Source organism: Mobula birostris, chromosome 9, assembly GCF_030028105.1.
Source record: "Mobula birostris isolate sMobBir1 chromosome 9, sMobBir1.hap1, whole genome shotgun sequence".
NCBI classification, from domain to species: domain Eukaryota; kingdom Metazoa; phylum Chordata; class Chondrichthyes; order Myliobatiformes; family Myliobatidae; genus Mobula; species Mobula birostris.
The window spans coordinates 44,570,297-45,544,836 of NC_092378.1; the positions used below are offsets into that span (position 1 = coordinate 44,570,297).

The 974,540-nt window shown below is 42.5% G+C and overlaps 1 protein-coding gene and 1 long non-coding RNA gene across 3 annotated transcripts; one reads left to right on the forward strand and one right to left on the reverse strand.

The window, feature by feature from the left end:
* Positions 1 to 164,484: 164,484 nt before the first annotated feature.
* LOC140202725 (contactin-1-like) lies at positions 164,485 to 689,797 on the reverse strand. Of its 2 annotated transcripts, none has more exons than XM_072267960.1 (23): positions 689,646 to 689,797; positions 565,182 to 565,315; positions 541,924 to 542,050; positions 541,408 to 541,580; positions 529,060 to 529,155; positions 523,759 to 523,965; positions 522,902 to 523,001; positions 516,037 to 516,218; positions 510,310 to 510,443; positions 509,720 to 509,849; positions 508,722 to 508,872; positions 501,066 to 501,193; positions 490,098 to 490,273; positions 478,777 to 478,897; positions 374,367 to 374,525; positions 371,648 to 371,797; positions 299,067 to 299,137; positions 294,405 to 294,639; positions 265,233 to 265,336; positions 220,882 to 221,068; positions 218,128 to 218,240; positions 212,262 to 212,421; positions 164,485 to 169,116 (listed from the first exon to the last, which is right to left on the reverse strand). In XM_072267960.1, exons 2-23 carry the CDS (start codon positions 565,240 to 565,242, stop codon positions 169,034 to 169,036), a joined length of 3,048 nt encoding a protein of 1,015 aa, XP_072124061.1. In that variant the 5' UTR covers positions 565,243 to 565,315; positions 689,646 to 689,797; the 3' UTR covers positions 164,485 to 169,033. The 2 variants fall into 2 exon arrangements, with proteins under 2 accessions (XP_072124061.1, XP_072124062.1); XM_072267961.1 differs by lacking the exon at positions 689,646 to 689,797 and adding an exon at positions 612,439 to 612,512 and having other exon boundaries at positions 565,182 to 565,319.
* Positions 358,819 to 361,273, forward strand: LOC140202726 (uncharacterized). The gene is made up of 3 exons (XR_011887175.1): positions 358,819 to 358,979; positions 360,911 to 361,018; positions 361,192 to 361,273. It is a non-coding gene; the product is annotated as an uncharacterized lncRNA (long non-coding RNA).
* Positions 689,798 to 974,540: the final 284,743 nt, after the last annotated feature.

Below are 974,540 nucleotides of genomic sequence, written 5' to 3' on the forward strand. Positions count from 1 at the left end.
GAGGAAATTAAGAACCTGGTGGCATGGTGCGAAGACAATAACCTATCCCTCAACATCAGCAAGATGAAGGAGTTTGTTGTTGACTTCAGAAGGAGTAGCGCACAGCACGACCCCATTTACATCGGTGGTGTGCAAGTGGAACAGGTCAAAAGCTTTAAGTTCCTCTGGGTCAATATCACAAATGACCCGACTTGGTCCAACTAAGCAGAGTCCACTGCCAAGAAGGCCCACCAGCGCCTTTACTTCCTGAGAAAGCTAAAGAAATTTGGTCTGTCCCCTAAAACCCTCACTAATTTTTATAGATGCACCGTAGAAAGCATTCTTCTAGGGTGCATCACAACCTGGTATGGAAGTTGTCCTGTCCAAGACCAGAAGAAGCTGCAAAAGATCGTGAACACAGCCCAGCACATCACACAAACCAATCTTCTGTTCTTGGACTCACTTTACACCGCACGCTGTCGGAGCAGTGCTGCCAGGATAATCAAGGACACGACCCACCCAGCCAACACACTTTTCGTCCCTCTTCCCTCTGGGAGAAGGCTCAAGAACTTGAAGACTCATATGGCCAGATTTGGGAACAGCTTCTTTCCAACTGTGATAAGACTGCTGAACGGATCCTGACCCAGATCTGGGCCATACCCTCCAAATATCCGGACCTGCCTCTCTGTTTTTTTGCACTACCTTACTTTCCCTTTTCTATTTTCTATTTATGATTTATAATTTAAATTTTTAATATTTACTATCAATTTGTACTCCAGGGAGTGCGAAGCACAGAATCAAATATCATTGTGATGATTGTACACTCTAGTATCAATTGTTTGGCGACAATAAAGTATAAGGAAGAATAGTTCTCACAGCACCAGGAAAATATAATAGTCTCAACCCTTATCACCAATTAACCACTTAACTAACAATTGTCATTCCTTTGTGTATCAGGTTCTAAAGTTTCTATCAGATGTTCCAAGCTTATGATGTTCATACGGACAGATTGCCAATTATTTGCATCACTTAGTGTACATCACCCATTTTAACATCACTTGACCAAAATTCCTTTGTGCATTCAAGAATCCTGAGAGACTCAGGGCAATCAAGCAGATATAGGCCAATCTACGGTGAAACAGCATGAATGTCCTTTCCCAACATCCCCTGCATGGAGACCTTTATTATGCACAGTTGAGTAGGCTGCATCCTTTGCATGCTCTTCACCAGATTCTCTAAACTCTGATAAAGGAGGAGATTACCAGGAAAGCAGAGAAGAAGACTCAAAGTGTGCTGAAAGCCTCCTTGAAAAAGATTGAACATCCCATTCAATAAGATCATGGCTAATCTATCCCAGATCTCTGCAAGGTCACCATAGCCTTTAATTTCCCAATCACCCAAAAAATCTATCTAGCTTCTTAATACTTCTCATAATCCAGCTTCTACAACTCTTTTGGACAGACAGTTCTAAAGCGTCATCACCATCTGTATGAGGTACTTTCTATGTACCACATTTTAAATGACTGGTCCCTTATCGCAAAACTATGTCCCCTTGTTTGCAAATCATTCAGCCATGAAACATCTCAACATCTAATCTGTCAAGCCCTCTTATGATCTGATACATTTCAATAACTTCTTCATCCTTCTAAACTCTAAGGACACAGACCCAACCTGCTTAGCCTCTCTCTCATTCCAAGCGACTGCCTAAGGGGAAGAAGATATATTTTTAAGTATTTTGGCTGCCATAGTATAGGAAATACAATAGTCAATTTGGATATAGCAAGCCCCAATAAATGGTCATGTAATAATAACCAAAAGATTCCTATTAATAGTTAAATATTGATAAAATATCGATAAATATTGACCAGGCTATCAGGTAAAATTCTCCCGCTCTTCCGAAACATAATGTCTTGTAGTATTTTGTCGTCAAGGCAGATGAGGCATCAGTTTTGTCTGAAACATACTCTTTGTGAAAACCCAGTACCTCCACACTGCTTTAGATACGCACTGAATCCATAAATTTCTCCCTTGGGGTTATGGCAGTAAGGCACAGCTGACAAATAATATCTATATCAATTTATAGCTTTACTGTCTTCCAGTTTAATGATATTATGTAACAACTTTGATAAAGATCACTGCTGATACAATGGAATTAGTATCAAGACTGTTGAACGGTATACAAGATACAAACAAAAATTTAACCAAATTGATCAAAATCAGAATCAGGTTTAATATCACCAGCATAGGTCGTGAAATTCATTAACTTAGTGGCAGCAGTACAATGTAATACATGATAAATATCAAAAAAAATTAAAAGAATTACAGTAAGTAACACTCACAACACGCTGGAGGAACTCAGCAGGTCGGGCAGCATCCGTGGCAATCGTTCCCAGGGATGCTGCCCGACCTGCTGAGTTCCTCCAGCATGTTGAGAGTGTTGCTTTGACCCCAGCATCTGCAGAGTATTTTGCGTGATTACAGTAAGTATATGTATATTAAGTAATTAAAATAATAATAGTAGTGAAAACACTGAGATAAAAATGTGAGGTAATGTTCATGGGTTCAATGTCCATTTAGAAATGGGATGGTAGAGGGGAAGAAGCTGTTCTTGAATCGGTAAGTGTGTGCCTTCAGGCTTCTGTACCTCCTTCCTGACTTTAACAATGAGAAGAGAGCATGTCCTGGGTGATGGGGGTCCTTAATAAAGGGCATCGCCTTTCTGAGGCACTGCTCCTTGAAGATGTCTTGGATACCACGGTGGCTAGTACCCATGATGGAGTTGCCTAATTTTACAACTTTCTGTAGCTTTTTTAGATCCTGTGCAGTAGCAACCCCCCCCCCCCACCCCATATGAGAACATATCCAGATCGCAGACTCCCGGCGTATAAGCTAGGCTTCTCCTTTCTATCAGTTTCCTGTGGCGGAAGAGGACGATAGATGATCATTAGCAGGGCATTTTGCTCCATGATCTACCACTGTTGACATAGCTGCCCTCACTCTTACCTGTTCCACTGTAAAGCATTGGTATCCTGGAACATCAAGCTGCCCTTCATGTATGTACTACATGTACTACACATGTCTGGATTACATAAATATTTGTGGTCACCCTACATTCTCAACTGAAATTGGTGCACGTGGTTGAAATTATGTTGCTTCAGCCATGCCCATGGCTAATCAATGGCTTTTAATGGACAAAATCAAATGTTGATGACAGATCAAAGTCCGGAGGCTACTGTGTTGGTTGGCTAGATTCACATTCCCCATGGGTACAGGCAAATCTGTTGCTCTAGATGACCCTGAGCCTGATACAGTGTTAACAAGGCAGAATCATGGGCACTTGTTCTGCAACCAAACAAGGGAAAGGAATGCTTTTAGCAGCAGAGCCCTCCCAGCTCACGAAGTCAAAATACAGCAAGTTAATAGAACAATCGATTTATTGCTTATGTTTTTCTTCTGCCAAGGGTAAAGTGTTTGACCTCCACTTGGCCCTGTACTTTGGAATTCTCTTCCAAGTGTCTGTGTTTTGTTATGTTTCTCTCCACTTTCAAGAACCTTCTCAAAACCGTGAACGCACTTTGAGTCATTCACAACTTCAGGTTTCTTTCACTGCATGTTCTCTTGAGCAATGTCACATGTCACCACTGTAAACAGGCACAATGTCTCTGAAAACCTGGAGTGCTCCCCTTTCTTCCCAATATCCAGGTGCGGTATAGCATTGATCAAGGATTGTAACTAAAAATCTTAATTCAATTTAGCAACAACATTCCTGCATATTTAAGGGAAATGGGGTATAGTTTTGGAATTAGGAAACTGAACCCCAAGGAGGAAAAGAACATTACTGTAGATGCTGAAAATGTGAAATAAAAATGTTAAATGCAATCACAAACAAGAGAAAATCTGCAGATGCTGGAAATCCAAGCAACACTCTCAAAATGCTGGAGGAACTCAGCAGGTCAGGCAGCATCTATGCAGAAGGGTTTCAGTCCAAAACGTCAACTGTACTCTTTTCCATAGATGCTGCCTGGCCTGCTGAGTTCCTCCAGCATTTTGTGGGTGTTGCAATAAAAATATTAACTCGGTTCTCTTTCCACAGATGCTGGCTAACCTGCTGTGTGTTTCCTGCAGGTTCTCTGATTCATAAGGAGGCTACAGCTAAGCGAAGGCTGACATCTACAATAGGGATTAACTAAACCTTCCAGAGCTGTTGTCTTGGGCATCCGACAAGTAAAACTCACATCAGCCACAAGTGAAATGTAGAACATACCCTTCACCTCATGGTATTATGCCAAACTAATTAAACTAATCTCCCCTTCCCCTCACCTTCTTATTCTGGTTTCTTCCCCCTTCCTTTAGAGTCCTGATGAAGGGTCTTGGCCTGAAAGGTCAACTGTTTATTCCTCTCCAGCCTAATGTGCTGGGTTCCTCTAGGATTTTGTGTGTGTTGATCTGGATTTCCAGCATCTGCAAAATATCTTGTGTTTATGATAAACTAGTAACTAATTGGTGTCAAAATGGTTGTTGTGACATGTCTAGTGTGATAGCATAGTAGGTAGTGCTTGATGCTCTCACTTTCAACTTCCACCGCTTGCTAGCAGTGTCATGAAAAGGAGAGCTGAATATGTATGTCTCTCCAACAGCAAGCCTCATGTGGTGCCTCCTCGCTGGCGACACACGGAAACTGAACTCCTTTCGGACTCAGGCTGAACTACAGAGGACAGGGAGGAGGTCTGGCCCCTGCACATGTAGCACACAGGCCCTTGTGGGCAGCCTCGGGAGAGACGAAGGCTACGGGAGTAAACCCAGACAGCAAATCTGGAGTGGAGCCCCTGAGGCGGCTGGACGTCACTGAACATCCTTCCGGCAGCTCCTGCAGCCAAGCTGGTGCCAAACGTATTGCTTCATAAGCTTTCCTTTGGACTACACTGGTGAGGCCGAGAGGGGGATCTTGATGACTGGATATCTCAGGCTACGTCCATACTAGACCGGATAATTTTGAAAACGCCGGTTTCGAGTAAAAATGACAGACGTCCACACTAGGCTTTTTTCAAAATATCTCTGTCCACATTAAAACGATACTTGGGCGGATCTACTCCTACCGGGCATGCGCAGACACATCTACAGAAAACAAGCAAAGAGAAAACAGTATAATATTTACAGTTCTGCAGCGGCATTGTGCTATTTCCATTGGTCAAAAACTAGAGTACCAACAACAAAAGCAAAAGAAAGTTTTCAACAACGTCTTCGAGGAATACAAAGAAAACCTCTGCTGGAAAAAGCAGACCGGACTTCTTCGTTTAGACAGACAATGAAGTTAAGCTGTTTCTGTGAGTTACGAACGACTACAAAGTCAGCAAAGCAGTGGAGGACGTGGAGATGTTTAACTCCAAACAAGCTATTAACGTAGACAATAAAGTAAACAACACACGCATGAAGCCATCCTCTACCCAAGATCAACAAGAGAGTGGAATCTTCTGCTGCCAGACCTGTGCAGTATTTCTAACATTAATATTTTTAAAGATAGACTCAATCAAATCAATTTAGGGCATCTAGTCAAAAAAGCTCACTTTACAATTTAACTTTCACGCCGTTCACACCAACTGCGCGTTATAACAGCTGCCCGGCAGTGCTTGCGCAATACCAAGCAGAAGCAGAAAAAGCATTGTTGTTGTGGTGTTGTCATGACAGCGTTTTTAAATCTCTCCATTTACCCCATCCACAATACAACGCGCAACAATCGTTTTCAAATTTACACACTCTTGGAGAGTGTTTTAGAAAAGCTCCGTTTTCGGGGGACGAAAACGTCATTTCAATGTGGATGGAGGGTGAAAATGAAGAGAAAAAGCTTCATTTTCAAAACTATCCGGTATAGTGTGAAGGTAGCCTCAGGATCTCCACACCTTCCGCCCAGGCTTGTGATGATGATCATCATCACCCATTGTCCTTTGAGACGGATGGATGCCAACCTGCCAAACAGTAATTAAACATCTAACTAAACTAATCCCTTCTGCCTTCAAAATGTTCCATGGCCTTCCGTTTTGTGCACATTTGTGTGTCTGTCTAAGCTGCTTCTTAAATAGTAGCATTGTGTTCACCTCCACAACCACCCCTGACAGAACATTCCAGGCACCTACCAGTCTCTCTGTCTAAAATCTTCCTCCGCACATTCCTTTGGACTTACGCCCTCTCACTTTAAAGGCATGCTCTGAACTATCTATTTTTATAAATGATACAAGCTCATAGTGAGACCCTTTATTTGCATCAAGTACACAAATGAACAGCATTCAATTTTTGCAGTAGCAATAACTAATTGGCTACAGTCTTTGATATGAAAACTAAAGAATTGTTAGTAAGTCCTTATTTTCCAACTGAGCTTTTAAACCTGAATTGCTCCACACTTTAACATAAAGGCACTTTCTGTACATTGTTGCCAAAATATAGATTAAGTGAAAGAATATATGGTAGGTCAGCAAAAGAGTCTGTGAATGAGAGACCATGCAGGTGAAATTTAGTTTTACATATATAACATTGTCATGCTCCCCACCCAAATCCCATGACATTCCCTCCTCTGAAATTGGTGCAATTGTTGTCAGCAAAGAAGGTTTTTAAAGGATACAGCAGGATATAGATCGTTTGGAAATGTAGACGGAGAAATTGCAGATGGAGTTCAATTCAGATGAATGTGAGGTAGTGCATTTCGCGAGGTCAAATGAAAGAAGAAAACATACTTTAAATGGCAAGACCATTGGGAGCATTGATTGTCAAAGGGGTCTTGGGTGCAGGTCTATAGCTCTCTGAAAGTGGCACCACACATGGGTAGGATGGTAAAGAAGGTGTACAGAACGCTTTCCTTAACCGGTCAGAGCATCAGATATAACAGTCAGTAAATCAATGTTGCAGCTGCATAAAACTTTGGTGAGGCCACATCTGGAATATTGTGTCCAGTTCTGATTGCAACATTACAGGAAGGATGTGGGAGACTTGGGAGGGGGAAAAGAAAAGGTTCACCAGGATGTTGTGTGGATTAGAGAGAATTAGCTATAAGGAGAAGTTGGACAAACTGGGATTGTTTTAGCAGAAACATGGGCTGAGGAAGCATCCTGAGAGAAGTATGTAAAATTACAAGAAGCATTGATGGGGTAGATTGTTAGAGTCTTTCTCCCAGGCGAAAGCCTAAGGAGAGAAGGGGACAGGGAGATTCACAAGGCATGTTTTTTTTTTGCACAGAGGTTGGTAGGTACCTGGAACATGTTTTCAGGGGAAGTGGTGGAAGAGAAACACGAGTACTAGTAAAGTTTCACAAACAACAGGAATTCTGCAGATGCTGGAAGTTCAAGCAACACACATCAAAGTTGCTGGTGAACACAGCAGGCCAGGCAGCATCTCTAGGAAGAGGTGCAGTCGACGCTTCAGGCCGAGACCCTGACGAAGGTCTCGGCCTGAAACGTCAACTGCACCTCTTCCTAGAGATGCTGCCTGGGCTGCTGCGTTCACCAGCAACTTTGATATGTGTTACTAGTAAAGTTTAACAAGCATTTAGACAGACACATAAACAGGCAGAGAATAAAGGGCAATGGACCATGTGTAAGCAGATGAGATTAGTTTATATTGACATTGGTGTTGATATAGGCACTGTGAGCCCAAGGGCCTTTTCCTGTGCTGTACTTTTGCACATTTCCCTAATTCCTGCCTAACGCCCTCTGCAAAGCTGTGTGTGGGATTTGCCTGCACCAAAAGCTGCTATGCTCTTTTTTTATATTTTTGATATTATGAGCTGGCCGCAGTAGTAAAGATCGAAATCAGGAGCAGACTGTGTGCGGGATCCAAGTGCAGTCCTGATTCCATCAGTCCGTGTTGCGGCGTTCTTGAGAATAACCCTCAAGCAAGACATTGATTTGAAGTGTGGCCTTCATTAAAAGATAACTAAGTGACCAGCACTGAGTTTGGATAATGGCAGAGGAATTGGTTCAAAATGGCATTCTGATGAAGTGTATAACAAACTCATTGTACTTTATTGCTGCCTTTGTAAAATTTATTGTGTTGTGTCAAGAGTGATCAGAGCATGAAGAGGAGATGAAGGGGAAAGGTAACAATGGATTCTGAGCACGGGATATCTAAGGGAATCCACCCCCTCCTGATTTGACCTCTCAGGATAGAGTGCAATTTATTTCTCATATACTTTGAAATAACTGCAACTCTTGTTGAAATGAGCTGAATCACAAATCTATGCACCGTGACCACTCTTAAATATATCAACTATTTAATTTGAATTTCATTTTGGAATGTTCCCCAGAAGGTTTTAAGGCTCATCACTTCTCAAGGACAGAGTTAGAGCCTCACCAGGCTCTCCTGATTTCATGAGCACAGAGAGGGTTGGGTGGGATGCATTTTGCAATTCGGTCACCTCTAATCTTCCTACCAAAATACCACTCACATTTATCTGTCTTTTCTGTACGTTCATTTATATAATTTTTTGCATTTTTGCAGACGCCCTCAGTGCCGAGAGACTCTCAACAGTCACTTCCCCCTCCTCCAATTTTGTATTATAAACAAGTATAAAAATTGTGATTTTGCTTTCCAAGTCTAAACCTTTAATGTCAATTGTGAACATTTGTGGTTCCAGCACAGATCTCTGTGCCACATCACTAACCCACTTCTTCCACTGAGAGCAGGTACCCTTTCCTCCCACTGGCTGCCTTCTGCCCTGAAGCCACTTAGTGATCCATTCTGCTACTTGACCCTGACTCAACATTCTCTGACCTTTTATCGTAGGGGAATCCTGTCAAAAGCCTTTTGAAAATCACATTTCACATCAATAACATTGAAAAGGCATTGAGTACAACAGCTGGGATGAAATGTATCAGGTGTACACGATGTTGGTGAGAACGCACTTGGAGTATTCTGAACAGTTTTGGCCACCCTCTAAAAGAAAAGACATCATCAAGCTAAAAAGAGTGCAAAAAAGATTTATAAGGATATTGGGGGCCTGAGTCACAGAGAGTGGTTGGTCAGAGAGGGAAATAATTCCCTGGAGCTTAGGATATTAAGGCGTGACCTTAAGGTGGTGTTACAACACGCAGCTGACCACACCACCCTCCGGGGTTCAGACGCTCTGACTCTTCAGAGTATGGATAGCTGGCCAGGTCCCTTTAAAGATCCTGGCCTGCTCCTCTAATTGGCAGCCATGTTCTGGTGCTGAGATTTGGAAATTTGAAAAGCACCTGAACCTCGGGTTTGGTGCTCAATCGTCGGCTAATCTTTGGTTCAGTCAGTGATTGCACTTAGGATTTCCACCTCGTTTAGATTCTCATCTAGTCTTGTCAGGCTCTCATCTAGCACCTAGTCAGTCTTGAAATCATGTCTTGATTCTAGTCTTCTCTACTCCAGCACTTGGGTCCTTACCATTCTCATCTAGGCCTCTTGTCATAGGTGGAAGATAAAATCATGATAGGGCATAGGTAGAGTGAACACAAGCAGTCTCTTTCCCAGGGAAAGGGAAGGAAAAGCCCGACGACATAGCTTTATTTATTTATTTATTCATTCATTCATTGAGATACAGAGTGGAGCTGGTCCTTCCGGCTCTTTGAGCCGCACCACCCAGCGACCACTGATCTAACTCTAGCCTAATCACAGAACAATTTATAATGAACAATTACCCTACCAACTGGTAAGTCTTTGGACTGTGGGAGAAAACCAGAGCACCTGGAGGAAACCCATGTGGTCACGGGGAGAATGTACAAGTTCCTTAGACATGGTGGAAAAAGGTAAGAAGAGAAAGATTTAAAAGGGAACTGATTCTTACAGAGGCTGGTGCATGCATGGAACGAGCTGCCAGTGAAATAAGCTGAGGCAGGTGCATTAACTACTTTTTAAAGGATTTCAGATAAGCATATAGGTAAGAAAGGTTTAGAGAGAGATGGGCCAAATGTGGCCAATTGGGACAAGCTTGGTTGTGCATCGTGGATGAATTGAGCCAAAGGGAAAGTTTTTATGCGATTTCACTCTACAAACTGATGAAAGCATTGAGGGTGTGGTTGCTGAGTTGGTCGGTAGCACAAAGATACGGTATGTCATAAAGGATGTTGTAAAGATGAGAAAGGAATGTGGATAGGTTACAAGAGTAGGCATAGATTTGGTAAATGGAGTGCAATGCGGGAAAATGTGAAGTTGTCAATCTTGGCAGGAAGAGTGAAAAAAAGTACGTGATCTTAATGGTGAGAGATTGTAGGGCTGAGATGCAGATTGATCACAGTGTCCTAGTGCATCATTCACAAAAGGATAGTGGCAGGCATGGCAGACAGTGAGGAAAGCTAGCAGAATGTTATTGTTTATCGCCAAGAGAACTATACAAACAGGTAGGGAACACACATCAAAGTTGCTGGTGAACGCAGCAGGCCAGGCAGCATCTCTAGGAAGAGGTACAGTCGATGTTTCAGGCCGAGACCCTTCGTCAGGACTAACTGAAAGAAGAGCTAGTAAGAGATTTGAAAGTGGGAAGGAGGTGAGTTTCACTTATATCCGGTCAGAGTGATACCCCATCTGGTGTACAATGTAAGGTACCAGTCTCCTTAGTGAAAGAAGAACCTAAATTGGTATGTAAGGATGTAAGGGTTACTAGACCAATACCAAACCTAGGCTTGTTTCTGCTGGAGTACAGAAAATTGAGAGAGATCTTGATTTTTAACGTGAGGGATCTTGAAAAGGTCATGTGGAGAGGATGTTTCCATTTCGAGGAAAATCTAGAACCAGGGACAAGGGGTCGCCCATTTAAGAATGGTAGGAGGCACAATGTATTCTCACAGGGGTCATTAGTCATTTGAACGCTCAAAAGGCAGAATCTTTGAATATTTTAAGGCAGATTCTTGATAAGCAAGAGGATAAGAGGCTACAAGAAAGCTGAACTGCATTAATAATCACATCAGCTATAGAAGATAGAGCAGGCTTCAGGGTCTGAGTGTACATATTCTGTCCCTTTTCAAACTATTATGTTACATGTTTTCAACTGGCACCACATCCATATCAAATGAATTATTAAAAAGTGTGTAATAATGGATCTGTTCTCTCATATCCAGATTCTTTTAAAATCTGTGGATGCAATTCATCCAAACCAGTGCTTGTTCTCTTTTGAGCTAGTTAGCTATTTTCCATTATTGCCCCCATTCTCCATGTTAGAAGCGTTTACCCCATTAATCACCTCATCACACAATGCCACATCCACTCATTCCAGTGAAATAATGATTTCACATGTCTGTCATCCCCTTATCATTACCTGCGATGTTGTCATAGGCTCAAACAGTACATGCACAGGCTATTCAGCCCATTACATTCTATACACAATGACCAATGAGCATCCATGTACATTAATTCCTAATTCCATCATCTGTCACTTTGCCCATAGCTTTCTATTCCTAGGTGATTCAAGTGCAGGTCGCAGGGTTTCAACCCACAATGTCAACCATCCTGTCATCGGGTTTGGATATGGCCCAGGTGTGGAGTAAGAGACACTGAAGCAGGTCGATCGTTCACAGACTTTAATGCGAACAGTGTTAAAGGGAAAAGAAAACAATAAACGCTAGGCCAAACAGGGCCGTTAACTGAAAGTCTCAAATGGAAAATGAAGCCTACACTGCGGCTGAAAGGAATTACTAAATATAAAACGAATACCACTAGCCTTCAGAGTCAGTTGACTCGGCAGTCCAATTTCTCAGGCGAGGCCTAATGCAAACAGGCAAGCGAACCATTGCTGTGCTGTGTCCCAAGTCTTGACAAGCACTACGATGGAATGAATGGAGTTAAATACTATCACAAAGAAATAATAATTAGCTGACAGGTGCATATTCACAAGCACAATTGCCGTATCTGCTTCGCTGCCAAATCTGTGGTTGTGACACATCCCTTTGCCTCCGCAGATCCTGCTAAGTTCCTCCAGTAGTTTTTCTTTGATTGCCTGGACACCTTTCAAATACTGTCAACCATTCTGCTTCCACTATTCTCGCCGGTGGTGCATTCCAGGCCTTAACCACTCCCTGTTTTTTTCTATCTCTGTTGGCTCTATCCCCAACCCAGCCTTCTTCATTCATCTCAGGGGTCTGTAAGATACTGCTCCGCTTGCTGGCGCAGTGGATTGCGGCCTGCATGTTTCCATGGTAGCAGTGTGCCACGCTGAGTAATGCCATGGGCCATCCAGTCCTTGCAAGGACCTGGAACAAAAATGCTCTGCAGATATTGTCAAGTATGTTTATCAGGTCAACAAAAGCCATAATTCTGCATGTAGCCTGAGGAGAACTACAGAGTCCCTTTTAATCTGCTGTGCTGAATCCACACACTGACTCCCCTTTGCAAGTCGTTGCAATCATTTCAGAATCACTCTGGCAAATGTTTTGCCTGTGACGCCAGTTTATACTTAAGCAGCTTAGATTTGATTGCAGATTTGGAGAGCCGACTGAAGGCGGGGGAAACATTTCCACTATGTACATTTAACTCTTCATCCTGAGACAAGTTGTTGCTCACTGTGTCTAAGGAAGTAATGAGTGATAAGTTGCAGTTATGCAGCTTAGTTGACTGTTATATGACTATTATTACATTTGTCTTTTTATAGTTTTAAAAATATACTTAAAATATATGTAAGTATAATGCAATCAGTGTCTGTCTTATTGTACATTCATCATGTCAGCAAATCTTTGAGATGAATCAATTTAATTCTGCAAACTAAGTTACTTAGAACTGTAACTACAGTTGATGAAACCATTTTAGTTGTGGTGAAGTGTAAACAACCAGGTCATTTCTTCTTCCAGTAGAAAGAGGAATATTGACTGGGATAATGAGAGACTAAATAATGTCAGTTAATATACATCTAAATATATATTATACATATTTACAACTTATATAAATGTATGATTTAATACACATCTAAAACATCGCAATAATTGTCATCAGCTGACTGGGCAGAATTTCCGCAGTGTAGCAGTCCTGTAGAACTGGACTGAAATCTCAGAGATTAAATGAACACATGGAGCTTAAAGTTGAAATTTGGCACTGTGAATTTTGGAAGTTATTTCAGCAGTAGGTCCTATTAAGAACAGCTGCTTAAGGAGCTCCAGTCATGTCAGGATACAGTGCAGATTAGTTTGCAGTTCGCACATGACTGGTTAACGTGTGCAACTGTACAAAAGACCATAAATCGTGTTGCATACATGCATGATGTTTTTCACTATATCCACACACAAAAATGGTCCCTTGGGAGCATTGCATCAAGCTGATATCAATTCCATAGTGCAGACTTAGCTCTTGTCTGCACTGATTCACATAACTTCCAAGGCAATGATATTAACCAGTTGCTGCACTGACGTAGGAACTATTCACCACAGTACAAAACAATGATCTATTTCGCAACGACGAGACGTTTAGGTGAGGAATTCCAAGATGAGGCAGCGAGCCACTCCGACAAAGGAAGAGCGGCCTCAAGTAGGCTGCATAAAAGTTAGATTGGGGATAGTCGAGAGTTTAGGTGGGAGGAGAAGGTGGTGAAAATAGCACAGGGTGAAGATTAAACCTTTGAAAACACTTCATCGCATTTTTCCTTTTTGATTTAAAAACATGCTTTATTTGTAAGATCATATATAGAAAATATAATAGAACCAACATACACCTTTCTTTGCATTCACTGTCCCATCAAATCAATGAGGTGAACTAAATCTACCTCTACACATTAAACGTAAGAGGCAGTGGGCTTAGAGGCCAAACGGGGTCGGCAATGACAGGATGCCCAAGAACACAATTAAGTAAGAGCAGGAGTAGGTCAGCTGGCCCCTCAAGTCTCCCCCGCTGTTCAATGGGACCATGGCTGATCTACCCCAGGCATCAACTCTTTTTCTGTGCCAGACCCCCCAAAATTTCCAAAACTTCTAATTTAACTTACTTTTTTCACTTTATTTAAAGATACAGCACAGTAACAGACCCTTTCGGCCCAGCGAGCCCGCACTGCCCAATTACACTTATGTGACCAATTAACCTGCTAACTTGTATATCTTTGGCATGTGGGAGAAGACCAGAATACTTGGAGGAAACCTGCATGGTCGTGGGGAGAACATACAAATTCCTTACAGACAGCAGCGGAACGGAGCCTGAGTCGCTGGTATTGTGATAAGGCATGTCCAGGCATTCATCCTGATAAATACGGTGGAGATAGTCATTGAAACGTCGGTTAAAATCGACATCTGGGCCCGGGTGGAAGACCGAGAAGAGTTTATGTATCATACACACCGGGAAAGCACAGGAACCTTTTTTACCTGTCTGATTGTAGGTGGACACTGTTACACAGGAGGAAGCAGGTAATTTATGTGATGGCGAGCATACGGATTTGTGAACCATGTTCAGGTTAAATTGTAAATAGAGATTGTAAACAACCTGAGACCGTTACCGGGGATGTGGTTATGGTCAGTGGCAACGATGGGAGATGATAATTTGTTGTTCCCAGTACTCAGCTGGATACTACAGTGGATGAAGAATGAAGGTTAGAAAAGCAGACTAATAATACTAATGTAGTTTACAAGTTGAGTACCCCTTATCCAAAATGCTTGGGGCCAGAGTGTTTTGAATTTTGGATTTTTTTGGATTTTGGAATATACTTTTTATTTAAAATATAATATATATGAATAATATATATTATGTACTTTTATGTATTATATAATGTACTATAATTTGGGGGTCACCAACTTTTCCGACTCTAAATTTATGTGCTACCGGTAAGCAGTCTTTGTCTTACACTTGTTCATCACACGTATGTACTCAACAGTAAAAGTGATTACATACCATTAATAAATAACGTGTGAAGGGTAACAGAAGCAGTGCAGCAGCATCAGGAGAATATCTGAATCAGATGTTGAACAACAACAAACTACAGTAGTCGTTCAGTCTCCACTTTCGATGCCGTGTTTTGATTAAAAGTTACAGTACTTTACATTTTATTTTAGGTTTTACATGAGGAATAAAAACAATCAGCATTGAAGACTCGTTCTGGTGCTAGATTTTCATCAGCGACAAGCTTGGCATCTGACGAGACTCCTCGACCAGATCGGCTTGGACCCAGATGCTGGAGTATCCGAACTAAGGATCAAGACATGGAATCAAACTGGATCGAGAACTGAACACGAAACAAACACTAGGCGAAATCATGAGTCAGGCTTACGAATGAGCACCAAACTTCAGTTCAGGAGTTCCTTAAATACTCAATTCTTGGTGTCCAAAGCATGATTGCCAATTAGCAGGACCATCTTGAACCCTTAAAAGGGCTGCACCAGCTATCCATACTCCATGGAATTAGAGTGTCTAAGTCCCAGAAGCTGGCGCGAATGCAAGCGTCTCATAACAGGACCCCCTCCCCTACGGTGACCCCTGACAGCCCTAGATGCTCGGAGAGGCGGTGATGGTAATCGTGGATGAGAACCAGATCCAAAATGTCTCTTTCAGTCACCCAGCACCTCGCCTCAGGTCCAAATCCTTCCCAGTCCACAAGGTATTGCCAAACACCTCAAACAGTACACGTCCAAAAGTCTTCTCACCATGAAGACATAATTCACCTTGATAAACCTGGGTGCTGTGGGGTTTATGGTGGAGGGGCTAAGGGGCTGGTGCAGACAGGTTTTAATTTAGAGATGTGGAAGGTGAGTTCAAGGAACTTTCTGATAGATCTTGTTTCATGATAAGCATATTGCTAAGCGGCAAACAGTGTGTTCACTCCATTGCTGATGAATCCACTCTTTCAATACACAATCAAGATCATTTTTCACTTTATGCAGTGTTTTTCTATTTTTCATTAATTTCTATTCATTACATATATGAGGTCACTTCTCAGAACTGTCTGTGGTGTGCACAGACCTGTGCATTACCTGGGAATCTTTCCAGCACCTTGTGGAATTTTCCATTTGTGTTTTCACGTCAGTGTTCAAAAAAAAATTTGGACTTTGGAGGTTTACAGATTTTGGATTTTTGGATAAGGGGCACTCAACCTGTATAACAAAATAGGACCAAGGTTTCATGGACAGTACTGCCAAGAATCATGGACGCTATTTGCTCACTCTTGCCCTACGTAAAGCTGTCATAATGGTCCCTGTCCAAAATTGCAAATTTAAATGCACTTCTGTTAAAATTGCTAACTCACAAACCATTGATCTGGATCTGAACAAATCCTCTCCACTGAGGGTCACTGCAATCAGAGAAAATTTTACTTGCATCCACCGGGCTCAGTGCAAACCCAAATCATTGGTGTGCTAATTTTCAGCACAAACTCCAGGAGTTGTTGCATTAAAGTATAGCTGGTCATCATCTGAGACGCAATCATTGTTCTTATGGCTTTCACGTCACCCCACCTCACCTCCTTATCACCAACTTCAAAGTCAAAGTCAAGTATGCTCAAGTATAAATATGCAAAGGTACAACAAAAACCTACTTGCAGCTGCATCGCAGGCATATAGCATCAGATGCACAACGGTCACAAGAAAACCATGTTTTTCACGAAGAAACACATTGAGAACTAAAACAAACACCAAAGTCCATTGCAGTCCAAAGTAATCATGGTGTTGCTATACTGCGGCAATGATTAGAGTTTTGCAGGTTGGTTCAAGGACCAAATGACTGAAGGGAGTAGCTGTTTTTGCACCTGATGCTATAGGACTTCAGGCTTTTGTAACTCCTGCTTGATGGTGGCTGCAAGAAGATGGCATAGCCCAGATGGTGGAGATCTTTGATGATGGATTTTCCCTTCATGAGGCAGTACTTAATGTAGATATCACCAATAATGTGGTGAGATTTGCTGGGGTGGAAGGTGTGGGTTGTCCATTGTAAACTGTTGGGCCCTTCACTTCTGGTTGTGCTCTTTAAATGTTATCCTGTGTGAGAAAGGCAAGTTAATACATTTGAATAGTTAATGTACTGCAAAGCATTTCCAATTCTAGGCTATTATCATCAAAATTTTTTTGGTACTGAGAACATTGGAAAGAGAAAATGACTGAAGGGTCATTTGGTCTGGAGTGTGCTGGGTTTGATACCAATTTTCTTGATAACCTGAAGCCAGTTCCATCACGGAGACAAACCTCCCCACCATCAAGGACATCCCCAAGAGGTGGTACCTCAAGCAGGCAGCATCTATCCTTAAGGACCCTCATCATCCAGGACATGCCCTCTCCATGTTACTACCATTGGGGAGGTGGTACAGGAACCTGAAGACCCACACTCAATATTTTAGGAACAGCTTCTTTTTTTTAATATAGATTATGAGGACATGCAGTCCTCTTTTATTGTCATTTAGTAATGCATGCATTAAGAAATGATACAATGTTCCTCCAGAATGATATGACAGAAACACAAGACAAACCAAGACTAAAAAAACCTGACAAAAAGCACATAATTACAACATATAGTTACAACAGTGCAAAGCAATACCATAATTTGATAAGAACAGACCATGGGCACGGTAATAAAAAGTCTCAAAGTCTCCCGAAAGTCCCATCATCTCACACAGACGGTAGAAGGGAAAAACTCTCCCTGCCATGAGCTTCCAGCGCTGCAAACTTGCCGATGCAGCATCCTGGAAGCACCCGACCACAGCCGACTCTTGAGTCTGTCCGAAAACTTCGAGCCTCCGACCAGCCCTCCGACACCGAACATCGAGCACCATCTCTGCCGAGCGCTTCGACCCCGGCCCTGGCAACAGGCAATAGGCAAAGCCGAAGATTCGGGGCCTTCCCCTCCGGAGATTCTCGATCGCGCAGTAGCAGCAGCAGCGAAGCAAGCATTTCAGAAGTTTCTCCAGATGTTCCTCCATACTTCTCACGTCCATCTCCATCAAATCAGGATTGTGCACGGCCCCTACTTAACAAATACGATATCATTTCGGAGCGGCCATGTGTGCTGTGTCGCGCCACCATCTTCTCCTCCCCTCCCCTGAGATTTCTGAATGGTCCATGAACCCATGATCACTATATCATCATTTGTTTTTTTGCTCTATTTACTTACTCATGTAACTTGTAGTAATTTAAATTCTTACACTGTACTGCTGTTGCAAAACAACAAATTTTGTGACGTATGTCTGGAATAATAACACTGATTGTGATTCCATTTACACAGCCCAAAACGAAGGAACATTTCTGAATATGCCAACTGCTAAATATGTTGTTGAGATGGTGAGTGTGTGGAGCAGTTTTTAACAAGCAGCAGTGTCTTTCTTTCAAAGGCAGGCTGAACCAGCAACAGAGTTTTAGAACAGGAACCAGGATTTCACATGGTCATAAATGACTGGCCATTTGCAATATTGCAGTTGTCACATACCAGAAATCTGTGGATGATAAAGTTAAATAACAAGATGTTTCTCTTATATATAGTATATTCATTGATCCCTCAACAATTTGGCTTTCACTCAGAATTAGACAGTACCATGCAACAACAACAGCAATTTGCAAGATCTCAACCACACTGGCCTGAACCTATTGACTTCTATGATGGTAATACCAAAGGGAATATTCTTCACCATTTCACATTTCTTTTCATTACCTTCTGCACCCCATCCCCAACAAGTTTTCATTGGGTGCCATAGCTTTATCCGAGGACTGAGAATAACTTTGTTCACTAACTCCAGTCTTTGCCTCAGGAAATTCAGTCAATCAGTTGAATGATTTTCCAATCAAATCTGGTCAAGTGGCCTAAACGAATTAATCTACCCTACAGGCTATATTCAGATTCAAGCAATACATCAATATGTTAGGGCAGAGGCAAGAAAGCTTCAGTGTGGCTCTACGATTAGAGTTACAGTTAGGAAATACAGTCAGAGCATCTGTAAAATATCTTTGGAAGCTAATGGAATGAAAAATATCTTTAACATTCATTCATTGAAAACCACAGGGCCTGAGCATAGACTATTGTTTGGTTTTTGTACAGTTGTTACTTTGGTGAATTTTTTCTCAAACTTGTAATAAATGCTTTAATCAAAAATGAAGGATTAAAACATGGTACCATATTGTTGCCGGAAAGTTAATGAATGTCGTATGCAAAGGGAGTATTGAATTGGACAATTTAAGGGACAGTGCTTTCCAAGATATCTGAAATCCTTTCACCTTTCTATTTATGCTTTCAGGGAAGATTTCACTTTCAAAATTCCTCTCCTGCCTCTTCTCAAAAGGAAAGCAGGATCCCTTTATTATTGGAAGTTGGACCAGTTACAAAGTTGGATGCCTACAGTAATAGATATAAAATGCTGAAATGATTAGACTAGAGCTAATTGAACTACTGCACATGCCATGGGTAATAAATTTAAGAGTTAATAATTACAAAGTGCATACCTAACTTTAAAGTACAACCCTGAAGATTATTTACTTCTTTCCATAACATATTGAGATTTGTATAATGCTTTGCCATGCATCATATTACAGAAGAATGTAAAGATAGATTGATAGCAAAGAGGGAGTGACCTACTTCCTGTGATACTGTTTCTCTGACATAGATGCAGTTGCTATTAACCAAAAAGCCAGATATAGAATCCCTGTTGTCAATGTTAAAAATGTGAATAAGAAGATTAAAAAAAAATTCTGAATAAAACTTAATGGTCCCAGCCAATAATTAGTCACTTTGTGTTTTTGGCATCTGGTTGAATGAAAAAGATTACAAACTCCCTGTGTGACCATTGTCAATACAAATTATGATTTGGACAACTCTGCCTGAAATGGCAGTGAAAGAGGTTCAATTTTATCTTTGAAAGGGCAGGGCAAAAGTAATGAATTGTAGAGGAAGAGGGAGATGTAGTGGAGTGGAACAACAGATAGCTCTTTCACAGATATGGGACTGGAACGATCAGTTCAGTGGTCAAGTGTGTAGAGATGCTTGTGACTGATACGATAACCTTTGCCATAAATACACATTGTTTTTCCTGTTTGTATATTCTGAGGGTAAAATTCCATTCGGGTGCCCATATAAGCAGTGAGATGAAGGACAAGCCCTGAACACAGTGCATTACTGGAGGTGACACCACCTCAATTTGATGCCAGTTTGGTGTCAACCCATGAGTGGGAAATCCACAGATCTCTGAGACTCTCATAGAACATAGAACAGTACAGCAGAGTACAGGTCCTTCAGCTTCCAGTGTTGTGCCAATCCTTTAACCTAGATCAACGTAATCCTTTCTTCCCTCGTGGCCATCCAGTTTTCTAACATCCATGCGCTTATCTAAGAGTATCTTAAATGTCCCTAATGTATCTGCCTCTACACCACTCCTGACAGGGCATTCTACACACCCACCACTCTCTTCACTAAAAAAAATGCCTCTGATATCCCCCTTTGTACTAGTCATTCCTCCCTGGGAAAAACCTCTAGCTGTCCACTCGATCAATGCCTCTTATTATCTTGTACACCTCTATCAAGTCACCTCTCATCCTTATTCACTCCAAAGGGGAAAAAGATCTATTCTCTTAAGTTATCCCAAACACAAGAAAATCTGCAGGTGCTAGAAATCCAAAGCAACACACACAAAATACTGGAGGAACTCAGCAGGCCAGGCAGCATCCATAGAAAAGGGTAAACAGTCGATGTTTCGAGCTGAGTCCCTTTATCTGACTAAGTGTCTGTTTACTTTTTTCCATAGATACTGCCTGGCCTGCTGGGTTCCTTCAGCATTTTCTGTGTGCTGCTCCTCATAAGACATGCTTTCTAATGGAGGCATCATCCTCTGCACCCTCGCTAAAGCTTCAATAACCTTTCCATAATGAGGCAACCAGAAATAAACACAATATTTCGAAAATGGTCTCACCAAAGTTTGATAGAGCTGCAGCATTACTTTGCAGCTCTTTAATTCAATTGAATGCTTTCAAAGGCTTCATTGCTGAAGTGGCTATGTTACAGGACTAGCATCTGTTTGGATATCTAGATTTAAAGAATTAGACATAAAGCTATTCTCAGTAATGGGACCATGAAACTTAAAAATCCATCTGCTTCATCAATGTCTTTCAGGGAAAGGGATCTGCCATCCTTACCTGATGCAGGGCTTCGACCTGAAATGTCAACAATTCCTTTCTCCCCTCAGATGCTGACTGGCCAGTTGAATTCCATCAGTAATTTGTATTAGCCAGCAGACTGCAGAATCCATAGTCCATTATCAAAGTCAAAATCAAAGTAAATTTATTATCAAAGTATGTGTATGCCATCACCATCAACTACATTGCAATTCATTTGTTTGCAGTCATTTACAGGAAAATAAAGCAATAAAATAGAATATATGAAAACTATATATAAACAAAGACTGACACACAACCAATTTGCAGAAGAAGACAAATTGCAAAATAAATAAATAAGTAAATAATATTGAGAACAGGAATTGTAGAATCCTTGAGACGTTTTGCAGGCAGGTCACAAAACTACGAGATATTCTACTAGACATACCTCTTCTGAACGACTGTAATCTGCAGCCTGTAATTTCACTTTAAGAAATGTATTTTAGAACCTTCTACAACCTAGCAATTTTATGAACTCCTGAAGGAACTTGACTCTCAGGAATGCAGGTACAGCACCTTGAAGTAGACAAATGTTGGCCACCGCCGGGGCAGACTTCAAGACAGGTTAAAGCGTTGAGGCCCAAGAGTAGGAAATGAACCAGTGTTCAGCTCCACTTACCCAGCCAGCCAAGATTCCCCACCTTAGCCCATCCCATCTCCCTCTCTTCTCACTGTTGCCATAGGATGGGAGGTGCAGGAGTCTTGGTTCGGGAGCAGTCGCTGTCGTACAGCCATGTGGATGCCTTCACTCATCTCAGCACTGAACTAACTCTGCAGCCTGTGGACTCACTTTCAGAGACTGAGCAGTTCAAGATTTTCAGTATTATTTGATAACTTAAAAAAAAATTCATAAATTGTCCTCTTTTGCACATTGGATATTTGTCATTCTTTGTGATGTGTGGCTTTTTCATGGATTTCATGGATTCCTTTGTACTTCTTCATGTCCCTGTAGATGCCTGCAAGAAAATGAATCTTGAGGTTGTATGTGGCTAACATACTTTGATAATAAATTTACTTTGAACTTTGAAAGGGACTCTGTCGGTCGTCTCAGCCTTACCTGGTCTGGCCTATACGCAGTTCAAATCACAGTGAGGGGATTAATTTTTAGCTGCAGCGATGGACCCCAAATGCTGGCATGGGCAACGATATCCACACCCCTTTAACAGATACCTAAAAAATAAGCTCTAGTTCTGTTTAATAAACAGTTTCTTGAGAGTTACTCAGCTACACATCCAGAGAAGTGGGATCTGTTCCACCAGAATCCTGACCCGTGCTAGCCTCCACATCCAGGTAAGTGGGGTCTATTCCATCGTAATCCTGACATGTGCCACCTTTTCACATTTCCACTATGCAATTCCCTGATTGTTCTACTGCAAATGCCTGCAAGGAAATGAATCTCAGGGTATTATATGGTGACAAATATGTACTTTGTTAATAAGCTCGCTTTGAACTTTGAGTAGATCTGTTCTCATTTTACGTTCCCAAGTTCGTGCATCATAATTATCCCTACCCCAAATGAGTACTTTCCCATGTCACCTGCTCCCATCCCTCTCCAAAGGTCAGAGCACCCAGAGAAAACTCACACGGTCCCAGGTAGAAGGTGGCAGCACTGGAACCAGGATTGAACCTTCAGCTGTGAGGCAGTAGCTCTAACAGCGGCGCCACTGTGCTGCCCTGATATCCCCCATTACCACAGTGGAGGCTCCAATATTGTGCAACGATGAAAATCCGGCAAACTGCCAGCATTTGGGGTCCATCGCTGCAGCTAAAAATTAATCTCCTCACTGTGATTGGAACTGCGTATAGGCCAGACCAGGTAAGGCTGAGACGACCGACAGACTCCCTTTCAAAGTTCAAAGTAAATTTATTACGTGAATCCATCATGTAATCCTTTATGAGAATCGGAATCAGATTTATTGTTACTGACATTAGTTGTGAAATTTGTTGTTTTATGGCAGCAGTACTGTGCTCCAATGCAGGGGCAGGGATAGGAGTGAGTTTGTCCTGTTACCAGCGCTGGTTTCCACATGCATGCTTAGCATCAGTTGTATTGCCACAGGGCAATATGGCGGATCTGGCTTCTTTTCAGCATTGAATAAGGAGTGAGCAACACCCTGCCTTCCCTGCACACTGCCAGGGTTTACACAAGTTCCTCTCTTAAGCAACTTGTCAGGTGCGTGAGTCACACTAAAAATTGTGACTCTTCTAGGATTTGGGAAACAAATTGTCAGAGTCCTGAATTTTCAGGAGCCTCGAACCCCAACATCACCACCTGGGTTTTAGCTTTCGCCTTGTAGTTTCAAAGCTCACAAATTGTACAGACAACCAAAATGTTCTGACTTCAAAACTGATTCCCAAATTGAGTGGAATGTTTGGGTTTTAAATGTGCTCCATTCTATTAAAAGGCCAGAGAATCTGCAGAAATGGACAATGATTTTGACTATAATCACATCCAATCAAATGAGACATGCCAGAACATTAATTATAAGTTGAGGACAGGAAAGTCAATCAGTGCCAAGTTACCTCATGCCTCTGATTAACAACGTGTAACCAGCATGTTAGGAATGTCGCCTGTAAAATAGCTGTTAATACTTACAGCTGTAGTGAAAGGCTAATTTGGAGGCTGCAAATCTGGCATCTGAAGCTGACAAACTTTGAGGAGAAATGTACCAGGTGAGTGATTGTGGGAGCAATCCAGTTTTAAAAAGAGAAGACACACCCAAACAGCAGAATCATCAAATTCAGCAGAATTCCGAACAAACAAGAGAATAAATATGAGCTTTAAGTACCAGTATGTAATGCATACATGCAGAAATAGTCAGCAGAGGACTGAACCTTTGATAAAAATAACAAACCTAAAAACAACAGGCCCTTGTTGAAATTATATTGAAGGGAAACCAAAATTTTGACAGACTTTAGAAAAGATATTATATACAGTTCAAAATCAAGGACCAACAACGTAACATGGCTACTGAAGGTTTCAGATTATAGTTATATAAATTATACAACAGATGGTCAAGCATCTTCAGATGTTTCATCCATTTAATTCTAATGATCACAAAAAGATGCCAACAACTGGGTTGTCAGGTAATTTCACAGAGCATAACAGAGAAAACATTCTGATTGTTTAAACCTTTGTATATATTGCAGATGATATAATGGTGAAATATGTTTGCCCATAAACATGTTTATGGTTTCATTAAAATGCTAAAGTACTCTCAGACCATTAATCTTGACATAGTAAAGGCTCCTGTTACCTTAGTTTCCAATGTCAAGTCATTAAGCTTTTATTTGAATTACTGTGTTTCTTTTATTGTTTATATTCAGTTACAGTTCCAAAATGTTCCGTACTTGGTTCTACTCCTCTCTCCTGCTCAATGACAATCTTTAACCTAGCAGAGGTACAACTTTAGGGTGCACAGCACCTGGTCCTAACACAAGTTCCCAGTCTTTGGATACAAGTTTCAGCTGAATTGACTGCATCGTCTTGCTTTTGAAGACCAGGTCTTATCATGTCCTATCTAAAATCTGTAAGTACAACTCCATACACAGACCTTTCAAGTTGCTTATAAAAAACTTTAATCTTATAGCTTCATAATCCTTTATACAGACACCATTTTTATTTATTCCCAGAATTTTTAAACAATAAAAATCTTCAAATAGCTGCAGAGGGATTTGAACTTACGTTTCCTGGATTTTAAAGGGAAAGTAAAAGTAGAAGGAGTGCCAGGAAGGTAGCCAAATTACAAATAGAAATCGCACATACTATGGAATCTTGGTTCATTATTTTCCCACTGATAATTTAAAGTCTTGTCATTACAAGGAGAAGCACGATGAGGATAATCAGGAGACTGGGTTCTTGTATTTACCTAAGGAAAGGCTGTTCCCTTTTCCCGAAGGTTATTGACCTTGCAATGGTTTGTTCAGATTCCTCTGGCTGAACGGACAGAGACCCACATACTTACAGTCTGTTGCACTCTACATAGTTAATGAAGCACAAGGCTCTTATCCTTCTGTTGTATCAAAGCCAACTAACTCTCCTCAACCAACAGCTGTACTCTAAGGAGCTGCCAACTTTTTCCCAGTAGTCCAAATAGTTTCTTGAATAAGAGCAAGCCTTTGCGAGCACCTCTGCAAATCTAATCCAATGGAGATAACCATGTTTTTAAAACAGAGCACCAACTAAATTGGAGGATGACACGGTTGGATGAATACCAGCAGATAATTCCCTTGTCTGATTAGCACCAGCATCTCTTTATGCTTGGGTGGTAAGAGATTGAGCTACAACATGCAAATATAGGAATAATATATACCAGGCAAACTCAGCACAAGGAACTCTTCAAAGCAGGAATGTGAGCTTAAATAAACTTACTTTTTACTAAGAGCAGGGAACAACTATTCATATTTTAAGCTATCTAAAGTTTCAGTAAAACACATTTCTAAGCAATTCATTTGGATACAGCGGAATTTCTGACTTGCAAACCAGAAGTTGCTTCTTACAGTCAATTAGATTATAGATGCAAGCACAGTGACTGGCCGACTGACTTAATCTACCACAGCCCAGCTCAACTCCTGAGAAGGTGGAAATTTAATCTAATGCCATCCTTCATCAACTGCAAATCGGGCACAAAATTGGTTGCATGGCCACTTGAAAGAAAGAGGCAGAACCAACCTTGTTGTAGAATTCTCAGGTTTACTCTGCACCCTGAAGAGATAAAGACAGGTATGTACCACACACAGTTAATTCTTCGAGTCTTCATGTTCATTAATCATCCAGGCCTCTGAATCCTTTCTGCATATTGTACTCTGCACTGTCAAAGGTGTAGTGAAGATTACGAGATAGTCACATTTTCAAAAAACCTAAACCCAGCTCATCAATTTCTTTTGGAAATGAAACTTGCAGTGTTCAGCTGATTTGACCATGTGGCAGATTCTTAACTGCTTTTTGACCAGGCCCAGTAAGCAATGAACTGTGGAAACATCACTCACATTTCCGGGGCAAACATGGATGGTCAATAAATGCTGACCCCAAGAGTGATGTTCACACAAAAATAAAACATAACATTAATCATTGGACTTCAAACTAATGGGGGAACACTTTCCCTGATTGTTGCTACAATGACTTCAGAAATTAACAGGAAACAAGTCAGTTGGATGTGTGACCTTTGGTTTCGGAGGATATGGGTAACACAGCAAAGCTGCCTTTGTTACTGACATGGAATTGTCCTTGAGAAGATGATGTTGGGGGATCCCATATGGAAGTTTTATAAATAGACCATAGAACTCAGTTATGGGAGCAGAATTAGGCTATTCAGCCCATCAAATCTGTTAAGCTTTTCAATTCTGAGATAATTCCTGTGAATTTCCTCTGGACCCTCTCTAGGGTCAGCACTCCCTTTCTTAGATACAGGGCCCAAATTGCTAAGAATGTTCCAAATACGGTCTGACCAATGCCATATAAGGCCTCTGCAGTAAAAACCTACTTTTATTTTCTAGTTTCTTTTAAATTTGATGTTCTTCGAACTGCAATGGTGCCAGAGGTCAGGGTGAATCCTATTCACTGAATTCTGAGGCAGCAGCTCTACTAAGTGTGTCATTTTACCAGCATTGTTCAGTAAGAACCCATGGACAATGAAAGACTATGGTAACAAGTCTGGAGCTCTTGAGGTCCTGGTCTCTCCCCATGGGGAGGTAGAAGGTATGGGATGTACAGCCTTGTTTCATTCTTCAGCTGAAATCACAGTTGCAGCTGCTCTGTCAACGGTTCCTGACGGTAATTTTAGTACAGTGTACAGCTGCCAAAACACAAAACACAGACCATGCCTGTGTGGATGGCCGCACTTTTCCCACTTTAGTAAAAGCAAGACAAATCATAATCAATAGTGCAGGAGTTGCACAATCACATTCAATTTACTAAGAGATATAGATGAGATTTTAATAAAACCAATATGTTCCTCACTATAGACTTTTGAAGAAAAGCTACCAGGTCAAATGAGATCCTCCTTGTGTCTAAGAATCCAGAATAGAAATCAGCATTGACTAATCAGTGGGTCTTGCAAATACTCGGTTGAGGTTCAACATCACTGTTATTTTTGGGCTAGACTTTAATTTGTTGAAAATTAGAATTATGATTAAAATATTTGGAAGCTAAAAGCTGAAGCTAGTAATAGAGACCATGAAAGTGTGGATTGATTAAAGGAAAACACATCCAGTTTATTAACATGCAGGTGGGGCTTTACATCAGTCACCACTGATACCCTCCATTCCTCATCCTCTCTGTACTCTGTGTGACTCCCAGCACACAGTTTGTGGCAGGCATTTCTGGTGCTAACATGTGAGTAGCCAAGATCAGACTCCTGCCTTCAGTGGAATGAACATGGAGACCAAATATAAATATCTAACAGGAAATTTCCCATATTAAGGGCTACCAGTCTGAGATAAATTTCTAGGAAAGATCTTTTCATTTCATTCATCTGGGTTTGGATTCAAACCCAAACCTTGGAGGTGACACCCACACAGTAACAGAAGGAGATAACTCACTGCATTCCACTCAATGCCTCGTTATTATTTGAATGCTCAGTTCAAAAAAGTTCTGCAACTGTTATGTGCACCTTCAATAATCTACCTGTCTGGGCTGTGGTTAGTAATGTGTTTCCCATGGAAGATCAAAAGTATCCTGGAGGAACAACATAAACACTCCATTGTGGAGTTGGCCTAAAGTTTTACACTTTTAGCCAAAGTGATGACATAATTGGAAGAAACTGTGGAAATTCTCTACCTGTTTGTCTATTAATGTATCATGTGTTGAAGGCATGTCACTTTTCCAGAGACATTTCTGGCTTCATACTCATTATTGGGGCAACTACGATAATGTTTAAAAAGATCACAATTCAGAAACTATCCTGACTTACAAGTAACTGCACAGGGTTACAAAAAAAAAACTTCAAACTAAATCTGCCCAAATGTTTCCAAAGTTTTCAGGCTTTTTTTCTTTGTAGGAGGAAATTCTCATCTAAAATATTGCTTGTCTTGCAAAGGAGAGAACCAGGCAGCATGCAAATGTGGCAATTAGTCCTGCTCCCCACAGCTTCAGGGACCTTGGTTCAGCCTTGATCCTGAGAGATATGTGTGTGTGCAAGTTTTCGCTGTGACGAGGACAAATGTCAACGAGGGTCACCTTTATTCACCATATACATTTGCATGTATTAGGATTTTTCTGTTGTGTGTTGGTCAGGGCACAACTTGCAGCAAAAAAAAACGTTCAACAATAATAAATGTAACCCTCAGGTTTGGCCAGAGGCGTTAGTCTGGGGAAGACAGTCTCCAGCCCCGCCACACGTGTGAAATCTGAGGTGCAAAACCTCCTGTGTGTGTGGATGCTGCGTGATGTGTGCCCCTGTTACAAATCAGTACCACAAAATAACAAACAGTACACCATGTGCAATTAAACAATTTAACCTTATAATTCTTAATTTGGCTAAAGGGTTAGTAAAGTAAAACAAAAAGAAAAGTGCCCATTTTAATGAAACAGTCTAATGTTTCCCTTCCGCTGGTCCTCCATCGATTTCCCGAGGCTTCGTCAGCTCCTAGCCCCACTCCAAGTCCACTCCGTCCTAGTGTCTACAACCTCTCCGGCATCTTCTCTCTCCATCATCCGCTGAACAACAGACCCTGATCACCTCAGTCTCAGGCACACAAGAAGAAAAAACACTCCCTTCATTGGATGGCACACATTCCAAAGCCCCCGTTATCTCTAGACATAACCCAAACACTGCTGCTACAGAAAAACCATTACATTAGCAGTGCTTCTACAGAAAGACCATTACATTTGCAGTGAAACCTTTCCCAAGGTGTTACACTTTCCTCTCACCAAATTTAGTCATGTCCTCATGACATTGAGATAATTTGCCAACCCTTCCTGCAAAGCACAAAGTCCAACCCAGGTGTAAAAGGCAGTGACATAGTTCCCCAAAGCAGTAGGAGCCACACTCTGTTTCCCCAGTGCTACATAGGCCAGCCTATCTGGTGGTCTCCTGATTCTCTGAGACCTCCGCTTCCAACCCAGAGGTACCAGGGAGTCCCCGAAGTTGAATAACTCAGTGGTCAACTTTCCCCCCTTTGTGGAGGGTTTCTCCCCGGTTTGTCTCACCGGGACACTAGACATTACTGTCACTGAGAAAAGATGTGCCAGGGCATCCACCGCTTGAAGGTGACCTCCCTCTTCACAGTGTTCCTGACAATCACTACCACCCTGTTCGCCTGTACAACCGAGGGCTTCTGCAGTTCCGGCCTCACCAGTACCCCAGCAGGTAATCCCGAATTCTCCTCGTTGTCTTCTGGAGCGTCCACTAAGAGGGCCTCACTCTCAGGCATTAAATATAGAGAATTACATACAAAATAAAGTTAGAGGTTAAAGTACAGATACGGAATAAATGTGCATAAATACATAAATAGCAGCATGCATTGACAATTATAGACATACATTAAAAAGCATATTAAAATGTGGTTTAAAGTTGAATGCTCCTCTGGCGGGGTGTGAGAAGGCAGGGAGGCGTGCAGTGTCCCTGACAACTACAACTGTGAGAAGTGCATCCAGCTGCAGCCTCTAACAATCCGCGTTAAGGAGTTGGAGCTGGAACTGGAACTGGATGAAATCCGGATCATTCGGGAGGCTGAGGGGGTGATAGAAAAGAGTCAGTTACACCCAAGGAGCAGGACTCAGGAGACTGGATGACAGTCAGGAAGGGGAAAGGGGTTACGGAAGCTAGTGCAGAGCATCCCTGTGGCCATCCCCCTCAGCAAAAGATATATCTCTTTGGATGCTGCTGGGGAGGATGACCTAACAACAGAAAGTCATAGTGGTTGAGTCTCTGGCACTGAGTCTGTCTCTGTGACTCAGAAGGGAAGGGGGAGGATGAGGAACGATGTGGTGACAGGAGATTCATTAGATAAGGGAACGGATAAGAGGTTCTGTAAATGAGAACGAGATTCCCGAATGGTATGTTGCCTCCGGGTGCAGGGTCTGGGATATCTCGGATTGAGTCCTCACCATTCTTAAGTGGGAGGGTGAACAGCCAGAAGTCGTGGTCCACGTAGGTGCCGTGACACGGGAAGGGCGAGTGAGGAGGCTCTGCAGAGGGAATTAGGTGCTAAGATAAAGGGCAGGACCTCCAGGGTTATGATCTCAGGATTGCTACCCATGTCACGTTCTAGTGAACTAGGAAGATTATACAGTTTAATACGTGGCTAAGGAGTTGGTGTAGGAGGGAGGGCATCAAATTTTTGGACCATTCGGCTTGCTTCCAGGGAAGGTGAGACCTGTACAGAAAGGTCGGTTTGCACCTGAACTGGAAGGGGACTAATATCCTAGCAGGAAGGTTTGTTAATGCTGCACAGTGGGGTTTAAACTAGATTTGCAGGAGGATGAGAACCAGAGGGCCAGAACGGTTAGTGTTCGTCCATCGTCGACGCCGATGAGGACCTCGACACCATTATGACACCATTACTAGTGCGTGGATTGGATTTAAGTGAGGGAGAGTTGTACAGCATCAGTCTCACTCTCTCTTCTGAATTCCCATCTGGATCCAGTGGCAAGACAGAGTCGAGATGGCTGGAGATGGGACTAGGTGCAGTGGATGACCAGGATGCCTTCTGTGCCTTGTCCTGCTCTACACGTTCCACGACGCTTGCAGAGACCGCCTTCTTGACCGTTGGACCTTCCATTGGTCTCGTCCGCTCGATCTGCCGGAGTCTGTCTTCACATGCTGGGATAGACATCTCCCTACCTCACTGAGGGTTTGAGACCCGTCGGCTACCCTCTCCTGGTTTAGCCGGCTTGTCGAAGCCGTTGCCCGGGGTGTGGCCGCTGTCGTATGCAAACAGCTACAGGGAGCCACAGGTGAGAGCTGAGTGCCAGGTGGGAACCAAAGGTGGATTAACCGCCTTGAAAAGGACACGACATGTTCCCCCACCAGAGGTGCTACCCCTCCCTGACACCCCATACACCAGAACAGTTAGTAGAGAGGTTGTGGAGGCAGATGTGTGTGTTAAGACTTCAAACAAAGTTAGGAATCAAAAAGTTGAGTATGGTGCGACTAGTGTCTTGAGCTGTGTATATTTTGATGCATGAAGTGTCACAGGAAAGGTGGATAATAATGCTGAAGATGAGGTAGCTGGTTTACAAACAGAGGCAATGTGTAGTGAGGAGAGGTTGTTGATATGACAAAATTGCAGCCAATAGGACGAGTAGTAATGTAAAAGATGGACAAAGTCAAAAAGGGTGGATACAGGACTGAAGGTGTTGTACTTGAATGTGTGCGGTATACAGAATAAGGTAGATAAACTTGCAGCATTGTTGCAGATTGGCAGGTATGATGTTGTAGGCATTGCTGAATCATGGCTGAAAGATTACGGGTGGGAGCTTAATGTCCAAGGATACATATTGTATTGAAAGGACTGGCAGGAAGGCAGAGGGAATGGCATTGACCTGATGGTAAAAAATAAACCAAATCATTAGAATTCAGAATTTATTTAAATCTTACATCCATTCCACAATGTGAGGGAGTAAAAATCTTTGTGTTATAACTCCATTGCAATGTACAGATATGTGAATTTAGATGTCTAATGGCTTGTAGAAAGAAGCTGTCCCATAGCCTGTTGGTCCTGGCTTTAATGCTGCGGTACTGTTTGCCAGACGGAAGCAGCTGAAACAGTTTATGGTTGGGGTGATTGGTATCCCCGATGATCTTCCAGGCCTTCTTTCTGCACCTGCTGCTATACGTGTCCTCAATGGAGGGAAGTGCACATCCACAGGAGCCCTGTCATCTCTGCACTGGTGCACTCTCTGTAGTGCCCAACAATCAAAGTTGGTGCAATTCCCATACCAGGCAGTCATACAGCCAGTCAGCATGCTCTCAATGGTGCCACTGTAGAAGGTCTTGAGGATTTGGCAGCCCATGCTGAACTTGTTCAGTCGCATGAGGTGGAAGAGACGCTGTTGTGCTTTTTTTGCCACACAGCAGGTGTGTACAGTCCAGGTGAGATCATCGGTAATGTGTATACTGAGGAACTTGAAACTGCAGATCCATTGACATTGATCAGGCTGAGCCTATCTCCATCCCTTCTGTAATCCAGAATTTTGTTTTTTGGACGTTGTTATCCTGGCACCACTGTGTCAGGACGTCAACCTCTCCTCTGTACGCTGTCTCATTGCCGCTAGAAATAAGGCCAATCAAAGTCGTGTCATCTGCGAACTTGACCTGCAGATTGGAGCTGTGTGTGGCAGCACGGTTGTGTAGCCCTTAAGGCATTTCTTTGACTTTGTTGGGTCTACGTTTTAAATGATTTCTTTGTAACTATTTTCTAGTTAAAGTTAAAGGTTGATAATTATGTTACAGTTTAACAAAGGTAAATTCATTGTCAATGGTATATCCTGGCATGTGATGACATCACCTCTGGTTTCGCCGTGTTTTATGTGCAACCTCCAGTTCGGAGAAGGTGTGAAGGTGGCTGCCATGCGTGCAGCATGATCGTGAAGAGCTCCGTTTCTACCCACAAAGAAACATTATAGAAGCAACGCCTTTTCACCATACAATGTTAATGTGGAAGAGTGAACAGTAAATGGTTAACCTTACTACGACTCTGTCTTAATTGGCTCCACTTTAACTTGGTGTTTAGTCAGAGTTTCAACACACTGCACGAGAACACTACAATGGCCACGGATGTAAAGGCAGTAGAGGAGGGGACTCAGAACACAACTCTGGGGGGCACCTGTGTTGAGGGTCAGTGGGGCAGAGGTGAGGGAGCCCATCCTTACCACCTGTCAGGCCCAGCCTGTACAAGGTGGAATGCAGGCCGAGGTCTTTAAGCTTCCTGTCAAGTCTGGAGGGAATTATGGTGTAGTGCTGTGGTTATGGCATCATCGGTAGACCGGATCCGTCGGTAGGTGAATTGTAGGGGGTCCAGTGTGGGCAGTAGCATGCTACAGATATGATCTTTAACCAGCCTCTATAAGCATTGCTTATAATTTAGGTGAGTGCGAGAAATAAGGATGTGGCCTACAAATTTCAATGGGAGATAGAAAATACATGCCAAAAGAGCAATGTTACAATAGTCATGAGGGACTTCAATATGCAGGTAGATTGGGAAAATCAGGTTGGTGCTGGATTACAGGAGGGGGAATTTCTAGAGTGCCTCAAAAATGGCTTTTTAGAGCAGCTTGTAGTTGAGCCCACCAGGGGATCAGCTTTTCTGGTTCGGGTATTGTGCAATGAACCAGAATTGATTAGAGACCTTAATGAAAAAGAACCCTTAGGGATAAGTGACCATAATATGATTGAGCAAGGTGAATGCAAGGTTAGCATTCAATTCCAAAGGTCTAGTATACAAGAGCAAGGATTTAATGCTGAGACTTTATAAAGCACTGGTGAAGCCTCACTTGAAGTATTGTGAACAGCTTTTTGGACCCTTATCTAAGAAAGGATGTGCTAAACCTTGAAGAGGATTCGAAGATTAAATAGCTTATCATATGAAGAGCTCTGGGCCTGTATTCACTAGAATTCAGAAGAATGAGGAGTGCCATTGAAACCTATCGAATGGTGAAAGGCCTTAACAGAGTGGATGTGGAGAGGATGTTTCCTATAGTGGGAGTGCCTAAGACAATAAGACGCAGCCTTATGGAGGGGTGCCCTTTTAGAATGAAGATGAGGAGGAATTTCTTTAGCCAGGGTGGTGAATCTGTAGAATTATTTGCCACAGGCATCAATAGAGGCCAAGACTTTATGTATATTTAAGGTAGAGGTTTATAGATTCTTGATTGGTCAGGGCATGAATGAATACAGGGAGAAGGCAGGAGATTGGGGCTGAGAGAAATATTGGATCTGCCATAATGAAATGGCAGCGCAGACTCAATAGGCCAAATAGCCTAACTCTGCTCCTGCATCTTGTGGTCTTGTATATCTTATTAGGTAGAAGCGGGTGGCAGGCTAACTAGAACAGTTGATCAGAATAACTGCTAGAGGAAGAAACTTTTTAAAATGATGTGAAGTTTTTCTTTTAACAGCCCAAAGGATATCAGGGATAAGACAAATGGGATTTCTTTGCAGGAAGCGTGGAATAATGGACTAAATGACTTCCCAGTCAAAGGTAGATAAACAATGTATAATACTAATGCAATTAATGTTGTCTCAGAAATTAGTTTTGAATTTTATTCATGGATCTGTTCATCTGAAATTCTATATAAGATAATTTCACCTTGTTATCCAGCCTCAGAATTAAAGGACAGGTGGTTTGGAAAATGAAAATACTGTCAAAGTAAACATTTCTGTGACCGATTCTGCATGATGTAAAATTATTTTAAGCTTTTCAATCCCAAAGTTCACAAAGCATGGAGTTAATTATGGGCAACGTTGCTGCATTTGAAGTTTCAAGTTATAAATGCTGCCATACAAGACGTTTACAGCATATATCCAGCTGCAGCAGGTACAGGCCAATGAGGAAGAGTTACTGAGTCACGAAGAGGACCTTCAGCCCGACTCCGTGATGTCTGTCAAGCACCCAGTCACACTAAATCTAAACTACTCCCATTTTAACCTCCTTCCATTTCCATCAATTGTTTCACCACTCACCAACAGAACAGCAGCAATTTAGAGTGGCACCTTAACCATAATTAATCTGCATGTCTGATCTCACATCAACGAGCATTTTCAAATTTAAAAGGTACCCTTAGAGGCATAGAATTATACAGCACAGAATCAGGCCCTTTAGCCGAGCAAATTGCCTGACTGAGCTAATCCCATTTGACTGTGTTTGACATATATCACTTAAATTCCTCCTATCCATGCAAATAACCAAATACCTTTTAAATGTCATAATTGCACCATGTCCCCTGGCAGCTCATTCCATATACTCACCACCCGCTTGAGCATTAAGAAGGATCTGGACAGATACCTGAATGAGCAAGGCATAGGGGGATATGGAATTAATGAAAAAGGTGTTTGCATTAAGGATAAGCCAGGTGGTCAGTGCAAATGCAACAGGGTAGAATGAGACTGATCAGTGCTATACAAATCTTTGTGACTGGGTTCCCTTTGGATGCTCCAGTTTACTATCACATCCCAAAGAAATGCGGGTTGATAGATGATAATTCACCACTGTAATTTGCTTCTAGTGTGCAAGTGAGTGGCAGAATCTGAGGGAGTTAAGAATTCATGGAGAAAAAATGGGTTTAGTGCAGGATTAGTGTTAGTGAGTTTGTAATGGTCGCGACAGATTCATTGGGTTGCAGTCTGTCTCTATGACTCAACAATCTACATTATTTAACACTGAAGTCATATTTGTAGAGAAGTTCAAAGTAAATTTATTCTTGAAGTACATGCAGTGTATGTCACCATACACAACCCTGGGATTTGTTTACTTGCAGGCATACTCAGTAAATCCAAGAAACCCAATAGAATCAATGAAAGACTGCACCTAGCAGGGCGGACAGATACCAAGGTGCAAAAGTCAAGAAACTGCAAATATGAAAGAAAAAAAGAAATAATATTAATAAATAAATAAGCAATAAACATTGAGAACGGGAGATGAACAGTCCTTGAAAATAAGTCCATAGGTTGTGGAATCAGTTCAGTGAAGGGGCAGGTGAAGCTAAGTGATGTTATCCCTTTTGGTTCAAGAGCCTGATGCTTGAGGGGTAATAATTGTTCCTGAGCCTGGTGGTGTGAGTCCTGAGGCTCCTGTACCTTCTTCTGATGGGAGCAGCGAGAAGAGAGCATATCCTGGGTGTTTGGGGTCCCTGGTGATAAATGCCGCTTTCCTGCATCAGTGCTCTGTGTAGATGTGCTCAGTGATGGGAAGGGCTTTACCCATGATGCACGGGACTGTACTTTCTGAAGAAGCTACAACGTAAATCAAAGCAACAAAAAAACCAAAGTCGTTGTACATATTTGAGATGCCAAAATCACGGTTTCACAGAAAATCTCAGCAGAGGTTGCTGAATTTTACCATGAAAACACTATGTGGTCATAAATTATTTCGATACAATCAGTCGTGTGTTCTTGGCAATAAAGCACATACTACAAAGCATGACATCCCTCTCGTATTCAAATTGCAATTAACAGTATCATGAGTGCTCTACTAATTACTCGATGACCATTTCAGGCACGACACTTGAGCCCCTATGTCACACTTGCAGCTGATCGGCTCAAAGATAGTTTTCACAGCCTTCTCCAGTCTGTGTCACTGCCTCGGTATCTGTATCCTCAGTACTAACCACAACACTACAGATGGTGCCTGACCAAAGCTATAACCTTCCATCTCAGCTCCCTTGAGGAATAGTCCAAGATTCCATTGCTTTTTTTTATGACTCTCATTGGAAATTCAGTGATTTGTGTACCTGGATACCCAAATCCCTTTTACTCTCTGCAGTCTCTATTTTTTGAAAAGTTTGGAAAATGTTCAGATATTACTTAATGGGCCCAGAGAGAGTGGGTTCATACAGGTCCATATTCATCTGAGCAAAACATTTGAAAGAAATGTAAAAATGAGCCTTTTACTGCCAAGCACACAAAACTCTGCTAAGCTATGCAGACAGCAGATACTGTGCATATGTTATGCTTATGCACACATTTGTCAATATGAAATACAAAGTTATGCACCTATTTATCAGTTTTTCACTGGATCTTCTACTTTCTCCTGTGGCTAATCCATGGAGCACCCCATTGTATGTGGAAAGGTTGATAAAATGGTTCCAATTTTAGTGGAAGGAGAATCCTTTCTTATCTTCTAGGTCCCAGCATGTAGTTTGCAACGTTGTGCTCTCTACCTTAATGTCAGCAATCTCTGCATTTTAAATAAGCCTTCAAGAATGCTCTTATGTACAGGGCATAATTTGAAATGGACAGTAAAATGTTACTGGTTAGTCAGCTGACAATAAATTGCTCAGATGACTAGTCAATAGCAATTCCACTTTTCATTTAAAATACAAAGAACATTATTTTTTCCAGCTGAATTACTGTGTTAAATTAATTAAAGTTCTAAAAAGAGAACAGATTTCTTCCTATAGATCTTTGCTGCATTTCTTAGAAAATGATTCTAGATGCCCACTTCAAAATTTTGATTATGTGACAATGTCAGACACATTTTGAAAACAAGGTATTACACTTACTAAAGTGCGTTGTAGTTTCTCAAGAGCAACTGGAGGAGTGGAGGATTAACCACTGCAGAGCTTTCAAACACGGCTGTCACGCATCACATAGTCACTGATGAAAACATCTGCAGGTTTTTTTCCAGCATCTGGTAAAGGTTTTCTGCATTTGTATCTTTGCAGATTAATTTGCTAATTTCAGTTAAAGAACATGGTGATTCACTGTAATCCATGTTAATAACAAGTTGGCTCAAATTTACTGGCTGCTTAAAGAGGCAACATCCCTCTCTCTTGCCTTTCCCCATTCTTCTCCAGACACATACGTGGAAAAGAAACTGCACTGAGATTGTGGTACACCGTGGGCTTGCTAACTTGGCAGTAGAAAGTGTGACACACTCGCGGCTGCCCACAGCACATCCTTGGGCGTGCTGGCTGTAAGTGCTAATGACGCATTTCACTGTATGTTTTGATGTACAGGCCATAAATAAATCTGAACCTGAAAGACTGGTGATATTTTGAAACTTTAAGAGGGGTGTAAAGTGAGAGTAGAAGCAAAAAGTACTATGGAGAAAAGTAAAAGTGGCAGGCCGACAAATCCAGGGCAAGCATTAAAAAGGGCCACTTTTCAGCATAATTGTATAAGGGCTAAGAGAGTTGTAAAAGAGCGCCTGAAGGCTTTGTGTGTCAATGCAAGGAGCATTCGTAATAAGGTGGATGAATTGAAAGTGCAGATTGTTATTAATGATTATGATATAGTTGGGATCACAGAGACATGGCTCCAGGGTGACCAGGGATGGGAGCTCAACGTTCAGGGATATTCAATATTCAGGAGGGATAGACGTGAAGGAAGGGGAGGTGGGGTGGCGTTGCTGGTTAAAGAAGAGATTAACGCAATAGAAAGGAAGGACATAAGCCGGGAAGATGTGGAATTGATATGGGTAGAGCTGCGTAACACTAAGGGGCAGAAGACACTGGTGGGAGTTGTGTACAGGCCACCTAACAGTAGTAGTGAGGTCGGAGATGGTATTAAACAGGAAATTAGAAATGGGTGCAATAAAGGAACAGCAGTTATAATGGGTGACTTCAATCTACATGTAGATTGGGTGAACCAAATTGGTAAAGGTGCTGAGGAAGAGGATTTCTTGGAATGTATGCGGGATGGTTTTTTGAACCAACATGTCGAAGAACCAACTAGAGAGCAGGCTATTCTGGACTGGGTTTTGAGCAATGAGGAAGGGTTAATTAGCAATCTTGTTGTGAGAGGCCCCTTGGGTAAGAGTGACCATAATATGGTGGAATTCTTCATTAAGATGGAGAGTGACATAGTTAATTCAGAAACAAAGGTTCTGAACTTAAAGAGGGGTAACTTTGAAGGTATGAGACGTGAATTAGCTAAGATAGACTGGCAAATGACACTTAAAGGATTGATGGTGGATATGCAATGGCAAGCATTTAAAGGTTGCATGGATGAACTACAACAATTGTTCATCCCAGTTTGGCAAAAGAATAAATCAAGGAAGGTAGTGCACCCGTGGCTGACAAGAGAAATTAGGGATAGTATCAATTCCAAAGAAGAAGCATACAAATTAGCCAGAGAAAGTGGCTCACCTGAGGACTGAGAGAAATTCAGAGTTCAGCAGAGGAGGACAAAGGGCTTAATTAGGAAGGGGAAAAAAGATTATGAGAGAAAACTGGCAGGGAACATAAAAACGGACTGTAAAAGCTTTTATAGATATGTGAAAAGGAAAAGACTGGTAAAGACAAATGTAGGTCCCCTGCAGACAGTAACAGGTGAATTGATTATGGGGAGCAAGGACATGGCAGACCAATTGAATAATTACTTTGGTTCTGTCTTCACTAAGGAGGACATAAATAATCTTCCAGAAATAGTAGGGGACAGAGGGTCCAGTGAGATGGAGGAACTGAGCGAAATACGTGTTAGTAGGGAAGTGGTGTTAGGTAAATTGAAGGGATTGAAGGCAGATAAATCCCCAGGGCCAGATGGTCTGCATCCCAGAGTGCTTAAGGAAGTAGCCCAAGAAATAGTGGATGCATTAGTGATAATTTTTCAAAACTCGTTAGATTCTGGACTAGTTCCTGAGGATTGGAGGGTGGCTAATGTAACTCCACTTTTTAAAAAAGGAGGGAGAGAGAAACCAGGGAATTATAGACCGGTTAGCCTAACGTCGGTGGTGGGGAAACTGCTGGAGTCAGTTATCAAGGATGTGATAACAGCACATTTGGAAAGCGGTGAAATGATCAGACAAAGTCAGCATGGATTTGTGAAAGGAAAATCATGTCTGACGAATCTCATAGAATTTTTTGAGGATGTAACTAGTAGAGTGGATAGGGGGGAACCAGTGGATGTGGTATATTTGGATTTTCAAAAGGCTTTTGACAAGGTCCCACACAGGAGATTAGTGTGCAAACTTAAAGCACACGGTATTGGGGGTAAGGTATTGGTGTGGTGGAGAGTTGGTTAGCAGACAGGAAGCAAAGAGTGGGAATAAACGGGACCTTTTCAGAATGGCAGGCGGTGACTAGTGGGGTACCGCAAAGCTCAGTGCTGGGACCCCAGTTGTTTACAATATATATTAATGACTTGGATGAGGGAATTAAATGCAGCATCTCCAAGTTTGCGGATGACACGAAGCTGGGTGGCAGTGTTAGCTGTGAGGAGGATGCTAAGAGGATGCAGGGTGACTTGGATAGGTTGGGTGAGTGGGCAAATTCATGGCAGATGCAATTTAATGTGGATAAATGTGAAGTTATCCACTTTGGTGGCAAAAATAGGAAAACAGATTATTATCTGAATGGTGGCCGATTAGGAAAAGGGGAGGTGCAATGAGACCTGGGTGTCATTATACACCAGTCATTGAAAGTGGGCATGCAGGTACAGCAGGCGGTGAAAAAGGCGAATGGTATGCTGGCATTTATAGCGAGAGGATTTGAGTACAGGAGCAGGGAGGTACTACTGCAGTTGTACAAGGCCTTGGTGAGACCACACCTGGAGTATTGTGTGCAGTTTTGGTCCCCTAATCTGAGGAAAGACATCCTTGCCATAGAGGGAGTACAAAGAAGGTTCACCAGATTGATTCCTGGGATGGCAGGACTTTCATATGAAGAAAGACTGGATGAACTGGGCTTGTACTCGTTGGAATTTAGAAGATTGAGGGGGGATCTGATTGAAACGTATAAGATCCTAAAGGGATTGGACAGGCTAGATGCAGGAAAATTGTTCCCGATGTTGGGGAAGTCCAGAACGAGGGGCCACAGTTTGAGGATAGAGGGGAAGCCTTTTAGGACCGAGATTAGGAAAAACTTCTTCACACAGAGAGTGGTGAATCTGTGGAATTCTCTGCCACAGGAAACAGTTGAGGCCAGTTCATTGGCTATATTTAAGAGGGAGTTAGATATGGCCCTTGTGGCTATGGGGGTCAGGGGGTATGGAGGGAAGGCTGGGGCAGGGTTCTGAGTTGGATGATCAGCCATGATCATAATAAATGACGGTGCAGGCTTGAAGGGCCGAATGGCCTACTCCTGCACCTATTTTCTATGTTTCTATCTTTCTATGAATACAAATTGCAATCTTTTCTGAAGAGCCTCAACATTCTCAGACAGCCTGGCTCCCTACCTGCCTGTGATCTGGCCTCATATTTTTGCATATGGCAGAGTTGGTTTCACCAGGCTGTGATGCCTAGAATCAGAGTCACAATGTCGCAAACCACAGAGCTGAGATGAGAAGAAATTTCTGCTGCCAAGCTGAGGGGTGAACCTTTGGAATTTTCTCCCCAAGCAGGCTGTGAAGGCTCATTAGCTCAGTATAGTCCGGATAAAGGTTGATCGATTTTGGATATTAAGAGAATCAAGGGATTTGAAGTTATTGAGGTTAATGTGGTGGTGAAGCAAAAGATTATCCATGAACTTACAAGTATGCAGAGAAGGCATGAGAGGCCAAATAAACATCCCTTCCTTTATTTATCATTCATATCTTCATATTCTTCTGAGCACCACCATTAGAACCTAAGCTTAGCAAACCCTTAGTCTACATAGCATACACATACAGTATGTGCAGACGCGTACACACAGACCTAGTCTACATAGCATACACATACAGTATGTGCAGACATGTACACACAGACCTCTAGTCTACATAGCATACACATACAGTAATGGCAGATACATATACACACAGACATATCACATCTCATGAAAGGGTATTCCTTAAGCTTCTGTCTCTCTTGTGGAGGGATAAGGATGGGCAAGGAGGGTTATTCTTTCAGTCAACATGCTTTTGTCCCTACTTTGCCATTCTACAACAAGAATATCCCCGACTTCCAATTGTAGATAGCGTGTGCACCAAACATACATTCCTAAGCCACCCCCCCCCCGTTTTCCTTTCCTAATTCTTACAGAATCTCACTGTTCTCCCATTAGATCCAACATGTACAGCACCAAAGGAATGCATGATATTCCTGTGGTTCACTATCTCCAGGTGATGAAACATTCTGTAGGTGCCATGAATCAGACAGAGATGCAAGGTTTAGCACAGAAGCTCGGGGACAGCAGTGGTTGCTCCCATCTGGACAATCAGTTTGTAACAGACCCATGAAAGATCTGGCCCACTAAACTTCTCTTAGGCCAGCTTAACGATGATTTATGAAACTCACCTGAAATAACAAGTGTAAGCATTGGAAAGTATAAAACAAAAATGATGGATTGTTAAACATATCCTTAAATCAGAATCAGAATCAGAATCAGGTTTATTATCACTGGCATGTGACATGAAATTTGTTAATTTAACAGCAGCAGTTCAATGCAATACATAATATAGAAGAGAAATCAATCAATCAGTTACAGTATACGTATATTGAATAGATTAAAAAACCTTCAAAAATCAGTTGTATATTAAGAAAAAGTGAGGTAGTGCCCAAGGGTTCAATGTCCATTTAGGAATCAGATGGCAGAGGGGAGGAAGCTGTTCCTGAATCGCTGAGTGTGTGACTTCAGGCTTCTGTATCTCCTACCTGATGGTAACAGTGAGAAAAGGGCATGCTCTGGTTGCTGGAGGTCCTTAATAATGGATACTGCCTTTCTGAGACACTGCTCCCTGAAAATATCCTGGGTACTTTGTAGGCTAGTACCCAGGATGGAGCTGACTAGATTTACAACCTTCTGCAGCTTCTTTTGGTCCTGTGCAGTAGCCCCTCCATACCAGACAGTGATGCAGCCTGTCAGAATGCTCTCCCTGGTACATCTATACAAGTTTTTGAGTGTATTTGTTGACATACCAAATCTCTTCAAACTCCTAATGAAGTATAGCTGCTGTTTTGTTTTCTTTATAACTACATCGATATGTTGGGACCAAGTTAGATCCTCAGAGATTTTGACACCCAGGACCTTGAAACTGCTCACTCTCTTCACTTCTGATCCCTCTATGAGGATTGGTATGTGTTCCTTCATCTTACCCTTCCTGAAGTTCACAATCAGCTCTTTCGTCTTACTGACGTTGAGTGCCAGGTTGTTGCTGCAGCACCATTCCACTAGTTGGCATATCTCACTCCTGTACGGCCTCTCGTCACCACCTGAGATTCTACCAACAATGGTTGTATCGTCAGCAACCATTTGAGTTGTGCCTAGCCACACAGTCATGTGTATATAGAGAACAGAGCAGAGCACACACCCCTGAGGTGGGCCAGTGTTGATCGTCAGCGAGGAGGAGATGTTATCACCAATCCGCACAGGTTGTGGTCTTCCAGTTAGGAAGTCGAGGACCTAATTGCAGAGGGAGGTACAGAGGCCCAGGTTCTGCAACTTCTCAGTCAGGGTTGTGGGAATGATGGTATTAAATGCTGAGCTATAGTTGATGAATAGCATCCTGACGTAGGTGTTTGTGTTGTCCAGGTGATCTAAAGCCACGTGGAGAGCCATTGAGATTGCATCTGCCGTTGACCTATTGTGGTGATAGGCAAATTGCAATTGATCCAGGTCCTTGCTGAGGCAGGAGTTCAGTCTAGTCATGACCAACCTCTCAAAGCACTTCACCACTGTCGATGTGAGTGCTACTAGGTGATAGTTATTAAGGCAGCTCACATTATTCTTCTTAGGCACTGGTATAATTGTTGCCTTTTTGAAGCAAGTGGGAACTTCCACGTGTAGCAGTGAGAGGTTGAAAATGTCCTTGAATACTCCCGCTAGTTGGTTGGCGCAAGTTTTCAGAGCCTTACCAGGTACTCCATCGAGACCTTCTGCCTTGCGAGAGTTCACTCTCTTTAAAGACAGTCTAACATCGGCCTCTGAGACAGAGATCACGGGGTCATCAGGTGCAGCAGGGATCTTCACAGCTGTAGTTGTGCTCTCCCTTTCAAAGTGTGCATACAAGGTGTTGAGTTCATCTGGTAGTGAAGCATCGCTGCCATTCATACTATTGGGTTTCGCTTTGTAGGAAGTAATGTCTTGCAAACCCTGCCAGAGTTACCGAGCATCTGATGTTGCCTCCAACCTTATTTGAAATTGTCCCTTCGCCCTTGAAATAGCCCTCCGCAAATCATACCTGGTTTTCTGATACAGGCCAGGTTCACCAGACTTGAATGCCACAGACCTAGCCTCCAGCAGACGACGTACCTCCTGGTTCATCCACGGCTTTTGGTTTGGGAATGTACAGTAAGTCTTTGTAGGCACACACTCATCCACACAGGTTTTAATGCAGTCAGTAACAACAGCAGCTTTCTCATCCAGGTTCGAAGATGAATCCCTGAATACAGTATAGCCTTTGCTTTTATTTGGATTCACCTTTGAAAATGAGGGAGCTGGTCACGCTGCATTCAAACAATATTATCTGAATCCGAATATGCTATAACTTGTGTGTTTTCTTCACACTGCCATGTCTTTTTCATAATGCTACTTACGTGCTGGACCCAGGAAAGATCCTTTGAAATGATAACACCAAGGAGTTTAAAGTTGGTGACTCTCCCAAAGACAGCAAAAAAAAATCCAAATGCTTCAGAAAAGTGGTAGTAAGGTCATTTACGACTTCTTGAAAGTACATGAAGCTGTATCAATTCTGGTGCTCTGATAAATGACCTGAAATGTTAGCTCTGTTTCCCTCCACAGGTGCTGCCTGACCTACTGAGTATTTTCAAGATTTCTGGTGTCTTCCCTCTTCCTTTCCAGACCTAAAAAAGGGTCTCTGCTGAAAATGTCTACTGTTTATTCATTTCCATAGATGCTGCCTGACCTGTTGAGTTCCTCCAGCATTTTGTGTCAGTTGCTATGAATCTCTTGTGTTTATTATTTTCAGGATTTTCTGCTTTTATTTCATATTTCTAACGATTGCTGTTTTTTTTTTGCTTTATGAAGCTGTCTCTCAGTGGCTCAGATCCCTATTAGTCTTGTTATATCCTAGAGGCATGTTGCATTATATGTATAATGTATTATACATGGAAAAACATTCCATGTCACTGATCTCTGTACCTTCAGCATTGAAGTTAGGTCTCCTGGCTGCTTATCACTCTCAAAGACAGTAAGCCAGCCTTTATGAAGTAGACAGTCCCTGGGACTGCTGGAGAACTTTTAATAACACAAACTATTCATAAGTCAGAAATGAACAACAACAGTGTCACAGAAACAGCAACAACGGGAGAATAATCAGGCACCAGATGGCCTCATGGACCCACTAGGTGAACAAATCTGCTCAGCATTCACAGCTTTGCTAACCCTCCAGTTGTTGTGGCCTTAGAGATGGAGAGCAGGAGATGGGGAGTAAAAGATGTAGAAGTATCCTGCTTCTGGCAAAAAAAGGCCTGCAAGTCACTGATCTCCCAAATTGTATTCGTAAGTCAGGCGTCATACTCCAGGGAGGACCTGTACTCTGTTTTCTCACTGTCAGCCTCCTTATTTCAGTTGCACAGTCTCAGATTTTGCACTTTAGAACTTGAAGCAACAAGGGGTTAACAAACTGAACAAAGCAACATTCCAAGGGATTAACACCACAACTCCAGCAGGGTTATTAGAAGATATGCCTTAACCGCAATGTGGGTCTGTCAATCATTCATAGCATTATCGCAGGGCAGCTATGACAACACTTTTCAACTACATTAAATATGTGAAACATGGTTCAAGATTAGAACAAGTTTAACAGCTGGAACAGTCTGGGATAGATTTTTAGATATTAAGGGAATCAAGGCACATGGGTTAGTGTGTAAAAGTAGTGCTATAGATGCCCTCAGGCTCAAGGGTTAACTTCAACAAATCTATCTGACGTCACCAAGCAAATGGACGTATTGGTCCTTTAACGAGCAAGAGGAAGTGGTTATTACTAGGAAAATGTCCCTGGGACAATATGCTGCAAAGATCTGATGTTATGGGGCCTGGTGAACAGATTTGGATCCATTTGGGACAGCCACCAGTGATACGCCACAGGAACATGAATTGGGTCATTTGCTCTTTATTAATGTTATTAGCAAAGCAGATGAAGAAGTTAGGTTTGCTGTTGAAATTAGGAAACATGAGTGCAAGGGCTGCAGATGCATTGTAATGCGTTGAGTTTGAATAATGGCTGGAAGTGGATAGTCCGCACACTTTGTACACTGAATACTCTGAACTTGGCAATGGTACATAACAAGCTTTCAGGGAAAAGCACTGAAAATGTGGAGAAGTAAAGATTTGGGCATTCACAATATATTACTAAAGAGACATAGAGTAAAGGGCTTCATTTGCTCTGAATTGTTCCTATGTTCCTGTATGTCAGAATCCTGAGAAGTCAAAGGTAGCTCTCTCAGGGAGCTGTTCAGTCTACGTTTGAGGGTACACGTTTGATCTCAATCACACACGGTGATATGGAGCAATGTGCAGCCAGATGGATGAGTCCATTGAAATCAGTCAGTCACTACAGTATTAAACTATGTAGAAAGATATATATAATGCTCCAAAATTACGTATCCTCTGTTTTGTTAAACTAGATCCCTGTATTACTTATTGTTTTTAAAATATTGATCATTGACATTTCATTGTACAGTTTAATGCCTACAAAGTTGTAATTAAGCATTTTTCAATTTACAGTTTCTGAAGTATAGCTACAGATCTGAACACTGCCATTGGTTTGATCATCAGGGGGTTCCTTTGGCTGCCTTTGTATCTAATAAACTTCAACACGCATGACCCTTGGTCTCCTGCAATTATATTATCATCCTATTTTCCTAATAGCATGGAAGGAGGTAATTTGGCCCACTGAGTCTATACCAACCCTCAGCACAATCCCATTACCCCATTTCCTGCTGGAATAGCTCAGGTATTGTGGCCTTGGCTTTCCTGCTTTCTGACCAAGTCCTTGTGTTCTTCTCTTTCTATACCTACAGGTAAGATGTAAATAAGGTTGAAAGAATACAAAGAAAATTTACAAGAGTATTGCCAGGACTGAAGGGCCTGAGTTATAAGGAAAGATTGAATAGTTTAGGACTTTATTCCTTGGAACATAGAAGATTGAGGAGGGATTTGATAGAGGTATAGAAAGTTATGAAGGATATAGGTAGGGTAAATACAAGCAGGCTTTTTCCACTAATATTGGGTAGGACTACAACTAGAGGCCACAGGTTAAGGGTAAAAGGTGAAATGTTGAAGGAGACCATGAGGGGAAATGTCTTCACCCAGAGGGTTGTGAAAGTATGGAATAAGTTGCCAGCACAAGTGGTGCATGCAAGCCTGATTTCAACATTTAAGAGAGATTTGGATAGGCACATGGATAGGAGGGGCATGGAGGGCTATGGTCAGGGAGCAGGTCGATGGGACTAGGCAGTTTAAATGGCTCAGCATGGTTGAGATGGGCCAAAAGGCCAGTTTCTGTGCTGTACCTTTCTATGATTCTCTGACTCTGTAGACCAAGAACCGTAAAACACATTAAGTAAGTAAATAGTACTGGCTTCCTTTGTTCTTTACGATACACTACTGGTGCAGTATTTCTTTTGATGAACATTTTCTACTTTAATCAAAGGATTCCAGATATTTAACTAGAACCTCTTATCAAGCTGGAGTAATCATACTCTTCATCCAGATTCTGGTTTCCTTTTAGCTGCTATTGGAGGAGTCTTTGGACTCTTTGTACAGAGTTCAAGTTATATTCAGTGAGGGTAGAGGGAGGGACATCTTTTTAGAACTGGAACAGAAGATGCTGGGAAACACTCAGCAGGCCAGGCAGCATCTGCAGGAAGAAAAACAGTTGAATTTTTGTGTTTGCTGACCCTTTGTCAGAATAGAGAAAGAGAGAGAAGTAAGTTAATTTTTCAGTAGAAGAGAAGGCGTGGGAGGGATGTGCAGAACAAAAGGAAATATCTGTGATAGGATTAATTGAAATGGCTTTATGCAGGCAGGTACCAGTGCACTAAGCCTCTGGGTCTGTGTTATGTGCTGTTAATAGTAAAGGTATCATAGGATAAGAAAATTTGGACCATAATGATATAAAAACACAAATAGAATATTCTGTAAAAAAACATTGTAGGTCTGAGGAAAGAAACGTTAAAAAGCAAAGTTCTGGAAAAGGGTCGCTGATCAAAACCTTGACAATTTCTCTCTCCGCAGATGCTCTCTGACCAGCTAACTGGCTGCTTTTATTTTAGATGTCTGCAACTTTTTTGATTGGCCTAGAAATAGCTCTGCCTTATTTTTTGTTTGGCCACATAAAATGTGGAAACTTCAGCTGCATGGTTCATAGATGCAATGTGTGTAATATGTGCCACCAGCCCTTAAGGAGAAAAACACTCTTCCAGATTCAGGGGAGTGTCGCTACCAGGTTCAAATTCAGATTTATTTATCACATGTACTATACATCGAAACATACAATGAAATGCACCATAAACACAAGAAAGTCTACAGATGCTGGAAATCCAAAGCAACACACACAAAATGCTAGTGGAACTCTCCTGAAGAAGGGTCTCGGCCTGAAATGGCAACTGCTTACTAATTTCCATAGATGCACCCTGACCTGCTGAGTTCCTCCAGCATTTTGTGAATGAAATGCATCATTTGCGTTAACAACCAATACACCCAAGGATATATTACTATTAGATTAGATTATGAGGACACTCAGTCCTTGTTTATTGTCATTTAGAAATGCATGCCTGCGTTAAGAAATGATACGATGTTCCTCCAGAGTGATATCACACAAAAACAGGACAAACCAAAGACTAACACTGACAAAACCACATAATTATAACATATAGCTACAGCAGTGCAAAACGATACCATAATTTGATAAAGAACAGACCATGGGCACGGTAAAAAAAGTCTCAAGTCCCGATCGACTCCTATATATACTGGGGCAACCTACAAGTGTCATCACGTATTCCAATTCCGACTTAGCATATCGTGCACAAAATCTTCCCATTCCAGGTTACGTCAAATTTCAGCAGCCCAGCACTACTTCTCTGACATTGTGTGAATGAGTTTTGAACTCATTGTCTTTCAGATGAAACTTCAACTCAGAGCCTGATCTGCACCTTCAGGACACTATAGCAGAAGAGAGCAGTATGGTTATAAATAGTGTTCTGCCTGATGTTTATCCCCAAATAAAGAGAATTAACATTATTTGACACATGTAGATTGAAACATCAAAACAAACAGTGAATTGTGTCAAATCAAGTCAATGAAGATTGTGCTGGGGGGCAGCCTGCAAGGATTGCCACAGCTAACTAACCTTATTGTCTAGCATGCCCACAACTTACTAACCCAAAATGTATGCCTTTGGAATGTGGGAGGAAGCTGGGGCATCGGGAGGAAATCCATGTGTGTCACGGAGAGAACGTACAAACTCCTTACATACAGAGGCGGAAACCGAACACCAATCAATGATCGTTGGCGTTGTAAAGCGATTGCGCTAACCACGCCGTATCATTTGACTTTTACCACGTTGCTGTTTAGGGGAGCTTGCTGACTGTGAACTGGCTGCTGCATCTCTGACAGTGAATCAGTGGCTTGATTTTACAAGTACCTCTTCGGTTAGTAAAGTGCTTAATGATGTGAAAGTTAATGTATAAACACCAGTCTTTTTTTTTCCACTGTCAGTAAACCAGCAGTCATTGTTCACTGTTGGAAAGCAGGAAACAAACAGTAGACCAACAAAGCAGCAAGATCTGGCATGCTTCTGGAACGCCCAGTCATAAAAGTAAATCAGGATGTTGCGAGTGGCTCGGTAACAGAGATGTAAGTTTATGATGAAAACTGTAGTGGGGTGGACCCACTCAACACCTAACAGGATCAGTGAATTACAAAGTCATGTTGTTCACACCAGTCACATTTATTGATGTATAAACCAGGTACAGGCATTGCATGTAGTTATCAGACCCAAGTGTGAAATTTTAACTGCTTGCGGTAAGTCAAAATGCAGTGGGTAGAAATATGTGGAAGATTATGTGCATATAAAGCGGAGCAACTTCTATTACAGTCGAGGAAGGGAGCAGTAGCTGCAAATATGCTCAGTCTGTACAGTTGCATATGCAGCTATACAGGCACTACCTCAGGTTGAGAGCTTTAAAGTTCCTAGCAGTGAATATCCTACTTGCCTGTCCTACTGCAACCTCAGAGATGCCACAGCCAAGAAAGCTCACCATTGCCTTTACTTCCTCAGGAGGCTAAAAATGTTGGCATGTCCCTGTTGACCCTTTACAGATTTTACTGATGCACCACAGCAAGCTTCCAGTCTGGATGTATCATGGTTCAGTATGGTAACTGTTTTGCCCGTGAACACAAGATATTTCAGAGAGTTAAGGACACAGCTCAGCTCATACAGAAACTAAGTTTTCCTTCTCAGTCTCTGTCTGTACTTTTCATGGTCTCAATAAAGAACCCACACTCTCTGAACAATCTCTCTTCTCCCCTTTCTCTTCTGGCAAATGACACAAAAACTGAAGGATAGCTATCTCCTGCTGTTATTAAAAAGAACTGACCAATTCCCTAGTACAGGTATCCCTTGCTTTTCGAATGTTTGCTTTACGAAACCTCACTGTTATGAAAGACTTACATTAGTACCCTGTTTTCGCTTTCAGAAGGTGTTTTCACTGTTACGAAGAAAGGCAGCGCGCGATAAAAAATCAGCACATGAAAAAATCAGCACGCGATAAAAGGCAGCGCGTGCCCCGAACAGCTGCTCTCCCCCAGATTCGGAATGGCATTGCTTTAACACGTTGCATTGAGCAGCCATTAGCAAGATGAGTTCTAAGGTGTCGGAAAAGCCTGAAAGAGTAAGGGTGTTACACTTAGCATAAAACTAGACATAATTAAGCATTTCGATCGTGGTGAATGAAGCAAGGGCAAAGTGAGTTTGGCTTGTGGAAGCTGATGAAGATGATGTTGAAGAGGTTTTGGCATCCCATGACCAAGAACTGATAGATGAAGAACTGATGCAATTGGAAGAGGAAAGGATAACAATCGAAACCGAATGCAACCAAATGCAGAAAGTGAGGCAACTGCGTGAGATTTTCGCTGCAATGATAAAGTACATAATTTTGAAAGGGTACGTAGGTTTAGGAGATGTTTGCAGGATGGTTTGAGTGCTTACAAACAACTGTATGATAGAAAAATGCGCGAAGCTCAGCAGTCAAGCAAGCCTTCCACATCAGCCACAGCAGACGACGAACCTCGATCTTCGACATCGAGGTGGACAGTCATAGGAGAAGATGAGCTGCCTGCCCTGATCGACGATGAGACGACACCCCCGTGTCCCACCACCCCAACACCCGGGCCCCGGACAGTTACTGTACCGATTCACGAAGAACGCAACGGTAGCCAGAGGCAATCGCCTCTGATCTGCACCGACATTTACGTGCTGGGCAGCACCTAATTAATTAGCATGTTTATTTCGGCTTTTTTCTGAAAGGTGTGCTGGGTGCCTCCTGGCTACCGCTGCGTTCTTCACGGCAATGTATCGGGTCGTCGGCCCAGAGGGTGGGGGTCACTGCACCACCCAGCCTGCGACGACTCAGTCTAACACACCATCATCAATGTGCTCGGCACTGTTTTCCCAATTTCGGTAAGTGATACTACACTGTACATACATTATTTCTACTTTATATCGGCTCTGTATTTTTACGTGTTATTTGGTAGATTTGGGAGCTTCATAGTTTAAAGGTTACTGGAGAGCGTGTTTATGCCAACAGCGCTTGCGTGAGATTTTCTGCCGAGAGTGCTTGCGTGAGATTTTCGCTACGGAGATCTGTGCAGGCAATCGTTGTAGAGAAGTATTTCTACTTTATATAGGCTGTGTATTTATCATATCATTCCTGCTTTTACTATATGTTACTGTTATTTTAGGTTTTATGTGTTATTTGGCATGATTTGGTAGGATATTTTTGGGTCTGCGAACGTTCACAAAAATTTTCCCATATAAATAAATGGTAATTACTTCTTCGCTTTACGACATTTTGGCTTACGAACCGCTTCATAGGAACGATCTACCTTCGGATGGCGGGGGAGACCTGTATAGTAAAACAGATTCTTGACCGCACAATCGACCTCATTATGAACTTTCACATTATTGTCTACCTGTTCTGCACCTTCTCTGTAGCTGTTGCACTTTATTCTGCATTCTGTTACTTTACCCTGTATGACCTCAATGCAGTGTAATGATTTGATCTGTATGAGCAGTATCCGAGAGAAGATTTTCACTGTACCTCGATATGAGAGCATAAGACCAGAAGATATAGGAACAGAATTAGGCCATTTGGCCCATCGAGTCTTCTCCCACATTCCATTATGGCTGATTTATTATCCTTCTCAATCCAATTCTCCGGACTTCTCCCCATAACCTTTGACACCCTGATTAATTAAGGAACTATCAAACTCTGCATTAAATATACTCAATGACTTGGCCTCCACAGCTGTCTGTGGCAATGAAATCCATAGATTCACTGTCCTCTGGCTAAAGAAATTCCTCCTCTTCTCTGTTCTAAATGGACATCCCTTTAGTTTGAGGCTGTGCCCTTTTGTTTCTAGACTCACCCACTATAGGAAACATCTCTCCCACATCCACTCTATCCAGACCTTGAAATATTCAATAGATTTCAATGAGGTCCCCCCTCATTCTTCTAAATTCCAGCAAGTACAGGCCCAGAGCCATCAAATGTTCCTCATGTGTTAACCCTTTCTTTCCCTGAATCATTCTCATGAACCTCTAGCACATCATTTCTTAGATAAGGGACTCAAAACTGCTCACAATACTCCAAGTGCAGTTTGACCAATACCAATACTATATACTGTGAAAAGAAGCAGTCCCAGCACCAACTCCTGTTGAACACCACCAGTCACTGACAGCCAACCAGAAAAGGCCCCCTTAATTCCTACACTTTGCCTCATGCCAGTCAGCCAATCTTCTATTCACGCTAGTATCTTCACTGCAATACCCATGGACTCGCTTTTTTTTTATTAAGCAGCCTCATGTATGGCACCTTGTCAAAGGCCTTCTTAAAATCTAAGTAAACAGCATCCACTGGCTCTCCTTTGTATGTCTTGCCTGTTTTTTCCTCAAAGAATTCCAAGATTTGTCAGGCAAGTGTTCCCCTTAAGGAAACCATGCTGACTTCGGCCTATTTTGCTTTGTTCCTGCAAGTACCCCTAAACTTCATCCTTACTAATGGACTCCAACATCCTCCCAACTACTGATGTCAGACTAACTAGCCTATAAGCAACACACATCAAAGTTGCCGGTGAACGCAGCAGGCCAGGCAGCATCTCTAGGAAGCGGTACAGTCGATGTTTCAGGCCGAGACCCTTCGTCAGGTCTAACTGAAAGAAGAGCTAGTAAGAGATTTGAAAGTGGGAGGGGGAGGGGGAGATCCAAAATGATAGGAGAAGACAGGAGGGGAAGGGATGGAGCCAAGAGCTGGACAGTTGATTGGCAAAAGGGATATGAGAGGATCATAGGACAGGAGGCTCCCTCCTGGGAGAAGGGGAGGGGGGGAAAACCCAGAGGATGGGCAGGGGGTACGGTGAGAGGGACAGAGGGAGAAAAAGGAGAGAGAGAGAAAGAATGTGTGTATATAAATAAATAACGAATGGGGTACGAGGGGGAGGTGGGGCATTAGCGGAAATTTGAGGAGTCAATGTTCATGCCATCAGGTTGGAGGCTACCCAGACGGAATGCATGAACATTGACTTCTCAAACTTCCGCTAATGCCCCACCTCCCCCTTGTACCTCATCCATTATTTATTTATATATGCACATTCTTTCTCTCTCTCTCTCTCCTTTTTCTTCCTCTGTCCCTCTCACTATACCCCTTGCCCATCCTCTAGGTTCCCTCCCCCCACTTTTCTTTTTCCCTGGGCCTCCTGTCCCATGATCCTCTCATATCCCTTTTGCCAATCAACTGACCAGCTCTTGGCTCCATCCCTCCCCCTCCTGTCTTCTCCCATCATTTCAGATCTCCCCTCCCCCCCCTTTCAAATCTCTTACTAGCTCTTCTTTCAGTTAGTCCTGACGAATGGTCTCGGCCTGAAACGTCGACTGTACCTCTTCCTAGAGATGCTGCCTGGCCTGCTGCATTCACCAGCAACTTTGATGTGTGTTGCTTGAATTTCCAGCATCTGCAGAATTCCTCATGTTTGCCTAACTAGCCTATAATTTCCTTTTTTCTGCCTCTCTCCCTTCTTAAAGAGTGGAGTGGCATTTACAATTTTCAAGTTCTCCAAAAACTTGAAAATACAGTCCTCCAGTGTATGTGACAATAACAAACCCATTCCAATTCCAATTCCCCTGCGACCACATTGGTTTCCCTAGTGTGCCCCAGTTCCCTCCCACATCCTAAAGAGGTCGGTAGGTCAATTGTTCACTGTAAATTGGCGCTAGTGAGCAGTAGAATCTGTGGGGAGTTGATGAATTGTGGGAAAAATAAAATGGGGATAACATGTGATTAGTGCCTAAACTCAATGGGCCGAATGGCCTGACTCTAAGACGCAGGTTATGTGGAACAGGCTGCAATCACCCATACCGGGATGTAGTGGGAATTAGACAAACACTGGAGCTGTCTGGCTGCAGACTGGAGCAACCAGCTGGAATATGGCATGCTGGAGATAAACAAGAGCAACTAGAGGGATTTGTCATTTAAACTCGTGAGCCTGGAATCTCAAGGCAATGTTCTGCCAACTTAAGCATAACATTTCAATCAATTAAGAGAAACAAAGAATGATTAAATGTCATAAAAGGATGTATTTTAATCTGAGTGTAAAAGCAGCCAAGAGTACAAGCCTATCTTTCTTTCTGGGCACTCTACTTGGTGTATTGTATTGTTCATGGATCCAGAGCACAGATGATGTTGATCACAATGTTTTAATCTGAAGACTGCAGCGCACCATCAGGAAAATGGTTATGTTACATAGCTGTTGGCTTGAGAGAGTAGGTATTATACAACATTAGGTACCAACCCAACCAGAGGGCCTCATTTCATTAGCAGTGTCCCATAATTACCAGTGTAGTGGGAAATGTATCTTGAATTATAGCCAAGAGCTCTTTCCTACAACTGAATGCAACTGGTGCTTTTCAGTTACTTTGAAAGCAACAGTAACTAAAAACAGGTTTTTACAATTCATCCCATTCATACTTTCTTGAAAACAACTGCAAGGTCTCATGGATTTGTCAGTGCAGAAACAGCTTCACAGTATGCCAGAATCTGCAGGCCATTAAAAATCTGTGCTCTGCACACTTCCTTTCAAACATCATGTTATCAACAATTTTTGAGATTTTTTTGTCAAGATTTAACTTTGAATTTGCCAGTTTTTGCATTAAAGATGTAGTTGCAGACTCTGGCCAGTGTGCGGGGCACAGGAGAGAATTTCTGTTGCATTTTTTTCCACTTGCATCTGAAAAACAACTGTATTGGCCAAGGACAATACCACATCAATGTTCTAATTGACCAAATATTGACCAAAATAACTCCTGGGGAGGAATTTTACTTGGGTCAAAATGAAGAGCAGCACCCCAGAGAATGGAATATTCTCCATTTATTTGACCTCATTTAGTCATGAATCATATTCCTATTAGGTATACAAAGGGAGTAATTACTCTTTGACTTAATTGTCATCTCAGAAAAATGCTGAAAATTTACTTTTTCATTTTCTGCTCCAATCATTCCAAAAGCTTTCAAGAACGCATCATGCACAGGATTTTGAATGAATGAGCCCAGTACTGAAACAGCATTAGAGAAAAGGAATTCCAGTCTAAAATGCCCAGGAAGCCATTTTTGATCCATGCCACAATCTGAACTCACTACAAGCACTCTTTCCTCACACTTGCTAACCAGGTTCAGATCCATATGTGAAATCTCTGAGGCTCTGGACCCTGGACATAACAGGCCTGGCGTAACCAGACTGCAGTCACTGCAGTGCTGACACCCCACCTTCAGTACAGAAAGCAAAGTTGGCATGGAATTTTACCATTTTGAAATAGCTTTGTTATTTGAAACCTGGTAAAATTTACTGTAAATAACTTAAAAATTGTTAGATTAAAAACCCAAAATGACATAATATCAATTGCAGATCATTAAAGGTATGAAGCATACAAGTGAATGGTGTCTTTAATCCTGATGACAAATTACTCAGGTGAAGGATCAGAGTAGCAGATCCCTACCAAATACAAGAAAAATCAAACAAATCATCTTGGATTTATGTAACACTATTTACAACCTTTCAAACCGGAAATATAGAACCTTTTATATGCATTCACTGTTGTACTGTTCGAAAAATACAGCAACCATAAATGTGTCTACTGTCACTGGGTGGTTTATTTTGTTTTTCTGACTATTCTCTGGAAACTTGTATGTGAAAATCCCTAAAGGTCAGCAGTTTCTGAGATACTCAAACCACCCTGTCTCGCACCAACAATCATTCCACAGTCAAAGTCACTTATATCGCACTTCTTCCCCATTCTAATGTTTGGTCTGAACAACTGAACCTCTTGACCATCCCTGCATGCTTTTATGCACTGTGTTGCTGCCACATGATTGGCTGATTAGATACTTATATAAAGGAGCAGGTGTACAGGTATACCTAATAAAGTGACCACTGAGTGTACTTTCCCACATGCCAGCCCACTTGATTTTCTATACTCCGTTTGTTAATCACCTCATTTCAGAAGCAACCAGAAAGCGCAGAAACAGGCCCTTCGCCCCATCAAGACCATGCTGACCACTAAGCACCGATCCACTCACAAACAAGAGAAGATCTGCAGATGCTGGAAATCCGAGCAACACACACAGAATGCTGCAGGGACTCAGCAGACCAGGTAGCATCTAGAGTACAATTCGGCAGGACAGGATCCATAGGCACAAATCTACACTAGTCGACAGGCCAAATGGCCCAATTCTGCTCCTAAGTCTCATGCTCTTATACTGGTTTTTATTCTTCCCATATTCTCCCAGATACCACAACTCACCTACACATGAGAGGCAATTTACAGTGGCAGACTCTCCCCAGCTGCTGTGAGGTCGGCTGTAGACGTGCCTGGCAGGAAGCCAATCATCCCTTAGGGGTGTAAAACTGATGTAGATTAAACATTTTGCTAAATAATAAGAAGCAAAAAGTAGTCACAGGAACATCAATAATAGAAAGGAATAGCTAGAGTGATTAAGATCCTGGTGTATCTTTCCAAAATAATAAGCATTATACTTAAAGCTACTATTTCAGCCTAGTGGATTACCTCCTGCGGGTCTCTATAGAATACTGCATCCAGTTTTGATCACGTTACACAGCGAGTGATGTTGAACAGTTGATACAGATGCAGTGGGGAACTGCAAGATTAATACCCCATCTAAAGCATCTAAGTTACTCAAGCAAGCTCAAAAAGCCGGGTCTCTATACTTCAGAGAGATGTAGCTTTACAAGTGTTTCAAGCTGGATGATGAAGGGATTAATTTATGTTTGCATAACAGTGTTTCAAATGAAAGATCGGCGGTGGGGGGGGTGTCACACTCTCAAGTTTTGTAAGGTCAGAACTAAAGTTAGCTGTGAGGAATTCAGAGAATACGATGACCTATGGAACAAATTGCTGACTTTTGACTGAATGCTGATTCTGAATTCAACTAGTGTCCAGTCACTGCTGCTGCTGTAGGAGGTAGGTTCCGTATGATGTCAGTTGTTTCCTAGACTGGGCCTTGGCACCCTAAGGAGTTGACTATTTTTTTTCCACATCTTTTCTTAGGCAGTCCCTCAGGGAAGTGCCTCAGCATCTTTACTTTGTTGTAAGTTTAAAGAGAGTCAGCATGTCAATGAACACTCCGACACAAACTTCTACACACGTACTCTTGAGAGAATTGTGACCGATTGCTTCATGGCAATATGAAGGTGTAGAACCATAAGAAGCTGCAGACAGCAGTCGACTCAGCCCACTACTTCACCAGCATATCCCTCCCCACCTTCAGTATTACCCACACGAGGGACTGTCTCAAGAAGGCAATATCTATCACCAAAGATCCCCCACCTCCATGACATGCGATTCCCCCCATGGCTACCATCAGATGCAGGTCCAGAAGCCTGAAGTCCAACATGACCAAGTTCAAGAACAACTAGTACCCTTCAGCCATTCTGTTCTTGAACCAACCTGTGCAACTCTAATCACCACCTCAGTCCAGCCATACTACGGCCACTTTGCATGACATTGGACGTTGCTTTTTTTTCCTAATTGTTTTATTTCTAGCATTATTTCGTATAGTTTACGTTGTTAATTCACATTCTTGTGCCCGTGATGCTGCTGCAAGTAAGTTTCTCACTGTACCTGTGTGTACACGTACATATGACAATAAACTCAACCTCATGGATGAAGAATGACTCCAGATCTGTGAATGCTGGGATGACCGATGAGGCCAACAGAAGACTGAGAAAATCTGCCATAGGTGGGGAAGGAGGTGTCAGATGGGCTGGATACTGTTCTTCTGCGTTCTCGTTTGGCTTCTAACATGTGCACTTGAGATTTTCGGTGTCACCCCGGATGCTCTTCCCCTCTCTGAAAGGTCCTGGGCCAGAGCTGCTCCTGTTTGGTGGAGATGTTTCACCTTTGCATGAAGATGTTCAATAGCATCCCTGAGGTGATTCCTCCATTCACCTGGTAACTAGTGGCGTCTCTCCAGAACATTGAGGTACCTACTGTGGTCCAAGGATGAAAAGCACTAAGGGGAAAGCGATGAATGCTATTCGGTAGACCATAAATGTTGTGCCAGATTGAAGATCTTGATCTTTAAACATTGGTTTCCCAAGATGTTCTAAAAGAAATTGAATACTGTGTGAATGACCCATCCTCTCATGTGTTTTAGTGTACAAGTTGACAATGTCTCTGAATTAATCGAGGTGAGGTCTGCATGAATAATGTTATGTGAGCTATCAATGGTATGGAATAGACTCACAGGTACTGTATATTTCAAGGTTAAACTTCCTTCAATTGACCAAAGAGCAGAATGAGCGGAGGTTTAATAGTTGATACAACTGACCTCTTGGCTAGATTACGTACTGGACCACGCGACAGTGAGGGCAGGGCACCAGCTGCGGTCGTGGAAGTCAGATATATTATAGAATTACACCAGATCACAGTCTTGCTTTCAATGCCAGTATATTCTGGTACTGGACAACCATGTGATTAGCTGTAATGCATGTTGCCTGGGGGCTGTGGTTATAAGGAAAGACTAGATAGGTTGGGGCTGCTTTGCACAAGAAAAAGAAGGATGGATTGTGACCTTAAAATATATTGAGGAGAATAGACTGGACAGATCATCAGAATCTTATTCCAAGGGCAGGGGTGTCCGTAACCAGAGGGCACAAGTTTGAGGTGAGAGAGAAGAAACATAAAGGAGAGCTGAGGGCTAAGCCTCTCCACGCACAGAGGGTGCTGAATATCTGGAACGAGCTGTCAAAAGAAATGTCAGCGGCAGATACCATTACCATGTCTAAAGGACGTTTGGAAAGGTACTTCAATAAGAAAAGCATCCAGAAATATAGACTTTAACTAAGTTAGTCTTCATTAACTGACAAGGACATGTTTTACGTGTGTGGAGGGATCCTGTGAGACATGCTGGTGCCTTTTGTTTAAGGATGTTTCTTCTTAATGCACAGTTACAGCTTTGTATCCTTCCCCTTCCCCCCACCTTCTTATTCAGGCTTCTGGTCTCTTTTCCAGTCCCGACGAAGGGTTTCAGCTCAAAATGTCAACTGCTTATTCCCCTCCGTACATGCTGCTTGACTTGTTGGGAGTTCCTCCAGCATTTTTTTGTGTGTTGCTTGAGAAATATGGGCCTAATGTGCCCATTGGGATCAGTGTAGACAGGCACAATGATGCGCATGGAGAAGATGGGCCAAAAGACTCATATCTGTGCTGTGTGTTTCTGATATTCCACATTTGGTTTGGTCTCCTGAAGGAAATGATTTGCAGTAATGGAAGAATTTGAAACTTGGTTAGCAGCCAGATAGGCCACTTCACTTTTTTTCAGTCATTGAACTGTTAATACTGTAAGGGGTATGATGGCAGATGTGATGGATGTCTGGATATGGCAGGAATGGGAGGCAGAGAGAGGTGCTGGAAAGTACCCACACACACTCCCAGATAAGGGTATCCACTGAGTTCAGAACCAGAGTGCCACTGGACTTAACTGCTGTCTCCAAAGGGGAGTGACAGTACCAGGCGAAAGACTTGCTTTAGGGTAGATACCTAGATATTGAATGTAAAAGCATGTTGACGTTTATTACAGTGCTCTGACACTATCTGCTGGTCAAGATGGCACCAAAATGACTCTTCATCGAGATCATAGCTCAGACTTAGCTGTTTTTTAAGTTTGTAGGGATGGATTTGGGAACAGAGAGGGTAGTTAAGGACAGTGATGTGGAGGAGTTAGAGGTCAGATTAGGGTTTATGCACAGGAATGTGGAGGAGTTAGAGGTCAGGTCAGAATCTAGACACAAAATAATCTGCAGATGCTGAGGTCAAAGCGACACTCACAACACAGTGGAGAAACTCAGCAGGTCGGGCAACATCCGTGGAAACGATCAGTCAACGTTTCAGGCCGGAACCCTTTGTCAGGACTGAGGAGGGAAGGGGCAGAGGTCCTATAAAGAAAGTGAGGGGAGGGTGGGAAGGAGAACGCTGGTAGGTTCCAGGTGAAAAACCAGAAAGGGGAAAGGTCAAGGGGTGGGGGAGGGGAAGCAGGGAGGTGATAGGCAGGAAAGGTGAAGAAGGAATAGGGGAAAGCACAATGGGTAGCGGAAGGAGGCGGAACCATGAGGGAGGTGATAGGCAGCTGGGGGAGGGGGCAGAGTGAAACAGGGATGGGGGAAGGGAGGGGGAGGGAATTACCAGAAGTTGGAGAATTCTATGGCTTCTACACCTCGCTCCATGCTCTAAGTCCAGATCCGTTGATGGGTGACGGGTGACGGGTGACTCTGCTCCATGCTCAAAGGGCAGAAGAATGGGTGCCAAGGACATCCATGGGTATTGGGCTGTCCTAGGTCGGTGGATCCTGGGAACAGATGCCCATGTGAGCAGGAGGCACAAGAGCTTGTCAGTCAGCGAGCCAAGAGTTCAAGCATTGAGTTCAGGGTCCCATTAGATAGTCTGGGGATCGCTACTGAGGATGAGAGCCTGAAGGTCAACTGAAACTCTGGAAGTCGAAGCTCAATGGCCAAAGCCTGGAGACTGGCACTGGAGTTCGAGGAGCGTCCGTATATGGGGGTCGGTGGGAGGGGGGGAAAGCAGCTTGGTTCGCTATTGTTATATTGTTGCTTGTTGCATTCTGCTGAGCATTGTGGGCATGCTATGTTGGCGTCTGAATATGTGGCGACACTTGCAGGCTGCCCTCAGCATATCCTGAAAACAAACAATGCACTTCACTCCGTATTTCCATGTGCATGTGATAAAGGAATCTAAATCCTTCATGTTTCTGAAGAATTAATCAGCAAGAAGCTGCAACAACCCTTGTTGGACCATATGATGAACATAATTCAAACTGAGCATGTGAGTGGAAGGGAAGTTTATGCACAAATGTGACCATTACCTGGCTTCCAGATGTCCATTTGCTGTGGGTTACAATTAGACAAAATGTCCAGAACAACACTTAACTTCCTTTTAAAATATCAAATCAAGCAACAGATAATGGGACCTGGGTGTTGGACAGGGCAGTGGTGAGCATTTCAACCAAAGTGAGGGCCCAGTGTGTTATGTTTTGTAAACTGAAAGAAAAACATCGGAGATCAATGCGTTTGCTTCATTTTTGCTTTGGTGAGGCAAGCACTTATGACGAGGTTGTATAAAGATGTGTGCCATTCATGTACTTTTACATATAACCCATAATGAATTATTTAAACAAACAAAGAATGCTGTGGGGAGATCCAAGCGTGAGCACAAGAATGACCCAGGAACAGCATTGCTAGTGAGCTGTTGGTTGTGGAGTGTGCTGCAATGCAATATACAAGGAGAAATTGGCGAGTTTCTGACTCAGTGTCAGTGTAGTGTGCTCTGTGAGATTGCTCACAAACCTTTCCATCAAGCTATTTGTAGCTGGGTGATATGGTGCAGATGTAACATGTCTTATCCCATTCGTTTTCAGGAATGATTGAAATTGTGGTCCACTGACACTGATTAAGTGTTCTGAAACACCAGGCCTTGAGAAGAGCCTTCTCAACAGATCAACAGTGTGTGAGGCTTTAGTGGAGGCCACCAGGAACACTTCTGGCCACTTTGTAGCTACAACTGCTACTATCAAGGAATTTATGCCCATGAATGGGCTGGCAAAATCCACATGCATCCTCTCACAGTACAGTGTAAGCCATTCCCAGGGATGGAGAAGCACTGTTCTTGGCAGCTTCTGGACGTGTTGGTATCCCAAACAGTGCATGACAAGTTGCTCAATCTGTTGATATATCCCAGGCCACTAGACAAAGCTTCAAGCTAACACTTTCATTTTGACCATGCCTAGATGACCGGCATCAAGCTCCTCCAACACTTTATCTCTCAGCTCGGATGGTACAACAATTCTCAATCCCCACATAAAGCAATCCTTATCAAGGGCAAGTTCATCCCATTGCTGGAGAAAATGGGGGAACTGGAATTTCTACTGATTATTCCTGTCATTTTGGGTGACCATGTAGACTTGAGACAGTGTGGGTTTTTTTCTGGTTTTCCTTTGGATCATCTTTGCTATAATATGGAGACTTTCAATTACTGTTAGGGAGAATATGTCAAGAAGAGTGTCCTCTTCTGTAATTTTTCAAGTATTTCCTTTTCCATGGGTACATGGGGCAATCCAACAGCATTTCCTTGATTAGTCATCCTCTTGAATTCAAGCTTGTAATTATGTCCTGCAAGAAAGAAAGTCCATCTTTACATTTGTGCTGCTGCTATTAGTGGAATACCCTTCTATGGATTGAAAATGGACGCTAGTGGTTGATGATCAGAAATGAGGGTAAACTCACTTTCATACAAGTACTAGTTGAAATGTTTTACACCCCAAGCCAAATTCAAGGCTTCTCTGTCAACCTGTGCATAATTTTTCTCTGCAGTGGCAAGGGAACGTGATACAAAGACTATGGGGCGTTCACTTCCATCACTCATAATATTTGATTTGACTGCACCTTTACCATAAGGCAAGGCATCATATACTTCACTGGACAATGAGGATCATAATGTGTGAATACTGTGTCTGCCATCACTATTTCTTTTGTCTTTTGGAAAGCCACCTCACACTGCCTTGCCCATTGCCATTTCTTTCTGATCTGTAGTAATGAATTCAAGGGGTGGAGAATGGTAGCCAGGTTTGACAGGGACCTGTTACAGTAGTTGACAAATCCTAAAAAAGACCTCAATTTTGACATGTCCTTTAGCCTTGGGTCCACCACTGCTTGAATTTTGTCAGCACACTTGTGTAATCCTTGTGCTTCAATGATATGACCACAGTAAGTGATGCTTGGTTTAAAGAATTCACACTTGTTGCATTGTGCTCTGAGCCCATAATCGTCGAATCTTTTTAACAATGTTTTGAGATTTTGGAGATGTTCCTTATCGTCCTTGCTGGCAACAATGATGTCATCCCGTTAACACCAAGTACCTGGGAAACCTTGCAGCACCTAGTCCACAGATTTCTATCAGAGTGCAAGTGTAGATGCTACTCCAAAAATAAGCCTATTATCGCGATAAAGCCCCTTGTGGGTGCTTATGGTAAGAAATACTTTGGACTCTTCTTCCATCTCCATCTGTAGGTAGGCCTCAGTTAAGTCCATTTTACTGAAGAGTTTTCCTCCAGAAGAGATTTGCAATTATATCTTCTATCCTGGGCAGAAGGTATTGATCTACAGTACTGATAATACTGGGTTGATGGTAACCTTAAAATCACTATAGATCCTGATAGACCCATCCTTCTTGGCTACTGGGATCACTGCCATTGCCCATGGGCACCACTCAACCTTGGAAAGAAATCCTCCAGCCTCCATCTATCTTTCTAATGTAGCCAGTCATTTCTGCCTTTTTAAAATGCATTTGTATTATCACCTGGTACTCAATGTTTATGAATTCATGAAGCTTGTCTGTTTTCTGCTTTTTTTTTTGAAATTGACTGTCTAATCTTCTTGCAAAGAAATAAAAATGTGCGAGGTTTTTTTACTTGATCGTTTCACTGAACTTCAACAGGTAGATAGTCATCTTGGGTTTGTTTTAAAACTTTCTTGTCGGCACTGTTATGTTTCAAAACTCCAAAAAATAATTGAAAGAAAAAGCCAAGGATAAACATATCTAGTTTGATTTTACTTTCGTGAAGCATGCACTTATGACGTCGTGTAATGACGTATGCCATTCATGTGCTTTTATAAATAACGTAATGAATTATTTAATCAAACAATATATTTACAATGTTACTCAAATGTTACTGAAATATTAAATACACAACACACTAGATTTCTTATTATCTATGCAAGAAACAGGACAAATTGTTGAAGAACAGATGCCCAGTGTGGGTGTGTTTGTTTTTCAGAGATGTGTAGGATAGAAGTCATGAGAAAGATCAGAGGACAACAGATGTTTTCTATGAATTCTTCTCAAATGAAAACAATAAGTAAGTCAAAGGTGCCTCAGGGATCTATTGTGTATGTAGCAGCCAATGAGACATCTGCAACAAGAATCTCCATTGATTAATTATCTGCAGGGTATCTTGCAGATAATACAGTTGGATCCTTACTGTGAGAAAGAAAGTAAAGTGCCAAATCTTCTGTTAATAATTTGCAGACTTCATAAATATAGGAGCTATAGTCAGAGGCTGGGTTACAGAGGTTGTCAGCAAGATGTTTGGATCTAATCATTTATCTAAAAGGTTGTTAACCTAATACTTAACATAACGAAAATTATCAGATGCTGTTCTGAATGGTGTTACACAATGGCTTAGCAACACACATCAAAGTTGCTGGTGAACGCAGCAGGCCAGGCAGCATCTCTAGGAAGAGGTACAGTTGACGTTTCGGGCTGAGACCCTTCGTCAGGACTAACTGAAGGAAGAGCTAGTAAGAGATTTGAAAGTGGGAGGGGGAAGGGGAGATCCAAAATGATAGGAGAAGACAGGAGGGGGAGGGATGGAGCCAAGAGCTGGACAGGTGATTGGCAAAAGGGATATGAGAAGATCATGGGACAGGAGGCCCAGGGAGAAGGATAAGGGGGAGGGGGGGAAAGCCCAGAGGATGGGCAAGGGGTATAGACAGAGGGACAGAGGGAGAAAAAGGAGAGAGAGAGAAAGAATGTGTGTATATAAATAAATAACGGATGGGGTACGAGGGGGAGGTGGGGCATTAGCAGAAGTTGGAGAAGTCAATGTTCATGCTGTCAGGTTGGAGACTAACCAGACGGAATACAAGGTGTTGTTCCTCGAACCTGAGTGTGGCTTCATCTTTACAGTAGAGGAAGCCGTGCATAGACATATAAGAATGGGAATGGGACGTGGAATTAAAACGTGTAGCCACTGGGAGATCCTGCTTTCTCTGGCGGACAGAGCGTAGGTGTTCAGCAAAACCATCTCCCATTCTGCGTCGGGTCTCGCCAATATATAGAAGGCCACATCGGGAGCACCGGACGCAGTATATCACCCCAGCTGAAATGGCTTGGTGGCCACAAGCAGCAGAAGGTGTTGCTCACACTAATTGGTGCAGCTAATCTGAAGGATACAGCTACATAAGCAGTAATTGGTTCTGGTGAGGTTCCAAGCACCATTCTCCACTGCTATCTGTAAACAATTTTGCAATAGATTGGTTTTGGTAACAGTATGGTGTTCACTCACATCTGGGTTATCTGGCCAGGTGGTTCGCAGAAGGGAAGTCGAGAGCATGCAAAAAGACTAACATCAATTACATTTATAAATTGCAGAGAAGTGATACATAGGATTATAAACTTGATTCACACACTGAATTTCAAAGCAAATTTTTGTTCTCAACAGTTCCCAAATTTCCTTGGAACATTTGACAATTTTTCACCAAAAGTATAAAAAATCTTTCTATTTTCCTTGTCTGTAAACTTAACACCTACCATCCTCCCACTTCCACCCAAATTTCCTTTGGTAATTCAAGAGCCTCTTTGCAAAAACCCACTGCTCTCAATGGGTTTTCTGAAAGGCACACTTTCTTTAACATTGTACAGGTTCTATATTTCTAGCTCAACCCAATAGCACAATGTGTTCAATTACTTTTTCTTAGGGGGTTTAGTATATTTCTCAGTTTTTGTTTATTGCTTATAATGCTGGCTTTATGAGTTTAAATTTTAATTGAAACAAGTTTCAAGAAAGTATTCCATGAGTTTGCTTCTTATCCTGGACCCTGTTCTTTTATCAGGTTTCCATTTGCTTGAACCTAGTTATGATCTGTTGTGTGCTAATGAGATACTCCGGAAACTACACCCAATTAACACAGCTTCAAATTCCAAAGAAGCCACTTTCTAAAGCGAAGCACATGGAGGAAGCGCAACAAACTAGACATAATGAAACATGTAGCCTGTGCAATGGTGCAAAGGAGTGATTTTTTTTTAGCAATCTGAACTTTAACAGGTGAACATTCACACTCTAAAAACAAAGGAAATGTGTGCTCAGTTACCTTGAATGTAAAGTTGCAGGGGGGAAGGCATGTGGATGATGGATGTTGGGTGAAGATCTTGAAGTACCAGAATTACTGGCTGTGCATTCTTCTGTACTCCAGCTCTGCTTCCACCATTCTCCTCTCCATGACCCTCCAGTCCTAGTGTTCACATTCCTTGGATTCCAACCTTACTCTCCTCAACCAGATCTGCTCTGTTTTTTCCATTTCTCAGTTTCTTCACTCCTCAGGTACTAGCAGTCAAGAACACTAGAGCTGAGAGACAGCACCTTGCTGGATATGTATCATCCCTGTTAAAATCCCAAATTTCCTCCCCAATTGTCCATATTGTTATACACACAGAAACAAGCACTTTGGCAAACGAGTCCATACTGACGATCAAACACCGATCCACACCAGTATCATTTTATTCTCCCCACATTCCCATCATCACCTCCTCATCCAATTCTACCACACACCGATATGCAGTGGCCAATTAATTGACTGATTCACACGTCTTTGGAATGTGGAGGAAACTGTAGCAACTGGAGAAAACCCATGTGGTCACACAGAGAGAATGCACACTCCGCATAGACAGTAGCAGATGTTAGATTTGAACTTGGGTTACTGAAGCTTTGAGACAGCAGCTTTATCAGCTGCCCCAAATCTATTCCTGCCATTTGTAAGCACAAAATACTCTGCAGATGCTGGGGTCAAAGCAACACCCACAACACGCTGGAGGAACTAAGCAGGTCGGGCAGCATCCCGGATTTCCATGGATGCTGCCCAACCTGCTGAGTTCCTCCAGCATGTTATTCCTGCCATTGCTGCTTAGACTGAGGACCATGGCTCTGGGAAACTGTAAGTATTCTACATTATGTGGTAAAAACTGATCTAAGGATTAGCAGTCGACACTAACCATTTCATGTTATCCTCTAGGCACCCCAGTTCTGCATCACTACATTTAATTTCTCCTACTTAATGGCTGAGACTAAATTGAGCTATGTTGCTAGGATATTTTTATACTCGGTGCATAACTTTTAAGATTTATTAACATGCTGTTTGTATTAAGCTAATGAGTTAAGTGCATGAGTTACAACATATGTCTTCACTGGCAATGTGAAGTAAATTAGCTGGGCAATTCATTAATTTAATGGAAATACTGTTAAAGCCATGAATAAGTTTAATCATTTTGTTGATGTCTTGCAGTGATTATGTTGCCTACAGTATGTTATATTCAAAAAAGCACCCATTTTCAAAAATATTTAATACAGTTTTACAATCCCTTTCTGATTGAATATAAGTGGCTTCTGAGGATAAAGCACATGTAAAAGGTGATGGCGAAATTTGTGCATATAAGCTTCCTCCTCTTTTTCCTCTTTGTTGCCTGGATTGGGGAGCATGCCTTATGAGAATAGGTTGAGTGAACTCGGCCTTTTCTCCTTGGAGCAACAGAGGATGAGAGGTGACCTGATAGAGGTGTGTAAGACAATGAGAGGCATTGATCGTGTGGATAGTCAGAGGCTTATTCCCAGGGCTGAAATGGCTAGCAAGAGAGGGCACAATTTTAAGGTGCTCGGAAGTAGGTACAGAGGAGATATCAGGGTTAAGAATTTTACACAGAGAGGAGTGAGTGTGTGGATTGGGCTGCCGGCAATGGTGGTGGAGGAGGATCGAATAGGGTCTTTTAAGAGACTCTTGGATAGGTACATGGAGCTTAGAAAAATAGAGGGCTCTGGGTAACCCTAGGTAATTTCTAAGGTAAGGACATGTTCGGCACAGCATTGTGGGCCAAAGGGCCTGTATTGTGCTGTAGGTTTTCTATGTTTCTACGTTTTCTAAAAGTTAACTTCTATTTTCTAAATGTTAAATTCAATGAAAAGTCACTCTGGTGAAAATGAAACCTTTGTCTTTGAAACTGAATATTGCATTCCGCACCTAGATGCCCATAAAAGACAGCACAGCAATTAGCAAGTGGCTCTGCTCTATACTGCATGGCAATACAGATGACTTATGCACTATGGACAATGGGTAATGGAAATTCATGCTTAGTGGATCAACAAATGACTACCCAAAATTTGAGGTACAGAACAAAGTTAATGAAGAGGAGGATTAATAAGAAACATAATTGATGTGAAAAGTAAATGAATAAATGCAAAATTTACTTTCTTTAAACTCACATTTTTAAATGCATTCATAGCTGACGTGGCTTTGCGTTATGAAAAATTGCAATACAGACCACTTTTAGGGTGCAACATAACGCAGGGATCAATCGCCTATTTTTAGCTCTCAACTAAATCAGAATCAGAAGCACTCACGTATGCCGTGAAATCTGTTGTTTTGTGGCAGCAGTACAGTGCAATCCATTAAATATACCATAAGTTACAATAAGAAATATAGACAGTAAAAAAAAAAGTAGTGCATAATGAGAGCAGAAATAGTGAGGTAGTGCTTATGGGTTCATTCTCCATTCAGAAGTCTGTTGGCAGAGGAGAAAAAGTTGTTCCTAAAACATTGACCGTGTACATTCAGGCTCTTGTACCTGTAATGCGAAGAGGGCATGTCTTGGATGGTGGGGTCCTTAACTATAGATGCTGGCTTTTTGAGGCATAGCCTTTTGACAATGCACTCGATGCTGGGGAGGCTAGTGTCCGTGATGGAGCTGGCTGAATTTGCAACCCTCTGAAGCTTTTTTTTTTTGATCCCGTGCAGTGAGTGGCCCTTCCTTACAAGACAGTGATGCAACCAGTTAGGATGCTCCCCACGGCACATCACACACTGAAATAGGTTGTTTCGCAACACATAAATAATACACAAAAAAATCTACAGATGCTTCAGATTTGAGATAAAAGTAGAAACTAGCGACAATACTCAGCAGGATGGGCACTGTATTTGGAGAGAGGAAAACACAGTTCTTTTGAAAAGTCTCCAACCTGAAATAACAATTCTGTTTCTTTCTTGCAGATGTTCCCAACCTGCTGAGTGTTGCCAGCATTTTCTGATTTCACACCAGTATTGAATAATCATGTAGTCCATTCTTGTCATTCCTACATTTCAACCGCGACAAATCACAGAAAACATGGCAAGATCCTTCGTGATCTCCTGACAGCGTGACAGTTGCAATTTCTTTTGTTGTCTTTCAATTTATCCCAGAATCACGGTCAGATCACTTACAAATGCAAGTGCATTGCTTTTTTTTAAGTCATGGTGCAAACCTTGGTCTTACAATAGTGGCAGGTGAGCTAGCCTGAGCAGGAGCACCAGGAGACCCATGATCACAGCTGATAAAAGGTGTTTAGTGATGTAACCTAGTCTGCAGTTCCAGGGCACTACGAGATGTACAATGCAAGATTGTACCTGATCCTGAACCCCTGACAACTGAGTGGTTTGTCCTATTTCTCAGTCTACGTCAGTTGACAAAAACGATGATAAAAATACTGATCTTCTCCACCTACCTTTAGTTTAAGCTGACTATAGGAATGGAGGATGAGTGTGGGCTCCATCAAACATAACACAGAATAACGGAGACATTTAGATCCTGAAGTTCTGATAAGAGTCTGGAGATTTGTCTCAAAAATCCCATTGGATCATTTGTAGGTGGTTACCTATTTGGCTGGAGCTATTGCAGATCATGTCATTACTTATTCCTTACTGTTAAGTTTCTCAACAACTCTTAGCTCATGTCTTGGTGAATTGTCATCCATACTGAACTTGTTCATGGTGGAATCGCTAATCCTCACTTTTGCTGTTAGGGGGCTTATAATCATTGGGATGAGTACAATAATGACATTGTACTCTGACCTTTCATGTCAAGTCAACAGCACGCATTATCCAGATGATGTCAGCGAGAAGGTGTGAGTGATGCATAGATTGGTTCTGCCTCTTTAATGGAGACAGGACTTCCCACTGCCCTGGTCAACCTTGACAACCTTTTCATGGACTATGAATTTGAATTTGAATTTATTTATTTAAATCTTACATCCATCCCACAACATGAGGGAGTAAAAATCTTTGTGTTATGACTCTGTCGCAATGTACAGACTTGTGAATTGCTACGTATCCTGTGAACATCATGTTCTGGTGAGCATGATGTAATGGTCTCGTGCTATTGGAATGATGGTCTTGTGATAATGGGGTGATGTGATGTCACGTGATGGCATGATATGAAAGAAAAAGCCTGCCACGGTGACGCAGTTCTCATTTTTATTTTTACTGTAACATTGCTGCCGGCAGTTTCGCCAATCGCTGCCTGCAAGGTCGGGAAGGTTTGTGCAGTGACCACCCTCCAGTCAAAAGTTAAGTTCCTTTATTTCTTCGTGATTCCTTCGGACAAGGCATCTCGCAGCTGAGATCGACAGATTTGTCATTACTTTGAAGAAATCGTTGTTTCGGGGAAGTCTCTCCTTAATGATTTGAATTTACCATTTTAAGTCTGTGCTTGGATGAGAACTCTTTAAGAACAGTTTATATGTTTGATTGCTTGCTGGATATAGTTGCCTAACTGTTAACTTCTGGTTAAGTTAGTCGTTCATTTACTTTTCGATGTCTTGAGCAGAGGTTAATAAATATCGTTGTTTGTTTATAAACCCTGACTCATTTCATATCCATCATTGCTGGACACGTGACAGAATTTATAAGTTTAATGGCTTGTAGAACGCAGCTGTCCCATAGCCAGTTGGTCCTGGCTTTAATGCTGCAGTACTGTTTGCCAGACGGAAGCAGCTGAAACAGTTCATGGTTGGGGTAACTGGTGTGTCCGATCATCTTCCAGGCCTTCTTTACACACCTGGTGCTGTAAATATCCTCAGTGGAGGGAAGTTCATATCCACAGATGCACTGGGCTGTCCGTACCACTCTTTGCAGTGTTCATCGATCAAGGTTGGTGCAGTTCCTGTACCAGTTGGTGATAGAGCCAGTCAGGATGCTCACAATGGTGCCCCTGTAGAAGGTCTTGAGGATTTGCAGGCCCATGCCGAACTTGTTCAGCCACCTGAGGTGGGAGACACTGTTGTGCTTTTTTTGCCACAAAGCCGGTGTGTACAATCCAGGTGAGATCTTAAGTGATGTGTATACTGAGGAACTTGAAACTGCTCACCCTCTCAGCTGCAGACCCATTGATGTTGATCAGGGTGAGCCTGTCTCTGTTCCTCCTGTATTCCACAATCAGTTCTTTTGTTTTTTGGACATTGAGGGAGAGGTTATTATCCTGGTACTACTGAGTCAGGGTGTCAACCTCTCCTCTCTAGGCTGTCTCATTACCACTAGAAATAAAGCCAATCAAAGTCGTGTCATCTGTGAATTTGATCTGCAGATTGGAGCTGTGTGTGGCAGCGCAGTCATGGGTGTAAAGGGAGTAGATGAGGGGACTCGAGGCAACCCTGGGGGTCACCCATGTAGAGGGGCAGAGGCAGAGGTGAGAGAGCCCCTCCTTACCACCTGTCAGCGATCCAGTAGGAAGTCTAGGATCCAGCTGCACAAGGTGGGGTGCAGGCCGAGGGCTCTGAGCTTCCTGTCAAGTCTGCAGGGAATTATGCTTTAGAATGCAGACCTGTAGTCCTGGAGCAGCATTCTAACATATGCATCCCTCTTCTCCAGCTGATTGGGTCGGCGTGTAGTGCTGTGGCTATGGTGTCATTAGTAGACCAGTTCCTTCGGTAGGCGAATTGTTGGTGGTCCAGTGTGGGCAGTAGGATGCTGCAGATGTAGTCTTTCACCAGTCTCCCAAAACATAGGCTTATAATTGAGGTGAGTTCAGGCATTCTTCCTTGATTTTCTTAGGTACAGGGACAATGATGGATGATTTGAAACAGGAGGGCACTACACACTGGGGGAGAGAGCGAGATTAAAAATGCCCATCAACACACCAGCCAGCTGTTCCGCACACATTTTGAGGACCCGGCCTAGGATGTCGTCCGGGCCTGCTGCCTCGCAGCTGTTGACAGATTGGAATGTTTTAAATACCTTGGCCTTGGAGATGACCAAGGAGTAGGTCTCGTTGGTGGTTCTCCTTGGGGGTTCAGTCTTATCAACCTCGAATCAACCGTGAAAAAACATTTAGCTCATTGGATACTTTTGATACTTCCGGCATATTCTAAACTATTCTCTCAAAGGGCTTTCTGCCCTAAATCATTTCTCAACATTATTTCTAATGTTAGAAGAACGAGGCCTCCCTTGATTTTGGCCGTATTGTTCTGCTGCCCATAAAGGGACTCAAAGTGTAGCGAACCCATGGAACTATACCAAGAGGGTATAAAGTGGAGAGTATTGATCATTGGGCTGAAAGAATTCAGGCCAATGGAGGCCTGAGGAAGTTGCACAAAGTTTCACAAGGGTGAAAGTGATCTTGAGGACATTCAGGAACTCTAAATTCTGATTTGCCAGAACACTGAAAGGTGGAGGAACCTAGAGCTGAGACAAACTTGATGCAAAGCTCCTTGTGGTTAAGGGCAGAGACTGGGGCACTGTGCCTACTGGCACAGAAGGAGTTGGAAAGATGCAGCAGTGATTAGAAACATTCCATCAGGACACACATTAAAGCCCTCAGCACAAGCAACATTAAGGATTAAATTAATAAAATATTTGTGTGTAATGAAGACCAAACACAGAACACTCTTGTTCCACTCCACTCTTAAACTGAACTACAAATTTGTGGAACATATTGGCACAATGTTAGTTCTCTACTGAGAGCAACATCACCATACGGTTATGGCCTGACACCAGACATAGGTGCTGTAGTTTGGAGCACGCTGATGTACAGTGGGACTGTGAACTTGCTGTCTGCCAATGTCTAACCTTCAACTTCAAAAGCAATAACCTGAAGCTGAGTTTGTTGTCATGTGCACAAGGACAGTGAACTACAATAGAATGGAAAACTTGCTTGCAGCAGCATCACAAGGTAAGTAGGTACAGGCAACACACAAAATATAAATTATACCATACAGTGTAAAAAAAAAAGACTGCAGAAATAAGACCTCACAAGATCACAAGATCACAATACAAAGGAGCAGAAGTAGGCCATTCGGCCCATTGCATCTGCTCTGCAGCTCCCCCATGAGCTAAACTATTCACCCATCTAGTTCCAATTTCCGGCTTTTTCCCCATATCCCTTGATACCCTGACTAATTAGATACCTGTCAATCTCCTCCTTAAACACCCTCAATGATCGGGCCTCCACAGCCATATGTGGCAACGAATTCCACAAATCCACGACCCTCTGGCTAAAAAAATTTCTCCTCATCTCCATTTTAACTGGGTACCCTCTAATTCTAAGACTATGGCCTCTTGTCCTGGACTCACCCACCAAGGGAAACAACCTTTCCACATCTACTCTGTCCAACCCTTTCAACATTCGAAACGTTTCTATGAGATCCCCTCTCATTCTTCTATACTCTAATGAATACAATCCAAGAGCCTGTAAGCTGTAACCTGTAAGCAATAAAAAAAAACTCAACTGAAGGCAAGTGCAAGAGCTGAACCGTAGTGTTCCATTGCTGAGATGGGATGAGGGTTGTGCAGAATGGGTAAAGAACCTGCTGGTTGTAGGAAGGCAGCTATTCCTGAACCTGGTCGTACAGGACCTCAGATTTCTGTCAGTTGATGTATCAAGCACAAGAAAATCATGCTGAGAGTTGTCACTATTTAGAGTGTTTACTTGATAACTCCTGAATAAAATTGCAGTGTGATAATATTGTCCTCAGCAAAGTGTCAGCAGAAATTATTAAAAATGTAACACATTGCAGGCTTTGATCTTGTTATATAAACAGGTCTACATTCTCCTCCAGGGCACAGGACAGTAAGGTGACCTGCTTTGTATTATCACTGTCACCTATGCTGCTACGGGCATACATCTTGACTTTTTAAGAATGTCACTGCTTTATTCCTCTTAATGATCTGTAATAAAGATTTAAGATTGTTTGTATTTATTCCCCATAGAATAATGAAAGAAAGCTAATCCCTTAAGCATTTTCCAAACACCTCAATGACCTTACCAGTTCATGGTTTTGAAGCAAGGAAGAAAAGTCCATATGACAAATACTATTGATTTATGAGGTCCTCTGTCGGCTATGTATGTAACTAATTACTGTAACAATAAAGATGATTTCATATCTCATTAAGCCAATCAGGGTCACAAAATCCTTACAACAATGCTATTTTAAACAGTTATGCAAGTATCTGCTTCAGTTAAAACATTTTTTCATTGTGTTAGAAGACAGGCAGTCATAAGCAACTGATCAGTCAACATACTTGCTATTTGCAGAGAGCATCCTGGTGCATCTCTTCTGTATTCACAGCATTGCTACCATGTTCTTCTTGCAGTATGCTGAGCCAGAACTGCACATACTGTCATACTCCAAAGCAACACACACAAAATGCCGGAGGAACTCAGCAGGCCCGGCAGCATCTATAGAAAAGAGTGAACAGTTGACGTTTTGGACCGAGACCCTTCTTCAGGACTGGGGGTGGGGGTGGTGGGGGGTAGATCTCTGAATTAAAAAGGTGGCTGGCTGGAAGATGATAGGTGGAGCCAGGTGGGTGGGAAAAGTGAAGGGCTGGAGAAGAAAGAACCTGTTAGGAGAGGAGCGTGGACAATAAGAGAAAGGGAAGGAGGAGGGGACCAAGTGTGCAGGTGAGAAGTAAAATGTCAAAGTGGAGAATACAGGGGTGGGGTGGGGGGATTTTGTTCACCAGAAGGAGTAATTGGTATTCATACCATCAGGTTGGAGGGGACACAGATGGCGTATAAGGCGTTGCTCCTCCACTGTGAGGTTCGCCTCATCTTGGCACTAAAGGGGGCCCTGGATCAACATGTCAGAACGAGAATGGGAATCGGAATTAAAATGCTTGGCCACCGGGATGTCCCACTTGTGGCGGATGGTGTGGAGGTGCTCAATGAAGCCGTCCACCAATTTACGACGGGTCTCACCAACGTAGAGGCGGCCACATCGGGAGCACCGGACACAATCAACTACCCCAGCAGACTCGCAGGTGAAGTGTCGCCTCACCTGGAAGGACTGTTTGGTGCCCTGAATGGAGGTGAGGGAGGAGGTGCATGGGCAGGTGTAGCACTTTGGCTGCTTGCAGGGATAAGTGCCCAGAGGGAGATTAGTGGGAGGAATGAATGGACAAGGGAATTGTGGAGGGTGCGATACCTGCAGAAGGCAGAGTGAGGGGATGTAAGGATATGTTTAGTGGTAGGGTCCCTTTGGAGTAAATCTGGTCTAACCACAGTTCTGTACAGTTGCAATATGATGTCCAAGATCTTATACCCGGTCTACGAAGGCAAGTATACCAAATGAATTTTTCACTGCCTCATCCACAGCTGGCACTACTTTCAGAGAGATATGAACTAGTGTGTCAATGTCTCTCTGTACATCATTGCCCCTAAAGTCCCTGCCATTTACTCTGTGTGTCTTACCAGAATTTGCCTTTCTAATTGTAATACCTCCAACTTATCTAGATTAATTCCTATCTGCCATCGCGCCCTGCCCAACTTTCCAGCTGATCTATGTCCCATTGTATCCTTAGAGAACCTTCTTCACTGTCAATTTTTGTGTTGCCAACAAGCTTACTAATTGTATTACCTACATTCTCATCCAAGTCATTTATATACACAGTGGATTCCAATTAATTGAACTATCAGTTACTTGGGGTAGGTGCTCATTTGGGACAACTCTTAAAGAACAGAAGCTAATCAAGACAATAGCCAGGATTCCCTCCATTAATTTGGGACTCTATGCCAGCGGTCCCCAACCACCGGACCGCAAAGCATGCGCTATCGGGCTGTGAGGAAACGATATGATTTGGCGATAGGAGTCAGCTGCACCTTTCCTCATTCCCTGTCACATCCGCTATTGAGCTTGAATGCATGCGAGGTCATTACGCACGTGTCATCCATGTCAGCGCAGGAAGGAGATCAACTCCTCCAGCTTGCAAATGACGACGGGCTGAAAAGCATATTTGACATAACATCTCTGCCGGCATTCTGGATCAAAGTGAAGGCTAAATATCCTGAGATAGCCACGAAAGCACTGAAAACGTTGCTTCCATTTCCAACATATCTCTGCAATGAATGCAACGAAAACTAAATTGCGGAATAGACTGGACATAAGGAACCTCCTTCGAGTATCGCTGTCTCCCGTTACCCCTCAATAGGACTGTCTTGTTGCAGGAAAACAAGCCCAGGGTTCCCACTGGTTCAGCGATATTGGTGTGTTGCAATGATTTTATATGTTCATACGGGGAATATATGTGCTGTGTGTTTAATATCCAAACGTTACTTAAAACGTTATGATGCTATTGACTTATATAACCATATAACAATTACAGCACGGAAACAGGCCATCTTGGCTCTTCTAGTCCGTGCCGAACGCTACTCTCACCTAGTCCCACCGACCTGCACTCAGCCCATAACCCTCCATTCCTTTCCCGTCTATATACCTATCCAATTTTTCTTTAAATGATAATACCAAACCTGCCTCTACCACTTCTACTGGAAGTTCGTTCAACACTTACTTCAAGCTCTGCTGATAATCGACTTATCGCTATATTCATACGAGGAAAATATGCGCTGTGTGTTTAGTATTAAATTCATCAGATAAACCCTTTTAGAAACAAAACTGAGTGTATTAGCCACTTATCACCTATATTGTGTTCCGAACAGAATCGCCAAAAACGATTTTGTAGAAAAAAATGGGCATATACACGCAGGCGCAAATCACGCATGCGCACTGGTGCCCGCGCAAGGCTTCATGGCCATTGTAGTCTTTCTTGGGGGTAAACCCAACGTATTTGACGGCTACTCTTGTTCGTTGGCAACCCTACCAGTCCCTCCCTCGGCCGGTCTGCAAGAATGTTGTCAATATGAAACTGGTCCGCAGTGCGAAAAAAGTTGGGGACCCCTGCTTTAAAGATCGAAGTTCAAAGGAAGTTTATTATCAAAGAACACACGCATATGTCACCGTATACAACCTTGAAATTAATGTTCTGAGGACGTACTCAATAAATCCATAATATAATAATAACCATAACAGAATCGATGGAAGACCACACCAACTTGGCATTCAACCAGTGTGCAAAAGGCAACAAACTTATTTATAAATAAATAAGCAATAAGTATTGAGAAACTGAGATGAGGAGTCCTTGAAAGTGCAGCCATAGGTTGTGGGAACATTTTGATCATGAAGTGAAGTTGAGTGAAATTATCCCTTTTGGTTCAGGAGCCTGATGGTTGAGGAGTAATAACTATTCTTGAACTTGCTGTGAGTCCCGAGGCTGCAGTACCTTCTTCCTGATGGCAGCAGCAAGAAGAGAGCATGACCTGGGTGGTGGAGGTCCCTGATGATAGTTGCTGCTTTCCTGTGACAACATTTTGTGTAGATGTGCTCAATGGTGGGGAGGACTTTATCTGTGATGGACTGGGCTGTATCCACTACTTTTTGTAGGATTTTCCATTCAAGGGCATTGGTGTTTCCATACCAGGCTATGATGCAGCCAGTCACTATACTCTCCACCACCCATCTATAGAAGTTTGTCTAACTTTTAGGTGTCATAACGAATCTTCGCAAACTCCTAAGGAAGTAGAGGTGCTGTTGTGCTTTTTTTGTAATTGTACTTATGTGATGGGCCCAAGACAAGTCCTCCAAAAAAAAACAGAGGAATTCAAAGTTGCTGACCCTATCCACCTACGATTCTTCAATGAGGACTGGTTCATGGGCTTCTGGTTTTCTCCTCCTGAAATCAATAATCAGCTCCTTGGTCTTGCTGAGATTGAGTAAGAGGTTGTTGTCATTCAGCTACAGTTTCATTCTCCCTCCCTCACTACCTCTGACTTGGCCTAGAACAGTGGTGACAACAGCAAATTTGAATATGAGAATATTGTGGCATGAGCTTTCCTTAATTTTGGTGAGAACATCAAAGTAAATTGTCCATATATTTTAATATCAAGTTCCAACAAAAATGTCAAGTCATATTGCATGGAAACAGGCCCTTTGGTCCATTAAGCCTATGCTGACTACTAAGCAAGCAGTTACCTTCGCTAATTCCATTTTATTCACCTTCTATTCCCATCAACTGCCCCTAAATTCTACCACACTACGCACAAGGAGCAACCTGCTCTGGCCCGTTTACTTAACAATCTGCTTATCTTTGGGAGATGGAAGGAAATCAAAGTCGAAAGAGGAGAACATGCGAATACCATAGACAGCACCAGGGTCAGGATTGAACCTCGGTCATGGAAATTGTCAGGCAGCAGCTCTACAATCTGCACCACTGTGCAATCAGCAGAACATCAGGATGTCCAAATAGAACTTCAAGTGAGACACTGACGGCACTGGGGAGGGAGGGACTTTAACCGAAGCACTTTACAGGATCTTTTCAGCTCATCTATTCTATTGGCCTGGTGTTCATATATCATATTATTGTCCATGCAACTTTTTGATGGAATTCTGTTTTTATGGAACTTGCAGTACACCATTCTACTTCACGTCAGGACTGGCACCAATGCCATGCCATGACTGAGGCATCAGCTGTTTCAGTAGCCATGACCCAATAACTACATGGGGTACCTCTTCTGAAGTTTGCCTTAACACAGTTTTGCTCTTTGGCCTGCTTTAGCACACCTTTCATTTCCAGCTTGCGGATTCTTTTTCTACCTACAGAGCTCAACACAGAAGACCAGGTTTGTCTGCTGCTATGAGTACGTTTGATCATCTGTGGAATGCTCTTGTTCTTTGTCATGTGAGCTAACTCCAAAGACTACCATTTACAGAAATTGTGCAAGCACTATGCTCTCACTCCCAATTTAATGGATTTAGGAAATAGTATTCAGCTATTAAACTCTATTTGATTAAAAACATGCCATATGCTACTGTACACTGAATACTAATTACTGTAAGGTTTAGTTTTACATGTAATGTTTTCCTCACTAATGAAACATCTGAAATTAAAATATCACATGCCAGATCCAGAGTGAAAACAAAGTGCATCTACACAAGCAAGTAGGCTTGTCATGGACCACTAGAGTATTGCTTACCAATGAACAGGATCCAGTATTTTAAAAGCATAAGCAGTGCTTCCTTGTTTTTTTGTCCTGAGGCCCCACACCACCATGTTCAGGAACTGTTATTAACTTATAGTCATCAGATTTCTGAACTGGTGTGGATAACTTGACTCAGCTCTACTCTAAAACGATTCTGCAACTTATAAGAATTTTTACCACTCTTCCTCAATATTATTTTTATTTGCATAGTTTGTCTTTTGCATATTGCTGTTTGTCATTCCTTATCTGCTTTTGTTTAGTTGTTCATAAAATTTTGTGTTTCTTTTTTCCTGTATATGCCTGCAAGAAAATGTCTCAAGATACTTAGATAAATTTACTTTGACATATTTATAGTAATAAAGCCATTAAAAGCTCATTTTCCTTCCAGCAGCTTTCTCAACTCGCCCTGCTGTTTTCATGAATGTGAGTGCATTCCGTTCCAAACATTCCTGTTCCTACACTTCATTAAAATTGTACTACTTAATATTCCCTCACCTCATCCATCCCCACAAAATGTATTATCTTCCTGAATCTGCTTGCTACTGTGTCTATCCTTCTGAAGACTTGTTGCTATTTTTCTCACTGGTTAGTATGTTTCTGAGTTCTGTGTGACCTGAAAACTTTCGAATTATGCCCAGTACTGGGTACAGCACCTAGAAAACTCAAGATCATCCCTACAATTTGAAAAAGATAATTACTTGCTACCTTCTAATGATGCATCCCAAATGTGCAGTTGCTTAAAATGGGTGGGTAATTTTTCCATTGTGAGACTTCACCAAAAGCTTCCATAAAAAGTGCAAGCTGGTAATTTGTACTAATCATCTCTGTAACTTCGTTCCATTGAGGAAACAGAATAAATCCATTAAGTCTCCCATACTTTTCTAAATGACTATTAATTCTGCTTGGGTTTATTTGCAGAATTTATCCAGCCAGGTCTTAGGTTGCTAGCTTAAAGGGTGCACAACCATCTTCAAGGAGGAATAGAACATTTAGGACACAAACTTTAGAATTCCACAAAAATAAAATATGACTGATATGACTCTAAACATTTGGACTTAAAACAAGGAGTGCAGGAAATTTCAACATTAGGGGAGCGAGAGACAGAGTCAATGTTTAAGGCCATTCAGGAAGGACCTTTCTAATGAAAGTAATAACCCGATGCATTAACTCCACTTTGCTCACTTCAAATGACATTCTGCTTTTGAAATTAAATCCATTAGCTAAATAGTACCAGTCTTCTGAAGCACTCGTGGGACCTACAGTCAATGCAAAAGGCACGTCTAGCTCTGCTAAAGTGGATGGATTTTCAAGTTAAATATACTGGTAATTATGAGACCTGGAGAAGGGCCTCAGCCTGTTTATTCATTTCCATAGATGCTGCCTGACCTGCTGAGTTCCTCCAACATTTAGTATGTGTTGTTATCTTGGTAATTACGTCTAGTTGGCTTTCTTTGGTTGTTCCATCCATCCCTAAATCTCACCTATTCAGTCTTGATACATGGTTTCTAAGGGAACACACTATGATAACCTAATGGATTTTTCTCACCACTTGTTAGCCCAAGGGTGTCACTCTGTTCAGGAGAAAACTAGGCAAGGTAGTATGTACATGGATAAATCTTATCAGCTTCAGACTGGGTGCATCCAGCCTGCTCCAGGGATTTGGATCTAAGGACTCAATATGGTTCAGAATGCTTTTGCTTGCTTCCATTATTTGCATGATTTGTGCTTTTTTTCCCCCTCTTTCTCTACGCATTTGGTGTTGATCTTATTCTGTTCTTTCGGGTTTCTTGGCTTGTGACTGCCTGTAAGCAGACAAATCTCAAGGTTGTGTAATTTATACATACTTTGATATTAAACGTACTTTGAATCTTTGGGTCACAGTGGTGAAACAGGTAATACTGCTTCCACACAGTCCAAGCAAACTGCATCTCAACCTGAGCTCCAACGTTGTCTGCGCTGGGTTCATGTTCCTCCCTATGTACTTTCCCCTTGTCCTGAAAATAAAAAGCAAAGATATGTTAGGAAGTTAATTGACCACGGCATAGCTGGGTAGCAGGAGAATGTGTTTACTTGATGGGCACAAGACAGGAAAATAAGTGCAGCCAAAGGATGGCACTAAAGGCACTGCTCTGTGGGCCACCATAAACTCAAGGGGCCAAATGGCCTCCTACTATGCTGTAATACAGTCCAAGGAAACAAAACAAGAGAAAAGACATGATGGTATGTCATCAGTGAGCAGAGGGTGAACAACCTGAAGTTGTGCTCCACATAGATACCAACAACACAGGTGGAAAAAGCAGTAAGACCCTGCAACGCACAAAAAAAGCTGGTGGGAACTCAGCAGGCCAGGCAGCATCTATGGAAAAAAGTACAGTCAATGTTTTGGGCTGAGACCCTTCGTAGGACCCTGCAAACAGATTTTAAGCAAAGAAATTACAAAACATGATCTCAAGGGTAATAACTTCTATATAACTCCTAGCGATCACACACCAGTGAGGATAGAAAAAGGAAAATGTAAACCAGTATGTGATAGCAGAGAGCGATTCCTTCTGCTTTGTACATTGTGATACATTGTAATACTTGCACAGACCAAGTACCAACAGGGCCAAGATCAATATTTTCACTGGCTTGTTTGCCACTGATGTTGGGGGAGGGTTTAAATCAGCTTGGCAAGAGGGTGGGAAGCTGAGCATGATTTGGAAAGGAGAAAAGCAGGCAGGAAATGAAGGAAGAAAACTAGAGAGACCGTTTGGAAAGAAGAGCAAACAAAAGTTAGAAAATTGGCGGAACGAGAATCCGATTACTCGCAGATAAATATCTAAATGCAGGGAGCATAGTGGATATGGCAGAGGTGCTGAAAGCACTAACAGACACACAGAAGAATAATATATTTGTTGACAATGAAAAATGACTTAAGTAGGGCAACTTAATATTCCTAGTTACATGTTTTCAGATGAATGAGATAGGAGGAGTAAAAGATGTGCAGGAAGGTGGGCGGACAGGCAATACTGTACTGGTTAGAGATGATTAGAGCACTAACAAGGGGTGATAAGTAGAAAGATCATCAAATGAGATTGTATGATTTGAACTAAAGGGCAAAATAATTGGCAATCTGCTCTAGACCCCCAAGTCACCTGAGGGAGAGAGAAGAGCAAATCTGCAGGCGAATATCTGACTAGTGCATAACTACTGGGACTGAGGGTTTCATTTAGCCTAAAGTTAACTGAGATACAATTGTGCAAAAGGTTCTTAAATTTCCTTCATGGGAATGTTATTTTACCACTTTTCAGCAAGCCCAATAAGAGGAGAGGGACAATTCTGGTTTAGTTTAGAGAATGAGGCAGAGCAGGTGGAAGCAGTGTCAATGGGAGCAAATTGTTGTGGGAGTAATCATGATTCAGTGAGGTTTCATAAAATTACAGTAACAGACATAGAGAAAATAAAAGTTAAAAAGTGTTCAAATTGGGATAAAGCCAATTTTTCTAGACTAAGAGGTGATGTAGCAAAGATGGACTGGAAACAGCCATTTTTTAATCCCCAGTTGGATCAGAGGACTGGAGACTCACGAAAAAAAAGGAGACATGGACACACCAGGAAATTACAGACCAATTAGTTTAACTTCAGTTGTGGGAAAATTATTTGAGCCCAGTCAAATGGACAGCATAAACCTTGGCTTAGAAAGATTAATCAATGAATATTTGTGTGTATTTCTTCAGGGAAGCTTGAGTGAATATTTTGCCTCACAAGGAAAGTTCAGGAAGGCAGTGAAACTAATGGAGACTTTAGGATTTAACGTATTGCAGTACAACACAGGCACAGGTGTTTTGGCCCATAATGTCTGTGCCAAACACAATGCTAAATTAAAACAAGTCTCTTTGCCTGCATATGTTCCATATTCCTCCATTCCCTGCATGTTCATGTGTCTATCTAAAAGCCCCTGACTATCTGCTTCCACCACTTCCAGCACATTCCAGGTATCGACCCTTCTTTGTGGGAAAAAGCTTGTCCAAAACTTCTCCTTTAAACTTTCTTCAACTCACATGTCCACTGGCATTTGACATTTCTGCCCTGGGAAAAAGATTCTGACTGTCTACCCTTTCTTCACCTCTCATATTATCAAAAACTTTTATCATGTCTTCCCTCAGGCTCTGATCCTCCAGGGAAAACAGTGGAAGTTTATCCAAACTCTCAGTATAGCTTATACCCTCTAATCCAGGCAGCATCCTGGCAAATCTCTCCTGTATCTTTCCCAGAGCTACCATATCCTTCCAGTAATGAGGCTACCAGAATTGCACACATTTTCAACAAGACTTTTCACAAAGCAATTCACTTAGTGGGGGGAAGTGAAGAATGAAGAATGACAGATGTTTCCACGATTGGACAGCTGTTACCAGTGGGATCCCATCCGAGTCAGTACTTGGTCTCTTCACTTACATTATGCAAACTTTGTTAATATTTAGAATTAATTTTAGGGGCTTGATAAAGAAGTCTGTAGCTAATACACAACTTGCCATACAGTTGATTATGAGAAGGAAAACTTTAAATTGCAGGAATGCTCAGATGGGCTGGTCATTTTTGGAGTAAAGTGACAAACATTACTGAGAGATCTGGTGATGTTTTAGAACAGGTTCAAAGATCAAAGTTCAGAGTAAAATTTACTTTTAGAGTACATTGTACGATTTATTATCAGAGTACAACCAGAGCTGATTGTGGATTACAGGAGGAACGGAGACAGGCTTGGTTCGATCAACATCAATGGGCCGGCAGTTGAGAGGGTGAGTAGTTTCAAGTTCCTCATTATACACATCACCGAAGACCTCACCTGGACTGTACACAGAGGCTGTGTGGCAAAAAAAGCACAACAGTGTCTCTTCCATCTCAGGTGACTGAACAAGTTTGGCATGAGCCCCCAAATCCTTAAGAGCTTCTACAGGGGCACCATTGAGAGCATCCTGACTGGCTGTATCACCACCTGGTACCGGAACTGCACCAACCTTGATCACTGGGCACTGCAGAGAGTGGTACAGACAGCCCAGCACACCTTTGGATGTGAACTTCCCTCCACTGAGGACATTTACAGCAAGCAGGTGCGTAAAGAAGGCCTGGAAGATTGTTGGGGACACCAATCACTCCAACCATAAACTGCTTCAGCTGCTTCCGTCTGGCAAACAGTACCGCAGCATTAAAGCCAGGACCAACAGGCTATGGGACAACTTCTTTCTACATTAGACTTATAAATTCACATGTCTGTACATTGCGACGGAGTCATAACACAAAGATTTTTACTCCCTCACGTTGTGGGATGGATGTAAGATTTACATGAATTCAAATAAATTCAATTCAATTCAATACATACATCTGACCACATACAATCCTGAGACTCATTTTCCTGCAGGCATACTTAGCAAATCTATAGAACAGTAACTGTAAACAGGATCAATGAACAATAAATTGTGAAAATGCATCTATAAATAAATAGCAATAAATAACAAGTATGAAATACCATAAAATGAAAGAGCATGAAATAATAAGATAAAGAGCCCTTAAAGTGAGACCATCAGTTGTGGGAACACCAGAAATAGAGTGAGGGTGGTAAATAGAATGAGAGCCTGGTACGGAAGTTGTCCCGTCCAAGACCAGAAGAAGCTGCAGAAGATCGTGAACACAGCCCAGCACATCACACAAACCAATCTTCCGTCCTTGGACTCAGTTTACACCGCAAGCTGTCAGAGCAGTGCTGCCAGGATAATTAAGGACACGACCCACCCAGCCAACACACTTTTCGTTCCTCTTCCCTCCAGGAGAAGGCTCAGGAGCTGAAGACTCGTACTGCCAGATTTGGGAACAGATTCTTTCCAACTGTGATAAGACTGCTAAATGGATCCTGACCCGGATCTGGGCCGTACCCTCCAAATATCCGGACCTGCCTCTCAGTTTTTTGCACTACCTTGCTTTCCCTTTTCTATTTTCTATTTTCTATTTATGATTTATAATTTAAATTTTTACTATTTGTGATCGATTTGTACTCCAGGGAACACGAAGCGCAGAATCAAATATCACTGTGATGATTGTATGCTCTAGTATCAATTGTTTGGCGACAATAAAGTAAAGTAATAATTGAGAGGTAGTAACTGTTCTTGAGACTGGTGGTGTGAGTCCTGAGGCATTTATACCTTCTATCAGATGTCATAAAGGGAACAGACCCAAGTGCAAGACACAGACACTGAAGTACTAGGAACAGGAACGGACAAAACCAAATGACGGGACAGGACACAGACTAGAAGTAGGGATAGGAACACAGACTAGGCTAGGGAAGCAGGACCAGGACGAGGGACTGGGAACAAGGAGCCTGAGCCAGAGACTGGACAAGGACCCAGAACCTGGGTCTTGACTCGGGCTCAGACCCCAAAACCAGGTGAAAACACGATGAAGCTTGGGTTCTTCGAGACCAGGCGAAGACGTGGTGAGGTTTGGGTTCTTGGAGACTCAGGGCCTTGGAGACTAGACGAGGACATGATGGGGCAAGGGTACTTTGAGGCAACTCCTGGGCAGGATGCGGGACTCCACCCCAAGGAGGTAAGGACAGGAAGGGACAGAACCAACTGCAGCGTAACAGCAATCGGCCTGGATTACCCAACGGAGGCAAGGGACAGGAAGGGAGCTAGGTCCGGGGTGGCTCTAAGACTCGAGGTGGCTGGTAACCTCGGCGGGCTACGGAACAGCCAAATCCATATCTCAATGACTGCACTAGTCTTCCACCAATGGGTTGCTCCAAGGGAAAACTGACAAGACAAACCAACAACCACATGGGCTAACAGGGCCACTTATATTCCCAGTCCCAAGATGAGCATCAGGTGCTTATGGTTAAGTCCAACTGAAACAAGGGACAGCCGGAAGACCCGGAGTCCGGAGTCCGGAGTCCACGGACTGGACCGAGAACCAGAATGCAGACTTCACGGACCGGACCATGACACCAGGTGGCAGCAGTGAGGAAAGAGCATAGTCTGGGTGGTGGTGATTTTTGATGATGGATGCTGCTTTTCTACAGCAATATCTCATGTGGATGTGCTCAATGTTTGGGAGGGCTTTATCTGTGATGAGCAGGAGCAAGGCAAGATAAGTGGGAAAATGTTGAGCGAAAGAACAGTGATCTTGGAGTGTATCATTAAAGATGGCAGCCAAGTGGTTAAATAGCAGACAGGGTGCTTTCTTTTATTAGCTGGACTGCAGAACACAAGAACAACAGGTAATGCTAGAATTAAATATAACATTTGCATGAGTAGTGGCCACACCTCTGATCACAAAAAAGGAAAGAAAGTGATTTTAATGGAATAGATTCAGCGGAGATTTCAGAGGATTTGGCGGGTTTTTTTCTTTGGAATATGAAAGCTGAGATAATTCTTAACTGGGGTACATAAAATGATTTGCATATAGTAATTAGGAAGGATCCTTTTCTTAATGGCAATTAGTCCATAATCAGGGAGCTGAGGTATAAAGCATATAACCATATAACCATATAACAATTACAGCACGGAAACAGGCCATGTCGGCCCTTCTAGTCCCTGTCGAACTCTTACTCTCACCTAGTCCCACCGACCTGCACTCAGCCCATGACCCTCCATTCCTTTCCTGTCCATATAGCTATCTAATTTAACTTTAAACGACAACATCGAACCTGCCTCAACCACTTCTGCTGGAAGCTCGTTCCATACAGCTACCACCCTCTGAGTAAAGAAGTTCCCCCTCATGTTACCCCTAAACTTTTGTCCTTTAACTCTCAACTCATGTCCTCTTGTTTGAATCTCCCCTACTCTCAATGGAAAAAGCCCATCCACGTCAACTCTATCAATCCCCCTCATAATTTTAAACACCTCTATCAAGCCCCCCTCAACCTTCTACGCTCCAAAGGATAAAGACCTAATCTCTTCAACCTTTCTCTGTAACTTAGGAGATGAAACCCAGGCAACATTTTAGTAAGCCTCCTCTGTACTCTCTCAATTTTATTGACATCTTTCCTATAACTTGGTGACCAGAACTGTACACGATACTCCAAATTTGGCCTTACCAATGCCTTGTACAATTTCAACATTACACCCCAACTCCTATACTCAATGCTCTGATTAATAAAGGCCAGCATACCAAAAGCTTTCTTCACCACCCTATCCACATGAGATTCCACCTTCAGGGAACTATGCACCATTATTCCTAGATCCCTCTGTTCTACAGCATTCTTCAACGCCCTACCATTTACCATGTATGTCCTATTTTGATTAGACCTACCAAAATGTAGCACCTCACATTTTTCAGCATTAAACTCCATCTGCCATCTTTCAGCCCACTCTTCTAACTGGCCTAAATCTCTCTAAGCATTTGGTAGAATGATTCAGAAGAAGGTGAGGAAATATCCTTTCACTCAGAGGAGGGGGTCAGTCTGGATTTTGCCACTTGGAAGGGTAGGAGAGACAGAAACATTCATCACCATACCAGATGTGTCCTTGAAAAATATAACCTGCAGTGTTATGGACCCAGTGCTGGGGATGGGCACAGGAGTGGGTTTAAGCTGAATGGCTCTTTTCAATTTGAACAGACACTGAGACGATAGGCAGAATGGTCTTCGCTATAAATTTTCTGATCTAATAATTCTGTTCTTCGATGACGAGAGAGGCCTGAATTCCTCACAGCCCTCCCCAAATGCCCCACCCACAAGGAGATTGCCTAATCTGATTCCCTTTTCCTTTGTTATCCTCCTTTTTGGCCTTCCTCCAGTTCTGCAAATTATTTTCCTGTATTCAAGCAATCTGCTCCCTTTCTGACACTGACAAGTCAACTACTAGTTCTCAGACAAGTAAATTGTCTTAAATTTTTTCATCTCGACTTATGCCAAAAGATACTGCTGTTGTTGGTCAGTTCAGCCATAAGAAGTAGCAAGTGTCTAATCTGGAGACAAATGATGTGACAGTGACTGCTGATGCAAAAGGAAAGATATTAAATTAGATATGACTGAAGCAGTTCAATCTTAAATATTCATATAAAACACAAAACAGTTATATCTAGTTCAGATTTTGCAATTTGCCGAGGATTAGTTATACATTTCCACACCACTACAAGAGCTGGACTAATAAATGAGTGTAACAAAGAATAAAGGCAACATGATATGAATGGAAGTCGTCCAAGAAATGATGTTCCAAAATCTTTTCTCCACATTTGGTATGCTGTGATATGCAACTGTCTGCTTATAATGCAGCATGGCACATTGAGCTCATTTATGGTACAGATCAGCTTTCAGAGAACGTTGCAGTGTCGTGCAGTAGGGAATACATGTTGGTGACATACTGGAGTATCTGGAAAAGATCTTTACAAGTGACTGGGAATTTGATTACTTAGCAATTTGCTACAGAGGAAACGTTCCTTTAATCGCTGCTCAAATAATTATTGTGTTTTGAAGACTGCTTGATGAGAGGACCCGGTCAGAAACCACATCTGTTTGTACTGGGACCATGGTTGAAATGAGACTCAAGGATCTATTCATAGCTGCTGTTTATGGGTGTAATGAGACGCAGATGGCATGGAACTAACTCTGTCCAATCCTGTCTCCATACAGGACAGGTAGTATTTTATGTCAATATGTTTCAGATTTCCAGCTAATAATTCTTTGTTAATTTCAGACAATTGTTCTGCTTTTACAGTTTCTCCAACACGTTGTTCTTTGTCGCTACCCTCACAACCAGCTTTGTCCCATGAGGCAGGGTCTTGAATTATACCTTTTGTCTCCACTGATGCTACCTGACACGCTGAGTTCTTCCAGCATTCTGTTTGTTCCACATTCCAGTGTCTGCAGTTCCTCTTGTCAGCGTAAGAACAACTTTTGTTTTCTAATCTCAGGCTTTTTACTCTCACACAGACCTGCCACAATCTTCTCCCATCTCCATTATCCTTCCTCTGTGCCTTAAAACACACACACACAAAATACTGAAGGATCTCAGTAGCTCAGGCAACATCTGTGGAGGGAAAAGAATAGTCAATGTTTTGAACCAAGAACATTGACTGTTCACTTTCCTCTATAGATACAGCCTGATCTGTTGAGTTCCTCCATCATTTTGTGTGTTGAGCCAGATTTCCAGCATCTGCAGTTTCTCTTGTGTCTGCAATTTAAAACCCATTTTCTCTTGAACAATTCCTTTTTCTAACACTGTTTATTGTTTAGGCTACAATGGACAACAATTTTTTTCAAAAGGGTTGCTTCCTCAGATTTTTTTTGTTTATAATAGACATAGAAGCATAGAAACATAGAAAATAGGTGCAGGAGTAGGCCATTCGGCCCTTCAAGCCTGCACCGCCATTCAGTATGATCAAGGCTGATCATCCAACTCAGAACCCTGTACCTGCTTTCTCTCCATACCCCCTGATCCCTTTAGCCACAAGGGCCATATCTAACTCCCTCTTAAATATAACCAATGAACTGGCCTCAACTGTTTCCTGTGGCAGAGAATTCCACAGATTCACCACTCTGTGTGAAGAAGTTTTTCTTATCTCGGTCCTAAAAGGCTTCCCCTTTATCCTCAAACTGTGACACTTCGTTCTGGACTTCCCCGACATCGGGAACAATCTTCCTGCATCTAGCCTGTCCAATCCCTTTAGAATTTTATACGTTTCAATAAGATGCCCCCTCAATCTTCTAAATTCCAGCGAATATAAGCCTAGTCGATCCAGTCTTTCTTCATATGAAAGTCCTGCCATCCCAGGAATCAATCTGGCGAACCTTCTTTGTACTCCCTCTATGGCAAGAATGTCTTTCCTCAGATTAGGGGACCAAAATTGCACACAGTACTCCAGTGTTATGATAGACTGCTTAAAGCTGAGCACATATTTCAGACTACTTGTATCACATAGGAATTTGGAGAAACAAGAAATTAACTTTTATTGAAAATAATGCATTTAATTGCTTAATGGTGCTGACACTCTGAAATAGTTTAACTAAGCTAAAATGTTTTGTTATGATTTTCATTTGTACTCAGTGTCTGATGCTTCTCACTGAAGTGTTCAGTAATGATCAGCCAGCATTGATGGATTCCAGTTGCCCTGATACCGTTTCTCCATGACCCCACTGTGCAGGTGAAACCTTTCACCATGTTCATTACTGACAGTGCTAAGGCTTGCAGGGAAGAAGTCTAAATGGGAATGTAGAAAATGAATCTTGGTGACGTGTTGTACTTCATGGTTCTGTATGCTTGAAGCATGTTGTCAACCAGCTGCACATAGTTTGTTGCTCTGTAGTTGCCAAGAAAATTCTCAACAACATCGTTGAATGCCTCGCATGCTATTTTCTCTAGTCCCACTGGAAATTCTTTGAATTGCCTGTCATTGGTGACCTGTTTGATTTGTGGAACAATAAGAATGTCTTCCTTAATCCTGGCATCAGTTATTCTGATTTGAATTATGAATTGAAATAACAAATATCCACGATTTTTAAAAAAAGGTGCATGATAGAGAAATTTCACGGTGATGTTCATGATCAGAAGACCAAAATCCATAAGATACACCTAAAGGTATTTAGGAAGCAAAATCTTTGTTGTCCAGTGCTACTTATCTCTCCACAAGTGCTGCCAGACCAACAATGTATTTCCAATATGTTCTGTTTAAGATTTCTACTGGTTGCAGATTTTCACCTGAGCAGGTATGATTTTTGCACAAAACCAGGTGTGTGGCCAAGTGTTCACCCTTTCAAATTATTCTCAGTCCCAGGTGATTTTTATTAAAGTCTGTCACGAGCCTTGTGGCCAATCAGGCTGATGCTTATGCCGGTTTCTGTGTCGTGAAGCAACTGAGAGTACGAGACTCCCTTCCCTGGATAGGACACCGGTCTATCATGAGGTTAACCCTCAGCATTTTTGCCCGTACCCATTCTCAGCTGGGTAGACTGGAGCATTGTGTAGTTAAGTGCCTTGCTCAAGGAGGCACACGCTGCCTCGGCTGAGGCTCGAACCCACGACCTTCAGATAGCTAGTTCAACGCCCTAACCACTTGGCCACGTGCCGCGCAGTCCCAGGTGATACAGCCCAGCTAAAAGCCAAGACATGCTTTCCAGCTGACCAATAGGTTGAGAGGCTGCAGTGTCCTATTTGCATGGAACAGGCCCTTTGGCCCTTCAAGTCCATGCCAACCATCAAGTAACCACTTACACTCGTCCTACACTCCTTCCTTTCCTCCCACCTGTGGTGCTCAGTTTGTTTGTTATTCCGTACTCCAGAGCATGCAGTTGCGAGTCACCACTTTCTGCTCTCCACACTCCCATCAACTTCTATCACTCACTACACATTAGGTCAACTAAAACTGACCAAGTAACACACCAACTCTCATGTCCTTGGAATGAGAGAGGAAACCAGGCATCTGGATCACAGGGAGAAAATGTGAGCTCCATACAGACAGCACTGGATGTCCTTTTGATCCCTGACAGAATCCTCACCTGTTCTACATTATCACATCTTCATCAGAGTTAACATCTCAAAGCCAACATCCTTTAGACTTTGACCTGAAACCTTGACTGTTTCCACAGATGCTGCCTGGCCTGCTCAGTACTTCCAGGATTTTCCATGTTTTAACTGTAAGCCATTCTAGAAATCCTTCCTCTAAGAGAGGTAACAGCAAAATAGCAACAGCATGTAGCAGGGTTCACTGTATGAAGGTATATTCAGGATTCTGAAAGCAACAGTTTACTAGATGATAGGGAACCTGGAGTCAGAGCAATAACATTGTTTAAATCAAAGAGCTCAGGAAAAGTTAACTTTGAGAGGTCTAAGCCCAACTTTTAGTTCTCAGAATTGAATGATAACAAAATACATGTGTAGTAAAAATGAATTATAGTGATTATGGTCACAAACAAGAGAACATCTGCAAATGCTGGAAATCCAAGCAACACACACAAAATGCTGGAGGAATTATAGTACTTGCTTTAATTCTTAACTAACTGTGAAATGGGATATTCACCTTACAAGTATAGTTAATCCATTGCTCTGCTGCTTGACTAAATTTGCTTTTGCTTTACAACAAGCATTCGGATTTCAGATTGCAGTCCATATTCAGGAGCCTCCTGAGGTCTCAGCTCAGGGCTCAGCTGGTCACTCTGAATCCTAGACTTTCTTAGTCTGCATTTAACAGAGTAGCATTTTACCATTTCTGTTCTTGACAAGTTCACAATTACACATCATTACCTTCCCTGTCATTATTCTTAGACACCAGCTACTGAAGACTTACCAGTTACCCTCCATTAAATCCCTTTCCTCTCTTCATCACTATTAACAGCTACTCCTTTGCCTTACTCTTCACTTTTACCCCTTGGCTCTTAAAATCAGTTTACCTCTAATTCCTTCCAGATCATTGGCCTGAACTGCTAACACCGTTGCTCCCTCTACAGATGCTGCTGCCTTTGCTGAGTATTTCCTACACTTTTTGCTCATACTTCATATTTTCAAAATCTGGAATATTTTGCTTCAGCATCTGCAACTACAGTAAGTATCAAATAGAAAAGTAAAAATAGAGAAAATACATTTTTGCCCATTTAAACCTCACAGAGCTCAAGAGGGTAGAAGCTTTGGTAAACACAGACTAATAATGCCCTTGGGAACACAATCAAGAGTCAGTCACATTGCCTGGCAGGATAAATTGCCACAAAAGAAACTTGAAGAGTGACCCAACAGTATTATCTGCATCTCCAAATCATGTCCACACCCACGACAATGCAATGGAGCCAAATGAAGTAAATTCATGGGAAACGAATGAGCCAGTTCTGCCTCAAATTTATTTAGCATCCAGCTAGCTCAGACCTCAGATTAATTTAGCCAACCAATCTTTACATCCTTAATGTCTACACCCTGCACAACTCCTGATCAGTTATTAAAGATTAAGCCAAAATCAGCAGAGCTGCACTCTAATCTCTGCTATTCTGAAGAAAACGTGTGCTGGGGTTTTGTTCTTCACTGGGCCTGCACCAAGTGTTCAGGGTTGCCCCAGCAGAGAAAATATTTCCCCACAATAGCTGTGCTGAAGCATCACTGATACCATGTCTTTAATGCAGTGAAGTGGAACAATTCCAAACAATGTTGCTACTGAGCCCAATCTGGAATCAATAGGTGACCAAATGTTTAACAGGAACAATGTTAAAGGCATAAAACGGCTCAAGTAAGGAATTCCAGCACTTACAAAAATATTCAATGCTTTTGGGATCTGGAGATTGCTGGCAAGACCAGCATTCAATACTCATCCTTAATTACCCATGCAGTTAGGAGGCTTGCTGGGGTGTTTCATAGAAACGTAGAAACATAGAAAATAAGTGCAGGAGTAGGCCATTCGGCCCTTTGAGCCTGCACCGCCATTCAGTATGATCATGGCTGATCATCCAACTCAGAACCCTGTACCAGCCTTCCCCCCATACACCCGATACCCTTAGCCACAAGGGCCATATCTAACTCCCTCTTAAATATAGCCAATGAACTGGCCTCAACTGTTTCCTGTGGCAGAGAATTCCACAGATTCACCACTCTCTGTGTGAAGAAATTTTTCCTCATCTCGGTCCTAAAAGGCTTCCCCTTTAATCCTCAAACTGTGACCCCTCGTTCTGGACTTCCCCAACATCGGGAACAATCTTCCTGCGTCTAGTCTGTCCAATCCCTTTAGGATTTTATATGTTTCAATAAGATCCCCCCTCAATCTTCTAAATTCCGAGTATAAGCCTAGTCGATCCAGTCTTTCATCATATGAAAGTCCTGCCATCCCAGGAATCAATCTGGTGAACCTTCTTTGTACTCCCTCTATGGCAAGGATGTCTTTCCTCAGATTAGGGGACCAAAACTGCACACAATACTCCAGGTGTGGTCTCATCAAGGCCTTGTACAACTGCAGTAGTACCTCCCTGCTCCTGTACTGGAATGCTCTTGCTATGAATGCCAGCATACCATTCGCCTTTTTCACCGCCGCTGTACCTGCATGCTCACTTTCAATGACTGGTGTATAATGACACCCAGGTCTCGTTGCACCTCCCCTTTTCCTAATCGGCCACCATTCAGATAATAACCTGTTTTCCTGTTTTTGCCACCAAAGTGGATAACCTCACATTTATCCACATTAAATTGCATCTGCCATGAATTTGCCCACTCACCTAACCTATCCAAGTCACCCTGCATCCTCTTAGCACCCTCCTCACAGCTAACACTGCCGCCCAGCTTCACGTCATCCGCAAACTTGGAGATGCTTCATTTAATTCCCTCATCTAAGTCATTAATATATATTGTAAACAACTGGAGTCCCAGCACTGAGCCTTGCGGCACCCCACTAGTCACTGCCTGCCATTCTGAAAAAGTCCCGTTTATTCCCACTCTTTCCTTCCTGTCTGCCAACCAACTCTCTATCCACATCAATACCTCACCCCCAATACCGTGTGCTTTAAGTTCGCACACTAATCTCCTGTGTGGGACCTTGTCAAAAGCCTTTTGAAAATCCAAATATACCACATCCACTGGTTCTCCCCTATCCACTCTACTAGTTAATTCCTCAAAAAATTCTATGAGGTTCGTCAGACATGATTTTCCTTTCACAAATCCATGCTGACTTTGTCCGATGATTTCACCACTTTACAAATGTGCTGTTATCACATCTTTGATAACTGACTCTAGCATTTTCCCCACCACTGATGTCAGGCTAACCGGTCTATAATTCCCCGGTTTCTCTCTCCCTCCTTTTTTAAAAAGTGGGATTACATTAGCCACTCTCCAATCCTCAGGAACTAGTCCAGAATCTAAAGAGTTTTGAAAAATTATCACTAATGCATCCACTATTTCTTGGGCTACTTCCTTAAGCACTCTGGGATGCAGACCATCTGGCCCTGGAGATTTATCTGCCTTTAATCCCTTCAATTTACCTAACACCACTTCCCTACTAACACGTATTTCCCTCAGTTCCTCCATCTCACTAAACCCTTGGTCCCCTACTATTTCCGGAAGATTACTTATGTCCTCCTTAGTGAAGATAGAACCAAAGTAGTTATTCAATTGGTCTGCCATGTCCTTGCTCCCCTTAATCAATTCACCTTTTTCTGTCTGTAGGGGACCTACATTTGTCTTAACCAATCTTCTTCTTTTCACATATCTATAAAAGCTTTTGCAGTCAGTTTTTATGTTCCCTGCCAGTTTTCTCTCATAATCTTTTTTCCCCTTCCTAATTAAGCCCTTTGTCCTCCTTTGCTGGACTCTGAATTTCTCCCAGTCCTCAGGTGAGCCACTTTTTCTGGCTAATTTGTATGCTTCTTCTTTGGAATTGATACTATCCCTAATTTCCCTTGTCAGCCACGGGTGCGCTACCTTCCTTGATTTATTATTTTGCCAAACATGGATGAACAATTGTTGTAGTTCATCCATGCGATCTTTAAGTTCTTGCCATTGCATATCCACCGTCAACCCTTTAAGTGTCATTTGCCAGTCTATCTTAGCTAATTCACATCTCATACCTTCAAAGTTACTCTTCTTTAAGTTCAGAACCTTTATTTCTGAATTTACTATGTCACTCTCCATCTTAATAAAGAATTCCACCATATTATGGTCACTCTTACCCAAGGGGCCTCTCACGACAAGATTGCTAATTAACCCTTCCTCATTGCTCAATAACCAGTCTAGAACAGCCTGCTCTCTAGTTGGTTCCTCGACATGTTGGTTCAAAAAACCATCCCGCATACATTCCAAGAAATTCTCTTCCTCAACACCCTTACCAATTTGGTTCACCCAATCTATATGTAGATTGAAGTCACCCACTATTACTGCTGTTCCTTTATTGCACACATTTCTAATTTCCTGTTTAATACCATCCCCAACCTCACTACTACTGTTAGGTGGCCTGTACACAACTCCCACCAGCATTTTCTGCCCCTTAGTGTTATGCAGCTCTACCCATATCGATTCCACATCCTCCCAGCTAATGTCCTTCCTTTCTATTGCATTAATCTCCTCTCTAACCAGCAATGCTACCCCACCTCCTTTTCTTTCATGTCTATCCCTCCTGAATATTGAATATCCCTGAATGTTGAGCTCCCATCCTTGGTCACCCTGGAGCCATGTCTCTGTGATCCCAACTATATCATATTCATTAATAACTATCTGCACTTTCAATTCATCCACCTTGTTACGAATGCTCCTTGCATTGACACACAAAGCCTTCAGACTCGCTTTTACAACACTCTTAGCCCTTACACAATTATGCTGAAAAGTGGCCCTTTTTGATTTTTGCCCTGGATTTGCCGGCCTGCCACTTTTACTTTTCACCTTGCTACTTTTTACTTCTACCCTCATTTTACGCCCCTCTGTGTCTCTGCACTTGTTCCCATCCCTCTGTTGTGAACTAACCTCCTCTCTCCTAGTCTCTTTAATTTGATTCCCACCCCCCAACCATTCTAGTTTAAAGTCACCTCAGTAGCCCTCGCAAATCTCCCCGCCGGGATATTGGTCCCCCTGGGATTCAAGTGTAACCCGTCCTTTTTGAACAGGTCATACCTGCGCCAAAAGAGGTCCCAATGATCCAAAAACTTGAATCCCTGCCTCCTGCTCCAATCCCTCAGCCACGCATTTATCCTCCACCTCATTGCATTCCTACTCTCACTGTCGCGTGGCACAGGCAGTAATCCTGAGATTATTATCTTTGCGGTCCTTTTTCTCAACTCCCTTCCTAACTCCCTATATTCTCCTTTCAGGACCTCTTCCCTTTTCCTACCTATGTCATTGGTACCTACATGTACCACAACCTCTGGCTCCTCACCCTCCCACTTCAGGATATCTTGGATGCGATCAGAAATATCCCGGACCCTGGCACCAGGGAGGCAAACTACCGTCCGGTTCTCTGGACTGCATCCACAGAATCGCCTATCTGACCCCCTTACTATCGAGTCCCCTATTACAACTGCCCTCCTCTTCCTTTCCCTACCCTTCTGAGCTACAGGGCTGGACTCTGTGCCGGAGGCACGGCTGCTGTCGCTTCCCCCAGGTAAGCTGTCCCCCCCAACAGTACTCAAACAGGAGTACCTATTTGTCAAGGGGCACAGCCACCGGGGTACTCTCTATTACCTGACTCTTCCCCTTCCCCCTCCTAGCTGTGACCCACTTGTCTGCCTCCCGTGGCCCCAGTGTGACCACCTGCCTGTAGCTCCTCTCTATTAACTCCTCACTCTCCCTGACCAGATGAAGGTCATCGAGCTGCAGCTCCAGTTCCCTAACGTGGTCAGCTAGGAGCTGCATCTCGGCGCACCTGGCGCAGATGTGGACGTCCGGGAGGCTTGGAGACTCCAGGGCCTCCCACATCCGGCACCAAGAACAACAAACTGCCCTCACACTCATACTGCTCCCTCCTCAAATAATAACAAAAAATGAATACCAAACCTTCCTCGCCTCGCCCAAGCCCGTTGAGCCAAAGCCCTTAAGCCTTCACTCTGCTCCCGGCTCACTCTGCCACCCGTAAACTGCGCTGCCCGCTGTATGAGGCTCTGTTCCTTTTAAATCTTCCACGCTTCACTGCCCAACGTCACACGCCTGCGCAGTCCCGCCTCTCTGAACGCCGATGGAGGAAAAAAAATGAAAAATTCAAAAATGGCTTCCTCCGCACTCTGGCTCCAATTTTCAGACTTCCTTCTTCGAATGGTTTCAGGAGAGGTGACTCTGGGGTTAGAAGTTCTGGTGTTGAGAACAAGACTCTGAGTGTGGAATCAAAAGCACAATGATGGAGAGCCTTAGGAAGCAACCACTGTAGACACAGTTGCAGCTGTGCTTATGATAAACTGCAATACACCAAATACAAAGTATAATTGCAACTATTGCAGTTGTGTTATTAATCTTGTAGTCTCATGTTTTCATATCTCCCTATGGCCAAAATGAAGCATTTCAGCCCATTAAGGATTTGCCAACTTGAATAGCATCCCCACCAGTGCTATTTCCTCAACATCCATTCTCTCATACATGCTCTGTATTGTGTTCCTTGCAAACAATTCGATGGTTGGAACATGTAATACAATATATTCATGATTATGGAGACAATTATGTTGAAGTAACAATTACAGAACAGGATGTGAGACCAGATGTTTCTGAAACCCATCTTGAAAAGTGATCCAGCGAAATTATAAAAGTTGCTGGTGAACGCAGCAGGCCAGGCAGCATCTCTAGAAAGAGGTACGGTCGACGTTTCGGTCCGAGTCCCTTCGTCAGGACTAACTGAAAGAGCTAGTAAGAGATTTGAAAGTGGGAGGGGGAGGGGGAGATCCAAAATGATAGGAGAAGACAGGAGGGGGAGGGATGGAGCCAAGAGCTGGACAGTTGATTGGCAAAAGGGATATGAGAGGATCATGTGACAGGAGGCCCAGGGAGAAAGAAAAGGGGGAGAGGGGGAAAAACCCAGAGGATGGGCAAAGGGTATGATGAGAGCGACAGGGGGAGAAAAAGGAGAGAGAGAAAAAGAATGTGTGTATATGAATAAATAACGGATGGGGTACGAGGGGGAGGTGGGGCATAAGTGGAAGTTTGAGAAGTTAGTGTTCATGCCATCAGGTTGGAGGCTACCCAGATGGAATATAAGGTGTTGTTCCTCCAACCTGAGTGTGACTTCACCTTTACAGTAGAGGAGGCCATGGATAGACATATCAGAATAGGAATGGGACGTGGAATTAAAATGTGTGGCCACTGGGAGATCCTGCTTTCTCTGGCGGACAGAGCATAGGTGTTCAGCGAAACGATCTCCCAGTATGCGTCGGGTCATGCCTATATATAGAAGGCCACATCGGGAGCACCGGACGCAGTATATCACCCCAGCCAACTCACAGGTAAAGTGTCGCCTCCCCTGGAAGGACTGTCTGGGGCCCTGAATAGTAGTGAGGGTGGAAGTGTAAGGGCATGTGTAGCACTTGTTCCACTTACAAGGATAAGTGCCACTTTTATGTGTTTTGCTTGAAATTCCGGCATCTGCAGATCTCCTCGTGCCAGCGAAATTATCAGTGCTTGGAGTCGATACCTCAGAGATGCAAAGAGAAGAATTTTGTGGCTGAGAATACTTGAGCACTAATTGAATTTATAAATACTCAATTAATTGTACAGCAATTAATTAACAGAATAATTTAATGTAAATACAAAAAATGGTGGATTGGCTTTGTTGCTTGTTTTTAAATGTATTTCAGCATCTTCAAAAACTGACGTTAACATGTGTATGACTTTTTGTTCTGCTATGACAGATAGTGCATTTGTTACTGAGTTCAACAAATGAATGTCCTGTTGGTAATTCAATCTTTATTGTTAGCCTTGATGTGCAGCAATCCTGATGTAGCTACAGACACCATACACGACACAAATAATTATTTCAGCAGCAAATGTGCTAAGGTAGACACAGAGAATGGAGATGTTACAATGATGGGAGATAGTGGTCATGGTGATTTTAGAATCAAGAGTCATACGCCATTCAGCCCAAGTCACCGATGCTGACTGAAATGCCTGGTTAGGTTAATCCCATTTTCCTACATTTGGCCACATCCTTCTATCCTTTACCTGTCCATTTACCTACCCAAATGCTTTTGAAACACCATAATTCTACCTCCCTCTGCCATCTCTTCTAGCAGCCCATTCCATGTACCTACCACCCTCTGTTTGAAAAACTTGCCCCTCAGAGCTCCTTTAAACATTTCCCCCTCGCAAATGTTATATCCTCTTGTTTTAGATCCTCTACCCTTGGAACAAGTTCAAAGGTTCATTTATCATCAAAGTGTACAACTCTAAACTTCTTCAATTCTCTGGGTAGCCATAAAACCATGAAAGAAAAGAAAGGCAGCATGATCATCAACCCCCCGATCATCTCTCCTCCCGCACAAAAGAAGAGGACAAAATGGATCAGGCACATCGACCTCAAATCCCCCTCCCCACACAAAAAAACCAAGAAGATCGGGTGAAAAAACACAGAATATAAAAACTATAAGACTGAAAAATAGAGTCTATAGTCTGAAGTCCACATCCAAAATGCAGAAAAAACCTGGACAATACTCTCCAGGTCTGGGCATAGCAGCAGCCTCTCCCTTCTCCAGTACAGAGCAATGGATCAAAAGACAGGCAGCCAGCGCTCACCCTTCACACTCGCTTCGATGCTCCAGTCTGCCTTGTCACTTTAATCAGCGAACAATGGGAGCTTTAATCAGCGAAATGGAGCCAAACATCGGCCTGTGCCCCGCCCTGCAGCCTGCCCGCTATGAGGTTTGCACAAGCTGCCTCCCAGAATCCTCCCGGAGACTGCTGAGCACTGGAACACACAAACGATCTCCTAACTTCTGGACTCATGTTGATGCTTCGATTGACCTTGTCACTTTATTCAGCATACAATGGAAGCTTTAATTGGTGAAATGGGATCAAACATCAGCTCGCGCGTCATCCTGCATCCATCTCACTATAAGGTTCACTCATGCTGCCTCTAACTCCTGGAATCCTCTTAGGAACTGCAGAGCGCTGAAGCATCAACTGATCTCCAAACAGCAAAACATGGGCTCCAGTTGTTCCAGAATCACATTCAAGATAAGAAACAACCGTAAGAGACATAAAAGAAATGAAAAACAAGAGAAAATCTGCGGGGTCCTAATGAAGTTTCTTGGCCTGAAATGTCGACTGTACTCTTCCATAGATGCTGCCTGGCCTGCCGAGATTCTCCACATTTTGTGTGTGTTGCAAAGAAGTGAAAGAGATGGCTTCATGATATATCCAGAAGATATCAACCAAAGGAGCATTGTATGCAGGTGCCACTTTGACCGAAGTCAAGTCTCTGATTATCTACCCTATCTAAGCCCCTCATAATTTTAGCAACCTTTATAAGGTCACTCTCAGCCTCTTGTGCTCCAGTAAGAAGAATCCCAGACCATCAAATCTCTCCTTGTAACTAAAGCCCTCATGGTGAATCTCTTCTGCACTCTTTCTATTACTATTAAATATTTTCTATAATGTGACAATCAGAGCTGCACACAATACACCAATGTATTGTACAGATGCAACATGACATCCCAACTCTTACTCTCTAGGCTCCCGTCTATGAAGTCAAGCAAGGTAACAGTGATCCATTGAGAATACTTCTCTGGCAACAACTACATTATTAGGAACAGGATAAGGGGAAAGCAGTCCTACCATGTTCATCACATTCTGAGACCTGCACACTGCTCTAGAAACCACATCATAAGATATTTATAAAGTCTAATGAAACAGCTTTAGTGAAGAGCAGTATGACTTGTCTGCTAAGTTTGATGAAAGTACTATAAAAATTGGGTGGCGGGATGGAGATATGTCTCTACCAAAGGAGGTATAAGGCTCTTCTTCCCTCTGCTAGCCTGCAGGTCACCCTTGGGCAAGGTGTAGCACCTACATAGACCCAGATAAGGATTACGTGAAGCCTTGAGAGCAGGTGGTGGATGGTCATGTGAGCAGACAATCTCTGAAGAGTATTGGTAATGGCTGGAGTCAACAGTCTTGTAAAGACATTCCCCAGAAAAAGGCAGTGGTAAGCAACTTACTGCAGCGAAATTTGCCAAGACCAATCCTGGTCAATGACCATGATCACCTGCATCATGTAACATGGCACATAGTGAAATGAAGACGATAAAAACGGGATCATTCAAATGGAGGCACATATTAGAGTAATATATCTGAAGAGAGCATGGCCAGAGGGGAGAATACCAGAGCTGTATTGTGAGCTTTGGAATGTACACAAGTGATATTTCTAACCATAAAGGATAAGCAACATCTGGATGACTACCAGAGGACTTGCTGGGGCAATTTAAAGCACACTTGGGTGCCACCATTATTAAATGCACAAGCTCATATTTGGCAGGCTTGACATCTAACTAGCTGCGGGGCATTAGATATCCAGAGGAAATTAAATGGCAATTTACTATTCTGATTCCCAGCAAAAAAGGAGATACAATACCAAAGGAAATGACTGGAAATTAAACTATAGACTGTAAGATTCAACAATAAGTTCTTGGTGACAATTTTGGGACAAATGCATGGAGATTGTAGCATTTCTGCTTTACACAGTATAGAAAACCATGAATAATGCACTGCTCCTGATAATTACAGACTGGATTCACAAACTTTGCCTCAGTTCTGACCCAATAAAACAATTGCATTAAATGAAATCAGCATTCTAGACCTTCCCCAATTTTAACAATGAATTAAACTGCTAATGATACCAAATACAATGGAAATTCCTTTTGGAGCCCTTGTTGTGCCTATCCAGCTGTGCTGTACAGGATCCAAGTGACCTGCCCTCTGTTTTAAGCGACCTGTGACCCATGTTTAGGAATATCGCAAGAAGCAAGAAGTAGTCCATTTTCTTTTCTTTGGAACTGTAAAAATAATTAGCCAGCATTTTAGCAAGTTAATGACTCTTACACAACTTCATTTCCAGACAAACCTATTTATGCTTCAGTTCAATTTATGGTAGGCAAAAGGCTGAGGCAGAACACTAACATCTGGGAGCAGTTGTTCCCCAAATGATTTCCTATTATAAGCACGGAATAACTATTGAAACTACCCAAGGTCACACTTGCCTTCCTCCCAAATTACATTTGGTTTCCATCACTTTACAGTGGGAGGAATTGATATTTGGTTTCTTTAGAAGCTAGCCAAAGATCCCGTACACACTACAGTGTAGGATTTGGTGTCTTTGTCTTTGTCCCAGTTAACTTTCTATAGAACACAAATGCTAATGTTCTCATCAATTCTATCACTCGGCCCAATCTGCTTTAAATATAGCAGGCAAAGTTAACTAACTGTTGCAAGAACAGGTTCATAGCAGTGAATGGTTTGAGGAGGCTTTTCCTAGAGGGTACATGGAGCAATGGTTTAGATCATGACCCATAGCCCTCAAAGGAATGTGCTGTACAGAGAGAAGCAAAAAATGCACCAACTGGAGTAACAGATGTTGTACATTTATAAAATGGAGATTCCAGCAGTTCCAAGAGGTAATGGGGTGTGGATGGAGACAAAGCAATACGATAGAATGCATTGGGAGACAGGGAGCAGGTGGAGACTGGAGTTGAAGAAGACAACATCATTAGCTTGTAGATTTTCTGTGAAGTAAATGCAGAAGGCAATAGACAGCAATCGCACAACATTTTTTGACCAATGCTGGCCTGTCGTATCCAGTCATGAAAGGTAGTGGACAGCAAAATGGAGGAGAAGAAGGTTTCAAGAGCATCCTGCTTCTCTGCAATAAAAAAAGCCAGGTGCTCAGCTTACAAAGACCAAGATGAAGCAGGTGACCCATCTCAGCTTCCTTCTGAGGTCCCGCTGACCAGGAGCCAGACTTCAACCAATCTGATTCACTCCATGTGATGTCAAGAAATGATCGAGAATAATGGAAACAACACAGACTAAGGGTCCAGACAATATCCTGGCTGCATTTCTGAAGTTTTGGGTTCCAGAACTAGCCAGCCAGTACAGTCAGAACATTGGGACTTACCCAACAATGTGGAAAATTGCTCAGCTGAAAGCACCTGCAGATTTTCTCTTCTTTGCCAGCTAAATCAAGAGCTGCTAAACTGAACAAATCCAGTTTGATTAATAACCACCCATACCTGGACTCTTATGGATCAGTGCTATAAACTCTTGTGGTCAGTGATTTGAAGCAACAGCTACTTATGAGTAACCTACTCTCTGACAGTGGATCTTGCCAAGACCACTTGGCCACAGACAGCACACATTCTTAGTGAAAACATGGACCAAAGAGCTGAATTCCAGACGCAAGTGTGAAACGAACCAAATTGGCCTCTGAGGCGTGAGGCTCTCAGGAGGAATTTAAGATAAATTAATCACTTTGATATTATGGCAGAAAGTGTCACCACATTACAGGAAGCTTTGGAAAGAGTACAGAAGAGTTTCACCAGGATGCTGCTTGGATTAGGGGACATGTGTTATAAGGAGAGGCTCGACAAACTTGGGTTGTATTCTCTGGAGTCGTGGAGGCTGAGAGGAGTCCTAACAGACATTTATAAGTTTACAAGAGACACAGATAGACAGCAGCATTTTTTAAACCAGGGTCAAAATATCTAATACCAGAGAATATGCATTTAATGTGAGAGGAGGTAAGTTCAAAGGAGATGTGCGAGGCAAGCTTTTTTTGTAACATAGAGAGTTGTGGTGGCCTGAAAGACCCTGCAAAGTGTCGTGGTTAAGCAAATACAAGAGAGGAATATGGATGATGTGCAGGCAAAAGGGCTTGGTTTAGTTAGGTATTTAATTACTAGCTTAATTTGACTCGCACAATATTGTGTGTCAAGTGGCCTGTTCCCGTGTTCTATGATCCCTTATCATATATCTAAGTGGGCAGTTTTCAATCCCTTATCTAAGAAAAGATGTGCTGGATTTGGAGAAGGTCTAGAGGAAGCTTACAAGAATGATTCCAGGAACGAAAGGGTTAGGGTTAATACAAGGCTCTGGGCCTGTCCTCACTGGAGTTTAGAAGAATGATGGGTTATCTCTTTGGAACCTATTGAATATAGGAAGGACTGTAGAATGGAGGTAGGGAGGGTGTTTCCTATTATGGGGCAGTTGTCTAGGACTAGAGGGCACAGTCTCATAATAGAGGGACATCCCTTTAGAACAGAGATGAGTAGGAATTTCTTTAGCCAGAGGGTGGTGAATCTGTGGAATTCTTTGCCACAGGTGGCTGTGGAGGCCAAGTCATTGGGTGTATGTGAAGTGAAGGTTGATAAGTTTTGATTATTAAGGGTGTCAAAGGTTATGGGGAGAAGGCAGGAGAATGGGATTGAGAGGGATAAGTCAGCCATGGTGGAATGTTAGAGCAGTGTCGATGGGCCAAATGGCCTAATTTTGCTCCTGTGTCTTATGGTCTTATATTTCATCCTCTATGAACGCTTTAGTATTGTCTTTAAGATTCACATGCTACGTCAGTCTCCCCGCCCCCCCACCACTGAGGATGGGAATATTCTTGCAATTAATTGGCTGCTCCATTAATTATTTAACAGTCCACCGCCACTGCAGACGAGATCTGGTGAGAGTGCAGAACCTTGTTCTGATACATTGGTTGTGAGATCACTGTCTGTGAAACACTGTTTCTGTTGTTTGGTCCACATCTAGCCCTGAAGAGTTTCGGCTGAAGCCATGGGGGATAGGGAGCAGGTTAGTAATAGGTAGGCATTGCTTGAAGTCAGTCAACGAGTTTTCGAAGCATTAACAGAAAATGTTAGAAACACTCAGCAGGTCAGGCTGCATCCATGGAAACTTAATTAGAGTTAACAATTCAGATCAAAGACCCTCCTAAAACCTGACATTGCTGATCACAGACAGGGGCTCTACTGGCATGGCTTAAAAACAGATAAAGATGGAAGTAAGCAGCAAGTCAGACTGACAGGTACTGTTTCAGGTCCTAAACCTTTGTCATGACTGAGTAAGAGTGAAAACAAGTTAGCTGTCAGTAGTAAAGAGGTAGGGAAGGGAGGAGTGGTAAAAAGTTAATATCTCTGAACAGTTGAGACCAAACCACTCAGTTTGTGGATAGGGTAAGATAACACTTCTTAGTTTGTATACTATGTGCTCACGGTAAGATTGTGGGACAAACTCCTCAGCCCAAACAATATAAATAAAAAATGAGCCAAACTCCTGTTGGGTGGAAATGGTCAGTTGTGAATCAAGCTGAAAAAGTGAGTTATGTAAGGTTGGAGATTTCAGCATTGAGTCCTGAATGCTATAGTACTTTCAGACATATTGTTCCTAAACCTTGTGGTTGGCCGCTTGTAATTGTGCAGGAAGTCATAAAAAAGTCAGAATGGGAGTGGGACAAGGAATTAAATCAGGAGGCAATAGGAAACTCAAGGTCACTCCTGTGGGTTGAACAACAGAATTCCGCAAAGTGATCGCCCAATCCAAGTCCGGGTTCTCCACATTACATTATGAACACCAAATGTAGTACATGAGATGAGAAGAGCAAGTGAATTGCTGCTTCACCTGGAGTAACTGTTTGGGAGCCCGTATATTGGGAAAGGAAGAAGTGAAAAGACAACGTGGTGCATCTCCTGCAGTTTCACGATAAAATGCCATAAAACTGGAGTGGGAGGCGAGGACAGGAGAGCAGACCAGGAAGTCGTAAAGAGAGCAATTCTTTCAAAATGCTGAAAGGAAAGAAGAGAAGGGACAAACCTTTGGTTGTGTAATCTTGTTGGAATTGGAGGAAATTGCAATGTTGCGTACAGAAGCTGGTGGGGTCAGTGGTAAAGACCATAAGATATAGGAGTAGTATTAGGCCATTCAGCCCATTAAGCCTGCTCCGCTTTTCCATCATGGCTGATTTATTATCCCTCTCAATCCCATTCTCCTGCCTTCTCACTGTAACCTTTGACACCTTGAGTAATCAAGAACCTATCAACCTCAGCTTTAAATATACTCAATGACTTGGCCTCCACAGCCATTTGCGGCAATTAACTTCAGAGACTCACTGCCCTTTAGCTAAAGAAATTCCTTCTCACCTTTGTTCTAAATGGACATTCCTCTATTCTGAGGTTGTGCCCTCTGGTTCTTGGCTCACCTTCTATATGGTGGAGATTCCTCCACCACAGGAAATATCCTCTCCATAGTCATAGTCACAGTCATAGTCATACTTTATTGATCCCAGGGGAAATTGGTTTTCATTACAGTTGCACCATATATAATAAATAGTAATAGAAATAGTAATAGTAATATTGCTATTAGCAAATAGTAAATAGTAATAGTCATAGAAATAATAAATAGTAACAGACTAGTAATAGAAAATAGTAATAAATAGTTAAATAGTAATATGTAAATTATGCCAGCAAATTATGAAATAAGTCCAGGACCAGCCTATTGGCTCAGGATATCTGACCCTCCAAGGGAGGAGTTGTGAAGTTTGATGGCCACAGGCAGGAATGACTTCCTATGACGCTTTGTGCTGCATCTCGGTGGAATGAGCCTCTGGCTGAATGTACTCCTGTGCCCAGCCAGTACATTATGTAGTGGATGGGAGACATTGACCAAGATGGCATGCAACTTAGACAGCATCCTCTTTTCAGACACCACCGTGAGAGAGTCCAGTTCCATCCCCACAACATCACTGGCCTTACGAATGAGTTTGTTGATTCTGTTGATGTCTGCTACCTTCAGCCTGCTGCCCCAGCACACAAAAACAAACATGATAGCACTGGCCACCACAGACTTGTAGAACATCCTCAGCATCGTCTGGCAGATGTTAAAGGACCTCAGTCTCCTCAGGAAATAGAGACGGCTCTGACCCTTCTTGTAGACAGCCTCAGTGTTCTTAGTCCAGTCCAGTTTATTGTCAATTCGTATCCCCAGGTATTTGTAATCCTCTACCATTTCCACACTGACCCCTTGAATGGAAACAGGGGTCACCGGTACCTTAGCTCTCCTCAGGTCTACCACCAGCTCCTTAGTCCACTCTTTTGAGGCCTTTCAATGAGATTCCTCCTCATTCTTCTAAACTCCAGCAAATATAGGCCCAGAGCCAACAAATGTTCCCCATATGTTAACTCATTCATTCCCAGAATCATTTTCATGAACCTCCTCTGGACCCTCTCCAATGCAAGCATATGATTTCTTCGATAAGGGGCCCAAGACTACTCACAATGCTCCAAAAGCTGTCTGACCAATGCCTTATGAAGCCTCAACATCACATCCTTGCTCTTATATTCTAGTCCTCTCAAAATGAATGCTAACATTACATTTTCCTTCCTTAACTGTGACTCAACCTGCAAGTTAACCTTTAGGGAATCCTAAACTAGGACCCTCAAGTTCCTTTGCACCTCAGAGTTTAGAATTTTTTCCCTCTTTAGAAAGTAGTCTACACCTTTGTCCTTCTACCAAAATGCATGACCCTACACTATATTCCATCTGTCACTTCTTTGCCCATCCCCCAATCTGCCCAAGTCCTTCTGCAGACTCCCTGTTTCCTCAACACAATGTGCCCCTCCACCTATCTTCGTATCATCTGCAAAGGTGGCCACAAACTCATCAATTTCTTCATTCAAATCAGTGGCAAATAACCTGAAAAGAAGAGGTCCTAATACTGACCCCTGTAGAACACTACCAGTCACCGGCAGTCATCCAGAATAGGCCCCCTTTATTTACACTGTTTGTCTCCTGCCAATCAGCCTATCTTCTATCTATGCTAGTATCTTTTATGTAATATATGGGCTCTTATCCTGTTAAGCAGCCTTATGTGTGGCACCTTGTCAAAGGCCTTCTGAAAATCCAAATAAACAATATCCACTGACTCTCCTTTGCCTATCCTGCCTGTTATTTCCTCAAAGAATTTCAACAGATCTGTCAGGCAAGATTTACCCTTAAGGAAACCATGCTGACTTTGGCCTACATTTATTGTGTGCCTCCTATTAAAAATGGATTCGAATATCTTCTCAACCACTGAAGTCAGGCTAATTGACCTATAATTTCCTTCCTTCTGCCTCCCTTGCTTCCTAAAGAGTGGGATGACATTTGCAATCTTCCAGCCCTCTGGAACCTTTCCAGAATCTAGTGATCTTTGAAAGATTATTAATAATGCCTCCACATTCTCTTCAGTTACATCTTTCAGAACCTTGGGGTGTAGCCTATCTGATCCAGGTGACCTACCCACATTCAGAGCTTCCAGCTTCCCAAGAAACATCACTCTAGTATAGCAATTGCACTCACTTTTGCTCCCTGACACTCTCAAATTTCTGGCATACTACTAGTGTCTACCACATGGAAGACTGACACAAAATACTTATTAATTTATCCACCATTTCATAGTCCTGCATTACTACCTCTCCAGCATTATTTTTCAGCTGTCTAATATGCACTCTTGCCTGTCTTGTACTCTTAATGTATGTGGAAAAAAGCTTTTGGTATCCTCTTTGATATTTTTGGCTAGCTTACCTTCAAATTTCATCTTTTCTCTCCTTACGTTTTTTTTTGTCTTCTGTTGATTTGTAAAAGCTTCCCCATCCTCCCACAAATTTTTACAAAGTTGTGTGCCCTCTCTTTTGCTTTCATGCTGTCTTTGGCTTCCCTTGTCAGCCACAATTGTCTCATTCTCCCTTTATAATACCGCTTCATCTTTGGGATGTAAATATCCTGTGCATTCTGAATTGTCCCCAGAAACTCCAGCCACTGCTGTTCCTGCTAGAGTCCCCTTCCAATCAACTTCGGCCAGCTCTTCTAGCTTCTCTCTCATGTCTTTTAAATTCTCCTTTCATCACTGTAATACTGATACATCCATCTTTACTTTCTCCCTCTCAAACTGCAGGGTGAATTCTGCCATATTAAATTCGCTGCCTCCGAAGGGTTTATTTACCTTAAGATCTCCAATGAGATCTGGTTTATCACACAGCACCTTATCCAGAATTGCCTTCTCACTATTTGCTGAACCACAAGCTGCTCTAACAAGCCATCTACACATTCCAGCACCAACCTGATTTTCCCATCAACCTGCAGTTTGAACTCCACCATGATGATAGTAACATTACCTTTGTTATACGGCTTTTCTATTTTCCATTGAAATTTATATCCCACATCTTGGCTACTGTTCGGGGGCCTGTATATAACTCCCATCAGAGTTTTTTTTAAACCCTTGCAGTTTTGTTTATCTCTACCCACAAGGGTTCTACATCTTACGATCCTATGTCACCTCTTTCTGAGGATTTGATTTCATTTTTTACAAACAGAGTTACCCCACTCCTTCTGCCTACCTGCCTGTGTTCTTGGATGTTAAACTCCCAACTATAATCTTCTTCCAGCCATATCTCAGTGATGCCCACAACGTCTCACATGCCAATCCCCAAACCTACAAGTTCATCGGCCTTGTTCCATATACAGCTGCATTCAAATATAGCACCTACAGTCCTGTATTCATCACCCTTTTCAATTTTACCTCCATATCACACTTCACCTCATCTTATTGAATGCAATTTTGCCTCGTCATCTGCCTGTCCATCCTTACAGTCTCACTACACACTGCATCAACTTGGATACCGACTGCCTCATCCTCAGCACCATCCCTCCAGTTCCCACACCCCTGCCAACTTAGCTTAAACCCTCCTGAACAGCTCTAGCAAACATGTTCGCAAGGATACTGGTCTCGCTCAGGTTCAGGTACAACTTGTCCTTTTGGTGCAGGTCGTATCTTCCCAAGAAGAGACCCAATAGCACAGAAATCTGAAAGCCTGCCCCCCACCCTGCACCACTTCCTCAGCCACTCATTCATCTGTTCCATCATCCTATTCCTGCTCTGACTAGCACGTGGCACTGGGAGTAATCCAGAGATTACTACCTTGGAGTTTCTGTTCTTTAGCCTTTTCCATAACACTCTAAACTCACTGTACAGGACCTCTTCCCCATTTCTACCTACAATGTGCACCAATAATCTCTGGCCGCTCACACTCCCTCCTGAGAATCTCTTGTGGCCTCTCTGAGACATTTTGGCCCCAAGGACCTGGGAGGCAACAAGCTACCCTGGCTTCTCTTTCACAGCCACAGATTCTCCTGTCCACCTCTCTAACTATAGAGTTTCCTATCTTTACCGCTCTGCTTAGCTTTACCCCTCACTTCTGAGTCTCATTGCTGGCCACAGTGCCACAGGCCTGGCTGCTGCTGCTGTACCCTGATAGGTCATCCCTTCAGCAGTATCCAAAGGGGGTAGACTTGTTGCTGATGGGAATGGCCACAGTGGAACCCTGCACTGACCATTTACTTCCTCTTTTTTGGTCACCCATCCGCTATCTGAAGCCTGCACTCTGGGTTTAACCATCTCAGTAAAAGACTCACCTATGAAGTTTTCAGCCCTCTGGATGGCTCTGAGTGCTTCCAGCTCCAGCTTGTCGCCTTGTCGCCTTCACCTTGTCGATCAGGAGCTGAAGTGGGGGTACTTCCTACAGATGTAGTCATCAGAGAGATAGTTAGGTACTCTGAAATCTGCATCTCCCAGGAGAATTCTTTTGCTTAAGCTTCCATCCTGCCTACACTTGTTAAGCCTCTGACTTTCCAGTCTCAAGTTACAGCCTGTGCCTGTTCTCACCAAAGCCTGACCACTCTAACACTGTCCACTCACACAACTTTCACTCTGCTCAAACCCCACTTCTTTTTTATTGTCCCTTGCTAATGAACTCTAGTTACTAATAACCCAAATCTCCTGCTCTGCAGACAAGTCCCAACAGGCTCTGCTCATTTTTTTTAAACTGGTGCATAAAGTCCACAAGGAACTGACTCAGTGGTCTCCTGCTCCATGAACAATGTTCCGCTTTTTAAAAACAGGAAATCTATCCTAGTACTGTTTAGAAAGAGAAAAGGTAAAAGCATTGAAGAGGTGATATTAAGGTTCTGTTCACAATGATGGAGGAGGAGGCACATTTGGGAAGGAGGAAGTCATGTCAGAAGATAAGAATGCCTCATCAGTAGAGCAAATACAATGGAGATGGAGGAACCGGGATAGTAGATCTGATTCTTTACTGAAGGCAGGTAATGAATGTTTGAGGCTAACCCATCTCTTGATGTGAGATGGGGAGATTCAGAAAGGGAAGAATCAGAGATGGACCACATGAATGTGGGAACACACTGCAAATTGGCTGTGAAAGGTGGGAGGAGAAGATGGCAGCGCAACGCGTGTGCACAGCTCTCCGGTGAAAAATGATATCATATCTGTTAAATAGGGGCCATGGAAAATTCTGATTTGATGGAGTCAGGCATGAAAGCACTGAGGAACATCTGGAGAAATTTCTGAAATGCCAGTTCGCTGCCGCTGTTACTGGGTGATCGAGAATCTTCCCAAGGGAAGGCCCCAAAATCCCCGGCTGGCGACCGAGGCTGAGGTCGAATTGTTCGGATAGAGGTAGTGCTGGGTACTTGGTGTCAGAGGGCTGATCGGAGGCTCGAAGTTTTCGGACGACTCAGAGTCGGACTGTGGTCGGGCATGGCAGGGGGAGTTTTCTTCCTTCTCCCGTCTGTGTGAGATGTGGGACATTCGAGAGACTTTGAACTTTTTTACTGTGGTATGGCCTGTTCTTCATCAAGTTATGGTATTGTTTTGCACTGTTGTAACTATACGTTATAATTATGTAGTTTTTGTTAGTTTTTCAGTCTTGGTCTGTCCTGTGTTTTTGTGATATCACACCAGAGGAATATTGTATCATTTCTTAATGCATGCATTACTAAATGACAATAAAAGAGGACTGCGTGTCCTCATAATCTAAAAAAAAGTGATGAATTATTTTCAGTTTTATGTGAGAACAGGAAATGCCACCAATGCAGTCACTGACGCACTAGAACAAGAGTTGAAGGTGTGGGCCTGAGTAGAACTGAAACAAAAAAAAAGTTTCATGTATCTCACAAAAAAAAACAGATGCAGATTTGGATGTCCAAGCAACATATTTGGATTAATGTCAGAGGGTAGAGCTCAAGGTGAAGTTATTCACCTTTCCCTCAATGTCACCAAAATAAGAGTTGATCATTAATTATAGCGAGAGGGTGGTGTTCAAACTCCTGTTCACATCAGCAATGTTGAGTTGAGAAGATAGAGAGCTTCACGTTCCAAAGAGTGAATGTCACCAACAGCCCATTAGGGTCCAACCACATAGAAACCACGCCCAACAAAGAGACTGGGTCAGTGATTTTACTTCCTCAGGAAATTAAGGAAGATCAACATGTCTTTATTAGACTTCACCAATTTTTATTGATGCACCATCAAAAACATCTTATCTAGATAAGTCACTGCTTGGTATGGAAACTGCTCTGCTCAAGACCGCAAAAAATTGCAAGAACTTGTGGATGCAGCTCAGTCCATCACAAAGACCAGCCTCCTGTCTATGGAGTCACTCACTGCCTTGGTTAAGCAGCCAGCATAAACAAATACCCCTCCCACTTTGTACATTCTCTATTTTCCTCTCTCCTGTTGGGCAGATGATACAAAAGCCTGGAAGTACATACCACCAGGCTCAAGGACAGCTTCTATGTTGTTGGTATAAGGTTATTGAATGGACCTCTTGTACAATAAGATGGACACTTCATTCTGTTATTCATTTTCCCTTCAATATCCTTGATGTGTTCCTGTGTTGAAATAATCTGTATAGATGGCATGTAAAGGAAAACTATTCACTGTCTCTTGGTACATACGTAAGAATAATAAACCAACTACTGAGATAAGCCAGTTAATGAATGTGTTTGCAGAAGGGAACTTTTGCCTCTTTTTCTATATCAGACAAATTTATTTTGTAGCCTGGGGAAAAATACACACTCAGGACACCAAATACTTTTTCGGGTTTTAACTCCTTTATCTGTTCTAGATGCTTACGTGCCAGCAGAGGGTCTCAAAACAAAATGAACGAATCTACAGCCAGTTCTTGCCGTTACAATCTCAGTTTAACTTTCGATCCACACCCTTGTGTAGTGACAAATTGCATATGCTGTATAGAAATACTTAAAGCAAACTGCACAAAACTAATACAGAACTAATACGGTACCTGTAGTTGCAATTCTGAAGGAACACAATACAAACAACATTAGAATCCCCCCAACCCTGTATCTTATACATAGCAGCAAAAATGTAAGCGAATACATCTTATCTAAGACATCTACTACTTTTTAGTACTCACGTGCTAAACTTCTGAACAGAGACTAAACACTCATGTTACGCAGTTACATGCACAATCAGTCATGATGCAGTAAAGTTAGACAAAGGTACACTTTGGCACAACTTTTACAAGATATTGCCTGGTAGTTAAATTACAGGAAGACTGACCTAATTGGCTGGTGAGGAACTTTGCACAAGCCACGCTATCCAGCGTCGATGACTTCACTCGTGAAAATCTAAAGCATCCACATGTAAAACATGTCAAATTACCGATATTCTTGATTCGCCAACAAGCATAAACGTATTCACATGGATATCGTCAATTAATGCTCACCTTTCCTCAACATGCCCAGCATCTCTGGGAGGAACTCAATTCCAACGCCCCAACAGTGTCTTCAGCAGAAAACAAAATGGCCTCCCCACTATCCCGCACGTGCGTAATGACATCACCGTTTCCACTTAAGGGGACAGACAACTATTCTAGCATTACCTAGATGGATACCTAGGTACACTTTTAACGATAATGAATAAGATTCGACGGTCACCTGGTTACATTTAAAATCAGTTAAAATGTTCTCAACAATCGCAACTTGTCAAAAGTCTATCAGGTCAAACAGGGCCTAAGGACCACCACCTGAGGTTTAAATAATACTCCGGGTCAGCTTTGCTATGCTGAATGGCTGTGAAATCCAGACCTCCAGGCTGATTGATGCCACCAACCTTCAAGAGGTAAATGTGATCCTACAAAGTCTGTGGTAGTAAGTGGGATTAGTGGGCTATAATATTTGTGATTTAATGTCTGGAAATTATTCTTGTATTCAGTCCAGAGTGATTATATTGACACATACAGCACTGACAGCATCTTAATTGGACCACAAAAAACCATATTGAGATCTGTTCTTTTGTGATTAAAGAAATACGAGGTATAGATGGAAGAGAAGACAGACTCATTAGAATTCAATTATATAGCTAAGGTGCCTAACACTTTTGCACAGTACTGTATTTGACAACATGGAGCAGGGAGTGAGTTTGTAAACCTGGAAGGCAAGAAGGATGTTGGGAATGGTGAGGGTGGATCACCATGGGAGGGGTGTGGGACAGGTGGCAGAAAAGGAGTACCAGTGCAGAGACGCACACAGCCCTGAGACAGCATGCAAGGTCATTTGATTCCAAGCAATGGTTTTATTCATCATTACAGAATGTCTCTCTGGTGCTTCCTGCTCCTTCCCCTCTCCCAGCTCCCTTCCCACTCTCAGTCCACAACAGAGATCCATATCGGAATCAGGTTTATCATCAGTCACATTTGTTTTTTTTCTGCAGTAGCAATACAGTGTAATACGTAAAATTACCACAGTGCTGTGCAAAAGTCTTAGGCACCCTAGCTATATAGAAGTGCCTCAGACTTTTGCACAGTATTGTAGATCTTTAAAACAGTAAAGCTTGTAAATGTGAAAGATTACAACTGGAGCTCATAAAACTGGATTATACCCGAGAGAAAAGAATGATATATTTGATTATAGGCTTAAATGAAAAGAAATAGGATAATACTCAGGCAGAGCACAAAGCTGTGGTGTCAAGTGGCACATTCTAGCTCATTCTGTATAATATATGACTGGAATTACCCTGCCAAGGCTGTCCAGGCACAGAACAGGGAAGTTCCAACAGCAGAGAAAATTCTTCCCTTGCTTGATAAGATACAAAGAACTGTTTCAATGGGAGCAATCGGTTCTCCGAAGCAATAAAGGATAAGAATAAACACAAGAGTTTCTGCAGATGCTGGAAATCCAGAATAACACGCACAAAATGATGGAGGAACTTGGCAAGTTGGGCAGCATCTATGGAAAAGAATAGAGTCAATGTTTAGGGCTGAAATAAGAATATCTGTTGAGGGGGGAAAATGATAAGTGAACAAGGACTAAATACTCACATATAAAGGAACTAGTATGATCATATATTAAATAAATAGTAGAGTTGACGAGGAAATAAAGATATTTCCATTTTTGCATTTTTAATATTGCCCTGTGAATAACATTGCTTTAGTAACTTTGCTCTATTGCAGTGATGCAGCATATTCAGGAAGATGAGAGGTCACTTTACTGACACAAACAAAATCCTCAGAGGGCCTGACAAGGTCATTACTCTCGGGATATTGCAAGCTACATTGTTAAAATAGCACTTGACTTCCAGAGAGCACCATCTTAAGCACATAAATTTAAGTTGTGTTTTTCACAATGTCAGGAGATATCAAAGTGCTTTTGAAGAGCTCCGTTGTAATGTAACCAAAATCTACACAACAAGCTTGTATAAGTAGCTGAGAGATAATGAAAAAAAAAAGCATTTCAGTGATGATGATTGAGGAACGCATTTCACTAGGATCAAGAAAAGAATTCATTCATCAAATTTTGCCATGTGATGACGTCATATCCATTGCAGACAGAGCATTGGTAGTGTTGCAAAGTAGTACCGAAGTGTTGTCCCAAAGTTTGTGCTCAGATTTGAACTTGGTATCTTCTGATCAAAAGGCTGAATGCTGTCTTAGTACAAACACTGTTGAATGTTCACAGCTTGTCCTGGATAAAAAATAGCTCCAGGATAAGCTCACTACAACATCAATGATTTGCCAATGAAAGTAATTTGCATGTGTCAGGCACTTAACCCAATGCCATACAAACTACCATTTGTTAACAAGTGCTTGATTGGAATACACAATAATAATATTTATTGCCCCATCACCAATCAGTCTATAAAAGGCAGTTGGAGCCCAGCTGCATCTCCTTAAAATGGTGGATGCAATTCCCATGACATATTAATTTAAAGTTTATTCACATTGACAAAGATGATGAGATATACAGTGATTCAAGAATCTTTATATTTTGATGTGGAAGTGAGCCTGTTCTTCAATCACGGGAGACATATAATATAGTCAAATGGAAGAAAACTGCTTTGAAAATATCCTCACATGTCTTAACAGGTATCCAATATGCTCCTACAAACTTGCAAGAAAACATAACAGGTGAGCAGTGACCTGAATATAATGCAAGGTCTATTGGAAGGAGTTTGCCTTAGGCTGATTTTATCTGTGAAGAGCTGAGTAATTAGATTGCCACTCACCTTGAAATGGCGATTCTTTCTCAGACCGATCTGATTTCATAATTAATATTTACAATACAAACAAGAGTGGGCCAATCCTGTTCAACATTTCAGTTTGTTTTACGTGTTTGCTGCCCATAAAACAGCATCAGACAAATGGCAATTAAAACTCTGTTCAAGAATCAAATCTGCAATAAGACGGTGAGGCAAAGGTTGCCACGTCATCTGGCAGGAATAGTTTATCAAATAGTTGATCGAATAGTAATTTAGTCAGTAAATTAATTAGAAAGATAAAGAGATAGTCATAGGTATATAATTGACTGCCTTGGAGCTGAAAGGGACCACCATCGAGATGAGAGCCTTTTAAAGGTCTGACCCAGAGCAATACCCTACACCACTCTAATTCTCAAGCATTCTTTGCAAATGTGCCTTCATCAGCGAGTATGAATATGCTCTATATGGTCTAAAATAACAAGAAGACCCAACAGTAATTAGATCAGTGATGGAATTTGACAGTACTGATGGAAGCCAGTCTTCCTTTTGGTACAGGAATCCTGTGTTACAATTAGAATTAGACCAGCTAAGAAAATTTTTTTTGCATGAATGGGTACCTTTCCCTTAGCTGGGGAGCATTCAAAAGCATTTCACTTAAAGCTAATGACTTTGCAATCTGCTTAAAAACAGATTCAGGGAAAATATATTCATACAAAAGGAGCCCAGAAGTACCATGCAATTGACCTTTAAAAATAAAATGAAACGTGCATGGAGTGAGAGCAGGAAATTGGAATGGAGGAGGTTGCTAAGGGCCATGGCTAACAATATGATGAAGGCATAGCAGGGTGAGTATACTGTGGACTATGATCAATTAGGAATCATACTCATCCAACTCAAACTCTCCAAGGCTTAGCACATAAGTACATTACCATCAATGATTTATTTCTAACCGAGGTAAATCATTGTCAAGGCATTGCTCTAAGCTCATTTCAAGCAGACACACAGTAAATACGTCCACCTGGACAAGTTACAAACTCCAAGTTCCTACTGCAGTCTTTGACTTGCCAGAGTTTGTACAGGACAGGGGACAATAAAAGAGAATGAAGAGCCAGGGAATAAACCAGCATTATTCACAGGAAAAGTCATATTTCTGTGATGACAGATTGGAAAGACTTCAAGTCTAGATAATCAAATCCCTACACCAGCTATGTGCTGGTAATAGTGGATATGTCAAAATCATAACAAGCTGGAATTTAATAACCCATTGAAGTTAGTGTTCCAGTTGCAAAGGCAAATGAATCTCCAATTCTGCAAATTAATGTGAGGATAAAGATCTAGATTTCTTATAGAAACCTGCTTTCGAGTGCACTGAGAGTTAAGAATGTTCTACAATCAGAGTGTGCAAGGTGAATAAAATAGGAGTATTGGACCTCACACCTTGCCACCCTCCCGCCCCAAAAGAAATTCTGGTGAAATTGTTCACATGACACCATTACGTGCGTGCACATGTGCCTCTCTAGAAGTTGGCAAACACAAAGATCTGTGCAAGTTCCAGTCTAAATTAAGCGGATGGCACAACTCAGTTTATAAGAATGGAAATGCTGAACACAGAGTTAAATAAAACAGTTGACACCTTGTGGCTTTTCCACCAAGTTACAATCATAAAATTGAGACACAAGAGACAGAAGATGTTGGAATGAGCAAACCTGCTGGAGGAACTCAACTCATCCTATTGGGTGGGCAACTGACCTGGATCATACAGTTAACCAGCCAGTACTTTATCATCGCTTTTGCTTGTTCTTCCTATGTTTTTCATGTAGTTTGACAGATGAGTGTTACACAATTTCTTCTGTCACGGGCTAAAGTTCAGAGTGCATATGCTGCCAACTAACCATTCCGTTGCTTCTCTGAGTTCTATTTGCCTTCTCGGTTTTGGTTTAGCTGAATTGGATTGTCAGCCTTCATGGCAGACACGTGCATTCTAATGCTGCAAATATTGACAAGGATCTCTTAGTGCAAGTAGACTGGAATGCTCTTTCTGTCACCAAGGATCAGTGCCAAAAGTACTAGTGGCTGGGTAAGCAAATAATTGTGTTGTGGCTCCTTTACTTTGGCCAGAGCATGCCTTACAATAATGAGATAGCTCAAATGCATGAGGTGGCACAACAGCAGTTCAGGAGTCTCATAAGTCTAGTGACCCAGGCTTGATTCTGAACCCAGGAACTGCCTGTGTTGGTTTTGCAGTTTTTCTTTCTGACGTGTGGGCTTCCTCTGGATTCTCTGGTTTCTTCCCTCATCCTAGGGATGTGTTTATTTCCGGGATAATTTGCCATTAGAAATTAACCCAAGTGTACGTGGCTGGTGGGAGAATCAGGGACGTTAATGAGCACATGAAATGGAATAGGTTTCTCGGAATAAAGCTGGGAAGTGCTATTGAAGGCCACAGCTCTGTGAGTTGGCATTGACTTGATGAGTTGAATAATGTCCTTCTATATTATAAGAAAATCTGATACATTTCCTGCGGGCACAAAACTTTAGGCAACTCATAATTAACAAATGGTGAATCGTTAACTTTCTGAAACATTAACTCCGTTCTCTCTTCAGAGATACTGACTGATCTGCTGAGTGCTTCCAGCAATTTTCTTTCAGAATTTCAGGATCAATGGTACTTTTGTTTCACTATTTACAATAATGATTGCACAGCTAGCACAGCAGTAAGGATGTGAAACATTTTGGGATATCCTGTGATCATAAAGTGTGCAATATTACTACAGGTATTCTCACTTTACCTCCCTGAATGCAGATTCTGTGCCACTGCAGAATACATGACCAAAATGCACAGGGCTCAGATCATGCCAACACTCTGCAGTCTGAGGAGAAGCACTGAACACATTCTGTGAGTGTGGTAAACCATATGTATGTTGTAACTGGGTTAACTGTCTGGACACGCCCCTCTGCTGACTGTCCCTGTGGCTTCTGCCACACCCCTGAATAAAGGTGATTTCACTTTGCCCCTCCCCCTCAGTCCAGGGGCAGACACTCAGCATGGAGGTCATATTGTACAGTGAATAAAAGCCTTTCAGTATTTACCCTACTTCAGTCTTTTGGAGTTATTGAAGGTGTTTCAATCTTATTCACTGTAATTTTAAAGCATGAAACATGCTCTGAGACCCGACAAGTTAGAGCTCAATCCACAAACACCTGAAGCTGGAAACGCTTTTGAACTCTGGCTGGCCGGCTTCGAATCATACCTAGAGGAGATTAAAGCGATCGACTCTGTAGCGAAGCGCAGAGTTCTACTCTCCAGGGTCAGTCCATGGGTCTATTTGCTGATCAGAGACCAGTCGAGCTATGACGGCACGATGAGTGCACTCAAAAGGCAATACCTGTGGCCGATAAACAGCATCTACACGCGACATCGTTTAGCGACTCAAAACCAGCGGCCCAGGGAATCAATTGCTGAGTTCGTCCAAGCCCTACGGACACTCGTGTGAGCCTGTAATTGCCAAGAACTGATGGCAGTACAGCATGCAGAGCTCCTAGTGAGAGATGCCTTCGTCACGGGGACCAGGTCAATGTATGTGCGCCAGCGGCTGTTGGAAAAAGCTGAGCTTACCTTAAGTTCGGCGATCGAGCTGGCTGACACGCTGGAGGCTGCTCTGCATAACTCTGAGCCTCTCCAGGCACGCAATCCCCCGATGGCCTCATGGGCGCCGCAGACCCCACAACCCGCTGGCGAATTGACCACGGCTGCTGCCAGTCGCGAGTCCCCGCAATCCGCTGGCGAATCGACCTCGGCTGCTGCCAGTCACGAGTCCGCGAAGTGCTACTTCTGCAGACTCGAGAAGCACTCCCGGAAACGCTGCCCGGCTCGATAAGCTACCTGCTCCAGCTGCGGAAAGAAGGGCTACTTCGCCAAGGTCTGTAAATCCAAACCGCGAGTGGGATCGAGCAGCGCCGCGTACGAGATATGGGGGTCGCCATCTTGCCTGCTGCCATCTTCCCTGCACGCCGCCACCATATGCTAGACATGGGGGCGGCCATCTTGGTCGGCACCCCCTCCCACTGCCTACTACCACGCGCCGGACCAAGACAGCGACTCAACCCTGGCCTCTGTGACCCTTGACCAAAGCGCCCCCCCCCCCCACCAGCTCGCAAGGTCAATGATGGACATCCTGGTGGAGGGGCACAGGACAAGCTGCCTGTTTGACACAGGCAACATGGAGAGTTTTATCCACCTGGACACGGTGCAGCATTGCGGACTCGTGATACGGCCGGTAAGTCAAAGGGTCACCATGGCTTCCAGGTCACATACAACAGACATCTGGGGTGGGGGGTGTTGTATAGCGACGCTAGTGGTGCAGGGCACAGAATATCGAGACTTTACGTTACTGGTCATGCCTCAACTGTGTGCCCCTGTGCTATTGGGACTCGACTTCCAGAGCCACCTGAAAAGCATGACAATGGAGTATGATGGACCCCTCCCACCAATCACTGTTGGAAATCCTCAGTTTTATAGGGATACGTCACATACCCCGCTACTGACCACCCACACGCACCGACCCGCACATCCCACCCAACATCATGCCAACTGCCGCACTACCGACGCCACTTGTGGCCTCTCCACCCTCAGGATCCCTCCCCCACCACTGTTCGCCAGCCTGACCCCCGACTGTAAACCTGTGGCAACTAAAAGCAGGAGGTACAGCGCGGAGGACAGAGCTTTCATTAAGTCGGAGGTGCAGCGGCTGCTCAGGGAGGGGGTCATTGAGGCCTTGGAGGGCGCAGGTGGTCGTTGTTCGGAACGGGGAGAAGAATAGGATGGTCATGGACTATAGCCAGACCGTCGATAGGTTCACGCAGCTCGACGCGTACTCTCTACCCCGCATTGCAGATATGGTCAATCAGATAGCACAGTACAAGGTGTACTCGACCATAGACCTAGAAAACCACTTACCATCAGCTTCCCATCCGCCGGGAGGACCGCCCTTACACTGCCTTCGAGGCGGACGGCAGGCTTTATCACTTCCTGCGCATCCCCTTCGGTGTCACGAATGGTGTATCTGTCTTCCAGAGGGAAATGGACCAGATGGTGGACCAGTGCCAACTGAAGGCCACATTCCCATATCTGGATAACATCACCATCTGCGGTCACGACCGGCAGGATCACGACAACAACCTCCAAAAATTTCTCCAAGTGGCCAAAGCTTTCAATCTCACCTAAAACAAGGACAATTGTGTGTTCGGGACCACCCGACTTGCTATCCTTGGGTGTGTCGTGGAGAATGGAGTCATTGGCCCTGACCCCAACCGTATGCGTCCCCTGTTGGAATTCCCTCTTCCCAACACCCTCAGAACCCTCAAAAGGTGCCTGGGCTTCTTTTCATATTACGCCCAGTGGGTCTATAACTACACAGATAAAGCCCGCCCCTGGTCAAGTCCACCACATTTCCCCTCTCAGCCGAGGCCGCGCAGCCTTCAGCTGCATTAAAGGGGACATTGCCAAAGCAGCAATGCATGCGGTGGACAAGGCCATTCCCTTCCAAGTAGAGAGTGACGCCTCCGACTTTGCACTGGCTGCTACCCTCAACCAGGCAGGAAGACCAGTAGTGTTCTTCTCCCGTACCCTTCAAGGCCCTGAAATTTGGCACTCCGTGGTGGAGAAAGAGGCCCAGGCCATAGTGGAAGCTATTAGGCACTGGAGGTACTATCTCGTCAGCAAAAAGTTTACCCTGCTAACTGACCAGCGCTCAGTTGCATTCATGTTTAGTAACCAACAGCGAGGAAAAATCAAAAATGATAAAATTCTGAGGTGGAGAATCGAACTCTCCACCTTCAACTATGACATCATGTACCAGCCTGGGAAGCTCAACGAGCCCTCCGATGTCCTATCCCGGGGAATGTGTGCCAGCGCGCAGATCGACCAGCTATATGCCCTACATGTAGATCTTTGCCACCCGGGGGTCACCCGGCTTTTCCACTTTGTGAAAGCCCGGAACCTGCCCTACTGCCTTGAGGAGATCAGGATGATGACCAGGGACTGCCAAGTCTGTGCAGAGTGCAACCTCACTTCTACCGACCCAAAAAGGCACAAATAATCAAGGCCACCCGCCCCTTTGAGCAACTGAGTGTCGACTTTAAGGGCCCCCTTCCCTCTACCGACCGCAATGTGTTCTTTCTTAACGTTAGCGACGAGTACTCACAGTTCCCCTTCACCATCCCCTGCCCTGACACCACTACCACGTCAGTTATAAAAGCCCTGCGCAAGCTCTTCACTCTGTTCGGATACCCATGCTATATCCACAGTGACAGAGGGTCCTCGTTTATGAGTGACGAGCTGCGCCAATACCTGCTGGCCAGGGGAATTGCAACCAGTAGGACCACGAGCTATAATCCCCGGGGGAGTGGACAGGTGGAGAAGGAGAATGGCACAGTGTGGAAAGCCACACTCTTAGCCCTCAGGTCAGAGGGACTGCCGGTCTCCCGCTGGCAGGAGGTTCTTCCCGAGGCACTCCACTCCATCCGCTCCCTGTTATGCACGGCCACCAATGCCACCCCTCATGAGCGGCTCTTTTCATTTCCCAGAAAGTCGACCACTGGGACCACCCTACCAACTTGGTTGACGTCCCCGGGGCCAGTGCCACTCCGGAAACATGCGAGGAGCAATAAATACTCCCCGATGGTCGAGAGGGTTCACTTACTTCATGCGAACCCCCAGTATGCCTACGTGGTTTTACCTGATGGGCGGGAGGACACGGTCTCCATTCGTGATCTGGCGCCGGCAGGAGCACCGGGCCCCTACCCTGAACACTCCATGGTGACTATTGACCCCGTACCCACCGATGTATGTACCCACAAGACACCGCGCACTCCAAGCCCTACACAGACACCACTGGGAGTGTCGCACACGCACAAGGGATTAACAACGCTTAACATGCTGACACCTCAAGTCAGGCCGGAGCCAGCATAACCGCCATCACTGGTGCTACGTAGATCACAGCGACGGACTCGACCGCCTGATAGACTTGACCTGTAAATATACTTGTTTTAAATATTGTCAGTCACTTCACCCCACGGGACTCTTTTAAAAAAAAGGAGGGGTGAATGTGGTGAACCATATATATGTTGTAACTGGGTTAACTGTCTGGACACGCCCCTCTGCTGACTGCCCCTGTGGCTCCTCCCACAGATGCCTGAATAAAGGTGATTTCGCCTTGCCCCTCCCCCTCAGTCCGGGGGGCAGACACTCAGCACGGAGGTCGTATTGTACAGCGAATAAAAGCCTTTCAGTATTTACCCTACTTCAGTCTTTTGGAGCTATTGAAGGTGCTTCAGTGAGCGAAGCCTCACTATTACAGAGCTCTGTCCACTTCCTGACTCTATAACACATAACTAAAATGAAAAGCATCGTTCAATATCTCGGCAACAGGAAATATACCACTAAATGTTAAGCCTCTTCTTCTTAGATCAGTTATAAAGATGGACAAATGGACATGATGAAACTGCCATTGTTGAAATCTGACTGCTGGCTGAGCAAAACTGGAAACTAAATATTCAAGGGTCCAGCAAAAAGGAAAAGGAGATAGTGTAGCATTCTTAAAGAAAGGTAACTTCAGTATCGTAATTAGAAAGGAACCTGGCTCGACAGATCAAGGTGTGAACTTAGGAGCAGTTATATATTATTACGAAGCTGAACAAGGTAGAAAACATTGGTGGAAGTTGTTTCTAAGCTTGCAGATATTACTAGTAATGTTGGGTAACATAAAAATCAGAAAATTCGAGGGATAGGGTTTCCCTGGGTTATGAAAGAATTTGCTGAGGGAAATCCAACTTTACGTGAATTCTCCTATATATTTTAGAGAATATTTCAAGGCAGGAAAAATCTATTTTATGGCCATCACTTGACAAGTTTGTAAGGAAGATTAAATGGCCTGTGCCTTCCATATTTCCACAGCCTTCTAATTCCTCAGCTCCTTCTTTATTTCATGATATATTGACAGTACCATTTTATAGAATACAATTTCAATTTGATTGCTTACAATCCCAGCTGACATTTGGAAGTGAATGCTTCATTAGTTGAACGAATAATATTAAAATACATTCAGTGACCACTTTATGAGGTACACCTGCTTGTTAATGCAAATATCTTGTCAGCCAATCAATCGTGGTTATTGGTGCCAGAAAGGGTGGTTTGGGTATCTCAGAAGCTGTTGATCTTCTGGGATTTTCACGCACGACAGTCTTCAAAGTTTGCAGAGAATGGTGTGAGAAACAAAAATTGACTAGGAAATGGCAGTTCTGCGTGTAGAAATGTCTTATTAATGAGAGAGGTCCGAGGAGAATGGCGAAATTAGTTTAAGCTGACAGGAAGGCAACAGTAAATCAAATAACCACATGTGCAAGAGTGGTAGAAGAGCATCTCCAAATGAATGACAAGTTGAACCTTGAAGTGGATGGGCTACAACAGCAGAAGATCACACTGGGTTTCACTCCTGTACCTAATAAAGTGGCCACTGTGTGTATATTGAGGTAATCATTAACAACTGGATAAAGTATCTGTTTCATTAGTTTAATTAGGGTGCGAGGTGAACCCGGAAGACATTTGATGAAATGAAGGAATTATAGGAAATATATGCAGAGCGATAAAATATAGAAAATGGATGATAATACAATGCTGAGAGAAAATAAAATTCATGGCAAGGGACGCTTAACCATTTTAGGCAATGGGTTTTTATCTTGGTTTTGAGCAAAATTGTTTCTGACTTATGGATAAATTGGCTTACGGATAGTTCTCAGGAATGGAACTCCTGTATAACCTAGCTGCCTGTAATAACTTGGCAATAACTAATAATGGGGGGTTTTAATCTACATTTAGATTGCACAATTCAAAGTAGCACCAGCAATGTGGAGGACGAATTCTTGAATTGTAGATGATATTTATTACTGCATCATTAGTTAAAATCTACTAAAGAACAGTCTGTTTTAAACATATTTATGTGCAACAAGAAAGGGTTAACCAATGATCTTGTTACAAAGACAACCCTGGGAAAGAGTAATGATAATTTGATAGAATTCGACATTAACTTCAAAAGGAGTGCAGTTGAATCTGAAACTGGGAAATGAAGGAAACTGCAGTACTATGCAAAAGTATTAGCTAGGGCACCTAAGACTTTTGCACAGTACAGTAATAATTTTATGTATTGCACTACTGTTACCACAAAAAAAAATTCATGTTAAACCTGATTCTGTTATGTGTCTCTATTGTGGACTGAGAGTGGGAAGGGGGCAGGGAGAAGGGAATCGTGGTTGGTAAAGAGTGGTAAGCACCAGAGAGACATTCTGTAATGATCAATAAACTAGTTGTCTGGAATCAAATAACCTCGTCTGGTGTCTCAGGCAGGGTCACCCCAACCCCTGCAATACTTCTCTGCCACCTATTCCACATGTCTCCCATGACTCTCCACCTTCACCATTCCCAACATGCTTTGCTCCAACTCACTCTCCACTCCACGTTGGCAAATACAGTACTGTGCAGAAGTCTTAGGCATCCTAGCTACATATATGTGCCTAAGACTTTTGCACAGTACTGTATGAAGGTTGGCAGGGCTCACAACTCCCTTAACCAGGGGACCTCAACCTGAGGTCCACAGAACCCTTGCTTAATGGTATTGGTCCATGGCACAAAAAAAGTTGGAACCTCTGCCCTTAACTCATAACTCTTCAGATATTCAGTCAAGACATCACCCCACCCCACCCCGCCCCCCCAGTCCCACAACCCAAGTAAATGTAATATATTGATATCCTGATATAGAGTTGTCAGAGTTCTGTCTACACCATGGATAAAAGATTAAAGACCCTTCCTTCTGCCATTTCATCACCAAAACATCAAGCTGGCTATTAGCATCAATTATGCAAGTAAGATCTTGTTAAATACAGAAGCTGCCTCTGGTAATAGCTCTCCAATGAGCAAAAAGAACAATCGGCACAAGTTGGAAATATGAAATAGAAAGTGTTGGAAATACTCAGCAGATCCAACAGTCTGTGTGAAGGGAAAAGGTAAGTAAATATTTCAAGTTGATACTTTTATACTTGCTCAAAGGTGACAAAGTATGCTGGTTAATTCAATCCCCATTTCTTGTACAGTACCTGATTTTAAGAGCGGTAGGATTTCTCTTTAATAAGTGATGATAATCAAAGTTCAAAGTAAATTAATTATTAGTACATATACAGTATGTCACAATATATCATACTATGTTGAGATTAACTTTCTTGCAGGCATTTACAGGAAAATAAGAAATAAGAAATAATTTATGAAAAACTACAAATTAGTCATAGTCATAGTCATACTTTATTGATCCCAGGGGAAATTGGTTTTTGTTACAGTTGCACCATAAATAATTAAATAGTAATAAAACCATAAATAGTTAAATAGTAATATGTAAATTATGCCAGGAAATAAGTCCAGGACCAGCCTATTGGCTCAGGGTGTCTGACCCTCCAAGGGAGGAGTTGTAAAGTTTGATGGCCACAGGCAGGAATGATTTCCTATGATGTTCTGTGTTGCGTCTCGGTGGAATGAGTCTCTGGCTGAATGTACTCCTGTGCCCAACCAGTACATTATGTAGTGGATGGGAGACATTGTCCAAGATGGCATGCAACTTGGACAGTATCCTCTTTTCAGACACCGCTGTGAGAGAGTCCAGTTCCATCCCCACAACATCACTGGCCTTACGAATGAGTTTGTTGATTCTGTTGGAGTCTGCTACCCTCAGCCTGCTGCCCCAGCACACAACAGCAAACATGATCACACTGAAGAAAGACTGACAAACAACCAATGTGCAAAAGAAGAGAAATCGTGTAAATAATAAAAACGTAAATAATAGAAATAGGAATAAAGTAACAGAAATAACAATAGTAATAAAAATGGTGCTCATGCCAAAAAGGCATTGTTCAGGTAATGTCAGGAAACTCATCCAACATTAACGTAGTGAGAGTGCTAGTTAGAGAGATTATGAGGTTCTGCTGCTCTTGCCCCATTGTGGCAGAAGTTCCATCAAGGCAAGTGCACACAAATTAATTATGTAAGCAACAAAGAATGCTTGATCAAACAGTATATTTACAATATTACTCAAATATTACTGACATATCAAATACGCAACAAAAGAGTGAGTTTTTCCACACAGAGCCTGGTGCTCCTATGGAATGAGTAGCCAGAGGAATGGTAGAGGCAGGTACAATTACAACATTTAAAAGACATTTGGACAAATACATAGAAAAAGTTTAGAGAGATATGGGTTGAATGGAAGCAAACGGGGTGAGCTGATCTGGGCAACTTGGTCAGCATGGACGTGTTGAGCTGTAGGGCCTGTTTTCCATGTCGTATAGAGAATGCCCTCTTCTCTTCGTTGTCATCAAGGAGGAGGTACAGGAGCTTTAAGACACACAATCAATGTTTCAGGAACAGCTTCTTCCTCTCCGCTACCTGATTTCTGAATGGACAATGAACCCATGAACACTACTATAATATGTTCTTCCCCCTCTCTTTTTGCACTACTGATTGAATTTTATTTTCCTTTTTATACCATATACTTATTGTAATTTACAGACTTTATTACTATGTATTGCAATGTACTGTTGCTACAAAACAACAAATTTCACAATGTGCCTGTGATATTAAACCTGATTCTGACTCTATAAATCTGAAAAGAACACCTCCATATAATGCTCCAAGTTCTTTCTGTGTTCTTTACAGCCTCTACACATTTCCTTGAGCTGTGTGTCAGTTAGACTGTGGAACTGACACAATGCTGATGTCTCCCGAGCAACGAGTCTGCAGTGCTTGTCCGTGTTTCTCTCTTTCGAACTTCCTCCATCTGGGTAAGAGGCTGGATGAGCATCAGATACGACACAGCTGCGTAAAGATAGGGTCCCAATAAACATAGCCAAATGAAAAGAATATAGCTCCAGAAGGAAACATTCACTGATAATTTTTCTTACATTTGTAACGGAAAGGCCAAGTGAACTCTTAAGTATTTGGTTGAGTAGTTGAAATGGCGACATAAAAGGGCAAAGGTAAACAACAGCTGACAATCTCATTCAAATGGCAGACAAGATAGCTGCGTTTGAACAATGAAATTCAATGGCATTTCAATGTCTATACTCCAGATGAACCTGTGCAGCAGAAGGTTCAGTCCAGTGTAAAAATTTGAGGATTCAATTTCTCAACAATTAAATGAATGCACGCCAGTGTACCATCGTGTGTTGAGGGAGTACTTAGTCAGGAAGAGAAACTGACTTTAGGACTAGATCGGCGTGATCAACAGTAATTTTACACATTTTAAAGGAAAATTTCGTTTCTAAAATCAACTGGCACATGTTGCTCCTGTTTTCTTCTTCCGGACATACCAACTGCTGCGTGGGGTACAATGTCATCAGGATTATCAGCATTCACAGGCAGATGTTTTTTTCAAAATCACAGAAGGTATCATTGATAAATGCCATTCTATCCTCTAAAGACATGACATCTATTTAAGGAAGCCTTAATTGTTTTAATAGTCCCCTTAATTAAGAAAGATTGTCATTGAAGTCTGTTCAGGACAAAGTCAGCAGGCAAATCCTTGCAATGAATGGATTGGCACGCAGTAAGGTAGAACAGGTTGGGTCTGTACTTAATGGGACTTTTTAATCTTTCACTCTGTAGTCAAAAGCTAACACTAACACACCAAGTGATATGATCTGAGTCAACATACAAGGCTGGAGGTTACGGAAGCTGGGAGCTTTAGCATTTGAAAACTGCTTCCCACTATCAAAGTTCAAAGTAAAATTATTATCAAAGTATGGATAGGTCACATACACTACCCTGAGAGTCATTTTCTTGCTGGCATTCATAATAGAACAAAGAAATACAGCAGAATCAATGAAAAACTACACACAAAGACTGACAAGCCAATGTGCAAAATAAGTCAAACAGCAAAAGCTAAAAAAACCCCTTATAATAAATAAATTAATATTTACTTACATATAAGTAATAATGATAGCATAAAACAAAAGAGAGGGAATATAATGTAGGAAAAATTACTAGGAAGTTAGAGGATTGGGAACCTCTTAAAAACCAACAGAAGGCAACTAAAAAAAAATGAGAGAAAAGATGAAATATCAGAATCAGAATCAGGTTTATTATCACCGGCATGTGTCGTGAAATTTTGTTAACTTAGCAGCAACAGTTCAATGCAATACTTAATACAGAAGAAGAAGAAAAAAAAAACTAGATAAATAAATAAATAAATTACAGTATACGTATATTGAATAGATTAAAAATTGTGCAAAATCCAGAAATAATATATATTAAAAAAGTGAGGTAATGTTCACGGGTTCAATGTCCATTTAGGAATCAGATGGCAGAGGGAAAGAAGCTGTTCCTGAATCACTGAGTGTGTGCCTTCAAGCTTCTGTATCTCCTACCTGATGGTAACAGTGAGAAAATGTCATGTCCTGAGTGCTGGATGTCCTTACTAATGGACATTGCCTTTCTGAGGCACTGCTCCTTGAAGGTGTCCTAGGTAGTTTGTAGGCTGGTAATCAAGATGGAGCCAACTAACTTTACAACCTTCAGCAGCCTTTTTTGGTCCTGTGCGGTAGCCCCCCACCTCCATACCAGACAATGGTAATAATGTAAAAGAGGATTCCAAAAGGTTTTCCAGGTATACACTATAAAGAATAAAAGAGAGGCAAGAGTGGATATTGGACTGCTGGAAAATGACGCTGCAGTGATAGTAATGAAGGACAAAGAAATTGAAGAACAACTTAATAAGTATTTTGTGACAGACTTCGCTGTGGAAGACGCTAGCAATATGCCAGAAATACTCAGGGACAGAAGAGTATTAGTTGTATTATTAAGGAGAAGGAGCTTAGGAAGTTGAAAGGCCTGAAGGTAGATAGGTCAGCTGGTCCAGATGGACCACACGCCAGGCTTCTGAGAGAGGTAGCTGAAGAGATTGAGGAGGCATTAGTAATGATCTTTTAAGAATCACTAGATTCAGGAATGGTTCCAGAGGATTGGAAAATTGAAATGTCACTCCACTCCTTAAGAAGAAAGGGAGGCAGGTGAAAGGAAATTATAAGCCAGTTAGCCTGATCTCAGTGGTTGGGAAGGTATTGGAATCCATTATTAAGGAAGAGGTTTCGGAGTACTTGAGGCAAATGATAAAGTAGGCTAAAGTCAGCATGGTTTACTCAGGGGGAAATCGTGCCTGACAAATCTGTTGGAAGTCTTTGATGAAATAACAGGCAGGATAGGCAAAGGAGAGTCAGTGGATGATGTTTACTTGGACTTTCAGAAGGCATTTGGCAAGGTGCATCACATGAGGCTGCTTAACAAGATAAGAGCATATGGTATTACAGGAAAGATACCAGAATAGATAGAAGATTGGCTGCCTGGTGGGAGGAAAAGGAGGCCTATTCTAATTGGCTGCCGGTGACGAGTGGTGTTCCACAGGGGTCAGTACTGGGACTGCTTCTTTTCAGCAATTTGGATAATGGAATTGATAGCTTTGTGGACAAGTTTCCAGATGGTATAAAGATAGGTGGAGGGGCGCATAGTGTTGAGAAACGGTGTTGTTGAAAAAGGAAGCACGGAGTCTACAGAAGGACTTGGACAGATTGCAGAACTGGGCACAGAAGTGGCAGATGGCAGTGAAGGGTATGGTCATGCATTTTGATAGAAAGATTAAAGGCATAAACTATTTTCTAAATGGAGAAAATTCAAAAATCAGAGGTGTGAAGGGATTTGTGAGTCCTTTCGCAGAATTCCCTAAAGGTTAACTTGCAGGTTGAGTTTGTGGTAAGGAAGGCCAATGTAATCTTAAATGTTAGCATTCATTTCAAGGGCACTAGAATATAAAACCAAGGATATGATGCTGAACCTTTAGAAGACATTTTTCAGACTGCACTTTGAATATTGTGACCAGTTTTGGTTTTCTTATCTAAGAAAAGATGTGCTGGCATTGGAGAGAGTCCAGAGGAGGTTCATGCGAATGATTCCAGGAATGAAAGGGTTAATACATGAATGTTTGATAGTTCTGGGTCTGTACTCACTCGAGTTTAGAAGAATGAGGAGAATATGAAATATTAAAAGGCCTAGATAGAGTAGATGTGGAGAAGATGTGAGTGAATCTGGACCAAAGGGCACAGACTCAGAGTAAAGGGATGTCCATTTAGAACAGATGAGAAGGAACTTCTTTAGGCAGAGGACAGTGAATCTGTGGAGTTAATTGCCACATTAATTGAGTATATATATCATTGTGTATATTTACAGTGGAGGTTGATAGGTTCTTGATTACTCAGGGTGTCAAAGGTTACAGAGAGAAGGCAGGAGAATGGGATTGAGAAGGAAAATAAATCAGCCATGATGGAATGGTGGAGCAGACTTAATGGGCCAAGTGGTCTAATTCTATTTGTAGTTCTTATGGTCTAAATAAATAATACTGAGAACCTGAATTGTAGAATCCCTGAAAGTGAATCCATAGCTTATGAAAGCAGTTCAGAGTTGAGGTAAGTGAAGTTATCCTTGCTGGTTCTGTAGTCTGATGGTTGAAGGGTAATATCTGTTCCTGAAGCTGGTGGTGTAGTTAGTACCCTTCAACCATCAGGCTCCTTCACCAGGTATTTCACATCACGAGAAAAAATTCCCTTCAACATTGCTTCTATAGTTCAAATACAGTTAAAACTGTACAGCTCCTTCTGCCCTCCCAGGTATAGGCTATGGAATGCTTGGCATTCAGTGGCGAGAAAAGTTTAAGGGTCAGCGCAGCATATCATCACTGACTCTGCAATTGGAACTCCAAAGCTCAGATCAGATTTCAAAAGGTGGCATGAAGCCAGAGAAGCAACTGATAGGGAGGGAGGATCCGATCAGTATCTCTATTTCTTCAGCAATCAAAGTAATGTCTGTAGCTGATGGAAGTAATGTTCAGATTTAAATAATTCCCTCGTACAATTAACATTTTTTAAAGAAAGTTAAGAATACATTAGAACGACAGCTTCTCCTGTGCAGCGTGGAAAATGGACACCTCCAGTGCCCACAAAGAACATTGCTGCTGGAAGGGGCTCCAGTATCCATGGTGTTTCTGAGTTGGAGCTGTGGCTGGTGTCATTACGGCTGAGATCTTCATGGATGGCACCTTTGGAGAGTTGGTCACATGCCAGTGATACTGCACTGGCAGAAAGGGAATTGGTTGATGGACATAAGAGGAAAAAAAGGCCAGCAGTGCAGGGATTCCTTGGGCATCCCCCTCAAACCATTTTAGATTCTGTTGAAGGAGATGATTTCTCAGGGGATACAGCAAGTGACAAATTGTGGCACCACAGACGACTCAGCTGCACAGGAGGGACGGAAAGGCAGTGATAAAGCTGTAGTAATAGGGGATTCAATTGTCAAGAAAACAAACTGATATCCCTGCACAAGCAAATGTGACTCTGCAGTATTAGGATCAAGTATATCACGAAGCAGTTACAAGAAACTCTGAAAGGCTAGCAATACATCTAGTGATCATGATATATATTGGTACCAATTACATCAGTAAAAAATATGTCTTGCAAGATGAATATGGGGAATTAAGCGACAAATTAAAATCCAGAACTTCAAAGGATTAGTTGCTGTTTTTACAGTTCCTTCAAGGTCATTGCTGTAGAATTCCTAAAGGACAGAACTTGGTGTTGCTTGTCCTCTCTGTCTTGACGAATGAGGGAATTATACAGCTGAAAGGAGTTTGCTTTACCTATATTAGCTCTTTGAAAAGCAACCCATCGAATCCCACCTTCCTAATCTTTCACCACTTCCCAAAAAAACATTTTTTCTGGATATATCCACTTTATCATTGAAAGGATTAAATTGAAGTGACTCAAGCAGATTATTAAATCAATCATGTAACAATGCATCCTTCAAAACGTGAACTTTTTAAAAATCCTTATAGCGGTGGGTTCAGCCAGTAGAACTGCTGCCTCAGGGATCCATCGACCCTGGCTCAGTAGTGACCTTCAGTGCTGTCTATGTGGAGTTTACATGTTCTTACTGACACAACATGGTTGTCCTGGAGGTGCTCAGGTTTCTTCCCACATTTCAACAACACGCGGGTTGGCAGGTTAAATTGGCCATTGTAACTTGCCTGCATGAATACCTGAGTGGAAGAACTTGGAGAAGTAGATGAAAATGTGGGTAGAATAAAAATTGGGATTAATGTAAGATTAGTGTGTTACATACCCCGAAACTGGGTTGCCAAACCAGCAGAAATGGATCACTCAGTTGGAGTCTGGATTACTAGAACTAAGAAAGTTTTATTAAAGAAACAAGCAACACAGTACTCTAATCAAAAGGATAATAAATGCAACAGTTCAGCAATGATAAACACACAGGTACACAGAATTAGGATAACAGGATCAATCAAGCTCTATTGTCGTCTAGGGGTAAATGACCAGTTTCAAAGTGACGCAAAGTTCAGTTCAATTGAATTCAGTTCAGTTCGCAGTAATCACTGCTGTGGGAGATGGACAGTGGGGGGAAGGAGAGAGAGAGCAAAACGAATGAATATTCAAACGGCTTCCACACAGACCTTCGATATTCTTCGCAGTCAGCTTTCAGGCGAGCCCTTTGTGATGTCTTCTGAGGTCACCAACCATGACCCCTCCGTCTCCAGATACGATCGTTTCTCTGCGGTGAACCTGGCACCCAGGCTAGGGCGGACACACACACCAGGTTCCTGCCGATCGTGCCTTTCCACCCTGTGCGTCTATGGCTTGGTCCCGCAACCAGCCCTCCAAAACTTCCCACCGATTTATGGGAGGCGCACCGCTTCCAGGGTCTCGTTACCTCGTGGTGTCGTGTGTGTGTCTTGCCTTAGCGAATCTGTCCCTTTTTATCCCCCTGCTGGGGTATCACCTATCCATCACTTCAAACAGTTCAGGGTTCAAAGGGGGAGCCGATCTTGACAGCTCTCCTTCCGTTAAACTCTCCCGTCCCTTCATTAACATCTCCAAATGCTGCTCCATTGTTTTCCTTATCTCTCTTTCTCCTGAAGACAGGTGGCAGACCAACTGCTGATCCCACTGGTGCCAGCACAGGCCAGCGAACATCTTAATCTATGTGTATTCTCGTCACAAGTGTAAAAGGTCGGCATAGACCTGGTGGGCTGAACAAGCCTATTTCTGTGCTCGTTCTCTCTCTATGACTATATGAGTATTCATCCTCTGTTAAAATCAGAAAAGATCCTGACGGCTGAGAATAAATCCTGGGATCTTTATAAATAAATCTGTTTATGATTAGGTCCATGAGATCTTTGAGAATATGAAAGTGTACCTGGCTTACGAGAATGTTGTCCAGTGGATCAAGATCAAGGTCATTTCCAGTATACTCTCGCAAAGGAGAACAAAATAATTGTCACTCCGGATCCAATGCAGCACAAAAACACAGTAGGATAAATAACACAATAATAAAAAATACACAAATATAAATACATACAATATCTTATATACATACATTGATTGTATGTACATTAATTGACACCCGGCATAGGTGTGTCTGTACGTAAGGTGACTCTGAGAGGAAATGATAATGTAGTGGTGGTGTGGGTTGTGGAGGGAAGGGTTATTGGATGGAGGGGTTGATCAGCCTTATTGCTTGGGGGAAGTATCTGTTCTTGAGTCCTGATGGTCCTTGTGTAGTTGATACGTAACCTCCTCCCTGAAGGGAGAGGGACGACCAACCCTTGAGTAGGATGAGTGGAATCTGCATAAGTTCTGGTAAGGCAAGGATTAAAGACAACGTCCAGGCAAGACTAAACTGGGGCAAGTGAGACCGCCGAAGACATCTCTGCTTACTACAGATGAGATAGACAAGTTGGGGGACTGTGGCAATGTGTACTCAAGCCAGACAAGTAAGGACTCTGTCGTGAGAATTTTCCAGAAAGGTCCTCCTAAAACATAGTGATCCTTTACACAATAGGGGGTGCCAGAAACAGACAAGATAGGAATAACAGAAGGATGTGAAATACACCCAAAAACTAAGGAAGCATTGCTTTACTTACTTTGAAATATCATCGGCTGTCCCCTTGAAGTTCTGATTGACTTTTAACACCTGATTGAAAATGGCAATTGATCTTGCGAGTAAGGAATTCAAGGGTATACAATTTACCAAATGGTCAATATCTGTAACTGATAAGCCAATTTTGTATAAAAATAGCAGTTTTATGTTCAGACTTCAGAACAGTGTGGGTGACAGGAGCACATACTGTTCTCCTTGTGCACAATTAAAATACTGTACCAAGAATGCTTGAGTCTTAAGAGTGTGTGTGTTCTGGGCCCAGTTATTTTAGTTATCGTATTTTATTCTATTATCAGTTACTTGGAGGTTCCACTGAGATGGCTAACCATTGTCTTTGCAAGGGACTGGGGCTGCTGCTGGAACACAAATTTCTTCCTGTGTGGAGTAGCCAAAGTACATCAACACCTTACTCGTTGATATAGAGAAGCTGCTGCCTTAAAAAAAAGGGTTGCTGTAGTCTGGAAGAGGTCGACTGTACCTCTTCCTAGAGATGCTGCCTGGCCTGCTGCGTTCACCTGCAACTTTGATCTCTGTTGCTTGCTGTAGTCTTGGTCAGGTCCCACATGAAGCACAGGAAAAATTGGTAAGCGTGTTGTTAAAAAAAGGAATTCCAAAGTGTGTGTGTCTGTGTGTGTGTGCATGCCCTGATTGTAGCATGAATGGTAGCAAGAAACTCTTCTGTACCAGACTTCGAAGGACTCCAGTAGTGTGCATGTTTGTATCAGAAAGCATTAAATATGTTGAGAAGTATGTTGCATCGTGGAATGAACTAAGTGGGTATCTGCAGACATGTTGTTAAAGAAAGGAAAAAGCAAGAAGACTGTAGGGTGGCCTGTGATTCTTCAGTGTAGATGTGAAATGCAAAAAAGCTGTTAGATCAATCCAGTAAGGAAAAGGCATCGGAGAATGCTGTCTACCTCAGTGTTTGAAAAGAAACAAGTAGCACCAGGGTCTGAGGATGAACTAGTTGCTGCGCCCCTACCTTCCCCAGGCACGGTTTCAACAAGGTCCACGCCAAGTGGGGCCTCTTGAGTAATCAGTGAGGCCGGCATTCGCCGGTGCCCTGCCACAGGTAGCTGTTCCCAATAGCATTGCGGGAGATGGAGGCAGAGGGGATGAGAGAAATGTTGATTTCAATGTAACTTGAACTGACTACACAGTTTACTTCAAATAAAACGTTCCTGAATGTACTTAAGAGTTTATATGATTTTAATTTTGCCATTTGTAAAATGCCACCTGATGTAAACCTGCATGTAATTTTTCTTTGACAGCTTTACCTCCCAATCTGATACTGAAAAAAATAGTGGAAAATGTTATTGGATCTGGAGTGTGTGCATATCATATAACAGCTGAGTCGAGGCAGCACAGCTATGTTCCTTCCCTCCTGTTCTGCTCAAGCAGCTGAACCATTTTGCTACAACAAAAGCCTGCATCCTTGCAGCTGGTGCACAGAATCTCGTTGGGCCTTAGGAGTAGCACATGACAATGGACAATTATGGAAACTACATGGGTTTCTCACCTCTTCAGCACTTCAATAAAACACAGTGAACTGACTATGAACCTTTTCCTGCTTTTCAATCACTTACTACAATTGTTGCTGTAACTAACTGGAAGGATGAAATAACTACAGGGAAGGAACAAGCTGAATACTTTGCAACTGCGGATCTTAATAGTCATGTAAAACTCCAGTGTGAACATATACTTCCCAGATTTTTTGATGAATTTAGTAAAATTACAACGTGATGTGTCAGTAGCCGATAAAGATGTTTTGGACTAAAGCACACTATGCGTGAGACTATTAAGGATGATGGGTACAATTGAAATTGAGAGGTTCTTGGCTATATAAAAAAAAAGTAGCAGCAACAGTATGATTTGCCAGATACATAATCCCGAAAGACACAGCCAGTATCTGTCCTCACTGGACGCTCCCTCTGGAATTCATCTGTGCCCCTTCATCTGTGCAATTACCTAAATTTATAGATTATGATTATGCACTTGTTGTTTTGTTTGTTATCTCCATGAGTAAGAGCTTATCCAACACAGAGATGCTGTAACAGTAACTAATATTTATTCTGAAGATTTATTCCTAGGTTTGGGACCCCTGAGAAAATTTCAGGTGATAATGGTCCTCACTTTATCAGTAAAGTTATATAGGAGTTGACAAAAGCCTTGTAGTGTAAGATTCCTTTCACCTGCCCTTACCATTCTCAATCTAGTGGGGCAGTTGAAAGACAGAGCCAGGCCCTGAAAAGCAAGCCAACTAAATTGTGCGAGCAAATGGGGCTAAAGTGCCCAGAGGTGATTCCACTGGTCCTCATGACAGTGTGCTGTGCTCCAAACCATGTAACAGGACTATATCCACATGAGGTAGTATTGAATGAGCCATGCACTTGCCAGTCACTCCTCCCTCTTCAGTAAAACAGGTGGATATAGATACTGTGAGTGAAAACAAGTCACCGTATTGTGTGACATTAAAGTGAACTCTTAAAAGTTTCCACGACCAGGTCTCAGAAGCCGTGACAACTACAGAATGGCACACTTACCAGCAGGGAGACTGGGTAATGGCGAGGGCCTACCGATGAAAGAACTGCTTGGATCTCCACTGGCAAAGTCCATTCCACGTGTCGCTGAGCACATACACCACTCAAAAGGTTCAAGGATAGGTGATGTGGATACAGAACTCACTAATTAAGGCAGTGGTACCACCGGACCAGGGAACAGGTGGCTAGAAGAACCTTGATGGTAACAAGCGATGGGCTGAACTCTTCATCTTTGCTATTTGCCAGCTTAAGAAACCCTTATGTATTGTATATTTTGGGTAATATGGACATATATTTTCTGCCTAAATGCAGAAGTATCCCATGACCCTAATATTCCTAATACTTTTCTTTGTCTTAGTTATGAAAATGCATTGTGTACTAACTGGTCAGGTTGTTGAGTGTGCTCTGCGGTGACTATACATTCAGAAGCCAATGCGTTTATACCGCTGAATCATAGTGAGCATGATTCTGTTTTACTTTGACAGTGAAATTAAATTGTAAAGGGAGCATGGGGCTGCACTGCCTATAGGAATGACTCTTGCCAATGCAATGGTTTTGAGGGTTGGTATGGACCTACTTACAATGATTGCGTAATGCCCTTGTGCTCCAAAGCTACTTCGTGGAGGTAATGTTTCCACCTGTCCATTCTGTGGCTGGGAGGAGTGAGTGCACCACGATTGAATGTGAGAGGGTGCAGCCCTGTGTGAGTTCTGGTTGCACCTCAGCCCTGTGCTCCTTACATATGGGCACCGAGTACGGAAGGGGGCGGGTTCGGAGGAGGATCTCCTGGTGGGCTTGCTCCTGGGCCCGGCCAAAATATCCATTCACGGGTCTAAGTGGCAGAAGTTCGAGGGCTCTACCGGGGCTAACTGCCTTCCCCTGTTCCGAGGATAAGTTTGTGCCTGGCTATCCTTGGAGAGGGAGCATGCAGTCACAATGAGTACAGTGGGGGATTTCCAGGAGACACTAATAATCATTTCTTAATGTGAATTTATTCACTATTTTGTAAATAGTGAATGTTTGTACTTTGTGTATTTGTTGGGTAAATAAACTTGTACAGTTTTGTAAAAAAAATGAAAAGATGGGGATGAGGCTGAAGTATCAGGGATGGGACTAGACTTGGGAACAGTAATATGCAATGCCTATAACACTGGTAATCCTCCAAATCCTGTTAATGGTACTCACTGAGTATATGGCTGCCAGGCCTATCACTGGCTCCCAGAAATACCCCTAACGTTGGGATCTTTGACCTGAACCTAAGCCATGGAGGGGTTGTTGTCATCTGGTCTGTGTAGTACCGTATATGTAACACCTGCCTACACTCTTTCACTGTTCAGGGCTGCCATCAAAGGAACATTATGGAAACTGTGTGTTTCTGGATAATAGCATCCCCGTTCTGGGGACCTGCCAGCTTCACTCACGAGAGCATCAGTATGGAGAAATTGGCTAATGATGCAGCCCTAGCACTATATGATACGAGTCAGACCATCAATGACGTTGTCGCCAAAATAGTGGCAATCCACACTGTGGCCTTTCAAAATCGATTAGCATTGGACTTTGGTTGGCCGTAAAGGGTGGTACTTGTGCTATCATTGGCCAGGAGTGTTGCATGTACATCCCCAGTATGTCCAAGAATATCACCAATTTGGCTGTGCACATCTGAGTAAGCTTGGGGCGATTGAGAAAGAGCTACAAAGGTTTCCATCCTCACCTTGAGTCCCTTTAGCTGGCTTCATTCTTCACTCGGGAGCTGGGGCAACTCCATTGTAGAGTAGGCAATGGGAGCCATTGGTGAGCCCCACCACGGTCGTGTCATCGGCAAGTTTGATAATGGGATTACTCAGGTGCTTGACGATGAAGTCGTGTGAGCAGAGTGTACGACAATGGGCTCCGCACACAGCCCTGGGAAGCACTGTGCTGAGGATGATAGGGAGGGAGGAGCGGTTGTGGATCTTGACTTTCTGAGGTCTGTCAGTTACGAAGTCCAACACCCAGTTGCACAGCGGTGTAGTTAGACTGAGGAGTAGGGGTTTGTTCACCAACATCTGTGGGAAAATCATGTTGAATGTCGAAATGAAATCAGGATACAGCATTCTGACATAAGTGTCCTTGTTTTCTACCGTGTGTCAGGGCCAAGTGCATGATAAATGCTATGGTATCTGTCGTAGAGAAGTTCTGTCAGTAAGCAGATTGGTGAGTGTCCAGTGTGGCAGGAATGGAGCTTTTGATACACGCCGTTCAAAGCACTTCATGACGACAGCGCCTCAGCCATTGGACAGTAGTCATTTAGTTCTGAAGGTGTAGAGTTCTTTAGTACAAGGATGATGGTGGCTGATTTAAAGCATGTGGGGACAGCAGCCTGGATGAGCGAAGTGTTAAGATGTCTGTGAGCTGGTGTGTACACTTCCTGAATGCTTGGCCAGGGATGTTGTCTGGCCCAGCTGCCTTACAGGGATTGACTCTTTGCAGAGTACTTCTCATGTCCGCTTCTGTTGCACACAGTGGATGAGCAACTTGATGGCGGGTAGGCTGTGCCCATGATGTTTTGGGCAGTTTTAATTGCCCATTGTACAGCCTTCCTGTCCACCGCAGTGCCATGATACCATGTGGTGATAAGCATGTTAGAATGCTCTCAACTGTGCATCTGTAGAATATGGCCGGCCATTAATTGTAAGATGTTCATTTACCCCCAGAACTGTGACTGCTAACTACAAATCAATTTGTGCATCAACTTTTGCAAATGTACACACAGATTCCACCTCCTTTGAGTTTCCGCAACAGGGAGTTTCTGACTGTGTGGAACTGAATCATCCAGGCGTGTTGAAGTGCCAAGTTGGGCATGCTGTTGTTTAGCCATGTTTCGGTGAAAACCAGAATGCAGCAGTTTCTCATCTCTTTCTATGCATGAATTCTCAGTCTCAGTGAGTCCATTTTATTTTGGCCAGGAAAGGTGATGGTACTAATGGCCTGGTCTGGTTAGCTCTCAGCCTAGCCGGTGCACCGGCTCTCTTGCTGTGTTTCTGCTTCCTCTTGCACCACTTGCGTCTGCTGCTCCCTTAGAAGCTGCCTAGGCCAGGTCACTGTTGTGGATCTGGTGTTTGTAGAATCCCTAGTCCATTGCGCACTGCTATTAATTCTGCCACCAGTGGATTAAAAGTAATTTTGTCTAAGAGTTTAGCAGTGCTGGATTTGCAGAGTATTGGCTAACTGAAATCCCTGACTAGAAACTTTGAAACACTACCTAAGAATTTAAAACTAGCACTATTATTGGGAGCCAGGCATGCCACTGCACCTCTGTGTGTTGCCATTTTAGGTCAGGGCACAGATGGTAAATTTTTTGCTCTTTGAAATAACAGCATGGGATTTTTCATATTGAGTTGGTGGAGCCTATGTTTAAAATCTTTTCTAAGTGTGCAGCACCTTCCTGCCATTGCAGTGGGCTGCAAGCTTCAAACTTGGAGCTCATGACTCTAAATAGAGTGTGACATAAACACAGAAACATCTCTTATGGAGGCGAGGGTGCTGCCCAACTGTTGCCATAGTAAACACTGGTAAATAGTCAATAAATGCCAATGGCAGTACTTGAATTGATTTAATATAGGCTCCAGAAACAAGGACATCACATAATGATACTTAGAACTGACATGGGATGTTTGAACAATGAAGAAGAAAGAATTACTATAGTTGTTGCTCGCCTGGAGCCGGTCTCCTTGGGCCCCTACTAATAGCCTCCCCTCACCAGTACACCTACCCCAACAACTTCTTTGTGTATGCCAGGTCAGTAAAATGCCATACAACATATTATAAAGAGAGTTTATTGAACTCACAGTTCAAAGTAGATTTTTTTTGAACCAGAATATTTATTTATTTAGAGATACAACAGGTCACAGGCCCTTCCAGCCCAACAGGCCACACTATTTAACCCGACTATTTAACCCTAACATATTCAGTAACACTACTATTTAACCCTAGCCTATTCAGTAAAACTATTTAACCCTAGCCTATTCAGTAACACTACTATTTAACCCTAGCCTATTCGGTAACACGACTATTTAACCCTAGCCTATACAGTTAACCAACTATTTGACCTTAGTTTATTCAGAGGACAATTTACAATCACTAATTAACCTATCAACTTGTAAGTTGTTGGAATGTAGGAGGAAACCAGAGCATCCGGAAGAAACCTACACACTCACGGGAAGGATGCACAAACTTCTTACAGATGGCGTTGGGATTGAATTCTGAACTCTGATGCCCCAAACAGTAATAGTAATGATATGAGCACTATGACAGTGGTATTGTCAGCAAACTTCAGCATGGCATTGGAGCTGTGTTGAGCCACACAGTCATAAGCGTAAAGCGAGTAGAGCAGAGGGCTAAGCACACAGCCCTGGTGCACTTGTGCTGATGGAGATTGTGGAGGAGACTGGGGTCTGTCAGTGAGGAAGTCAAGGATCCAATTGCACAAGCAGCTACTGAGGCCAAGGTTTGAAGCCAATTGATTATTTCTGAGGGGATGATAGGATGGAATGCAGAGCTGTAGTGAAGAGCATCCTGATGTATGCATCTTTGCTGTCTAGATATTCCAAGGATGAGTGAAGAACCAATGAAATGGCAACTTTAAATCTGAGCTACTCTTCTAGATAGTTAGTAAGTCTGGCAACAACCTGTGCAAAAGTGATTAAATAGCACCAGGCAGTTCTTGGAATCTGAACTAAACAATCCACATAGACAATACTCTGAAGAGTTTATGTGAGCTGTTTGTGAACAACTCGGTGAGACGACTATATAGGACATAGCAAGAGTTTAATACTGCACCAACATTAGAATACACCCCCCCCCCCCATATTATTGTCCTGTTGACTGAAGGGTCATCATGTGGAACGGGACAAACATTGAAATCGGTTAATTGAAATTGACACTGGTTCCCTGTGAATGTAAAGCCCCGTATATCGGTCAGACAGAACACACGGTGGGAATGCACATCAAGGAGCACAGGAGGTGTGTCCACTTGGGCTACCCAGAAAAATCAGCGGTAGCAGAACATTGCATTCAAAATGGCCATAGGATTGACTTTGACAGTACAAAACTATTATGCTGTGCCAATGGCTTTCGGGACCACCTGGTAAAGGAAGCCATTGAAATAAAACTAGAGGAAAAAATTTTAACAAAGATGAAAGTCTTGCTCTAGGTGAGAACTGGAATTTGATTGTAAGTAAGGTGGGACAGCAGAAACCTGATTGGATGAGGACTAACCAATCAGGAGGGATGGAATACAGGGGTATAAATATCACCGGACTAGGCATGCCCGGGCATCATCCCTGATGAAGATGGCAGAGTTTGTCATCGAAACATTGGTTATAAGCGATACCCGTACCTGGCTTAAAGCCCAAGAAGAGTTCATTTATCATATATGCCAGAAAAACACTTGATCCTTTTTCATTGAAAGGGGTTACCTGAGAGCCAAGAGATGAGTCGGTATATGACATATGATTTGTTGTGTCATGAGGGAATGGATCTCCAAGGATTTTCATGCCTGAAAAAGCCAAATAAACTTTCACACCTCCAACTACTTCAGAGAGTGAATTCAGATGATGCTCAATTCATGGGATTCTGATTTATTTTTATTACATGTACATTGAAATATATAGTGATATGCATTGTTTGAGTTACCAACACAAACTTAAGAATATGCTGCGGACAGCCCACAAGTACTGCTACACACCCCAGTGCCAACAGAGCATGCCCATGCTTTTCAGCAGACAACACCATCAACAACAACAGCAAAAAAGATCCTTTCCGACATACTCACGCAAACAGATGGGGCTCCAATCCCAGGGGAAGGTGTTTCCGGACTTCTGACCTCCAGTCCTTGGCCCTGAACTCTCAGACCCCCAGAGGTCCAGTATCCAACCTCCAGGCTTCAGCCTGGACTTGTAGACTCCTAGACATCAAGCCTCTGACCTCTAGATACGGAAGCCCAGGGTTTTAACCTTCAAGCCTTGATCTCTGGACTCACTGACCTCAGGAATTCGACCTCCAGACTTTGCCCACCTCTGGGTACCAACCCCAGGTTTCACTGATCAGGGGATTTTGTCTTCCAGGCCTTGACCTTTGGACTTACCAACCCTGGGCATCGACCTCCTGATTCTGAGCGCCAACTCCCAGCTCTCTCCCCCAGCTATACATTTACCGTCCCTGATTTCTCACTTTCCCATCCCTATCCCTAAACTCTAACCCAATCCCTAGCATCCCACGTGGTTTCAAAACACCTCCCTTTGAACTTAAAAAACTAAGTCTGAGCCACAAATCCGACAGACATTGCATCTCAGCACCATCTTCTTAAGGGTTGTCACTATGGTCTTAAACGTGTTCCACCTTGCACTGGACAATATATTTTTCAAAAGAGTTGCTTCCCCAGAAATTTTTTTTCGTTTATGATAGGCCGCTTGAAGCTGAACACAAATGTAATTTCAGATTATTTGTATCACATAGGTATTTGGAGAAACAAGAAATTAACTTTTATTGAATATAATGTGTTTAATTGCATAACAATGCTGATACTTTGCAATAGTTCAACCAAGCTAAAAATATTTTGTTGATGATTTTCATTTATACTCAGTGGCTGTGGCTTTTCGCTTAAGTATCCAACAGTAATCAGCCACATTGATGGATTCCAGTTGCCCTGATACCAGTTCTCCATGACGGCAATGTCCTGGTGAAACCTTTCACCATGCTTGTCACTGACATCGCCAGGACTTGCAGGTAAGAAATGGGAATGTAGGAAATGAATCTTGCTGACAATCAACTCTGGCGCACCTCTGGGATGTGTGCTTAGCCCACTGCTCTACTCTATACACCCATGACTGTGTGGATAGGCACAGCTCAAATGCCATCTATAAATCTGCTGATGATACAACTATTGTTGGCGAAATTTCAGATGGAGATGAGAGGGCTTACAAGAGTGAGATATATCAGCTGGTTGAGTGGTGATGCTGCAACAACCTTGCACTCACTGTCAGTAAGACTAAAGAACTGATTGTGGACTTCAGAAAGAGTAAGACAAGAGAACACACACCAGTCTTATAGAGGGGTCAGAAGTGGAAACAGAGAGCAATTCCAGGTTCCTGGTTGTCAATACCTCTGGGATTTATCCTGGACCCAACATATCGATGCAGCTACAAAAGAAGCACTAGCCACTGTAGTTTCCAGGACATGTTCAAAGAGCGATATCTCAAAAAGGTGGCATCCATCATTAGGGACCCCCACCCACTTCACGCAGGTCATGCTTTGTTCTCATTGCTACCATCAGCAAGGAGTTAAAGAATCCTGAAGGCACACACTCAATGATTCAGGACCAGCTTCTTCCCCTCTGTCATCCATTTTCTGAATGGACATTGAACCCACGAACACTACCTCATTACTTTTTTATTTCTATTTCTGCACTACTTTAATGTAACTAATATATATATATATTTACTGTAATTCAGTTTTTAAAAAATTATTATGTACTGCTGCTGCAAAGTCAACAAATTTCATGACATATGCTGGTAATATTAAGCCTGATTCTGATCTTTAGTGACATGTTGCACTTCATACTTTCGTATGCTTGAAGCATGTTGTCAACTAGCTGCAAGTAGTTTGGTGCTCTGTAGCTGCCAAGAAAGTTTTCAACATTCATGAATGCTTTCTATGCGATTTTCTCTGGTCCCACTAGAAGTTCTTTGAATTGCCTGTCAATGCTGACCTGTTTGATTTGTGCACCATCAAAAATGCCTTCCTTAATCTTGGCATCCGTTATTCTGGGAAATATTTGTCTCAAATATCAAAATTCTTTGCCTTCCTTGTTCATTGTTCTCACAAAATTTTTCATAAGACCCAGTTTTATATGAAAAGAGGGAAAAAGTATCTTTGTTGGGCTACAGGTGGCTTATGTGCCACACTTTTCTGCCCTGGAACCAACTGCTCACTGTGCTTATGGCATGGCCAATCCTTTTTAGAGTAATGAGATTCTTTAGCATGGTTGCCCCATTTGCAAATGAAACAACATTACTTGGTGTATCTGAGCTGCATTCCTAGTAGCAGCGTTTCTAAAACCTGTCTTGCCATGCAGCATCTGCCCTGCTGAGCATGCCCAGGTCTGCTGGGACGAGGTAGAAAACTTCTCAACTTACATTGTGGGCAATATTTTAATAGACTTGAACTAAGAATCAAAATAACAAATATAGGCAATTTAAAAAAATAGTGCATGATAGGGAAATTTCATGGTGATTTTCATGATCAGCGGCCCAAAATCCAATAAGATACACTCAAAAGTATTCAGGAAGCAAAATCTTTGCTGTCCAGTGTTATGTGTTTGGAGCTAGCTCTGCCCTGTACCTTGGTAACCAACTTGGCTAGATGATTTGCAGGAGCCATTTTCTGTATCAGTTAAGCAGCAGTTCAAAAGGCAAATCGCATCAGTTCAGAATGGAGCTTGCTCTCACTTACTGTCCTGTCTTGACCATCTGATCCCATCCCAGTTTAACCCCACCAGAGTACAGTTTCATTTTACAGGAAGCACAAAAATAATATTTAGGGTACCAGAAAGGTCTCTCCCAGAGAAGAGATCTAAGAGACTATTCTGAAGGAACAAAATAGATGCATGTAACATGCTGAAACTACCTATTTGTTCAAAGGAAATAAAAGAATGGCAGATGTTCCCACTTGAAACAATACATAGAAAACCTACAGCACAATACAGGCCCTTCAGCCTACATTGCTGTGCCGAGCCTATATGTATTTTAGAAATTACCTCGGGTTATCCATAGCCTTCTATTTTTCTAAGCTCAATGTACCTACCCAGGAGTCTCTTAAAAGACCCTACTGTATCCGCCTCCACCACCATCACAGGCAGCCCATTCCATGCACTCACCACTCTCTGCGTAAAACAAAACTTACCCCTGACATCTCCTCTGTACCTACTTCCAAGCACCTTAAAACTGTGTCCTCTTATGTTACCCATTTCAGTCCTAGGAAAAAGCCTCTGACTATCCACACGATCAATGCCTCTCATCATCCTATACACCTCTATCAGGTCACCTCTCATCCTCTGTCACTCCAAGGAGAAAAGGCCAAGTTCACTCAACCTAATCTCATAAGGCATGCTCCCCAATCCAGGCAACGTCCTTGTAAATCTCCCCTGCACCCTTTCTATAGTTTCCACATCCTTCCTATAGTGAGGTGACCAGAACTGAGCACAGTATTTCACACAATTTTCAGTGACCTTTTCCACACAATACTGACAATATATATTTCACCACCAACAACTGTAAAGAGGAGAAACCTAATGCCTAGTATTTTCTTATCATTTTCACCATTTGGTTATAAATGCTTTCTCTGGAACCCTTTTCTATAGCACTGTTGCTTTGACTTAATTGATTGTTGATTTCATAAGTTAATTTGGATGAAGTCCACATCACCTCAAACATAGAAGCATCTTCAGGATTGATTGGTATACTAAATTCTAATCTAATTCATGTCACCTAGTCATGTCATTTAATCAGCCTGATAATGAGGCTTATCATCTTTAATCAATGAAAGGTTGCAATACCTTACTTGAATTCCACTGAGCTTAGAATACTTACTGTTGATTTAATTACAGCATTTAAAAGTGAAAGTGATTTTACAGGGTTGACAATGAGGAACTTCTAGTCTCTGAAGGGGCAATCCAGGGCAAAAGGCACAGACCCTTAATTACAGACAAAACTTTTCTGAAATGACATCAGGAAATCTGAAATTGTTCCCCCAGAACCTCTGTTTAAAAATTTAACAATTTCAAGATAAAAATTGACTTTTTGGGGGTGAAGGTATTAAAGGATTTGTATGAAGAATGAATATCCAATGTCAGTCTGTCTCGCGAAAGCAGTGGTGAGAGAGCCAGGACTCAGTTTCATACAGAAGCACTGGGAGAAGGAACACTCTAACTGATGGATTGGCATCCTAACTTTAAACTGACATGATTCATTGGAGCACCTTCGAAATTCAACATCAAAATAATGCAATAGATGATTGTCAACATCTTTTAAGCCATGATAAATAACTTGATCTTCTTTTGGCTTACGTGTGGTTGTAATCTTTTCCCTGCCTGAACACCTTATCAAATTTGTCATCATTCCCTTAATGCAGGGACTCCCAATCTGGGGTCCACAGACCACTCAGATAATGGTAAGGGTCCACAGCATAAAAACGGTTGCCTTAATGTTTAAAGCCAATCTCCATTTCTAATCTTAATCTATCTGCTTTTCTTCATTATTTGAAAGAAGGAGAGGTCTTCCCAAATCGTGTGAATTAAAGTAAAACAACAGTCGCCTTGGCAGTGTGATGAAGTTTAACACTAGATCAGGGAAACAGCAAACTGAAGAAGATATCACACAGTTCATTCCTTTTGAAATAGCCTAACATAATTTTCTGGAAATAAACATGACAAATACTTTTCAAAAGATTCAAATCAGAGATAAAAGAAATGACAAGGTAACTTTTCGTTGCTAAACCTGAAGAAACTCTGGAGAGGATGTGTGATTTCACAGCTGGGATTTTGACAAAGGTAAAAGGAAGGTATCTGAGGAATTTTCCTTGAGTTGTATGTGACAAAGAAGGGCAAATTAAGTTCACCTGTCATTTGAAAATCTGCCAACACCTATTAAAGTCAAAATTTATTGCCATGTTGACATTACATAGGTCCCATTTGGAATGAAAAATGCCAAATATCAAACTTCCACAGAGCTCAGAAAACACTACTCAATCTGGTTTAATTGAAACTCCTACAGGATCTGTATTGATATATTCTCACTGACTGCTACATGCATCAGTGGAAGTGACAGTGATTTTTAGACATTGGAATAGCAAGAAGTACCTCATAATTCATTGATTTTGGATTCCAGAAGATGTGAATCAACATCAGTATTTTAATCTCTCTTCTTCAAGGAAATGCATTTGCTTTGCACAATTATAGAGCTATAATTCAGTCTCATTAATTTGTTGCTTATGTAATCATTTAATGAACTGCACCCAGATTAAGGAGTTCAACACCATGGTTTAGAGGATTAAATTAAGGAGACAGGTTAGATAGATCTATATTAAGATGATCTGATTAAATGTTAAAATGATACCATAGGGGAGACGCAGCACAGCTATATATCCTGCTGTGGAATGAACAATGGCAGGATGTGATATTTATGTCAGAACTAGGTCATTCAGATACAAAATCAGAGCGTACATTTTTATGCATGGGAAAGGAATCTCCTCCATACATTTGTGGCTGCTGGAACTACTAGAGCATACAGAATCTATGGTCATATTTTAGTTAGGTCAAGGCATCAAGGGATACAGAGCTACAAATGAATTACAGACACTTAACAAAGAACATAAATAATAAAGCAGTTTTGAGTGGGTTGGGTAGCCCAGTTCAAGGTGGTGGCTCTCCAATATCTTCTCCAGAGCAACTGGGGATGTGCGATAAGTGCTGACTTTCCTGGCGAATTCCAGACTCTGAAAACAAACAAGAAAGAAAGTGGCAACACACACAAAATGCTGGTGGAACGCTGCAGGCCAGACAGCATCCATAGGAAGAACCACAGTCGACATTTCGGGCTGAGACCCTTCGTCAGGACTAACTGAAAGAAGAGATAGTAAAAGATTTGAAAGTGGGAGGGGGAGGGGGAGAGGGCAATCCGAAATGATAGGAGAAGACAGGAGAGGGAGGGATAAAGCTAAGGGCTGGAAAGTTGATTGGCAAAAGGGATACCAGGCTGGAGAAGGGAGATGACCATAGGGCAGGAGGCCTACGGAGAAAGAAAGGGGGAGGGGAGCACCAGAGGAAGATGGAGAGCATGCAAGGAGTCATTGTGAGAGGGACAGAGAAAAAAGAGAGAAAGAGAGGAAAAAAGGGATAAATAGATAGATAGATAGATAAGGGATGAGGTAAGAAGGGGAGGAGGGGCATTAATGGAAGTTAGAGAAATCAATGTTCATGCCATCAGGTTGGAGGTCACCCAGACGGAATATAAGGTGTTGTTCCTCCAACCTGAGTGTGGCCTCATCTTAACAGCAGAGGTGTCGCAATGGGGGGGGGGGCAAAGGGAGCAAGGGTGGACCCAAATGCAAGACACATCTTGTGAGGTTAATTAAATAGAGCTTATTGTTTGATACCAGGAGAGCAAGGCAGGAGCAGGAATAGCGAACTAGACAAGGACTCAGGACTACAACTAGGCTGGGACTAAGGGTCTGGCCTTGAACTGGGAATTGGATCCCAGGACTAGAGGAGACATGAAGAGGCTAGGGTATGGACTCCGAGCCAGAGTCTGGGCAAGGACCCAGTACCTGGGTCTTGCCCCGGGATTGGACCCCAGAACCAGGCATGGACATGACATGGGCTAGAGAAAGGAGGAACATGGAAAAACATTGCCTCGGTCTCGGGAGAGCAGGTACATGGAACCATGGACACATACACATAACACAGAGTCGGGACCCCTCCTTGGGTACAGGACATAGGACCGGGACTCATGACCCCCCGTGGGGCAATGGCAAGATGGCCTGACTTACCCCACGGAGGTGAGGACAAGACACGACAAGACATGACCCCCCCGTGGGGCAACGGCAAGATGGCCAGACTTACCCCATGGAGGCAAGGACAAGACAAGACCAACACGAAAGAACACCAGACAGTACCTATCTAGCTCCGGCGATAGAACTAGACCGAGGAGCAGGCGAGGGCTGTAGATGAGGGCTAGAGGCGAGAGGGGCAGCGCAGGGATTCAGACGGGGGCTCGGGACTTGGATGCCGTCAGGGCCGGGACTTGTCTCAGTACTTGGAACAGTAGACAGTGGTTCTTGATTCCCTCCAGTGGGTTAACTGACGGACCCACCTCGGTGAGGAAACTTTGCAGGCTCGCTTTGGCGAGGTAACTTGACAGGGTTGCTCAGGTGAGGAAAAGTGAATTACCGGCACTCGCTTTGGGCGGAGACTAGGCTTGCTCCGGCCAGATGACATCGGCACACCGTACCTTGGCGACTTTGCAAACACTCCCGTGCAGAACAGCTGAAAGCCGGAGACTATAAACTACGGTTCAGCCGAGAGTAAATTGCCTCTAATCACCAAGGCCAAGGGACACGGGAAAACAGGGAACCAAAGGGAAACAGGGAGTCAACGGTCCGGATCATAAGATAAACAAAGTAAATTTAAAGAGACCCCGATCCGGACCATGACAAGAGGAGGCTGTGGATAGACATAACAGAATGGGAATGGGATGTGGAATTAAAACGTGTGGCCACTGGGAGATTCTGCTTTCTCTGGCGGAAAAAAAGTGGCATTCAGATCCTGAAAAATGTACAAAAAATTATTTTTCTTAAGAGTTATACTATTAATGATTTGGAGTACTTACAACGAGATTTTTTTTTCCTGAGAGGGAGGAGAAAACTTGCAAATATATGCAAATATATATATATATGGCTTACATTGCCTCAGGAAGGCTTGATAGCTGAGGGAGGAATATTGGCAAAGATGTCAGAAGAACTTCCTACTAACAAAATCGTTCATGTACAATTCACCTGAACAACAGCTCTGCTAAAAATGGTCCATCACCATTGCACCTCACAGAAGCATCAGGCCAATTCTATTCTCAGGTCCACTCCAAGATGTGGCTGAATCCCTGTGAAGAAGTCACCATGAAGCCAAGATGTCACTTGAGGTTGAAACTGCTTTGGGGGAGGGTCCTAGTGAAAAAGCATTGATTAGTCACTGACAACGGAGCAGAGGCAGAGTCTCAAAAGTTGGGAAAAATGGAAATGATAATGAAACAGCTAAGTCAAGACTTCACCATGAAAAATAAAAGAGGATTTTGATTTTTTTAAAATGTTTAATATGGTTTGAAACATTCTGGAGCTGACCAACCTCTGTGCTGTGGGTGGCAGGAAATGTAGATTATTGATCTTATTATAAATTACGTTACTGAGGCTCTGGAAATACCTCACCTTCTTCCCCAGTAATTCCTCTTTCAGTATTTGACTTTTTGAAGGAAATTCCCTGACATGATGTGAAATTGTTGCAGCCTCCTCTCAGGATTTTAGTCATGCTATTTTATTTCACAGGGCAAGGTCCAAAAATGTCTGAAATATAAATCATATGGCAACATTTCTCAGCTGATTTATTTCAGCACCTTAAAAGTCAGCAAAGAATACCAACTTGCCTGCTGTTTACCAGTCCTTTTGCTTGAAGCTTTCCTACACCCTGCCTGAAAACACCAGCCGTGGAAAGAAAATTTGCATTTATAATTACGCTCAGCAATCTCTGCATGGCACAGAGATGCAGCTGGTGGAGCTGCTACCTTACAGCTCCAGCAGCTTGGCTTTAATCCTGGCCTGAGGTGCTGTCTGAATGGAGTTTACACTTTCTCCCTGTGTGTGGGATTCCCCAAGTGCCCTGATTTCTTCGCACGTCCCAAAGGCATGCAGCTCGAGAGGTTTATCGACCCTGTAAAATGCCTTATAGTGTTTAGGTGGGTGGGTAGAATCCGGGGAGTTGATGGGAATGTGAGGGAATAAAATGAGATTAATGTAGGACCTGCGTAAGTAAGTACACGATGGTTGGTAGGTAAAAAGAGCAAGCTTCCATTCTGTTTTTCTTCGTGACTCTCAAGATCTTTATAGCCAATGAAGTAGTTTTCAAGTTTGGTCTCTGTTGTAATCTAGAGCCATTCTATGGAATGACCTTAGGCAAGGTACAGGACCTGTTGAGCTGTTGTGGCTGAGGGGTGAAAACTGGATGCTTAAATAACCCTTAAATTCTCCCATAATGAAAACTTTTCACTTCATCGAAATAGATTGGAAGGACTCAGGTTGAAACCTCATCTGAAAGATTAAATTTCTAAACTGAAGTAGTAGCCTTGATTAGGGTTTCAAGTCCAACCACAAGATTGAACCAACAACTAAGAGCTTTCTGCCTTAGAGATACGAGTGCAGACTGACAATGGACACAACTGCCCTGGCCTACATACATTAAAGTGCTGCCAACAACTAAATTCACTGCACTCTCATCCCTCAAGCATTGCGATAGTGATCATAATCATCATGAGAATTTTCTAAATGCTGTAGAGACTGACTCTGACATTGTCGACAATCCCCTTGACTGTAGTTTCTTCCTCTTATTTCTGATGAAGTGAATGGCTCTCCTGCTTAAATTACTGGGCACAATCCAAAAACACAACTCATAGCAGCTGTGAAATTAAAACACAAGGCAAAGTCTATGCTCTTAGACATCTGTTGAGACAATTTGCTGAACATTTTAAATAAAATGAACACAGGATGCTCCTACATATTGTCCATTTACCACAACTCTGTTCTGACTGTTTAACTGTAAGCTGATCAAGTGTTAAACATTAATTTTCTTGGATCCGATGCACTGATGCTTTTCAGATGGTTATCTTTTGTCCCTATTCCTTCTGACATTTATAGCCATTTGTTTAGCACTTGTTCACCAATTGTACGGTAAAATAGTCAAATACATATGCCAAACAGGCCAGAGATCTGGTCACAAAATACTCTGCAGATGCTGGGGTCAAAGCAACACTCACAACACGCTGGAGGAACTCAGCAGGTCGGGCAGCATCTGTAGAAACGATCTGGACAATAGACCTCACCAGTTCCCCACCACCACTACCCTCCTCTGGTTGACGGAACTGGTACTCACAATTAATAACTTCTCTTTTGGCTCTTCCCACTTTCTTCACACCAAGGGTGTAGCTATGGGCACTCGCATGGGCCCCAGCTATGCCTGCCTCTTCGTTGGTTATGTGGAACAGTCTGTGCTCCAAACCTATACTGGTACTGCTCCCAAACTTTTCCTTTGCTACATTGACGACTACATTGGTGCTGCTTCCTGTACCCATGCTGAGCTCGTCAATTTTATCGACTTTACTTCAAACTTTCACCCAGCCCTCAAATTCACTTGGTCTATCTCGGACACATCTCTCCCCTTTCTCGATCTCTCCGTCTCCATCTCTGGAGACAGACTGTCCACTAACATCTTCTACAAGCCCACCGACTCTCATAACTACCTCAACTATACCTCTTCCCACCCTGCCACATGCAAAAATGCCATTCCCTATTCCCAGTTCCTCCATCTCTGCCGCATCTGCTCCCAGGATGAGGCTTTCCATTCCAGGACATCTCAAATGTCCTCTTTCTTTAAGGATCGTGGTTTCCCTTCTGCCGTTATCAATGATGCCTTCACCCGCATCTCCTCCATTTCCCGCACTTCGGCCCTCACCCCATCCTCCTGCCACTACCACAGGGACAGAGTTCCCCTTGTCCTCACCTACCACCCCACCAGCCTCCGGATCCAGCACATTATCCTCCGCAACTTCCACCACCTTCAACAGGACCCCACCACTAAGCACATCTTTCCCTCTCCACTCTCCGCAGGGATCGGTCCCTCTGCGACTCCCTGATCCACACGTCCCTCCCCAAGGATCTCCCACCCGGCACTTATACCTGTAAGCGTAAGTGCTACACCTGTCCCTACACCTCCTCTCTTGCCACCATTCAGCGCCCCAAACAGTCCTTCCAGGTGAGGCAACACTTCACTTGTGAGTCTGTTGCGGTCATCTATTGCATCTGGTGCTCCCGGTGCGGCCTCCTCTACATCGGTGAAACCCGACGCAGATTGGGGGACCGCTTTGTCGAGCACCTCCGCTCCGTCCACCACAACAGACAGGATCTCCCGGTTGCCACCCACTTCAACTCTGCTTCACATTCCCATTCGGATATGTCCATACATGGCCTCCTTTACTGCCATGATGAAACTAAACTCAGGTTGGAGGAGCAACACTTCATATAGCGTCTAGGTAGTCTCCAGCCCCTTGGTATGAACATAGAATTCTCCAACTTCCGGTAATTCCCTCCCCCTCCCTTCCCCTATCCAGTTTCACTCTGCCCCTCCCCCAGCTGCCTACCACCTCCCTCTTGGTCCCGCCTCCTTCCACTACCCATTGTGTTTTCTCCTATTCCTTCTTCACCTTTCCTGCCTATCCTCTCCCCCACCCCTTTATTTTTTCCCCTTACTGGTTTTTCTCCTGGAACCTACCAGCCTTCTCCTTCCCACCCTCCCCCCACCTTCTTTATAGGGCCTCTGTCCCTTCCCTCTTCAGTCCTGATGAAGGGTTCTGGCCCGTAACGTTGACTGATCGTTTCCACGGATGCTGCCCGCCCTGCTGAGTTCTTTCAGCGTGTTGTGGGTGTTGCAGAGATCTGGTCAGCAAGGCAGCAGTCAAATGTCACATAGTTGACTCCATACACATCTAACCTTACCTCAGTCAATTTTCACAGAGATTCTGTGAAGCATGGTAAATAATCTGATTGGGAAGAGGTACATAAATAAATATCCTGTCCCAGCAAGATGATGCCAGAGTGTGGTGATTTGCTGCAAGCTGCTCTCTGCACGTCTACTCTTTTAATAGAACATAGAACATAGAATAGTACAGCACAGTACAGGCCCTTCGGCCCACAATGTTGTGCCGAACCTCAAACCCTGCCTCCCATATAAGCCCCCAACTTAGATTCCTCCATATACCTGTCTAGTAGCCTCTTAAACTTCACTAGTGTATCTGCCTCCACCACTGACTCAGGCAGTGCATTCCACGCACCAACCACTCTCTGAGTAAAAAACCTTCCTCTAATATCCCCCTTGAACTTCCCACCCCTTACCTTAAAGCCATGTCCTCTTGTATTGAGCAGTGGTGCCGTGGGGAAGGGGCACTGGTTATCCACTCTATCTATTCCTCTTATTATCTATCATGTCTCCTCTCATCCCCCTTCTCTCCAAAGAGTAAAGCCCTAGCTCCCTTAATCTCTGATCATAATGCATACTTTCTAAACCAGGCAGCATCCTGGTAAATCTCCTCTGTACCCTTTCCAATACTTCCACATCCTTCCTATAGTGAGGTGACCAGAACTGGACACAATACTCCAAGTGTGGCCTGACCAGAGTTTTATAGAGCTGCATCATTACATCGCGACTCTTAAACTCCATCCCTCGACTTATGAAAGCTAACACCCCATAAGCTTTCTTAACTACCCTATCCACCTGTGAGGCAACTTTCAGGGATCTGTGGACATGTACCCCGAGATCCCTCTGCTCCTCCACACTACCAAGTATCCTGCCATTTACTTTGTACTCTGCCTTGGAGTTTGTCCTTCCAAAGTGTACCACCTCACACTTCTCAGGGTTGAACTCCATCTGCCACTTCTCAGCCCACTTCTGCATCCTATCAATGTCTCTTTGCAATCTTTGACAATCCTCTACACTATCTACAACACCACCAACCTTTGTGTCGTCTGCAAACTTGCCAACCCACCCTTCTACCCCAACATCCAGGTCGTTAATAAAAATCACGAAAAGTAGAGGTCCAAGAACAGATCCTTGTGGGACGTCACTAGTCACAATCCTCCAATCTGAATGTACTCCCTCCACCACCACCCTCTGTCTTCTGCAGGCAAGCCAATTCTGAATCCACCTGGCCAAGCTTCCCTGGATCCCATGCCTTCTGACTTTCTGAATAAGCCTACTGTGTGGAACCTTGTCAAATGCCTTACTAAAATCCATATAGATCACATCCACTGCACTACCCTCATCTATATGCCTGGTCACCTCCTCAAAGAACTCTATCAGGCTTGTTAGACACGATCTGCCCTTCACAAAGCCATGCTGACTGTCCCTGATCAGACCATGATTCTCTAAATGCCTATAGATCCTATCTCTAAGAATCTTTTCCAACAGCTTTCCCACCACAGACGTAAGGCTCACTGGTCTATAATTACCCGGACTATCCCTACTACCTTTTTTGAACAAGGGAACAACATTCGCCTCCCTTCAATCCTCCGGTACCATTCCCGTGGACAACGAGGACATAAAGATCCTAGCCAGAGGCTCAGCATTCTCTTCTCTCGCCTCGTGGAGCAGCCTGGGGAATATTCTGTCAGGCCCCGGGGACTTCTCTGTCCTAATATATTTTAACAACTCCAACACCTCCTCTCCCTTAATATCAGCATGCTCCAGAACATCAACCTCAGTCATATTGTCCTCACCATCATCAAGTTCCCTCTCATTGGTGAATACCGAAGAGAAGTATTCATTGAGGACCTCGCTCACTTCCACAGCCTCCAGGCACATCTTCCCACCTTTACCTCTAATCGGTCCTACCTTCATTCCTGTCATCCTTTTTTTCTTCACATAATTGAAGAATGCCTTGGGGTTTTCCTTTACCCTACTCACCAAGGCCTTCTCATGCCCCTTTCTTGCTCTTCTCAAGCCCCTTCTTAAGCTCCTTTCTTGCTTCCCTATATTCCTCAATAGACCCATCTGATCCTTGCTTCCTAAACCTCATGTATGCTGCTTTCTTCCTCCTGACTAGATGTTCCACCTCACTTGTCACCCATGGTTCCTTCATCCTACCATTCTTTATCTTCCTCACCGGGACAAATTTATCCCTTACATCCCGCAAGAGATCTCTAAACATTGACCACATGTCCATAGTACATTTCCCTGCAAAAACATCATCCCAATTCACACCCGCAAGTTCTAGCCTTATAGCCTCATAATTTGCCTTTCCCCAATTAAAAATTTTAGCAATTTGTCAGAAGCCATCCAACTTCAAAATGGATGGTTACCCCTATGAAACAAGTCATCCAAATGTACACCAGATGCAGCACTTCATTTCCAACAGGACTTCTTTAGGATTTAAATTGTGGATTTCAAAACCAAATATCAACTCTGGAAGAGAGGAGAGAGTCTTTTTAGGGAAAATAATATGAACTAGTTAATCAATTGCTGCTTAGTCATAATGTTTTCTTGACAATTATCACAACTTCTGATAGTAACCAAACTTCCTATGTTTAATATATGGATCAGATCATAATGGCACATGCAATATACACGATCTGGCTGTAAACAATTTATACAGTATCAGTCCAATAATCTACTATCTAAGGATTAGAATATCCCAGTGGTTTGGGATCTGGATCACAAAAGTGAGTTTACCATGCTTCCCTCTCCCGGACTAGAGGCTGGGTTCCACACTCCCTTTAAACTCACTAGGCCCTTGATGCTGTGCTCACTTTAAACAAAATGCCGGAGGAACTCAGCAGGCGAGGTAGCATCTATGGAAGAGAGTAAACAGTAGACATTTCGGGCCAAGACCCTTCATCAGGACTGGGCAAAAGCAAGAAGACCAAGTTAGAAGGTGGGCGGAGGGGTGGAGGGGAGGAAGAAGAACAAGATATATTGGTGATTAGGTGAAAGCAGGAGAGGGGGAGGGTTGAAGTAAAGAGCTGGGAAATCAATTGGTGAAAGGGCTGACAAAGGGCAGAAGACCATGGAAGAAAGAGAAGAGGGAGGTGATGGGCAGGTAAAAAGGTAAGGTGGGAGAGGGAAATGGTGAGGGGAGGCAATTACCGGAAGTTTGCAAAATCGATGTTCATGCCATCAGGTTGGAGGCTACCCAAAGGGAAAATAAGCTGTTGCTTCTCCAAACTGAGGGTGGCCTCATCGCAGCAGTAGAGGAGGCCATGGACTGACAAGTCAGAATGGGAAGTAGAATTGAGGGTGACCACTGGGACAGCCTGCTTTTTCTGGTGGATGGAGCTTAGGTGCTTGGTGAAGTGGTCTCCCAATCTATGTTGGGTCTCACTGATATACAGGAGGCCACGTCGGGAGCACCGGATCCAGTATATGACCCCAGCAGATTCACAGGTGAAGCTTCGCCTCACCTGGAAGTACAGTTTGGGGCTCTGAATGGTAGTGAGGGAGGAGGTGTAGGGGTAGGGTGGTACTTCTTCTACTTGCAAGGGTAAGCACCAGGAGGAAGATAAGTGGGGAGGGATGAATGGACAAGAGAGCTGTGTAGGGAGAGATCCCTCCAAAAAGCGGAAAGTGGAGAGGAGGTAAAAATGCGCTTGGTGGGATTCTGTTGGAGATGGCGAAAGTTACAGAGAACTATGTGCTGGACATGGAGGCTGGTGGGGTGGTAGATGAGGACAAGAAAAACCCTATCCCTGGTGTGGTGGTAGGAGGACGGGCTGAGGCAGACATGCGCGAAATGGAAGAGATGAGGGTGAGGCCAGTGTTGATGGTGGAGAAAGGAAAGCCCCTTTCTTTGAAGAAGGACATCTCATTAGTTCTGGAATGAACAGTCTCATACTGAGGGTGGATTTGGTGGAAAATTCATCCTGGGCCCCAAACAGTCCTTGCAGGTGAGGCAACACTTCACCATGAGTCTGTTGGGGGTCATCTACTGTATCCGGTGCTGCCGGTATGGCCTCCTGTATATTGGTGAGACCTGACATAGCTTGGGAGACTGCTTCGCTGAGCACCTACAGTCTGCCAGAAAAATCGGGATCTTTCGGTGACTACTCATTTCAATTCCACTTCCCATTCCCATTCCGACATGTCAGTCCATGGCCTCTTCTACTGCTGCGATGAGGCTACACTCGAGTTGGAGGAGCAACACCTTGTATTTTGTCTGGGCAGCCTCCAACCTGATGACATGAGCATCAATTTTTCAAACTTCTGGTAATTGCCCACCCCCCCTTCATCATTCCCCATTCTCATCTCCCTCTCTCACCTTATCTTCTTACCTGCCCATTACCTCCCTCTGATGCTCCTCCCCCTTTGTAAGGGAGTTGGAGGGATAGAAGGATAGAGGTGGAGAGAAGGAGAGGTAGAAAGGGGGGGGAGAGAGAGAGATATAGAGGGATAGATAGAGAGAGAGAGATTGAGAGAGATAGAGATAGAGAGAGAGAGAGAACACAAACAAACAAACATTTGCCAGCCACAGACCAGGGACATAATTTACTTGAGCTCACCTGTAGGAAATAGTAGGTCATTGATCAGTTATGTCAAGATAGCACTGAGCTTCCATGTCTGTCAAGCTCATGGCTTGGTTGTTTAATAGGTTTGTAGGAATGGTTTTGGGGACATGCAGGAAATTAGGGGAGAGGTATGGTTTGGGGCCAGGGATGAGGGGAACTAGAGGCCAGTGGCCGTAAATGAAGAGTCACTGGCAGGAGACTGGAGACTGAGTCCAGGCTGAAGCACTCACCAGCAGAGGACCAGTGATGCCTTGGATGGATGCTGGGTTGGTAGGTGCTGAGATAAAGACCAGTGACCTCTGGGGTCAGTGACTGAGGTGGCCAGGCCCTGTGGACAAGGGCAGGTGATCCTAAGGTCTGCAAGTGCTGGGGTCAGAAGTTGAAGCCAGGAGTTCAAAGCCCTGTGATTGGTATGCCCTGGGGTTAATACCAAAGGTCGAAGCCTAGAAGTTCAGCAATGAAGTCAGCGAGTCCAGAAGTTGAGGCCCGATGGCCAAAGACCCTCTGTTGGCCTGTATGGAAATCGAAGGCCCAATGTCTACCAGTTTGTAAGTCTGGGCCAGGGACAACTCCACAGGTCAGCGAGTCCTTGGGTTGAAGGCCTGTATGAGTCCGGAGTTCGAGGCTTGAGGTTCAAAGCTTCATGATTGGTGAGTCCTGGGATCAAACTTGAAAACAAGGCTCGATGGTCGAGGCCCCTGGATCAACATGTTTGGAAGTTGGAAGCATGATGTCTGTGAGTCTGAGAGTCTGGGCCAGGGACTGGAGGTTGGAGGCCCAGAGGTGGCCTGTCCTGGGTTTGGAACCTGTCTGTGTGTGTTGAGTGGGTGGGTGGGCGGAAAGGGGCTTGCTTTACTGTTATTGTAGTGTGCTACTATTGTGGCTTGTGTGTTCTACTGACCACTGTGGGCATGCTATATTAACACTGGAATACGTGGCTACACTTGCAGGCTGCCCCCTGGACCTCCTTAGATTGTGTCAGTTGTTAACACAAACAATGCATTTCACTGTAGGCCTCCACGTGTATATGATAAATAAATAAACAAATCTGAAACCTGTCAACAGATGCTAAATGAGATCTGAACATATCTCCAATTCTTTTTTTGCAGAAACTATAACCCAGATTGTCTGAGGCCAGTGGTGGACCTCACAGCCTGGTCCTTTAGGCCACTCATATTAATGCCATTGTTTCTCATTCTTCGCTTGCTCTATTCTCACTGCTGTCATCGGGAAGGTGGCACAGAAGGTTCAGGACTCCCACCACCAGGTTCAAAAACATTTATTACCCCTCAACAATCAGGCTCTTGCACCAAAGGAGATAACCTCACTTGCCCCATCACTGAACTGTTCCCACAACCTACGGAATTACTTTCAAAGACTCTTCATTTCATGTTCTTGATATTTATTGCTTATTTATTAACTATTATTATTATTTATTTATTTTTGTATTTGCACAGTTTGTTGTCTTTTGGACATTGGTTGAACACCTGCTTGGAGCAGTCTTTCATTGATTCTGTTATGGTTATTATTCTATTATGGATTTATTGAGTATGCCCACAAGAAAATGAATTTCAAGGAAATATATGGTGATACTTTGAGAATAAATTTACTTCGAACTTTGAACTTATTTTTTTCTGCTTTACTCCAGTATCCAGTATGAGGAACATTCCTCCAGATACTTCCCTCCTACCCCAGTAAGCAAACAGTACATCCAAGGGAATAATAGAGCTCAGGAATTCTGCAGTACCTGCTTGAAGGAAAGTTGTCACGGAAACCTGGATGTGGACTTCACATTGATAGACTGTTCACACTGTGAAGAAACATGACAAAGACGGGCAGTCTATTAGGACGCCACATTCTGAGTGGGCAGCCTAGCACTATTCATCCAGCTGATGAGGTTGCACCCAGTGGACAGTGAGGATTACGATGCTGTGTTTGGCGTCAGGCAGAACGGCAGTCAGAGGAGAGGTCATACATGTTAATCACCATATCATTTTGCCCTAACTAACTCTCTTTGGAAGCTTTGTACAATTAAGTTAGGGGGTTGACAGCTGAATTGTTTAAATGATTTGGAAGTAGATGAGTCTAAAACAAGGGTTCCCAATTTGGGGTCCGCAGACCACTCAGTTAACCGAAGGGGTCCATGGCAGAAAAAAGGGTGTGAGCCCCTGGTCTAAGGTGATACGTAATTCAGGAAAAACTAATAACTAGGCATCTGAATGTTCAGAAATCCTGGCAGTTAGGGCATTTGGTTCATGTAGTATCCGGAAACATCTGAACCATATAATCAGGGCGTGTGGATGGAGTTGTGGACCTGCAGTGTGGCCAGGGTTGGGATCCAGATTCTGAAACGGGTGTGTGGCTGTAGCCAGGGTTGGAGTTGCGCAAACTAAGACCGTAAGATATAGGAGCAGAATTAGGCCATTTGGCCGATCATGACTGCTCTGTCATTACTTTCCCTCTTAACCCCATTCTCCTGCCTTCTCCCTATAACCTTTGACACCCTTACTAATCAAGAACCCATCAAGCTCTGTTTTACACATACCTAATGACTTAGCTTTCACAATTATCTGTGGCAATGACTTCCACAGATTCACCACATCTTGGCTATTATTCACCACCTCATCTCTGTTCTAAAGAACCACCCTTCTATTCTGAGGCCCTGCCCTCTGGTACTAGACTCCCCCACTATAGGAAACATCCTCTCCACACTCACTCTACCTAGGCCTTTCAATATTCAGTAGTTTTCAGTGAGATTTCCCTTCATTCTTCTAAACTACAGCGAATACAGGCCCAGAGCTATCAAAGGCTGGAGTGATTGTCCTCATTAAATGTGGTGAGTGTGTGGAATGGGCAGCCGGCAACGGTGGTGGAGGCGGATACGATAGGGTCTTTTAAGAGACTCCTGGATAGGTACATGGAGCTTAGAAAAATAGAGGGCTATGGGTAAGCCTAGTAATTTCTAAGGTAGGAACATGTTCGGCACAACTTTGTGGGCCGAAGGGCCTGTATTGTGCTGTAGGTTTTCTATGTTTCTAACTCGCCTGATATATTAACCCTTTTAATCCCAGGATCATTCTCATAAACATCTTCTGGATCCTCTCCAACATCAGCATGTCCTTTCTTAGACAAGGGGCCTGAAACTGCTCACAATACTCAATATGCAGTCTGACCATATAAAGCCACATATACTAGGGTCAGGAAATGGATAGGTTCGGGCTAGAACCTGGGTCCTGAGTACCCAAATAATTCCAATTCACTGTAAAAAACATCATGTTCACTGGAAAATGTATATTACTGTGTAACATGTGCAAAAAAACACAAAAAAGTGTTTGGATATTGTTAATTAACATCCATTAGTCATGAAAATGCAGGTGCCTAGCACTACCAAAATCTCAAGGGTGCAGTCAGTGTTGTATTGTGGAGTTAAAGCATTGTAAGTATTTGTAGAAGGTGCTCACGCTGCTGCAATTAAAAGTATTTACCTAGTTGTCTACCTTGTGTTAAATTGCTGACTTAAACTCCCTTTAAGGACAAAATGGTTGGAAAATCTCTGTTCCTATAGGTGCTGCCGATGGTTTGCTTGTGAAATGTGTGCAGCTAAAAATAACAGACACAGCAGACTGTGGACCACTCGCATTTGGTTGAGGTCTGCTTCCTGTACGCCTCTACATCTACAACATTTATGTATTAACGGTCTTGTGCTCAGATGAAGGTCTACTATTTATGGAGGGTTGATAGGATGTATGCTTTTGCTTTAGAACACATCCGAGAATCACTCTTAAAATTGTTTGACAATATTAAGTGCTGTTGGAAACACGGCCATATAGTGTTGCTGCTGAGTGTCTTTTCTGTCACCATGACAACACATTTTACAAACAAAACTGTCATGGTTTCACACTGTAAACCCACAAGGGAGACATCTAGGTTAAAATCAAGAGATCAATAAATCAGAAAACTTAGCCACATAATTCACAAAAAAAATTAGCTAGTGTTTACAGTCTATATAAACTTTAATTGAGAATAGTAGTTACACATCAGTACCAGTGATTAGTTGATACCAGAATTGGTATGATAAAACAGCAGAGAGCTAATGTTTATTTAATTTACAATACCTGTATGAATTAATGATCCCATAAAACCATACATCAGTTGGTAAAAAAATGGCAGTCTGTGCTCCCAGTTATAAGTATCAGAGCACTCTCAGTTCAATAAAAGAGGGTGTAAAAAGAACAGTTTTTTGCATTTTACCGTAATCCCATGCACAATGTTACAGACCACTTCCCATCTGAATATAATTTATTTCAACAGTTAAAGCCATTTGAAAATCAAAACACTGCAGCTACTAGAAACATTAAGTAATGACAGAAAATGCCAAAACACTCAGCTGGTTAGGCAGCATCTGTGGAATTTATACATTTTGGGAGTATTATCAGGACAATTTGAGTATTGTGAATGCATCTGGCCAAGAAGTCTCAACTGAACAAAAATGTAATGTTGACATGAACTTTTGCAGCGAAACGCACCCTTGCTTGTAACTATTTCCTTATCCGATCATTTAGCAAAGTACGGCCACACTGCAAATTTCCATTTAATTTCATTATGCACTGGTTTAGCAGAGTAGTAAGCTGTGGGAAGACAGTGGACAAACACAGAGTTCTTTTGTTTGCAAGAAGTCCTCTAAATTCATAGACAGAGGTATTTTGGATGAATGCATCACGTTGGTACCCCACCACATAACTGAGACAATTTGACATTGTAGATCCAATCGACTTAATAAACAAAATGATATGGAATTGGGTTGGGGGATATCAAGCCTATTATTCATGTAGTTAAAAACGAGGCACAATCCTTTAACAGCTGATTATCAAAAACAACCAGTAAATCAACAGGGAAAAATATAACTTTTAAGAAACCCTTCTGATTTATTTATGTGTTCAGAAATCAGTTGTAACAAGTGAATTCAATCAAGAAACACTCAATGAACAAATAAACCTTCAGAAAATAAATCTAGTAACTGAAATTAGAATAACTCATTTAGTTTACAGTTTATTAAAAATGACAGTGCAAAAAATCCAGTTACTAAAACTATTGAAATTACATATAACATACCTTAATGCCTAGTTCTGCATTACTGACAAAGCTTGAGAGCATGAAATCTATGAGAAGAATCTACCTCTATCTAGCAAGATTGTGCTAAGTTTCATTCAAAAGCTATTACTGTTATAAAGCATGAGATTGCACTAATATTTTAACCCGCTGATTCAACACCATTTGCATTATCTGCAAAATCACACATTCAATCTTAATTGACAAGTGAATCATAAATGGACTTCAAATTCCTCACACAGCACCAACATGTAACACTGAATTTTTTTTTTATAGACAAAAGCGTTAGCTATATTCAGGCGTCTTGGCAGCTGCTGCAGCACTTTCTACACCAATTGGAGGTTGTGCTTGACTTTAGGTGTTTGATGTGACCACTGTGTTTACAGGCAGTAGCATTTAAAATGCACGCGTGCTGCAAAATTTAGTTATGAGCATGCTGGCATTGAAACCCTGTGGTATAATCTGTGTTTCTCATTGCAAGTCCGTTTGTTCCAAAACTAACATCAAGACATTGGACAATCCTGCACACTTTTGGAATTATTTGCAATCCCCTCTGCTGCTCCAATCAAATGAATCCACCTTCATGCAATGTTACTCTTCCAAGATTATTTTCTGCTTACGAAGATTAAAAGGCATTTCATTCATCAATTAATTTGGCACCTTACGATGCACTGTGACATCATAAACAGGTGTGCGAAGTGTCCATTGATGGATTCGACGCTGAAGGTTTCACTAAATCTTCTCATCTTATCTGGATACCAATTTCATCAGAAGATAGGAACAGGGATAGGCCACTCAGCCCTTCATGCTGTTCTGCTATTTGTCAAGATTATGGCTGATCTTCTATCTTACCAGAATCACAAGAATATCCTTAATGCTCACAAATCCATTGGTTTCTGTTCTGAATCAACACAATAACTGGGCTTCTACAGTTCTCCAGGGTAAAGAGATTCAATGTTCACCACCCCCTGAGTAAAGAAATTTTTCTTCAACTCCAGACTCATGAGACTCCTTCAAGGAAATATCCTCCATGCCTCTGGAAACAACTCTGCACGAGAGATGCTGGGATATCTAAACATCAAGAAACTGCTGATTTGTAATGACTCACATAAAGCATGGACTTACCAACTTTTTTACATTGCAGGCGGTGATTTTTCCTTTACCCTTAGAGGTAAGGCTGAAGCTTGATTAATGGGATTGATTAACCTAACTCCCTTCAGTAAACAGATCAAGGCAACTGGTAAATAAAAATAAGGCAGGTTGAGGAGATTTTTGTTTTTAGGTCAGTGAGTTGTTATGCTGCAAAATAAGCTTCCTGAAATGGAGGTAGAAGCAAATTCAGTCACAAGGAATATGATATATAACTGAATAGAATCAATTTGCAATGTTATGAGGAAAGAGTAGGGACAGAATGATGAGATATTAATTTTCAAAGAGCTAGCACAGGTATGATAGGCCTTAAGGCTGTTTTTTTAAATGGATGTCTCAGGCTACCGCATCTGTTCATTGAACCAGAATGTGTGCAGAGATCTTACAATTGCTTATTGCTGGATGGAAGTGCTTCATAATGTGACTTAAGGTGAAATCCAATGGTGAGAACAAGGCGATTCTTTTCGAGTCTTGCAGTAATTCCTCAGGAGCAGTCTGAGAAATGGACATTGTCACAACATGAGAAGGATGCCAAGTTCTTCAAAAAGAAAAAGTACAAACTGTGATTGAAGAGGAGCAACCTTAAATGATTGAAGGCAAGATCAAGTAAACAGACTGAGTAACAAGTAAAGGAAGGTTTAACTGGTTAAATTGGAGAAACTCAAGAGCCACCACAACATAAAACATTAAGATATTCAAGTAGAAAAACTAACCTTTGTGGAACCTATCCCCAAAATCCTACAAGTTTCTACAGTGCCGTAAGATTTTTGGTCCAAAGTCTGGAATGTATTAAAGTTCTACAAGAATCCTCAAGATTGAGAAGACCCTCGTTGCTTGCCAGTTTGTCTCTCAAAGCTGTGTCAAAGTGCTTCCTGTAATATCAGTTGCTTCTGAGTGTTTTTTTTTAAGTCAGGGAAGAATGGCAAGAGTTCATGAGCAGTAAACTCTCACAAACAGTAAAGGGACAACGTCTGTCTCACTTATCAGTGGTCAAAGAAGAGGGCAGCTGGGATAGTCCAATAAAACAAGTCAGAATTCAAGTTCTTTAAAAGGGAACTGTCTCATGAAAATCCATCATTTGAAGATTCGGTGTAGCCAAGACCCATAATCAAAAATAGGCAGGTGGAGACTTAAGGGACACAATAGGCAATTAACCAATTAGTGTAAATCAAATGAATGACAGATGCTGTAAACCCGAAGTAACAGAAACAGGAAATGCTGGAACATTCATCACGTCAGGCAGCACCTGCAGGGAGAGAAACAGGATTAACGTTTCCTGTCAGAGACCCTGGTTTCTCTTTCCTCGCATTCTGCCAGACCTACTAAGTGTAATCAACCAGTTAATCTAGTGTTGGTCAAAGAAGGTAAAGACAGATTGCTTAAACAGTGTGGAAGTTCATCTGATTTTCAAAGAGCAGCTTAATAAGAATATAAATTTACATTTTAAGATTTATATTGGAATGTTACTTTCACAGTATAAATCTATACACAAATTGATTATAAATGAATTTATTCTATTTTCTGATCACAGGGTCTGACTTTGTGTAAGCAGTCATCTTATTAAGGATCAAGTCTGTAAGATATCTCAATGTCAGCATGCATATCACAGCAACTAAAAGGTGCAGCTGATTTCAAACACCCAGAGTGTACACTTCTCGAAGGAAAATGTGGCCTGATAACCATAAACTTGCGATCCATTGTATTTGTTATGACTGTTTCTCTGAATAGAAGGCTTTCGTTCATGGGAGATTGGCTGCGGTCAACTCTAAGGAATGGTGCTGCATACAGACACAGTATATGACAAGATTAACCTTCCATTCACTTTTTAAAACAACCAATGCATTCATTGTCTAACTTAATCAACCGTTTTTTGTTAAATGTTAAAGCACCTATGTGTGGTGATTTCAATTCTTTTTCTCAAACTCTAAGCTATGGTATTTGTCACTGGTAACTTGCACCATTAGATCAAATCATGCAACTGCCATAGATCAGTGTAAGTGTTTATATAAGGCATATTGGAACAAGTCAAAAGAATTCCTTTGATTCACTTCCAATGTTATGTTTACTTGGTATATAATGGGGGTGGAAGGGCAAGGTGGGTGGTGGATGGGATAAAGTTCCTTGATGCCTTCTGTCCTCTAGAAGTATACAATAAGTCTTTCAAATTCATACTGTATTTGGCTTTTGATGGTACCAGAGATGTCTGCAGCGAGCAAAGATCTTTATAGGCTTGAGACGATTCAGTCACCTCACGGAGCACTCTTTACCGATGTAAAGAGGAGATAATGTTGGCTACAATCACAGCTCTAGGCAATTGATGGCACCAAGCATCAGGCCAAAACTAAGCAAGATGTAGGAGATCTGCACAGTGACTCCTGGATCTGAGGGTTAAAGAAGAAGGGGAAAAAAAATACCGTAACCAGTTGAATATTTCAAGGAAAAAAAATCATTCTCACATTTCAAATTTAATACAGGTCAGATTTGAACAACTATTCTATAGTTTAAAGCACTTTATGTCAATCATGTCACATCACCGCACACAATCTGATGCAAACTACCTCTCCAGCAGCAGAAGAGATCTGGGCTTGGCTGCCTGCAACTCTTTAAATGACCTGTGCGTGAACTAACCCAGTCTTGGAACTGAAAAGCAGTGAGATAACATCAAAGTGAAAAGAATCTTGGAAACACTATCTTTGAATGCTGTCTTCATATCAGAGAAAAGAATATAAAGGCAATGGAGGAAGTGCAGGAAAGGATTACATTGGACACCAGTACAATATGTTATTAATAGAGCAATACTGTGAGTAACCTAACGGAGCAGTAAAATCATAAATAAAATCTAGTGAGGAAATTAGGAGGAACAACATTGCCCAAAGTGTAAATAGAACATGGAGTCAACACCACATGGAGTATTTGAGGTAAATAATATGAGACATTTAAGCAGAAATGATATAAATGTGAAAGAAAAATAAACAGAAAGTTATACAGCTAACAAGAACGGAGGGACAAAGAGCTTGAACATTGAAATTTATCAGCTTGTTTCTGGATTGTAATTGCCATGCATTCTGTTATCAAGTAGACTTTGCATCCTTAAAAGCACATAAGTGACAACAGCAGAGAATATAATGACCTGAATTACCTGGAGAATGCAGCCAGGTGAAGTGAGGAGCTTCAGGGGTCTTATACAGATGGAGAAGTCCAAAACTCCCTGATAGTTGTCTGACTGCTGGATTCCTAATGGACTCTCAGTGGAGACTGAGTGCTGTGATACCCCACCACTTACTGTGGGGGGGGGGGGGTCCTCTTTATCAGCTTAAATTTGGTGTTGGACCAATATCCCTGTATACATGAAAATTGGCTGATGAAGTCTCAAATCTAAATTACTGTTAATGTACAGTGGCACACAAAAGTTTGGGCACCCCAGTCAAAAGTTCTGTTACTGTGAATAGCTAAGCGAGTAAAAGATGAATTGATTTTCAAAAGGCATGAAGTTAAAGATGACACGTTTCTTTAATATTTTAAGCAAGAAAACTTTTTATTTCCATCTTTTACAGTTTCAAAATAACAAGAAAGGAAAAGGGCCCGAAGCAAATGTTTGGGCACCCTGCATGGCAGTAGTTAGTAACATCCCCCTTGGCAAGTATCACAGCTTGTAAACGCTTTTTGTAGCCAGCTAAGAGTCTTTCAATCCTTGTTTGGGGGATTTTCGCCCACTCTTCCTTGCAAAAGTCTTCTAGTTCTGTGAGATTCTTGGGCCGTCTTGCATGCACTGCTCTTTTGAGGTCTATCCACAGACTCTCGATGATGTTTAGGTCGGGGGACTGAGGGCCATGGCAAAACCTTCAGCTTGTGCCTCTTGAGGTAGTCCATTGTGGATTTTGAGGTGTGTTTAGGATCATTATCCTGTTGTAGAATGGCCAAAAAGTTCTATTCAAAAGGCTCAAAGGAACATCGAAACAAGCCTGATGCATTTTGGAAACAAGTCCCGTGGACTGATGAAGTTAAAATATAACTTTTTGGCTGCAATGAGCAAAGGTATGTTTGGAGATAAAAGGGTGTAGAATTTCATGCAAAGAACCCCTCTCCAACTGTTAAGCACGGGGGTGGATCGATCATGCTTTGGGCTTGTGTTGCAGCTGGTGGCATGGGGAACATTTACTGGTAGAGGGAAGAACAAACTCAATTAAATACCAGCAAATTATGGAACCAAACATCATACTGTCTGTAAAAAAGCCAAAGATGAAAAGAGCATGGCTTCTACAACAGGATAATGGGCAAAGAAGTGGCAAATGAAATACAATGTTGGAAAGTGTACGGTTATGCACTTTGGCAGAAGAAATAAACAGGCAGACTATTATTTAAATGGGGAAGGAGTTCAAAGTTCTGAGATGCAACGGGACTTGGGAGTCCTTGTACAGGATACCCTTAAGGTTAACCTCCAGGTTGAGTCGGTAGTGAAGAAGGCGAATGCAATGGTGGCATTCATTTCTACAGGAATAGAGTACAGGAGCAGGGATGTGATGTTGAGGCTCTATAAGGCGCTGGTGAGACCTCACTTGGAGTACTGTGGGCAGTTTTGGTCTCCTTATTTAAGAAAGGATGTGCTGATGTTGGAGAGGGTACAGAGAAGATTCACTAGAATGATTCCGGGAATGAGAGGGTTAACATATGAGGAACGTTTGTCCGCTCTTGGAATTTATTCCTTGGAGTTTAGAAGAATGAGGGGAAACCTCATAGAAAAATTTCAAATGTTGAAAGGCATGGACAGAGTGGATGTGGCAAAGTTGTTTCCCATGATGGGGGAGTCTAGTACGAGAGGGCATGACTTAAGGATTGAAGGGCGCCCACTCAGAACAGAAATGCGAAGAAATTTTTTTAGTCAGAGGGTGGTGAATCTATGGAATTTGTTGCCACGGGCAGCAGTGGAGGCTAAGTCACTGGGTGTATTTAAGGCAGAGATTGATAGGTATCTGTGTAGCCAGGGCATCAAAGGTTATGGTGAGAAGGCGGAGGAGTGGGACTAAATGGGAGAGTGAATCAGCTCATGATAAAATGGCGGAGCAGACTCGATGGGCCGAATGGCCGACTTCTGCTCTTTTGTCTTATGGTCTTATAATGATCCTAAACACACCTCAAAATCTACAATAGACTACCTCAAGAGGTGCAAGCTGAAGGTTTTGCCATGGCCCTCACAGTCCCCTGATCATCGAGAATCCGTGAATAGACCTCAAAAGAGCAGTGCATGCAAGATGGCCCAAGAATCTCACAGAACTAGAAGCCTTTTGCGAGGAAGAATGAGTGAAAATCCCCCAAACAAGAATTGAAAGACTCTTAGCTGGCTACAGAAAGCGTTTACAAGCTGTGATAATTGCCAAAGGGGGTGTTACTAAGTACTGACCATGCAGGGTGCCCAAACTTTTGCTTCGGGCCCTTTTCCTTTTTTGTTATTTTGAAACTGTAAAAGATGGAAATAAAAAAGTTTTCTTGCTTAAAATATTAAAGAAATGTGTCATCTTTAACTTCATGCTTTTTGGAAATCAGCACATCTTTTACTCGCTTAGCTATTCACAGTAACAGAAATTTTGACCAGAGGTATGCCACTGTATATATTTTTTGAATTATTTTACCTAATCATCTTTATTTGATTTCCTGTACTGAAGTGTTATGCTTTATAATAACTTATTGTCAGTCTTTGCATTTATGTATAGTTTATTGTAAATTCTATTTTCTCCTCCCCCCATCAAGGCCTGCAAGAAAATGAATCTCAGCGTAACATATGGTAAAATATATATCCATTAATAAATTTACTTTTTGAATTTTGAGAAGAATATGAGCCAAAATAGGACAAGAATGGATGGGCATCTTGGTTGGTATGGACCAGACGGGCCATAGGGCCTGATTTTGAGCCTGTGTCTGTGTCTATGCCAGAAGAAGTTGGAAATTCTACATAAGATGAACGTGGTAAATATTTTGAATACTACTGTCCTGTTCCCCTGGTTGAATAAGAATGTAAAAGAGGTCTGAATAATTTATAAATAAAACAAGCCGTTTGTCTTTTCACACTCAGTATGCACTGTTCCAAAAGGTGCAGTGACCACGGAGCAGTTCACCTGGCTCAGCCTCCTCTGCTTTTCGTCTAGAACATATCTCCCTTTTGACTCAATTTCTCTGGCTTTTCTCCGAATCATTCCAATCTAGTGTCACCCTGAACTAGCATTCACAAACTTCTGTGTTCTGAATTGTCATTTTCCTATTTCTTTACTACAGAAGAAATACATTTTGATTTTAGCCCAGACAGTTCAGTTCCGACAATAAAGCTTTTCCTGAATTCCCTACCAGGAGAAGTAGCTTCTCTGTACCTATCTTATCAAATTACCTGAGTGATACATATGTTTCGACACCTCTTTCACCCAGAGATCATGGGTTTCTTCGGCGTTTTCCACCCTAGGCATTGCTTTAGACTATAAAGGAGTACTCCAGACCACATGAGATAGGATTTCAATTATACTATCTGACAGATGTTGCAAAACAAACCTGCAATCAAATCAGATGTGCTCAATATCCCTTGTGGTTTTTTCATGGTGTACACAAGTAAATAGAATGTAAGCAATATTTCTAACAATTAACAGCAAATACAGATAGAACAATAGGTAGCCAGAATGAATGATTTCCAATGTTCACATCAGAAGCCCATTCCAGGGAAATACGTCCAGGACCGAACAATATATTTTTTCCATGAAAATTGCTTTACATGGAAGTGTGGACTTGATCCTGATCAAAATCAACAAGGGGCATTCAGAGCATAGATTAGATATTAATCTACAGAAAAATATTTCAGCCATGGCACAGAGGCATAGCATTTAGTATAACACTATTACGGCTAAAATGACCCAGGTTCAATTCCCGCTCATGTCTTTAAGGAGCTTGCGTTTTCTCCCTGTGGGTGACCACAATGGTTTCCTCCAGCTGCCCCGGCACCCTCCCACATTTCAAAGACGTACAGGTTAGTAGGTTAGATGTCACGTGGATGTCGTGGTCTCATTGGGCTAAAAGGGCCTGTTATCATGCTGTACCTCTGAACAATAAATAAATATGTCAAATACCTATTTAATGCGGCAAATGGAGTTCAACAGAACAGACGACTGCAGGAAATGACAAGGCAGGAACAAGTTGTGATCAGTTCATCACAAACTGAATGATTAGTAATGGGAATAATCATTGTCACATCCGAAGGACAAAGCACTGATGATGTTCAAGTGACAGAGAGGTGTTGAGCCAATGGCAGGTTTGGAACAGTGGGCTACATTAGCCTCCCTTGACTGGGGTTATCTTTCTGAATTTCCTGTCTTTTCATATATCAGAGGTCTGGTCTCTTAGGGTGGCAACAAACTTAATAAAACCTTCTAAATGCAGTCTTTCATAGAATTAGAGTTTCCTTTTACCCAAAACAACAGGGGTGTCATGTGGAGGGAATGGGGAGGGGTGGTGGGAGGAAGGGTTTTTCCTGAATACTATGAACTTATGTTCTTTCCAAAACTCTTCACGTTAAGTTTCCTTCCTGTCAGTGTCAGCATGGACATGGTACTCTCTCAGCAGGATCTGTAAGGGCAACTCTAAGACCACATACTAACCTCGATAGGATATTGAGTTTGTCCTGTAGGGAAGAATATTTCCAATGAATACTGCCATTGTTTCTCAAATGCACATAAATGTTAACTTGTATTTCTTTTGGCAAGCAACAGATTGGAAGAACAACGACACCATTGAGAACACTCTTACTTACCATTCGACATTTAAAGTGTAAATGATCAGAGGCACCTGGAAAAAATAGGTGATGAACTCCCCAACAATGCCTAAATTTTATTTTCAGACTGCTCTGATATTTTATTTTGTTGTACTGACCTCAAACTCTACCTAGTGAAGGATGCCACCGCTCAGTGATCTTACGTTTTCTTGTGTCTGAGGCAGAAATTTGTCCTTGCTTGTAAATGTGCAATTGCACAACTTCCCCTGTCTTGGAGAGCAAAACCGCTTCCTTGTTTTCCACTTTTAAGAGCACAAACCTGCACCTTGATTGCAAAGTCCAAGAGATTGCAAACGGTTTGGGGAGTTCCATCCACCCTATATTTCCCTGCTAATCTCTATCACTGAAAGAGAACACCTTATATTTTGCTATTGCTCGGAGATCCATTCTTGGCACTGACTCTGCAGCTCCCAGCACTGCAGCACAGATAGTACTTCAAATATATCACAAGGGTTTTGAAGCTTGTCAGACATCCTAAGGTCATGGCCTGCTTAAGATAAATACACGATCAGTCCCTCTTTCATTCCATATTGACTTTTCTCATTGAAGTTTGTTTTAATATTTCTGCTCTGGTACAAAATTATGTTTTTTTATACAACTATAACATTGTTTTTGTTTGGGGTACATGCTTTGAACCAGGAGAGTAAGAAGTTGATGACTTCCAGTGAAAACTTAGACAATGCAAGTGCTGCCTTGCCACAAAGAAATTAAATTTAGCTCCTCACTAAAGGAATTAGTTTTAACTGTTCTGATGAACCAGTGAAAATGGTCATTTGCTGTGGCTATTAAAGTGTGAGGTCCGTCAAATCAGATTATTCAGTAAATGGTAAGAAATTGAATGTGCAGCAAAATTTTTAGGTTCATTTCGAGTCAATGCTCAAACTAAACCGCAAAGCTATTTCCTGTGCAGTCTTGGAATCTTTGACCTGCTGGTTAAAAATCCACTGAGAGATTGGCCAGTATACTTTTTCTCCCTGTAATAATGAAGAGACAACCCAACCACAGACACGGTACAGACACGGTTTAAGCGTCAGATCACAACACGACAAAGGAGAGACTATGACAGGCATAATGCATGACTGTGAGAATTGGAATCCCTTGGCAGACTATTAGAATCCATGGCTTCTATATTTACTGCACTAAACTTGTGAAGCTTCACACACAAAAGAAAACTTGGGGAAAGAATATCAATAAATTGCATAGATGCCACAATCTTATCATCTGATACAATAACTTTTCACCCTGAGTGACAATGAACTTGGCAGAGTTCCATATAGTTAGAACCACTTCTGGAATAAGACAGCCTTTTCTCCACACTCAAGTGTTTGACAAGCTGAAAGCACACAATGGAGGTTGGCTGTTTAGCCACAAACTAAAGACATTCAGGAAAGGCTGTCAACACTTTTGCTGAAACTTGTTCCATGCTCTTTCTCAGTGGCATCAGCTGCAGTAAGTAATTTGAAGGAAACCATAGCATTGCTGTTAAATTTACAGAATGCATATTTCTGTGCTCAGTCCACTTCTCAAGGGGAAATGTCTTTATTAAAAGAACGGTGCTTTCGCGAATACTGGCCATGCAACCTCCCCTTTGTTTTGACTCGATAATGATTGATGATGTGAGATGCCCGGTAGGTACCTTGTAGTTGTGAAATACTGAATAATGAGTTTGCTATGGCCGCGCCAGGTGACTGATTAGATGGCCAAAGTAAATGAGTTCTTACTTTTCTTCATATCCTATTTAAGAAACTGACAGAAGGTATGCAGGGCTGCTTTCAAAAGTCGCAGCTAATGTAGTGCGGAAACAAATGAAGTCAACCTATTTCCAGACTGCAGCGCATACAGAAGTGAGTGAAGTAACACAAGTAGCTCAAGGCAAAAAAAAACCCCTGAAAGTCTCAACTTTAGGGAGGCCTTACCAAGCTGATGCCTTTCATTTAGTGATCGTAATTTTACTACTGACCAGGATATTAAAGATACAGCAAAGAATGAGCAAAGTGATCATCATCTATTCCTGCACAATGTTATAATCATGCAATTTAAACCTACTGAATATTCATCTGTGCCTCAAGAAAGCAACTGCACAAACCAATCCAAGACGTCAGTCCAAACTTATTATTATCTCTACTTCTCCAACTTCAGTCTAAAGTGGTTGTGCTCAGGATTCCAGGAGAGGAGCAGTCAGAATCTATCCTTGATCTAACAAGCACCAATCATACACCCACCAGCGATTTATACAGCTGTGGTGCAGCATAACGTCAACTCCTTTTGCAGAATTTATTTAACACATCAGCTTATCCACCGCCAAAGTTAAACAACTTATCTAATTTCTGTACTGCTGACAGTATTTACTGATGCTGAGTTTGCTTTCTCCATTTCTTTGATAATTAAGTTCAACATCACATTTCACTAACACTGTGCACTCATCGCTTTTAAAACCTCCACCATTTTCCTCTCAATTTTGCTTTCCATGAAGAAAAAAGTCTTTGTTCATATTCCTTCTCCTCTAATTTTGGATATCTAACATCAGAATTATCTCTGTCATCTACCTCTGAACTCCACTCAATGCAGTTTAGTCCTTTGAACATGAAATATCTAGATTTACATGCAATCTTGCAATTATATTTACAATCACAGAATTCCTACTTATCAGAGAATAAAAATATACAACTAACCTACTGATGCAATCCCTATAATTACAAAAGTCTATTCCTGTTTATATAAAAAGCTCTATTAATTTTTACTATGATTATTTAACTATTTACAATTTTAAACATTGACCAAAAATGGTCACCAACCATCCTGACAACTTGAATGTTCTGCACAGGAACCAGGCTGAAAATTCTTTCACATTTAAAAATGTCCCCGTGCAGGCGTTCCAAGTACTTCTCATCCTGATTTTATTCTGTGCTCTTTGTGCAAGGGTAGGTATGTGTTTGAAACCTGCATGACTCAGGTTTTCCCCAGCAGTGTTAATTAAGCAGTCGTGCCTGGACGGAAATGAACCACGACTAATTGGTGTCAGGGTCCTAGTTCACAAAGAGGAGCTGACCAGCTGACCAGCAATTCACACCACTGCTGTGGTTCACTGAGGGGATGACCAGGAACTTGCCGGCAAGGAATTTTCCACAGGTTCTGAGAGGGCACCTTGGACATAGAGATTGGGTGTTGCCAGGAGATGCAACGCCACATTCAGAAAGATCTGATAAAATTTCATCATGCCCACACTGTTGCAGGTGGACACAGTGATGGTAAAATATTTGTGCTCATGACATGTAACTACGACTCTTTTTCTTCTACTTGCTTAGAAATTAAACCAAACAAGTGCTATGCGACAGAATCACTAGATCTAATTTTGTGGGGGGAGGGCGGGTGAGTGGCGTGAGAGTGCGAATGAGGAGGGAGTGAGTGAGGTTTTGGGCGAGTGAGGAGGGGAAAGTCAGTAGAGTAAAGGGGGCAATGAGTGGAGTGAGAGGGAGCAGAGCAAAGAGATGAGGAAGTGGGTGAAATGAGGGGGGAGAGTGACTGGAGGTACTTGGGAGAGATGGTAATAGACTGACAAGCACTGTGCGATTTGAACATTGTTTGGAAATATCAGGACCTATTGAAGTAGGATTAAAATAAAACATGTTCTGGGGAGAAGCATTCTGGCCCTAGCTGCAAAAGTTGTTCACTGCTCCTTTGAGGAATGTAAATAAATCTTCAGTGTAGCTTATCAACAATCACCTGGATCTAATTGTCTGCAGAACATTCATCAAATACACAGCAACTTACATTATCCCTCTTAATGGATTTGCTTGTTTCCTGGCAGTCTTTCCCTTTCTGACAGGCCAGGAACCTTTCAAACCACAGAAGCAGCTTCCCAAGTAAGTGACCCAGACTCACACCCTTTCTGTTTCCAAGGCATTGAGGAGCTTCTGATTTCTCTTCCAGCCAGTAGTAGGTGTGTCAGTACAGTTGGCTTCTGCTGGCCACACTGTCACCATGTTCTTACAATAGACGTTTAGGGAAAACCTTCTTTTATTGTCAAAATAAGAGGATCTTCCAAGCTTTATGTCAGGGATGAATCAAATGGGTCTTATAGAGGGAAAAACAGGAAAGCTGAAATTCCATATGCCAAGACATCAGGATTTAATGTTTATCTTCAACATCTGAAGTCTGGAAATAGTTTCTTAAAAAGATTTGTGACTACGTTATTTCAAAACACATATTTAAAGATAATTTTCCCTCCAAATAATTTCTGTAAAAAAATGAAGATCAAGGTTCCCAAAACCATGTTAATTCAACAGCCTCAATTTTTAAAGACATTGGTTAACATTTATTTAAAATACACCAAGTTTTATTTGCCACGTTTGAGAGGCTTTTGTAGACTTGATGCAATTCAAATCTTTGGAATCTAATTGAAGGTTTTAACTGAAGCAGCTGTGGCAATGGGAGTGCTCACAATGATTTGAAATAGATGAACAGAACAATTCCATTTACATTTGACTTCTACAAAAACTCAGTTAATATATTCTGATGAAATTATGAATATAGGTCACACATCTCATGCATCACAGATTTTATCACGTCTTTTAAAATAAATTTGTTTAAAAAGGGAATTTCAAAGACTGCTCCCTCGATTGACTCATTGACTTATGGAAGTGAATGCTGGACCACTTCTCCAGCAATGGAAAAGAGACTAGAAGCAGCTGAATTATGGTTCTACAGGAGAATGTTAAAAATATCATGGACCACACACATCAAATGAAGAAGTTCTCAGAAGAGCCCAAGTGGTTCGATCACTCATACCAACAATAAAAGAAAGACAACTCAGATTCCTAGGACATATCATGCGGAAAGATGAACTAGAAAAACTCATACTCTCTGGAAAGATTGAGGGGAGTAAACCTAGAGGAAGACCTCGGCTTATGTACATCAAAAGCATAGCCAGGTGGCTACACATCGAGGAAATGGAAGTCATTCAAAAAATGAAGGCTAGATCTATTTGGAAAACCACGGTCACCAAAGTCCGCATCGGATATGGTACCTAGACAGACAGACAGCTCCCTTGTGGAGATGTGCTCTGTAAAGAAAGCAAGTGATGCAGTATCTGAGGCTAAACTACAACCTTATGGTTTGATTAATTATTAACTGCTGCGTGTGAATGGGCATGATAGGGTTTCTCTCTTCTCCAGACTGGTGAATCTCCTTCGCTCAGAGTTACTTCCACGACAAGCTGCAGAAACACTGCACCTCCCTCCAGGTAGAACATCAAACGACTGCTGCTTCAGAATTCTTCCACCATTGCAGTGGATAGGTTCTCTCCTCCTCACCGAAATCAAACAGACAATTGCACAAATGCCATGTACTAACTTTTAACATTTTTTTGATAGAAAACACATTAGTCATCATTGTACAGCACATTGCTTTGCATCGTGGTGGGCCTATCATTGACAATGACATGGTTTAACCATGCATTTCAGTCAGCAATAGCAGCAGACACTGGGAACACAGGTGCACTTGATTGTGTAGGATGTTTGTCTGAGATGACCGAAAGTTAAGAGGAGGGACTGAACATTATAGGATGTTTCTTCACCACTGCCATCAAATTTCTGATGGTGAGGGAGCAGGTGCATGGGTACTCTTGTCCTTACCTGCCACCCCGTCAGCCTCTGCATCCAACACATTAACCTCTGCAGGACTCGCCATCTCCATAGGGATCCTACCACTAAACATACCTTTACCTCAAACCTCTCTCCCCCTTCCACAGGGATTGCTCCCTCCATGATTCCCTTGTCTATTCATCCTCACCACTAATCTCCCTCCTAGCACTTACCCCTGCAACAGCCTAAGTGCTACACCTGCACATACACCTTTTCCTTCACCTCCAATTCAGGGCCACAGGCAGTCCTTCCAGGTGAAGCAACAGCTGGGGTCATCTATTATGTCCAGTACTCCTGATGCAGCCTCGTCTACACTGGTGAGACCCATCGTAAATTGGGGCACCACTTCATTGAGCACCTCCACTCCATTTACCACAAGCGGAACTTCCCAGCGGCCAAACATTTTAATTCTGATTCCCACTCCCGTTCCAGCATGTTAGTCCACGGCCTCCTCTTGTGCCAAGATGAGGTCACCCTCAGGGTGGAGGAGCAACACCTTATATTCCGTCTGGGTAGCCTCCAACCTGATGGCATGAATATTGATTTCTGTTTCCAGTAAGCAAATTTCCTCCACCCACCCCCATTCCCCACTCACCTTTAACATTTTCTCACCTGCCTATTACTTGCTCCTGGGTCCTCTCCTCTTTCCCTTTCTCCTATGGTCCACTCTCTTCTCCTAACAGATTCCTTTTTCTCCAGCCGTTGACCTTTCCAACCCACCTGGCTTCACCTATCACCTTCCAGCTAGCTTCCTTCCCCTCTTTCACCTTTTTATTCTGGCATCTTCCCCCTTCCTTCTCAGTCCTGAAGAAAGGTCTCAGCCTGAAACGGCGATTGTTTATTCATTTCCACGGATGCTGCCTGACCTGCTGAATTTGTCCAGCATTTTGTGTATGCTGCTTTGAAGTGTTTGGAGTGGACACCCTGATGAGGCAGGCTGCCGGCAAGCAGCTTGGTCAGATCTTCTCAGATCCTGGAGTCAATATTAAGAACAGGTAACAAGCTGGCGAGCTGCTGCTGCTGTAAGAAATGGGTCTGAGTTCACTTTCCATCACAATTCCTGCTGCTGCTTTTAAAACCTTCTGAAAAACATGCAGATGATGAGCTTGTTGACTAATCATGAAGATAATGGCTTTCGTAGGCAACCAGAAGCCTCTAATCTCAAGGACGGACTCATAAGTCTAATGTCTATGCTTGTTTTCTTCCCATTTTTCAGTGCACCAAGGTGCTTTAGGCAGGTTATTCAATTTAACCATAAGATCATAACACCAGAAGACATAGGAGAAGAATTAAGCCATTTGACCTATTGAATCTGCTCCACCATTCTATCATGGCTGATTTATTATTCCTCTTAACCCCATTCTCTTGCTTTCTCCCTGTAACCTTGTGCTTATTAATCAAAAACCTATCACCTTCTACTGTAAATATACACAATGACTTGGCCTACACAGCCGTCTGTGGCAATAAATTCCACAGATTCACCACGCTCTGGAGAAAGAGATTCCTCATCTCTGTTCTAAAGGGGCGTTCTTGTACTCTGAGGCTGTGTCCTCTGGTCCTAGACTCCCCTATTGAAGGGAATATCCCCTCTATCTAGGCCTTTCAATATTCGATAGGTTTCATTGCGATCCAACAAGTACTGGCCCAAAACCATCAAACACTCCTCAAACATTAATCATTTCATTCATGTTAACCTCCTCTGGAGCATCTCCAATGCCAGCTCATCCTTTCTTAGATAAGGGGCCCAAAACTGCTCACAATACACAGAGTGTGATCTCACCAATGCCTTTCAAATCCTCTCTATTTTGGATGCGCAACTCCAATGTTCTTGGCCCTTAACTGAAACAACACACTTTGGGTCCTGTTCATTCAACAGAACAGGATGGGAGGAGGAACATTCGACATGTGCACTCTACAACTGGATAACTGCAACGCAGAGAAATGGCACAGGCCAGATGGCAGAGGGGCGTGTGGTGGAGCACTGGGATATCTTTAGATTTATGTGGAAATTTTAGAATAAGCTGCTTTTTTTTGGTGGTGATATCACAGTCAGAATATATTTTAAGCAGGACTATTTTTATGCCTGTAACTAATTTTATAATCTAACCCTTGTTAAACAGCAGAAGCTACACTTAAGTCATGCATGTGACTTGGCATGCAACTACGGAATGGTCAAAAACAGGCCACCATTCCCAAGTCCAATTAAATCTATAGTTCAAACAGAAACCACTTTGACTGCAGTTTAATAGACCTTTGCCTTCCTGCCGCTTGTTAGCAGCATGGAGAGAAACTACAGAGTTGGAAGTTTTGTACACTTGCACAGAAGTTTGTAAGTGGGCTTATGAAGGGCTCACCACCTCTACATTAAATCAGTACTGTTGCACTTGGAGTCCAGTTCTCTGTTAACTGAGCTAGACTCACCACTTTCTTTCCAGTGAGAAAATAATTTGTGGTTTATGGATCTCAATGGTCATCTCACTGGCAGAGAGAATGGTGGAAGCAGATACAAAAGCAACGTTTAATAGACATTTAGGCAGACACATTAACAGGCAGAGAATGGATGTTCAGACTGTGTGCAGACACATGGAATTAGTTTTCACTGGCAGCAGCAAGATCAGAAAAGACATTGAGGACCAAAGGGCCTGTTCTTGTGCTGTACTGTTACAAGGGACACTGGCAGTAAAACATCACAGCTGATCACCAGGTTCCCACCTACTCAATTAACTGTGAAGACCTAATGAATGACTTTGACATGATTATTTCAAAGGCAAGGTTGCGCTGAAGAATGGCAACTCATTGTACAGATTTATCAATTAATTGCAAGCTCTGGGTATTCTGATGGCGTGCAAGTTTATCTTTTCACATTCACTCACTTACTTGAAATGAGCTTGAGATGATGATGAATTATGAGAGCAGATCTTTTAAAGGTGATATTGCTGTTTGAATCTCAACAAACATTTATACATTTTGGCTTCATATGACTTCCAATATCTATATATTTTCTCTTCCATATCTCTCATCCACTGCCAAAGGTGAGGATATTAATTCTAAGGTTCTGTCTCTCATCCACTTTGAAGATAGAATCTTCTGGCTCCTCTGTGAGTAGAGAAACCCTTCATTATAGATAATTAAGCAAGAAACATGCTTTTGCCACCAACATCTTAGGATTCATTTAGATTCCACCCAAATTAACAAACTACTGATCATTGGCAGTGAGTAAATAAGAATGACCTCATTGTCCATATGCTGCATCCTAGTTCTTCCAGTGAAGCAGTTGTTTTCACCACAGGCATCTCCAGATTCCTCGAGGTCTTTCCAGTTACAGTTCACAGTACTGTTCAGCCCTCATTAAGCTTTATTTAAAGCCACAGTTAACTCCTTTAGCTTTGCACAGTTCTGGTGCACAACACTGCAATTACACAACAGGCTTGGAATTTTAAAAAGTTTATAACTTTCCCTATGGCAATTAAGAATGTCTCATGATTGACAGTGGCCATGTCAAAGTGCAGAACTAAACACTCATTCAGAAACTTCAGAATAACAAGAGCAGGACTGTATTTATTTTTCTTTCTCTCTATAACTATTTAGGTACCATTTCAAAACATGAAGCAGAAATGTTAATGGGAAGAAAAAATAAACAGTGGATTAATAGTGCAAAACTAGTAGCCCTCAATTGTTGATTTAATGTTATCAAGCTTCGTGTCCGGCATCCATTGTCAGGAGATGTAGGGAGACTTGATCCAAACGCAGATCAGCGGAGACAATTTAGTGGTGAGTGATAACTTTAATAAAAAACTGCAAAATAACAAGTCACAAGGGGCCATGAAGCAAGAGAGAATAGATACTTAACATGACAAGGCAACAAGGTAACTTATGGCTAGGAGCAACTGAACAAAGGACTATGGATTAGAGCTGGGTTTAAATAGGCTGTAGGCGATAAACTGGAAATGAGTGGCAGGTAACTTCTGTTAGCTGGGTGGAGTCTGGGAGGTGCCTACCTGTATAGGCCTGACAGGACCCTTCTTATGGCTGGCACTCAACGTAGATCCCGCTTGGTGAAGATCGGGGCCTTGTGGAATGTTTTGAATGTACTATCCATCAAGGGGAGAGGGTAGCAGTTCTTTACGCTGATTTTGTTGCGACCATAGTAGTCAATGCAGGGATGAAAAGCACATCCTTCTTTTTGACAAAAACTAATCCTGCACCAGCTGGGGACTGGGATGGTTGAATGAAGCTGTACCACAGTGCTTCAGTGATGTAGTCAGTCATGGAAGACACTGATATGAAGGGGAAGGTGGGGAGATACTTGGAAAAAAAATGATTGGCCTAATGACATTATGGTATTTCCCTGTTGCTGAAAGTAAGACGGTACTATTTCTACACTTAGTACATTGGGTTGGCGAATACATGCCCAATCACTGTTTGAGTCTGAGCCCAAGATCCTCCTTCACAGAGCTGACACTAAGGCACAGTGTACAGCTGAAGACAAAATGGACAGTATATAAAGTGGTGGAAAAAGTTCTTAACAGTCACAGAGTCATACAGTGCGAAAACATTCATTTGACCCACCGTCTTCATACTGACCACGAAGTATAGATTTAGATAAGAAGACACGCAATCCTCTTTTATTGTCATTTAGTAATGCATGCATTAAGAAATGATACAATATTTCCTCTGGTGTGCTATCACAAAACACAGGACAGACCAAGACTGAAAAAAACTAACAAAACCACATAATTATGACATAGAGTTACAAAGTGCAACAATACCATAACTTGATGAAGAAGTCCATAAGCACAGTAAAAGTTCAAAGTCCCTCAAATGTCCCACATCTCACGCAGACGGGAGAAGGAAGAAAAACTCTCCCTGCCATACCCGACCACGGCCCGACTCTGAGTCATCCGAAAACTTCGAGCTCTGATCAGCTCTCCGACATCGAGTACTGAGCGCCATCTCTATCCGAGTGATTCGACCTCCATCTCGGTCGCTAACAGCAGGCAAAACTGGGGATTTTGAGGACTTCCCTCCGAAAGATTCCCGACCACGCAGTAACGACAGCAGCGAACGAGCATTTCAGAAATTTTTTCACGTCCGTCTCCATCAAATCAGAATTGTCCACAATTATACTCTCTCCCTCTGAATATACCTCTTGCCCATCCTCTGGATCCCCCCCCCTTGTCTTTCTTCCCGGACCTCCTGTCCCATGATCCTCTCGTATCCCCTTTTGCCAATCACCTGTCCAGCTCTTGGCTCCATCCCTCCCCCTCCTGTCTTCTCCTATCATTTTGGATCTCCCCCTCCCCCTCCAACTTTCAAATCCCTTACTCACTCTTCCTTCAGTTAGTCCTGACGAAGGGTCTCGGCCTGAAACGTCGACTGCACCTCTTCCTACAGATGCTGCCTGGCCTGCTGCGTTCACCAGCAACTTTGATGAGATAGGGAGTTGTCTGTCCCAGCACGTGAAGACAGACTCCGGCTGATTGAGCAGACGAGACCAATGGACGGTCCAACAGTCAAGAAGGTGGTCTCTGCAAGTGTCGTGGAACGTGTAGAGCAGGACAAGACACAGAAGATGTCCTGGTCATCCACTGCGCCTAGTCTCATCTCCAGCCGTTTTGACTCTATCTTGCCACTGGATCCAGATGGGAATTGGGAAGAGAAAGTGAGGCTGTCGCTGCGCAACTCTCCCCCACTTAAATCCAAATCAAGCGCCAGTCTTGACACCATCAAGCCGGCTGGTGGCGCAGTGACATCAGTGCCAGACTCCAGGAGCAAAGGTTCCCGAGTTTGAATCCAGTCGAGCCGCTCCCGGGCACGCTTTCCATCCGTGCTGGGTTGAGTGTCGAGCTAGCAACTCGACCTCGTAAAAAGTATTAATGATGTCGAGGTCTTCATCGATGATGATGGACGAACCTTATTTAGCTGCATTTGATCCGATGTCTTCCATGCCTTGATGACTTAGGAAGACATCCAGATAGCACTTAAAGGTTGTGAGAGAACATGCCTCTACCACGACGTTAGGCAGAACATTCCAGATTCCAACCACTCTCTATGTGAAGAAGTACCCCTACAATTCCCTCTAAATCTCCTACCCCTCACCATTTATCCATGCTTTCTTGTTTTGGACTCCTCAGCAATGGAGAGGGTTCTTAATATCTATGCTACCACTTCCCCTTGTAACATTCTATCAGGTTCCCCTTGTTTCCTGTTCTCATCGCACAGACTATGAAGTAGGGCTTAATTATTTCACTTAGAATAAATGGATCCTGTACCCCTACAAGAAGGTTAACTCAAGCGCTTAGCATCCTCTCAGCCATGTCCTGTTAATTTGCCTGCAATCAATTCACATTGAAATTAAAACAAAAAGAAAGACATATTCAGACAGGGTTGGTGATTGACATTTAAGTAGCTATGGAGCTTCAGCTACACCTCCATCATTAATGATGGTGTCCTGTATCTATGCTAAAACAAGGCTAAGCATTTGCAACCAATTAGTCTCTCCTTCACTGATCCACTCCTCCACGGCAGAAAACAGTCACTTGTAGGACAAAGATTTGTGCCCCAGAACTAGTTGCTCTGCCTACAAAAGTTGAATATTTCCCGGGGAGGCCAGCAACACAAGTTGGTCAATTACAATAATGCAGTTTCATTCAACAAACAAGTGAAAGAGATGGTTACCAACGGTGCTGTTAAAGGACACACATCAATTACTCACTTGTTGATGGTCAAAAGAAATAAAGGTGAGAAGGGAGTGACTACTTTTTATAGGAAGGCAAAACTTGACCGAATGCCCCAGGAAAACTGAAGCTATTGGCAGTCCAAGTGGTAATCTCTCACTGACTGAAGTTATGCCATGCATAAAGATAGTGGTCGCTATACTATATGTCAATCATCTACGTTCAAGGGCATCACTGTGGAGATTCCTTGAGGCCAATATTCCACCCAGCTGCCTTCAACTGCCTTAACAATGACCATCCTTCTTCTATAAGGTCAGAACTGGGACTGTTCAATGATGACTATCTGTGTTCAGTGACTTGGTGTAAGTGGCTTTTTGAACCACAATAGTTCTGGCAGTAGATATCTACAGTGATTCTCCGTCACAACATTCGAAGATTCAAAGTATGTTTATTATCAAAGTTGGTATATAGTATACAACCCTGAAATTCATCTTCCCCACAGACAATCAGGAAACGAAGAATCATGGAACCAACATGTTCAAAGAAAAATATCAAATATCAACCCACTTCCCCCACCACATACAAAAATATCACGCAAACGGCAACAAAAAAAGAGCAAAAGCACAGAATATAAAACGCAAAATCAAAAGGCATATTTCAGTTCAATACCACAGAAGATTTCTTTCAAAATACCCAGACTTCCTTGGAATTAAACATGGAGCTATGTGTCGGGAAACAAACATTGATTTCCAAAATCAGAATCAGTTTTATAATAACTGACATGTGTCGTGATATTTGTTGTTATGTGTCAGTATTACAGTGCAATAAAATTCAAAAAAATAAACTACAAAGAAAATTCTGTAGAAAATAAGATAGACATCTTGAACTCATATCCAACTGTGAACAGTAAATGCTCCTGCTGTTCCAATAATGGACTAATCTAGTTAAGTTTTGGGACAATGATGATCCTTCTAATGTTGATGGAATTTATCACAGCAATAGCACTGAAGACTATTCAATGCCATTCTCATCTTCAATCTTGTCTGCATGAAGTCTTGCTTTGGGCATGATTGATAGTTTATTTTAACTGCTAAAGTTAATGCTCCATTTTTTTTTTTGCTTCTTGCCTTCTATTTACCTCTCAAAAAGATGTCAAAATGCATCTATAATTTTGGCAGGCCTCTGTGTCCCGACAAGGGAATGCAAGGAAATCTTCCTTTTCATCCAGATGTCCACAGAAAGCATGATAGAAATGCCCTAAAGGGTTGAGCTCAACCAAGGTCACCAACAGGATGTAAGGTAAGCATTCCAAATGATGAGGTAGCTTTACTTATTCATTCTGACCACTTACAACCAACAAACTTTTCATTTCTGCACCACGTAAACACAGATCCTCCATCACTTGTGGATTTGTTTAGTTTGTTAACAATCAAGCTAATCCACCAAGGTACTACTGTGTGTAAATGGGACATTTGTCTGCCTGCCTGCCTGCCTTTCCAGCCCATTAAGTGGTGCTGGACACTCAAAGCAACAGCACCAGAGAGCTCCATGAAATAACTGTGTGTTCAAGAGCTGTTTAAGTGCAAGGTAATTTATAGCCTGGTATGAAGAAAGCCTGAAATTTGTTTTGCTATGTGTCAGACCACACCTAAGTATCCTCCAGCTCTGGGCATGGAACAAGAGAAGAGAAACTAGCTGTAATGCAGCAGCAGGAAGCAGAGTGTAGCTGCAGGCCAGAAAATCATCACTCAGTACACAGTAAAAGTGAATGCACTTTTGTTAATCACATGGAGAGCCACTGACAGGTAATTAACCCTTCCATGACAAAACTCATAGATCCTTAAATGGTTCTTCCAAATAACAAGACTAGGCACAGATTTACCTCAGAGACATCAATGTAATTGAATCCTGTGGTGACTTCAGAAGAGATGTATAAAATGGGCAAGATCGGACTGATGGTCAATTTATATTCCCACCAATTTTCCCACCCTTTGGTTTCAAAGACGTATGATAAGCAGACAAATTGATTTTGCAATATTTTATACAGTGGCACAAATTTAAAGTTATCTGGGTCAGGTGAGGCAATCCAAACCAACACACACAAAATGCTGGAGGAACTCAGCATGTCAGGCAGCATCTATGGAAAAGGATAAACAGTTGACGTTTTGAACTGAGACCCTTCATCGGGACTTCAGAATTCCTGATGAAGGTTTTCAGCCCGAAGCATCGACCGTTCACTCTTTTCCATAGATGCTGCCCGACCTGCTGAGTTCCTCCAGCATCTTTCAGGTGAGGGAATGCTTCCTGACATCAGTCCTGAATGTTTTTAGCTGTTTATACACTTGCTTTCCTGTTACTACCTTCAACCTAATTAAGAATGCAGGCCTAGGAAATGTCCCTGCAAAGCATGAAAAACAACCATGCAGTCAGAAGTCACATAAATACAATGTGAATGAATTTCATGCACAGCTCCAAGTTGATGCCAGTCAACACGGTAGAAGAAACTGGTGCATCTCTGTGCTGTGTTATGCCCAGTTTCTGGAATAGTTTGAATCAGCTCTCTACTTAACAGAAAAACTCAAGTTTAATAAAACTAAAGGCTCAAACAGAACAATATTAACAGGCCTTGATTCATCTATCCTGTAATAAACTTCAAACTGGTTTGAATTGAGTTCTCAGGAGGTTGGGGTTCAGCAAATCCCCACTCATAAGGCACCATAGTGGCTTGTCAAACTACTACCTCACAGAACCAATGATCTACGTTAAATTCTGACCTCTGGCACTGTCTATGTGGTATCTTTCAAATTCTGCCCATTACTGTGATCTTTGGGGTATAGCGAGGGCAAACATAGTCTTTTTCTCTAACATGGGTTAAAGAATCAGGAACTAGAGGGCATAAATTTAAAGTGAGAAGGGAAAAAATCAATAGGAATTTGAGGAGCAACTCTTTCTTTAAACAGTTCATGTATGTACTGGGCTGCCAGAGGGAAGTAGTGGTTGAGGCAGGTACAATAGCAACTTGTAAAAGCCAGCTGGACTGGTTAATGAAAAGTTTAAAAGAATATGGGCCAATATGTGGGAAAATTGGACTAGCTTAGATGGGCATTTGGCTGCAATGGACCAGTTGGGCTGAAGTTGACCTGTGAGGTTAATTGCGCCAAATGTTTGAGTGAAGATGGAGATGTTCTTGCAGGGAAAATCATAGAGGGAAGGGGGCTGGTCTGAGAGCAGAAATTGACTCAAGAAGTTGTATAGCCTCTTTCTCTGCTGTAAGGGAAAATGGCAAATCCAGGGGGCACAAATACATGAAGAAATGTAGCAAAAAAGGGGACTGGTTCCATGCTTTTCAAATCAGTGAGAAGGATACTTTGACAAAACAGGTAGCACATATGCTAGTAAGTTGTCTGGGAGGTTGGTAAGGCCATGAATGTCCTTTCTGAATGTATGTCCTGCAGAGAACCCAGGAATGCAGTCAAATCCCATCTTGCACTCTGACAGAAGTACACGTTCGCTGCTAGTGGTTTGTCCAGCAAACAACACAAGTAAAACAAAACTATTGGAAACACTCGGCAGGTCAGGCAACAGCTGTGAGAATAAACCTGCAGTTAACATTTCAGGGTGAAGACCAGTGATCAAACCAATGCTGGTACCCACAAGTTTCACTCTGCAACAAATACACACATCTCACAGTGGGAGTCACAGACTCCTTGATTTGATGCAAATGATGCATTTTACTGTATGTTTTGATACACATCTGATAAATAAAGCTAATCTTTATCTTTTCCATGCCACAAATGACACTTAGCTACTCACTGCTGTATACAAGAGGTCACAAAGAACTATCAGCAAAGTGGGAAACCAATTTAAATAAGCAAGTGCCTTTTTAGAGATTTTTAAAATGTTGTTAGGTAGATTGCTAAACTTGCTTTGGTGGCAGAAAGGTGGTGCAAACATTTTTTTTATGTAGTGGTATTATGCAATTCCATCTTGCATTCTTGTCTACCATGGGTCTAGTAATTCAATTGCACGGCCCCTTTTATATGCAGCCTGACTGAATTGGAATAAAACTGATTTTAAACTGTGATTTCATGTCGAGTTTAATATGACCGTGAATAATATGCATCCCCAAGTGCAAAGGTCTCAGAATAAGGAAGGATCCATTTAAGAAAGAGATAAAGATGCAAAAGGGCATCAGGACATCATCAAAGGTAATGGGGAGATGGCAGGAGGATGGAATTGAGGGGGATAATAAGTTAGTCATAATGGAATAATGGAGCAGACTTGGTAGTCAGAATGGCCTAATTCTGCTCCTCTGTCTTTTGTTCTTATGGTCTAAGGAGGAATTTCTTCTCTCTGAGCTTTGTGGAGTGTTTGGAGCTTCTTGCTACAGAAGGAAGCAGTGCCCCTGAGTATACTTCGTATCAGTTGTGGGGAAATGTATTTAAAGTGGACTAGAGGAATGTTGGTTTGGCCATGATCCTCAAAGGGCTAAACAGCCTACTCCTGTTTGAAATTTGTTTTGGTCTGATACTGGTTTACTCTCATCTGTACTCTGAGGAAATAAACCAACCACTTAAGTTCACCATAAGCCTCATTTTGCCAATCTGCACTGGAGTAACATCTCAATCTGACCTAGGTCTTGCACACAAGTGCCATTACAAAGAAAGCCTGGCAGTGTCTCTCCTTTCTTAGATGCTGATGAAAACTCGGTATGTCAACGAAAACTTTGACAAACTTCTATACAGGTGTAGTGGAAAGTATACTGACTCGTTGCATCATGGCCAGGTATAGAAACACCAATGACCTTTGAACAGAAAAGCCTATAGAAAGAAGAGGATATGGCCTAGTCCATCATAAATGAAGCGCTCCCCACCACTGAGCACAACTGCATGTCACAGGAAAGCAGCATCGATCATCAAGAACCTCCAGCATCCAGGCCATTCACTTTTCCCACTACTGCCATCAGGAAGAAGGTACAACAGCCTCAGGACCCACACCACCAGATTGAGGAACAGTTATTACCTCTCAGCCTTCAGGGTCTTGAACCACTGGGGATAACCTCACTCACTTCATTACTGTAACTATCCTCACAATCTATGGACTCATTTCAAGGGCTCCTCATTGCATGTTCTTGATATTTATTGCTTATTTATTATTACTATTTCTTTTTTGGATTCTTTGTTGTCTTTTGCACATTGGTTGTCTGTCTGTCCTGTTGGGTGCGATCTTTTATTGATTCTATTGTGTTTCTTGTATTTACTCTGAATACCCACAAAAATTGAATCTCAGGGTTGTATATAGTGATATATATGTACTTTGATAATAAATTTATATTGAACTTTGAACGAGAAATATTCTGGGAATGAAAGGGTTAACATTTGAAAAGTGTATAATGGCTCTGGGCCTGTAGTTGGTGGAGTTTAGAAGAATAAGTGGTCATAGAAACATAAAAATCTATAGCACATTACAGGCCCTTCGGCCCACAATGTTGTGCCGACTACAAAATGTACTCTAGAAACTGCCTAGAAATTCCCTACCGCATAGCCCTCTATTTTTCTATGCTCCATGTATCCAAGAGGCTCTTAAAAGACCCTATTGTATCCGCCTCTACCACCTTCACTAGCAGTGCATTCCATGCACCCACCACTTTTGATGCCCTTGACATCCCCCTAGAATTAATACATCAAGAATGGTTCAGATGTAGGTATGAATCACCTCACTGCTTTTCCAGTTTAAGGGCTGGGTAATGTTTGACCTTGGTGAACCACCATTAATAAAATGAAGGGGGAGAGAGGAATGTGGAGATGAGTGCCAAATGAACAGTTCACTGCCATCTTCATAGGATTCTTTGTACCCCAAGGAACAGGAGGTCCGACAGCCCTGTATCATCATTTGAGGTAACGAAATTCAAGTACCTGGAAGGCCAAGTGGGAAGCCGAAAGGCAGGTGGCACAAAATTGAAGGTTCATTTGCAAGAGAGTCAGTCAATTTCCCTGGAAAAATGTGATTTTCATATTAAAAGTATGAACTCTTTAAGAACTCTTGCACAATAATAAATATATCATCCAAAAGGTTGAAACCAATGGATGAAACCACCAGTCAAGAGCTACCTCGGTAATAACTCATCCATGTCCAAGTCTCCACTCTTCTTTATAGACTATCCCCTCTTCCGGGACTTTCAAACTCTATTGTTGCTCTTCTTTATTTCCCTCAACTCTTTAAGGACTTACTTTGCTCCAACAAAGTGAAAAAGATACTACTACTCTTTTCCTTCCCTCCTCCATTCCCTGTCATTTTGCATTTATTTCCTCCCTTACCTAAAGTGTAAGCAGCTGCATTTGAAAATTCCCTGGCCCACTGTCAATTAGTACTTGCTCCAGCACTTGAACTCAATGCTCCACTCTTTGTCCCATTGTATTAGAAGGATTAGATTCCGGTTCAGAAATAATTTAGAAAAAGGCATTACTTTTCAAATGTTGTGCTGGAATTACCATTTATTCATAATGTGCAACCACAGTACCAACATGAATTATCATTGTGTTTGTATCGTCAAATAATAAGCAATTTGTTAAAGTGCTTCAGTAGTAGGTAAAAGTTGAATAAGAAAGCCTGTGCTCCAGAATCTTTTGGAGGGGAAAAGAAAGCATTCTGGCTGCAAAGAGAGTCAAGCAAAAGGAAGTTTTCTGAAGGATAAGGAAAAATAAGTGATGTATGGAGTGAAAAATTGTGCTTTGCCTAAAAACATTCATTAAAGTAGTATTGCCCAGTTTGAGAGGGGGATAGCTTGATGCCTGGTTTGCCACTGGTCCCTAAGCAGTCACAAGCCCAAAGACATGCTGCGTACTTAAGATCAGACAACTGGCCAGTTCTTGAGTAACACTGCCCCAGTGAGCCAAAAGTTGTCTGCAGATTGTGAGGGAGTATTAAGGTGCTAGTGGTGGGAGGATTTTTGGGTCAAGGTTGGATTGGCAGAGTGAGGAGCATCTTGGGGAGGTGGGTCAGGACAAGACTGCGGTTTGGAACAGATTGAGCTGGAGCGTGAGGAGATTAGCAATGAGTGCCATCATCTGTACATGTTCAATAAAACTCAGCTCGGATAGGTATATCAGACTTGTTATTGAAGTTTAACAATTAAACTAACTTTGATACATCACTCTCTTAAATTTACAGTCAATTCCTGCAATTAAGCTCAATTTTTTTGATCATGTGCATCATTCTCAATATTTACCCTACAGGAAAAATATCCATAAGATTGAAAGAGTACAGAGAAAATTTACAAATATGTTGCCAAGACTTAAGCATCCGAGTTATAGGGAATGGTTGAATAGGTAAGGACTTTATTCTCTAAAGCGCAGGAGGTAGACAAGATTATGGATAGAGTAAAACATTCAGGTTTTTTCCACTGAGGTTGAGTGAGATTGGAACTAGAGGTCATAGGTTAAGGGTGAAAGGTGGATTATTTAGGGGAAACATGTTCACTGAGAGGGTGGTGAAAGTGTGGAATGAGCTGCCAGTGGAAGTGGTAGATACAAGTTCGGTCACAACATTAAAGAGAAATTTGGATCAGTATATTGATGCAAGAGGGCAATGGTCCAGGTGTGGGTCAAAGGAACTAGGCAAAATAACAGTCTGGCATGGACAGATTGGCCAAAGGACCTCTTTCAGTGCTGTAGAGCTCTACAACTCTGTGACGGATAAATTCGATGATTTTAATACTGAACTAGAGCTGTCATTTTCAGATAAATATTTCAGACCAGGAATGCAGCAGGTTCATTTCTAATTCCTAATCACAGCTGAAGCCCATAATTTTTCTAAGACATGCTGATCCCCAAGTGTAATATCTCACTGTCTGCACATACCAGAAGACAAACTAATCCAAATGGTTCGCTACTGCAGCTATGATGGCTTACGCTTTGTAGAGTGCAGTGAGCCAGGCTTATCCGCACTTGACCATTCCAACAATATCTATTTGCTGTAGCTTGAGTCTGATTGCCTACTCCAGTTCCTTTAGCAATGTGACAAGATAGAGAGACATGACAGGGAGCAGGGGAACTGAAGGCGTTGGCTTTGTTTGCAGGTGTTTGCCAAGAAGCAGATTTTACTTCATCCAACCATCCACTGCGATTGAGGATGTCTGCTTCCACTTGAGTCCTATGGCCTTGTGTGATCCATGCAGCCAATGAGGGGAGACAGTAGGTTTGTCAGAAGGTGCTTGATAGGTCTGTCAGCTGGGTATATCAGGAGTTCATTCTTTTTCTTTTAGGAACATACCACGCTCCTGCTGTTCATGTCGAATTCCTGGATGCTAACGAAGCATGGTTCATCTGGAATACTCTTCGGCTTTGATCAGTCACAGTCAGAGATTCACAGAAATCACTGCAGATGTTGTACTTCATTAAGGAGGTGTTGAAAACAGCCTTTACTCCCTCCACTTGGTAATCTTTTGGTCTTCACTGAGGATCGTCACCTTGTTCCGGTGGCGAGGCTTGTGAGTTCCCCAGATCCCGAGAGCAGTTGTCATCTGGTGTTTAGCTCCTGGAAGTGTCAGCCCATGGTGGTAAGATCAAGTAGGACGTTCCAGTCAGAGAAAGGTCTAAACAAGACCTCAACCTCAACAGTGGAGCCGGCAGAAGATGATGACACATCACAACAGTAGTGAAGGTGGAGGAAGACTGCACCGGTGAGGAGTCTCCAGTTATCTCGTATTCCGGTCCACTGGACCCTGACCCTGATCTGTCAAGGACCATGTGCTGGTGCTTGTGTATCAAACTCCCCAAATTAAACAAAGTCATGCATGTGTTGTCCATTAAGGGAATCCACCTTAACATCCCGTACATGTGGATCCTAGATCAGACTCTACTGCCACCTGAGGACCTACTGATAAGAGAACATCACACTTGATTCAAGTGATTGCACTACTACTACTACAAATCCCTTGGCGTGATACAGCTCAGAACACAGTCTGGTGTTGGGCACACAAACAATACTGCCTGCCCAATACAACTTGGGCCTTAGTGTCGGGAATGCTGGAGTGGGTGAGGACACTGATGTTGGTTCACTTTTCATGCCAATGTTTTTGGAGGATTTTGCAGAGCCAGCACAGATAATATCTTTCCTGTGCTTTGAGGTGCTGCTGTAATAAGTGCCATTGAAGGAGTTGACAAATACCATCAGAAAGCAGAGATTGACTTCTGCAGTGGCAGCAAAGTAGACTGAATAACTTCCAATGGAGGACACTGATTCCTTAACTGTGCCAGAAGTAGCACAGAGGTAGGGAAGGATACTGGGCTGGCACTCTGACAATACAGAGACAATGGAGGGACCATAAGGTTTGGTGGAGGAGTTGATGGGTGCCATTTGCTTTAAATCGGAGGTTGTTGGGCATTATGGCTCGAAGGGCCAGAAGGACCCATTCCTTGCTGTATCTCCAAATAAGTACAGTAAATATATGAAGGCTGATGCATTGTCAAATAAATTCTCCATGGTACAGCATATGGATGAGAAACAGAAAGGAGGAAAGGATATCCTTGAGAAACTCCTTAAGTTTCACTAGGCAGACAAAGGCACTGTAAGAGGTAAGAATTGAGAGGTTGGGTTCCACTTGTTGCATAATAGACAATGGAGGTAGATATTGTGAAATGTGCCAAAAGAAGTAGAGAGGACTTGAGGTGTTATGGTGCTCCACATTCACAGTTGAAAAACATGCCCATTGTGACTGAATTTTAAATTAGAAATTTATTTGCAGTAGTTTTATTTAAATTCCCAGCCAACATCTCTGTATGCTCCTGGAGTTAAGTATTCTTTTCATCAGTATTTATATGTGCAAGGACTTATCAAATTTTCATATCAAAGCATGGAAAGTATTGAATGAGGCCAAAATGATAATAATATGTTGAGCAAGAAAATATTTTGTGACATGCAGAACGTAGGTAATGGAGTGCACAGTGTTGTGATGCAGTGCATGCTTCTCACTGTGGAAGAGGTTCAGAAATGGGGGAAGAGGGGGAGTGGGAGGGGGAACAAGGGGAGGGGGAGAAAGGGGAGGGGGAGAAAGGGGAGGGGGAGAAAGGGGAGGGGGAGAAAGGGGAGGGGGAGAAAGGGGAGGGGGAGAAAGGGGAGGGGAAGGAGGGGAGGGGAGAAAGGAGGGGGGAGGAAGGGAGGAGGAGAAAGAGGGGAGGGAGGGGAGGGGGAGGGAGAGGAATATTTACAGTTGACTACCGTAAACAATTTTCAGGATGCAAGATCTTTTTTTCTCACCAGCAAAGCTATCTTTGAACTGAAGTATACTTATCAGAGAGTGTGGAGATAGGACATGATTAATTGTTCAACCACAAACCATATCCCTGTAATTGTGCCCAGCTCTCCTTCCCCCTGCGCCACCCATACCCTCAGCAGACAGCCGAGTGATAAAATGCAGGGAATGGGAGAGCATATTTAAACTCCTGGCATGTGTACAGATGGCACAGGGCCAAACGGCTTAGTCAGCAGTTGAACCATTGACTGAGGCTGAAGTGGCTATTCAACAGGGAGGAAGCTGGAGAAAAACAAATCAGATGACACGCTGGGGGTCCTTACAAGAGTGGCGCTGTGCCAGACCACAGGGTTACTGACTCGCCTTACAGGACCACGAATGTGAGGCAATAGGGACATTGGTCTTTGAAGGCTTCTGATCTGTAATGTGCAGTGCGGTTTACTTGTTATTTCAAATGAGTTGGCTGTTATCTTCCTTGTGTAATTTTGGTAGTCTGGACACAGCCTCTACCAAGCAGAAACTGGTAATGTTTGCTGTTCTCTGCGCACCTCCCGATCTCAAATGTAGAGCATCGTCCTGGAGACTGATGCATAATTTAAGGGTGCTCTATTCCCTGTTAAGCCTTCAGAAGAGCAATATGAATGGTGCCATTCTCCTATTTCTTCCCTGCAAACCCCTCCTTTTCAGGAATGTACTGAACTCTCCTTCATTGTTTGCTTTTTAATGTTCTTACACAGCCTCTTTCAGACCTCCATTCCGGGATCAACGAACAAAGAAAGTGTTCTAATCTCCATCGTGGTCCTTTAAAGAGGAGAAGACTTCACTTAAGATAAATAAATAACAATACCAAATAAAGCAACTTCAAGAGTCGCAGTTGGAAAGAGCATCATAGCTCTCAGCCCACACAAAAGTTGCTGCAATAAAGATAACAACAACTCCTTTTACCCAACACATGGGAATGATTATCTTCTCTCGAAAACATTCACTTATCTGAAAGGATTTCCTTTTAACTGTGCAAGTGGTGGGAAAAGAGCAAAACTACTGATGTAATGTTTGTCCTACTGAACCCATTGGTTATTTCCTCCCTCCTGAAAGAGAGATGTGGAAGTGCAGGCATCAGAATGAGGATGAGAAGTAACACCGTAGCCAATCTTAAACTGAAGATGCAGAGACTCTTGGACCCATGTATCGTTATGACACAATAATATTCTTGTGTGCTGGTATCTGCTTTCACTCAACCCTAGCCTACTCCGCAATGAACCAATCCTCCTGCTACTAGCAGCAGAAATTCTGAAGATGCTGGAAATCCTGAGCAACACGCATAAAACGTTGGAGGAACTTAGCAGATTAGGCAGTCGACATTTCGGGCCAAGTCCTGACGAAGGGTCTCGGCCCGGAAGATCAACTGCTTATTCCCCTCCATTGATGCTGCCTGACTTGTTAAGTTCCTCCAGTATTCTGTGCCTCCTGCCACAAAGCTCTTTTTCTTTCAGCAGTTACATTGGCACAGTTAGAGAGGTCTGTTGGCTTCACCACAGATAAGTGACATCTTAGGCTGCCTCAAGTTACCCTGCAGAGGTCACACTCTCACCCTGAGTCCAAACACTGCTGTTTCAAGCTCAGAGTTGGCAATGAACATGAAGTCCAGCGCTGTGCTGAGAGAACACTGCATCACAGGAGGGCCTGGCATACACTCCATGAAACTTAGACACTCCGACTCCATACCAAATCTACAGGCACCTATGCATGAACAGTGGCTGGAGTGTATCTGGACTATGCAAAAAAGTAAACAATCCCATCACTTCCAAGTTCGATTTTCAGGACCAAAATAATCTTTTCTGCAAATCACCATTACAATTCAAAACAATAACTGTACAGTAGAGAGAAAGGCCTTTCACCCCATCTTATCCATGCTAATCCCATTTCCCTACATTCAGTCTATATTCGTCTTTCCTTTCCTATCCAAGCATGTGTCCAAATGCCTTCTAAATGTATCTGTCTCTACTGCTTCCTTGAGTAGTTTGTTCCACCTTCCTCTGTGTGAAAATCATACCCCTTAGATCTTCTCTAATTCTCCCCACTCACCTCAAACCTGTACCTCTGGTTTAAGATTCCCACACCCTAGGAAAGAAGAGTTTTACCCAAGTTGTGCTTCTCATAAATTCTCAAAAAATAGTGGATACCATCCAGACCATTATGGGTAAAACCCTCCACATTATTAACACATCAACACAAAGGTGATAACTTCACTCACCCCATCATTTAACTATTGCCACAACATATGGACTCACTTTCAAGGACTCTTCATCTCATGTTCTCGATATTCATTTTTCATTTGTGTACTTATTTATTATTTCTGTATTTTTTTCTTCCTTTTTGTTTTTGAAGATTTTGTTGTCTTTTGCACATTGGTTGGTTGCCTATCGTGTTGGATGTGGTATTTCATTGATCCTATAGTGTTTCTTGTATTTACTATGAATGCCTGCAAGAAAATATTATATATGGAGACATATATGTACTTTGATAATAAATTTACTTTTGAACTTCTTTTTTGATGTTACCTGTTCATCGAAAGCCATTCTCCCATGCTAGCTAGGGATTGGCTTGTTTAAGGAGCACTGCCACCAGCTGCCTGTGCCAACTGATGATGTCATGGCACAGGTAAAGTATAAATTTAGCGTGCCAAAAGCACCTGGTCTCTTTTGCTCTCTGGGTCACCGCAGAACAGGCCGCAGATGGTACAATAGAAACAGTGGAAACGTGCTGCCATAAGAAAAGGCTGAGATGCACACTTCAGATAAGTACAAACATTTGTATTTGTCACAACAACAATTGACACTGCGAGCAGGGTTCGGTGATTGAACGGAAGATTAATACGTGTAAAGGCAAAGATAAGAGAGAGAACCTCTGTGTGAGGGATGCTAAGTCCCAGGGTGCACTGACAACAGTGCAGGATTTTGCAGTCTGGTCAACCTACTGGTGGGCCATGGGATGCCAGTAGACTGGTAAGACAAGCTGGACTCCTGTGGGGTGAAATTAAGTACAGACACTTCATGACTGCACTTAATGAGTACCAGATCATTTAAATAAAACAGCAGCTCCCCATTAAAGGAAATTATGTGGAGGAGGTCAGTAGTCATTCTCCAAGGAGGCTATGGGTCAACGGCGGTTGGTGGTGTTCGCTCTTCACGGAATTCTTGTTACCCATTCGTGGATGGACAATGCTACTTTTTGTGCTGACTGATGACACCATGGCACAGATAGAGTATAAATCTAGTGCACTGAAAGCATCTGGTCTCATTTGCTCTCTGGGTCTCCGTGGACCAGGTCGCAGATGGTGCCATGGCAACAGTGGAAGTGTGCTGCAGTGAGAGGGGGACCAGGTGCACACTGTAGCTTAAGTATTTGTAACAGAGTGCAACTTGAATGGTTTACTTAAAGTTTAGTGTCTGTCTTGTCCTGTAAATAAATACGTAATTTACTTACCAGTATTGATGGTCTCCTGTCCCCACTCACCAAACCCGTGAGCCCGATTTCATACAACACTGATCTTTTATCTCAGTGTTACTTTACTGCTCTAACTTCTTATACTCCAATTCCTTAAATATTTAAAAATCTACCAATTCACTTATTTTGTGTATGAGACTTTGCAGTGAATTCCAAAAAATCACTTACAATAAGTAAAACAAAAATTGCAGTCTTGAGCGGCCTTCGTATTATTTTGAGACTATGATGCCCTAGTTCTGGACATCTCACCTTGGGAAACCTCACCTCTTCACCTACTCTCTCAAGACATCCAAATCACCTCTTTTCTTTCTAAGCTCCAGACAGTGCAGGTCAGGTCTGCTTAACTTTGCTGTCTATAACAAACCCGCTATCTCAGGAATCAGTGTGGTGAACACTCTCTGCACTCCATCTACTGCATGTACCATAAGCCCAAAAAATTCTGCAGATGCGGGAAGTCCAAAGCAGCACACACAAAATGCTGGAGGAACTCCCAGCAGATCAGGCAGCATCCATGGAAATTAACAAATAGTTAATGTTTCAAGCCGAGACCTTTCTTCAGGACTGGAAAGGAAAGGGGAATGACACCAGAATAAAATGGTGGGAGGAAGGGAAGGCGGCTAGCTAGTCGTGATAGGTGAAGCCAGGTGGGTGGGAAAGGTAAAGGGCTGGAGATGAAGGAATCTGCTAGGAGAGGAGAGAGGACCATAGGAGAAAGGGAAGGAGGGACATCAGGGGGAGGTGACAAGCAGATAAAGAAGAGATAAGACAGGCAAATAGAGGAAGTGGGAAGGGGAGGGAAAAAGTATTTTGCTGGAAGGAGAAATTGCTATTCATGCCATCAGGTTGGAGACTTAGTACATCCTTCTAAAGGTAAGGGAACCAGACCAGTATGCAGTGTTCAATGTGCAACCTCAGCAGGGGTCTGTGTAAATGCAATAAGATACTCCCTCTGTACTCAGACCCTCTTGCAGTGAAGACTAATGGACCACTTAACTTCTAAATTGTTTGCTATTCCTGCACATTAACTTCCTGTGTTAAATTAATGTGTCTGTGTGCTCCCTAAAGGATCACTGTCCTAAGACCAAGCCCACAATGCTCCTATCAGCGAACTAATTCCTTTGGTTACCAGCAGCATTGTAGCCCTCAGTGCAGTTTGTTAAACGGATGAAATAGTTCACTCTTCACTCAGCTGTTGATATGGAGTGGCAGTGAAGAGGCAGCAAAAAACTATTTCATGCCCTTTCTTTCTCCACTAGCAAAGCAGTCACTTGCCCCAGAAGAGGCACCCAAAGTTGGCACACTGCTCTAATCATTCTGTCTTGGGGAGGGACAACTAAGTGGATGAAGGGAAAGATTCAAGGAAGTGACATCTCTCATTAACTCTTAGGAGTTTCTGGCCTATGACTGGTTAATGCAGAGAAGAAGCATTTGAGGTGATGTGCAGGACCTGAGTTCATGAGTTAAAAGGACATAGAAGCCCAGGTGTTGTGGAAAGACAGCACTATCCCATAACCTGCCCACCTGCTAGCTCCACCAAGGGAAGAGTCTGTGGACTCCACACTGGCCTCATTAGTGTCCCCAGAGGCCTGGAATGGAAGCTCTCTTAATCATGAGGGACTCTATAAGGATTCAACAGAAACAGAATGCATGTTAAGTGATTTTCTCAGTTAGTTGCAGCAAACATTGCTGCCTTTCATCATTGAATTGGTAAGCAGATGACACTTCAGTTCAGCACACCAGACTGTAACAGTAGCAGGGCGAAAAAGGATGGGACTCCTTCTGTAATCCACAATCCAGACTGTAGGCACATCTGCACTCAGGGACCCGGAACACAAATCCATCGTTCTGCTCTTGGGTTGAACAGTTAGTGTGAGCTCAATGGTCCTTTACTTCCTGCCTGGGTCTCTGCACAAAAGCAGAGCTTGAAGTCTTCACTGAGGAGAGCAACTCACAACTTTAGAGTTAATGCAGGGTGAGCAAAGTGTACAGAGGCTAACTATTAATAACTATTAATTCAGTACTCAATTCTTGAACCTCTATACAACTGAATGAAAACATTATCGTAATAACAACAGCAAGAAGATTGAAATGAACTACACCCAAAAATACTGCAGAACATTTTGATCTCCAAGCCATATTATCAACTTTCAGTGAAAATGAAGAGTATAATTTGCCCACTTTCTTGGATATACAGTAAGTATCTTAGAGAAACCCAGTGTGTCTCATATTGAATTTTGCCCACTAATCTAGATGGCACGCTTGACTACATTAAAGCCGATGCACATAGGAGTTGTAAGATTAGCTGCTTCAGTGAAATGGGTTTACTTAATAATTTTATATGTGGATTAGCAGCAATTAATGGTGACTGAAGCAGCAAGTCAGCAGTGTATGACAGAAGGAGTGTTCTGCCATACAGGATACATAGTTTATGTAATGGTGTTTAATATATCAAAGGTCACTGATATTGTCAGTGGCTTTGACAAATATTAGAGAATCGATAGATTACACTGATTTGTTTTCACTCCGTTGCAGTTGACTCATCTGGATTTCAGCAATTGTAAATGCATGCTGTATTACCTCACTAAGGTTGCTTTTGCTTGTAAATACAGGCTATCCCCAGGTAATCAACAGGAGATAGATGTTCGTAAGACAGTTTCGCCAATAAATTGGAAAATACAAAAAATATTTGATATAACTATACCTCCATTGTATGGTAATGAATGGCATCAAACGCACATAGAACTGATAAGAAAGAACTACTACTAAAAGTGGAGTTGAGAGAAAACTAGTTCTGCCATTCACAGGAACAGATTTTGACTGTACATCAGATGTTTTGAATTTAGCAACTTAAGAGTTCATTTGTAACTGAGGGTGTTCTTAAGTTGGGCGTTCTGAGCCAAGGGATGGTTTCTTAACCCAAATGATGAGTGTTGGCCATCCCTAATTCAAGTCATGGTGAAGGTTGACAAATCTCAGGAGGCCCCTGTAAAATAAACGGTGAAACAACTGGCAGACCGTAGCTGCAGCTTTAGCCATTTACAGAAGAGTGAGAAATGCAACCAGATGCCGCAGAACTGCATTTTGATACAGCATGATTATGTCAGTTGGATGCACTAATACAATGTTCACAGGGCTGAAGGGATCTTTGACTGCAGCTGGAAATAATTAGTTGGCTTTTGCAGATCTAGAGGAAGCGATATGGAATTAAATTGCAAAATGGCCTCAGAAACAGCTTCCGAAAGTTTCAAACAGCTGTGCAAAAGTAGGTAAGGAAAGCATTTATCAAACAATTATGAATGTGAAATGCACCACACATTTCTGATAAAAGAAAGGAAGCCCTCATCACCCTAAAAATTTTCATGTTTTTTTTTCACATTCAAGATGGTGCCAGTGACCAACAGTGACATGTTGCAGACTGCTCACAAAACAGCTAGATATTCTTCTTCTAGATACATCTTCTGAACTGTGATCGATTGCAGTCTGTAATTTCCCTTTTAAGGGTGTATTTTTGAACCGATTAAATGATCTGATGTTTTTGCTATCTCCTGGGGGATTCATCCAAGGATGAGAGTGGAGAGGGCAGCTATGGCCAGGGGTGGCTGAATCGACTCCTGATGGCGGCACATGAACCCGTGGTCGGCTCTATTACTTCACACCGATTAAAGGTTGAGAACGGTTAAAATCGTCGAGGATGAGAACAGAAAACGCACAGGTGTTCAGTGCCATCTACCTGCGTCTGACCTTTCTCTCTCTTTTCTTGCTGCTGCCGCCATTGGGCAGAAGGTGCAGGAGTCGTGGGTATCAGACCGTCAGGTTTGGGAACAGTGGTTACCCTGCAGCCATTGAGCTCCTGCATGGGTTTCACTCGCCTCAGCGCTCACCAGGCTCCGCAGCTGTGGACTAACTTTTGGGGACTCTGCAGCTCATGTTTCATGGGCTTTTGCTGACTTTTTTTTTGTACAATTTGCGCAATTTGACCTGAACCTACTCCACGATCAATCTAACCCTTCCCCCCTACTCAGCCCTTAACCCTCCATTTTATATCCATGTACCGATCTAAGAGACTCTTAAACATCCCAATTATGTTAGCCTTACCAACATTCCTGGCAGTGCATTCCAGTCACCCACCTTAAAATCCTACCTCTGACATCTCTTCTAAACTTTCCACCACTCACCTTCAACAGATGTCCTCTGGTACTCGCCATTGCTGCCTTGGGAAAAAGGTGCTGGCTTTTCAATTAACAGCTTCTCCTTGAGGAAAAGCACTTTACAAGGTTTGCAGCTTTCTAACAGTTCCGTGACCTACTGCGCTCACTGCCTTCGCATGTCTTATTCATACTTTTTAAAAAATCACACTGACTGCTGTAATTCACCTGCTGATTTGCACGAAGAACCATCCTTTTCTTCCTTGGCTCCTGACTCCAGATCCTGCAAGGGTCCTCGTCAGTCAGCATAGATACAGGCCCTTCAGTCCACTGAGTCCGTGCTGAACATTTACACTAATCCTATTTTTTATTCTCCCCACATTCCCATCTACTTACTCTGTCCAGATTCTACTTCCCAGCGAAACACCACAGGCAATTTACAGTGTCTTGGATGTGGGATGAAACAGGAACATCGCGAGGAAAGCCACATGGGCAATGTGCAAACTCCTCTCGCCACAGTTAGGAGTAAACCCAGGTCTGTGAAGCCTTGAGGTCATCAGCTCTACTATCTGTGCCACACTGTCACCCTACAAACGGAATATGACATCATGACTTTTGCCAACAATTGTTTACTTCCCATGATGAGCAATTACTGTGAGACTCAGAATAAACACACCATCTACAGTGTAACATTACCAAGTGTTGCTTCTGCAGAGCATGGTCAAAGTTCATAGTAAAAGCTGCTGGGACCAACCAGAAGGCAAGTAGTGAAAGGTTTCCTCAAGAAGGCTTCTGATTTCTGTGGCTGCTTTGCAGTTCTCTTCAGATATAGTTACCTGATATTGATTGTCGTGTGCTCTTTCTTCAGCTCAGAAATATAAAGGGTCAGCCTTTTCACAAGGCTTCCCGGAAGGAATTTGAGGAAGAGGTGCTATGGTGGCAGAGAAGTAGGCGGTTGGCAGATGGTGACAAAGGAAAACCATTGCTAGATGTGCTATCACAGGGTCTCTCAATACACCGAGATATTCCCGACCACCAAAAGGAAAGGCAGGAAGGCAATAACTGGAGAAATAATACTGGTGTTGTTAGAACTGGGAATAAGTGGAACCAGCTCCCCTTCACACTATATGACTTTGGTGTACAACAGCCAACATCCCACTGTGTGGCTCAGACTACTAAAGCAGACTTCACTAATAACACCAAACTGCTGGTGTGATAAGCACCTGTGAGGAGTAAAAGGAATTTAAAACCAAACAACAGGAATTCTGCAGATGCTGGAAATTCAAGCAACACACATCAAAGTTGCTGGTGAATGCAGCATCTGTAGGAAGAGGTGCAGTCGACGTTTCAGGCCGAGACCCTTCGTCAGGTAAAAGGAATTGCTGCTTTGGGTTATCAGGATTTCACCTACTGAGTCCTACTAGCAGTTGCTTTCTTTCCCCCCACAGACTCCAGCATCTGCAGGCTCTCAACTCTGTTGCAGTTGCTTCTGCCAGCCAGAACCGAGTTTCACAGGGAAAGCTGCAGCAGTCAGCACTAGGCTGACCGAAAATGACAGGAAAACAGATCTGACTGAAAGACTAACCGTTCCACAGGCAGCTGGGGAACACGAGAAGTTGGCAATGAGACCATCGCTCCCTTACCTTTTTGCAGACAGACAGTCCCAAAGGTTCTGATTGTGTGGAAGGCAAAAGAGAGAGAGCTTGATGATCAGCAGCTGTGAACGTGAGGATTACTCAGGACATCCAGAGGAGCCATCCAGCAAAATCAACTGGCTTCAATTACTCTCTGCAGAGAGCTGATATAATTCAATTTTCTCCACCTGCAATTGGACCAGAATCTACACGCTTAGCTCTCTTTCTACTGCTCAGGGTTTCTGAACTCAATTATTACAGACCATGCTTTACTCGAGTCCCAAGGTCTTTCCCTCAGAGAGAGGGCAAAACATGGCACTATGTGCCTATTGCTGACCACAGAAAACTAATGCTGCAGTGTTGGATACTCAGCCAGGAGCTGAACATCTTGATCATCACCAGCAAATAGAAAGGAAATCATGAAAACTACAAGCCACTAAACTCCATCAAGTATGCTTGATGTTTCTTTTCCAAATGCAGATTTGTACTAAGGATGACAGCAGGTGTCAGTAGATATTTCATACAGTGTTGTAATTTACAAACTGTAATAGACTAGTGCTCATTCAGAGCCAGAGACCTGATTTTAAATTGAATCTGAATGGGCCAGCTGAAATGAGCTCTACAAAACTATCAGCAGGAAACTGATCTGTTGGGAACTAGTACACAATAGGCATTCTCACTAGGAATGGGATGGAGTATCATATCCATGTTGGACCAGCACGAGGCATCACTAGTTAACTGCCTAGTGCTAGTCTGGCGCACCGATTTTGATTGGAGATCAGTTCTAAGCCAAAGAGTCTGCAAATGGACAGAGAGACGTTTAAAAGAGTGTTAAATGGAGAATAATGTAGGAAATATGAGGTCATTTGCTTTGGAAGGAGGAACCCAAAGGATATTTTTATTCCCAGAAAACACTACCAACTGGTGTGCAGAGATATTTTACAAATCAAAATGCAGGTACAGAAAGCAATTTGGCCTGTAGTGTAAGATTCTTATTTTGATGTATGCAGGATGAGTTGAGAGTGTACAATGATTTGGTGAAAGCTCATCTGAAACAGTGTGCTGTTTCGTCTCCAACCCCGAGGAAGGATCTCGTGAGTTCTTTTATCAGAAACTTCCTTGTGAGGATGAAATAATGAAGATTTCCCATAGAGTTCAGATCTGGCACTGTGGTTCTGCATGACTGCACCTCTAGAACAAACTTATAACTTGCTAATCAAGACTGGGCATGTGTTTTACCTAAAAGAAATTAGGAGAGAGGATTCATGTGCCACCTGAAAACAGCAGGAAGTTGAAACAGGTGTGAGCTATACTGTTTTGCAGTCAGGACAATGTTTACTGAGATGAGTATCGATTGTTCTCCAGAGAAAGGCTGAACAATATTGGCCTGCTCACTAGGGTAGGGAAGAATAAGAGGTTCTGGCAATCACTGACTGGGAGAGTACTGACAGATGGCAGAGTTTATAGCGGAATGGTCTCGAGTAAAGGACTGTCCTGGAGGGACAGAGCCATCATGATGCTCAGTCTTCAGAACACTGAACATCATCGCACCGGACAGGCCATTCAGCCCATGACATCATACAAATCGTAATGCTAAGGTGAGAAAATCTGCAGATGCTGGAAATCCAAGCAACACACACAAAATGCTGGAGTAACTCAGCAGCAAAGAGTATAGTCGACGTTCCGAGCCAAGACCCTCCATCAGGAATTCTGATGAAGGGTCTCAGCCCAAAACATCAACTGTTTGCTCTTTTCCATAGATGCTGCCTGACCTGCAGCATTTTGTGTGTGTTATCAATTTAATAGTCTTCCTCCTATTAATCATTTATATCCTTCCATTCCTTTCTTATTCATGTGTCTATCTGAAAGCTTCTTAAACTTCACCAACTGTCTGCCTTATTTACTCTTGTAACCCAACCCAGGGGCACCTATCACTCTCTAGGTAAAAAAAAACTTGCCCTTCAAATCACCTTTAAAAGTTACCTCTATAACCTTAAAACCATGTCAGTCATAGAAATAGATTCTTCAGCCAATCTAGTCCATGCCAACTTTTAATCTGCCTTGTTCCATCGACCTGCACCAAGACCAAAGCCCTCCAAACCCCTGTCAATATTCCTATCCAAATTTCTCTTAATTGTCGAAATTGAACCCACATCCTCCACTTCCACTGGTAGCTCATTCCACACTGTCACCTCCCTCTGAGTGAGGAAGTTACCCCATCATGTTGCCCTTTAACATTTCAACTTTCACCTTATCCCATGACCTCTGGTTTGTCTCACCCGACCTCAGTGTAAAAAGCGTGTCTGTCTTTATCCTGTCTATACCCCTCATAATTTTGTACACCATTGTCAGATCTCCTCTCATTCTCCAACACTATAAGGAATAAAGTCCTAACCTATTCAACCTTGCTCAATAATTCAGGTCCTCAAGACCTGGCAACAAACTTGTAAATTTTCTCTGCACGATTTCAAGTTTATGGATGCCTTAGGTGACCAGAACTGTACAAAATACTCCAAATTAGGCCTCCCCAATGTATTATACATCTTCAACATAACATTCTATCTCTTATACTCAGTATTTTGATTTATGAAAGCCAATATGCCAAAAGCTCTCCTTATAATGCTATCTACCTGTGATGCCACTTTCAAGGAATTCTGGATCTGTATTCCCAGATACCAGTGCTCAACCTCTCAATATTTAAGTCCTACCCTGGTTTCTCCTCCCAACATCTCACACTTGTCTGCATTAAATTTCATCTGCTATTTTTCAGGGCATTTTCCAGCTGGTCCAGATCTCGCTGAAAACTTTGATTGCCTTCCTCACTGTCCACCGTGTCCCCAATCTTGGTGTCATCCACAATTTTACCTGTTTATCATATTACTGTATCATCCAGATCGTTGATATAGATGATAAACAATGGACCCAGCACCAATCTCTGCGGTACGCCACTAGTCACAGGCCTCCAGTGAGAGGCAACTATCTACTACCGCTCTCTGGCTTCGTCCACAAAGCCAATTTAAAGATCCAATTTACTACCCCATCCTGAATTCCAACTGACTGACCTTCTTGACTAATGTCCTATGTGGTACCTTGTCAAAGGCCTTGCTAAAGTCCATGAAGACAACATCCACTGCCTTGGCTTCATCAACATTCCTTGTAACTTTTATGTAACTCTATATGTCTTCCGGTGTTCAGCATTTTTACCCTTAAGGAAAAAAATTCTGACTGTCTACTCTGTCATTGCTCCTAATAATTTCAAAACTCTCTATCAGGTCTCCTCTCAGCCTCTGATGCTCTAACGAGAAGAACACAAGTTGGCCCAGCCCTTCCTTGTAAGCTTATACTCTCTAATTTAGGCAGTGTCACAGTAAACCACCTCTGCACACACTGCACATACCAAAACTGCACACAATATTTCAAATGGAGTCTCTGACGGAAGTTTTATACGGAACTTTTATACCTGCAGCATGACTTCCTTCCTCTTATATTCAACACTCCCACTAATGAAGGTGGGCATGCCATATACCTTCTTTACCACCTTATCCACTTGTGTAGTCACTTTCAGTGAACTATGGACCCAGACTCAAAGATCCCTCATATACGTCAATGCTATTAAGGAATCTGCCATTGGCAGCATACTTTCTTCTTTCATTTGACCTCCCAAAGTGCAACACCTCACATTGGCCTGAATTAAACTCCAACGGCCACTTCTTTATCCATTATCTGTAACTGATCTACAGATATCCTGCTGTATTCTTTGATAGTCTTTTACATTTTCCACAACTCCACCAGCATTAGTGTTATCTGCAAACTTGCTAATCCACTCAACAGAATTTTCATACACATTTTAGATACACACTCACAACAGAGTTTCACACAGACCAGTCTCTAGAGTTTACAAAGAATGGGCTAGGAAAATCCAGAGAGCAGCAGTTCGGTGGATGGAAATGCCTTGTTAGTGAGAGAGATCAGTGGAGAATAACTAGATTGGTTCAAGCTGAGAAGAAGGTGACAGTAACTCAGATAACCATGCATTACAACAGTGGTGTGCAGAAGAGTATCTCTGAACACACAACATAATAAAACTTGAAGTAGACGGGTAGAAGACCACAAGCATACACTCAGTGACCACTTTATTAGGCGCAGAAGATACCTAGTAAAGTGGCCACTAGGTGTATATCACAAACAGAGGTCCAGCACCAATTTTTGTTGGCCTCATGGACCTCCAGTCTTTCACCGCTGCTCTCTGCCTTCAATGGGAAAGCTTTGAATCCAAACTTGCAAATTACCCCGGATCCCATGCATCTTTATCTTCTGAATCAACCTACTATGAGTAGATACAGACACAAAGTACTCATTGCTCAACCATTTGCTCTGACACCATGCATAAATTCCTTCTTTTATCCTTGATTGGATCAACCTTCTCTTTAGTTTTCTTCTTTTCCTTACTATAAATATAAAATGACTTGGGAATCTCCCTCTCATGGCTCATTTTGGCCATGCTTATCAATTGCTTCAACATTTTCCTATCATCTTTATATTCTATAAGGGTCCAATCTAACTTTATGTTCTTAAACCTTATGTCTGCTCCATTTTTCTACTTAACTCAGTTTAGGACTTCTCAGGTCATCCAACATCCTCTTACCTTACCCTCCTTGAGGTTAGAGGAGTGTGTATGTGTGTATGTGTGTGGGTGGGTGAGAGGAATGGGGCTTGCTTTGCTTTGTTGCTTGTTGTGTTCTGTTCTGTTGTGTCCTATGGTGTTCTGCCAAGCATTGTGGGCACACTATAATGGCGCTGTAATGTGTGGTGACATTTGTGGGCTGTCTCCTGCACACCCTCAGATGTGTTAATTATTAATGAAAACAGCACGTTTCTTGTATGCTTTGACGTACATGCAATAAATAAACTTGATTCTTGACCTTGAATGCATTGAACTGCTCTATGTATCTATTTCTCACTTTACCAGCACATGGCACGGGTAGCAATCCTGAGACTGCAACCATGGAAGTCCTGCTTTTTAACTCCCTTTGCAGTACCTCAAGCCCGCTCCCATCTATGCCACTGATATGTATATGGACCACGACCTCTGGCTGCTCATCCTCCCCTCTCAGAATACAATATACCTGTTGCGAGACATCCTTCATCTTGATACCTTTGAGAGCATTCAAGGAAGATTGATGGATGTTTGGATGCAAAAGGACTCAGAGGATGTGTCGATCAGGCAGGGAAGTAGATGAGTCATCACCTTATTAAGTGGCAGAGCAGAACTGAAAGGTATATGGATCAATACCTGACTTAATTCCTTACGGTTTTAAATGCCAAAACAATCCTCCTGACCAATGCCTTTGAGGCAAAACACTAGGTCAGCCTTGACTACCAAAGCTGTAATAGGAGATCACACTTCTAAGAGCCATGTTTGTCCACCCGTCAGAAATATGAGCATGATCTGGAGATACCATTGCTCTTTTCCTTACTACGGTGGTGACTGCCTAGGAATTAATGAGGTCCTTAACAACAGAGAAGTAAATACAGGCTAATGTCAGTAGAATGAGGCAAAACTAAAGCAAATAAGCCGCCACGTTAGTCCGAGATCTGTTAGAAATTCTTTCTGTAATGAACTCTTCCAGTTAATATCCAGGAATACGAAGAAATGTGAAAAAAACAAAGCTATTTTTATTTAAGATTTCCTTTTCCTTCTTGCACTACCACACCCTCAACTAACAGCAAATTACTGCCTTTCTGGTACTGGGAAGCTGGGGAAAGGAAGATCACATCCCTGCTCCTGCACTCTCAGAGCTCTCTACAACTGGATCAGATAGCCATACACTCAACGTCTTGAGAAAGGATGACGCATCAACTCACTTTTGGTAATCTTGACCGAATTCACTGCACCATCTCCTCCTTCTCCGTAGGCTCTTACTTCTACAATGTAATCGCCCTCTTCTTGAATGGGTATGTTTATGTTGTGTCCATCTGTGCGCAAGAGTGTGCTGTTCACTGTGCCATCTCTTCTGTACAGCACCTAAAAAGGAGAGGAAACCTTCGTTAAATATCCTGTAAAACAGACTGTGCTAACTGCTTGTATTTCTCAGCTGATTTCTTTCAATGGTAACCTAATATAGGCTGGTCTTCCTTGCCAGCAACCTCACAGATAGCCATATGCTGCAAAGGTGGAAAGGATAAAAATACGGAGAAGAAACTTTTAAAGTCGACAAGTATGAAGTGATATGTATTGGAAAGAAGAATAAAAGAGAACAATACGAAGTATTTTAAAATGGGTGCAGAGATCAAGGATAGCAGCACACATCTATGGGAGTGGGAAGATTAACAAGCAGTTAATAAATAGTTTGATACTTTAATTTAGAGATTGTTATGCCAAGGAAGTCATGCAAAACTAAATAAAATACCGTGTCCAATTTTAGGCACTGGACTTCAGGAAAGATATGAAAATAGAGAACAGATTTACCAGCTCTGATTCCAGGGATTATAGTCATGTTGATAGATTGGAGAAACAATGTTTAAATCACAGAGGAATTAAGATAAACTATGTACAGTGGATTCCGAAAAAAATTGAGAAACGCTAGTGCATTTTGGCCCAATTAAGCATTTGTCCCAATTAGCTGAAGTTTCATGGAAATAGCTAAAAAGAAATAAAAAAAAGGCAAACTTCTGTTTAACTGAGCAACAAATTATGTATTTCAATGAAATATAGAACAAATTAGAACTTTACCAATACTACTACAGTACTATAAAACTGCATATTTGTTCCTAATATTTATTAATGGAGAACTTCATTCAGCAAACGCTGGTGTGTTCTTTTGATTAGCTAGGAATGAACAAAATCAGCGTAGTCCCCTATTGTAGATAATGGACTGCCCTCATACGATGTTATTGGCAACTGCATCCTCCAAATCTTTATTTTCATTATAACATTCAAAATGATTGTTGATGCCTTCAAATTCGTTATAGTTCCCAGATGAAGTAGTGAAATCATTCAATTTTTACTCCATGCTATTCCTGGCATCTCCAAGCCAGAATGCTTGAAACTGCGGTGAGGAAAACAGTTCCAAATTGTCCTACTGCTTATTTTTCATTATTAGTAACAAAAATCATTGCTTTTTCAACACAAGCACATGCATTTGAACTTAGGTAAAAACTATTCGCACTAAGCATGGTGTAGTATCCAACAGTCACACAAGTGCATGCTTCTGATATTAGTTAGAAACTGTTTGGCAACAGTCCCCTGCCACATTTAAGTGACATAGTGTCCCAAATAGGAGAGAATCCAGGCTATTTTCTCGATTAGTTTTTGTTCTTTAAGAGTTGTCCCAAATTAGCAGCTGCCCCAATTAACCAATGGCCTAATCACCCAGAATCTACTGTATTAAATTGTGTTCTATAGCTCAGTATCAATAATCAGAGTGAAAGATTTTCAATTTCAGATTTATTGTCATTCAACTGTACACATACACACAGCTAAACAAAACAAAATTCCTCTGGAGCCAAGGTGCAAAACACAGTACATATATCACATACAGCACGTAAAATAATATTAACATAATACTATTCACAGATAATAAAAATATTCTGCAGATGTTCAAGTTGACATAAAGTGCATATACCACACATAGTTAAATATACAACAGTATAACGCCACTGACGCTGTCATAAATAATGTGTACTGGGTAGTAACAGGGTGTTCAGAAGTCATGCAGCCTGGGGGAAAATACTGTTAACAGTATTTTAACAGTATGTCTAACAGCCCTTGTTCTTATCCTGTGGTACCTTCTGCCTGACGGTAGGAGGTCAAAGAGATTGTGGGACAGATGGGAGGGATCCTTGACAATGCTGAGGGCTCTGCCAATGTAATGCTTCTGGTGCATGTCCTGGTCTGCGGGGGCGGGACTCCGATGATTCTCTCAGCAGCCTTCACGATCCATCGCAGGGTCCTGCGGTCAGATGCTTTGAAATTCCCCATACCAGATGGTGATACAGCTGGTCAGGACACTCGATGGTGCGCCAGTAGAATTTAGTTAGCTTGGGGGAGAGAAGCTTCAATCTCCTCATTTTAAAGAGATGATGAAAAACAAGGTAAAAAAAAATCACATACAAGAAAAGCTTTTTTTTAAATGCAGCTAATAGTTGGGAGTGGAACAAACTGTTTAAGGAGGGAAAGAGAAAAGGGAGAATTACAGATCAGGTTGCCTGACATCAGAGCAGGAAAAATCCGAGAATCTTTTAAAGAAGTACTAGTAAGGTACTTGTAAAATATTAAAGACAGATTCAGCAAGGAATCACAGAATGGAGTCCTCTGCTGGACCTACAAACTAGCAGAAAAGGTAAATGTCTGGGATGTATTTGGACTTTCAGGAGGCCTTTGGTAAGATATTACATAGATGTTTCTGAACAAAACGAAAGCAAGTGGAATTGGGGCCAAATATACTGCTTTAGACTGGGAATTAGTTAATGGACAAAGAAAAACAGACAACCAGTATCTGATAATTGGAGAGTAATGTGGAAAATGTGAGGTCATTTGCTTTCGGGAGGAGGAACAGAAACACATTTTTGTTTTCAAGAAACCAGTTCAAACTGATATGCAGAGGAATCCTACAAAGTAAACATGCAGATAGAGAAAGGAGTATGAAGGTGAATAGTATGTTGGTCTTTACTGCAAGGTTATTGCAATAATATGTGCAAGATTAGTTGAGAATGAATAGCAATTTGGAGAATTTTCATTGGAAACACGGCATGCAGTTTGGCCTCTGAATCCAAGGATGTTGTAGGTTCCTTATCAGACACCACTTTGTGAGGATGAAATGCAGTGGTTTCTCCAGATTTCCCCAAAAAGCTCAGATCTCTGACACTGCAGGGCAGTGTCAGGTTCTTGTGTGACTGCAGCTTTAAAACAAACTTATACCATGGTAATCAATGCTGGGCATGTGTTTTACCTCGAGGTTAGGTTAAAAGATTCATCAACAACATAAAAGCCACACAGAATTTAAGTAGGTCTGAGCTGTTATTGTCTTGTACACAAGGCAGTGGTTGCAGGGATAAGTGTGGATTACTCCTTTTACAAAGATTAAACAATACTAGTCATACTTACTGGGATAGGGAAGAATGAGAGATGATCTCATTGAGACAGATGAGATTCTGACAGAAATTGACAGGGAGGGTACTGGGAGATTGTAGAGAGAGGGGCTTGGTCTCTGGGTAAAGGATTGTCCAAAAAGACAGTCCTCACAATGCCCAGAAAACTGACAGTAAAAATATCTTCGAGTAGGTGGTGTGACTTGAGGGATTCTTTACGGATCAGTGTGGTGACCTCAGCTGTTCATAACCTGTGTCTGTGATTTGGATGTTGGAACCCAATATAATAAAACTAATTTATGCTATTTTGCTGTTTTGACAACTAGCTGAATAATGTTCATTAAAATTGGTTTCAGCCAAAAGTTTCTACCCTGCTTGTACACCAGCAAGCTCTAAGCAACAGCAGCTAATTTGGGATAAATTAGGATTGAGTGCCTCAAGGATATTTACAGAATAATAAAAATTAACTACGTTTATTTTCAATTGTGTCTTGGGTAATTGGATGCATGCACCAACGCATCAAGACTCAGTAACAGAGATTTATTCAATGTAGGTGTTGGAAACCTGGAATAGAATAAGAAAATGTTGGAGATACTGAACAGGTCAGGCAACACCTTCAACACGATGTCATCACCAGATGCATCTCCTCTTCTGCTTATATTACATTCTGAAATGACTGTACCATCCACTAATCCCAGGTTCATTTTTAATCTCAATATCCTCTACCCTTCCCGTGTCACTGTGGGGGATAGGACAACCCCCTCCCCAATCCTTTTCCCTTCCTATCATTGAAGTATTGGGTGAAGCAGAAATTCAAATGCACTTTATTTTTACATTATTCTCACATTAGGAGAAGATAGACTGGCGACTCCTCTCCATGACACTAAGGCTGTGAAACTGCCTGTGGCTGCTGAGCCTTGTGTCTGCAAAGTTTGCGGCGATTTTCCCCGCTAATATGATGAACTGAATACTGAGGATTTGGGCCAACTCCAGGCTGCTCTGGGAGTTTGGATCTAAGGACTCAGTTTGGTTCAGAATGCTGTTGTTCCTCGCTTCTACTGTTTTCATGATTTGTGATTTTTCCCCCTCTTTCTCTGTGCACATTGGGGTTTGGTCTTTTTTTTAAAAATGGGTTCTTTAGGGTTCCTTGCTTTGTGACTGCCTTTCTACATTCCTTGAGAATAAATGTACTTTGAACCTCCAATCATTGAATCCGGTCATTATCATTCAGTATTCATTTGGTTTTCTCAGATACTGCCTGATCTGCTGAGTATTTCCAGCACTGTTTTTATTTGTGAACCTCTCATAGCTGCAGGGATTTGCACCCCACAGTTCCCACATTATTTTTTGCTCCTCCTCTGTTTTAATTAAGCACATCTCTTTCAGATAGATTAACTACATTAACATGCCTTCATCATTCTGTCTGAGCCAGTGCTATAGCCATTAGCATCATTCATTCTCTCTTGGCCCCACTCATTCACTTGTTCCATCCATTCCTAAAAATTTATTTGCAGATACAGCAAGCTAACAGGCCCTTCTGGCTGAAGGGGCCCATTCGGCCCAATTACTCCCATGTGACCAATGAACCTACTAACCCATATATCTTTCTTTATCTTCCCAACTTCTTTGAGTTCTGATAAAAGCTCAATGATACAAAAAGGTTGACTGCTCTTTCTCTCTGTAGACCTGCAATGCCAACATTCTTGGCGAAACTGGTGCTCCCCAACAAAACCATGCACAAGGGGAGCAGAAAGCCTTCAGAAACAGAGAGAAACTAGGATAACACACGTGGTACAGCTCACAGAACCATTATGTCAGAGCACTGGAGACACAGGTTCAATCCTGATCTCCATAGCTGACCGTGTGTAGTTCGCACATTTTCCCTGTGACCATGCAGATTTCCTTCAGCTGCTCCAGTTTCCTCCCACATCCCAAAGACCTGTGGGCTGATAGATTACTTAGCCACTGTAAATTGCCTAATTCTGCTCCTTTGTTTTATGGTGTGTCGTTAAGCGGTAGAATCTGGGGGTGGGGGGAGTTGATCAGAATGTGCAAAGAATAAAGGATGGGATTAATATAGGACCAGCATAAATGGCTGATAGTTAATAGTCGAATAGATGCAGTGGGCTAAATGACATGTTTCCATGTAATATGTCTCTATGATTCTAGAATATGAGAACCACAAAGCAGAACCTAAGACTAGTGATTCTTTCACCAGTTGGTTCTGCATCCTGTCAAACCACCAATGATAAATCCTGGTAACTTTTTCACTCGTTCTTGTCCCCTCTGTGCTCTAAACAAAAGAACAATCACAAAAGAGACTTGACTGGATAAATGAAATCAATGCTTATGGGTTCCTCGATCTCACTTTGTGAATGGTACACCAATGCTTGTGGCATGGGAGTGGAAGAAAGCATTATACAAATACCCACTGCATGTGATCTTTTTGGCAGCAAAGTTGATTTACGCCACAATGTGGAGACAAATGAGATCAGTCAGTAAAAGGGGTGACCTCTTGTGTTAAAACTGTGTCCCTTGAGAACACTGGTGAGTGATGGAGAAAGGGAGGGAATGGAATGTAGACAATAGGGTTTTCACTGCCTAAAGCATTTTTCACACAATTCCACTGCTCACGCATCACCTTGTAGCCTTCGACATTTGACTCATTGTCCAAGGGCAGGACTGCTTCCCAGGAAATCCTGAAGTACGTGCCATACCTTGTGGTGTCGATAATTTTTGGAGGCTTGCTGGGAGCTGGAAAATAATTCATCACATTCAGACGAGCAGAGCAATGAGAACATAAGAACTTAAGAAATAGGAGCAGGAGTAGGCCATCTGACCTGTCAAGCCTACTCCGCCATTCAATAAGATCATGGCTGAACTGGCCATGGACTCATCTCCACCTACCTACTTTTTCCCCTTAACCCTTAATTCTCCTACTAAGCAATAATATATCTAACTGCGTCTTAGGTATATTTAATGAGATAGCCTCTACTACTTCCCTGGGCAGAAAATTCCATAGATCCACTATTCTCTGGGATAAGCAGTTTCTTTTTACCTCCATCCTAAATCTATTCCCCCAAATCTTGAGGCTATGTCTCCTTGTTCTAGCCTTACTAAACAGTGGAAACAACATTCTTGACTCTATCATATCTATTCCTTTCATAATTTTATATGTTTCTATAGGATCACACCTCATTCTTTTGAATTGCAATGAGTATAGTCCCAGGTGACTTAATCTCTCTTTATATGTTAAACCCTCACCTTTGGAATCAAGCTCGTAAACCTCCTTTTCAGTGCCGCCAAAGTCAGTATGCCTTTCCTCAATTAAGGAGACCAGGACTGCATGCTGTACTGCAGGTGAGGCCTCATCAGTATCTTGTTTAGTTGCATACAGCAGCATAACCTCTCTGCTCTTAAATTCATTCCCTCTAGCAATGAAGACTAACATTTCATTTGCCACCTTGATAACCTGTTTCACCTGCAAACCAGCCTTCTGTGATTCATGCACAAGCACTCCCAAGTCCCCCTGCACAACAGCAGGCTGCAATCATTTAAATAATAATCTGATCTTCTATTTACTTTCCAAAGTGGGGACCGTGCATTTACCAACATTGTATTCCATCTGCCAGATCTTTGTGAACTCACTTAACCTATCTATATCTGTCTGCAGACTCTCCACATCCTCTGCACAATTTACTTTCCCACTCAATTTTGTGTCATCAGCAAACTTAGATACACTACACTCGGTCCCCTCTTGTAAGTCATTACCGGGCCTCAAGAACAGTTACAAGCCAGCACTGATCCTTGCAGCACTTTGCTCACCACTGACTGCCAGCTAGAAAAAACAAACTTTTATTCCAACTTTTTTGCCTTTTATTGGTTAACTAATCCTCTATCCATGCTAATACATTACCTCAAACTACATGCTTTCTTATGGTTAAGCTTTTTCTATGGCACTTTATTGAACATCTGTCTGTACACAGTGCTCATATCCTTAAAGAACTTCAGTAACTTCGTTAAACAGAAATTATCCTTTGTGAATCCACGCTGTGTCTGCCTGATGGAACCACTTCTATCCAGCCATTTCTGTCTTAATACCATCTTCAAGCATTTTCTGACTAGAGATGTTCATCCTTTTCTAAACAGTGGTGTGACTTCACTATCTTACAATCTGCCAGGTCCTGCTTAGAGTCCAGAGAAATTTAGTAAATTATCACAAATACATCTACTAAAACCTCTGCCATTTCTTTGTTGTTTTTTAAGGTTTTCCCAAATTTCCTGTTTCCCCACTTTGTACACATGAACTTTTAGTTTGATACCTTCTTTTTTACCCCAAGGTTGGCTCTGTCCACCCTCATTGTCCTTGCATTTAACTGGAAGATACTTTTATTGAGCACTGCAAAAAGTTTATTTGAAAGTTTTCCGCTGTTCCTCAACTGTACCACTGTATACCCTGTGTTCCCAGTCTATGCTAACTAGCTCCTCTCATTGTGTAGTCTCTCTTATTTAGACATAATACATTAGTTTTAGATCAAGCCACTGAACGAAATGAGGAATTTCAGAGGAGCTAAAACAATTTCCAGGAAATGATGGTATTCTTCCAGTGAGGGAATTAATTATGCTTTTGCAAAGAGACATGAGCAATTTAAGAGACAGAACTGTTTAACTTTAAATCCTTAAATGAAGACTGTAGGCAGATATATTGAACTTTTAGACATCAAACAGATAGAAACTTGGTGCCTTCACTTTGCCTATCATTTTGGCAATATAGGTGAAGGGTAGAGGAGAAAGATTTAATAGGAAGTCGAGGGCAACTTGTTTAGATAAAGGGTCATACGTATGTGGAAGGAACTTCCAAAGGGAATGGTTGAGGCAGGTACAGTAACAACTTTTAAGAAAGCAGTTAGACAGGCAGGAAAGATTGAGAAGGTTATGGGCCAATCTTTGGGAAACTAGACTAGTTTGGAATGGGAATCAGTTGGGCCGAAGGACCTGTTTCTAAGCTTTGTGACTCTATTTAAACTGTCAGTAACTGTACAGTACCACATGTCTCTCCTGTGCTGTGAATTCTTTGCCATGTCTTTGCTTGATCTGATCACAAAACAAGTGAGACCGCATTGGCTTGCCGGTGGTGGGACGGTGTGATGAAGGTCCCGGCTTTGTTGCCACACTGCCTTGCCTCACCAACCTTGGAATGTCACTTGGGAAGGACCATATATTAAATAGCCTATTTGCCAGCAAGAATCCTGCTTCAGCCCAGGCAAGGGATGAACACATTAAATGACAAGTATACATGAATTCATCCCAACTGACAACAAAATGTTAAACGGCACTTAACAGTAACAACTTTACAAATAGTCTGCCAATCCCGGATTACTGAGGTGGTACCTACGTGCTTTCTTGGTGGTGATTATAATTGGTTGATTGGAAGGCCCAGCGCCAGCCCTGTTATAGGCCCTGACCTCTATGGAATAGCGTGTGTGGGGCTTCAGGTCTCTGATTCTGGCCGTTGTGTTAAATCCAACCGTTCTCACTCGTTGCATGGCTGCCTCGGTGTCAATGACTCTTCGGTACCTGATCTGCACAGAAATCAGAAGAATAAGAGTTTATACTAACTGGAGATTAAAGCAAATTCTGCCTTGGCTCAGTGATGCACTGGATGGTTCAACAATCTGAAAAGAGCAGGGGCAAGAGGCAGGGGTGTAACTATTGTTGCTGATAATAAAATTACTAAAATAATTGGGCCCAGAACACACTCCCACTTATGACTCAAGCATTTCTTTTTGTTTAACTTGTGCACAAGGAGAACAGCAATGGCCTGACACTGCTTTGAAGTCTGAACAGAAAACTGCTATCTTTATACAGAATTGGCTTATCAGTTATGGATACTGATCATTGTAAACTGTCCCCCCATCTTTCAAAACTTAATCTACTTCCACTTTAAATGCTTCTATTTAAGTGGCTCCCACATCTCTTTAGGGTAGAGAATTCCAGAGATTCCCCACCAACTGCAAGAAGAAATTTCTACACAGCTGCATTATACTAATAACTGGCCCCTTAATGTGAAGCAACACACACAAAAATTGCTGGTGAACGCCGCAGGCCAGGCAGCATCTATAGGAAGAGGTACAGTCGACGTTTCACGCAAGACCCTTCGTCAAGGCGAACGGTCTCGGCCCGAAACGTCGACTGTACCTCTTCCTATAGATGCTGCCTGGCCTGCTGCGTTCAACAGCAATTTTTATGTGTGTTGCTTGAAATTCCAGCATCTGCAGATTTCCTTGTGTTTGCGCCATTAATGTGAAACTGTCCCTGCATTTGCAAGTCTCCCACCAGTGAAGATAACTCGGCATTTACCCTCCCATAAGAAGGAGAATATCAGCCTTGAACTCTTTCCTGCTCATAATGAGTCATAAGTATGGTGGCATGGCCGAGTCTGCAGATGGAATTCCAGGAAATAAATGCCCCCAATTTGAAAGGTTCCAATGTGCTCAAGAAGTTTGAGAGGGAAGTTAACTGGAGGAAGGGTTTGCAAAGACAGATGATAGTTGATCAAAGGAATCAACTAATACGTGAGCCAGGACAGGAAGTAACTGGAAGGTGGTCAGCACCTCAGTGGATTCATGACTGAAAGAGATGGCTCAATGGACAATTCGGCTTGGTGACAGTTTTGGGACAAAATTAATGGAAAACCCATCTGGAGCTGGGAAATATACCAAGTTTGGCCGAGTGGATTCCAGGAAGGAACATCTTTACAAAGGCATCCGACTCAGTTATGCTGAGGTTTTTAGGCTTCTTACACCAGCAGTTAGATTTGAGAATCGAAGACACAGGGGTGAGGTATTTAAGATATTTTGCAATGAAGGAAAGCAGGTATGGTTATCTTTGCACTCCAAAATGAATGTCGAACACTGAACAGTTTTGTTAAACATTAGTCAGATGCTTAATGCTGATGAACATTAGCTAGTGCATGCCTAAACCAGTTGTTTGCCAAGTCCATTCAAGTTCACATCCCTTGAATCTAAGCAAGTGGAGATGTGAGCTGTGTTGAAGGGCCTGGATGAGAATTATTTTTCTGGGACAAAGGGAATCAAAGGGAGAAATAACAGGACAAAAGCTTACTACACAACAACTAAAGAAGAGTAATAATGCTACTGCTGTAATTCCCAAAGAAATGAATTGAAGCTGCAATGAAATATTTAAGATTTTTCTCCCTGCATAAATTTGAGTAAAAACATATGCATAAATACATGCTTCAGTGAGCAATACACAGTGACTCTAATGTGTAAGATGTTGGAAAATATTAAATAAAATTTTAAAAAATCATGGAGATACTGTGGACAGAGGAACAGAGTCAATGACTCGATGACTGTCTGCACTCTATTGAAATGCAGACCGGTTGTTGTGCGAGTGTTCAACACAGAAACCAGCTTGGTGGATAAAGAGCAAAACAGATCACTGATCCAGGAGCCTCAAGCCATCTCTAAAATACAACAGCCATCATCAGAGATTCCCATCATCTGGCCCATGCCGCCTTCTCACAGGTACCATGGGGTAGGAGATACAGAAGCCTGAAGTCCCACACCACCAGTTCAAGAACAGTTACTTCCCTTTAACCATATGGTTCTCAAAACAATTGGCACAGCCCTAAAAAAGTGACAGTTGAATCCCACTATGATCACTTTGATCATTTTGCGCTAAAAATATTCAATTTTTGTTTTAATTGAATCCTTTCTTATAAAAATTGTGCATGACTTACGTTTTCTCCCTTGTGAATGCTGCTTATATGATGCTATGTGACTGTGGTACGGTTCTAAGTAAGCTTTTTGCTGCAGCCAGGCAAATGACAATAAACTTGATTTTGACTTTGATAGGCGAACATAAGGCTGACCATGGTGAAGGGACAGCCTAGTGCTGCTGTGAAGAACTTGCAGGAAAACGCACAAGAAGTGTTGTGACTTGGAAAAGAGGATGATGATATTGCATAATCATCAATGTGACAGGATGACAGCAGTACATAGGTATACTACTAGGCAGTGTGCAGAGAGGCAACCAAGAATATAAAGCATTTTGTCAAATGTGCTTCTCAATGTAAAAGACATGCAGGTATATCCTGTATTTTAATGACATTTTATGAATGAAGAAATGTAAATAAATCACCAGCTTGGAAAAACCAAATCAGCCTCAATGACTGGATAAGCACATGGATATGAAAAGGGCTAAACGACAATAAATGGGACTCGTTCAGCTGGTATAGATGAGTTCCACGATGTATTACTCAATGGTTCTATGAATTCACTTTGTTATCAATTTTTTATGTCTATGTACACAAAAAACAGGAGGGTGGAGAGTGAACTAAATGATGTATAGATGTCCTGGCCTGCTGAGTTCCTCCAGCATTTTGTGTGTGTTGCATGAATAGATAGAAGTGCTTTTGATTGGAGTGAAATACAATGGAATTAGTGACACAGCATACTTTAGAAGCGCACACAGAAACATAAAATTCACACAACACAGAAACCAGCTCATGACCCCTCCCAGTCCACACCAAACATCAAGTGCCCATGTACACTAATCTCATTTAGGACATCCTCACGAGGCAGTATCCATCACTAAAGTCTCTCATCATCCAGAACATGCGCTCTTCTTGTTACTACCATTGGGGAGGAGGTGCAGGAGCCTGAAGGTTCACACTTGGTGATGGAGAAACAGCTTCTTTCCCCTTCTATTCTTGTTCCTACCATCAGGGATGAGACGCAAGAACCTGATGTTTCACACAGCGACTGAGAACAGCTTCTTTCCTTCCTCTATCAAATTTCTGAACAGTCCATGAACCCAGAAACTTGCTGTTCTCTTGCTTGCAATTTTTTTTGATTTATGGTAATTTGAAGCCTTTGCACTGAACAGCTGCCACAAAATAACAAGTTTCAAATCATGAAAGTCATTGTAAAGTACATCTGATTCCACTGAAATTAAATCAGCATTCTACATTGCAGTTAAATACTTCGTCATACTGACTGGCCACAAACGTTTCACATAAGTGCAAGTGTGTTGTGTGTTTGTCCAAATATCATTCTCCACCATTCTCCATCAGCTCTTAAACTCCGGGCAGCATTTTGGCTGCAAGGACACCTTGTCCATGGTTTATTGATAACAACGAGTCAGCTTGAGGCAAACTACAAGTGTTGATGTGTTAGCCAGAGTGATCTTGTCACTTGGCCAGTGTCACGGACCTGAATGTTCCTCTTAAGATATTGTAGCAGATAAATATTAATAGAGTGTTTTACAACAAAGGCAACACGAATTGCTGTGGGCATCCGCTTAGCGGAACAACATGTTGCAATTCATGCTTTACTCTCAGGATTCCGCTTTTATCTTTTCACCTTCCATTTAAGGAGTGTTGCACTTTCAAGCCTGATACCGTCCCCACATTAAACAGCAATTAGACACAAACAGTGCTTCATTGGCTGTGAAGCATTTTGAGTTGTTCTGAAGATAACCAAATAGTTTTTTTTTGTATGAAGAGTGCTCTCCAGTGCCTATGTATTACAGTGAATTCAAACACCCTGATTTATTATGAGTTAGGTTAACCTGTACATACTCTAAGCCAGAACCAAGATCACATTGTTTGCAGAAGATCAACAGATTACAGTTCCACCCTCCAGACTTCTTCCTTCTTCATCTCCCAGTCCTCAGTACAATGGGTTTTGCTTTTAAGTTTAGCTTGAAGGTCATTACATCATCTCTTGAGTGACCCCTCTCTCACTCCCAATCTTCATTTTGAAGTTTTATGATCTCCAGTTGCACTGAAAAAAATGTTGGCGCTTGACTGAGTGATGATCTGGGAGCTGCGAGTTCCTGATTACCCTTCCTTGGAAGTAAACATCAAAGGCTGTGGGAATACTTCTCAGAACCAGGTTCTGGGCTCACTAATCCTTTTGAGGCAATGAAAACCTTCATTTTACATTAGTTTTAAAGAGCCAATATGTTGTTTTAGGTCATTGTTGCTGAACATTCAGTCTCTTCATAATGGAAGGAGCCACTTCATGCAAGTTACAATACTGTCTTTGCTCATTATAATCTATCATTATAATTAATAACCAGAGGCATATGGTAGAAATACAATTATGGCCATTTATAATTCTTCTCTTGATGCACTTTGCTGGTTTTAGACCTGTCCCATACTTGACAGTTATTTAATTCCTTCTACTGTCCTTGTGTCACAGATCTTTTCACTCTCCCCTTCCCTCCTCTAGTTCTCTACCTCTGTGGTTGCCTGTCATATCTCTAAGCATTTTAAGAGTCTCCACTCAAAATGCTAAGCATTTGCCACACATTCAGTGTTAAGCAGAGGCACAAGATCCAGAAAAGCTACCTTGTCTGTCCCAAGCCGAAACCATTTGCAGCAGTGCCAACTTCCTGCCTTGCCACAGAATGAGTTTGCAGTATTGAAACCAAGGGTAGTTCTATGCCCACTGATACTCTCACTGAGGCGGCCATCTCCAGGGCTTCAGTAAGCACAGGAAGAGCGTCTCACCCATCCTATAGTCCACCTAATTCTCAAAGGTGGATAGCACTGGCCTAGTTATTGGTGACCAGTCCCTGGTGGCCAGCGTGGTATTGTAACCAGATATGTAGGCACCACCCTAGATTATCTGCTAGTGTTCAATTAGTGAATCATCTGAGTAACAACTTAAAAAAGACTGCACAGACACTACAGATGTTGGATGTCTGAAATAAACGTAGAAAGTGCATTAAGTACTGAAATGAGGGCAGGTGCCATCTGTGGAGAGAGAAATTAGAGGTAATATTTCACATCCATGGCTTTTCATCAGAACTAGAAAAAGATTGTAGACAGAAAGGTTTTAGAATCCAGAGAAGAGGATGAGAAGAACGTTCTCCTTCTCTTTTAGCACAGACTGATTTCCCAATTTTTTTGCAAACGCACAGGAACACCCCTCAACTCTTGGCGCAGTGCATGAACGACAGGTTAGAGCACCATTTTCCAGCTGGTGGAAGTCAAGCTGCAACATACATGGCATTGTGAGTGATGTTCTGTTTTTTGCTGCTTAATAGTTCAGGTAGGATTTATATGTCAATATTTCCCTGCAACTGATGTTTGCTGCAGTCATTAATGGTTCCAGGCTGTTTTGATACATGAAGTATGAGTGTTCAGGTTAGCCCACAATATATTACAACAGTGTTTCACAACAACAGCCTGTTTTTCATTTCATGCACTGCTGAAATATGACCAATGAATTAGGTTTCCATCGTATAGCTTACAATTTAAATGTTATTTATGACTATATTGTTACAGAGTTGTGAAGACATTCATACTAATGGCTGGCTTACATTGGATTTATAATGTACATGAGTTAGTAATATTTCCTGAGGTCGCACACCTAAGTAAAAACAAGCTGCAAAGATTTCATTTGCTTTCCTGTCATTCCAGGTTCTCTCACTAACACATTTCCTTTCATCCCGTTCCTTTTCTGACCTCTGGTACTGTTCCAATTAAGCTCAAGAAACAAAATTATAAAAAGACCTTATCTTACAGTTAGGCACAGTACAACCCACTTGATTCAACAGCCACTATAAACAATTTCACATGGAAGTTTTGTCTTGTAGAAGAACAAGCCAGTTAACCTTGTTTTTCCCTCTGAGCAGATGCTGCTTGACCTGCTGGGTATTTCCTGCACTCTCCCCTTTTATTTCTGCACCTACAGTGTTTTACTGTACATGTGTGTGTTTCATGGTTCCAACGCTGTTTTTGTATCCATCAACATCTTTCTCCCTCTCTTCGCACCCCACTTAGTCTGACTTACTCTGCTGAGCAACAGTAGCTGGTCAGGGTGAATGGTGCTCAAGACAAAATCCTTCCTACATACTCAGTCACGCATCCACACCAGCTAAAGACACTCTCCATAAGGTAACAGATGCTCCCTTTCTGCACCATAGAAGTGCAGAAACTAACTTATCCCAGTTCCCGTTCTGATGAAGCATCATCACCCCCAGATGTTAACTCGCTTTCATCTCTTCACAGATACTGCATGACCTATTGAGTGTTTTGTATGTCAGTTTACCAGTGTTTGCAAGGTCTTGTTTTTGATTTTTCAATTATTAATTGCTTCTAGCAACATCTTTCTTACTCCAATTCCGGCCTGATAGGGAGTTAAATACCAGAGGTCTCCCCTTTGTTATCAGTACGTGTTGCCTCAAAGGGAAACAGCGAAGTCTCCATGTCTCCAGCACTTTCCCAGTCCCTTTTTTGACACCGGCTCTCTCCTGCGTGTTTCTGTCACCGTGTTGTCTGTGTTTCCTCAACCACAACAGCAGTGCCTTCAGTTAACCCTTCCTTAGTCCTCAGGACTCCTTCCCCTTTTGTGTAAGCTGACAGCACAGTGGCCAGTGTGAAATGCCGCCTGCTGCTCTAGGTTCCGGCCCACAGTCCCTGTATCTGAGCTGGTGCACCTGTGGACGGACACGGTGGCATGTGTCTGTGCAACAGAAACTCAGCAGAACAAGGTTTCTGATATCCACTGAAGCTCAAGCAGCATGGCCAGCTGCCTCACAGTGCCAGAGACCCAGGTTCAATCTCAACTTCCAGTCCGACCTATGTGAGGTGTGCCCCTTCTCCCTGTGACCACATGGGTTTCCCCTCCACATCCCAAAGATGTGCAGACCTGTGGATTAAATGGCCACTGTGAGGTGCCCCTACAATGCAGGTGTGATGATAGTGGGGAGGGCAAGGGCATTTATGAGGAAACAGTGAGGATAAAAGAAAAATGATGTTTTCACATCACAGCCTGGCACGGAAGCTCCAATGATGCAGGGAATCACAAGAGGCTGTAGAGGGTTGTAGATTCAGCCAACTCCATCATGAGCACAGGCCTCCTAAACATTGAGAACATCTTCAAAAAATGGCACCATAAGAAAGCAACATCCATCACTAAAGATCTTCACCATCCAGGTCATACCCTCTTCTCGTTGTTGCCATTAGGGAGGAGGTACAGGAGCCTGAAGACCATACTCAATATTTTAGAAACAGCATTTTCCCTCTGCTGTCAGATTTCTGAACAGTCGACGAACCCACTATCATGACCTCATTATTCCTTTTCACACCTTTTATATATTAATTTTATATACTTGCATTGTACTGCTGCCGCAAACAACAGATAGCACATCATTTAAATCAGTAATAGTAAACTTGATTCTGATGTTAATGCAGGATTATTGCAAATGGGTGCATGGTGATTGGTGCAGATTTGGGTCTGTTTTCGTGTTGTATCTCTCTCTGTCTATGATTCCTCAAGGAGTGGTGTATTAGTGCCTAAAAACCTCTTCCTGTGCACCATGTCTTAAACTATCACACCCCGCCCCCCCCCCCCCCCCCCCAAGATCCATCAGCTACCCTCAGTCCTGACTGCGGTAGAACCTACACTTCCCACACGAGCCTCATTTGGCACTATGCATGCTTCCCTGGAAAATACTGTTTCATGCCACTGCAAGAAAGTGCAAGAAAGCATGTAGAACTTAAGGACCATGGTGCTACAAATTAATTTAACTGAGGTATTAACAGAAAAAGGCAATTGTTGCTTAACAAAGAACATAGTACAGGCCATTTGGGTCGTGATGTTTTGTAGAACTTACAACCTACTCTAAGATCAATCTATCCCTTCCCTCCCATATAGCCCATCATTTTTTTAATGATCCATGTGCTTATCTAAGAGTTTCTTAAATAGCCCTAGTATATCAGCCTCTACTGGGTGTTCCACACACCTACCACTTTCTATGTAAAGAATTTGCCTCAGACATTCCTTCTATACTTTCTTCCAAACACCTTCAAATTATGTCCTATATATTAGCTATTTTGCACCCTGGGAAAGAGTCCCTGGCAGTCTACTCAATCCCTGCCTCTCAGCATATTGTTCATCCCTATCAAATCACCTCTCTTCCTCCTTCACTCCAGACAGAAACGCCCTAGCTTGCTCAACCTATCTTCATAAGACATGCCCTCTAGTCTAGGTATTGGCGCATGGCCAGGTGGTTAAGGTGTTGGCCTAGTGATCTGAAGGTCGCTAGTTCGAGCCTCAGCTGAGGCAGCGTGTTGTGTCCTTGAGCAAGGCACTTAACCACACATTGCTCTGCGATGACACTGGTGCCAAGCTATATTGGCCCTAGTGCCCTTCCCTTGGACAACATCGGTGGTGTGGAGAGGGGAGACTTGCAGCATGGGCAACTGCTGGTCTTCCATATAACCTTGCCCAGGCCTGCGCCCTAGAAACCTTCCAAGGTGCAAATCCATGGTCTCACGAGACTAACGGATGCTTATAAAAAGTCTAGGCAGCACCGTGGTAAATCCCCTCCGCACCCTCTCTAAAGCTAAAATTATAGTTTAATTTAAAATTTCAGTCTGCAATATCTTGGCTTATGTTCAGCAGAATTTCAAAGTCTACTGTCTTTTGTAATTGAACCATGTTTCGGGAATTAGCTAGCACATGCCCAATTACTTACCATTAGCAAGCCAGCTTCTGTACCCTCTCCAGGTCAATGGACAGAAAGAGTTGCAAAAAACATTGGGTCAAACAGTGTCATTTTGTGACAGGAAAGAGCCAAGTCCGTGAGTCGTTCAGCCAGGTATTTGCCCTCTATGTTAAAGGATAGCAGAATGGAATTAAAAGGGATCCACCAGGTTTTTGCAGTCAGTTCCCTGGCAAGTTCACGAGGGCAACAGTTCAGGAATGTAAATACTGTAGGGTGTGCAATATCAGCAGATCTGTGTACTTAATGAATAAAATAATCTTCCCAGCAATGCCACCCTCTGTTGCGACAGCAATCCTGACTGGGCGACAGCATGACTATCAAGAGTAATTTAAAAATGATTACAATTATTCCCCTGTCAGGCATCTGAAATAAGGGACAGAATGGGAGCTGAAGAAAATATGTGCATGTGATCCATAGAGAGAAAATATACAACAAAAGGAGAATGAGAGGGTTGGCCATGCATAGAAGGACACAAATTGAGATGGAAAGCCACCTAAGTCCCTTCTTGATGGAGAAAAGGGCTTGATGGTCAATTCCAGCTCTAAAGAGAAGGAAGAAAGGTTGAAAAGAGATTTGACAGGTATGAAGGATCATGGATGTAGAAATAGCATTCCCATTAACAAACGTTTAAGAAGCAGGGGGTAAATAAATTACAAAGGGTATATGTGGACAACACTGTTACTCAGAGTGTGGTTACAGTCAGTAACTCACAGTTTACAAGTCTGACGGTAAATAACATCAATCCAGGTCTTCAATGGGGAGTTGGAGAAGCTCCCGAGATAAAATATGTGCAGTTCCACAGGGTAAGATTTGGGAAAAGGGACCATCTTCAAGAGCTGGCATGGAGCAGAGTCATAGAGCACAACAGCACAAAATCAGGCCCTTTCACTCATCTAGTCCATACTGAACTGTTATTCTAAAAAGTCTAAATCAATCCGTATCTTCATATCCCTTGTGTCCATGTATTTATCCAAAACGTTGAAATTGAACTCACATCTATCACTTCCTCTGGCAGCTTGTTCCACACTCACATCACCCTCTGTGTGAAGTTAACCCTCAGGTTCCCCTTAAATATTTCATCTTTAACCTATGACCTCTAGTTCGTTTCACTCAACCTCACCCAGTCTTGATGTGTTGAATTGTCTACGTCAGTGTGTAAAATGATTGTCTGATTTATTACAGTTGTCACTGTATGACACATAGCAGCCAATCTGTGCATTATAAGCTCCCACAATTGCAATACAATAACAAATACGTTTTTTTAATGCCATATTGATTATGGGATAAAATCTTAAATGACTATGTGGTTAAGAAATTTGTTCTTCAAAATAGTGAATTGACATCCACCTGCTGACTGGGCCTTTGCTATCCTCACATCACACTAGAAAAGTCTCCAACTTGCAGCAGTTCCTCAGTGGAGCACTGGAGTACTGACCTAGCTTTGTTCATTCAGGTCTCTGGAATGGGGCGTTGAACAGGGGGAGTGCTATCAAGTGAGCTGCAGCTGACACAGTGGGGGGGAGGGAGTGATAGAAATATGTCAGTAATGACAAAAGTGGAGTATAATCGGTAAATTTTACAAGGCGTTTCTTCAGCACCGTTACAAATGGGGTTAGAAATTCGTCCAATCCCTTGTGTGACTGCCTTGTTGAAAGAGATTTGCAACTTAAAAGGCTTTTTACATCCGGCTATGAAAATCAGCTCAGGTGCTGATTTTGGATTTGGCCAAGCGAGCCCTTGGAAGTGGGAGGAATGGCACTCACTGAGAGGACAGACAACCCGCCTATGTGCAAAATCATGGAAAAGTGAGTCACTGGCTATGGATCAGAGCTGTAACTCAACACTGTGGTGCCTGCACAGAGTCCGAGACTGGCTAATGCATCTGTTCTCCATCAGCTTATCAACTGACGACGTAACATGGTGTTCCTTTGAAGGCATCCTCTTGAGACTGAGAGGGTTCAGTTCTTTCTGTGGAGCTCACGCTGCAGCCCTCACTGAACACGAGTGCACAGATAACCCAACCTGCAGAGCCAGTGACCTTCCAACGGACTGGCAATTAAAACTTACCCGAGAATCACTCACGAAGGACTATAGGTCTAGCTATTAAGAGGCCTGGCTTACAATACACTGCTCACAGCTGGAAAACCTTGTAACATACGTTTCTTCCTTCCTCGTATCATATGCTCAAAATAATCATGGAGAAACAGATTTAAATTTTGCATTTTGCATCACAATGGACTTTGCTTTCTTTTCTATTCTATTTGTGTTCTTTCTTGTAAAAATTGTGTATGATTCATGTTTAATTCATTTTATTTCACCTGAACATAGTTTGCGTGATGCTACGTCCTGTGATACAGCTGCAAAAGAAGGTTTTCATTACACTTACGCATACACTTGTAATAAACTTCACTTTAGTGACTTTAAGTTTATCACGGGAATTATTCAAGCTCAAACTAACAACAAACAGAAAAGAAAATAAAGTGTGCCATTTATTACCTGGTTAAATCAAATTAAGCATAAAAATCTGGTCTCAGGATGAGGCTTTTCATTCCAGGACGAGGGAGATGTCCTCCTTGTTTAAAGAAAGGGGCTTCCCTTCCTCCACCATCAACTCTGTTCTCAAACGCATCTCCCCCATTTCACGCACATCTGCTCTGACTCCATCTTCCCACCACCCCACTAGGAATAGGGTTCCCCTTGTCCTCACCTACCACCCCACCAGCCTCAGGGTCCAACATACTATTCTCCGTAACTTCCGCTACCTCCAACAGGATCCCACCACTAAGCACATCTTTCCCTCCCCCCCTTTCTGCTTTCCGCAGGGATTGCTCCCTACGTGACTCCCTTGTCCATTCGTTCCCCCCCATCCCTCCCCACTGATCTCCCTCCTGGCACTTATCCTTGTAAGCGGAACAAGTGCTACACATGCCCTTACACTTCCTCCCTTACCACCATTCAGGGCCCCAGACAGTCCTTCCAAGTGAGGCGACACTTCACCTGTGAGTGGGCTGGGGTGATATACTGCGTCCGGTGCTCCCGATGTGGCCTTTTATATATTGGCGAGACCCGACGCAGACTGGGAGATCGTTTCGCTGAACACCTACTCTCTGTCCGCCAGAGAAAGCAGGATCTCCCAGTGGCCACACATTTTAATTCCACGTCCCATTCCCATTCTGATATGTCTATCCACGGCCTCCTCTACTGTAAAGATGAAGCCACACTCAGGTTGGAGGAACAACACCTTATATTCCGTCTGGGTAGCCTCCAACCTGATGGCATGAACATTGACTTCTCTAACTTCCGCTAATGCCCCACCTCCCCCTCGTACCTCATCCGTTATTTATTTATATACACACATTCTTTCTCTCTCTCTCTCCTTTTTCTCCCTCTGTCCCTCTCACTATATCCCTTGCCCATCCTCTGGGTTCCCCCCCCTCCCCCTTTTCTTTCTCCCTGGGCCTCCTGTCCCGTGATCCTCTCATATCCCTTTTGTCAATCAACTGTCCAGTTCTTGGCTCCATCCCTCCCCCTCCTCTCTTCTCCTATCATTTTGGCTCTCCCCTCCCCCTCCCACTTTCAAATCTCTTACTAGCTCTTCTTTCAGTTCGTCTTGACGAAGGGTCTCGGCCCGAAACGTCGACTGTACCTCTTCCTAGAGATGCTGCCTGGCCTTTGACGTGTGTTTCATAAAAATCTGGGCATGCTTTAAGTGCCCAGAATCATCCAGCTGATCTTTGTGAACAACCCACCTTATCCAGTGTTATCGTAAAAGTTGTATTTTTAACATGCTTTATCTGAAGGTTGCATCTTATTTGCACTACACTTTCTTTGTAACTATGACACTATATTCTGCATTTTGTTATTGCTTTCTGCTGCATACTATCTCAAGGTGCTTATGTTTTGGAATGATCTGTATGGATGGCATGCAAAACAAAGTTTTTCCCACAGTAGCTCAGCACGTTTTTCTTGATGTACAGCGTGGAATAGGCTCTTCTGGCCCTTCGAGCTATACCACCCAGTAATCCCCCGATCCCATTCCAACCTAATCACAGGACAATTTACAATAACCAAGCAGTACATCTTTGGATGGTGGGAGGAAACTCACGTGGCCATGTGGGGAACGTACATACTCCTTACAGGTAGAGCAGGAATTGAACCCGGGTCGCTTGTACTGTAAAGTATTGTGCTAACCACTATGCTACCATGCCGCTGATAATATTAAACCAATTAAAGCTGCCCTAGGGTCCAGAGTGAGAAATGTGTGGGTAAATAGTAGGGTGCATTTGAGGGCAATTGCCCCTCTTGTGCTATAACTGTCATCACCTGAGATCATAAGCCTCACTGCTAACTACCACCCATGCCTTTAGTCCTATTCCCCTTACCACCTACCTCAGAATTACCATTGGACTTAGAAAATGTGTTGGGAGTTAAAACCAAATCAGTGTGGTGAGGAGGGAGATCAAGATCTAGTTTTGACTAACCACGCAGCTTGACTAACAGGTACATTTATGGTTTTAGCACAAAGAATTCTCACAAAAAGTGAGGATCTGACTGAGGAGGAGAATTCAGACTGGACACCAGGCTTCCCCAGCTCCCAGACCTGCTATTTTAAATTGTTCCGCCTTCCTGCTTCATCATTTTACCTATTTCCCACAGCTGTATCACTATTATTTACCAAACATCAATTCATTTCATAGTTTGTCAGTTATTCTCAAACATATTGTTGTAAAATAAGTCTGAGCTGGCTCTTGAACCAAATTAAGACTGCTTATATTTGCTGTTGATAAATTTATATTATGGGGGCACAATAGAAAGCATCTCATATGGATATATTACAGATTAGTACGGTGACTGCTCTCTGCCTGCGTCTGCAAGAAACTGCAGAGCATTACGAACACAGCTCTGCACATCCAGAAACCAGCCTCTCGCCTGTGGACTCTGCTGCCTTGGCAAAGCAGTTACTATAATCAAAGGTCCCATGCATCCTGCATCCTGAAGATTCTAACTTCTCCCCTATATCACAACTGAATAGCTCCCTAGTAGAATAAAACAGAGTCTCGACTTCTGGTTTGTACATTATTGTCTGCCTGCATTGCACTTTTTCTGTAATCGTAACACTTTGTTCTGCACTCTATCATTGTTTTTATATGTACTACCCTAAATGCATGGTTATAATTAAATGATCTGTATGGGTGGCAGATAAAACAAAGGTTTCACTGTACCTTGGTACATGTGATAATAATAAACCAATTTACCAATTTCAAGCATTACATTCACTTAGGAAGTATTCCAAAGGAATACTTGTTCAGTTGATGGACTGAATGGCTTCCTCCTGTATCATAAATTTCCATAATTAAACAATGTAGCTGACCTCTTTTTGCCTTGTATTTAGTCTCGTGGTGACACATCATTAGAGACTTGTCAACCCGATCTCACAATGGGCCATTCCCACCACTCATAGTATACTTCCCCCAACACCAAAACTGCTCCTTCCTAAATATTAAAACATTTAGAGCTGAATAGCCCAATCTCTCTGTCTCACTGATGAGATTTGTATAATTATCAGCTTTCGAAAAAAAATCGAATACTTAACAGTTGGCTGAGAAGTATGAATGCAATTACCCCCAATGGTTTGGAATAGTCAGTCATTTGTTTAAGTGTGCAGACGACATGGTTAGGAGTCCTGGTAAGCTTAGTAGACGGAACAGGAAGTTCTAAAAGAATAATCAGTTCAAGTGAGCGAGAAGAACTGTGGGGGAGATGTGCCGTGACAAAAACTGTTAGAATAACATTCTTTATGGTAACTGATTAGAAACTGTAAAATTCTGAGGGTATTTAGATGCCCATGTGCACAGATCACTCAAAGTTTGTGCATCAATAAAGAAACAATACAAAAAGATCTGGAATTCAAAAACGATAGAACAATGCCGCAGTTGTTATCAGGCCCCGTAAAAGCAGTGCTCTCAGTTTTGAAGAGTCAAAATGCATGACAATATAAACAGGTTTAAGAGTGTATGCTAAGAAAACCTCACTATTTGAATAGGAAACTCAGAACAATGGATTTCCTTAAGACTAAGGGATTGCATACTGAGCCAGCTAGACCTATCAAACTCAAGATCCACAAGTTTTCATTATGTGTGGGTATCAAACAGAAATAAAATCCAGCAATCTCATATGCAGCAGCAACCAACATGAGCAAGGCAATGGAACTCCAGCCAACACTATTCGTAACCTAACAGAAAGTACAAATGCCACACTGTGATTTTCATGGGGCTGCTGCTCAGATGGGATACCTGTACGCCCTTCATATGGGGCTGAAGTCAAAATGAATGCCACAAGGATAAGAGCATATCATGTTTCTTTTCTAAAATATTGTAATAACAACATATTGCTGTGAAACATATGGTGTTCTTTCTTAGACTGAGCCCACAGAATAACCAACATTGCTCTCAAAGATCTTTGAAAATTATCATGTCCAGTTATGTGCTGGAGCCAGTTATGTGAAGGTGACATTGAAATAACCTGAATAGTTGCCTAAAACTATCAGAGTTTCACATATTCAAACAAATGGGCATGACCATAAACCAGTTGGGCAGATGTTAATGTGAAACCTTGGGGAGATGGCGTTGCTTTAAGAGAATATGATGTGAAACTAGCTGGCAATGTTCCACTTTTACAAATAAACAAGAATGCCTCAACTTTGGAGGGGCACTTATCAGACATTCTAATAGGGGTTGAAATTTCCTGGTTTGAAGGACAAATAAACAAGTAAAATTCTGTTTTTAACTGTGTACTTGAAATATCTTTGCATGATTGCACTAGCGACTTTGTAATGGCATCTTTGGATGGATAAAACATAAAACGCATTTTATAAATCTCCTATGTAAAGTCTTTACAGCAATACTTACAATGGTTGACTTGTGCCAGACTGGGAGAATTTGAGTGCAAATATGTCAGTTATGTTGTAGGCTGTGACCACACACTAGTCACTCAGACACAGCACTGTGCAGTTTGCAAAGCCTGCTGTTTAGTGCTGAAGTACAGGATGGTGCAGGTGCTCTCGTTAGATTGCATAACATTTAAAAAGGCCCCGCAGTTGGTTTGCACAGTACCTGGTAAATCCAATCCTGTGCAATCACTGAATTCTAGTTTCATGCTTTCCTCCTGCATCTCAAAGGTGTGCCGATTGTTAGGGTAATCAGCCACTGTAAATTGCTCCAAGTGTGTCGTTGGGGTGGGGGTGGGGGTGGGGGGAATGACGTGCATGTAAAGGTAATGAAAAGAAGTTGTGTAGGGTTCATAAAGTGGGTAGTTGATGGTTGTGGTTGGGGGAAGAAGGGGCCGGTTTCTGTGCTGTTCATTCATGTAACTAGACCATAATTGAGTATCATATTGTGCCAGCCCAATGGACTGAGCTGGTGTGCTGCATAGTGACAGAGGGGTGCAAATTTAGATCCACTACCAATGGGATTACTATGATCCACAAGTTAGATAGTACATTGGTTTTGACCATGCTTCCACGCTTCAAAGGTAAGAAAACAGGAGTAGAATCAGCCACTTGGTCTTTCAAGCCTGCCCCATAATTTAACACCCTTCGCAAATAGTGTTGTCTTTTGCACAATGGTAGCCATTCTACAGATGCACAGCAGAGAGCATCTTAATAAGCTGCATCACTGCTTAGTACGGGAACTGTACTGCGGCGGATAGGAAGGCTCCACAACCGGTAGTCAAAACTGCTCAACACATCACCAGCAGCAGCCTACCTGCCGTCTAGGATGTATATACAGAAAGGTGCCCGAAAAGGGTCAGTAACATTGGGAAGGATCCCACCCATCCTGCTCATGAACTGTTTGTCTCACTACCATCAGGGAGGAGGCTACGTAACATCCATGCCAGGACTTCCATATTCAAAAACAGTTACTTTCCCCAAGCAGTAAGACTGATCAACTCCCCACACAAACCTACCCCTCCACACCCCCCAATCATCGCTACTTTATCAGTATGTGCAGACACTCCTGTGCCTAGCTTAATTTTATAGACATAAAATCCACCTATGTGTATAAGTTGTTTTTGTATTTACAGAATATTTATAGTGTTTTTTATTATTATTATGGTCTTTATCTTATTGAGGTTTTTTTCTGTGCTGTGTGTTAATAATTTAATAATTATTTTGTTCTTCTTTTTACTCTTCTGTACTGGAAATGACATTAAACAATTTTGAATGGGATCTTCAAAAACGCAAACAGAAGGAAATCTGCAGATGCTGAAAATTCAAGCAACACACACACAAAAAATGCCGGTGAATGCAGCAGGCCAGGCAGCATCTATAGGAAGAAGCACAGTTGACATTTCGGGCCGAGACCCTTCGTCCTGGGGGTCTCAGCCCGAAACGTCCACTGTGCTTCTTCCTATAGATGCTGCCTGGCCTGCTGCGTTCTCCAGCATTTTTTGAATGGGACCTTGGCTGAAGTGCCTCAGGCCTCAGCTGCTCATCTGTGCCAGTTCTCCACTGCCCTCAATTTCTCAATCTTTTGAAAAGTTGTCTACCTAATCTTCAAATGCTTCCAATGACCTTACCTCCAGGACCCTCTAGAGTACAGAATTCCAGAGATTCACTGTCTCCTGTAAGAAGCTGCTCCAACATGCCTTCATTTTAAATAACACCCTCTAATACTGTGACTTGTTTGAGACTTTCCTACTTGTGGAAACATCTCAACAAGTCCTGTCAGAATCTTCCATGTTTCAATACGGCTGATCTCTCACTTTTCTAAATTCTAGAGTGAATCTAGAGTTATATTTTTAGTATATAGACTTCTCAATCAGAGAAAAAAAGCAAAGTGGTGAACATCTTTATTCCAATGAAGTTCCTTGAATCCAACAGTGAACTTTACACAGTGAGTCACAGGCACCTAGGATGCACAACCTGGGGTTATTTAGTGACCAATAAACCTGCCATCCCAAATTTCGTTGGTACTTGGATGAAAACTGGAGCACCTAGAGGAAACCCACATGGTCACAAGGAGAACATGCAAGGTCAGTATTGAACCCAGATCACAGGAGCCGTGAGACACAAGTACCCCTTGACCTCTCTCTCCTCTTGATCAGAAACTTCATTGTAAATTATGCTGTGGGTTGTGTGGGAAGGATGGCACCTTAATGGCTGTATTGATACCCACCATCCTTTGGACCTTATGCCAGGACAGACAGACTGGACTGTTGGAATGGAAGTGCATCACTATAGATATTGCTGAATCCACCTTATAGATCTGCACAGTGCTCCCGAGAAGCGAGACTTATAGTAACAAATACCACAAATAAACCAGAGATACAAACACAGAAATAAATTGATATGAATCCTCATTTGAGTGGCCACACCCATGTCTGAAGAGATAAACTCTAAGCAAGGTTTAAGACAAGGAAAGGCAGACAGCTTTGAGGAATGTAAACAGATTAGACCTTATCATCTAAAGATATGGTACTCAATGATGAGGAGAAAGAAAAGTTAGTTGGGGATATCTGGACAAGTTGCATGCTGCATATACACAGTTAGCATCTTAAAGCTATTCTTGCCAAATTTCTACAATTATTCAAGTTCTGCTCTGGAGGTCTACCAGACTTGGAGTTACGAAGGGTGATCAAAGCATGAGCTATCAAACCTACAGTCAAGCTGCCAGCACCTTTCTGACCAGACATCATAAAAATCTAACTGATGTCTTCAAAGCTGCAATATGAAGGTTTTCAATAATGATATATGTCACCGTTATAATTATCCACTGTGGCTCTAAAATGTGTACTTAGTGATCGCCAAGTTACATACATTATTAAATTTGTGATGTCACAGTTAATTACATAAATATTTAAATATGATACTGTCGTCATTTGGTTACGGATTCAGAAGTCCTTGTCGTGTTGCAGTGTAAAAGCCCTGTGACTTAATGAACTAAGAAGCATTGGACTGTCCTGAGACTCTGGCAGATCTGTGGGTTAAAAAAAATCAAACCTGAACCCCTCCTCATTGTAGAACAATCCATCTAACAGCCACCTCAAGCACGCAGATAATTTTTTGATGTGCGATTTTTCAAACTAATTCGTTACAAGTAAACTACATCTTCTCCATGCAATTAAGGTAATGAGCGATGCTTCAGGTTCTAATTTGAAAGTTAATCCCAGAGGATGCACTCTAGAAGATTATAGTGCTGAGGTTGTTAGAAAATTGTGCTCATTGATAAGAGGGATAAACAGCATTGCAGCCATTTCCTTTTAATGATATCTTGTAAGTACTCTCAGTATACTAATCATTGCCACACAGAATATAATGTGTATACATTAGTGTAGTGGTGATGCAAACATTGAATGTCATACTAATTTAGAGATTTAAAGGACACAAAGGAATATCAGCTGAATGGATTAAAGTGCAATGAGCTCTTCAGGCCTGTGCAGGGCACCAAAGAGAGTTGGGCTCCAAGGTTTTTTAGAACATCTCAACTGGTTAATTGTTGTTTAATAAGAGTCATTAATCGTTTAGAGTTCCTTGTGTTTTTCTTGAGTGACTCCTTTTGTAATGTGGTCTCCTGATGCTTTCTGTTTAAGTTTGTTAATTTTTTTTTAATAGTCATGGGGATTCCATGTCATTTGTATTTTTTTAAGCAGATGCCCGATTAGTGCTAATCGCAGGGTCCTAGTTTGGAAAATGTTACTTCTCATGGCGTTGCTTGGCTGAGCCACCGATGTTCTGTTGGAATTATTATGAATAAACTTTTGTCGCTGTCCCAACATCGGACTCTGTCTTCCCTCCGCACTTGTGTTCCGATTTTGCCAGCGCACATTGTGACAGAAGGACCTCGCCCAGTAATGGACCCAATGCTGGTTGAACAACGGTGCTTTGACATCGGTCAGCTCTAGGTGAGAATGCCACCTATTCTCAAGTCCACGTTCTGAGTTTCCCAAGTTTACATTCTGAGAGTCTCTAGTCCACATTTTGAGTTTCTCAAGTACACATTCCAAGCCTCTCTGGTCTCTGTTCTGAGCCTTTCAAGCTGTAAGTACCCAGGTTCCCAGCTTTGGGATCCTGTGACCCAGGTCTGCATAACAATTGAGAATTTCAAGCAAGCTTATCGATAAACTTTATTTGATTCAACAAATCAGCATTCAAACCAACAGTGTAAATTTTGGAAGAACATGCCCTTTCCTGACATTGTTCCTTGTAAGTAATGGTGTGCCTTTGTTAATGTCAAATCAATATTCGAAAGAATAATATAGGGAATAATTGAAATAAACTTACATGCCAATAACTGCAGTGGGGATGGACTAACCTTTTATAATACATAATTCCTGTTTGTCTGTCCCAATTGATGCTAATGAAAGCAAACATTCCTAGTGTACAAGTGCCTCCTGAAACACTAAATTGAGTTTGCAGCTCTGCTGTAAAAGCTGATCCGTGGCTGGAGTGTGCAAACACACAAGTAAACTAACTATCAAGAGTAAGCTACCTTATAGTTAACCTCTTGATGAAAACCATGGTACAGACTATGAAAATTGAACTTCCAGGTAACAAATGAAACAGATCTACAGAGAGCCAGCTAACTCGGCCATAAGAAGAGCCGATCTATGCTGTCACAATTTGTAAAATTGAGAGTACAGCCTCCTGTATCCTCATTGCCTCTGGGAAAATACTGAAGAGTAGAACACTGTGAGCATGATCCTTCCTTAGGTTTCAAGTTTTATATTTTCAGGGACTCAAGTTTCTGGGCCTTAAGGACTTTTCCGAGTCTAAGCAACCTGATCTAAGCATTCAAGGTTCTTGCAATGTTTCCTAGGACTTCTCAATGTTTCTACAGTTTTTATTTCAATGCTCCCCCTGTCTCGAGGATTCCCAAGTCTGTCTGACTCTCCCTGCCTCCTGAGGTGCCCAGGTCTCTCTCTGCCTCTCGTGGACCCTAGGTCCCTCAAATCATCTCTGAATCTTGTGTTTTCAGGCCTCCCTGGGCCATAATGAGCTCTTTGGGCATGTATGGTGTGCCAATCTTGGGCTCCAAGCTTCCTAGAGAGAGAACGAGAGTTGGTAACCGTTTCATGTTCCTTGTGTTCATCTTGCTCTGTGTAATGCTGTCTCCTGGTGCTTTCTGTCTAAGCTTGCTAAGATTATGTTGTTAGTCTTGGGGAATCCATGTTACTTGTGTTTTTTAAGCGGATGCCTGATTATCGCAAATCATGGGGTCCTAGTTTTGGGAATGTTACTTCTCGTGGTGTCTCTTGGCTGAGTCAATGATGTTCTTTTGGAATTATTATGAATAAACTCTCGTCACCACCTCTACATCGGACTCTGTCTTTCCTCCGGACCTAGGTTCCGATATTGCAAGTGCAGATCATGACATAAAAGAAATGCACTTATGTCATAAAAAGATTAAACATTGAAACGTCACAGCCACAGACTGTGCTCAATGAGGATGAAGTCTTTCTACAAATTTTCCCAGCAGTCATGACTTCTTGCAAATAGGCTTTATTTCCTAAACAAATTCTAGCTTACTGTATTGAAAAACCTCTTTAAATTTCACTTTCAGATGCACTTTGAGGGTCACGTAGCACCAACAGTTTGTTTCTGGCATTAAAATATTTTCCCAATGTCTCCTGGAATTAGACCAGCACTGTACTTTTCCATTCCAATGCTTTAGGTCAAAGCCCCCAGGAAGATCATAAAGTTCCATTTAGTCTTGATATAAATTCCCTATTTATAGTTATTACACGTGAAAAACTAAGAATTCCAACAGTTTTAATGGAATATTCCTGAAAGTATCTTTTATTTAACGTGCTCCTTTTCCCATCATACTTCGTTTGCTGTCGAAATACAGTATTTAGCTTTTCAAACAAGACAAGAAAACTGTCTAAACTCAGTATCCACTGACTGCCCAAATGCATTAACTTTCAAGACAGAGACAGGGACAGGGAGAGGGATTGGCAGATAGGTTGATAATTCCTCTTCACCTGAGAGGTAGGATGAGAAGTGAACTGGGCTCCAAGTGGTGACTAGGCATCAGGCAGCATGTACGATCCTGTCCCCAGAAAACTGTACTCAAAGATACAGAGATTGAAAAAACAACTCAAATAGATTTAGATAATTTAAGAAAATTATTAAACGTAAGACATAAATGTAATCACAAATTCTAAAAAAGTAATTATAAGCATCAAATCAAATGGAATAAAGCATTCATCTTTTCCACAGGGTCACTGAAATCATTAAGGGAGCTGCTTCTCAGCCCATCCATACACCTCAGGGTTAGATTACATGTGTAAGTTCTGATGAAGGATCTTGATCTGAAACATCGACTGTTTATTCTTCTCTATAGATGCTGCCTGACCTGCAGAATTCCTTCAGCATTATGTGTGTGTTACTCCAGATTACAGGTGTACCTGTTCCTTGCTTGAGACATTGTTGTTCGGGTGCTAGACTCCATGGTGCGTCCAATGGCAGAGAATAGGTGCATCATCACCTGTCCTTAAGCAGGTAGACACACAAGTGGGAGCTGCCAGGTGTCACTGAACTGACCACCTCTTTCACACCCCCTTCCCAAAGATGCTGGCTCATTCCCATACTCAATTCTACTTCTCTTGGTGATTCAATGAGTCACTTTAGCATTACTTTTTGCATTACTTCAATTTGCACAGCAATCTTTACATCGTTCTGCTGTTTTTTGTATTTAGTATTACCACGTACACTAGTGGTCGCCAACGTTTTTAAGCCCTAGATCCCCTACCTCAGCTTTAGTGAAAGGCAAGATCGACCCAATAAATCATTTAGAGAAAAAACAACTCAGATTGTATTTCCAACTTGAGGCCTTTTATTTGGGCTAATTGTATTTGAATTTTACAAAATGTTTTTGTCAAACTTTCAGATTAATTCAACCAAAAAACACTGTAACTAGCATATCAAACAGGCCATAGCTGTCTTTCTTTAAGAATATTACAATACTTCATACCTTTTGTAGTAAGTTCTACCTTGAAAAAGGACCAATCGACAAATTCATGTCCAAAGGAACAATCCGATCTGGGACGGCAAAACCAATGCAGTGGAGGGGCTTACACACACATGCGCAGAAAAGACCAGAAGTAAAACCCTGCAACCCCGGAAACAACCTCTATTTACAAACAGCTGTCCGTAGCGGGAGTATTGCTATATTACCATTATCCTTATTGGTATTAACTTATCTTTATAATACTCACATTTCAAAACTTCTCCCCCTTTAAATTCCAACATTCCCCAAATGTAAAAGAACTGGGAAACAAAAAACAGTGGTGTCATTATCTTGCGTACCTCTGAAACTTATACCAGTGTCTCAGTAACAGATTACCAATACAAAACACCTGAAAAACGTGGCAGATTCAACATTCAGTCTAACAAAGGAAACTGTCCATTCAAATATTCAGTCTGTCAGGAGGTTTGCGAGGGCATTGTGCTGCAACAGATGAAAATTATGAAATCCAAGTACAGGAGCTGTCTTACTGACAGATACCTCACAGACTGTCTCAAACTGGCGGTCTGTAGTTATGAGCCAAATTTCAGGGAACTAGCAGAAAGTATTCAGCCCCAGTCATTACACTGAGTGCAACAGTCAACTTTTATTAATTTATTTTTCGTGTTGAAATAAAATTAAATAATGAAACATAGAATTAAAGGTGTTGTAATGTGAGCTTTATAAAAATAAGTAATACTGATTAGGATAGTATTTCTGGGTTGCGGGGTTTTACTTCCGGTCTTTTCTACCGCGGTGCATGGCGGGGGAGCTACACACATGCGCACTGGGCAGAAAGAACGGAACTAAATCCCAGCAACCCGGAAACAATCTCTCTTTACAAACAGCTTCCAGTAGCGGAAATATTGCTATATTACCATTATCCTAATTAGTATTACTTATTTTTATAATACTCACATTACAACAGCATTTGTGTATTTATTTATTTATTTATTTATTTTTTCCCGGGATCTACTGGGAAAGTCTCAAAGATCGACTGTTTGGCAACCACAAATGTACACTGTATACTCTCTGAGCTTCATGCAACCAAGCAATTGCATTGCTTCCCAGTTTATTTGATGAAAAAACTGATTTGAATCTGCCCTTTACACATCACAACTTCCAATCTCAGACAAGTGGTCAGGGTCGATAATAGATCTGCATCCAGGTACTTCACACCTCACACCACAAACTGCCCCCCTCCCTCTCCCTATTTCCCATCTCTTGTACTCTTCAATTCAAACACAGTGCCTCAGTTCTCCCTGCAGTTTCTGAGAATAACACAGGTCCAAAATCCAGCCAACACAGGTCCAAAATCCAGCCAACCCATGCCGGTCTCAGAAATGAAAACATTTTAAAATGCCTTGCACCATATGCCAATCTCCACCTTCTGTCTCAAAACAGCCTGCTTCTAACAGAAATATTTCACTCTCCCTTGTAACCATTTAATTTTACCTCTTGGAGGCACAAGAGACTGCAAATGTCTGAATGTGGAACAACAAATAATCTGCTGGAAGTATTCAGCAGGTCAAGCAGCATCTGTGGGAGGAAAGAAATTATCGACCGTTGAGGTTGAAATCATGCATCGGGACTATAACAGGTTGAAACATTGACAATTCTTTTCCTCCCACAGATGCCACTTAAACCACTGAGATCTTCCAGCAGATCATTTATTGGTCATTTTAACTCTGATGGACAACAAAATCTGCCGCTAGACAGAGATACATGACCTGCCTTAGTGCTCTATATCTGTCAGTTTGAGAGTCCTGGATTACTGCTTTCTATGCACACATTGAAAGTGCATAGGTTCCATACCTACATAATTAGTGCTCTCTTGGTTCCTTCCATTCACTGACCTTTGAACTATTACATTATTCTGGAACCCTTATATCAAACTTCAAAAGCCTCTCAAAAATCCTTAAAAACTGTTAGATGTGGCCAAATAACAGCCCGGTTTTGATCAAACTCAAGTCACAAAGTGGAGACATGAGGAAGCCCTCCCCACACTGATTTCTCAACTCTCATGTTAAATTGACGTTCTGTCTGCAACCATAGTGCACACAGTGGATTCCATCACACTGTACAAGAGCTCTTCACTCTGCCACAATCAATGTTCATCATTCAACCTACAGCAATTCACATCACCCAGCTAGTTTCTAGATGCTAGGAGAATGAGGATCGGTCATTTATGAATGAGATGAGGACATGTTGCTTCACTCAAAGGATTTCCCACCTTTGGAATGCTCTACCATGAAGGGCTGTGGAAGTTCATTCAAAACATCACTAAAAACTTGGTCATTTTGGGAATCAAGCATTATGGATGCTGCTGGAAAATAGGGATCAGCCACATCTAGCTGAATGAGCTGGTGTACTCCCACTCATATTTCTTATGGACTGATATCTGTTGTGAGTTTACTTTATTAAAATAATGACAACATAGCTACAGGACGAATAAACTCTTCTCCTGCTTCCAGCTGGGTACAAGTATTGATTTTAGCTGACGTTTTGATGACAAACACTACCATCTTCATCAGATCAGAAGAGTTTATTCATCATATACGCCGGGAAAGCACTAGACCCTTTCTCATATCTACAGGACTTCAAACCTGTCATTGAAAAGGAAACAATAAAAAAACTTCATGTTCCATCACTTACGTTTACTGAGCTGTTCACCTTTAAGTTCCTTTACTTTTCTTCATTGCCACAATGATTTTCTTTGAAATGAAAAGCACAAAATAAACGTAACACGCACAAAACTATGGGAAGGTTCAGCAGGTCAGGCAGCCGATGTTTTGGGCTGAGACCCTTCTTCAGGACTGAGAAGGAAGGGGAAGGGGTAAAAGGCTAGCTGGAAGATGATGGGTGAAGCCAGGTGGGTGGAAATGGTCATGGTCTGGAGAAGAAAGAATCTGATAGGAGAAGAGACTGGACCATAGCAAAAAGGGGTGGAGGATGGGATCCTGGGGGAAGTGATAGGCAGGTGAGAAGAAGTAAAAGAGTGGGGAATAGAGAAAGGGGGAGGCGGAATTGTTTACTGGAAGGAAAAATATCAATATTCATTGTATCAGGTTGGAGTGTACCCAAACAGAATGCAAGGTATTGCTCTTCCACCCTGAGCATGACCTCACCTTGGCACAAGAGCAGGCCATGGACTAACACATTGGAACGAGATTCCCGGCAGCTATAGATCTCTTGTGTTTATGATATAAACATCATTTTTAAAATTTGAACTAGAATTCTTTGTGCCCCATCAACACAGAAGGCGCATCCACCTATCCTCTGAAGGTAATCTCATGAAAATTTATAAAACTACTTGGAACATCAATCTAAAAATGTCAGCCTCAGGCACCATCAATTTTTTTTCATCAAATGATTAGTACAGCTACCACAACAGCATCAGGTTGTAACATTTTACACACTACAGTGGATACCTCTCTTTGGCCAAACTTTAATTACAGCAATAAAATTCCTTTCAACACTTCTGCAGATTACTGTTGCTGAAATGCTGACAGCAGTGTGAAATATGCAATGCTTCCCCATTTCCTCAAAACACGCCTGATTTAATTGTTGTTGCATTGTCCAAAGGTCCTTCTCTGGACATGGGTGAGTATGTGGATTTTCAAAGCCAATAGTTCATGGAATCTTCAACTTAATCAGCCAGTTACATACTGTATGTGGAGCTTGGAACATGCACATATCTCCTCCAAGACCAGTCAGGGCATAACATGGTGTGAGAAACTCTTGCTTGCCTGTATCCAGTAAGCTGCCCATAGTCTAGCAACATAATGCTGCCAGTTCTGAAGCAGCAGTAGAAGTTGTTTACTTGGATTTTCAGAACACCTTTGACACACTCCAGTCTTTGCCAATTCACATACCTGGTGGGCGGAGGGGAGGGGGGTCCCTGTCTTTTGTTCCTCCTGCCTGAATGGAACTCTAATCCCGGAGCCCGCCGATGATTCACTGATTTGGGGGTTGGAGGAAGTACTAACTCTTGTCCTTGTTGGTCTGCCAACCCAACATCTGACCATGGAACAGACACCCCGATTCTGGTTTGACGTCTAACTCCCCCAACCCTACCTCTAAACCCTAATCTGACCCCAAGCAGCTCTCACTGTACCCAAAACCATCCCTACGAACCTAAAATATGAGACTGGCTGACTGGCAGAAGGCAAAGAGTAGGAAAAAAGGAGTCCTTTTCAGGATGTCTGTCAGTGACTAGTGGTGCTCCACAAGGATTGGTCCACTTGGGTCCACTATTTCACATGGTATATGTTAATGATCTGGATGACAGGTTTGATGGCTTTGTGGCCATGTGTGCAGGTGATATAAAGATAGGTGGAGGGGGCAGGGAGTGCTGAGGAAACAGGGAGTTTGCAGAAGGATGGATAGATTCAGAGAATGGTCAAAGAAGTGGCAGATGGAATACAGTGAAGGGAAGTGCATGGTCATGCACTTTGGTAGAAGGAATAAAGATGTCGACTATTTTCTAAATGGGAAGCAAATTTAGAAATCAGAGATGCAAAGGGACTTGGGAATCCTCGTGCAGGATTCCCTGAAACTTAACTTACAGGTTGAATCATTGGTAAGGCAGGCAAATGCAATGTTAACATTCATTTTGAGAAGACTAAAATATAAAAGCAAGGATATAATGCTGAAGCTTTTTAAGGCATTGATCAAACCACATTTGGAGCACTGTGAGCGGTTTTGGGCCTCATGTAAGGAAGGATGTGTTGTGCAGATGGTTCAGAGGCAGCTTACAACAATGATTCTGGGAATGAAAGGATTAATTATGGGCCTGTACTCCTTAGAGTTTAGAAGAATGAGAAGGAGTCTCATTGAAACCAACTGAATATTGAATGGACATGGAGAGGATATTTCCAATAGTGGGAGAGCCTAGGATTGGAAGGCATAGCCTCACAGTAGGACAACCATTTAGAAGAAAGATGGGGAGGAATTTCTTTAGCCAGATTTGCGTAATTTATTACCACAGATAGCTGTGGATGCTGAGTCATTGGGTATATATAAATCAGAAGTTGATAGGTTCTTGACTAGTAAAGGTGTCAAAGATTATGGGGAGAAGCAGGAGAATGGGTCTGAGAGGGAAAATAAATCCGCCATGATTGAATGGTTGAATAGACTCAGTGGGCTGAACAGCCGAATTCTGATGCGACATCTTACGGTCTGATAAATGTAGTCATCATAAAATGGCACGTCCTTGTCCTCTTGCAATAGGAGTGCTCTTGTTTACCTTTTAGAGGTGTGGATTGGTAGATTAATGGATTCTGAGTATGTTGGTGAACGCTAAGGGCACAATTTGAAGAGTCTCCTCATTGATCCTGCAGACCTGCAAGAAATCACTGACTAATATGTATAAATGGCCATGGGGAAGTCTCTTGTAGTCACTCCATTTCTATACTGCTGCCAGTCCAGATTTTACCACGGTTACCATGACAACATACTGCCTCCCAGGGCGGGTACTCAGGATGTGCACAGCTCAACTGGCAGGTGTGTTTGCAGACATTTTTAATCGCTCCCTCTCCCAGTGTAGAGTGCCCTCCTGCTTCAAAACATCCAGCATTGTTCCTGTACTTAAAAAGACCAAGGTAACATGTCTGAACGACTGGCGCCCTGTCGCACTCACCCCAATAATTAGCAAATGCTTTGAGTGGCCGGCCAAGGACTACATCTGCAGCACGCTACTACCTACACTGGACCCCGTACAATTCGCCTACTGACACAACTGATCAACAGATGACACAATAGCCACTGCTCTACACACCATCCTTACACATCTGGAGAAGAAGGATGCTTATGTGAGAATGCTGTCCTTGAACTACAGTTCAACATTTAACACTATAATTTCCTCCAGGCTCAACAAGAACCTCAGAGACCTCGATCTTCACCCTGCCTTATGCAGCTGGATCCTGGATTTCCTGTCAGGTCGCCGGCAGGTGGTATGAGTAGGCTCCCTCACCTCCTGCCCCTCTGACCCTCAACACATGTGCCCCTCAGGGCTGTGTACTAAGCCCCCTCCTTTACTCTCTGTATACCCATGACTGTGTTGCCACCCACAGCTCCAATTTGCTGACGACACTACACTGATAGGCCTAATCTCAAATAATAATGTGGCAGCCTACAGAGAAGAAGTCATCACCCTGACACAGTGGTGTCAAGAAAACAACGTCTCCCTCACTATCGCAAAAATAAAGCAGATGGTTGTGGACAACAGGAGGAATGGAGACAGGCTAGCCTCTATTGACACCAATGGATCTGGGGTTGACAGGGTGAACAGCTTTAAGTTCCTCGGCATAAACATTACCAAGGATCTCATGTGGTCTGTGCATACCGGCTGTGTGATGAAAAAGGCACAACAGCGCCTCTTTTACCTCAGACAGTTGAGGAAGTTTGTGTGGGCCCCCAAATCCTAAGAACTTTCTACAGGGGCACAATTAAGAGCATCCTGACTAGCTGCATCATTGCCTAGTACGGGAACTGTACTTCTCTCAATCGCAGGACTCTGCAGAGAGTGCTGCGTGCAGCCCAGTGCATCTGTAGATGCGAACTTCCCACTATTCAGGACATTCACAAAAAGAGGTGTGTAAAAAGGGCCTGAAGGATCATTGGGGACCTGGCTGCTACCATCTGGGAAACAGTACCACAGCATAAAAGCCAGGACCAATAGGCTCCGGGACAGCTCCTTTCACCAGGCCATCAGACTGATTAATTCACGCTGATACAATTGTATTTCTATGTTATATTAACTGTTCTGTTGTACATACTATTTATTATAAATTACTATGCATTTAGACAGAGAGGCATCGTAAATATTTTTACTTCTCATGTATATGAAGGATGTAAGTTATAAAGTCAATTCAATTCCAATCCAATCATCTTTCTTCATTGGATCTATCAATTCCTTAATTTGCTTTCATTTAAAAAAAGTAATCTAATGTGAAGGAGAAACCATTCTGAGTTGATATCTTCTAAATGACTAGATTCAACAAATATTAGGTAGAGTAACTGCTTTAATACAAATAACACCCTAGCTCTCGTCTTCACTCAAGAATGAAGACAAAACTTTCAACCGCCAAGAGCTGTCTTCCTTTTGTGCTGAAATTGATGACTACTGAACCTGTCTCAGAGAGGACAACACTTTGCTGATCCAAGGTACTGTACTTGGAAAATTATAAGATTAGAGAAATACAGAAAATAGTATGAGAAGGCCATTTGGGCATTTGGACTTGTTCTACCATTCAGCAGTGACTCCTCTCTCTCAACATCTCCTCTTATTCTTTGGCAGCCCCCTTGGGTCATGGACGACTTATTCCCACAATAGTTTTAGTGTTTTGAGGTGGCTGGTGAGACTCTATTTACTTTTCCACAGATAGGGCAGGAAGTGGTTGATGGGGTGGGTCAATGGATAATTTGGAAAGGAGTGTGCTTCTTCTCATCTTTGTACAATCATGGGCTGGAGGCTCATTGGAGCTGCAATACCATATTCCCATTTTATCTCCATGCCCCCTAATAATTTATTTCCTCTTAAATTGTTTGGTTACTTGGTCTCCACACCCTTTGCTGCTACAGCCTTGAGTGAATATCTTTCTCTTCATCTTAGTCCAAAATGTCTTATCTCATATCCTGAGACTGTGACTTCCAAATTCACTAGCTAAAGAGACACCCGTTTGGTGCAGAGCATGTTTTCAATGTCTGCTGTACATGGACACTCTACTCCATTCGTACCTCAACATTTCCCAATCTATCACTACAGGTCGAAAGACTCTAGTCCAATACTCTTCAGACTGGACTGGTTCCAGGCCACAAAAATTATCCCCAATCATTTTCGCTCTGGTTTTGGAACTCTAACCCAGCAGCTCTTCAAGTAATGAGTGAATAAGTGGAAAACAAAATGGAAAGGAAGTTTTAATAAATAACAAACATTTCAATTTCCCTCAACTGAAGCAGCACACCATCACAATTATTAATGAGCTAACATCGATGGACATGGTGATGTGCAATTAGAGCTGATACCTCATAGCTTCCAGCGATCCGGTTCAATCCTAACCTTGAATGCTGTCTGTGTGGAGTTTGCAGATTCCCACAGTGAACACGTGGGCTTCCTTACTTAGCTAAAACATCCTAAAGGCATGTGGATGAATTGGTTGACTGGGCCACTGCAATTGCCCCGGCATGTAGTTGGACAGAAATATTCAGAGCAAGTGTTGAGCGAGGGAGGAGTTCATTGAGTGTGGTGCAAATAAAATGGGTTAAGAAAGGATTGGTGTAAAAGTAGGTGTTTGATATTCAGTGGAGACTTGGTGAGCCAAAGGGCTTGTTCCTGTGCTGTATCTCTATAAATGACAGCAGTGAGATGACAGGCACAAAAAGTCACAAGACTGAAGTCTGAAATTATCTGCCAGAAGATAAGGTTTGGTGATAATATCTGGAAAATAAAAAAGGAAGTTTTCTGTATGACAAGTTATTTATCACCCACACCAACCCACATACTCTTCTTTATGGTGGGATTCAGCATCACTTGTTGGCGCAAAATAAGATGAAATAGCACAGAGAAGCAAGAGTGGACAGTTGAGAGGGCATGGACCTTTACTGAACAATGAAAACAAGAAAGGTTGTCATGCAACATTGAGTGGCTGGGCCATCAACAATGGCACAAGGCATTTATCACTTATCCCTAACTGTTCTTGACAGGAAGTGCATGTTGAAGTTTATCAGGCAATGGGACATCTACATGGCATTGGTTAGAGCTTTGAACAACTCAAGCAAAGTGGCACTCATGAAACTATGCTATGACAATTAGGGACAATTAAGAATTAGGGGTAGGCCATATAGAATGGAGTTGAGGAAAAACTTTTTCACCCAGTGAGTGGTGGATATATGGAATGCTCTGCCCCAGAAGGCTGTGGAGGCCAAGTCTCTGGATGCTTTCAAAAAAGAGATGGATAGAGCTCTTAATGATAGTGGAATCAAAGGTTATGGGGATAAGGCAGGAACTGGATACTGATAGTGGATGATCAGCCATGATCACGGTGAATGGCGGTGCTGGCTCAAAGGGCCGAATGGTCTACTCCTGCACCTATTGTCTATTGTCTATTGACATATTTCCAAGCTGGGATAGTGTGTAGCTTGCAGGCAATGTTGTTTTCATGTTCGTGCTGCCCTTCGCCTTGGTGAATTTGGAAGATACTTTAGAAAATAAAGGTAGGTGCCCTTTTTTAACTGCTATGGTCTGTATGTTGCTGATGTTTTCATCATGTTGGTAGGTAGAAAGTTCCATAATTTTGGACCAAGGAAACAAAAAGTCAACTTATGTTCAAGTTGACATGTTGCACAATTTGGAGGGGACACTGACGACAACGTTATCCCAGTTTTGTATAATCAAAGAATCATAAACTTTAATGACAGTGAGCCATTTGATCCAGTGTGTCTAGGCCAGTCAAGAAAGAGCTTTCCTACTTTATCAAACCTTCCTGCATTGTGTCTGTGACCCTGTGGTCATGGCCTTTCAAAACCAAGTCCAAGTTGTGTTTAAATCATGATTGAGGCTTTGCCTTCTCTCTTTCAACCACTAAATTCTAAACTCCAATTCCTTATCTCCCTTCTAGTACTTTTATTATTTTAAATCTATACCCAATGTTTTTTTGACTCTTCTGCTAAGGACAGGTCAATCCTTTTTTACACAGTCTTACCCTCAAAAGTTTATACACCTCAATTAAATCCTTTCATTTTTTTTGTGCCAAACAAAGCAAATTATACTTATCCCCATAGCTACAATTTTGTCATCCTCATAAACTTCCTCTAAACTCTCTTCAGTCCAATAACATCTTTCTCAGTATGTGGACCCGAACTATTTGCTCCACTCAAGTAGTCGTCTAACCAATGCTGCATACCATTTCAGCATAACCTCCCTGCTCTCAGCTAATAAAACAAAGCATTGCAAATGCTTTTTTAACCACTTTATTTGACATCCTACTACCTTGAAGAATCTTTGGATGCAAGCTCCACTTTGTCCCTCCACACCACTCAGGATTGTGCTATTTATTTCACATTATCTTGCTCTGTTGCATCATCCAAATACATGACCTTCCACTGGATTAAAGTGGTTTTGCACTTTTCCTCTCAATCAGCTGACCCATCTGTTTGGTCCTGCTGCAGAGTGAAGCTTTGCTTCTCACTGTAAACCACACAGCCATGTTCTGTATTCTTTAATATGCTCCATATAGTTATGGCAACCAGAAATCAAGCTCTAAAATCTAACCTCCAACGACACACTCACTTCACACAGTTTTGCTTGAACTTTCTATGTTCTTACCTGGCAACAAGTACCTTCACACCAGCTAATACAGTTTCGGTATTTAGAGCGTCACCTGTGTAAATAAAAACTAACAACTAGATTGAGCAACTCATACAAAATGCCGGATGAACTCATCAGGCCAGGCTTTATCTATGGAGGGCAAGAAGAAAAAGAAGAAAGTCCTTAACTCCGAGTGCAGTCATCGGGACGCCGTCATGACGGCTTTTTTTTTTAAGCAGGCTTTCTTATTTTTACGAGGCCGAGTTGCTAGATAGACACTTAGCCCAGCACGGATGGAAAGCATGCAAGGGAGCTGGCTGGATTCAAACTTGGGAGGCTTCGTTCCGAAGGCCGGCGCTGATGCCACTACGCCACCAGCCAGCACATGGAGGGTAATAAACAGTCAACGTTTCAGGCTTAGACCTGGCGAAGGGACTCCGCCTGAAATGTTGACCATTTATTCTGCTCCATTGATGCTGCCTGACCTGCCGAGTTCCTCCAGCATTTTATGCATTGCTCGGGATTTCCGGCATCTGCAGAATCTCTTACGTTTAGTAACTAGCTTGGCTGGTGTGAAGACCGTTGCCAGTAAAAGATTATTCAAGGCTTCTTGGACTCCTAACCGACCTGCACATTTTTCAATATTGTTCCAGGGAAGAATGAAGATACAACACAGCCTGGGGAGTGAATTTGAACACTTTGATCCATCTCGAGCAGATGCTCCCAACTTTTTTTATGCCATGGACCTCTACCATTACCTAAGGGTTCCATGGACCCCAGGTTGGAAACCCCTGATCTAGAGCTTTTCTATCAGATCGGCCTTCAGTAGACTTGTTGCTTGTTCTACATGCACAAAACCTCCCATATGAATTCTCCTCCTCCCCCAACGTCCAGCTCAAGCAACACTCTATCAGGTAGATCAGCTGTTAAACTACAGAGGTGACGGCCAAAGTTGCAAACGCGTAAAGGCGTCCAATCAATTGCCAACACTGATGAGTGGGGGAAAAAGACTGAGGATTAAGAAATCCATCAAGTTTGAGAAAGATTGAGAAGGATGTGCAATGACTATTGAATGGATGCAAGTGGGGAGATTTCAGAATCTTTTATCACTAAAGCAATGCAAAACAAGCAAGGTTGTGATGTTAGGACAGGAAATTAGAGGTGGAAAAGAGAATTTCTATCATAGGATAATCTTGTTTGCATCTAGTCCAGGTATTTGTAAGATGTTTTTTCCCTATTTTCTTGCATATCAGAGATACAGGATAAACCAATTTATCTCCACCAACCCTGGTAATTAAGTGACACAGTTGGAGGATATTATTCAGGTTTGGAATAAACTTGCATGATGATCACTGTATACTGCTAACAAGGCGGGAGGAATTTAAATGCGGCCATGGGTCAAGGACTGTGGCAGATGCTAGTTGAATGCTTGGAGGTTAAACCATAACAATTAGCTGAAACCTAATTAATGTCCTCATGAAATAGAATCCACGCTGTGTCTGTACACTGATAGTACCAACCAGACCTTGAGCAAATGACCAGACATTGAGCTGTGGCAGCTAATACAGCAACACATGAGGATGCAGAGTATAAACAGGCTTGGCTTAGGAAGCGCACAGAAGTGATTCAGTGAACTGATATGAACTTTGTAAGGAAAACTGGTCAATTATATCCACCTAACTTTCGAGACACAGATGCTTACCAACGACTACGCAAGAAACAGCAAATTCTTGTGCTGATGCATTCCTGAACTGATTATATAAACTGATCTGCTCCTATATCTTATGATCTTATGTGGCAACTGCAGAGAAAGCTAGTATTTATTTATCCAAGATTTATCAGGTGTTTTGTGATTTGCTGAAACAATAAATAATTGCTACATAATTTTTTTAGCCTTAATCCTTGGATAATACATCATGAACCAATATTAATGACTCATACATGCCAAAGGCAGCTTCAAGGTACAATTGCAATCGTGAATAAAAAAATAATGTGAGGATAAAAAAGCCAAGTCCTTGCTATAACAGACTCACTTAATACAAACCTTGTGTGATGATAAACACTTCCTTCTCCCCTGCCAGAAACTATTGTATGCAGCAGAAGAATGTGCATCTTAGAAGATGAGCCCCTTGATAAAGGTTGGCTGATTTCCCCCAGAAAAATAAAATTAAATTGCTGCAAGACCAGTGAATACACAAAGATTTACCCAAAGTAGAACAGCCTATTTGAGCTGGGTGTAGCAGCAAAGCAAATTATAATATCACTCCAGATCAGTGCAAACACTATTATTTGCATAAATGGCCACATATTCCCTTGTTGACAATGGAAATTGGCTGATTATCAACAATCTCCAAATTCTGTTCTTCCTAATATAGTTAGATACCTGAGGCATGGAATGAAGACAAGTACAATACAAACAACAAAAAGAACATTATATAGCTCTACTACACAAGTAAAGAATATGAAAAAACGAGTAAGAAAAGACACTGTGAAGCCGGGTGTTCGTCCGTCGATGTCGATGAGGACCTCGACACCATTATGATGGTGTCGAGACTAGCGCAATATGGATTTAAGTGTGGGAGAGTTGTACAGAGTCAGCCTCACTCTCTCTTCCCAATTTCCATCTGGATCCAGTGGCAAGACAGAGTCGAGACGACTGGAGATGGGATTAGGTGCAGTGGATGACCAGGACGTCTTCTGTGTCTTGTCCTGCTCTACACGTTCCACGATGCTTGCAGAGACCGCCTTCTTGACCGTTGGACCTTCCACTGGTCTCGTCTGCTCAATCCGCCAGAGTCTGTCTTCATATGCTGGGTAAGATCCAACTCGAAGTACCAAGATAAGCTTAAAAAGACAAGCATTTTTAATAGGAATTTATTATGTTCTAAAGAGTTTCAAATTGTTCCACACACACAAGCATCTCAGGTTGCGATTGCAGTTCCCCTTTAAGAAAATAGAAGTGGGGAAGGCGTACCCGTCTTCAAGTATGATTGAAACGCAGAGGCTTTAGACCCCCTATCCCAACTCTCCCGCTGGTGTATGTACAGTCTGTGGAAAATAAAACTGGAGACCTCAGAGCAAGATTGCTGTACCAGAGGAACAGCAAGTCAAGTGCAAATTCAAGATTAATTGCCATTCAACCATACATGAATACTCATGAATACGGCCAAATAAAACTGTTACTCCGGGGCCAAGGTACAAAACAAAGAACCAACAGCACAAGCCAAACATAGCACATATAAGCAGCAATACAATATAGCTACTCAAAAAAATACATAGTACATGCCCCTGAGTCCATGAATGTTGCAGCAATCTGCAGTAGAACACAAAACATCGCCTTCTGCTAAGTGAACAGTGGAAGTAGCACTGCCTCCAGCATGGACGTCATGTCAGTCTGGTGGTGTGCACCAACTCCAGTGCCTCTCTCTAGGAGGCCGCAAACCGGTGACACCACGGATGGACGCCGAGTCCTCGTTATGACTGCGGCCACGCACCTCTCCCACTGTTTGCCAATAAAAAATAGTGAATTGGACTTGCAGCATTCCACATTACCAATGCCCAGCAGGGTCCTGCAACCACAAGAAAACTGGCTAAGATGAACACTCAGTGTTAGACTGCACACCACCTTGGCACAATGACGCCTCTCTCTCACAGGCAGCAGCACGGTTCACACTAAGTCCAGCTCCTTCAGTTTCCTTGCCAATGAGCAACTCGCTGATGTAGATCTGCAGTACTTTAAAGTCCTTAATGTCCAGCAGAGTCCTGCAATTATTAAAAATACATTTAATAAAGACAATAACACCTTTAGTTGGTTCCATAGGAGCCATTGCGCCTGAGTGTGCCACCATCTTACAAGAAGCACTCTTCAGGGACTGCTGTGTATTTTGCGCCATGGAAGCATAGCTACCCACTGCCACTTCAGATGCGGAGCCGGAGCTCGATGGTTTCACGGTTCTCCGCAAAGCCTTTTAAAGGCAGAGGAGGTGGACGGTTTCTGTCTTTGTCCTGTTCAGCCAACCTGAAACAACCAGTGGTCAAATGTTGTCCATTTAATCTGCCAAGGGAGTTTTCTGCCATCTTCCTGGCAGTGGTGTACATTCCACCCCAGGACAATGTCAGGTAGGCACTGGAGGAACTGAGCAATGTAATCAGCATGAACAACACAGTGCACTCTGATTCCTCCACCATCATTGCAGAAGATTTCAACCAGGCCTGCTTCAAGAAGTATCTGAACAACCGCCACCAACATATCACCCAAGGAACCAGAGGGCAAACTACAGACTTGACTTCTGTTATGCCATTATCAACAACACTTACTGTGCCATCTCACATCCACATTTTGTAAGGTCCAATCATCCGGCTGTACTTCTACTTCCAGCATATAGGCAGAGTCTAAAGACTGCAGCATTAGTGGTAAAGACCAAGAAGGTATGGTCAAAGGAGGCAGAAGAACACCTACAGGACTGCTTTGAGTTGGTGGACTGGTCAATGTTCAGAATTCACCTTCGCGTCTGAATGAATATGCCACAGTTGTCACCAACTTCATCAAGACCTATGTACAAGTACCTATAAAAAGTATTAAACCCATTGGAAGTTTTCATGTTTTATTTTTTTACAACATTGAATCACAGTGGATTTAATTTGGCTTTTTTACACTGATCAACTGAAAAGACACTTTTGTGTCAGAGTGAAAACAAATTTCTACAAATTGGTCTAAATTTATTACAGTAATAAATAATTGATTGCATAATTATTCACCCCCTTCAAGTGAGTATTTAGTAGATGCACCTTTGATAGCAATTACAGCCTTGAGATTGTGGGGCTAGGTCTCTATCAGCTTTGCACATCTGGACAGTGCAACTTCTTCCCATTCTTCCTTACAAAATTGCTCAAGATCAGTCAGATTGCATGGGGATCGTGAGTGAACAGCTCTTTTCAAGTCCAGCCACAAATTCTCAATTGGATTGAGGTCTGGACTCAGACTTAGCCACTCCAGGACATTAATTTTATTGTTTTTAAGCCATTCCTGAATAGCTTTGGCTTTATGCTTGGGGTCATTGCCTTGGTGGAAAACAAATTTTCTCCCAAGTCACAGTTCCCTTGCAGACTGCATCAGGTTTTCCTCCAGGACTTCCCTGTATTTTGCTGCCTTCATTTTACCCTCTACCTTCACAAGCCTTCCAGGTCCTGCTGCAGTAAGCCTCTCCACAGCATGACGCAGCCACCACCACGTTTCACAGTAGGAATAGTGTGTTTTTGAAGATGTGCGGTGTTTAGCTTATGCCAAACAGAGCATTTAATGTGATAGCCAAAGAGCTCAATTTTCGTTTCATTAGACCATAGAACCTTCTTCCAGCTGACTTCAGAGTTTCCCTAATGTCTTCTGGCAAACTCTAACTGAGATTGTATGTGAGTTTTTTTTTTCCAAACGGTCGCTCTCTCTTTGCCATTCCTCCATAAAACTGTGACTGATGAAGCACCCAGACAACAGTTGTTGTATGTACAGTCTCTCTCATCTTAGCTACTGAAGCCTGTAGCTCCTCCACAGTTGTCAGAGGTCTCCCTCACTAGTCCCCTCCTTGCACAGTCACTCAGTTTTTGAGGACGGTCTGCTCTAGGCAGATTTACAGCCATATTCTTTCCATTTCTTGATGATTGATGTAACTGTATTCAGTGACTTGGAATTTTTCTAGTATCAATCTCCTGACTTGTGCTTTTCAAAAAGCTTTTCACAGAGTTGCCTGGAGTGTTCTTTTGCCAGGATACTGACTCACCAGCAGTTGGACCTTCTAGATACAGGTGCATTTCTACTACAATCAATTGGAACACATTGAATAATTATGAGACTTCTAAAAACAATTGGGTGCACCAGTGATGATTTGGTGTGACATATTAAAGGGGGTAAACACTCATGTAATCAATTATTTTGTGTTTTATATTTGTAACTAATTTAGATCACGTTGTAGACACCTGTTTTCACTTTGACCTGAAAGAATCTTTTTCTATTGATCAGTGTCAAAATGCCAGATTAATTCTACTGTGATTCAATGCTGTAAAACAATAAAACGTGAAAACTTCCAAGGAGGATGAATTCTTTTTATTGGCAATGTAGTTGACTGTGTACCTTTCAGAACATACTGGACATACCTAAATCAAAAGGCATGCATGAACCAGGACATCCATAGTCTGCTGAGGGCAATATCTGTGGGTTTGAAGACTGGTGATCCAGAAATATACAAGAAGTCCAGATACGACCTAAAGAAGGCTATTTTAAGGGTAAAAATATATCTAATTAAGGTCAGAGACTGAATCAGATGCATATCAACTCTGGCAGAGCTTGAAGGCCATTACTTTCTAAAAAGCAAAACCTATCAGAATTAATAGCTGTAATGCTTCACTCCCAGATGAGCTCAACACCTTTTAAGCGCACTTTTAAAGTGAGAATAAATCTACACCTATGCAAATCCCCACAACAAATGGTGACCCTGTGATCTCTGTCTCCATGGCCAATGCCAGAACATTTTGCAAGAGGATCAATCCTTGCAAGGCATCAGACCTTGATGGTGTACCCCGAAGGGCTCTGAAAATCTGTGCCAACCAACTGTCAGGAGTGGTCAAGGACATCTTCAGCCTCTCACTGCTGTAGTCAGAGGTTCCCACCTGCTTCAAAAGGGTGACAATCATACCAGTGCCCAAGAAGAGCAGGGTGAGCTGCCTCAACAACTATTACCCAGTGATACTCACTGTGATGAAGTGCTTTGAGAGGTTGGTCATGGCCAGAATGAACTCCTGCCTAAGCAAGGACCTGGATCTGTTGCCTATCTCCACTCGGCCACCGATCATCTGGACACTAGCAATGTCTATGTCAGGCTGCTGTTTACTGACTGCAGCTCAGCCTTCAAAACAATCATACCCTCAGTTCTAATCAACAAGCTCCAAAACCTGGGACTCTGTACCTCCCTCCGCAGCTGGATCCTTGACTTCCTCACCAGATTACAGTCTGTGCAGATTGGAAATATCATCACCTCCTCACAGACAATCAACACTGGTACACCTGAAGGATGCATGCTTAGCCCACTGCTCTATTCTCTCTACACCCAAGAACATGTGGCTAAGCACAGGTCAAATGCCATCTATAAAATTGTCGATGACACAGCTACTGTTGGCAGAATTTGCAGCGGCGAGGAGGAAGCATACAGAGTGAAATAGATCAGCTGGTTGATGGAGGTGCAGCAACAACCTTGCATTCAATGTCAATAAGACCAAGGAATTGATTATGGACTTCAGTAAGGGGAAGTTGAGGGACCATATACCAGTCCTCATCAAAGGATCAGAAGCAGAAAGGGTGAACATTTTCACAAGTTCCTAGGTTTCAGCTCTGAGGATCTATCCTAAGCCGAACACATCGACTATATCTTATTCGGAGTTTGAGGAGAATTTGTATGTCACCAAAGACACTCGCAAATTTCTACAGATGAACTGTGGAGAGCATTCTAACTAGTTGCATCATTATTTGGTACGGAGGAGCCACTCCATAGGATAGGAAAAGGCTACAGGAAGTTGTAAACTCTGCCAGCTGTACCATGGCCACTAGTGTCCCCAACATTAAAGACCCCCATCACCCAGTTCATACCCTCTTCCCATTGCTAAAATCAAGGAAGAGGTACAAAAGCCTCTGGACATAAACATCATTTCAGGAACAGCTTCTTCCCCTCCACTATCAGATTTCTGATTGGACAAATGAACCCATATACACTACTTTGGTATTTTCCCTCTCTTTTTGCACTAATATATAATTTAATTTTAATATATACTTCCAATTTTAATTAAGTGTTTATTATTATTATGTATTGCAATGTACTACTGCACAAAACAAATTTCATGACATATCCTGATGATATTAAACCTGATTCAGATGGATTGTGCTCAAATTCAATGATTAGTTTGTCTGTTTGATCCTGCTGGTAATTTGATGAAAAGCAAGACAGAACAAACAGAAAAAGAATGACCAGTTGTGGGTTTTTGGCCTGAACACTGAGAAAGCTGTTCACACCTCTTCCTGGTTGCCTTTTGTATTTTCAACAACGTGAAAAACACAGGCAAAGCATCAGAAGGGACATTTGAAATGGTGGTTAGTAGAGTAAGATATCCCAAGTTCCACTGTGGTGGTGAAGAATCAAAAACACAGACGTTTTCGGAGGCTGACTTGCTGACTTAAGTTACAATGCCCTAGAGAGGAAAGGAGGCATTGGGTACTAAAAGGCTTTGGTACTTCCAAGAGGATTTGAAACAGGAAATAGGAGCTTGGCTGATGAAGAGCTGCTCTGCTGATATCTCCTAACTTCAAGTACACAATTAATCATCAGAAAGAAAACTAGTTGCTTCTGAGCAACTGAAAACCATGATTTAGCTGATGAAATTCATGCTGCTTTGATCAAACTTGCAGTATGAAAGCAATAAGAACAACTCCATCAATCTTGCCATCACACTAGATGAAAGCAAGGCTTGAATCTGCCATATATTCTATCCATTTATAGCATGTAGGCAAGGCCAGTATATAATATTCATCACTAGTATTTCTTGAGAAAAGTGGTGGCAAGCTACTTTCTTAAACTGCTGCATTCTCTGAGATGAAGACACTTTGAAGATCAGTCATTTGGGGATTTTGATCAAATGACAATGCTGAAACAACAATGTTTCCAAGTCAGGAGAGGGTGTATTTTGATGGGAAAATTGCATTTAGTGGGACTTCCAGTGCATTCATTGCCCTTGATGTCCTAAGTGGTTTGATATTGCAGGTTTGGATGTCAATAGCCTTGCAAGTTGCAGTCGATCTTGCAAGAACCATATTCTACAATGCACTGCACAGCAGTGGTGGAGGAAGGAAATGTCTGGTGGTGGATGGGTTTCCAATCAAATAGGCTTCTTGCTCTGGATGCTGACTAGCTTCTTGAGGATTCTGGAAATGTACTCAGCGAGATAGCATTTCATCACACTTCAGACTTAATGGATGCGGGAGAAGAACCGGCGACTCAGAAAGGAGTCACCTGCTGCCTGATACCCAGCCTCTGACCTGTTCTTGTTCCACATTACTTATGTGGGCTATCCAGTAAGTTTCTAGACAATGCATGTTGATTGGGGCAGGTGGTTGAAGTCAACAATGGTAAAGCTGTTGAATGCTTAGTTAGGATGGTTGGACTGTAGGTTTTCTTCCCAAAGAAATATAAAAGTTAGAAAAAATGCGAGAGAATCTGATGGGCTTTTATTACTGCCACGTTATTGATATTAGCCTTGTTTCTTAAAAAAAAGCCTTTTTACTGTCTTGAACTGAAATTAAATGGAAGTTTTCATATATCCAGATTATTAGTCCAGCACTCTGGATTATTAGGCCACAAAGGTGCCCTTGACAACTGTTTGACAGGAAGACCTGGGGTTCTGATCTAGCAATGATTACATTACATCAGGAATCTGTCATGTGGAACTGACATATTCCCATGCATTTATTTCCCTTGTTTCTCAGAGATTTACAAAATGGTGACAGCATTGAAGGAATCTAATCTACCCTTCGAGTGCACTGGCTCTTTGTCAGATTGATCCAAATAGTCCTTTTCTCCACCTATCCCCACAGCCCCACTAATTCTTTCCTTTCAGGTAATTATCCAGTTTTCTTTTGAAAGCTACAAATGTACCTGTGTTTATTACTGCTTCTGACAAAGGCATTTCAGACCCTGACCATTTGAGGCATGGGACATTTTCAGTTCTCTGAATCTTCATCTTTCGTCCCCTAGTTCTTCAACCTGTGCCAGTGGGAATGGTTTCCCCTCCTTAATCTGTCCATACTCATCATCATTTGTAGTAATGCTGTCAGATCTCCTTGCAACTTTACCGTTCCAGGAACAAACACAGCTCCTGCAGTCTCTCCACAAAACAAATGTCCTTCATCCCAAGCGTAGGAGCCATGTATTTTCTTTCTGTCTGTAATGTACTTTGTGATGCATTTATTATGGTAATTTGTCATGTGGGTTGGAGTGTGGTAGAAACAAATTTGAGTATCGTTATTTATTCATCCTTTGACTTAGTTAGTTGTTAGATAGCAGCAGCCGGAAAATGATATTTTTTTGTTGACTGCTAATTGAGGTGTTAATTGGAACATTATTAGACTGCTTATATATGCACAGAACGCCGATATCACTATTAGACTGCTATAGCGTTGATTTAGTTTTGTTACTTTTTATTACTACGAGATTGTTCATCTTTGCTGGTTTTTTAGTAAAGGATCAAACATACCTTTCTCGATTTTAGAACTTAGTTATTTTGGAAGCAAGTTGTACAATGTCAACCTCCTAGCTTAGTCCCTCTGTGGTTTTGGTTTGTTTTAAAGTAACCGCTGCTCCAAGATTCATTTTACTCTTTTTCATCTGACCCTGTCCCTATGCGCTTTGGTTTGGGAGGGGGATCTGATAAGGCAGTGGTGACCTCCTGCAGAGACTGTGAATAGCAGGCACCACAGCCAAGGTCAAGTTGTATACAATGGTGGACTGAGTGCAGATCAATCTGATGAGTGGCAAGATAACCTCAACCACAAATTCAATCCTTCACACATCAAGTAATTGGTCAGAGGTGTGACTCTCTGACAGAATACTTGTGAATCAATTGATTGGCAAACAAAATTCTAACTTGCAACTCAACAAAAAGCCTGAAATGCTTTAGCCTGCAGAGTAGGATGGAACACGTTTGAGAGATTAAATCAGTACATGTGCTCGACACTGAAATAGTCCTGTTTTTTGTAAACTCATATCACATTGGTGCTGATTTCCCCAAATGTAAACTGCAGTTCTGCAATTTTTCACAGCTACTTCTATATGACAGATGATTTGAACTCACTTCATAGCCTTCGATTGACCGCTGGGTCACAGGCGTCCAGGATACTTCAATCTCTGATGATGAGACACTCCAGGCAGTCAATTCTGCAGGTGCTTCACTGGGCTCTGGTTACAGAACAAAATACCAAATGACTTTATTGCAATAAAATCAAACTGCATAAATACATTTCATTTTAAACTGTCATGGCTTCAATAACAGTAACAACAAAACACACAAACTGCTTGGCATTACTTCAAGAATTTCCAGCTGCTAATTAGAATTTCTAATTGTCTTATCAAATTAATTGATGTTTGAAATAGTCCGATACGCCTGAAAAGAATTTTACCACTGATGAACATACACCAGGCTTGAATAAAGCTACAGGAGACAAATAGTGGACATGGTCTAGAATTCAAAATGTGGGAAGGTGGAGGAAAAAGATTCAACTATCATATTCAAAAACAGTCTCAAAGATACTTAAGGAGAATAGAAGGTCACCGGGTTATAGGGAAAGAGCTGGGGAATGAGACAGACTAACTTGACCTTATCAATATCCAAAATGAGGATAATATTGCTGGATAGTGCAATTGAAATGTTCAGCACATCAATAGGCTCTTTGGTTCACTGTAGATAAAGCACATATTTGCATTAATCACATTTTTAAAAGTTTTCCCCACTTTCTTGTCAACTCCCCCAATTTCTACCACTCACCTGCACACTAGAGGCAATTTACAGTAGCCATTAACCTATCAACCTGCATGCCTTTGGGATGAGAGAGGAAACTGGAGCATTTGGGAATAACTCACAAGGAGAACATGCTGACCTCAGTCAGACAGAAACCGAGGCCAGCTCTGAACCGGGTTGCTGGAGTTGAGAGGCGATGGCTGTATTAGATGCAGTACTGGGCCATCTTCTGTTGTATTACTACAATTCCCCTGGTTACTCAACCTTCCATTCCCATCTTCTAACTCATTCCATGTCATGACATTCAAGTGTTGTGATCTGATAAAACTTGTGTGCAATAACCAAGTCACCTCAATCTAATATTGCACTGTACATTTACATCATAATACTACAGAAGCAGTATTAGACCATGCTGTACACCCAAAATTGTTCCATCATTTAATAAGATGATGACTGATCGATTATAACCAGAATCCCCCATTTCATCTCCATGGTTACCTTTTACCCACATGCTTTATCACAATTCCATCTATCTCTTCCTTTAAAATTTGCAAAATAAATCTGCTTCCATCAAAATTTATGCAGCAGAGTTCCAAAGATTCAGGACCTTCTGCGAGAAAGTAAAATCTCTCAGCTCTATCATAAATGGGTGACTTCTGTACTTTAATCAGTGACTTCAGATTTTTCCACCTGAGGAAACATTCTTTCCACATCCATCCTTTCAAGACCCCTCATGTTGTTATTTGTTTCAATCAAGTCCCCTCTCAGTCTCCTAAACTCCAGTGAATAAAACCCTCATCTGATCAACCTTTACCCATTCCATGTTTTAATCTAGTTTATCACTGCAATCGTTTATGTCACAAAGACAGAAAATACTGGAAACCCTCAGCAGGTCAGGCAGAATCGGTAGAAAGAGACAAAGTATTAACATTTCAAGGAAAAGACCCTTTGTCATGGCTGAAGTATTAAATCAGTTTCTCTTTTTGCAGGTGCTGCATGGCACGTTGAGTGCTTCCAGCATTTTCTGTATTTATTTCAGATTTCCAGCATCTGCAGTTTTTCTTTGAGAAAAATTCACAGTGGTTGACTGAACCTTTTACAAAATGTAAGGTATAATGAAGAAGATATGGCAGTTGAGAGAAAACCAAAACGTGGCAGGGACTTATGATGACTCGGCAGTTCATTGCTGGCAAGTATCTGAGATAACCCCAGTGCACAGAGGTCATTGCAACTGATACAGTCCCATGCTAACCTTCAGATATTCTATGAAATCACAGGATTGTTCAGCATTGATCAAAGGTGGCAACACTGGCCAAGGCACAGGGTATTGTAGCTTGGACCTGAGACTGTTAGCTCCCAGTAGAGTGTGCTGCAAACTGTATTCCATTGGATGTACATCAATACAGACATCACTCAGAACCACCAGGAAGTTTTAAAATTAGACCATAAGATCATCGGATATAGAAGCAGAAGTAGGCCATTCGGCCCATTGAGTCTGCTCCACCATTCCATCATGGGCTGATCCAATTCTTCCAGTCATCCCCACCTCTTGATGCCCTGACTAGTCAAGAACCTTAAAGGGGAAAATCACCAGTAAAATTTATCAAAGGTAGTGATTTGACTCAGTGAATTGGCCTGTTCTGTGGGAAAACCAAATGACAAAAGGTGGGTATTGTAATTCACCATATGATAACCCAGGCAGAAATGTGAAGAGGTGCTGCCAATTTATGATAAGATCACAAGTCACAGTAATTGTAAAAACACAGAGCCTTGCTCATCACTTATGGCATATAGAGGAGACCCTGTTTCAAGAAAGTGGCATTTTTCATCAAGGACCCCTAACACCCAGTGATATACATCATTAGAGACCCTCACCATCTAGGAAATGCCCACTGCTCATTACAACCTTCAGGGAAGAGATGAGGTGTCTGTAGACCCACAATAAATGAATTAAGAACAGCTTCTTCCCCTCTGCCATCAGATTTCTGATCAATGCACACTAACTTGTCATTCCTTTTCTGTACTGTATCTATTTTTGTAAGTTATAGACTTTTATGTCCTCACACTGTACTGCTGCTGCGAAACAACAAATTTCAAATCATATGTCAATGATAGTAAATCTGATTCCAACTCCAAAGTTTTTTTTTCTTTATCAGTAATGCATAGATAGGTATTGGCAAGAGGGCTAAAAGGGTCTGTTTCTGTGCTGTACAATTCTATGACTTTCCATAAATCAATCTTCAGGTTTCCTGCTCTTCTTTATAACAATCTGCCACTTTTCTTAATGTATTGGCACCTGTAATTCATCCTGTTAACCATGGCTTGGGCCACACTACATTTAAGTCTTTCTTCACGGAAATTGATACATAATTATTCAGAATTATGAATTACTCAAATGCTTACCATTACTGATCTACTGTCATAATATACACTCAGTGGCCAATTTATTAAGTACCTTCTGTACCTGATAAAGTGGCCGTTGAGTCTATGTTTGTGATCTTCTGCTGCTGTGGCTCATCCATTTCAAAGTTTGACGTGTTATGCATTCACAGATATGTTTCTGCACACCACTGTTGTAATGTGTAATTATGAGTTCCTGACATCTTCCTGTCAGCTTGAACCATTCTTCTTTGACCCCTCTTATTAACAAGGTGTTTTTAGCCCTCAGAACTGCTGCTTACTGGATGATTTTTGTTTTCGCACCACTCTCCGTGAACTCTAGAGACTGGGGTGCATCAAAAGTCTAGGAAATCAGCAGTCTTTGAGATACCCAAACCACTCCGTGTGGTACCAACAATCATTCCACTGTTAAAGTCACTTAGATCATATTTCTTCCCCATTCTGATGTTTGGTCTGAACAACAACTGAACCTCTTGACCATGCCTTGAGTTGCTGCCACATGATTAGCTGATTAGTTATTTGCATTAACAAACAGGTGTACATTTGTACCTAATAAAGTGGCCACTGAGTGCAATTTCCCAATTATTAGTTGATTTTTATAAGAGCAATTTTATATACAATTTAATAGTATCACTTTCAAACTCAAATTCTATCATGTTCCAATCACTCTCCTTACCATGATACTGCAGGAACAGATGAATGCATCTTTCAGATGGGAATAGGAAAGTGACTTGTGTTTCTGCTCAATTTTTTTGTATGTTTGTCTAAGATAAGGGAGTGAAGTATTGTCTTGGCTACAGTGTTCTCAATGATTAAACAACTTGTTAATATTTTCTGCCTTAATTTACAGAGGAAAACTGAGCACTGAAACAAGGTATACAAGAGCTGCCAGCATGAAATCTGTCAGCATGTTGTGGATTGGGGTAGAGAACAATGGAAACTACTATGTACATTTTGGAACTCTGCCTTGGAGCTTAGTGCTTCAAATAAACCACTGAGGGAAAACGAATAGATTTCAGAAATGAAAGGAAAACTGTTCAGTACTATTTTAATCACATGTATGTGTGCCTCCCCATTGCCACTGCTGAATGTCTGGCAGCCAAGGAGTGATGATTCAAAAAGGTGACATCCATCATTAAGGACCCCCTTCACCCAAGACATCCCCTCTTCTCATTGCTACCATCAGGAAGGAGGTACAGGAGCCTAAAGGCACACACTCAATGATTCAGAAACAGCTTCATCCCCTCTGCTGATTTCTGAATGGACATTGAATCCATGAACACTACCTCACTACTTTTTAAAAGAATTTTAGTTTTGCATATATACTCACTGTATTTCATGTTTTTTCTCTATTATTATGTATTGCATTGACCTGCTGCTGCAAAGACAACAAATTTCACAACATATGCAGGTGATATTCAAGCTGATTCTGAAAATGATCTTGAACGCTATTTTCCAGAAGAGCGGGGATTATTCCCCAGAACCCTGGGGAAGATTCAATGCTCAAACAATACCCCCTAAACAGGATTTTTGTTCCTTTCCACGGCTTGTGGCACATCAGGCAGCAACCTTGCTGTTTCTTTAGCATTGTCTGTCTTTTCACAAGGCCAAGATGCTAGCTCAACGCTCAACACAGCATGGATGGAATGTGCAAGATGCCAGCTGGATTTGAACTCAGGACCTCTCACCTGAAAGTCCGGTGTGGACGCCAATTTAAACAGGACAGCTACACTTTTATCAAGTGGCTATTTGTGCCAAGAAAGGTGAATATGAATGGAAGTTTGCATTCTTTTCTCTATTTTGAAGCTCAGAATTTTCAGAACAAAACAGATCTTTGTCCTACAGTGAAAATACAAGGAAGTAGTGCAGGAATGTGAGTAAAGAAAGGATAACCAAACTCCATTTTGAAGGAGCAGAGCATACAAACAAAAGAGTGCACTAACAAATAGGCTGTGTTTATAAAAAAAAGTGGTAAAACATTAGTGTCATAGTAGAAAAATGTGAAGATGGTTAGCAAAATGGAAATGTAACGCCCTGGAAAAGGTTTCACTGCTAATGTAATGGTTTCTCTGTAGCTGCAGTGTTTAGGTTATGACTAGAGATAACGGGGTCTTTGGAATGTGAGCTGTCCAATGAGGGGAGTGTTTTTCTTTCTTGTGTGTGTGCCCAAGAGCGAGGTACTTGCAGTCTTTTGTTCGGCAGAAGATGGAGAGAGAAGATGCCAGAAGAGAGAGGTCATAGACTGCAAGATGGAGTAGATTTGGAATGGGGCTGGGTCGACAATGCCCGGGGGAAATCAATGAAGAATGAACAGATGAGAAACCATGAGCTCCAACATGCCCATTAGACTGTTTCATTAAAATGGGCCCTTTCCTTTTTGTTTTTCTTTACTACCCCGCTAATCAAATTAATTATAAAGCTAAAACGTTTAATTGCATATGGTGCACTGTTTGTCATTTCGTGGTATTGATTTGTAACAGGGAAAACATCATGCAGCATCCACACAAACGAGATCTCACAAGTTTGGCGGGGCCGGAGACCGTCTTCCCCTAGACTAACGCCACTGGCCGAACCCGAGGGTTACAGAAACAAAGAAGATTAGAGGTGGCTGAGTACAAACTCATGATGCAGGGTGGACAAATTAATAGTATGAATGGATAGATTGAGATTTATTTATTTTATTTTATTTTATTTAGAGACGCAGCATGGAGTGGGCCCTTTGAAACCCCTTGAGCATCACTGTCTCGCAAACCCAGACAACTCCAATTTAACCCTAACCTAATCACAGGACAATTAACAATGACCAATTAACCTACCCACGCATTCCACGGGAAGGACATACAGACTCTTTACAGATGACACGGGAATTGAACTCTGAACTCCAACGCCCCAGCTGTAATAATGTCATGCTTACCGCTAGAAACGGAATTGCCAGAGTGGAACCACTACTGCAGGGTGGTCAAGGCTGAGAGCTAAATATTTGAGGGTGTTCAATAATCACGAAGAATGGGCAGAAAGGGAAAAGGACAGGGTGCGACGTTGTTATCGAAAGATGATGTTAGAGCAATAGCAAGAAGGAAATGAGTTCAGAAATTGAAGTTGTGAAAACAGTCTTGGCAGATCTCAGCACAAGTTGGTGGCAGTTATCAATAGTGCTCAAGCAGTACTGATAATGCAGAGGACAGCATTAAGCAGCAACTGAAGATGTATGAGGAAAGGGTACTACAGTAGTAATGGGAATTTCTAGTCTACAAGCCAAACTAGCCACAACACTGACGAGGATGAAACTCTAGACTTTGCGAAATAAGGCTTTTTATGCCAGTGTTGATAAGGCATATGGGGCACAGTCTATTCTGGAGAAGGGATTAGTTAATAATCTTGTTGTGTGGGGTCCTTCAGGGAAAGGTGCCCATGACATGATAGAATTCTTCACTTAAAATGGAAGGTGCTGTAGTTTAATCTGAGATCAGGGCCCTAGACTGAAACATAGGAAACTGCTAAGATTTGAGGATTGAGTTGGCTATGATAGATTGGGATGATCCCTTAAGAAGCATGACTGTAGCTGCAGCTAACATGGTGGCATGCAGAAACTCTAACAGTTCTACAGTTTCTTCTGGTGCATTGACACATAAGGAAATGTAGACTAACCACAGCTTACAAAAGAAGTTAGGGATATTATTAGATCCAAATAGTAAGTATATGAAGTTGTCAGAAATAGCCACAGGCCTGCAGATTGGCAGCAGTTCAGTATTCATCATGAAAAGTACCAACAGTTTGACTGATGGAGGAAAAGTAGAGTATCAGAGTAAAGAAAGTGAACTGTAAGAGTTACTCAGAGTATGCAAAGGGAGAAAAAAACCTAGTTCCTGTTAGAAACGGGAAAAAATATTACTAGCAAAGATATGGCAAAGCAATTCAACAAATATGTTGGTTTTTGCCTTCACATAAGGGGACACCTAATAACTCCCTCGACATGCTCAGAAACCATGAGTTTAATGAAAAGAAAGAATTCCAGCAAATTAGTATTAGCAAAAAAATGTGATGGAGAAATTAATGGGACTGAAGGCCAATATATCTCAATGGCTTATAATCTGCACCTCCAAGTAATAAAAGAAATAGCCGTGTGAACTGTGAACAATCATTTTGTGAAATTCTACAGATTATGGAACAGTTCCCACGGATTGGAGGTAATCCTGTTATTCTGAAGAAACATTCATTTCTACAGTACCTTTAGTGACCTCAGTACGTTCTTGTCATGTATAAAGAAAACAAATAACTTTTGGATGTAGATAATTTTAGAATAACTAGATCCCACAAACAAAAACATGGCAAAAACTGAACGATTTACATTCAGGGTGAGGCTTGAGAGACAAATAGGGTCCGGATGATGAGAACAACTGTGACTTTCTTCAAATATATCATTGGATTTTAAATTCCCGTGATGGCAGATATAACTTTTCTGAAAGATGGCAGTGCAGCCCACCCTCAGTCCTGCACTGGAGTGCCAATGGAGGTAATGCAAATCCGGAATTTCCTTATGTAGTTTTGAGAGAGGCAGGACCTATTCAATGTGCAATATGTGCTACACACAGAAACTTCCGAATCAGACTGGAAGAGCTGACAAAGCCAGAGAGCATCCTACTGTAGAACAACACAAAGTGCATCATAAATAAGGCAACTGAATTATAGTGGCCACATGTCAAACTATTTCAGGGTGATCAAGAACAAAGAATAGAAAAAGCTGGAAACACTCAGTTTGTCAGACAGCATTTGTGGAACGAGAAACAGCAAATATTTCTGGTTGAAAACCCTTTGAAGAGAAGAGGGAGAAACAGAGAAAAAAAGGTTTCAAGTTGCAAAGAAAGTGAGGAGAGGGATGGATTCAAGCAAGAGTTGTCAATGCAGACTAAGTGGTGTGTTGCAAATAGCAGGTGAGGGACTACATGTGGAGAGGGGTGAAAAACTGGTCATCTGATGTCTACCAAGTTTAAGTCAATTTGGGAATCATTAGTGAGCATTGATTATGATTTTTAAACAGAAGTCTTGGACTCTTTCAAATTATTTAAAAAGATTAATTTTATCTTAGTTTAAAAAGATTAATTGAAGCATTGATCATGTGGATAGGCAGAGGCTTTTTCCCAGGATTGAAATGGCTAACACGAGTGGCATACTTTTAAGGTGCTTCGAAGTAGGTACAAGAGGGATGTCAGAGGTTAAGTTTTTCACACAGAGAGTGGTGGGTGTGTGGAATGCACTGCCAGAGAAGGTGGTAGAGGCAGATAAAATAGGGTCTTTTAAGAGACTCTTAGATAGGTAGATGGAACTTAGAAAAATAGAGGGCTATGCGGTAGGGAAATTCTAGGCAGTTTCTAGAGAGGTTACACAGTTGGCACAACATTGTGGGCTGAAGGGCCTGTAATGTGCTGTAGATTTCTATGTTTATTTCCAGAAAAATACTGAATCTATTTCACATTGAAACTTCCCAATTCTGAGATGAAGGGGAACAGAGAGTTACAATGGCAGTGACTGCCTTTGTAATGGCAGTGATTACAGGTATCTGACAATGGCCATTTATGTGCTCTTCTATCTACATGCTCAATGTTTATCCCTTAGCATTTGTGGAAGAGTATTTGGCACGACTGTATGTTGTGCCTACTTAGGAGAAAGAACATCAGGAAATGAGGAGGGCATGAAAGTGGGAAGAACTAACATTTCAGAATCAGTTCTAAGGATTTGCGTTTGCAGGACAGAAGGAGAAGCAGGTCTGAAGAACATTGGTTTATCTAGGAAATACAAACCTCCATGTATTCATTCCACTGGCTCTGCTCTGTAAATCCTATACAGTTCAGTCCATCATTATCAACTGTGCCTCCAACCATCAGGTTTTCAGCTCTAGAACTTCCTTGTTAAAGCCTTTGCATCTTCTCCTACAAGGTTTTCTTTGAAGTACACATCTATGGCTGAGGTATTTGCATTGTTTTATTATTGTCACATGTACCAACATATAGTGAAAAGCTTTTGCTCTGTATGCCATTTGAATAGCTCATGTCGTCCATCATTACAATGTAGAAGTGAAAAAAACAGAATGTACACTATACAGAATGCAAAATAGAGTTCAATGCTCCTGATTCCTCACTAGCCACCAAGGCATGATTTTAATTCTGCCAAGTAGCACAACAAGTAGCCTCACAGTTGCAGTGAGTCACATTCAATCCTGATCTCTGGTGTGGTCTATTTTGAACATGAGAAGACCTGCAGATGCTGGAAATCCAAAGCAACACATACATGATGCTCTCTCTAAACTCTGCCATTGCTAGTCCCAAGCCCAGCTGCGAAAGAAAGAGGCTTGGGCATGGAGCTAGCAACTCCATCCTGTAAAATCCTAGAGCTACAGAAACATCAACAGAAGCTCCAAAGATCTCATCCCCTGGAGTGGAAGGATCTTCGCCTAGAAGACATATGAAATTGTGTGGTGAAAGCCACAAGTCCGCAGAATCTGCAGGGGTCGACCATCCTTCAATCATCCAGGAACAGCACCATCTGAACATGGAAAGTAAAGACCACGTATGAAAGCGAGAAGACTTCACAAGTGGCGGCCAAAATGAAGAATATCACTCTGAGCCTGCTTGGGGTCAGTGAAACATGATGGACGTAGCCCGGGCAGAGGTGGCTGATGATGGGTACTGATGAGGAAGATGACATCTCACATACTCAAAGAATAGCATTTGTGCTATCAAAAGTAACACAAAAGGCATTGACAGCAGGCAAAGCCCATGGTTCCTGCATCACCACAAAAAATCAAGATATTTGTCATACAGTGTTATGCACCAACTAACAACCTTGACAAAGGAATCAAGGGCATTTCTATACTAGGCTCCAAAATATCCTGAAAGAGATACTAACATTCTCCTGACAGACTTCAATGCAAAAGTGGGATTGGATAACACTGGCTACGAAGACATGATAGGAACACCCAGAGCGAGCGAGAATGGACAGCTCTTTGCCGACATGTGCAAAATGCTCAAATGCTCATGATCATTGGAAGAAGCATCTTCCCCCACAAAACAATTGCAGGGTGACTTGGATAGGTTAGGTGAGTGGGCAAATTCATGGAAGATGCAATTTAATGTGGATAAATGTGAGGTTATCCACTTTGGTGGCAAAAACAGGAAAACAGATTATTATCTGAATGGTGGCCGATTAGGAAAAGGGGAGGTGCAACGAGACCTGGGTGTCATTATACACCAGTCATTGAAAGTGGGCATGCAGGTACAGCAGGCGGTGAAAAAGGCGAATGGTACGCTGGCATTCATAGCAAGAGGATTCCAGTACAGGAGCAGGGAGGTACTACTGCAGTTGTACAAGGCCTTGGTGAGACCACACCTGGAGTATTGTGTGCAGCTTTGGTCCCCTAATCTGAGGAAAGACATTCTTGCCATAGAGGGAGTACAAAGGAGGTTCACCAGATTGATTCCTGGGATGGCAGGACTTTCATATGATGAAAGATTGGATCGACTAGGCTTATACTCTCTGGAATTTAGAAGCTTGAGGGGGGGGGGATCTTATTGAAACATACAAAATCCTAAAGGAATTGGACAGGCTAGATGCAGGAAGATTGTTTCCGATGTTGGGAAAGTCCAAAACGAGGGGTCACAGTTTGAGGATAAGAGGGAAGCCTTTTAGGACCGAGATTAGGAAAAACTTCTTCACACAGAGAGTGGTGAATCTGTGGAATTCTCTGCCACAGGAAACAGTTGAGGCCAGTTCATTGGCTATATTTAAGAGGGAGTTAGATATGGCCCTTGTGGCTAAAGGGATCAGGGGGTATGGGGGGGGAAGGCTGGTACAGGGTTCTGAGTTGGATGATCAGCCATGACCATACTGAATGGCAGTGCAGGCTCAAAGGGCCGAATGGCCTACTCCTGCACCTATTTTCTATGTTTCTATAACCACACATGGCTGTCACTTGACCACATAACAGAGAACCAAATAGACCACATCTGTATATCCAAGAAATTCAGGAGATCACTTCAAGATTTTAGAGTGAGGAGAAGAGCAGATGTCACATATGACCATCACCACTTGCTTGCAAAGCTAGAACTCAAACTAAATAAGAATTGGATAGAATCAGCGTCAATGAGGCAGAGATTCAACGTTATCCTTTTGAGAGATGAAGATCCAACGAAACATTCAAATTGGTCCTTAGTAACAAGTTCCAAATGCAACAAGAACTGCATGTGAGAAAGGATCTACACAATGAACGGCAGAGAGTTGAGGAAATATAAGTCTCAACATGTAGAGAGGTACTCGGTGTCAAAAAGAACCAGCAGGAAGACTGGATATCAGCTGAAACATTATGCAAGAGGCAGAAGAAGGCAATCATGAATCCAGTAATTGCAGGACTCAAACTGGAAAGGCAAAAGCACAGGAAAAGCATGCAGAGGCTCATACAGCAGTGAAGAAGAGCATTAAAGCAGACAAGTGCAGTTTTATACATGGCCTGGCAGAGGAAGTAGAACAAGCAGTGGGGTGTGGTAACAGGAGAAAGCTGTATGAGACCACCAAGAAATTGTCTGGCAAGTACAGTAAGCCTGACAGGCCAGTCAAGGACAGGGATGGAACGACCATAGTGGGAACAGAGGAGCAGCTGAACAGCTGAGGTGAACACTTTGAAGATCTGCTGAACAGACCCTCACCTCCAAACCTGCCTGAACAGACCCTCACCTCCAGCCACTACTGACCTGCCTATAAACTGAGACAAGCCTACCAGATAGGAGATCAGGAAAGCAATAAAGCTGCTAAGCAATGGTAAATCAGCTGGTCCAGACAACATTCCTGGAGGAGCTCTCAAGACAGACCTGGACACTACAGTAGTTGCTGTACCCTCTCTTTCAGAAGATCTGGAGAAAAAGAGCAGATACTAACCGACTAGAAAGTTGGCTACTTTGTCAAGATTCTAAATAAGGGAGACCTTAGCCACCGCTCCAACTACAGAGGCATCACACTCTTGACAGTCCCAGGAAAAGTCTTCTACAGGATAATACTAGAGAGGATGAAGGATGCTGTAGATGGTAAACTAAGAGATAAACAAGCAGGCTTCTGCAAGAACAGATCATGCACTGACCAAATCGCCACACCACACATAATAGTCAAGCAGTCACTTGAGTGGAATTTATTTCTGTACATCAACTTCGTCGATTATAAAAAAAACCTTCAACAGTGTAGATAAAGAGTCTGTGGAGAATCCTTCAGCACTGTGGATTACCAGGCAAGATGGTTAGACTGATCAAGAGTTCTGCAGAGTCAGTCATGCTGGAGAACTCACCAGCAGATTTCAAGTGAAGACAGGAGTCAGACTAGGGTGCCTGATGTCCCCTTTCTTGTTCCTCCTGGTCATAGACTAGATTATGAAGACATCTGCAGCACAGAAAAGGAATGGGATAAAGTGGACTCTATGGAAACAAGAGGGTGACCTGGACTTTGCTGATGATATACTTCTCCTGTCCCATACCCACAAGCAGATGCAGGAAAAAAAACAACAGAACCATCAAACACATCATCACAAGTGGGCCTTGACATCCACAAAGAGAAAACTAAAGTCCTCAAGATCAGCCTACCCCACATCATCTCCATCACTTGAGGAAAGTCCACTTGAGGAGGTAGAAGCCTTCACCTACCTGGTAGTGTCATTGAAAGACAGGGTGGCAATGATGCGGACGTCAAGACAAGGATTGACAAAGCTAGGGCAACCTTCTTCCAGCTCAAGAACATCTGGTACTCCAGGTAAGTGCCAATGTGGAATCCCAAGGGAAAGCAGAAGAGAGGCTTGCCAAAGAACACCTGGCGACGCAACCTTGAAGCTGACACCAAGATGGGCTATGCCTAGGTACAACTTGAAAGACTGGCTCAGGACAGAGGCAACTGGTGAGCTGCTGTCAACAGCCTATCCCTCAGTAGGGGTGATAGGTTTAACTAACTAACTAAATACCTATGCTTTCCCTGTGACTGCATGGGTCTCCTCTGGGTGTTTCCCCCTAGACCAGAGATCTATCGTACTTGGTCAGTTAACTGGACACTACAAATTGCCCCATGTGCAACTGGGTGACAGCAAATGGGAGAGTTGATGGAATTATGGATTGAATAAAATGTATTAGTGTATTTGAAACAGGTGTTTAATGTCAGCCTGGACCTGAAGGGTTGAAGGGCCCATTTCTCTGCTGAACGAAAGATGTTGTATAAATAGGTTAAAAGCCTTACATTATGAAGTCAAGTTGAGGGAAGACTGGCTTATATTTACCAGGGAACACGGCTGATTGAGTTGACGTGTTTAAATTGATGAAGAGTTCTGATAAAGCAGAGAAATGATTTCCAGATCAAACCACTGAACATTAAGCTTCAAAATATATCATTTAGAAGTTGAATCAAGAAGTATTTCTTTCTCAAAAAATGGTTATGAAAATGTGCAAATCATTTGCACACATGTAGAATTTTCAAGATGAGTATTACAGGACCTGTAGATCCCGTGGTCCTGTGGTTGGTGGTTGGACATGGCCAGGACTGACCTTCACAGCTAGGCAGCCAGTGTACCACACCTTCCTACCATTCTCCAGCTCCTGTCCACCGTCTGGCTGAATGGCAAATGCTTTTCCTTAATCCTCCCCTTCCCCCTAACTTTAGCAAACAACTTCCAGCCAGGTTCTTGATCTCAGTCTCCCAAAGTCATTCAGAACTAAATACTGGGTCTGGGGCCAAAACACTGATCACATGTACGAGCCCCATTCCTTCTGTCTTTTCCAAACGCCCTCACATTCACACACACTCAGAGCTAGAGTATGTCCAACACACACACACATCCTCACTTCCTGCACTGCCAGAGTACCCTGGTTGGACCGTGCACCATCCACAAATCACAGTTCTGTATTTATTTGCCCAGGCCATTCCAACAGCACACCACAAACCTGCCACCTCTACAACCAAGGATTAGGACAGCAGGTCTATAGAAAAATCACAAAATGCATATCGCTCTCCAAGTAGTGGGCTATCTGAATTTGGAAAAGTATTACCAGTCCTTGATCTTCACTAGCTGACATGATAGGGTGATGTTTGACAGTAACAACGACTCGGGTTCATTTCCCACCACTGCCTGACTCAGTACATTCTCCCCATGACCGCGTGGGTTTCCTCTGGATCCAAAGAAATACTGGTTGGTCAGTTAATTGGTCATTGTAAATTGTCCTGCAATTAGGCGAGGATTAAATCGGGGGATTGCTGGGTGATGTGGCTCGAAGGGCCTATTCCACGCTGTATCTCAATCAATCAATCAATAAATAAATAAATCTACATACTGAAACTCCCTCCTCAACACCATGGTTTAAGCATGTTTACTAAGATGGCAGCAATTCAAGAAAAAAAGCTCACCACTATCTTCTTGGGGATAATTGGGGATGGGTAAAAAATGCTGCCACTGCTGGTAATAGCATGATCTGAATAATGAATAGAAATAAAAGCATGCATATACACAAAGGAACACACATAACAGCCAAAGATATTGTATGTGCAATGACTCTCAGAGTTACATTCAGTGCAGGCATTCACACACTGCCACATAGAGGCCCACACATTAACACTTAGAGACACATGAACACACACAAGCACATACACACAAATATACACAGAGACACCCAAGCATATATACACATTAGCAGATTGAGGGACTACCATCAATGACTGCTGTCTGAACACTGATGCAAGGCTCCTCCCCGGGTCTCCTGCCCCAGGTCTCAGGACAGGGCCAGTTTCGTGATTGATTACTCATATCCCAGTTATAGCTGAAGTTTTATGAGGTGGGAAGATGATCTGTCACTCACAATGAATGCATTGAAGTGATCTTTGAAACTTTTTCTGAACTTTACCTCAACAGACTCTATAGCTTCTATTGGAGCTTGTTTGAACTCCTTGTGTAAAAATGACTTAGTATTAGACCTGAGGAAAGACATGTTCCAAAAGTGAGTAAAGTGCATCAATCATATTAATGCACAGAGAAACTTTGCCAGGTGTCGTTCTTAATTCCCTTGAGTTGACAAAATGTCCAGGAAAAAAAATGAACTTCAACCTAAGGTTATTAATCAAGGCCACATTTTCTGAAGAAAAACATCTTGCTTGGAGATATCAAAGTGAAATTTTTAAAGCTGAAATGCAAAATGGAAGATTTGGCATGGAGTTGATGGGAGAGTGCCAAGTATGTGGGGATTTAGGGATGGAATGGCTGGTTGTGAATTAAAGACTCAGTCCAAATCACACAAACTGAAAGAGTAGTGCAAACCCAGAAAACTCACTGCTGCTACAGCAGAGGGTTTTTTACTGCTTACTTTTTAAATAGACAAATGTTGATGTGGTCGATCAGGACCGTAGAGTGAGAAAAAAAAACTTGGTGAATCACGAGAGCAACTGAAACAATGTCCTTGCTAAAACTAACATCCCATTCAAAACAATGAAGGCAGAGTAAAGAAGCAACTCTCCAGTCACATTCATACTCAGTAGAAAAGTACAGTACAGAAATAGGCCCTTTGGCCCACCTAGTCTGTGCCAAACCATATAAACTGCCTACGTCCATCGACCTGCTCCTTCACCGCAGTATGTGTGCTTGCAACACTGTGTGTCCGACAGAGTGATCAGCAGCACTGGGGCTCCACAGGGAACTGTCTTGTCTCCCTTTCTCTTCACCATTTACACCTCAGACTTCAACTACTGCACAGAGTCTTGTCATCTTCAGAAGTTTTCTGATGACTCTGCCATAGTTGGATGCATCAACAAGGGAGATGAGGCTGAGTGCAGGGCTATGGTAGGAAACTTTGTCACATGGTGTGAGCAGAATTATCTGCAGCTTAATGTGAAAAAGACTAAGGAGCTGGTGGTAGACCTGAGGAGAGCTAAGGTACCGGTGACCCCTGTTTCCATCCAGGGGGGTCAGAGTGGACATGGTGGAGGATTACAAATACCTGGGGATACAAATTGACAATAAACTAGACTGGTCAAAGAACAATGAGGCTGTCTACAAGAAGGGTCAGAGCTGTCTCTATTTCCTGAGGAGACTGAGGTCCTTTAACATCTGTCGGACGATGCTGAGGATGTTCTACGAGTCTGTGGTGGCCAGTGCTATCATGTTTGCTGTTGTGTGCTGGGGCAGCAGGCTGAGGGTAGCAGACACCAACAGAATCAACAAACTCATTCGTAAGGCCAGTGATGTTGTGGGGATGGAACTGGACTCTCTGACGGTGGTGTCTGAGAAGAGGATGCTGTCCAAGCTGCATGCCATCTTGGACAATGTCTCCCATCCACTACATAATGTACTGGGTGGGCACAAGAGTACATTCAGCCAGAGACTCATTCCACCGAGATGCAGCACAGAGCGTCATAGGAAGTCATTCCTGCCTGTGACCATCAAACTTTACAACTCCTCCCTTGGAGGGTCAGACACCCTGAGCAGATAGGCTGGGTCCTGGACTTATTTCATAATTTACATATTACTATTTAACTATTTATGGTTTTATTATTTAATTATTTATGGTGCAACTGTAATGAAAACCAGTTTCCCCCGGGATCAATAAAGTATGACTATGACCATAGTCCTCCATACCCCTAATTCAATGTACCTATCCAAATTTCCCTTAAAGTTGAAATCGAGCTTGCATGCACCACTTGTACTGGCAGCTTGTTCCACACTCTCACAACCCTCTGAGTGAAGAAGCTTTCCCTCATGTTCCTCTTAAACTTTTCTCCTTTCATCCTTAACCCATGACTTCTGGTTGTAGTCCCACCCAACCTCAGTGAAAAAAGCATGCTTACATTTACCCTATCTGTACCCCTTATAATTTTGTGTACCTCTATCAAATCTCCTCTTAATTTTTTACATTCTAAAGAATACAGTCCTAACCTATTCAATCATTCCTTGTAACTCAGATCTTCCAGACCTGGGATCATCCTTGTAAATGTTCTCTGTACTCTTTCAACCTTATTTAAATCTTTCCTGTAGATAGGTGACCAAAACTGCACACAGTACTCCAAATTAGGCCTCACCAACATCTTACACAACTTCAGCATAACATCCCATCTCCTATACTCAAGACGTTGATTTATGAAGGCCAATGTGCCAAAAGCTTTCTTTATGACCCTATCTACTTATGACACTACATTCAACAAATTGTGGACCTGCATTCCTAGATTGCTTTGTTCTACCACATTCCTCAGTGCCCAATAATTCACTATGTAATACTCACCCTGGTTAGTCCTACCAAAGTGCAGCATCCTCACACTTGTCTACGTTGAACTCCATCCGTCATTTTTCAGCCCATTTTTCCAGCTGATTCAGTTAAGTACAATATTATCTAGATCATTAGTATAGATGACAAACAGCTGCGGACCCAGCACTGATTGCTGCAGCACTTGACTAATCACAGACCTCCTGTCAGAGAGGCAACCATCTGTTACCACTCCCTGGCTTCTCCCACAAGGCCAAGGTCTAATCCAATTTACTACCTCACCTTGAATGCCAAGCAACTGAACCTTTTTGACCAATCTCCCATGCGGGACCTCGTCTAAAGACTTAATAAAGTTTATGTAGACCACATCCACTGCCTTGCTTTCATCAACTTTGATGAAAAACTCTATAACATTGGTTAGACATGACCTACCATGCATGAAGCCACGCTGACTATTCTTGATTAGTCCATGTCTACCGAAATAGTCATATATCCGTTCCCTCAGATATATAGTAATCATTCACATTACCACGTAGAATATGACTGCCACCACAAAGACTTCAGCTGGTCACGATGAACCCAAGTGCCTGAAGATAATCACTAACATAACCTTTTCAATTTGCCCAAAATTGCTGTTAACACTGCTTCAGCAAGTATCATTAACATGAATACTCAATTTAGGATAACCACCATCACTAAACCTACCCTGCTGTAAAGCATTTTAAACAAGAACAGTACAAATCAATTAGAGATTTTGGCATCCAACAGATTACCCACAAGGAAGCTTGCATCTGATAAGTGTTTTATTCACTGCAACACAATTCAATTATAGTGCTTTGGTGCCCCTGGTTTTTATGTGCAGAACAATTGAAAACTGATGGATGAAAATGAATGGATCAAATTCAAGATATGCTTTTGAAAACTAACATAATGCAAGAACTAAACACAGGAAACAGGAGCAAGAGTTGGCCAATGGAACTTACTCTTCCTGTTAACCAGATCATGGATGATCTATTCCTAGCCTATTTACTCCTTTGTTGTTTGAGCATGTGTCAACCTCTATCTTGAATATTTAATGGATCCGCTCCCACAGCCAAGATGGAGCTGGTGAAAAAAAAAACGGCAATGCTTTGCAGTCAGTTTACAAAACTTGTAAATATACTCCTCTGAACTACTCTCACTGCAATCTACAGCCTGAATTTCCTATGAAGCAACATACTTCTGAACCTTTTTAATGAACGAGTGATTTCATGATCTCCTGAAGGACTCAGTGGACTTGACTCTTAAGAATGCAGGTACGGCACCTTTAAGTGGACAAAAGTACATCACCATGGCCAAAAGTGAGGAAGGAGAGGGGTATAAAACTTCATCAATCCAGTATCTTGTTAGAAAATCTGCAGTTGCTGGAGAACAAAATTGTGGATCTGGGGCAAGATTGATGCATTGGAGGGAAAGAGGGTTTGCTGTGTTCAGTGATTCCTGGCTAACACAAGACACGCTGGGTTCGCCGATCAGGCCCTAGGGCTTCTCGATGGACTGGACAGCTGATTCAAAGAAGCCAAAAGTTGGAGGAGGTTCTGTGTTTCATGGGCACGGTGGTCTTGTCACACTCCTGTTCCCCTATCCTGAAACATCCAAGTGCCAAATGTTCTTGTTCTACTTACTGAGCGAGTTTTCCTCCATGATCCAGTTTGCATATCGCCAAAAGCCGATGTTAAGCAGATACTTGGGTACTGAGTGCTGTCATCAGCAAACAAGAAACAGCCTATCTCAATGCCTTTCAAATCATTGTTGGGGACTTCAATCAGACTTGTTTGAAGAAATCTCTGCCCAATTATCATCAACAAATCACCTGTAGCAGGGTTAGCAACATACTCGATCACTGCTATACTATAATAAGGAATGCCTACTGTTTGATCTCTGGACTGCATTTTGGGAAATTTGATCATTTGCTTCTCCTCCTTCTACCTATATATAGGGAGAGGCTAAAGAGCAAGATTCCAGAAGTAAGGACAATGAAGAAGTGGTCACAAAGGATCAGCTATGGGCTGGACTTGAGTTGGTGGACTGGGCTGTTATCAGGAACTCATCAAAGGACTTTATAAAAACAGAACTTTTTCAGGAACTCATCAAAGGACTTTATAAAAACAGATGTAGATGAGTGTGTCCTCACAAAATCATTCAGTCTTCCCCAACCAGATGCCCTGGATGAATCATGAGATCCACAATCTGCTGATCTTGTCTGGCACTCAAGTAAATACAAGAGGTCCAGGTTAGATTTCCAGAAAGCCACCTCAAGTGTGAAGTGATGATTCTGGACCAAACTTGAATCACTTAAGGGTGCTCAAAAATGAAATGATTTCACTTTTCAACAAGTTAGGAATTACGAAGAATTTGAAGTTACATAGAATGTAGAATAGTACAGCACAGTACAGGCCCTTTGGCCCACATTGTTGTGCCAACCCTCAAACCCTGAGGTTTGATATCGATAGTCATCTTGAATGTTACAATGAAAATGAAGATTTGGAGGATGCAATGCATTGTATGAAGGCAGTCCATTATCTGCACTAGGTGTTTGTGCTACTTTTGTTTATTTACAGTGAATCTAAATAAAAAAGCAGATGAATTCCTCCATCGATAACTGTTTGGAACAAATGCGCAGTCTTATAGTACTGTAAAGGTATTGGTAATGTTCTAATTTGTTCTGTATTTTACTTATATATATACATGGTTAATTAGTTAAGCAGTAGTTGTCTTTTAACTATTTCCATGAAACTGGCTATTTGATCCTGTGAGATGAAGGAAAAACCAGTGAAGTTTCCCGTCCGAGTGTGGATTCTGGGTGACCTCCCCAATATAGCAGTAAGTAGCAAACTGTGAGGTGTGGCGGAGATCAGCAGCAGCCTGCAAAGGTCCAGAGGCAAGAAAGCTGAGAGTCACCCTAACCCAGGCAGATGGAGAAGGCATTAAGGTCATATGCTTCAGCCCATCTAACACCACATAGTCCAGCGAAATGAGGTTTATAAAACCGAGTCACTCAGCGAGCTTTGCTTTTATGCTTCATGACATTTAATTAGGCTGAAACAATTTAACCCCCTCCCGCAAAAAACTGCCATACTTCCTTTATTTCTCATCGCTGAATACCTATTCTGCTTCGTTAAGAAAGGATACCAACAACCAGCACACCAAGTCCCCATAAATTTTGGATCGGAGAAAATATATTACACAAGAACCTGTTGCCTCTATGAATTGTGTTTCATTTTCAGTTCCCAGACATATTCTGTTCCATAGACTGTATTTCCTACCCCTCCATCCCTGTCTTCAAGCTGAGGCTTCTCTCAACAAGACAGGCAATGAGCCTCCATGAGGCAACGTCTCTGCAGCTTCCTATCATGGGTTTGATCTGCACTGTCTCCATCTCCACAGAGATGCCAACTAGTCAGGCTGCCAGTGCACTTGGTTTGAGATCAAAACCAAAAACAGCTCTGGTAAAATAGTAATAATTAACTGCTTGTTTTTTCTTGAGGTTAGCTCAATAAACTACTCCGCCTTTTTGCAGCCTACTTCAGAAAAGATCTTGCACTGTTGTACTATCAATAAATTTCATGTTGATTGTAAACCAAGTCAGTGGTATTAATTGGTCGAATCTAATATAAGGACTGTTACTCACTGGACATACTGTGCTGATGGCCTCCTTTCGAGAGTCACAGAGTTATACAGCATAGAAATAAGTCTTTTCCCTCAACTCGTCTATGTCAAGCAAGTTTCCTACTTGAGCTTGTCCTATTTGTCTGCTTTTGGCCCATATCCCTCTAAACCAGGGGTTCCCAACATTTTTTATGCCATGAACCAATACCATTAAACAAGGGCTCTGTGGGCTCCAGGTTGGTAATCACTGTTCTACACCTTTCCTATTCACATGCCTGTCTGAATGTTTTTTAAACACTGTATCAATCTCTACAGCTTCCTCCATTAGCTCACTCCACATTTCCATTGCACTCTGTGTAAAAAGTTGACCTTCAGGCCGCTTTTAAAACTTTATGTCTCACCTTAAATCAAAATCCTCTGGTTTTAGACTCACCAACTCTGGAAAAAAGACTGTCACCATTTATCTTATTTATATCCCTCATAATTCTATGAACATCTACAAGGCCCTCTTTTGGCCGTTTATCATTCTGAGGAAAAATTATTATCTGAATGGTGGCCGATTAGGAAAAAGGGAGGTGCAACGAGACTTGGGTGTCATTATACACTAGTCATTGAAAGTGGGCATGCAGGTACAGCAGGCGGTGAAAAAGGCGAATGGTATGCTGGCATTTATAGCGAGAGGATTTGAGTACAGGAGCAGAGAGGTACTACTGCAGTTGTACAAGGCCTTGGTGAGACCGCACCTGGAGTATTGTGTGCAGTTTTGGTCCCCTAATCTGAGGAAAGACATCCTTGCCATAGAGGGAGTACAGAGAAGGTTCACCAGATTGATTCCTGGGATGGCAGGACTTTCATATGAAGAAAGAATGGATGAACTGGGCTTGTACTCGTTGGAATTTAGAAGATTGAGGGGGGATCTGATTGAAATGTATAAGATCCTAAAGGGATTGGACAGGCTAGATGCAGGAAGATTGTTCCCGATGTTGGGGTTGTCCAGAACGAGGGGTCACAGTTTGAGGATAGAGGGGAAGCCTTTTAGGACCGAGATTAGGAAAAACTTCTTCACACAGAGAGTGGTGAATCTGTGGAATTCCCTGCCACAGGAAACAGTTGAGGCCAGTTCATTGGCTATATTTAAGAGGGAGTTAGATATGGCCCTTGTGGCTACGGGGGTCAGGGGGTATGGAGGGAAGGCTGGGGCGGTGTTCTGAGTTGGATGATCAGCCATGATCATAATAAATGGCGGTGCAGGCTCGAAGGGTCGAATGGCCTACTCCTGCACCTATTTTCTATGTTTCTATGTTTCTAAAAAGTAAAATTCTTGTGAATCTTTGCTGTGTCCTTTGCCACTTAATGACATCTTGCCTCACGATGGTCGATATGTTCTGCCCATACAACCATTCCTCCTTTTTGAAGCCTATTTCAATGCAAGATCTTCCGAGGAGTTAATAATTGCTGTAGACAGAGGGAATCTTCCGCCAGTTCTATTCTCACTTGCAGTGACAGTCTCTTCCCGCAAATGAAGGTCAATAATTTGGCAGAAACTTCAGCTCTGGGAATTCTATGTAATGTTTTCAACATGAACAAATTAACTCAGCTGAATGAGAAGGAACAAAGTTTCTGATTAACATTTTTGGGACACGTTGCAAGTTAGTATGCTTCACAGTCCCTTGAACTCTGTTCTACTATTAAAGAAGTGTTTCACTCATCTGCCTATAAACTCAACACCATATTCCAATCTACATATATTAACTATCACTTCCTTGTTTATATATCTATCAACTGTTGCCCTAAATCTATTCATGGTCTGCTTCAACTGCACTTTGGAGAAGCAAGCTCCAAATGCACTGTGACAAAAAATATCTCAATTCTTGACATAAATAGGTGACCCCTTAATTTGAAGGGCGATCCTTAGTTGCAGAGGAAACAGGAAACACCCTCACTACAACCACCCCAGTCCCTTAAGGTTGTCATAGACAGGGGAAATAGAGGGGATAAGCTCCCACTACATATTAAATGCTCCCAATGGAGTGCATCTCAAATAGCCTCTGACAACGAAGTCCAGCTCCTGGCCTTCACATGTAGTTTAACTACGAAGCCCAGCGGAACTGTTTCTACTGACAGGAGAAGGGGAAAAGGTGGGTTACTGTCGTTTTGGGCAGATAGGGCTCGTCAACCGTGATTGGCAGCTCATCTAGAAGGAAACTTCTGATTTCAAACATCCATTGCCTTGCGGCTATACTCACTCATGGGGAAGGCTTTATTAGTAAACTCTGAGGAAATACCTGGTGCTGTAATCCCTAAGGCAGTCCTACATTGAATTCAACACTGACTGGCAACTCCTGTGGCTGGTGCCAAATTGTATTGGTCTCTGTCATTCATTTGGATTTATCAGCTGTGTGGTGCCTGCTGCATGGGCAACAGCTTGCTCTCTGCACCATACTGCCCTGGATTGTGTAGACAGCTAAGACACATGATCAACCGCGATTAAAGGAGGGCCCACCACTACAACCACTCCGTCCACACCCCTCACGATTCTATGTGTGAATTAAGCAGGGAAAAATTTTAACTGGAATCATCTGCTACCAAGGCAATTTAAGGCATAGTAAGAAACCACTTCAGCACAGCTCATTAAAAAAACTCAGCCCATCTTGAATAAAGTAGCCCATGTGGATAAGACCCTCCAAGAGAGATCCACCTTTGTTCCAATGAGACATCTGATCTCTCTCTTCCCCCTTCTGCAATTTGTACTTCTTTCCAGAGCCTATGTTTTCATCTCCATCACACTTCAAAGAGCACTACATATTTGAAAATGGGCAGGCCATTTGGTGCCTTGTACCTGTTCTACCATTTAATGAGAATGAAGCTGATCTTCCACCTCAGTGTTACTTTCCAGCACTCACCTCATATCCCTTAATATCCAAGAATCTGTCACCTTCAATCTTGAAACAGTCAGCATGATTTTTCTTCTCTTTCCCCTTTCTAGTTTCAGGTTCTCCTCCACTCCAGTCTGCAATTCTTCCTGCCCCACCCAGGCTCTCCTAATGACGGTTTACTCTCAGGCTTCAGGAGTTTCCAGGCCAATTTCAGCAACTCTGATGTTGTTAAGATACAAGTGGCAGTAAAGTCCTTTGTCCAGGATGACTCAGATATCATGTGCTGATTGCAAGCTCCGACAGCCTGGCGCAAACCCAATGAAGAGGAACAGCTTCACCCAAGCCCCAAGTCACAGCATCACTCTGTGCAAAGCAAGAGAAGTGGAGTCTATCTACTCCTCAGTTACAATACTATCTTGCAGGATATCCTGCAACCAATTCTCCCAAGCCTGAAGCTTTATAAGGCCATGGACATCAACTAAAAGTCCTTTCCAAAATACACACCATCCCAATCTAGACAATTACCACTTTTATCCCCATAGTCACTCAGTCAAAATCTGGGAATTTCCTCATAACAGTTGTGGCCTACCTTCTTCATTTGGACTGTAATGGGGCAAGGAGGTCAACCTCGTTTTCTCAAACAGTATCAAACTTAGTCCAGTGATGCAGTGATCAATTACAACAGGAACAGAGTGTAGATAGCAATGGCAGACCTCAGTGAAACTAGGAAGAAACTCAGATTCATTCCTATCTCAGAATGCAGCTCAAATAATGATAAGTGGAGCTGCTTTGTGATATAAACTTTACCAGAAAACTCTGGAGTTGCGCCATTTGACCTCCACATCCAATTGTCAAATCTCTCCACCTACTGAATACAGGCAGTCTTCAGCTTCCAACAGGGCTCCATTCCTGAGAACTGTTCATAAGTCAGAGTTGTGGTGGGAGAGCAAGCAGGCAAGGGAAGAGCAGACGCCAACCAGCCTCCCTGACTCAGTGAGTGAGTGACAGTCTCCCAGTTCTGCTCGGCTCGGCTCGACTTGGCCCCCGATTGATGCAGCTCAGCTGGGTGTGGGGAGGTGTGATGACTGCAGAGAAGAGGCATGGGGGAAATCCCCTGTTCCCATGCAGCACAATTCATCTCTGTGCGACAGGAGAACATATATCATAGTACAATAGTCTCTCTCTTATTATTTCATACATTATTATTGTACATTGGTAAATTATTATTGTGTATATTATTATTCCGTGCTTTATAACAGTTAAGTCTGCGCACTGTTAAGTGTGTTTTTTAAACGTTGCTGCTGTAACCAAAGAGTTTTCTACCTGGGATTAATAAAGTACTTATTATTATTATTATTATTTATGTTCACCATTTGTTACTTGCATGACTGTGACCCCATTTTTATTTACTTGCATTTGTGATGTAGTCATAATAGGGCAATTGAGAAATCCTGTCTTGGTCAACAGTTAGATGCTGTGTTTAAGAAGCTTTAATTTCCTCTGTCAGTAACATTGTGATCTCTGAACGATTAACAGTATGTGTTTGGCATTTCAGAAGTGACACTGGTCTACTGTTCTCACAGAGCGTAGGCTGAGGAACTGCACTCAGCTGCTGATTTTAGACAGAGCTGGCAATGAGTTGCACGCTCCTAAATTCACAACCACCACTGTGAGAACGAGGGTACAGGATCCTTACCTTTATCTTGTAAAATTCGTGTGCAAAAGACAACTAAGCAGACATCACACCCTGCAAAAACTCATTTCAGGGAGGTAGCCCCATCAATTTGCTGGAGACTTCTGGGAGAGGTGGAATGTCTGCAATAGAGTAGCTCCTTAGCAGCTGGCCAGTTAGCTTAAATAACGTTAGCTATGCTAATGAACGATGACACCTGTTAAACTCACCTCAACACGTCTTTTACAGTCGTAACCCACCATGGGCAATAGAAAAGTCACTGTTGCAAACAGTGCAGCGAGCAACACTGTCATTATTTTGACCCCTATGAGGCAGGGGTACACTTTGGTGTAGTCTGGGGCGACGTACGTTTTATATTTTTTTTGTAACACTCTGCCATGGTGTGCTCTCGCTCGCGCTCTCTCTCTCATGGTCGCTCTCGCGCTCTCTCTTGCTTTCTCTCGCTTGCTCGCAAAACAATTGATTTCCGTGATATTGTATATAATTTGCAGGCATCAGGGAGCCACTATTCATATGCGGGAGACTCCCGGAACTTCTGGGAGAGGTGGGATGTCTGACTAAGGTAAATAAAATATGAATCTGGCAAATATAAGCTCAAAGCAAGACATTTCTTCCCACACTGGTTCAACACAATTCTGCAGTTTTGAATGTTTTCCTAAAGTGGACATATCTCTGTGCAAGCCATCCCTGAGAGATTACAGGGAACTCTTTGCCCACCATGTCAGCTTTCCTTAATGTTGTCCCTTGGTGAAGTTCTGTTGCTGTGGGTTTCGCCCAGAGGGCTTACTGTTTGGGATCACAGTCAGGGATATTCATCTAGCCCAGCTCTACTGTGTAATACAGTGATAGCTGATCACCTGATTTTCTACCTTGTTCCCTCCATCCTCCATCAGCCTCTAACCCTTCTGCATTAATTGCTTCTTGAACAAATTTAGCTACTTGGCCTCCATTGCCTTCTGTAGGAGAGAATTCTACATGTTCACCGCCATCTGCATGAAGTAAGTTGCTCTGAACTCAGCTTCTAATTACTCAGAAGTCTAAGGAAATTTGGCATGTCTCCACTGACACTCACCAATACTTACAGATGCAGCACAGAAAGTATCCTATCTGCATGCATCACAATTTAGCATAGCAAATTGCTCTGCCCAAGTTTTCAAGAAACTACAGAGCTGAGAATGCAGCCCAGCCCATCATACAAACCAGCCTCCCCTCGACGGACTCTATCTACACTTCTCACTCAGGAAGCTGCCAATTTAATCATGGAACCGCAACCCCCTTACCCTGGTCATTCTCTCTTCTTTCTTCTGTTGGAGAGAAGATACAAAGCTTGAAAATATGTGCCACCAGGCCCAGGGACAAATTCTATTCCACTGTTGTCAGACCTTTGAACAGCTCTCCTATACAGTAAAGATGAATTCTCGATGTCCCATCAAATTTAGCATAGCCTTATACTTTATTTATTCACCTACACTGCATTTTCTCTGTAATTGTAACACCATTCTGCATTCTGTTTTCTTTTTACTACTTCTATGTACTAATGTGTGACACGATCTGTCTGGATGGCACAGAAAACAAAGCTTTTCACATGTGACAATTACCAATACCCTACACCCTAAGTTTATGACTCCTGGTTCTCTACTTCCCAGCCACTGAAAACACACTGCATCAAGCTGCTTGAATTACCCCAGTTTCTACCACAGAGGGTGAAAGTCTTTTATTCTCCCTCTCATCTGGGCTGAAGCCAGGTTGCCTTCATCAGCAGGACCTGGAAGCCAGTGTTGTCTCAGCACGGCTCCAGGCATCAAACACTTCACAGTCACCAAAAAAGAAACAAGGTTTGCTTTGGATCGTAAGACTGAGAGTGTACGTTGTTATCAGACAGATCACCAAAGGCTGCTGACATGTGGAAACGTGGAGCAGAGTATTCAACATGTTATCACAATACCAAGCACAAGTACTGATTTCCTAACTATGTGACTGGAAATTCTGGCATCAACTGCTTCCTTTTCAGACAGATGAAAGAGGGCAATCCCCACTGTTATCAGTGCCTCCTCTCAATGAGTTTGATCCTTCCACCAACTCCTAGATGTGCCTCAATTTCATGTAGCAACAAAGATGGGCCATTAGTTCATAAGTTATCAGTAAGTGATTTCGGCAGTCAGTGTATCGAAACTTGGAGGGTAAGAACACAAGAAACTGGAGCAGGAGAGGGCCATCCACCCCAGTGACCCTGGTGTACTATTCATCTGATGAGGCCAGCTTTTTGACCTCAGTATTCCTGCACTACGCCTTGATCCTCCTCATATTCAGAAATCTATCAACTGCTGTTTTGAATTAGTTCAATAACCAATCCTCTGTAGACCATCATCTGCACGAAGAAATTTCTCTTCATTTGAATCCTTGGGAAACATTCTCTCTACATCCAACCTCTTAAGCCCTGGGACATTAGAGGTCTAGTCTTCTTATTGCTTTTCAGAGTGCAAACCCACCCAGGGCAAATCCCTGGAACCAGTTTAATGAAGCTTTGATGCACTCCTCAAATGGCAATTGTGTCCTTTCATAGGTAAGCGGACTAATATAGTGCACAAAACTCCTAGTGTGGTCTCACCAAGGCTCTATATCATTGCATTAAGGTAGTTTTAGTCAAATCCTCTGGTGCTTGCCTTCCGAATCCCTAGCTCTACCAGCTGGCTGGCTTTTAGTAATTTATGCATAAGGATATCTCGGTGCCTTTGATCTTTGATATTACCCAATCTCCCATTATTTAAAAATTACTACAGTTCTCTGTTTTGTGTACCAAGGATAGCTTCACATTTCTCCACATCCTATTGCATTTCTGTACTTTTTCTACATACAACTAGCTCTCCAAAGCTCCTTGAGGTTTCTTTATGGCCTCCTCACTACTCACAATGCAATCTGGTATCGCATCATTAGCAAACCTAGAAATATGATTCCTGATCCCCCAGCCAAATAGGCATTAATAACAGCTGTAGCCCAACCACTCCTTGTCTGGTACCCCAGTTGTCATAGCCTGCCTCCCTGAGCAATATCTGCTTACCCCCAGTGACTGCACAAGTTCACGTTTATTGTTGTCAGAGGTAAATTTACGCAAGGTATAAATGGCATGAAAATTAGTCTTTTGCAGCAGCAGTACAATACATCACAAACATAAGTTTAGCATACTAAAATAAATTTTACAACTTCTTTCTGCCTGATAACCTATTTATTGGTTAGTGCATTATTGCCTCAAACTCCATGTGCTCCAACATCATTAGTAAAGAAACCGCTTGAAACTACGAGGGATATAATGACAAAAGAAATTATAAAGATTTCCGCCTTAACAGAAGTAACTTGAAAATTCAAAATGCATCATATTCCTTCACTCCCTTTCACATATTATGTGAGTCGCTCTCTCAAAAGACTCTAGCAGATTAATCAAATTTGATTTTCCTTTCACGCTGACTCGGCACAATCTGCTTACTCCTTTCAGGTGTTTTGTTGTTACACCTTTGTGATGGATTCTGGCATTCTCTCTACCACCAACATTATCTAACGTGTTCGTGGTTCCCTGCTTCCACTTTCACTCCTATTCTAGATTCTGCAGCAAAATCAAAAGCATTGCTCTGCCACTTACCGTCCTCTGCTGAGTAAATAAAAGCAGAAAGGCTGAATGGACCATTCCCTTTGTTGTTGAAAGCTTTGACCTTGACTTCGAACTGAGTGTGGGGAGTCAGGGAGTCATCTTTGTGAACATATCGGTTGCCTTCAGGATTGGGCACTGTCACCTTCCTCCACTCTCTCTCTCCGCTTCGTTTGAAGGCAACAAGGTAACCAAAGTTGCTCCCATAATGGTACTCTCTTGGCAAGGGCTGTGTGGGCATAAGTGACGTGTGAAGGGTTAGTCTCAGGTGAGATCAAGTTCAAGTTTAATGATCATTGAAACAGACATGAATATATCCAATCAAAGAAGGTCAAGGTGCAAACACATTAACAACAGTATACAGCACAGTGCACATATGGTTGCAATTTCAAAAAAACATATAGTCACAAAGAGAAAAATTAATAATAATATAGGCCAAGACCCGAATTGTCCTAGTCCAGCTTGTACTTCACCAAAGGAACACTGGAGGGCAGCACCAGGTGAACATCGGACAGCAGCACTGAGCGAGCACTGGAGAGCAGCACCGAATGAGAGGACATCCCTTAACCCAGTAAGAAATCCAGCATCTTCTTTGCCGGCGCCCGCAATAGGCAACTCCAAAGCGTGCGGGCATTGTCTGTGCAACAACTGAGGTAACGTAGCTCCCCTGCCGTCAGTCTCGCCAATGAACCAGTGAACTGGACCTGCACTATTCTACATTAGCAACTTCCACCAAGGTCTTGCATTTACAATGAAAATATCCAAGACAATCACTTGGACCTTTTTTTTAGGACCACACACCATCTCAGCACAATGGTACACAACAAGTCCAGGTGACACACACACAACAACTGTGTGGTAGAAGTTCAGCTCCATTGCTATCAGACAATTCGCTGATGGGATAGTCTCTCAGTACTTAATGTTCTTAGTATCCAGCAGTGACTTGCAATTGTAAAAGGAACGTACAAGGCGAACAAATACACCTTTGATAATTAGACCCAGAGTGGCCCTTGCGTCCAAGCATGCCGCCATTGTAACGGAAGATCAGGGACATCTAACTGAGTTGATTAAGACAATTGATGGATTAGGCTGGACCAGCAAAAAGAAATCACTTCATTCAGTGCAGCAGCGCAGAGAGAAAGCAACCTTGAAGACACACCATTGGTGGGGCAATATCAAGGAGCACTTTCCCTCACACTGGGGATCATGGAAACTTCCTCCCCCTTAAGCAATATGGCCAGACCATTTCTGAAATGATTAATGTTATGTCAAGCTATTAAGTGATGTGCACATAAATTGAGTAACTACATGCAGCCAACTGAGTGGGAAAGGAATATGAGCACTTCATTGCATGCTCTATTTCTCACGTTTTTATGGAGCAGTATTGCTGAGGATTTTAGTCTGAAATTATAAACCGCAGTTCTCATTCTGAAGTAATTATGGAAAGGAGCAGTATGTGCCTGCTACAATCATTAGCTTTATTGCATTATAATTAGATTTTTCTTTAATTGATCAGTTTGGTTCCAGTCCCAATATGTGCATCTGAAACACACATTTGGAATCATTAAATCTGTAAATGAAGGGGGAATCTGTCCCAAGAAATCCTCAAGCATTCCATGAGCCAAGGGAGGCCGAGGTTCAACCTTGTAATGTGCAATCCATTCTCAGCCCCTGAATGTGGCTAATGTGCCAGGCATGCTATCAACAACTGTCATGAGATCAATCACAATCTCAGCTTTAGATGCAGTCCTGAATGATTGTGAGTATAATGACCTCGGGCTGAAGGCCTGATACAACTTTTCCCTGGCTTCACTTCAGTGGCATAAACCTCAGCGCCGTCTGAAATCAAATTAGGGGTCAGAGGTTCCTTGACATTCAAACTACTTATGCAGATGGTGGAAACCCTCAGACAACCCTCATGTAACAGTAAAGGGACTGAGAGGTAGGCAGCCTCGTCTCCAAGTTGCAGAGAGTAGCCTTAAATCTCCCCTTCTGATGCAAGACATAATCCGAAAATCAAAAACTGCAGGCGCAGCAAACCTGACATTTTTTGGGGGAAGTAAAAAGAGAATGAGGTCAGACAGCATGTGTGGAAAGAAACAGATATTGGGGGTTTTATTTTATTTAGTGACACAGTGCAGAGTAGGCCCTTCTTTCCCCTCAAGCCATGCTGCTCCAGCAAACTCCAACAAGCCCCATTCATCCTAACCTAATCACACGACAATTTTACATTGACCAATTAACCTATCCAACATATCGTTGGACTGTGGGAGGAAACTGGACCCGGGGTGAACCCATGCGTTCCACAGGAAAGACGTACAGAGACTCCTTACAGAACAGCGTCAGAATTGAACTCTGAAATTCAGAACGCTACCATGGTGCCCACGGTTTTAAATCAAATCTAAAATGGAAGGTTATTTCCCTTCACACCAATGTTGCCTGACATGTTGAGCATCTCCAGCACTTTCTGTTTAGATTACACGGGGACACCAGCCTGGTTGATGTTATAACACTGAGTCCATGTCACCCAGTTAAAAAGGAGTCTCTCCCTTTGAGCTATGAATCCAAGGTTTCATCCTTCCTCTGATCCAAGGGATTCCACAGCTCTGTATGGAGGAGAACAAATTATCCCTCAATTCAGATCACAAACTGATCGTATTTCCTATAACAATGGCTACTCTTCCAAAGTAGTTTGCATAGATGCATTGGGATGTTGAGAACTGAAAAATGTTCATTAATGCAAATCTTTCTGTTAGATTAAATATCCTTTGCTTCAGTGACACTGGTAACAGAACAAATGATCATGATGGACTCTGAGGGGTCCAGTGGAGATCAGAAACCTCTTCAGACCACTTCACATCTTTCTGTGGCATCCATTTTCTGTTGAAAGGCAGGCTTTGGATAGTGCTGAACTTACCTCCTTTGTTCTTACATCCGCTCCCAACCCTGCATGAAGCAACAACCACTCCCCTAAAGTGGAGTGTGTTTATATGATCCACTAATTTAAAGATGGAAGTATTGTCACTGAACCACAACTGACATCACTTACTGTATCTGAAATGTGCCCCTTACTTGGCTATTTTTGTAGTAGTTGTCATGCAGTTCAGAGAGGTATTATGGGTGAATAGTAATCTCTCTTCAAATCATGAAAATTTTCTATACAGTGAGGTGAACCATGCTTGATCTGGCTCAATCTTCAGGCTTGACACCTGTAGCTGCACTAACCATTTCTTCCCCACAGGTCAAGTTTAACTCCAGGCTTCACTGCTGTTTAAAGCAGGCAGTTCAAATGGCTCAGCAGGGACTAGGGCCTGGTTCTGTGCTGAGCTCTTCGATGACTCTGTGCTGGGGCAGCATCAGGAGGCAGGGATGTCTGTGAATAACAACTGGACCTCAGGTCCTGGTCCTGATGAAGAGTCATGGCCTGAAATGTTGACAGTTTATTCCTCTCCATAGATAGGAATATGTCAAGCATAGGTTCTGCTTGACTTGCTACGTTTCTCAAGCATTTTGAGTGTGTTACTCTGGATTTCCAACCTCGGCAGAGTCTCTTGTGTTTATTACTGGGCCGGAGATTTATTGATGAATTTTAAAAACAATTCTGCTATCAGACTTTTCCAACTGTTTCCAAATGTCTCTGACAGACTTGCAGAAACAGTTGAAAGACCAATAATTAGAAGTATGAATTATTTAACTAAACTAAAATAATGAAGGAAGAATGAATTTACTTAATTGGTGTACACTAATTAAAAAGCAATGTGATTAAGTAAAACAAATAGGAATAAAATATCTACCTGCATTTTCATTATCAGATAAAGTGAATGGATGTAGTCTTTTCTCCAGGCAAAGGGAATCAAAAACTGCTGGGTATAAGTTTAAGGTGAGAGGAGAAAGATGTGAAAATAACAATAAGGGCTACTTCTTCACACAGAGGGTGGTACATTTTAGGAAAGAGCTGCCAGAGGAAGTCATTGCTACACAAATTGTGCAGATACAAAAGTTCAGAGAGATATGGGCCAAATGCAGGTAATGGGACTCGCTTTGATGTGAATCTTGGTCAGCAAGGATGGTGGACCACAGGGCTTGTTTCTATGCTGTGTGACATGGTGCCTCCTTTGTGGGACCAGATTGGTGACCCGCTCAGATGAATGGGACGGCTGTACATGTACCAGTTACAGCTGGTGACCGCCGGACTCTGCTTCCAATATGGAAGAGGATGGCGGGTCTGCTGCCATGCAACCCCAGGAACGCTTGAGACTTACTCTCTGCAAATGCACAGGTGCAGAAGTCAGGAACATGCTGTCTTGCGGTTTACTGGCAACTCTTAATGCAAATGATGGCATTAGTTTAGAATAATCTGGGTGATACATACATTTTTATGGAGTGTTAGAACAGCAAACAAAAGATGGCAAACAAGACTGCGCGGATCATTGGGCATTATTCAAGATCGCGGACCAGACGTACGTAATTACTGAATGAAAGAACAGTTTGGGAATGTAGATATATACATGGAGATCATATTGCGAAACAAGGCTATTAAACAGTCACATATTGGACATATGGTAAAGAACTTCTATTCTCCGGTCTTCCTTGGCCACTTGTACTTGGTAGCAGGGTTGAACAACATTCAACTGGAGCATGTTGGTCCAAACCTACCGTCCATGTTATCGTCAGTTCCCGGTGATTTCCGCCGCCTCCTCCAACATCAGATGGCGCCACAGTGGGAGCTGTGGGAAGAAGAGCAGGGGCATTTTAATGGCTTGCACTGAGTGGGTGTGTGGAGAGGAGGGGAAAGGCAGGAGGTGATAATGTTGGAAACTTTGTAAAGAAGGCACTCACTTTCTCTCCCAAACCAGACAGTACATTAGAATAACAGTGACCTGCAATAGCTGCCAGAGTCCAGCTCCCTGCCAAGATTAACACGTAACTATTGCTCTGGGACTGCTGCCAGTTTTCAAACTGCACACTGAAGTAGGGCTGTAAGCAAATTCTTTGTTAGTATCCGCAATATTTCTTTCCTAAATGATTCTGCACTGAAACACACATAATACCAACTGTGGACTGAAGCTAAAATGTTGCAGGAACAATACAACTATCTCTATCTATAGCTTTGAAGAACACAAAGTTAACTTCAACTAATTCAAACCGAGTGGTAATACTCTGCATGCCTTCATATACTCTGTCATATGTTTCAATCGGGTTTCCTTTCAATAATGTAGTCAAACTTCCTTCCCTTGGATTCTGTTGCAATAGTTCCAAGGTATTCTCATTTCCAGTGTCCAGCCCCTCTCCTATTATTCAGATTGTATAACTACCAGCGCACAGACAAAGGAAAAGTTTTAATGCTATAGTCATACCAGCATGTCATAACCAACCACAGCTTCAGCTACTCAGATGTTGGATTTTAAAATTCTTCAGTGCACCCAGTACTTTGTACACATTAAAATCCCCACAGACCCCAGCAAAAAAAGTCATGGAATTGGTCAAAAATAGTTAGAAACAACAATAAGTTTACTCCTAAAGTCTGATGCTAAAATGGGACCTGCACAGTTCCCAGAACTGCACAAAATTTACTACATTTACTGCATCTTGCTGCATTTATGTGGCAATTGACTCTGCAATTTACCACATTTACACTGCAACTTAAATTGTAATTTACTGCATGCCGTTTACAAAAGTTGCAGACATTTTGCTGCGCAGCACTGCCTTGGATGTCATTGCTTAAAAGAATTATGCCTAGTTCAAATTTCTAAGTAAATTTATTATCGAAGTACGTATCTGTCACCTTACACTGCCCTGAAATTCATTTTCTTGCAGCTTTCACAACAGCTGCCCAGACAGCAGTGACACATCATAGCATTTGTGGAGGGAGAGAGTTTCACAATTCACTCAAAGATACATAAAGGCGGTAGAGGGAAGAGGAAGCTCTGTGAAAAAAGTATCGGATGTCCACTAGGGCTACTGAGGCAGAATTGCCTCTGGAAGTCTCTTCCAGGAATGAGAGTTTCCAGACTGTGGGGCAATGATGGTCTCACGTGATGTAACAAATTTCTTGATAGGACAGTATCTCAGTGAAGGTGATTCCAAGTATGGGTTAAAACTGGCAAGAGTATCATCTGTCCCATAGCTGGGCTCCACTCCGTTGGACTGCTCATAATCTCAAACAATTCAGTCTCATCTTCTTCGGATTCCCTCCTCTCAGCTGCAAGTTGAAAGTTTTACGGGTATTAAATTGTTCTTTAGAATGACACAAAAACTGAATGTCTTAACAGGGACCAAGCCCAATAAACACAAACGTGTCCCAGCCTTCTTCTTCAAAAATCAGACTCCTTCAGTGTCCCCTCAACAACTCGCTCACTGTGTTGAAATCAGCTTTCCTTCACTGTGCTGCCTGAAATAATTTTTATCTTCCCTTACAGGGTTTCATGCTTGCCGCTCATGAAAGGAATGTGTCTCTCTGGCCTCCCAACAGAACAGGAGACACTGAGGAGGTGAAATGCATTAACCGAATGGACTGGTCAGTTGGAATGGAGAGCAAATCTCAAAGCCACAGCAACGTCTCTCCAGATGAGCAGGCTTCATTTTATAGAGTTAAACATTCACCAAAACTGGTTGGAAAATACTTTCCAATTTCAGCCACTCGTATCAACACTGAGGATGTTTTATTTGTAAGGTGACCTTGAAACTGAGCCAATGATTTGACCTCCAGCAGCTCCAGAGGAAATAGGATGCATTCCCTATTGGTTAAACAAATAACAGGCCAAACCAGCTAACGAGGGGTGAGCCACAGAGCTTTGCATCCATGGAGCAGCAGAGCATGCTGCTCTTGCACTGATCTACTGGACACAGTCTCCTGCAAGGTCGCTGTGCCCTGACTGACCACCAAAATCCTGGGCACTTCCAAGCATCCTGGTCTCTGTGATGGCCCCCTGCCCAGGCTGCTGTGAGCTCCGGCCCCCTGGTCATGATGTGGTTCAGTCTAGCAGAATGTCCACATCTTACCAATACTGCTGCCCCTTAATGTTCCCCAGATATCTTTCTCTCAGCCTGTAAACCTTGAAACCCTAATTGCAAAAAGACAAAAAAAAAGTCATACGGCATTGGAACAGGTCCTTTGCCCCACATTCCAACCAGCCAAAGCACAGAAGAAACTCAGTGGGTGAGGCAGCATCTTTGAAGAGAAATGAACAGTTGTCATTTCAGGTCAAAAGCTGTCCCTATGTCCAGATGAAAGGTCTGGTCCTGAAATCTCCACTTGCCCATTTCCTTCCATAGATGATGCCGACTAGCTGAGTTCGTCCAGAGCTTTGTCTGTCGCTCCAGGCTCCAGCATTTGTCTCTCCTACAGCCCAGTGTTCATGCTGACCACCAAGCACCCTAAATACTAATCCCATTAACCACAGCTTTCGTTGAAAGCTGCCAATTCCAGTATTTGTCTGTATATTGTGAGAGTCCTCACCTTCATCGTCCTCTTGGGCAGTGCAATCCAAACTTCAACCATCGCTCTGGTGAAAAATCTCTTCCTTGCAACTCCTCTAAACCTCTTACCCTTTACCTTACACTTCTGCCGTCTGGTTACAGACGCCTCTGTAGGGGGAAAGGTTTACTGCTGTCAACACTCTCTACGCCCTTCATAATCATGCACACTCCTATCAGGATCCTCCCTTTAGCTTCCTCTGTCCCAAGGAAAACAAACCCAGCTAGCCCAGTATCTCCTCATAAATGAGACAGAAAATAAATGCAATACACTTTCAGTCTTCAGGTCCATTACACAGTCCTGGAAGGTCCATTTTGTATAAGCATTGAACCACTATACTCAGGCAGTGTTTCTAGGGTACAGCAAAGCTCTTGGCCTTGTCCAGGCTGCCTCCCCAGTCTCTAGGCTTCAGAGAGTACGAACCAGAAGCTCATAAAAGAACAAATGTTTAAAAATAGAATCAAGGTCTCTGGAAACCCATGCCAAATCTTTGCTGCAATTGCAGGAAGATTGTCTGACACTAGTTAAAATGCTTTGGGGTTTACAAGCTGCAGAAGTATTACAGTAGTCCCTGCCTGTCGGCATGGTTGTGGCCATTATAGAGACTTGGTTGACAGAGCAACAGGAATGGGTGCTTAATATCCAAGGGTTTTGGTGTTTTAGTAAAGATGGAGAAGGAGATAGAAGAGATGCAGGAGTTGCACTACTAATCAGGGACAACATCACAACTGCACTCAGAGGGGACATCGGCTGAATCTATATGGGTAGAACTCAAAAATGGGAAGGGTGCAATCACTCTGATGGGATTGTACTGCAGATGCCCCCTCCCCAATAGCCACCTGGACATTGAGGAACAGATATGCAGGCAGATTAACTAAAAACAATAGGGTTGTTGTCATGGGGTACTTCAACTTTCCAAAAATAAACTGGGACCTTCTTAGTGCAAATGGTTTAGATGGGGCAGTATTTGTTGGGTGCATCCAGAAGAGTTTCTTGAATCAGTATATAGATAGTCCAACAAGAGACGGAACTGTACTGGAGCTGATGCTGGGTAATGATCTTGGCTGGATGACCGACATTTCAGTGGGTGACTTGTTAGGGAACAGTGACCACCTCATTAAGTTTTAAGACAGAAATAGATAAGGATAAAAATGGACCTTGCAAGAGAGTATTAAGTTGGAACAGAGCAAATTATGTAAGCAGGAATCAGGGAGAGTTAACTGGTAAAACCTGTATTTTGGGCAAGTCCACATCTGACATGTGGAGTGTATTTAAAGACCTATTACACAGAGTACAGGGCAGGTATGTTCCAGCAAGAAGAATGGACAAGGATGGCAAGGTAAAAGAACCTTGGATCTCGAGAGAGGTGATGAATTTAGTCAAGAAGAAGTATGTAAGTATGTAAAGCTTAAGAAGCTAGACTCAAACAGAGCCCTCAAACAGACGGTTATAATGAAGCCAGAAAATAACTCAAGAAGGCAATTAGGAAAGCCAGGAGGGGCCATGTAAAGTCCTTGACAAGTAGGATTAAAGAGAATCCTAAGCCATTATATACACATATCAAAAGCGAGAGGATAACTAGGGAGAGTGTAAGATCTTTCGAGGATAATGCAGGGGAGTATTTGCTTGGATGTGCAGGATGTGAGTAAGGTCCTTAATGACAATAGTATTTACCAAGGAGAAGGATATGAAAGACAGATCATTGCCGAGGGTATTAACATGCTAGGGCATTTCAAGGTAAAAGAGGAAATAGTGTTGGGTCTCTTAAATAGCATTAAGGTGGATAACTCCCCAGGGCCTGTGGGATATAGTCCACGTTGTTGAGAGGGGCAAGAGAAGAGATTGCGGGACCCTTGACCAATAATTTTTGGCTTCTCTAGCCACAGGCAAGGTCCCAAAGGAGTGGTAGGTAGCTCAATAAGTGGGCAAGGGATAATCCAAGAAACTATAGAATGGTGAGTCTCACATCAGTGGCAGGGAAGTTACTGGAGAGAATTCATAGGAATAGGATTTATGAGCGTTTGGAAAAACATGGCCTCATTAGGGAGAGCCAAAGAGGCTGTGTGCGGGACAAGTTGTGCCCTACTAACTTGATTGAGTTTTTTGACAGGTGACGAGGATGATTAATGAAGGTAGAGCTGTGGATGTTGTCTACATGTAAGGCGCTTGACAAAGTTCCTTCTGGACGGCTCATCCAGAAGATTAAGATGCATAGGATTCATGGTGAGTTAGCCATTGGGATTCAGAATGGGTTTGCCCACAGAAGGGATTTATCCTCGCTGGTCTGTTATCAGTGGTGCTCTACAGGGATCTATACTGGGACCTCAGCTGTTTGTTATGTAGATAATTGGCCTGGATGAAAATGTAGATGGGTGTGTTAGTAAGTTTACAGATGATACGAAGGTTGGTAGTATTGTAGAAGACTAACAAAGAATATAATGGGATATAGATCAGTTGCAGAAATGGGCGGAGAAATGGCAAATGGAGTTTAACCTGGCCAAATGTGAAGTGTTTGCACCTTGATAGGTCAAATGCAAAGAGACAATACACTGTTAAGGGCAATACCTTGAGCAGTCTGGGAGCAGTGGGAGCTGATAGCTCCCTGAAAGTGTCTACACAATTGATAGAGTGGTTAAGGCAGCATATGGTATGACAGCCCTTATTAGCTGAGGCATTTAGTTCAGAAGTCATATTGCAGCTTTATAAAATACTAGTCCAGGACATTGAGGCTTTGGGGGAGGGGGTGCAGAAGAGGCTTACCAGGATATTGCCTGGAAGGCACATGCTGTAACAAGAGGTTGGACAAATGGATTATTTTCTCTGGAATGACGGTGGCTGGAGGGAGATCTGATAGGGGTTTATAAGATTATCAGGGGCATAGTTAAAGTAGACAGATAATATTTTTTTTCCAAGGGATGAAACGTCTAATATCAGAGGGCATGCGTTTAATGTGAGAGGAGGTAATTTAAAGAATATGCTGGGGCAAGTTTTTTTTTTACACAGAGAGTGCGGGTACCTGGAATACGCTGCCTTGGGTAGTGGTAGAGGCAGAAACATCAGAGACTTTTAAGAGATATTTAGATAGGCACATGAATGTGAGGAAACTGGAAGGATATGGGCATTGTGTAGGCAGAAGAGATTTGTTTAGTTAATCAGTTGATTACTAATTTAACTGATTTGGCACAACATTGTGGGCCAAGGGACCTGTTCCTGTGCTGTACTGTTCTAAAACACATTGATTTCTCCACCAGAGTCCCAAGGACAGGATACAGCAGGCAGAGGGATAGCATTGATACACAGAAAGAAGGGAGCAGCCCTTGGAATCCTCAAAGTCTTAAGGCATCAGATCAGAATAAGTAAGGATAACTGCCTCCCATTCTCCATCTGCTGATCCATCAGTGCTCCTCTCTGTTGAGCAACACTTAGAAGAAACACTGTTGAGCAGCAAAAGCACAGAATGCACTTTGGCTGGAAGACTTCAATGACCACTATCAAGAATGGCTTGGTAGCACTGACTAAGCTGAGGAGCGCACAACTCTGAGAGTGCATTTGTAGAGGGATAAAGGAACTTAGCCTCATCCTCATCAGTCCATCTGTAGGAGAGGCTTGATTCTTCAAGCGAATTGGTAGAAATCACCAATGCACAGTAACATAGGCATAAAAAAGCTTCATAAAACTGAGATTCTTTTACGTGTCATTTGTTTGACCAATGTTCTGAATGGGCTAAGACTCAAGACAGATCCAGTAGATAAAATTAAGAATCCATGAAATGTTGTGATTCATTGACAGAAGCGAAAAAGTACGTAACTGCAGTCCATAAGTAAGTGGTCTGGTTTTCTCCTCTCTCCACTATTATCAGCAAACCAGGGGATCAATGAAGTGCACCAAAATCCACGCCAGGGACAGCATGAGGTGGACATAAAAATTATGAAATGCAGAAGCTTCAACAGACAAAACTAAGTGACCTCACAGCCAAAGAATCAGATCTGCAGTTCAGCCAGATTATAGTAGTAAGCCAATGACATAGCTAATGGAAGTAGAAGATTCCAAGAACATCCCCAATCTAAATGATGGGGGGAATCAGCATGGGAGTGCTAAGGAAAATGCTGAACATTAGCTGTTCAGTCAGAAGTGCCAAGCAAATTGTTTGGACTCTTGGACCAGACAATGTGCCAGCAGTAGTAATGAAGACCTATGCTCCAGAGCCAGCCACACTTTTGGGTGCAAGCTGTTCCAGAGCAATTACAACACTGACATCGACCCAAATGTATCCAGAAATGTACTGGCCTCAAGAAGCAGGATAAAGCCAATCTTGTGAATGACTATCCAATCAGTCTACTCTTAACCATTTCCAAAGTGATAGAATGTATCATTAACCCTGCCAACAAATGGCACCCGCCAGTAATCCAACTTATTGATGCCCTGTTTAGTCTTGCCAAGATTACAGACCTCATTACAGCCTTTGTCCAAATCCTACAGCTAAATTGTGGATGAGGTGACGATGTTTGACTAAAGGCAGCTTAAGAAGCCCTAGTAAAATTGTAAGTTACTGAAAAAGCAGAAAATGTTTGTCCTTCATCCACTGCCCTGAAGAACATTTCCTGGGGATGGGATGATTGACCTCCAGCAACCAAGACCATCACCCTTTCTCTAGTCCTATACGACTCCAGTCATTGGGGCATTATCCCTTTGATCCCCAATGACTGGAGCCATATATGACTGGACAAAGAGAAGTGGTCATAGTGCCTGGAGGTCTATCAACCTAGCCACAATATAAATGTTCTTCAAGACAGTGGATAAAGCCCAAACATTTTCTGCTGCTTCATCAATGACTTTCATAGAGTCAGAGAGACATGCAGCACTGAAAGAGGACCTTCAGTCTCCATACCAACCACCAACCACACATTCACATTTATCCCATCTTTTTTTTAATATTCCAATATCCACTTTAACTTCCCCCAGAGTCCCCAACTCACCTACAAACCGGGGGCAACTTACAGTGATCAATTAACTTACCAACCTACAAGTTTTTGGCATGTGGGATGAAACTAGAGGTAACCCATACAGTCACAGGGGGAAACCATGCAACCTCCACACAGACAGCAACCAAGATCAGGACTGAACCCAGATTGCCGGCATTGTGAGGCAGCTGTCCGATAAGCAATATATAGTAGCACTCTAAGCACTAGTATTAATAGTCAATGGCACTCTTATCACTGGCATCTCCATCACCAACACCCCAAAGAACAACATAGATGGGAACCTCAACTGGACTATGCAAGTTAACAAAAAGACAACAAGAACAAGTTAGAGCCTGGCATCCTGCACAGTGTCATAGTGGTTAATACAACACTTTACAGTGCAATTAAGGGTTCAATTACCACCACTGTCCGTAAGATGCTTGTACGTTCTCCACATGACTGTGAGCGTTTCCTCCGGGTGCTCCAGCTTCCTCCCCGATTCAAAAGATGTATAGGTTAAAGTTTCTAAGCTGCGGGCATGCTATGTTGTCACCAGAAGCATGGCAACACTTGCAGACTGCTCCCAGCACACCCTTGAATTGTGTCGGTCGTTGATGCCAACAATGCATTTCACTGTATGTTTCAATGTACATGTGACAAATAAAACTTAGAGAGCTGTCTCTGAAACCTTTCTCCACTTGCAGGGCACAAGTCTGTGGTGTGAAGGAATCTTTTGCATTTGCCTGGATGAGTGCAGCCCCAATTCACAAGAAGCTTAGCATTATCCAACAGCTAATAAGCCGTCTCCAGATTACAATTACCTGACTTAAGTATAGCCTGTACAGAGGAATAAGTAATTGGAAGACCGGTGGGGTGTATCTGCAGCTGCTGCAGGCATCTTCTCCCATGCGGAAGCTCAGTTCACAATTGCATTTCTGATTCTTTTTGGGGTTATGCAGAGTTCAGATGAACAGAATTCTCCCAGATCCTAGGGAGGACCTGTACTTGATTGACTCCTGACATACTACCCAAAGCATTTGTTCCCTTCACCATTGGATCCGTTTGTTCCATCTACAACATGCACTGTAATTACTTGCCTGGGCTACTTGGCTAGCACCTCCCAAACCAATGAGTTCTATCAGCATAGACAAAGACAGCAAGTGCTTTTGTTACACCACCACCTACAGATTTCTTTCTGAGTCACAACATTCTCAAACTCCCTATTCAGCAGCCATGTGAAAATAACTTCATCAGAAAGACTACACAGATTCAATTCTAATTTCTCAAGAGGCATGAGGGACAAGCAATAATGGCAGACTTAGCAGCAATAGGCAGATCTCAAAAACTGAATTAAAACCAAAAACTAAAGTTCTCAAGGAACCAACAAAGGTAGCCATTTATCAGGAAGTCAATTTAGATTATTTTCAATTTAAATTATGAGGACACTCAGTCCTCGTTTATTGTCATTTAGAAATGTATGCATAAAAAATGATACAATGTTCCTCTGGTATGATATCACAGAAACACAAGACACACCAAGACTAAAACTGACAAAAACCACATAATTATAACATATAGTTACAACAGTGCAAAGCAATACCGTAATTTGATAAGAGCAGACCATGGGCACGGTAAAAAAAAAAGTCTCAAAGTCCCGATAGCCCCATCATCTCACGCAGATGGTAGAAAGGAGAACCTCTTCCTGCCATGAGCTTCCGGCGCCGCAAACTTGCCGATGCAGCATCCTGGAAGCACCTGACCACAGTCAGACTCTGAGTCCGTCCGAAAACTTCGACCCTCCGACCAGCCCTCCGACACCGAGCACCATCTCTTCAGAGAAAACAACTTGGATAAACCCTAAGGTGCTCCCTGAGGCCAGAGTCTCTAATTATACATCTACATCCTTTGCCCCGCCTAAAGCAGACGCCCAAAAGCGGCACTCCGGTCTATTTCAGCAAAAGATCACCAGGAGAACAGAGGAAACCCTTTAAGGATTTTCTCACAAGTCTCCTTGCAACTCCCCATTGACAACTGAGAATCTGCTAGCCTGTGATCACTCAAAGTGGAAAAGGTGGTACCAAGAGATACCTTGGGCATACAGAAACCCTGTGCAAAGAGCACAAGATCTCCGCCTCCAAAACCATGCAGGCACCTCCTGCCCCACGTGGTCTAGTGGTCCCACTTTGGTTCCATCAGTCATCGCAGAGCCAATAGAAGCAAGATGGAAGCAACTCATCGACTCACTTGACTGATGTTAAGAATAAATCAATTAAATAATAATACCAAGAGTATGCAACAATTTGCAAAATGTCTACAAAGAAGCTAACAGGATGAGTGAGAATGGATCTCAAACCTTTCTCAGACGTGATGCACTTCAGTCACAAGCATCTTAACATCTATCTCTGCAGACCTAAGATGCAAAGTTGTAACACCATTACAGTTCTCCCAATGCAAGGTAATGTGGTGTCAATTTAGCTCCACTGAACATTTAGGTATTTAAGTTAGATTGCTGGGGAGTTTCAATTCTTCTGAAAGTTGGCGCAGGGTTTGATCTTTTTTATACCAGCAGGCAAACTGTGCGCAGCAGTATGCTGAATGCAAATAACGTCAGCACAGCAACTTTCAGACTGTATTCCAACAAATCAGGCTCTTTTTATGAAGAGATGAAGCCAATGAGATGGATTTATGACTGCTACATGCGGGTTGATCACCAAATTGACTTCTCGTCAACGGAAAGTAAACACACTGAAACGTGCTGCTTCCATCACTCATCTCTGATAATGTATCACTCTCTTGTGTGAAGAATAGGATAAGTATTACTTACAGGTTTACACTAAAACAGAGGACATAACATTTATTGCTCTCTGCAACTGAACTAGCCAAGGTTTAATGTTACATTAGGCACAAATATAATCAGAGAATTGAACAATGACTTCCACAATGATACAAAGACTATGTATATTCTGGGTAATGGTTAACATTGTTTTGGGACTAAAACATGGGCAGCAACATGGTACAGCAGTTAGTATTTATGCTCTGGAGATCAGGGTTCTATAACCTTAACAAGGACAAACATCAATTGCATTAATGCCAGGGGGACAAACACATTTACCCAATATGGTGTAGGGTTCTTGACTTATGAAAGCAGTTCATTGTCAGACCTTGGCTTGTGTTGCCATATATTTGACATCACTTAGATGCATTACCCTTTACCTCCAAAGCAGCATTAAAACGCACTTCAAGTCAAATAAGGAAACAAAGGCAGTAACCTCACACAGGAGCCAGAATGTCTGTCAGCATAGAAATTCTTGCTAATCTTCATATTTAAAAAATAGAGCCACAGTTTAGACCTTCAGCTCACAGCAATTAAGTTTAAATCACTTCCCAAGTTTACTTAACATCAGTTATGGCTTGCTGGTTTTAACAGGACACTTTCACCTTAGATGCAGAATAATTCATACCATATGATACAGTGTAAATATGGAACAATGCCATGATCAAACTTCAAGTGGGAAACTCAATGTCATGTGCAGCTAAATGCAGCCACTGCTAGATTTGAGACAAAAGACTGAAGGGACAGATATTACAAAGACAAGAGAGGCTGGGCTTGGATTCTTTTTTGTGGGGGAGGGGGCATGGCTGATCATAGGGTTTCTTAAATTTGTAGTGGTGGGTGATACCTAAATGCAGCTTGGATGTCTGAAAGGGAAGATTGTTGGGAATTAGGAACAGGTATGTCTTGGAGGTGTAGGAAGAGAAGGGAATTGGAAGACTATCACTGCCAAGAGTAGAACATAAGGGATTTAGCAGTTCAAAGTTCAACGTAAATTTATTATCAAAGTACATATATGTCACCATATACTACCCTGAGATTCACTTTCCTGCAGGCGTACTCAAAAATCTAATAACCATGATAGAAACAATGAAAGACCACACCAACTGGGCATTCAACCAGTGTACAAAAGACAAGAAACTGTGCAAATACAAAAACAAAGATAATAATAACAATAAGCAATAAATATCGAGAGCATGCAATGAAGAGTCCTTGAAAGAGAGTCCAAAGGTTGTGGGAACATTTCAGTGATGGGGCAAGTGAAGTTAAGTGAAGTTATCCCCTTTGGTTCAAGAGCCTGATGGCTGAGGGGTAATAACTGTGCCTGAACCTGGTGGCGTGAGTCCTGAGGCTCTTGTACCTTCTTCCTGATGGTAGCAGCCAGAAGAGAGCATGACCTGGGTAGTGGGGGTCCCTGATGATAGATGCTGCTTTTCTGCAACAGCACTCCATATAGATATGCACAATGGTGGGGTGGGTTTTACCCCTGATGAGCTGAGACTTATCTACTGCTTTTTGCAGCATTTCCCATTCAAGAGCACTAGAGTTTCCATACCAGGCAGTGATGCAGCCACTCAAACTAATACTCTCCACCACTCACCTATAGTAGTTTGTTAAATTTTTGCACACTCCTAAGAAAGTAGAGACACTGCCATGCTTCCTCAGCTATTTAGCGAGCAAAGGAACAACATTGACATTTTGATGCAACAGTGGCACAGCTAGTAGAGCCTCTGCCTTAAAGCAACAGAGAACCGGATTCAATTTTGACCTCCAGTGTGTTGTACAGAATTTGTATAATGGGTTTCCTCCAGACACTCTGGTTTCTTCCCACATCCCAAAGACACGAAGATTAGTTGGCCTCTGTAATTTGCCCCCAGGGTGTTGATGAATGCTAGAATCTGAGGGATGTTGATGGGAATGTGGAAATATAAGCATTAGGATTATTAGTTTGTGGGCTTGCTATGTTGGTGCCGGAAGTCTGGTGACATTTGCAGGCTGCCCAGCACAATCCTCATTGACTTGATTGGATGTAAATGAAGCATTTCACTGTATGTTTCAGTGTTCGTGTAACAAATAAAGCTAATCTTAAAATTTAAAAAGAATACCAAAAGAAAGGGATTAATGTAGAATAATGGGCCGAAGTTTCTGTGCTCTATCTGTACCTTGTTGACAATCAGACCAGTGTTGAAGTGTCAGTCTTAACAAGAAACAGAATGATTAAGGATAATTTGTTTTAAACTCCATGACTGCAAAAATGATCCATAAGTTTCTGGATGATCATTCATTAAGTTTATTCCAACTTGAGACTACATTCATCCGGAGATCTTGGGAATATGTGGGAATATGGGGATCAGGGATAATTGGTCTTAGTGACTGATGTACCACACTCCGGGATCCAGCCTTCAAACTTTGTGAATTTTCTTATCGTGTAGTATAACACTTTATTCACTGAATAAATACCATTTAATGCCATCATCCTCACAATCCTGATTGAGAAGTTGCAGAACCTAGGCCTCTGTACCTCCCTCTGTGATTGTATCCTCGACTTACTAACCAGAAGACCACAATCTGTGCGGATTGGTGATAACATATCCTCCTCACTGACGGTCAACTCTGGCTCACCTCAGGGGTGTGTGCTTAGCCCATTGCTCTACTCTCTATATACACATGACTGTAAGGCCAGGCATAGCTCAAATACCATCTATAAATTTGCTGACGGTACAACCATTGTTGGTAGTGTAAGGGGTTTCTTCTTTTATGTTACTGCTAAGGCTAATAAAATGACTTCTTTGTTATGTTATAATAAAATGGCTTCTCTGTACTGTTAACTGCTGAGACAGTGGTTCTCTATAGCAGCATGTTTGGGTTATAATTACTGATAGCGAGAATTGTATTCATTTGCTAACCAATTGGGATAGATGTCATTCTTGTGTGTCTGTAAACTATTGTTTTTGTGGGCTTTGGGCAGAAGGTGCGATGGGGACAGAGAGAGGAGACGTGATGCTGTAAGCTGGGCGAGGATGGGACTCATGAGGGAGTACGAGGCACAGGGCTTTTCGGGAGGAGAACCGAAGGAGAAGGACGTGCTGGACGTGCTCTGGTCGACCACCGTGGTTGGTCCCAGGCGGCGGGTCAAGAAAGTTGGAGGGGATCGAATAGCAGAAAGAAGACTCCATTAATTGAGCTCCAAGGGTTGTGCACGATGTGGTTGAACTTTGGTAAGTCTGGTGCCTTTTACTTTCCTTTTATATTGTATCTCTATTAATTACATAGTTCCAGTAAGATCTATAAAGTGTAATCATTTAACCACATATGGTGTACTGTCTGTTATTTGGCGGGGTGGGGTACATCACACAGCATCCACACAAACTTGATTACCCAATTTGGCGGGGCCGAAGGCTGCTCCCTCTAGACGAAAGCGAGCTGAGCGAGCCTGAGGCTCATGAGGAGGCTACAGTAGAATCTCAGGTGGTGACAAGAGGGCGTACAGGAGTGAGATATGCCAGCTAGTGCAGTGACCCTGCAGCAACAACCTGGCACTCAATGTCAGTAAGACAAAAGAGCTGATTGTCGACTTCAGGAAGCGTAAGACGAAGGAACACACATCAATCCTCATAGAGGGATCAGAAGTGGACAGAGTGAGCAATTTCAAGTTCCTGGGTGTCAAGATCTCTAAGAATCTAACCTGGACCCAACATAATCGATGCAGTTAAATGAAGGCAAGACAGTGGCTATACTTCATTAGAAGTTTGAAGAGATTTGGCACGTCAACAAATACACTCAAAAATTTCTATAGATGTACCGTGGAGAGCATTCTGACAGGCTGCATCACGGTCTGGTATGGGGGCGGGGGGGGGCGCGTGGCTACTGCACAGGACCGAAAGAAAGCCCACCAAGTACCCAGGGCATCTTCAGGGAGCAGTGTCTCAGAAAGGCAGCATCCATTATTAAAGACCTCCAGCACTCAGGGCATGCCCTTTTCTCACTGCTACCATCAGATAGGAGGTACAGAAGCCTGAAGGCACACACTCAGCGATTCAGGAATAGCTTCTTCCCCTTTGCCATCCAATTCCTAAATGGACATTGAAGCTTTGGACACGACTTCACTTTTTTAAATATACAGCATTTCTGTTTTTTGCACATTTTTAATCTATTCAATATACGTATACTGTAATTGATTTACTTATTTATTATTATTTTTATTTTATTTATTATTTTTTTCTCTTCTATCTTATGTATTGCATTGAACTGCTGCTGCTAAGTTAACAAATTTCACGTCACATGCCGGTGATAATAAATTCTGATTCTGATTCTAAAGTGAATTGGGTAAATGTAAAAATATTAAAAATGAAACATTAACCGAGCATATCAAGGGAGTTTCACAGTCTACTGCAGAGTCCAAAAACAATCTTTATCTCCCCCTCCCCCTCCCACTTTCAAATCTCTTACTAGCTCTTCCTTCAGTTAGTCCTGACGAAGGGTCTCGGCCCGAAATATCGACTGTACCTCTTCCTAGAGATGCTGCCTGGCCTGCTGCGTTCACCAGCAACTTTGATGTGTGTTGCTTATTTATCAGTGCTTCAGTGCAAAGTGTTTCTGAGCTGGAGCACTGTTTTTTGTCTTTGGTGTCAGAACATGGGTATAGTCTTATTTGAAAGCTTTTCTGCATTGAACCTTTGTCTGTGCAAGTTGCTGAAAACTAAAATTAAAGTTTCCTTAAATTACTCTAACCCGCAAGTCTTACAATCATATAAGTGTCAAAGTGTCTTATTTAAAAACTCTAAAAACAAAACACTACAGGTACTGGAAATCCAAAATAAAAACTAAACATACTTAAGATTTTCAGCAGGTCAGACAGCATCAGTGGAGATAGCCATCAATCCAGATGCTTCCTGACCTGCTAGATACTGCCAGCATTTTCAGTATCACCTAAAATATACATGTAATTTGTTATTTTTCTCAGGCTGATGGCAACAAAACGTCTCCTAGTTGGAAAACAGTTTCCAAGTTTATACTCACATTGTATTTCTCTCCTACAGAAGGAAGTCCTAACTTCCCTCAAATCATTTGTCATGCACAAGGTCTCAAGGGGACTTCTCCCTCTGCTTTACAGTCAGAGAGCTGCACAGTACAGATATTTGTGTTCACCTTAATTGCCTACCTGCACTAATCCTGTCTGTCTGCATTAGGTCCATAGCTCATGCCCTGCATATTTAAGTGTCTGTCTAAGCGCATCTTAAACATAATGATTATGCCTAATTCCACCATCTCCTCTGGCGTTGTTCCAGATATGAAATGCTTTCCATGTGAAAAAAACTTACTCCTCAGATCCACTTTAAGATATCTTCTTCTCACTTTAAACTTATCGTCTCTTGTTGTTGATAGCTTTATATTGGGGAAAAAATTTTTGACTATTTACCCTCTCCATTCTTCTCATAATCTTATATACTTCTATCATGTCATCCCTGAATCTCCTTTGACCACAGAATGGTCCATTTGGCTTACGGTGTGGTGCCAATCATTTAACCTGCTCTAAAATCAATCTAACCCTCCCCTCCTACATCACCCAGGTACCTAAGAGTCTCTTAACTGTCCCTAATTTATCAACCTCAACCACCACCCCAGCACCGTGTTTCACACACCCACCACTTTCAGTGTAAAAAAAAACTCCGACATCCCCTCTGTACTTTCCTCCAGTCATCTTAAAATTATGACTACTCATATTAGTAATTTCTGCTCTGGGGAAAAAGTGCTGGCCGTCCACTCTATTAATGCCTCTTATCATCTTATCAAGCCTATCAAGTCACCTCTCACCTTCCTTTGCTTCAAAGAGAAAAGCCCTAGCTCGCTCAATCTTTTCTCATACAGCATCCTTTCTAATCCAAACTGCATCCTGGTAAATCTGATCTGCACCTTCTCTAAAGCTTCCACATCCTTCCTATGATGAAGTGACCAGAACGGAACACAGTACTCCAAGTGTGGTCCAGAGTTTTGTAGAGCTGCAACATTACCTCAGAATTCTTGAACTCAATCCCTGACTAATGAAGGCCAACACACCATATGCCTTCTTAACCACCCTATCAACTTGTCCTGTAACTTTAAGGGATCAATGGCGTAGACCCCAAAATTCCTCTGTTCCTCCACAATGCTAAGAATCCAGCCATTAACCCAGTACCCTGCCTTCAAGTTCAACTTTCCATGTGTATTACTTCACACTTTTCTGCACTGAACTCCATTTTTCCGGATTAAACTCATTTCAGCTCTCCATCCTGTCAATGTCCTTCTACATTATCCTCAACACCACCAACCTTTGTGTCATCTGCAAACTTAATAACTGCTCTTCCACTTTCTCATCTAAGTCATTTATAAAAATAAGAAAGAGCAGGGGTCCCAGAGCAGATTCCAGCACAACGTCATTGGTAACCGATGTCTAGGCAGAGTATGCTCCACCTTCTATCACCCTGTGTCTTTTGTGGGCAAGCCAATTCAAAATCTATGCAGCGAAGTTTCCCTGGATCCTATACCTCTTGACTTTTTGAATGGACCTGGTGTAGGGAACCTCGTTGAATGCCTTACTAAAATGCATGTACACCACATCCACTGCTCTACTTCCATCAATTTGTTTTGCCACTGAATTTCTTTGAAACATTCAATCATGTTTTTTGAGGCACAACTTGCCCCTCACAAAGCCATGCTGACAGTTCTCTAATCAGTCTGTGCATCTCCAAGTGCTTGTAAATCCTGTCTCTATGAATCCTCTCCAATTGTTTGCCCATCACTGAACTGAGACTCACTGGTTTATAATCGCCAGGATTATTTCTATTGCCTCTCTTGAAAAAAGGTATAATATCTGCCATCCTCTATTCTTCCAGTACTACTCTTATGGTCTATGAGGACACAAAGGTCATTGCCAAAACTCAGCAATCTCTTCCCTCACTACCTGTAGTAACCAGGGGTATATCTTATCTGGCTCCATGGACTTATCTATCCTAATATTCTTCAAACGTTACAGCACATCCTCTTTCTTAATGCTGACATGCTCCAGCATATTGGCCTATTAAATGCTGTTCTCACATATGTCAAGGTCTGTCTCACTGGTGAATACTGAGGCAAAGTATTCACTAAGGACCTGCTCTGACTCTAGGCATATGCCTTCTCTTTTATCCCTGATCAGTCCCACGCTCAATCTAGTCACCCTCCTGTTCTTCACATAAGTGTAGAACACCTTGGGGTTTTCCTTAATCTTGCCCACCAAAACTTTCTGATGTCCTCTTCTAGCTCTCTTTAAGTCCATTCTTAAGCTCACTCTCGGCTAGCTTATAACTTTCTAGAGCCCTATCTGATTCTTATTTTCTAAACCTTAAGTAGTTTACTAGATGACTAGATATTTTCCATCTCATGTAGATGCTGTCAATAGTCAGAATCAGAAACAGTGCTGGGGAGGGCTATGCCCATGATGGACCAGGCTGCGTCCACTACTCTCATCAATCCTTTCATCACTTGTAATACACTCTCGAAATTCTACCCTGATTATCCAACCACCAATACCAGGGGAGCATATAGCATCCAATTAACCTACAAAACTGCATGTCTTTGGGAAAGGGGAGAAAACCCCACGTAGTTAGGAGGAGAATCTGCACAGAGCGCACTGGAAGTGTGGGTTAAACCTGGATCACTGGAGTTGTGAGGCAGTAACACGACCCGCTCCACCATTGTACCACTTTTCTGGAATAGTGAAGGAATCAAGTCTTTAAAAAACCATAAAAATACAGCCCCTTTGAAGAATCTACTTCCACATACGCCTTTAAGCACGCAATCTACAATTTCATTTTAGTACTTTATCCCGCATCACACACAAGTTCTTCAAACCAGCATAGTGGATTCAATCAATCAACAGCACAGTGTTCTCTTTGTGTAAGGGTGGAGTTTAAATTGCTTTGCATGATTCAAACGGTTTGATTGACCTCCCACTTTGCCATTAACTTATAAACATTTTAGACACTGTTGTCATAGTATTCCTCGGAACCAGAAAACAATGGGACTGAAGATGCTCACTATGCAATTCAACCTCTCAGCAGAACTTTGTGCTGGTCACTAACTGGAAGCATTTTTCGCATTCAGTCACGGAGCTCAGCTGACAAAGCCAGTGTTTAAATCCTTTTTAAACAGAACTCAGAAAGGTGGTTGCAAGCCGCCTTCTGGAACAACAGTAGCCCCTGTGATATAGACACTGGAACAGTGATGTTAGGAAAACAGCTCCAGCATTTGACCCAGCAAAGTTGAAGGGACAATGAGATTTGATCACATGGTTTGGAAAGGAACTGATTATTGGTGGCTTTCCCATATCCCTGCAGCTCTTATCCTAGGTTTAAGCCTTGGTGAACTGCTTTTTTATCACTGGGTGAGACAGGAGGTCTTTTGGCCCACTGAGCCTAAATTAGCCAATAGAACAATACCATAAATGCAAGAAAGTCTGCAGATGCTGGAAATCCAAAGCACCACACACAAAATGCTGGAGGAACTCAGTAGGTCAGGCAGCATGTATGGAAAAGAGTAATTAGCCAACGCTTCAGCCCGAGACCTTTCTTCAATACCATCCCCACTTTCCCTGTAACCTATTCTTCCTGACACTCCCATCAATTCTACCACCCACCTACACTCAGGGTCAGCTATAGTAAATAATTAACCAGTGAACCAGCATGTCTTTGGAATATGGGAAGAAACCAGAGCACTTGGAAGAAACCCATGCAGTCAGAGGAAAATGCACAAACTCCACACAGAGAGACCTGAGGTCAGGATCGAACCCTGATCACATGAACAGTGAGGCAGCAGCTCTACCAGCTGCACCACTGTGCCATCCACTTAAGACACACTATAGCTTCAGTGTGTTAGTGTTGGAGTGAATGTATTTTCAGGGAGATGGGTGCAGTGCTAATCAAATGGACTGCTGTCTCCTGGGCAGTGTCAGACAGTGCCAGTGTTGTTGGAGCCGGACTCATCCAGGCAAATTCAGAGTATCCCTTTACATTCCTCATTTGTGCCTTGCTTTAAGTCACTTGGCATAGAATACTGAGCATCTGTTCTGCTCATGCTGGCACAATACCAATACAATTGGTCCAGATAAATTTATAGATAGCAGCATCAGTCTCCTCCAAGGCGGCTGATGATGGGGGCATTTATTTCTGCTGAGTATCAGGGTGAGGTGAACAGAATCTCTCTTTTTGGTGGAGGTCATTCATCACCTGCCATTCGTCTGAATTGTCACCTCGTAGACCAAGCTTGAATGTTTCTTCTGTACGAGCTGCAGAAAATGAACTTCCACGCATTCTACATGATTCACCACAGATCATTCTGCGTTTAATTCCAAGGATGAAATGAAGAGGAAATGTCCCGATGGGTGAGAGAACAGCTAACTTTGCATAAGCACACAGATGACAATGATCTGCCATTTGGCCAGCAGATGCCTCTTCCAGAAGCACTGCGCAAACACCTATTTAACGCTTACAGGAACCTGCATCAAATGCTAACAACTGACAGCCAAGTTAGGAGAAAGAAAGCAGAGAAAATGTCTTTTGCACTTCATACATGGTGGACTTCCAACAAAACAAAATGTAATTATCCACAAAACATTCAACTTGGAGCAGACTCTGGATAGCAGGAATTTGTAATGAAACTTCATGCTTTGATTTGTTCTGAAAGTTATTTTTATAAAACTCATGTGGCCCTTGAGGTATGGAAATACAAATCATATTTCTACAGTTGCAACACCACCAGATGGTTTTGCAAAAGCTTAAATACAAAAATATACTCACTAAATTGGTCATTTATGCACAAAGAACGTAACTATGTGCCCAGTTTTAATGCTCTATCACAGTTACAGCTGGAAGGTTAATGCTTGTACTTTTTTAACTGTTTAGTGGCTGGGTACAACAGTTACAAAATCAGAGCAGACATGAAGATTGGAAACAAGTCTGCAGTGCAAACCACAACCATCGAAAGCAATCCTACACCCATCTCATTTTAATCTCCTCACATTTCACTAACTCATACCAAATTCTTCCCACACTCAAATACTGGGGCAATTTACAATGACCAATTAACTTTGCAAGTCCATTTCTTTTTGGATGGAAGAAGAAGCCGGAGCATCTGGAGGAAAGGAAGCATGCACCAGAGGTCAGGGTTGAACACAGGACGCTGGAGTTGTGCGACCTCAGCTCTACCAGCTGTGCCACCAGCTGCCACAGTCCATAAGACCATAAGACAAAGGAGCAGAAGTCAGCCATTCGGCCCATCGAGTCTGCTCTGCCATTTTATCATGAGCTGATCCATTCTCCCATTTAGTCCCACTGCCCCGCCTTCTCACCATAACCTTTGATGCCCTGGCTACTCAGATACCTATCAATCTCTGCCTTAAATACACCCATGACTTGGCCTCCACTGCTGCCCATGGCAACAAATTCCATAGATTCACCACCCACTGGCTAAAAAAATTTCTTCGCATTTCTGTTCTGAATGGGCGCCCTTCAATCCTTAAGTCATGCCCTCTTGTACTAGACTCTCCCATCATGGGAAACAACTTTGCCAACTGTCCGCCAGAGAAAGCAGGATCTCCCAGTGGCCACACATTTTAATTCCACAACCCATTCCCATTCTGACATGTCTATCCACGGCCTCCTCTACTGTAAAGATGAAGCCACACTCAGGTTGGAGGAACAACACCTTATATTCCGTCTGGGTAGCCTCCAACCTGATGGCATGAACATCGACTTCTCTAACTTCCGCTAATGCCCCACCTCCCCCTCGTACCCCATCTGTTACTTATTTTTATACACACATTCTTTCTCTCACTCTCCTTTTTCTCCCTCTGTTCCTCTGAATATACCCCTTGCCCATCCTCTGGGTCCCCCCCCTTGTCTTTCTTCCCGGACCTCCTGTCCCATGATCCTCTCATATCCCTTTTGCCTATCACCTGTCCAGCTCTTGGCTCCATCCCTCCCCCTCCTGTCTTCTCCTATCATTTTGGATCTCCCCCTCCCCCTCCAACTTTCAAATCCCTTACTCACTCTTCCTTCAGTTAGTCCTGACGAAGGGTCTCGGCCTGAAACGTCGACTGCACCTCTTCCTAGAGATGCTGCCTGGCCTGCTGCGTTCACCAGCAACTTTTATGTGTGTTGCTTGAATTTCCAGCATCTGCAGAATTCCTGTTGTTTGCCACATCCACTCTTTCCATGCCTTTCAATATTCGAAATGTTTCTATGAGGTCTCCCCTCATTCTTCTAAACTCCAAGGAATACAGTCCAAGAGCGGACAAACGTTCCTCATATGTTAACCTTCTCATTCCCGGAATCATTCTAGTGAATCTTCTCTGTACCCTCTCCAAAGTCAGCACATCCTTTCTTAAATAAGGAGACCAAAACTGCCCACAGTACTCCAAGTGAGGTCTCACCAGCGCCTTATAGAGCCTCAACATCACATCCCTGCTCCTATACGCTAGTCCTCTAGAAATGAATGCCAACATTGCATTCGCCTTCTTCACCACCGACTCAACCTGGAGGTTAACTTTAAGGGTATCCTGCACGAGGACTCCCAAGTCCCGTTGCATCTCAGAACTTTGAATTCTCTCCCCATTTAAATAATAGTCTGCCCGTTTATTTCTTCTGCCAAAGTGCATAACCATACGCTTTCCAACATTGTATTTCATTTGCCACTTCTTTGCCCATTCTTCCAATCTATCCAAGTCTCTCTGCAGACTCTCTGTTTCCTCAGCACTATCGGCCCCTTCACCTATCTTTGTATCATCAGCAAACTTAGCCACAAAGCCATCTATTCCATAATCCAAATCGTTGAGGTACAATGTAAAAAGAAGCAGCCCCAACACGGACCCCTGTGGAACACCACTGGTAACCGGCAGCCAACCAGAATAGGATCCCTTTATTCCCACTCTCTGTTTTCTGCCAATCAGCCAACACCCTATCCACGTATGTAACTTTCCCGTAATTCCAGGGGCTCTTATCTTGTTAAGCAACCTCATGTGTGACACTTTGTCAAAGGCCTTCTGAAAATCCAAGTATACAACATTCACTGCATCTCCCTTATCTAGCCTACTTATAATTTCCTCAAAAAATTGTAATAGGTTTGTCAGGGAGGATTTTCCTTTAAGGAAACCATGCTGAGTTCTGCCTATCTTGTCATATGCCCCCAGGTACTCCGTAACCTCATCCTTGACAATCGACTCCCAACAACTTCCCAACTACCGATGTCAAGCTAACAGATCTATAGTTTCCTTTTTGCTTCCTTGCCCCCTTCTTAAATAGCGGAGTGACATTTGCAATCTTCCAGACTTCCGGAACCATGCCAGAATCTATCGACTTTTGAAAGGTTATTGCTGATACCCCTGCAATCTCCACAGCTACTTCCTTCAGAACACAAGGGTGCATTCCATCAGGTCCGGGAGATTTATCTACCTTTAGACTATTCAGCTTCCTGAGTACTTTCTCTGTCGTAATTGTGACTGCGCACACTTCACTTCCCTGCCACCCTTGAGCGTCCGGTATACTGCTGATGTCTTCCTCAGTGAAGACTGATGCAAAATATTCATTCAGTTCCTCCGCCATCTCCTTCTCTCCCATTACAATTTCTCCAGCATAATTTTCTATCGGTCCTATATCTACTCTCACCAGTCTTTTACTCTTTATATACTTGAAAAAGCTTTTAGTATCCTCTTTGATATTATTTGCTAGCTTCCTTTCATAGTTCATCTTTTCCCTCTTAATGACTTTTAGTTTCCTTTTGTAGGCTTTTAAAAACTTCCCAATCCTCTGTCTTCCCACTAATTTTTGCTTCCTTGTATGCCCTCTCCTTTGCTTTAACTTTGGCTTTGACTTCTCTTGTCAGCCATGGTTGCATCCTTTTTCCATTTGAAAATTTCTTCTTTTTCAGAATATATCTGTCTTGTACCTTCCTCAGTTCTCACATAAACTCCAGCCACTGCTGCTCTGCCGTCCTTCCTGCTAGTATCCCTTTCCAGTCAACTTTGGCCAGTTCCTCTCTCATGCCACTGTAATTTCCTTTACTCCACTGAAATACCGACACATCGGATTTCGGCTTCTCTTTTTCAAATTTCACAGTGAACTCAATCGTGTTATGATCACTGCCTCCTAAGGGTTCCTTCACCTCAATCTCTCTAATTACCTCCGGTTCATTACACATCTCTCTCTTGAGATCCAGTGCCGACCTGAATTTCCCAATCCACTCACATGTTAAAATCCCCCACAATTATCATAACACAGCCCTTCTGACAAGCCTTTTCTATTTCCTGTTGTAATTTGTGGTCCACATCACTGCAGCCGTTTGGAGGCCTGTATATAATTGCCATCAGGGATCCTTTTACCCCTGCGATTTCTTAGTTTAACCCATAAAGATTCTGCACCTTCCGATCCCATGTCACCTCTTTCTAATGATTTGATATCATTTCTTACCAATAAAGCCACACCACCCCCTCTGCCTACCTGCCTATCCTTCCGATACACCGTTTATCCTTGGATATTCAGCTCCCAGAGACATGCATCCTTCAGCCACGTCTCAGTGATGGCCACAATATCATACCTGCCAATCTGTAGCTGTACGACAAGGTCATCCACCTTATTCCATATGCTGCGTGCATTTAAGTATAACACCTTAAGACCAGTATTTGGTGCTTTTTGCTTTGATTGCACTGCAACTCATCCCAATGGCTGCAAATTTGCCCCATCACCTGCGTTTCCTGACATCTTTACTGCTCACTATCTTAGATTAATTTCTGTTTTCCCCTTCCTCCGCTCTATCATTCCGGTTCCCAAACCCCTGCCAAATTAGCTTAAATCCTCCTTAACAGCTCCATTAAACCTTCCCGCCAGGATATTGGTCCCCTTCGGGTTCAGGTGTAACCCGTCCATTTTGAACAGGTCATACTTCCCCCAGAAGAGATCCCAATGATCCAGGAATCTGAAGCCCTGCCCCCTGCACCAGTCTCTCAGCCACGCATTCATCTGCCTGATCCTACTATTCTTGCCCTCGCTAGCACGTGGCACAGGTAGCAATCCCAAGATTACTACCCTGGAGGTCCTGCTTCTCAGCTTCCTTCCTAATTCCCAGAAATCTCTCTTCAGGACCTCCTCCCTTCTCCTATCTATGTCATAGGTACCAACATGTACCAAGACAACAGGCTGCTTGCCCTCTCCCTTCAGAATATTCTGGACCCGATCCGAGACATCCCGTACCCTGGCACCTGGGAGGCAACACACCATGCGGGTATCTCTATCAGGCTCACAGAATTTCCTGTCTGTTCCCCTGACTATGGAATCCCCTACGACTACCGCATTTCTCTTCTCCCTCCTTCCCTCCTGCACAACAGCGCCAGGCTCAGTGCCAGAGACCCAGTCACCGTGGGCGTCCCCTATCAGGTCATCCCCCTCAACAGCATCCAGAACAAGATACTTGTTGCTGAGGGGGACAGCCACTGGGGTGCTCTCCACTATCTGGGCATTTTCCTTCCCTCTCCTGACAGTCACCCAGTTCTCTGACCCCTGTAGCCTAGGGATGACTACCTCCCTGTAGCTCCTGTCTATCACCTCTTCACTTTCCCTAATAAGCAGTAGGTCATCAAGCTGCAGCTCCAGATCCCTAACACGGTCTCTGAGGAGCTGCATCTCGGTGCACCTGGCGCAGATGTGGGCATCAGGGAGGCTGGAGATCACCCAGGATTCCCACATCTGACACCCTGAACAAAGCACTAACCCTGTAGGCATGCTATCTAATTCTACAGGAATAAAACAGGAAAAATAAGTCTTCTCACCCACTTACCTTGCCAAACAGACGAACTTTTTAAACTGTTAGCTCGTACCGTTAGCTGTGCGAGCCTTGCTGTTCCTGCCGATTCGCCAAAGGGAAAAAAAAGAGTTGGTGCCTCGCTCTCGCCTCTTCCCGTTACCGCCGAAGCCCGTTGAAGCCAAAGCCCTACACTCTGCTGCCACTCACTCCACTGCCCGCTGTATAGAGTGGTCTCCTTTTTAAACTCTCCGCGCTGTCCTGTCTACGTCACGCGCCTGCGCAGTCTCGTCCTTCTTGCACTCGAAGAAGTTTTTTTTAAAAACTGCCTTCCTTCAGAATTCAGCTCCCAACTGCCATTGGTACATTGGTGCAAGGATGACAATGGTGTTAGTATGATGTGAACTGATGCAGTGGCCTCAGAAATGAGCCACTTATTAACACTCCCACTTGTGAGTCACAAGGTTGTGGGTTCAAGCAGCTTCCCAGAATCTTCCATACATGATATGCATTCCTAGTTGTTTTCAATGGCTTTCGGATTCAATGAAGAGAAGCGAGTAAACTCTTCTGTCTCTGTTCAACATCCAGTCCAAATTAACATCATTAAAACAAATGCTGTCCAGTCTAAGACACCACTGTGCAAAGAACACCAACCTCCGGTACTAAAGTAACACTCCACCAATGGTTGGTTTTAAGCCTGTAATACTGTAGATGCACTGGAATACAAACTACTTATTTCTTCGCCTCAGCCCGAGAACACAAGACAATGAAGCAGGAGTCGGCTACTCGCCCTACAAGTCTGCCCCACCATTCAATACGATCATGGCTGATCTGCCCCAGGCCTCAACTTCTCTGTGCCAGCTCCCCATAGCCCTCAATTCTGTGATCTTTCAATAATGTGTTTATTCAAATCTCAGATCATGAACTGAATTTCAAATCATAGCCAGTGTATTGTGGGACATAATCAAACATCTTAGAATTCTTAGACCAGATCTTCGGACTAATATAACCACTCTGTCATCACTGTCACTCTCATGAGTAAGTGACTAAGACATTTGTGTCCCAACAATCATTCTTCCTAACCCGTTCCTGTTTATCACTTTATGTGCAAATATTTATTTTTTTCTGTGCCATTTCCCTCTCTTGGGTTGCCAGGGGTGGCAGTGGAAGTAAATACAGTGTTGGCATTTAGGAGATCTCCAGGTTGACACATGAAGAAGCAAGGCATGGAGTAATTTGAATAATAGAGTGGATATAAAGAGAATAATTTAATTTGCGGAAAAAAGCCTAAAGAAGGATTTTTAAAAATCAAGTTGAAAATCTGAAATAATAATAAGAGATCTCTAACTCTGTTGCTGTTTTCACAGATGCTGATGTTCCTTGAGACTGGATATTGAGCTGGAGGTGCTTCTCTTCTTTGTACTTGAACAAATGTCACTTCCTCGATGCTACACAGAAGTGTGAGTTTACACTGTGTGTGGAAACCTCTTGAGTATCATTTGAACCCATAGCCCTGTGACTGAGAAGAGCGAGTGCTGTGTGTTTCTAAAATCATCTGTTTTTATTTTTTGCTCTAATTTGTTTATCTTATACACCTTGCAAGATTAAAATGAAACCTCCTGTCCAGTTCATGCATCACAACTGATCTCTCTAAGGTGCAGAATGGAGGTGAGGTTGAGATGGAAGGGAAAGCCTGAGGGAACTGCTGCAGACAATCTGATACAGGTGTCGGGGAAGAGAAGCAGAAAGTCAGGAAGATGTTGGGACTCCGTGGAGTGGACTTGAAAGGAAACATATCTACATTGCTGACAGGAGATGGGCTAAACTGCCCTGAGAAAGTAAAGTCTTTGCAAACAAAATAATTGTTTCTTCAACCAAACATATGGTAAAAGTTATACAAGTTTACACCAGCTGGACTATAAAGAATCATTAACAGATTGGTGCTCGCAATAGTGACAGAAAGCACCAGACTGTACACTTCGAAGATAATTTTCTTCTTTTACACTTATCAGGCCAAGACACTATTGAAAAGGAAGCTAACAAACCATAAAATGAAGTTGCTGCCACAGTATTTAAAAGATCACTTTGAAGAAAATTGACTAACTTGGATTTGGCATTGAGCAACAAAGCAACCATAGCTAGAATGAAGCACCCACAAAGTTTTAGGAATCTCTGGAGCACATGGTTCCTTTTCTTCCATCATTGACTACTGTCTGGCCTCAGTTCAACAAGAACCCAGCAATATGAATATTGTCAACACGAGAAATTCTGCAAAGTAATATACACAGAATGCTGGACGAACTCAGCAGTTCAGGCAGCATCTGTGGAAATGAACAAATAGTCGATGATTTGGACCAAGACTCCTCTTCAGGACATATATTGAATATTGTCAAAATGGCTGAATAGGCAATCATATTGCAGCAAACGAAGGAGGGAAAAGCTCTGTAAAGCATATTTTAAACAATTTTCAGAGCACAAATTATGAGACAAAAACTTAAGCATCTGAACTTGTTTAAAAACACTGCATCTTAAAAATCGTATTCAAGAGTATGATAATTCACATACTGCATATAATTTTTGACGCTGTCGAGCAGTAATTCTGGTTAATAACCTATCTCACATTTCAGGCAACAAAATGCAATTTGTTGGAGATACTTGACCATGAAAACATAGGCCATTACCTGCTCTCTTTGTCAGACTCTTGATGATAAAGTAGATAAGTCTGCAAACTAAACAGCTTGCAGAGTGTGGATTGGGGAAGGGTGGGTTTGAATCAAAATGGTGTTGCCAGTTAGACCAGACATTCATTGAGATCCTGAATGGCAGTGAATGCAGGCAATCTCACAGACCACTATGCATTAGTTCAGTCAGCTCAATGGCTACCATTACCAGATGAATACTGAGTGATGAAAGCCACTGGGCCCGAGGACTACATTACAAAGCTGAACAGAATGAGTTTCATGTTCAGTCCCAAGTCAGGACTAAGTTACCTGATCTACGGTAGTACTACACTTGGCATCAGTGTCTCTGTGACTCAGGAGATGAAAAATAAACCATAAAGTCATGACTTCTGGCACGAGTTGGTGCACTCTTGTCTCTGCATCAGAAATTATAGGTTTGTGTTTAGAGACCGTAGCCTGTAATGTAATAATAAGCAACTGCTGCTTTATTGGAAATAGCAACAGCAACCTTTAACATGGTTAAACTAAAGCCCCATTTCCCTCTCAGTTGGACATGGAAGATCTCATGACAAAATTAAAAAGGCCCCTTTGCTGAACAACATTTACCCTTCAATCACTGCGGTACTCAATCACTATAAATGATTATCTGGTTATTTTTACATTGCACTTTCTGAGGTTTTATGCTCAGAAACTGACCTGCGTGTCCCGTTTATGCCAGTGAGGACACATCAAGGTATGTCAGCCACTACAGAACACTGTGGGATATTATAAGAAAGGCCACATAAATTTTCGCTTTGTCCTTAATTTCAAAAAGTGAAAAAGAAATTGTTAATCATTTAGTTATCATTACAAACTAGAGCAGGAAGTTTGTCCATTTATTTTGAACATTAAAATGGTTTGCTTTGTAAATTTGCCAGAGAGAGATATTAAACTCAGTGAACAAACTCCAACTCTGGAGTTCCAAGGTAGTTTTCTTGCACAATGTCTGCATTGGAGCCAAATTTCCAGTATTTCAGCTCCTTCAATTAGTGGCTCTGCGGGAAGTGATTTCAGTCGGTTTTTAACTTGCTACAGACCATGCCAGCAAAGCACAGTGAGGCCTTGTTACAGATCTTACTCTGAACAGTGAAAGGCTTTGAATAGATCTGATGGCACTGAAGATTGCTTCACAATGGGCACTCCATTCAGCCATACTCAAATAATAATAAAGATAAATATCCAGTTTCAGGAAAGCTTGCACTGAGAATTTCAAAACACACTTAAACTTTTGCAAGCACAAATATAATCACTAGGTAGAACAGATTCTATAAGAAAAGTATAGTGCTGGGAGGCAGTGAGCTGGGATCATTCAAATTCAGAAGAAACAGCCAGTCCCTCCCCAAATAGCCACTTCATTGAAACAACCACAGAAATGTTGGTACTGGAAAAAAGTCATGTTTATGTATTTGGGAGTGGGCAGGGCTGCTCTGAGGTAGGGGCCTTGATAGCTTGCATCCAGATCTGTTTCCTACCAGGAAGGAAGGTAGCAGCAGAATGACGGAGAAACATCAACAAGAGCTGGCAGAGCGCAAGGAAAAGTAAATTAGAGAGGGCAATAATCCAACTTCTGCACTTGGAACATGGACTGAGCCTGTCAATGGACTGCAGTTTTCTGGAGTTTAGTTGATTAGAAAACAATCTGTGTTTAGTCGTAGTGTGCAACTTTCATGGATGATATCCACATCACCGCCATTGGTCCAGCCACAATCCAACTGGACAGTGGTAAGTGCACAAAGGTGGAACAGAGTCTTTCCACAACTTAATTTTAAAGACTTATGGCCCCATTCTCATCCAACGATGCACAAGCGACCTATGCAAAAGAAGGCACACTAAGAGTGCTGGAAATCTGTAATGAAACAGGAAACGCTGGAGATATTCAGGGTAGGCAGCAGCGTGGAGAGGGACAGAGTCAACACTTTAAATCAAAGGTCTATCATCTGGACAGACTTATTTTTGGATCTGATGAAAGATCATTGATTTGAAGCACTAACTCTATTTCTCTCTCCACAGACACCAACCAACCAAGTGAGCCTGCCTGGCACTCTGTGTGTGCCAAGTCCAACCATGCAGGCTACAAGAATGACCGATGCACTGTGACCTTGGACTCAGAATGTAAAGACTCAACAGATTTACAATACAAATCTGTCATGATCTGGATCTGCCATCAAATTTCTTGGAACTGAATAATATTGTGAATATGGATAAATTTGTATTTATGTCAGTGATGTTTGTGTGCACTCAATATAAGTTTAAATGTTGTTTGTAAGTAATGTTATGTTTTATAAATAAATCTGCAATCTGAAACGCTGTATTGACTTCATTAAAATTGTTAATTTTTTCAGTCATTCACTTCAAGTTTGGCACTTAATGTTTCTGGACTACCACTATTCAAAATTAGTCGTATAAACACTGGATTTCAATTCTTGCTAATGTGCTAAAAGTTGCTGCATCTAGCACTGTCATTAAATCGGATCACTCCAAGGTGAATTGCAAAACTGATCAACAGCAAGTTGGAAACAGTGTTCGGTGAAACTGCACGATTGCCGACAAAACTGCACTCCATCTAGCACTGAAGTCTGTCACTGCTCTGTTGTGGAGCATCAGCCCTGAAATATACAGTCCCAACGGCAAGACATCTTGGCTGTATGGGACAAAGGAGGATCACAGATTCATTGAGAGGATGACAGGTCAGTGATATACACTATATGCCAGGGAAAAGCAGATGGAAATCCCTTCTCCTCATATCCATGCCATTGCCTACCTCTTCTGCTCAGCTGGGTGATGAGGCACTGGGTGTTCAGCAGGAACACCACTCCCTTCCCTCCCCCCCCCCTACCCCCCCATATTCCCACAGATACTCAGGCTTCAAATCTGTCCAGTGCTTTACCTCTGGTAATGGCAGCTAGGTTTGGATAGCAAAGGAGAGAAGCATCTAAACAATGAAGTCTCCACACCTGTCCAACACGTACTGCAAGATGTCCTGAACAGATTCGGGCCCATGAAAGAGAGATGTATGGCAATTTCCACCAGAATCTCAGAACTTGCGTGGCTCTCAATATGTCTGCCAAATGGCACCAGGAGTGACAGAAGGAAAGCGTAGTCCTCATCCTCTAAGATCCATTGCTCAGAGAGTGATTCCTATCGTTCACAGTACAGTCGTCTCTCAGTATCCACGGGGGATTGGTTCCAGGACCCCCCGCGGATACCAAAATCCACGGATGTTCAAGAACCTTATTTAAAATGGCATTGTATTGGCATAAAACCTACGCACATCCTCCCGTATACTTTAAATCATCTCTAGATTACTTATAAGACCTAATACAATGTAAATGCTATGTAAATAGTTGTTATACTGTATTGTTTAGGAAATAATGACAAGAAAAAGAAGTCTGTACATGTTCAGTACAGACGCAGCCACTGTAGCCCTTCTGGGAACACTGATGCTGCCTTGGCATCAGCCAGTGCCGATCCTCCCGTGATCTCTAAGTTCTTGAGGCTGTAGTGCTTTACACAGCTAGCCAGCCATCCCTTACTAGCCCTAAACTCCTTCCTCTCGCTCATAAGTAGCGAACGAACGAGACGCGAGGCGAACAATGGTCAAACAACGAGTGCTGGAGAGAGACTGAGGATCTGTGAAATGGCGGGAGGCTACAGCAGGGTATGCCTACACATCACTTCATTTGCGTGGATTCAGTGTAGTGCTCGGCGCGCGGCAAATTCAAGTTTTGCTTTTTGGAACTTTCTGGGATTTTTTTTGGAATATTTTCGATCCGTGGTTCGTTGAATCCGCGGATGCGGAGGGCCGACTGTATACTTATAGTTTTGTCTCCTCACAGGCAGCCACAACACAAAGAAACCCAAAAGAACCCATTTTAAAAAAGACTATCAGACACCCAACGTGCAGGAAAAAAACAAATTGTGCAAACAATAAAAGTAAGCAAATTACATTCAGAACTGAAGTTCTTGAAAGCGAGTCCACAGACATGAAGTCAATCATTACTGCAGCCAGACCAGGAGCCCGTTAGTTATAGGCCAAAGCCTCAATTGAGAGCAGAGATGAGTAAACCTCATGGTGTTGTGAGCTGAAAAGCGACCTGTCTCTCTCCTCCAGCCCAACACCCTGACCTTTACAATCTGACCCTTAAATCAGTCAAACATCAGGTTGTTCCTCACTCTCAGACCCGGGACCTGACACATTGATACACTCTCAAGCCTGGACCTCAAGAGCAAGGAACGTTGCTTATTGCTGAAGACATGCAGCAGTGTAGATTTCCTGATGGCAAACACACCATGTGTGCTTCACAAAAACAAGACTGTTCTGGGATGCTAATATTATTAGCAAACCCTCATGCACAAGAGGACCCCTACTCCTAACACTGCAGTGAAAGTATGTGAAGCCAATTCTTCATGATTCATTGTCTCTGATGCCTCTCTGGTGTAGCAGCAGGAAACATACTGGGATGCAGGGCAGCTGCTTGGAATAATCCTGCAGCAAGAAAGCTGAGTGTCAAAGTGACCTGGATCTCTGTGGAAAGAGCATTCCAGGCTGAATGCCTTACCACCGAATGTCATTTATCTCAGTGACAACAGGCTTGGAAAACTTGACCCTGCATGCCCATTGTACATCACAGAGACTCTGGTACAGGGCGTGATGTTTTCAAAGATCCTGCAGCAGTGAAGGACATGTTATGCTCCTGCACAGAGGTCCCTACCCAGCCTATGTGGTCTTCAACTATCTCAATGTTGACAAAGATACTGAGAAAGCAACAAAACAGGTGCCACGGTCGATGCTACTTCATTGGCTCTTCAGTCAGCTCTGGAACATCTGGACAATGAAGATGCATACTTCAGGATGCTCTTCACTGAGTACAGCTCAGCATTTGACACTATCATCCCCTCAGAACTAATCAGTAAGCTCCAAGACTGAGGCCTCAATACCTCTTTATGCGATTGTATCCTCGATTTCCTTAATTGCAGATGCCTGTCAGTTTGGATCAGCAACAATATCTCCTCCACAGCACAGGGGCACCACAAGGCTGTGTGCTTAGCCCCTTCCTCTACTCGCTTCACACTTATGACTGTGAGGTTAAGTAATGTTCTAATACCATATTTGTGTTCAGTAATGACACCACTCTTGATGGCTGAATCAAAGGTGGCGATGAATCGGCACATTGGAGGGAAATTGAAAGTCTGGTTGAGTGGTTTCCACAATGACAACCTCTCACTCAATGTCAGCAAAACCAAAGAGCTCATTGTTTGTTGGAGAAAGAAACCAGCAGTCCATGAGACCAACCTTATTAAGGGTTTAGAGGCAGAGAGATCCAGTGACTTTGAATTCCTCGGTATTACCATTTTTGAGGATCTATCTGGGTTAAGCACTTAAGTGCCATCACGAGAAAAAGGTATGCCTCATCTCTACTTCCTTAAGTGTTTGCGCAGATTCAAAATGTCATCAAAAAGTCTGACCGACTTCTATAGATGCATAGTGGGAAATATGCTGACTGGTTGCATCATGGCCTGCTATGGAAACACCAATGCCCAAGAATAGAAAAGTGTCCAGAAAGTGATGGATACAGCTTTATCCATCACAGGAAAATGCCTCCCCACCACTGATCACATCTACATGAGGTGCTGCTGCAGGAAAGCAGCATCCAACATCAAGGACCCCCACCATCCTGGCCATGCTCTTTACTCACTGCTGCTATCCCCACAAACCCCATTCACAAACTTCATCCTCTCATTTACAGACATGAGAAACCTTCAAGTGGCTGCCTAGGATGTGACCATAAGACACAGCCTAATTTTATATCATGTTATCATTATTTCAGGCATGATATTGGGTCTTGCTGTGGTTTTGGCTGCCAACAATCTTCACAGTGAAAAGGAGAACCTGACTGAATTTCCTTTAGGCCAGTGCAATGTCTTATAGGAAGTGTGAATAAAGATGGTTGAAGTAATTGTCTTAACCAAAGGACAGATGGAAGGAAGGACAAGATTGTGAAAGAAGGACAGGATTGTGAAAGAAATAACAGTATAGAACCATTAAAAGAAAGAAATCCTGTTTGTCAGTTTTACTATCTGGGAAAGTGACTCCACTCACCCCAGTAGATCAGAGAGTCTGGCAGTTCTTAATAGGTATCACATTGTTAGAGTGAAATAGAGGAAGTTTTACATTCTGTGGAGACTTCAGTTCATACCTACAGCAACTTTACATCAGTCAATCCACCTTAAGGGCCATGTAGACAGTGGAAAGGTGTTCTCACACGGTGAGCAGCACCATCTATTCAGCTACACTTTGGTCTTTGCATTTGATGTAAGGTCTGTCCTGAATCCAAAGATGCTGTCTCTGTTTTTGGACAATTGACTATCAGTGCCATTGGCAATGCGGTGAGATCTCAGACATAGAGAAAGGCTGTAGGGATGAAAGGGAGGTTGCAATGACAATGCACGGCACAAGTTTGTGAGCAGACATATTTAATTAAAAATGCCAAGCCGAAAACATCAGACAACAGCTCCATTCAAAATGATTCCAGTGCTGCTGCTCCCGCACTCAAGTGAATTCTAAATGAGCTCGAATACTCATGCCTCATTAAAAGCTGGCACTTGGCTGGGTTCCAGGCAGCCAGCTATAATGAGAAGTTTACTACACACTACAATAAAAACAACTGGATATACCCTCGAACAGCACGGCATGCGCTTATGTTTTTTAAATTCAGCCAAAGATTAATTTTGCCCTCCAAGGGTGCATTTAACTCATTAAAATTTCAATAGGTTTCCCAATAATTTCCATGCAATTTGCTGTTGTGACAACAGTCGTTGGTTAAGTGCAATTAAAATCCTCTCCCACAGCGACAGAGGCTACTGTCATTTCTCAGATATGCCATCACATGCAGGATGATTGTTTTATACGTTATTTTGACATAGATGCTCATTTTGCCCATTGAATCTATACCGGCTCACAGGACTTTGGTTAGGCTGCACTTGGAGTTGTGTTTCTGGTTGCCTCATTACTGGAAGGTGTGTAACACTTTTGAAAGGGTACCGAAGAGGTTCACTAGGATGCAGCCTGGATTAGAGGGCATGAGTTAGAAGAAGAGGTTGGGACAAACTTGAATTACTTTCACTGAAGGACTGGGAACTGAGGGAAGACTTGATTATGTATACAAAGTTATAAGGGGCATATATAATGTGGACAGATGCTTTGTCACAGCAACGAAATGCCAAATGCTGGAGGTTATGTATTTATGGTGAGAGGGGGAATGTATGATGGAGAGATGTGGGGCAAGTACTTTTTCCATACTGAGAGTAGAGAGTCCTTAGGAAAGGTAGCATTTAAGAGGTCTTTAGATAGCCACATGATTAAGTACTGTTTGATGGAGATGTGTGGGGGAAGTTCTTTTTCCATAATGAGAGTAGTGAGTCCTTAGCAATGGTGACATTTAAGAGGCCTTTGGACAGACATGTGAATAGGTAGGGAATGGAGGGATTTGAATTATAGAATTGATATAAAGAGAATAATTTAATTTGAGGGGAGGAGCCTAGATAAGGATTTTAAAAAAGGCCGGACATCAATAACTCCAACAGGAAATTCAAGGAACAGTGAGAACATGCTATTTGCTGCCTTGGACACCGGCCTACGCAAACAGCGTTGATACTTTAAGGCTGGACGAGCATGTGAGAGGGGAATTAAATGATTACATCAGATGTAAATTGTTGGGGGGGTGGTTTAGGGAGAACATGAATGTTCTCTTTGACTGGATGGGCTGAACAGCCTGTTTGGATTGCCATCACGCTCATCATCAGATCATAGACGTTAAGTCGTATGGAAACAACAATGCAAGAGTATGATCTCTAAAGCACCTGGACATTTGGCAAAGTTACAGTGGAGAGGGCAGTAGAGTAAAGGCACTAGACAGAGTACAACATAAGATCTAATGACCTTTCTGCAAGGTTCAGGTCAAGGAATATGTCATCAAGTCCCATCTCAGAATAGCAATCATCAACCTCACCCTCTGCTTCACCATACATTCTCATCCAGGGCTTCTCTATCAATAAGGCCTAGGACTTTACATTTAAATGCCTCTCTCTATGCTTACATACTCACCACTGCTCAAAGCCCCACATTTACATCTCACTTGTTAACTATTACAACAGGGTAGGCATGTAACCTCAGCACACTGCAGGACACTGAATGACACACCTCTTTCAGCAGGAGAAGGTACACAATTGGTAGATTAAGGCATCCAGTGACACAACCCCAGTAAGCAGAGTGCTGGCCATTATGGGAATCAGAATCAGGCTTATCACTGACATACAGTATGTCATGAAATTTGTTGTTTTCCAGCAACAGCACAGTGAAATGCAGAAAAAAAATCACTACAAATTACAATTTTAAAAATTATATGGTATATTTTAAAAAATTAAGTGGTGCAAAAAGAGAGCAAAAATAATGAGGTAGTGTTCTTGGATTGACTGGTTATTTAGAAATCTGATGGCGGAGGGGAAGAAGCTGTTCCTGAAATGTTGAGTGTGTCTCCTCATTGTTAGTAGCAATGCAGACATCCCACCTCTCCCGGAAGTTCCGGCAGTCTCCCGCATATTAATAGCAGCTCCCTGACGCCCGTAAATTTATATACAATATCCCGGAAATGAGAGGGAGAGGGGGAGCGAGAGCGAGAACGGGAGCGAGATCGAGAGTGGGAGCAAGAGCGAGCATCCTGATTGGTCTCTCTTAGTGCTAAGTAGACTTATCAGTTTTCTCTGTGGGCAGGCTTTACAGTCGACCTCTGTCTCTCCATCAGTTCAGTTTCGTGTCCTGCACCACCATGGCAGAAAAAAGAAAATATAAAACGCACTTCACCCCAGACTACCCTAAAGTGTACCCCCGTCTAATAGGGGTCAAAAATAATGACAGTGTTGCTCGCTGCACTGTTTGCAACAGTGACTTTTCTATTGCCCATGGTGGGTTAGGACCGTAAGGGACATGTTGAGGTGAGTTTAACAGGTGTCATTCGTTCATTAGCATAAGTAATGTTATTTAAACTAGCTGGCTGGCTGCTAAGGAGCTACTCTATTGATGTCCTATGTGATGAGGCCAAACTCCCTGTAGACGTGCTTAAAGTTGTAATAGAATTAAAAAATGACTCCATGATAATATATATGTACATACTGTATTTTAATGTCACATTTTCTGCATATACCCAGTTTACAGATTGGTTTACAGATTAGACAACATCACTAAACAAAGTATTACATAAGACAATATAATAAGGATACACCTTATGCTTTTATTTCTTTTAGGGACCACAACATATTAGGGAGGCTAATCGCAGGGAAGGCTGCTCAAGTATTTCACAGTTCTTTTCAGCAGAGCCACATCACAGTACAAGGGAAGTTTGCAAAAGGAATAGAAAAGCTATTTGCGTTAGCATTGAGATTGCCAACAAAATACTCAACAAGGAATATATATATATATGTGTGTGTGTGTGTGTATATATATATAAATAGTTTCAATATGTGTCAAATAAATTGTTGTGTTCTTTCATAATCAAATGTCCTGTATACATGTGCCCTTGGAAGTCGACGGGGGGGGGGGGGGGTGGTGGGATATGGGGTTGCGGGTGGCGGAGGTGCTACCTCCCTGAAATGGTGGTGCTATCTCCCTGAAATGAGTTTTTGCAGGGTGGGATGTCTGGCAATGAGAAGAGGGCATGTCCTGGGTGGTGGGGATCTTTAATGATGGATGCCGCCTTTATGAGGCATCGCCTTTTGAAGATGTCCTCGATGGCGCCCACAATGGAGCTGGCTGAGGCAACAACCCTCTGTAGCTTTTTCTGATCCTGTTCAGTGGCCCCTCCGTATCAGACCGTGATGCAACCAATCAGAATGCTCTCCATGGGACATCTCCAGAAACTTGGTAGCTTCTTTAGTGACATACCAAATCTCCTCAGATTCCTAACGAAATATAGCCTCTTGTGTACTTTTTCATCATTGTTTCAATACGCTAGGACCAGGATTGATCTTCAGAGATGTTGACATCCAGGAACTTGCAGCTGCTCACCCTTTCCACTACTCACCCCTTGATGAGGACTGGTATGTGTTCCCTGAACTTCCCCTTCCTGAAGTCAAAAATCAATTTCTTGGTCTTACTGATATTGAGTGCAAGGTTGTTTTTGTGACATCACTCAACTTCTGATCTATCTCACACATCATCACTATCAGAGATCCTGCCAACAACCGTTGTCATTGGCAAAAATATAGATGTTTGAGCTGTGCCTAGCCACAGAGTCATGAGTGTAAAGGGAGTAGAGCACATCCTTGAGGTTTGCCAGTTCATTGTCAGCGAGGAGAAGACGTTAAATGCAGAAGATGATCTGGTTATGACCCGATGAGGAAGTCAAGTTCCAGTTATAGAGGAAGGTACAAACGTCCAGGCTATGAAGATAATTGATTTGTACTGAGGGGATGATGGTGTTGAATGCTGAGTTGTTATCAATAAACAGCAGCCTGAAGTAGGTATTGCAGTTTCCATTGGTCAATGGACAAGTGGAGAGCCAGTAGACCTGTATCAACTGTAGACCTGTTGTGGCTGTAAGCAAGAGGTCCAGGTTCTTATTCAGGCAGGAGTTAACTTTAGCCATGGCCAACCTCTCGAAGCATTTAAATATCAGAATCAGGTATAATATCACTGGCATATGTCATTTTGTGGCAGCAGTACATTGCAATACATACTAATAAATATAATACATTAGTATAAGTAAATATAATAAAAGAAAATTAAATTAAATGAGCAGTGCAGTGCAAAAAGAGAGGGAAAAAGTACTGAGGTAGTGTTCAAGGGTTCATTGCCAATCGGAAATCTGATGGCAGAGGGGAAGAATCTGTTCTTGAAATGTTGAGTGTGTCTTCAGGCTTCTGTATCTCCGCCTTGATGGTAGCAAAAAGAAAAGGGTATGTGCTGTGTGACGGGGGTCATAATGATGGATGCCACATTTTTGAGGTATTGCCTTTTGAAGATGTACTGGATGCTGGGGATGCAGCTGGCTGTGTTTATAACTTGGTGCAGCTTTTTCTGACCCTGTGCAGTGGCCCCTCCACACCAGACGGTGCCAAAACCAGCTAGAGTGCTCTCCAAGGTGCACCTGTTGAAATGGGAGAGAGTCTTTGGTGACATACTGTACCGAGTATCTTGGTACTAAGTACCAAGATTCATCCTAGAAGATGTCAGTGCTGCTTGTTGAGGCAGCTCACCCTGCTCTTCTTGGGCACAAGTATGATCGATGTCCTCTTAAGGAAGATGGGAACCTTCGACGTCAGCAATGTGAGATTAAAGGTGTACTTGAACACTTTAGCCTGTTGATTGGTACAGGTTTTCAGTGCATTGCCACTGACTCGTTGTGAGGTTTCACTCTTTTGAAAGATGTTCGCATGTCCTAATATCAACCTTTGAGACAGATATCCTATGGTCGCCAGATGCTGCAGGGATTTGCACAGGTATAGTTTTACTCTCCATTTCAAAGTATGCATAAATGATATTCAGCTCAATGGGGAGTAAAGCCTCAGAGCCATTTATGATGGTAGGCTTTGCCTTATATGAAGTAATGGCCTGCAAACCCTGCCATAGCCGATATGTATCCAATTTTGTCTCTAACTTCACTCAGAATTGCTTTCTTACTCTTAAGATAGCCTTCCGTAAGTTATACCTGGACTTCTTGTAGAGTTCTGGATCATGAATCTTGAACACTGCAGATCTAGCACTCAGCAGAATGGGAACCTCACAGTCCATCCACAGCTTCTGGTTTACATGTGTCCAGTGGGTTCTCAAGGAACACACTCATCCATACAGGTCTTGACGAAGTTGGTGCAATGATGGCATATTCATTCAGGTCCGAAGATGAATCTTAACATAAGGTCCATTCCACTGACTCAAAGCAATCCTGTAAGCAGTCCTCCACCTCTCTTGACCATACCTTTGCAGTTCTCACCACTGGTGCTGTGGTCCTCAGTTGCTGCCTGTGTACCAGGGATAGGAGTACACCCAAGTGATCTTACTTGCCAAAATGTGGGCATAGGATGGTGTGGTCTGTGCCTTTGATGATGCTGTAGCTGTGATCAAGTGTGCTTCCTCCCCTGATTCCACAGGTGATATGTTGGTGGTAGTTGGTCAGAGGCGGAATGTACAATGCAACCAGATTGATGGCAGAGAATGACCCCAGCAGATAAAGGAGACAACATTTGACTGCTGGATGTTCTGGGTAAGGGGAGTAGAACCGAGACAGAATCACCACATCTGTGCAACACAATGAGTTAACCAGAAGCAATGCTGCCTCCTCTGCCTTTACCTGACACTACTGTCTCTGACTGGTCCATGTGATGGAAAATGAAGCCCTTGGGGTGGAATGCTGTACCTGGAGTGCTGGGAGTAAGCCAAGTCTCTGTAAAACATAATACACAGTAGTCTCTGATGTCCCTTTGGTACTGCAATCTGTTCTGAAGTCTACAAGTTTATTTTCCAGAGACTGTACATTAGTCAGGAGGATGGTAGGGAGTGGGAGGCCTCAGGAGCCTGTGTTTTAGTTTTACCAGCAGCTCCACTGAGACTCATTTTCTTAAAGGGAAACTTCACTTGCTGTCAGGATGGTTTGTTGTATGGAGCCTGCTGATTTTAAAGAATGATAAATGTTTAAAATGTCTTGAGACAATATTGCTCACTGCAGTGTCCTATGACTGTGACTGTAGATTTAAATTGCAGTGGTCCTAAACGGGAATATTGATGACTCCCTTTGGAGCTGCCCATCCTCCAGCATTGTCTTAAATTACTTAAGTTTGGCTAACTGGAGATGGGAATTGAAGGCATGATGTTGCAAGCTGTTCACCAGCTGCCCAGCCAAAATTGTTGCCTCCTCATCCACTTCCTTAATCCGCTGCTCTTTTGTGTGCAGTTTCGGTCTCCAAATTTGAGGAAGGACATTCTTGCTATTGAGGGAGTGCAGTGTAGGTTCACAAGGTTAATTCCCGGGATGGCGGGACTGTCATATGTTGAAAGATTGGAGCAACTGGGCTTGTATACACTGGAATTTAGAAGGATGAGAGGGGATCTGATTGAAACATGTAAGATTATTAAGGGATTGGACATGCTGGAGGCAGGAAGCACGTTCCCACTGATGGGTGAGTTCAGAACCAGAGGCCACAGTTTAAGAATAAGGGGTAGGCCATTTAGAACGCAGTTGAGGAAAAACTTTTTCACCCAGAGAGTGGTGGATATGTGGAATGCTCTGCCACAGAAGGCAGTGGAGGCCAAGTCTCTGGATGCTTTCAAGAGAGAGATGGATAGAGCTCTTAAGGATAGCGGAATCAAAGGTAATGGGGATAAGGCAAGAACTGGATACTGATTATGGATGATCAGCCATGATCACAGTGAATGGCGGTGCTGGCTCGAAGGGCCAAATGGCCTACTCCTGCACCTATTGTCTATTGCCAGGCAAGGGCTGAGCCAGCATTATTGGCAGGTTAGGATGCCAGTGATGGCTACATATTTCGATTTAGTAAAGAACATCTGGAAGAAGATGATGCCAGTGAACAGCACTACCATGGGCAACATTCTCTATATGGTCCATGAAACTGTTTCTTTCACTTCTTTTACATCTTGTTTTTCTTTCAAATGTGGTTCTGTTACTGTTAGACCCTGTGATCTATAGTTCAATGGTGTGTTTTCTGGCCAATTGAGTGATCTGGCACTTTGTTGTCACCGAAGAGGTTCCGGGAGGCAAATGGCATTGAGGCCAAGAAGCTTAGAGACAGGTGTGAGCCCATAATAGACTCGATTTCCCACCGATCAAAGCATCAAGGAAGATTGAAACATCAAGATGAGTGCAGAAGGCGAGCAAGTGCTCAGTACTATCTATCAGCATCTCGCTCACTGCTGCCATTGGAAGGTGTCTCCATGTGACAGTCTCTCTTTCTCTCTCTCCCCCTCTCACTCGCTGTTCTTGAAGGAAATTCTCTGAGTTTGAATGGTCTCTCTCTCGCACTTGATGCTGGTCGGAGGATAGTACCGAAGTTCTGGGTCTACAATTTGTAGACTGGACTAATGAACACTAAGCTGAACAGAATATGGACTCTTGTAACTTTGTGTTTTACTTCCTGTGTTTTCACTCGTTCTTTCTTGTTGCTATTTGCTCAATTTGTTTTTTTTTGTGTGTGGGAGTGGTTGATGTTTTTGTTGCCATTTCTGTGATCTGCTTTCTCGTGCATGGGAGGGGTTGATGTTCTTATTGCCATTTGCGTGGTTGTTTTTTTTGTGTGGGGTGCACTGTTGTTTTTCTTTGAACGAGTTTCATGGTTTTCTTTGTTTCATGAGAAGATGAATTTCAGGATTGTATACTGCATACATACTTTGAATCTCTTGAACCTTAAACTGCCTCTTGAGCAGTCTAGGCACATGAAGTATCTTGAGGCAAATGATCTGATGGTTTTTTTATTGGATCACATGCCTCATGGGCCATGCCTTCACAGTAGTGCAGAATCCTCCAGCCAGAATAATACCATGACCACTGGTGTTATGGACAGTCCTATTGTTTTCAAAATATATGACTTGGATGAAAATGTAGATGGGAGAATAATAAGTTTGCAGACAACACAAAGGCTGGTGGAGTGGTGGACAGTGAAGAAAATTGTCAAAGGTTCTAGCAGAATATAAATCAGTTGTAAGTATGAACAGAGAAATAGTAGATGCAATTTAATCCAGGCAGTGTGACATGTTGGACTTTGGAGGTCAATCTTCCTAACAGCATTAATATACCTTCCTTATTTCAGGAAGGTTGGGCAACAGTTGGAAAGGGTACAAAAGAGTTTAGCAGAGATGCTGTCTGAATTAAAAGGTTTGTTCTATAAGTAGAGTTTAGACCAATTAAGGCTGTCTTCGCTGGAGCATTGTAGGATGAGGAGAGACCTGATACAAGTTTATAAAATTAAAAGAGATAGGTAGGTTAGATAGTGAGTATCTTTATTACCCCAGGGTAGAAATGTCAAATACTTGATGACATGTATTTAAGGTGGGAGGGTGAAATTTTAACAGAGTGCCTGGTGGAAACAAAGAGGCTTTTAGATAGACATATGAACATTAAGGTAACAGATTGATATGAATCACGTACAATTAAAAGGATTTAGTTTAATTTGCAACTGCATAAAACACAGACTGTTTCTGTGCTGTCCTGTTCCATGCCAGTGGCAGAAGGCAGTTGCCCAAAGGAAACTCCTTTGTACCATGTCCCCTTACCCCACTTGGCTTCTCATAAATAGGGGACTCTGGAGGAGAATCATGTTTTATTTGCATTCAATCTTTGTCAGTCTTTGTTATATATACACTTTCCAGTTAACTGGGACACATTAGGATCAATACATTTCAACCTAATTGTGTGGCTGTCCCAAATAACTGAACTTTCATGGAAGTAGTTAAAAAAGTATAAGAAAGAACAAACTACCATTTAGAAAGTAATAAATTAAATAATTAAATAAAATACAGAACAAATTAAAACACTACCAATACAGTACTATAAAACTATGTATTAGTTCCTAAAAGATATCGATGGAGGAATTCATCCAGAGCACAGAGTTCTTTTGGTTGACTGTAAATGAACAAATTCAGTGCCAGCATCTATTCTAGTAAATAAACTGCTTTCATACAATGCGTTCGATGATTGCATCCTCCAAATCTTTATTTTCATTGTAACATTCAAGATGATTGTCAATACTTTCAAATTCTTCGTTGTTCCTAACTTGCTGAAGTAGTGAAATCATTTCATTTTCACTTCCGGCTGTTTCTGGTATCTCCAAGCCTGAAATCTTGAAACCGCTGTGTACAAAACAGTCCTGAATTGTCCTATTGCTTATTTCTTGCCAACTAGCAGTAACAAAAATCACTGATTTTTGAACACAAACGTACAGAACACTATTTAGAAACTGTTCACTCAAAGCAAGCTAGTGTATGTGAAAGAACAGTTAGAAACAGTTCTGAAACAGTCTCCTGCCCAATTAAGTAGCATAGTGCCCTAAATAAATGAAGGGAATCCCAGTTATTTTCTCAATGAGTTTTTGTTTCTAAGAGTCATCCCAAATATGCAGCTGGCCCAATTATTCGATGGCCTAATTAATCCACTGTAGTTTTTTATAAATTCTATTGTTGTTCTTTATTTCCCAGCAAATATCTGCAAGAAAATGAATCTCAAGGTTGTATATGGTGATAATAAATTTACTTTAAACTTTGAAGCAGTTCAGTAGAAGCTCTCCAACTAGAGGACTGAAGATTTGAAACTCACTGCCAGAGGGAGTAGATGAGAACAGCACTGTAAATGCCTTCAGAAGGAGACAGGACAAGAACATCAAACACCAGAGCTACATTAAAGAAATAAATCATGTCTGAATGGAGCATAAACACAAGTATGGACTGGTTGGGTTGAATGGCCTATTTCTACACTTTATGTACTGAGTAATGCAACAGTACAAAGCACTTTGCAAAAAATGAAGCACTTCTTGAAGTGAAGCACTATAATAATATTATAAAGACCACATACAAGTTTATACAGGTAGTTCTCACAAACAGCAAAGAAGTGACCAGCTGAACTGTTTATGGTTGGCACTGGTTGAGAGAGAAATATTGACTGGTATACTGGAAGAAACCATAGTATCGCTGTTTAAAAGCATATGGATTTTGCTGCCTAGAGAGATAGGGCCTCTGAGAATTAGCAGAGACCAGCCATTGTTGATAAGATCTTAAATAGCTTCCTTTAGTCATGGAACAAAAATCATCCTGCATCTCAGACAGGGTGAATCATTCTGTCTGGGCAGGGAATACACTAACATTTGTAAATCAGCACTGGTAAATAAACACCGATAATCTGACATGAGTAAACAATACAAATAAACCAACACAGGAAAATATCCTCAACTACTCCCCTTTTTCAATCTGCCGGAATATCCAATTTGCCATGATTGACGTTATCAGCCAGAGCCTGTCACTTTCGCTGAGCTGAGGAGCTTTCAAACACCCCCTCACTTATTCCTTACACACTGCTAGGAATGAGTGAGTGGGATCAGCTGGTGACCTTTACTGACAGTAACTCCAGCTCCACTCAGCTCAGCTGGTGACCTTTACTGACAATAGCCCCAGCTCCATTGTTCATACAGGAGACAAGAGATTCTGCAAATGCTGGAAATCGTGAGCAACTCTCAACAAAATGAATGGTGCCTGTTCTTGTCAAAGCATTTCCGTCCACAGATTCTGCCTTATTGGCTGAGATTCTCCAGCATTTTGTGTGTCGCCTCGTTCGAGATGATCTGTTCACCTGGTTCGTAGAGAGTGCAAGGCCCTGGCAGTGAGACCCCAGGGGAAGCACCAGTTGAGGAGAGAGAGTGGGCAATGCGGTACTAACATCCCCCAGCTCCTCTTTATTGCCTCAGTATCTGATTAACAGACACATTATCAAATTTTGGATAGCCAATGAACATAGCAATGTGACTAATAGCTTAACTAGCTGAAGAATGAACAAATTATTGTTCCAGACTGATTTTCACTGAGGTTAAATTCAATCAGTCTTAATGGTGTTGTGAGAATCTGGATTTGCTTCATAGAGCTTCTGCCCTACACCCAGTCCTTCCCACACACCAATATTTTTTGCAGTCTACAAATTCTGTGTTTCCCTGATATTTATTTCTTATCTTCCGTCTAACCCCACCTTCAGCTTTTTAATTAACTGTTGGTTGCTTTAGTCTGTTTTTATTTGCATGCTTTAAATACTGGGACTATGATTATTTTGAATTAAGCCAGTGGGTAGAAACTGTGGTCCAAACACCACCCCTCAGTATCTGTCAGCACCAGTTTCAGTGCTGCAGTCACCAGCCATGGCCTACTGATTAGGTGGCTCCCCAAAAAGCCACAGCGGGCGTGAAGTTTATCTCTTCAGACATTACATGCAGGAAAGTGTGGGCAGAATGGAATCAATGCGAATCCTTCTCCTATTCTCCTTGAAGAATTTCTTCCATGGAGTGTTGGAAAATGAGGAGAGATTTGATAGAGGTAATCAAAATTATTAGGGGCATAAATGCCGGCAGACATTTTCCCACTGAGGTTGGGTGAGACTAGAACTAGTGGTCATAGGTTAAAGGTGAAAGGTGAAATGATTAAGGGGAAGATGAGGAGGATCTCCTTCACTCAGCAGTTAGTGAGTGTGTGGAATGTGCTGCCAGCAGAAGTGGTGGATGTGGGTTCAATTCAACATTTAAGAAAAGTTACAATAAACACATGGATAGGAAGGGTATGGAAGACTATGATCCAGGTGTAGGTCACTTAAACTAAGCAGAATCACAGTTTGGCAAGGACTAGACAGAGAATATGTCTGTGCTGTAATGCTCTATGATTATGATCTGAGAAGGTAGATGGTCCAGCTGATGTGTGTTCTCTCAGGATGTCCAATATAACAGGTATGGGATTTGATTTGAGAAACCTATATTTTGGCACTGGGTGGGAGTGCCGTTAAGGCTAATGTTATTAGAGCAATCAAAAGACAGAAACATAAGGAAATCTGCAGATGTTGGAAATCCAAAGCAACACACACAAAATGCTGGAGAAACTCAGCAGGTCAAGCAGCATCTATGGAAGTGAATGAACAGTAAAGTTTCGGGTTGAGACCCTTCTCCAGGGTCTCCCATAAGGCCAATGAGATCTGCGATCTCCCATAAGGCCAATGTGATGCTGGGTTTCTGGAGGGAATGAGAATGGAATTCCACTAGGAGCTTAGTGGGTTCACTGGGAAATGGTCAAGTGACGCAAGGCTCTGCTCTTACTGTCTGGAAAGAGTCTGGTGAGTGGTGGGTTAGACTCAACTTCGGTGCCTTTGCAAATGAAACATCCTGTCTGCCACTTCAAAATGAATTCAGTCTTTGGAAATGTGGAGTGTTAAAAAATGGAGAAAGCCCTTTTCTGCAGCTGTAAATGCAAAACAGATGAGAGCTGAATAAGGAGGCTTAGGAGATGACAGAACTGCTTTGCTCCAACTTAATCCATCTTGCTCTTTCTAATATTCAGCTCTCTCCAGCTTCTGCTACACTGGCCAAACAGGTTAAAATCACATGCTCGATTCTGGATACTGACAGCTCAGAAGCTTGTACAATAACAGCAACTTCCATTTATACTGCATCTTGGAGAATGCAAAATGTTCCAAATCTCGTGGAATAAAAACAAACAAGAAACTGATATTAAGAAGATATTATGGCACATAGCTAAAAGACTGATTCAACGTTTCAAGTCTTAAGAAGCATCTTGAAAGGAAGGATTTCCAGAGCAGAAGGAAAGGCCACCAATGGATCCACAATTAAAATCATGGTGCTCAGGATGCATGAATGAAAAATGGGTCTTCAAGCAGCTTTACAGTTCCTTTGCCATAAAGCAGTCCATTATGTAAGTATGTCCATTTATCCAGCCCAAGAGTTATTAAACCCTGACTGGGTCTTTGGGATCTGTGTTTGACGAATTCTCTCACAGAGAAAGTGCCTGAAGCAGTGCACTTGCTGATTTCAGTGCATCTATGAGTGTAAGTGCTCATCATTGACTGAGTCAGATTGTGAATTACACAGGCTGGGTTCTTCTGACAACAGTGAGGCAGCATCCATCGCATGGTGTTTGCACCTCTTTGGCATCACCAAGATGGCACTACTACAGCCGGTGTTACCATATTGCCTTCTGATCTCTTGAGGATTCTGCTGGACATTTCCAGTGGTTTTGATGCTTTAGTTCAGGGGTTCCCAACCTGGGGCTCACAGACCCCTCACTTAATGGTAGGGATCCATGGCATAAAAACAGGTTGGGAACCCCTGCTTTAGGTGATCAGGCATCAACAGTCATCCAATCATCAACAGAACATCATTGGTCCAGAGAGCCCTCTAATGGCCTGCCAATGCACCGACTTGCATTTCCATAGCAACTTTCATTTCCCTTTGAGGATGCCACTAAAGCCTTCAGAGTCTCTTGGAAGCATGGTCTATGTGAATCAATTATGAGATGTAACGCTGCAGGTAAGGACAACATTCCATGTGCCGTTGGGCAGGGGTTTCTGATGCTTAGACAAGTGAAGATGAAAGATCGGCAAGTTATTTCCAATCTGGATTGCCCATGACTTGAAGAGGAGACTCGGAAAGAAGCTTTGATAGTGCATTACGTGTTCAGAAGCTATGCAGATTAACCATGGTGAGCTTTTGGAGAAATATGCCAATGGTTAAGGGAGCTAGACAGATTGAGCTGCTTTGTCCCAAACAGTGCTGTGCCCTTTGATTGCTATTGAACTCCACTCATCCATGCAGACTGAAAGTTGACTTTACATTTGATTGTGCCTTGTAAATTGGAGAATTTATTGGGATATCAGGAGGTGAGATACTTGTTGTAGGTTATCCAGTCTCTGACTTGCATTTTTAGACACACAATTTATGCGGCTGGTCATATTTCTAGCAAATAACAACATCTAGGAAATTGATAGTGGGGAACTTGGTGACTGCAAGTCTGTTGAATAACAAAGGGTGATTAGACTTTCTCTCTTGTTGGTCATGGCCACTGTCTGGTGTAAATTTTATTTGTCACTTAACGCAAACATTCATGTTGTCTCGGCATGGATGACTCCATTTGCCATGGAGCTGCAAATGGAACAGAACATTGTGGAATCACCAGTGAACATGTCCATGTCAGAATTTATGATGGAAGGAGGCAGCTGATGTTTGTTTGGGCTAGGGGACTTCCCTGATGTATACTTGCAGAGACATCCTGAGCCTAAGATGGTTGAGGAACAACCCGGTACAAAGGATGACTCAATGTGGTAAACGTGGAATCATATTTTCCCACAATAGGCTCCCACATATGACAATGTGATAATGACTACACATTGTGTTTTACTAATATTGACCAGGAAGTAAATATATACCAAGATAGTGTAGGAAGTCTCCCATTCTTCTTCAAAGCAGGCTCACAGGACCTTGCACTGCCAATGAGAAAGCAGAAAAAGCATCTCTCAGATGAAATGAATAAGGAAATACAGCAGCCACTGGTGTCCTTCGTATGTCCTGATGCGCACACTGCAGCCAGTTAAATATATCTATAGAATCAACAATGGTGTAACGCAGCAGAGCGACAACCAGTCCTTCAGGTGGCAGGACCACATGAACATCACTGGTCACTTGCTTTCAGTGATGCTGCTAAACACTGCTCAGGACAATGAACCTCCCAACTTCCCTCAGTGCTGTCACAAAGTTTTTTGCCTTCGCGAGAGGGCGTTTGAGGACTCACCTGAAGGATGGCAGCGCTGATAGTGACAGCTTGGATTCTGTATTCTCATTTCTCAGATAGAACTTAGACCTACTGTATAAACTTTCCAACTTAAAGCTGAGTGTTGTGGCTGGAAACTAAAAGCACCCAAAATCGATTGGTTGAGGGTCAATGAAGTGTTATCCCAAGATAAGGATTCCATCATCATCCTGCTGAAGCATTATTTAGCAGAGACTAATAAATGACCTGAGGACATTTCAGAATTGTAACTTATTGAACTCAGATTAGTACATAGGTGTTTGAATGATGCATTATTTGTTGTACACATGGAATGAGGATAATAACAGAGTCCTGAATATCGTGGCAGTATGGCACTGAGAATCCTTACATTCGGTGCAGCCAAAAGGTAGAAGTGCTGGGTCAGTGATGGCCTCATCCATGGTTTGCACAGCCAACACTACTTTGGAGAATCTGACTGCCCTTGGATGTGTTTGAGCAGTGAAGGTGGACTGGAGCCAAAAGGCCATCCGATCCCCAAGGCAATTTCACAGAGCTATGAGTGAGATGTCAAATGTCTTTTTAAAATGATGTAAGCTTCCCCAGTTCTTATCTATGGCATGGAGAAAATACTTTGGTTAAACTGCAAGATGCTCTCCCCTGTAGAGAAACAAAAACCCATTCTCCATATTACCCACCAACTCAATGCCCCAAATTGTAGACAATACATTCTTTCAACCACTTCTAATTACATTATGGTTTGTTAACCAGGGGCTAGAGCACATGATTTTCCATAACATGGAATGAGTGGCTATATTACTTCAAATTATAGTTTTACTTGCTCAAAAATGCTTCAAGTAATTAGACTGTAGCTTTTGAAGAATTATAACCATAAAATTGATTTAAGTTGGGGCAGGATTCACTAACTGCATGCACAAGATTAAAGAGACACATGCACAGTAGTCTCAAGTGATTTTGGGAACAGATATGTACAAGCTAGTTTTTAGCTAACAGAGGTACATTCAGATGTGATGAGCTGTTGGCTTTGGTGCAATAAATACATTCCACATCCAAGGCTACATGAAGAGAAAATTAGAATATTAATGTTAAATTTTACATATCTGCCTCAATAGTTACAGTAATATTTTCTATTAGTAGACAAGCCCTTAATACTGACAGAGTGCATTCTGGAGACCAGAGTGGTTAGACAAGGGTCTTATCACATCCATTTACACCAATGATCTCCATGACATGGTTCCCTAGCAACATCATCTGCTCACTTCACCCATTGTAGATCTTTTCGTGTGGATTTAATTGAACTGACAGCTGATGACATCTGTACTTCTGAGAGTAAGATCCTTAGATTCGTACAAAAAGCGAGATGCAGCAGGGTGAATGCATGCATACTTTTTTCTCTCAGGTTGGATGAGATTTGACCTAGAGGTGCAAACAACAGGAATTCTGCAGATGCTGGAAATTCAAGCAACACACATAAAAATTGCTGGTGAACGCAGCAGGCCAGGCAGCATCTCTAGGAAGAGATGCAGTCGACGTTTCAGGCCGAGACCCTTCGTCAGGACTAACTGAAGGAAGAGTGAGTAAGGGATTTGGAAGTTGCGGGGGGGAGGGGGAGATCCAAAATGATAGGAGAAGACAGGAGGGGGAGGGATGGAGCCAAGAGCTGGACAGGTGATTGGCAAAAGGGATACGAGAGGATCATGGGACAGGAGGTCCGGGAAGAAAGACGGGGGGGGGGGGGAACCCAGAGGATGGGCAAGGGGTATATTCAGAGGGACAGAGGGAGAAAAAGGAGAGTGAGAGAAAGAATGTGTGTATAAAAATAAGTAACAGATGGGGTACGAGGGGGAGGTGGGGCATCAGCGGAAGTTAGAGAAGTTGATGTTCATGCCATCAGGTTGGAGGCTACCCAGACGGAATATAAGGTGTTGTTCCTCCAACCTGAGTGTGGCTTCATTTTTACAGTAGAGGAGGCCGTGGATAGACATGTCAGAATGGGAATGGGATGTGGAATTAAAATGTGTGGCCACTGGGAGATCCTGCTTTCTCTGGTGGACAGAGCGTAGGTGTTCAGCAAAGCGGTCTCCCAATCTGCGTCGGGTTCGCCAATATATAAAAGGCCACATCGGGAGCACCGGACCCAGTATATCATCCCAGCCGACTCACAGGTGAAGTGTTGCCTCACCTGGAAGGACTGTTTGGGGTCCTGAATGGTGGTAAGGGAGGAAGTGTAAGGGCATGTGTAGCACTTGTTCCGCTTACACGGATAAGTGCCAGGAGGGAGATCAGTGGGGAGGGATGGGGGGGGGTGACGAATGGACAAGGGAGTGGCGTAGGGAGCGATCCCTGCGGAATGCAGAGTGGGGGGGGGGGAGGGAAAGATGTGCTTAGTGGTGGGATCCCGTTGGAGGTGGCAGAAGTTACAGAGAATAATATGCTGGACCCGGAGGCTGGTGGGGTGGTAGGTGAGGACCAGGGGGACCCTATTCCTAGTGGGGTGGCGGGAGGATGGAGTGAGAGCAGATGTACGTGAAATGGGGGAGATGCATTTAAGAGCAGAGTTGATAGTGGAGGAAGGGAAGCCCCTTTCTTTAAAAAAGGAAGACATCTCCCTCGTCCTAGAATGAAAAGCCTCATCCTGAGAGCAGATGCGGTGGAGACAGAGGAATTGTGAGAAGGGGATGGCGTTTTTGCAAGAGACAGGGTGAGAAGAGAAATAGTCCAGATAGCTGTCAGAGTCAGTAGGCTTATAGTAGACATCAGTGGATAAGCTGTCTCCAGAGACAGAGACAGAAAGATCTAGAAAGGGGAGGGAGGTGTCGGAAATGGACAAGGTAAACTTGAGGGCAGGGTGAAAGTTGGAGGCAAAGTTAATAAAGTCAACGAGCTCTGCATGCGTGCAGGAAGCAGCGCCAATGCAGTCGTCGATGTAGCGAAGGAAAAGTGGGGGACAGATACCAGAATAGGCATGGAACATAGATTGTTCCACAAAGCCAACAAAAAGGCAGGCATAGCTAGGACCCACACGGGTGCCCATAGCTACACCTTTAGCTTGGAGGAAGTGGGAGGAGCCGAAGGAGAAATTATTAAGAGTAAGGACTAATTCCGCTAGACGGAGCAGAGTGGTGGTAGAGGGGAACTGATTAGGTCTGGAATCCAAAAAGAAGCGTAGAGCTTTGAGACCTTACTGATGGGGGATGGAAGTATATAGGAATTGGACATCCATGGTGAAAATAAAGCGGTGGGGGCCAGGGAACTTAAAATCATCGAAAAGTTTAAGAGCGTGAGAAGTGTCACGAAGATAGGTAGGAAGGGATTGAACAAGGGGGGATAAAACTCAGGTTGGAGGAACAACACCTTATATTCCATCTGGGTAGCCTCCAACCTGATGGCATGAACATCGACTTCTTTAACTTCCACTGACGTCCCACCTCCCCCTCGTACCCCATCTGTTTCCCATTTTTTATACACACATTCTTTCTCTCACTCTCCTTTTTCTCCCTCTGTCCCTCTGAATATACCCCTTGCCCATCCTTGGGGTCCACCCCCCCTTTCTTCCCGGACCTCCTGTCCCATGATCCTCTCGTATCCCTTCTGCCTATCACCTGTCCAGCTCTTGACTCCATTCCTCCCCCTCCTGTCTTCTCCTATCATTTTGGATCTCCCCCTCCCCCTCCAACTTTCAAATCCCTTACTCACTCTTCCTTCAGTTAGTCCTGACGAAGGGTCTCGGCCTGAAACGTCGACTGCACCTCTTCCTAGAGATGCTACCTGGCCTGCTGTGTTCACCAGCAATTTTTATGTGTGTTGACCTAGAGGTCATAGGTTTAGTATGAAAGATTTAATATTTAAGCGTAATCTGAAGGAGAACTTCTTTACTCAGACAGGGTGAAAGTGTGGAATATTTTACCAGTGGAAGTGGTAGATGCTCGTTCAGTTGTTATGTTTAAGTTTGGATAGGTACATTAATGGGAGGGGAATGGAGGGCTATAGTCCAACTACATCTACATGAAATGCTGTTGCAGGAAAGCAGCATCCATCATCAGAGACCTCACCACCCAGGACATCCTCTTTTGTCACTGCTGACATCAGGTAGTAGGTACAAGAGCCTCAGGACTCGCACCACCAGGTTCAAGAACAGTTACTACCCCTCAACCATTAGCCTCTTGAACAACCCAAAAACTGCACTAACTTACCCATCCATCCATTGAAATGTTCCCACAACCAATTTTCGTACTTTAAGGACTCTTTATCTTGTTATTTTATGTTCTCATTATTTGTTGCTATTCATTTATATTTGCATTTGCACAGTTTGTCGTCTTCTGCACTCTGGTTGCTCTTTCATTGATCCTATTATAGTTACTGTTCTATAGATTTGCTGAGTATGCCCGCAGGAAAATGAATCTCAGGGTTGTATGTGGTGACATATATGTACTCTGATAATAAAATTTACTTTGAAGTAGTGGAACAAGCAGATGGGACTAGGCAGAAGATCAGGTTGGCATGGAATAAGTGGTCCAAAGTGTCTGTGTTGTACTCTATGACTCCTGTGAATCTTTCTTAATAAATATGGGTGAATTTTTTTTTTACCTTAAATCCTTGATGGCCAACCCAATTTCCTCAAGCAGGCTCAGTTTCAAATGTCAAGCTGTTCCACTGTAAAGGCTAGACCTGGTCAGTAAATCACAGCAAACTGCAAGACAATCTTTTTACTGAATTCGTTGACCTGCAATAGTTCATGACGGCAAATAAACTACTCAGATCTGATGTACTGTAGACTTTCTAAAGGGAATTACTTGAATATCTTCCATTTGGCTTTACACTGTCACCTCGTTACAGAAGATCAATAGTATCTGTAGTTTACCTAAATAAAAACAAAGCAGCTCGGTTAATAGATTTAACATGCACTGAGGATTAGTTAACTGAATGAAAGCAAAGATGAGGAACAGATTATTTTCAGGTTGAGAAACAGTAACTAGTGGAGTTAGTGCTGGGTCCCTAGCTCACAGTCTACTTCGATGATTTGGATGAGGAGATAATGAGCAACTTATCCATGTTTACTGATGATATAAGGCTCGTTTAACAGTGCGATTTCAGAACAGCAAGGCAGAAAGGCTTCAAGAGGATAAACGTGGGCTACATATATGTGCAAATAAGCAATTGAGTGGAACATGGTGAAGCAATTCATTGCCAGAAAAACAGAAAGGCAGAGTACTTAAACGATAAAAAAATTAATAATTATTGGAAGAGCGATCTGGATGTCTTTATAAACGAGTATGCAGGAAACATCGACTGCAGTTTTCATTCCTTATATTTTAAAAATCATAAATACACATCAATCAGGGTTGCACTGAGCTAAAAGAAGACTTGCGCATGTGGAAAGAAAATCATGTTCACTTTAAACCAAAACTTAACGCCACAATTTAGTACAATTCTTGTCAGTAGATCAGTCACAATGAATTATTTATAAGGCAATCAGGAATTGAATTATTTCATTTTTGCTTAACTGGCAATAGTCTGTAGAGCATGCGACTGGATAGAAATAATGAATTGTGAGCTCTTGGTTAAAAAGGACTTTCTTCAGTTCTTTGCCAATAAACTCAGTAAATTTGTACTGCATGAGAAGCTTTCAGAAGTCAGATATTAAGACTTGGCCCAGTGCAAGGCAATTTTTCAAGCCATGGTCCGAAACTTAAACATAAGTTAATGCAGCAAAGTCATGAAACAATTCTGGAAAGGAATATTCACCATTATCCTGAGTGCTCTGGCCAATTTATATAAACCCCTAGAGATATTTTTTTGGGATCATGCTATGCATTAACAGGCTGCTGAAACTGCAACTTTACAATGGTGATCACAATTCCAAAATACTTCATATGTTGTAAAATGCCCTGAATGCAGGAACTGTACATAAGTTTTTTTTTGTTTAAAGTACACCAGATGCAGCAGACAAAAGTTACAGCTGCAAGTTTACACAAAGTTGAGCCATATGCAAACTCTAGCAATGAACTACTGAGCTCAGTTAGACACAGGTAATGGTTTACAGCTTCTTTACATTTTCACTATTTATAAATGGAACTCTATTGAGATTCAGATAATGCAGTCACTACTTGGAGGCCGTTCAAGAATGATGTGAAATTATATCCAGTGGAAGAAATGCCAAAAAACTTTCAAATCCAGTTATCAGTATTAATTGTTTCTGCCCATAACATTGGCAGAGTTTTACTTAATAGAGACCTGAATAAGCCATAACTGAAGTTACCTTCAAGTAGTTCTTTGACAGAACATTGGAATCATATTACTAAAGCCATCTTGATCTGCATAGCTTGAGCTGCTGTGGCAATCTGACATGACTGCTTTCTTTCACAGCCTTTGTAGTCTCTATTTTGTGGTAAAAGGTGAGTAAAATAGGCCCAATTTCAATTCCACAAGTCAAATGGGTTTGATTTAAATTGATCTCTTTCACAATATAGCTGGATATTTATTCTCAGACTATGGTACTTTTGGCTACATTCAAGCTCCCTCTCAAAACTTGGATTCAACTCATCGACACTGTCTGCACTGCTCCTTCCACCAACATTTGATACTCTATGTTGCAGGAATGGGAGTCAAAATAAAACAATAGTCACCATTTAGTCTTCCAAAGACTCAATGGAGACCATGAAAGGATACAATCCCTCCTGGCTACTGCTGAACTGTTGGCTGTGTAGATCAGTATGGCTGTTGCCAATGCTCTGTCAGAGGCAGTTAAAGCTCACTCATTCTGTGGTACACAAGAACACTTCTTACCTCCTGAAGCACATATAAAGTTGGAGAAGTTATTTCTCAGCTTGACTTTTCAGATCCTTATATAAAAGTTGCTGGTGAACGCAGCAGGTCAGGCAGCATCTCTAGGAAGAGGTGCAGTCGATGTTTCAGGCCGAGACCCTTCGTCTTGACGAAGGGTCTCGGCCTGAAATGTCGACTGCACCTCTTCCTAGAGATGCTACCTGGCCTGCTGCATTCACCAGCAACTTTTATGTGTGTTGCTTGAATTTTCAGCATCTGCAGAATTCCTGTTGTTTGCTTTTCAGATCCTTTTGTTTTTATCTGGGTTTGAGAAAACTATCTCCTTCACAGGTTTCTCATGAGCTAAAGAGTGACATAATATCTGCTAGGTTGTTAATGCAGAGGTGTGCTGCCACAAATGGGATACAGTTCAATTATATTTTGTGTTTTTTTAAATTTATTAAAGAGCAACAAAGAACATTGGTCTTAACGCAACATTCTCAAACAGGCAACGCTACAAAGCAAGGTATTGTGTAGAGGGATGGGAACTGCCATAAATGCACAGCCAATTCTGAAAGAATGTGCAATAAGATTGACTGAAATTGGCAGTCCCTGCAATATTCCCGTTAGACATTATATGACCCTATGAGATGAGATACAAACTCCGACAGTGCATCATTTCAAATCAAAAAGTATACTAAATGTCACAATACCTTCAACTTTCATTAATACAAAAAAACTGCAGTGTTTATGATCCAGAATATCTTAGCTCCCTGACCCACTGCAGGAATGCGTTTTACACCAATACAGCAACAACAAAACCATTTGGTCCGAGAGAGCCACAAACACAAAGTGCTGGAGGAACCCAGCGGGTAGAGGGGGTCAGGCAGCATCTATGAAGAGGAATAAGCAGTTGACACTTCAGGTCAAGGTTCTTCATCAGAACTGGAAAGGAAGAGGAAAGAAGCCAGAATAAGAATGTGTGTGGGGGGGGGGGAGGGAAAGGTGTACAAACTGACAGGTGATTGGTGAAACCAGGTGAGGGCGTGGGGGAGGGGTGAAGAAGTGAGAAGCTAGGAGGTGACAGGTAGAAGAGCTAAAGGGTTGAAGAAGGAGGAATCTGATAGGAGTACAGAGTGGACCATGGGAGAAAGGGAAGATCTGAGAGAGCGCACACATTACAGCCACCTCTTAAGAATGGTTTTGGGTCCAGTTAGAGAATGATAGGACTAAGTGCATAGCTGCCAACATTTCCAGAGTAGGTATTAAGATGAGAACTGTTATGTTTTGATCGGACATTCCTTTTGGTTCAGAAAATGCAAAGGGACCTAATCCCATGAAAAAAACTTAACCAATGATTTAGATAAAGAGTAATAAGCTGCAAAATAAAGTGTAACATTGCTTAATTCCTTTCCTATCTCAGCATATTATTCAGAGAAGCATTATTCATCACCAAACTTCGTTGAAATCAGCAGGCAATCTGCAATATAAGGGGAACCTATTCTCAATCCCAGGATACGCATGCCCAATAGTGCTCCTCTCGGAGAGAGCTTTGATCATGATTCATAGTGGGTCATACAGTATCCTTTGAAAAATGTTCCAGAAAAATACAAGTACTTTTCCGAGCAAGGTATCCCACCAACAGTTAAAATATTCAGTATTACAGGACAATGAGCAGCTGAATGTGGGATGGTCCAAAAAGGCTCACACTGACATTCAGCAGATTGATCTGCACAGAGAGCCTGATCTGGACTAGTAAGCTCACTTAAAGAAGTTCAATAACCCTCCTTAACGTTACCTTAGTGAATAATAAACAGTTCTAACTCAAGAAAAGAATATAGCTTTGTGTTTCATTCATGTATTCAATTGGATGAGATGCAATTTCATTTTCTGTTATTAAAATGCCAACACAGTCGATATGGTTTCAACTCACAGGGATTCATTACTGTTTCAACAGCCAATTTTCCACGACTATTCCTGGAAGTACCCCTGCAAAAATAACCAGCAATTTTTATAAGAAAAGAATGTTCAAAGCCAAGCAAATAGTTTGCCGTGGGCAGATCAGGAAAACTTGTCCATATATCACGTTGGATGAAGATTGCACAGAAGGTAAACTATATTCTCACGAATGAAAGTATTGCTGAACCTGGATGGACAGTTGGATGTCATCTAATGCTCAAACATCTGCTTGAAGTGGATGGCCAGTGCAGTAACAGGGAGAGATTTCCTGGAGCAGGTGGTATTCAATGGTAGGCAGTTTTTCACTGAAGACTGTGCTGGGTTCCTGAGGTCAGTATCCTGTACCTTTATCCTACATTTTCTCAATTAAGGCCATTTAAATAAATGAGAAAATTTCTAGCCTGAGCCAGGAGATCATCTCTTCCTAATCTCCTCGAGAAATTTAATCACTTCCCCATGACGGCCAGGTAATCAGAAGCAGTGTGGTGTTGGAAGCTAGGCTATGTGGGAGAAGACAGTCAGATCTTGTTCTCCTCAGTGCACTTGTCCACTCAGTGGAAACAAAGGCAAGTAAATTGCTGCAACAGCTCCGGTTGTCTCTGAGCTGTGACTGGCAGCTGATGTTTCAGGCAGAGCTAGGAAGGTTAATTATAAAAGGTGCCAGAGCTGCCTGCATTCAACATTCTCCCAGAATGGAGGAACCAGCATCAAATTTCCTAAGACAGGCAGGTATTAAATGCTGTCGGTTGTCAGGATCAGAGGCGAGGGCCGGGCCGATTCCACTCACTGCTCCGCGACGTTTACTCGGCTCTGCGCTGAACCGAGGCCTGCTCCAGACTTCGTGTCCCTGGACTCACTTTTGTTCTGAATGCAATTTGCTTACTTTTATTGTTTGCATGATATGTTTTTTTTCTAGTCACATTGGGTATTTGATGGTTTTATTTTTATGGGTCCTTTTGGGTTTCTTTGTTTTGTGGCTGCCTGCAACGAGACGAATCTCAAGGTTCATACTTTGATAATAAATGTACTTTGAACTTTGAGCTTTGAAATGCTTTATTATTCAGTCACAGAGAAATAGAATCCTGCAACATGGAAACAGGTCCTTGGCTCACTGAGACATCACTTGCCCAATTACACTAATCCCAATTTTACTCCTCCATTAACTCCCACCAGATTCTACCACTCAACAAAGGTCAAGGGAATTTACGATGGCCAATCTGCACACCTTTGGGATATGGGAGAAAACATACCTGGCCGCAGCAGAGGTCAGGGGTGAATCTGGAGTTGTGAAGCAGCACCTTGACCAGCAACGCTGCTGTAAGAGACAAATCCCGCTCCCAAAACGTCAAACTCTGTCAACCTCATATCAGTGAGAAAGTGTTGTCAACAGACCACAGGGATATTTGCTCAATCATCTCTGCCAAGTTAACTGATCTCAGCTAGAAAAAAGGACAGGGTAAGGGAAGTTGCTTCACAACTCTGATACAGGGAGTTATAGTGAATCAGTTCTCCTGTTGCTCTCAATCAAGCAATCCCAACTACAATGTGCTTCCATCCTGAAGTTAATGTACAGCAAAGCCAGGTCTGAGACCAGTAATAAGCCTAACCGTTACCTCTAAAGCAACACATCTCGTTAACTGACAGATGAGTAATGACCACATCTACAAGGAATCAAAGGATGAGCATCATCTCCTCAAATGGGGTTCAACATGTTCAGAGTAAGTGAGGTAAGTGACTACACAGTACAGGTTCAGCTTACACTTCTTAAACATTTAAGTACAACACAGCATTTTCCTCAGAAACAGGAAATCATTGTTGAGTTTCTTTGCTCAACGTTATGAGAAATGATTGATTCTGTGGGAGTATGGCATGTTACTACAGAAATAGGCTATGTAAGACTAGGATCTATTGTACAGCATCCTGAGCTGGCCAACTAAAGCAGAGATTAAACTGAGACAAGTTACCATATTCATTGCCACAAAGGCAGAATTGTGAAATTCCATGAGGAGAAATGCTACAAGTTGCAAAAAAGGTACAAAGAAAGATTTCTTTAGTTCCCAAATAAGAACATTCTGCCTGAATAACTGAAATGGAATATTTTGAAGCCACTCCATTCTTACTCAGCACATCAGTGTCACTCATTAATCTCCCTCAGTATTACAATAGATAAATAATTTGCAAGAGATAGAACATAGAACATAGAAAACCTACAGCACAGTACTGGCCCTTCAGCGCACAATGTTGTGCTGAACATTTCATGACATACTGTTTGTCAATGGCAATAAACCTAATTCTGATGCAACAAATAGTTCAAAATAGAATGGCTATTTTGAATGACTGTTTAGGGATAACACTGCAAACGTTTTATCTAAGTTCACCAAATTTCCCCCAGATATTTATATACAAACTTTTTGCCACAGACGGAAAAGATGCCAAAGAGTTGATTGGTATGAAAGAGCTGGAGGTGGAACTGGAGAATTTGGATATTAATGATGACATCATAGGGGAAGAAGTAGTAACTGGTGAAACAGAAGACTTCAGTCAAAAGTTTCTTGAGGAACACAGTAACATTCTACTTAACACATCCAGCTTGTTCTTCTACCACTGTGTGCCTTTGTGTTTGATTTTTAAAAAATATATCATTGTAGAATTAAACAATCTTTTAAAACTAGGTATTGCCATTGGGTTCCACAAGCTTATCACTTTTGAACTGTCTGCCTTGGTCACAGAAAATGCCAGTTGTTGGTTTTTCTCTGATAATACCCTACAAATCCCATCCATGTTAATACAACCTTTCACTTGGTGTTTTCTTTCAGAGCACCTGATTCCTCTTGCTTCTCTGAAGTAAGGACAATCTAAATGCAGGCATCAGGGATTGAACGCGGGTTGCTGAAGCTGGTTGCTCTGTCAGCTGTGGCACTGTGCTCCACTATGATGATAATTGGTTCTCCATAGTATCTGATGATGACAGTTAAATTTGTGCAATTCTTTTGTTGCACTGTTGGATTAAGATGACGTGAAATGCACAAACAAACCTGTACAGAAGAGATCTTACAGCTAGTTAACCATGACACAGCATACCGCCCCAATCTTCCTTAGCCTCTCTTCTTGGTATGAATAATTGATGGTTCATTAAGGCACTCTGCTAACCAAGTTGTGGTAAACGATGCACATCGATGTCTGACTAACCTTGGTTGGATATCATTGGATTAGCTGGACTTGTCTATCTGGTTTTAAAGAATGCAGGAACACCTGCTGTCTCTCCTTTAGATGACAATTATAACTTGTACCCATTCAGCAGTTCAAGTCAGTTGAATGACCCAAGGCATTTTAATAGGAATGTTATGAAACAAAATTTAGCACTAGTCTATGTAAGGGAACATTGGGGTAGATTATCAGAAATTGAAAAGAAGGGGTCACAGTAAGAAACCTCAAAAGCAGAAAGAGGAAGAATGGGAAAGAATCTCAAATGTATGGTCTTGGTAACCGTTAAGAGAGTCATAGAGTACTACATCACAGAAACCATCCCGCATGGTCACAAGGAGAAAGTGCAAACTCCTTACTGACAGCAGCAGGAACTGAAATCCGGTTGCTTACACTTTAATGGAGTTATGCTAACTGCCGTGCTACCCATAAATTCTTTTTGATTCCTTTGAAGAACAAGACGAAGAGGAAGCCAGCACAGGGTCACATCTGAAATTGATCGTGGATGCTTTCCTGCAACAGCCCCCCCCCCCACTGTGTCAACCGTGACTTGATTGACAAGGTAGGTACAGAGCCTATTTGCGTTTGAGAAGTGTATGAACGTTGTACGCCTAAACGAGATGCCTGATGCTGAATGAGATCACTGGAACACAGTTTGCTCGAATGGTCACTGACTGAAGCACAGAACATGAAGGGTTTCGGCCCGGACTGTTGACTATTCTTTCTCTTCCATAGATGCTGCATGACCTGCCGAGTTCTTCCAGCACCTTGTGTGTGATACTCTGGATTTCCAGCATCGATGTCCTTAAAGTCGGGTGAAAAATATATCTTGACTTGCTGATGCTGAATTGAAATGGCATTGCTGTAGAACATCAATAAATCTAGAACAAAGAATTATTTGAGCTGACATGACTTATTCTTTTACTACTACTTCCTTAATATGTTTGTCTTTCATTACATAGTAACCTAGCAAGCTAACAAAGGCTTCCGAAAACTTCTTAACTGAAATAAGGACATTTATAAAACTCTTAACATATTGAAATGGAGAGACGCAAACACGAGGGTCCTGACGAAGGGTCTGGGCCTGAAACCTCGACTGTACCTCTTCCTAGAGATGCTGCCTGGCCTGCTATGTTCACCAGCAACTTTGATGTGTGTTGCTTGAAATGGAGAGATAGGAGTTTCACTGAATCTGCAAAGTAACACATACTCCACTCTGAAGCTGTAATTATATCAACTTTCCTTCAGTTTTAATACATGAAGCTCTCTGGAGGCAAAGGAGTAATCAACACACTAAATTTGTTTTCCCATAAATTCAGTGAAACTTGGAGAAAACTTTTTATTTTTCAACTTACAATTATATAAAGCCTTTGACATTGTGATACATCTTCAGATGCTTCAGGGGATGTAAGAAGACTGAGCTCAGTTTTAACCACAAATGAGGATTTTATGGTGGATGGCCAAATGCTTTATTACAGAGCTGGATTGAGGGAGGATCTTAAGTTAGAGATGAATGTAAAGCATAAAACCAGAATTGAAGAAAGACAGGAAAAGAATGATTTGAAATAATAATTAAAGTGGAGATCACTGTAGGCACAGAGCAGTTCCAAAGAAAGAACGTTAAATCTGGCCTGTTGCTGGGTAGGGAGTCAAGAACTACAGGAAAATTACTACATGGGATTGGTGCAATCCAGGGTAGAGGCACAGATTTTTGTTTTTGACTTAACAATATTTGAAACTGCATCAGAAACACAAACTAACAAAATCAAATAGCTTCACAAGAATATTATATATAAGTTAACTCAATAAGAAGATATTAGGGACAGACAAGATCATATATTTATTACACTGGAGGAGGCAATCTAACCCATCAATCCCATCCTGGTTTTTGGCACATCCTGTTGCTTTCCATATCCCTAAAAAGGTACCTTCTCACATGCTTCTATCTAGTTCCTTTCTGTATTCCTTGACTGACTGTATTTCCACCACTCTTACAGAAAGTAAATTTCAGATCATCACACTTCACTTAAAAAATACTGTTTCTCACACCCAACCCCGCCCCAACATTCAAATTTCAATGTTCAAAGTAAATTTCTGATCAAAGTATATACAAGTCACCATATACAACCCTGAGATTCATTTTCTTGTGGATATACTCAATAAATCCACAACAGAATAATAACCAGAATAGAATTAATGAAAGGCCGCACCAACTTGGGCGCTCAGTGTGCAAAAGACACAAACTGTGCAAATCAGAAAGAAAGAAAGAAAGAAATGATAATAATAATAAACAGGCAATAAATATTGACAGCATGAGATGAAGAGTCTTTGAAAGTGAGTCAATGATGGGGTGAGTCAAGTTGAGTGAAGTTATCCCCTTTGGTTCAAGAGCCTGATGGTTGAAGGGTAATAGCTGTTCCTGAACCTGGTTGTGTGGGTCCTGTACCTTCTTCCTGATGGCATCATTGAGAAGAGAGCATGTCCTTGCAATTTTACCCACCAGAAATGACACAAGGGTGGAGATTCCGAATACATGGTGTGATTGAAGGAACTTGTTTAACAACATTAAAAGAAGCACATTATCTAACAGGTAGGATAGACAAAGAGTCAATAGAAGTTGTTTTTAAACACGCAAACACGAGGAAATCTGCAGATGCTGGAATTTCAAACAACACACATAAAAATTGCTGGTGAACGCAGCAGGCCGGGCAGCATCAATAGGAAGCGGTACAGTCGACGTTTCGGGCCGAGATCCTTCATCAGGACTAACTGAAAGAAGAGATAGTAAGAGATTTGAAAGTGGGAGAGGGAGGGGGAGATCCAGAATGATATGTGAAGACAAGAGGGGGAGGGATGGAGCTAAGAGCTGGAAAGTTGATTGGCAAAAGGGATGTGAGAGGATCATGGGACAGGAGGCCTAGGGAGAAAGAAAGGGGGAGGGGGGAAGCCCAGAGGGGATGGGCAAGGAGTTATAGGGAGAGGGGGAGAGGGGGAGAGGGGGAGAGGGGGAGAGGGGGAGAGGGGGAGAGGGGGAGAGGGGGAGAGGGGGAGAGGGGGAGAGGGGGAGAGGGGGAGAGGGGGAGAGGGGGAGAGGGGGAGAGGGGGAGAGGGGGAGAGGGGGAGAGGGGGAGAGGGGGAGAGGGGGAGAGGGGGAGAGGGGGAGAGGGGGAGAGGGGGAGAGAGAGAAAGAAAATAAATAATGGATGTGGTACGAAGGGAGGTGGGGTTTAATGGAAGTTAGAGAAGTCAATGTTCATGCCATCAGGTTGGAGGCTACCCAGATGGAATATAAGGTAACACACATCAAAGTTGCTGGTGAACGCAGCAGGCCAGGCAGCATCTCTAGGAAGAGGTGCAGTCGACGTTTCAGGCCGAGACCCTTCGTCAGGACTAACTGAAGGAAGAGTGAGTAAGGGATTTGAAAGTTGGAGGGGGAGGGGGAGATCCAAAATGATAGGAGAAGACAGGAGGGGGAGGGATGGAGCCAAGAGCTGGACAGGTGATTGGCAAAAGGGGATACGAGAGGATCATGGGACAGGAGGTCCGGGAAGAAAGACCGGGGGGGGGGATCCAGAGGATGGGCAAGAGGCATATTCAGAGGGACAGAGGGAGAAAAAGGAGAGTGAGAGAAAGAATGTGTGCATAAAAATGAGTAACAGATGGGGTACGAGGGGGAGGTGGGGCCTAGCGGAAGTTAGAGAAGTCGATGTTCATGCCATCAGGTTGGAGGCTACCCAGACGGAATATAAGGTGTTGTTCCTCCAACCTGAGTGTGGCTTCATCTTGACAGTAGAGGCGGCCGTGGACAGACATGTCAGAATGGGAATGGGATATGGAATTAAGATGGAATTCTCCTCCTTCATGATTTGATTCCAGATTGCTCTCCACAGATCTGTCGCTGCTGCTTTCTACTGCCACAGAGAGCTGGACACAATGTGCCAAGTTAGGGCCTTCTAATTGTGGATGGCAACAAAAAAAAATAACTGCCTTCTATTTCACATACCAACATTTTCGTTATTCAGTTAGAAGGTGTCAGCAATTTCATGATTGGGAAGGTTCCTGCTTTTGAGTCAGAAGTTTGTAGATTCTGACCACATTGCAGAGACTTGAACACAAGATCTTGGTTGCCAACACAAGATCTTGGTTGCCAGCAACCAAGACATGCCAGTGATGTCTGAGATGCCTCCTTTCAGATAAGATAATGCTCTGTCTTTTCTCCATGTGAGGGTTAAGGATAGTATTATATCAAAGTATGTATGTTTTTTTTGTGCGCATGCGCCAGTTGTGCATGCAGCCTGCTACAGCCGTTCCGACCAGTTTTCTTATTTTTTTCTTCTTACTTTTTTAACTTACGTTATTTGTTGTGTTTTTTTCACGGTAACACATTGAAGCTTCACCCTCTCTAACATGCTGGTGGAGAGAGTTTTATTTGGGTTTTTAGCGCTGGAAATAGCTACATTCGGACACGTCTCATTAGCGAGGCAGCATGATGGCCGCATTGCTTATTCCGGGGACCAGCTGATTGCGCATATGCCGGCCGGTTTAGTGAACAGAGCGGCAAACACCCCAGCTGAAATCTGGCGGAAAACACACAGAGGATGCAGAGGGGGATCAAAAAGGAGAGGAAAGACGACTGGGTCGAGACAACAGAGACTTATGGAGAAGAGGAGTTCTCCACTTGGACTGCATGTGGTCATATCCAACCAAAATTTTTCCATGGAGGGCTTCCAGACCGTTCAGGCTGACCGGAAGTGCACTGAGAGCGGTAAGCGTAAAGGAGTTGGGGGCTTGCTGTTCTGGTTAACAACGGATGGTGCAATCCTGGTCATATTACAATCAAGGAACATGTTTGTGACCGGATATTGAACTTTTTGCTGTTGGACTCCGGCCATATTTCATCGAGATACAACACTGGGCATCACGGGAGGTTGTTCCTGCCTGTGGCCATCGAACTTTGCAGCTCCTACCATGGAGGGTCAGACACCCTGAGCCAATAGGCTGGTCCTGGACTTATTTCCATCTAGCATAGTTTGCATATTGTTGTTTGATTGTTTGTGGTTTTGTATTTCTATATTTCTGCTCTATTCTTGGTTGGTGCAGCTGTAACGAAACTCAATTTCCCTCTGGATCAATAAAGTATGTCTATGTCTATACTATCTATAACCTTGAGATATGACTCCTTACAGGCAGTCATTAAACAAAATAACCAAACAGAACCCCTTTAAAAAAACTGTCAAACACACAATGTACAGGAAAAGAAACAAATTGTGCAAACAATAAAAGTAAGCAAATAACATCCAGAACTGATGTTCACAAAAGTGAGTCCACAGCCACGAAGCCTGTCATCGCTGTAGCTGATCAAGGAGTCTGTCAGATGCAGGATGCAGCATGCAGCCTCTGTTCAGTGCAGAGATGGCTAAACCTCGCGAAGCCACGAACTGAACACCAGCTCGCCCGTCTCCTCCAGCCCGGACACCTTGACCTTTTCAATGTAGCCCGCCACTTAAATCAGCCCAACCTCAGGTTGTTCCTCACTCTCGGACCCAGAGCCCTGCTGCCTCGAAGTAAAAAATCCACGATATTCATTGGCGAAGAGCTGTCTTGGCCAATACTTGTCTCTCAGATAATGGTACTAATGTCATATTCCTGGTTGTAAGATCTTCAAACTTCTACAGATGTACAGTGGAATGCATTCTGGTTGCATCTCGGCCTGGTATGGAAACTCCAGTGCACAGAAATGCAAGAAGCTACAGAGAGTGGTGGCCTCAAGACGGTAACATCACGGTAATGGTTATTCCCACCGTTGAGGACATTCATAAGAGGCTATGTCTCAAGAAAGTGATATCCATCTCCAAAAACTCCCTCGATATGGGCCTTGTCCTCTTCTCGTTGCTGACAATAGACAAGAGGTACATAAGCCTGAAAACACAGATTTCAAGGTTCAACAACAACTTCTTCTCCATGGTCACCAGGTTCTTGAAATAACTTGAAAATCCATAATTCTGTCTTGGACTGTATTTCTCTGAACTTGCAATGATGTCATTATGCTTACTTTTGTTTATTTTATCATGCAAATTTTGCATAATTTGATTTATGTCACTTGCATTTGTCATGTTTGCAATGTACTGTGCTACAGTTGCAAAACGATAGTTTTCATGGCATTTATCATCTTTGTATGTATGCCTCGAACTGTATGCACACTGGTTTTAGTATTTTGTATTGCTTACAGGTGACAACACTTCAAAGGTACTTCTTTAGCTCCAAAGTGCTTTGGGAAATCCTGAGCTTTTACAATGAGGTGAATCATGTTTCCTTATGACATAGGAAGAAGTCTTTCAGACCATCAAGTCTGTGCCAGCTTTCAAACCAATTCCATCGCCTAATTACTTTCCCTGGGTATAATCTTGGTGTAATGCACATTCATTTTTTTTTGAAATAGCGCACTCCAATATTGCCTCTGGAAATAGCAATTGTTATTATTTTATGAATAACAGGTGAAGTATGCTCGATATACACAGTAACTATTATTTAAAAGTTCAAAGGTTCATTTATTATCAAAGTATACAACTCTGAAATTCTTCAGTTCTCTGGGTAGCCATGAAAGAAAAGAAAGGCAGCATGATCATCAATCCCCAAATCCCACCTCCCCACAAAAAAATGAACAAAAACGTTTCAGGCACATCGCCAGCCAAATACCTCCTCCCATACAAAAACTAATCAAAACATATCAGGCAAAACGAGAAGATTGAATGAAAAAACACAGAATATAAAAACTATAAGACTGAGGAAAAAGGTAACCATAGTCCAAGTCCACATCCAAAACACAGGAAAACCTGGACGACACTCTCTGGGCACAGCAGCGGGCTCTCCCATCTCCAGTATGGAGCAACTAATCCAAAGGCAAGCAGCCGGCACTCATCCTCTGCACTCATTTTGATGCTTCAATCTCCCTCATTGCTTTAACTGGCGAACACTGGAAGCTTTAATCGGTGAAATGGAGCCAACTTTGGGTTGCACCCCACCCTGCCCGCTATGAGGTTTGTGCAAGCTGCCTCCTGGAATCCTCTCAGAGACCACAGAGCACTGGAACACCCAAGCGACCTCCAAATTTCTGCACTCGCCTTGATGTTTCAATCACCCCTGTCAGTTTACTTGGCAACAATGGAAGCTATAATCAGCAAAATGAGGTCAAACATCGGTTCGTGAGCCATCTTGCATCCTTCTCGCCACGAGTTTCACTCACGCTGCCTCTGCCTCCCAGAATACTCTCGGAGACTGCAGAGCACTGAAGCACCCAAACGATCTCCAAACAGCAAATCACAGGCTCCAACAGTTCCAGAATCACATTCAAGATGAAAAACAAACATAACAGACATAAAAGAAGTGAAAAAGATGGTTTCACGATCCATCCAGATGTCGACCAAAGGAGCATTGTATGCAGGTGCCATCTTGACCAGAAGATCTCACCTATGGTCAATGTACAAGAATGTGCCAAAGAAACTGCCTTTTGGTTCATATGTACACTCAATGGCCACACTATTAGGCCACACCTGCTTATCAATGCAAATATTTAATCAGCCTATCATGTGGCAGCAACTCAACGAATAAAAGCCTGCAGACATGGTCAAGAAATTCATTTGTTGTTCAGACCAAACATTAGAATGGGGAAGAAATGTGATCTAAGTTACTTAAATGTAGAATGATTATTGGTGCCAGACTGAGTGCTTTGAGTATCTTGGAAGCTGCTGGATCTCCTTGGATTTTCACACACAACATGCTCTAGAGTTTACAGAGAGAAGGAAAAAAATCCAGTGAGTGGCAGTTTTGTGAGCAAAAACACCTTGCTAATGAGAAAGGTCAGAAGACAATGGCCAGACTGGTTCAAGCTTACAGGAAGGTGACAGTAACTCAAATAACAAGTGGTATGCAGAAGAGCATTAAGGAACACTCGACACATCGAACCTTGAAGTGGATGGGTTACAGCAGCAGAATACCACATTAAGTTCCACTCATGTACCTAATATAGCGGCCACTGAGTGCATATATAGCCCCTGCATTTTGTTTACTAAGCATCACGAAAGCAAGACAATATCACCTGAGGTCTTGTGTGGTACAAGGTTTGACAGAAGTAATAATTAAAAGGGAACAAAATCTGACTCTCAGCAGTACAAAGAGTCAGTTGTTGCTGATTGAACTTAGATGCAGATAGTAAAACAGTGATAAATATAATGTTACTAAACCCACAGTTAATGATTCATATCAAATCTCAGAGACAGGAAAGTAGAGTGAGACTAATTGCCAAAGATGTGTTGACAATATTCTATTGTCAGACTGTCCATCTGAGAAGAAATATACTAACATGGAGTGCACATACAAATGTACACTTTAGCCACACCTAGAATGCACAGGCTGCGAGAAACCTTTCAGAGCATTCTGTACATACAGATGAAGACAGCAAGACTAAAGTGTATGGTTAACTCGGCGACAGTGGATGCAATTGGTTTGATAGGCTTACTGCCATTATACTCAACCTGACTGCTATACATCATGTGACCAGCAATTAATGTCCTTCCATCATTGCTAGTATGAAACACAAATATATACAGTAATAAATAACTGCTGCAAAACAGATTTAGAAGAAAATATGCTAATGTACACTAATTAAAACAGACTCAAAGTTGCACACACATACATTGTACAATTCCACCACAAGGGAAGAGATGAATGAACACAAGGAAGCTAATTACAGACAATGATGCAAAGTTATAAGATTATTTCATGTGATTTCGATAAGTAATATTCTTAAGGTTCAGTGATTTGAGTAATGAAGGTGTAGAAAGCGACACTGCAAGTGCATGATTGTAGTATGTTAAACAAAATCATAAATGCTGCTGTACAATGGCAGGTGCTAAACATGATAATGGAAATTACAATGAAAATATAAGGCTATCTATTTGATCGTGCCTTAGAACTTATTACTTCCCATTTTGCCAGGGTGCACAGGGTGGTAATTACAGATGGTAATTCTTCTCCCAATAAACAACAATTATCTACACAATAATAACAGAAACTGAACCTGTATAAGTGTTACAAACTTTTCAACACTTCTCAGCCAACATACTGGCAACAGGTAGAACATTACTGAAGGTAAAACTAAGCAAGATGGAACAATGCCAATACTAAATTGTTTACACAATACGTACCTAGATAGACAATTAACTTATGCACTTGCAAGGTAAAGGATGTCACATATAGATTCTTGAAAGGTATATCTAAAATTGCATCAAAACACAAATAATAAATGTGAGAATCAATCACGGAGAAAGGGAAGAACAACACATCGACCGTCAACTGGGAATCCACATGGCAAGGGGTTTCAGCCAAGGCCAGCCTGAAGTTCCAAACCTACTTCTGACGAGGTAGTGACTTGCTTTGATCTTCTCATTAATTCATGCCACATCTTCATTTTCTGCAGAGAATCCGTCCTAGGTGTCCTGACATTAAAGTGTCACTGGCAGGAATGGCAAATCCAGAAATGGAACTTGCAGGCTCCTCAGAACAAGACATTCAAGATGAGAATGGCGCTGAACTCCACTTCTTCAGCATGCTGTAAACTAGCAATATTCCACACTGAGAATTTCTTCCTCATCTTCAACAACCACGTGTGTGTACCATGTTGGTTGTCCTTATTTTCCTCAATTAAAACTTACCTCAAGCTGCAGATACAAATAACCCTCAATGCTTGGATTTTGAGTGAGTTTAAGGGCACAACCATACAGGGTAGGAGTGCAAGCTGTGAGGTATTACAACCCAACCCTGATTTACTCACTATTCAGGCCAGCCTGAATTCACAGAGCAGGGCTTTGAGATATTTCTCCTTCCTAATTACAACTGCTTCAAGCCAAGTCGATCAATAGTGAATTGAACAAAATGAATTTTCACTTAAATAAGATTCTTGAAAAACACAGTGCAATTTTTTTGCTGACAAGTTGATGATAGAAAAAGAGAGCCAAAAACGGACTGATTCTGCCTTTCTCTTCATGATCAGAGCCTGGTATTCTTAAGTTGCAAACGGCTCAGAGGAGTCAAATAAGAATACAAAAAATCTAATTCCTCCAATTTTTTATTTAGCCCATTAACATCCCCCAATTACCAATCACAGTTTATCACACCTTCTCCACAAGGCAAAGCACTATTTTCATTCAGTTGTTGATAGTATGTATCAAATAGCTATTGGTTTGCGACAATGGATTGTAAAGCTACAACACCTATACTGTAGTTGCAAAACAATCAACTCTTGGTGAAATTAAACAGTCTTTGACTCCATTTTCAACTTTTCATTGCAATGGATGTTTCTTTATCAATAAATACTTGGAACTTTAAGTTGGGAAATTGATAGAAACTTACTCACAATTCTAACAGACTTAGTCTCTTTACTGATTATTTAAAGTATATTCAAAGCAACAGAAGATAAAGAGGCAAAGAATCAGACCAGAGTCCACATTATGTCAATGGCATACCTTCCTATTAGTGACATAATTCATCACAAGCAACTCTGAATGAAGATTGCTCTCAATTCAAAATCACATCATTTTAATTGTCTATTACTTTTGCACTTTACATTACACTTTCATTTAGTGGTTAATTTGATTCAGTGGATAATTAAATCTATTATTGTGCATCAAACAAACAGACCAGAGCAACTTGTCAGAAGAATCTCTGGGCCCTCAAGAGATTAATTTGTTTACAATCAGAGTGTAATTTTTTTGAGTGTTGCTTGGACTTGCCATCCTGTAGAGTAACTGACAGGTGCCAAAGGAAATGCAATAGAAGAACATGAGCGGGTCGCTTAATTTTTAATACATAACAGAATGAATCTTTAGGGAGAAACTTCTCATATAGACATAATGCAAATCACAAACCATAGCAACCTCCTATCTTAGGAAATTAAAATCAGCTGGGAGTAAAAAAAAATAAAATTTGGGCAGTGGAGGAGGCAGAATGATAAGAGTCGTGATTTGTAATCAGATACTGCTCTGGCTCCAAGCCACCAACATAACTCTTATTGCAAAAAAAAATTGGGTACAGCATTCTCCCATGAAAAAAATTGGAGAATAGTTTAGGGATTTACACAATAATCTACTGCAAGGTATAAGATGCAAATTAAGTAGAGCTGCAGCTGCTGACTCACCTGCTTCGGCAGTCTTGATTTTGGAGGATGGCATACTGGGTTCGCCCATTCCCAGGGTATTTGTTGCAATGACACGGAATTCATAATCCATCCATGGAATTAGATCCACAACTTTTACTGTTTCCATGTTGCCTTCTATAAACTCGGGATCTAAGTGAGGATAAAGGATGGAAAGAATGGTTTCAAACTTGATGGCCTGAACCAAAGACTGCAACAACAAGGGCAACTTTTTGCTGGAGCTAAACTTTCACTGGGACATGAGTTGTTTAATTAATGAATTATCTTACAGGATCTGAAAATGGATGCTGAGTCAGGAAGAATCAGAATCAGGTTTAATATCACCGGCACGTGTCGTGAGATATAAAATAGTTAACTCAAATAAGTATTACAAAAATATAAATTAAAAATAACAGTGAGGTAGTGTGCATGGGTTCAATGTCCATTCAGAAATTGGATGGCAGAGAGAAAGAAGCTGTTTCTGAATCATTGAATCAATTAGAAGACCGTATGTCCTGAGTGATGGGGGTCTTTAATAATGGACACCGTCTTTTTGAGGCATTCCTCCTTGAAGATGTCCTGGATACTATGGAGGCTAGTGCCCATGATGGAGCTGACTAATTAACAACTCTCTGCAGCTTACTTCAGTCCTGTGCAATAGCTCACCAATACCAGATGGTGATGCAGCCATTCAGAATGCTCTTCACAGTACATCTGTAGAAATTTGTGAGTGTTTTAGGTGACATAACAACTTTCCTCAAACTGCTAATGAAATACAGCTGCTGCTGTGATTTATTTGTAGCTGCTTTGATATGTCGGGTGCAGGTTATGTCCTCAGAGATTCTGACACCCAGGAACTTGAAATTGCTCACTCCTTCACACTTCTGACTCCTCTATGAGGACTAGTGTGTGTTCCCTCGTCTTACCCTTTCAAAAGTCCACTACCAGTTCTTTGGTTCTTTGGTTCTTTGATTTCTTTGGCCCTCTCGTCACCATCTAAGATTCTGCCAACAATGGTTGTATGGTCATCAAGTTTATAGTTGGCATTTGAGCTGAGTCGAGCCATACAGTCATGGGTGTAGAGAGGGTAGCAGGTCAGTGGACGAAGCACACATCCGTTAGGGGCGCCAGTGTGAATTGTCAGCAAGGTGGAGGTGTTATTTCCAATCCACACAGATTGTGGTCTTCTGGTTAGGAAGTCGAGGATCCAGTTGCAGATGGAAGAACACAGACCCAGGTTCTGGAGCCTTTCAATCAGAAATGTAGGAATGATGGTGTTAACCACTGAGTTGCAGTCAATAAACAGCATCCTATTATCCAGGTAATCCAAGGCCACGTGAAGAGCCAATGAGATCGTGTCCACCATACTGTGGTGATAGGCAAATTGCAATGGGTCCAAGTCTTTGCTGAGGCCAGAGTTGACTCCAGCCATATCCAACCTCTCAAAGCACTTCATCACCATAGATGTGAGTCCAACTGGATGACCGTCATTAAGGCAGCTCACCCTATTCTTCTTGGGCACTGGTATAATTGCTGCCCTTTTGAAGCAGGTGGGAGCTTGACTGTAGCAAGGAGAGATCGAAAATGTCTTTGAACATCCCCGCCAGTTGGTTGGCACAGGTTTTCAGAGCCCTACCAGGTATTCCATCGAGGCCTGTCACCTTGCAAGGGTTCACCCTCTTGAAAGACAGCCTGACATCGGCCTCTGAGACAGAGATCACAGGGTCACCAGATACTGCAGGGATCCTCATAGCTGTAGTTTCGGTCTCCCTTTCAAAGCAAGCATAAAAGGCATTGAGCCTGTCTGGAAGTGAAGCATCACAGCCATTCACACCAACGGGTTTCGTTCTGTAGGTAGTAATAGCCTGCAAACCCCGCCAGAGTTGACGCGCATCCAAAGTCACCTTCAACCTCACTCAGAATTATTCCGTAGCTCTTGAAAAAGCCCCGTGAAAGTCATACCTGGTTTTTTTGTACAGACCTGGGTCGATAGACTAGAATGTCACAGATCTAGCCCTCAACAGACTAGGAACCTCCTGATTCATCCACAGTTTTTGATTTGGATTGTTTAGTAAGGTCTCATAGGCACACATTCATTCACACAAGTTTTAATAAAGTCAGTGATAACAGGAAAAAGATAGACGCTGCTTTGTGAATGGGCTCATCAAATGCATGGTCAACACAGTTATCTACTGACTAGCATCCATTTCCTCAACTAGAAGTGTCTTTGAAACAGTTACCGCCACAAATTACCAGCTTCAGCTGTATGGACGTGGAGATCCTATCTGAAAGTACATTATGAGACAGAAACAGGAATATGTTTCTGTCTCCAATGGTAAATATGTACAGCCAAGTATGTGGGGGTGAGTACCACCCGTGGCTATTATATATAAGCACATGTTTGATGTCAGCAATCCGAGACAAACCCCTCCACATTGCCTTTCATTTCCTCTGGGAATGTACTCACTCACGTATTTTACTGAACTAAGTTGGTTAATAAGAACCTTATGCCAGCACATGAGAGAGTGCACAACCAGACAAATAAAACTCTTATTTATCATTATTAGCCCAATTTCCCTGCAATCCCTCCAGCAAGAGCTCAAAGTGCTATTTTTTAACGCTACAGCTGAAGAATCACTTGATTTCTAATTTAAAGAAAAGCATATTCTTTGTCCTTGCCCATCTTCAACCAAAGTCCCACTGTCAGAGGGATCCTACTGACCTGTCATAGCATCTTTCCAATCGATAGAGTCCAAAATCTTCTGCTGGACTGTGTACCTGGAGATTGGACTGTGATTATCTGTCCCTCGACTCCAGGATAAAGTCACAAAGGTGTCTCGAATATCTACGACTCTCACTCCTCCAGGGGGTCCCGGTGGACCTGCAAAAAGAGATTCACAAGTGGGATAAAGAAGATACGAGTCACTCAGTGTTGGTAAAACATTGTACCTTTAGTTATCAGGCCAAGAAATGTTTCAACAAATACACATTGTCCTACTGTAAAATTTGCTATAAGCTCACTGCAGTGGTCACTATGAAGTTTAAAGTTCAAAAGTAAGTTTATTATCAAAGTACATGTATGTCATCATATGCAACCCTGAGATTTTTTTTCTTGTGGGCATTCACATAAAAACAAACAAAGTAATAATAATAAATAAATAAGCAATAAAGATGGAGAAGATGAGATGAAGAGTCCTTGAAAGTAAGTCCATAGGTTGTGGGAACTCCAACTATTCAGTGTTGGGGTGAGTAAAGTTATCCCCTCAGATTCAAAAGGCTGATGGTTGAAGGGTAATAACTGTTCCTGATCCTCCTGGTGTGGGACCTGAGGCTCCTGTATCTACTTCCTGACGGCAGCAATGAGAAGCGAGCATGACTGTATGGTGGGGGTCTTCGATGATGGATGCTGCTTTCCAGTGACAACACTGTATGTATGTGTTGTTTTACTACAAGTCACACACCAGGACTTTATTATTGTCACCATCTGGACTTTATCAATACTGTGGCATAGTATAGAAGCAGTGATGTCTTGCTTAGCCCCTATAAGACACTGGCCAGTACTCAACTGGACTACTGGGCTCATTTCTGGTTGACACAGGAAGGGTTCCTGGGAAGAGACTGGGACTGTTATTTTTCAGGAACGCAAGGCTGAAGAGAGATTTGATAGAAGCACATTAAATGATGGGGAGTCAGGATAGGGGGAGGCTCATCCCTTTGGTGGACAGGCCAAAGATTGGAGGTTTTGATATGGAATAAAGAATTGAATAAAAATTGGCATGAAGCAAATTTTTTTTTCACAGACCATGTGGCTGGAATCTGGAAAGTACTGTCTGCAAATATGTTGGAGGGAAGTTCCACTAAGGCCTTTGAGAGAAAATGGAATATGTATATTTTTTTCTGGTTAATTGGGGCAGCAGTTAATTGGTGCAGCCACTTATTTGGGACAATGCTTAGAGAACAAAAACTAAATTGAGAAAATATCTGGGATTCCTTTTATTTATTTGGGACACTATACTGCTTAATTAGGACAGAAGTCTGTTGCCAAGCTGTTTCTAAATAGTGTCAGTCACATGCACTTGTGTGCCTGTTAAGACTCTACACCATGCTTGGAATGAACAGATTTTAAAAGGCTTCAGTTACATGTGTTGTGTTCAAAAAACAGTGATTTTTGTCCCTAATAGTTGAAGAGAAATAAGCAGTAAGACAATTCAGAACTGTTTTGCTCACTGTAGTTTCAAGCATTCAGGCTTTGAGATGCTAGAAACTGCTGTTAAACATTACAGAACAGTTTTTAAATCGTGTCAACTGCGAATACTTGTGTTATGTTAATCTATTTGGGCTAACAAATGCCAATTCAAAATGCAAAAATTAATTTTTACTTTAAGCAGGAAGGCAATGAAGGCAGTCAATTATCTGCACTAGGTGCCTGTGTTGATTTTGTTCATTTACAGTCAATCAAGAGAACATGGCAGTGAAGAATTTGTCCATTGATAACTATTAGGAACTAATACACATTGTTACAATACTGAAGTAGTATTGCTGATGTTCTGATTTGTTCTGTATTTATTTAAACATAGAACATAGAACAGTACAGCACAGTACAGGCCCTTCAGCCCACAATGTTGTGCCGACCCTTAAACCCTGCTTCCCGTATAACCTCCCCACCTTAAGTTCCTCCAGACTACCTGTCTAGTAGTCTCTTAAATTTCACTAGTGTATCTGCCTCCACCACTGACTCAGGCAGTGCATTCCACGCACCAACCACTCTCTGAGTATAAAACCTTCCTCTAATATCCCCCTTGAACTTCCCACCCCTGGTTTCACAGAACAAGAAGTGCTCCTCAGATAAACCAACTATTAGCTGAGGGACAAAGGTTGCCCTCTAACACTCATGATATAATGCAAGACCCACTCCACACTCAGTTCAAGTAAGCCAGCAAGAACAAGTTCCAAGTTCAATTTCAAGTCCTGGGTGTCAATATCTGAGCATCTAACCCAGTCCCAACATATTGATGCAGCTATAAAGAAGGCGAGACAGCAGCTATATTTCATTAGAAGTTTGAGGAGATTTGTTTTGTCATGTAAAACACTCGAAAACTTCAACAGATGTACAGATGTACAGACAATGTATCATTATCTGGTATGGTGGCGGGGGGGCTACTACACAGGATCGAAAGAAGCTACAGAAAGTAGTAAAATTAGTAGCTTCAACTTGGGTACTAGCCTCCATAATATTCAAGACATCTTCAAGGAGTGGTGCCTCAGAAAGATGGTGTCTATTATTAAGGGCTCCCATCACCCAAGGTATGCCTTCTCATTGTTACTGTCATGAAGATGGTACAGAAGCCTGAAGGCACACACTCAGTGATTCAGGAACAGCTTCTTCCCCTCTGTCATCTGATTTCTAAATGGACAGTGAACCTATGAACACTACCTCACTTTTATTAGTATTTGTTTTTGCACTATTTTTAATTTAGCTATTTAATATACATATATATACTATACATTTTTTTCTATATTTATCCTACATTTCATTATACTGCTGCCACTAAGTTAACACATTTCACGACATTTGCTGGTGATATTAAACCTGATTCTGAAGTAGCTGCAGATAAGGATTTCCTCCCATCACTGCATGACTTGGTCAGCCTTTCGCTTTAAATATCATCACAGAAAACTGCTGATGACACTTCCTTTCGAACCTGCTGTGCACGGAAGGGCAGCGAACATATGCTGATGAAAAAGTGAACACATTGCAAAGTACTGTGAAAAGCATCAACGATAGTTGTTAAGGAATGCTTATTTGTACAGTTTAAACGTAGCTTTTTTTATCATGCAAAAAGTGAATGGGAGGGTAAAAGGAGGAAATAACGATGATTTCAGCGCACGTGGACAGATGCAAAACAATATGGCTTGTGCTGCTTGAAGAGGTTAAGTTCTTGCAATTACTCCCTTTCTGACTTCAAAACAATTGAATAACTGAAGTTTCTTAAAAGTGAGTTGTGGACCATAAAAATTGCTGCCAAAGAATCAGGCAAATGTAAACCAGCATTTATCCTGTCATTGCTCACCTCACTGTTGCCCGAGCAGACTGCCCAGACCATCTGGCAGAATATTTCATCATCAGGCCTCACCAAAAGACACTAGGGCCTAGCCTGGCTGGCGGTGAGAGGGGCTCGCCCAGGCAGATCCTCCTGGCATACCCCTACAATCTGCTGCCTGCAGGATGACTACAGTGGGAAAGAAACAGTAACTCACCTCCTCACACACTGAGGGTTTGTGAAGATGGTGTGGAGAAAGATGAAAGGGCCTGTGTCACATTTCATCCCGAGCAGCTGTGTGATAGAGGACTCTCTGATCTACGGGCTGTCTATGGGCTGTTTCTGGGGGACACACACAGAGACAAACATCAGGTGCTGCTGGCAGTTCATCAATTCAGTGACAGACGCTCTTTGGTCGGCCTGAAACTTGATGGTGAGATGTCTGTGGAAGAATGCTGCTGACTGGCATGTTCCAGGCTGCAGGAGAACGTGCTGAAGGACGCACTGAAACTTGGTGCAGCCACCCCAAAAGCTCTTTGGGAAGGGACCATGGTTTAGGGTTCTTCTCCTGCTAGAGAGGGAGGGAATGGGTGGGGGGAAGAAAGCTGTCAATTACTGTAGTGTTTAATATACAAGAGGTGATTGATAAGTTCGTGGCCTAAGGTAGAAGGGGTCAATTTTAGAAAACCTAGCACATTTATTTTTCAACATAGTCCCCTCCTACATTTACACACTTAGTCCAGCAGTTGTGGAGCATACGGATCCGTTCTTTGTAGAAGTCAGCATCTTGGACGAGTTATACAGTTCTCGTTACATGTACGTGCAGTTCAACTCTTTGAGTGATTATGCAGAAAGTTTGAAGGTAATAACTCATTTCCTTCTACCTTAGGCCATGAACTTATCAATCACCCCTGCTGTGGACCATTTTCTGGAGGTCCAAGACGCCAACTTCTACAAAGAACAGATCCGTATGCTCCATGACTGCTGGATGGACTAAGTGTGTAAATGTAGGAGGGGACTATGCTAAAAAAATAAATGTGCTAGGTTTTCTAAAATTGACGTCGTCTACCTTAGGCCACGAACTTATCAATCACCCCTCGTAAAACCCTCGAGTGCCATGTGTGGCAGCAGTGTTAGAACAGTATGGAAAGTATGGGACCATGTCTGTAAAGAATGAAAAGTCTGAAACTGTTTATATTGTGAATAAAGTCTATTTTGTTATAAAAATTACTTAGAAAGTAACTGCATCCTCAGTTACCCTATCCTAGACATACCTGGCACCAATATATCTGCTGTAGGTGAAGGACTTCTGAAAGGAATTGTGTCACTTCTTGCTCCCGCACTGGCTTCGTCAGGCTGACAACCTTCTGCTGGTGCTTCCCCACCACCAAACTGTGACCAGTGACTCCCCAACTTAACTTGAACATGGGGAAGAGTTAGGAGAAATAAATGTCATTACTGCACAGATTTTTTCCCCCCAAATTCAAGAGATGCAGAAGACCCAGTCTCAGGGTGTCACAACTGGCCTTTATCCAACATGCTAAGGGCGCGGCCTAAGAGTTCAGCTCGCCTTTGGAGGCCTAGGATCTCGGGGCTCTGGACACAGGCAGATCGAAGGTGTGTCGTGGGAGCTGGAAGATCTTTGTCTGTGTGCCCAGGGACCCGAGATCTTTGGGCACAGAGCTCGGAAAAAGCAAAGCAACCGACTTTTGACATCGTAAACCAGCGAGTTGTTTGTTATGTCTCCCCTCTCACTGTGAAACGGAGATATCTCTTTCTCCCTTATTAGGGAGAGAGAGAGAAAACCTGTGGTATGTCGAATACCAGGTGAACGTGTAGTCTTTGGGGTACTGCAAGTCTGTGTCTTTGCTGTTGCTTTTGCTGCTGCTTTTGCTGCATGCTTGAGCGCTCAGTGGTGAGTGCCGATGCTTCTATTTTGCTGGTGGGGGGAGGGGGATTGTTGCTTGCTGCCGTTTATGCGCGCGAGGGAGGGGAGCTGGGGGGGACTTTGGCGTTCTAACACTTAACTGTCATTTATTTTTTAAGGCACTCCTCTGTTTTTGCGAAGAAAAAGCATTTCAGGATGTATACTGTATACATTTCTGTGACATTAATTGTACCTTTGAAACCTTATGCAGTTAAGAATTCAATGACTATCAAGGAAGAAGAGACACAAGGGCCTTGCTATAGTGTACAGGACAGTGAGTGCCAATTGGAAAACATCCTTTCTGTTGTAGCTTTTTATGATCCTACTGTGCAATATTGCCAAGAAGAGCACTGAAAGGTCTGTTCTAGACTTGTGAGTTCTGTTGTTTATGGCCTGGTACATATCACATTGCAAAATGTTGCTGATAATTGAGCAATTAACCAAGACGGAATCTGTTTTGGTTTTAGAGTGCAGCTATTCCTTTGAATGTTTGAATGACAAATATATTTGCTCTATAAGTAATGAATGACCCCCTGCTACGTATATTTTTAATGGTATATTCATACTCAATTTCTGTTTCTACCATTACCTGGGAAGGAATCAAGGCTTTGAACAGAACTTCTGAACACATTAACCCACTCAGCAGTTGGTGCAAAACTCTCAGCTACTAAGGCAGATCAAAGATCACATGAAAGGGCATCTAACCAACTCCCTGTAATTGGGCAACAATGTGCTCTGAGTTCTATTTACTGATAAACATACGTAGCAAGGTGCCATTGTTGGTGTCTGATATTCAGAGAACAGCCAATACTCTATTTCCACTGATGGAATTCACCGATGGAGAGCACTTGCTCCCCGCCCCGGGTTACGACACAGCTCTGTTCCTGAGAAACAGGCAGCTCACAGATCAGAAAAGGAGATAGCTGAGCAGCCAGCAAATCCATCCCACTGGTCACTCAAGTGCTTGCTCATATGCACAAAGGTCAGATGTTTGTAATCTGGGGAGGAGTGGTATATGAAGGCTGAAGTAAAGATTCACAATGTGGACAAGATTAAAGAGATGATTGTCGATGAAAGAAAGGTGCAGGCAAGTCACTCCTCGCTGCACATTAACAGCTCCTCCGTGGAGAGAGTTAGGAGCAGCAAGTTTCTGGAAGCACATAATGGATGATCTCACCTGGTCCCTCAACACCACCCCTTTAGCCAAAAAAGCACAGCAGCGTCTTTACTTCCTGAAAAGATTGAGGTGAGCAAGAATCCTTCTCCCCGCCCCCATTCCAGCCAATTTTTACAGGAGCACTATAGAGCTGACCATCTGGTACGGGAATTGCCAAGTGAGATCCTACAAAGGATTGTGAGGACTGCTGAAAGGATCATCGGGTTCTCTCTTTCACCCATCAGAGATATTTACTAGGAGCACTGGGGACATAAAGCCCTTAGCATTGTCAATGAATCCCACCCATCTGTCCAGCAAACTATCTCTTTGACCCCCTACCATCAGGCAGAAGGTGCTGTAGCATTAGGACAAGGACTGTTAGGATAGGAAACACCTTCTTCCCCCAGGCTGTGTGACCACTGAACTCCCTGCTACCACCCAGATCGCAGCATGTATGAAGCACCAGTAGTGTTATACTGTTTACTTTTTAAACTTGTATCATAAATGCATCTCATTACTTACTAATTTATTGGTGTTAATATTACTTTATGTGTTGTGTGTGTGTTACATGTATTGTGTTGAGCACCTTGGTCCAGAAGAATGTTGTTTTATCTGGCGGGATACATGTATACTGTTGAAATCATGGTAAACTTGAACTTGAACTAGTGGGTATCTTCAAAGAAGCTTTCAATCTCCCCGGTGCGTAACCATCCCTGTGGTAGCACAGCAGTGTAGCAGTTTGTGTATTATTATTACAGCGCAGTTACCCGGGTTCAGTTCTGGTGCTGTCTGTTAGGAGTTTGTACTTTCTCTCCGTAACCGCACGGGTGCTCTGGTTTCCTAGCCCACATTCCAAAGAAATCTGGGTTAGGAGGTTACTTGGTTACACGGGTACAATTGGGCAGTGGGCTCATTGGGCTGGAAGGGCCTGTTCCCGTGCTGTACCTCTAATTAAAATAAAGTAAGTAAAATCCAGACCAACACATCCTTTGGTGCCATTTTACACAGTGGAGAACATCAGGACCACACGCAAGAATTAAGGCTGCGCACCGACAACTGCTCACTATAAAATGTAGCTGACAGCCCACCACTTACTTGTACGGTAGCCGTGGTTAAGGTCTCCTGCTGAAAGAAAGCCCACAAGAAATCCTCTCCTTTATACCACACAGATCCAAGAAGCAGTAGTAAATACTTGTCGAGTGCCTTCAGCCCAGTAAGTTGTTCAATGTGCCCATCAAGACCAAAAACTGAATCAGAGAACATGACACTCAAACAGGGAACCAAATCCTTGCCTAACGTGGGTGCTTTAAGTATTAAATCTTGAGCAATGAAGCTCGAAGGAAATCCCTGAGAATCTATATTAAAACAAATGCCAACTCTACTTGAAGATTATTGACCAAAAAAAAATGTGAGTTAAGAAAGTGGAGTTGGGTTTACTTGAGATACAGTACATCTGGCATATCTTTGAAGCAGAATGTGTTAGGGACTTGTTAAAATTATAATCCAGCTCCTAGCTGGAAAGTACACATCAGGATTTGGAGTGATGTCACATATGCTGGATGAGCTGGCTGGTAGTCTGTGTTTCCACCCTATATGAAGCATGGTGCAGGACCCAGTTGGCTCTTTTACAAGAGAAATGTAAGCAATAACTATGAAACCTTTAATCTCAAAATCCTGTGCTCAAAATCAAAGCTTTCTTCATTTAAAAAATAAATGACTCAGTTTACACTGAGCTGGATTTAATTCCAACCAGAAAACAGTGCTGGTCACTTGATATGTACATAGGCTGTTAGTGTGTTTACATTGAATATTCAGGTTAAAGCACCAGTCAAACAATACGGCGTCCACGTACCGTACATCTGACACCCATATTAAATGATCAAGAATCCATATATCTCTGTTACCATCTTTGTAACCAGAGTAAATAAAGTCAGAAGAGGAAATAGAAATAAGACCCCTGATTTCTGCTTTACACCATTAATGTGTGTTAGCTGGCAGCTGACCTTATTGTATTTAAACTGTGATCACTGTCAGCCTCAAAGTTACTTCAATGTAAAACCCAGCCCTGTGATCCGAAAGAAACTACATGTGTGATCAATGGATGTTGGGTGAATGGACACACTTTATAGAATGAGGCACAGTAACTAGGCTGTAATCAAAATATTTTCCTAATTCATTCTTTTAACATAACTAGGTTGGGTTTCATGATATCCCCCATTCACAAAGATGAAATGTCTCAGGATACATGAGATCTCCCCTCCCATCGAAAAGATGCTAAACCATACATCATCATACCTATCTTCTACCTGCCTGTGTAAACCCAGATGCATAAGAACAGATTGTGTCAGGATAGAAGTCAAAGAATTTCACTTAGGTCACCTATAATTCAGGCAGCTCCTCTCCATTCCTCTCACTGAACAAGTCTAGCACCTGTACCTCACTCTCATTTTAACAAGTCACTGTTATTCTGGTTAAGCGTTTGAACTCTCGTAGATTATTTATTAAAGAATCAACTGTGTCATAATGACTGTCAAGTCACACCCTGTGAAATCTGGTCTACATTACCGGGTCTTTGGTTTATTTTTAATTGTCCTGAAATTCACATTTCTTTACATAATCCTCAATGAATGACATGTGTTACATACTACTTCCAGACCACGAGAGCAAAAAACTTTAATGAAAGAATGAAACACCAAATAAAGCCAAGATAAGAGCTTCATTAAACTGAAAATGTAAAGATGTGGGGGGGGGGGGGGTCAGCAAGTGGTCAAAATATAACTCTGGGGTTGCATTCATCTTTCATTCATTCATGATTTAGAACAGGCAAATTTCAGTCAAAATACCCACTTCTTTTTGATAGAATGTTATAATCCATTCAGTTTGCTGCCTTAATTTAAATAAGAGCCCTTGAGTCATACAGCAGAGAAATGGGCTCTCTGGCTCACAGAATCCTTGCCAATCACCAAACACCCATTTACACTAATCCTAAACTAATCCCAGTTTACTCTCCCCACATTCCCATCATCTCTCCCCAGAGTCTACCACCCACTTACACTCTAGGGGACTTTTACAATGGCCTGTTAACCTACCAACGTGCATATTTTAAGATGTGGGAATAAGGGAGAACATGTGCAGGAAGCCCTTTTGGTCACGGCCAGAATGCACAGACACCACACAGGCAGCATCAGAGGTCAGGATCGAACCTGAAGCCAGAGACAGTGAGACAGCAGCTTAACAGTGCTACAAATATATCCCTTTAAGCCTTTGAGGGGACATTGTAGACCAATAAATGGAACTAAAAAAAATTGTATCAAATTGACAGGTAAGGCAATGTCGCATAGGAAAGTGTTATGCCAAAGGATTGCAACTTAAAAATCAGCAGTGGATGACTGAAAAAAAAAATGAGACAATGGGAAATTAGCAAACAACCCGAAACAAGTATCTTCAGGTCTATGGGTGGAGGACAATGTCTGATTTTGTGGTGTGTGGATTGGACTCTGAAATGCATGTTACGATATGTTTCTAGTTTCTGGTTGCTCCATCTTCATTGCTATTTTAGGTGACTGGGGCAGCCTGCTGATAACAAACAACAAACAGCTGGACTGAAATAAACTAAACAGAACTGGATGTGCCAGGACTCTCTAGATTTTGCATTCTATAGTCTGTATTTTTCACTCCTCCCCCCCCCCCCCTTTTTGGCATTTGCGTGATTTCTTTCTGTGCGTTGGGGAGGTGGGGTTTGACGTTTTTCTTTGCACAGCTTCCAGGGTTTTCTTTGTTTTGTGGCTATCTGTGGGAAGACCAATCTCAGGATTGTATACTGCATTCATACTTAGTGTCTTTGAATATAAATGTTGGTCCCTTCGAGGGTGAGATGGGAGAATTGAAAAATGAAGAACAAAGAAACAGCAGAGATTTTAATCAATAATGTTTGATATTAAAAACATCTTGATAATAATAGTTAAACTTCAGGACCACTGGGAGGCAGAAACTTAACCTCCACCACTAAGGAGAAAGTCATTGGCAAACTAATGGAACTAAAGCTTGATGTCCCCTTTAAGGCCCAGTAGGAAGTGAGTGCAAAGGCTGAGAGTGTGATGATTGTAATCTACCAGAATTCCAGAGGACTGGAAAACTCTAATATCACTTGTCAACACAGGGTTCTATAGGTCATTCGTAAGGAGAAACGTTGGAATTCATAATGAAATAAAAGTAGGAGACAATCAAGCAGAGTCAAGGAAAAGAAATTATGTGTGTCAAATATGTTTGCCTTTCTGAGGATGGAACAGAAAGGTGGATATAGATGAACCAGCAGATGTAGATGTATATTTACAATGCTACATAGAAGACTACATCTCAGGAGTTCACAGAATTGGGGAGAATATATTGGCATAGGAAATTAAGTGGCTTACTAACACAAAAGTCAAGCAGTACAGTAGCATAGTGGTTAGCACAACACTTTACAGTACCTGTGACAAGGGTTCAATTCCCGCTGCTGCCTGTAAGGAGTTTCTACATTCCCCCCCGTGACCGTGTGGGTTTCCTCCGGGTACTCCAGTTTCCTCCCACAGTCCAAAGACATACAGGTTGGTAGGTTAATTGATCATTGTATATTGTCCTGTGATTAGGCTAGGATTAAATCGGGGGGATTGTTGAGTGGCATGGCTCAAAGGGCCTCAAGAGCCTATTCCGTGTTGCATCCAATCAATCAGTCAATTGATCAATAAGTAAGCAGTCATTTTGATTGGTTATCAGCAACTAGTGAGGTAGCACACTAAACTCCTATCAACCATGCAGCCCAACACAATTCTATCCAATCACAAGATGTCCATCCAACCCCTCCACTGAATTCAATCCTTACTGCTGACCCCCTGACAGTCTCCCAAACAAATTCCTGATTTTCCCCTGTGCCCCCATTCTGATCCCCCAGTCTCCCTTCCCACCACTCCCAAACTCACCACCAGCCATCACAACCCTCCCAATCCAGATAGGCTGGGTGTAGATTTACTGGATTTCTCTTGCACACACAGCAATGCCAAAGTGTTTGAAGGACTAGTTGCTTGTGTAGGACTAGTTGTTAGCACACAGCATCTTGGGTCTACTGCGCAGTGAATACTGCTGCAATGGTTCCTGGGTCAAACAATCCCTGGGTCAGCAGAGTTGCAAAAAAAGCCCAGATCTGGATCCAGATCAAATGGGTTGTCCATGCGGGGAAAAGAGGATCCGTGGGTGGTGGGTGTTGGAGAGACAGCTGGAGTGGGAGCAGCGAAGATCAGGAATTGGTGGTGAATTCAGGCTGGAAGATTGCTGGGGGTCTGGCAAAAAGGACTGAATTCAGGGGCAGAATGAGACTGGAAGGAAATGAATGTGAGTTGCATGGCTGATAAAGGTTTGAGGGATACTCATTCAGAGTGGTGTGAATAGGCTAGGGACTGATAACACTTACCAGTGTCATTCTGTGCTCATTTTCCAAACACTGAGTGAAAACAATGCCACCTGCATCCCCCTCTTATTCACCCCAAAGCCTTCCAAACCTTTCCTTTTACTGTCAGCAGCATTAGATTTTAGTTTGCTCGGTTAAGTCTAGTCACTGGTTGTATCGGGTATCATTCAATAGCCACAGCCCACCACCCATGTGCTGGACTGTATCTGGGTTTGGGCTCCAGATTGGAATCCACAGATCCTTGGGCCGACAGAGCTCATAGGATATTGATCAACTGTGAGAGGTGCAGTCAAACAAACTTCGGCATTCATACATCTCCAGAGAAATGCACAATCTTTTAAAGATTCAAAGCACACTTATTATCAAAGAATACATAAATTGAGATACATCTGCTTACAGGCAGCCACAAAGCAAGAAACTCGAATAACCCAATTTTAAAAAAAAGACCAAAAACCACTGCGCAGAGGAAGAGAGAAAAAAACACAAACCAAGCAAACAATAGAAGCAAGCCAACAGTGTTCCGAACCAGAATGAGTCCCTAGATCCACTCCCTGAGCAGCCGGACTAGGCCCAAGCCTCAGTCCTAGTTCATCATACCAGCAGGGCAAAAACACATAATTATTGGGGTAACTGCACCATCCATTTCATCTCTATTGCCTAAACTCTTGCTCTGTGTGACCATCTAGGATACCAATAACGTATCCTTGTCACAATTGTACTGTTGAACATCCCATGCCTGTGCAATGTCTGCTGGATTATACATTGCAGAGGGCACCACTCCAGTCATCCACTTAAATATCCAACAGGTTTGCTCTCACTTTCGGCCTTCAATCTCGCACCTGTCTGTTTTCAGACTGAACGCTGTTGTTGCACTGCCATCCCCTGAAGCTCCATGTTTCACCCCTTCTCAGCTCCCTTTACACTTGCACCACGTTTTTCACTTGTCTGTCAACAGCGGCTCGAGCAAGACTTCAGGGAAGTATTTAATGGATTCCAAACTGATTCCTTTTGGTATCTGAAAGGACCGTCTGGCTGAAAGGCAGATGTCGAGCTTCCACGCCTCTGCCTTGGTGTGACTTACATTGGGGAACGTAGGTCTCGTGTCAGGGATGGACAGGTTTACTTTGTGCTCCGTGCTTGTCTTTCACCTCGCACAAGGGTTAATGAGGAGGGCTGACCCCTGGATGAAGTTACACGTTAAAAGTAGCAGAATGCTGTGGGAAACAGGGCTGTGGTCAGGCATGGTCACAGTTTGAATTCTCATCTGGCAAACAGCCTGCAGTTTTTGTCAGATGAGGCTCAAAAGTGTTGATGGCTTCTCACCAGAAATTTTCTGATGTGAAGAGATAGGGGCAGCACTTAGGACTGGTCCAAACTTAAAGCAGCAAACAGGGCTCAATGCACTACAGTAAGCCCAAAGAAGTTTCGAAATGAGGTTATCAGAATCAGAAGCGGGTTTAAAATCACTGGCATTTTTGGTAACATTTGATTTTTTGTGGCAGCAGTACATTGCAATACATAATAATCAAAATTATAAGTTACAATAAGAAGTGCATTGGATTCTGGTTAATTGGGACACATTAGGATCAGTACATGTTGGAGCAATTAAGAGGCTGCTCCAATTAACCAAAGTTTCATGGAAATAGTTAAAAGGTATAAAAAAAAGACAAACAACACACATCAAAGTTGCTGGTGAACGCAGCAGGCCAGGCAGCATCTCTAGGAAGAGGTGCAGTCGACGTTTCAGGCCGAGACCCTTCGTCAAAAAAAAGACAAATTACAGTTTAACTGAGCATCAATTTATATATTTAAATGAACTATAGAACATATTAGAACACTACCAAAACTTTCCATTGGTAGTTGAGACTAGAACTAGGGGACATTGCCTCAAGATTCAGGGGAGAAAATTTAGGATGGAGATGAGGAGAAACTGTTTTTCCCAAAGAGTGGTGAATCTGTGGAATTCTCTGCCCAGGGAAGCAGTTGAGACTTCTTCACTAAATATATTTAAGATACAGTTAGATAGATTTTTACATAGTAGAGGAATTAAGGGTTATGGGGAAAAGGCAGGTAGATGGAGCTGAGTTTATGGACAGATCAGCCATGATCTTATTGAATGGCGGGGCAGGCTCAATGGGCCGGATGGCCTACTCCTGCTCCTATTTCTTATGTTCTGCAGAATACCTCGACAGTACTATAAAACTGTGTATTAGTTCCAAATAGTTATCGACAGAGGAATTCATTAACTGTGTTCTTTTAATTGATTGTAAATGAATAAAATCAGTGCAGATAATGGACCACCTTGAAACGATGCTTTAGACAACTGCATCCCCAAAATCTTCATTTTCATTGTAAAGTTCAAGATAATTGTCGATACTGTTGTAATTCCTAGCTTGTTGAAGTAGTGAAATTGCTTTAATTTTCACTCCAGGCCATTCCTGGCACCTCCAAGCCTGAATGCTTGAAACCACAGCACGCAAAACAGCTTTGTATTGTCTTACTACTTACTTCTCACCAACTATCAATGACAAAAATCACTGTTTTTTGACACAAACATACACAATTGATGCTATTGAAAACCTGATTGCTCTAAATGCGGTGCAGTGTCTAACGGCCACGCAAGTGCATGAATCTGACGCCAGTTAGCAACTGTTCAGCAACAGTCTCCCACCCCAATGAGTGGCATAGTGTTCCAAGTAAACAACTGCCTCGATTAACCGACAGCCCAATTAACCGGAATCCACTCTGTGTGTGTGTATATGAAAATTGAATTAAATAAGTAGTTCAAAAAGAAAGGGAAAAAATACTGAAGAAGTAATGCATAAACTCTTTTTGGACTTCCAGCTGGGTCCAGGTGTTGATTTTAACCAACATTTCAATGACAAGCTCTGCCATCTTCATCAGCAACGCTGCCTAGGCATGTCTAGTCCAGTGGTATATATACTCAAATCCCGTAGCAATAGCCAGAGACAAGGGTGGCCCCATGGCTACTCTGTCCATTTGTTCACAGTAGTTCCCCTTATAGAGGAAGTACGTCTATTGCTAATTTCTACATGGAGGACATTGAGGAGAAGGTACTGAGTTCATCACCCTTATGCTCCAAAAGCTCCTTCAGATTTGTCCATGACACCTCATAGTGTGTCCACATGGACTCCAGGCTCTCCAACAGTTCTATGATCATCTGATCAGCATACATCCAGACATTCAGTTTTCGATGGAGATGGAGAAGAATGGTTGTCTCCCATTCCTGGACATTCCAATACAACGGAAGTCGGACGGTAGCCTTGGGCATGCTGTTTATCGGAAGCCTACTCATGTGGACTTATACCTCAACAATACCAGCCACCATCACGCCTCCCAGTTCTTTCTACTTTGCTTAACCATATGAAAACTATTTCAGACCCAAAGAGTCTCCATGAGAGAATAAGACGATTAGGCATGACATTCCTACAGAATGGCTACAAGGCGAAGGAAATTAATCAGGCCCTTAAAAGCGCTAATAGAAAAACCAGAAAAACCTAGCAACTAGCAGGAACCCATCGCTACCACCTGTCTTCCCTATTTTTCCACGGTTTCTGGAAGGATAGCCAGGATCCTGTAGAAATACCAGATAAATACTATCCATGCAGTCGTCATTGCTGGGGGAAAAGATCCATTCAATGCATGTTGACACCTCTATTGTAAACTGAAGAATGGACTACCTGACTGGCGGACCATAGTTTGTGCAGCTTCAGTGCTATGTGTCAGACATAGCTGTAAGCAGCAGTGGGGCCCCAGAGGAGGCTGTATTGGCTCCCTTCCTGTTTACCCTATATTCCTCGGACTTTAGATACAACACTGAGTCATGTCATCAGCGGAAATTCTCTGATGACTCATCAACAGATGGGTGTAGACAGGAGGATGGATACAGGGCCCTGGTGGAGGACTTTGTCAACTGGTGCAAGATGAATCATCAGCAGATCAACATCAAAAGACAAAGGAGATGGTGATGGACTTTAGGAAGACTAAGCCTGCACTGTTCCCTGTTACTATGGATGGTGAGGACGTGGACGTGGTGAGGGCCTACAAGTACCTGGGGGTGCACCTGAAAGACAGACTTGAGTGGAGCACCAACGCAGAGGCTGTGTACAAGAAGGGTCGGAGTCGCCTCTACTTTCTGAGGAGACTGAGGTCCTTTGGTGTATGAAGGCCTCTCCTTCACATGTTCTACTAGTCTGTTGTCATCAGTACAATCTTCTATGCAGTGGTGTGCTGGGGCAATGGCATCAACACAGCAGATGCCAACAGGCTTAATAAACTGATTAGACAGGTGTTCCTCTGTTATAGGAGTCAAACTGGACACTCTGGAGGCTGTGGTGAAATAAAAGACCCTATGGAAAATCCCGGCAATTCTGGATAATGTTTCTCACCCTCTGCATGAACAGACAAGCACTTTTAGTAGTAGACTAAGACAACTGCACTGCTCCAATAAGCACTATATAAAGTCGTTCTTACCCTCACTATTAGGCTCTATAATGAGTCAACCTATGGCCTGGAAAGTGATGACCCCCTCCTGTTAGACTGTTTGTGGTAACTTACTTTTTATTCGTTCCACTTCTCTTCTAATATTTATATCTGTGCACTTGTAATGCTACTGTGACACTGTAATTCCCTTTGGGATCAATGAAGTATCTATCTGTCTATCGATCCACAATCCCGTAAGGGAGCTCAATCACAACTTATGTGGGTTAAAGATGACCTGGGACTCAGCATTGCTAATGTTTACAGGATTCCCTGTGAATGCAGAGAAGCATATATCAGCCAAACGGGGCATACGGTGGAAACCTGCATCAAGGAGCATTGGAGGTGTATCCGTTTGGGTTACCCGGAGAAATCAGTGGTACCAGAATATTGCATATGCAATGACCATAGGATTGACTTCAATGGCACAGAACTACCATGCTGTTCCAAGAGCTTTTGGGATCACCTAGTGAAGGAACCATTAAAGTAAGACTAGAGAATAAGAATTTCAAGAAAGACAAAGGTTTTGTTCTAAGAACTGCAATCTGAGCAGAAATCTGATTGGTTGTGGACTAACCAATCAGGAGGCACGGACGACGGGAGTTGAGTATATATATCACGGGACTAGACATGCCTAGGTATCATCCCTGATGAAGATGGCAGAGTTTGTGATCAAAACGTCAGTTAGAATTGACATCTGGACCCAGCTGGAACCCTGAGAAGAGTTTATGCATCAGGAAAGCACTAGATCCTTTTTTAATGAGGTAGTGTTCATGGGTTCATTCAGGAATCCGTAGGTGGAGAGGGAGAAGCTGTTCCTGAAATGCTGAGTGTGTATCTCTGGGCTCCTGTACCTTTTCCTTGAGAAGAAGGCATGTCCATTGGGTGATGGGCTGGGGGTTCTTAATAATGGATGATGCCTTTTCGTGTCATTGCCTCTTGAAGGTGCCTTGGATGTTCTGGAGGCTAGTGCTGGCTGAATTTTCAATTTTCAACTTTCTGAAGCTTTTTCCCATCCCGTGCAGTGGCCCTTCCAAACCAGACAGTGAGGGTATCAGTTAGAAAGCTCTGCACAGTACATTTGTAAAACTTTGCAGTGCCTTTGGTGACTTGCTAATTCTCTTCAAACTCCTAATGAAATATAGCAAATGTCATGCCTTCTTTGTAATTGTATCAATATATAGGGCCCAGGATAAATCCTTAGAGATGTTGACACCCAGGAAATTGAAAATGTTAACCCTTTCCATTGCCAATCCCTTGATGAGGACTGGTGTGTGTTCCTTTGAATTCCTTTTCTTGAAGTCCACAATCTATTCCTTGGTCTTAGTGATGTTGAATGCAAGGTTGTTGATCGTTCTCACTCGTGTATGCCCCCTCGTCACCATCTGAAATTCTGCCAACAGTAGGTGTGTTGTCGGCAGATTTGGAGCTGCCATTTGAGCTGTGCCTAGCTACACAACTGTGGGTGTAGAGAGAGTAGGACAGTGGCTAAGCACGCACCCTTGAGGTGCACCAGTGTTGACTGACAGCATGGACGAGATGTTATTCCTGATCTGTACAGACTGTGGTTACCCGGTACACCACGTTTTTTAATTGTACATCGCTATGAAGATGATGGCAGAAAACTCCCTCGACACATAAAGTGGCCAACATTTGACCACTAGATGTTCCAGGTTGGGAGAGCAGGACTGAGACAGAACAACCACATCTGTGCGCCACGGTGAGTTAATCATAAAGCATATTTCACCTCCATTCAGTTGTTGTGGAGCAGTTCTGTCTGCAGTTGGTGAATTTATTGTCAATTATCCATTCTTGTTATGATTAACTTGATTTCTGGAATTCTACTGATATTTTTAACATCCAGCTACACTGATTACATAGTGTTCTGAAGTGCAATGTTGTGAGTAATATTCCCATGCACCCTTCATCTCCACCCCAAACACTGCCACTTTATGCTAAGATTCTACACTTCATACCTATAATCATTATCCTACTGTGCCTTCATCTGCCCTGCTGCTATCTAGAAGAATTCCTCTTGCCAAAAGTCACTTTGTTACTTATCATTTCCTTTCAGACTCACCTGGTACACTGTACACATATGTCTGCACCTAGCGTCACTTTTTGTGCAGTCTATGTACGTTAGCTAATCTTATGTATATACTACCACACTCAAACAACTACTTGTACATTGTGTTTTACAGAATTGCTTTTATATTTATATTTACCATTTTTTTGTACTTTTTATTGTGTCTTTATGTTTATTGTGTTTCTGGACACCTTAGTAACAATCATTTCGTTCTCCTTTACACTTGTGTACAACGAATGACTGTAAACTATTTTGATCCTGATAAATATCTTGATATCAATATTGAGGTACGCCACAGCTTCTGTGGCCTGGGTTCAATCTTGACCTTCGGTTCTGTCTGAGTGGAGTGACTACATGCGTTCCCTACGGTTTCCTTGCACATCCCGAAGATGTGCAGGTTGGCTGCGTAACTGCACTCGGCGTGCAGGTTAAATGGTAGAATCTGAGGGGAGCTGATGGGAATGTGGAGAGGGTGGAATGAGATTTGTGTCAGTTTAGTATAAAACAGGTATCTGAATGGTCTGAATTGTGAACTTGAGGGGCTAAAGGACTTGCTCTGGTGATGTATTGCTCCATGACACTGTTGCTTCAAAGGTCTTCCTGAGCACCAACAAAGACTATTCCAATTCTTCAGACATCTATACCCCTATATAGACAAGACTAGTGAGAAGGAACATGAAAGATGGAGAAAACAAGTTCATGCCACATGGATGGCCTGCAAGACTTTGCCAAATTACTTATAAAACTCCCACAGTGGAACGCAGTGGGAAATTAAACAGCAGGAGCCTCCAGCACTGCTGTCAGTTCATAAAGAGTTAATCAAATTGCAGCATGGAGCTGCAGCCCGAGAACATGGGTCCTCCTGATTCAATCCATAAATGGCTGCTATCATGGGAGACATATCCAACCCTTGGGAGAGGAAATTCCAGGCAGACTTTTCCTCATTTCTCTCAGACAACACAGACATGAAAAGATGCGGCTAGATAAATGTGGCTATGATAAATACAAGTTTCATTAAACTTTTTGAAATTGCCCCTCCATCCGGCTGTGATATATGCAAGGTTGCCAAATAATTATCAATATTAATTGCAAGTCCATCACATGATTTTACATTAATAGATTTTCACTATCTTTTATTTGCTCAACGGAAAACTCTTTGCCTTTATAACCTCCGACAATGTAATTTACATTTCTCCCTGAGTTCAATATGCTTATCCTTTCCAGTGTCACTGGCGTCTTCCAGACTTAAGAGAAAATAAGTCAGTCTTCAACCAGATTGACTAGCTCCAAGTGTCATGAAGAAACAGCACACAAAGGCTCCGGAGCCAAGCAATATTCCAGCTACAGCAAGGAGGACCTGTACTCCATAACCAGCCATATCGCTAGCTAACATTTCCAGTGGACTTACAAGATTGACATCTGCACAACATTGCAAAACGTAGTCTCGTTCACAAAAAGCAGAACAAATAGATAGCTCAGTGGTGCAGTGGTAGAGCTGCTGCTTCACTAAGTCATGTGAATTGTCTCTAGCAGGCTGATTGCTAAAATTTGGGGGTGGGGAGGAAATGATAGATTTGGAATTGAGGGGAATGCAAGGAGAATAGGCTTCATGGAGGAATACTGTAAATGGATGCTTGATGGGCAGTACAGACCTGACGGGCCAAAAGGCCTCTGTCCGAGACTAAATCCAATTTGGCTAACTACTACCAAATTAGCCAACTCTCAATCATCAGCAAAGCAAGGGAAGATGATGTAAACTGTGCTATCAAGTGGCATTTACTCTTACTAATGCCCAGTTGGGTTTCACCAGGGGGCACTTAGCTTCAGACCGCGTCACAGCCTTGGTCCATTCATGGACCAAAAAGCTGAATCTTGATGCCCTTGGACATTTGACTGTGTGCAACATCAAGGTGCCCTGGGCATCAATGGGAAATCACTCCAATGGTTGGAATAGTTCATCGAACAAAGGAAAATCATTGTGGTAGTTGGAGGTCTACATTCCTAGGCCCAGGGCATCACTACATGAATTCCTTAGGCAGTGCCCTTGACCAGACACCCTCCATCAATGGCCATGAAGCAAGGATGTCTGATAATGATTGCTTAATGTCCAATCCCATTTGTAACTCCTCAACAAATAAAACAGTCACCAAAGACTCTAGAAAATTTCTACAGATGTACTGTGGAGAGCATTCTAACAGGTTACATCACCGTCTGGTATGGAGGTAAAGAATGTTGCAAACTCAGCCAGCTCCATCATGAGGCGATGCCTCAGAAGGCCTGTATCCATCATTAAAGACACCTATCACCCAGGACACGATGTCAACAGAGTTGTACAGCCCAGAAACATACCCTGTGGCCTAACTGGTTCATACCAACTGAGACGCTTATCCATGCCAATCCAGCTTTCCTGCATTTGGCTCATATCTATCCTCCCTGTTTATATCCATATATCTGTCCAAATGCTTTTAACATGCTGTGATTGTACCTGCTACTACCATCTACTCTACCAGCACATTATGTATATGCATCTCCTTAGAAGTCCACACCATCAGGCTTACTGCTTCACAGCCCAGGCCATCAGCCCCTCAGATCTCCTTTAATAGATTTACCCTCTCACCTATGTCCTCCAATTATAGGGCTCTTTAACCTTTGATAAAGACTATGAATATCTACCCTAACTACGTCCTTCATAGTTATGAAACTCTAAAAGATCATGCCTCTGCCTCCTGTACTCTAGTGAGAACAATTTCAACCTATCCGATCTAATTTTAGGCAACATCCTGGTGAATCTCTTCTGCACTCTTTCCAGTCCGATCATATTCTTTCTACAGTGCAGTGATCAGAACTGCAGACGGTAATCCACATGTGGCCAAGCCAATGCCTTATTCAGCAGCAACATGATGTGCCAACTCTTGTACTCATTGCCCCTGCCTATGACAATAAGTATGCTAAATACGTTCTTCACTACCTAATCAACCTGTGACACCACTTTCAAGAAACTGAACTGTACCCAAGATCACTCTGATCATTAACACTTCTAAGGTCTCTTTTGTTTAATATGCACATCTGCCCAGAACTAGGCAACCCAAAATGCATTATCTTGCACTTGTCTGTTTTAAATTTCATCTTCCAGCATGCCATCCAACTTCCAATCGCTATTGTCACTCTCTACAACTTTACCAATCTTTAAGTTGTCTACAAACTTACTGATCAAACAGAACATTCTCATCCAAGTCATTTATGTATATGACAAATAACAAAAGTCCCCACATGGATACCTGTGGTACATCACTTTTTACAGACATCCAGTCTGAGAAACAATTATCCACCACCACCCTCTGCCTCCTCAGCAAGCCAATTTTGGATCAAATCTGCCAAAAAAAACTTGGACCCCAAGTGCCAGTATTTTCTAGAATTTGTCAAAATCTCACATTATTTAACATGAAAGGCTGTATGCCTTGCCTCCTGCACTACTTACTTTACACACAACTGTGAGGCTAAGTACAACTCCAATACATATTTAAGTTTGCTGATGACACCACTGTCGCTGGCCAAATCACAGGTGGTGACGAATCAGCATGTAGGAGGGAGATTGAAAATCTGGCTAAACGGTGCCACAACAACCACCTCTTACTCAATTCAGCAAGTTCAAGGAGCTGATAATTGACTTTAGGAGAATGCAAAATGATGGCTCATGAGCCAGTCCTCATTGGAGGATCAGAGGTAGAGAGGGCCAGTAACTTTAAATTCCTTGGTGCTATAATTTCAGAGGACCTGTCCCAGGTTCAGCAAGCAAGTGCAATTATAAAGAAAGCATAACAGTGCCTCTGCTTCCTTAGAAGTTTGCAAAGATTAGGCATCTAAACTGCTGACAAACTTCTATACTTGTGTGGTGGAGAGTATATTGATCAGTGTCAAAAAAGCCAAACTATGATTCAATGTTGTAAAACAATAAAACATGAAAACTTCCAAGAGTGGGGTGAATAGGCACCCCCCCCCCCCGGAAGTTTTCATGTTTTATTGTTTTTTATAGGCACTGTATGTCTACTGCTTTGCCTTAAACTATTTTTCTTAGTAACCTCCACACACAAAAAAAATCAGGTTTTCCAAATCGACATGGAGTACAAAGGAAGTGGTCTTCAATTTGATAGTGTTCATACTTCTACAGCAGCAGATTTTGCAGGTTGGAGAGATACTACTGGAGAAGAGTGGGTGAACGTATTTTGTGGATGGTATGCAATGCCAATGCTGAGCACTGTTAGGGGAGGAATGATATGTTTAGGGTGATAGATGTGGTCCTGTTCAAGTGGATTGCTTTGTCCTGAGTGGTTTTGAACATCCCAAGTGTTGCTGGAGCTGCAGTTATCCAGGAAAGTGAGGAGTTTCTCACCACCCTCTTAACTTTGCCTTTCTAGTTAGTGGAAAATCTGCTGTGTGTCAGGAAGGGAGTCACTCCTTGTAAGATATCCCACCTTCTCAGCTGGTCCAATTAAGATATTGTGATGCACATTGACAAGAAACTCAACTCAATCAGCCACACAAAGTGTTTTGATCCAAAGCACTGCCTGTCCATTTCCCTCCATAGATGCTGTCTGATCTGCTGAGTTCCTCCAGTGGCAGCAATCTTATCATCCACCCAGGAAAGTGTTACATTTGTGTGGTTGCTGAGGGAACCAAAATCAGAATCAGGTTTATTATCACCAGCATGTGACGTGAAATTTGTAAACCAGTTGCTGACAATTCATTGTAGAATAACTGATGAAAACTTTCAGCCCTGAAAGGAAAATTTTCTGTGGCAGTGGCAAAAGCTGGCTGCCATGGAATAAGATAGGCTTCATATGACAGAAAGTGAGAGTGAGAGATATTCAAAGAAAGGAACAAAGTGTTTATCTCCAAGAAACTTGACCTGTGTGCCAGCTCAACAGGATGAAAAAGATAAACTCCCTTCTTATTTGTAATAAAGCCACCAAGACTCAAAATGCCCTTGAGCAATAACCAAGCCTACTGACTTCCATTGACAGTAGAGATTATAGTGTGGGCATTTGCCAACATGTTTAACTTAATTTGTTGAAACCATGTATCTGACTTGGTGAGGGCACTGCCAATCTCGTCACTAGATAATTATGAATATTTATTAAGTCACAGAGCATAGAAACGCAACCTTGCCAACTCTTCAGTACCCAAGATTACTAATAAGAGATGTTTACAGTCTCTTGGTCTGCACTGTACTATGCCTTGTTGATTCAAGAGCTTTCCCAATTGTTTCTCAAATGTATAACGGTATTTATCACTTTCTCAGGCACAGGCTGTTCAGAGCTGCAAATGGGACCTCAAACTGGCCCCAGTATTGAGGGAAGGAAAAGAACAATTGATGAGACACAGGAGACAGCTGGAATCTGACGCTGATTTCCGTTTTTGCTCATCATCCCTCACCTCCATTAACCTGCACATATGCAATTAGGCTGATTTCCAAGGTACACTGTACAGGGTCACACGTGGTTAATGGGTGTACTGAGGGGGACTAGATGATTTTATGGGGATGTTACTCATATCACCCCAAGGACCTTCAGGAATGAAATTGAAGAAGTGAAGCTGGAAGACATTTCACAGAGAAGACTAAACAACTATTATGATTTTGTGATCTGCAGAAAGGTTTCATACTAAACCTTGAATCAGCAGTGCAGATGGAACTGAATCTCTGTCAATCCCAATGGACATTCACTACTGTAAAGTAAAATCATTGAATAGAGGACGTAATTGAAGCCAGCCTGTCCATGCTACTCTAAATGTAAATGAGATTCTCACAGGAAGCTTCACACCATATTTTCCATCCTCTTAATTAACAGTGCTTGTGAAAGTCTGACATGGTTTTTCTCACACTCTTTTCTTTCAACTCAGTTAACCTTATTTATCTTGGATATTCTGATTACAGGAAATGATAGTTCAAAACGTGATAACGGAAGCTATAATTAAGGAGGCCTGTTTCACTCCCTGCTCCAGTTTTGGTGACTAATAACCTGCCACATCTTATCGGTTATTTAATTAGTTGTTACAAAAGTCTTACACAAACTGATCTGAAAACCTGATTAAAAGTTGATTTGTCACGTTTTCAACGATGCTTTAAAAGATAATTATAATCTGTGGAATGAGAGAAGTTTTGGCTTTCAAGTTTAGCAGCCCGTATCGAAATGATCAACAGTATAACAAGCTGACTGCACTATCTGCTGCCTTGTTCTTATCCAATAATGGTACATACCTAGGAGGGCAAGGGGAGCAAGCACCAGAATGACTACCACAGTCAACTTCCTTCCAAATTATTTGACATACTGTCTTGAAAATAAATGTTGTTTGGCCGTAACTGTAGGTTCTAAATGTTAGAATTCCCCATCTAACTGTATCTTTGCCAACAGGATTCCATCGGTTCAAGAAAGTGGCTCACCACTACTTTCTACAGGGAAAATAGGGATGGGCCTTGAATGTTGGCCTTGCTCATGAAGACCACATCCTGTAATGAATAAAAATGTACTATGCTTGGGAATGCTGTATGCAATGGTACACAATTCAGGATACCATATCGCTAGGGCAGATGGGGTTCATTAGCTGTGGCTGGCTGCTTACCTAGGAGAAGGAAAACTCTGATCCCGAACTTCCGCTGCCTCGCGGCCATACCTACTCATGGGGAAGGCTTTGAGAGTAAACCTCGAGGAAGAATCCGGAACTGGAATCCCTAAGGCAGTTCCACATTGAGTTCAATGCTGACTGGCAACTCCGGCAACACTTCTGGTACAAGCTGTATCACTCTCTGCCATTCCTATGGGTTCATCAGATGCGTGGACAGGGCGAGCTTGTTACATGGGCAACAGCTTGCTCTCCATATTGTACTGCTCAGGCTTGTGTATCTAGACAGCTGGGATGCAATACCCATCGTCAACTCTGATCAACAGAGGCCTCATCACTCATGCTGGCAGTACACAGTGACCGATCTGTAGTTACGTCACCTAGCCATTCAGAATAAATGGCCAAAAATACACCTTCAGTCCCTTACACTGGCCCCCATTCAAAAATGCTGTCGGTAATCTTTCACCTTAGTACCATTTTATCCTCACTGATTTCATATTTCACGATTCTCTTAATAAGCATGAACTCAAGAGACTGATCCTCCAAGCCCTCTTGGTTAGACAGGTTCACAACCCTCTGAAACTTCACTGTATTCACTCCAGCATCGCTTAGGAAGGAAGGCCAGACTTGCCAAAGATGTCTCTAATCTTGTACTCAAATCTTTTCTGCAGTAAAGGCAAATGAACCATATACCTTTCTAAATGCTTGAGGTACCTGCAGATTGATTTTCAACAATTCATATACTGGGACATCAATTCCTTCCACTATACTGTCAACAAACAAAAATACTCCACTTCTTTTCTACTGAAGAAGATAATCTAATATTTTCACATCCATGTCTTTGCCCTTTCACTTAACCTGTTTATATCCCCTGGAGCCTCACCCCGCAATTCACTCTGTTACACAACACTGCATATAGCAATCTTGCATATATTATACTTAGTCCCCAATCTAAATTATTTACGGGGATTATGAACTGGCAGGGCCCCAGAACTATTTCCTGTAGCACACAACTAGTCACAGCTTCAGAAACCAAAAATGACACCTTTTTGCAATCCTTAACCAATCATCCCACACCAGACTATTAAACCTTGCTCAACAATTTTATTCTTTTAACTACCAATTTCCACTCTGTTCTCACCTTCTAATGGTTAATCTCCGACTCTTTTCTTTCACTTCCTTTTATGGATCTCTCTCTGTCTCATTCTCAGGAGATAAACTAGCTACTAGCACCTATTACAAGCCTGTTGACTCTCAAAGCTATCTCGACTGCTCCTTATCCCAGCCCGCCTCCCGTACGGACTCTATTTCATTCTCTCAGTTCCTCTGCTCCCACTGTATTTGTTCCAATGACGAGACTTTCTGTACAGGCCCTTCTGAAATGCATTCCTTCTTCCTGCATGGTGGCTTCGCTCTGGTCTGCCCTACTCAATTTCCTGTGCCTCTGATCTCAACTCTCCGTCCTACTGAGATTTAATAAGGATAGAATTCTTATCCATGCTCCACCAGCTTCTGCATTCAATATATCATCCTCTGCAATTTCAACCACCTTCAGAGAGAACCCACCACCAGAATCATCTTTCCCCTGTTACGTACCCCGTAACTGGGTTGCCAAACCAGCAGAAATGGACCACTCAGTTGGAGTCTGGATTACTGGAACTAAGAAAGTTTTATTAAAGAAATAAGCAACACAGTACTCTAATAGTAAGGATATAAATGCAACAGGTTAGCAATGAATAAACACACATGTACACAGAACTAGGATAATAGGATCAATCAAGCTCTATCGCAGTCTAGGGGTAAATGACAGTTTCAAGTGACGCAAAGTTCAGTTCAATTCACAGTAATCATTGTTGTGCCGTTGGGCGGGGAAAAGGAGAGAGAGTGAAAGCGAATGAATATTCAAAACGGATTCCACACAGACCTTCGATATTCCTCGCAGTTAGCTTTCGGGTGAGTCCTTGGTAATGTCTTCTGAGGTCACCGACTGTGACCCCTCCGTTCCAGACACGATCGTTCTTCAGCGGTGAACCCGGCACCCAGGCAAGGGCGGACACACACCAGGTTCCCGCCGACCGTATCTTTCCACCCTGTGCGTCTATGGCTGGTCCCGCGACCAGACCTCCAAAACTCCCACCGACTTGTGGGGGCGCACCGCTTCCAGGGTCTCGTTACCTCGTGGTGTCGTGTGTGTGGTGTCTTAGCGAACCTGCCCCTTTTTATCCCCCTGCTGGGGTATCGCCTGTCCATCACACTTCAAACAGTTCAGGGTTCAAAAGGAGCCGGTCTTGACAATACTCAGACCAGTGTCTCCTTCCATTAAACTCTCTCGTCTCTTCATTAACATTTCCAAATGCTGCTCCATTGTCTTACTTATCTCTCTCTCCTGAAGACAGGTCGCAAATCAACTGTTGATCCCACTGGTGCTAGCACAGGACAGTTAACATCTTAGTCTATGTGTACTTTTGTAACCCTCTTTCGTCACACCCCTCTCTTTTAAGGATTTTTACCGGGGTAAAAATTATAAGCATGGATACATTATTAGATACACACAAATATACATCTTCATCAGCTATTTGGCTAATACAGAGAATTTTAAGTTGTCAACACCTGGACAGACAGTCAGCAATCACACTTTCCGTTCCTTTTATATGTGTTATTTTAATAATCCTCTAAACCAGGCTCCAACTTAGCAAACTTCATAGTGGCTGAAAACACTGATGAATTGTGATCAGTGTAACCTCTCATTGGGTTTCGTCCCAGACCACGATAACAAGGGTCGTCCCATCCTGACTTAGTTTTCTTTCGCAAGGGCTTAGTAGGAGGGGGAGGGGTAGTACCCGCAAAGTTATTGCAAAACTTCCTACAGTACCCCACCATCTCCAAGAGCCTTCTGAGGGCCCTCTTGTCTGTCGGGGTTGGGATGTCAGAGATAGCCCGCATCTTAGCTTGCATCGCTGCCAGCTGCCCCTGTGTTACCACAATTCCCAGATAAGTGACCTTCGTGTGGCCGAACTCATTTTTTTCAAGGCTCACTATCAAGCTGGCTTCAGACAGCCGTATTACATCGCCAATATACACTTCTGTGTTCTTTAGCCCTTTCGTCACTGAATTATCATTCTATAGGGATGTTGCTCAATAGGCTGACCTAGCATGACAAACACCACCCAACGTGGCAGTTCTTTGCATCGCCTCGGGACAATCAAACACACGTGTGCGAGCCGTTTAATTAGCTCTCCTAAAGGGTCGTTTTGTTCGGGGATTAAGGGAGAGACCTTATCAGCAGAGCTGGCCAAAACAATAGCCTTCTCCCATCTGGTCGGTACCATACTCATCTTTTCAAAATGGTTTTTCCCCTTATCAGGTGGCATCCTAGCTTCATTAATTTTCATGATATCACCAGCTAGATCTGTTCTCTGACTGTGGTGGGCTTTTAATATGTTAATAGCCTCTAACTGTGTTAACTCACGTCTGCAATAGTCAATAACATCCTTCCTCCTGTGCAGCCAGTAAAACTCTTTCATGATTCCGCCAACTGTTTCCCTCCCCCCAAAATGTCCACTGAGGGGTATCTTGTGGGCCAGGTTAAGAATCTCATCCCCATAAATTTTTGGCACCATCCCCCATTCCTCATCTGCAGGTACGGTACTTGGTCTCCCTTTCTTCCTTAGCACACCCTCCTCCACACAATAGCCTACTGGCTCTCTTCCTAATTCTGTTTCACAGAGAGCTGTTTCCTCGTCTCGCTCCTGTGCCTGTATAAAGTCCTCCTTTTCTAATGATAAATCTACCTTAATTTCCCCACTTCCTCCTGTTTCATTACGCTCCTTTTTTTCACTTTCTACCCCCTCCTCGTACAAGGCTGGTAGAAACGTCTCAGCAGTGTCTCTGGACATACAGCGAGTCACTGCACAAACAGGATGAACCTGTGAGTCCATGGGCAGGGCCTCAATGCTGGCAGGCTGACCTGTCAATCTGCCGAGAACACAATTCCCCCGGCGAGGTCATTACCGAGCAAGACTTCCACGCCTTCCATCGGTAATTCGGACCTCACCCCGATCGTGACTAGTCCAGAGACCAGGTTGCTTTGTAGGTGTATCTGGTGCAATGGTACTGCTTCTGTCCCTTCCCCAATACCTTTGACCCTGACCTCCCCGGTCTGGGTCTCTGAACTAAACTCTAACACACTCTTCAATATCAATGACTGACACACTCCCATGTCTCTCCAGATCCGTACTGGAACTGGGTTTAACCTCTCCTTCACCGACACCAATCCGGCCGAGATAAACCTCTCGCGCCCTTCCTGAACTTTGGCAGACCTTTCCTCTCCTAGCGGTTCGTTTACCAGCTCGATACAGCCAGTCGAAATCACCGTTTTTCCTTTCCCCGTCTCCTTCTTTGGGGCAAAGCACCTGGACGTAAAGTGTCCGACTTTCCCACAATTATAACAGACGACCCCAGGAGACTTCCTACCAGACTGCTCCTGGTCTACCTTATCCTTCTCACTAGTCCCCGGCTTACTTCCTGACTTTTCTGGCAGACTCTCCCCGCCGTCCTGACTACCCTTCTGGTAGCCTTTACTCGGGGCAAATTTCACTTTATGCGTCAACGCGTACTCATCCGCTAACTTGGCAGTTGCGGTTAATGTGGCTGCCTCTTTCTCATCTAGGTAGGGTCTCATACCTTCAGGGACACAACCTTTAAACTGCTCAATCAGGATCAGCTGTAGCAGTCTGTCATAATCCCCATTCACCCCCTTCGAGGCACACCAACGCTCACAATATGTCTGCATCTCACGGGCAAACTCTAAATACGTGCGGTCCCACTGCTTCCTCGCATTCCGGAACCCCTGCCGGTATGCCTCTGGGACCAACTCATAAATCCTGAGGATGGCCTCTTTCACCACCTCATACCTCTGGGCATCTTCCGCAGACAAAGCCCAGTAAGCTTGTTGGGCTTTTACTTTAAGTACACTCTGAAGCAAAACAGCCCACTTATCCCTCGGCCAGTCCTGACTTGCAGCAACTTTTTCGAAATGGAGAAAGTACCGATCCACATCGGTATCGTCAAATGGGGGAACCAGCCTAACCTCCTGGGTTGCCCTGAACCCTCCACCTTGGTTCGGCCTGGGCCTCTGCTCTGCCATCATCTTTAACCTCTCCAGCTCGAATTCCCTTTCCCTCTGCCTCTCTTCTCGCTCCAACTGTTTGTCCCTCTCTCTCTCTTGCCATTCTGTTTTTCTTCGTGTTCTAGCTGCCGCACCCGGAACTCGTGCTCGAGTCTCAGTTTTTCAATCTGTATTACGTCTCCACCAGGTTTTTCAATAGATATCACCTCCAGCTCCCCTTGGGGAAACACACCTTTAGATACATAGCGCTCTACGATAGCTCTGTGTATCTCCTCTCTCCTCATTGTCGACTTCCCCTTAACAAGATTCAACCGTTTGGCCACAGCTACCAATTCCGATTTCCTGGCATCCTCTAATGCCTCCAAGGTCGGCGCCTTTAGAAATTCCTCATTCTCCATTTCTGCTGTTTGCCTTTTCTTTCTTTCCGGAATTTTAACCCAATCAATTTACCCCATCCCAAATTTAGCGTTCAAAATCGCGGACGAGAACCCCACTTATGTTACGTACCCCGTAACTGGGTTGCCAAACCAGCAGAAATGGACCACTCAGTTGGAGTCTGGATTACTGGAACTAAGAAAGTTTTATTAAAGAAATAAGCAACACAGTACTCTAATAGTAAGGATATAAATGCAACAGGTTAGCAATGAATAAACACACATGTACACAGAACTAGGGTAATAGGATCAATCAAGCTCTATCGCAGTCTAGGGGTAAATGACAGTTTCAAGTGACGCAAAGTTGAGTTCAATTGAGTTCAGTTCAGTTCACAGTAATCATTGTTGTGCCGTTGGGCGGGGAAAAGGAGAGAGAGTGAAAGCGAATGAATATTCAAAACGGATTCCACACAGACCTTCGATATTCCTCGCAGTTAGCTTTCGGGTGAGTCCTTGGTAATGTCTTCTGAGGTCACCGACTGTGACCCCTCCGTTCCAGATACGATCGTTCTTCAGCGGTGAACCCGGCACCCAGGCAAGGGCGGACACACACCAGGTTCCCGCCGACCGTATCTTTCCACCCTGTGTGTCTATGGCTGGTCCCGTGACCAGACCTCCAAAACTCCCACCAACTTGTGGGGGCGCACCGCTTCCAGGGTCTCGTTACCTCATGGTGTCGTGTGTGTGGTGTCTTAGCGAACCTGCCCTTTTTTATCCCCCTGCTGGGGTATCGCCTGTCCATCACACTTCAAACAGTTCAGGGTTCAAAAGGAGCCGGTCTTGACAATACTCAGACCAGTGTCTCCTTCCATTAAACTCTCTCGTCTCTTCATTAACATTTCCAAATGCTGCTCCATTGTCTTACTTATCTCTCTCTCCTGAAGACAGGTGGCAAATCAACTGGTGATCCCACTGATGCTAGCACAAGACAGCTAACATCTTAGTCTAGGTGTACTTTTGTAACCCTCTTTCATCACACCCCTAACTCGCCTTCTAGCATTTCAGAGCAGCTCTTCCCTTCATGACTCCTTGGCATACCTATGTTTCCACCATGCAATCCCTTCTTATCAATCAGATAGCTAACTTTAATTCCCCATCCCCCTCTGAATTTCTCTGTCTGTGTCCTTCTGCACTGTTACAACAAGGCACAATACAATTTGGTGATCAACACTTCATTTTCCATCCGATCACATTCCAGTTTGCTGGACGATGGTGAATTCTGCAACTTCAGATGGCCAGCCATTTTTACTTGTAATCCTTCTCCTCTTTCCATTTCTTTAATTTGTGCATTCTGTCTCCTGGGAGTGTCCCAATAAACCAGACTATAAACCTACACATTGTTGTAAGACTACTGATTCCCAAGGCTATCTCACACCACTTGTAATATATCTCATAGACAAAGGAGTTTAATTGCCCTTCTTTGGCTACATTTTCACCCTATCACAGAAATTTCCTTTCTATGAACCCTTGCCATCCCCCATATTCTCTGTTACTTGGTCAAATGCTTTGTTCTCTCTCTTTCTCATTCTCTCTCTCTATTCTGATGAAGGTTCTTAAACCTAAAAACATTAACTGCTTTTATTTCCATGTATGTAGCCTGACTTGTTTTTATTTCAATATCTATAGTTTCTTTATGATTTTCAGGTATATTCCTTGTTCACTTTCTGATTTTACAAAACTAGAGGGAAAATTTTAATGTCACTTGACTGCATGAACGTGCATCACAAGGCAAATAACTGACAGTGATCACCGAGTGAGCAATGCAAGAAGAGCGGGAAGGCTGACTGCGGTAGTAGACGGACAGAGGCTTTGATGGAACTGTATATCCTTGTACTAGGAACTTGGCAAATGTGAGGGTAAAATCAGAGATGATTGCCAATTCAACAAGCAGCATGAAACAATTCTGAATTTGACCCGAGCTCAATTAAAACCAAGGACTTCCAACTATACTGTTCTTCAAATGGTTGTCATCTTGTGACTGAACAACAAGTAATTTATGGAACTTGAATTGGTTGGAAGCCAATTCACCAATGACAAACGGAAATTATTATTTAAGCAATCACTTTGTGACCTGAAGCAACTTTTCAGTTCTTTATTCAGCCAATAAAACAACCAACAATAACAATCCACAACTTAAGACTTTACAATGAATCATGTTGTCATACAGTCTTCAGTCATATCATCTTTCCACTCTCTATTTATTTGAGGATAAATACTTTTTTCTCCTCCAGAAGAATCTCTCAGATTCCAGTAGCTTAAAAATAGCCACACAGGCAAGTCTGTAGCTGACATTATGTGGTTATAATTAATGTGTCAGAATATTTTACTCTGGAATAAGAGAGCTCATTAACCAAGAGGTCAGTCAAGTCCCCTAATTAGCTTGAGGTCTCCTATCCCAACATAGAACATGTTGGAACAAGAGATCTAATTACACATGTCAATAAATAAATGCCACACTCATAAGTGGAGGTCTTGCAACTATTCCGTGCTGATTCAGAATGCCTGAATGAAATCATTCTCTCCTTATTGCAACAAACTGACTTCAACATGAATGAAGTTTATTTTCTGGAGAGAAAGAGAAACAGCTGAGGGTTTAAACTTAATTTTGATTTGCAAGTTGACCCTATTTCTTTCTTGGTACCAATGTTTCAATAGATGGTAGGTTTTACCCAGTCTCACAGAGCGGTGACCACTTAATGAAAAGAGTTCAACAGAAGAGGTTCAGTGCAAAGACTAGCATTTGACGTGTAGAGTTGGAAGTGGCGATGAGGAGGTGGGTGTGTAGGAGGGAAGGGTTGGTGGGATATTGTCTGTGGGTGGGAATGTCATGGCTGCAATTTCTGTATTTGTGGCTTTCTCAAGGGACCTTTGGGAGTTACAACTTTGGAGTCAAATACAGGTCAGAGGGATTTGGGAATCTAGAGGTTTTTACAGTCGTCCAAGATGGTGAAAAAAACTGCAGATGCTGAAAATCCCTCTGGCCCCTTACATTCTCTGGATCTGTTCAGTGCCAACTGCTGACATGACGGCTGTTTCAATTTTTTTACTGCTATTACTCACTCTAACCTACTCTCTTCTGAAGTTACAGCACACTGCTCAACACTGTCCAACTCCAATTAATATCAAACTGTAGTGGAAAACTGGAAATACCCAGCAGATCCAGGGTGGTTCAACAAGTAGAGACACTGCTTCACAGCTCCAGAGATCTGGGTTGTTCGATACTGACCTTGGAGTTTGCATGATGTCTCTCTGACAACGAGGATTTCCTTTGGGTGCTTTGGTTTCTTCCCACATCCCAAAGATGTCCTGGCTGGTGGTTTAACTGGCTGGTGAAGATTACCCCTGAAGTGTAATTGAGTGGTAGAATGCAGGGAGAATAAAATATTTTGGTGTAAAATTACTGTGCAAATGGTCAGCAGAGCATCAGTGGGCTAAAGAGCCTGTTTTGTGGAGTATCTCTTCTGTTTCACAAAGACTGGGCAGCATCTTTGGAAGGAGAAAAGTCATAGATGTCAAGTAATATGGAAACAGGCCCTTCGGCCCAAATGGTCCATACTGACCAAGATTCCCATCTAACCTGGTTGCATCTGCCCATGTTTGGTCTGTAACATTATAGTCATATAATTGTAATATTAACTCAGGCTTTCTACCTTCATTGGTAAAGTTGGTAAGAACAGTCACTCTGTAACAGCAAGTGAAGATAAGTCCCAGCTCCGTAGTTCACCTCTGAGTTGGTGACACAATCAGAGCAGGAACAATCTTTGACTCAGAATCAGACTTATTATCACTGACCTAGGTCATGTAATTTGTTGATTCCAAAGTTCAAAGTAAATTTATTTTCAAAGTACACATATATCACCATATACCACCTTGAGATTCATTTTTTGTGGACGTACTCAATAAATCTATGGAATAACAACCCTAACAAAATTAATGAAAGGCTGCCCAACCTGGATGTTCAGCCAGAGTGCAGAAGGCAACAAACTGTGCAAATACAAAATAAAGAAATAATAATAAAAATAAGTAAATATGAAATTAGTATCAAGAACATGAGATGAAGAGTCCCTGAACATGAGTCCATTGGTTGTGGGAACATTTCAATGATGGAGCAAGTGAAGTTGAGTGAAGTTATCCCCTTTGGTTCAGGAGCCTGATGGTTGAGGGGTAATAACTACTCCTGAACCTGGTGGTGTGAGTCCTGAGGCTCCTGTACCTTCCTTCCCATAACAGCAGCGAAAAGAGAGCATGTCCTGGGCAAGTACTCGGCAAGAGTACAGTGCAATGCATAAAATATACTATAAATTACCGTAAGAAATATATATCATAATGATCTTCAGACAAGCTGACCCAGGTGTGGAGTAAACTCAAGACTCAATAGTAGATATTAACAATGAAGATTTATTTGGAGAATAATCAAACTATGAGCTTACTTTCTCAGGATCTGAGCACAGAACAGTAGTTCATCCTGGACTTGAATCCAGGACTCAGTGCTGAGCACCGGTCCAGAATAGCTTTAAATAGTACATGAAACACAGGAAACCTGTGCAGGTCGAAATCAAAAAATAATTACTTAAGAACGAGAAGCAAAGGAGACAGTACTCACATAAGAAGCATCACAAAAAGCACAGTGACAGCTTAATAATAAAAGTAGTCATTAAACAACACGAATAAACTCAAACAATGACGTTCAGCTGCATTGAGACCTGTCGCCCCCTTGGTGGTCTGAAGGGTACTTGACGTAAATATTTTGAAAAAGTGCAAAACAAGATCAAAAGTAGTGAGGTTGTGTTTATGGGTTCATGGAATGCTCTTCATGATACATCTGTGGAAATTTGGTGACCTACCAAATCTCTTCAAACTCTTAATGAAACGTAGCCACTGCCATGCTTTCTTTGTAATTGCATCAGTATGTTGGGGCCCAGGATAGATATTCAGATGTTGACACTGAGGAACGTGAAACTGGGAAGGACGTTATTCATCTATGTAGTGCCAAAAATGGTTCAGGAGTATTACTTGCGCTCTTCAAATCAAAGGTCTATGGTCTGATCACTACTCCACAGGTAATCTCAGCAGGTACTCCATGCAGTACTGACAGGACCTGGCACTGTGAGAGGTCTGTTGTTCAGGTAAGACATTAAACAGATCAAAATCAAGCAGAGGTAAAAAAACCCACATGCTAGTCCTTCCCTGTGTTCTGTAAAATGTAACCTCTGAAACGACAACTAAAACAGATGAAACAAAAAGAGTGGCACATATTGGAAATCTGAAACAAATAGAAAATGTTGGAAACACTCTGCAGGTCAGGCACAGTTAATGTTTCAAGTTGATGGCCAATAGGATTGTTATGATGAAATGTGATCAACTTGAAACAACAACTCATTTTCCTTGTTCTCAAAGGCCTGCTGCATAAATCCAACTTGTTCTGTTTTGTTCTCCTAAATCAGTGTTGGTGACAATTGGTTGTATTCTTTCCTACATAATCGCAGTGACAAAACCTTGTATTTCCTGAGTAGTAAAGGATTTTGGGACACCCTGGCAATGTTAAAGGTGTTATAAAGCTGCTCTTTGCAAATTGAACAATTTACAGAGAGTAAAACTTCAACAGTATTTGTGTACATTAGTCTTCTAGCTGACTTCGAAACTTATGGGAATGACTTTAGTCACCAGAAACAGAATCATTCACCTTAGAACACCAAAAAAAGTTATAGATCCTATGTAAACAGAGGTTTAAGCTCTTGCATCGGTCACCTGCGCACCAGAACGCCAAAAAAAGCTCATGGAAAGTAGAAATTAGTCCAATCACAAAATATCCTGTACGGTTTTTACAGGGTGGATGCGGAAATGATGTTTCTCCTAACACGAGAATTGAGAATTAGGGCTTACAACTAAAAAGAGGTGCTTATTTATGACAGAAATAAGAGAACATTGCCTGGACATCCATGAGTCGTTGAACCCCCATTTTCTCAGAGTGAATGAAGCAGTCTGAATATTTTTAAGGCAAATGTATATGGATTCCTAGTCTGATTTGAAAAGATGTGACGACATTGAATACAGATATAGCTGACGTACAGAAATCATGGAAGTCTATCAAATTACTTTATATCAAACTGTTTAATAACAGGATAAAGCAGCAGATTACATTAAGCTTGGAGAATTGCGCAGTTTACCCTGCAAAGAATAGACACCTATTGATTTGCTAAATGCAAGTGTATTTTTCGGCAAGATATTTTCCAGGACTTCAGAATACTGTTTTCCTTCTGAATTTTATCTCTGGCTTTTGAACAGCACCACCACCCTACATGAGGAAGAGAACTGAACACCTACAATCATTACAAAAAGAGAACAGAATCCAGCTATATCTTTAGATACATTCTGTACCCAAGCATCCAAATGTAGATATCTGCAAGGTAGAAAGGACCAAGACTCCGGCAATTTGTGACCTACTTTGCAAGGAGTAGGTACTCGGTTAACAGCTTGAAATGATAACTGTTGCAATCACTGGAATCACCAACATGACTCAGGTACATAACAGGGCCAGAGGTTGCCAGTATTTAATTCCTCAGCAATTATCGCTACAAATAGATTACCTGATCATTATTATATTCCTGCTTTTGGGAGACTGCAAGACACAAACTGGCTCCTGTATTTCTCTCTGTTATAGGAGTAACTGAGAAGTATTTCACTGATTTGAGAAGTTAAAAAAGTATATATTGTGGCTCTTTTTAAAATCAGAAACAGACAGCAGATCACTCAGTAAATGCAATAAGAGAAGACAGGTTCTAAAACTTCAAGGGTGCACCATTCATCTCATCCGACAGATGACACTCACCCAAGACACAAGAAGTTAACATGCATGTTCAGCAAATAGGAAGGCAACTGGATCATTGCCTTTCAAAGCAAGGCAAGATGTGCTACAGTAGAGACCTGGTGAAACTCTCAGAGCTTTGGTGAGATCACACCTAGTGTACTGCGCTCGCTCCATTGTTCTCAGGAACGATTTACTGTCCCTGACAGGTAGGGATTGCCTCACGAGGAAAGGTTGAGTGAGACAATACAGCCAGGAATGTAGAAGGATAAGAAACAACCTTACTGAAATGTACTCGTGTCTGAGGGGCTCTGACAAGGCGCATACTGAGATGATAATAACCCTCATCTGAGAGTTCTGAAGTTTTTGAAGTTACTCAATTTGAATACAAATTCTCTCAGAGCATGGTAAATCTTGAGAAATTTCTTTTTCCCACTGAGCTGTAGATACCAAGCCATGAAGTATCTTCATGGTTGAAGCAGATGGAGGATTATGGAGAAGAGGCAGGAGAATAAAGTTGATCAGCCATGGTGCTACTGAACAGCCACACAGCCTCCTCCTACTTTTCATCTCCCTGTTCTTTCAAACCATACTGAATTCTCTTTTTGTTTGCATATACTGATAGTGTGGAGAACAGGGAACCATAGAAGCGTACAGCATGAAAACAGGCACCCTCACGCATCATATCCACACCCATTTACACCAGTACCACATTAATGCTACTGTTATTCTCTTAACATTCCTACCGCCTGTCCCCCACTTCCCCCACCCAAGATTCTACAACTCACCTGCATGTTAGGGGCAATTTTAGTAGCCAATTACCCTACCAAGATGTAGACCTTTGGGATGCAGATGGAGACCAAATGTACAGTGATGACTCTACCAGCTGCAACACTGTGCCACGTGTGACAGTAAATAACAAAAGGGGTGACGGTGAGGGAGGAGTGTCAAGATCTGAGTGAATAGCAAAATGTAGATCTGGAGGACATGTAAATACGACACTGAGCAATATCTCAAATTCTTGGCAAAAGAAAATACAACTGCTAAAAATGTGAGGTACAAAAGCTAGAATTGTTGATTATAAAAGACCCAGTCAGAAGATAGCCTGTTCTGTTTTAGATTTGTGTGGTGTCAGTCTCTCCTTTCTTCAACCTTATCAAAGACCTTTCTTTGTATTGTCTATGCTCCTCTACCAACTCCTAGCCCCTTTCCCTGCATCTGTAAATTTGTTTTCCTAGTTCTGACAAAATGTGACAAAAAAGAAAGGTTGACTCTGCTCCTCTTTCCACAAATGCAGCCTGACTTGCTGAGTATTCCCAGTTTTAGTTCTGATTACCAGCTTGGCTGAGGAGTCACCCAGGGGCCCTCCATAAATGTACTATGCTCTCTACCAAGGAGACATTCATCTTCTCCACTCCTACCATTCCTCCGCTCCCAATGCTGCTAGCCACTCCAGAAGAAACTGGACACATTTATATCCATTCTAACAGTTAGCTTAACTGGCAATGCAGTCCTTGCACTGTTCTCAGGTTACATCTGTGGCTGCAGTTGATGGAAGGTTTCAGTGAGGACATCTCATGGTAGTAGAACTTTGTAATCCAAGCCACAAGATTTGGACAGCTATACACAGCTGACTACAACTGACAGATTATCCACCATATGCTATGACTTCAACAGAACTTTACGGTCACTTTGAATGATGGTCACAGAGGTCTCATAGCTCCAGCTCAATAAACTGCCCTGGGCCCAGCACACGGATGCAATCACAAAGAGGTATGCCAGCATTTTTACTTTCTTTGGAAGATAAAAGAGATTCAGCATGCAACTGAACACCTGAACAAGTTTCTACAGAGGTACCGTTGAAAGTAGCAGGACTGGTTGCATCATGGTCTACTATGGTAATTCAAATGCACAAGAGCATAAGAAGCTGCATGATTTATGTTTATGTTTCTCTTGTGAATGCTGCTTACCTACCTATCTGCGATCCTGCTACAGGTAAGTTTTTCACTGCATCTGTGCATACATTTAATTTTGCAAATGGCAACAAACTCGACTCCATTCTGGTCTTGGGTACTGCGGTGTGGTGCTAGAAAGCTCTCCCTATGACCCTATAGGTTTCCTTTGGGAATCGCAGTTGTCTTCCGTATCCGAAGACATGCTGGTTGGTTAAGTGGCCACTGTAAGATGCCCCCAAGTGTTGGTAAGTGACAACAAAATCCACTGACGGGCATGTGAAAGAGAATAAAGAGCAGGGATTACTGTGAAATATGGAGAGGACGGATGGGATTGATGAGACTGATCCGCTGGAAAGAACATAGCCCCAAATGGACCGAGCATCACACAAAAAGTAAAAGATGAATGCAAGACCTGGTACTGATAGAGAAAATCACCATTCTTGCTTTGATTCTTTACTGCAATCACAACCTATGCTTCAGCGTCAGATCTGGGAAAGTAAGGCATGATGCTCAGCTACCTCCATGATGTACATTGCAACACTGACGACCCATTCACTTGAAACGTTTACTTTACAGGTGAAGTTTACAGGGAAGCATTGCCATTTTACCATCACCAATTCAAATTGGGAAAGCCCAGTCCTCTTACCGTCGATATTGCTTTAAAGACACATAATATGCGAGCTCTGTGTTAATGCACCACTATTATGTGCATTGCAGAATTCTGCAGAAGGGGACTGGAATGCTACCATCCACTCTGATAGCCTCAAATGTATCTGAGCCCACAGTCACCAGTGTGTGTGTAAGATCAGACCTCCAGAGAGTAAATGTGTAGAAAGCAACTGTCCCAGGTGGTGTCCCTGGTTGTGTCCTTAGATCTTGCACAAATCAGCTGGTGGGGGAGATTTCCAGACCTTTTTAACAACTCCCTGCTTCAATCTGTGATCCCCACTTGCTTTAAGAAGACTACAAACACCCTGGTACCTAAGAAAAGCAAGATAACACGACTTAATGAACCACCCGGTGGCTCCGACATGTTTTAGTGGTCTGAGAGGCTGGTCATGACACTTATGAACTCCAGCCTCTCTGACAACCTGGACCCAGTGCAACTCATCTACCACCGAAACATGTCTACAGCTGGCAACGCCCCCGACATTTTGTTATTGTTTTACCTTGTCCTACCTCAGTGCACCATTGTAATGAATTGACCTGTATGGATGGTACACAAGACATTGTACCTTGATACATGCAAGAACAATTTAATTACCAATTAACTCGGCAGTGAATCTGACTGAATACACTAGAGTGGGTCTTTTTCATTTCTATAACATGGCTCACAGCTGTCCTTACTTTGACCACGCTTTATCACCTCAATCTGTGCAGTTCAAATGTTTTCCATAACCATGTCTCATGATCCATTGTGACAATCTGCAATTTCTGTTATATTAAACTGGACTCTTAATAAGCCTCCTGGAGGGAGGGGGTTCCATTCCTAAATCATTAGATTCAAACCCTAATCTTTCCACACAGGTACCACCCAACCTGCTGAATACTTCCAGCCCTTTGTATTTTAAGTTTGTGCTTAAGATTGTCTTGTACTGTCTCAGTCCACTCTTCATTCGTGCTTTCACAGCTCCTGTGAAAGGAGGAGCCTATGTCTATAATTTCCTGCAACACACATAAAAGTTGCTGGTGAACGCAGCAGGCCAGGCAGCACCTCTTCCTAGAGATGCTGCCTGGCCTGCTGCGTTCACCAGCAACTTTTATGTGTGTTGCTTGAATTTCCAGCATCTGCAGAATTCCTGTTGTTTTTGACTATAATTTCCTGATGTTACAAAGTAATCTGCAAGTACAAGGAAATTCCGAAGAACAGCTACTGATACAAAGTAGGAAATTCAGCACACAGTAAGATTCCACAAAACACAAGATGAGAAAGACAGCACAGATCAGTTGTAGTGTTACTGATTAGGGGATAAACATGGCCAGGACATTGGTGGAGAGAGATGCTTTCTTGTTCTTCCTTGGGATGTTTTACAATGACCCACAGGGCAGGCACAGCCATTGGTTCAATACCTCAACTCTGCCTGATCTTTCCACTCCACACTTTCAATTTGCCCTCCTGCACAGAGTTCCCTCCCTCCACTCTCAGTGGCTGAGCCTCCAGCTGTTTCACTCCAGCCCGCCGTGCCTGACTGTCTTCCTCTCTGCCTCATCAAAGCCTACCTCTGTAACCATGCCCTCTCTCTGCCCTCACCACTGCTTGGTGTCACTTTCCCACTGTGAGTTACCTTATGAATGCAAGGTGCTGTCTCACGATGCAGAACTTTTTTCTCCCCTTCCTCAATACATTTTTTTTGTGAAAGTTAATTCAGAAACAATAAATAGCTCATTTTGAGCTCACTGCCAAGGTCACAGGGTTACGCTGTAGCAGAGTTCAGATGAAACAAAAAATTCCCAATGAAATGGTGGTAGGAGATTCGGTTCTAAAATTTGATTCAAAGAACACTATTATGGTAGCCACTTTCAATTTACTCAGGCAGGAAGTGGAAGAGAATGGGATCAGTAGTCTCTTTATGTAATGATGAGAGAAGCTTAAGATCCACAGTGTACAGGGAAACATTAAGTTAAGGGGGTCCTCACTGCAAAGCAGAAAGCAATTAATCATTTAGAAAACTATGCAGAATTTCAGACACTTCTTAGTCCTGCCTATTAGAATTTAGTCTGTTAGTTTTGAACGAATATCCAACAAAACTACAAGACAAAGCATTGGGGCAATTGACCAAGAAAAGCAGTGGAGTGAAGGTCAGCCATTTCAGGACATGGCTACAGCTTCCAGTCGGTGGGCTGGACAATTAGGCAAATCCATCCGTCTCCTTCTCATTTTACTTTAGCCTCCTATGAATTCAGACTCCACCAATGTTTCTGATTAAAAGCTGTCTCAATTGCCAGTGACTTACAAACCTCTATTGTGATGATTATACAAAGGACAATGATTAGGAAAAAATTGTGCCCCTCGTTAGTTAATAATGTGCCATGAAAATTTCCTCTCTTGTTCCTGATGTAGCCATATAAAGGTTCAGCAAACTATTCAACTCCAGCCCAATGACTGACCAAGCTCTGTTCCTCTCATGCTTGATAAGGTGATAGGTCACTGATCTAAAACACTAACTCTCTTCACTGATGCTGCCTGACCTGATGGGTATTTCCAGCATTTTCTGTAAGTTCAGATTTTTAGCGCCTCCGGTATTCTGCTTTTGCTTTTCTCCAACTTCAAGTTTCCTGGAAATAGAGTTTCCACCTTGTTAAATTCTTCTTCTGTCTTACTTTCAACGACCTTCTAAAAACTCTAGTTCATTGAATTCATAATTTTAAAAAATGCTGGAGGAACTCAGCAGGTCAAGAAGCATCTGTGGAGGGACCCTGACATTTTGGGTCGAGATCTTTCGTCAGCCCAGATGAAGAGTCTTGACCCAAAGCATCATTCCTCTCCACAGATACTGCCTGACCCTTGGGGGTTTTTCTAGCATTTTGTTTTCATTCTCTAGATTCTAGAATCAGCAGTCACTTCAAGTTCAATTACCATTCAATCATACATGAATACCCATGAATCCAGCCAAACGAAAAGGTGTTCCTTCGGGGCCAAGGTGCAAAGCACTGTACCACAGTCACACATAGCACAGGGTACATATAGCACATATAAGATAACAGTAAACATACAGTCACAAAAACAAGCTCCTGTTAAGTGAGCAAGCTCCTCACGTCCTCTTAAATTGATAGTGCAGCATGGGCGTTGGCAGCAAGAACAAGCAGCTCTCAGCACCCTGCAGTTACATGCACACAATCCAGCATGTCTTCCACCGAGTAGACACTAGAGGGCAGCACTGATGGGAGGGGTCTGATGCCAATCCAGCATGGACGCCGTGCCACGGTGCCTCCAGAATCTCCACTCCTGGAATGTTGTTGCAGGCAAGCCTGCAGTACGTGGCCTGGCCCCTGCTACAACAGGCCACAGAGCTAACCTGCCGACAGCCTCATCAATCAACCTGTGAATCGGTCTTGCGGTATTTTACATTAACAAAGTCCAACAGGTCACAAGAAAAGTGACCAAGACAATCACTCATTGTTAGACTACACACTGCCTTCATCCACCGACTTCGATGCCCTCTGAAGTAGGCAGCAACATGATCTGCCCCAGGTCCAGCTCTTCTGCCAATGAGCAACTCGCTGATGGAGTAGACCTGCTCTATTTGAAGTTCTTAATGTTCAGCATTGTCTTGCGATCAAAAAACCAAAACACCTTTGGTTGGCTTCAAAGAGGGTAGCTGCATCCGAGCATGCTGCCATCTTACTGGGAGATCTTGAGGCTTCATTTAATTATCATTTTTTGATTTGTGTCTTTTTTGGTGTCTTCCATTAGCAAAAAAAATCCAACCTATTCTCAAATGTTTTCAATTTTACAGCATTGTTCAACAATCTGCATCACTGTGAACAGAGCTGTCAATCAAGTTGGATCACTGAATAGATCAATGGGGTTTCTACTGAATAAAATTAGATAAATCTGAATTTCCTAACTGCTCGCTGCGCCTGCACGTCAGTGATTCATGCAAAACGTTAGCCAAATCCCTTTCTACACCATCATCTCTCCATCTCTCATCGCTTAAAATAAACCTACCTTGCTTTTTCAATCAAGGTAGACAACACAGCAGTGCAGAGAATGGAGCAAAACCTGAGGCTCAGTTCTGACCTCGGTGACTGCTGCTTGTACATCCAGAATGTGACTGCGTGGATTTCCTCCGGGTGCTCAGTTTCCTCCCAGATCCCAAAGACATGGGTCAGAAGATTAACTGACCACCGCAAACTGCTCCTAGTATGTAGAATAATCTATGGGAACGGGTTACAAAATGAAGGTGGGGGGGAGATGTTGATAGAATGTAGGAAGAATGGGAGTAACATTGGATTAATGGAAAAGGGTGGTTGACGGCTAACACGTACTCAGTGGACCAAAAGCCTTTTTCTGTGCTGCACTTCTCTGTGCCAAGCTGTATCGGCCCTTGCCCTTTCCTCGGACAACATCGATGTCGTGGAGAGGGGAGACTTGCAGCATGGGCAACTGCCGATCTTCCATACAACCTTGCCCTGGAGAGTGAAGACTTTCCAGGCGCAGATCCATGGTCTCGCAAGACTAACGGATGCCTATATCTCTCTACAGATGACTTCACTTTTTCACATCATAGTCCATCTGCTAAACCATTGCCCACTCACTTAGTCTGCCTATATCCTCCTGCAGCCCCTCTCCACTGACCTTACAGCCCACATTGCCGTACAGGTTTTGATCATCAGCAAATTTATTACACTAGGTCCTCTCATTCAAGCCATCATGTGAACAGGTTAGCCTCAGCCCCTCTGGCTCTAGTACCCACCTAGACACAGCAGTTCAACCAGAAAACGACCCATTTATTCCTTCTCTTCATTTTCTACCTGTTAATCAATCCTCTATTCATGCTAGTAGCTTTTTTCCTAATCTATGTGCTTTAAATTAAGCCACAATATCTTGAGTGGCAGCATCTTGAAGGCTTTCTGAAAATCTAAATATCCCACATCATGGATCATGGAAACTGTACAGATTGAAAAGGAGGAGGTGCTTGCTGTCTTGAGGAAAATTAAAGTGGGTAAATCCCTGGGACCTGACAGAGTGTTCCTTCAGATCCTGAAGGAGACTAGTGTTGAAATTGCGGGGGCCCTGGCAGAAATATTTAAAATGTCACTGTCTACGGGTGAGGTGCCGGAGGATTGGAGAGTGGCTCATGTTGTTCCGTTGTTTAAAAAAGGATCAAAAAGTAATCCGGGAAATTATAGGCCGGTGAGTTTAACGTCGGTAGTAGGTAAGTTATTGGAGGGAGTACTAAGAGACAGAATCTACAAGCATTTGGATAGACAGGGACTTATTAGGGAGAGTCAAAATGGCTTTGTGTGTGGTAGGTCATGTTTGACCAATCTATTGGAGTTTTTCGAGGAGGTTACCAGGAAAGTGGATGAAGGGAAGGCAGTGGATATTGTCTACATGGATTTCAGTAAGGCCTTTGACAAGGTCCCGCATGGGAGGTTGGTTGGGAAAATTCAGTCGCTAGGTATACGTGGGGAGGTGGTAAATTGGATTAGACATTGGCTCAATGGTAGAAGCCAAAGAGTGGTAGTAGAGAATTGCTCCTCCGAGTGGAGGCCTGTGACTAGTGGTGTGCCACAGGGATCAGTGCTGGGTCCATTGTTATTTGTCATCTATATCAATGATCTGGATGATAATGTGGTAAATTGGATCAGCAAATTTGCTGATGATACAAAGATTGGAGGTGTAGTAGACAGTGAGGAAGATTTTCAGAGCCTGCAGAGGGACTTGAACCAGCTGGAAAAATGGGCTGAAAAATGGCAGATGGAGTTTAATACAGACAAGTGTGAGGTATTGCACGTTGGAAGGACAAACCAAGGTAGAACATACAGGGTTAATGGTAAGGCACTGAGGAGTGCAGTAGAACAGAGGGATCTGGGAATACAGATACAAAATTCCCTAAAAGTGGCGTCACAGGTAGATAGGGTTGTAAAGAGAGCTTTTGGTACATTGGCCTCTATGAATCAAAGTATTGAGTATAAGAGCTGGAATGTTATGATGAGGTTGTATAAGGCATTGGTGAGGCCGAATCTGGAGTATTGTGTTCAGTTTTTGTCACCAAATTACAGGAAGGATATAAATAAGGTTGAAAGAGTGCAGAGAAGGTTTACAAGGATGTTGCCAGGACTTGAGAAACTCAGTTACAGAGAAAGGTTGAATAGGTTAGGACTTTATTCCCTGGAGCGTAGAAGAATGAGGGGAGATTTGATAGAGGTATATAAAATTATGATGGGTATAGATAGAGTGAATGCAAGCAGGCTTTTTCCACTGAGGCAAGGGGAGAAAAAAACCAGAGGACATGGATTAAGGGTGAGGGGGGAAAAGTTTAAAGGGAACATTAGGGGGGGCTTCTTCACACAGAGACTGGTGGGAGTATGGAATGAGCTGCCAGACAAGGTGGTAAATGCAGGTTCTTTTTTAACATTTAAGAATAAATTGGACAGATACATGGATGGGAGGTGTATGGAGGGATATGGTCCGTGTGCAGGTCAGTGGGACTAGGCAGAAAATGGTTCAGCACAGCCAAGAAGGGCCAAAAGGCCTGTTTCTGTGCTGTAGTTTCTATGGTTTCTATGGTTATGGTTTCTATCTACTGACACCCCCTAATGTAATCTGTGTGGGTCACACACAAAAATGCAGTTTTATTAAACATGATATTCTTTTTATGAACCTACCTTCAGTTCTACCCAATCCTATTACACTTTTCTTAAGTGCTTAGTTATCACTTCCTTAAATAATAGATTTCAAACATTTCCTTTCTCTCCTATCATATTCAGTTTATATATCTGGCCTTCCAGTCTATGTGAATCATTCTAGAATCTACAGATTCTTGGAAAATGACAACCATTGTATGCACACCGCTGTCATCACCTATTTTAAAACCTTGGGAGGCAGGTCGTCAGATCCCAGGTATGTATCAACTTTCTCCAACTTTCTCAAAATTTTCTCTTTAGTTCCTCGCTTACCCTTGATCTGTTGTTTCTACTAATGCTGGGAGATTTATTATGGTTTCTTCCATGAAGACACAAAAAATATTTATTTAGTTTCTCTCTCATTTGCTTCCTACTGAATATAATTTCTTGTCTCCATCTCTAAATGGCTTCATTGATTTTTGACAGTTTTCTTTTTATTTATCAATAAATTGTACAGTCTCCTTTATGTTCCTCACAAGATTACTCTCTTATCTATATTTTCTTATCAATATTCTGGACTTCCTTCACCGATCTTTGAAATTCTCCCTGTCCTCACTTCTGCTGTACGTTACAAACGCAAGAGATTCTGTGGATGCTGGAAATTTGAGCAACTCACAAAAATGCAGGAGGAACTCAGCAGGTCAGGCAGCATCTATGGAGGAAAATGTGCAGCCGACGCTTCGGGTAGAGATCCTTCATCAGGATGGGAAAACAAGGGGGAAGATGCCAGAATGAGACGGTAGGGGGAGAGTAAGGAGCACAAGCTGGCAGATGGTAGATGAGACCAGGTGAGGAAAAGGGGACAATATAAGAAGCTGAGAGGTGATAGGTGAAGAGGTAAAGGGTGGAAAAGAAGGAATCTATAAACGTAATAGGAGAGTGGACCATGAAATAAAGGAAAGGAAGTGGGGAACCAGAGGGAGGTGATGGGCAGGTCATGAAGGTGGGGGGAGGAGGAGAGGTGAGAGGGTATCCGGAATGGGGAATGGAAAAAGGGGGAAGGGGAATGTTTTTTTTCCAAAAGACTGGTTGTCCTTCCACCACCATTGATGCTGCCCTCAACCACATCTCCTCCATTTCCTGCACATCTGCCCTCAACCTATCCTCAAGCTGTCATAATAGGGACAGGGTTCCCCTTGTCGTGACCTACCGTCCTATTAGCCTCTGTATTCAGCATATCATTCTCCGAAGCTTCCACCATCTCCAACAAGATCCTACCATTCAGCACATCTTTCCCTGCTGTCCTCTCTCCACTGTCCATAGAGATCACTTTCTACATGACTATATTGTAAACTATGTTACGCTTGGAATACTTCATATGTCAGTCATTGCTTGTATATTGTTACCACTTTCAATACACTTCCCAAATCAATCACAGCCAATTCATACCTGATTTGACTGAAACCTACTTACTTTTGAAATTAAGATGCTGGTTTTAGATCTATTCTGAGTCATTTTCAATTTTTATATAAAACTTTATAATATTATATCCACTTCTCTCAGAACACCTGAACTGCCAGATTATTAACTAATCCTTCAGCTCTGCACAAATGTAAATCCAGTTCCTGAATACACTGCTCAGGCAAAACAGTCTCATATTCACACCATGAATTCCTCTTTGAGACTATGACCACTAATTTGCCCAGTCTGCAGACAGTTTGATGTTGCTCATATTTAATGAATTAGCTTTGTTATATTTATTTCATATTTCCTGATTTATTTTCCACTGTATGATACCATGATTGCTTGGAGTCTGCATACAACTCCAAGGAATGTTTTCTGCACTGTGTTTCTTAGTTTTTTCCAAACCAATTCTTCTCTGTGATTTTTAGCATTAACGTTCTTCCTCTCTACATCCTTTAACACATAATGATTAAGAGTCTTCTTTTCCACTTTGTCCAGTCTTCCGAAAGAGGTTCATCTTAGCGTGCACAATTCTTTACATTGGTCGCTTTGCAAGCACATCTCCATAATGCCTTTTCATTCAGCAATCCTGTGCGTACAATCATAAAGGGCCTACATTTTCCACTACTTTGACTCAAAATGGAGGCTTACTCTGTGGGCACGACCCCTTTCTCTTCAGCCAATGGCAAACATTACACTTTTTGATGCACTGTGCAATCATTATGCCACTTATCTTCAACTTTCAAAGCTCCCCCTCACCAGCACTCCTTCCTCATCACCACCATTACATCGCTTTTGGTGAAGCCGAGCTAAACACTGTAGTGCATCACTGAGCGAGGAAGTAAATGTTTAGGCTGCTGGATAAAGCAGCTACATGGCAGTTAAACCCGCCTGGCTCACCCATGTCCCTCAGGGAAGCAGAACTACCAGATTCATACCCAACCTGTACAGCTATGACCCACAAAGAGGGACAATCTGCACTACCATCCTGCATCTTACTGTTACTCCCTTCCCACTGACACACTGAGGATGAAAAAGATACTAGTTCTTTATCTATGTTAGACCAACAGCACCTTTCAAGCCTGAAATACAGAAGAAAAAGGACAGCAGGTGCAAGGAGTCACCTAGTTCTGATCCAGGGTGCACTTTGTCCCAACAAAGACATGTATAATTGGTCCTTCATTATCCTGGGGCACTCTCCACAACAGCATTGTGAGAGTACCTTCACAAGCAAAAACGCAGAGTAAGAAAACTATTTTGGGCCTTAAGAGTCTCCACAAGTAAGTAAGACGATTACGCATGATATAACCACAGAATGACTACAAGGTGAAGAAAATCAAACCGACCCTTAAAAGGGCCAACAGGAAAACCAGGAAACCTAACAACAAAGAGGAGCTCGTTGTTACCGGCTGTGTTCCCTGTACTTCCATGGTTTCTGGAAGGATCGCCAGGATCCTCAAGAAATACTGGATTAATAACATCCACAAACCCATAAGGAAACTCAAATCAGAGCTTATGAGGGTCAAAGATGACCTGGGACACAGGATGGCTAGCGTTTACAGGATTCCCTGTGAATGCAGAGCAGTGTATATCAGCCAGACAGGACGCACGGTGGAAACCTGCATCAAGGTGCACAGGGGGTGTATCCATTTGGGTTACCCAGAGAAATCAGCAATAGCAGAACAATGCATTCACAATGGCCATAGGGTTGACTTCAACAGCACAAAACTACTGTGGCATGCCAATGAATTCTGGGACTACATGTTGGAGAAAACCATTGAAATAAAACTAGAGGAAAAGAATTTTAACAAAGGCAAAGGTCTCACTCTAAGTAACAACGGGAATTTGACTGTAAACAAGGAGGGAGAGCAGAAACCTGATTGTATGAGAACTAACCAATCAAGAGGGACAGATGATAGGGTGTAAATACCACCAGACTAGACATGCCCAGGCACCATCCCTGATGAAGATGGCAGAGTACATCATTGAAACATTGGTTAAAATTGATACCTCTACTCAGTTGGAAGCCTGAGAAGAGTTCATTCATTTCTTTGCCATTTTCTGAAACCAATGCCTCACTGTCTTCTCTCAGCCATTTTCTGTTTGCTCCCTTTTCCCCACGCCTATCCTGACATCTTACTGTATCTGTTGAAAGGAAAATGGACACTCAGCAGTTCATACAGCAGTTTTGATCTCCACAGATGGCGCCCCATTTACCAATTGCCTCCATCATTTTCTGTTTTTATTGCTGGTTTCCAGCATCTGCAGGTTTTTTTTTGTCTTCCTCCAACCTCACCTACTGGGTGCCTTTTGAGGGTTTCACGAACAGAACAGTGATTACTTGCATGATTAATTACTAGAAAAATTAGTTTTCAACTCGTTAATACGAGAGAGTTGAAAACAGAGTAGGGTGTTTGAGATGAGAAGGGAACGGGTGGGATCAAGAGATGAAGGAGGAAGGGGTAGAATCCTAAATGTTATGAGAATGCTGTCTGAACGAAAACCTGCAGAAATTATGGGACTTCAGGAACTGGATTGGTAAAGACTGGACTATGAAAATAAAAAAGGTGGAACCCACACAAGTATTAGACAAGGAAGATACTTTTAGTGGGTACTGCAAAAGATGGGGGCTAACACTACCTTCCTACTAACCCTCTCCTCATACACACAAACATAATTGCCCATAGCCTCTTCCTCAAAAACACTCTTCTAACTCTTACCCTTTGCAATCCCACAGGCCACCTTCCTCTGATGGTTCTCACCCTACCTTCCCATCTCCAACACACCACTCCTCCTCAGGAGCCCTCAGTACTTTCCCCTCATTTTCCCTCCCTCACTCCCCACTCATTATCCCTCACATTCCCCTCTGCACTCAGACTACTAACCGCCCACTCCCTTGATCGCCATTCCTTCGCCTCTAGTTGGCTCCCTCCCTCTCTCTCTACCCTAGAGCTGATGACTACATGCCCTCTCTCAGAGAGGGTCTGCACTTCAGCCACCTCATCATTACACTTCATCTGCACCAGGCATTCCCTAACCACCAGCTTTTTTAGCCTGCTGACTGCATTATCCTTGATTCCAGGACTAGGATGGCCAAGCCAGGCTAAGCTGGGCTCCTACTCAACCAGATGATCCAAAACTCTTTGCTTCTGCCATATTGCCAGCGGATGAGGGGATGGGTCAAAACAGCCACAATGTCTGCCCAGACCCCAAATCCAAAGGCACCTCCCTGTTTAAGGTCCAAGATAAACAGCCCCATTACTTTTGGAAGTCTTGGCTGCTTCCCCACTCCCCACTTCCCCCTCCCCCAATCCTCGAACCTACACTACCCCATTTTCTCTAGCTGATCTCAACTGTCTCCAGGGTGGGCCTGCCCCTCCCCACAACTGATCGCCTTCCCCAACCTTGGGTCCCAGCAGCGGCATTGCCTGAGGTTGATCTTGGACCTCCTTATTTTGACCAAGTAAACTTGGTAGGAGCTCTAGCTGCCTGTCTAATGTAACCCAGGTATGTGGGTGGTGGGCAAGGATAGTAAAGGTAGCTGTGGCCAAGTGCCCATCAAATGGAGTACATTCTATCCTCCAACTGCACTCCTGGCTCAGCCGTGAAGGCATTCACAATTTAACAACTGTCTAGCTTTCCTCACAAACCTCCTGGAACTATTTCATTGCCTGAGGATCCATCCCAGCGGAGTAGTTTAACTAATTGCTTGTGCTTCAAAGGTGGATGCGAAAAGATCCCAGGTCAACGTTTTGACGATGAGCAGCATCGCTTTCCCAGGTGATATTGTCCACATAGAGCTGCTGCCTCACCACTCCAGCAATTCAGGTTCAATCCTGCCCTCCGCCGCTGTCTGTGTACAGTCTGCACGATCTCCCTGTGGGTTTTCCCTATGTGATCCCATTTCCTCTCACCTCAGAGATTTGCAGGTTGGTAGGTTAATATGCCATTGTAAATTACCACTTAATGTAGTACAGAGTCTGGGTGGGAAGAGTTGATGGGATTGTGGGGAAGCTTAATGATAAAAAGGATGACTAAAGAATAACATTTGATGGTCAAATGTGCTCAGGGGGATAAAGGTCTGTTTCCATGACATTTGTGACATTTATTTACACTACTTGTAAAACGACTACCTCATTGGTGTCACTTTCCTTTCCGTTGGGACTTATCTGTGTAAGTTAGCTGCCATGCTTTCTACAAAACTAAAGTGACCACTCTTCCAAGCCATTTCTTTGGAAGTAAAACATGCTTGAACATTCAAAGCTCATGAAATACAAGACAAGGGATTTTGTTTCCTTACTGCATTGTCAGATGCATCTTCAATGATCAGGAGGAGTTAACAGGAACAATGTCTCAAGCAAGTTCTCTTACTGAGGATGGGAGCACTGGGTGGGAAATTGTGAAAGTGAGAGAATGGCTTTAGACTATTGATTTTCAATGGAAATTCCTATGGTGTGTGAGTGGGAATTCTGTATCTGTGAAGAACTATGCAACACAATCCTTTTATCAAATACAATGGATGGGCCAGGAGAGGCAAGTCATTTACAGTCCACATGCCGATTTGGAGTAATTACTCAAGGCCCAAAATTGTAATACAATACGTTCAGAAAACTTTAAGTGGGGAATAGTGCAGCTGATGCGGGGAGAGGAGAGGTTTCGATCAACCCTGAAGTGAATCTATAGGAGATCTTCACTGTAAACTCTATATAGACCAAACACCCCCACCACCACCACACTCCCCTCTTCGTGTCCTGACAGCTTCCGTATTTGGAGACTGCAAACAACAGCAGCTGATTTGTCTAAAGCCCACTGAGGTTCTATTCAATACTAAAGTACATTTTTTTAGTCTGTAAAGGAAACCAGTAAGTTTGTTCACAGCCATTACACCATCAACCTGGATAATTAAAAATATAAATCAACTTTTCATGAAGCTTTGACCCAATAATGTACAAACTGTTGGGTGTTAATAGGACGTTGGCTCTGAGCCATTAAATTATACATCATCGGAACATTTAACTACCACTTGATAGGAGACATGATTCTTTGTGCACACTTTTCCATTTCAATTCATGATTCTAATCCTGCATCATCCCACTTACCCAAATTGGGTTCAGCTGACAAAGTACTGTCTCAACTCAAATATAGAGAGAGGTTTTTTTGGAGTATAGACCACGGGCACTGTTAGGGGTGGGGTGTGAAGAGAAATAAGGCTCTAAAACAAAAGCTCTAAAGTTAATCGACAAAGGCTGACCTTGTGCATTTTGCAACTGTCTCAGATTTGTTATTTCAAACTAGATCCTGTGCCATAACTCAGCCCAAAAGCAAATTCAAAGACAATCATCAGTCAAATCACATCCAGTTTTGTTTAATTTCTTTTAACCTGAAACAAATGATACTGAAAACTTTCAAGAGAATCATGACAACATATTTGTCCATGTGATAGTATTACTCTAGAATGAATCTTACAGAACTGAAACCAATGTGTGTGGAAGTGTTTGCCATCGGAGAGCTAGTGTGAAGCAACACCTCTAAAAACTCCACTTGCATGTTCACTCAAATTGGATAGGTGTCAAAAATAAGCATCACACTATAACATTAAACCTGCACTGGTGCTGTTAAATGGCAGTAAAGCCAAACTAAGGGATGGAAGCCATATCACAACTTCTTTGAGACACTAAAACTTAGCCTGAATCTCTTAAACAGATACACTGTAGTTGCAACCAGCACAAGCAGATATTCTTGAATGTACTGCGACTTGGAAGAACTTAAGTTTGACACAAAATGGAAGGAAGGATTTTTGACAATGCACTTCAGCTCTGGGTGGAGAAAATGGCTGATAAAAATCTGTGTGTGGGTCACAAGGGATGATATATACTCCAGACAAATTCTGTGGTGGCGGCAGTTGGATCAAACCACTGCGGTGTTCACTGCTGGGGTTCAGGTTTTACAGATTCAGATGCAGTGTCACAGAAGGCCCAACAGCCTAAAAAAATGGTCAGGTTCAATGAAGCACCTTGAGACATCAAACCCCAGACACTGCATCTTGAATTTACTCTCCAAATCCCATCTGCAATCTCGGACTTACCAAACATTTACAAGTGTGCCATTGTTTTTGCACACAACCAGATAATGAGAGCCACATCACCCAATATAAACAGAATGTCAATGTTGGCACAGGTATTGATGAGGTGGCCACTGTTGAAGCTGGGTTGAAAGGAATCATGCAAACCTAGCCCCTTCATTTTTCATTTTCTCCTCTCCTAACAATTTCTTTGCATTTACAAAATATAGATGGGATAAGCACTAACCCCACCAATTTCGACTCTTCCTCTTCTCTCCTCACCAGCACCCTAGCCCTGTGGAGACACCGGAGACTGCTGAAGCTGGAATCTGGAGCAACACACAAGATGATGGAGGAACTCAACAGGTCAGGCAGCATCTATGGAGGGAAATAGTCAATCTATACTTTGGGCCAAAAACTTTCATCTTGTTTTATATCTTTGTGGTCAGGTATCCATGAATATTATCCTAATCAGAAGGTGATGGAAGGGAAGGGCAGTGATGATGAAAAAATACAAAGTTCCAGCTCAGATACTGGTATTATATGTAACTTCAAAGGATATCTAGGGACCAGATTTGAACAGCACATTGACACAGTTTGCAGCTCTGTTATCTTATGGCCCCAGTGACCTGGGTCCAGTCCCATGACCCAAACACACAATACCACAGCACCAAAATCATTGTTTATGGAACAGCTGAGAACATCTCTTTTGTGTCCTGGCATGGTTGGACAAAGTGAAGAAGTAACAGTGATGTGGGGTATTACACGGCAGGTGTGAGAAAAACACTTCAGCTGTTCAAGGGGTTGAGGTTGCTCTTTCATGTTTTTATACATAAAACCCAGACTCCCTTTGGTCTTTATTTAGAGCAACACAAAGTCACGCTTTCCTTTTGCTTTTCAATGACACAGGCAGGCGACTCAATCCCATCTTTCCTGGCACAGCTGCCAGAAGTGAAAGGGCATAATAATAGCTCACAATACCATCTGGTGATCACATCTTGAAACAAATGCAAACAGATTTTGAAGGCACAATGGGATCACTACTTTAGCAAATTAAGGACTTCGGAGGTTTTGGTCTAAGCTTTGTAAATCCTTCATTCTTGGCACTGGCAATTTGTCTCAATTCCAGAAAAGAAAACAGCCCTGTCACCACAGTAGTGCTCACAGTCTGGCTGAATTATTCTGAACAACTTGAGTGATGCCTAGGGATCCAGGAACCATTAAGACATTTGACTGAAGCACAAGCGGCTGAAAGCTCATGTAGGCCATGTTGGACCTTGGAGCAGAACCCAATAGGGTTCCTCTGGGGCCCAGAGAGATGGCAACAACTATTGCTGCAGAGTGTATTTAGTTTAAAGCCCAAGTTGAACATTTCCCTCTCAGTTTGATGAGCTTTTAACTTTCTCTTGTGGTGCAACAAAGGTTTGTTTTCAATTTTAGGATCTGATTTTCTTTTTGGCCATGTGCAAGTCATTTACTGCTGTTTACAGCTGCATAGGACAATTGGAGCTGTGGTTGCGGTGAGTGGTGACAATGCTAAATTTGGCGGCACTTTTCGTATCCATCTCCTCCCTCGGAACACACGCCACCTCTCACCCTATGCCTCCAGCAATCATCACTCATTGCTGTCACCATCCCTCACTAACTGCTGACTGAACTTACTCAGTGCCTGCACTGCCGGTCCAAGTCTCCATTTCTTTGCACATGGTGCCAGATATACAAAAACTTTTCTTTCTTGATGCAGTTTCTGGACCCTTCATATCTGCATGGGTAAAAAGAATGAACCAATAAATGGATCTATTTGGTATTTTTTGAAGAGCTCGTATGTAGACAGCCACAGGGTAGCAACAAAGGTCTTCTTCTTCTTAAGCCCATCAGCCCTACTGGGACATATTCTACTGATAGCAGCTCGCCAGAGTCCTCAGTCCTGGGCTGAAGGTCGATTGGCCCTGCTGCTTCCACTTTCACCCCATGGTTTCATACATCTTCTAGGTGAAGATATTTCCTCTCCCAGAGATGAGGTCTTTAGAGCTTCTGTTGACGTTTCTACAGCTGTGGGTTTTTACAGGATGGGGTTGCTAGCCCCAGGTCCAAACCTCCTACTTTGCCAGTCGTGCTTGGGACCATCCACATTAGAGTTGCCAACATATGTACCATCTGATTATTAACTGCACTGCTTGTTTACCATCCTCAGTGAGGCTGGAAGCAGGAAGTGTTTAGGAACAAGTCTGCACCTGGTCTGTGGATGAAACTTATTGGTGTTGCATTAATTAATACAGGATTCTCCATCCCGAATCTCATTTTGTCTTCTCCATGTACACACCCACCAACTCAGAAGTGTAAGCCCCACACTGAAACAGAGCTGTAAAACCACGGGTTTTCCCTTTTTTTTTGCCAAATCTCAGATTTCCACTGTACACAACAGGCAGTCAGAATCCATTCCATGGTAGCAAACTAAACAAGTCCTTGGACTACAGGAGAATAAGTGAATAACTGAAGTGTCTAAAATTATGAGATGTACAGATAAGGTGAATGTTCCCCATGGTAGGCAATTCCACCACTCGGGACATTGGCTTAGGGTGAGAGGGGAAAAGCCTAAAAGGGACACAAGGAGCAACTTTTTCACCTAGAGGGTAGAGAGTACATGAAATGAGCTGGTACAATAGCATCATTTAAGACACAATTGGATAAGTAAATTCACCAAACCCAGGAAACAGGTACAAGCTGGATGGGCACCATGACTGGCATGGTCTTGATGGGCCAAACAGCCTGTATCTGAGCTGTACTGCTCTATGACACCACAACTACAAGGAAAGAACGACATCCATCTTCGTAGAATCTTTCATGTCCCTTTCATAATATTTCAAAGCACCTTAGAGCCATTGAATTACTAATGTTTGGTGTGCAGTCACAGTTTCAATGTAAAGGACACATTAGCCAAATTAAAGCTGCAGGCTCCTGTACACAGCGATTCAATAATGACTTAAGTGGTTTTAGTAGCCTTGAGATTATTTAGGTTGGTCTACCAAACCCCAGCATTCTTATTCCTCAGTGGATCTGCACCATCTTCACTCTCCTATAGTACTAAGTAACCAATCAACTTTCTTCCTTCAATAGTGCACTGCTCTACCATCTCATTACTTTACCTCACCTGGTGAGCAAGAAAAAATTTTAAATCTTCCGCATACTTACAAACACAATTAAGTTTTGATGTGGGAATCAAAGAAAAATAAAGGGAATTCAATTCCGAAAGCATGTTAGAATTCCAACTACCTGGTAATACAATGAAATTGTGTATCAGTGCTTTGGATATTTGGTAAACACAAGGGACACTGAAATGCTGGAAATCCAGAGCAACACACACAAAATGCTGGAGGAACTCAGCAGGTCCGGCAGTCAATGTTTTAGGCTGCGACCCTTCATCAGGACTCGCTTTGGATATTTAATGTTTTTTTAAATTGACCGTATATTGCATATGCAGAAGGAAGTAGTGATAGCCAAATGCATGGCCATCATCCTTCAATTTGGAACTGGATCATTTATGCCTGCCCATTGTTGAATAGAACCTCAGTTCATTGTTCAGACTGAATACAGGGACTACTTTCACCATAAACCACGTGGGAATGGGCAGATTGTTCAGGTACGAGTTTTACACCGAGTTTACGTTAAGGCAAGATGACAGGCATCGGGGAATTTTCACAGTGTATGGGTTGCTTGCCTTGTGGGATAACAGCTTAAGGGTTTTAGCCCTCCACAGTTCCTCCAGCATTTTGTATGTGTTGGTCATGATTTCCGGCATCTGCAAAATCTCTTGTGTTTATTAATTAATATGGGCATATTTTGAATCTTTGTAGATCAAACCAAAGTGCATCAGTTATGGCATGGCATTCTCTAATTGATACCATATCAAGAGGAGCGGATAATTACAATCAGACAAACGCATGCTGCTTCATGTGTCTATGAAGGCTCTCGGTCATTGTATATATATCAAGCAGTAGTAAATCAAGGTTTGCTGTGTTGTCTAGAAGACGTTTTGCCACTCATCCGAGAGGCTTCTTCGGTTTTGATCCATGGTGGGTAGTTTTCCGGCTTATAAACTCTGTGAGTTGTTTAAAGGTACAGCAATCACATGGAAGTCGTTAAGAGTCGTAGAGGTAATGAGAGTGTCATTAGTCTTAACTTTGCGTAGAGGTGTGAACTGTTGTTGAGACGCCGGAGTAGAGAAGTTAGCACAGCATTGTAAGTAGCTGATAGGTGGTGTCGTACTCCACCCCCTCTGTTCAGGGATGGGTTTTCCGGTTTGACAAAGAAGGCTTCTTTATCCCCTCTTCCACACCACCTGTCCCAAATATGCACATTGTTACATTCAAAGGAGTGTCCCTTGTCCTTCAGGTGTAGATATACAGCCGGATCTTGACCTGAGATGTTAGCCCTCCTATGTTCAGCCATCCGTTTGTGAGTGTACCGTCTGGGTCCTCCTGTTTCCTTCCAGATCCAACAGTTGTGCTGATAGGTTGTTTAGTTACAGTAAACTAATCTCTGTTAGATGGAATACGGAATGGAATGGGACCAATGGGATTGCTCTTCTGAGAGCAGGCATGGCTGAACAAACACTTTCTGCATTGTATTAAGCCAAAGTTAAATAAAGGCACTCAACTCTAAACCACAATCACCCTTCAGCAGGCAAATAAAGCACGGTCCACACCACAAAATGTTCAATCACAGATGAAGAGTGACCTGCTCAAAATTTCAAGGATTTTCCATGTTATTTCTATATTTCCACCACACACAGGGTTAGGGTTATTGTTTTGTTATCGTCAGTGAGTGTTTTTCTCTCTAATACCTTAAACTGGTCAGAAACATCCACCTCACTGCATCCAAATCTCTGCACAGAACAGTCAGAGCAGAACATGGCACTGCAATGCACTGTTTGATGTCACTATGCACGTCCTCTGAACGAGAAAAGAAGTCCTTCTTTATAATAACTCCTTCCTGAAGCAAAACATTCCATACTCCACAAACCTCTGTAAAATTAACTCTCTTCTGTAATAACCTTGGTGTTGTGTAACCATACCTTAAGAAGCGAGCTCCTTGTGCTCATTACTTCAAAGACCTTGAAAGTTTGAAACATTCCCAATAAAAACTATTCCTAACTTGATCTGTTCAAAGATATTTGTTTCTTCTTATAATAATGTCAATCCGGTCATTATGCAGGCCAATCATGATTTCATTGCTTCCCCTAGACTGCTCATGATATTGACTCTGAGCAAATGAAATCGAGGTACTGACTAGTCAGAAAAAGAAGGAAAAAAGATCCAACAACTCCTCAGAACCTGCAACTGCAGCACAGTGGCACAGCTGGTATTGACGCAGACTCCCTCCTGACCTCCAGTGCTGCTTGTGTCTGGAATCTGCACGTTCTCCCTGTAACCGCACTACAGTTTCCCCTCAGGTGCTCCAGTTTTCTCCCACAACCTACAGATGTACGGGCTGGTATGTTGCCTCAAATACCTGGATGGATGTTGGAGTTTGGGGAAAAGGAAGGAATGACAGGGAAATCAGTGAGGAAATCAGATTGATATGTGTGCTGGCATTGACTCAAGGGGACAAGGTTCAAGTTCAAGTTTAATTTTCATTCAACCATACTCATGAACACTCATGAATACAGCCAAACAAAACAGCATTTCTCTGGGACCAAAGTGCAAAACACATTACCAACAGTCATACACAGCACAAGGTACATATAGCATACATAAGATAGCAGTAAAATAAAGCCATACAAAAAAAAATAGTCCAAGTCCCTGAGTCCATGAATGTTGCAGCAGTCTGCAGTCAAACACAATACAGCTTGTCTTCTGCTGAGCAAATACTGGAGAGCAGCACTAACTCCAGCATGGACATCATGCCACACTGCCTCTGGCACTCCGGTAGAACACCCGACTCCAATGCCTCCCCCTGGGCAGCTACAAACATATGACACCACAATTTGAGGTCGAGTTTTTACTACGACCAAAGTCGTAAGGAATTATGGAAACTATTGTTTCATGACACAAAACAGTCTCCATTATATGGCTCTATTCATAAATTTTCAGTTATTGTTGACTTTCTTCCAGGAAAAAAGACATCTATTTAGTTCCTTAAGTATCTGAAATCCAAGACCTCCGATTCCTTTCACTTCCTTAATCCTTTCTTTTTCTTTCATGCAAAAAGCACGCTCATTATTGTATATGCAACAGATCCTTGTGGATTCTGGGCTCTCATATATTACAGTACATACCAAAGAACCATCTGGAAAACTAAATTTGGATTCAGGACAAAAATGCGACTGCAGTACTCCAAGGATAACCAGCCCACTGGTATCCTGTAAATTCTAGAAAGTTACTAAAAGTGGAGTGCTTGGGCGTGTTGTGCACATCTACAGAACCCACAGACTGTCTACAAAGCAAAATTTCAGAGAGGAAAGTCAATGTTACTAAAGAGGCAGAATTGACGGACAGATGTGTAAATATTCCTGGTGCATTCATTATATTAATATTTAAAAAAAGTACACAAAAATCAGAGAAGTAGGAACGTTAGTTCAATTACACTGCACAACAAATTTTTTCGAAAGTGTTGCTTTCCCAGAATTTCTTTTTTGTTTCTGATAGACTGCTTGAAGCTGAACACAAATATGATTTCAGACTACTTGTATAACATAGCATTTTGGAGAAACAAGAAATTAACTTTCATTGAATATTATGCATTTAATTGCAGAACGGCCCTGACACTTTGCAGTAGTTCAACTAAGCTAAAAATGCTTTATTGATCATTTTCATTTGTACTCGGTGTCTGAGGCATCTCACCTAAATGTCCAACAATAATCAGCCAGCATTGATGGATTCCAGTTGCCCTAATACCATTTCTCCATGATGACAATGTCCTGGTGAAACCACTTAGGATGCTCAGCATTGACAAAGCCAAGATTTGTAGGGAAGAAGTCTAAATGGGAATACAGAATATTATTCTTCAGTGACATGTTGCAGGTCAAGGTTTTGCATGCTTGAAGCATGTTGTCAACTGTCAACCAATTGCATGTAGTTTGGTGTTCTGCAGTTGTCAAGAAAATTTTCAACAATATCCTTGAACACCTTCCACACAATTTTCTCCAGTCCCACTGGAAGTCCTTTGAATTCCCTGTCATGTGTTTGATTTGGGACCAAAAAAAAATAACTTCCTTAGTCTGGGCATCAGTTATTCTGACTTGTAATGTGAATTGAAATAACAAATATAGGCAATGTTTTTGAAAAATGGTGCGTGATAGAGAATTTTCATGTGATTATTATGATCAGTAGCCCAAAATCCATAAGATACACCCAAAAGTATTCAGGAAGCAAAATCCTTCTTGTCCAGTGTTATGACCACTCTGCCATTCAGTAAAATTGCAGCTGGTATATATATTATCTCTGCACTAGTTTCTTACAGTAACTACACTAATATCAAAAACAACTCAATGATCCTTGTCTTAAATATATTCAGTGACGAAGGCTCTATATCCCTTTGGTTAAAGAACTCCAAATATTTACAATCCTGGGACAACATTTTGATGCAATCTCAAAGAAGGCATGTCAACAGTTATACTATATTAGGAGTCTGAGGAGATTTGGTATGTCACCAAAGACTCTTTCAAATTTCTACAAATATACTGTGGAGGGAATTCTAACTGGTTGCATCACCTCCTGGTACAGAAGCTTCAGTGCACTAGACCGGAAGAAGCCTCTGAGGGTTGTAAATTAGCCAGCTCCATCATAGGCACAACCCTCCCTACCATCAAGGACATCGTCAAAAAGCGTTACCTCAAGAAGACAGCATCCATCATTAAGAACCATTACCATCTGGGCCTTGCCTTCCTCACACTACAACCAATGGGGAGGTGATGCATGCGCCTGAAGACTAATACTCAACATTTTAGGAACAGCTTCTTCCTCTGTGTTATCATATTCCAAACCATCCAGAAACCCATCAACACAACCTAGTTACCCCTCTTTTGCACTATTTAATTAACTTTCGTAACATAATAATTTTTATGTTTTGCACTGTGGTGGTAGCATCCGTTAGTCTCACGACACCATGGATCTGCGCCTGGAAAGCCTTGCTTCAGTCTGTGTTGGTAGGGCAGCGTCTATTCAGACAGTTTTGCACTGTACTGCTGCTATAAAACAGCAAATTTCACAACATAGTGAATGATAACTATGCAGATTCAGATTCTGAAGACAGACAGAAAATATTTTATTAGTTTTTCTACCGTCATTCACGAGCGTAATTTCTCCTTTCTTATTCTATAAGGAACTCAGTCTGAATTTTGTTAATTTTGCCATCTGTTTTCATGTTTCTTCTTGGATTACTCTGGTCCATGCCCTGAACCTTCTATACTAGATTCTAATGTCTTCAGAGTTAATAACTTTTTTTGACAACACTATAATTCATTTTCATTTTCAATCTAAATTGATACTGATATTGCTGTCATGGCTGGATCACTTTCATATTGAGCGTTTAAAGGACTTAGGACAACTAGATGTAATCTGTGTGTTGATTCATTACATTTGAGCCATTGCTGGTTTACTGTCAGATCTTTTTATGTGGATCCCAACTTACTGAAGCCAACTCCTATCTTACCCCTCCATGACCTGCTTGGTTTTGACTTGGCGACTATGATTTCAGACTTAACTGAACCACTTTTAATCTTTACATCAGATTCCATCATGTTGTGACAACCCTTCTGTTAAGACTCCTTAACCATCAAGTTTTTAATTAGCTCTTTCCCATTGCTCAATACTAATTCTAAAAGAACTTGCGTCCTTATTTGGTTCTTCCACACACTGTTCTGGAGCATCGTCTCTTATAATCCTTTAGAATCTGTCCTCCACACCATCACTAATTTGGATTGCCCAGTCTACATGTAAGCACTCTCATGGCCATGGTATTATTGTTACATTAAATACTGGGTTAATAACTGCAGTCTCATATACAACTCTGTATACAATATAAAAATCTATCATATAGAACAATGTACTCTGCCTCTCAAATAATGAAAATGATTAACAAATTTTTCTCCAGAGTTCTGAAACGACTTAATGGGAACACTCTAGTATTCCGCCAAGCTCTAAAACATCAATATCGGCATTAACACCTTCCCATAAAAGGTAAGAGCAAATCGAGTATAACTCAACACTGACCCACTGCTTGCTGGTTATTATGTCGAAGTATAATGCCATGATAGCATTTCATTAACATATTTTGTTAGGGTTCCCACAGTGTGGCTGAGGCTTACCTTTACAACTAACTGCTTGTTTGCTAATTTCCTAGTGATCAGGAAAACCAACAGCGAACATTAGAGAACGTACTTAAAAAAATCATGGAGCCTTGCTGCTAAATTTGACAGGATCCTATACTTCCTTCCTCTTTTTTGGGGTTCCTTAGATTCTTTCAATCTTCTTACTGTCCCCCCAATATCCAATATGATTGTGTGGGTCAGGGTCTGGGCATCTTGGAGCAATTGACTTATGTCATTATACACCAAAACCCAAGGCACAAGTACTGCATATGAAGGAATATTATTCAATTTTCAGGATAAGTGCAGCCTCAAGAGACTCAATGACACTTGACTAGCTCCTAAAAGACTACCTAGAACATCAGCTTGGCATGACGACTGCTCTGCATATGACTGCAAAGAACTGCAGAGGATTGTGGGCACAGCTCAGCACATCTGGGCAACCAGCCTCCTTCTCTATGGCTTCTGTCAGGGCTTCTTGCTGCTTCAGTAAAGCATCAGCATTACCAAAGACCTCATGCAGCCCATACACTCTCCCTTCTCCCATCAGGCAGAATATACAAGAGACTGAAAGCATATACTACCAGGCTCAAGGACAAGTTCTATCTTGAACAGACCTCTTGTACAGTAACATGAAAGGTTTAACTCACAGTCTGCGTTGTTATGATCTTGCATTTTATTGATTACCTGCACTGCACTTTTTCTGTTGCTTTTACAAACTATTCGCAATGTTTAATGTTTTACTTTGTTCTATCTCAAGGCAGTGTGTAATAATTTAATCTGTATAATCAGTGGGGCACGTGGCCGAGTGGTTAAGGCACTGGACTAGCGACCTGAAGGTCGTGAGTTCGAGTCCCAGCCGAGGCAACATGTGTTGTGTCCTTGAGCGAGGCACTTAATCACACATTGCTCTGCGACGACACTAGTGCCAAGCTGTATGGGTCCTAATGCCCTTCCCTTGGACAACATTGGTGTCGTGGAGAGGGGAGACTTGCAGCATGGGCAACTGTTGGTCTTCCATACAACCTTGCCCAGGCCTGCGCCCTGGAGAGTGAAGACTTTCCAGGCGCAGATCCATGGTCTCACAAGATTAACGGATGCCTCCATAATCAGTATACAAGACAAGCTTTTTACTATGTCTCAATACATGTGACAATAATAAACTGACACCATTCATATTACATGACGGCTAAGTTATGCCATCTGGAAAACTTAAGTTATTCCCCTCTCTCCTCTCCCACAAAGGACAAGAGTAACAGTCGTAGGAGAACACACTCAAGTCACTCAATATCCTGGCACCAGTGTTGGTGGGTCTAAATCCTGGAGTTCCCTTTTGAATAGCAAATTAGGAGTATAAGAACTGCAGTAGTTCACACCTTCTCAAGAGCAAGGAAGACATTATTCATTGGAACATAGGAAAATGTTTACAGAGGTGTATAATATCATGAGAGGCATAGATAAAGTGAATGCATATAGTCTTTTCTCCAGGGCTGGGGAAACAAGAACTAGAGGGTGTGACAAAACAGGTCGACAAAGCAAGTTCACCCACTAACCTTTCCCCTTTGCTTGGTTAGTCACTCCTCCTTGTTCTGTGCCTGGTCTATTTTCCTCAGTAGTTTGCACACTTTGCCCTCCCGTTCTGAAGTCCTTGGGAGTTCACCATTTACACACCCCAACAGTAAAACAATTGCTAGCTTGGCTAATCAAAACAATCCTTTCAGTTAGTGTGCTGTACTGGTTAATAATTCATAGAAATAAGGATACTAAACACAGGCATTCCAAACAGTTTCATTTATTTCCACTCACCCGTTACGTCAGTTTGTAGACAGTGGAACAGCCCCCAAAAACCTGAGGGACTGTTTGGGGTATCCTAAAATAATGCCTGGGTTAGTGGGAGCAGGCACATTTCACCCTACACAGGCAACACCATTGGTGGGCAAGGCAATATTCTTTTATATTCATCTGAGTATGTGGACACTGATCTATGGGTTTAATCAAGGTATTTGTTGTGAAATTAGTGTTGGCACGTGGCCAAGTGATTAGGGCGTTCGTCTAGTGATTTGAAGGTTGCTAGTTCGAACCTTGGCTGAGGCAGCGTGTGTGTCCTTGAGCAAGGCACTTAACCACACATTGCTCTGCGACAACACCGGTGCCAAGCTGTATGGGTCCTAGTGCCCTTCCCTTGGACAACATCGAAGCCATGGAGGGGGGAGATTTGCAGCATGGGCAACTGCTGGTCTTCCATACAACCTTACCAGGCCTGCCCCAAGGCGCAAATCCATGGTCTCATGAGACTAATGAATGCCTATAATGTTGTGAAATAAAATTGCAGGATTTTAGATTGCCTGTTGAAAATGTTCCAGTTCTGCATCTAAAATAATTATTATGGTCTGGTCACGTTGTATCCCCCCCGCCCATTGCCAAGACCAACAGCAGAATTCCTGGTCCTTCTAGGCCAGGCGGGCAGACTTAAACACTCAGTCCGGCTTTGCAAGAGAGGTGTGGAGATTGGATTTGACTGTTGGCGAATTGGATTTGGCGAATAGATATACTGGAAACTTGACAAAAAAGTATGTCGTGGAAAAAGCCTCTGTATATTTTAAGTTTTTGTAACTTTTCATTTCTCTAATTGTAACTATTTTTTTGCCACAACTTTTGTGCAGCTTTTGCATTTTTTTCCACCTGGCACTAAATAAAATCCCTTACACTAATGTGCTGTTGTGGTTTACCATCTGTCTTTTTTTCAAATAGTGACCTTCATCAGGCACACTTACCCAGAGCAAGGTGTGACAGAGGGCAAAGGTTTAAATTGAGAGAAGAGAGATTTAATAGGAACCTGAGGGGGAATGTTTTCACTTGGAGGGTGGTCTGTATATGGAATGAGATGCCTGAGAAAGTGATTGAGGTAGGTAAATTAATGGCATTTAAAAGGTAGATGGACAGGAAAAGTTCGGGCAACATGGGTCAAACATGACAAGTTTAGATGGATATTTTAGTTGGCATGTTCTTGTTGACCTGAAGGGCCTGTTTCCATGCTGAAAGACTCCATGAGGGATGGGCAATAATTGCTGAAATAGCCAGTGACAACCATGGCCCATAAATGAACAAGTCATTCCACTGATCAGGTCTAATAAGAAGCTGAAGCTCGTGCCAACAAAAAAGTATGTGTAATATAACTGCATGTTATATTCAAAGAGTATTCCGAACAAGGACTTGTTTTAGTTCCATCTCAGTTCCCTTCAGAGTTTGGACTTTGTTTAAAAAAAAGACATACAAAACTTGAATGTTTGGCCAATTTAGGTAAAATAGATGGCTGACTCCTCTGTTAAAGAAAAAAACAAAGAGCAGCTTGATATGAGTGCACTGGCATTCATACATCACTGTGTGTCACTTCCAGTTATAGTTTATAAAGTTTGTGCTGTGCAAATAAACACAGCCTGCGTCTGGCAGCATGGGGATAGAAGCCGTTTGAAACAGTGATGCTGGATTATTCTTTGATTGCAGTGATGCCTGTAAAACGGTCTGAACTATGTGTGGCCCGTTGACCTTCAGGTTTGCTCCTCAGCAGGCTTCTCCTGGTCTTAACTGCTTGCCCACCCACTCTGGAAAATTCATTCCAGTTTACCTTTCTTGCTATCCGGCAAAGCGAGGCAGCGAAACAGCCTGGTGGCACACATTTACCAGCAGGGGAGCCCTATGGGGAATGCCATCGACCCATTTATTTCCCTCTCTGGTTTCCCCCTGAGCATTCAACACAACCCTGGGCTGCACATTTGGAGTTGCTGACTCCAAGGCCAGAACCCACGTACACCACTGCCCCCCAGTTTAATCCTAACATCGGACTGTCTGTATGGAGTTTGCATGTTCTCCCTGTGATCCTGTTTCCTTCCATGAACCAGAGACACGCAAGTTGATAGGCCACTGTGAATTGTCCCTGGTGTGCAGGTGAGTGGTAATCGAGGGGAAATTGATGTGAGTATTGGAAGAAGACTGACTTTAGATCAGTGTAAATGAGTGATGATTGGCACAGATCCAGTTGGCCAAGGGCCTGTTTCTGTGCTGTTGAACTCCAAGACTCAAAGTGTACAAGTTCATTATCACTAGATGCTCAGTCTCACAGCAAATGGAACTGTTGAACCAACGCCAGGAACCTGGGTTCAATCCTGACATTTGGTGATGTCACTGTAGTATCTGCACTTTCTCCCTGCCGACCACGTGGCTTCTGTCTGAGCACTCCAGTTTCCTCACCCATCCAGGACATGCAGTTGATAGAATAATGGTTAATTGGTCTCTTAGTGGTAGAATCTGGGATGAATTGATGTTAAAGTGTGGAGAGGATACAATCAGGTTATTGTAAACGGGTGCCTGATGTTCAGCATGGTCTCAATGGGCTGAAGGAACTGTTTCTGTGCTAGTCAAGCCTTTGAAGCAAGAGACCCATCACAGTCGCAACCTGCTTCACACTGGGCCATGCTGCAGGACTAAGCAAAGAGAACATAGCACAGAATTTTAAAGCCTGAGGTAAGGAATTTCCAGTACAAATATTGATTCATATCTGGGATGGCTACCCCAGCAAAGGAACTATCAGATTATACAGAAAACAGCTGGATTCTGCAATGGGAAAATCCCTCAGGTTTCTGTGGAAGGAAGCGATGGATGGCTTCCTTGTCTACAATTAGTTGAGTCTCTGCTGCAGACTAACTTCCCCCCTCCTCCAGGGTTCCACTGGATAACGCCGGGAAACCAGATTGCCAGCTACAAAGGTCTAATTACAACAAATGTAACCTGCAGGGGCTTGTCTGTGGTGCAGGACTGGTCAACTACAGAAAGAGCTCTTTCTGCTCAAGGAAAAACTCAGATTTTATATTCAGCTACACAGTGGGTTCAACTTTGGTAGCTCTTTTACTAATTGCCTGATTTTGCTCTCTAGTGACAGCCAGACAACCTGGCTTAGATGCAGGGTTAACTGTGGTGTTCGAGCAATCCACAGGAGGCAGCAAGAGAACAGAGTATTTTCTACAACTTGGCTGAGAGATGACTCACAGAATTATTCCTGCTGCAACAGAATCAAAGCTTTGCTTCAGCTTTCAGACTCTGTTCCGCTTGATTCTCTCTACAGAGGAAGCTAATGTGAGACAGTGAGGGAGGGACGGGGTGGGGGGGGCGTGAGATTGGGGAAATGAGACAGGGTGGGAGAAGTGAGACAGGATTGAGGGAGTGAGACTTGGTGGGGAAAATGAGATAGGGAGGGAGACCGGGAGGGAAGAAGGTGGGGCAGTGAATTGGGTGAGTGAGGCGGGGACAGCGAGACAGGAGGAATGGGAATTGAGATGGGGGGATAGGAATTGAGACAGGAAGATGTGGAGTGAGACTGGAGAGGGGGTAGTGAGATGGGGTAGTGAAGGGTGGAGAAAGGGGTAGGAGAGAGAGAGAGAGCGAGAGCGAGAGCGAGAGCGAGAGCGAGAGCGAGAGAGAGAGAGAGAGGGGGGGATTGCCCGTAAATTAGTAAATAATAAAAGTCACTCAATACGGCAATAATCCACAGTAACGTAATGAATGGCAGGCACATATCACTAATAAGGTGATAAGGACAATTACTAAAAGTGGGAGAGTAGTGGAAAGGGGCAAGAAGGGAGAGAGGGAGGGGGGAAGAGGGAGGGGGAAGGGGAGAGAAGAGAGAGAGAGAGAGAGAGAGGAGGGGTGAGAGGGGAGAAAGAAGGAGGAAACTAATTCTGACATCCATAGGAATGAACAGATGTCCATATGTCAGACTTTTGAATTTAATATTGTGGAAGCTTGTTTGATGGTAGTAAGCCCTGTGTTCATAATACAGGGACAACTTGTAAAAGTACACGTACAGCTATCCAGATTATTGCATTTAGTTCTGGTTCTGGACTTCAGTGGGAAAGTGGATGGCCTTGGAGGATTTACCAGAATAATACTGAAGCAATGAGTTCCGTTATGCAGGTTCCACTGTAGGGCCTGAATTCCCTGGTGTACAAGCCATTAGTGCTGAAATAATTGAGTTGTTTCAGATGATTAAATGAGTTGATACAGAGAAACTATTTCCTCCACTTGGGTGTGAGAATAAGGGCCTATAATTTTAGAATTTGAGCTGGACCATTTAACATTAGTCCATAAGACCCGTTTGTACAAAGGAAGCGGCAGATTTCTGAAAACTTTCTTCTTATTTTGGATTTGTTATTTATTTTTGCTAGCTGCATTAATTTTGGCTTCATAAACATACTTTTCTGCAAATAGCCATTGAGACAAGGACATAAGAAAATGCTGACAACAGCACTCAATAGATTTGTATTACATATTACAAAGGGGGTTATGCTGAGAGGAATCAGGGTAAGATAATGGGGCTCCCACTCACTCATGGTCTAACACAACTGCAGGACAGTCTTGAGAAGCTGAACAGCTTATCTGGATTAATCAAATGGATTTATCACCACGTTGTTGCCATTGAACAACATAAGAATCACAACACACACAAAGTGCTGGAGGAACTCAGCAGGCCAGGCAGCATCTATGGGAAAGAGTAAACAGTCAACATTTCAGACCGAGCCTATTCATCAGGATCTTCTTCATGAGTCTTGAAGAAAGGTCTTGACCCAAAACGTCGACTGCTTCCTCTTTTCCATAGCTGCTGCCTGGCCTGCTGAGTTTCTCCAGCATTTTGTGTGTGTGTTGCTCTGGATTTCCAGCATCTGCAGATTTTGTGGAACATGAGAATGACATTACATTTCAATTCAATTTTGCAAAGGACTAGACTTGCAATGCAGCACTGAGGATCGTGCCAACCTTGAAGAGTTGCCAATCAGACACACCATCTCTGCCCTTTGGCCATAGCCCTAAAGAAGCCATTGCCCAACTTGAATATTTCAGTCTCATGCCTCAGGTCTGCCTCACCCTCATGAGCAACAAAGCTCACAGATGCCTGGGTCACTAACTAGTCAAAATGCAGCTCAGTGTGTTGCTGGTAATTTGGTCTTCACTTCAAGAAGTGAGCTTTATGGCCCTATGTAAAACCCAGTGAGCTGGATTCCTACACCAGCACTGGAGTACAAGGACAGGGAAGGAGTAACAGCAGCATCTGCTGCTGCAGTACAGCTTCTGGAAAACAATAACCTCGACTTGCATTTATGATCTCAATATATTCAAAAATGCTTTACGATCAATGGAGTACAATGGAATGCAACACTGGGATATGTTACTGGTGCGACAGGTCTCTCAGTGTATAACAGTAGGGTACAGTATTGGGAGGGAGAAGTCTGTCAGTACATTCAATGGGTACAGTACTGCGGGGGAAATGTCTGTCAGTATAATACACGGGTATAGTAGATCTGTACCTCTGTAACATTGAGGTACATACTGGTGGACACAGGTCTTATCTGTTAAACAATGGGGACAAAGCAGTAGGAGACATGTCTATAGAACACTAGGGTTCTGAACAAATGGGGACTAGTCTGTCACTGGGATAAGTACAGGTGGGGGAGGGAACCTGTCACATTGTAGTATTTGTGTACAGCACTGTGGGCCAGTACTAAATGTAATTTCAAACAGCTCCCTTAAAGGCCTGCTACAAGTGCAATGATATGTAAAACAGTGTCCTGAAGAAGGCTCTCAGCCCAAAACGTCTCCTATTTAGTTCCATAGATGCTGCTTGACCTGTTGAGTTCCTCCAGCATTTTGTCTGTGTTGCTTTGGATTTCCAGCATCTACAGATTTTCTCGTGTTTTTGTATTACCAATCCTGCCCAGCCTCTCTCCTGCAGTTTGCTTGTCAAAGAGTCAGGAGTACTGATATTTCCAGTGGTTACTGGAGGGTTCACTGAAACCACCTGAACTTGGAAAAGTGGAAAATATTTGCCCTCTGATAATTAGGTGTGAACTGCTACCTTCAATAAAAAATACACTTTAGCTTCAATGTACATTCTGGAGGATTGTATGTAGAGTTTGCCACTGAATGCAACAGAACACATTTTGCAGATTGTAGAGGTTTCCAAAAACAACCAGGTTTCAGCCATGATCACAGTGAATGGTGGTGTTGGCTCAAAGGGCCAAATGGCCTACTCCTGCACCTATTGTCTATTGTCTATTGAATGCGGAATTGGCAGATCCCACATTACAGAAACTGTTCTCCCTCTTTCCTGGATCTGATTTAGGATCTTCAACCTTCCGTTTCTTTCTGCAGATACTGCCTGATTTGCTGAGCCTTTTCTGTTTTTGTTTCAGATCACCATAGCCTACATTTTGTTTAGATCCCCAAGCATTTTCTTCTCCTTTTTCACTTATTAGATGTAACTAAATTCAATGCCCATGTTTGCAAGCTACTGGGGCCTACTATTCTGCAGGAAGGGTTACTGGAACATACTGCACATGCACTGCCTGCAATAAACTCCATTCACATCAAGCCTATTGGAATACAACAGTTAGCACTAGGGTGTTAAAACATCAGTGAGAGAAGCCTGTCGGCAAATCAAAAAAAGACATTTTTATTCCTAAAACCAGGATGCAATTGAAATGTGGCAAATTCCAAGCTTCTGGCTTTCGAGAAAAAAAACATCTATTCCAAATGCTTTTGTTCAAAACATAAACAGGATATATGGCAAACAAAAAAGAATGACCAGGGAATGAACTTTCTGATATGTCTACAAAATGTTGTGAAAGATTCAGTCTGGCTGCAGATCAATTCCGCCCAAGAATAAAACCAGAAACTACCGGATATATTAATGGAATAAATGTAGATGACCGAAAGGGTCAGCACAGGCATAGTGGGCTGAAGGAACTGCTTCTGTGCTATATATTTCTGTGACTATTCTTTCAAATATCTGAAAATTATTATTTTTATAAACTGTCCAGAATAATATGCACTTACTAATGTGTTTAGTTACCACAAATCTCGGATAAAATACCTGAAGTTTGGTTGTAGAATAAAATAAATAATTCATAAGTTAAAAGCACAAAAGAATAGAAAAACTAAGTATAATAACATTTATAAAAATGCTCCTATGACATTCCTACAGCCGTGGCCTCAATAAGAAATATCATGTGAAGGACAGTGATTTAACAATACTGTTGATACAAATAACTTCTTCCTAAACTTTCCATACAGCAACTTCCTGGAACTCATAAATAAACCTGAATGAAACTATTACTCTTCACAAACTCCCACTCCCTGACACTGAAGCCCAGTGCTGCCAAGGCTGGAAAACCTCAGAACACAATAAAAAATACAAACATGAAGCCTTCTGCTCTACCTCTTAGATTTTGCTCCCTTTCTGGACCCTTTCCCCCGTTTTATTCTCTCCCACTCTTCCGCCCCCACCCCCACCACAGTGTGTCTTCCTCCTCAACACTCATGCATGTCTCCTGTCTCTCTCTTCCACTACCCCCCCAACTCCTATCTAATGTTTCTTATTTTCTTTCTTTCATTTCTTTTTCTCTCTTTCACCAGTCTGATTTGATTTGTTTCTCTCTGTATATACGTGCCTCCTGCTTGTGTTTGTCTTTCTCAATACCCTCAGTTGTGTATCTTCAGCTCATCTCTCCCTCCCTCCCTCTCCCTCTCCTGCACCCCCGTCCCTCCTCCAGTTTTTTCCCCCAGTCTCTCCCTCTCAGGACTTATTATTCAGGCAGTGTCCAATGTTCACAATGCTTTCAATCTCTGAACTGTTTTGTTCAGTAAGGCTCCAACAGACATCCTGGTTGAAGGGCACAACAGACAGGCTGCAAGACAACTGTGCAAACTAGAAACTTTCCAGGAGACCAATCAACCCCTGCTCAAAGTCCTATCATCACATCTGCTCTGCCCGTGATGACAAGAAACTACAGAGAGTTGTGGACACAGTTCAGCACATCACAGAAAGCAGCCTCCCCTCCATGGACTCTGTCTACACTTCTTGCTGGCTCAGAATAGCAGCCAACATAATCGACGACTTCACTCGCCCCGAGATTCTCTCTTCCACACCATTCCCCTCTTCTCCATCTGGCACATGAAAGCACATACAACCAGGCTGAAGGACAGCTTCTGTCACACTGTAATAAGAAAGTTGAATGGTTTCCTTGTATGATAAGTTGACCCCATATCTACCTCATGATCTTACACATTACTGTCTGCCTGCACTGCTGTCCCTCTGTAGCATTTTATTCCGCATTCTGTTATTGCTCTTCCCTTATACTACCATGATGTACTGATGTGATGAAATGATTCAAAATTTGTTTTTAAATCTTATCTTGGTACATGTGACAATAATAAACCAAGTTACCAAGCAGTCTGTGTGGAAAACTGTCAGTGTTATCAAAGGAACAAAGGAAGACTTAAGATATGTTGTCAACACACCAGATTTAACACATGGACTCTAACTGTAGTGTCTCAACTGTGCAAGAAGATTTTGGAAAATTAGCAATTCCAAGGTCATTATTGGAATATATACAGATACATCACAGGACGTTTCTAAACAAAATCTATTGATGGAGCAAAATACAAAAAGCTGGAGGAATTCAGCAGTTCAGGCAGCATCTATAATCTGTCAAGTAGGGTGCCGTGCACAATCCTGATTTGAAGGAGACAGACGTGAGAGAACGGAGGAACATCAGGAGAAACTTCTGAAATTCCTTTTTCCCTGCCACTGTTACTGTGTGATCCAGAATCTCCGGAGGGGAAGGCCCTGAGTCCTTGGCGTTGCTTCTTGCTCGGCAGCCGGGACGGAGTCGAAGTGCTCGGCAGAGATGGTGCTCGGTGCTTGGTGTCGAAGGGCTGGTCGGAAGCTCGAAGTTTTCGGACAGACTCAGGGTCGGCTGTGGTCAGGTGCTTCCAATGCATCGACAGTTGTCGGTGCCTGGAGGTTTATGGCAGAGAGAGTTTCTTCCTTCTGCCGCCTGCTATCGGGGACTATCGGGAGTCGATCGGAACTTTGAGACTTTTTTTTACCGTTCCCATGGTCTGCTCTTTATCAAATTATGGTATAGTTTTGCAGTGTTGTAACTATATGTTATAATTATGTGGTCTTGTCAGTGTTAGTCTTTGGTTTGTCCTTTTTTTTTGTGATATCACTCCGGAGGAACATTGTATCATTTCTTAATGCATGCATGCATTTCTAAATGACAATAAATGAGGACTGAGTGTCCTCATAATCTAATCTAATCTACAGGGAGAAATGAACAGTCAACATTCCTGGTTGGGACCTTTCTCTGCTAGATTATGTATTCCATTGAACTGCTGCTGCTAAGTTAACAAATTTCACGTCACATGCCGGTGATAATAAACCTGATTCTGATCAAAGCTGGACAGAAGTGGGGAGATAACCAGGATAAAAAGGTGGAGGGAAGTGGTGGAGCAAGAGCTGGCAGTAGTAGGTGGATCCAGGTGAGGGTGATAGAGAGGTGAGGAAGGGAAAAGAGTAGGGATGGTGTATAGGTAAGTGTAGGGTGAGATGAGTGGGTATGAAAAATGAATACAGCAAGGAAATGGTGTAAGAAGGTAGAAAGTGGTAGGTGGAAGCAAAAAAAGGCTAAAGAAGGCAAAATCTGATAAGGCAGGACAGTGGCCATCGAACTATGGAAAGGCAATGGGCGGATCTGGTAAGAGGAATACGAGGGTAATGGGCACATCAAGAGGGAAGAAGAGGGGGAAAGAGGTAGGGTGAGAAGGTCAGCCCTAATGCTTCCAGCCAAGACACTGGCACCAATTTCTGCCACTGACCTGAAGAAGGAGCCAAAGGTATGCACTTCCATAGCACCATATTGTATATTCTGTAGAATCACACTTTATAGTCAATTTGGAATTAACGAAATACCTGTGGCTGAAACAAATGGACAGGGAGCAACAGAAAATGAAGGAACAGCTGTAGGGAAGAAAAAGTGGATGTCTAAGAGAGGAGAACAAAGTGGTGGTGTTTGTGTTGAGGTTAAAAATCAGCCTCAATACACAAGCAAAATGAGACATTATGAATACTGCAGTGACAGGGTGGCAGCCATCTCCACCCAGATAAAGTCTCTGACACCTGGCATTCCAGGTTCTCATATGAGGACCAGTCCAGTCTGAGGCTGCTTAGTTGCTGAGTCCAGTTGTTTCCAGATGCTGATCAATATGCCAAGCTGGTACACCCTTTGTATTTCAACTTGCCTATTAAATTCAATACTAGCTCGGACTCTTTGGCCTTGAATACCTTACCTCTAAGGGAGAATGCCCTGGACTCAGATCCCACATGAGGACAGAATTCTCAGTTGTACAGGAACGTGCTGCAGTGTGGCCATTTCTCAGTAAGATATTAAACAGTCCGATGCCCTCAGGTAAACACAAACTGTTCTATTGCACTCAGAGAAGCAGAGAACCTAAATCCAGTGTCTATACCAGCATTTATACCTCAGATTGAGCTACTGGAAGCAATTGTTTGATTATCTACACAAATTTATATAATGGTAAAGCAGGCACAGGGCATACTTGCCTTCAGTTGGGAATTTGAGTATAAAAGTTGTGAAGTCCTGGTCCAGCTATGTAACGCTTTGGTCAGGCTGAAGTTGTGTCCAGTTCTGGTCATTGTACCTGGAATGGATGAACCTGGAAGGATGTGCAGACTTGGAGAAAGTACAAGAACAGTTCACCAGAACTTTGGCTATATTGGGGAGTACTAGCTATAAGATGTTTGACAAAACACAAAATGCTGGAGGAACGCAATGGTTAGTCTTTGGAGAGGAATAAACAGTCAATGTTGTGGGCAATCAGTGTCCTGATGAGGGGTCTCGACCTGAAAAGTCGACTGTTTATTGCTGTCCATAGATGCTGCCTGACCAGCTGAGTTCCTTCAGCATTTTGTGTGTGTTGCTCTGGATTTCTAGCATCTGCAGAATCCCTTGTGTTTATGATGTTGAATAAAGTCCGACTGTTTTCTTTGGAGCGTTGGAACCTAAGGTCAACCTGGATAGAAATACATAAAATCATGAAAGACTCAGGGTAGAGAGCCAAGGATTTTTCCCCAGGGTGGAAATGTTCCAGGCATAGCTTTAAAGTGAGAGGAATAAATGGGTGCCTGGAACGTGATGCCAGGGGAGGTGGTAGAAGCAGACATGATAGCAATGTTTAATAAGCATTTCGACAAGCACCCAAACAAGCAGGGAATAGAGGGGTATGGATCACCTACAAGCAAATGGGATTAACTTAGATTGGTATCATTGTTGGTGCAGACGTGGTGATCTGAAGCACCTGTCTCTGGGCTAGATTTTTCTAAGACCACATTGCCTTCAGTAAAATGACCCCATGTGTGAGCCAGCTGCTGTGGCTCTGATATCACAACAGTCAGGTGTTTATGGATGCCTTGAGAGAGTAAAAATGCATATTTTGACTTCTTTCTTCAGTACAGAAGCAGAAACTGAAGCCAATGGTTTGGCTCTAAACTCTCTCTAGAGATTGTAATATTGCAAGAATTAGGAAATACCCATCACAGATACAAAAACTGCATCAACAAAACCAAAAGTCCCAGTTTGGATACAAAAGCTATTATTTTTCCAAGAATAGTATTTTTAAACAATTTCAAGGGCCCTGTTTGTTCTATACAGAAAAAATGTTTTGGAGAGCTCATACTCAACCCCATGACACCTCGAGAAGGAATGCATGTTCACAATGATCTGAAATTCCCAGAATCCAGTAGGTACTTACATGCAGAAACTCATGGCAAACCTTATTAAATTAAGAGAAAAACGGCATTTAGTAATAATGCAATAAAATGAAATTCATAGCAATTTGTGATGTGCCTTTTAAGTCACCAAGAAAACATTCACTATGAAGGATTTGATAAGATAATGGTTGACCACTGAGGATTTCAATTCAAGAGCCTTAGGAATGGCTGGACTGGTTCAATGTGTGTCTATATCCCAAGTGTGTCATTGAACCTTTTTCCTTCTGTACAACTTTCCTTGCCTCTTTTACCTGAGCCAAAGGCAACTGCAGGAACAGTAGCTATTTTGCACTGTGAAATCATATTGTGCTTCATCTCAGCCAAAGTTGGAATATTTCTCTGACAAAACACACAAAATGACAGAAGAACTAAGCAGGTCAGGCAACATCTATGAAAATGAATAAGCTGTCGACATTTCGAGCCAAGACCTTCATCAGGACAAGGTCTTGGCCTGAAATGTTGAATCTTTATTCATTTCCAATGATACTGCCTGACCTGCTAAGATCCTCCAGCATGTTGTGTATTTTGCCTTGGATTTCCAGAATCTGCACATTTTCTCATGTCTGTATTTACGGTTCTCTGACATTCAGCCTTGCAAATCCATACCAAACATCTAACACTCATTTACACTAATCCTATATTAACCCTTTTTATTTTCTCCATTTTTCAATCAGCTACCCCTCTCACCCCCTCCAAGCCAGATTCTAATACTCACCTACATACTTGAGGCAAGTTACCTAGCAACCTTGATCAGAGCTCGATGTTTAAAACTATCATCCCCTCAAAACTAATGACCAAGTTTTAAACCTGAGCCTCTATACCTTCCTCTGCTCTTAGATCCCTAACTTCCTCATTAGGAGATTCCAGTCAGTACGGATCAGTGGGAACATCTCCTCCTTGCTGACAATCAATACAAATGTACCTCAAGGATGCGTATTGATTGCTCTACTCTCTCTACATTCATGGCTCTGTGGCTAAGCACAGCTCAAATGCCATCTATAAATTTGCCAATGACAGCACTATTGTTGGCAAAATCTCAGCTGGTAAGGAGACATACAGGAGCGAGATAAATAAAAGGAGATGATTGCATGATGTCACAATAATCTCGCACTCCATGTCAGCAGGATCAAGGAAGGCACACCAGCAGCTCTACTTCATTAAAAGTATGAAGAGATTTTGTTTGTCACCAAAGACTCTAGCAAATTCCTACAGAGGTACAGTGCAGAGTATTCTGACAGATTGCATTACTGTCTGGTATGGAAGCCCCAATGCATAGTATTGCAAGAGGCTACAGAGAGTTGTAGAATCGACCAGCTCGATCACAACAGAACCCTTCCCTTCATTGAGAACATTATCAAGAAGCAGTGCCTCATGAAAGCTACATCCTTTATGAAGAACCCTCACCACTCACAACATGCTGCTTTTTGTTACTATCTTCAGGGTTGAGTTACAGGAGCCTGAAGACCCATACTGAACAAGTTGTCTTCCCCTCCATCAACAGATTGCAGAGCTGCCCATGAACACTACCTGGTCATCCATTTCTTTGCACTCTTGTTTTGTAATATTATTATAATGTTGTGTCTGTGTCCTGTACTGCCGCCACAAAATGACAAATTTCATGTCATATAACAGTGGTAACAATTGTGATTCTGAACTCAGGTATCTTTGAGATGTAGGGAGGAAACCTATGCATGTGGGAGAAGCATTATGATCAGAGGGAGTTTGTGAAAATCTATACAGACCAAAACAAAACAAACCTTATGGCTAATTGCATGAAGGGCCACCACAGTATTACAGGCTTTTTTCCTTCAGAGTGTAGATGCATTTCCTACTGAGTTGAAATGTCTTCCATGTCTCCTAGTATTTCAGTAAACCATAGAAATGGAACAGTGCCTAGTGAATGCTGGACAGACCCAGCTAAAACCCCACTGCAGTCTGCAAGAATTGCTTTACAGTGATGTCTTCTGGCAGCTGTAGACACTCAAATATTTCACATAATGAAAAGAAGTATCTTTTCCCTCTCTGCTTCCTGAACACAATGACGCCAACACACAGATACACCCAAACACAAGGGCATAAACCTAACAGCTAAACACGCAGACTCCCAACCATACGGAGTAACAGCCTGAACTAGAATAAAATCAGTTCCACCATTCAGCCCCAGCAGTGGAAAACATAGACAGAGTCTGCTCCTCCCCACAAATGAGTGGCTTGAGTTAGGGTTCAAGTTTTTGTGAGCTTGAAACATGAAGAAAACGAGTGATGAAACCAGCAGCTCAGGCTGCAACTGTGGAAGGAAGTGGACAGTCAATGTTTCAGATTGAGACCTTTGACCCAGACAGGTCAACTGTCCCTCTCCCTCGACAGACGCTGCCTGACCTGCTGAGTTCCTCCAGTAATTTGTTGTTTTTATTCCTGATTCCATAATTCGTAGTCTCTTCTGTCTCTATTGTATCAGCTGCGATGTAGTTTATGTGCTGTCCATCAGAAGCATTCAGTTTACCACTAATACATCCAAGTAAGAGATGCAACAGGATCACAACATCATTTGGTAATCTTTGGTGGGATTAAACTAAATTTGAGCCCTGTAGACACTTCATCTGATCACCTATGTGTTCTGACTACTGATCAAACAGGGGGAGCTTTTATACTTCAATGAAGCTTCAGATCAGTAAACCACTGCAGCCATATGGACCTGGCATTGCCAAGGTCAATTCCTCAGTCTTGAGCGACTCTGCTGGTGGCTTGCAAAGGAAACATCTGTAATCAGTAACCACTTGAAAGTGGTTCAGAAAAATGTTGCCTGGACTGAAGTCATAAGAACGTAAGAAATAGGAGCAGGAGTAGGCCATCTGGCCATTGAGCCTACTCCGCCATTCAATAAGACCATGGCTAATATGGCCATGGACTCATCTCCACCTACCTGCCTTTTCCACATAACCCTTAATCCCCCTACTATGCAAAACCCTATCCAACTTTGTTTTAAATATATTTACTGAAATTATTTATTTAAATATATTTCGCCTCCTCTGCTTCACTGGGCAGATAATTCCACAAATTCACCACCTTTAGGAAAAGCAGTTCCTTCCCATCTCCGTCCTAAATCTACTTCCCCAAATCTTGAGACTATGTCCCCTAGTTCTAGTCTCACCTATCCCAGTGAAAACAACTCTCCTTCATCTATCTTATCTATTCCTTTCATAGTTTTATATGTTTCCATAAGATCTCCCCTCATTCTTCTGAATTCCAGCCAGTACAGTCCCTGGCAACTCAATCTCTCCTCATAGTCTAATCTTCTCATCTCTGGAATCAACCTGGTGAACCTCCTCTGCACTGCCTCCAAAGCCAGTATATCCTTTCTCAAGTAAGGAGACCAGGACTGCATGCAGTACTCCAGGTGTGATCTCACCAATATCCTCTACAGCTGCAGCACAACCTCCCTGCCCTTAAATTCAGTGAGTTATGCAAAGAGACTGTAGCGGCCAGGGCTCCTATTTCCCTCGAATGAAAGAGGGAGATGGATGACCAGATTGAGATATAGAAAATTATGAAAGGCGTAGATAAGATAGACGGTCACAGTCTTTTCCCCAGGATGGGGCAGTCTAAAACTAGAGAGCTTGAAATGAGAGAGGCAAAATTTAAAGAGAAACTGAAGATCAAGTTTTTCCATACTTGGTGGACATATGGAACAAACAGCCGGAGGAAGTGATTGAGGAGGGTATAACTACAGTGCTTAAAGAACATTTGGAGAGGTATATGGATAGAAAAGGGGTAGAGGGGTATAGGTCAAATGCAGGCACGAATGTGCTGACATTGAAAAGGGTCCAAAGGAAATTCATGAAAACTATACCAGGAATTAAAGGGTTAACATGTGAAAGTGTTTGATGGCTCTGGACCTGTGCTTGCTGAAGTTTAGAAGGGAACCTCATTGAAACCTATCAAAGACTAAAAGTTCTGCATAGAGTGGACTAGGAATAAGTGTTTCCTATAGTGGGGGAGTCTAGAATCAGAGCTCATAGCCTCGAAATAGAGGGACAGCCCTTTAGAACAAATGTGAGGAGAAATCTTCTTTAGTCAGAGGGTGGTGAATCTCTGGAATTCATTACCACAGATGGCAGTGGAGGCCAAGTTCTTGGGTATACTTAAAGCTGAGGTTGATAGGTTTGTGATTAGTAAGGGATCAAAGGTTACAGGGAGCAGGCAGGGGAATGGCATTGAGAGGGATAATAAATCAGCCATGATGGAATGGTGGAGCATACTTGATGGGCAAAATGGCCAAATTCTGCTCCTACGTCTTAAATGGGATTAGCATATACAGGTAAACACCAGGAATTCTGCAGATGCTGGAAATTCAAACAACACACATCAAAGTTGCTGGTGAACGCAGCAGGCCAGGCAGCATCTCAGGAAAGAGGTACAGTTGACGTTTCAGGCCGAGACCCTTCGTCAAGACTAACTGAAGAAAGAGCTAGTGAGAGATTTAAAAGTGGGAGGGGGAGGGGGAGGGGGAGATCCAAAATGATAGGAGAAGACAGGAGACAAAGGGATGGAGCCAAGAGCTGGACAGGTGATTGGCAAAAGGGATATGAGAGGATCATGGGACAGGCGGCCCAGGGAGAAGGAAAAGGCGGGGGGAGAAGCCCAGAGGATGGGCAAGGGGAGTGAGAGAAAGAATGTGTGTATATAAATAACGGATAGGATACGAGGGGGAGGTGGGGCATTAGCGGAAGTTAGAGAAGTCAATGTTCATGCCATCAGGTTGGAGGCTACCCAGATGGAATATAAGGTGTTGTTCCTCCAACCTGAGTGTGGCTTCATCTTTACAGTAGAGGAGGCCGTGGATAGACATGTCAGAATGGGAATGGGATGTGGAATTAAAATGTGTGGCCACTGGGAGATCCTGCTTTCTCTGGCAGACAGAGTGTAGGTGTTCAGCAAAACGATATCCCAGTCTGCATCGGGTCTCGCCAATATATAGAAGGCCACATTGGGAGCATCGGACGCAGTATATCACCCCAGCCGACTGAGAGGTGAAGTGTCACCTCACCTGGAAGGACTGTTTGGGGCCCTGAATGGTGGTAAGGGAGGAAGTGTAAGGGCACGTGTAGCACTTGTTCCGCTTACAAGGATAAGTGCCAGGAGGGAGATCAGTGGGGTGGGATGGGGGGGGAAATGGACAAGGGAGTCACGTAGGGAGCGATCCTTGTGGAAAGTGGGGGGGGGGGGAGAGGGAAAGATGTGCTTAGTGGTGGGATCCCGTTGGAGGTGGCAGAAGTTATGGAGAATAATATGTTGGACCCGGAGGCTGGTGGGGTGGTAGGTGAGGACCAGGGGAACCCTATTCCTAGTGGGGTGGCGGGAAGATGGAGTGAGCGCAGATGTGCGTGAAATGGGGGAGATACTTTTGAGAGCAGAGTTGATGGTGGAGGAAGGGAAGCCCCTTTCTTTAAAAAAGGAGAACATCTCCCTCATCCTGGAATGAAAAGCCTCATCCTGAGAGCATACACAGGTATCTTGGTTGGTGTGGGTCGGTTGGTCCAGAGGGCCTGTTTTAATGTTGTACAGCCCAATAAAATCCAAATGACATTGACCCCACAATCAGCTCTATGGACAACAGTCACACCCACCTCTGACTTGCCTTAAAGTCTCAGTGTGGTGAAATGTTGGGGATCTTACACAGCTCACCTGGATGAATCTAACTCTTCCTGGATCTGTTTGCTCACTGAGTCTCAGCGAAGGGACTGAGGCCCTTTCCAGTTTACCCCTTTACCTTCCAGTTTATAATGGGCCAGAACTTCCTGGCCCTGGTCCCTTGATGGAGTCAGAACTCCAGTGGTTGACACGCCTGCCTTCACCTGGGTTAGATGTGGAAAGCTGACCTCCCTGACCCTCTGTGCTCTGGAACAGGGGCAGAGCACAGGGACTGGGTGGGCTTCAGTCATCAGAAAACCTGTACTCCCACCCCAGCAGTCTTCCTTTTGTGTCAAAACTCTGTGGTCTGTGAACAGTTTTCAAACCCCTTTACCATTTAGAGACATGTAAAAACAGTTAAAAGCAATGTTATTACACAAGAACACTGGACAGGTTACCTGTCCTCTCAAACATGCACTGGCATTCGATATGAAATAAAACAAAAAAAAATTATATAAATCTCTGTGTAAGATGCAACAGCACAGAAATAATTAAAGACATTAAACTAAAATAAAAATCACAAAAAAACTTAACACCCCCTTGCCTTCTAATCTACAATGCATCAATAACCCAGTGAAGTCTGTACTATCTACAAGTTGAAATATGAAGAATCTGTGACATTATCTGTGGCAAAATGCTGGGGAGTCCAAACAAGTTTAAACTCCAGCCCTGGACAGCAGAGACTTCAACGTTCAGTATATGTGGATGTCCGAGACGCGCCAATGGCTGAAAGACAGAGGCTCTGATGGTAACCACTGACTCCAACCCAGCAGGTTCCATCCCATCATTTCAGACATACGTGAAGTCACAGACTGAGAGGGAGCTCTGAATGCTGATTACTTACTATTTATAACAACTGCGGCAAAAGCAGAACCCCTGTGCATCCAATAAAGAAAAATATATACATCTATGTACCTTTATGCGGACAAAGTGTTGGAAATTAGAAACAGCTGATTGGGTCCAACTTCAAGACACAGTGCTTGGAGGGACTTTGACAGGAAGTGGAAGGCCTGCCAATACCAATTGATATGACAAATTGAGGTCTACATGAGAGGAAGCAGCTTTGGTAATTCAGCCAAGATAAGCCACCTTGTTAATTGATAATTGAATTAATGGTCTCTGAGAGAACAATGGCTGCTTTACTTGCAGATTTGAATCAGATGTTAAAATTATTTTCTGCAGCAACAAACAGCCAAAAGGAGTTAACAGGAGCCAAGGGGAAGACACAATGCTACTGGGCTGGGCCAATCGTGTTGTTTCTGGGTCTTCAGTTAGGTTTAGGTGTGAGTAATAAAACTTGGGAAGGGTTCCCTTTGAACCTGTCTCCAGGTTGCTAGTTGATCCAACAGCCACTCTGAGAAAAAGACAAAAAACAAATCTGCAGCTTGTCGATAATCTAAAGCATAAACAGAAACTGCTAGAAATACTCTGCAGGTCAGGAGGCATCTGCAGAACAAGAAACAGAGTCGACATTTTATACAAATCATTAACTCTGGTTCTATCCCCACAGAAGCTGTTGTGTCCTACTCAGTGTTCTTTTAGCATTCTCTTCTTCTATTGAAGAAACAGCCATTGATCCTTGGACTGTCTTGTTAACAGCACTTTAGAACAATAAGGTCTGAAGAACACTGTGGCTTTGGCTCTTTTGCCTCTGAATCAAGAAGTAATGAGCCCAAGTTTCTCTCCTGACACTTTATGACAGAGGCCCAGGCAATAGTCGAGTGCCAATCTGGGGAACACTGCTCTGATGGGGTTCCTGCCCTCAAGACAAGCTGATGCCACAGACAGAAGGAGAGTCTAGTCACATTGTCACCAGAGAATTCCATTGGTGGTCTGTTTTACCTGTCACTCAGCAACTTGACCTGGTCATGTATTACACCACTGCTTGCTAACTTTCAGCCTTCATTAACCGTAAAGTGATCTGGAATGTGAAAGGCGCTATAAAAATGCAATTCCTAGGACAGAGGTGCAAGAGAAGATCATTTTAGACTTCAACACTGCTCCTCCATTTGATTACATCTTAGCTGACATTTCTCAAACACCAATTTTCAAATCTGTTCTACTATGGATTTCAGTCCAGAAATCTATCCATTTGTTTTGAATGAACTCAAAAACTGAGCATCCACAGCCCTCTGGGGTACAGAATGTCAAAAGTTCCCACATTCTGAAAGAAGAAATCTCTCATCACAGTCATAAATGCTCCTGCATCCCCTTATTCTGAGATGGTGATGCCTCATTCCAGAATCTTCAGTCAGGAAACTAGTTCTCCCAGTAGCCAGCCTGATGAATTCTGTCCGTTCTGTACTTGAGGCCACCTCTCATTCTTCTCAATGAGGCCAAGCTAATCCAAACCCTCCTCATGCGACAGACCCATAATCCCAGTACGTGCTGGTGAATCTTCCTCACACTTCCTCAGTAGCAAGAATACTTTGTTTAAAAATAAAGATTAGCTTTATTTGTCACATGCATATTGAAACATCATAATATACCGTGAAATGTATAGTTTATGTCAATGACCATCAGAGTCCGTAGATGTGCTTGGGCAGCCCACAAGTGTTGCCATGGCTTCCAGCACCAACGTATCATGCCCACAGTTATTAACCTTAACCTGTATATCTTCAGACTGTAGGAGGAAACCAGAGAACCTGGAGGAAACACGTGTGGTCACGGGGAGAATATATAAACTCCTTATAGATAGGGACAGAATTGAACTTCGGTCGCTGGATTTTGGAATAGAACTATGTTAACCACTACCCCACCGTGCCAAAACTGACCAAAATTGTACACACCTGTTTAGACAATAGACAATAGGTGCAGGAGTAGGCCATTTGGCCCTTCGAGCCAGCACCACCATTCACTGTGATCATGGCTGATCATCCACAATCAGTATCCAGTTCCTGCCTTATCCCCATAACCTTTGATTCTGCTATCTTTAAGAGCCCTATCTCTCTTTTTTGAAAGCATCCAGAGACTTGGCCTCCACAGCCTTCTGGGGCAGAGCATTCCATATATCCACCACTCTCTGGGTGAAAAAGTTTTTCCTCAACTCCGTTCTAAATGGCCTACCCCTAATTCTTAAACTGTGGCCTCTGGTTCTGGACTCACCCATCAGCCGGAACATGCTTCCTGCCTCCAGCGTGTCCAATTCCTTAATAATCTTATATGTTTCAATAAGATCCCCTCTCAGCCTTCTAAATTCCAGAGTATACAAGCCCAGTCGCTCAAATCTTCTGACATATGACAGTCCCGCCATCCCGGGAAATAACCTTGTGAACCTACGTTGCACTCCCTCCAATAGCAAGAATGTCCTTCCTCAAATTTGGAGACCAAAACTGCACACAGTACTCCAGGCGTGGTCTCACCAGGGCCCTGTACAGCTGCAGAAGGACCTCTTTGCTCTTATACGCAATTCCCCTTGTTATGAAGGCCAGCATGCCATTAGCTTTCTTCACTGCCTGCTGTACTTGTATGCTTGCTTTCAGTGACTGATGTACAAGAACACCTAGATCTCGATGTGCTTCCCCTTTTCCTAACTTGACTCCACTTAGACCCAGCCTGTCCAAGTCACTCTGCATTCTCATAACATCCTCGTCACATTTCACACTGCCACCCAGCTTTGTGTCATCAGCAAATTTGCTAATGTTACTTTTATTTCCCTTATCTAAATCATTAATATATATTGTAAACAGCTGCGGTCCCAGCACTGAACCCTGCGGTACCCCACTGGTCACCGCCTGCCATTCCGAAAGGGACCCATTAATCGCTACTCTTTGTTTTCTGTCAGCCAGCCAATTTTCAATCCATGTCAGTACTCTGCCCCCAATACCACGTTTAGATGTTATCTCACCAATATCTGATGTAATTATAGTGAAACATTTCACTGTAGCACTAATCTGGCATTGACTCATTTCTATTACTGCCATCAATTATGAACCAGAATACTTTGGCACCCAAATCCCAGAACACTGAGATCCAAATAACAGTGCCACTTGGACCCCACCATTCAAAACTGTTCTCAATTCCACTCCCACCTTACCAAACCATCTCCTCTTCACCACCCTCCAAACAACATCAGACTCTGAAGCTACTGTCTTCTCTATAAAGACTTATGTTAATAGTTGGCACATCTCATCTGCTTTCAGTCAGTCATGGTGGAGAAAGCACATTCGGTTCACAGAGGTCAAAGAGACAGAATGTGTAGAAGTGGAGACGACCAGCAAACAATGCACATCCAGGCAGTCAGCACTTAATGCAGTGAACAGACTTGCTGCCTCACAGCTTCAGACACAGGTGCAATCTTGACTTCCGGTGCTGTCTGTCTGGAGTTTGCATGTTCTCCCTGTGGGTTTTCTCTGGGTTCCCCAGTTTCCTCCTACAACCTGAAAAGTTAATTAACCACTGTAAACTGCTCCTTGTGAAGGTGGGAAGTTAAAATCTGGGAAAGCAGGAAGAATAAAATGGGATTAACCCAAATGGGTGCTCCATGGTCCATGCAGTACGACTCAATGATGTTTTTATCTTCTTCTTGAATACTTTTACCCCAATTCAAAACTAAATAATTATGTGAGATAGTGAAGTTCTAACAAAATTTACACGTGCACATACAAAAGCATACTAAGACATCAAAAGACACTTCATGGAAGAGTTAACAGGTAGGAATTGAGACGAAGTGGGAAGCCTCAGGTCAGAAACCCCCAACCCTGGTTAGAGTGACAGACTGCAAAGAGTGTTTTAGAGAAAGAAGGGAGGTAACAAGATTAAGGGATGAGATTCACAGCATTGGAGCTTTGGATATTAAGAGCAGGATAAAGGGACTTGGGTATGAGAAAGGGAGCAGAGAATTTCTGAAGGACTGGAGGGATGGAGAAGAGGCAGTTACTTAAACCCACATATACAGTACTGCGCAAACATCTTGCGCATATTTATACAGCTAGGGTGTTCAAGACCGTTGCACAGTACTGTAGTAATTTCATCTATTGCACTATACTGCTACTAGAAAACAAAACAAAATTCATGACGTATGTGAGTGATGATAAACCTGATTCTAATCCGGGTTTCTACTGCAGACTGAGAGAGGGAAGGGGACAGCAAATGGGGAATCATGCTTGGGAAAAGGGGATGGGAGAGGGGTGGAAGTGAGAAGCACCAGAGAGACATTCTATAATGATCAATAAATCAATTCTTTGGAATCAAGTGACCTTGCCTGGTGTCTCAGGGCTGGGTGTGCCTGCACCCGCGCCACCCCCACCCCATTCCCTGGCACTCCTTCTCTGCCACCTGTTCTACACACCTCCCACGGCACTCCACCCTCGCCATTCCCAATATCCTTTTCTCCCACTAGATTTGCAAACACACTGTCTGCTCCATGTTGACAAATACAGGACTCTGCAAAAATCTTTGGCACCCTAGCTACAGTATATACGGTATATGTGGCTTTTCCACAGTATTGTATATTTACATGTGATTGCATGCAAATGTTGCTATTTACAAATCCAAGCTTGCGGAAATAAAAGAGAACAAACACGAGACAACTTTTCTACAGTAGTTAACTCAAAGTGGTGAGGAAAGAGAGTCCTGTATTGTGCTGAAATGCTTGTCACTCATGCCTCGGCAAGACAATGAAAACAAGGTAGGATTTTAACTGTATTTCACTGGTCCAGAAAGGTTTGGTGCAGCAACAGATTCAGAGCAATGGTCCCGTCTTTTTCTGGTAGAAGTGCGCACTCTGCTGGCCAAACTAAGAGCAAAAAATAAAACATACTGCAGTATATACATGCAAACATGTAAACAATATGGAATTAACCTACCAACCACAACTCCCTTTCCCTGTTTGCTGAGATGGTATTATCTCCTCTTCTTCAAGTATGTCATTATCTTTGTTCTCAACAGAACAAACCTTGGCTACTTCCTTCCTTCATACCACAATGTTTTCCCAAATCGGTCCATCACTTCATTTCCCCAATCTTTTGCTGCCTTCAGTTCCTCCTCTGGCCTGCTTCCTCTCAGCACTCTACAACTGCCTCAGCGCCAAGATCCTAAGCTCTGAAGAACTTCTCTAAACCTATAAGACCATAAGATATCGGAGCAGAATTAACCCATTTGGCCCATCGAGTCTGTTCTGCCATTTCATCGTAGCTGATCCAATTTTCCTCTCAGCCCCAAGCTCCTGCCTTCTTTCCATATCCCTTCATGACCAATCAAGAATCTATCAACCTCTGCCTTAACTATACAGAAAAACTTGGCCTCCACAACTGCCTGTGGCAAACAATTCTACAGATTCATCACTCTCCGGCTGAAGAAATTCCTCCTGATCTCCATTCTAAACAGACGCTCCTCTATTCTGAGGTTGTATGAGGTCTCAGGCTCTCCCACCATAGGAAACATGCTCTCCACATGCACGTTAACAAGGGCTATCACCATTCGATGGGTTTCAGTGAGATCACCCCTCATTCTTCTGAATTCCAGTGAATACAGGCCCAGGGCCATCAGTCATTCTTCATATGACAAGCCATTCAATCCTGGAATCATTTTCATGAACCTGCTTTGAACCTGCTCCAGTTTCCACACATCATTTCTAAGATATGGGGCCCAAACCTGCTCTCAATACTCCAAGCGAGGCTTCAGCAGTGCTTTATAAAGTCTCAACATTACATCCTTGCTTTTACATTTCAGTCCTCTTGAAATGAATGCTATCATTGCATTTACCTTCCTCACCACAGACTCAACCTGCAAATTAAACTTTAGAGATTCGTGCACAAGGACTCCCAAATCCCTTTGCACCTAGATTATTTGTATTTTCTCTCCATTTAGAAAATAGTGAACCCTTTCATTTCATCTACCAAAGTGCATAACCATACACTTCCCCACACTTGATTTCATCTGCCATTTCTTTGCCCATTTTCCTAATCTGTCTAAGTCCTTCTGTAGCCTCTCTACTTCTTCAAAACTACCTGCCCCTCCACCTATCTTCATATCATCTGCAAACATTGCAACAAAGCCATCAATTCCATCATTGAAATCATTGACATATAATGTAAAAAGAATCTGTCCCAACACAGATCCCTGTGTAACACCACTAGTCACCAGCAACCAGCCAGAGAAGGTTTCCTTTATTTCAACTCTTTGCCTCCTGTCAATCTAGCCACTGCTTTATCCATGGCTAGAATCTTTCCTGAGGCTTGGAGCTTGTTAAGCAGCCTTACTTGTGGCACCTTGTCAAAGGCCTTCTGAAAATCCAAGTACACAATATCAACCAATTTTCCTTTGTCTATCCTGTTTGTTATTTCTTCAAGGAATTCTAACAGATTTGACAGGCAAGATTTTCCCTCCAGGAAACCATGCTGACTACAGCCTATTTTATCATGTGCCTCCAAGTACCTTCAGAGTTCATCCTTAATAATCAACTCCAACATCTTCCCAACCACTGAGATCAGACTAACTGGCCGATAGCTTCCTTTCTTTTGCCTCCCTCCCTTCTTGAAGATTGGAGTGACATTTGCAATTTTCTAGTCTTCCGGAACTGTTCCAGAATCTAGTGATTTTTGAAAGATCATCACTACTGCGTCCACAATTTCTTCAGCCTCTTCTTTCAGAACCCTGTGGTGTACACCATCTGGTCCAAGTGACTTATCTACTTTCAGACCTTCCAGTTTCCCAAGGAGCTTCCTGTAGTTATGGTACCTTCACACACTTCATGCCCCCTGACACCTGGAACTCCCACCATCGTGTTAGTGTCTTCCACAGTAAACACAGATGCAAAATACTTATTCAGTTCATCCACCATTTTGTTGTCTCCCGTTACTACTTCTCCAGGTTTGTTTTCCAGTGGTCCAATATCCACTCTTGCCTCCCCTTTACACTTCATGTATCTGAAGGTATCCTCTTTAACATTATTGGCTAGCTTACTTCCATATTTCATGTTTAACTTCTTAATGACTTTTTAATTGCCTTCTGTTGCTTTTTACAAGCTTCCTAATCATCTAATTTCCTACAGATTTTTACTCTATTATATGCCCTCTCTTTAGCTTTTATGTTGGCTTTGACTTCCCTTGTTAGCCATGGTTGTGTCATCTTTCCTTTAGAACATTTCTTCTTCTTCTTTAGGATGTATATATCCTGTGCCTTCCAAATTGTTTCCAGAAAATCCAGCCATTATCCCTGCCAGTGTTCTTTTCCAATCAATTCGGGCCAAATCCTTTCTCACTGATTGCAGTACTACGCAGACGTAGTAGAAGCGTCCCCGCACAAGTCCAGCGAAGCGCTTTAAAAAGCAGGAAGATTTTTTAACAGGAGTCATTGATTGGAGTACTGCACTGGCACAGTACAAGCATTCCCATGCAAATCTGGCAAAGAGCTTTAAAAACCAGGAAGTTTTCTCAGCGGGAGTCATTGATTGGAGTACTGTGCAGACGCAGTAGAAGCATTCCCACATGTCTGGAGAACAGCTTTAAAAACCCAGTCTCCATAAAAGAGGGGTACAATCTAGTGGAGCATTCATTATGGGAGTGGTAAGGCCTTGGCTTACCAGAGCTTTGGTAAGAACAGGCGGAGGCAAGGTGAGTAGGTAAATTCATTCCTTCTTTCTTGTTCAACGCTTGAGAGAATAGGAGGTATGTCTACAGGGCCATTGTTCTGTTCTGGGTGTCAGATGTGGGATTTCTGGGAGACTACTAGCCTTCCCGATGGCCACATCTGCACCAGGTGCATCGACATGCAGCTCCTTAGAAACCACGTTATGGAACTGAACCTGCAGCTCGATGATCTTCAGCTTGTTAGGGAAAGTGAAGAGGTGATATAGAGGGAGCCAGTGTGCTAGAGGTCCATGAGCGTTAGGGAGCAGGAGTGAGTGTCATTGCTATTGCAGAGGAAAAAGTACTAGGCAAACTCAAAGGTCTAACGGTGGATAAGTCACCTAGACCAGAGACTAACTCCTGAGAGATGTTGCAAAGAGATAACAGATGCAATGGTCATGATCTTTCAAGAATCACTTGATTCTGGCATGTTCCTGAAGGACTGGAAGATTGCAAATGTCACTTCACTCTTTAAGAGAGGAGGAAGGCAAAATAAAGGAAATCATAGGCCAGTTAGCCCAACCTCAGTGGTTGGGAAAGTGTTGGAGTCTATTATTAAGGATGAAGGTTGGGGTACTTGGAGACTAATGATAAAATAAGTCAAAGTCATCATGGTTTCTGTAAAGGGAAATCTTGCTTGACAAATCTGTTGGAGTTCTTTGAGGAAGTAACAAGCAGGGTGGACAAAGGAGAGGCAGTGGATGTCATTTACTTAAGATTTTCAGAAGGCATTGGATAAGGTGCCACACATGAGACTGCTTAACAAGATAAAATCCTATGGTGTTATTGGAAAGATACTGGCATGGATAGAGGAATGGCTGACAGGCAGCAGGCAGCGAGTGGGAATAAAAGGGGCCTTTTCTGGTTGAACATAAGAACATAAGAAATATGAGCAGGAGTTGGCCATCTGGCCCCTCGAGCCTGCTCCGCTATTCAATAAGATCATGGCTGATCTGGCAATGGACTCATCTCCACCTACTGCCTTTTCCCCATAACCTTTAATTCCCCTACTATACGAAAATCTATCCAACCTTATCTTAAATATATTTACTGAGGTAGCCTCCACTGCTTCACTGGGCAGAGAAATCCACAGATTCACCACTCTCTGGAAAAAAGCAGTTCCTCCTCATCTCTATCCTAAGTCTACTCCCCCGAATTTTGAGGCTATGTTCCCTAGTTCTAGTCTCACAGGCTCGACCTTGGCCTTCACCGTGCCTTGTGTAGCTAGATCCTAGACTTCCTGTCAGATTGCCAGCAGGTGGTAAGAATAGGCTCCCGAACCTCTGCCTCTCTGACCCTCAACATTGGTGCCCCTCAGAGCTGTATACTAAGCCCCCTCCTTTACTCTTTGTACACCCCTGACTCTGTCACCAGCCACAACTCCAATCTGCTAATTAAATTTGCTGACGACACTACACTGATTGACCTTATCTCAAATAATAATGAGGCAGCCTACAGAGAAGTCATCACCCTGACACCTCTCTCTCAATGTTGCAAAAACAAAAGAGCTGGTTGTGGACTACAGGAGGAATGGAGACAGGCTAACCCCTATTGACATCAATGGATCTGGGGTTGAGAGGGTAAACAGCCTTAAGTTCCTCGGCATAAACATCACCGAGGATCTCATGTGGTCTGTACATACTGGCTGTGTGGTGAAAAGAGCACAACAGCGCCTCTTTCACCTCAGACAGTTAAAGAAGTTAGGTATGGGCCCCCAGATCCTAAGAACTTTCTATAGGGGCACAATTGAGAGCATCCTGACTGGCTGCATCACTGCCTGGTATGGAAACTCTACTTCCCTCAATCGCAAGACTCTGCAGAGAGTGATGCGGACAGCCCAGCGCATCTGTGGATGGGAACTTCCCACTATTCAGGACGTTTACAAAGACAGGTGTGTAAAAAGGGCCCAAAGGATCATTGGGGACCTGAGTCACCCCAACCACAAACTGTTCCAGCTGCTACCATCCGGGAAACGCCACCATAGCATAAAAGCCAGGACCAACAGGCTCCAGGACACTTTCTTCCACCAGGCCATCAGATTGATTAATTCATGCCGACAAAACTGTATTTCTATGTTATACTGACTATCCTGTGTACATACTATTTATTATAAATTACTATAAATTGCACATTGCACATTTAGATGGAGATATTGCAAAGATTTTTATTCCTCATGTAAATGAAGGATGTAAGTAATAAAGCCAATTCAGAATTAGAATCAGAATCAGGTTTATTATCACCGGCATGTGATGTGAAATTTGTTAACTTAGCAGCAGCAGTTCAATGCAATGCATAATATAGAACAGGAAAAAAAATAATAAATAAAATAAAAACAATAATAATAAATAAGTAAATCAATTACAGTATATGTATATTGAATAGATTAAAAATGTGCAAAAATCAGAAATACTGTATATTTTAAAAAAGTGAGGTAGTGTCCAAGATTCATGTCCATTTAGGAATCGGATGGCAGAGGGCAAGAAATGTTCCTGAATCACTGAGTGTGTGCCTTCAGACTTCTGTACCTCCTGCCTGATGGTAACAGTGAGAAAAGAGCATGCCCTGGGTGTTGGAGGTCCTTAATAATGGACGCTGCCTTTCTGAGACACCGCTCCCTAAAGGTGTGCTGGGTACTTCGAAGGCTAGTACTCAAGATGGAGCTAATTAGATTTACAACCCTCTGAAGCTTCTTTCAGTCCTGTGCAGTAGCCTCTCCATACCAGACAGTGATGCAGCCTGCCAGAATGCTCTCTGTGGTATATCTATAGAAATTTTTGAGTGCATTTGTTGATATGCCAAATCTTTTCAAACTCCTAATGAAGTATAGCCACTGTCTTGCTTTCTTTATAACTACATCGATATGTTGGGACTAGGTTAGATCTTCAGAGATCTTGATACCCAGGAACTTGAAATGGCTCATTCTCTCCACTTCTGATCCCTCTACGAGGATTGGTATGTGTTCCTTCGTCTTACCCTTCCTGAAGTCGACAATTAGCTCTTTCATCTTACTGACGTTGAGTGCCAGGTTGTTGCTGTGGCGCCACTCCACTAGTTGGCATATCTCACTCCTGTGCACCCTCTTGTCACCCCTTGAGATTCTACCAACAATGGTTGTATCGTCAGCAAATTTGTAGGTCATATTTGAGCTATGCCTAGTCATGTGTATATAGAGTGTAGAGCAGTGGGCTACGCACACACCCCTGAGGTGCGCTAGTGTTGATCGTCAGCGAGGAGGATATGTTATCACTAATTTGCACAGATTGTGGTCTTCTGGTTAGGCAGTTGAGGATCCAATTGCAGAGGGAAGTACAGAGGCCCAGGTTCTGCAACTTTTCAATCAGAATTGTGGGAATAATTATATTAAATGCTGAGCTAGTTGATGAACAGCATCCTGACGTAGGTGTTTGTGTTGTCCAGGTGATCTAAAGCCATGTGGAGACCATTGAGATTGCGTCTGCCGTTGACCTATAGCGGCGATAGGCAAACTGCAGTGGGTCCAGGTCCTTGCTAAGGCAGGAATTCAGTCTAGTCATAACCAGCTTCTCAAAGCATTTCATCACTGTCAATGTGAGTGCTACCGGGCGATAGTCATTTAGGCAGCTCACATTATTCTTCTTAGGCACTGGTATAACTGTTGCCATTTTGAAGCAAGTGGGAACTTCCACCCATAGCACTGAGAGGTTGAAAATGTCCTTAAATACTCCCACCAGTTGGTTGGCACAGGTTTTCAGAGCCTTACCAGGTACTCCATCGGGATCTTCCACCTTACGAGGGTTCACTCTCTTTAAAGATAGCCTAACATCAGCCTCTGAGAGAGATCACAGGGTCATCAGGTGCAGCAGGGATCTTCACAGCTGTAGTTGTGTTCTCCCTTTCAAAGTGTGCATAGGTGGTGTTGAGTTCATCTAGTAGTGAAGCATCGCTGCCATTCATGTCCATACCTTCTTGGTCCTCACTACTGGTGCTGCAGTCTTCAGCTTCTGCCTATACTCAGGGAGTAGAAGTACAGCCAGGTGATCAGACTTCCCGAACTGAGGGCATGGAATAGCACGGTAGGCGTTCTTGATGGCGGTGTAGCAATGGTCCAGTGTGTTGTTTCCTCTGGTTTTGCAAGTGATCTGTTGACGGTATGTGCTTCGAGGTTTTTTCAGACTGGCCTGGTTAAAATCTCCCAAAACGATGGCAAAGGCGTTAAAAGAGTGTGCTGTTTCATGCATGTTGATCCCATTGCTCAGATCACGTAAAGCCTGATTGACATTGGTCTGAGGTGGAGTGTATACCGCTACCAAAATGACCCCGGAGAATTCCCGTGGTAGGTTAAAAGGACGGCACTTAACTGCTAGATATTCCAGGTCTGGTGAGCAGAATTGGGACAGCACTGATATATTTGTGCACCAAAAAGAGTTGATCATGAGGAATACTCCTCCACCTCTGCTTTTGAAAGACTCTATAGATTTGTCCTGACGGTGCATAGTAAACTCGTCGATCTGAATCGCTGCATCCAGTACAGGAGGGGTTAACCAGGATTCCGTGGAACAAAGGACACACGCGGTCCTAATGTCCCTCTGATTCAGCACTCTAGCTTTGAGATCATTGATTTTATTCACCAGAGACTGCATGTTTGCCAGCCAGATAGTCAGTATTGGGAGTTTAAAAGTCTATTTCCTTAAACACACTTGTAATCCCACTCTGCACTCGTGCTTCCTCCATAGTGTCCTACGTGGGCGCTTCTGACCACAATCAGTATTGTTTCCATCAGTTTTAAGCAGCGCTAGTTCGTTTAAAAGTATTAAGGTATCTTTGTTGACTTTACTGACCTTGGAAGCAGTTGTGCTTTTTAGCTGTATCAGACTGAACCGGGAATATCTAATCATATCCATTGAGAGTACTGCTGTTACTCGAGATGCGCCTAGACGCCCCGGAACTAAATTCAATTCAATTCAATTCACCTACCAGTGGAAACAACTTTCCTGCCTCTATCTTATCTATTGCTTTCATAATTTTATATGTTTCTATAAGATCTCCTCTCATTCTTCTGAATTCCAGTGAATACAGTCTCAGGCGACTCAACCTCTCCTCATAGTCTAACCCCTTCATCTCTGGAAGCAACCTGGTGAACCTCCTCTGCACCGCCTCCAAAGCCAGTATATTGTTCCTCAAGTAAGGAGACCAGAACTGCATGCAGCACTCCAGGTGCAGCCTCACCAGTATCCTGTACAGTTGCAGCATAACCTCCCTGCTCTTAAGTTCAATCCCTCTAGCAATGAAGGCCAACATTCCATTTGCCATCTCGATAGCCTGTTGCACCTGCAAACCAACCTTTTGTGATTCATGCAGAAGCACTCACAAGTCCCTCTGCACAGCAGCCTGCTGCAATTTTTTACCATTTAAATAATAATCTGCTCTTTAATTTTTCCTTCCTAAGTGGATGACATCACATTTACCAACATTGTACTCCATCTGCCAGACCTTTGCCCACTCACTTAACCTAACCATATCTCTCTGCAGACTCTCCATATCTTCTGCACAATTTGCTTTTCCACTCAATTTAGTATCATCAGATGTCGTGAGGAGAGTAAGCAGTGCGCCGTGCATGCACAGCCCTCTGGTGAAAAATGATATCGTATCTGTTAAATAGAGGCCGTGGACAATTCTGATTTGATGGAGAGGAACGTAAAAGCACAGAGGAACATCTGGAAAAATCTCTGAAACGCTCGTTCGCTGCTGTCATTACTGCGTGGTCGGGAATCTTTCAGAGGGAAGGCCTCAAAATCCCCGGTTTTGCCTGCTGTTGGCGACGGAGAAGGAGGTCAAATCGTTCGGATAGAGATGGCGCTCAGTACTCGGTGTCGGACAGCTGATCAGAGCTCGAAGTTTTCGGATGACTCAGAGTCGGGCTGTGGTTGGGTATGGCAGGGAGAGTTTTTCTTCCTTCTTCCGTCTGCATGAGATGTGGGACATTTGAGAAACTTTGAACTTTTACTGTGCTCATGGCCTTCTTCATCAAGTTATGGTATTGTTGCACTTTGTAACTCTATGTCATAATTATGTGGTTTTGTTAGTTTTTTTTCAGTCTTGGTCTGTCCTGTGTTTTGTGATATCACACCGGAGGAAATATTGTATCATTTCGTAATGCATGCATTACTAAATGACAATAAAAGAGGACTGCGTGTCTTCATAATCTAAAAAAAACTTAGATACATTACACTTGGTCCCCTCTTCCAGAGTGTTAATGTGTATCGTGAACAGTTGCGGGCCCAGCACAAGCCCCTGTGGCACACAACTCACCACTGATTGCTAACGAGAGTAACACCCATGTATCCCAACTCTCTGCTTTCTGTTAGTTAACCAATCTTCTTTCCCTGCTAATACATCATCCCCAACTCTATGCATCCTTATCTAATGGAAAAGTCTTTTATTTGGTACCTTATCGAACACCTTCCGGAAATCGAAGTAAGTACAGTCCACCTGTTCCCCTCTATCCACTGTGCTTGTTATATCCTCAAAGAACTCCAGTAAGGTTGTCAAGCAGGTTGGCTGCCAGTGACTAGTGCCGTTCCTCAGGGTGTTAGTATTAGGACTGCTACTCTTCACATTGTTTGTCAATGATTTGGACAATGAAACTGACAGCTTTGTGGCAAAGTTTGCAGATGATACCAAGATCGGTGGATGCATAGGTACTGCTGAGGAAGCAATACAACCGCAGCAGAACTTAGATAAATTGTTAGAATGGGCAAAAAAGTGGCAGATGGAATATAGTGTTGGGAAATGTATGATAATGCATTTTGGTAAAAGGAACAATAGCACAGACTATTATCGAAATGGGGAGAAGGTTTAAATATCAGAGATGTAGAGGGACTCACGCAAGACTTCCAGAAGGTTAACATACAGGTTGAGATCTGTAATTTAAGGGTCGGGATCTCATCAGGAGGAGCTTAGGAGGATTAATAGAACCTAACGGCGACTCCTTTGTTTGCATTTGCGGAAACAGCTCTATTTTCATTTTTAATATCTCTATTTTTTCCTCTTCAGGGTTCTTTTGAAGACCCTGACCAGGAGATACACGCTGACTATGGTTCTTTGCGGGAATGGGACCTGCTCTCGGGGTCTCACAATTGGCCATTATTTGGCATGCCAAGGACACGGCCTAAGAGCTTAGCTCACCTTCAGAGGGCTCTGGAGATGGGTGGATCGAAGGTTGGTGTCCGGCAGGAGATCGGTGTGTCGTGGGAGATGGAAGATCTAAGGCTGTGTGCCCAGAGACCCAAAATCTTTGGGCACAGAGCTCGGAAAAAGCGATGGAACAGACTTTTAATATCGTAAAACAGCAAGTTGTTTGTTATGTCTCCCCTCTCGCTGTGAAATGGAGACATCTCTTTCTCCCTTATTAGGGAGAGAGAGAGCCTGTGGTATGTCGAATACTGGGTGAACGTAGTCTTTGGAGTACTGCAAGTATGTGTCTTTGCTGTTGCTTTGCTCACACTTGAGTGGTTGGTGGTGAGTGGCAATGCTTTTTTATGCTGGTGGTGGGGAGGGGGGATTATTGCTTGCTGCCGCTTACATGCGGGAGGGAGGGAAGCTGGGATGGTCTTTGGGGTTCTAACATTTAACTGTCATTCATTCTTTGCCAGTCCTGACGAAGGGTCTCGGCCTGAAACGTCGACTGTACCTCTTCCTAGAGATACTGCCTGGCCTGCTGCGTTCACCAGCAACTTTGATGTGTGTTGCTTGAATTTCCAGCATCTGCAGAATTCCTTGTGTTTGAGATAATGCTGATCCTTTATAAGACACTAGTCAGGCCACACAGAGTATTGTCAACAGTTTTGGGCCCCATATTTCAGGAAAGATGTGTTGTCATAGGAGGGAATCCAAAGGAGGTTCACAAGGATGATTCTGGAAATGAAGGGGTTAACATATGAGGAGCGTTTGGCAGCTTTGGGCCTGTACTCACTGAAATTTAGAAGAATATGGGGGGGATCTCATTGAAACCTACTGAATGTTGAAAGGACTAGACAGGGTAGATGTGCAGAGGATATTTCTTCTGGTGGGGTATCCAGAACTAGAGAGCACAGCCTCAGAATTGAGCAGGCGACCTTTTAGAACAGATATAAGGAGGAATTTTTTGAGCCAGAGAGTGGTGACTCTGTGGAATGCTCTGCCACAGACTGCGGTGGAGACTAAGGCAGAAGTTGATCGTTTCCTGATCAGTCAAGGCATCAAAGGATACGGCAAGAAGGCAGGTGTATGGGGTTGAGTGGGATCCAGGATCAGCCATGATGGAATGGTGGATCAGACTCGATGAGCTGAACTCTACTCCTTTGTCTTATGGTTTTATGCCTCTGTAATTCCCTTTACTCCACTACAAAACTGATACAACTGACTTTAGCTTCTCCTCAAATTTCAAGGTGAATTTGATCATATTAGGATCACTTACCCTGAAGGGTTCTTTTACCTTAAGGTCTCTAATCAATCCTGGTTCATTGCACAACACGCAATCCAGAGCAGCTGATCGGCTCTGGTTGGATGAGCCATAAGCTAATCTAAAAAGCCATCTAGTAGGAACTCTAGAAATTCCACCTTCTAGAATCCAGCACCAACCTGATTTTCCCAACCTACCCACATGTTGAAGTCCCCGTAACTACTGTAACATTGCCCTTTTGGCATGCATTTTCTATCTCCCATTGTAATTTGTAAGCCACATCCTTACTACTTTTTTTTGGGGGGGAGTCGAGATACAATTTCCATCAGGATCTTTTTACCCTTGTGATTCCTTAGCTCTATCCACAATGATTTAACACCTTCCAACATTAAGTCACCTCTTTCTAATGATTTGATTTCATTTTTTTTTTACCAACAGAGCAACATCGCTCCTTCTGCTATCCCTCCGCTTCTCACTTCTGCTTTAAAACACTTCTTCAAGCCTACCTCCCTGGCCATGCTTTTGGCTATCTGCTCTTCTTCTCACCTCATGTGACTAACTCAAGATTTTGGGTTGCTTTTCTGAGTTAAAAACTTCCTGTTTGGTTTGTGCTGTTTTGTGGAGGCTGAACGGTTTGCCAAAGACTTACAATTATATAAAGTTTCAATTTGTATGATGTATGCTGCTGACGTTCCACAGAAGCAGAGAAGCGAACCAAATTGATATTTTCCACTTTGATTAAAAAGATTTAACATCCTTTCAGTGTATCACTCTTCAATAAGCATCCTTCTGATAGTGCACAATGTTCAATTCTGGCTGCAATAAATGTTCTATTTAAGTGGCCATTCAATCGCACAGAAGCACACTTTATTTTCAGCCCAGAACTTCTGTTGTTAGCGGTAAATCATTAAAATTGGAACAGGGAAACTGAGCTTTCCTTTCTGTCAGATCAGAGTTTACAGAAGGAAATGGTTGTGTGTTCGTGACTGCAACTTATTCTACCCAAGTGGTTACTTTGATATGGCAGGACTTGTAACAAAAACAGTTCACGTCAGGGGACCTTTAACCTCTAGTCCTTTCAATCAGAACTTTATTGGCACAGGATGAAAATTTTGTTTCAAAGAGTCAGGCAAAAATATATCTGGGGGCATCAAGGCTGAATGATTTCTTGAAAGTTACAGCAAAGTGTCTCACAATCTTAGCCCAGCCTCCAGTAATCTCAATCATAAAGTGATACCTTCTTTTATATTTCCGAAACACATTCACATCAGTCCTCCCAATCTCTGGGGTTACAGCTCTTCATTTAGTAATCCTAAATCGCCTCAGCTGCAACCTCTCTTCAATGAATGGTCTCCTTTCAGTTGAAACTATGCAGAGACAAAACATCCTCCAGAGGCTTCATTAGAAGCATAAAAGATTTTATTTTAGAATTGTTTCTGTCCAATACAAAGTAAACATTGTATTTCATAGAGCTTGAAAATCACATCCAATAACAAACAAGGGCACAACAAGAGAGAAGAACCAGGTACCCTATTCTACCTTCTGGGTTTCAGGGATGACAGAGTTGAACGTTGCTCACAATTGCACTGGCCAGATGCACCATCCCATGGGATTTCTCCTATTGCCATCCTTAGGGGAAATCTACCCCTTAATCGCAGTGAAGGCTCCAGCCAGATTGGTGAGATTCACAAAGGAACACAAGGAGCTGCCCATCATCCCTCACCACCACTGCCTGGGTGGTCTCAGAAAAGATGCATTTTCTTGAGAGAGATAATTGTGGGACTGTTGTACTGCAAATACCTCAATGCCACAGAGACACCTCAAACAACAGAAGGGCTCCATAAATTCTGGGAACAAAGGAAGATACTCAGTGAAGAGTTTTCTGAGGAGCAAATTTGATCATTAGTTGAAGCATAGTTTTAGTAGTGGGATGACAGTGAGTACCATTAATGACCCAAGGTGAGTGGACTCCGAATAAAACTCCACTGTTGGATATTCAGAAACTTCCCCTTTTCCAAAAGACTAGCTTTCTTTCATATGTGTACTTCCTTCACTTCGCTCATGTGACAGACCCACATCCCAGGACACTCCAGTGAATTTTCCTCACACTCTCTCAGTAGCAAGGATACTTAGTTTAAAGATTTCACAAGATTGCATAGGATTTTCAACTTTCATTAACTTGTGTATTATAATCAGCCTACATGGTTATTTACGGGAGAGGTCATACTGCCAAGTGCTACTTCAAGGAAAACAGTTTCTAACAACTAATATTACATTGCCACTTGCAGTTATCTACAGGATACTCATAATCTTAAAAAACACAAACACACAAATGAAAGAATAACAGTTCTGCTGAAGTTCCCACTATTTATCAGATGGATAAGCAAACTGGCCTCTGCCTTTCTTGTCATATAAAACGCAAAAAATATTTGTAATACCATCTCAATTGCCTATTTATCCAACAATTTCTCACAGGATTATTCAGTCGAGCTATTCTGAAAGCCTCGTCAACAATCGTTCATTTAAAATAATATTTTCAGTTCAAGTACAAGGTGGAGTTTGTGTGTTCTGGTTGAGTTTACCAGCTGGGACGGCTTTCGGCACACTCAGCCACTTGGGAGTTCTTCTGGAGAGACAGTGGAGCGGGGGGAGGGTGAGGGCTGCAACAGTGGAAAGGTGGCAAAGATCATGGTCAACAGTTCCGACTGGACAGGAGATCTTCACAATGGTTGGAAGTGATCCGTTGCAAAACTTTGACCCCTGCTACAGATGTCTTAAATTTTTAATAAAGTTTGAGAAGTATTATAAATGAAGTGGAATGGTTAGTGAAATTCACTAACCAACAAGACCAGTGATCATTAAAAGTAAGAATAAAACTGCAGATGCTGGAAATCATTTAAAAAAAAAACAGAAAATGGTGGATCTACTTAGCAGCTCAAGGTGTTAGCAGTGGGAAGGGAAGCAGAGTTCATGCTTCAGGTTGAAGAAACTTCATCATAATATCTTTGGCCTGAAATATTGACTCTACTCTTTCTGCAGATGCTGCCTGACCTGTGAGAGGTTCTAAGTACTTGCAGCATTTTCATTTTTTTTGTTTTAAAAGACCGACAATAGGATGATAAATGAACTATAGAAGAGGAGATGTGGATTAAGCATGGGACAGATGAACTGCTGCCCAACAGCCCTGACAACATGGGTTCAATTGCAACCTCTGGTGCTGTCTATGTGAAATTTGCACAATCTCCCTATGACAACTTCGGTTTTCCCCAAGCTGCCTGGCTTCCTCCCACATCCAAATACCTACAGGTTAGTCAACTGGTGTCTGCAAATTTTCTTGATGGTTGACGGGCAATGAAAGAACATAGAATTGATGGATATGCGACAAACAATAGTTTACAGGGGATTATGTAGGGGTATAGGACTGTGGAAATATTCTCAGACGAGTAGTGATTTGATTAGCCAGATGGCTTCCTTCTATATCGTGAAAGAACATAAAATTCTGAACTTCTGCTCACCTCTGTGGCTGCAATATTAATGCTCATTCCAATCTAGACAGACTTGACATGAAGAGAAACTGACAAGCAACACACGAAATGCTAGAGAAACTTAGAGGTCAGGCAGTATCTATGGAGAGGAATAAACAGTCAGCATTTCAGGCCAAAGCCCTTCGTCAGGAACCCTCCATAGATGCTGCCTGACCTGCTGAGTTCCTCCAGCATTTTGTGTGCATTGCTCTGGATTTCCAGCATCTGCAGAATCTCTTGTGTTTAAGAAACTGAATGAGTTGGCTAAAGGAAGTTCTGTGAGCGGCGAAATTTTGGGGAGTTGATAGGTATGTGGGAAGAATAAAATGAGTTTGGCAAAGGATTAGTGTAAGTCAGTGTTGATGGTCAGTGCTAATTTAGCCAGCTGCAGGGTTTGTTTCCTTGCTGTAGGACTCTCTAACTTACAACAAATCCACTCGAGTTAAATCTTTTAATTTTCCATTCATCAGTAAAGCCAAATCACAGTATTGCTTTAAAGTAGGAAACAGTTTCAAAGGCAAATGACAAACCCCAACTGATGCACTGATGCAGTGCATCATAAAACCAAATCACATTAATTCATCACTTTAAAGTAGGAAACAGCTTGAATACCAAATGACAAACACCATCTTGAAATACAGCTGCAGCCCATGTGTTGAATGACAGTTGTTGTTCCATAACAGGTCCTGAACTAATTGCAAACAATAATACAGAAGAGGCGATACACTTTGATGAGTGTAAAGCTTATTACAGTCTAGAGCTGGCAAGACCTAAGACCATGGTTTATAGTGGTGGGATCATCTCCTGGACACATGGACAATGACTTAACTTCCAACATGATGAGGTTATGTCTGTTTATCTTAATCTCAACAACTGATGTTTTACATCACTTTCAGAATAGAAAATCGTTGTTTTCCCATAGCCAAGCAGTTCCTACTCCAGAAATATTTAAATATCTACTCCTAAACGAGGCTTTACAATGCAGATGCTGCTCCGTCATGCATTATTTCAGCCAGAATATTTTCCTACCTCTGACAATCAGGTCTGCGGAGGCCGAGGTGCTGTCGACGTTTGTTTGCGCAGTGCAGGTGTATCTCCCCGAGTGCCTCAACTGTGCGTTTTTGAAGAACAGTTCTCCACCGCCTCCTTCCTGTGGGGATTGACATAAAAAACAGGATCGTTCAGCTCCTATGATGTCCATCATGTCACCCTCCAATGGAATTCATCAAACTCCTTATCCTACAATCTTGGTACGTGACTCGTGAAATGGAAGATCAGTTGAAAGTGGCATTTCAGGGCAAAATAAAACTCACTCAAGCAAAAGCAGAAAATATGGGAAAAGCTCAGCAGACCAGGCAGTGGCTGTGGAAGGAGAAACAGAGCAGGTAATTCAGGTCTAAGACCCTTCATTAGAACTGGGAAAGAGAAAAAACAAGTTGATTTGAAATTGTAGGCAGGGTGAGGGATGGATCGAGAGAACAAAGGTGATTAAGAGAGCATGGGGTGTAGTGGCTGCAGAGGTCATCTGATCAACAAGTAACTGAGGGTAGTTAGAGAAAGACAAGGTAAACAAAATGGGATAAAGTGTGAGTAGTTAGAAAGTGAGAATTAAATTAAAGGCATCCGTTAGTCTTGCGAGACCATGGATCTGCGCCTGGAAAGTCTTCACTGTCCAGGGCGCAGGCCTGAGCAAGGTTGTATGGAAGACCAGCAGTTGCCCATGCTGCAAGTCTCCCCTCTCCACGACACCAATGTTGTCCAAGAGAAGGGCATTAGGACCCATACAGCTTGGCACCAGTGTTGTCGCAGAGCAATGTGTGGTTAAGTGCCTTGCTCAAGGACACAACACATTGCCTCGGCTGGGGCTCGAACTCACGACCTTCAGGTCGCTAGTCCAATGCCCTAACCACTTGGTCACGTGCCCACGTGCCCTCCTTTGCTTGAAAATACAAGCAAAGGAATGTAAAAGTTGTAAATCACTAACTGCCCTCATTAATCCACTAACCATATGACCTCCACAACTTAAACCCCCCTCAACTCTGGCCTCTCCCTATGAGAGGTATTCCCTTTATCCTATCCATCCTGAAACATTAACTGGCCTGTTGAGTGCATCCAGCTCTTTTTGCTTCAATTTCAGATTTCCAGCAACTGCAGATTTTCTTGATTTTCATGAAAAGCACTCAACAGTGGCCAAATAATAGGAATTTATTCGGAAGACCTGCACAAGGTTAGTGTCTTTTTTTAAGACCAATGAATCACCTAAGGGGATAAGAAGCACATGTCAAAACAATAACACACCTTCCTGACATTGCATGAATGAACACACCAGTTCCAACTTTTGTTAGATCCTCACAAATTCAGCTGTGATAGAAGGGGATGACATTCAGTGCTCTGCTGCATCACAATAACCTACTCTGTCAGACTGCAGCAGTTCAATGATCTTAGAATTATGTTGTATTTTGTAATCAATCAACCCAGGATGAACGTTGGCAAGCCATGGCTGATGAAAGAGGTCTTCTATAAGTCAAATACAAGGTAATTTGCAGTTGAAAGAGGAGGAGTCAAAAAATGTGACCAAAATCTAATAGTTGACAAGTTGCAATTCTGGACAGGACATGTTACAATTCTGGAAAGATAGAAGGATGATCTGATCCTGAAAATTAACTCCATTAAACTGCTGCCTTACTGCTCCGATGACCCAGGTTCATGTTCTCCCTGCGATCACGTGGGTTTCCTCTACACACTCTGCTTGCCTGTCACATCCTAAAGAAATGCAGGTAACTAGCTTAACTGGCATGCAAATTGGGCATTGGGGAGGGGAGCAGATAGAAATGTATGGGGAATAAAAATAAGATTCGTATAGGATCAACATAGATGGGATGTTGATGGTCAGTCAGACTGTGGACCTAAAGGCCAGTTTCTGTGCTGTGTGGCTCTACCACACAAAAGAAGACAAACAAAGTTCAGCAACAAACAATCTGCTGGAGGAAATCTGTGGGCCGAGCAGCATCTGAAGAGGAGAAGGAATTGTCAACATCTTGGGTCAAAATTCTGCACCAGGACTCTTTCGTCTCTCCAAACAAAATTCATCTTTTCGTGATGTGATTCTTCCGTTTAAAAAGCATAGAAAGGTTGCAGGAGGTGGCAGGACGGGCTAGGAGAGGAATCAGGAGCAACATAGGTATGAAATCTATCTCAGCCCAACCAGACCATGCCAACTGCAGTGCCCGTGTCCAACTTTCAGCCCAAATCACTCCAAGTCCTGCCCCTGCATGTAACTACCCAGTGCTTCCGAAATGAAAATATTATCCCTGCCTCAACCACTTCCACTCATTCCATATACTCTCCCAGCACCCGTGTGAAATAGTTGCTCCTCGAGTCCCTTTTGAGATGATTCTTTTTTTTAAATACACAGAATGATTTGAAAAAGGCAAAAGGTGGTGGTGTGTGTTTCATTATAAACTTCCGGTGGTGCTCTGATATAGTGGGTTTGTCATATTCTTGTTCTCCTGACTTTGAACACCTAATGATCAATTCTATTTACCAAGAGAGCTCTGAGACCACGGTATTCGTACCACCAGTGGCCGAAACAAGGAAGAGAAAATCTGCAGATGCTGTGATCCAAGCAACACATAGAAAGTGCTGGAGGAACTCAACATCCAGGCAGTATCTATGGAAAAAAGAACCGTCGACGTTTTGGGCCGAAACCCCTCATAAAAGCTGCGGAGTAGAGTTAATAGGTGGGGGGAGGGAAAAGGAGAGCAGAAGGTGATAGGTGAAACCTGAAAGGGGAGGGATGAAGTAAAGAGCTGGGAAGTTGATTGATTGAAGAGACAGAAGGCCATGGAAGAAAGAAAAGGGGGCAGGAACACCAGAGGGAGGCAATGGATAGGCAAGGAGATAAGGTGAGAGAGGGACAAAGGGATAGGAAATGGTAAAACAGGGAGCATTACCAGAAGATTAAGAAATTGATGTTCATGCCATCAGGTTGAAGGCTACCCAAATGGAATATAAGCTGTTGTTCCTCTAACCTAAGTGTGGCCACATCACGACAATGGAGGAGGCCATGGATGGACATATCGGAATGGGAAAGGGAAGTAGAATTAAAGTGTGTGGCCACTGGGAGATCCTGCTTTTTCTGGTGGACGGAGCGTAGGTGCTTGGCAAAGCAATCTCACCTGGAAGGACTGTTTTGGGCCCTGAATGGTAGTAAAGGAGGAGGGGTAGGGGCAGGTGTTGCACAGGTTCTGCTTGCAAGGGTAAGTGCCAGGAGGGAGATCAGGGGGAGGGATGAATGGACAAGGGACTAGCATAGGGAGCAATCCCTACAGAAAGCAGGAAGTAGCAGGGGGAGGGAATGGTGGTGGGATTCAGTTGGAGGGGGAGGAACTTTTGGAGAATTATGTGCTGGACGCGGAAGCTGGTGGGGTGGTAGCCGAGGACAAGAGGAACCCTACACCTGGTGTGGTGGCGGGAGGATGGGGTCAGAGCAGACGTGAAATGGAAGAGATGCAGTTGAGGGCAGCATTGATGGGGGAGGAAGGGAAGCCCCTTTCTTTGAAAAAGGAGGACATCTCCTTTGTTCTGGAATGAAAAGCCTCATCTTGAGAGCAAGTGCGGCAGAGACGGAGGAATTGAGAGAAGGGGTTGGCGTTTTTACAGGTAACAGGGTGGGCTGAGGTATAGTCCAGGTAGCTGTACGAGTCTGTGGGTTTATAACAGACATCAGTCTCCAGAGATAGAGACAGTAAGATCGAGAAAGCGGAGAGAGGTGTCAGAAATGGACCAGGTAAATTTGAGGGCAGGGTAGAAGTTAGAGGCAAAGTGGATGAAGTCAATGTGTTCAGCAAGGGTGCAAGAAGAAGTACCAATGCAGTCGTCGATGTAGCGTAGGAAAAAGGCGGGACGGTCACCAGTGTAGGCTTGGAACGTAGATTGTTCCACGTAGCCAACAAACAGGCAGGCATAGCTGGCACCCATGTAAGTGTCCATGGCTACCCCTTTTGTCTGAAGGAAGAGGGAGAAGCCAAAGGAGAAATTATCTAGAGTGAGGACAAGTTCTGCTAGGCAGAGCAGAGTGGTGGTGGAGGGGAACTGGTTAGGTCTGTTGTCCAGAAACAAAAACAGAGAGTTTTGAGGCCTTCCTGATGGGGGATGGAGGTGTATAGGGACTGGACATGCATAGTAAAAATAAGATGATGGGGGCCAGGGAACCTGAAATCATTGAAAAGATCCAGAGCCTGTGAAGTGTCAAACAGGTGGGAAGGGACTGAACCGGGGGAATAAAACAGAGTCAAGGTATGCCGATATGTGTTCAGTGGCAGCAGGAACAAGCTGAAACAATGGGTCTACCTGGACAAGCTGGTTTGTGGATCTTGGGTAGGAGGTAGAAACAGGAGGTGCGGGCTGCGGGAACTGTGAGGTTGGTGGCAGTGGATGGGAGATTCCCAGGGTCAATAAGGTTGGTAATGGTGTGGGAAACAACGGCCTGGTGATCCTTAGTGGGTCGCTGTTCCAGGGGTAAGTAAGAGAAGGTGATTTCAATCTCTGAGGCTGACGCGAGAGCATTCTTCAGGAGGGTGGGGTACCTGGCCGATCAACTGGCTGTCCACTGAGATATCTAATCAGAGGTACCAATCTGCTTTAAGCCAGCTTCAAATAAACCTGTGCCTAAGAAGAATGTGGTAACCTGCCTCAAGTAGCATTTACATCCAGTGCGATGAAGAGTTTTGAGAGGCTGGTGTTGAAACTTATCATTTCCTGCCTCAGAAGTGACTTAGATCCATTCCAATTTGCTTACGGTCATAACAGGCCAACAGCAGATGCCATCTCATTGGCTCTTCACTCAACCATGGAACAGCTAGATAGCAAGAATGCTCTTTATCAGCTACAATTCAGTGTTCAATACTAATCAATAAGCTTCAAGACCTCTGCCTCAATACCTTTGGCTAAGTGGTACCATAACAACAACCTCTTACTCAATCTCAGCAAGACCAAGGAGCTGATGATTGGCTTTAAGAGGAGGAACTGGAGGTCCATGAGTCAGGCCTTATCAGGGGCTCAGAGAAGGAGAGGATCAGCAACTTTAATTTCCTCGGTGTTATAATTTTAGGGGACTTATCCTGGCTCAGCACACAAGTGCAATTACCAAGAAAGTACAGCAGCGCCTCTGCTTCCTTTGGAGTTAGCCAAGATTTGCCATGACATCTATGACTTCGACTAACATTTATAGATTGTGGTGGAGAGTATATTGACTGCCTACAATACAGCCTGGTACGGAAACACCAATGCCCTTGAGCGGAAAATCCTACAAAATGTGGTGGATATGGCCCAGTCCATCACAAATAAAGCCCTCCCCATCACTGAGCACATCTACACTGAGTGTTGCCACAGGAAGCCGCATCCATCATCAAGGACCACCACCACCGAGATCATGCTTTCTTCTCGGTGCTGCTATCAGGAACCTCAGGACTCACACCACCAGGTTCAGGAACAGTTGTTACTCCTCAGTCATCAGGCTCTTGGACCAAAAGGGGAAAACTTCTTCTCAACTTCACTTGCCCCATCATTGAAATGTTCCCACAACCTATGGACTCACTTTCAAAGACTCTTCGTCCCATGTTCTTGATATTTATTGCTTATTTATTCATTATTATTACTTTTCTTTTTGTATTTGCATAGTTTTTTGTGTTTTGTACACTGGTTATATGTCCATCCAGTTGTGTGTGGGTCTTTCATTGATTCTGTTGTATTCTTTGCATTTACTATGACTACCCACAAAAAATGAATCTCGAGGTTATCTCTGGTGTCATATATGCACTTTGATAATAAATTTACTTTGACCTTTGAAACTGGAAGTCATGCTCCATTAGTGCCAGGGTTAGCTTTATACAGTCTGCATATTGCTGTGCAATAACGCACTTTGACTGACACAATCTCCAAGTATCAAGGAATCCCTGCTTACTGAGACTATCCAAGCATTTTCCATCCGCTACCTCTCCAAAGGGTGAGAGTCTGAAAGTGCCCTGAGAGATGCTCTTATTCCTCAAGCCAAAGATAATCAATTTGTTGTCCTGGCATCCAGAGCTTTGCATTTGACACTAAGTGGCAGTGTAACAGGAATTTGCCTCCAAATAAATTAGAATATAGAATATTATAAACACCAATGAACATGAAATTCAGTTGTAAAATTACAAAGCAAATGCAGGCAAAAACTTGAACTAAACATCCAATAACTCTACCCAATGTCAATCACTACTTATGGATAGGTCATAAGATATTGGAGCAGAAATAGGCCATTTGGCCCATCGAGTCTGCTCTGCCATTTCATTGTGGCTGATCCAATTTTCCTCTCAGCCCCAATCTCCTGCCTTCTCTCCGTATCATTTCATGCCCTGGCCAATCAAGAATCTATCAAACTTTGTCTTAAATATACATAAAGACTTAGCCTCCACAGTTGCCTGTGTATAGAGAAGATCTTAACACTGCCAATAATCAGAGCCCACTGCACTGCTCACTAGACTTGGCAGTCTATTGTCATGGTGTTCTACAGCAAGGAAACAGGTCCCACATCTGTACTGACCATCCACTGACACGAGCTTTCCCTCTCCACTCCGATCAACCCTGCCCAATCCTCCTTCCACCCTCCTATACTCAAGGCCATTGGCGGTAGCTAATTCACCTGCCATCCAGCATTTCATTTTGAGATGTGGGAGGAAATGAGAGTAATGCGGAAACCACACCTGGTCACAGGGAGAACATACAAGACCCTCACACACAGTCCACATTAGGTAATGACAGAACGAGGATCTCTGGAACTGTGAGACAGAAATGCACCCACAACCTATGGACTCACTTTCAAGGACTCTTTATTTCATGTTCTTGATATTTATTGCTTAGTTATTTATTATAATTATTTCTTTCTTTTTGTATTTGCACAGTTTCTTGTCTTTTGCACACTGGTTGTCCAACCTGTTGGCGCGGTCTTTCAGTGATTCTATTACAGTTATTGAATTTATTGGTAATGCCCGCAAGAAAATTAATCTCAGGGTTGTATATTTAGTAATTTTTAATTCCATTTATTTGTTGTGTTACATTTTTTAGTTTGAGAAATTTATTCTGCTTGCTATTTGCAATGTCCATGCAACTATGATCAGAAGGCTCAATTTTTCATTCACTTAATGTGTTTACTTAACCTGATATATATGTACTTTGATAGCCAGCTGGTGGCGTAGTGGCATCAGCGCTGGACATGGGAGCGAAGGCTCCCGAGTTCGAACCCAGCCGGCTCCCCAGGCACGCTTTCCATCCGTGCTGGGTTGAGCGTCAAGCTAGCAACTCAACCTCGTAAAAGAAAAATTGCCTGCTACAGAAACATCAACAGCAAAAAATTGATGGCCTATGCTCTCCTGTGAGTTTTTAAAAAAAAGGCAATTTTCTTTTTCCTTCCTATATGTACTTTGATAATAAATTTACTTTGAACTTTGAAGTAAATAGCAGAAAGTGCATCACTGTACACATTCTATCCTGCAAGGTAACCCATTTTAAAGCTCCTGGCATCTACACAGTAACTAGGAGAAGGAGAAAACATCTGAGGGGAAAATATCCATCAGGAGTGACAGAAACTCATTTTCAAGTTGAAATTTCAAGCTCTCTGACCCACCGAACTACGCTACATTCACTTGTCTCAGCACTGAGATTTACTCTTTTGCAGAACGAGAAGCCTTCACAAACCTTCAGCCCAAATGCAATTCGGGGAAGGTGTTTACACATCAGAAACTGAAATAATTTTAAAGTGTCAAGAAATTTGACCCCACTGCAAAAAATTCTGATCCCAACAAACCACCAAGGAGATTCTGTCCACAAATGCGGAACTAAAACCCAAGAATTCTAGCCAACTGTAAAATATTGGAGGAACCCACTGGTGATGGATAGGTTAGGGAATTCAAGATTCTGTCAAGATGTCAGGAGTTTCTGGCAAACAGTTGGGAAAATGTTCTCATTTATCAAAATGTCAGGTTTTTCTTTTCCGCTGTTAGTGACAGTAAACTCTGACTCACTTGAGAGAATTTCAACCCAGAGTCAAAATGTCACCACCAGGGAAATTCTGGAAAATTTGATAGTCAGTTGACAGTGGTTCTCCACTCTGTCAGTAAAGTAAAGGGAAAATAAAACTTTGTCAGCAGCAAACTGCTACAATGCAAGACCTGAAGCAATCAGCAAGATCTGCAGCTACCCACACGCAGCAGTATTCAGCAAGACATCATCTTGAGGAGTCAGCCTCCTCCAACATTACTTTCTTCCTTCCCATTCACCAGTTTTCGTGATAAACTCTGTATAGGCAGGGAAAATGGATGGTTATGGGCAGAATGCACCGAACACAAACATAAAAGGCCACTTCAAATCCCCCCTCCCACTCTCTATTTCACCTACTGATCTGCAACCTCCTGCACTGTTGCAATGAGACTCAATACCAGCTGAAGGAATAGCAACTCATCCTACATCTAAGCACTCTGCAGTCTTCTGAACTCAATACCAAATGTTACAACTTTAGCTAGCTTAATTTCTGTCCTTAAGACCACAGGATACAGGAGCAGAATTAAGCCATCCAGCCCATCAAGTTGGCTCCACAATTCTATCATGACTGAATTTATTTTCTTTAATTTTGAGATTGGGTAACAGGCCCTTCCAGCCCATGAGCCTCTGCTGCTCAGTTATACCCATGTGACCAATTAACCTACTGACCCACACATTATTAGCATGAGGGGGGAAACCGGAGCACCCAGAGGAAACTTACGGACTCTCAGGGAGAACACACAAACTCCTTACAGACAGAGGTGGGATTTAACCCCAGTTGCTGGCTACGCTCCTCAATCTCATCTTCTAGCCTTCTCCCTGTAACCCTTAACCCTATTATGAAACCAGAACCTACAATTTCAATACACCCAGTGACTTGGCCGCCACATCTGCCTGTCATTGAAAATCTGTATCAGTTGTCCATCTATAACGTCGGTCCATTTCTTTTTTGCTTTCTCTCCATTTTCCTTTCTGTTCTCTGGGGGCAGAGAATACTCCCAGCCTGACCTGCTGGGCATAACCTCCTGCTCTGCATTTTGCAACTCCAACATTTTTTGCCTATGTTCTCACTCTCCGACTGTCCCCGTTCGTTTGTCAGCCAGCTAACACCGTCTGCAGCTTATCCCAATGGTCTCTCTGCAGATTAACAGACTGTTCCTTTCCTTCCCAGTTCTGATAAAGAGTTTTCAACCCGAAATGTCAACCTTGTTTCTCCCCGCCACTGATGCAGACCGACATTATCAATGGACGAACATGGAAAGCAGCATCCGGAAGCAACAGGAGCTCGGGTAGGTAGGTCTACCCTTCTCCAATAAGCTAGATTTTCCTCAGTTACTTAAAAACCTGCTTTTAAAGCCCACATGAGGGAAGTATGGGGGGGAGGGAGATGTCAGAGGTTTTTTTTTACACAGAGAATGGTAGTGCATTGAATGCCCTGCCAGGGTGGTGGTAGTGACGGATACATTGGGCACATTTCAGAAACTCTAAGGTAGGCAGTTGGATGAGAGCAAAATTGAAGTTTATGTAGGAGGGAAGGGTTAGATTGATCTTTGAGTAGCTTAAAAAGTTGGGACAACATTGTGGACAGAAAGGCCAATATTCTGCTGTAATTTTCTAAGTTCTATGAATGGTCTTCAGTTCATGGACAGCTCATTTTTAACAGTAATCTTGCACACACGACTAACTTGAGTGTCTTATGGTTACAAGAAAAGGTGTGAATGATGTCAGATTCAATTCCCCATCCCATCACTACAGACAGAGCAAATGGAGAAATGACAATAGCAAATGGAATTAACTTCTTCAGAGGGGTTTATGTTGGAAACAGGAGCAAACACAGGGAATTTGTCCCTTCAATCCTGCCCTGCCAATCAATAACAACATGGCTGCTCTTTCCCCATGTCCCATGATTCCTCTGATAGCCAGAAATGCTGCTTGACCAGTTGAGATCCTCAGGCCATTTCTGTGTTGGCATGTTCGTGAGGGCCATCAAGTGTGTGTCCAAGCTGTGTGAGAGTGTGAGAGTGTGAATGTGTGTGTGAGAGAGAGAGAGAGCGAGTGTGTGAGAGAGAGAGAGAGCGAGCGTGTGAGAGAGCGAGCGAGTGTGTGAGAGCGAGTGTGTGAGCGAGAGAGAGAGAGAGAGAGAGAGAGAGAGAGAGAGAGAGAGGGTCAATATAGATCAAATACAGGAAGCAGATGTTTCACAGGGTCCAAATAATAACTTAAGGCTCGCTGAATTTGGCAAAGGAACTCCTTTCCCTTTGGGCTCTCAAAATTTCAGGCAAGTAGAGTTTACAAAACCATTCAAATGCCTTCCATCAGAAAACTGATGGGTAACCCTGTGGAAGAGCAAGTGTCACAAAGGAAGGGCTTCACATGGCAGGAGCCACCCAAATTTTTTTTATATAGGTAGATCGGAAAAGGCAGAGCTATTGGAGTGGAGCGGTACTCAGTCATACAACGTCATGTGGCATTTTCAAAAGCGATGTTCAGCTGCCCCCTGATGGCAAAACAAAGTACTGCAAGTGATTTTGTCCCAAATTTGTTTCTCAGATTACCATTGCCTGGGAAGGGAAAACAGTCTGTCTTTGACTAAATAGTAGAATGAAGTTTCAGGAACTGGTTTAGAAGCTGGAGCCTGAGACTGCCAATAAACCACCCAGATTATGCAGAACACTAGGAGGGCAGTAGATATACTCATATCCTGACTAACAGAAGGTTCAAGTAAGTCAAGAAGAGATAAAACAGTTAAATGCCACACAATCATTGTGGTGCAACGAGATGTGCTGCTCTCTCACAACTGCAGAGACCTGGGTTTGATCCCAACCTCCAGCTTTGCCTGGGTGGACATTCCAAATTTGCTACCCCTCCCCCCCCCATGACCGTGTGAGCTTTCTCCCCAAGTGATGCTGGTTAGATGTTCACTGTAACCTGCCCCTAGTGTATGGTGTGTGTTAGGAGAATCAGGAAGGAGTGAGAACAGGTTACAGGGAACTAAGTAAGGGAATGAGATTGATGGGATTGCTCCGAGAGCTGGCACAGACTCAGAGAGCTAGGTGGCCGCCTTTCGCATGTCACAACAATGGAAGAAATCCTGGAGGGAAAATGAAGCTCTGAAATCCTCAGTATGTGAAACAACAGCAGGCCATGTCCCAGTACCAGAGAGAGAAAGAGACCAACTTAACCTTTCAGCACAGTTCCAATGAGTTCCAAACACTGTCAGACCATAGTTTACAACAGCCACAAGCATTATATCAGTCATTACTACGGCCACTCACCAGTACTCGGTATTCCATGTAGTCCTTCTCTTTGTCAAAGTCGATGGGGTAGCCATTTGTTGACCAGATGAAAGCAAGGTCAAGAGTGGGGTCATAGGACGCATGGCACTCCATGGTGCCATTCTCTCCCATCGTGATGTCGATATTTGATGGCTCAAGGGTGATCTTGGTAGGCTCTGGAGAGAGAGGGAGTGAGGAAGAGGGTGAATTGCAAGGCATGCACAGGTCTCTCCTCTTGAAAACCAACCACAAGGTTAAACCCTAAAGACTATTCCAGTGCTGAATTACTGTGAGGAACCAGACTGGCAGTAACTACATATAACTGGTCAGACAGTGGATCTCCTGCAGGCTGAGTCTGTTCTCAAAGCTATTCTGATGACAAGAGTCTCAAACTATTCCCAAACTCTGACCAGGTAAGCCTATGTTGGAGTTTGGGCGCTATCACAACGCAGCAGTTAGCACAATGTTATTTCAGCTCGGGCCATTCCAGAGTTTGGAGTTTGGAGTCTCCCTATGTCCCCCCTGTGCAATATGGGGGTTTTCGTCAGGTGCTCCAGATTCCTCCCACAGTCCAAAGACATACCAAGTAGGTTAACTGGTTGTTAAAATTGTCCTGTGATTAAGATAGAGCTAAATTGGGGTTGCTGGGCAACATGGCTTGAAGGGCTGTAAGGGCCTAGCTGTCTAAATAAATAGAAATTCAGGACAATACAGTAGTGTAGTAGTGTAATATTGTTACTGTGCAATCAGTTACCCAAAACAATTTCTCTTTTACATTGTTTCCCAAAATTGGAACCTATCTTATCTTTTTTCAAGGCCACTATTATCCAATGAATTGTCAAAAATGATAGCATTAACAATTCCTATAATATTAAATATTAATTAATTCTTTTGAATTGTAACTAACTGGGTGGTAATTTTATTTCTACATCTCCAGAACTTTATGTGTCCATGTCCCTTGGCCAGACCCCCTCATTACACAGTGTCCCTCTCACTGTGACACTGATCATCTGTACCTGGAGATGCAGACGTTGCCATAATGCCCTGCCAGACATCTTCTGCTGGCCTTGGGCTGCCAACACAAACAATGCCAACATGGGCAAATAGCACCAAGTGAAAGTTGGCTACTGGACCAGTAAGGGGTTGGAGAGAGGGGCTGGATTCAGGAGGAGTCTTCACATTTGCTCTAGAGTGGGTGACATCAGCTGCATCAAGTGTCCTCACCAGCTCTCCAGTCCTTCCGATCTGTCCTCTCCTCTTGTTGGAATCAGTTGCTCATCATGCTTTTAATAAGGTATTAATTGAATTAATGAGTTTCTAGCAAGACTGAATTTGTAGCTTCACTAACATATAATTAGTATTTCTAACTCTTATGTTTCAAACTGTGGTGTTAGACTCCACCTACTGGTGGCAAAATGATATAACAGTTACATAATTGTTCATCATCTTTCATTTTTTCATTGGCTACGTATTAAACAAGTTATACCTGTGTGTCTTCTAATAGCCCCTCGCTTATCTCAGGAATTTGCCTTTCCTCAAATATAAAAGTGTTTGCTTCTGCAAAAATCCTCATCTTATCTTTGTCTTTGTTCTTATTTCTTTACTTTAGTTTCATGTGCTCTGTTTTAGACTTTCAATAAACAATCATGAGCAACAAATTTTCAACTCAAAAAAAGCCTGCGGATCGAAACTCACCAAATCCGACACTCCCGACCTGTCCTCCTTTCCCAAACTCGCATTGCCATCAAGATCGGCAAACCTGTCTCTACCCCTTCCCCCTCGAGTTCTTGTTCCCCAGCACTCCAGTCCTCATCTATCCAGATGCTGCTACTCAGAATCCCCTCCAGTAACTTCCCACCATTGATGACAGGCTCATTAGCTTGTCATTCCATAACTTGTATATCAGCGCACCTCCCCCCTCCCCCCAACCATCTCCCCAACTACCTCCCGGTCCTTCAAAACTTCACCTGTATCTGATGCTGTGTGCCTGGGATTACCTTTTTCACTGCACTTATGCATACATAAATCAGCCAGTAGAAGTTCAACATTACTTCTAAAAAGGGGGAAGATATTATACTCATTAGGTACATCTGGCAGAAATCTGCTCAAGAGGAGCTGTGCCACTTGAGATCAACCTCCGCCCTGCCGCAGGGAGCAAACGGCAGCTGTAAAAGAAGAGACTGAACAACCAAAAGACCCGACCAGTAACCACTTAATCGTGCTCACACTGCACCAGAATATGTGGATCCCGGATCTGCCTCTGCAACCGTTTGAGGACCCACCAACAGACAACCCCTCAGGAGAACATCCTACTCGAGACATCGCACTGCGCTAGCACTACTACATGCACTTGTGTGCACCTGACAATGAACTCAACTTTGACTTTGAGATGACCGATCATTGCCTTTGCAAATGCCAGAAGTACAGAGTAATCCAGGTGTAATGTCATAGATCACACAAGGCTGTCAGTTAAGTGCAGTGAGTGGTTATGGGGGCCAATGGTATTCTGGTTTTCACTGTAGGGTGGAGTTTAGAGATAGGGAAGTATTGTTACAACTGGACCAAGCACTGCTGCGGTCACACCTGGAGTACCGTGAACACTTCCAGTCATCCAATTTAAGAAAGGGTGCTGCAGCCTTGGAGACAGTCCAAAGAAAATTCACCAGGCTAATCCCTGCGATAAGGAGTTTCTCCCCAGTCACTGAAGGCAAAAGAAGTTGGGTAAATAATCTTTGCAATGAAAAATGATTTTTCTAAGGGGCGTGACTGGGTCACACTTTCACTAGAGCAAGAGTCTCAAATGGGGGATTTCTTTTTAGAGGGGGTAGTGAATCTCTGAAAATGAAAATGTGAGATCAGTGAAGGTACTGGAAATGGGAGGTAGATATATTTTGGAAAGATCAGAGCACCAGGGGCCGAGTGGGCGTGGCACAGAAGAGTTGAGGCCTAGAGCAGACTATCCATGCTCATGTTGAATGGTAGGTCAGACTTGAGTTGCCTACTTGTCCCTTCTACTATATCCTTGTGCACTCCAAAGTAATAGATGTGCGTTGCCTTCATGCACTTGGCTTACATCTTAAAGAAGGTTAAAAGGTTGGCACAACATAGTGGGCCAAAGAGCCTGTACTGTGCTGTTATGTTTTATGTTCTTTAACCCCCAGACTGTGGTATTCCCTTTCTTAACCTTTCACCTCTGCCAAACGCTGTCTCTGACAAGTGGCATCCCAGTCACGATTGCCAACAATATTTTTAAGAAAATAAGGGCAGGCAGTAAATTAGGGTCATTTTGCCTGGTTTGAAAAATCTCAGTGGCTCCTGGAAGATCCCACTTAGAAGGTTATACCAAGGTTACGTTTCAAAGCTGAAAGTTCAAAATAAATTTATTATCAAAGTACATATATGTCAACATATACAGCCCTGAGATTGTAAGTACTTTGAAATATACCTTGAATATACCTTGGAAATTTGCTACCTTCTTTGTTAAGAATGGGGGAAGGAGAGGTGTTCTTAGAATTCTGGGGCTTCAATCGGTTTACAACCTGTCTACAGGATGAAATGTGCCTCAGAATTACTGAGCTCAGTAGTAGCCCAAGAGTCAATCCTTACAGGTATGGCAAGTAGTTCCCGGTTTTGTAGAAAACCTTTATAAAGAAACAACTGTCTCACAGCTCCAGTGACCCCAGTTTGATCCTGATACTATGTGCCTGGCATTATGTTTTCTTACTACACTTATGCCTACATAAGTCAGCTTACAGAAATTCAACATTACATCTAAAAACGGGAAAGATATTCTCTCTATGGAGCCTGCACTTTTCCCTGAGAATACATGGTGTTCCAGTTTTCTCGCACACCCCAAGGGCACACAGATTGGCCAGCTAACTGGCCGATATAAATTTCCTCAAGTGTTGGTTAGTGGCAAGAAAATTGATAGAACAGGTTACAGGGAAATTGGTGGGGTAATGCACATGGGAATATTCTGAAAATCAGCATATACTCAATTGGCCAAATAATCTCCTTCAACATTGTAAAAAAACAAAATTATACAGTATATTCATGATGTCCATATTGTGAAATAAGTAGGGACTCTTCCTTTCTCGGGCCCTTCCTCAACTCCTCTTGTCTTTCAACTTTTTGTCACATTTTCTGCAATTTACAGGCCATCGTGATCCAAGCTTCATTGGCATCCACTGAGCACCTCCTGCCAGGCGCCCCCTCCTCCCTACTCCCGCACAGCATCTGTGTTCAGAACCCTGGACTTTGGTCCTGAAACCGCTCTGCCCCTGACTCCCTCCAGAATACACTCAACCCACATCTTGGATCAAGCAGGTGTAAGTGGGAAGGGAACAAAATTGGAAAAAAATAGAAGGATGTTGGAGAGAAGGAGAATGCAGGGAATGGGAGACATGAGGCTGGAATGGATGATTATGTTGAATTAACTGGAGCCAGAGTAGTATTCAGAAGGCTGTCATGTTACGAGTTGGAAGCTAAGCTGTTTCTCTTTGGCTCATGTTGAGTTTTGTTGGAATGTTGCACAAGGCCAAAGGCATTGATGTCAGAGAGTAACCCCCCCTCTCCTCTTCTGGTACATCAGAGACTGTCCTCCATCCACTTTTTCTAAGGAAGCACCTTTCGTTCTTCACCAGAATTCCAAGACCATTGTTCGAGTTTTAGTGTTCAGGGTCCTGTCATCGGTGAGTCTGGAGCTTTAGGTGTGGATCCGAGCTCCTTATTCATCATCATTGGCGAGTCCTGGCTCGATACCAAAGATCGAAGCCAAGCACCAAGGTCCATCAAAAGTCCAGAAGACAACGTTCAATGGCCAGAGCTCTGAGTCTCTAAATCTCTAGAAATTCACTGGGGAAGTCTAAGACCCAATGTCTGTGAATCCATGAGTCTGCCAGGGGCAGGAGGCCGAAGGAGACAACCTGTCTGGTTTTAGAGAACTGCATGTGCGTGGCTGGGGAGGGTGGGGGGTGGGAGAGAGGAACAGGACTTGTTTTGCTTGTCGCTTGGTATGTTCTGCATTGTTCTGCCGGGCATGGAGGGCATGCTATGTGGGTGTCAAAATGCGTGGGAACACTTGTAGGCTTCCCCCAACACATCCTTAAGTATTTTAAAATGCAAACAACAGGAATTCTGCACATGCTGGAAATTCAAGCAACACACATCAAAGTTGCTGGTGAACGCAGCAGGCCAGGCAGCATCTCTACGTCGACTGTACCTCTTCCTAGAGATGCTGCCTGGCCTGCTGCTTTCACCAGCAACTTTGATGTGTGTTACATCCTTAAGTATGTTGGTTTTTAAGCAAATGACACATTTCACTGTATGTTTTGATGTCTCTGTGATAAATAAATCTGCATCTGAACCCGAATCAGACAATTAATCTTGTCTCTCCTGTTCTGAGACCTTACACACATCTTCACTTTCCTTCCAACTTTTCATTTCTAACATTTCCCAGTACGAGTGAAAATCAACCTCCTGCCTCTTTTCCTCTCTCCATAGATGCTACCTGATCCACTGGGTATCTCCAGCATTTAGAATGACCTGCTCTGTGCCTTGCTCTGAAGACAATCTCAAGATCTGCATCTTAGCGCTAGGCAAATTTATATTCTTATCCCTTGGACATTAAACCTCTGAAACGGAGGTGGGTCATTCAAGCACACTTTAGAAGTTGATTCACAGCAGGACTGGGTCACATATAGGCAAGTCAGAAAAGATCCAACAGAATGCCTTGGGTGAAAATGGAAAGCCTGGAACCACGGATGGAGAGTGTAGAAGCAGGGACCCAGTGCTAGAGGTGAGAACATTTATTCGTACATCTAAAAATTATGATGTTGAAAATCAGTTTAATCTATAGCTGAATGACTGTTTACACATTTCTGAGTCCTTTATCACCAGTTTGTTTTCACATTTTCCAATGTTTTTTTTTCATTCACCCAAGCATTCCTTTTGTTGTGTGAAGGTAAGAACAGGATGATTTAGCAGATGAGTGCGTGGCTGAGTGCAGGGGGCAGGGTTTCGGATTTCTGTATCATTGGGATCTCTTCTGGGGTAGGTATGATCTGTACACAAGTGACGGGTTACAACTGAACCCAAGGAGGACCAATAACCTTGCAGGTAGGTTTGCTAGAGCTATTGAGGAGGGTTTAAACTAATTTGGCAGGGGGATGGGAACTGGAGTGATATGGCTGAGGATAAAGCAGTTGGTATACAACTAGATAGAGCGTTGTGAGATAGGCAGATAATAGGGCAAAATTGCTGTCAGTGGAATGAGTTAAAGTGTAACAAGGGGTCAAAATTGAACAGGGTGATGAAGACAGGACTGAAGATGTTATATTTGAATGTACACAGTATACGTAATAAGGTAGATGATCCTGTAGCACATTCAGAGTTTGGCAACTATGATGTTGTGGGCATTACTGAGTTGTGGCTGAAAGAAGATCACGGTTAGGAGCTTAACATCCAAAGATATACGTTGTATCAAAAGGACATGTAGGTAGGCAGAAGGGTGGCTCTCTTGGTAAAAAATAAAATCAAAATCTTAGAAAGAGGTGACATAGGATCGGATGATCTAGAATCCTTGTGGGTAGGATTAAGAAACTGCAAGGGTAAAAAGACCCTGATGGCAGTTATATACAGGCCTCCAAACAGTAGACAGGATGGTACCTACAAATTATAATGGGAGATAGAAAACGCATGACAAGAAAGCAATGTTACGATAGTCATGAGGGATCTCAATATGCAGGTAGAATGGGAAAATCAGGTTGGTGCTGCATCCCAGGAGAGAGAAGTCTTATAATGTCTATGTGATGGTTTTTTTTACAGCAGCTTGTGGAAGAGTCCAATTAGGGGAAATGCTAATCTGGATTAGCTGCTGTGTAATAAACAAGATCTGATTAAGGAACTTAAAGTAAAGGAACCCTTAGGAGGCCATGATCACAATATGATAGACTTCACCATGCAACTTGAGAGGGAGAAGCTAACGTCAGATGTATCAGTATTACCGTGGAGTAAATGGAATTACAGAGGCATGAGAGAGGAACTGGCGAAGATTGATTGGAAGGGGTCACTAGCGGGATTGACAGCAGAGCAGCAAGGCTGGAGCCTCTGGGAGCAATTCGGAAGGTGCAGAACACATACATCCCAAAGAAGAACTAGTATTCCAAGGGCAGGATTACGCAACCTGACTGACAAGGGAAGTCAAAAATAATATAGAAGCAAAAGAGAGGGCGTGTAAAAGGAGAGAGGAGAAGATGGCGGCGCGACGCAGCGCTTGTGGCCGTTTCGAATGAATATCGATATGTGTAACTAGGGGTGCTGTGCACAATCCAGATTTGAAGGGGACAGCTGTGAAGTGCAGAGAAACATCTGGAGAAACTTCTGAAATGCCTGCTTCACTGCCGCTGCTACTGTGTGATCAAGAATCTCCAGAGACGAAGGCCCCAAATCCTCAGCTTTGCGTATCGCCTGTTACCGGGGCCGGGGTCGAAGCACTCGGCAGAGGTGGTGCTGGGTGCTCAGTGTCGAATAGGTGGTCGGAGGCTCGGAGTTTTTCGGACGGACTCGGAGTTGGACTGTGGTCGGATGCTTCTGGGACGCTGCATCGGCAAGTTGGCGGTGTTGGAAGTTTACCATCTGCGTGAGATGATGGGACTTTCGAGAGACTCTGGGATTTTTACTGTGCCATGGTCTGTTCTTATCAAATTACAGTATTGCTTTGCACTGTTGTAACTATATGTTATAATTATGTGGTTTTTGTTAGTTTTTAGGTCAGTTTGTCATGTGTTTTCGTGATATCATTCTGGAAAAACATTTTTATCATCTCTTAATGCACGCATTACTAAGCAACAATAAAAGGGGACTGCGTGTCCTCATAATCATAATAGAGCAAAAATAGTGCAAAGTTAGCAGATTGGGAAGCTTTTAAAAATCAACACAAGATAACCTAAAAAGCAATAAGGGAAAAAATGAAATATGAAGTAAGCTAGCCAAAAATAACAGAGGATACCGAAAGAATTTTTTCAGATATAAAGAGTAAAAGTGAGGCAAGAGTAGAAGCTGGACCACTGGAAAATTATGCTGGAGAGGTAGTAATGGTGGACAAAGAAATGGCAGATGAACTAAACGAGTATTTTGCATCCGTCTTCACTGTGGAAGACACGAGCAGTATGCCTGAAGTTCAACAGTGTCCAGGCATAATTGAAATTACTTGGGAGAAGGTGCTTGAGAAACTGAAAGCTCTGAGGGCAGACAGGTGACCTGGACCAGAAGGACTACACCTCATGGTTCTGAAAGAGGTAGCTGAAGAAGCTGTGGAAGCATTAGTAATGATCTTTAAAGAATCATTAGATTTTAGCATAGTTGCGGAGGACTGGAAAATGGCAAATGTCACTCTATACTTCAGGAAAGGAGGGAGTGAGAAGAAAGGAAATTATAGGCCAGTTAGCATGACCTTGGTGCTTGGGAAGATGTTGGAGTCGATTGATAGGGATTAGGTTTTGTGTTACTTGGAAGCACATGATAAATAAGCCAAAGTCAGCACAGTCTGCTAAAAGGAAAATCTTGCCTGACAAACCTGTTGGAATTCTTTGAGGAAATAGCAAGCAGGATAGACAAAGGACAATCGGTGGATGTTGTGCATTTGGATTTTCAGAAGGCCTGTTATAAGGTGCCACACATGAGGATGTTTAACAAGAGCTCATGGTATTACAGGAAGGATACTAGCATGGATAGAGCAATGGCTGATTGGTAGAAGGCAAAGAGTGGGAATAAAGGGCGGTTTTTCTGGTTGGCTGCCAGTGACAGGAGTCTGTGTTGTGACTGCTTCTTTTTACATTATATGTCAATGATTCAGATGACAGAATCGAAGGCTTTCTGGCCAAGTTTGTGGACGTTATGAAGATAGGTGGAGGGGCAGGTAGTGCTGAGGCAGCAGGGAGGCTGTTGAAGGACTGAGATAGATTAGGAAAATGGGCAAGGCAATGGCAGATGGAATAGAGTGTCGGGAAGTGTATGGTTTTCCATTTTCGTAAAAGGAACAAAAGCGTAGACTATTTTCTAAACAGGTAGAAAATTCAAAAATCTGAGGTGCAAAGTGACTTGGGAATCCTTAGCAGGAGTGCTTGAAGGTTAATTTGCAGGTTGAGTCAGTGGTGAAGAAGGCAAATGTAATAATACCATTCATTTCAAGATGACTAGTATATAAAAACAAGGATTTAATGCTGAGGCTTTATAAGACACTGGTGAGCTGACATTGGAGAGGGTTCAAAGGAGATTCATGAGAATAATTCCAGGATGAAAGGGTTAATATATGAGGAGTGATTGATAGCTCTAGGCCTATAATCAATGGAATTTAGTGGAATGAAAGGACATCTCATTGAAACCTATCAAATGTTGAAAGGCATAGATAAGAGTGATGTGGAGAGATGTCTCCTATGCAGGAAGAATCTAGGACCAGAGCACACAGCCTCAGAATAGAGGGACAGCCATTTAGAATGGAGATGAGGGTAGGGGATCTGTGGAATTCAATGCCACTGGCAGCTGTGGAAGCCGGGTCACTGGGCGTATTTAAGATGGAGGTTGATAGGTTCTTGATTAGTCAGGGCATCAAAGGTTACAGGGAGAATTCAGAAGAATAGGGTTGAGAGGGCTATGGATCAGCCATGATAAAATGGCAGAGCAGCCTTGATGGGCCAAATGGCCTAATTCTGCTCCTATCCTTTATTGTCTTATAGTTGTGCAGCCAGCAAAGTGTGTTTGCAAAGTGTCTCTGCAGTGACATTTTCAATCTGACTGGTCTTATTTATTCAACAGACAATCAGGTTCACTAAAATCCTTCTCCTGAAACCCATTAAAGGGACAACATTCAAACTTTATTCTTCATCCTCATTGAGACCTGTGGCCTCACCAACCACCTCACTTACTCCTGGACTGCTTTGACTGTGAAGATTAGGGAAGTTGGCCTAACACTACACTCAAGGGGAAGAAACTTCATCCTTCAATTCCCCCCACCTTAGGGGAGAAGGCAGAGCAGATTTCCATTCCAGTCTCTCCCAGACAAAGGCAAACAGAGGCTGCACTCATGTCCTTATGATGCAGTTCCCCGTTACGTTTTGATGTTTTCATGTTCATGTAGCAATTAAGATAATCTAATCTTCTGCCAGGATCTCTTTACTGTACTGTTGAGGGTCTCTGTGGCCCATCACATAACAGTCTGTCCAGTCCTCCTAACCTCTGGGAACACCCTCCTACTTTCTCTCCCATTGCTGCAATATCCATTCATTCTGTAGCAACACTCCCCTAAAGCCAGAAGAGTGTAATCTGGTTTCTCTCTTTAAGAACTAGCTACACAGATTGCACCTGCTGGGCTACACACCAACAGCTACAAAAACTTGTAACACATCAGCAGGGAACATCAACAAAGTCAATCTGAGGGCAGCTGTACACAAGGGACTGTGAACCTTACAGACAAGGTTTTCACAGTTCTTATAACTTTCACAGAGTCATGATGACCTACAATAATACATTAATATCAGAAACAGAAGTGTGGAACAATTTCTAAGCCATTGTTTTAATTCCTGGTCTTGAGTTTGGAATATCAATACAAACATGCATGCCTCGGCCCGTGCTTCATTTCAAACCCTGCACTGGAATATGGTTTATGAACCCCAATCTCTATGAGTTTTAAGATATCTGTCTTCCAGTTTGGTTCTGTGTTGGAATGAGACATCACAGAGCAGCAGATTGGCACAATGTCTCAGGAACCAGTCTTGTGATAACCTACTCCTTCAGCTGGTAACTAGTTCCAGCAGACCCTGTCAATAATGTTGCATACTTATCAGATATAGGAATTATGGATTTTTCATGCAAAGATTTTCACCACAGGAATGTCTTTTTAAAAGATAGTTATGTTCTTAAATATTGAGCTTGAAGTCCCCAAAGTTGCACTACCAAGTTCTTGCCTCCTACCTGTGACTGAAAGAGTGCCAGTGCTGTTTGCTTTTCCTCTGTTGTTCTGTGCAAAGCAGGTATAGCTCCCCTCATCATCCCGGGTGACACCTCGAATCTCCAGAGTGCCATTGGGCCAAACAGATATCCTGTGGGAAGGGTAGAAAATGTGGTAAATATCTATAACTGCACTGTACTTAATGATGAGAAACAAAATTAGCTGTATCGGATTTTATGGTCCTCTGACACAACTGTATCTGAACTCTATCACCAGATTCCCTCATGTCGTTTAAATCCTTTTCACCTTGGGAATGTAGGCAGCTTAGGGAAAATAATTTATTCAAGAATAAATTAACTTGACTCAATAGACCGCTTTCACGCTTTCATTTTTGGACATGAATATAAATTGCATGTGCTGGGATGCATGATGTCTTTTTATTTAATAGTGCTACGCCTCTTAAACTGTCTACAAAATCTCACCCTTCCATCCCACCTTCTTCCTGAATGCAGAGCGTCATCGTCTTTGGGAAACCAGTTTGGTATGCCATCACAGCCCTTGTACTTTATTTGTCTACCCGCACTTCACTTTTTCTGTAACAGTAACACAAAACTCTGGGTTGTAATTTGTCCCCCTTTTGTACAACCTCAATGTACCTCTACGGCCTCACTGAGGTTTTGTATAACCTCGTTGTACTTATGTATGGCACTTTCACTGAATCTCAGTATATGTGACAACAATAAAGCAATTACCACTGTGCAAAGACAAAACAACAGGAATTCTGCAGATGCTGGAAATTCAAGCAACACACATCAAAGTTGCTGGTGAACGCAGCAGGCCAGGCAGCATCTCTAGGAAGAGGTACAGTCGACGTTTCAGGCCAAGACCCTTCGTCAGGACTAACTGAAGGAAGAGTGAGTAAGGGATTTGAAAGTGGGAGGGGGAGGGGGAGATCCTAAATGATAGGAGAAGACAGGAGGGGGAGGGATAGAGCCAAGAGCTGGACAGGTGATAGGCAAAAGGGATATGAGAAGCTAATGGGACAGGAGGTCCGGGAAGAAAGACAAGGGGGGGGACCCAGAGGATGGGCAAGGGGTATAGTGAGAGGGACAGAGGGAGAAAAAGGAGAGTGAGAGAAAGAATGTGTATATAAAAATAAATAACGGATGGGGTACGAGGGGGAGGTGGGGCATTAGCGGAAGTTAGAGAAGTCAATGTTCATGCCATCAGGTTGGAGGCTACCCAGACAGAATATAAGGTGTTGTTCCTCCAACCTGAGTGTGGCTTCATCTTTACGGTAGAGGAGGCCGTGGATAGACATGTCAGAATGGGAATGGGATGTGGAATTAAAATGTGTGGCCACTGGGAGAAATTAAAATGTGTGGCCACTGGGAGAAAAAGCTCTCAAACGCATCTCCCCCATTTCACGCACATCTGCTCTCACTCCACCCTCCCGCCACCCCACTAGGAATAGGGCTCCCCTGGTCCTCACCTACCACCCCACCAGCCTCCGGGTCCAACATATTATTCTCCGTAACTTCCGCCACCTCCAACGGGTCCCACCACTAAGCACATCTTTCCCTCCACCTCCCCGCTTTCCGCAGGGATCGCTCCCTACGCGACTCCCTTGTCCATTCATCAGCCCCCATCCCTCCCCACTGATCTCCCTCCTGGCACTTATCCTTGTAAGCAGAACAAGTGCTACACATGCCCTTACACTTCCTCCCTTACCACCATTCAGGGCCCCAGACAGTCCTTCCAGGTGAGGCAACATTTCACCTATGAGTCAGCTGGGGTGATATACTGCATCCGGTACTCCCGATGTGGCCTTCTATACATTGGCGAGACCCGACACAGACTGGGAGACTGCTTTGCTGAACACCTACGCTCTGTCCGCCGGAGAAAGTAGGATCTCCCAATGGCCACACATTTTAATTCCACATCCCATTCCCATTCTGACATGTCTATCCACGGCCTCCTCTACTGTAAAGATGAAGCCACACTCAGGTTGGAGGAACAACACCTTATATTCCGTCTGGGTAGCCTCCAACCTGGTGGCATGAATATTGACTTCTCTAACTTCCGCTAGTGCCCCAACTCCCCCTCGTACCCCATCCGTTATTTATTTTTATACACACATTCTTTCTCTCTCTCTCCTTTTTCTCCCTCTGTCCCTCTCACTATACCCCTTGTCCATCCTCTGGGTTCCCCCCCCACCGTCTTTCTCCCCGTGCCTCCTGTCCCATGATCCTCTCATATCCCCTTTGCCAATCACCTGTCCAGTTCTTGGCTCCATCCCTCCCCCTCCTGTCTTCTCCTGTCATTTTGGATCTCCCCCTCCCCCTCCCACTTTCAAATCTCTTACTAACTCTTCCTTCAGTTAGTCCTGACGAAGGGTCTCGGCCTGAAACGTCGACTGTACCTCTTCCTAGCGATGCTGCCTGGCCTGCTGCGTTCACCAGCAACTTCTATGTGTGTTGAGGGAATTCTGTACTTGCTGACTGTGCCCATGAACTGATGCATACCAGCCACTGCCTTTGTGAGTAGTACAGCCCTCTGATCAGTGACTCTCTAATGATGATCCCTGTACCACAGAGCCCCTAAGATAGGACCTTACGAACACTCCAACGGCAACCCAAGCAGAGTCTATAGAAAGGTCAACAGCAGAATGGAATGAAGCACGTTGGGGTGACCTGGCGTCATGAACCCATAATAAGCATGGACTGTAGAGTGTAACAGCTGAGCTAGCGGTGGTTCATGCTTCTCCTGCAGCTGAATGAGCGGTGCAGTCATTGTTCATCAGAGTCCAGCAGGCTCTTTAGCCCTTCCAGTCAGCACTGACCACCAACACTAACAACATTTCACTCTCCCCACATCCTCTTCCACTCCTCACAGATTCTGCCCGTCACCTAAACACTGGAGGCTAATTAACCTACCAACCTTCACATCTCTGGGAAGTGGAAGGAAATCCACATGGTCACCAAGAGAACAAGTGAACTCCTCAAAGGCAGGGTGGAAGGTCAGGGTTGAACTTAGGTCGCTAGAGCTGAGAGGCAGCAGCTCTATTTGCTGCCCCACTGCGCCATGAAAGGTCTTCACTGAAGATCGGTCCATGCACTGGAACTGGTGAGAGCAGCAACTAAAAACAAAACTTACTCTTAATATTTAGCTTGTTTTCAGAGGGATAAGGGCTTTTGATTTCCTATGTATGTATAAACAAAGGCAGACACATACAAGTCCAACCCAATGGGATGGCCCATGTTGAATCTGAAGCCGTGGACTTCATGAGAGAATACACAGACACTAACACATGATGTTTCCTGACGAAGCATCTTGCCTCAAAACACCAATTCTTCCTTTCTTTCCATACATGCTACCTGACCTGCTGAATTCCTCCAGCATTTTGTGTGTGTTTCTCTGGATTTCCAGCATCAGTAGAATCTCTTGTGTGTCTACATGATGCTTGATGGAAAGTTCCTGGGTGTCAATATCTCTGAGGATCTAACTGGGACCCAACATATCGATGCATCTACGAAGAAGGCACGACAGCAGCTATTTTTCATTAGGAGTTTGAGGAGATTAGCTATCTCACCAAAGACACTCGCAAATTTCTACAGTTTACCGTGGAGAGCATTCTAATTGTCTGGTATGACGGTGGGGGGGAGGGGGCCTACTGCATAAGATCAAAATAAACTTAGTCAGCTTTAGCATGAGCACTAGGCTCCGTAAAATCCAGGACACCTTCAAGGACGATGCCTCAAAAAGACGACACCATCATAAAGGGCCCCCATTATCCAGGTCATTTCTTGTTCTCATGGCTACCATCAGGGAGGAGGGAGAGAAGCCTGAAGGCATGAAGGCACATACTCATCGATTCAGGAACAGATTCTTCCCCTCTACCATCTGATACATATGTATATTCACAGTTTTTTATTATTATGTATTGCATTGTACTGCTGCCGCAAAGACAGAAACTTTCATGACATACCATATGCCAGTGAAATTCTGACCCTGAGATTTTGATTGCATTGTCATTGACCTTAAGGCACCATCTTTTTTCCCTCATGAGAGAGCTGTTAACAGCCCTTGATGAAAATGCTGCAGCTGCTTCATTAATGTGCTTGATTTAACAAAAATATTGTCAAGGAATAGAGAACGGGGAGGTTCGGAAGGGGAGAGACAGAACATTAAGACTGACAAATTATGACAGAGATGTTGATAGTGAGACTATGTGACAGATAGACCCAGAGTGAGTTCGAGACCGAGTGAGGAAGAGAAACAGAGAGACTGAGACACAGTGAAATGGAGACAACTGTGTTCAGGCCTCATGAAGCATAGAAACACAGAAACACAGAAAACCTACAGCACAATACAGGCCTTTCAGCCCACAAAGCTGTGCCAAACATGTCCTTACCTGAAAAGTTACCTAGGGTTACCCATAGCCCTCTATTTTTCTGAGCTCCATATACCTGTCCAGGAGTCTCTTAAAAGACCCTATCATATCCACCTCCACCACCGTCGCCGGCAGCCTATTCCATGCACTCGCCACTCTCTGCATAAAAATTTTACCCCTGACATCTCCTCTGTACCTACTTCCAAGCACCTTAAACCTGTGTCCTCTCGTGCTAGCCATTTCAGCCCTGGGAAAAAACCTCTGACTCTCCACACGATCAATGCCTCTCATCGTCTTATACACCTCTATCAGGTCATCTCTCATCCTCCGTCGCTCCAAGGAAAAAAGGCCGAGTTCATTCAACCTATTCTCATAAGGCATGCTCCCCAATCCAGGCAACATCCTTGTAAATCTCCTCTGCACCCTTTCTATGGTTTCCACATCCTTCCTGTAGTGAGGCGACCAGAACTGAGCACAGTACTCCAAGCGGGGTCTGACCAGGGTCCTATATAGCTGCAATATTACCTCTCGGCTCCTAAACCCAGTCCCACAATTGATGAAGGCCAATGCACTGTATGCTTTCTTAACCACAGAGTCAACCTGTGTAGCAGCTTTGAGTGTCCTATGGACTCAGACCCTAAGATCCCTCTGATCCTCCACACTGCCAAGAGTCTTACCATTAATATTATATTCTGACATCATATTTGACCTACCAAAATGAACCACCTCACACTTATCTGGATTGAACTCCATCTGCCACTTTTTAGCCCAGTTTTGCATCCTATCAATGTCCCACCGTAACCTCTGACAGCCCTCCACACTATCCACAACACCTCCAACCTTAGTGTCATCGGCAAATTTACTAACCCATCCCTCCACTTCTTCATCCAGGTCATTTATAAAAATCACGAAGAGTAGGGGTCCCAGAACAGATCCCTGAAGCCCACCGCTGGTGACCAACCTCCATGCAGAATATGACCCGCCTACAACCACTCTTTGCTTTCTGTGGGCAAGTCAGTTCTGGATCCACAAAGTAATGTCCCCTTGGATCCCATGCCTCCTTACTTTCTCAATGAGCCTTGCATGGGATACCTTGTCAAATACCCTGCTGAAATCCATACAAACTGCATCTACGACTCTAGATGTAGTGTATATGGAACTTCGCATGACTGGAACTTCCACCAGCAACCAAAAGTGCTGTCTTGTGAGTCACCATTGAACGTGAGACAGAGAGTGAAGGACTGATGGAAATAGAGATACAAGTAGAGAGATAAAAATACTTAATATACATGAGAAAATAAAGCGGAAAAAGGAATGATAGGGAGCATGAGGCAGAAGAGATGGTAGAGAGGCAGAAAGATCAGGGATTTAGAAAAGAAAACAGAAACAGAGATAGAGAATGAGAAATGGAGTAAGGCAATGGTGAGATGGAGAAAGAATTAGTGAAGATAGAGGCAATGTGTGAGTGAAGAGAAAGAGAGGGTGAGGCAGAATGAACATAATGGAAAGTTAGAGAAAGGGCCAGGTGGAGTGTAGAATAAGTTCAAGAGGTCGTATCTGTCCATTAAAGGGAGCATTGCAGTTGCCTTGGTTCAGTAGTTGGTGAAGTAAAAACAATTTTGTTAAAGTATCATTAATGTGATCTTAAATAATATTTTCTATTCTACTAAAAAGCAGGCTTTCCAGTGATAAGATCAGAAAGTGCTTGCCTCTCACATAGTGCTGACATATCATGAGGGGATGGGGTTTTCTTGCTACTCAGAGCAAAAGACTGCCTTGTCAATCAGCTGACTGGAGTCACCCTAAGGCTCAAGCACAATGTCCCAAGTCAGAGTTCCTTGTCTTCTGTGTTAGGAAGTGAAGAAAGAAATAAAAAATATTCAACAGCAGCTCTTCAGAATCAAACTGTGTGACGGGGGGGGGGGGGGGGGGGACCAGCAGCTGTGAGAGGAATCTCCTGTTCTTACTGAGTAACAGGAGGTTGTGCCTCTTTGCCATATCTGTCCTTCGTATCCCCCACCCCCCTGCTATGACTACTCAGACCCATGGCACTTAGCATCTCTCCTAAGCATTCCAGTCCAGTTTTCTGTGTTGTGAAGTGCCCAATGCAGTCAGCATAGGGCAGGAGATGAACGAAAGAAGTATGAGAGAAGCATGTGCTCCTTCAGTCGTTTATGCTGGGTGCCTCTGCGTACTCCTAATGAAGGGTTTGGAATTGACACATGCATATCCACACCTGCTTTAGACTTTCTCTTGTGTTTCTCTACTTCCACCTTTACTTGTCCGGGACCATGATCACTTTTGTCATTTGTTGACTCCTCATGTCCAGCCATTTTCTGCTTTCCCTCCCTTCTGCCAAAATACTGTGCAGTTTTCCTATCCTCTCAGCTGACAAAGTGCCCATTGACCTGCCACTTCCTGCCAGTCACATTCCAAGGAGCTTCACTCGATTGCAGAACTGTTTTATTTGGCTCTCAAACTGTCCACTCATATCCTCAGCATGATTGCAGTGACTGTACCCTATCCGCCTTTCACCTCCATCTAGTGCCACAAGTGAAAGACCAGAAATACAAGCACAGTCTTGTGGACTCGACCATTTTTCCAGCACAGACCCATGTGTTCCGCCACTTTCCTGGATTTAAAAACAGAAACTTTTAGAAATACTCAGCAGGTCAAGCAGCATCAATGGAGAGAGAAAATTGAAGTTTCAAATCAGAACTCAGTATGACAAAGAATCTTAAAACGTTAGCTCTGATTTTTTTCCCCATAAACAATACCTGACCTGCAGAGTGTTTCCATTGTTTTGTATTTTCACTGCACATTTCCAGCACCTGAATCTATTTGATCCTCTCATTGATCTGTCCAGTCCTTAGAATAATGCCATCCAGAGAGTGGTCACCTTCCTACTCAATGATAATGTGTTGCAAGCTAGCCAGTAGATGGCACAAACCAAGGTCCAAAATAGTAATGCTAAGGTCAAGGTTCATTTCTTTCTGCAGGATTACCATTGCCCAGTCAGATTTTATGTTGAAATTAGAACTAGACACTGAACAGGGTGAATAAATGGCAGCCAAATAATGACATTATCCATTTGCCATAGCTTCTCAAATTAACTTTGACTTTAACACTATATTTATAAACGCTACATGTTCCTCATTCATTATTTTATGGAATCATTGGCTGAAAGGCATTTACAAGATCAGAAGCTACCAGGTTGAATTGTTTTAAGAAATGCCATGGCTGACAGATTGCTCATGCCACTGGGAGGCATCTCCAATCTACTGACCTAGAGTTATTCGTGAGCAGTTCTGTGCCCTTGCTCCAAATGAATGTTGGCTTTGGTGCAGCCTTGGGCTTGCACTCGATGATTGCTTTGCCTCCTCTGGCCCCTAAGAGCTTTTTCTTCACTGGATTCAGCCTGAAGTCCGGTGCCAAAGCTGAAAGAAAACAGAGTAAGTTCAGAAAACCAAAACAATTGTGAAGCCTTTCACTTCTTCTTCCAACCTTTCCTTCCCTCCAAACAACATAGTTCCATTTTGTTTGTGTTAAATCACAGACAATGAAAGAAAAGGAGATGAGAAAGTTTAGGTTGGAACTATGCTACTCTAAATGGACATTCAACCCCTCAGCCTCACACAGACATTCTATTACACCATGGATGACTTGTGAAGAAAAAGAATTTCAAGATGTATATTGTAACCATTTCTCTGTCATTAAATGTACCTATTGAACTCCTAATCCACATTAGCATTATCTATGTTATGCTAAAAACCTTAAACAGAATCATACTGCCGAGAGCCCATATGCTCTTCAGCCTTGCAACATTGCTCTTAAAAATGCACCAATTAATCTCCCTCTTGCTCCTTCCTGGAAAAACAGAAACCATTAGTTTAAAAATCCTCTAAAATTTACAACTAAATCTGCCTCTATTACCCATTCAAGCCAGTTGAACTCAAATTCCTTATACCTCCCTCTGGTTTGGCTGTGAGTTATCTTAACTCTGTGTCATTTGGTCAGCAATAAATTTACTCCTGCACATTGTTTACTCTCTAAATTTCAGTAATTATTAACTCCAGCTTCTTCGCTCTGCAGTACTGAAGTCCCAAACTCCCTGGTACTTTGCATCTTCTCTCCAATCTCTGCATGGTCTTGATCCATTCCCAAAACTGATCAGTGTGTTCCAGCTGAGATCTAAGCAACGATCTTAAAGTCTTTAGCAGAACTCAGAACCAGCGATTTTCCTTTTAACTAAACATTCTGCCGTACTTTGTGATGAATACCAACCCAAAACCTTGAGCTCTGCATTGGAATACAAGGATCCATGCTTGTTCTCTGCCTGGCATTGATACATTCCAGCGTCTCCCAGAGTCAGTTTCGAAATTCGCAGTTCCCCTCTGTTTATCCGGTATCGGCCCTAGGTACAGTTAAGGATAGGATTACTTTCTTTGTAAATCTCAGTCCAACCAATCATCAATGCCAGCCTTTATATGCCACGTCAGCTTCCTGTCATCTTTTCACGTCTTAACCCGTCACACCAGCTGCAGAAATAAAGGACCATCAAAACTTGCAGAGCTTTACATGATTCACAGCAACACACTGAAGTAAAGTCACTTTTACATCGAGGACCTGAGAAAGAAAGAGGCACACATTTGTAATTGCATAAAAATAAACTTGAAACTGTTAATCAAGGGAATGGGATGTCCTTCAGACTGAAGAAAGTGCTTGGTACAAAGACAGAAACATAACACTTCCAATCAACAGTTCACACAAAATATCCAAAGAGACGTGCACTTTTCAGCTTTATGCTGTGTACAAGCGGGCACATGGCAGCAACAACAGAAATGATGAACCTCAGTGCAGGCACAGCTTCCTACCCCGTATATCACTTCTCCATTTCGGAACCATCTGTAAGTGGGCTGGGGCTTCCCTCCTGCTTCACAGGGCCAGATCAGCTCACCCTCAATATCCTCAATGGTGTCATTGATGTAGCGGATCCAGTAAGGATGAGCTGAAAAGCAGAAGAAGCCTCAGGTTAAATGATGGACAAGTGACATTGTCATTTTCAACCTTGCCCAACTAATTGCCAAAATGAAATAGAAAATCGATAAAAATGAACTGGAACCAAATCACTAGAAGTGAACTAAGTAACAAGCAATTAGGAAAGAAAGTGACAGGCAACTGAGAGGTGATCTCATTAAAAATTATTTTGCTTGTTTTTTAAGAGCTCAATGTGGCAGGGTGAGAGAACGGGTTCTGAACCAGGAGTCCGAGTATTAAAACAGCCTCTCAGGACTGACGTAGAAAAAAGTTCTTCACTCAGAATTTTAGGAATCTTTGTAATTCACTACCCACAAGGATGGTTCTATGTTGAAGATATTTAGAACTGAGAACAATAGAAATTAAGGTAATCAAGAGATAGGGGGTTGAGCAGATAAGAGGAGGTGTGATAGAAGTTGGGCCATGATCTTACTGAACAGCTTTCCAGGCATCACTTACTACTTAATAGTACTCCTCTTCCTATTCTTTCTTCCAGTGAGGTGAACGCACACTTTTCTACCTGCCATTCACCTAACCACTCACGCTCTCCATACCTCCTCATAAGCCATACTGCCAAAAAAAAATTCCACAATTCTACCAAGCTTCATGTCATCTGCAAAGTGTTTCACTGGCAAATTGATCCATCAGCAGCAAGGAGGACACAGATTTAATCTACTAAGAGAAAGGAAACATGCGTATGTGGTGACAAGGGAGAGGAGGATGAGAGGTTTTGTTTCATAGATCAAGTTGCTACGATCATCAATACTGGAGGCCGACTGGTAATAACTTTCTCTTTGGTGCGAAGGAGGATGAGAGGCGATGATATAGGGGAACAAGATGATAAAGAGACATAGATCGAGTAGACAGCCAAAGACTTTTGCCAGGGTGGAAATGGCTAATACCAGGGATCATCATTTTAAGATGATTGAAGGAAAGTATCGGGGGAATGTCAGAGGTAAGTCTTTTACACAGACAGTAATGTCTGGGTGTGTGTGGAATGCCCTGCCAATGGTGGTGGTAGGGAATTTATGAAACTCTTAAGATAGGCACATGGATGATAGAAAAATGGAAGGTAATGCAGGAGAGAAGGATTAGATTGATCTTAGAGTAGATAACACCACATAGTGGGCTGAGGGCCTTTACTGTGTTGCAGTGTTCTCTGTTAATCAGCTAAACAGCTTCCTCTGGTCTGAGATTCCTGTATCAGCCTCTCAACATAAAATGCATGAAAATCACAATTCTCTCCCAGTGTTGTACTCGTGCCAAAAATGTTTCTGTGCTCTGCCAAGGATTATGTGTAAGAATATGCTCTGATTGTAGCCTCTATGTTTCCTGACACTGATTGGAGTTCAAGCTCTAATCCCTTCACTGTTCTGCAAGGCACTTGATCAGCTGTTGAATGGAAGACCTCACTGGTTCAATTAAAGCTCCTTAACAAACACTCACAGAACTGACCGCATTCACAGAAGTGTATAAATGGGATATAAAGAGTTTGACTTTGCACCAGATCAAACGTGACTGGAAAGACAATGCTGTGGCACACAAGTACTTTAGTAATTTATTGCTCAGAATAAAATCCAGGGCCAAAATATTACTTCGGGTGGGGTGGAACGAAGTAGGTCTGGGGAGAGTTTTAAACTCATCAAGTTCTAAAGACTTTGCAACGTTTGAATTTCAACATCTTTTGACCATGAGGAATTCTAATCAACATACTTAAAATTAGAATAAAAAGTTTTTAAACTCCATCAAGGTGATTCTGCCTCAGATTCATGGAGATCGATTCCCTTTGTACATAGACAGCAGCAACATGAACAATACAGTGAAGAAGAAAGAAGCACAAGGCAACTTTAAAAACAGCTGGACAGAATATACTTTATTATATTATTATATATATGGGCACCATGGTAGCTTAGCGGTTAGCACGACACTACAGTTCAAGGCCATGGAGTTCAGAGTTCAATCCCAGCATCCTCTGGAAGGAGTCTGCATGTCCTCCCTATGAGATGCATGGGTTTTCTCCGGGTGCTCCGATTTCCTCCCACACTCTAATGATGTACCAGTTAGTAGGTTAATTGGTCATTGGAAATTGGCCCGTGATTAGATCAGAGGTTGACAGGGGATGTTGGGCAACGTAGCTCAAAGGGCTGAAAAAATTATTATTTCTTGAAAGTAAACCTGACACAGTATTTTGAGACACACTTTATGAGCAGGTCTAAGGGCCCATGGTCAGAAAGGGCAATTGCAGGACCAAAGTGAGGAAGAATGCCTTCACTTCAAGGACACAGAGCGGCTGCTATGTTTGGTGGACAGACATTGGGCTCTCTATAGAAGGTGCTGAAGGCTACACTAGAGAGATGCTAATGTTGATCTTTAGGGAGGTTATAAAGGAGTCTTGCACCAGCTGAGACAGTCAACAGATACTATCTCCCCCTCGACAAATTGTGACCTAATGGTGATAGGAGTGAAACGGAACTGCACCTGAAGTTCAGCTTGGCTGCTCTAAAGAGTGATGCCAGAAAACATCAAGATGAGAACATCATCTGCAGCAACACACACAAAATGCTGGAGTAAATGAGCTGGTCAGGTAGCATCTATGGAAGGGAATAAAAATTGCCATTTGGCCTGAGACCTTTCATCAGACTGGAAAATGAAAGGGCAGAATCTACTTCACGACTATGTGTATGATGTCACAGAACTTCTACTGGGGCAGGGCTGTTCCCTCTACAGTTGTTGTCTACTGCCTCAGGGTTCTTGTGGACTGAACAATATAATCATCTGTCAGAGTTGGGCATGTAAAAATTCTTTGTACGTGATTATTGACATCCTTATTGGCTGACTAAATGATTATGTTTACTATTAGAGGAAACAGCGTCATAAATGTCATCAGTTTTCCTGATTTATTATCCGAGCAGAAATGACCAAGCTTTGTATTTCTGATAGAGAAGTATGTTCTCTCTGCCAAAATCCTTTGATAGAGTCCAATAACAAACAAGAGAAAATCTGCAGATGCTGGAAATCCAAACAACATACATGAAATGCTGGAGGAACTCAGCAGGCCAGGCAGCATCTATAGAAAAGAGTACAGCAGCGTTTTGGGCTGAGACCTTTCATCAGGACCTTAATTCAATCAAAAATCCTTTGATAGAATTATGATGGAGAAATGGGATTGACATTTCAGTGATTATTGTTTCAGATCTAGAGTGTTGCTTGACTTTCTTGACGTTGGTAACACTTGGTTCAAGAGATTTGATAAATGCAACTGGCAGTAGTAGTGAGCATAGTCTCTGGTTGCAGGGAGCTCAGTATAACAAACAATCTCAAGCATTGTGCATCTTGACAAGTCAGAAGTGTGCAGTCCTGTAAGAAGAGGACTATAGTCACCAAGAGTTGAAAAGAAACTAAACTTCTCATAAAGCTCAGGCATTTCCTTAGCCAGTCTGTTTTGAGAGCCAAGTCCTGTAAAATAAATTGGTATGGCTTTCTTTTCTATTTAGGTCATTGCATAAGACTTGGAAAAGAGGTTTGCTGTGTGTTGTTGAAAGAAAATATATCTTCTCTAGCCAACTAGAAGACACCCAACAGGGGTGAAAATGAGAAATGAGAAAAAGTCAGTGGGGCTTAATTATAAAAGCTTTAGATTTTCAGAGCTGTTTAGAAAACCTAAAGGAACTTTTTTTTTTAGAATGAACATGAAAGGACAGTGCTAAACTGAAGCAAGAAAGACAATGACAAGCAACATATATACATTTTTATCCTGAACATTCAACTGCACAGGAGTCATCACCCTCAAAAGTACAAGGGGTAGAGAGTCAAGAAACACAGGAGATGCTGCAGATCTGAAATAGTCATCACTGAAATACCAATCTCATTTCTCCACCATCTGCATCAAAGGATTTTGACTGAGAGAACATGCTTCTCTATCAGAAATACGAAGCTTGATCATTTCTGCTTAGATAATAAATCAGTAAAACTGAGAACATTCATGGCATTGTTTCCTCTAATAGTAAATATAATCATTTAGTCAGAGCTGACAGAATTAGTCAATAATTCTGTGCAAAGACTTGTCAAATGCCCAACTCTGACAGGAGATCCATTTCTTTAGAGCTGTATTCAAAAGATGACACTAATAACAATTTTGCACTCCAATAACAAATGAGAAAAGTAATCCCCTCTCACTTCTGACTTAAATGGAGAGGCCTTGTTCTGAAACTGTGCCGCAAGTTACATTTTCTCAGCCTCTACCTTGTTAAGCCCCCTCAGAATGTTTGAGTAAGTTCACCTCTTGTTCTTATATATTCCAACTTGATGGAGTTTTGGCAACCCTTCATCTTAGGAACCAACAAGTGATTGGCTCTAATTGGAACTCCAACACAGTAATGGAGGTGTGGTCTCAACAATGTCCAATACAGTTGTAAGACAGTGTTCTGTTGTCTAAATCCATTCAGAAATAGTTTGTTTACTTAATCTTCCTTACAGATCAGATAAGATCACATATCATACATCATCTGCAAAACTTCTGACCACATGCTTAACCTATCTACATCCTTGCAGACTTTGTTTTCCTCATACCATGTTGGCCCACCTATCTTTTGTCAATACACTTAGTCACAGTAAACCGTTCCTTCACCTAACTCACCTAGACTGTAAATATTTGAGGCATAAACACTGATAGTTCTGGTACCTCACTAGTTACAGTTTACCATCCTGAAAATAATCCATTTATTCTAGGGCTCCTTTTTTTGCTAGTAAACCAGTCCTTACATGTGCTAATGTAGTATCACCAATGCTTCGAGCTCTCGCTTTCTGCAGTGACAGTTCACTAAATGCTTTTCAAAAATCCAAATATATTACACCTACTTGTTCTCCCTGAGGCATCCTACTCCCTACAACCAAAAAATAACTCTAAGTTTGTCAAGCCTGAGTGATTCCCCTTTCAAAAAATAATATGTTACTTTGCTTGATATTCTTGTCATTTTCCCTTGTTACACTTGTGGTGTTCTAACCTGTCAGAGCCTTTCCAAAATCTAGTGAGTTTTGGAACAACAGACCTCTGCAGCCGCTTTCTCCAAGACTCGGTCAGCCTTTAGTGCTATTTATTAACCATACACCTTTACCTTGCTTTAAGTTCCCTCCTCCCTGTTGCCTGGATTTGCTACTCCTTTTGCATATTTATTCAAAGTCACTGCCATTTTATTATTTGCCTTTATTAATTCCCCAGTCTTATCCAGTAAGGACTAACATTTGCCATGGCAACCCACCTCATGTTTTGGGTTCTCTTCTCAACAATGTAAGTTTGTGTCTCCTAAAAGTATCCCAACTCACATTCTAGTGGAATGGGTTGACATTTACCCTGTGAGACCTCAAGCGCTTTTCTCAAACCTTGATGCACTCCATTTTCCCTAGTGATTGAACTAATCCAGCCAATCCCTTCTGAATGCTCTCCAAGGTCTAATTTCCTGCCTGCAGTGAGATGTTCTGTGCCCTCAGAGGACCAGAGCAGAGGCAGCAGAGTACAGCAAAGTCCCGAACTCTTGCGGTATATGTTGGTGGATGTGCTCTCTTACCATGCACGGACAGCCAGCCATCGACACGATCTTTCCCTTTGGAGTTCGTGGCTTCACATTCGTAGGAGCCCTCGTCCTCAGGCTGGATGTTTGACAGCCTCAGAACGGTGTTGAAATTGAGCAGCTCAGCACTGCTGGGCAGGCTGCCCCCCACCTTCCGCCACTGGATCCAAGGGATTGGGCTGAAGGAAGAGAGGGAGGAAGGCAATGAAGGGGAGGGAAAGACAGGGAAGGGGGGTGAAGGAGAGAGATGGGGAAGAGAGAAAGAAAGGAGAGTAAGACAAGGGGAGAAGAAACAGGAAGGGAGGAGAGAAGGACAGGTTGAAGAAGGGGAAGGGAGTGTTGTTGTGGGAAGGGCAGGGAGGGAAGTAAAAGTTTTGGGAGAGGGGTAGGGTGGAAAGGAGGAAGGGGTAGAGAGGGAGGAGGAGAGATGGAAGTGGGAGAAAAAGAGGGAAAGGTGGGAGAGAGGGGGAAAGGTGGGAGAGAGGGGGAAAAGTGGGAGAGAGGGGGGAAAGTGGGAGGGAAAAGTGGGAGAGAGGGAAAAGTGGGAGAGAGAGGGAAAAGTGGGAGAGAGAGGGAAAAGTGGGAGAGAGAGGGAAAGGTGAGAGAGAGGGAAAGGTGGGAGAGAGAAGGAAAGGTGAGAGAGAGGATAGGTGGGAGAGAGAGGGAAAGGTGGGAGAGAGAGAGGGCAAGGTGGGAGAGAGAGAGGGAAAGGTGGGGGAGAGAGAGAGAGAGGGAAAGGTGAGAAAGAGAGAGAGAGAGAGAGAGAGAGAGAGAGGGAAAGGTGAGAGAGAGAGAGAGAGAGGGAAAGGTGGGAGAGAGAGAGGGGAAGGTGGGAGAGAGAGAGGGGAAGGTGGGAGAGAGAGAGGGGAAGGTGGGAGAGAGAGAGAGGGGAAGGTGGGAGAGAGAGAGGGGAAGGTGGGAGAGAGAGAGGGGAAGGTGGGAGAGAGAGAGGGGAAGGTGGGAGAGAGAGAGGGGAAGGTGGGAGAGAGAGAGGGGAAGGTGGGAGAGAGAGAGGGGAAGGTGGGAGAGAGAGAGGGAAAGGTGGGGGAGAGAGAGAGAGAGGGAAAGGTGAGAGAGAGAGAGAGAGAGAGAGAGAGAGAGAGAGAAAGGTGAGAGAGAGAGAGAGAGAGGGAAAGGTGGGAGAGAGAGAGGGGAAGGTGGGAGAGAGAGAGGGGAAGGTGGGAGAGAGAGAGGGGAAGGTGGGAGAGAGAGAGAGGGGAAGGTGGGAGAGAGAGAGGGGAAGGTGGGAGAGAGAGAGGGGAAGGTGGGAGAGAGAGAGGGGAAGGTGGGAGAGAGAGAGGGGAAGGTGGGAGAGAGAGAGGGGAAGGTGGGAGAGAGAGGGGAAGGTGGGAGAGAGAGGGGAAGGTGGGAGAGAGAGGGGAAGGTGGGAGAGAGAGGGGAAGGTGGGGAGAGTGGGAAAGTGTGGGCATAGAGGAAAGGGGTGGAGAGATGGGTAGAGAGGAAAGAAATGAGGGGAGTGAGAGAAAGAAGTGAATGCCAGTTTGTATAGTAGTCCAATTTCAAAAGCAATGCACATGTTGGGATTAACACCAGAGGTCTGGGGCAAAAAGAAACGGATCCACATATTCCTCAATTTACTGAGGTAAACTTGGCTAAGAAGAAGACCTACCAGTATAAGATCTTTTTGATCAAGCTGGAAATATGAAAGCATATTTGGTGTAAATGTGTCTTATAGGAGAACTTCAAAAAAAAACTGTCCCAAGCACACTTGCAGCATGACACAGAGAATATTATTCTGTGACACTCTGCCCCTTTGCCCAGGCCAAGCCTACTTCTGTCACTTAAACAGAGAGCAGTATTGAATTTATTCCCCTAGATTTAAGATCACTTTCTGTGTTTCACTGTATCTGTATTAATCAGCCTATAAATGAACCAAGGAGCTCACAAGGAGGCCGTCAGGTTACTGATCACGCTTTAAGAGATAACCGCAATGCCAAACTCTTTCCTTATGTCCTGGCTCTACCATCATTTCAAACAGTGCACCTTTAGCCCTAAAAGCATTTTGTTTCATTAAAAACTCTTCTCTCTGAAGAAATAGCATGTTCCCTCTCATTTAACTACCCAGCTGCTCGAGGCAACAGCTCTACAAACTATTAATAGTGATTTACAGGGAAAGGAACAGAGTGAAGGGAGCTAGAAGGGACCTTCCTATTGGCTGTGATGGATCAGGACCAGAACTACAGTAATCCCTCTGAAAGAGGGCACCCCCATCTCTCAGCCTCACCAACACCATCCTGCTCATCTGGTGCCGAGGCTATTTTCAGCTTTTAAAAATGACGAAACAAATCCCAGGTTACCCAAGTGATTTTACTGGTGCCTTTATTTATTTGGTCTTCTCTAGCTAATGAAGCTTGCTGTAATGTTATCTTACTTCTGATTTCAGAACTGTTTTACCCTGGAACCGTTTACTCCAGCATTATTTACCCTGGGGAGATTCAACCCAGATGCACAATTTAGTTTAGTCTATGATTTTTCTCACATATACTGAGATACTGAGCTTGACTTGCATACTTTCCATAGAGATCAAACCATTACACAGTGCACTGAGATAGAACAAGGTAAAACAATAGCAGAATGCAGAATAAAGTGTGGCAGCTACAGAGAAAGTGCAGTGCAGGTAAACAATGAAGTGTAGGATCATATTGAGGGATTTTACAATTTACCACAGCATGGGAATAACACTACATGATTTACCCCAGTGCAGTTTTCCCAGCAGGGTTTACATTGGCATGGTTCACCCAGTGTAGCTTACATTGGCATGGGTTGTCAAAACAAAACTGAACCTGGCACAATTTATCCAAGTATGGGTTGCCCCAGATTGGTTTATCCCAGCATATGTTAACCCAATGTGATTTAGCCTAATGTCGGTTACCTAAGTAAATTTTTCCCAAATGTATATTGCACCAGTGTGCTTTACCCCAGCAAAGTTTCTCTTAAGCAAAATGCTGGAGGAAGTCAGCAGCATCAATGGAAAAAAGTACAGCTGACGATTTGGGCAGCGACCCTTCTCCAAGACTGGAGGAAAGAAGATGAGGAGCAGATTTAAAAGGATGTACTTTTGTACTTTTTTCCATAGATCTTGCGTGACCTGCTGAGTTCCTCCAACATTTTGTGTGTTTTGCATGGATTTCCAGCACCTGTAGATTTTCCTTTGAGTGTGAAAGTTGCCCCTACTCCAGCATGGATTTCTCTAACTGAGGCAAAAAAAAAAGACAGCATCCAGTAACAGGAACAGGGAATGGTGGAAACACTGAGCAGGCCAGACAGTATCCATGTGGAGAGGAACCAAACTGACGTCATCAGTCAAAAATTCCCCATCAGAACTGAAAAGGTGTGAAATCCTGTCTTAACTTGTAGAGAGCGGTAGAGGGGACAAGGGAAATGTCTGTTCTGGAGTTTTGACCAAAGTTGTCAAGGTAATAGTTACAATGAGATTAACAAATGGTTTACCCCAGTCTGCCTTGACCCTGGAGTAGTTTCTGATTCACACCAATAAAGCTGAATCCTGGCCACACACATCAAAGTTGCTGGTGAATGCAGCAGGCCAGGCAGCATCTCTAGGAAAAGCTACAGTCCACGTTTCGGGCCGAGACCCTTCGTCAGGACTGCTGAATCCTGGTCTACTTATCCTCAGCACTTTTCACTTCCAAGCACATCTTCCCCCAAAATATTCATTTCAAGCACAGATTGCCCACGAGAGCAAAATGTGACCTCAGCCTCAGGAGCTGGGTTGGGCTCAGGTTTCACATTTGACCTGCTGGCCCTGTCTGCCCTGTTCGCACTGTCAGTTCACATGCAATAGGATGAGTGCAGAAATGTATTCCAGAGCACTCAGCAGAGTCACTACCAGGATCCTCAGAGAGGTTTGCATTTGCAGGAATAGGTTCAGAGGGCAAGCGTTGCATTGATATGGCAATACAGGAAACTGATGGTAAAGGCTGACACAGCGCAAGACTGATAGGGGCTGAATGCAGCAACTTGGGATGAGCTAAGTTCAAAGTACGTTTATTATCGAATTAGGTATACCATATAGAACCCTGGGATTCACCTTCAGGCAGGCAGCCGCAACACAAAGAAACACAATGGAATCCACACACAACAAAGGCTGTCGAACATACAAAATGCGAAGAAAGAACAGACTGTGCAAACAATAAAAAAGGTAAACAAATAACGCACAGAACATGAACCGCAGAGTCTCCGAAAGTGGGTCCACAGCCACAGAGTCAGTTTAGTGCTGAAGAGCGTAGAGGTGGCTGCAGGGCAACAACTGCTCTCAAAATCTGGTGGCAGGAGGACTTTGGCACCAGCCTCCAGATGGCAGCAGCGAGACGAGAGGGTCAAATGCAGGCAGACGGGACAGGGTCAGATGGGGGATCCTGGTTGACACAGAGTAGTGAGCTGTACGTCTCTGCACTCAGCCGTGACGCCTTAATCTTTTTAATCCGGCTCCGCACTTACATCGGCTCAACATCAGTTCATTTTTCACTCTCTCGCCTGGGTCGTGCAACTTCAGTCTGGTTTCAAATGGGCCCAAAGTTTTAATCCAGCCAAAGTCTGCTCCAGCAACGGTGCAGTGGCTGTACCTGCACACTTCAGAGTCCAGTTTGCCGAATCCTTCAGGATACTGCCAAAACGTCAGATAGTTCGGGCAATTCAAAAGCACAATTCCCAAAGGGAAGTAAAGGGCTGCAAACTGCAGTAATCATAATCCAGAAAGAAAGTATATTTAGTAGAATAGCTAGTAGTTTTGTTAGCTGTCTGCAAAACATCACCGTATATCACCATCACCATCCGTCATTGGGCCGATGAGCCAATAAATCTGTGCCTGTTGGGTCAATGAGCCTGTTGTCTGTGCTACATTGATCTTTGTTTCTTAAAGGTCTCACTCCCCTGGGCTGTGAATCAGGAATCCAAGGGGAGAAGACATCACCTTTCCTGGTTCCTGCAGAGAAGAGTGTGGGTGTCCCTGAACAGTAGAATGAGATGTACCATTCATGGTTGAAGAGCCGGCCAATGGATACTGCCTGTTGGTCTGCACTGGGCTTGTATTTTCCTGCATACTCACACAACACAGGGCAGATAACTACAGAGTGATCTCAAGTGGTGCATGCAGCCTGTTATAGCCACTCCGACTAGATTTCTTACTTTTTTAACTTACGTTATTTGTTGTATTTTTTTTTCACGGTAACACGTTGAAGCTACACCCTCTCTAACATGCTGGTGGAGAGAGTTTTATTTGGGTCTTTAGCGCTGGAAATAGTTACATTTGGACACGTCTCATTAGCAGGGCAGCAGTATGGTTGCATTGTTTATTCCAGGGACCAGCTGATTGTGCTTATGCCGGACGGTTTAGCGAACAGAGTGGCGGACACCCCTGCTGAAATCTGGAGGGAAACACACAGAGGATGCAGAGGGGGATCAAAAAGGCAAGGGAAGAGGACCGGGTCGAGACAACAGAGACTTATGGAGAAGAGGAGTTATAAGCCGTGTCGCCCCTCTCTCATTATGGGCAATGTGAGATCGCTGGGTAATAAAATGGATGAGTTGACGGCGCTAGCCAGGAGTCAGAGAACATTTCGGGAGTGCAGTGTTATGTGTTTTACTGAAATGTGGCAGCATGAGGACATACCCGACCAAAACGTTTCCATAAAGGGCTTCCAGACCGTTCGGGCTGACCGGAAGTGCACTGAGAGCGGTAAGCGTAAAGGAGGGGTGACTTGCTGTTCTGGTTAACAACAGATGGTGCAATCCTGGTCATATTACGATCAAGGAACGTGTTTGTAGCCCGGATATTGAACTTTTTGCTGTTGGACTCCAGCCATCTTATATGCCAAGGGAAATCTCACATGCAATTGTGGCTGTTGTGTACATCCCTCCCTCTGCCAACCTGACATCGGCGTGTAACATAATTTACACCGTTGGGCACAGGAGTACATTCAGCCAGAGACTCATTCCACCGGATGCAGCACTGAGCGTCATGGGAAGTCATTCCTGACTGTGGCCATCAAACTTTGCAGCTCCTCCCTTGGAGGGTCAGACACCCTGGGCCAATGGGCTGGTCCTGGACTTATTTCCATCTGGCATGGTTTACATATTATTATTTGATAGTTTGTGGTTTTGTATTGCTATGTTTGTACTCTGTTCTTGGTTGGTGCAACTGTAACGAAACCTAATTTCTCTCGGGATCAATAAAGTATGTCTATCTATCTATCTATCTATCTATGAGAAATCACGTTAAAGAAAATCATGAACAACCCCCCCAGAAAGATGGTTCCTAGACTGTGTGATCAGACTGCAATGACTGAGGTGCGATCGGTCTGGTTTTCATTATGGGATGCATGCTTCACAGGGATTAGCTGCCATTTAACTGTCCTTCACCTATCACTATAGAGAAGGTGATGGTGAAATCATGGAATCATGGAACAGAGAAATACAGCCTTCAGTCCACCGAGTCCCAGGCATCAAGCACTGCAGTGGGGAATCCAAAACAAGAGGAGGAAATCTTGAGATTACACCCAGAGTAATGAGGGGATAAATCAGGAAGCACTCTCCCACAGGGAACGGGAAATGCTAAATTCTCCCTTCCAAACGCTAGAGCCTTAAGTAGTTGATTTCAGACTGAGATCGCTTTGAGGCAAGGGTTTCACGGGATAATGAACCGCAGCGAGAAATAGATGAGGAATTCATTGTTATTGCAGGTGTGAGAGGCTGAATTGCCTATTCCTGCTCCTCCATATACACTGCACTTCATTAATAGCTACACACACTGTAAGAAGAGTAATGTAGCAAGGGGAGACTCCCTCATTGTTCACACCACAACTTCTTTAATCTTCCTACTTACTTTCCAAGCGCAAAGCATTCAAGAGTCAGATTTTCACCCATCAGGACCTGGGTATCGGAGAACTTCACCTGAATGTCAGCAGGATATCTTTTCACTAAGCCTGGGATTTAAAAAAAAAACGGGGGTGTTTCTGATCATTGCTACTGGAACAAAATGAAGCAAGCGTACATAGTCAGGACCCATTTAATAGCCTTCATCAATCATTTAATAGCAATTTCAACAAAATTAAATTGAAGACGCAATGCGTTCAGCCATAAGACGGCTGAGGCAGAAGTAGACTGGAGCAGTCAGCAAAGCAGCAGCAGCTATGGAGAAAGAACCAGTTCTGACTGGGGTCACAGATGGATAGGATATGGAACCAGGCCTTTCGGCCCATTGAGTCCATGCCAACAACTATCAATCACCATAAGTACTCCTCCTGCACTTTTCACCTTGTCACTGACAGGGTAAATAATCACTGAAGAGAAATGTTAATTCCATTCTGTTCTCCATTGATGCGGCCTGCGATGCTAAGTGTTTCCAAAACTTTCCACTCAATCTTCAGATGTTTATGTAACCAAGACACAAAATTGGGAGATTTGCAGTATCTATCCTACCCCGTACTTGAATATTTTATCCTAACCATAGCAGGTTTGCGCTGTTAACGCATGAAAATGCCAGAGAGCTTGTGAACTCTTGAAATTTACTATTAAATCAAGAGATCGCATCCTGAAGATATTAGGATGCCTTTATCTTTTGGATTCAAGATTCTTTACATTTAATCATCTGCAATAAATCCCATCTGCAAAACAAACAAAAGTCCCGAAAAGCAAACATTTGAGGAAAAATTTGCAAAAGCAAAAATGATTAATTCTTACCACCTGTTTGAGGGATGAGAGGGATGTACTTGCTGAAAACACTTTTGGAAATGGATGGACTGCTGACCATACAGGAGTAATTGCCCAAGTCGGTGTCTTCCACTTTCGCAATGTAGAGGTTTCCAGTGGTCTGGGAAACAAAATGGCGCCGGCTGGACACAATAAACCTGGGGAAAGCGTTCAGCAGCCAGCGATACCTGAGGTCATCTGTGGGGAAACCAAACAAAATCTGCGTGGAAACCAGAGCTCAAAGGAAGATAGGACCTGAAGCAAAACACGAATTTTGAAAATTGCATACCACTGCCCTATTGGGGATTAACTCACTATATCCCTAGGAGACAACTGGACAACTCCCTTAACAATCTGGCCTGGTGACCTGTGGTAAACCACATATGTATATGTAACCATCCTCCAAACCCTGCACATTAATGATGCAAAGATCATCGCCAAAGGCTCAGCAATCTCCCCCCTCGCCTCCCACAGTAGCCTAGAGCACATTTTGTCCAGTCGCAGTAATTTATCCAACTTGATGCTTTCCAAAAGCTCCAGCACATCCCCTTCCTTAATTTCTACATGCTCAAGCTTTGCAGTCTGCTGTAAGTCATCCCCACAATTGCCAAGATCCTTTTCCGCAGTGAATACTGAAGCAAAGTACTCACTAAGTACCTCTGCTATCTCCTCCGGTTCCATACACACTTTTCCACTGTCACACTTGATTGGTCCTATTCTCTCATGTCTTATCCTCTTGCTCCTCACAAATTTGTACAATGCCTTGGGGTTTTACTTAATCCTGTCTGCCATAGCCTTCTCATGGCCCCTACTGGCTCTCCTAATCTCTTTCTTAAGCTCATTCCTGCTAGCCTTATGATTTTCTGGATCTCTATCATTACCTAGTTTTTTGAACCTTTCATAAGCTCTTCTTCTTGACTAGATTCACAACAGCCTTTGTACACCACAGTTCCTGTACTCTACCATCCTTTTCCTGTCTCATTGGAACGTGGCTATGCAGAACTCCATGCAAATATCCCTTGAACATTTGCCACATTTCTTCCGTACTGGGTTCCCTGAGAACATCTGTTCCCAATTTATGCTTCAAATTCCTGCCTGATACTCATACTTCCCCTTACACCAATTAAATGCTTACCTAACTTGTCTGCTCATATCCCTCTCCAATGCTATGGTAAAGGAGATCACTATCTCCAAAATGTCCTCCCACTGAGAGATCTGACACTGACCAGGTTCATTTCCCAATACCAGATCAGGTACAGCCTTTCCTCGTGTAGGCTTATCTGTATATTGTGTTAAGAAACCTTCCTGAACACACCTAACAAACTCCACTCCATCTAAACCCCTCACTCTAGGGACATTCCAATAGATATGTGGGAAATTAAAATCTCCCACCATGACAACCCTGTTATTATTACACCTTTCCAGAATCTGTCTTCTTACCTGCTCCTCAATGTCCCTGTTACTATTGGGTGGTCTATAAAAAACACCTAGTGTTGTTGACCCCTTCCTGTTCCTAACCTCCACCCAAAGAGACTCTGTAGACAATCCCTCCATGTCTTCCTCGTTTTCTGCAGCCGTGACACTATCTCTGATCAACAGTGTCACGCCCCCACCTCTTCTGCCTCCCTCCCTGTCCTTTCTAACCATTCCTGCTCCTAACCCATCAAAGTCTCTGTAATGGCCACAACATCATAGCTCCAAGTACTGATCCATGCTCTAAGCTCATCCGCTTTGTTCATAATACTCCTTGCATTAAAATCGACACATCTCAAACCATCGGTCTGACGCGTCCTTTCTCTATCACCTGCCTATCCACTGTCTCCAAGCTTTATCTATTTGTGAGCCAACCACCTCTTCCTCCGTCTCTTCAGTTTGGTTCCCACCCCCCAGCAATCTTAGTTTAAACTCTCCCCAATAGCCTTAACAAACCTTCCCGCCAGGCTATTGGTCCCCCTCAGATTCAAAAGCAACCCGTCCTTTTTGTACAGGTCACTCCTGCCCCAAAAAGAGATCCCAATGATCCAGAAATCTGAATCCCTGCCCCCTGCTCCAATCCCTCAGCTACACATTTATCCTCCACCTCACTCTATTCCTATACTCACTGTCACGTGGAATAGGCAGTAATCCCAAGATTACTACCTTTGTGGTCCTGCTTCTCAACTTCCTTCCTAAATCCCTGTAGTCTGTTTTCAGGACCTCCTCCATTTTCCTGCCTATGTCGTTGGTTCCAATATGTACCATGACCTCTGGCTGTTCACCATCCCACTTCAGGATATTGTGGATGCGATCAGAAACATCACAGACACTGACACCTGGGAGGCAAACTACCATCTGTGCTTCTTTCCTGTGTCCACAGAATCGCCTGTCTGACCCTCTAACTATAGAGTCCCCTATCACTGCTGCCATCCTCTTCCTTTCCCTACCCTTCTGAACCACAGCGCCAGACTCTGTGCCAGAGGCGTGGCCACTGCTGCTTCCCCCAGGGAGACCATCCCCCCAAAACAGTACTCAAGGAAGAGTACTTATTGTCAAGGGGTACAGCCACAGGGGTGCTCTCTAGCCTCTGACTCCTGCACTTCCCTCTCCTGACTGTTACCCACTTATCTGTCGCCCGAGGCCCCGGTGTGACTACCTGCCCGTAGCTCCCTTCACCTCCTCATTCTGCCTGACCAGACGAAGGTCATCGAGCTGCATCTCCAGTTCCCTAACGTGGTCCCCAGGGAGCTTCAGCTTCCTGGCGCAAATGTGGCCATCCAGGAGGCTGGAAGTCTCCCGGACTTCCCACATCTGATACCCAGCACAGAACACTGGCCTCACACATATTCTTCCTGTCTGTATTCCACACCGGCAACCTACATGGCCTCCACCCGTTATCGGCCTCCACCCGTTATCGCCGAAGCCCCATTGAGCCAAAACCTTTCTACTCTGAACCCATCTGCTCCGTTGCCCACTCTATAAGGTGTCTCCTTTTATACTCTTCTCGCTACTCTAACTGGCTGATGTCCACGCGCTTGCACAGCCATGCCCCAATCAAACCGCTGAAGAAATAACCGTCTCCTTTTAAACTCTTCTCGCTGTTCTCACTGGCTGACGTCCACACACTTGCACAGTCGTGCCCTGTTCTAACTACTGAAGAAATAACCATAGTCTTAATCATCCATCATCTTACTTGCCCATCTCCCTGCTGAAGGCCCTAGTTTGTGCAGATTGGTATTTAAAGAAATAGTGATCCCTTCCCTGATATATGCACTTCGACATCTCAGAGGCCTGACATGAGACATTGACTGTTGCTCTTTCCACAGATGCGGCCTGAGCTGCTGGGTTTTTCCAACATTTTCTCTTTGTACTTCGGATTTCCAGCTTCTGCAGTTTTCTTTCTAATTTCACCGACAATATATTGTTCTTGAATTTATGTTTATGGTAAGAGTTGCAAAATCCAATATATGTTAGAGGAATTAGCTGCTTCCACGTAGTGACTGTTCACAGCCACAAGATGGTGAGAGATCTACACAGGACCAAAATGTCCCTCATTTAAACAACTGACCTGAAAACAGAAGAGGGAGCAAAGGCCCTCAGGCAGTGATCTCAACTTGCCAGGTTACATTATCTTCTTGCAGATTTGATGCTACCATTGTGATCTTGGCTTTTGCTCCTACAGATGTTACAAATAAAGTATTTATCCCAAAGTAGCTTTCGATCTCCACTCATGAGAAGTATCTGGATTGAACCAACCTGCACAACCCTAATCACCACCTCAGTATAAAAGCACTTGGACGACTTTGCACTACAATGGACTTTTTTTTTTATTAAACACAGCGAGTGGTGGGTACCTAGAATGCTTTGCCAGGGGTTGAGGTGAAGACAGATATGATATAGGCATATAAGAGGTTCTTCGATCGGCACATGAATACATAGAGAATGGAGAGACAAGTGCAGACAGAAAGGATTAGATGTAATTAGTTTAGTTAATTCAGCACGACAATGTGAGCTGCAGAGCCTGTCCTGTGCTAAGTTCTATTCCGCTGCAGATTCAAACTAACAAATCATTTTAAAATATAATAATACTCGGTATATACTTATCAACTGCATTTGGTTTGGACTGGACAAGCAGAGTTGAAAAACACACTTATTGGTCTAGGAACCAAGCCCAGAATTAGTACCAATTCCCTAGACCTCTTAGCACTGGATCCGCAGCCGTGCATGGGTTAATGAGATTTCCTGGCACCTTCTAAATGTGATGTGGACATCAGCCTCTGTCAACTTTTTAGGCAGTATGCTCCAGAGCCTCCTCAACAATCTGGCTGAAGAAAATATTTCTTCATCTCCCCTCTATTCCTACGAATTATATTAACTCCATGACTACTAGTGCTTGATTCTATTGTCAAGGGAACCAATTTTATTTCAACTTAATCTGCAACCTGTATTAAGCCTGGTTTCTCAAGAAAATAACTTATTCAATCTCCATCCAAAGCTAAAACGTTCCAGTGCTAAAATATCCACTGTCCTGTCTCTTCATGTTTATCTCTGAAGATCATCTTGGACTGGTACCATGGTTGCACAGACAGCAGAGGACAAATGGCCTGTTCATGTGGTGTACTGTTTGATGTTCTACTCAAAAGATAACAAGCGGCACGACAAAAAGTACATAGCAAAAATTCTTAATACTCCTGTTTTATGTAAATCATTCACATCAATAATCACTCCCCTAATGAATTGGCTTGCCGGGCCATTTAAGAGTCAACCACACTGGACAGTCTGGAGTCACAAATGAAACCAAGTTCCTGAAGGAAATGAATGATTAGATAGCTTTTACAGTTACCAACATTTCACAGTCATTTCACAGATTTTAATTGCTTGCAACAAGATCTCAAAACAGTGCAATACTTTTAAAAAGCATCAAAATATCCATATTTTCAAACTAAAAATTACAACAGACCAATAACATTCCCATAATCCTTTGGAAAAGGAGATTAAGTGCCAGAGCTAAATGCCACAAGCCAGCTTTCACAGTATTTGCAGCAAGCAATCTCAAGCTCACTGGGTCACATCCAACGATGCAAGATATTAATCACTGGGTTAATCTGCTTTCCAGCTATAATTTATCCCCTAACAGCATAATGAGCTGTCAAGTTCAACATCCTTTAGACAGTGACAGGATCCTATCTAAGCCAGAATATGATGAGATGGATTGGTTAGTGCTGTGGGGGTTAGAGGGAGGGCAGTTGCAAAAGAAAGCTGAAATTTAAAACAAAGAGATTGATCTGTGTAAAATTCATGGAATTGTGGAAGTACCTGGAAAATGTGGAGGGGCAGCACACAAAAGCATTGCGCCAACTCCTACCCTTGCCTTCACGGCCTGTCGCTCGTCAGTTGGAAACCTCTCAAGATCTGCAAGAGAAAGATGACAAAAAATCCCTTTTACTCAAAAGCAATAACAAGCAGAATTTCAAAGAGTACAACCCCACATTTTTAAACTAGACCTCTTAGTGAGAAGAAGTCTGATGCCCAATTTAAGCCCCGCTTGATTTTCAATTTCACTTTGGTTAAAATTTCAGTTAAGGTAACAGCTTATTTTTTTTTTAACAATTAAAAACATTACAATCCTGACTGAATCTGAAATCTTCAATGGTCAAGGTGACTTAAAAGTTTCCCCAGCAACTGCAGCTGAAAACATGATGTTCTTCGTCCTTTGCTTTCTATAAGGGAAGTCCTCAGGTCACAAAAGGGTTCTATTCCTAAGAAGTGATGGAAACCTGAAGTTCTCAGAAGTTAGAAATGAACAATGGTTTGTGGGAGAGGATCACAGCAACAGATGTGGCAGGAGAGCGATCAGGCACGGGAAAAGCAGTAACCGGACAGCCTCACTGACTCAGTGAGTTTGCTGAGTGCTCCCAGCTCTGCTTGTCTTGACAGTCTCTAGTTGTTGTGGCTCATTGGTGTGGCAGTCCATAAGTCAGACACTCACAACCCAGCCTGTTGGAAATACTAAAGTTAAACCTAAATACAGAGATGAGATCAAAAGATTTTTAGATCACACTGAAACTGGGATTACACATGAGGAGAAAAGCTTTAGACTGCAGAAGATTACAGATGGCCTTGTTAGATGGGCAGAAAAGTGTTGAATGGAATTTAATCCAAGAAAGTGTGAGGGGTTGGGTTATCAACAAGGCAAAAGAACCGATGCAAACAGGAGACTGTTCAGTATGTCTATCCACGGCCTCCTCTACTGTCAAAATGAAGCCACGCTCAGGTTGGAGGAACAACACCTTATGTTCCGTCTGGGTAGCCTCCAACCTGATGGCATGAACATTGACTTCTCTAACTTCCGTTAATGTCCCTCCTCCCCTTCGTACCCCATCTGTTATTTATTTATTATTATTAATTTATTTTTCTCTCTTTCTCCTTTTTCTCTCTCTGTCCCTCTCACTATACAGTACTCCTTGCCCATCCTCTGGGCTTCCCCCCTCCCCCTTTCTTTCTCCCTAGGCCTCCCGTCCCATGATCCTCTCATATCCCTTTTGTCAATCAACTTTCCAGCTCTTAGCTCCATCCCTCCCCCTCCTGTCTTCTCCTATCATTTTGGATCTCCTCTCCCCCTCCCACTTTCAAATCTCTTACTAGCTCTTCTTTCAGTTTGTCCTGACGAAGGGTCTTGGCACAAAACATCGACTGTACCTCTTCCTAGAGATGCTGCCTGGCCTGCTGCGTTCACCAGGATCTTTTATGTGTGTTGCTTGAAATACCAGCATCTGTAGATTTGCTCGTGTTTGTGACTGTTCAGTATAGAGGAACAGTGAAAATTTTTAATGTTTATCTATAGACCCTTAAAGGTCAATAAAGTAGTTAAAAAATAAAAAGGCATTGAGGATCGTATTAGAAGAGGATAAAAGAGCAGAGGATTATGCTAAAACTGTGGTGTTGGTGTTGGTGGGTGGTGGTTATCTGTTGTGTCCGATGATGACAGGAACCCTGTGCGGGAGAGTTTTTAAAGTGGAAAAGCCATTGCACTCGGGTAATTCCACTCTCTTGACCTCAGAAGTCCGGGTCCAGTGGTACGAACGTGCATCACAAACTGGGGTCTTCCATAGTTGCAGTGGATGACCATGATGTCTTCTATGTCTTATGCTGCCCCTCACTCATCACAGACCATTGCAGTACCACCTTCCTGGCCATTAGAGATTACTGTAGTTTTCATCCACCCAGTCTGCCAAAGCTGACTTCACATGCTGGAACAGGTGTGTCTCTAACTCACTGGGGTATGAGGACACCAACTATCCTCACTGTATACAATATTAATTAAACCACAGCTTGCATATCATGCACAATTCTGATAACCACATTAGAGGAAAGATGTGACTGCACCAGAGTGAGTGCACAGGAGATTTAAAGAAAGGGTTGCAGGTCTTGCAAATGTGCAGCTCTGAGTAAAGATTGGATATACCTGTCTTTTCCAGAGCAGAGGAAGTAGACCGTGACTGAACTAAGGTTCATAAATTATAAGGAGCCAAGATGGACCCATTACTTGAGCTGTGAGTGGTCAAAACTGAAAGGGTGCATGCAGATTTAAAACTGATCAACGGAAACACTGGAGGGTAGATGAAGCTAGGACTCATTGACTGAAAGTATGGTGAAACCTTCATCACATTGAAACAGGGCTGGGATGTCTATTTAAAGAACAATGATTTACAGAGTTAAGAACACTGCTGGAGTTGGGAAGATTTAAGCTTGAGAGCTCTATTTTCAATGCAAAGAAGATGATGGTTTCCTTCTACATGATACATTTCCTCTAATTCTCTTTGCTTTTATCAAAACCTTTTTTGCATCTTCCAAGGGGACCCTTAATAATCAGGCCAATCTGAATACCCAAATACTGTCTAACCAAATCATTAACAAAATGATCTGTTAGCAAGTTAAGGATAAAAATAACACCAACTTAATTAGGACCCATGGATACCATCAAGCAAACAGCACATTTCTCTTCCCAATCAAAGCTGGGAGAATACCTTAAAAGAAGAATACCACAGCTAGATTTTATTTCCTCTTAAGAAAAGTATCTACAGCTGCATAGACATTAGACCTCCCAATGAGAGATGTGCCTATCAGACTGAAGACAGGTTGGAGTAATGCAGCAATATTTTCACTAAGGTTCTTGACTAACATAGCCACTTCCTAAATGAAAGTTCTCATCCTGAAATGTCCAGTGTTTATTCCCTTCCACAGATGCTACCTGACTTGCTGAGTTCCTCCAGCACTTTGTGTATGTTGCTCAAGATTTCTAGAATTTGCAGAATCTCTTGTGTTTAAAATAGCCACAACATCAGTGTGGCCAGTCAAATCTCACAGTTAATCATTTTGGAAGATTCTAACCAAATCTTTCAAGAGTCTCTGTACCAGATCTGCAATAAATCCATGGAAGTGCACTGGCACTTTAGACATGCGAATGTGCAAACAATCACCAAGCACTTGGATTTTTGAGTGGATTCATTCACCTTCAGGAACAAGACTGGAATACGAGTGCTGGACTGCTGTCTTTTATGTTGCCTGTAGTGGGAGTAATGTTCTGCTTGCTGAACAGTGCTCACATGAAGCAAAAGCAGCCAACGTAGACAAAGACTTCTAAACTCTTCTCCAGAAGACCACTATTCCCACCTCATCCCTTGAAGGTGAGTTAGAACAGGAACAAATTGGCAGCAAGGAGTTCCCAAGACCAGATTCTGGAATACTTAATCCAGTTTTATGTTACAATGGTAGCTCAGAAGTTCTGTAGCAAAAGGATTAAGTGACTAAAGGACTTTCTTCACCCAAAGATAATCTTTCAATGTGTCAACTCATTTTAAAATCTATTTGCATGGAATCCTTCCAAACCCTGGTTAGAGCTATGGACAACAAAAGCTAATCAACTATGGAAGGTTTGACAGACAATCCTCATCCTCTTCGTACACAATGTTCTTAATATGAATGCACAAAAGTAGGAGAAGCCTAGAAAGAATGATCTGGTTCCCTCAGCACAGATGCCAACAACCAGTGGCCAGAGAACATCATCTTTGGATCATGACCTAAGCCCACTGCAAACTACAATTGGTTCAAAAAGAACAGAGAGCTTTGAACGTGTAGCTCAAAAGCTGACTTGGGAGATGTGGGCTTCAATTTTGTTGGGCCAGAGTTTACTTGCATAGTGCTGGGACCAGTGTCTGGGTGACTTGAATGACTCAACACTGCCTGGCAAACACTGGAAAAACATTAAAAATCAAATAAAAGAAATAAAATAAAATAAAACATCTTCCCATGTTTCCTTTTTTTCCCAGCTAGGCAACCCCCCCCCCCCCATAGAAACAATGGACAGCCTGGCCTCACCTTATCAAGGAAGCAAATGCCCAGTGTAGATGCCAGATTCAGGGATGGAAGTATATTTACATTTTGTAGTAAGTCACTGGACATGATCCCGAATCCAGGGACAGAAATGTCCAAGGGCAGCTTGACTGTTAAAACTTTGGAATTCTATATCCATGACGATGTCCTGAATCAGTATCGACACCGATGCTGAGGTAAACTCTCCACTCTCCACTTTCCACAGGGTTCCAGTGATTCCAGTGTCCATTCATTCTACCCCATTAATCTCCCTCCCGGTGTATACTGTATCCATGTAAGCGTCAGAAATGCTTACCTGCCTACTCACCACCTCCCTGACCTCCAATCAGAACCCCAGCAGGTGAGGCAACACTTCATCTGCAAATTTGCTGAGGCCGTCTAGTGTATCTGGTGCTCCTGATGTGGCCTCCTCTACATTGCTGAGACCCAATGTAAATTGGACGACTGCTTTGTTGAGCACCTCCGCTTCATCTGCAAAAAGTACAATTTCCTGGTGGCCAACCATTTTAATTCCTATCCCCACTCCCATTCCAACATATCAGTCCATGACCTCCTCTGCTGCCACAATGAGACCACTCTCACTGTGGAAGAGCAACACCTCATATTCAGTCTGGGTAGCCTCCAACCTGATGGAATGAATATCGATTTCTCCTCCTGGTAATTTTTTCTTATAGTTTCCTTTTCTCCTCCGTCTTATTTCTTCTTCTATTTCCTACTCTGACCTCTCACCTGTTTTCCTCACCTGCCAATCACCTCCATCTGATGCCCCTCCTACTTCCCTTTCTCCCATGGTCCACTTTTCTCTCCTGTCAGATTCCTTCTTCTCCAATCCCTTACCTTTCTCACCCACTGGCTTCACTATCACCTTCTAGCATGACCTCCTTCCCTTCCCTCCACCTTTTTATTCTGGTGTCTTTCCCTCCTCATTTTCAGTCCCTAATGAAGGTCTCAGCCCAAAATATCACAAGACCATAAGAGGTAGGAGCAAAATTAGGCCATTTGGCCCAACAAGTTTGCTCCACAATTCAGTTATGGCTGATCCTTTTTTCTCCTCCTCAGTCCCACTCCCTGGCCTTCCTCAGTCCTACTCCCTGGCCTTCTCTCCATAACCTTTGATGCTGTGGTCAATCAGGAAGCTATCAACCTCTGCCTTAATTACACCCAAAGATCTGGCCTCCACAGCTGCCTGTGGTAACAAATTCCATAAATTCACCGCCCGCTAGCAACAGAAATTTCTCCACATTTCTGTGTTAAATGGACACCGCTCTATCCTGAGGCTGTGCCCTCTTGTCCTACACTCTCCCATCATGGAAATGTCCTTTCCACATCTACTCTCTATAGGCCTTTCAACATTCAGAACGTTTCAGTGATATTCCACCCCCCCATCCTTCTAAACTCCAGCGAGTACAGGCCCAGAACCAGCAAACGCTCCTCATATGATAAACCTTTCCTTCCCAGAATCATTCTTATGAATCTCTTATGAACCGTCTCCAATGCCAGCCCATCTTTTCTTAGATAAGTAGCGCAAAACTGTTCACAATACTCAAAATGAGATCTCACTAGTGCCTTGTAAAGCCTCAGCATCATATCTCTGCTCTTATATTCTAGACCTCTTGAAATGAATGCTAAAATTGCATTTGCCTTCCACACCACCGACTCAACTGCAAGTTAACTTTTAGGGTGTTCTTCACAAGGACTCCCAAGTTCCTTTGTATCTCATATTTTTTGGATTTTCTCGCCATTTAGAAAATAGTATACACATTTATTTCTTCTACCAAAGTGCACGACTGTGCATTTTCCAACACTGTATTTCATTTGCCACTTTCTTACCTATTTTCCTAAACTGTATAAGTCCTTCCACAGCCTTCCTGCTTCTTCAACACTACCTGCTCTTCCACCAATCTTCATATCATCTGCAAACTTGGCAATAAAGTCATCTAGTCCATCATCTAAATCATTGATATACGGCATAAAAAGAAGCAGTCCCAATGCCGAACCCTGCAGAACACCACCAGTCACTGGCAACCAACCAGAAAAGGATCCTTTTATTCCCATTCGCTGCCTCCTACCAATCAGCCAATGCTCTAACCATGCTAGCAACTTTCCTGTAATGCCTTGGGCTCTTAACTTAGTAAGTAGCCCCATGTGTGGCACCTTGTCAAAGGCCTTCTGAAAGTCCAAATATACCTTATCCACTATGTCTCCTTTATCTATTCTACTTGTAGTCTCAACAGGTTAATCAGGCAAGATTTTCCTTGAAGAAAACCATGCTGACCTTGTCATATCTTGTCCTGTGTCACCAAGTACTCCAACATCTTCCCAACCACTGAGGTCAAGCTAACTGGTCTATACTTTTATTTCTGCAGCCTCCCTCCTTTCTTAGAGAGTAGTTTGGCATTTGCAATTTTCCAGTCCTCCGGAACCATGCCAGAGTCCAATGATTTTTGAAAGATCATTACTACTACTTTCACAATCTCTACGACTACCTCTTTCAGAACACTACGGTGCCGTTCATCTAGTCCAGGTGACTTATGTACCTTTAGGTCTTTCAGCTTCTTGAGTACCTTCTCCCTTGTAAAAGTAACTGCATTCACTTCTCTTCCTTCACACCAGTCAACAAATGGCACACTGTCTGCCACAGTGAAGACTGATGCAAAATATCATTTAATTCATCTGCTATCTCTTTGTCCCCCATTATTATTTTTCCAACTTCATTTTCTAGCGGTCCTATATCCACTTTCATCTCTCTTTTATTTTTTATATACATGAAAAAGCTATTTCTACCCACCTTGATATTGTTTGCTAGCTTGCTTTCATATTTCATCCTTTCCTTGCTAATGGTTCTTTTAGTAGCTTTCTGTAGCTTTTTAAAAGCTTCCCAATTCTCTATCTTCCCGCTAATTTTTGCTTTGCTGTATGCCCTCTCTTTCGCTTTGACATTAGCTTTGACTTCCCTTGTCAGCCACAGTTGTACTATTTTGCCATTTCAGTATTTATTTGTTTTTGGAATATATCTATCCTACTTATTTTTCCCAGAAACTTGAGCCATTGCTGCTTTGCTGTCATCCTTGCCAGCATCTCCTTCCAATTTACTTTGGCCAACTTCTCTCTCATACCACTGTAATTTCCTTTACTCCACCAAAATACTGCTATGTCAGACTTTACCTTCTTCCTATCAAATTTCAAGTTGAACTCAATCTTATTGTGATCACTATCTCCTAAGGGTTCCTTTACCTTAAGCTCCCTAATCACCTCCACTTTATTACAGAACGCCCAATCCAGTGGTAGGCTCAATGACAAACTGCTCTAAAAAGCCATCTCATAGGCATTCAACAAATTCACTCTCTTGAGATCCATTACCAACCTGATTTTCCCAATCTACTTGCATGTTAAAATCTCCCGTGACTATCATAACATTGCCCTTTTGACGCACCTTTTCTATTTCCCATTGTAATCTGTAGTCCACATCGCAGCTACTGTTTGGAGGCCTGTATATAACTGCCATCAGCGTACCCTTACCCTTGCAGTTTCTTAACTCAACCAGCAAGTTAAGGAACCTTCCAACCCTATGTCACATATTTCTAATGATTTGATTCCATTCTTTACCAGCAGAGCCACACCCCCGCCCCTGCCTACCTTCATATCCTTCTGGTACAATGTATAATCCTGAACATTTAGCTCACAACTACAACCATCCTTCGGCCATAATTCAGTGATGGCCACAACATCATACCCGACAACCTGAAAAAGTGCAACAAGATCATCCACTTTATTTCTTATACTCTGTGCATTGAGACTTCGACTACTGTACTTGCTACCCTTTTTGATTCTGCATCCCTACTGCACTGTGTGACGCCAAGCAAAGCTATCGGACGATTGATGCTAATGAGAGAGATAAGAAAGACAACGGAGAAACATTCAAAATGCTAATAAGAGAGAAGAGAGGGATTAACAGAAAAGAAACACAATTCAGACTATTGACAGACCGATTGCTTTGAACCTGAACTGTTTGAAGTTTGATGGACAGGTGATACCCCAGCAGGGGGATAAAAACAGCAGGTTTGCTAAGGCATGCAACACACCACGAGACCAGGAGACCCTGGAAAGCAGTGTACCCCCACAAGTGGTGGGAGCTTGGAGGTCCGGTTCGCGGGAACCGACCAGAGGCTCACAGGGTGTAAAGGTACGATCGCTGGGAACCTGGGGTGTGTGTCCGCCCTTGCCTGGGTGAGGGGTTCACCGCAGAAAAGCGATCGTATCCGGAACGGAGGGGTCACAGTTGGTGACCACTGCGGGGATTGGAAGACATAAAAGGGTCTGCCCGAAACCAACTGCGAAGACATCAAAGGTCTGCCTGAACCAAATTGCATCTCTCTCTCTCTCTCCAACGGTACAACAACAGCGACTACTGCGAACTGCACTAAACTGAACTGAACTCTGTTTCACTTAAGACTGATCATTTTACCCCTAGACTGCGATAGAGCTTGGTTGATTCCTATTACCCTATTTCTGTGTATACGTGTGTATTATCACTGCTAACCTGTTACATTGATATCCTTACAATTAGAGTACTGTATTACTTATTTCTTTAATAAAACTTTATTAGTTCCTAGTAATCCAGACTCCAACGAGCGTTCCATTTCTGCTGGTTTGGCAACCCAGTTATGGGGTACGTAACAACTGATACTCTGCTAGCTGCAAATTTGTCCTATCATCTGTCTGACCTTCCTGACATTTTGACTGCACGCTATGTTTGCCTTTTTATCATCTGTCCTATTCTGAGGATGGATGGTAAAAATATATGAACTGTTTGTTCATTTCCGTAGAAGCTGCCTGACCTGCTGAGTTTCTCCAGCATTTTGTGTGTGTTACTAAGGGAAAAACTGTCTTCTTTTCCTAGGGAGATACAAGCCACTAAATCTCTGTCATCCTGGATGAGATAACGGAATCAGCAAGGAACAGCAGAGCATCTTCCACTGACTCCAGAAAAAGAGACAGATTCACTCCTCTTCGACCTGCAGCCTTCTGGATGAGTGCAAGCACAGAGCTTCTTGCAACTTGCCATTTTAATTCACCATCCGTCTTCTACTGTGCCCTCCTGCATTGCTATAACAAAGCCAATGCAAGCTTGAGAACCAAAATCTCATCTACCATCTGGGCCCTTGTAGACTTCTGAATTCAATAGCGAATTCTTCAACTTCTTTATCAGTTGTCCTATGATATCGGCTCAGATGGTTTGAAAATCTTCCTTCCTTTTATTCGTCTAGTTGCAGAGTACATTTCTGTAGTTTGCAATTCCTATATTCTTCTGACTACGTTCTCACTAACTGTCCCCATGCACTCATTAACCAGGTAATCTTGCTTACATCTTCTCTCTAAGGTTGCTTTGGTTTTAACCCATGAGAGAGATTCTTTCCACCCAACCTCCCTGCAGATTAAACAGCTTCTTTTCTCTCCTTCCCAGGGTCTTCAACCTGTAATGTTGCTTGCTTCTCATTCCACAGATACAGCCCAACCTGCCAAGTATCTCCAACATTTTCTTATTTTCATTTTATCACTGAACTACATCTCAGCTACATTCTAGTCTGCTCGATGGAGCCTTTGTAAGCCGTGTGTTGATATCAAATTTCATGTGCACAGCAGTGTCAAGGATAATAAATAAACTGAACAGATCATGGAGACATGCTTTGTCTTCGACACGCTTGGAGTTCATAAAAGAGTTCATCAAGTTCCCTTCTCCTTCCGGAACCAAACAATGAGTGATGGCTACTGTACGGTAATCCATCGATGACCATCTCTTAGTACACATTATGCAACGTGATCAGAATCTGGGGTCTGTTACTTATGTGCAGAGAAAAAATATCAATGGAGTCACTGTACACGCTGGCAACTTACAGTGCCGGAGCTATGAATCAGAGATGAAAACAAGCCCACACATTAAGAAAGATCCCTCGGTGAGTAGAAAGCTCAATCGATTCACTGTGCAATCCATCAGCTGCATGTACACTTGCCATGCTCTCACAATCGATCTAATATGATTCAGGGCACTATATAGAACTGTTAGGCTAACCTGACAGATTTACAGGGACAAATGAGAAACCAGTTAGAGTCAAATTTGTGAGTACATTCAAAATCTATCTTCCATCTTTATTTCGTGCACTGAGACACCCAGAGAAAGGGTACTATCACAGCAGAGTAAAGGGAACAACTGTTGATTAGGATCTCACCAGGTATGGCTTGTAAAATCTGACAATACATGGTTCCAGACTACATGTTCATAGTTGAACATAAATCTTAACCTCATTAAAATAATATGCAAATTAAGCACAGTGCCTCCAAAATTATGCCGCACCAGTTCCTGTGTGTAAGAATTATTTCATGTCATCTGGTAACCCTGTTCCCAAGCAATAGGCAGAATCTTTAGCAACAGTAGAACATTAAAATTATTTTATTTCAGACTGACTTAAAGATAAACTGGTAAATAGGTGCCCCCAAGATAGAACTGTCAAACATTAAAGGACATGCATTTAAGATCAGAGAGTGAATGTTTAAATTAGATGTGCAAACAAGTTTCTTTTTTAAACAGACAGAGTAGGAGATGACTGGAATAGGCTACCAGATATGATAATGGAATTTAAGAGGCTGTTAAGTCATGTATAATCAGAGAATGGGAGGATATGGATCATGTGCAAGCAGAGAGATTTAGTTTAATTTGGCATCTTGTTTGGCATAAAGATTGTGGGCTGGGGGGTCTGTTTCATATACTGTACTATTCTATTTTCTATGTTTTGTATCTCCGACAAAATATCCTCAATTTAGTTTAAACTGATCGAGCCGCTTTAATACCGTTTCACTGAAAAGAAACTGGAATAACAGTGGCAAAGCTACGCATCGGATTCAGTCAACCTTCTTGGGGAGATGCGTAATCACCAAATAGATAAAAGAACAAAAGACTCCATGCTATTCTTGTTGGAAAAAGGTGAAGTATTATGGAACATGGATGCTTGAAAAAGAGGAGGCTGACAGTACAGCACAGCACAGGCCCTTCAATTCACAAAGTTGTGCTGACCTATATAACCTACTCCACAATCAATCTAACCCTTCCCTCCTACTCGGCCCATAACCCCTCCATTTTTCTTACATCCATGTTCCTAGCTAAGAGATTCTTTTTTAATGTCCTTATTGTATCAGCCTCTACCACCGCTCCCAGATTATCCCTATTATCCTTCTTGAACAACAGAACCATTGCCACCCTCTAGTACCATTCCTGTGGCCATGAAGGATGCAAACATCATTGTCAATGCTCCAGTAATCTCTTCCCTCACTTCCCATAGTAACCTCGGTATATCCCTTCTAGCTCTGGGGACTTCACTATCCTACTTTTTTCTCATAAGATCCATCAGTGCCTCTTTATTAATCTCAATATGGCCCAGCACATTAGTCTGTTCTATTCATAAAAAACTTATAACTCTGCTAATGATAAGTGAGTTATGGTCACTCTCAGAAATGCTCGGCCACTAACAGTCTGTTTCCTAACCAAGTCCCTGGTACTAGATCCAGTACGACCTTTCCTCTAGTCAGCCTATTCACACACTGTATCAGGAACACTGCTTCCGAGGCACCCTTAAAACAATTATACCTCCTTTTTCCTTGTAATTATACCTCCTTTTACATTAAGGAGGTGTGAATAGAGAAGATGAGGCCACTCATGATAACGACCCTGTTTTTGCACCTTGCCAAAACCTGCACACTTATCAGCTCCTCAGTGTGCTGGTGGTGATTGTCTGTACACATTGCATCTACCTTTACAACAACTGCTCCTCATCTGACCTAACACTATAGTTTCTTTTCTGGTTGAGATATTGTCACTGTTCATCAGGCGCATAATACAGCAAGACACTTCATCATAAAGGTACCCACAAGGAGCAATGAGTTGAATGATCACCTCGTTCCAGTTTTATTGGTTGACAGATAAAGCAGTACTCCAGAAATGTCTGTTTGCTTTGCAGGAGTGATATGGGATATTTTACACCCACCAGTCTATAGAGGCCTTCACTTAATATCCCTGCCTGTATCTCTGCGTTACAGCAACCCATCAGGACTGACCAGATTACGAGCTCAAATTCAGAAAGGAGTTGGTCTTGAACACACAACCTTCTCACTTAATAAAATAACAAACGCTGTACTTAATATACAAGAGAAAATGTGGCAGATATGAATGAGCAAATTAATCTACATAGCAAGAATTTTGGTTTGGAAATCAATACGTACACCCAAACTGCAACTCGGCTTCTTTGCTAATGATGGTTCCGTATTTGTTTGTTGCTAGGCACTGGTATTTGCCACGGTCTTTCACCTTTTCCGGGTTGTTGATAAGCAGGTTGCCACCGACCATACTGTAACGGCTGCCATCCACATTAATGTCTCGGTTGTTTACCTTCCATCTACAACACAAATGAAGCACATTTGCAAATGTGAAATAAACAAGAAGAAAGCACCATGCAAGAAGGGGAGGCAGCGACCACAAGACATTCCTGCAGTTATAATGCACGTAATGAAAGCTGAGCCAGTGTGCATGGTGCACATCTTATAGAAAAGCAGTGTCTGAGCCAATACCATTCCATCACTCACCTGATAACCAAACGAGGCCATAGCAGATTCGGAAAGGTAAAAGGAAACATAAATTGAAGTATGTTTGATATAGTTCTGAATATCAACCCAAAACCTACATAGCTACGTTCCTTTGGGCAGTTAACACCAGACAGTTAAGCATACGGTTGCTTTTACCTGTAGACCGGGGAAGGAATTGCTCGAGCTCGGCAGTTTAGTGACACTTTTGCTTCTTCAGATTCTTCTGGGTAGATGGTTGGCATTGGCTGCTCTTCAAACACTGGCCCATACTCCCTGCTGTCTTCTGTAATTACAACACATAGCTATTATAGCCAAGAGACAGCAACCAGGAAGAAATAATGTGGCAAGTCTCACAATTCAAAGAAGCATATGGTTTATATTACTGCTGGTTTGATCTGGTCCATCCATTGGGAGGATATCACCACCTACCTTCTTATTGTCTCCTTTCCCAATACTGATAAAGCAACGCACTTCCTTAATTGCCTTTCTTTGTAATTTCAGTGTCTTTTTACCATTTGAAATGCTTATCATCATGCCACTCCATGCCGACTTGTTTCCATAGCAACACATGCATCAAGGGAGTAGCAAGTGGCTGACGTTTCTCATTGCTTTCCACCGGTATACCCTCCGTATTGTTAACACAGCAATTCCTACTGAATTCACACAATCACTCTGGACATAAAAATACCCCATTTCTCATGAATAATTTTCTGTAACATTTTTTTACCCTTTGCTCAATAAACATTCACCTCACATTCCTTCAGGCAGAACCAGTCAAATCGTGGCAAATTTCTGCAAAAGTCATTAGTGAGACTCTGAATGTCCTTAACATGCCTAACCAGTATGAAGCATGATGATACTGAGCTGATGACTTTTATTCTGAATCTGTAAATAGGTTCTTAGCAAACAAGTTACCCAATCTTACTGTTTGTGCACATATTACCCACTAGGCAAATGATGCTCTAGCAGGGAAGCTTTGGAGAGATCAAGCGCCGGAGTGGAACAATGCTGACAGATGCTGTGATACCATGGAGCAGACATGACGGGTGCATATCAATTTTCGACTCACTGAAGGCAGCATTTTTCATGTTTTTTCAATGCTATACTCTTAATCTCCATTATACAAAGAAACTTAATCATTTAATTGAATGTAGCATTAGCAGTATTCAGCATTAGCAAGTTTTGATCAGAATGCAATCATATGCAACCTTCTCAAGCCATGAAATGAGTACATGCTTATTCTACTGTTTTCATATTAGTGAGCCTGACTCACACAACAAAGACAAAATGCTATCAGCATTTGAACTTAGAATCTAAGCTCAATGGAATTTAAGTTTCATTTCTCATGCTGATCTGATCTTCCAAAGGTCCTTCACTTCCACATCCACATTTCAGGCCGATCCACTTCCTGAGTTGACTTGGTTCACTGAGATTCCTAAAGGGCAGAATTTCCAAGAAAACGCAATCTCTGCACCCTACCCCAGAAAGGCTGGAAGCCACAGAGGTCACTCCAAACTCAGCTTGACAACATTTAGCGTTTAGCGGGCACAGCAAAGTTATCGTTCGGAGATGACCTGACAGAATGAAAGTAGCAAGTGAAGCAAACATCATGATGGTTTGGGGAAAAGTAGCTCAAACTCTGCTACAGGAATAACTCCTGCTGGAAATTGAAACATTCTGTGCGAGGAACACTACAGAAACACTTGGTTTCCTTGTATGAACTCTTCCTACTAATACTGAAATGTCCTGCCAACATTCATTAACCTAATGGAAAAAACTACGCAAAATCTACTTTAAGTTTTTGAACAGTCCAAACATTTCCTCATCCTACAGCGATATTCAGTGCTGACATCACCATAAAGTACTTAAATATGGCACCTGATTTTGAAGCACAAAATGATAAAATTTATTTACTTTTTATTATACCAGTTTTAGAATAAGACTAAAAAGGAGAATATCTCATTCATGTCAATTATTAACCAGTTAATTGTCAAAATATTATTTTCAGCTTTAACGGAACTTTATCTAGAAGTCTCTGAATGGTCACCTCTGAGGTACGAAAGAGTCTTCAAAAGTGTACAAAGTCAGTCCTGAGGCAGCTGAGGGGTTTGTGATCAGTATTCTTCAGTTCAGAAGCTAAATGAGGATTTCAGAGATGTAATAAGATGCTCCAATTGACATTAAACAAATCTGGCTTAATATTAATCCTGATTAAAAAGAACAGGTTAACGGTTACATTGTAATCCTGGGCAGAGATCACACCAGAGCATTAATCAACTCTTGCTGTCATCAGCAATCATCTCTGAGCCTTTATGTGTTCAAATTTGAGATTCATATATCTTATAGTTTCTTTATTAAGCAAAATTCTACAACAAAGAGATTTTGTTTGCATCGCATCTGAATGCACCACCAACAGTTAGTGAGTGGGTGTTCATACTGGACAGCTCATAAAATTTTTACTGCAGATTCATACATTAAAATCCTCTCCCTGAGAATTCTAATGCCTTTGATCACTTATCCTTTGTTTATATCCTCTGAAGGACCTATGACTCTTGTTTAAATCTACTTTTTTTTGCTGGGCTTATTGAATATTCTGTTACTTACCCAGAGCATAAAAAGATCAGTCCAGTCAATGTTCCTGACTCAGAAGCTTGCCCCACCATCAGTAACGAGTCTGTAGTGACCAAAGCTTCACTACAGAGTTGGCTAATACAAAGAGCTCGCTCTAGACTACACCAAAAAAAACAACATTGAGAAAGATGTTCCTATATTCTGCTCGAAACAGCACCAGAAAATTCTGCCAAATTATTTGAAACACAATAATTCTCTTCTGACCTGAGAATGACCTAGCCCAAGCCTCATTCCTTGTAGTAAGCAGAAGGGAGAGCTTTCTGTATACCAGCAGCAACTGGGGATTAACGTGAAAAAGAGCCACCAAAGACTCTTCGACTTAATACTAAAGCTCCTGAGATCAACTCTGGATTGAAGAAATTAATAATGTATTTTCAGATTATAACAGAAAAGTCTCAAATGGGACGATGAAATACGAAACTCCCTTAAAGGCTCATATTTCATTCCAATAGATTTATAGGCTAAAATTATGCCCTACAATATTAATGCACAGACCTCTTTTTAATATTTTCTGAATTAAGATATTTTTCACTGCTTCAACAGAAAAATGTAGGTTAATATGTTATTACAGATGCTGCTCTGAGGAGATTTACTCAAACACATTGAGTGAAGAAATCGTTATTTTTAGAACATTGTAGAGTTTCTGAATGGGATTTTGTGTCAACTGCACGGATATATTTATGCATGAATTGATTTTGAAGTAACAAGTGAGGAAGAGAGATTGACACCTAATCTTTTGACCTGGCAATTGCAGTCAGGAGGTGAACTATGCAATCTGATTTAATGTCCTCTGCTTTTTCCTATCCAACCTGTGAAGTTTATTCTGAATTCATGTGCATGGTTGCAAATCTCTCCAAGATACAACAAAGTAAAAGAGAGTGCTTTTTACAGGTGTAGGAAATGGAAGCTTTCTCTACTTTTGTAGTGGGTGGCAAAGGGAAGTAGGGAAGGTCAAGAGTGAAGAAAGCAGAGGCCAGCACAGAGATCTGTCATATCAACAATTCCTCCTGGCATCCAATATTGCTCCAAGACACACTGTACACACATAGTGGTAATCTTCTTTGAGGCTTAGTTCAATGCACCAGGATCAAGTTATGTTCAAACTTGTATACAGAGTTCGACCACAGTTTTAATAAGATATGCATTATGACCAGCATTTAATTTTATTGCAAACACGGGTGCGAAAACAAGATTCCGGAAAAAAAGTAATTGGTTAACTTCACACATATGGATATGAAGGAACAGTCCACCGAACAGTGCATCATTTTCTTCCCATGTAACATCATGTTTCTGTTGGTACAAATCAGATGTGTGGCTGTGTCAAAATCTTGCCTTCAGTAGGTTGGATGAATCCAGGGTGAAGAAAAATTCAGTAAACCACCTTAATCGATTCACAGAAAAGCAGACCAAGTAGCGATACGTAGTGCATGCTTCTCAAAAACAGAATGGAACTGAGATTAAGTAGCTGGATTAGAAAGCAAAATTCTAATAGACTCCTTCCATCAGAAAGAGCCCACTAAATACCTAGTACCATACCACCAAATATCAATCCTTTGACCAAATATAATGCCATGGCTTGCATTGGTCCACGTCACTCATGTCCACCACTTTGCACGTGAAAAACTAGCCCAACTGTTCACAAGTTGGCATCTGTGATCTGCATACTGATAACAATCAAAATTACTACAAAGGCAGGAATATATCACATGCATTGTTGCAGAAACTCTTTTTTAGCAATACTCTCAGAATGTGTTCAGAAGCTAACAATGAAAACTTCTAAACACAAGAAAGGCAGGCCCCAAGTCTGGCAGTAGCAAGACCACCACAATCCTATCCCAGATGACAGGAGTAAACTGCTTCAGAGGTCTACTCACAACTGAGTGATTTCTCCCTGTAAGTACCGAAAACTGTTATTGTACCAACCCTCAGATCAGTAGCTTCCTAACTAATTGCTAACCTGTATGGTTTGTTCAGACTGTCACTTGACAGATATCTGAGTTCTTAATGGTTTAACTCTCTTATTAGGTTTTGAAATCTCCAAACACTGAGACTCAACATCAGTTTACAAAGTAGTTTGAAGGCACATCAGAAAGAAGTGCTGCCTCTCTGTCCCAAGCATCAACAAGTGATTGGCTTCCATTTGGTGCAAAATAGCATCCATCAGGTTGTCTAAAGTCTTCCAAACTGAGTTAGCATCTATTTCATATATTATGCTGCAGATTAAGATATATCTGCATTTACTGGCCAAACAAGTGAGGTCCCTGATTATTAGGTTCAAACTCCACTATCAAATAATAAGCTTTACCTGTTACTGGATCACAAACAAGAGAAAATCTGTACATGCTGCAAATCAAATCAACACACACAAAATGCTGGAGGAATTCAGCAGGCCAGGCAGCAACTATGGAAAAGAATAAACAGTCGATGTTTCAGGCAGTGGCCCTTCATGTTGTGGGTGTTGCTTTGATTTGCAGCATCTACAGATCTTCTCATGTTTGTGATATAACTACTACACTGTGAAGTCTCTTGCAGGGATGCCTACCCTGAAGAATTTTAAACCTTCCCTTCGATGGGAGTTCAGTGAAACCCTCTCTCACTGCTCCCCCGCTGTGATCTCTGCTGCCCTCCAACTCTTCTACCATGTGCTCACCCAGACCCGCTACCACAGCAGGAGTGTGGGCCTCAGCCGAAATGTGGACTGTTTACTCCTTTCTGTAGATGCTACATGGCCTGCTGAGTTCCTCCAGCATTTTGTGCATGTTGCCAGCTACTGGGGGCTTGACCTCCCGGAAATCTACTTCTGACTGAAGTTCCAGAGGCCCAGATCACTTTTCAAGCCATTGGTCATCAACCACACACCAATAATCACTGACTACGCAACACAAACCATTTACTATCAACCAGGAACCAGCAAATCTTGTTAAGTTTGGTAACTTGAAAACAAAAAAAAAATTGAAAGCAAAACGGGAAGCTGGAAGATAAACATTTGTACTTCATTTTTACTGTAAGCGAGAGGTGCACATATATGACATGGTAGCCTGTTGACATACGCCATTCACATACTTCATACATATAATCATAATGAATAATGTAAATAAAGAATGCTCAAACACTGTATTTACAATATTACTCAAATATTGAAATATTAAATACACAACACTCCTCTCTGCTTAGCTATGAACCCCTATTCAATACAGAATGCATCTCAATTCAAAATATTTTAACTTATTGCTCACTCAGCATATATACAGTTTACTATATAATACAACTACTATATACACATCCACGCATAATAAATTTTAAATTGCCCCTTTCAAGCAAAAAGAATTAATTGCTGTGGAGGCTTTCTTGATCTTGCGGCATAACATGGTTCCCAGCAAAGGGGATCACTCTGCTTGGCAGAGAAACTTGTGGCTGGGAAACGATCTCAGGTCTGCACCTCCCCCATGGTGGCTGTAGGGGTTAACTCTGAGAGTGCAGGAATTGGCTCTGTCAGCTCTGGACACCTTTCTTCTGAACGTGTCATCATCCTGAACAGTGCATGGCAAGCTTCCCTGGACGATGTGGATCATAATGTGTGAGTACAGTGTCTGACGTTGCTATTTCCATTACCTTTTGAAAAGTCACCTCACACTGCTTTGTCCACTGCCATTTCTTCTCGATCTGTAGTAAGGAGTTCACAAGGTGGAGTACAGGTTTGGCAGGAACCTGTTATAGTAATTGACAAATCCTAAAAAGGACAGAAACTGTGACATGCCCCTTGGCCTTGGGGCATCCAACAGTGCTTGCATTTTCTCACCACACTTGTGTAATCCTTGCGTGTCAATGGTGTGGCCACAGTACATGAAACTTGGTTTAAAGAATTCACAATTGTTTCATCATGCAATGAGCCCATAATCTTCAAATCTTTTCAACACTGTCCTGAGATTTTGAAAATGTTCTTTGTCATCCTTTCTGGTAACAATGATGTCATCCAGGTAACACTGAGTGTCTGGACAGCATTGTAGCACCTGGTCCTCAGCTTTCTGCCAGTGTGCAGGTGCAGATGTTACTGCAAAAATAAGCCTATTATAGCAAGAAAGCCCTTTGTAGTGTTTATGGTGAGAAACTCCTTGGACTCTTGGTACTGATCTACTTTCAATACTGGATTGATGGTTACCTTAAGATCACCACAGATCCCGAAAAACCCATTCTACTTTGCTAGTGTGAACACACACGTTGCCCATGGGCTCCACGCAATCTTTGAAAGAATTTGTGCAGTTTCCAAGTGATCTAGCTCACTGGCTACTTTATCATGGATGGTATCAGGAATGGAACAGTCTTCGTAAACTTGGATGTAGCATTTTCATTTGATACGATTTTACCCTTGTTATGTTTGAGTTTTCCAATGCCATCCTTGAATACTGTTGTGGCATCATCTGGTACTTTCCTTAATTCAATTTCTGCTTACTCTTTTGGAGGGGATGTGACATGCAAATGGTGGACGAATTTCCAATCAAGTTGTAGTTGCCTCAGCCACTCAAGTCCCCACAATGCTGGCCTCTTGCTTTTACCACAAACAAGCCCTATGTAGCTTATTGTTTGTTGCATTTCACTGTTACGAATGTTATTCCCACAAGAGTTAACTTTTCTCCAGTATGTTCTTAGTTGGATATCTGCAGGCTTCAAGTCAGTAATCTTTGAAACTCATTTTGTGGAATGACTGAAACAGTTGAGCCAGAATCCAATTCCACTTTAATTAATCTGCCATTCACTTCCAATGTAAGCCATGTTGCTTGTCTATTATTAATTTTCAGATTGTAAATTATAAGGCTACCCAGTCCTGTGTCACTCTTATCAGCATCAGATTTTTCATCAACAGCATGCAGATTAGTACTCTTTTTGAAACTGCAACCTGAATTTTATCTTTTTCTCTTCCTTGTACAGTCCATTTATTTTTGTCCGCCGAACATATTCTTTGTATGTTTCCTACTTTGTTTCATTTTCTGCATGATTTGCCTTTAAATCTGCGTTGATCTGTATATGTGAGCCCCTGCCACAACTGTTATACAATTTGTTTAGCCAAGAAGTTTCTGTTCAGACGTTGCAATTTTGTTCACGTTCATTGCTGACTGCAATTCAATTGCGTCACTGTCTGCTGTATCCATTAATACCATAATTTCCACTGCACTTTTAAAAGTGAGTTGTGCCTCAGTTAACAGTACTTTTCAATTGCTTTCTTTTAAAATTCCACAAACTAAACAAATTCTCAGTGCATCATTAAGCCCAGCATTGAACTGACAATGCTCAGACAATCTCTTCAATTCTGCCATGTACACTAAAATAGATTCCCCTTCTTTATGCATCAAAGTTGCTGGTGAATGCAGCAGGCCAGGCAGCATCTCTAGGAAGAGGTGCAGTCGACATTTCAGGCCGAGACCCTTCGTCAGGACTAACTGAAGGAAGAGTTAGTAAGAGATTTGAAAGTGGGAGGGGGAGGGGGAGATCAAAAATGATAGGAGAAGACAGGAGGGGGAGGGATGGGTCTCGGCCTGAAACGTCGACTGCACCTCTTCCTAGAGATGCTGCCTGGCCTGCTGCGTTCACCAGCGACTTTGATGTGTGTTGCTTGAATTTCCAGCATCTGCAGAATTCCTGTTGTCCCCTTCTTTATGATTTTGTTTACAAAACCTAAAGCGATCTGCAAACAACAATGCTTTTGATGCTAAGTATTCCTACATTATTTTCACAATTCCAGGAAAGCTCATTTCGGCTGGTTTGGTTGGAACAGTTAAACTTCGAAGCAAACTGTATGTCTTTAAACTGGCACATACTTCTCATTGGATATTTCATTTGTTTCAAAGTACTGGTCAATCTGCTCAGTATACAAAATCCAGTTATCTGTTGTGTAATCAAATCTGTCAATCTTCCCGATGTAAGCAGCCAATTCTGCTCTCTCTCTTTTTTATTATTACCCAGTACTCATTGTTTATGAACCTGTGAATTCTTCCATTTTCTGCCTTTTTAAAAAATTCAGCCATATTTCCTTTCACAAAGAAAACGTGGTGCTCTGAAGGAAAAAAAATGTGCTACACTTTTTTAAAAAGTTGACCATTTCTCACTGCATTTTTTTTTACTTGAATAACTCGCTGCGCTTCAACAGGTAGGTAGTCATCTTGGGCTCATTTTAAAAATACTTCATCACCACTGCTATTTTTGGAACACCAAAACATAAAAACTAATTGAAAGTAAAACAAGGAGCCAGAAGATGACTGTGTGTACTTATTATTTATTTCAGTGATGCTTGCATTTATATGACATGGTGGAATGATGACATATGCCATTCACATAGTTTGTACATATAACCATAACAAATTATATCAATAACAAAGAATGCTTAATCAAACAACATATTTACAATATTACTCAAATATTACTAAAATTAATTAAATACACAACATCTATTTGCCAAGACAAAATAGTGGTTCTGAAACCACATTGGACTGCGAAGTTTAGAACATGCATGTGTGCCACAATAGTGTAGCAGATCAATTGCAGCTCAGGGCATTCTGGAGTTCAGAGTTCAAATCCAGCACCATCTGTAAACAGTTCGTATGTTCTTCCTGTGACTGGATGCGTTTCCTCAGAGTGCTCTGGTTTCTTCCCACAATCCAAAGACAAACTGGTCCGTTGGTTAATTGGTCAGTTTTCTTTTATCGTTTTTCAAAACGTCTATTGTATTTCTTTTTTTCTGTAAATACCTGAAATAAATGTTACCATCTACTACCTTTACTCTCAAGGTAGACCACGGTAGCATACACTTAGTTCAATAATAAATGTACTTTGACCTGACTTTAACTCTGATATAGGGAGAATTGAAAACATTACATCAGCGTTTGGCTAGTATAAATACGTGCTTGATGGATACCATCAACTGGAAGGGCCCAACAGCCTGCTTTTGTGCATCAGAATTGAAACATATACTGTTTTTCTCTCTAAAGTGTCTGCCTGACCTGAGCTTATATATATATTCAGTGGTACACAACTCTAAGAGTATCATTATCGATAAACTGTACTTATTTGCTACAGAAATGACCTTATATTTTATATCTCGACATTGCAAAAGTCAACACTTTGGGATAACAGTGTCACACAAGGATTAAAAAAATATTGATATAATATTCCAGTCAAACACCAATTAACTACTGATTTATACTAATGATGAGGCACATCTCAGATTCACAGCTCCTGGGGTAAAACTATACAAGTATTTATGAACTACTGTTAAACATTGAAACCAATGTTAATATCAAACCATATCACAGAGTACGCTTCCTGGTGATGTTGTCCTGAGGGAAAAGAAATCTGGAAATGTCTTTCCTGTTGAGATGAGTAGAGATTTGAAGACTGAGATTGGAAGATTTTGTTCAATAACAGGCATCAAGACAGGTGGAGACAACAAGATAAATGAGATGCACCAAACAATCTGCTGGAGGAATCAACACGTTGAACAACATCTGTAGGGAGAAAGAAATTGTTGACAGTTCGGGTCAAAGCCCTGTGTCAGGACATGCTTTTCTGAGTTAAACAAAGTGCAAGTCAGCCATGACTTGACTAAGTGGAGGAGCACAGGGAAGGAGCATCGCTGCTTTTTAAGCAACTGTAGTACTTCCAAACAATTCTGCATTTACTTTCCAGCACAATTTACTGGAGCATCAAATTGCAATATTTCATTTGTGTGAAGCACCTTGCTAATAGAAAATGAACATTTCTCTCAAAGAATGTTCTCCCAAAAGATAAAGAGTCCGAGAGTTGAACACATCCTCAGAGGATAGCACATATTCAATGACGGTGTTATGAACTTATGATTTTGTACCATGAATGTAATCTCAACTATGAAACAATCCAACTCAAGTCAGGTGAGATGCAAGTGGTTGAGAATCATTAATCTCAGGACTAACATGAGCAGTACAAGAGAGATCTCATTCCCACGGCCTGCATCTCTATTGATATGGTATAAATCAAACAATGCCACATACTTCAATGATGTCTGATTTATGTGCACTTCAAAGTGTTAAATCCAAGGCTTGTGTTTAAAAAAATAACAAAAGTACAGGGCTCAGAAAGAAATGAGGCAAGTTCAAGAGAATGATGCTTCAAGTAGGCTTCAATTAAACCGATGCTTCAGAAGAATGTGGTAACCTACCTCAATGACTATCATTCATTTGCACTTACATTCACTGTGATGAAGTACTTTGAGAGGCTGGTAATGAAACACATCAATTTTTGGCTGAGAAATGACTTGGATTCACTCCAATTTGCCTGCTGTCACAACAAGCCAACAGCAGATGCCATTTCATTGGCTCTTTACTCAACCCTGGAACATCTGGATAGTGAAGGTGCCTGCATCAGGATTTTTTTATTAACTACAGCTCAATATTCAGTACTATCAGCCCCTCAAAACTAATCAATAAGATTCAAGACCTTGGCCTCAATACCTCCTTGTGAAATTGGATCCTCGAATTCCTCGCTTGCTGATCCCAGTCAGTTCAGATTGGCAATAACAACTCCTCCACGAACTCCATCAACACAGGTGCACCACAAGGCTGTGTGCTTTGTCCCCGGTCTACTCCCATTATAATTATGATAGTGAGGCTAAGCACAGCTCCAATGCCATATTTAACTTTGCTGACACCACCATTGTCATTGGCTGAATCAAAGGTGATCTAACAGCAGATAGGAGAGTTTGAAAATCTGGCTGACTGGAGTGTCAGCAACTTTAAATTCCCCAGTGTTATAAGTTCAGGTGATCTGTCCTGGGTACACGACATAAGTGCCATTACAAAGAAAGCAGAGCATCGCTTCTACTAGTTTGAGAAGATTTGACATGTCACCTAATTCTTTGACAAACTTCTATAGATATGTGGTGGATAGTACATTAACTGGTTGCATCATGGTCTGGTATGGAATCACTAATACCCTGGTTCAGGAAAGCCTACAAAAAGTAGTGGATATATCCCAGTCCTTCACGGGTAAAGCCCTCCACACCACTGAACACATCTACATGGAGCACTGTTGCAGGAAAGCAGCATCCTTCATCAAGGACCCCACCATCCAGGCCATGCTCTCTTCTTGCTGCTGCCATCAAGGTGGTGGTTCAGGAGCTTCAGGGCCCACACCACCTAGTTCAGGAACAGTTATTACACCTCAACCATCAAGCTCTTGAACCAGAGGGGATCATTTCACTCAACCTTTGATCCCAAAACCTATGGACTCACTTTCAAGGATTCTTCATCTCATGTTCTCAATAGTCGTTGTTTATTTATTATTCTTTTCTTCTATCTTTTTGTATTTGCACAGTTGTTTTATTTTTGCATATTGCTTGTTTGTCCTTCCTGCAGGGTGCAGTCTCTCATTGATTTTATAATATTGTGTTTCTCATACTTACTGTCATTGCCTGCAAGAAAATGACTCCCAAAGCTGTTAATAGTGACATACATGCACTTCGATATTAAATTTACTTGAACTTTGAAATTAGAAGCCATGGTCTGTCAATGCCAGGCTTGGCTTTACCACTTGTGCACTTTGACTGGCATAAACTCCCAATATCAAGGAATCCCTGTTTACTGAGAATATCTGAGTATTTTCCATGCACTAGCACTCCAAAGGGTGAGAGTCCAAAAGTGCCCTGAAGAGATGCTCTCATCTCTCAAGCCAAAGATATCACGTTAATGTCCTGTCATCCAAAGCTTTGCATTTGATACTAAGTGGCAGTGTAGCAGGAATTTACTTCCAAATAAATTCAGATGTAGAATATTATAACCACCAATTAATATGAAATTCAGTTCTGAAATTACAAAGCAAATCCATGCAAAAACTTGAATTAAAATTCTGATACTCTATCCAATGGCAATCACTGCCCATGAATAGAGAAGACCTTCTCAACACTGCCAACAATCATAGCCCACTGCACCAAATTTCAAAACTTATTGTCATGAAGTTCGACATCTGTCATCCAGCATTTATTTTTGAGATGTGGAAGGAAACAAGAGTACCGGGGAAAACTCACCTGGTCACAGGAAGAATGTGCAATGTCCACAGAGACTACATAAAGTGAGTGAACAAGGATCTCTGGAGCTGTGCGGCAGAAATAACCACTGCATCTCTGTGTCGCCATACCAACATTTCGGTTGATTTAAGACGTCAGGATTACAAGCTCTTTCTTCCTGCTCATGTGGAATGTCCTTCGGAACTCACTGGTACTTGCATGTTAGCTTGCACTCTTCAACTTGAGCTGGTCTGAGAAACAGTGGTGTAAGCAACAGTTTGAGGAAAAGTTCGCTGTTCAGTGTTGGCACACCAGGTGCTCCTGGAGAATTCGGGACAAGTGAAAAGACTTTCATCCACTGTTCAACATTTCATAAGTGTACAACTGTGGTAAGAGCTGAAAAATTCTACCCACACTTTCAACTTCAGAAAAACCTTCAAGAAATCAAAGGCCAAACAAACATTTGATGAAGAGTTAATCATTCCACAAGATATTTCCCAAGACCCCTATGCATCTCATCTGAACTAAATAAACAAGACTTTTCCTCAGCACTCAGTCTCGGAGATGATCAAAGGTGTTTTCCAGTTTTCAGCCATAGGGGATTGAGAAATATTTCCAGAATTTCTGCACTTCTTGAGTTTATTGAAACATCCATCTTCCTTCTTCCATTCAAATATAAAAAAGAAAAATAGATCCTCACACACGTGTAACAGGGAACTTTATTTGTGGCAAAACACCCAACAGCAAGTGATGATGTATTTTAAACCGAAAGGAAGTTTTAATCATGTTAACAGTTTTAACTTTCTGACAAATTTTTCAAAAGCTTCAACGGCTTTCAAGGTCTTTCTAGATTACTGGAGAATTCTTGAAGCATATTAATGTTCAGAATATATGCCATGGAGCATCTCAAAAGATTACTGGGGGAAGGGAAGGAAGTGGGTACAGGGTGGCTGACTGGGAAGGGGAAGGGAGAGGGCGTTCTAAGAAAAAAATTGCATTTTTAGAGGCCTCATCATTTTTGGGGCTACAGAGGTTGTGTAAGCATTTATTCTTAGATCCTGTACATGACAGTCTAAATGTTATGAAACTGTGTTGTCTTTTAAAACAGGTTATGCTCCATATATTCAAGAGGCATCTCTGCTCATTTTGTGCAGCATACTGGCCTCTGCAGATATCTGCAACATACTTTGAGAAACTGCAGTCATTTACACCTGAAAATTAAGATCTGATGCTTGCTTTGGGCCTTTGAGCTTTGAGCACAGAGAGCACACCTTTGATCATCTCTTCTTTCAAGCAGCTGCTACTCTTAAGACTCTTCCTGGACCTTGTCCCTCCACCCTCCCCACAACTGATGATCTACCATTAAGGTTGTGACTGATGCCTACAGCTCAGAGGGTATTAACTAACAGGATCACAAGGCATGTACTCTAAGGAGAGAATAGGGAAACTAGTTACATGTTTTATTTCTTGACCACATTGCTTTGGGTTGTTGAAAGCTCATTTTTTGTACAGTTTCTAAAACAGTTCAGATCCCGCACTGTTTTGTCACTTTCTATTTTTCTTTTAACAAATAAACACTGACACTAAACATTTATATATCATTCTGACCGATTGCAGTTGGTCATGCATTCATCAATAGAAGATCTCAAAATTCATATGAAAAGGTTGAACTAATTCAAGGTAATTTCAAACAGTGGCATAACACCAACAGCAGTCTTCCATCATCTGCCTCTTCCATGCGCACCTTGGACTTGCACAATTTATTTTTGGTAGGAACACTTTCCAAATAGAAGCTACTATCCTTTGGGATTCTGTGGGTGACCATGTCTTTGGAATGCGAGGATATCCAGCTGGAAATAAAAGATTTTTCACAGAGCTTTACATTCTACCTGTGTGCCGCTGTTTTGATGCTCATCAAACTTTTTGCCAAAATTCTAACAATCTCCAATTCTTCCGTGGTGGGTGCTCTTTCATATTTGTCGATGCACCTGTTCAGGCTCTTCCACCGGCAACAAAACACCTCCCACTTTATGTCAACACCCACAAGTTCTCTGAGCATTCACTCAGCAGTTCCTCCCTGCCACTAGAGCTTCTATCTCTGGGCATTTTACCTCTCCAAACTCATCACCCTCATCCCTTAGCCCCTAACCAAGACCCTGCGAAATGGGCAATCAATGTCTTCAGTCTCAGGTGATACTGAATTTGAGCAGATTATAAGAGAACAGATCAACTTTCAGTCTAAGTTTGTTAGTTTATTCTTTTAAACAACCTGATAATACAACCACACCACTGTTCTGATTTCCTGTTTTGCTGACAGCCTCTACATTGTGTCCTCGACGATGACCCGCTATAACGTCCTCACCTGCGGCAGAGCTGCCCTCAGCCATTGCACTACTGTCCTGACCCCTGGCCTGCTGCACTTAGCCACTGCTTTGGAATTTCACGTGGACAGCATGAACCTCTTCATGCTACAGCTCCTACACTCACTAATAAATACAAGAGAATGAACAAGCAAATCTTGAGTACATCACAGTAATAAAGGTACCTTATTTAAAAATACTTTCCGATAAGTCTTTCAAGCTGCAAATTCCATTTGATGAGAGAACTTGGTTCATTTCTTGTTATTACAACTTTCCATTGTTTCCCCTATTCTGTGGCTTTGATTAATTAGTCCTTCATCACTTAAGTATAATACAATGGAAACAAAAGCCCCTCAAGACACACTAAAGCATTCTGCATGCAATGAATTACTTGATAAGCGGAACAATAATTCTTTGAACAAATGAAATGTTGAGCATGCAAGGAAAATCCTAGCAAAATAAGTCAATAATTTATTCATTAGTGGCTATGCCTCACATTGAAGGAGGAATATGAGCTGGGACTCCCTGATCTTTCAGGAATAAATGCAGGGGTTCCCAATCTGGGGTCCACAGACCCCTTGCTTAATGGTATTGGTCCATGGCATAGGAAGGTTGGGGCCACCTGTGCTATACTGTCCATAACCGTACCACATGAATAGAAAGATGGGGCTGACATTTCACAATCCAAGATAGTTCTCCTATTGTGGTCATCATCGTCAACTGGGAGTCACATTCAAATGGGATCTGAACTCCTGGCATTACAGAAGGTCCAGGGTTTCAATCTGGAATGTTGTCAATGCCTTTCCACTCATAGATGTTGCTTGACCTGCTGAGTTCCTCCAGCAGATTTGTCCAGACCAGGTTCCAGCATCATCTCTAAGTGCCTTCTCGGTCCTACTGATGACAGGTCGGAATCAGGATTTTTAAAGTTACGAGGTGCCTGATGTCCCATGCGTCAGGCTCCTGTCTATGTCTATAGTTACATTCCTTCTTCTCCCTCCTCTTCTTATTCTTTCTAGCTGGTTCCTTAGGATCCATGAGATGACTGATAAAGTCAAATTGGGACCCATCAACTCTGTAACAGATAGGGCAAGAGGAGCCTGAGGAGACAGTCATGTCAGTTTGCAAGGGTGCTGCTCCAAATGCTATTTATGTCAGGCTTCCATGTTCTTGTTCTGATGCCTCTGGTGATGCCATGACAAACTACTTCTCTGAGAGGTTCATGATGTCAAAAGCCTGATAAAACTGCTGTACGTCTGCAACAGCACGAGGAAGATCCTGTTACGTGTCAACAACACAATTTGCTCTATTGTCAGCCATCTGCCTAAGGTTCCATCTTCAATTTGTTGTTAGAGCAGTCATTAATTGTGAAATCACAACAGGATAGCTGCAAGAGTCTGTAAGTTGAAAGGTTAAGAAATACTTTGGTAAGAAACACCAGCACTAGGTGGTCCATGCTGATGACACCATGTTGGGATGTTGCTTTTCCTAAGTCAGAGAAAAGTCCAGAGGTGACAATTATCAGAACATGAACAACATACACAAAATCCTGGTGAAGTATCTCAACTCGAAATGTCCACTTCCTCCTCTTCTTATTCTTTCTAGCTGGTTCCTTAGGATCCATGAGATGACTGAAAAGTATAGGAAGTAGGAGAAGGAGACCCCAAGTGTAAAGGGGTCAGAGGAGTAACCTGGGTGTCCTATTTAAAGGTGTGTGTAACTAATTAGGGAAATACAATATTTCTTATTATAATTTATAGTTTTTTTTTTATTATGTTGAATGCAAGGTTGTTTTTGAGACACCACTTAACCAGCTGATCTATCTCACTCCTGTAAGCCTCCTTGTCACCGTCTGAAATTCTACCAACAATAATTGGCACTGACAAATTTATAGATGGTGTTGCTGTGCCTCATCACAGTCATCCACAACATCATATGGAAGCAGAAACAGGTTAGCTTACAGAGACTGCAGGAGCTGGGGTCGTGGTGTGAGAGGGAGCACAGGAATCTACACCTAGCAAACCAGATGCCCAATCATCAAGATCAGGTTTCCACACCAAATCTCTGAATTCTGTCCAAATCCCTAAGTAACCTACTTGTAACTTAACTTTTCTGACCTTTTTTGATCTGGAGGAATTTTTAATTACAACTGAATTATACATATTCAAACTATTTTTTTGACTTCAGACTTCTACCGAATATCATTCAGGTTTTTTGGGTCATGGCATTTATTAAGAAACTTCTGCTTGTGCACATGACAACTTAGTGACTGCGTAATTTGTATTAGTAGGAACATGAACAACATACACAAAATCCTGATGAAGTATCTCAACTCGAAATGTCCACTATTTATTCCATCCCCCCATAGATGCTGCCTCATTTGCTGTTCCTCCAGCATTCTGCATGCATTGCTGAAGATTTCCAGTATCTGCAGAATCTCTTGTGCCTGGCAGAACGTGGAACAGTTGGGGAGGGAGGCATCACTCTTGCAAAGAAAACATTAACTGGCTTTTATCCCAGTTGAAAAAAAGACAAACAGGGTATGGCACATAGGCAAACATGAACATCAAATTAAAAACAACAGAGAATTTCTTTTAACAAAGAGTGATTAACAGGGAAAACAGTCAGGACTTAAAGGTAAATTTTCAGATCACCCAAGTCACTTTGTTCTGTTTTGGATTACCAGCCTAAGCATGACATGGCCATCCAATGGAATGATTGGAATATTTGACGAATCAAGATTCAGAAATGAAAATAGCTGTTTTCTCTTTGCCTTCCATGTGAACTTGGCTGAATGGTTACTCAACAGTAAAAGCTAAGGGGACAGAAATTTAACTTTAATTGCCAGTGATTAACAGGTGAAAAAATATCACTACCACTTGTGCTCACCTCGAAGTTCAAAGTTCACATATAACCCCGAGATTCTTTTTCTCCAGGCATACTTAGCAAATCTACAGAACAGAAACTGTAAACTGTAAACAAACTAGGCAAATACAGATATAATTAAATAGCAATAAATAACAAGCATTAAATAACAATATAATAGAGTCCTTAAATGAATGTAGCTATCCTTCTTTGATCAAGAGCCTGATGGTTGAGGGGTAGTAACTGTTCTTGAACCTGGTTGTGCAAGCGCTGAGACTCCTGTACCTTGTACCTGATGACAGCAGCAAGAAAAGAGTATGGTCTGAGTGGTGAGGATCTTTGATGATGGATGCTGCTTTTCTATGGCAACATTTTATGTAGACGTGCTCAATGGTTGGGAGGGTTTTACTCATGATTTACTGGCCCAAATCCACTAGCTTTTGTCGGATTTTCTGCTCAAAGGCATTGGTGTTCCCATAACAGGCCATAATGCCACCATTCAGCACACTTTCCACCAAGCATCTAAAGAAATTTGCCAAGGTTTATGACGATTTGACGAATCTCCGCAGACTCCTGAGGAAGTCAAGGTGCTGTCATGCTTTCTTCACAGTTGTATTTATATGATAGGTCATGACAGGTCCACTGAGATAGTGACACCCAGGAACCTAAAGTTACTGACCCTCTCCACCTCTGATCCCCCGATGATTACTGGTTCATGTACCTCTGGTTTCCCTCTCCGGACGTCTACAAACTGTTCCGTGGTCTTATTGAGTGAGAGGTTGTTGCTATTACACCACTCAGCCAAGTTTTCAATTTCTCTCCTGTATGCTGATTCATCACCACCTTTGATACAGCCCACAACACCAGTGTCATCAGCAAACCTGTATATGGTGTTGGAGTTGTACGTAGCCACGCAGTCACCAGTGCAAATCGAGCAGAGCAGGGGGCTAAGTACACATCCCTGCAATGCTCCTGTGCTGGTGGAGATTGTGGAGAAGATGCCTTTCTCAATCCAAACAGGCTAGGGTCTACAAGTGAGGAAATCCTGGATCCAAATGCACAAGGAGGTATTAAGATCCTCTGCTTGATCAGTTCCACTAAGGGTGCAGATGTGGTAACTAACTGGCAGCAAATGCCTTTAATGCTTCCAGCATAAGTTTTCCTCTCATGTTGCAGGAACTTGCACAAGTCCTTAGCCACCTCTGGAGATTCACAGATGAAAATGTTGAACCTCTATCTTCACACACAGAGAATGAGATGTAATCTCTATTGCAGCAATACTGATGATTTAATCATAATTATTAACTGATGCATTCCTTGCTTGCTCTTGGTTGGATAATTGACAGGTCAATTAATCTCAATGTCCACTTACCAGCAGCGCTCTTTCAACTCATTCCTGAAACCAATAGCACTAACGAGCAGCCCATTAACTACTGACCAATGGCAGCAAACAGTCTGTGGAGGAACTCGACAAGTTGTGCAGCATCTGTGGGGTTACTTGACTTGCTGAGTTGCTCCAGCAGATTCCTTATTGGTCTAAATTCCAGCATCTGCACACTATGTGTTCCTCCAAATTCCAGCATTTCCAGTCTCTTGTGTCTCCAACTACTGAACCACATTACCAGACACCATCACCATGATTGTACAACACAGGTGTCATTTCCACACATCTTCCTTTTTCTTCCAGAAACCCTAGATGCCACTATTAATTATTCACAGACCTTGGTAACACTCCCCAGTGAACAATATGCGTATCTGAGGCCATCAAATGAGCAAACTGTGACATTCATCTTGTGCTGTTAAAAAGAAGAGAAAATACCACATGGAATAGTAGATTCTCTTCAACCAAGGTAGTGACACTGCTGTGTAAACCACGATGAAGGAGAAATCAAACTGATTAGAATTACTTAGCTTGTGTCCTTACATTGTCCACCATCTTCTGCAACTTCAAATTATTGATTTAGCCATTAAATCAGAGGCAGGATTAATTATTCACAGCAGAGGAACCACCATGTAGAACTGCCATCTGCTTGATTTCTTACAACAGAGTTTCACATCTTTTACAGCCGAAAGACAAAAGCCTGAGTAATGTTGTCCACCCTTTCTTCCGGTGTTAGGTTATATACTGAGGCAACTCTATTTGGCCAGATGCCCAATAGCAGCTGTGGTTTAGGTGATAACATTTTCATCCCAATATCAGAACATGGTAGGTTTAAGCTTTCTTTACTCTTCCTATCGTTGTCAGCTTCAATGGCAAGGCTAAACATTGCTGCCCAGCCTGAACTGCTCTTGAGAAGATGGTGGGGAATTGTCTTCTTGAACAGAGGGTGGTGGGTAGACACTCTTGAAGGAAGTGATCTCTAACCAGTGTTCCGACCACCCAAGTGTTACTTGCCACCTGAACTCAGGCCTGTATCCTGAAAAGGTCTTACTGCATGCAAGTATTGACAACTTCATTGTCTGAACGTTTGCAAATGGAGTTGAACACAAATATTCACATTCCAGGTCTTTCAATGAAGAGTCGGCGACTGATCGAAAAGTCAAATTTAGTTGATCCTTGGACATGTCTTAGAGAAACTCTTGCAATATTGGTCAGGAGTTTCAGATGGTCACCCTCTAACAACCATAACTATCTTCTTTTGTGAGCGAAGAATATATCCCTGACTGCCACTGACCATGACTTCCATTCGATTGGTTTTATTTTCTTTTTCTGAGCAGGGCACAATCCCCAACAAGGAGTACTGAGTACAAGAAATCTATAGACTGGTACTCCAGAGGACTCCTATACTGTTAATCATATGGATTTTCAGAAGAGACATTAAATCTTGACCGTTTTGCAGTATAATGGAACTTATTTTGCTCTAATTGTTGTTTTGCTTAGATAATTTTGCATAATTTATGTTAACTTGATTTTTTTCTTGTGAAAGTTGTGTCTCTAATGCCATGTAACTGTATTAGACATCCATAATAGACTCCCAGGAGCTAAATGGTAGAATAACAGCATAAGGAAATGAAGCAGAATTGGGCCATTTGGCCAATTGAGTCTGATCTGCACAGGACTACTGGAAACTCATTAAAAAAAGCAGATTAGTTATCCTGCATAGCCTTCATTTAATAAGAAACAGACTTAGTTGCTGGCATTCACACTAGTAGTGTAACCCTGGGCACGTACATGCAAACTTTCATAGAAAAAGTCAGTGTTATCAAATGCCAACTCATCCAGTTTTAACCAACATAGAACAGTGTGGCATAGGAACTAATTCAGCTTGTGTCACCTACGCCAAACACAACGTCAAGTTAAACTAAATCTCTTCAGCATGTACATCATCCATATCCTTCCTCTCCCCGCATATTCATGCCAAATTTACATTTTTCCTAAAGAAGCCTCCTGACTATGAGTTAGTTCAAGAAAGTTTTATCACATACACTTCTCATATTAAAATTAATATTTCCTTTCTTAAAATTTCATTTCAAATACAGTGTTAACTGTATGGTTAATAGGGTTATCAGCTTGCTTATTAACATAATTCAACAAATACATGCACAAACAAAAACATTAATGTTAAATGTTACACAGATGTTTTTCTGAAGTACAGCTATTCCCTCCCTCTCAACAATTTAATGTGATTGCATGTCAAGAAAGTATCAAAAAGGCCAGTTTTTCATTGACCACAGACTCATATTCCGTAATACTGTGAAACACTTCTGCAGCAATTATGATTACACTGGCAGCCAAGGGGTATATTTCATTAAGATTTTCAAAAAACAATGTTAACTGAGGTAAAAGCCCGTGAAGAAACTGAAACCCTAAATTCATGAGGAATCAATCAGTATGACGTTTTCACGGTTGCTTTTGTTTCAATTTACGTCTTAGAACATCAAACTTAAGTCTCTAACAAGATTATTGAGTTGTAGTTTCAAACCTATACTTTCTCAGGTACTAGCTCGTCACCTCTCAATGTGCATCACTCTGTGGAGATCAAATACTCAAGAGAATGAAAAAGATTACAATCTAGCCAGTAAAAGCAGTGACACTATTGAGCTGATGTACCACCAAGAAGTTACTAGGAGAAAATGATGTTCAACAGAAAGCTGCAGGGAATCTGCTCGCATGCGGTTAAAGAAATGATCCTTGGCTTATTGGACTTGTTTAAGTCTGGATAAACAAAGCACATTCTTGTCATTGTGGTGACATTCCCATTCTCTTACACCTCTGAATAACAGCACTATATATATATATATATATACAGTATATAATACTTCTACACTAATAATGCAACCATGCAGAAATACTATAATTGCAAAGAGAAAGCCCTCTGGTTTTGTTGTATTTGCACTTACTGAACTAACAATAGCTTTCCGACAAGATAGTACCCACCATGGGAAGTCAGAAAACAATACTTGTTTAATCAAGTCTCTCAAATATATCAATAGCTCACTGATGGGCTTTACTGCCAACAAACACGGTTTTGTTTTACATGGAGATTATGTTCCACTTACCATGAAGAGACACTTGTGCATTGTACAATAAAGTTCAGATTCATTTAAAGAACTCCTTGCGTTGAGACCCTGTATGTTGTCAGTGGATGAACAGTGACAATATTCAGTAGGATCTGTCAGACCAGGCATTTCCAACTCTAAGTTGTTACCAAAGATTTTACATTTTTCATGCTGATACAGATAGATCAAAATGCTTTTCTTCTGTCACCAAGGAATTGGCATGTTACTGTATTTATAAACTGAGAACAATAAATCAAAATCCTCTTTATCGTAACACTTATCCACTCCATGTCCAGGACTACCATCCACTCAAGTCACAGTGTAAAGGAAAAGCTGTGTATTTACAAGACAATGGAGTATTCTTTTAATTTGGAAAACATTTTTATAATGTTATTAAGATGGCATCTTAGGACGGAGCAACAGACCACAAGAACCTTTCAAATGTCAGCAGGTTAAACCACCAAGAAGGACATCAGAGCTTTATGAGAGTTGATGCATCTTCGATGCATACACAAAGTGCCATTTGCATGACTATAATTTTCATCGAAAGATGACACTCTGAGATCATCAGCATGTTAAGTTATTTTTAAATGATCTAAATGAAATTAATAATAGCTCATTATTCCAATAGGATATACCTGATAGAGTTAAGTCTAAAAGACGACAGATACTCAAGCTGCCGAACAGACATTTATCCAATAGACTTTAATCGCAGCGCGTGAGCTCTAGCAAGAATGTAAATTAGAACTCACATGAAGTAGACAAGAGCTCATTGGACTTAACTGTTCAAACAGACAGACAAATGAGGATTAGGGCTTGAGTCTTTTCTCTTTGCTTCACCTAACAATCAATGGCATTGAAAATCACAATCATTTGTTCATCATTCCAGGGCTCAACAGAAGCTGTGGGTATAAGGATTACTTTTTCATGAAAATTCAGTCCTGACCTTGACGTGCTTTGCATCTGAAATCATGCCAAGGGGAGCAGCAGAAAACCCTTCACGTCAATATCATGCCCAACGTTCAACTTACCTGCCAAGCAGAAAATGAATGACAATGCAAAAAAATGACTGAACAGGAACCACATTCTCATCTCTGGTTCAAGATGGATGGCATTAATCTCCAAAGGGACGTTCTCCTGCTAGTCCTGTTGTTAGTTCACTAGTCTACCTGTAAAAATAACAGAGGATAAAGTGAACATGGGATTCATCACAGCCCATTTTACCAGCTTTCAAAAGTTCACACAGAACCTTAAAGCTGTGATAATAATAGGCTATTCACTGCACCAAATCATAATCCCTTCATTAATGTTCCCATTGAACTCTACTCCTCACCTCAACAGCATACTAAATGAAACCAACAATGATCATACATGAACTTTCACCTCCCCCCCAGTGCACCAACACACTCAATCAAGTCCATCCCTTAACAGACACACAAAATGCTGGAGCCAATCAGCATGTTAGGTAGAATTTATGAAGGGGAAATGAACAGTTGACTTTTCGGATCGAAAAACTGGGAAGGACTGGACTGCTCAGGACTGGAAAGGAGGGTACAGGAGCCAGAATAAGAAGGTGGGGACAGGGGGTTTTGCTCAAGATTTCCAGCATCTGCAGAATCTCATGAATTTATGATTTGCCACCCTTAAGAATCTCACTAAGGCCCACCCATAACACTCAACTGCTCTTGAGTTTAATCCCATTTTACAACCTGTCAACACATTCACAGAAATTCATCTCTACATTATATTAACTATCCCATTGTAGCCACTGCCAAAGGCCATGGGCTCTCTAAACTATGACCTGTCAGAGTTTAAGCCCGAATTATTTATATTCTCTCTTTGCAGCTATCAACATTTAGTGAGATGAGATCTGATTCAGGGCAGCTAGTACTGGTTTGTGCATAGAAAGCTATGTCTGGCAAATCTCTTACAGTTCTTCAAGAAGGTAACTAAGAAGGTGGATGAGGGAAGGTCAGAGGATGTTTTCTATACAGTCTTTCAGCAAGTCCTTCACAAGGTCCCTCATGACAGGCTAAATCATGAAGGATAAATCACATGGGATCCAGGGGGCAACAGTAGATTGGATTTATCATTTAGGATTTTGAAGATACTAAAAGCAGAGTAAGGCGCGCTAATGTGCTAGGACAGTTTGACATTAAGGAGGAGGAAGTGCTGGGTCTTCTGAAAGGCATTGAGGTGGATAAGTCTCCAGAGCCTGATGGCATATATCCCTGATTACTGAAAGCAGCCAGCGAGAAGATCGCAGGAGCTTGGTTAAGGATCGTCATATCCTCACTGCCAACAAACGCAGTCCCACAGGGCCGAAGAGTAGCCAATGTTATGCCTTTGTTCAAGAAAAGAAATAGGGATAATCCAGGTAATTATAGGTCAGTAAGCCTCACATCAGTGGTGGGGAAGCTTTTGAAGAGGATATTGAGGAACAAGATTTTTGTGTATTTAAAAGGCATGGTCTGCTTAGGGACAGTCAGCAAGGCTTTATATAGCACAGGTCATGTGTTAAAAAGTTCTTTGAGGAGGTGACAAAGGATGAAGGTAATGCAATGGGTGTTACCTATCTGGACCCGAGGAAAGCATCTGATAAGTTTATTTATTTATTTATTGAAATACAGTACAGAATAGACCAAGCAACTCCCACTTTAACTCCAGCCTAAGCACAGGAAAATTTGCAATGACTAATTAACCTACTAACCAGTAAGTTTTTGGACCTTGGGAAGAAAAGGAAGCACCCAGAGTAAACCCATGCATTCAACAGGGAGGACATATAGACTCCTTACTCTTGTGCTAAAGATATATGGGATCCAGAATGAATTACAAGTTTAGATTCACAACTGGCTTCCCCACAGGTGGAAGGGTAGTTTAATGGTTGGAGATTGGTGACCATTTTTTCCCAGGGTAGAAGTGTCAAACACCAGGCCATTCTTTTAAGATTAGAGGGGGAGAAGCTTAAAGGCAATGTGAGTAGTAAGTCATTAATTTTTAGGCAGAGGTGGTCAGTGTTTGGAATAGATTACCAGGGAGAGTAACAGAAGTAGGTAGAAACATAGAAACATAAACGTACTTTGGTGGTGGAGCTTAAGAGGCCATTTTGTATAAATTAGCTTGGTGGAGAGTTTATTGGCTAGCTGTGTCACAGCCTGGTATGGAAATACCAATGTCCTTGAACAGTGGATATAGCCCAGTCCATCGTGGGTAAAGCCACCCACACCTCCCCCCACCCCACCCATCACTGAGCACAGTTACACGGAGCATTGTCGCGGGAAAGCAGCATCCATCACCGAGGACCCTCACCACCCAGGTCATGCTCTCTTCTCACTGCTGCCATCAGGGAGAAGGTACAGGAGCCTTCAGACTCACCACATTCAGGAACTGTTATTGCCCATCAACCATCAGGCTTTTGAACCGAAGGGGATAATTTCACTCAACTTCACTTACCCCGAAACTGAACTGTTCCCATAACCTCTGGACTAACTTTCAGGGGCTCTTCGTAAAACCATAGAACACTACAGCACAGAAAACAGGCCATTCGGCCCTTCTAGTCTGTGCCGAAATTTTATTCTGCTAGTCCCATTGACCTGCACCTAGTCCATAACCCTCCAGATCTCTCCCATCCATGTATCTATCCAATTTATTCTTAAAACTTAAGAATGAGCCCGCATTTACCACATCAGATGGCAGCTCATTCCACACTCCCACCACTCTCTGAGTGAAGTACCCCCTAATGTTCCTCCTAAACCTTTCCCCTTTCACCCTAAAGCCATGTTCTCTCGTATTTATCTCAACTAATCTAAGTGAAAAGAGCTTACTCGCATTTACTCTGTCTATACCTCTCATAATTTTGTAAACCTCTATCAAATCCCCCCTCATTCTTCTACGCTCCAAGGAATAAAGTCCTAACCTGTTCAATCCTTCCCTGTAACTCAACTCCTGAAGATCTGGCAATATCCTAGTAAATCTTCTCTGCACTCTTTCACTCTTACTGATATTGTTCCTATAGTTAGGTGACCAGAACTGCACACAATATTCCAAATTTGACCTCACCAATGTCTTATACAACCTCACTATAACATCCCAACTCCTATACTCAATACTTTGATTTATGAATGCCAGGATGCCAAAAGCCTTCTTTACAACCCTGTCTACCTGTTACGCCACTTTCAGGGAATTATGTTCTCATCTCATGTTCTTAGGCACGTGGCCAAGTGGTTAAGGCATTCGTCTAGTTACTTCAAGGTTGCTAGTTCGTACCTCAGCTGTGGCAGTGTGTTTGTGCCCTTGAGCAAGGCACTTAATCACACATTGCTCTAGTCTGTGCGAGGAGTGGCGCCCCACACAGACTTCCAATCTGCGCCCTGTAAGGCATGAAAATGCCCGACGCAGGCCTCTCATGGTCTGAGTTGACATTCCCTCTTCCTCCCTCCTCCTCCTCCCTCCTTCCTCTCATGTTCTTGACATTTATTGCTTATTTATTATTATTATTCAGTTATTTATTTATTTTTGTATTTGCACAGTCTGTTGTCTTTTGCACACTAGTTGAACGCCCAGTTGGTTCAGTCTTTCATTGATTATATTGAAGTTATTAATGTATTATGGATTTATTGAGCATGCTTGCAAAAAATGAATCTCAAAGTTGTATATAGTGATATATATGTACTTTGATAATAAATTAACTTTGAACTTTGATCAAGAGTGGCACAACATTGTGGGTTGAATGGCCTGTTTAGCACTGTAATGCTCTATCTATCTACCTTCTCATTAAACATTTCCAGTTTTCTTACCTCCACAACCCTCATAGATGGGAAGTTGCACAGTTTAAGTTGGTGGAGGTGAAATTTGCTTAGCAATTAAAAACATGCTGTTCATGAAAAATATCTTTGGGCATGTCCTCAGATTTCAATGCGAATAACTTTTCAATTAGGTAGGCATTTTGATAGAAAGGCAGCAAAGATTTGGATTCTAATAAAAAATATCATGGGAAAACATCTTTGAAAAAAAATCATGGAATGTATCACAGAATGAAGTTAATAATTTTCAAGGCTAATGAGTGTGCTCGGCAGTTTATATGGCTTAGGATATCATTAAAAACTCCTTTACATTTAACATTTTCAGTGGGGCTTACATGAGGACAGCTTATAAAAGAAAGCTAAAGGTCAACACATACTCAGTGCTAAATCTGCAGCTAAGAAGCAGACCATGATAGAATAGGTTTTATGTTTTAACTATACATGAGCAGATAGGAGAGTGTGGTGTCAGTTTTACTTAATAATGTTGAAAAGTACTGACAGTTCAGATGCTGTTAGAAAATAATCTCCGATTTATGCAAAAACAGCTTTTTTTATTCCATGTGTTCTTTGGTTGAATCAGATCACAATGTCACAGAGAAAAATATAAAATTGAGAAATTTTATGCTAAATATATTAGCAATCTACAGTGTGCTTATACCAATACAATACAGAAAACACTTTCAGCATCCATAGAGACAAATTCCACTTGGGACGGATTGGCAACAGATGAAGCTAAATAAATACTCAGTATATTGCAGGATTATGACTGGGGTTAACAATGCACGGCTGATTAGTAGAGAGCACGAGAAAACTGTCGTAAGATCTTTCAACTATAACTTTAGGGCATAGATGGAAATTAACAAATCCCATGACAGCCCTATTCTTCAATGCTTCAATTAAAAGCCTTGAAAGCAAGTCAAGTGAAGGCTTGGAAAACTGAAAAAGATCTGACTGAGAATCAATTATGTGTCAGACTTGCTTCTGTCTGACAAATACCTCGATATCAATCATTGATTGCTGGACAATGTCAGGAATTAGTCCACTCCATTCTCAAAGATAAGGTCACCCTCAACATCCTTGCAGACTATCTTGGCTTTGGCACGCCACATTCTACTCTCTGCTGCTGCAATGCAGATCACAGAAGTTCAACAGACTGCTGCAAGTGACATCATTGGCTATTGGACATAGAACAATATTGCTTGGAGCAGAATGTTACCCCAGGAAGTGCATCATAATTATGAAGCAAAGAGATATTATAATGGAGAGAATGGGAAAGAATGTGGTTGAAAGCTTTGAGTCAATAGCAAGATCACTATGAGAAGACTATGAGAAGACTACTCCATGGTTTCAAGGCAACCAGCAACTATCTTGTTCTTTCCTAGGAAGGAAATCCCAAGAGTGTCTTTAGGGTTCAGTCTTTCTTAGTTAACCACTTAGAGAATCCGATGGTTCAAACGGGATACTCGAAAGCCAACCTTATAGTGGTGTGACAATGATCTAGTTAACAAAGAAAGCCTGGGTGATGGCACTACCTTTCCAAAATGCTACTACACAGTTTCACTCCTCCCTCATTGAATGAAACCCTGCAAGGAAGGATCTGGACAGCTGTCTAATTGTCATATTGCCCTGGATGTGCAGTTAACATCAAAAACAAGGTTAATAATGGTAACAACAGGAATTCTGCAGATGCTGGAAATTCAAGCAACACACATCAAAGTTGCTGGTGAACGCAGCAGGCCAAGCAGCATCTGTAGGAAGAGGTGCAGATGACGTTTCAGGCCGAGACCCTTCGTCAGGACTAACTGAAGGAAGAGTGAGTAAGGGATTTGAAAGCTGGAGGGGGAGGGGGAGATCCAAAATGATAGGAGAAGACAGGAGGGGGAGGGATGGAGCCAAGAGCTGGACAGGTGATTGGCAAAAGGGGATATGAGAGAGTTAATAATGGTATTGGTTTTTTATTGTCACAAGTGAAGGGCCTTTGTTTGTGTGCCATCCAATCAGAGCATTCCATGCATAGTTACACCAAGGCAATAAAAAGAAAAGCAAAATACAAAATAGAGCCTTCTGCAGAAGTAGAGGTAGGTGGTCCATGTGGTTAGACCAGGACAAACCGTTGCTTGTATTTAGGTCAAGGACCTTAAAGATCTCAACCAATCCCATCTCAGCACTAATGATACTGTACTCCATCCCACTTCCTGAAATCAATGACAACTCCCTCATTTTGCTAATATTGAGGGAAACTACATTTCATTTCATCAGTTTAAAATTTGACTCATTATGGTGGTGTTATTTGCAAAACTGTAAATTTCTTGTAACTTTATCCAAATAGTATTTTAGCCCCTTACAACACTTCTTTGATGAGGACATCACCTTCTAGCATACATTTCAGAGTTGAACAGCAATGATAAACTCACCATTCAGGAAATTTGTGGAAGCAATACAATATCAAGGCAGCCATAGGCTAATTTGAATGACATAACACATTCAATAATGAATTGAACATGGAGGAAATTATAGCCAGGATATGTGCATTACTGGTTTTATGAACCTGAAGAAATCTCCAAGAAGATTAGAACTAGACGCGATACAGTAGAGGGATAGGTAAATATGGGTATAGACTAAGAACAATGATTAGCTACTGATCAATTACCTTATGAGTACTTCATGTTACTGTCGCTGGGCAAGTCAGAAAGAAACCCTACCCAGCAACAGGTGACGTACTAGATATTATTCTCTGAAAATGCTAGAACATCTCCAGGTACAACTAAATATGGGAAGGATAGCGTAGGGGCCAGAACATTCGAGAGAAAGGGGAAGGTGTCAAAATAAGGAACTGATGTTGTATCCAGGCTAGCTTTGGCAGAAAATAATTATAATTAACCAATGATGATTTTACATCTAATAGTATATTAGCATATGATCGAAAATATTAACATGCGATTGAAACTATTCTAAAACTGTCTTAACTCGCGTAATTGTAAGATTTCCTGTGTACGTGACGATCAATGTCATAAATTGTAAAGAATTGTGATTCGGGGGAGGGTAGTGTCCTGACTGGCTCTTTGGGAGATCGGTCTGTAACTTTCCCCATAGCATGCTATGAATGAGGAGTAAAGTTTGATAAAAGTATTTTTTGTTTCATTGTGTTCGTGATATTTGCGCTCTTGCATTGGGTCGATCCGCCTTGATAGACGTCATGAGTTACAGGTGAAAGGTGAAATATCTAAAAGAAACATGAAGTTCGATTTCAAAATTTTAAGAGAAGCTTTGTACACAGAACCTCTCAATGTGAGATTCAAAGATCCAAAGAGTCAAGGTATATTTCTTATCAAACTATGTATACAGCATACAACCCTGAGTTTCATCTCTCCACAGACGGCCATGAAACAAAGAAACACCATGCAATCCGTTCAAAGGAGACATCAAGCACCCCATGCACAAAAAACAAATCGCACAAATGGCAAGAAACAAGTGAAAAACACAGAATATAAAGAAAATCAAACCACAAAGTCATTGAAACAGTCAAAGAATATTCAGTTTAGTTTAGTCCAGTTCAACTTAGCACTGTATGATTGACTGCAGGCCACAGACCAGGTCCGCCCCAATCAAAATCGCATGAAATAGCAATACAAAAAGAGTAACCAGAAACCTCAGGAACATATCATAACGTGAACTACAGAGGCCAATCCACAAACTGTGTTGATTAAACCTTGCCCAAGACCCAGGACTCCGGCAGCGTCGAGTGCGAGGGAGTGAGAGAGAGAGAGACCTGTCAAACACAGGCACTTTCCTCCAGCAGCAATGAGCAAAAGGGAGAGAGAGACTGATCACAGGCAGAAGGCGCTGAACACTGGCTCGCCTTCCTCTCTCATCCATGATCATTTCAGTCTTGCTCAATGCTTTAATTGGCAAAATCAGAGAGAAATTGAGTCAGTCATGGGCTCACGCCCTGTTTCAAGGCTTCTTGGCCTCCAAGCCGCATACTCAGCTCGAAACCTCACCAAACTCACTTGGAGACAGCAAGACCAAAGAGATTATTATTGACTTCAGGAAGAGGAAACTGGAAGTCCATGAGCCACTCATTGGAGGATCAGAGATGGAGAGGGTCAGCAACTTTAAATTCCTTGGTGTTATCATTTCAGATAATCTGTCTTAGGTCCAGCACATAAGTGCAATTACGGAGAAAGCATGGCAGTGCCTCTACTCCATTAGGAGTTTGCGAAGATCCAGCATGAAATTTACAACCTTGAATAACTTCTATAGATGTATGGTGAAGAGTATATTGACTGGCTGCATCACAGCCTGGTATGGAAACACCAATGCCCTTGAATGGAACATCCCACAAAAAGTAGTTGTTACAGACCAGTCCATCACAGATAAAGCCCTGCCCGCCATTCACCACAGCTAGACAGAGTGATGTCGCAGGAAAGGAGTATTTACCATCAGAAGACCCAGGTCAGGCTTTCTTCTCACTCATCAGGAAGAAGGTACAGGAGCCTCAGGATTCAGACCACCAGGTTCAGGAACAGCTATTGTCCCTCAACCATCAGACTCCTGAGCCAGAGGACATATCTTCTCTCAGTTTCACTTACCCTATCATTGAACTGTTCCCACAATCTATGGACTCGCTAACTCATGTTCTCAATTTTATTGCTTATTTATTTAAATAGGCAACCGTTAGTCTCATGAGACCATTGATTTGCGCCTTGGAAGGCTTCCAGGGTGCAGGCCTGGGCAAGGTTGTATGGAAGACCAGCAGTTGCCCATGCTGCAAGTCTCCCCTCTCCACGCCACCGATGTTGTCCAAAGGAAGGGCATTAGGACCCATACAACTTGGCACCAGTGTCGTTGCAGAGCAACGTGTGGTTAATTGCCTTGCTTAAGGACACACACGCTGCCTCAGCCAAGGCTCGAACTAGCCACCTTCAAATCACTAGATGGATGCCTAACCACTTGGCCACATGCCAACACATTTATTTATTATTATTATTATATATTTTTTTCTTTCATTTTGTATTTGCACACATCATTGTCTTTTGCACACTGGTTGTCCGCCCTGTTGGTGTGGTCTTTCATTGATTCTATTAAAGTTATTGGATTTACTGAGTATGCCCAAAAGAAAATGAATCTCAGGGTTGTATATGGTGACATATATGTACTTTGATAATAAATTTATCTTGAACTTTGGATTGGAGGGGATAGTGAGCTATGGTCCAGGTACTGGTCAATGGGACTAAGCAGCATTATAGTTTGGCACAGACTGTATATGCCGAGGGGTTTCTTTCTGTGCTGTAGTGCTCTATGACTCTAAGATATTGGCTCAGAGACAAATGATGATAACTAGTGGTCCAGGCTGTCATGGAACAGTTCCTGGAATTGTTGGCCAAGAGGTCACAAATCTAATGGAGCTGAAAACAAAGATCACAGGATCAGCAAGAAACCACCAATGCAGCATTCTGCTACGACAGGGCTCCCCAACCTTTTTTGCACTGCGGACCGGTTTATTATTGACAATATTCTTGCGGACCGGCCAACCGGGGGTTGGGGGTTAGGGTTGCCAACGGACAAAAGTAGCAGTCAAATACGTTGTGTTTACGCCGAGAAAGACTACCATGACCATGAAGCCTTGCGCGGGCAACTGTGTGCGCATGCGTGTACATGCCGATTTTTTTCTACAAATCGTTTTTGGCGATTCTGTTCAGTGAAACTACACTGTACATACATTATTTCTACTTTATATAGGCTGTGTATTTATCATATCATTCCTGCTTTTACTATATGTTAGTGTTATTTTAGGTTTTATGTGTTTTGGTATGATTTGGTAGGTTATTTTTTGGGTCTGGGAACACTCAAAAATTTTTCCTATATAAATTAATGGTAATTGCTTCTTCACTTTACACCATTTCGGTATGAAAGGTTTCATAGGAACGCTCTACCTTAGCGGGGGAAGTACGGGACAAGGGCGGTCCAGTATGGGACAAACCAATGTAGCCCAATATACGGGACGTCCCGGCTAATATGGGACAGTTGGCAACCCTGGGAAGGGGGTGTTAATCATGACAGGAATCTAGGTGATAAGTCAACTATAAGTTACTTATAAGTGGCTAATGCACTCAATTTAATTTCTAAAACGGTTTATCTAACGAATTTAATATTAAATACACAGTGCATATTTTCTTTGCATAAATATAGTGATAAGTCATTTATAAGTCAATAGCATCATAACATTTTAAGTAACGTTTGGATATTAAACACACAGCGCATATTTTCCCTGTATGAACATATAAAATCACTGCAACACACCAATATTGCTGAATCAGTGGGAGCCCTGGGCTTGTTTCCCTGCAACAAGACGGTCCTATTGAGGGGTGATGGGAGACAGCAACACTTGAACGGGGTTCCTTATGTCCAGTCAATTCTGCAATTTAGTTTTCGTTGCATTCATTGCAGAAAACCCCACTTCGCAGAGATATGTTGGAAATGGAAGCAACATTTTCAGTGCTTTCGTGGCAATCTCAGGATATTTAGCCTTGACTTTGATCCAGAATACCAGCAGAGATGTTATGTCAAACATACTTTTCAGCCCACCGTCATTTGCAAGCTCGAGGAGTTGATCTTCTTCCCGCGCTGACATGAATGACGCGTGCGTAATGACCGCGCATGCGTTCAAGTTCAACAGTGCGTGACAGAGAATGAGGAAAGGTGCAGCTGACTCATATCACCAAATCATATTGCTTCCTTGCGGCCCAGTAGCACAAGCTTTGCGGCCCAGTGGTTGGGGACCACTGCGCAATGAGAACAAGTCACTATGGACAGATTTCCAGAGCCATTCTACCACTTTGAGAAAGCATAGTCCATCTTCCAAGAAAACAATTCCAGCATGGAGTGCAACAGGAGATGTTGTCCCATGATGGAAAATGCTGCGCTTTGCTATAAGGAGCTCTATGAGATGACGAGGACAGCTGTCCAGATGTCCCACTGTTACCTTTCTGAAACCTTAATCCTCCATTCACCACCCAGGATAGTCACTGAAAGAACCCTCAGCTTCAATGTGCCGTCCTCAACAGAACTCAGGTCTAGACCCACCCTTCATCCAACAACTGCCTCTCACTCCATCAGCAGCTCAACAAGTGAAGTTATCACAAACTAGGAGAAGGAGCAAATCACTTAGCTCCCTCGGATTGCTACTGATTTGTGGTGAAATATGTCATTGCTGATGTAATTACTACCTCAACTCTGCATTCCTGCCTACCAACTTTTCACCAACATTAAGAATCTGCCTCAAAGAAGACTCTGCTTCTACCAGCCCCAAAGGAAGAGTTTTAAAAGCTTGCAACCCTGGATAGAGGAAAAAAAAATCACCTTTTATCTGTCTAATATGTGCGACCCCTTACTATGAAACAGTGAATTCTACTTCTAGATTCTCCTATCAGATGGTCTAGCCTACTAGAACCCTTCAGGGTCGTATATGTTTCAAATGGTGAGCACAAAATGGTACATTCTATATGCCTTTATTATCTAACAGTTAACTACCAACAAAATACTGCTTTATCACATCTAAGGCTTGGATCAGTGCAATTTTGAGTGCTTAGGTTCCTTTGACCAAAATTCTCGAGCTCTGGAACATAGCTAAGATTAAAGATCACAACTAATAGGAAATACCAATTCAATTTAAGAAATTTCACTGAACCAGACTTTCTCCAGGAATGCAACTCCTTCACTGTGGAAGAAAAATTAGCTTGACTAAATATTGCTCAAGACTTGGGGCATGAGGATAACAGGATAAGATGCAGACGCTGCCTTGCTTGTGCAAGCTAACAATAGCTAGCAATACGTCATGCCAGTGATCAGGTATTGTTAACCTTTGTCCAGGATTGTCTAGTTAATAGAAGAACTGACTGTATATGTGTAATTCTAATTTGGTGTGTCACGCGGGAACATTTGTAGACTTGCTGATACCTGACAAGTGCTTCTTAAAACTGCTGACCAAGTATGTTTCGCAGTTGGCTATTGCCCAAAATTTATTTTATCAATTTAAGATGTAACCTGACATTGACGGAGTGGTAAGACAACGGCTCACTGTGAACACATATTAAAGAGTCAACCTTATACCAAGGTCTGTGTCTTTATTCCTGTTTGTTAAATGAGTAAAGTCTTCAAAGTAAATTTGCGACTAAATTCTTTTACAGTAATAAACAATAAATCAAGGTAAATTCTTAGACATTTATAAATCAAGGGATATTTGCACCCTTACAACCACTACTCTGGGGTGGTAAAACTGCAATATAAGCTCACTCTGGATAAACACTGAGATGACTGCATCCCTCACTAATCAGCAGGGCTGTTTTACTCTAGATGCTATTGACTGCTTAATTACAGCTCGACTCCACTGGCATTCATTTATACACCAGTGATAACTCAGCACAATAGCAATTTTAACTCAATCAATAAATCCACAGTCTATCCAGAATTCGAGGACAGAGTCAGAGGAAAAGATTCATCTTGTGATTAATCTGGAGCTCAGCAACATCTCGATCTGGCTAATCTGACAACTGTTAATTAAATACTGCCTTAGGTGTGGAGACATGACAGTGACAATCTGATAGGGTTACCACTGGCAATGACTTCCCTTTCGAAAGCAATTAGACATCACCAGCATCAATGACACACAAGCTTAGCTGAATATGTGCAGCCACCACAATGCTCAGAGCTGGAAAGGAAGCTGGGATACATTCACTCAGAAACAATAAATCAAAGCAGAATTTATAAATCTTACTTCCTTACACTAGCATAATAAATTTATTAATAAGCTGTAAGATGATAGTAAGATCCTCGGTATTTTTGACACAAGTACAATGACCAAAGGCAACATAAAATAACACAGTGGGTTACAGTGTTAGGAGTATTCCCTCCTTTAAAACGTGTTATGCTTTATCTTATCAACTATGTGTTTGATAGGTTGGTTGTGAATGTTAATACAGCAGGGAACAAATTTTGCAAAGCATTATTTTCAAGTGGTGAAATGGGCACTGGAGCCACCCCTCCACAAATCCCTGACAGTTTCCCCTTCATTTCAACCAGCTGTGACTGCAGCTCTTGTCTGCAGCAGATTCTGCCAACCCCATTGACAATTCTGTCACCTCCACAGAGATAAAGTGACTAATTATATGTCAAATCCCACGCATGCTCGCTGACCTGAAGTCTGTACGCTCTTGTGACCATTGCCCATTCACCCATGAGGAGGAAGTCATGTTGAAAACCCAAACCCATCTGCGCCAGAACAGAAGACACTGAAAGCCTTTATGTGAACAAATGAAAACGGCAGCAACAAGAAAAGGAATTAACGTGATTTCAAGTTGTAACTGAATGAAGCTCAGCACCTCGAGAGTCAGGCAATGTAGGGCTGGATGGCAACACTGGATAAATCAAAAACAACTGCAGATGCTACAAGTCTGAAATAAAAACACAAAATGCTGGAAACAGTCATCAGGTTAGTAGCATCAGTGGACAGAGAAAAAATAGAGATAAAGTTTCACACGTCAAGTCTTCTTGATCTGAAATGTCAATTTTGCCTCTACCATGGAAAAATCTACTCCTTATTTTAGCACTGATATTTCTCTCCTTGAGAGGGAAGGATTGTGAAATAACATTTTCTGTGCATAACTGAAGTCCTCACACAATCCCAGACAATGAAACAGAACTGCTCCTCTCATTTTCCCCATTTTATTCCCTTTGTTTTGCTCCATGTGAAATTCCATCAAACATTCACTCACTGGCACCAAACTCAGGCAGTATTTGATATAGGTGTCTCCACCCATCACATCCATGCTAAGTATGAACTACTCAAAAGTATCCTCAAATCATCTGTGCTGACATCCCCGTTCACTTCACAACTGTTGGAATAGACTGTTTAATTGATATTTTCTTTTCAGTTTAACAATTAATTATCTCAGGATAGACAGGCACCCTTTCAAAACAGAAATGCGGAGAAATTTCTTTCACCAAAGGAGGGTGAATTTATGCAATTTGTTGCCACATGCAGCTGTGGAGGTTAGGTCGCTGGGCGTATTTAAGACAGAGATTGATAGGTTCTTGATTGGACATGGTAACAAAGGTTATGGGAGAAGGCCAGGAACTGGGTTGAGGAGGAGATAGAAAAAAAAAAGGATCAGCCATGACTGAATGGCAGAACAGATTCGATGGGCCAGATGGCCTAATTCTGCTCCTATGTCATATGGTCTATGGTTTTATTGTATTTGTATCATTCTAGAAAGTTCAGGAAGGTCTTGGTTATTTGCAGGAGACCTTCTAGAACTGGAATCTGCATTTTCTGAATAGGAGCTTTCTCAATGGTTGAGTCTTATCTAGAAATTTGAATGTAATTTTCCTTATCTATGTAGGATAAAATGAGCTCCACCACAAGGCAGCACCACCTTAGATCTTTTTGCTTCCACCTCCCTTTGTTTAGCAGACCTCTATCACTATCTGCTTCAATATGACTTTGTTCTATTAATCCTTGTTCTATCCCGATGGTTTGGTATCTGGCTCAGCGGGTGCTGATCTCTTCCTTCCTTTCTCCCACTCACAAGAGTTTCAGAACTCATGCTTCCTTTAAACTCACCATGCCTTACTTTCCACATTTCATTGAGATGACATGGATCCATTCCCCAAGCTCCCCTGAAAACTACTAGGGCGCTGTTTCCCCCAGTCCCTTTAAAAAGTTACTGTTTTCACTAGAAACTTTATTACTCTATTGCACAACATCATAAAAATAATGAATTAAGACTATGTTGGAGCAATAATCAAGAATAACATCTCAGAGTCCATAAGTTCTGCTCATCAGGCATCAGAGTCCCAAATGTAGTGTGTAGTGGATTAATGGAGGATTACATTAAATTATCTTAACCACACATTGCTCCAGTCCACCCAGCTTAAAATGGGTACCGGCAAATGCTGGGGGTTAACCTCGAGATAGACTGGCGTCCTATCCGGGGTAGGGGTGGGGAGGGGGGGTGGGGGGAGTCTCGTACTCTCAGTCACTTCACGCCACAGAAACCGGCATAAGCACCGGCCTGATGGGCCACAAAGGCTCAGGACAGACTTCGACTTTGACATTAAATTATGGCCAGTGAAGTAATGGCATCAGCACTGGACTTTGAGTTGGATGGAACGGAGTTCAAATTCAGCTGGGTCCCAACGTTCTGTATCTTGCCACAAAAAACCCTATGCACAACTACACTATGCACAGGGTCACCATGAGTTGACGGCGACTTGACGGCACCCAACAACAACCCCTTTTTACAAGACAGAGGAGTCCAAAACCAGTGAGCTAAGGTTTAGAGTGGGGAAGGATTTTTAAAAACTTGAGGGGTAACTTTTCCACACAGAGGATGTTAAGAATATGATATGAGTTACCAGAGGAAGAAGCTGAAGTAGGTACAATATTATCGTTTAAGAAGCAATTAGATAGGGCAGCACTTAGAAGGATATGGGTCAATTTCAGGAAATTGGGATGAGCAGTGTGGGCACTCTGGTTGGCATGGTTGGGCTGAGTTGCTCCTTAACTCTATGACTTTATTGCAAACTGTTACAGCTGATGTTTTGATGATAGTCAATGCCTTCACCAAACACTGCTCTGCTTGCAACTCTACCTCCAATTCCCTGCTCTGGAAAAAAAAAAAGCACAAATAAAGCTAAAACCACTGTAATTACTAAAGATTAAGGAAAGTATGACTGATGGAGGCCACAGCACAACTTGATCAGGATTTACTGGCCATCCAATCAGGATTTACTGATTGATTCAATCAAACAGAAAATGGAAACACTCCACAGGTCATACAGCATCTTCAGAGAGAGAAGGACCCATTCTGAAAATATAACATTGCTCCTTATTTACACATAATGCCTAGCATGTAGTCCGTGAGCTAGGACCCCAAATTTGACCCACTGGTACCATCTAGGGGGAATAATTCTTTTAGTGAATTTTGGCAAGGTATAGCATTGCAACTGTGGTAGTTCGCATGGAAACCGCCATGCTATATGAACCATGATCCTATGGTGCTTTCCCTATGATAAGACGAATTATGCTAGGTATCTGTCCCCTTATTTTGCTCAGATGATGAACCTCCCAGAGGAGAATCCTTCTGTGTATGAGGCCTTCAAGACAGGCCAATTCTCAGTGCAGCTGTCAAGTAACAACCCCTTTGGGCAGATCCCTGTGAACCAGGCTATTGAAGCCACAGTGAACAAAGACACACAGACTCCTGGAGGCACATCGCGGTTCAGCCTGAATGCTGGAGCTATCAAGCGTTACTACATAACAGCTGAGCACTGCAGTGCATTCCTGGGACAGTTAAGGGAGATGGTGCAAGGCAACAAATCAGAGCTTTGTCATGCAGAGCTACAGCGGCCAAGAATTCAGAAAGATGAGGAAGCAGTTTCAGCAGAGGTTAGCCTCATACATGAATGGGTCAACCCATTTGCAGAGAAGCAGGACCTCATTAGCATCTCTACGGCAAAGACAGCCCCCAAGGACATTGCCTCTGACCTGATGAAGGCATATGAGATTGGTGAGCAATGCTATGCAACCTTCAAGGATGACAGACTAGAGGAAGACCCACCAGCAAAGAAATTCCATGACCAATGAAAACTAACAAGCTGAAAACATTCAGTGGTATGTGTAAGAAGAGAGAAGTGAAATCAAATGGGAGGGTGATCATCTTGAAAGCAGACACGTCTTTGTTTGGACGCATCATAGTGATTGCACAAGGGCGCAGTCTACGTATGGAGGATATCCTTTCTCATCCCCTTCCATCATTGCCCTAGGCCCTGTCCACACCAGAAGAATTGCTGAGAAAGACAAATAAAGCTACTTTAGCCACAACCTTGCAGAAACATGTAGCAGTAGAAGAGCAACTCCCAGGAAACTCTGCTACAGTGGTTGATGGAATGAACTTGGTCCAAAGAGTGAAAGGTGATCAAGTTACTTTCAGAGATGTTGCCACATCAATTCTGGGTATGACTGAGGGAAGGCAGTCAGAGGAGCAGAACAGATGTTGTGTTCAATTCATACAAGGAGAACTCTATCAAGAATAGTGAAAGATCTCTATGGGGTGAAGAGACAGGTCATGAATTGCAAGGTATCACAGGCACACAAACGGTGAGGCAGTGGAGGAGCTTCCTGAAGTCAGTAACAAAAATAGTCTCATTAGCTTCATAGTCCATGAATGGTGGAAGGCAGAGTGCAGAGCAAAGCTACAGGAGAAGATTCTGTATGCAACTGTGAATAACAAATGTTACAGAATCACATCTCAAGACAGTGAGGAGGTGTCAACTCTTCAGTGTCAACAAGAAGCAGCAGATGGCCGCCTACTTCTCCATGCTGCCCATGCCACAAGAGAGGGATACCAATCTATAGTGATCTGCTCAGAAGACACAGATGTCTTTATCATGCCTTTAGCATTTTGTGACAAGATTGAGGCCCCATTGTTCCAGAAGTGTGGCACTAGAACCCGTACGAGCCTTGTAGACATCAGGAAGGTTGCTGCCACTGTTGGCATAGAGGCTTGCAAGGCTCTCATCTACAGGATGTGACACTGTAAGCGCTTTTGCAGGCAAAGGGAAGACAAGTGCCTTAAAACTTCTGACCAGCAACAGGGAAACTCAGCATCAGCCACCAAGGTCAATGAGCTCAGGTATCACCATTTCTGTGCCAAAAAAGGTGAAATCTAAAGTCATAAACTCCCACCATGCAGGGACTGCTTAACAAAACATGCACAGCCAGCCAACTACCAGGCTGGTATATGGAGATGATGTTTGGAGAAGGACCCACAAGTGCCAAGCCCTGTTGGCAGAGGATGGAAGATGGAGAGAGAAGAGGAAGCTGACAGTTGGTGGTGCATTGGATAGAAGGCCAGCCAGCATCCGATGCTGTCCTGGATCTACTGGCCTGTAACTGTCCAAAAAAATGTTCACTCCAAAGATGTATGTGTGTTGAAAATGGCCTCAGGTGTACTGACATGCAGACTGGCATACTGTGAGAACCAGGCATCCACCTCAGAGTGTGGAAAGTTCAGATGAAGATGTGGAAGACTTGGAAAATTATTATGATTATTAATAGGTTATGAAAGTATGGAAAACAAAGTATGGAAAGCAGTCTTTGATTAAATATATTCATTTTACAACCAAATGGGGCCTAGGTTATGGCCGTGTGGAACCCCACATTTGAATTATTGTACTGTAATCCTATACGTGATGACAAAAGCTTAAGATTGTTTTGATTTGATACAACAATATGGAAAATATCATGACATTGATAAAACTCCAGAAATCTCTCCAAATGAGGGTTTTCACCTTTTGGGGGGCAGGGGTAACATTTTCTGCTATACTGCTACCACTGGTGCAATGCTATCACATATTTTCTACCTCTAGAGATGTTTACCTTGCCAAAAATCACTATGAGCATTATTCCCCTCAGATGGTACCGACCAACCCTACTGGCTCACGGACTAATGCCAACTATTTCTAGCAATTCCCTTTATTTCAATTGTGAAGTTGCTCAGCATTTTATTTCAGTGAAGATGGTGTTGTAGACCACAAGTCCATTTGGTTTTGGAGAATTTTTTTGCCTGCAGCTGAGTTGACTGACACTGGGGATTTTGGGAACAGCAAGCTAACAAAAGAAGTTAACTGTAATGTTAGTGGTATTACTATATTATTGTCACACATTCCAAGTGACAGCAAAAAGATTTACTGTTGCATGTCATACAAACAGTTAATACCATAAGGTATAGCAGAGGATTAGGCCATTCACAGCAATGGATGGGAGAGGGTGACCTTACTGATTTGATTTGACACAAATGGCTCATTTCACTGTATGTTTGGATATACCAGTGACAAATAAAGCTAACCTTAAGATCTTATGGGGGGGGGGGGGGGCAACTGCACAGGATTGAAGTAAGCTGCAGAGTTATAAAATTAGTCAGCTCCATCATGGGTACTAGCCTCCGTAGTATCCAGGACATTTTCAAGGAGCGATGCCTCAGAAAGGCGGCATCCGTTATTAAGGACCCCTATCACCCAGGACATGCTCACTTCTCAATTTTACCGTCAGGAAGGAGGTACTGAAGGTTGAAGGCACACAGGATACAGGAACAGCTTCTTCCCCTCTGCTGTTCAATTTCTAAACAGACATTGAACCCATGAACACTACCTCACTACTTTTTTTAAAATTTCCATTTTTGCACTACTTATCTTAATTTAACTATTTAATATAGATATATACTTACAGTGATTCAGTGTTTTTCTACTTTTGTACTATATATTGTACTGCTGCTGCAAAGTTAACAAATTTCACGCTATACCAGTGTTATTACACCTAATTCTGTTTAATCTTAGTGTCTGCTCTGCCATTCAATCACGGCTGTTTTTTCCCCTGTTCTCCTGCCTTCTCCCCATAACCCTTAATAGAACATGCCATTCATAATTACATCAAGATAATAAAAGGAAGACAGAATGTAGAATATGGTGTTGCAGTTAGAGCCAGTGCAGGAAGATAGATATACGGTCACAATGAAATAGAATAAGAGATCAAACATTCACCTTTTAGAATAGGGCAAGTCTGTTCAAGAAAGAAGCTCTCCTCAAATCTGGTGGCTTATGCACTTCAGCATTTGTTTCTTCTGACCAGGGGCAAAAGGAAAAGACACAATTACTAGATAGAGAGGGATCCTCGAGATTGATAGCTACTTTCAGGAGGCAGCAACAAGCTTAGATTAATGGAGAGGAGACTGGTTTGTGTGACAGACTGGACTGCATTCATAACTCTCTATAATCCCCTGCAGTCAGGCCATGATGCATCAACAGGATGATTTTGGTGATGCATCAGTAAAGATTGGTAAGAGGGCATTGGGGACATGCCAAGTTTCCTTAGCCTTCTCTGTGCAATCTTGGCCACAGCATCACCTTGGCTGAACTAGGGCCAACTGTTGGTGATATTTACCGTCCCCCCCCCGCCCCCCAGGAACACATGAAGCTCTCAACCATCTCCACCTCAGCCCATTGATGCAGATGCAGGTGTGTACTCCACAGGACTTCATTACATCCAGAAGAGGCAGCAGAAATAGTGATGCAACAACAAAACAGAGATCCTCATGAAGTCATCAAAAAGGAAATTGTTTGCCCTGTCCTTAATGATTAGAGATTAAGTATTTGACACATGAATCTGCAGATGCTGGAATCTAGAATGAGAAACAAGTTGATGAAGGAACTCAGTAAGTCAGGCAGCGTCTGTGAAAGGACATGGACATATGAAGTCTTGTGTCAAGATCCTTCATCTGGATTGCATGCCCTTTATTACATTCTGATCTAGTGGGCTATCTTTAGCACTGTGTCCATCGGAATAAGTAAACAATTCATCCATATTTCCATAAATTTGTACAGGAAAAGAAAAATATAAACTGACAAGGTGATTAAATGTACAGTGTATGTAGATGTCCTCCCAATTTATACATTGAGCAGAATTTTAAGATGTGTGTACAGAAGGCACATTGGTCACTGAAAACAGGATCCAGAGTTGACACCCGTCATGCCAAGCTCCTGGGCAGCAGCACGATATGCACCTTTCCCCCCACACTCAGAGCTGTACTTTAACTCTGACACAGAATGGAACATTCGCAATAGCTCTGATTACATCATCTTAAGTGATCAAAAACTCTTTGAGAAGTAACCAAGTTGCTCCTTACAAATGATGGTAATTATGGACCCAAAGTGAAGGGTCTGATTTAAATGTCGTGTGAATGAACACTTAAATAATAAATAAAAACTTATATATTTGAAGTTAAATGCCATGAACAAAGTACTTACACCATGCTGATTTTCCAATAATGTAAAATTTAATTTCCAGTAAAATTTTAATCCCTTTGTTAATCTGATGATCTGATGCAACATGTTACTAATGGGTCGGAAAAGGCGAGTGAATATTACTTGTAAGTTTATTCAGGCTTTTCATTCTAGAACAAAGGGGATATCCTTTTTCAAAGAAAGGGGCTTCCCTTCACCATCAATGCTGCCCTTAACCGCATCTCTTCCATCTCACACATTTCTGCTCTTACCCTATCCTCCCATCACCCTACCAGGGATAGAGTTTCTCTTATCCTCAACTACCACCCCACCACCCTCCATGTCCAGCACATAATTCTCCAAAAGTTCTGCCACCTCCAACTGGATCCCACCATCAACACATCTTTCCCTCCCACCCCACTTTCTGCTTTCCACAGAGATCTCCCCCTACACGACTCCCTTGTCCATTCATCCTTCCCCACTGATCTCCCTCCTGGCACTTATCCTTGCAAGCGGAACAAGTGCTACATCCTCACTACCATTCAGGGCCCCAAACAATCCTTCCAGGTTAGGCAAAACTTCACCTGTGAGTTGCTGGGTTCAGATACCGTGTTCGGTGCTCCTGGTGTGGCCTCTTGTATATTGGTGAAACCTGACGTAGATTGGAAGACTACTTCCCCAAGCATCTATGCTCCATAGGATCTCCCAGCGGCCACGCACTTTAATTCCACTTCCTATTCCCATTCCGATATGTCCATCCATGGCCTCTGGCATACTGTCGGGATAAGGCCACACTTAAGGTTGAAGGAACAACACCTTATATTCTGTTTGGGTAGCTGCCAACCTGATGGCATGAATGTCGATTTTTCAGACTTCTGGTAATGCCCCCTTCACCACTTCCCGTCCCCTTGTCCCTCTCTTATGTTACCTCCTTGCCCACCCATCGACTCCCTTTTATCTTTCTTCCATGGCCTTCTGTCTCTTTCACCAATCAACTTCCTAGCTCTTTGCTTCATCCCTCCCCCTCCAAGTTTCACCTATCGCCTGGCATTTCTCTCTCTGCTCCCCCCACCTTTCAAATCTACTCCTCAGCCTTTTTTCTCCAGTCCTGCCTGAAACTTTGATTGCACTTTTTTCCATAGATGCTGCCTGGCCTGCTGGGTTCCTCCAGCGTTTTGTGTGTGTTGCTCAGATTTCCAGCGTCTGCAGATTTTATCTTGTTTGTGAAAAGCTTAACTGCATCAGCAACATCCTCAGAGCAGTATTACAACTATCTATGATGAAATACTAAACTCAAGCTATTACCTAGAGTGCATCACAACCCGGTATGGAAGTTGTCCTGTCCAAGACTGAAAGAAGCTGCAGAAGATCGTGAACACGGCGCAGCACATCACACAAACCAATCTTACATCCTTGGACTCACTTTACACCGCACGCTGTCGGAGCAGTGCTGCCAGGATAATCAAGGACACGATCGACCCAGCCAACAGACTTTTCATCCCTCTTCCCTCCTTGAAGACACGTACGGCCAGATTTGGGAACAGCTCCTTTCCAACTGTGATAAGACTGCTGAACGGATCCTGACCCGAATCTGGGCCGTATCCTCCAAATATCCGGACTTGCCTCTCGGTTTTTTTTGCGCTACCTTACTTCCCATTTTTCTATTTTCTATTTATGATTTATAATTTAAATTTTTAATATTTACTAATTTTAACTATTTTTAATATCTTTAATATTTAATATTTGTAATCCAGGGAGTGTGAAGCGCAGAATCAAATATCGCTGTGATGATTGTACGTTCTAGTACCAATTGTTTGGCGACAATAAAGTATAAAGTATACCCATCCTTCATCTCCTGCCTTGGACAACTAACACTCAAGGTCAAGGCACTACTATTTCAGTCAATGTTCTTCGTGTGTAGAATCTAACAACTCCACCTGGTCCTTTGCAACTCTATTGAGAAAACAGCAGACACAGCCTAGTTCAAGCACACTACAATTCATATTCTTAGTATTTTTTTTATTTGTACAATTTGACTTCTTTTGCTCATTAGTTGTATGTCGGTCTTTATTTATGAATAGTTTTCATAAATTCTATTCCATTTTATTATTTTCCTCTAACTGCCTGGAAGAAAATGAATCTCAAGGTAGTGCATGGTGATATATACATACTTTGGTAATAAATTTACTTGGACTTTGACCAGTTCTCAGAATAGTTACCCATTTTATTCCACTCCTTTGTTCTTTCCCAATAACAGTGCTGGTACTACAAGCCACTCTTGGTGATGGACACTGAAGTCCTCCATTCAGGGTACATTCACTTCGTTGGCCTGGTGTTATAAAATATCATGACTTGCAGGGCTATCCCTTCATGCCCACACATTACTATGCCATCACCTCAAGTCAGATTGTGATGAAGGAGCCTGTCATTTTCTCAATAGATGTAATTTTGTGACGACCACTGTCAGAAGATGCGTGGAACTACTTTCCCACAGAGAGCCATGGCTAACTGTCTCACAGAGAGCCATGGCTAACTACTGTCCCACAGACAGCCATGGCTAACTACTGTCCCACAGACAGCCATGGCTAACTACTGTCCCACAGACAGCCATGGCTAACTACTGTCCAACAGACAGCCATGGCTAACTACTGTCCAACAGACAGCCATGGCTAACTACTGTCCCACAGACAGCCATGGCTAACTTGATGATCCTTCCTACCACCCTGCCTCTTATAGAAACTCCATTCAATTCCCTCCATTTCGCCATCTTCATGGCATTTGGTCTGTCAATGAGACATTCTGCGCAGTTGTCTACCTTCTCCTCTACCACAGTGTACAGAGATTCTGATCACATTTCACTTAATGCTCATACCTCTGCTCACACTGTTCCTCCTCTCAACAGAACAAGAGGTACCTTGGTCCCTCCCTCCCACTCCTCTAGCTGTCATGTCCAACATAATATCCTGCACAATTCTGCCAACTCCAACAAGATTCCACCACAAGACATAACATCCCCCCTTCCCTTTTCAACATTTTGTGGTGTGCTCTCTTTTGTACTTCTTTGTTCACTCTCCCTCAATGTCGCAAAAACAAAGCAGCTGGTTGTGGATTATAGGAGGAATGGAGACAGGCTAACCCCTATTGACATTAGTGGATCTGGGGGTAGGGAGGGTAAACAGCTTTAAGTTCCTCGGCATGCACATCACTGAGGACCTCATGTGGTCTGTACACACCAGCTGTGTGGTGGAAAAGGCACAACAGCGTCTCTATCACCTCAGACGGTTGAGGAAGCTTGGTATGGGCCCCCAAATCCTAAAAAACTTTCTACTGGGGCACAATTGAGAGCATCCTGACTGGCTGCATCACTGCCTGGAATGGGAACTGTACCTCCCTTAATCGTAGGACTCTGCAGAGAGTGCTGCGGACAGCTCAGCACATTTGTAGTTGTGAACTTCCCATGATTCAGGACATTTACAAGGACAGGTGTGTAAGAAGGGCTCGTAGGATCATTGGAGACCCGAGTAACCCCAACCACAATCTATTTCAGCTGCTACCATCTGGGAAACGGTACCGCAGCATATTAGCCAGGACCAACAGGCTCCGGGACAGCTTCTTCCACCAGGCCATCAGACTGACAAAATCATGCTGATTTGAGTGTACTCTATATTACACTGACTCTTCTATTTATTATAAATTATTATAAATTACTATGATTGCACATTGCACATTTGGACAGAGACTTAACATAAGGATTTTTACTCCTTATGTATGTGAAGGATGTAAAAAATAAAGTCAATTCAATTCAATTCAATTCTTCTATCCCCACCTATCAATCTCCAATAAATAGCACTTGCCCATCCCACCACAAGGAGGTACAACACCTGTCCTTTTATTTCCTCCTTTCCCACTATCCAGGGACCCTGTCTGTCTAGGTGAAGTAGCAGTTCACTTTTCGCTTCTACCAGTCTAACAAGCTGCATTCAGTGTTCACAGCCTGGCCTCCTCTACGGTGGAGAAATATGAACACAGACCAGATGATCACTTTGAAGAGCACCAGCATTCATGCCACATAGGTGACATAATGCTTTCCTTTACCTGTCCATTTAATTCAGCATTCCACTCTCACTGTGATCATTGTGACTGTAGACTCCTGCAATGTTACAACAAGACTTAGCACAAGATGGAGGAACAATGCCTTCTCTTCTATCTGGGAACATTGTCTACTTCCAGAATTTAATTTAGTTTCTCTAACATTCACTAAAACCTCTTTTGTTCCAGACTACCAGAACTCTTTGTATCTGGTATTCATTTTTCCTTTTCAACCTTGTGTATAATCTATATCTACTACAAATACTCCAGCAGAAAATCACTGTCATATTTTATCCAAAACTCAGCAAGTACTGCATGGTTTCACCCACATTTCTCTACTACCCCGACCAACTTCTTTCTTTCTGACGAAGACATTTCTATCTGAAATATCACCTGTTTTCAATTTCCACAGATGCTAACTGATCTGCTTGGTTTCTTCAGTATTTTCCATTTTCTTTTTTATTTTCATTTTTATCCTGCCAATACTTCTACCTTGTTGAGCAAGTCCCATCATTAACAACTCAATACACAGACCAGGTAGCTTAATGAGCTGATAACTGTCTCCAATAAGCCATTTTGACTCATCCTGTCATAGGCATTCTACACATCTGTCTTCACCTCCCCTCTTAGTAAAAATCTGCTTGCATCTCTTTCTATCCCAATTCTGAAGGGACACAAAACATTGACATTTTTAAATCTCTACAGACGCTACCCAACTTTCTGAGCTTTTCCACCATTTCTTGCCTGTATGGTGATTTATATACTAGTCCCCAAATTTACTGGACATGAGAAGAATTTTGCAAGGTCTACTATACGAGAAGCAACTTTATCAGGTCTAAATTCAGCACCTTTTCAATTCTGGTTGGGGTATCCAGATTTATTCCTTCTCTGAACATAGAGTAATGACATAACCAAGTGGATTACTAGAATTCTTCAAAGGACATTCAAGTGCATGTGATGGATCTGGAATGGGTCACACCAGGTAAAAATGACAGATTTGGTCTCTTGAAAGACAAAAGTCATTAAGAAGGGAAAGATGGAATACAAAAGTAAGCTAGCCAATAATATTAAAGAGGATACCAAAAGATTCTTCAGATACATAAAGTGTAAAAGAGAGGCGAGAGTGGATATCGAACTGCTGGAAAATGATGCTGGTGAGGTAGTGATGAGGGGCAGGGCAATGGCAGACAAACTAAGTATGTATTTTGCATCAGTCTGCACTGTGGAAGACACTACCAGTAAGGTGGAAGTTCCAGGTATCAGGGGTCATGAAGTTACCATTACTAGGGAGAAGGTTCTTGTGAAACTGAAAGGTCTGAAAGTAGTTAAGTCACCTGGACCAGATGGTGTACATCCCGGGGTTCTGAAAGAGGTGGCTGAAGAGATCATGGAGCCATAAGTAATGATCCTTCACAATCACTATATTCCGGAATGATTCGAGAAGGCTGGAGAATTGCACGTGTCATTCCACTCTTCAAGGAGGAGGAGAGGCAGAAGAAAGGAAATTATAGGCCAATTAGTCTGACCTCAGTGGTTGGGAAGATGTTAGAGTTGATTGTTAAGGATGTGGTTTCGGGTACCTGGAGGCACATGATCAAATAGGCAGGATAGACAAAGGAGAATCAGTTGATGCTGCATATTTGGATTTTCAGATGGCCTTTAACAAGGTGCCACACATGAGGCTGCTTAACAAGCTAAGAGCCATGGTATTACAGGAAAGATTCTAGCATGGATAAAGCAGTGGTTGATTAACAGGAGGCAAAGGGTGGGAATAAAGAGAGCATTTTCTGGTTGGCTGCCAGTGACTAGTGATGTTCCACATGGGTCTGTGTTGGGACCAACTCCTTCTATTTTATATGTCAACTATTTGGATGATGGAATTGATGGCTTTGTTGTAAACTTTGCAGACTGATATGAAAAAAGTTGGAGGGGCAGGTAGCTTTGAGGAAGTAGAAAGGCTACAGAAGGACTTAGACAGATTAGAAGAATGGGCAAAGAAGTGACAGAATAGTGTGTTGGGATGTGTATGGTTATGCATTTAGGTAGAAGAAATAAAAGGGTTGACTGTTTTCTAAATGGAGAGAAAATACAAAAAATTGAAGTGCAAAGGGACTTGGGAGTCCTTGTTCAGGATTCCCTGAAAGTTAATTTGCATGTTGAGTCTGTGGTGAGGAAAGCAAATGCAATATTAGTAATCATTTCAAAAGGACTAGAATATAAAAGCAAGAATGTAATGTTGAGACTTTATAAGGTGCTGGTAAGGCATCACTTGGAGTATTGTGAGCAGTTATGGGTCCCTTAGCTTAGAATTATGTGCTGAAACTGGAAAGAGTTCAAAGGAGGTTCACAGAAATTATTCCAGGTTTGAACAACTTGTCATATGAAGAGCATTTGATGATTCTGGGCCTGTATTCACTGGAAATGAAATCAAAAGAATGAGGGGTGACCTTATTGGAACCTATCGAATGGCGAGAGGCCTCGATAGAGTGGATGTGGAGAGGTTGCTTCCTATGGTGGGAGAGTCTAAGACCACAGGACACAGCCTCAGAACAGAGGGGTGCCTCTTTGGAACAAAGATTAGGAGGAATTTATTTAGCCAGAGAGTGGTAAATCTGTGGAATTCTTTGCCACAGGCAGCTGTGGAGGCCAAGTCTACGTTAATAGTTAAGACAGAGGTTGATAGCTTTTGATTAGTCAGGGTATGAAGAGATATGGGGAGAAGGCAGGAGATTGGGGCAGACAGGAACAAACTCCCAAATGATTCCCTCTTTAACTGGCCGCAACAAAAGTAATATTATACACACACACACACGTAAACCACCCTGAACTGCTCACTGATGATGGCTTCTCAACTGGAATCAAAATATCTGTAAACATTTTGCCAAGCTTAGCGATCAACCGAACTTCCATATATGTATGTGGCTAAAGTATCAAGAAGAAACTACCACAACTGTGCTTACTAAAGGAATACGTAACAGCAAGCACACAATGTACTGAACATTGTGCAAAACTATGGAAGTAGCAGAAATGACTCAATCGAACATGGTAAACTACAACAAATGTGTCAGGAGGAAATGACTGGAAATGGTAATGTTGGTCTCGTTCTTATGTATAAAAAGAACACTTTTGTGTTGGAAGTCTACCATCCCTGGTGGGAGTGAAGGTGAACTTTCCCCTTTCAAGTAATAAAGGCGACCAATGTTGGTATTGTGTTTGTGAGACTTAGCAGAGAAATACTCGACATATCCTATCTGCTTCCATCACCTCTCCTGGCAACACAGTAGGGAGTCTTCTCACAGTGGGGGAGAGAGTGGTTAGCAGTTGGAGAACTAAAGAGTTCCCAATAGGTGGAGGATCTAGAGCTAAAGTAAGGTGCTTGGTGGGGGGGAGGGGGGAGGAGAAGGGGAAGTGGATAACAGGAGAGGAAGCTGAGATGGACCAAGATAGAGGGTTACATGTGCACGAAGGTAAATCAAAGTAGGATGGGGGCAGGGAGATAGAAGAGGGCTTGGATCAAGACTTTGCAATTATATGCAGTAGCTATCTTATAATGACCATCCCATGTTTAAAAGAATTCACATCCAAGCACCTAACTGCAAGCCCAAGGGGCTCACTAAGAAAAAAAGGGAATGCAAGAGGATAGCTTGATTATTACCAAGAGCACAGTGTTTAATATAATGATGATAAGGGGTGACAAAACATTTCTTCTCGTCGTGAGTGAAGAACTGTTTCCACTCCAGTTCTAAGGTACTGAAGTAATCAATGAGACCAACATGGAACCACAAAGTCTTTCCCAAGCAGCAAAGGATGTGCGTGATGGGTTCGTAATTTCCTTCTGACACTGACTCTTGCACAATCCTGATCCATGTCTTTAAGTTTCTCAATACGATCCCAAATAGTGACTCCCAAAAGTCAGTGGGAATATTACACATTTTTTTAAACAAGGTTTGTGGAATACCCTTGAATCATATCCTCTATCCACCCGGTAATCTTTTGCTGTGACAGAGCTTAAAGTGTCTATTTCAGGACTGGTGTCAGAGACGCACAACTGAGCCAACTGAGTATAATTAGAGCCTTAAAACTGGGAATGAAGGCTTGAGAGAGGAGGCTGATGTTGGTTCACTTATCCTGCCAATGGCTTGGGGTGGGGTGGATTTTGCAGAGAAATGGTTGGTGGTATTTGACAGCCAAGTGATTAGTGGAGAAAGCATGTGCACTGCGTACATAATCCATAAAGGAGCCAAACAATAAGTTTTTCTCATGGCTGCTACGTTAGTGGAGAAGGTTATCAATGTGAATAAGAAGCCCAGTAATCATCCAGTGCACTAAAAAGTTATTCAATATGCAAGCTACAGATGTAGTGAGTAATCCAAGTTCCATTTGTCTGGATTGACACTTGGCAATCATGATGCTTCCTTGTGCAAACTCTACAGACTTTTATTCCACAACACAGCTTGTGTGTCACCACATCTGAATTCAGACTTGTTGCTCTTCTCACTTAGATTTTCAAAAAGAATCATGCATTTCTTCACCCGACAAGGCATCTGATAACCAGCATTTGTGGGGAGTGAATTTCTTTCAGGTTTCCGTATAGCTTGAAGGATATTTCCCCATTAGACAACTTTAACACCTGCTCAGCCAACCTGGAATATCCAGCAGTCAAATGTTGTCCCTTTTACTTGATTAGTGAGTTTTCTGCTATCATCCTGGTAGCAGTGTGCATTCCACCTCAGGCCAATATCAGGCAGGTAATGGGCAATGTTATCAGCAGGCACAAAACAGTATGCCCTGAGTCTTCCTTATGATTGCAGGGCATTTCAATTGGGAGAGCCTGACGAAGTCTCTGAACAACTACCACAAACGTATCACCTGTGGAACCAGAACAGCCAACACACTTGACTACTGCTATACCATGATTAAGAATGCTTACCATGCCATCCTACGCCCTTACTTTGGGAAGTCTGATCAAATGGCTGTACTTCTATTCCCAGTGTATAAGCAGAGACTAAAGACTGTGGTAGCAGTGGTGCTGAGGACCAAGAAGGTATGATCAAGGGAGGCAGAGGATTGCTTACGGGACTGCTTTGAGTTGGCGGACTGGACAATATTCAGGAATTCATCTTTGAGTCGGAATGCAAATGCCATTGGTGTTACTGACTTCATCAAGGCCTGTGTGGATGAGTGTGTACTTTCAAGAACATACCGGACGAACCCAAATCAAAAGCTGTGAATGAACAAGGAGATTCATAGTCTGCTGAAGGCTCTATCTGTAGGATTCAAGCCAGGTGATCCAAAAAATATATCACAAGTCCAGGTACGACCTATGGAAGGCTATCATAAGGGCGAGAAAACAATTCCGATTGAGGTTACAGACAGAACCGGATGCACATCAGCTCTGGCGGAGTTTGCAGGCCATTACTTCCTACAAAATGAATGGCTGTGATACTCCTCTCCCAGATTAACTCAATGCCTTTTATGCACACTTTGAAAGGGAGAATAAAACAACACCTGTGCGAATCCCTACAGCATCAGGAATCCCTGTGAACTCTGAAAAGGAGGCCAACGTCAAAGCCTCTTTCAAGAGGATGAACTGTTGCAAGGCCTCAGGCCTTGATGCTGTACCTGGTAGAGCTCTGAAAACCTGTGCCAACCAACTGGCAGGAGTGTTCAAAGCCATCTTCATTCTCTCACAGCTGTAGCTGGAGGTTTCTACCTGCTTCAAAAGGGCGACAATCATACCAGTGTCCAACAGCAGGGTGAAGTGGCTCAATGACTATCGCCCAATGATAGACACACATCTACTATGATGAGGTAAGTGTTTTGAAAGGTTGGTCACGCCTAGAATCAACCCCTGCCTAAGCAAGGAACTGGACCCAGTGCAATTTGTCTGTTACTGCAATACGTCTGCTGCTAATGCAATCTCACTAGCTCTCCATTTGGCCTTGGATCATCTGGACAACAGCAATACCTACCTCAGGCTGCGGTTAATTGATTACAGTTCAGCATTCAACACTATCATACCCTCAGTTCTAATCAAAAAGCTCCAAAACCTGGCCTTCTGTAACTCCCTCTGCAACTGGATGCTTCATTTCCCCACAGTCTGTGCAGATCAGAAATAACATCTCTCCTTGCTGACAATCAACACTGGTGCACCTCAAGGATGTGTGCTTAGCCCACTACTCTAATCTCTCTACACCCACAAATGTGTGGCTTGTCAGAGCTCAAACGCCATCTCTAAACTTGCCAACAACACAACTGCTGCTGGCAGCATTTCAGATAGTGACAAGGCGACGCAGAGGCGCAGGATAGATCAGTTGGTTGAGGGGTGTCACAACAACAACCTTGCACTCAATGTCAGTAAGACCAAGGAATTGATTGTGGACTTCACGAAGGGCAAGTCAAGGGAACACATACCAGTACTCATCAAGGGATCCAGCAGTGAAAACGGTGAGCAGCTTCAAGTTCTTGTGTTCAGCATCTCAGAGGATCTACCCAGAGCTCAACACGTTAATGCAATTACAAAGGCGGCACATATATTTCATTAAGACTTGACTTGGTATGTCACCAAAGACACTTGCAAATTTCTACAGACGTACCATGGAGAACATGCTAACTGGTTGCATCACTGTCTGGTACGATGAGGCCATTGCACAGGATCAGAAAAAGCCGCAAAAGATTGTAAGCTCAGCCTACTCTATTATAGGCAATAGCCTCCCCAGCATCAAGGACACCTTCAAAAGATACTGCCTCAAAAAGACGGCATCCATTATTAAGGACCATCATCACCCAGGACATGTCCTCTTCTCATTGTTACCATAAACGAGGAGGTACAGGAGCTTGAAGACATCCACTCAATGTTTCAGGAACAGCTTCTTCTCCTCTGCCATCAGATTTCTGAATGGACAGTGAACCCATGAACACTACCTCACTTTTTTCCTCTCTTTTTTCACCACTTCTTTAATTTAATTTTTAAATATATATATAGTTCTGACCTTGATACTATGTCTTCATTTCCAGTGCTCCATGATTGAAGCCTTTAGCAAAATTATATAGATGAAACTGCAATTTGTGACCAGCCCTCTGAAAGCAAGAGATCATTGTCAGTAAACAATATTGAAGATTTCAATGATTTAAAAAGTCTTTCTTTGAGTTAATGTGCATGGTAAATTGAAGAGTGTCTGAAATTGTTCTTCAACAATAATATTGATGATTGGAACTGTACCTCAGGTAGCTGCTACTGATTTATTCTTTAAATCAAGTGCTTTAATTCCCTTCATACAACAACAACCACAGAGGGCCATGATATACTCTCATATTCTACCATCAAAGTAAAGAGTTAGCAGGTTAACAATCTCAATGCGATTACAATCTGAAAAAATTGGCATGAACATTACTGATATTGAACCAGGTTTACATGACATCTTAGTGTGAATGAGAGAATGGAAGAGGAGAAGGGCCTCACAGGATCAGATGTAGCCTTCCTTCCTTCCTTTTATGTTAAGGTTCACACCTCCAGGGACAGCCTATATTATATCCTCAAATGGGTAGTGAAAACTAGGGTCACACAGACAAAAGTTTTAACAGCTCACTCTCCCACCATTAGATTCCATTCAGTTTTTATCCTGGATGATAAAAGTTAGTATTTGCATACTTGCCAAAATATTTGATTAGCTAGCTCATTAACATATCGATGGTCTGTGAATGCCTTTAGTCCTCTCGTTAACTTAGGTACGACTTGCCGATGAAGGGTCTTGGCCCGAAACGTCAAAGTTACTCTTTTCCATAAATGCTCCAGCATTTTGTGTGTGTTGCTTGGATTTCCAGCATCTGCAGATTTTCTCTTGTTTGTAATGGGAAATGGTCCTCTGATTTGAACCAACATACCTGCTTCACAGAATCAGCTAAAAACCTGTGCATCGTTCAAGTCGTATGCACTGTCAGAGATGGTGTTCCTCAGATAAGACACTGAACCAGTGACCTACTTACTTTGTCCTATCCTTCAGAATGATTGCAATGGGCACAGGATCTGCTTTGAGTGACAATGTAAAATATTTCCATAATAAATAACACAGTTTAAAGCATTGTACTGAAGTTAATATGATGCTCAGCTGTCCCCGAAGAATTTATTTTGACTCTGCCTGAAGGCATGACTGTTAAGCAGACATTATATTGTCTGAAGATTATTGTTACCTCTGGGGGAAACAGATTTGCCTCTGTTTATGTTATTGCTCAGAATCCAAGTCTAATTAGATCATGGATGCACAGTGAGAAACTCCTGTTCACAGGAATGATAAAAGGTGTCCAAGTCTCTCACAGCGGGAACAGCTCAGTGCCGATGATCATTACAGCATTAAAGGATACCACAATGGACAGAACTTTTCCTGGCCACAACCACAGACAGCAAATCAGGCTGCTGGTGAAATCCCATTCCAATTGGGAGACCACAATATAATTACCAGCTAGTTGAAAATGCAAAGAAGATCATCATCAAAAGAAGCTGCACTCAACTTCAAAGGAACCGAGGGATTTACCTTCAGTTTATTCCCTCTTTTGTGGAAGTGAGCATGAATATTCTTTTATGGAGCACATATTTACCAGAATCAGCAAAAGGTTTGATTAAGTCTGAGAAGCACTTGAAAAACACAAAAAGCATCATTTGGTTTCAAAAGCAATTCAAAGTATGTATTTAAATTAAACATGTAGTAATGAATTTCATTGAGTATATAACTTGTTAAATTTAGTAAACTTGTGATTATTTGTGCCAATGTCCAGCCATTAGACAAATGCAAGAAAACAACCAACAGGTTTGAGTTTCATTTACTGATCGAAGGCAACATTGGAAACAGCAAACAATAGTTCTCCTCATTCTCTACAGGCTTTAAATGTTGGCACTTAAAAATGCAAAGCCAATGGTGCACATGAGGAATTCAGCACTTGGCATTCAATGATATGACCAATTCCAAGCCCACACTACACTAAGATCTGTGGGTTATCCTGACCTAAGACTTAACTGAAGCAACGATATAAATACCATGGCTGCAACAGCAAGTTAGAGGCTGGGTATCCTACAGCAAGGAACTCACCACTGATTCCCCAGTGCTTTTCCAACTTGACAGGGCAGAAATGTAAAACGATACTCTCCACTTGCTTGAACAGCACTCAAGGGATCTGCCTGACTTGCAGTGCCCCCCTCTACCAAAGCACACACTAGTTGCAGTATGCAGCACATACTGTAAAATTGCACTGCAATTATACACTGCAGATATGTATCCAGTGTTCTACAGTAACAGGCCCACCCCCATCAGTACTGTAGCCCAGTGTTATGCAGTGACAAACCAATCCCCACCAACTAAAATCTGTACTCGAGTTATTCACTAGCAGCCCCCGCATTATGGAAGCAGGATGGGCTGGGGGTCATGTTCCTAGAAAACTGCCATTTTCCTGAAGCAAATCTGAATTATTTTGACATTCCTCAAGAAATGTAAGTTGGAACAAAAGTTATTTACTTTATATTTTCCACATGAATTTAGTCAGAAATAATTTTATTCAATTTTGAGTAGTGATAAATGAATCCTGTAAGGGTGTATATTCTTAATTTAAATGATCACAACCTGTACTGTTACAGACTTGCCCCCACCAGTGTTATACAGTGACTGAGCTGACCCCACCAGTACTATTGTTGAGTGCCATCGAGTCGTCATTGACTCATGGTTACTCTATGAATAGAGTAGTTGAGTATATGAACAGAGTGGTTGAGTAGATACGGAAGCACACTGCCAGGCCTTTCTTCTGCGCAGATACTGCTGCTGCCCAGTTTGAGACCCGGCTGGATTTGAACACAGGACCATCTGCCTCAAAGTCCAGTGCTGATGCCACTATACCACCAGCTGGCCCAGTACTGTACCCCAGTGTTATACACTGATCAACCTGCCCCACCTGCATTCTAACTCAGTGTTACACAGAGGCTGACTGACTCCACCAGTATTGTACCCTCTGGGTACCCAATCAACATCTCTTGCTTCCTGAAAAACATGCTGGATTAGCAACCAATATGCTACCTATGCCCATAGCGTCAATGAAACCAGGACTGCCTTATTTCAATTGGTAGCAGTTCGAGCACTGCAGGAGATGTTAAGGTCCCTGAACCCCTTTTCTGTGAGGAGGCAACAAGAGTTTTAAGAAATGCAGTTCTACCTGAAGATGATCAAACATGCCTATAAGCCAGCCACGAGTGTGCAAGCTCCTTAAAATAACTTGCAGCACACTGGTTTATTAGTTCAAAGGTGCACTCATCCAAACAACTGAAGAGTTTTTATTACTCTTCTAATTCATGTCTCGGTATGTAGTGGAAAAGCTCTGGGGAGTCAGGTGGATACCCAGTGTCTAATCTGCTACCAAGTATTTATGCACCTCTTTGCATCAGGAAACTCTGAGCTGAAAGATCAGATTCCAACCATGTAATGCCTCTGCAAATCCAGTGAGGGTCAATCACTATTGGATGAGTGACTTGCTCTGTAATCAGACAGAAACAAACTTCAGTCCAGCAGCTTCCCTGAAGTTCTTCAAACACAACAGAATCAGGCCAACTCTTTCCAGAAATTCAAGCTCCACAAGATCTGATGCAAATAAAAATTGTTCTACTTTGGAGGTACAAATCGATCAATTGACTCAATAAGACCATTCACACGAGTACTGCTGCAGCAAGTCTTCGCTGGGTATCCTGCAGCGAAGTATACATCTCCTGAGTCCCCAAAGACTTTCCCTAATCTACCAAAGCACGAGTTAGAATTGTGAGAGAATACTCTCCAATTGCTTTGATGCATCCATTTCCAACAATGCTCCAACACATCGCCCATGACAAACGGCCCAATTGACAGACAACAACCATTAAATCGATTTCCTCCAGCTCCAGTTGAAATGCCTATCATTCATGAAACATACTGCAGTTCTTCATCCAGAGTACTCAGACAGTACCTCCCATTTCCTGGCTGTCCATGAGTCTGTCAAAATGCCTCTTAAAACATTGCTATCCGATCAGCTTCTACCACATCCCCAAGCAGCATTGGGAATAAAGAGTCGACCCTTCACGAGGACTGGAAAGGAACGGAGGAAGAAGCCAGAATAAGATGGGGGAAGGGAAGGAGTACCAGCTGGCAAGTAACAGGTGAAGTCAGGTAAAGGGAAAGGTAGATGTGCAGGTGAGGAACAGAGAGGGAGGTAACTGCCTGCCCATCACCTTTCTCTGGTGCCCCTCCTGCTTCCCTTTCACCCATGGACCACTCTGCTCTATCACCTACCACCTTCCAAGCGTATTACTTCATCGCCCCTCCCTCAATCACCTGCTATCTCCCTCGACTGGTTTCACCTATCACCCGCCAGCTTGTACTCCATCCCCTCCCCCACCTTTGTATTCTGGCTTCTTCCCCCTGCCTTTCCAGTCCTGGTGAAGGCTCTGCTCCCAAAAGGTTGACGGTTTATTCCTCTCCATAGATGCTACCTGACCTACTGAGTTCCTCCAGCATTTTTGTGTTTGTTGCTTTGGATTTCCAGCATCTGCACAAATTTTGGTGTTTACAATTTTACACAACTCCTTAGGTCGTTTCTCAGCCTCCTACACCCCAGAGATAGCAATCCATGTTTGCCCAACCTCTTCTTACAGCTAATGCACTCTAATCCAGCAACATGGTTGTGGACCTCTTCTGCATATCCTTCAAAGCTTCCCCATGCTTCCAGTCATGTGGTGACCTGAAGTGCAGATGTAACCTGACATCCGAGGGTTTGGAAACTCTGATGGTTGAGTAAGTCACTTTTCTGGAACGTGAGGCAGGGTTCTACAGTGCAAGCAGGGTGTACAGCCAGTATTGCCAAGGGGAGAGGAGTTGTGAAGAGAGGTTGGAACAGGAGTTTGGATCACAACACGATGGGCTAGGACTGGGGCTAGCTTGATTAGGACTGGAATGTACCATATGTATTTCTCACCTTCTTTAAACTCACTCAGGTTCACTAGAACATGCATAACTGCTGTTCAAGTGAGATAAGGTTTGTTTAAGTAATGCGGCGAGCATTTGGTCCATAATGACAGACGAGGAAGCTCGCTGAACTCAACAACTGTTTTATTGTGATAAGACACGAAACAGACCAGGCACCATGACCCGGAGAGTGAACCCAACCAGTCTCACATAGACAGGAGAGATGACCATCACACACCCTGGTTACAGCCGGGGTCAGGGTGACCCACAAGTACACAAGCAAATAACTGTATAACCCAAGCTAAAATGTAACAATAAATGAACTGGAACGTCCCACCATAATCCCACAAAAGCATTTTAACACAAGAACAATAAACAGTACTGGTCATTAGAAATCCAGGAGTGGGCTGTTGAATACACCCCCCACCAGAACGTCACACTATTAATAGGAGGAATATCAAATACAGCATGAAAACAGGCCCTTCAGTCCAACTGGTTTATGCTGACTAGAATCAGCATCCAAACTAGTCTCATTTGCCCGTATTTGACACATGTCTTTCTGAACCTTTCCCATCCATGTTGCTGTCCAAATGTCTTTAAAATGTTGTTTACATACCTGCTACAACCACTTACTCTGGCCGCTGATTCTATATACTGACTACTCTCTGGGTAAAGATGTTGTCCCTCAAGTTTCAAATAAATCTCTGCCCTTTCACCTTAAACCTATGCTTGCTCGTTCTTGACTTCCCAAACCCAGGAAAGACAATGGGCATTGACCCCATTTATGTCCCTTGTGATTTCATACACCTCTAACTCTCCAATGCTCCAATGACAATTTGCTCCAATAGCCTGTGGAATCCGTTAGTCTCTCCAACTCCTCAAACTGCCGGATTATTGGTGTTTCACTGTATTTGGGATATGGGCATCGCCCAGCCGAATCCTCATCTACCTTTGTTGCCCTCAGAACAATCCAAATGTTTGTCAAGTCTTTTTAATTAACTCTAAACTACACAGGTAGGAGACATTAAACACTAACAAGCTAACAAATTAGAGAAAGTTATGTGTTCCAAAGATACCACTGGGAAGTTTTTCAACAACAATCTTATTGTTACACTGTCATTTTTTACTATAGAAACTGAAGTCAAATCCTCACTCTATTGCGCTGGGATTTAAAGTTACATTCTGTGGGTTATTAATTCACTAACGGTATGGTGCTCCATACTCGAAGAAAGCTGTATTTCCCCCCTGTGAATTCACAGTTAAGGAGCCATAGGGAGATAAGCTTCAAAAGACCAGCCATCTTAATGGAATGACAGTTTGACGCTTTTACCCAACCCCATAAAAATGGAAAGCTTTCATCTCCATCTAATTACAACTCCCTACATTAGTCAACCAGCTCCATCTAAGAGCTTTGATCTACCTCAACTAAAATGCAGAATGCCAGGCACTACATAGAGCTGGCACTTCCCAGTGATTTTTGGATGGTGAACGGAGCTGAGATTTCATATTACAACTGTTACTTTGATCACTGCACAAGAGATAGAAATCAGACAGATCATTCTGCTTGACACTACGCAAAGCCTGTGATTAAATAGCAGCAGCTACTACCATGGCACACATGAGTAAACTGGAGCAGCATGCAGCAGTGTAAAGAGATGGCGGTAATGTCATTGAAACAAGCTTCAGTAACATTACAGCCATCACTTTATACTCTCTCAGCAGACAACACAATGAAGAGTGCATTTCATCACGGACAATGCACTGTCAAGGACAAAATGCAGCAAATTTCCAGAAGCTTGTTCACGAGCTGGGTTTGGAGGTGGACTTTGTGCATCCCAGGTTTGGGACAGCGCTCGTCATCAACCAAGTGAAATAGTTCAGGCACATTCAAACCAGATAAAGCAGATTTTAAATAAAGAGCAGCTGAAAACAAAACAATCAGCTCATAAGCATTCAGTAAAACTGAGCTTTGGATTGAAGAGTATGTGGTGCTGAAGGCCAGCTGGTTACTGAAAGAAGAGGGGATCGTAGCCCTCCCCCATCTCACTGACACCATCAGAGCAGCCGGTGAGGAAAATGGCTGACAGCTTCCCCTCAATGGTGAATAAAACGGATGGCTGAGAAGACATGAAACCAACCGGCTAATGTGAGGAGAATGCTAGGTTCCGAGATTTTGTGCCACAGCTCATCAATTTATTATTGTAGCTTGTGATAGAGGAGGCTCTGTGGACTAAATAATTTGCTCTCCCTCCATTATGCCTTGCAACCTTTAAACCAATTACATTAAATTAAATTGCTGAAAGAAAATGTCGTTTGAAATCTAAGTTCAAACTTGCCTTTCCTCTGGAGATGGACATTGAAGATCTGGTCCAATGACATCACAGCATAACGGCCCACGGGAACTCATTCTTCCATCCACACGAGGCAGGCCAATCACTATCTTGATCACTGACACGTCACTAAATAATTCAATGATGCCCAAAATATACGTCTAAACATCAGTTTATCCTCTCAGACTCTCTGGCCGTGGATCAGAGCTTCAAATTAGGCCCAGGTAGGTAAGGGCAGGGTTGCTTCAAAAGGCAGCATTAGGAGATTAGGGGAAGGCAAGGATTGCTGAGGTGAGGAGGTCACTCGAGGAGCCTCAGCAGAAGAGAGAGCATGTTGAAGGTCCCATGGGGTACAGGTATGCAACCACATCGAAGGGGATCGTCAAGAGTTTGTGTCCCAGTGCCTGAGACATATTTACTTTAGTTATTTTTTCATTCACAGGATAGGGGCATCACTGGCAATACCAGCATTTACTGCCCTTCCCCAGTGCCCCCGAGCTGTATGATGGCAGGATTCTGTACACAGCAGGGATGGATGTGATATCCAGTTTGGACAGGCTCAGAATCCAGTATGGAGGACGTCAGATTTTGGCAAGATCCAACCTATTCCTCTTGCCATGCAGACCAACATACAAAGAAAGATGTCACTAACTGCACAGATGAAAAGAAAGTCACATCATCAGTGACAAGGGCTAACCAGGAAATCATTATAACTGCATTTCACTCCAGAAACACACCTGGATTTTTAAACCACAGGTCCACTCAGTCCTGATCCAGAAGCACTCGTAAAGAAGCCTATGCTTTTCAGCAGTTAAATCAATCTGAAACGTCAACCCATTTCCAAAACCTCAGAGGATCAATCAGACAGCAAATTTATCACAGTATATATGTGTCACCATATATAACCCTGACATTCATTTTCTAGTGGGCACACTCAGTAAATCCAAGAAACATAATAGAATCAACTAAAGACTGTACCCAATAGGACAGACAAAACAACCTATTTGTGGGAGACAACAAACTGTGCAAATACAAAATAAGAAGTAATAATAGTAAATAAATAAGCAATAAATATTGAGAAAATGAGATGATGAGTCCTTGAAAGTGAGTCCGTAGGTTGTGGGAACAGTTCTGTGATGGAACGAGTGCTTCCAGTAAGATGGTGGCATGCTTGGATGCAGTGGCTTCTATGGGAACAACCAAAGGTGTTATTGTCCTTTTAAACGTATCTTTTACAATCGCAAAACCCTACTGGATATAAAAAACTTAAAGTACTGCAGGCCTACTCCATCAGTGAGTTGCTCATTGGCAGAGAAACTGAAGGAGCTGGACTTGGTGCGGATTGTGCTGCTGCCTGCGTCAGTGCACAAAGGACGGGTGCAGTCTAACAGCAAGTGACTGTCTTAGTCCCTTTTCTTGCAAGACCCCTGTTTGGCATTGATAACGTGGTAAGCTGCAAGTCTAGTTCACTGGTTTACGGGTGAATAATAGGTGTGGACATAGGGGAACAGTGTGGCCTCAGTTAGAGTGAGGACTGGGCCTCAAGCCGTGGTGTCACTTGTTCACAGCTGTCCAGGAGAGAGGTGTCAGAGTCAATGCAGGAGGCATCACTGCTGCCTTCCAGGTTCACTTGGCAGCAGACAAGCTGTATCGTGTTCACCTGCAGACTGCTGAAACATTCATGGACTCAGGGACTAGGACTAGATATTTCATGTGTCTGTATTTTACTGCTTTTTTATACATGCTAAATGTGCCTTGTATTGTGTATGACTGTTGGTACTATATCTTGCACTCCCCAAAGTACGGCTGTATTCATGTAAGGTTAAATGACAATTAAACTTAAACTTGAACTTATCCCCTCTGGTTCAAGAGCCTGATGGTTGAGGAGTAATAACAGTTGCTGAACCTGGTGGTGTGGGTCCTGAGGCTCCTGCACTTTCTTCCTGATGGCAGCAGTGAGAAGACAGCATGGCCTGAACGATGGGGTCCCTCGATGATGAATGCTGCTTTTCTGCAACTGCACTCTGTGTAGGTGTGCTCATTAGTGAAGGGGACTTTACCCGTGATGGTTTGATTCATATCCACTACTTTTTGTAGGATTTCCTTTCAAAGGCATTGGTGTTTCCATACCAGGCTGTGATGCAGCCAGTTAATATACTCTCCACCACACATCTATAAAGGTTTGTCAAATTTTAGATGTCATGCCAAATCTTCGTAAAGTTCTAAGGAAGTAGAGGCATTGCCATGCTTTCATTATAATTGCATATACATGCTGCAGCCAAGACAAATCCTCTGAAATAATAACACAGAGGAATTTAAATTTGTTGACCCTCTCCACCTCTGATCCTCTGATGAGGACTGGTTCATGGACCTTTGGTTTCCTCCTCCTGAAGCCAACAATCATCACCTTGGTCCTGCTGACACTGAGTGAGAGATTGTTATTGTGGCACCACTCAGTCAGATTTCCAATGTCCCTGGTGTGTGCTGATTCATCACCACATTTGATTCAGCCAACGATGGTGGTGTTGTCAGCAAACTTAGATATGGCACTGGAGTTGTGCTTAGCCTCACAGTCAGAAATGTAAAATGAGTAAAGGAAAGGGCTAAGCACGCAGCCTTGTGGTCACCTGTGTTGATGGACATTGTGGAGGAGATGTTTTTGCCAATATGAACTGACTTGGGTCTGCAAGTGAGGAAATCAAGGATCCAATTGCACAAGGAGGTATTGAGGTCAAGTTTGAAGCTTGAATCTTATTGATTCATTTCAATCACTTTCAATGAGCAGTTAATTTATTCTGCAGCTTTAGACATGCCTGCTCGGCAGATAGAATTCACATTCACAGCATGCTTTTAAAAAGCAATTATATCCTTTCCGATTGTTGTTGCTCTGTGTGAAACAGACTTCAAGTCTCCACAGCGAATAACTGGGCCAGAAGAGCACAGGAAGCTGTCCTTGGGTATGACAGAACCAGAAGAACACACAGATCCCTGAAAGTTGCCTCACAGGTGGATAGGGTAGTTAAGAAAGCTTATGGGGTGTTAGCTTTCATAAGTCGAGGGATAGAGTTTAAGAATCGTGATGTAATGATGCAGCTCTATAAAACTCTGGTTGGGCCACCCTTGGAGTACTGTGTCCAGTTCTGGTCGCCTCACTATAGGAAGGATGTGGAAGCATTGGAAAGGGTACAGGGGAGATTTACCAGGATTCTGCCTGGTTTAGAAAGTATGCATTATGATCAGAGATTAAAGGAGCTAGGGCTTTACTCTTTGGAGAGAAGGAGGATGAGAGGAGACATGATAGAGGCGTACAAGATAATAAGAGGAATAGATAGAGTGGATAGCCAGCGCCTCTTCCCCAGGGCACCACTGCTCAATACAAGAGGACATGGCTTTAAGATAAGGGGTGGGAAGTTCAAGGGGGATATTAGAGGAAGGTTTTTTACTCAGAGAGTGGTTGGTGTGTGGAATGCACTGCCTGAGTCAGTGGTGGAGGCAGATACACTAGTGAAGTTTAAGAGACTACTAGACAGGTATACGGAGGAATTTAATGTGGGGGCTTATTTGGGAGGCAGGGTTTGAGGGTCAGCACAACATTGTGGGCCGAAGGGCCTGTACTGTGCTGTACTATTCTATGTTCTATGTTCTAAGAACCTGTTTTCCTCAGGCGCTACTGAACTTAAGAACAAACTCTCATTCAGATTTCTCACTTCCCGTTCTCAGTGCAGCTGGTGAAACAGTGCGGGTGGCTAGAGCTATAGAGTGTGCCCTTCAGCACCAGGCCACGGACAGGGAACAGAGACAGGCCTCGGTGAAAGACAGGAGGGACCAATACCGAAGAAGACAAGGCCTTGAAGAAGGGTGATTGGAAGGATGTAGATGGGGGTGGGAGGGGTTTTTGATTATTATTGTCACATGTACCATGATACAGTGAAAAGCTTGTCTTGTATACTGTTTACACAAATCAAATCATACACAGTGCACTGAGCTTGCATAAGGTAAATCAATAATAATGCAGAATCAAATATAAAAGGTACTGAAAAGTTGCAGTACAGCTAGGTGATAAAGTGCAAGTTCATAATGAGGCAGACTGAAGGCCAAGAGTCCAGACGTCCATTCACGAGCCTGATAAGAGTGGTATGTGCTTTCAGACTTTTCTATCTTTTGCCCAATTGAAGGGAGGAGAAGAGAAAATGTCCAGGTTGGGTTGGGTCTTCGATTATGCTGGCTGCTTTACTGAGGTTAACAAGAAGTATAGACAGACTGCACAGAAGGGAGGCTGGTTCCTGTGACGTGCTGAGCTGTGCCCACAACCCTTCACACTTCCTTGTGTCACGTGCAGAGCAGTTGCAATACCAGGTCATTATGCACCCAAGCAGAATGCTTTCTATGGTACGTTGATAAAAATTGGTAAGAATTGAAGGGAGCATGCCAAATTTCTTTAGCCCCGAGGAAGTGGAGGCATTGGTGAGCTTTCTTAGCCGTGACATCAGCATGATTGGACCAGGACAGGCTATCGGTGATGTTCACAACTCGGAACTCAAAGCTCTCAACCATCTCCCCCTCAAAACCATTGATTTTCACAGGAGCATGTGCGCCACCCCCTTTCTGAAGTCAACAATCAGCTCTTTTGCTGTCATTGAGGGAAGGGTTGCCATGAGGCCATGTCAATAAGCTCTCTATCCCCTTCCTGTACTCCGACTCATCATTATTTGAGATGCGGCCCACTACAATAGTATTATTTGCACACTTACCTGGCCGCACAATCAAGAGTATATAGGGCATCGAGCAGCGAGCTGAGGGCGCCACCTGGTGGTACACCAGTGTTTAGAATAATCGTGGCGGAGCTGCTGCTGCCTGTCCTTAGTGATAGCGGTCTGTTGGTCAAAGAGTCAAGGATCCGGTTGCAGAGGGAGACATTAACTCCCAGGTAGAGGAAGAAAATATATACAGAGGAGATTTGGATAATGGGAAGATAACTGAGATAGAGAAAGGGAAATAAGACAATGATTCTTTACATCCTTGCAATTCCTCTATCACGATAGGTTGGTAGACTGTTCGTCCCTACATTTGTCAAGTGAATTTTCAAATGCATCTACAATGTTCCTCCCTCACTCTATTCATCATGATCACAACATCATACAAAATTTGCCCTCGTTATTACCCACACTTGGTGCCACGCAACCATCACGCACAGGTCTATTGACCAAAGACAGTTCTCCCTTAAGCATCTTTTCAATACCAAAAGTCTGATTCCTGACTGTTTCGTATGTTACCATTCCTAGATTTCAAGATATTTGGCAATAAAAATCAAAGTGGGATAAAAGTGCTTACTCTCAGGTAACTAGTTGTTAACACCACCCTTTCAGGAAGTGTATTCCAGATTGTAAAAGGATCAAAGTGCTTCTGAATGAAACTTTGCAGGACCACAGTACAACCCAGATAAATTTGTTAACTGAATATTTGGAAATTCAACAACTGGTTCACCAGATGTTCATCATGTTCTCCTGAAACACCATGGTCCTACACTCTCCTGAACTCAACGGGGCCCTGGTTCCCACCCTCTCCTGAACTCAACGGGGCCCTGGTTCCCACCCTCTCCTGAACTCACCGGGGCCCTGGCTCCTACCCTCTCCTGAACTCACTGGGGCCCTGGTTCCTCCCCTCTCCTGAACTCACTGGGGACCTGGTTCCCACCCTCTCCTGAACTCACCGGGGCCCTGGTTCCTCCCCTCTCCTGAACTCACCGGGGCCCTGGCTCCTACCCTCTCCTGAACTCACTGGGGCCCTGGTTCCTCCCCTCTCCTGAACTCACCGGGGCCCTGGTTCCCACCCTCTCCTGAACTCACCGGGGCCCTGGTTCCCACCCTCTCCTGAACTCACCGCGGCCCTGGCTCCTACCCTCTCCTGAACTCACTGGGGCCCTGGTTCCTCCCCTCTCCTGAACTCACCGGGGCCCTGGCTCCTCCCCTCTCCTGAACTCACTGGGGCCCTGGCTCCTACCCTCTCCTGAACTCACTGGGGCCCTGGTTCCTCCCCTCTCCTGAACTCACCGGGGCCCTGGCTCCTCCCCTCTCCTGAACTCAACAGGGCCCTGGCTCCTACCCTCTCCTGAACTCAACGGGGCCCTGGCTCCTACCCTCTCCTGAACTCAACGGGACCCTGGCTCCTACCCTCTCCTGAACTCACCGGGGCCCTGGCTCCTACCCTCTCCTGAACTCACCGGGGCCCTGGTTCCTCCCCTCTCCTGAACTCACCGGGGCCCTGGTTCCCACCCTCTCCTGAACTCAACGGGGCCCTGGTTCCTCCCCTCTCCTGAACTCAACGGGGCCCTGGCTCCTACCCTCTCCTGAACTCACCGGGGCCCTGGTTCCCACCCTCTCCTGAACTCAACGGGGCCCTGGCTCCTACCCTCTCTTGAACTCACCGGGGCCCTGGTTCCCACCCTCTCCTGAACTCACCGGGGCCCTGGTTCCTACCCTCTCCTGAACTCACTGGGGACCTGTTCGTGCTCTTCCCTAAAACACAACAGTGACCCATTTCTTGTATTCCCCTGTACACCCAATCTGGCTCACTGGGAAATATATTATACAACAGTGTAACATCTTAAAAGGACAACTTAAAGTTGGGTAATAAAAGGGAATATAGCCAATAATACAGAACATCTGTCCATGCAGCACCAAAGTCCCAGCATGCTCAGCACTTTTCAGTACTCAGCTTTTCAGAGTGAACACAAATACTACTTAACTGACTTCTTGTGTTACAATCAGCAATGAACAATCTGAACGTAAAGCAACAATCATCTAGAGAACACAGAAGAAGAAAAAATTGAGTCTTTAAATCTCTCAAGCTTCCTTTCGAACAATTTTCATGATGAAAACAGGTCAATGAACTGTTCTCTCTTTCAGCTTCAACAGATCTACCTCACAGCAGATTGTGACATCTCTTCATTTCAAAAGGCTCAGGTGGAGCTGTACAATCACTTTCTGTCACAAAGGCCAAAGAAAATTGCTGCACTCACTTTGAAGTTGGCTGTTTCATCCTCCCTTAATGAAGCCTTCTATGCATTAAAAAATCATCAATTTAAAAACTAATGAATCAAGTGCATTCAATCAGACTTGAGTAGATTCAGTGGAGTTTGAATCAGGGTGGTTTTTTCACTTTCTTCTGAACAAATTATCACTTTCAGCTGAAACAGATGCTGCTGCAACTTTGGGAGATTGCAATGATCCTCACACACGACACAATTCTACAACTTTATCACAACAGCAAGACATCTGCATTTCAGTTGATAACTCATGCAACAAGATATGACAAAGATCAACTGAGATTGTTTGGGCACAACCTACTGTCACATTTATTTAACAACTACTTGCTGTGACATTTGAGTGTTAGCACCTTTAACATTCAGGGTATTTCTTTGGTCGATGTCCGTAAAGAGATGCCTCTCCAACTGGAGACAAAGACCACAGCATTTGCCCACAGCCTGGGTACATAATTTGTGCCAAGAATGAAAATCAGACTTGTGCTTTTTATGTTACATCGTGATTGTTTATTTTTGCTATTTACTTTGGCTATTCGGTTGAAGAAGATTCAAGCATTTCCATGGGCAACACGCCCAGTGGCATATTTATAAAGTACAGTTACAGCTGTACTGCGGAAACCAATCAAGATACATTATTAACACCGTTATCTAAAATATGTGCTGAAGGCCCAGTGTGGAATTCGAATCCAAACCTTCTGACTCCAATGCAAGAATACTACCATTGAACTAAAGCTGACCAGAGTCTGAGGCAACAAAGCACAGACTTCTGATATGGCACAGTACCGCATTTCTAAGGATACAGACTGCACAGGCCTAACCATTCCCAACACATCAGTCATACTGTATAACTGTGCATGTCCATTCAGCCCAGAAATTTCAGCCAGTATGACTGCTCCATGTTATGTTCGTTCTTTAACAAAGACAAACTTTGTGTGGGTTTTAAACGCTAGCATCTTTATTAATAATCATGGCTTCAGATTGACACTAGCATGCACAACCAGTTCACCAACATTATTTACCAGTTCCAGGTGAACTGCCTGCATTGCATACTGAGAACTGAAGTTCTTTATTATGTACACACATAACAACACAACTTCCCCCTTTAAAGAAAAAAACAAACACTATGTCCTCATAAACCTGCAAGAAACAATAATGCTTTGCAACAACGATATTTACATTAATTTAATTGTAAAGAGCAAATACAGTTCTTTACTCACTTAGTAACTCTCAATCTGTCTCTGAGGTGGTTTGATGATCCTTTTTAGTCTGTTATTTGTCTACACAGATATCATGCTTTCACTTGCTGTGTTAAAATTAGTGTCTTTCTGAGAACTCTGAACAATGAGTTTATTTTTCACATTTGCTAGCCCCTTTGGTATACTGACAGGTGATGTGTTACATCTATGGGTTGGAGCTTGTGGTCATAGATCCACACGGTTCCTTCTCAGAGGTGTTCCTCACTGTCTGAATCTGGTAGGAATGTGGAGTATCTTCCTCTTGCATAAATCCTTGAATGGACAATGTGCCAGAATCATGATCTCTGCTTCGCACTGGATCTCCAGGCTTCAGGACCAGTAGGTTTCTCAGTCTTGTCATGATACTGTTTCTGTTTTTCTTTCCCTTTTTCCTTAGCCAATCTGACCCCATGTACTCTTTTAGGTGTCAACAGGTTTTTGTGCACTGAAAGGTTAGTGTGTATGCGTCAACTCTTCAGCAATAGGACTTCAGCATCAGACTGCCATTCTGCAGTTGTGCACTTTTGTAAATCACCAGACTTTTGTGGAAATCCTCTTGCCCATCTTGCACCTTCTTCACGAGGCCCTTCACTACCTTCACTGAACTCTCTGACAGACCATTAGATTTTGGGTGATGTGCACTTGAAGTTATATATCAAAACCCCCAATTATTGGCAAAGGACTCAAATTCACAGCTCGAAAATTGTGGACCATTGAAGATACCACTTCACATGGAATTCTATGCCTCCCAAACACAGCTTTCAGGAAGGTGATGGCTGCTTTGCTGCATGTTGATTGCAGTGTTGCAACCTCAGTGTAATTGGAAAAGTAGTCCATTACAACAATATGACTCTTTGCATTACAAGCAGTGGTCTGAGTTGGTTAATTCTTCGTTAGTACATGACTTCCCGGGCGCTACGCTTACATCTTTCCTCACCAAGATGTCCTTCATGTACCTTCTGGAGTATTTCCTTACGTACCAACACTGCAGTCGTAAGTCTGTTCCCTCTGAAGACTACATTTTCCATTGCTGACAGATCAGCTCTGCGTGCCCAATAATCCCACTTCTGACACCATGCTATGCCTGTTCCTTGACAAAGACAAACTTTGTGTGGGTTTTAAACACTAGCACATTTATAACAATCATGGCTTCAGCTCAGCACCAGCATGCACAACCAGTCACCAACGTCACTTCCAGTTCCGGGTAAACTGCCCATATTGCACCCTGGGAACTGAAGTTCTTTCGTATGTTCACACATAATAACACAATCCACACAAGTCTTTTTCTATTTAACTTTATTTAACCTCAGCAATATTTCCTTCTATTCTTTTCCCCCAGAGGGTTTAGACAGACCTCTATGAAACACAACTGCATAACCAGAGACAGCAATAGTGCAGCTTGAAGAATCGGTGACCAAGCTCGACCCCAACCTCTGGTGCTGTGGCATGGAGTTTGCAAATTGTACTTGATATTGTTAGTTTTCTCCAGGTGTTCTGGCTTCCTCCCACATCCCAAAGACATGAAGGCTAATAATATATTGCTCTTCTGTATCTCTAGAGACTTCTTTTTCTAGAGAAACGACTCCTCACCTTCCTATGTTCCAACAGTTTAAATTACATCACTCAGCTCAATCAATCACTATAACTTGATCAGAGGGCATAACGTAACACAGAGCAAACCTGCCCAATGTCTGAAGGACTCCTCCCATCCAGATCCATTACACTTTGTCTAAAAGGGGGAATGAGCACTGGGAAAAGCATTTCAATAGTCAGAATCCCCATGTTAATCTGCTTCAAATCCATCCCATTGCTCTGAAAGACTGTCCCTTGTGACACATTGCATTTCAAAAGTACTGGAAGTGCATAAATCAAAAGACAAGATGCTTCAGGTGCTGGAAAACTGAAATATAAAAACACAGAAACTGCTAAAAATAATCATCAGGTTAGGCAGCGTCTGTGGAAGAGAAATAATGATTTCAGACTTTTGATCTTGCAATCCCGATCGACAGGAAACATGAATTTTGTTTATCTCCCCACCAATCCTGCCTGACCAGATATTGTTAAAATGTCGCTGTAAATTTATTTTTAAAGCTAAGTAGCTGATTTATGTCAGGACTGTACAATATGAATGCATTTACCTGGCAGGAACACAAAAACCCTACTTCCAGGACAACTGCCACAACCTTGATCTTTCTACAATTAACAAGGGAACTGAGCATTGAACCCATAATAGCTCCATTAAACTTGCTTTACGCACAGTGGATAGGACTAAAAAGGTGCCAGCCAACCAGATATTAAGTCCAATGTCTGCTCAATAGGTTTAGTATGTGTCCTGAATGAGGCAGGCTTCGGAAGGAGTTAAGGATGCTTCTTAACCCACTAGAATGAATAACAGCAATGATTTGAATAGAGTTTTTTTGTATATGCGGCAACAACTCCACAGATCTGCAGAAAAGAAACAGAGGAAGTAGGTGGTGTTAATCTTTTTAATACTGGCCAGCAGTCAATAACTGGCACCACTGGAATAGAAGTGCCTGCCATTTTGGGCTCAATGTTGCTCACTGCTGCTGTGATCAAGGGTCACTCAGTTTGCTTCTTTCTTGCATGTAAACATGATATTAACTGCAGTCATGAATTTTATTTTTTGCTGCTTTCAACTTTGTGGTTCTAAACAACAGATAATCTCCCAATAATTCTGCACTTTCAGTTCTGGCCTCTTGCAAATCATCATTCTTTTTTCCTTTCCACTAACTGCCGATACTTGCCTTGGCTGTAAACTCTGGTGTTACTTGCAAAAAACATCTCCATCTCTTGCACCTTCTTCATTTTTTTTAATCAAGCCACATATTACTTATCCAATTGGATAAAAAAATATGAATTACTTTTATTTGTGGTGATTTTAAGAACAGGATATAGTACGGGAAACAGGTTCTTCAGCTGGTCCCTGCCAAACAAGATGCCCATCCAAGCTAGTCCTATTTGCTCACATTTGGCCCACCCATATCCTTCTAAACTTTTCCTCTCTGTGTACTTATGCAAGTGTCTTTTAAAGGTCAGTATTGTATCTGCCTCAACCACTTCCTCTGACAGCTTTTCCCACATACATACTATCTTTTGTGTCAAAAAATGTTTCCCCTCAAGTTCATATTTAAATCAATGCCCTCTTGTTTTTGACTCTCCAGGACTGGGGAAAAAGACTGTGGGCATCCCTCATTCTCTGACTCTCCAATGAATAAAGTGCTAGCCTGCTCAACTTCTCCCTCGAGTCCTGGCAATATCCTCATGAATCTTTACTGCGTATTTTCCAGCGTAATAACATCTTTCCAATATCAAGGTGACCAAAACGGACACATCACAACATTCCAAATGAAGACTCACCAATATTTTGTACAAATGCAACATAACATCCACCTTCTAAACTGCATGCTCGGACTTTTGAAGGAAAATGTGCCAAGAGCTTCCTTCGTCACCCTGTCCACCTGTGTCTCCTTTTTCAGGGAACCATGTACCTGAGCACTTAATTCCCTTTGTTCTACAACATTCCCCAGGGCTTTGTAATTTACTGTGAAAGTCCTACCTTAATTTTACTTTTCAAAATGCAACACTTTTCACTTAATTGAATTAATCTCCACTTGCCATTCCTCAACCCAATTAACCAGCTGATTAACTGCTTTTTTTGACAACCTTCTCAACTGACTATTTTAGTGTCATCTTACTAACCATATATCTTTAACTTACAAGAATATTAAAGTACAAAGCTGATCAAAAATAAAAAAGTTTGTCAAATTTCCTAGTTTTCTTTTTGCCTTTGTGCAAATCACAATAGCTATAGATGACGATCTATGTGTTCAAAGTGATATAATATTAAGAACAAATGGAAAATTGTGGAACGAGTTTGAAGAATGAGGGATGCTAAAAAAGCTTCTGTCTCACTGCTTCAGTGACACGGGAATTTCCCCTGGTGCTCTGGTTTCTTCCCATCTCCTAAAGTCATGCAAGTTGATGGGTTATACTGGCCATTGTAAACGGTCCCCTGTTTCGGTGCATGATTGGAGAATAGTGGTGCATTTGATGAATATACAAAAGGGAAGGGTTGCAGGAAAGTAAGTGAGGATTGGGGATTGGGATTGATAGGAAATCTCTGAGAGCTGGCAGAGGCTCGTTGGGCTGAATGGCCTCCAAACAAAATATGACAAACAGCTCATCTGTGATGCACACTGGGACAATATGCCATCATAAAATTGTTGCAACTGTTACTGCAGACCATTCCAGCTTTGTAGGTTGTATAGAAGAGAATGTCAAATACCATGGCTTCTGGCCAAATAATCAAGCAGCAGACGGACACGCTTGAAGTGGAAGACAGTTCTTTGGGAACAGTGAGTTTCCTTTAACCTTCTGAGCAGATCCAAGTCCTGGGACCTCAATCTCTTTTACAAAGAGAAAATGAATTTGAAGATTCAATACCATTTTGAATTGGAAGGCAGAAGGCAGCAAAGTACAGCCAGTGAGAAACTTCCATGTCACAGGCAAGGTTTCCATATATGCAGATGTTGTATAATACCACACCTGCACATTGAATCATATGCAGCAACATACAACCAGGTTTCAGCTTGCCCAAAGAATAGCATACATTTTCCTCTTTTTTTTCTCTCCTGCCGTCAAATAGCATGCAAAAAATACATATGAAACAGCATTCTAAAATTATTATCCATAAACACACCTACCAAAACAATTCCTGCCAATATAATCAGAATCAGAATCAGGTTTATTATCACCAGTATGTGACATGAAATTTGTTAACTTAGCAGCAGCAGTTCAATGCAATATATAATCTAGCAGAGAAAAAAAATAATACTAATAAATAATACAAAAATAATAATAATAAACAAGTAAATCAATTACGTATGTTGAATAGATTTAAAAAAACGTGTAAAAACAGAAATACTGTATATTAATTAAAAAGTGAGGTAGTGTCCAAAGATTCAATATCCAGTTAGGAATCGGATGGCAGAGGGGAAGAAGCTGTTCCTGAATCGCTTGAGTGTGTGCCTTCAGGCTTCTGTATCTCCTACCTGATGGTAACAATGAGAAAAGGACATGCCCTGGGTGCAGGAGGTCCTTAATAATATACGCTGCCTTTCTGAGACACTGCTCCCTAAAGATGTCCTGGGTACTTTGTAGGCTCGTGCCCAAGATGGAGCTGACTAGATTTACAACTTTCTGCAGCTTCTTTCGGTCCAGTGCAGCAGCCCCTCCATACCAGACAGTGATGCAGCCTGTCAGAATGCTCTCCACGGTACAACTATGGAAGTTTTTGAGTGTACTTGTTGACATGCCAAATCTCTTCAAACTCCTAATAAAGTATAGCAGCTGTCTTGCCTTCTTTATAACTACATCGATATGTTGGGACCAGGTTAGATCCTCAGAGATCCTGACACCCAGGAACTTGAAGCTGCTCACTCTCTCCACTTCTGATCCCTCTATGAGGATTGGTATGTGTTCCTTCGTCTTACCCTTCCTGAAGTCCACAATCAGCTCTTTCGTCTTACTGACGTTGAGTGCCAGGTTGTTGCTGCTGCACCATTCCACTAGTTGGTATATCTCACTCCTGTGCGCCCTCTTGTCACCACCTGAGATTCTACCAACAATGGTTGTATTGTCAGCAAATTTATAGATGGTATTTGAGCTATGCCTAGCCACACAGTCATGTGTATATAGAGAGTACAGCAGTGGGCTAAGCACACACCCGAGGTGCACCAGTGTTGATCGTCAGCGAGGAGAATATGTTATCACCAATCTGCACAGATTGTGATCTTCTGGTTAGGAAGTCGAGGATCCAATTGCAGAGGCAGGCACAGAGACCCAGGTTCTGCAATTTCTCAATCAGGATTATGGGAATGATGGTATTAAAAGCTGAGCTGTAGTCAATGAATAGCATCCTGACGTAGGTGTTTGTGTTGTCCAGGTGGTCTAAAGCCATGTGGAGAGCCATTCAGATTGCCTCTGCTGTTGACCTATTGTGATGATAGGCAAACTGCAATAGATCCAGGTCCTTGCTGAGGCAGGAGTTCAGTCTAGTCATAACCAATCTCTCAAAGCACTTCATCACTGTTGATGTGAGTGCTACTGAGCAATAGTCATTAAGGCAGCCCACATTGTTCTTCTTAGGCACTGGTATAATTGTTGCCTTTTTGAAGCAAGAGGGAACTTCCACCTGTTGCAGTGGGAGGTTGAAAATGTCCTTGAATACTCCCGCTAGTTGATTGGCACAGGTTTTCAGAGCTTTACCAGATACTCCATCAGGATCTTCCGCCTTGCGAGGGTTCACTCTCTTTAAAGACAGTCTAACATCGGCCTCTGAGACGGAGATCACAGGGTCATCAGGTGCAGCAGGGATCTTCACAGCTGTAGTTGTGTTCTCCCTTTCAAAGCGTGCATAGACGTCGCTGAGTTCATCTGGTAGTGACGCATCGCTGCCATTCATGCTATTGGGTTTTGCTTTGTAGGAAGTAATGTCTTGCAGACCCTAATAGAATCCTAATAGAAAGTAAGTGTTAGCCATGCTCAAAAGACTAAGATGGAAATTACCGCAGAGCTGTGTATCCCCACATTGTGTAGCTAATGAAGCACACTGCAATATACACAATAAGCAAGTCAGATCTACTATTCAACCAGTGCTACATACAGAAATATCAGTATTTCATTCCTAATTGATGGCTGAGTGAATGCTTCACAAACTTAGTGGACCAAACAGAAGAAATGGAGTAACACCATTGTCCTTAGAGAGGTCTGCAAATCCTTTTCTATTTAATCCTTAGTTTCCTCCCTTTTATCTGTCACTATTTCACTAGTTTCTAAAGTTCTGCAGACAAAGAAGTCCAAGAGTTCAAAACGGGAGCAGCACGGACAAGAAGGGCTGGATGGCATCGCTGAAAAGCAAAATTCTGCAGATGCTGGAAATCTGAAATAAAAACACTCAGCAGGTCACAAACAAAAGAAAATCTGCAGATGCTAGAAATCAAAGTAACGCACACAAAATGCTGGAGGAGCTCAGCAGGCCAGGCAGCATCTATGGAAAAGAGTACAGTCAACATTTCGGGCCAAGATCCTTCATCGGGACTGGAAAAAAGACATGAGAAGTTAGAGTAAGAAGGTGGGGGTGGGGGAGGGCAGGAAGAAGTACAAGGTAGTAGGTAATAGGTGAAACCGGGAGAGGAGAAGGGTGAAGTAAAGAGCTGAGAAATTGAAGTTGATTGATGGAAGAGGTAAAGGGCTGGAGAAGGGGGAATCTGATAGGAGAGGACACATGGCCATGGAAGTAAGGGAAGATCGAGGAGCACCAGAGAGAGGTGATGGGTAAGTAAGGAGATAATATGAGTGAGGGAAGTGGGAATGGGGAATGGTGAATAGGGAATGCCCTATATATATAGTTAGAGTGTCTAAGAATTTTGCACAGTACTGTTCAAAGGTCGTAGGGACCCTAATTATATAATGCACCTAAGACTTCTGCAGTACTGTATTGCAGTGCTTCTCTCCTTTCTGATGTTAATTTACATAACACAATTTATCTTGTCCAACATTCTTCCTTCACCAATATTGATTAAACACAGAGGTCAGGTCATTGGCCTGCTGCATTATAAATGGCTGTCAACGTTGTACGTGTATCTGAGAGGCCATTCCGGCTGACTAAGGAGACCACTGGGTCTTCAAGGCTAGCAGCTTTTTATACTTATTGACTACTGCATTCTCTGACAGGACTTCTCATCATTCATCCTTCAGAAGGATGACCTTTTCTGCTAGAAGGTTTTTCTACACCCACTAAAATACCACAGGAGTATCCTGGGTCTGCTGCTAAAACCATTTTACTGAACTGATACCCAGGTGGGAGAGAAGATTGGAGACGGGTGCCGAGAGAGGAAACAGCTCATGGAGTTCAAATACTACAGCCGCCTTGGTAATATACTGCAGTCATGGTTGTATTTGGGCTTTAGTGAGTCTCTAAGAGCCATTCCCTTGAACTCCCTTGAGTTCTGTATTTTTTTGCAGAAACATCTCAGTATAGCAGTCCAATGTTCTCTCACAAAGATGTAGGGGGCAGCTCTCTCAGCAAGCTGTCAGAAAGCAAGCCACTGGTTTGTACATAATGCCTGACAATCCAAATCCAATGCTCTATTAAAACCTGTTATTTTTCTGTAAAACACCATTAAATGGCACAATAGAAATATATTATTGTATCCTGCAACAGAGCTCCTCACAACTCATCGTCCAAAAGGACGGCCTTTGCTCTTGAGGAAGTTTTTCTATACCAACTGAAATACCAGGTGAGTACTTTGGACTTGCTGCTCAAACATCATTTCACTGCACTGCTGAGTATTCCCAGCACAAGCACGCAGCATCAAATCCACAACCTTGCAGTGAGCCCTGGAGTTTAATGCTCAGTCTGCAGGTTTACAGACATACAACAAATGTGACAGAACGTACACTCCATTGGATCACCGGAACACAAGCCACAGTGACTGAGGCCTATATACTGTACAGTGATTATCAAATCCATCATCACAGACAGAACATAACCATACAAAATTAATTACCTGTCAGATACTCAGGTGGAGAAAACCATGTTGAAAATTTGTTTGAACCTCTTTGACATGAGTTAAAGCCTACCCAATTTTATCCAGTACCCTTTCATTTCTCCTGCCCCACACACATCCACCACTTCTACTGCCCAGCTCCCACTTACATCTGCCTGATACTTAGCCTACCCATCGTCCAGCACCCACCCATCAACCCAATCCTCTGCCCAACACTCCCAGCCCCTATTGCTCAGTACCAGCGAGGTTAATCGGCTCTTGTAAATTGTCCCGTGATTAGGTTAGGGTTAATCGGGCCTGAAGGAGGTTGCTGGGGTGGTGTGGATTGAAGGGCCGGAAGGGTCTACTCTGTGAGGTATTGCTAAATAAGCAAATACTCTCTTCTCAAAACAGAGCTTGGAATAGAGTCAGTTTCAGGAATCTAACATTATGCATAAGATGGCCAAATTATTTCTCTCAGCACCAATTCCATTAGTGACAGAATTATGCAGCATAGTGCTCAGCCCATCAGCCCTTTGTGCCTATGCTGCCATGCTGATCTGTACTAATCCCACTTGTCTGCTTTAACTCCACACCCCTCTCTGCCTTGCTCACTCAAGTAACCGTCCCGGTACCTCTTCAACGTTGTTACTCTTCCTTGCTCTACCACCTTCTCTGGCAGCTCATTCCAGAAACCCATAATAGGAACTGGGATTGGCTTATTATTGTCATATGCACTGATATACATTGAAGAGCTTGCCTTGCACACTGTCATACAGATCAAATCATTACACAGTGCATTGAGGTAGTGCAAAGTACAGGTAAAAGAATAACAGGATGCAGAATAAAAAGAGGCAATTGAGAGTGAGGAGGAAGAGAAAACGGTCAGGTTTGGGTGGTGGGAATAAGAGAGTTAAGGAACAAAACAGGTGAAAGGAGCCAGTGAGTTGAGGGGGGGGGGGTGTGAGAGCAAAAGACTGAGAGTGAGGGAGGGAAGGAGAAGGGTAGCAGGAAGGGGAGTGAGAAAGTAAACAAGCAACAAGGGCTGAAATGAGGGAGGGGGAAGCAAGATGTGCAAAGTGAAATGGAACAGCACTGCTGCCATGGCAACATGAAGCCAGATAATTCCCTACTGCCGCCAGTTTGATGTCAAAGGGGTCATATGGGATTCCCTCAACAATCACACACGCTGGGGAAGGAGACAAAAGAAAGGCTCGGCATTCCGTGGGTAACACAACCTGGGACCCCTCGTCCTGATCCCTGACCACCGGGCAGAAGATGTGAAAGACGGCTGCACCTACTCCACACCCAATGCAGATCAGAGAGAAATCCCTCACTCACAGCTGACATGGACCGAAGGAGGAGGAGAGGTGACTCGATAAAGATGATATGATCAAGTGGATAGCCAGAGACATTTTTCCAGGGCAGAAATGGCTAATGCAAGGGGGAAAAAATTTTAAGCTGACTGGTGGAAAGTATGGGGGGGAGGCGAACGTCAGAGGTACGTTCTTGACATTGACCATAGTGGATGCATGGAATACCCTGGCAGATACATTAGGAGCATTTAGAAAACTCTTAGATAGGCACATGGATGGTACAATAATGGAGGGCTATGTTGGAGGGAAGGGTTAGATTGAACTAAGAGTAGGTTCGAGAGTTGGTACAACATTATGGGCCGAAGGTCCTGTACTGTAATATTCTATATACACCTGATCGGATTACTTACATCTGATCAGATTAAAGCCCAGCAACTATACATAGAAGAGGGCACAGAAAGAATGTGAGCAGCACTGGGGGGGAATTCCAATTACCTTTCCCCTCCCCTCATCACCCACATATAGGGAAAAGAAGAACCCATCCTTCCAGGGACAACTGATTTCTCATATTTCATTACGGCATAGAAGAAGGTTATTTAGCCTGAATTCTAACCTAATTCTATGACACAGGTATTTCACCCAGGATGAAAGCAGGCTGTGAAGCACAGGATAGGCACTACAACAGTACCAAGTGATGTAATTTAGAATGAGACTTAACCAGTTCTTGGCCTCAGTGCATTTGAATTAATATGAGCCTTCATTCAGTTTATCAGCCAGAACTAAATAAGCAATTTCAAGTTCCAGGATGTTGATATCTCAGAGGACTTAACCTGGACACAACATATTGATGCAGCTATAAAGAAGGCAAGACAGCGGCTATATCTCATTAAGAGTTTGAGAAAAATTAGTTTGTCAACTAAAACACTCAAAAACTGCTACAAATGTACTATGGCGAGCATTCTGACTGGTATGGGGAGTGGGGAGACTACTACACAAGACCAAAGTAAGTTGCAGAAACTTGTAAGATTAGTCAGCTCCATAGTACCCCATAGTACCAAGACATCTTCAAGGCAAGGTGCCTTAGGAAGGCGGTGTTCATTATTAAGGACCCCCAGCATCCAGGACATGCCTTCTTCTCACTGTTACCATCAGGAAGGAGGTACAGGAGCCCGAAGAGAGACACTCAGCGATTCAGGAACAGCTTCTTCCCCTCTGCCATATGATTCCAAAATGGACATTGAACCCATGAACACTATCTCACTACTCTTTTTAGTTGTCTTTTTTTGTACCAGTTATTTTAACTATTTAATAGAAATATATGTACTTACTCTCATTCAGTTTTTTTCCTCTGTATTTGTTTATCATATATTGCATTGTACTGCTACCATAAAGTTAACAAATTTCATGACATGCCAGTGGTATTGAACCTAATTCTGATGATTTATACCACTGAACATAAAATCAGAAAACATCACGTGGATGAAAGGTCAAAGAGCTGGACCAACACTTCAACTGACCCTTAAGAAGCTACGCAGGTGGTTGGGCTAGCGAATGGAATGTTAGCCCTTGTTTCAAGGGAGTTGGAGCATAAAAGTAGATAAGTCTTACTGTAGATAAAGGAGCACTAGTGAGACCACGTTCAGAGCATTGCACTTTTGGATCCCATGTTCTAGGGTAGATTTTATTTTATCAATTCAGGGAAGGTTTCCTATGATGATCCCAAATATGGAGAAATTATGCTTCAAAACAAAAAGGATAAACAGGCTGGTGCTCCACTCACTGGAGTTTTGCAGAATGAAAGGTGATCCTATTTAAACACCTAAAGTTCTTAGGGAACTAGTAAGTGTAATGGCTGCAAGCATGTCTCCTCTCGTACAAGAGACCAGGACCAGGGGACGTGGTTTCAGAATAGCATGCTGTCCATCTAAAACTGAGGAGTACAATTTCTTCTCTCAAGAGGACTGAAAGTCTTTAGAGTTCATTCCTACAGAAAAGTGTGGGTGCAAAGTTTTCAATATAACCAGATTTCTAATCAGTGAGGGAAACAAGGGTCAGGGGCTAGAAAGTGGATGAGAGGCGTGTCGTATTGGCCAGGATATTAGTGAATAACAGAGCAGGTTCAAGTAACCAAACGGTATGCTCCTGATCCTACTTCTTATTGCCTCTCAATCAAAAGCTTGACCAAAAGGATGGAGCAGAGGGCAGACTGAATCCATCTTACTTGCTACAGCCAACAGCTATATTAGACATACCACAAGGAGCACAAACTAAAGGTCAAAGATCCAAATCTGTTTCACTTCACAGATCTGTGAGATGTACCTCAATCAAAGGAAGTAAGTTAACAGAAGTTAAAATTCATATTGGCTGGGAACTATATAGCAGTAGCTGTCAGGAAAAGATGGAGAATGGCTCTCGGCATGTTTAACTTAGGTAGAATGTCATTATGTGGTTCCACCTCAAATGCGAGAACTTGATTTTTTTTTAATTTTCTGTCTCACATTCTGCAATCATCTGTCACAAGATTGTCAATATTGAACTTCAAACTGATCAGGGATGTTATGAGTGGGCCTTGCTATCATGGGCGGGGTTTCTTGCTGCAGTTGGGCCTTTGGAATTTTCTGAAGTCATACTCCCAGGTCTGCCAACTAGGAGGGTCAATTTATGGTAAACTGAGTTAAGTTTTCAGCTTAGGTTCACGCTGACAAACTCACCATAACTAGAGGATCTTGAGACCTCATCTCAGGTGGAACAAGTAACATCCCATTGTCATTTAGAAGAAGCCATAGAGTCATTCAACATGAAAAAGGCCCTTCAGCCCAACTCATCCATGCTGACCAAGACGTTTATCTAAACTGCATTCGGCCTAGAATTTTCCAGATCATTACTATCCATGCAGCTGTCCCTGCGTCTTTCAAAAGTTGTTAACATAGATGCCTTAACCACTTCGTTTGGCAGCTAATTCCAAATACAGACTCTCTTCTTGGTGAAAATACTGTCCCTCAAGATCCTAATTGAACCTTTCTCCTCTCATTGAAACCTATGCCCTCTAATATATGACTCCCCAACCCTAGGAAAAAGACAGTGCATTCACCCCATCTCTGCCCCTCCTGATTTTACACAGCTCCACCAGATTATCCCTCATTCTCCTACACTCCAGTGAAGAAAGAGCTCGTCTGATCAAGCTCTATAACTCTGGCCTGACAACATCCTCATAGATCTTTACTGCACACTTTCCAGCTTAATGATATCTTTCTTATATGATGGTGAATAAAACTGAACACAATATTCCAAATGTAGCCTCACTAATGTCTTGTACAACTGCATCTTAACCTCACAACTTCTGTAATCAACTATGAAGGTCAGCATGCCAGAATCCTTCTTCACCACCCTGTCGACTTGCAACACCACTTTCAGCCCCGTAAGTCAGGTATCTGCCTAAACTCTACATCAATACGGAGATCCCATAATGATATTGCTTAGCCCACAATTCCTGTATGGGATTTCTGGCAATCCTACTCTTCTTCGCTCACATCACCAGGCTTCTTCCTCCAAATTCTTCCCACTCTGCTGGGCTTGTCATACAAGGGGTAAGTGTATCAGACGTTCATTTTGAATGCTGAGGGATCATTGTTCATCTGAAATACAGCAATGAATTTCCCTATGGCAAATCACTACAAGGAACAACACGGTAGACCTCCTGAAACCCTGACACTGCTAGCTGGCTTCGCTGCTTGTTCCAGTGTGGATCCTGGTGTGGCCATTCAGTGGTTTCCAGTGTTGTGCAAGAGGGACAAGAGTAGGCCATTCCAACATCTCACCCCCACATACCTCAAGCCTGCTCAATTCTGAGCGGTCAAGCAGCTTCAGCCATATCCCTGCCCAGCACGGGGACACTCTTGGGCCAATGCCAAGACTGTCTCAACACAGACTGGTGGATGTCTTAGTGAAGAAAGTCAGCTGCACTCAGATGACGGCTTTGACCACCAGCATAGGCCTCCTGCCTCGGGCTTACAGACTGTGCTGAGCTGTCATTGTGAATCACGGAGTCACAGAATTGTCAACCCCGCAAAAGGCCCTCTAGTCTACCATGTCAATGCTGACATCTATACTAAATCTTAATGTAGCACATGGTGGGATGCTCAAACTCCCCAAGGGGAAAAGAAGCTAACATTGCTTGACAAGAATTCCTATCTACTCCTGATCCAAAATTCATATTTGGATAAGTACATGGATAGGAGAGGATAAGAGACATTATGGCCAAATGTGGGCCAGATGGACTAGCTCAGTAAGCACCATGGTTGGCATGAACAAGTGGGGCCAAAAAGCCTGTACCCATACTGCATTATACTATGACTCTCGGTTATTGTGAGATTAGAAACACGATGACATAAGGACAGCGATCAAAACAACCATCTCAATCAAAAGCATGAATAGTCTTTTGAATTTGAACAAGTCACACGCAAAATAGTAAATGAAACATGAAGTTCTCCAGAAGAATGCTCAGAGAACTAACAACAGCTCAAATAAAGGAGTCTCTAGATTTCATTGATTTGATCACAGAACTGTGAATCAGCTGTTTTGGAAGGACATCCAAAGTGTGCTGGCATTCAACAGTCAGGCATTGAGTACCAGAAATGTGAGGTAATGTCGCAGACAACCTGGTTAGAACACTGAGAATATTATATTCATTTCTAGTTATCTCATTATCCATCATAAGGATGTGGAAGCTTTAGAAAGCGTGCAGGGGAGAACAACAAGGATGCCGCCTGGATTGGAGAACATGTCTTATGAGGAAAGGCTGAGCATGCTGGGACTTTTCTCTTTGAAGGGAGAAAGGGTGACAGGCAATTTGATCGCAGCATACAATATTATGAGAGACACAGTGGACAACTGGCACCTTTTGCAAGGCAACAATGACCAATTCCAGAGGACATCTATTTACGCTGAGTGGAGGAAAGTTCAGGGGTAATGTCTTTTTTTCCTCCATAGAGAGTGTTGGGTGCCTGGAACGCACTGCCTGGGGTGGTGATAGAGGATGAAATGACAGCAATATTTAAGAGACTCTTGGACTGGTACTTGAACGGAGGAAAAATGGAAAATTATGGACTGTGTGGGAAGGAAGAATTAGGTTGATTGTGGAGTAGATTTAGAAATACAGCACAATATTGTGGGCTGAAGGGCCTGAACTATGCTGTACTATTCCATATTCTATGTTCTGATAGCTGTAGCAATTAAACTGACATACAGATTGAAACCAGACCTTCATGAGGTAAGGTACAAAATTGTAAAGTAACAGTACCCTAATTTCATAATCTCAGAGGAGTATTCCTAGCAATGGCTTATGGTCTCAAAAAGCCAAATAAACAGGAAATAGTAAGACCGTGAATATTTGGTTCTAGTGAGATAAGAAACTTTGAAACATCTGCTATAATATGCAAGTCCTCAACAGCAGAAGAACTAGTTGTTACCGTAGCAAGAAGACATAACTAGAGGCCTAGATTACAACAGTGAAAACCTCATGTAGGACGACGTGGTTAAGAAGCCCATGTGAGGAAACTATCAGGAGCAATCATTTCCAGGCTCCTCTGTATCTTATTGGATCAGTTCTGGGTTAAAATGCATCAGTGTTCTGAAGCATTAGTGTAAAAACATAACGAAGGAGAAACTGTGAGTACAGTAGCTGCTACAACTTCAGCACAATGCCAAGTTTGGAACTCAAAAGTCCACAATCGATTGAAGTGACCCTGGCCAACTTGTCTCCCACTGATAATACTTGAGTCCAAGGCATGAGTTTTGTATTGTGTAGCAAGCTAGGACAGTGAGATATTTGAGGGTTACACAGGATAATTGAATGTCTATGCATTTTAAGTGATCTAAGTCTTAACAAAGACTGGATTGTAGTAACCTTCGTTTGAGTGTTTTCTTTGCCCACACTGACACCTGATTACCAAAAGAAGCAAAGAAATTACACTACTTCCCAGCACTAGATAAGTAGCCTTCAATGGCAGTTCAAGAGCTCATTCAATTACTTTCTCAATTTTGTCAGAGTAACGACCTTCACCATCTTCTTCAGCAATGTGTTTTATATTTTAACCATTCTCTGAGTGGATTAAAAAAAACCTCAAATTCCCTTTAACCCCCCCTATCCCTCTCTTTAAACCTGTGCTTGTTGATTTGGATGTCTCCAGTTGGAGATTTTGGTCACCATCCGCCCTATCAATGACCTTCATAAGATGGTACACTTCTACCTGGTCCCCCCTTAGCCTCCTCTGCTCCAGTGAAAACTAACCCAACCTATCCGATCTTTACTTAACATTGAAACACTCCATCCTGAGCAACAACCTGGTGAATCTCCTCCACGCCCTCTCTAGTGCAATCATATCCTTTTAACACTGTGCCAGCTTCACCCAAACTTAGCACTTCAGCTCTGTCCTAACCTGTTTTATAAAGTTACACCATTACCTCTCTGCCCTGATATTCAATGTATGATTATATGCATCTCATATGAATTCTTCAGTACCTTACCCTGAGGAATTTATGTTATACAAGATACAGTATATGGTATACCTTAGATATAAGGTCACTTCTAATCCTCAATATTCACCATGGCACTGACATTCATTGTATACAGCAGTGGTCCCCAACCACCGGGCCGCAAGGCATGCGTCACCGGGCTGTGAGGAAACGATATGATTTGGTGATATGAGTCAGCTGCACCTTTCCTCATTCCGTCATGCCCACTGTTGAGCTCCAACGCACGCGAGCTCATTACGCATGCGTCATCCATGTCAGAGCGGGAAGGAGATCAACTCCTCGAGCTTGCAAATGACAGCGGGCTGAAAAGTATGTTTTGGCATAACATCTCTGCCGGCATTCCGGATCAAAGTCAAGGCTAAATATCCTGAGACAGACACGGAAGCACTGAAAACGTTGCTTCCATTTCCAACATATCTCTGCAATGAATGCAACGAAAACTAAGTTGCGGAATAGACTGGACATAAGGAACCCCCTTCGAGTATCGCTGTCTCCCATCACCCCTCGATAGGACCGTGTTGTTGCAGGAAAACAAGCCCAGGGCTCCCACTGATTCAGCGATATTGGTGTGTTGCAATGATTTTATATGTTCATACGAGGAAAATATGGGCTGTGTGTTTGATATTCAAATGTTACTTAAAATGTTATGATGCTATTAACTTATAAGTGACTTATATAACCTTATAACAATTACAGCATGGATACAGAACATCTCTGCCCTTCTAGTCCGTGCCGAACGCTACACTCACCTCGTCCCACCGACCTGCCCTCAGCCCATAACCCTGCATTCCTCTCCTGTCCATATAGCTGTCCAGTTTAACTTTAAATGATAATATCGAACCTGCCTTTACCATTTCTACTGGAAGTTTGTTCAACACTTACTTCAAGCTCCCCTGTCCTCCCCTGATAATTGACTTATATTCATGCGAGGAAAATATGCGCTGTGTGTTTAATATTAAATTCGTCACATAAACCCTTTCAGAAACAAAATTGAGTATATTAGCCACTTATCACCTATATTCCGGTCGTGATTAACAGCCCCCCCTCCCCGGACAGAATCGCTAAAAACGATTTGCAGAAAAGAAATCGGCACGTGCACGGTCACGCATGCACACTGGAGCCCGCGCAAGGCTTCATGGTCATTGTAGTCTTACTCGGGGTAAACAATATATTTGATTGCTACTCTTGTCCGTTGGCAACCATTTCCCCCCCCCGTCAGCCGGTCCACAAGAATATTGTCAGTATGAAACCGGTCCGCAGTGCAAAAAAGGTTGGGGACCCCTGGTATACAGTATGTCTCTGACCTCCCAAAGTGCATCAGCTCACCCAACTCCTGCACTCAGTGCCTCAGTTGAAGTAAGGATTTTATAAATCTTCACCATTCTATCTACCTGTGTTGCCTCTTTCAAGGAATTATAAGCTTGCAATCCAAGATCTCTCTATTCAACAACACTCTCTAGGGCCCTGCCATTCCTGGTATGACTTAATTTCCCAAGCTGCATCCCTTTTCACTTACATGAGTTAAATTTCATCCACCATTCCTTTCTCTACTTTTCAGTTAATCTACATTCCTGTTGTAATCTTTGACAATCTTCTTCACTGTCCACTGTACCACCAATTTTGTTGTCATTTGCAAACTTACTACTCATGTCAATTATACCTTCTTCCAAATCATTGATATGTATGATAAATAATGAAGAGCACTTTCTTCAAATGATAACCTGCCCAATCCTTGGTGGACCTTCTCCATAATCCTTCCTAGTACATTTATATCTTTCATTAAATAAGGACATCAATAGTGTACACATGACTTCCATTGTCGTCTCAACAATGTCCAACATAAAGGAAGCTTAATTTCCCTACTTACATATTCAATTCCCCAATAATAAATGATAACTTGCTGTTACCTTTTGCAATTCATGCATTAGGACACCAAGGTCCCTCTACCTCCCCAAATTTCCCTCCATTGAACGTGTCTGCACTTTCCGCTGCCTCAGGAATGCAGTCAACATAACCAAGGACTCTCCAATCCCAGTCTCCCTTCTCCCCTCTCATGTAAGACAGAAGATATAAAAGCTTGATAACATGCACTGAAAGGCACAAGGACAGCTTCCATCCTGCTATTATCATAGTCCTGAACAGGTCTCTCAAACATTGGAAGAGGCACACATGATCTCCAAATCTACTTGTTGTTGCCCTTGCATTTTATTTGTCTCTCTGCAGTGCACTTTCTCTGCAATTGCATTTCTTTTACTACCTCCATATAATTATGTACGGCATGATCTGTCTGAATGCACACAAGACCAAAGCTTTTCCCTGTATCTCAGTACTTGGAACAATAATAAACCAGCACCAATAATTCAGAACTCTGTTTCTTTTTCTCTTCCAAAATAAACTGGGTAAATTTGTAAACTGACTACTTGCATGCCACTTTCTCTGTGACTGTAACACTCTATTCTGCACTCTGTTATTGTTTTCCCTTATACTATCTCAATACACTGATTATGATGAAATGATTCTAATGGGTAGCATGCAAAGTTTTTCACTGTACCTCAATACACGTGACAATAATCCGCCAATTTACCAAAATGAGCAATTTAGCATCTTCCTCCTTAAAACTCCATTTACCAGACTTCTGCCCACTCATTTAACCTATCTATATGTCTCCTTTTGTCCTCTTCAAACTTACTTTCCCAGTTAAGTTCAGAAAGTTCAGCCATCACACCTTCAGTGCCTTCAACTGAATCATTTATACAAATTGTAAAATCTTGAGACCCCAGTACTGATCACTGGGCCATAATGCTCATTTCTTCTTGCCAACTAGAAAAGGCCCACTTATGTTCATTTACTGTTTCCTATTAGTCAGCCAACTGTCGATCCATGCCAATTCCTTCTACATAACGTGCTTCAATTTTCTACAGTAATCTTCCTCCTTCACACATCGCTTCCAATCTCACACCATACTTCCAGTTAACCTCAACACTAAATCGATACTTAATTTTTCAAAAAAAATTGGAAAAATTATCTCCTAAATGACCTTCCTGAAAGCACTGCTCCTCATGTGGCGATGATTTGCGGACATTGGGAGTTTTGGACTAATAAACATACATCAGACAAAAACATCATTTACCACTGGATGATGGCTTTTAGTAAAACACTAGACACAGGCAATGTGGAGAAATGCTCACTGACAAGAACGACAAGAGAATCCTTCACTAGTGTGGTGACAACTGCCAATGATGCATTTGACAGTAAGTAACTTAAAAAGGAGAACTTACAGGTAAAGTAACAATGGCTAACAGTTTGTGCAGTATAACAGACTCACAGTTGAAGTGCCAAGATTATTCTGATTCCAGATTTTATCTGAAGCTTATCCTGATCACCTTGCTAAATTAAAGGCCAATTGCTATCTGAGAATGTCCCTGACTAGCAGAAGAGGTGAAGAGGGTGTGCTTGGGGTGAGCCTGCAAGAGTCAGCACATATTCGTTGCCAACAAAGCATGCCCACAATGCTCTACAGAACAACATAGAACACAACGAAACAGATCACAATAGCAACAATGCAACAAGACGAAACAACAACAGCAAAACATCTCCCATTCCGCCCTCCCCCTCACGCACATACACAGTTCTCCAGCTCACAGTCTTTTTCAGCCTCCAGGAGATGCAGATGTGCAGACATTAGGCCTTTGACTACCCCAGCAGAATCACAGAGATTCACAGATTCCAGCCAACAGGCCTTGACCCCTAGACTTCTGATTTGATCGAAGCCTCGATCCTTGGCGGCAGTCCCAGCGCCCACTAATCAATAAATGCCAGGCCCCCAACTCCAGACCCACCAATAACAGGACCCTAAACTCTAGTCAGAAAACTCAGGAGTCACCAATTTGTACACCCAGGAAATCATCAGACCTTGTTCCTGCTGCCCACACAGAACAACACCAGAAGCTGCCGAAAATTCGCCGACCCTGGGGTGGCCGATAGCCTTTGTCCACGCCAGTCTGCCTGCCCAACATTCCAGCCTGGTCCGCAGATGTCTCACATCGCTGGCCTTCAAACACGGAGTGGAGACTTGAGACTCCAGTCTGGCCTCTAATTCTCCACAGACTTCTGTCCATGAACTCTAACCTAACCCCTAGCTCCACCTCACTCCCTAACACCATTCCCACAAACCTCCTAAAAAAACACTAAAATGGAGGTCGCAGTTCAGTGCCATCTTGAACTGCCAGAGCAATGAAAGCAACCGATCAGATTCAGAGGAAAGAAAGCAGCTACTTCTAACATCACCTTGCTTTGGTGTTCAGTTTAGCCTGTACCTATTAATCGGCTGCTTCCTATTGGCTACATGCTTGTTCCATATCCCCATCCCACAATGCAGTTGTTTCTTTCAAGTCTGTCCTTACATTCCAGAAGGGCCAGCTTCCTGCCCATTGCTTTTTGGATGTTTGTCCATTCACTTCTCTTCTGAAAGTTATTGCCACATCGGTTTCCAGCAAGGGCATTCCAGATCACAAACAGGTGCTGTGTGGAAGCAATTGTATTCCTCGCTTCCCTTGTTTTGTTCCAGTCACTTTAAACTTCCACCCCCTGTCAACAACTCATCAAAAGATATTCACTGAGTTTGTCCTGGGGGATGAAAGGGTTAACATATCAAGAGAGGCAAAACAGTTTGTGACTGTGATTCTTTGAAGAATGGGGAGTGATCTCATTGAAACATATAAAATCGCAGTCCCTGGGTGGATGTCTAGTTATTTTCATATGGAAAAGTCTCAGGTGACAGGATGCTTTCAAGATAAAGGGTTGGTTATTTAAAACCGAGGTTCTTCGAAATGTCTTCTCGCAGAAGGTGATGAATCTCTGAAATTATCCGCCCTAGAGTTGCAGAACCTGGAACACAACAAGAATTTAAAGTCGAGGTAGACATATACTTGAAAGCTCGGGATTGAGGGCCATGGGGTCTGACGCAGATGAGGAATTGATGGTGGGCCAGATCGAGGGGCTAAGAGACTCACTCCTGCTTCTATAAGTGTTCTCCTGGCAATGGAACCTATTTCCTTCTCATTGTCCCAGGAAAAACACAGCAAACGTCATCACCTCCATTAAATCTGCCTTTCACCCTTCCAATGTGAGACATCCAGTCTCAATTTATCCTTATAATCCCACACCACCCTCAGCTCCAATTAATACAAACAAAGTTCACTGGTCAAGTGCAGTTCCTGTGGACTTGGTATTCATCAGTAGCTTCCAGCTTCAGCCACACTGAAAAGTATTATGCGGAACTGCTGTGGCAGAAGTGTTTATGGACAAGCTGGTGAGCCTGAGGAAGGAAAGAATGGAGGAATGTGCTAAGGGTGGGAGGGACTATATAAGGCATGAACTCCATTCCCAATGAGCAGAACCTATTTCTCTGTCTTAATAAGACAGGCTTTAATACCGAATGGAGCTACACTCCATCACCAATCCCCACCATCATTCCTCCTCCCAGGTACCCTGCCATTTCATTCTACCCCTCGACTCAATCCTCTCCCCCAACTTCACTTCTCCTTCCCAGCAGATCATTTAACACAGTGTAGGAAAGGTAAGGTACCGGAGTTTCTCCGGTTAGCGGGCGATTTTCCTCCACGCCTCTCTGACTTAGTGGGGAATCGCATATGAGGCAAGTTACAGCAGTGGGTTGCCATTGCCTTCTGCCAGGTGAGCTTCCAAAAAGATCACCGGCTCGTAACCCAGCACGGATGGAAAGCATGCAGGGGAGCCCGCTGGATTCAAACTCAGGACCTTGCATTCCAAAGTCCGACGTTGATGCCACTACACCACCAGCCAGGTCTAACACAGTGTATCACAGCTAAAAACAGTTCTTCTCTCTATTTCCCATGCATGCACAGCCTTTCACGAAAACAGGAACTATACTTTTGCCTTCCTTCTCTGGGGGTCGGTACAGCAGCTCAATGCTAGGACTTAACTCATACTGTCTATTTCATTTATCTTCCACAAAGGCAGATGAACTACTTGTGCAACTCTCCCTCTCCACCACAACTCCACCCCCACCCCATGTCTGGACCAGCTTGCTATATGGGATGAGAGTGAGGAACTATGTAAACTAATATCTTGTCAATGCTGAGTCAAATCTCTTGCTCTCATTTGCAATAACCATTGAACAATTTCACTTAGATTAAGAGGATATTTTAAAGAGGAGCAGTAAATGTGACTTGCAACCAGTTATAGATTTGATTATCAGACTCAGGATTACCAGACCTGAGGCTTTATAAGGTACAGTATTGGTCAGACTGCACTTGGAGTATTGTGAGCAATTTTGGGCTCCTTATCTAAGAAAGGATGTGCTGGCATTGGAGAGGGTCCAGAGGAGGTTCACAAGAATGAAAAGGTTAACATATAGGAAGCATTTGAAGGCTCTGGGTCTGTACTCATTGGAGTTTAGAAGACTGGGGGAGGGGCAGGAGATATTATTGAAACCTATCGAATACTGGAAGATCGAGAGAGTGTGGACGTGGAGAGGATGTTTCGTATAGGACCAGAGGGCACAGCCTCAGAAAAGAAGGACGACCATTTAGAACAGTGAGGATGAATTTCTTTAGCCTGCTGGTGGTGAATCTGTGGAAATCACTGCCACAGACAGCTGTAGAAGCCAAGTCATTGGGTATATTTAAAGCAAAGATTAATAAGTTCATGATTAGTAAGAGCATCGAAGGTTATGGAGAGAATGGGATTCAGAAGGATAATGAATCAGTCACGTCAGAATGGTGGAACAGACTCAATAGGCTGAATGGCATAATTCTGCACTCATGTCTTATGGCAATGCGGCCTGTAATTCAATTGTGCCTATGTGCCGTGATGATTCCATGCTATGTACTTTAGCCCAAACAGGGCAGTGCAGTCAGGACTCTCTAGTCCATCAAAATCTCAGTTTTTATTGGGGTGTGTTTATTTCCCTATAAAGTGCACAAGGAAAAGGATGGTGCCATGTAAATACATTGATTGTGAAAGGAGGAGAGAACATTTGCTGATTCAGTAATAATGGAATTGCATTATCAGCTAGAACGTCCAGCTGCTGTTGAGTTGCTGTTTCCGATGTCTTGTTGTCTGCTGTACTCAATCACTTCACTCAAAATAATTCAGCACCCCAAGGGAAGAAAGGTGAATATTCCTTCAACTGGTCTCGCAAAGCAGCTGAATCCCTCTGTTGTAACATCAGCCCATTCCTGCAGGAGCCTCTCTCTGTGTGTAGTCTAGCAGAATAAGAGCAGCCAAACTTCACAATAGCTGAAACAAGTCACCATCGCAGAAGCCAATGTTTCGGTTGGTACACTCAATGTAAATAACTCACTCTTGCATACACAAACACAATATGCAGAGACTCCAGTGACATATGCACCTTCAGTATTTATCATCATTGTTACGAAAACACAGAGTGACAAGCTCCTCCAAACTTAAAATGGATGAATTAAAATAGCTGCACTGACTCTTTCCATATCCTAGTCAGCTAAATGGACAGAGCCATGACTAACCATATACAGTACTCAGAGAAGATAATGACAATGTGGCACTTACTTTCTCAGTACATCACTGAAGCACTTGTCCAAATAAGGCTTGAATCTGTAACTTTCTACCAAGGGTGTTATCAGATGTCCAAATAGACATTCAGTTAAATTGATTAAAGATATTGTCAAACTTTCTCTCCTCTGTGATTACATTTGCTCTCATTTTGCGTATTTTGTCAATGCGTTCTCATAATGACTTCCGTACAATAATGTATCCAAAAGTACTCAGAAAATTACAAAAAAAGCAAAAATTGACCAAGACCAATCCAGAGGTGTTAGATCAGTTAGATAAACACTTCCTTCGATTTTAAGAGTTGACATAGAGAAGGAAAGTAGGGCGCAGGAGAGTGGGGGAGAAAGGGGGTGATGGGGAGAATCAGAGAGAAAAAAACAGAATGGGAGGGAGGGGAGGAGGAGGAGAGAGGGGGAGAGGGGATTGGAGAAAGGAAGGCATCAGCAATGGAAATACCCAAGGAGAAGAGAAATGGGAATGCCTGGGTTGGAGTAGAGTAATCCTGGAAGTTACAAGGAATCTCTCAATGGGATGAGGTCACAAAAGAACGTGAAATATGGATGAAGACATTAGGGCAGGACTGGAAATTTGGCAATCATGTGAATGAGCAGAAAAAATTAATTGCTGGACCACGGTAGGAACCCCCTCCCCCGCATAGCCCAGGGCTATTGCGGCCAGTTGTTCGGCTCCATCTGCTACCCAGCTTCAGTCAGTGACCCACAATAGGAATCTGGGAAACCTGGAGCAGGTCACACCACTTGGCTCTGTACTGCAGCTATTGACACCTCCATTTACTGAGGTCACATTGTGCATCCAATAACAGATGGAATTACTGACTGATGTATATAAGAAACTATAAAGTCAAATGGGAGAGCTTAGGAATGCTTTTAAGAATGGGGAGTTAGAAAGCTTGGACAACATTGAAAAGAAAGTTTGACAGCATAGAGGAAACATTTGATATTATTGGTGAAATGGACAAAGTCAGAGAATATGCATCTGTGACGACTGAAATAATTGGGCTGAGGAGAGGGCTGTGGGTGGAGTTAGGCATTGGGTATGCAATTTTCTTTTGAATAATGAGGAGCATTTAGGTGCTGCTTCAATGAGGAAGGGGAGCAGATGGAGAGGAACAAGTCTCCTCGGTCTGGATTCCAATGCATGAGGATGCCTGCTACTGACAGCAAGAATTTGAGAAGCCCAAACCACCGCTGTATCTACAGAACAAAAGAGTTCGGTTACCTTGACAACTGCCTCCTGCCTGATGAACAGACATTGCTCAAGCAGCGTTCATCACACTGAACGTCACATTAATTCATTAAAGGTTAGTGACCTTCCATTAGCATTGACTAATTGAGCTTAATATACAGTCACCAATTAAATAAATATTTGATGGAAAGGAGTGCACCAAGCAAATTCACCTGCTTGCTTTTGTTTTAATGCAGTGGAGTTACTGAAGCTGATACACTACCATCATTTAACAACTTGTGACTCTCCCTCCCATCGTTTAACCAACTGTCTGGCCTTCATACCGAGGGGAAGCACTCACCTTACACTGCAAAGCTCAGCTCACTGAGTGTATCCAGGTTTTAAACTACTGAGAGGAATGGGCTGGAAACAAACAACAGAAGAGACCCCAAAAGAAAATTATGGTGTCAACACACACACACACACACACACACACACACACACACAGATGATGCAGTTACATAAATTAAGTCACTATATAATTCTCTGGATTTCTCAAAGGAATGAATCTAAAGAAATTATTTCTAAAGCAAGGCTATTCATTTTTAATCGAAGAGAGAGTGCATGGAATATAGAGGGCATTAATCTGTTGTGACCATACAAACAGTGAAAGATAGTGGATTCACCTGAAGAGACCACTAGATGCAAAATGACCTGGCCGTTCCTTGGGGGCGGGGGGTGGGGGAGAAGCATTCTCAATTTTATACTGCACAGCAACTCCTTAAAGAACAGCTGTTTTGTGTTTGATCAGCTAGCCTGCTGAAACTTGGAGGCAGACAGGGATCAGATAGCAATGGTACAGGTTGGAGAAACTGAAGAACAGACAGAATCCATCTCTGCAGGATGTGAAGTGATATGGAGAAAACACTACAATGGGGGAAATAAATTTGTAAGAAAGGGAAGGCCTGATGGCCTGAAGGCTGTTATTATTTCATTCCATGTTGTCTAATATTCTTACCATCGGAAGCTAAAACCTGCCTTTCCACCCACAGTGATCCCCTGTGAAATGTGCAAATATTTGACTGGGAAATCAACTCATCCAAATTCAAGAGGTGTTTGCTTTTGGACCGGGGATAGAGTTAAAGCTTTAATAGGGAGTTAAGATGATTCTGTAGTACTTCATTTAAAATGCGGATGGAAAATGAATGCTAATGGAGATGCAATTACTTTGTTTAGACTGACAAATCCAGCTGTGCAAGCCACACTGTGTTTTTACACCCTGCCCAGAAGTGCAATGTTGTTTTCACACATTTTGAGCTCTAATTTTCACACAACTGATGCAGAACAGTGACAAGGCATCACCCCCCCCCGCCCCCGCAACAACTCCCCCACCTATGCTCCTCAAGAACTCAGTGTAGAGGAACCCACTACATCACCCAAGGAGACTCTATTAAACAGTTCTTCCACCAAGGCAAGCAGAGATGATCTGAGGTATTGTAAATTTCTCTATGTTAAGCGTACTGACTCTGTGCTGAAACAATGACTGGCTTCCCACGAGGGCACTTTCATTCTGACTGGATGCTTCCATTGGGACCTTGTGCATTCTTGCAAATGTCACAAAGCCATATGGCATCAATAGAGGAAATGCCAACACATTATTCTGAAGTGGACAATGCAGGAGTGTCACAGTCCCGTGGCACTAAAGAAAGCTCTCAGCCAGAAATTCATCTCCAGTCCATAGGACTAAACATGCAGTACAAAAGAGGTTGTGCAATCTACTTTGCTTAGCAAAATCTATTTCACTGACCTGTGTGTGACTACATTTCCAAAGCAGAGTGCAGTACAAGTGCTACTATACAGGAGCTGAGTACTCCTGCACTGGAATGAATATCTAAACACGGGTGTCAGTTCTGGCTTGGCTGATACCTCTAAACCAGCAGGTCAGTGATTCAAACCCTACTACAGAGTTGAGCGTGCAATCTCATCCAGCATCCTGGTGTAGCGATGCTAGGCAGAATGCTTTGCTGGCAGAGAAGGGCAAACCAAGGCTCCACTGTCCTTTGAAGCATCTGTAAAACATCCAGCAGCACCACTGTAGCGATTTGTGTGGACACAAGAGACTGCAGATGCTGGAGATCTGGAGCAACACATAAAATACTCAGGCAGGGAAACCGACAGTCGATGTTTCGGGTCAAGACCCTTCATCTGGCAGTGGAGGCAAGTACCCAGGAAGGACACTGACTAGGGTGGCAAGTCCGGGTGACACATGATTGAAGAGGAGGCCAGGAAGAGATCACAGAGTGAGAGCAGCGAGAGAGGGTCTTAAGGAACTCCCAAAGAGCCGAGGAAAATTTCTTCAAGTTAGGCAAACCTTGAAGAAACTTCATAGTGGATCAACAAATTGGAGGCACAAGAGACCACAGATGTTAGAAATCCAAAGCAATGCACAAAAGAACCAAGCAGGTCAGGCAGCATCTACAGAGAAAATTGGAAGGATGATTTTTCAGGTCAAGACCCATCATTTGGAATCTCCATCTTGTTATCTGTGGCAGAGTCAGCCATCTGGCTCTTGAACAAAAGGGGCTAAATACACTCATTTAAATATGGCTTTATCTTGTTATTTCATGCTTGTTATTTATTGTGATTTATTAATATCTGTATTTGCATAGTTTGGTGTCCAGTGGCCCTGTTTACAGTTCTTGTTCTATAGATTTGCTAAACATGCCTGCAGAAAAAAAAGAAACTTAGAGTTGTATGTGGTGACATGTATGTATTCTGGTAATAAATTTACTTTTGACTTTTCTGACTTTTTTGCACGCAAATAGCTGCCATGCCTCCTACGTTACGACATTGAGAATGCCTCAAACTGTAAGGTGCTAAGTACTTTGACTTATTAGTAAAAGGTGTTATACAAATGCAGGTTCTTTCTTACAATAATGTGGTGGAGACAGAAGACACTGCAAACGATACCATGTGATGGATTCTGTTCTACAGCAGAGCATAAATCTCCAGTGACACGATCATTGCCTAGTTATCAGTAATTCTGCCCTGTCAAAGATTTTGAGCTGAACGCTATAGTACATTATGTAGACCAGCTACCATGGTAACAAGCTTTCCAACAGTTCTGTTGCATTTTGATATGTTGGCAGAACCTTAGTCAAGATGTTGAGGAGATGGAGGCAAATTAGTTAAAAATAAGTGTGAGAGGAAAAATAATTCATTCAGTGTTAGAAAATGAAGAACGTGAAGACGATGGCTGAGATGGAAGGAAATGAAAGCACAAATGCAGAAGGTATCTCAGTGCCAACAGTGAAGAAAGTGCTAATGAGTAGTAACTAAATGGCTCAGCTACTTTCTGTAATAATAGGAGGAGCTTCCACTTCAATAGATGAATGCAAATGAGAGATTAATGCAAGTCTTAAGATGCTCATTTTCAACATGTGGCACATGAAGACAAGTGCAGGACAAATCACACAGCCCATAGGCTGTGAAATCAATGAATCAACGCCAGGCATGACCTACCTGACAGTGAGAGGTCAACTGGAAAGGAGGGCAAATGACGCAAGGTAAATTTCACCTTGTAATTAGAAGATGATTTGAGCGAAGTGAGCTTATCAGTCTAGAGTAGAAATGGCTCATCCATTCAACCATCCTGCGTAATTCCTCTGCCCATGGCATTTTAATATGTCGCCTCCCACAATCAATGACAGCCCACTCATACCACATGCCAGCGATCTGACAGGAAGTCCAGGATCCAGCTGCACAAGGCAGGGTGAAGGCAGAGGTCTCCGAGCTTCTTGTTGAGCCTGGAGGGAATTATGTTGTTGAATGCTGAACTGTAGTCCAAGAACAGCATCCTGACATAAGCATTCTTCTTCTCCAGATGTGTAAGGACAGTGTGTAGAGCTGGGCTATTGTGTCATCCGTTGATCGGTTGTGTTGGTAGCCAAATTGTAGGGGGTCCAATGTGGGTGGTAGCATGCTGCAGATATCATCCTTGACCAGCCTCTCAAAGCATTTGCTTATTATTGAGGTGAGTGCAAGAGTCATTCAGCCATGTTACCTTGGTCTTTTTAGGTACAGGGACAATGGTGGATATTTTGAAGCAGGAGGGCACTCTACACTAGGAGAGGGAGAGATTAAAAATGTCTGTCAACACACCTAAACACGAGGAATTCTGCAGATGCTGGAAATTCAAGCAACACACATCAAAGTTGCTGGTGAACGCAGCAGGCCAGGCAGCATCTCTAGGAAGAGGTACAGTCGACGTTTCGGGCCGAGACCCTTCGTGAGGCCTGTTGAAGGATCTCAGCCCGAAACGTCGACTGTACCTCTTCCTAGAGATGCTGCCTGGCCTGCTGCGTTCACCAGCAACTTCGATGTGTGTTGCTTGTAAACACACCTGCCAGTTGTGCTGCGCACATCCTGAGTACCTGCCCTGGGATGCCATCAGATCTCACAGCCTTGTGACTGTCCACTTGTTGGAAACACTTGCGTACCTCAGCTTCAGAGATGACCAAGGTGCAGGCTGCTTCAGCAGCTCTCCTCGGGAGCTCGGTGTTGGCACTATCGAACCGAGCTTAAAAAAGATTAAGCTCATCTGGGAGAGAGGCAGCAACGTTGGCAGCACCACTGCGCTTAGCTTTGAAGTCTGTGATGGTGTGCAGACCTTGCCATAAGCTGCGTGTGTTGTTGGTGGAGAGCTGAGTCTGGATCTTGTCCCTGTATTGTCATTTCGCTGCCTTGATGACTTTGCACAGATCATAGCTGTATTTCTTGAGCTCCTGCTGATTACTGGCAATGTAAGCTCTGTGTCGCGCGATAAGTGCTGTTTGCACAGAATTGCTGATCCAGGGTTTCTGGTTTGGATAGGCCTGACCGATTTCTGGGGGACAACATCCTCAATGCACTTCCAGATGAAGCTCGTGACCCCTTCCGTGAACTCAGAGACATCCCCATCATGGAAGACATTCCAGTTGATGTCAGCAAAGCAATCCAGTAGCATGGAGACCGATTGGTTGGATCAACGGTGGACGGTTGTAACAATGGCTGCCCCTTGTTTCAGCTTCTGCCTGTACATCGGCGGCAGCAAGATGGAGGAGTGATCAGACTTTCCAAGAAGCGGGCAGAGTAGCGCTTTGTAAGTGTTGCGGAAGGGAGAGTAGCAGTGATCGAGTACGCTATGTCTCCGTGCGCTCACCTGGATGTGTTGACAAAACTTCGGAGAGACTTTAGACAGTGACGCTCCATTGAAGTCACCAGCGACGATGAAGGCAGCCTCTGGGTGTGCAGTCATCAGGGTGCTGATGATCTCGTACAGTTCCTTGACAGCCACGTCCAAGCCGAGACTGACAGCACGTACAAGCCAAGACTTTACAGGCTGCCGCTAGAACCTATCTCCCCTCCTCTCACCACCACTCTGCAATCCCATGTCTCCCAGGCCTAACCGTCAACTCTTGGGTCCACGGAGCCTCCATCTTCCTCCCAACTTGCCTTCCCTGAACACCCTAACCCTCCTCTCTCCTCAGACATGACCAAACATCTTCACCCCCCACCCCCGACCCCTGCTCTTATCCGTGCCAGGTCTTCACAATTACCTCTGACCTTCCCCACACTGAGGCAGAAATTTCTCTCAGGCAGAAAGCTGAGCCTACTGGGCCTGAACACCTCCCTCTGCAACTGGATCCTAGACTTCCTGACTGGGAGAACTCAGTCAGACCAGATTGGAAGCAGCATTTCCAACACCATCACACTGAGCACGGGGGCCCCCCAGGGCTATGTGCTCAGTCCACTGCTGTTCACTCTGCTGACCCATGACTGTGCTGCAACACACAGCTCGAACCACATCATCAAGTTCGCCGATGACACGACCGTGGTGGGTCTCATCAGCAAGAATGATGAGTCAGCATACAGAGAGGAGGTGCAGCGGCTAACGGATTGGTGCAGAGCCAACACCTTGTCTCTGAATGTAAACAAAACCAAAGAGATGGTTGTTGACTTCAGGAGGACACGGAGTGACCACTCTCCGCTGAACATCGACGACTCCTACTGTAGAGATCGTTAAGAGCACCAAATTTCTTGGTGTTCACCTGACGGAGAATCTCACCTGGTCCCTCAACACCAGCTCCATAGCAGAGAAAGCCCAGCAGTGTCTCTACTTTCTGCGAAGGCTGAGAAAAGTCCATCTCCCACCCCCCATCTTCACCACATTCTACAGAGGTTATATTGAGAGCATCCTGAGCAGCTGCATCACGGCCTGGTTCGGAAATTGTACCACTTCAGATCGCAAGACCCTGCAGCGGATGGTGAGGTCAGCCTAGAAGATCATCAGGGTCTCTCTTCCCGCCATCACAGACACTTACACAACACGCTGCATCCGCAAAGCAAACAGCATTATGAAGGACCCCACGCACCCCTCATATAAACTCTTCTCCCTCCTGCCATCTGGGAAAAGGTACCAAAGCACTTGGGCTCTCACGATCAATCGATGTAACAGTTTCTTCCCCCAAGCCACCAGACTCCTCAATACCCAGAGCCTGGCTTAACACCAACCTGCTATACCCTATTCCAGCGGTCCCCAACCACCGGGCCGCAAAGCATGTGCTACCGGGCTGTGAGGAAACGATATGATTTGGCCATATGAGTCAGCTGCACCTTTCCTCATTCCCTGTCACGCCCACTGTTGAGCCATTACGCACGTGAGATTATTACCCGCGCGTCATCCATGTCAGCGCGGGAAGGTGTTCAACTCCTCGAGCTTGCAAATGACGACGGGCTGAAAAGTATGTTTGACATAACATCTCTGCCAGCATTCCGGATCAAAGTCAAGGCTAAGTATCCTGAGATAGCCACAAAAGCACTGAAAACGTTGCTTCCAACATATTTCTGCAAAGCGGAGTTTTCTGTAACGAATGCAACGAAAAGTAAATTGCGGAATAGACTGGACATATGGAATCCCCTTCGAGTATCGCTGTCTCCCATCACCCCTCGATAGGACCGTCTTGTTGCAGGGAAACAAGCCCAGGTATCCCACTGATTCAGCGATATTGGTGTGCTGCAATGATTTTATATGTTCATACGGGGAAAATATGCGCTGTGTGTTTAATATCCAAACGTTACTTAAAAAGTTATGATGCTATTGACTTACTTATATAACCATATAACGATTACAGCACGGAAACAGGCTATCTCTGCCCTTCTAGTCCGTGCCAAATGCTACTCTTACCTAGTCCCACTGACCTGCATTCAGCTGATAACCCTCCATTCCTTTCCTGTCCACATACCTATCCAATTTTTCTTTAAATGATAATATCGAACCTGTTTCTGCCAGTTCATTCAAAACTGCCAGTTTTGGAAGTTCATTCAACACTTACTTCAAGCTCCCCTGTCCTCCTGATAATTGACTTATCACTATATTCATGCGAGGAAAATATGCGCTGTGTTTCATATTAAATTCGTCAGATAACCCCTTTTAGAAACGAAACTGAGTGTATTAGCCACTTATCACCAATATTCCGGTCGTGATTAACACCCCCCCCCCAAAAAGAATCGCCAAAATCGATTTGCAGGGGGAAAAAAAATCGGCAGGCGCACGTATGCGCGAGTGACGCATGCGCACTGGTGCCCGCGCAAGGCTTCATGGTCATTGTAGTCTTTCTCGGGGTAAACACAACGTATTTGACTGCTACTCTTGTCCGTTGGCAATCCTTCCTCCTCCCACCCCCCCCCCCACACCCGCCCCCCCGGTCGGCCGGTCCGCAAGACTATTGTCAATATTAAACCGGTCTGCAGTGCAAAAGAGGTTGGGGACCCCTGCCCTATACTGTGCCTACTGTCTTGTTTATTATTTATTATTTATTGTAGTGCCTGCACTGTTTTGTGTACTTTATGCAGTCCTGGATAGGTCTGTAGTCTAGTGTAGTTTTTGTGTTTTCTTCTTATCTAGTTCAGTGTAGTTTTTGTATTGTTTCATGTAGCACCATGGTCCTGGAAAATGTCTCATTTTTACTATGTTCTCTACCAGCAGTTATGGTTGAAATGACAATAAAAAGTGACTTGACTTGACTGTGTTCAGTAAAGGCATCACCTTTGTCTCCCCGCACCCACACCTCAGTGAGTTCCACACCCATCATGACGCCGAGCTCTTCTTCCTTCGCCTCCATCTCGGTGCCCACTTATTTGGCAAGGATTCTTCAGCCCACATTGATTACCCCTTCTCCCAACTTCAACCCTCGTCCTCTTCCTGGACATCCCACTCTGGTCTTCTGCCTGCTCTGGATCTTTTTATCACTAACTGCTGAAAAGATATCAACCACCTCGACTTCAACACACCTCTCTCCAATTCTAACCACACTCTCTCCACACTATGGATGTCCAGTCCCTGTACACCTCCATCACCCATCAGGAAGATCTTAAAGCTCTCTGTTTTTTCTGGACAACAGGCCCAACCAGTTCCCCTCCACCACCACTCTCCTCCATCTGGCAGAACTGGTCCTCACCCTCAACAATTTCTCCTTTGGCTCCTCCCATTTCCTTCACACCAAAGGTGCAGCCATGAGAACTTGCATAGGTCTATTAGGCCTGCCTTTTCATTAGCCACAGGGAACAGTCTATCTTCCAAGCCTACACTGGCATTGCTCCCCAACTCTTCCTACAACTGCACTGGCGCTGAACTCGTCGATTTCATTAACTTTGCCTCCAACTTCCATCCTGCCCTCAAATTTACTTGGTCCATTTCTAACTCCTCTTTCCCCATTCTCCATCTCTCTGTCTCTATCTCTGGAGACAGACTATCCACTGATATCTTTTATAAATCCACTGACTCTCTCCAGCTATCTAGACTTTGCTTCATGCCACCCCGTCATTTGTAAAAATGCCATCCCCTTCTCTCAGTTCCTTCGCCTCTGCCACATCTGTTCTCCGGATGAGGCTTTTCATTCTAGAACAACTGAAATGTCCTCCATCAAAGAAAGGGACTTCCCTTCCTCCACCATTAATGCTGCCCTCACTCGCATTTCTTCTATTTCACGCATATCTGTAACCACCCCATCTTCCCACTGCCACACCAAGGTTAGGGTTCCTCTAGCCCTCACCTACCACCCACTAGCCTCCGCGTCCAGCACATAATTCTTTGTAACTTCCACCATCCCCAACAGGACTCTGCCATCAAGTATATCTTTCCCTCATACCAACCTTCCGCTTTCTGCAGGGATCGTTCCCTACCTGACTTCTTTGTCCATTCGTCCCTCCCCACTGATCTCCCTCTGGGCACTTATCCTTGTAAGTGGAACAAGTGCTACACCTGCCCCTGCACTTCCTCCTTCACTATCATTCAGGGACCCAAACGGTACTTCCAGACGAGGTGACACTTCACCTGTAAGTCTGTTGGGGTCATCTACTGTATCCAGTCCTCCCAATGTGGCCTCCTGTATATCAGTGAGATCCAACGTAGATTTGGAGACCGCTTCCCCGAGCACATTTGCTCTGTCCAACAGAAAAAGTGAGATCTCCCCCCGGTGGTCAACCATTTCAATTCTACTTCTCATTCCCATTCCGCCATGTCAGTCCATGGCCTCCTCTACTGTCCTGATGAGACCACACTCAGGTTGGAGGAGCAAACCTTATATTCCATCTGGGTAGCCTCCAATCTGATAGCATGAACATCGACTTCTCGAACTTCCAGCAATTGCCCCCCGCTTCACCATTCCCCATTTATGTTTCCCTCTCTCACCTTAACTTCTTACCTGCCCATCACCTCCCTCTGATGCTCCTTCCCCCTTCCCTTGCTACCATGATCTTTTGTCCTCTGCTGTCAGATTCCCCCTTCTCCAGCTCTTTATCTCTTCCACCAATCAGCTTCCCAGCTCTTTACGTCAGCCCCTCCCTCTCTCCTGGGTTCTCTATTACCTGCCACCTTGTACTTCTTCCTCTCCTCCCCCACCTTCTTTTTCTAACTTCTGCCCTTCCTTTCCAATCCAGATGAAGGGTTCAGCCCAAAATGTCAACTGTTGACTCTCTTTCATAGATGCTGCCTAGCCTGCTGAGTTCCTCCAGCATTTTGTGTGTTGCTTTGGACTTACAGCATCTGCAGATGTTCTTGCGTCTGAGATGCTGTGTTGAACTGGCACTTTCACATGAAGCATCAACTGAAGTCCTTTAAGCCCTCTCTTGTGAACATAGACTCACAAAGCAGTTCTTCAAACAGCAAGTTCAAAGTAAATTTATTATCAAAGTATATATAAAGTATGCACTTTGAGTTCACAAGTCGGTCCACAATTAAAGTTCAAATGACACTGACTTTGACCTTGGCATTAAATATATTTTGCATGCAGTAAGGAAAATTGAGTTTCAATTTCATCACAGTGGTTCCCTGCTAAAATGGTGACAGGTTATTTCGGACCCTACCTTAAAGATCTGAGGTTACACAACAAAGCACAGTGGCACAGCTGGAAAAGCTGCTGCCTGACATCTCCAGTGACCTTAGATTCAATTCTGACTTCTGAAACTGTCCATGCGGAGCGTGCTCATGAAGAATTCAAAGAGAATAACTGAGAAGGAAGAAAATGAAAGCACAGCAGAAGATATCTCAATGCCATCACTGACAAAAGTGCTAAGGAACAATAAATAAATGGCTTGGCTACCTTCTATAATAGAGGAAGAGGTTTCTGCCTCAACAGAACACAAATAGGTGACTAATACATGTCTCCAGATGCTGGGTTTAAACAAGTGGCAAATGGAGACATGTTCTCACTATGACTGTGTGAGCTGTTACCTCCCACAGCGCAAGAGGTTAAATGGTTGGCCTAAATTACCCTAATATGAATGGTAATTGGTAGAACCTGGCAGAGCTACTATGAGTGTGAGGAGAATAAAAATGGAACCAGTGTAGGATAAAGAATGTTTCCGTTTGGTAGGCATGGGCTCAGAGGCTATAGAACCTGCTCCCATGCTCCATAATTCTATGACTATAATCCCAGCTGGTGCTCACTTGCTGTACTGAAGGAGCGCTATGCCAGCACACACTCTTTGGTGGATGTTTAAAGTTTCCAAGACCCTTTGGGAAGAGTGACAAATTAGCTTTTAGTGCTCAGACTCACATCTCTCCCTTAGCAAACATCGCTGTTTAAGTGTCATTAATAACTTACTGCCAGTGGGATTAGTGTGAAAGTTGGCTGCCTTTCTACTTTTAAAGAAAAGTGGCAGCGCTTCTGAAATATTTGATGTGGAATTATGTCAAATTAACACATAAATGCAAATATAATAAAGACTAAAAAATGCCTGGAATACCAAGTAGGTCAGACAGCATCCGTGGAAAGTAAAACTAAATTCATCTTTCGGTTGCAGACTCTTCATCAGGACTGCCTGACTTACTGAATGTTTTCAGTATTTTCTGTTTTTATATCAGATTTGCAACACCTAGTTGGTTTTTATTTTCAGACAAACAGTGGTATTCAGTGTTTGACTAGTGCACAATGAGTGTTTTAAAATGAGACAACAATAATTCTGGAGAATTAATGTCAGAAAATCAAAAGCAGCTTTGTTTTCTACTGCATTGATACACTACACAACCAGCTAGCACTACACGAATAACAAACAGGAAGCTTCCCTCCCACCAACAGCGTAATGGGCATCAGAACGACACCAAGTGCAGGCATGCATTTATCATGGAATCAATGTTCAACCGAGTGCTCATCAAACCACTCCTGGTGATACGCAACACAAGGGGAGAAACCTTCTTTAACAATACCTCATAACCCTCCCAAATCCACCCCCACCCCACCCAATACCCCACATTCAAGGTTGACATCAAGACCCTGCTACTGCATTAGCAAAACCAAGTACAGGTTCAGATTCTCAAGGTCTCAATTTTTATTCAACTTAATTCAATTTTTGGACTGGGCTTTGGTTACCTATTTCCAACTGCCTTTGAATTGAATAGTTTGCTCAGATATTTCAGAAAACGTGTAAAATTCATCCACTTGATGGATCTGGAGTCACCTATTGGTCAGAGAGAGAAATCAAGTTACCTGAAGTTGTATAATTAGATATTAAGTCCAAGAAGTTTGCAAAGTGCTCACAACCACGGTGAAGTGCTGTTCCTCAAGTTCACATTGGGCCTCAATGGAACAGTACAGAAAATCACAGTGACAGAAAGAGTAGGAAGGAGAATTAACACCCTGATTTACCAATCTGTGGCCTCTGCACTGCTATAATGAGGCCCAACACAAGCTGGAGAAACAGCATCTCCTCTTCCATCTGGACTCAATATAGAAGTATACAATTGAAGGTAACTCGACATCTGTCTGCATCTGCCATCCGTTTGAGACATTGCCTGAAGATGTGTTTCTTTTAACCCACTTTTTTCTCTTGAGGAGTAGAGAACATTCCTACACTGATCTGCCAGGCATGTCCTCTTGCTCTGTATTTTGCAGGTCCCACATTCTTTTGTCAATGTCCTATAGTTAATGATTTCACTCTCTGGCTGCCCCCATTCACTCACTGACAAGACAACCTTGTTTTCAGCTTATCCCCATGGTCATCCCAGTGTTAACCCATCAGAGACCACACCCCAACCACCCTCACTGCAAATTAACAAACTCTTTTCCTCTCCTTCCAAGTACTGACAAGCCATCGTCAACCTGAAATGTTAACTCTTCATCTTCCCACGCATCCAGCCTGACCAGTGGGGCATTTCCAGCAGTTTAGATTTCCAGATTCTGACACCTTTTTTTTTGATTTTGAAAAAATTCAATAAGGCTTGTTAACCACCATTGTCATTCTTCAAATGAAGCATGAACCTAAGATCCGTCTGCATGTCCTACTAGATAAGCTGAATGCTAAAAGTTTTACTTGTGATGCAGAAAGATAAGGTGAATGATCATAGCCTTTTTCCCCAGGTTAGAGGAGTCTAAAATGAGAGGGCATAGGTTTAAGGTGAGCGGAGTAAAGGTTTAAAAGAGGCCCAAGGAGCAACTACTCCACACAGAGGGTGGTGGGTGTATGGAACGAGCTGCTAGATGAGTTGCAAAGGCAGGTATAATTTCAAACTGAAAAATACATAGATAGGAAAGATTAGACTAGGGACTTCAGCCAATTGACATTAGCTCATTTACACAGCTAAAACGGCATGGACTAGTTGTGCTAAAGTGCCCGTCTCTATGGTAATATAGTTCTATGAATCAATGACACCCAAATCTAATGTACTGGCCATTCCTGTGAGTATTTAACAGCACAAAATGGCTTCCAGAGCCCATCATTGGAATTCTGTAGCAATTAATTGAAGAAGAAGAAGAAGAAAGCCCTTAACTCCGAGTGGAGTCATCGGGACGCCATCGTGACCGCGTTTTTTTAGCATTCTTTCTTGTTTTTACGAGGCTGAGTTGCTAGCTTGACGCTCAACCCAGCACGGATGGAAAGCGTGCAAGGGAGCCGGCTGGATTTGAACTTGGGAGCCTTCGTTCCGAAGTCCGGTGCTGATGCCACTATGCCACCAGCCAGCCTAGTAGTTAAATGCTTGCTGGATATTTTCAAATAAGTCATGTGCCTATCTTGTTTTCTTTTAATGGACAAATTAATTATGCAGGAAAAGCTTTTGGTACCTTCAAGACAAATCAATGATTATCAGTGATACTCTTGAGAAATTGCCAGAAGTATATTTAGCAGACTTTAAATTTCATTAAGGACTTTCAGAAGTACTCTTGAGAAGTACTCCAAGGATATTTTCCATCCATATTACGTCCTATGGGTGTCTCAATACATAAAAGCTTTATGTGCATGAAGCCATTTCGATCCTCCCATCTTCAACTCAGCAGCACAAATGAAAATGTGAATGTACAAAATGGCTTCCAGAGCCCATCACTGGAACTCTGTAGCAGTTAGTTGAAGAAGAAGAAGAAGAAGAAGAAAGCCCTTAACTCCGAGTGGAGTCCTCCTTACGCCATCGTGACGGCTTTTTTTTAGCAAGCTTTCTTGTTTTTACGAGGCCGAGTTGCTAGCTCGACGCTCAACCCAGCACAGATGGAAAGCATGCAAGGGAGCGTGCAATTGGCTGTTTCAAAGTTCAAAATACATTTGTTATCAAAGTATGTATACAATATAAAACCTTGATATTCGTCTCCTTACCAGCAGCCACAAAACAAAGAAACCCACTCAAAACTCATTAAAAAAACACCCAATGTGCAAGCAATAAAAAGTAAGCAAATAACATTCAGAACTGAAGTTCACAAAAGTGAGTTCACAGCCATGAAGCCAGTCATCACTTCAGCCGATCTGGGAGCCTGTAAATTGGAGGCCTCAACCTCAGTTCAGCACAGAAATGAGTAAACCTCATGGAACAGCAAGCTGACCACCGGCCCATAACCGTGCCTCCAGCCCCGACACCCTGTCCCTTTTAGTCTGACCCAGTGTGTAAACTGGCCAAATATCAGCTCTTTACTCACTCTTGGACCCAGAACCTGATGCTTCGATACTGTGGTAATATAGTTCTATGCGTTGGCGCGTGACCAAGTGGTTAAGGCATTCGTCTAGTGATTTGAAGGTCGCTAGTTCGAGCCTTGGGTGAGGCTACATGTGTGTCCTTGAGCAAGGCACTTAATCACACATTGCTCTGCGACGACACTGGTGCCAAGCTGTATGGGTCCTAATGCCCTTCCCTTGGACAACATCGGTGGCGTGGAGAGGGGAGACTTGCAACATGGGCAACTGCTGGTCTTCCATACAACCTTGTTCAGGCCTGCGCCCTGGAAACCTTCCAAGGTGCAAATCCATGGTCTGACGAGACTAACGGATGCCTAAAAAAAAAGACTAGCTCTATGAATCAATGACACCCAAATCTAATGTACTGGCCATTCCTGTGAGTGTATAACGGCACAAAATGGCTTCCAGAGCCCATCATTGGAATTCTGTTGTTGGATATTTTCAAATAAGTAATGTGCCTATCTGTTGGGCCAAGGTACAGCCACCTCGATTCAGCCTGTTCCCGATCTTTCCATTCTTGCCCAGCACTTCAATAGGCCAATTCTTGGCTCATTGCTCTCTCTGGAAACCGAGCCCTGACACTTCAATATGCCATTGGGTCCGGGCCATGGCTTCGTGATTCAGCCAGTACCTGACCTTTCCAATCTGGCCTGTCGCTTAAATCAGTCAAACATCGGCTTGTTTCTCACTCTTAGGTCCAGGTCCCTCTGACTCAATTCTGCTTCACCTTGCCTCGGTTATGCTGCTTCAGATCAGCTCCAGCAATGGCCACACATTGGTCTGTTCCATGTTCTCAGGCCCAGGCCCTGCCTCAGTTCAGCCCATACATGCCACACCACAACCATCCTGCACCTTTGAGACTTCAGGTCACACCGTAAAAGTGCCAGGTCATATAGGCAGTTCATATCCAAAAGGGAAGTTACAGGCTATTGACTGCAGTGATCTTTTTCCAGAATAGAATAGTTAGTTTTATTTGATGCCAGCAAGTCGTCGCTGTGTTTCACCAGCGTCATCGTAAACCAGGTGCACCTTCAAGCTGTTTGTATGGAGCTATTGCTGCTTTACTCAGAGTTAAATACATAAGGCCATTAAGACATAGGAGCAGAATTAGGCTATTCAGCCATCGAGTCTGCTCCATCATTCCATCATGGCTGATCCCGGATCCCAGTCAACCCCATACACCTGCCTTCTCGCCTTACTCTTTGATGCCCTGACCGATCAGAAAACAATCAACTTCCGCCTTGAATATACCCACGGACTTGGCCTCCACCGCAGTCTGTGGCAGAGCATTCCACAGTTTCACTACTCTCCGGCTAAGAACATTCCTCCTCACCTCTGTTCTAAAAGGTCACTGCTCAATTTTGAGGCTGTATCCTCCAGTTCTGGATAGCCCCACCATAGGAAACATCTTCTCCACATCCACCTTATTGAGTCCTTTCAACATTTGGACGCATTCTTCCAAATTCAGACCCAAAACTGCCAAATCCTCCTCATATACTAACCTCTTCATTCCTGGAAACATCCTTGTGAACTTCCTCTGGACTGTCTCCAATGACAACACATCCTTTCTGAGATACAAAGCCCAGGACTATTGACAATACTCCAAGTACAGCCTGACTAGTGTCTTATAAAGCCTCAGCATTATCTCCTTGCTTTTATATTCTATTCCCATGAAAATAAATGCCAACATTGCGTTTCCCTTCTTTACCACAGACTCAACCTGTAAATTAACCTCTGGGAGTCTTGCATATGAGGATTCCTAAGTCCCTCTGCAACTCTGATGTTTCAACCTTCTCCCTATTTAGATGATAGTCTGCATTATGTTCCTTTTACCAAAATGCATTATCATTCATTTCCCAACACTGTATTCCATCTGCCATTTTTTGCCCATTCCTCCAATTTGCCTGTCCTGCTGCAATTGCATTGCTTCCTCAGCACTACCTATCCCTCCACCTATCTTCATATCATTCGTAAACTTTGCCACAAAGCCATCAATTCCATTATCCAAATCATTGACAAACAATGTGAAAAGTAGCGGTCCCAATACTGACCACTGAGGAACACCACTAATCACTGGCAGCCAACCAGAAAAGGCCCCTTTTATTCCCACTCTCTGCCTCCTGCCTGTCAGTTATTCCTCTATCCATGCCAGTATATTTCCTGTAACACCACAGGATTTTATCTTGCTAAGCAGCCTTATTTGTGGCACCTTATCAAATGCCTTCTGAAAATCCAAGTCAATGACATCCACTGCCTTTCCTTTGTCCACCCTGTTGGTTATTTCCTCGAAGAGTTCTAACAGATTTGTTAGGCAAGACTTCCCTTTAGAGAAATCATGCTGACTTTAACTTACTTTATCATTAGTCTCCAAGTACACCAAAACCTCAATAATAGACTCCAACACTTTCCCAACCACAGAGGCTAGGTTAACTGGCCTATAATTTCCTGTCTTTTGCCTCCCTCCCTTCTTAAAGATTGGAGTGACACCTGCAATCTTCTGGTCCTCTGGGAACATACCAGAATCAAGTGAATCTTGAAAGACCAATGCATCCATTATCTCTTCAGGACTCTGGAATGTAGTCCATCTGGTCCAGGTGTCTTAGCAACCTTAAGACCTTTTCATCAGTTTGCTTAGCACTTTTACCTTTGTAATAACAATGGCACTCACTCCTGCTCCCTGACACTCATGGACCTCTGACACACTGGTAGTGTATTCCACAGTGAAGACAGATGTAAAATACTTTAAGTTCATCTGCCATTTCTTTGTCTCCCATTACTACCTCACCAGCATCATTTTTGTGTTCCAATATCAACTCTTACCTCTCTTTTACTCTTTATACAACTGAAAAAAAACTTTTGGTATTCTGCTTTATATTATTGGGTAGTTTGCCCTCATAGTTCTTCTTTTCCCTTCTTATAGCTTTTTTAGTTGCCTTTTGTTGGATTTTAAAAGCTTCCTGATCATCCAACTTCCCACTCATGTTTGCTACTTTATATGCCCTTTACTGCAGTCCTTAACTTTCCTTGTCAACCAATGTTGCCTACCCCTGCCATTTGAGAACAACTTCTTCTGTGGGACATATCTATCCTGTGCCTTGTGAACTATTCCAGAAACTTCAACCATCTCAGCTCTGATGTTATCCACGCCAGTATCCTCCTCCAATCCACCTGGGCAAGCTCCTGCCTCATGCCCCCGTAATTCCCTTTATTCTCTTGCAATACTGATACATGTGACTTAGGCTTTCCCTCTCAAACTGCAGTATGAATTCAATCATATTATGATCACTGCCTCCTAAGGGTTCCTTTACATTAAGCTCCCTAATAAGAACTGGGTTATTACACAATACTCAATCTAAGATTGCCTTTCTCCGAGTAGGCTCGAGCACAAGCTGCTCTAAAAAGCCACCTTGTAGGCATTCAACAAGTTCCCTCTCTTGCAATTCAACACCAACCTGAATAGCCCAATCCCCTCGCATATTGAAGTCCCCCATTACAATTGTGTCATTAACCTTATTATATGCCTTTTCCAGCTTCTTTTGAAACCTCAACCCCACATCTTGGCTACTATTTGGAAGCCTATATATGATTGCCATAATGGTTTTTTCACACTTGCAGTTTCTTAACCCCACCCATAAAGATTCAACATTCTCTGACCCCACGTCACCATTTCCTAAAGATGTAATTCCAACTCTTACCAACAGACCACACCACTGCCTTCCTGCCTGTCTTTTTGATACAAAGTACATCCTTTGATGTTAAGCTCCCAACTACGGCCTTCTTTCAGCCATGACTCAGTGATGCTCACAACATCATACCAACCAATCTCTAATTGTGCCATGAGTTCATCCACCTTATTCCAGATGCTACGCGCATTTAAATACAGCACCTTCAGTCCTGCATTCTTCACCCTTATGAATTTTGCCTCTGTGGTACAACTTAACTCTTTGCTCTATCTGCATTTATACCCAATCATTGGCTTGTCCTTCCTTACATTCATATTACATATTATATCATCTACTTGCCGGCTCAGCCTCAGCTCTATCATACTGGTTCCCATTCCCCTGCCATATTAGTTTAAACCACTCCCAACAGCTCTAGTAAACTTGCCCGTAAGGATATTGGTCCCCCTCGGATTCAAGTGCAACTTATCCCTTTAGTACAGGCACCACCTGCCCCAGAAGAGGTCCCAATCATCCAGAAATCTAAATCCCTGCTCCCCCTCTCCAATTCTTCAGCCATCCATTTATCTGCCACCTCATTCTACTCCAACCTACACTGTCGTGTAGCACAGACAGCAATCCCAAGATTACTACCCTTGAGATCCTGCTTCTCAGTTTCCTTCCTAACTTCCCTGGATACTTTTTTCAGGACCTGTTCCATTTTTCTACCTATGTCATTGGTACCAATATGTACCACGACTTCTGGCTGCTCATTCTCCCATTTCAAGATATTGTGGACACATTTAAAAACATTGCGGACCCTGTCACCTGGGAGGCAAACTACCATGCGTGTTTCCTTTTCGCATCCACAGAATCGCCAGTCTCCCTGACTATAGAGTCCCCTATTACTGCTGCCATCCTCTTCAGTTCCCTACCCTTCTGAGCTACAAGGCCAGACTCAGCGCCAGAGGCACACCCGCTGTTGCTTCCTCCAGATAGGTCCCCATTCACCCCAGCAGTAGTCAAAATGGAGTACTTATTATTGAGGGGGATGGCTACAGAGATGCTCTCCACCATCTGATGCTCTCCCTTCCCTCTCCTGACAGTCACCCATTTATCTGTCTCCTGTAGTCTTGGGCTGACTACCTCCCTGTAGTTCCTGTCTATCACTGCTTCACTTTCCCCAACATGACCTTTCTCCAAGGTCATCGAGCTGGAGCTCCAGTTCCCTAACACGAACTTTAAGGAACTGCATCGTGATGCACCTGGTGCAGATGTGGCCATCGAGGTGGGTGGAAGTCTTCCGGAAATCCCATATCAGACACCCAGAGCAGAATACTGGCTCCGTAGACAAATCTCCTACTTGTCCAAAATTTAAATAAGAAATGAACTCACCTGATTACTTTGCCTCCGCCTGTCCTTGCCGATGCCCTGTTGAGCCAAAGCTTTCCTACTCTGCCTCGGACTACTTCGACGACAACTACTCCGCTAGGTGGTATCTCTCTTTTATAGAGACTAAGTTTTTAAAGCTCTTCGCTGGACCTGTGCAGGAATGCTTCTGTTGTATCTGCTCAGCAATCCAATCAATGACTCCCATCGAAAAACTTCCTGCTTCTTAAAGCTCTTTGTCGGACCTGAGTGGGAATGCTTCTGTTGCGTCTGCGCAGTACTCCAATCAGCAACTCCTGTCGAAAAGCTTCCTGCTTTTTAAAGCTCTTCGCCAAACCAGTGCGTGAATGCTCTGTTGTATCTGCGCAGTATTACAATCAATGACCAGTACTCCAATCAAATACAGATCGGCTAAGACATAACTTGTTAGTTAATCAAAAGAATCGTAAAGAAAATTCAGGACGGTTACTGATTTGACTCAGATTGTAATCTTGTGATCTGAAACAAGCAATTTCTTATCTAGTCAATTGGTTTTAGCTCTGCTCAGTTGATAGCGGCTCTCGTTGGAAGATTGCTGCTTCCATTTCCAATTGAGCACAAAAAATAAGAGGATAACTAGAGAGCAGGTAGCACCACTCAAGGGTAAAGGAAGGAAAATGTACTTAGAGGTAGGGAATGTGGCTGAGATCCTAAATGAGTGCTCTGTATCAGATTTATCAAGAAGGACATGAAGGATAAGGAGATCATTGTGGAGTATGCTAGTTTGCTAAGGCATTTTGAGATAAAGAAAGAGGTAATGTTGAATGTAAGTGTAGATAAGTCCCCAGGGCCTGGCAGCATATACCCCAGGTTATTGACAGAGTCAAAAGATAAGATTGCTGGGGCCTTGACCAAGATCTTCCGAGTTCTTTCTAGCTACAAGCAAGGTTCTGTAAGACTGGGAGCACCAAGGTAGTTACATTATCCAAGAAGGAAAACAGGGATAATCTTGGAAACTACAGACTAGTGTGTCTCACGTTAGAAGTAGGGATGTTTCTGGAGAGGATTATTAGGGATAGAATGCAAGAGCAAATGGAAAATTTTGAACTAATTAGGATAAAGTCAGCATGGCTTTGCGCAGGGCAAGTCATGTCTTTAACCTAAATGAGGTTGTTATGGAGGTATGATGAAGGTGATTGTGGATGTTGCCTTCATGGGATACTGTAAGCATTTGACAAGGTCCCTCATGGAGCCTTATCTAGAAAATGAAGATGCATAGCTGCTTGGATTCAGAATTGGCTTGCCTATAGAAGACAGAGGGTAGTGGTCAATGGGACTTATTCCAGCTGAGTCTGTGACTAGTGGTGTTCCACAGCGAATGGTATTATATATGACCTGGATGAAAACAGATGAGTGGACTAGAAAATTTATGGATGATATGAAGATTGGCATTGCTGTAGATAATATAGAGCACTGGCACTGGATACAACAGGATAGATCAATTACAGATATGGGCAGAGAAATGGCAGATGAAGTTTAATCTGGTCAAATGTGGCGTGTCGTACTTTGGGAGATCAAATTTAAAGAGACTGTTAATGATAAACAAAGTTGATGAGCAGATGTTGTTCATAGCCCCATGAATGTGACTACACGGGTTGACAGGGTGGTAAAGGTGCCATATTGCATACTTTCCTTTATTAGTCATGAATCAGGAAATTATGCTGCAGTTTTATACAACTCCAGTTAGGCAGAAAATGGAGCATTGCTTTCAGTTCTGGTGCCCATTGAAGGGAAGATGTTAAGGTTTTCAAGAGGGTATAGAAAAGGTTTACCAGGATGCTGCCTGGATTCGAGGGCATGTGCTATACAGAAAAGTTAGACAAGAATGATTTTTTTCCTCTGGAATGACTGAGGCTGAGGGGAGTTCTGATAGAACTTTATAAGATTATGAGAGGCATAGATAGAGTAGATAGACAGTACCTCTTTCCCTGGAGTTGAAATGTCTAATGCCAGAAGGCATGAATTTAAGGTGAGAGGGGTTAAGTTCAAAATAGATGTGTGGGCAGGTTTGTTTTAAACACAGAGAGTAGCGGATGCCTGGAATGCATGATGGGCGCCAAGAATGCACTGTTTGGGGTGGTGGTGGTGGTGGCGAAAACGACAGGGCTATTCAAGAGGCTCTTAAGACAGGTACATGAACCTGCAGAAAATGGAAGGATACAGAAATTGTGTAGGCAGAAGGAATTAGTTTAGTGGGCAACTGATCACTAATTTAATTAGTCCAGCACAACATTGTGGGCCAAAAGGCCTGTTCCTGAGCTGTGTTCTATATTCTGCACTTTTCTAGGATTGTACCATACTGATAGGCTCTGCTCTGTTTGTGCAGTCATGCCTCAGTCGAGACAAAGAAATTATCCACCTTCCGTTTGCTCCAGTGGACTTAATTGTCAAAACATTTCAGATAATAACCCAGATGTGTAGACTTTGAGACAATTATTCCAGCCATTTATTTATATGGGCTCATCATTTCCAATTAACGCATCAGGATCGGTAAGATCGCAAGGTACTTAAGGGCAGCAAAGGGTTCGGTAATTAGGAAATGCTTCTCCTGGACAAGACTGGACCCTTAGTAACTGGCAAAGCCTCTGGCGGATGCGGAGTTTCAGTGTTCCTGAGTTCCTGGATGTATTTTTGAATGGGGCCGGAAGCACCTCATGCAAAAGGTAGGAACCCTGTGAACAAATCTGCATCAGCCTGGGCATTCTGTCGCTCCCAAAGGGTGGGCAAAGCCATATCAAAATGCATACTCAATCATGAATACATGGGAGAAGTGGCTCTCTTCCAGTTTATACTTGTAAGATATGACTCATCATAGCCCTGTGGCCAGCATTTGCAGATCCTCGCCTGGTTTTGTGTCGATGCTTCAACTAAAAGGGATAGAAAAGAGAAAGTGATGGGCACCAGAGGTGGGACCTTCCCACTACTGTTCAGATAAATCACAGCAGTTGATGATACACCGGAAGCTGAGAGTGTTAAACTGTGCCTGATCTGTAAAACAAGATGGTAAGGGCAGGATAACCGCAGAAGAGTGCAAACTTCTTTTACTCTACCACTCCACTGAAACAAAGCCTATAATAGTTAACTGACAAACCTTCTAAAACATAATCACTGTATTTATTTGCAGACAGAAGTTGTGAAGATAGTGTGAAGACCATAAGACAAAGGAGCAGAAGTAGGCCATTTGGCCCATCGAGTCTGCTCCACCATTTTATCATGAGCTGATCCATTCTCCCATTTAATTCCACTCCCCCACCTTCTCACCATAACCTTTGATGCCCTGGCTACTCAGATACCTATCAAGCTCTGCCTTAAATACACTTAATGACTTGGCCTCCACTGCTGCCTGTGGCAACAAATTCCATAAATTCACCACCCCCTAGCTAAAAAAAATTTCTTCGCATTTCTGTTCTGAATGGGCGCCCTTAAATCCTTAAGTCATGCCCTCTCGTACTAGACTCCCCCATCACAGGAAACAACTTTGCCACATCCACTCTGTCCATGCCTTTCAACATTCGAAATGTTTCTATGAGGTCTCTCCTCATTCTTCTAAACTCCAAGGAATACAGTCCAAGAGCGGACAAACGTTCCTCATATGTTAACCCTCTCATTCCCGGAATCATTCTAGTGAATCTTCTCTGTACCCTCTCCAACGTCAGCACATCCTTTCTTAAATAAGGAGACCAAAACTGCCCACAGTACTCCAAGTGAGGTCTCACCAGTGCCTTACAGAGCCTCAACATCACATCCCTGCTCCTATACTCTATTCCTCTAGAAGGGCAAGCCATTGTGTTGGTAGACAGAGAGAGAGAATGGTCCACAGGAGGAAGCCCTTTTCAGCAAGGGTGTTTGGAGAGCTTTTTTTGCCCAAGTACATCCTGAACAGAAACACTGCCTTTGGAGACTCCACCCTATAATGGACAATCTGATGCAGATGTGCTGCACGCCACATCACAACTCGAGCCACAAAGCAGGACCAGGACTGTATTCTCAGTGGATACTGTATAAGAGTTATGGTGGCCACAAATTTCTGAATGTTTGGACCTTTACAGACTGATGGATGGGTCAGCACCATATTTTCATGGCTTTCAACAGCCCACTCTATTAGGGAGTGATAGGTGATCTCTGCTCTAGGAAAGCAGAATGCATCTCCTTCTCCCTTGGAAAAGAGCAAATAAAAGAGGGGTTCTGTGATGGAATGCAGTCACACCAAGATGACAGCATCAATTTCAAGGCTGTGATATTGTGAAACCAAAAGGAGTTCCGCTCTCTGAAGGCACAGCTGATTCACAACTACACTAGAATGGATTCTGCTTGCCATTCGAGTAACGGCCATTACACCTTGATCTGCCATGGTCTCAGATCAAGGAGTAATGGTTGAATCACCATGTCAGACTCAAGGTTATTCAATTGGGGGGTGGGGGCAGAAAAATGAGCTTCTCTCACCACAAACATGACCCCATTGCAAAATCCATGTACAAGGACAGAATAATGCCCACAGAAAGAGCCATGCTGCTTCTAGTGATGGCCTCTGGAATGTCAAACCGTTACTGGACAGCTGATATAGACAGCAGATCTCCAAATTCATGTGAATGCCCCACAAAACATATTTGCCAACAGCTGACAATTGAAAGAGGGAGCAGGAGATGGAGGACAAAGCTGGCACTGATCAACTGCATTTCAAATAACGGATGACCTAAATCCAAAACAATTCATTTTCCCTGCCAACATCAATCATCAGTGTTTGCTTGCCCGGAATCAGAGAATGAAATTTCCAGATCAATATTCATAATAAAATTTGTGTCTAGCCATGACAACAAAAATCAAAACGTTCGCCTCATTGGAACTGAACTTAGAAGCACAATCTCACAGCTTAAAAGGACTCTTCATCTCCCAATATAGTACCTCATGGATCTTGTATTTTATTTGACCAACTGCACTGCACTTTCTCTGTAAATGTAATACTCCTTTCTGCATTCAGTTTTCCTTTTCACTACCTTGACAAACTTATCTATGGAAAGATTCATCTGGATGGCATACAAGCAAAAAATACTCACATTATATGGGTACACGCAATAATAAACTTATTCTAGTGTATGTGAACATTCTTTTTAAAATGCACACTGGAAAGCTGAAATAAAAACTGAAAATACAAGGTGGCACAGTGGCATAGTGGTTAGCACAACACTTTACAGTACCAGTGACCCAGGTTCAATTCCCGCTATTCTCTGTAAGGAGTGGGTTTCCTCTGGGTACTCTGGTTTCCTCCCACAGTCCAAAGATGTACCAGTTGGTAGCTTCATTGCTCATTGTAAATTGTTCTATGATTAGGCTAGGGTTATATGGGGGTTGCTAGAAGGCGCAGCTGAAGGACAGGAAGAGCCTACTCTGCACTGTATCTCAATAAATACAATGCAAACACTGGAAAACTGAGATATAAACTGAAAATGTCGGGAATATTCAGCAGATCAGATGACATCTGTGGAAAGAAAAAGTGAGTTAACAACTCAACTCTAAAACTAAGACAAAGAAAATTTGCACCGTCTTGGACATGAATGGTAACTTTGTTTCTCTATCCACAGATGTTACCATACCTATAGTCATCGTTTGGCTCTAATAGATGCTTTTAGAGCAAAAAACCCTAATATCTCAACACTCCTGACAAAAGATGTCAAACCACATGTGACAAGACAGCACTTCTCAATTGCCAAGTATGCTCAGCTACAGCTATAAAAAATCCAGGATTATCTATTGAGGGTATACCTAGTGACTAAAGGCTGACTATACTTGTGCGTCAAGCTTGCGCCGTAGCCTATGCAAGTGGGCAACGCCATTGTCAGCATTTATACTTGTGCGTTGGTGTGTCTGCGTCACTCTACAATTCGCGCACATCACGCATGCGCACACACCTGCCCGTGCAAGGCTTCATGGTCAAGTTTAAGCAAGTGTATTTTTTCGTAAAAGCAAAATGTGTCCTCCATAATTTCGGAGATCTGTAAAGTTTTATGGAAAGCATTACAGCCAGAGTTCCTTCCCTGCCCTTCAGTCACCCAATGGAAAGCTATTCTGGTATACCTGGTATGGAAGTTGTCCTGTCCAAGACTGGAAGAAGCTGCAGAAGATCGTGAACACGGCGCAGCACATCACACAAACCAATCTTCCATCCTTGGAACACACATCAAAGTTGCTGGTGAACGCAGCAGGCCAGGCAGCATCTCTAGGAAGAGGTGCAGTCGACGTTTCAGGACGAAGGGTCTCAGCCTGAAACATCAACTGCACCTCTTCCTAGAGATGCTGCCTGGCCTGCTGCGTTCACCAGCAACTTTGATGTGTGTTGCTTGGGATTTCCAGCATCTGCAGAATCCCTGTTGTTTCCATCCTTGGACTCACTTTACACCGTATGCTGTCAGAGCAGTGCTGCCAAGATAATCAAGGACATGACCCACCCAGCCAATACACTTTTCATCCCTCTTCCCTCCGGGAGAAGGCTCAGGAGTTTGAAGACTCGTACGGTCAGATTTAGGAACAGCTTCTTTCCAACTGTGATAAGACTGCTGAACAGATCCTGACCCGGATCTGGGCCGTACCCTCTAAATATCCGGACCTGCCTTTCGGTTTTTTTGCACTACCTTACTTTCCATTTTTCTATTTTCTATTTATGATTTATAATTTAAATTTTTAATATTTACTAGCGATTTGTAATCCAGGGAGCGGGAAGCGCAGAATCAAATATCGCTGTGATGATTGTACGTTCTAGTATCAATTGTTCGGCGACAATAAAGTATAAAGTGTCAAGTATTGCAGCGTAGGACGAAATGCGATGCTACCAAGTGGACCAATCACAGATGTTGCGGTCTGCATTGCCGCAACGCATAGTTACATTTTGGGAGAGGTACACATCAGGCTACGGCGTAGGCACTGCGTAGGGTTCGCAGCTACGCCATACCTACGGCGTCGATTTGACGAAGAAGTATAAATCAGCTTTAATGATAAGGTCAATTCCAATTTCTTGGCTATGAGGCCCAATCAGCCTCAGCATCCGGAGCCCACACAGGGATGTATCAGTCAGAACTCACCTGATAGCCCAGGATGTACCGATGTCATCAAGGGAGCAGAGCAAAACAATAAGGGGAAAGAGAAATGAATCCCAAACCTCATCACAAGTCACAATGTGGAAGCCAGCTGTGAGCTTAGACTAGGACTGCAGCATAATGCTGTCTTGTCCATCAGCTCTGCGCAGACGAAGATCTGAACGATCTGCTTGTTCCAGACTTTGAGTCAGCCAAAAATAAAATTTGCATTAAGCAGTGACCCTAAGTCCATGGCCACTTAACGTTCATTAAAGATTAATACCAATCTGCGCCAACTTCCGCCCCTCTTCAATCAGATCTACAGTTACCCTGCCAGACCCTGCAACATTCACGTCGAGGGAGCAGGAGCTCAAGGATGGAAGTTCTTCAAGGACAGCAGTTGAAAACAATCACAGAGGGAGGCATGTCGCTGTTCTCAAATTATTGTCCCCACCTCAAGCTCAGCTCCATACCCAGAGTTGCCAGAAATTCTGCAGTGTGCCCTCCATTTCCTACAATACCCCACACCTCCTGAGGCATCTCCAACCTGTACTCCTTGCTGAGCAGGGAGACTGTTTCTAAACAAGAACTCCATTGTACGGGGCTCCTGCAGGCCCTTGCTCTGCCCGTTGGGAACCCTGGTTTGGAGCTGCAGGATCTGGTTACAACCTTGTGCAAGTGGCGTGGTGACAGCGGACAATCAGTGGGCAGCATAGCTAGTGACCCCGGTTCAATTCTGCCACTGTCTGTAAAGAGCCTGCACCCTCTCCTTGTGACTGCGTTGGTTTACTCTGGGTGCTCCAGTTTCCTCCCACATTCCAAAGAGGTACAGGTTAATAGGTTAATTGGTCACATAGGTGTAATGGACGGCGTGGGCTCATTGGGCTGCAAGGGCCTATTGTTGTGCTGTATCTCTAAATAAAAAAGTAAAATTAAAATAAACTAGTATGGACATGCATCTTTTCCACAAGTACCATGCATGTCTCTCCTCCCAATCTAACATGGGCAAATGCAGCTGTAACTAGTGAAGCTACGGCAGATCAAAGAGGTGACGCCTTTTCCTGGCTCTCATCTGGCAGTCTCACCCGTCAGGAAACTGCCAGGGTCCTGTGGTGATGGAACACTGAAGAGCAGTACCACCCTCTTCTGTGGTGACATATTTATTGGCTACATTCTAGTTACTCTCCACACATCTTCCAAATGATGTTCAACAGGGTGGAAACAGATTTCCCCAGCAGTGACAGGGGCTCGCCAGCTTATGGATGACTCAACTTATGGAAACCTGACTTCATGCAAGTCTTGTCATATACTTTAAGGCATTTTTCATGCTAGTAATAAAAATAACAATGTAATGTTATTATGGTATTCATTAATGACTAGATATATTAATGCTAGGCTGAGTATTCAATGAAATGAAAGAATTTCAGAATGTACACGTTGAGCAATACGATATGGGTTACGCTGCGTTGAGTTATTCTCCAGTCTTGGTGATCCACCTACAAGCGTTTCATCACCATTTGAGGAGATATCATGGGCTACGATATAAAATGAATGTTTCTGACTTACAGAGAAATTGACATAGATATTTCTCAGGAACGGAAGCTAATGTAACTCAGGGACAGCCAGTTCTTGGGTTATGTAAGGAGAGTAGGCAGAAGTGGGTCATGTTAACGAAACCTTCAGAAATGCACCCAAACTTTCGTGCAGACTTCATTCTGCATCAGTGCAGCATCTGGACTATTATCTGAGATATTTAGCTGCCCAAGGACCATTAATTGAAATGCAACAGGCTGCTAACCCAAATGCAGTTAAATTTCAGCAATTAATAATTCAACATGTAGTTCATTTGTACAGCGAAATTACACAAATACACAGACTGTGGCATCTGCTCAACCCTACTGCAACTGCGTCACAGCTGCAGTCACTCAACACAGCATACTGTGCTCTCACACACCCAAATGAAATGTCAATGCTTTAAGAAACGTTTGACAAATTAAAAATTGTCCTTTTCCCCTCTTACGCTTTTCAACAGAAATTGAGGCTACAATAACATCGGCTATACTGTAATTACACTCTTGAAATAAAACAGTATTACAAAACCTTACATCTGCACCACAGTGTGTGTTAATTGCCAGGCAGTCTCCAGCAAAAACTCCCACATCACCAGAACAATATCAGTCCCTGATGTGACGGGGACATATCACTGATTAGAAATGTATAATCTTAAATTGAATTAAAGGGTGACTGGCACAAATCGAAGAAGAGTTAACGACCTTCAGAATTCGCAGCCAATCCTCTGTTATCAAGGTCACGTTAAGCTCTTTTTGCCAATCTTGCTTAATCTTAAGTAAAGGATAATTATACTGTTGTAATAGTAAATTATAAATTTTCCCAAAAAAACCTTTCACTAAAGGATTCATTTTTAAAATAACGTCTAACAGGTCAGAATCTTGTATATATGGAAAATTACTTAAATATTCTTGTAAGAAATGTCTGACCTGAAGATATTGAAAGAAATGTGAGTACAAGAGAGAATATTTAGTTCCTAATTTCTCAAAAGACATCAATCGGCCTTTGGAAAAGATCCATGAAGGAATAAACTCCTTTATTCCTTCTTACTTTCTTCCAAAAAAAAAGTTTTAACATATTATTTTTTCTTATTATTATTGATAACATTGTTTAGCTTTGTTAATCAGTTATTTGATAATTTAATTCTTATTGTACATATTGACATGTTGTCTTCATTAACCTATTTTTTTGTTGATTTTCAGTAATAATTAATACAAAAGATTTAAAAATGAAAATGAGAAATGTATAATCTAAAAACAAGTAGCGAGGAAAAATAAACTGTTATGCTGAAATCAGCAAAGCTGCATATACACTGGGTGATGCTGATGAGGATAATACGGTTTTCCATCTCTCAGCTTCTTTCAAAAGCCGAGTTGCCAGACCTCGAATCTGGAGCAGTTGATAAGGGTGGCACCGGACAAGGGCTGTGCAGCATCTACACAGGGCAGGCGACATTGATCTTCAGCTTATTGTGACTCTACTTGGCAGACCACAGGAGCACCCAGGCTCTCACTGTAAATCACAAGTCACCATCTGTTTGAGATACTTGCACAGGAGCTGCTCAGGTGCGAGCATGGCATGACGATTAACATTTCTGCTAATCTCAAAATATGAGACAATAGCTAAAACATCAAAAGTGTCCCTGCAATAAAAGTAATGCACTCTGCAAAACACAGGCTTGTTGTTGTCATAAGCTCAACCACAAAGGACAACAGACCGTCTTCCAGCAGCTGAACATGGTGCTCACATTCACTACTGGTAACTCAGTACATATAATCCAAAACATCAAGAATGATTAAGAGTCATTATAATGTCACTTAATTATATCTTTCATTGCAAACAGCAAAACTGTATGACATACTCAGCCAATGATTATAGGTTTAGAGGCACATTAGGAGTATACACTATGTTTAGGACTGATATGCTAATTTTTTCTCCGCCCACCCTCTCCCCAACCGCTCCCCAGCTTCCTTCCAGCACCTGCCCATGAAATGATTCTGAGATTTTTGCTCACCTCAAAGTTCATTCTACAAGTCACCACTCCTTTGTACCGAGAATTCCCAGACATCAGCCCCCAAATTTTCACTTACTTCAACATTTTGTCTTCCTATTAAGGATTAATTTGCTAAATAAGAATGATCATGACCATTCTACAGGGCGCAGCTGCCTGTGCTTTCACAGATGAGCTGGTGCTTTGGCAGTGTTCTTAGATGACGATGCATAGTCTCTGACCAATAGAAGTAGGGAGGCAGGCCTCCAGAGGCTCTACACGAGACAGCTAGATCCTGAAGGTTTCCTCTCAGATTGTCAAAACTCCTGAATAGTTAACCATACCCTCAAATACAGGGAGGGATTTGAGTGGGAGTGCCCGTGGGAGGGATGCCCTTGTTACTGTACAAGTCATCAATAGATTAAGAGTTTAAATTCCACTTGTGATAGTTTCATAACTTGAAGTGTTTAAAACATTTAAAATCTGTACATATGACCATAAAATCACTGATTGTTGTAAAATTCTATGTTCTTCAGGGGTAGAAAAGTAACTACTTTTATTGTCTAACTCCAGCCTTGAAACAGTGAGCCTAACTACTAATTGGCCTCTGAGGTGACTGAGTCCATCATTCTGCCTTAAATAATATTAGATGTGGAGATGCTATAAACACAACCTCTGTGATGGGCCATTCAAAGGAGCATAATTACCCCTACATATCTGCCCCTTCCTCATTGTTCTGTAATGCTACTCATTTCAAAACGTTTCTTTGAAAGATGGCTGCATTTAACGCTACATTCAACCATTTTTCTGCACAAGGCTGTGTGGAAATTAGTGTCATTACAGCAGGCTATTTCTCAGGAACATCAGTAAATAAGCGCCATAACTTTGAAACAATTCACAGAAATAAAATTGCAGGTGTTGGATGCTGGAAATAAAAGCAGAATTCATGAAAAATGCCATCAGGTCAGGCAACATCTGTGCAGTAGGAAATGTGACAGGGTCCTGAATTACCTCTACGAACTGTGCTTTTTAAAAGACAGAGAGAGTTGTGGAACACAGACACCTTGTTAAAAAGAGAGAGAGAGGTGAAGATTGCTGACAGTTTGTTTATACTTTCTACAAGGACCTTGCATACTTGTAAGTTCTTACAGAGAGAGAAAGGAGGAGCTACTTGAGAGATCGTTGGTATTCAGCACAGTGAGATAAATAGAAGGTCAGCTGTTAGACCTACAGACACATGGTTTTGGACACCAAATGAGCTTTGTTGTGCCCACAGAAAAGGTGGGTATGGGAGGATTGATCAGGCAGATTGATCAGTGGCTCTCACAGTGTGAAAAGGGTGTGACCGGTGGGGAGTTATTCATGTGTCAACCCTCGCCTGGGTTGATAATTCCACCACAGAAGAATGGTCCCCTTTGTTGTGGTCACAGTTGGTGACTTCTAAAGGAATTCGGAGGACAACGGGAAGATCGACGGCAACAGCTCACTTGAAGACTCAAATCTCTCCCTCTCTCTCTCTCTCCATCACTACTCAGTTCAATACCACAAACTGAACTGAACTTTACTCATCATCGTAAGACTATTTACCCCTAGACCTGAAGAAGCTTGATTTTCATGTATTTCCACACACACACTCATATATATATTCATTTCTAACCTGTCTGATATATCTGCATTTATATTACTGTATCGCGTAGTTACTAATAAATATTATTAGTTAATAGCAATACTGGACTCCAAAGTGTTTTCCATTTCTGCTGGTTCTTTAACCCATCAAGGGGTACGTGACAGAAACAAGAGTTAATGTTACAAGTTGATAGCCTTTCATCAGAACTAAGAAAAAGTAGAAATTGAAATTGCTTCAAGGTGCAAGAAAGGGGGAAGGGATGAAGAGACTAGGTACTGTCAGTGATGGGAACGGAGTGTGCAGAAAGAACAAAAAGAGACTGAATAACACAAGTGGTGGTGATGCTGGCTGTGAGGGTTGTTGATCACAGTTGATCTGTCTGGAGGAGGTGCAGGAAGGAGATGAATGAAAAATGGAGAGGAAAAGAAGACAAAGAATTATGAGCTACAATATTGTATAAGCAAAGCATTGCGAATGTAGCATTTCTGGGCAGAACCTCAGAATGAAGGAATGTCCTTTCAGAACTGAAATGAGGAGGAACTTTAGCCAGTGGGTGGTGAATCTGTGGAATGCACTGCCAAAGGGCATTGTGGAAGCCAAGTAATTGAGTATATTTAAGACAAGAGGTTGATAGGTCCTTGATTGGCAAGGAGGTTAAGGATTATAGAGAGAAGATAGGAGAATGGGGTTGGAAAAAAAAAGATTGACTAGCAGAGCAGACTTGACAGGCCGAATGGCCTGGTTCTGGTCCTATATCTTATGGCAGGGGTTCCCAACCTGGGATCCACAGACCTCTTGGTTAATGGTATGGCTCCATGGCATAATAAACATTGGGAACCCCTGCCTTATGGTCTTATTTATGGTCTATGGAAAATCTTGTTATCAGCCTATCAGAAATAGGGTGAAGAACAAGATTTCCCACCCTTTTGGGGAAGGGAGAATTCTGGAATGCTCTTTGGGGAAGGGATTCTGGAATTCTCCCTGCTTCAAACCCACCCTTGCTAAATCTTTTTCTCTTCCGAGGCATTCCTTCAGATCTACCACTAGCCCAGGTTTTTGATCTCTTCTTTCATGTCACCTAATGCGATTTGGGATCAAGCTGTTGCAGTGCTTGCTGGCTGGGTTTGCTCTTTCCACCTTTTCCTTTCTCCACGGGTTAAAGCAAGTTTTATTTCTAAAATGAGTTCTGTTTTGATTTCAGAATTTTAGCATCTGCAGTTGTTTTTACTTTTCAATCTTAGAAGCATTGGTAGTGAGGGTGGCATCATTTGAATAGAAGTGGTAGGGAAACTGGGAGAGTGTAATGGAGTGTTTGGATAAAGCAGAGTGGAACATAGTCAAGAGTGATGTGGGATATTGTTGGCTTGTAGTGGATATTAGTTATTAATGTATCCTGAGGTAAGTACAGTGACCTCAAGCAATCAAGGGTCAGAGATGGACCACATGACAGTGCAAATCAGAAGTAACAGTGATGAATCTTTGGCATTCTGTATGAGATAAGGAACCAAGATTAGTATAGCCATTAGCACACAGAACTGGGAAGAGGAAGTGAGTGAGGGTGACAATATGGTCTGAAACAACATATTCCACAAAGGGAGAAACACAGCATGGGCCTTTGCATGTTCCAGTGGCTGCACCATTACCTAAAAAGTGAGTGGAGTTGAAAGAGAAGTTGAGAACATGTACAGCCAAGCAAAGGAGGATGGTTACGATGGGAACTAGAGGGGTCTCTGTTAAAGGAAGAAGCAACAGGCTGCCGGCCATCCTGTTATGGATACTGAAGTAGTGAACTTGTATCATATCCTATTTACAAATGTTAATGATCGCACTTCCTCATTGGTGGCGTTTGAATTTTAACCTTTTCATTCATATATTGGCCCTGGCAGATTTGAAATATGGACAAAAACGTCGAACTCGAATGGGTCAAGGACAGTGGAAGCACACAGATCAATTGTCTTTGTTCCTGCCCTGTGCTTGGAGATGGAGGCTGCCATTCTGTGGAACTGTTTTATGTCCATTACGTGTGTAAATTGCTTGGCTTGATCAGCATTTTAAAGAAGACACACAGCGATGCCTCAGTTAATCTGCTGGACTAGAAATCATTTTTGGATAAGAAGTTATTTGCCAGATGTCCTTTAGTTGAATACAACATGCAGGTTTTTGACTTTTGGAGTCAGCATCTGCTTTGCATGAATCAAGCTCATTGCCAATTGAGAACAAGGAGCCATGAATTACCAATTGTCACTTGCTGGGACGAGGGCATTAAAGGATGCTGAACTGGAGCAGAGTCAATAAAAAGGTGTTAAAAGTCCGACGCATGACCTACAGCCAATGACACTAGAATGCTACATTTGAATTAATAAGAAATGAATATAAAAGTTGTCACTTTCATTACATTATCAGCAATAACTCCAGAGGATCACCATTGCGAGGAAGAATACCCACACTAGGAGCTGGGAGAAGAAGGGATCAATCATCAGGCCAACGGAGATTCCCTACTTCAGGGTTCTAAATTGGAAAAGTTGTCTGTGTGAGTATTGATACAGAGGGAACAATTCATGTTCTAAGTTGTTGGCCTGGGGTCAACATAGTTACGTTGTTGTTTGTGCAGGGATAATAAAGTGCGAGCTTCCATTAATTACGAGTTGCGTAATGAGTTTCCTAACCTAGTTCCATTGACAAATGGTCAATAATAAAGGGGTTGGATCATGCTTTGTCCATGCTTGAAAGGTTTCTGGTTATTTCTCCCAATTGCTCTTCTAAGCATTCTCCAAAATGCTTTTTACATATCTTGCTACAGAAACGTCAGCCAACGTTGAGAAAAGTCATGTTGCTCATGAGGCTAGCACTGGAGGGGAATGGATTGCCAGCCGGTTCTTGAGCTGCCAGACGTTACAGAGGAAAGGAGGGTGAAGGCCATGAAGTGGTAAATTTAAGAATGTAAACTGGAGCTGAAATAAGTCTTCAAAAAAAAGATTATGGCTTACTTGGACCTGGTACAAGTCAGGATGAGGGGAGGTTTTGACAGGTAGTTGAACATTTGATTTCAAAGAAACAAAAACTCTTAGCTCACTTTAATTATTTATCCAAAATTATGAATATGACATTCAGCAAAAAATCAGCTGGAAATTCTCCTCAACTTTCAAACACCCAGTGGAATAGCAGACTGGAATTGAGAATGTTTACAAGTTTAATGCCGTTCCCAAAGGAACATTAAAACTTAAAAGAGGACACAGAATCACAGGAATTTTATCATGACTACTGGATCTGAGTAACATAAATCTACTGGAGTGCAGTGGGGAAGGTTGTGATTAGATTGGTCTGTTGTGTTGTTCCAGCCACTGGTCAACACCACCAGCCCCGCAGATCTCTTCCTTCACCTGTTCCACAATGCTGCCACTTCGGATGGCTAAATTGGTCCATGTCAGCACCCATTAGAACAAACCCATCAGTTCCAGCCCTTCTCTCCTTATTTCCCTGCATCACTACACCTTATTCTCTTTCCAATGCCATCATCTCCCTTCTGATTATCTTGCTGTTAACTGACACTTGGGGCATTTTGCAACAGACATTTAATCAACCATCATGTCACAGGGATGTGGGAGGAAAATGGAGCACCTGCATGTCACAGGGAAAACATGCAAACTCCACACAGACAGCATCAGAGGTCAGGATCAAAGCCAGATCAGCGGGGTTTGAAGCAGCAGCACTAAACTGCTGCACACCGCAATGCTTAAATGTGAATAACAAAAACGACTCTCAAGACCTATTATGGTATCTGAAGCAACGCTCTCACTCACTGCGCATTCATGAAAACTGGTGTTGCATGGTCCGCAGATACAAGGTATTATGAAACAATGCATAAGGAGACACCTCTGATTTCGTAACTAATAAACTCCCATCCTTCTTTTCAGTCACATAATCAATTATGATCCACTGCTGAGATAGCTAGCTCTGTTCTCTCAACACACATCAAAGTTGCTGGTGAACACAGCAGGCCAGGCAGCATCTCTAGGAAGAGGTATAGTCGACGTTTCGGGCCGAGACCCTTCATCAGGACTAACGGAAGGAAAATCTAGTAAGAGATTTGAAAGTGGGAGGGGGAGGGGGAGATCCAAATGATAGGAGAAGACAGGAGGGGGAGGGATGGAGCCAAGAGCTGGACAGTTGATTGGCAAAAGGGATATGAGAGGATCATGAGACAGGAGGCCCAGGGAGAAGGAAAAGGGGGAGGGGGGGAGGAACCCCAGAGGATGGGCAAGGGGTATAGTCAGAGGGACAGAGGGAGAAAAAGAAGAGTGAGAGAAAGAATGTGTGTATATAAATAAATAGCGGATGGGGTACAAGGGGGAGGTGGGGCATTAGCGGAAGTTTGAGAAGTCAATGTTCATGCCATCAGGTTGGAGGCTACCCAGACGGAATATAAGGTGTTGTTCCTCCAACCTGAGTGTGGCTTCATCTTTACAGTAGAGGAGGCCGTGGATAGACATATCAGAATGGGAATGGGATGTGGAATTAAAATGTATGGCCACTGGGATATCCTGCTTTCTCTGGCCGACAGAGCGTAGGTGTTCAGCAAAGCAGTCTCGCAGCCTGCGTCGGGTCTCGCCAATATATAGGAGGCCACATCGGGAGCACCGGACGCAGTATAGCACCCCAGCCGACTAACAGGTGAAGTGTCGCCTCACCTGGAAGGACTGTCTGGGGCCCTGAATGGTCGTAAGGGAGGAAGTGTAGGGCATGTGTAGCACTTGTTCCGCTTACAAGGATAAGTGCCAGGAGGGAGATCAGTGGGGAGGGATGGAGGGGACGAATGGACAAGGGAGTCGTGTAGGGAGCGGTCCTTGGGGAAAGCGGGGGGGGGGGGGAGGGAAAGATGTGCTTAGTGGTGGGATCCCGTTGGAGGTGGCGGAAGTTACGGAGAATAATATGTTGGACCCGGAGGTTGGTGGGATGGTAGGTGAGGACCAGGGGAACCCTATTCCTAGTGGGGTGGCAGGAAGATGGAAAGAGAGCAGATGTGCATGAAATGGGGGAGATGCATTTGAGAGCAGAGTTGATGGTGGAGGAAGGTAAGCCCCTTTCTTTAAAAAAGGAGGACATCTCCCTCGTCCTGGAATGAAAAGCCTCATTCTGAGAGCAGATGCGGTGGAGACGATCCTTCCAGGTGAGGCGACACTTCAACGGGCTTCGGCGGTAAACGGGAAGAGGCGAGAGCGAAGCACCAACTCTTTTTTTTCTCCCCCCCCACCTTTCACAAATCGTCCCAGACAGACAGGACACGGTAACGAGCTAATAGTTTAAAAAGTTTGTTTGTTTGGCAAGGTAAGTGGGTGAGTATACTTATTTTTCCTGTTTCATTCCTATAGAATTAGACAGCATGCCTGCAGGGTTAGTGCTTTATTCAGGGTGTCAGATGTGGGAATCCTGGGAGACCTCCAGCCTCCCTGATGGCCACATCTGCGCCAGGTGCACTGAGATGCAGCTCCTCAGAGACCGTGTTAGGGATCTGGAGCTGCAGCTTGATGACCTACTGCTTATCAAGGAAAGTGAAGAGGTGATAGACAGGAGCTACAGGGAGGTAGTCATCCCCAGGCTACAGGGGTCAGAAAACTGGGTCACTGTCAAGAGAGGGAAGGAAAATGCCCGGATAGTGGAGAGCACACCTGTGGCTGTCCCCCTCAGTAACAAATATCTTGTTCTAGATGCTGTTGAGGGGGATGACCTGACAGGGGACACCCACGGTGACCGGGTCTCTGGCACTGAGCCTGACACTGTTGTGCAGGAGGGAAGGAGGGAGAAGAGGAATGCGGTAGTCATAGGGGATTCCATAGTCAGGGGAACGGACAGGAGATTCTGTGAGCCTGATGGAGATACCCGCATGGTGTGTTGCCTCCCAGGTGCCAGGGTATGGGATGTCTCGGATCGGGTCCAGAATATTCTGATGGGGGAGGGTGAGCAGCCAGTTGTCTTGGTACATGTTGGTACCAATGACATAGATAGGACAAAGGAGGAGGTCCTGAAGAGAGATTTCTGGGAGTTAGGAAGGAAGCTGAGAAGCAGGACCTCCAGGGTAGTAATCACGGGATTGCTACCTGTGCCACGTGCTAGCGAGGGCAAGAATAGTAGGATCAGGCAGATGAATGCGTGGCTGAGAGTCTGGTGCAGGGGGCAGGGCTTCAGATTCTTGGATAATTGGGATCTCCTCTGGGGGAAGTATGACCTGTTCAAAATGGAAAGGTTACACCTGAACCCGAAGGGGACCAGTATCCTGGCGGGAAAGTTTAATAGAGCTGTTAGGGAAGGTTTAAACTAATTTGGCAGGGGGATGGGAACCGGAATGATAGAGCGGAGGAAGGGGAAGACTGAAATAAATCTAACATAGTGAGCAGTAAAGATGTCAGGAAGGACAGGCAGGTGATGGGACAAATTTGTAGCCATTGGGATGAGTTGCAGTGCAATAGAGTTGCAGTGAAATCAAAGCGAAAAGTACCAAATACTGGTCTTAAGGTGTTATACTTAAATGCACGCAGCATAAGGAATAAGGTGGATGATCTTGTCGTACAGCTACAGATTGACAGGTATGATATTGTGGCCATCACTGAGACGTGGATAAAGGATGCATGTCTCTAGGAGCCAAACATCCAAGGATACACGGTGTATCGGAAGGATAGGAAGGTAGGCAGAGGGGGAGGCATGGCTTTATTGGTAAGAAATGATATTAAATCATTAGAAAGAGGTGATATAGGATCGGAAGGTGCAGCATCTTTATGGGTTGAGCTAAGAAATTGCAGGGATAAAAGGACCCTGATGGCAGTTATATACGGGCCTCCAAACAGCTGCAGGGATGTGGACTACAAATTACAACAGGAAATAGAAAAGGCTTGTCAGAAGGGCAGTGTTATGATAATTGTGGGGGATTTTAACGTGCGAGTGGATTGGGAAAATCAGGTCGGCACTGGATCTCAAGAGAGAGAATTTGTAGAATGTCTGCGAGATGGCTTTTTAGAACAGCTTGTTGTTGAGCCCACTAGGGGACTGGCTGTACTGGATTGGGTATTGTGTAATGAACCGGAGGTGATTAGAGAGGTTGAGGTGAAGGAACCCTTCGGAGGCAGTGATCATAACATGATTGAGTTCACTGGGAAATTTGAAAAAGAGAAGCCGAAATCTGATGTGTTGGTATTTCAGTGGAGTAAAGGAAATTACAGTGGCATGAGAGAGGAACTGGCCAAAGTTGACTGGAAAGGGACACTGGCAGGAAAGCCGGCAGAGCAGCAGTGGCTGGAGTTTATGCGAGAAGTGAGGAAGGTGCAAAACAGGTATATTCCAAAAAAGAAGAAATTTTCGAATGGAAAAAGGATGCAACTGTGGTTGACAAGAGAAGTCAAAGCCAAAGTTAAAGCAAAGGAGAGGGCATACAAGGAAGCAAAAATTAGTGGGAAGACAAAGGATTGGGAAGTTTTTAAAACCTTACAAAAGGAAACTAAGAAGGTCATTAAGAGGGAAAAGATTAACTATGAAAGGAAACTAGCAAATAATATCAAAGAGGATACTAAAAGCTTTTTCAAGTAAATAAAGAGTAAAAGACAGGTGAGAGTAGATATAGGACCGACAGAAAATGATGCTGGAGGAATTGTAATGGGAGATAAGGAGATGGCGGAGGAACTGAACGAGTATTTTGCATCAGTCTTCACTGAGGAAGACATCAGCAGTATACCGGACACTCAAGGGTGGCAGGGAAGAGAAGTGTGCGCAGTCACAATTACAACAGAGATAGTACTCAGGAAGCTGAGTAGTCTAAAGGTAGATAAATTTCCCGGACCAGATGGAATGCACCCTCGTGTTCTGAAGGAAGTAGCTGTAGAGATTGCGGAGGCATTAGCGATGATCTTTCAAAAGTCGATAGATTCTGGCATGGTTCCGGAGGACAGGAAGATTGCAAATGTCACTCCGCTATTTAAGAAGGGGGCAAGAAAGCAAAAAGGAAATTACAGACCCGTTAGCTTGACATCGGTGGTTGGGAAGTTGTTGGAGTCAATTGTCAAGGATGAGGTTGCAGAGTACCTGGAGGCATATGACAAGATAGGCAGAACTCAGCATGGATTCCTTAAAGGAAATCCTGTCTCACAAACCTATTACAATTTTTTGAGGAAATTACAAGTAGGCTAGACAAGGGAGATGCAGTGGATGTTGTATATTTTGATTTTCAGAAGACCTTTGACAAGGTGTCACACATGAGGCTACTTAACAAGATACGAGCCCATGGAATTACGGGAAAGTTACACATATGGATAGAGCGTTGGCTGATTGGCAGGAAACAGAGAGTGGAAATAAAGGGATCCTATTCTGGTTGGCTGTCGGTTACCAGTGGTGTTCCACAGGGGTCTGTGTCGGGGCCGTTTCTTTTAACATTGTACATCAATGATTTGGATTATGGAACAGATGGCTTTGTGGCTAAGTTTGCTGACAATACGAAGATAGGTGGAGGGACCAGTAGTGCTGAGGAAAGGGAGAGTCTGCAGAGAGACTTGGATAGATTGGAAAAATGGGCAAAGAAGTGGCAAATGAAATACAATGTTGGAAAGTGTATGGTTATGCACATTGACAGAAGAAGTAAACGGGCAGACTATTATTTAAATGGGGAAAAAATTCAAAGTTCTGAGATGCAACAGGACTTGGGAGTCCTCGTACAGGATTCCCTTAAAGTTAACCTCCAGGTTGAGTCGGTGGTGAAGAAGGCGAATGCAATGTTGGCATTCATTTCTATAGGAATAGAGTATAGGAGCAGGGATGTGATGTTGAGGCTCTATAAGGCGCTGGTGAGACCTCACTTGGAGTACTGTGGGAAGTTTTGGTCTCCATATTTAAGAAAGGATGTGCTGACATTGGAGAGGGTACAGAGAAGATTCACTGGAATGATTCCGGGAATGAGAGGGTTAACATATGAGGAACGTTTGTCCGCTCTTGGACTGTATTCCTTGGAGTTTAGAAGACTGAGGGGAGAGCTCATAGAAACATTTTGAATGTTGAAAGGCATGGACAGAGTGGATGTGGCAAAGTTGTTTCCCATGACGGGGTAGTCTAGTACGAGAGGGCATGACTTAAGGATTGAAGGGTGCCCATTCAGAACAGAAATGCGAAGGAATTTTTTTAGTCAGAGAGTGGTGAATCTATGGAATTTGTTGCCGGGGCAGCAGTGGAGGCCAAGTCATTGGGTGTACTTAAGGCAGAGATTGATAGGTATCTGAGTAGCCAGGGTATCAAAGGCTGAGTAGCCAGGGTATCCTTTGTTCTATGGTCTTATGGACAGCAAATGCAATGCTAGCATTCACTTTGAGAGGACTAGAATATAAAAACAAGATGTAATGCTAACACTTTATCAGGCACAGGTAAGGCCTCACTTGGAGTACTGTCAGCAGTTTTGAGCCCCTTAGCTAAGAAAGGATGTGCTGACCTTGGACAGAGCTCAAAGGAGGCTCATGAAAATGACTCCAAGAATGAAAGGCTTATCGTATGAGGCGCATTTGATGGCTCTGGACCTGTACTCGCTGGAACTTAGAAGAATGAGGGAGATCTTATTGAAACCTATCAAATGTTGAAAGTGTGGATGTGGAGAGGTTGTGTTTCCTATTGTGGCAGTGTCTAGGACCAGAAGGCCCAGCCTCAGATTTGAAGGACATCCATTTAGAAAGGAGGTGAGGAGGAATTTCTTTAGCCAAAGGTTGTGAATCTGTGGAATTCGTTGCCACAGGCAGCTGTAGAGGCCAGGTCATTGGGTGCATTTATGGCGGGGGTTAATACGTTATTGATTAGTTAGGGCATGAAAGGTTACAGAGAGAAGGCAGGAGAATGGAATTGAGAGGGAAATGGATCAGTCATGATGAAATGGTGGAGCAGACTTGATGGGCTGAATGGCCTAATTCTGCTCCTATGTCTTATGACCTTATGTGGACAGGAATAGCTTGTCAGATTAAAACTCTACTAGCCCAGGTTATGTCCTCGGTGAAGATGTTCATTTTTGAATGAGACTGATAATATATGATGAGGTTCTGCAATGTAAAAACCATGGAGAGATCCACAAAGTACAATCAGCCTAAATGGGGTGCTGAAGAACAGGGCAAGTGATGGTACAATCAAAAATAAGCAGCATCAGTTAAAGTAGTAAATGAAAGGACAGTAAAGTAAGGGTAGAAAGAGGGACAAGACTGAGAGACAGAAAACAGAGCAGAAATTTTTAAAAATTGAAGTTTTATTTTAACTTCTGATAATAACCTGATGGAATGTTAATCTGTACTTGTAAAATAGTGTGTCCAAGCTGCTGGAACAAATGGACTTTATTTTGTTGAGTTACTTTGTCAGAAATGTAATGCTTTGTAACATCTACTGAGTAAATGCCAAGATTATTTTTTTCACACAGGATTGGAAGCGAAACTTTAATCTGTGTTTACCTGCACTATTTACCTCACTGTTATAACATTAAAAAATATGGCCACTTTTTTTTGGTATAAAATGCACGTTGCAGCCTTCCACAACAGTAATGAGACATAAACAATAACTCCATGATCCATTGACCACATAAACAATTAATGCAGCAAGCTCAATTAAAATTTAAAAAAGATAAAGGTCTCAAAGGAAAGAAACAACAAGCATTAGATATTAGATCACAAACATCATGCAGAACAATAAAATCAATTAACAGCGAATACATAGCCAGGATCTACATTAAAGATAATGGGTATTACTCAAACATTCAGAGGGGAGCTGGCCGTAAGCAGTCTGGTGCTGGAACCAGATTAAGACTGACAGCACGGATTCCACAGTCTGGATGTCTTGTCACAACATGGCCGTTCATAAAACCCAACCTGAAGTATGCAAACCCAGGCAGGGTGTGGCTGTTCCTCAGGTGGAGATGAGATCGGTCCTATATGCCAGAAGGATGAATGGAGAGAAACAGGACACTATCCCCAGTGAAGAAGCGCGGAGGGTGAGGAGGTGGAGATGGAGATTCCTCCATGACTTTCCAGCTCAGCAATGCGCACTTTCCTGCAGAAGACCCTGGGTGCAGCCCTCTTCTGCAACATCAACACCAATTGATCAGTGCAGTTTAAAGAGGCAGGCACACCCACCGTCATCTCCTGCTCCACCCCTCCACAACAGAACTTCCTTCACAAATATTGAGGTCAAAACTACTGGGTTAGTTGATATTCACATGCAAACATACTCAGATAGCACAGAAAATAATACCATAAGACCATCAATAAGGAGCAGAATTGGACTACTCAGTCCATCAAGTCTGCCTGGCCATTCCATCATGGATGATTTATGATCCCTTTCAACCCAATTCTCCTGCCTTCTCCCCCTAAACTTTGACACCCTTACTAATCAAGAACCTATCAACCTCCGCTTTAATATACCCAACAACCTGGCCTCCACAGTGTCTGCGGCAATGAATTCAACAGATTCACCACCCTCAGGCTAAAGAAATTCCTACTTTTCTAAAAGAATGTCCTTCTATTCTGAGGCTGTGCCCTCTGTTCTGAGACTCTTCCACATCCTCTATCTTGGCCTTTCAATATTCAATAGGTTTCAATGGGATACTCCCTTATTCTTCTAAACTCCAACGAGTCCAGGCACAGAGCCATCAAACACTCCTCATACATATAACATGTTGTTTCTAAACACTTCACAGTAAAAATTTTATTTTCAATTAATTAAGATATATTAAATTGTATGTATGTTATTCACATAAAAATCAACTTCTCCAAGCCATTTCTTCCCTTGACTTCAACAGGTCAGTTCAATCTGTTGACGGTCCAGGCCACATGCTGGAAAATCCAAGGAAATGAGCATTGTCCCCACTGGACCTCAATCCACCAAGATGCCACAGGCATCGAGCTGATCTGACACTATTAAAGCACAAAATTGGACCATTGTATTTGATTATGAATAGCATTTTCAACAATCCAGTATGCCAGAAATATTGCTTCTCTAACAGCTCATCTAATTATAGTTACACAATTATAGTCCAAATAAATATTTTTACATTGCTCCAGTGTACTTTCTGATCTGACAGAACAGCAATGCTGGAAACTTCAGCAGAACGGCCAGCATCCCTGGAGAAAGAAACAAAATCTAAATTTCATTTCAATACGTCCTAAAACAATAATGTGTTCACTTCTAATTCTTCTTATGAAACACCTCCAATCTGCAAAGTTAACAGTTTCACTCTCCACAGATGCTGCTTGACCTGCCGAGTATTTTAATGTCAAATTTCCAGCACCTGCAGCATTTTGTCTTCGAACTCTGTGACATCTGAAGTTCTCATCTACTTCCTTCTGCAACTCTGCTGCAATACCACACTTAGTGTCTCGCACCCATTATAAAGATGTACTTATTCTAACTGAAGAGAGCAGATGCTAGAAGACCAGAGCTACACACACAAAATGCTGGAGGAACTCAGGCTGAGACCCTTCATGAATCAACTCTTTATTCCCTTCTATGGATGCTGCCTGACCTTTTGAGCTGCTCCAGGAGTTGGTGTGTGATATATTATTTCAACATGTTATGCGCATCACCCCTTGCTTATGCTTCTTCTATTCACTCGACCAATAGTCAATCTCTTCTGGAGAATTTTATTTCTCCTTGAAGATGAAAATACTTCAACTGAGCCCTCAGCTAAGCTCTTCTGATGTCAATTCAAGTTCATTGTGACTTTTACTGCAAACAAAAGGTTATTCATTTTCATTGTCACCCACTCGTTAACAAGAATGTCCAGGTCAGAATAGATAAAATAGAAAATCTAAAACTATTGAAACATACAAGTAATCCAACACCCTACAGAATCTAAAGCTACTGGAGATTTGATAGAGGTGTACAAAATCATGAGGGGTATAGATAGGGTAAATGCAAGCAGGCTTTTTCCACTGAGGTTGGGTGGGACTACAACGAGAGGTCATGGGTTAAGGTTAAAAGGTGAGAAGTTTAAGGGAGAACAGGAGGGGAAACTACTTCACTCAGAGAGGCATGAGAGTGTGGAATGAGCTTCCAGCACAACTGGTGCATGGAAGCTCGATTTCAACGTTTCAAAGAAGTTTGGATAGGTACATGGATGGTAGTGGCAAGGAGGGCAGTTTAAATGGTTTCGCATGGATTAGATGGGCCAAAAGGCCTGTTTCTGTGCTGTCTGTATGACTCTGTTGTAGAGAAATGAGTTGATTGAACTCACATAGTGGACACTGAACAAATGTACAATGCACCTCTTATGACCTCAGCATACCCCATGAAGGATTACTGCAAGAAAGGCACTTTATAGTGCAGGGGAGGCTTCCTGCTTTACAAATAACTGTCAAGAAATTCTGCCATACATTTTTAAAGAATTTTTCAATATGATAATATCAATAGCAAGTCATTCATTCATTAATGATCGGATTCAATTAGTTTATTTATAGTATTAATGTGAATGGTAATTGATATAAAATTATAGCAAGTGCAGCTATGCAAAATGAGTAGCTATCAAAAATGGAGGTTTTCTGATTTACAGGAAAATAATCGGCTTACAGAGAATTCAAAGGAACAGAACACTTATATAACCTGGGGCTGCCTGTACCAGCAATGTGAAAAGTGCAGCAGCTAATTTACACACACAATAAAGTCTCATGAAAGCAATGAAGCAGAGACCTAATATTAATTTTCTGGAGACATTCACCGAGGAACTAAGACTTGGCCTGGTCTCCAAGAAGGGTTCTCTGCTCTGCCAATAAATACCACAGCAGACAGGGTGGTTACTACCCCGGTCTCACAACTCATCCAAGCAACTCTGTTCATCCAAGGTAAGCAAAACTACTTCACTGATGCAATAAATAATGCATTCTTCTCAAGCAACACACATCAAAGTTGCTGGTGAACGCAGCAGGCCAGGCAGCATCTCTAGGAAGAGGTACAGTCAACGTTTCAGGCCGAGACCCTTCGTCAGGACTAACTCAAAGTTATACTTCCAAAGAATGAGACAAATGGAGAATGCTTGGTATGTTTTAATTTAAACTGCTGTGGGAATCATGCAGAATGCAACAGAAAATTGCCACAAAGGTGTAGATGAAAGGCCATAACAGATTACACAATAGAGCAGGTTTTAATTTTGTTCATTATCCAGTGCTGGTTAGGCAATTTAAATTAGCTTAGCTAGCAAAATAGACTTCTGAAGTGTGCTATGGGGGTGGAGTAAGGCAGGGGACTTGAAGTATGAAGCAATTGTATACACAACGCCAGTTCACGCTCAGCAGCCGGCTGTACAGAATAGGTACAGATCATTTGGCTGAACTCTGTACTTGGCAACTGTGGGCACACAGCGTCTGAACACAAAGCTTACTGTCAATGTAATGTAAAGAGGGAAAACTTAACCAGCAGATAAAGCCCATGCTATTAAACAGCTGATAACGTTTACTTGAAGTTTAGCTTTGTGTTGAGTGCACTGAAAATGTTTGCAGAACAGTGAGGCAAGAACAGGGTGTGCAACGAATTGGACAATGTCACTAGCCCAAGCCCTGCAGAACAAACAACTTGTTTCTGCACTCTGTAAAACAAGAAACAAATGGCAGCTTGAAAATACCCCAAAAAAGATAAATTGGGAGGTGGAGTGAGATTAATTTTCACAAGGGTATTGAGTATATTCTCGCACTAGAGTGAATAATTGCAGATTTGAATTCTCCAATATAATGCTTATGTTTCCTGGATGTCACTCTATCTAGGGCTGTTAAACTAAGCAAGAACATTCATGCCTACAACAACATGCACTTACGATGCCGACAGATATAGAACAAATATTGAAAGCTTTATTTTCAAGTCAAATACAATAGCAACAACAAGAACTGTCATATATATATATTTGTCCAGGAGATGCATGGAAGTGTTGTTTAAGTACAAGGGATTGCAGTTGGACTGAAGAGAATAGCTTCCCGCGCCCCCCCCCCCCCCCCCGGCTTTCCACAGCCGATCATTCCCTACACGACTCCCTTGTCCATTCGTCCCCCCCATCCCTCCCCACCGATCTCCCTCCTGGCACTTATCCGTGTAAGTGGAACAAATGCTACACATGCCCTTACACTTCCTCCCTTACCACCATTCAGGGCCCCAGACAGTCCTTCCAGGTGAGGCAACACTTCACCTGTGAGTCGGCTGGGGTGATATACTGCATCCGGTGCTCCCGATGTGGCCTCCTATATATTGGTGAGACCCAACACGGATTGGGAGATCGTTTCGCTGAACACCTACGCTCTGTCCGCCAGAGAAAGCAGGATCTTCCAGTGGCCACACATTTTAATTCCACATCCCATTCCCATTCTGATATGTCTATCCACGGCCTCCTCTACTGTAAAGATCAAGCCACACTCAGGTTGGAGGAACAACACCTTATATTCCGTCTGGGTAGCCTCCAACCCGATGGCATGAACATTGACTTCTCAAACTTCCACTAATGCCCCACCTCCCCCTCGTGCCCCATCCGTTATTTATTTATATACACACATTCTTTTTCTCTCTCTCCTTTTTCTCCCTCTGTCTCCCTCACTATACACCTTGCCCATCCTCTGGTTTTCCCTCCCCTCCTCTTTTTATTTCTCCCTAGGCCTCCTGTCCCATGATCCTCTCATATCCGTTTTGCCAATCAACTGCCTAGCTCTTGGCTCCATCCCTCCCCCTCCTGTCTTCTCTTATCATTTTGGATCTCCTCCTCCCCCTCCCACTGTCAAATCTCTCACTAGCTCCTTTCAGTTAGTCCTGACGAAGGGTCTCAGCCCGAAATGTCAACTGTACCTCTTCCTAGAGATGCTGCCTGGCCTGCTGCATTCACCAGCAACTTTTATGTGTGTTACTTGAAATTCCAGCATCTGCAGATTTCCTTGTGTTTGAGCTTTGGTCTTCTCCACACTTTGCTGAACAAACTTTCAGTTTGCTGAGTACCAGATCTCTGGCAAGCCAAATCCAATAGACACTTACTGACACAAACAAACTTAAAGGGAAAAAAAGTCTAGACAGAGGCACTATGAGAAATGAATCACTGAGCCTAAAGACAAGGAAGTTGCTGACCTGCTACCCACCCTTGAACATGCAAATTATTTATACACCTTATAATAAAGCACAACAATAGAGCACAGCTCATTACAGTGACCTTATCAGCTAATGAAATCTAAAGACCAACAGTAATTTACCTGATTACAAGGTTCGTACTTAGACAAAATGTAATTCAAAGACTGGTAGAACACTTTGAAGCACGTTTTATATGAATTTTAATCCTTTAATTTGTTCTAATTAAAGTAAAATGGAGAAAAAAGTCAAATTAGGAAAGAAATGTCCAATTGTGACACAAGAGACTGGAGCTGGGCCTGGTGTTGTTTGTCATCTACATCATTGATCTGGATGAAAATATGGTAAACTACATCAGCAAAGTTGCAGATTACATCAAAATAGGCGGCTTAGCGGAAAGTGAGGGAAACTATCAAACTTGCAGTGGGCTCTGGACCAGCTGGGAAAAATGGGCTGGAATATGGCAGATGGAATTGAATGCAGACAAGTGTTAGGTGTTGCACCTAGGAAGAAAACAAAACAGGATAGGACTTACACGATGAATGGTAGGGCACTTGGGAGTGTGGTACAACAAAGGGATGAATACAGACCCATAATTCCTTGGAAGTGGCATCACAGATATATAGGGTCATAAAGAGAGCTACTGGCATATTGGGCATCATAAACCTTTGGGTACAGGAACTGGAATGTTATGTTGAAGTTGAGTAAGACATTGGTGAACAAATTCTGGTCACTTACCTACAGGAAAGATATCAGTAAGATAGAAAAAGTACAGAGAAAATTTACAAGGATGTTAACAAGATTCAAGACCTGAGTTATACAGAACGGTTAAATAAATTAAGACTTTTTACCCTGGAGCATAGGAAAATATGAGGAGATTTGATCGAGGTATACAAAATTATGAGGGGCATAGACAGGGTAAATGCAAGCAGGCTTTTTACACTGAGGTTGGATGAGACTAGAACTAGAGGTTTTATGCTCAGAGTGAAAAGTGAAATATTTAAGGGGAACATGACAAGGTAACTTCTTCACTCAGACAGTGGTGAGCGAGTGGCACAAGCTGCCAATAAAATGGATACATGTTCAATTACAACATTTAAGAGAAGGTTGGATAAGCACATGGATGGGAGGGGTAGGGAGGGCTATGGTCCAGGGCAAATTGATGGGACTAGGCAGAATAACAGTTGGGCATGGACTAGATGGGCTGAAAGGCCTGTTTCTACAACGCAGTGGTCTACAGCTCTAAAAGGTTTAATTTGCTTTAATTTTAAGTTATACACATATCACAATCATTTTCTGTCAATTGGTTCTGTTATTAAGACTAAAACATATAGAAGAAGAATTAGGCCATTTAGCCCACAAACGCTGCTCCAACATTCCACCATTGGGTGATTTGTTTAAGACTCCACTCTCCCACTTTCTCCCCGCAACCTTTGACCTCTTTACCAATCAAAAGCCTATTGGTCTCTGCCCCAAATATACACAACCATATGGCCTCCACAGCCAATGAATTCCACAGATGTATCACCTGGTGGCATAAGAAATTCCTCTCCATCTCAGTTTTAAAGACCTCACTTTAATCTGAGGCTGTGCCTGCAGATTATCGACTCTCCTACCAACCGACACATCCGCCTCACTTCCATTCCGTCCAGGACCTGCAAGTGATAGGTTTCAATGAGATCCCTATCATTTTTCTGAACTCCAACGAATATGGGCTCAGAAACATCAAAAATCAGTCCATGAAGAGTTGGATTTTGAGTGTCCTTCAAGTTGTTCAGCCTCAGATAATGCTCTCTCCAGGCCACCACAGTTAACTAAAACACTGCCTTCACACGGGCAGTGTCATTCACAGATCTCACCTGAAAAAAGCGAGATCTGCCGCCGCAGGCTGCAGAGGAGGCCAAGTATGTGGGTTTACTTAAGGCGGAAGTTGATAGTTTACTGATCGGTCAGGACATCAAAAGATATGGCGACAAGGCAGGTGTATTGCGTTGAGTGGGATCCATGATGGAATGGTGGAGCAGACTCCACGGGCTGGATGGCCTAATTCTGCTCCTATGTCTTTATGGTACTGTATAAGGCAAATTCTGTGCTTTGCAAATGTAAGCAAGATGGTTACAGTTCATTGACCTGAAACATTAATTGTATTTCTCGTTCCATAGAAATACATATGTTTTAAAAAATTGGAAACATTCTGATCTGTGTGTGGAAAGGGGCACAGTTCAGGTTTTCCGCACAACTGTTAACAATTTCTCTTTCCACGGATGTTGCCCCGCCTTCTGAATGTTTCCAGCGTTGTCTATTTCTGCCTCGGAAAAAAAGGGCATTGCTTTACCGAGCTCGTTCTGATTCAGTACAACTTTAGTGTCCTTTATCTCCGCTGGGTATTCCGTCTATATCCTGCGTCTCAGCTCTCCTTGAACGCGACCATTTCCCAAAGCTAGCGCTTCCTAAAGCGCAACGTCCATCTTTACCAAATCTCAAAACACACGCACTCGCCAAACAGCATGTCCACTCGTTCAACTGACATTCTCATTAAAAGCGGCCCTGTAACCTCAGCAAACGTCAGTACAAGGCTCTCATTCAGCGAAGTTCATCCCAAACCGGAGGAAAAAAGAATCCACGCCCCTTTGAGATCTACATGCACTGTTCCTCAGCTATGAAGTAAGGAATCGGGAGATACCGGGTAACCGGAAAATCGGAATCTAAAATTTAGGTCTGTACTGTATACGATAATCCAATCGCTGCCTCTGCTCCAGTAACAAGGGCATGACGCCTAACAAATCCACCACAAAACCTCTTGTTTTCATATCCGAGAGTACACTGCTGGTGTGATTGGAATTTGTGAAAAGCTCGTTGACATTCAATGCGCAGTTCTGGCGGTTGCAGAAAACATAACGGGAGAAGGTTCCAAGCACAGATTAAGTGCATTTGTTAAGGTACAGAAACAACTTTAACAGCTGCAGAACTGTTTCGCAAAACGGCTGTGGCACTTACTGGATGCGCATCTCAAAATCCGCTCCAGAGCATTATGGAAATGAAAATGGAATTTTTTTTTTGGGTCAATAAGTCATTAGTATTTAAATCCGAAGAGGCAAACAAATGTCATAAACGCGGCTGTAAAAAAACGCATGGTTAGTCGTACCGTAAAATAGTTGAATATTAAGCAGGCTGTTTCGCTTTGATATTTTACCTACACCGCGAATATCAAAGGTTAACATTTTTCACATGACGTGCTGTATTTGTTGCATTTTGGTTACAACTTTTATCTGCAATAATCCCAATGTACTGTATTACATACATTTCTCATATCAGATTAGAAGTGCACTTAAAAAAAATCTCCCTCAGGAGGGCAGAACGCCCCAACACAGTCACAACCGCTGAACGTGAAAATAAACTCGGATGAGTGTACAGTTAATGCGATGCCAGGATACCGTTATTTCTGTCGCTTGCCGCGCCGGATTCGATGCAAACTCGGCTAAACCCGCATCAATGCAACGCTCACACAAAAACAAAATGCTGGAGGAACTCAGCAAGTCAGGCAGCATCTCTGGAGGGGAATAAACAAACAACATTTCGGGCCGAGACCCTTCATCATTCCCCTCCAGCTGATTTGCTGAGTTTCTTCCGCATTATTTTTGTGTGTGCCGCTCAAGGTTTTCAGCACCTGCGGAATCCCTTCTGTTTATAAATGCATCGATGAAGAAAAATCTCAAATAAATCAGCAGAGGAATTAAAAGTGCTATTTTTCGTTTGCTATCTGCTAAGATTTCTATGCTGTTTTAAGTGGACAACTAGTACTGATGGTAAAAATAAATTACATTGCACTATATGGAAGCAGTCATGTTCATTTAAATCGTTGACCTTTTATTTCCTATGCACATAAATTCATTTAATTAACGATGCGCGACTGGTAGTTTCGGTCGCTTAGAACCAGCAGTAATTTACAGAGATTTAACACATAGACATTTTGCATTCTTGCACATGGCGAGGAAATCGATACTGCATCCGATCTCACTGCAGCACGGAAAGTCGACCTCGGCAGCAGCTCACTCCCGGAGCCAAGCAGAAGATGAAACCTTATCAAATACGCTTTAACAGAAAATAAAGTCACAACCTACCGGTCGCCTCTGGTCACCCCCGTGGTTGTCTCTGCAAAAGCCGCTGCGAGCATCACAACAGATAATCTCCCATAACACTACAGAGTAAATGCATTCGAACTGCAGTCCACACCTCCAGTCAGTTTAAAAAAATATAGCGCAGACTGGATTCCAAGATCGGCAAACGGCAGCGGAGGTCGGAAGCTTCAGCGCAGTGTTCCACTGTCAAATCAGACACTCAAGACACTGAATATTCCTGGAAGTGTCAATCCTTAAAGGAGCCAGCCGAAGTGACGCCACTCATTCCGCCGTAAATCCACTGCCCCTTCTACAGCCACTTTGGCAGCACAGGATCCCATGAGAAACGGACAAGCCCATCAGATCTTGAGCACTTGCTCTGGGCAGAGCCCTGGTCTATTGATCACTTATTTACTGAGACATTATGGAATGGTGCAAATGGGTGGTAGGATTTATATCTACAACAAAAGGCAACAATCAAACATCAGATGAAGATGCAGGAAATCTTTCCCATCTAACACATACATCATCCAGAAACACCCCTGAAACGGGTACAGGCCTCTGGTAATTTGAAAGGATATGACCTTCAGCATTGCATAGTGTTTGGACAATTTTTCCGGTGCCTTAGAGCTAGCAGAGACAACTTGTTGCCAGTGGGCTATGAGCTGATAGCCCTAATCCTGACCTCAGGTGCTATCTCTGTGGAATTTTCACATTCTCTCTGTGACCATGTTACTTCCCCCTCCCCCCCCCAGGTGTTTCAGTTTCCTGAAGATGTGCAGGTTTCTAGGTTAAAATGCCCCTGGTGCATAGATGCATGATAGAATCTGTGAGTAACTGATAGGAATGTGGGAATAATAAAATAGGTGGGGGCAGGATTTACATAAAAATGGATGCTTGATGTTTGGTACGGACTCAGTGGACCAAAGGGTCTCTTTCTGCCATGGTCTGGTCTGTGAAGTCCACATTCCGATTCACGGTCCGGTCCATCGATCCTTATTCCAGGTTTTCCCTTGGCCTGTTGTATGCCTTAATTGAGGCACATGTTTCTCACTTTGGGCTGGCTACATAAACAGCTCCTGGGTTCAGCTTCAGTTGCTGGACTGTTCCCTTCCCTTCCCCTTCCTTCTGAAGCCTCGCCTGCTACCTTCACCTCTAACGCCATCAGGTTCAACCGCCAGGGCAAGATCGGGGCCTTGCTGTGTCTAGATAAGGAAGTGTCTTTTGTTATTTGGAACTGTCTCTTTGTGTACTTGCCTTTGCTAGGTAGGTCCGGCCGTTTGCTGCTACCTTGAGTTGAGAACTGTCTCTGTGTCCAAGCCTTTGCTAGGTAGGTCCGGTCGTTTGCCGCTACCTTGTATTGTGAACCATTTCTTTGTGCCCTCGTCTCTGCTAGGTAGATCCAGCCGTTTGCCGCTACATTGAGTGGAGATCTGTCTCTCAGTGTTCTGTATATGAGTCCCGGCCCTAAGTCTTGCTCCCTAGGAGGGGTTCTGACTCTGTGTTCCATGTTCCTGTTCTCCCTCGACCAAGGCTCTGCGTTCCTGTTCTCGTCTTGTCCATGTGCCTCGCCCAGCCCGATGCTGGGGTTCACTCATCCTGTCCAGGAGTCTCACGTCCAGTCCTGTTGCCGCTCCTCGTCCTGTAGCCACGACTTGTCCTAACCTAGATCCGTGGTCCGAGCCCGAGTCAAGACCCAGGTGCCGGGTCCCTGTCCGGTCTCTGGCTCGGAGTCCTTGTCCTGGTTCTGCTTTCCTAGTCAAGTCCTAGTCTCATCCAGGGTCTGTGTCATGTCCAGCGTCGTTTCTTCCCCACTTCCCTTGCTTGCTTGACACACCTGATCCTGTTCCTAGTACTTCAGTCTGTGTCTTGCATTGGGGTCCACACTTGCTCTGCACCTATGACACTTTCCTCTCTGTCACCCTGCGACCTTAAAAGGTCCAGCAGCATTCATTAAAAGTGGCTCTACTGAACAAGCTTAACCCTGAGTGTGGCTCAGCTGATAAAGGCACACATCAGTCAGACATACAATTGCACTGAACTTGCAGTGGATACATGCCACCACTTCACGCTGAAAACTTACCAATCTTCAACCCATAACCAATTCAAAAATCAGAGACCCAGAGCAACTTGGAAGTCCTTGAGCAGGATTCTCTGAAGGTTAACTGGCAGATTGGATCAGTGGTAAGGAAGGCAAATGCAATGTTAGCATTCATTTCGCAAAGACTAGAATACAAAGGCAAGGATGTAATGCTAAGACTTTATAAGGCATTGGTCAGACCACACCGTGAGTACCGTGAGCAGTTTTGGGCCCCTTACCTAAGAAAAGATGTGCTGCCATCAGAGAGGGTCCAGAGGAGGTTCACAAAAATGATCTCAGAAATGAAAGGGTTAATGCAAGAGGAGTGTTTGTTGGCTCTGGGCCTGTATTCATGAGTTTAGAAGAATGGGGGGGGGGAAGGGATCTTATTGAAACCTATCGAATACTGGAAGATTGAGATAGTGTGGACGTGGAGAGGATGTTTCCTATAGTGGAGAGTCTAGGACCAGAGGACACAGCCTTAAAATAGAAGGACATCCCTTTAGAAACAGAGATGAAGAGGGATTTCTTTAGCCTGAGGGTGGAGAATCTTGAATTCATTACCACACACTCTGTGAAGGCCAAGTCATTGGGTATATTATAGCAGAGGTTGACTGGTTTTTGATTAGAAGGGTACCAAAGATTACAGGAAGAAGCCAGAAGAATAGGGGTTGAGAAGGATAATAAATCAGCCATGATGGAATAGCAAGGCAGACTCAATGGGCTGAATAGCCCAATTCTGCTCCTATGACTTATGATCTTATTTTCTGTACTATCTGAGTGTGTTTGCATGTGAATGTCAACTAAACCAATAGATTTGACCTCACTATTTGTGAAGGCACTTCTGTTGTGGAGGGGTGGAGCAGGAGAGGATGGTAGGTATGCCTGCCTTTTTTAAATCTCACTGATATCACAGAGGAGGGCTGTACCCAGGCTCTTTTGCAGGAAAGTGCATATTGCTCTGCTGGGGAGTTATGGAGGAATCTCCACTTAGAACCGTCCTTCACCGCCTCCTCAACTTACATGCTTCTTCACTGGGGATGGTGTCCCATTTGCCTCCATTCACTCTCTACTTTTTGAATGCTTTTCCATTCAAGGGCATTGATGCTTCCCTGCCAGGCTGTGATGCAAACAGTCAGTATACTTTCCGCCATGCATCTATAAAGTTTGTCAAAGTTTTAGATGGTTGCCAAAGTTTTAGATGACATGCTGAATCTTTGCAAACTTCTAAGAAATTAGAGGGGCTGCCATGCCTACTTTATAATGGCCTTTGCATGTTGGACCTGGGAATTTACAGAGGCTGGCCCTCTCCACTGATCCCTTGGTTATGACTGGCTCATGGACCTCAGGTTTCATTCTCCTATAATCAAGAATCAGTTCTTTAGTTTTGTGGCATCATTCAGCCAGCTTTTGAGGAGTGCATAAATCCTCTGGCAATTTTGAGATTTTGGAGGTAAATTTTAAGGATAGGCTCCTGGAACTGGAATCTGTAGAGGATTCAAAAGCTCTGCAAAATGTATAAAATCAAGGATCCAATGTAAACCTGATCACTCCAGGAATCAAGCCTACAGCCTTAAGAAAGGATGACATGATGCATCCTAAAGAAAGGAAGACACGATGTAGGCAGAACCAGATATCTTGATATCTATTAAATTTGTAAAATTAGGAAAAGGAATTTTATGATAGTTGAACCTTGAGGCCTGTTTCCTTTATCTATGCTCATCTTAACTGATGCTTAGTATGCATGTCTTTCACAGTCAGCCATCACTCACTCCTCTTCCCAGAAAACAATGGACAATCATCTGATGGGATTGAACAGCTCATTAATGCTGGTTTACTAGCACAAATACTTGTCACGTCACAAGGAAGAAGTTCAATGATGTAGTTACAGCAACATTTTATGAAAAAAAAAGCTTTAACAATCTATTCCCTGCTCCAGGTTTTCACAATTGACTTTACTACTACATTTATCAAAAAATCAAATCACAACCAGTGATCAAATTAACACTGCATATTTAATAAAACTGCTAACAGATTGGAAAAAATAATGCTTAGAACCCTTTTTACCTCCCAGCCCTTCTAGTCCTTGGCAACCATTTTCTTCATGGCTGCTGAGACCTGGAAATGGTGATCTACATGAGAAGTAGAAGGAACTGTCTCCTACATGAAAAGCGACAATGTGTTCCATTTTACATTGGTCCTGGCTTTATATATTTTATGTGACTGTTAGCCGACAAATTCTTCACTGCTTGGCAGGAATATCAATTAGTATTAAAATTAATAAGTGTACCTCGTACGTAACACACACCTGGTGCGTCTCAGGAGCATAGTGCTGAAGAAGTTTGTGTGACATCTACCAAAAATTAAATTTGTGACTCCCGTTAACACTCTACAAAATCTACTGGTCTCATCCTTTCACTTCAACTTCATCCAAGGGTCTTAAAAGAAGTGGCTAATAAAACAGATAACGCGTTGGCTTTAGCTTCCTAAAATTCTCTCGAATTTGTGCGATTATCATTGGATTTGAAATAAAAGATACAATTCCTTTACTCAAAAAGTGAGGGAGACATAAGGCACGAAATTACAATTAACATCTGTCAAAATGGAGAAAAACTAGAATCTGTTACTGAAAAATTATAACAGGTCACTAAAAAAAAGAAAAATTTAAGGTAACCAAATTCAACGTGCTTTCTTCAAACGTTGTTTGACCAATCAACTGCTTTTTAAAATACAATGCAGATACTTCAGATTTGAAAATATGCTGCATCAGAAGTAACTACAGAATGCAAGAGCTCATTATGTTGGACATAACATATTAGGAGCTAGATTAGTTGCCCAACAGGGAACAGGTAGGACCTTTACTAGGTCTTTATCTGACTGTGATGACTTATGTGATGAGGGATTTGCCACTGAGATCCATGCTAGAGCCTCACCTCCTTACAATTTATATAAAAAGTCTAGATGAAGACCTTATGGGCATGGTTTCTGAACTTCCTGATGCAGAAAGTCAAGCCTCAGTTAAGTTAGGGAATTACTAAGACCACATTTGAGGTACTGTATATAGTCATGGTATTTAGGGAAAGATGCAAATTTATTGGATGTAGTTCATAGAAGATTTACTAGACTAAAACCTGGATGTACAGTTTGATTTAATGAGGAAACATTTGACAAACAAGATTAGAAGAGTTTGAAGGTACCTGACTGAAACATACAAAAGCTTGAGAGGTCTCAACAGAGTGGGTGTTGCCTCTTGTAGGAGAATCTTGAACTGGGAGCCAATGATTAAATAGAATGGGACACTCCTTTAATCAAAAATTAAATGAAATTCTTTTCTTAGAAGATTACCAGGCTTTGAAAACCTGCTTCTCAAAGACCAATGGGAGTAGAGCCTTTGAATATATTCAAGGCAGAGACTCCTGATAATTATGGCAGCATAAGGTTACCAGGGTAAATGGGAAGTTGGCGTTGAGTTTACAGTCAGAGCAGACTCAAGGAGCAAGTGGTTTAATTCTTCTTCTAATTGTCTGTACGAGCACAGACTAATATTGACCCAGGGTCTTGCATTACTAATAATAGGTCAGAATATACAATGCTTAAGTCGAACATATGCATGTACCTTAAAAAGGCCTCCATGCATTGCAAGTGTATTAACCCACAGTTGCGTGTTTACCAGCTAAATGCTGGTATAGGAATAACTGTAGGTAAGTTCATTGGCAATTACGTAGAATTGGCCCTGAAGGAAAATGACAGATGGCATCTGAAGCCCTGAATACATACGGCATTTCTTGAGCATGGTTCCTTGAACCAAACCAAAGGGTGTGGTACTGTACTTGAATAGGGAGTGACATAAGAAAAAGCAGGGAAGGAAGGCCTTATCCAAACAACAGTCCATTCATGATAGCAGATGGTTGGCACTGTGTGGGATTTGAAACTTGGTATTTCTTTCAGCAATGCCCCTATTTCTGACAACCATGGAACAGAGGCAATCAATTGTTACCAAAACAGCAGATTTAATCTTTAAGGCTTAGAAGATTCTGGTCAAACCGTAGTTAGAGAGAAGTATTCCTGTTCTGACCATCATGACATAAAAAAGAAAATATCCATCTAAACTAGTGTCAAAGAGGATACTGAAATGAGCAGTCAGATCGATCCCAAGCGTAATGAGCACCGGCTGCTAAAAGAATTAATCCAAACAACTTAAAAATGCATCACAATGCAAAAGCATGACATTGAATTAAACTGGACTAGGACAGTGAAGCCAGAATCTAACAGAATGAACAGATAACAAGAGGCATTTTTACTCAGAATGGTTGGAAAGATTTCTTGCGATTTTGCATCGTGATGCCGCATTTAAGATTTTTAGATGAATTTTTTTCAGCAAGCCAATGCTCATTTCAGTCCTGATAAATGGTCTCAGCCCAAAACATCAACGGTTTATCCCTTTCTATGGCTGCTGATTGACTTGCTGAGTTCCTCCAGCATTTTATGTGCGCTTCTCTGGATTTCCAGCAACCGCAGAATCTCTTGTGCATTGCAGCATCCTCTTTGACACTACCTAGCTGTTATTTTCCTTTAGTGTCATGATGATCAAAAAGCAACACTCTATCTAATTATGGCCATCCAGGGTCTCTTAAAACTTAAGCATTAAGCATACTGTTTGAGCAACAATTGACTGCCTGAACAAATGAACCAAGACAGAAAGACATGGGTGTTCAAAGTGCAACTGGGAGGTGCAGAAGGAAGGATTTGATTGGGTAAGTGACCTTAATCCCTGCGTTTCCCATGCACCACGTGGTCATGAGCACTCTAAGGGAATAATTCTGAGTGATTGTTCGGTCTGCTTTCTGAGCCCCTACGTCAACTGCGGCAGTGCCTGTTCAGAAAGTCATTCACATCTCACTCTTAAGGTTTTGGCAGTTTAGGGAACCATGCAGGATCTGAAACTGCTGCTCAGTTGCCAGTAATTTACTTTGCACTTTTAGTAATATTGTCAAATTATCAGCAAGGCTAATGGTATTTGCTGTTAAGTGTACAGAAATGTCAGGCAGCAGTAAAAGCATGATTGAGTATTCAAGAGATGTGTCTCCATTGTACCCATCTACTTTCCAAATGCACTCTCGGTTCCAAATGCACTCTTTCATTAACCATTACATTATCGATTCACATTTTAAATATCTTGTGGGGAAAACTCTTGAGCACTCACAGGTTCAACGTCACATGTAACCAACAAAAGGTATAGTTATATATCCCAATATTGAAAATCCTCGCGCATTTATGTCCTGTTTTCAAACATAGAACAACACTATGCATTAACAACTTCTTGCCCAAAATGTTATGCCAAAGTAATGAAACTAGGTTTTAAATTAAACTAATCTTTCCTGCCTGCACAATGCTGTTTTCTCACCATTCTCAGATCATTTATGTGCTTATCTAACAGCCTCTTAAACATATCTCTGGCAGCACAGTCTGGGCACCTACCAGTCTTAATGTAAAAAAAAAATTGCCTCATACATATCTTTTAAACTTATCCTCTTTTATCTTAAATGCACACCTGCTAGTTTTAAGCATTTCAACCCTGGGAAGGAAATACTGGCTATCTATTCTACTTATGCCTCTCGTAATCTTATAAACTTCCATCAGGTCTCTGCTCAGCTTCTGCCATCCAGAGACACCCTAGACTGTTTAGTCTCTCTTCGTTGTACATGCCCTCTAATCTAGGCAGCATCCTGGTAAACCTCTTCTCTGCTCCTTCCTTCCTTCTTGTATATATGGCTCTCATTGGCTGAGCAAGGCTACACTGCCCGGAATCACCTCAGTAGCATAAGTGACCCGAGATGGCTTGCCTTCTGATTCTTTATCTCTCTGTCGATCTGCACTAACGTAAGACCAGCAACCACAGGGGAGGCACAATGGCTGAAGGGGCAGCCCTGTAACATAGTGGTAAGCATATCACCATTACAACACCCGCATCCTGTGTTCAATTCCACCACTGTCAGTGACCGCTATGTCATGTGACCGCATAAGCTCCCGCCGGGTGCTCTGGTTTCCTCCGAAGATGTACAGATTAGTAGGCTAATTGGTTACATGGGTATAATTGGGCAGCTTGCACTCATTTGGCCAAAAAGGCCTGCTACTGTGCTATATCCCTAAACAGAACTTCAAGTTCACACATTACAACAATCCACATTGTACCACATCCACTCCTACAGTGACACCCTACATGTCAACCAGCAAACTTGTCCAAGAGTGAACTTAGAGAACAAAGACAATGAAGTAGCTAGTAGAACACACAAAATGCTGGAGGAACTCAGCAGGCCAGGCAGCATCTATGGGAAAAATGTATAGTCGACATCTCAGGCCAAAACCCTTCAGCAGGACTAACCGGCGACTGTACTTTTTTCCATAGATGTTGCTTGGCCTGCTGAGTTCTTCCAGCAACTTGTGGGTGTTGTTTGGATTTTCAGCATCTGCACATTTTCTCTTGTTTGGGAAATAGCTAGTGGAGTCACTTTTTAAAATTCGGGGATACTGGTTCAGTCCTGACTTTGGGTGCTGGTACGTAGAACTGTTCTCTGTGATCGCAATACACATCACTGGATGCTCTGGTTTCCTGCCACATTTCAAAGATGTGCAGGTTGGTAGGTTAACTGGTCACTATAAACTGATACTAGTGAGTATGTGAGTGGTAAAATCTGGGGGAGTTGATGTTGACGTTTGGAGAATAAAATGAGATTAGTGTAAGATTGGTTTCTTAAGTTTGTTATAGTTGGAGATGATGATGGGGATAAGCTCCCACTACCTATTAAATGCTCCCAATGGCATGAGACTCGTATAGCCTCTGACAGCCAAGTCCAGCTCCTGGCCTTCACGTGAGGCTTAGGTGCTATTTCTATGACAGGAGAAAGGTCAAAGGCAAATGATGCCTTAAAACCAGTTCCTTCGAGCAGTTGGGGCTCATCAGTCATGGTTGGCAGCTCATCAAGGTATCCCGATCTCAAGTCTCCACTGCCTTGCAGCTAAACCCACTCATGGAGAAGGCTTCAGAAGAAAACACCAAGAAAACTGGAGTCCCTAAGGCAGTCCATGTTGAGTTCAAAGCTGACTGGCAACCTCTGCAACATTGCTGTGTCAGTCTCTGCCATTCCTTTGGGTTCATCAGATGCGTGGAGGGGGACAGCTTGCTACATGGGCAACAGCTTGCTCTCCATATTGTACTCCCCAGGCTTGCGTATCTAGACAGCTACACAATGGTCGACCCTGACCAACGGAGGCCTCAAAAAACAAATGTAAGATGAGTGTAAATGGGTGGTTGATGGTCACCATAGTCTCAGAAGATTGAATAGACTATTTGTGTACTGTATGACTTCAAAAGTGATGAGGAAGAAAGGAGACAGTCAAGACAAGGGACCACAAGAAAAATATCAATATGAAAGAAAGGTAGAGGAAAAAGAACACAGCTGAAGAAAGTGCAGAGCTGAGGAAGGTTGTGATAAATGCCATAGATTTCCTTCAAAGTATTAAACCCATCTCCGAAATGATTATTCTGTCACTATTTACTGGTGGAACTTAGCTCAGCCTGACACTGTATTTCAGTCTGCTGGTCATAGCCTGTGTTTCATCTGTTTACCAAATGGGTGAACTTTCCTTAGAAATACTTGCAGTTGCATGTGGAACTGCTTAGAAAGACAAGGACTTGCAAGTAGCTTGGTGTGAGCATCACACACAAAATGCTGGAAGAATTCAGCAAGCCAGGCAGTATCTACAGAGGGGAATAAACAGTTGATGTTTCGGATGAAGGGTCTCGGCCCAAAACCACGACTGTTTATTCCCCTCCAATGACGTTGCCTGCCTTGCTGAGTTCCTCCAGCATTTTGTGTACATTGCTCAAGATTTCTTGTGCTTTTGTGTGCGTCAAAGTGTCCACTGGCAATTTCCCAAATGTATTTGACATCTTCCTAGAATCTGTCTTGCATTTTCCCAGCAGTGAGCCTAGCCTTGTCTAGGTCAATTTATTTCAATGTACTTCAATATTACAAGGGGTGATTGATAAGTTTGTGGCCTATGGTACAAGGAGTCAATTTTAGAAAACCTAGCATTTACACGCTTAGTCCAGGGGTCATGGAGCATACGGATCCCTTCTTTGTAGAAGTCGGCGTCTTGGACCTCCCGAAGTGGTCCACAGCAGGAGTGATTGATAAGTTTGTGGCCTAAAGTAAAAGGAGATGAGGAGACACTTCAAATTTTCTGCATTTTCACTCAAAGAGTTGAACTACACGTGCATGTAACGGGAGCTGTATAACTCATCTCCTTCTACCATAGGCCACGAACTTATCAATCACCCCTCGTATACTGTCAATCTGGTAGGACATACAAGGCAAACAATAGGACCTGCAATTCAGGGCTATATAAGGAGTGTACTTAGCAATAACGGAACCGAAATAAAGCCAGCAACAACCTGACTTTGAAAGTACGGGAGCAACGGAAAATGAACCCAAATGCTTCCTTTTGTCCACACGTGGAATATTGTGTGCGGTTTTGGGTTCCTTATTTTAGAAAGGCTATACTGACATTGGAGAGGGTTCAGAGAAGATTCATGAGAATGATTCCAGGAATTCAGGAGAATGAGGGGGGATCTCATAGAAACATTCCAAATGTTAAAAGGCCTGATTAGATTAGATATGGCAAAGTTATTTCCCATGGTAGGGGATTCTAGGACAAGAGGGCACGACTTCAGGATTGAAGAACGTCCTTTTAGAACTGAGATGCGGAGAAATTACTTTAGTCAGAGGGTGGTAAATCTGTGGAATTTACTGCCACGAGCGGCTGTGGGGGCCAAGTCATTGGGTGTATTTAAGGCAGAGATAGATAGGTTCTTGATTAGCCAGGGCATCAAAAGGTATGGGGTGAAAGCAGGGGAGTGGGGATGACTGGAAGAAGTGGATCAGCCCATAATTGAATGGCACAGCAGACTTGATGGGCCGAATGGCCTACTTCTGCTCCTAAATCTTATGGTCTTATGGTCAATGGCACTCCCACACCAACATCATGTCACCTTGATATGGTGAATTAGTTGGTGAACACAGCTCAATCTGACAAGGCTGATGCTATAAGAGATTTCTTTCAATGAATTCAAAGCATCTTATTAACACACAGTGAAAGTAATTGGTTTTAAATAGCTGTGTTGTTTCCAGAATGGCCAGTGTTGCAACAGATTAACAGGTTAAAACATGCTCAAAAAAGAAAAGAAACAAACAAGCAAAAATGTTGTCCATTCAAAGAGATAAACCCTCAGAATGTAGGGGGAAAATAATGGGTAAAAATAAAAGATTGATGGCAACGTTTAGCCAGTCTCTACCTCCAAGAAGGAGTAGCTCTATTTGCTAAAGGGAATTAGGCACGGGTAACTAAAAGCCAAAGGACAACATTCCATTGAATGAAGTTCTTGTAATGTGGAAACCATTATTAATCCGACAAATAGTAACAAAAGCGAAAAAAAAGTCCGAGAAAAAGGGAAGTTGAAAAATTTGTCCAATCTTGTCTCTGCCAGTCAAGGTAGAACAATAAAGACGATCCTATCTTCCAGTGTCAGTCAAGACACATCAAGCACTGATCCAGACGCTTCTTAAATATGGTGAAGGTTTGACTTCGGCTATTCTTTCAGCCAACGAGTTCCAAACCCCACCACGTTTGGTACTCCTCTTCCCTCTAATTCTGCTACTAATTATCTTAGATCTATTCCTCACTTGTTATTGACCTCACTACTAGAGGAAATTGATCCTTCGTAATCAGCATAAGTAGTTCTGTGATCATTTTAAACCTTCCCCATGTTACCTTTGTTCTAACAAAAACTAACTGGACTTATTAATTTCCTTTAAGTAAATTTGTCCAAGCAATCCAACATTGTTCTAAATCTCTACTGGAACATCTGTGGCCGTTAGCTCCTCCAGTAATATAGTGACCACCACTGTACACATTCCCCTTGCTGAGCCTAATTCTAGCTTGATATCTCTCCTCTTCTTCAGTCATGATGAAGGGTCTCAGTCTGAATTGTCATCTGCTTATTCCTCTCCATAGACCTGCTTAGTTCCTCCAGCATTTTGTATATCCTGCTCCTCTTATACTCAATGTGTCAATCAATAGAGAAAAATACCTCACTGGCTTTCTTTAGTTACCCTATTTACTTGCCCTATCACTTCCAGGCATCTGTAGTGCCTGGTTCTCCAGCAGTTAAATTACCAGGTGAGGCAACGTGGACTGGGTTTGCACTCCTAACTACTTGGGAAATTATTTGACTATCTGGGTGAAGTTATGGAGTAGATGAAGAGAAATTACGTTTGTCAGGTTTATATTCTAATGAGCCAAGCATCCCCAAAACGCTGCCATATCGCATTGAAAAATGGATTAATTCTGCATCAAGCATAAGTTATTTTGAAAATCCCTTGGATAATTAAATTTGTTTGAAAGCCGTTTTTAACCATGCTCTCTCTCCTCCCTCTACTTACACCTTACACCTGGGAGCACAGTAGTGTAGTGATTAGCACAATGATACACAGTAGTCGGCTCGGGTTCAATTCCCGCCACTGTCTGTAAGGAGTTTGTACATTCTCCCCGTGACTGTGTGGGTTTCCTCCGGGTGCTCCAGTTTCCTCCTACAGTTCTAAGATATACCAGTTGGTAGATTAGTCAGTCATTGTAATTCGTCCTGTGATTAAGTCAGGGGATCGCTGGCAGCATGGCTCAAAGGGCCAGAAAGGCCTATTCTGCGCTGAATAATAAATAAATAAATAGATAGATAGAAAGACAGATAGACACATTGAAATAGAATAAAATAAAATCCAGATAAATTAGCCGCCATTGGCAAGCCTGCAGCAGCATACTCCATAATTCAGTTCCCTTTAGTCTTCACCTTTCAACGACATTCACATTGTGTTCCCATCCTTTCTCTTTCTCTGGCAAAGGGGCCTGTTTGGAATCCTTATTTTTATTTAAATCATACAAGGAGTTGATAATATGAAGCAAGTGTAGAGTTATGGTTTGTTATTACCAATCTGAATGGTGAAACAGGTTGCAAAGGCTAAATTGTCCACTCCTGTTGTTTCTATATCACTACAATATTCCCTCTATATTTTTGTTTTATCATTACTGTCACTCTTGTGAAAATATTACTCCAGTCTACAACAAACTCACCTCTGAAAGAAACTATCAACCTATTATTATCTGAGAAATTTTCTGGGAGAAAGATTGCCATGGTTTGTAAAAAAAAAGTAATACAATTAAGGTTTTTGACTAAATCAGCAATATCTGACACGTCAGACTAAGCAAACAATGCTATACTAAAAAGACAGCTATTAATCTGTCTGATTTGTCAATGCATTATTGCAATACACAACATGCCCCATTCAGTTCCTGTCAAAACTACTTGATACATTAAAATCCAAGGATGATTTCTGATACACAACTTGTTCTTTCCAGCACCTCTGAGAGATGAATGAACATTTCATTCTGCATTAATTTCCTAAACAATTCTGCAAGACAGCTTGGCCAAAATAGATACACAGCATCTGGATGATGACTTCATCCCTCTTATATTTTGACAAGGAACTTTTCTCAGGTTTGCTTAAGGCTTTCTAAGCAGCCAGTCACCTGAAGCAAGATCCAGGGTCTTTGATCTGTGAAGAGGTCAAGGTCTAAAAGGCCATTTCCTCTTTGCAGCCAACAATGACAGGTTCAAACACCAGAAGCAGGGGTATGGGCCCTTCAAAACATCGACTGTATTTTTAACCCTCTATTCATACATTTTTTTTATAAAATATATTTTATTCAAAAATAAAATCATACATGCCTCAAGGACAAGTGCTCTTTTCCCCAAAGCCATTTCTAATTGTGGAGATAATTAAGTGGAAATACCTGTATGTTGTTCCTCAGGGTTAAGATGGATGGTTTGCAAGTCCTCACCAGGAGGTTCCAGTCCATCCTGGGGACTATAACTCATTAATGTCACCAGCAAGCACCTGCATCTTCATCTCCACTGACAACTCCATCAATGCTTAAAAAATTAATTATGGGAATGTTTTTCTCCCCCACATGGTACAGTGATAAATGGCACCAAATCACAGTCTCATGGATTCATTCAGAACACAAAGCAGCAAGAGCAGGTCAGGCAGTTCAGGCAGCATCTGTGGAGGGAAATGGACAGTCAACGTTTTGGGTCAAGACTCTTCACCCAGTCCTAGGTGAGGGAGGTAGGGGAGGGTGATGTGTCAAACAAAGGGAATTTCTCTCATGGTGTGGTCAAAATTAGATTAAAACTTATAATGTGTTGGCAACATTGTATTTTCAGTGCAATACTCTATGTGTGATTGTACAAAACACTTAATCTTAACTACTACATTATTTCAGAAAATTTCCTTTATTCTGCACATTGCCCCGCCTCACCTTTCATTACCTAAACTAACTTAGCTCTGATAAATAATACTGAACCCAAAATACTAACTACTTCTACTTCTCTGCTGCTTGTTCTGCTCAGTTTTTCCAGCATTTTCTACCTTTATTTCAAACTCCAACAATTTTCATTTTGAAATTTTCAAATGGCTATCCTCAGTTTTTTGAAGGGTGAGAGGAGGGAGCTTCCCAGATAACTAGGACTCCTTGTATGATTTTTAATTATATTAAAAACCTATTTCTGATCATTACACCTTCTGTATTTATGAGGGTACATCTACACTAGGTGCACTCCTACCTTAAAATGATAACTTTCTAACATGAAAGCTATTAATCCTTCATTTTAATAAAGTCCCTCGTGGGTCAGGGATGACTTACTTCCTCAACAGGTCTGTGGGTTCCCAAGTGGCTGAAGAGTCCTTTGTGAGATCTGCAGTCTATCAACATTGGATAGGAGATGTTTGACAGGCTTGGTGGGGAATTGCTCACATTTGGCCTCTGCATGTTCGACTCACAAATTCATCAGATGTTCACTGCCTTCCTGGAAACCCTTTCCTCAGTCTGAGCTTGGAACTCCCACAAATGTAGAGCCACAAGGTGAATACAATCAGTTGTTTTCTCTGTCCAGCTAGAAGTCTTCTTCCACAACACAGTTCAGACTGGAACATCTACTTTGGGAGTTTGGTACTTGATATTATAAAATTTGGACCACAAAGATGATAAATCCCAAAAAAGCTCATCTAGTGGAATAGGGATTCCGTGAGGATCCAGATTATAAACTCCCATTACTAACACTCAAAAAGAGCAGTAATCTCAGTGTGAAAGAGCAGCTAACGAAGAGTCCAAAAGCTGAAATATTGACTGCCTCTTCTTCCCCAAATGCTGCCTGTGTGATTCTAGCATTTTCTGTTTTTGTTTGAACTGGTTTTTGCAAGCAATTTCTTACTTATATCATTTTTATTAAGCAATTGCCATATTCAAGACCAGCTTTGTAAATTAGATGATGGACAAGTTTCCCCATGGTAGGCTAATTCAGAAAGTCAAGAGGCATGGGATCCAGAAAATTTGGCTGCACAGATTTGGATATGGCTTGGCTACAGAAGGCAGAGGGTGGTTGTATTCTGCCCATAGATCAGTGATAAATGGTGTTCTAGGACCCCTACTCTTTGTGATTTTTATAAATGCCTCAGACAAGGAAATGGAAGGGTGTGTTAGTAAGTTTTCAGATGACACAAAGGTTGGTGGTGTTGTGGATAGTGTAGAAGGTTGCTGTACATTACAACAGGATATTGATAGGATGCAGAGATGTGCTGAGAAGTGGCAGATGGAAATCAATCTGGGAAAGTGTGAATCGATTCACTTTGGAAGGTCGAACTTGAAGGCAGAGGACAAGCTTAATGTTAGAATTCTTAAAAAGATGTTGGGATCCAAGTCCACAGATTCATAGATCCTTCAAAGTTGCCATACAACTTTGAGACTCTTAGATAGGCACATGAATGAAAGAAAAATGGAGGGCTATAGGGGAGGAAAGGATGAGATTGATCTTAAGAGTAGGGTCAGCACAATATCATGGGCCACAGGACCTGTACTGCTCTATGTTCTATACTTTGACCACAGAGGCATTTTATTTTGATGAACTCTAACTCCTCATCTTCTTTCCTCTGTCCCGCTAAAGGGTCTCCGCCCGAAACATCGGCTATACTCTTTTCCACAGATGCTGCCTGGCCTGCTGAGTTCCTCCTGCATTTTGTGTGTGTTGCACAAAACTGGACTTTGTTCTAATTATCTTCTTTCTTGTGAATGTTGTGTATAATTTAAGTTTAATTTATATTTTTCCTATGAATGCTGTTTAAATAATGCTGCATGCCTGGGGATTTTTTTACAAGTAAGGTTTTCACTGTACCAGTGCATACATGTACTTATGCATTTGACAATAAATTTGTCTTTGACTTTAGCAAGATTATTGACATTTAACAGATAATTTTCATGCTAAAAAAACTAATTGTGGAAACAAATCTTGCTTCAAACTCTTGCACTGCAGCTACATCCAGTTTTTACCTTGGCAATTCCATTAGACTTTACATCAGGAAATGTTTCACTACAAAACTACAGGTAGAAGCAATCTCCAGACAAGAGGATATTACCTCTCAAAATTCAACAGTTCAATCTTAGCTGCTAAAATTAGCAACATAGCGAGAGGGAAAATAATTCTTAGGTTTCCCAGTATACAGTGAGTCACATAGAGAATAAATGAAACAGATCTGTGAGCTGGAGCCTTATCTTACAGTTACGGTGCCACATCTCTTGGCAACTTATCCTCTCAAGTTCTTAAAACCCAAGATTACAGACTGAGAATTCTGAAAAACACAAAGCAGTTGATAGCATTGCTAACACAAGGGTCAACTGGGAGTTATAACCGTGCACATGAAGCTTATCCAAATATTTGGAATTCTCAAAACATGCATTTTAAAATTACTAATATTAGACATAACTATTTAATATAGAGCCTAACCACATTTCCATTTAAACATTTTTTGTTAACGTCCTCGGCAAAAACCCAACTGCAAACGTGAACACACTGTGCAATTAGTCTGGATTCTAAGTCTAATAGTTGCCACAAATAAAAAAAATGTTGCAAGGGAAATGCACGGATGGGTTTAATCTTCAACAAGAAAGGGACAACTCCAGCATTGCCTTCCCTAACATACCTGGATGGTGCACTAGCAACAACATTCAATAAGCTTGAAATAACAGCGGCTAATGTTGAAAATACTCAGCAGGTCAGGCAACAGCTGTAGAGACAGAAATAGAGTGAACATTTCATGTGATTATCGTTCAACATTAAAGTCTAGTGAAGTTAGAAAATAAGCAATTTTCAAGCTACAGGGAAGAGAGAAGTACAGAGAGCCAAGAGACTGTCTGTGACAGAGTAGAGACTAACAGGAATTGAATAGCATAAATGGTAGTGGTGCTGGCTGAAGGGATGCCAAGGGTTTGTTGACCACAGCTGATCAGTGTGAAGGCTACTTAGAAAAAAATGAAGCGGTGTTAATAAAAATCCATAAGATGCAGGCTATTGCTGGAAACCTGAAGTAATGTACACTCAGTGACCACTTTATTAGGTGCACCTGTATACCTGCTCGCTAATACAACTATCTAATCAGCCAATCACAAGGCAACAACTCAATGCATAAAAGCATGCAGACATGGTCAAGAGTTTCAGTTGTTGCTCAGACCAAAACATCAGAACGGGGATGAAATATGATAGAAGTGATTTAGGTCATGGAATGATTGTTGGTGCCAGATAGGATGGTTTGAGTAGATCAGAAACTGCCGATCTCCTGGGATTTTCACACACAACCATCTCGAGAGTTTACAGAGAATGGTGTGAACAAAAAAAAATTACAGTGAGCAGTAGCTCTGTGGGCAAAAACACTTAATTAATAAAATAGGTCAGAGGAGAATGGCCAGACTGGTTCAAACTGACAAGAAGGCAAGAGTAACTCAAATAACCATGCATTACAACAGTGGTGTGTAGAAGAGCATCTCTGAACGCACAACATGTTGAACCTTGAAGTGGATGGGCTACAGCAGCAGAAGACCACAAACATACACACAGTGGCCACTTTATTATGCATAGGAGGTACCTAATTATTTGCCACTGAGTATATAATGTCATAAATTCACGGCAAATGAGGCAGCATCTGTGGAGTGAGAAAAACTGGCTATTGTTATAGGTTATTGACCTCACATCAGAACTGGCCAGTTCTCGATCAAACTGAACAGGATGACTATGTCGAATTATGGAATTCAATATCAAGTCCCAAGGGCTGTACCACGCTTCAATATGCTTGACTTCACTCTACACAAAAGACTGTACTTGATTTGCACCCAATATACCAGCTTTAATGTTCACTCCGGAAGAAAATTGGCTATTGTATTTTCCATCTGAAGGAGCCTTCTTTGATAACATCTTCCAACAAATAGCCACTGATAATAACCCTTCCAGCTCCAAAACTTTTTTTATGTTCCTTTGCCATTGTTTAGTCAAAATCTTGGAAATTGCTTGTCTGCCAGCACTGTGGGAATAGCTTCATCGCACTAACTGCTATTGTTTGAGAAGATAGCCACACAGAGAGTGAATGTCACTGATCATCTACACAAGTGAAAACACATTAGGCTACAGAATTAATAAGTGTAAACTGAGTATGCATTATCAAAACATCAACAATGAGGCATAAGAGAAAATTAAAAGAAACTGTCAAAACCAAAGGTCTCAATAGCTACATGAACAGCTTCTTAAACAGAAAAAGTTTGTTGATAGAGTAGCACACACAGAATGCTGGAGGAACTCTCCAAGTCAGGCAGCATCTACAGACGGGAACAAAGCGTTGACATTTTAGGCTAAGACTCTTCATCAAGAATCGAAATTCTTTATTCCTCTCCATAGATGCTGCCTGATCTGCAAAGTTCCTTCAGCATTTTCTGTGCTGTTCTCTGGATTTCCAGCATCTGCAGAATCTCTTGTGTTCCTCTTCCTCAATGCCAATTAAATGCCTACTGCTATTCCACAGCAAATACATTGAAGATCATGCAACATAGGATGAAATGAAAATGCTGCCTGAAGCAAAGTTCCTTATGGCTTGTTCTAATGACAAGATTTACTACATAACCAATGTCCGGAGTAGAAGCCAGAGAAAATCAACTAGTGAATTTCCTAGTTCTTACGCCATGGGTATCCTCCTGCAGAATGGATTCAACAAACTGAGAAGCCTACTGACAACGTGAAAGACAGAGGTGGGAGTTGGGGATGAAGGGCAATGAGAGTGTGGATAGGAGGGAATAAAGGGCAGGTAGGTGACTGGGAGTAAAAGGGTTAAGTGGAAAGGGTAACAGGAAGATGGACAGGGTTAAGATGAGCATGGGTTGCAAGTAAGGGAGGTGTAAATGAGTGGTGGATTGGAGGTAAATGAATGGTACTGTAGTTGGTTGATGTCATTTAGGGAGGGAGTTTGGTTGTGGAGTACAAGGAGGTGTCTGTGGGGAGGAAGGGGAAGGAAATTTGGTGAAGAAGACAATGGGTGGGTAGCAGAGAGTAAGTGGGGAGGGACAGAGATCATGGGTAAGTACTACACTCACCATCTTAAACCTGCTGATTACAGCATAGTTAACTCCAATGAATCCCAAAACCCCAATGATAGTCCAACTCTAGATCTTGAAGCGCAGAGCTCCCAACACAGAGACAGGAGTGTGAGCCAGTGTCACTCTGCTTCAAAGTCAGTGAGAACCACATGTCTAATCACAAGACTCCCAATGATCGGAACCATCAGCATCATAGAACAACAACAATGCCAGCAGGGCTGTGGTCACATTTATCCGCTGCTGTCCAATTGACGCAGGGAGCTGTCGGTTTTCCTGTCCACTTGTCAGTAATTGGGTCTCTATCCACAACACTGGGATCAGGCAGGAAGGAGGGACGCAACAACCTCATCCCCTCCTGAAAACACAGGGTGCTCCAGTTAACACAGATTGCTCTGCAACCAGCTGATAGCATGGAGGCTGCTCCCCAACCCCATTCAGGATCATATCATGGTCAGGAAAGCAAAGTTCTTCCTCCATTCACTTGAACGGTGCATTACCTGTTTGCAGTTCCCCATCTCATGCTATCATGGATGTCATTCTCAGATGGTCTCATTGTAAGTCCTTACCCAAGCCATTCAATGCAAATGCACAATATACTGTAGTTATAAAAATGTTTGCCTCTTCCATTTACTGAAGCACCTGCATTGAAGTGAGGGACAAAATAAATATACCATAGTCTCTTTAATGGGGCTAGACAGGACGATCAGACCTCAGGAAGTGGAAATGTCCATGTTATCTGGAGCTCATCATGGGAGACAGGGACAGATAGTACATAGGATATAAAAGATTACAGCACAGGAACAGGTTCCTCAGCCTACAATGTTGTGCCGACATTGAACTAAACTAACCCCTTCTGTCTACACAATGTCCGCATTCCTCTATCCTTGCCACATTCACATGTCTATCTCAGAGTTTCTTAAACACCACTAAGAGCTTCATAAACTCCATTATCACCCCTAACAGTGCATTCCAGACACCCAAATCAGCCCCACACATCTCCTTTCAACTCCCCCTCCCCAACTTAAATGCACACCCTCTAGTATTGGACATTCCGACAATGGAGGAAAGATGCCAGCTGAAACTTCACCAATGCCATTTACTTTATAAACCTCTATGCACATCTACAGCAGTAGTACTTTAGAGAGAAAGACCAACCTAGCTTTGAGTACCTTTCCCCTTCATGGTTTCATGGCAGCCCACTTTGTCTCTGGAGAATGGGAACTGAATTGAGAAAGAAAGTGGAACCTCCAAGTGATCACAGCAGATGATTAACAAAAGCAATTTCTCCCAATGTTTCCAAGGTCAGATGAAGTCACAAATGGACAAGACTGCATAATCAGTGAAACCAGAGAATCCAGAAATTGAGAGGGAACTGATTACAATTTTTCTTCCTTTTTCAATATTTTTATCGATTTCTTACATAAAAGAATACAGAGTATAGTAAGATATATAATATATATCAATTACAATATATTGAAATCACAAATATAGTTTCATAACCCCATATCCGTATACATTAAATTTAAACATAATATTGAAAAGACATATTTTGTTATAGAAAAAAAATCTAAACCCACTACCAGAAAAACAACAGCTGTTTGGTTAAAAAAAAAAGAAAAGGAAAAGATCCTTATCATATAATAAAACATATTGTTAGCCAACATCTGTGCTTAATAACAAATCAAAGACTTGAAAATAATTCAAAGAAGGTCCCCAGAATGTTAAAAAATCTTGTCTAGGTTCAGAAATTGAACAACGAATCTTCTCTAAATTTAAACATGACATAACATCATTTAACCAATGAGTATGAGTAGGCAGAGTGGCATCCTTCCACTTCAGCAACAATGCCCTTCTGGCTATAGGAGACATAAAGGCCAAAATATGCAAATCATGTGACTCCAAAATAATATAATTTCCTACAACAATACCAAATAAGGCAGTCAAAGGATTAGGTTTAAAATTTACTTTAAAAAGCACTGAAAAAGTTTGGACCACTTCCTTCTAATATTTTTCAAGACTTAGACAAGTACAAAACATATGAATTAGTGAAGCTTCTCCATTGTTACAGCTATCACAATAGGGAGATATATCCGAATAAAAACGAGAGAGCTTATCTTTAATCATGTGGGCCCTATGAACCACTTTAAATTGAAGAAGGGAATGACAGGCACATAGCGATGAGGTATTAATCAATTTAAAGATTTCAATCTTCAGAAATTGGAATCTGTAAATCTTGTTCCCAGAGAATTTTAATTTTGTCTAAAGGAATATTTCTCATTGCCAACAACATACCATAAATATTAGATATAGATCCATTATGGAAGGGTTTCAAATTAAAAATTGTATCAAGTAAATCCTTATCTGGACTTTTAGGAAATGTATGTACTTGAGAACGCAAAAAGTCTCTAATTTGTAAGTATCGAAAGAAGTGGGTTTTGGGTAGGTTATACTTAGCTGACAATTATTCAAATGAAGAGAGACTATCTCCAACAAACAAATCCTGAAAACATTTAATACCCAATCTATTTCGCTCTTTGAAAACTACATCAGTCATAGAAGGTTTAAAAAATAGTTAGAAAAAATGGGACTGGAAAGTGAAAAACTCAATAAACCAAAATATTTTCTAAATTGTACCCAAATCCTCAAGGAGTGTTTAACTACAAAATTATCAGTTAAATTACTTAAAGATAAAGGAATTGAGGATCCAAGAAGAGAAATGATAGAAAATTTATTAACAGAATTAGCTTCCATAGAAACCCAGACTGGACAGTCCTCTCGATTAATATAAAATAACCAAAACATAAGATTCCGCACATTGACTGCCCGGTAATAAAACCTAAAATTGAGTAAAGCTAAACCTCCATTCTTTTTAGCTTTTTGAAGATGAACTTTATTTAATTGAGAAATTGTATTTTTCCATATATACAAAGATATAATAGAATCCAAAGAATCAAAAAAGGATTTAGGAATAACAACAGGTACGGCCTGAAATAAATATAAAAATTTAGGCAAAATATTCATTTTAATAGAATTAATTCCGCCAATCAACGAAAAAGAGAGGGGTGACCAGTCTGATAGTGCCTTCTTAACATAATTCAGAAGTATAAAAAAAATTTGCTTTAAAAAGGAATTTGTAATTCCAAGGAATTGTTGCACCCAATTAAGTAAATTGATTTCTTACAATTTTAAAAGGAAGGTTAGTGTTAACTAATAGCAAATTATTCAAAGGAAAAAGTTCACTCTTATGAAAGTTAAGCTTATATCTTGAAAACTGACTAAAGCTGGAAAATAAAGAAAGCACGGAAGGTAAAGAAGATTCCACATTAGAAATGTAGAGCAAAAGGTCATCAACATAAAGCGACACTTTGTGAGTAATACCCCTCCTTAAAATGCCGGTGATATCATTAGATTCCTGGAAAGCAATAGCTAAAGGTTCTAAGACCAAATCAAAAAGCAAAGGACTCAAAGGACAAGCTTGTCTGGTTCCACATTGAAGTTTAAATGGTTTAGAATTCTGAGAGTTAGTAAGAACTTGAGCGGAGGGAGATAAATAAAGTAATTTAATCCATTGAATAAAATCAGGCCCAAAGTTAAATTTTTTTCTGAAGTTTTAAATAAATAATTCCATTCAACCAAATCAAAGGCTTTCTCAGCATCTAAGGATATCACATATTTGGATATCTCTTTAGAAGGAGAATAAATAACATTCAATAAACGATAAATATTAAAGTGGGAGTATCGACTTTTGATAAATCCAGTCTGATCATCAGGAATAATAGATGGCAAAATATTTTCAATCCTATGAGACAGAAGTTTAGGTAAAACTTTAGTATCAACATTAAGTAAGGAAATTGGTCTATAAGGAGAACATTCAGTTGGATCCTTATTCTTTTTAAGAATAAGTCAAATGGAGGTTTCATAAAAAGATTGTGGCAACCTAACTAATTTAAAAGAGTCCGAAAGGACTGAGTATAAGTGAGGTATAAGCAAAGAGGGAAAACCTTTATAAAAATCTCCAGAAAATCCATCAGGACCCGGAGTCTTCCCCGAGTGCAAAGAGTGAACAACCTTGGCAACTTCCTCATAAGAAATGCGTTGATCCAGCAATTTTCGATTATCATTAGAAAGTGTAGGAATGTTTAATCGATCTAAGAAATTATTCATTACAATATTATCTTTAGGAGGATCAGAACTATTAAGTTTAGAATAGAATTCTCTAAAAGTATCATTTATTTCTAAATGATCAGATGTTTTATCACCATTAGCTTTACAAATTTCTTTAATTTGGTGTTTAACTGTAAAGGTCTTTAATTGGTTAGCCAATAGTTTACCCATTTAATCTCCATGGACATAAAACTGACTTTTATCTTTTAAAAGTTGAGTTTCAATTGGATAAGTTAAAAGTAGATCATATCTTGTTTTAATTTTAACACATTTTTTATATAAAGCAGGATCTGGAGCCAAAGCATATTTTTGGTCTAATTGTTTCAGCTGATTGGCTAATTCAATTCCCTCCTTATTCGCTTTTTTCTTAACACTTGCGGTAAAAGAAATAATTTGTTCTCTAATATGAGCCTTAAAAGCATCCCATAAAATAAGACTAGAAGTCTCTCCTAGCGTATTCTCTTCAAAAAAAAAGAGTAATTTGTCTCTCCAAAAATTTTTTTAAATCCTTATCAGATAACAGAGTTGGATTAAAATGTCAGAATCTGTTTATTCGGGAGACACCCAGAAGATTTAAGGATAAAAACACAGCAGCATGATCTGAAACAGCAATTTCTTTATATTCACAGGATCGAACTAATGGAATCAATTGGCTATCAACAAAAAAATAATCAATCCTGGAATATGTATGATGAACATGAGAAAAAAATGAGTACTCTCTATCTGGTTGATACAAAAGGTGCCAAACATCAACAAAGTCACATTACATTAGAAAAGATTGGATAAAGGAAGCGGATCTACTACATGTCAATCATTTAGAAGAAGAATGATCTAAAACAGGATCTAAACAACAGTTGAAGTCTCCTCCTAAAACCAAAGAATATAAACTTAAATCTGGTAAAAGAGGGAAAAAAAACATTCAAAAAAGCCTGGATCATCTATATTCGGGGCATACAAATTAGCATACACCATTAATTTGTTATCTAATTTCCCTGAGACTACAACAAAACTCCCATTGGTATCAGATACTACATTATGTTGAACAAAAGAAACTGAATAGTGTATAAGAACCAAAACCCCTCTTGCCTTAGCCTGAAAGGAGGAATGGAAAGACAAATCCTTCCAACGGCTGAAAAGACATAAATTATCACATTTACAAACATGTGTATCTTGTAAAAAAAATAATTTGAGACATCCAATTTCTTAATATAGTTAAATATCTTATTACGTTTCAGAGGATGGTTTAATCCTTTCACATTAAAATTAAGTAAATTAAAAAATGGTCTATTTTAAATATTGCTTAAAGGAGATGTTTGAATAAAAACCGCTGGAATATATATTAAATCCAAACAACGAGCTTTAAGAAAAAATAATCAAGCAACAAATGAAGCTAAGAGAACCAAACAGCTGATAGAAAAAAAGAAAACCACCCCCATCCTCTGCCCAAAGAGAGAAAATTGACCAAAGGGCAGCCGACAGCTAAATCTACCATCCCTCCCAAAACAATCTACTGGCTGAGTTCCAAAAAAAAAATTTCAAGGCAAAACTGTATTCCAACAAGACACAACAGAAAAACAGAGCAAAATTAAACATATTTAAAAAACTCATAAAATTATAGTATAAAACATTAGAAAGAAATATGAAAGTTCAAAACATTTTAACTTAGAAAGTATTAACTTAAAGAAAACTTACTAATATTAAATCCTTAATTTTCTAAACAAGGAAATAAAAGTACAAAAAAATTAGATAGGAAGGCATACCAAAATTTTAAAAAAATTGCTCATAAAAGAAAGTAATGAACAGTTAGACTGCTAATTCTGAAAAAAGGATCCATCAAGCAGACGCAACATAAATTTGTGTAAAGAGTTACTGAACAGTTAAACTTCTGAGATCAATTCGGCACTCAAGAAATCCTGCACCTCTTCGATCGAGCGAAATCATTTCTGAGAACCATTTTACAAAATGATTCTAAGACAAGCAGGATATCAAAGAGAGGGTTTAAAACCTTTATTATACAGCTCAGACATGACTTTTTTAAACTTGAAGTGTTCATTCAACACCTCGGGTGAAAAATCTTCCACAGTTCTGAACTTCTGGTCTTCATAATCAATCATACCATTCCGACGAGCTTCAGAAGTTAAAAGTACCTTTGTTTGAAAGTCATGAAGACAAATTATCACTGAGCAGGGTCGTCTTCCCGGAGGAGGTCTTGATACAGGCGATCTGTGAGCTCGGCCTATCTTAGGTGGAGATTTTAAAATATTCAGAAATAAATTAGCCGAAAGGCTTGCAAAAAATTCCGAAGGCTGATTGCCTTCCAATGACTCTTTAAAATCCAGAATACGTAGATTATTTCTTCTGTTTCTATTTTCTAAGTTGATAATCTTCTGTCTTAATATTTCATTAGCCTTTAACTGTTTATCACAGATCTGTTCCAGGTCGTCAATCTTCGCGCCGAACGTCATCAAGATATCTTCGTCCTCTTTTATCCGTATATCATGTTCACTTAAAGTTTTTTGAATAGAATCCAATTTTCCATCCATCCGTTTAAATTCAGCGCTGAGTTGCTGTAACTCCTCCGAAAGTTTATTTTTATGTTGCCGAAGTGTCACCAAAATAGATTCCAAAGTTACCGGAGGGTCCTCTTCTTTTTTAGGAGCTTTAGCACAACTCATTATAAAGCAGTATTACATTTAAAAGTAAGTTTTCAAAACAAGTTGGAAGCAGTAAATTAAAAAGAGTAGGAGCACCTATAAAAGCGCTGCTACTCCATCAACAGCCAGTAGGACCTCTACAATTTTTTAGCAAGTAATCTTTAGCTTTTGGTTTTAGATTTCCACTTGTATTGTAGGTTCTTAAGAAAGTATCCCAGAAAGCTGAAATAAGCCTCGAGTATGAGACAACAGCTATCCAACAATCTGAATCAACAGGTTTACCAAAGTTTAGTTTTATTCTTGTGTCATGGTCCATTTTAAACTAGATTAGATTAGGTTCAACTTTATTGTCATTGTGCCGAGTACAGATACAAAGCCAATGAAATGCAGTTAGCATCTAACCAGAAATGCAAAGATAGTGTTATTTACAAAATAAGTACGAATAAAAAGTAAGTGCTACAGCACACAAATATAAAAGTACCAAGACAGTACAATATGGGTGCAATACTGCTTAGCACTATGATGTGAGGTTCAGCAGGGTCACAGCCTCAGGGAAGAAGCTCTTCCTGTGCCTGCTGGTGCGAGAGCAGAGGCTCCTGTAGCATCTACTGGATGGGAGGAGAGTAAAAAGTCCATGGTTAGGGTGAGAAGCATCCTTGATAATGCTTTTCGCCCTGCCCAGGCAGCATTTATGGTAGATGTTCTCAATGGTGGGCAATTGGGTGCCGATAGTCCACTGGGCAGTTTTCACCACACGCTGAAGTGCTTTGTGGTTCGATACAGGACAATTGCCATACCACACTGAGACTCAGTTGGTGAGAATGCTCTCATTGGTACAGTGGTAAAAATGCGTCAGTATCCTGGGACAGAGGTGAGCTTTCTTGATGCTCCGCAGGAAATAACGGTGCTGTTGCATTTTTTTGATCAGGATGGAGGAGTTCAGGGACCAGGTGAGATCCTTGGAAATGTGGACACCGAGGAATTTGAAGCTTGATACACGCTCCACTACAGCTCCGTTGATGTAGATGGGGATGTGAGTGTGGCTCCTAGCATGCCTGAAGTCCACAATGATCTCCTTGGTCTCCTGGGTGTTAAGGGCCAGATTGTTGTTGGCACACCACGCGGCCAGGTGCTGGACCTCATCCCTGTAGGCTGTCTCGTCATCCCCTCTGATCAGGCCAACCACTGTGGTATCGTCTGTGAACTTGATTATGGAGTTAGAGCCATGTACAGGAACGCAGTCATAGGTGAAAAGGGAGTACGGAAGTGGGCTCAGAACACAGCCTTGAGGCACGCCGGTGTTCAGGGTGAGAGTGGAGGAGGAGAGGTTGTCTAATTTAACCGATTGGTGTCTGTTAATCAGAAAGTCCAATGTCCAATTGCAGAGGGATGAGCTGATACCAAGCTGGTACCAAACTACATTGTAACAAAATCAACAAAACCTGATCGAGAAACCCTGCCGTACCAAAGTAAATCTCCTGCAAAAAAACAGGGTCGGAAGAATCTTTAGTTGCTGTTGCATTATCCACTTACATAAGCACAGACAGATATACACACACATTGGCAAGTGCTAATGTGTAGACACAGGAGCTTCTACAGAAGCTAGCAATCTTCAAACACTGGAGGAGCTCAGTACATCAAGCAGCATCTATGGAGGGAAATAAATAGCCAATATTTTGGGCTGAAACCCTTCGTTAGATTAGATTAGATTATGAGGACACTCAGTCCCCGTTTATTGTCATTTAGAAATGCATGCGTGCATTAAGAAATGATACAATGTTCCTCCAGAGTGATATCACAAAAAAAAACAAGACAAACCAAAGACTAACACTTACAAGACCACATAATTATAACATACAGTTACAGCAGTGCAAAGCAATACCATAATTTGATAAAGAGAAGACCATGGAAACGGTAAAAAAAGACTCAAAGTTCCGATCGACTCCCGATAGTCCCCGATAGCAGGCGGCAGAAGGGAGAAACTCTCTCTGCCATAAACTACCAGGCACCGACAACTGTCGATGCATTAGAAGCACCCGACCACAGCCGAATCTGAGTCCATCCGAAAACTTCGAGCTTCCGACCAGCCGTTCGACACTGAGCACCGAGCACCATCTCTGCAGAGTGCTTAGACCCTGTCCCGGCTGCCGAGCAACAAGCAAAGCTGAGGATTCGGGGCCTTCCCCTCCGGAGATTCTGGATCACACAGTAACAACAGCAGCGAAAAAGTCATTTCAGAAGTTTCTCCAGATGTTCCTCCGTTCTCTCACGTCTGTCTCCATCAGATCGGGATTGTGCACGGCACCCTACTTGACAGATTACAGATATCACCACCGGTGTGGCCACGCAAGCTGCATCGTGCCGCCATCTTCTCCTCCTCTTCAGGACTAATAACGATGCACGCATTTCAAACTTGACACAGTGGGGCAAGTCCAAATGATAGACCTCAGTTCAGGACAGCAACTGCCCATTTTCTACCACAGCTGCTGCTTGACCTTCCAAATCACTCCAGCAGCTCATTTTCTCACACTTGAATATACATCACAGCACACAATACAGATGTGCTGTACTTCCATTTTGTTAATCTGATTTCCATTCTATATTCCACATCGACTAAATTTTCCCAAAAATTGAATATCTATATCTGGTAAGCACATTTGAATTCTTGCTTCCTGATGTATGGCAAGTTGTATTCCCACAGCTAAACTTCCCCAAGGCAGGCCTTAATCCGATTGGGAACATGCTAAATATGATGGCAGTTTTAAGATGAAATAATGATTCCCAAAACATTAAGACAAAACGGGGACATAACTGAGGAGGCATACCTTAAAATTCTAGTAGGGTCTTTAATCAACTCAGTGGGTTGACTAGCATTCATGGGGAGGTAAAGAGGCAGTCCCTATATCAGGAAGTTCACAGACACCCGTTTAACCTGCTGAGTTCCTTTAGCCGTGTTCTCTGCTTCAGATCCCAGTATCTTCAGTCCCTTGTGTCCTCCTTTAATCAAGTTGTCTCGTCAGAGAAACAGTATGAAAAATACACAAACGCCACGAAATAATGTGTGAAGACTCCTAAGTACTCATGACATTCCTACAGAGTTCCTTTGTCCTATAATTCAAAGGATCTTAAAATTATTTTATACACAAAACACTTTCAAGATCTTCATTTTATTTTTGAAAAATACCGATACCATCATTATCTCCTGCACTGAATTTAGAACTGAGAAGTCTGAGCTTTTTATGATATCATTCAAACAAAGAGAAACAATTTTTACCTGACTGTCTGTCATCGGAGTTGCATTCAAAAAGAAGTCATTTGACATCTCAGTCAGCATAAAGAATAACATTTGCAGTGCCTTCCCCCGTGCTCTTCTCTTCCTCAGCATTTATAATCTCATGATGCAGTAATTTCATTACTCCTATTATGGCTAATATCTTGCATCGTAGATTCACCAATATTTCTTACTGAATGGGGCATCAGAATGCATCTTTAGTGCAGCAGCCACTCTCACTACTTTAAGGGAAAATAGCACAGATGAGTGAACTACTGCTGTGGATCAGCAGGCAATAATTCAAGTCATTTCATAATACAATTTAAATTTTATTTATTTTGGGACACAGAAGAGTAACAGATCCATCTGGCCCAACAAGCACGTGCCGCTCAATTATACCCATGTGATCAATTAACCAACTAACCCATTATGTCTTTTGGAATGTGGGAGCAGCATCTATCATCAGAGATTCCCACAACTCAAAAGCTTGAACATTTAGATATTAAGGAAGAGGATGTGCTGGAGGTTTTGGAAAGCATCTAGTTGGATAAGTCACCGGGACTGGACGGGATGTACCCTAGACTACTGTGGGAAGTGAGGGAGGAGATTACTGAGCCTCTGGCAATGATCTTTGCATCATCAATGAAGACAGGAGAGGGTTGGAGGATTGGAGGGTTGCAGATGTTGTTCCCTTATTCAAGAAAGGGAGTATAGATAGCCCAGGAAATTATAGACCAGTGAGTCTTACTTCAGTGGTTGATAAGCTGATGGAGAAGATCCTAAGAGGCAGGATTTATGAACATTTGGAGAGGCATAATATGATTAGGAATAGTCAGCATGGCTTTGTCAAAGGCAGGTCGTGCCTTATGAGCCTGACTGAATTTTTTTGAGGATATGACGAAACACATTGATGAAGGTAGAGCCATAGATGTAGTGTATATGGATTTCAGCAAGGCATTTGATAAGGCACCCCATGCAAGGCTTATTGAGAAAGTAATGAGGCATGTGATCTCTGTTCTGGGACCCCTACTCTTCATGATTTTTATAAATGACCTGGATGAGGAAGTGGAAGGATGGGTTAGTAAATTTCTGATGACACAAAGGTTGGGGGTGTTGTGGATAGTGTAGAGGGCTGTCAAAGGTTACAGAGGAACATTGATAGGATGTAAAACTGGGCTGAGAAGTGGCAGATGGAGTTCAACCCAGATAAGTGTGAGGTGGTTCATTTTGGTAGGTCAAATATGATAGCAGAATATAGTATTAATGGTAGGCACTTGCTAATGTGGAGGATCACAGGGATTCTGGGGTCCAAGTCCATAGGACACTCAAAGCTGCTGCACAGGTTGACTCTGTGGTTAAGAAGGCATACGGTGCACTGGCCTTTATCAACCGTGGGATTGAATTCAAGAGCCAAGAAGTAATGTTACAGCTTTACAGGACTCTGGTCAGACCGCACTTGGAGTACTGTGTTCAGTCCTGGTCACCTCACTAATGGAAGGACGTGGAAACCATAGAAAGGTTGCAGAGGAGATTTACAAGGATGTTGCCTGGATGGGGGGAGCATGCCTTATGAGAACTTGGCCTTTTCTCTGTGGAGTGACGGAGGATGAGAGGTGACCTGATGGAGGTGATAGAGATGTCAAGATAATGAGAGGCATTGATCATGTGGATAGTCAGAGGTTTTTTCCCAGGACTGAAATGGCTAGCATGAGAGGGCATAGTTTTAAGGTGCTTTGAAGTAGGTACAGAGGAGATGTCAGAGGTAAGTTTTTTACACAGAGAGTGGTGAGTGTGTGGAATGGGCTGCTGGCGGCGGTGGTGGAGGCAGATACGATAGGGTCTTTTAAAAGACTCCGGGATAGGTACATGGAACTTAGAAAAATAGAGGGCTGTGGGTAAGCCTAGGTCATTCTAAGGCAAGGACATGTTCGGCACAACTTTGTGGGCCAAAGGGCCTGTATTGTGCTGTAGGTTTTTTATGTTTCTAACCCAGGTCATGCTCTCTCCTTGCTGATGCCAATAGGAAAAAGGCTCAGGACTCACACCACCAGGTTCAGGAACAGTTATTACCTATCAACAATCAGGATCTTGAACCAAAGCAGATAACTTCACTCAGCTTCACCCACCCCATCACTGAACTGTTCCCACAACCTATGGACTCACTTTCAAGGACTCTTCAACTCATGTTCTCAATATTTATAGCTTAGCTATTTATTCTTTATTTTTTCATTTGTACAGTTTGTTTTCTTTTGCACACTGGTTGCTTGCCCTATTAGTGCAGCCTTTCATTAATTCCATTATGGTTATTGGATTTATTGAGTACACCCACAAGAAAATGAATCTCAGGATTATATATGGTGACATATATATACTTTGACTTTTAGCAGTAATTTTCCAGTTGATTTTTTAAACCATTTATTTCTGGGATGTGGACTTCAAAGACAAGATTTATGCTGATTTTTTATTGTTGAAAAATATGCTGGTTAATCTGCCTATGTGGTAGTGGTTTAGGTACAACCAAATAGTTGCCCAAGGACAAGAAAGTGTTGAGTGGGACATCAAGACAGCAAAGACAGAGGTTTTGAGGTTAAAAATCAGCTGCGAATCATAAGGATACATGCCAATGAACTACATTCAAATTTATTCGTGCCACCATCTGAAAGGGTTTAACCCTCATCCATTTAAATGCAAACTACCACTTAAAACCAAATATTCTCTTTGTCTCTTATCCCGAATACACCAGCTGATTCAGCAGAGATCTAACCACGCAGGCTCTAGGAATCTTCTGCCTCACTGCTATTTGGCAGCAAGACACTTCGTAACACATACTGATGAGTTATGCAGTGGAAACTCAACACAGTGAGTACTGCATTTCTTATCACAACCATTCCAATTCAGTAAAGGAAAACAGTTATTGTTTAAGCACTCATTGCAGTAGCATTAATGCCATAGTTCATCAAAAGATTTAACAGCATATTCTCGATTGGGCAAAGTCTCTTTACCTTTCCAAAGTAAAGATCCAAGTTCAAAGTAAATTTATTATCAAAATATGAATTTATATTACTATATCCTACCTTGAGATTTATTTTCTTCTAGACATTTACAGGAACAATAAAGATCTATTTCAGAATCGATGAAAAATCATACATAAACAAAGGCTGACAACCAACCAATGTGCAAAAGTTGACAAACTGCAAATAAAACAGTAATACTGAGAACATGAGTTGTAAAAGAGTCTTTGAAAGTAAGTCAGAAGGTTGTAGAATGAGTTTGGTGTTGTGGTCAGTAAAGTTATCCCATGCCTGTGAAGTTATCCCATGCCTGTGAAGTTATCCCATGCCTGTTCAGGAGCTTGCTGTTTGTAGGATAGTAATTGTTCTTGAATTTGGTTGTGTGGGACCTAAGACTTCTATACCTCCTGCTGTAGGAGACAGCATAGCCTGGATGGTGGTGGCCTTTGATGATAGATGCTGAATTCTTGTGGTTGCACTTCTTGTAAATGTAATCAATAGTGGCTCATCTTCAATCACCAAAGAACATGGCTTCCTGCTGCAGCCTCGGGTATTCTGAAGAGTGTTTATGCCTGTCTTGTCCCTTACAGGAGCTGGGTGGCACTGTCAAGGCCAGCATTTATTCACCATCCCTACCTGTCCTCGTAAAGAACCTGTTGAATCACCCTATAGAACTGGACAGGGCAAGTACTCACCGGTAGGGAGTTCAACGATTTAGACTTAGCAGCGTTCAAAGAACTGTCTGTGCACAGGTCAAGAGAGCAAACATCTTGCTGGGCAACTGGCAAGAGCTGGTATTCCCAGCCCTTGGGATCATTGGACTGGTATAACCTGGCATGGCAAAGAACCGCCATCCAACCTGGTGTCAAATAACAGTCGCGTCTGAACTGTGGACATGCTCAGGAGAGAGTAGACCCCATAGCAACACACACAAAAGCTGAAGGAACTCAGTAGGTCAGGCAGCATCCATGGAAATGAATGAAACAGTTAACATTTCAGGCTGAGACCCTTCTTCATATCTGGAAAGGAAAGGGGAAGATGCCAGAATAACAAGATGAGGGGAAGGGGAAGGAAGATAGCTAGAACAGGGGCCCCCAACCTTTTTTGCACCATGGACCGGTTTAATATTGACAATATTCTTGTGGACTGGCGACCAGTGGGCGGGGGGGGGGGGGGGTGGTGTCAAGTAGGGTGAAACTCACCTCAGCATGCCTTTTACAGTTAGGGTTGCCAACTTTCTCACTCCCAAATAAGGGACAAAAGTAGCAGTCAAATCCCAGGACACCTTACCCCTGGAAAGACTACCATGACCATGAAGCCTTGCGTGGGCACCTGTGTGCACATGCATGACATGCGCATGCGTGTACATGCCGATTTTTTCCCCACAAACCGGTTTTGCCTTCATCTTCCCGACTATACTGTACATACATTATTTCTACTTTATATACGCTGCGTACTTATCATGTAATTCCTGCTTTTACTATATGTTAGTGTTATTTATTTTCAGTTTTATGTGTTATTTGGTATGATTTGTTAGGTTATTTTTTGGGTCTGGGAATGCTCAAAATTTTTTCCCATATAAATTAAGGGTAATTGCTTCTTTGCTTTACGTCATTTTGGCATGAAAGGTTTCATAGGAACGCTCTACCTTAGCGGGGGAAATACGGGACAAACCAATTTAGCCCAATATACAGGATGTCCCGGCAAATGCGGGACGGTTGACAACCCTATGTTCAAGTTCAACAGTGCGTGACAGGGAATGACGAAAGGTGCAGCTGACTCATATCGTTTCCTCACGGCCCGGTAGCACATGCTTTGCAGCCCGGTGGTTGGGGACCGCTGAGCTAGAAGGTGATAGGTGAAGCCAGGTGGGTGGGAAAAGTAAAGGGCAGGAGAGGGAGGAACCTGATAGGAGAGGAGAGAATGGACCATAGGAGAAAGGGAAGGAAGAGGGGCACCAGGGGAGGTTATAGGCAGGTGGGAAGAGGTTAAGAGGCCAGAGTGGGGAATAGAAGAGGGGAGGGGAAAGGGAATTTTTTTAACCAGAAGGAGAAATTAATATTCATGCCATCAGTATGGAAGCTACCCAGATAAAATATAAAGTGTTGCTCCCCCACCCTGAGGGTGGCCTCATTATGGCACAAGAGAGGGCCATGGACTGACATGCTGGAATGGGAATTAAAATGTTTGGTCACCCGGGGGTTCCACTTTTAGCAGATGGAGTGGAGATTCTTGACAAAACGGTCCCCCAATTTACAACGGGTCTCACCTATGCAGAGGAGGCAGCATTGGGAGCACCAGACACAATAGACAACCTCAACAGATTTGCAGGTGAAGTGCTGCTTCACCTGGAAGGTATGTTTGGGGCCTTGAATGCAGGTGAGGGAAGAGTTGAATAGATAGGGGTAGCACCTTGGCCACTTGCAGGGATAAGTGCCGGCAGGGAGGTTAGGGAGCTGAGGTGAATGGACAGGGGTATCACAGAGGAAGCAATCGTTGTGGAAAGCGGTGAGTGAAGGGAGGTAAAAATGCGTTTGGTGATAGGATCCCTTTGCAGATGGTGGAAGTTATGGAAAATGATGTGTTGGATGCGGAAGCTCATGAGGTGGTAGGTAGGAACAAGAGGAACTCTATCATTGATAAAGCAGCTTGAAGATAGGGTGAGCGAAGATGTCCAAGAAATGGAGGAGACGTGGGTGAGGGCAGCATCAATGGTGGAGGAAGGGAAACCACATTCTTTGAAGAAGGAGGACATCTCAAATGTTTTGGAAAGGAAAGACTCATTCTGGGAGTAACTGCGCAGCGACGAAAGAACTGAGAAAAGGAATAGCATTTTAATCAAGATAGCTGTGGGAATCAGTAGGTTTCCAAAAGATGTCAGTCGACAGTTAGTCTCCAGAGAAGGAGGCAGAGAGTTCATGAAAGGGGAGGAAGGTGTCAGAAATGGATCAAATGAATTTCAGGGGAGGGTGGAAGTTGTCGGCAAAGTCGATGAAATTGACAGACTCAACATGGGTGCATGAAGCAGCACCAACGCAGTTATCAATGTAGCAGAGGAAGATTTGCAAAGCATTACTGGGGAAGGCTTGGAACATGGACTGTCCTACGTAGCCAACGAAAAGGCAGGTATAGCTGGAGCCCATGCATGTGCCCACAGCTACCCTTCGACTCAGTAGGAGGAGTTGTTGAGAGTTAGGACCTGTTCTGCCGGATGAAGGAGGGTGGTGGTGGAGGGGAACTGGTTGGTTCTTTCATTGAGAAAGAAGCAAAGAGCTTTAAGGCTTTCTTGATAGGGGATAGAAGTGTCTAGGAATTGGACATCCATGGTGAAAATTAGGCAATCAGGACAAGTAAATTGAAAGTTAGTGAAGAGACTGAGAGCGTGAAAAGTGTCATGGATGTAGGTGGGAAGGGATTGAACCAAGGGGGGTAGAAAGGAGTTGAGGTATGAGGACATGGGTTTAGTGGGGCAGGAGCAGGCAGAGATAATGGGCTTACCCGGACTGTCAGGTTTGTGAATCTTGGGTAGGAGGTAGAAGCAAACAGTGCAAGGTAATGGAACTATGAGTTTAGTGCTAATGGATGGGAGTTCTCCAGAGTTGATGAAGTCAGTGATGGTGCCAGAGACAGTTTTCTGATGGTCCAATAGCGTCTGAATTCAATTCATTTAAACAGGCAAAACAGGTACCTTTTATCCTATGAATTTTGCCACTGGAATTAAAATGCAGCCCCTAAATACAGACACACATAGTATTGCTCTGCTTTCCTAATTATTTTATGTATAATTTGCAATCAGTTTCACCAACAGCAAGTCCCTGGTGGATCATTACATCCATCATTAGGGGCATCTTATCCACTTAGCATTTAATAAAATTGCCTTGATTAATGAATAGTTTTTGCCTCCCAAAATCATCCCCGTGTCAGGGATTGGCAGAGTTTCCAGTATAATGGGTGATGTGATAAATAGTCATTTGTTCTTTTAATGTCTCAGTCATCACAAAACCAAGCTCACCTACCAGATGTTTTCTCACTCGCAATAAACTAGTTGTCTTAACAATTTGGGTAAACCTAGTAAGAAAGATTAAGTTCACATATAAAAGGATTGACAATTGCTCCATGAGTCATCAATTATGTTCCATATACTGCACTTTGTAGTTTTGGCCACTCAGGTTATGGCTGCTGAATGAACAGAAAGAAGCAATGATGAAATTATATCAGGAATCATTAAAGAGATTGCTTTTACATTCACTAGGTCTGCAAGCAAACTGAGCAATGGCAAAGGACAACTTTGGTCCATGATTCTACAGGCCCCAGCATCCTGTGCAGATCCAGTATCACTTATTCATGAGGACTATATGTATCCATATATAGCCTGCATGCTCAGCAACTCTGATCAATGTTTCACTAGGCCCTGATTTCCTGCATGTCTTCATTCCAAGTTGTGAAGATAATGTCAGACAAATCCAGCAATGATTGCTCATCCCTGGCAACTATAATCAGTACTGTCGCTCAGTGGGTCGGCTAGATGGCATGAATCACACTTTCAGAATTGCAAGCTAAACATAGTGCAAAAAATTCAAAACAAAACAAGGTCCTGGTAACAGCATTTAAGCATAGCTAGGGTTATCAAAGACACAAGAGATGCTGCAGATGCTTGACATCAGCAATACACACAAAATGCTGGAGGAACTCAGCACGTCAGGCATCGTCTATGGAGGGATAGGTCTTGACCCATAATATCCACTGTTCATTTCCCTCCCTAGATGCTGCCTGGCCAGCTAAGTTCTTCCAGCATTTCGTGTGTGTGCTGCCCAGGGTCATCACCTGACCAAGATGGTGATAGTTACTTTTGCCAACCTTGGAAGTATCATCAGTTAGAACATAGAACATAGAACAGTACAGCACATTATAGGCCCTTCGGCCCACAATGTTGTGTTGACCCTCAAACCCTGCCTCCCATATAACCCCCCAACTTAAATTCCTCCATATACCTGTCTAGTAGTCTCTTAAACTTCACGAGTATATCTGCCTCCACCACTGACTCAAGCAATGCATTCCACGCACCAACCACTCTCTGAGTAAAAAACCTTCCTCTAATATCCCCCTTGAACTTCCCAGCCCTTACCTTAAAGCCATGTCCTCTTGTATTGAGCAGTGGTGCCCTGGGGAAGAGGCGCTGGCTATCCACTCTATCTATTCCTCTTATTATCTTGCACACCTCTATCATGTCTCCTCCCATCCTCCTTCTCTCCAAAGAGTAAAGCCCTAGCTCCCTTAATCTCTGATCATAATGCATACTCTCTAAACCAGTCTCCTCTGTACCCTTTCCAATGCTTCCACATCCTTCCTATAGTGAGGTGACCAGAACTGGACACAGTACTCCAAGTGTGGCCTAACCAGAGTTTTATAGAGCTGCATCATTACATCGCGACTCTTAAACTCTATCCCTCGACTTATGAAAGCTAACACCCCATAAGCTTTCTTAACTACCCTATCTACCTGTGAGACAACTTTCAAGGATCTGTGCTCCTTCACACTACCAAGTATCCTGCCATTTACTTTGTGCTCTGCCTTGGAGTTTGTCCTTCCAAAGTGTACTACCTCACACTTCTCCGGGTTGAACTCCATCTGCCACTTCTCAGCCCACTTCTGCATCCTATCAATGTCTCTCTGCAATCTTTGACAATCCTCTACACCACCTACAACATCACCAACCTTTGTGTCGTCTGCAAACTTGCCAACCCACCCCTCTACCCCCACATCCAGGTCGTTAATAAAAATCACAAAAAGTGAGGTCCCAGGACAGATCCTTGTGGGACACCACTAGTTATTTGCAGCTTCTTGGGAAACAACATGCAAGTTCTGGAATTGCAACAACAAACGTGCTTACTGCACACATTACCGACACATCTTTCTCTTGGCCAAGAGATAAAAAGACACTTCTGTGATGGTTTAGCTGGGATCCACCACGATGAAAAAACAGGAGGAATGTGAGGTCTCCTTCACAGAGATCACTGAGGTATTGAGTAGAGGGGCTGTAGCCAGGATGGTCACATCATCAAGACCCTTCCAGGATCAATGTTCTGAACTCCATCTGCTGTTGTGTCAACAAAGCCTAAGGCAACACCAGGCTACAGATGGAGTTCATCACCCTGAACCTCAACCTCTGGATTATTCCAGTTGCCTATGGCTGACACCTGCCAAATCGCAGCTTCTAACTCTCATAAGCATATATATCATGGATGCTCTCTACTTAAAGACCAGGATATTCATCCATTCTTCATCAAGCACCTTCTCTTTTCCAAAGAAATGAAAAATGGTTTCCCCATGAAACTCAGCAGAGAGTGATGATTCCCATCACTGTCTTACAGATGGGGAGTGCAAGGTATAGGTAACGGTTAAAAAGATGTGTGCTGATCTTCTGAAAATAGCAAATCTAATTCCAGCTAACTTCAAGTTAAATTTTGCATAACTAATGCATCTTTGAGTAAATGCAATCAAAACATAACACTTGGTGAGAAAAATGTCCTATTTAAATTGTAAATCAGATCAGCTTCAGCACTTTATCATCACTTGAGAATATTTTGCTTTTGCACTGTGTTTCTGTTCACGAGGCCTCTCATACCTCATGTCTGAAATTAAACTTAAAGTGATGGCAAGTCATTACCTCTGAGCCAAACAAATTCTCTTTGTCATTGACAAGTGCATCATCTTAATAGATCTTTTCCTTAATAGACCTGTCCCGAGGCAGACATTCACCACTACTCGGAACTGATCTTACAACTTACTTTCAAGGTCTCTTTACAACTCATGTTCTCAGCATTATTTATATTTGCACAGTTTAGCTTCTTTGTGCACTGAGCACATTGGTGCTTGTCAATCTTTTTGGGTTCATGTTTCGTATTTTATAAAATTCTATTGTTTTCTTTTGTCCTGTAAATTCCTGCAAGAAAATGGATCTCAGAGTAGAATTTGGTAACGTACATGTACTTTGCTAATAAACTTTACTTTGACCTTTGAAACATTAAGCCTTTCACTCCTGGGAGTTGATTGTTAAGGGTGTGGTTTTGGGGTACTTGGAGCCACATGATAGGTCGTGGTCAACACGGATTCCACAAGGAAAAATCTTGCCTGACAAATCTGTTGGAATTCTTTGACGAAATAACAATCAGGATAGACAAAGGAGAATCAGTTGATGTGTACTTGGATTTTCAGAAGGCATTTGCAAAGATAGCACACATGAGGCTGCTTAACAGGCTACAAGCCCATGGTATTACAAGAAAGATTCCAGCATGGATAAAGCAGTGGCTGATTGGAAAGAAGTAAAGAGTTGGAATAAAGGCAGCCTTTTCTGGTTGGCTGCCAGTGACTAGTGGTGTTCCACAGGGGTCTGTGTTGGGACCAATCCTTTTAACATCATATGTCAATGATTTGGATGATGGAATTGATGGCTTTGTTGCTAAGTTTGTAGATGATATGAAGATAGGTGGAGGGGCTGGTAGTTTTGAGGAAGTAGAGAGGCTACAGAAGGACTTAGGCAGATTAGGAGTTTGGGCAAAGAAATGGAAGATGGAATACAGTGTTGGAGAGTATATAGTCATCTACTTTGGTAGAAGAAATGAAAAGGTTGACCATTTTCTAAATGGAGAGAAAATACAAAAAAAAACTGAGACAAAAAGGAACTTGGGAGTTCTTAAGCGGGATTTCCTAAAGGTTAATTTGCAGGTTGAGTCCATGGTGAGGAAGGCAAACGCAATGTTAGCATTCATTTCAAGAGGACTAGAAGACAAAAGCAGGGATGTAATGTTGAGACTTCATAAAGTACTGCTGAGGCCTCACTTGGAGTATTCTGAGCAGTTTTTGGCCCCTTATAAGACCATAAGACATAGGAGCAGAATTAGGCCATCTTGCCCATTGAGTCTGCTCCGCCATTCAATCACGGTTGATCCTTTTTTCTTCTCTTCAACCCCAGTTCCCGGCCTTCTCCTTCTAACCTTTGACACCACGTCCAATCAAGAACCCATCCATCTCTTCCTTAAATACACCCATCAACCTGGGCTCCATAGCTGCCCATGGCAACAATTTCCATAAATTCACCACCCTTTGGCTAAAGGAATTTCTCTACATCTCTGTTTTGAAAGAACATCTCTCTACCCTGAGGCTGTGCCCTCTTGTCCGAGACACTCCCACCATGGGAAACATCCTTTTCACATCTACTTTGTCTAGGCCTTTCAACATTCGAAAAGTTTCAATGAGATCCCCCTCATCCTTCTGAATTCCAGCAAGTACAGACCTAGAGCCATCAAACATTCCTCGTACGATAACCCTTGCTTTCCAGGAACCATCCTTGTGAACCTCCTCTGGACGCTCTCCAATGCCAGCACATCTTTCCTAAGATAAGGAGTCAAAACTGTTCACAATACTCAAAGTGAGGCCTCACCACTGCCTTATAAAGCCTCAGTACCACATCCTTGTTCTTGTATTCTAGACTTCTTTAAATAAATGCTAGCATGGTATTTGCCTTCCTCACCACCGACTCAACCTGCAAGTCAAACTTTAGGGTATTCTGCATAAGGACTCCCAAGTCCCTTTGCACCTCAGATTTTTTTTGATTTTCTTCCCATTTAGAATGCATGGTCATGTACTTTGGTACTAGAAATAAATGTGTGGACTACATTCATTTCTAGTACCAAAGTGCATGACCATGCATTTTCCAATATTGTATTTCATTTGCTACTTTCTTCCCCATTCTCCTTATCTGTCTAAGTTCTTTTGTATTCTCAACACTATCTGCCCTGCCACCAATCTTTGTATCATCTGCAAACTTGGCAACAAAGCCATCTATTCCATCATCTAAATCATTTATATGCAGTATATAAAAAAAGCGGTCCCAACACCAATTCCTGTGGAACACCACTAGTCACTGGCAGCTAACCAGACAAGGATCCTTTTATTCCCACTCACTGCCTCCTACCAATCAGCCAATGCTCTAACCATGTTAATAACTTTCCTGTAATACCATGGGCTCTTAATTTGGTAAGCAGCCTCATGTGTGGTATCTTGTCAAAGGACTTCTGAAAGTCCAAATATACAACATCCACTGCATCCATTTTAACTATCCTACTTGTAATCTCCTCAAAGAATTCCAACAGGTTCGTCAGGCAGGATTTTCCCTGAAGAAAACCATGCTGACTTTGTACTATCTTGTCCCGTGTCACCAAGTACTCTATCACTCATCCTTAACAATTGACTCTAACATCTTCCCAATTACTGAGGTCAGGCTAACTGGACTATAATTTACTTTCTGCTACCTTCCTCCTTTCTTAAAGAGTGGAGTGACATTTGCAATTTTCCAGTCCTCTGGCACCATGCCAGAGTCCAATGATTTTTGAAAGATCTTTTCTAATGTCTTTCAGCTTTTTGAGCACCTTCTCTCTTGTAAAAGGAACTGCATCCGCTTCTCTTCCTTCACGCACTAAAACATCAGGCATACTGCTAGCGCCTTCCACAGTGAAGACTGATGAAAAATACTCATTTAGTTCATCAGCCAACTCCTTGTCCCCCGTTATTATTTCTCCAGCCTCATTTTCTAGCAGTCCTATATCCACTCTCATTTCTGTTTTATTTTTAACATACTTGAGAAAACTTTTATCATCCACTTTGATATTATTTGCTAGTTTGCTTTCATACTTCATCTTTTCCCTTCTAATGATTTTTTTAGTTGCTTTCTGTAGTTTTTTAAAAACTTCCCAATTCTCTATCTTCCCACTAATTTTTGCTTTGTTGTATGCTCCTTCTTTTGCTTTTACAATAGCTTTAACTTCTCTTGTCAGCTATGGTCGTACTATTTTACCACTTGAGTATTTCTTCATTTTTGGAATATGTATGTCCTGCACCTTCCTCAATTTTCCCAGGAATGCACACCATTGCTGCTCTGCTGACATCCCTGCCAGCAGCTCCTTCCAATTTACTTTAGCCAACTCCTCTCTCATACCACTTATCTTAGAAAGAATGCACTGAAACTGGAGAGGTTCACGAAAATAATTCCAGGACTAAATGGCTTGTCATAGGAAGAGCAACTGATGGCTCTGGGCCTGTATTCACCGGAATTTAGAAGAGTGAGCGGTGACCTAATTGAAACATATCCAACAGTGAAAGGTCTTGATAAAGTGAATGTGGAGAGCATGTTTCCTAAGGTGGGAGAGCCTATGATCAGAGGACACAGCCTCAAAAAAGAAGGGTGTCCTTTAAGAATGGAGATGAGGAGGAACTTCTTTAGCCAGAGAGTGGTGAATCGGTGGGATTCGTTGCCACAGGGAGCTGTAGAGGCCAAGTCTTTATGTATATTCAGTGTAGAGGTTGATAGATTCTGATTGGTCAGGGCATGAAGGGATACGGGGGAAGGCAGGAGAATGGGGCTGAGAGGAGAACTGGATCAGCCATGATGAAATGTCGGAGAAATGTCAGAGTAGCCTAATTCTGCTCCTATATCTTATGGTCTTTTGATCTTATGAACCTACTTTGGACCCTTACAAGGCTGCATCCTCACAAAATTCTCATATCTCTGATTAATTCATAAATTTCCTATTTTGCCTTCTTTGAAAGAATGATCAAAAATTAATGAAGTTCTTAAGAAACTCCCAGCATTTTGAGTTCTTGATATTCTACAAGCCTTGATTTAATTAGCCTACCTAACTATGGGAGATTGCCATTATTAGGAGACATGATGCCAATGACTCGTAACCTCTTTAGTCACAGAAGTATCATTTTTTGCAAAGTTTCTAACTATTTCAATGAGATGTATATTGAAAACAAAATATTTCATTGGTTGAGGGAAAAACACCATGCAAAATACTAGAAAACTTAGTTTTTCTTCTTCAAATAATGCCTCAGTTTCAGTTTATCATAACAACTCTGGTAGTCCAACGTCACCTTGCAGTGCTGATTGGATTTTTCTCTCAAGCTTCTTGAACGGTACTCAAGCATGAACCCATCGAGTAGAGGGTGAGCCACAGCTAACAGCACTAAGCTCCAATTACCTGAAGTTAAACTTCAATCAGTAAAACTTCGAAAAAATTCTATAGCTGTATAGTGGAGAGTGCATTGACTGGCTACATCACAACCAGGTATGGAAACACCAATGGCCTTGAACGGAAAATCCTACAAAAAGTAGTGGATACAGTCCAGTCCATCAAAGGTAAAGCTCTCTCCACCCTGAGCACATCTACGTGAAGCACAGTCGCAGGAAAACAGCATCCATTATCAGGGACCCCCACCCCCCAGGATATGCTGTCTTCTCACTGCTGCTACTAGGAAGAGAATACAGGAGCCTCAGGACTCGCATCACCAGGTTCAGGAACAGATATTACCCCTCATCAGACTTTTGAACCAAATGGGATAACTTCTCTTGCTCCATCATTAAAATGTTTCCACAATCAATGGACTCACTTTCAAGGACTCTTCACTCATGTTCTCGATATTTTTTGCTTATTTACTTATTATTATTCTTTCTTTCTTTTTGTACTTGCAAAGTTTGTTGTCTTTTGCACTCTGTTTGAACATCCAAGTTGCGTGGTCTTCATTGATTCTGTGATGGTTATTATTCTGTAGATTTATTATGCCCACAAGAAAATGAATCTCAGGGTTGCATATGGTGACATATACTGTATGTACTTTGATAATAAATTTACTTTGAACTAATGAATTTATTCAGTTCTCATCTCTTTGTTTAATGCTTATAGTCTATATAATACTAAAACTCTCATGCTCTGTCTGTCTGCTTGTCTGTTTGTTTCATCCAATTAGTGCAAACGGTGCATTACAGTGGCACCTTTTTTGGCTAAATCAAATTAAAATGTGCTAACTTACAGAATGCAGGCAAAGTTCAGGGTTACATATTCGTATAAAATTGCTCATTCGTCAAAATCAATAGGCTCCCTTTTAACCCGAGAGCCGATCCGCCATCAGAGAAATCGGGACACGACAGCCCGATGCATGCACACGGCCAGTCTTAGCAGTGACATCTACCGTAGCAAAAGGGCAGGGCAGCTCTATTTCGAGTGGTCACATTCTGCTAATCACCATCAGCATGTGCAGGATTAGGGCAGATCAAACTGCCACCCATCAATAAGAGATAATTAAATCTTATTGTAATGATGTACTTCAAGACACCCATAAAACCCTTTGCTGCAGTCAAAGGACAGCGGTGACTATATCACGTACATTTAGGAGAGCGCCAACCACATCATCAACAATAATCAGCATCCTTTGATGTTACTATTTCGTATCTTCTATCCAGCATTAGGGTAAAAAAATGGTCAGCCTAATTATGCCGCGTGGTCAAGAGATGACGCCAAACGTCGTCGGGAAGCGGCAAGGAGAGGGAGAGAACAAGAATCGGATGAGGCCAGGGCTGCACAACTCCAGGATCAAAGAGTCAGGACAAAAAAAGATGAGAGAAGAAGAGACAGAGGAGGAGAGGCATGCACGTCTCCAGGATCAAGAGACAAACAACAAACAGCAGAAGAGGTGAAGAGACGGGTGAAAGGACTGCATGTCTCCAGAATGACAACGAGATGCACAAGGGTGGCAGATAAACCAGAAATGATGCCATCAAAAGTGTCCTTCGTTAAGTGAGGAGCAGCTAATATTTGGTTTGCTACGCATCGTTCTTCTTTAATAAACTGAGGTTTTCTACTTCAGTTTCCAAAGCAAAGCGATACCAATAGCATTCAGGAAAATTTAATGTTCATTCTAGTCACATCAGACTGCACGACCCTTCTCTCAAAAGATGCCCCAACGGGTCACCCCATTGTCTAGTTTTAAATAAGGCTCTGGAGAGAGGCAACACTTTGTTTGCAGAAAACAGAAACATAATTTCATACTTGAGCTCTGACCTTTTAAACCTGAAAATTGCAGTAAGCAACTGTTTTTAAGCCTTTTAAATTAATTAGCAAATCTATGAACCCAAAACCCCAGGAAGAACCAGCAGACTTGGCCGAGTGGACCACTGGGAAGGTGAAAGCACAGCATTTGAAACATCAGGGAGGCCTCCGCTGTATCAGAAAAACTGGTCATCAAGTCAAACTGAAGCATTGGGTCCTAAAACCTGAACCTCACACCCTCAGCATCAGCCTGGCCAATGTGCATCTTTAGAAAACGTGACTGAGAATCCTAGAGCAAGATTGCTTTATCAGAGTGGCATAAGGGATGAACTTGTCCTTGATTTCACAGACACATGGCCTACCCACAGCTCTCCTCACTAAACTTTAGCCTGAGGGTTTATGGATCACCAGCATGGACCAGAAGATAAGAGTCGAGCAATGGAAAAAGGCAGCAATTTCTGCATAAACTTCTACAATGTGCATAAATAAATTTCTGCAATGTGCATAAACTCTGTGTGATGCACATGGTTGTGAACTTGTCCCAATTCATGCTCCCCCCAGCATGGAACACCTGGCAGAGAAATGCCAACTGTTTTATCTACCTCAAGCATTCATCACTGGCATCCTGACAGTGGTCTACATCTGACCTCCGGCAGACATCATGGGACTAAGTGCTATGATCATCAAGAACAAAGCGGTGTGGCCTGCTGCCTGTCACATTTGGTAGGACATTTTAGTCAGCTTAGCCTAATTACTATCAACAAATCGTCTGCAACATTAGAGGATCCAACACACTGGTCCACTGTATACCACCGTCATGTATATCTACCGCTCCATCCCTCACCCACACTCTGGTAAATCTAACCAATGGTTGTGCTGATTCTGCCTGTGTACAGACCGAGACCAAAGACTGCGACACTAGTGCTGGAAAAGAGAAGCTGAGGAGTAAATTTGGGATTGTTTCATGCCGGTGGACTAAAGCATGTTCAAGGATTTGTCATCAAACCTAAACACTGAAGAAAACTAAAGAGCTGATAGGTAACTTCAGGAAGGGGAAGGAGGTCAAACATTCACCAGTCTACAATGGGGGAATCAGTTTGGAGAGAGTCAGCAGCTTGAAATTTCTGGGTGTTAATATATCAGATAACCTTTGCTAGGCTCAGCAAGGAAGGCACACCAGTATCTTTACTTTCTTGGGAGATTAACAAGGATACAGAATAGATGTACTGTATGCTGATTGGTTGCATCATGGTCTAGTATGACATTTGAAATGTGCAGGAACATAAAAAGCTGCAGAGAGTAGTGGACACTGCACAACACCACACGGGCATATCCCTTCCTGCAGTCAGGAGTATCCAAAGGAGCCTCTGCCTCAAAGCAGCAACATCCATCGTCAAAGATCCCTTGCCATCTGGTTTAAGATATCTTCTTGTAGCTACTAGTGAGCAGGAATTACAGCAGTCTTAAGTCTCACACCACCATGTTCAAACCTTAAGTCCCACACCACTAGATTCAAAAACAGCTACCTCTTTTCAACCATTTGTTTCTTAAACCAACCAGCACAACCTTAATCACGACCTCAGTGTAGAAACACTATGATCACTTTGATCATTTCCACAACAATAGACTTTGCTCTTTTGGTGTTCTTTCATATTAAAATAGTATGAAACTTATGTTTATATTTTTCTTACGAATGCTGCTTATATGATGCTATGAGCCTGAGATGCTGCTGCCAGTTTCTCATTGCACCTGTGCAAACATACAACAATAAACTCAATTTCTACTCAGCCCATGACCAAACAATGCCAAAATCAGTGCTGCAAGATGCTCACTTAAGGTTTGGGTTCAGTGTTGGCCACCTATATCAGAACCTTTGGCGGCCATTCCAGCCCTGTTTATGGTTTCCCAATCTGGAGAGAGAGGAGCTGAGCATCAAAGGGATAGACTTGATTTCCCCCAAAAGCCATTCGACCACCTGCTGGCAGAGTAGATGAAATGTGACTTCAAGGAACACACTAAGGGATAGGAACGCTTGGTGAAGTTCCTGAAAGAGACCACACAGTAAATGATGCGTAAATGTTTACTTAACACTGCTTTTTAGCAATACAATCAACTATTTGGTCTTACTCATCTTCCAAGTCCATGAACCAATGGCCATGGATTCAAGCCCCTCTCTACAGAAACTCGGGGCCATAACCTGTGTTGTAAGCATAAAAGATTCAATCTGGGATGAAGCAAGTAGTTCAGTCAAAATTTATACCACAACCAACATTGCGAGAAAGAAGACTGTACAATCATTGTCACATTGCAGCTCATGAGTTCATGCTGCCTGAAAAACCAATAATAGAATGCACTGGGATACCCTGGGGTTATGAAACACATTATATCAATGTAAATTCTTCTTTCTTCTTGCAAATATTTGCTGTTATGTGATTTACTCCTCCTTACCAACGTAGACATGAAAGGATCATTTTCTAAGTTGTTCACAACGTCCATATGTGCAGACAGTGACTAATGATCATGCACCAGGGTTGAAGAGATATCAGTAAAACTGAGGAATGGGGGCTTCTACTCACTAGTCTTGCAGTAAGCTGCTGGAACCATGAAGATAGGTGGTCTTGACTGATGATACTTCACTGGTCATGCACTGGCCTCACGCTTGAAGAACCATGGGCAGTCTGAAATCAGAAACAAAGGAGTGTTTTACAATGAAAACTGGGCTAAAGAATTTGCGATTTTCACTGCACGGCTGGCGTTCAGATGTTTATTGTGCCCCAATTATATCAGAAGGCAGACTTGAGGTGCTGGAAGCTCCTAAATTGGCCTCCAAATCAGGATAGACAGAGTTTGAACAGTTCATCTTGACTTGAAGATTCCCAAAGTTTAATCCAGTTTGTGTTTTCAACTACCCGTGTTTGCCCATAAAATGGATGACTTTAGTTTTAAATATAAGCAATGCCGGACTTCAGCCGTTTGTTTTATGTGAAGGAATTGCATCAAGGGCCATTAATCACTTTGACAGTTGAAGATCAGTAACTCTGCACACTTAGTATGGTAATGGGGAAATACAAAGATGATCATTGTCCATAGATGATCAGCACTATTAAAACATAGGTGGGTACTGAGAGGTAGAACCCTCCTCAGGCCTTTCTTCCAACTTCACACATTATCAATGGTTCCATCACCTCCTAAACTCCCAAAATGTTTTTATGTTTCTATTTCTTTATCATTTTTGGTGACCCTTTGAACTTTGCACCAAAACTGGAAACACATATTTGCTTCTCCAGAATAAGAATCAGATTTATCACCATTTATCAATATGTTCTGCAGCACAATACAAGTGACTACAAATTACAATAACAAGTAGTGCACAACAACAGGAATAACAAGATAGTGTTCATGGATTCATTCAGAAATCTGATGGGGGAGGGGAAGAAGCAGCTCCTGAAGTAGAGTGCAGGTCTTCAGGCCCCTGTATCTCCTCCCTGATGATAACAGCTTGTACATATTCCACAAATGAATCTTATTTTGCCTGAACTTTATTCATTCTTGGAAACTCCATAAATAACTCTCACAGTGCACTAACATTATAATTGCAGAGATGGGTTACGGTGATTTAATTTTGCACCAATATTGCAACTGTGAGCGTAAATGGAGCCTGGATCAAGAGTCAAAGCCTGATCTGATATAAGTGTAGTCTCCCAGAGGAGGAAGTATCACATTGATTTGCTTCATAGGCAACTGAAGCCAATAAAGCTATACATGCATAGCTTCAGCACAACATCAAAACCCCTAGGCATGAATTCTCAGTGTTTGATTTTCCTATCAGACCTAGTTTTGCTCCTTCATTATGGGTTTTTCAGAACACAAAAACCGCATCACATAATTCATTCAATTTCCACAGAAGATCAACCACATGGTACAATATTGAGAAGATCTGGAGTAGCCTTACATCCCAGAGCAAAAGGAGATGCTGAAAATGTGAAATGATCTGAAGCATTTTCTTGCACCTTTTTTAGCATTTCCAGCAGCCACCAGCAAACATAACTTCCTTTTCCTCTCCTTTTTCAGGCATCCCACAATTTCTGAGTATAGCCTGCTTCAGTTTATAAAAGGGTTCCATTCTCACAGACTTCCTTCGGTCAATTTTGTCTGTAAGTTGGAAAATACACAAAAATCGTTCAGTATGGTAAAGCATACCTTTCACTGTATTTTATTGAATGGCATCAAAAGTACATAAGACAGATAAGACAATTACTCAAAGTCGACAGAGAGAGCCAACTAGATCTTCTGTTTGTAGGAATAAACATATGTACCGAAACTCAGTGGCCACTTTATCAGGTACACCTGCTGGTTAATGGGAATATCTAATCAGCCAATCATGTGTCAGCAACTCAATGCGTAAAAGCACGCAGGCAGGCATTGTCAAGAGGTTCAGTTGTTGTTCAGACCAAACATTAGAATGTGGAAGAAGTGTGATCTAAGCTACCATGAACCGTGGTGCCAGAGAGGTAAACTTGAGAGCAGGGTGAAAGTTGGAGGCAAAGTTGAACACCTACGCTCTGTCCGCCAGAGAAAGCAGGATCTCCCAGTGGCCACACATTTTAATTCCACATCCCATTCCCATTCTGACATGTCTATCCACGGCCTCCTCTACTGTAAAGATGAAACCACACTCAGGTTGTAGGAACAACACCTTATATTCTGTCTGGGTAGCCTCCAACCTGATGGCATGAACATCCACTTCTCTAACTTCCGCTAATGCCCCACCTCCCCCTCGTACCCCATCCGTTATTTATTTTTATACACACATTCTTTCTCTCACTCTCCTTTTTCTCCCTCTGTCCCTCTGACTATACCCCTTGCCCATCCTCTGGTTCTCCCCCCCCCTTGTCTTTCTCCCCAGACCTCCTGTCCCATGATCCTCTCATATCCCCTTTGCCAATCACCTGTCCAGATCTTGGCTCCATCCCTCCCCCTCCTGTCTTCTCCTATCATTTTGGATCTCCCCCTCCCCCTCCCACTTTCAAATCTCGTACTAACTCTTCCTCCAGTTAGTCCTGACGAAGGATCTTGGCCTGAAACATCGACTGTACCTCTTCCTAGAGATGCTGCCTGGCCTGCTGCGTTCACCAGCAACTTTGATGTGTGTTGCTTGAATTTCCAGCATCTGCAGAATTCCTGTTGTTTGCGTTTTTAAAACTTCCAGCAAGCAGCATTTCGGTGTCTTGCTTATGAGAGAGGTCAGAGGAGAATGGTCAGACTGGTTCAAACTGATAGTAAGGTGACAGAACTCCAATAACCACACATTACAACAGTGGTGTGCGGAAGAACATCTCTGAATGCACAACACATTGAACCTTGAAGTGGATGGGCTACAGCAGCAGAAGACCACGAACATGTACTCAGTGACCACTTTATTAGGTACAGGAGGTACTGAATAAAGGGCCACCCATAAATTCACCAATGACACCACTGTTGTTAGCACAATGTCACATGGTGATGAGGAGGTGTACAGGAGTGAAATTGGCTCATTGAATGGTGTTGCAACAGCAACTTCTTACTGAACATTAGTAAGATCGAGGAACTGATTGTGGACTTTAGGAAGACAGTCAGGAGAACACACACTTATCCTCGTTCAGGTATCAGTGATGGAAAAGGTGAACAGCTTCAAGTTGCTGGGCAGCAACATTTCAGAGGATCTATCCCTGGCCCAAAACGTTGATGCAATCAAGAAGAAGGCATGCCAGCCGGTCTCATTCATTCGGAGTTTGAGGAGTTTTGGTGTTTCCCAAAGACTTGTGAAAATTTCTACAGATGTATGGTTGAGAGAGTTCTGACATTGCATCACAGCCTGTATGAGCAGCTTCCATCATTGAAGATGCTTGCTATGTGGGGCATGCCCTCTTTGCAGTATTACCATTGGGAAAGAGGCTCAGGAGCCCGAAAACCCACACTCAATGTTTTAAGAATAGCTTCTTCCTCTCCACCATCATATTCAATGTTCCCTCCAATTTTTTTTTACAGCTGCATCGACGAACCATTGTTCTAAGCAGGAAATTTTTACGTGGCCTGAAAACTGTGTGGCACTTAAAATTTTTTTTATTGTAAATGCATACTATGAATATTTAGAATGAAAATTGAAAAGTTACATCCTTTTTATTTTATTTATCAATTGAAGAGTATAATGAAATACAGTACAACAAAGAAAACCTTCCACATTTTGTAAACCTTTTCTTGTCTGTCTTTATTCCAGCTGTGCAGCAACAAAGGCTATGTGCACGGGAGCATTTCAGTTACTCTGCGGCTGTGCACCCACACAGCTTAGACAGAACAGTGATCATACTTGTGAACAGCTCCTAAACACATCATCTTTTGTACCAATTGTTTATTTTGTGACTTAATAGTAATCTTTATGTCTTGTACTGTACTGTTGCCACAAAAAATGAAACAAATTTGACAACATATGTTCGTGATAATAAACCTGATTCTGATTATTTTAGTCTGTGGGATATTCTTATGTCTGTAAATCATCAAATAGACCATTCTGAAAAAACAGGAGCTGAATGCAGGAATGGTCTTAAATGTGGCTGAATACCACAAAGAACAAGATGGATGCCCGTTGTTCTGTTTCAGCTGCTAAGTAAACATTGAGTAGTAATATTTGACAACAAAGAAATTGCAGTAGGAACTGATTCCAGTAGCAATTTGTCCACAAATATAATCAACAGCTGCTCCTCAATTAAATATTAAAATATGCAGAACCGAAGAAATTCAAATAAGTTCTCTCCCCTGAGCAACTAATAATCTCTGATAAATTACAATACATCTACAGATGCCAATCACCAAGAAGAAAGCTTTAAAATAATAACTCATTTTATTAAGGTTTAAAGCTTCTTTCTAATCTTCCATGATAACATTTGGATAGCAATCAGTGAATTCTATAAATGAAAATGATATTTTGGGAACTATAATATGGTCCTCTGTTTAATAGCATCTCTAGCTCATTAAAACCTTTATTTGCAATGTGTATGTTGTCACAGTGAAAACCAGTGTCTGATTAGTACGAAGTGACAAACTGCTCAATAGATGTGACAAATTAGAGATGCAAACAATTTTAATCCTCTCTTAAAGTGGAGAAACAGTTCTGAGAATGGTTACAGACAACTTGGTTAGATATGAAAGTAAGTGATTCAACTGTATAAAGGTGCAATTTAGGTCTTCCCTTTGTAGCAACAGCGACCACTCTTCTAAAGTATTTCATCATTCAGAAAGCACTTTTGAAGGCAATATGTTAATGGCAGTGATTCTTCATTCTTCTGTATTTATACCGTACATGAAATATAGAAAAACTCATTGTTAGTGAATAATTATCTGGAATGGTAAATTTGGTTTCAAAGACTTAATAAAATGCATATTAGGTTGTCTTCTAAATATCATTTCCTCAGAATTGCATATTACAGGAGAGTAACCAACAGCACTTTTGAACCACATTATGTGGAGAAGGCATTATTTTGTGATGAACTAGATAAATGCAAAGCTAAAGCCTAGAGGGTTAATTCTATGTATGAGTTAAAAATGGCGAGAACTACCATTAAAAGAGGAAACTCCAAGAGCATCTGAACCCCAGCAACATTGAGACACTCACTGGAGATATACACAGAAATCCACCACTAGACTGGAAGTTCTCCAAACCAAGCAACTGATAAGTGCACAGAGTGCCTGAGGTGATGGCTCAACACCCGATGCCAGCAGCAGAGCTGGGACATTCAGAGGAATGTCTTCCCATTCAACCTTTCAGTTTTATATTGGGATAGGCTGGCATTCAAAGCCCAATAGGATGTAATGATTACTTAGTTAACTTCATTGTAAACCAGTAACAGCTTGAGCTGTTTTCCAATATACTTCTGTTTTAATTTTAAAAATTTTAATGTTTTCAATTATTATCACTTAATTAGTTATAATGAATTTCAGATACATTTTAAGCAGCTCCTGAGCCTTTGACAGCAACAAATGTAAGCTACTGCCAGCAGGTTCTGATTGTTGGGTCTAAGGATCTGCCTGCTGCAGGCACTGACAATGCACAGCCTCATAAAACCATCAGATATAGGAGCAGAACCAGCTCATTCCGTTCATTGAGGCTGTTCCACAATTCAATCATGGCTGATTTTCTTTAAACCCCATTCTCCTGCCTTCTCTCCATAATTCCCATACTGATCAAGAACCTGTCAATCTTTCACTTAAACACACCCAATGATTTGGCCTCCATAGCATTCTGCAGCAACAAATTCCACAGATGCACCATCCTATGGCTGAAGAAATTGCTCCTCATCTCAGTTTTAAAGAGATGCCCCTTTATTCTAACGCTGTGCTCTAAGATCTGAGAATCTCCTACTAATAGCAATATTGTCTCCACATCCATTCTTTCTAAGTCTTATAGTATCTGGTAGGTTTCAATGAGATACCTCCTAGTCCCTCTGAATTCCACTGAGTACAGGCCCAAATATTACTCATGTGCTAAGCCATTCATTCCTAGGATCATACACGTGAACGTTCACTGGACTTCCCCAAGGTCAACACATATTTCCTTCGTTTTGGGACCCAAATTGCTCAAAATACTCTTTATGGGTGAAGATTCACAGCTCAATTGAATCTTCATGTGTGGAACTGGTTAATGCAGACAGATGGAGATGATGGGTGGTAAGTTCAGATGATGGGCCAGATCCTAGACAATCCCACTCGCTGACTCCCAACTTTTCTGAAATGGTACAGCTTCTTACTCTCATTTAGGAGTTTGAATAGGAACACTGCCCGTTGTCTTACTTTGTTAGCTTCAACCCTGGAGTTAGTAGGAATGCAACCCAACTATTCTATTAGTGGGAGTACACCTCACTAACTCCAAGATTAGAGATACCAAAATGTGTCAACACCCCTTCCTGGCCATCTAAATGTAGCAGAGGCAGAGCTGTTAAAACTGCACCCTTTACCAATAAGAGCTTTCTTATCTACCAAATGCAGTGCCAGACAGGGCAAGCACATCTGCAGCTCAAATGCCCAAAGAGCAGTGTGAGTTGGGTCAGTTTTTGCTTTCAGGAACCACACCACGGTGTGCTGGTCATGCTTTAGGGGCTTGTCCAGTAACTATGCAATGCTAGGTGAGTACATTAGTCTTCTCCCATCACTGGACAGCTCAAGAGAACCCCTGGTTGGATGACAGCTCCCTCAAGATAGGTAAGACAATATTTAGGGAGCTGCATATTGTAACTTAAATTTACTTACTTTAATCCAATTTATTGTAAGTACTTAAGTTGATCAAATGTATTTTTAAGTAATACATGTGGAATTTTCTTGAGAAAAGAGAAGTGTTAGAAAAAAACTCTATTCTCTAGCTAAATGGAATAATCAACGTCATCTCATTCTGTCGCACAGTCATATAATGCAAATCAATTTTAGTAAAATGCTGGTGCAGTGTCAGGAGAAAAAATAGATCCAATCAGTCTTCATTTCACAACATAATTTATTTATATGCTGACATTACACTGGAAATTATGGACTAATTTGGTTTACAGCCGTAATGGAAAACCATTGATAATGTAAGTGTTGCAGAAATGCACACATGTCATTATTCAGTAGTTCAGCCCATAGACCCTGCCGAGAGAATCTGCATGCAAATCTGGGTCCCAACTATTACCACAACCACCTCAGAGGCAACTCAGCAGCACTACAGCTTCACAACCAGAAGACAGCCCAGTGCACATAGTGGCAAAGGGACGATGCTGGCATTTTGACAGCTGTTGGTGCCAGAAACATTTTCACTGCTTTCAATTGTCCCAGATGATCAGGAACATTGGCAAAAATCAAGAAAACTATAAGAAGGATTAACTTATTCAAAGCACAAAACTGCTCAGAATTAATTATGAACGTATAATTAAGAAGTGCCCTGCATCCTGTTATATCCTTGTATACTTTGACTATTTAATGTCGGGCCCTGCATCCTGTTATATCCTTGTATACTTTGACTATTTAATGTCGGGCTAAGCGCCACTTGAACATTGTACAGTAATTGTATGTAATTCCACATCTTCTCCAGATAGCAAACACTTTCTGGGTTAGTAACCTCCCCCTGTATCCCCTGGACAACAACTATCTCTCACCTAAAATCTATGCCTTCTTGTTGTTGATGCCCCTACCATGGAAAAATATTTTGACTATCTACACTTCTCATAAGCTTATGCACTATAATTCCATCAGTTCACCCCTGAACCCCCCCTCACTCCAGGGAAAGCAAGCCCAGTATTTCACATATCCGGTTTACCAATCACGTGAAATAAAAATCAAACATCTTACCTAATCCTACTACTAAAACTATCTCAGCAGCTCCGTTCAAATAAATGGACCCCTTCCAGAAATAGCAGCATGGTTGGTACAACATTGAGGGACAATTCCTCGACTCAACAGCTTGCAGAACAACTCGCTGCCCTTCAGACAGTTCCAGCTCAACATGTTCCCACCTGTGAAAGTAGATAAGTGCTGTTGGCATCAAAAGGAAGTACAGATACAGCTACAAGCGAATAAATTATTCGGTAAAACAAAAAAATATTGCTGCTTCTGTCAGGATAGCCTAGTAAAATAATTACTTTTGTATGCAGCCGTGTAAACAATCAATAATAATTTCTGCATGGAATTTTTCACCAAAGCCAGCTAGTAACTGGGAATAAAGCAGTGGGTTTGCCCATCATGTACAATGTGCACGGGCTGGCACAGTATTTCCACTGTTCATCTGCCAGTGATAGGGATGTCACTGTATCTTGCCTTTATAATGCTGTGAAGCATCCATCTCTTAAGATATGTCTATAATACAAAAGCCACAGTTATAATACAATACCAACTTTGTACACAGCACCTGCCTTAACCCTGCAGACAATAATTAAATACAGAAAATATTATGGATTTTACTTTGGATCTCAAGGAGAATTAAGGATTTTTCAATCACATGGTGAAGCGATCCATCTGCAGATAATACACTGGAGTTTGGGTAATAAATTCTGGGGATAATGTTCCATAAATCAGCAGATGGAGTAACCAATTTCAGGTTCGTCCAACAGCAATAAAAGCAATGGCTTTGGTTGGCACCACAAGCGATTATAGGATCCCATGAAAAGAATAACTGGCCAACATAAGAAACAGCCATTGATACCAGCTACCTCACATCATGCCATCCAAACAAGCAAAACATTTGCTATCTCATTTGCTATCTCTTATATCTTAGTTTTTTTTACTGCTTTCTCCAAGTCATCAAACATCTATTTTGGTTAATTGTCCCCTGCGGTTGTCACTGTCTATTTATTTCCCAGTTGCTCCCCAATCACACGAGTGTTCATCCTGTTTAGCCATTTCGGTAGTTAAAACTGATTAATCTCTGACCAGTGGCCTCAGATCTCTGCAACTTAAAACATTAGGCCAGCAATTTGCCAATGTAACTGCATTTCCTAACTTGCATTGTGTCAAATAAACCCAGTGTTCTCAATGACAAATAGTAATCCCACCCATCCCAAACCCAAATCCTAGCACATTTTAAAAAGATTATTACCTGTAATCCAATTACAACACAGCACTATGCACCAATGCACACTCTCATCACTCTTGTCTTCTGTACAATTAGTCATGTCATACCCCAATCCCCAAGGCACACTGAAGCTATTGATCACCTCCAGCATAAAATATTGCCTCAGCAAACAGCAAACACAGACCCCAAATAAATTATTGAGAGGGTACAGCTCGTGAAAATGTACTTAGAATTTGGCATTTCAAATTCAAACTATGGACAGATTTTTCCTGTGCTAAATCTTTGAAGAGAGGTTAATCCTTGCTATAGTGTAAATTAAAGTCAAGTAAAATAAACCTGCATTTATGCTGTCCAACTCCACATCTCAGAAAGCTCTCTAAGTGTCTCTTATACCTTGTCTTGCTTTGATTCTATTGCCTGGTTTCCGTAATCATACAACTGTCAATGACAACTTAGTGAAACAAATATTAGATCCACAGATAATTTAAGGCCAACTGCAAACACATATCACCACTCAAATGAAATTCTGATCCTGTTTGGTTTTGATTTGCCTTTAGCTCTTCCACAATTATTGAGCTGACCAACTGACCCCAGCCCATTATGTTGCTTGCCTAATTATGTTGTCAAGTTTGCAGTCTTAAAAATAAGGAGACAGAATTTTTATTGCACTACAAGTAACCTTTCACAACAGATTGCCAGAAACACCTTTATAATAATTAAATCCAGTGGTCAGTAGACATTTGATTAAGGGGCTCAAGAGGCACATCCAGAACTGAAGAAACCAACAGTATGTCACACAGTTTTTCTTAAATTCCTGCTCTACAGTTCCTAAAATTGTTTTGTGAGAAAGGAAGAAAAATGAATAAATCATTTCTTCCTTCTATGCCAGAAAACAGAAGGAAGCTCTCAATCATGTGTGTGAAGAACTATTTTTTTCTGAAATTTAATGGCAGATTGGTTGTTTTAACAGAGTGGAAGTGGGTGTCAGGAATGTGTTGCCGGGAGAAGCAATAGAAATAAATATAACAGAGGCAGAAATGACTGCAATGTTGCTCTTGTCTGGGTTAAAACTGGGATCTGTTTTTGTGGGAGTTATTTAGAGGGATTTCTAGACTTGAGAAACAAACTCTCTGGACCCACTTATAGCCACCTCCTTCACTAATGGCAGAAGAATGAATCCATCTGTCAACTTCCCATTCAACTCCCCCCACCAGCACACCCTCTCCCCCTCCTATCTCACTCTGTGTCAACATCCCATGGAGAGACTGCCTTGCCAGAGTCACACAGCAGGGCATTGAGTATAGCACTCACTGCTGTACTCCTGACAAAAGATACACTTGTTGTACTGGAGAGTTACAGAAACAGAGGATTTTAGATTGAATTATTTATTTTACCATAAACAGTTCTGTTATATTGTTGGATTCATATTTACCAAACATACAATCGAATCTTAATTCAGTCCACACACATCAAATGTGGTCTTCAAACCCCATTTATTTCTTGCACAAATGGAACTATTTTATCGCAGTAACATGGTAAAGAGCCAGTGAAAAGTGTCTATGAAGGCTCTCAGTCATCCTGGTCATTGTATATCAAGCAGTAGTAAATCAAGGCAACCAGACTTGCTGTGTTGTCTAGAATACGTTTCAACACTCATCCAAGAGGTTTCTTCAATTCTAATCTGGTTTATAAATTCTGTGAGTTGGTTAAAGATATAGCAATCACATCAGCATCATTGAGGGAATGAGAGTCATTAGTCTTACCTTTGCATGAACTGTGTGAACCGTTGTGGGAGACGTCAGGGTAGAGATGTTAGCACTGCATTATAAGTAGCTGATAGGTGCAATAAGAACCACAAAGATCTGTATATCGGTGAGACAGAACAACCGCTTTACAAATGGATGGCTCAAGATAGGAAGGCTAACACCTCAGGTTCGAGATCTGGCTATATATCTACACATAAAGGACAAGGGACACCCCTTTGATGATAACAATGTGCACATTTTGGACAGGGAGGACAGGTGGTTTGAAAGAGGGGATAAAGAAGCCATCTTTGTCAAACTGGAAAACCCATCCCTGAACAGAAGGGGGTGGGTACGACACCACCTATCAGCTGCTTACAATGCAGTGCTAACATCTGTACTCCGGCATCTCTACAACAGTTCACACCTCCTTTCATGCAAAGTTAAGACTAATGACCCTGTCATAACCTCTACGACTCTTAACAACTCTCATGGCTACACCCTTAAAAAACTCACAGAGTTTATAAACCAGAAAACTACCCACCTTGGATTAGAACTGAAGAAGCCTCTCGGATGAGTGGCGAAACTTCTAGAGAACACAGCAAGCCCAGTTACCTTGATTTACTATGTTTGATGGCCAATGAAATGGCAATCTACATAAGCTCATTCCATTTCACAGACTGAGCTAACTCCACGTGTCTGAGGTACACTTTATGCTACACTGAAGGTGCCTACTCCTCCTGGGCTCCACTGTCACACCATCTCATAACTCAATCAAGTAGCTATTCAACGCACTCGATGGTCTACTGACCATGCAGTTCATTGCAACCTTGCTCAACGTTGTTCTGGAGCAGCATCCCACCTTTGAGATAAAATTTCTTTTTCTGTCATTTCCAATAAATGACACACACAGTTACGCTCATAATTCACTCTCAATGGAACCAACTTCCAGAAATGATGCCCAGTTTGTATTATTTAGATATATATTATGCACAGCACACTGAAAGCACAGGCTCCTAAAGTCATATAGCATGAACACAGATCTTTCTGCCCACCAAATCCATACCAGGCAAAAGCATTCAGTTATACTAATCCCATGATAGTTCTGTTTTATTGCTCCCATCTTCTCATCAGCTCACCCCAGATTCCACCACTCACCTATACAATAAGTGCAATTAACCTACCAACCTATACAAGTTGTTTCATCAGAGGCTTTCCTCTGAGATGAAGGATGAAAATGAAGCACTCAGAGGAAAGCCATGCAGTCACAGGTTGAATGCATAAACTCCACGCGTACAGCACCAGATATTGGGATTGAACCCAGGTCACTGGAATTGAGAGGCAGTAGTGCTACCAACTACTGCCATCATTTGGGTAGTGGGTAGTGGCTCCATATGTCACTATTACAGGGCGTGACGACCCTGCCTTACACAAGTCCCGGGCTCAGCTGACAGTACCTGGTATGGGCCCCTATCCAGGGTTACGGATCCCCCTACCTTGTGGGTATCTTCGGGAGAAGAGAAAGCTAAGGAGTAAACCCTACACAAATCCGGAGTAGAGCCCATAAAGGCCGTTGGATGACATATCACGTCACCTCCCGGCAGCCCCTGCAGCCAAGCTGATGCCAAATGTACTGCTTCGCATTCCTTTGGACCACATCCAAGAGGCCAAGAGGGGGATCTTGATGTCTGGGCAGCCCAGAATCTCCATATTCATTGCCCAGGTCTGCGCCTAAATCGGAGACATCCATTGTCTACTTAGACAGACGGAGCCATTATATTATAGTGCTACCATCTGTGTCACTGTTTCCAATAGCAGCTGAACATGTATTTTGCAGCATTGTCAACATTAAGGCCACAAGATATTAGGCCAGATGATCAAACGTTTGGTCAATGAGTGAGGCTGTCAGAAAGGATGCAGTGAGATGGGGAGGCTCCCTTGAGGGGAGAGTTTGGGATGTGAAAGGTAGGGTGAGGGGAGTGAGGGTAAGGATCCCCAGACCTTTAGCTCTTGGCAGCTGAAGGCATAGAACAGCAATTAATATTACCTTAAGTTCAAAGTTAAATTCAAGTTCAATTATCATTCAACCACACATGAAAACCCATGAATACAACCAAACGAAACTGCGATACTCCTGGGCCAAAGTGCTAAGCACAGTACCAGCAGTCACACATAGCACAAGGCACATGTAGCACATATAAGATAGCAACATATATAAGATATCAAGCACATATAAGATCACAAGCATATGTTACACAGCAGTAAAATACAGTCACACAAAAAATATGTAGTCCAGATCCCTGAATCCAGCAATATTGCAGCAGTCTGCAGTTGAGCACAATACATCTTGATTTCTGCCAAGCCAACACTGGGGGCAGCACGGACTCCAGCATGGATGCCGTGCCACACTGCCCCTGGCCTCTGGAGGAGTCCCCGACTCTGACACCTCCCCCTAGGCAGCTGCAAAGAGGAAACACTGCGGCTTAAGGCCTAGTCCTCGCTACGACCACGGCCATGTAGTTCCACCACTATCCGCCAATAAACCAATGAATTGGACTTGCAACATTCCACACCACCAATGTCCAACAGGGTCTTGTGATCACAAGAAAAGTGACTAAGATGATCACTCTCTGTTAAACTGCACACCTGATTCCTTTGCAGTCCTGATGAAGGGTCTCGGTCTGTGTTTATTGTTTTCCATTAGGTGCTGCCTGGCCTGCTGAGTTCCTCCAGTATTTTGTGTGTGTTGCTTGGATTTACAGCATCTGCAGATTTCATCTTGTTCATTCACACTTCAAATGTTTTTTTAATGATCATCATAAAAAGTACTCCATGGACTTGGTACCAATTTCTGTGACTGCTTTTGCTCAACTTTAAGACTAATATTAAGATTAATTATCCAAATCATAGTAACATTTGGGACAATTTTTTAAAACAATAAAGGTAATGCAAAACAATTTAAGCCATCAACTGACTAACCCTATATCCCTGTATGATTCTGAGACCTGGACTACCTGCAGCAAGCATCTCAAGGCACCAGAAAGATATCGCCAGTGTTGCCTTTTCAAAATCCTTCATCATCACAGGGTATCACAGAATATAGTGTTCGTCTCCCCAGCACTGAGGTCTTAGTTGCACTCAGTTGGGTATGGCGGGCAGGCCATGTCCTTCACATGCCTAGCGCCAGTCTTCCAAAGCAGATACTCTGTTACATTAAGGGATTACCAGGTAGACAGGGAAGATTGTCCAATGATATTCTCAGAGTATCCTAAAAGAAATGCATCACCTCCACTGTTTCCTGGGGATAACTGACCCATGAGCACTCAAGATTAGGATGTTACTGAGAACCTCAATTCCATACATTAGAAACACAAAGCTCTGGCTAAGTGGTAGAAGGAGAGCACCAGCTCAAAAACTTCCCACTCTTCCTTCAAATGTGGAAGAATCTGTGGCCTCACCAGTCAGCTCAGAACCCACAAAACCTGAAAGGAAGCAAGCCATCTTCAGTTCTGAAGGAACATCTGAGAAGAAGGTGCCTGATCAGAAAGTGGAAGGAACAAATGGTATATACATGGGAACATGACTGATGCAGGAAAGAAACGCTGGTCAGCAGAAAACCCATCTTTGCCAGCAACTGCATGAATATATGCTTTCCCACTTCTGCCAGACTCCATTAACTCTCAGATCTACCAATCCTGAGATATAGTGACTGATGCTTCTCCTTGTGGTCCCCAATTACTAAGCCAAGGCCCCACAAAGAAACACGGTCTATTGCACATCAATACAAACCCTCGCATCCATTCTGCTACCATAGTGATCGCCAACCGGTCGATCGCGATCGACCAGTCGATCTTTAAGACTTTCCCAGTAGGTCCCGAAAAAAATGAAAAATAAATAAATACACAAATATTGTTGTAATGTGAGCATTATAAAAATAAGTAATACTAATTAGGATAATGGTAATATAGCAATACTCCAGCTACTGAAAGCTGTTTGTAAAGAGAGATTGTTTCCGGGTTGCGGGGTTTTAGTTCCATTCCTTCTGCCCAGTGTGCATATGTGTAGCTCCCCCGCCATGCACTACGGTAGAAAAGACCGGAAGTAAAACCTCACAACCCGGAAGCAACCTCTCTTTCCAAACAGCTTTCCGTAGCCGTGTAGCTACAGAATTGCTAAATTACCATTATCCTAATTTGTATTAACTTATCTTTATAATGTTCACATTACAACACTTCTCCCCCTTTAAATTCCAATATTCCCCAAATGTAAATAACTGGGAAACAAAAAACAGTGGTGTCATTATCTTGCGTACCTCTGAAACTTATACTAGTCACAGTAACAGCTTACCAATACAAAACAACTGAAAAACGTGGCAGATTCAACATTCAGTCTAACAAAGGAAACTGTCCATTCAAATATTCAGTCTGTCAGGAGGTTTGCGAGGGCACTGCGCTGCAACAGATGAAAATTATGAAATCTAAGTACAGGAGCTGTCTTACTGACAGACACCTCACAGACTGTCTCAGACTGGCTGTCTGTAGTTATGAGCCAAATTTCAGGGAACTAGCAGAAATTATTCAGCACCAGTCATCACACTGAATGCAACAGTCAATTTTTATTCATTTATTTTTCATGTTGAAATAAAATTAAATAATGAAACATAGAATTAAAGGTGTCGTAATGTGAGCATTATAAAAATAAGTAATACTAATTAAGATAATGGTAATATAGCAACACTCCAGCTACTGAAAGCTGTTTGTAAAGAGAGACTGTTTCCGGGTTGCAGGGTTTTTACTTCCGGTCTTTTCTGCCCGGTGCGCATGCGTGTGACTAAATGATATAGTAGGGCAATCTTGCCTTTCACTAAGGCCGAGGTAGGGGATCTTGGGCTTAAAAAGGTTGGCGACCACTATGCTACCATAAGACAGCATAGAGAACAATGTTACATCATACTTTGAAACAGACACACTGTAGGTATCATTTCTACAAATTTACATCCATAGGAATAATCAAAGATGCTAAGCACATACCGACATTTTGGAGAAACAGTAAAAGCCTGATTTGTCCCAGAATCGATATTACATTGCTTTGAGATATACTTGCGGCTATTAAGACTGTACGAGTTGAATGCACAACTAATGAGTCAATTCTACCTGAACAGTGGGAAGACAAAGAACATCCCCTGGCAGAGTGTTCACAACAATAGAAAGTAACACAATTCATGAAGAAACTACCACCACAGATAAAATAACGTAGAGACAGAAGAATTTGGAATCAAAGGCAAGTGATTAATGAACTGCAAGTAAAAATAATCCAATTTGTCATTTGAAAATGGAGAAACAAACACAAAATTCTGAAGGAACTCAGCAAGTCAAGCAGCATCTATGGAGGGGAGTAAACAGGTGACCTTTCAGCTGAGATCCTTCATCGGGACAACTACACGTGTTGCCAAAATTGCAAGCATGTGCAGAATCTCTTGTGATCAGGAAAGGAATGTATGCAAGTGAACCATGCAGTGTATAGCTTGTACCTCTGGTAACTGGCAAGGCAAAAGAGAGTGAGATTGTATCCTTTGTGTGGTAGACTGGTTCAGTCTCCATATCTTGGAGATTAAGTCGTTAAGTGGGCCTCAGTAAAATGCACTGTGAATGCAATGGAGACAACGCACAGCAACAAATTAGTCAGCACACTACTGGATTGTCAGGCTGAATGTGTATCTACAATTGAGCAAATTAGATCAAAAGGAAAGGAATAAAGGGTGGCTAAAGTTAGTAAATCAGCAGATAAATTTATATGGATTGCTTCATCAAAATCAACGCATGGTGTAGAGCAAAAGTACAAGTGATATATAGGTTGATCAAAGGTCAGCAGTGGATGACAGCAGTCCAAATAAAACCCAGACTGAACATAACTACAAGCTTCATTAAATAGCAGCCTAGCTGGAGCATTTACAAGGAAATGTTGGAAGCCATGGGAGAAAGGAAGTCAGAAGCACTCTGGATGCTTTGAGATTGATTCCATACTTAAATTTTCAATTCCACAAATTACAAAAAGTTACCATCATCAGGCACAGCAGATAATTAGGAAGACAAATCATAGCTGGCCTTTATTGCAAGAGGGCTCGAGCACAAGAGTAGAGATGTTCCTTGCATCAAATATATGGGACCTTAATAAATTGCATCTGGAATATTGTGTAGACATCTGGTCTCCCTATCTTTCTCAGGGTAAACATCTGGGGGTAGGCTCAGTAGTGTAGTGGTCAACACAATCACTTTACAGCGCCAACGATCACCAATCGTGGTTCGATTCCCACAACTATAAGGCATTTGCACGTTCGCTCAGTGACCACATGTTTCCCCCTGCTGTTCCAGTTTCCTTCCACATTCTAAAGGGGTATGGTTCAAGTTAGGGAGTTGTGGGCATGCAATGTTGACATTAGAAGCGTGGCAACACTCACGTGCTTCTCCCAAAACAATCCTTGGTCTATGCTCCATTGTCCAGGGACTTGTGACAACGGGGGCAAGAACGTCCCCAATGTCGCCCTCACCCTGATGGCCAGCTTCGTATGTGGCTGCATCAGGTTGTGTGTAGAACCCAGGTATGTGGGCACCAAGTACCACTATGTGCCCAGGTTCTACGAAGGATGGGTCTGGCCCCACTCCTGCGCAATGCCCCAGTCAGCTGGTCGTTGCCGGCATACCTGTCCTACCTAGCAAAGTTCTTCCAGGAGAACGCCTTTGACCACAAGGCCATCAGGCAGTGGTCGGCACGAAGTGTCTTGCAGGCACTGCAGGAGAAGGACGTGATGGACACAGTGGGGTGGTTCCCTGAGCAGACTGTCCAGTTCATCTGGCAAAATGCCTCATCGCCAGATCTCACCAACAGGCACCAAGACCTCGCCTGGCTGGCGGTGAGAGGGGCCCTCCCAGTCAGAGCCCTCCTGTACACCCGGAATGTCGTCTCCGCACCCGACTGCCCACGGGAGGACTGCAGTGAGGAGGAGTCTGTGACCCACCTCTTCGCACACTGCCAGTTCGCAAAGAGGGTGTGAAGGAGGATGGACAGGCTAGTGTCACGTTTTATCCCCAGCAGCTGCGTAACAGAGGACTCTCTGATCTACGGGCTGTTCCCGGGGACGCACACGGAGACCAACATCCGGTGCTGCTGGCAGATCATCAACTCGGTGAAAGACGCTCTTTGGTCGGCCCGAAACTTGATGATCTACCAGCACATGGAGATGTCCGTGGGAGAATGCTGCCGACTGGCACATTCTCGGTTGCAGGAGTACGTGCTGAGGGACGCACTGAAACTCGGTGCAGCCACCGTAAGGGCCCGGTGGGGAAGGACCACAGTATAGGTTTCTCCACCCGTGGGAGTGGGAGGGCTCAGTGGGCGGGGAGTATACCACTCAACAATGATATGGTAAGCTGAACTACTGGAGTGCCACGTGGGTGGCTATAAATACGGATATTTACTGAGTATAATGGAAACGTATGTAAAGGATGAAAAGTTATTGAATGGTTTATTGTATATATTTATTTTTGAATAAAGTATATTTTGAAATAAAAAAAAATCCTTGGTCTATGCTGGTTGTTGACACAAAACAGCACATTTCATTGTCTGTTTCAATGTACATATGACATAAAGCTAATTTGTCCACCTTTGATACAGTCAGTGCACAAAAATTCACCTGATTGATTCCTGTGCAGGTAAACTTGTAATATGAGGAGAGATTGTACAGACTTTAGAGGAACGATAGGTGATCTCATTAACACATGCAGAATTCTTAAGGGCAAACAAGAGAAAATCTGCAGATGCTGGAAATCTGAGCAACACACACAAAATGCTGGAGGAACTCAGCAGGCCAGGCAGCATATATGAAAAAAGTACAGTCGACATTTCAGGCCAAGGACTCTTAAGGGGCCTGACAGGCCTGAATTAATGCTTTCACCATCTAGGATATCTGGACCAAGAATCACAAGCTCAAAATAAAAGGGGAGATCTTCAGGACAGAAATAAGAAGATATAAGTAAATGTTTGGCGTTCTCTATAAAACTGTCATCAACTATCATCAAGTCAGAGATGGATATTTAGTTGAATATCAACAATCATAGTATCCAAGACATCTTCGAGGAACGGTGCTTCAGAAAAGCGGCTTCCATTATCAAGGGCCTCAGGATATGCCTTCTTCTCATTGTTACCATCAGGAAGGAGGTACAAAAGCCTCAAGGCACACACTCAGCGATTCAGGAAATATTTCCTCCTCTCTGCCATCTGGTTTCTGAATAGACATTGAACCCATGAACACTACCTCACTACTCTTCTTAACTTCTATTTTTGCACTACTTGTCTTAATTTAACTATTTAATATACATATACATTCTTCCTGTAATTCAGTTTTTCTTTATATTTATCATATTCTACTGCTGCCGCAAAGTTAACAAATTTCACAACATAGACTTGTGATATTAAACCTGATGCTGAGACAAAGGATGGGAAGTTGCAGGTAAAGGTGACAAAAGGACACAAGTGAATAGAATTTGATAGGAAAGGAAGGTGGAGCACAAAGCCAGTAACAGAGGTGGGGTGGGTGGATGGAAACAATGGAGAGAGACAATCATCACTCCATTGAACCTAACATGGTTCACGTATTACAATAACAAACTGCTGATCTGTAGTAATAAATCAATATAGAATGAAAACTGCATGGTACAATAATTTTAATTACCAGCACTGTGGAGATGATGCAAATTGCATAAGAAACCACAAAACTGATATGCCAGCATTTAATCAAAAATGTACACTGCCTTTTCTTTGCACATAAATCATAACTTAAACTATTTTCACTTCCACTTGATAAGATACAGCACCCTACTCCTACCCTAAAAACAAATATTTTCATTTCTGCATAAGGTACAGTCCTGTAATTAAAAATATATAACAATTCACTTAACTTAAAATTGAAGCAAATGTAATTACCATACTACAAGACATCAGCAACAGGCAGTGAGTTATCATATCAGGATTTTCCACAGTTTTTGTAGTCTTAGCCTTAATGTTGATGAAGGTGAAGCTGAAGGAGTAGGGAGTACTGGAAAAGCCTTCTTGGTTCCCCTTTGACACATGTCTGAGTTCTGCCTGTTCGCATAATGCTGCTTTTCTCCCAGAGAATATTCAGTGCAACATGCTAGTTCATTACATCTGCAATATTGTACTGGTTGTTGTATTCTACAAATTCTATAAACCTTTGCTCTAAATTCTGTTGCCTACTACCAGGTGTAATCAGTTATATTTTTTCATCTAACCCTTTGACTTTATTTGGATGAAGGACAATGACAATTCAGTGCATCAGTTATAATCTCAATAATTTCTTGGCTTTCATCTTCACCAAAACATTCCTTCATGAATTCTGTAAGCCTGCTGATGAAATTCTCAGCAAGAACATCTCCAATCTTTTCCAAAATATCCCGAGATCAGTTTGTCCGATACTGCAACACCAAACTCTACTTCTGCTCTCTGCTTCTTCCAATCAAGATGGCGCCAGCGAACAATGATTCCTTAGGGAATATCTCTCAGATAGTCAATCACTTCAGTTTTTCTACATCTTCTACTTATTCTTTTAATCTTAAATTTGTTTTTGAAACTGTTGGGGCCTGTGATTTAAAGTCTGTAGTGCGGTCAAGTAAGCTCACGCTCTGCTGTCCCCAAGAAAACTCCAGGAGAGAAATGTGAGCACAAGCTAGCACGAGGAGAAGTTCAGAGATGAGGGGCCATGATAATCTACATTTCTCATCAATCAAAGTGTCGAGGAAGATTGATAGATCGTGGAAAATGTGGAGGAAAGTGAGCAGTTCTCGAGCTGGATTCAAGTTGCTGTCCATGGAGAGGCTGCTGGTTCCAGTCGTTTCCCTTAGAGGGGCCACTGGTTCAAGTCACTTCCTTTGGAAGGGCCACTGGTTCCAGTTGCTGCTGTTGCATGGGCCACAGGTTTGAGTCACTGCCCTTGGAGATGTTACCGAAGTTTTGAGATGTATGGATTGGACTGTAATTTATATTGGCCTCTTTCAGTTCTATTTTTTTTCGTGTTCGTGCTCATTCTTTCTTGTTGCCAATTGGCAGCCTGGAGGTTTGGGATTTGATGTTCTTGCTATTGTTTCTCTATGTGGGTGATCTGTAAGTTTTTGTTCAAGAGGGGGGTTGGGGGAGGGTTTAAATTCACGAGTTTCTATTTCTTTTTCTTTTCATGCAGGGTTGTATTGATGTTTTTCTTTTAACTACTTATATAGCTTTCTGCATTTTATGGCTATCTGGAGAAGCATACATACTTTGATAATAAGATGAATTTTTGACCTGAAGAACATTCCCAAAAATCCACACTTTTTCCATGATCTTTGCAGGCTTACACTTATAACATCCTTCCATGCTGAAGCCGTAGCGTAAATGGTACCTTTCGGATTAAATGAAGCTTTAAAATCTTGCAACTACAATCAGAAATGAACAATTTATAAATAGGTCCCTTACAGATACTGTTGAATCATTGTATCACTCCTGATCCATAGGCTAGATCAGAGCTGCAACATTACGTTGCAATTAATCATTAGAAAGGGCTAAAACCCTTCAAGTTCTGATGCTGGATAGTTTGCCCTACAAATTACCTGACAAAAGAACAACTGCCACCTTGCGACTAGCACGTTCTCTTAAAATACACACTGACCTATGGGACAAATTGATGAGGGAAAACTTTTTGAAGAGCTAATTGATCATCCAAACATATCATCTTCACAGATAAAAGGCATATGTGTGATACCTTTGAAAGCACTAGTCAGTTGATATTTACCAGAAGTATTACCACAAAGAAGGATTTTGATGTGATCTTTTATTTAATTTAAAGTCTCAAGCACAAACAACACCATGACAGCCCCGCCTCGCCTGCATTGCAAACTTGGCTGGGCATCAATTCCTGCTTCCAAATTAAATCCTTAAAGAATCGCCAAACTCCCCAGTAGCTGTGCAATCCGCTGACTTCTGTACCAATAAGACCATGGCAATCTTTAAAATTGCGCACCCAACCTCCAAAAAATGTTTGTTCTGTTGTTCCTCTCTGTGCCTCGTAGCGCATCAGATGGCAACCTTGCTGTTTATTTAGCATTTGTTTGTTTTTCACAAAGCTGAGATGCTAGCTTGATGCTCTACCCAACACAGATGGGAATCGTGTAAGGAGACAGTCAAAATTGAACCCAGGACCACTTGTCTTGAAGTCTGGTGTAGATGCCGCTACACCACCAGCTGGTTTTCAGAAAATGTGCACCAGTGTAACCTGATGAAAGTTCTTTGCTTTCTCCAATGAGTATAGACCCAGTTATCATCTTCCCTTCAGGTCATTTAGCAAGAAACTAGTTATATTAAAAAATGAACTTAAGGTTTTACCCAAGTTATGTTGTCATCAATTACTTTTGTAGTAGCTGATTGAGCCAGAAATAATATCAAAGCGTCCTTGTGCTTCTTAATATTATGTATGGTAAATGAACCGATGTTGTATTCCTTCCTAACATAATGAGTCTCACTTTTCTCGACGCTATGATTTCCAATTTTCAAATATTGTCAGAGTTATGTGCGTCTTTTTTATACTTCCATCATCTCTGCCGTAATTACTCACATTGAGATCCATTATGAATTAAGGATAACTTGGAAAAAATTCATTCCTCATTTGGCAGCAGAGAAAATGATGTTCTGATCATTTAATGTAAACATCATTTATATAAACTAATCAGTAGGCCAGATGCCAAACAATCAGGATTTCTGAATAATTGGATAGAACATTAGCAGAGTTATAATCAATTTCTTAAAGCCGCTCTGTATCTTCCTCAGCCAAATTTAAATTAACAGAAATCTTGGCTACATTATACACTTGATTTTCTCATTCAGATCATTGATACAGATTGTGAATATTTGACACACGAGTCCCAGTCCTCTGCAGTCTCATTTGTTCTCTGCTAAGTTTAATGTCTATTAACCAAGACTAAATTCACATATATTAGTTCCAATCTCAAGATACTTAATTTAGTTTAATGACCTTTCATCTACCCTTTTACGAAAGATGCCCTAAAAGTCTATTAATCGTACTGGCAATCACCCTTCTTCTACTTCCTCCACTGATTTGGACAAAGTTCCACAAAAATCTCTCTGATAGTTTTTCATCAGTTATGCTGGTTGTAATCTTAAAACAACTTGTTATAGATGTAGCAAACACAATATTCCTTTCATTACTGCCCTAAGTGTTTTGATATCAAATCCTTAATAATGAATTCCCACACTTTCTGAAACCACTAATGTCAGCAATACAGTACTCCTTCTGCTCTGAAGTTGTTCATACAATTAGCATATAAACCAAGAGTGAATGCCCACTGCCATACCAAAACAATTCCATTTTTAAAATCCTCATGGTGACTCCTACTTGAAACTCTGATGACCTACAATGATCCAAAGAGATACAATGGATTCTAGTTAATTGATCCATTTGGTTAATCAGGACAGCCACTAATTTGGGACAATCCTTAAGGAACAAAAACTAATTGAGAAAATAGGCAGGACTCCCTTCATTTATTTGGACTACCATACTGCTTAATTGGGACATAACATTATTGCTGAATAATTTCTAACTAGCATTAGTCAACTTACATGGCCATTGGACACTACACTGTGTGCAGAGCAAACAGTTTTAAAATTTCATCAGTTGCAGATACTTGTGATCAAAAAAGAAGTGATTTTTGTCACTGATGATTGTTGAGCAATAAGCAGTAAGACAATTTAGAATTGGTTTGCTCACTGGGGTTTCAAGCATTCCGTCTTGGAGGTGCCAGAAATAGCCGTGAGTGAAAATGAAACAAGTCAGGAATGACAAAGAATTTCAAGGTATCAACAATAATCTTGAATGTTATAATGAAATGAAGATTTAGAGAATGCAATCATTGATGGCATTGTATGATAGCAGTCCATTATCTACATTAGGTGTCTGTGCTGATTTTGTTAATTTACAGTTGATTAAAAGAACACAGCAACATGTTGGTTGTCCATCATATCCAATGATGACAATGAAATCTCTGCAGGAGAGTTTGTAAAGTGGAAAGGCCTTTGCACTGGGATAGTTCCACTCTCTTGACCTCTGAAGTCTGGGTCCAGTGGTACGAGTAAGTTGTCACAAGCTGGAATCTTCCTGGGCTGGAGCAGATAACCACAACTTCTTCTGTGTCTCATCATGCCCTTCAATCTCCATGAAGCATTGCAAACCCACCATCTTTGCCATTGTATCTCACTGCTGATCTCATCTGCCCACTCCACCAGAGCTGACTTCACATGCTTGGACAGGCATGCCCCTATTTCACTGAGGTATGAGACCCGCAGGCTACCCTCACCTGGTTTAGACTGCCTGTTGAAATGGTGTACCAAAATGTGGCTGCGTCACATGCAAACAGCTATTTAGAGCCACAGCTGAGTGAGCGGTGGGGACCAAAGGTGAGATGCTCCAGAATGGATACCAGTGGCGCTACCCAATACATGGCTGCGTACACTGGATGAATTCCTCTATTGATAACTACAGTATTAGCAACTAATATACAGTTTTATAGTTCTGTAGAAGTGTTGGTAGTGTTCAAATGTGTCCTGTATTTCAATTAAGTACATAATTCGTTAAATCTGTTAAAAGGTAATCTGACTTTTTTATACCTTTTAACTATTTCCATGAAGCTTCTGCTAATTGGTGCAGCCACTTATTTGGGCCAAAATGTATTGATTCCAATGTGTATTGATTAACTGGAATGCACTATATACTGAAACACTCCATTCTTATCACCTCTAAAGCCTAGGGAGTTATATAGCAGCAGAGACTTGAGCTTTCATGGTCCGAAACAGGTGGCATTGTAGTGTAGCAGTTAGCACTATTGCTTTACAACTGACAGCTCTAAGATCTGGGTTTCCTCCCCTGTCCGTAAGGAGTTTGTACACTCTCCCCATGAATGCGCGGGGTTCCTCCCACATCCCAAAGGTGTGTTGTTAGGGTTAGGAAGTTGTGGGCATGCTGTGATTGCACCAAAAGCATGGTGACACTAGCGGGCTGCCCAGCACAATCACTGCTAATGTGATTTGACTCAAATGATGCACTTAACATTACATTTCAATGTACATGTGACAAATAAAGCTAATCATCATCATCTTCACTCATGAACACTGAAAGTCCAGAAGAAAGGATGACCATGTTGAGGTTTTATCCCACTGCCATTGAAAAATGCTGCAAGGCACTTCCCTCAAATAAATATCCACACCAGTCTTGTCCATAAGCAGAGGGTCATCTTCCATAAGTAGTGCACAACTGCTCAAAACAATTAGTTTTGTCTACTAAGCTTACCTAAAGGATTCAATAATATTTGGTAATTGAATGGGCTTATAAGGAGCAGGCTCAAAAGATGAATTATCACCACTCCAGTAATTATCAAAATGATAATTAAGCAGCAGCCAATTGGCAATCCAAAGAGTGAGGAGATGTAGCTCACCCACGTTCGTTGATTGAGTACATAAGGCATCAATTCACGGCAGTCTGGTTTTTTGAGCAGTGGCCCATCAGTGATCCATCAGAAGTGATTAGCAAAGACAAACCAAAAAAAGGCAGGGGCAAGTGGAGTGGCCATTGTTGGATCAGCCTTTGTTGAAGTGGACAATGCTAGAGTGGTTATTTGAGGTTTCAGCTCTTTGAGGCATGAAAAGGCCTGAGTGAAAGGAGGTGAAAAGGCTTGAGTGATAGAAGGCAAAAAGGGGTAGGTAGATTTTTTCAAACAACACACACAAAATGATGGAGGAGCTCAGCAGGCCAGTCAGTATCTATGGAAAAGAGTACAATCCATGTTTTGGGCCAAGACCCTTCAACAGAGCTCATCAGGTCTCAGCCCAAAATGTCGACTATACTCTTTTTCATAGATGCTGCCTGGCCTGCTGAGTTCCTCTAGCATTTCGTGTCTGTTGCTTGGATTTCCAGCATCGGTAGATTTTGCCTTGTTTGTAGGAGATTTTTTTCCCCAAGTTTATTTAGTGTTTTTTTTTCTTTATATTTCCAGTTAAAACAGTAGGGATGTCAGGCAAGATAGTTAAATGCTCCTCCTGCAGGATCTGGGAGGACAGGGAGACCCCCAGTGTCCTTGACAACTACAACTGCAAAAAGTGTATCCAGCTGCAGCTTCTAATACTCTGTGCTAAGGAGTTGGACTTAGAAATGGATGAACTCCAGATCATTCAGGAGGCAGGGAGGGGTGATAGAAAGGACATATTGCAGGACACAGGAAATTGGTTGATAGTCAGGAAGGGGAAAGGGGTTAAGCAGCTAGTGCAGAGTACCCCTGTGGCCACCCCCTCAACAACAGGTATATCACTTTGGATACTGCTGGAGAAGATGACCTAGCAGAGAAAAGTCACAGCGGGCAGGTCTCTGGCACTGAGTCTGGCTCTGTGAATCAGAAGGGAAAGGAGGAGAAGAGATGAGCTGTGGTGTGAGGAGATTCATCAGTTAGGAGAACAGAAAGGAGGTTCTGTGGAGAAGAACGAGATTCCAAGATGGAATGTTGCCTCTCGGGTGCCAAGGTCCAGGATAACTCGGATCGAGTGCTTGGCACTCTTAAGTGGGAGGGTAAGCAACCAGAGGTTGTGGTCCATGTCGGTAGCAATGACCACGGGTAGGAAGAGTGATGAGATTCTGCAACGTGAGTTCAGGAAGTTAGGGTGCTAAGTAAAAGGACAGGACCTCCAGGGTTGTGATTTCAGGACTGCTACCCATGCCTGTGCCCCTGTGGCCAGAAATAGGAAGATCATATGTGACTAAGGAGCTGCGTAGGAGGGAGGCTTCAGATTTTTTGGATCATTGGGCTCATTTCCAGGGAAGGGGGGACCTACCAAAGCACCCATTTCCTGTCACCTCAAACTCCACCGGGAACTAATTGGGTATGATGACTTGACCAGTATTTGGCTGGAGAAATTAGCTTCCTCTGAGGGTGCACCAGTGAAATTGAGGTATTTCTGAATAATCCCCTGATAAAAGGTAAAGGAAGGCTCAGAACACCACTATTGTGGCCACCCACCATCAGGCTTGAGGAATCAGTCTCAGCCCACTAAATCTCATCTCCAGTTGAACAGGCTCTGCAGAATGGCTAATAAGAACCATGCCCATGGTCTACCCTGTCAGACATTGTACTGCCTAGATCCAGACTGGTTCAGATCCTGTGTTCATCTAGGCTGAGACAGTAGTGAACTGTCATGTATGGTCCAGATTTCACGAGAGTAACATATGTACGTTCCCTCCAGAATGGAAGTGCCTTGGTACCTGTATCTCAGTGGTTTCGGTCATCCTGCAATATTACTGTGACTGCCTAAAGCTACAAGAGTAGTTTTCATGAGTCTGCACACAAAATACCTTTGCACACTTAATGAGTAAGAGATTTTTAATTGGCATAAATAAAAATGTTTCAAATGACACTAATTGATTGCAACAATTACAATGCATGTTAATATTCCCCATTATATTGTCTTCCATGTTAACTTTAACTATCCTTCCAATAAATTCCTGGTGTCCCCTTCAGGCTGCTGACAAGTTGCACATTTCCCTGGAGTGGATAAATATATGTGATGGATAGCCAAAATGAACTCCTGCTCTGAAATGACCTGCCTCTGGTAGACAGGCAGCTAGCTGTGAGACAAGTGTCAAAATTATTCAAAGCTCAAAGTAAATTTATTATCAAAGTATAAATATGTTACCATATACTACCTTGAGATTCTCTTTTTTGTAAGTACAAAAAACTATATATAGAAAATCAGACTGACAAACAACTAATGCAAATAAAAAAATACTAAGAACATGTGTTGTAAGGAGACCTTGAAAGTGAGCCTCTAGGTCGTAGATTCAATTCAGAGAAGCAATTATTAAATTTACCTATGCCAGTTCAGGAGCCTGATGGCTGTGGGGTAATAACTGTTCATGAACTTGGTGGTGTGGGACCTAAAACTTCTGCAGCTCTTGCCCGATGGTAGTAGTGAGAAGAGGGCATGGCCAGAGTACTGGGAGTCTTTGATGATGGATGCTGTTTTCTTGTGGCAGTGCTCCTCATAAATGTGCTCGATGGTGGGGGAGGGCTTTGTCTGTGATGGACTGGACTGTGTCCACCACAAGGTAGCCTTTTCTGCTCATGCGCATAGGTGCTTCCATACCAGGACGTGATGCAACCAGCCAGGATATTCTCTACTGTGCATCTATGGAAGTTTGTCAAAATTTTAGCTGACATACCCAACCTATGTAAACTGCGAAGAAAGAAGAAGCACTGCTGGTCCTTCTTTGTGATGACACTTGTGTCTGTGTCCCGGCACCTAGCTACTGAAATGTTGATGCAATTTTGCCACGGAATACTACGAGCCGAAATATTGGCATACAATTTTACATTCCATGATATCACATGGAATGGATTGATGACCAATGCCCCAGACTGTGGAAATGCCATTAATGAATCCAGATCGCCAGGGTGTGCAGGGTTAAATAAGAATCCTTCATGCTCCATGATCAGCAGGCTAGACAAGGCCGAGCAGGAAGCCAAACCTGCCCTCTGCTGAATGCTTCCAACCATGTGCTTCTGGGCATCAACACTGCAGAGGCATTCCTTCTGACTAGGCGGTATTCCAGAACCCCTTTACCTGCTGCCACGTGGACCACCAGTTCCCAGTATTCTGCCTTGTGCAATGCAACCTCCTGCCTTGTAGTGCCAATACCAAGCTAGTGCTGAGTAGGGATTATGGACAGTTAGACAGGGTTCCCTTCCTTCTTCACAGTAACCTGAGCAGCTTCACCTTTTCTTGATCCCATATCAGTTGGGGATGGGTTTCTCCTCAGCAACAATAGATAGAATGGTGATGGTTCCTGATGCACTATCAATTACTCCAAAAGACTGGAAGTACAGTAAGTACTGAAAGGCTTTTATTAGCAGTAAAATGTGACCTCGACCATGCTGAGTATCTGCCCTGGACTGATAGGAGGAGCAATGGCACAATCGCCTTTATTCAGGGAACTGTGGGAGGAGCCACAGGAGCAGTCAGCAGAGGGGTGTGTCCAGACAGGTAACCCAGTTACAACATATATATATGATTTACCACAGTGCCCTTTGACAGAAGATGCCCATGGATCCCTTCAGGTGAAATGGTCATCCCCAGAGGAAAGATGGGAACTACTGGGGGCACATTAAGAGACATCTGTTCACCACGAGATTCCTACTTCTCAGCAGTGTCATTGCCCACCAAGAGAAGAACCCAAACCCCAGATACAGGTTCAGAGGCCGAAAGGCTCCCCCTCCCTATTCCTGGACCAGCCTGTAATTTCTAGCCTGAAAGAGGAAGTGTTAGCTTACACAAGAGCAACAATGACTACTGTAAGTGTACATGCACAATGCCACCAGGAAAAACAGAGGAAGTGAAAGGAAAACACTGAACTCAACTCAACACATCTTCTGAGGCATACTCCTCCCTACCGCATCAGTCTGTGCTTTTGAGCAACGCATCCATAGCTGAAGCAACATATGCCAGCTTCCTTCCCAATGGCACCAGAAAAATCTCCTGAACCCCACTCCACATACTACACCTTCCTCCGGGAGTAAATGTCATCTAGAAGGAAGTCCACAGCACATTCCGTAAACCTGCGGTGTAAATGCAAGCTCCCTCTCACTGCCGTCCCGTTAACCATGCAGCCTGCAACTTTAAGGTGACGCTCTTGGTGTGCTGTTCAGAGGCAGACTTAAAATTAACTTAGTGATAATGAGCGGAACCAGTGCTTCTGGCATCAGGAAGGTTGCCTCTTAAAAACAAGCATGAACTGTTGCATTAAAGATTGCTATGAGTAACTGTGATCCTAATGCTGCAGAATGAATCAATGTAGCGGAACTGCATTTTGACTGACTTAATAATTTGTGAGATCACGATTTTAACCAGTACTTTGTCAAATGGACTTTAAAAGGTGACTGATACTAAATTAGGACAGTGAAGGAGAAGACAAGTCACTTGACAGTGAGCACAAGGAAGAATTGCAGGAGACTTTGGTCTTGGAAAGTGATGTGTAGAAATGTTGTGAGGACAACGAATTCAGATAATCTCATAATGCATTCAATTAATAGAAATATTTAGTGTCAAACTGCAGAGCAAAGCTGCTTCCTTGCAGCTTCGGTGACCTGATTTTGATGCTGGCTGTCTAAAGCTTGTATGATTTTCCTCTCACTTCCTCTCTGTGCTTCAAACTCCTTCTAGATTCTGAAGCCATGTAGATTGGTGGGTTAACAGGATGTACAGTAAATTGTACTTAGCACAAGGATAAGTGATATACTTGGGTCTGGGAGGGTTGGAGAGTAAAATAGGACTGATATCAATGGATGTGTAATATTAATCTGTCTCCATGCTGTGAATCTCCATGGCTTGTACATAGTAGGCACAACATTGTGGGCCAAAGGGCCTGTAATGTGCTGTAAATTTCTATGTTTTATGTTATTTTAGGTTCTGAATGTGTATCCAGAGGCCTAGACTAGTGAGCTGGAAACACGTTGAAATCCCACCATGACAGCTGGAGAATTTAAATTCAATTATTACATAAATTGGAGATTAAAAAGCTGGTTACAGTAACGGGCATAAAACTACCATACCTTTGTTAAAAAATCCATCTGCTTCAGAGAAGGAAATCCACCATACTTACAACAGCTGGTCTATAAGTGACCCTTAACTGTCTCCTCAGTTCAAAGGAGATTAAGGATAGATAATAAATGCCAGGCAAGCCAGCAATGCCCATATACCATGAATGAAAAAGATGGAGCAAACACTGATGCGTATCTGTTTTCACATACATATGGTCCCATTAAACAGAGCTTAGCTACTTTGTAATCTTATTACAAGATAAATTTTTTTTGGCAAAGGACATTGGAAGTGTAGAGTTTGAAAAAAAATCTCAGGGGTTAATTGCACATCATTTCCTCCCCAAAGTTCTACCAAGTAGCTTGGAAAGAGTGTATATTTAATTAAAAATATTGCCTGTTATACTAGTAGTCCTTGTTCTATAATGTGGATCTTACTGTTTTGTGTGATAAAAAGATTTCCACAAATGCACTTTGTTGAGAAAGCAGAGACACTACAAATTCTTAAGTTCATTTCAGTTGTTCTAACATTGATCTTCAATAGAATGATTACAGGGTCCAGAATGTGGATAAAATCTGCAGGTGCTAGAAATCAAAACACCTCCAGCAGATTGTGCATGTTGCTACAACGTGGGGAAATTGGTTTAATAAATACAACTGATTCTGGTTAATTGGGCCATCAATTACTTGGGGCAGCCACTTATTTGAGACAATTCTTAAAGAACAAAAACTAACAGAGCAAATAGCTGGACTCCCTCAGTTTATCTGGGACTTCATTCCACTTAAATTGGGACAGGAGACTGGTGGTGAACAGTTTCTGACTAGCATCAGTTGTGTGCACTTGTGTAGCTGTTAGACACAACACCATGCTTAGAGCGAACAGTTTTTAAACAGTGTCACTTGTGTCCAAAAAGCAGTGATTAGTAAGAAATAAGCAGTAAAACAATTCAGAACAGCTTTATTCACTATGGATTCAAGCATTCAGGCTTGGAGAGGCGAGAAATGGCATGGATTGAAAGTGAAACTATTTCACTACTTCAACAGGTTAGGATTATGAAGAATTTGAAGCTATTGACAATCATCTAGAATGTTACAATGAATAAGAAGATTTGGAGGATGCAATCATCAAAAGCATTGTTTGAAGGCAGTCCAATATCTGCACTAGGTATCTGCAGTGATTTTGTTCATTTACAGTCAATCAAATGACATGGCAGCTTACACTAGATTTTCCTTCAATAACTATTAGGAACTAATAGTTTTATAGTATATTGGTAGTGTTATAATTTGTTCTTCATTTCATTTAAATTGATATTTTTACTCAGTTAAATGGTAGTTAGATTTTTTTATACTTTTTAAACTATTTCCATGAAACTTCAGCTATTTGGGCAGCCATTTAATTGGGCCAAAATGTTTTGGTCCCGATAGGTCCCAATTAAATGGAATCCATTGTACTGATGATGTAAAAGTATGAAAAATTATACCAATATACCAAATTAGTCCAATCTAGATTTTTTTTTTTCATCTTATTACACACTCAACTTCATTCTGGACTTCAAAATGAAAGAAAGAGAATTAAAAAGTGGCTCATTTAAAAAAAAGTTTGTTGGAGAGATTGAAGAAACTGGAATTGTCCTAACAAATGAAGGGAAAAGAGGATCTGATAAAGATGTATGCAGACACAAAACTGTTCGAATGCAGAAGCTGTGCTTATCAAACATTACGCCTGGCATGTCCTGTTAGTCCAAATATAATTGCACAACACAGCAAAATGAATGGCCATAAAACATTGCAGCAACCTTTTCAAATGTATGTGCACTGGAGATGAATGCATAAGGAATCGAAATGCCATCTAATTTAACTATAAAATTGAAATTAAACTGCTCAGCAGGAATTGTGCAAAAAAAATGTTTGAAGGACAATCTTCTCAACTCCAAGGTATCGTCATTTCTATTTCAGTAATCGCACAGTGACGTTTTAAAATGATTGCTCTTTCCTCTTGTATATCAGTTTTAAATGTCACATTGAAAGATTTAATGTGTGTCAACAATCAGCTTGGAGCAAAGTGATTACTGGTCCTGGAATTGCATTGAAATGAGTTCAGAGAGACAAGGTAGCCATCTGATCTATTCTGAAACTATTTACCTAACAGATTTATCACAGCCTTTACACACAGGTAACTATCAATGTATCAGTTCGTACTGATAGCCATAGATTTCTCAGCTTGTACATCCAGGCATACGCCAGACCTGTCTCAGTTCATGACCCCAGACATCTATTAGTTCCATCTCTGAATGTACTCCCAAATAGCCCTAAGTGTAATTGGTAAATTGGCTTATTATTGACATGGAGAATGAGATGGAGTGAAAAACTTAGCTTTATAGACAATAGACAATAGGTGCAGGAGTAGGCCATTCAGCCCTTCGAGCCAGCATCGCCATTCACTGTGATCATGGCTGATCATCCACAATCAGTACCCTGTTCCTGCCTTCTCCCCATATCCCTTGACTCTGCTATCTCTAAGAGCTCTATCTAACTCTTTCTTGAAAGAATCCAGAGAATTGGCCTCCACTGCCTTCTTAGGCAGAGCATTCCACAGATCCACAACTCTCTGTGTGAAAAAGTTTTTCCTCAACTCCATTCTAAATGGTCTGCACCTTATTCTTAAACTGTGACCTTTGGGTCTGGACTCCCCCAACATCGGGAACATGTTTCCTGCCTCTAGCGTGTCCATATGTTTCAATCAGATCCCCTCTCATCCTTCTAAATTCCAGTGTATACAAGCCCAGTTGCTCCAATCTTTCAACACATGACATTCCCGCCATCCCTGGAATTAACCCAGTGAACCTACGCTGCACTCCCTCCAAAGCAAGAATATCCTTCCTCAAATTTGGAGACCAAAACTGCACACAATACTCCAGGTGTGGTCTCACCAAGGCCCTGTACAGCTGCAGAAGGACCTCTTTGAGACTGCTTAGCTTGCTATTCATACAGATCACTTCAAAACATAGGTTAATCAAAAAAGTACGAAAGGAAAATCAATGCCAGAATGCAGAATATATTGTTACAATTACAGAGAAAGTGCAGCACAGGTAGACAATAAAGCTTAAGGACAAGGTAAATTATAAGGTCATACAAGAGATCTGTTCAAAAGTCTGATTAATATTGGGATAGAAGCTGTTCTTGAGATTGATGGTGCATGTTTTCAAGATCTTGAGCCTTCATGGAGACTAAAGAGAGAATGCCTGAGGTGGCTGTGGTCTTTTATTATTTTGACTGCTTTCCAGCAGCAGTGGGAAGTATACACAAACTTCATGGAGGGAAGGTTGATTTTCATGATGACCTGAGCGGCAACTGCAACTCTTCAATATCTTCTGGATTTGGGCAGAGCAGTTGTCATACCAAGTCATGATGCACCCTGATAGGATGCATCTCTAGACAGTGATGATGTTCCAAATGGACAAAATGAATTCCTGTAGACTTCTGAGGAAGTAGAGGCACTGGTGACCTTTCTTAGCCATAGAGTCTACAGGGTTATTGGTGACATTTGTATTTAAGGACTTGAAGCTCTCAACTATATCCAACTCAGTGCCATTGATACAGGGCTGTGTGCTCAACCTTGTTTTTCAAAGTCAATGACCAGCACTCTTGTTTTGTTGACACTAAGTCTGAGGATATGGTTGTTGTGATTACACCATGCCATTAGGCTCTCTATCTCCTTCCTGTAATCTGTCTTGTTGTTGTCTGAGATCTGACCCACTATGATGGTGCCATCTGCAAAGATCATACTCCCAGACAGCCATCAGATCTGTCCCAGCATGCATATCCAGAGTTCCACCAGTTACGTTCAAGATCTGTCATAACCTATATTACCTGGCTATTAGATTCCCGACCAGACATCTAGCAGAAACAAAGCCATTCATATCACCATACCATTTTCCTTAAATAGTTACAATTGTTTTTGTCCATGCTACTGGAGTAAGCTGCAGAGGAAGTTGTTAAGACAGGTACATTAACAGCATTTAAAAAGATCCTTAGGCAGGGACATGGATAGTAAAGGCTTGGAGGGATCTGGTCCAAACACAGGACCAGTTTGACAAAGGAATCAATCTCCACTGAACTGATGCATACTTAGCCCATTGCGCTACTCTCTCTACTACATCTAAGTGTAGTTCAAATGCCATCTATAAGTTCACTGATGATACTACTGTTGTTGGCAAAATCTCAGATGGCAATGAGGAGACATAGAGGAGTGAGATAGATTGGTTGGTTGAGTGGTGTTGCACAACACTTTGCATTCAAGATCAATAAGTCCAAGGAATTGATTATGGACTTCAGGAAGGAGAAGCTAGAAAAACACACACCAGTCCTCAATGAGGGTCAGTAGTGGAAAGGGTGAGTACCTTCAAGTATCTGGATGTCAATACCACAGAGTATCTATCCTGGGCTCAACATATTGATGCAATCATAAAGAAAGCATGCCAGCAGCTCTGTTTTGTTCAGAGTTTGAGGAGATTCAGTGTGTCATCAAGGACTCTTGCCAATCTCTATAGATATGTAGTGGAGAGCATTCTGACTGGTCTGGAATGGAGTCCCCAATACACAGGATCAGAAGAGGCTGCAGAGGGTTGTAGATTCAGCCAGCTCCATCACAGCACAACCCTTCCCACCAATGAGGACATCTTCAAGAGGAGGTGCATCAAGAAGGCAGCATCCATCTCCAAGGACCCTCACTATCTGAGACATGCCCTCTTCTCATTACTACCATTGGGGAGGAGATACAGATGCCTGAAGATCCACACTCAATTCAGATGAAGGTAATTTTTCTCTGCCAAAAGATTTGAGTAGTCCATGAATCTATGAGCACGAGCTTGTTATTCCTTCATATTACACTACTTAATTATTTTTATAATTTGTACTAAGTTTCAGGTCCTTGCACTGCACTGCTGCCAATGAACAAACAATGTCAAATCAGATCAGTCTGATATTTTGATTCTGAGGATCATTTGCCTCTTCCTCAATCAAAGGCTAACTGACCCAATAATCTGCTTTCCAAGTTGTTCATGTAATAATTTATTAACATTTGGCCATTCCTCTTACCTATTTCTACTTTTGTGACAATTAGTTCCTCCATCTGATTGAACTTGAAAAACCAAGAGACACCTACAAAACACGAAGAACTGAGGCTATCAAATTCAAAGTTCCCAGTAAGTTTATTATCAAAGTACATATATGTCACCATTTACAGACCTGACATTCATTTTCTTGTGAACATACATAGTAAATCCAAAAAACACAATAGAATCAATGAAAGATAACACCCAACAGGATGGACAAACAAATAGTGTTCAAACACAAAAGAAGATAAAAATAGTAATAATAATAAATATCAATAACATTACTTGAAGAGTCCTTGAAAGTGACTCCATAGATTGTAGGAGTCATTTCAGTCATTTCAGTGATGGGGCGAGTGAAGGTGAGTGAAGATATCTCCTTTGGTTCAAGGGCCTGATGGTTGAGGGGTAATAACTGTTCCTGAACATGGCGGTGTGGTCCTGAAGTTCCCGATGGCAGCAGCAAAAAGAGGGCATGGCCTGGATGGTGGGGTCTTTGATGATGGATGCTGCCTTCCTGTGACAGCACTCCATGTAGAGGTGCTCAATGCTGGGGAGAATTTTACCCATGATGGACCAGGCCATAATCCATTACTTAAGTAGGATTTTTCATTCAAGGGCATTGATGCTTCCACACCAAGCCATGATGTGATACAACCAGTCAACGTGCTCTCCACCACACACCTGTCAAAGTCTGACAAAGTTTCAAATGTCATGCTGAATCTTTGCAAACTTCTAAGGAAGTAGAGACACTGCTGGACCCAAGACAGATCCTCTGAAGTGATAACACTGAGGATTTTAAAGTTGCTGACCCTCTCCACTTCTGATTCCCCATTGAGGACAGGCTCAAGAACCTCCAATTTCCTCCTCCTGAAGTTAATAACCAGTTCCTTGGTCTTGTTGACATCGAGTGAGAGATTGTTGTTGTGGCACCACTCAGCCAGACTTCCAATCTCCATCCTACAGTATATGCTGATATGCCCATCCTTGATTTGGCCTGTGACAGTGGTGTCATCAACAAACTTAAATATGGCATTGGAGCTGTGCTTACTCTTACAATCATAAGTATGAAGCAAGTAGGACAGGGGCTAAACACAGCTTGAGGTACACCTGTGCTGATGGAGATTGTGGAGATGTTGTTGTCAATCCAAACTGACAGTGTTCTGTAAGTGAGGAAGTCAAGGATCCAACTGAAAAAGGAGGTATTGAAGCTTATTGATGAGCTTCAAGGGGAAGACAGTATGAATGGTGAGCTGTAGTCAATGAAAAGCATCCTGATGTAAGCATCATCTCTGTGTAGAAGTTCCAGAGTTGAGTGAAGAGCCAACAAAATGGCATCTGTTGTGATGGTTGGCAAATTGAAATGGATCCAAGTCACTTCTCAGGCAGGAGTTGACATTCTTTATAACCAAATTCTCACAGCACCTCATCACAGTGCATCTAAGTGCTACTGGATGATAGTTATTGAAGCAGGTTACCACGTTCTTCAAAGGTGTTGTAACAATTGAAGCCTGCTTGAAATAGTGGGTACCTCAGACTGGCCAGAGCAAGAAGTTAAAGATATCAGTGAACACTCCAGCCAGTTGATCAGCGCATGTCTTTAGTTCTTGACCTAGGTACCCCATCTGACCGGATGCATTCCACGAATTCACCCTCCTGAAGGATGCTGTCACATTGGCCTTAGAGATAGAAATCACAGGGTCACTGGGGTCTGTGGGAGTTTGTGAAGGTTCCTCCGTGTTTTGGCAATCAAAGCATCGAAGGCATTGAGTTCATCCGTAAGTAAAACCTTGTTGTCGCCTATGGTCACCTGTTTTCACTTCGTAAGTGGTAACAGCGTTCAAGCCCTTCCACAGGTGTTTTGCATCCTTCAGTAATTCAAGCGATATCAGGAGCCAGAAGACCATAAAATCATAGAGCACTACAACACAGAAACAGACCCTTTGGCCCATCTAGTCCATGCTGAACTGTTATTCTGCCTATTCCCATCAACCCACACCTGGAACAAAGCCCCATGCCCTTCCCATCCATGTACTTATCCAAGATTCTCTCAAGCATTGCAATCAAACCCACCCCCCCCCCCATCCACCACTTCCACTGGTAGTTTGTTCCACACTCACCACCCAATGAGTGAAGGAATTTCCCCACAGGTTCCCCTTAAATATGTCACCTTTTACACTTAACCTATGACTTCTACTAATCTCACGCAACCTCAGTGAGAAAATGCTTGCTTACATTAATATCATTTATAACCCTCTTAATTTGGTACTCCTCCATTAAATTTCTCTTCATTCTCCTACACTAATAAATGCACAATAAAGTCCTAATCTATTCAACCTTTCCATATAATTCAGGTCCTCAAATCCCGGCAAAATCCTTGTAATTTTTGTCTGTACTCTCCCAACCCTATTGACATCTTTCCTGTAGGTAGGTGACCAAAGCTGCACACACACACTTCAGATTTGCCCTCACCAACATCTTGTAGCACTTCAATATAACAGCCCAATTTCTTTTCTGAATGCTCTGATTTAAGAAAGCCAATGTGCCAAAAGCTTTCTTTACAACTCTATCACTTCCAGAAAATCGTGGATTAGTATTTCCAGATCCCTTTATTATACCACACTCCTCAGTGCCCTACTGTTTACCGCAAATCCTACATACGCCCACTCAAAGTGCAATACTTCACACTTGTCTGCATTAAATTCATCTGCCATTTTCAGCCTATGTTCCCATCTGGTCCAGATCCAGATACAAGCTTTGATAGCCTTCTTCACAATACAATATGCCCCTAATCTTGGTGTTATCCGCAAGTTTTCTGATCCAGTTTACACATTAACATCCAAATTATTAATACAGATAACAAACAACATGGATCAAGCGCCAGTCATTGTGACACACTAGTTGTCCCAGGTCTCCAGTCAGAAGGGGAACCTTCTACCTCCACTTTCTAGCTTCTCCCTCTAAGCCAATGCTGAATCCAATTTACAACTTCATCCTGAATGCCAAGCGACAGAACCTTCCTGATCAGCCTCCCATGCGGGAATTCGTTAAAGACTTTGCACTCAACGTTCCCTGCTTTTCCTTCCTCAACTTTCCTGGTAATGCCTTTCTTTCCAACAGGAACATACAAATTCCACACACTTAATATTTCACTCTTGAAGGCCTGCCACAAGCAAGCATCCCTTAGCCAGAGAATAAACTATCCCAGTCCACACCTACTGGATCCTTTCTGATATCATCAAAATCGGTAAAGGAATACAGAGGAAAAATTGAAGCCATTAATGTTAGAGTGGATTTCTTTTTGGGTAGATGATTTGTTAACACTTAAATGACTTTGGCCACCAGACTTCTATTTTAACTGTTTGACAAAGGACTGGATTGAGTCCACCACAATGGGCTTCCTAAAAGGTGTAAATACCAGATGCTTCTGGTGCCTGATGCTGTAGTTTTGAAGACAGTCTTATCTATACATTATAAATATTAATTGTCTTCTATGTTAGCACGTAAAATGCCAAATAAATGTATTGTGGATTGAACTAAAGGCTGTGGATACCAACACAGCCATGTTGGCGTCAGAAGGAAAGGATGAAATCTGAAGGTGTGATGTTTGTATGTAACTTCAAAAGGAAGCATTGTCTAAGCATTGTCTGTAACCTTTTAAGTAGCGATTGCCTTTGTGTTCAGCATATAAATATCGAGCCCACATTTAGCTAGCAGACCTTTCTGCGGAAAGCGTCTCCGCCCGTAAGATGCCTACTGTACCTTGTTGTGTCGAATAAAGAAGCTGCTTTGTATCTACCAGTGACTGTCTGTCCGGTAATTTCATCCACGCTACAACAATTAATACAAAGACAAAATCCATAGATTGTGAGAAAACATCTTCACCACAGACAGCATAACATGCCAGGAAATTGAGGTGGATTGATTCATAAATGTGCCTCATCAAAAACCTGGGTGGCTTGTGGATAAGACAACAGTGACAGAGTTTGCATTCAAGCACCTTTATTTGGAGGCCGTGACTTTACTGACACACACCTCCTCTTCATCACATTCACGTCACCCAATCATCGTTCTGGGTTAGCACCATGTCACCAGTCTGCTCGTCATACATTACCACAAGCAAGTATGACATCATGGATGACATTTCAAAGTGAGAATGGTGAATGACTGTGCAATAAGATTGTTTCAAGACTAGTCTCTGCGGCTGTCTGTTCTTATGCCAAAGACGTAATGAAATGATCATTTGACTTTCAGTTTCAGTAGTTAATTTTGACACTGTGGATGTCAGGTGGGGAGTATTCTGCATCTAAAGGTGGTTTTCATTTTGTATGCAGTTGGTTTTGTACAAACATCACTTCCTGTTCATAAGCTGTTTTTTACATCACTTCCTGTGTGGGCAAATGAGGATTTCAACTCGGAGCAAACATGGTAGAAAGGCATCAATCTCCATCTACTCTTTATCTGACCTTGAAATAGCAATGTCTATCAGAATAATTGATAATATTAGTATATTCAGGCACATAATTCAGTATTCAATCTAATATGTGTTTTACTTACCTTTCTGCAGTTTCAAAAAGTTTTCTCATTAAAGACCCTGAAGAAAGCTTCCGGCTCAGGTGATTTTTCAGAAGGGTGCTTAACTCCCTGCCTAGCTTTGTATGCAATGTACAACAAGCGCAGTAGAATGATCTTGAGTGGCAGCTTTGTGTAATATGCTTGCAATAAAAGGTTGCATGTGAGCTGTGACCCAACCTCCCACCTCACTAACTTCAAAAGACCAACATGTCCCAGTTGCTGAACTAAAGGGCAAAGGGACAGTCTGCAGTTGCACCACCCTGAACACCGCCTTTAGCTCAACTGCAGGAAGAAGCTTCCACAATGTCCTACCTAGCTTTCCATAGGATCTGAATAATGGGCACTTCAGCTCAAAGGGCAACCAAAGCCTGCACCAAGAGCCCACAGCCATCCATCCTGCCCCAAGAGCCTATGACCTGCATCCCACCTCAACAGCCTGAAGCCCTTTGTCCTGCCGCAAGAGCCCACAGCACTTATTTAACCAATGGTGATTAGCTCTGGTTGACTTGCAAATGAAACAGACTGGGAGATCACATTGTGACCAAATACTTGGGGAGAAGTGCTACATAAGGCGCTTTCTCATTCAACCATTTCCTGTTCTAAAATATGATTACTCCAAACTTTAAAGCATGGTCTCTGAGGGATGCAGGCCAAACATGGGCAAATGGATGATTTGGGCCAAAGGGCCTGTTTCTGCACCGTATTACTCAACAACTTTCATGTCTTTCTCCACTTTCTTCAATAGCATGCTGACATGTGCCGCCCTCCAATCAACAGAACCTCTCTAGAGGCTATGGGAATATTAGAAGATGACAATCACCTATCCAGATCCCCATAACTACCTTTCACATCCAGAACTCATTTGCTCTACAAAAAAGTCACTAGATTGTCTGAAGCTTTGAAGTGTTAAATTAGTAGGTTCATGTGCCAGGGGTAATTACTAGGGATAATTATGAAATGTCAATGTGCTGATTAAAGGTATGAGCTGTTTGGATTGAACTGAGTGCCAGAATAGGTTTGAAGGACTGGGTGCCCTCCTCACTGCCTCATATCACTCCGTCAGCAACTAATGAAACCCAGTTTCTCACAGCGATCAACTACAAAGACCTCAGAAATAGCAATGAGATGAAGCACTTTTTAATTTAATGATATTTTTTCATGTAGTTATACTCAGCAAGACACCGTAAGAATTGTCTCGGATTGTGGAATTGACTATGAAGTCACACAGTCTCAGTTCAGTATCTCATCATGAAGGAGAGACCTCTGACAGCACAGCAATCACATAGTATTTCCATCCAGATGAACAGTGGGGACAACTCTCTGCATGGGATACTAAAATCATCCGAACAGCGGCAAGGATGCTGCAATTCAAGCCAAGACTGATAATCCTCTGTATCGGAACTCTTTAAAACCTTAACTCTTAAAAAAGCTTCTCTAAACTGAGTTTTGAATACATTTATGCAATGCCAATTTCTTGGAACACTTGTGAATGATTGCCGTCACTCATGTACAGAGATTAAACCCACTTACTGACTTAAAAACAGAACACTTCCGCACAGTACAGGCCCTTCAGCCCAAAATGTTATGCCAAACTTTTACTGTAAGACCAAGCTGACCTTTCTCTCCTACATCGTCCTCCATTTTTCTATCGGCATTTTCCCTCCAACAATTTGTGTGTGTTGCTCAAGATTTCCAGTATCTGCAGAACCTTTTCTTTTATAACCTCACTCATCCACTTCCTTTCACCCAGGATCGCTTCCTGCCGGATTCAGTCGAAATTATCCCAGTAACACAGCATAATGCGAATAATTGCCTTCGGCCAAGCAGTTGTCATCCAATCTCCATCCATGATTCAATTACAACTGAAGTCATGTATTACGCCACGCGTTTCCCGAACTTCCTTCATAGAGGCACATAGCATGGAAACAGGTCCTTTGGCCCAAGTGGTCCATGCCAGTCAACGTTCCCATGTAACCCAGTCACATTTTACTGCAATTACCTCATTTCCCTCTACACGAGGGGTTCCTAACCATTTTTATGCCATGAAACCTACCATTAACCGAAGGGTCTGAGGGCCCCAGGTTGGGAACCCCTGAACTGAACCATTCTTATCCTTTCATGTGTACAGGTACCTTTTAAGCGATCTCATTGTACCCACCTCAACCACTTCCACTGCATAAAGTGACCACCATTCTGGGTGAAAAGATTGCTCCTCAGGTTCCTATTGAATCTCTCCCCTTCACAAATCTATGCCTCACTGCAGTATGACCTCAAACTAGGATTGTGCTACAGGACACGGAAACATTTATCTCCCAATAATGGTGATGCTTACCTCTCTCTCATCAGGCATCTCCTTCAACTGCAGATCATCAAAAGTGCATTGCCACTCACTGGCATGGGTATATTGGACTGAATGGCCAGTTTCTACATTGTGTGATTATGATTCTGTGACACTGTGGTGGCAACAGAAAGAGAAGAAATCAAGCAAGAGTAGGGAGCTTGGTAAGCTTCAGAAGGAGTTTTACCGATACTCAGCCAAACCTGGGCTACACCAGGCATCTGTTCATGGCTTCAAGGCTGCAGGTAACCCTATAACGTCATTCACAAACAATATTTCATGTCTTTAAGGATCGCGATCATCAGGAGCTTTCCTCTCAGTCAGAGCTGCACCAGGATGTCAGCCACTGGATCAGCAGCACCTCGCCAAAGAGTTCTGACAATTCCCACCCCCCCACCCCCCCCAAAAAATCTGGCCTGTACTTGTGCACTGCAGGGATCCGCAATCGCCCTACAATTTACTGCAAGTACTTTGAGCACTACAGAAGGAAAATGCTGGTTTTGTAACCACTTCGACACATTCCTCAGTGGAGAAGTGGTGACTTAATCTCTCACTTAGACAAAGTCAAGCAACCCAAGTAGGTCCTGTGGTCACAAACAATGTGTGACAACTGAGATGGGGCAGCATGATCAGTAACACCAGATGTTTCACTATCAGTATCCAACAGTGAAACAAATTATTGTATTTACTGAAACAGATTTCTTGGGAGTTCACCTAAACATAAAATCCTAACATTATGAGTGGTTTACTGAGGTGAAGGGAGGGATTTCAGATAATTAAGTACACTGCATTTATAAATATGCAAGTTTGGTAGTAATGGTTAATGCAGGTTTAAGAATTGTACAGTGTGCCCAAATGCACTCTGTGTTGCTGTAACATTGATCTGATTGGAGTCTGTTCATCTCTGCTGACAGGAGCCTGTTAATGAAGAATGCCACCCTTCACAGTAAACTTTTAATTTTATTATTGAAATATTCTTGTGGGTACTTTGAATTAATGACTAAGTTCAATCATCTGGCAGTAAGACAAACTGAGACATCATCCTATTTCTGTGCCAGTGCTGGGTATAACCCAGGTTATGCATTGTTTTCTGAGAGGGAATGGTGCATCATGCAGTACATGCAGTGTTATTCTGCATCTTAATTATAACTGCGTTTCATCTGGCCAGAATTACTGCAGAGTACTGGCTAAGAGAACAATTAGAAGCTAGCTTCTGCTTGATGCCAGACATCTTAAGATAAGGGGACACAAAATACTGCAGCTGCCAGGATCTGAAGCAACAAACGATCTGCTGGAAGAACTCAGCAACTCGAGCAGCATTGACTGGGGCAAGGAATTGTCAGATTTTCAGTTCAAAAACCCTACTTCAGGTCCTGATTAGGGTTTCTACCCGAGATGTCAACAATTCCTTTCCCACCACAGACACTGATTGACCTATTCATTTCCTATCAAAGAAAAATAGCTGCTTAAACATCAACTCCAGAAGCCAATTGTGCCCAGCATTTAATTATTACTTCAGATCTCTCACTTTCAGAGATTTGATCTGATTTTATCAATTTCTTCTCTGAAAAATGCATTTGAAAATGCAGCAGTATCTCTGCAATGAAGTTTTTAAAAAGGGCTCCTGATCTCAAATGTCATTATTGGTGCAGTTTGTGTTGCAAGGATGTCAATGTTAGAATCTATTATGCCCAAAACCTACCCTCTGAGGCACCAGTTTACACATCCTTCATTCCATCTGCAGAATATAGACCTCAGCTGAATCAGAGTTTCACTGTCTCTAGATGCAAATTGGCATTTGTTACCTGGCATGGTATTTCAGAAATGACTGTTTCTAGTCCGATGGCAAGCCTGACTCACAAATAATACCGTAATTCATTAGCAAGCCTACCTCTTGTCAGTGCAGTGCTGCAAGTGAGCACCCCTGTACTAATGAGCAAGGATGTGCTAAGTTGCAATAAATGAACTATTTTTCTAGGCATTAATAGGCTGATGCATAGTTCACTGATGCTCCCTACAAATACTGCAGCAATAATCAAAACAGCAACAGCCTCGCCAGACTCCAGCATGGAACGCTGCACTTTCACACAGTCAGTGGTGCTGACAGGTTTTAATTAAATGTCTTGTAGCCTTAGCCATTTGGCCAACCAGCAGTGACCTCATCAGCAAACCTTTAAAGGGCCAGACACAACAACACCAGCATTCTTTCATCATGGTTGTCCTAGTGATTCCTGGGAGTAAGGAATAGGCTCCTAGGTTCAGTGAACACCCCAAGGAGGCAACTGCATCTCATTTCCCAAAGGCAGGGAAGAGCATGCATGAACACTGCAGGGGTATCTACAGGCGACAGGGTGCTTCTTGTCAGTCTCTGCTTGGAGCAATGTGCACCACATAGTAACCAGCTTCACAAAATATATTGTGACTTCACAAGGGTGATCACAGGGCTTCAAGACAACACGACCTTTGTTGCCTCCACCTTTCACCCTGTGTCACTATTTCCACTCTCCTCTTCTCCATCTGGCCATCACACCTCCTCACCTGGATCCATCATGCACCACCCTTCTCCTCATCTGTTATACTGGCCATCTTCCCTCAGTCTTACAGTCCAAATGAAGGATCATGAACCAAAACACCAACTATCCATTTCCCTCTACAGATACTGCCCGATCCAGAGTTGCTCCAGCATTTTGTTTAGTCTCCCGTGTCTCTTTCTTCATCTCTAGCTAGTGTCTTTTTACGCCTCTCCTCAAACCATACAATGCGCCTGTACACACAAACACAACTTTGTCTCCCTCCTCTACCTTTGCCCACGTGCTCCCCTCTTACCATTAGTCTATCATTTATTTAATTATTGAGATACACCACAGAATTGGCCCTCTGGCCCTGTGAGCCACGCCACCCAGCAATCCCCTGATTTAATCTGAGCCTAACCACAGGACAATTTGCAGTAACCAATTAACCTATGTCTTTGGACTGTAGCAGGAAACCTACCCAGTCAAAGGGAGAATGTACAAACTCCTTATAGGCAGGGCGGTAATTAAACCGGATCCCTGTACTGTAAACCCCTGTACTAACCACTACACCATTGTGTTGCCCCATTATTGCACAAGCTCAGTTACTTGCATCCAGTCTCAACAACACACCTTGCTCCTTGCTTAATTAACTTCTCTCCATCCACATTTATGCCTGTGAGCAGGCCTCACAATTATCAGACATCCACAATTATGCCCACTCAACCACCCCTGTGATTAACTATTGTTCTCTTTATGACATGGGAAACCATTGAACCCATCAAATGTCTGTCAGCTTTTAGAACAGTCCTATTACCCTGTTTATTTACTCTCACATGCCCAACGACTCCACACTGATACTGCTGGAGATGAGCATGATTGCTAAAGTGTGAGGTTAGGACTGTAGTTGTACTTACTGCAGTACCAAAGGGACTGCATTGAACGACTGGTTGGAATGTCAGAGGATTGGCTTCAGTTTCAGTGAAGATCTTGAAGCTACAGACAGTACTTCTTGCTCAAGTGAAGCGAAGGCCATTTGCAGCTCATGATCCATTGAGCCAAGAGGAGATTATTGAATGCCCTTCTAACCTCAGTGAGTAGTCCTGGTTCCTTGCTGTTCCTAAATATCCATCAGTGTCTTTGAATCAGAGGTTTTAAGAGGGCCATTGGATGAGCAGTGTTAAGATTTGTAATGAGAAGAGCTGTCCACTCTGATGCTTATTCTCTGAAATTAAGTTGCAAAGCAGCAGACAAAGGGAAGGGCAACCTGTACAATGAGGAATACCATTCATTTCTTCAAGGCAGTACAATGATGATAAATGGGACTGACTGATAGATTTGTGGTCTGAATTGTGTAGCGCACCTGCACTGAACTTCTATGCTTCAGACCAATGTGGGTGAAAGACAATGAAGGTGAGTTTAGTGTGTTGCACTATTGCTGACATAGAACATGAGCACAGCACAGAAACAGGCCCTTTAGTTCATGGTGTTATGCTGAACTAAACTAGTAATTAAGCACCTAACTAAACTAATCCTTTCTTCATCCATGAAGTCCACACCCATCCTTTCTCTGCACATTCATGCACTTACCTAAGAATTTCTTAAGTACCTCTGTCGTAGCTGCCTCTGCTACCACTTCTAGCAGCTTATTCAAGGCACCCAGCATTGTGTAGAAAACTTGCCCTGCTTACCTCTTTTGAACTTGCCTCCTTTCACCTTAATACCCTGCACTATTAGATATTTAAACCCTGGAAAAAAAGATATTGGCAGTACCTCTGCTTCTAATAATCACCTGGGCAAGTTTAACATCACTAGACATTAGACACTAGAATACTACAGCACAGTACTAAACCCACACTACCCTGGTTTCCCTCTATTCTTCTTTCATCCATGTGCCTGTCCAAGAGGTTCTTAAATACCCCTAATGTGTTAGCCTCCACCACTATCCCTGGCAAGTCATTCTAGGCCACAACTCTCTGTGTAAAAACCTTATCCCTGATGTCTCCCCTAAACTTCCCTCCCTTAACTTTGTACATATGCCCTCTGGTGTTTGCTATTCGTGCCCAGGGGAACAGGTACTGGCTATCCACCCTATCTATGCCTTCCATAATCTTGTAGACCTCTATTGTCCCCTCTCATTCTTCTACGCTCCAAAGAGAAAAGTCCCAGCTCTGCTAACCTTGCCTCATAAGACTTGTTTTCCAATCCAGGCAACATCCTGGTAAATCTCCTCTGCACCCTCTCCACAGCATCCACATCCTTCCTATAATGAGGTGACCAGAACTGAACACAATACTCTGTGTGGTCCCACCAGAGATTCGTAGAGTTGCAACATGACCTCTCTACTCCTGAACTCAATCCCCCTATTAATGAAGCCTAGCATCCCATAGGCCTTCTTAACTATCCTATCAACCTGTGCAGCGACCTTGAGGGATGTATGGATTAGAACCCCAAGGTCCCTCTGTTTATCCACACTCTTAAGCAACCGACCATTAACCCTGTACTCATCCTTCTGGTTTGTCCTTCCAAAATGCACTACCTCACACTTATCCGGATTGAACTCCATCTGCCACTTTTCTGCCCAACTCTGCATCCTGTCTATATCCTCTTGTAACCTTCAACGACCTACAGCAACATCCACAACTCCTCCAATCTTCGTGTCATCCGCAAACTTACTCACCCATCCTTCCGCCTCTTTATCCAGGTCATTTATAAAAATCACAAAGAGCAGGGGTCCCAGGACAGATCCTTGCGGCAGATCCGACCTCCAGGGAGAATACTTTCCTTCCACTATTACCTCTGCTTTCTTCCTGTAAGTCAATTCTTTCTCCAATAACCAAGGTTCCATTGATCCCATGCCTCATGACTTTCTGGATGAGTCTCTTGTGGGTGACCTTGTCAAATGCCTTGCTAAAATCCATGTAGACCACATCTACCGCCCTACCCACATCAATTTCTCTTGTTACCTCTTCAAAAAACTGAATTAGGTTCGTGAGGCACGACCTACCCTTCACAAAGCCATGTTCACTATCCTTGAGTAGACTGTACTTCTCCAAATGCTCGTAGACCCTATCCTTAAGAATCCTCTCCAATAGTTTGCAGACCACTGACTTAAGACTCATTGGTCTATAGTTCCCAGGATTCTCCCTATCAGAGGAAGAAAGTAGGAACAAAAATTGTCAGGGTGCCTACGGATTGAAATAGATTTGAGAAATTGACTGAAAAACCTACTTTATTTGAGAGACAGGTTCAGGAAGCCTGAGTTACATATACTGTAAGGTTTGGCCATGGTGAAAAAAAGGAAACCCGTGAAGTAATGAGAGAGTGGGAAGGATCTATCATACAGACAGCAGCACACCATAGCTGTAATTTAATACACACAATGGTTGAGGAAGGTCACAATTAGGATAAAACAATCTCTGAGCAAATTGATTGGTAGAAGGAACAACAGAAGGGGTAAATATGAAAAGGCCATGGTAATAGTTACAGCAGTATTGTGCAATCATCACAGTAGTGATCACCAAGCAAGTTCAAAACCCTATGACTTCAGGACAAATGCTATGTAGCGTAAATCCAAGCGTGCCCCCAGAACGTAATGTAGGTTTGGATGATTCAACTAATGAGTATGAGAATAAAGATTCACAACCTTCATTCTTTAACAAGGCAACAGCAAGAGCCTCAGAACTAGCACCCCTCCAAGTTATTTGGAAGACAATAGGAAATAGCACTGGAGTCCAGAATGGAATAATTTTTACAGTAACAGGGAACCATACATTGCTAAATGAATTACATGCTTTCAAGCGCAATAATAACAATCTGTTTTATTGGCTAAATGTTGAAGAATTAACGAAGGTTCATCCGATGACTCTGGATGATATACAGATCCTTTTAACAGCTAAAATATTGAAGCATATCTGGCTTACGTTGTTCAACCATATCTAAAATAAAACCTGTCTTAAAGAGAGAAACAAGTCCCTGGAGGACAAACTGGGGGACTTTACTGTGGCAGTTAAAGATGCAATGGGTAAAGGATAGGCAAATTGGATCAAGATTATTTCAATTATGCAAGAGCTAAAGAAGAAATTTGAAGATTATGCCAAGTGAAAATATCAGGTGTATGAGCAACAGTGGTCTAAATAGACCTAAAAAGGATGATGGCATCTTCTTACAACTTTTGAAAGATGGCATAGGTCCATATCTGACACAAAAAATAAAAATGAAGCAGAAGTTCCTAACTGGGCTATGAGAACAGAAGCAGAGAGGGGGATAAACAGAACACATGTAACCATAGGGACAGGTATGAGACAGGACAGACAAGGTGTCATGGAATGTTTCAGGTGCAGGATGAAGGGGCATATGGCCTAGGATTGTAAGAATCAGAAAGGAGGCCAAGTTAAGTGCGGCAATTGTGGGAAGACAAGGCATAGTCAGGAGAATTGTTGGTCAAAAGGAGGAAGGAAAGCAGGACAAGGACTGTGGACCCAGCAAGTTGAGGATCACCACTCTGCTTCGAGTAGCAGCATAGCAGGACCAGCCTTTCAGATCTCCAGAGAGGGGTTAAAACAACTCCTGACAAAATGACAAGCATCAGCCCTCGGTGGAAAGGGTGGAGATCCCAGAATGTTTGTCAATGTGCTGCGAGGGGGCCAGCAGTGCACTAAGTTGGTAGACACTAGGGCTTCAATATCAATAACACTTCTCAACTTATCCATAACAAATAAAACGGCAATAGTCATGGGGGTGATGAGGGGGTGGGCGAGGGAGGATCCATGTTTGCTTAATTAAGTGAATCCATCCCAATGCAGATTGAGGACAAGAGTTATTGAAAAAGCACGACTGATGGTAACCTCTCCAAAGTACAGTGTGGATAGTCTGACAAGAATATTTGAAAGACTCAAGATTTGACAGGGCAAGAAAGTAATATTCAAGAAACGTAAAGAAGCAATTTTTAAACTCCCCACCTGTAACACTGAAGAGAGTCTGTCAGAATTTGTCAGAGTCTGTCTAAATTAGTTACAAATTTGTGAGAAATTACATTGAGCTCACAGAACCTCTGCAAGCTCTCATAAGCGAGGGGAAGAAGGACTCAGAGCAGGTGGAATGGATGCCAGAGGTACATCAGGTCTTTTCACATCTAAACCAACCTTACCTCTTCCTAGAGATGCTGCCTGGCCTGCTACGTTCACCAGCAACTTTTATGTGTGTTGCTTAACTGGGTTTGCTGGGTATTAACAGACAATTTTATCATTTTTTGTGATAATTGGTGGGGGGGGGGTGTTTTATACTGCTGTTGTACGTCAATAATATGTTGACAAGTTGTGATCCGTAACATATTATTCCATAACAACCCAATTCTTGTACTCAATACTTTGATTTATGAAGGCCAATGTGCCAAAAGTCTCTTGATGATCTTGTCTACCTGTGGTGCCATTTTCAAGGAATCATGGACTTGTATTCTCAGATCCCTCTGCTTTACAACATTCCTTACTCACCACGTAAGTTCTCCTCTGGTTTGTCCTCCCAAAGTGCAACATCTCACACTTGCTGCATTAAATTCCATCTGCCATTTTTTCAGCCCGTTTTTCCAGCTGCAACAAATCCAGTTGCAAGCTTTGATACCTTTCCTCTTATGCTCCCAATCTTCGCATCATCCACAAATGTGCTGGTCCAGGTTACTGCATCTTGCACACACCTCACAGCAAAGTCATTCTCCCGGTGATAGAGAAACTGCCGGTAATGCCCAACAGTAGGTAAGTGAAATAGGAGGTAGTGGTGTTACCTGCTGACAAATTCATACAGATAGTAAGGAATAGTCTTGTTAACCCAACCAACTTGATGGGCAGGATAGATTCCCAATGAATGCACAAAGCTAATGCAAGGGCCTGAGGAGCCAGTTATAGGAGAAACATCACTGGAAGGGAAAGATGTACTGAGTTTGTTTATAGATGGGTCTAGGAAACATCATGACAGTCCTCCATAAATGGAATGGGGCTGATGTGGATAAAGAAGAGAACCTAATGGTAGGAGGAAAACTCCCAGGTCACAGGTCAGCATGAGTAGCAGAATCAGAAGGGCTAATAGATCTCCTTAAATTAGGTAAGGGACAGAGGGTGAACATTTTCACAGAGTAGGTACGCTTTTGGAGTAGTACCCAATTACATGGCAGCTTGGCAAGGAGAAGGTATAATACCTTGCAGGAGAGCACATACAACATGAAGAAATAGTGAAGGAATTAATGAAAGCTACTGAACTGTGCTGGGAAGAGACAGTCATAATGGTTAAGGTGCAAGGAATGGTAGATACCCCTGAACAGAAGGGAAATGCATCTGCTGAATGGGCAACTAAGGTGATTGTGGAGGAATCCAGTCCAGTTCGAGTAGAGGAAGTGATGGTGAAGAAGGAAGCTCTAAAAGCAGTATGAGAAGTAGCATCATCAGAGGAAAAGTGGATTTGGGAAAGACAAGAGCAATGCAAAAGGCAGAAGGGATGTGGTGAGAAAGCAAATGTTTGGTCGCCCCAGAGGGTATTAGTCATACATCGTTAAAATCCTACTATGGCGTGATAAGATGAACCAGCGAGAATGATGCTGGTAGAGGCCAGGGATGGGGAGAGATGAGCCCTGCCAACAGTGTACAACATGTACCCACTGTGACCCAGGAAAAACAGTTTAAATCCATCTAGGACATCAGAACAACCTAAAGGCTGGTAGGAACAACTTCAGGTGAACTTCAAAGGGCTACTACCCCAGTCTAGCAATAAACTGTGTTGTCTGGTGATGATTAATTGCTTCACCAGGTGGGTGAAAGCACTCTGGTGTTGAGATTGCTCTGCCAAAACAATACATGCTCTGTCTGAGAAGGTAACATGCAGACAAGGAGTACCAGCCAGACTTCATTCTGATCAAGGGACACATTTTACTGGTAAGGTGATCAAGAGGACCTGCAGAAGTTTCACATTCCATACCAACCTCGGAGTTCTGGCATGGTTGAGCAAATTAATCACACCTTAAAAAGGGGCTTAACAAAAGCCCTAATGGAGGCTGGGGAAAGTTGGTCTTACCAGCAGTGCTGATGAAACTACGAACCAGCCCTACTTGTGGGACAAAATGTACTCTTCTGAATTAATGACAGGACAGACTATGAAATTACCAGAGGATGTGATTACAGGAGGACCAGCAAGCTGCAATGGTATGGACTGGATTACCCCTTTTGCACACTGATTGTCTGTCTGTCCTATTGGAGGGTGGGGTGTGGATCTTTCATTTACTGTATTCTATTGTATTTCTTGTATTTAGTGAATGCCTGCAAGAAAATAAGTGTCAGGGTTCTATATGGCGACATACACTGTATGAACTTTGGTACTAAATTTACTTGTACTTTGACCTTGAAGCTGCATCCAGAAGAATTTGAATAATTAGATGTGTCACCCTTTTGAGCTCTTGCTCAATAACAAGAAAAACACGGCTTGTAAATCGAGGGAATAACGAAAGGTGACCAGCTGTGGAATATATCAGTGTTATTCGGTTTTACATGGGTGATGTGACAGTGTGTGGTGCTGAGAAATGGACATTTGAAGAAATGCATGACACTGGGTGGATATCAGGTGTGTAATGGATGTGAGCAAGGGGGAATCCAATTTTAATAATGTCAAATCGAGATCAAACCATTCACACTTAAGTATAGCAACGAAACTTGCATGGTAACATGACAGGGCTGCTGTCTGGAAATTGACCCCTGTGCAGTACCCCTGTGGGCCACATTCGAGATCCCACTCTGATTCCGGGGTGTGGGGTGTTGAACTTGACACGGCGTCACCAACAGGGGGATCATTAAGCATCCCCAGAGGAGTCTGCATGAAGAAGGTAACTGAATGAAGTTTTACTACATAAAATAACAGCTCCCGGTCCATATTGCATCTTAGTAACGAACACTTCTTTAAGTATAAAATGGTGAACAGCATCTATTACGTCATAACATCAGCAAGAGAATATTGCAAGGGACAGTTCCAATGCAATGTGACGTTATAATATGACAGTCAGTGAATTCTCAACCAAATGAAATGATTGTGGACTTGAGCCAAATTAGTGATAAATCAGCTGCAGAAGGGACGCTGGAGCTGGACACGTAGTGACACAGGCAAAGGATTACACAAGTATCTAGCCACAGAACACCCAATCCGAGCTTTAATTCTGACTGGGAAAAGATCATCCAAGTTTCAATAAATTCATGAGTTGCATTGCAGTGTGAACCCATTGTTTTAACTGAAAATTGGATTTGGTGTTAGACCTGTAGGTAATAAATTGACTGTTATTTTGAACACCAGGTTCGTGTGGTTTTTCAGTTTGCTCCCTTTAAGGGCTTAGAAAATGGTAGACATACAAGTACAGGATGAAGCTCTGCCCTCCACCACTCACCCCAGACTTTTGTCCCAGCACAAGACCTCTGGTGTTTTTAAGAGGGCAATGCTGTAGTTTGATGGTACCCAGACTCAAATCAACAGCATAACCCTGACATGGGCAGTTCTGAATGCTCCACTTGGGAATCAGTCTAGCTGCATCTCCCAAAACCTTCCAATAGTTAATTCTGTGTTTCACAGCTACTCCTGGGTGCCTCTCTCTTTCTTTGTGTCATCAAGTGAAAGTGAGAACATGTCAACCTCCAAAGCGCTTGTATTTATGGCTGCTCTCAAGCTTGAATTACCTTGAGGATAAAAAGTGTTTGCGCCTGTACTGCTCTGTGAAGACAGAGATAATTTGACCCATGCAGTGAGGCTATCAATAGAGCATTCAGCGCAAAGCATAGCTAGAATCATTGCATGATACTTCAAGTCCCTTATATGATACTTTGAGTCCTGAGGAATGTTCTCAGCCTGAAACATCGATTGTTTATTCATTTCCATAGATTCTGCCTGACATCCTGAGTTCCTCCAGCATTTTGCGTGTGTTGCCTTGTATTTAAATATAATAATCCTGAGCAAAAAATAAAAGCATTGTCAGAATAATGTGGAAAAGTAAGAAATGAACAAAATTTTTCCCTATGAGATAGAAGGTCCATTGAGTCTGTATCAGCTCACAGAATAACCTAATTTTCACACATTTCAACTGTAACCCTTTTCTTCCCATATTCCCATCATTTCCTACCAGTCACCGACACACCCGAGGGAACTTACAGGGGCTAATTAACTAACAGTGACTGGAGCTCTAAGACAGCAACTCTTCTTTATGTTTCCATTGGCATTGGCTTGTGTCCTGTTGACTACACTCTCATTTAGATATTGTGATCAGTATTTCCTGGATGTTGACTCAAATGATACCAGCTCCATTTACCCTGGATTACTGTGCAGAGTCACGTTTGTTAAGTGATGCAGGAATGTTTAGGGGCCAAATTGAGGGGTACTTTTGATCTGGACAGGAAATTGTTGGAAGCTCATTGAGTCACAGGACAGAGAGAGGGGAGGACTATTAGGCAATTGGTAAAGTGGTTTATTCTTGTCACATGCACCGACATACAGTAAAGAACTGTTTTGCATGTGATCTACATAGATAATTTCACCCCATCAGTGCATTGAAGAAATAAGAAAGGAAAGTTAATAACAGAATGTAGAATAAATTGTGACAGTTATAGAGTAAGGGCAGACAATAAGAACCAAGGCTTTAAGAAGGAAAACTGTGAGGTCAAGATTTTATTGTGTCGTTTAGGGGGTCTGTTCACACTGACTAGATGTGATGAATGGAATGCCACCAGGTTTGTGTTGAATTTCAAATATTCACATTGTGAATATGTGATTAGGACAGGGCTTTCCAACCTTTATTACCCCATTAACCAAGGGGTCCGAGGGCACCAATTTGGGAACCCCGGGGTTAGGATGATAAACAAAAAGCTACCTATTCATTGCTGATAATGACACAATGTTTGGGGTTGAAAAGAGTGTGGATGGAAGCTTTGAATTACAGAATCATTAAGAGAGTGAGCAAATGGCAAAAATGATTTTGATTGAATGCAAATGACAAAATAGGGTACTTGCTAAAATGATACAAATTTAGAATTCGAGGAACTCAAAGAGATTGGGGTTGGGATGGGGGAGTAGTGGTATTAGGACCTTGATCATAAAATGTTAAGGATGGGTATGAACATACAAGATTTTGCAGATGCTGGAAATCCAGAGAAACCCTCACATTCACATAGTATCACTCTGGCTTCCCTCTTACTCCTTTCCTTCTCCACACCTAACTATCACCTCTCTCTGGTGCCCCTCCTCCTTCCTTTTTACCCATGTCCACTCTCCTCTCCTATCAGGTTCCTTTTTCTACAGCCCTTTACATCTTCCACCTATCACCTCTCAGATTCTCACTTCATTCCCCCCTTCCCCCTACCTATCTTCCCCTTCATCTGGCCTCACCTATCACCTTCCAGCTTGGAATCCTCCTCCTGCCCCCCCCCACCTTCTTATTCTAGTTTCTTCCCCCTACCTTTCCAATGCTGATGAAGGGTCTCAGTCCGAAACATTGACTTTTTATTCCTCTCCATAGATGCTGCCTGACCTGCTGAGTTCCACCAGTATTTTGTGTGCTTTACGAAGGACAGATATAGAAAGGATTCAAAAGATGAATGTATAGGTTGACAGCCTTTACAAGTAAAGCACTGGAATACAAATCTGTCCAACCATTGCACTTGACAGCAAGAGAAATAACTACAGTTGCATTTGGTGCAATAGCTGTGCCACTGAGATAAGGGATGGTGCAATCTGGCCAGGGCCCTTCCCATTTCCATGAAGTGGTTGACATCAGATATATAAAGACATTAGGGAAGACAGCGCCATCACAAGGCAGGAGTGAAGTGCTGCAGTAATTTGTCAGTGTCCTGGTCAAATTTTGCCAGCTTCTGCAGATGTGCCCGATAAACAATGTTCCCTCTAATTTGTAATGACTAGTGTGTGCAAAAATCTTGTGCAGTGCAGTATTTGCCAAGTAACAACACACTAAATTTTAAATATAAAGGTATTCATCTTAACAGCTAGCAAACCACTATCAGTAAGAACTTTGATCTCCTCTGGGTAGCTCTTGTTTATCAGCCCTCTCACAAAACCTACGTAGCAGGCCTGTAGCGGGTAATGAAGGATTTTCTCGCTGGAGCTTTTATACACCATCCATATGTGATTTGCTTGCTAAATGACACATTAAAAAGTCAAATTTCCAAATATCCCTCTACTTCTTCCCACTCGCAAGTTTTCTAGCAACTTTTGCAATACAACAATACATGCAAGTAACACCATTTTCTGTATTGTACATAAATATTTCTCGTAGTTGCACATTCCTGACCTCATGAGCTTTTGGTGGAGCAGTTTCTACTTTTACATAATCCATTCCACTTTAAATGAACCAGCAGTTCTTTTGTCCTTCACGCCCTTTGCTTCTTTGGAATTTGACATAGTGAATCAATAATCTCTTCAATAAAAACAAAATAATAAGCCAATTCTAAAATCTGCAGACAAATCATTGTGAAGTCCACGTTGTCAACATGGTCTGCATCAGAAAATGGAAAAGGAAATGTGATTGTGTATGATCGTGAAATATACTTAACATGCCAATGAGGTAGAGGGTGACAACCTTTTGTGTACACTTTAAATTCCTCAGTGCGCTGCTAGCAAAAGATGCATCTGCGAGCACACGTGCATGCCTTGGAGGGAGCATTGCTTACAAACTAATGATAACAGCTGAAGTGCCGGATCCGTTCCTGTGCTGTACTGTTCCATGTTGTGTATTCTATGAAACTGAACTTAATGCCTCATACAAAGGCAAAGCGTGTCAATCATAAAAATTGCTTTTATTTAAGACAGAAGTGGATGAAGTGCAGGGAAGTGTCAATCAATACTGCATAGCTTCAGGTACAGGACTGCTGGAGATGAGCCAACAGCAAACTACTTCAACCTCCCTGTGAACTTCGATAACATTAACACTCCCAGGAAATTTATTTCTTTCGGCATCCTAGAGGATGAAAGAAATTTCTAATTACTATATATTGCCCCAGGGCTTTTTCAACACAGAGAACAGATTATCAATTTCATCATACACTCTCCTCTGCAATAATCAGAGCACCGTAGTTATTCCAGGTGAAGAAGGAATCACTGGAATTATAAGAAAATTGGAAATATTTGTAAGATGGTAATGTTATGTGTCATATCAATTCAAGAGGGATGATGGAAAATAGGCCCATAATGGCAATGGCTTAATGGTCATTAAGAGCAGGAAAGTGTTTAGATTATAGGATATAGATGGCTAGAGCAAAGATAAGCAAATGGAAGTTAGCATAAGCTTAAGTACATGGCAATTGAACTTGGCATAAGTTGAGCCATAACAGGGGAGCACAGCAATCACTTGCAGGGAGAATGAGGGAAACTGCTGTCTGCCAGTAAAGTGGCAGCACATTTGAATGCAGCAGCTTCTATAGGGTCAACCAAAGGTCTTATTGTCCTTTTTAATCATTTTTTTTTACAATCGCAAGACCCTACTGGACATTAAGAACTTAAAGCACTGCAGGTCTATCTCATCGGTGAATTGCTCGTTAATGAAGAAACTGAAGGAGCTAGACTTGGTGCGGATCGTGCTGCTGCCTACATCAGAGAAGCACTGGAGGTGTCAGTGCATGAAGGCGGTATGTGGTCTCACAGCGAGAGATCATCTCAGTCACTTTTCTTGTGAATGCAGGATCCTGCTGGACATCGTTAATGTGGAATGCTGCAAGTCCAATTCACAGATATATTGGTGGAAGGCAGGGGAGCTGCGTGGCCTCGGCAGTAGTGAGAACTAGGCCTCAAGCTGCGGTCTCGCCTGTTACAGCTACCAAGGAGAGAGGCGTCAGAGTCGGTGTGCTCTACCAGGGGTGGTGTGGTGCAGTGTCCAAGCTGGAGTCGGTGCTGCTCCTCTCTGTTCGCTCAGCAGAAAAACTGTTTTGTGGTCGACTGCAGATTTCTGCAATGTTCATGGACTCGGAGTTTTGGACAATTTTTTTGTGTAACTGTATTTTACTGATATCTTACATCTGCTTGTTGTCTTATATGTGCCTTGAGCTGTGTGTGAATGTTGATACTGTGTTTTGCACCCTGACCCCGGAGTAACACTTTTTCCTTTGGCTGTATTCATGGGTATTCATGTAGGGTTGAATGACAATTAAACTTGAACTTGAACTTGGCAAAGGAAACAAAGACCCATTTGTCAGGCAGTTGGAAGCAAACACTGCAGCGATTAAATGAAGATCAAATACTACAAGGAGAAGTGGGTTATTAATGAAATTATGATTATCTTCTTGTAAGTATTGTCACACAGATACTATAAATTGCTGGAAGTATGCTGGATCAGTGAAGCATCTTTGAGCTCTCACTCAAGTTCTCCACGGGTCTTAAACCAATCTTTTTTCGAGAAACTCATCACTGCTGAACGAGAGATTTTCTTTCATACTGTCCTGATCTGAACCATAATTAAGGAGGTGACTGAACCCCACGAGAAAGCCACGTTCAGGGTACAGGTTTAACACACAAATTTCTCCAAGAACAGGAAGAACTGTTCCCATTAAAATGACTTGTTAACACAAAATAATCTGCAGATGCTGTGATCAAAGCAACACTTTCAGTACGCTGGATGAACCGCCCGCCACAACAGACAGGATCTCCCGGTAGTCACCCACTTCAACTCTGCTTCCCATTCAGATATGTCCATACATGGCCTCCTCTACTGCCATGATGAGGCTAAACTCAGGTTGAAGGAGCAACACCTCATATACCATCTAGGTAGTCTCCAGCCCCTTAGTATGAACATAGAATTCTCCAACTTCCAGTAATTCCCTCCCCCCCACCTTCCTCTATCCCTATTTCGCTCTACCCCCTTCCCCAGCTCCCTCATAGTTCCGCCTCCTTCTTCTACTACCCATTGTTTTCAGGGCTATGACGTCAGTGCTTCCCCTCCCCCACCCCTTTGTCTTTCAAATTACTGGTCTTTCAACTGAAGCTACAAGCATTCTTCAAATCCTTCCCCATCTTTCATTCTTTAGTCCTGACGAAGGGTTCTGGCCTGAAACGTCAACTCATCGTTTCTAACTGATGCTGCCCGACCTGCTGAGTTCATCCAGCGTACTGAAAGTGTTGAAATGACTTGTTGCGGTGGCTCATTCATTTGGGAAACAGACCCAGTGGAAATGTACAGTTGGTCCCAATATTGCTCTCATTCCCAACAAATCCTCTCAACAGCAAAATTAACTGTGTCTTGTCTGCTCAGTTAATAATGATCTTTCAATATCTTCCCCACCTATCCCTCTACTTTCTCGTGCCATTATGGCCAACAACGACAAGCTGTTCAATTGGATAGCGGGTTATCATGGAAGTTTTACCTCCTAATTTCTTTACCAAAATCCTGACAGGGCTCTTCTCCTGGAGTCTTCCACCAATTAAGTTTTTCTTTGTGTCATGCTTTCTGGAAACACATCCCTTTTGTCAATAAAGGGTTTACTGAGCTGAAATTGAACCAATTACAGACAAGTTTTCATTGCTATTAGTATGTGTCTCTTCACAAGAGTGATCAATACATAAAATTAATTTTAAGGCAAGACTGGAAGACAATTATATTCATCCAACAATGAGAGTAGCAGTATGTGGTGAAAGTGATGTAGAATTATAAGTTAAGGTTGGAGTGTTTTCCCAGCTTCCAATGTCAGGCTGCCTGATCTACAGGTACCAGTTTCACTCTCCTTCCTTTCAAATGGGTTTATGTTTGTTATCTGCTCACCAGTCATTTTTCTTCTAGAATCCATAGAATTTTGGGAGATGGCATTCACAGTCACCTCTTCCCTAATCTTTGAACACAGCTCATTTTGAGGTATACAAAATTATGAGGGGCATAAATGAGCTACTAATGAGACTTGATTGCAGGATGCGCAGGACTGCCAGCTTAATATTCCAGGGTTCTGTTGTTTTAGACATGATAGTGTGGGAAGGATTAAAGGAGGAAGGGTGGCAATACAAGTCAGGGAAAATGTCACGGCAGTGCTCCAAGAGGACGGTCTGGAGAACTCATCTAGTGAGGCAGTATGGGTGGAACTGAGAAGTAAAGGTGTGACCATGTTAATGGGGCTATAATACAGACCATCCATCAGTCCAAGGGATTTAGAGAAATGAATTTGTAGAGAGATCACAGACTGTTGCAAAAAATGCAGAGTGGTTACTGTAGGTGATTTTACCTTTCCGCATGTTGACAGGGAGTCCCATACTGTAAAAGGACTAGATAGGATAATTTGTCAGAAGTGTTCAGGAAAGTTTCCGTACTCAGTACACAGAAGTCCCAACAGAGAGTGTGCAAAACTTGTTCTGCTGTTAGGGAATGAGACAGGGCAGGTGACAGAAGTTTGTGTAGGGCAACACACTTTGCATTTCATAATCATAATGCCATTAATTTCAAAGTAAATATGCAAAAAGATAGGTCTGGTCTGCAGGTTGAGATCCTGAATTAGAGAAAGGCCAATTTTGAAGGTATTAGAAATGATCTGGCAAGAGAAGTTTGAGACAGGTTGTTTTCTGGCAAAGGTGTACTTAGTAACTGGGAGACATTCAAAAGTAAAATTTTTGGAGTAAAAAGCTTGGATGTGCTTGACAGAATAAAAGATAAAGATAACAGGTGTAGGGGACCTTGTTTTTCAAGAGATGTTGAGGCCCTGGTTAAGAGAATAAAGAAGCAGGTATAGGCAGGTAGGAACAAATGAGGTGCTTGTGGAATATAAGAAATGCAAGAGAACTCTTAAGAAAGAAATCAGGAGGATTAAAACAAGGCATGAAGTTGCCCTAGCAGACAAGGTGAAAGAGAATCCAAAGGGATTATACAGTTATGTTAAGAGCAAAAGGATTGTGAGGGACAAAATTAGTCCTCCAAAGGACCAGAATGGTAATCCATGTGTGGAGCCAAAACAGATGGGGGTGATCTTAAATAATTTTTCTACATCTGTCTTTACTCAGGAGACTGACACGGAGTCAAGAGAAGTGAAGCAGAGTGGCATCAATTTCATGGACCCTATATGGAATACAGAGGAGAAGGTACTTGCTGTCCTGAGGCAAATCATGATGGATAGATCCCCAGGGTCTGGCAAGATGTTCCCTTGGACCCTACGGAAGGCAAGTGCAGAAATTGTCAGGGTCCCTAGCAGAGAAATTAAATCATCCTTAGTGACAGGAGTGGTACCAGAGGATTGGAGGATAGCCAATGTTGCTCCACTGTTTAAGCAAGTGTTACAGGGAGTGACTGGGGATGAACCCAAGTGCAGGACACAGACATGGAGATAGGGTTGAGAGGTGCTTGCACAGTCACAAACATGGAACAGATAACTAAGGGAGTCTTGACCCGGAGACGAGGTTTTCGTAGAATATCTAGGGACTACAGCTGAACTTAGAACTAATAGTCCTAAGTGATCGGGAAACGAGGTTAACACACGGGAATTGACCAACGAAATGGCGACCCATGGTTGTGACGCCAGAGTTCTTATCCTGCAGTCTCTGATGGAAACCAGGTGTGCTGTAATTAAGTGAACTTGTATCAATTGGGAATCCAACGACTGGAATTAAGGCATAATCAAGGAAATAGGAGCGAGATGGGGGACAGCCAGACAGGACCATGACAGAAAGGCTCTAAACCAGGAAATTACAGGCTGGTGAGTCTGACATCAGTTGTGGGAAAGTTATTGGAGAATGTTCCTAGGGACCGAATATATAAGTATTTGGATAGACATGGACTGATTAAGGATAGACAGCATGGCTTCATGCATGGTAGGTCATATCTAACTAATGTTATAGAGTTTTTTGAGTAAGTTATGAGAAAAGTGGATGAAAGCAAGGCAGTGGATGTTGTCTACATGGACCTTAGCAAGGCATTTAACAAGGTTCCATATGGGAGGTTGGTCAAGAAGGTTCAGTCGTTCGGCATTCGAGATGAAGTAGTAAATTGGATTAAACATTGGCTTTATGGGTGAAACCAGAGAATCATAGTAGATGGTTGCTTCTCTAACTGGAGGCCTGTGACTAGTGGTGTGCTGCAGGGATCAGTGCTGGGTCCTTTGTTGTTTGTCATCTATATCAATGATCTGGATAATAATGTGGTTAACTGGATCAGCAAATCTGTAGATGACACTGACAGTGGGGGTGTAGTGGACAGTGAAGAAGGCTATCATGGCTTGCAGAGGGATCTGCATCAGCTGGAAAACTGGGCTGAAAAATGGCAGATGGAATTTAATGCAGACAAGTGGGAGGTAGGACCAAAAAGGGGAGGCTTTACACAATGAATGGTAGGGCACTGAGGAGTGTGATAGAACAAAGGGATCTGGGAATACAGATCCAGAATTCATTGAAGGTGGTGTCACAGGTAGGTAAGGTCATAAAGAAAGATTTTGGCACATTGGCCTTCATAAATCAATGCACTGACTACAGGAGATGCAATGTTATGTTGAAGTTGTACAGGACATTGGTGAGACCTAATTTGGAGTATTGCATGCAGCTTTGGTCAGCTTCCTACAGGAAAGATGTAAATAATGTTGAAAGAGTGCAGAGAAAATTTACAAGCATGCTGTCAGATCTGGAGGACCTGATTTATATGGACAGATTGAATAGGTTAGGACTTTATTCCTTAGAACATAGAAGACTAAGAGGATAATTGATAGAGGTATACAAAATTATGAGGGGTATAGATTGGGTAAATGCAAGCAGGCTTTTTCCACTGAGGCTGGGTGGGACTACAACCAGAGGTCATGCGTTAAGGGTGAAAGGTGAGAAGTTTAAGGGGAAACATGAGGGGAAACTTCTTCACTCACTGGATCGTGAGAGTGTGGAATGAGCAAGCAGCACAAGTAGTCCATGTGAGTTTGATTTCAATATTTAAGTGAAGTTTGGATAGTTACATGTATAGTAGGGCCATGGAAGGCTATAGTCCCCGTGCAGATTGATGGGAGTAGGCAGTTTAAATGGTTCAGCATGGACTAGATGAGCCAAAGCACCTGTTTCTGTGCTGTATTTTTCTAAAATTCTATGATTCTATGTGGTAAATGCTAAGAAGATTCTCCAATAATAGAAGCATCTCCAATCAGATGACAAAAGAATGCAAGCAGTAGGGGTTTCAGAGGGGTTAAAGACCTTTTTCCCCTACAGACTGTGTTTAGAATCTGAGCATGGAGCATGAGGGTTAGAGAGCTGTAAAGGCAGACAATGCCACAACATTTACCTGTACAAGTACACAAACCAGCAAGGCATGGAAGGCTATGGGCCAAATATGGAAAATGGCATTCGTACATTTTGGCACCTGGTAGTGTGGTATTTGGTATTTGCTGTGTGGCTCTATGTCATCAGGGGATTTATAGGTTTTTAATGGTTTCTCTAGTCCTGCTTTTTTTAATAATGTTAATTTCTTTCAGGTCATGTCTCTGGACGCAATGCTCTTCACTATTTCTGGGAGGTTTTGATGAGCCTTCCTTCATGCTAGTTTTCTTGCATCTCCTTATCTATCTCCTGTATCAGTCAGTACACGACCCATGTTGATTTTTGCTCATCTCTACTTTTGACATATCTGTCTGCTTCCTGCTTCTTATTAGGTTACACTCTCTTTCCTAATCAATGCTGATCCATTTTTGCTGAAGTCTAAAATTTTCTCAGACCTCAAGTTTACTGTTCTCTATAGCAATATTATAAACCAATTTTATTGATTTTTTTTTAACTGCCCAATACGCCACTGGCATTTAGGGCAGCAATGAAGGTCCTTTATCTCTGGTGATGTTCAGGGCTTCCTTCGTCATGTAGGTAGCTTCCCCTCGGCCACTGATCTAATATGATCCATAATTTCTCAATAAGCTACTTGTTTTTTTGGACTTTGATGTTTTAAAAGATTGAGCGAAGACTGTTATTTAAATATTAGACAGTACAGTCATTCCTCCTTTAGCTATCATACCAATTCATGGCATTTGTACTCAGTGGCAACCTTATGAGGTACCTCCTATACCTAATAAAGTGGCCACAGTGTGTACTTGTGGTTTTCTGCTGCTATAGCACATCTACTTTAAAGGTTCGATTGTTGTGCATTTAGAGATGCTCTTCTGCGTGCCATTGTCATAACACATGGCTATTTAAGTTACTGTTGCCTTCTTGTCAGTTTGAGCCAGTCTGGCCATTCTCCTCTGACCAGTCTCGTTAACAAGTTATATTCACCCACAGAAGTGCCGTTCATTGGATGTTTCTTGTTTTTCACACCTTAGACTGTTGTGTGTGAAAATCCCAGGAGATCAGCAGTTTCTGAGACGCTCAAGCTAACCCATCTGGCACCAACAATCATTCCATGGTCAAAGTCACTTACATCACATTTCTTCCCTATTCTGATGTTTGGTCTGAACAACAACTGAACCTCTTGACCATGCCTGCATGCTTTTATGATTGGCTGATTGGATATTTGCATTAACTAGCAGGTGTGCATGCATACTTAGTAGAGTAGTCACTGAGAGTATTTTCATCGCATGATCATGGGGGTTTGTTAATGTTGAAACCACTCAGCAGTGTGGATGTGTCAAGGGAAATAAGACGAAATGAGAGAAAAGAATAGGTTATAGCAATACAATGACATGAAGGCATCAGGAGGCTCATATACAGAATAAATACTGGCAAAGTTACTGGTAAAGGCACTGGTTAGACTGTACTATGATGCGCTGTTCTGGTCGCACACTATACGAAGGATATAACTGCACAGGATACAGGACAGAATATATTCACTAGTTTGCTGCCTGGATTGGTGGGAGAGATTGGATAAACTGAGCTTGTCTTCCCCGGAGTATGATATAGCCAAGAGGGAACCTAATATAAGATTAGGTAAAGGTTCAAGCTGACAAGAATGAATTTTAGAGGATTGAGTGGATTTTTTTTTATATAACAGGATGTTTAATATCTGGAACTTACTGCCAGAGGAAGTGGTGTAATCAGATATATTTTGAAAGCCAGTTAAATTGTTTAGGCATGGAAAAATTCAGATCAAATGGAGGTAAATGGGATAATGTAGGTGGACAAAAAGTTTGGCATTGATATGATAGGCTAAAAGGCCTGACTCTGTGCTATTAAGATCCAAGACTCTACAAACCAAATGATGAATTTTTGTACTTGTACTGCATATATTTTTGGAACAAAGGAGGCCATCAGCCCATCGAGTCTATGCCGGTTCCCAGGGAAAAGTCAAAAAGTCACAGAACAGAGTGCAAAGTTTGCACTGACAGAGGTCATGATTGAACCCAGGTCACTGGAGCAGTGCAGCAGCAGCACTAAGTGCTGTGCCACCTTGTTGCTCTAACACAAAGTTATGAAGTAAAGTTTTAACAGATGATCACTGTGGAGTGGCAACTGAGTGCCTCAGCATCCTCCATTCAGCAACGGTCATCTCTTGATAGTTTTTAAAAGAAATACATCAGGAAGGAGATCAAAGGAAAACAAAGCTTCTGCAGATAAAATAGGATGCAGTTGACGTAATTGCCAGGTTGAGTTATGCACCAAATTTACTCACAGCATGAAATGCAATTTTATCTTTTCAGCAGTAACAGACAACTATAGTAAAACAAATGCTTAGGCTATTTTTAGAGCTTCAATGTGATCTCAAAAACTAAATTATGTCTTTGGAAAGAGATTAAAATGTAATTGGCTCAGTTTTTGGGTTGTATAATAAAGGAATTATCTGACCTTCACTCTTTCCCATCCAAATACCAGGTGGGGCTGGAAAGAATGACACGGACATGAAGCTGCAGGGGAGTCAGAACTCCGAGCTTGGACAAGCTGGAATTGCAAGTCAATCACAAAATAATGCTCTACAGCATGCTAATATCATCCCTCAAGATGATCATCCCAAATAAAGCATTACCACTTACAGGTTGGTTTATAGATGATAAAGGCAGCAATGTATCTGGCAACCGCTTTCATTTATTATTAACATAAGAGACTCTGAAAATGCTGGATTTTAATCATTTATTATTGCTTCAAAGCAACTACTTTAAGCCAAAATTCAGAGAATTACACAACAGACTCGTATCAAGAAAACTTGTACTTTAAGAAATTGTAGGGACTGTAGGTGAGTAATTTACCTTCTGTACAACTCTGTCTCTCTCAATGTCAAAGTCAAGTTATTGTCATATGCACATTCATGTATGCACAGCTGCAATGAAAAACTTATCTGTAGTGCCATTACAGGCAAATAAGCAGCATTCATAAAAATAAACAAAATATGCATAATTTTACAAGAAAGAACATAATATGAAAAAACTCAATTTTGGTGCTAAGTGACACTTTTGCCAAACTGTAATGATCAATGTTGTGCTGGTTGTTTCAAAAACTGAATGGTTGGAGAGAGAGTAGATAGTTCTGAAAATGGAGGTGTGGAGCTTAAGACTTCAAATACTCAATTCTCCTTGAATCAAAGTCTTTAAAATCCAAGATGGCTTGCCTCCATTCCAGTTCTGTCGTTTCTGCTGTGGCTATGACATCAATATAAAACTCACAGGCTCTTCCACAGATGGGACCAGATGCGTGATGGGATGCATCTGGTGAGATGGAGAAATCCTCCCACCATTAATACACGGCTTCTAATGCATTGCCCTGGATGCCATCACAAGTATTCTTTCTCCATTTTGAGTGACTGTGGGCTAGGGATTCCAGGAGTCAAAAGGAATGTTGCAATTTTTCATCATGTCCATGACTTCTTTTTTAAACCTCTGTTCTTTCTAATAATCTCTGTTCCGAGTTCCATTATGGGATGAGTTTTAGGAGTCAAATGACAGGTATGTGAATAGTGTGGCCTGCCCAATGAAACAGTTGAGTGTTATGACAGCCTGGGAGAAGCCAGAATAAAAAGGTAGGGGAGGGAGAGAAGCACAAGTTTACAGGTGATAAGCAAGTCCAATTGCAAGGGGGAAGGAAGATGAAAAGGAATGATGTGAGAAGCTAATAGATAAAATTTCTTGGGCTCACCTACTACCTGCCAGTTTTAGCTCCTCTCATGCTTCCTACTTTTTTATTCTGGTTTTTGCCCTCTTCCTTTCCGATCCTGCTGAAGGGTCTTGACCCAAAAAGTTGACTGCTCATTTCCCTCAATAAATGCTGCCTCACCTGCCAAGTTCCTCCGGCATTCTGTGTGTGTTGCTCAAGATTTCCAGCTTCTGCTGAATCTCGTTTCCTGGTAGTTATGCAGTTGTACAGAGGTGATACTTGCATTTGGTCATGTTTGGGCAAGATAAGCACATTTAACAACTATACCTTTTCTGTTTTTGCAACATTGCTTTTCATTCTCCTAAACACGAATGGTCCCCCATGTGGTGCAGTGGTCAGTGTGATCATTCAATCTCTTGCACTTAGCAGAGGGAACCCCACAATACTCTTGTAGGTTGCTATTACATTATAAGTCTTATCCAAATGAATGGCCAAGACATTTTCAGCCATGGTCATTCATCTGGATAAAACCAACAATGTAGATTTAATAGGCCAAATATTTACTTCTGCTGGAATGTTCTATGATTCAGCCTGATTCAATCCTGGCCTGAGCTCACCTCCACCTTCAGTGTACAGATCAGGCCTCCAAATCAACTCTGAACACAGACCATGTAACAACTCAAAGAGAACCACAGTGGAAGTCAAGAGCCACCATCATCAATTCATCCAAAAATCCTGTCTGATACAATTTCAAAAGAATTGCCCCTGCTACATTTGCCAGAAATAAAATAGTCAGCTTCACTCTTACTACCTGAACGGGGCCTTTCAGCTGAAACCTTTCCTTCAGCAGAACTAAAACTAAAGGCTCAATAAAAGAGAGATCCCACTGCAGTGAAAACCTCCAGCACAATCTTCCCCAATGTAACTCAATGATTCAATGCTAATGGCCACATCATTCAGCTGACCACCATATTTTCCACTGAAAAGTTTCACTGGCAGGAACAATTAAAAAAAGAACTTCGACTACCTTTTTAAGAAACCATATTTAAAACACAATCTTCATTTCAGATATGAACCAACCTGTTCAGTTCCCTCCCACCAATCTAATTTTTGATTATTTTCCTGGTACAACTCCCACGGAATTTATTTAGTGAAGGTTTCCAGAATAAATGTGATAGGTCAATTGACATTTATTTACAAAGAGTGCAATCTGGAGGCTAGCAAGTTATTGACATCTTCAGTTCATGCCCCAATACCCTGTCAAGGAAAGAGAGACCAGCATTTATATAGTGTCTTCTAAAATGCTCGGGATATGGTGAAATGGCTAAGTGCACCAAGAGTGGTAAGCGTAAAGGAGTTGGGTGCTTACTGTTCTGGCTAACAACGGATGGTGCAATCCGGGGTATATTACGATTGAGGAATGTGTTTGTAGACCGGATACTGAACTTTTTACTGTTGGACTTCGGCCACATTCCACCGTGATACAACACTTGGCGGCACGGGAGGTCGTTCCTGCCTTAGTGGCCATCGAACGTGCAGCTCCTCCCGTGGAGGGTCAGAAATCCTGACCAATAGACTGGTCCTGGACTTATTTTCCATCCGGCATAATTTGCATTTTGGTGTTTGATTGTTGGGGTTTTTTGTATTGCTATATTCTTGGTTGGTGCGGCTGTAACGAAACCAAATTTCCCTCGGGATTAATAAAGTACATCTATCTATCTAAATGAAGAATTTCTAAAGTATAGTCACTGTTGGGTGGCAGGAAGCACAACAGCACATTCTGGCATGGGAAGATCCCAGAGAATCTGAAGGCAAAGAATGCATCCGCTGGGCTTGCGCAATGTTTGGGTAGAATACAGATTGACTGCATACTGACTGCTTGATTGTCTACGTGGTTGAACACATTTCACTAACAACCTCCATCAACCAACGAGCCAAGTAAATGTTATTTTTGTGACAGTTCCATCACACTGGGTTGATGACATCGAAAAATTAAGAGCAACTGCAAATGGATTCAGAAATACAGAGAAAATTCCAATGATAAGACAATAAAAGAAAGAAAATGAGGTACATTTCATCAGTACTCTAATGTCTCTTTCTTACGGTATGGTTAATTTTAAAGCAATGTTAACCTCTCAATTGAACTTTGAAAGTACTGAACAATCTGAGCTACAAGGGATGATTGGTAAGTTCACGGCCTAAGGTAGAAGGAGTCAATTTTAGAAAACCTAGCATATTTATTTTTCCTACATTTACACACCTAGTCCAGCGGTCGTGGAGCATACGGATCCCTTCTTTGTAGAAGTCGGCATCTTGGACCTCCAGAAGTGGTCCACAGCAGGGGTGATTGATAAGTTTGTGGCCTAAAGTAGAAGGAAATGAGTTATTATCTTCAAACTTTGTGCATAATCACTCAAAGAGTTGAATTGCACATGCATGTAACAAGAGTTGTATAACTCATCTCCTTCTACCATAGGCCACAAACTTATCAATCACCCCTGCTGTGGACACTTTCTGGAGGGCCAAGACGCCGACTTCTACAAGGAAGGGATCCATATGCTCCACGACCGCTGGACTGAGTGTGCAAATGTAGGAGGGGACAATGTTGAAAAATTAATTTGCTAGGTTTTCTAAATTGACTCCTTCTACCTTAGGCCATGAAATTATCAATCATCATTCGTATTACAGCAGTTTGCAGATCTCAGCAATGATAATTCAATAGAACTTCAAAATGTGATATTAAATAGTGTCATATATCTATGATAAATTAAACTCCCAGAAATATATGTCCACATCAGGAATGAAAGCCTGGGATAGGGACATATCTGAATTGGGATAAGACTTAGACTGGGATGCAATTTGGGATAATGCTGTCGGTGCTTTGAGAAACCCAAATCATTGATATATACACTTGAAATTTTGTCATAGAGCATATTTAACACCAAAAATTAGACATCAAATGGGACTGGTTCCTGACCCACATTGCTCATTTTGCCCCCACAGAACCGTTCGCTTTTTTACACATGTTGTATGGGAATGTCCAGGGGTTTTTGGTTTGTGGGGGAAGGTTATCAGTACTCTTACAGAACTAACAGGGGTACAATTACCAATGGACCCCGCTGTACATTTTCTAAATGATGACTCCCACCTTTCCCTTACGGAAAAATCACGCAAAGTCTGGCTGGCAGGCCTGACTGCAGCTAAGAAGATTGTAGTCCAGCCTTGGAAACCTCCCCATGATATTTCAAATACTCACTGGCTTCAGAGCTTGTTGGACATTCCTTACCTGGAACTTTCGTCAGCAAGAGTAAATGATGCACGACCAAACACAATCTTAATGTGGATAAATTTGATATCTAACTTAAAAGATCTTTTGTTAGAATAGGAATGCTTTGTCTGTGTATGCACTACTATTCAGTTGGTCGGTGGAGGGGAGAGGGATCGGGGGGAGAGAGGGGTAGAGGGGAGATGGTGAAAGAAGTTTGGGGGGTGGCTGGGTTAAACAGCCAAAATGTAATTGGCAATTGGTTGTATTGAATGTAATTTGTTGGTGTTGCAATAAAAAATTAGTAATAAAAAAAGTGATATTAATTAGCTCCCAGAGAAACAAGCTAAGGAAGAACACTTAGAAGGAGAACTTGTCTTACAGATCAACAGTACTTGAAAAAAATTGCTGTACTGTTTATGCACATCAAGTCATCTGAAAGATTTGTTCTGCACCAAAAGATAATTTCGTCTCCCATGTTACACAGACACCATCTCTTCCACTTTCACTGCTTGATTTGTTGTTCAGCTAATGTGGCTGTTTGGAACATTAAAATGGGAGCAGAGGTAGGTGAACTCATTTGACCCTGGAATCAATTGAGTTGGTGGCACACTTGGGCAAAGTGAATAATCTTCAAAGAAACAACCAGCTCATTCTTTGGAAATCCTACATTTTGCTCCTTCATGCACACACAACCACTATTTCAAAACAGTTAATGTGAACCCTTTCACATAAATCTCCCTCAATACCTCTAAAATTGAACCAATTTACAGTCTTTGTGTTCTCTGCAAGTTAACACCTGCAGCATTTCCCTCAAATCTTCACAATGGTCCTTACAACACTTCATCAGACTCCAGATTTCAAACTCCCTGCCCAACTAAAATATGTTGCTAAATCCCACCATCTCTCCAAACTATGTAAACCAGACTGCATGCACTTCTATCCCCCATCAAGAAGGCCTTAAAGTTCTCTGCTTCTTACTCAATAAAATAATCAACCAGTTCCAGTCCACCACCACCCTTCTCCGTCTGGCAGAACTGGTCCTCACCTTCAATAATTTTTCTGATAGTTCCCACTTTCTCCAGACTCGACAAACAGTCATAGGTACCTGCACAGTCACTAGCTATGCCTGCCTTTTCGCTGGCCATGTAGAATAGTCCATGTTCCAAGCGTTCCCTGGTAGTGCCCCCCAAACTCTTCCTCTGCTACACTGATGACTCCATTGGTGATGCTTCATGCTCCCATACTGAGCTTGTCAATTTCATCAACTTTGCCTCCAACTTCCACCCTGCCCTTAAATTTACTTCATCCATTTCTGACCCTCCCTCCCCTTTCTCAATCTCTCTGTCTTCATCTCTGGAGCAAATTGTATGCCAACATCTTTTTTAAACCTACAGATTCCCATGGCTATCTCGACTATAACTCTTCCCACCCTGTCTCCTGTAAAAATGCTATTCCATTTTCTTAGTTCCTTCCTCTCTGCTGCATCTGTTCCCAGGATGCAGCTTTCCTTTCCAGGACATCAGAGATGTCATTCTTCTTCAAAGAGCAGTGTTTCCCTTCCTCCACCATTGATGCTGCCCTCTGTTTCCCAAACATCCAGGCTCTTCTCATCTTCCCACTACCTATCATGATAGTTCCTCCTATCCTTACCTACCATGCCACAAGCTTCCGCATCCAACACATCATTTTCTGCAACTTCTGCCATCTCCAAAGGGATCTTATCACCAACTATACCTTTACCTCCCTGATGAAAGGCCTCAGTCTGAAACTTTGTCTGTTTACTCTTTTCCATAGATGCTCCCTAACCTGCTAAGTTCCTCCAGTATTTTGTGTGTGTTGCTCTTTACTTCCTTCCCTTTCTCCACTTTCTGCAGCGATCACTCCCTCTATGATTCCTTGTCCATTTGTCCCTCCCCCCCCGTTAATCTCCCTCCTTGCACTCATCTCTGCAGGCTGCCGAAGTGATACACCTGCCCATTCACCTCCTCCCTCACCTCCATTCAGGGCCGTAAACAGTCCTTCACCTGTAAATCTGTTGGGGTCGTCTATTGTGTTTGGTGCTCCCAGTGTGCCCTCCTCTACTTTGCTGAGACCCGTTGTAAATTAAGGGACCACTTTGTAGAGAACCTCTGCTCCATTGCAAAAAGCGAACTTCCCAGTGACAAAACATTTTAATTCCAATTCCCTTTCCTGTTTCAACATGTTGGTCCATGGCCTCCTCTTCTACCACAATGAGGCCACCCTCAGCGTGGAGCAGCAGCACCTTATATTCTGTCTGGGTAGCCTCCAACCTGATGGCATGAATATTAATTTCTCCTACCCCCTCCCCTTTTCTTCTCCTCACCTGCTTATCACCTCCCCCTGGGTCTCCTCCTCCATCCCTTTTTCCTATGGTCCACTCTCTTCTATCACATTCCTTCCTCTTCAGCCCTTTACCTTCCCTACACATCTGGCTTCAGCTATCAACTTCCAGTTAACATCCTTCTCCTCCTCCCCACCTTTTTGTTCTGGTGTCCTCTCCCTCCCTTTCCTGTCCTGAAGAAAGGTCTCAGTCTGAAACGCCATCTGTTTCTTAATTTCCATAGATGCTGCATAACCTGCTGAGTTCCTTCAGCTTCTTGTGTGTGTTGCTTTGGATTTCCAGCATCTGCAGAATTTCTTGTGTCTATAAACCACACAACAATCCATGTCCCTAGCCAGCTCCTATTCTTGTTTCTAAGTGGTACAAGGGAGGAGTAGTTAATGGTGCTGCCTCTCTTCAGTGACCCAGGTACAATCCGGACCTCTGGTGTTATCCATGTGTACAGTATCTCTCTAACCATCACCCCTCAGGTTTCCTCCCTCATCTCCAAGGGTGAAATGATAGGAAAAATAACCACTGTAAATTACCCCTCAGTGAAACCAAATGATAATGATAAAGGACAGTTTACGGATGATTTGAGAGAGAGACCAAGTTGCAGGGTTACAGGGAAGGAAGGGAAGGGGTATGGGGCTGCTCCCTGACAGCTGGCACGAACAGGCAGATGGGAAACAGAGTTTCAAGGCAGATAGTGAGTGGTTGTGCGGAAGGATGTTGTACAACCAACATATAAAGACAGGAATCAAAAGGCTAAGCATGGTGGAAATAATGTTCTGAGTTCTACTTCAGTGCAAGGATTATTGCTGCTCAGGCAGATAAGCTTAGAGCATGGATCAGCACGTGGAATTATAACAGTGTAACCATTAGTGAGATTTGGTTGCAGGAGGCGCAGGACTGGCAGCAGTCTTCCAAGCTTCTGTTGCTCTAGATATGATGGTAATGGGATCAGATTATAGGGCACCCAATAGTCAATGGGATTTAAGTGACACAAACACGAGAAAATCTGCAGACGCTGGAAATTCAAACAACACACACAAAATGCTGGTAGAACACAGCAGGCCAGGCAGCATCTATAGGAAGAGGTACAGTCGAGGTTTCGGGCCGAGACCCTTCATCAGGACTAACTGAAAGAAGAGATAGTAAGAGATTTGAAAGAAGGAGGGGGAGATCAGAAATGATAGGAGAAGACGTGGGGCGGGGGGAGGGATGAAGCTAAGAGCTGGGAAGTTGATTGGCTGAAGGGAAACAAAGCTGGAGACAAAGGAGAAAGAAAGGGGGAGGGGAGCACCAGAGGAAGAAGGGCAAGTTTGTGGAGAGATAGCAGACAGTTCCAAGAAAATTAGAGTTCGAACTGTAGGTGATTTGAACTTTCCACATAATGATTGTGACTTCAAAACTGTAACTAGTCTGGGTGGGATAGAGTTGGTTAAATATGTTCAGGAAAGTTTCCTTAATCAATATACAGATGTCCCAACTACAGAAAGTGCAATACTGGATCTCCTATTAGTGAATGAAACAGGACAGGGGACATGTGTGTGGGGGGGGGCACACTTTGTTCTAACGATAAGTCCAATAGCTTCAAGATAATTACGGAGAAAGATATGTCTGGGCCTCAGGTTGAGTTTCTAAATTGGAGAAAGGCCAGTTTTGATGACAAAAGAAGAGAACTGGTATGTGTGGATTGGGATAGGTTGCTTTCTGGCAAAAGGCTGCTTCGTATGTGGAAGGGCTTATGTGAAATTTTGAGGTTACAGAGCTTGCATGTTCCTGTCAGAACAAAGATAACAGGTTTATGGAACCTTACTTTTCCAGAGAAACTGAGGCCCTGGCTAAGGAGGAGGATGAAGTCCATGGCAGGTACAGGCACCAAGGAACAAATAAGCTACTTGAGGAGTTTAAGAAATGCAAAAGAATACTTAAGAAGGAAATCAAGAGGACTAAGTCACTAGGTTGCTTGAGCAGGTAAGGTGAAGGAGAATCCCAAGGGCTTCTATAGAAAAATTAAAAGCAAAAGGTCAGCAAAAGACAAAATTGATCCTCTTGAAGATCAGCATGGTCACCTATGCATAGAGCTGAAAGAGATGGAGAGATCTTAAATGGGTGTTTTGAATCTGAGTTTACTCAGGAGACAGACAGAGTCTATAAAACTGAGGCAAAATAACAGTACGGCTATGGACTATATAAGAATTACAGAGAAGAAGATGCTTGCTGTCTTGAAGCAAATTAGGGTGAACAAATCCCTAAGGCCTGATAAAGTGTTCCCTCAGACTTGTAGGAGGCTAGTATAGGAATTTCATGTGCCCCAGGAGAGGTATTTAAAATATCCTTAGGCATGGGTGAGGTGCCGGAGGACAGCAGATTAAAAATAAGCTGGGAAATTGCAGATCAATGGGCATGATACAAGTTGTGGGTAAGTTATTGGAAGGTATTCTAAGGGAGAGGATACATAAGTATTTGGATAGTCGGGGCCTGATCAGGGATGGTCATCATAGCATTGTATGTGGTGGGGGTCACCTTATCAATCTAATAAAGCTTTCCCAAGGAGTTTACCAGGAAAGTTGATGAAGGAAAGGCAGTAGATGTTGTCTACATGGGCTTTAATGAAGTCTTTTAAGGAAGTTCTGCATGTGAGGCTAGTCAATAAGATTCAAGTGCTTGGCATTCAGGATGACATCGTAAATTGGATTCGACATTGGCTTCGCAGGAGAAACCAGAGAGGGGTAATTAATGGTTGCCTCTCTTCAGAGGTCTGAGCCTAGTCGCTTGCTGCAGAAATCGGTGTTGGGTTTGTTACTGCTTGCCCTCTAAACAAGGTTAGTGAACTTGTGGCACAGATCAGTACCAAGGCATATGATTTAGCGGCCCTTACAGAAACCTGGTTGCAAGGTGGAGATGACTGGGAATTAAATATCCAAGGGTATCAGATAATACAGAAAGATAGGCAGGAAGGCAGAGGAGGTGGGGTGGTGCTCTTCATTAGGGATGAGATCAGGGGGATTGTGAGAGATGTTATAAGATCTACGGAGCAGAATGTTGAGTCCAACTCGGTAGAGATTAAGAATAGTAAAGGGAAAAAAATCACTGGTGGGTGTTGTCTATAGGCCATCTAATAAAAATATTGCAGTGGCAGAGGCGGTTAACCAAGAAAACACTGAGGCTTGTAAGAACAGAACGGCAGTTGTCATGGGGGATTTTAAGTTCCAGATAGATTGGGTGAATCAGGTTCGTCAAGGAAGCCTTGAGGAGGACTTCATGGAATGCATCCATGATGGCTTTCTTGAGCAGCATGTTAGTGAACCTACAAGGGAAGATACAAGGTGGTGTTGTAGATAGTGTAGAGGATTGTCAAAGATTGCAGAGAGACATTGATAGGTTACAGAAGTGGGCTGAGAAGTGGCAGATGCAGTTCAACCCGGAGAAGTGTGAGGTGGTACACTTTGGAAGGACAAACTCCAAGGCAGAGTACAAAGTAAATGGCAGGATACTTGGTAGTGTGGAGGAGCAGAGGGATCTGGGGGTATATGTCCACAGATCCCTGAAAGTTGCCTCACAGGTAGATAGGGTAGTTAAGAAAGCTTATGGGGTGTTAGCCTTCATAAATTGAGGGATAGAGTTTAAGAGTCGCAAGGAAATGATGCAGCTCTATAAAACTCTGGTTAGGCCACACTTGGAGAACTGTGTCCATTTCTGGTCACCTCACTATAAGAAGGATGTGGAAGCATTGGAAAGGATACAGAGGAGATTTATCAGGATGCTGCCTGGTTTAGAGAGTATGGGTTATGATCAGAGATTAAGGGAGCTAGGGCTTTACTCTTTGGAGAGAAGGAGGATGAGAGGAGACATGAAAGACAAGATATTAAGAGGAATAGATAGAGTGGATAGCCAGTGCCTCTTCTCCAGGGCACCACTGCTCAATACAAGGGAACATGGCTTTAAGGTAAGGGGTGGGAAGTTCAAGGGGGTTATTAGAGGAAGGTGTTTTAACTCAGAGAGTGGTTGGTGTGTGGAATACACTGGCTGAGTCAGTGGTGGAGGCAGCTACACTAGTGAAATTTAAGAAACTACTAGACAGGTATATGGAGGAATTTAATGTGGGGGGTTATATAGGAGGCAGGGTTTGAGGATCGGCACAACAATGTGGGCTGAAGGGCCTGTACTGTGCTGTACTATTCTAACTTCTACTAACTAACTTAGAACTAGTCTTGTGCAATAAGACAGGTAAGATTAAAGATCTTGTAGTCAGCGATCCTCTTGGAAAGAGTGATCATAGTATGACTGAATTTCACATTCAGATGGAGGATGAAATTGTTAGATCTAAAACTAGTAATACCATGAATATTTTGAGGAATTTATTAGGTTGTAAATTAATTTTAAGTGCTTTAGAAATTGTTGAGAAAACCAACTTCCAGAACTGTTCCAATATAGAACAAGACCAAAACATATGTGTCAGTGTAGCTATCTCAGTTTTACATCTATCACAATGACTATCAACATTAGGAAAGATTTTAGAAAGTCTCTCCTTTGTCAAATGATAACGATGTACAATTTTAAATTGAATCAATGAATGGCTAGCACAAATTGAAGAAGAGTTAACCAACTTCAATATCCGCATCCAATCTTCTGTCATAAAAGTCAAATTAAGTTCCTTTTCCCAATCCTGTTTAATCTTAGATAAAGGATGCTTATCCCATTGTAATAATAAATTATAAATTCTTCCAATAGAACCCTTAATCAAAGGATTCATACTCATAATAGTATCTAACAGGTCAGCCTCCAATATGTAAGGGAAATTACTTAAATATTTTTGTAAAAAATATCTAACTTGAAGGTATTGCAGAAAGTGTGAGTATGAAAGAGAATATTTATCAATTAATTGTTCAAAGGACATCAATCTATCTTCTTTAAATAAATCCAAAAATGAATTAATACCTTTATTTTTCCAAAGTAAAAAACTTGGATCACTTAAAGAAGGCTTAAAAAAGTAGTGTATTATGCTTGAACAACAGGATGAGGGAGCAGTTGGCTAATGTGGATTGGGAGCACAGGCTATTTGGTAGGACAGTTTAGGAACAGTGGAATACTTTCAAAGAGATTTTTCACAGTGCTCAACAAAAGTATATTCCAAACAAAAGTATATTCCAGTCAAAAGTAAGGACAGTAAGTGTGGGGACAGCCAGCCTTGGATAACTAAGGAAATAAAAGATAGTATCAAATTAAAAGCTCATGTGTACAAAGTCGCGAAGAGTAGTGGGAGACTGGAGGATTGGGAAAGCTTTAAAAAGCAACAGAGAACAACTAAACAAGAAATAAGGAAAAGGAAGATAGAGTATGAAAGTAAATTAGCACAAAATATAAAAACAGATCGCAAATTTTAAAAAAATATATAAAGCAGAAGAGGGTGGCTAAAGTCAATGTAGGTCGCCTGGAAGGTGAGAAGGGGAAATTGATATTGGGTGATAAGGAAATGGCTGAGGCATTGAACGACTATTTTGTGGTGTTGGTCTTCACATTGGAGGACACGTCTCTTATGCCAAAGAAGGATGTTATGGATGAAATGGGAGGTGAGGACCTTGAGAAAATCACTGTCACTAAAGAGGTAGTGATAAGCAAACTAGAGGGCCTGAAGATAGATAAGTCCCCTGGTCCTGATGGGATGCATCCCAGAGTGCTGAAGGAATTGGTGGAGGTTATAGTAGACACGCTGGTAACCATTTATCAAAACTCTCTAGACTCTGGGCAGGTCCCGGCAGATTGGAAGACAACAAATGTCACACCACTTTTTAAGAAAGGATGTAGGTAAAAGATGGGCAACTATAGGCCAGTTAGCTTAACGTCTGTAGTTGGGAAAATGCTTGTAGCTGTCATTAAGGAAGATATAGCGAAACATTTACAAAGGAGTGGTTCCGTTAGACATGCAGCATGGATTCAGAAAGGACAGATCCTGTTTGACAAACTTACTGGAGTTCTTTGAGGACATAATGAGTGCAGTGGATAGAGGGGAACAGATGGATGTTGTATACTTGGATTTCCAGAAAGCGTTTGATAAGGTGCTGCATAAGAGACTTGTAAATAAGATACGGATGCATGGAGTCGGAGGAAGTGTATTGGCATGGACAGTGGATTGGTTAACTGATAGAAGGCAAAGAGTTGGTATAAATGGGTGTTTCTCCGGTTGGCAGTCAGTGGTGAGTGGGGTGCCGCAGGGGTCCGTACTGGGCCCGCAGCTGTTTACCATTTACATTGATGATTTGGAAGAGGGGACTGAGTGTAGCATAGCAAAATTTGTTGATGACACCAAACTGAGTGGAATTGTACACAGGATGTGGAGAGTCTGCAGAGGGATATAGATAGATTAAGTGAGTGGGCCAAGGTCTGGCAGATGGAATACAATGTTGGTAAATGCGAGATCATCCACTTTGGAATGAATAATAGAAGAGCAGATTATTATTTAAATGGTGCAAAATTGCAGCATGGTGTTGTGCAGAGGGACTTGGGAGTGCTTGTTCATGAATTGCAAAAAGTTGGCTCGCAGGTACAACAGGTTATTAAGAAGGCAAACAGAATGTTGGCCTTCATTGCTAGGGGGATTGAATTCAAGAGCAGGGAGGTCATGCTGCAACTATACAGGGTACTGGTGAGGCCGCACCTGGAGTACTGTGTGCAGTTCTGGTCTCCATACTCGAGGAAGGATATACTGGTTTTGGAGGCAGTGCAGATGAGGTTCACAAGGTTGATTACAGGGATGAAGGGGTTAACCTATGAGGTGAGATTGAGTCGCCTGGGACTATACTCTCAGTTCAGAAGAATGAGAGATCATCTTACAGAAACATACAAAATTTTGAAAGGGATAGATAAGATAGAAGTAGGAAAGTTGTTTCTATTGGTAGGTGAGACTAGAACTAGGGGACATTGCCTCAAGATTCAGGGGAGAAGATTTAGGACGGAGATGAGGAGAAACTGATTTTACCCTGAGAGTGGTGAATCTGTGGAATTCTCTGCCCAGGGAAGCAGTTGAGGCTTCCTCACTAAATATATTTAGGAAACAGTTAGATTGGTTTTTACATAGTAAAAGAATTAAGGGTTATGGGGAAAAGGCAGATAGATGGAGCTGAGTTTATTGACAGATCAGCCATGATCTGAATGGTGGGGCAGGCTCAATCGGCCAGATGGCCTACTCCTGCTCCTATTTCTTATGTTCTCTATACCAACGATCTGGATGATAATGTGATGAACTGGATCAGCAAATTTGTGGATGACACCAACATTGGGGGCATGGAAGACTATCAAAGTTTGCACTGCGATCTAGTCCAGCTGGAAAGAATGGGCAGAGAAATGGCAGATGGAATTTAATGCAGACAAGTGTGAGATGTTGCACTTTGGGAGGACAAGCAGGGTAGGACTTATACCGCAAGCAATTGAGCACTGAGGAATGCGATAGAACAGGTAGATAGGGTTGTAAAGAGGGCTTTTAGCACATTGAGTACAGGAGCTAAACTGTTACGTTGAAGTCATATAAGACATCAGTGAGGCCAAATTTGGAATATTGTGTGCAGATCTCGTCACCTACCTACAGGTAAGTTACCAATAAGACTGAAAGAGTACAGAGAATTTGAGGAACTGAGTTATAGGGACAGTTGAAGAGGTTAGGAATTTATTCACTGCAGCGTAGGAGAATGAGGGGAGATTTGATAGAGGTATATAGGTTATGAGGGTAGATATGGTAAATGAGGTTCCACTGAGGTTGGGTGTGACTGGAACTAGACCTATAAGTTAAAGGAGAAAGGTGAAATATTTAAACAGAACTTGTTCACTGAAAAGGGTAGTGAAAGTGTTGAATTAGTTGCCTGTGGAAGTGGTGGATGTGGTTATTGGAAGGCAGGAGTATGGGGGGGGGGGGCTATGGTCCAGGTGCAAGTTAATGGGAGTAGGCAGATTAATGGTTTGGCAGGTACTAGATGGCTGAAGGGCCTACTTCTGTGTGGTAGTGCTCTATGACTATGACTCTGTGCTATGACTGAAACACAAATCACAGCTTTGAAGGTTGAAGGAAAAATCCTATCCTGTCCAATCTTTTCCCCAATGACTTTAGTTTTTTTTTTATAAATTAGTATTTTTAGCTCAGTAAAGCCACAGTTGTTTGAAGATAAGTGAGTGTCAATGAATCCCAAAAGGTCCAGGTTTTTAAAGACAACCAGTTAGAAATTTACAGTCATCCCCAGGAGAAGAGAATCCCACACCAACAAAACCACATTGAAGAGCTGACAAGTCCTTCAGCTTGGTTTGAGTTACTGGTATCATGATAAGCTGACAAAAAAAACTATCTAATAAGAAACACAAAGCCTCATTTCCGCTGTGTTTGCAGATCAGCATTAAACACTGTGGTTGGGGACAGACCTCTTGTAAAGCCAATAGCCTGACTGAATCCATCTTAAATTAGGAAACACTTTTTCTCCTCAAAGTGCATTGGTACAGAATGTGGAAGGGAAATTAGTTAACTCCTGGAATACAGTGGAACCAAAGGGCTAGCAGAGAGGCAATTGTGAAACTGTGGATTGAGGGGGGCAGACTGGGTAAAATGGAATGTGGGGAAGGAAGTTTTGGGGTAGGGGGGTTCAGGTACTGGCAAATCAGTAAGTGAGGGATAAGAGCTCTAAAGACTGCAGATAAAAGGCAGAGGGAAGGAGAGGCTGCAGTTAATAACTTAAAGCGAAGCTCCTCAAGTTGGCTTCAAGTTACTGGACTGGGACCTGCCCAGACAGGCTTCCCTTGAAGATAAATAAGTTCAAAAATCTCAGAAGTACAATCAAATATGCAGGACACCTTATTAGACTGCATGGCATGTGCCAGGCTGAAAACTTTGGTGTATTACAAGACGCAAAGAAATCCAGAACTGAAACCATGGGCTTCACAATCCTCATGCCAGGTTCTTAAGCAAAAACAAGCTGCTGGAGGAATTTAGCAATCGAATGAGGGTCAAGAGCTTTGAAGGGTCTGGATGGGAGACCAGCATCTGCAGTCTCCAAATTCTTGATGTTTGTTTGTCTTTTACTTGTTCATAGAAATTCAGCAGATGCAAAAAGAAATATCCAATTTCTCAGAGTCTTTATTTCAAATATATCAAAAAGTTTAAGTGATTGATTCTTACCAGAAGAGAAAGAGTCAATATGAGTAAAATATTGAGATCTTGAAGGTTAGTGCCTCTGAAATCCGTGGGTGAAGGAAGAGAATCACTACAAGGCAGCTGAATGTAAGGACATGCTGTGCCAAACATAAGCGGTGTGAATGAGCAAAGAAACCATAATCAAACTAGCTTTGAAGCAACAATAATTTAACAATTGTTAAGAATCAGCCCACTGGCAAATAACCTGGAATGGAGGAGGAAGTGGTTCAATCAGTTATTTGCATACACTGGACAATCAACCACAGACTACATCCTGGAACATTTACAACAACAGCATGCGCAGAGTTCAACAGAGGTTCTATCCAAGGAAGGAGGAGAGGCTACTGTGGGGGTCTGGTTGATATTTTTGACTGGGCATAGACGCTAACAGGCAATCACCATAGCATGCATAGAAGAGGTTAATCAAACAGGTGGAACTTCTCCCTAGCATTGTTACTTAATACCAGCTTCTGAACAGTACATTAGCTGCATCACCTATCACATCTGTCACTGTATCATTCTCTTGGACTGCTAGGCGACTTGCTGGCTGCTTTTTACTCAACACATTTTTCAAGCCTGCTCTTGCCTATTTTAGGAGCTTAATTTGGAGCTTCTATGGCACAGATACAGCCCAACCAGTCTGTACTGGCTTTAATGGCTCACTATTTTTCCCCAAATCTATGAGTGCAGTTCACTGTACCCCTCTCTCTCATATGCATGCCTAGCCTCACCTCAAAATGTATATACATCAGCATGTGATAGTCAGTGCCCTGTTCTCACAACTTTACCTATAGAAAATCTTTCAGAGTTCCCTACTGTTAGACCATGAGACCATAAGACACAAGAGCAGAATCACATCATTCAGTCTGCTCACCCATTCCATCATGGCCGATTATTATCCCTCTCAACCCCATTCTCCTGCCTTCTCCCTGTAACATTTGATGCCTTTGCTAATCAAGAGCCTATCAACTTCAGTTTTAAATATACCCAATGACTTGGCCTCCACGGCCAACTAGGGCAATTAATTCAACAGATTCACCCTCTGGCTAGAAAAATTCATCCTCATCTCTGTCCTAAAGGGATGTCCTTGTATTCTGAGCTGTGCCCTCTGGTTTTAGACTCCCCCACTATAGGACACATCCTCTCCACATCCACTCTATCAAGGCCTTTCAATATTCGACAAGTTTCTAAATTCCAGCAAGTACAGGTCCCGAGCCTGCTAAGTGCTTCTCCAGGTAGAAACACTATCTGAGTCCACTCTTTTGAAAAGCATTAATAATTTTAAATGATCTCCTTTAGGAAACTCCTTACCCTGTGGTTCTCAAGAGAAGGGACACGGCTTGTTCACCCTTATATGCATACGCTTCTATTTCTGGTATCACCTTGAAAGACCTTCAAAGCAAGGTTGCCAAGGTGACTATATCCTCTTTGACAACGCATTTAACATAGCTATTTCTGCGTACCACAGGCATCAAAGTACTTCTCTACTAGAATCCTTTAAGTTCCCCCTCATGATCCCCCCACCTTATAATGAGTTGTATTATCTCCCTTCAACAGCTAGTCTTTATTCCATGGATTTAACACTTCCTCATAAACTCCCAGGTGTATTTGCTTGCCACAGGAAAAATAAAGCAAAACGTTAAAAGACTGTTGTTACTACTTTCACTTCTTGCAATTTGGTTTTTATTCTCTCACCCACCCCCCCACACACACATGCAGCGCAGAAAAATGTGCAGATTATTCCAGCAGGAAGTATCTAGGTGGATTGTTCATGCTGAGTAAACCTGACAGATTAGTCAGCCTCCTCTAACCAAGAGCAAGGAAAAGAAATCAAACTGCAACTAAGCAAAGGATTTTTAATTCAGGGAGCACATGATTTGTTTCAGTCCTCATTTTTAATGGTCAGTTAACTCAGTGGAGCAGCTTGGACACTTTGTAGCAGTCAAGCCAAGGAAGTGATTTCTCATGCATTCACAGGGGGTGGGTGCACTGCCATTTATTGCTCCTGCCCATCAGAATGCAGATGCTGGAATCTTGAAAAACAAACAAGAAACTGGAGGAACTCAGCAGGCCAAGCATCCGAGGGAAATGGAGATGTGATAGTCAGGTTGAGACACTTCATCTAGACAGATGAAAGCGGAGATAGGCAGTATAAAAAGTGAAGGGAAAGGGTTAAAGCGAGAGGCAATGTGTGATAGAGAGATCGAGGTAAAAAGGGGTTATAAACAGATGGAGGGAGAGAGGGAGAGTGGAAAAAAATCACCATCTTCAAGTAAACTGCTTTCTCTCTGTCTGTCCCCTTTCTCTCTCCTGCTGATCTAACCAGAACATCTTATACACACCCAGCTCCCAACAGCTTCTTTCTTTCCGCCATCACCATGTTTCTTTTCCCCTCGCCCCCCCCCACTCAATCTGACCCCACAACATCTGGACTCCCTACCTGCTCAGTTTGATTCCACATTCCACCTTTCCTTCCTATCAGGTCCATCATCTGTAGCCCTTTCTTGCCTCCACCTTTCACCTCCCAGCTTCTGTCACCTTCAGTTCACTTTGCCTGGACCCCACCAACACTTGCTCCACCCTTTTCCCCTTTTAAACTGGCCACCTCACCTCTACTCTTTCAGGCAGTCAATGTTTAGGTCAGAGATTCTTCCAGATGAAGGGTCCCTACCCGAAACACTGATTGTCCATTTCCCTGCACCAATGCTGCCTGGCCCAGAGTTCCTCCAATTTCCTGTTGGACCTTCATAACGTGATAAGCCATGTTCTCTAACTGGAGTCCATATTTCTGTTAAATTAGGATTACCATTATTTTGACCATGCAACATTGCAGACATGGCAATCATATTTTCAAGTCAGGATTGGAGAAGGTCTTGGAAGTGGTGCCATTCCCTTTAGACTTCCATGCAGTTGAGGTCACAATCTGGAGAGAAACGTGGGGTACTGTTACAGTCTATTTTGGAGACGGTACATACTGCAGCCATAGTGTGCTAATGGCACATGAAGTAAATATTTGGTTTGAGAAATAGCTCATCAATGAAGCAAACTGCTTCATCCAGGATGGTGTGAATCTACTTCAGTATTTTTGAAGCAGCAGTCAAAACCAGAAGCAGATTACAATACAGTCCTATCTGCTAGGCAGTAGGAAGACTTTGGAATGCCACTCTTCACAGAATAACCCATATTCTGATAAGATCACACCTCGAACAGAACCACCTAGAACCCTCACTCCTCCATTCTAGTTTGACCCCTGAGCCCAAACATCCGCCACCTTTATCACAGGTGTATCACAGCTGTACCCTGTGTTGTCCCTTAAATGCTTTGCACCAAAAAGCACCAACCCCAAACCTGGGACCTTAACCAACAAGAACCATGTTCTACAGGAATATCTCTCTCTTCAAGTTTTCCTCAACACACTGACCATCCTGACTCACAAAACCTCCATGGATGCTGAGTAAAAATGTTGCTCCCTTCTGATCAGCAGTCTAAGCAATTCAGGGGGACGATTTGCCACCGATTTCTGATAGACAGTCAATTGCAGGTAACAAGCTTCTTGCCAATATTGGTAATTGGTTTATTATTGTCATATGTACCATGATACAGAGAAAAGCTTTTGATTGCATGACATCTAGTCAGATCAGATGCAGAATACAATGCTACAGTTACAGAGGAAGTACAGTGCAGATAGACAAATCAAGTGCAAGGACCGTTACAAGCTAGACTGATAGTCCCGTATCAATAATAAACATTCAAACATGGTAAACATGGAAACATTTTAATCATGAGAAAAATAAATGTTCTTTTCTAACCACTTTTTTATCAATGCTCCAGTGAGATATATTGGACATAACACAGCACTAAATGAGAAAATAAATTAATTTTTCAAAATAGGAACTGGTTCATCTTTTCATCTCGTCCAAAGGATCAATTTCTTCCTTACTGATTGCAGCAATTAGCATAAGGGATTAACCTGCAAATTTGTGTGCTTACGCAGAACCAATTTAAATTGGAGAACTACATGCTGGAAATGATCTTGCCACCTGCTGCCCTGTGTTGCACACCATCAGTTGGGGAGTTAAGGCTCTCTCAAATGAGCACCTTCTCTCTGCAGTCAGAAAAGTCTGTAACTGAAAATTAGAGCTTTTTAAAAATTGGAGGGGTTTGGGAAAGCAAGTTGTTAGAAGCTCAGGCTTTCGACAACCCTCAGTTCAAACCTAGCCTCCAGTGTTTTGTGTGGGGTGCTTGCATGTTCTCCCTGCAGCCACATCGGTTCCCCACAAGTGATCTGGTTTCCTCCAACATCCTAAAAGAGATCAGCTTGTTAGATCAATGTGCATTGCCCCTTGTGTGCAGGTGAGTTGTAATAATCAGAGAGATGATGGAATTGTGAGGAAACACCATCAATGTAAACACATCTTGATAGTCTGCACAAATGGAGTGGGCTGAAGGGTCAGCTTCTGTGTTGTTATCACTTGAACATAGAACAGTACAGCACAGTACAGGCCCTTCGGCACACAATGTTGTGCCAACTCTCAAACCCTGCCTCCCATATAAACCCCCACCTTAAATTACTCCATATACCTGTCTCGTAGTCTCTTAAATTTCACTAGTGTATCTGCCTCCACCACTGACTCAGGCAGTGTATTCCATGCACCAACCACTCTCTTGAGTGAAAAACCTTCCTCTAATATCCCCCTTGAACTTCCCACCCCTTACCTTAAAGCCATGTCCTCTTGTATTGAGCAGTGGTGCCCTGGGGACGAGGCGCTGGCTGTCCATTCTATCTATTCCTCTTAATATCTTCTATACCTCTATCATGTCTCCTCTCATCCTCCTTCTCTCCAAAGAGTAGAGCTCTAGCTCCCTTAATCTCTGATCATAATGCATACTCTCTAAACCAGGCAGCATCCTGGTAAATCTCCTCTGTACACTTTCCAATGCTTCCACATCCTTCCTATAGTGAGGTGACCAGAACTGGACACAGTACTCCAAGTGTGGCCTAACCAGAGTTTTATAGAGCTGCATCATTACCCCGTGACTCTTAAACTCTATCCCTCGACTTATGAAAGCTAACTACCCTTTCTACCGGTGAGGCAACTTTTAGGGATCTGTGGACATGTACCCCCAGATCCCTCTGCTCCTCCACACTTCCAAGTATCCTGCCACTTACTTTGTACTCTGCCTTGGAGTTTGTCCTTCCAAAGTGTACCACCTCATACTTCTCTGGGTTGAACTCCATCTGCCACTTCTCAGCCCACTTCTGTAACCTATCAATGTCTCTCTGCAATTTTCGACAATCCTCTACACTATCCACAACACCACCAACCTTTGTGTCGTTTGCAAACTTGCCAACCCACCCTTCTACCCCAACATCCAGGTCGTTAATAAAAATCACGAAAAGTCGAGGTCCCAGAACCAATCCTTGTGGGACACCACTAGTCACAACCCTCCAATCTGAATTTACTCCCTCCACCATGACCCTCTGCTTTCTGCAGGCAAGCCAATTCTGAATCCACTTGGCCAAACTTCCCTGGATCCCATGCCTTCTGACTTTCTGAATAAGCTTACCATGTGGAACCTTGTCAAATGCCTTACTAAAATCCATATAGATCACATCCACTGCACTACCCTCATCTATATGCCTGGTCACCTCCTCAAAGAACTCTATCAGGCTTGTTAGACACGATCTGCCCATCACAAAGCCATGCTGACTGTCCCTGATCAGACCATGATTCTCTAAATGCCCATAGATCCTATCTCTAAGAATCTTTTCCAACAGCTTTCCCATCACAGACGTAAGGCTCACTGGTCTATAATTACCCAGACTATCCCTACTACCTTTTTTGAACAAGGGGACAATATTCGCCTCCCTCCAATCCTCTGGTACCATTCCCGTGGACAACGAGGACATAAAGATCCTAGCCAGATGCTCAGCAATCTCTTTCCTCACCTCGTGGAGCAGCCTGGGGAATATTCTGTTAGGTCCCAGGGACTTATCTGTCTGACTGTATTTTAACAACTCCAACACCTCCTCTCCCTTAATATCAACATGCTCCAGAACATCAGCCTCACTCATATTGTCCTCAACGTCATCAAGTTCCCTCTTATTGGTGAATACTGAAGAGAAGTATTCACTAAGGATCTCGCTCACTTCCACAGCCTCCAGGCACATCTTCCCACCTTTATCTCTAATCGGTCCTATCTTCACTCCTGTCATCCTTTTGTTCTTCACATAATTGAAGAATGCCGTGGGGTTTTCCTTTACCCTACTCGCCAAGGCCTTCTCATGCCCCCTTCTTGCTCTCCTCAGCCCCTTTCTTGCTACCCTATATTCCTCAAAAGACCCATCTGATCCTTGCTTCCTAAACCTCATGTATGCTGCCTTCTTCCACCTGACTAGATTCTCCACCTCACTTGTCACCCATGGTTCCTTTACCCTACCATTCTTTATCTTCCTCACCGGGCCAAATTTATCCCTAACATCCTGCAAGAGATCCCTAAACATCGACCACATGTTCATAGTACATTTCCCTGCAAAAACATCATCCCAATTCACACCTGCAAGTTCTAGCCTTATAGCCTCATAATTTGCCCTTCCCCAATTAAAAATTTTGCTGTCTTCTCTGATTCTATCCTTTTCCATGATAATGTTAAAGGCCAGGGAGCGGTGGTCACTGTCCCCCAGATGCTCACCCACTGAGAGATCTGTGACCTGACCTGGTTCATTACCTAATACTAGATCTAGTATGGCATTCGCCCTGGTCGGTCTGTCCACATACTGTGACAGGAATCCATCCTGGACACACTTAACAAACTCTGCTCTGTCTAATCCATTGGAACTAATCAGGTGCCAATCAATATTAGGGAAGTTAAAGTTACCTATGATAACAACCCTGTTATTTTTGCACCTTTCCAAAATCTGCCTCCCAATCTGCTCCTCGGTATCTCTGCTGCTACCAGGGGGCCTTATAGAATACTCCCAATAGAGTAACTGCTCCCTTCCTGTTCCTGACTTCTACCCATACTACCCCAAAAGAGGATCCTGCTACCCACCCTTTCTGTAGCTGTAATAGTATCCCTGACCAGTAATGCCACCCCTACTCCCCTTTCCCCCCTCCCCCGCTCTCTATCCCTTTTAAAGCACTGAAATTCAGGAATATTGAGAATCCATTCCTGCCCTGGTGCCAGCCAAGTCTCTGTAATGGCCACTACATTATAATTCCATGCATGTATCCAAGCTCTCAGTTCATCACCTTTGTTCTTGATGCTTCTTGCATTGAAGTACACACACTTTAGCCCTTCTACCTTACTACCTTTACACCTTTTACTCTGTTTCTCTTTCCTCAAAGCCTCTTTATATATGTTATATCTGGCTTTACTCCATGCACTATACTTGCAGTTCTCGCATGACCTTTATCCTTCTCCACCTCACTAACTGCTCTAACACTTTGGTTCCCCTCCCCCTGCAAATCTAGTTTAAACCCCTCGGAGCAGCACTAGCAAACCTTCCAACGAGGATGTTAGTCCCTCTCCAGTTCAGGTGCAACCCATCCCGTCAGAACAGGTCCCATCTTCCCTTGAACAAGGCCCAACTGTCCAGAAACATGAAGCCCTCCCTCCTGCACCAACTCCTTAGCCACGTATTTAGCTGCATTATCTTCCTATTTCTAGCCTCACTAGCACGTGGCACGGGTAGCAATCCTGAGATTGCATCCCTGGAGGTCCTGTCCTTCAACTTTGCACCTTCCTATCCACGTCATTGATCCCTACATGGACCACAACATCTGGCTGCTCACCCTCCCTCTTGAGAATACTGAGAACTTGATCCAAGATATCGTGGACCCGAGCAGCAGGGAGGCAACAGACCATCCGGGATTCTCGATCTCTTCCACAGAACCTCTTACCTGTCCCCCTAACTATCGAATCCCCCATCACTACTGCTCTCCTCTTTTCCCTCCTTCCCTTCTGAGTTGAGGGTCCCATCTCAGTGCCAGAGACGCAACCACTGCAACTTGTCCCTGGTAGGTCGTCCCCACCAACAGTATTCAAAACGGTATATTTATTATTGATGGGAACGGCCACAGGGGTGCTCTGCTCATTCTGTCTATTCCCCTTCCCTCTCCTGACAGTCACCCAGCTACCTGACTTTTAGGGGTGACTATCTCCCTGTAACTCCTGTATATTTCTGCCTCTGCCTCACAAATGATCCGAAGTTCATCCAGCTCCAGCTCCAGTTTCCTAACTCGGCTTGTCAGGAGCTGCAGCTGGATGCACCTTTCACAGGTGTAGTCATCAGAGACAATTGTGCCCGCCCTGACTTCCCACATACTGCAAACAGATCACTTAACTGCCCTAACTGCTGTCTCCAATACCTACTTCTAGGTTAATTAGATTAATTAAAGGAACTTACCCGGCCTTACCTCCCTGGGAGCAGGCTCGTCCTCAGTCTCTGCTCGCTGAAGCCTCTCAAGCTAAAGCCTTCCTACTCTGTCTCCCACTACTCCATCGCTCGCTCCGTTAATATGTTCACTTTTTAAACTCTCCCGCTGATTACATTTTTGAAATGTAATCAAAAATACAACCATTATTTTGCAAATAACAACTGTTCCAAGCTCATGCAGAAATCTCTGATAATACACTGAGTAACAAAAGACACAAGTTAGACTGATAGCCGTGCCATGGAGAGTTGTGAAAAATAGCTCATTTGTCATGCCATCGAGATCCAGTCAGTCCAAACTTAAGGTTATGACCAAATACTACTTTGGAATTTTTAAGTATAACCTCTTGTATCAAGGGGTTATGCCAGATCCAATATAGAGTGCTGCTTCCTCCATTCAACTGGTCAGATGTTTGGTTAATCAGCATTACAGAGGCAACATAATACTAAGGTTCATATTTGATTTCAAGTATCTGGTCTTTGCAATATTTGCTGACTTTAAAAAGGCTGATATCAAAGAGCTGCTGGACTGCAAAATTCATTTAAGGTGAACAGAAAGGTTAAATAAACTAGTAACACTGAATTCTTGGTTTTATAAATAGAAAGTGATACATTAAAACAGAAGTTTGAAAACAGAGAGGGACACATTAAAACAGAAGCTTGCACCCAGCTGACATGTGCAACCAATTCTGCATGCTACCCAGGAGAGGTGAGATGATACAGAAGGGAGGATTGGAATGGTTCCAGGAATAATGGGTCACAGTTGTATGGATAAAGTGGGATTGTTCTCCTTCTTGTAAAGGTGGACAAACATAAAATAATAGAGCACATTGAACTGGGATTAATATAGTAATGTGCATACAGTGTTGGTTAAACACTGGAATAAACCACCTTGATGAACTATAAAGCCACAGCTCTGTTTACATGATCCTATTAATAAGTCAGCAAGACCTAACATGCAGATGGAACAGGCAATAAGAAAGTCAATAAGATTCAGTTTAATTGCAAGAGTATTAAAGTTCATGAGTAACAATGTCTTTTTAGAATTATATGAGGTCATACTTGGAGTAATGTGTGTACCTTTGAGCTTCCAATCAGAAAAGATAATCAGATTTGATACGGATTGCAGCAAAGGTTTACCACACTGGTACCTGGGTGGCAGATCTGTCACATGACGAGTGACAGAGTTGGTTTGGGCTCTATTCTCCAAAGTCTAGAAGAACATGAGGATACCTCATCGAAACATAATTTGGGGAAGTCTTGAGAAGGTAAATTCCATGAGAATGTTCTCCCTGAGCACGGAGCCTGGAGGAAGCTCACATTGTGAAAATAAGGGATAGGCCCGTTTGGACTGAAAGAAGGGGAGTTTTCCTTCAGTGAGGATAATGATCTTCACAATTCCCAATGCTAATAACCTTAGAGCAGGGGTTCACAACGGGGGGGTCCATGGACCCCTCGATTAATGGTGTTAGGATGTATTCTAGAGTTAGTGTATATCACAAATATTTACTTCAGCAGCAATCAATCTTCAGAGATGAACGTGGATTGTAGATTGTATTTAAAATGTAGCCCTGAACAATAGTTTTCCTGGAGCTGTGGAATGGAGTTGATTGTAAACCAGACAATGCTGATTAACATTCATTTTGGGTGTCTAGAGTGTGGGTGTGAAGAAGGAAGTGTTTGAAAACCATATGTAATTCAAAGGAAGCATTGTAGATATATTTTAACTACATAATTGCACTGCAGTTACCTTTGATCTTTAGCATATAAAAATGTCATGTAACATTGGGTCAGGAGGCCTCTTCCTCCAAAGAGTGTCTTGATATGATGCCTGCTGCTCAGTTTTGTTAAATAAAGCACTTCTCTAACCATTAGCTTCAGTGTCTCTCTGGTGACTTTGTTCATGTTACAATGGTAGGAATGCATGGCTTAAAAAAGGTTGGGAACCCCTGCCTTAGGAGCTCTGTTATTGACTGCATTCAAAACAGAATGATAGATTTCTGCAAACAGATATCCAGGGATAAAAGACAAGGCAGGAAAATGGTGCTTGAGGTGAAAGGTCGTGATGAATGGCAGAGCAAGCCAAAGGGGCTGACTCCTGCTCTTGTTTCATATCACTCAGCGGCAGAGGAACTTGGCACAGACAAGAGGGCAGTAGTGCAGGCAAAACTAAGTTTAAATGGACTGGGAAGTGGACTGCAGTGTTCAGCTTTCTGAGCTGGTTTTGGCCTGACAGCAGGGAATGAGAGCAGAATGAGAGAAGAGTGGGAATAGCAGTGTGAATGAAAGGTGGGGTGAACTCCAGTTCTGGCTTCCAAGCAAATCCACTGAATTCAAAGCCAAGTGACTGATTCAACCATCTTTGTCTGAGCATCCTTAATTAGATTACTTATGTTTTCTGATCAGCAAAACAGATACAAATTTATGCCTTTGCATAATCCTCTAAAAATTCAACTCAGTTCTTTGTTGTTCATTGTGTGAAAAACACTCCCATGAAATGATGAAAGGCAGGATCACTAACGCAGCACACTTCAAAATTTTTTAAAAACAGCACTTTTGTTAGGATTAATCTCTACTTTAATAACTATTTAGAGGCAAATCATAAAAAAACCCAAAAATCTTGTTGTACATTATGATAGTTGGGCTTTTCCCATAAACTTAAAGGCATACTATGCTGAAAGTGTCCAAGCTTTCTGAACTGGCTTCATTGTCTCTTTTACATCTGTTCATAAGACTTCTTATGAGAAATCTTATCTGAATGAAGCTCAACGTATTTTTTTCTTCTTGTGCACTGCAGAAAAGTGAGCTGAAGTGGAGTTTGCACCTCTTGCTTGCCCATACCGGGAAGTGTTGGAAATAGCCCTCATGACCTAATGAGCATCACAGCCCACGATAAAACAAACAAACAAATAAGTGAAAAAATAAATAGACAGCTGAACCTGGTTCTGCGAGAGGCTGCTTTTTTTTTTTGAAAATTGATAAAGGGTCAATTCTGTTGGCAGATCTCACTGAAACATATCAAATATTGAAAGGCCTAGATATAATGGATGTGGACAGGATGTTTCCTATAGTGGGGAGGACCAGAGGGCACAGGCGCAGAATAAAGCACATCCATTTAGAATGGAGATTAGAAGGAATTTCTTTAGCCAGACAGTGGTAAATCTGTGGAATTCCTTGCCATAGAAGGCTGTGGAGGCCAAATCATTGCATATATTTAAAGTAGAGATTGGTAGGTTCTTGATTAGCAAGGATGCCAAAGGAGATGGGAAGAAGGCAGAATTAGGGGATGAGGTTGAGGGGAATAATAAATCAACCATGACTTGATGGAATGGAACACCTAATTCTGCTTCCATGTCTTATGGTCTTATAGACACTGTAACACCTCAGTTTTGAAAATAATTGTTTCCACTACTTTTTGGAGTCAGCTAAGGTAGACTGGGTAAACAAGCTCAGAGACAAGTCAGGAGATGAGCAGTAGCAGATATTGAAAAAGCTGGTTTACAGTGCTTAGCAAGACCTTCACTCAAGTCAGCAAGACTAGGGAGCTGATTGTGGACTTGAGGAAGAGTAAGACAAGGGAACACAAACCATTCCTCATAGAGGGATCAGAAGTGGAGAGAGTGAACAATTTCAAGTTCCTGACTGTCAAGATCTCTGAGGATCAAACCTGGTCCCAACATAGTGTTGCGGCTATAAAGGCAGCAAGACAGCAGCTATATTTCATTAGGAGTTTGAAGAGATTTGGTTTCTCACCTGAAACACTTGAACACATCTATAGATGTACCATGGAGAGCATTCTGACAGACTTCAGCACTTTCTGATATGAGGGGCGCTACTGCACAGGACTGAAGGAAGGTGAAGAAAGTAGTAAAATTAGTCTGTTCAATCTTGGGCATCACCCTCTGTAGTACCCAAGACATCTGCAAGGAGCGGTGCCTCAGAAAGTTGTCGTCCATTATTAAGGACCCCTATCACCTGGTACATGCCCGCTTCTCATTGTTACCATCAGGCAGGAGGTACAGAAGCCTGAAGGCACACACTCAGTAATTCTGGAATAGCTTCTTCCCCTCCGGCATTTGATTCTAACTGGACATTGAACCCATGAACATTACCTCACTTTTTTATATTATTTGTTTTACACTATTTTTAAACTAACTGTAATAGATTTACTTATTTATTTTTTCTTTCTATATTATCATGTATTGCATTGCATTGCTGCTGCTAAGTTAACAAATTTCACGACACATGCTGGTGATAATAAACCTGATTCTGATTCTCTATTCAGTAACAATAGGGGATCAGAACAAGTGAAGTCATCGATGACCTACTGGAGATGAAGTCCAGGTCAGAACTTTAGCTTCAATGACTTGGAAAGAGCTAATGAGAAGCACGAAGCTTTATTACTAGCTAATTGTGACACAGACCCTTGCAACCATTGCCAGAGATTAGCCATATACTAGGATAGACTATTTTGACATGCGATAATGCGAATCATCTGCATTTTAAGCTGCAAAGAATGACAACGGTATCAAACCATACAAAGCCTGATTGTTCCAAAAAAAAATCTTCTGCCTTTCATTTGGAAGGAACACAAATGTGCATGCAATTAAAAGCTGAAAATTAAAAACAGCTTTCAAACTGGCTTTCACATTCTTAATTCACTACAGTGTTCTTTATCTATCACAACTTCAATAAAAAAAACTTCATGCTCTGAGACTCAGATACGCTCTAAGTCAAAAATCAGCTGGTTTCCTCAACCAAGTTGTAGTTGGCAAAATAATTCCCTCACGGACAATGTAATTACTTTGCACTTATATTTTTTAAAAAAACATCTTCACCAAGAGGCCAGTCTTATTCTAATGCCCAATAACGTGAATAATATGGTCCGTTTTGTTTCATTTGCTGTGGGAGTAGCTGCTGCAGAGATTAGACTGCCTCACAAATTAAGAGTCACCCACCACAGGAATAGATAGCCTTGCAGCTAGATTTCATTTGAAAGTGACCGACTGATTCCACGGTTGAGGTAATTTGGGAATTCAGATAAGCACATAGTGGCTAGGAATTAGCCTGTTGTACCTTGCATCAAAAATCTGTGGGTGGTTGTCAGCGCATTAACACAGGAATAGTTCAAGACCACACAAGCAAAATGGCTTCAGGCTGACCATACTTCCTTTACATCCAAGAATATTAAAGTACTCTGTTCCATGTCCCCAAGTTTATAATGCTGCTCCTTTTGTGTTTTCTCCTTGTTTCTATGTGCTGCCCTTGACATTATCTGAAAAGCAAACACAGAAACTAATATATTTGCCTGCACCTGGTCAATATCCCTCCATTTCCTGCCTCTTAATATAGCTCAATAAATACTCTTTAGTATTTCTCTGAAGAGGGGTCTCAGCCCGAAACGTCAACTGTACATTCATTTTCATAAATGCTACGCGACTTGCTGAGTTCCTCCACCATTTTGTGTGTGTTACATTGCTATAATACTTGCTTTCACCACTTCCCCTGGCAATGTGCTCAAAGCACTTACCACACTGTGTAAAATGTGCCTTGTAAATCTCCTTTAAATGTTCCCACTCTCTGGTTACCACCCACATCACATAAATGTGCAGACTGATTGACCATTGAAACACGCTTAGCATAAGTCAGCAGTAGATTTGATGGGCACCTGGAGAGAAGACATTACAGGGAACACTAGTGGAAGAATTGATTGCTTGAGATCCTGGGATGAATGATTCCTCCTTTGTCACAAGGAAAGCATGGAAACATGGTGAAGAGCTAGTAAGTATTAGGATCTAGAATCAGGGATCATATTAAAGGGTCAGCCATTCACAACTGTGACCAGAAGAAAGTTCTTCAGCCAGGGAAGCAAATCCTTGGAATTTTCTTTTGAAGAAGTTTGTGGAGGCTCAGACACACAAAGTGCAATAGGAACTCTGCAAGTCAGCCAGCATCCATGGAGGGGAATGGAACAGTTGATGCTTCGGACTGAGACCAGAGTTCTGGTGAGGGGTCTCAGCTTGTAAGATCGACTGTTTATTCCCCAATGCCTGATCTGCTGAGCTCCTCCAGCATTTTGTGTTGCTCAAGATTTCCATCATCTGCAGAGTCGCATGTTTGTGTAACCTTATTGCTTCAGTCAATATCAAGAATGATAGATTTTTCACATATTGAGGAAATTGACGGATATTGAGTTAGTGGACAAAATGGTGGCAAGAAAAAAAAAACAGCCATGTTTTTACACAGCCTTCACAGAGCTCAATGGGCTATACTGCTTCTAATTTTTAGATTCAATCCAATGATCCCATTGTATCATTCCTATTTAATGCCTTTCCACCCTTGAGACCACTGCACTCGTGCAATTATTGTACTTCACTGCCACCTTCACATCTTAGGAATTACTTATCACTCAAATAGCATCTTTCTTCTACTTTGCTTGAAATTGCACAATTGGAATTATGATGAGCTTTCTCAATCATTAAAAGGATCAAAGGTGTTGAAGCTAAAATTGAATCCAATTTGTGAAACAGTGCAGAAAATCTCAATTCAATAAACCAAAAGGATTACTGAAAGATAGTCTTGAAGCAGTTCATTGTTGCGTTTCTGAACACTCTAGCTGGAAACTTGGAGAGGCTGTAACCAAGAGTCAATCTCCCTTCATGTTCAGTTGTGTCTCACTGAAGCCACATGATGTACAAATTTGTGGTCAAATCACTGGACTAGCAGTCAGCATTTGCGACCATTAATCTGGATAGACAAGTCAAATCTGAACTTGGATATAGTTTTACGAATTCAATTTACAGCAAGATAATATAACTTGAATTGCATTGCACCTTTCTTATCTGCAAGTGTATCCAAAAACCTAGGAAAACATTAATATTTATATTTTAGCCAATGTATTATACAAAATATGCATAAACATCAGTCTGCATAGAGTAAAGTTTATATGGGTTTCTACGATAAGTAGAAGAAGATTGAAACACAAGATTCTGAACAGCTTTAACAGGGTAAATATGGAGATGTTGTCTGCAGGAGAATCTTGAACTGGAAGTCAAGATTTAGAATCCTTAAATTCTCTCCTTCGAATATTTAACTCTTTCAGTATTTTAATGCAGAAGTGGATATATCTGTGATGAGTGTGAAAGTGACTGATGAACTGATCTTACCTCATGATGCAGAAGGTTTGAAGGACCGAGTGGCTCCCTTCTGTGCCCAATTCAACTGTCTCTATCATCACAGCAGCGGTGTTAGTGGGAGGAGGCACCAAGGCAGGAAATTTGGTGTAAAAGATAACTTTTAAGCTGCATCTCAAACAAAGCATCGTGTGCTGGGGAAGCCAAAGAGATGGAAAGATTTCCAGATCTGGGCCCAGCCAGCTGAGACAAACAATAACAGCACTGGAGTAATTAAAACCGGGACTACTGAAGAGGCTAAAAATGGTAGGGATCTCAGAGATCTCAGAAGTTTGTAGGGCTGGAGAAAAATGGTACAGGGAGGTTTTAGGTGGACTTCAATAAAGACGTTGCCGAAATGGATACATTATCCAGCTGGAGAGGATGATGAATCAAGCCCAGTTCATTCCAATCAGTTTAAGGACAGCCAAATTTATGTTTACAGAAGCTAAGTAAAAAGGAGGATGTAATCTAAGAGAATAGTCATAAAGGAGCAGATGAGTGTTCCTGTGGAAGATCTGATGTCGTGACTAGAGATAAAAATGTTGCAGAAATGGAGGTAGACAGCCTTGGCAAAAGAGCGGATGTGGTTAGCAGCTTGTCAGAGTTATAGAGGTTACAAAACCTTTTATCAGTAAATGGAGAGAGGAGCAAGGACTGAAAAGAATGGCATTTGTTCTTTTAGTATTCATTTCAAAGTAGCTTCAGCTCATCCTGAACTGGATGACAGGTAAGTGGTAATCAAAAGCAGAGGAGCTATAGCTTGATGACCTTTGCTTTGTATGGAAAACTGAGGAGGTGATAGATAGGAACTACAGGGAGGTAGACACCACTAAGTTGCAGAAGGCAGGCACCTAGGCGACTGCCAGGAGAGGGAAAGGAAATGGGTAGCCAGAGTTGAGTATCACTGTGGCCAATTCTCTCAATAAGTATACCGCTTTGGATACTGTTGGGGTGGATGACGCTAGGACTCTGGCACTGTGACTCAGAAGAGAAGTGGAGAAGAAGAGGACTGCAGTCGTGATAGGGGATTCCATAGTTAGAGGAGCAAACACAAGATTCTGTGGACATGATTAAGGCACCAGGATGGTATGTTGCCTCCCAGATTTCAGGGTCAGGTTCACCTCGGATGGTGAGTACAGCAAAAGGGTGAGAGTGAACAACAAGTGTAGGCACATATTGGCACCAATAAAATACTTAGGAAAAGGGAGAAGATCCTGAAGACAGAATTTAGGGAGCTAGGCAGAAAGCTGAAAAGCAGAATCTCCAAGGAAGTAGTCTCTGGATTCCTGCCTGTGTCATGCGCATGTGAGAGTAAGAATAGGATGATTTGGCAGATGAATGTGTGGCTGAGGATTTGGTGCAGGCGGCAGGGTTTCAGATTTCTGGAGCATTGAATCACATCTGGGGAAGCTATGTCCTGCACAAGACACCCAAATCCAAGAGGGACCTGTATCCTTGCTATAACTGTTGGGGAGGATTTAAACTAATTTGGCAGTGGGATGGGAAACTGAGTGACAGGGCTCTGGTATACAAGAAGAGGCAGTGTGTGACAGAGACAGGCAGATGATAGGAAAATTTGCAGTCAGTGGGATGATTTGCATTGTAGCAAAGGGACAAGATCGAAAAGCGTGATGAATACAGGTCTGAAGGAGTCATACCTGAATGCACACAGTATAGAGAATTAGGTAGATGTAGCATGGTTAGAGATTGGCAGGTATAATGTTGTGGGCATCACTGAATCATGGCTGAAAGAAGATTATGATTGAGAGTTTAACTTCCAAGGATATGCATTGTATCAAAAGGACAGGCAGGTAGGCAGAGGCGGTGATGAGGCTCTGTTAATAAAAAATGAAATCAAATCCTTAGAAAGAGGTGTTATAGGATCAGAAGATGTAGAATCACTGGGAGTAGAGTTAAGGAACTACAAGGGTAAAAAGACCCCATTGGGAGTTATATACAAGGCACCGAACAGTAATTTGCGAGCTGCAAATTTCAATGGGAGATAGAAAATCCATGTCGAAAGGGCAATGTTACAATAGTCATGGGAATTTCAATATGTAGATAGATTTGGAAAATCAGGTTGGTGCTGATTTTAGATTCCAAGAGAGAATTTATAGAATGCCTATAAGATGGCTCTTTAGAGCAACTCGTGGTTGAGCCCACTAGGGGATCAGTTATTCTGCATTGAGTGTTGTGTAATAAACTGGACTTGGTTAGGAAGCTTAAAGCAAAGGAAACCTTAGGAGGCAATGATCATAATATCATAGAATTCATCCTGCAATTTGAGAAGGAGAAGCTAAAGTCAAATGCACCAGTTTTAGAGTGCAGTAAAGGAAACTATAGAGGCATGAGAGAGGAGCTGGCCAAAGTTGATTGGAAGGGGACAATATCAGGGATGACAGCAGAGCAGCAATGGCTGGAGTTTCTGGGAGCAATTTAGAAGGCACAGAATAAATACATCCCAAAGAAGTAGTATTACTCCACAGGGAAGATGACACAATCGTGGCTGAAAAGTCAAAGCCAACATAAAAACAAAAAGGAGAGGGTATATAATAGAGCAAATTTAAATGGGAAGTTAGAGAACTGGGAAGCATTTGCAATGTTAGTATTCATTTCAAGGAGACTAGAAAAAAGTCAAACAAGGATGCAACGCTGAGACTTAATAAGGCACTGGTGAGGCCTCACTTGGGAGTTTTGTGAACAGGTTTGGGCCCCTTATCTAAGCAACGATGTGCTGACGTTGGAGAGGGTTCGAAGGAGGTTCACAAAAATGTTTCAGGGAGTGAAAGTCTTATCCTATGAGTATTTGAAGGCTCTGGGCTCATACTCACTGGAATTTAGAAGAATGAGAGGGATCTCATTGAAACCGATCAAATTTTAAAAAGCATAGGTAGAATGAATGTGGAGAGGATGTTTCCTATAGTGGGGGACATCTAGGACTAGAGGACACAATCTCAGACTAGTAAGACATCCATTTAGAATGGAGATTAGGAGGAATTTCTTTAGTCAGAGGGTTGTGAATCTGTGGAATTCACTGTCACAGACAGCTGTGAAGACCAGGTCATTGGTATATTTCAGACAGAAGTTGATAGTTTCTTGGTAAGTCAGGATATCAAAGGTTATGGGGAGAAGGCAGGAGAACAGGGTTGAGAGGAAAATGGATCAGCCATGATCAAATGGCAGAGAAGACCCACGGGCCGAATGGCCTAAATCCGTTCCTGTGTCTTATGGTCTCTGCCAGTAATTTATCATCAGTTCTTCCAATCAGAAAGTATCCAGGTTTAGCAGCCCATCACTATGTATCAGTTCTGGGCCACTGCTGGATACCCAGTGCAACTGAGAATGGCCTGCTGTGGATGGCACCAGGCAACTTGAATGATTACCTAACATTTTCCACTGGCACAAAGTGTCATTCACTGCAGTTTGAGGACTGACTGAAGCTCTGAATTCACAAGTGATCAGAAAAACAAGAGGGAAATTTTAAAAAATCATGAACAAGATTAAATTTTGCTTTTGCACAAGCTGACTCAGAGCAGATGTGAATTATGCTGGTAGCTATGCCCCACAAGGCTTGGATTCATGTTTTAAAACTGATTTAGAGCACATTTTTTTTTACATTCTCAAGGAGAATATAATTGATGAACTAGCAATGATGCCAGATTGTATCATTTTACTTCTGCTCAAAAGGTAGGATGCTGCCAATGTGGTCTGGAGGACTCTTCACTTCAGGCACCAGGCCCTACCTACCAAATCGTGCACAAGAAGTCCAGAATAAAACTTTCTGACAAAAAGAAACACTAGTGTACCCAACCTTCTTGGAACTGTTAGTTATGGTTCAGCCAAGCTTAGATTGGTACATTTAATGTGCAGACATATACCTGAATTTAAATAGTGCATTTCACAACCCCAGGGTCAGACAGGTAATGCACTAACACTGGAAATCAAGCATACAACTTGAACAAAATGCTCCCAAAAACTGATAATCCTGCTTTTTACAAGTAGCCAAGGTATAAACTTGGAGTAGTGTACCAAGGAAACCCCACTCCTCATCCTCCAACTTGTGCATTTTCTATAGAGTGTAACCTTCAATTTTGTGGCTGACAGACAACACTGCAAATGCCCTCAGCCCAGTACTGCTGGGAAGAAAGGTAGTGTTCTGCCCAATTCATTCACCAGCCCAATGCATTCTCAATGTGAAGCAGTAACGAAGAAGGAATTAAACAATTCGTGTGTCAATGCTGAATTCTGCGTATTCAAAATACAATGTGGCATTCTCTCTCAAGTGCTAATTCTGCTTGCTGCAGTGGAATTGGCAGAAGCCACGTTTAATTACTCATCGTAGTCTGTGCCACCTGCTCACCCTGCAGTGCTCCTAACCCATCTGCTCATCTGCAGCTTCAATCCGCCTCTATCACCCCTCATTGCAGGCAAAGCTGCAAATGCTTAGCCAAATGCACAGACCAACCAAGAAAGCCAGCAAAAAAAAGACCAATGAGATAGCCGGGGAAAAGTAACAACCAGCATATTGGCCCCAAATATGTTAGTTTTGCACTTTATTGTAACCACGGAATTACACTTTCAAAAGTTTAAAATAGCATCCCAAATACAATCTACATTACTGAGATTATTTCTCCAAGGTTTGGAGTGGGTCTGAGCTCAATCTAAAATTCAGGGGAAAACCAGCAACCCAATAAGCCTCTTGACACAATATCCCCTATGACAAAGATCACCAAAAGCAGAAGAATGCATGGTAATCAATCCTGGAAAGCTGGCTGTTCTGAACCTTGCTGCAACATACACTGTGGTGAGTAGCACTCCATTTCTGGAGATCTCTCATTCCTCAATTTTTCCAAGCCATTCCCTGTAATACTGGCTCTCAACAGAGCACTTTTAGTTAAGACTGTCATTAAAACAAACTCAGGTTACCACAAACAAGAGAAAATCTGCAGGTGCTGGAAATCCAAGTAACACACACAAAATGGAGGAACTCAGCAGGCCAGGCATCATTTATAAAAAAAAAGAGTATAGTCGACGTTTCGGGCTGACGCTTCAGCAGGAGTGGAGAGAAAAGCTGAGGAGTAGATTTAAAAGGTTGGGGGGTGGGGGAGGAGGGAAAAGAGGAACACAGGGTGATAGGTAAAACCTGAAGGAGAAGGGATGCAGTAAAGAGTTGATTGGTGAAAGAGATACAGGGCTGGAGAAGTGGGGAGTCTGATAGAGGAGGGCAGAAGGCCATGGAAGAAAGGAAAGGGGGAAGCATCAGAGGGAGGTGATGGGCAGGCAAGGAGATAAGGTGAGAGAGGGAAAAGGGGATGGAGAATGGTGAAGGAGAGGTGGGGGTATTACCAGAAGTTCGAGAAATCAATCTTCATGCCATCAGGATGGAGGCTACCCAGACGGAATACAAGGTGTTATTCCTCCAACCTAAGTGTGGCCTCATCACAACAGTGGAGGAGACCATGGATAGACATAGACATATAGGAATGAAAATGGTAAGTGGAATTAAAATAGGTGACCATCTTTACTTCCCCTTCCTTGCCAAATGATGGAGACATTTTGCAATAGCACACACTCACACAGCAAAGAATGAACAACCTTCATGTTGCACATGAACTTCAACCCATCATGATTCTGAATCTCAAAAGATGAGTAGGTGGAAGGATATTTTTTTCTTCCATTTATACAATGCAAGTACTGCTGGAGGCCAACATTCTCTGGTCAGTCCCCACCATCTCAGAAAGGTGGTGGGAAGCTGCTTTTTATTTTGCAGTGGATACAGTGATGCTACTCATGTGTAAGAGGTTAACTGGACAAGTGATGATGATCTACGTGCATTTTCAATCAGACAAGAGTACAAAGTGGGAAACTTGCACAGCTCATCATCTCTATGTAACTGCTGTCCACACCTTCTGGGTGGCAGGTTTAGAGAGATATGGCCCAAACCCTGGCAAATGGGGAGTGCTTGGGTAGACATCATAGTTGGTGTGGATAAATTGGGCAAAGGTCCTGAATCTGTAGAGTGCAACTCAATGACCGTATCTATTAACCACAACCACTATCTTATGTGTCAACTGCTGGAAACTTTTCTCTTCAACTACCACTGACATCAGTTTTACTAGAGGTCATTAATCTAGTCAAATGCAACCATGGCGTCAAGGACAGTCACTGTCATTTCACCCTTTGCAATTCAGCTCTTCAGCCAATTTGGTCCAAGGCTGTGATGGAAGTCTAGAGCTGGATGTTCCTATCCAACCCCAATACAGGGATTCAGTGAGCAGAATATTAATGAAAAGGTTTAAGTACTGCATTCGTTAAATACTGCCCTTAGAGGCTTTGCAGTATTTCCTGCATTTCAGCAGAGAGCGTACTTTAGAATTGCAGTCAAACCAACATGTAATTGCATTCGTTACATTGTTGGCAAGAAGAGCTATTTTACTGAAGTGGAAAGGTACCTCTGCTCCTACACTAATTCAATGGTTTTCTCAAGTAATGTTATGTCTTAGTTTGGAAAAAATTAGTAGAACTTTTGATCCTCGATTTGATCTTTGAGAGAAGGTGGGGTTCTTTTGCTAAATATTATCATTTAATTTGAATTAATTTACATGGTTTCCTTCCAATTTTATGCTATATAAATGTGATTTGGCGGTTGTTGTTTTCTTTTTCTTATATATATATATAAATGATTGCAAGACGTATTGCTCCGGGAGTTGGTTCCTAATGTTTTTTTTCCTCCTTTTTTTTTGGTTTGGTAGCTAGTGGGTTTCTTTTAGTCAGTTGGGGTTCTCTTTTTTCCTTCTTTTTCTTTTTTTCATTAGCATATATAAGGTTTTTTTAGGTCGGGAGGAGGAGATGGCGCGCCTGCGCATGTGCAGCCCTCCGGTGAAAAGTGATATCGTATCTGTTAAATAGGGGCCGTGGACAATTCTGATTTGATGGAGAATGGATGGGAAAGCACAGAGGAACATCTGGAGAAATTTCTGAAATGCTCGTTCGCTGCTGTCGTTACTGCGTCGTCAGGAATCTTTCGGAGAGTAGGCCTCAAAATCCTCGGCCTAGCCTGCTTTTGGCGACCGAGAAGGAGGTCGAATTGTTCGGACAGAGATGGCGCTCAGTACTCAGTGTCGGAGAGCTGATCTGAGCTCGAAGTTTTCGGATGACTCAGAGTCGGATTGTGGTCGGCATGGCAGGGAGAGTTTTTCTTCCTTCTCCCGTCTGCATGAGGTGTGGGACATTTGAGAGACTTTGAACTTTACTGTGCTCATGGACTTCTTCATCAAGTTTTGGTATTGTTGCACTGTTGTAACTATATGTCATAATTATGTGGTTCTGTCAGTTTTTTTCAGTCTTGGTCTGTCCTGTGTTTTGTGATATCACACCGGAGGAAATATTGTATCATTTCCTAATGCATGCATTACTAAATGACAACAAAGGAGGACTACGTGTCTTCATAATTTAATATATATACTAATTTGTTGAATTTCTGTATTTTATAGCTGTAGAAGATTATATATCAATAAAAAGATTTAAAAATGAAAATAAGAACTGCAGTCAACTGGTGAGAATGCCACGTGGGAACCACACTTCCCCTCTCTCTCTCTTCTCTACCAAGTGTTCAGACACAGCAGATTGGATTGGTCCCAATTTCTGGGCAGACACACTTGTGCATTCTTCCACAGAGAACAGGCAGACTAAATGCTGCTGTCCATACAAACCAATAGAGTGGTTAAGATACTGGACGAGAAGCAACTATTCTAGACCATTGATTCAGTGACAAGAATTCAATTATCACCATGACAGCTATAAAATTTAGATTCAGTAATTAAATAAAAAGTCACTCAAAAAAGGCTCATCTCAGCTATATCAGGATCATCATTACAAAAGCATTTGCCTGACTACAAGTGTGGGTGGCATGGCAGCACAGTGGTTAGTGTAACACTATTACAACACCAACTACCCAGCTTCAATTCCTGCCACTGTCAGAAATGTATACATTCTCCCTGTGCCAGGGTGCATTTCCCCTGGGTGCTCCAGTTTCTTCCCACATTCCAAAGTAAGTTGTGGACATGCTATATTGACACCAGAAGCATGGTGACACCTGTGGGTTGCCCCCAGCACATTCTCAGACTGAGTTGGAGGTTGGCTCAAATGATGCATACATACGACAAATAAAGCTAACTTTTGATCTTAAGCTGCTCAGGGAAGTACATCTGTTGTCTTTACCAACTTTGCCCAATGTGATTGACTGCAAACTCCCTCTTCAGTCTGAGAGCAAGTAAGGATGGACAGGAAATGCTGGCCTGGTCAGTGCAGCCCACATCCAATAGTCCAACTCTCACTGATAGCGACTACTCCCATTGATGCTAAGCTATATGGGACAAGCTGGTCTATCATTGTTGTACAGTATAGATGCAGGCCCTTCAGCCCATCTCCATTAATCCTATTTGCTTGTATTAGGATCATATCCTTTGACACTTTGCTCAAAGTGTCCAAATGCCTCTTAAATGCATCAACGGTATCCGATTCCACCACTTCCTCAGGCAGCACATTCTAGATATCAGCCATTTTCTATGTTAAAAATAAAAATTACCTTTATTTATCACACGTATAATAAAACACCGATGGATAAAGTAAAATGTGTCATTTGTATCAAACTAAATCAGCGATGATTGTGCTGCGCAGCCTACAAGTGTCGCAAGGCTTCTAACGCCAGCATAGTATGTCCACAGCTCACCGATCCTAACCATACATCCTTGGAATGTGGGAAGAAACCAATACTTGACTCTTAACTCTGCGTTGAAACTCTGCCCTGTCATCTTAACCCCATGCCCTCTTGCTTTTGATACCCCTACTCAGGGAATCAGATTTTGACTATCTACCCTATCTATACCTCTCAATCTTTCTATGTCTGTCCAGTTACCCCTAAGCCCTCACTGTTGCAGGGAAACAAGCCAAGCCAATCCAAACTCTCCCCATGACTGAAGTATCCAGACAAGACTCTAGTGAGGCATGCCTGCACTCTATCAGCTCCACAGTTTGAGGGAGGGGAAAGTACAGTAAGAATGTTAAGAAGGGCCAAAAACATAGCAGGTTGCTCGGAATATTAGTGGCACTTGGTCCTCAATGTGCCCGCGTGGCCAAACATTGCTTCAAACATTAAGAGTCTGGTAATCTTTGATTGTTCTCATTTTCCCCACACAGCAACTAGACTTCTACCCAGTTTGTGATCAGTAGGAGGATGAAAGAAAATAAAAAGACAGACTTGTTTTATTTCAGTTAAGTGCAATTTTGAAGTAGAATGCAGTAAAAAACCAGAAATGGGCTAGACAGCAAACCCACTGAGAAAAATGCCAGAGAGATACAGACAGAGATTTCAAGTTCTGCAGCCGGCACAGAAGCTGTCTTCATTCACTCAAGCGTTGAAAAATGCTTGCTTGAGTGCAAGTTAAAACGTGAGACAGCATGACAGCTCTTCACCAATCTCTCCTGGCTTGCTGGGGAAACTGGAAAACTCTGACATCCATGGACAGTTGGGTGTTATCTCAGTATAATGAAGACATGTTTTGACCATTCATTCCACAGGTTACAGCTCCAATTAGTTTCCAAAACACAATATTCAACCACAAAATGGAGATAAGGGCCAGAAATCACTGATTTATACAAAACCAGATTTGCATATGAAATGTAAACAAATTATAAATGCTGCCTGTTGAGAGCTTTTGCTCATTAACTTCTCTAATAGTCTTTCAGAAATTTGATTTGACTGACAGCAACTAAGTTAAAGAACTGAATAGGGCAAAGCATTTTTATTAAAGGACAAAGGAAATAACAAATAGTGCTGCATGGTGCTAAATTAGTGTTCGCTTGATAAATCTGTAAATGATGGGTATTCTGCCCTGCATTATGAATGCAATTAAACAACAGCCCCAATATCTCCAATTTTGTTGCAAGCTCTACATTTATAATGAACACACACAAAATGCTGGATGAACTAAACAGGTCAAGCAGAATCTATGGAGAAAAATAATCAGAAAACACCTCAGCCTGTGACCCTTCATCAGGACTGGAAAGGAAGGGGAAAGGAGCTAGAATAAGAAGTTGGGACAAGCTGGAAGGTGATATTTGATGCCAATGAGTAGGAAAGTAGGTGGTTGGACGATGGGGATGAAGTGAGAAGCTGGGAGGTGATGGGGAGGAAGACTGAAGGAATCTGACAGGAGAACAGGAGAGTAGTGTGGACATGGGAGAAAGAAGGAAGAGGGGCACCAGAGGGAGGTGAAAGGCATGTGAGGAGAAAGAGTAAGAGGGAAGCCAGAATGGGAAATGGAAAAAAGAGGAATGAAAAAAGAAAGAAAGGGAAGGGAGAGATGTTACCGGAGAAATCTGCATTTGTACCACAAGATTAGAGGCTATCCATGGAATATGAGGTGTTGCTCCTCCAACCTTAGAGTTGCCTCATCGTAGCAGTAAAGGAAGCTAAGGACCGACATGTCAGAATGGAAATGGGGAGTGGAATTAGAATGGTTGCCCACCGGAAAAATTTGCCTGTTGTAGATGGAGCAAAGATGCTTGACAAACTAAATCCACCCCCCCACCCCCGATCCACATTGAGTCTCAGCAATGTAGAGGAGGCCACACTGGAAACACCACAGCTGACCCCAAGGAGGTCACAGGTGAAGTGTTGCCTCACCCGAAAGGAGTGTTTGAGGCCCTGAATGATGGTGAAGGAGGAGGTGAATGGGCAGGTGTAGCACTTTGGCTGCTTGCATGGGTAAGTGCTAGCAGGGATAGCCGTAGGGATGGACAAATGGACAAGGAAATCATGGAGAGGGCAATCCTTATGAGGCGAGGGTAAAGAAGTATTCACTGGTAGGATCCCATTGAATTATTATAGTGTTTGTGGAGAATGATGTGCTGGATGCGGTGGCTCATGGGGTGATAGGTAAGGATAAGACAACTCTATCTCTGTTATGGCAGCGGGAAGATAGGGTGAGGGAGGATGTCCAGGAAGTGCAGCGGATACAGGTGAGGACAGCATCAATGGTAGAAGGTGGTCGACCCTGTTCTTTGAAGGAAGAGGACTTCTCAGATGTTCTGGAATGGAAAGCCTCACCCTGAGAACAAATGTAGCAGAGACAGAGGAACTGAGAAAAGTGAATGGCATTTACTTACAAGTGACAGGGTGGGAAGAGGTTTAATCAAGATAGTTGTGACTGTCAGTAGGTTTATAAAAGATATCAGTATGGAGATAAAAGACAGAGACAGAGGTCAAGAAAGGGGAAGGAGGTGTCAGAGATGGATCAAGTAAATTGAAGGGCAAAGGGAAAGATGGAGACAAAGTTAATGAAATTGATGAGCTCAACGGGTGCTTGAAGCAGCACCAATGCAGTTGTCAATGTATCACAGAAAGAGTAGGGGAGCAATTATTATCAACACAGACTGAGCAACCACTTAGCAGAACATTTCAGGCCGAAGGAAATACAAATTCCAGCTGTGTGTTACTTTAATTCACACATTTTGAACTCTTGTCCTTGCCTCATTGACTGCAACCTGGTCATCTCTTGCATTCTGCGGTGCCTGATAAGTGAAGCATGACTACAAGACTAATACAGGAAGACACAGTGAGGCAGGATCAGCATGATATGGCCCAATGCTAATAGTCTCATCCCCTGTGTACAACGGAGCAATAATGTCTGAGAAAAAAGCATTTCAGTAAGGTGTCAAGTCAAGGCTAAATATATGACCACTATATCAGTTTACTTTATCTGTGCCCTGATTGGGCCAGTAAAACATAAGCTTGGCTGCCAACCTTGGAAGTGCCACTATGAGTCAACACCAATACCAGGCAGAGGCATGGAGTATACAGACTCTGATATTAATTCACATGCAGAGCCAATGTGTCAAACTGAAGTTGGAGATAGACTCTTTTAGTGCTCCAGGGAGACTGAACAACACACCCAAACCTTCAGTGTGCTCCACAAGTGCAACCTCACCCAGCAGAAAGGAAGCAAACTCCTCTCATGCCTAGTGAAATTATCATTGATCCCATCTCAAAGTGATGCTGCGAGGCACATACATCTGATTTTTGACTGGGTAATGAAAGCAAAAAGAATGGTTTACATTTCTGGTTTCACAGAAACTGACCCCATACATGCACTCATACTTCTCTCCACCGACTCTGCTCAACATGCTATTTTCAAGGACTGAGTTGAGATTTCCAACATCAACAGTACTTTGGGTTATAGTGAATGTCACTACACTTCGACCTTGGCTTCCTGCTCTTCCATTACCACTTAGCTATAGATCAGTAGATCTTCATATACAGTATATTGAATACATGAATAAAGACACAAAGATGGTGTTGTAGAGGGAGGGAATGGAATCAAAGCGATGCGCACAAAAGCTATCTGCAGCTTTCAAAAATTTGTCCAGCAAGAGTGAAGAGGGATGCAAAAGTCAAAGGTTAGGTGCAGGGACATTGTCACCTTCCACCATTGCATGCTCTAGTTGGCACACACTTGTTTAGCATCTACAAATGAACAGTGCCAACTTTAAGGTTAAACATCAGATGATAAGTTCAGAATCTCCAGTGTAAAAAGGGTCAATTGTGCCAAATCAACTAAAATTTGCTGATTCCACAGTCATCAAGCAGCAAACACCTCCAGAATAATAAACTCTTTTCGGGCTTCCAGCCAGGTAAGTCCAAGGAGAGTTTATTCATCATAGACGCATTGTTGGATGACTTCTTTAACATCAATTATTAAACCAAACCTGTGCACATGGGCCTTTCCGATACTTATTCGTTTTCCAGGATGTTGGGGCCGCTGGCAAGACCAGCATTTAATACATATCCCTAATTGCCACGAAGCAGAGAGTGCCCAGTTGCCCAACAATAAAAGACTACTGATATCCCCCAGTTAGGATGGTAGATGACTCAGAAGGGAACCTGCAGGGGATGGTCCAGGGGATCAGTGTGGACATGGTGGAGGATTACAAATACCTGGGGATACAAATTGACAATAAACTGGACTGGTCAAAGAACACTGAGGCTGTCTACAAGAAGGGTCAAAGCCGTCTCTATTTCCTGAGGAGACTGAGGTCCTTTAACATCTGTCGGACGATACTGAGGATGTTCTACGAGTCTGTGGTGGCCAGTGCAATCACGTTTGCTGTTATGTGCTGGGGCAGCAGGCTGAGGGTAGCAGACACCAACAGAATCAACAAACTCCTTCGTAAGGCCAGTGATGTTGTGGGGATGGATTTGGACTCTCTGACGGTGGTGTCTGAAAAGAGGATGCTGTCCAAGTTGCATGCCATCTTGGACAATGTCTCCCATCCACTACATAATGTACTGGTTGGGCACAGGAGTACATTCAGCCAGAGATTCATTCCACCGGGATGCAACACTGAGCGTCATAGGAAGTCATTCCTGCCTGTGGCCATCAAACTTTACAACTCCCTTGGAGGGTCAGACACCCTGAGCCAATAGGCTGGATCTGGACTTACTTCCTGGTATAATTTACATATTACTATTTAAAGGCGGGAGGAGAAGATGGTGGTGCGCCTGCATGTGCGCAGCACTCCGGTGAAAAAATGATATTGTATCTGTTAAATAGGGGCTGTGGACAATTCTGATTTGATGGAGAATGGACGTGAAAGCACAGAGGAAAATCTGGAGAAATTTCTGAAACGCCCGTTCGCTGCTGTAGTTACTTCGGTGGGTAGGCCTCAAAATCACCGGCCTTGCCTGCTTTTGGCAACCGAGAAGGAGGTCGAATCGTTCAGACAGAGATGGCGCTCAGTACTCAGTGTCAGAAAGCTGATCAGAGCTCGAAGTTTTCGGATGACTTAGAGTTGGATTCTGGTTGGCATGGTAGGGAGAGTTTTTCTTCCTTCTCCCATCTGCGTGAGATGTGGGACATTTGAGAAACTTTGAACTTTACTGTGCTCATGGACTTCTTCATCAAGTTATGGTATTGTTCACTGTTGTAACTATATGTTATAATTATGTGGTTTTGTCAGTTTTTTCAGTCTTGGTCTGTCCTGTGTTTTGTGATATCACACCGGAGGAAATAATGTATCATTTCTTAATGCATGCATTACTAAATGACAATAAAAGAGGACTATGTGTCTTCATAATCATAATTATTTATGGTTTTATTACTACTTAATTATTTATGGTGCAACTGTAACGAAAACCAATTTCCCTCGGGATCAATAAAGTATGACTATGACTGACTACTATGACTATAGTGCTCCCATGCAATTCTTGCACTTTGTTCTGTTCTGTCGTACAAATCACAGCTACAATCAGCAGGGACGAGGTCAGCAACAACATTGTCTTTTGTAGGAGTCAAACATTGCAGCCACTGTGCACAGGTGGAGGAGGCGATGAATATTCAGGGTAATGGAGGGGTGCCAAGAGGATTGCTGCATTCAGCATGAAGACAAGCTTCTTAAGAGTTATTGGTGTGGGACTTCTTGGAGTAGAGAATATTCCATCAACCCCGATTTAAGTTTTGTAGCCAGTGCCGTTACGATACAAGCCATTCAGGAAACCCATCACCTGCTCTTAAAGCCACAGTATTTGAAGTTGGTCTACTTGACTATCCTGGTGACCCCCACAGCCTTGGTGGGTTCCAGCCAACAATAATACCATTGATCAAAGGTAGGTCACTAGATTCTCTCTTACTAGATGGTTATTGCCTGGCACTTCCCTATGCTAATATAACTTGCCATTTTGCACTCTCTACAGAGATTTTGCTGTACACGGGTATGAGCTGCTTCACTTGCTGAGCAGTTGCAAATGGAATTGAGCACTGTACAATCAAAATCAACTGTCCCCTAACCTTAAAATCAAAGGGAAATTGATGAAACTGAAGAGGCAAGGACAGCTGCCTTGGGTTACTACTGCGATTAAGTTTGATGAACAACAGTACCCAGCTTCCTGTCCATGAAGCATGACTCGAAACACTGGCGTACTTTCCCCTTGAACGTATTCAGTTTCGCAAAATGTCAGTCTAACCTCATCCTTGGAATTTAGCTCTTTGGCTCAAGAATGTGATGGAGGTCTGAAGCCAAAAGGTAATCCTGGTAAAACCTAAGCTTGGCATTCATAAGCAGTTTATTGATGATCACTTTACTGATGACTGAGAGTGTCTCACTATCAGTAATTGGCCGGATTGAATTTGTTCTGCCTTTGTGAACAGGGCCATTTTTCATATTGTCAAATACATGCAAGTTCTGTAATTGTACTGGAACAGCTAAGCTGAAGGTGTAGTTTGCTCTTCTGTAATGCAGTCAAAATATGGCCGGCCTCTGTGCCTTTGCTTGTTCTCTTAGTTGTAGTGGTAGACTTCATAGGAGGAAGCTAACATGCTTTGCCTATTCAATTAGGTAAATGAGTTTCTCCCAATACCCTGGCCAATACTTCTCTCTAAACCAACACCATATTACAGTTCACCTGATCATTATTGTACTGAATTTAATGGGATCCTGCAATAGTTAACTTTCATTCAATTTCCTTACACATTTCCAGCTACACTTCAAAAATATCTCATTGGCTGCGACAGGCATGGTATAAACCCAAGTTTTTGCATTTTGAACCAGCAACAAATATTTACATTTGCAAATACTTCTTGGAATTAGTCATGCCAGATGAATAATGCTTTGAGATAAAAGCCATCACACTTCATTAAAGGAAAGGTCCAATATGTATAGTGATACCACTGAAATCTCTGAAGCAATAAATATGCCCTCTTTCAAATTAGGTAAGTTTATGCACACTTTTATTTCCAGCTTTCACTGAAACAATTAGAATCTTAACCTTTAATCAGATCAGACACTCAAATTATGCATAAAAAGCCAACTGCATTAATTATGCCATCTTGTCAAGCAAAGCTATGAATAAGTAAACCAAGCAGCTCCAATTGCACTACCTCTCAGACACAAGTCAGCCAAGCTTCCGCACTACATTTTGAACAACACTAATGGCCATGATATGCCAGCTGGTGGTACAGCAGCATCAGCACCAGACTTGGAGGCCAATCCGGCCGGCCCCTTGCACGCTTTCCATTCGCGCTGGGTTGAGCGTCGAGCTAGCACGTGTTAAGGAAATAGCCAAATGCTAAAGAAACGGCAAAAATGCCAGCTGATATGCCACAAGGCTCAAAAAAGAACAACAACAATAGCCATGACAACTGCCGCATCACCTTGGAATTAATCAGAATTTTAAATTTACTTGCAGAGTTCAGGAAAGAGGGACTGGGTAGAAATGTATCAATCAATCCTTCAAAGACTGAAGCAAATTCTGTACTTTATTTGAAATATATGCACACTTAAGACAGCACTCTAAATTGCTACATTGACTAAAACCAATGTAACCCAGGTTTGATGGTTAGTTCTAACCATAGGTGGTAAAGATTTAGTGCTGTTAAAGTCTCACTTCCTGTTTGCCCTGTTACAAAGTCAGCATTTACCTGCTGAACTTGTGACCTACAGATTTAGAGGACAGCATAGCACCTGAGACAAGGGTAATCTGCCAACACAAGTCTGTCCCACACAGGAACCTTCCATAACATCAAAGGCACCTGCAGGATACATTGGGCACATCAACCCTCGCAATGTACTAATACACCCACCAAGGTAGGACCTTAAACACCAACTTCTGCAGTGAAAATATAATGAACCACTGGGAGCTATAACAGAAGGCATTACTTCTGCAAGTTTCATCAAGGTGCAACCCACCCCCACTGATTTGACCACAATGGCTATGGGTTATCTGAAGGCAGAAAGGGTGCTGCACTCTTTGCATCTATTTCTCAGGAGAGCAGTGCATAGATGATTTTCTTCCAAGCCTGACATGTCAGAAAGGAGGTCAAGTGAGAGTTGTTACTGCAGCAGGCTCAGCTCAGGACACAGCCATTCAGATATTGGACTTCAGTTCCAAGAGCTGTCAATAAGAACACCGCACACCCGAGTTCCGGTTGCAACTAAGAATCACCAAGCTACTCTAGGTAGAATAGACACTGCAAAAGGCCATCTTTATGGTCAAATCTGTCTGCAATGATTGCAACTTGATCAAACATGCACCTGAGATACCCATTTCCATTCATATGTGTCCATTCTTCATTGGCATGACATTAATGAGTGAGTGTTAATGAACATACTACAAAGGCAAACAGAAATAGAAGGAAGTTAGATTCTTCTTAGCCTAGAGTTTGTACCTAATGGAGAGTCTAGCCTTACAACTAGGTGAAAGTTTGGGAGCTAAACAGTCCAAGCTCCAGAAAGGAGAGAAAAAAAAATCAACAGAGGGAACAGCAGCAAAAACGACATTATATTGAGAGAACAGACTTTGACAAGGATGAACAAGGTATAGAATCAGTCAGTGTCAAGCAAGCAAACCATGAAGGAGGAAGCTGTCAACAAACCTTCTAACAGCAGTGATGCAGTGAGAAGGATGCAAGAGAACTTTTTTTTAGAAACAATGCAATTATAATGGAATATAAAAACGCAAACAACAGGAATTCTGCAGATGCTGGAAATTCAAGCAACACACATAAAAGTTGCTGGTGAACGCAGCAAGCCAGGCAGCATCTCTAGGAAGGGTCTCGGCCTGAAACGACGACTGCACCTCTTCCTAGAGATGCTGCCTGGCCTGCTGCGTTCACCAGCAACTTTTATGTATAATGGAATATTTCTGATTTTATAGACTAGTAGTAAAATAGATCAAGAAGGGAAGAAATGAATTTGTAAATGGCTTGTCTTCCAAAATGTGTTTTAGAACGTGAAGAGGTAAGACCAAAGTGAATTTAATGAAGAAAAATTGAACTTTAATTGCTGAACATCTTGGAGACTAACATCGTATTTAAAGTTCCTTACTTTTGAGAGAATCATGGAATTAATAACAGATCAATAATTTAAGAACTTGGCTGGGATGCAGAACTGGCGATTGGGAATTGGCCTTTGCTTATTAATAAGTAGACCTTTAGTTAATAACTGTAGATCAGTCAGCTACTTGCATCAGGGAGAATTGGGATACTCCAGAGCTGTCACTTTTTCAGCCCAGAAGGAAACCACCGCACATTTGATCAACAAAGCGAGTGAATATATTGAAGGTTATCAAAGCTTTAGAAAAAAATACCAGATGCAATTTTAGCCCAGGTAAAATTTTGTCTGAACTCTTTCCCTATGTTTATAAAATCATAATTCCTTTCCTCCTGAATCACTATTCATTTTCATAAACAATATTTCCTAATTTTGTTTCCTAACGGAAAGAAACTACAAAAAGTTGTAAAATTGGTCAGCTCCATCTTGGGTACTAGCCTCCATAGTATCTAAGTCACCTTCAAGGAGCGGTGCCTCAGAAAGGCAGAGTCCATTATTAAGGACCCAGGACATGTCCTCTTCTCATTGTTACCATCAGGAAGGAGGTACAGAAATCTGAAGGCTCACACTCAGCAATTCAGGAACAGTTTCTTCCCATCTGCCATACAATTCCTAAAAATGGACATTGAACCCATGAACACCTAATTTTTTTAAATATATATATTATTTCAGTTTTGCACCATTTTAGTCTATATATATATATATATATACATACATACACACATATACATACTTTCCATAATTGATTTATTTTTTCTTTCTATATTCATCACTTATTGCATTGTACTGCTGCTAAATTTACAAATTTTACAACACATGCCAGTGATAATAAACGTGATTCTGATTTTTCTTTGTAGCATCTTGCCTCATTTCTCCTGATGCATTCAACTACGTTGCCACATTATCCCATTTTATTCCAGTTTTACACGATGGTGGCCCTTCTAATCAGAGACCATCAATTTTATACAGAATTTGTATGCCTTAGAATGTGTGAACCTGCACTTTAATTGGGGAAGTGGCCTCTCACACTACTGTTCCACCCGACCTTCTCAAAAGAGAAGGACAGCCATAACTCTGTAGTGCATAACCTAGCTCAAACAAGACCCTTTTCATCTATTTCCACATGCTCTCTTGGCTGCAACTAGATTCCTGTTATGCATTCAACTCACTTGTAAGATGTTTTCAGTTTCTCCTGTGGGGTCTGTTTCCCTTGAACCTGCTCAGGACCTGCAACCTTCATGACATACACTGTTCCAATAATAACTTCTTGAGAATGACTGAGCTGACATTGCTCAAGGTTTTGCATTCTCATGGCTAAACATTTGGTTTTCTATTGGACTGTCACTTCATATAATGCGTCAAATTCTATTTGATATTCTACTACATTTCACAGCACTTCAAACAACTCCTGTAAAACAGTGCCAGCATGGAAACCAGCCCTTCGGCCCAACCTATTGATGCCAGCCAAGATGCCAATCTAATCTAGGCCCACTTGCCTGCATCCGACCCACATCTCTCTCAACCTCTAACAAATTTCATGTCACATGCTGGTGATAATAAACCTGATTCTGATCTTTCCTATCCATGTACCCATAAATCAGAGATTCTCTGAACTTTTAGATATTACTCTTAGACCCAAATACACTTATTGTTACATTTTATATAAACACTGTTATGTTCCACTGAAGCTGGTGAATTTAGAGGGAACAGGAAACATGCAGTCATAGACCTACATTCTGCTGGAGGAACTCAGTGGGTCATGCAGCATTTGTGCAGGGGAAAAGGGATCATCGATGTTTTGGGTCATATCGTTGCATTCCTTCCCCCACCTCCAACGTCACAGATGCTGCTCAGCCCTCTGAGTTCCTCTAACTGATTGTTTGTTGCTCTAGCTTCCAGTGCCTGGAGTCTACTGTGTCTAAACTGCAGTGACTCCCCACTGCATCCTCTCCAATGCAATCACACCCTTCCTTTGGTGCTCTGGAATCACTCAATAACACAGTCGTTCATTAAAAACAAATGCCATGATAATATATATCTGACTACAGCTCAAAGCTTCTTTACAAGGTTGTCCAGAAATAGATCAGAGGAACAGAGATGAAAGTTAATGAACTAAATCAAATCTACAAGGGAACATTTCTTCCAGCCTGTTGTACTCGATTCATAGTCATACTTTATTGATCCCAGGGGGAAATTGGTTTTCGTTACAGTTGCACCATAAATAATAACTAGTAATAGAACCATAAAGAGTTAAATAGTAATATGTAAATTATGCCAGTAAATTATGAAATAAGTCCAGGACCAGCCTATCGGCTCAGGGTGTCTGACCCTCCAAGGGAGGAGTTGTAAAATTTGATGGCCACAGGCAGGAATGACTTTCTATGATGCTCTGTGCTGCATCTTGGAGGAATGAGTCTCTGGCTGAATGTACTCCTGTGCCCACCCAGTACATTATGTAGTGGATAGAAACATAGAAAATAGGTGCAGGAGTAGGCCATTCGGCCCTTCGAGCCTGCACCGCCATTTATTATGATCATGGCTGATCATCCAACTCAGAACACCGCCCCAGCCTTCCCTCCATACCCCCTGAACCCCATAGCCACAAGGGCCATATCTAACTCCCTCTTAAATATAGCCAATGAACTGGCCTCAACTGTTTCCTGTGGCAGAGAATTCCACAGGTTCACCACTCTCTGTGTGAAGAAGTTTTTCCTAATCTCGGTCCTAAAAGGCTTCCCCTCTATCCTCAAACTGTGGCCCCTCGTTCTGGACTTCCCCAACATCGGGAACAATCTTCCTGCATCTAGCCTGTCCAATCCCTTTAGGATTTTATACGTTTCAATCAGATCCCCCCTCAGTCTTCTAAATTCCAACGAGTACAAGCCCAGTTCATCCAGTCTTTCTTCATATGAAAGTCCTGCCATCCCAGGAATCAATCTGGTGAACCTTCTTTGTACTCCCTCTATGGCAAGGATGTCTTTCCTCAGATTAGGGGACCAAAACTGCACACAATACTCCAGGTGTGGTCTCACCAAGGCCTTGTACAACTGCAGTAGTACCTCCCTGCTCCTGTACTCAAATCCTACACCACCGTCAGAGAGTCCAGTTCCATCCCCACAACATCTCTGGCCTTACAAATAAGTTTGTTGATTCTGTTGGTGTCTGCTACCCTCAGCCTGCTGCCCCAGCACACAACAGTAAACATGATAGCACTGGCCACCACAGACTCGTAGAATATCCTCAGCATCGTCCGGCAGATGTTAAAGGACCTCAGTCTCCTCAGGAAATAGAGATGGCTCTGACCCTTCTTGTAGACAGCCTCAGTGTTCTTTGACCAGTCCAGTTTACTGTCAATTCGTATCCCCAGGTATTTGTAATCCTCCACCATGTCCACACTGACCGCCTGGATGGAAACAGGGGTCACCGGTACCTTAGCTCTCCTCAGGTCTACCACCAGCTCCTTAGTCCTTTTCACATTAAGCTGCAGATAATTCTGCTCACACCATGTGACAAAGTTTCCTACCGTAGCCCTGTACTCAACCTCATCTCCCTTGCTGATGCATCCAACTATGGCAGAGTCATCCGAAAACTTCTGAAGATGACAAGATTCTGTGCAGTAGTTGAAGCCCGAGGTGTAAATTGTGAAGAGAAAGGGAGACAAGACAGTCCCTTGTGGAGCCCTGGTGCTGCTGATCACTCTGTCGGACACACAGTGTTGCAAGCTCACGTACTGTGGTCTGCCAGTCAGGTAATCCAGAATCCATGACACCAGGAAAGCATCCACCTGCATTGCTGTCAGCTTCTCCCCCAGCAGAGCAGGGCAGATGGTGTTGAACGCACTGGAGAAGTCAAAAAACATGACCCTCACAGTGCTCGCTGGCTTGTCCAGGTGGGCGTAGACACGGTTCAGCAGGTAGACGATGGCATCCTCAACTCCTAGTCGGGGCTGGTAGGCGAACTGGAGGGGATCTAAGTGTGGCCTGACCATAGGCCGGAGCAGCTCCAGAACAAGTCTCTCCAGGGTCTTCATGATGCGGGAGGTCAATGCCGCCGGTCTGTAGTCATTGAGGCCGCTGGGGCGCGGCATCTTCGGCACAGGGACGAGGCAGGACGTCTTCCACAGTACAGGAACCCTCCGGAGCCTCAGGCTCAGGTTGAATACATGGCGAAGTACTCCACATAGCTGAGGGGCACAGGCTTTGAGCACCCTGGTACTGACACCATCCCATCCTGCAGCCTTGCTTGGGTTGAGACGTTTCAGCTGTCTTCTCATGTGTTCAGCCGTGAAGCCCAGCGTGGTGGTTTTGTGTGGGGGAGGGGTATAGTCATGAGAGCAGGGTGGGGGACTGTGAGGAGGGGTAGGAGGGGAAGAGTGGAATATGTGTTGATTGGGGGCCGATTCCCAGGATGGTCTAGAACAGGAAGCAGTCTCAGGGGGAGATCACTTGGTCAGAGTGAACAGCATTTTGCAAAAATTGGTAACTGCAGAAAATGGGAGAAGTTGTAAATCCTTTTAGAAGAGATGAGGAACTGATGTGAAAAATATGTAAAATGTCAAAGGGCAATAAAAGAGATCCCAATTCCTGAGAAAACATGCTCCTGTGGAATGAACTTGAAATGCTCACAAACTCAAAGAGCAGTGGATATTGTGACTGGATACATGGTGGTCCACAAGTCATTTTAACTATTGTAGTAAGAACAAAGATCTTAGTATTAGCAGAAATGCCAAAGCTTAATATAATGATCATTTCTACTCCTGAATGGCTATAGCTCCACAATACAATAATGCTGCAGCACAAAGATGTCTGTAATCTACCACAGTGAACAGAATTAATAACCTCAAGAGAGCAAGACAGTAAGTCTGAACCATTCTCTTGAGTGCTTGCAATCAAGGAAAATTCCAGTGAAGCAGACTCTACAACAGCCCAGGAGGGAGCACCAAGACCTGTAGATACTTAAGTGACTAGTCCAAACTTGCAACTCAACTCCCAACAGGTATTGAACTATATTACTTGTGGAGTGAAGTGGAATAATATACTGTGAAGTTAATTGCACTGCAGCAGAGACAATAGCAGCTCAACTACTGTTGAAAGATCATGAACTGGTTGGTGGGGGAAGGATGGTAGATATGCCAACAAGGTAATTCAAACCTATTTTTAAACAAGCTGTAAAGAAACAGGTACACACATCACCCTAACCTACAGGAAGGAAATGTGTATTAACCCAGCCCCAATAAACAAATTTTATTTTCAAATTGTTTTATGACTAATATTTGTGATCCATGTGAAATTTCAAAAATAATAACTATTAACATCAAGCTATTTGTAAATCAACACATTTAAGTGCAGATTACTTCAAATTAAACTCCAGCAAAGATGAACTGCACCTTTTCGATATTGTTAAGCCTCTTTTACTATCAGCCTTATTCTTTGTAGACAATGACCTGTGCTTGCAGAGTGGTAACAGAAAACCCAGTCAATAAAAAAAAATTCTGCAGGAACTCAACAGGCAAGGCAACATTTATGGAGGGAACTGGGCAAGTGATGTTTTAGGTCAGGACTCTTCATCTGAACTCCCTTCAAAATTTCAGTTGCTGGTTTCTCTCCACAGATGCTGTTGTCCCTCCGGTATTTTCTATTCTTTGCTCCAGATTCCAGCATCTGCAATCTCTTGTGCCTCCAGTCTCTGGTCAATGATCCCATTTCAGGTAGAATGATTGAGTCACATTCCAGACATCCTTGGATTGAAATGACCATTTGGTCTCCAAGTATTGATACAGACATCCAGTGGGATTGGGAAGATCCAGATACCTCTCTAACATCTAGGCTCCAATGAATAGGATTTCAAGTCATTGGAGCCAACACGCAGAGTCCAACAGGTAAAAAGATAAGGGTCAGGTTAATAACCTTTCCGTGTACAAAAGGTCTTGGTGACAGATATTACATGCAACTAATAAGGGCACCAGTCTTTATCATTTTACTTATTATGTGACTATAGCAAAGATATTTGCAAAAAGTTCAAAAATGGAATATAAATAGAAGCCAATAAGCATTTGAGGGTCTGTGTGGGACAACCTGGCAACAAAACAATAAACATGTTCTTCTTTTATAGGATTTACATTCATATGAAAGACAGACAGTGCATTAGTCCTCTATTTGATTACAAATAATTGTGAATATTATGGGACAAATCTCATATTCTCGTGTTACTAAATTTAAAATACAGAGCAGTGGCTCAGCTCCCTACTGAAATGCAGCCATATCACTTGATCAACTTGCAAAGAATGTTGATTTTATCATATGAGACTAACAGTCAGCCCCTACTCTGCCAGAATCAGCCACATGGCAGGACAGTATTAATTAACTGGATTTGGTGTTAAAGGTGTGTGAAGGGGAAGCCAGAGAAATGTGAGATTAGAGTACCACCCATCTGTCCCAATATAATCCCTTTTTAGACACTGCTTGGTCAGCAACATTTCAGCTCATGCAGTTAACCAGACAGGAGTAAATCACTTGTGGAAGACATCAATACTGTCAATTCAAAGGGGTAGCTCAGCATTGCAGCAGTTAGGGCTGTTGTCTCAATCTTAGTTAATCTGACCATTCTCCCTGCAATTGCCCAAGTTACCCAGGTAGCCTCCGTCAGTGGCAAAAAAAATCAAAGGGGAGAGAGAAGGATGGGGAAGGGGCTTGTGGAGGGGGAGGGAGGTCAAAATCAAAATTAATGTAAAAGAAAATAACTTCAAAGACTCTAGGGAAATGAGAGGGCAGGTGAGTGATGGCATTTCACTGTTGCAGTTACAGAATCATCTTTTCAATCTGTTGTGTTATGCACAAGTATTTGTGGCAGGATTTATACCATCCACCATATTGGTAATGATTGCAACAAGCACAACAAAGTGGGGGTGGGGGGGGGCGGGAGAAGAAAAAAAAATGGCAAGAGGGAAGGTCAGAATCATACATCACAGAATCTCCTTGGCCCACTATGTCCATACAGCTCATTAGTCACCCACCTTCCAGCATCAGGTCCATAACTTTATAAGCCTTTGCGTTTCAAAGGCTTATTCCCATGCAGTTGCGGTGACACAAATTTGCCCTTACAGAATTAACATATCAGCAGTAAATAGTGAGATATAGAATATAAATTCACTTAATTTATGAAAGGAAAACAATATAAATCAACATAAAATGTGGAAGAAACATTCAATATTGTAAATTTTTGACAGACTTGTATTATGAAAAATCGCAATACCTTTTTTATGAAAACAACTCCATAATATGGTATGTACAGTATGGGTATTAAATGCTCTGAAAGTACCAGCACCCTCACCATTTCCTCAAGCAGTGTATTCAGATTCTAATCATCCTCTGGGTTAGAAAATTCTCTCAAATCCCCTAAACCACCTGTTCTTCAACATCTTCCACCAGTCACGGTTTTTCACTATCTTTTCCCATCATTGTTTTGTATTAGACCATAAGATACAGCAGAAGAGTTAGGCTATTCTGCCCATCGAGTCTGCTCCATCCTTCAATCACATCTGTTTTGTTTCACAGCTTCAATCTTCCACCATCTCCCTCTTAGCTTAACTCCATTACTATCACAGACCTCTATCTCTGCCTTAAATAAACTCCGTAACTTGGCCCCGACTCCCACCTCAGCCTGCTCCATTCCAAAGGGAAGAAACAGCCTCTCCTCTTAGCTGAAAAGCTTCATCCCAGGCAACACTCCGGTGAATCTCATCTACACCCTCACCTCTGCAATAACATCATTCTTACACTGTGGCTACCAGAACTACACAGAGTTGCAGCTCAACAAAGATGTGTTATATTTCCACATAATAAAAAACTGCCTGCTCTTATACTGTATACTGAATAACGAAGACAAGTATCATTATTTACTTGTGCCACCATCTTCAGGGATTCCTGGACATTCTTGGGTCTCTCTGTTCTTCAGTACTTCCCAGACCACTACCTTCATCAATACATGGTAATGTACCATGGAGAGCTTAACTGATTGCATCTCCATCTGATATGGAGGGAACACTGCACAAGATTAGAAAAAGCTGCAGAGGGTTGCAAACTTAGCCAGTTGGAATCATGGGCACTAGCTCCCACAGCAGGGGTCTCACCAATATCCCAAATAACCTGAATTAGAAACCACAGTTCTAAACTACTGAAGGGAAACTTGAATCCAGGGAAAAACCAAAACAAATAGCAGCAGACCATATGGTCAATTTGTTCTAAAAATACCCGATAGTATTAAAGCGACTGTTCACGTTGTACTGTATGTGGAACTACGCAATTCAAAGTGTGGCAACATCTTTTTCAATAATTTTTTTCTGACTTTCGTCTTAGTTTGGCACCAAAATGTGTTTTGATGCAACTGTTTGCTGCTAGCAACTTACTCAGGGCAATCTGCTTACAGAAACAAAATTTAGTGTAGCAAGGGGACAGATGTTTCACATCAAGATTGCTGATGGAATATTTAAATGCCATATTGGTTGTCCTTAATTGAAAGTAAAATGCCAGCCAAGTTTATTTGGAATGGGATTGCTGGTTAATCGTTTGACAACATAAGACAACCTTTAACAACCTTTAACAAATAACTTGCATTGTGGAGCCAGGACAAAGACATACTTCTAAAAAGTGCTAATATTCATGTGATAAGGCAGAGCCAGTCAGCACAGGGATGCGTAGCTTTACTGCTAGCACCAGCTGCAGTCCTGATGAAGAGCCTTGGCTCGAAAAGTCAACTGTTTTACCGCCTTTTCTATAGATGCTGCCTGGCCTACTGGGTTTCTCCAGCATTTTGTGTGTGTTACTTTGGGTTTTAAGCATCTGCAAATTTCCGCGTGTTTGTGAGACTTCCTCATTCGGTGCAGAGTTCTGCACAGATTCTGCCTCCTAAATTCAGTTAAGGATTTCCAGCCTTCATGGTTACCAAGCAGGAGTGAAGGAGCTGTCGTTACACAGAGATTCTTCAGATGCTGGAAATCTTGAGCAACACACAAAAGATGATGGAGGGACTTAGAAAGTCAAACAACGTTGACAGATGGAATTAAACAGTCATATTTCAGCCTAAGACCTTTCATCTGTTGATTCAACAGTAGAGTGAAAAGCAACACCAAATTATTTTTAATTGTAAAGCTGTAGATGTGAACTTACAATATCTATATGCATGGACACGCTGTAATCCATATTTGTATGTGTGGACATACAGTGGCCCTGCTAGACAGGACAGTCACATGGTGTAGCTTCTGTGAAACAATGGAATATTGACTGAGACAATTTGTAGCTTGTATACTCAAAGAAAATATTGAAAATATAAAGCAGTTCAGGCCATACCTGCAGGAAAGGAGAAAGAGTAAATGTTTCTGGTTGCTAGAACTGAGAAGACTCAATAAGGTTACATGACATCTGTTCTGCCCTTAAATAAGGCAGTGCTTTTGACGTATCAGCTGCATTAATTTTCCAGTCTTAAAAATTGGTGACAAAAATAGAATCACAGGTAATGCTTCCCTGGGATTATTTGAAGAAGATCAACACTCTCACAAGCAAGTCTTAGGCGAGTTCTAATCTGATTCCTTTTTTTTTGTAGAACATTTCTGTATCCAGTCACAGGCTCATTTATCACAAACATGAGAAAATCTGTAGATGCTGGAAATCCAAAGCAACACATACAAAATGCCAGAGGAACTCAGCAGGTCAGGCAGCATCTATGGAAAAGAGTAAACAGTCAATGTTTTGGGCAGAGCCCTTCATCAGGAGTCCTGTTTACTCTTTTCCATAGATACTGCCTGGCCTACAGACTCATTTATCCAAGCTTCTACATACGCTAACAAGGTTTAGTAGCTTAGCAAGCCAAAGTTGCAAGGAACTACAGTGCTGACTTGTCACCGGACTACTGCAGTCATCAGGTGTTGTCAGATCATTGCTGAACCAGAGCTGGACAACACGACAGAGTAAGCAAACTATATTGGGAGACCAACCATGTTTGATTGAGCTGAAGAACCACTTAACTTGGATTTTCGAAGTGATTACTGTCCTGGAGGATGAGGGCGAAATTCTGAGGCCAAGACATTGCCTGGGTCTCTAAAATCCACCCTTCCCCATCCTAGCTTCTTCTATCTATCATCCCTCACACCTCCTTGATCCACCTGTCACCAGCCCCATCACTCTTTATACCTGCCAAGTTTAAACTGCACTAATTTCATTAAGTTGGAAGTGAAGTTTTAAGGTTCCTGGAACAGGCCAATTTGTGTGGAGCCGAATTAATGGAGGGAGATGACTGGATTTATTAACAATTACTGGATTAAATCCTCTAAATCTTGCCTTAGTCACAACTCTAATCTGGTTCAAAATGAGTGTCTGAACATGTTCAAGTTGCACTGAAGTCTGAGTTCTTTCCCCCTTATTAGCTGGCGTGGCTGTCTGTTAGATAAAATGCTCAAGGTGGCTGGTATCCTGGCCTGGCTCCTTACTCTGTCCAGGTTATGATTCTCTGCAAGATTGAAAGTGTGGAAAAACATGGTCTGATAGGGTTGAGGATGGGGTTTAATTCTATACCAAAGTAGGCCTCAAGTGGAGCGCTGCACTGTTGTAGATGCTGCGTTTCAGAGGAAGTACTAAACCAAACTGCCCTCAAATGAGCATAAACGTCTCATGGAAATAATAAGCAAGACTGCACTTACAGAAATCTGAAATTTATAACAACAGGTAATGCTGAGATCACCCAGTACACCTGTGGAGAGAGAGGAGTTTCCGCTTCAGGTCAAATACCCCTTGTCAGTATTGGGTTTTCTGATCTGAAACATTAATTCTTTTTCTTTCGACAGTTACTGCCTGACCTACAGAATATTTAAAATACCTTCCATTTTTACTAAACAACTCATGGCATTCTACTGAGGGAGCTTTGATCTGCTGCACTAGCTGGCAGCCTTTACGCTTGGAAAAAGGATGGTCAGACCATTCAGACAGTAGAGATAACTTCAGCTGCTAAACTTCCAGTCATGGAGACCTCTTTGAAAGGAAAAAGGTTACATATATACAAAGAATGATACAGATTCAAATGTAGAACAAAATTCCTTAAGCCATCAAATTTGACAATAACTTTTATATTCAAAGTAAATATTGGGATTAACTAAGTGGTGACAATGTGAATTATTAATTGGGCTGTGTTAGAGTACAATAACCCTTAAAGACCAAAGGGTTTGTTTTTAATCCTTTTTGACTACTTGTTCAGAAGATTTCCAGTAGCTCCTTTCATCTCTCCATATGGATTGAAATTGAGATTTCTGAGATTTTATCAGTCACTATGACCATAACTTTAATCCTTTTGATTGTCATTTCAAAGGACGAACTTTATATCCTTAATTTTCTTTGTACTTATAAATAATGATCTTCCTGTGGCTTAGCGTTATCCCATGTCTCTCCTTGCATAAACTCAACAATTCATTTCAGTAATCAAGTTGGCCTCAGATTTCGCTCAATAGCACATTACAACTAATTACCGTCATCTATCAAGTTTAGAAACATAGAAACATAGAAAATAGGTGCAGGAGTAGGCCATTCGGCCCTTCGAGCCTGCACCGCCATTTATTATGATCATGCCTGATCATCCAACTCAGAACCCTGCACCAGCCTTCCCTCAATACCCCCTGATCCCTGTAGCCACAAGGGCCATAATCTAACTCCCTCTTAAATATAGCCAATGAACTGGCCTCAACTGTTTCCTGTGGCAGAGAATTCCACAGATTCACCACTCTCTGCGTGAAGAAGTTTTTCCTAATCTCGGTCCTAAAAGGCTTCCCCTTTATCCTCAAACTGTGACCCCTCGTTCTGGACTTCCCCAACATCGGGAACAATCTTCCTGCATCTAGCCTGTCCAATCCCTTTAGGATTTTATACGTTTCAATCAGATCCCCCCTCAATCTTCTAAATTCCAACGAGTACAAGCCCAGTTCATCCAGTCTTTCTTCATATGAAAGTCCTGCCATCCCAGGAATCAATCTGGTGAACCTTCTTTGTACTCCCTCTTTGGCAAGGATGTCTTTCCTCAGATTAGGGGACCAAAACTGCACACAATACTCCAGGTGTGGTCTCACCAAGGCCTTGTACAACTGCAGTAGTACCTCCCTGCTCCTGTACTCGAATCCTCTCGCTATAAATGCCAGCATACCATTCGCCTTTTTCACCGCCTGCTGTACCTGCATGCCCACTTTCAATGACTGGTGTATAATGACACCCAGTCTCGTTGCACCTCCCCTTTTCCTAATCGGCCACCATTCAGATAATAATCTGTTTTCCTATTTTTGCCACCAAAGTGGATAACTTCACATTTATCCACATTAAATTGCATCTGCCATGAATTTGCCCGCTCACCCAACCTATCCAAGTCACCCTGCATCCTCTTAGCATCCTCCTCACAGCTAACACTGCCGCCCAGCTTCGTGTCATCCACAAACTTGGAGATGCTGCATTTAATTCCCTCATCCAAGTCATTAATATATATTGTAAACAACTGGGGTCCCAGCACTGAGACTTGCGGTACCCCACTAGTCACTGCCTGCCATTCTGAAAAGGTCCCGTTTATTCCCACTCTTTGCTTCCTGTCTGCTAACCAATCCTCTATCCACATCAATACTTTACCCTCAATACCGTGTGCTTTAAGTTTGCACACTAATCTCCTGTGTGGGACCTTGTCAAAAGCCTTTTGAAAATCCAAATATACCACATCCACTGGTTCTCCCCTATCCACTCTACTAGTTACATCCTCAAAAAATTCTATGAGATTCGTCAGACATGATTTTCCTTTCACAAATCCATGCTGACTTTGTCCGATGATTTCACCGCTTTCCAAATGTGCTGTTATCACATCTTTGATAACTGACTCCAGCAGTTTCCCCACCACCGACGTTAGGCTAACCGGTCTATAATTCCCCGGTTTCTCTCTCCCTCCTTTTTTAAAATGTGGGGTTACATTAGCCACCCTCCAATCCTCAGGAACTAGTCCAGAATCTAACAAGTTTTGAAAAATTATCACTAATGCATCCACTATTTCTTGGGCTACTTCCTTAAGCACTCTGGGATGCAGACCATCTGGCCCTGGGGATTTATCTGCCTTTAACCCCTTCAATTTACCCAACACCACTTCCCTACTAACATGTATTTCACTCAGTTCCTCCATCTCACTGGACCCTCTGTCCCCTACTATTTCTGGAAGATTATTTATGTCCTCCTTAGTGAAGACAGAACCAAAGTAATTATTCAATTGGTCTGCCATGTCCTTGCTCCCCATAATCAATTCACCTGTTTCTGTCTGTAGGGGACCTACATTTGTCTTTACCAGTCTTTTCCTTTTTACATATCTATAAAAGCTTTTACAGTCAGTTTTTATGTTCCCTGCCAGTTTTCTCTCATAATCTTTTTCCCCCTTCCTAATTAAGCCCTTTGCCCTCCTCTGCTGGACTCTGAATTTCTCCCAGTCCTCAGGTGAGCCACTTTTTCTGGCTAATTTGTATGCTTCTTCTTTGGAATTGATACTATCCCTAATTTCTCTTGTCAGCCACGGGTGCACTACCTTCCTTGATTTATTCTTTTTGCCAAACTGGGATGAACAATTGTTGTAGTTCATCCATGCAATCCTTAAATGCTTGCCATTGCATATCCACTGTCAATCCTTTAAGTGTCATTTGCCAGTCTATCTTAGCTAATTCACGTCTCATACCTTCAAAGTTACCCCTCTTTAAGTTCAGAACCTTTGTTTCTGAATTAACTATGTCACTCTCCATCTTAATGAAGAATTCCACCATATTATGGTCATTCTTACCCAAGGGGCCTCTCACGACAAGATTGCTAATTAACCCTTCCTCATTGCTCAAAACCCAGTCTAGAATAGCCTGCTCTCTAGTTGGTTCCTCGACATGTTGGTTCAAAAAACCCTCCCGCATACATTCCAAGAAATCCTCTTCCTCAGCACCTTTACCAATTTCGTTCACCCAATCTACATGTAGATTGAAGTCACCCATTATAACTGCTGTTCCTTTATTGCACACATTTCTAACTTCCTGTTTAATACCATCTCCGACCTCACTACTACTGTTAGGTGGCCTGTACACAACTCCCACCAGCGTTTTCTGTTCCTTAGTGTTACGCAGCTCTACCCATATCGATTCCACATCTTCCCGGCTTATGTCCTTCCTTTCTATTGCGTTAATCTCATCTTTAACCAGCAACACCACCCCACCTCCCCTTCCTTCATGTCTATCCCCCCTGAATATTGAATATCCCTGAACGTTGAGCTCCCATCCTTGGTCACCCTGGAGCCATGTCTCTGTGATCCCAACTATATCATAATCATTAATAACAATCTGCACTTTCAATTCATCCACCTTATTACGAATGCTCCTTGCATTGACACACAAAGCCTTCAGACGCTCTTTTACAACTCTCTTAGCCCTTATACAATTATGTTGAAAAGTGGCCCTTTTTGATGTTTGCCCTGGATTTGTCGGCCTGCCACTTTTACTTTTCTCCTTACTACTTTTTGCTTCTACCCTCACTTTACACCCCTCTGTCTCTCTGCACTGGTTCCCATCCCCCTGTTGTGAACTAACCTCCTCTCGCCTAGCCTCTTTAATTTGATTCCCACCCCCCAACCATTCTAGTTTAAAGTCACCTCAGTAGCCCTCGCTAATCTCCCTGCCAGGATATTGGTCCCCCTAGGACTCAAGTGTAACGCGTCCTTTTTGTACAGGTCACGCCTGTGCCAAAAGAGGTCCCAATGATCCAAAAACTTGAATTTCTGCCTCCTGCTCCAATCCCTCAGCCACACATTTATCCTCCACCTCATCGAATTCCTACTCTCACTGTCGCGTGGCACAGGCAGTAATCCCGAGATTACTACCTTTGCTGTCCTTTTTCTCAACTCCCTTCCTAGCTCCCTATATTCTCCTTTCAGGACCTCTTCCCTTTTCCTACCTATGTCATTAGTACCTATATGTACCACGACCTCTGGCTCCTCACCTCCCACTTCAAGATATCTTGAACACGATCAGAAATATCCCGGACCCCGGCACCAGGGAGGCAAACTACCATCCGGGTCTCTGGACTGCGTCCACAGAATCGCCTATCTGACCCCCTTACTATCGAGTCCCCTATCACAACTGTCCTCCTCTTCCTTTCCCTACCCTCCTGAGCTACAGGGCCGGACTCTGTGCCAGAGGCACGGCCACTGTCGCTTCCCCCGGGTAAGCTGTCCCCCCCAACAGTACTCAAACAGGAGTACCTATTGTTAAGGGGCACAGCCACCGGGGTACTCTCTATTACCTGACTCTTCCCCTTGCCCCTCCTAACCATGACCCACTTGTCTGCCTCCTGTGGCCCCGATGTGACCACCTGCCTATAACTCCTCTCTATCAACTCCTCACCCTCCCTGACCAGACGAAGGTCATCGAACTGCAGCTCCAGTTCCGTAATGCGGTCCCTTAGGAGCTGCATCTCGATGCACTTGGCGCAGATGTAGACGTCCGGGAGGCTTAGAGACTCCAGGGCCTCCCACATCCGACACCAAGAACAACAAACTGCCCTCACACTCATACTGCCCCTCTCCTCAAATAACAACAGAAAATGAATACCAAACCTTCCTCGCCTCGCCCGTTGAGCCGAACCCCTTAAGCCTTCACTCTGCTCCCGGCTCATTCCGCAGCCCGCAATCTCCGCTGCCCGCTGTATGAGGCTCTGTTCCTTTTAAATCTGCCGCGCTGCACTGCCCGACGTCACACGCCTGCGCAGTCCCGCCTCTCTGAACGCCGTTGGAGAAAAAAAAACGAAAATTTCAAAAATGTCTTTCTCTGCACTCCCGCTCTGACTCTCAGACTTCCTTCTTCGAATCAAACCCGAAGCAGGATTTCTGCCCTTTTAAATCTGCCGCGCTGCACTGTCCGACGTCACACGCCTGCGCAATCCCGCCTCTCTGAACGCCGTTGGAGAAAAAAAAACGAAAATTTCAAAAATGTCTTTCTCCGCACTCCCGCTCTGACTCTCAGACTTCCTTCTTCGAACGGATTTCAGTGGTAGAAATATTACCCCTATATCTGGAAGAAAAAGTTGCCTGTCTTGAGAGCACAGCTTCCAATCCAAACCCACATCAATGCAACTCCTTTGTGTGTCTGCTGAATGTGGTTCTATCAAAGGTCAGAGATTTAGATGGATTCAACCTGGTGGGTTCAATAATGGCATGGTTACAGGGCTAAGAGTGGGAGATATCTCTGTCAAAGTACTCGATCTGAATATAGATTTTTATGTTTGAGTTAAATATACCAAGGTAAATATAATTTTTCTACCTCCCTACTCCCTTTTTTGTTTTCCCACATTCTAGTGGCCAGCTCACTGCTTCTCTTCTCCTCTCTGCCTGTATGGCCTGCCCATCACCTTCCTCTGGCTCCCCAATTCCTTTCCTTGACTCTGTGATCCAATGTGCTCCCCTACCAGATTACCTCCTCCTTCAGCATTTTAACTCTTCCACCTATCATCTGCCAGATTCACACATCACCCTCCCCACCCATCCACATTCCCCCTCACCTGGTCTCACCTATCACCTGCCAGCTTGTACTGCACCCCCCACCTCATACTCCCCCACTCTCATTCTAATTTCAGTCCGCTTCCTTTCCAGTCCTAATGAAGGGCCTTGGCCCAATATGTCAACTGTTTATTTCTCTCCATAGGAGTTTCTCCAGCATTTTGTGCATGTTGTTTAAATTTGAATTTATTGGTGCCTTTAAAGGGGACTTGGATGGACAACGGAGAGAGAATACCTTGCAGGGCCTTGGGAAAGAGCTGGGGAATAGAACTAGGGATGTCTTCATGAGGAGTTTGCATGGACTTGTGTCACCAGCATTAAAGAATGATACAAAGGGTCTTTCAAGAGACTTTTAGATAGGTACATGGAGCTTAGAAAAATAGAGAGCTATGCATTAGGAAATTCTTGGTGGTTTCTAGAGTAGGTTACATGGTCGGCACAACATTGTGGGCCGAAGGGCCTGTAATATGTTGTCGATTTCTATGTTTCTATGTTAGAATTTGGTTGAATGGTAGGAACTTCCCTCAAGAAGTGATCTGGCAGTATTTGATCAGGAAACTGAAAATGGAAGTAATCTAGTTTGGCTGGTTTGCAGGTAAAAGTTTCTACATGGCCCATAACAAGAAACACTACTCCGTCAGTTCATAGAAGGTCCAAGGTCTCACATATCCCATTCTGCATGGGGCAGCTAGCAATGGAGTACCATTTTGGAAAGAATAGAGACCACTGGAAGTCTGTCAGTTCCAAACCAAGCTCCTATCGGGCTCCATTCAGTCACTCAGTCTAAACTGCTGTACCAGAACACAAGGAAATGAAACAATCCAGGGCTTGAGCTGCATTGGTCAGTGCAAAAGGCAACTGCAATATTGCAGTTACATGCATTGATTACTTGTGAACTTCATACATGCAGCTATGCACATCCTGCCTGACAGGAGACACAAGAGTCTACGGATGCTGGCAGCTGGAGCAAAACAAACAAAATTCTGGAGGAACTCAGTGGGTCAAGTAGCATCTGTGGAAGAAAATGAAGTGTTAAAGTTTCAGTTCAAGACCCTTCATCCTGAAGCATCGACTACCAATTTCCCTCTAAAGGTGCCATTTGCGTCGCCGAGTTACTCCAGCTGTTTGTTTGCTGCACCTGTTCAGTTGGTACTGCTTCACTGATTAGCATCGAGTTGTTCACTGACTTCAGGTGGGGGAGGGGCAGTGCACATGCTCCCGCTTATGTCAACAGTGTTGAGGGCAAGAAGGTCGAGAGTTTCAAGATTCTGGGATTGCACATCACTAACTGCCTGCTCTGGTCCAACCACAGGTGCCACTGCCAAGAAAACTCACTAACACTAACTTCCTCAAGAGTAAAGAAATTTGGCCTGTTCGCATTGATCCTTCCCGATTTTTAATCAATGGATCACAGAAAGCATCCTATCTGGATGGTATGGCAACTTGCGCTGCACACGACTACAATAAACCACAGAGAGTTACTTAGTGTATTATAGAAACAAGCCTCGCCTCTGTGGACTGTCCATACTTCTTGTTAAAGCAGCCACCATAATGAAATACCCCACCCACACCAAACATTCTCTGTTCTCCCCTCTTCCATTGAGTAGACAATACAAAAGCCTAAAAGTATGTACCAACAGGCTCAAGGAGAATTTCTACTCCACTGTAATAACACTATTAAATGGTTCTATAGTAGGATAAGATGAACCAATGGCTTCACAATCTACCTTATGACCTTGCACTTTACTGTTCACCTGCATTGTACTTTCTCTGCTGCTGTTACACTTTATTCTGCATTATCATTGTTTTATCTTGTTCTACCTCAATGCACTGTAATGATATCGTCTGTATGAACAGTAAAAGAAGACAAGCTTTCAACTTTACCTCAGTACATGAGACAATAATAAACGAGTCCAGGAAATATGCAAATGAACCAAAATCAGGCACCAATGTTACTTAGATGGCTAGAAATGAAAGACGGCTCAAGTTAATTTCTTTAATTTCAACAGGTCATGCAGAGTTAAAATGGAAAATTTACTAATGCGTAGGCAACAGAGTGCATGAAAAACAACATTGCCCATTTAACAACAGTCACACCTCTTGGTCGAGAGTCTGAAAGCTTGTCTTTTGTGAAAAGGTAAATATTCACTGGTTCAAGACTTGACGACAGTACCACAGTAAGAACAGCTTCATTATGCAAGGTCATTCCAGTGACACCAAACAAACCTGGTGCTGAGCTTAAACCTGAAACAACAATTCTTTCCCCGTGAAGATGATGCTCAAACTACTGAGTTCCTCCAGCACATTGTTGCTCCAGATCCCTGCATCTGCAGTCTCTTGTGTCTCCAAAGAGAATGGCAGCTCAAGGAGAAAATGCACCAAATTCCTTTCGACAGATGGAGTGTCATCAGGGAAGTTGGAATAGGCCCATCATTAAAAATAATGCCAATTTGTGCCCATGTCCATACCTGACAAATTGCAACACAGAAGGCAACTACTGCATCTTTGCTAATCATAAATTACCCAGCTTAATCTGATATCCCAGCATAGCGTCTGTAACATTGCAATCAAAAATCTTCAAATACCGAATAAGTGTGATGAGTGTTTCTGCTTTTTCTCTGGCACACAGTTCCAGACTATTTCACCCTCTGGGTGAAAATGTTCTCTCTTCTCCCCTCCAGTCCTTCAAGTTTTAAATCTATATCCCTGATTATGACTCCCAAGGGAAAAAAGCTCTTCTCCTTACTCAATCTACAGCACTCTGCAGTTCATTTCATACGTATTTCTGGTTTCTCCCTTTTTTATGTAATATTTACTTTGCACGATTTTGATCGGGGTGGTCTGGCAGTCTGCAGTCAATGAATGATGCCACACTAAACTGAACATTTCTAGACTGTTTCAAGGATTCTGCAGTTTAATGTTTAACATTCTGTGTGCTATTCGCTCATTTTTTGCCGTTTGCGTGATTTGTTCTTTTTTTTTTCTTTGAATGGGTTCCATGGTGTTTTTTTGCTTTGTAGTTGTCTGCAGGAAGGTGAATCTCAGGGTTGTATACTGCATTGATACTTAGATAATAAATGTACTTTAAACTTGATTTTACATTTAAACCTCAGCTGCTTCCTCTGTTCCAAAACCTAATTTGGCCAGTCATTCCTCAAAGATTATTTTTTCCCCAAACCCAGCAACACCTGGAGTTATCTCCTTTCTACACTCTCTAATGCAAGATCTTTTCTGTAAAATGATGACTACACAGTATGTACACAGTACCACAAGCCACAGTCAAAATTAGTGTCATGTACAGTTCCAGTACAACTTACCTGCTCCTTAGCTCCAAACAGGTAAAAAAGGATGTTTTCCTATAATAAGGCTTTTTATTTTTTTAAGAGTTGAGGGCCATGGTAGCATAAGGGATGCCACGGTAGCGTAGCAGTTTGGGCAGCATTATTACAGCTCCGGATGTTCCGGGGTTCAGAGTTCAATTCCAGCACCATCCGTAAGAAGTTGATACGTTCTTCCCGTGAACCGTGTGGGTTTCCTTTCACAGTCCAAAAAGATACCAGTAGTAGGTTAATTGGTCATAGTAAATCACTCTGTGATTAGGCTAGGGTTAAATAGTCAAGTTGCTGGGTGGTGCCGGAAGGGTCTGTTCCATGCTGTATCTCTAAACAAAAATAACAATAAAACTTTATTAGTCCAAACTGCTTTGTCTTATGATCACGGATACATACTCCGAGGACATTTACTTTCTCTACATCATTTCACTCACACTTATAGTGTCACAGAGCGATACAGCCCAGAAGCAGGCCTCTGTCCAGCAAGTTGACAAGAACTTTTCCCACCGCTGTAAGGAATTTGTATATTCTCACTGTACCACGTCAGTTTTCTCTGAGTGCTGTGCTTTCCTCCCACATTCCAAAGATGTACGTGTTAGTCGGTTAATTTGTCACATGGTGTATTTGGGTGGTGCGGGAAGGGCCTATTACCATACTGTATCTCTAAATAAATTTTTAAAAATATGAATCTTGGTTTTCTATATAAACCTCACATTCTTATCATCTCTCCCTAGATTCCACCACTTACCTACATACACAGGGCAACTCAAAAATTGGCCAATTAATCTACCAACCTGAACATTCTTGAAAACTGGGTCACCAGAGGAAACCCACACAGTCACAGGCAGAACGTACAAATACCACACATAGCCAGGGGTCTGGATCAAAGCCAAATCTCTGGTGCTATAAAGCAATGACTCTACTATGCCACTGTGCCCAGTTGGTTGCATAACTGCCAGAGATAATGAATGCTTTTGACTACCGGAAGGTAGTTACACTGCATGAAAAATAGCCTTTCTGCCCAACTCATTAATGTCGAACAAGTCATTTGAATAGGAAAATGTCAAGTGCAAATCTAGACAAATGAGTTAATGCACAGACAACTACATACTAACCACAGATTTTATAAAATGTAGTTTCTATTCTTTCAGTGGCTGTAGACACCACCAGAAAGATCTGCATTCATTCTCTAAAATCTTAATCCAACAGATAATTAAGAATCAAACATACCAGCAGACCTCAATTTCGACACAGTTCAACCAGACAAGGTCACTACATCTCCTGTAAGGCAGACGAGTTTTTACAGTAATCACTCATTACATGGTCACCATATTTGCTTACAACACAGGAGACAACTCAACACTGAGTCTATGTCAGTTCACAGAGAAATCCCATTCCTCCATGAGTTTTTCCTGTCCCATTACTGAGACTAGCTTTTTTTTTGTTGCAGACTCATCTCATGGCCAATTCTCAGCTTCATTGTTCAGCTCTGCTCCCTACAGCCATGGTCCTGGTATCTAAATGCCGGGTTAGTAAGCTAACCACCTTCTGACAATGGGATTTAGACCTGAAATGTGAAGTGTTTCCTTTTCCACAGATGCTGCATGACTTGTCAAGTATTTCTAGCATTAACAAACATAAAATACTTTTAGGAGCTTAGCAGGTAGGCAGCATCAATGGAAAGAAATAAACAGTCAACATTTCAGGCTACGATCAGTCCTGATGAAGGCTCTCAGTCCAAAATGTTGACTTGTTATTTCTTTCCATAGGTGTGTCTGACCTGCATTCTTCCAGCATTTTGCGTGTTACTCTGGATTTCCAGTATGTGCAGAATCTTGAGTCGATGATCTCTAGCATTTTATGTTTTATTTGAAATTTCCATCTTCTGCAGTTTTTTTTTGTTTTCACTACAATTGATCATTTTATTTCAGTAATGGCCTTCAACCTCAATTTAGTTCAATGCCCTTTTTTTGGGGGGGGGGCATATTCTCATCACCCCAAGCACAAAAGATCCATGCCCAAACTCTAATCAGCCTGTGTGCCAGATTCTAAAGTTAGCCGATGTTCTGCCCACTTGCCAGCTTACATTTGCTGGACTAAACAAGACTCACTGTAGGCTGAGGGATGAATGGTGATATGGAACAGAATCAGCAAATAATTGCAATACAGCAGAAATGAAATTTCGTTAATGGAGTGAGGACTTTGTCCTACAAGATGCCGGTACAAGATAAGGTCCCCACTGTGGTTTGGCTGTAGGTTAGTTTTGGTCATCCTAAAGATCGGCTAACAGAAGAGAAGGATCTGGGATGGGAGTGAAAGAGGTTACCCAAGTGTATAATAAGGATTGTTCTGTATCCCGATCTCCCAATTAACAGCTCAGATCATTTCACATGACCTCTTGCATTTTACACGATAAAGAGACCAGTTTAGCAGGAGCTTCAGTACAAGGGTGAGCTCAAATATTTGTTTCCTCAGTGCTGAAGTGCAGGCCAAGGCTAGCATAACAAGGAGTGTTTGTAAACACACTGTATCTGCCATCACCACAGTCTGTGAAATGGACTTAAACTGCAGGTGTAATTAGTCGAGGGCAAAGGTGCAGCTGCTCACATTAAGTCAGCACAGGAACTGGCCCTTCAGCCCAACTCGTCCATGCAAAACGTCTAAGCTAGTTGCCCACGTCCCTCTAAACTTAACCTATCCTTGGACCTGCCCAAGTACATCTTAAATGTTGATAATTTACCAACCTCAACCACTTCTCCTGGCAGCTCTTTCCTTAAAATTACCACCATCTTGATGAAAATTTATCCTTCAGGTTCTTCTTAAATTCTTCCCCTCTCACTTAAAACCTAGGGGCTCTACTTCTCAATTCCCCTACTCTGAAGACTCAATATTGTATGCCCTTCAATTCTGAACACCTCTAAAATAACCCCTCCTTTTCCTATGCTCAAATGGAAAAGGCCACAACCTACTCAATTTCTCTTCATAATTTATCTTGTCAAATCCCAGTAACATTCTCTTTTATCTCCTCTACACACTCTCCAGTTTAACGGTATCTTTCCTTTTGCAGGCTGATCAAAACTTAGGACAATGTCCAAATGCAGCCTTACCAACGTCATATACAACTGCAGCATAATCTCCCAACTTCTATACCTGATGCCATGACTGATGAAGGCCAGTATGACAAAAGCCTTCTTCACCACTCTGTCTACCTGAAATGCCACTTTCAGGTAACCTCCAAGGTCTCTCTGCTCTACGCTCTCCAAGGCTCTACCATTCATTGTAAGTCTTACCCTCACCTGTCTTCCCAAAATGCAACACTTCACACTAGCTGAATTAACCTCAATTTGCCATTCTTTAGCTCACTTACCCAGCTGAACAAGATCCAAGATCCAGCTATAAATCCAGATAACTGTCTTCATTATCAAAAACATCACAAATGTTAGTGTCATCCTCAAAACTTCACAACCATGCCTGGTACATTCTCAGCCAAGTCATCGATGTCACTGACAAACAGCAAAGGGCCAAGCACTGGCCCCTGGGGAATACTACTAGTCACGGACCTCCAATCCAAGAACCAGCCTTCCACCATTACACTGTGCTTCCTATCATCACGCCAATTATCTACCTAGTCAGGTAGCTCTCCCTGGATCCCACACAATCTAACTTTCTATAGCAGTCTACCATGCAGAACCCTTCATAACTAAAGGCATAGCATTAGCCATCCTTCAATCTTCAGCACTAATGATGAATCATGTAACTCATCAGGAATCCCATAATTTCTCCTTGAGCTTTCCACAGTAGTCTTAGATCTTCCCAATATGGCCTTGGAGACTGATATGTTTGAAGACATCCGATAACTCCTCTGCTGTATGACAGACGACACCACCGCCCCCCCCCCCATTAACTGGCTCGAAGTCCAAAGTCTTGCTTCATGGAAAAAAAGGTGAGAAGTTCTCTCTGAGGACCTCCTCCATCTCCTGTAGCTCTGAATAAAGGCGTCCACTTTGGTTTTTGAGGGCCTCTATTCTCTTGCTAGTTACTCATTTGCCCTTAAAATTAAATCTCTTTGATTCGCCTTCATCTTCTCTGCTAAAGCTGTCTCATGCACCTTACTTTGCCCTTCTGATTTCCTTTTTCAGTGTACCTTTGCAACCCCTACACACCCAGGATTCACTTTATCCCAGCCTCGTTTTCCTGGCCAGAGCCTCAATATCTTTTGTCATCCATGATAACTTGTCCTGCCAGCTTGCCCTTCACTAACAGGAACACTGAACCTTGAATTCTTGAAATCTCACTTTCAAAAACCTCTCACTTGCTGGACATAATTTTACCTGTCAACAATCTACTCCAATCAACCTTTGCAATTTCCTAACACTGTCAAAATTTGCTTTGCCCCAATTTAGAACTTTAACTTGTGAATCAGATCCATCCCTTCCCATAATAACTTAAAACTAACAGAACTAACATAAAGTGCTCCCTCAAGGATACCACAGTCACTTGTCCTGCCCTATTTCCCAAGAGTAGAGTTTACATTCTCCCTGATTGGACCTTCAAAAGGTGCAAGAAAACTTTCCTGAACACACTTAATTTCCACCCCATCTAAACACTCCTTTAGCAGTCCCAGTCTTTTCTTTATCAGGAAATGTTAAAATCCCTGACAATGACAACCCTATTATTCTTGCAGCTTCCGACAATCTCCCTGCACATTGTTACTCCAACCCCTATTAACTATTAGGGGGCTGAAAGTACAAGCCCATCATTCAGGGGCAGTCGCTTTCTTATTTCTCATCTCTACCCATAAAGCCTCATTGGACAAACCTCTGAATTTCATCTCAGACCACTGCCATAATAGTCTCCTTAATCAGAAATGCAATTCCACCTCCTCTCTTTCCTCCTTCTCTATCCTACCTATACCCTGGAACATTTAGCTGCCAGTCCCATCCTCCCTCAGCCATGTTTCTATAATAGTTATAATACCCCATTCCAATGTAGCTACCCATCCATCTACTTCCCTGTCTGGCCTCTTGCACTGAAATAAATACAATTTAATTTAACAGTCTTTCCTCACTCCCTGCCAATGCTACTGCCTATCTTATATCCTGACCTGTCACTGAATTGTCTCAATCTGTTTCACTTCTGGATCCTGACCCTCTCACTACCCATCCCACCATCAATTTAGCTTAAACCCCTTACAGCACTATATACCTCCAAGGACATTGGACCCCCTCCAGGTCAGGTGCACCTTAACTCTCTTGAAGTCACATCTGTTCCACAAGAAATCCTAATGGTCCACAAGTGGAATCCCTGCCCCTTGCATCAACTCTACAACCATTCATCTGCCATATATTCCTATTCTTATCCTCATAAATCCAGGCAAAGGGAGTACAGAGATTACTACCCTCAAAACTGTGCTTTCCCCCCTCTTTCTTTATTCTTCATATTGACTCTGCAGGACTTTATCAATTCTACCAACAGCATTCATGCTAACATGCACAATGACTTCTGGTAGCTCACCCTCCCCTTGAGAATGTTCTGTAGACATTCAAAGACATCCTGAACCCTGGCACTGCAAAAGGAACACACTATCCCAGAGACCCTTTTACAGCCACAGAATCCATTGTATGCCCCCCTATACATGTTGTGGCAGGGCAAGGTTCAAAGATGACGATAGCCTGGGGCAGTTGTAGTCAAGTGAGACTGCTGGAGACACCTCTGCTTACTGCAGACAGAATGGGCTGGGGTGACTGCAGCAGTGTGTATTCAAGCCATTCGAGTGAGGCCACTGTAGTGAGATTTTTCCAGAAAGGTCTTCCTAAAACATAGTGTCCCTTTACACAATAGGGGTGCCGGAGACAGGCGAGATAAAAATAATGAAAGGAAGTGAAATATACCCAACAACCAAGGCACAATTCCTTTAACTTCAAAATATCATCGGCTGTCCACATGAAGTTTTACTTGATTTTAACACCTCTATTGTGAATGGAGATTGATCTGTCAAGTAAGGAATTCAAACAACACAAATAAAAGTTGCTGGTGAACACAGTAGGCCAGGCAGTATCTCTAGGAAGAGGTACAGTCAACGTTTCGGGCCAAGACCCTTCATCAGGGCTAACTGAAGGAAGAGCTAGTAAGAGATTTGAAAGTGGGAGGGGGAGGGGGAGATCCGAAATGACAGGAGAAGACAGGAGGGGGAGGGATAGAGCCAAGAGCTGGACAGTTGATTGGCAAAAGGGATATGAGAGGATCATGGGACAGGAGGACTAGGAAGAAAGAAAAGGGGGGGGGACCCAGAGGATGGGCAAGGGGTATAGTCAGCGGGACAGAGGGAGAAAAAGTAGAGAGAGAAAAAGAATGTGTGTATATAAATAAATAATGGATGGGATACAAGGGGGAGGTGAGGCATTAGTGGAAGTTTGAGAAGTCAATGTTCATGCCATCAGGTTGGAGGCTACCCAGACGGAATATAAGGTGTTGTTCCTCCAATCTGAGTGTGGCTTCATCTTTACAGTAGAGGAGGCCGTGGATAGACATACCAGAATGGGAATGGGATGTGGAATTAAAATGTATGGCCACTGGAAGATCCTGCTTTCTCTGGTAGACAAAGCGTAGGTGTTCAGCGAAATGATCTCCCAGTCTGCATCGGGACTCAAACATACAGTTTACAATGATAACTACACGTAACTGATAAGCCAATGCTGCATAAAAATAGTAGTTTTCTGTTCAGACTTCAGAACTGTGTGGGTGACAAGGCCCCTGCTGTTCCCTTTCTGCACAAGTAAAATAAAAGGAATGCTTGAATCGTGAGAGTGCGTGTGCTCTGCGCTTAATTATTTTATTTTATTACTGGCAACAACATCCTTAACTATCAAGTCTCTTACCACTATCTACCTTCATCTTTCCCAAATGAGCCTCACAGCCTGTCCTAGTCTGCTGCTGCATTCTCCAGAATGGTCACGGCCTCTAACAGTATCCAAAATGGTATACTTAGTGCAGAATTTCCCTTGAAAAATATCAGTATATCCACCCTTCCTTCCCGGTGGTCACCCAACCACCTGCAACCTAGGTATCACCACCCCACTGAAAACTGCCCACGATGCTATCAGTATCCGGGATGATCTGAAGTGCATCCATGTCCAGCTCCTTAACATGGTCAGCCAGGAGCTGCAGCTGGGCACAATTCCCATAGGTGTTGTCCTCAAGGTCACCGGAAGTCTGCCTGATCTCCCACATCCTGCACGACTGACATACTGCCACCCTAACTGCCATCCCTATGCACCAAATGTGAAGGCTAGAAGTGAAAGACCTTACCTGTGCTTACCTTGAATCTCATCTCTGCTCAGCCTCTTCACCGAAGCCTCACAGCCAAAGCTTCAGCACTTTGACGTCAAACACTCCCAAAATGGCCACTCCACTAAAACTCGACTCCCTTTTATACCTGCATGACAGGTTTTAAGCTTTGCATGATCTCCCTTCTGTGGCTAAGACTGCTGGGTCTCAAAACACAAGCATTAGTTCCAAATCTGGGCACAGAATTATTTTAAGATTAAGTACAATACTATTTCCATAATGAGTGGACATGCAGGTTGAACACTTGTGGTCACAAAATTGATCTAAATTTTAAAGGTTTTGAAAGCTCGGAAAGGCCAAGATTAAGTTTTTAGAAGTCACTTCAGCTGGGCTTTTCTCACTCTATCCCACCATTTCAGGCCCTCCTTTGAAGTCACCATCTCTTGCTGAAGAACAGCTCCATACATACCAATATGTCTCCAACCAAACAACACAAACACAGTCCCTGAGGAGACATTGGATTGCGTAGAGGGAGGAAAAGCTTAAAAGAAATGAGTGGGGGTGGTTGGCAGCTTTGCATGCCACAGTTCCCGGCGAGACTTTGGATTGCGTAGAGGGAGAGAGAGTTTAAAAGATACAGCCAGGGGCAGTCAGCACATTTCGCGCACCACAGCTCCTGTGGAGATATTGGATTGCGCATAATTAAGCATAATTAGGATCCAATAAAAAGAAGCTCGGTTTAAGTAGAATGGACATCGTGGGAGCAGCCATTGTATGACTGGACCAATGTTAGAGTGGGGAGCTGAGGTCTTGTCTCATTGAAGCTCAGTGAGGAGAGGCAAAGGCTGTAGGTAGATGTTTTTATGCATTATTTATTCTTTTTCTTTATTATCGCACATTTAAAGTATGGGGATGCCAGACAGGATACTGGAATTCTTCTCTTTCAGGATGCAGGAAGGCAGGGAGATCTCCAGTATCCCTGATGACTACACGTGCAAGAAGTGCATCCAGCTACAGCTTCTAACAGATCATGTTAAGAGATGGAATTGGAACAAGATTAACTCTGGATCATTCAGGAGGCGGAGGGGTTGATAGACAGGACAGACAGAGAGGTAGGTACACACAGGTAACTGGGTGACCACCATGAGGAGGAAAAGGGGATGGGGGGATAGTAGCCAGTGCAGAGTACTTCTGTTGCCATGCTCCTCGACAAAAAGTTGGATACTGTTGGGGGGTGGAGGGGAGGAAGGTCTGACCTAGCAGAGAAAAGCCACAGTAGTCAGGTTTCTGGCACTGAGTCTGGTTCTGTGGCTCAGAAGGTAAGGCATAAGAAGAGACAAACTGTAGCGATATGAGATTCATTGGTTAGGGGAACAGAAAGGAGGTTCTGTGGATGAGAACGAGATTCTCAATTGTATATTGCTTTTCGGGTCCAAAGGTCTAGGAAAGTCTACATCGAGTCCATAGTGTTTTTAAGTGGGACAGTAAGCAGCCAGCGGTCGTAGTTCACGTTGGTAAAAAAAAACAAGGGTGGAGGGGTGACAAGATCCTGCAAAGTGGGATCTTAAATGGATTTTTTGTATCTGTATTTACTCATGAGACAGGCACAGAGTCTACAGACGTGAGACAAAGCAGCAGCAAGGTCATGCACACTATACAGATTGCAGAGTAGGAGGTGTTTACTGTCTTGAGGCAAATTAGGGTGAATAATTCCCCAGGGCCTGACAAGGCATTCCCTTGAACCTTGTGGGAGGCAGCTGCAGAAATTGCAGGGGCCTGAGCAGAGACAATAAAACATCCTTAGCCACAGGTGATGTTCAGAGAGGTGGAGGGTAACTAATGTTGTTCCATTGTTTAAGATAGGCTCTAATAATAAGTCAGGAAATTATAGGTGAGTGAGCCTGACATCAGTAGTGGGAAAGTTATTAGAAAGTATTCCAAGGGACCAAATACATAAGTATTTAGATAGACAGGGACCGATTAGGGACAGTCAATATGGCTTTGTGCATGGTTGGTCATGTCTATTAAATATTAGAGAGTTTTACAATGAAGTTACCAGGAAAGTAGATGAAGGCAAGGCAGTGGATGTTGTCTACATGTACTTTAGCAAGGACTTTGACAGGATCCCACACAGGAGGTTGGTCAAGGTGGTTCAATTGCTTGGCATTCAAGATGAGGTAGCAAATTGGATGAGACATTGGCTTCATGGGAGAAGCTAGAGAATGGAAGTAGATTGTTGCTTCTCTGACTGGAAGCCTGTGACCTTTGGTGTCCCGCAGAGACTGGTCCTGGGTCCATTATTGTTTGTCATCTATATCAACAATCTGGATGATAATATGGTCAATAGGATTAGCAAATTAGCAGATTACACCAATATTGGATGTGTAATACAGTGAGGAAGACTATGAAAAGTTAGACAATAGACGCAGAAGTAGACCATTCAGCCCTTCGAGCCTGCACTGCCATTCTGAGATCATGGCTGATCATCTACTATCAATACCCGGTTCCTGCCTTGTCCCTATAACCCTTGATTCCCCTATTCATAAGATACCTATCTAGCTCCTTCTTGAAAGCATCCTGAGAATTGGCCTCCACTGCCTTCTGAGGCAGCGCGTTCCACACCTCCACAACTCTCTGGGAGAAGAAGTTCCTCTGCAACTCTGTCCTAAATGATCTACCCCTTATTCTTAAACCATGCCCTCTGGTACTGGACCTCCCAGCATCTGGAACATATTTCCTGCCTCTATCTTGTCCAATCCCTTAATAATCTTATATGTCTCAATCAGATCCCCCCTCAATCTCCTTAATTCCAGCATGTACAAGCCCAGTCTCTCTAACCTCTCTGTGTAAGACAGTCCGGACATCCCAGGAATTAACCTAGTGAACCTACGCTGCACCTCCTCCACAGCCAGGATGTCCTTCCTCAACCCTGGATACCAAAACTGCACACAATACTCCAGGTGTGGTCTCACCAGGGCCCTGTACAAATGCAAAAGGATTTCCTTGCTCTTGTACTCAATTCCCTTTGTAATAAAGGCCAACATTTCATTAGCCTTCTTCACTGCCTGCTGCACTTGGTCATTCACCTTCAGAGACTGATGAACAAGTACTCCTAGATCTCTTTGTAATTCTCCCTTACCTAACTCCACACCGTTCAGATAATAATCTGCCTTCCTGTTCTTGCTCCCAAAGTGAATAACCTCACACTTATTCACATTAAATGCCATCTGCCAAGTTTCTGCCCACTCACCCAGCTTATCCAAGTCACCTTGAATTCTCCTAACATCCTCATCACATGTCACACTGCCACCCAGCTTAGTATCATCAGCAAACTTGCTGATGTTATTCACAATGCCTTCCTCTAAATCATTGATGTAAATCATAAACAGCTGTGGTCCCAATACCAAGCCCTGTGGCACCCTACTAGTCACCACCTGCCATTCCGAGAAACACCCATTCACTGCTACCCTTTGCTTTCTATCTGCCAACCGGTTTTCTATCCATGTCAATATCCTCCCCCAATGCCATGAGCTCTGATTTTACCCACCAATCTCCTATGTGGTACCTTATCAAATGCCTTCTGAAAGTCAAGGTACACCACATCCACTGGATCTCCAGCATCTATCTTCCTGGTTACATCCTCGAAAAATTCCAATAGATTAGTCAAGCATGATTTGCCCTTGGTAAATCCATGCTGGCTTGGCCCAATCTTATCACTGCTATCAAGATATGCCGTTATTTCATCTTTAATAATGGACTCTAGCATCTTCCCCACTACTGATGTTAGGCTAACAGGGTGATAGTTCTCTGTTTTCTCCCTCCCTCCTTTCTTAAAAAGTGGGATAACATTAGCCATTCGCCAATCCTCAGGAACTGATCCTGAATCTAAGGAACATTGGAAAATGATCACCAATGCATCCGCAATTTCCAGAGCCACCTCCTTTATTACCCTAGGATGCAGACCATCTGGACCTGGGGATTTGTTAGCCTTCAGTCCCATCAGTCTAATCACCGTTTCCTTCCTAATGTCAATCTGTTTCAGTTCCTCTGTTACCCTATGTCCTTGGCCCATCCATACATCTGGGAGATTGCTTGTGTCTTCCCTAGTGAAGACAGATCCAAAGTACTTATTAAATTCGTCTGCAATTTCTCTGTTTCCCATAACAATTTCTCCCGATTCATTCTTCAAGGGCCCAACATTGTTCTTAACTATCTTCCTTCTCTTCACATACCTAAAAAAACTTTTGCTATCCTCCTTTATATTCCTAGCTAGCTTGCGTTCAAACCTCATTTTTTCTCCCCGTATTGCCTTTTTAGTTAAGTTCTGTTGCTCCTTAAAAATTTCCCAATTATCCGTCTTCCCACTCACCTTAGCTCTGTTATACCTCTTTTTTAATGCTATGCTATCTCTGACTTCGTTTGTCAACCACTGTGGCTACTTTCCCCCCTTTGAATCCTTCCTTCTCCAAGGGATGAACTGATTTTGCACCTTGTGCATTATTCCCAAGAATACCTGCCATTGCTGTTCCACTGTCTTTTCTGCTAGGATATCCGACCAGTCAACTTTGGCCAGCTCCTCCCTCATGGCTCCATAGTCTCCTTTGTTCAACTGCAATACTGACACTTCTGATCTGCCCTTATCCCTCGCAACTTGCAGATAAAAACTTATCATATTATGGTCACTACCTCCTAATGGCTCCTTTACTTCAAGATCACTTATCAAATTCTGTTCATTGCACAACACTAAATCCAGAATAGCCTTATCCCTGGTCGGCTCTCGTACAAGCTGCTCCAAAAATGCATCCCATAGGTACTCTACAAACTCCCTATCCTGGGGTCCAGTATCAACCTGATTTTCCCAGTTCACCTGAAGTTGCAGCGGAATCTGGACCAGCTGGAAAAATGGACTGGAAAATGGCAGATGGAATTTAAGGAGATAAGTGGGAGGTGTTGCACTTTGGGAGGACCATTCAGGGTAGGTCTTACTCAGTTAATGAAAAGCACAGAGGAGTTGGTAGAGCAGTCAAATCTAGGAATACAAATTCATAATTCCTTGAAAGTGGCGACACAGGTAGATAGGATCATAAAGAAAAATTTTGGCACGTTGGCCTTCATTGAGTACATTAGTTAAGGTGTTATGTTGAAATTGTATAAAACATTGGTGAGAGTTAATTAAGAGTATTATGAACGGTTTGTGCACCTACCTACAGGAAAGATCTAAGTAAGATTAAAAGAGTGCAGAGAAAATGTTTCTGGGACTTGAGGACCTGAGTTATAGGGAAAAGTCGAGTAGGTAATGACTTCATTCCTTAGTACGTAGAAGATTGAGGGGAGATTTGATAGAAATATAGAAGATTATGAGGGGTATAGATAAGGACTTTTTCCCACTGAGATTGGTTGAGACTACAACTAGAGGTCATGTGTTAAGGGTGAAAGGAAAATGCTTAAGGGGAACATGATGGGGAACTTCTTCACTCAGAGGATGGTGAGAGCGTGGAATGAACTGCTAGCACAAGTGGGGTATGCAGGTTTGATTTCAACATTTAAGATAAAATTGGACAGGTCCATGGATGGAAGGGGTATGGAGGGCTATGGTCCAGTGCAGGTCAATGTGACTAGGCAGATTAATGACTCGACATAGACCAGCTGGGCCAATAGTTTCTGTACTATTGTGTTATATGACTCTAAGACAAACTGCCCTTTACACAATTAGCAGGTGCTATCACTGTCAAGATGACCACGACATTGTCATCCACTCCTGAGGCACCTCTCCAGCAAAGAGCAACCAAGGACAAAGGCTCAATGACCCCATATATAAATACCGTTTTTTCTCCACAGATGCTGCCTGATCTGTTGAACATTTTCAGCCATTTTTGTTTCTATTTTTAATAGAGGCCATATATGACCAAGGTTAATTCAAACATCTCCAGGTGATCAAAATGGGACTGAAATGCAATATTCCATTCAGAGCAATTCCAGACTACACCAGCTTGTGCATTCAACAGATGTTTATTGACACAGCACTTCAAATGTTTCAACATATTCCAAAGTGTTCCAAATCCTACTAGCTACATTTGAAACATCATGGTTGTGGACAATAAAATTAATTGAAGAATTTGTCTGCTTCCCCTCAAAACATGTCAAAACAACTCAAACATCAATCTTTAAAAAGGTTCAAAATGTACATGCCATAATATATTAACTTAAATGGAAAAGCAAAACAATTGCAGATTCAACAAATGTGAAATAAAAATAGGAGATGCTTGAGGTAATCTACAGATCAGGTAGGATTCATAAAGAGCATTAACAGATCAGAGAAATAATGTTTCTTCATAACAGAAAAAGTGAAAAGACGTCTTAAGTTGCAGTAAGGGGGAGGAGTGTAGAGAACAAGGGGAATATCTGTAATAGCATGGAAACAATGTTCTCCGGGGGGGAGGGGGGCACATATACTCTTGGAACTGACCAAAAATCTGATCTGATCTGGTAATACAATGTGTCTGAAAGAGCTGAATGAGGGCACTATAGGATTAAATGAGGCAGCTATAGGTTCCTACAGGTGACATCATTTCACACACTGCCCTTGTACATCTCCATTTACACTCCTCCACACAGTACAACCACGATTAACAAGCATTTGTCATTCAGAGAACTACTACATTGATACTCAAATCTTTTCCACCAGTTTATAAAATAATTGCATTTATTATGAGTCTAGTTCAAGCTAAAAATTTATACATAGTTATATGACAAAATTTATACTTAGCTGTAAAAATAAAAATATATACCTACCCCAATTCTAGTTTTAAAAAGGCAAGAGACTTAAATGTTCAAAATCCTGCAAACTGATTTCCCAGCTGTTTTACTTGTTCATTTTTTGGGTATGTATGGAAAGATGAGTTTTTTTGTTCATCACTAACTACTTTTGATAAGATGACGGTGAGCTACCTTCTTGAAGCTCTGCAGTCTTGGTTCAGGTATACTGATGATGCTGTTGGGAAAGGAGTTCCAGGACACAGAAATATATCCCCAAATCACTCGTGTTCAACTTGAAGTTTCATAAGAGTGAGAGTGATACCACATGGAAACTGGCCCCTTGGCTTCTGAATTTTATAGAAATTTCACTTCGAATCATTTTATTCCCCTCACATTCACATCAAACCCCTCCACATTCTTTCATTCAGCAGTGTCAGAGCTAATTTACAGCAGTCAATTAACCAACCATCTTACTACTTTGGGATGTGGGAATAAAATGGAGCATCGGGTGAAACTCAGGCGATGACAACAAGCAACATCTCCAACACCATTACACTGAGCATGGGGTCCCCCCCAGGGCTGTGTGCTCAGTCCACTGCTGTTCACTCTGCTGACCCACGACTGTGCTGCAACACACAGTTCGAACCACATCATCAAGTTTGCCGATGACACGACTATGTAACAGTTTCTTAGCAGTAAATATACCTATTCTATTTTAAAACACTAAAATCCAAACCCAACTGACAGAGTAAAAGGAAAATTACTCCTAACCGTTCAATAATTACTATTAACCATTTCACACAAAGGGAAAAATTAAATCATAGCCTTTTGTTACTTTATATGGCATAAATGAACAGATATTTTGGCACAGATAGTACTCATGCAATTTTAATAAAGTTGAACTAGCGCAACTCCTAGACAGCAATCTGTTCATTGTGTTAACCTTTAAAAATACACTATCTTTTTGAATGTGTAATATCCTCCAAATCTCAACTAATTTTATTCAGACCTTTAAAACTTGTGAAGCCCATTATTCTTCCTCAGCTCCATTTTAATTTCTTGAGTCTTCCATTTTGGATACAGTACAACCTATATCCCACATATTCCTTCACTGTACCTTGCATTCACATTGAATATTAAATTAGTCAACCATTTAAATGATAATTACAAAGCTGGTGAAATTTAATAAACTCAATCAGTAACTAATTAAGTGATTAATGAGTCAAATTTTGAGTTGAATTTGTAGCTATTTACACCGGTGACAGATGATTTTTTTTTAAACTTGCAACAACCAAAGGAATGACTGTGTACAAGTATATCAAATGTCAGTAAGGTGTTAATAGCAATTAGTGAAGGGTCAAAATGTCAAAATGGTTCAATTAACCCAAGCTGTACAATTCTTTCTGGTCACCAGTTATTGGTTCAGTTATGTGTCTGTATCCAAATTAGTTACAACTCCCTGTTCTTTAATTTTTCTAAGCACCAGACACATCTCCCATGCAACTCCATCCCAAACTCAGTCACCAGGATCACAATACTTCAACATCTAACTGCACCTATCCAAATGCTCAAAACACTTCAAAGCGTATACATGGGAAATCTGTAAAGCAGAAAAACCTCTTACCATGGCAAAAAATCCTATTCAATGGTGTCTATCTGTCTGACCGACAAGGTACCAAGAAAATCCCACCCTGAACAGCATCCACATCCACACGAATCAACTGCAGTTTCATTCATACATTGAGATACAACATGAGATTAAAGTGCAAGAACTTAGTCCCATGGGTCCACACCTATGTCTATGATCCACACAAAACCTGATTTTATGTGGTACCACCCCACCCAATCAATGAATTCTCCCATTCCCTTCTCTGACATGTTTATCCAACCGCTCCTCTCTACATCATTGCCACTCACCTCAACTTCCATTCTCACCACCAAAAAATACCTCTCAATTTCTTTAAGGCATTTCATAGCAGCTTTGTCTTTTTTGGTATTTACATACTCTAGTTTCCTACTTCCCCAGTCTCCACCCACAAAGGAAACATTTCTCCAGTCAAAATTTAAAATTTGTTCATCAGATCCTTTCTTTAGCTTCAGTCTTGAGCAGAGTGCTCCAGCTTCTACTCACACTCAAATTTTAGAATCTCAGAGGACCACACCTATCCCCTTCCGTAATAACCTTGAAACTAATGACATTATGATCCTGGATGCAAAGTGTTCCTCTACACAAACTTCTGACACCTGCCCTGTCTCATGCCCTAATAGGAGATCAAGTACTATACTCTCTCTAGTTAGGACTTCAATGTACTGATTAAGGAAACTTTCCTGAACACATATGACAAATTCTTTTGCATTTAGCCCTTTTACTGTACGAGTCCCAGTAAACGTGGAAAGTTAAAATCACCTACTACTACAACCTTGTTTCTTGCAGCAATCTGCCATCTCTCTACAAATTTGTTCCTCTAAATCCCGCGGACTGTTAGTGGTCCCCAACCACCGGGCCGCAAAGCATGTGCTACTGGGCCATGAGGAAATGATATGGTTTAGTGATATGAAACAATATGAGTCAGCTGCACCTTTCCTCATTCCCTGTCACACCTATTGTTGAACTTGAACGCACGTGAGGTCACCAGTCGGTCATTAACCTACAACTACTCGATGAGTGAAAAACAAACGTCGCTTGAGAGTTTCTTTGGAAGGGGTGGTAGGGGAAAAAGGCCTAACGATAATGATAACGCAGAGACAGCTGAGGCTGAGACTGCAAAAAAAAAATGAAAGCTTCCTTCAACAGAAAATACGATGAGTCGTACATAAAATATGGTTTTAATGCAACAGGTGACTCGCACGCTGCAAACCCCGTGTGTGATATGTGGAGACAAGCTGTCTAATGAGGCAATGATGCCCTCAAAACTGCTTCAGCACCTTGAATCCAAGACGTGCAAAGGAATGGGTCCGTGACCCATTTGTGAATGTCCCCGGTGAATCATCCATGTCAGTGCGGGAAGAAGATCAACTCCTCAAGCTTGCAAATGACAGTGGGCTGAAAGGTATGTTTAACATAACATCTCTGCCGGCATCCTGGATCAAAGTCAAGACGGAATATCCCGCGATAGCCACGAAAGCACTGAAAACATTGCTTCCATTTCCAACATCATATCTCTGTGAAGCGGGGTTTTCTGCAATGAATGCAACAAAAACTAAATTGCAGAATGGACTGGACATAAGGAACCCCCTTCGAGTATTGCTGTCTCCCATCACCCCTCAATGTCTTGTTGCAGGAAAACAAGCCCAGGGCTCCCACTGATTCAGCGATATTGGTGTGTTGCAATGATTTTATATGTTCATACGAGGAAAATATGAGCTGTGTGTTTAACATCCAAACGTTACTTAAAATGTTATGATGCTATTGACTTATAAGTGACTTATAAATGACATCACTATATTCATGTGAGGAAAATATGCACTGTGTGTTTAATATTAAATTTGTTAGATAAACCCTTTCAGAAACGAAATTGAGTGTATTAGCCACTTATAAGTGACTTATAGTTGATTATCACCTATATTCCGGTTGTGATTAACACCCCGCCACTCCCGTCGGCTGGTCCGCAAGAATATTGTCAATATTAAACCAGTCTGCGGTGCAAAAAAGGTTGATGACCCCTGGTCAATCTCTTTAACACAGTCATACCTTTTCTTATTCCTCAGTTCTACCCAAAAGGCCTCACTAAGTGAGCGCTTCAGTCTGTCCTGCCTGAGCACTCAAGTGACACTTCCCTGACAAGTAATGCCACCACTCCCCCTTTAATCCCTCCCATTTTCTCGTCCAAAAGAATGGAACCCTGGAACATTGAGCTACCAGCCCTGATCCTGTTGCAACCAAGTCTCAGTAATGGTTACAACGTCACAATTCCACATGCTGATCCATGCTTTAAGCTCATCTACCTTTTATACAATATTCCTTGCATTGAAATATATGCAGCCTAGAGCATTAGTCAATCATGCTCCACCTTTTGATTCCTGACTTTGTACGTAAGCTTAACAACATCTTTCTCCACAACCACTCCACTATCTGTTCTGGCAGACTAGTTCCCATCCCCCTGCAACTCTAGTTTTACATCGCACCCCCCTCCCCCACCTTGCGCAGCACTAGTAAACCTTCCAGCTCAGTTATTGGTCCCCCTCCAGTAAGGATGCAAACCATCCCTTCTATCCAGGTCCCATCTTCCCTGGGAGAAAGCCCCAATGATCCAAACATTTGAAGCCCTCCCTCCTGCACTATCTCCTTAGTCAGATGTTAAACTGAATGACCCTCCCACTTCTGGACTCACTAGCATGTGGCATAGATAGCAATCCTAAGATCACAACACTACAAGTCCTGTCCTTTACCTTAGCACCCAACTCTCAGAACTCACTTTACAGAACCGCATCACCCATCCTACCATTCCATCAGTACTGACCTGGATCACAACCTCTGGCTGCTCACCCTACAACTTAAGAATGCTGTGCACCCTGGAAGCAACAATCCATCAGGGAACCTCATTCTCATCCACAGAATCTCCTTTCTGTTCCCGTAACCAACAATTCTCCTATCACCACAGCTCATCTCTTCTCTCTTACTTTCTGAGCCACAGAACCAGATTCAGTGCCAGAGATCTGACCATTGTGGCTTTCCTCTGCTAGCTCATCCCCAGTAGTATCCAAATCAGTATACCTGTTCTTCAGGGGAATGGCAATAAGGGTACTTTGCACTGGCTGTCTATCACTTTTCCCCCTCCTGATGGTCACCTAATTACCTGCTCTCTGCACCTTGGGTGTAACTACGCACCTCCCTGTATGTCTTGTCTATCAACCGCTCAGCTGTCCGAATGATTTGGAGTTCATTCAGTTCCAGCTCCAACTCCTTAACATGGTCTGGTAGAGGCTGCAGTTCGATGCACTTCTTGCAGGTATAGTCATCAGGGACACTGGAGGTCTCGCTGCCTTCCTACACCCCACAAGAGGAGCATTTCAGTATTCTGTCTGGAATCCCCACAGATCTCAATGTGCAATAAGAAAGAAATAAAGAATAAATTGCAGCAAAAACAATCTACCTACAACCTACTTCTCTCCTAAGCCCCAATAAGCTAAAGCCTCAACTCTCCACTCCAACACTGGTCCACTCACACAATGGCTACTCCACTTAAACCTAACTTCTTTTTATTGGTTGGTTCTTGCCAAGTGCCTAATTATGCACAATCTAATGTCTCCTCAGGAAATGGGTGCACAAAATGTGCCAACTGCCCCTGCTCGTTTCTTTTAAAGTCTCTTTCCCTCTACATCCAGTGTCTCCTTGGAATTGTGGCTCATAAAAAGTGATTCTATATTCCCAGAGATCAGATTGATTTCCTTCACATATCCACACAGTGTATTGAGCAGAAACATCTTTGCATTTACAAGTCATAGAAAATAAAATGCAGATTGAAAGAGATCCAAAGTCTCAATTCAAATCTCTAGTGTAAGGTGGGGGCAAAAGTCATCGTCTTTGTCACATCAGAGATTAAAATATTCAGTTTTTATTTATAACTTCAGTTTAAACAAATGCATGTTTTAGATAAATTCTTCCCATCAGAACGAATAATAGATCTACATACAACTATACACGCCATCTTAATGATCTAAAAGCCATTTTAAAAATAATTTATTGTGCACAAGTTCAAATCAGAGTCTTGCTTGAAAAGACTTCCACTTGGGAGCATGGTATCAATGCATTCACATAAATAAAGTTGAGTAAATAGGGATGGACCAAAGCAAGATTATTTGGAATATCAGAAACTAAATAATCACTTAAAAGTATTTGGAATACAAGTTTCCCTACCAGAAAACCTTTGAGTACTTTGTCAAAGTTCAATGGCAAGAAACTATTCAAAGACAAACATGGAAGATGAGAAAGCTACATGAGGTCACGTTTAGACGTGACAAAGCAAGACACTGGACAGTTATATTATTACTGCAAAGCTTTCATTTACTGCAAGTACATTCAAGGCCTAGTACAATGTACAATTCTGTCAAGGATTAGGAGAGGTAATGCACACCAGAATGACCTTGAATAAACTAGTGGGATGTAATTCTATCATTTTATTTGGAACGTGTTCATGGAAGCAGTCATACACCCGGGGCCGAGGGGCTGCAACCTATCTGGAACAACAAACTAGAGCTTGCAGGTAGCATGCCAACAGCCTGCACAGGGCTCCCAGCACTTCACCCCACCACCCACATCCACTCAACTGCAACACTCTAACAAACTCAGGATTCCCATACAAATCCAGTCACACCACAATTTGTCCACCTTTTGATGGTTTCTTAACCGTGCTCTAATCTTAAATTACATAAATAAACACTGATTTTGACACATTGTTGGATTGGGGTGTAGAATTGCTATTCTTCTTGCGGCTTAATTTTTTATGCTTCTTTTTATTTTTATATAATCACCTGTGTACATGTTCAAAGATCAAAGTAAATTTAATTATCAAAGTATATATATGCCACCATATACAAATCTGAGATTCATTTTCCTGTGGGAATAATCAGCAAATCCATTAGAAGAGCAACTATAACAGGATCAATGAAAGATCAACCACAGTGCAGAAGACAACCGAGAAAATGAAGATATAAATAAATAGCAATAATTAACAAGAACATGAGACAATGAGATAGAGAGATTATTGATTGTAGGAATGCTTCAATGATGAGGTCGTTCAGTGAGTTTTCCAGTAGCCTTTGCATTTTTCTGGAAATTCTTTGGCTTTAGTGGCAGGTGTCACATAACTTAAATCTTGCTTTTGGATTGGTTAACTGGTTAACTGTTATTAATGGAAGCTCTGTTATCAGAAGTCTGGTTTGAGAACACACTATGTTCCACCTTCCTCTTTATTCTCTCTCCTCTCTCTCTCTCTCTCTCTCTCTCTCTTGCCATGCTTCTTCTTCTCCCTTATGTGCTCTTGTAACACTTCATAAAAACATCATAAGCAACAAGTTTTAGGCTTCATTCTTGACTTCCAAAGAACCTTCCAATTGTAAAAACATCAGGATCCAACACGCTTGACAGTTGACTGAGCCACAAGACGTGACTTAGTTGGATGCCAGAAGTTTTTGCATCTGGGCTCCATGCAACCCTTTACATAACACAAGGCCCTGCCGCAGAAGAGTTGTTTGGCTTGGAAGCGCTGTTCAAATCACAGTTCTACAAAAAGTACATTTTAGGTACCCTACAAAGATCAGTGTTGAGAGCCAGAACAATACAGCCTGGAAACAGGCCTTCTGGTTAAACATTTCCATGCTAACTCTGGTGCTCACCAAGTTAATCCCATTTGCCTATGTTTGACCCATATCTCTCTAACCCTCTCCTATCCCTGTACTTATGTGGAAATATATCTGTAACCCTGAAGTCTTCATGAATTTATAACCTTTGTAAACTGTAAGGTAACAAAATGGGAACCTGCATAATTCCAAAGTGCTTTGCTAATTTGCTGATGTAGCTGGATAAGAAGATTGCAAGAGTATGTAACTTAGAGCAGGGAGTGTTTGGACATGGCATGATTAAAAGCTGAAAAACAAGATGTAGCTGTTGGGGGGAGTGGTTGGGGGGGGGGGGGGGAGAAGCCTCAAGGACAAAGACAAATGGGCTCGTGCAAGACAAACGTGAGATAAAACCGGATGCAGTTAAGGGACGGAATGACCTCAAGGACATGACGCTGATAATTATTGGACTCTGCAAATATATAAAAATGATGTTTTAATCTGTAAGATTGAAGGTGTCTACCAACAAATTAACACATGGAGTTAGTTTTCCCTTGCAAGTAATAAATGCGCTTATAATCTGATCCATTCTGAGTTTGCTACAGTCTGTTACTGTTTATTTAAAAGAACTAGCACAGCAGTACACAATAGTTATCCAAATATCTTTTTTGGCAACTGTGGGAAGCTCAGCTCTGTCAGCAAACTCTATCATACTAAATTAACTTCGAAAAGTGCTTGGAGAAAAATAGGGAACAGATAGAGAGTCACAACAGGAAATTAAGTTTTGGTACACTAAAGCTTGCTCCAAGGGATGAATTTTAAAGGAGGTTTTTGAAGGAGGAGACAGAAGTTTGGAGGCAGAAGGTTTAAAGATCAGGAGGAACCCTGCAGAAATTTCAGCTTAAAGAATTCAATGGGAAGTGAAAAGTCTTTGCACAGATGGCTGATTCAATGAAGAATTATTTATCACAAGCTGTTGTTGTAGCACTGTCTATAAATTATTTTAACTAATTAGTATCTTAGGATGAAAAAGCAGAGGATGGCAAGTCATACAGAAAAACATACACATGGACTTGAAAGGACAAGTCAACATTTCAGGGCTCTGCTCCTTGAACTCCCCACCTTATCCTGCCCCCATCCAAAGTGTCATTAAACTTGAGGTCTTCAAATCAAAACCCCACTACAGCTGGGGTTCCCAACCTTTATACCTCTGCCATTAAGCAAGGGGTTCATAGACCCCAGGCTGGGAACCCCTGCTCTATAGCCTTGTTTATACTTCCTCAAGTATCACCACCTGCCTTTTGATTGCGTCAAGTTAATTAGTTGTGCTCCAGACAAGGACCAATAGAGAGTGGACCAGGAACAGAATTCTGTGGGTGAGAGCATCAGAATTAGCACCAGCATTACAAACCAACTCTTGACATAAACGGATCAGGGGCTTAAAAGTCAGGCACCACAGTACTGTAGTGGTTAGCACTATGCTGTTACAGCTCAGGGTGTCAGAGTTCGATCCTGACATCATCTGTAATGAGTCTTTACATTCTCCCCGTGGAATGCATGGGTTTTGCCTGGGTGCTACAGTTTCCTCATACAATCCAAAGACATACCCAGTTAGTGGGTTAATTGGTCATTACAAATTGTCCCATGATTAAGCTAGGGTTAAATAAGGGGTGACAATTCAGGATTAAGATTTTACATTCAAGATTGTTTATCATCACTTGTCAGTATACAAGTGTAAGGGATAACAAAATGATTATTACTCTGAATCCAATGCAGCATTAAAAACACAGTAAGCATAAAGAACACAATATACATAAATATATAATTTGCTTATATACAAAGACTGATTGCATGCACAAAATGATGCTAGGTACAGGAGTATCTGTACACAACGTGACTCTGAAGGGAAATGATGAAGTAGTAGGAGAATTGGTTAATATAGGTGGAGGCGGTGATCAGCCTAATGTCTGAGGGGAAGAAACCGCATTTTTTTTTGTTAATTATTGGGGAAAGGGGAGCTCTTCTATCCATAGAAAACTGGAAGTTTCAATTGCTATTGTGGTAAATTTAACAGAAAAGATTAGCTCTATTTGTCATGTGTAACCAAAACATACAGTGAAATGCGTCATTTGTGTCAACGACCAACATTGTCTGAATATGTACTAGGGTCAAGGGTCACCATGCTTCCGGTACCTAGCTAGCATGCCCACAGCTTACTGACCCTAACTCATTTGTAATGTGGGAGGAAAATGGAGAACTTGGGGGCAACTCAGGCAGACACGGGGAGAATATACAGACAGTGGCGGGAATTGAACCTGGTGCTGTGAAGTGTTGCACTAACTGTTATGCTACCATGCTATCCCAATAATTAAGGTGGAAGACCAGGTTTTAAACAAAACCAGTACAAGAGAGATACAGCTGAAGGTATGCCCATCAAGAATGACCAAAAAATGCATATACAACCACACTGTTCTGACAAAGTGTCTCCAATTCGAAATGTTGACTATTTCTCTTTTGAAAAAATGCTGCCTGACCTGCTGAGAGTTTCCAGCAGTTGCTGTTTTTGTTCTGTATGTAATGCTGTGCAGGTTGTGTCCAACTATTTGGAAATCCTAGCAACACACACAAAATGCTGGTGGAACGCAGCAGGCCAGGTAGCATCTATAGGAAGTACAGTCGATGTTTCGGGCTGAGACCCTTCGTCAGGACTAACTGGAAGAAGAGAAAGTAAGAGATTTGAAAGTGGGAGGGGGAGAGGGAGATCCGAAATGATAGGAGAAGACACAGAAGCGGGATCTCCCAGTGGCCACACATTTTAATTCCACGTCCCATTCCCATTCTGATATGTCTATCCATGGCCTCCTCTATTGTCAAGATGAAGCCACACTCAGGTTGGAGGAACAATACCTTATATCCATCTGGGTAGCCTCCAACCTCATGGCATGAACATTGACTTCTCTAACTTCTGTTAATGCCCCTCCTCCCCTTCTTACCCCATCCCTTATTTATATATTTAATATTTTTTCCTTTTTTTCCTCTCTGTTCCTCTCACAATAATTTTTTGCCTGCTCTCCAACTTCCTCTGGTGCTCCCCTCCCCCTTTCTTTCTCCCTAGGCCTTCCGTCCAATGATCCTCTCCCTTTTCTAGCCCTGTATCCCTTTTGTCAATCAACTTTCCAGCTCTTAGCTCCATCCGTTCCCCTCCTGTCTTCTCCTATCATTTCGGATCTCCCCCTCCCGCTCTCAAATCTCTTACTGTCTCTTCTTTCAGTTAGTCCTGACGAAGGATCTCAGCCCAAAACGTCAACTGTACTTCTTCCTATAGATGCTGCCTGGCCTGCTGTGTTCCACCAGCATCTTGTGTGTGTTGCTTGAATTTCCAGCATCTGCAGATTTCCTCGTGTTTGCGATTTGGAAATCCTGCTGATTTAGCAAACATATTATTTGGTACTGTTCACCTTGCTGGGTTCACTGGAAACATTAGTAAAACAGAAGTGAATTAAGAGCATGGGATATTAATTAGACTAATATCAAGTGTCAGTCAGTAAAGTCCTGATCATTGTAGATTTGGGTAACATGACGGGGAACTTTGGATAACATGAGGGGGAACTTCTTTACTCAGAGAGTGGTAGCTGTGTGGAACGAGCTTCCAGCAGAAGTGGTTGAGGCAGGTTCGATGTTGTCATTTAAGGTTAAATTGGATAGCTATATGGACAGGAAAGGAACGGAGGGTTATGGGCTGAGTGCAGGTTGGTAGGACTAGGGGAGAGTAAGAGCTCGGCACAGACTAGAACGGCTGAGATGGCCTGTTTCCGTGCTGTAATTGTTATATGGTTATATATTATATATGAGAGTTTATCCTGTATATCCGAATTGGCAAAATCCTTGCAATAAGGTAACTGAATCCACACCTTGGAGACAAAAATTTGCTTTGCTAGTCCTTCATCAAAAGCAGAAATAAGGATTTTAATGTCAGTTGCGTGGGTTTGTGTACAAAGAGCAGTGATCTTTGTCTCTATAGTTGATGAATAATAAGCAGCAATACAATTCGGAACAGTTCTGCTCACCACGGTTCCAAGCATTCAGGCTTGGAGATGCCGGAAACAGCATGAAGTAAAAATGAAATGATTTCACTACTTCAACAAGTTAGGGATTATGAATAATTTGAAGGAATCAATGACATTACCAGGACAATGAAGATTTGGAGAATACAATCATCTAAAGCATTCTCTGAAACCAGTCCATTATCTGCACTCAGTGTCTGTGCTGATTTTGTTCATTTACAGCCAATCAAAAGACCATAGCAGATGAATTCCTCTATCCATAACTATTAGGAACTAATACAGTTTTATAGTACTGTGGATATATTGGTGTTGTAATTTGTTCTGCATTTCATTTAAATACATAAATTTTTACTCAGTTAAACGGCAGTTTGTCTTTTTTTATCCATTCTATTTCCATAAAACTTCAGCTAATTGAAGCAGCTACTTAATTGAGCCAAAATGTACTGGTCCCGAAGTGTCCCAATAAACCAGAATCAACCGTATTCCAAGATACATGACCTTCAGAAAAATGACAAAAAAAGAGGTTTGTAGCCTGGAGTAAGAAAATAATGGCAGCTAGAAAAAAGATTTAATCCAGAAAAATCAAGGTGAACTTTGATCAAAGGGACAAAATTTCAGATAAAGCACCTGGGCCCCTAACAATAGTTCGGGGCCTTGAAGTCAACAATTCAGAGAAGCTATAACAATGGTTATGCTAAATGATTGATATTCATTTTGACTAGATAACAAAAAGCAGCTTTGAAGACATGCTCACACAAACTTCGGCTGTGTTTTCTGGAACCAGCTGGAGAATAAATTACTTTAAATAAAATGCTCTGAAAGAAGACAGGAATCATAAGTTTTTTTTGTCTTTTCACTATATTGTTGCAGTGAAACAACACATTTCCCATTGCAAGTCAGTAATAATAAATCTGAGGCAACACACATAAAAGTTGCTGGTGAACGCAGCAGGCCAAACAGCATCTCTAGGAAGAGGTACAGTCAACGTTTTGGACCAAGACCCTTTGTCAGGACTAACTGAAAGAAGAGCTAGTAAGAGATTTGAAAGTGGGATAATAAATCTGATTCCAGATATTCAGAAACCTCAAAGTAAAGTATCCTCAATGGAAACATGACTATACCATGATGAATTTCACATATGATGTGATGTGGTTAAATCTAAATTTGAACAAAATTAAGTACGAGAACTCTGTTGTCTGGGATAGATTGAGATTTAGATTAAGACTATTAACCCATAAAATACGGGAGCTGATTTAGGCCATTCGGCCCATCAAGTCTGCTACACCATTCCATCATGGCTGATTTATTAATCCCCTCAATCTCCCCATAACCTTTGGTATCCTGATTAATCAAGAAGCTATCAACATCTGCTCTAAATATACGCACTGACTTGGCCTCCACAGCCATCTGTGGCAATGAATTCCACAGATTCACCACCCTCTGTCTGGCTAAAAAAGTTCCTCCCCATCTCTGTTCTAAATGGATGTCCCTCTATTCTGAGGCTGTGCTCTCTGGTCCTAGACTCACCCACTACAGGAAACATCCTCCTCATATCCATTCTATCCAGACCTCTCAATATTTGATAGGTTTCAATGAGATCCCTTCCTCATTTTTCTAAACTCCAATGAGTACAGCCCAGATCATCAAATGCTCATGTGTTAAACCCTTTCATTCCAGAATGATTCTCGTGAATATCCTCTGTATCCTCTTCAATGCCAGCACATCTTTTCTGAGATAAGGGGCCCAGAACTGGTCACAATACTCCAAATGCAGTCTGTCCAAACCTTTATAAATCCTCAGCATTACTTTCTTATTCTTATACAGTATTCTCATCCTCTCAAAGTTAATGCCAACATTGCATTTGCCTTCCTTTGCACTGACTCAACCTACAAATTAACCTTTACGGAATCCTGCACAAGGACTTTCAAATCCCTCTGCACCTCCGATTTTTAAATTCTCTTCCCGTTTAGAAAATAGTCTACATATTTATTCCTTCTACCAAAGTGCATGACCATACACTTCCCTACACAGCATTCCATCTGCCACTTCTTTGCCCATTCTCCCAATCTACAAGTCTTTCAGCAGACTTCCTGCTTCCTTGACACTACCTTCCCAGTGTCTGCAAACTTGGCCACAAGCCATCAATTTCATGTCGTGCGCGAACTTGACCACAAAGACTATGAACCTAAGCAACGGCAAAGCCTTAAACAAGTATTACAAATTATCAAGATTATTTGAGTAATGAACACTGAGATACAGTCATGACATTAACTGACATTAGGTAAAGAGAGTATTAAATTAAAACAAAATTTTGCCAAAAGTGTAGGAGGCTCAGGATTAACAGGGTTTTAATGAGGAAAAGGACACTCAAAATACAGAACTTATAAGGGTATTGAGCATGTGCAATGAGGTTAGCTATAGCAAGTATGGGCCCCTTAGAGACAGAGGCAAAGGAAATTACAATAGGAATTGGCAAAGAGCTTGAATAAATATTCTATGGCATCACAGAAAATACAAAGAAAATACAGAAATTGTAGGAAATCAATGAGCTAACAAGAGTGAAAGCAACAAAAAAAAATGCAAATAAAAACAGACCAATTTCTCAGCCAGGTAGGTTAAATCTGTGGGTTTTAAAAGACAAGCAACACACATAAAAGTTGCTGGTGAATGCAGCAGGCCAGGCAGCATCTCTAGGAAGAGGTGCAGTCCGCGTTTCAGGCCGAGACCCTTCGTCAGGACTAGGAAAGAGGAGGGTTGAAGACAGGAGAAGGGGTCATCAGTGGGGATGGAAGAGTCCTTGCCGAAGAAGTAGGCTCGGAGACGGAGACGGCGGAAGAAAAGTTCCGCGTCATGGCGAACACGGAACTCGCTGAGGTGTGGGCAAAGGGGGACAAAGGTGAGGCCCTTACTGAGGACAAAGCGCTCTGCCTCCGACAGTTGAAGGTCGGAGGGGATGGTAAAGACCCGGCACCGATGAGAGCTGGGATCAGAGGGGGAAGGGGGGAGGCTGGGGGTGTCAGTGGAGAGGGGATGGTTGGGTTGAGAGGAAGATGGAGCCTCTGAGGGCCCAGGAGCTGACGGTGGGATCTGAGGGAGACGGAGTTGCAGAGTGGTGGTGGAGGAAGGGGAGACGGGAGTCACAATAGCAGCACATAAAGACCCGGCCTGACGAGGTTAGTCCTGACGAAGGGTCTCGGCCTGAAACGTCGACTGCACCTCTTCCTACAGATGCTGCCTGGCCTGCTGCGTTCACCAGCAACTTTTATGTGTGTTGCTTGAATTTCCAGCATCTGCAGAATTCCTGTTGTTTGCGTTTTAAAAGAGGTGGCTGTAAAGACGGCAATTGATCAAAGATCAGAGAGGAGGCTACACTGCATCCACGCCTGCACCATCAGATTCAAAAACAGTTACTTTCCTCAAGGAGTAAGGCTGATCAACATCTCCACCCACTAACCCACCCCTCCACACACACCGTCAACACAACTTTATCACTTCCTGTCAGTCACCTTATGCACAGACACCTCTGTGCATAGCATCACTTTATGAACATACAATCACTCTCTCTATATATGCTATCTTATGTATTCATACTTAACTGTTTTTTATTATTGTGATCTTTATCTCATTGTGTTTTTTTGCACTGCATTTGATCCAGCGCAACAATTATTTTATTCTCATTTACACTTGTGTACTGGAAATGAAATTAAACAATCCTGAATCTTGCATTGGTTTTGATTTTCTGGATCTTGATCCCAATTAAGACACCTGAACAATCTGTAGATTGCAAGGATGACAAAAAAAGTTCAAAAAAGTAAGTAAGCAGGGAATACAGGCCAGTCGGCCAGATATCAACACTCAAGAATCTATTATTGAACAGAATGGTAGCAAGCCAGCTAGAAAACTACATAAGCACAGCATGATTTTACAATGCCGAAATACCATTAAAGAGAACCACCCAAGTTTACTTTAGGTTAAAAGGATGTTCTACCAAGTGATTTTTGAAAGTTTTCAATAAGTGCTCAAAAGTAATGTACTTGGAAAAAATATTAGCATAGATGGGCACAAGGAATACAGACAAATTCCAAGTTTCAATACATTACTGTCATAGTATCAGATATATCATTATCATGGCTCAGCTAATTACAACCCAAATCAATGGCATAGATGAGGTGTCTGAAGTATTATTAATCTTAATCTTCTGACAATATCAAGATAGGTAGGGAAACAAGCTGAAGGGAGGAAGCAAAGCAATTAGACAAATAAACATTGTTTATGAACAAGGATGTCTTGCTGTGATAAAATCAAGCTTTGGAGAGAATACGCCTGGTCTTGGTCACCTATCCTGTGTAAACTTCATTGGACTGATTCCTGGGATGGGGCAAGGAGAGATTCAGAAGAAGATATTTTTTCAAATATACATTATTTGGAATTCAAAGGAATATGAGTTGATCTTATTAAAACAAGATTCTGAATGGTGTCTTCCCCTGTTTAAAAGTATTGAACCAGGGCATAGTCTCATGGAAGGAAAGGTTTAAAAGGAAATCTACTACAAATGGGGCCAAATGGGTCCAGTTTACATGAGTATCATGACTAACATAGATAAATTGGGCTGAAGGGGCTTGTTTCCATGCACTCTTTCTCAGGATGAGGTGTCAACCTTTTGGAACTAACATTGTGAAACTCATTTGTTGTTTGCTTCAATTGCTTACATGTTTTGTATTATTTTTTTTCTTTCTCTTGTGTATCAGGTGTTGGTCTTTTTTTTTCTTTATTTGGGTTCTTTTGGGTTTCTTGCTTTGTGGCTACCTGTGAGCAAACAATATCATAGTTGTATGACTTTTGGGAACTATGGTGAATCTAGGGTTATTTACAGTACCGTGCAAAAGTCTTAGGCACATGTAAAGAATTCTGTAATGTGAAGATGCTTGCAAAATAAATGAAAAGTTTCTAAATATCAAAAAATTACTATAAAGAGCAAAAAACTGTGGGAAAAAATAAATCAAATCAATATTTGGTGTGATGTGACCACCCTTTGCCCTTAAAGTTGCATCAATTCTCTTATGTACACTGTCATGCAGTTTCATAAGAAAGTCAGCTGGTAGGTTGTTTCAATCATCTTGGAGAACTTGCCACAGTTTTTCTGTAAACTTTGGCAAGCTTCTCGCTTGTACCTGTCGCTCCAGGTAATTCCAAACAGCCTCAATCTGATTCTGATTCTGAGGTTGGGAACAGGGCTCAGTGGAGGCTATATCATCTGTTGTTTGTGGTTATTGTTTAGCATAGAATGAAGTTTGGACTGTTCAGAGCCTTCCTGATGATATGCATGAGAACCTGCTTTTACTTCTCAGCATTGAGGATTCCATTAACTCTAATCAGATCACCCACTCCATTTGCAGAAATGCAGCCCAAACCGGCAGGAAACCTCCACCGTGCTTCACTGGTAGCTGCAGACACTCATCCATGTTGCATTCTACCGCTTTCTACAGAGAAACTACCTTCTGTTTGAGCCAAAAAGTCCAGAGCACTTGCTGCCATTGTTCAGCACCCCAGTCCTTCTAGTTTTGTGTGTGCAGCTGCGTCTCTTGCTTTGTTTCCACTTTGGAGGAATGGCTTTCTGGCAGTAACTCTTCCATAAAGATCACTTCTGACAAGCATCCTCGGACTGTAAAGGGGTGTACCTGGGTTCCAGTGGTTTCTGAGAGTTTGAAGTATCTCTCATCTGCTGCACTCAATTTCTGTAGGTGACCGCTGCATTTCTGGTCCTCAACCTTGCCCGTTTCTTTGTACTTCCTCAGAAGAGCTTGGACAGCACATCTTGCAACTCCTGTCTGCTGCAAAATTTCTGCTTTTGGGAGTGACCTTGCTGATGCAGGATGACGGTCTTTGTGTCTTGTTGCTATGCTTACTCTTGCCATGGTGTTTGAATTGATGATTTGAATCTTAAACTGTTACACTGACACATCTGCCATACTCTCACCTTTTAGTTTGGTTGTCCTTCATCCAGTTTGATTCCTTCTGCACCCATTTCTGTTTCAATTAATCAGTTTAGTTCCTTCAACTCATTATGTCATTGATCATTAGCACCTGTCTGATATCTTTGTTTAGTCAAGTTTTTATTTGAAAACTCATCTTTAACAAAATACAAAACAATTCTTTGTAACTTCATTTTGCAAAATTAATGTTTGGAAATCTAAAATTTGCTTTTTTCTACTGACACACTAATGCAGAAGACCAAAGATAAACATCAAAAACAAAATTTATATACAAAATCTTGGGCAACTAAGACTTTTGCACAGTACCATATATAAGATTTGAAAGTGAATTAATAGTTCAGACAGGATCCAATTAAATAGCAATGCATCTCAATAACCTGTTTGGCTTCACCCACTCATACAGTTTATCTAATGTACCTCTTCCTTTCAAAGCATCAATGGCAAACTACATTTAGGACACGTTGTACTCTATTCACAATTCTTCAACCCAAACTCTCTGCCTACACTATATATTTCTGTTTCTCTTACTACCACTGTGAAGTGCCATGATGCATTCAAGGCACATTGTGGACATGCAAGTCATTCTTTCTGTGGGCCCTGCAGGCAGCTGTGGGCGAAACTTGAGAATGGACAAAAGCAGTACACTGTTCATGCTGCTGAGGTTAGAGAGGGCATAACCACGCAATGGTGGCCTAGACTGCATATTTATGAATCCCTGCAAACTGAGAATCACAGAGAACAAAAGTCAGGATCAACCGGCAAGTCTAATGCTTCAATGAAGATCAACTGTGCAAGGTGCAGAAAAAGGCCATTTGGCCCACTGGGTCCATGCCAGCACTGAAGGAAGCAATTACATTAGTCCCATTCTTCCACTCATTTCCCTATACCCCTACAGCCTATTCTCTCTCTGACATGTCCACCCACTCCTCTTTGCTGCTTTTGCCACTAATCTACATGACGAGATATTTTTCAGCAGCTAATTAGCCTGCCGGTATTTTGATGGGATGTGAGGAGAAACCAAAGCTTGGGAAACTCACGCAGTCATAGAAACTATGCGCAAAAGCCACACAAACAAAACCCAAGGTCAGGGTTGAACCTGGGTCCCCAGACAGATGAGCACCAAATACTATGTTGCCATGGTGCTTCTATTAAAGCAGAACGAAGTTCCAGATGGATCTATCAATGGCACACTAACATACGACTGTCACAACCCTTTCCCTATAACTATACCAATGAATCATCAGTCACAGCTCCATTCCAGATCCACTTCCACCTTGCCCTTCCTTCATTAATCAAAGTGAATCCTGATCCTGGCAAAGACCAGTTCCTGCTCTTCAGTGTTTAAGGCATCCGTTAGTCTTGCGAGACCATGGATCTGCGCCTGGAAAGTCTTCACTCTCCAGGTCGCAGGCCTCGGCAAGGTTGCATGGAAGACCAGCAGTTGCCCATGCTGCAAGTCTCCCCTCTCCATGTCACCAATGTTGTCCAAGGGAAGGGCATTAGGACCCATACAGCTTGGCACCAGTGTCATCGCAGAGCAATGTGTGATTAAGTGCCTTGTTCAAGGACACAACATGTTCCCTCGGCTGGGGCTCGAACTCATGACCTTCAGGTAGCTAGTCCAATGCCTTAACCACTTGGCCACGTGCCCACACTAGTGTAGAAACGACACAATCTAACAACAGCCTTCCTCATGCCGCAAATGCAGCAATTCTTACTCATATGGCACCATGGCTACTTTACCCTGAATACCACCATCCTCCCCCCCACCCACCCCCCACAAGCATCCTCTCTTCCTCTCTACAATTTACCCTTTATCAGACTTGTCTATGCAAAACACAATCTTCACTTCCAAAATAAGATGTTATCCTCATATGCCCAAACCAATTCCATCCGTAATCCCTTAGTCTTTTAGCTAATGAATACAGTGAACTGAAAAGCTAAAGAATCTTACGCTATCCTAGTTCCAAAGACACGAGAAGAGATGGCATCTAAAGCTTGGTGACTTGAATGAACCCAAGTACCATTGGTCCTTCTTCCCCTGACAGCTAATCTGTTATTTAATTCCACCTTTGAACCTCAACTCACCTGTTCCTACAAACCAGCAGATTATATACAGACCCAAAATGCCAATCTGAAGAATATTAGCATATCCATCTGTACAAGGGTCAAGGGTTTCAGATGCACTCCAAGAGTCATCATAAACGTTTCTTGCATAGACTAATCTTTCACTGAAAAAAAGTTATATCAAGTCCACATCTGGTCTTCCACACGGGTATAACAGATATCAGGGAAATATTCAGTAAAAAGCAGAAGAATGTTCCAAAAGATAAATACAATCCCTTCCCCAAGCCAAAATCAGTCAGCAACATCCATTGTCTTGCTGCTATTTATTGACTATGTTACAAGAATAGCTACTGTTTAAAAAGAAAACATTTCATTGTCATGAGATTTGGGGTGGAATTGATTTGAAAGTAGGTATGCATGAACTTCTTTTTCGTAACAAGTTTTGCCATCTCCAAAGTTCTAACAGCACAGAGCAATATTATATGTAGAGTAAGACTTACCAATAAAATCACTACACCCGTCTTGTTTGACAGCAGATTTGCAGATTTCCATTACCTTTAAATCTTTTCTTTCTATCCTACAGTCCTCTCCAAATCCAGCAATACAGCAGTTTCTTCAACCTTTGGTTTTGATATAAAATGCAAAAGATACCGCAGAGAATAATAGGCTTCTCCCTTGTGCCCTGTTCAAAATTTATACCTCAACCAACATTATTGAAGACACACATCACTGATCCGATTGCTCTTTGTGGGAGCTTACTGGGCACAAATTTCCTAATACATTATAATTGTAACTATATTTCCTTGCCTATAGAGCACTTTGGGACAAACTGGGAATGTGGAACATACTATTGGCATGAAAAAAAATAGTTCTCTTTAATCAGTCAGGAGAGACCAATATTTAACTGATGACTCCCTTTTAAGCCATTATATCTAATTTCTGCATGGAAAACTGGAGATTTATCAAATGCAATTGCTTAGTTAAGCTTACAGGTTAATGAGACATATATTTGTTTTGTTGCAGAAATGTATGCACTAAGCTTAAAATTTAGGACTATTAAACATTATGCATGTTTAACATTTAGGAATGTTGGCTGACAGAATGAGGGAACTGGGAAATCAAAGTCCAATGACTCTCCTTAATTTATTTAATTAAAAAAGTAAAACCAAATACTTGATAGACACAGAAATAATTTAAAATGAAATGAGCAAAGTCACATTGCAGCATTAAGGGCTAAATTAAGAAGTGAGTAAGAAAACCAGTGGAGCTGAAGAAATTTATGAAGGGAGGAAAAATATTTTATGATACTTAAAGGATTTCATGATTATTTTTGTTTCTAATTAAGTACCCAGAGTATCCTTTCTTTGCTTGTCTAATGAAATACAAGTGCTGGTGCTAAGCATCAAATACATCAGTGTCATGAAGCAGATGAGGCTCCTCTGAGACTGGTGAGATCCACAGGTATAGTTTTCATATGCCATGAGAATTTAAAACAAATTCAAAGAAATTTCAAAGTAAATGTATTACCTAATTACAGATACTGTCTCCATATACTAACCTGGGATTCATTTTTTTGCAAGCATTCACAGTAGAACAAAGAAATACAATAGAATCAATGAAAAACCACAGAGAAACAATGACTTACAACCAACGTGGAAAGACAAACTGTGTGTGCAAATACAAAAATAACAATAGTACTGAGAGCATGAATTGTAGAGTCCTTATGCTGATGGCTGTAGAGAATTGTAGAGGAACCTGATGGCTGAATATATGTTCCTGAACCAGGTGGTGGAGGACTTAAGGCTCCTGTACCTCCAACTCAATGGCAGCAGCGAGAAGAGATCATGATCTGGATGGTGGGGTTCCTTGATTATGGATGTTGCTTTCTTGCAGATGTGCTCTATGGTGGGGAAGGCTTCTCCTGTGATGAAATGGGTTGTATCTAGCAATTCTTTGTAGGCTTTTCTATTCTTTGCCATTGGTGCCCAAGTGGATGATAAGCAATATTCTACTTTAATTCACATTATACTTTCACTGTGCTCGCCCCATCATTTGTTTCAGCTGATGTTTTACTTTCAGGAATCCTAAGCCTCATAATGGGGAACAGTAGCCAAGGTGGTTTGTGAATTATTTAGATTAGTTTCTCCATTGCAGACAGTGACCACACTTGGCCCAACCACAGATAAATAATCAAATTAATTTGTTATACCCCCTTCTAATCTTACCCAAAATTCTACTGGAAACACTAAACAACATATTTTTGAAGTTTAGCACCAGATTTAAAAAGCAAGCAGAGCTTGTTGGGACTTCCAGCAGAGATTGAGATTGCAGGAAATTATTGATGGATTTTATCGCCATATTTAAAAAGCGAGGTCTGTCAAGACATTCTGCAGACATTTAGATTGTTTGGGCAATTAGGTATTTGGCACGGGTCAATAAAAAGAAGTTATGTTTGAGTGAAGCAGCTATTATTGGAGTGGAACAGAGTTAGAGTGGGAAACTGAAGCTTTGTCTGAAGAGGCTTCGGCAAGAGAGGGAGAGGCTAGGTTAAGGTTTCTGCTGAGTTTGCATTTCTTTCTTTATTAGTGCCAACTTAGAGTCATCAGAATGGATCTCCAGTCAATGGTGTACTCCCCTTGCAAGGCATGGAAGATCTTAGAGATTCCACTCTCCTTGATTGCTACATCTGTGAAAGGTGCATCTGGATGCAGCTCCTTACAGACCATATTAGGGAAATGAGCTGGATGACATTCACCTGATTTAGGAGAATGAAATAGTGAAACAGGAAGAGTTATAGGGAGGCAGTCTCACTGAAGTTACAGAAACTAAGTAGCTGGGTGACTGTCATAAGAGGGGAAGGGATTTGCCAGGTAGTCTAGAGTACAGGGGTTCCCCTCAACAAAAGATATACCACTTTGGATACTGTTGGTGGGGCGAGAGGCGGTGGAGGGAAATGACATACGAGGGAAAAGCCATAGTGACCAGGTCTCTGGTAATGTGTCTGGTTCTGTGGCTCAGCAGGTAATGGGGAAGAAGAGAGCAGTGGTACTAGGGGATTCAACAGTCAGAGAAGTGTGAGACTCCCGAATGGTATGTGCCTCCCACGTGCCAGGATTAGGGATATCTCATATCCGGACAACAGAGGGTGAACAGCCAGTGGTCGTACATATTGATACCAATAACATAGAAAATGTGATGAGATCCTGAAGAGAGGAAATAGAGAACTAGGTAGGAAACTGAAAAGCAGGACCTCAAGGATGGTAATCTCTGGATTGCTGCCAGTGCACATACCAGTGAGGGCAAGGATAGGATAATATGACAGTTGAATGTCTAGCCGAAAAATTTGTGCAGGGGGAAGCGTTTCAGATTGGTGGATCATTGGGATCTCTTCTGGAAAAGGTATGACTTGTACAAAAGGGAAGGATTCCAGCTGAACTTGAAGGGGATCAATATCCTTGCAGGCAGGTTTGCTAGAGCGGATGGGGATGGTTTAAACTAGTACGGCAGCAGGATGGGAACAAGATTGATAGATAGTTGATGAAGCAATTGTTGAAAAGGTAGGTGTAGTGTGTAGAGAGACAGTGAGGAAGGATAGGCAGTGGACAGAGCATAATAGCAGTGAACTGCATGGTTGAAATAAGCTCACTTTAATGCAAGAAGTATCAGGAACAATAGTGATGAAATCAGAGCATAGGTCAGTATATGGAATTATGATGTGGTGGCCATTATGGAGACTTGGCTGTCACAAGGGCAGTGTAAGCTGCTGGATGTTCCATGGTATGGAAGTTTCAAAAGGGACAGCGTGGAAGGTAAAGAGGTAGGGGAGTGGCATTGCTAATCAGGAATAGTATCACAACTGCAGACAGAGAGAGGACATTATGGAGGGATTGTCCACTGGGTGGAAGCCAGAAACAGGAAGGGAGCAATCATTCTAGTGGGAGTATTTCCCCAAGAGCCACAGTGACACTGATGTGCAGATCGGGAGGAAGATACTAGAAATGTGTTTAAAATGACAGGGTTGTTGTCATGGGTGATTTCAACTTCCCTAATATTAACTGGCACCTCCTGAGTGCAAAAGGTTTAGATGGGCAGAATTTATCAGGTATTTCCAGGAAGGATTCAATGTGGACAAGCCAACATGAGGAGAGGAATATTGGATCTGGTACTAAGCAATGAACTTGGTCAGGTATCAGATCTCTCAGTGGGTGAGCATTTCACAGACAGTGACTACAACTCTCTGACTTTTACCATAGCCTTGAACAGTGTTGGAAGCAGACAGCATGGGAAAGCATTTAATTGGGGAAGGGGGAATTATGATAATATCAGTCAGGAACTTGGGAGTATAAAATAGGAATGCACAACTGAAATGTGGATTTTTTTAGGGAGCATCTGCATGAGGTTCTGGATAAGTTTGTTCCATTGAGGCAGGGAGAGGATGAAGGAACCGTGGTTGATACGAGATGTGAAAGATCCAGTCAAGGAGAAGGAAGTGAGGATCAGACAAGGCTCTTAAGAGTTATAAGATAGCCAGGAGGAAGCTTAAAATGGAGCTGGGAGAGCTAGAAGGGACAAGAGAAGTCCTTGGCATGTAGAATTAAGGAAAATTTCAAGGCATTCTACACATAGTACATGAAGAGCAGGAGGATGACTGGAGTGAGGATAGGACCAATCAGGCATAAAAAGGTAAACATATACTTGGAGTCAGTGAAAGGAGGGAGGTCCTTAATGAATACTTTGCTTCAGCATTCACCAGTGAGAGAGAACTTGACAAATCTGAGGACCACTAGAACAGACTAATATGCTGGAACAAGTCTAAGTTAAGAAAGAAGATGTACTGGACTTTTGAAAAACATTATGATAGGCAAGTCCCCAGGGCCAGATAGGATTGCCCCAGGTTACTACAGGAAGAGATTGCTGCACTTTGGTGATGACCATTGCACCCTCACTGGCCACAGGAGTAGTACAAGAATGGAAGGTTCAAATGTTATTCCTTCATTCAAGTAAGGGAACAGGGATAACACCAGTGAGTGTTGCATCAGTGGTGAGCAAACTATTGCAGAGAATTCTTAGAGGCAGGATTTAAGAGCATTTGGAGAAATACAGGGTGATTAGGGATAGTCAGCATGGCATTGTAAGGGGCTGATCATGCCTCATGACCCTGATTGAATTCTTTGAGGATGTGACAAAACAAATTTGAAGTTAAAGCAGTAAGGCATTTGACAAGGTTCCCTGTGGTAGGTTAATTCAGAAAATCAGGAGGCATGGGATCCACAGAAATTAGGTCACATTGACTCAGAATGGCTTGCCCACAGAAGGCAGAATGTGATAGCAGATGGACCATATTCTGCCTGGTGGTCGATGACCAGTGGTATTCCACAAGGATCTGTTCTAGGAACCCAGCTCTTTGTGATTTTTATAATTGACTTGGCATCATCTTATAGGTTACAACAGGGCATGGCCGGGATGCAAAAGTGGGCAGAAAAGTTGCAGATGGAGTTCAATACAGAAGGAGTGTGAAGTGATGCATTTTGGAAGGTTGAATTTGAATGAACTTGTACTCTGCCAACTTGTACTCCTTCCCCTCCCTCCATATTCTTACCTTGAAGTACTGTGTTCAGTTGTGGTCTCCTTCTTATAGGAAGGAGGTGGAAGTTTTAGAGAAGATGCAGAAGGGATTTACCAGGATGATGCTTGGATTAGATAGCATGTTTTATGAGATGAGCTGAGCGAGCTGGAACTATTCTCTTTGGAAGGAAGGAGAATGAGAAGTGACTTGATATAGATGTACAAGATTGAGTAGACAGCCAGGCAATTTCCTCCAGGGTGGAAATGGCTAATACAAGGATGTAATTTTAAGATGAATGGAGGAAAGTATAGGGGGTGCGAAAAGAATGTCAGAGGAAGGTTTTTTTTAAAAAAACACGGAATGGTAGGTGCATGGAACACGCTGACAGGGGTGATGGTCAAGGCAGATACATTAGGGACCCTTAGATAGGCACATAGATGAAATAAAAATGGAAAGATATGTGGGAGGGAAGGGTTGGATTGATCTTACAGTACTCAGCACAACAACATGGGTTGTACTGTGCTGTGTTCTATGTAAGTGTCAAAAGCTGATCAACATAGTTGAGGTTTGCCATCAAATCTTGGTCAGCTCTAATCCTGGTAAACAGCAGCTTTTGCAAATACGTTTGCTTTTTTAAAGATTTTTTTCTATCTATGCAGCTAATATTTTCTCATTGCCCCTGAATTTTCATTCAATCATGTACAACATACATTTGTTAAAAGGAGTCCAGTTGACCAGTCAGTTCCATGCTGCCTTGCATCAGATAAATATCATCATTGCCATTCCCTCCCTCTTTTTTTTAAAAATGCAGCTCAACAAATTAATTCTCTTCCATCTGCCCATCAATTCCCATTTGATTGTCTTTGCCGTTTATCTACACCAGGAGGTAATTTACAGTAGCCAACCCTCCAGTGTGCCTTTACAATTGAGAGTTAAAACAGAGAATCCAGTGGAAACCCATACAGCCAAGGGAAAAATATACAAAACTCTCAAAAACAGTAACAGGGGTCAGGGGTTCAATCCAGATCCCCAGAGCCATGAGGCAGCAGCTTAATTGTTGTGTCACTCTGACATTAAGAATTTGGTTAAGGGCAAAGCCTCTAGACCCAACCATATATTTTCATGTTCCTTGTATTCAGTGACCCTGATACATTTCTCTCCTTTTAGATTCCTGGTATTAGCTAGAGGATACCCAATACCCCATGTCAACAACAGGCAGATTGCAATTGTGAGAATAGTCAATTCTTGGACCACACCCATCAATATACACAGTCCAACTGTGCTTATTTGAAATTAGCCCCAAGCAATCGGGGTTTAAATGGGAGAAGATGGTGAAGGACAAATGTACATTTACTCTCTGAAGAGTGGAGTACAACAGAGTGGACAAGCAGCAGCAACTGGAGATGGGTTTCAGTAACACAAACACCATCACTTGGCACCTCATCTTTACACACTTTCAAAGTTCCCCTTCCATAAAAGTGGAATCTAGAAATGCAATGTCAATCAAAAAAACAGAAAAGTCAAATAATATTGATAACTACACATCAAAAATATAGACTAAACTTTTGAGTAAATATTTGTCGCAAAAATTGAAAAAGATGCTGATATAATAACTGGATTTATTTCTCTCTCTCTCTCTCTCACACACACACACACACACAGTCATCAATGTAAGGGGTTGCTTTTAAAATGTGTGGATCACTCTCCAGTTGATAATCGTTCTCCTTCTAGCGTGCTGGAGCAAAAACCCAGTGCGTTACTAACATACTAACACACTCCCGAGTGAGAATCTGTCTCTCACACATATTTATAACACAAACGTGCAACCTCCGTATGTCCATGACCGAGTTTTTTTCCCGTCAGATTTTGAAATAATCGTATAAAATGTTTCAATTGTCGATTATTTTTCATCTCATATGCGGGTTATGTCAATTTATTAACCTTGAAGAAAGGCAGCAATTATTCTGACAGGAAGGCAAGATTATTTTAAGAGATTCGCTGCAGCGTCCAGTCGAGGCGTCACCTTGGTGGCGGGACGCCGCATTTTCTGCATTTTTAACAAAGTGAATTAAATGAAAACGATTGATTTTAAAAGCCTTGTATTGATGGGTTTCCCTGGAGTTTTAACCGACGTGTAACTTTGAAGGTTTTTCAAGCAGTACTCAAGTGACAAAAAAAGAGCGCGATTAGAATGAAATAATCAGAGATACACGCTTTCAAATTGCTGTAGATCCACTAGCTTTAACCGTGAAAATGGAAAATACCACTAGTTTCTCTAACCGGCTGTTCCACAACCTCTCCATTACACTTACCGAGAGCCGGTTCTACACCGACCGCTTCAGCACCGTGCGGCACACCTGGATCCTAGGCTCTCTCAGCGCCTCGCGCTCCGCCCCTGATTGACAGCTGGTCCCAAGCCAGCGACGGCCCCGATTGATCAACCTCCTTGTCAATCAAGGACACACGAGCCTACCAGTTTCGCGCTGTGGTGCAAAGGTGGGGCGGGGCTGCTTTGGCCGGTCCACCCGCTGCGGCAGCAGCTCGTTGGCTGCATCAGCATCGGAGTGTCCCGGACTGGGGGTAGTCGCAGTGTGAGGCAACGATACATGCACCAACGCTGCCTCTCTGTACCGGCTCCTCGACACATTCCCGTTTGCAACCCTCCCTAACTAGATACTTACCCCCGCAATGCCCCGCACCCCCTGCAAACTACTACTATTCCTCGTAACAGCCCCGCCTACCTGTTCTAGCTCAGAACCCCCTCTCTCCCTGTTTTGGACACTTACCCCAATACCAGAGCCTATGTACTAGCCCCATCGGTCGGCAAAGGCAACAGCACCGCCCCACCTCTGTCCTTCCCCTGCAACAACAAGTACCGCCCCTGTCCGCGACTACCCCTTCCCACCCTGTCACCGGCAACGGAGTAGCGTGGAAAAATTCCAACGGTGCACGATGCAATGGGTGAGATGCAGGAGGGTTGCCCTTGAAACCTAGCCGCCTCCGTCCTTTGCGGTCACACCTGCACTGCGGAGTGGATGCGGACAAACCCGGGGAGCAGAGCTGTCTCTTGCTCTCGGGGCTCGACCCCTAGCAACCCAAGCATAATGCAGCTGACGGCAGGAGAAACTATTACTCTAATTTTTATACTATATTGCAGCTCTCTCTGTGGCAGTCGCCCCTCCTGGAAAATAAACCCAATTAGCAAGAGGGAGTAACTTCAGATTTAGTGAGTCGTGCCCCTGAGAGTCTCCAGGAGATCACTGTGGGGTGAGTGGGGAATCGACGGTCAGTTTGCAGGGGACGACCGTGGGATCAGCAACCCCCTCGCCCAGCATCCTGGGAGTGCGGGGTAAAACAGAACAAAAGAATAGACCATGTAAAACCATGCACAATTCTGTCAAGGTAGTGATTGTATCACAGCAACATGTTGCTAGGAGCAACGGCAGAAAGGAAGCAATTGGGCAACAGTGTCCCTCTTGAGAAAACAATTCACAAGCAGCAGCATTTTCATGCCCTTAATATATTTTGATAATACGGGTCAATTATGCACAATATTATAATGAGGGCCTACACTGAGAGCACACAGAACCCCCATATTAGTGCCCCCACCTCACAAATTACTCACACATGCAATGACTCCATTGGCCACCCACCACCTGCCCCATCTGCGGATGGGTCTGCTGTTTCCCTATTGGCCTCTGCCAGTCTGGAGAGCAACAGAGTGATCCTTGATCCAATGGGAATGTTATCAACGTGGCTGAGAAACTGAACCTCAGAAAAATGTTGTTGTATCAGTGACGTTGATGATCATTTTTCACAGGTAGAAGCCACACTGGCGATTACTGCTCATCCTTCTTACGTGGGAGCAGATACCAGCCTTTTAACTTCTTGAGCCTGTCTGGCCATTTAATGAGATTGTCAACTGAGTATGGAAACAGCCTCTTCAGCCCATCAGGTCCATGTTGCCTATCAACCGCCTGGATCCTACACCAATTCCATTTAGTTTCCCCCAACATTTTCCACTCACCTACATAACAAGGACAATTTACAACAGAGCAATTAACCTACCAAACCACACTTCTCTGGTCTGTAGATGGAATGCAGAGCATCTGGAGGAAACCCATATGGTCACATGGAGAATGTCCAAATTCTGCACAGTCAGCATCAGAGATCAGAATTGAACCTGGGTCACTGAGTTGTGGGGCAGCAACACACCTCTTTGCACCACTGTGTTGCACGCAGAGATCAGGATCATCTGTGGCATAACATTTTGATTTACCCCACATCCCCTTATACTGTTTGTTAAGAAAAATCTATCAATGCTGGAGCAACACACGAAAAGTGATGGAGGAACTCAGCAGATCAGGCAGCATCTATGGAGAGTAATACCCAGTCGATGTTTCAGGCTGAGACCCTCCATCATGACTGGAAAGAAAGGGGGAAGAAGCCAGAATAAGAAGATGGGGGGGGGATGGGAGGTAGTAGTACAAGTTGGCAAATGATAGGTGAGGGGGTAATGTGAGGGGTAGGAAAGAGGAAATGAATGGGGAAACTGGGAGGTGATGAGTTGGAGATGTAAAGGGATGAAAAAGAGAGGACAGTACACCATGGGAGAAGGGGAAGGAGGAGGGCACTAGAGAGAGGTGATGGGCAGGTGAGGAGAAAAGAAAGGGTAAGGGGAGAGACAGCTTAGGGAATGGAAAAAGAAAGAAAGGGGAAGGGGGAGAAATTACCAGAAGTTAGAGAAATTGAAGTTCAAACTATCAGTTTTAATCTATCAATCTATCTAATTTTAAATCTATCTGTGTTAGATTTAAAATTAAATGCTGAATTGACCTACAACAATACTGTTTGTGGAAGTGAGCCTAAATTCCATATAAGGATAAAATCTCCCTAATTTAATTTGGTTATTGGAAATTGGTTTATTATTATCACAAGTGCAAAGCTTTGCTTGCATGTTGCCCAAACAGATAATTCCAAAACAAAAACAAATTAAAAGTAAAAACACAGAGCTAGGAGTAACTGTATGCATTTTGATTTTTACTTTAGTGAGATATGTACTTCTGATGTGGGGGCATAATGATGTATGCCATTCACTTACTTTTACACATCACCCATAATGAATTATTTAAATGAATAAGAATGCTTACTCAAACAATATATTTACATTATTACTTAACAATTACTGAAATATTAAATGCATAGCACTCCTCCCTGCTTAGCTATAAACTCCAACTCAATATAGATTGCGCCACAAATATATACACAGCATATGATGTAATACAACTACTATATAGACATCTTGAGTAGCGGGGTGAAGATTCGTCTCTACCAAAGGAGGTAAATGGTACTTCTTCCCTCTGCTAACCTGCAGGTCACCCTTGGACAAGGTGTAGCACCAAGGTCACGTGAAGCCAAGGGACTAGGTGGTGGATGGTCATATGAGCAGCTGGTGCAAATCACAAATCTTAATTATGTGACCACTGACACCAGGCAGACAAACTCTGAAGGGTATTGATAATTGCTGAGGTCACCTGTCTTGTAAAGACACTGCCCAGAAGAAGGCAATGGCAAACCATTCTGTAGAAAAATTTGCCAAGACCAAATATTGGTCATGGATAAGACCATGATCACCCACATCATATGAGATGGCACATAATGTTGATGATGATATAGACATCCGCAGCAAAGTAAAATTCAAATTGTCTCATTCAGGCCTAAAGATTTAATCGCTGTAGAGGATTCCTTACTCTTGTCAGCTAGTGTCTTCCCTGACAAAGATGTCACTCTGCTTGGCAAATGAGACTTGTGGATGTGAAAACAAGCTGTCCTCCATGGTGGCTGCAGGAGTTGACTCTGGGACTGCAGGAAGTGGTACTGACAGCTCTTGACATGTTTCTACTGGACTTTTTGGCATACCATTGCAAACTTCGTTGGATGATGTGGATCATAATGTGTGAGGACAGTATCTGACATCACCATTTCCTTTACTTTTTCGAAAGCTACCCCACACTGCTTTGTCTGTTGTTATTTCTTCACAACATGTAGAAATGAATTCAATGGGTGGAGCACATTAGCCAGGATTGGCAGGAACCTGTTATAGTAATTGACAAATCCTCAGAAGGACCACAGCTGTGGCATATCTTTTGGCCTTGGGCCATCCACTACTGCCTAAATTTTCTCAGCACACTTACGTAATTCTTGTGTGTCACTGGTGTGACCACAGAAGGTGATGCTTGGTTTAAAGAATTCACACTTATTGTGTCATGCTCTGAGCCCATAATCTTCTAATCTTTTTAACACTGGTTTAAGATTTTGGGGATGTTTCTTGTCATCCTCAATGGTAACAGTGATATCATCCAGGTAACACTGAGTGCCTGGACAGCCTTGCAGCACCTAGTCCATAACCTTCTGTCAGAGTGCATATGCAGATGCTACTCTAAAAATAAGCCTACTGTAGTGAAACCCTTTGTGAGTTTTATGGTGAGAAACACTTTGGACTCTTCTTCCATCTCCATCTGTAAGTACGCATCAGCTAAAGTCCACTTTGCTGAAATGTTTTCCTCCAGAAAGATTTGCAAAGATATCCTCTACCCGAGGCTGAGACTATTGATCTACTTTCAGTTCCGGTTTGATGGTGACCTTAAAATCAGTACAGATCCTGACAGACCCATTCTTCTCAGCTACTGGAACCACTGGCATTGCCCATGGGCTCCAGTCAACCTTGGAAAGAATTCCTTCAGCCTCCATGCGGTCTAGCTCACTGGCTGCTTTATCATGAAAGGTATAAAGAACCGGACAGTCTTTGTAAAACTTGGCTGGGGCATTTTCATTTAACAATATTTTTACCTTGATAAGTTTGATTTTTCTAATCCTTTCTTAATTCTCTTTCAGATGTATCAATTGCAGGGGATGTGGCATGCAAATGGTGGATGGATCTCCAATCAAGTTGCAGTTGTCTCAGCCACTCACAACCCCACGATGCTGGTCCTCATATTTTTACCATGTCCAAGCCCAATATAGCTTGTTGGTTGATGTATTTTACTGTTACAAGTGTCATTCCCACAGGAGTTACCTTTTCGTGAGAAAAGGTATATGAGACGTCAGGGAGGGGTAGCACCTCTGATGTGAAGACCGGTCACACTTTCCGAGGTAGATCCTCCAACTTTGGCCCCACCTGGCACTCAACTCTCACATGTGGCTCCAAGTCAGCTGTTTGCGTGTGACAGAGGCCACAACTCGAGCAACGGCTTTGACAGGCTGGCCAAACCAGATAAGAGTAGCTGTCGGGGTTTTTTTTTTGAACCCTTAATGACTTTGGGCTTGTCTACCCAAACGATATGAAGACTGGATTCAGCAGACCTCAGGGGATATCACCAGCTTATTCAACGGGCAAGAAGGCATTTCCCAGCACGCGTTGTGGAGCACGAAGAACACAGCAAGGCCTGTAGAACGCCGTGGTCATTCACTGATCATCTTGTCGACTCTCATCTTGCCACTGGATCCAGATAGACTAGAACGAGAGAGTGAGATTGACAACCTCCCTCACTTCAATCAAACTCACACGCAAGTTACGACATCCAAATCCAAGTCCTTTGGCAATGGGTGAGCGACAAAGCAACAGGTGAGGGCACACTGGAAGCTATAGCCACGGACCTGCACATGGGCGCCTCAGGCCAATGGGTTGTTTTTCATTGACGAAGTAGCAGCGGAACTCGGCAGCCACCTGAGTGGCTGAGCAGCCCTTTTCAGGACCAGGCTGTTCACTTCCTTAGTATGAGGAAGGAGCCAAAAAAGGTTCCCTAAACATTGTCGACTTAACTCAACCCTGGTCAGCAAACTGTGTCTGGCAGGGATCCCACTTGAGTAGTCAAAATCAAAGAAATCGAACAAAAGTGACACAGCTCAGAATTGGCACATGAAAGGTGTGAACCTTAAAAGACAACATTAAGTCTGGCAGACCAGAGAGAAGAATTGCTTTGGAGGTAAGAGAACTGAAGAGGTACAAGATTGATATCGCAGTTCTCTCTGAGGCCTCTCCATATAGACCAGAAGTATCCCAATGAGTGTCTGAAACTGAAGAAGTAGATGATGTGGTAAGATCTCAAAGAATCAGGAGACCCCCAGATAGGCTACCTATGTAGCACCAGTGGAACAGAGTGCTATGGTTATCCCCCTAGTGAGATATGTCACTACCCTTTACAACTGGATTGGAGGTGCTGACATCACAAAATTCCTTTGAAAGTGGTGTTAATAAGATGAGCTGACAAATTATTTCAAGGTCATGAGGACATGACTATTTTGGTGGGGGAGGAGAGTAATGCCCTGGTTCATATTTTTACTGTTACACTGTATGTATTTCATTTTGGCAGTTCTGTGAGAGCTGCTTGTTTTCAGCTTGCTCCGTCTTCAGCTTATGTTTGGGTTGCTGTTGAAGATAAAAGATGAGGAGAAATGTGTGCCATACAGTTAGGATAATTGAATTGAAGGGAGGTTTCTCTGGTGAGGGACACTAAGGTTGGGCTTGGGGCTTTTGTCCAAGAGGAGATGAAGAGGGAAGATGCTGGAGAGAAGAGGGCATAGGATTCGACCCGGAGCAGGGCCATAATTCAATGAAACCCAGGGTGAGATCAATTAAAGATCAGTGACTTGGAAAAACTGTGAGCTCCAACTTGTGCACACTGGACAGTTTTGTTAAAATGGGCCCTTTCCTCTTTTTTTGTTCTTTTCTTTAGTAACTCTTTTGTCATATTAAGAGTTATAAAGATAAATCTTTTAATCGTATGCGGTGTACTGTCTGTTATTTTGTGGCACTAATTTGTAACAGCGTAGCGAATTACACAGCATCCACACAAACAGGGGGGTCTGGGGTGGGAACGCACCTCAATCCCACAAGTTTGGCAGGGCTGGAGGTTGTCTTCCCTAGACTTACACAGTCGAGGAATCCGGGGTGTTTCTGATGCAAGACTCTTGGATGTGCAAAAAAGGCTGATGAGATTCAGCGCTACACTGATCTACATGACTCGAAAAGATTCTTTGATGCTATCAAAACAGTGTATGGCTCTCAGCCTTCTGAAACCTTGCCCCTCCTAAGCACAGATGGCACCACACTCTTTACTGAGAAGGCCAAGATTCTGGACAGATGGGTGGAGCCTTTTGAATCTGGGCTGAACAGGCCTTCCAGCATTAACAAGGAAGCAATTGATCATCTCTTTCCAATATTTTTATTCATTTCTACATAGAAGTATACAGAGTAGAAGAAAGTATATATAAAAGGTTAAAAAAGATTTTTAAAAACTACCAATTACATTATATCTATTCATAATAACAATCTCATTACCCCGTCTTAATGTATGTAATTTAATCAATAGTTCTATTGAAATATACTAATTTATTACAAAAAAAAGAGTCTAACCCCTACCAAGACCGAAACTGTTTATTAAGGAGAAAAGAAGGTAAAATACCTTCTCATATAATAAAAATTAATAATAGCCAACATCTGAATTTAAAAAATGAATTGAAGGTTTTGAAAGTTTTGAAAATAATCCAGAAAAGGTCCCCACAGTGTTTGAAAGTCTTGATGAGATTCAGAAATTGAACAACGAATTTTCTCTAAATCTAAGCATGATATAACGTCGCATAACCATTGAGCATGAGTAGGAGGAAAAACATCTTTCCATTTAAACAAAAGCACCCTCCTAGCGATAAGAGAACTAAAGGCCAAAGTATGTAAATCGGATGTCTTCAGCTTGATATCTTGTCCTGCAACAATACCGAATAGGGCCATCAGAGGATTAGGCTTAAAATTGACTTTGAAAAGTAAAGAAAAAGTTTGAAAAACTTCCTTCCAATATTTTTCAAGACACGGACAAGTCCAAAACATATGAATTAATGAAGCTTCTCCATTATTACATCTGTCACAGTAGGAAGATATATCCAAATAAAAACGAGATAGCTTATCTTTAGTCAAAAGGACTCTATGTACCACCTTAAATTGTATGAGGGAATAGTGAGCTCATAGCAATGAAGTATTAACCAGTTTAAAAATTTCATTCCAAGTTTCCTTAGATATTGATGTCTGTAAATCTTGTTCCCAGAGATTCTTAATTTTGTCTAAAGGAACATTCCTCGTCTCCAGTAACATACCATAAATATTAGATATTGAACCATTATGAAAAGGTGTCAAATTAAAAATTTTGTCTAGTAAGTTCTTATCTGATCTTATAGGAAATGTGCATAATTGAGATCTTAGAAAGTCTCTAACTTGTAGATAGCTAAAAAAGTGAGTTTTGGGTAAACTATATTTAGCTGATAATTGCTCAAATGAACAAAGATTTCCTCCAACAAACAGATCCCAAAAACATTTAATACCCAACCTGTCCCATTCTTTAAAAACTAAATCAGTCATGGAGGGTTTAAAAAAATTAGAATAAGTGGGACTTGAAAGGGAAAATCTCAATAAACCAAAATGTTTTCTAAATTGTATCCAGATCCTCAGAGTATGTTTAACTATTAAATTATCAGTTATAAAGGAAGTGAGTATCCAAGAAGAGAAATCATAGAAAATTTATTAACAGATTTAGCTTCTAAAGAAACCCATACCGGACAGTCTACACGATTAATATAATATAGCCAAAACGTAAGCTATCGTATATTAACTGCCCAGTAATAAAACCTAAAATTAGGTAAGACTAAACCTCCAGACTTTTTAGATTTTTGAAGATGAACTTTATTTAAACAAGGGCATTTATTTTTCCATATATAGGAAGATAAAATAGAAACAAGAGAGTCAAAAAAGGATTTAGGAATAAAAACAGGTAAAGCCTGAAAAAGATATATAAATTTAGGTAGAATATTCATTTTAATAGAATTAATTCATCCAATCAATGATACTGAAAGAGGTGACCAATTTAATGATATCCTTTTTACACGGTTCAATAAAGTAAGGAAGTTTTCTTAAACAGGTGTTTGTAATTCTTAGTGACTGTTACACCCAAATAAGTAAATTGATTCCTTACAATTTTAAAAGGGAGATTAGTATTAATTGATACCAAATTATTTAAAGGAAATAGTTCACTCTTATGTAGGTTCAATTTATAACCTGAAAACTGACTAAAAGGGGAGAGTAAAGAAAGTACGCAAGGTAACGAGGTCTCAACCTTAGAGGTAAAAAGCAATATATCATCAGTGTAAAGTTAGATTTTGTGAGTAATACCTCTCCTTCAAATTCCACAGATATGATTAGATTCTCGAAAAGCAATGGCAAAGGGTTCTCAAGCTAGATCAAAAAGCAAAGGGCTCAACAGACAGCCTTGTCCAGTTCCACGGTGAAGTTTAAATGGTTTGGAATTTTGAAAATTAGTAAGAACCCAAGCAGAAGGAGGTAGATAAAGTAATTTAATCCATTGAATAAAATCTGGTCCAAAATTAAATTCTTTCTAAGTTTTAAACAAATAATTCCATTCAAACCGATTGAAGGCCTTCTCAGCATGTAAGGATATCACACATTCCAATATCTCCTGAGGAGAAGAGTAAATAACATTTAATGCACAGCGTATGTTAAAATTGGATTGTCAGTTTTTAATAAATCCAGTCTGATCATCAGAAATAATAGAAGGTAAAATATTTTCAATCCTACAAGCCGGAACTTTAGAAAGAATTTTGGTATCAACATTGAGTACTGAAATTGGCCTATATGAAGAGCGTTCAGTTGGGTCCTTGTTTGTATTTAGGATAAGCAAAATAAAAGCTTCATAAAAAGATTGAGGCAAACTACCCAATTTGAAAGAATCCAAAAAGACTAATTGTAACTGCGGTATAATTAATGAAGAAAAAGCCGTATAAAATTCTCCAGAAAATTCATCTGGACCCAGAGCCTTCCCCAAGTGTAATGAATGTATTGCCTCAGTGATTTCCTTATAAGAAATGGGTTGATCCATCTGTTTGCAATTATCTGCAGAAAGTACAGGGATATTTAATTGATCTAAAAAATTATTCATTACAATATTATCTTTAGGGGAATCTGAACTAGAAAGTTTAGAATAGAATTCTCTAAAGGTATCATTTATTTCAGAGTGATCAGTTGTCCTATCACCATTAGTTTTGTAGATTTCTTTAATTTGTCGTTTAACTACAGAAGTTTTTAATTGGTTGGCCAATATTTGATTTATCTCCGTGAATGTAAAACTGAGTTTTATCTTTAAGAAATTGAGTTTCAATTGGATATGTTAACAGTAGATCATATTTAGTTTTAACTTCAACATGTCTTTTATATAAAACAGGATGTGGAGCTATAGCATATTTTTGATCTAATTGTTTCAATTGATTGGCTAATACAATTCTTTCTTTATTAGCTTTATTCTTAACACTTGCAGTATAAGAAATAATTCGTCCTCTAATATTGGCCTTGAAAGTATCCCAACAATAAGACTAGAAGTCTCTTCCTTTTTATTCTCTTCAAAAAACAAAGTAATATCCCTCTCTAGAAATTTTAACAATTCCTTATCAGATAACAAAGGTGTATTAAAATGCCAAAATCTGTTTGTTTGAGGAAGACCAGGGAGATTTAAAGATAGAAATACAGGAGCATGATCTGAAACAGCAATATCTTTATATTCACAGGAATGAACTGATGAAACCATTTGACTATCAATAAAAAAATTATCAATCCTGGCATATGTATGACGAACATGGGAAAAAAATTAGTACTCCCTATTTAAAGGATATAAAAAACACCAAACATCAACAATACCACACTTCAATAAAAAAGATTGAATAAACAAAGCTGATTTATTAAGAAATACTGGTTTAAAAGATGATCGATCTAAAATTGGGTCTAGCCAACAGTTAAAATCTCCTCCCATCACCAAAGAAAAGATTCAGATCTGGTAAAAACGAAAAAAAAAACGCTCAAAGAATCCTGGATCATCTACCTTTGGGGCATACACATTGGCAAATACTATTAATTTATTATCTAGTTTTCCTGAAACTATAATAAAACGTCCATTAGTTTCAGACACTACTTTATGTTGGACAAAGGAAAGTGTATTATCTATAAGAATCGAAACCCCTCTAGAGTTGGCCTGAAAAGAAGAATAAAAACAAACTCCATTCCAACAGCTAAAAATACATAGATTATCACATTTGCGTATGTGAGTTTCTTGTAAGAAAATAATAGGGACCTTAAATTTCCTAATATAAGCAAAAATCTTATTATGTTTAACAGGGTGATTTAACCCTTTCATGTTAAAACTAAGCAAATTAATAGTTTGGTCCATTTTTAATATTACTTAAAGGAGGGCTTAAAATGTAAGTTAAAACCAACCCATAAACCTTGAGAAATGGTAACCAAGCAAAAAGTTGGATAAAAATTCGAAAACAGCTTCTGAGAGAAAAAAACCATACCCCCGCCCACCTCCCAAAGAAAGAAAACTGACCAATAGAAAGTCGGCATCTGCAACTACGGACAACCGCCCCCCCCCCAAAAAAACCTGGTGATAGCTCCAATTAGTTTCAAGGTTATTTATATTCCAACCTAGACTAATCAATAACCAAACAAGAAATTCAATTCTCCTATATCAAAAATACAGTATTAAAAAATACAAAAGGAAATTAGTTACAAAGGTTTACCAAAAGTAAAAGATACAATTATTCATACAGAAAGACATTAAACATTTAATCTTATATTGTCATGAAAAAAACAGACTAAGCAGCTAGCCTTCAAATTTAAAAAATTTTTGTGCTTCAGCATTCAAACGAAACCATTCAAAGGGTCCATCTTTGATAAGATTCTTAGTCAAACTGGGTAGCCAAGGGATGGGTTAAAAACCTTGTTAAAATAATTCCAACAAAGCTTGTTTAAACTTAGCATGTTCCTGCATAACCTCAAGCGAATAATCTTCGAGAATCTGAATATTCCACCCTATAACCAATCATGCCCCTTTGACGGGAATTGTGAATTAAAAGTTTCTCATTTAATCTTGTGTCTTCATGTAAGGACAAGCTAAACAGTTAGCCTTCAGATTTTAAAAACCTTTGTGCTTCAACAGTTGAACGGAACCATTCAAAAGATCCATCTTTAAGTGTGATGCTGAGTCGGGCTGGGTAGCGAAGGGAAGGCTTGAAACCCTTATTTAAAAGATCAGACGTAACTTCTTTGAATTTAACATGTTCCTGCATGACCTCAGGCGAGTAATCTTCGACAATTCTAATCTTATAACCATTATAGTCCACCATGCCTCTTTGACGAGATTCACAAATTAAGAGTTCCTTTGTTTTAAATTCCCGAAAACAGATTATTACTGATCTTGGTCTCTGACCCTTAGGAGGTCTAAACATCAGAGATCTGTGAACTTGATCAATCATAGGCACTGGAGGTCAAAATTTCTGGAAATACTTTCTGCAAAAAGTCTGCAAAAAATTCCATAGGATGAATACCTTCGATTAATTCTTCGAGACCCAGAATCCGTAGGTTGTTTCTTCTACTTCTATTTTCTGGGTTGATAATCTTCTGTCTTAACTTTTCGTTGGACTTTAATTGCTTTTCACAAAGCTTTTGCAATTCATCCACTTCCGTTTCCAGAGAAGACAAAATTTCTTCATTTTTTTATACGTTTACTGTGTTCATTAAAAGTTTGTTGAATAGAATCCAATTTACCATCTGTTTGTTTAAATTCAGAGCTGAATTGTTGAAGCTTCCCAGAGGCTTCTCATGTATGACTTTGCAGCAAATCCATGATAGAATCCAAAGAAGCAGGTAAATCATCCTTTTTAGTACCTCTGGCACTCTTTCCAGTCATAATGAAAGAATATCACACTTAAAAAAGAAATTTCAAGACAGGTTGGAAACAATAAGATAATTAGAGCTGGAGCAACGGCAGATTGCTGTTACTCCATCAGCCATCACCAGGAAATCTCATCATCTCAATTAAGTAGACATCAACCATGAGATAGACTCTCTTCCCTAAGAAGGGGAAATCATGAAAGCAATAGGCTAGCTGTCAAGTGGCAAGACTCCTAGAACAGATGCTATACCGGCAGAGGTCTACAAAACAGTTAGTCCACTCATCATCAGCAAACTACAGAGCTTTCCAGTTCTTTAGGAGGAAGGGTCAGATTCTGCAAGAAATGAAAGCTGCATCCTTTGTACACCTGTACAATAGGAAGGGAAATCACCAAGCATGCAACAACCACAGAGACATCTCTTTGCTCTCAGTAGCTGGGAAAATCTTAACCAGAGTCCTGTTAGACAGGCTAAGTGCTCATCTGGATCGAGGTAATCTCCCGGAGAGACAGTGCAACTTTAGGAAAGGCAGAGGAACTATCGATATGATCTTTGTTGTGAGACAGCTCCAGGAACAATGCCAGGTACAGAACAGACAGCTCAACACCACCTTTGCCAATCTCACCAAGGGCTTTGACACCATGAGCCGAGAGGGATTATGGAAGATAATTGCGAAGTTTGGTTGCCCTGGCAGATTCATCACCATGGTCAAACAGTTTTATGATATGATGTCAGCCCGCATGCTCAGTGATGGTGACTGTTCTGTGGCTTTCTCAGTCACAAATAGGGTCAAGCAGGGATGCGTGCTGGCATCCACCCTTTTCACCATGATGTTCATTGTGATGTTGACCGATGTACTATGGGGCAACAATCCTGGAATCAGCATCAAAGACAGGATGGATAGCAAGCTGTTCATTCTGCACAGGGTTCAAGCCATTACTAAGGTCAAAGAGACGGTGCTAAGAGACTTCCCATTCACTGATGACCGCACTCTGAATGCAAGCTCTGAGTCTGACATGCAGGACGTCATTGACAAATTTTCCATGGCACGTGACAACTTCAGTCTCACCAAGAAGAAGAAAGTCATGCACCAAGGAGCCCCAGATCAACCCTGTCAGATGGGCAGGCCACGTCATCGGGGTGTCAGATGATTGCATCCCCAAGCAGTTGTTCTTTGGGAAACTGTCCATGGGGGAAGTGCTCTCACGGTAATTAGTGAAAACGATTCAAAGATGTGCTCAAGGCCCTTGAGATCAATCACACTCCGAGGGAACCTGCAGCCTTGAATCACTCATCCTGGCACAGCCTTCTCATTAAAGATCCCACCAAAGCTGAAAAGAATCACACGCTGAAGCAAAAAGGAAATGGAAAGAACGGAAAGAACGAGCAGCAGGCACCTCAACTACAGAACCTTCACACTATTGCCCCACATGTGGGAGGTACAGTGGTTCTCATCACTCGCGATAAACGCACACAATCTTTTCTCCAGCATACAGTAAGTATATCAGGATATCAGATGAAATGCAGTTCACATTCATTTTGTGGAATGACTGAAACAGCCAAGCCAGAATCCCATTCCATTTTAATTAGTTTGTTGTTTATGTCTGGTGTAAGCCATTTTGCTTGTCTATTGTATTTTTCCCACAGTAAATCTCAAGCCCATCCAGTCTTTTGTCACTCTCATCATTATCAGATATTTTATCAACAGTTTGAAACTGCAACTTGACTTTTTATCTTTTTCTCTTCCCTATCCTGTCCATTTATTTTCATCTGCCTGACATGCTCTTTGTACGTGTCCTACTTTGTTGCATTTTCTGCAAGTTTCACCTTTAAACCTGCATTGGTCTGGTGTATGTGAGCCCCTGCCACAACGGTAACACAATTTGTTTGGCCAGGTAGGTTTCTGTTTAGACGTTGCAATTTTGTTCACGCTCACTTATGAAACCTAAAGCTTCCTGCAATCAACAATAGTTTGATTCTAAATGATCCTGCATTGCTTTTATAATATCAACAAAGCTTACTTCAGCTGGTTTGGTTGGAGCATTTAAATTCTAAACAACCTATATGCCTTTAAATCCAATGCACTCAGCAAAATTAGCACTCACTTCACATTGGCTATTTAATTTGCTTCAAGCTACAGCTCAATTCACTCATGTAGTCAGAAGAACTAGGCAGATTAATATCTCAGCATGGACTAGATGGGCTGAAGGGCCTGTTTCTGTGTTGTAGTGCTGAAATAGTAGTAGTTGTAGTGTAGATCGATTTAGAACAGATGCCTGGTTGTTCTGAAAGGTTTGATGAACTGGTGCCCAGTCCTCAGCACTGGGTTCAGCAGGAATTGTGTCTCTTCATTTACTCAATCAGTTGCTCAACGAAAATTCCAGTCACATCATCCCAACTTTTTAATTTCCAAGGAACACAACCTTAGTTGTGTAATTCCACAAGGTAATTTATCCTTTGGGAGTCTGAGTTTCATTTTGCAAAATTTATTCTGTGATTCCTCTAAGTCCAACCTTTTCTCCCTCAGGTGTGGTGCAAGTTACTGCTGAGAGTAGAACCACAAGACCACACAGCAGAGAAATGGGCACATTTGGCCCACCTTGTCCAAGTTGACTGTGATGCCCATCTAAGCTAATCTGATTTACCTGCAATCAGCCCATATGCCTCTATATCTTTCCGATATAACTTCATATCCAGCTTCCATTTAAATGCTATATGTGTACAGTGTTCCAGACGCAGACTTAACTGCTGAAAAGGTGATTCTTGAAATGTAGTCAACATTTTAAAAAGTGCTGATGCTGGAAATCTGAAATAGAAACAGAAGATACTGAAAAGAACTTAGCAGGTCAGACACCACAGAGAAACAGTCAAAGTTTTGGATTTGAACTCTATCAAAACTCAAGTGAGTGTTTTGTTTACTCCGGGATCATTTAACCATATGAGTGACCTATAGACCACTTTGGGTAAGGACTGCAAGTTTCCTTCACCAAATGAGACTAGTGACAGTGACCATTGTCACTGTGTAACAGTGAACTATGTAACTGTTTCTTCCCTCGAGCCATCAGACTCCTCAATACCCAGAGCCTGGACTGACACCAACCTACTGCCCTCTACTGTGCATATTCTCTTGTTTATTATTTATTGTAATACCTGCACTGTTTTGTGAACTTTATGCAGTCCTGGGTAGGTCGGTAGGCTAGTAACACACATAACAGTTGCTGGTGAATGCAGCAGGCCAGGCAGCATCTCTAGGAAGAGGTGCAGTGGACGTTTCAGGCCGAGACCCTTCGTCAGGATGAAGGGTCTCAGCCTGAAACGTCGACTGCACCTCTTCCTAGAGATGCTGCCTGGCCTGTTGCATTCACCAGCAACTTTTATGTGTGTTGCTTGAATTTCCAGCATCTGCAGAATTCCTGTTGTCTGTAGTCTAGTGCAGTTTTTGTGTTGTTTTACGTAGTTCAGTGTAGTTTTTGTATTGTTTCGTGTAGCACCATGGTCCTAAAAATGTTGCCTCGTTTTTACTGTGTACTGTACCAGCAGTTATGGTCGAAATGACAATAAAAAGTGACTTGACTTGACATGACAAATGCTCACTGTCACTAGTACCAGCTTTTCCTTCAAATAGATTCAAATTCAGAATTGTGAACTGCATCAATGACCTTGCAGTTTCAAGGTTATTAGTTCAATAATATAACTGCTATGTTACTATAGCCTAAGAAAAGGTTTTGTATCTTAGCAACCAGTAGTCAAATTATAATAGAATAGTACTTAGCAAACTGCACTTGCCCTAGCAACAAAGACCATAAGACCATAAGATATAGTTGCAGAATTAGGCCATTTGGCCCACCGAGTCTGGTCCGCAAAGCATAGAGCTGGCTCTGTTGAGTGATGGCACCTTCCAATGCTTTATCTTGAAGCTCTCTTTATATATACCATCACTAATTTGAATTGGGCACTAGATGTTGTAAATACAGTGGGTCAAAAAGACCACTGTAAAACTCAGCTGGAGTTGATGTGCACAAAGATATCTCCAGTAGAAATAGGAGTAGGCTGTTCAACTCCTTCAGCTTGCTCCACCATTCAATAAGATCTAGCTTAATCTACGTAACACCAATTTCGGGCACTTTCTGTACTCTCTTATTTATTCTCATACCCCCAAATTTATCCAGCCTTATTTTGAACTCAGTAACTAAGACTCTTGGGTAATGAATTTGAAAGATTCACCATATCCTGAGAGAAGGAATTTCTTGCACCTCAGGCCTAGACTGATTGCTAGTTCTAGACGGTCCAAATTTATCCTGTAGACACTCCAAAAATTTTCTTCTAAATGCTATAGAATGGAGACATAGCCTACTCAAACCTTCCTCATACAATTGTTATGCCTGCTCCCACTGACATCTCCCCTGCCTGTACATGCAGGCACCTCTCAGTTCACACTAATAAGATGGTAGTGCAAGAGTTACTGTAATATTATACAATAATGGGTGCACATTCACACCATCCAGATAAGAAGTGATGATAGTATTGCAGTGTTGCACAGAGTTCTGCAATCGCAGGGTGTGGTAAACTGAGCTAAACAGAGCTTAAACAGAGCACTGGTAAACAGAAGTTAACAATCTAACAGAAGGGGATCATCACTTTCCCAGCTATAGATTGACTTATTATAAAGCCAAATGGCTGAGGGTAAGAATGACTTGATATGAGTGACTCTTTGGAGCAGCACAGTTCTGTTACTAGTCTATTACTAAAAGTGCTCCTCTGTTCTGCCAAGGTGACATGCAGACGGTGAGAAACATTGTCCAGAATTGCCAGGATTTTCACTAGGGTCTTTTGTTCTACCATAGCCTCTAGTGTTTCCAGTTTGACTCATATAACAGAACCAGCCTTTCTAATCAGTTTATTGAGCCTGTTGGCATCACCCATGTTGATGCCATTGCCCCAGTACACCACCATATAGAAGATTGTAATGGCAAGAACAGACTGGTAGAACATGTGAAGGAGTCCTGACGAAGGGTCGCGGCCTGAAACGTCGACTGTACCTCTTCCTAGAGATGCTGCCTGGCCTGCTGCGTTCACCAGCAACTTTGATGTGTGTTGTTATGTGAAGGAGAGGCCTACATACTTCAAAGGACCTCAGTCTCCTCAGGAAGTAGAGGCGACTTTGGTCCTTCTTGTATACCAGGGGCCCCCAACCTTTTTTGCACTGCGGACCGGTTTATTATTAACAATATTCTTGCGGACCGGCCATCCGGGGGTGGGGTGGGGGGGGTGAGGGTCGCCAACAGACAAGAGTAGCAGTCAAATACGTTATGTTTGCCCTGAGAAAGACTACCATGACCATGAAGCCTTGCATGGGCACCTATGTGCGCATGCGTGTACGTGCCCATTTTTTCTACAAATCATTTTTGGCAATTCTGTTCAGTGAAACTACACTGTATATACATTACTTCTACTTTATATAGGCTGTGTAGTTATCATATCATTCCTGCTTTTACTATATGTTTGTGTTATTTTAGGTTTTACGTAACACAGCGCATGAATATAGTGATGTCAATTATAACTCACTTATAAGTCAATAGCATCATAACATTTTAAGTAACGTTTGGATATTAAACACACAGCACATATTTTCCTCATATGAACATATAAAATCATTGCAACACACCAATATGGCTGAATCAGTGGGAGACCTGGGCTTGTTTCCCTACAACAAGACGGTGCCATCGAGGGGTGATGGGAGACAGCGATACTCGAAGGGGGTTCCTTATGTCCAGTCTATTCCGCAATTTAGTTTTCGTTGCATTCATTGCAGAAAAGCCCACTTCGCAGAGATATGTTGGAAATGGAAGCAACATTTTCAGTGATTTCATGGCTATCTCAGGATATTTAGCCTTGACTTTGATCCGGAATGCCAGCAGAGATGTTATGTCAAACGTACTTTTCAGCCCGCCATCATTTGCAAGCTCGAGGAGTTGATTTTCTTCCCGCGCTGACATGGATGACGCGTGCGTAATGACCTTGCGTGCATTCAAGTTCAACAGTGGGTGTGACAGGGAATGAGGAAAGGTGCAGCTGACTCATATCGCCAAATCATATCGTTCCCTCGCGGCCCGGTAGCCCATGCTTTGCGGCCCGGTACCAGTCCACGGCCCTGTGGTTGGGGACTGCTGTTGTATACAGCCTCTGTGTTGGTGCTCCACTCAAGCCTGTCATCCAGGTGTGCACCCCCAGGTACTTGTAGGTCCTCACAACAAACACGTCCTCACCTCACTATCAATAGTGCAGGCTTGGTCTTCCTAAAGTCCATCACCACCTTCTTTGTCTCACCGATGTTGAGCCACAGATAATTCAGTTTGTACCATTCAACAAAGTCCTCCACCAGGACTCTGTATTCATCCTCCTGTCCCCCCTTTATACATCCAACTATTGCTGAGTCACCAGAGAATTTCTGCAGATGACATGACTCAGTGTTGTATCTAAAGTCTGAGGTATACAGGGTAAATAGGAAGGGAGCCAATACAGTCCCCTGTGGGGTCCCAGTGCTGCTTGTAGTCATGTTTAACACACAGCTCAGAACCCGCACAATCTGTGGTCTGCCTCTCAGGTGGAATAGAAAAAGAGGGGAAGGAATTCTTTTTTTACCCAGAAAGAGAAATTGATTTTCATGCCATCAGGTTGGAGGCTGCCCAGAAGGAATATAAGGTGATGCTTCAACACCCTAAGGATGGCCATGGACTGACATGTCGGAATGGGAATGGGAATGGGAATTAAAATGTTTGGTACTGGGAAATTCCACTTTTGGCGGATGGAGTGGAGGTGAGCTTTGTTTTCAGGTAACCAATTCAATTCTCATCATGCTGGTGTACTAATCTCAGATCCATGCACCCCATTTCTTTTCTCAGTGTTCTTTGTGGGACGTTACTGATTGCTTGTAAATCCAAATACAACATAACCTTGAAATTGTGGCTAATACAATGAAATGGATTGAGGACAGGTTTAGGCAGAGTAAACATGGAGTTATGAAATATCAGTTTTGACAAATCAAATAGAACCTTCTTCAGTTGTCACTAGCAGAGTAGATAAAGGGGAACCATATACTTTCAGTAAGCCTTCGATAGGCTGATACAGAGGAGATTGTTAAACAATGTTAACCTCTCATCTCCTTACGAGTAAATGTCATTAAATTACTGAAGTGTGAAGTTCAATATGAACAGTGGTTAGAAATCAACTTCCTGGTATCAGCAAAATTAAAACAGGAATTTGCAGCTTGCTTTCCAGTGTGGTAAATACAATCAACTGTGAACAAAATACTGCCCACTAATTGGCTGCCTGAGGCATATCCAGTGCAGTGTTTTTGAAAGCGTTGGAACACGTTCACAAGAGAATCTACAGATGCTAGAAGTATTAAGCAATTTATGCAAAATTCCGGAGGAACTCTGCAAGTCAGGCAGCATCAATAGAGTGGGATAAACCATCAATATTTCTGCCCCCTTCCTTTTCAGTCCTCAAGAAGGGTCACAGCCCAAAACAGTGACTGTTATCTTTCCTCCATGGATGCTGCCTGACTTGCTGACTTCCTCCAACACTTAGTGAGCGTGTTGCTTTAGGAAATATTTATCCAGCTCTTCTGCTCTGAGCCAGGTGTTTGCAAGAATCAGGTTTGTAGGAATCTGATTTATAGTCATAGTCATAGTCATACTTTATTGATCCCGAGGGAAATTGGTTTTTGTTACAGTTGCACCATAAATAATTAAATAGTAATATGTAAATTATGCCAGGAGGTAAGTCCAGGACCAGCCTATTGGCTCAGGGTGTCTGACCCTCCAAGGGAGGAGTTGTAAAGTTTGATGGCCACAGGCAGGAATGACTTCCTATGACGCTCAGTGTTGCATTTCGGTGGAATGAGTCTCTGGCTGAATGTACTCCTGTGCCCAACCAGTCCATTATGAAGTGGATGGGAGACATTGTCCAAGATGACATGGAACTTGGACAGCATCCTCTTTTCAGTCACCACCGTCAGAGAGTCCAGTTCCATCCCCACAACATCACTGGCCTTACGAATGAGTTTGTTGATTCTGTTGGTGCCTGCTACCCTCAACCTGCTGCCCCAGCACACAACAGCAAACATGATCGCACTGGCCACCACAGACTCATAGAACATCCTCAGCATTGTCTGACAGATGTTAAAGGACCTCAGTTTCCTCAGGAAATAGAGACGGCTCTGACCCTTGTAGTCAGCCTCAGTGTTCTTTGACCAGTCCAGTTTACTGTCAATTCATATCCCCAGGTATTTGTAATCCTCCACCATGTCCACACTGACCGCCTGGATGGAAACAGGGGTCACCGGTGCCTTAGCCCTCCTCAGGTTTACCACCAGCTCTTTAGTCTTTTTCACATTAAGCTGCAGATAATTCTGCTCACACCATGTGACAAAGTTTCCTACCGTAGCCCTGTACTCAGCCTCATCTCCCTTGCTGATGCATCCAACTATGGCAGAGTCATCAGAAAACTTCTGAAGATGATGATTTGTAAATGTGAATAATAATGGATGAAGCACATAACATGAGCAGTGGACTCAGCACAGGGCTACCTACTCAGCAGAGCTTATCAAGCACTAAAACTCAGACCATTTTAAGATATGTAAGGTCATTAACACTCTGCTGGAACGTAGGAGATTGAGCGATGATGTGATAGAGGTATGTAGGTAATGCCCTGGTTCATGTTTTTACTGTTATGCTGTATGTACTGTGTTTCATTCAGTAGTTCTGTAAGAGCAGTCTGTTCTGCTTTCAGCCAGTTTAGGTTATTGTTGAAGGGATGATGAGGAATGTGTACTGTCCAATTAGGATGGTAGAACTGCGTGGAGATTTTCTGGTGAGGGACACTAAGGTTGGGTTTAGGGATTTTTTTGTTCAGAGGGAGATGAACAGAGAAGATGCTGGGGAGAACTGGTTGTAGGATATGACCTGGTGGGAGACCCGCTTGTTCGAGATGGATTGTGAACGACGTTCAGAAGGTGGTATGGGCATTCACGCAGACTAAGGGCCCAGTGTGTGAGTGACTGAGAAGTTCAGCATGAGCTCAACTTGTGCACATTTGACTGTTTGAATTAAAATGGGCCCCTTTCTTTTTGTTTTTCTTTACTAAGCTTTTAGTTAAGTTAAGGTTCATAAATATAATTCCTTTAACCATATGCAACGTACTTTCTGTCATTTCTTGGCACTGAGTTGTAACAGTGTAGTAAATTACACAGCATCCACACAAACCGGGGTTTGGGGCGGTAGAGCCATCTCAATCTCACGAGTTTGGCGGTACCAGACAGTGTCTTCCCTAGACTTATGCAGCCAAGGAAACCACGGGATTTCCTTTATATCACATCAAGATGAGCATAGACAGGGTGAAAACATAGTCTTCTTTTTCCATGGAAGGGTTGCTAAAAACAAGAGGGTATAGGCTTAAGATCAGGGGTGAGAGATTTAAAAGGGCACATCAGCACGTTTCTTCACGAGCTGCCAGAAATCATTGTTGATATGGGCACATTAGCAATACAAGGCCATCTAGATATGTACATGGATAGGAGATCTTGCAAGGGCTTTAGGCCAAATTGAACAAATGGGACAGGCACACCGGGCAACATTGTTGGCATGGATGACTTGGGCTGAAATGCCTATTTCCATTCTGTACCTATGCCCCTAAATATGTCTTCCTCTCTGAGGCTCTCCACAATTTCTGCTTCCCCACACATCCACCAATATCAGCCTTCAGTTACATGACCGAGCTGAGCTCCATAAAGGCCATTTGAAATGGACAAGAACATTGCCCATTGTTTGGAGGTTTATTAGGCTTCTCAGAGCAGCTACTGAGGGAAGGCAGCTAACAGATTAGAATCCACCCATCAAAGTGACCATAAATCTCAAAATGATATGTCTGAAGGTTTCTGACAGATTTTGATTTGAAATGTTAACTGGAAGCCCAAAACATTGGCTGTTCATTACCCTCTAATACACTGCCTGACCTACTGAGTTCCTCCAGTATTTTGTTTGTGTTGCTTCAGTTTTTCTTTCTACAAATGCTGTCTGACCAGGTTGGTGTTTCTAGTATTTGCTTTTTTAAAAATTTCATATATCCAGCATCTGAGTAGAGTCACAGAGCTGGGAATCAGTTCCTTTAGCTTACTGAGTCTGCTCTGACTATCAAACACATACCTTTTCATAAATTCTACCCAAGCCAATTTTTATTCAACACATATCAATTCCCCCCAATCTTAGGTTCTACTAATCACCTGCACACTAGGGGTAGTTTACAGATGTCAATTAACCTAGTGTAATGCCCTGGTTCATATTTTTACTGTTAGACTGTATGTGTTTCATTTTGGCAGTTCGGTAAGAGCAGTCTGTTCTGTTTTCAGCTTGTTTGGGTTAAGAGATGAGGAGAAATGTGTGGCATCCAATTAGGATGTCGAATTATGGGGAAGTTTTTCTGGTGAGGGACACTAAGGTTGAGCTTGGGGCTTTTGTTCAAGAGGAGATGAAGAGGGAAGACACAGGAGAGAAGAGGTCATAGGATTCGACCCAGAGCGGGACCATGATTCGATGAACCTGGGGTGAGGTTGATTGAGGATCGGTGATTATGGAGAAACTTAAGCTTCTACTTGCACACGTTACACTGTTTTGTTAAAATGGGCCCTTTTCTTTTTTTTTGCTCTTTTCTTTAGCAACCCTTTAGTCAAATTAAGAATCATAAAGATAATCTTTTAATCGTATTGTGTGTACTGTCTGTTATTTTGTGGCACTAATTTGTAACGGGCTAGCAAACTACACAGCATCCACACAAACTGGGGTTTGGAGTGGGAGAGCGTCTCGATCTCACGAGTCTGGCGGGGCTGGAGGTTGTCTTCCCTAGACTTACGCGGCCAAGGAAAACAGGGAATTTCATTGTGGGGATATTGTTCGGGATCGATTTTATCGGATGCTGTGTGATTGCCCTGAGCATTGATCCAGTGGGTTGTGTATTTAAGTCTGTGCTACACGATTGTCTGGTAAAGTGATTACGATAAATGGTTATGGATGCTGCAGGGGTTGAGCAGTGGTGCTAATCCACGGGGTTACTGGCACCGAATGCATGTGAATTGAGTGGGGTAGACATTCATATTCCTGATGAATTGTTAATTCGAACTTGAAGTACTGTTAAAGCCATAGGAACAGTTATGATTGTGGAGAGGAGGTTTTATAAAATGGCGGGCGAAGATTTTGTTATAGTTCAGACTAGCGCTGATGTAATGGCAGTGGAACTGCCTGATACTATTGGGGCCCCAGGAGAGGGAGGGCTGTGGGCTGTCCATAATTTCTGGGAGGAGGGGAGTGTAGGAGAGCTGGCGAAATGGCAAGTTGAGTCTTCTGTAGCTGGGGATGGAGACTTCAAAGACAGGGTTCTATCGTTTCTGTGGAGCAAGGGGAAGGAGTGGCCTGATTTGGAATGTCTAATGAGTTCCCCAGCGAAGAGTGGGACTTCTGAGTTGGTATCAACCCTTACCTCCCTGGAGGATAAGTGGCCTAGTGCCCAGGCAGAGGGTCCTAGCTATCGAAAGCTGAGAATGTTCTCAGGGGTGAAGCTGTCCCCCGAGGGGTAATAGAGTATGAGGCTTGGGTGGAACAGACCTCTCAGATGCTGGATGAGTGTCAGTGGTCTGATGACATAAAAAGACAGCGTTTGGTTGAGAGTTTGAGAAGCTGGTCTGCTGATATAGTAAGATCCGTAAAGACACAGAACCCCTTTGCTACCTCTGCGGGCTACATGCAAGCACTAGATAATGTGTTTGGCGTGACAGGAAGCCCAATGGAGCTTATGACGGGATTTCAGAACATGTTTCAGGAGGGGAGAAGCTTTCTGCCTACATTTATTGGCTAGAGAGGCAGCTAAATTGCTTGCAGCGGAGGGGTCCATTCAGACTGCTGAAGTGAATCAGTTAAGGATGGACCAAATAGCGAAAGGCGCCCAGTCCCAGCACCTGATCGCTTGGGGTCTCCGACTGACTCTTAAGACGTGCCCCCCTCCCTTAATTGCTGTGCTCACCAGAGAATTAAGAGAGGAAGGGAGAGGCTCTGTCAGCAGGGTACAGTCCTCGGTAGTAGCCCCCTGCACTGAGTGACCACTGATGGCCCAACCCGGGGAGGGGTAAAGGAGATCGTGATGGAGTTGAGAACTGAGATGTCCGGGTTATTATTGGCGGGTGCGGCCACTCCGTACATCAGAGCTGATGGGGGGGAGAGGCGAACCTTTTAAGGGGATGAGCTACGCAGAGGGCTGCTAGTGACCGGGGTCCTGCTAGAAGGGGAGCGGCCAGTATCGTCTGTTATAACTGTGGTGAAGAGGGATGTTTCAGGCGGGAGTGTGAACGACCGGAAACCCCTCAGAGAGTGAGCTCCCGGGCACCTAGGCAGAAAGAGACGTTGGAAAACTTAGAAGAGACTCAGTGAAGGCATCTCGGGGCGGGTGCGGTGGAGGATATGATCCCACCTATATAACAAGAAACACCTGAAAGCAAGAACTCCCTTTTCTTGAAGGCTTGGTGGGGCCAAGCTCCAGTGTATCACTACTGATAGAAGGTATTTATGCTAGAGCGATATTTGACACAGGCTCGCAGGTCACTTTGGTGTACCATTCGTTTTATGACCGGTATTTGATGCCACTCAGTGCACTAGAGACCTGGGGTCTTAGAGCATGTAATTATCCCTGTGATGGTTACGTCCTTGAAGCTGAAGATTTCGGAGGCAGATGTTGGAGTAGCTGAGGTCCTTAGCGCTGGTTTGTCCGGACCTAGTTGAGAAGGGCGGAGTTTCATTTCTCGTGGGGACCAATACTCCTATTGTGAGGAGGCTAATGGGACCTTGCAAGGAGAGAGTTGGAGAGAGCTTTTTGAAACATTGTCCATTCACCCTGTGTTCCGAGCTGCTTTTGAGGAAGTGTGTGGCCGCACTGGGCTGGATGACGAGCATAAACGAGGGACAGTGTGGTTCACCCGGTCTAAACCGGTCATGTTATGGCCTGGGGAAGTAGCGAGAGTGATGGGAAACCCCTGATTACCCAGAATGCCCAAGGCCGAGGTCCTCTTGGTGGATACTCCAGAAGACCACAAAGAGGAGTCAGGCTTACCTGCTGGTGAGGCCTGAACTGCAGAAACCCTCAGTTGTACAGGTGAATAGGATGACAGTGATTGTCAGGAACACTACGAAGAGGGACGTATCCCTCAGGCGGGGGGGTGCCACTGGTGCACTTCTTCCCAATGATGGTAATGTCTAGTGTCCCTGTGACACAAGCCAAGGAGAAGCTCTCTCCGAAAAGGAGAAAGTTGACTGCTGAGTCATTCAACTTTGGGGACTCGGCGGTACCCGGAGGTTGGAAGAAGAGGTTGATAGAGAAGATATTGAAACTGGAAGATGTCTTTTCGACTGATGAGTTTGATGTGGGTTGTTCCAAGATCACTCGCCACACCATTCGGGTGACAGAGAACACTCCATTCGGAGAGAGGTTGTGGCGACTGGCCTCTGCAGAGGCGGGAGATGTTGGGCAGCATTTGTGTAAACTGAAGGGAGCTGGGATTATCACTGAGTCCGGAAGCCCCTCTGCATCCCCAATAGTAGTGGCTGGAAAGAAGAATGAGAAGGTATGGATATGTATGGATTATAGGACTTTGAACAGGCGTACCATCCCCGACTAGTATACAGTCCCGTGGACTGAAGACACGCTGGTCTGTCTGAGTGGTAAGAAATGGTTCAGTGTGCTGGACTTGAGGATTGGGTATTACCAGATCCCCATGAGTGAGGCTGATAAAGAGAAGATGGCATTTATAAGTCCACTGGAATTCTTCCAGTTCCAAAGGATGCCCCAGGGCATATCAGGAGCCCCTGTGATGTTCCAGCATGTCATGGAGAAAATGGTGGGGGATATGAACTTGCTTGAGGTATTAGTGTATCTGCATGATCTCATAATGTTTGGATCCACCTTGGAGGAACATGAAGCAAGGCTACTGAAGTTGCCGGGCCGCCAGAAAGCTGAAGGATTAAAACTCCCTGGACAAGTGCCAGTTCTGCAAGATGTCTGTTAACTACATTGGGCGCATAGTCTCGTGGATGGAGTAGCTACGGATCCACCTAAGACAGAGACAGTGACCATATGGCCAAGGCCCCAGATTGTGAGCACTTTGCCCTCATTCCTTGGGTTCTGTGGGTACTATTGGAGGTTTGTAAAGGACTTCGCAAAGGTGAATCACCCTTTAAATCAGCTTCTGTGCGGTTACCCTCCCTTGGGGAAGAAAGGGAGGAGTGCAAAAGGAAAGGAGGGTAAAGATTATCTTAGCCCTTCAGAGCCTTTTGGAGCAAGATGGGATGCGAAATGTGAAGAGGCCTTTCAGTCGCTGAAGGAGCTGCTAACAAAAGCACCTGTGCTGGCTTTTGCAGATCCCTGATTGCTATATGAACTGCATACGGATGCCAGCAGAGAGGGCTTATGGGGTGTCCTGTATCAGGATCAGGGCACAGGGTTGAGACCTGTTGCAATTGTCAGCCTGAGTCTATCATCTTCTGAGAAAAACTATCGCACGCACAAGTTGGAATTCCTGGCATTGAAATTGGATAAGTTAAGTGACTACCTCTCTGGTGCCAAGTTTGAGTTGAGGACGGACAATAATCTCCTAACTTGTATCCTGACCTCGGTGAAATTGGATGCCACAGGCCATTGCTGTTTGGCGACATCTGCCTATGATTTCAGCCTGAAGTACTGGCCGGGAAGTAGGAACATTGATGCGGATGCTTTTCCCAACGTGCGCGTGACGGGCTGGATGGGGAAGGAGAGTGGGAGAGTGTTCCTGCCCAGGAGGGAAAGCCATGTGCCAGTTTTCCATCACGGTGAAGGCAGAGAAAAAGAAAGGGCAGGATCAAGCAGTAGATCAATTGAGAGCTTCTGATGGTGCCATTCCACAAGCTTACTGCAGCCTGACTGCTCTGGAGACAAACCAGTTGCTGGAATTGAGTCCAGGGGAAGTGGCAGTTGCTCAGCGAGATGACCTGGGCATTGGTACCGTTTAGTCAGCAATCGATAAAGGAGAAATGGCCCAAGTGGAGAGGACAAAGCACACTGTGGTGTCTCAATTACTGAGAGAATGTCCCAGATTGGAGTTGAGGAACCAGATCCTATACCAGGTCACGTTGCCTCCAGACTGGCCTTGACATTCTCAGCTGGTTCTGCTGAGAAGTATCAAAGTACTGTGTTGATGTTGCTTCATGATGATTCTGGCCATATAGGGGTTGACAAGACCTATGGATTGCTCAGAGATCGGTTCTACTGGCCCCGAAGGAAATCAGAGGTCAAAAAGTACCGCAAATCATGCATTCGATGTATACGGAGGAAGACACTACAGGTTTCCCACGCCATCCGAAGGTACAGTGTTCCTATGAAACGGTTCGTAAGCCGAAATGTCGTAAAGCGAAGAAGCAATTACCATTTATTTATATGGGAAAATTTTGTGAGCATTCACATACCCAAAAATAACTTACCAAATCATGCCAAATAACGCATAAAACCTAAAATAACAGTGACATATAGTAAAAGCAGGAATGATATGATAAATACACAGCCTATATAAAGTAGAAATACTTCTCTACAACGATTGCCTGCACAGATCTCCGTAGCGAAAATCTCACGCAAGCGCTTTCGGCAGAAAATCTCATGCAAGCGCTGTTGGCATAAACGCGCTCTCCAGTAACCTTTAAACTATGAAGCTGCCAAATCTACCAAATAACACATAAGAATACACAGCCTATATAAAGTAGAAATAATGTAAATAATGTATGTACAGTGTAGTATCACTTACCGAAATTGGGAAAACATCGAGCACATTGATGATGGTGTGTTAGACTGAGTCGTCGCAGGCTGGGTGGTGCAGTGGCCCCCACCCTCCGGGCCGCCAACTGATACATTGCCGCAAAGCACGCAGGGGTAGCCGGGAGGCACCCAGCACATCTTTAATAAAAAAGCCGAAATAAACATGCTAATTAATTAGGTGCTGCCTGGCACATAAATGTCGGTGCAGATCAGAGGCGATTGCTGATTGCATCGGCACTGATCTGGGCCAACAATTATGTGCTAGGCCGCACCTAATTAATTAGCATGTTTATTTCGGCTTTTTTCTTAAAGATGTGCTGTGTGCGTCCCGGCTACCGTTGCATTTTCTGCGAATCGGTATCTGTCCGTGGCCTGGGGGTTGGGGTGGTGGGACACTGAGGTGTCATCTCATCATCGATCAGGGCAGGCAGCTCATCTTCTCCTATGACTGCCCGCCTCGATGTCGAAGGTCAAGGTTCGCTGTCTGCTGTGGCTGATGTGGAAGGATTGCTTGACTGCTGAGCCTCGCGCATTTTTCTATCACACAGTTCTTTAATAAGGTTCAAACCATCCTGCAAGTATCTCCTAAACCAACGTAGCCTTTCAAAATTAAAGTCGGACTTTAACATGACTCATTCGGTTTTGATTGTTATCCTTTTTTCTTCCAATTGCATCAGCTCTTCATCTGTCAGTTCTTGGTGATGGGATGCCAAACCCTCTTCAATATCATGTTTGTCAGCTTCTACAAGCCAAACTCATGTTGTCCTTACTTCGTTCACCACGATCAAAACACTTAACTATGTCTAGTTTTATGCTAAGTGTAACATCCTTACGAGCTCTTTCAGGCTTTTCCAATACCATAGAACTCATCTTGCAAATGGCTGCTCACAGGCACGTTTCAAAGCAAAGCAGTTCCCAATCCGGGGGAGAGCGGCTGCTCGGGGCGCGCTCTGCTTTTTATCGCGCTGATTTTTTATTGCACGCTGAATTTTTTTTCGTAACAGTGAAACCACCTTCTGAAAGCGAAAACAGGGCACTAATGTAGGTCTTTCGTAACAGTGAGGTTTCCTAAAGCGAACGTTGGAAAAGTGGGGGACACCACCTACAAGGGCCGCTTCATTGTCCCACTTACAGAGTGTGGGGCCACTTGACCTGGTGTGTATGGATTTCCTGTCAATAGAGCCAGTTGCCAGCAACATGGCAAATGTCTTGGTCATTATGGATCACTACACCAGATATGCACAAGCCTTCCCTACCAAGGATCAGAGGGCATCCACTGTGGCCAAAGTGTTATGGGAGAAGTATTTCATTTATTATGGGGTCCCCAGGCAGATCGATAGCAATCAGGGAAGAGATTTTGAAAGTAGACTCATACATGAGCTACTGAGCATGCTCAGAGTCAAGAAGTCGAGGACTACGCTTTATCACCCACAGGGTGATCCCTAGTCCGAAAGTTTTAATTAGACCTTGCTAGTCATGCTGGGGACCTTGGTGATCAGCAAAAAGAACAAGTGTAGTCAAGATATTGGACATCTGGTCCACTGCTACAAATGTACACGAAATGAAGCTACCAGGTACTCGCCATATTATCTGATGTTTGGGCGCGAGACGCGGTTGCCCATTGACCTCTGTTTTCGGAGTGGTGAGGAAGATCTACCACCGAAGACTTATCTGAAGTATGTGTCTGATACGAGAAGGGAGCTGAAAAAGGCTTATGAATTAGCTGATGTCGCGGCTGCCAAGCAGAATCAAGAAAATAAAAGAACGTATGATCACCAGCAAATTTGATGTGTGTTGTATGATCAAGAGGTTAGGCTCTCCCAACTCATGCCTGGAGACCAAGTCCTCATAAAGAATTTGGGGCTACCTGGAAAGCATAAGTTGGCTGACTGCTGGGTGGCTATGTCCTATGTAGTGGAGAGTCAGATGCCAAATGTACCAATTTTCCGGGTGAAACCAGAGGATGGGCATGGGCCTGTCAAGATTCTCCCTCAGAACCACCTTCTACCTCTGGGGCAAGAGGTATGTTTGACCCAGAGTCTGGCCTGGACCTGCACCTAGTAAGAGGACTCTGCAGCGATGTGGGGAGACTGAAGGACCAGCAGCAGGAAGGATTAAACTGGCACCCACCCCTGATTGGGGTACGGACTCGGAGGATAAGGAAATGAGGGTGTGGTATATGCTGCCTTTCGCCAACTCCCCAATAATTGAGGAAGAGATTCCCAACCTTTCTCAGGCTGAGGCAGGTGAAATGGGGGGAAATAGCAATGCTCAGGCAGGCTTGCAGCTGGACCATGAGGGCGGCTGGGCTCTAAGGTAACTGGGGATGAAGCTGAGCTCAACCAAGTGGCAGAGGGATCGAAGTTGCAGGGAGACATTAGTGATGGACTGGGAGAGGCCTCGCCATATAGACCAGCAGTATCCCAAGGTGTGTCTGAAACTGAAGAAGTAGGTGATGGGGTAAGGAGGTCTCAAAGAATCAGGAGATCCCCAGATAGGCTAGCCTATGAAGCACCGGGGTAACAGTGTGTTATGAGATATGTCACTACCCTTTACAAATGGATTGGAGAAGCTGACATCACGAAATTCCTTTGAAGGCCGTGTTAGTAATACAAGATGACAAATTATTTCAAATTCATGAGGACATGGCTATTTTGGTGGGGGAGAGTGTAATGCCCTGGTTCATATTTTTACTGTTATGCTGTATGTATTTCATTTTGGCAGTTTTGTAAGAGCAGTCTGTTCTGTTTTCAGCTTGTTTGGGTTATCGTTGAAGATAAGAGACGAGGAGAAATGTGTGCCATCTAATTAGGATGGTTAAATTAAGGGGAGGCTTCTCTGGTGAGGGACACTAAGGTTGGGCTTGGGGCTTTTGTTTGAGAGGAAATGAAGAGGGAAGACGCACGAGTGAAGAGGGAAGATCAGGAGAGAAGAGGTCATAGGATTCGACCCGCAGTGGACCGTGATTCGACAAAGCCAGGGTGAGATTGATTGAGGATTGGTGACTATGGAGAAACTGCGAGCTCCAACTTGTGCACATTAGACTGTTTTATTAAACTGGTCCTTTTTTGGGTTATTTTCTTTACTAACCCTTTAGTAAAATTAAGAATCATAAAGATAATCTTTTAATTATATATGGTGTTATTTCGTGGCACTAATTTGTAACAAGGTAGCAAATTACACAGCATCCACACAAACAGGTGTTTGGGGTGGTACAGCCGTCTCAATCTCACGGGTTTGGCAGGACCGGAGTGCATCTTCCCTAGACTTACATGGCCAAGGAAACCAGAGGGTTTCACTAGTGACCCTCATTGGGATATGGGAGGAATCACAGCAAGTACCAAAGGTCAGAATTGAACCTGAGTCAAACTTCAAAGTAAATTTATCATCCAAGTATGTATATTTACTTATTTAACTGTACAGCCTTTTGGCTCTTTGAGCCACGCTGCCACATCAAACCCTGACAAACCCAATTAACACTAGCCTAATCACAGGACAATTTACAATGACCAGTTAACCTACCCAGTTCATCTTTGGACTGTGGGAGGAAACCAGAGCACCTAGAGAAGACCCGTGCATTCCACAGGAAGGATGTACAGAGAATCCTTACAGAGCAGCAACAGAATTGAACTCCAAACTCCAGAACTCCCCGAGCTACAATAGTATTACACTAACCGCTACAATACTGTGGCTTAGCGTAGTATATATCTAAGTGGTGTGCGAGGAAGTGGAAGCGAGGCGAGCGGGCAGGAGTCCGTGCCAGGAAAATAGCAAGCCCTAGCCGACCGACTCCCCCGTCCATTCTGCTCTCCAATGGACATTGAATTGGACTACATCTGACTCCAACGAAACAATCGGCGGGAGTACAAAAACGGACGTGATCCCAGACGCTGCCATTCAGCTGTTTATTTATGTAACAGTATTTCCCCCAAGCCATCGGACTACCAACCTACTGCTCTCCGCTGTGCCCATTGTCTTGTTTATTATTTGTTGTAATGCCCGCACTTTTCTGTGTACTTTATGCAGTCCTGGGTAAGTCTGTAGTCTAGTGTAGTTTTTGTGTTGTTTTACGTAGTTTAGTGTAGTTTTTGTATTGTTTCATGTAGCACCATGGTCCTGAAAAACATTGTCTCGTTTTTACCGTGTACTGTACCAGCAGCTATGGTTGAAATGACAATAAAAAGTGACTTGACTTGAGATGCTGGAAATTCAAGCAACACACACAAAAAGTGCTGGTGAACACAGAAGGCCAGGCAGCATCCATAGGAAGAGGTACAGTCGATGTTTTGGGCCGAGACCCTTCGTCAGGACTAACTGAAAGAAGAGATAATAAGGCCCCTGTACCCCCTTTCCGATGGCAACGGTAAGAAGAGAGCATGGATGAGGTTCCTTGATGAGGGATGCTGCTTTCTTGTAGTGGTGCTCCTTGTAGATGTACTCGATGGTGGAGAGAGTTTTGCCTGTAGTGGACTGGGCTGCATCCACCAAGTATTGCAGACTTCTCTGTTCTTGGGCATTGGAGTTTCCATACCTGGCCATGATCCAACCAGTCAGGATAGTCTCCTCTGAGCATCAAGAAAAGTTTGCCAAAGGTTTGGATGACATGCGGAATCTGTGCAAACTTCTAAGAAGGTAGAAGTGCTGCCATGTGTTCCTTGTAATGGCACTGAAGTGCTGGACCCAAGACAGATCCAATGATATGATAATGCAGAGGAATTTAAAGTTACTGTCTCTCTCCACTTCTGATCCCCCAATGAGGTCTGGCTCGTGGTCTCCGGTTTGTTCCTTCTGTAGTCACTGGACCTGTGAGGTGGTATCTCAACACCACAGTGCTGCTTTTTTTTTGATTTTTTGATATCCAAATGAACTGTGTTTTAAATCCAAACATAATGGAGCAGACAAAATAATTTAGCTGTACTTATGTAGAGAATTAGTCATAAAGAAAATATGAATTAGAATACTCATACAAAGCTAGGACTTGAGGGCATGATGGACGACCGAGATCCACATTTTGGGAAATGTGATCATTTGGCAGTATACAGGCAGAGGCTAAAGAGCAAAGCTTGAGATTAGGACAACAAAGAGGTAGTTACTGGAGACAGAGGAACTGCTATGAGGTTGCTTTGAGTAGGTGGAATGGGCCATGTTCAAAGACTCATCAGTGGATCTGAATGAATACACAATGGTTGACACAGACTTTATAAAAACAGTCATAAACGAGTGTGTCCCTGGAAAATCATTCACAGTCTTCCCCAACCAGAAATCCTGGATAAACCATGAGATCCGCAATCTATTGAGAACCAGATCAGAGGCATTCAAGTCAGGCAACCAAGAAAGTTACAAGAACTCCAGATACCATCTCTAGAAAGCCATCTCATGGGTGACGTGGCAATTCTGGACTAACTTGAATCAATGAGGGATATGCGACAGCTGTGGCAGGGAAGGGCCTGAATGCTATTACCTCTTGCAAAGTGAAATCAAGCAAAAGAGGTGACAACAGGGCTTCGCTTCCAGATGAGCTCAATGCCTTCTATTCTTGCTTTGACCGTCAAAACATGAGGGAACTATCACAAACTCCCATAACCCCCGCTGACCCTGTGGTTTCAGTCTCTGAGACCGATGTGAGAGCATCCTTCAGGAGGGTGAACCCACCCAAGGAAAAAAGAATCCAGCCCAGATGAGATATCTGGTCGAGAACTAAAGACTGTGCTGATCAACTGGATAGAGTGTCCACTGAGGTCTTTAGCTTCTCATTTTGGCTTCAATTAAACTGGTGCCTAAGAAGAATGTGGTAACCTACCTCAGTGTCTATCATCTAATAGCACTTACATCCATGGTGATGAAGTATTTTGAGAAGTTTGTGACGAAACATGTCAACTCCAGCCTGAGAGGTGACTTAGATCCACTCCAATTTGCCTATTGGCAAAACAGGTCCACAGCAGATGTCGTTCCATTGGCTTTTCACTCAGTCTGGCACAGCTGTGTAAGAGCCATACATCTGTTCACTATGTGCATTGTACTCTGTGTTGCATGTTTATTATGTTATGTTTATTGTGGTAACATGAGAGTGGGCATCTATACACAGGAATGTAGGCATGTCCACAAAGGGAACATTCCTCGTCAGAGAGATCTTCAAGAATGGTCTCACCAGAAGCATATTCATTTGCCAGAAATTGAGTCAGAAATTGAACTGCTGATAGGAGAGAATATGTCTAAAACATTGGAGCCATTGCAGGCGATCACACTGTTAATGATGGACCCTATTCAATCAGAACAATGCTGGGTTGAATTGTTAATGGGCCATTGAAAGGAGACCGTGATGGTGGAAAAGACTAAGCTCGGCCAGAGCTGACAGCTAATGGGACTTCACTTTTTCAGTTGGATATGGTTTGGCAGCAGTGATTCAAGGCAGATTTTCCTAAATGTAGTCAAGAGGAACAACCTGGTTTGTTAGGAGAAGATCACAATCCAGGATAGTCTGTTTACCAAAAGAGAACATTTGTGTAAATGTTGAGATATCATATCTCCTCTGTCTTGGTAACATGTGGTTGTAATTACACTAATTTAATAATTATGGGGCTGGGATGTGGGAGTCATGCATCTGTTCTCTATTTGCATTGTATTCTGTGTTCACGTTTATTGTGTTTATGATGGTAACTAGTCACATGAGTGGGGCATGGTAAAAGTGAAGAATATATGCTACACCTTCATGTTTTGTTCATTGCAGTTGGTATCTTGGGACCAGTGGATGTCGTATCTTTTGCTGAATGCTCAAAAGTGCTCAAAACCGCTCAATAATGCAAGCACTTGGATATGTTTGTTTCATTGCTTCAAGATTGTATGTTTGCTAATTGCTAATAAAGGACTGAATGAAGGATTCAACTTTTGAAGCAAACGTTACTGCAGCCGATGCAAGTATAACAAATCTATAGGGTTGCTGGCAGTGGCAATTGTTTTGGTTTTGGTTTTAGTTTGGTTTGGCTGCAGCATTCTGTAGTGGTAGATAATAAAGTTATACCTATGTCACTCAGTTAGACACTCCCACAAGGGAGGAGTTCACAGACTGTACATGCAGCAGTGTCAATAAAGTTCAGTTGATTATCCTACATGCTGGTGGCCTGGTATGCTCTGCACTATCCCTCAATAACGAACATAACATGGTGTCTGAAGCAGTTGATCATTTATGCCTTTGAGCTACAGACCAAGTGAGATCTCTAACAAGAAAGAATTTATAGTAAGACTGTTCTTGCTCGCATATATCTTTGAAAATTATCCAGAGACTTATCAACTTGATCTGCCTTTGCTAGTTTGCTAACTGAGGCATGAGCTGAGAAAGGGCCGGGATTGCTCGGCAATGCCTTCAAGCTACACCCAAAGGTGGAGACATTGTAATAATCTGTAGGTTACTAGTCTGGGGAAGTGAACAGAGACACAAACACAGCAGAGAAGTGAGAGAAGTCAGTCAAACTCTCAAGGAGAGAAAGAAGACTTTTAGAAACATAGAAACATAGAAAACCTGCAGCACAATACAGGTCCTTCGGCCCACAATGCTGTGCTGACCATGTACTTACTTAGAAATTACCTAGGGTTACCCATAACCCTCTATTTTTCTAAGCTCCATGTACCTATCCAGGAGTCCCTGAAAAGACCCTATTGTATCCGCCTTCACCGTCATTGCCGGCAGCCCATTCCACGCACTCATCACTCTGCGTAAAATAACTTACCTTGATATCTCCTCTGTACCAACTTTTGAGCACCTTAAAACTGTGTCCTCTCGTGTTAGCCATTTCAGCCCTGGGAAAAAGCCTCTAACTATCCACATGATCGATGCCTTTCATCAACTTATACACCTCTATCAGGTCACCTCTCATCGTCCGCTGCTCCAGGGAGAAAAGGACGAGTTCACTCAACCTATTCTCATAAGGCATGCTCCCCAATCCAGACAACATCCTTGTAAATCTCCTCTGCACCCTTGCTATAGTTTCCACATCCTTTCTGTAGTGAGGTGGCCAGAACTGAGCACACTACTCCAAGTGGGGTCTGTCCAGGGTCCAAAAAGCTGTAACATTACCTCTCGGCTCTTGAACTCAATCCCACGATTGATGAAGGCCAATGCATCATATGTCTTCTTAACCACAGAGTCAACATGCGCAGAGCTTTGAGTGTCCTGTGGACTCGGACCCCAAGATCCCTCTGATCTTCCACACTGCCAAGAGTCTTATTATTAATACTATATTCTGCTATCATATTTGATCTACCAAAATGAACAACCTCACCTTTATCTGGGTTGAACTCCATCTGCCACTTCTCAGCCCAGTTTTTGCATCTTATCGATGTCCCACTGTAACCTCTGACAACCCTCCACACTATCCACAACACCCCCAACCTTCTTGTCATTAGCAAATTTACTAACCCATCCCTCCACTTCTTCAGCCAGGTCACTTATAAAGATCACGAAGAGAAGGGGTCCCAGAACAGATCCCTGAGACACACCATTGGTCACCGACCTCCATGCAGAATTTGACCAATCTACAACAACTCTTTGCCTTCTGTGAGCAAGCCAATTCTGGATCCATAAAGCAAGGTCCCCTTGGATCCCATGCCTCCTTACTTTCTCAATAAGCCTTGCATGGGGTACCTTATCAAATGGCTTGCTGAAATCCATATACACTACATCTACTGCTCTACCTTTATCAATGTGTTTCATCACATCCTCAAAAAATTCAATCAGGCTCGTAAGGCATGACCTGCCTTTGGCAAAGCCATGCTGACTATTCCTAATCACATTATGCCTCTCAAAATATTTATAAATCCTACCTCTCAGGATCTTTTCCATCAACTTACCAACCACTGAAGTAAGACTCAGTGGTCTATAATTTCCTGGGCTATCTCTACTCCCTTTCTTGAAAAAGGGAACATCATTTGCAACCCTCCAATCCTCCGGAACCTTGCCCGTCCCCATTGATGATGCAAAGGTCATTGCCAGAGGCTCAGCAATCTCCTCCCTCACCTCCCACAGTAGCCTGTGGTACATCTCATGCAGTCCTAGAGGCTTATCCAAGTTGATGCTTTCCAAAAGCTTCAACACATCCTCTTTCTTAATATCTATATGCTCAAGCTTTTCAGTCTGCTCTAAGTCATCCCTACAATCGCCAAGATCCTTTTCCGTAGTGAATACTGAAGCAAAGTATTCATTATGTATCTCTGCTGTCTCCTCAGTTCCATACACACTTTTCCACTGTCACACTTGATTTGTCCTATTCTCTCATGTCTTATCCTCTTGCTCTTTACATACCTGTAGAATTCCTTGGGGGTTCTCCTTAATCCTGCTCACCAAGGCCTTCTCATGGCCCTTCTGGCTCTCCTAATTTCATTCTTAGGCTCCTTCCTGCTAGCCTTATAAGCTTCTAGATCTCTATCACTACCTAGTTTTTAGAACCTTTCGTAAGTTTTTCTTTTCTTCTTGACTAGATTTTCAACAGCCTTTTTGCACCACGGTTCCTGTACCCTACCATCCTTTCCCTGTCTCATTGGAATGTACCTATGCAGAACGCCACACAAATATCCCCTGAACATTTGCCACATTTCTGCCATACATTTTCCTGAGAACATCTGTTCCCAATTTATGCTTCCAAGTTCCTGCCTGATGGCTTCTGCGACTCTTGCTTTGGCTAGCGGCTTAATATAGGGGGTGATAACCCCCGGCCTGGCCAAACTTAAGAAATCTCGTTTGGGTGGATGCTGCGCGATGTGTCCCCATTACAACTCAGTACCCCGAAATAACAAACAGTACACAATATGCGATTAAATGATTAAGCTTTATAATTCTTACTTTGACTATGTGGTTAGTAAAGAAACGAAAAAAAGGAAAAAAAGGGCTTGTCTTTTTAAACAATCTGTTATGCAAATTTGCATCTCCCTGATAAGTCAATCTTCCACCACCTACCTCTTCCGATTGTCGCTGCTCTTCGGACTCTCGCTCCAAGTGCACCCCGTGCAGCAGTCTACCAAATCTCTCCATTCGCGTCTTCTCTCCTCATCTCTCCCTGGCAAGAAGACCGCGAAAAATCTCCTTCCGGATTCACAGGACAGAGCAACAATCTCTTGATTGGCTGACATGCATACCACAGTCCTGTTATCTCCAGCCATAACCCAAACATTGCTGCTACAGAGAAACCATTACCTCAGCAGTGAACATTACAGAGAAGCCAATTCATTAGCCTTAGCAGTGAAACATTACAGAGAAGCCGTTACATTACCAGTGAATCCTTACAGTGTGTTACACTTCATATTTCCCCTTACTCCAATTAAACACTTTCCTAACTTAAAAACGCAAACAACAGAAATTCTGCAGATGCTGGAAATTCAAGCAACACACATCAAAGTTGCTGGTGAACGCAGCAGGCCAGGCAGCATCTCTAGGAAGAGGTGCAGTCGACATTTCAGGCTGAGACCCTTCGTCAGGACTAACTGAAGGAAGAGTGAGTAAGAGATTTGAAAGTTGGAGGGGGAAGGGGAGATCCAAAATGATAGGAGAAGACAGGAGGGGGAGGGATGGAGCCAAGAGCTGGACAGGTGATTGGCAAAAGGGATATGAGAGGATCATGGGACAGGAGGTCCGGGAAGAAAGACGGGGGGGGGGGACCCAGAGGATGGGCAAGAGGTATATTCAGAGGGACAGAGGGAGAAAAAGGAGAGTGAGAGAAAGAATGTGTGTATAAAAATAAGTAACAGATGGGGTACGAGGGGGAGGTGGGGCATTAGCAGGTTAGAGAAGTCGATGTTCACATCTTTCCCTCCCCCCCTTCTCTGCTTTCCGCAGGGATCGCTCCCTACGCGACTCCCTTGTCCATTCATCCCCCCCATCCCTCCCCACTGATATCCCTCCTGGCACTTATCCGTGTCAGCGGAACAAGTGCTACACATGCCCTTACACTTCCTCCCTTACCACCATTCAGGGCCCCAAACAGTCCTTCCAGGTGAGGCGACACTTCACCTGTGAGTCGGCTGGGGTGATATACTGCGTCTGGTGCTCCCGATGTGGCCTTTTATATATTGGCGAGACCCGACGCAGACTGGGAGACCGCTTTGCTGAACACCTACGCTCTGTCCGCCAGAGAAAGCAGGATCTCCCAGTGGCCACACATTTTAATTCCACATCCCATTCCCATTCTGACATGTCTATCCACGGCCTCCTCTACTGTAAAGATGAAGCCACACTCAGGTTGGAGGAACAACACCTTATATTCCGTCTGGGTAGCCTCCAACCTGATGGCATGAACATCGACTTCTCTAACTTCCGCTAATGCCCCACCTCCCCCTCGTACCCCATCTGTTACTTATTTTTATACACACATTCTTTCTCTCACTCTCCCTTTTCTCCCTCTGTCCCTCTGAATATACCCCTTGCCCATCCTCTGGGTTCCCCCCCCCCCCACCCGTCTTTCTTCCTGGACCTTCTGTCCCATGATCCTCTCATATCCCTTTTGCCAATCACCTGTCCAGCTCTTGGCTCCATCCCTCCCCCTCCTGTCTTCTCCTATCATTTTGGATCTCCCCCTCCCCCTCCAACTTTCAAATCTCTTACTCACTCTTCCTTCAGTTAGTCCTGATGAAGGGTCTCGGCCTGTAACATCGACTGCACCTCTTCCTAGAGATGCTGCCTGGCCTGCTGCGTTCACCAGCAACTTTGATGTGTGTTACTTTCCTAACTTGTCTGTTCTTATCCCTCTCCAATGCTATGGTAAAGGAGATAGAATTGTGATCACTATCTCCACAATGCTCTCCACTGAGAGATCTGACACCTGACCAGGTTCATTTCCCAATACCAGATCAAGTACAGCCTCTCCTCCTGTAGGCTTATCTTCATATTGTGTCAGGAAACCTTCCTGAACACACCTAACAAACTCCACCCCATCTAAACCCCTTGCTCTAGGGAGATACCAATCAATATTTGGGAAATTATAATCTTCCACCACAATAACCCTGTTATTATTACACCTTTCCAGATTCTGTCTCCCTATCTGCTCCTTGATGTCCCTGATACTATTAGGTGGTCTATAAAAAACACCCAGTCGAGTTATTGATCCCTTCCTGTTCCTAACACCCATAGAGACTCAGTAGACAAATAAATAGTTTGTAGTCTAAATTTTGTTGTCCAAATAAATAAATAAATAAATGGGAAAATGGAGCAAATACGTACAGTACCTACACCTACTTGCTTAATAAAGCCCCCCAAGACATTTGATTGCTCTAAACCAGGGGACATTGAGAGATGGTTCAAACGCATTGACAGATTTAGGGGTACAAGCAATCTCACTCAGACTTCAGAAGAGCATCAAGTAAGCATACAGCATGAATGACAAAGCAGATGACATCATGGGTGGAGTAGGACTGACAGATGCACCGAAAATGGAGTACAAAATAGTGCAGGACAAATTCAAAGAATATTCCATAGGAAAGTGAGATGTGATATATGAGAAGGCAAGGTTCAACTCCAAAAAACAGGAGTCAGATGAAAGTGTAAATTACTTCATCACAGCATTGTATGCCCTGTCATATAACTGTGCATATGGAAATTTGAGAGATGAGCTCATTAGATTGTTGTCGAGTTACAAGACACCAGATTGTCAGAGAGACTTCAGCTGCAGAGAAATCTCACATTAGAGAAAGCTATTACTATGCTCAGGCAGAGTGAGAATGTTCATTAGCAACAGGCAGAACTCAGCCACGAAAACAATGCTGAGGTAAATCTAGAAGCTGTACAAAAAGAAGGGTACAAACAAACAAAGTGCAGTCAGAAAGACCACAGAAAGGTGACAGTAGAGCTCAACTCAAACAAAACAGAGAAGCAAAGCAAGGAGCAGATAAAACGTCCAACTGCAGAAGATGCAGCAAGTCTCCATTCCATGTCGAAGTACTCTGTCCAGCAAAAGAAATGAAATGCCACCAATGCAATAGAGTTGGCCATTATAAAAGACAGTGTCACTCAAAAACAGTTCTTTAGGAAGTCAAAGGAGACCATGTATCAGACAAAGAGAGAGATTTCCTTGGGGCTCTAGATTCAAGTATATAAGGTTGGTGTGCTGTGGTTCATTTGCAAAATGAGGCAGTGACATTCAAACTGGACACGCGCATATGTCACAGCCATTACCGAATGTCTGCTGACAAAACTAGCAAATAAAAAAGGGATTATGCTAAACCCAACAAAGGGTTTATGGGGCCAGGGAAACATAAGCTCAATGTGAAAGGAAAGGTTACCTCTTCCATCTGTAAAAATGAGAAACAGTTAAAGAGGGACGTCTATGTTGTTTTGAATCCCTTGAAACCACAACTGGGATGACAGGCCATTGAGAAGCTGAACCTCATTGCAAGGTTGGATTCACTAATCAATGTTCAGTGGCAGGAGAAGTTCCTGGAGTTGTTCACAGGCTTGGGGGACTGAAAAAAATAGTACCTTATCCAACTGAGGCCAGGAGTGATGCTCTACTCACTGATCACAGCGAGGTGTATACCAGTCCCATTGATGAACAAAGTCAAAGCTGAACTAGAGGGAATTGAGGTGCTTGACATCATAACTAGAGTGATTAGACCTACTGACTGGTGGACTCAGAGAGGGGATTCATCAATTAGGAGAAGGAATAGGCGAGAACAAAATTCCCAGATGGTATTGGCCTCCTGGGTGTCAGGGTCTGGGATATCTCAGATCGAGTCCTCAGCATTCTTAAGTGGTGAGGGTGAACAGCCGGCAGTTGTGGTCCATGTAGGTACCAATAACATGGGTAGGATTAGTGACGAGGTTCTACATAGGAAGTTCGGGGAGTTAGGTGCTAAGTTAAAGAGCAGAACCTCTAGGGCTGTGATCTCAGGATTGTTGCCCATGCCATGTGCTGGTGAGGCCAGAACTAGGAAGATCATATAGTTTAATATGTGGCTAAGGAGTTGGTGTAGGAGGGAGGGCAAAAGATTTTTGGGAGACCTAAGATTATTAGTAATGACGGTAGAGATAGGGTTCTTATAGATCATTTGAATTCACTTATTAAAATTATTACCAAAGCCAAATCTCTCTAAAACATTAAACAATTAAGTCCATTCAACTCCATCAAATGCCTTTTCTGCATCCAGAGAAATAACACATTGGGGTGTTTTGGATAATGGTGAATATGTAATACTCATCAATCTCCGAACATTAGAAAAAGAGTAACGGCCTCTAATAAAGCCTGTTTGATCCATAGAGATAATTTTAGATAAAATGTTTTCCAAGCGGTTAGCCATTATCTTGGAAAGAATTTTAGCATCCACATTTAATAGCGAAATAGGTCTATAAGATGAGCATTCAGTAGGATCTTTATCTTTCTTAAGGATTAAAGAAACAGAAGCTTCATAAAAAGAAGGTGGTAAATTACCTTTCTCAAAAGATTCATGAAATCTTTCCAAAAGGTATGGAGAAAGTAAGTTTTCAAATTTTTTGTAAAATCCTACCGAATAACCATCGAGTCCAGGAGCTTTATCTGATTGCATTGACCTTATGGCTTTCTGAATTTCATGCTCAACAATTGGAGCATCAAGGGTCTGTTGATCTTCAGCAGTAATTTGAGGAAATTTAATCTTATATAAAAAAGCTTTCATTTTAGAGGGCTCTGCTGGAAACTGAGATTTATAAAGATCGGAATAAAAATCCTGAAAGATATTATTAATATCATCATAATTACTTACTATATCTCCATTATCTTTATGAATCTTTAAAATTTGTCGTTTAGCTTTAGCAGCCCTTAATTGGGAAAAATTGCAGTTAACAGGATGAGTTGCAATGTAAAAGGAGGACAAAATCAAAAGGGGTGAGTACAGGACTGCAGGTGTTATATTTGAATGTGTGCAGTATATGCAATAAGGTAGATGAACTTACAGCTCATTTGCAGATTGGCAGGTATGATGTTTCAGGCATCATTGAATCATGGCTGAAGGAAGGTCATAGCTGGGAGTTTAATGTCCAAGGATACACATTGTATTGAAAGACAGGCAGGAAGGCAGAGGGGATGGCGTTGCTCTGTTGATAAAAAATGAAATCAGATTGAAAGAAAGAGGTGAGACATAGAGTTGGAAGGTATTGAATCATTGTAGACCTAGCTAAGGAAGTGCAAGGGTATACAGACACCCAAACAGTAGGAAGGATGTGGTTTGCAAATTACAATGGGAAATAGAAAAAGCATGCCAAAAGGGCAATGTTACAATAGTCATGGGGGATTTCAATATATAGGTAGATTGGGAAAATCTGGTTGGTGCTGGATTCCAGGAATGGGGAATTTTTAGAGTGCTTATGAGATGGCTTTTTAGAGCAGCTCGTGATTGAGCCCACTAGAGAATTAGCTATTCTGGACTGAGTGTTGTGCAATGAACCAGAATTGATTAGAGAGCTTAAGGTCAAGGAACCCTTAGAGGCAAGTGATCATCTGATGATCAAATCCACCCTGAAACTAAAGAAGAAGAAGTTAAAGTCAGATGTACCAGTATTACTGTTAATTTCTGCAATTTCCTTCACATTTCTTGTTCAAGCAGCTGATAGTCACATCAAATACTATAGACAGACCCTTGTGAACATCGGAAAGATGGCATTTACCCACTACATGCTGCCTTTTCTACACTGGGAACCCCTGCATCCACGATCCATGGAAGGCTCACCTACTACACCTCCGCTACCTTGGAAACGGCATTGGAGGCGAGGGAGAAGGGCTGGCATCCTGGTGAGGTTGAGACGGCATGCTAATCGGCCGCCACTCCTTAGCATACTCCTGGATAATGTTCTGTCCCTGGATAACAAGCTGTGTGAACTGAGAGCCAGAATCTCCTACCAGTGAGAAACAAAGGAATGCAATGTTTTGTGCTTCATGAAGACCTGGCTGATGGGTGAGATACCGGATCATGCCTCCGAGCCCTCTGGGTTCCCACTATTCTGGGCGGGGTATGCTTTCATGGTCAGTAGAGCTTGGTGCAACCCTGGAAATGTACATGCCCTCAAATCCTTTTGTTCCCCAGATCAGGATACCTTGTGCTGCCATGTAGACCTTTCTGGCTGCCTAGGGAGTTCATGGCTGTTATTATCACAGCTGTGTATATTCTGCCGCAGGCTGATACCAACCTGGCTCTCAAGGAACTGTACAAGACTATCAGCACCCCAGAGACTGCACGCCCAGAGGCTGCCTTCATCATCACCAGTGACTTTAATAGAGCATCACTGACTAAAGTCTCAACACATCTAGTTGAGCACACGGGGAGATAGCATACTCGACCACTGCTACTTACCCTTCCACGACGCTTATAAAGTGCTCCTTCGCCCCCCCCTTCCCATTTGGAAAATTGGATCACTCCTCCATCTTGTTGCTGCCAAAGTACAGGCAGAAGTTGAAACAAGAGGCAGCCATAAAACCATCCACTGTTGGTCTGACCAGTCGGCCTCCATGCTACAGGACTGCTTTGTTGACTTTGACTGGAATGTCTTCCATGATAAGGATGTCTCTGAGTTCACGGAAGGGATCATGAGTTTCATCCAGAAGTGCTTCCAGGATGTTGTCCTCCAGAAAGCGGCTAGGGTCTAACCAGAAACCCTGGACCAACAGTGCCGGGTGAGCAGCACTTACCGTGTGACACAGAGCTTATGTTGCTGGTAATCAGCAGGAGTTCAAGAAATACAGCTATGATCTGTGCAAAGCCATCAAGGCAGCGAAACAACAACACAGGGACAAGTTTCAGACTCAACTCTCCACCAACAAATCACGCAGTTTATGGCAAGGTCTGCACACCATCGCAGACTTCAAAGCTAAATGCAGTGTTTCCAACATCACTGCCTCTGTCCCAGATGAGCTAAGTCTTTTTTATGCTCAATTTGATGTTGCCAACACTGAGCCCCTGAGGAGACCTACAGCTGATGCGACCTGCACCTTGGTCATCTCTGAGGCTGAAGTATGCAAGTGTTTCCAATGAGAGGACAGTCGCAAGGCTGCGGGTCCAGACGGCATCCCAGGGCGGGTGCTCAGAGTGTGCGCGGCACAACTGGCAGGTTTGTTCACAGACATTTTCTCTCTCTCTCTCTCTCCCTCCCAGTGTAGAGTGCCCTCCTGCTTCAAAACATCCACCATTGTTCCTGTACCTAAAAAGACCAAGCTAACATGTCAGAATGACTGGTGTCCTGTCGCATTCACCTCAATAATAAGCAAATGCTTTGAGAGGCTGGTCAAGGACCACATCTGCAGCATGCTACCACCCACACTGGACCCTCTACAGTTCACCTACCAACGCAACTAATTGATAAATGATGCAATAGCCACAGCTCTACAAACCATCCTTACACATCAGGAGAAGCAGGATGTTTACGTGAGAATGCTGTTCTTGGACTACAGTTCAGCATTCAACACCATAATTCCCTCCAGGCTCGACAAGAAGCTCAGAGACCTTGACCTTCTCCCTGCCTTGTGTAGCTGGATCCTGGACATCTTGGCAGATTGCCGGCCTGTGGTAAGAGCCAGCTCCCTCACCTCTGCCCCTCTGACACTCAACACAGGTGCCTCTCAGATCCGTGTCCTAAGCCCCCTCCTTTACTCTCTGTATACCTATGTCTGTGTTGTATCCACAGCTCCAATCTGCTAATTAAATGTGCTGACGATACTTCACTGATTGGCCTAATCTCAAATAATAATAAGGCAGTGTACAGAGAAGAAGTCATCACCCTGACACAGTGCCATCAAAAAAAACCTCTCCCTCAATGTCGCAAAAACAAAGAAGGCGATTGTGGACTACAGGAGGAATGGAGACAGATTAACCCCTATTGACATCAATGAATCTGGGGTTGAGAGGAGTTGTCCAAAATTGATTGGAAAAGAACACTGGCAGAGATGACGGCAGAGCAGCAATGGCTAGAATTTTTGGAAGCAATTCAGAAGGCACAGGAGGTATACATCCCAAAGAGGAAGAAGGATTCTAAAGGCAAAATGACACAATCATGGCTAAGAAGAGAAGTCAAAGCCAACATAAGTGCCAAAGATAGGACACATAATAGAGCAAAAATACTTGGGAGGTCAGAAGACTGGGAAACTTTTTAAAACCACAGAAAGCAACTAAAAATGTCATTAAGAAGGTAACGATGAAATACAAAAGTAAGCTAGCCAATAATATTAGAGAAGATATCAAACGTTTCTTCAGATACATAAAGTCTAAAAGAGAGGTGAGAGTGGATATCAGATTGCCGGAAAAATGATGCTGGAGAGGTAGTAATGGTGGATAAAGAAATGGCCAATGAACTGAATAAGTATTTTGCATCAGTCTTCACCATGGAAGACACTAGCAGTATGGTGGAAGTTCCAGGTGTCAGGGGTCATGAAGCGTGTGAAGTTACCATTAATAAAGGGAAGGTTTCTTGGGAAACTGAAAGGTCTGAAGTCAGTTAAGTCACCTGGACCAGATGGAGTACACCCCAGGGTTCTGAAAGAGGTGGCTGAAGAGATTGTGGAGGCATTAGTAACGACCTTTCAAGAATTACTAGCTTCTGGAATGGATCTGGAAGACTGGAAAATTGTAAGTGTCACCCCATGCTTCAAGAGGGGAGAGAGGCAGAAAAAAGGAAATTATAGGCCATTTAATCTGACCTCAGTGGTTGAGAAGATGTTGGAATCGATTATCAAGGAGACCTCAGGGTGCTTGGAGGCACATGATAAAATAGGCCACAGTCAGCATGGTTTTCTCAAGAGAAAATCTTGCCCGACAAATCAGTTGGAACTCTTTGAAGAAACAACAAGCATGATAGACAAAGGAGAATTAGTTGATGTTGTGTACTTGGATTTTCAGACGGACTTAACAAGTTGCTGCACATAAGACTGCTTAACAAGCTGTAAGTCCATGGTATTACAGAAAAGATTCTGTAATTCGGGAGGAGAAGATGGCGGCACGATGCAGCTCACGGCGGCCACTCCAGTGGTGATGTCTGTTATTTGTCAAGTAGGACGCTGTGCACAATTCTGATTTGATGGAAACAGATGTGAGAGCACAGAGGAACATCTGGTGAAAGTTCTGAAATGCCTGCTTCGCTGCTGCTGTTACCGTGTGGTCCAGAATCTCCGGAGGAGAAGGCCCCGAGTCCTCGGCTTTGCTTGTTGCTCGGCGGCCGGGGCGGGGTCGAAGCCCTCAGCAGAGGATGGTGCTCGGAGAGGCTGTGTCGGAGGGGCTGTTTGGAGGTTCGAAGTTTTTGGATGGACTCAGAGTCCGCTGCGGTCGGGTGTTTCCAATGCTGCTGCATCAGGAAGTTGGTGGCGCTTGGAGGTTCATGGCAGGGAGAGTTCCTCCCTTCTGCCGCCTGCGTGAGATGATGAGTTTATCGGGACTTTGAGACTTTTTTTTACTGTGCCTATGGTTTGCTCTTTATCAAATTATGGTACTGCTTTGCACTGTTGTAACTATACGTTATAATTATGTGGTTTTGTCAGTTTTAGTCTTGGTTTGTCCTGTGTTTTCTTGTGATATCATTCTGGAGGAAGTTTGGATCATTTTTTAATGCATGCATTTCTAAATGACAATAAACGAGGACTGAGTGTCCTCATAATCTAAGATTCTACTATGGATAAAACAGTAGCTGACTGGCAAAAGGCAAAGAGTGGGAATAAAGGGAGCCTTTTCTGGTTGGCTGCCAGTGACTAGTGGTGTTCCACAAAGGTCTGTGATGGGACTGATCCTTTTTATGTTATATGTCAATGATTTGGATGATGGAATTGATGGCTTTGTTGCAATGTTTGCAGATGATATCAAGATGGGTGGAGGGCCAAATAGTTTCGAGGAAATGGAGAGACTATAGAAGGACTTCGACAGGTTAGGAAAATGGGAAAGAAATAGCAGTTGGAATATAGTGTGGGGAAGTGTATGGTAATGCAGTTTGGTAGAAGAAATGAAAGGGTTGACTAATTTCTAAATGGAAAGAAAATACAAATAACCTTGGTGCAAAGGGACTTGGGAATCCTTGTGCATAATTCCCTGAAGTTTAATTTGCAGGTTGGGTCTGTGGTGAGGAAGGCAAATGCAATTATAGCATTCATTTCAAGAGGACTAGAATGTTAAAGCAAGGATGTAATGTTGAGACTTTATAAAGCACTGGTGAAGGCACACTTGGAGTATTGTGAGCAGTTTTGGGCCCCTTATTTTAGGAAGGATGTGCTTAAACTGGAGAGGGTTCAAAGCAGGTTCACGAAAATGATTCTAGGATTCAATGGCTTGTTGTATGAAGAACGCTTGATCAGTCTGGGCCTGTATTCACTAGAATTCAGAAGAATGAGAGGTGACCTCATTGAAACCTATCGAATGGTGAAAAGTGAAAGGATAGAGTAGATGTGAAGAGGATGGTTCCTGTAGTGGGAGAGTCTAAGACCAGAGGACACAGCCTCAGAATAGAGAGGTGTCCTTTTAGAACAGAGGTGAGGAGGAATTTCTTTGGCCAGAGAGTGGCAAATCTGTAGAATTCTTTGCCACAGCCAGCTGTGGAAGCCAAGTCATTATGTACCTGTATATTTAAGGCAGAGGTTGATAGATTCTTGATTGGTCAGGGCATGAAGGGATGCAGGAAAAAGGTAGGAGATTGGGGCTAAGAGGAAAATTGGATCGGCCATGATGAAATGGTGGAGCAGGCTCAATGGGCCAAATGACCTAATTCTGCTCCTATATCTTCTTGTCTTATTGTCTTGTGGTGTTATGGACTGGTGTGCGGGAATTGTTCTTGTTCCCAAGCCAGATGGCACAGTGAGGATCTATGTTGCTCTAAAAATTTGAATAATACAGTGAGGCAGGAGAAGTTTATTATGCCTTTTTTTGAGTGCACATTGGGGATGCAAGGTGGAGCAAAGTTCTTCACCAAACTAGATGCAAACTTAAGTTTCTGGCAGATCCATTAAGCTCCTGTATTACAGAAGTGTACAACCTTTACCACAACATATGGATGCTGGGCCTTCCAGAGACTCCCTTTTGGCACTTCATCAGCCCCTGAACTCTTTCAGATGACGATGAACCAAATTTTGGAGGGACTGGAAGTAGTAATTTGCCAAATGGATGATATACTCATCTTCAGAGACTCAAGTGAGGAACATGGCAAAAGAGTGGAAGCTGCCTTGGAGAAACTGAAACAGGCTGGAATCTCCCTGAACAAAAGGAAATGTAAATTTGCAAAGTTGGGGTGAAGTTCTTTGGCCACCAACTGTCCTCAGTGGAACCAGAGTCAGACAAACTGGCAGGAGTTCGGAACATGGAATAACCTACGAATCTATCCAAGATCCTCAGTTTCCTTGGCATAGTAAACCAGATGGGAAAATCCATTCCAGATTTGGTGGAGAAAACAAAGCCAGAACATGAATTCCTCTCTCAGTGAAATGTTTGGACCTGGGACGCACCACAGGTGAAGTCATTCCCATCACTTAAAGCAGAGCTTATCTCTCCACCAACATTGGCATTCTTTGATCTGAACAAAGGTATCAAAGTCTTAGCCGATGCCTCTCCCTTTTGCCTAGGGGAGTACTCATGCAAAACTGCAGTCGTGTAGGGAAACCGTTGGCATATGGATCAAGAGCACTGGCTTCTGCTGAACAGTGCTACATCCAAATAGAAAAAGGGACAAGCAACACACACACAAAATGCTGGAGGAAATCAGCAGGCCAGGCAGCATCTATGGAAAAGAGTATACTCGATGTTTCAGGCTGAGACACTTCACCAGGACTGGAGAAAAAAGACAAGGTGTCAGAATTAGAAGGGGGAAGAAGAGGAAGACTTGTGTGGGTTTGTGAACACTTCAGTTGCTACTTGATAAGCACTGAATTCTTCCTTGAAACAGACCACAATCCACATGTCAGCCTCCTCAGCTCAAAACATTGGATGACTTAACTCTGTGCCTGGATAGATTCAGAATGAGATACTGTTATGACATTGAAAATGTCCCCAACAAATCTTTCACAACACCAGACACTCTGTTGACAATGCCATCCAAAAGTGAGTGGACGAAAGCTAATTTAGCCCTCATGAAAGAAACCAACATCTACTTACAGTATCTCTGGACGTGAAAGCTTTCCTGTATCACAGAATAAACTGGACAAAATTTGTGCTGAGTTGAAAAAGAACCAAATCTGCAGCAAGGTCATGCAATACTGTGAGCAGAGATGGCCAGCTGTTCCAAAAGGAGCTCACGAACTCAGACCTACCTGGTTTCAAAGATACACCATTCTTGATGGTTTGCTGCAGAAGGGCTCCAGACTCATCATCTCTGCTTCTATGCACATCACAATCAGTCAAATCCACCAAGGACATCGAGGCATCAAAAAATGTTGCCGTAATCCGAGTGGTGGCCTGGTCTGAGCACACAGCTGGGAGATTATGTAAAACAATGTGAGGCATGCAGAAAGCACAAAAATCATGCTGAACCTCTCTGTCCCACAGAATTCCCAGACTTTCCATAACAAATTGCAGGCACAGACATTTTGAGCTGAAAATAGACAAATATCTTCTCTCTGTGGATTACTACTCACAGACTGTTGAGGTGTCTAAGCTATCCTCTACATCCTCAGCAGCAGTTGTACAGCATCTGAAAGCTGTGTCCATTCACCATGGAATACCAGAGACGCTTGTGTCAGACAATGGTCCACAATTTAGCTGCTCAGAATTCAAAGCCTTTGCTCAGGACTATGAGTTCAAACTACAGACAAGCAGTCCACACTATCCACAGGCAAATGGAGAAGCAGAAAATGCAGAGCAAACTGTTAAGTGTTAAGTATCTCTACTGAAGGCAAAAAGCCCGTATAAAACATCGTTCCACACCTCTAGTGGATGGCCACAGTCCATCAGAGCTGTTAATGTGTCTGAAATGGAGAACAAGCCTGCCTGTTTTGACTTCCCTTCTCCAACCTCACTACCAGACTTAGACAAAGTGAGAAATTTTGAGAACAAACAGCATGAAAAAACAAAGAGCATACATGATCTCAGACTCAGGGAAAGATCTTCATTATCGATCAGGAGTGGTGAAACTGTTTGGGTCTCAGACCAATTCACCAAAGGAACAATAGACTGGCAGCATGCACCACGATTGTTTGTGATCAGAACATCATGAGGTGAAATCAGGCGGAACAGGTGTGCACTTGTGCACCTTCAAAGTCCACAGAGGGTAGAGGAAAAAATAGAGTAGTCTGATCCTTATGATGAGGACTACTTAATGAGGTGGACACACCCATTCAAGAACCTCCATCTGCTCCAACACTTCCAGGAACCTATACCATATCAGGTTGTTTATCTGTCCCACCACAGAGATATATTCTATAATTTCAATGCAGTTCTATGGACCAGAAGTACATACCTAGTTTTTCTATTTTTTTAAGAAGGGGAGATGTAGTGGTAGTTAACGGGTTATTCCTATTCCACTCAGTTAGATTAGATTTAGATTATGAGGACACTCAGTCCTCGTTTATTGTCATTTAGAAATGCATGCATTAAGAAGTGATACAATGTTCCTCCAGAGTGATATCACATAAAAAACAGGACAAACCAAAGACTAACACTGACAAGACAACATAATTATAACATATAGTTACAGCAGTGCAAAGTAATACCATAATTTGATAAAGAGCAGACCATGGGAACGGTAAAAAAAAAAGTCTCAAAGTTCCGACTGACTCCCGATAATCCCCGATAGCAGGCGGCAGAAGGGAGAAACTATCTCTGCCATAAACCTCCAGGCACCGACAACTGTCGATGCATTGGAAGTACCCGACCACAGCCGACTCTGAGTCCGTCCAAAAACTTTGAGACTCCGATCAGCCCTTCGACACCGAGCACCTAGCACCATCTTTGCCGAGCACTTCGACCCCATCCCGGCCGCCGAGCAACAAGCAAAGCCGAGGACTTGGGGTCTTCCCCTCCAGAGATTCTGGATCACACAGTAACAGCGGCAGTGAAAAAGGCATTTCAGAAGTTTCTTCAGATGTTCCTCCATTCTCTCACGTCTGTCTCCATCAAATTGGGATTGTGCACGGCACCCTACTTGACAGATAACAGATATCATTCACTGGAGTGTCCGCGCAAGCTGTGTCACATCACCATCTTCTCCTCCTCCTTAGTTAGCCACTTGCACATGGGAGGAGTTCCCATACTGTACAAGCAGGATTATCAGTAAAGTTTGGTTGAGTATTCTGCACGCTGGTGTCCTGTTATGCTCTGGACTACTACTCAATAATGAACATAACACATTCTGTCAGCAAAAGATTTCGACAGTTATACCGAACAAACAACAGCATTCATATATAATATGCTGTAAGGTTTCACTGCTAATGTAATGGTTGCTCTGTAGCAGCAATGTTTGGGTTATGACTAGAGATGAAGGGGCTTTGGAATTTGGGGACTATCCAGTGAGAGAAATGCTGTTCTTCTTGCGAGTCTGGAATAGAGATTTTCGCCGTCTTTTGTTGGTGAGGAGGAAGAAGGAAGATGCGTGTGGAGAAAGCTGGTAGACCACCAGACGGAGTGGACTGGGTGCGAGGGTCCAAAGGCCAGCGACACTTGGAGGAGCTTGATAGTTGATGAATGGCCGTTATTACTGAGCTCCAATGTGCACTTTTGACTTTTTCCTTAAAATGGGCCCTTTTTCTTTTTATTTTCTTTGTTAACCCTATACTCAGATTAAGATTTATAAAGCTCAATCATTTAATTGCATATGGTGTACTGCCTGATATTTTGCGGTGCAGATTTGTAACTGGGCAACACATCACCCAGCATCCACAGAAATGAGATTTCTTAGTTTGGCGGGGACAGAGGCTGTCCTCCCTAGACGAACACATGCTGGCCAAGCCTGAGGGTTACAATTGTGGGGGCTTGTCCGGGATTGATTCCATTGGATGTTGTGTGATTGCACTGAGCATTGAACCAATGGGTTGTGTGTTTAAATCTATGATGGTATGGATGCTGCTGGGGTGGAGCAGTGGTGCACCTCCGTGGGGTTACCGGTAACTAATACTTACGTGTTGAGTGGGGTGGATATTCGTACCCCGGATGAATTGTTAATTCAATTTTTGAGAACCGATAAAGCTATTGGCGGAGTTTTGATAAACAGCGGGCTCAGACCTTGTTTTAGTTCAGACTAGCACTGACGTGACGACAGTGGGACTGCTAGCGTCTATCGGTGCACCAGGTGAGGCCATGGTCTGTCCATACTGTCAGGGAGGAGGAGAAGGTAGCGGAGCAGGCTGAGTCACAAGTTGAGTTTCCTGTAGACTTCAAGGACCAGGCTCTATCCTTTCTGAGGAGCGAGGGGAAAGAGTGGTTGGATTTGGATTGTCTAATTAGTCCCCGTCACCCAGTGAAGAGTAAGAGTTCTAAGCTGGCATCAGACCTTACCTCCCTGGTGAATAAGTGGCAAGGTGCACAGGCAGAGGGTCCCCACCAGAAGCAAAGCATATTCTCTGGAATAATGCCCACCCCCAAGAGGGAAGAGGAGTATGAAACGTGGGTGGAGAAGACCTCTCAGTTGTTAAATGAGTGGATTTGCTCTGAAGTCGTAAAGCGACAGAGATTGGTTGAAAGTTTGAAGGGGTTGGCGGCTGATGTAGTGAGAGCTGTGAAAACTAGCCAACCCTCTGCTACCCTTGCCGAGTATCTCGACGCATTAGAGAGCGCTTTTGGTACGACAGGGAGCCCACTGGAGCTCATGGCGGGATTTCAGAACATGTGTCAGGAGAAGGGGGAGAGGCTTCCTGCTTACATTTTTTGGCGAGAGAGGCGACTAAATTGTTTGTGAGGTAGGGGGGTCATTCAGGCGGCTGAGGTAGATCAGTTAAGAATGGACCAGGTTTTTTTTTTAAAAAAGAGACGGAAAATTATCCACTCCCCCAATAACTCCTTAATTAAACATCTGTAAAAATAAATTATATTCCACATCCATTATTACTAAATATCTAACTTAACCTATAATATTGAAAGTAAATATCATTAATATAGCAATATATCCAAATAAAGAATAGAATTCAAAGAAACTTACTAAATATAACCCTAAATATTGTAACTTAATACATATCCAGCATACCAAGAATTAAACATATCAAAAGATGACATCTATATAATCAAAACTATTCATACCGGTTGCAACAAAATTAAATGAACTATATAGCTCCTAAGTAGTATAATTCAAAAAGACCATCCATAATCAATATTTTAAATCATAATAGTCTTCATCCATAATCATATAGATTCAAAGTTCAAGATTATAATGTTGTTAAAATTAATCTATAGTAATAAAGAAAATCAAATAATTTTCTTCATATATTTTGTCCAAGATACATCTTTCTAGGCCTCTTGTTCCAGAAGAATATTCTGAATCACAATGTCTCAGATATTTTTTGAATAAAGTTTATCACCTCCTGGGGGTTAGTAAAAAATTTCCTCTCTCCATCCGACAGAGTAATTCCCAGCTTTGCTGGATATAATAAAGAATATTGAAGAGCTTTATTCTTTAATAACCTCCTTGTTAAGTCAAAGTCTTTCTGTTTTCTTAACAAGGCCACACTAATATCTGGAAAGAAGGATATCTTTCTTCCTTCAAACTCTAGTAGGCCATTTCTCTCTCTGGCCTCTATTGCTGCAGCTTGTAATACTTTTTGTTTATCTTGATACTTCAAAAAGCATACAAGTATAGAGTGCGGCCTTTGCTCTGGAGCTGGTCGGGGGATTAAATTCCTATGGGCTCTTTCTATAATTAATTCTTTGTCAAAATGCTTTTTCCTCAGAACTTTGGGGATCCATTCTTGAAAGAAAGTTACTGCGTCTCTTCCTTCCAATCCCTCTTTTAAACCCACTATTCTGATATTATTTCTTCTGCTATAGTTTTCAAGGGAGTCCAGTTTAAGATTAATTATGTTATATGTTAAAGAATGTCCATCTTTAGTGCAATGTTTATCCGACCCCACAGTAAGAGGGGTTAAGGCGCCGTGGACTTGGAGCGCCAATTGGGAGAGGTTTTCTCCCTTTATTTTTCTTTTTTAATTTTTTTTTTCTTTTATTTTCTTTCCTCTTTGGTTTCCTTTCTACTTTCTGTACTCTGTTGAGAATGGCACCAAATATCTCAGAGTCACTCAGAGAAGTGGGATTAATTTATACTTTCTTTTGTGGGCAGGATTTATCAACCAATAAAATATGATAACTATGAATAGAGCAATTCAATTTTTAAGTCTTAATGTTAATGGGATAAACGGACCAATAAAAAGGAAAAAGGTCCTGGCATATCTTAAAAAAATCATATTGATATTACCTTTCTTCAAGAAACTCATCTTACAGTGACAGAACATAACAAATTAAAGAGGGGATGGGTTGGTCAAGTGATAGCATCCTCCTTTAATTCTAAAGCCAGAGGAGTGGCAGTATTGATAGGGAAGAATTTGCCAGTGGAGGCGAAGGGTACTACCATAGATCCGGCCAGGAGATTTGTTATGGTCAATTGTCAAGTATATTCAGAATCCTGGACACTTCTGAATTTATATGCCCCCAATTATGATGATGAGAAATTTATGCAAAATATATTTTTTTGAAAGTTGTTCAAGGATATGAAAATATCTTAATTGGAGGGGATTTCAATTTTTGTCTGGATCCAACTTTAGATAGATTTTAACTAAAAAGGTCGAGAAGATCAGGGCAGCAAAAACCACCCTGGCCTTCATGAAGGACTTGAATATAATAGATGCTTGGAGATGGCAGCATCCAAGGGAAGGAGACTACTCTTTCTATACAAAACAATATGATTCCTACTCTAGAATTGACTTATTTCTAATACAGTATCAGCTAAATTAGAAAGGAGGATCATTCAAACAGAATATGCCGCTAGACTACCATCGGATCCTTCACCTTTAACTTTATCAATTGAAATGCCTGATAAACAAAAGACATTATATAGATGGCGTTTTAACCCTTTGTTGTTGAAAAGACCAGAGTTTTGCAGTTTTATTAGAGCTCAAATAGAATTGTTCTGTGAGACGAACTCACCCTCTACTGCCAATAATTTCTTATTATGGGACACATTAAAAGTATACTTAAGGAGACAAATAATTGGATATGTTAAGGTCTAAAAAATAAATATGCAACAGAATTAAATGAATTGGAGAAAGAAATAACACAATTAGAAAAAGATTGTCAGAATTTAACAACAGAGGAAAATTATAAAAAATTAATAAATAAAAAATTAGAGTATAACACAAAACAAACCTATAGAATAGAAAAAATGATATTAAAATCAAAACAACAATATTATGAATTAGGAGAGAGAACCCTTAAAGTACTATCTTGGCAATTGAGGGTAGAAGAAACCTCCAGAACAATAAATGTGATTCAAACAGGGGAAGGTAAGATTTCATATAAGCCAAAAGAAATAAATGATACTTTTAAGCAGTTCTATTCAGAACTATACAGATCAGAATCAGTGGGTGACTCACTGAAAATTGATGATTTCTTGTCTAATTTACATCTTCCCAAATTGAGTGAACAAGATCAGGAGGAACTGAATGCCCCTTTTTCTAGGGATGAAATTGAAAGAGCCCTAGGCTTATTACAGGCTTATAAATCGCCGGGAGTTGATGGTTTTCCCCCTGAATTTTATAGAGAATTTAAGGATCAATTAATGCTCCTTTTTATGAGGGTTGTGACTCAAGCTGAGGAGACCCATACTCTACTGGAATCCTTTTCGACAGCAATTATTACTTCAATTCTTAAGAAGGATAAGGATCCGCTAAAACCAGCATCTTATAGGCCTATCTCAGTTTTAAATGCGGACTATAAAATTATAGCAAAGGCATTGGCTAATAGATTAGCTTGGTATCTGCCAAAATTGATTAAATCCAATCAAACAGGACTTATTAAAAGTAGACAATTATCTGATAATATTGGCAGACTGTTGACTATAATACATTTAGCTAGGACGAAGGTGGACCCGACTGTAGCAGTGGCTTTAGATGCTGAAAAGGCTTTTGATAGACTTGAATGGGATTTTTTTATTTAAAATAATGGGAAAATTTGATCTAGGCCAAATATTCATAAATTGGATAAGAGCACTTTCCATCAGTCTAAGGCCAAAATAATTACAAACGTGCAGATTTCACCAGTTTTCTCTCTACATAGATCTAGTAGACAAGGTTGCCCACATCTCCAGCTCTATTTGTTCTGGCAATAGAGCCATTGGCTGAGGCTGTTAGATGGGATCCAGACATAAAAGGGTTTAAAGTGGCCCAGGAAGAATATAAAATTAATTTATTTGCTGATGACATTTTCGTATATTTGGCTCACCTGGCTGGCTCCTTGGTAAGACTTAGGGCCTTGCTGGACATTTATGGTATAGTCTCGGGATATAAAATAATTTGGAATAAAAGTGATATTTTACCTTTAGGTAGAGGAGACTATGCCCAATATCAATATGGCACTCAGTTTAGATGGGTTAAATTCAACATGAAATATCTGGGGATTAAGTTTAATCGTAATTTGGATGACCTTTATAAACTTCATTATCTCCCCTTGCTGTGGAATGTCGAGGAGGACCTACGTAGGTGGATAAACCTTCCCATCACACTGATGGCCAGGGTAAACTGTATAAAAATGAAGATAATGCCAAGACTTCAGTATTTTTTTCAGTCTTTACCTATTCCATTATCCAATAATTTTTTAAAGATTCTCAATGGACATATTCGTCTATTTTTATGGTCCGGTAAAATATCTAGAATCTCCATGGAAAAATTGATCTGGGACTATAAATTGGGAGGGTTAAAATTACCAGATTTTAAAAATTATTATTTAGCTGCACAAGCACGTTTTATTGCTTCTTTTTTTGATGAGACAACTGTTCCTTCTTGGGTTACAATTGGCTTACATATGGTAGGAGAAGAGATGGCAGAAAAATCTATATATAAATGGGACTCCAAATTGATTAAAAAGAAAGCAAACAATCCTCTATTGAGACATGTAATTTATATCTGGGAAAATATCAAACAACTTATGGGTCTATAAGAAGGAATATCCTCAAAGACGCCTCTATCTCAGAACAGATTAATAATCATGGCTCTAGGTAATAAATTTCTAGTCACCTGGTATCAACACGGTATCAGGCGCATTGAAGATTGTTATAATCAGCAGAAGCAATGTATGTCTTTTGAGGGACTTAAAAATAAATATAATTTATCTAATAACACATTCTTCTGCTATCTCCAATTACGATCTTTTTTGAGGGACTGTTTGGGTCCATCACTGGCCCTACCAAGGTGCTCAGACATGGAGATTCTAATTCGAAAGGGGAATACAACTAAATTTACTTCTAATATGTATTCTTTATTCCAGGACCAATGTCTAAAGCTTGGTATATACAGATCGAGGCAGAGATGGGAGTCGGATTTGGGCATTGTAATTGATCATCAATGTTGGTCACATCTATGTTTGGATAGTGTTACCACTCTTATCAACTCTAGACACAGAATGATACATTTTAATTTTTTACATCAGTTGTATCCCACACATGAAAAAATACATAAAAATAAACCAGAAATTTTTGACAAGAGTTTCAGGTGTGGCACAGATGTTGGTACCTTTTTGCATTCCACCTGGCTATGCACGAATCTGAGATCTTTTTGGATAGACCTGGGGGAGGTACTGGGAAAGATTCTGGGGATGGATTTCCCTCTAGATCCAGAATTATTTCTTCTGGGGAACCTAGCAGTTTTGAAGGCTAACCTCCCCAGGAGTAAATACAAATTTATTAAAATTGCGTTGTCAATGGCCAGGAAATGCATAGCCGTAACATGGAAATCTGATTCCCTCGTACATATTGATTGTTGGAATAAAGAAATGCCATGTTGTACGCCCCTTGAGAAGATTACTTATACCCTTAGGAATGGATACACTATGTTCATTGAGATTTGGCAACCATATTCGGATTACTTAAATGCCCAGATTGTTTAATTAATTTATTTTAATTTTTTAATATTAATATATCCCTTATTGTAAGCTAGTTTCTTTAATTTGTATTTTAAACTGATTCTGAGAGCTGGATGCCTACTCTTTTTTTTCTTTTTTTTCTCTTTTCTTCTCTCCTTTCTTGCCTCTGTCTTCTATGTTTTTTTCTCCCTCCTTTTTTCTAAATGTGGGGGAGATGATGTTGAGATAAGTGTTCTTTTTTTCTCTCTTGGACTTATTAATGTATCTGAATTAATTTCTTTTCAATATGTATTAATTGTTGTATTAATTGAGTCCTTATATTTCTTCTTTAAAAAATTAAATTAAATTAAAAAAAAGAATGGAACAGATAGCCAAGGGTGCCCAGTCCAAGGACATGCTTACTTGGGGTCTCCGACAGTCCCGTAAGACATGCCCTCTCCCTCCTTTGTTGAGCTGATTAGAGAGTTATGGGAGGAGGAGAACGCGTCAGAGGCATGGGAGGGCTCTGTCAGCAGGGTAAAGTCCTTGGTAATAGCCCCTGGTGGTGAAGTGACCGCGGCTAGCCCAACCTGGGGAATGGTAAAGGAGATTGTGGCAGAGCTGAGAACTGAGATGTCCCGGGTGTTAACAGTGGGGGTGGACCCCCCGCGTGATAGGACAGGTTGAGAGGGGGACCCCCCACAAGGGGACAGACTACACAGAGGGCTACAGGTGGCCGGGGTTCTGTGGGGGGGGGGGCACGGCCGGTATCATCTGCAAAACTGTGGTGAAGTGGGACACTTCAGGCGGGAGTGTGAGCGGTGGGAAGACCCTCGGAGAGTGAGCCCCTGGGTACCTAAGCAGGGAGGGGTGTCAGGAAACTTAGAGGAGACCCATTGAGGAAACGGCCTGGTGTCTTTGGGGGAGCACGTTCCCAGCAATATACCAAGGAAC

Coding starts and splice junctions, on each gene's coding strand:
- LOC140202725 (XM_072267960.1), bottom strand. CDS start 565,242: ATGAGAATGTGGTTCCTGTTCAGTCATTTTTTTGCATTGTCATTCATT. Junction 510,444..516,036: donor TGGCTGGCTGTCCGTGCATG/GTAAGAGAGCAC, acceptor TCTGCTTTTCAG/CTCATCCTTACTGGATCCGC. Junction 374,526..478,776: donor CGCAGACCTGATTGTCAGAG/GTAGGAAAATAT, acceptor CTCTTTTTGCAG/GTCCACCGGGACCCCCTGGA.